Source organism: Drosophila erecta, unplaced genomic scaffold, assembly GCF_003286155.1.
Source record: "Drosophila erecta strain 14021-0224.00,06,07 unplaced genomic scaffold, DereRS2 tig00000021-arrow-pilon, whole genome shotgun sequence".
Taxonomy (NCBI): Eukaryota; Metazoa; Arthropoda; class Insecta; order Diptera; family Drosophilidae; genus Drosophila; species Drosophila erecta.
In genome coordinates, this window is record NW_020825198.1 from 25,192,827 (window position 1) to 26,197,553 (window position 1,004,727).

At 38.8% G+C, this 1,004,727-nt stretch overlaps 4 protein-coding genes and 2 long non-coding RNA genes across 9 annotated transcripts; 1 reads left to right on the plus strand and 5 right to left on the minus strand.

Moving 5' to 3' along the window:
- Window positions 1-60,330: 60,330 nt before the first annotated feature.
- LOC26526220 (double-strand-break repair protein rad21 homolog) lies at window positions 60,331-87,185 on the minus strand. The gene is made up of 8 exons (XM_015158757.2): window positions 86,793-87,185; window positions 86,431-86,721; window positions 83,779-83,902; window positions 65,918-66,094; window positions 65,605-65,860; window positions 64,787-65,537; window positions 62,630-62,791; window positions 60,331-60,529 (listed from the first exon to the last, which is right to left on the minus strand). Exons 1-8 carry the CDS (start codon window positions 87,048-87,050, stop codon window positions 60,404-60,406), a joined length of 2,145 nt encoding a protein of 714 aa, XP_015014243.1. The 5' UTR covers window positions 87,051-87,185; the 3' UTR covers window positions 60,331-60,403.
- A 47,667-nt stretch (window positions 87,186-134,852) lies between these two features.
- Window positions 134,853-135,601, plus strand: LOC6544999 (transcription elongation factor 1 homolog). Of its 2 annotated transcripts, none has more exons than XM_026977608.1 (2): window positions 134,853-135,171; window positions 135,243-135,286. In XM_026977608.1, the coding sequence occupies exon 1, from the start codon at window positions 134,972-134,974 to the stop codon at window positions 135,134-135,136; it is 165 nt and encodes a 54-aa protein (XP_026833409.1). In that variant the 5' UTR covers window positions 134,853-134,971; the 3' UTR covers window positions 135,137-135,171; window positions 135,243-135,286. The 2 variants fall into 2 exon arrangements, with proteins under 2 accessions (XP_026833409.1, XP_001973846.1); XM_001973810.3 differs by having other exon boundaries at window positions 134,863-135,087; window positions 135,243-135,601.
- A 6,273-nt stretch (window positions 135,602-141,874) lies between these two features.
- On the minus strand, window positions 141,875-144,801 carry LOC113563931. Its single transcript, XR_003407703.1, has 3 exons — window positions 144,702-144,801; window positions 142,533-142,710; window positions 141,875-142,477 (listed from the first exon to the last, which is right to left on the minus strand). It is a non-coding gene; the product is annotated as an uncharacterized LOC113563931 (long non-coding RNA).
- A 5,130-nt stretch (window positions 144,802-149,931) lies between these two features.
- On the minus strand, window positions 149,932-155,163 carry LOC26527112 (the record flags this gene model as incomplete). The annotated part of the gene is made up of 4 exons (XM_026976425.1): window positions 149,932-150,087; window positions 153,816-154,566; window positions 154,634-154,889; window positions 154,947-155,163. Coding segments are annotated over 4 exons (1,380 nt in total), but the record flags the coding sequence as incomplete, so codon positions are not given.
- A 79,188-nt stretch (window positions 155,164-234,351) lies between these two features.
- LOC113563886 lies at window positions 234,352-235,930 on the minus strand. The gene is made up of 5 exons (XR_003407663.1): window positions 235,779-235,930; window positions 234,841-235,107; window positions 234,562-234,754; window positions 234,450-234,507; window positions 234,352-234,393 (listed from the first exon to the last, which is right to left on the minus strand). It is a non-coding gene; the product is annotated as an uncharacterized LOC113563886 (long non-coding RNA).
- Window positions 235,931-242,720: 6,790 nt separating this feature from the next.
- LOC26526255 (unconventional myosin-VIIa) lies at window positions 242,721-956,276 on the minus strand. 3 transcript variants are annotated; one of them, XM_026976734.1, is made up of 23 exons: window positions 955,774-956,276; window positions 955,668-955,715; window positions 904,900-905,015; window positions 902,417-902,479; window positions 856,784-856,891; window positions 795,746-795,890; window positions 765,174-765,748; window positions 756,052-756,294; window positions 705,162-705,527; window positions 654,994-655,115; window positions 586,009-586,528; window positions 526,257-526,369; window positions 518,840-519,083; window positions 494,006-494,599; window positions 480,608-480,831; window positions 477,487-477,625; window positions 440,443-440,838; window positions 431,651-432,620; window positions 380,627-380,925; window positions 360,914-361,240; window positions 317,466-317,873; window positions 267,942-268,145; window positions 242,721-242,837 (listed from the first exon to the last, which is right to left on the minus strand). In XM_026976734.1, exons 3-23 carry the CDS (start codon window positions 905,011-905,013, stop codon window positions 242,778-242,780), a joined length of 6,234 nt encoding a protein of 2,077 aa, XP_026832535.1. In that variant the 5' UTR covers window positions 905,014-905,015; window positions 955,668-955,715; window positions 955,774-956,276; the 3' UTR covers window positions 242,721-242,777. The 3 variants fall into 3 exon arrangements, with proteins under 3 accessions (XP_026832535.1, XP_026832532.1, XP_026832534.1); XM_026976731.1 differs by lacking the exons at window positions 242,721-242,837; window positions 267,942-268,145; window positions 317,466-317,873; ... (12 more) ...; window positions 756,052-756,294; window positions 765,174-765,748 and adding an exon at window positions 788,544-788,572 and having other exon boundaries at window positions 955,774-956,119; XM_026976733.1 differs by lacking the exons at window positions 242,721-242,837; window positions 267,942-268,145; window positions 317,466-317,873; ... (14 more) ...; window positions 955,668-955,715; window positions 955,774-956,276 and adding exons at window positions 788,544-788,572; window positions 955,045-955,360.
- Between the last annotated feature and the right edge of the window lie 48,451 nt (window positions 956,277-1,004,727).

Below are 1,004,727 nucleotides of genomic sequence, written 5' to 3' on the forward strand. Positions count from 1 at the left end.
ACAAAAATATTTTAAACAAGAAAGAACGCGGTAGTCGAGGGCCCGTTACTCTGCTTTTGGTAGTGCGAAATAGAAGTAAAAATGCAAGCAGTAAACCGAATGATGATATAGCCGGCAGAAACTCAATGCTGTAGCATGAAAAAGGTATAAATAATATTAACTTATGGTTATCTATGTTAGACAAGGTTAGTCGTTAAGGTTAAGATATCGGTGACCAAAAATAAATTGACATATTGTAATTACTTAAAACATTACAATATGAAAACGTATTCTTCCATTGTTAACACCTTTTTCAGATTTATTTATTAGACAATTTAGAAGTTCGAGACTTCGTTAATACTTTCACTCTGTATTCACATTCACATCCGTCCGAATGATACAGTTTCAGTGAAAGAAATAGTTGACTTCTAATTTAAGGCGAATCGGGATCTTTTAAATGTCAAGTAAAGAAAACTTGAGAACTGCTTCTTACTAAAATGATAACGATATTGATGCCCAATCCTATGGTAATTTATGCAAAGATTAATGCCGTTTTGACGTTATTACTTAATTAATTTAGTGGTACACAATTTTTCATATTCTGCAACGTCGTAGAATTATTCTTTTCCATTTGGCATGACAAGAAAAAATTTGCAATGCTCCCATACGGAATCCCATTGAACTGCTGAAAGACGAAACTCCTATAATCTAATTGGTTTTGCAATCTTAGTCTAAATAAATACCTGCGATCCAATAGTTCCAATGCTTCGTCTTCTGATTGCAGTTGCTGCATCTTTTTGGCTAAAACAGGATGGCTTTCAAATATTGTTGAAAACATTTGTCTGATCTTCATGTGATGAATCGCAAGGAAAGTTTGGTAGTTCAAGCAAGACGCTGTTTGGAGTCGAAATTAGTCTTTAATTTTGCGCTAATTGGCAAGATTCAATATTTACTTTCTAATAATATAATATATACTATAATATATTATATAATATATACTCTTCCGCACTCTGATAAGAAAAGATAGGATTAACATGGTGTGGAGTCCAAAAGCATATAAAGTGGCTTGTGAGATAAAGCCAAGCCAAAAAAAGCATTTAGAAGGTGCAGAGCACCAGACTTTCCTACAGCGCCTTTAAAACGGCCCCTCTGGGTGCAGATGATATACGGAGTAGACCCACGCTATATGAAGTGTGCTGGATTCAATATCGTAGGCACTTGATGTCAAGTCATTACCGAGGTAGGATTCCGAATACGTTCGACTCTATTAACTACAAATTCAATGAAGTTCAATGAGGATCCCGACCAACAGTGCACCTGGAGTACAACTGAATTTCCTGCCCAATTGGTGGAAACGAGATTAGCTTAAACCAGAGCCCCATTAGCTGTCTGGCTTACATCGCAAAACGCATGCCCAAACGCATTCCATGTAGCTAGGTGCCGAAGCGCATAAAGCGGATATTTTAAATTCTATACCATACCAGCTGGGAAGTAAGCTCTATCCAAGCTGTGCGTTGATCCTGGGTGAGACAGTTAACGATTAAATGAAGATTTAAGTTTCTGCAATGATGGTGGTAGAATGTAGCTAATGAGTAGAACTAATCGGAACTAATATTTGTAATATCAACCCTGTTGCGATTCCAACCTGAGTGAAATTAAATAAAAGTTTGTTCGTCACGGGATCGCATGTGAGACTAAGAGTAAAGTTATTTGAGTGTCTTCATAATATCTTAGGTTTTTGTGTTGTTCTCTATCAGACTCAGACTCACCCTCTAGATCAACAGCTTCATATGGCACCACTTATAGGAAAACATTTCTTTAAAATAAGCTTCATCATCAGGCACCGAATTTCTATAACGGAGTCGAGACGGTATCCTTGCTTATTAATTAAATCGTCGACATAAAAATCTCTTCGAAGAACTCAATTGCCAAGGAGAAGTTAAAACTTCTTCGTCAATTACTAGTTTTGCAATTGCGAATATTTGCGGCAAATGAGAAAACAAAGCGAAGAATAAGTACGCACAGCCAGCGGTGGCGAAGTAAGCGAGCCGAGTATCAGGTGCTATCACCCTACCAGTGTAATGGGAAGGTAAAACCATGCACTTAAAATTTCGGATAATGCCAGGAATTCTTTTCTGGAAAACGAACGCACAAGTTTGCGCCCCTAAAAACGGGGACTTCGACTACACGACAACCATAGTAACGCAAACGCATATTCAACCGCCGACATCTCACAATAGATCAGAATATAGAGCAGAAGCGATTAGGATAAGTGAATAAGGATTTGTAAAAACGAAATTATACTATAAAGACTGTGATTTTTTTTACGAAGTCATTCTATGCGTTTTTTGCATTGATCACTTCGAGTCTGTTACGTAAGCCCACTTCATCAATTTGAATCAGTTGTGTAAGCCTGTTCTGTGTTAATGAGTTTGCTTTATTTTCATAATATTTTTGCTAAAGCTAGCTTAAATGTACTTTACAGAGATTAGATTTTAAGGCATCTTTACAACTGAAAAATTTTAAATTATATTTAATATTACAATTTATTGATTCAACATTTTAAAGCAAGGAAAAAGTGGTACAAAAAACCTTGAGAAGATGAACTTAGAACTATATTTAACTAACTTATCAACTAAAGAGCCAAAACTTCAGTAAAACTAACTTGGGCTAGTGAGTGAAGGATCTGCTCGCACTTGGTTGTGTATAATAGATGTTAATTTGAAATTAAATTTATTTTTGTTTCGTTTGATGATAACATCAATCGGCTTTATATTTGCTTTATTTATTACTTAAAAGTTGAAAAATAAAAGGGAAGATTGAGGATCATTTTTAAAATCTTATTTTGAGTTGTTTGTAATTTTTTAATATGAGTATGTGCACAATTTCCCCCAATCTCAGATCCGTAAAGAATAGTGGGTAGGTAAACTTGTTTGTAAGTTAGTAATCTATTTTTAAAGGACAGCTTAAAGTTCCGAATTATAAACGGATATAATACGCAAGTTGATATGGCAGGTACATTCGAGGAAACTGTCTGACAACTGATATTATGTAAGGAAGTGTTAACTAAACCTAATCTGAGCATCTGAGAAATGGGAAGTTAGATTGTGTTTGTGCTCAAAATTAAAAAAATGCATTGTTTTGATTAAAGCATGGAATATAACTATGTTTGTTTTTAATTATTTTAGTTAATTTCCATAGTGGCTTAGAATCAATTGACAAGGCAGATAGTTTATTGTCCCAAGAGTGATTGTTAAATACGAAAAATTCTTGACGAATCTTGGAGTTCAGGAAGTTAAGTCTCGCTTTACTTAGTGGTTGTCGGGTTCTTATCCATTGTCTTTGGACGACAATTCTTTGGGCAATGGTGCTTTTTAAACTAGCTGGAAGTTTACGGCATGAAAGTTTAATTTGAGTTTTAGGGACAGACAGATCAGTGGTTAATCTTGAAAAGCTAATAATCTTAATTTGTGAATATCGTTTAAAATATGTTTAAATGTTTTCCAATTGGGTCTTGCAAACTGAGGAATGGTTTCCTAATTTTTTAAGTTTACTTCGACATTAATTTTGCATAGCACCGGAAGGTGGTCTGAAGACAAGTCAAAATTAACAACAGGTGCAGAGAATCTATTCGGATAATTAGTAAGAAATAGATCCAAAGTGGATGGATTTCCTTTGTAACTTGCTGGAAGGTAGGTGGATCCATAGGATAGAGAATTTTTAATTTACCTATACTAGCCAAATCATGTAAAATGTTGCCGTAACAATTGGCTCTTGCACAATTCCATAATCGATTTCTACAATTTAAGTCACCACCGACAATATGATTACCATCAATGTTAGAAATTTGAATGAGATCGGATCTAAGCATATCTTTGGTATGCTTAGAGAATGGCAGTGAAACACAGTGGCTCATTAGACAGGGATCCCGTTGACCGGGAAAACAGGCAGACAAAATTTTAAGATTTTGCCCAGAGCTTAAATGAATAATACCTATATTTTCAATTAAATGGGTATTTATGTTTTGGACTTGTTCATGTAGAATACCATTCTTAATTAAAATTGCTACTCCCCCACCCTTGGAGGAAGTGCGATCATTTCTATACACTGTGTAGTTCGGAATTAAAAACCTAGAATTTTGTGTTAGCCAGTTTTCGCTAAGGAGTTTGATTTTTAACAAGGAAATCTATTAACTCCAGACGTTTTACAAGTACGGCACGGGCGTTCCATACCATAATATTGAGATGACTAAGGGATCTTTTTGCTATTGTACACATGTTTAACAGCAAGTTCAGTAATAACATTAAATTGTTGTATTTTAGTTGTGCATCCACTTAGTTTTTCCATAAGCTCTGTAAGAAGTGCAGTATTTTCATTTACAGTAAATAAATCAAGAGAGTTAGAGGGTCTTCCTGACTATAACTTAAATAAGTACCAGTTGAAGGTGAAATTGGAGAAGGTTTTGCCGTAACAGTTCCTCTGGCCATAGTTTGTGAAACTATGTTACTCGCTGGTCCACGCCGATTTGTTTGAGTATGATTAGTGAAGAGCTGCTTATTTGTGTTTTGATATCGAAGAGAGCGCTTTGACATCAGTTACAGGGTACTTGTTAAGGCCCGAAAGTACTGCCTTATATGGCTTATTGTTTTTAGAGATATAAGAAAAAAACATATATTTTTGTATTTTAAGCTTGGCACAGATTAGATAAAATTTTTTTTGCGCCAATAACAAATATCTTAATACCAATGGAAATGGTTTTGAAGCAATAATTTATATATTCATTTCACCAAGAAGGTCATGTAAGACCTTAGACGGCTGTTTAATCACAGCAATTGGTGGCATTTTTTCAGTAGGGTTAACCATTGCTTCATCTTCAGTAATATTGATAGGCGCCTCAGGGTCCATAATGTCATTGGTATCACCTTCGTCCTCAATTTTTTGTAACGGACGAAAATAATTAAGAAACTCGTCTTTGTTTGGTTTTTTAATATTTTGAGATCGTGGCATTTTAGAGCTGGCAGGTGCCTCGGCACCGCCAGTTATTGATATACGTCGCTTTATGATTGTTGTTGGTTTTCTTATCAGCAAAAATCAATTTTGTTTAGTTGTCGTTGGCTAAAGGGATTACCGGTAAACGATAAAAGAGAATTTAAAGTAAACACCGAAACCGAATTGCGCGTTAAGACACACGTCCGAACTTAAGCAAGATCAGAAAGCGACTGTAAACACGATAATTTTAAATCATAAAATAAAACCCTGACTTCTATTCTTGCAATATGAAATTTTCGGGAAAGCAATTTTATGTTGGTTTTATGCCAATACCGCGTATAATCATGTCTTCGTATTGCAATTACTCTGTTCTTGTTTTTAGTGCTTAATTCCTACTAAGCTCACAGCAGCTAAAACTATATTAAGCTCGGGTTTTGGTAACATTTCGGCTTATACAGAACCATGTCTTCTTGATAAATAAATTTCTTACTGGCAACCGTGTAGCATGCCCTGGAGTCGTAGTTAAACCCGATCTAGCCTCTGAATCGATTCCTCTAATTCATACTAAAGAGAATACATACGAGAATACTAAAAAGAGTGATAGCGCGAGAGGGGAGAGGTTTGCATAGATAACGAAAGCTGAGGCCTAAATTTAGGCGGCTGCGAGACCCGACATACTGCCCCCCTTGGAAGCGTGGCTTTCAACAGAATTTCTAAGGGGCAGCAGGCGCTGCTGATTCACTACTCGATTCTTCGATCCTGCTGCTGTATTCTGATTACTTAGTGTGCGGAGATTTCCCAAGAGAGCTCTTCGACGAAATTCCTGTTCTGGCTTCACCGTTAATGTCGTAGGTGGCCAAGCAGCTATGAAGTCCGTGAGATCTGAGCGACTGCAACCTCCATAAACAACCCAGCCTAACCGAGTCCGTGGCATTAGCGTATCATTATTACTTTCAATGATTTTGGAGGCAATAACAGCAGTGATGACAGCCGAGTAGATCGCATTGAAATAGTTACTGACGAACCATTTGCCTCAAAGCTATTCCGATAACGAAAGCTGCCGAAACTGCCTTCTTAAATTAAAGCGGATTTGCAGGATGTTATAAACTGCAGTTAAGATCCAGATTCGAGGAGAGCACGGCAAGGGACGAAGACTCCTGAACGATTCTTCACGAATACGGTGGCAGTGGCTAGGAGAACAACATATTTACGCAGCAGACGTTCCAAGCAATGCAGAGTGTTTTTCGGTATTGTAGTGACCAACTTAACTTTACACTGCAAAAACTCTTCAAGACACCCTCGCCCTAAATTATAGCAGCTTTGGTGCAAAACAAAAAGCGAGAGAATTGTCTTAGGCCAATCAGAACAGAATATGATCGTACGATTATACAGTTAGGGAAACAAAAGCTATAACAGCGACCACCAGCATGCAGCTTCCCCAGAGCTTAGATCATTATCGGATAAATCTTCGTGGCGAACGCTCATACATTTTTGACGCTGCCCATTTAACTTCACATACACGTGGAAATATAATTTAGTTATATATATATATCCAATCTCATAAAAACAAGAGTTGGTATATTTCAATAAATTTCCGTGTTCGATTCGTGTGAAAGTGGCAACGAGATTCGACCCCAAGGCGCAAGGAAGGCCCGGTCTATATAAGAGCATTTGATTGCTCTACAGCCGACTACCCCCCCGTCTCGTCGACCCCCGCATCAGCTCATGGTTTAAACCCCGTCGCTCCAAGAAGAGGCCACGAGGCGACATAACCTTCAGCAACAAGTTACGCAACCAGCCACCTGCCGAATGATAACCAAATGTATTGGAAGGCTAGAGCTCGTCCAGATTATTCAGCTATGCAGAAGTTTAGACGGCCGGAGCAGATTTAATTACGTTTGAACATCATCATCGTCACGCAGTGAAGATCATCTCCTATGACCAACGGAGGTCCAACTTTGTGATTTCGTCTTATCGCAGCGCAGCGTAGCAGCCAGCGGTTTCCTAAGGTCTTATCGCTGCAGTGCTGCAGTTATATTTCGTGTTTTGTTTTGATTCTTGATTTTCTTTTGTATTGCGATTTATAATGAATTAAATACTCGCAGATTGACGGAACTTTTGGCATTTGAATAGGAATTTAAATTAGAACCTTTAAAGTTTGACCTACAGCTCGACAATGTCAACGTGAACTTGGGCCCAACTTTACGCACATCATGGAGTGGATATTTAAGGTCGTGAGTACTACAACAACAATGATATAAATCTTATTATGAATTACCTATATTAAAATTCTAACAAAATGCCACTCGAACGTCTAATTAAAATAATATCTGCATTTGATTAAAGATTATGTAACTCTATATTTGCTAATTTTATATTCAATTACTTATATATATTTGCTTTATACTTTACTTTTATATATTTTATTTTACTTACGGAATATAAGCAAAAATGAAGAGTTAGAGAACGACTAGGATAATTATGCGTAGATAAAAATATTGTTAGTTGGTAAAAGAGATTTAATGAGACCGCTTATTAAACTGAATTTATATAAGTGGAATTACGATTGAAGATATATTGAAAAGTAATGAATTGTGAATAAATAGATTTAATGGTTTGTCGAGTACTTATGTTGAACACTTTCTTAAATATGTGGTAGAGTTATTTTGAACTTGGCCAAGGGACAATGTAAATATTTTAAGTAGCATTGTCATGGTAGGGAGGGTAAAGACTTAGGGAATCATTAACATCCAAAATTCCCAATACTTATCAGAATCTGTAGCTTATCTTCACACGTGTCGGCGTGTATCATTAGTATCAATATAAAGCCATTTCTTTTATTAACCGGTAGTCCACTTTTGAATATTGTTTATGAGTAAGACGCACTTATTAAAATGTAGTAGCGTTCGTACTATCCTAAGCTAAAAGAACCCCGACCTACGGCGAGCTAGACCCGAGCATAGCAAGAGTGCGCATCCCTAGCGAAGGAAGTACAAGGTCCTCTTTATTAGTAATTATCACCCACTATTAAAAGACCCACTAGTTAAAAATCTATCGAACCACGGTACACTACAGTATGAGTATGAGTCAGAGGCAAGCATTTCTTCAAGCTGAGATCTTTCATGTGGTGAAGGCGTGGCCAAGTTACCCAGATGAAGCAGGGTGTGGTGCTTAGATGCGCAGGACCCGGCAATTACCGGAGTTGCACTGCCTGATTTGATGACCACTCTTGAGGCAATTTCAGCAAAGAGCCAGTCTTTTCGCTTTTTGAAATCGACTTGCTGGGTTCAGGTTCTTACAACTCTGTCAATAATGAATTGAGTGCCCAAGCTGAGGCTTGTGGCAAAAAGAGTGGACCTACGCAAATAACTTACTTCCCACCTGATTGCCGGACGCATAGCTTGCCATGGCGATCTCCATATTCTTCAGCGTCCTGCATCGCTGCTCCAGAAACGATGTCATGGATTCCCACACTGGAATGAAATTTTGAAGACTGGGTCCTCCAAATGCTCCTCCCATTTCGCCTGACTCGCCGGCTTCAGCCTTTGGACAAGTACTGGGGCGATAATGCATCCAGCGATTTTTTCCGTTGAGCCCATTTCATTTAGCGCACTAATATGAACGTTGAATTTATCCGACAGTTCACCAATCATTGAAACGGAACCACTCTGCACTGCCCTTAGCCCCAGAATCTCAGGATTCGTAGACTCATTGTGTCTCCAATGTTGGCAATAACTGAAGACAAAAATTTAGATGCTGCTGGCCGCTGCGAGACCTGACAGCCCCCATCGATTCAACTTTATGACATTTTACAGAAAAAATCGTTTTCATATTCATATTCATCGAAAAAATTCCTCAACAGACCAGACCAAAACTACTCCGATCCCATTGGCATTATTGCTAGAAAATCACAGGCTGTGAGGATCATTGTACGTTCTATACCTGACTATGGTCCGTGTGAAACAGTCTATTCTCTACGTGGGTTAGATAGACAGTCCCCCATGGATCTACCCTTACTAAAGGATCGACGAAAGTGCCACGGATTGATGTTCCTCCATAAGTCAAACAACGAAGTCTTAATGTGTTAAATCTGGGGGTCTCCATTCATGATAGAGCCACACGTAATGTTCATCCTAATTTTCGGTGTCACTAGAAAATAGGCGATAACAATCTATATTAGTGGAGACCAGAGTCATAGTGTTAAAAACTCGGCGAACATATTTTCCTGTATGGACCGAGAACCACAGGAGGACTTACGTATCAAAGAAGTCTTGTGGCCATTCGTCATGCTAATCGTATAGGAAGTCCTATAGTCTTATAACTGCTACTCGTAGAGTATAAGTGTATAATAGATTCGTTGAAAGGTTCAGGTAGAAGAAAGCGTTTCATTTTGCATTCAAAAACAAAGCACACGAAGAGCCTGATCACCTGTTTTCACTACTGCGCCGCAAGCTGAGACGATTTTTAATAAAACGATTGATAATAAACATCGCATAAACATATGCATATGTGCAGCCAAAAAAACGGCGGAAATTTTCTTTAACAAGTACATTTGACTACGTTATTAGAACAAAAGAAATGCGCTACCAATAAGTAAATATGTAAATGCCTTGACACATGGAAAATGTCGCCTCAAAGGGTTTGAATACAAGATGTCATCTTCATTGAGAGAAACGGATTAAGCCCTTATTAAAACCATCAAATGGAGAACTTCTAAACAAATTTGGAGTGTTGTTTAAACTCAAATTTCCCGAATCGCAAAATCAAAACAGCGAACTTTGATAATCACTGAGCCGCTTAACTAACCAACTGGAGAAGAGTACGGATAAACACAACCACCAATTCTTTAAGATCCTCATAAAAATATAGGTAAGTTAATACCAAACTTTACTGCGCTAAGTGCATTTCTAGATATGCACTTGCCGAACCAGCGCCGATTTCCGGTTGGGAAATCTGTTCACAAGTCGGTTCTCAGTACTTACCACCGTCATCAGCCGCTTATCCTAATTCGCACCATATCACCCCACCGCCGATAATAACTGTCAACTCACCGAACTACCGAATATCAGCCATATTCTCCGAAGTCATAGGGTCTGCCGACGTGTTATAGAACACCTAAACAGTGTCCTATGTTTCCCGTAGCCTACACAGAAACTAAAAGCGTCCACGACTATACTAAACTTGAAAATTTGTCTCGCCTTCAGAAATCACTTCATTGTTTAGCTAAGAATTTGATTGCATCATTAGTTAAATACCCAAAATGTCAAAAGAATTATGCATTATATACGTCCTGAAGTGCTAATACGTAGACAGCTTGACAAAGTTAGAGCATTTCCGTCAGTTAAATACTACAAAATAACCGACATTTTTGGCTTCTGCGTCATGACAGCCACTTTACCAGCATTTATCGAAAATTGCAAAGCTGCTCATAGACGAACAATGAACACCGATATACAGCAGAAATGAAGTAATATACCCAAACATCTTTGCCGTTGACAATAAACAAGAACGAGCTCGTAAATGAAATGTTAGTGTTGGCTTGCGGCTAATGCGAGTGACTTCGCTCCCAATTTAAACACGGATTTCGAGTATTCGTTTGGATCTTCAATGATCACTCAAACTATGAAATCAATCAACTATTAACTGAAAACTTTATTCGTTGTTAGTTAGTTAATTCACTGGTTTACAATATAATTCTTACATTTGTGTTTTCCTCATCAGCGCGCACGTCCATGCCGTTTGCCAATTTATTGCAACTGCTGCGTTCTAAGCCTGCGTTACCTCGATTTTGGGTGCATTAGCTAGGGCGTAGGTAAGTCTGAGCGCAGGGCCGAATTAATATTTTCGGACTTACGGCACGACGGCAACATTTCTTTTGTCGACGTAACAATTAGTAGTAACGATCAAAAGTCTTATAATTGCGAAAGTGTCCAAAAAAAAAACCTTTCCTGAAAAAATGAGAAATTGTTAAGAAACAAAGACTTTGTTTTCAGAGTCTTTGCCCCGTACTCAATTTAAAATTCCTCATTCCACCGATAACGCAAAATTGATTCAAGCAAGATATATTATAATCAACTTCTTCGCAGTTTAAAGATTAAATCCGCGAAAATAGTTCATCCAAAAAGCTACACAGTTACTTTAACAATAACGGAAGAGTTACCAAACACAACCCTTTTTAAATTTGTATTAGTAACCGTCAAAGGTCCAAAATCCAAATGATTAAAAATTGCATTTATAAACAATGCTTTGACAATATCTCTTATTGAAGAAGAATTTTTCTGGTCGATTTTCTAGTACTTAAAGGATCGAAAAGCCATATGACATTAAAATGAACAAAAGAATGTCTCAAAAACTCAACTTAGAATTACAAAGATACCCTTTGGCATACTTGACACTTATGAAAAATGTTAGAATAGTAAAAATCTTTGAAGGAGATTTCTATTTTGAAGCAATAATATTAAAATTACAAATAATTATAAAGCGTCGGCTGAAAATAACTGAAAGTAAAATGTGCCAGGGTGAATCCCTTCTTGAGTGGTATACGGAAAAATAAAAGAATATGCATGAAAAGGATGTGAACGCAATATAATCAATGAGGAAAGTCAATCGGACTTAAGCAATATGTGGTATTTGCTTTCCCGTTATTAAAATAAAAACAAACTTAGGTTAGAGACTGCCTTTAAAGTCATGCCTTACAAAAGGTCCTGATGCATATCAACAAATCCCGTTGCCACCTATACTCTTCAAAATTTCGCCAATATAAAGGAATTGTTTCACAGTGTATTCATCCGAAAGAAAGACCAGATTTATCAGACGTGTTTATGGAGAGATTGTGATTCCTCAATGGAACCAGACATCTATGGTATGAATGTGATGAATCGTAAAGAATCATTACGTCGAATTTTTTAGTAACGACAACACCAGGGCTGTCAAAGCTGTATTAGATCATCATTAAGTCGATAATTATGTTGACAGCTACGACAGAATCAATGAAGCACTTAACGTAATTAACCAGGTTGTTAAAATCTATAAATATTGTAATTTTGACCTTCGCGGACTTTTGTCTATCTTAAAGAAGAATAAAAAAATCACCCCCAAATACAGCAAGGGTACTTGGACTTTATTGGGATCATGGATCAGATTTGTTTCATAATAAAGTATACAAGAGTGCCGAATACCAACTATCCAAGAAACAATTACTTTCCATGATAATGTCCATATTTGACGGTTTTGGATTTATATCACCTTTTGTTAAAAAAAAAACAAAAGTCTTGGTTCAGGACCTATGGCATATGGGATGAGGTTTTAAACGAGAGCTCACATTGTTTGGAATACTTGGTAAGACAAATTTTACCGTTATAAGCTGGATACAATCAGATAGCTGCCGTTTGAAGCGATATGTTGCTCATAGGATATCAAAAATGTTATAAAGCATACGAATCGCCCAATAGAAATGGATCTCAGGAACAAATCCCGCTGACGCAAATGTCTTCAAAGGTAGACCCGATATTCGGTTTGAGTTACCGCCTTTTTTAGATATTGTCAGCTTAAATGGGCCTTTACTACATGAAGCTATACAAGTTCACGATAACGAACTACTCCCTAAATTTGTATTAATTGATATTCAGGACGTGACATTTCAATTGTCAATCTGGCACCTCATTATCCTACGCCTGAATTAGATGACGACGGTGGTTTCCGTTTAGTAGGACGTATTCGTTTAGCTAGAATCATAACTGTCAGTTATTCTGATATCCCAGCATTATCATGAATTGTGTAAGTCCCAAAATTTGGATTACATGATTGGTTTTATAAAACAAAAATTGAAACCGTATATAATGGCAGCTATCCCAGGATAGGAACACGGCCAGAACACGGACAGGAATGCGGCCTATGTCAAATACCTTACATATTCTGAGTAAGGCTATCGCGGTCTTCTCTTAAAGATGATCCTCTCACCCAAAATAATTTCTTACCTGGTTGCCCAAACCTTGTTCAAACATTAACAGTTGCCGAAAACGTTAATTTAAAACAGTAAAGTCATAGTTTAACCGTGCTGAACCAATAAAAATTTGGAGATGTAGTTATAATTTGCAAGGAGAGCAAGAGCCGTAAAGTATTTAAGAAATGAAAACTCAAACCGCAAATGATGAACAAGTTCAATCAGACCTTGTCAAAACCACAACTGGAACTTATGAAACGCCAACGTCTAAAGTGGCTGTTATTATTTTGGAATGTTATTATATGTTCTTTGTCATTATTATTATTTTTTTAATAAAGTCAAGAATATTTTATGTATGTACCAATATTCTTTTTGTATTCGATACGGAACGATTTCCTTATTTTCGATAAGTGCGAAATAAAGTCAATGAAGAATCAAATAAGCTGGTATATCTTTTGCGCCGCTAACCGAGACGATTGATAAATAAGCACATGCGATAACTAAAACACTTCACAACGTCAACAAGTAAATGCATTTTTATTATGTCGTGATCGACCACAAAAATGTGTTGTACAAATAATATACATTTTTCATTAGATGCCTAACAAAAGGAATTTTAGACATAGACAAAACCTGAAACACCAAAAATTTTTTTGTTCATAAGCAGTGTATGAATAAGTAACATTCTTTGATATATTATATGCTACAACGACCAACTAAAATTGAACAAGGATGTGGTACCAGAATTAGCAGACATAAATGTCGTAGATGAGGACTGGTGCACCCAAAGTTCATGACTCCAATTAGCGGAATTTAGTCGCTAAAATTCTGAGATATTCCAGTAGCCCAAGTAGTAGCCCAGTAGTACCATTGTCTCCGCTAACCGTTTCTCAGACACAGACATTTAACATGGCGAGGTTCCTCAAACAATCTCCCCAAACGACCCCAAAGAAGCTAATAGCTCAAGACATGTTAGCTACACAACTTAACGTCAATTATCAACAATAGCAATAAAAACGTTTTCCATACTAAAGTTGGATATACCATCACCAATAATAAGATATTCAGTGAACCCTCTAGCATTCAAGAACCCTCCCACAAACAAATACCCCCCGTTTTGGTTGATTACTGCGAGAAACTGAACAGACTCATTAGATTCACAGATAAAATTGTTTGACCGTCAAAATACTCACTGAAGTGTAATCCGAACAAGTCTGTATCCATTCCGGCTGCTGATTCTCTCCATTAAAAAAGTGTCATTCCATTTCTGGCAGCTACAAGAAAAAAGATTCTACCTAGACGCCTCTTCGACAAAACTAAGTTCGCCAACCTAGTCTTTGTTGAATCGGAACCGGCAGCTAATAACAAGGAAGTCCACGATATTAAAACACTTTGTCGGCAACGAACTCTCTTACAAAAAGGATGCTACCGGTGGACCCACCAAAAATCATTGCTAAATCCCAAAAACCCCTCAAATTCCTGGAGCAGGCAGAGTGGTTCGTAAATTCGTACGGCTTGGACTTAAACATGATTCCCCGAGCAATGCCAGAATTGATGCAGGGGAAGGCTCTGAAATAGTTAATTTCCAACAACATACACTGGAGGAGTTGGGCCGAGTTCAGAGACAGTTTCCAGACATACTTCCAGTCCAGGGGATACTTTGCGAAACTTGCAGACAAGGTTAGAAAGGAAGCAAAGATTTAGGGTCAAGATGTAGACCATAAATGGGCCTTTGGGATACGGAAAGAAGGAAATACGGAATCAGCACAGAAATTACTCGAAGAATCCAAAAATTCAAATGGAGATTAAAGCAGAGGTGAAAGAACTTCTGGAAATGGGACTCAATTCTCACACAGAATAGCCAAGAGAGCGAAAAAGTTATTTCGTACTCTAGCCGATTTCGGTTCCCCCCCGTCGGACCCGCGCTTCGCGCCTTCAAGTCGCTGAAGTGAGCCGTCTTTACCCTCCGGGTCGCCGCGTGCTCCAGGATGCAAAACTGGGGACGAGAATTTTTTAATTTTGAAGGGCTCCTCAAACCTTGGAGCCAATTTCACCGCGAAGGCTTCGTAAGGTGGTGCTCCCTGGCCCATACTGAGTCCCCCACCTTGGGTTTCCACGGCCTCCTCTGGAGATAATAGAGGCGCGCCTAATCCTACGCCGTCTTCTCCATGTTCCTCCGCACCAGTTCGAAGATCTCCTTCAGCTTTTCAGCGTTCTCTCCAGATCTGTCACGGTAGTCTGCTCGTCAAACAACGCGTTCGGCAACCTCGGCTCCCTTCCTTCCTTGATGAATGCCTTCGAGTATCCAGTATCCAGTTTACCGCCAGTTGCAGCTCCGCCTAGTTCTCGTCCCACGTTCTCTGATTAGCCCCTGTGAACTGCGCGATCATTGTGTTGACGGTCCTGTTGGACGGTCCGTTATCATAACCTTAGGCACCCCGAACCGCCTTTTGTAGTATATCGGTGGTTGCCCTCCGCATCGCGACGATCTCAATCCATTTTGAGAACCGATCCCCAGAACCGCGAAATCTGCACACTCGGTGGCCCAGAATTTTCCCGGCCGCCTGCACTCAGTTAGGCTCTCGCAGTTCCGCACGTGCTTCTTACGTTCCGGTGCATTCCCGGAAAGTGGTAGCGGTCTGCCTCCCTAGCAATCGTCTTCCGACCTCCTAGGTGTCTCCTGCCGTCGGCAGTTCTCGGCCATGACGCGCTGCCTCGTACCGGTCGGTACACACAGTTTCCAAAGGATGCCCAGTGTGGAATGTGTCGGTACAACCAAAGACACTAGAATAACAAGATGCGTAACTCGAGGCTCTCTCGAGTTTTTGTTCAAGAGCCACAGTAAGAGCGCTTTAGAGCCAGCAGCTTTCTTGTACGCATACAGCTTCAATCGATCACCGTATGTTTGCACACGTATGTATGCTCATGTATTGTAAATTTGACAAAATGTTTTTTTTATATTCTAGTTTGATATTTTTAGGGTGCATCAATTTATAAATAATATTTTATTAGACTATTTTACAACGAAATTGAGCAAAACATTAATCAAATTCGTTTCTTAAATCAAAATTGATTTCGGACCGAAAATCGTCTTCTAGCACAACTACGCACACATGCACACTTTTTTGCTTACTGTTTTTGCTCACACAAGCAAGTAAATTCTATTTTTAGATTTTTATGCTGTCAGTTTTACTCGAGCGGGGAGAGAGCTATTATTGCCGCCACCAAAAAAGTGGCTGCATAGTGCAAAATTGTTATTCTAGTGCCTTTGGTGAAAACTATATACTTGAGCCAGTTGTTGTTTTTGAAAAATAATATATAAACAAAAAACTAGCTGTAATGAATTTAAATCTTCATTAAGGGATGTGGAAAAATTATAATATCATCCAAATACACCAAACAGTGTTTGTTAAGCAAGGGTCGAAGGATATTATTCATGCACCCTTGGAAGGTAGCGGGTGCATTCCTAAGGCGAAAAGGCATTCGAATGTATTCATAATGCCCGCTTTTGGTGGAGAATGCGGTTTTAGATATTGATTCTGGGTCCATTTCTATTTGGTGAAATCCCTTTGCCAAATCAATAGTTGTGAAATATTGAAATTTTCCTAATTTACCAAGGATTTCGTCCATGTTTGATATTGGATATCTGTCAGGGATAGTTATTTCATTAAGTTTCCTATAATCAAGTACTACTCTATACTTAATTTTTCGAGAAGCATCAGTTGTATGGTGAGGACTATTGAATGGCGAATTTCTTTCCCTAATTAATACCTGATTAAGCATTTCTGGTAATTGGACTTCAATTTCGTTCGTTTGATTGGGTACTTTTTTGAATAAATTGGGGAGTTATGTGTTGTATTTAGTATGTGTTTAATGGTATTTGTAAATGTTAGTTTATCTCCATCTTTATATTGGAGATTTTTAAACTTATTTAATAAATAAGGTAATAGTGAAAATTCTATTTTTTGTATTTAATTCTGGCCTGAATTTTTAATTGGTTCTGGTTTCTTTTGAATATAAAAATTTTGGGTTGTTCCCTGTTTTGAAGTAATTAGCTTATATGTTTTGTCAAAAGGAGTAACTGTGCTATTTTTGTAATTTATAAATGCTTGTGCATTTTTCAACAATTTTCTGCCAATTAGCATATCGTAATTATTATAAAAAATGTGTACATAAAATGGTTGATTCATTTTAAAAATCTATTGCTGGGTAAGATAATCAGCTCTTCAACGTAATAACGTCATTTGATGTTGAAATGGAATGTTCACATCTTGTCTTTTGAATAGGAAGACAAAATATATTTTTATTGATCATATTTATCGTGGATCCTGTGTCTATTAGGCATTTGTATGTGTAACCTTTGTATGCTATTTCTATGTATTCGTGATGTTCGGAGTTGTTAACTGAAAATTTTCGTTTGGCTCTAAAATATTTTGATTTTGCTCGTCGTTAATTTGGACGGGTGGTACCTCTTGTTGCCCTTCATTAGTGAAGCCAAGGTAATGATTTTGGTCATAATACTGTTGCTTATAATAACTGGTTTGAAATTCTTCGTATTCGTGCGCGTCTGGAAATTTAAATTCGTCAATAGACATTTTGGTTTGTCCACTGTCTGAAGGTCCTGGTCGTTTAGTAATCTGGAAGTTAGTATTATTAGATGTGGAGGATTTTGGAATTTTTTTTTTTTTGAGGATTTGGATTTTATTGTAATCTTGTGAAAAATGACTTTTGGGAATACTTGGTTGTATGTTCATGTATGGGTGTGCCACATAGGTTGGTTGTTGGGTGTCTGCAGTGTATAGGTGGGTCTAAAAGGTTGCATGTATTGTTTAAAATTAGGTTGGGAGGGTTGAGAATATTGTCGATATTGAGTTTGGGTATTTGTATTCAATTTGTGTGGTTTTGGATTCAGACTAGTTTTTAGTTTTACGAGTTTCTATTGCGGATTTCCGGAATTTAATTCAATTTAAAATTAATATGTTCTTCGAAAATTCCCTCACTTTGTGCAATAGTAATCAACGATCTTAAGTCTTAAGTCATGATGAGTCAAAATAGTGAATAATTGTATTGGTAGTTTTCTGATTAGTATCTTAATGGAATCTTTAATAGCCTGCATATAAATAAGAAAATCCGGTTGGTTACCTTCCAGGTGTAATTTCGAAATCAACAATTGACGTCGTCTTTCCGTTTCTTCGCAGAATTATCATAGATTTCCTTTGTAAGGTGTCTCCCTGAAGTTCTTCAGTAGCTTCTTAGTTCGGTGTTTGGGGTTTGAATTCTGCAATTAATCTCGTTTTGAGAGTGGGCCGATCTTCGACGTTCGGAAGTCCCAAAGATCGTGTTACGTGTCCATCCAAGGTCCTTTCGATGGCTCCAAGTAGAATCCTCTGTTGTCGCACATCGTTAGCTTGGTAGAGTGAAATCACGTAGTCCACACTGCTTATGAAGGTGTAGAGGGTTTCTGTATCACCCTTAAATGGCATTATGTCTTTTAGCTGCCGACGGTCTTCGGCAAGGTTGTTATCGTTCAGCACCACGATTTGGGGTGCGGAAATAATTGGTTGTGCCATTGTTATTGTAGATTTTTTATTTTATTGTTTTTGTTACGAGGACTGACTGGTTTGACAGCCCTTTTTAATAATTAATATCAAATTAGTACAAACGATATTGTATAATTCTTATTTAATTTATTAACGATTTTGTTTATTATACATACAGCATTAGTTAAGTGCGCTTAGAATGTAAGTGTCGCGAGAGACAGATTAGAACAAACGAAGAACGACTTACGACTGACTTGAAGAGTCCGAAGCAAAAGCGTAAGAAGCTGAGCATGCGCAAAAGCTCGTTAAAGAAGAAAGCGATAATAAAATAGTGAGATAATTGAAAGCTAATATGTGCAAGAAGTGACCGATTACAGTGGGCAAGAAAGATTATTTGAAAAATGTGATTTACGTTAAAGTTTAAATTGGCAAAAGTATAAATGTTTTAGAGAAATTAAATAGATCGCTAGTTCTGCTCCCGACATGCTCCCACCGTTGGAAGAGGCATCCTTTCAACCGAAGTGGTATCGACGGGCAGAACAGCAATCTTGTTGACGGCTCTCTTGATTAGTCCAGTAGAAGTGCGTATTATGGCAACACGCACACTTCCATCTTCGCCAGGAATGGTTTCTTTAATTCTTCCCAATCGCCATTGAAGTGGAGGAAGGTTGTCTTCTTTGATGACGACAATGTTGTTTGGCTCCAGATTTCGAACGGCCTTGCACCACTTGCCACGCTCTTGAAGAAGAGAGAGGTAATTGGAGCTCCACTTTCGCCAAAAGTTTTGCTGAATTTGGCAGACGCGTTGCCATCGACCAAGACGATTAAGGTCCAAATGCGTGACGTCAGGCTCATCGAAGGTAGCAAAGGTTGACCCAATCAAAAAGTGACCAGGAGTCAAAACATCTAAGTCGCTAGGATTTTCTGTAATTGGACAGAGAGGTCGTGAGTTTAGCATAGCAGAGATTTCACAAACAAGAGTTCGCAGTTCATGAAAGGTCAGGATCGTTTTTCCAACAACTCGATAAAAATGAAATTTGGCCGATTTTACAGCCGCCTCCCATAATCCACCAAAGTGAGGAGAGCGAGGTGGGATAAAATGCCATTTTACACCGATTGAGGAAAGGGCGTTGTTGAAATCCTTGGTTTGCGGATCACTGAGGAAGAGTTGACGAAGTTCCTTGAGCTCATTCTTTGCACCAACAAAGTTTGTTGCGTTGTCTGGCCAAATTGTATTTGGTTTTCCTCTGATACTAACGAATCGTTTAAGAGCAGCGATGAATGATGACGTAGAGAGGTCTTCAACCACTTCCAAATGTGTTGCCTTAGTGGTGAAGCAAACAAAAATTGAGATGTAGCATTTGGATGCAGGCCTGTTTCTCACTTCAGATTTGCAATAAAATGGGACACAAAGATCGACTCCTGTGATGAGAAATGGGCGATTTGGCTGCACACGATCGGCTGGCAATGGAGCCATGATATGCTCGCACAACTTTGGCTTCAGACGAAAACATCGTACGCACTTGCTGACAATGGCTGCAACTGTTGATTTAGCACAAAGTAAATGCGAAGTAATAGATCCTTGACTTTCTGAGCGAACATATATACAGGCACCATAAGCGGATATGCTGGCATCGCAGAATCCATGTATTTCCAAAGACGCAGAAGGAAGCAATACGAAACGAGGAAATTTGAGATATCTGGCAGTTGAGAATTGCGATTTATGCTCCAACCATGATGTATGAAGATTTAAAGGCAAGCTTTCATCCCAATCGAGCTTGTCTTTATGCAACAACTGCATGAATATTTTGAGTTTTGTAACTATGGGAGATATTAATCCAAGAGGATCATAAAATTTAGCGATGGTTGACAGGATGGATCTTTTTGTTGCTTTTTCGACAGCGAGATCTGTTGAGAAATTAAAGATCAAATGATCGCGACTTGGGTCCAAACAAGACCAAGAGTTTTTGTAATGTCAGTTCCGTCGTGAAACTGAAGCAGCTTTTCTAAATCCTCTTCAGATTCGCCTTCGAGAGCGGCAGCTTCATTGGAATACCATTTTCTTATTGGGAAGTGACCACGTCGTAACAGCTCTTTGAATTTGCGTTACTTCTTCAACAGAATCGCCTCCAGAAATTAAGTCATCTACATAAAAGTCTCGGCGAATGATATTTGCTGCAAGTGGTAGATCAGCCTCCTCGTCCTGAGCTAATTGCTGCATAGCTCAAATTGCTAAGAAAGCAGCCGGCTTAGTTCCGTAGGTCACCGTATCCAAAGTGTATACCTTGACCTCGTCATCAGGATTGTCGCGCCACAAAATGCACTGCAGATATTGATCAGGATGTGTCATGCGGACACAACGGTACATCTTGCAAATATCGCCACACAAGGCAATCCTGAAAAATCGGAATCGAAGTAACGTGGTGAATAGCTTGGGTTGAATTGATGGTCCAGCCAAAAGATCATTCAATGATTGGTTTGCGGTTTTAATTTGGCCCGCGCAAAGTAATCCATAATATAGACCACCTCCAATTAAAAGGTCTATTCGTTGGCTTTTATTAAAAAGTGGATCCGCAAGATGAATGTTCAGAGGAATATTCCAATCAGAAGATTTAATGTCAAAATGCGGATGATAGCCGGTGATTGTGTTTTGTACGGCAGCAGTAAGCGATGTGTGATACGATGAATCACGAGATTTAAGCTCAACGTCGATTGAACTATTTGATGAGAGAGAATTTTCTCCAACTCCCGAAATCCGTATGCCAGTTCGATGGGATTTCAGCCGAAGTTGGTTGGCGAGGCGAGTGGTGATTAAATTTAGTTGAGCTGCATTATCTAATAGAGCTCGACAAGGAACAAAAACTCCAGAGCGATTTTTGAGATAAACTACAGCTGTAGCTAGCATCACGTATTCGGTCTGCTTTTCATTTTTGGGCTTAGGTGATGCAATCGATGTAGATTTAGATGCAAGAATAGAAGATGAATTGGGCTGAGAATCAAGAGGAGATTGCCTAACGACAGTGCTGGTGCTCAAATCCATGTGAAGCAATGAGTGGTGTTTGGATTGGCAATGCTTGCAAAGCCCAGACTTGCACTGTTGTAAGCTGTGCCCTTTATGAAGGCAGTTTAGGCAAAGATGAAGACGCTTTGCCTCCTTGTAACGCATCGTTGGAATCAAATTCAAGAATTTAGGGCACTTAAACAAATTATGGTCTTTGGCGTTGCACAATGGGCCAGACGAAGAGATGAGGGCATTTCGATACGGTTTTAATTTTCCCACCTGAGCGCTGGATGTTTGGGTTACCACAGCGTTTTCCAAATTTTCCATCATTCGGCATCTCTTCTCTAAAAACGTTGACATCTCGGTCCATTTCGGAAGCTTGTACGTTGGCAAAGACTCTTCCCATTTTTCGCGTGTAGCTGGATCCAATTTTGAAGCGATGAGATGAATCAGCATTCCATCAGCAATTTCCTGCGATGATGCTATTGTGCTCAAAGCCCGTAAATGTGAATTCATTTTGTCGCTCAATTCACGTAGACTGCTTGCAGAACCTCTCTCAACACCTTTGAACCCAAAAATTGACCGTACGTGTGCCTGAAAGTGTAATAATTTGTTATCAAAACGTTTCAATAATAAATCCAATGCGATATCATAATTTTCACTTGTCAGCTCCAGGGATCGTATAGTGTCCAACGCAGCGCCATCTAAGCAAGATCTTAGATGCTGAAATTTCTCCACTTTGCTCAGATCCTCGAGTTTTCCAACTGCGTTCTTGAACATGGAGTAAAAATCTGGCCAATCCATGTAAGAACCGGAGAAACGCGGTAATTTGAATTCAGGGAGTCGAGAGCTGCTAGCTGAACACCGAAAAGTACTTTGATCCTCGATCACATTTCGAATTACCGTGGAATTAGCAATTAAGGATTTTTGTAAGCGATTGAGTTCACGATTTAATTTTGATCTGACACTGCAATAGACTTGGTTAAATTCGGTTCGCGCGTTAGAAGTCAACTCCAATAAGTCGAGCTTCTCTAGAGTGGTCTGAGATGCGTCAAAGTCTGATTGCATTCGAGAAGAAATTTCAATGCGCACCTCAAGATCCCGTAATCTCCGAATTCATTTTTATAATTTTTCGAAAAGTCTAAAAACTGTACAAAATGTATATAAGGTCCGAATGTATATACTCTTAAAGGTTAGTGAACCTTTGAAACAGTTATTTGGTCACTTCGAAATATCACGCGATAGAAAAGAACGAAAATGTATGTGTTTGTATGTATATATATGTATGTATATATATGTATGTATATATATGTATGTATATATATGTATGTATATATATGTATGTATATATATGTATGTATGTATGTTATATATACCGAAAGCGCGGCACTTGAAACTAGCTGTATGGTATGTAAACCAAGCATATGTGATCAACTATGCACTTCTCAAAATTTTGTATTTAACTTTTGAAACACGTGTACAAAAGAATTTTTTCGACAAGGTTTGAGTTTTTTGTTCGTTTAGAGCCTTTACACCGAATATGTACAAAGCGTTTTTTAATAATTATTAAGAACGATTAACCGAACCGAAAATTAGGGGGGGATCACGTCGGGGTCACCAATGTTACGAGGACTGACTGGTTTGACAGCCCTTTTTAATAATTAATATCAAATTAGTACAAACGATATTGTATAATTCTTATTTAATTTATTAACTTTTTTGTTTATTATACATACAGCATTAGTTAAGTGCGCTTAGAATGTAAGTGTCGCGAGAGACAGATTAGAACAAACGAGGAACGACTTACGACTGACTTGAAGAGTCCGAAGCAAAAGCGTAAGAAGCTGAGCATGCGCAAAAGCTCGTTAAAGAAGAAAGCGATAATAAAATAGTGAGATAATTGAAAGCTAATATGTGCAAGAAGTGACCGATTACAGTGGGCAAGAAAGATTATTTGAAAAATGTGATTTACGTTAAAGTTTAAATTGGCAAAAGTATAAATGTTTTAGAGAAATTAAATAGATCGCTAGTTCTGCTCCCGACAGTTTTAGTAAATATCTTTTCAAAATGCTGTTTTATTTTTATTTTAATTTCACTTATTAAAATATAAATGTTTGTTTAACTTAACTTTTGTAGAATTTTAAATGTTGGTTTTTAGTTGCTAGTTGCCTAGCATGTTTTATTTTTATTTTAGTTTTCTTTTCCCGGCTTGTAAAAAACCTGAGCATGTGCTCGTCAATGAAAGCTTTCCAACGCTTAATTTTTGTTTTCGGATTGCGATCTGAGAAGGCGAAAGTCAAAGGCTAATGATCCGTGAAGATGCTCAAATTTTTCACGCCATACAGGTAGTTTCTAATATTTTTTAGGGCCCATACTATGGCAAGGAGTTCCCTTTCGTTTGTCGCAAAATTCAATTCCCTATCCTTCAAAGTTCTTGATATCATGGTTATTGGTTTTCCGTCCTACGACAAGACCGCTCCCAAGGCAAAGCATCTGTTGTCAAATCAAATGCCTTTTTATAGTCCAGGTCCCATCGTTAGATGCGAGAACTTCTTTCTTTCTTGGCTTCTCAAACGCCTGATGCTGTCTTTCGTCAAATTCGACTGGTATTTTCTTTGATTGTCCGGCGCTCACTTTACCATTCTCGCCTTTTAGGATGTCGCTTATAGGAAACCCTCCTCAGCTATCGTTCAATATACCTTTCCAATATACCTTCCACTTCTATTGTTTGGTCTCTTATTTGCCTGTTCTTGCCTATTGTAGGTGTCAGATTGAGCGTTTTGTTCTTGTATCTGCCACTGATTGTTCTGAGTTTGTCTATAGGGCGAGCCGCCTGGTACTGTTGTCGACGTCCATTGGCTTGGCCTTATCTTGCTTAGGTTTTCTATTGAAGTGTGGGTTTTTGACCTCATAATCAGATCTAGTATCTTGTGTTCTATTTTTTTGCCTGTTCTGTTGTCTTTGTTTATAACTCTGCATTCTTTCTTCAATGCTTCGGGCAAAACTACTTGCGAACGTATATCGTTCATGATTGGATTCTACTTCTTGCGCTAGCGCTAAAGCAGAGGCAAGATGGAATGGTCTTGAGTAAAAAATAACGTTGCTAAGCGATTATTTGGTTCCTGAAATAAATACACGGAGCGCGGCTGCCCTGTATTTTTCGTTCATCAAAGCAGCTACTACACTATCGTAGGTCATGACCGTTTTATTTGTCAACAGAGCCAGTTTTTCTCTACTTCGTCATAGTACTGAAGGAGTGTCTCATTTCCCTGGCGGAGCGTTGACATCCCTTGTTCTATTAGATAAACTGGACGCTTGTCTCATTTTTACCTCCGAAGTCTGGCAGGGACTTCATGATATCAAAAGTTTCGTTACACACTACACCATGCCGAAGCATCTTATATGTCTCCACCTCAAGTGTTGCAATATTTATGTTAGCAAAACTTTTCATAATTTCTTACAATATTGTATTAAAACTCCTCCTGTGAGGCGAGTGCGCTTGACACTGCACCTTCTATGAGAGCCTTCAGCTGCTCACTGGTCATTGCCATTTTTGAACAATTTTTGGGAGCGCACTGATTCTCTGAATTATCTGAGCTTCTATGTGTTTTTAAATGGTCTAACAAACTTTCTAGCTCTTTATCACTATCACTCATTTGAATTGTCAACGAAAAGAACGAAAACCTTTTGTTCCGTTTTATTTTCTTATATTTTCCGTTTGTTCCCTTTTTTTTTAAAAACAACAAATTTTATATAATAGGTTGGCAAATATCTCCCTTCCGCTTTTTTGCTCTATATTCAATGCTTTATAAAAAGTGTTACAGTGATCGGATTTAGTTCAAATATGCGCCGTTTTGTTCGATAATCTGTTTCCATCTAGACGGCCACTTCATAATACCCCCCTTCCTTATTTGCGAATCCGAGCTCCCGTAGCTTCTGACGAGTCATCAACGAAGTGTGTGGTCTGGCGTTGTCCTGGTGGAACACTACACCCTTCCTGTTGGCCAATTCTGGACGCTTCTGGTCGATCGCCTGCTTCAGCGGTCCAGTTGTTCGCAGTAGATGGTAGAATTAAGCGTCTGGCCATATGGGAGCAGCTCATATTGGATGATTCCCTTTCAATCCCACCAAACACACAGCAAAACCTTCCTGGCCGTCAATCCCGGCTTGGCCACTGTTCACACTATAAACTAATGCGTACACTTAATGAGTTCAATTCGGGTGTTTGAATCTAACTGACTCGCTACTGCGAGGGCATTGCCTTTTATTCATTCTTACATCATCTAATTATATAATGCAGCGCTTGTAAGACGCTGCAGTCTGCGTTGGTCAATGCAGCTGAGGTTTATCTTAAATCTATGTTTGTGGCCTATTACCGCGCTAGTCACCTCCCGCGTGCTCATATCTCTTGACACTTCGGCAATAGACCACTGCAACCGTACTTATCTGTAGTTGCCACTTATGCTGTCCCGTGACATGTTTATTGCAGCCCTTAAATAGAACATATTTATAGTTTGTCTACTTATCATGTCTAAACACATGTTTAGAAAATGGGGAAAAATGTACGGCCAGTAGTCGTCTATCATTTATGCGTTCCAGCTCCAGCTGGTTTTGCTTCGCTAACAGTAAGTTGACAGATCTTGTTAGCGATCTTTTTACTTCCCCATCGCTTGTTTTAACCGTGACTACCCGGACTTTATCATCTTGTCCTTTAGTCGTACTAATGATTCTTCCCATTGGCCATCTTGCAGGGTGAGTATTCTCATGTTTTATAAGAACCAGCTGTCCCTCCTTCAGATTTGGCTTTACTTGCCGCCATTTGGTTCGCTGTTGCAACCATCTATCCAAAGAGCTGATTGTCTTACTTTCGTCAAAATGTTCAGGAGCTCCAATCTTCCCACCAGAAAATGACCCGGCGTTAATATTTCCTCACCATCGTTTTCGCTCCTTACAGTGACTAATGGGCGCGAGTTTAGCACTGCTTCGATTTGACATAGCAGCGATGCAAATTCTTCATATGTAAAGCTATTTTCACCAATAACTCGTTTAAGGTGATGCTTCACTGATTTTACACCGGCTTCCCATAAACCTCCCATGTGGGGGCTTCCCGGGGGAATAAAGTGCCACTTGATGCCTTCTTTTTCTAGTGTAGGTGCTAACTCATTATTGTTTTTAATGGCAGCTACAAATTCTTTGTCCAACACTCTTGAAGCTCCTACGAAGTTTGTTCCACTATCTGAGTATATGTTCTCACTCTTGCATCGTCTTGCAAAGAACCGTCGAAGAGCCTCCAGGAATTTGTCTGATGAAAGGTCGCTAACAGCTTCCAGATGTATAGCTTTTGTTGCCATACAAACAAATACACAAATGTATCCTTTATAAGTTTTTTGACCTCTTCCCTTTGAGCAGCGAATCTGGAACGGTCCGGCGTAGTCGATTCCAGTATTTTGAAACGAGTAATCAGTCGTCACTCTATAAACTGGTAAATTTCCCATCAGTTGACTGGACATCTCTTGCTTGTATCGTATGCATACAATACATTCCCTTAAATATTTCTTTAAGGAATTTTGTATGCCAAATAGCCAGAACTCCCTCTGAATATAAGTTCTCATGATGTTAATTCCGCATGCAGAGTTTCTTTATGAGAATCCTTTACAATTAACCAAGTCAAATGTGACTTATCCAGTATAATTGGATGTTTTACATCCACCATTTCCACCAACTCGAAGTACGCCATCACTATCCAAAAAAGGATTTAGCGCCTGTAACTTACTCTTTGGGTCTAATGGTGTTTTGTTCTTGAGTAGTCTGACTTCGTGTCCAAAATCTAGCTGTTGTTGTATCTTTACCACAGCAATCTTCGCTAGCTTTAATTCCTCCACCGTAAGATGTGACGGCTGTTTTTCAGCTTTGTTATGAAGCGTAATACATACGCCATTACTCTAAGAAGTTTGTCGATCGATGAATACTTCGATAAAAGATGGCTTTGCAGATATTCGGATTTTATCAATGTGGATACCACAACAATTTTCGATTCTTTTTGAGTGGGCTAGTGTTGTGCATCTATAGATAGCCAATTCGGCCCTCTCCACCAAATTTCACAGATTTTAAGAGCTTGCGGTGATATCCCTCTTGAAGCCACGTCTGCTGGATTTTCTTCCGACTGAACGTAATTCAATTTGACATTGGGAATTAGTTTATAGATTTCTTCCACTCTAGTTCTGACGAACTTATCTTTGCTGCGCTTGTTCTGTATCCAAGCAATAGTAATTTGCGAATCACTCCATGCATGCGTTGTAATCTTGTTGCTCCATATAGTCTGCACTTTCGCTAATAACTTAGCTAGTAAATGCGCAGCACATAATTCCAACTTTGGAATTGTTTTCCTGTTTTTTATAGGATTAACTTTGCTTTTTGCTGCTAGCAAGGTGACTCTGCCGCCTACTTTTGTATACACAGCCGCTGCATATGCTTTCTCTGATGCATCGCAGAATCCATGTAGCTCCATAATACCTTTGGAGCATCCAGTCCAGCGTGAAATGCTAATTTCTTCTAAATCTGATAGACCTTTAGCATATTCCATCCACCAGTTTGCTAAGTTGGATTCCAATTCAACGTCCCAAGTCATCGGTAACTTCCACAGTTCCTGAATGAAACATTTGCCTTGAATCGTTACAGGTGCCAACCATCCTAGTGGGTCGAAAATTCTGGACAACTGATAACACTAACCGCTTTGTTATGCGTGTTAGCATTGGTTTTTCTGCCGAAAACGTAAATGTATCCTTCTTCGGATCCCATTGAAGTCCTAAGGTTTTGATCGATTCATTCTCCTCAATGCAGATTTTCTCCGTAGCACCGTCGTCCTGAATGTCGGCTAAAATACGTTCGTCATTTGCAACCCATTTTCGCAGATGCATGCCGGCCTTCTCCATTACTTGTCTCAATTTCCTTTGAAGTTCATAGCACTCGTTGACTGTGTCTCCACCAGTTATGAGGTCATCCATATAAAAGTCGTCTCTTATTGTTTCTGCTAAGACGTTATCCTCTTGGCAAAAGCGATCTGCCAACTCTCGTAGACATCGGACTGCTAAGAAAGGTGCTGCCGAGGTGCCATAAGTTACGGTTGTTAACTTAAACTCACTGATCGGCAATTTTGGATCATCTCTCCATAGGATATATTGGTATTCTTGGTCTTTCTCAGCAACCTTTATTTGCCGATACAATTTTTCAATGTCAGCTACCATAACATATGACCACTTGCGCCATTTAATTAAAAAATCGAATATATCCTTTTGAATCTTAGGGCCAACTATAATAACGTCATTTAGGCTTAGTCCATTTGTCGTCTTTGCGTATGCGTCAAAAACTACTCGTAACTTCGTAGTTAAGCTTCCAGGCCTGATGATTGCTTGATGGGGTAAATAGTATTTACCTTGACCCGTTGTCTTTACAGATTCCATATGTCCCATCTTAAGATATTCCTTCATGAATTCGTTGTATGCAGCCCTGTTCTTTGGGTTTCTTTGAAACTTCTTTTCCATTTGCATAAGCCTTGCCATTGCCTGTTTGCGAGAGTCCCCAAGCTTTGCCTCTTGGTGGAATGGAATTGAAACCACAAATCTGCCTTCCTCGTTGATGACAGTTGTTTCTTGGAATTTTCTTTCGCATCCTGCATTGTCTGTAATCGTCTCATCGGTTTCATCTTCCAATTCCCAAAAGCGTTCCAGGTCCTTTAGATTTATTGTTGTAGTGGCACTTATAATTTTTTGCTTTGCTGCTCGAGTTATATTTCCGGACACAATCCATCCAAATTCGGTTTTTTGTCCCAAGATTCCATTCACGGTTTTTATTTTCTCCATCATAATCAGGGGAAATAGATCCACACCTATCACTATGTCAATTCTGCTTGGCTCGTTGAATCGTGGATCTGCTAGCCTGTAGCCCTTCCACTCTTTGTTGATATCAATATCAAACTTTTTGCTGGGAAGGGCTCTATGGAGTGTTGGTAAAACCAATGCTTCCGTTAATGCTTTGAAGCTGCTTGGAATTTTTGGTTTGATCGTTAGGTGGACACTATTTTTTGATAGTTGAGTAGTCTGGGAGATACCTTCGACCTCTATAGTAGTCCTTACTCTGGGAATCCTTAATATTTGTGCTGCTTCTTCTGGGATCCATCGTCAATAAGCGCCCTCAACTCGTTGTAACCTCCAGCTTTGTTTTTCACTAAAACAACAGCTGTAGCCAATAGTGTGTCTTGGCCTTGCTTAAGGCTATTGCTATTGATACTGCGTTTTGTGTCTTCATGCAGAAGGCAGTTGTGGCCTTTGGGACATCGATTGCACGTAATTTCCTTTCTGCAGTCGATAGCATTATGCTTTCCAAAGCATCTAAAGCACATGCTGTTCTTTTGAACGAATTCTTTTTTTTTTTTTTTTCGATTGATTGTGCTCTGAATTTGAGACACTTTATCATATCGTGGCCATCCTTAGAGCAAAAGGCACACGATCTAACTTGCACTTTTCTTGTAGCAAGCTGAGCGGTATTTTTGGTAATGGCGTTTACTGAGTTGTATTGTTGCTCAATAAACTCCAGTACATCTTGTAAGGACTGTATAGCTCTTGCCTGTTTTACATGCTGTTCATACAGCTGCAAGGCTTCTGGCGAAAATTTCCGCAGCTGAATTTCTGCTAAAATTACGTCAGCAGAGCTTCCGATTTTTCCTTTTTGCTTTATGATGAATATGCTCTCGGTCGCAGTATCCAAAAACTTCCCCAAATTTTTCTCATCATGGGGCAGCAAGCACTCCAGTTCAATTAATTTGTTGAAGTGTTGGGAGAATATTTTTCTGCTATTCTCATAGCGTTTGCAGATAAGCTCCCACGCTGCTGCATAGCTAGCTGCTGATCCCGTTATCAAATGGCTAACCACCATTTGAGCTTCTCCTTTTAAGCAGGCTCTTAAATATCCCAGCTTCCTTGTGTTGCTGAGATCTTTCCTGCTGTCTATTAGTTCAGAGAACAGCTCGAAAAATGTTGGCCATTCCTTCGCATTTCCATTGAACGTTGGAAGGTCCACTTTTGGGAGTTCTGGCACGTCGCAGTTGGAACTTTTGAACTGTTCCAACTTCATTTGAAGTACCATCTCTAGTGCGGCAACTTCAGATTGCAGAATGTCTGCCTCATCTTGATCAAAGACAGTTCTGTCATACTTGTTTTCAAGCAGTTTCAGTGTGTCCGTCGCGTTGGACCAATGGCTTTTCATCATTGCCAGCTGCTTGACTAGTTCAATCTCACTTGAACTATCCAGGGTTTCGTAGATTAGATTAATGAGATAATTATAAACTAATGCGTACACTTAATGAGTTCAATTCGGGTGTTTGAATCTAACTGACTCGCTACCGCGAGGGCATTGCCTTTTATTCATTCTTACATAGGTTCTTATCATCTAATTATATAATGCAGCGCTTGTAAGACGCTGCAGTCTGCGTTCGTCAATGCAGCTGAGGCTTATCTTAAATCTATGTTTGTGGCCTATGACCGCGCTAGTCACCTCCCGCGGGAGCTGATCTCTTGACACTTCGGCAATAGACCACTGCAATCGTACTTATCTGTAGTTGCCACTTATGTTTAGACAGCCACTGTTTGGGACGATTCACCCGACCACGACCGTTTTCGCTTGATATTGTCGTATGTGATCCATTATTCGTCGCCAGTCACCATCCGCTTCAAGAATGGGTCGAGTTCGTTCCGTTTCAGCAGCATATCGCAGGCGTTGATTCGGTCCAGAAGGTTTTTTTGCGTCAAATCATGCGGCACCCAAACATCAAGCTTTTTTTTGTATCCAGCCTTCTGCAGATGGTTTAAACTCCCATCTCCTGGGCGATGTCACGAGATGCCACATGCCGGTCTAACTCGATGTATTCCATGATTTGATCGGTATTTGTCGTCACAGGTCTTCCGCCGGCTGGCTTATCCATGGTGTCGTTTTCACCGGCTCTGAATCGTCGAAACCATTCCTCCGCGGTTCGAAGTGATAAAGTACCATCCCCCAAAACACCATTAATCTCACGGAACGTTTCTCTAGCGGATTTGCCTTTAACGAAGGACGTGTTTACACGTCTATAACTGTTGAACGCAATACCAATCATGCATAGCGTCGTTTTTTAGATTATGTCAAGACCTTTCAAATTATGTATAATATTGCCAGATACGAGCTCTGTAGCGCTTTGTACATAGCAGCGAAATTCAAAAGACAAAAAGGCGGAAGGGAGATATTTTCCAAACTAATATATTTCTCCTTTTTTTTTTATAAGAAAAAAATTGTCCTAATTAGCGTATTGCTGCTGCCGCTGCCATCTACTGGTTGGTCTTCGGGTTCTGCATCACCTTTCATTGCATCTCTTTCGACAATCTGCATCCCTGCTGCTCGTCCGGGTGGCCTTCGTCTTTTGCACTTATCCGCATTTACTTTCAGATTTGCCGCCCGTAGCCTCAGGAAAACCTTTTTTAGGTTGCGCATGTGCTCCTGTTGTGTCCTGTTATATGCGAAAGCGTGTGGCATCATCTCGGGTCCAATTATTACTTGGTCCAATGCCCTTTGAAACGTTGCCGACGCGGAGTGCAGTTCGAATGGCATCACTTTCCACTGAAACAGGCCCTTCCCCGGGACCGTAAATGCCGTATATTGCTGACTTCCTTCTTCCTGTGGAATCTGTCAGTATCCGTCCTTCAAGGCCAGGCTGCGTATGTACTTCGCCTCCCTTCATTGGTGCAGGATGTAATTTATCACTTGCATCGGGTAGGCGACCTTAACGGACCTTGCGTTTATTTGGCTGAAATCCACATAACGTTCATTGTAACGTCTTCATTATTGTTCACTATTATTATTCACTATTGGTGAGCTGTACAGGCTTCTATACGGCTCGATGCACCCTTTTTGTAACAATTCATCGACTTTGCCGTAGATCTCTACCTGCATCTTAGGGTTCTTTGGGTAAAAGCGCTGCTTGATCGTGATTTTGTGCACTGCCACCGTTGCACACTTCCTAAATCGGCTAACTCTCACCTTAAGAAGTCGTCAACATCCTCTTCCGAGAAATCCGCCGCCCTCTCCACGACTTTCGTGGGTTGGGCCAACCGGTATGGTTAAGCTCAGTCCTCCGCACTCCATCCTTGCTATCACTCTTGTTAGGAAATCGCAACCCAGTACTAGAGCTTCGATTATGTTGATATATATGTCATATATATGCACTTCGATCAGGGATGTGACTTTCTCATACCGTCCATCTGCTATACCCCCTTTTCTGCTCTTCGCTAATAAAACTAGCCGTGGCTCCGGTGTCCATCGTGTCCTTAGTTTCCACTCCTTCTATGAGCACTTGTTGCCTTTCTTCTGCCATCAGTTTGCCCATTAATTTTGAGGGGCAGCACCTTGCGAACCCTGCTTGCCCCTCCGCACCGGGTTCGATCCTCGCCCGTTGGTTTTGTGCCTCGATGGGCCCCCGCTGTCTTCTTGGCACCTCCTGCACACCGCGTTTTGTGCCCCTCTTCGATCTTTCACTGGAGGCGGGCCTTTTGAATCCGCTGCATATCGGGTGTCCAGCTCTTCCAATTCGTCGTCCAAAGCCATCAGGACAGCTGCCGGCACTCGGGGTGATGTTTTCCCTTATCCTTTCCAGCACCTCCTTCTGCGACATCCCCAAGGGTCGCATTAAGGTCTGCATGTCCACCATGTAATCTTTGAAACTCTCGTCATGTCGCTGCTTCCTTTGCCTGATCTGGTCCCGCCAGCTTTGTCATAAAGCCTCTTGGCAGGAAGAATTCCTGGGAAGTCAGTATGAACTCTGCCCCTGTCTACCAGAACCTGTTGGCAGTAAACCACTTCAAGGCCCTGCTTTTCAGAAGTTCTGGCATCGCTATTGGGATCTGGTTGATGTCCAGCCCATATTTCAGTGCTGACCACTCCGCCTGTTCCAGGAATTCAAACTGCTTTTAGTGCCCGTCGTAACAAAAGCTTTACTCCTTGCAGCGCTGCTCCCGCATTATCCCGACGATCACGGCTGTCCTCCCGCCTATCCTCCTTCTTGCGGCTGCCTTCCCGTCCGAACTCATGTCCGAACTCCTGCCTTCGGATCTACTTCCACCGGCCTCCATCATGTTAGCGAAGTAGAGGCTCCTCACCAGGCCTTAAACGGCCGGTCTCTTTCCGTATTCCTTCTCTAACGCCACAAGAATAGCTACCGTTTTGGGCTCGACTCGTGGTCGTTCGATGAAATCGGACATGGTCATGGGAAAGTCATCCTTGTTCAAGCGGTGTAGCCACGACTTCCCCATCTTTTTCTCTGTTTTTTTGGCCAGGACAATCACGGTTGGGCGACAGATGTAACGAACGGCTTTTCTTGGTTCTGCTCGCTACGAAAGGCTAGCTTAGAGAGTTTGTTTGTTTGTCCCACCAAATTTATGATTTGTTGGATTACCAGACCAAGGAGAAAACAGAGTTTCAGATGAAGTACTCTTTATTGTTAGGCCACTCGATAAAGTACTCCTATAGTCCTTGCAGTCTGCTGCGCTACGTCGCTCCTTCGTAGTCCTGCGGTGTTCTCAACAGCGGACCCGTGCCGGCTCGAATGAGATCTAGGATGTTATGGTGGCGGGGCCGCAAGGTGTGTCGTCCGTTAGGTCGAACCATAAATCTTCCCAGAACACGGAAGCGCACGTCTGTTATGACCGCTCATGTCGCAGGACACCAACCACTGAATCCACAATCCCTTTTGACCACGCCAGGTCCTTGTGTTCTCCGTGTCCCGGGCATCTCTGCGTTGCTCCGTCACGCGTTTGTCACTCACGGACTTGCTATTCACTTTCTGACTGTCCCGAGCGCTTGCGCTGTCCCTTTATAGACCGTTAGTTTACGGTGCGTTCTCTTTGTGCATGCTTAAGCTCACACCGTAACCTCTATGTCCTCCCTCGTGTCCCACCGTTCGACCTCTATGTCCTTTCCGCTGTTGTGGGTAGTTTTAATTTAATTAATTTAATTTGTGGGTAGTTTTAAGACTAGATGTTGGAATTATTTCGTAGCGTTTTTTTTTGCAGTTTCGTGATTTATTATTATTGCATTGCATTATTACTTAATTACAGATTTTTGCAATCTTCCTGGTAAAGCTCGGATACCGCGTCAAAAAATTGTTTCTTTTTTCCATTCGATGAATGATTCGATCCAAAGTTTGGTCATGTTGTAGTTTTGGAAGTGCTTCTCTGAAAAGCCATGCGCCATGAATCGAAACAAATGATAATCGGATGGGGCAATGTGCGGTGAATATGGCGGGTGGGGCAGAACATCGCACATCAGCGTTTCCAAATAAGTTTTCACGATTTTCAAAAAATGAGGTCTTGCAAGATCATGAAGCAAAACTACTTTGCCGTCACGATTTTTATTTGCGGTCGCTTTTCCTGCTATGTAATGGTTTCCTGTAATGGTTTCACCCGGTTGGAGCAGTTCATATTAAATACCGCCTAGTTGATCCCACCAAACCTTCATCTTCGAACTTTTTCCGTTGTCCAGGACGTTGTCTTTCAAGCCAAAATTTTTATTTTTTAACCGCGCAAACGCGTTTGCTCATCGAGAGCATATTCACCGTATTGTAGCATATCTACCCTTCCATATATCAAAGAATGGGTATGTCTTAACGTTTGTACATAGTCACATTGTGCCAGACTAAATAAAGACATACAAATACCCAAAATGACCAACAACAATAATATAAGCATTCCAGCGCCCAAGAAATATGATCGAACGCTTATACATAAGCCGATCGCGGAGCCTGGGAATGCTGAGCATGCACTTTGCAGCTCAAGTGGTCAAGCCATACATAAACATATGCATGCCTTCTGCATACATATGTATATGTATAAATGCAATTCAGAAATATATAGAGATAAGCAATATATGTGCGGGTTAGCTGAACCCAAAATCAGCTCAGAAGATTCATTCAAATAAAGAACCATGAAGTGACCGGATCGCTCTCTCTCTTTTTTGACAAAGATATATTATATTAATTACATGGCGATAATATATTAATTACATGGCGACCGTGACTTAAAGAACCAAACTGTGAGTGAAATTTTGATTTCTGGCAGTGTATGCAGCGCACCACCCGGAAGGGGAAGACCTCCGCCACAGCCGTCTACATCATAAACGGCAAATTAATAATTTGTACAATCCGGAAGAGAACCCGGACCGAAGTGATTTAATGTGTAAAAAAAAAATACCGTGAAATGAATGGCGGATGAGCCAGAATTCGAAAAAGCGGAGCCAAAAAGGCAGAAAGATCCGCCAACATTAAAAGAAGCTTTAGAAAACCCAACAGACGGACCACGCCCACTCACAATAGCTGAGTATCGGGCTCGACAGCAAAAGAAAATAATTAAAAAACATAAAAGAAGTGGCCGTCGGGTCAAGCTTCTCCAACAACGGCGGCTGGTCAAAGAAATGACCCAGCTCGCCAAAGATGAAGAGAACCGGCAACGCTACAAAGAGCGTTTGGAACAAATTGAAGAAAAACTTCGCACTGTTGCGAAGTAACGCAAACGGGCTGCAAATTTTGCCAATGCCCCAATTTGCCTAAACAAGGCAGCCGAAAAACGCTACAAAGAGCGCATCCAAGAAGACAAGTTTCCAAGTTTCGCAAGGTGCGAAATAACGCAAACGGCCTGCAAAATTTTGCCAATGCCCCAATTTGCCTTAGTTTTTAACTTCTAAATTCAAGCCGATGCGGGAAACCGCTGCTTGAAAAATACTAATCTCTGTTAGGCTTTTACTAACAAATGTGGTTGGATTTTTAATTTTTTTTTTTTTAAATTTGTAATTAAATCTGTAAGCCAACCACATTAACTCACACACTAACTTTTTCACACTCAAAAAAAAAGGTTTTGGTACAATGACAACCGTAAAATAAAAAAAAAAGAGAAAATTTTAATTTTATTTTCATTGATTTCGTAGAAGAAATAGAATATCTAATTTTTTTTTTTTTCTCTTTTAATGAAGGGTTCCATTGAATATATAATTTAAAATGGGATGGTTTAGCTCTAGCAAGGAGGCAAGTGACAACACTGCCAATGTAGTAAATGAGGTAAAAATAATCGATCATAGGGAAGATATTGAATCCTTGCGACTTTTACTACTAATTATAACAGTAGTTCTAGTTCTACAATTTTTGCTTACACTTTATGTTAAGCATAATAAAATTATAAAAAAAAGATATGTCAGCAGGGCCAACCATCTAGATCTGGTTTAAAAAAAAAAAAAAGAAATGATCAAGAAGCTACAATCTAAGAATGGAATGGAGCGAAATAGCGAAACGCATTGACGACTTTCGCTATAGATTTGACAAATCTTACAAATGCATTAATAGAGATGCAGTAATTAAACCAGAGACCCTAAAAAGCCACACAGAAATTGTAGTAGGCGAATATAATAATATAGTTACTTTAGTAAATAACTATAAAAATAGATTCACACCTGAGCACTGCAACAAATGTCTAAGGGTAATAAAATCCCTTAATACAAGATTAAATAATATCAAAAACAGGAGACATATTGCAATTAACGTGCCAGAAAGCCTAGATCAATTGGTGGAATTCGATCCTGACCAGTTCAAAGGGCTAGATGAATCTATTCAAACAGGTGACGCTGAATCCGATAGTGACATTGAAACACTAGAGGAAAGCGATCAAATCGAATTTAAGCCTGAACCAATAACAATTTCCGAAATGGCTCAGACAGTAACAGAATTCATCAGGCTAGCCACATCTCTGATACCAGAGTTTGATGGTAGGCATGAAAATCTGCAAAGCTTCTTAGACGCTCTAGGTCTATTAGACAGCTTAAAGGGCGCTCATGAGACAACAGCCGTAAGCCTTATAAAAACAAAACTTAAAGGCCATGCTAGGAATCTCATCAGTAATGAGCAAACAATTAATGAAATTATTGCCCAACTGTCGACTGCAGTAAAAGGAGAATCGGTAGAAGTCATATCTGCCAAGCTCCTCAATCTGCAACAGAAAAACAAAACGGCCAACCAGTACACCCAAGAGGTGGAAAAACTGACGAAGGCCCTTGAAGGCGCCTATATCAGTGAAGGTATCAGCCAATCCATTGCAAATAAATACAGCACTACAGCAGCTGTAAAGGCCATGACACAAAATTGCTCCATCGATAAAGTTAAACTTATCATGCAAGCAGGCACATTCACAAACATGAATGAAGCCATCTCCAAATTTGTCAACTCTTGCACCGAGATAACAGGTCAAAGTAACACTGTTCTCCATTATCGACGAGGTGCAAATAACAATAATAGAGGAGGCCGAGGTTATAATCGTGACAGAAATAACTACCACAACAATTACAACCGAGGTAGCAGTTACAACAATAATAACTATAATTACCGTGGAGGAAGACGAGGTCAAAACCAAGGAAGAGGCCGAGTTAACTCCAATCAGAGCAATAACAACAACAATGTGAGGATGTTGCAAAATACGTCGGAAAACTCACAGAACCCTTTAGGAAACAATCAATAAATGCAAAAGTTCATACCATCAATTATAGTCTTAATACATTCGTAACCTTCTATAATCATTCAACTGAAAATAAACTAACATTCCTCATAGATACGGGTGCAGAAATCTCACTTTTAAAAGTAAATTCTGATAACTTCAAAATTCACGATGAAAAAATAATAAACATCGAAGGCATAGGCCAAGGCGTAATAAAATCTCATGGAACAACCTCAATAGAACTTCGATCAACAAAATATATTATTCCACATGAATTTCATTTGGTAGACTCAAATTTTTCAATACCATGTGATGGAATAATAGGAATTGACTTTATAAAAAAATTCAATTGCCAACTAGATTTCAAACCAAGTGAAGACTGGCTTATAATTAGACCCCAAAATTTAAAATATCCAATATACGTTCCGATAACATATAGCGCAGGCAACAATACAGTCCTTCTGCCAGCCAGATCACAAGTTATTCGAAAAATAGACATTAATACCGTAAATGATTACATTTTCGTTCCTAATCAGGAAATACATAATGGAATTTATATTGCAAATACAATAGCAGCATCCAAACATGTATACATTCGACTTCTAAACACAACTAATTTCGACCAATTGGTCAAAGTAAACGAAATCCAATATGAAAACCTAAAAGATTACGACATTCATAACATCGATCCAGAAAATAGAAGCGAACAAGTACTTTCCAAACTAAAGAAAAATTTTCCAGAGCAATTTAAAAGCCAATTAACTGAATTATGCACAAAGTATAGTGATGTGTTCGGACTGGAAACCGAACCAATATCAACAAATAATTTTTATAAACAAACATTAAGACTTAAAGATGATGAACCCATTTATATAAAAAACTACAGAAGTCCGCATAGCCATATTGATGAAATTCAAAAACAATTAGGAAAATTAATAAACGACAAAATCGTAGAACCGTCTGTATCCGAGTACAACAGCCCACTCTTGTTAGTTCCGAAAAAATCATTACCGAATTCAGAACAAAAGAAATGGCGATTAGTAATTGACTATCGTCAAATCAATAAAAAACTTCTTTCTGATAAATTTCCACTCCCAAGAATTGATGACATTTTAGATCAACTTGGTCGAGCTAAATACTTTTCATGCCTTGACTTGATGTCAGGTTTCCATCAAATAGAACTTGAAGAAAACTCAAGAAACATAACATCATTTTCAACAAGCAATGGCTCATATCGCTTCACGCGATTACCATTTGGACTTAAAATAGCACCAAATTCATTCCAGAGAATGATGACCATATCATTCTCCGGTTTGGAACCTTCTCAGGCATTCCTTTATATGGATGACTTAATGGTGATAGGATGTTCCGAAAAACACATGATTAAAAACCTAACTGATGTTTTTAATGTATGCAGGAAATATAACCTAAAGTTGCATCCAGAAAAATGTTCATTTTTCATGCATGAAGTGACCTTCCTAGGCCACAAATGCACTGATAAAGGAGTTTTGCCAGATGACAAGAAATTTGACGTCATCAAAAATTATCCTGCCCCTCATGATGCGGAGAGCGCAAGACGATTTGTAGCATTCTGCAACTATTATCGTCGATTTATAAAAAACTTCGCCGACTATTCACGGCACATAACTAGATTATGTAAAAAGAATGTCCCTTTTGAATGGTCAAACGAATGCCAAAACGCATTCGAATACCTTAAAGAAAAGCTTATGCACCCCACGTTATTACAATATCCTGATTTTCGCAAAGAATTTTGCATTATAACAGATGCTAGTAAACTAGCTTGCGGAGCGGTTCTAACTCAGAACCGTGAAGGGATTCAACTCCCAATAGCTTATGCATCTCGTTCATTTACAAAAGGGGAAAGCAACAAGAGTACAACGGAACAAGAACTCACGGCAATTCATTGGGCAATTACCCACTTTAGACCATACATTTATGGCAAACATTTCACTATTAAAACGGACCATAGACCATTAACGTATCTATTCTCTATGACTAATCCCAGTTCCAAATTAACTCGCATGCGGCTAGAGCTTGAAGAATACGACTTCACTGTAGAATACCTAAAGGGGAAAGATAATTTCGTAGCAGACGCACTTTCGCGTATAAATATAAAAGAATTAAAAGACATGCAACATAAAGTCCTGAAAGTCACTACCAGGCAACAAAGTAGACAGGATAAAAACTGTACAGTATCAAATAAGGAACTATTGCCTAGGCAAAGTATCCAAAATGTATCCAAGCCCAACGTACATGAAGTCATAACAAATGATGAAGTACGAAAAGTAGTGACCTTGCGAATAACTGAATCTATTTGTTTACTAAAACGAGGAAATAAAGTTATTGCAAGAATTGAAGTTGACGATTTATATACCAATGGAATTCTAGATTTAGATCAGTTCTTCCAAAGGCTTGAAACGCAAGCCGGTATACTAAAGATCAGCCAACTCAAATTGGCACCGAGTGAAAAAATCTTTGAATCCATTTCAATAGATGCTTTCAAGCAGATGGGCAACAAGAAATTAAAATCATTGAGAGTAGCGCTACTCCAGCCGGTGACCATTATACAAAATGAAAAAGAGATACAATCAATACTGTCTACATTCCATGACGATCCAATTCAAGGAGGTCATACAGGCATTACAAGAACGCTAGCAAAAATTAAAAGACACTACTATTGGAAAAATATGACTCGTCATATAAAAGAGTACATACGTAGATGTCATAAATGCCAAATGTCGAAGACAACGACACACACAAAGACCCCAATGACTAAAACAGAAACCCCAGCAAATGCTTTCGATATAGTGATAGTGGACACCGTTGGTCCACTACCGAAATCAGAATATAACAATGAATACATCGTCACACTAATATGTGATTTAACGAAATATCTGGTAGCCATACCTGTTGCGAACAAGAGCGCAAATACAGTCGCAAAAGCTATATTCGAAAATTTTATACTAAAGTACGGTCCAATGAAGACGTTCATTTCGGACATGGGTACCGAGTATAAAAACAAAGTAATTTTAGACATGTGTAAATATATGAATATTGAAAATCTCACATCCACAGCATATCGTCACCAGACTTTAGGGACAATAGAACGAAGTTATAGAACATTCAATGAATACATTCGTTCGTACATTTCTGCTGATAAAACTGATTGGGACGTTTGGATACAATATTTCACATATTGTTTCAACACAACACCATCAGTCATGCATGAGTACTGTCCATATGAACTAGTCTTTGGTAGATTACCAAGACAGTTCGCAGATTTTAATAAAATAAATAGAGTAGAACCACTTTATAATGTAGAAGATTACTCTAAGGAAATAAAATTTAGATTAGAAATAGCATACAACAGAGCTAGACTTATGTTAGAAAAAGCTAAGTCTTATAGGAAACAAAACTACGATAAGAAATCGTTAGATTTTGAATTAAAAGTAGGAGATAAAGTAAGTCTAAGAAACGAAGCGGGTCATAAGTTAGATCCAGCATATTTAGGTCCTTATACGGTAGAAACCATAGAAGATAGGGATAACATTATAATTAAAGATAACAAGAATAAGAAACAAAAAGTACATAAGGATAGGTTAAAAATATATAATCGATGAAACGTTTCATTAAAGAAAAGGTCTGATCAACCCCAAAAAAAAAAAATACATAAAAATACAAAAAAAAATATATATTCTTCTAAGAAATTTAAACTTAAAACATAACGTAATTCGATTTAAAACTTTACTTGTCATTACACACAAATGCCTTTACCCTCGAGACAGAGCATTACTAATAATTAAGTATATAATAAGAAACAAATAAATTTCATTTCAATATATAATTAAAAAAAAAAAAACACAATAAATTCACACTAAAACTAAATGACTACATGTATTACGTCATTTCTTTAAAAAGGGAGGTGTAGCATATCTACCCTTCCATATATCAAAGAATGGGTATGTCTTAACGTTTGTACATAGTCACATTGTGCCAGACTAAATAAAGACATACAAATACCCAAAATGACCAACAACAATAATATAAGCATTCCAGCGCCCAAGAAATATGATCGAACGCTTATACATAAGCCGATCGCGGAGCCTGGGAATGCTGAGCATGCACTTTGCAGCTCAAGTGGTCAAGCCATACATAAACATATGCATGCCTTCTGCATACATATGTATATGTATAAATGCAATTCAGAAATATATAGAGATAAGCAATATATGTGCGGGTTAGCTGAACCCAAAATCAGCTCAGAAGATTCATTCAAATAAAGAACCATGAAGTGACCGGATCGCTCTCTCTCTTTTTTGACAAAGATATATTATATTAATTACATGGCGAGAATATATTAATTACAGTATACTTCCACTTAAGTACGATAAGTATCCGTGACACTTTTCTTCATATTAAAAAAATGATGTAACGCTCCCCGCAGAAACAATTTTTCAGGCACAAACTTCGACACTTTTGATACTGCACAACAGTTACTATGAACACGATAACAAAATGTCGTATACTGGTAAAGATGCGCCATGTCAACAGTTAAACAATAAACGTAAACATGATAAGCATATTTACGGTAAATATTCTTATAATAAACTTTCAGTCTTAAAGTGAAAGTCAATCCAAAAAAAACCGCCAACCCGTACATCGAATTCTAACTTTTTATTTCCGGTTTTCCGTACGGAATATTTCAGCGTGAGTCTTAGGTCTCACATAATGGACATAAGGATGATATGGCAGGAGTTCCGGTGTGTTCCTCGGGGGAGGGGTGTAATACGGTTTTAGGTCTCTTTAGTTTTTGAGGTCTCTACGGCAGATATAGCCTTCAATCGATTTTATTTTCTGGTACTTATTACTTCTGTATCTAAATCAGTGACAGCAATGTCAGCGAAGATAGAGTAATTGTCATATTCTATTATTGTTGAAGGACTGAATATTTTATATGGAATACCATGACATGGAATTAGATGACATATTCAGATTTAGTATAAGTAGTAGTCTAAAAAGTTGGGCTACAAAGTTGTTGTTGTCAAATGTGCTGCACTTATCAGTATATTTCGTTAAATCTAATACAGGGTGTAGCTTATGTTTTTATCTCTAAGTCATTTTTAATAATAAATTGATAAAAAAAATTGATAATTGATAAAAGGTAATTGAAAAAAGATATTGTAGATCTCATGGTCTAATGTTATTAATATCCTGTTTTTGTTTATGAACAGGTTTGTTTTGAAGTTTTCGCATTTGATTCAATCTTTTTCTTAATTTGTTTTAGGTGATTATTCATTCTATATTCGTCGTTCTCGCCAACGATGATCACAAAATAGTACACACCATCCGTGTGCATAATGTCTAATGATCCGTTTGGAGCTTTTTTATAGTTCGAAAGGTTGTGGGTGTTTGTAATATTGAATGCACCCTAATGATTGTTATTTAAGTGGTGCTTTCTAATTATGGAGTTAGTTTCGTCGTCGCTTGATTGTTCGTACAAGAATATTAAACATTTATAGATTTTGTTAAGTTGTGAACTTGCGAAGTATTTGGTATAAGTTTCTTGCATTGCTTTGAAATTTTCGTCGGCCGCTTTACGGCTAGGTTTTATTTGCTCATTGTAGGGTTTTTATATAATTGGTGACTATCTCTAAATTAAAGGGAGATTTAAATATTGGTTTTCTAATTGTATTTTTGAATGTTCAACTATGAAAGAAGGGCATAGATTGTTTTTAAAAAGCGGGTTTTAGCTGGTTTAAACGGGTATCATCCGGTGAGGCATCATTAACAAGAACGTTTGGTTCGACTCTGCTTAGTGCGTCTGCAACCACGTTTTGTGAGCCTTTCTCATGCTCAAATTCGTATTCGTTTCGCAAATGGGTTTGTCGAAATTTTACCATGCTCCCAGCGCAAAATTACTTGTATCGGGGGCTAAAGTAAAAGGTTTTTCTAAATCCGATATTGCAAATATGGTCGTAAATAAAGATTGTTTTGGAGAATTCGAATGCTTTTCGAAATTTGCGTTTATTATAATTGGTTTTCCCCGTTTCTGCTGTTTGGTCATTGGTTTTGATTCCTATAGTATCCGCCCACGTGTTTTGGGGCAAGCGAAGTCTTTGATTGCTTTGATTTTATTTGGATTGTTCTTGATGCCTTCTTGGCTATTTATGTGGCCTACAAACTGTGACTTGGCTGACGTAAAGAAGGTAAAGGGTTCTTTGTAGAATAGTTTTTGGAATTTGTTATCTTTCAAAGAATATCGACAGCATTGTGCTTAATAGCCACATACAACCTTTATCTAGAAGCCAAATTACAAACAATAGAAACTAGACCCAAAGCAAGCAAGTCAAAGACGCTAATTATACAACGAATCTCAAATAAGAAAAAAATAATATAAAAATACAGGTCTACTACAGGCAGGTGTATGTCTACGTTTTTACATTCCAATTCTACCCCCTCACAAATCTAAGCAGTCGAAGCCCGTTTGGCTCATGGGGAACATCCTAATAACCACCCAATTATGCAATAACAAAATAACCAAATACGAACAATAACACCTACACTGAGCAGCTGCTGGAAAAGAAGCAAAAACTAACATGACAATTTTTTTTTGTCTTACACTGATGGGTCAAAGAGCCAAGAAATAATTGGTATTGTAGTTCAACCTATTCTTCCCAGCTACTGGTTAGTTTTCACGGCAGAGACAATTCTTATTCTAGAAACTATAAAGATAGCAGTAACAATCATTTTCAGCAGTGAAAATTCTGCACCACCGATGACACGCATACTTAACGACTGCACCGCACTCCGACATTTGAAAATCTCCAGCAAATTATTATTTTCCTTAAATCAGACAAATTACTGTCTTCTCTTATCTGTAAATATTTTAATATGTAATATAAATATACTTATAATTTGATAAGTATATATAAGTATAAGTATATCTGTAAGTATACTTATAGGCCGGCCAAAAAGCTCAGTAACTATGGTCGATGATAACTATGATAACTATGGACCTTAAGCTTTCGGCTACACTGTATAATAAATAAATAAATATGCTTTTCCCATGTCCGTAATGAACGTTTTTATTGGATTGTCCTTCAGAATTGTGGTAGGATAGATACTCGTAAGGCCCACAATACCATGTATTTACCATGTATTAGCTCAGGTTGAGGTTTGCGCAAGATCAGAAGCGCAAGATCAAATCCCCGTTATAAGTAAGAACCTATCGTCAACTCGCTCTAACTCATAAGTTAGCATTAAAAGATAATAATGTACACATAGCTCTCACGCATACATAGAGATAATTAAGAGCATAAGTAAGCGGCGAATAACCAAAGCGCGGCATTGTGAGGCGAGTTCTTGATAAGACGAGTCGAATAAAGAAAAGTAAGAAGTGTAAGTGACGCATCGGAGTGTTATTAAGCGTTCACAACATCAGAAGTGGTCAGTACTCACTATGTCTGACACCATACTAAACCAATTCTAGGTGGACCAACTAAAAAACTGGTTGGGAGTCCTTGGACGCCAAACTTCCGCCACAAAAGCGGAGATAATAGTACGTCTGCAAGCCATTTCTCCGGAATCGCGCGGCGATCCACCACCAATCAGCAGCAGAAGCAGTGGAGGAAATGAATGGAGTTGCGTCTATGCTAAAACAGCATGGGCCACAAGGTGGGGATACACAAACGATCCAGTTCGACGCGCAGTCAATGGCGTCGGAAATCCCGGATGATCTCGGTTTGGATCAGATATCGCTGGTGGATGTAGAAATCGCAACCTTGCAGAAACTTCGGGACGAGATAGATGCAAGTATGGACGTGTTGGAGAGGATTTACACCGAAATCGACCACGCGAACAAAAACGAAGTTAACATCACCAAACCAAACATCAGCGACGGCAGCGTGTGTGCGCGTAATTGGGTCACACAACTTCAGAACATTGGCAAGATTTATAATTTGGACGACGGCATACATATGCTTCCTATTGCCAAGCTGAAGGGGAACGCACAACGCAGGCTGCACGCAATCGCTACGTGCATTCTGGAGTCAACCGAACAGCTGTGCGAGTTAAAATGTCCAAAGGAGATCTAAGAAGCGCATTCCTCAAACGTGAATGGCGTCTAGAGGAAAAGTTTGCTGTTTATTTTGAGAACAAGATGATGCTAGATGATGACATCAACATCGATTTGGAGGAGCTTCTAGAAAACATCATAAAAGGAATTCCAGCACCAGCGCTGCGTAACCAGGCTCGCATACAGTGAAGTCCATCTGCCAAACCACAAGACAGGAAGTAATTCAACAAAGCGCCTTACTGGAGAAGGTGCAACCAATAAGGTTTGGCGTTGTAATTCCAAAGGGCCCTTCGCAAAGGAGTGCCTCAAGCCGAAGAGGTAGCCCGGATCCTGCTTTGCCAGTGGGACATTTGGGCAGTGCCCGGAGCGCAATATCAACAATTATGTAAAACATGTTAAGATTTTTTTCAAAATAGCTTTACAACCCTATTAAATACAGAATGCCTCTTAGACACCGGCAGTCTAACATCATTTGCAAAAATAAGCAGTATACCCAAAATGAAGTTAATTTAGAATCTGCTACGGAAAAATATTTCGGGCTGAATAAAAGCCAACTGATAATATTTGGAAAAATCTTGTGTTATGTTATAAAAGAAAGAAATGGTATTTTTATTTAAACGTGGTCCCAAACCGTTCTATAAGTCATACAGTTATATCTCTCTTCCGCTTTTTTGCTCTTTATTCAATGCCTTATAAAAAGTGTTACAGTGATCGGATTTAGTTCAAATATGCGCCGTTTTGTTCGATAATCTGTTTCCATCTAGATGGCAACTTCATAATACCTCCCTCGTAGAAGCCCCCCTCCTTATTTGCGAAGAACTCGGACAGCCACTTTTCACAAGCCTCTTTTGAGTTCAACTTTACACCACCAAGGGCATTCGCCATGGACAGGAACAGGTGGTAATCACTTGGCGCTATGTCCGGGCTATATGGTGGATGCGATAAAACCTCCCATCCGAGCTCCCTTAGCTTCTGACGAGTCATCAACGAAGTGTGTGGTCTGGCGTTGTCCTGGTGGAACACTACACCCTTCCTGTTGGCCAATTCTGGACGCTTCTGGTCGATCGCCTGCTTCAAGCGGTCCAGTTGTTCGCAGTAGATGGTAGAATTAAGCGTCTGGCCATATGGGAGCAGCTCATAGTGGATGATTCCCTTCCAATCCCACCAAACACACAGCAAAACCTTCCTGGCCGTCTATCCCGGCTTGGCCACTGTTTGGGACGATTCACCACGACCGTTTTCGCTTGATATTGTCGTATGTGATCCATTTTTCGTCGCCAGTCACCATCCGCTTCAAGAATGGGTCGAGTTCGTACCGTTTCAGCAGCATATCGCAGGCGTTGATTCGGTCCAGAAGGTTTTTTTGCGTCAAATCATGCGGCACCCAAACATCAAGCTTTTTTTTGTATCCAGCCTTCTGCAGATGGTTTAAAATGGTTTGGTGACTAACTCCCATCTCCTGGGCGATGTCACGAGATGCCACATGCCGGTCTAACTCGATGTATTCCATGATTTGATCGGTATTTGTCGTCACAGGTCTTCCGCCGGCTGGCTTATCCATGGTGTCGTTTTCACCGGCTCTGAATCGTCGAAACCATTCCTCCGCGGTTCGAAGTGATAGAGTACCATCCCCCAAAACACCATTAATCTCACGGAACGTTTCTCTAGCGGATTTGCCTTTAACGAAGGAAAACTTTAAAGTAGCGCGAATTTCGGCGTTAGTGAACTCCATGTTTACACGTCTATAACTGTTGAACGCAATATCCAAACTAATCATGCATAGCGGTTTTGTAGGTTATGTCAAGACCTTTCAAATTATGTATAGTATTGCCAGATACGAGCTCTGTAGCGCTTTGTACATAGCCGCGAAATTCAAAAGACAAAAAGGCGGAAGGGAGATATTTGCCAAACTAATACACCTTATTTGTTACCCCGTTAGGGCAATTCGAAATTCTCAGAATGGGTCTGAAAACCGCATCGGCAGTGTTTCAAAGGTTTATAAACAACAATTTCGATGATATCATAAGGGACAACAGTGTAATTGTATACATGGACGACATCATGATCGCCAGCAAAGACACGGAGGGACATTTAAAAACCTTAAAAGGAGGTTTTTCTCAGATTTGCTCAAAACAAATTAGAATTAAGAATAAATAAATGTGTGTTTCTTCAGACAAATATTAAGTATTTAGGATTAAGTATAAATGGCGAAGGCATTAGGGCTGATGATAAAGGGATAGACGCGATACAACATTTTCCAGTTCCAGACAAAATAAGACAATCAGTTCAATGTTTCCTAGGTATATGTTCATACTTCCGTAGGCTTATAAAAGATTTTTCGACATTGACAAAACCATTATATAATCTTTTGAGAAAAGATGAAAAATTTAATTTTTGAGAAAAGAAAATTAACTTTTTTTCAACACTTAAGAAAAAGTTAGAGCAGGCACCGGTTTAAGCCATTTATAATTTCAAAGACGAAATAGAGCTGCACTGTGATGCAAGCGCTCTTGTTTTCGGTGTTATGTCAAAGGAAAGAAGATGGGAAATATTTTATTTTTCGAAACGAGCAACCGTCGCTGAACCAAAATATCACAGTTTCGAACTGGAAATAATGCCAATTATTCACGCGCTACGAAGATTTAGAATAAATTTGTATGGAAAACGCTTTAAGATTATTACTGATTGTAATTCTCTTACTTTAACGCTTAATAAGATTGAACTTAATCCACGAATAGCTGGGCGGTAGATGGGCGCTAAAGCTCCAGAACTACGACTATGAACTCATACACAGAGAAGGTAAAAGGATGCAGCACGTAGATGCTCTTAGTAGATGCACGAATTTTCTGATAGTAGAATCGAATACGTTGGAAAATAATTTAGTAATATCAAACACCAAGGATCAAAAAATTCATGAAATTAACAAACTGTTAGAGAAAAATTAACATAAGTCATTCGAAATGAGAAGCGGAATAATTTATAGAAAATGTAACGATGGCAGACTTATTATTTTATGTTGCCGCAGACATGAAAGATCATATTCTTTATAATGAGGTCGAAAACATAGGTAGAGACAAAATGTTAGATATAATCCTTAAATCTTATTGGTTTCCCAATGCCAAAGACAAATGTTTAAGCCGTATAGGAAATTGCTTAAAATGCGTTGCGTTCTCCCCTATTTCTGCATTGCATACGGGGGATTTCTGCATTGCATTCCGAAAGGAAGTAAACCGTTTGAACTAATACATATCGATCATTACGGCTCAGTCGACTCAGATAGATCCAAAATCATATTTTTGTTGTCATCGACGGTTTTACATTTATTTTCTTTTTGAATTAAATGGTTTTAAAACGTAGGAACTAACAAAATCATAACAAACGTAACATGGAAACATAACAGGAAGGATAAACTAACAATTTTTATTACAATGAATTTTATATTTTGTTTTTAACTACTGGAGGAGCACCCGCGTTCGTTGCCTCGTTGTTGTCCAAAGGTCTCCTGGATGTCGCCTCTTTAGTCTTCGCCTGGACGTCGGGTTAGCCAAAGAAGCCGCTAGGTGGTTCGTGTGGGCCTGAAGCCGATCGATGTAGCGACTTGAATCGTGATTGCTTTGTTGCCTAACAGTAAGGATGTTGAGGTCGTTTGCAATGTCCACATTTCTTGCATTCCAGGACGCATTTGTGATCGCGCGAGTTACAATCCTGTGGCCGGGGGAGGAAAAGCTTTCAAAAAAACAACCGAGTAGTTCGGGGTATGAAACGAGAGTGAGTCTCTTTATTACAAAAAGTTGTATGCTTAGGCAAAATGTCTCTTCGGCCGAGTTTGTGTTGGCGATCTTCGTTAAAACTCCTCGGCTCTGGATTTGTTGCCGGGTCGGTGTTGTTTCCCTGTGGCCGGGGAGAGGGGCATGTTAACTAATAATAAAATAATAAATTTGCGTTCATGTAAATTGATAAGTGAAAACGATCCCGGTGCCTTAACAGCGATTGTTGTACACATATTCGGTCGTTAATCACACAACTCACATTTATTTATTTTAAATCACTGTGCGGAGGATCCCGTTGCCTTGGCGGCGACTGATGTATATATTCACTTCTTGCGCAGTGAGTTCTGGTCACAATGAAGTCTAATATTTGGCTTATCTAGCTCTTTACCACTTCTTTTTTTATAACAACTTGCAGTCAGCGACAGCGGCGCCAGCCTATCGCCGCGCAAAACAGTTGTTCTCAGAACTACAGAACTACAACAACCATTCGCAATGCAAAGATGGTCTGATGCAATATTACCATAGTGATGAAATTACTATTCTGGTGAAATAACCAAAAAAACATACCAACCACATACAAACGGTCACCACGCACAGCAGTTTGATATGTCAAATTTTTCTTTTTTTTTTAATTGGTATCATTTTATGAGTTGGGGTGTATGGATGATCCCGGTGCTTTATCAGCGATTGATGTACACTTATACGGTCATCACACGCAGCAACTTGTTGGTATAATTGTTGTAAATTGTCCCGCACAAGCGTTCCGGTGCCTTATCAGAGATTGATGTACACATATACGGTCGCCTATGAACCAATTTGAACTTGGTTTTGTTTGTTTCTTTTGTTTTATTTGCACTTGGACGTCATTATGTTTCAATACCTTTTTACTTAATTTATTATTTCACCACTCACTACTAAAATCCCCACAACCACTGCCGTCACATGTTCATCACCTCTTTAGAATTAGAACGATAAGCGTAGTGGGCATTGTTAATCCCTTGTCCGTTTTCCGGCTGCGCCAGTTGCAATCCTGTGGCCGGGGGAGGAAAAGCTTTCAAAAAAACAACTGTGTAGTTCGGGGTATGAAACGAGAGTGAGTCTCTTTATTACAAAAAGTTGTATGCTTAGGCAAAATGTCTCTTCGGCCGAGTTCGTGTTGGCGATCTTCGTTAAAATTCCTCGGCTCTGGATTTGTTGCCGGGTCGGTGTTGTTTCCCTGTGGCCGGGGAGAGGGGCATGTTAACTCGCGCAACGCTCGGTTTTGAACCCTTTGCACTCGCATGATGTTAGAATCGGAGGCCGTACCCCATATCTGGACGCAGTAGGTCATCGAAGGGACCACTATGGCTCTGTAGGGCAGCACTTTGTTCCTTGGGCTTAGCTGGCTCGCTGGCTTCAACAACCAGTTCAGTTTCCTAAGCTTCCCGCGGCAAGTTGCTGCAATTTTATTGGTGTGCTGCCTCCACGTGAGCCGCTTGTCTAGGATCAATCCCAGGTACAGCGCTTGTGGGGATTGGGGGATGAGAGTGTCCTGCAATTTGACCCTAGGGAGGACTTTATGCCTTAGGGAAAAATTGCAATTCTGGGACTTGTTTCCATTGATGGATATATTCCACCTGTTTGGCCACTCGCTATACAGGTCCAAGAATTGTTGGGTTTTCCTTGATGCATCCAATGCCTTGATGCCTCCAAGTTTGTGATGAAGGCTGTGTCATCAGCATACGTTGACAGAAAGGTACTCGGATCTCTGGGATATGGCAGGTCGGAAGTGTAGAGGGTGTATAGAACAGGACCCAGAACACTACCCTGCGGAACGCCAGCTCGACTGCATCTGATGGTAGAAGGGTACTCGGTTCCAAGCTGTCTGTGATGGATAAAAGCTCAGAGCGAATTCCTTCGTATATTGCAAAATCGATTGCTGATGGCGTACGCTGGCTGTACGGGTAGTGCGTGGGCCCTCCGGTTGCAAGGACCTGGATATTTGAACCGAAGATAAACTCAGCCAAAACTCTTCCACTGGCTGTAGAATTTCGAGAGCCCCAAAGTAGATGGTGTGCATTCCAGTCTCCGGCAATTAGGAATTTGGGTCCTAGTTCCTCGAATAATATGCTGAAGTCATCGCTGGTGCGCAGAAAGTTTGGAAGCCAATAAATAGATGCAAATGCTATTTCGCCTTGGTCCGTTTTAACATTGGGCACTTTGATGTTCCATAATTAAAAATTGGTAGTATTTAAGACAGGACTTTATGAGAAGTCCTGACGATGACGATCGGCAGGATGGTTGGATTGGTGAACGTCAAAACCATGAAGCTTGTAGTATGACCGGATGCAGAAGTGTGTTTCGCTGAGCAACATCATATCAATGTTATGATTTTGCACAAAAAGCTCCAGCTCCAGAGCCTTGCTGGCCAGCCCATCGGCGTTCCACACGCCAATTTTAAGTCCAATTTGACTAATGGTTGGGTTTGACGAATAGGGAGAACACCAGAGGCAGCTTGGGCAGTTCCTGGCGCGTGTTGCAAAATAAGGCCAGCGATGAACGTCATCATTGACATCTGGAACATCTTGTCAATCTGGGCTACGAGGATGGACATTTTCTCATCAGTTCTCATAAACATTTGTTCTTGTCGCTGCCATTGCTGTTCAGTATGGTGTTTTTGCATTTGATGGGATGAGTTTGGTTGGAGAGACGGTAGCTGAGGTTGTGGACCTTGATGTTGCTCTGGTCTTGGGTTTGAGTCCAGCACCGGTTGCAGCGTCTGCCGGTTGCGATCCCTTTGTTGGCTTTGTTGGTTCTGCTTCCGGTTCCTACTTCCTAGTGGAGGAAACTGTTGCTGCTCCAGGTGACTAGTCCATTGGTGCGGACTTGCCTGCTGCGTTTGGATACATCCCCTAGCAACGATCCCGTATGAAAGCGTAGGTACAATGCCTCTTCGTGCAGCTGGTGCAATAGCTGGTTGTTGAGGGGGGCTACGATGGGAAGTAGCACCTCTACGTCGACTCACTGTCTGCTGGTAGACGAGACAGCCCTTGTAGCTAGCTGTATGATTACTGCCACAGTTGACGCATTTAACTGAATAAACTTCTCGTGGGCAGTCCTCAATGGCATGTTGCTGGCCACATCTTACACAAATAAAATCCTTATGGCAGTTATTTTTTGTATGGTTAAAGGATTGACACAGATGGCATTGCACGCCGTCGTTCTTTTTGTGAGGAAGATCGACGCGTATCCGTTGGCGACAGAGCTTCTTAAGCTTATGTATTTCCTTGTTGCTGGCAGCGGGTTCTAGTTCAACAAAAACAAGGTTAACGAGCTTTGTTTTGTCGAAACGGCTTCTGGGTCTATTGATAAACCTCACTATATGGCCCAGTGAGGTAAGGATTTCCTTAATGTCCTCATCTGGGACAGATAGATGTACACCTCGATGATGTATGAAAAGGTACCTTTTTTAAAGTAAGCGATTTCGTTACGGCTCTGTACGTATCTGAGTCTGAAGCCAGGATCGAAACGGAATTATCTGGGTGGCATTTGACGGAATATTTTGTTGGGTGAACGGTCTTATCTATAAATTTGATGAGTCCGTTCAGAGATTCGCAATTTTTGACTACAATTGGGGGTGGTTCGTGAGACGGTGGAGTTACGTTACTGCATGAGGTCTAATTTGGGATAGAACTGCTGCTGGTGGAGCTGCTTTGGTTGGTTTGTTGGTGCTGCAACTGGCTTGATTGGAGTTGTTGGGGCTGACCTGGTTGCTATTGATGTTGTTGAAGCTCGTACTGGCGTGGATTGGGTTGCTGTGGCTGGGGTTTTGTCTCGTCTTCTGTATCCGTATCCGACGGAACCGCGAACTGATTGGCAGATACAGTAGGTTGTGGGCTTTTTGAGTTCTTTGTGATTTTGGCGATCGAATTGGGCGACCTTGTTTCTAAGCATCGTTTGTTATTCTTGGGACGTAGGGTCCAAAAATCTTGCTCAGAAAGAGGGTCTTGAGCGGCAATGGGTGGAGCATTGTTAGAGGACGGTGCATATAGGGCGCTAAATTCATTCAATGAGCGATTTAGAGCATCTCTCATTCTCTTTTGGGCCGCAGTCGCATCCGCTGCAATAACAAAATCACTTTTGAACATAGTGAAGGAGTTCTACAGCTTGACACTGCTTTACCGACTTCAGGTTCACGGTCCCCTTTGGATAGGCTCCAATAAGGCGGCCGTGGCCGGGTGGCCAAGGTGGCCGACTCCCAGTCAGGCGGCACTCGGTTCGAGTCCCAGCTGAGCAGACGAATTGTTTTCTTTTTTACTTAAATGCTTTCAGGCTGTAATGTTTAGCGTTTGCTGAGATTTGCAACGACAGCAATTTGCAATTGTTTCTTATCTGTTTTTCATTCAATTGTTATCGCGTAGAGCATAACTAGCGGTGAACGGGATCACTGACACCGCGACTCTAGTCGCCGGGCTCACAAAAACAAGATTTTTGCCAGGAAAGTGAATTTCGCAGCGATGCAAAAACACGTCTGCACTCCACGAAGGTACGATCGAGACTCGACGGCTTTACAAAGTTCGTAGGTTTATATACTACAAAAACCACTAATACAAGGGAAGTCATTAGACCCCTAAAAGACTAGTTTAGAGCATACAGCCAGCAAAAGTGCATCATTTCTGAAAGGGGAAGTTTTACATCGAAAGAGTTTGATGATTTTGTGTTAGAGTTTGATGTAAAGCATATGAAGATTGCGACTGGATCACCCCAGGCGAACGGACAGGTTGAAAGAGTCAATAGATGTTTAGGTCCAATGATAGCAAAACTGGTAGAACCAGAGAAAGGTTTGGATTGGGACACTAAATAATACACAACTCTGCAGTACCAAGCAAACTCCAAGCAAAGTTCTTTTTGGTTTAGAGCAAAGAGGAAAAATAGTAGACGAATTAAAAGAAAAGCTAGAAGAATTAGATAATACGAAAGAAGATAGGAATTTGAATGATATTAGAAGCGAAGCAGAAAAGAATCAAGGAAAAGCTCAAGCATATAACAAAATGCAATATGATAAGACCGCCAGAATGCCATTTGAATACAAATTAATCTCCTTTATGTAATGGTGAAGAATTTCGACAGCACATCAGACATACCAAGAAAATTTATTCGAAAATGTAAAGGTCCTTACGTGATTTCAAAAGTATTAAGAATCGACAGATTCTTGTTAAAGGACGTAGAAAGGCTTCAGGTATCTCGTAACCCGTACCAAGGTGTCTGGAGCATTCAAAATATTAAAGATTGGATAGGCCACAAAAAAAAAACGAGCACACAATAATAATGTGTTAATAATAACACATATAGATATAGAATGCACATATGTATAGATAAGAAAGAAAAAGTCATTATACAACTACAAATATACAATGTTAACCATGATCAATGGATCAGATAGTCAGTATGGCCGAATTGTGGTACGATAGATACTCGTAAGGCCCACAGTACCATGTACCATGTATGCACCATTTATATATAATATATATATATAGTAGCATATGTACCATAGTATAACACTTTGTTACACACACACTACTCACACACAGACACCACACACACACAGTACATATGTACCACTTGATCACACCCACCCAATCCATTTGCCCAGCAACACACCTAAACTTACAAATCCCAACACATAAGTCAGATCCCAAGCTCTTGGTGACAATAACAATTTCGGCCGCGTTAACATAAACACCCGCCGATGCCGAATTCATTATTCCCACTAAGCAACCAAATAGCTTACGCAGCACAAATCCTGGTAATTTTCCAGGCGCAACTCTCTTAAAGAGCGCAACCCATTTGAGTAAAGAAGAGAGCCTTTAGGCTCATATAAACAAAGTCGACAAAGGGTTTGCTAAGCGTTCAACTCACACTCCAGATTCAGATCTAATTCATCCACTATACCATTAAGACATGAATTGTCTCCGATTCAAAGTTGTATTATTATCTTGAAATAAAAATTATATTTTTTTCAAAACTTGCAACCACGAACTCGTTATTATAATATATGTCGGAGCATAATTTTGCATGTGTTAGTGTATGGGTATTCTGGTAGTGTATTTCATCATAATGGAAATATTGCATCAGCCTCTTTTTGCGCAGTTATTGGTTGCTTGTAGTTTGTAGTTTTGGGAAGAACCGTTTTAGCGCGGCGCCAGCGTGTTGTCGCTGACGCCGAGTGTGGTTCGATGGTAAGCACGTAGAAGAAGTGTGCGACAGAGTGCAGTCGTGCGTAGTACTTCAGTGCGATCGGAACTCACTGCGCTAGCATTATGGCGAATAATAACGAAACTTCGACATCAGAAGTGGGATCGGGCTCGCTACCTGATATGTCTAGTGAACCATGGCGGATTTTAATGGAAATGCAAAATAGAAACTTTATTGAGCTTGTTAAAACACTGCAAACAACGACATCCGAAACAACAAATAAAAATTCGGTAGTGCTACCCAAATTCAACGCAGACGGTGCTGGCGTCGATGCAACGGCGTGGTGCTCTACAGTGGACATAATTTTTGCAGAAAACACCATAAAAGGCAGCGCGTTGGTGATGGCTTTGAGTGCAGCGATGGAAAGTAGTGATTCGCAGTGGCTTGCTCAAATTTGTTATCCTGGCATATCTTGGGCCGAATTTAAAGAACTTTTCGTTCAACGTTTTGCCAGTGCGGAAACTCCAGCGGCTATGTTTTTGGCAATGCTGGCAGATTGTCCAACTGACGGTGAATGCCTTTCCAATTATGCTAGTCGCATGATGACGTCACTTATTACGAAATGGCGTGATATGAATGTGGAGGAAATTGCAGCTTCAGTAACGCTTGCTAATATGGCACATGTGGATAGCAGATTGCAGCGATTGACATTTACTTCAAATGTACGGACCAGAAGTGAATTGCAAACGGAGCTTAAAGCATTTACCTTCAACAAAAGGAAGAAAACTCTGCAAGAAGAAGCGGCTCCGTCTGAAATAAGATGTCATTTCTGTGGAAAACTAGGCCACAAGATGATCGAATGCAGAATTAAACAAAATGCAGAAAAATCTTTCATCTCGTGCTAAGGACAGCAACGATAGAAGCGCAGTTGGTCACCATCAAAAATCGGATGTAACCTGTTTTAACTGTGGAGAACGTGGCCATATTTCAACATATTGCAGTAAACCGAAGAAAGAAAAAGGCACGCTTCAGGAAAAAAAGGGAAGAACTTTGTGAAGTTGTTGAACCCAAGGGCGAGATGGTTCATCAGTGCGAGACATATCCAATAACTTTTGACTCTGGATCGGAATGTTCTTTGATTAAACAAAAGCTAAGTAACAAATTTGTTGGTAAAAGAATTAACAATGTAGTGCTGTTGAAAGGTATTGGCAATGGTAGTATTTGTAGAACATTGCAAATACTTAGTAACGTAAAAATTAACAACTATTGTATTGAGATATTGTTTCATGTTTTGGACGATGTGCATTTAAGAAATGATACCATTATTGGTCGAGAAGTGTTGTTCTCAGGATTTAATGTAATAGTATCACCTGGTCAATTTGAAATTATCAGATCAAAAACTGTAGATTATTGTTCAAATGATAAACAACTTTGCGAGTTGAATGCTGATCTTGTTGGTGAAGATATGAGGAGGTTAAAGAGTCTAATGGGAAAATACTCAAAATCTTTTATTAACGGAATTCCTTTGTCTGGGGTTAGCTCAGGGGAAATGAAAATTAAATTGGTAGACCCAAGTAAAATTGTTCGGGGAAGACCATTTGGGCTTGGTCCAAATGAGAGAGAATTAGTGCGTGAAAGAATTAAGGAGCTGTTGGAGTATGGGATTGTAAAGCCGAGCTGCTCACCCTATGCAAGTCCCATGGTGTTGGTTAGCAGGGGGGACGGTTCTCGGCGTTTATGCGTTGATTATCGAGAATTAAATTCAAATACGGTCTCGGATAGATATATGCTCAGGTCGTTGACGAACAATAGAAAATATAAATATGCTCACGATGACATAAGAAAAATGCCAGACTGGCAAGTACAATAAGAATTAGAAAAATGTAAAAAGAATTTAAATGAAATGGTTGAAAATGAAACTGTTGAAAGAGACAGTAATGAAGAAATGGAAAATGAAGCTGTTGAAAGAGACAGTAATGATGAAATGGAAAATGAAGCTGTTGAAAGAGACAGTAATGAAGAAATGGAAAAGAAAGCTGTTGAGACAGTAATGAAATGATTAGAGTATAAGCTTTAGCAAGTGACACTGCGCAGGCCTGAAGGGCTTATAATGAAATTTATAATAATAATGTAAACACAAGTGCAAAACAATTGTTTTGATCATGGCGTGTGGGGCATTAGATATTGTAATGAAATGATGAATGAATTAAGTTAAAAAGTTTTGTATTGCTCTAGGAATGATATTGAGGTGTGAAATTTAATTTGTTAATGTAAGTGTAATTTGAAAATGGTTTTGTTGTATTAAAGAGGAAGCATTATGATAATATTTCACGAGGTCGTGTAATGGTCAGGATGGCCGTGTCGGAGCATAATTTTGTGTTAGTGTATGGGTATTCTGGTAGTGTATTTCATCATAATGGAAATATTGCATCAGCCTCATTTGCGCAGTTATTGGTTGCTTGTAGTTTGTAGTTTTGGAAAGAACCGTTTTAGCGCGGCGCTGACGCCGAGTGTGGTTCGATGGTAAGCACGTAGAAGAAGTGTGCGACAGAGTGCAGTCGTGCGTAGTACTTCAGTGCGATCGGAACTCACTGCGCTAGCATTATGGCGAATAATAACGAAACTGCGACATATATATACACTATTTATGTATACTTTGTCGTATTCGACTTCGTTTATTTTTTTTTAATCTGGTAGTTCAGAGTATTTTAACAAATGAAATCGTGTCTTTGTCGAAGGCGACAAAGCATTGATGACGAGATCATAGAAGAGTACAAACTGAAGTAGAGGAGTGAACAGGAATTGACAATGAATTGACGTTGTTCTACAAAATCTAATTAGAAGTGGTTAGCAAAGGAGAAGATTACTTAGACTAATTAGGATGTAAGCTTTTGGGATTTGCTAAATTAAATCATTTAAATAATGAATTTATCTACTATTCGTCCCGAATTCGTCGGCTTGCTGCTGCGCTGTTGGTAATGAATACTTAGAGAGGTGGCCTTCAATGATCTTAATCAGCTTATTTATGGAAAAATGTATGTGAAAAAATTATATCAAAAATTATGTGAAAATTTTAAGAGAAACAATGGCATTCAATTTAGGTAAAAACGAATAAATACGCGCCAGATTTTTAGAGATGTTTTCTTCTTCCTTTGTTCGAACCGGTAGTTGATCGATAGATAATCGATTGTTAAAAAGAAATTCTGACTATGCAGAGGGTTGTAGTGCCACTTAATCTGCCGCTTCATGAATTATGAAATTACCACGTCATTGACATCTTGGCGGAAGACTTCGGTCTACAGTTGTACAGACTTATCTGCAGCGCTGAAATTAGTAGCGCGAACCAGCCCTCTTCGGCTGATAAAAAGTTGTAATGCCCAGAGGAAATGTTGTGCGGTGCGACCGGTAACCAGCTCTAAATGAATACCTATACTCGCTAGACAAACTCGCTACTCGCTAACCATTCCCAGTGCAATCTATGAACAAGTACACTTTATACGTAGGAAAAGTTTATACCCTTAATAAGTAGCGTAAAAGGGTAACAAGATTCGTTGAAAACTTTTTAAAAGGTAGAACGAAGCGTTTCCGACTATATAAAGAATATAAAAATATATCACAACTTTGAAAAATTTTGTGATATTTTGCATTTTTTTATCGTTTTTCTTTTGCGTTTTTATATCATTATTAATTTGTATAGGGTTTTTAAAAAACTTTTTGCCACGCCCACTTCAATGCTCACAAACCGCCCAAATCAGTCACCTTTTTTAAAAAATCTTAATTTTCTTTTAATTTTTTTATATTTTTCTCTAGTTTCTAAACACATTCCAGAAAATGTTAAAATTCGTCGTTCTGAAAGGCGGAGAACTCGACTATAGCATTCTTTCTTGTTTTAAAATAAAATACACAAAATAATTAAACGGAATGTTAAAAACTGAGATATATGGCCCTGTTTTCATTTTCACAGATTCAAAAATGTTCGAATTTCCCAGATGTTTCAAGACTCAAAAAAACATTTTACAATGCCCCCATCTAAGCGTTTCCCCGCATTCAGCTGACTTCACATGCAAGTAATATTTTTATTACATTTCTTGTTATCTAATGGTAGATTGCGTCATCAGATTCTAAATTAATAACGTACAAGCGTTTTAAATAATTATTTTGTGAAGGCACTTGGGAATCCAGTATATTTGAACCCAGATCAATTCCGCAAATCCGAAAACCTTTTTGAAATATGTATCACTACTTTCAAAACAGTCCAATACGAAGTAGACCGAAATAAAAATAAAAATGTATTTGTTTAACTTTGTACTTATTTTCAAAATAAATTATCAATGTGAATTAAAACAGATTTACATTAAAATCCTTAAATTTTTGGGTTTTCGAACGTTGGTCCTCGAGTTATAGTAATGTCTGCATAGGGAGCAGATTGATCAATGTGAAGCACCTTAAACTTCTTTAGGACGAGGAGGGAGTAAAATTTTTGAGCCGCCTGAAAAGAAGTACGCACAAATATTAATTAATAAATAATTTTAAAATTTTTGATACAAAAAGAAATTTTCTGATTGCTACAGACGCAATATAGAAAACTGTAAAGCACGAGGAGAATACATAAGAAAATGAGTATGATCTAGTTTTGTACCTAAAAATGGTAGTATTGATTGCTTTAAGATAGAGGATAAAGTCTATTATAGAGTTAACATAATACCGTGTATTAGCGATTTAAAATTAGGGGAATAGGGTTTTGGTCATGTGAGGACGCCATGTGCCACGCCCACTGTAACGCCCACAAACCGCACAAGAGGGCCTTGTAGATGAAGCATGGCGGAAAGATCTTCCACACCATTAGGTGACGGGAGTGAATGGTGTAGGCCATCTTAGCACAGAAAATCCTTCATACACTAGAATGTGTTATCACTAAGGGAGGGCCTTTTAAGTTTATTAAGTTTTCACGGCACCATAAGCCGAATGGCAATAAATGTCCTGATACTGTATAATTTAACATTATCTGCATACATAAGTAGACAGGAATGTGTTATAGCTAAGGGAGCGTCTTTAATAAATAAGGTAGAAAGAAGCGGACCAAGGTGGACGCCGGATAACAAGAAAGAGAATTTTTAAAGAGGACCATTAGTGTTCTGCTATTAAAGTAACTTAAGATACAATTTAAAAGATCAACCAGGTAACATAATAAATCGACATTCCTTGCCATAAGTGAATGCTTAACAGAGAGAAATGGTTTACTAAAGTCAGTGTCGATGGCATATGTTTGAAAATAAGTAAAAATTTAAAAGGCCTGAGATAGCCGAAAATTTAGTACCGTAAAATTTTACCGAGCATTTAAAAAAGCCAGACTGAGAAACGGTAAATTTCTTAGGTTAGTCACCTCATTATTTAAAAATGGAGGTGTGTTAGAAATAGACGGATACATCGTAGTTAAACAAAAAAAAAAATTACAAATATTTATTTATATTTATACGCCATAATGTTGCAGGAGAAGAGAAAAGAGATCGAATTAAAGGCAGAAAATTTCTATTTCTATAAATTTCCTATTTTTATCATAGCTTTTAACCATCAGAAAATCAGCAGAACATATGGTAAAATTATATTGTTAGGGACAGATATCTTGAAAAATATCCGTCGGTCTGTCCGTTTGAGCATGAAGATCTCAAAAACTATTAAAGTCTGAGATTAAGCGTGCAGATATACACCAAAGCCTTCCAGTTATTTCTAGAGTAAAAGTATTTGTAGATTCGTTGAAAAGTATGTAAAAGGTAGAAGGAAGCGTTTCCGACCATATAAAGTATATATCAATATCTCCATATCAGGATCAATAGCGGAGTCGATCTGGCTATGTCCGTCTCTCCGTCCGTATGAACGTCGAGATCTCAGGAACTACAGAGAACTAGAAACATACCGATTCAAGTCAAGCAGCGCAACTATGTTGCCACGCCCAAAATGTTGAAAATGTTTCATTTTCCTATGTGTCTTTCCAATTTTTATCAATATACTAAAAAAATGTTGACCACGCTTACTGTAACGCCCATTACCCCACTCCCACTAGCAGAGAAACAGGTATCTGATAGTCGAGGTATGCGACTATAGCGTTCTCTTTTGCTATCTTTCTAAAATCCTCGAAATGGTTTACACAAAACCAAAAAACACGGAAATAATACTGAGTAAAACAGGCATACTACTTTCTTCCAAACGAAAATCTGAGCAATCTGGCAGATTCCGACGCAGACCTTAAAATGGAAGCCTCTTCCAAGCATTAAAGTAATTTTTCTGAATATAAAATCTCTGCAAATGCACACATTCAAGAGCCCGCAAAACCATTGAAAGGCACACTTTACAAACACCCACATGGGTATCTGGCGACTGCAGCGTTACAGCTAACGAATAATGTTATTAATAAATATTATGAGGACGAGGATCAGCCTGATCGCTGTCCGCTAAAAAACTTACTTGTTTTCCGGGATAGGACTAAATATTATTGGCAATAAATATTATAAATATATATAATATTATTATTATTAATTGTTAATAATATTATTATATACATTAACATTTAACATTTTAATCAGTGTTTTACCTGTTTTCTAGAATTTCCTGATGTAAGCTGAGAAAGTTCCAAACAGTCCCTAGCTATAAAATGTGATCTTACGTCAATAAAAAGGTGAGCAGCTCTCTTATTTAAAACACGTTCCTCAAATTGTTCATCGGTTTCATTTTCCATTTGTTCGTCACAGTGATTCTGAAAATACACAAAAGTGTGTAATTTATGTTCATGATTGAATTAATAAAGTTGGTTAATAAATTAAAACAAGTAGCTTTTACTTTTATTATTTTAATTAATTTTCGAGTCATGTGCCTCAAATATCTAGAGATATTTTTGTATGTAATTTGGTGATGGGTGTGAGATTCATAATTTAGACGACTACCTGGTGTTTCACTATTCTGGACAGGTAATCAGTCATTCTTCTAAATTGGTCGACTGCCTATTCAGATTTCCTGCAAGAGCCATTACTAATGCAAAATACCGTCATAATTATAAAAAGTACGTCGAAAAGACCGTCATCTGTGCGCCCTTGTGGGCGTAGAAGCAGCAATCGTGATGATTTTCAGTAGTGTTTAAGTAGGAAACTACATAGTTGGCAAGGATTCGTTATTTCAAAAACCAATACACTGCTGTTCCGATTAGATCGAGTCGTGTTGCTGATCCCAGCGCACTGTACGTCTAATACCCTATTTTTTTGAATTAGTATATTATATTATATATTATCATTATATATATTATTATATATTATTACTATATATATTATTATATATTTACTATATATTAAATATATATATTATATTATATATATATAACTATATACAATTATTACAATATATATAACATTATAGATGGAATTTAAAAAAAATTGACTGTATTTAAATTGCTTTGTATATATATATTTTATATTTATTTATTCATTTATATATTATTAATTTATTATATTATTATTTATATTGTTTGGCAAATATCTCTCTTCCGCCTTTTTGTCTTTTGAATTTCGCGGCTATGTACAAAGCGCTACAGAGCTCGTATCTGGCAATACTATACATAATTTGAAAGGTTTTTTTGAAATGATTAGTTTGGATATTGCGTTCAACAGTTATAGACGTGTAAACATGGAGTTCACTAAAGCCGAAATTCGCGCTAAGTTTTCCTTCGTTAAAGGCAAATCCGCTAGAGAAACGTTCCGTGAGATTAATGGTGTTTTGGAGGATGGTACTCTATCACTTCGAACCGCGGAGGTTTCGACGATTCAGAGCCGGTGAAAACGACACCATGGATAAGCCAGCCGGCGGAAGACCTGTGACGACAAATACCGATCAAATCATGGAATACATCGAGTTAGACCGGCATGTGGCATCTCGTGACATCGCCCAGGAGATGGGAGTTAGTCACCAAACCATTTTAAACCATCTGCAGAAGGCTGGATACAAAAAAAGCTTGATGTTTGGGTGCCGCATGATTTGACGCAAAATAACCTTCTGGACCGAATCAACGCCTGCGATATGCTGCTGAAACGGAACGAACTCGACCCATTCTTGAAGCGGATGGTGACTGGCGACGAAAAATGGATCACATACGACAATATCAAGCGAAAACGGTCGTGGTCGAAGGCCGGTGAATCGTCCCAAACAGTGGCCAAGCCGGGATTGACGGCCAGGATGGTTTTGCTGTGTGTTTGGTGGGATTGGAAGGGAATCATCCACTATGAGCTGCTCCCATATGGCCAGACGCTTAATTCTACCATCTACTGCGAACAACTGGACCGCTTGAAGCAGGCGATCGACCAGAAGCGTCCAGAATTGGCCAACAGGAAGGGTGTAGTGTTCCACCAGGACAACGCCAGACCACACACTTCGTGTGGCTTCTACGAGGGAGGTATTATGAAGTTGTCATCTAGATGGAAACAGATTATCGAACAAAACGGCGCATATTTGAACTAAATCCGATCACTGTAACACTTTTTATAAAGCATTGAATAAAGAGCAAAAAAGCGGAAGGGAGATATTTTCCAACCTATTATATATAGGTATAAGCTGATAGCAATTTAAACAAAGACTTTTTTTTTTAATTAGTCGGAATATCTAAAATTGTTCTGAATAATTTTCTACCTACAATAAGGACGTATGGCAGAGTTGTGTAGCATTAAATAATAATAATCATTAACCATTAACCATTTTTATAACCTACCTGGCCAACAAAACTGGGAATTTCATAGTTGTGCCATCCTTTTAAAATATTATTTCCCTTTTTTGAAAAGCCGTTGTCACTCAATAAAGGTTGACACCCAGATTCATTTAAAATGGCTGTAATCTTTTCTGTGGGTATAATAGGGTTATGATCCATCTCGCCAATATTTCCATGCTGCGGAGTGGCGTGACCGTGATCCAATCCAGCTGGTGTTGAGTCTCCTTGATTAAAATCGTCCCCCATGTCATGATTCGTGTTTCTTGGTGTTAAAGGCATCTCAGTTATTGATGATAACTGTTCCATTTCATTTAAGGACAAAAGGTCTGGACTTCGCATACTATCAAAAAATGTCAATTCATTTTGACATGCCATACTTTCTTGCTCTTTTGATACAATGTCCACAGAAACGGTAGATATCCCTAGAGATTTATGATTCTCTCTCAGGACTTCAGGAGCTTCCAAACTTTGAATAAGTGAATCGGCTGCATGGTCCAAGTACGAATTAGACACAATTTCATTCTTACGTTTGCGCCCTTTTTTATTAAAAATAATTAATGCGTTCTCGTTTTCTTTGGCATAAAATTCCAGTGCAAGAATTTCCATTGGTGCAACACTTGAAAAGTCCTCAAAGAATGTTGAATGCGAAAACAACTGTCTATTGTAATTACTGAACAAAGCTCTAGCTGGAATGGATCGCGAAGGTAATGAAAAAAGTTTTTCGACACCTCCAGTTTCTTTCCAATACATTAACCTAAAATAAAGGTTTGTGTTCACGTTGATTATTTTTTTAGTTTGTATAAATTACATACACATAATACCTTTTCGTTGGTGGGGCCAGATCAAGTGTGGTTAATATATCAGATGTATCGGCTAACTGAGCCTTCATTTCTTCTCCAGAAATATTTTTTATTTCGTCGATAATAAGTTTTCTTTTGCGTTTGGCTTTGGTTACGCCTTTATGAATCGATGCATCTAAAGGAGCTAACGCAAATCCCTCATCTTCGTTTTGAATTAGCGTTATTTCATTTATTGGCACATTTTCGGATACACTAGCATGCTCATTCAAATTATTTTCTAAAATAGTTTATTATTAATAACAAATTTATAGAGATATCTTATTAAGTCTTTTACCCTCTTTCTCATCTTCAATTGAATTAGCGAGCGAGGATGCAGGCGACGGAACGTTATGAATATTATCAATGGCGTCTTCATCAGATTCATCTGCGTTGATAACAGCAGAAGCTTTGGGAATCTGCTCAACTGGCTGAGAGGAATCACCGAAAAGATCGTCTTCAAAAAGGGCTGGTTCTAAAAAAAATTTATATTTAAGGCTGATCACAGGCAAAGCTTAATAAAATTTAAAACAAAAGTTACAAATTTTCTTATCAATTCTTTTCTTTGTTTACATTTTTTAATCCGTTACTAGTAGAGTAAAAGGGTATACAAGATTCGTTGAAACATATGTAACATGTAGAAGAAAGCGTTTTCGATCATATAAAGATCAGGATCAATAGCGGAGTCGATCTGACCAAAGACACTAGAATAATAAGATGCGTAACGCCATACGTTTTTTCTTGCACACGATTTTTTCGTGCTGGCTCCAGGCTCTCTCGAACTTTTGTTCAAGAGCCAGCAGCTCTCTTGTACGCATACAGCGACAGCCGATCACTGTATGTGTATGCACACGTATGCTCATATAATATGTTGTCAAATATCGCTTTTTTGCTCTTTATTCAATGCTTTATAAAAAGTGTTACAGTGATCGGATTTAGTTCAAATATGCGCCGTTTTGTTCGATAATCTGTTTCCATCTAGACGGCAACTTCATAATACCTCCCTCGTAGAAGCCCTTATTCCTTATTTGCGAAGAACTCGGACAGCCACTTTTCACAAGCCTCTTTTGAGTTCAACTTTACACCACCAAGGGCATTCGCCATTGACAGGAACAGGTGGTAATCACTTGGCGCTATGTCCGGGCTATATGGTGGATGCGATAAAACCTCCCATCCGAGCTCCCGTAGCTTCTGACGAGTCATCAACGAAGTGTATGGTCTGGCGTTGTCCTGGTGGAACACTACACCCTTCCTGTTGGCCAATTCTGGACGCTTCTGGTCGATCGCCTGCTTCAAGCGGTCCAGTTGTTCGCAGTAGATGGTAGAATTAAGCGTCTGGCCATATGGGAGCAGCTCATAGTGGATGATTCCCTTTCAATCCCACCAAACACACAGCAAAACCTTCCTGGCCATCAATCCCGGCTTGGCCACTGTTTGGGACGATTCACCGGCCTTCGACCACGACCGTTTTCGCTTGATATTGTCGGTCCAGAAGGTTTTTTTGCGTCAAATCATGCGGCACCAAAACATCAAGCTTTTTTTTGTATCCAGCCTTCTGCAGATGGTTTAAAATGGTTTGGTGACTAACTCCCATCTCCTGGGCGATGTCACGAGATGCAACATGCCGGTCTAACTCGATGTATTCCATGATTTGATCGGTATTTGTCGTCACAGGTCTTCCGCCGGCTGGCTTATCCATGGTGTCGTTTTCACCGGCTCTGAATCGTCGAAACCATTCCTCCGCGGTTCGAAGTGATAGAGTACCATCCCCCAAAACACCATTAATCTCACGGAACGTTTCTCTAGCGGATTTGCCTTTAACGAAGGAAAACTTAGCGCGAATTTCGGCTTTAGTGAACTCCATGTTTACACGTCTATAACTGTTGAACGCAATATCCAAACTAATCATGCATAGCGTCGTTTTGTAGGTTATGTCAAGACCCTTCAAATTATGTATAGTATTGCCAGATACGAGCTCTGTAGCGCTTTGTACATAGCCGCGAAATTCAAAAGACAAAGGCGTATATTTGACAACCTTATATTTATGGTTTATAAACTTCTGAAGTGTGCAAAAAAATCGTATGGCGTTACGCATCTTATTATTCTAGTGTCTTTGCTGATACCCATTACACAGCGTGTGAAATTGCTAGGAAGATATTTACAAAATATTGCATTAAAAGTTGAATGCGGTTTGTGGGCGTTTGAGCAGTTGTTGCCAAAATGTTTTGGCATACCAATATAAATTGACAAGACACACATTCTGAAATAAACGTACACAGAAAAAGGTGTCTCAGAGTCAAGTATAATCTAAGTTTTATGGTTTTTTTTTTTTTTTGGTTCCTGAGAACCAAATGGGTACATAATTTCGGGTAGTGATTCTGATCAAGAGTAACACTCCGTCTACCTATTACGAATAAAGGTTAGAACAAACAAACAAAAAAAAAGAGCACAAAGATATATAATATGGAAAAATATGTAAATTGCACTCGAGACGTCGAATATTTATCGTGGTTCGATGAATCAAATAAAGGGTTGAACATAAAATTACCAATTTAGATAAATTTATAAGAGTTTAGCTTTATAAACATTCAACAGACAGATAAAAAGGGACGCGGGTAGTCAGAAAGAATACGTACACGAGGATAGTCGAGCAGGGTACAGACGCGTGCGTGCGACCAGACAGTGGAAATAGAACCCGGAGGCTACTAGTACAGTAGAACCCGTCAATGAGTCCAAAGAAGAAGAACCAATAGTAGGATGAGGCAGTTTAAAGGTGTTAGAGGAGACAACGACAAGATCCTTCTTAGGATTACTCGGTTACTACAGCAAATTTATAAAGGATTACGCAGACATCAACAAAACCATTGACAAAACAAATAATGTGCAAGGTCTCAGTCAAAATAGATGAGGAATACAGTACGGCATTTGAAACGACTGCTATAGGACGATTCAACCCTTCAGTATCCCGATTTCAGCTTAGATATTTCTAACTTACTACGAACGTTAAAAATTTCGCCATTGGGGCAGTCTTGTCTCAAGGCACCCTTAGTAGGAGGTAGTCTACATCTTTTTCAAAGATATCAAAGTCTTCAGAACAGAAGCAGTTTTTTTTGATAAACCTAACGGTACTATCTAAAAATAACATCTATGTTGTGCACAAGTGTTCGCTTGTGAAGACAATTTCACGCATAAACATTTTTTTAAACCAAAAGCAAACTTCAAAAGCACATAACTTTCAGTGATAAGCTCCGATTCACATAATTTAAAACCAATTTTAAGGTCCAAGGTATTTAAAATAATCCACATACTTATTATCTAGTAATTAAATCCTTTTAGTGAAATTTATTTAATTAACCCTTTTTTTTATCTTTTTATACGATTAGTTTAATTACTTAAATTTTTAGTCATGTATCCCAAATCAGACACGAAGATTCAAGGTGTCAATCCTGTTTAATGTTCATGTTCAGCTGCGGAAACTGACGAATATGCGTATAATCTTTTATATTCTTAACACCCACATTTGTTTTTTTTTTCCATTTTTTCTCTAAATATATTTTTGATTTATGTTCCACAAAAAAGTGGTACCTACGGCATAAAACAGAAAACAAACAGTCATCAATACTGTAAAAAGTAAATTGACAGAATGTGTTTAGCCCATTTGTATAAAAAGTAAAACTTTGTGAATGGCTGATCAAAAGCGACGCCGTTTAGCTGAACTGTCCAAAAAATACATGTGCGCTCTGCCAACGGATTTCAATGAAAAACATTCGGTCTTGATTGAGGCAATTTATTTAACCCAATTTACTGATAAATAACCAAAACATGTTTTTATTTATTTGAAAGCAATCAAATATTGATAATAATAATAATAATAGTAATAATAAAAGCTATAGAAAGCTATGTATAATGCATTTAAAAATAATGTAATACCAAAGACACTAGAATAATAAGATGCGTAACGGCCATACATTGGTTTTGCACTATGCAGCCACTTTTTTGGTGGCGGGAATAATTGCTCTCTCCCCGCTCGCGCAAAATTGAGAGCATAAGAAACAAAAAGTTGATTTCACTTGCTTGTGTGAGTAAAAACAGTAAACAAAAAGGTGTGCATGTATGCGTAGATGTGCTAGAAGACGATTTTCGATCCGAAATCAATTTTGATCTAAGAAACGAATTTGATTATTGTTTAAATTATTTAAAAATTGATTTTTTTATTTATTTTTATTTTATTTGTTTTTAAGAAGGTCTTTTAATATTCGTTAGTGAAAATCGCCGCTCGAACCGCTGTACCGTTTACAACTGAACTTCACATATAAACTTTTATTAAATATAATATAAAAATATATTATTATATTATTAAAAATTGGAAAAATAGTAGCAAACGATGAGCTCTATGTATTTGTCAGCTTTAAGCAAACGGATTTAGAGGAATTAAAAGAAGAAAAAATAAACTTGGCGCTCCTTTTTACCCACACTAAATTGCGAGGTTTTTAAAAATATTAAATTAGAATATAACAAAAACATTCAATAAAATAATATTTGCATTTGCAAAATACTGAAAATTGATCATTTACATAAGTACGCATATTTTTTTTACTTTTATACTAGTAATTTAACTATACTAAATAGTTAAAAACTTTATATGCTAACTGTCTATTGCAAAATTGAAATCTTGAGGCAGGACCAGCGCACCCAAGAATTACTAACTTCAAATATATTTTCCACATCTCGAGATGAATACTCTAACGACATATTTTCTAGTATAAAGTAATTTATTTAAATAATTCGGTATTATTGCAAAATTAGAGTTTTTGACTTGGTGGCAATCGAGTACAAATAATATATGTAGATTATATATTATATAATCTTCTGAAGTGAAGGGCATTTTTTGTCAAATTTACAATATATGAACATACGTGTGCACACATACATTGATCGGCTTTCGCTGTATGCGTACAAGAGAGCTGCTGGCTCTAGAGCGCTCTCTCTCTCTCTGGAGAGAGAGCCTGGAGCCAGCTCTAGAGTCAGCATGAAAAAATCGTGTGCAAAAAAATCGTATGGCGTTACGCACCTTATAATTCTAGTGTCTTTGGTAATACTCTGACAATATTTCCGTATGAAAGTATCTGAGCTGGCTTCTACAACCCATATGGAGCAGAACGAAGAAAAACAGCTCGTTACAGCAGTTTTAAGAAGCAACTCTATATTTGTTGAATGTTTACCGGATGAACCTACCCAACAATTTGATTGGCGAATAGTTTATTGTAGTTTTACAAAATCGGAAGTTTATTTATTTTTTATTCTTTAAACAAGCTTCATAACTTATTTTGATAATAAATTGTGCTTTTCAGACTTTTTTAAATGTGGGAGCAACAAATAAATAAAAGTAAGTGGAGTGGCATCGCTTACTCTGGGTTCAAAAATTAGATTCGAAAACTATGTCACCATAGAACGCTTACTGCTGCTATTTTTGCAGAAGCCGCTACAGGGAAAACCCTTTGCACGGATTTTAAGGCTGAAAAGATGTACGGACCACCACAGTATGGTGGTGAACACATAAAAAATGTTTGTATGTGTATCGTCTATTGATATCTGTTTTTATACCCGTTATTTGTTCACCTTTAGTATACTAGAATAGTTAAAACTGTAATATTTTAGAGATTATTTGTCTTGCTAACTTCTATCAATATGTATAACAAAATTATTTTGGCCACACCAACTCTAACGCCCAGAAACTGCCCAACACTGTCACGCCCAAACTTGAAAATTTGTTTAATATTTTTTTAATTTTATTCTTATCAGATTCTATTCATATGCCAAAATGTGTTGAAATTTCTTGGTCGTTATTAGCTTAGTAACGGGTATCTGATATCGCTCTAGAGTCAACAGACCTCTGGTACGCATACAGCGACAACCGACCGCTGTATGTGTGCACTCGTAAAAAAAATTTATATTTAAGGCTGATCACAGGCAAAGCTTAATAAAATTTAAAACAAAAGTTACAAATTTTCTTATCAATTCTTTTCTTTGTTTACATTTTTTAATCCGTTACTAGTAGAGTAAAAGGGTATACAAGATTCGTTGAAACATATGTAACATGTAGAAGAAAGCGTTTTCGATCATATAAAGATCAGGATCAATAGCGGAGTCGATCTGACCAAAGACACTAGAATAATAAGATGCGTAACGCCATACGTTTTTTCTTGCACACGATTTTTTCGTGCTGGCTCCAGGCTCTCTCGAACTTTTGTTCAAGAGCCAGCAGCTCTCTTGTACGCATACAGCGACAGCCGATCACTGTATGTGTATGCACACGTATGCTCATATAATATGTTGTCAAATATCGCTTTTTTGCTCTTTATTCAATGCTTTATAAAAAGTGTTACAGTGATCGGATTTAGTTCAAATATGCGCCGTTTTGTTCGATAATCAGTTTCCATCTAGACGGCAACTTCATAATACCTCCCTCGTAGAACAGCCACTTTTCACAAGCCTCTTTTGAGTTCAACTTTACACCACCAAGGGCATTCGCCATTGACAGGAACAGGTGGTAATCACTTGGCGCTATGTCCGGGCTATATGGTGGATGCGATAAAACCTCCCATCCGAGCTCCCGTAGCTTCTGACGAGTCATCAACGAAGTGTATGGTCTGGCGTTGTCCTGGTGGAACACTACACCCTTCCTGTTGGCCAATTCTGGACGCTTCTGGTCGATCGCCTGCTTCAAGCGGTCCAGTTGTTCGCAGTAGATGGTAGAATTAAGCGTCTGGCCATATGGGAGCAGCTCATAGTGGATGATTCCCTTCCAATCCCACCAAACACACAGGAAAACCTTCCTGGCCATCAATCCCGGCTTGGCCACTGTTTGGGACGATTCACCGGCCTTCGACCACGACCGTTTTCGCTTGATATTGTCGGTCCAGAAGGTTTTTTTGCGTCAAATCATGCGGCACCAAAACATCAAGCTTTTTTTTGTATCCAGCCTTCTGCAGATGGTTTAAAATGGTTTGGTGACTAACTCCCATCTCCTGGGCGATGTCACGAGATGCCACATGCCGGTCTAACTCGATGTATTCCATGATTTGATCGGTATTTGTCGTCACAGGTCTTCCGCCGGCTGGCTTATCCATGGTGTCGTTTTCACCGGCTCTGAATCGTCGAAACCATTCCTCCGCGGTTCGAAGTGATAGAGTACCATCCTCCAAAACACCATTAATCTCACGGAACGTTTCTCTAGCGGATTTGCCTTTAACGAAGGAAAACTTAGCGCGAATTTCGGCTTTAGTGAACTCCATGTTTACACGTCTATAACTGTTGAACGCAATATCCAAACTAATCATGCATAGCGTCGTTTTGTAGGTTATGTCAAGACCCTTCAAATTATGTATAGTATTGCCAGATACGAGCTCTGTAGCGCTTTGTACATAGCCGCGAAATTCAAAAGACAAAGGCGTATATTTGACAACCTTATATTTATGGTTTATAAACTTCTGAAGTGTGCAAAAAAATCGTATGGCGTTACGCATCTTATTATTCTAGTGTCTTTGCTGATACCCATTACACAGCGTGTGAAATTGCTAGGAAGATATTTACAAAATATTGCATTAAAAGTTGAATGCGGTTTGTGGGCGTTTGAGCAGTTGTTGCCAAAATGTTTTGGCATACCAATATAAATTGACAAGACACACATTCTGAAATAAACGTACACAGAAAAAGGTGTCTCAGAGTCAAGTATAATCTAAGTTTTATGGTTTTTTTTTTTTTTGGTTCCTGAGAACCAAATGGGTACATAATTTCGGGTAGTGATTCTGATCAAGAGTAACACTCCGTCTACCTATTACGAATAAAGGTTAGAACAAACAAACAAAAAAAAAGAGCACAAAGATATATAATATGGAAAAATATGTAAATTGCACTCGAGACGTCGAATATTTATCGTGGTTCGATGAATCAAATAAAGGGTTGAACATAAAATTACCAATTTAGATAAATTTATAAGAGTTTAGCTTTATAAACATTCAACAGACAGATAAAAAGGGACGCGGGTAGTCAGAAAGAATACGTACACGAGGATAGTCGAGCAGGGTACAAACGCGTGCGTGCGACCAGACAGTGGAAATAGAACCCGGAGGCTACTAGTACAGTAGAACCCGTCAATGAGTCCAAAGAAGAAGAACCAATAGTAGGATGAGGCAGTTTAAAGGTGTTAGAGGAGACAACGACAAGATCCTTCTTAGGATTACTCGGTTACTACAGCAAATTTATAAAGGATTACGCAGACATCAACAAAACCATTGACAAAACAAATAATGTGCAAGGTCTCAGTCAAAATAGATGAGGAATACAGTACGGCATTTGAAACGACTGCTATAGGACGATTCAACCCTTCAGTATCCCGATTTCAGCTTAGATATTTCTAACTTACTACGAACGTTAAAAATTTCGCCATTGGGGCAGTCTTGTCTCAAGGCAACCTTAGTAGGAGGTAGTCTACATCTTTTTCAAAGATATCAAAGTCTTCAGAACAGAAGCAGTTTTTTTTGATAAACCTAACGGTACTATCTAAAAATAACATCTATGTTGTGCACAAGTGTTCGCTTGTGAAGACAATTTCACGCATAAACATTTTTTTAAACCAAAAGCAAACTTCAAAAGCACATAACTTTCAGTGATAAGCTCCGATTCACATAATTTAAAACCAATTTTAAGGTCCAAGGTATTTAAAATAATCCACATACTTATTATCTAGTAATTAAATCCTTTTAGTGAAATTTATTTAATTAACCCTTTTTTTTATCTTTTTATACGATTAGTTTAATTACTTAAATTTTTAGTCATGTATCCCAAATCAGACACGAAGATTCAAGGTGTCAATCCTGTTTAATGTTCATGTTCAGCTGCGGAAACTGACGAATATGCGTATAATCTTTTATATTCTTAACACCCACATTTGTTTTTTTTTTTCCATTTTTTCTCTAAATATATTTTTGATTTATGTTCCACAAAAAAGTGGTACCTACGGCATAAAACAGAAAACAAACAGTCATCAATACTGTAAAAAGTAAATTGACAGAATGTGTTTAGCCCATTTGTATAAAAAGTAAAACTTTGTGAATGGCTGATCAAAAGCGACGCCGTTTAGCTGAACTGTCCAAAAAATACATGTGCGCTCTGCCAACGGATTTCAATGAAAAACATTCGGTCTTGATTGAGGCAATTTATTTAACCCAATTTACTGATAAATAACCAAAACATGTTTTTATTTATTTGAAAGCAATCAAATATTGATAATAATAATAATAATAATAGTAATAATAAAAGCTATAGAAAGCTATGTATAATGCATTTAAAAATAATGTAATACCAAAGACACTAGAATAATAAGATGCGTAACGGCCATACATTGGTTTTGCACTATGCAGCCACTTTTTTGGTGGCGGGAATAATTGCTCTCTCCCCGCTCGCGCAAAATTGAGAGCATAAGAAACAAAAATTTGATTTCACTTGCTTGTGTGAGTAAAAACAGTAAACAAAAAGGTGTGCATGTATGCGTAGATGTGCTAGAAGACGATTTTCGATCCGAAATCAATTTTGATCTAAGAAACGAATTTGATTATTGTTTAAATTATTTAAAAATTGATTTTTTTATTTATTTTTATTTTATTTGTTTTTAAGAAGGTCTTTTAATATTCGTTAGTGAAAATCGCCGCTCGAACCGCTGTACCGTTTACAACTGAACTTCACATATAAACTTTTATTAAATATAATATAAAAATATATTATTATATTATTAAAAATTGGAAAAATAGTAGCAAACGATGAGCTCTATGTATTTGTCAGCTTTAAGCAAACGGATTTAGAGGAATTAAAAGAAGAAAAAATAAACTTGGCGCGCCTTTTTACCCACACTAAATTGCGAGGTTTTTAAAAATATTAAATTAGAATATAACAAAAACATTCAATAAAATAATATTTGCATTTGCAAAATACTGAAAATTGATCATTTACATAAGTACGCATATTTTTTTACTTTTATACTAGTAATTTAACTATACTAAATAGTTAAAAACTTTATATGCTAACTGTCTATTGAGGCAGGACCAGCGCACCCAAGAATTACTAACTTCAAATATATTTTCCACATCTCGAGATGAATACTCTAACGACATATTTTCTAGTATAAAGTAATTTATTTAAATAATTCGGTATTATTGCAAAATTAGAGTTTTTGACTTGGTGGCAATCGAGTACAAATAATATATGTAGATTATATATTATATAATCTTCTGAAGTGAAGGGCATTTTTTGTCAAATTTACAATATATGAACATACGTGTGCACACATACATTGATCGGCTGTCGCTGTATGCGTACAAGAGAGCTGCTGGCTCTAGAGCGCTCTCTCTCTCTCTGGCTCTTGACCAAAATTCGAGAGAGCCTGGAGCCAGCTCTAGAGTCAGCATGAAAAAATCGTGTGCAAAAAAATCGTATGGCGTTACGCACCTTATAATTCTAGTGTCTTTGGTAATACTCTGACAATATTTCCGTATGAAAGTATCTGAGCTGGCTTCTACAACCCATATGGAGCAGAACGAAGAAAAACAGCTCGTTACAGCAGTTTTAAGAAGCAACTCTATATTTGTTGAATGTTTACCGGATGAACCTACCCAACAATTTGATTGGCGAATAGTTTATTGTAGTTTTACAAAATCGGAAGTTTATTTATTTTTTATTCTTTAAACAAGCTTCATAACTTATTTTGATAATAAATTGTGCTTTTCAGACTTTTTTAAATGTGGGAGCAACAAATAAATAAAAGTAAGTGGAGTGGCATCGCTTACTCTGGGTTCAAAAATTAGATTCGAAAACTATGTCACCATAGAACGCTTACTGCTGCTATTTCTGCAGAAGCCGCTACAGGGAAAACCCTTTGCACGGATTTTAAGGCTGAAAAGATGTACGGACCACCACAGTATGGTGGTGAACACATAAAAAATGTTTGTATGTGTATCGTCTATTGATATCTGTTTTTATACCCGTTATTTGTTCACCTTTAGTATACTAGAATAGTTAAAACTGTAATATTTTAGAGATTATTTGTCTTGCTAACTTCTATCAATATGTATAACAAAATTATTTTGGCCACACCAACTCTAACGCCCAGAAACTGCCCAACACTGTCACGCCCAAACTTGAAAATTTGTTTAATATTTTTTTAATTTTATTCTTATCAGATTCTATTCATATGCCAAAATGTGTTGAAATTTCTTGGTCGTTATTAGCTTAGTAACGGGTATCTGATATCGCTCTAGAGTCAACAGACCTCTGGTACGCATACAGCGACAACCGACCGCTGTATGTGTGCACTCGTAAAAAAAATTTATATTTAAGGCTGATCACAGGCAAAGCTTAATAAAATTTAAAACAAAAGTTACAAATTTTCTTATCAATTCTTTTCTTTGTTTACATTTTTTAATCCGTTACTAGTAGAGTAAAAGGGTATACAAGATTCGTTGAAACATATGTAACATGTAGAAGAAAGCGTTTTCGATCATATAAAGATCAGGATCAATAGCGGAGTCGATCTGACCAAAGACACTAGAATAATAAGATGCGTAACGCCATACGTTTTTTCTTGCACACGATTTTTTCGTGCTGGCTCCAGGCTCTCTCGAACTTTTGTTCAAGAGCCAGCAGCTCTCTTGTACGCATACAGCGACAGCCGATCACTGTATGTGTATGCACACGTATGCTCATATAATATGTTGTCAAATATCGCTTTTTTGCTCTTTATTCAATGCTTTATAAAAAGTGTTACAGTGATCGGATTTAGTTCAAATATGCGCCGTTTTGTTCGATAATCAGTTTCCATCTAGACGGCAACTTCATAATACCTCCCTCGTAGAACAGCCACTTTTCACAAGCCTCTTTTGAGTTCAACTTTACACCACCAAGGGCATTCGCCATTGACAGGAACAGGTGGTAATCACTTGGCGCTATGTCCGGGCTATATGGTGGATGCGATAAAACCTCCCATCCGAGCTCCCGTAGCTTCTGACGAGTCATCAACGAAGTGTATGGTCTGGCGTTGTCCTGGTGGAACACTACACCCTTCCTGTTGGCCAATTCTGGACGCTTCTGGTCGATCGCCTGCTTCAAGCGGTCCAGTTGTTCGCAGTAGATGGTAGAATTAAGCGTCTGGCCATATGGGAGCAGCTCATAGTGGATGATTCCCTTCCAATCCCACCAAACACACAGGAAAACCTTCCTGGCCGTCAATCCCGGCTTGGCCACTGTTTGGGACGATTCACCGGCCTTCGACCACGACCGTTTTCGCTTGATATTGTCGGTCCAGAAGGTTTTTTTGCGTCAAATCATGCGGCACCAAAACATCAAGCTTTTTTTTGTATCCAGCCTTCTGCAGATGGTTTAAAATGGTTTGGTGACTAACTCCCATCTCCTGGGCGATGTCACGAGATGCCACATGCCGGTCTAACTCGATGTATTCCATGATTTGATCGGTATTTGTCGTCACAGGTCTTCCGCCGGCTGGCTTATCCATGGTGTCGTTTTCACCGGCTCTGAATCGTCGAAACCATTCCTCCGCGGTTCGAAGTGATAGAGTACCATCCTCCAAAACACCATTAATCTCACGGAACGTTTCTCTAGCGGATTTGCCTTTAACGAAGGAAAACTTTGCGCGAATTTCGGCTTTAGTAAACTCCATGTTTACACGTCTATAACTGTTGAACGCAATATCCAAACTAATCATGCATAGCGTCGTTTTGTAGGTTATGTCAAGACCCTTCAAATTATGTATAGTATTGCCAGATACGAGCTCTGTAGCGCTTTGTACATAGCCGCGAAATTCAAAAGACAAAGGCGTATATTTGACAACCTTATATTTATGGTTTATAAACTTCTGAAGTGTGCAAAAAAATCGTATGGCGTTACGCATCTTATTATTCTAGTGTCTTTGCTGATACCCATTACACAGCGTGTGAAATTGCTAGGAAGATATTTACAAAATATTGCATTAAAAGTTGAATGCGGTTTGTGGGCGTTTGAGCAGTTGTTGCCAAAATGTTTTGGCATACCAATATAAATTGACAAGACACACATTCTGAAATAAACGTACACAGAAAAAGGTGTCTCAGAGTCAAGTATAATCTAAGTTTTATGGTTTTTTTTTTTTTTTGGTTCCTGAGAACCAAATGGGTACATAATTTCGGGTAGTGATTCTGATCAAGAGTAACACTCCGTCTACCTATTACGAATAAAGGTTAGAACAAACAAACAAAAAAAAAGAGCACAAAGATATATAATATGGAAAAATATGTAAATTGCACTCGAGACGTCGAATATTTATCGTGGTTCGATGAATCAAATAAAGGGTTGAACATAAAATTACCAATTTAGATAAATTTATAAGAGTTTAGCTTTATAAACATTCAACAGACAGATAAAAAGGGACGCGGGTAGTCAGAAAGAATACGTACACGAGGATAGTCGAGCAGGGTACAGACGCGTGCGTGCGACCAGACAGTGGAAATAGAACCCGAAGGCTACTAGTACAGTAGAACCCGTCAATGAGTCCAAAGAAGAAGAACCAATAGTAGGATGAGGCAGTTTAAAGGTGTTAGAGGAGACAACGACAAGATCCTTCTTAGGATTACTCGGTTACTACAGCAAATTTATAAAGGATTACGCAGACATCAACAAAACCATTGACAAAACAAATAATGTGCAAGGTCTCAGTCAAAATAGATGAGGAATACAGTACGGCATTTGAAACGACTGCTATAGGACGATTCAACCCTTCAGTATCCCGATTTCAGCTTAGATATTTCTAACTTACTACGAACGTTAAAAATTTCGCCATTGGGGCAGTCTTGTCTCAAGGCAACCTTAGTAGGAGGTAGTCTACATCTTTTTCAAAGATATCAAAGTCTTCAGAACAGAAGCAGTTTTTTTTGATAAACCTAACGGTACTATCTAAAAATAACATCTATGTTGTGCACAAGTGTTCGCTTGTGAAGACAATTTCACGCATAAACATTTTTTTAAACCAAAAGCAAACTTCAAAAGCACATAACTTTCAGTGATAAGCTCCGATTCACATAATTTAAAACCAATTTTAAGGTCCAAGGTATTTAAAATAATCCACATACTTATTATCTAGTAATTAAATCCTTTTAGTGAAATTTATTTAATTAACCCTTTTTTTTATCTTTTTATACGATTAGTTTAATTACTTAAATTTTTAGTCATGTATCCCAAATCAGACACGAAGATTCAAGGTGTCAATCCTGTTTAATGTTCATGTTCAGCTGCGGAAACTGACGAATATGCGTATAATCTTTTATATTCTTAACACCCACATTTGTTTTTTTTTTCCATTTTTTCTCTAAATATATTTTTGATTTATGTTCCACAAAAAAGTGGTACCTACGGCATAAAACAGAAAACAAACAGTCATCAATACTGTAAAAAGTAAATTGACAGAATGTGTTTAGCCCATTTGTATAAAAAGTAAAACTTCGTGAATGGCTGATCAAAAGCGACGCCGTTTAGCTGAACTGTCCAAAAAATACATGTGCGCTCTGCCAACGGATTTCAATGAAAAACATTCGGTCTTGATTGAGGCAATTTATTTAACCCAATTTACTGATAAATAACCAAAACATGTTTTTATTTATTTGAAAGCAATCAAATATTGATAATAATAATAATAATAGTAATAATAAAAGCTATAGAAAGCTATGTATAATGCATTTAAAAATAATGTAATACCAAAGACACTAGAATAATAAGATGCGTAACGGCCATACATTGGTTTTGCACTATGCAGCCACTTTTTTGGTGGCGGGAATAATTGCTCTCTCCCCGCTCGCGCAAAATTGAGAGCATAAGAAACAAAAAGTTGATTTCACTTGCTTGTGTGAGTAAAAACAGTAAACAAAAAGGTGTGCATGTATGCGTAGATGTGCTAGAAGACGATTTTCGATCCGAAATCAATTTTGATCTAAGAAACGAATTTGATTATTGTTTAAATTATTTAAAAATTGATTTTTTTATTTATTTTTATTTTATTTGTTTTTAAGAAGGTCTTTTAATATTCGTTAGTGAAAATCGCCGCTCGAACCGCTGTACCGTTTACAACTGAACTTCACATATAAACTTTTATTAAATATAATATAAAAATATATTATTATATTATTAAAAATTGGAAAAATAGTAGCAAACGATGAGCTCTATGTATTTGTCAGCTTTAAGCAAACGGATTTAGAGGAATTAAAAGAAGAAAAAATAAACTTGGCGCGCCTTTTTACCCACACTAAATTGCGAGGTTTTTAAAAATATTAAATTAGAATATAACAAAAACATTCAATAAAATAATATTTGCATTTGCAAAATACTGAAAATTGATCATTTACATAAGTACGCATATTTTTTTACTTTTATACTAGTAATTTAACTATACTAAATAGTTAAAAACTTTATATGCTAACTGTCTATTGAGGCAGGACCAGCGCACCCAAGAATTACTAACTTCAAATATATTTTCCACATCTCGAGATGAATACTCTAACGACATATTTTCTAGTATAAAGTAATTTATTTAAATAATTCGGTATTATTGCAAAATTAGAGTTTTTGACTTGGTGGCAATCGAGTACAAATAATATATGTAGATTATATATTATATAATCTTCTGAAGTGAAGGGCATTTTTTGTCAAATTTACAATATATGAACATACGTGTGCACACATACATTGATCGGCTGTCGCTGTATGCGTACAAGAGAGCTGCTGGCTCTAGAGCGCTCTCTCTCTCTCTGGCTCTTGACCAAAATTCGAGAGAGCCTGGAGCCAGCTCTAGAGTCAGCATGAAAAAATCGTGTGCAAAAAAATCGTATGGCGTTACGCACCTTATAATTCTAGTGTCTTTGGTAATACTCTGACAATATTTCCGTATGAAAGTATCTGAGCTGGCTTCTACAACCCATATGGAGCAGAACGAAGAAAAACAGCTCGTTACAGCAGTTTTAAGAAGCAACTCTATATTTGTTGAATGTTTACCGGATGAACCTACCCAACAATTTGATTGGCGAATAGTTTATTGTAGTTTTACAAAATCGGAAGTTTATTTATTTTTTAATCTTTAAACAAGCTTCATAACTTATTTTGATAATAAATTGTGCTTTTCAGACTTTTTTAAATGTGGGAGCAACAAATAAATAAAAGTAAGTGGAGTGGCATCGCTTACTCTGGGTTCAAAAATTAGATTCGAAAACTATGTCACCATAGAACGCTTACTGCTGCTATTTCTGCAGAAGCCACTACAGGGAAAACCCTTTGCACGGATTTTAAGGCTGAAAAGATGTACGGACCACCACAGTATGGTGGTGAACACATAAAAAATGTTTGTATGTGTATCGTCTATTGATATCTGTTTTTATACCCGTTATTTGTTCACCTTTAGTATACTAGAATAGTTAAAACTGTAATATTTTAGAGATTATTTGTCTTGCTAACTTCTATCAATATGTATAACAAAATTATTTTGGCCACACCAACTCTAACGCCCAGAAACTGCCCAACACTGTCACGCCCAAACTTGAAAATTTGTTTAATATTTTTTTAATTTTATTCTTATCAGATTCTATTCATATGCCAAAATGTGTTGAAATTTCTTGGTCGTTATTAGCTTAGTAACGGGTATCTGATATCGCTCTAGAGTCAACAGACCTCTGGTACGCATACAGCGACAACCGACCGCTGTATGTGTGCACTCGTATGCTCACGTATGCAAATTTGACAAAATATTCCCCTATACTTCACAAGTTCTTAGATTTTAAATTCACAGATATGTGAAATGCAAAAAAAAATTAAATATGGGACATTTACATATATACATATATATCAGTGGTTGAAAATTAATGTTACAAATACTTGTGTTAATATAATAAATAAGTGGGTATATTTAATACAATTGAGGGATTTGTTGATAAATGTATTCCAGATTACAAAGATTTACTTTAACAGATGTCTAAGCAGGGGAAATGCTTAAACAGATTATTTAACTTGGGAAAATAAGTTCTCAGTTGTTTTAAAACCCACGTAAAAGCAGCCAATGATTTTATAGATTTCGGTTTTTATGCGTTATCACTTCGATGCTTTAAAAATTAAATTTGCGAGTTCATGAAAAAACAAAATATGATTTGATTTACCTAATTCATATATTTGTTTAAAAGATAACAAGAGAGAACGAGAACTATAATCGAGTTTCTTGACTATCAATTTATGTCAAGAAGAATGTTGAAATTTCTCGTTCGCACTTCCACTAGGTAATTAACGGGTATTAGAGCGTTGAGGAACTTGACTATAGCGTTCTCCATTGTTTATTACTTGACTTTGGCAACTCTGATGACGGAATATTTTACAACATTGTGAATTAATTTTTTTAAGGTATATGAATTAATATTATTAAGGTCGAAGGTATGACTGACAGAAGTACAAAATACAATTCATGAGGATATTTTCAATGCTTAGTGTCCATAGTGTTTCGGAATACAATTACGTCGGAAACTTAGTAGCCCAACAACTGATTCCAATTTAAAAATATTTATAAACAAGTATTTATTTCTTTTTGATTCTATTTTATACATTGAATTTGTTCACACACAAACCCCAACCCCAAAACTTAAAATTTTAAGGTGCTGACAGTTCTTGCGGAACGAAAAGGATTTATATTGCGGCCAGAAAACGGATTTAATGCTTTCATTTGTAAGTACTTCAACAAACTTAATTCACGAGTTACGATCAAACTCATCGGATATAAATAACTAAGTTAGTAAGCAAGTATTGCTCATTCAAATGCATTTTCATAACAAAGAATCGGCAATAAATTAATAAAAATAAACATTTGTAAGGTTCCTAATAGTTTTCGAAAGATCAATTTTAATTCAAAGTGTCTGTGATCCAGATTGCTTTTGAGCAAGCTAATAAATTAACAACTAGCGTAATCTTAGCTTTTTAACATCATTCGATTTGATGAATTTTTCCCTGCAGGGTACTGTAAACTATAATTTTTCAAAAAGAGACAATCTTCTTACAGTTTAAATAATATGAATTTTTCCGGTTACTTATACTTACGTCCAAAGGAATCTCCAAACCCATCACCGTCCAATCGAGAACCAGGTATATCCGCATGAGCGTCCGTTGAATGTGGATCCAAGGACTCAATATTTTCCAACACATCATTATCAAATAGCTTATCCTAAGCAGAAAAGTATAAACAAAATTTTTTGTAAAAAACGTATTCAACGTGTTAAGTCAAAGACTTCAGTAAGAATATATTCTCATAACACGGTGTTGTTTTTATATCGTTTTTATATAAGATATATATGTATGTAACAAATGGAAGAAAGCGTTTTCGAACCTATAAAGTACACTTAATTTTTCTTCATTTTTTTTACGTTATAAACACATTTATTATTAATAAATTAAAAGACTTTCTTATCTTTAAGTGTTTAACTTATTTTGTAGAAATTAAAAAGGTACAAATTCATGGGATATGGCACAAGAAAAAGTATGCGTACAAACTGAAAATGTTACTTGTAAAATCTTATTATGCAGTTTTGTACACCGTTAGACCACAAATAACGGTGATAAAAGCACAAGAAACTTCTTATTGTTCGTTGTTTTAGTGAGTTTTGGCATTCTGTAAAAAAAAATCGTTATGGGGCAGGAAGGAAAAAGAAATTGTTTCCAATTTGAGGAAATTAATTGTCAAACTACGTAATGAGGGAAAATCATTGCGGGAAATTGGCAAAATAGTAGGCAGAAGTCACTTTTCTGTACAGAGTGGTTAAGCACAGTTGTAGCGGAGTGATGGTGTGGGGTTGTATGGCGACAATGTGTTTATAGATTTGCAAATTTTAAAAGATAATTTGCAGCAGAGCAGGGAAAATTTGGGTTTGGCTGATGACTTTTGGTTCCAGCAAAACAACGACCCAAAGCATACTGCTCATAATGTCAAGCGTTGGTTGCTGTACAACATGAAACACCAGTTGCACTCGCCACCGTAGTCGCCGGACCTCAACCCCATAGAACATCTATGGAATTTCCTGGAGTGTAGGATTCGCCTACATACAATAATGAATTGAATGGCAAAACATCACCCCGGACGTCATCAAAAAATTGGTCCAATCAACCAAATTGTCAGAAACCATTAAAAGAAAGAAGTATCCAACTTCATTTTGATTTTTTGTATTTTGTTAATTTAAGTGTATGCCCTTTATGTGTATCAATAACTAGCCGAGTAGATCTGCCCATGTCTGGCTGCCTGTCGGTCTGTCCGCATGAACGCTGTGGTTTCATGTTGCTGATTCTATTGACGTCTTCTCCGAATATTTAAAACAAGCGAGAACGCTTAAGTCGATTATCGAATAACAGATATCCGTTTCTCAATCAATAAAAACAATATTGGCACAAAAGGATCATTAGAAAGGATCAACAGGAAAGCATTATTAAGTATACATATATACATTGTATGTGTGTTAATACCACCAATCATATGTATGATTTTAAGTCCACCATTCTTGACAGTCTTGAGTGTGTGGGTACTGTCTTGAACCTGTTACACAAATTAGCACTATTTTTTACTTATCAGTCCACAGGATATTACGCCTTTTGAAGACTGGCCAGTTACTGGCCTTTAGCGGCACCTTTCGAGGGCTTCTTGCATATTTAAAAATGTATAAGAAAATTTGATTTTTTGTAAATATGTTTTTATTTTACAATATCATTCAAGAGTTTGCTTGCGGTAAACATCTTTCGGCTCATACTGCATTTTAAAGCTTAAAAATTGTTCCTTTTTTCACCAATTAAATTAATGAACACAACCAAATACAAGTTTTAGTAGAAAACCAATTTTAAACACTTTTTTCGCAAATTCTGTAGTATACCCTTTGCACACGTGTAAGTTAAAAACTGAAGAGAGCACCCAATATATTTGATTCAGCAACTAAGTAGTTTTACATAAACATTACCCTAGCAGTTAAGTAGTTTCACACGAACAATGCTGACGCGCCCAAAATGAGTCCAGCGAGTCCCAAATGAGTTCAGCGCTAAGAACGTCCAGCAGCGGTAATCGGACAATGCCTATCCAGGAGTGCCGCATTCCGGTGCATGGGAATGCTGAGTCGGCTTGCCGACCATGACTTTATGGCGTGATGCATTGGAGCTAGGGTAGACTTATGCTTATATATTTTTGTACTTTAGTTCTGTCCAAGATCTAAAAGCTTACGCTCCGATAATAAAACATTGCTCCGGCTTTAGCCGTAATAATTTTGTCTATAACTGATATAATTCCTGAGCCACAAGGCCAGCGATTAGGTAGGAAAGTAACTCCCAAACATAACCAACATCCTAAGAAAACCGTATTAAAACCAAGTTGCTGTTGCACTGCAAGGAATTACGGACAGCCGCTAACGCCGCTGGATCACACCGCAATCGGACAATAAGAAGGAAGTACCACATCGCGGGAAAAGGGCAGTGAGGTAACAGCACAACCATTTACGACACCCGGCAACTATACGTAATTAGTACTCAATAAAATCGCATTATTCAAAATAGCCGAAATTCACAGTAACTAAAAAAAAAAATGGTATTTCATTTTGGAAAATAATTATAGCACTTTCCAAATCTTAAACGGTAAATTACCCCTACTAGGGTTTTACTTATTTTGTGAGTACTTTTAATAAAATGATATAAACGAAAAATGCACAAATACAAAATACTTACATTGATATTTGAAGGTATAGAGCATCGCATAATTTCAGGCGTCTCTGCTTCAAAGCCTATATCACCAAATCCGTCATCTTGTAAAGAGAGAGACAAGCTGCCGTAATCTTCTCTCATTGTTATCTCGTCAGCTCTAGACTGATTTATAGAAAACTGAGCTTCAATATCAATATCGTTTAATTCAGGCAACGCTGTATCAAAATCATGAAAAACTTCTGGGAGTGTTATAGCATTAACATTAGCTTCTCTGTGACCTTCTGGTAAGTCGACCATGCCTGGTCGAAAAGCCATCTATAAAAAAGTATTTTAACATTATTTCATTTATATTTTGTTACAAGAATGTTAAGAAAAAATCAATTTACCTTAATCTTAACGAAGGCTTCATTGCAATCAGCTAATAAATACTTCGCTTTTCTTGAATAAATGCGAACAACACCTAGCAATAAATGTCCAGACGTTCTAAGCGCTAATTTTACTTTCGGCTGCAAAATGCCTTCCACTGATTTTTCAATATTAGTTTCAAATACATGGGCCTTTGTAATTTTTTTGTCCCAATGTGCTGCCAACCAGATCCTGGCTAAGGGACCTTTCTTGGCCAAAATAATGTGCTCATAGAACATTTTAATCTATTGAATATTTAAATATATTTGTAATGTCTTCAACTTCATCTCCTAAAAATGTTTGCTTTTATAAAAAATTATCGATATCATCGGGTTTGTTTCAAGTGTCAAGATAACAAATTTAATCGTATTTAATCGTACTTGATGGCCTACTTACACTGCTACTTAGACATTTTTACATTCTCTAGAACCAGAATTAAATACCTAATTCGGTTTCAAAATTTGATGAAAGCGCCTTTTATGTTTAAGATGAGCTTTTCGTTTTTCTTTTTTTGCCGGTAAAAAGAGGATGTTTTTGGTTTCGTACGACTATCACTTATATGTACATGCCAGACTATCACCACGTAAACAGCAATTAGTGATTATATTTTCAAATTTTTTTTTTTTAATATGGTCAAGAAAATGGTAATTTTAAATAAAATATTAAGAACTCCAAAATCAAAAAATGTAGATTCTGGAAAAATAATGAAATGGTTGGAGTAATAAAATTAAAAAAGAAACTCATGTAGAGACAAATTTATCATGGAGATAGCCGAAATATATTTTTGGAGGCTCGTCAATTAACATTAGTTTTCTCCTTTTGAATGTATTTTTGTTTGCTGACGATAAAGATGAAAACAAGCAAAAAATCTAGCAATGTTATAACTTGTACTGCGTTTTTTCAATATTTATAGGTTAACGTGAGTGCTACTACTACAACTGTCAGGGGGTAGGCAGTATTGTGAAATGGAAGTGTTTGAGATAAGCTGCGAGTATTACCGTATAGCCAGCATGGCACGAACAATTGATGTTCGTGCAGAGTCACATTATGGTGGAGTGCCGGAGTTAGTTGCACGATCGGAGGAACGCGAGACCAAAGTAGTTTTATATAAATTAATTTTCCATTTTTTTTTTTTTTTATTGTTGTGGGCGGCCAGCTGAAAAAAAGCAGCTGTTAGTGCTGCCAACTCATCGCAGTGGGCGACTTTCTCCGAGTGGCGTTGCCAGATCAACAGCTCTGACAGATCTGCATTGGAGATTTGATTGGACGCTAAGCCATACAAATTTAAATTGCTAATTTTCTATAAATCTGGAAACAAATTCAAAATATGTTGATAAATTTGTAATCTGTGCATAAATAGAAGTGTAAGCAGTGTATAAACATAAAACACGTGGTAACACTAATATAGATAGAATTTATTTTATAATCTTAAGAACAAACGATAGTGTGATCGAGATGTTTGAATCGGCAAAAAGATTGTTCAAGCCTTAAAATTAAAAAAAAAATTGAAATCCAGATTACGTAAAGAATTAGAAACACATTAGCTGATAATAATGATATAAATACATTTTGGAAATATTTACATAACAAGTTATAATTTGTAACAATTTTTCTTTATTCACGTTGTTTCTCTTTCAAGCTTTTAACACAAACACCTCGATCACACTATCGTTTGTTCCTAAGATTGTACAAATAATTGTAATGATATTAGTGTTTCCTAGTGTTTTATATTTATACACAATTTACACATAGTATTTTATATTTATGCACAGTTCACATGTTAACAAATGAAAGCTTTTTTCAAAATTATTTATGTGACACCAATGACACTAGAATATGAAGATGCGTAACACCATACTATTTTTTGTGCTGGCTGCGCGAGAAAAGGGCAACCTGTTACGCCACCCTTTACCAATAATTAATTGGCAGGCAACATAAAAAAACCACTGGCCGAAGTTTTCCGTTAATTAAAAAAAAAAAAACAAACAAAGGACACAAAAATGTATTGAGCTCTCTCCAAATTATTCTTTATCTGCATTAAAATATAAGAAGAGAAACACATCAAGTAAAAGCATTAAATTTCTTAAATGTATTGCGCTGCTTCATGAAAATAATTTTTGTTGCAATTTTGCAACTGCACGCCTTACTTTAAAGAACTTTTAAGAAGCTAAAAAGGGCTAAATCTTGCAAAATTTAGAATCTGATTGACGATATATTTATACCCGTTACTCATAGAGTAAAAGGGTATGCCAGACTTGTTGAAACGTATGCAGAAGGAAACGTTTCCGACCATATAAAGTATATATGTTCTTGATCAGGATCAATACCCGAGTCGATCTGGCCATGTCCGTCTGTCCGTATGAATGCCTCGATCTCAGGAACTAAAAAAACTAGAATGTTGAGATTAGGCACGCAGCTTCCAGAGACATAGACGTAGCGCAAGTTTGTTTCCAAATGTTGCCACGCCCACTCTGACGCCCACAAACTGAACAAAAATGTCACGGCCACATTTTTGAAAAATGTATTTTTTTTATATATGTACATATTTTGGAAATTTCTACAGATTTACCAAAATACTTATTGCCACGCCTACTCTAACGCCCACAAACCGCACAAAACTGTTACGGCCACACATAAAAAATTTGATATTTTTTCAGTTGCGTATATATTTTGCAAATTTCTATAGATTTGCAAAAAAATTGTTTGCCACACCCGCAAACCGCCCAAAACTGTCACCCTCACACTTTTGAAATATGTGATATTTATATATCTTCTTATTTTCTATAGATTTGCCAAAGTACTTTTTGCCACGCCCACTTTAACGCACACAAATCGCACAAAACTCTCACCACACTATTAAAAATGTTTACTTTTTGTTTTCATTTTATTATTTTATTTTTTTACCCTGAACAGTGGAGGTTTGTGGTACAGGCGGCGGTTACTAACGCATTAGCCGAACAGGCTAGCGTAAATCAACAAAGAGAGGAACAGTTAAGAGAGGTAATTAATTCACTAACCAGTGAAGTGACAGAATTGCGTGCCGCGTCAGCTCTAGCCTAAACCTTGGCTCCCCAGGTACAACCATACACAGCCATACAGATAAGGGATGACGTGTAGTGCAACGAACCGCTATAAGCAGTTAAATGTCTGCCCGAATTTTCGGGCGCTTATGAAGCATATGTCTCGTGGAGACAAGCGACCCCTGCAGCATACAAAATCTTCAAAAGGTATGATGGTAGCTCTCGACATTACCAGGCGGTAATTATTATAAGGAGCAAGATTAGGGGCTCCGCAGATGCCGTGTTATCTTCGTTTGGAACGGTGCTTAATTTCGAGGCAATCATATCCCGCCTCGACTTTACGTACAGTGACAAGCGACCGATGCAAATCAACGAGCAAGAGCTCGGCACCCTTAGACAAGGTGGAATGGGCTTACTACAATATTATGATGAAGTGGAGAAAAAACGCACACTTCTAACTAATAAAGTTACGGAGCTGTGCGACAAGTTCCGTGAGGACGCCCTTAGGGCCTAAAGCGTAATCTCAGTGGAATCGAACCACGAAAGATACCAATTCGCGGCTACATTCGCAAGAAGTCAGAAGAACAAAGACGGCAAAATAATTTTAATGGCGCAAGGCCGTCAGACAGACAGGGCACCCTCTGTAATGGACCCACAGGCTGATGCCAGTAGAAACCCGCACTTTAACAGATTCCACAAATCACAGGAACATTTCACTCCGCGTAACAATACGCCGCAAAACCTTGAATATACCGTCCCTCCCAGGCGCCGGCCTTCCAATAGAGAAGTCCAAATACTTCTGAACGCACAGGAGGGCCAAGAAAACAGCAAAGGTTAATCACATCTCACAGGGCGACGGACAGGCCGAAGAATCGTATGCCAATGCTAAGGCGGCCAACGCGTCAGACGAAGAGTAGCAGAGAAAGACATGAAGTTTATAATCGACACGGGCTCGTCAAAGAACTTTATTCGACCACAAGAAGGGTTGAAAGGCGTTCGCCCAGTAGATTCCGCGTTCACAGTACACTCAATCCATGGCGCCACCACAATCAGGGAAAATATTTTTTCAACACAAAAGCCACATTTTTTATTTTACCAGACTTTTCAATATTTGATGGCATAATAGGCCTTGACATATTAAGACAATCAGGGATCTCGCTGGGCCTAGCTTCAGGGCAGCTCAAATGAGGCACAGAAATTTATCGCATCACATTTCATACTTGCCCCAATGTCAATTTTACCAATGTTCATTGCATAGAGGCACCACCGTTGGCTGCTTTCCTAAGTATGCTAAGGGCCAGGAAGGATTGCTTCGCAAACCCCAATGAAGCTCTAACATATAACACATCAGTGGTGACTACCATCAGAACTCTGGATGAGGGACCCATTTATCCCATGGGAACAGTTAGCTTCGTCAACAAGGAAATCTAAGAACTATTAAGAAATGGCATAATCCAGAAATCAGGCTCGCAACAACCCAATATGAGTAGTACACAAAAAAGGCGTCGAATTTACATCTCGTAATAGACTTTCGCAAGTTAAACAAGAGAACGATTTACGATAAATATCCCATGCCAAATATCACAATGATATTAGGAAACCTAGGAAAAGCCAAATTTTTGTCGACTTTAGATCTAAAGTCTTTAGATCTGGCAGACCACGACCGTGAAAAACATCCTTTTTTTTGTAAATGGGAGAAAATACGAGTTTCGTAGACTTCAGTTCGGTCTCAAAAACGTAGCCAGCATCTTTCAAAGAGCTATTGACGATGTTGTGCGAGAACAAATCGGCAAGTTCTGCTACGTCTACGTAGACGATGTAATCATCTTCTCAGAGGACGAACAATCCCTCACCAAGCACTTCGATTGTGTTCTAAAGAGCCTAAAGACTCAAAATTAAAAATCAAATTTTTTTAAGAGAAGCGTAAGCTTTCTAGGGTTCATAGTCACAGAAAATGGTACGACGACGGACCCAGATAAAGTCAAGTCCCTGAACCCAAAAATGTGTTTGAAGTAAGGTCAAAAATTTCGAATCAATAACCAAACCCATCTCTAACATACTCAAAGGGGAAACCGGAAGCGTCAGCAGACATAGGTCTAAAAATATCCAAGTGTAGCTTTCGAGAAAGTGCGCCACATATTGGCGTCCGAAGACGTTATCCTCAGGATCGCCGATTATAAAAAGGCATTCGATCTAACGACGGCTGATTCAGCCTACATCATTGGCGTGGTGTTTTCTCAAGAGGGATGCCCGATTACAATGATATCAAGACCATTGAAAGAGGGGGAGATGAATTACGCCACAAATGAGCGGAAACTACTAGCCATTGTATGGGCGTTGGCTAAACTACGGCACTACCTATACGCAGTTAGAGACATTTTTACCGACCAACAAACTCTAACCTTTGCTGTTTCGGATTCTAACCCAAACGCGAAAATAAAAAGATGGAAAGGACGCATCGATGAAGTTGGTGCGCGTGTTTTCTATAAACCTGACAAAGACAATTTAGTCGCTGCGCGCTGTCCAGAAAACAACTCAATGCCACGGAAGAGCGGGAGGTGGAATCATGTGCGGCTACAATCCATAACAAACAGTCGCTCACCCATGTTATCGAAAGCTCGGACAAACCTTTATATAGCTTCCAAAATCAAATAATCTTAGAAGGCGCGCAATACTGTCGGAAGCGGACATTTATATTGTTTGGAAATAAAATGCGGTATTTAATCGGCTTCTCCGACAGAGAAGACTTGCTAAAAGAGCTAGCAGACATAATCATTCCAAAGGGCGTTAATGCCTTTCACTGTGACTTACACATGATACAGGATGAAATAGTCCGGCACACTAAAAAGCAGACATACATGCAGCCGAGGAAAGGAGGGAGATTCTTACGGCCGAACATAATAGGTCGGCGCCAGAAACCATTAAACAGTTACTCTTCGAAAACGACGTCCCCAAATGGCAAAACTGCCTAACGAAAAAGTTTCAAATTGCAGGACATGCGCGAAAGCCAAATATGACAGACATCCTAAAAAAAACAAGAAATTGGGGAGACGCCAATACCCTCCCGTGTGGGAGAAATGTTACACATAGACATTTTTCCACAGGTAAGAAACATTTGACAAGTTCTCTTATAGAACTATAGATGATTAAAAACCGGCCCTTCTACAGATCATGAATGTCTGTCCAAATGCCAAAGTAATCTACTGCGATAATGAACCATATTTGAAATCGCACACGATTACATCAATGTTAACTAATCATTTTGAGGTAAGCATTTCAAACGCGCCACATAGTGTTTCAAACGAGCAATTGAAGCGCTTCCACAGCACACTGCTAGAAATCGCTAGATGCCTAAAAATGATGACACCGTAGAAGTCATCCTGCTACCTACCACCAGATACAACAAGTCAATCCACACGGTCATCAATAAGAGGCCAGCGGATGTAGTGCAGGAAGGCGTCAACGATCCACAGCTAGAAATCGCTAACAATATTGCAAACGCTCAGAGCACAATAAGGGCCAGGGTGTTGGTGAAGTCCAACAGAAGGCTTGGCAATAAACTCACACCTGTATGCGAGGAAAAAGCCATACAAGCGGAGCTGGGAACCACGGTCCTCATTGAAAGACAACCTAAAATGATTTAACCATTAATCCAATCAGCTTGTCACCTTCTTTCTTCTTTTATAGCCACTTGACATAGATTTGTAGTTATTAGCTTAGTCCCTAAAACAGAAGATATAGCTAATAAGCTCATTTTCCTTGGTGGTGGGTAACCTCGTCATGAACAGAAATATAGTTATAAATTTACGCCGCAGGTTGAAATTCATCCTCCTTATCCTCACTTCGACCATGGTATCAGCACACATTGCCAACTACTCCCAAGCGAAATACATTCCCATTGTAGATGGCCGAATATTTGTGTGGGAAGATTCTGCGTTCGTTACGCATTCAGCAAACCTTTCCGAGTATAGGCGCGTAATCGACGAGACCGACAACATGGACAGCACGTTCACGCAGTCACATATGAGAACACTTATGAGCGTGGACACAGCTCACCTACGGGACCTACTCGATTTATTGGGCGTGCACCACTAGGGTCAGCACTGAATGTCGTAGCAGGAATACTAGATGCAGAAGATTTAGAGAAGATAAGATTCACTGAGCTCCAACTCATCGATTTAAACAATAGACAGAGAGAAATTAACAATCGAGTGCAGGATCTCGGATTAATAAACTTACCACGACAATCAATCAAATTCTAAAGTCAGTCAAGAATTCAGAAATCGATACTGGTCCCCTATACGAGACACTGCTCGCTCGATCATGATGAAATTGCAAAACTTAATGCTCGCAATAACACTTGTAAAGGTCAACATAGTTTGTCCAAATATCCTGGACCACGCGGATTTAAAGAATGTTTCGGTTGACGAGCCCACCGATACCCCCATAAGGAATATTTTGTCCGTTGCGTCTGTAAATGTCCTCCAATCCAATAACATTTTACACTTTGTTATAAAATTTCCGAAAGTAAAATTAGCATGTAAGAAAATCAAAATCTTTCCCGTAGCACATCGTCATGTAATATTGCGGCTTACCAGTAACGTTGTAGCGGGGTGTAACGGAGACATCCTTTCAATCAAGGATTGTGTAACGACACCAGGAGTGACTTTCTGTCAGCTGGCAACGGAAAGCTGGTGCGCAACGGATAACCGGGCGGCGCACGTACGAGTAGGCAACGGATCTAGCGTTTGGATACGTGGAACACTCCTCATTACATTTGGAGAGCGCGTCACCGTCAATGAAACCCTGTTCATGAATCACGATACAGTCCCAAGAAGGCCGCGGAAGTAGCAAATTCGCCTGCCCTCAACAGCTAACCATTAGTCAAGACACCCTGAGGCTCGCTTACCTTCATCGGTTGAGTAAACGTAACCTAGAGTACATCCGGAAATTTGAAGAGGAAGTCAATACCAATCGAACACACATGGTGGTGTTAATTGCAGGAGCAATACTTTCCATATCCACTTGCATCGCTCTCACCTGCCAGCGACTTATCAAGACCAGCTACGACAAGTAATCGCCGAAATAGGGTCGGCCGGGGGCGGCCCTAATCTTATAGGGGGGTTAAGCGGACGGGCAATAACCGAGTGCTCGAAGTCAGCAGCGGCCAAATCACTTACACAGCATTAGACCGGAAGCTCGTGCATAACCGGCAAACACAGCACTTTTGCGTGCCCGCTATGAACTCCCAACTTATGTTAGCGTTGAGCAGAAATATTATATTCAGATCGGTTTGAAGATCCGAAGAATAAAGAGCACAAGCAATGTCCAATACAACTCCGGCTATAGCCGTTTTTTTTTATTATCATTCACAACTTGACTGAGTATCTAGGCCAGCAAGTTATGAAGGACAGTCACCCTCCCAACGTAGTCTTCCTAAATTCACCAACAGACGACAACGGCCAGGTGGCCACCGTAATACCCCAAGATCACCGACGCCTACAACCGGACGACAGGAGTAAACAAAATTGGCGCAGAAAAAGGGCAGTGAGGTAACAGCGCAACCTGTTACTACAAATTACTAGTACTAGTACAAGTAAAAAAATATGTATAATGACCAATTTTCAGTATTTGAAATCCAAATATTATTTTGTTGAATGTTTTTCTTACATTCGAATTTGATATTTTTAAAAACCGCGCAATTTTGGGTGGGTAAAAAGAAGCGCCAAATTTATTGTTTATTTTAGTTCCTCTTAATCCGTTTGCTCAAAGCTCACAAATACAAATTTGAATAATATATCCGTATTTATATTCAATAAAATTTATATGTAGAGTTCATATGTAAACGGTAACTTATTCGAGTGGCGATTTTAACTAACGAACATTAAAATAACTTCTTAAAAGAAATAATAGACACGACATTAAATTTCAAATAATATTTTATTAGATCATATTACAACGAAATTGACCAAAACATTAATCAAATTTGTTTCTTAGATCAAAATCTAAGATCAAAATTTCGGACCGAAAATCGTCTACGCACTCATGCACACAGAAGCAAGTAAATTCTAATTTAGATTTTTATGCACTCAATTTTACGCGAGCAGTGAGAGAGCAATTATTGGCGTCACCACAAAAGTGGCTGCATAGTGCAAAACCAATATATGGCCGTTACGGATCTTGTTATTCTAATTTAACCGGACCGATCGCCCGCACACTAGCACCGGTCATTGCTGACCAAGCGTTTGGCCGGAAGCTCTCACATTACCGGCAAAGCTATGCATATTGGCAGTTCATGCAAATCTTCAGTTGGACTTACCACCCTCCGCTCCTGTGCGCGGAAGACTACGAGAGACACCTGGATATCCATCCACCGGCAAACCTACCAGTGACTGCAGCGAGGGACCCCCATGCGGCACCAGCATTTAATTAATTTGTCGAACTGCATTTCCATTCATTAATAAAATAAAGCTTGATTTCATATAGTACGCGTAAGAATATTTCATGTCGTAAGAAAACATAGGGAGGTTTTAACATTGAGATGATGGAACAAAAGAACACAAAATCATCAACTATATTAAACAGTTACACACCCCCGATTTCACGTTTTATTGGCAATGTATAATCTAATTTATTACCATTCCACCAACTGGTAAGATTTTTATCACGATGGCATTACCTGTTACCTCCTCCTTCAATTCCTTGTCACATTTTTCTCAATTATAATAAATTTATTTTAAAAAATTTCTTATTGTCATGCTATACATTTGGCACATGTTCAATGACCTTAAAATAGAAAAACCGAAATTTGACAAAGTAAAAATGTGAACAAAACAATTTACCTTAAAAAATTCCCCCCTTTTAATGTTTTATTTGTTCTTGTTTTTAGAGGTAGAGTTATACCAAAGACATTAGAATACTCAGATGCGTAACGACAGACAATTTTTTTTGCACACGATATTTTTGTGCTGTCTCTAGAGCTGCCTCCAGGCTCTCTCGAATATTTTTTAGAAGCCAGAGAAAAAGCGTTTTAAGCCAGCAGGTCTTGTACGCATACTGCGACAGTCGACAACTGTTTGTGTGCACACATCTGCTCATCTATTGTAAATTGGACAATATGTGCCCTTTACTTTACAAGTTATTAGACTTTAAATCTATATTATTTTTGACCGCTGGCCACCCAGTAAAAAATCAATTTTTACATTGCCTTAACATAATAATTATTCGAATACAGCATAGAAATAAAAATATATATAACAATACATAATCAATTTCATAAATTACTTTATGCTATAATAATCTTCGTTAGAATATTGAGCTTGCGACGTGGAAAAACCCCAAGCCAAGGAAACAACAAATATCCCAATGTTTGCAATCGATAAGAAACTGCGTCCCACAAGAGTTTGCTCGAAAACCAAGATCATTGGATGAATTGCCGCTTTGGAAAGCCACGGAGTTCAGACAATTTTTATTGTACACTAGTATTGTAGCTTTTAAAGATACAATCACAAGTATTATTCCTGTATTGTAGTAGTATTCCTTTTGCTGCACTGTGCTTACATGTTGCATTTCTATCACGTGCAACGAGAGTCAAACATAAATAATGCCCAGCATATGTTGGATTTATTCGTGAAGAATTTTCCAATTATTATGGAGAAAGTATTATTCACGGTTTACTTCATGTAAAAGAGACGATTAAGCAAATTTGAGAGCCGGTTTCAAGCTCTTCTTACTCTTTTGAAAACTATATAAAAAGTCTTAAGCAATTTGTTCGAAAGCAGAAAAAAATCTCACAACAAATTTAAAGAAAGATTGTTGAAAGGACAATGATCCTGTAAATTTAGAAGGTAGTGTTTTGAAGTTGAAGGGATGTAAGCTTAGAAATAACAGGCCAGATAGTTATTGGTTTGTACAAGAACACATCCCGATTGAATGCTAGATTTGTTAAAAAGTATGTGACAGGCATTCCCCGTATATGTTTATGGGTAAGACAAAAATATAACCTGACGGTTATAATTAATAAGAACGCACAAATAGTTATATTAATGTTTCTGTTCTGTTTTATTCGGAGATGCAGACTGAATAAACGAAAGCTTGGCTTTAAAATAAAAGAATATAGGCTTAAGCTTAAAAAGTAAACTAGATAAAGCTGTCGAAGGAAAGAAGGGCGAAAAGAGAGAAGAGCACTGCAGGTACAGAGGCTCCATTCATTAAAGCCGTAGCTATACGGACCATAGCTACTCTGATGCCGCCGTCGTCACCGGATGGAAGGAAGACAACACCTCCTTCAGAAAAACTATGTTTCCAACCTTGATGTTAGACGTATCGACGCGTCACTCGCTTCTTTTTTGCTGTAGTACTCGCAGCTTCATCTTTTCCAGAAGTGTGGTTGCATCTGGGTCACCCGCTGCCATATACTGAGGCGGGCTTCGCGAAGATGAGTGATGTCAGGCTCAAGAAATCTTGTGGAAAGACTTACGAAATGCACCGGTGCTAGCACCTCAATGTTTTCAGAATTCTCTGAAATTGAACAAAGTGGACGGGCGTTAAGGATGGCAGAAATCTCATACGCGAGAGTTCTTAATTCTTTGATGACTAGAAGTGAAATTAAGCCATAAGCCACCGAAGTGCGGCGCACGCGGAGGGATGAACTTCCAATCTGTCCCATCAGCTAAGCAGGCGAAAGATATCTATGTCGTCTGCGGTTCGCTCAAAAAAGCTCTCGCAGTTCGTAAAGCTCGCTCTTTGCACCGAAAATAGTTTGTAGCATAGTCACTTTACAGAGGCTCGACACTTTTTGCCTTTGCATTTTAAATCAGTATGGCCTTTTCGCAGATAAATAATATATAAGACTTTCAAGCTCGAACTTTTGCATTACAGACGCCCAAACGGGATACAGTTCTGTTGTAAATTATATGCTGCACTGCAATAGCTACAAGTTTGCTGACGCATTATGTTGGAGGAATAACACGAAAATGAGCTACGATTACGTAGCTTGCTAGACAATAACTTATCTTGCATCGGCTTTGTCAATTCTTCACTTCACTTCACATCGATGGAAATGGAAATCAAACCAAAGCGGCAAAGTTTTATAATCGAGCTGTTCTTTTCAATTTTGTTATATTCAATACCAAGTAATTTTTGTATCGTCTCCTATCGATAACAGAAAACCATATATCGACGAAACAGTACCGATAAGGTTTCTCAAGGAGGATGCAAACTGATGAAATATTTTAGGAATATTGTAAGGACCCCGAAAATACACAATGAATACACGCCAAGCTTCCGTTGTTAATCTGTTTTATTGGTTGTTCCTTAATACGATTTATCACCCCGGTGGTTCACAATTAACTAACTCTCCCTCTTTCGTTGCCCACTCACGTCGCCTGATATCTTTTTTACTGCCCCCACCTGCTCTTTACTATGTAATCTCTCTTATACTTCAAACTCAGTTTGGTCGAACGTCGGTGTTAATTTATTTGGAAAAACTACGTTTTGTACCAACACTTTATCGCCAATCTTAATTAAGATCTCCTTAGACCCTCTCTAATTATCTGCTGCTTCCTTCCGTTTTTCTTTTTGCACGATATCTCTATCTCTTTCCGCAGAGTTTATTAACTGTTAATTCAATCCCTGGTATCTTGTCACGTTTTATTCTATTAAAAATCAATTGAGCTGGAGCTATCCCGGTATTTCGTTGTGAAGTTACATTATGCATAAGCACAAATTTTTGTATCTTCTCCCGTTCAGTTTTATAGATATGAAATTTCGAAAATTTGCGAAAATCAAAAGTTGCCCACCCTTCAGAATTTTGAAAAAACTTTTAGTTTAGAATATATAAGCTCTTAAAGAATAAAGCATTGGGGCTACAGCAGCTGATCCCTAAGTTTCGCTGACGCTTGCAGTCTTCAAGGCAAGAGGTATTATTTTGCCTTGGACACTATACAAAGTTCCTCCAACTCCTCTCCAAATTCATCGCCACAATCTATGTCTTCTATCAGTTCTTGTAATTGATTTGCCTTATAATTAATAAGAAATCGCTACTTTCATTTGTGCACTTAATGCTTAATGTCACTTCTTTTATTTATGTATGTATATGTGTCACTGTCAGTTTTTATTTTGTTGCCCTTTTTTTTATGCCCGGGAGCCATAAATTTGTTACCTAGTTTTTTAAACAATCCCCAGAACTTGCCAAGAACAATTAATTTATTAGGGGGTACGAAAAAGAATACGTGTACGATTGATGATTTCAATTTTGAACATAACTTCTATTTCACACTATCCGACTTTAGCTTAACGAAGGTTGTCGAGAGCTTTATTATGCTTATTATGCTTTGGGAAATCAAACCTCTACTGAACTGTTAGGGCAGCAAATGTATTGCAGTTACCTATTCGATGTTACGCTGATTTTCAAACACGCATACTTCACGGTCTTCTCGGACAGCAACGAACGAAGAACTCCTGCTTCTACTCTTCTTAGAATAGGTCTGGCTTTGCTTGGTATTTTTGGGCTTGGAAGCTTCTTTGGCAAGCATATGCTGGTATCGCTTATTATGGCCAACACACATTCACATTCTTCAACGAGGAAGCGATCCAATTTCAATAATTTTTCCCATTTTCTTTTTGTTTCTAAATTGACTTTGCTTTTTCCTTAATGAGTTGTCAAATTAAAAAGGATCAATATATTGTCAAAGAAATAAGGTTCGCCATGCCTTTGGATAATTGTCCGCTATAAACTAAAATGTAATCTAAAATACTGTTGTGCCTCGGGGTTGCGAACGATTTGGAACCATTTATCCGTCAAACTAAAGGTGGCTTGAAGGGACTGATAATGAGTTTTCCGCGCTAGATTCGCAGTTTGCCAGAAACGAGCTACATTACTCTCTTTTAGTTATTAATGTGATCGTGATGGATTCGGACGAGGAATTTTTTGCATCAAGCGCAACTATTTACTTTCTGTTAAAAAATAAACTGGCGTTTAACTGCAATAAAAATGAAAAAGGGGAATTCAATAATTTATATAATATTTACCAAACCACCCAGATAAGTTATATAACTATGCGCGGATGTCTATTTCGACTTTTGATTATATATTAAATAAAATTAGTAGCCGTTTCTCAATATTTACCGCGGATTTGCCTTGCACAAATCTGCTTATAAAAAATAGCTTATAAAAATAGCTTATAAAAAAAGCATATTAACTCAACAGTATATAACATATAAATTTAGATCCAGCTAAAACCATTGCAGCTTTGGCTAATACATTCTATAGCTTAATTTCATAAATTAAACATACATACAATACAATGAATGAAACAAAAATACAATACAATACAATAAAAAATAAATACAAAAATTAATATTTTATTTATTCTACAAGTACATTCCTTCCTATACTTACCTGAATATTAATAAATTATTATTAAATAATTAATTTTTTTATTTATAAATTTACTTTGAATATATAAAGACGACACTAATAAATCTATATATAAACGGCAAAGTAAACTGTGTTCCGCAAAACAGACATATTTTTATTCCGACGCATTGGAATATCTTAGCATGAATTCATACATACAATTTAACACGAGCAAGTCAGAGCGGTGCAACGACCCGCCGAAATGCCATCCAAGAACGGATGTGCCAACAATAACATTGACGACGCTGAGCCAGCCCAGTAACGCATTTCGCTTTAGCGAAAGCGATGTGCAAGGGTCAGCGTAATGCGAGGCGGGCATGTGCTCGCTGGGTGACCGTTGAAGGCAGGAAACTCCAGACGGCACGAGGCGCTGACTAAGTGCTCTGCTGAGTCCGCTGCCTCCAACCGAAGACTTGGCGGCCTAAATAAATTTGATTTGTCTTTAGTTCGTAACAGACCAGAATTTAGAGCAGTTGGCTCTAATAAAAGAACCATTTAATAATATATACAAACGTATTTGGTTTAATTGACGCCCAACGTGCTTGAGTGTCGTAATAACGTAAAATCCATCGCACAACAACAGTGATCAGCAACACAAAAACAAAAAAATCATACAAAAACAAAACAACGCTGCACAAGCAACAGTGAAAACAGCTGCATATCAACAGTAAACAGCTAAATCAACGACAGCCAGAGGATAAACGGATCAACCAGCTACCGTCTTCGCTGCATTTCAATATACCAATATAACATGTAAGTGAGATCTTTATTTTCAATTTACCTCTTTTAACGTCAACCAGACATGTGTGCCATTTGCTGGAAAAAAAAACACATAATAAATAACGAAATAAAACAAATAAAAAAAAAAGATTGATCGCAATTAAAAGTTCAAGTATAGTGATTTTCATTTACAAATCGTCTAAAAAAATGAAGAAGGAAAATTAAAGTCTTTCCTAAAAAGTAGTTCTTTCTCATACAAAATATAAAGTAAAAAAATCGCAAACGTATCATTGTCCGATGTATAGAAACAGTAACGAAAACAACGACAGTGACGAGGACTTAATACAGAGCTATAAAGACATAAGAAATAATAACCAAGAAGGGGGTTACATTGACGGTACTGAGACCGACGAAGATATAGAATTAAAAAACTTAACAGACGGCTTTACAGACAAAGTAAAAATGGTTAACGATCAAGAATTTCAAAATCAACACCAGGACCTTCAACAAGAGGCAATACCAACACAGGAAACCTCAGGTACCATGAGTAATAAAGATGTAATTAGACTCATGGAAGCGGCCGTAAATGGCGCACTAGAGCACCAACAAAGAAAATCTCAGAAAAGCTTAAAGAGGTTGAAAATAGGCAAAGACTAAATGAGGGTGGACCCGTAGTAGTATTCGAGCAAATACCACACAACGCAGCTATCCCTTGTAATTAACCACTAGACTTGGTGAAGTCCATACCAATTTTTGACGGCAAACAAGATGAGTATGTCGCATGGCGAACCGCAGCAGTTAACGCCTACGAAATCTACAAACCATACTTAGGTAGTTCTAGAACCTATCAGGCCGTAGGAATCATACGTAACAAAGTAATAGGGCGTAATGCTTACGTCACATAATACAGTACTTAATTTCGATGCTATAATAGCTAGAATGGACTGCGCATATGCAGAACAAACTCCCATCGAGGTTACGCAGCAGCAAATGGTTACTATTCGTCAAGGAGAACCTCCCCTAATGACTTTTGAGACTTAATGAGATTGAGAAAAGGCTAACTCTTATTATTAGTAAGACTGTGTTGTCTTATGACACAGGTACTGCCGCTATCTTAAATAATAGATCACGGCAGGACGCTTTGAACGCTTTTGTGACCGGGTTAAAAAAATCAATCCGACACGTAGTTCTCTCAGCTGCGCCCAAAGATTTGCCATCAGCATTAGCCGTGGCTCAACGGGCAGAGTCTTGCAATGAACGAGCTTGGGTCGTTGCAAGCTTTAATAAAAATTAGGAAGAAAAATCTTACAATTCGGAAAACCTTGGCGACGGGTAACTGTTTTCATAACACCCCACAAGGTAATCACAACAACTCCCAGGGTGCTATCCAGAGAAACCAAAACTATAATATAAAACTATAATCGAAAAGGCTATACGCAAAACCTAGGTCCTGAACCAATTGACGTCGACCCCACATCACGTTCTAAATTCAGGGCCGAACAGACAGCTCGCAGTCGTCAACGGTTGAACCATACGACTCAAGAGCAGTCAAAGGACCAGGAGGATTGGGTAAAGTCATCCTACGAAGCAGTGGAAATCGAGGCAGATAACACGTCCGATTCCGAATCATGTAATTTTTTAGGGGAACGTCCCTGCTCCCGTACATAATTCGTACGATAGCGGGGCGGGAAATTAGGTTACTGTTGGATACAGGAGCCTCCAAAAATTACATAAAACCTCTAACAGAATTAAAACACTTCAAACCGGTGGAAAAACCATTCGAAGCACATCAATCCATGGTCATACAAAAATAGAACGAAAGTGTCTGATCCATCTATTCAATGTTAAGTCATACTTCTTCTTGTTAAACAACCTGAACGGATATGACGGAATTGTTGGACTAGATGTGCTAAAAAGGGTCAACGCAAAAATTGATCTAACGAAAAACATCATCGAGCATGATCATGGTACGGAGCAAATTTTTACTCAAAATGCAGAAATGTAAACTTTATTAAAATCGATGACGTGGACGTGCCAAACGCCGTCAACGAAGATTTCAAAAAGATGATCAAAAACAGATCAAAAGCCTTTGCGGACCCACGAGTCCCTCCCCTTTAATATAAATACGGTCGCCACGATCCGCACTGACGGGGAAACCGTATATTCAAAACTTTACCCATATCCGATAGGTGTAGCCGATTTCGTCAATACGGAGGTTAAACAACTTCTAGCAGACAGAATAATAAGGCCATCCCGGTCACCTTACAATAACCCAATTTGGGTTGTTGATAAGAAAGGTTTTGACAAAGAAGGTCATCGGAAGAAACGTCTCGTTATTGACTTCAGGAAACTGAATCAGAAAACAATTGACGACCAGTATCCTATACCATCAATATCGACCATACTGTCGAACATTGGAAAAGCTCAGTACTTCACGACTCTTGATCTGAAGTCGGGCTTTCATCAAATTGAGCTCGCGGAGCGCGATCGAGAAAAGACAGCTTTTTCGGTCAACAACGGGAAGTATGAATTCTGCAGACTTCCCTTCTTTAAAGAGTTCTTTAAAGAGAACGTAGAATATTTGGGATTCATAGTGTCCCGAGGGGGAATTAAAACTTCACCTGAAAAGGTTAAGGCTATAAAAGAATTTCAAGCCTTATCCACATTGTTCAGTCTCAGGTCATTTCTGGGATTGGCCAGTTATTATAGATGTTTCATAAAGGGGTTTGCTAGCATCGCAAGACCTCTGACGAATATTCTAAAAGGCGACAACGGAAAAATTGGTGCAAACCACTCAAAGAAAGTCAAACTGGAACTGACCAACGAGCAGCGAAAATCATTCGAAAAGCTAAGAAACATCCTAGAGTCTGAGGATGTCATGTTGGCATACCCAGATTTCACTCAGCCATTTGACTTGACCACTGACGCCTCTGGAAGCGGCCTAGTGGCTGTTCTTTCACAGAAAGGTCGTCCGATCACCATGATTTCTCGCACGTTACGCGGAACCGAGATTTCAATGACAGCAAATGAACGAGAACTACTAGCAATAGTTATTAGATAATGAAACACACTCCGACATCACTACTATCCACAGCGAGGAGTCGTTGACCTACACTGTAGAGTCAACAGAAAAATCTGTAAACTGTTTTAGGAACCAAATAGTGATCGAACAGGCGGATTTCCCGTCTATAAAGTCAATCATCCTTTTTGAATCAAAAACGCGTCACATTGTGCGATTTACAGACCGCACAACATTGCTTCGCTCACTAAAAGATTTAGTAAAAATAGATGTCGTCAATGCAAGCTGCGAGCTACCTATACTCGCCTTCATTCAGCACGATTTAATCGTCGCTTTTCCCTCGACGACATTTAGACATTGTAAGAGCTTGGTCATCGATATAGCAAACAGTACCGAACAAAGGGAAATTATGACCATGGAACACAATAGAGCCCATAGAGCAGGACAGGAAAACGTAAAACAGGTCCTTCGTGATTACTTTTTTCCCAAAATGGGCCAGCTAGCGGCAGAAATCACCGCAAATTGCAGAACGTGTTCCCCAGCAAAATACAATCATCACCCAGTACAACAAACCATAGCGGAAACACCAATTCCCGGTTATACTGGGGAAATTATCCACATATATATTTTCAACTGATCAAAAACATTTTCTAACTTGTATCGACAAGTTTTAAAAATTCGGTATAGTCATATACCAATTGATTCAAGAGCAATCGTAGATATCAAAACTCCGATACTACAACTAATAAATCTGTTCCCCAAAATAAAAACAGTTTACTGCGACAATGAAAGGTCTATCAACTCAAAAACCATACGAACCATCCTAGAAAATAGATATGGTATACAGGTCTCAAATGCGCCGCCGTTGCACAGCACATCTAATGGTCAAGTTGAAAGATTTCATAGCACCCTAGCGGAAATCGCATGGTGCATCAAGATAGATCAAAACATAACCGAGGCGACCGACCTTATTCTATTCGCAACAATAGAATATAACAGAACCATCCACTTGGTTACAAATAAAAAGCCTAATGATCTATCTATTCCACCAGATCTTGCGGGCACATTAAGAGACAAAATCAAAGAGGCTCAAGAGAAAACACTTAGGTACTCAAATGCACACAAAAGCAATAAACAATACCAAGTAGGCGAAAAAGTCTGGTTAAAAACCAACAGACGCCTGGGTACCAAATTAACGCTACTCTGCTCAGAAGAGGTCATTGAGGCTGATCTGGGCACGACAGTGCTTATTAAAGGGAGGGTGGTCCATAAGGACATCCTTCGGTAAGAGGGTGCCCAATTTAATTTTATAATTTTTATAAATTCTTTCATATTATCACCTTTCTATACTTTAGTGACGTTTGTTACTCCCTATATTTTATATTTTTTGCACTTAGGTTAGGAAACTTGCTGCTCCCGTTAGTCCTACTGACAACTCCCCCCTGGACCACGCTAACCACATACCAATAATGGACGGAGACGTTACTTTATGGGACGAGTACAGTTACATGGGACATACAACGAACGTTACATCGTACGAGACTTACGCTGACGAGACGAAACACGCGATGGACTTCTTCGTGAAGGAGCACATGAGACGGGTACTTGAAACGGACAGATAGAAATGAACGACAAAATTGCACTTAAACACACTGACCTCATCCATGAATTCTATTCTAAAATCAGAACACTTAGACACAGAACTTTTGTACGAGACGATTTGGCAAAAAACCGTGTTGTAATTCAAGAACTTGAAAATTTAATACTTGCAATCACCCTTTCCAAATTAAACGTAACAAGTCCAATAATCTTGAATGACGTTGACGTAAAGAGATTGAAAGTAAGCTTCCCACAAACGTTAGCGTGTCAGATATTTTAGAGGTAGCCAGCATAAAAACGTATAAGAGTTATGCTAGATTGTTCTGCCGCTGGTTGATGTTGTGTCAGCGTTCTTGTCGTCTGGTCTTGCTGCTGTTGGTGTCAGCGTTTGGCCGGATGTTGGTACAATGCTGATCGATATAATGTAATACAATGTTGTTTATTTGTTTCCCGGTTCGTTGTACCGGAGGGCCCATGGGTGCCGATGTTCCCAGTGGTGTAGGCGTGGGGGTATAGGGCGTGTGGTAACTCCTCCCTCCCCAGTTTGAAGCGACGGCCATAGCGAAGGTATTGTTGGAGCGTAAATAGGCAGGTGGTGATCGTCCTGTATGTGAAATACGTGCTTCGTGCGTCGATGCAGCCATGCAGCAGCAGTGAGGATGGCGACTGAACCCAGTAGAATGTAAATGGTCCAAGCATGTTGTGTGGCGGTTTGGTGGATAGTCAGAATCTTATTTGATGTTTCTATGGCCTCTAGGTGAATGTTTTGTAAACTCAGTATGTTCACGGTTTTATTCTTGGTCATTTCTTTGAGGGGGGTAGGATGAGGTCTAGGTGCTCAAAGGTTGTCTCAACTCCGTTGTCGTACTCTATGCCATTGATGCGTATAGTTTCGTTCACGTATTTGATGATAGTTGAGCCATTTATAGTGATTTCGCTGCCGTTATTCAACTGAGCCTTCAGATTATTGGCGTTAAATGCGAAAATATAGCCTTTTTCCGCCTCGAATACGTCCGCGACAGGGCCTCTCTCTTGCACATTGCAGGAGCTGCTATTGGAGGCTAGTAATTGTTGAGTGCAGGTATCATTTTGCGGTGTGTTGATATATGCGTCCTTGTTGCATATAAACGTGTCATCTACTTTGGGGCAGTTTTGTGTCAAGTAGTATTTATTAACATTATTCTTATATATTAAATAGTTAGGAATCATAACAAAGTATTTATAATTAATTGGTAAGGGAATTAATCTGGCTATTTTGTAATTATCTTTTTCAAAAATGGGTATTTGTATAACAAAAATTATGTTATTTTCGTAACTTAACGTTATCATTTTTAATAAATCGTAAATGTGTTGTTCGTTTTTTATTGTAATTTTTTTGATTTTCATTTTAATTTGATTAACATTTTAATTTTATATATTTCTTGTTTGGTTAATATAAATCTTGTTCATTATTAATATGATTTGTAATATTCTCAAATCTAATTAAAATTCCGTTATTGAAAACATCCTGAGTTTGGTATTATAAAATTGTTGTATACAGAGTTTATAGTATTCGGAACATAGCATAAGTGAATGTTGACGATTATTGGATAAAGAAATTGTGACTCGATAGGCTTGGGCCACTCACTATATATATTATATGCATATTCGTGTATATATGTACGAGTGTGATCGCATAACACATATTGTATTTGGTGTGCAAGAGTATAAATTGCTTGTTTATGCTGACGGCGTGACTATTGGTATTGTGTTACATTTGCCATTCAGTACTTGAGTGGAAGTGTATATTGGAATACATTTTTATTATTAGGGTAGGTGTTGGGGTAAAGTGTCTCATCCCTTTTTTTTTTTTTATATGCGTGGTATGCCACAGCGTCATGGCACAAGCTTGTACCACGAGTCGTATTGTAGTGTGTTCCATCATAAATAATAAGAATTCTTTCTTTGTTTGCAAATATATTTATTGTAGGGCAGAAAAAGGTTCTGCCCGTTCAAACATTCACAAGTATCTCTCGATACCTTCTTAAGTATATTTCGGCTAAACCTAAAACCGCGTAGCTGCGCTGCCAGATACGCCAGCAGCGGAGCGTCTCTCTTATATATCTGTGCTTATAGAGAGAGTGAGTTATGCACTTATGTATTATGTATTTGATCGGCGTGAGAATGCTGACCATGCACTTATACTTGTAGCCTTCAAGTGGACGATCATGTTACTTCCACTTGAAGTCGTCAACATAAACATAGCAACAAAGTGTCGCTATGTATTTGAATGTTTATTGTGCTTTAATGTTCTTAACATTACATAAGCGCACACTACATCTCCCTCCTTTTGAAAAATAACGTAACCTAGTGTAGTTATTTTATTTATGAAATGCAAATTATATTTATATATATATATTTTTTTTTTTTTTTTTTTTTTTTTTTTGTTTTGAATGCCAATTATATATTTATATTTTTTTTTGAAAATAATATTATAAGAACGAATTTTGTAATAAGAAGTACAATTTTGTGTAAATGAAAAATATAAGCGTAAAATCATTCATGAATGAAATTTCTTTAATCGATCTTTATGAACTGTTTGTTTCTTGTTTTTATTAGTCAGTAACGTAATATTATTATTTTCTCCTATGCTTTCTATCTTATAGGGCCCTGTGTATTTAAAGTCTAATTTATGTCCTACCTCATTTCTTAATAAAACTTTAACTCCTACTTCTAACTCTATATTATTTGCTTTTAAGTCGTAATTTCCCTTATTTTTCTCTTTATGTGCTTCAAGCAGTTTTCTTGCTCGAGCATATGCTATTTCTAACCTATATTTACTTTCTTTAGCGTAGTCATCCATATTATATATTGGTTCTATGCTATGCAACTTATTAAAGTGTTTTGGTAAATTACTTGTTCTACCGAAAACTAATTCATATGGACAGTAATTATGTACCATAGATGGGGTCGTGTTGAAGCAGTATACGAAATATTGAAGCCATACTTCCCAATCGGTTTTGTCTGCCGATATATAGGATCGTATATACTCGTTCAAAACTCTATGACTTCGTTCGACCACTCCAACTGTCTGGTGGTGATGAGCTGTTGATGTTATATTTTTGATTTTCAAATATTTACATAGGTCAGTAATTATTGAATTCTTATATTCTGTTCCCATGTCCGTTATGAACGTCTTCATTGGACCGTACTTTAGAATAAAAGATTCAAATATAGCTTGAGCGACTGTTTTTGCGCTTTTATTTGCTATTGGAATGGCAACTAAGTACTTGGTTAAATCACATATGAGAGTGACTGCGTACTCGTTACCATTCTCCGACTTAGGTAGTGGACCAATTGTGTCCACGACAACCCTATCGAAAGCATGTTCTGGTGTGTCTGTTATAGTCATTGGGGTCTTTGTATGCTTTGTTGTTTTCGCTTTTTGGCATTTTTGACATTTTCTTACATACTCTTTTATATGTTTACTCATATTTTTCCAGTAAAAATGTCTTTTGACCTTGGCCAAGGTTTTTGTAATGCCTGTATGACCTCCTTGTATTGGATCATCATGTAATGTAGACAATATAGCTTCTTTTTCTTTTTCATTATTTATTTTGGTCACCGGGGTAAGTAGCGCTACTTTTAAATTCTTTAATATTTTATTGCCCATATTTTTAAATTGATCTATTGAAACGTGTTCAAAGATTTTCTCCCATGGTGCCATTTTGAGTTGGCTGATATCACATATACCGGCCTGCGATTCAAGCCTTTGGAAAAATTGATCTAGATCAAGAACTCCATTAGTATAAAGATCACCAACATCATATCTTGCAATGATTTTCTTTCCATGTTTAAATAAACATATCGTATCATTCAATTGCAATGTCACTACTTTTCGTACTTCGTCATTTGTTATGACTACGTATACATTGGGCTCTGAAGCTTTTTCTTTGGTTTGCTCATGCAAATCCAATTGTTCTTTTCCTGCGCAGGATTTTTGTCTACTTTGAAATCTTGTAGTGACTTTTAATATATTTCCAGTAATTTCCTTTAGCTCTCTGATGGTTATTCTTGACAACGCATCAGCTACATGATTATCTTTGCCCTTTAGATACTCCACAGTAAAATTATATTCCTCTAATTCAAGCCTTATTCTTGTCAATTTAGAACTGGGGTTGACCATTGAGAATAAATATGTCAATGGTCTATGATCTGTTTTCACAGTGAAATGTTTTCCGTAAATGTACGGTCTGAAATGTACTATTGCCCAATGAATCGCTGTTAACTCTTGTTCTGTTGTACTCTTATTACTTTCACCTTTCGTAAAAGCTCTTGATGCATAGGCAACTGGGAGTTGGTGGCCATTGTGGTTTTGACTTAAAACTGCGCCACACGCTTGCTTGCTCGCATCTGTTGTTATGCAAAATTCTTTGCTGAAGTCTGGGTACTGCAAGAGTGTTGGGTTTATCAACTGCGATTTTAAATGTATGAATGCATTTTGGCATTCATCTGTCCACTCGAATGGAACATTCTTTTTACATAATCTTGTTATGTGCCGTGAATAGTCGGCGAAATTTTTGATAAAGCGTCTGTAGTAATTGCAAAATGCGACAAAACGTTTAGCGCTATCCGCATCATGTGGAACTGGGTAGTTCTGAATGACGTCATATTTTTTGTCATCCGGCAAGATTCCCTTGTCTGTGCATTTATGTCCCAAAAATGTGACCTCATGCATGAAAAATGAACATTTTTCAGGATGTAACTTTAGGTTGTATTCCCTGCATTTATCAAAAACTTCAGTGAGGTTTCTAAGCATATGCTTTTCGGAACAACCGATGACTATTAAGTCATCCATATAAAGGAATGCCTGAGACGGTTCTATTCCAGAGAATGCTACAGTCATCATTCTCTGAAATGAATTAGGCGCTATTTTTAAACCAAATGGCAATCGCGTGAAACGATATGAGCCATTGTTGGTTGAGAAAGATGTTATATCTCTTGAGCCTTCATCCAGCTCAATTTGATGAAAACCTGACATTAAGTCGAGGCAAGAAAAATACTTTGCTCGACCAAGTTGGTCAAAAATATCACCTATTCTCGGTAGTGGAAATCTGTCAGCCAAAAGTTTCTTATTAATTTGACGATAGTCTATTACTAATCTCCATTTCTTTTTATCTGAACCCGGGCTTGACTTTTTAGGTACTAACAGCAAAGGGCTATTGTACTCTGAAATTGATGGTTCAACTATTTTATCTTTTATTAACTTCTGTACCTGGGCCTGTACTTCTTCTACCTGACCATGAGGACTTCTATAATTCCTTGTGTATACTGGCTCATCATCCCTCAATCTCAACTGTTGTTTATAAAAATTATTAACCGTTATTGGTTCTGATTCTAATGCAAATATATCTGTATATTTACTGCATAAAGTTTCCAATTGTAATTTAAACAATTTTGGGAAATTTCTCCTCAACTGAGACAAAACAGTTTTATTTCTGTTCTCGCTATTTGCCCGAACTACATTGTAATCCGAAAGTGGCTCATATTTTAAATTTTCTATATTGACCAATCGATCAGAATCTCCTGTGTTCAAAATTCGGACAAATGCACTACTAGATGCTGCTATTGTGTTTGCAACATAAATACCAGTTTGTATTTCCTGGTTCGGAATAAAAATGTTATCATCTTTTGATGACACCATTAATCTACGGACAACTTGGGATCTTGCTGGTAATAGAGTTGTGTTATTACCAGAGCTGTACGTTATTGGAACATAAATGGGAAATTTCAAATTGTTGGGTCTAAGTATAAACCAATCTTCTGCTAGTTTGAAATCAAGTTGGCAATTATATTTTTTAATGAAATCTATTCCTATTATTCCATCACACGGTATGGGAAAATTTTTATCTACTAAATGAAAGTTATGTGGAATAATGTATTTACCTGTCTGTATCTCAATAAAAGTCTGTCCCTGAGACTGAACTATCTGTTGGTTTATGCCTTGAATATTTATTTTGTTAGCTATTTGAATATTAGAAAATTTGTCAGAATTCTCTTTGAGAATAGAGATATCTGCACCTGTATCGAGAAGGAAAACAAGTTTCTCACCTGTTTCTACGTGAATGAATGTGGTGAATATGTTGAGATTATAATTGATGGCGTATACTCTACGATCTTCTCCTACTGGGTACCCAAGGGCTGTTGCGAGTTTCCCTGATCTTGGGTTACTCGCACATAGGCATTATTGCCATTATTATTACGGCCTCTGTTTCCATTATTGCGGCCTCTATTGTTGCTATTGTAGCGGCCACTGTTTCCAGTATTGCGGTTTTGATAACCGTTATTCTGGTAACCTCCATTTTGCCAACTGTTGTTATAGCTGCCTCTATAACCATTGGTATTGGAGCCTCTACCCCGGTTATAGCCTCTATTGACATTGCCGTATCCTCTGTTAGATCTGTTACCTCTAAAGTACATCACTTTATTGATGTCACTGGTAACTCTTGCACTCGTTTTTATGTATGCGCTTATCGCTGCATCCATAGTGGTGCAAGTCCCTGCTTCTAGCACTGTTTTGACACTTTCGTGCTCAGCGCGGTTTATCAGAGTGTCAATTGCCTCTCTAGTACTTAGACTGGTGGCATGTTCCAGAGGTATACCCTCATCAACAAAGGAAGCCTCCAATAGCTTTCTCAGTCTATCAACCTCAGCGGTAAATTGCGTTGCAGTTTTACCTTTTTGCTGAACTGTTAATAGCTTTGCTTTGACATTACCAGAGGTCTCACCGACAACTACTTTCTGCAATTTGTTTATAATTGCTGGAATTGTCGTTTCATTGTCAACTGAGTTCAAAATTGTGCCAACTATTTTTGACTTAACAACCTCAACTGCAATGTCCTCAAATGGTCCCTTAGCTAAGTCTACCAATTTGATTGCCTTAATGAATCGTTGTAAATGGATCTTTTGTCCATCAAATTCTGGCACTGCGCAAGCGACATCCTTAATGTAAGACCTAATGGCTGCTGCTTGTTCAGCCATGGTTAAGGTCTTTTCTAAGTCAGCTGCGTTATTGGTAGTACTTGCTTCCTCCAGCACTAATGTTGCTGGTATTGTTAGATCGTGAAGATCTTCTTCTTTAATGTCTTTCTCAGCTACAGTTGTATGTTCTTCGTCTGAGTCAGTGCTTTCTTCATTAACATGTATTGTTAATGGAGTGTTTACTATAGTCGGAATTTCTATCTGTAGGCTGAATTTATTTTTTATTAATATTAATTTTTCCCTTAAAACCACCAGTAGTTTCGAAACCCTAGCACACTGTTTCTGTTCTGCTGTATTAGCTCTCTTACTTTATTATAACTATTTACTAATGTTTGGGCATTCTTATTTATTGTTACAGCTTGTATTGATCTTTTTTGCGTTAAGCACTTATAAGATTTTTTGAAATTTTGTTTTGATTCTTCTATATGATCAATAAGCTGTTCCCAGTCCATGCTGGGTACTTTTACTGGTTTATCCTAACTCGTATGTTCTCATTTCTATAGTGCGCTATATTCTGGGTTCTTAGATAATAGCAATATTACGTTTTTTTTTTTTTTTATCTTTTTAATCTTATATTTTTTTTTTTTTTTTTTTTTTTATTTCATTCATAAATGATTTTTCTTTAAATACTATCTAAACCGTTAGCAGCGCTACGGTATCGTTTCCTAAGACACTTGTTATGGAGTTTATATATTTTTATTAATGCATTGGATACCATAATTAGAGCAATTATAATTAATATTATGGTTATCCAGAACAAATCTGCATTTTGGACTTCCACTTTGTTTATAACATTTGCTGTGGAGTCAACAGTTTTAGTGTCTATTAAACCCATTTTGGGTATTCTAATTTCAACGTTTTGTAAAAAATCTTCTTTATTTTCAGTTTTGCTTATTTTATTTGTCTCTATGGACATTTATATCTCAAATTATTTCTCTTTAAATTTTATCGTTTATATTTAAAAAAAAAAATTTAAACATTATTGCCTGCCTGATTCTAGCTATGGCTTCACGGGCCATATTGGGTTAATAGGGCATAATAGTATATGCTCCATTTTACAATGTGTCTTACAAAATTTTTCTTTTCTTTTTATATGATTGATTAATTTTGTTAGTATTAGTACTGCTGCCGATGTTCTTCTAGTTTCAGTTGGGCTTCGCCGGGGGTGGTACGCTGTCACTCCCTCACTGCTGTCTATTGGTTGCTAACGTTGTTGATCTCCTAGTGCCAGCTGGGCATCGCCGGGGGTGGCACGCTGACACTCCCTCGCTGCTGTCTATTTCTTGGTTGTTGATGGCTTCTCACAAGTTCCCAGGCAGTAAGGACTCCAGATTCCTTCACAGTCCGGTGGGCAGGTCTTCTTTGGCTTTGTTAGTGCCGGTGCTGGTGCTGGGCATGCCTTGGGTTTCGGAACTTCATTAATAATTGTTATATTTCTTATATTATCTGAGTGAGTTTTCTCGAGTTTTTGGGTTTTCAGTTTTTGCTGATATTGCAGCAAGTGGTCTAGCTCTGCATGTAGTTTTAGAGCTTTCGACCAAACCGGTGGCGTTTGTTGACCGTATATTAGCCACCTTACGTGGGCTATGCGATTGTTTAATTTGGTCTTCAAACCGCCACGATGTTTTCCCATATCTCAATAAAACTCTACTCACTCAGATTTATTCCCAGATGAATTCTAGTCCAGTCCAGCTTATTGTTGCGAGTAGTGATAGTTTTTCTTTTAATTGTTGTAGCTGTTGCTGCTGATTCTATTGCCGCGTCTGCTGCATCTTTTGTGGTTGCTATTGCTGGCTTGGCAGTGTTGCTCCTATTGTTTTTTTGTGGTTAAATTTAATATTTTCCTAGGCAGTTTCTGTTGCTCTTCTATTTGTCCAACGTTGGACGACTGTCACGGTCGCCATGTAGTGTGTTCCATCATAAATAATAAGAATTCTTTCTTTGTTTGCAAATACATTTATTTTAGGGCAGAAAAAGGTTCTGCCCGTTCAAACATTCACAAGTATCTCTCGATACCTTCTTAAGTATATTTCGGCTAAACCTAAAACCGCGTAGCTGCGCTGCCAGATACGCCAGCAGCGGAGCATCTCTCTTATATATCTGTGCTTATAGAGAGAGTGAGTTATGCACTTATGTATTATGTACTTGATCGGCGTGAGAATGCTGACCATGCACTTATACTTGTAGCCTTCAAGTGGACGATCATGTTACTTCCACTTGAAGTCGTCAACATAAACATAGCAACAAAGTGTCGCTATGTATTTGAATGTTTATTGTGCTTTAATGTTCTTAACATTACATAAGCGCACACTACAGTATAGCATAGGACCCATATCGCAGAGTATCGGTTCGCAGGCTTGTGTGCGTATTTTGGTGTATAAATGTGTATATACGTTGGATATCTATGCGTATATGCGTGGTATGCCACAGTGTCATGGCACAAGCTTGTACCATGAGCCGTATAGCATAGGACCCATATCGCAGAGTATCGGTTCGCAGGCTTGTGTGCGTATTTTGGTGTATATATGTGTATATACGTTGGTTGCAGGCTTGTGTGCATATTCTGTATTTTAGATATATTATATGTATATATATGTATGCCTTGGTGGTATGCCACAGCGGCACGAAACACTCTTGTTCCGTGAGCCGTATGGCATAGGACCCATATCATAGAGTATTTGATTTGCAGGCTTGTGTGCGTATTGTAGTGTGTGTGGATTTAAAAAAATAAAAAATGTGTATTGTGACATAATTGCAGTAATGTTTGATATTTATTTTTTTCCATTTTTGGGGGTGGGGGAATATTAAGTTTGTTGTACCGTGAGCTATTATTTTATTCGGTGTGGGTGTGAACCCAGCGGAAAAAATTTGTTTGTGTTGAAAAAACATGTTTAGCGATTTTAATTTTTTTCCTTTTTTTTTTTATTTATTTTGCTGACACAATGCGTTGTTTGCGCAATTTCGCGCACATTACTCGGTTTGTTTGTTGGCTATGTTTTAATAATTTTCTTTTTAATTTTACTCAAGCACTTATGCGTCACCCTGTGCAGCTCACAATTCACTTTTTACATTTTGTCGTCACTATAGCACAATTTTCTTTTTTTATTTAAAAATTTTCTTATTCGGCTATCACTTACGCTCTGTTCTTACATTTTTTCTTACTTACAGGTAAGTTAATATACAGATGTAGGAAAGCATCCCACCGGCTGCGTCAGTTATCATTCGGGCCGAATGATGGGAGGTGAGTTAACAGGATTTAATGCGCAGGAGTAAAGACGTTGGCACTTGTATAGAATTGGACCTTTTTAATAAAGACGAGTTTACGCTTTGAGTTCAATATCAAGAGGGAATTTATACTTCTTTCGTTCTGTTCATGAAACCTAAAATCTAAGTACATGGGGCTTATGTATAATGTAATGTAATCTAGCATAAGATTGTTCTGCCGCTGGTTGATGTTGTGTCAGCGTTCTTGTCGTCTGGTCTTGCTGCAGTTGGTGTCAGCGTTTGGCCGGTAGTTGGTACAATGCTGATCGATACAATGTGATACAATGTTGACACACTTGTTTATTTGTTTCCAGGTTCGTTGTACCGGAGGGCCCATGGGTGTCGATGTTCCCAGTGGTGTGGGGGTTTAGGGGGTGTGGTAACTCGGGCACCACCTTCTGCAGGAGATCGTAAGCGCCAACCTGCGCACAACAACTCATCTCTGGCATGGTCGCCCATTGCAATACCCAGCCTGGACACTTGGACCCAGTCACCATAATCGACGAGGGAATGCTCATTACCAACGATGTAACGATAAATATTACCGACGAAAAGGGAATAAGCCGGATAATATCAGGAACTTGCCTGGTATCATATACCGAAAAAATTAAAATAAACGGCACCCTTTACGTCAACAATATCGGAACATCAAAGAAGAAGGCCGCAATTTCAACCATGGCTCAAGTAAACGTTCTGAGGCATCTAGTGCGGCTTAGTCTGTCATCAATTCACGGAATGAGCGTTAAAAATCTGCAGCACATCAACCACCTTCAATCCAGACTGCCATCAGGTAACACCTGGATCTTTAGCTCTGTCTCCTCCACAGCCTCAATATGCCTGGTCATCATCTTTCTCATCTACCGTCTGAAAGCCAAACGTCAACAACCGTCAAAGACCATTAAGACAAGGAGGAGTTAACACGAGCAAGTCAGAGGGGTGCAACGACCCGCCGAAATGCCATCCAAGAACGGATGTGCCAACGGATGTGCGTTTCGCTTTAGCGAACGCGATGTGCAAGGGTCAGCGTAATGCGAGGCGGGCATGTGCGCGCTGGGTGACCGTTGAAGGCAGGAAACTCCAGACGGCACGGGGCGCTGACCACGCGCTCTGCTAGGTCCGCTGCCTCCAACCGAACACTTGGCGGCCTAAATAAATTTGATTTGTAACAGACCAGAATTCAGAGCAGTTGGCTCTAATAAAAGAACCATTTAATAATACAAACGTATTTGGTTTAATTTACATACTCGTTCATTACTATGCGGTTGTCCAGAAAATTGAACACATTAAAGCAAAGGCGAACGCTATAGTCGCGTTTCATGACTATTAGAAACCCGTTATTCAGCTTGTTTGTGCTGCCAGCTTTTTAGCAGCTTAATTTTCAATTAAAACTCAGCTTAAATTGGAAAACGTTTTAAATTTTATTCTTGTGAATTTGCGCTATTAGCGGCGACAACAACAAAGGAAATTCGTCGACAACTATGCTTACCGATCAAGAAACGAAGAGTGAGTGCCAAAACAAACGACGGCTGATACGCATTGCCGTCTACGGAATTCGATTTTGCTGAAGACTCGCTTGAAAGACTCGCTTTCAACAGAATCATCTAATGGCAGCAGATACTACATCCTGACCGCTCTACAAATGATGCCGCATGGCGTCCTTAACTCGAGGTACGTCATCCTTTCCTGGAGTAAGACCGACTACTCGAGACAGTGGCCAACGCATTGGAAGAAGAACAGCACCAAATTATCTATGCGAAGAGGTCGACTTTTTGAGCTCCATTTGGAGCGCTGTTGAAGCAGGGATATTCCTCTCGCTAACGAGCCCAAAACATCTGCTGAAGGTGGTTACTTTCTGCCATCCGTCTAAGCGATTGTAGTTCAGATCAATCAAGTCAGGCTCCACAAGAGTCTGAGCAGGTCAGCAAAGATGAAAGTGTTCGGGACTCAAACCATCAAGGTCGCCTGGGTTTTCTGAAATCGAAACTAAAGGCCGAAAATTAACGATTGCAGAAATATGAGAAATAGAAGTTGGTGGCCTTGTCACTCCAAATTTGATTAGGTTTGCTTGAAAGGAAGAAAACGCTTAAGGGCTCCTAGAAATGAGTTCGTTGTCAAGTCCTAAACCAAGCTCCAAATGCACTGACTTAATGGTGAAACAAATGAATACCGAAATGTAGCACTTTATGGGCGGTCTATTGCGAACCAACGACTTGTAGTAGAAAGGACTACAATAGTCGACTCCAGTAACTGAAAAAGCCCGAGATCCAGCCAATCGTTCCTTTGGAAGGTTGACCATGATATGCGCAATAAGTTGCGGCTTAGCCCTAAAGCATTTAACGCATTTGGAAACCACTCTTGAGACCGTTTTTAACCCGCCAATAGGCCAGCAGTGCTCGTGAGCCTGCGTGCAGCTGTCGTTCATGAAGGCTCCGAATAATAGACAGAGTTATAGGATGGTGTTATAGGTTAGTAACACGCTCTTATGGAGCTCTATTAGTGGTCGTTTAATAACACAAGAGGCCGGCTAGTATTTTGAACATTGTGTAAGAAAGGGCTGACCATAAAACCAAAGCTTAGATTGCATCACTTGATTAGGAGTTGCACCTCTGGAAAGAATATCAGCAGGGTTAAGATCGGTCTGTACATAATGCCATTTCATGACGCTTGTAAGCTCCTGAATAGCGCCCACTCGGTTGGCGTGGAATACATTAAAGTTAGAAAGTTCGTCCCTTATATAAGACAAGGCCATTGACGAATCATTCCAGCAGAAATATTTCCCATCGAAGCATCCGAAGCATCTGCCTTACGGAATTCAAAAGTTAAGACAACAATAAAGAGTCAATGTTATTAAGGGCGCTACTCTAGACTTCGGGCACAGTAGATGACTAGTTGCTTCCTCGGACTTAAAAACAATGTACATGCAAGTTCCGTACCTTTCCATACCTTTCATGTCATCCATGAACATCAACGATACCTTTTGGGTCTAGTACTAGTCTGGGAAAGGTTAAATGGCTTACATTCATAAAATTGCTGCTGATGTCCATCTAGATCAATTGCAAGTCTAAAGGAAGACTTTCGTCCCAGTTCAGTTTAGCCATCCACAATTGCTGCAAGTAAATCTTGCATTTAGCAACTGCAGGTCTGATAAGTCCAAGAGGGTCGTAAATATGAGCAATAGTCGATAAGATAGAGCGCCTAATATGTTTTATTAGTTTGAGGCAGAGACAAGAACAAACAGGAAAAAAATTATCCGTAGATGGATCCCATGCAAGGCCAAGGTCTTGGTTATGTCACTCCCGTCATCAAACTGCAGAATCTGCTTCTTGTCCTCTTCAGCATCGCCTTCTAGAACAGCTGAAAGACAGAATCTTTAAAGTTTGTTGCATTTTGTTTATTACCTCAGAAATTGAGCTGCCACCTGAAATTTAATCATTTTATCATGCCCTGCAGGGTATGAATAACCCCGAACGGCTCCTTACGAGTAATGCAGAACAACATCGCAAGTGAGACCCTGAACCATTAGAGAACTATTAGACTGGATGCCTGGAATTTCAATTTCAGGATTAGCGGCAGAATATGCATTTGTTTGACTGCCACGAGTATTGGTCGAATGCGATTCAATTGCTGGCTGTGAAGGGTTGGCCTCAAAATGTAGCAAAGTATGGTTTCTATTTCCACACACATGGCAGCCGACAGTAGACAGTTTGGCGACGGATGCTAGAGGTCCCACCCCGGTACTTATTGCTGGCGACTTTAACGCATGGTCAGAGAGCTGGGGCAGCTCACTCACCAACTCGAGAGGTAGGACGGTGTTGGAGGCATTTGCGACGCTGGACCTGGCCCTACTAAACCAGGGGAATCAGCATACATTCAGGCGGGCCGGAATGGGTTCTGTGGTGAACCTCACCTTCAACAGTAGCTCGGCGTATAGGCACACGAAGTGGAGACTCAGTGAGGAATACACTGGCAGCGACCACTTGGCCATCATCTGTGACCTGGGACGACCAACCATGCCTCAAACACAGCCAGCAACTCAAACCAGGAACATGTACAAAGCGGACAGCCTGGACATGCAGACATTCCGAAACCTGTTTGTTCCGCTGGTGAGTGGAGATTTCAAAGAGCTAACGGCAGACGCGCTGATGGGACGGCTGATGTCCGCGTGTGACGCCAGCATGAAATCAAGCAGGTCCCAAAGCCGACACAGGGCCCCGGTCTACTGGTGGAACCAGGAGATAGAGAACGCTCGGCGTCGCTGCCTCCTCGTCAGACGACGCTACCAACGCTTTAGAGGTTTGGCGACATTTGCCGATCGCCAAGCTGAGTATAGAATCCATAGAAAAAAACTTAAGAAAGCCATACGGGAGAGCAAGCGGAAATGCTTCCTTGACCTATGCGACTCAGCCGACAGAGACCCATGGGGAAGTGCCTACAAGGTGGTGGTCAAGAGGATATACACGAGGACTCCCACGCCCCTGGACCCAGGGAAGCTCCGCAGCGTAGTGGAACATCTGTTTCCAAGGATGGACAGGCTATCCCCCACCTACACGGCCCCAGACGGGCACGGCGAATCAGACGCCACGGTCAGCAGCGAGGAGATCTTGGAGTTGGCGAAGCTACTTAAGGACGGCAAGGCCCCCGGGCCCGACGGCATTCCTAGCCGGGCGCTTCGGCTAGCTCTCTCCCTCCAGCCAGCCGCTTTTGCGAAGGTGTTTACCAAGTGCCTGACAGAAGGCGTCTTCCCGAGTCGGTGAAAGATCCAAAAGCTGCTGCTCCTCCCAAAACCAGAAGAGCTACCCGAGGAGCCGTTATCGTTCCGGTCGATATGCGTCATCGACGGAACTAGCAAACTCTTGGAAAAAATTGTGTGCGTACGACTAGAGAGGGCCATCTCAGACGCGGGCGACCTCTCACAGCCCCAGTTCGGATTTAGGAAAGCGTGGTCCACGGTTGATGCTGTCAACAGAGTGGTCGAAGTTGGGGTACCAGCCTATCTAACTCGAATAGTGCGCAGCTATTTCTCGGATCGGGTGCTACTATGCGAGTCGACTGAAGAAGTATTCACGCATCAGGTCACTGGCGGAGTCCCACAAGGATCGGTTCTTGGACCGCTTCTATGGAACTCCTTTTATGACGGGATACTTCGCCCCTGGTGGGTAGGAGCGAGATCGTAGGCTTTGCGGACGACGTGGCACTGCTGGTTGTTGATAAGCAACTCGGCCAGGCAGAGGTAACATGCAACCGCAACATTAGGACCATCGAGCTCAGTTCAATGGGGCTTAAGCTGGCACCGGAAAAGTCGGAGGCAGTTCTGATAAGCTCCAGGAGGGTTGTGGAGTCGGCTACAGTCGAAATGGGCAGTACCTTGGTGGCCTCCTCGAGTGCTATAAAGTACCTGGGAGTCATGATAGACACCAGGCTTTCGTTCCGAGAGCACCTAGCCTACGCTAGCACGAACTAGCATGGTGTGGGCAAGAGCACTCGAGGTAGATAGCTACGCGCAGGGTCTGACCGCTACGCACAGACTGTCGGCACTACGGATCTGCAGCGCCTTCAGAGCGGTGTCCAACGAGGCGGCACTGGTGATCGCAGGAATACCGCCACTAGACATAATCGCCCAGGAGAATAAATCGGTCTTCAACCAAACCCACGGTAGAGGCCTCTCCCCCTGTGCGAAGAGGATGGAACGGGCTGAAGCAAGGCAGCGCACCCTGGAGACCTGGCAACACAGGTGGTGCCATGGAGTAAAGGGCCGCTGGACGCAGCACCTGATACTCAACCTCATGCCGTGGATAGAGCGGAAGCACGTCCAGGTGACTTTCCATACAACGCAACTGATCAGCGGACACGGCTGCTTCCGCAGCTATCTCAAACGCTTCGGCCATGAGGAGTCGGAGGAGTGTCCCTGGTGTAGAAGAAGAAACCCCAGAGCACATGCTATTCTCGTGCGAAAAGTTATGCAGGGCGAGGAGGAATAGCAGGATCCAGGAATTCCTCGCGAATCAATGCTTCACGGCCTTACCGCGGGGAGTCCTGAATTTGCTCGCCCATTTTTATCGTTACGATAGTTTTTTAGTTTTAGTTAAAAAAACGAATTTAAAAAAAAAAAATAATAATTCCCTAGGTCTTTACCCTTGCTACCGTGACAATGCTAATTAAAATATATACACTGTTCCTTGGCCAAGTTCTAATTAACTCTACTGCATATTTAAGAAAGTGCTCGACATAAGTACTCGACAAGCCATTAAACCTATTTATTCACAATTCATTATTTTCAACTTATATTCAATCATAAATCCATTTATATAAATTTAGTTTCAGCTGTTCCATTAAATTCTCATTGACAAACTAATATATTATATCATAACGTAACGTACAACCCTTCTAGTCATTCTCTAACTTTGCCTTTTCATTTATATTTAGTAAAAAGTGAGTAGCTATTATTATGAATATTAATAAGAAAATAAAGTTCTAATATTTTATAGAAATGCAGATATTGTTCTTTTAATTTACCTATAGGTATTTATTGTTATTGTTTTTGTTAAACTCACGCCCTTAAAATATCACGTTGACATTGTCGAGCTGTAGGTAAAATTTTAAAATATTCTAATTTAAGCTCCTATTCGAATGCCCAAACTCCAGTCGATCTGCGATATAAATGAAAATCAATAATCAAAACAAAAAATAAACCACAGCTGCAGCACTACAGCGATAAGACCTTAGAAGGCCGCTTGCGGCGATACTTGTGCTGCTATGATACAGAATCGCTAAGTGGGGCTTCGTTGGCCAGATGAGGCGGTCCTGGCGACTGGCGGGATCGGTGGAGTTCGGCGGTAGAGCCAGAAATATGCCCTTATCAAGGCCTTGGCCTCCTTCACGCTTTGGGGTCGGTTATAGAACTTACTATATTGCACTTGTATACCTTCTTCACTACAGAAAAGCTGCTATAATTTAGCGCGAAGCCTTAGCTACAGTGTGGTGCCCACGTTTTAGACAATCAAAGCAAGGTGATAACTTCCTAATTTCAGCATGGCGTAATGTGGGAGATACATTTTCAAACGTACGGCAATATTGAACGAGATGGTCAGCAGCATTCCAAAATGCGCAGGGAAAGTTGTTAGTTTGGGAGGCCTTCTTCTACTGGTGTTACAACTAATTCTACTACTTGTTTCCACCTGAGATGTTGAGGTATAACTACCAATGACATGCTGAAGGTTTTCTAGTTTCTGACAACGGTTTTCCAAAAATTCATAGAATTCCTTTGCCGAGGGTATTTTATCCATAGAAGCGTATTTAAATCTAATCCTTGCAGCAGAATGTATATGATGAGGCAATCTGCTTTCCTGGGCCGATCCTAAGGATTCCAAAGCGCGCATGTGTGAGTTGACCTTGTTTGAAAACTCCCGAACTACTTTATTGAATTATTGACGAATCTACTTTATTGACGCAAAGTATATTATTTCCTTGATATAGCTAGAGGTAGCGACCAATTTCCAATCTTTATTTAAAAAAAAAAAACTAAAAAAATCAAACAACAATAAATGGAAAATCCTTAAAAGAAACATAAGCACATCAAACATATTAGAATTTAAAAAGGCCAACGAAAAGTATCGAAGAGCAATGAAAGAAACTAAGATAACGTCTACCCAAAGATTCACCTCCCAAATACACCTTCGAGAATGTGGGCAAATATTAAACGTTTATGCGGCCTTTATCCCAGCAAGCATATACACGCCATACAAAACCCTTATACCCAAACAACTACCACTTCGGTAATTGCTAACACCTTCGGCAATCTATGGTCACTAGAAGCTGATGACAGTAACTTTTCCAGCAAACACCTCATCAAACTACACGCCATCCCAACCAGCCTGCCAAATAAAAAATGACATATCTTTTATAGAACTGCTATCCGCCTTCAAATCACTTTAAGGTTCCACCTCTGGTAAGGACCGTATCTCCTATTCCATGATCCAGAACACTAACACCACCTTTAAGCTCAGAATCCTAAGACATTTCAACGATATCCTAAACTCTCACATTCCTCAAGCTTAAAAAAGTCAGCCTAGTCCTTCCTATATTAAAACCACAAAAACCGCTACTAGAAGCCACACCATTTCCCTGTCTAAAGGTCTAGACAAAATTATAGCTAACCGTTCGTGGTGGTTTGTTTTAACCAACAAACTCATACACAACAACCAGTTCGGTTTTAAAAGGGGTAAATCTGTTCTAGACAGTCTATTATACGTAGACCATCTAGCAACAAGATCCCTTTCTCTAAAGTGCCACCTCTCTATAATCTCATTAGACTTTTCCAAAGCCTTTGACAAAATAGGTATCACCTCAGTTATCCACCAACTCCAAGAATTAGATCCCCGTATCATTAAAAACGTTTTAAATTTCATGACAAACAGTAAGATCATAGTTAAAAACTCTACTAATTTATCGAACAGCTTTCCCCTCAAAAACGGCATAACAAATAAAGGTCGTCACTTCCGCCGACGATTTCCATTTAAAAATTGAACACAAGAAAACAAAGAACCCCCCAACTAACCTTTCGCCCCTCTTTAACAATATAAATCAATGGTGCACATACTCAGGTAGACTTTCAATAGACAAATGCCAATCCCTTCATATATGTCCCAAACACAAATGAGAACCGAAAATAGAAACCGGCATTTTAAATATTCCAGCAACCAACACAAAAATCCTAGGTCTAACCTTAAACAATAGATACAACTGGGCAACCCACATAGGCAATCTAAGGAGCAGTCTCTGTAAACCCCTTAACATAATAAAACACCTCTCCTCCAAAAAACAAAACACCTACACTTCTTCCCTTATCCAAATAATAAATTCGATATTGATCTCTAAAATAGACAACTGCCTGCCAATTTACGGTACCGTCCCAAAACACTTAACAAACCGCATAACAACTTTTTAAAAGTCGGCAATAAGAGCAGCTCTAGGAGCCTTTAGAACAACCACAACGAACAACCAAATAATTAAATCGCAAATAAACACTTTGGGACATAGGAGAGATTTTCTGACAGGACAGAAAGCTCCCACACTCTACGACACACCCCTTAAAAACCTCGTTAAAACATCCAATAAGAAATGTAAATACCCCAAATTTAAATACACACATGTCATAAGCTCAATTTCCTCTTATCACCAATAAAAAGCACCACAAGTAAAAAATTCAACTCCGAAAATATACAAAAAGCTACCACCACATCTCTATCAAACTACAACAAATTCAGCACACACGCCACAACTTTCAAACTACTCTTTCAATCCGTAAAAAATTCTATTCTCAACCACTGGAATGGAATAGTAAGCTATAGTGTAACAAGCGAAACCACCAAAATCAATGCTGGCCTCCTCCCCCCGTACTCCTTTCAAGCGAAATAATAGACATAAAAGAAGCAGTTAGGATTGCTCTAAAAACCCCAGTCAAACATGCTATCTGCACCGATTCCGTCCGCTCTAAAATCCCTCACCAATACCAACAATGAATAGCCTTTCCCAAAACCCTTTCCCAAAAATTAAACTTATATGGATCCCCAGCCACATTGGCATATTAGGCAACGAATACGCCGACAAAACAGATACCCCCTCGTCTACACACCAAATTACAACTGTGGCGACATTTCTCGGCACATAAAATAAACAAATCCTTATAAACAGGCTCAGGCTTGGAAACACCAACGTTACCAATGCCTACTACATGAACTATCCCTCCCCAACATATCTCCTCCTTGCAACCATTATCAGTTAGACGTTGAGCACATCCTAGTTAACTGTCATTCCCTTTCCCTTCATAGAAGAATTGCCTTCCTAACAATCAACCCAATAACCGCACTTGCTAATCCAACGAACGACCACATCAACAAAATTATAACCTTTTTACTAAACTCCAACCTAATTCATAAAACTTAGAACTATAGTCTTCTCTCACTCTGTATAAACCATTGTCACCCTAGACGAGCGGAAGGCCTTAGCCGCTAATTCTCCTAGTTCTTAGTTACCTTAAATTTTTATACTTTAAACGTTAGCTTTAAAAAAATAAATACATTTTCTTTATGTGAGACTGGAAAAAAAAAACGTTTATTAGAATATCGTTTATTGAGTAAATCTAAAGCCCCTGGATCGACGAAATATCTAACTACTTAATGGCATCCAGTGATGCTCGTTGCAGACAGGTTCTCAAGTATTGCAGCTTTTAAATGTTGGATAACTTGTTGTCCTTGTCTGTAATTGTATAAAACATCAATATGAAATCCGCATACATTCTCCGGCGAACGAACGCAACTTCAGCTCTGGAACACTTGAACGTTTAGCCGTGATGTAAGCTGTAGAGTCATTGTGACGTCAGATAGGGCTGGAATCACGTCGGGCGCATTTTTCCGCTCTCGTTTTTCTATATTCTTATGATGGGAGATTTGCTTGGGCTTAAAGTTATTTACGGCAATGGTTATTACCCCGATCTTGCGTGGCGGACTCCGCTGAAAAAAGGTGTTCTCACCAATTCTATAGAATTCCATATGGAATCAGGACATGCTCTTGTTTTCGAAATGCTTGCTGTAGAAATCCTTTCTATAGCCACAGACACAGCAATCCAAGTCGTGTAAGAAATTCCTGCATCCTTGTCCAGCTTGGTTGGACATTCTCTCTTCGATCACCTCCACCAGGTCACCATCAAAAAAACATTCTTGTGTGTCTGAGGTTCTCTGCCTCGCATTGGTTTTCCATGGCTATTCAACCATTAGTTAACAGTTACTTAATCTTAGTTAACAGTTAGCAGAAGTTAACAGTAAGTCTCCCAATTGGGAGTTCTTGTTATGTTTAAAGAGTTCTACGAACTCGTCATCAACAATTTTGTGCTCCAACTTAAAATGTAAGTTGTGCATGTCAGAGACATAGTCACAAAGGGATTTGTTATATCCTTACATTCCTTACATTAATTCTTTGACCATTATCAAGACACTTCCGGTCATGGAAAAATTCCTTTTTTCTGGTCTCTTGTGACCGAACCGTAGTAAAAATTGCTGGCTGCTCCTACAAGCAGACTTTGAAATTCCCTAAAAACTTCTTGTAACCTCTCCACGCGGAATAGAAAACTTTCGACCGTCATGCCGCTGCCGGATCCATTTATTTTTGGATTTTGGTAAGCTAGACTCCGGTCTAGTTCGGGGTCTTGACTGGTCTTAGCTTCAATGCATTACGGAGGTCTATGATGCTGTGTTTCTGTTCGTTTGTGCTTAATGCACCTTAATCGGTGCAATTGGCTATTAAAGCACTCTTGCGACGTTTGTTCCTTCGTCGGCGTATCTTGATACCTCATGCTATCGGTAAGGTTTCTAGACGGTCGAGGCGGTGGTGGCGGTTCTTGCTGTTCGGGAATGGTCTGTGAAGCTTGTAATTTTGACACCTTCTTCTTCAGGGCTTTAGTTTGCGATATCTTCCGGCTCTGTCTTTTGTTAGACCATCCATAATTCCTCTTTCTCGTCTGTCAGCAGCATCCGACCGGTCTTCCGAATTAGTTTGGTATTGCGGATGCTGGAGCGACCAACGAATGTGGCTAATTACCACTCGTCTCTTTTCAGTCAAAAATTCGTCGGGTAACATGTCTCCGTTTTCCACTTCTTTCAATACTGGAACTGGAACAGTGGTTCCTCTTCCTACGGAGCTATTACGAGGTTTGGAGTCCACAACCTGCCGATTTCGAAATTTACCACCCGCTAAATACGTGGAAAGTGTTTTTATTGCTGTCATTATTATTTCATGGATGTGTAAGATACATATATGGGTTGGGATCGGAATCAAAAACCAGTTATATCTTCTGTTTAAGATTTAATTTCAAAAAAGTTTTTCTTTTTGCATTGCAAGACCGGGTGCCATTCTTCAAATCAGCAGTCATAGGAAGAAATATAAAACGCTGAGGGAAGGATAGGGGTATGTATGCACACACACAAGGCGATAAGTCAGCGGGCATACGGTAGTCCCGCTGACCATGGCATCCGTGCTGTGTATTGGATACGAAATAGCGAATAGCATTCTGCTTAAAGCTGTAGTAAATTCTGCTCATCGGTGCTAACGTCTCTGTTCCGCTCTCTTGGAAAATATTTATGTTACCATTACTTGGCACATAACAGACTCCATAATAATATAAACGGAGTCCAAATTATTATTAAATCCCATAAATCCGATACATTTTATAAATATCCAAGCGAATGAATATTTAAATAAATAAACGGTATTAAATTAGAATAGTAAAGCTTATAAACACGATTGGGAATATAGTCTTATTAAAACAAATCTTTAAAGAAACCCGAACAATTCAAACAAAAATTCTAAAGAAAAGCTGCAAATGATTTAATTGTATCAACGTATACCGATAAACAACAATACAAAATTTTGATACCAAAGGGAATAAAATAATGAAGTAAATGCAAAAATATACTTTGTAAATAATATTATAGTACATGACAGTGTATTTTCTATGCTTTACTCAATGCGCTAATCGAGGCATTCCCCTTGACGAAATTTATGTAATTCAAATTCCGGCTAACGGATATTCGTGAAATAAAGGGAACAAGGAACTTTTGGAGCCCATCGAAAGGCTGAAAATGATTTTACAAGAATATTTTTTTAATAAATGCTGAATGTAAGTTGAATTCAATTGTAAAGTTTGATACAATTTCTAGGTTCGACTTTGGATGCCGATCGCAATACAATTTCAAATGAATGCAATACATTTTTAGAATTAAAATTTGTTTCGTTTGGTATGTAAGTTAAGACAATTAATGAGTAAACTTAAGTCGGTATAAGTCTTGGGTGATTATTGGATCACCCTAGAGTCTTTATATGCAAATTCAGCATAAACGCCTTTAGGGGTTGTGCCTGGTTCCCATTGGTTGCCGGTATGGTGAGATATGTTGTTTTTGCCAGTGTCAGCACTTTGATGGACGAGCCGTTAGCTATAGTACAGTTGATAAGTTTTTCAGTTTAGTTTTGATCACCTTAATGAACAAGAGCACTAGCTCATGCAAAGCAAATCCGTCAACAGCCGTTAAATATGTTTTATCATATTGAAATCTGACTGTGTCTATAGGCCAGCAGTTAAGAAGGGTAGTGCCCCTTCCAACATAATCTTCCTATTCAAACATAGGAACTACAGCCAGCCGGCTAAACGCTCTTACCGATCTCCAACTGGAACGAGGAACGACCGCCCGCTACCTGTGGGCTACGCATCGGCCAACCGGCCAAAAGTACAGTGACTGCTGCGAGGGACCTTCCTGAACCACTCCTAATAATATTTAATTTGTATATTACATCTGGAAAAGAGATCGGGTACTTTAAACCTTATTTAGCAAAAAAGGAGCGCCTCATATTGATGCAATTAAAATCCAATAAAATCAATGAATGAATAATGGATACGATTATTTGAAATTAAATAACAGTCAGAAGGAAACTCTATATGTCGCAGTTTCGTTGTTATTTGCCATAATGCTAGCGCAGTGAGTTCCGATCGCACTGAAGTACTACGCACAACTGCACTCTGTCGCACACTTCTTCTACGTGCTTACCAGCGAACCACACTCGGCGTCAGCGACAACACGGTGGCGCCGCGCTAAAACGGTTCTTCCCAAAACTATAAACTACAAGCAACCAATAACTGCGCAAATAGAGGCTGATGCAATATTTCCATTATGATGAAATACACTACCAGAATACCCATACACTAACACATGCAAAATTATGCTCCGACACGGCCATCCTGACCATTACACGACCTCGTGAAATATTATCATAATGCTTTTTCTGTAATGCATCAAAACCATTTTCAAATTACACTTACATTAACAAATTAAATTTCACACCTCAATATCATTCCTAGAGCAATACAAAACTTTTTAACATAATTCATTAATCATTTCATTACAATATCTAATGCGATACACGCCATGATCAAAACAATTGTTTTGCACTTGTGCTTACATTATTATTATAAATTTCATTATAAGCCCTTCAGGCCTCCGCAGTGTCACTTGCTCAAGCTTATATTCTAATCATTTCATTACTGTCTCTTTCAACAGCTTTCTTTTCCATTTCCTTATCACTGTCTCTTTCAACAGCTTCATTTTCCATCTCTTCATCACTGTCTCTTTCAACAGCTTCATTTTCCATCTCTTCATCACTGTCTCTTTCAACAGCTTCATTTTCCATTTCTTCATTACTGTCTCTTTCAACAGCTTCATTTTCCATTTCTTCATTACTGTCTCTTTCAACAGTTTCATTTTCAACCATTTCATTTAAATTCTTTTTACATTTTTCTAATTCTTCTTGTACTTGCCAATCTGGCATTTTTCTTATGTCATCGTGAGCATATTTATATTTTCTATTGTTCGTCAACGACCTGAGCATATATCTATCCCCTTCCAACAATTCGGTTATTTCAAAAGGCCCTCCAAACTTCGGACTTAACTTTGTTTGATGCCTTTCTTCACTTCTCAACAACACGAAATCTCCAACTTGACATTTAACAACTTTGGCTTTTCCTTTATCAAATTTCCTCCTGCTATATGCTGCTGCAGCTGAAATATTGTGAACTGCCTGCGCTCCCACCTCTGTCAAATCAATCTCGTCTGCCGTATCGCAAGGTGGAAGCAACCCCAACGGGCGGGCAACTTTGCCAATAAACAGTTCTAAGGGACTTGCCTTTGTTGCTTTACTAACCGTACAGCTTAACGCTAATTGAACCTCTCCCAACGCACCTTGCCAAGCGCGGCTGCTAGTCTCAACTGCAGTCAATAAGTTCTTTAAGGTGCTCATAGTGCGTTCGACTTGCATAGGGTGAGCAGCTCGGTTTTACAATCTTACACTCCAATAGCTCCTTAATTTTTTTCACGCACCAACTCTCTTTCATTTGGACTAAGCCTATATGGTCTTCTTTGAACAATTTTATTTGGGTCTACCAATTTAATTTTCATTTCCCCTGAGCTAACCCCAGACAAAGGAATTCCGTTAATAAAAGATTTTGAGTATTTTCCCATTAGACTCTTTAACCTCCTCATATCATCACCAACAAGATCAGCATTCAACTCGCAAAGTTGTTTATCATTTGAACAATAATCTACAGTTTTTGATCTGATAATTTCAAATTGACCAGGTGATACTATTACATTAAATCCTGAGAACAACACTTCTCGACCAATAATGGTATCATTTCTTAAATGCACATCGTCCAAAACATGAAACAATATCTCAATACAATAGTTGTTAATTTTTACGTTACTAAGTATTTGCAATGTTCTACAAATACTACCATTGCCAATACCTTTCAACAGCACTACATTGTTAATTCTTTTACCAACAAATTTGTTACTTAGCTTTTGTTTAATCAAAGAACATTCCGATCCAGAGTCAAAAGTTATTGGATATGTCTCGCACTGATGAACCATCTCGCCCTGAAGCGTGCCTTTTTCTTTCTTCGGTTTACTGCAATATGTTGAAATATGGCCACGTTCTCCACAGTTAAAACAGGTTACATCCGATTTTTGATGGTGACCAACTGCGCTTCTATCGTTGCTGTCCTTAGCACGAGATGAAAGATTTTTCTGCATTTTGTTTAATTCTGCATTCGATCATCTTGTGGCCTAGTTTTCCACAGAAATGACATCTTATTTCAGACGGAGCCGCTTCTTCTTGCAGAGTTTTCTTCCTTTTGTTGAAGGTAAATGCTTTAAGCTCCGTTTGCAATTCACTTCTGGTCCGTACATTTGAAGTAAATGTCAATCGCTGCAATCTGCTATCCACATGTGCCATATTAGCAAGCGTTACTGAAGCTGCAATTTCCTCCACATTCATATCACGCCATTTCGTAATAAGTGACGTCATCATGCGACTAGCATAATTGGAAAGGCATTCACCGTCAGTTGGACAATCTGCCAGCATTGCCAAAAACATAGCCGCTGGAGTTTCCGCACTGGCAAAACGTTGATCGAAAAGTTCTTTAAATTCGGCCCAAGATATGCCAGGATAACAAATTTGAGCAAGCCACTGCGAATCACTACTTTCCATCGCTGCACTCAAAGCCATCACCAACGCGCTGCCTTTTATGGTGTTTTCTGCAAAAATTATGTCCACTGTAGAGCACCACGCCGTTGCATCGACGCCAGCACCGTCTGCGTTGAATTTGGGTAGCACTACCGAATTTTTATTTGTTGTTTCGGATGTCGTTGTTTGCAGTATTTTAACAAGCTCAATAAAGTTTCTATTTTGCATTTCCATTAAAATCCGCCATGGTTCACTAGACATATCAGGTAGCGAGCCCGATCCCACTTCTGATGTCGCAGTTTCGTTGTTATTTGCCATAATGCTAGCGCAGTGAGTTCCGATCGCACTGAAGTACTACGCACAACTGCACTCTGTCGCACACTTCTTCTACGTGCTTACCATCGAACCACACTCGGCGTCAGCGACAACACGGTGGCGCCGCGCTAAAACGGTTCTTCCCAAAACTACAAACTACAAGCAACCAATAACTGCGCAAATAGAGGCTGATGCAATATTTCCATTATGATGAAATACACTACCAGAATACCCATACACTAACACATGCAAAATTATGCTCCGACATATATATATACTTTTTATTGATCACTACCTAGATCGAGATCTCGGGAACTATAAAGTTAGAAAGTTGAAGCTCAGCATGCAAATTCTGAGGACGTAAACAGCGCAAGTTTGTTTTGGGTGATTCCCACGCGGGCTGCTTCTTTTCAGTTTTTATGGTTTTATCATTTGTCTTGGCATTTCTATTTCTATTCTAACGACCACAAAACTTTTTTAAGCCCTTTAGATCTATGACTTTTCTTTTTAATACATGTGTATTTGTTCGGGCAACATTTACGTTAACTTAAATACTTATGAAGAAATTTTATAAACTATGATTTAAAGACGTAAGCAGTATGTAATATAAACACCACTAAATCGCTTTTTCTGTAAATTATTAAGAAGTGGTAAAAGGGTTCTGTAATACAAAAACTCAGGTGCAGGGGCAAAAAGCGGGCGTTCATCAGCCTGCAAAGAAAACATCAGTTATATAATACAATGAGGATCTTCAGGATATGAAATACAATTGTATTTATTTGCATATGGTGCGATTGTCGTGCAATAACCAAATAATGACGTAAATAGTTCCAACATGCCTACTTCTTTGCACAACTAGGCCAAGCCGCCAGAAGCAGCCATGGTGTAATCAGACTTTATGTTTTTTGATGCAAAGAGAACATTAGTCCCAACTATCTTTGCTTTGTTCCACATAAATAAGACCTGTTTTCCGTTTGGTAAACATATTAATAGATAGTGGTTTAGTAAAGTTTCTTGACTATTAGACACCCTCTACATACTCAATGAAGTGCGAAATGGAAATTTAAAAATTTGTTGGATTATCAATAGAAATTTGCAAGAAAACTAATAAAATCAAATGTATCAAAATATTTTTGAAAATTGTGGAACTAATGGCATTTTGCGGTTTGTGGGCGTGTTCAAAAATTTCTGGCATATATGTACATAGATAGAAACTGGGGAAATAATGAAATGATATTAAATTTAAAATAATTCAAAATATTGGTGTGACTGTTTTGGGCGGATTTTGTATGTTAGAGTGGTCATGGAAAACATATTTTTGGCTTATCGATGCCAATTCGCATAAAATGATATAAATACAAAGTGGTGGGTGACCAAGTTTAGAGCTTTTTGAAGTCGGTTTCAAGATGTCGTGTTGTGTTTCAGAACGTAGATGAAACAAACTTGGCAAGTGTAGGCATCACTAGAAACCGCATGCCTAATCTATCTTATATGTTATATTTTAATTCTTCAAATAACGAAATAATTCATATCATATTATATCATATTTCTTATTCCAGCGTTCCTCCATCGCCGCTAACTCCCCGACGCTATCTTGGCGCACATGTTAATGTGGTATAACAAAATTATTTTGATTATCTTGGCAGTGCTTACTTTGTTGTTTGATCTTTATAACCGACCATAGCGTTGAAATTGTAAAGGCATTACTTAAAAAAAAAAAAAATGGGGAGAAGGAAGTCTAAAAGGAAACCGCCTCCGAAGAGAAAGAACATTGAACCCCTTGATCAACAATTTAATTGCCCATTTTGTAACCATGAAAAATCGTGTGAAGTTAAAATGTACATAATTAGGAGTTCTGGTTTTAATATTATTCGACCGAATACGTAGCCATAGAAATTTAATTTGGATCTACATATGTATATGTACATGCATGAGTCAAAAAAGTCCAAAATGTGAAATTATTACAAGAGGTATTGTATTTTTATCATTTCAGGGATAAAGGCAGAAATACAGCGAAAATAACTTGTAGGGTGTGCTTGGAGGATTTTCAGACCGGAATTAACTTTCTTTCAGAACCTATTGATGTTTACAACGATTGGGTCGACGCCTGTGAAACAGCAAATTAAATGGAATTCCTTTTAAGTTAGTTAGTAAGTAAAATAAATTGCTAGAGCCCCCTACGTATAGTTTACGAAAACATTAAGTTTAATACAAAAAGTAAAAAACAAAGTTTTGTGTATTTTTGAACGTATGGAACTGTCTTCAGTTTGTACGCCGGTTGCTCTAGAAGTTACTATATATAGTAAAATATATAAGAAAGAGATTAACAACATGTACTCCAATTTAAAGACACTTTAATATGCTTATGTTTTATTAATATAAGCTGGACAAAGAACTCTTGAAATCGAGCACAAACCTGCTGAAATACTAACCAATTTTTGTTCAAAGGGATCGTGTCTTTGAAAAATGGCGAACAACGAGATTGTAGTGCGCAAGGAAGCCTAAAAGTGCGGTGTACTAATGTTAAACAGGTGGTTGGCTTAATTTATGTGTCCGAATTAAATGTATTCATTATGCAAATTCACACGGAGTTCCAAGCTGTATCATCTTTTCAAATACCGTTTCAAGGACGGGGAAACTACCTTTAGAGGCAAAAAAATTATATTTTTTGCTTTGAGGAAGCAGAAATGAGGGCAATTTTTTTTAAATATATTTATTTACGTGATGCCTGAGGTAATGAAAAAAAATTTTATTTACAAAAGTGAAAATTGTCATTTAACAAATTTTATAAGAATCTTATAAACTTTTTGCCGCTGACATCGTATATTGTGTAAGTGATGCTGGCCACAAATTCAGTCAAAAACTAAATAGAATGATATAGTCGATTATAGTGGACTATCAGATACCCGTTACTCAGCTAGTGGAAGTGCGAGCAAGAAATTTCATAATTTTCTTGAATATCGGTAAACATTGCGAATAAAATTAAACAAAACAAAATTTGTTCGAAAGTGTGAGCGTGACAGTTTTGGGCGGTAGAGTAGGCGTGGCAAAACGATATTTGGCAAATCTGTAGAAATTTACAAGACTAATAAAATAGTGAAACAATATCTAATTTATTAAAAATGTGGGCGTGGCAAAAATTTTTTGGGAAAATCAATTAAAATTTATAAGACTAATAAAAAAGTGAAAACATCAACATTTTTCAAAAGTGTGACCGTGGCAGTTTTGTGCGGTTTGTGGGCGTTAAAGTCGGCGTGGCAACATGTGGAACTTATTTATATATTTATTGTTACAATTTTAAAAGTTATAAATTTTTGTTAGACACTGATAAAAATACCTGTCCCTCGATCTGTCCTATTTTATTTCTTATCACCCATTATTTGGACTTAATGTATATTAATTCCAACAATTGTAATATTTTGATAGCAATCACTAAGTATTTTCTAACACGTGGTAGATAAAACATTCAAAAAATCATATAAGGTACAAAAAATTTTACATAGTTAAATATTTTAAGACCCTTATTTTCAAGATAGACTAATCACAATAAAATTCTCATACAGTACTCTATGAAATTATACAAATTATAAAATAAGTAATAAATAATACAATTCCATTGTGGATAACTGGACCAAACTGGGTGATATTTCACAAGCGTTAATATACCTACTTTGGACAAATAAGTCATTTTACAACTGAATTTTCAAGTAACAATATTTTTTCGAGCAAGGAATTATGTTCAGGAAGTCCAAGGTCCAATCGATTGTGCAAAGAACAACAATTTTCAAGCCACACTTCTAAACAACATTTATAACTACTATCATACTCTAATCCTTAATTTAGAAAATATTCCAAAGAAATTGATTAACAAAATTAAGAAAAAACCTATTGCGGAAGACTAAACACTAACAGATAGCAACCGTCGCACTATCAGCACGTTCACCAAATCCTATAATGGAAGACCTAGCAACCACCACAAGTTCCCACACTTCAAGATACCCAGATTTCGGGACTGCTGACATAAACAAATTAAACAAAAAAAGACGAAGTCAACAAATTTTTTTTTATTTATTCATTTTATTTACATCTGTCTTAATTGGACATAAGGTAAATGTTGTAATTAATATTAAAAACACCAGAGGCAGTAGAATTCATTAAGCCTACTACATAATCTATGTACTTTTTTTTTTATTTATCTATGAGGGAGATCGAGCACTTGAATTCGTTTGAGTCTTCTTACATTGGTATTGTTGTTAATTAAACTTAAGGCTAAATTGTTTTCATGAATTCGTAATCTATCTATATATTTTTTTCTATATTTTGTAATTTCATCTTTAACATAAGGGATTCATAAATCTTATGAATATGAGATATAAAATGGAGCATTAACAATTTGCCTTAATATTTTTGATTGATATCGTTGTAGTATCTCAATATTTGAGTTGCTAGCAGAACCCCAGAGCTGTATGCCATAGGTCCACACGGGCTTTAGACACCAGAATAATGAGATGCGTAACGCCATACGATTTGTTTGCACACGACTTTTGTGCTGGCTCTAGAGCTGGCTCCAGGCTCTCGAATTTTTGTTCAAGAGCCAGCAAAATATGCAAACTTATGTAAATGACCAATTTTCAGTATTTTAAATGCAAATATTATTTTGTTGAATGTTTTTGTTATATTCTAATTTGATATTTTTAACTACATCGCAATTTTCGGTGGATAAAAAGGGTCGCCAAATTTATGGTTTCTTCTTTTAGTTCCTCTTAATCGGTTTGCTTAAAGCTGACAAATATGTAGATAGATCTCATCGTTTGTTCCTTTTTTTTCCAAATTTTAATAATATATCCGTATTTATATTCAATAAAAGTTTATATGTAAAGTTCAGTTGTAAACGGTAGCTAATTCGATCGACGATTTTAACAAACGAATTTTTTCTTGGATGAACTAGTAGCTAATATAGCTGTATCATCAGCGTATGTTGCCACAGTGCAGGTTACTGGCATATCAGCCGTGTACAGGATGTATAAAACAGGTCATACGACGCTGCCTTGAGGGACTCTAGCCACGGTGAGGAAAATAAATAATAATAATTAAAATAATTATTAATAATACAAAATAATAAATGAATAATACAAAATATGGAATAGGTAGGTACTTTTCAATTTTATATAACAGTCCGTTATGCCAAAATCGATCAAACACTTGTTGAGCATCAATAAAAGTTGCAGTGCACTATTTTTTGTTCTCAAAAGTATTTTTTCAAATTAGAGAATATTGACAAGAAACTCATGGGACGGTACGATGTCACTTCATTTTCTGTCTTGTTCGGTTTAAGGATCATCATTATCTCTGCACATTTTATTGGCTTGGGATGTGGTCAACTCTTAAGATCGCATTGAATGAGAAATCGTATACACTTTGGTGGTAAATTCTTTAGGGTTTACCATATATTAGTTTGGCAAATATCTCCCTTGAAGCAGGCGATCGACCAGAAGCGTCCAGAATTGGCCAACAGGAAGGGTGTAGTGTTCCACCAGGACAACGCCAGACCACACACTTCGTTGATGACTCGTCAGAAGCTACGGGAGCTCGGATGGGAGGTTTTATCGCATCCACCATATAGCCCGGACATAGCGCCAAGTGATTACCACCTGTTCCTGTCCATGGCGAATGCCCTTGGTGGTGTAAAGTTGAACTCAAAAGAGGCTTTTGAAAAGTGGCTGTCCGAGTTCTTCGCAAATAAGGAGGGGGGCTTCTACGAGGGAGGTATTATGAAGTTGCCATCTAGATGGAAACAGATTATCGAACAAAACGGCGCATATTTGAACTAAATCCGATCACTGTAACACTTTTTATAAGGCATTGAATAAAGAGCAAAAAAGCGGAAGGGAGATATTTTCCAACCTATTATTTGGTCCGAACCTGGAGCCTTTCTATTGTTCAAGCATTCAATTTCTGATGTAACTTCATTAATACTGATTTTACGAATGGGTAAGCTCATTGACATGGTGACTCGAGAAAGTTATCTACTTCGTTCTCTTTGCGGGTTATCAATATCATTTGGCTGAAATACGGAGTGCTGGTGTTGTCCAAATGCTTTGGCTTGTTCATCATCAGATCTACACCATTCGCTATTACTATTTCGGACTACCGTGTTTCTTTTTGCAGGTCGCATAAGATAATTAGTTGATATTATGTTCGTGATTACAAGAATGTGGATCTAGGTTTATAAGATATTCAGCGAGTGATTAATTTCTTAAAGTTGACAGTAGTTTTTTGAGATCAGATGCAGCCTTGTTATAGGATCTTTTGTCGGCAGGGTAGAGGGTTCTTACCATCTTTTACCCAAATTTCTCTTGTTTTGTATTGATTTGATTGTGGGTTGCTGGCTGAATGCTTCGTACATGTGTAACTTGCTTTATGGATCTTATTTGTACGAAGCTCAACAGCATGGTCTATCTCTTCTCCCGATTTTAACGAGATATAGCTGTTTCCAAATAGCTTTAAAACGCATTGATGTCAGTATTTGCTGAAATTATTTTGTATGGTTTTATCAATGTATGAGCTACTGTACTGTATGTCACTATTATTGGAGAATGGTCTGAGCTTAGATCAAAACTTTCCATTATGCGCATGTGTGATTGTGGAATATCAAGAATTGCTACGAAGTCTATTAAGTCTGGTATCTTTCTACTGTCAGTAGGCTTGTCGGTTGAAAGAGTTGTTATGTTGTTATTTTGTATGCATTTATAAAAATTGCTTCCCTTCGGATTTGTCAATCTGGAGCCCTACCAAGGTGTTTAGCATTAAAGTCTCCTCCTACTATAAACTGTGTTAAAAAAATTTCGTATAATCTGCTTCTTTGAGACGAAATCTTGGGGGGAAATAAATCGCTGTTATAGATACGTCTGCGTGCATACATTTGATCAGCCTGCATAGCGTTTTCTCTAATGCTGTAAATTAATTTTAGAATTCACTTATATCATTGATATCAAATAGAAAATTGGGTGGGGTCTTGGCTGAATCAGTTGTTCTGTCTTCGTTACCTTCGTTAACTCTTTTATTGGGCAATCCGTCGCTTAAGAGAGCGAATGAATTAGCGCTGGTGCTTGGTAAGTTGTCCAGCGAAGCTTTTTCTCTGCGAACTTTGGGAGAGACTTTGCATGGTCTCTTGTCTGGCTTTTATTTTACTCTCTGCCAGTTTCAAACAGTTAGGTCTTCGTCACTGTCACTCATGTCGACAACAGTTTGTTGGTGCTTATCATCAACCACAGAATTGTTGTTGGATTTTATTATTGTTGTACTTTATGATTGTAACACAAGAAATAAATGAATTCAATGCTTAAGCAAAGCTTCCGCACAAACTAGGCATGTCTGAACTCGAAGAGTTTTCGATCGCAAGTCAAAAAATAAAAAACAGAAGTCTTAAAAGAAGTCAGAAAGGACAGTTGAGTTCAGTTTGGGACCTACAATCGGTGATTTCCACTCAAATTTTTAAACTAGTTTGTTAAAATAAAATATAATTATTTTTTATAATAAATACATAATTATATATTAAAAAGAGAATGGATTTCTCACCAATTATATTTAGCAACAATATTCATTCATATTCACAAAAATATACTACAAAATAAATTAATTTGAATAGCTAATAACTATTAATAAATAATATTAATTATAACAAATAAATAAGTAGATTTCCATAAATAATATAAATAAATCAATTTGAATAGCTAATACGTATGGAAAAATAAATAAATAAATAAATATAAATAAATATACAAGAAAAGATAGATGAAATGAAACAGAACACTGAAATAAAACTTACTAACTCTTACTTGACGGACCACCAATTAGAATTATCCTTTTATTCTTTCCGTTAGAGTATTCTGCTTGCGACGTGGAAAATATATTTAAAGTTAGTGACTCTTAGGTGCTTATGTCCGCTGGTGCTGCCTCAAGAATTCAATATGGCAATGAAGAGGTTGCATATTATGTTTTTTTTTAACTCTTTAGTATATTTATTAGTACAGAACACCAGTATACAAGTAAAAAATATGCATACTTATGTAAATTTCCAAATTTCAGTATTTGAAATGGAAATAATATTTTTTTGAATGTTTTTTTTATATTCTAATTTGTTATTTTTAAAAACCGTGCAATTTTGGGTGGGTAAAAAGGCGCCCCAAATTTATTGTTTCTTCTCTTAGTTCCTCTTAATCCTTTTGCTTAAAACTAACAAATACATAGAGCACATCGTTTGTTATAAATTTTAATAATATATCCTTATTTATACTCAATAAAAGTTTATATGTAAAGTTCAGTTGTAAACGGTAGCTAATTCGAGCGGCGATTTCAACTAACGATTATTAAAATAACTTCTTAAAAAAATAATAGTCACGGTATTAATTAATTACAACGAAATTAACCAAAACAATAATCAAATCAGTTTCTTAGATCAAAATTGATTTCGGACCAAAAATCGTCTTCTAGCACAACTACACACTTTTTTGTTTCCTGTTTTCAATCACTCAATTTTATGCGAGCGGGAAGAGAGCAATTATTTCCGCCACTAAAATAGTGGCTGCATAGTGCAAAACCAATGTTACACAGCCGTTACGTATCTTATTATTCTAGTGTCTTTGGTATCAGATAGTTAAAGATACGTAATTTTTTATTTTTATTCCTCCTTATTTTTATCAGTAAAAGGCGTGATGCGTGTCCAAACTGTTCTTGGTATATTGATAAAATGTTTGTTTGTTTTTAATGAATGGCATTGTTTTTTAAGTAGTTTTCTTTTTAACTAATAGTCTGTGGCATTGGGGTAAATACAAGTGTTTTAGTGTATTATGTGTTGGTGCTAGGAGCTGATACGCAGCTATTGCCGCATGCCGCCAAGAAACGTATGAGTCCTGTGACTCTGTAAATTCAGCCAGATATTTAACGGCGTCTAAAGTCGCGCTACATTGAGGATTATTAGTTATGTCTTTGGGATCGTAGGCTCTAATTTCGGGGGCCACGGCTAAGGTGGGCGCGACATGTGTTGCTGTCAACTGGTTGCTCAGTCCCTGAATTGGCTGATACAGATAAACTTCTACGAGTTGGTTTTTGGCAGCCACTTCCGCTAAAGCGTCGGCGTGTAAATGCCCGTGTCCTGGATAAGGGCTAGGTTGCTAGCGTAAGCTCGTCGTATTTTGATCGTGGGATCTTGGTAAGCCTCTCACCTCTCTATCATAACGAGAATAAATATTGGAAGTGCATGTGAAAATAATTACATTCGTACCGTTCGTCAGTCAGCAGTCCTCACTGCTCCACAGGCTTAGCTGTTAGCGTTTACTATGATCGGGTAATGTTTCGGCCACATTCCCTCCCCTTCACACATCCGTGTGCCTTTTGACAAGGCTGTCCGTCAAACGTTGTGTTGTCATTTCTGACCTACTCCACTTCTCGCGTCAGCACCTCTTTTGAAATAACATATCTTTATTGATTAATTTATTGCTGGCTAGTGTCATGTATAATATAAGAATTAACGGCTCTAAGAAGTTGACAACGATTGTTTTAGCGAAGAGTATCCAATTCACCACCGGACAACGGTGCACACGCCAACAAAAATTGTTGGCTATTCACGACTATAAAAGTTGCTCTGAGGACTGTTGTCTTTGCATATCAAAAACAAGGCGGATACTCGCCGCTGTGAAGTTTTTGTTATACCCGGTACTTGTAGAATAAAAGGGTATACTAGATTCATTGAAAAGTATGTACAATATTGCCATGCCCACTCTAATGCCCACAAACAGACCAAAACTGTCACGCCCACACATTTTTTAAAATGTTAAGCTTTTTTACATTATTTTTGTTTCTAATTTCGACCAATATTCCAAAAAATTTTGAAATTTCTCGTTTTCACTTCCACTCGTTTTCACTAATGCCCACAAACCGCACCAAACTGTCACGCCCACACTTTTTTAAAAATTTTAAGTTTTTTAAATTATTTTTGTTTCTAATTTCTACCAATATTCCAAAAAATTTTGAAATTTCTCGTTTTCACTTCCACTCGTTTTCACTAATGCCCACAAACCGCACCAAACTGTCACGCCCACACTTTTTTAAAAATTTTAAGTTTTTTAAATTATTTTTGTTTCTAATTTCTACCAATATTCCAAAAAATTTTGAAATTTCTCGTTTTCACTTCCACTCGTTTTCACTAATGCCCACAAACCGCCCCAAACTGTCACGCCCACACTTTTTTAAAAATTTTAAGTTTTTTTAAATTATTTTTGTTTCTAATTCCTACCAATATTCCAAAAAGTTTTGAAATTTCTCGTTTTCACTTCCACTAGCTGTTATTTCTACCAATAGTAAACATCAACGATAACCAAGAACGCAATCTGGAACCAGCTGAAAATTTGCAGCAACAAGCCTTGGAAAACCCTAATATATAAAAATTAAATACAAAAAAAATAGTTCTAAATGCCTTATCAATACCGGATCCACAGTTAACCATACCTTCAAAGATTTTGTTCCCAACACCTAATGAATTTTTGTTGCACCCTTTCTCTGAAAACTACGACCCCTTTCATTAGGAAGAAAACTTTTGGCAGAGGTAAAAGCAACAATTAGTTACCACGATCAAGTAGTGACTCTGTACAGCAACAAATACGAACTGAGCGAAGGCAAAACAGAACAAGAACAGTCACTGGAACCTGATACCATGCTCCCGACAACCAAAAAATAATTCACACATACTAAAATCAGACCTATACATATTGGAACATGTTAATGATGAAGAAAAACAAAGATTGTGTGCACTCCTGCAGCAATAGCATGACATACAGTACCACGAAGGTGACAAGTTGACTTTTACTAATCTAACAAAACATACCAAGCACAATCTACCCATTTATACCAAATTATACAGTTACCCACAGGCTTAAGAGCAAGAGGTGGAAAGTCAAAATATATGCTAAATCAGGGTATTATACGTACCAGCAACTCACCTTACAATAGCCCCATCTGGGTTGTCCCAAAGAAACAAGATACATCAGGCAAACAAAAATTCAGAATTGTATTAGACTACCGAAAATTGAATGAAATCACAGTAGGAGACAGACATCCGATCCCAAATATGGACGAAATCTTAGGAAAACTAGGCAGATGCAATTATTTCACAACTATAGACCTGGCAAAGGGTTTTCACCAAATCGAAATGGATCCAGATTCAGTTTCACAGGCTGCCTTTTCCACCAAGCACGGTCATTATGAGTATTTACGCATGCAATTCGGATTAAAAAACGCACCAGCCACCTTTCAACGGTGCATGAATGATATCTTGCGACCACTCTTAAATAAACACTGTCTCGTGTACTTGGACGACATAATTGTATTCTCAACATCCCTTGATGAGCACCTACAATCGCTCGAACTGGTTTTCGAAAAACTAGTAAAAGCCAACCTTAAGCTACAGCTTGACAAGTGTGAGTTTCTAAAGCAGGAAACCACATTTCTGGGACATGTCTTAACACCAGACAGCATAAAACCAAACCCTAAACAAATTAAAGCTATTCAAAAATATCCAATTCCCACTAAACCAAATAAAATATAAGCTTTCTTTGGACTGACGGGATACTACCGTAAGTTTTTCCAAATTTTTCCAAATTTTGCAGACATAGCCAAACCTATGACGAAATATTTAAAAAAGAATACGAAAATTGACACTACCAATCCAGAATATGATTCGGCATTCAAAAAATTAAAATATCTAATATCAGAGGACCCAATTCTTAAAGTACCCGATTTTACAAAGAAATTTACATTAACCACAGACGCAAGCGAGGTCGCTTTAGGAGCTGTACTCTCACAAGAGGGACACCCACTTAGTTACATTAGCCGAACGCTTAATGAGCACGAAACTAATTACAGCACAATTGAAAAAGAACTCTTAGCAATAGTGTGGGCGACAAAAACTTTTCGACGTTACCTACTTGGAAAACACTTTGAAATATCCAGTGACCACCAGTCAAAACTCAATTCAAAACTCACCCGATGGAGAGTAAGATTATCCGAATTCGATTTTGACATAAAGTATATAAAAGGAAAAGAAAACTGCGTAGCAGACGCCCTGTCCAGAATAAAAATTGAGGAAACATACTTGAGCGAACAAACCCAACATAGTCCAGAGGAAGACAATAGTGACTTAATCTTTATTACAGAAAGACCAATAAACACATTTAACAGACAGGTAATATTCTCAAAAGGACATATTTTAAAAAACAAATCCTTTCAGAGAAAAAGCTGAACAATATTTGATAGACCATTTTTGCGGTAAGAAGAGTGCGTTGTTCATTGAGAGTGACGCAGATTTCGAAGTCATTCAGGCCGCACACAAACAAACCATAAACACCAAATATACAAAAATCTTACGCAGTTCAATTTTATTGAAAAACATAACCACTTACGCAGAATTTAAAGAATTGATCTTGACTACTCATGAAAAACTTCTACACCCAGGCATACAAAAAACAAATAAACTTTTCGGAGAAACTTACTATTTCCCTAATAGCCAGCTACTTATCCAGAATATAATAAACGAATGCAATATTTGCAATCTGGCAAAAACAGAGCACCGCAGCACAGATATGCCAATGAAAACCACACCCAAACCAGAACATTGCCGCGAAAAATTCATGATAGACATTTATTCATCTGAAGGCAAACATTACGTTAGTTGCATGGACATTTATTCAAAATTTGCCACATTAGAAGAAATAAAAACAAAAGACTGGATAGAATTCAAAAATGCGCTTATGCGTATATTTAACCAGCTTGGCAAACCAAAATTACTAAAGGCAGACAGAGACGGCGCATTTTCCAGTTTGGCCCTAAAGCGATGGCTGGAGAGTGAGGAAGTTGAATTGCAGCTTAACACAACAAAAACTGGTGTAGCGGACATAGAGAGACTACATAAAACAATTAATAAAAGATTCGCATAATCAAAACATCCGACGACGACGAAACCAAATTAAGTAAAATAGAAACAATACTTAACATATACAATCACAAGACCAAACACGATACCACTGGACAGACCCCTGCACACATATTTCTCTACAGCGGACAACCAATATTAGACACCCAACAAAACAAAGAAAACAAAATGAATAACGACAGAGCAGATTATGAGGTTGACACTTGACACTGAAAAGGACCACTACATAAAGGCAAATTAGAAAACCCATTTAAACCAAACAAAAATGTAGAACAGACAGACTCTGACCATTACAAAATCACTAATAGAAATAGAGTTACTCACTACTACAAAACACATTTCAAAAAGCGAAAGAAAAATAATCAACTTTTAATTTCACAGGCACCTGGCACCTGATAACATTATTGCTTGTGCTGATCACAACGGTCCACGGACAGCAAATTCAAATTAATAATATTGACACCAACCACGGATATCTCCTTTTTTCCGATAAGCCAGTCCAGATACCATCCTCCTTTGAATATCATTGCTTGAGAATCAATTTAACTGAAATACACATTGTGGCCGACTATTTTGAGCAAAGGCTACAAACCAATTACCATGCACCCCAGGTCAAATTTTTATACAATAAAATGAAAAGAGAACTAGCCGGAATAACCCTGCAACACAGAAACAAACGGGGACTTATTAACATTGTGGGCTCAGTTTTCAAATACTTGTTTGACACACTCGATGAAAATGATCGAGTAGAAATACAGAAGAAACTTGACATGAACGCCCATAACTCAGTAAAACTATATGAACTCAACGACGCTATACGATTAATAAATGACGGAATGCAAAAGATACAGAATCATGAAAATAACAACAACATCATTAACACTCTTTTATTCGAACTAATGCAGTTCACAGAATATGTAGAAGATTTGGAAATGGCCATGCAGCTTTCCAGACTCGGGACTGTTTAACCCCAAATTACTAAACTATGACAAACTTGAGAATGTGAATAGCCAGAATATTTTAAACATCAAAACATCCACTTGGATTAACTACAATGATAACCAATTATTAATCATATCCCACATACCCATTAACTTTTCATTAATAAACACAATTAAAATAATCCCTTACCCAGATTCCAACGGCTATCAGCTAGATTACACAGACACACAATCATATTTTGAAAGAGCAAATAAAATTTACAATGCTGAAAATAAAGAAATAACAATGAATGTGTCACTAATATTATTAAACACTTAAAACCAATTTGTAATTTTAAGCCAGTGCACACGAAAGAAATAATAGAATACATAGAACCTAACACAATTGTAACTTGGAACTTAACCCAAACCATTCTTAAACAAAATTGCCAAAACCCCATTAATAATATAAAAATAAAAGGAAACAAAATGATAAGAGTAACCCAATGCAAAATAGAAATCGATGGCATAATTTTAAGTGAAAATCTTTTAAAACCAGAAATAGACTTGACACCCCACTTAATATAACATAAATAAAAATTGTAAAACATAACGACATCGTTAAAATGATTTCAGAAAACAACATTACACTTTACATACTAATGACCATTGTCATAATTGCACTTATTTTATTGTATTTATATTTAAGATTTGTAGCATTTAACCCATTCATGAATAAGAAATCAAAATCAAAACACACCACAACAAATAGAAATGGAAGAAGCTCCATTACCCCTACTATATCCATCGATCCCAGCCCAAGTATAGGCTTCCCTTTAAGGGGAGGGTAGTGACGTATTTGCGCCACCCAAACCGGCCAATTTAATTATTTCAAAGAACTATAAACAATAAAGCGCTTAATTGATTCCCATACTGTATGCCATCTGCGCAGTATGCGTTTTAATAAACAATTCTTTGGCAACGGCACTTAGCCGTTCTTGTAAACAAATCCTAAAGCCTGACCCAAGCAGCTTTGCCTGCTCTCAATGAAGCTTCTCCCAAACTTAAGTATCCAAGAGCAACGCTCTCCCAAAATACAATATTCCTAAAATACTGAGGCTTCTCCTCAATCTCACTTGCATTTGATTTTTAGTCTTAAGCTGAATACTGAACAATAAAGATCACAATCCAACCCGATTTGTAATTTCTTTTATTTGACAAAACTTCGGTTACAGCGTTGGTCTTAGTTACTGCAACGGTCCATTTAATAGACTCAAAAGTTATATAAAAAAGTGAAAAAATATCACATTTTTAAAAAGTGTGGGCGTGACAGTTTTGGACAGTTTGTGGTCGTTAAATTTGGTGTAGCAAAGAGTTTTTTGCCAAATCGATAAAAATTTACAAGCCTAATAAAAACATTAAGAAATATCAAATCATTTTCAAAAGGGTGATCGTGGCGAATATTGGCGGTTTGTGGGCGTTAGGATGGGCGTAGCAAAAAGATTTTTGCCAAATCGATAGATTTTAACAAAACTAATTAAAGAATTTAAAAATATCAGCTCAATTTCAATAAGTGTGGGCGTGGCATTTTTTACGGCTTGTGGTTGTTAGAGTAGGCTATAATTTCTCTACCAAATCTATAGAAATTTACAAATGTAATTAAAAAATATGAAATCATTTTTAAAAAAGTGTGGCCGTTGGATTTTCTGTCGGTTTGTAAGCGTTACGGTGGCGTAGCAAAAAGTTTTTTTTTGCCAAATCGATAGACATTTACAAAGCTAATAAAATAATTTAAAAATATCAAATCATTTTTAATAGGTGGGGGCGTGGCTATTAGAGTAGGGGTGGTTTCCTAACAAATCAACAAAAATTACAACTAATAAAATTTTATTAAAAATCATATAATTTTCAAAAAGATTGGGTGTGGCATTTTTGGATGGTTTGTGGGCGTGGCAACATCATTTAACAAACTTGCGCTGCGTCTATGTCTCTGGAATCTGCATGCCTAATCTCAGCTTTTACAGTTCCTGAGATGTCGACATTCATACGGACGGATAGACAGACGAACATGGCCAGCTCGACTCTGCTATTGACCCTGATCTATATTTTTCTGAGATACTTTATAGTCATCATACCCTTTTAATCTACGAGTATTGGGTATAAAAACACACACATTGGAAAAAAATGGAAAAAAAAGATTTGGGCATTAGTCGGCGCGTAGTTCAACGGGCTGGATCAATTTAACATATAATACTTAGGGTATTAGGTATTATTATATGATCTCGCTTTAGACAATCATGAAGAGGGGCTGCAATCTGCATTTAATTTTGTACCACTCAGTTATGACCAAAAACCTATGCATTTGTTTGTCGAAACTTGTCTGGGGAAAATCACATTAATTTTCAGTTTTTTTTTTACCAGCTCTTTACTCTCAGCGCTTACTTCAATGTTAAGCTCTGCTAAAGAATTTATTATGAAGGATAATAGCAAGTCCACCATTTGCGAGTTAATTTCGTCTTTAGGGAGTTCTACAATTGTATTCTCAGCGAATTTTTTGAATTTCAAAGACATCGTCGCTGAATGATTCGCTATGTTCTTGCTTTCTTTTCATCGATTCTTTGACCTCCATCAGGTCACTTCTGGTCGTGTAAAAAACATTTCCCTAATTGGCGAATAGTAGTCGAAGTTGTAATCCTTTGCTCTGCAATCATTTTATTTATAATTATAAAATTGCCAGAATTTTATTTGATATTGAGGAAGCATACTCGAAAAACCGATTAATGCATTAGTGGTAAGTCTGCACCTCCGGCTGCTTCATCCATTGCGTCGATTTCTCTGTCGGTCAGATTTTTTACTTGCCCTGGATAGTTTTCAAAGGCCTTCTCTGTCAACAGTATCGTATAGTCGGAGAGTGTCTTCGGAGAGCGCTCGCACTTCGGGGTATACGGTTCTACTAACGCGTGACTGATCGGGAAACACTCCCGGTTGTCAGTTGGAATAAGACCTTATCTCCCTTCATTAAGGTGTCCTTTGCTTTACCAAAACACTAGTTACCGCCCGCTAATTTCTGTTACCGAAGGGCAAATAATAATAATATAAAATGTTGGGGTATCGTATGCTATCAATAAGTCTTTCTTCGGTTATAGCCACAAAATTGATATAAAACAATTGACGGGATGTGTTGGTCGTTTAATCAACATGCCTGGCCGACATGCATCAGCTTCGACTTTTTAGAAAGCTTTTACAAAGTTCCTTACTAGAACCAAAGACACTAGAATAATAAGATGTGTAACGCCATACAATTTTTTTGAAGACGATTTTTTCGTTCTGGCTCCAGACTCTCTCGAATTTTTGTTCATTTATTATTTCACTTCGGAAGTTTATGGATTTTCAATCTATAATATTTGTACTGGATTGCCACCAAGTAATAAACTCTAATTTTGCATTGCTTTAATTCGAGCCTAAATAATTTCATAAATTACTTTATACTAAAAAATATGTCGTTAGAGAATTCAGCTCGCGACGTGGAAAATATAATATATTTGAAGTTAAAGATTCTTAGGTGCCCTGGTCCTGCCTCAAGAATTCAATTTGCAATAAACAGGTAGCATATGACGTTTGTTAACTATTTAGTATATTTATTAGTACAAAAGTATTAGTATACAAGTAAAAAAATATGCATACTTACACTGGTGACAACCGATTAGCACACCCTATGCTGCTCGTCTTAGAAACTTAATATCAGGAAAACTAAAAAAGCTTTTCAAATAAAAGCTCCCCTTAAAAGAATATATAATTTCACACTAAAATAATAGAATCCTATCTTCTAACTACTACTAACTTTATTAATAACATTTGAAATTAATGTAAACATACATAACATACAAAATTCAATATTATTTTTGCGACAGCCGATTAGCACAGTCACTTGAAAACTTAAAATAACAAAAGAAAATGGGGTCAAACTTCATTCAAATGTTATTTTTTAATATTAATTTAAATATTTTTAACCTATTTTAAAAACAAATTAATAATGGACTCGTGTGTGGATAGCTGCGTTGTCCTGCTGGAACTTCCATTTCAAGGGTCCACAAATATCCTTGATTGCAGGGAAAGCCGTATTCAGTAAGCCTTTGTACGCAATGACATTCATACGGCTGGTAAGAAACTGCAGTTCTATAGTGCCAAAGTATGCTATAGCTCCCCACACCATGACACCACCCGCACGGCTGTGCAATCGATCAAAAGTATGTTCTTCCTTTCTAAACTCTTTTTCATCTGAAAAGACTACACGCTCCCACTCCTTAGTCCATGTCATATTTGATCGACAGAAATTGAGTCGTTGCATCTTTCTAAGTTGGTTTAGAGGTGTTTTTTTTTTTTTTTAATATTAGATGCTTTATATGTTCAGCATTCGAAATAACTCTTTGCACAGTCCGAACGCACGCTAGTTTTTTTCTTTATTTTGGCGGCTGAGTCACGGCATCGATTTTCAAATAATATTTTATTAGACCATATTACAACGAAATTGATAATCAAATAATCAAATTCATTTCTTAGAGAAAAATTGATTTCGGACCGGAAATCGTCTTCTGGTACAACTAAACGCACATGCACACTTTTTTACTTAATGTTTTCACTCACACAAGCAAAATAATTATATTTTTAGATTTTTATATTTATATTATTTATTTATATTATATTTTTTTTAACGCGAGCGGGGAGAGAGTAATTATTGCCGCCCCCAAAAAAGTGGCTGCATAGTGCAAAACCAATGTATGACCGATATGCATCTTATTATTCTAGTGTCTTTGCTAGAACTGACCCACCCAAACAGTGTTTCCTCTTGCTAAGGAACTTTTTGTTCCTTCGGAACTAGCTGATCTAAAGCCAGTGTTTTCCCAAAACCCTCTCCCGCCAGTAGACGGAAAATCAAGCTGTTTGACCGATACATTCGGACTCCACAGCCTGCTGTTATTTGACCGATTCGTTTGCGTCGCGAGCCTCACCTACTACTAGGCTACGTCGCTCAAGAAGTCATAGAAGAAAAAAAGTTTTGAACATATCAAACAACAAAGCTTATTTGGCCTATCAGGTTGGCAGCGTTGGCTTTACGTTTTTCGGTTAGTTTCCTCATCCCCTCTGCCAAGGATCGACTTGTCCACTCTCGCAGCAGTCGCGAACTTTAATATAAGGTTGTCAAATATCTCCGCCTTTTTGTCTTTTGAATTTCGCGGCTATTTACAAAGCGCTACAGAGCTCGTATCTGGCAATACTATACATAATTTGAAAGGTCTAGACATAACCTACAAAACGACGCTATGCATGATTAGGATATTTGGATATTAGGATTTGGATATTGCGTTCAACAGTTATAGACGTGTAAACATGGAGTTCACTAACGCCGAAATTCGCGCTATTTTAAAGTTTTCCTTCGTTAAAGGCAAATCCGCTAGAGAAACGCTCCGTGAGATTAATGGTGTTTTGGGGGATGGTACTCTATCGCTTCGAACCGCGGAGGAATGGTTTCGACGATTCAGAGCCGGTGAAAACGACACCATGGATAAGCCAGCCGGCGGAAGACCTGTGACGACAAATACCGATCAAATCATGGAATACATCGAGTTAGACCGGCATGTGGCATCTCGTGACATCGCCCAGGAGATGGGAGTTAGTCACCAAACCATTTTAAACCATCTGCAGAAGGCTGGATACAAAAAAAAGCTTGATGTTTGGGTGCCACATGATTTGACGCAAAAAAACCTTTTGGACCGAATCAACGCCTGCGATATGCTGCTGAAACGAAACGAACTCGACCCATTCTTGAAGCGGATGGTGACTGGCGACGAAAAATGGATCACATACGACAATATCAAGCGAAACCGGTCGTGGTCGAAGGCCGGTGAATCGTCCCAAACAGTGGCCAAGCCGGGATTGACGGCCAGGAAGGTTTTGCTGTATGTTTGGTGGGATTGGAAGGCAATCATTCATTATGAGCTGCTCCCATATGGCCAGACGCTTAATTCTACCATCTACTGCGAACAACTGGACCGCTTGAAGCAGGCGATCGACCAGAAGCGTCCAGAATTGGCCAACAGGAAGGGTGTAGTGTTCCACCAGGACAACGCCAGAGCAAACACTCTGTTGATGACTCGTCAGAAGCAACGGGAGCTCGGATGGGAGGTTTTATCGCATCCACCATATAGCCCGGACATAGCGCCAAGTGATTACCACCTGTTCCTGTCCATGGCGAATGCCCTTGGTGGTGTAAGGTTGAACTCAAAAGAGGCTTGTGAAAAGTGGCTGTCCGAGTTCTTCGCAAATAAGGAGGGGGGCTTCTACGAGGGAGGTATTATGAAGTTGCCATCTAGATGGAAACAGATTATCGAACAAAACGGCGCATATTTGAACTAAATCCGATCACTGTAACACTTTTTATAAGGCATTGAATAAAGAGCAAAAAAGCGGAAGGGAGATATTTTCCAACCTATTATATATAGGTATAAGCTGATAGCAATTTAAACAAAGACAATTTTTTTTAATTAGTCGTAATATCTAAAATTGTTCTGAATAATTTTCTACCTACAATAAGGACGTATGGCAGAGTTGTGTAGCATTAAATAATAATAATCATTAACCATTAACCATTTTTATAACCTACCTGGCCAACAAAACTGGGAATTTCATAGTTGTGCCATCCTTTTAAAATATTATTTCCCTTTTTTGAAAAGCCGTTGTCACTCAATAAAGGTTGACACCCAGATTCATTTAAAATGGCTGTAATCTTTTCTGTGGGTATAATAGGGTTATGATCCATCTCGCCAATATTTCCATGCTGCGGAGTGGCGTGACCGTGATCCAATCCAGCTGGTGTTGAGTCTCCTTGATTAAAATCGTCCCCCATGTCATGATTCGTGTTTCTTGGTGTTAAAGGCATCTCAGTTATTGATGATAACTGTTCCATTTCATTTAAGGACAAAAGGTCTGGACTTCGCATACTATCAAAAAATGTCAATTCATTTTGACATGCCATACTTTCTTGCTCTTTTGATACAATGTCCACAGAAACGGTAGATATCCCTAGAGATTTATGATTCTCTCTCAGGACTTCAGGAGCTTCCAAACTTTGAATAAGTGAATCGGCTGCATGGTCCAAATACGAATTAGACACAATTTCATTCTTACGTTTGCGCCCTTTTTTATTAAAAATAATTAATGCGTTCTCGTTTTCTTTGGCATAAGATTCCAGTGCAAGAATTTCCATTGGTGCAACACTTGAAAAGTCCTCAAAGAATTTTGAATGCGAAAACAACTGTCTATTGTAATTACTGAACAAAGCTCTAGCTGGAATGGATCGCGAAGGTAATGAAAAAAGTTTTTCGACACCTCCAGTTTCTTTCCAATACATTAACCTAAAATAAAGGTTTGTGTTCACGTTGATTATTTTTTTAGTTTGTATAAATTACATACACATAATACCTTTTCGTTGGTGGGGCCAGATCAAGTGTGGTTAATATATCAGATGTATCGGCTAACTGAGCCTTCATTTCTTCTCCAGAAATATTTTTTATTTCGTCGATAATAAGTTTTCTTTTGCGTTTGGCTTTGGTTACGCCTTTATGAATCGATGCATCTAAAGGAGCTAACGCAAATCCCTCATCTTCGTTTTGAATTAGCGTTATTTCATTTATTGGCACATTTTCGGATACACTAGCATGCTCATTCAAATTATTTTCTAAAATAGTTTATTATTAATAACAAATTTATAGAGATATCTTATTAAGTCTTTTACCCTCTTTCTCATCTTCAATTGAATTAGCGAGCGAGGATGCAGGCGACGGAACGTTATGAATATTATCAATGGCGTCTTCATCAGATTCATCTGTGTTGATAACAGCAGAAGCTTTGGGAATCTGCTCAACTGACTGAGAGGAATCACCGAAAAGATCGTCTTCAAAAAGGGCTGGTTCTAAAAAAAATGTATATTTAAGGCTGATCACAGGCAAAGCTTAATAAAATTTAAAACAAAAGTTACAAATTTTCTTATCAATTCTTTTCTTTGTTTACATTTTTTAATCCGTTACTAGTAGAGTAAAAGGGTATACAAGATTCGTTGAAACATATGTAACATGTAGAAGAAAGCGTTTTCGATCATATAAAGATCAGGATCAATAGCGGAGTCGATCTGACCAAAGACACTAGAATAATAAGATGCGTAACGCCATACGTTTTTTTTTGCACACGATTTTTTCGTGCTGGCTCCAGGCTCTCTCGAACTTTTGTTCAAGAGCCAGCAGCTCTCTTGTACGCATACAGCGACAGCCGATCACTGTATGTGTATGCACACGTATGCTCATATAATATGTTGTCTAATATCGCTTTTTTGCTCTTTATTCAATGCTTTATAAAAAGTGTTACAGTGATCGGATTTAGTTCAAATATGCGCCGTTTTGTTCGATAATCTGTTTCCATCTAGACGGCAACTTCATAATACCTCCCTCGTAGAAGCCCCCTTCCTTATTTGCGAAGAACTCGGACAGCCACTTTTCACAAGCCTCTTTTGAGTTCAACTTTACACCACCAAGGGCATTCGCCATTGACAGGAACAGGTGGTAATCACTTGGCGCTATGTCCGGGCTATATGGTGGATGCGATAAAACCTCCCATCCGAGCTCCCGTAGCTTCTGACGAGTCATCAACGAAGTGTATGGTCTGGCGTTGTCCTGGTGGAACACTACACCCTTCCTGTTGGCCAATTCTGGACGCTTCTGGTCGATCGCCTGCTTCAAGCGGTCCAGTTGTTCGCAGTAGATGGTAGAATTAAGCGTCTGGCCATATGGGAGCAGCTCATAGTGGATGATTCCCTTCCAATCCCACCAAACACACAGCAAAACCTTCCTGGCCATCAATCCCGGCTTGGCCACTGTTTGGGACGATTCACCGGCCTTCGACCACGACCGTTTTCGCTTGATATTGTCGGTCCAGAAGGTTTTTTTGCGTCAAATCATGCGGCACCAAAACATCAAGCTTTTTTTTGTATCCAGCCTTCTGCAGATGGTTTAAAATGGTTTGGTGACTAACTCCCATCTCCTGGGCGATGTCACGAGATGCCACATGCCGGTCTAACTCGATGTATTCCATGATTTGATCGGTATTTGTCTTCACAGGTCTTCCGCCGGCTGGCTTATCCATGGTGTCGTTTTCACCGGCTCTGAATCGTCGAAACCATTCCTCCGCTGTTCGAAGTGATAGAGTACCATCCCCCAAAACACCATTAATCTCACGGAACGTTTCTCTAGCGGATTTGCCTTTAACGAAGGAAAACTTTAAAATAGCGCGAATTTCGGCGTTAGTGAACTCCATGTTTACACGTCTATAACTGTTGAACGCAATATCCAAACTAATCATGCATAGCGTCGTTTTGTAGGTTATGTCAAGACCTTTTAAATTATGTATAGTATTGCCAGATACGAGCTCTGTAGCGCTTTGTACATATCCGCGAAATTCAAAAGACAAAAGGGCGGAAGGGAGATATTTGACAACCTTAAATAACAATTAAATACAAAGAAAATAATTTGAAATGCCTTATTGACACAGATGCCTTATCCACGGTTTACATGATATCCCAAAATATATTTGACCTACCAATCCAAAATACTAATATTCTTATTCAAACCAGCAATGGACCGCTCATAGTTAACAAGAGTATAATCATTCCTTCAAAGATTTTGCTCCCAACACCAAAAGAATTTTTACAGGGTGCGTTATGAAAGTAATGCGTACCTGTCGTAGCACGCTCGGACCTGTCTGAAAATTTGGGGCGGAGTCTCTCCTTTCCAACGCGCTCGGTCTCAGTTCCTGGATGCTCGAGTACGATCCAGAATCCAAACGACAGAGCTCCGAGTGGCATTTTTGCCAAGTCGCACACAAAACTTTATAGCGTACCGCTGTTCCAGCGAACGCTCCGTCGCACCGTGACACAACAGAAAAAATGAATTCGCTCTACGACACGTCCTACCACTTCTATTGCTCAGAGCGAACTGAGACCGAGCGCGTTGGAAAGGAGAGACTCCGCCCCAAATTTTCAGACAGGTCCGAGCGTGCTACGACAGGTAGTTACGTGACAATGAAACCATGCTCATTACTTTCATAACGCACCCTGTATTGCACCCTTTCTCTGAAAACTACGGCCTCTTATTAGGAAGAAAACTTTTGGCAGAGGCAAAAGCAACAATTAGTTACCGCGATCAAGTAGTGACTCTTTACAACAACAAATACGAATTAATCGAACGCAAATCAGCACCAGAACAGAGTCACTTTCAAAACGTAAGCATGGCACCTGACACCATGCTCAGACAACCAAGAAATAGTTCACCCATAATAAAATCAGACCTATACAGATTGGAACATCTTAATAATGAAGAAATACAAAGATTGTGTGCACTCCTGCAGCAATAGCATGACATACAATACCACGAGGGTGACAAATTGACATTTACTAATCAAACAAAACATACCATTAATACCAAGCACAATCTACCCATTTATTCTAAATTATACAGTTACCCACAGGCTTATGAACAAGAAGTAGAAAGCCAAATACAAGATATGCTAAATCAAGGTATTATATGTACCAGTAACTCACCTTACAACAGCCCCATCTGGGTAGTCCCAAAGAAACAAGATGCATCAGGCAAACAAAAATTCAGAATTGTAATAGACTACCGAAAATTGAATGAAATCACAGTAGGAGACAGACATCCGATCCCAAATATGGACGAAATCTTAGGAAAACTAGACAGATGCAATTATTTCACAACTATAGACCTGGCAAAGGGTTTCTACCAAATCGAAATGGATTCAGTTTCAAAGACAGCTTCTTCCACCAAGCACGGTTATTATGAGTACTTACGCATGCCATTCGGATTAAAAACGCAGCAGCCACCTTTCATCGGAGCATGAATGATATTTTGCGACCACTCCAGCACAATTGAACTCTTAGCAATTGTGTGGGCGACAAAAACTTTTCGACGTTACCTACTTGGAAAACACTTTGAAATATCCAGTGACCACCAGTCAAAACTCAATTCAAAACTCACCCGATGGAGAGTAAGATTATCCGAATTCGATTTTGACATAAAGTATATAAAAGGAAAAGAAAATTGCGTAGCGGACGCCCTGTCCAGAATAAAAATTGAGGAAACATACTTGAGCGAAAAAACCCAACATAGCGCAGAAGAAGACAATAGTGACTTAATCTTTATTACAGAAAGACCAATAAATACATTTAAAAGACAAGTAATATTCTCAAAAGGACCACCAGAAATCAAGGCTATGAAATATTTAAAAAACACATCACTCAAATATTTTATGACAGTATGACTAGAGAAAGAGCTGAACAATATTTGATAGACCATTTTTGCGGTAAGAAGAGTGCGTTGTATAAATTAGCTTATTCCTCCGGTCCGGATGTCTTCTGCGTCTCCAGACGCTGGAATGTCTTCTTCCTGAGTCCTCGGTGCGTCCTGCTGCTAAGCCAGAGGATGATGGTTTCTTATGGAAATTAGGATGGAGGGCGTGACTTTGCCCCCTTGGTTGATCGCTGGACTTTTGGCTCAGCGAGAATGTTCAATATAAACAAATGGTATTTTTACGGCCAAGTGCCGGAGTAGCTGTACTTTATTGTTAAAGTGCTAGCTTAAAACTGAATACAAAGAATCGAGAAAATATGAATTTACCCTAGCTCCAATGCATCACGCCATAAACCCATGGTGGGCAAGCCGACTCACCATTTATGTAACGCAATTCGGTACCCCGGATACTGGGTGTCCGATTGCCGCTGGTGACCGTTCTAAGCGCGGAGCGCTGAACTCAGTTGGGGCGTATCAGCATTGTTTGTATGAAGCTACTTAGTTGCTAGGGCATTATGAACGTAAACTATGTTGCTGCTGACTCAAATATATGGAGCGCTCTATTAGTTGTTAACTACTCCCCCCTCAGACCATGACCGTCCTCGGTTATATTAAGCTTATCGATGGTTTGTTGTATTTCGACGGAGGATCGCATTCGAATGATACCAGATGCCTTCCTTTGACGAGTACCTCTGGGCCGCCATCCGTGCTGAAGCGGGCTGTTGCCTCGTTAATGACAACGATGCCGTCATCTATAGGCATTACTGCCCTCAGGTGGCTGGGTTGAGTATGGCTTGAGTATGTGTTTCCCGCATGGAGCGAGCGGGCGCAGGTTTCGCGTCGAGATCGCTCGCAGAAAGTTTTGTGCGTGGTCTCCATACACTCGGTGACCGAAAGGGTGTCTTCTTCACATTTTGCCAAAGTGTCTTCGTCGAGTTGTAGGATTACTTTATAATGTGATACCGGATACACGAGGACATTTTTACATCTGACCTTGACTCTAGGATAGGCTATTAGTAGTAATGTTATCGGACTGAAGAACCCTAATTTTGAGGCTTCTAATAAACTAACTATTGGGGTGTCTTGTTCAATTAGTGATTTTACATCGGCATAATAAGGATAGTGAGATTTACTATGTTAGCTTTAGCGAATTTTACAGTGAGAATTAAATTTAATTTTAAATTAAATTGTCCTCGCTAGTAGTGCCTCGTACAGATGCGGGGTGTCGACCAAATCGTTATTTCGCGTTTTAATAATTTTGTTAATGGTGTCGATTAGCTTGTTTATCTGCTTTTGAGTTTCGGAGTTTAGTTAATCTGCCTGGAGTTTGAGTCCACTAGCTGAGCTTCTGTCATTCTGATTTTTAGGAAATCTAAGGCGTCAGGAGTTCCCGCAACTACCTTAAGAGCTGTACCCAAGAAGTCTAAGCTTCTCGCAATTCGGTGGTGTATTTTTAGAACGGACAACAAGTTTCTAAGATGATCTGTATCAACATCTAATAATTTGCGCATATGCGACTGTGGAAAAGATTCGGACAATTTTTCTGTCTCATCTACCATGCTAAAAAATTCAGATAGGTTGCTCGAGTGCCTCAGGCAGTCACGATGTTTAAAGTCGGTAATCCGTGCACTTGCCACTGCCAGGGTGATGAGCGTTATGAAGGCGAACCTGCAATCCAAACGTAGAATGAGACCACGGCGTATTTACTTAAATCTGGCTTACTATTAAAGAATATGGTATTAGCAAATTAAAAGTGGGAATCTTATTTGAGGTTGTCCTTATGGACCACCCTCCCCTTAATAAGAACAGACGTTCCCAGGTCTGCCTGTACTTTTTATTAAAAAGTGTTATTGTTTTTAACAAAAACCTCCTACCTCAAAAACACTGGTTTGCCTAGCTGGGTTGCATCTTTCGATGTTGTTTTGCTGGGCCTTTCAACTTGTCTTTAATGCCTAGGCAGCGATCATCGAAACCCGTATGGAGGATCGCGACCGTTTTCTCCTGAGTGACAGAATGTAGGGTGTTATTATATTCTATCGTTGCCCTCAAGATTAGTTCTGTCGTATCGCTGATTTTTGTGTCTAACTTAAGACACCTGGATATTTCTGTCAAGGTGCTGTGGAATCGTTCCACTTGACCGTTTGACAAGCTATGCAGCGGGGCCGCGTTCACAATGTCAATGTGGTAGCTGTTTTTAAGTAAAAAGGTGATAGTTTCCGAATTGAAGGCGGCTTCATTGTCGCAATATATTGTTCTGATTTTGAGGAACAAATTTACGAGTTGAAGCAGGGGCCCTATGACGTCCACTATTGTTCTGGACAGCACTGGTTGCACTATTGCAAACTTCGAGAACTTGTCAACGCATGTTAAAAATTGCTTCTTATCAGTTGAGAAGATATCACTGTGCAACATTTCGGCGGTATAGCTTGGAATGGGTGTTTCCCCGAGCTCCTGTTTCTTAGGGTGCCTGTCATATTTGGTTTTGGTGCATATTTTGCAATTTGCAACCACTTCCTTTGCTCAGGCTGCTTAGCCGGGAAATGAGCAATTAAATCATGTTGAAAACTTGCCAGGGTGGGCAGATCGCAGTGTATCGCATTCACGACTTCGGGGTTCATGACCTCCTTCAGCATTTCCAAAATGGTGCTTTTGTCGGCGAAATTGATTAAGTGGCGAGTTTTACTACGAAACAACACCAAGCTTCGCTTTAGTCGGAAACGTGCTTCTTCTATAACAATTTAATTTCTGAAGCAGTTTACTGGTTAGTCTGTCGCTTCGACCGTGTAGGTCAGTGACTGTTCGCTGTGAATAGCCGCAGCGTCTGACTGAGGCTCATTTTGTAGGGCATTAATGTTCTGCCTGGAAAGAGCGTCAGCCACATGGTTGTCTTTACCCGGTTTGTAGTGGATTTTTGCGTTATGATCATCACCTTTCCACCTTTTTATCTTCGGATTTGGATTCCGATCGGACACCGCGAATGTCAGCGGCTGATGGTCCGTATAAATGTTAATATTGCGAGTGCCGCAGTGGTAGTGTTGTAACTTGCCTAAAGCCCACACTATGGCCAACAATTCTCTTTCATTCGTGACGTAGTGTGACTCGCTCTCTTTTAGGGTCCTAAAGATCATAGTGATGGGTCTTTTATCTTGCTATAGAACCGCACCAATACCGTTCGCTGAAGCATCCGTCGCTAGATCGAATGGCTTCCTGAAATCAGGGTATCTGGGAATTACATCCTCAGAAGCCAAGACATTTCTCAGCCTCTCGAATGCATCTCTCTGCAAATCATCGAACTCAATAGGAGTTTTCTTGGACATGTGCTTGCTGATAGAGACGTTTTGTCCTTTCAACAAACTTGTCAAAGGCCTCGCGATCGCCGCAAAGTCTTTAACGAAGCAACGGTATTAACTGGCTAGACCCAGAAATGACCTTAGGTCATACAAATGTGTAGGCTCTGGGTATTCCTTTATGGCCTTTACTTTTTCTGGGTCGGTTTTTGCACCTTGGTGGCAATAAATCCCAGATATTCAACGGTTTGCTTAAAAAAGTGTGTCTTCTCGTTGGATACCTTCATGTTGGCATCAATCAGGCTGTTTAAAACCCGATCTATATGCTTAACATGGTCGTTTTCATTTTTGCCAATTGGTTCCCCTAAGACGTCGTCGATCGCTCTTTTGAAGATGATTCCCGAATTATTCAACCCGAACGGTAATCGACAAAATTCATACTTTCCGCCGTTAACCGAATAGGAGGTCTTCTCACGGTCATGCTCGGCCAAGTATATCTGGTGGTAGCCGGACTTCAAATCTAACGTTGTAAAGTACTTGGCTTTTCCTAAGTTTGCCACTATCATGGGGATGTTTGGCATTGGGTACTTATCAGCGATGGTTTTTTCGTTAAGTTTCCTAAAGTCTATAACCAAACGCTTATTTTTGTTCCCCAGCCATGATGAGCCTTTTTGGTCCACAACCCATGTTGGATTGTTGTACGGTGGCCTTGATGTTCTAATAAGTCTGCGATTTCTCGCTTAACAAACTGGTAAAACCATGAATGGAACTAGCTATGAAAGGGGAATCGACCGGCATCACATTATTAAGCTCCTTCACAGGCTTGATGTAGTTTTTTGCCGCGGCTGTGTCGATTAAAATTTTTAATTTTTTTTAAATGAACGGCAGTCGGGAGCGCTCCCTAAAAAATTGATCTGATCATTTTCGTCAGACTCATCGTCTATCTCGGTCACGGCCGCTGCGGCCGCGCCCCCATATTCGCGGTCATTTTTATCGTCAGCCTGTTACATAGTGTTCTGCAACCTCTGACGCCTTTGAGCGGTCATACGTGCGGAGCCGAATCTTTTATGGCCCCGAACACTTTCGGTCTTGGTATTTGTAAGCTGACCGCTTCCAAAGGAAGTCGGCTGCCTATGTTGAGTCATGGTAGAGCCTAATTCCATAGGCTCAGGCGACTGAATTCGATAGCTGCCCGCGTTCTGGGCAGAACTATTTTGTTGGAGCTATTCTGTTTTTTGTAAAAATGGGGGATCTTCCCTTGGCCATCTTCGTCCCTGCTATGTTTTCCCTGCGGCTCCCTTGAGCGGTTTTGGTTCCTTCGGTGCTCATAGGTGAGTGCCTTGTCCTCCAAAGCCTTTGCGTATGTGGCAGCAATGGTAGTGCGCTCTATGGTAGCCTCGGATTCCCTAGCTAAAGCCAAAGCTGAGGGCAAATCCTTGGACTGCGCTGGCAAGACTATGGCCCTCAAGTGTTTCCTAAGGCCAGCAATAAATGCATGGAGAGCATCCTCTCTAACTTCATTATTAAACAGAATGGCACTGTCCGGTTCGTGTGTCATAACGATCTTATTCGTTATTAAAGTCAATCGCTTTTCTACGTCGTCGTAGTATTGCATTAGGCTAAGTTCTCCTTGCCTAACTGTTTCAAGTCCCTGTCTAAGGACACGCAACGACGTTTTGTCCGCGTAAGTGCAGTCTAATCGAGCAATAATGGCATCGAAATTTAAGACTGTGTTATGCGCAGCCAGTAGGCCTCTTGTCGATCCCCTGATTTTATTTCTAATGATCGACACTGCCTGGTAGTGTGCCTTGCTACCGTGATACGGTTTCAAGATTTCGTATGCATCTACAGCCGATTGCCGCCATGACACATAGTCATCCTATTCTCCCGTAAAATCTGGCATGGTCTTAACGATGTCAAGCTTGACTTCACACCGAATGCTTGGGTCTACGGTTTTTTCTGGTAAACTTCCACTTGTGCTGCTTCCACGCGCAAGTTTTGCATTTGTTGTTTCACCTCGTCCAATTGTGACTGGAACGCCTGCTTCAATCTAGTTTCCTGCTGGGCTAAAGCCTGGCTAACAGCTCCAGATATAATTTCCTGTAACTCGGCAGCGTCCATGTCTGTAATGTTATCTGTCGTAGTATAACGATACCCTTCTGATTCTAAATTCCTCCCGTCGTCATTATCGTACTTGACCTTGATATCTCTACATCTCTGTATATGCACCTGCCCAACTCATTGACCATTGGTTGGCACCGCAAAATTAATTCTTTCCGAGCACAGTTGACGGCGCTATTTACGTGCGCGAGAAATAGAAGTCGACGAAAAAACTCTTCCCTCAAAAGAAAAGGCTTGCGCAAGGGAATAATTTTCTATTGTTTATTATTTATTATTTTATTCCTTTGGGCAGCAATAGCTCACAGTTACTTGTTTTGTTATTGTTAAAATTTTGTTAAATTGATAAAGCTAACTAGACTATAGTTAGCCGGCGCGCCCAAATGGGCTGAATCAATAGAGAAAAAGGACATAAAGGTTTTATTGAGGCGTACGGGGAAGTCTGGGAACCCCTTTATGTCCTTTTTCTCTATTGATTCAGCCCATTTGGGCGCGCCGGCTAACTATAGTCTAGTTAGCTTTATCAGTTTAACAACATTTTAACAATAACAAAACAATCACAGATAACAATAATTTATGATGTGGGTGAGCTTCTGCTGGCCCTAGTCAGATGAGATCGGGAAATGAGATCCCTCGGTTGCCTTCTGTTGAGCCTCCTTGGTGGGCGAGATCTGCTTAGAGCGCTGGCAAGTCGATTTCTGTGGCGCTCCAGCCTGTCATGGTATCGACTCGAGTGCTGGTTTATCTCGTCAAATACCGTCGCGAGTTTGAGGTCTCTGTGCAGGGTGGTGTTTCGCACAAACCACTCGCAGCCGGTGATGAGTCTTGCGACCTTATTTTGGATAGCCTGGATCCTTTTGATTTGGCACCCGTACTTCCAGTTTGGTGCTATGATCTGTTTGTAAATTGTCAGATTGTTGGAGAGTGACAGTTTACTGCGCGAGCAGAGTAGCCAGTAGTGCTTCGCCACCTTAGCACGTAAGCGTGTTCTGATGGCAGTCACATGATTGGCAAATGTGAGTCTGCGGTCCAGCAGCACTCCAAGGTACTTTGCTGCGTTCGGCTGTGGTACGAGGGCTCCCTCGATATGGACGGTCGATGGCGTTCTCCGCTTTAGAGTAAAGCAGACGTTGGTGGATTTACTGCTATTGATGCCGATGTTCCAACGCTTTGCCATACCGAGGGGTTCGGCTGCGTCGTGCTCGCATCGGGACCTGTAGGTGACGCACACGTTATCGGCAAATGTGGCCAACATAGATTTCCTGTATAGGCTTTCATCTGGCTGCGGCATATCGTGGCTATACAGGCAGCAAAGCAGGGGGCCGAGGACACTACCTTGTGGAACTCCAGCTGCCACATTATGTTCGGTGGAAAGTGCTGAATGGAAACGCACAGCGAATCGCCTTCCTTCCAAGTACGATTTCAGCAACCCAAAATATGGAGCAGGTTGCGTCTGTTTGATTTTTAGTTGGAGTCCGAGTCGATCAAACGCTTCTCGAATGTCCAAGAAGAGGCTGTTGCAATATTCCTCATTGTCGTAGGCAATCAGAATTTGATCAACGACCCGATGGAGCTGCTCGACACGAAAACCGAACTGGTGCTCAGGGGTAATTCCCTGGGCTTCCATGATCGTTACAATCCGGGCAGCAATCAGTCTCTCAAACACCGAAATTGAAGGGAGAAGACTGATCGGCCGGTAGGAGGCGGGCTCCCTTTCTGGCTTGCCAGGTTTGTGGATCATGGTGATTATCCCGAGCTTCCACTGATGAGGGAAGTATTGCAACCTCACGATAGCATTAAAAACCAACGTTATGTAGAGGATCGCATGACTGGGCAGTGTTTTCAATGTGGCGTTGCAGATAACGTCCTGTCCTGGTGCTCTGTTGTTGCTCTGGTTCGCAATGACATCGGCTATCTCGCAAGGTTCAAACATCGTGATTGGTGGATCCATTTGAAGCGCTTGGTTCAACTGCTCCTGAGTTTCTTCAACCTGTTGCAGGCTGGCGAGATTGAATGGTTGAAATCGCTCGGCGAGGTGCGCAGCGAATACCTCCGCTTGTTCCAAGTCGGTCCGACACCATGTCCCGTTACTGTGGGCTAATGGCGCCTTCCTCGTGCAACGCCTTTTGATAGCACGCGTGGCCTTCCAGAGTGAATGCGTCGCTTCACTTTCGACTCCACTGTTGAGAAGCCTTTCGCCGAACCATTCGGATTTGTGCAACACCAACGCGCAACGGAGCCTACTCAGCGCTCGATTCCATTCCGTCTTGTCTAGCGGGTGGCGAGACCTCATCCACCTAGTGCGTAAGCGCCTCTTCTCAGCTATGAGTAGCAGGATCTCCCTGATTATTGGGATTCGATCTGCCGCGGGCTGCCTAGATATGCTGCGAGTTGTCAGTCTAGCTGCTGTTTTTATGTTGTTGGTGAACAGATCGATTGCATCATCAACGTCCTGTTCGGAGCTTAAGGCAGTGTTGAGGGGCAGAGTGGACTCCAGCTGCTATTGGAATACCTCCAGGTTAGTGCGTCTAGTGATTATCCGCTCCACTTTAGGGTAGCATATTGCCCCTGCGTCCAGCGTAATTACCAGAGGCAGGTGGTCGGAGCTTAGCTCAACAACCGTACTTATGCTGGCGTGAATGCCCAGCACACCCCTTGTCAGCGCAAAATCAATGTAGCCTGGAGAGCCTCTACTGCCGTATGGGTATCATGGTGGTCCTCCTGTTGCTAGCGAGTTCACCTCCGAGTTTAGGACGAGATTCGCAAGTGCAAGGCCTCTTTGGTTGCTCCTTCCCGCACCCCAGAGCCAGTGGGACGCATTCCAATCGCCCGCAACGATGAATCTAGTCCGAAACACTTCCAGAATGTTTTTGAACTCGTCCGTAGTCCATGCAAATCTCGGGGGGCAGTAAACCGCTCCAAAGCGTATAGGGCCAAGTGCTGTTTCGATAGCTGCCGGCGCAAGTTGTACCTTGTTAGTTGCTATAGGTGTTAGCGGGATGTGGGCAAGGCTAGATTTGATCATGATGGCTGCCCCGCCTTTGGCGTTGCCGGCACTCGGATCATTGGCAGTGTAGGCTACATAGCCAACTAACTTGGGTGTCTCTGCCCCCTTGCAGTGTGTCTCACTGAGCAGTAAAACATCGATTTCGTGACGTCGAACGAAGCACTCATCTTCAGGCAACTTTGTGAATACGCCGTCGGCGTTCCACACTAGGATGCGCAGCGGCATCATTATGGGGCTTGCTGCACATGGACGGCAGTGAGCAGATTAAGAATCTGCCCATGCTGCTGTGTCTGTTGTTGCTGCTGCTTTAGCAACATCATCATGATCTGCATCTGTTTTTCTTGGGACGCTCGGAGGGAGTTGATGCTATCACTCAGCAACTTGAGGATGGCTTCGATGTTGTTGTTGGTGTCCATCGGATGCTGTAGTGGCTCTCTCGTCTCTCTTTGTCGGCTGCGGCTCCGGTCGTTAAAGTGCTGTTGGGTCTGCTGCTGGTGCTGCTTTGCTACGGCTGCATAGAAGACGCCGCCTTGAAGGGTAGCAGTCGGCCTGCTTCCGGTGGTGTAGCGCGGCAAACTTCTCGCATTGCCTTCGGTTTTGCTTGTCCACTCTTGGCCTCCACTCATGGGCCTCGAGCGTGTAGATACTCCTGGAACTTGGTGCAGCCCGAATAGTTGGCTGTTTACTACAGTTGTAGCAGGTGCATTCCTCACTACGTGGTCGAGTGCAATCCTTGGCAGGATGCTCTCCACCGCACTTCACACAGATGTGAGCTTTGCGGCAGTATTTGGCCGTTTGACCAAACTGCTGGCATCGATGGCATTGCACGATAGTAGTGCGCTTGCGAAGTGGTTCTATTACCACTCTCATATGGCATAGAGTCTTCACTGCTAGGATCGCCTTGTTATTGGCCACAGCGGCAATATTGAAGAATATATTGACTGGCTTATTTGTGGGAGTACCAGGCTCGCTGCGCTTTAGGGGTGTATGTACATCAAGCACCTTGTGACCAACTTTTTCAATCTATTCTTTGATCTGGCTAGACAGTGTGCTATGGTGCAGACCTTTTATGAAGTCTCTATACGGTCTGTCCTCCTTAAGCTGATAGCAGTGGAACTCGTATTGCTCGTCCTCAAACCAGCTGACGATACTTCGAAACGTGCTTGCACTATTCACTATTTTGGACTTTTCACCACGAAAAGTAATTATTTTATCTTAAAACTGAATACAAAGAATCGAGAAAATATGAATTTACCCTAGCTCCAATGCATCACGCCATAAACCCATGGTCGGAAAGCCGACTCAGCAATTGTGCAGCGCAGTTCAGTACCCCGGATACTGGGTGTTCTTAGCGCGGAGCGCTGAACTCAGTTGGGGCGTATCAGCATTGTTTGTATGAAGCTACTTAGTTGCTAGGGCATTATGAACGTAAATTATGTGGCTGCTGACTCAAATATATTGAGCGCTCTATTAGTTGTTAATTTATATTGAGAGTGACGCAGATTTCGAAGTCATTCAGGCCGCACACAAACAAACAATAAACTCCATATATACAAAATCAGCAGCTCGAGTTTAAAAAAAAAAATAACCACTTACGCAGAATTTAAAGAATTGATCTTGACTACTTATGAAAAACATCTACACCAGGCATACAGAAAACTAATCAACTTTTCGGGGAGACTTACTATATATAGTGACATATTCATTTCTTCATACGACATATTCACTCTTCATATAAAAAGCTAAAGCCGATCTTTTGGAAAGCTTCTCTCTCCAAAAGCCTCATAAATAACATTCCCCCAAGATACGAACCGCTTAACGGTAACGAGCTTAATGATCTGTTAAGCTTGACATATAAAGCTAAGTAGAACTTAAAAGGCTTATGTTAATCCTCTGTAAAAGGTTTGCTGGGCCGAAAGAATACATTTGTAAATTAGTTCCTAACTGACCTCTGGTGAAATGTATTCAAATAAAGATCATAAAAAGGAAAATATATTTTTTTTATTAAATCTATCACCAAAAAAAGTTTATTGGCGCAGTCGGTAGGATACTGAAAAAAGTCCTAGTAAACTCGTTATCCTTTGACAATCTAGTGAAAAGAGGAAAACTTGTACGACCAAGTAACCTTTTCTGATTGTACCCGCGAATTGGCCGCAACAAAGTGATTTCGGTTCGTTTAAAGTGACTAAAATCGGTTCCGCACAAGAACCTGTGCGATCGGAGTTAATTTAAAGACCTAATTTTGTGGACCGCTTCGTGAAGTGAGACCTCCACTAAGGTGTAATACAATTAAAAGGCGCACAGTACAGTTCACTAAGACATAAGTCTCGACATACTGTAGCAGTCTGTGAACAAAAACAGTAGCCCACTAAAATCAAAAGTGCGACCGCTACTATTGTATAAAACAACAAAAAGTTAAAGCAGTGCAGTTCACTTAATGCATAAGTCTCGACATACTGTAGCAGTCTGTGAACAACAACAGAAACTAACTTATAAATAAAACTAAAATGGAATTACCAGCGGAAAATATGACTCAATTACTTCGGCAAATACGCCAAGTACCGAAATTCTCTGGAGACCCATCAAATCTCTCGTTCATCAGACGAATCGAATACCTGTTGAATTTATACCCTTCAAACGACGCTTGACAGAAGGCGGTTATATTTGGAGCCATCGAACTTCAAATTGTCGGAGATGCGGAAAAGGTTTCCCAATTTGGAATGCACAACGAATGGACAACTTTAAGAGACGCCCTAATCACGGAATTCAAGACTCAGACGCCCTTGGAGGAACTACTAGGAAGATTGTATCGCACACCTTTTAAGGGTAACTTACGTCTATTCTGTGAACAATTAGAAGATAAGTCCAGTGTAATTATAAATAAGTTAGCATTAGAGAATGACCGAAATAATATGGTGGTTTATACAACAGCAATGGCAACCACAATAAAAAATACAATTCAGCCCTCACTCCCCGATAGGATGTTCATGACCTTAGCGAGGTATGACATTTCAACCGTTCAAAAATTAAGGCAAACCGCCCAACAAGAAGGTCTATACGAAGACCCAATTTCAAAAACATTCGATAGTCAGCCAAAATTTAACTCAAATTCACCTAACACCTATAAACATACAAACATTAACCAAATCAAAAACACTCACCCCAACCAACGATTCATTCGCCCCTTTATTCCATTAAATCCCACACAGATTCAAAACACTAACGTAAACAATCAAACCCCTTTTAGACAAATTCCTCCGACCAGACAACAGCAACTTAATCAGTACAGAAATTTATACAACGGATTCAGAAAAGACTTACTTTAGGACTGTCAAAACGACACCCGAAACTACTATCAGCCCCCCTAACAACCAAGAGTGCCAAATAAGCGTTTTAGAGAAAGCAGCGAACAATCGCGTATGCAGACAAATGAAAATTTTCACCAGCACGAATTAGATTACGATAACGAAACTGAACACTACATTAATAACGACGAACAGTTCCACGAAGATCAATTACAGAATACTCAGACAGAATTGTTTACAGATCAGCAATATCAACAAGCTGAAAATTTTCCAATACCAGCCTGGGATCCCACCAATACATAGAGATCATGTTTAATAACCACAGATATAGATGCATAGTTGATACTGGCTCTTCGATAAACTTGATGAGCTCAAACTTTTTCAATCTTCAAGTTAAAGATAAGCAAATAACTATCCGAAGTATGACAGGCTATTCTAAATTAAATAAATATGTAGACCTTCCAGCCAACGGTCTTTTTCAACAAACGCAAAAATTCTATATTCATTCATTTTCACCTTATTATGATATTCTGTTAGGAAGAAAAATACTAATGGAGAATAACGGTTTAATAGACTACTCTCGGAAATAAACAATAATTAACGAAAGAACATTCATTCACAAAGAACTAGATCCATGTGATGAGAACTCTTCGGAAAACTTTAATGCACTCTTACAAGAAAACAACTTTACATCAGAAATATACTATGCCATGGACAACAACATAGACTCAGAACACACATACAGACTAGAACATTTAAATAGTGAGGAAAAATACAGACTTACAAATTTATTAAAAGAGTTCAATGACATTCAATATTCCAAAAATGAAAACCTTACATTCACAAGCATAATACGTCACGATATAAAAACCTCTCATGAAAACCCAGTTTACAAAAGACCATACTCGTACCCGTTTTCCTTCGAAGCAGAAGTAAATAAGCAAATTGAGGAAATGTTAAAACAAGGCATTATACGCGAAAGCGACTCCCCTTATTGCAGTCCATTATGGATTGTCCCCAAAAAGATGGATGCCTCTGGCAAACCGAAATTCAGGTTGGTCGTGGACTATCGAAATCTAAATGAAATAACAATAAATGATAAATTTCCGATTCCTAACATGGACGAAATACTAGGCAAATTAGGAAAATGCCAGTATTTTACTACAATTGACTTAGCAAAAGGCTTTCATCAAATCGAAATGGACCCTAAGTCTATACCAAAAACGGCGTTTTCGACCAAACATGGTCACTATGAGTACACTCGCATGCCAGTTGGCTTAAAAAATGCTCCTGCAACCTTCCAACGGTGCATGAATTACGTCCTAAAAGACCTCATAAATAAGCATTGCCTTGTTTATTTAGATGATGTGATCATCTATTCAACATCTCTGAACGAACACCTAGACTCACTGAGGAAGGTTTTTGAGAAACTTAAAGAAGCCAATCTTAAACTCCAATTGGACAAATGCGAATTTTTAAAAAAGCAAACAAATTTCTTAGGTCATATTATAAGTCCAGAAGGCATACGACCTAATAAAGAGAAAGTTAAGCCAATCGAAAAATTTCCTCTCCCAAAGACATCAAAAGAAATCAAATCTTTCTTAGGCTTATGCGGATACTACCGTAAGTTCATTCCAGACTTTGCAAAGATTGCAAAACCTCTGACAATATTTCTAAAAAAAAGGAGCTAAAATAGACACAAGAAACGAAGAATACAATAAATCATTTGAAAAATTGAAAACACTCATAATGAACGACCCAATTTTGATTTGCCCCGATTTCACAAAAACATTTCAAGTCACTACTGACGCTAGCAATTTCGCCATAGGAGCCGTGTTATCACAAGATAATAAGCCAGTAAGCTTTGCAAGTAGAACATTAAATGATCATGAACAAAATTAAAGCACTATTGAAAAAGAACTACTAGCAATCGTTTGGGCAACCAAATATTTCCGCCCATATCTATATGGAATCCCCTTTGAGATTTTGAGCGATCACAAACCCCTTGTTTGGCTAAATAATATTAAAGAGCCTAACATAAAACTACAACGTTGGCGAATCAGACTTAGCGAATATAATTTCAAAAGCAAATATTTAGAAGGTAAACTTAATCATGTAGCAGACGCTTTATCTCGCGTCAAAATTGAAGAAAAAATGGTAGGCGAAGAAGAAAATATTTCAACAGCAGCAACAATACACAGTTCATCAGAAAGGAACGAAACCTACATTGAAATTACAGAAAATCCCATAAACTATTTTGCAAGACAAATTGAATTTATAAAAGATAGCGTAGACCAAGTAGAGACAACGAAATACTTTTCCAAAATAAAACTGACCATCAAATACACTGACATGACCCTGACAAAGGCAAAAGATATCCTTATTAAATACTTCTTAAATAATAGCAGTGTTATTTACCTGGAAAACGATAAAGACTTTTTAGTTTTTCAAAAAGCATATCGAGAAACCATTAACCCACATAGTAACGTGAAAATTTTGAAAAGTATCATAATGTTAAAAGACATAAAATCTTGAATTTAAAGAATTCATTATTACTCAACATTCTAAATTGTTACACCCTGGTATTGAAAAAATTATACGATTATTTAAAGAAACTCAATATTTTCCCGATTATAATAAACTAATTCAAAACATTATTAATGATTGTGAAGTCTGTAACCTTGCAAAGACAGAACATAGACCAACAAAACTAGTTTTCGAAATAACTCCAGAGACAAATAACCCACGCGAATTTATGTTATTGACTTTTATGCTATTGACAACGAACAGTATTTATCTTGCATAGACGTTTATTCAAAATTTGCTTCACTTATTAAAACAAAAAGGAGAGATTGGTTAGAGGCAAAACGAGCCCTTACTAGAATTTTTAACGACATGGGAAAACCACAGAAAATTAAAGCAGACAAGGACTCCGCGTTTATAAGCACTTCTTTAAAAACTTGGCTAAACAACGAAGACATACAAATAGATATTACCACAAGTAAAACAGGAATAGCAGACATAGAACGCCTTCATAAAACCATAAATGAAAAAATCAGAATTATCAATACTGAAAACAATAGAGAAAATAAAGAAACACGAATGGAAACAATTTTATACATATACAACCACAAGACTAAACATAACACAACCAGACAGATACCGGCTAACATCCTTCTTTACGCAGACACACCTACTTATGATACCCAGATGATTAAAGAAATGAAAATCAAAAATCTTAAACAAAAACGACAGGATTTCGAAATCGACACAAAATTTAGACAAGCACCCTTAACACGCGCAAAATCAAAGAATCCCTTTAGAAAAACAGGCAGAATAGAACAATTAGACGAAAAACATTATAACGAAAATAATAGAGGTCAAAACGTTATTCATTATAAAAGCAAATTTAATGACAGCAAATACTTGCAGCAAACCGACACCTCCCAATCATCGGACTCATAATCACCATAATAACTTGTATTGCGACACAAACTACAGCAGGAACAATCGAAATCAACCCAATAGAAAACAATCAAGGATTTATCTTGTTTGAATCTGGAACAATACAAATCCCCATCACCTTTATGCATCACTGTCTCACCATAAATATTACAGAAGTTGAAGAAACAATTAATAGTATAATTAAACAATGTCAAGAATTTAAGAATGTCACACAAATTAAATATTTAACCGAGAAAATGGAAAGAGAAATAAATGGCATACGCATCTCAGAACGAAACAAACGAGGACTGGCTAACTTTGTAGGTTCCACATTAAGATATCTTTTTGGTACACTAGACGAAGACGACAGACAACATATTGAACAACAAATTTCGACTCTATCACAAGACACAGTACACGTTATTGACAGTCTCAATAATGGCATAGAAATAATTAACAACCAGTCCAATTCTTTAAAAAAGGAACAAAAATTGAACATTTTACCGAATATATCGAAGACATTGAAATGGGTTCACAACTAACACGACTAGGAATATTTAATCCTAAACTACTAAAACATGACAATATTGGCAACATTAATTAAAAAAATCTGATAAACATAAAAACTTCCGCTTGGTATAACGTACCTACTAATGAAATATTCCTAATGTCCCACATTCCTATGAATTCAATTGAACGACCAACTTTCATAATTGCACCTTACCCCGACAATAATGGCCAAATTATTAAGGAAAATATTGAAGGCAAATTCTACTCACATAACAACTATGTTCTAAATACACTAACAAAGAATATTGTCAAAGACCATTGCATAACTAACATAATAAAACACGAAACACCAAATTGTACTTTTCAAAAATATCGTAAACAATCCTATATTCAATACATTAAACCAAATATACTTATAACCTGGAATATGACCAGAGAAAAACTTTATCACAATTGTAACGGTCAAGAGATTTATATTGAAAATAATAAAATTATAAAAATATTCAACTGCACAGCAGAATTAAAACAAATTACAATATTTACTGGTATTCAACAATACACAAATGTAATATTTACTGAACACAATGTAACAAAAGTCAAACCAATGTCACACATAGAAATTAAACAAATGATTTTGTTAAACAATAAGAATAACACAATTTACAGAAACATACTAATAATCTTCATATCTGTTTTAGTTTTAATTTACATATTTTACTTTTATATGAAATGTAAAACAGCGCCACACAAAATTATTATCTCTTACCTAAAACCAAGTAAAACCACTAACAAAAATAAAAGAAACAAAAAAAGAAAAGAAAAGAAATAAAAGAAAAAGAAACAGAAACAAAAACAGAAATAGCTGAAATTGCAAATCCAGTACCACACTTATATCCAGAAATAATCGCTTGAGGACAAGCTAATATCTAAAAGGTGGGGGAGTGACATATTCATTTCTTCATACGACATAAGCTTCACTCTTCAAAAGCCTCATAAATAACATTCCCCCAAGATACGAACCGCTTAACGGTAACGAGCTTAATGATCTGTTAAGCTTGACATATAAAGCTAAGTAGAACTTAAAAGGCTTATGTTAATCCTCTGTAAAAGGTTTGCTGGGCCGAAAGAATACATTTGTAAATTAGTTCTTAACTGACCTCTGGTGAAACGTATTCAAATAAAGATCATAAAAAGGAAAATATATTTTTTTTATTAAATCTATCACCAAAAAAAGTTTATTATATATTAGTTTGGCAATTATCTCCCTTCCGCCTTTTTGTCTTTTGAATTTCGTGGCTATGTACAAAGCGCTACAGAGCTCGTATAATATTATAATAATATATAGTGACATATGAACCCCAACTTCTTGGTGACAATAACAAATTCGGCCGATGTAAACAATTTAACATAAACATCCGCAGTCTTATTCGTTATTCCCACTAGAAGGGTGAAAACTGCTTACACAGCTTAAAGGGTCTAAACTTTCCACGTAGCTCAAACTCGGCTGATCTGTGCTGATGATCCATGCGCAATCCACTCAAGAGAGCGCTTAATTAACGTAAACATAAATGAGAACCTATGTACGCTCAATATGAAGAAGTAAATAAGCTCAGCCAAGGGTTTGCTAAGCGTTCGCTTTGCAAATTAGATTTAGATTTTATTCATACTTCAATTGTGTAAGTCGTGAATTTGTCTCCGACGTTCGCTTAAGTTTTTGATTAATAAAAATATTTTTTTATAAACCAACAAACCGCGAAGTTGTAACTGGCGCAGTCGGTAGGATCCGCGTGTGAACATAATCTCTTAGAGCTAATAGATTAGTTCGAGATTAATAAAGGGCAGTTCGTGGCGAACAAGGTTTCGTTTGTGCTTCAGTTCATACAAAGCAGATCCGCAAAAGAATCTATGTGGCAAAATATATGTGAATAGTTATCTAACTCTCGTTGGATACTATTAATACAAATTAAAAACTGCAAGTGACCATTATAGCGTGACCCACCAAAATAAATAAAAGGTGTGACTGTTACCAGGTCAGTGTTGTGTAGCCCATCTAACATTGATTGGACCGCTTCGAAGGTGTGTGAATTTTAAAATTAAAAAAATAAAACCCCGGTATTAACCTACCGAGTGATTAAAAAGCAAAAATCAACAATAGCCAACAACATGGCACAACCCAGTGAACAAATTATGATTCTATCCGAGTTACATTTGAATCAGTTACATTTGAATTCGCCACATCCCAACATTTGACGGTTCCATAAGAGAACTGGCATCATTTGTGAGATGTGTGGACTTCGTGATGTCCCTATACCCGACAACAGACAAGAGGCAACATAGTGTACTCTACTCTACAATTGTACTCTAGGAAGGCCTTTACGATACAATTGTATTAAATACAGAAAAAGCTAAAGCTAAATCAAACAGTCCATCTACATCACAAAGCAGTAGTAAAAATAATTATTCTCAAAAGAATAAAAGAAATAATAATGACCAAGGTGCAAAACCTTATTATATTCAAACACAGCCAAATCAAAATCAAAATAATTATGCAAGTAATAATTCAAAAAAAGTTAAAAATAACCAAGCGACATACAGTGAGTTCAAACAAAAGTTAGACCAAGGTAGAGCGCAAAACGCTCTAAATTATCAAAAACCCACATCTTATTCTACTACTAACCAGCCCCAAAAAAGGCAGCGTGAAAGTTCCAGTGGTCAGTCTAAAATGGACACCAGTGAAAATTTACATCAACTTGCATCGGGATCGGAATCAGAAGTAGAAGAAGAAAATACAAATAACTATGAACGATAAACTCAAATGTTTGATTGACACAGGTTCATCAATAAATTTGAGGAGTAAACATTTTTTCAATTGTCCGATTAACTCAAAAGCTCCATTGGATGTACATACAATAAACGGTAAAATTATTTTAAAATAAAAAATTGCATTAAAACCTAGTAAACTATGCCCGACAAAGAAAACATTTTATTTACATAAATTCTCAGAAATATACATTTTGTTAGGCAGGGAATATTTGGAAGATTCCAAAGCATTCCAATGCTATACATCCAATACAGTTACTTTAAATAAATAAACATTTAAATTGCGACTTGAAGATATTAATGAAGAAGAAGAAACACCTAAAGAGAGTTTAAAAGAAAACCTATTAGATTCCCCAAATATTGAGTATGTCAATTATGTAATTGACAACGAACTCAATGAAACAAATGAATTTCGCCTTGATCATCTAAACGATGAAGGGAGGAAAGCCCTCACCAGTGTCTTATACGAGTTTAGTGACATACAGCACAAAGAAGGTGAAAATTTGACCTTCACAAGTACAACTAAACATGTCCTAACAACTAAACACGAAGACCCAATTTACAGACGTCCATACAAATACCCACAAAGCTTCGACGAAGAAGTCGAAAACCAAATGAAAGACATGATGCATCATAAGAAAATCGAATTCTCCGAATTGCTCTCCGGTTTGGGTAGTACCCAAAAAGCAAGATGCATCGGGAAAATCAAAATTTCGCATAGTCATTGACTATCGCAACCTCAACGAAATAACCGTTGATGACAAATACCCAATACCGGTAATGGATGAAATATTGGACAAGCTTGGAAATTGCCAATACTTTACAACCATTGACCTCGGTTTTCATCAAATACAAATGGATGAAAATTCCATAGCGAAGACAGCTTTTTCCACCAAAAATGGTCATTTTGAATATACTCGAATGCCATTTGGTTTAAAAAATGCACCCGCAACTTTTCAACGTTGCATGAATTATCTCTTAGCAGATTTAATATACAAAAACTGTCTCGTATATATGGATGACATAATTGTGTATTCCACTTCATTGGAAGAGCACATAATGCCTTTGCGAAAGGTCTTCTTAAAGCTCAGTGAAGCAAATTTAAAATTACAGCTAGACAAATGCGAATTCCTTAAAAAAGAAACTGAATTCCTAGGGCATATAATTACAACAAATGGTATTAAACCAAATCCCACAAAAATTACAGCCGTAGTGAATTTCCCTATACCAACGTCCACTAAGGAAATAAAATCATTTCTTGGTCTTTGCGGTTTTTACCGCAAATTTATTCCAAACTTCGCTAAAATAGCAAAACCAATGCTCACACTATAAACTAATGCGTACACTTAATGAGTTCAATTCGGGTATTTGAATCTAACTGACTCGCTACTGCGAGGGCATCGCCTTTTATTCATTCTTACATAGGTTCTTATCATCTAATTATATAATGCAGCGCTTGTAAGACGCTGCAGTCTGCGTTGTTCAATGCAGCTGAGGTTTATCTTAAATCTATGTTTGTGGCCTATGACCGCGCTAGTCACCTCCCGCGTGATCATATCTCTTGACATTTCGGCAAAAGACCACTGCAACCGTACTTATCTGTAGTATACTGTCCCGTGACATGTTTATTGCAGGGTGAGTGTTCTCATGTTTTATAAGAACCAGCTCCTTCAGATTTGGCTTTTCTTGGCGCCATTTGGTTCGCTGTTGCAATGACACTAGATACTCCTCTTTCCATTTCTTCCAAAAATCACCTCTGATGCGTTGAATAAGCTTCCATCTATCCAATTCCCAAAAGCGTTTCAGGTCCTTTAGATTTATTGATGTAGTGGCACTTATAATTTTTTGCTTTGCTGCTCGAGTTATATTTCCGGACACAATCCATCCAAATTTGGTTTTTTGTCCCAAGATTCCATTCACGGTTTTTATTTTCTCCATCATAATCAGGGGAAATAGATCCACACCTATCACCATGTCAATTCTGCTTGGCTCGTTGAATCGTGGATCTGCTAGTCGGTAGCCCTTCCACTCTTTGTTGATATCAATATCAAACTTTTAGCTGGGAAGGGCTCTATGGAGTGTTGGTAAAACCAATACTTCCGTTGATGCTTTGAAGCTGCTTGGAATTTTTGGTTTGATCGTCAGGTGGACACTATTTTTTGATAGTTGAGTAGTCTGGGAGATACCTTCGACCTCTATAGTACTCCTTACTGTGGGAATCCTTAATATTTGTGCTGCTTCCTCTGAAATCAGCGTCTTCTGGGATCCACCGTCAATAAGCGCCCTCAACTCGTTGTAACCTCCAGCTTTGTTTTTCACTAAAACAACAGCTGTAGCCAATAGTGTGTCTTGGCCTTGCTTAAGGCTATTGCTGTTGATACTGCGTTTTGTGTCTTCATGCAGAAGGCTGTTGTGTCTTTTGGAGCATCGATTGCATGTAATTTCCTTTCTGCAGTCGATAGCATTATGCTTTCCAAAGCATCTAAAGCACATGTTGTTCTTTTGAACGAATTCTTTTCTTTTTTCGATTGATTGTGCTCTGAATTTGAGACACTTTATCATATCGTGGCCATCCTTAGAGCAAAAGGCACACGATCTAACTTGCACTTTTCTTGTAGCAAGCTGAGCGGTATTTTTGGTAATGGCGTTTACTGAGTTGTGTTGTTGCTCAATAAACTCCAGTACGTCTTGTAAGGACTGTATAGCTCTTGCCTTTTTTACATGCTGTTCATACAGCTGCAAGGCTTCTGGCGAAAATTTCCGCAGCAGAATTTCTGCTAAAATTACGTCAGCAGAGTTTCCTATTTTTCCTTTTTGCTTTATGATGAATATGCTCTCGGTCGCAGTATCCAAAAACTTCCCTAAATTTTTCTCATCATGGGGCAGCAAGCACTCCAGTTCCATTAATTTGTTGAAGTGTTGGGAGAATATTTTTCTGCTATTCTCATAGCGTTTGCAGATAAGCTCCCACGCTGCTGCATAGCTAGCTACTGATCCCGTTATCAAATGGCTAACCACCATTTGAGCTTCTCCTTTTAAGCAGGCTCTTAAATATCCCAGCTTCCTTGTGTAGCTGAGATCTTTCCTGCTGTCTATTAGTTCAGAGAACAGCTCGTAAAATGTTGGCCATTCCTTCGCATTTCCATTGAACGTTGGAAGGTCCACTTTTGGGAGTTCTGGCACGTCGCAGTTGGAACTTTTGAACAGTTCCAACTTCATTTGAAGTACCATCTCTAGTGCGGCAACTTCAGATTGCAGAATGTCTGCCTCATCTTGATCAAAGACAGTTCTGTCATACTTGTTTTCAAGCAGTTTCAGTGTGTCCGTCACGTTGGACCAATGGCTTTTCATCATTGCCAGCTGCTTGACTAGTTCAATCTCACTTGAACTATCCAGGGTTTCGTAGATTAGGCTCATCTGTTGCCTCACCCTGTCCGCTCTTCTATCCACCAGTTGAACCAGATTATCAACTGGACTGGAGCTCCGAGCTGATGCTGTATCAGATAATTTTGATCCACTTGGTATATTTATTTCTTCAAGTGTTTCTACCTTTAATTGCGACTCCTTGTAGGCCTTGACAGCATCCATAGTTTTAATAAATATTTTATCATTAAAATATTGATGATCGCCAACTCCCAATTTTACCAGCGCATTGTTGTTAGTAGTAAATCGAACTACCAATGCTTCTATTGCTGGTATAGATGCCTTTTCCTTGATTGCTTGCAGTATTTTGTTCTGCAGCTCTCCTTGGTCTTGCATCAATTTCACAGATCTTTCCGACAACATCTTGGGAAAACAATCACTGTGACTTTTTTGTGCTTTCTGCTTGTATTCTTTGGCCTGATCCGTTGGAGGATTTTTTGATTGGTCGCCCAGTTGACCTAGCTGTGCCTCGACTCACAGCTGATTGATCAGCCAAGGAAAAGCAAGAACACAATGTTTCACCTTATAGTCCTAGTACTTTAAGGCGTGGTCTTTTATTCTGTGTTTCTTACCACTGGTGGGGGAAACAACAGAATCACTCGAATAACCTTGCTCTTTTTACTTTGAAGCGCTGGTTTTTTTTTCTTCTGTGTTTCTTACCACTGGTGGGGGAAAACAACAGAATTTCTCGAAGGACCAAAATGTTCACACTATAAACTAATGCGTACACTTAATGAGTTCAATTCGGGTGTTTGAATCTAACTGACTCGCTACTGCGAGGGCATCGCCTTTTATTCATTCTTACATAGGTTCTTATCATCTAATTATATAATGCAGCGCTTGTAAGACGCTGCAGTCTGCGTTGTTCAATGCAGCTGAGGTTTATCTTAAATCTATGTTTGTGGCCTATGACCGCGCTAGTCACCTCCCGCGTGATCATATCTCTTGACATTTCGGCAAAAGACCACTGCAACCGTAGTTATCTGTAGTTGCCACTTATGCTGTCCCGTGACATGTTTATTGCAGCCCTTAAATAGAACAAATTTATAGTTTGTCTACTTATCATGTCTAAACACATGTTTAGACAACCAATGACATTACGACTAAAAAAAGGCTCAATAATAAATATCAGAGACTCAGACTATTACTTAGCTTTTGAAAAATTAAAAGTGTAAATAACGTCCGATCCCATATTAATACACCCAGATTTTAAAAAGTCTTTTTCACTATCTACTGATGCCAGCAATTTTGCTATAGGCGCGGTATTATCGCAAGAGCATAAACCTATATGCTATGCGAGCAGAACTCTGAACGAACATGAAATTAATTATTCCGCAATAGAAAAGGAACTCCTTGCTATTGTTTGGGCCACTAAATATTTCAGGTCCTATTTATTTGGTAGAAAATTCGAGATCTATAGTGATCACAGGCCATTGTTTTGGCTTGATTCAATTAAAGAGCCAAACATGAAACTTCAGAGTTGGAAAATCAAATTAAATGAATTTGATTACCATATCAAATATCTCCCTGGTAAAGAAAACCATGCAGCAGATGCTCTATCAAGAGTAAAAATTGAAGAAAACTGCCTAGGAGAAACCTCCAGTAACATTTCGTTACCAACACAAGCTACTATTCACAGTGCTCAAGAAGATAACCAATCTTATATTTCCTTAACGGAGAGGCCAATTAATTACTACAACAGGCAGATAGAATTTATAAAAGACGATAATAATACCGTAGAAACTAAAGGATACTTTCATAAAACAAAAATTAAAATTCATTACATAGAAATGACAAATGTCCATGCCAAAGATGCTACTAAAAGAAGCGTAATTTTCTTTCATAAGGAAACAGATTTCCTTACATTTCAAAACGCTTACATAGAAATTGTCAGTCCGAATAACATAACTAAAGTTATGAAATCAAACATCAAATTAAAAGATATTGAAACATATTCAGAATTCAAAGAAATAATTATAAAAAGCTACAGAGAACTTTTACACCCAGGAATAGAGAAAGAAACTAACCTTTTCAAAGAAAAATATTATTACCTAGACTACCAAAAGTTAATACAGAACATTATTAATGAATGCGAAGTATGTAACATATCCAAAACAGAACAGAGAGATACTATACTAAACTATGAGTTAACACCAGAAACTTTTAATCCCAGAGAAAAATATGTTATTGATTTTTATTTAATCAAAACATTCCTGTCATGCATTGACATTTATTCCAAATATGCCGCCTTGATTGAAGATAGCAGTAGAGACTGGCTGGAAGCGAAAAGAGCTCTCCTTAAAATTTTCAATGAAATGGGAAAACCGTCCGAAATAAAGGCCGATAAAGATTCAGCTTTTATATGTTCCGCTTTACACTTATGGCTTAGGTCGGAAAATGTGAATATAAATATCACAACGAGTAAAAATGGAATTTCTGACATTGAAAGATTCCATAAAACAGTCAATGAAACCTTAAGAATCATTAATAGTGAGTTCGACCCAGAAAATAAGATAACACAATTTGAAACTATTCTCATAAAACCAAACACAATACAACTGGTAGAATACCAGCTGATATTTTCATTTATGCAGGAACACCTGCATATGACACCCAATAGGAGAAACAATCAAAAATAGATAAGTTGAATAAAGATAGACATAGCTATGAAGTAGATACCAGATATAAACAAGCACCATTTGTAAAAAGTAAAACAACTAACCAATTTAAGAAAACAGGACGTATAGAACAAATAGATGAGAAACATTACGAAGAAACAAATAGAGGAAGAAAAGTTGAACATAATAAATCTAAATTTAAAAAACAAAAAATAATTAATAACAGTAAATACAATTCCAGCTCAACTCCCGAAAATCAAGAGGAGTCCGATTAAACAGTTATTCATAATAACATTTATAATATGTTTCGTCCGTGCCGTCCGTGGTCAAAGCCTAGAGGTGAACCCAATACAAGCTAAAAATGGATATCTTATATATTATTTAAAACAGGATCAATTAATATACCTATAAACAATTTAATTAATATTATAGGTACCGCCTATAAATACCTTTTTGGCACTTTAGATCAAAATGACAAAGAAGAATTAGAACAAAAAATAAACGATCTTTCTCAACATACTATTCAAATTAATGAATTGAATGAAGTAATAGAAGTAGTCAATAGAGGCATTGAAGTAATCAACCATTTAAGCGCAATAAGTGAAGGTGACAGAAGATTAGAACTTTTAATATTTAATTTACAACACTTTACCGAATACATTAAAATATGATCCATTATCACATGTAAATTCCGAAAAATTGTTAAATATAATAAAAAAACTTCTACGTGGCTAAAATCAGATGCAAATGAAATACTTATTATTTCCCATATTCCTAGAGACATTATAAAAACTGCACTTTCTAACATCGTACCATATCCAGACAAAGATAATAATATACTTATAGAAAATGTAAATGATAAATATTATATTCAAGATAATCAAGTTTATAAACAAAACTCAAGAAAACCAATAATAAACAAATGTATTACAGGAATATTAAATCAAATACCAACAGAATGTGATATTCAAAAACACATAACAATATTGGAATACCTTCTGTAGAACCAAACATAATTTTAACTTGGAAATTATCAAAAATTGTATTCAATCAAAACTGTATAACTAATAGAGAAATTATAATAGAAGGAGCCAATATAATAAAAGCATTTAATTGTTCTGTTCAAATAGAAAACATATTAATCACAAGCACAACACTAGACTACACACAAACGGTCTATATTAATAACAATGTAACAATATTAGAACCATTATCATATCTACATGCTAAAGAAATAATTAAAGAACACACTAATACATACAACACATTACAAATTGTTACATTAACTATACTTGCTATTATAATTCTTGCACTTATACTATATTTTATTTATAAATATAAAGGCATTCCCAAAAAATTAATTGTTAAATATAAAAAAGACAACTCACAACAAATAGAACAACAAAATAATATAACAATAGAAAATATGAATACAGTACTTGATACTAATCCTGTATTGTATCCTAGAATATCCGCCTGAGGACAGGCTAAATTTTAAGGGTGGGGTAGTGACATATGTAATGCTCAACCACATAACATATTATATATCTACAAGATATACCAGCCACTTTATATATTCTCTTACTTAGCAACAATAGAACATAGAACCAAGAATGCCTTAGCACATAAGAACCCCAACCGAAGAACCCCAGCGTTCGCTTTGCAAATTAGATTTAGATTTTATTCATACTTCAATTGTGTAAGACGTGAATTTGTCTCCGAGGTTGGCTTAAGTTTTTAATTAATAAAAATATTTTTTTTTATAAACCAACAAAACGCGAAGCTGTAATTATATAATATACCTGTATATATGTACTTCCCTCATCAGTGGAAACTCGGGATAATCTCCATGGTCCACAAACCTGGCAAGCCAGAAAGGGAGCCCGCCTTCTACCGGCCGATCAGTCTGTTCCCTTCAATTTCGAAGGTGTTTGAGAGACTGATTGCTGCCCGGATTGTATCGATCATGGAAGCCCAGGAAATTACCACTGAGCACCAGTTCGGTTTTCGTGTCGAGCAGCTCCATCGGGTCGTCGATCAAATTCTGACTGCCTACGACAATGAGGAATATTGCAACAGCCTCTTCTTGGACATTCGAGAAGCGTTTGATCGACTCGGACTCCAACTAAAAATCAAACAGACGCAACCTGCTCCATATTTTGGGTTGCTGAAATCGTACTTGGAAGGAAGGCGATTCGCTGTGCGTTTCCATTCAGCACTTTCCACCGAACATAATGTGGCAGCTGGAGTTCCACAAGGTAGTGTCCTCGGCCCCCTGCTTTGCTGCCTGTATAGCCACGATATGCCGCAGCCAGATGAAAGCCTATACAGGAAATCTATGTTGGCCACATTTGCCGATAACGTGTGCGTCACCTACAGGTCCCGATGCGAGCACGACGCAGCCGAACCCCTCGGTATGGGCAAAGCGTTGGAACATCGGCATCAATAGCAGTAAATCCACCAACGTCTGCTTTACTCTAAAGCGGAGAACGCCACCGACCGTCCATATCGAGGAAGCCCTCGTACCACAGCCGAACGCAGCAAAGTACCTTGGATTGCTGCTGGACCGCAGACTCACATTTGCCAATCATGTGACTGCCATCAGAACATGCTTACGTGCTAAGGTGGCGAAGCACTACTGTCTACTCTGCTCGCGCAGTAAACTGTCACTCTCCAACAATCTGACAATTTACAAACAGATCATACCACCAAACTGGAAGTACGGGTGCCAAATCAAAAGGATCCAGGCTATCCAAAATAAGGTCGCAAGACTCATCACCGGCTGCGAGTGGTTTGTGCGAAACACCACCCTGCACAGAGACCTCAAACTCGTGACGGTATTTGACGAGATAAACCAGCACTCGAGTCGATACCATGACAGGCTGGAGCGCCACAGAATTCGACTTGCCAGCGCTCTAAACAGATCTCGCCCACCAAGGAGGCTCAACAGAAGGCAACCGAGGGATCTCATTTCCCGATCTCATTTGACTAGGGCCAGCAGAAGCTGACCCTTATCATAAATTATTTTTTCTCTGTGATTGTTTTGTTATTGTTAAAATTTTGTTAAATTGATAAAGCTAACTAGACTATATTTAGCCGGCGGGCCCAAATGGGCTGAATCAATAGAGAAAAAGGACATAAAGGGGTTCCCAGATTAATGTTCATATTTATGGACTTTAGCCATAAATGTAATGCAGCACACATAAATGCTGAATCTTTATCGGCTTTTATATCGAACGGTTTTCCAATTTCACTTCTTTAAATTCTGAAGATGTCTCAATATCTATTAATTTACTGGTTGCTCTCATAATTTTAGTTATGTTGTTCGGACTGACAATTTCTATGTAGGCGTTTTGAAATGTAAGGAAATCTTTTTCATTTTGAAAATAAACTACATTTTTTTTTGTACACAAATATTCCTTTAAGAAATTCTTTTGCATACGCACTTGTCATTTCTTTATAATGGATTTAAAGTTTTGTTTTATGAAAATATTTTCATATTTCTGTATTGTTATTGTCGTCTTTGAAAAATTCTATTTGTCTATTATAGTAGTTTATTGGTCTTTCCGTAAAGGAAATGTAATTTTGGTTATCTTCAGTTAGTTTTATATTTAGAAGTTTTATATTTTTACACGTGAAAGTGCATCGGCGACGTGGTTTTCTTTTCCTTTCCATCTTTGGAGTTTCATGTTTGGTTCCTTGATATTATCAAGCCAAACTAAACAGGTTTATGATCCTGTGATAATACAGCGCCTAGAGCGGCATTGCTTGCATCTGTGGTTCATGAGAATGTTTTTTCGAAATTTAATATTGGTTCGGACACAATTAAAAATTTTAATTTTTCGGTATCTTTAGAATTTTTAACGGAACCTTTTTTTAGTATTTGTGTTATGGGTTTAGCAATTTTTGCAAAGTTAGGGATAAGTTTACGGTGGAAATGCGAAGTCCTAATGATTTATTTGATTGATGATTTTATTTACTTTTCGTAGAGATAACAAGTGTTCTTCCAATTAAGTGGAAAAAACTATTATATCGTCCATATAATCTAAACAATATTTGTAAATTAGGTCTTCTAATAGATTGTTAATACAACGTTGAAATGTTGCAGGTGCATTCTTCAGTCCAAATGGCATTCGAGTGTACTCGTAATGTCCATTTTTTGTGGAAAGAACTGTTTTTTGAATCGAGCTTTCATCCATTTGGATCTGATAAAAACCTTTTGCTAAATCTATGGTAGTGAAATATTATTATTATTATCTAGTATTTCATCCATGACAGGAATTGAGTACTTATCAATAGTAATTTCGTTTTCGATTACTAACCTAAACTTTGTTTTACCGGAAGCATCGATTTTTTTCGGTATTATCCAGATAGGTGAACAGTAGGGTGAGTTCGATTTTCGAACAATGCCTTGTTGAATCATTTCATTCATTTGTACCTTGACTTCATTGTCGTAGGCTTGGGGGTATTTATAAGGTTTCCTATAGATTGGGTCTTCATGTTTAGTTTTGATGACATGCTTTACAGTACTTGTGAAGGTCAAATTTTCACCTTCTCTGTATTGTATGTCCAAAAATTCGTGAAGAATTTTAGTAAGGGCATTTGACTCTTCTTTATTTAGATGGAATTCATTTGTTTCCCTTATTTCGTTTCCTATTGCATAATTTGTGGCTTCATCATCAGTGGATAATGATTGCTGTAAACCACTAAAACAGTCGAATTTGTCTTCTAGGCTACCTTCTCGTTTTGGTATGTAGTCCATTAGGAAATTGTTGTTGTTTAAATGTACGCTTCTTTCGCCAAAATTTATTTGGCCGTTGGCGTCTACTAGGAAGCCTGTACCTAATATCATATCATAATTTTCAGAAAAATTATGAATATAAAAAACTCGTTTAGTGGGGGGGCAAAGCTTACTTGGTTTGAAAATTATGATTTATTTTACGGTTATTCCACCGTTAGTGGGGGGAACTTGTAAATCAGTAGTTTTAACTGGGAAATTCAAAATTTTTGCTCTTAAGGTGTTTATTATGGACCCAGTGTCTATAACACATGGGAGTGGTATATTGCTTAAAACAATATTTATGAAGGAATTGTGTCTTCTTCTTCGTTCGCGGCATGTAGATGAAAATTCTTTGCCTTTTTGTTGCCGGATTCGGAGCAGATGAAGGAACTGGATTTTGATGATAGTTGGAAAAATTATGTTGATAATTTAAAGGATTTTGCTTAAATTCTTGGAATAGGTATTTGAATAGGTCATGGTTGTTATTATTTTTGTTCATATATTGATTTTTTTTTTTTTTGGCTAGTTGATGTTTGATTATAATTTTGATTTCTATTTTGGTTATTTGAAATGTTGTTATAGTTTGCGCTGTACCGATTTTTATTTAGGGTATTTTGAGTGTTTTGGAATTTTGGGCGATCGGACCATGTACTGTCACAACAACCCTCCTGCTGTACAATTTGTTTTAATTTACTGACTGTTGCTGTGTGAAATCTAGCTAATTGCATGTAGAGTCTATCTGGGAGTTTTTAAATAATTACATTTTTTACTTTACTTTTGCATTTGTATAAATATGATTATGTAGATCATTATTTTCTACAGCTAGCTTATTTGTTATTACAAAGCATTTTGCTTCAAGCTCTTCTATGAACTTACGAACTGATCCATCGTGTGTTATATAGTCGTCTCAAAAGCTCTTCAAATGGGGTCTGGGTCTTGAACTCGGCGTAGGGCTTTCTTCAATTCCGGTCATGTATTAGCTGCACTGAGCTGGGATACTCGTTGGGCGTCGCCTCCAATTCGCATTTCAATTGCACTGAAGAGGACTTGTAACTGACGGACGTCAGTTGATGGGTAAAGTTGAAGTATGAACTCTATTCTTCTTAAGAACAAGCTCCGTTCGAAGAATCTGTCTAATCTGACCAAGAGCCTGGTTCATATGATTCTCGGAGAGTAGTTGCACTTGTTGTGGTAGTGCCATTGTTGTTTTTTCTTCTTTTTGTTGTTGATTTTGAGGTTTTATTTTTATTTTATTTTTCGTTCCTCGTAGCGGTCACGCTTTTTGTTTTGCGGGCTACACACTGTCTTTTTGGTTAATATGCAAAATCTGGGGCTTCAGTTACCCTTTAGTGGTCTTGTCTCTGCAGCACTTATGTAATTTTTTCAATTCTAGTAGCGGTCACACCTTTGTGGTGGGCTACCAAGTTGAAGCGATTTAAAATATTAAGCACTGTGTGACTGATTGTATGGCGGATTAGTCCCTTCTTGTAGCACTGATTAGCCACAAAGTTAAAGTTAAATCACTCACGAAGGTATTTTGTTGGTCACTGAAAGTTTAGAACCACCGACTGCGCCAATAACGAATCCACGGTAATTTATTTAGAAAAAAAATGTAAACTCTTTATTCAAATAAATTTACTATTGCGGAAGCGGAGACAATTCGCGTCTTAAGTATAGAGCGAATGAATTAAATCTAAATCTGGAGCGCGAGTTGAACGCTTAGCAAACCCTTGGTCGACTTTGTTTATATGAGGGGCTCTCTTCTTTGTTCAAATGGGTTGCGCTCTTTAAGAGAGTTGCGCATGGAAAATTACCTGCTTGCCTCTCTGAGGCTGGGGTAGCGTGATGTATCCACGGTCGTCGGACCGATTTTCCCGCATTTCCACAGAAGTTTATCGGTCGGTTCCGACACCCCAGCGTCTAGTGGTCCTGCCTTCCGCATCGAAATCTCTCAAGGTCCGGCTCACGCCTGTTAGGGCTATGTCTACTTGGCTCCTTGATGCCTTCTTGGCACCTCCAGCTCACTGCGTTTTGTTCCCCTCTTGGTGTCCCTTGCTAGGGGCTGGCTCTGTGGACTTGCTTTTACTCGAACCGTTCCTTTTGTGTGTCCAGCTCTTCAAATTCGTCGGACAACGTCATTAGGGTATCTTGGTGCCGTCACTTGTTCCTATGAAAAATTCCGTGGGTTCGCATCAGAGTCTGCATGTTCACCATGTAATCTTTGAAGCTCTCGCCATGTCGCTGGTTTCTCTGTCTGATATAGGTCCGCCAGCTTCGTCCTAAAGTCTCTAGGCAGGAAGAGTTCCTGGAATGTCTGTATGAACTCCGAGCATGTCTATATGAAACCTGTTGTTGGCTATAAACCACTTTATAGCCTTGCGTTGCACGTGCTCCGCCAACGCTTTTGGGATCTGGTTAATGTCCAGCCCATACGTCATCGCTGACCATTCCACCAGGAATTCCAACGGCTCTTCGGGGCCGTCATATCGGAAGCTCCACTCCCGCACCTGTATTCCCACCCTTGCTTAATCATGCGGTGGCCCTCGCGGTATACCGCCGGTCACGGATGACCTAACGCCACTCTTTCCTCACGTGGCTGCCTTTCCTCCGTTCGTATCTGGACTCCTGCCCTTCGGATCTGCTTCCGCTCCAATTGCTAGCGAAGTCGAGGCTCCTCACTAGGCCTTTAGATCCGGTGACATTACCATCTACTGTTGGTCTCCTGACGTACTCCTTTTCTAACGCCTCGACGATGGTGACCGTTTCGTAATCGTCAACGATCTGCTCCATGAATTCGGACAGCAATGAGCAAGACCATTTCCTTGACCAAGCCCTCCAGCTTGATGCCTAGGATACTTACTATGACGGGAAAGTCATACTTTCTTCTAGACCATGCCAAGTCCTTGCCGTCTCCTCCTGCAGTATCCTCATCGAGTGGATCTCAACGTTGCTGCCTCAACCTTTAAAACTATCTCGTCGTACAGCGTCTCGACTCTGTGACCTTGATCCGCGGATCTTCGTTGCGCTACTCACTCCCTTCCTGTGGTTTTCAGTGAACTTCTGCTTCCAATGTGGTTTCTTACTTGACTTGTTTCTTTTCTCGTTAACTTGTGCGATTTTCTAACTGACTGGCCGCGTTTTCTAACTTATTGGTCATGGCTACGAGCTCCGGTATTTATAGACCGTGGCGATTCAGTTTTCCCTTTTTGTGCATGACCCGCTGGGGTCCAACATCCAGCAACGTCCAGTTAGTTTACGGTACGTCCTCTTTTTACTCGTCCAAAGTCCTCACCGTTAACGTTAGACCTCTGTGCCCTTGACCGACTCGAGTCCAAGGTGTACCTTGGTACCGTTAGTTTACGGTCCAATTTATAATCAATTGTTGGTGAGTTTTCGCTTACCTTACCATGTAACACAAATATTCTCGACGCTCTGTTATTCATAAACTCAGCGTGAGATTCTTTACCGGAAATATTGTCAGAGTAATAAATTATTTTTGTCTATATTATACATTTACTTTTCAGTACATATTGGTTTTCAGTCAAGAGCGAACGTATTTCGAATCCGATGGCAACAATTTATTTAGTTCAGATTCATTGTCAATAAAAGGTACAGCAGACTTATTTTTATGGACAGTTCAGCTAAACGAGTCGCTTGGTATAGAAGAAGGGAAGATTGTAACGAGCCCACATGTAACCATTATCATTATTTTTATTTTTGCAGTATTGATGACTCTTTGTTATATGTCTTACACCGTAGGTACCAATTTTTTGTGAAACATAAATCAAAATATACATCAAAAAATAATATCAAAAATATACATTTGTAGAAAACCACGGATATTCGAATCGTCTTCAAAAACCAAATACCAAAAGAGTTTTAAGAATATTAAATTAAAAAAAATATTTTTAATTATTTAAGTGGTATTCACATGAAAATTTGTATGTGAAATTGGCCTCACAAACGAACACTTGTGCACAACATAGATACTATTTTTTGAAAGTACCGTTTATTAAAAAAACGGTTTCAGTTTTGAAAAGTTTGATCTCTTTGGAGACAATTTGACAATTTCCTCCATCGGACCAGTTTTTAGTTTGGTTCTTTGAAGTTCATCAGCGAAGTCTATAACCTATAGTCCGTCACGATTTTCAAAAATATTTTGTAGCTTAAATTAAGGCCAGCATTTCTTATTCTACGATTGAATAATTTATTTCTGTATCTGCTAGCGAAAGACAAAAGTATGTCGTGGTTAAGAGTCAAGACACAAGGCTGGCCCGCTATTGTCGAAATTTTAAACAGACGTTACTACAGACGTAGTAAGTATGAACGGCTTGCTGATATCCGGATACTGAGGGTCGAATCGTTACAAAACAGCGTTTTACAAGTTTGCAGTTGCAGATCTTAAACACCAATCAGTGAGGCGGAAAGATATTCTTACAAATTTGAAATGCCCCTAAACTGTCGCGGTCTAGAGCTTGAAAATATTTGGCTCGACCAATGTTGTCGAAGACGTCGTCTATTTCAGGGTTTTTTCATTTAGTTTTCTGTAATCGATTACCAATGTCACACGGAAATGGGAGTGGATGAGTCTAGTCTTGTTCCAAAAGTTTTGCAATTTGTTTTTGTACCTTCAATCTTTCTAACATAACACTGGTTGTCGATCTTGGTTCTCTGCCTATAACTTAAAAACCTAGACAGGAGGGTGCTTGATTTTATAAAAATGTGGTCAAAAGTATTGTATGATACTTACATGACTAAAACCTTATTCAATTCGTTAGTCCATCCGATTCTTAAGTAAGGGTCAACTGTTTGGAGTCGCCAATATGGAGTTCACTCAGATCGCATTAAATCATATCGCATTTTACTGCTTACTAAATTGCGATGCAAACCTTATATTAGCTTCTTATTCCTGTCGACTAATGTTAATTATCTTTCCGTCCCTAGCCCACCGTAGAACGATGCATGGAGTAGTCTTTATTTGTAATTTTATTCGTGGTTAAGGTAATAGTTCAGACTTGGTTAGCTGGATTAACTCTTCTGTTCCCAGATCTACCTGTTCCATCTAAGAATTGCATCACCACTGCAGAGTATTGTTGTAAAGGTACGACTGACGGAAATTATAAGTGTACCCCGGCAAGTGTGCTTTAATTTTATGCATGAGACCTTTGAGCTAGACGCGGTGGAATGCTTGTGATATATCGTGAAATATCGCGCTGCAATATTCTCTATGCTCGAAGGCTGTGCAAATTTCTGATGTTATTCTGTTAGTTAGTTAGTTATTCTGATAGTTCCATGTTTTTCTCTGAAGGCAAGTTGATGAGCTGGAATAATGTTGTGAGCTTACATATATGGTATTCGAGCCTTGGCGTAGGTTCAGTTTTAGTGTGGGAATATAGGCATTTGCAGCATGGTTTGGCTGAAAGACTCCCCTGAGATGAAAGGCATATGTTTTGGCTCTGTCTTTGTCGCTGCGCAGCAACCTGAAGAATTTCTTATCGGGGTGACGTTGGGGTGACAGGGGATGATTTGTACTAGTTGGCGAGAGTTTTTTGATATATTTTAGTTTTTTAGTTTCAGAGCCCGGTAGTTTAAGAGCCACGCTTGTCGCAGACGACTCTTTTCAAGAACCAGCTGTTCGATTTGGTTGGTTTTTAACTTCTTAATTTCCACATCCTTCCGTTTTGGTCTTTTCAACAAAGAAGAGTGGTCCCGGGACTTGCTGAGTATTTACAGCGTGTGGCTGTAGTGGGTTTTCCATGCTTGTTCGTAAGGCTTCTGAGTAGGAGATGCCCGTGGTGGTATATAGCGGGCCGAATGATGATCTGGCTGCTTTGGCGGAAAAATACGTTTGGCGTTGTTTTTGAGTTATAATACGCATTTTCCGTATTTTGTTGACGCGTTGCTGTCACTCGTCGAATGGGACTCTTCAGCTCCTTATATACCGCACAGCCTCTGTAGTTTGCCGTAACCCCACAGTATGTCTCCACATTTTTTGGGGTCTCCTTTGTTAGCGGGGCAGTTTACGGAGTTGTGAATGTATCCGGCGACTACGCAGACTTACCGAAGTGTGCAATTTGTCTTGGTGGGTCCATACTTCTGGCAGTTTGTGCATTGAACAGGACCGTTTCGTTTGTGTGGTTCTTTCACGGTGATCCTTCGGTGCAATAAGAACTGCAGCTTGTAGAACGGGTGCACTTCGTTTTACTTTATGGCTTTGCTATCTGGTTCGAGGTCGATCTTGAAGAGTGGTTGCGGCGTTTTGTTTCTGTTTATTATGTTGCTTACATTTTTGGCACAGAAGCCCTTGTGTTTAAGGGCTTCTGGAATCTCAGAGGGGGCGACGTAAGGTTCGATTCCTTTTAGAACAACTTGCAGTCCCTTGCTGGTTTTTAGTTGATAGGGAGAGAATGTATAGATTGTTTTCGCCAGGTATTTAGACACAGTTCGGAAGTGTTCTTCCGATTTAGTATTAACTTTGGTTTTTAATAAGCGGAACAAAATGGAAATTTTTGTCCCCGACCAGCGCAGCAATTTTGTTGACCATTTGAGGTTTTTTCCCTTATATAAATAGGTGGGGGTTTTGGTTTATTTTGGGTCTCTTGAATCAGCTCTGCTTGGTTGTTCTCCGCCTCTGCTAAGATGAAAAATCGGTTATCATTGGAACTCCCAGTTTCTTCGTTGCTGTTACGGCCGCACCTTTGAAAAACGTTGTAATATTTTTTAATTTTTGAATATATCTTGTAAGTTTGTATTTGCAAAAAAATTTTTGCCGCGCCCACTCCGACGCCCACAAGCCGCCCAAAACTGGCACGCCCACACTTTTGAAAAATGTTCAAGTGCTTTTTCCCCAATTTCTACCGATATTCCAGAAAATTTTGAATTACTTGTTTGCACTTTCACTAGATGGTAATCGGGGAACACGACTATAGCATTCTATAGAACACGTCCAAGAACACGTCCGCTCTGTTTAACCGAAATAAAGAGATTGAAATCTAAAAGTATCACCACCTCAACCAAAGTTTAAAGGAACTTATGTTGTCTAAGTCTTTTCGAGGTTTTTTTTTATTAGGATAACGTAAGAAGTGTTATTTCGTACATAACTTCTTTCTAAGACGTACAACGACAGAAAGGCCTCGATGAATTAATGATAGTTTTGCTAAATTTAATTCAAGATACTTCATGATTCTCGGCATCCCGAAACTGCATCGCCTGCACCAATGTTCATATAGTAATTAATTAGTAATCCAGTCCACGGAACTTCCGGTCATCTCTAGCATCTAGTCATTTTATATAGCAATAGTTTGAAATATCATGTTACGAGTTAATAGCAGTGCGCCCTGGTTGACGTTGTATATATTCTTTGATGGAATATCGCCAAAACCTATTTCGTCAACAAGATTCCGCTTCTTCAGCTGCGGTACTCGGTGATACTGGCGATTGTTTTTTGTAGTCCCAAGTAAATTCCAGTCCGCGTCGACATTACTTTAGACCGTTGCTTTGGTAGTGCGATTTTCGCTCTGTAATTCCTTTAAATTATCGCAATTTTCGGTTGGCACCCACCTGGGCAGTTTGAAATTCCGTTGTGCAAGCTTTGTTACGGAATAGAGGATATCTGGCCGGGTTGTCATTGCCCGATGCATCATAAAATCAATCAATGACTAATACGCCATTTGGTTGACCAATCGGCAGCTTTTTTTTTTGCACGCTTTTGAACCCGAACGGGCCGTACGCAAAAATGGAAATAAAGGGATCACCATGGCCTATGAAGGGACGGCGCAAACGCAGCTCGATGCCAGTCAAATAGAACACGTGCGATACCAGGAAAACAGGATCAGAAGTGCGACGATAATCAACGCGAGTGAGTGAGACGTGCAACCGAGACCCCGATTATGATTAAGATCGCAGGGCAAAGACGCTGAGCGACTGGTGTTTCGAAACGGTGGTTCTGGGAAGAGCATGGATCGAACTATCAGACGACACCCCTTGCATTCCCGCCACCATAACATTCTAGGTGTCGTTCGAACTTTTACTGTCCGTGTTTTTGAGAACGACGAGATATAGGCACCGAGGGAACTACGCCAGTCAGTAGATGGCGAGAAGCGTCGGTGTCCATATCGGGGGCAGAAGATATTTCTTGAAAAAAGCTGACGATAAATCTGAAACCCTGTCTACTTCTTGATCGGGCAATCCCACACATAAATTCGGTGGGACGACTTAAAGATTGAAACCATTTAAGCTGCCTGCGTCGTTTATTTCCAAATAAAAAACAAAATAAAATTTAAGTATTATTAAGTAACCGTAGTTTTTAAAAATTTGTATATATTGGTTTTATGGCTCTTTTTTCCTTAATATATTCCTACATATTTGCGCTCTTTATATATTATTGCTCATTATACGTGTTTTAATTTTATTTAATCTTATTGGTGTGTTACTATCCAAGCACTCTTCATGTTTGGGTATTGGTGTTGGCCTGTTGGTCGTTCATATTTGTCGTGCTCCTCTGTCTCCGTTTTCCTACTGTGCTCATTTTGTAGGTCGCTTATTCTGTCAGGTGTTCATGATTGACTTCTAGCGTGAGTTTCTGCCAAGTCTAGGAGGCTTTTGATCGTTTCCTAGCTATGCTGTATTTTTCTTTTGAATTCTGACAAACTTCCTTCGAATATCCTTGTATAGCGTTCTAGCTTTATTCCAAATTCTGAGCTAGCTGAGGCAGCTAGTTGTGTTTAGCGTCTACCGTCTCGTGTCACTCCTCTGCCATTGAGTCTGTTTGGGTGTTAAGAAAATGTCGAAGTGTCTAAAGTATCGAAGTGTCTAATTTAGCCACTGCCTTTTGACTTTAGCTCGTTGAAGTCAGGGCTTGAGACAGATAGTGCTTAAATTGTGTACCACCTCTTACCAATATGACGTAGGGTATGTGTATTTCGGTTCTCTAAGATTTGAACGCTTTCAGATTTTAATATTTTATTTTCTTGCGTGCGGGTCTCATGTCCCCATCTGGAAATTTGGAATTTGGAAAAAAAATGAAATATAATAAAATTTAACATATTTTAAAAGTGTGGGGGTGACAGTTTTGGGCGGTTTGTGGGCGTTAGGGTAGGCGTGGCAACATTTGGAAACAAACTTGCGATGCGTCTTTGTCTCTGGAAGCTGCATGCTTAATCTCAACATTCTATGGACGCACATTCGTATGGACGGACAGACTGACGAACAAACGGACATGGCCAGATCGACTCGGATATTGATCCTGATCAAGAAAGTATATATTCTTTATATACGGAAACGTTTCCTTTTGCCTGTAACATACTTTTTAACGATTCTAGTTACCCTATTACTCTACTAGCAAAGGGTATAATAAGAACTTTTGACTGCCCGGACCCATGGTCCCTCTGCACTCTCGGGTAACGGCTTCTTCTCTGATCTCTTCCTTGTGTTTCCTGTCTTTCGCCACGTCTTGTCGAAAATAAAGTTAAAATCTAACCCGAAAACGCCGATTCAAGTTCTGGCGAGGGATTCTGAGTAACACACCTATCTAAAAAGTTCCGTTCGGCTTTCCGTATCAGGTATCTTTCGCCGTCAGCCGTGGACCTAGGAACTAACTGCTCGTTCTGAATGATCGAACAGCAAATTGATGCTTTGGATCAGTCGCTCAACCTTAAATTTGAGCAGAAGTTCGAGCGAATGTGGTCGACTTTCCAACGGACTATGCTGGGTGAATGTGCGATGGCTATCGGAGGGAACACGGTCCGCAAATACGACGGCGCGAAGAAAGCCGGAAGTGATCGACATTCCGCCAGCACGACACGCCCAATAGAAGAACACAACGCGCCTTAAATAGACTCGCCACGAGAGTTCCAATGGCCAATGGACCGCGGTCCAACAGCCATGCCGACTGCACAGCGTCCAACCGGCGACCTTTACTCACATTGGGGTATTTTGGAAGGGTGCAGAGTTGCCTCCTAGCTTAGATGGCTCGCGTCCCTTGCCGGAACTTCAACGCCTACTCGACGACGGCGTAGGCGTAGGAAGTTGTATAGCAGCCTGCGTGGAGCTGGAACGCCTAGGCAGAGCCGTGTTCGGAAAATTACCAGCCGCGACCTTCAACAGCATCCTAGTGCAGCGCCTTATCGACGGACTCCGAGGGACAGGATATCAGGTCTCTATTATTAGTAGCAAGCCGCCATCAATATCTACATGGCGAGCCGCATTAAGGCCCAGTGCCCACGGCGAACAGCTGCCGCAGATATATATTATATTCCCAGCAAGGAATAACGCGACAGACCCGAGATCCCCATTAAATCCTATATCACATCCTTTTTCCGGGTCGTAAGACCCGTTTCTTCTATGTCGCAGTAGTTGGTTTTATTTCCAAGATTATTGATGGATTCGATTTCGCAGACGTTTTAACATAGTTGAAAACATACTTTTACTTTTGTTATTAAGTAAGTGGAATTAATCTTGCCATTTCGTAGATAGAATTTAGAAAAATAGGAATTTCGATATTGAAAATTATTTTGTCTTGGTAATTTAGTGTGTTCATTTTTAACAAATTATAAATATTTTGTTTGGATTTTATATTGTAATATTGATTTTAAAAATTTGTTTGAATTTGGTATATTTGATTGATTAAGTTTTGGAATAACATTAATTTTGGCAAGCAGTGTACTTTCTATAATGTCACTTAGCTGATTAAGTAATAAATCTATATTATAATTAAGTATATTAATATATTGTAGTTTCTCTATTAGTTCTTCATTGTTATATACAGAGGTGGTCAAAAGTATTTACACAACGTGCTTTTTTTTCAATTGTCAACTTTGATCGCTTATTGCTGCTGCATTTGTACTCAGAAACGAACATAACCATATTTGTCGTGCTTCTACATCTATACAGAAGCAAACGAAAGAAGGAGTGGAAAAAATAACTGTTCATGGGCTAAAAATAGAAGCATTGAACTGATGCTTGTCTGTCGTCAGAAGTATTTACACACAATTTGTACACGTCAAAATTATTTACACACAGCTTTTTTAATTGATTTTTGCGTTTTTTATTGAATTTAAATGAAATATTTTATATTATTTTAATATGTGATTATGTTAAGCCAACTAATATCTAGTTACTCCGCCTTTGGCATCAATGACTGCTTGGAGCCTTGCTGGTATTGACCGGACCAAGTTGTGCGCAAACTCAAGATGTAATTTTGACCAAATTTCCGTAATTTCAGCTATAGTTTCATCGCGCTGGCGATCTCTTTCAAATGTCCTCTGACTCTTAACATAAGCCCAGACATTTTCGATAATGTTCAGATCGGGGCTTTGTGCGGGCCATGGAAGTACCGCCTGATTTATGACTTTCAAGAACTTGGTTGGTACTCGGCCATTGTGGCATGGAGCATTGTCCTGCTGCAAGATCCAGTCATTCGTGGAGAACAGTCTATTTCCTGAGGTTAATGCGTGCTCATTTAAGATATGTAGGTATCCTGTTTGATTTAGTGTACCCTCTATCGGTACCATGTCTCCAAATCCATAGTAGCTTAAACAGCCCCAGAACATCACCGTGCCACCACCAAACCGATTGATTGGCTGGACGGCATTACCCTTTAGTTGTTTTGGGAGATGCATAAATTGCTTGCTAAATGATCCCTGAAACTGAAACGCAACTTCATCAGTCCATAAAACATCAAACCAGAACTCGAGAGGCTTCTCTTTATACTCCAAGGCAAATGCGAGACGTTTTTCCTTGTTTCTTGGGGTAATATCAACTACTGCACGAACAACATAGGTGTTGATGTCAACTTCCTTCATTCTGCGACGCAGTGTACTATCGCTAATATGTTTTCCAATTAAATTTTTCGAAGCTCCAACAATTTTAACGGTACTTATGGTGGGATTACTTAGTACAACTCCTATAATGTGTCTGCAGTCTCTTGGGTTCAATGCAACTTTTCGGGCAGTTCTCTTTTTATTTTCCAAATTTCCCAGTGTGTCCTTTTTTTAACTAAATTGTACACAGTTTTACGTGATATTTTGTACAACTCAGCTAATTTGGATGCAGAAGTACCAGCCTTAAATTTAGTGACAATCTCGGCTCGATGCTCAACTGATAGCTCCTTTGTTTTTGCCATTTTACAAATTAAATGCTTAGTTTAATCTATTAATTTAACTGTTAACAGTTAGTTTAAGTTTCAATTAAGCGATCAACATCAACTAGAACTTCACTTACTCAATGCAAATCAAAGACTAATCTTCAATTTGCACTGTGTAAATAATTTTGACGTGTAAAAATTGTGTGTAAATACTTCTGACGACAGACAAGCATCAGTTCAATGCTTCTATTTTTAGCCCATGAACAGTTATTTTTTCCACTCCTTCTTTCGTTTGCTTCTGTATAGATGTAGAAGCACGATAAATACCGTTATGTTCGTTTCTGAGTACAAATGCAGCAGCAATAAGCAATCAAAGTTGACAATTGAAAAAAAAGCACGTTGTGTAAATACTTTTGACCACCTCTGTATTTTTGTATAGATTGTGTTCTGAATGTTTTCGCAGAAGTTTTCAATCAAATTTTGTTCATTGTTAATGTGTCTTTTTATGTTTTTGAAACGTAATTGAATTCCATCATTCTTTATTTTGAAGTTTCAAGTGAATTGGGTTTTTAGGTGGGTGATTTCTGTTTCTATATTTTTTGCATCACTGGCATCCATGTTGCCAGTGACGACTTTAACTACCTATCCTGTTAATAAGACCTCTTTTGTGGCGGGAAAAGGGTGTTAAATTGTAATTCAGTTTGGGCAATCTTAGCGTTTAATAAAAATATAAAGTCGGCGATTGTTTCATCGTGTCTTAGGGTATTGATAGTGTGGTATACTTTTTCGATACAATTGGTGTATTCGGACAGATCGGTTACAGATCGATATTTTCAGGTTAAAATTATTGTTAATGGTGTATTGTTATAGATGACGATGTCAAGGGGTTTGGTTGGGGTTTCGAATACAATATTTTGCGGTTGCCCGTCGTATTTGAGCTTTAGACAGGTTTCCTGTTGTTCTTCATATTGGGATAGTAAGTTTCCCGTTTGAGGTGAAGGAATGGATTCATCTATGCCTCTGTGATTGCTATTAATGTGATATTCGTTAATGAATTTATTTTGTTCGAAAGTTCCTCCGATTTCATTGAGAAGTGATTTGCATGTGATAATTTTATATAGTCCTTCTGACAACGATAACTCATTATTTATTGGTGTAGTACAACAATAAAATCCCCCTTAATTAATCTTTACTGGTAGTGGTAAAATAATTTTGAAGCTTGGTTAGTGTACAAGAATATTGGATGTGTGGAATTTGAAGTTACTAGTTATAAGTTGATTGGGTATATTTTTGCTTCTAGGTGCGAAAAAAGGTCCATTCCTATGAGATCATTGAAATAAGAGTGGAATTTAAATTTAAGTAGGGTAAATTAGCCTTCGGCTTTTAATTCGGATGGCATATTCGGATGGAATATTGCTTTTTCCTCGATTTTGAAACTATTTAATGCTGTTGTAATTGAAGTGGATAGTGGTAGAATTGTGCATTCTAGTTGGTTAGCAGATAGTGGGTCGATGAAAGAGTTAGTGGATCCTGTATCGATATGAAATAACGGAGGGAATTTTTGTTGGAGGTTTAGAATTATGTATGGGAGGGATGTTGCATGTGGATGGTTTTCTGAGGTGCTGCCTCAAAATTTAGGTTGACACGGGAGTGTTGGGTAAGTTTTCCTTCTTCTATGTTGTGTAGCCCATAATTTGTTGTTTTATTGTCTCTAACCGGGTTATTAATTTTGTTGTCAGTATTGGGCTGACGATATTGATTTTTGAGGTTTGATAATGGTTTGAGTGATTTTGGGTGTACGATGAGTTACTGTTGTTATGGTCGTTGTTGTGTCTGTGATTGTTACTATTATTGTTATTGTAATTGTTAGTTCGTCGTTCGGTGTTTTTTTGTGTTGGGGGTATGTGTTTCTGTTCTGGTATCGAGCCCTTTCTATCTGGCATAGCTCGTGACTGCTTAAAATAGTCTTGGGGTCTTTCAATCTGATGATTGTTTTAAGTAGTTCTCTTCCTGAAATGAAGCAGACAGACTTCACCACAGAGTGTCTTCTTGGCTTCGATGGCTGTGGCCGAGTGTCCATTATTGGGAATAGTGGATATAAGTTGGCTTTTAAACTAGATACAATATTAAACTTAATATCATTATGACAAATTTAGTTAATATTATTATTTGGAATATATTATTATTTTGAGATTTGTTTCCTAATAAGTTTTTTGTTTCAATATAAGATATCGATTCCAATTTTCTCATATTATTGCTTACATAGATGTTTTGTGTATAATCTAATACAGTGTTTAAAATTGAACGTTCTTCTAATTGGATGGAACAATTATAAATTTTAATGATATTGTTTCCTTCAATTGTGATTTTATTTTTAATACAGTTTTAATTTCCATATATGTATGTATTTTTGGCATATTCCAAGTGAGTAATATATTATGTTTGGTTCTATGTAATTCATTTGATAATTTTTTTATTTCTTGTATATTAACATTTGGTTATTGTTTGTTTTTATATTTCATTCATACATTCATCAAATATTTGTTTCATTGACCGCTCGCTAAGCATTTTGTTTTTTACTAGAAAATATTTATATTGAGTAGTTTCTGTAAAAATGTTATTATGCTTTCATAAATTGGGACTTTTATTATTTCTTTTGGAATGTGGGAAATAATTAGAATTTCGTTTTTATCCAGGTAGATGTTTTAATATTTATAAGTTTTTCTGAATTTAAAATGTCATGTTTTAGTAATTTGAGATTGAATATTCCTAATATGGTATTTGCATTCCTAATTCGATGTCTTCAATATATTTTTTTTTCTATCTTTTTGTCTCTTTTTGTTTTTCTTGTAAATTATTAATTACCTTAATGGCATCATTGATAGTGTCTATTATTAAATTTAGTTCAGTTATTTGAATTTTATTTTCTTTTAATTTTACCTTCTAATTCTTCTTTACGTTTTCATTTCATGTTCCAAAATGATATAAATATGCTGTTCCAACTACATTAACTTATACCTTTTATACGCTCTTTTATTACGTTTAACATTTTTAATACCATTAATTTCACGATTGAGTTTATCTATTAAATATTTGATGTGGATTACTTCTTTAAATGGCTTCTTGGCTGATTTTAATAAATCTACATTGGTTGCCTCTGTTTTATAATATAAAACATATTATATAATATATTATATTATATTTATTATTATTTATTATATTATTATATTATATTATATATCATATTATATTATATATTATATAATAATATTCATAATTTTCTATATCTTGTTTGAAAAATAAGATATCCATTTTGGGCCTTGATAGGCCAACAATACTTTGTTTGTATAGTTATTTGGGTTAGGGATAATAGGAAAATTACGATGAGTAGCATCTTTAATCTGGTAACTCTTCGATTGCATCGATGTTGTGCCTGGGGTTTTCCCTGGAACTATTATTATATTTACTTTCATTAATCTTATTTTTCCTTTTGAACTTTGTTTCAAAATGTATAATTTTTATTCCTTTATAAGTTTCTTCATAATGCTTATCATCTATTTGATTAATCTGTCCTGTCTTTTTAACTGGATTTTTCACTTTTCATTTTTGTTTTTACTAACGGTGACTGTTTATACAAGTTAACACCAGCTAAACGCTTCCCTTGTCCCCTGATCACTTGTTACGGCTAAACTGGTCATCGATCTGCAAGTGAGTCGTTTTCTGCCTCACCGCCGCTGCTGCCACCATATAAGCGTCAGCACAGTTCTGGTATTCCGCGGTATCGGCTACATTGTATGAAGGTACTGGGCCGGCATTTTCAGCGTTGCAACACTCGAGCGCGACCGCGATAGTCACGTTGCGTTTGGACAGCACTTATGCTAGCTGGCTGAGGGCTCAACAGCTCGTGGTTGACGAGCCAAGAGACACTCTTGGGGGAGACTCATTGTATCAAAGATTACCAAACACATTGTCAATAAAGAACTAACTTCGCGATCGATCGTTATTTTTCCAACATGGAACTAATAATTAGGTAATATCGGACCAAGTGCTGACCAGGAGCAATTCTTCCTGGTCATACTTACATATGTATCTAACGTCAACTTCGAATTTATATCGTTTTTCATTTAATTTATTAATTTTGTTAATTTTATTTGTTTGAGTGTTATATTCAGGGGTTCAGGGGTTATTATGTTGGTTTTATGGTTATAAGTGTATAATATTAATTCGAATTTCGCGTATTTATCTTCAATATTTGATTCATTTCCGAAAATTCTTAATTTTTCATTTACTGTTTTATGGAATCTTTCTACGTCTGATATACCATTTTTACTGGATGTTATTTGTATTTTAACATCTTCTGATTTTAACCAATTTTGTAGAGCTACGCACATAAATGCTGAATCTTTATCTGCTTTTATTTCCTGTTGTTTTCCCATTTCGTTAAATATGTTTATTATAGTTTTTTTCTTTCTAACCAAACTCTGCTATTTACTTCAATTAATGTTGCGAATTTAGAATCATTACAAATCATTACAACATCATTACAAAATAAAATTTGTTGGTTACCTACTAAATAAATATCAATTACATATTTTTCTCTGATGTTGTAAAATTCTGGGGTGATCTCATATTCTAAGTTCGTATTTCTTTCTTCGGTTTCGCATTCGTTTACTATATTTTGGATTAGATTTTGATAATCTGGGAAATAGAACTTTTCTTTAAACCATTTCGTTGTTTTCTTTATTCCTGGATATAATAATTCTTTGTGTTTCTTTAGTGTAGTTTCTTTAAATTCTGCAAAAGTATTTATATCAATTAATTAATTAAAAAAAGTAAAGTATTAAAACTACTAATTACTTTAGTTTTACTGTTAGGACGTATGATTTCTGCAAACGTTTTTTGAAAGGTTGGGAAATCTGCTTCATGATGGAAATTAAGAGCGCTATATTTTTCGCATAAATATTTTTTAATTATATCTTTTGTTAATTTAACTGTTAATTCTTTATATTTAATTCTGATTTTCATTTTTGTAAAATAATGAACTATATCTGTTTTATTTTCATCGCATTTAATTAATTCAATTTGTCGGCTGTAATAATTTAATGGTTTTTCTCTTGATGAAATATAATTATGATAATAATTATAATTATAATTTTTTTTCATATTCGTTTAAGGTTCTGCTCGCGAAGCATACTGGTTTTTGATCTTGTGATAAAACTGCTCTAATTGCTATAATGCTAGGCATCTGCTGTTAATGCAAAAGGTTTATTTAAGTCTGGGTAAATTAATATGGGGTCCAAAGTTATAAACACTTTCATTTTTTCAAATGCTTTTATATACGTTGGATCTTTAATATTTATTGTTGGTCCTTTTTTTAATCTTGATGTCATGGGCTTAACAATGTTATAGATATGAATTTTTTATAGAATCCGCATAAACCTAGAAATGATTTAATTTCTTTTTGAGTTTTTGGTATGGGGAATTTTATAATTGCTTCAATTTTCTTTGGGTTGCGTTTTATTCCTTCGGTCGTAATTGTATGACTCTTTTTTAGGAATTCGCATTTGTCGAGTTGAAGTTTTAAATTTGCTTCTCGTAATTTTTTAAAAACTTTATTTAGTGATAATATATGTTCTTCCAATGGTGTGGAGAATATAATAATATCATCTAAATAAACAAAGCAATCTGTATAAGTTAAATCTTCAAGGAGATTATTCATACATCTTTGGAATGGGGCTGGAGCATTTTTCAATCCAAATGGCATGCGAGTACATTTATAGTGGCCTTGTTTGGTGGAAAAAGCTGTCTTTGGAGTTGAGCTGGTTTTCATTTCTTTTTGATAAAAACCCTTTGCTAGATGAATTGTAGAAAAATATTGTAAATTTGTCATTGACAGTGATTTCATTTAGATTGCGATAATCAACCACAAATCTAAATTTTGGTTTTCCAGATGCATCACTATTTTTTGGAACTATCCAAATTGGTGAGCAATAAGGAGATTTAGATTTTAGATAATCGTGCTTGTATATGTCAAATTGTCGCTTTCACGATATTGATGTCACTAAATTCAAAAATGATCTTTTTTAATTTTTTCCTTTTCTTCTGCATTTACATATATGTTCTAATCTAATTGAATTGTTTTCTTACAATGAAGTAAGTTAGGGCAGGTTTCTGCACTCTCTACTTTATCAACTGTTTCGTCATTGTATTCAAATGAAAGTGTGTTTCCATTAAAATGGCTTACCTTTTTCGCTAAGTTTATTCTTTATTGCTTGCATTCTCTTCCCAACAAGATTTCATAATCTTTTGAAAAATTATGAATGAATAATTTCTGCTCTTTTGTGCATAATTCATTGGGTCTTCATTGCTTATTTTTAATATAATTGATCCTTTAATCGTAAAAACTTCTACTTTCTTTTTTTTTCTCTTAATTTAAAGTAATTTTCTTTAATAATATTTATGAAGGACCCGGTGTCAACCATACCTTTTAACTTTTTGTTTTTTATTCTTATTCTGAAATGAGGGTTTCTTCTTCGGAGTCCGAGGCAGTTTGATGAAAATTTACGTCCATCCTAGATTGACCGCTCTGGCTCTCTCTTTGTCTTTTAACGGGTGGGTTGGCATTATTGATAGTGGATAGTAGATTCTGATTTAATGGGTTTTAGTTTCTACCTTTATCTAATTTATTTTAAATTCTTGATATGTGGGAGTTTTGAGATTTATTAGATGTTTATTTGATTAAAAACGATTTCGTACCTTTAAAAAATACTTTTATCGGTCGCCCACCCCTAAAAACGTAATATTTTTAATAAAAAACGCCCACCCAATAAAAATAGTTTTTGTTAGTTAGTTACATCTTTAATAGTTTTTTTCGTAGATGCAGTATAATTTATTACTTGTTGGTTCGGTTCTTTTGATGGACTTCTGAAAACATTTGGGGTGGAGTCGTCATGATGATTTTTTATTTTAAGATTTTTATGTTGCACCGAATGGGATTTTCTGATTTCTCGCGGTATTTTTTATAAGGATGTTATAAATCACCGACCGAATTGTATTTTAAGATTTCTGTTTTTTTGTTGCACAGTTTTTTTTTATAATGATGTTATAAATCACCGACCGAATTGGATTTTATGATTTCTGGTTCTTTTTGTGGATAACTTTTTTAGAATATCACTTCACAGTATTGTTTTATATTCGAAGGATCACTACACTTCTTTTGGCTTTTTGTGTTTGTTGTAATCACTTACTAAACCGTTTTTCCTTCACTTTTTAGTTATCCTACCGACTGCGCCAAGTACAAATCCGGAGTATCCTTACTTTAAAAAAATATAATTTGTATTTCTTTATAAACGAACCCGAATATGGGATATAATATGTTTACAATGATGACAAAACTTAACTCGAACTTATGTTCTAACTTTTTTGGAAATTTGATAAGGAGTCTGAAGGTTTTCCTTTGTCTCGAAATAAGAGTTGTTAAGTGTGGCTTTTGGGCTACCAAAACCTGAGTGGTAATCTGGCTAAATGTGAGAACATGCCGATCTGTTGAGGGTAAGAAGTTTCCATTATTTAAATTACTACTTTGTTGTATGCGTGTTGTATGTGGAGATCTGTTATTACACTGAACGATAAATTTATTGTGGGTTGCTAAGTGAATGAAATGTATTGGGCAATGGGATATATGGAGATTTGGATATGTCCCTATATGATTAAATTCGTATTTGGGGTTTGAATTTATTTTGCTTATCATGAATAAAATATTTTTAGTCGATACATATGCACTGTTTGCTTTCCCGTATATTTCAATTCTAACTTACTTCGTACTTAATTTCTTAATAAAACTTGATCTTATCTTTGTATCATAAAGTTCTATATTATACCCTTTACTCTATAAGGGCTCCATATACCGAGACTTTTCAAAATCACCAAGTTTTACGCATAAAGTAGTAACGATAATAATTATCGTAACACTATCTGACAACGTCATCAAAATGACAATTGACAAGCTGGTTGATATTGACTCGGAATCTTGAATAAGGGTTCTTCGGGTCCCCAGCATCTCGCTTCGATCTTTTCTTTCGGCGCTCGTCAAGCATACAAGTTCATTCTAATCCCAGCAGAGATAAGACCAACGAATGAAAAAAAAGTGGAGTACCATCACATGGGCTCCAAACTTTAATCCATTATTTCGACATCATTATTAAAAGGCTACAAACAAGAGCCAATTAATAGGCGGCAGGTAATTGCCAAGACGGCAAGGTAATTATTTCAAATTAAATTGCCAAAGACTCCTTATAACATTTTAGCACGTTTAGGGCATGCCTTTTCTTATCTTAGACTACACCGCGAAAAGTCGCTGGGACGATCCCTTAAAAGAGGAAACACTGGCTACCAAAGAAAGCAAAGCAGAATTTTAAACTACTCTCCGACGACCCAAAAGTTAGGTTGGAGTAAGCTACCTCTGTTTGAAGAAAATTGATCGAGATCGCAAAAATGTACAGAAAAAAAACGAAGGCAAACTTTTGAAAATGAAATAAAGATATCTATCATATAATTCATAACCTTTAATACCGGTAGGTTCAACGTAATGGCGAGTAAAAGCAAAATCGAGAGAACTTCACTACTTATACAAAAGGAAATTAAGTGCCTAATACCCAAAAATTAATTGAAGTTCAAAATAATCAGCCCGCATGTAAACCGGGTAAAAAACAACAGCATTTGGTGGCGATGATAGTGATGTGTATGTGCAGGTTAATACAGAGAAGAACAAAAATACATGCTGGCAAACCCAATGTAAAATCGCACACTGAAAGAAAAAAGTTTCATTGCCAATAAATATACTAACAAATCAATATGAAATAATACTATTAAGAATATCTAATAATTAACTTAATCTATGAATATGAGAACTATTTATAAGTGCTATTGCAGGTATTTCCCCATAGCTGAGAGAGCCATAGGTCCAAATCGGTTTCAGTACAGAGTTGTAGAGTAGTACCGTGTGGTCCCCTAGCGGGGAGTGTGCGTTGATCAGCCTGTGCAGGGTGTTGATTATTTGGCTTCAATGTGCTTCCGCCAAGTGAGATGTCTCTCTAATGGGGGAACTCCCCGGTATGTTACCTCTTGTGCTTTCGGTATCACTGTATTGCTTAGCGAAAGTGATGGGCAAAGTAAAGGTGACGTGCTTGGTTTTTTGTTCATTTACTTTTATTCTCGTATAGTTTGTAGTTTAGTTTGACTAGAGTAGTTTGTGCGTGTATTTGGCCAAACTCTTTCGAATGCTAGGAATATATCCACAAAAACTGCTGTGTAGTATTGTCGGTTCTCGAATGCGTTTCTTTTTTCTGTTCTATAGTTCCATGGTTTTGGCAAACACCAAATTGATGTGCTGATTGTGAGCTCTAAGATCGGGTAAGTAGGCATTTTTTAAAAAGCTTTGAGAGATATGAGATGATTGATTTTTTTCATCTGTATGGAAAGTAACCAACTCTAGTTATGGCGTTGAATAGCTGGGTTATATAGCGAATGCCGCATTAAGGCAGTTCAATGATCATTTTTGGAGTTATGAGGTCGCAGCCGGGGGATTTCTATGGATTAATGTGCTCATTTGTGAGTTTTGAAATTTCTCTTGGATGAAACACATTTGGCTCATGCTGGGGATTGGGGCATTTGTGTTAGTATCCTGGTTTGGATGGAAGACTTTTTGTAGGTGAGCGGCAAATGTACTGACCCTATCTGCATCACTGCGAGCCCAGCCGCCTCTGGAATTTCTTAGTGGCGAAAGGGTGACGGTCGGTGGACAAAGAGTTGGGTGAGCTCTCTACAGTGAATGCTTTGTCCTTGTTGTTGATAGTTTCTCCAGGTATCGACTTTTGGCATGCTCCTCTTCTTGTTTCAGGGCTTTGGTTAGCTTATTTGTGGGTTTTATTGGTCTCTGTTTAGCTGATGGTTATCTGTAAGTTTGCCATTCACGGACTAAGCGTCGCTTTACATGGGCTAATTGCTCGATTTGTCTTTTTTGAATAGGGATTTTTGGATTGGGCTGCTGCAACAAGAATCGATTCCAGTGTTGTGGTTGATTTGTCAATGTCGGAATCACTATTGAGTTGTGGGCTTATGTTTGTTTATAGATGTGGCCTGCAGCTAATTTTCAGAAAGTCCATTGTGATAGTGATGTCCCATACTACTCCTCACAAGGATCCCTGTCCCTCCATGGGCTTTACCATCGGGTTGATTTGTACCGAAAAAAAGGAAACAAATTTATTTGTTTGTTAGGCGTGTTTCCAAGATAAACATTACGTCGACGTGTTTTTCGTATGGGAATGTTCAAGTTCAAGTTTACGTTGTGAAACACCATTAGCGTACCCATAGCTATACGTAGGGAAGCAATTATATAACTGGCTGATTATTTTGTCTCTTTGCCTGGTTGTCCGACCTCGTCTAACTTGTGCATTGGCGACTTGATCCGAGCGTGGCCTGACTGCTTGATTCGTAGGAGTACTAACGGGTGGATGTTGATATTGATATTATATTTGGTCTGTTGTGATACAAGCATTTGTATCAGGAGGTTTTGGTTTCGCATCATGACTTGCATGGCGGTTCTCATAAACGACATAAACTCCATCGTGCTTTTTTGCAGGGTGTACATCCGGCTTCTATTTTCGTTTCATTTTGTTCTGAGGGCTGATGGTTCTTTTCTGTTCTTTCTGGTCAACCAGTTGATTCACTAGAGCGCTTGAGCTCTTCTCACGGTTAAGAATTTGTGGAGCATTTGATGACACTGACAGGTCGTCAGTGTTCTCTGTCAGAAGCTCGAACCTATTGGTGTTTGTTGGCGTTTCGCTAGAGGTTGAGTTACTATTGTCACGTGTGATTTTTGGTTTGTTCCCGGTTTTTATGTTTAATTTCCTTTTGATAGTAATGTAGCGGTCCATACCCGTCTGCAAGGTCGACCCTACGTTATTGTATGCATTTAACTGAGGTGGCTGCGCAGCAGTTTCGTTTTGTTTGTATACATAAGTTGCGGTCGCTGACCCAGTGCGTGCGGCTGCTGCTGTTTACGAAATTAGGTGTGCTATCGCTACCGTGCCCGTTGTTGTTGTAAATGCCGTTGCGGTAGTTATTGAGGTCACAGTCGGTAAGCGAAGTGCAATTTCGGAAATGTTTAGCAAAGTTTTTGTAGTAGCGTTGAGTTGCTGTTTCCGCACACAATCACTTTAAATGTTTTTTAAAGATAAAAAAAGAAAATAGATAGGAAAACATAAAAAAAATGGAATTGAATATACAATTTTGATCAATTAAATAAGAGTAAGTTATGTAGAATAGAGAAAAGAATATATAAATAAATAAAGAAAACTTGGGGAAGTAAGAGACAAGTATATAAAATGATTAGATTAAAGCCTATGCTTATTATAATTATTTAGAACGATGTAAACCGCAAGAAATGAAAGCAGAGAAAGAAACAGAGAGAAGATGAAATTCTAAGTCTAACTTCTTTATGGGAGCATAATTAAATGATGCATATGGATTTGGGGTCTTAAAAAAAAAGATATGACACGAAAGACTTCGGTTGGGAGGGTAATGATAGTGGGAGTGGAAATAAACATCTAAAACCACCCCGCCTGGCTTAAATACTAATTTGTGCTTCCTTCTCTTACATTATAGCTTAATTAATTTTCTCTTTGCTGAAAAGTTTTTCAAGAAGAAAATTCTGTGACAGTAATTTTGTTATATTCAGGAGGAGGTCTATAATTAAATAAATAAAAACCTTTTGGTATAGCAACCATTATCCACAGCAAAAACCCCCAGACCTCCCGCTAGTGCTAGGAATCAATGAGTCCCGAAAAGCTGCTGGTTAATGGTCGACAAGCTTGAAAATGGTTAACACTGTGGAATTTAATCAATAACCAAGATACCCAGTACATGTTTCCCTATTTCAACGGCGCTACTACGCCAATACAGATTTTTGGCGCGCCAAATACGAGTAGTTTAGCCAAGCAGGCAGATGGAAATGGTACTCATATTATTGGTGTAGCCGCCGGAGCTGAAAGGCAGTATTTGTTTCTTTATATTACTAACCCCTGATTTTTGTTTAACCCCTGAGTTGTATGTGAAGCTAGGAAAAGAATTAAATGTGACTATTGGAAAGGGAGCTATTATTAGCGAGTGCTGACAGGTTTTCGACCGTAGGAAATGTAATTCCGTAAAAATAAAATTCTTTGGGATTAGAACAGCGTACGACCAAATGACATCGACGTATTGCTTTGGATTCCTTTGATTTATGGAGTGAAACCAAGATTTGGTTCGCTTTATTCCTTGTTACTTGTGGGAAAAGTATCGTGTTGTTACAACAGACATTAATCCAAAAGCTCTTTGTCTTCGATTGAAATTCTTGTTACCATTATGAAAGTAGTCAAGGAAACGGATGATATTGTTACACATCTATGGAATTCGTGTTTTTGAGTATTTGGAAACTTATGACCAAGATTACCGGATTTATTAACGACTTAAGTAAAGTAAGAGAAATTCCTAATCCAATGTTTTCTTTGGTTTTATCATTGTTGGAAAACTGACTAGAGATAAGCTACTGGAATAAATATAAATGCACTTGTGTTTGTTTGTCCGTAAAAGTTCGTACAGTACAGTAGATAATGGGTGTTTGTGCAATTAAGTAACACTTATTAATTGCCATATCCCAATTTAAGTAAATTCACTTAGCAGAGAATTAGTAGAAAGCCTAGAAATATGTATCTTTATTATATCTCCCTGAAAATGACATCGAAGAAATAACAAAAATGAAGAATAAAAAACAAATAAATAAATTGTTGTTTTTAATACCATTAGAACATAGCTTTAAGGCAACCCAAACTCAGCACAAAGCAGATGCTGCACAAAATTATTGTATCATTTGCGAAAAAAGTATCGGGTTGTTACAACAGACATTAATCCAAAAGCTCTTTGTCTTCGATTGAAATTCTTGTTACCATTGTGAAAGTAGTTAAAGACACAAGTAGTAGTTGTAGTAGTTCACTGAATACAGGGAGTGTGGTCACGCATCCTGCAAAGAGACCCTTTGCAATAGGTTACTGCCCATGTGCTCGCTTTTTAGCACATCAACTAAAACTTACACAACCGGCACCAACGGAAGCCGAGGTCCTGATTAGAGTTCATGATCAGTCTAATACATTGAATACCGAAAATCAACATCCACCCGTTAGTACTCCTACGAATCAAGCAGTCAGGCCACGCTCGGATCAAGTCGCCAATGCACAAGTTAGACGAGGTCGGACAACCAGGGAAAGGAGACAAAATAATCAGCCAGGTAACGTACCGAGAACAGAGATAAAATCTATCGTTTGAGAGACAGTATCTCGTGTTTTGTCATCAATATCCGGAAGTGGTAGCCTTGAGCTCCACCCGAACAAATAGCTGAATATGGAAGTTCAGTTACTCTACGTAGTTCTAGGTCAGCCCACGGTATGCACCCATATATGGTCCATATATTATAATATATATATTATGCCAAACAGCCGATTTCTTACAGAAATGTGGAGTAAGGTTTGATGGAATAGTTGAGGGTTTATCGGTAGAGGAATTCCTATACCGAGTGAAGATATTGACAGATGAACATTTCGACGGTGATCTAGAAATTATAAGAAGAAATATTCATCACCTTTTAATTGGCAAAGCCTGCAGTTGGTTCTGGAGATACCATAAAAGGGTGCAAACATTCATCTGGAGAGAGTTTTGTACTGCTTTTCGAGAACAATATCGTGAGAGTAGAACGGCAACCGAATTACGTAAACAAATTCGCTCACGGAAGCAAATTTCGTTCGATATATTTTATGTGAGTGGTTGCAAGATCATGGATCAATGGGTTTGCAGAAGATGAGTTAGTAGAGATAGTTCAAGGAACTTTACTAATCGACGTGAAAGAGAGATTGTTATTTGAAAACATCTCATCTATCTCAGAGTTGCGTAGGTTGGTTCATAAGCTAGACAATTTTCTTAGGGAACGGGCCGAGTGCGGCCACTCCAAACAAAGCACGGTCCATATCGCGTATACGAGATGGATGACGACCAACTACAAGAGACTCAGAAATGTGAACATGATAACGAAATTGCAGCAATACAACGCACAACTCCTCTGTCGTGCTAGAATTGTGAGGGTCCTGGCCACATATGGGAAAATTTCTTGGCCGAGAGACTTTTCTTTGTCAGGTTGCGGAGCCCCACAAATATATAAACCCAATTGTCAAAACTGCAAGCGAAAGGCGGACAACCGGGAAGGGGGGCATCCAACCTAGGAAGGGTGTCCCAAAAGTAGAAGATAGTTTTAAAATAGCTGTTGAAAGGGTTACAATTCAAAAAAATTAAGCCGTATCATGAGAGGGTAAGAAACTATTATTTAGTACGAGAACGAATTTTCGGGCTCGGAAAAGAGAGTAAACGAAATACCCGCAGAATGAGAAATTTTTATCGTTCATTAAAAAAAGAAGAAAACACAACACAACCCTATGACAACTGTTTTTTAAAACAATATTGAATGTCGTAGTTATGCTAGTATAACATTTTTGCAGTTTTATGATCTAGGTTTGCTTGACACGGGAGCAAACATACGTCTTATCGGATCGTCATTACCGCTTGCAGACTTTTCGAAATATAAAGATTGTAAGCCTATATTGTCTCAAGTCCGAACCGCTGACGCCAAGTCTCACCAAGTTCTTAGAAGTCTAAGCGTAAAAATCAAATATCAAGATCATGAGAAAGATTTAGAATTATTTATTATCCCTTTTATAGCTCAGAGGTTGATATTAGGTATAGATTTCTGTCTTGCTTTGGATTAGCTGCAGGGATCATTAGGCACTGCCTTAATTAAGCATAGTATTGACATAGTTGAAGACAACCCTATAAAACAACGTCATTATCCTAGGAGCACTGCCGTGGAAAAACGTATGTACATGGAAATTGATCGAATGCTTAGCCTCGGAGTGATCGAACCTTCGCAAAGTGCGTGGAGTTCCCCAATGCGACTGGTGGTAAAACCAAACAAGGTTCGTTTAGTTCGCAAACTAAACGAAGCTGCAAAAAAAATGCCTATCCGCTGCAAAGCATCGAAGGCATATTTGATCGTCTGCCGAAGGCAAATATCATTTCGAAATTGGATCTCATAGATGCTTACTGGCAAATTGACAGAAGAAGCGAAACCATTGACCGCTTTAGCAGTCGCAGGTCGAGCATTATATCAGTTTTACGGTCATGCCTTTTGGCTTATGTAATGCCTCCCATCTAATGGATGACATAATTCCGCGGGATTTACGTGATTGCGTTTTCGGATATGTCTCAGAAGGTTTGTCAAGAAAGCAAGCCTTACCCTGAACATGAAGAACATGTGATAGGAAGTCGTGGAATTACCACTGATCCAGAAAAAATATCTTGTGTAATGATTTGGCCCACACCCAAAAACATGAAACAAGTGAGAGGTTTTTTCGGTGTATGTGGTTGGTACAGGCGATTTATAAAACACTTTGCAGACATAGCCTGTCCCATTACAGAAGTCTTAAAATCCAAAAAAAAAAAAAAAAATGTTTTACAATGTCTCCGGAAGCCTAGGACGCAAAGCAATAATTAAAACAGTACCTAACTTCAGCGCCGGTGTTACAAAATGTTGACTTTTCTCGTACATTTTTTTTAACACTGTGATGCTAGTGATTATGGCATTGGTGCCGTGCTGGTACAAGTTTCTGATACAGGGGAGGAAATACGGCTCCGAAGACACTTGTTTTTGACAGGGTTACCCAAACACGTTGGAGAATACGTTCGATCGTGGGATGTTTGCAAAGAGACGAAAGCTCCGAACACAACATTGCGGCCACCTTTGGGTCAACAAAGTGTGTCGGACAGGCCATTTTACATTGACATTTTAGGTCCATTCCCACGAAGCAAGAAAGGTCACATAGTATTACTGATTGTCCTTCATCATTTCAGTCTTAACCATTTTAACCATTTCCTGAAAGAAACGCTGAGGAGCGGGTTCATCGCTCCTTGTTAGCTGCGATAAGATCCTATCTGCGAGCAGATCAGACTGAATTGGATACCAATTTAACCAGCATTTCATCGTCATTACGATCGTCGCTGAATCAAGCCCTTGGATGCTCACCCTATAAGACAATATTTGGTTTTTATATAACCAAATCGTTGAGGAAGCTATCCCTCTTAGAAGAATCTCCGCTTCTTAATTGTCAGGATAAACTACATTGGTTACGAGAAGATATAAAAAAGCCGTACGTCTTATGAGCGTAATGCGACACAATACAATTGGCGATCCAAGCCGTTCTCGTACAAAGAAGGTCAAGAGGTGTTTAAGTGAAACTTTTACCAAAAATAATTTCTCGATGCATTTTAATAAGAATTTAGGGCAGCGGTTTTCAAAGTTCCGAGTGAAGAAAAAAATTAGAACAGTGTATTATGTATTAGAAACATTACAGCAAAGAAACCGGTTCATATCACGCTTAGGATTTACGAAGCTAATTCCAGCTAAACGTGCCTCGTTTGATCCTCTCGTTAGATTATCTTGTGGTGTAATGGCCCCATATACTATGACTTTTCAACATCATTAAGATTTGCGCCTAAAGGAATGGAAATTAACATATAAAACCACCCCGCCTGGCTTAAATACAAATTCGTGCTTCCCTTTCTCATATTATAGCTTTGACAGTTCTTTGGTTTTTGCCGCTGTTGTTTTCGTATGAGTATCGACTCATTATGTAGATTCGGGAAGGACTCTATAATAAGTTCTTTGATGTAGCAACCATTATCCACAGGAAAAAAAATAAAACAAAATAAAATAATACGTCCGAACGCGTCAGAGGCACGAAAATCCCTTTATTACAAGCGTCGCCGAGATGCAACGGAACCGTAAACATCGTTGTTGCTGTTGTTCTTGCCGGCAAATTGCCTGCCTAGCAACAGGGAATATAACTGGTAAAAGATGGTGGTGGCTATATGTACATATACATATGTATATGTTATATGCGCTATTAACAAGATTAAATGCGATTCTCTTTTGTTAATAATTTTTTGCGCAACACAGAAAAATTTTCTACAGCGGGAAATGTACGAAAAATTAAGCTGTGCACTTATATGCGTTTACATATGTATTTATGTTCCTGTGTTTGTGACCAAATGCCCGCAAACGACAGCGAATAAATTCGTTTTTCTTAAACGTTATTAAACAATACCGATTTGCAGACTCCGATTAAAACTGACCAACTACCAAATGTAGGGTGGTACACTTAAGCGCAAATTATCTACTGGATAGATGGTGATCTCACCTTCGCCTCTTGGATATTGTCAACTTCCCTCAATAACAGCAGATCTAATCCCAGATTTTCATTATTACTTGTCGGTTTGACAATTAGCTTAAGACTTAAAACCAAAGGGAACAGTGTTTTCGCAGTTTTCGTGCCGCGAATCTGCTGACCCAGTAGTTTTGAAGACTGTCTTCGTTGGTCTTTTCTGAGCTGTTTCCGCCACAATGTAACACTATGTTGCAACTTGAGAGGGCGACGAACTAACAGTTCAGTCGTGGAAGTATAGGGCGCGGGTAAGTTGGCGTAGAGACTGCTGATGTGGTAACTCCTCCCTCTTAGCGTGAAGTGACGGTCAAAGCGATTGGATCGGTCATAAGAATTGAAGATTTATCGTAGATTCCTTGACTTGGAGTATTTTGGGTTTATTATCCTGCAGATGTAATACCATTTTGCTCAGGCTCAGAACTTCCAACGTTGTATTTATTGATATGTTCTTTGTTGTAGGTAAGAATAATTTGATCTTTTTCTCATAAAACAATTCGGTGTCATCGTATTTGGTTCCTTTTATCACTATCGAACAATTGATGTGGTTAATAATCATTGTTCCTTCAATGTTGAATGTTTCGGAGCAACTTGGTTCAGCTCTTGTTTGATTCCTACTGATAATGACAATCCACTACTGTTCCGGTTCAACTATTGTCCCATCCGTGTCGATGATTTTGCCCTCGCAAACAGGGTTTGTCCATGTTCTTTTCTGCTCTTCTGAGGTCGCAGATGTAGATGCCATGAATCTTCGGACATTTTTCTTGAAAACTTATAATATGATTAAGCATGTCATCGTACAGTATAGGTTTGGGTAGAGTAAGGAAGTTTGTGCCATTGATTTGGACCTTAATTAACTGTAAGAATTTGTAAGTGTACTCATGGAATATTTATATGTTTATGGGAAATATTATTAGATAGATATACTCTTCTGGGTTGATTGCAAAATTTGTATATTTAATGACCTTTTATTGGTAACTTGGCCAACAATATGCTATCGTCTTTGTAGAAGAGATTGAGAAATTGTGTGCATAGTTTTTCAAATGCGGTTTATTCTTCTTTGTTTATGTTTTCTATTCATAGTTTATTTATTGTAATTCTGTCTGTATCGGAGTCTATCGTACCGTATCTTTAATTTGATTTATTTTTGAAAATTCGTTCGTGCTAAACTGATTTAACTCTATTGGTACTTCTAGATATAACTTTCCTTCTTTTTCAGAGTGCTTACCACTTCCATGCAACTGTAATAGTTGCAAGCCGTGTACTGGCCGTCGGTAATAAACATGTCTTCTGAAATCTGTTGGTCGTCACATAAGAATGTACCCTCCTTAATTATGACGGGCAACATTACTAATTTCGTAGATGTTTCTTCTATGGTAAATGATTCTGTTTTTTGTTTTATTAATTGCTGTAATTTAATCATGAAGTTTGGTGTAGTTAGTGTCCTGCCTGGTATGTCTATTATCCATAAAATCTTAGTCAATGTTATGAAATTTTAAGAGTAAAAGTGGAAAGGTGTCGTTACAGTTGTATTTATTGAATAATTTGATTTTGGTTATTCTGGGAGCCTAAGTGATTAAAATAGGCGTTTCTAACATCTGTTAAGTATGCTTAATGGTCTGCTTAGATCGAAGTTGATTATTATGTATAGTAAGTGCTTCCAACGTTGAACTTGCTTAAGTATCCCATCTGATCGCCGGGGCTTTTAATAGAGAATTTCCCCTCCTCAATGTTATGTAGTTCTAGTTCATCTTTTGTTTCCATATGGTTAAGTGTTGTCTGTCTTTGTTGTCCCGAGTTTCCGTGATTTCGCAGGTATAGGTTGTCTCAGTCATAGTGTTTTTTGGCCTCCTCCTTTGGCATGATAGCCTTCATTCTGTTAAATGGTTGCCATTGTCCCTGAACTTTGGATGATAGACTGTTTGAACCTTAGATTTCAAGATTCTGTCAAAGTCTGGTCTCCTATTAAATTTTACGTCTATCTATGATAGTCTGTCCCAGAATAATTGTAATTATGCAGTCTAGAATTTTGTACTTGTCTAGACCAATTTTCTCTCATAAAAATATCCCTTTCCTAAATAGCCACATCATAGGCCTCTTGGAGACTCTTCGATCGAAAGGTTTTAACGGTGGTCCCCAATGGGCCTTTAATACCATGAATAAATGTATTCGAATGCAAGTTTTCTCGAATGACTCATTTTTTAATCCCAACGCATTCATTTCTATTCCTGTGTTTTCTATAATTTTACTGTAAGTTGCTCTGATATCGAAAATTCGTTCGTATAATTCTTGTAATGGCAATCTTTTGCAGACCAGTCCGTGTAATTCAAAGTTTAAGGTTTCTTCGTTCCTTTTGTCAGCGATCAATGTCTCTTTAATATCGTCCCAGTTCAAGGGTGCTATCAAGAACTCATTTGCCTTCCCCTCTATTTTATTCCTTATCGCCCTTAGCAATTAATTAGGAGTATCTCCTCGACATTGTTTGTAAAATAGTTCCATTTAGAGTGGCTGGACTTCCCTCAAACGGAATAAGGGAGCGAGTACAATCGGGAATTTTAAGGGATTGGCAAATGTCTTGAGGGGATATTAGTTTTTTTTTTTGTATTGCTTTCATTTAGTGATTTAAAATCTGTCCTAGTGAACAATAATTAAATGTTTTGGGGAGTACCTAGGATGTACTTGTGTAGGGGTTAAATTTATAAATTAATGTTGGGTGAGGTCAAGAGGGTGCGTTCTCAGCAGACGTCTACGGGATTGGCTGTTGTCCAGAAGCCAGGTGCAATTCTTTTTCTTTTATGCAATTTCGGATTGCTCTGATGACAGGTCGTCAGTGCTCTCCGCCAGAAGCTCAAGCCTATTGGTGTTTGTTGGCGCTTCGCTGGAGATTTTTGGTTAATTCACGTGTGATTTTTGGTTAATTAACTTGGTTAATTTCCTTTTGATAGTAATGTAGCGGTTCATACCTGTCTGCAAGGCCTACTCTACGTTTTTGTTTGCATTTTGCTGAGGTGCAGTTTGGTTTTGTTCGTATACATAAGTTGCGGTCGCTGACCCAGTGCGTGCGGCTGCTGCTGTTGACGAAATTAGGTGAGCTGTCGCTACCGTTCCCTTTGTTGCGTTGTAGTGTTTCTGTTTTCCTTGACAATTTCTTTTGTGTATCTGACTGACAACTTGGCGCCTACTCTTTTATTGTTTTGTACGAATATCTCTTGTCCAGGATAATATATTTTATCTGATGCTTACTTTTATTATGGTGAGCTAAAAACTTTTTCCTGCCTGAACTTGATTGTGCCCGAAATATTCTGTCTTTCTGTCTGGAGTAGTTTAGGGTCAAGTAATACTTTTTTTGCCAAAGAATAAATAGACCGGTCTCCTGTTTGTGTTTAAGTGTATTGAATAATTATACTTGACGACTGGTCTCTCTATAAGGTCGTTTAACGAACTGTGTAATTTCTCGGCCTTTTGGAATCTGAATGAGTTGAATGAGCCCTCATTTGTGGAAAATATACCTTTTCTAACAGCTTCTGTCTGTTTTCGCTGCTGTTGCGGTGTGCTTTTCTATGTTCTGATATAGCTCCGTTTTTCTTGGTAATTTTCGTCTGTCAGGTCTGTAACTATTTTATTAGAGAATCTGGTTTTGTAATTATTAAAAAGTAGATACATTTCTTGAAGTTTCCCCAGGGTTTTCTCGTAGGTATAGATTGCATTTGTGACAGACGGATTTAGCCTTTCTCTTAGAATTTTTAGCAAATTTTCTGAATTGAATATTGGTTCTGTGATAATGTGTCTGTGATATGTTGGAAGAGCAATTTCGAATTTGAAGGATTTTTCTCCCAAAGATAGCAGTATTTGATATTTGAAAACATTTATTGTTTCATCTGCCATAGGTATTACTTTTTCGGGAGAGCTGAAACTACTGTGCACGGTTCCTGTCATTGCATTTAGTTCTCCATGCGTTTGCAAGGGAGGTCTACTCAATGAATCGGCAACCACTTTTGCTTTGCCAGGTTTGTGCAAAAGTTCGTGGGTGTATTCTTCTAAAATTGCTTTCCATCTTTTCATTTGGTCGGTACGGCTTGTGAGGAGTCTTAAAACTCCCCACAAATCGAGGTGCAGGGGAGCTGCCTAGCAACAGCGAAGAAGGCTGGAATATAGAAGGAGTCAAGGGCAACCAGGTCAAACGGGAAATAATGGACCTTGGACCCGAGCAAAGCGGAGAGACCGTGAACCGGGCAAGGGCAGAGAGGTCGAACGGTAACGGTGCGGACTTTGGACAAGCACAAAGAGGACGCACCGTGAACTAACGGGACCTGGGTTGGACCTTATATCCGAGCGGGCCGTGCGCAAAAGGGGGAAATAACGGGATACCTGTGGCCTATAAAAGGGACAGTCAGCTAAACACCATCAGCTAACCAATCAGTCAGGGAGAATACGTGAGAGTACGTAAGGAGCTGTGCCCCGGGACAAGTGAATTTTCAATTAGAACGCGAGCGGCGCAGGTGGACGGTCCCTGAGAGTGGAAAACAAGGCGCGATCAGAAGGGTCAGTGGAGTCATTGGTCGGTCAAGGTGGTCCGGACTCATGGACCACGAACGAGGACGCCGCAGGACAACGTAGGGCATCGGCAGCGCACAGGAAGCTAGCACGGTCAGAAGGGTCAGTGGAACCATTGATCGGCTTGACCTAACGGGCGATACACCTCCCCACCATAACATCCTAAGCCCCATTCGAGCCGAAACGGTCGTGAAGCAAAGGAAGGACAACGAGAGAGCGACTCCGCGCAGAGTACGGCGAGAACCAGGAATCTGTCATTAAAGAAGTCTCCAATAAAACTGTTCTAACCTAAACTCTGTCTTCTCTTTGGTCGGGCAATCACACAAATCATAAATTTGGTGCAACACCGTTCCAATTCGTAGCGAGCAAATCTAAGATAAACAGTTCGTTACATCTGGTGCCCAACCGTGATTGTCCTGGCCAAAAGAACAGAGAGTAAGATGGGGAAGTCGTGGCTTTACAGCCTGAAGAAGGATGATTTTCCCACCATAGCGAGCGCAAGCTGGAGGGCTTGGTCGAGGAAATGCGGAAAACGCTGTCCGAATTCATCGAATAGACAAGACCGAAACGGTCTTACTGGAGGCTTTATAAAAGGAGTACGGAAAGAGACCGGCAGTAGAGGTAAAAGTTAAAGTTGTTTATTGCCAACAACAGGTTCTGGGAGACATGGGCAGAGTTCATCCAGAGCTTCCAGGAATTCTTCCTGCCCAGAGGATTCATGGCGAAGCTGGCGGACCAGGTCAGGCAGAAGAAGCAGCGACATGGCGAATGCTTCAAGGACTACATGGTGAACATGCAGACTTTCATGAGACCCTTGGACATCCAAAGGGAACGGTTCGAGTTGGAGCGGACTCACAGGGCTCGCCACCAGCGGGATTTCCCAAGAGGGGAGCAGAACGCGGTGTGCAGGAGGTGCCAAGAGGACACCACGGGTCCGTCGAGGCACGACACCAACGGGCGGGGGCCGGACTCGGTGCGGCGGGGTTTTTATTACTGGACGCGGGAGTGCGTCCGATCCGTCCGATCAGTTTTTGCTGGATTTGCGGGAGGATCGGCCCGAGGATCGTGGAGTGCTGTCCGATATCGGGAAACGCCATGCGACCCCAGCCCCAGAGGGGCAACCAGGGTTCGAAAGGTGCCGCCCCTTAAAATTAATGGGCAAACTGAAGGCGGAGGAAAGGCAACTGTCCGCCACAGTGCTCATAGACGGAGTGGAATTTAAGGCCACGATAGACACCGGAGCCACGGCTAGTTTCATCAGCGCAGAGCTGGCGGACAGGTTGCGGGTGGCGGTAGAGGTCGTACCAAAAGACACTAGAATAATAAGATGTGTAACGCTATACAACTTTTTTTTCACACGATTTCACACGACACCCGATCACTGTATGTGTGCACACGTATGCTCATATATTGTAAATTTGTCAAAATGTGCCCTTCACTTCAGAAGTTTATGGACTTTCAAGCTATATTATTTGTACTCGATTGCCAAGTAAAAAAAAGTATATAAAAGGAGTACGGAAAGAGACCGGCAGTAGAGGTAAAAGTTAAAGTTGTTTATTGCCAACAACAGGTTCTGGGAGACATGGGCAGAGTTCATCCAGAGCTTCCAGGAATTCTTCCTGCCCAGAGGATTCATGGCGAAGCTGGCGGACCAGGTCAGGCAGAAGAAGCAGCGACATGGCGAATGCTTCAAGGACTACATGGTGAACATGCAGACTTTCATGAGACCCTTGGACATCCAAAGGGAACGGTTCGAGTTGGAGCGGACTCACAGGGCTCGCCACCAGCGGGATTTCCCAAGAGGGGAGCAGAACGCGGTGTGCAGGAGGTGCCAAGAGGACACCACGGGTCCGTCGAGGCACGACACCAACGGGCGGGGGCCGGACTCGGTGCGGCGGGGTTTTTATTACTGGACGCGGGAGTGCGTCCGATCCGTCCGATCAGTTTTTGCTGGATTTGCGGGAGGATCGGCCCGAGGATCGTGGAGTGCTGTCCGATATCGGGAAACGCCATGCGACCCCAGCCCCAGAGGGGCAACCAGGGTTCGAAAGGTGCCGCCCCTTAAAATTAATGGGCAAACTGAAGGCGGAGGAAAGGCAACTGTCCGCCACAGTGCTCATAGACGGAGTGGAATTTAAGGCCACGATAGACACCGGAGCCACGGCTAGTTTCATCAGCGAAGAGCTGGCGGACAGGTTGCGGGTGGCGGTAGAGGTCGTACCAAAAGACACTAGAATAATAAGATGTGTAACGCTATACAACTTTTTTTTCACACGATTTCACACGACACCCGATCACTGTATGTGTGCACACGTATGCTCATATATTGTAAATTTGTCAAAATGTGCCCTTCACTTCAGAAGTTTATGGACTTTCAAGCTATATTATTTGTACTCGATTGCCAAGTAAAAAACTCTAATTTTGCATTGTCTTACCATGATAATTATTTAAATAAATCATTATATAATAGGTGAATATATGTAATACCTAATTAATTTCAAAGATTACTTTATACCAGAAAATATGTCTTTAGAGTATTCAGCTCGCGACGTGGAAAATATATTTGAAGTTAGGGATTCTTAGGAGCGCTGGTCCTGCCTCAGGAATTAAATTTTGCAATAAACAGGTTGCATATAAAGTTTTTTAACTTTTTAGTATATTAATTAGTACAAATTATTAGTATACAAGTAAAAAAATTTTTAAACTTATGTAAATGACCAATTTTCAGTATTTGAAATGCATTATTATTTTGTTGAATTTTATATTTTTAAAAACCTCGCAATTTTCGGTGGTTTTTGAGTGCCAAATTTATTGTTTTTTCTTTTAGTTCCTCTTAATCCGTTTGCTTAAAGCTGACAAATAAATAGAGCTCATCGTTTGCTACTATTTTTCCAAATTTTAATAATACATATATCCGTATTATCCGTATCCGTAATAAAAGTTTTTATGTAAAGTTCAGTTGTAAACGGTAACTAATTCGAGCGGCGAATTTAACTAACGAATATTAAAATAACTTCTTAAAAAAAAAAAATAATCACGCCTTCAATTTTTAAATTATATTTTATTAGATCATATTACAACGAAATTGACCAAAACAATAATCAAATTCGTTTCTTAGATCAAAATTGATTTCGGACCGAAAATCGTCTTCTAGCACAACTACGCACACATGCAAATTTGTTTGTTTACTGTTTTCACTCTCACAAGCAAGTGAATTCTATTTTTAGATTATTATGCTCTCAATTTTATGCAAGCGGGGAGAGAGCAATTATTGCCGCCACCAAAAAAGTGGCTGCATAGTGCAAAACCAATGAATGACCGTTACGCATCTCATTATTCTAGTGTCTTTGATCGTACCCACGAGGAGAGAAGTGCGGATGGCGGTTGGACGGTATGAGGAGGTCACATCGCTGATCAAGGTTGATATAGGACTCGGAGAGAGGACCGTACTGATGCAGCTGCTGATCCTCCACAACATAATCAACGCTCTAGTGCTGGGATGGGATTTCCTAACGAGAGTGGGAGCAAGGATGGAGTGCGCGGGACTGAGCGTCACAATACTAGCGGGTCCGGCGGTTAAAAGCAGGCCGCACGAGAGACTGTCAGTAGAGGTCGTGGAGAAGGTGGCGGAATTCGCGGAGAATGTTGTCGACGACTTCCTGAGGTCGGACTTGGCCAGGTTAGCAGGAGTACAACGGTAGTGCATAAAATAACAATGAAAGTCGATCAGCCGGTCAAGCAGCGTTACTACCCGAAGAACCCGAAGATGCAGGTGGAAATCAACGCCAAGGTCGACGAATTGTTACAAAAAGGATGCATCGAGCCGTCGAGGAGCCCATACAGCTCACCAATAGTGATGGTGAAAAAGAAAACGGGTCAATGGAGGTTGTGTGTGGATTTTCGCCAGATAAACGCAAGGTTCGTAAAGAACGCCTACCCAATGCCAATGATAAACTACATACTGGACCAGTTAAGGGAGGCGAAGTACATAAGCAGCCTTGATTTGAAGGGCGGGTACTGGCAGATTCCGTAGGATGCGGGAAGCAGGCAGTATACGGCATTTACAATGCCGGGAAAGGGCCTGTTTTAGTGGAAGGTAATGCCATTCGGACTGCACTTCGCGTCGGCAACGTTCCAGCGGGCGTTGGACCAGGTGATAGGACCAGAGATGATGTCGCACGCCTTCGCATATCAGGACGATATCATAGTAATCGGACGGACGCTTCAAGAGCATATGCGCAATTTGAAGGAAGTTTTCCGGAGGGAGGCGAAACTGAAAGTAAATGCGGATAAGTTCAAATTCTTCAGGATCAAGGTATTGGGACGGACCCGGAAAAGGTGGCGGCAATAGCGCAGCTGAAGCCCCCAGGAAACGTGAAGGAGCTGAGGCAGTACCTGGGAGTGGCGTCATGGTACAGGCGTTTTTTACCCGATTTTGCGACGCTGGTACAACAACTGAATGCGCTCCTCAAGAAGCAGGCAAGGTGGGCGTGGACGGACGCTCACCAAAAAGCATTTGAGGCCATCAAGGCCAGGCTGGTCGCCGACCCGATCCTTGCATGCCCGGATTTCTCGAAGACGTTCGTGTTGCAGACAGACGCCAGCGACTATGAACTTGGCGCTATCTTCACACAACATTCCGATCAAGGCGAGCGGGTGATATTCTACTCCAGTAGAACGCTGAACGGAGCGGCAAGAAATTATTCTGCAACGGAAAAAGAATGTTTAGCGATAGTATGGGCCGTTAGGAAATTAAGACCGTACCTGGAGGGCTACCATTTTAAAGTGATAACGGATCACAAATGGCTAAATAGCATCGAGAGCCCGTCCGGAAGAATCGCAAGATGGGCACTGGAACTTCAACAGTATAACTTCGAAATCGCGTATAGGAAGGGCCAGTTGAACGTCGTCGCGGGCGCCCTGTCCAGGCAACCGCTAGAGGAAACGTGCCGCAAGGTAAGAACGGAGGACGAAGGACACCCACACGCGCAGCAGGGATGCAGGTGGACGGATGGGATGCGGAGGAAAGTGCAGCAGGAGCCACAGAAATACCCGGACTATCTGGAGGAGGCTGGCCGACTGTACCGCCACATTCCGCATCGGGCAGGGAATGAGGACGTGGCCTCATGGAAGCTGGGAGTACCGTCCCAGGAGAGGCAGCGCGTCATGGCCGAGAACCACGACATGCCAACGGCAGGACACCTGGGGAGTCGAAAGACGATTGCGATTGCGATTGCGATTGCGCAGCGACGGACAGTCAGCTAAACACGCGAAGAGCCGTACATGCAAGAGGATAACCAATCAGTCAGGGAGAATACGCGAGAGTACGTAAGGAGCTGTGCCCCGGGACAAGTGAATTTTCAGTGAGAACGCCAGCGGCGCAGGAGACCGGTCCCTGAGAGTGGAAAACAAGGCGCGATCAGAAGGGTCAGTGGAGTCATTGGTCGGTCAAGGTGGTCCGGACGCACGGACGATACACCTCCCCACCATAACATCCTAAGACCCAAGTCTAAACACGGGACCACGGTCGAGGACGCCGCAGAACAACGAAGGGCATCGGCAGCGCACAGGAACCTAGCACTGTCAGAAGGGTCAGTGGAGTCACTGGTCGGTCAAGGTGGTGCGGGGAAGAGCCTCAGCTTGACCTAACGGGCGATACACCTCCCCACCATAACATCCTAAGCCCCATTCGAGCCGACACGGTCGTGAAGCAAAGGAAGGACAACGAGAGAGCGACACCGCGCAGAGTACGGCGAGAACCAGGAATCTGTCATTAAAGAAATAAAGCTCTTCTAACCTAAACTCTGTCTTCTTTTTGTTCGGGCAATCACACAAATCATAAATTTGGTGGGACGAACACACAAACTCTCTGAGCTAGCCGTTGCAATTCGTAGCGAGCAAAACTAAGAAAAACAGTTCCTTGCGGGCTTTTTGGATTAGTTGGGTGGGTGAGAGACTCGTGATCTGTGAATATCTTTATTTTGGTTGGACCATTCGAAGAGTTTGTATTGGCCAAATTATGGCCAGCAATTCTTTCTTGTTTGGTGCGTAACTTTCTTCTGCCTTACTTAAGGTTCTAGAAATAAACATTATTCTTTGTCCTCCTCAGCTAATACAGCTCCTATGGCATAATGTAAAGCATCGGTGGTCAATTGGAATTCTTTACTATAATCTGGATAACCAAGCAAGACTTCTTCGGAAGCGAGAGTTTGTTTTAGCTTATTGAATGCTTCCCTAGCGTTTTCGTCGAGGTAGGGCCTCGGCCCTCTTCCCCTCTTAGAAGGGGTTTTGCGATGTTGGCATAATCTTTGATGAAGCGATAAAAACGATAAAACCCTGACAGTCCTAAGGGGTCTTTGGCTCGGGGAAATTCTACGATGACTTTTTCGGGATTCTTTTTTATTCCAGCATCGGCCACTAAAAACCCTAAGAATTAAACTTATTCTTTGAGGAATTCGCATTTGTCAAGCTGAATTCGTATATTTGCTTTTTTTATCGAATTAAATATTTACTTCATGTATTTTAGATGGTTTTCCTCATATTTACTAAAGATGATGATGTCATAAATGTATACGAAACACCTAATCCCCAAATGTTACCCAAGCGTATCGTCCAGCGTCCGTTTTGAAGTTGGCTTTTTTCACTAGTTTTCAAAAATGTGGGCGTGACTGTTTTGGGTGGTTTGTGGGCGGTAAAGTGGTCGTGGCAAACATATTTTCGGCACATCGATAAAAATTTATTGGACTAATAAAAAGGTGAAAAGAACATTTTTCAAAAGTATGTCCGTGACAGTTTTGTGCGGTTTGTGGGCGTGACAACACTTGGAAATAAACTTGCGTTGCGTCTATGTCTCTGGAAGCTGCATGCTTAATCTCAACATTTGTAGTCCCTGAGATCATGGTGTTCATACGGACAGACGAACGCACGGACAGAGGAACAGACAAACAGACGGACAGTTAGACTCGACTATTGATCCTGATCAAGATTATGGTCAGTTATATGGTTGGAGACGCTTCCTTCTGCCTGTTTCATACTTTTCAACGAATCTAGTATTCCCTTTTACTATTTTACGGGTACAATAATTGCCACGGCATCAACATTTTAAATAATATTTTATTATATCATATTACAACGTAATTTACCAAAACATTAATTAAAAACCGTTTGATTGATTTTTGACCGAAAATCGCCTTGTAGCACAATAACGAACACACACACTTTCTTGCTTACTTTTTTTACAAGCAAGTGAATTGTATTTTTATATTTTTATGCTCTCAATTTTACTCGAGCGGGTAGAGAGAAATTATTTATTTGCCAAGACTTTATACAAAACAAATGCTTTCGCTAAAACGATATTTGAATCCTTTATTCTAAACTACTGTCCAAAGACGACGTTCATTTCTGACATGATAAGGGAATATAGGAATTCAGTAATGAGTGAGTTCAGCAAATACTTAAAAATTAAAAATATAGCATCCACTGCACACTACGAATATACATATCGGTTGATAAAATTGATTGATTAAAATTGATAGCTTCAATATATTGTATACTTCGTCAACAATACCAGTTATATGGCCATAACTATTGCCAATATGAATAAGTGTTTAGCAAAACGATCATTTTATTAAAGAAGTTTAATAGTGTGGTTAAAATAGAAGTTATCTACAATATAGGATTACGCTAAGGAAAAGTAGTATAAGTATACGTAAGTAGTATAAGTAGCTAAGTATAAATTGGAAGAAGAATACAAACGAGCTAGAAATATGTTAGATAAGCATTAAACAAAAAAATAAACAACTTTTTAATTAAAATACATAAAATGCATATGAGACCAATCGCATTATATCACTCTTGTGCATGAGTACGTAAACAGCCAGATCGAAGTGCATGTGTAATACGAGCACCCACTTGAAGGTCACCAAATATAAATACATAGTTTTCGTTCTCACGTCAGCCAAATGCTGATCAAAACATTGTGCCTACAGCACTCCTTCTCCCTGCTGCAATGTTTATGATTGTCAGAGAAGACATCGCTACCTTCAGCACGATTACCACACGAAGGCAGTGGTCGATTGAAGGGAGAGACGAGAGTCTAGATGCTGGGCGTGGCAGGATGAGATACAGAAACGTAATGAGGAAAGAGAGGTACCAAATCGGAATCTAAGTTGCGTCGATACAGGCGGAGGTCACGTACTTTTCCGCGTTTTGCTTCTGACTCTGTTTTGGCAAGGCAAGCAGCTGGACACATACGTACTGATCCGTAACAGCTCAATATTCAATGGTTTGGTGGTTATTTGCACAGAAAGATGACAAGCGTACAGATCAGCGAATTATTTCGAATCTTAATCTACCGTCGGAAAGATGTTAGATTTTAGTAACAGTAACGTTTCCAAAAGGATTCTGATTGGGTTGGATCATGTGTATGCGATATGCAGCCGCCACCAAGCTTGGATGGGTGGTTTTTGGATCAGTTAAGGGGCAAGTGAGTTCACTGGGTCAGAACACTTGACTCCCAGCTTTACCACAGGATCGTCTTCTGGACAAGATGGTTTGCGATTACTTTGAAACAGAAAACTTCGGAGTGAAGCAGTCTCCACCAATCGCAGCAAGTGGAGATGCACGTGCCTTGGGAATTCTTACTAGGCGTGTGGGCCAATGCTATGAAACTAGTCTGATTTGGAAGAATGACGAAATAAGAATGCCAGATAGCTATAACATGGCTCTCAAGAGGCTCGACAATATTGAACTAAAAATTCGCATACAAAGCAATTATAGATGACTACGTCAAGAAAAGATACCCACTATGACTAGAGCAGCAGGAAGTCACCCCAACCAGTGACAACCAGTACCTGCCGCACTACGAGGTCGAGAATCCAAATAAACCTGGAAAGATAGTCTAATCTTTGATAGTCTAATAATCGTAGCCAAGGTCGGCTACGTATCCCTGAATTCAGAGCTGCTTAGAGGTCCACAGTAGTACAAATCTCTACCAGCCGTGCTCTTCCAAATCAGAGAAGGAGCGGTCGGGGTCTGCGCAGATATTAAAGATATGTTTCATCAGGAGTTGATACAGCCCGGGGACAGAGGCGCCCAGAGATTCCTGTGGAGGAAAGGGGATAGCCAGCCAGACCCATGCCTGTATGAAATGATGGTAATAACGTTCGTAGCAGCTAGTCCGTGAATCATGTAAAGACTGTAAACGCTTCAAGGGCTATACAGTTTCTCGTACGGTTCTGCGATCAAGTAGTATTATTATGTAGACGACTACATAGATAGTTTCGCATATGAGAGCTACATGCAACACAAGTGCGTCATACGACTGCGACATTAAAGCTGAAGTCCCCCATGGCAGTGTTCAGCTATTGCTGTATCAACACGGGTAAGAGAAATGCATGGTTTCGATTTATGCCAGTTTTCTTCCCACAACTGGGGAAAAAATACTGTGCGTTTACTAGCAGCTGGTGACGGGTGAGTTTAAATTTAGCATAGAGTACCATCAGGATCTAAGCAGCGTGATGTCTTGGAATGGCGTCCGCACCAAGACAGAATTCTTGACTGACTGACGGGGCAGTCATCGTTTGACCCGCTAGAATTTTTGAGCTGCTACATGGAGACCGTCAAATTGTTGATGAGGAAAATTTGGCGAAGAGCAGTTTAATGGGATGAGCCGCTACCGGATGAGGTGAAGATACTGAGGAACACTGACTTAAGTTTTGCTCGGGTGATGACAGCAGTATACCGACAACGAAAGACGAAGGGATGCCCTGCGAGTTGGCACTGCTTATAAACAGTTTTATAGAGAGTTTAATTTGCTTGTGTGGTTAAGCCTAGATCTTGTATTTCACACAGAAAAAAATCCATCTATCTTGTCTTGGTGCGGTTTAGCGGCTTAAAGACAACTCCCAAGTTGATCATCGTCCAGTCGGCGTCAAGCATATTGGAAGCTTAAGTTTTCTTATCTCGGTAACATGTTATTATGTACACATGTGTGATTTATTTTCATTTTCATTTGTAAACTTTTGTTGTATATTTACCACTTATCAAATTATTTCCATATTCATGATAAGGCGTATAATAATCCAATCGGGTCCTATAAGCTCAATTTATTTATAACAATATAAAAGATTACAATCTTTAAAATACAGGGAAAATTGTGAGAAATAACAACAAACTTTAAGTGGAAATACATGTAAAAAATTAATTCTATTCGTTTGGAATATATTATTATCTGTGGCTCATATGTATGTAATACAGCAAATCGCATATTTAATGAGTTTGAGATTTGCGACGGGCTATGTGACACCGCACAATCTCTTATAATTATATTATTATACAAGGACTTTAAACTTGATAATACCAACATTAAAGAGCAGATAAAACTTTAAAAGTTCCTGAGAGACTATTCTCAAATTGAATAATTATACCCGTTACTCGTAGAGTAAAAGGGTATACTAGATTCGTTGAAAAGTATGTAATAGGCAGAAGAAAACGTTTCCGACCATATAAAGTATATATATTCTTGATCAGGATCAATAGGCGAGTCGATCTGGCCAAGTCCGTTTGTCCGTCCGTCTGTTCGTATGAAAGCCTCGATCTCAGGAACTACAAAAGCTAGAATGTTGAGATTAAGCATGCAGCTTCCAGAGACATAGACGAAGCGCAAATGCTGCCACGCCCTTTCTAACGCCAACAATCAAATTTGTGAATCTTTTTGAATCAGAAAAAGATTTGTATTGAAATCCAGGTCTTCTATGTACATACATATCTACATGATGATCCTTCACTTTTAATAGTAGTAATACCTGATGGAACTAACACCACTAAAATTATGGATGGTTCATTTCAATATAGATGTTAGTCAAATTTAATTGATGAATCGCCTTATGAAATTAACAGATACTAAATCGTTAGAACCCGGTTGTAGACATGGGTACTTCACCTAAAATCTCGGAAACTTGGGATAAAACTGATTGAACTTCAGAGGCATAAATAAATTTGTCGATACCCTAAAACAGTATTAGTTTTTGCTGATGCTTTTAGAAAAAGTGTATTATTGTAATTGTAATCATAAACTTGTAGTATTGTTGATATACAAATGTGGAAGATGTATATGCTAAAAACAAATCAAACAATAATTTAATTTAAAATTCCTCACGAACAGAGTTACTGCAATTGAAAAATTTTAGAGCGTGGCGAAAATTTACAGATAGCTTTCCATAGTTTGGAAGCGGACCCCAAAACTAGATCAAGGTACTCAACAATTTTGGTACGGCAAGATAGGGCCAACATAGAGCGACTTAGGCTTCACATTACGAACAAATTATTTCACTGGAAGCATCACTTTAACTATAGACTTCACATTAAATTGAGAATTAATTACGAATAAATTATTTCATTTAAAACTTTACTTCTACTTTTAAACGGATAAATATACACACCTCTATTTCAAGTGAAATAACTAAATCCGGCCAGTAAGTTGGTTAGTTCAAAGACTTTTTTAGCAACATAAACGCATAAAATGAATAAAGTTTTAGTTGAAATTGATTTACAAGGACTGATAACAATAAAAATAACAACTCAACGAAAGCAGTTATTTTGGTGGCCACTTAAACCATTCCAACTTTCTTAACAACTTTAACCAAACAAGAATATATATTAGGCAAATCGCTTCAGAAAGGTAACTAAGAAGAACGACTCATAGAAATCTTTATAAGATCACCTTACATAAGAGGCGTAAGGAATTGCCCACCATTAAAGAAAACAAAACCAATTAACAAAAACCAATTTCCTTTTTGCTCAATACATACTGTCGGGTCTCGCAGTGACCAGCAGATCATAAATATCTTCTTTATAAACTTGCCAACTTTGTACAAACGGTACCTAAGGTGTGCCTATTTATCAGCTCATCTAATGAGCTAATGAGCATCTAAACTCGCATCGCTCTTTCACTCTCTCTTGTACTTCAGGGATTATACCTATGGCTAAGCGTTTGCTGAAGTTCGCTCTGCAATAAGCCTGCCCATCATCATTCGCTTTTGCTGGTCATGGTTAAGTGGACCTCTGCATCCAACAAAAATAAAGACATCCGATAAAAAAAATTCGCTAAATTTAAAATAGTTTTTTATTGATTTTAATAACTAATAAAATAGAGTATGCACAGCGTCAGAATGCTAACTCTGCATTTACGACAATATGTCCTCAAGTGGGCGATGTTTCATTTTGTCAAACGCACGGCAAATACCGTAAATACTTATTATTAGCATAATGGCTAATTATGATTGCTGAGTACGGATATCACATCAAAGCAACTATATTTTTTGATTCAGTGAAATATGCATATGTCCCTAATACTGCCATGGCATGGGATATACTGTATACCCTGCAGTTTCTTTATTATAAAAATGTATTATAAAAGATATACATTTAAGCATCGAATACAAAATTCCGTAGTCGTGAACATCTTATTGTCCTACGGAGTTATGGCCAGCTTATTCTCAGTTGAGTATGGGACCTTTTCAATTACCTTTAAAGTAAAATATATTAGTACAACAAAGACAAAGATGTATTAAAACAATTTACCTAAAAGGATTACTTATGTGAGCAGTATTTGTTGTTGTTTATACAATGAATCAATTACCTGAAATAGTTAATGAATTATATTCGTATACTTAGCATTTTCTAAAATACTAACACTACATAAAATAAGCCGCTGGTTCTCACAAAACCTTTAGAAAATAAATCCGTTAATCCATTTAAATTTCTTATTGTTAGTTCCCTTTCTCTCGTCCCTGTCCCTGTCCCTTTTGCCTAATTTGTTCCGTTCCGTTTGTTTTGTTCCGTTGCGCACCACTAATTTTAACTTTCTTTCGTTGACTTTGCGCTCGCTAATGAACATTTTATAGAATTTGTTGAAATGTCACCATTAATTCCTCAATTTAAAAGACAATTATACATTAAATTTACAACTTACATTTTTAGGAGAGAGATCGTACGCGATAGAGAAGGTGAGTAGCAGTAATTAGTGGGCTCGGCTGGCGTAGCCGCTGATTACACCCGTTACTCTTGGAGTAGGGTATACTAGATTCCTTGAAAAGTGTGTAATAGGTAAAATGAACCGTTTCCGACTATATACGTACATATGTATATATATTCTTGATCAGGATCAATTGCACAATCGATCTGGCCACAACCGTCTGTCCGTCCGCCTGCCCGTTTTTCCGTCTCAGGATCTCAGGAACTATAGAAGCCAAAAATGTTCAGATTAGCCATGCATATTCCAGAAACATAGACGCAGCGTAAGTTTGTTTCCAAATTTTGGCACGCCCACACTTTTAAAAAATGTTTAGATATTTTTTAATAGTCTTGTAAGTTTCTATCGGTTTGTTAAAACACTAACTCCCAAAACGGCGTTTTCCAATTTTTGATATTTTTTCAATTTTTTGTTAGTCTAGTAAATTCTCCACGCTCAGTCTAACGCCCAAAAAGCCGTCAAATGCTGTGACGCCCACACTTTTAAAAAATTTTAATTTTTTTTTCATATTAATTTTTTTTTCTCAATTTCTACCAATATTCCAGAAAATTTTGAAATTTCTCGTTTGCACTTATACTAGCGGAATAACGGGTAATTGATAGTCGGGGAACTCGACTATAGCATTCTCTCTTGTTTTGTGATGGTTTTGAGTAGCGTTGAATTGTGGAACTGCAGGTATGAATTAACGCAGAACAATATTCCCGTTTATATTTATAACTTTTTTAGTCGGAATTTATTCTGCTTAATACTATATTTGAATCTTTTTGGATAATTATAACATTGAAATGGGATTTATTTGTAGGATGTTGTTCTGGTTATTTAATATTATATTTTAATCTGTTCGGATAGTTATAACTTCAAAATAATATAAAACTAACATAAATATTTTCCAAGAGAGCTGGGCAGAAGAGTCTACGTCGGTAGCTGTGAACAGAATTGATGACAGCGATATGGGTAGAAAACTGACTGTTCACACTATAAACTAATGCGTACACTTAATGAGTTCAATTCGGGTGTTTGAATCTAACTGACTCGCTGCTGCGAGGGCATCGCCTTTTATTCATTCTTACATAGGTTCTTATCATCTAATTATATAATGCAGCGCTTGTAAGACGCTGCAGTCTGCGTTGGTCAATGCAGCTGAGGTTTATCTCAAATCTATGTTTGAAGCCTATGACCGCGCTAGTCACCTCCCGCGTGATCATATCTCTTGACACTTCGGCAATAGACCACTGCAACCGTACTTATCTGTAGTTGCCACTTATGCTGTCCCGTGACATGTTTATTGCAGCCCTTAAATAGAACATATTTATAGATTGTCTACTTATCATGTCTAAACACATGTTTAGACATTCTCCGGGGGGGAAAAATGTACGGCCAGTAGTCGTCTATCATTTATGCGTTCCAGCTCCAGCTGGTTTTGCTTCGCTAACAGGAAGTTGACAGATCTTGTTTAGCGATCTTTTTACTTCCCCATCGCTTGTTTTAACCGTGACTACCCGGACTTTATCATCTTGTCCTTTAGTCGTACTAATGATTCTTCCCATTGGCCATCTTGCAGGGTGAGTGTTCTCATGTTTTATAAGAACCCGCTGTCCCTCCTTCAGATTTGGCTTTTCTTGGCGCCATTTGGTTCGCTTTTGCAATGACACCAGATACTCCTCTTTCCATTTCTTCCAAAAATCACCTCTGATGCGTTGAATAAGCTTCCATCTATCCAAAGAGCTGATTGTCTTACTTTCGTCAAAATGTTCAGGAGCTCCAATTAGAGGTCTTCCCACCAGAAAATGACCCGGCGTTAATGTCTTCACCATCGTTTTCGCTCCTTACAGTGACTAATGGGCGCGAGTTTAGCACTGCTTCGATTTGACACAGCAGCGATGCAAATTCTTCATATGTAAAGCTGCTTTCACCAATAACTCGTTTAAGGTGATGCTTCACTGATTTTACACCGGCTTCCCATAAACCTCCCATGTGGGGGCTTCCCGGGGGAATAAAGTGCCACTTGATGCCTTCTTTTTCTAGTGTAGGTGCTAACTCATTATTGTTTTTAATGGCAGCTACAAATTCTTTGTCCAACACTCTTGAAGCTCCTACGAAGTTTGTTCCATTATCTGAGTATATGTTCTCACTCTTGCCTCGTCTTGCAAAGAACCGTCGAAGAGCCTCCAGGAATTTGTCTGATGAAAGGTCGCTAACAGCTTCCAGATGTATCGCTTTTGTTGCCATACAAACAAATACACAAATGTATCCTTTATAAGTTTTTTGACCTCTTCCCTTTGAGCAGCGAATCTGGAACGGTCCGGCGTAGTCGATTCCAGTATTTTGAAACGAGTAATCAGCCGTTACTCGATAAACTGGTAAATTTCCCATCAGTTGACTGGACATCTCTTGCTTGTATCGTAGGCATACAATACATTCCCTTAAATATTTCTTTAAGGAATTTTGTATGCCAAATATCCAGAACTCCCTCTGAATATAAGTTCTCATAATGTTAATTCCGCCATGCAGAGTTTCTTTATGAGCATCCTTTGCAATTAACCAAGTCAAATGTGACTTATCCAGTATAATTGGATGTTTTACATTATACGGTATCATTGCGTTTTGTAGTCGTCCACCAACTCGAAGTACGCCATCACTATCCAGAAAAGGATTTAGCGCCTGTAACTTACTCTTTGGGTCTAATGGTCTTTTGTTTTTGAGTAGTCTGACTTCGTGTCCAAAATCTAGCTGTTGTTGTATCTTTACCACAGCAATCTTCGCTAGCTTTAATTCCTCTACCGTAAGATGTGACGGCTGTTGCGATTTTCCTCTCAGCTTTGTTATGAAGCGTAATACATACGCCATTACTCTAAGAAGTTTGTCGATTGATGAATACTTCGATAAAAGATGGTTTTGCAGATATTCGGATTTTATCAATGTGGATACCACAACAATTTCCGATTCTTTTTGAGTGGGCCAGTGTTGTGCATCTATAGATAGCCAATTCGGCCCTCTCCACCAAATTTCACAGATTTTAAGAGCTTGTGGTGATATCCCTCTTGAAGCCACGTCTGCTGGATTTTCTTCCGACTTAACGTAATTCCATTTGACATTGGGAATTAGTTTATAGATTTCTTCCACTCTAGTTCTGACGAACTTATCTTTGCTGCGCTTGTTCTGTATCCAAGCAATAGTAATTTGCGAATCACTCCATGCATGCGTTGTAATCTTGTTGCTCCATATAGTCTGCACTTTCGCTAATAACTTAGCTAGTAAATGGGCAGCACATAATTCCAACTTTGGAATTGTTTTCCTGTTTTTTATAGGATTAACTTTGCTTTTTGCTGCTAGTAAGGTGACTCTGCCGCCTACTTTTGTATACACAGCCGCTGCATATGCTTTCTCTGATGCATCGCAGAATCCATGTAGCTCCATAATACCTTTGGAGCATCCAGTCCACCGTGAAATGCTAATTCCTTCTAAATCTGATAGGCCTTTAGCATATTCCATCCACCAGTTTGCTAAGTTGGATTCCAATTCAACGTCCCAAGTCATCGGTAATTTCCACAGTTCCTGAATGAAACATTTGCCTTGAATCGTTACAGGTGCCAACCATCCTAGTGGGTCGAAAATTCTGGATAACTGTGATAACACTAACCGCTTTGTTATGCGTGTTAGCATTGGTTTTTCTGCCGAAAACGTAAATGTATCCTTCTTTGGATCCCATTGGAGTCCTAAGGTTTTGATCGATTCATTTTCCTCAATGCAGATTTTCTCCGTAGCACCGTCGTCCTGAATGTCGGCTAAAATACGTTCGTCATTTGCAACCCATTTCGCAGATGCATGCCGGCCTTCTCCATTACTTTTCTCAATTTCCTTTGAAGTTCATAGCACTCGTTGACTGTGTCTCCACCAGTTATGAGGTCATCCATATAAAAGTCGTCTCTTATTGTTTCTGCTAAGACGCTATCCTCTTGGCAAAAGCGATCTGCCAACTCTCGTAGACATCGGACTGCTATGAAAGGTGCTGCCGAGGTGCCATATGTTACGGTTGTTAACTTAAACTCACTGATCGGCAATTTTGGATCATCTCTCCATAGGATATATTGGTACTCTTGGTCTTTCTCAGCAACCTTTATTTGGCGATACATTTTTTCAATGTCAGCTACCATAACATATTGCCACTTGCGCCATTTAATTAGAATATCGAATATATCCTTTTGAATCTTAGGGCCAGCTATAATAACGTCATTTAGGCTTAGTCCATTTGTCGTCTTTGCGGATGCGTCAAAAACTACTCGTAACTTCGTAGTTAAGATTCCATTTGCATAAGCCTTGCCATTGCCTGTTTGCGAGAGTCCCCAAGTTTTGCCTCTTGGTGGAATGGAATTGAAACCACAAATCTGCCTTCCTCGTTGATGACAGTTGTTTCTTGGAATTTTCTTTCGCATTCTGCATTGTCTGTAATCGTGTCATCGGTTTCATCTTCCAATTCCCAAAAGCGTTCCAGGTCCTTTAGATTTATTGTTGTAGTGGCACTTATAATTTTTTGCTTTGCTGCTCGAGTTATATTTCCGGACACAATCCATCCAAATTTGGTTTTTTGTCCCAAGATTCCATTTACGGTTTTTATTTTCTCCATCATAATCAGGGGAAATAGATCCACACCTATCACTATGTCAATTCTGCTTGGCTCGTTGAATCGTGGATCTGCTAGCCTGTAGCCCTTCCACTCTTTGTTGATATCAATATCAAACTTTTTGCTGGGAAGGGCTCTATGGAGTGTTGGTAAAACCAATGCTTCCGTTGATGCTTTGAAGCTGCTTGGAATTTTTGGTTTGATCGTCAGGTGGACACTATTTTTTGATAATTGAGTAGTCTGGGAGATACCTTCGACCTCTATAGTACTCCTTACTCTGGGAATCCTTAATATTTGTGCTGCTTCCTCTGAAATCAGCGTCTTCTGGGATCCACCGTCAATAAGCGCCCTCAACTCGTTGTAACCACCAGCTTTGTTTTTCACTAAAACAACAGCTGTAGCCAATAGTGTGTCTTGGCCTTGCTTAAGGCTATTGCTGTTGATACTGCGTTTTGTGTCTTCATGCAGAAGGCTGTTGTGTCTTTTGGAGCATCGATTGCATGTAATTTCCTTTCTGCAGTCGATAACAACAATTCTTTTCTTTTTTCGATTGATTGTGCTCTGAATTTGAGACACTTTATCATATCGTGGCCATCCTTAGAGCAAAAGGCACATGATCTAACTTGCACTTTTCTTGTAGCAAGCTGAGCGGTATTTTTGGTAATGGAGTTTACTGAGTTGTATTGTTGCTCAATAAACTCCAGTACGTCTTGTAAGGACTGTATAGCTCTTGCCTTTTTTACATGCTGTTCATACAGCTGCAAGGCTTCTGGCGAAAATTTCCGCAGCAGAATTTCTGCTAAAATTACGTCAGCAGAGTTTCCTATTTTTCCTTTTTGCTTTATGATGAATATGGTCTCGGTCGCAGTATCCAAAAACTTCCCTAAATTTTTCTCATCATGGGGCAGCAAGCACTCCAGTTCCATTAATTTGTTGAAGTGTTGGGAGAATATTTTTCTGCTATTCTCATAGCGTTTGCAGATAAGCTCCCACGCTGCTGCATAGCTAGCTACTGATCCCGTTATCAAATGGCTAACCACCATTTGAGCTTCTCCTTTTAAGCAGGCTCTTAAATATCCCAGCTTCCTTGTGTAGCTGAGATCTTTCCTGCTGTCTATTAGTTCAGAGAACAGCTCGTAAAATGTTGGCCATTCCTTCGCATTTCCATTGAACGTTGGAAGGTCCACTTTTGGGAGTTCTGGCACGTCGCAGTTGGAAAATTTGAACAGTTCCAACTTCATTTGAAGTACCATCTCTAGTGCGGCAACTTCAGATTGCAGAATGTCTGCCTCATCTTGATCAAAAACAGTTCTGTCATACTTGTTTTCAAGCAGTTTCAGTGTGTCCGTCACGTTGGACCACTGACTTTTCATCATTGCCAGCTGCTTGACTAGTTCAATCTCACTTGAACTATCCAGGGTTTCGTAGATTAGGCTCATCTGTTGCCTCACCCTGTCCGCTCTTCTATCCACCAGTTGAACCAGATTATCAACTGGACTGGAGCTCCGAGCTGATGCTGTATCAGATAATTTTGATCCACTTGGTATATTTATTTCTTCAAGTGTTTCTACCTTTAATTGCGACTCCTTGTAGGCCTTGACAGCATCCATAGTTTTAATAAATATTTTATCATAAAAATATTGATGATCGCCAACTCCCAATTTTACCAGCGCATTGTTGTTAGTAGTAAATCGAACTACCAATGCTTCTATTGCTGGTATAGATGCCTTTTCCTTGATTGCTTGCAGTATTTTGTTCTGCAGCTCTCCTTGGTCTTGCATCAATTTCACAGATCTTTCCGACAACATCTTGGGAAAACAATCACTGTGACTTTTTTGTGCTTTCTGCTTGTATTCTTTGGCCTGATCCGTTGGAGGATTTTTTGATTGGTCGCCCAGTTGACCTAGCTGTGCCTCGACTCACAGCTGATTGATCAGCCAAGGAAAAGCAAGAACACAATGTTTCACCTTATAGTCCTAGTACTTTAAGGCGTGGTCTTTTATTCTGTGTTTCTTACCACTGGTGGGGGAAACAACAGAATCACTCGAATAACCTTGCTCTTTTTACTTTGAAGCGCTGGTTTTTTTTCTTCTGTGTTTCTTACCACTGGTGGGGGAAAACAACAGAATTTCTCGAAGGACCAAAATGTTCACACTATAAACTAATGCGTACACTTAATGAGTTCAATTCGGGTGTTTGAATCTAACTGACTCGCTGCTGCGAGGGCATCGCCTTTTATTCATTCTTACATAGGTTCTTATCATCTAATTATATAATGCAGCGCTTGTAAGACGCTGCAGTCTGCGTTGGTCAATGCAGCTGAGGTTTATCTCAAATCTATGTTTGAAGCCTATGACCGCGCTAGTCACCTCCCGCGTGATCATATCTCATGACACTTCGGCAATAGACCACTGCAACCGTACTTATCTGTAGTTGCCACTTATGCTGTCCCGTGACATGTTTATTGCAGCCCTTAAATAGAACATACTTATGGATTGTCTACTTATCATGTCTAAACACATGTTTAGACACTGACCCTGTACTGACCAGGGGACCGCTGACGCAACTCCCCATGTTCAGTTTCATTTCAGTTCATGTTTCATTACTTCAGAATGCTGATCTGGAGAATTGCATTCGGTGTTGCAACATTTTTGGGCTCCAGTTACCCTATTAAAAAAAATGCAACTGGATAATCTGTAAATGTTTATCGTGCGGCCATTTAAATCGGAAATAGTTTGGAATTTAAAAGCATTTTTTTTTACCCTTTTTAAAACAATTTCGAAAAAGATGAATTATTTGTCAAGGCTGGACGGGTCGTTATACTTTGGTACGTATGTATAGCATTGTTTTAGCATTTTCTAAAAAAGTTTAGCTTAAATACTTTTCCTTCTTTGTGTTACTAGTTTTGAGTGAGCAAAAGTCCTAAAATTAGGAGCTGGTTAGGCGGAAAGCAAGAAAGCAATTGTACAGCGTCCTGGTGAGCCACTGAACTGATAGCACAGGTTCCAACTAGCCCAGCATAACTCTCTTGATCTTAACACGTAAAGATCAAGAAAGAGACATATCCGTATTATGCACTGTTAATTTCATCATAGTGATTTCACGATTAGTTTTTTATCCATTATTCAGAAATAAGTGCATCGAACCCATAGTTAATATAAAGTGGATAAAAAACATTTGTTATTTTGTTTAAATATTTAATGGTTTAAATGATAATTTGAAAAATTCTAGAGTTATTCGTAATTATATGATTTAATTACTTCATGTCCTTCGCAGCTTCAGAATATTCTCGAATTAGTGTTGTGATTTGATAAGCCTGCAATGAAAAAAAAGTAGTTTAGAAAGTTTATTAAATCAATTTTGGAATAAATTATTTTTTATATCATATAACGATCCATACAATCTCTACTATATTTTTGGTATTTATAGGCTCCGTTTATTGTTCGCAATTTCAGTTTTTAGCATTTTTTTGTATATAAATATAAATAACCAAATTCAATTGCTATATTGATTTTTTGTTTAAATCTTCAGAAATATATAAACATTATCAATATAACAAAAGCATTTTTTTTTTTGCAGTCGATAAAGCACGCAAAAAAGATAACCCTTGGCCACAGCTGAAAGTAACGAAAAAGCGGGAGAGTGAATAGGACCGAGTGGAGTCGCTAGCGATTTTATTGCGTTAATATTTGGAACGCTGTTACAGAATGGTAAAATATATGACAATCTGACGTGTCCAAAGTATAAAAAAAAGTATAAAAGTAGATTGAGCGTGGCAAAATTTGAAAACAAACGTACGCTGCGTCTATGTCTCTGGAAGCTGCATGCTTCGGGGGTTTCTCTCTTGAAAGGAAGTTTAATCGGAATCCTGTCGTGACAGATCAGTATTCTGCATTCATGAAGGAGTATCTGGGCTTTGTCTCTTGTTCCTTCATCCCTAATCAGTTCTTGCCGATACTTCTTACCGCATCATTGTGTCATGAAAAAGATAGCTATACAACTAAGCTTCGAGTAGTCTTTGACGGATCAGTCTACTTCTTCTGGCTACTCTCTTAATTATCTGTTGATTTCGGGTCCAATCATCCAGCCCAAGCTGTTTCATACATTATTCTGATTTCGTTCGCACCCTGTTGCCATTACAGGGGACATCTGCAAGATGTATCGCTGTGTAATGATTTCGCATGAAGACGGCTACTTGCAATGCATTTTATGGAGAGACTCATCATCTGAAGAGGTTAAAGTGTATAAACAAGACACAGTTACGTACGGCACCAAGCCAGCCTCCTACTTGACTGTGAGGGCTTTGCACCAGTTGGCGATGGATGAGCAGACAGCATTTCCGTTTGGAGCAGAAGTTCTTCGAAGCGAGATTTCTACGTGGATGATCATATCAGGTGCCAATTCCGTGAAGATGCTATCAACATTATGCACCAGACCACTAACATTCTTACTAAAGGCCTCTTTAGAAAATGGTGCTCCAATAATCCGATAGTTTTAGAGGATGTACCCAAGCAGGACAGGGAATCCTATTTGAAATTTGATAATGGGAATGACATTACCAGAACTTTGGGTTTCGCTTGGGATCCTATCTCTGATCATGTTCTCATTTCCTGTTCTGCACTCATTATCGACCCCATGTAGACGCTCTGTATTAGTCACAATTGCGAGGTTTTACGATTCCGTGTAAAATCTGCCTGCAACAGCTGTGTAAGAAAAATGTATCCGCCTCCCTCAAGGGAGGCTCAAAATACGAAATGGCCCGATATTTGCATCAGCTTTGGAGGGATATGCCGTGTTGAATTTCCACGTTTTGTGCTGGACTCAGATGGTGCTCTTCCCTCTGAACTCTGCTAGATCCCGGTCTGGATACACGGACCGTCATTTCTGATCGGGTCAGAGAAAGATTGACCATCTGCTAGTCTCACTGAGAAGCCACTGCCTGAGCTTCGTCGAAGTGTATAGCTGGCAAAATCTCGTTATGTGGACATAACCATTTGCTCTAAATTTGCAAACTCCTTTACTTTTCTGCAGTCTGTATTCGCTTATATCTACAAGTTTTGCAATAGAGTTCGACATCCTGGTCTCACGGTAGCGGACCTTTGAAAAGGAATTCAGCTGATTCTGCGCATCGTTCAGCACACTCATCTATGGGAGGTCATACAATCTTTAAGGATTAAAGGAACTGTTTTCCCATACAGTTCTCTAGCTTTTATCTCGCCTTTCCTGGATCAGTTCGGCCGTCTTCGAGTGGACGCGCGGCAAAGGAATTTTCCGCTGGATTTCATTGGCCAGCACCCAACGATACTTCCAAGATCCCATCCATCTACGTTAGCAATTGTTTTGCATTACCATGAGGCTAATCTTCATACCGGCCCTAGAGCTCTTCTTGTTTTCGGGCTAAGCTTCGTCTCGTGGAACACATTATGGCGGATCTTCCTAAACAGCGGTTTGGAGGATCGCATTACTTTCAGGTCACTGGTGTAGATTTCTGTGGGCCATTCTTCTACAAGCCGGAGTCTCGCAACAAGACCCCAATAAAGACAAATTCTAAACAAATTTGGTCAGACAACGCCACTAATTTCCTTAGCAGTGATAATAGATTTTTGTCTATCTGAAACTATCGATTGGCCTTTCATCCCTCCACGTTCACCCCATTTCGGTGGGATTTGGGAAGCGGTGGTGAAAATGACCAAGCATCATTTTTATCGTGCTGTGGGGCCTTCAGTCCTGGCGTGATTAATTCTAGACCTTTAGTCTCACATTCAGAGATCCCCGCTGATCTGGATGTTCTTATTCCAGCACATTTCTTGAACGGAGGTCGACCTGATTCCTTCGATGAGCCGGACAAGTCTCAACTACAACCGCTTGGATGCATGGCAGCACATGTCCTATTTGCAGCAAATCTTATGGTCTAAGTGGAAGGAAGAGTATCTAACATTACTTCAGCACCGGTACCAGAGGCGAACTCCAAGGCCTGGTCTGTCGGTAAACGATATTGTTCTTGTTAAGGACGAGAACCTACCCCTACAGTGGCCCCCTACCCTGAGGTGGCAAGAGTGCCTCAGCTGATACCCGGCAGAGATGGTGTCTCTCTAGTTGCCGTACTACAAACATCATCAGGAGAGACAAGACGTGCAGTAAACAAGCAGTGTCTGCTGCCCCTTTAGGACTCTGTTGAAAGCCTGACTTCCAACCGGGGAAGCATGTCGGGCCACGCAACCAACAGCATTAAACAAGACCAATTGTAATAGTTAGGATTAACATAAATCAATCATCTTGCTTATTTATTTGCGTATTTATCTAAGCACACGTTTGTATATCTTTATCTTTACGCTCATCTTTGTACCGAGCGTCTCATTTTCCATCTCAGTCGTCTATATACTCCGGAAAGTACATACAATGTACATACATACAATGTACATTGTACATACATACAAAAGTTTTTCGCGCTGGTTTGGCCCTTTCGCTGCCAAATAACCTACCAGAAACCAAGAATATCATTTGAACAATAATTGTTTTTAGTTCAAAAGCTAATGAAAAAGCTCATTGGCTAAACATAGACGTTTGCTTTATTTGCAGCCTCTTTACATTTTGGTCGATCGAGCCGATGAAATTTAACTTCGACAAAACTCTGCAGTTTTCTCCTCTATGATAAGGGACTCAGACAAAGACCAGTTCCCTAAAGCATTGTTAAGTTAATCTTGCAGCTAAAGGTAGTAAAAATATTTAACTCTTTTCATCCTCTATGGTAAGGCACAGAGTATAGCTTTAAAAAAAACAGGAAGATACACATTAATCTTTTATGTTCTAAAATTGGTTGGTTACCATTATAAATTATGATAAAGCGTGCTTGAGTCCATACATCAGGAAGTGCAAAAAAAAAGAAGTGCCTAAAAATGCCATAAGAGCATAACTTAATATAAAGTGCATAAAAAGAGTGCCAAGAGTAACTGATCTAACTGGACTATACAGATAAAACGTGCCAAAAAATAGAAAAAATATATAAATCCTGTTTAACATCCACGTCAACCTAGAGAGAAGGAAGAAACAAACACATCGCCAAACAAACACATCGCCAATGACGCATCGTCAAACAACGCATCGCCACCATCATAAAAAAACTGAAAAAGATAAACTTAACATTATACATTATTATACAAGTTAACACCACAAATGGATAAGATGGATAAATGGATAAGAACATTTGGAGCTGCAAGCGTATCCGCTTGTGCAACACTCGTGGGGTCGCATGAGCGTCCGGTTGCGGAACATACGCTGCACCTGCACAATATAAATGTGCAGACTTCCGTGCCCAACTTCCGTGGGCAGAGCAGCACCGAAGACAGGCAGGCGAACTTAGGTAGGGACAAATTTGTGAAACTAAAATCAGTTATATTTTTACATTCAATAAATAAAGACCTTATGGTCTACATCAATTATAGAAATATATTTTTTTATTGATTGGAACTCTATATGAGTTAATTGGCGTTAAAAAGGGCTTGTGCGCGTTACTACAGTCAAGTTAAACAACGCGAAGTACGCGCAACCTGTAAGTGCACCCGATTGGCTGCCCTGGTTATTGTGAGAAAGAAAAATGTTTTTCATCATATCCGTAGTGAACTGAGAAACCGAAAAAAAAAATCCCATAAGTGCACCCATTTTGGCTGCCAAGGATTAAAACGAACTGCCGCTGATAAATACACCCAATTGGCTGCTCCAGCGAAACAATCAAGTCCAAGAAGCAAGCGAACTCACTTACATCGGTCTGCAGACGTTGGTCGCAGATAACTGGTTCGGTGGTGCTGGAAGAGGTACACCAGTAGATCAGCGAAAAGGAAGACTACCTGCCAGCCAGTCCAGGATGTATTTTATAATGTAAGTAGTATTAAATGAAAGTAAAACAAATCGAAAGAAATAAATAATCAAATTAAACAATTAAAATCCTAAAACAAAATGAATAAACTTTAAAATAAAAATAAGAAAAAAAGTCAATTCTAAATAATTAAAATCAAGCATTTTTAGAAATACTGAAATTTAAGTAAAAAGTTAAAATACATTCAAGTAAAGTAAATAATATCGTTCTTTAATATTAATTTAAATAAAGATATCTAAGAAAACTAAAATAAAAATTAAAATAAAATTTAGGAAAAAACCAATTTAAAAAGAAATAATTGTTAAAATCAATCATTTTTAGGAAAAAAAACACAATACGAGACACAATAAGAGAAATAGGAATAGACATATTTTTAAGACAAGGATTCATAATGATAGCAAACAAACTACAATTTAAATTAAATCAACAACCCTCACGTGAAGTAAACAATCTCCGACTAGAACACGCAAATAACACTCAAAAACAAATTATGAAAAAGATCTGCTAAAAATTCCCAAACGAAAAATTAACGTTTACAACAAAAGTGGTAGCAACGATTATAAGTACTAACACCGACCCAATCTATTGAAGATACTATCCTTATCCAGAAGCACTCAGGAAAGAAGTAGGGAAGCAAATACAGGAGCTACTCGAAAATGGAGTCATAAGACCATCAAGATCGCCCTACAACTCTTCGATATGGATCGTACCTAAGAAGGTAGATGCATCGGGCCAAAAAAAATTCAGAATGGTGATTGATTATAGGAAGTTGAATATGGCCACCATTCCCGATTGGTACCCGATCCAAGACATTAATTTTGTCCTTGCACAGCTAGGAAAAACAGGTTCTTTTCCGTTATAGATTTAAAAAGCGGTTTCATAATAAGATTCCCCTAAGGAAATCCGACATAGAGAAAACTGCTTTTTCAGTGAATCAGTGAATGAATATGAGTTTACGAGATTACCATTTTGGCTCAAACACGCCCCCTCTATATTTCAGAGGGCACTAGACGATATACTTGGAGACAACGTCGGTGTAAGATGCTTCGTCTATATAGACGACATCATCATATTTAGCAAAACAGAATAACAGCATGCAAGCGACATTAGTAAAATTTTCCGAGCTTTAGAAGAGGCAAATATGAAGGTTCAGTTGGACAAGTGCGAATTTTTCAAAAAAAGAGGTAGAGTTCCTTGGATTTTTGATAGCAGACGGTGGAATTAAAAGAAATCCAGAAAAAGTAAGAGCTATCGCAGAATTCCCTATTCCCAAGACACTTAAAGACCTTCGATCCTTTTTGGGACTTTTAGGGTTTTATCGGAGTTTCATAAAAGACTACGCAAAACTGGCTAAACCCCTTTCAGCCCTTTTAAGAGGGGAGGATTGCCGAGGCCAAATCTCCAAGACTGCCTCAAGCAAAACTCTAATAAGTTTTGATGAGAATGCAATGGACGCTTTTATGAAGATAAAGAACACTTTACAAAGGAATTCCAACTATAATGTTCCTATAATGTTTATTTCAAAAACTCTGAGTAAAGCCGAGGAGCACTACGCTCCACAAGCTTTTTGCTTTTACACAAGCCAGGAAAATCAAACGTTGTAGCAGACGCATTAAGTAGACCACCCATTCAAACAAACGATGAAATAAACACCCTCACCGCAACAGTCCACTGTAGTAACAGCTCGCCAGAAAGACTAATTCCAATAGCTACGGAGCCACTAAACGTCTTTAAGAATCAAATAATACTGAAAATAGGAAACCAGGTCTCTTATAAATTTGAATTAATTTTTCCAAGCTATCATAGACATACCATAGAGGAACCCTCATTCGATCTGGAAAAACTCGTTGAAATCTTAAAAAAACGATTAAACCCTTGTGTTATAAATGGACTTCACTCGGACGAACGCACTTTAGGCCTCGTTCAGGAAATATACCGGCAGCATTTTAGTAAATTCAGGGCCAGATTTTCATCAAAAATAGTAACTGACCTGACGGACGAAACGGATCAGGAAAATAGAATGATTAACGAACACAAAAGAGCTCATCGTAGCGCAAAATAAAATAAATAGCAAATATTAGAAATCTTTTATATCCCACAAATGAGAGCTAAAATAGAGAAAATCGTAAAGGAATGCAGCATCTGTAAAGAACACAAATACTAGAGACATCCGAATAAACCCGAAATACAGAGAACACCTATACCCCAATATCCGGGTCATATTGTCCACATCGACCTGTACTTGACCTGTAAACAAGTTGTCCTAACCGCGATTGATAAATTTTCTAAATACGCGCAAGCGAAAATCATAAAATCTAGGGCGACCCAACATGTAAACCAACCTCTAGAGGAAGTACTAAGGAATTTTGGTATACTAAAAATCATGGTAATAGATAACGAAAAATAACTTAGTTCAGATCCAATAATGAGAATGATGCAGGAGAAATATAATTTAGAAGTGTTCAAAACTCCACCCTACCATAGCGCGGCAAACGGACAAATCGAACGTTTCCATTCAACCCTAACTGAAATCATGAGATGTCAAAAGGCAGAAAACTCCATAGCTCCATAAGAGATGTTATAGGCAGATCTATAATTAAATACAAGTACTCTATTCACCCTACTACTAACAGAAAACCAGTCGATCTATTTTTTGGTAGGAAGGTAGCAAATGATCCTAACCTGCAACAAGCAGAAAGGCAAGAAACCATTGAAAAAATAATAAATAAACAGGAGAAAGATTTAGAATTCCACAACGAAACAAAAGACTCTGTAAAAACCTATAAGGCCGGAGACGAAATTTACGTAAAGAACAACAAAAGATTTGGAACAAAGCTGTCATCTAGATACAAAAAAGAAATAGTAAAAGAGGACAGGAATACAACTGATTTGACAGAAAGAGGAAGAGTTATTTACAAAGGACTAATACGAAACTGAAACTTCATTTACAGGCTCTTACTGGCTGCATGCACAGCTGAAGTACAAATAATTGACTACACCAATTCCGAAATAATAGGTTGGAAAATATCTCCCTTCCGCTTTTTTGCCCTTTATTCAATGCCTTATAAAAAGTGTTACAGTGATCGGATTTAGTTCAAATATGCGCCGTTTTGTTCGATAATCTGTTTCCATCTAGATGACAACTTCATAATACCTCCCTCGTAGAAGCCCCCCTCCTTATTTGCGAAGAACTCGGACAGCCACGTTTCACAAGCCTCTTTTGAGTTCAACCTTACACCACCAAGGGCATTCGCCATGGACAGGAACAGGTGGTAATCACTTGGCGCTATGTCCGGGCTATATGGTGGATGCGATAAAACCTCCCATCCGAGCTCCCGTAGCTTCTGACGAGTCATCAACGAAGTGTGTGGTCTGGCGTTGTCCTGGTGGAACACTACACCCTTCCTGTTGGCCAATTCTGGACGCTTCTGGTCGATCGCCTGCTTCAAGCGGTCCAGTTGTTCGCAGTAGATGGTAGAATTAAGCGTCTGGCCATATGGGAGCAGCTCATAGTGGATGATTCCCTTCCAATCCCAGCAAACACACAGCAAAACCTTCCTGGCCGTCAATCCCGGCTTGGCCACTGCTTGGGACGATTCACCGGCCTTCGACCACGACCGTTTTCGCTTGATATTGTCGTATGTGATCCATTTTTCGTCGCCAGTCACCATCCGCTTCAAGAATGGGTCGAGTTCGTTCCGTTTCAGCAGCATATCGCAGGCGTTGATTCTGTCCAAAAGTTTTTTTTGCGTGTAATCATGCGGCACCCAAACATCAAGCTTTTTTTGTATCCAGCCTTCTGCAGATGGTTTAAAATGGTTTGGTGACTAACTCCCATATCCTGGGCGATGTCACGAGATGCCACATGCCGGTCTAACTCGATGTATTCCATGATTTGATCGGTATTTGTCGTCACAGGTCTTCCGCCGGCTGGCTTATCCATGGTGTCGTTTTCACCGGCTCTGAATCGTCGAAACCATTCCTCCGCGGTTCGAAGTGATAGAGCACCATCCCCCAAAACACCATTAATCTCACGGAACGTTTCTCTGGCGGATTTGCCTTTAACGAAGGAAAACTTTAAAATAGCGCGAATTTCGGCGTTAGTGAACTCCATGTTTACACGTCTATAACTGTTGAACGCAATATCCAAACTAATCATGCATAGCGTCGTTTTGTAGGTTATGTCAAGACCTTTCAAATGTACTGGCAATACTATGTATAGTATTGCCAGATACGAGTTTGTAGCGCTTTGTACATAGCCGCGAATATCAAAAGACACAAAGGCGGAAGGGAGATATTTGCCAAACTAATAAAATAAAATTTCAAGGTTAACCAAAGTTATCAATAAATTACCTTTGATATAGAAAGATGGCACGAATATATGTATGTATGGAAAAGGTATCCCAAAGGAACTGTTTCCCGTCAAACTTACCCCTTTATAATTCTTGAAGAGGTTTAGTTGGCCCATTACTTTTTTTGTGCGACAAATTTGATTCGCAAATAACTGATTTGATTTTTGCACTTTGCTGCTTATATTCTTTTTAGGGTTACTTTGATATTTTGGTAGTATTTTCAAAAGCTCTTTCTGCTTATGCGCGAATTCGACGACTTTAACAATACACTTGAACATCACGAGTTAGGTACAGGATTTCGTCAGGATATATTGATAGGATTTTCCTCAAGGATTCAACTAGATTCCCTCAAGCCCTCTGTTGTAATCGTCTCATTCAGACTGAGAACTTCAATGGGGTCTGTCTGGGATTCAATGTCCGACTAGGGAACTTTTGCCGGAGTATAATTACTTTATGAACAATTGTAGACATTAGACTGGGCATTTGAAACTGGGTAATTTCCGAGTGCGCTTTTCTTTGATGCTATCAGTCCTCCCCTTGGCAATCAGATTTTTTGCCACTCTATGTATGAATGTCGAAATCTCAGAACGCCTGAACCTGTGAAAGTTTGTAAAAGTTAACACGAGAAAGTCAGAGGGGTGCAACGACCCGCCGAAATGCCATCCAAGACCGGATGCGCCAACAATAACATCGACGACGCTGAGCCAGTCCACTAACGCATTTCGCTTTAGCGAAAGCGATGTGCAATGGTCAGCGTAATGCGAGGCGGGCATGTGCGCGCTGGGTGACCGTTGAAGGCAGGAAACACCAGAAGGCACGAGGCGCTGACTAAGCGCTCTGGTGAGTCCGTTGCCTCCAACCGAAGACTTGGCGGCCTTAATAAATTTGATTTGTCTTTAGTTCGTAACAGACCAGAATTCAGAGCAGTTGGCTCTAATAAAATAACCATTTAATAATACAAACGTATTTGGTTTAATTGACGCCCAACGCGCTTAAGTGTCATAATAACGTAAAATCCGTAATAAAAAGATCCAGAAATCAAGGTCTCGTAATCGGGTTTTTGAGAACACTTCGGACTCGCGCGCTGCACAACAACAGTGAACAGCAACACACAAACAAAAATATCTAATACAAAAGCAAAACAACGCTGCACAACAACAGTGAACAACAACACACAACCAAAAATATCTAATACAAAAACAAAACAACGCTGCACAAGCAACTGTGAAAACCACTGCATATCAACAGTAAACAGCTAAATCAACGACAGCCAGAGGATAAACAGATCAACCAGCTACCGTCTTCGCTGCATTTCAATATACCAATATAACATGTAAGTGAGATCTTTATTTTCAATTTACCTCTTTTAACGTCAACCATTTTTGAAAAAAAAAACACATAATAAATAACGAAATAAAACAAATAAAAAAGATTGATTGCAATTAAAAGTTCAATTATAGTTATTTTCATTTACAAATTGTTTAAAAAAATTAATAAGGAAAATTAAAGTCTTTCCTAAAACGTAGTTCTTTCTCATACAAATTATAAAGTAAGAAATCGCAAACGTATCATTGTCCGATGTATAGAAACAGTAACGAAAACAACGACAGTGACGAGGACTTAATACAGAGCTATAAAGACATAAGAAATAATAACCAAGAAGGGGGTTACATTGCCGGTACTGAGACCGACGAAGATTTAGAATTAAACAACTTAATAGACGGCTTTACAGACAAAGTAAAAAGAATTTCATTATCAACACCAGGACCTTCAACAAGAGCCAACACCTACACAGGGAACCTCAGGTACCATTAGTAATAAAGATATAATTAGACTCATGGAAGCGGCCGTAAATGGCGCACTAGAGCATCAACAAAAAATATTCTCAGACAAGCTTAAAGAGGTTGAGAATAGGCAGAGAATAAATGAGAATGGACCCTTAGTGGTATACGAGAAAATACCACATAACTTAGCTATCCCTTGTAGCGAACCACTAGACTTAGTAAAGTCCATACCAAGTTTTGACGGAAAACAAGATGAGTATGTGGCATGGCGAACCGCAGCAGTTAACGCCTACGAAATCTACAAACCATATTTGGGTAGCTCTAGAACCTACCAGGCCGTAGGAATCATACGTAACAAGGTAATAGGCCCCGCGGGAGTAATGCTTACGTCACATAATACAGTACTTAATTTCGATGCTATAATAGCTAGAATGGACTGCGCAGATGCAGAACAAACTCCAATCGAGGTAACGCAGCAGCAAATGGTTACTATGGGTTAGGGAGAACTTCCCCTAATGACTTTTTATAATGAGATTGAGAAAAAGCTAACTCTTATTATTAGTAAGACTTTGTTGTCTTATGACACAAGTACTGCCGCTATCTTAAATAATAGATCACGGCAGGATGCATTAAACGCTTTTGTGACCGGCTTAAAAAAATCAGTCCGACATGTAGTTCTCTCAGCTGCGCCCAAAGATTTGCCATCAGCATTGGCCGTGGCTCAACGGGCACAGTCTTGCAATGAACGAGCCTGGTTCGTTGTAAGCTTTAATAAAAATTTAGAAGAAAAATCTTACAATTCGGAAAACCGTCGCCAGGGTAACCGTTTTCATAACACCCCACAAGGTAATAATCACAACAACTCCGAGGGTGCTTTCCAGAGAAACCAAAACAATAATGAACCGACCACTAGTAATCAAGCTAAAGACCCCCAATTTCCTAAAAACCAAGGACATAAGGGCCAAACGCAACAGAACAATGAATCAAATAATCCTCGAAAAGGCTATACGCAAAACCTAGGTCCTGAACCAATGGACGTCGATCCCACATCACGTTCTAAATTCAGGGGCGAGCAGACAGCTCGCAGTTGTCAACGGTTGAACCATACGACTGAAGAGCAGTCAAATGACAAGGAGTATAGGGTAAAGTCATCCCAGCGGATGCCATGCAGTATAAATCGAGGCAGATAACACGTCCGATTCCGAATCATGTAATTTTTTTAGGGGAACGTCCCTGCTCCCGTACATAATTCCACGGTCATACAAAAATAGAACAATAGTGTCTGATCCATCTATTCAATGTTAGGTCATACTTCTTCTTATTAAGCAACCTGAACGGATATGACGGAATTGTTGGACTGGATGTGCTAAAAATGGTCAATGCAAAAATGGTCAAAACAAAAAACATCATCGAGCATGATCATGGTACGGAACAAATTTTTTACTCAAAATGCAGAAATGTAAACTTTATTAACTTCGATGACGTGGACGTGCCAAACGCCGTCAACGAAGATTTCAAACAGATGATCAAAAACAGATCAAAAGCCTTTGCGGACCCAAACGAGTCCCTCCCCCTTAATATAAATACGGTCACCACGATCCGCACTGATGGGGAACCCGTATATTCAAAACTTTACCCATATCCGATGGGTGTAGCCGATTTCGTCAATACGGAGGTTAAACAACTTCTAGCAGACGGAATAATAAGGCCATCCCGGTCGCCTTACAATAACCCAATTTGGGTTGTTGATAAGGAAGGTTTTGACGAAGAAGGTCATAGGAAGAAACGTCTCGTTATTGACTTCAGGAAACTAAATCAGAAAACAATTGACAACCAGTATCCTATACCATCAATATCGACCATACTGTCGAACATTGGAAAAGCTCAGTACTTCACGACTCTTGATCTGAAGTCGGGCTTTCATCAAATTGAGCTCGCGGAGCGCGATCGAGAAAAGACAGCTTTTTCGGTCAACAACGGGAAGTATGAATTCTGCAGACTTCGCTTTGGTTTAAAAAACGCCCCTAGTATTTTCCAACGGGCCATAGATGATGTTCTGAGAGAACACATCGGTAAAACTTGCTATGTCTACGTCGATGACGTAATCATTTACTCCCAAACAATGGAAAGTCATGTCAACGATATAAACACGGTTTTAAAATCTTTGTGCGATGCAGGCATGAGAGTGACTGTAGAAAAATCTAAGTTCCTTAAAAAGAACGTAGAATATTTGGGATTCATAGTGTCCAGAGGGGGAATTAAAACTTCACCTGAAAAGTTTAAGGCTATAAAACAATTTCAAGCTCCATCCACATTGTTCAGTCTCAGGTAATTTCTGGGATTTGCCAGTTATTATGGATGTTTCATAAAGGGGTGACAACGGAAAAATTGGTGCAAGCCACTCAAAGAAAGTCAAACTGGAACTGACCAACGAGCAGCGAAAATCATTCGAAAAACTTAGAAACATCCTGGAGTCTGAGGATGTCATGTTGGCATACCCAGATTTCACTCAGCCATTTGACTTGACCACTGACGCCTCTGGAAGCGGCCTAGGGGCTGTTCTTTCGCAGAAAGGTCGTCCGACACCATGATTTCTCGCACGTTACGCGGAACCGAGATTTCAATGGCAACAAATGAATGAGAACTACTAGCAATAGTATGGGCTCTTCAAAATCTCAGAAACTATTTATATGGCGTAAAAAAGATAAACGTCTTCACCGACCATCAACCACTGACCGGTTCAATGTCGGTTAAAAATCCGAACCCCAGGCTCAAAAGGTGGAAAGCGTTTGTTGATGAACATAACGCACAAGTGTTCTACAAGTCGAGAAAAGAAAAATGCTTTAGATAATGAGGCACACTCCGAACACGCTACTATCCACAGCGAGGAATCGTTGACCTACACTGTAGAGTCAACAGAAAAACCTGTGAACTGTTTCAGGAACCAAATAGTGATCGAACAGGCGGATTTCCCGCCTATAAAGTCAATCATCCTTTTTAAATCAAAAACGCGTCACATTGTGCGATTTGTAAATCACAACACCGCACAACATTGCTTCGCTCACTAAAAGATTTAGTAAAAATAGATGTCGTCAAGCAATCCACTGCGAGCTACCTATACTCGCCTTCATTCAGCACGATTTAATCGTCGCTTTTCCCTTGACGACATTTAGACATTGTAAGAGCTTGGTCATCGATATAACAAACAGTACCGAACAAAGGGAAATTATGACCACGGAACACAATAGAGCCCATAGAGCAGGACAGGAAAACGTAAAACAGGTCCTTCGTGATTACTTTTTCCCAAAATGGGCCAGCTAGCAGCAGAAATCACCGCAAGTTGCAGAACGTGTTCCAAAGCAAAATACAATCATCACCCAGTACAACAAACAATAGCGGAAACACCAATTCCCGGTTATACTGGGGAAATTATCCACATATATATTTTCAACTGATCAAAAGCATTTTCTAACTTGTATCAACAAGTTTTCAAAATTTGCTATAGTCATACCAAATTATTCAAGAGCAATCGTAGATATCAAAACTCCGATACTACAACTAATAAATCCGTTCCCCAAAATAAAAACAGGTCTATCAACTCACAAACCATACGAACCATCCTAGAAAAAAGGTATGGTATACAGGTCTCAAATGCGCCCCCGTTGCACAGCACAATTAATGGCCAAGTTGAGAGATTTCATAGCACCCTAGCGAAAATCGCACGGTGCAACAAGATAGATCAAAACATAACCGAGGCGACCGACCCTTTTCTATTCGCAACAATAGAATATAACAGAACTGTCCACTCGGTTACAAATAAAAAGCCTCATGAAATAGTTCACGCTATTCCACCAGATCTTGCGGGCAAAATAAGAGACCAAATCAAAGAGGCTCAAGAGAAAACACTTAGGTACTCAAAGTTAAATTAAGCCATTTAAGTTTTCGCAACAATTCATAATCCTTGCCACACAAAATTATGTTTTGTCCGAAGGTTAGGATGTAAGGTGAAAGTCCAGTAGTCGTGTGAAGACTAAATCGAACAGCTTCGTTTATGTCATTCAATCTTTGATCCCAGGTTTTATGACCATTATATGTCAAAATGTTTTCAAGGAATCTTTAGTATTTTTGTCTGCTTGCAATCCTTACCATATTCACGAATTTTAAGTAGCATTTAGCTTGCTGTAGAATGCTGTGAACTAATTCAGAAGGTACCATTTTTTTCTATGAACTCTCTAGTTCTGAGACGGTATGGTTCCGCTGAGCTTTAGAGAGTTTAACGGACATGTAACCAACAGGTATTTCGAGACCCTCTACATTTTATTAGGCTACAAAACATCCAAAACTACGATTTCTGTTTCTTAAGCATTTCTATCAGTGAATGACCCACTGAAGCATAATTGTCAACCATAGTTATTTATAGTTAATCCCAGGAAACGACGAAGTTGTTTGACTGTAGTAGGTAGTGATAACTCGTTTATCGGCATATTTTTGAACGGATCTGTTCTTATCTGTATTTAAGAATTCAGAAAGCCGAGATATTTAATTTTTTCATGCAGAACTTAGATTGTCACACATCTATGGTTATATTCGTTTTTCTCAAGCAATGTGCGATTTCCTTAATCAGAATCACAATGCGTGTGTCAAAATCAGTCGAGTACTAACAATATTCTTGAGGAATTTTCGTAAGCGAAAAGTTGATCTTTTGGGTTTATGTTCGAGTGCAATAGTATATAAATGACCAAATATCCGATATCGAGCTTTTAATTAATTAATCACATAAGTGCAAGTGAATTCTATTTTTAGATTTTTATTCTCTCAATTTTACGCGAGCGGGAAGAAAGCAATTACTGCCGACACCAAAAAAGTGACTGCATAGTGCAAAACCAATGTATGGCCGTTACGCATCTTATTATTCTAGTGTCTTTCTTTCTAGTGTCTTTTATTCTACAGTTGGTTGGTTGACACATCCTTCGGTTTTTCGAGGGATTACACCTACAACAACTCGGTTTATAAACATTCTTCGTTCTGCAACTATATCAAAACACATATCTAGACTGCATGCAATCGTCCCATCTATGACTAAATTTTTCAGTAATATCAACTTCATCCGCTGAGCATCTACTATAGTTATTTGGACGAATATTGTATTTATAATTTGTGGATTGTATATTAATAATTAGCTTCTTCAGAGATTTTTAAGAGAAAAACTCTGTGACGACATTGTCTGGCTTAAGAAAGTTGGTGATCGAAAATCAAAATATGGTATCCATACCATACCGGATGGAGCCCACCCCTTAACCCGCCTTGGCTTCCGGCGCTCGCACCCAAACGGACAGATAAGTTTGCCAGCTGTTTGTCTCCGGCAAAAAGCGCATATTACTTTGCCCACAAGCAGCACTGCTCACAGTAATAAGCAGGCGGATTAGCCGGCTATTCATATGCTCCTCTCTGGGGGAAAAGCGGGAGCTCTCGCGTCCTGGCAGCTTAGTGCACAAAAGCCACCGTTGGATCACTTGGGAAATCTCAAGTTTGGGGCCTCTAATACGTCTGAGCACAGTAATGCCCACCCGCCTCTAACTGAACTGTTTAAATGACTTGTGCTGCCTGTCATTGTGCTCTTTTCCAAACTAAAGTTTGGAAGCAAGTTCATATGCGTGGCTTTTCCAGCTATCAAATTGTGAAACAATTTTCCTATTGTTTTGACACAAAGAATTAACGTAGCAAAAAGCAGCATTCGCTTTGTAACTCGCATCTGAAAAACTGCAAGTGAAACTGGAGGGAAACGTTCGGCTGAATGGGGCGCAACCATTGTTTTACAAGATTGTGGCAAAACGTTCGACGATGATTTTCAAGAGGGACCAAATACTTGCCAATAAAACCATGCCAACGAGCCTAAAGTCGTAGGTAATGGATATTTTGAGAAATTATTATAATTTAAATATAATAATTGGCTTTGTCTAAATCTTTTGTAATAAAATTACTGAATTTTTTCGAGTGGTTTCTCTTTTAAGTGATTTTCTTTCTCAGATCAGAGGTGTTTGTTTCTACCTTTTTTGTTAATCAGTTTCAAGCAAAGCGGCCCTATGCATGGGGACACACATAAACGGTCGCTCGTTACGCTCGCACGCCAACATTTATTTCTCATACGGGTTCGTTGTCACTTAGATACCTTAATTAATTGATCACCTCTCCTATTTAATTCAATTAAGTTCAACTTAAGTTCAACTACCTTTTTTTCCTAATCTAATCAAAATTAACGCTCACGTGCTACTATATTATATCCATTTATGATCACGAACACATGCCACAAAAGTGGTGCAGAAATTTAATTTATTTAGTTCACTTACAGGACTTTAGTATATACTTTATGCCTATTTAACAATGAGCGAGAATAATTCAACCAACTACAACATAGAAAAAACCAGATAGAATGCTATAGTCGATTTCCCCGACTATCAGATACCCGTTACTCATTTAGTGGAAGTGAATTTCAAATGTGAATTTCAAAATGTAATTTCAAAATCCCCAATGTAGAAATTGGGGAAAAAATAATAAAAATTAAAAATAACTTAATAATTTGTTAGGGTGTGGGCGTGAGAGTTTTGGGCTGTTTGTCGGCGTGGCAAAAATTTGTTAGCAAATCTATAGAAATTTACAAGATAAATAAAAAAGTGAAAAAATATCAAAACATTTTACAAAAGTGTGGTCGTGACAGTTTTGGGCGGTTTGTGGGCGTTAGAGTGGACGTGGCAAAAAGTTTTTTGGCAAATCTATAGAAATTTTCAAGATATATTCAAAAATTAAAAAATTAAGATTTTTCAAAACTGTGGGCGTGACAGTTTTTGGCGGTTTGTGGGAGTAGAAGTGGGCGTGGGAAAAAAAATGTAGCATATCTGTAGAAACTTACAAAATATATTCAAAGATTAAAAAATATCACAATACCACACAAAAGTGTGGCCGTGACAGTTTTGTGTGGGTTTAGGGCGTTCGAGTGGAAGCTGCATGCTTAATCTCAACATTCTAGCTTTTGTAGTTCCTGAGATCGAGGCGTTCATACGGACAGCTATTGAACTCGGCTATTGGTCCTGATCAATAATATATATAGTAACATATCCATTCTTACACCCACAACTCCCCATAAGATAATTATTAGCAACATACACTAGTATAAGCTCATATACACACATTAATGTATAAACACAAAATATCTAAGTCTAAGCACAAAATGTAATCAAAGAACGAGAGCCCTTCGATTAACCTTGGACACAGCGTCATGTTCCAAAGCCACCCTTTCTCACAGATCGCAAATCATAAACATAGACACTTGTCGCCTTATCATAACCATAGACACTTGCCGCCTTTATAAACACAGACTCTCGTCCCCTAATCATTAGCATTCGACCACTTTGCGAGCCAACTGAAATAATAAACTTTCGCGATCGGCGCCTAAGCCTACGCACTTGTCTCAGGATTCACCCCCTATTTCTCAGAAGACTCTCTTCCAACAGGAAAATAGAGGTTTACAACCCAACTCCCTTAAACTTCACTCTTTGGCTTCCCCAAATTGCCTATAAAACAGCAAGCATGTCTCCATGCAGCAGTTCAGTACTGAGTACGTTATCAACCGCAATAACTCCGCTAAAGCCAATTTAAACTTCCAACTTAGTGATAATCAAAAGACTCTAGTTCTTTCCTTAAATAGAATAAATAAAAAGGTTTAATAATACAGTCCTTCTGACTGGAGCTGATTCGGTAGAAGAAGCTAATAAATTAATAATATTATTAAGTTCACAAGAATTACAGAAGGTGGGATTCAACTTAAGGAAATGGATTTCCAACAATTTCAGATTGTTAACAACTGTGAAGGACACGGGGGATAATAAAGTTCTCAATATTATCGAAAATGTATGCATTAAAACTTTAGGACTTAAATTGGAACTTCAAAATTATTTCAATTTAACGTAAATTGTACGTAAACATACAAATTAGCGCGTTGTGTTATCAATGATCTGAAAAATATACGAAAATTTATTATTGTTAGAGAATATTTTAATACCAGGAAGGAGTTATTCAAAAAGTTTACGATAAAGCATATGCTGCAGTAGTCTATGCTAGGGTAATATTGTATTGTAAATATAATATTATAACCAGCAAGAGTAGAGTCAATCCTATAAAAAATAGAAAGACTACTCCCAAACTGGAGCTGTGTGGAGCTTATTTGCTTAGTGAATTAATCCAAAAACTAAAGGAATCAATTGGAGATCTATGAAGATGGAGATCACTTGGAGTGATCCCACAATTACTTTAACATGGTCAAAGTTAATAGTGGTCAAAGTAAGATCAAATTTATTAGAAGAAGAACGGATAACATTTGGAAATAAACAAATACTGAATGGAATCATGTGAAGTCAGAGGATATTCCAGCAGATTTAGCATCTAGGGGAGTGGACTCTAACCAGTTGACCAACTGTAATCTTTGGTGGAATGGTCCGAAAGGGCTAGCTGAAACGGTCTGTAGAAGAGCCCGTCTTAATAAATACGTAATAAAATGACGAAACAAATTATTCCATTTGTAAAACAAAAAGAAGGGATTCCAGTGTAGAAAAGTTTATACTCATAGTAGTATACATAAATAGATTCGATTGCAAAACTCAAATACAGAATTTGATGTTAGGCATTCGATTATTTTAGAAAAATGTTACCTATTATTGCCTGAAGGGATAAACTTAATGCAAAATTACATCCAAGGAAAATATTGGATTTTCAGTTAACAAAGTTCATTGAAAAAATATTTAAGAGAATATGTGAAGTTTGCAAGGTACAGGCAAATTACATCTCAGTAAATAATGGGAGATATAGGGTTACTATGTCATTTCCATTCTATAATACGGGATTAGATTACGCAGGTCCTTATTTGGTTAAGTGTTCGAAATATCGCGGACAAAAAACATTTAAAGGATAGGTCGTATTTGTCTGTATGACCACCAAGGCATGCATTTTTAGTTGCTCTCAGAAGATTCATTACTAGACGAGGAAAATGTGCCACTATCTATTCAGAAAATGTTTAAAGTCGGACTGCAATGTGCAGGCTGTGAGTTGTTTGATTTGCCTCAGCAAGGAGTTTTAAGCCTTGCAACATACAGGGTGCGTTATGAAAGTAATGCGTGGAAGGTGGCACAAGGCCTTCAAGGAGGGTCGAGAGGAGGTCACCGACGATCCACGTTCCGGACGTCCAACAACAGCACGAATTGATGAAAACGTTCGCCGTGTGCGAGAAACTTTGAGTTCAGACCGTCGGTTAAGCATCCGGGCAATCGCTGACATCCTAAACTTGTCAACATTTGCGGTACATGGAATAGTGACGGAGGATTTGCAAATGCGAAAGGTCTGTGCGAAGCTTGTGCCGAAGGTGTTGACGGAGGAGCAGAAAAACGTTCGAGTTTTGCGCTGTGAAGAATTGTTGGCCTTGTGCCACCTTCCACACTGAGATAAAAGTTTAGTTCTGCACCATTGTATTCAATTCGAAAGCGAAAAAGCACTATCATAACCTTATATAGGAGTGGTTAATGAAGTTCCAAAGATTATTTGGGATCCGATGAAAGTATCAATATCAAATCACACTCAAGTATTTGAACGATTAGATAATGAAGTTAAATACGTGAAAGTGCAACATTGAAAGATCTATATTTCAATAATATTTCCGAACATGCTAGTTTAATGATTGCTTAATAATCATGGTAATATTACTAATAATTTCATACGGAAATATGTTGTTAGACAATGAATGCATGGAATAACCTTCGCAGGTCCCTTGCCATTACTATAAATTTTAACAGTTAAGATACAAAATTAATAATAAAATGAATATGGTCGAGTTCCCCGACAGATCATGTATCATATACCCGTACTTAGCTAGTGGAAGTGCGAACGAGAAATTTCAAAATTTTCTGGAGTATCGGTAAAAAAAATAAAATTAAAAAAAAAAATATTTTTGTAAAGTGTGGGCCTAAGAGTGTTGGTCGGTTTGTGGGCGTGACAAGAAGTTTTTTGGCAATCTATACAAATTTACAAGATATAAAACAAGTGAAAAAATATCACAGCATTTTATGAAAGTGTGGCTGATTCGGGCGGTTTGTGGGCGTTGGAGTGGACGTGGAAATCTATAGAAAATCTATAGATAAATCTATAGAAATTTACAAGATATATTAAAAAATTAAAGAATAAAACATTTTTCAAAATTGTGGGCGTGACGGTTTTGAGCGGTTTATTAGCGTATAAGTGGGCGTGGGAAAACGTTTTTTTTGCCAAATCTGTAGAAATTTAAAAAATATGTAAAAAAAATTAAAAAATATCCAAACATTTTTCAAAAATTTTGTGGGCGGTTTGTAGGCGGTAGAGTGGGCGTGTCAAAAAGTTTTTCGACAATGTATAGAAATTTACAAGACTAATAAAAAAGTGAAAAAATATCACAACATTTTTCAAAAGTGTAGCCGTGGCAGTTTAGTGCGGTTTGTGGACCTTAGAGGGGGCGTGGCAACTTTTGGAAATAAACTTGCGCTGCGTCTGTGTCTCTGGAAACTGCATGCTTAGTCTCAACGTTTTTTTTTTGTAGTTCTCGAGAATGTAGTGACCAACTTAACTTTACACTGCAACAACTCTTCAAGACACCCTCGCCCTAAATTATAGCAGCTTTTGTGTAAAACAAAAAGCGAGAGAATTGTCTTAGACCAATCAGGATAGAATATGATCGTACGATTATACAGTTAGGAAAAGAAAAGCTATAACAGCGACCACCAGCATGCAGCTTCCCAGAGCTTGATTCATTATCGGATAAAACTTCGTGGCGAACGCTCACAATTTTTGACGCTGCCCATTTAAACTTCGCATACACGTGAAATATAATTAGTTATATATATATCCAATCTCATAAAACAAGAGTGGGATATTTCAATAAATTTCCGTGTTCGATTCGTGTGAAAGTGGCAACGAGATTCGACCCCAAGGCGTAAGGAAGGCCCGGCCTATATAAGAGCATTTGGTTGCTATACAGCTCGACAATGTCAACGTGAACTTGGGCCCAACTTTACGCACATCATGGAGTGGATATTTAAGGTCGTGAGTACTACAACAACAATGATAAAAACATTATTATGAATTACCTATATTAAAATTCTAACAAAATGCCACTCGAACGTCTAAATAAAATAATATCTGCATTTGACTAAGGATTATGTAATTATATTTGCTAATTGCTTATAACTATTTGCATTGTACTTTACTTTTATATACTTTATTTTACCCACTGAATATAAACAAAAAATGAAGAGTTAGAGAATGACTAGGATAATTATGCGTAGATTAAAATATTGTTAGTTCGTAAAAGAGATTTAATGAAACCTTTTATTAAACTGAATTTATATAAATGGAATTATGATTGAAGATATATTGAAAAATAATGAATTGTGAATAAATAGATTTAATGGTTTGTCGAGTACTTATGTTGAACACTTTCTTAAATATGTGGTAGAGTTATTTTGGAACTTGGCCAAGGGACAATGTAAATATTTTAAGTAGCGTTGTCATGGTAGGGAGGGTAAAGACTTAGGGAATTATTAACATCCAAAATTCCCAATACTTATAGGAATCTATAGCTTATCTTCACACGTGTCGGCGTGTATCATTAGTATCAATATAAAGCCATTTCTTTTATTAATCGGTAGTCCAGTTTTGAATATTGTTTATGAGTAAGACGCACTTATTAAAATGTAGTAGCGTTTCGTACTATCCTAGCTAAAAGAACCCCGACTTACGGCGAGCTAGACCCGAGCATAGCAAGAGTGCGCATCCCTAGCGAAGGAAGTACAAGGTCCTCTTTATTAGTAATTACCACCCACTATTAAAAGACCAACTAGTTAAAAATCTATCGAACTACGTACACTACAAGAACGAGGCGTTCATACGGATGACGGACATACGGACATGGTCAGTTCGATTCGGCTATTGATCCTGATCAAGAATATACATATATACTTTATATAGTCGGAAACGCTCTCCTGCCTATTACATACTTTCCAACGAATCTAGTATACCCTTTTTTTTTTAAAGAAAAATGTACTTCAAAATATTAAAAGGGAAATGTTTAAAATAAGTTATATTTAGTCCAATTTACCTTTGGCTCTTTGGCAGAATATTAACATATGATATATTATATATTATATAAGAACAGCCGCCATGCTTGTTTACTTGCATCTGTTGTTATACAATAATCTTTCTCGAAATCGGGAAACTTTAATAATGTTGGCTTCATTAATTAACCTTTTAAATATTCAAAGGCTTTTTGGCATTTATCTGTTCATTCGAATTTTACATTATTTTTACGTAATCATTTTATGTGACGTGAATAATCGGAAAATTTTTTTAAGCAACGAATCTTTTACCGCTGTCTGCGTCCTGTGAAAGGTAACTTAAACCGTATGGTAATCGCGTGAAACGATGAGAGCCATTGTTCATTGAAGAAGACGTTATATTTCTGGAATTTTCTTCGAGTTCTATTTGATGAAAACCTGACATTAAATCTACAAGACTCTTTTAACTCTTCCTAATTGATCAAGAATCTGATCATCTATCCTTGGTAATGGAAATTTATCGGATAGGATTTTTTTATTGATTTGGCGATAGTCAATTACTAACCGCCATATCTTATCAGTATAATCTAGTAAAGCCTTTTCCAAAATGGACTGTTATATTCAGAGACTATTTTGTATTTTATTAATTTGCTTACTTGTTTGTCTACTTCTTCTTTTTAACTATGTGGGATTCGGTAGTTTTATATATATATTGGCTTCTTATCCTTTATTCTTATTTTATTCTTTATTCTTAATTGTTATTGTTAGTGTTGCAGTTATTGGTTCCACCCCGGTTGTTCCCTCTGTAATTTCCTCGACCTCTATTGTAGTTGTTAATGGTGCCTTTTTTAATCATTTTAAATTTTCTTTGCTCTTTTTTTCTTATTTTTTTATTTTCAACAGAGCAGATTTCCTCTTATTTTTTTGTTTAATTTTAGACTTTTTCTAAGTCGTCTGACCAACTTTTCCATTTTCTTTTTGTTAGACATTTGTTGTGGAAGAAATAAGTTTTAACAATTAGGTATCCAGGCAATATAATGACAATTATTAGTAACAATATATTTGGCAAATATAGATCTATGTTTATTAAATTATTTACTTTATTTATTAAATTTGCAGTGGAGTCTTTTTATCGGCTAATGCCATTTGTTGTCGATATTATATATATATATCGACATATATAATATATCGATATTATATTATATACACACAGATATATACAACTGTACGTATAACGATTGAACCGCTGCGTCCATGTATTGTCAAACATTTGTCTGCATTTATGTGTTTGCGCTTCCAACATCTTGGTAGCTTAATTTTCCAATCAAAACATAATTTGGGAAACGTTAGACATTATATTTCTTTTGAATTTGCGCTTAGAATAGCGGCGTCAACAACATAGGTATTTGTCTGCGAAAAAGTTCGACGGCAACTATGCTTAGCGATCAAGAAACGAAAAGTGGGAGTAAAAAGAAACGACCTCCGCTGTCGGCTGATATGCATTGCATAGAAAACCCGAGAGAGCTGTTAATGCTGCGGCTGCGGCCTTACATTACATTAAGAATAGAGATAACATTGTTTAGTATTAAGTGTCTACAGAATTCGATTCCGCTGTTAAAAAATAAAATAGCTTTGGATGCTGTCGAATAAACAACGATAAAGCGTTAGATATTGATAGATATAGATAAATTACAAATTTGCTGGTGACTGCGAAGCCCGTCATTTAGTATTATTATTCTTATGGTTATGTTGATTGTAAAATATTTGAACGTTTATACTCGTTACTCGGGGAGTAAAGGGTATACTTGATTCGTTCGTAACAGGCAGGAGGAAACGTTTCCGACCATATAAAGTATATATATTCTTGATCAGGATCAATAGCCGAGTTGAACTGGCCATGTTCGTCTGTCCGGCCGTCCGTTGTCCGTATGAACGCCTCGATCTCGGGAACTACAAAAAGAATGTTGAGATTAAGCATGTCCAGAGACACAAGTTTGTTCCCAAATGTTGGCACGCACAAAATTGTCACGGCTACACTTTTGAAAAATGTTGTAATATATTTTCTTTTTTGCATATATTTTTTGTAAATGTCTATAGATTCGCCAAAACACATTTTGCCACGCCCACTCCAACGCCCACAAATACTATATACCTATACTATATACAACTAGCTGAGTAACGGGTATCTGATAGTCGGGGAACTCGATTATAGCATTCTATCTTATTTTCATTTCAATTTTAATTAACTTTACAAAAATTGAAAAAAAAAAATATTTACTTTCTTACCTGGGATGTGGTTAAAATCACTTTAGATTGCTTTTTTTCCGTTCCAGTAAATATCATTAATGAATTCAAGTTTGGAGAAAAAGATATTATAGAATCATATCCGTAAGTACATAAAATATTTCTTGAACGATGTTCCAGTAAATGAATACCCTTTTGGTCGACTGCCAGCCAAAGCGTTCTAGGCCAGTTTGTGGTAAAACTTTGCTGGAATTTATAAAAATAGTTTTTTAGAAACTACAAACATATGTAAAGTGCTTCACATTAAAAATATAGCATTTTTGATAGAAATTAAGTATTGCTTCTAAGTTTTTACACCCGATACCCGTACAGCAAAGGATATACTAGATTCGTTGAAAAGTATGTTACAGGCAGAAGGAAGCGTTTCCGACCATATAAAGTATGTATATATTCTTGATCAGGATCGATAGCCGAGTCGAACTGGCCATGTCCGTCTGTTCGTATGAACGCCTCGTTCATGCAGCTTTTTGAGACTTAGAGGCAGCGCAAGTTTGTTTCCAAGTTTGCCACGCCCACTCTAAACATAAAACGCTACGTCCACACTTTTGAAAAATGTGACATTTTTTATAAGTTTTTATATGTTTATAGGTTTGCCAAACATCATTTTGTCACGCCCACTCCAACGCAAACAAACCGCCCAAAACTGTCACGCCCACACGTTTAATTTTTTCATATATATTTCTCGGATTTCTGAATTCTTAAATACAGATAAGAACAGATCCGTTCAAAAATATGCCGATAAGCGAGTTATCACTTCCTACTACAGTCAAACAACTTCGACGTTTCCCGGGATTAACTATGGTTGACAATTATGCTTCTGTGGGTCATTCACTGATCGAGATGCTTAAGAAACAGAAATCGTAGTTTTGGATGTTTTCTAGCCTAATAAAATGTAGAGGGTCTCGAGATACCCGTTGGTTACATGTCCGTTAAACTCTCTAAAGCTCAGCGAAACCATACCGTCTCAGAACTAGAGAGTTCATAGAAAAAAATGGTACCTTCTGAATTAGTTCACAGCATTCTACAGCACGCTAGATGCTAGTTCAAATTATTGAATATATGAAGGATGGCAAGCAGACAAAAACACTAAAGATTCCTTGAAAATATATAAACATTTTGACATGATCATCAACCTGGGATCAAAGAATGAGATTGAATGAGATTAACGAAGCTATCCGTCTTCACACGACTACTGGATTTTCACCTTACATCCTAACCTTCGGACAAAACATAATTTTATGTGGTAAGGATTATCAATTGTTGCGAAAACTTAATCTACTATCAGATAACACGAGGTTAGTTTATCGTTATGCCGTACTGTTTGCTATATATGAATCTAAGATTAGAACTACGAGGGCACATGAGGATAAAGCAGAAATATACAACTTGAGGAGTAGAAACATCCAATTTAAAGTCGGAGATCAGTTCAGCCATAAATTAGCTCAAGTGAAAGAGGAACAAACTCAGAAAACAGTTTTTAAATCCATTACTAGATTCGTTGAAAAGTATGTAACAGGCAGAAGGAAGTGCTATTTGGCTAGCTCCGAGATTTTGTTTGTTCGACCCACCAAATTTATTATTTGTGTGATTGCCCCACCAAAGAGAAGACAGAGTTTTAGGTTCGAACAGCTCTATTGACAGACTTTTTCAACGATAGACTTCTTCAGTCCTCGCAGTCGGCTGCACGGCGTCGCTTCTTTGTCGTCCTTCCCTTGTTCTCGATCTTCTCCTGTCCTGCAACCTGTCCGCCAGCTCTTCGCTGATGAAACTTGCCGTGGCTCCGGTGTCTATCGTGGCCTGAATTTCCACTCCGTCTCGGGCCGTCACGGTCCTCGGGCCGATCCTCCCGCAAACCCAGCAAAAACTGAGCGGACGGTTCCGGCACTCCCGCGTCCAGTGATCTTGGCTTCCGCACCCATGGCAGGCTTTTGCCGGGCTTAATACAAACCCCCGCCGCACCGGGTCCGGCTCTCACCCGTTGATGTCGGACCCGTGGTGTCCTCTTGGCACCTCCTGTACACCGCGGTCTGCTCCTCTCTTGGAAAATCCCGCTGGTGGGGGGCCCTGTGAGTCCGCTCCAACTCGAACAGTTGCCTTTGGGTGTGCAGCTCTTCAAACTCGTACGGGCGAACAAACATGCGCAGGGCTGGGGTGCTGTTTTCCCTTATTCGCTCCAGCGTCTCTTTCTGCGACAACCCCAAGGGTCGCATGACGGTCTGCATGTTAACTATGTAGTATTTGAAACACTCGCAATGTCGGTGCATCCTCTGCCTGACCTGATCCGCTAGCTTCGTCATTAAGCCTCTGGGCAGAAAGAATTCCTGGAAGCTCTGAATGAACTCTGCCCATATCTCCCAGAACCTATTGTTGGCAATGAACCACTTCAGCAGTTCTAGAATGTCCAGGCCACATTTTATTAACCACTGACCACTCCACCTGCTCCAGGAATTCCAACAGCTTTTCGTGCTCGTCGTACCGGAAACTCCACTCTTGAACTTGCTTCGCCACCTTTGCGTTCTCGTCGTTCTTCCTTCGTCGTCCTTCCCTTGTTCTCGATCGCTTACCCGTGCCGGCTTGAATGGGGCTTAGGATAGGGAGGTGTATCGCTCGTTAGGTCAAGCTGACGCTCCTCCCCGAACCACCTTTGCCGACCAATGACCCCACCTTCCCTTCTGACCTTGCCAGGTTCATGTGCACTGCCCGATATCCTTCGTTGTTCTGGCCTAGGGCTTAGGATGTTATGGTGGAGAGGTGCCACGTCCGTATGTCTTTACATAACGCCCTGACTCCACTGACCCTTCTGACCGTGCCAAGTTCTTCACTTGCAGGGATCGTCCTCCTGCGTCTATCGCGTTCTCACTGACCGTTTCACTTTAGCCCTTCGCGTATTCTGGCTGCCCTTGACTCCTCCTGCATTCCAGCCTTCTTCGCTGCTGCTAGGCAGCTCTCCTGCACCTTAATTTGTGGTGAGTTTTAAGACTCCTTACAGGATCTACTGATGGAATATAGAATAATGATGATGATATAGAATGATGATGATTTATAGAATAAAAGCGCTCACGGGCAAATCGTTTCAAGTGTGTTCAAGAACAAGCATGTATATTTACCTGTAAAGCTAGATATTGGCATTGGAAATACCACAACCATGTATAAGCTGGAATTGTTTGACCAAACTTTGGGGCGTCACTCCCTCCACAATATATAAAATATCGATCAGACTTTATAAGCTCAAGTAGCGGTGAATTAGTTAAAGCCCATTTTAACCTCTGCCCTCTGGATCTAACAAACACAAACTTTAAAAAAAAGTCTTATCTTTACTGTGATGCCAGCATCGAAAATTAAAATAATATATTGTTGTGCCCGACGCCTTATCAAGGCTATCTGAAAACGAAATATCTGCATTGGACATGGCCCCTAAGGTAGACTTGAGCTCTGAAACTTTTCAGAATACACATACACTGCATTAAAAGCTTGTTGTCGAATAGGCCAGATAGATTATATACATTATTAAATAAATAGGTTTGTACATTCGTACAGAACACGCAGACGGCAATGAGGTCCACGATAAAAAGAGCCGGAAACCATTGATTCCAGAAACATTAAAACCGGAAATTCTTCTATAGACACACGATGGAGTTACTTCCTCCTATGCATGAGAGCAGAAGTGTTTTTTGCCTGTATTCCGTGAAAAATGAACTAGAGAAAACACCAAGTACATAATACTGGAGTTATCCAAATAGTGTGAAAAGACGCTAATCAAACTAAAACAAACAAAAAATATATTTAACTATAAATATATAATTCTGAAAAGTGCATATTTAATTTAAAATAATAAGTGCCACCCGAAATAAGCTCGAAAAATGAGCAGCGATCCAAAGAATGAGCGTAGAAGCTCCGTTAATCAAAGAAACGGCTGTTACTCTTACTGCTGAAAACGCGATACCAACGTAGATCACAAATCAACAAAGAGCAACCCGGCTCTATTTACTGTCGACAGCAATAGAGCGAGAATTCACCAATTCTGCTCGCCCCAACTCCTACATCATGGAACTACCAATGCCATATATAAGGGAAAAATGCTCTAACAACCTGGTCAACAAAATTGCTGCTCTGGTAGGGGGCGAAAATTTCCATGTTGTTTTGCTTATTAAATCTATAAGTTCAAACAAAAGTAGAACAATTCCGAAGAAGACTTCCAAACTGTGTCTTAAAACCTGAAGGAAACAAAACCAATATTCGACTTTCAAACCAATATTCGTCCTGCCTACGACAGCAATGCGCGGCAGTACAGCCTGTGCGCAAAGCCCTTTAGCTTTAGGGAAGTGCAGGAAGTTTATCGCCGAAATTTGGGCCAAAGTAAATTCGGTAGCTTTTCAACTCACAATTGGGTCGACAATTTGAAAAATCCCGAATTTTAACAAATTTGGTAATTGTTATTACCAAATTTAGAATTTACTTGGAGGTAGGCTCGTATTACATGAAGCAAATTCGAAGCTAATTCCCGCTTATATTACAATGTGGTTGGCATGTTGGGTTGTTGCACGGACTGGGAAGGTGGATGTTGTTGTGGGCATATCCGCTTTGGGAATCCAGGTTCGATAGTGTTGTCGGATGTTGTCATCGTGCACCTCACAGCGAAGGCTCCGTTGTAGAGGTACGACTCAATGAGCTTATGAGTGTACCAGGCAAGTGTTTTTTAATTTTATGCATGAGACTTTTGTGCCAGACGCGGTCGAATGCTTGACATACATCGAGGAACATCGCACTGGAATGTTCTCTATGCTCGAAGCCGGCGCGAATTTCCATTTACTTGGGTAGTAGCCGAGACTATTGATTCCATTAAAGAGTATACAGAGGTATACCACAGTACGGAAGTTCCAGTATTATTTTGCAGTTATTAGAGCCTGGATCCTTTTTTGTTTTTTATGACTTTTCTCGAACGGCCGAAATGATGTTGACGTAGGATCAGTTTCAGAGTGGGTTTGCGGAAGAATATAGACATTTGCAACGAATTGCGCTGTGTCTATATCTCTGGAAGCTTCTTTTATAGTTCCTAAGATTGAGGAATTCATACGGACAGACGGACATGGCCAGATCGAGTCGTCTATTGATCCTGACCAAGAATATATATACTTTATATGGTCGGAAACTTTTCCTCCTGCCTGTTACATACTTTTCAACAAATTTTAGTATACACTTTTACTCTACGAGTAACGGGTATAATAACAAATAGAATTCTCTGTTATCCATGCTTCTACAAAAAAAAAGACATGCTTGCACGCTAAATGATAACAAGGATTAATAACAAATTATTGAAAAACGAAGCAATTATTCTCCAAACAACTTTAAAAAAAATATAAATAAATAAATAAATTAATTAATTAATAAAAAAAATAATAATGCTTTAAGTTGCATTCTCACATTCTAGGTAACAGATACTTATAGTACTAATCTTTATTCGCCATATTCGCCATTTACATAGCTATTTAATGTATATTATTGGGTTTTTGAAATGTATATTTATTGGGTTTTATGTATAAGAGTTTATAATGGAATCGTAATCTGGAAAAATGCTGTGTTTTAATTTAATGCTTTATTATTTATTCAGTATATTTTTTTTGAATATCCTTAACATGAAAAACGCACATTTTTCTACCGGTTTCACTCGTTTCATAATACGCTGCACTGAGTTTTCTGGTTACAGTTGCTGTGAGGAACACTTGAGCTAATTTAAATTGGATGTTTCTACTCCTCAAGTTATTTCTGCTTTATCCTCATGTGCCCTCGTAGTTCTAATCTTAGATTCATATATATATATATCATAGATAAACTAACCTCGTGTTATCTGATAGTAGATTAAGTTTTCGCAACAATTGATAATCCTTACCACATAATATTTTGTTTTGTCCGAAGGTTAGGATGTAAGGTGAAAATCCAGTAGTCGTGTGAAGACGGATAGCTTCGTTAATCTCATTCAATCTTATTCTTTGATCCCAGGTTGTATGATCATGTCAAAATGTTTATATATTTTCAAGGAATCTTTAGTGTTTTTGTCTGCTTGCAATCCTTCATATATTCAATAATTTGAACTAGCATCTAGCGTGCTGTAGAATGCTGTGAACTAATTCAGAAGGTACCATTTATTTCAATGAACTCTCTAGTTCTGAGACGGTATGGTTTCGCTGAGCTTTAGAGAGTTTAACGGACATGTAACCAACAGGTATATCGACAGGTATCAACAGCCCCTCTACATTTTATTAGGCTAGAAAACATCCAAAACAACGATTTCTAATTCTTAAGCATCTCGATCAGTGAATGACCTACAAAAGCATAATTTTCAACCAAATGCCAACCAAGGAAGTGATAACTCGATTATCGGCATATTTTTAAACGGATCTGTTCTTATCTGTACATAAAAAATCAGAAAACAGAGATATTAATTTTTTTCATGCAGAATTTAGATTGTCCGACATTTCTGGTTATATTCGTTTTTTCTCAAACAAAAAGCGATTTCCTCAATCAGAATCACAATGCGTGTGTCAAAATCAGTCGAGTACTAACAATATACTTCCGGAATTTTCGTAAACGAAAAGTTGATCTTTTGGGTTTATGTTCGAGTGCAATAGTATATAAATTACCAAATATCCGATATCGAGCTTTTAATTAATTAATCACATAATTAATTTATATGAAAAGATAAAAGTCGGGGTATTATTTCTCACTTATCAGCTGATTTGTCTATACTATAGGATAAGGCTATATTGATCCTCACTGGGTAAGGATGTGTCTTCAGTTGGTTGGTTGACAACCCAACCAGTTGGTGGGCCCAGGCCACATTATGTCGTTTAAACTCTTGTTATTCGTAGTTTTTGCTGAAGCATCAGAAACGACTCTCAATTTGGTCGTAAGGCTTGAATCTGTAATCACAGCCTGATGCGGTAAGAAATATTTGCATTCATCACTCACTTCAACCATGTATCCGAAAAGCATTCATGAATTTAGGGAAGTGAACCTTAAGTTTTGATCTTTCTGTAAAATTTTTTCTCAAGATTCATGTAGCGAGCTATTGCTTGTTTCTTTGAACCTCCAAAGGTGGCATCGTTCTTGAATGGAATTGACACAATGTATCGCCCATCGATATAATTTTTTCATCTTCTTCAACTTCTCAATAGCGATCTAAATCTTTTTATCCTGTTGTTGTAGCTACAATAGTTTTTTTCCTTTGGATTTCTTACATCCAGAAACTATCCACCCAAAATTAGTTTTTTGCGAATGTTTTGGGAGAATGAGTGATTTAATTTCCATATTTTTTTTGAGAATTTTTTTTTTATCGAAATAATGGCTTTTGTGCTTGGAGATGCACGTTGCTGTGGAAGATACTCCACTTATTTCTGTAAGTGAACGAAATTTTTAGCATTTCGACGGAAACTACCTACGATATGTTACGACTCAAAAACTAAATAACTAAAAGAAGGCAACTAGAAAAAAATTATCTAGATAGAAAATTATGAATTTTCTCTTTGGCACCTCCACTAGCTGACTAACGGGTATCTGATAGTCGGGGAATTCGACTATAGCATTCTATCTTGTTTTTATTTCCAAAATTAAAATTTTAATGTTAACGAAACTGTTTGGTTACGGAGTGCTAGAGCCGGTTGGGCGCCAATTAACAAAGTAGTATTTGTGTTTATTAAACTTTATTACGATCCGCTTGGATCTGTTTGCGGTTCTCCAACGGTAAACTAACTTAAGCTTACATTTAGAAGCCTAACCAAACCGTATAACTTATATATTGACACATTAATATTGTGAACAAATGTTTTTATTTGCTTATTGGATTTCAAATTTGGCACATCCATAAGCCTATTCATGTGTTCAGAGAAAATTTGTCTTTTGTTCTCATACCGCTTGGTTAAAAACTCGCAAGTGGCTTCATATTTTCCTCCAGAGCCAAGCGACAAATGAGTAAGCACATTTCTGGGTTCTCCTTCTAATGCTTCATAATTTTCTCCAGAGCCAAACGACGATTGAGTTACCACATCTTGGCTTCTCCTTTTAATACTGACTTGAGATAATTAAACTGGATAGAAGGACTGATATCCTCTCTCATATGAATGTGTTTTGTGAGCTCTTTACAGAAAGGTCATTAAAATCACCAAAGAAAGTGGAAAGAAATTTTTGGCAGGGTTTGTAACTACTCTGCCTTAACAGCTGTTGACATTTCAGCATTATTATCTCTTCCATGGAGTCGACAATTAATGGCTGTTAAAATATTTTGGTTGTTAAACTCAAGTACACTAATTTCTTCCTCAATTAGTGAACATTTAAAGTAAGTATTAACCTTTTCTACCTGACGTACCCTCTGCTCCCTTGAATTCGCTGATGCATATAAAACGCTTGAGGCCGTGGAGAAATTATACTGTGGAGAGATCCTTTATTAGCTCCAGGTACACAGCCTTGGTTGCGAACCAAATAAATACGCACTTTATTGGGGTCTTGTTGCGAGACTCCGGCTGGTAGAAGAATGGCCCAAAGAAATCGACACCTGTGACCTGAAAGGCATGCGATACGTCAAACCGCTTTTTCGGAAGATCCGCTAGTATGTCTTCCACGAGACAAAGCTTATCCCGAAAACATCATACGCATCTATTCAAAGCCTTGGTCATAGTCTTTTTCTCACCAATATGCCAATATATGGATTATAATATTATTATAATATAACAAAATAAGATTAGCCTCATGGTAATGCAATTAATAATATTTGCCAATTAATAAATAATTGCCATACTTATGCTCTCCCATATCTCTATGTATGCGTGAAAGCTAGGTGTACATTTTTATCTCTTAATGCTAACTTATGAGTAAGAGCGAGATGACAATATGGTTCTTACTCATAGCGGGGATTTGATCTTGCGCTTCTGTTTGCCACCATGGGATTCATACCTCAACCTAAGCTAATACATGGTGCATACATGGTACTGTGGGCCTTACGAGTATCTATCCTACCACAACTCGGCCATTCTGACTAGCTGATCCCCTGAACATGGTTAACATTGCTTATTTGTAGTTGTATAACGACTTTTTTTTTCCTATCTATACATATGAACATTCTATATCTATTTGTGTTATTATTAACAGTGTTTAATTGTGTGCTCGTTTGTTTTTCTTGTGGCCTATCCAATGTTTTATATTTTGAATGCTCCAGACCCCTTGGTACGGGTTACGAGAAACCTGAAACCCTTCTACGTCCTTTAGGAAGAATCTGTCGTTTCTTTATACTTTTGAAATCACGTATGGACCTTTACTTTTTGGAATCAATTTTCTAGATATGCCTGCTGTGCTGTCGAAATTCTTCAACATTACATAATCTCCTTTTTTGTATTCAGATGGCTTTCTGGCGGTCTTATCATATTGTATTTTGTTATATGCTTGAGCTTTTCCTTGATTGTTTTCTGCTTCGCTTCTAATACCATTCAAATTCCTATGTTCTTTCGTATTATCTTATTCTTCTAGCTTTTCTTTTAATTCGTCTACTTTTTTTCCTCTTTGTTCTAAACCAAAAAGTACTTTGCTTGGAGTTTGTTTGATACTGCGGTGTTGTGTATTATTAAGTACGTGCTCATATTTACCTATTACTGTGTCCCAATATACAGAGGTGGTGAAAAGTATTTACACAACGTGCTTTTTTTTCAATTGTCAACTTTGATCGCTTATTGCTGCTGCTTTTGTACTCAGAAACGAACATAACCGTATTTGTCGTGTTTCTACATCTATACAGAAGCAAACGAAAGAAGGAGTGGAAAAAATAACTGTTCATGGGCTAAAAATAGAAGCATTGAACTGATGCTTGTCTGTCGTCAGAAGTATTTACACACAATTTGTACACGTCAAAATTATTTACACACAGCTTTTTTAATTGATTTTTGCGTTTTTTATTGAATTTAAACGAAATATTTTATATTATTTTAATATGTGATTATGTTAAGCCAACTAATATCTAGTTACTCCGCCTTTGGCATCAATGACTGCTTGGAGCCTTGCTGGTATTGACCGGACCAAGTTGTGCGCAAACTCAAGATGTAATTTTGACCAAATTTCCGTAATTTCAGCTATAGTTTCATCGCGCTGGCGATCTCTTTCAAATGTCCTCTGACTCTTAACATAAGCCCAGACATTTTCGATAATGTTCAGATCGGGGCTTTGTGCGGGCCATGGAAGTACCGCCTGATTTATGACTTTCAAGAACTTGGTTGGTACTCGGCCATTGTGGCATGGAGCATTGTCCTGCTGCAAGATCCAGTCATTCGTGGAGAACAGTCTATTTCCTGAGGTTAATGCGTGCTCATTTAAGATATGTAGGTATCCTGTTTGATTTAGTGTACCCTCTATCGGTACCATGTCTCCAAATCCATAGTAGCTTAAACAGCCCCAGAACATCACCGTGCCACCACCAAACCGATTGATTGGCTGGACGGCATTACCCTTTAGTTGTTTTGGGAGATGCATAAATTGCTTGCTAAATGATCCCTGAAACTGAAACGCAACTTCATCAGTCCATAAAACATCAAACCAGAACTCGAGAGGCTTCTCTTTATACTCCAAGGCAAATGCGAGACGTTTTTCCTTGTTTCTTGGGGTAATATCAACTACTGCACGAACAACATAGGTGTTGATGTCAACTTCCTTTATTCTGCGACGCAGTGTACTATCGCTAATATGTTTTCCAATTAAATTTTTCGAAGCTGCAGCAATTTTAACGGTACGTATGGTGGGATTACTTAGTACAACTCCTATAATGTGTCTGCAGTCTCTTGGGTTCAATTCAACTTTTCGGGCAGTTCTCTTTTTATTTTCCAAATTTCCCAGTGTGTCCTTTTTTTAACTAAATTGTACACAGTTTTACGTGATATTTTGTACAACTCAGCTAATTTGGATGCAGAAGTACCAGCCTTAAATTTAGTGACAATCTCGGCTCGATGCTCAACTGATAGCTCCTTTGTTTTTGCCATTTTACAAATTAAATGCTTAGTTTAATCTATTAATTTAACTGTTAACAGTTAGTTTAAGTTTCAATTAAGCGATCAACATCAACTAGAACTTCACTTACTCAATGCAAATCAAAGACTAATCTTCAATTTGCACTGTGTAAATAATTTTGACGTGTAAAAATTGTGTGTAAATACTTCTGACGACAGACAAGCATCAGTTCAATGCTTCTATTTTTAGCCCATGAACAGTTATTTTTTCCACTTCTTCTTTCGTTTGCTTCTGTATAGATGTAGAAGCACGACGAATACCGTTATGTTCGTTTCTGAGTACAAATGCAGCAGCAATAAGCGATCAAAGTTGACAATTGAAAAAAAACACGTTGTGTAAATACTTTTGACCACTTCTGTATACATACCTTTATCTGGTTCTAACAGTTTTGCTATCATTGGACCTAAACATCTATTGACTTTTTCGACTCGTCCATTCGCCTGGAGTGCTCCAGTCGCAATCTTCATATGCTTAACATCAAACTCTAACACAAAATCATCAAACTCTTTCGATGTAAAACAACTTACCCTTTCAGAAATGATGCACTTTTGCTGGCTGTATGCTCTAAAATAGTCTTTCAGGGCTGTAATGACTTCCTTGTATTAGTGGTATTTGTAGTATATAAACGTACGAACTTTGTAAAACCGTCGATGACAATAAAAATTTGTTTTTTGAATCTACCTGAGTCGACTGGGCCGTAATGATCGATATGTATTAGTTCAAACGGTTTGCTACCTTTCGGAATGCAATACAGAAATCCACCCGTCTTAGGGGAGAACGCATTTTAAGCAATTTCCTATACAGCTTAAACATTTGTCTTTGGCATTTGGAAACCAATAAGATTTAAGGATTAAATCTAAAATTTTATCTCTACCTATGTGTCCGACCTCATTGTGATACTTATATAGAATATGATCTTCCATGTCTGCGGGAAGATAAAATAATAGTCTGTAATCGTTACATTTTCTATAAATTATTCCGTTTCTCATTTCGAATAACTATTGTTCATTTTGCACAGTTTGACTTGGCATATTACTAAATTATCTCCAAAGGTATTCGATTCTACTATCAAAATATTCGTGCATCTACTAAGAGCATCTACCTGCTGCATCCTTTTACCTTCTCTGTGTATGAGCTCATAGTCGTAGTTCTGGAGCTCTAACGTCCATCTAGCTATTCGTGGATTAAGTTCAATCTTATTAAGCGTTAAAGGTAAAGAATTACAATCAGTAATAATCTTAAAGCGTTTTCCATACAAATATATTCTAAATCTTCGTAGCGCGTGAATAATTGCCATTGTTTCCACTTCGAAACTGTGATATTTTACTGCACCGACGGCTGTTCGTTTCAAAAAATAAAATATGGGTTGCAATTTTCCATCCTCTTTCCTTTGACATAACACAGCACCGAAATCAAGAGCGTTTGCATCACAGTGCAGCTCTATTTTGTCTTTGAAATTATAAATGACTTAAACAGGTGCCTGCACTATCCTTTCCTTAAGTGTTGAAAAACAGCTCATTTCATTTTCTACAAATTTAAATTTTTTATCGTTTCTCAAAAATCATATAATGCTTTTGCCAATGTTAAAAAAAATCTTTTATAAACCTATGGAAGTATGAACACAAACATCGGAAACTTTGAACTGATTGTATTTTGTCTGGAACTGGAAAAAGTTGTATCGCGTCTATCCCTTTATCATCAGCCCTAATGACTTCGTCTTTTATACTTAATCCTAAATACTTAATATTTGTCTGAAGAAACACACATTTATTAATTCTTAATTCTAATTTTTTTTGAGCAAATCTGAGAAAAACCTCCTTTTAAGGTTTTTAAATGTCCCTCCGTGTCTTTGCTCGATCATGATGTCGTCCATGTATACAATTACACTGTTGTCCCTTATGATATCATCGAAAATTTTGTTTATAAACCTTTGAAACACTGCCGATGCGGTTTTCAGACCCATTGGCATTGTGAAAAATTTGAATTGCCCTAACGGTGTAACAAATAAGGTGTATTTAACCGATTCCTTATTAACAAATACATGAAAAAAACCATTTTTTAAATCAAGTTTTGAAAAAACTTTCTTGTTAAATAGTTTGTCTAAGAGGTCATCAATGAGCGGTATCGGATAATTATCTTTAATAAACACTTTGTTTAGTTTCCTAAAGTCTATGCATAGTCGTATGTCTCCTGTTTTCTTCTTTACTAAAACTATTGGTGAAGCGTATTCTGATTCTCTAGGTTGTATAATTCCCGCTTTTACTTATTCATCTAACAATTTTTGTACCTTTTCTTTTTCCGAGTAGGCGAGTCTTCTTGGGGTGCAGCTAAATGGTTTTGACGTTTCTAAACATAGTTTTATTTCACATTTGACTAAAGGTTCGACAGGTTTTCTAACACGTAGTTGCATTTAATAATCTCTCTCAATTGACATTCTAAAGGTTGTTTATTTTCTGCGCCGCCTATGTAATTAATTTGCTCATCTTCTATGTAATCAATCCTACAAATTTCTCTAACTGCTTCTTCATAGCTGGGCATAACTGTAGCATGAAATTTCTGACTAAGTGTGGAATCCGTTGTTACGCTGACTAGAGGAACACCTGTTTCGTTGACCGTTTTACTAACTGAAGAATTAACTTTTTTACTAACTGAAGGATTATTTTTTTTACTAACTGAAGGATTAACTGTTTTACTAACCGTTTCAATATCTGTTTCGCTAATTATTTCACTTTCTGATTCACTAACACTGTTTCACTAACTGTTTCGCTATCTAATGGGTTAACCGTAACCCTTTCCAAAGCATCTGGATCCAGTCTTAACTGGCACGCTTCCATAAAATTTCGTCAGAGGACTACATTATGACTCATAGAACCGTTTGGGACCACGTTTAAATAAAAATAACATTTTGTTCTTTCTTTTATAATATAACACACGATTTTGTCCATATATTATCAGTTGGCTTTTACTCATCCCGAAATAGTTTTCCGTAGCAGATTCTAAATTATTGGGTAAACTGCTTATTTTTACTAATGATATTGGACTCCCGGTGTTTATGAGGCATTCTGTAACTAATGGGGTTCTAAAGCTATTTTGAAAAAAATCTTAACATGTCTTACATATTTGTTGATATTGGCGCTCTTGCGCTCTGGGCACTGTTCCACGAAGTGTCCAAATGTCCCACAGGCAAAGCAGGATACGGGCTACCTCTTCGGCTTGAGGCACTCCTTGGCGAAGTGGCCTTTGGAATTGCAATTGGCACAACGCCAAACCTTATTGGTTGCACCTTCTCCAGTAAGGCGCTTTGTTGAATTACTTTCTGTCTTGTGATTTGGCAGACGGATTTCCGAGAAAGCCCGCAAAATCTGGATCGGCTCGGAGAAGCACTGTATGCGAGCTTGGTTACGCAGCGCTGGAGTCGGAATTCCATCTATGATGTTTTCTAGGAATGATGTTTTCATCAAAATCGATGGTGATGTCGTTGGCTAGCATCATCTTGTCCTCGAAATAAACAGCAAACTTTTCCTCTGGACGCCATTCACGTGTTAGGAATGTGCTCCTAGCTCTCCTTTGGACATTTTAACTCCAAATGTCATGATAAGCTGATCGCACAGCTGTTCGGTTAACTCCAGAATGGCGATGGCGTGCAGCCAGCGTTGTGCGTTCCCCTTCAGTTTGGCAATAAGAAGCATATGTATACAGCCGTCGTCAAAATTATAAATCTTGCCAATGTTCTGAAGTTGTGGGACCCAAAACTCGCACACACGCTGCCGTCGTACTCCATTGTTACCTCTTTTGCTAAGGCAAGCGATGCTGCTGGACATTCCAGAAATTGCGATGTGGCGGTGATCATCACTGCCAGCGGTCTCTTTTCCAACACTGGTACGTCTGTTACCAATGTTATCGGTTGCGATGGTCACTTTGGTGCTGTTAACCTTGTTGTTGTTCGTGTCGTCGATTTCCGTGTAAATCCTCTGCAACACGTCCATGCTTGCATTTATCTCGTCCCGAAATTTTTGCAAGGTGGCTCTTTCTGCATCCACCAGCGATCACTGATCAAACCCGAGATTATCCGGGATATCCGACGCCATTGACTGCGCGTCGAACGGGATCGTTAACGTATCTCCGCCTTGTGGCTCATGCTGTTTTAGCATAGACGCAGCTCCATCCATTTCCTCCACTGCTTCTGCCACTGATCAGTTGTTTGGTGGTGGATCGCCGCGCGTTTCCGGAGAAATGGCTCGCAGACGTACTATTAGCTCCGCTTTTGTGCCGGAAGTTTGGCGTCCAAGGGCTACCAACAAGTTTTTTAGTTGGTTTAATATGGTGTCAGGCATAGTGAGTAATGACCTCTTCTGATGTTGTGAACGCTCAATAACACTCCGATGCGTCGCTTACACTTCTTATTTTTCTTTATTCGACTCCTCGAACCAAGAACTCGCCACACAAAGCCGTGCTTTGCTTATTCGCCTTTTACTTATGCTGTCCCATATCTCTATGTATGCGTGAGAGCTAGGTGCACATTTGTATCTCTTAATGCTAACCATATTGTCATCTCGCTTTTGATTTGATCTTGCGCTTCTGTTTGCCACCATTACCTCAACCTAAGCTAATACATGGTGCATACATGATACTGTGGGCCTTACGAGTATCTATCCTACCACATACTACATTCAAACAACTTCTTTTCCTTGGATTAACTGGATGGCATTTGGTTGAAAATTATGCTTCCGTGGGTCTAGATGGTTAAGAAACAGAAATCGTTGTTTTGGATGTTTTCTAGCCTAATAAAATGTAGAGGGGCTCGAGATACCCTTCTATCTCTTTAAATCTCAGCGAAACCATACCGTCTCATAAATAGAGAGTTCATGGAAATTAATGGTACCTTCTGAATTAGCTCACAGCATTCCATTCTAGATTCTACACTCTAGCAAGCTAGATGCTAGTTTAAAATGATGAATATGTGAGGAATTGCAAGCAGACAAAAATACAATTGTTGCGAAAACTTAATGTGCTATTAGATGACACGAGATTAGTTTATCCTAATGCCTTGAGGAGTAGAAACATTCAATTTAAAGTCGGAGATCAGTTCAGCCATAAATAAGCTCAAGTGTTCCTCACAGCAACTGTAACGGATGGTCAAATTCCACCATTGACTCAGATATTGTTTAGCCTTGCCACAGTCTTTATAATTTTCCTTTTCAACTATCTAGATAATTTTTTTCTCAGTTGCATTCTTTTACTTATTTAGTTTTCACGAGTCGTAACATATCGTAGGTAATTTCCGTAGGAATGCTAAAAATTAATGTATGCGTGGGGAGTTAGGGAAGGCAATCCGACCCACCGCATCGCCGAAAAAGCTAAGTTACCAGAAAACTCCACCGGCCGTTATTCCTTACTTAGTTTAAGGGTGAATTTCGAAATAATCAGTACTTTGTCAACCATTACATACATTAAAACTTTAAGTGGTATAGATTTTCTTACCGAGAAACTTTCAAGGCTTGCCTTACCACAATAGATAAATATAACCATTATAATACCTATCCGGAAATCGTTTGTCCTTCACTATTAATACCCTTTTGTCAGCTCAGACTTTGCTTTTTTTTTTTTCCTTCCTTTGCAAGCGAAAAAGTCAGACGTGTATATATTTGAAAATATTGAAGATACGACTCTTGACTGTTATATTTTCCTTTCCGCAACGCACTACTGTTTCAAAAACCCAATAATATACATTAAATAGCTATGTGAATGGCGAATTGTCAATTAAGATGCGTACTATAAGTAACTGTTACCTGGAATGTGGGAATGCAACTTAATGCTTTATTATTTATTTTAATAATTAATTAATGTTTTTTTTCTGAAGCTAATTTGGAGAATAATTGCGTCCTTTGTTAAATCATTTAATTTTAATCTTTATCAAAATTTCAAAATTAATAATTGCAAATATTTTTTAGAAGCATGGATAACAGAGAATTCTATTTGTTATTATACCCGTTACTCGTAGAGTAAAAGGATTTATCAGGATCAATAGCCGAGTCAAACTGGCTATGTCCGTCTGTCCGGCCGTCCGTCGTCCGTATGAACGCGTCGATCTCGGGAACTACAAGAAGATTGTTGAGATTAACCATGTTCAGAGACATAGACGCAGTGCAAGTTTATTTCCAAATGTTGCCACGCCCACTCTAACGCACACAAGCCGCAAAAAACTGTCACGTTCAAAATTTGAAATAATTTTTGATATTTTTTCACATTTTTATTAGTTTTGTATGTTTCTATCCATTTGCCGAAAAACATTTAGTTCCCCGACTATCAGAAAACCGTTACTCAGCCAATGGAAGTGCAAACGAGAAATTTCTGAAATCCTTATTGAAAATATATATACTTTATATGGTCGGAAATATATTTTTTGGATTACCTTAGGGGGCAACTACCTTTTGAATCTTTTTTATTGTTTATATCAATAGGTACAATGCCTCAGAATAGCGTGTCAAAATTTCAAAAGCTAATTCTCGAAATTATGGATGCCTTTCGGCAGTGACTGGCGCCGACCCAGTTTTTCCTTGACCGCAAACTTTAAAAGTCATTTTCTTAAAATCATGGAAAAAAAAAACAAAATTGTGTATGTGATAAAAAAAACTACTGAACCTGTTTTCACGATTTAGCACTCATTTTAAAGAGCATAAAAGTTGTTTTATATATACTTTAAGAAAAAAAAAATTTTTTTTTTTATTAAATCTAATTTTAAAAAACTAGTAAATCGATGACAAAAAAATTTTGGCCACTTACACAATCTACGTTATCAGCGGCGATATGACTTAAGATCCTTGTACAATTTGTTAAATTAAATTTTTCACTTATGTAAAAAGTTTTTTTTTTACCTTAGGCAACACTCCAAATAAATATTATATGGATGTATCGATCAAGAACCTTCCACCACAATGCAATCTCCAAAGGCCTGACATGAATCGTGATCAAGCTTCTTTCAGTTCGTCCTCTATAAATTGTCCACATGCAAAAGTGGAATATAGAATTATCCCGATGATTTATAGAATAAAAGCGCTCACAGGCAAAGCATTGAGTAGTGTAAGAACATGCATGTATTCTTTACCGGAAAGCTAGATCTTGGTATTGGAAATCCCACAAGAATGTAGCTAGAATTGCTTGACCAAACTTTGGAGTGTCACTCCGTCCACATTATACAAATTATCGATCAGGCTTTATAAGCATTCAGAAGCTCAAGTAGCAATGGATAAAACTTTAAAAAGAAGTTGTATCTTCACTGTGATACCAGCGACTTCGGCATCGGCACAATCTTGGTACGGCTAGCATAATGTTGCTAGCTAGCCTTTATGTTGCCTTTATGTCAATTAATAAGTCGATCGCAGCGTAATAACGATGTCACCGAAAGTGTGTGTTTGTCCGTATTATTAGTTATTGAAAAGTTTTATTGTTACTTTCAATGACTAGAATTTGAAGCAAACACCGACCATTCCACCTTATTGTGGCTTATGAGGTAACAGAAGCTCAAAGAAGCTGAGTTCGGTAAAATGGAATTTTTGAAATTTGAAAGGTGGAATCGTTTGCCCATGTTTGCCCACCAATTAGTTTTTTTTACCCACGTCTAGTTTTGAAGACATGAAAATACGAAAATTTTCAAAAATATTCGAAAATCAAAAATCATTCTCGCATCGCAAAATTTAAATTTTATGTTGTAAAAAATATTAATATTATGTAATAATATTATGTGTTATTATTATATCTGCATTGGATATGGTCCCTGATCTCTGAAGCTTTTCAAGAATACACATACACTGCATTAACAGCTTGTTGTCGAATAGGCCAGATAAATTTCACCACAGTAAAATAGTAAATAAATGTATGTACATTCGTACAGAACACGCAAACGGCCACGGGTTCACGATTCCGGATCCAGTATCGGATTCTTCTACAGGCTCACGATGGTGTTACTTCCTCCCATGCATGAGAGCGGACGTGTTTTTTGCCTGTGCTCTGGGAAAAATATTAAAAACAGCGGATGAACTAGAGCAAATACCACGTATATAACTCTGGAGTTATCCAAAAGTGCGAAAAGACTAGCGTCTTCCAAACTAAAACAAACGAAAAATATATACTTAACTAGTGTTATGATTGAAAAAAGTCCATATTTAATCTAAAATAATAAGTGCCAAGCGAAAAAGGCTCGAAAAATGAGCAGCGATCCAAAGAATGAGCGTAGAGGTTCCGTAAATCAAATCTGTTACTCTTACTTCTCAACATCTTTCCCAACTCTCTTGTTCTCTAACTCTGCTCACCCCAACTCCAACATCATGGAGTAACTATGGCAACCCTACCACCTCCGGCTTTGATGGGAGACCTTCCAACAATCATCAGTGCTAATATTTCTGCTGTCTTACCAAAACACCACAAACAACTACATCAACTACCAATACCGTGAATTCGTTGTCAACTGCTAAAGCGCAAAATTCAAAGGCAGCAAAAACCGTCAGCTTCGATAGGCAACAAACGGTCCCAGCTATACAGATCGGTATGGATCGCTACATCCAGATTAGGCGTAAGCTCAGCCCAATATACACACATACACACATACACGTTTATCATTCTGGCACAGGAAAATCGAATGCTTATGATTATTACAGTAATTGTCTTTCCGGGAGCTATTCAAACAGAAGCCTTACATCTTTGTTCATCCACTCATTGGATACCCCGATCTATATTTACCGGTGCACAGTGGACAATATACCAGAGCCCAGCGTCCCAGGATCGGTTACCCTTACCATCAATGAGAAATTATTTTGGAAAGAAGCCATAGGACCGCAATCGTTTAGGATCGTTAACAATAAGCGAAGTGCAGTTGGTTGTTGCTAGACCATAAGGGTGTCAACTTTCTAAATTCTGTTTCATAAACGACTTCATGTGGTCAAAATTTATTTATTAGTCAAAATTTGATCCAGCACCAACAACATGAACACTATATTATCGCTGGAAGGCTTTTCAACGCTGGAAATGTATACACGTGAGTCCTCAAAGCCGAGAGTAACGTAATGAAATCCCGTATTGCAGTAGATAAGTCTACACATACATACTTGAGAGTTTAAGGATCATTTCAAAATTATATTACAAGAACATCAAATTAAATAATAAAATTCAAGTAAATAAAGATCAAATTCATGTAACCTAACGTTGGGTTATCATTAGAAAAATTATGTATACCAGCATCACTAGACAAGATTAAGGTTCACCCCTTGCATTGTTATTCCCGTAAGCTTTGATGCTTTTTTTGTAGGGAGTTAGAGAGAGGCAAGAAACCAGGGAATGAGTTACAAGAACGCTATAAGTTAGAAATACTCGTACACCTATTAAACACCTATAGATCAATGAAATAATTAACTGATAATTTCATATTTTTATGAAGACAGCATAATAAAACAGCATAAATGAATACTGTTGTTAAATCTCATTTGTTAAGGCCTCCAGCCTCTTTAAATGAAATGCTAGACCTGAAGTTTTACTGAACTGACATGACAATTTTAAAATGGCGGTCTCTAAAGAATTTTAATTCAAAAAAAAAGTGAACTACTAGACCTGTAGTTTTACTAAATTGACATGACAATTTTAAAACGGAAGTCTCCGTAGAGAATCTCCAAAATTCTATTGTTTGGATCAATTTCCACAATAGACATTGCTATAGTTTAGTCCTGCAGCAATTTCATAATTTTTCTGTTTTAATTATCTGGTATAGTTCCCTTTTTTTTAGTTATTTTGTGCAAGGTGCTCTATAGTAGAAAGGTCACAACTCTCTCTAAGCCCTATAAATACATATACATTGCTGATGAGCTAATAGTTTTGCTTTGTAGTGTATGCAGACTTCGACTTTAACGTAAAAATGTTGCGTATACGCAAATACACCGTGGGACACCTGGACACCGTGGGTATACATATATACACGACCTGTATATCCCGAGGTACCCAAGATTCCATTTGTCAATAACATAAGTCCAGAGCCAAATGGCGGTACGACATAAGCATTTAAAATACTTAGGCGACAAAAATCTTTCCTACTCAACCATTTTGAAACTTTTAAACAAAGGGTCCATCCTGTGAACCCATTCGTTAGCATAAAAGCTTTGACAAATCCAAGTTAATTAAAAAAGATACAGCCTGGAAACCAATTCAAAATTTTCTGAACAAAGTCCACTTCGCTACTCGCGTTTCTGTCACTGATAAAAGACATTGAAAATCGCCGAATATATGTACATAATAATACACATTAAATTTCATAAATTATTTTATACAAGAATAATTGTCCTTGGAGTATTTAGCTTGGACGTGAAAAAAATATTTGAAGGCAGTGAATCTTAGGTGCTTGTTTTTGCACGTCGTGCCTCAAGAAATCAATTTTGCAATCCATTTTTTTTGTATTTTTTTTATTATAATTAACTTTTAAATTAAAAAAAATTTTTTTTTTTTTGATCAGTGCACTATGGTTCAGAATTCGATTTATTTGGCATAATTTCGAAAAATTGAATTAAATTGTTCAAACTTCAGACATTTTCTTGTTATGGCATGGATAATTTGTGACAAAAAATTTGGCCAGTAAGACCACCATCTATCTTTCTGTTGCGTGCTTCAGAAGCATTTTCGCCTAAGCATCCTATTGGAACCAAGCTCGTATCATTAATCTGGTAACCGTGAACCAATATTTTATGAATTGTTGGAGACATTGGATACCATAGTTAGCTACGCATATATAATGAAAAAGTTGTTTCACAAAATGGACGAAATGGTGATTAAAATGGTGTGAAATTTATTTTAAAGATCTTCGCTGAAGTTGGTAATAGATTATAGATGTTTGGTATTGGCAAGAGCTCCTAGCCGTGTTACCCCGTCTTTTGCCGCTTCCATTCTGCTTTGGCATGCTTATGCGAAGGCCCATTTCGTTCTAAAACTTTTCTTGAACATATTTTTTCCGTTTGCTCATTTCAATCTTATTATCACCTTTCATGTGCCCTTTTTTCAATTTTATATGAAATGTTTAAGACAAATTCTAAAAATCGAATTGGAGTAAGCAATGGACTTACTTCAAACTGCAAAGCTCCAGGCTTGGGACAAAAAGATCAGAATTAAAATTTGTTATTTCTAATAATAGGTTGGCAAATATCTCCCTTCCGCTTTTTTGCTCTTTATTCAATGCTTTATAAAAAGTGTTACAGTAATCGGATTTAGTTCAAATATGCGCCGTTTTGTTCGATAATCTGTTTCCATCTAGACGGCTACTTCATAATACCTCCCTCGTAGAAGAACTCGGACAGCCACTTTTCACAAGCCTCTTTTGAGTTCAACTTTACACCATGGCATTCGCCATGGACAGGAACAGGTGGTAATCACTTGGCGCTATGTCCGGGCTATATGGTGGATGCGATAAAACCTCCCATCCGAGCTCCCGTAGCTTCTGACGAGTCATCAACGAAGTGTGTGGTCTGGCGTTGTCCTGGTGGAACACTACACCCTTCCTGTTGGCCAATTCTGGACGCTTCTGGTCGATCGCCTGCTTCAAGCGGTCCAGTTGTTCGCAGTAGATGGTAGAATTAAGCGTCTGGCCATATGGGAGCAGCTCATAGTGGATAATTCCCTTCCAATCCCACCAAACATACAGCAAGCAAAACCTTCCTGGCCGTCAATCCCGGCTTGGCCACTGTTTGGGACGATTCACCGGCCTTCGACCACGACCGTTTTCGCTTGATATTGTCGTATGTGATCCATTTTTCGTCGCCAGTCACCATCCGCTTCAAGAATGGGTCGAGCTCGTTCCGTTTCAGCAGCATATCGCAGGCGTTGATTCGGTCCAGAATTAAAATGCGTCAAATCATGCGGCTCCCGAACATCAAGCTTTTTTTTGTATCCAGCCTTCTGCAGATGGTTTAAAATGGTTTGGGGCGATGTCACGAGATGCCACATGCCGGTCTAACTCGATGTATTCCATGATTTGATCGGTATTTGTCGTCACAGGACTTCCGCCGGCTGGCTTATCCGTGGTGTCGTTTTCACCGGCTCTGAATCGTCGAAACCATTCCTCCACGGTTCGAAGTGATAGAGTACCATCCCCCAAAACACCATTAATCTCACGGAACGTTTCTGTAGCGGATTTGCCTTTAACGAAGGAAAACTTTAAAATAGCGCGAATTTCGGCGTTAGTGAACTCCATGTTTACACGTCTATAACTGTTGAACGCAATATCCAAACTAATCATGCATAGCGTCGTTTTGTAGGTTATGTCAAGACCTTTCAAATTATGTATAGCCTTTGTACATAGCCGCGAAATTAAAAAGAAAAGAAAGAATTCAAAAGAAAAAATTTGCCAAACTAATATTTTTGTTTGAGTGACACCACATTGAGTAGAGTTAAAACGGTTAGCACTTTGCCATCAATAGGAGTCATATGGTTTTGATACGTTACTGTTGTTACGATTTAAAAAAAAAAAAAAAATCGAATTCTGGTCCACAGTGCAATGTATGTATTATAATTATAATAATAATACTAATTTGTTTATGCCTATGACGTTCATTTTCATTTTCGAATTTCGAATCGGAAATCGTCTTCTGGCACAAGTACGCACACATACGCTTTCTAAGTAAATATTTGTTCTTATGTAGCTCGCAGATGTACTACTTAAAACCAAAACCCAAACCCTAAAAATGAATATATATTACTAATAAAGTAATACTAATAAAGTTCAAAAACTATCTAAGTTAAAATAACAATTTATTATTAACAAAAAACGGACAAACAAAATTATTGGGAAAGGGGTTTAAACGACCCCGTTGTAACTCAACGGACAGTAGGTAAATCCTGTGTATTGCCCCCTTCTTTTCAAACACATTTATATTTACATATTACATATTACACATATTTATATATATGATGCGTACATAATCTTCAGTACGCAATATCTCCCAGTTGAGACTGATTTCAAAATGAGTTTTTAATTTGAAGATTTGAAACCAATTGGGGAGACCTTGTCACGCCCACACATTTAAGAAATGTTTTAATATTTTTCATTTTTTGATTAGTCCTGTTATTTTTTCTAGGGGTTTGCTAGAAACTTTTTTGCCACGCCCATTCTAAGGGCCACAATCACAATGTTAAATTTTCTTTTCATTTTAATATTTATACTCGTTACTCGTAGAGTAAAAAGTATGTAACAGGGCAGGATTCACTTAATAAATATATATGTATATGAAAATGTAACAGGGAGAAGGATACGTTTCCGACCATATAAAGTATGTATATTCTTGATCGGGATCAATAGCTGAGTCGATTTGGCCATGTCCGTCTACGCCTACATAAGCAAGAATGTTGAGATATTTTTTAATTTTTTTGTTATATTTTGTAAACTTTTACATATTTGCCAAAAAAACATATTTGCCCAATGCTGTCGTTCCCAAACTTTTAAAAAATTGAATATTTTTTTATTTTTTAAAATATCTTGAAAATCGTCGACTCTTTTTTTGCCACGTCCACAAACCGTTCAAAACTGTTAAGCCCACAATTTTGACAATTTTTGATATTTTTTCACTTATTTTATATATTTTGTAAATTTCTATAGATTTGCCAAAAAAAAAAACTTCTTGCCACGCCCACAAACCACGCAAAACTCTCACGCACACCCTTTAAAAAAAATTGTAGGTTATTTTAATTTTAATAATTTTCCCCACTTTTTACCGACATTCCAAAAAAATTTGAAATTTCTCGTTTGCACTTCCACTAGCTGAGTAACGGGTATTTGATACTCAGGGAACTCGAATATAGCAATCTATAGCAATCTATAGCAATCTTGTAATAATAATAAAATTCTCAGAAAAAAACGTATAAGCAATGCAAATAATCTCGACAAATTTAAAAAAAATTATAAGCTTATATCTCAATGGATTGTCAAAGCAGAATTGCTGATATTAAAAAACTCCCTGATGAATTCCATTAATCTTGTAAGTGCCACTATAAGAGTATAAATATATCAAATAATAAAAAGTTAAGGAAGTTAACAGTTAAAGTAGATGCGTGACATCATATCCGAAAATAATACCGAGTATCGTCATTAAAAGTTTGTGGGAGTCGAATCAGGATGGCAACCCCATAATTGCTATCGCAATTATTTGGCAACCATCGTAGCAATTGCGATAAAATACCGCAAAGAATGCCCGAGTAGGATCGTGACAAGCTACGGTCTCATTGTATCTTCATACTTCCGTTTTCTTATTCTGGTAGGCGTGATCATATCGTCCCCAAATATTGATCTACGTGCATCTGGTCGATCGGACAAGAGCTTTTCGAGGCAAATACTGCCAATATCTAGTGTAAATCGTGCTTTAAGTTAATTGCGTCTGCTGCCCGTTTCTTGTTTTTGAGGTAGAAGTCTTATTGGCCGCCCGTTGTCCGTTTTTTCACCCTCAACTTTTGACCAGTTGTGGAATTTTCAGGAGCTTCATCGATCGCAGCAAAAATCCACATATGCGTGCTACCGGAGAACCCGTTGCGTGCAGCGGATAGCTTTCCCCTTTCTGCTGCTTAACAGGTCGCGTTTCACCTCGAGCTGTTGTCTTTTTCAACTCCTTCGTCGCTGCAAGCGAGAAGCAGATCACTATGTGCCCTTTTCTTCTTCATCTCGGCGCATAAATACATAGATTTATCTGTACGCGATAAGCTACTGGTTTTGACGATGCATATGCCGCACCTGAAGCATCCACAACACGAATAATCGTGTCCAAGCTTGAGTCCTTAAAAAAGTTTTGCATTTACTCGTATGGGTTAATTTTTCCAAATTTTCCAAATTTAAATTAGTATCTACATTTACATATACAGCTACTCATTAACATCGATGGAACGTGCGTAAAAATTAACCTTAGAATTAACCTTAGAATTTTTTGTACAATTTTATTTGTATACAATTATAATAGAATTAGTGCGGTCTGCACTTAATGAGACGAATTTGTATGTTTGTGCGTGGCGATGACCGACGCTTTTGATCTCCAAATATCGACTGCCTATTACAGAATAGATCTATTATCTTTACCCTACGTTCCTCCGCAAAGCTTAGCTCTTCTCTCAAAAGCTCCGATGCGCTTGCATTAAACTAAGGGCATAAGCAATATGTAAATGACTCCAGTTAATTTGTACATACATAATATATTATCGCCAGATATTCTTAAAAAGTGTAGTAAATCATAGATAATTTGATGTAAAGTAAACAAACAGAAGTCATAATGTAAAGTTAACTCGTAAGATTTGCATTCGTATCTGAATTATTTTTCCTTCCGTTTGTCGTAAATAAAGTAAATAACTCAATGACGTTAAAAAAAATAAATTTTTTAACGTAATTCTTTAGATTGAATAAATAGGTTAGGAAAATGTATAAAATTTTGTCTTTGATTATATGCAGTCGAATATGAATTAGTGTGATGTCTTTGTGGGCACGTAAGGGTATGTAAGGCAGCGGTTGTAAAAAGGGTGGAGTCCATGTGGATTTCGCAGGTAGGGTCTTCAAAAGGTAAACATTCTTGTCTGATTCTTAACCGGTTGGTTATCGTATTTGAGTGTGTTGAGGTCGACAACGCTCATTGAGTGTGTTTGTTACAGTTATAAGAGGCACAGCTAATTATAATATTGATACAAATCCAGTGGACTCTCTCGTTTTTGTCTTTCCTTCCTCTATTTATCGATCTAAATACGACGCACATTCCTCCTTTTTCTAAATGACAACAAGAAAGGTGAGGTCTATCCAATTAATGGGCGTGTGCATTCAGGTTTTCGCAAGGTGACGGAATCTAAAAAATTCAGCTCGGCTTTCCATATAGAATTTGGCAATCTCAGACCGATAATTTATTGCATTGATCCCAATGGTAGGGTAACTAGGTGTACGAATTTTAACAAGCGGAAATTCGTTTACTGTTGTATCAGCAGTAAGTTAATATAGTGATCGGACACGTTTTCACACCATCTTCCTGACAGATTGTAATATGCATATATCGCTGTACAAAACATACAAAAAAACATGTATATAATACATAAAAGGCCTTATCATAAAGCTGACGGGCTCGTAAAATGTGTGTGAAGTGCAAGTGCACACAGGCGATGCATGCATATACAACTTCCGTCGCGCTCACGCTCTATGCATAAGTGAACATAGATATGTACACATAATCAGTCCGGCCGCTGCCAACTTCTGCGCTGCCCGCGTGCCAATTCCGGCGACGAAAAAAATCCATGAAAAAAAAACAAATTAATTAAAAAAAAAATACTATATTCATATATATATAAATATTAAGAAATATTGTACAATTTAAAAAAAAACTTCTGCCCGATTAGCAGTATGACCTGTAAAGCTATACAAACAATAAGTAGGAAAATGTAAACCTACATGATTTCAAGTCACATAGATAATAATAATAGAGAGGAGCAGGGAAAACCATTCATAAATGGTACAAAATAATAATAATAAAAATAATAAAAAAAAAAAATAATATTATAACAGAATAAATTTTACAGATCATAATGGAACACAGCTACCAGTAGCTTATGCATCAAGATCTTTCATCAAAGAAGAAAGCAACAACTGAACAAGGTAGCAGGCAGAGAACTGCAGCAAGCCACTGGCACTCTAAGTGCACCCGCTAAACATTGGGTGTCTCAGCACCCAGGTGTTTTTTGACACTCTATAAGTTAACAACGGACTCCCAGGTTAGCATCAGCAGGCCTATTTTTATTCCTCCTATTAATATTAATCATTTTATTACCCATAATTTATTAATATTAAGCATTTAATATTATAATTATTACTCCACTCATGAATGGTCCACCCCAAATTGGGTCCACCCTAATTGGCCCGAGAGCTGAGCCAACATATTGCGCCAACATATTGCGCTTTGTCCCATTGGCTAGCAGCGATCATATGACTTCTGCAAAATGCGCTTGGTCATGCGCATGAGCTGGTCATGCATGAGCTTTTGTTAGTTCTTAAGTTCAGTTCTGATTTTATATTCAATTAATAAAGAGCACAAGCTCATATATCGAAACTCCGGCACCTAGCCGTTAAAGTTTTTTATTACAAAATATACCGGCTGAGTCTCTAGGCCAGCGGTATTGAAGGACAGTCTCCTTCCAACCTAATCATCCTATTTCATCATAGAAACAGGACGGCCAACCGGCCCTCACTGGACAACTAGCAACAGCCAACCGGCTATCTACACTGGGAGACAGCGGCGAGGGATATACTATTGCCAACCGCCCACACCATCTTATAACTTATATGCGGCAATAACAAACACCCAAGTGTTTTGCCACTCTCTTGCTTTTTGTTACTTGCAAAAAAATACCCAAATGCCTGCTGCCCAAAACCGTTTCGGGTCAGCCGACACACAGCAACGATCGGCCGCAGGTCATTTTCTTTATTCATAAAACTTGTATGGGTGGAAGCGAGACGGTTTAAGAAATGAAGGGTGAATGGGAATACCCAAGAAAAAGATCGTGCACATGTTTTTGCTTTTTGATGCACCCCATTTCGGGCACAAAGAATATTTGAAGTTTAAGGCGTCATTTGTTAATTTTTTACGTTTTTTAATGTATTAATATAAATAATAAAAAACAAACTGAGTTTAAAAAGTATATATTAAATATTTTAAAACGTATTACAAAAAAAATTTTTACAAAATCTGCCGTTTCTGCCATAATTGCGACCTTTTTTGTTGGCTTCGAAATAAGAATTAATCCTAACACGCTAGCACCCAATAAACACCCGAGACACTCGAGTGTCTACGAGACACCCAGGTCATAAATCCGTGGCACCGAAACACTCGGGTCATAAATGAGTGTCTTTGCCACTTAACCCTTTTTGCGCACTTGCATTCTTCTGACTGTTCGCCTTCTTGTTATCCCGTTATGAGTGGCCAGTGTGATCTTCACCCGCGACGAAGAGTGTCGTATTGATTTGGGTGCGCACACATCCGGGTGCTTGCAAACACCCAAAGATTTTGACTGGGTGTTTGTAGGTACCCGCGATGCCCGGTGGTGAGTGGCACCCGACACTCAAAATAAATGAGTGTGAGTCGGGTGGCAAAAAATGCCACTCTTGCAGTTCTCTGGTAGCAGCTATACATTGGGAAATCAACTATTTTCGACCATATATCTATGGTAAATATTTTACTGTAAAAACCGACCACAGACCCCACATACTTGTTTTCTATGACTAACCCCAGTTTTACATTGACTAGCATGAGAATAGATTTAGAGGAATACGATTTTACAGTAGAATATCTTAAGGGAAAAGACCACCATGTAGCAGATGCACTATCACGAATAACGATACCTGACGTAAAAAACATGAATACTAATCATTTAATTCTGAAAGTCACTACCAGAAATCAAAAGAATTCCTGCGCAGAAAAAGATCAAGTAAATTTCAATACAATGAAAATATAATAATATCAAATAATAAAAATAAAAGACAAAAAGTACATAAAGATAGAAGTTAACAACTGTTAATGTATTTCTTGCAACTAAGTAGCTTCGCGTAAACAATGCTGACACGCCAGAATTGGGTTCAGCGCTCCGCGCAAGAACGTCAGGCAGCGGAAAGCTGACACTTCTGATTCGGAGTGTTGCTTCACGCTGCAAGGAATGCTGAGTCGGCTTGCCGACTTGTCGTGGTGGCGCGATGCATTGCTGTGAGGGTAAACTTAGTCTCGATAATTGTCAACTCTTCAGTCTTAGTTTTGAGTTATAATAAACCACTACTTGCTCCGGCATACAGCCGCAAACCCAATTGAAATTATTATCAATTACATTGCTACGCCACAAGGCTAGTAAATTTCACCAAGGGGGCGAAGTCAAGCCCTCCAACGTAATCTTCATAAGAAGACCCAAACAGACGTGATCGTCTAATCACCGCCGTCCGAGGACAGAAGACTCTGGATCGTCGCGGGACAACATTCATTTCATAATTGGCGCCCAACTGCATCTTGAACTCAACAATCTGATTTAACAGGGTAGTTAAGTTAGAAATCATGTAAGTTTTGCAATTGACTTCTTCGACACGACTCAAGAAATCTTATTAAAGAAAGAATTTGTGTATCTGGCCACGTAATAGTTGCGCGTTGTGAAAATCAGCCTAAAAAGCATTGCATAATTTCGGCAGAATAAAATTTTCGTTGCATACCCCTTTTAATAAAATCTGTTGCATACCTAATATTAAAATATTATTGCATACTTTTAACAAGACAAATATTTTTTGCATACTTTTTCTTGCCATATATATTTAGCCGATCAATTGTGCTCGGCAACAGTGTATCTGTGTTGTACCAACTAACAACCAATGAGTTGGGCACAAGCCTACAGAGAAATTAAGGTCGAATACGAAAATGAGGATAGCTGGGAGGAGGAACAAGTAGGTCAGCCGTTAGTTAGTAACCCGGTAGGTAACACCATGAACCCCAATCAAATTCAAGCTCTTGTCGACAATGCTGTCAGGCAGGCATTATTGCAACAGCAAACTCAGTTTCAGACCCAAATTAATTCCCTAGCTGCTCGGGTACAGAGTTTGCAGGTGGAAGCACCGCAAATCATACCGTATGAAAAGGTTTCTGTTAATCCCGATGTTAGGTGCGACATACCTTTAGACATAATAAAGTCCGTACCAGAGTTCTCCGGCACTCAAGACGAGTATGTGGCCTGGAGACAATCGGCCATATACGCCTACGACTTTTCAAGCCCTACAATGGCAGCAGTGCCCATTACCAAGCTGTTGCCATATTAAGGAACAAAATCCGTGGCGCAGCTGGAGCCTTACTCGTATCCCACAATTACGCCTCTTGAGGCAAGGATTGGAAATGGTTAGGCAGGGTGACATACCATTAATGCAATACTACGACGAAGTTGAGAAAAAGCTAACGCCTGTCACCAACAAGATTGTAGTGACTCATGAACAAGAAGGTGCTGACCTGCTTAACGCTGAAGTCAGAGCCGATGCCCTACATGCTTTTATTTCGGGGCTCAAAAAGCCCCTTATAGCTGTGGTCTTCCCGGACCAAAGCTATCTGCACTGGCTTTGGCTAGAGAAGCAGAAGCAAGCATAGAGAGAAGCATGTTCGCAAACTCCTACGCCAAGGCCGTAGAGGAGCGAGCGCATACAGCGGCAAGCGGCAAGAGCCGTTTCCAGGGGAAACCCAATAAAGATAACAGGGAAGAGCAGGGACAGGACAGGAACCCGCATTTCTTCAAACGTCAAAAAATAACGTTAACGGACAAACAAGTAGTGACAATCAGGCGCAAGCTCCTCAGCCAATGGAGGTCGACTCGTCCTCCAGGTTTAGACAGCGCACTGAGCATAACAAGAGCCACCCCAATGAATCGAATGCTTCCAAGAGAAGAAATTCCTCAGACAGGTCCGAGACGACAACGTCTTAATAACGTTAACGTTAACGTCCAACAGGCTCCTAAACCAAAAGACCCCAAAGAGGATTATGAGAAGGCAGGAAAGGCTGCAGCCGAGGAGATCGACAGTGAGAATGAGTACGCTCCCAGTGACGACTCATTGAATTTTTTAGGGGACGCTCCCGGTTGCCGTTCATTGAACGACGGTTGGCTGGGAGAACCTTAAAGATGTTAATCGATACCGGCGCGGCAAAGAATTACATTAGGCCCGTAAAGGAGCTAAAAGATGTAATGCCGGTCGCCAGCCCTTTTTCGGTGAGCTCAATACACGGCTCCACTGAAATCAAACACAAGTGCTTAATGAAAGTCTTCAAGCACACCTCCCCATTTTTCCTTCTAAATTCTCTCAATGCGTTCGACGCTATTATAGGCCTGGACCTGTTAACACGGGCCGGGGTAAAGTTGAACCTAGCAGAGGACACCCTAGAATACCAGGGCATCTCTGAAAAGCTTCACTATGTCAGCTGCCACAATGTAAACTTCACTGATGTCAACGATATTGTTGTACCTGCCTCCGTTAAAAAGGAGTTCAAGGACACAATAATAAGGAGGAAGAAAGCGTTCTCCACGTCAAATGAAGCTCTTCCATTTAACACCGCTGTCACTGCCACTATTCGGACAGTAGACAATGAACCGGTGTACTCAAGAGCCTACCCAAATTTTATGGGTATTTCTGACTTCGTAAACAACGAGGTCAAGCAATTGCTGAAAGACGGCTTTATCAGGCCATCAAGGTCACCCTATAACAGCCCGACCTGGGTTGTGGACAAAAAGGGGACTGACGCCTTCGGGAACCCGAACAAGAGGTTGGTCATAGATTTTAGGAAGCTTAACGAGCGAACCATTCCTGACCGTTACCCGATGCCTAGTATTCCCATGATTCTAGCGAATCTTGGCAAGGCAAAATTCTTCACTACCCTTGACCTAAAGTCAGGGTATCACCAGATTTACCTTGCGGAACATGACCGTGAGAAGACGTCCTTCTCGGTAAGTGGCGGCAAATACGAATTTTGCCGTCTGCCGTTCGGCTTGAAAAATGCAAGCAGCATCTTTCAAAGAGCCCTAGCCGATGTGCTGAGAGAGCAAATCGGGAAAATATGTTACGTCTATGTAGATGACGTCATAATTTTCTCAGAACGAGTCCGACAACGTCCGCCACATCGATACTGTGCTGAAATGTCTAATCGAGGCGAATATGAGGGTGAGCAAGGAAAAGACTAGATTCTTCAAAGAAAGTGTCGAGTACCTCGGCTTTATAGTCAGCAAGGATGGAACTAAGTCCGATCCAGAGAAGGTAAAGGCCATTCAGGAATACCCTGAACCCAAAAGCGTCTACAGTGTTAGATCTTTCCTTGGTCTAGCCAGCTACTACAGAGTCTTCATCAAAGACTTTGCAGCCATAGCTCGTCCGATAACGGACATCCTGAAAGGGGAAAACGGTTCTGTGAGTAGGCATATGTCTAAGAAGATTGGTGTTGAGTTTAATGAAACTCAACGCAGCGCATTTCAAAGACTTCGTAACATTCTGGCATCAGAGGATGTCATACTCAAGTACCCCGACTTCCAAAAGCCCTTTGACCTCACCACAGATGCGTCAGCAAATGGCATTGGTGCAGTCCTATCACAAGAGGGTAGGCCAATCACCATGATTTCCCGTACCCTGAAACAGGCTGAGCAAAATTATGCCACAAATGAGAGGGAATTGCTAGCCATTGTATGGGCCCTAGGTAAACTACAGAATTTTCTGTACGGCTCCAGGGAAATCAATATTTTCACCGACCACCAGCCTCTCACGTTCGCTGTTACCGACAGGAACACGAACGCTAAGATTAAGAGGTGGAAATCCTATATAGACCAACACAACGCCAAGGTTTTCTATAACGGGCATTGAATACGGGTGAGTCACTTTAAGTTGTCTTTATGGACCACCCTCCCCTGTGGTCTGTGGTCCCCAAGTCCGCTTCTTTTGTTGCGGATTCCTTCTGTTCAGTTATAGAACCCTTCTTGTAGCTCGTCAGGTTGGGCTTGGACAATGTCAGACGGCCTCCTGTTGATAACCGAATGAATCAACTTATTGCACTGGTCAGTGGCCAACATGACTATTTGTCTATCTTTATGCATCTGGCGAGTTCCAGCAGGGTGCTGTGGAAACGCTCTACCTGCCCGTTGGAGGTGCTTTATAACGTTAACGCCAAAGCATGGACAGCATGGACGTGATTGCATGCGAGTTCACCGATTGTTCGTTGTCGCAGTATATGGTTTTAACCCTTGGGAAAAAATCACCAGTTGAAGCATCGATGGCTTCAGGTCCTCAATGGTCCTTGAGCTAATGGGCTGGACGACAGCGAATTTGGAAAACTTGTCGATGCAAGTGAGGTCAACTTTTTATCAGTGGAGAAAATGTGCAACATTTCACCTGTGTGTTATGGTATTGGTGTTTCACCAATCTCCTGTTTCCTAGTCAAGATTTCTCTTTTCTCTTCTGCCCTGTCTATGTCTATGACACGATTCTTGCAGTGCCAGAATTTTATGGCTGGGAACTTCTGAACTACTTCATCCTGTATCATTGCGAGCGTATGCAAATCGCAATGAAAGGCATTTACGCCTCTTGGGACAATTATGTCTGTCAGTTCGTCTAATAAAGATTCTCTGCAGACGAAATAAATCGAGTGCCGCCTTTTATTCCCGAATAGAATGAATGTGTTTTTGGCGTTGCTGTTTTTTATTTTCCTCGAAATCAATTTTATAGGGTGGCCCTCTTGAGAGAAGACTGCGCCTATGCCATACGCTGAAGCATCTGTTGTTAGATCAAATTGCTTCTTATAATCTGTTAAGGAGCTTCCGGAACGCTTGTTGCTGGACTTCAGAGAAGCGTACCTAAATGCTTCTCGACCTGTGCCTGTTGACTGTACCATTTACAGTACAGAGGTCATTTACTGACCTCTTACAGTGTCCTGGGCTCTGGGAACTCTTTTATGGCTCTGACTTTTTTGAGGTCCGTTGTTGCTGGTGATAAATCTCAGAAAGTTCACGCTTTTCTTTTTCTTTTCGACTGACACCTTCATATTTCCTTCATGTAGGCAGCTGCTACTATCGCCAGTATGATATCAGGATAATGGGATATTGCTTTTTAACTGGGACTGCATTGACATATGCACAACCAACTTTCCCTATTTGCCTTTGGAACTAGTATAGGAACTGGAGAGCTGCTCTTCCGTATTATTTTGTGCTTGAGAGGAATATCCTGCTGGGCTCGTAGTGAACCTGTTTTTGAATAGGCTTCTTAGTGACGACTTCATCTTTTCTGTTGTTGCGTCGATGTTTATTATAGAAGTCTTTACTCTGTCAATTTTATAAGGATAGTTTGTGAAGACGTTAGAATACGAATTCATCCACCACATCAGCCATTACCATCTACTTCATCAACATTAGTATCATGCTCTCATTCAACATCACAACCTGATTAAACACAACCTGATGTTAATGCTATTATCTACGTAAAAAGTATGATTGGCGCACTTATGCTTTGACGAGCATTTTTAGATTAAGCCTCTCAGCTAAACTTCATAACTTCTCGCAAGCTATCGTGCTTCATTCGCAACTGTTGGGACTCACAGTATCACGGATTATTAGCCCCATTTCAATATAAATGCAACATCATCATACCACAAAACATATCGCTCTCTGATCTTTATTTTACATCACATCGAATTGACCTTTTAATTGGCGCTTGTCTGTTTTTCGAAATAATTTCTATGCGACATTCATTTGGACAGGACGTTACCAAGTCTTCAAACACACAAAAATTGGTCGGATAGTATCTGGAGCGATGTCGAGTATGCCAAATCATAAATCGATTTTAGCAGCCATCATAACCCTGCTGATCATTCTGATGACAACACAATTACTGCAATAGTGAAACGATTTTGGGAAATTGAAGATTTTGTTTGCTATGCGAGTAACTTTTCAATCGACCTGGAAATGTTCGACTCTTGTCTACTTTAGTATTCTAATAGCTTGGAAGCTAAGCTGGATAGAAACCCAGCACTGAAATCTAAGTATTCAGCATTTTTATGGAGATATATCGATCTAGGCCACATGCCTCTGGTAACAAAGGATCTATCGGTACTACAACTCTTTTTACCCCCCTATTACGTACATAAGCAGGAGAGGACGAGCACAAAGCTTCGTGTCGTATTTGATGGATCTGCTAAAAATACTTCTGGTGAATACTTCTCTGAACGACTTACTTCTTGCGGGGTCAAAAATTCTTAAAAAAAATCCATTATATACTCGATTTTTTAAAGTGGCCCTTTGTGAAGATAGCTGCAACATGTACAGTTGTGTGCGTATTTCATACCCGGATGACTCTTTGTAGTGTATCGATTGGCGAGAGAACTCCACTGATGAGTTGAATGTTTTTAAATTGAACAATGTGTGTCTGTGTTCCGCCAGTTGCCTTCTTGGCTATTGTAACGAATGTTAGTTGATAAAAGAGTATTTTGTTGTTAAAGAGCGAAGAACTTCTGCTCTGTTTGAGGTTCTTTATTTTTATTTTCAATGAGTGCTGATGTTGGGTTCAGCTAACCCGCACATACAATGCTTATTCTTAATTACATATATACATATACATATGCACGCCTTCTGCATACATATGTTATGTATAACTTGACCACTTGAGCTGCAAAGTGCATGCTCAGCATTCTCACGCTCCACGATCGGCTTATGTATAAGCGTTAGATCATATTACTTGGGCGCTGGGAGGCTTATGTCTTTGGGTATCTTATGTCTTTTGGGTATTTGTATATTTGTATTTATTATGACAAAGTGTCACAATGTATTGACGCTAAGTTATACCCAATCATTTACTATATTGGTAGGGTAGATATGCTACACTATAAAAGTTCTTATAATGAGGAGAGATTTGTAAGTGGATGAATCTCTGGAGGGGACTCAGTTAAGGAGGTGACAAAAATTCGTCGTTAGGTGAAGAAACTTCTGTCGCGAGGCCACTTTCCAACCCGTAAATTGCATTCGAATGAGTGAGCAGCCCAGGATGGAGAGTTTGACTGCGACAAGGAGGAGTTCATCAAATTTGGATTTGAAGTTAATCAAAATGAATCGGGTATCGCCAAGGAATTGGGATTAGCCTGGGATCCAGCTTCAGATCAACATCTATTTAATGTTTCTAAAAATATCGACATACCAAGCGGATTGCATTGTTAACAATAGCCAAATTCTCTCTGTTAAGTCGGTTGACTTTCACTTCTACAGAGTCGTCGGTGCATCTATCGGCCATCACAACACTTCTGGAAAAGTATATGTCAATACTGCAAATAACAATGCCAGTGGCGCGTCGATCCGTCTAAAATCAAGGATGGACTCATAGTTTTGCTGAAGGAGGATAACATTCCACCGTTGAGATGCCAGTTTGGGTGTATTCAGGAAGTCATACCCGGCAGGGACGGCGTCATCAGAGTAGCTATGGTCCGTGTATGGTCTTACCTCTTCTGTTCGTAGCAGATCGGCAGCAATTCGTCATGCGCGTGTTGGTGTACCCGCAGCGCTTTTCAATTTTTCTCTCGCTAAAGCTGTCGCGTAAGCTTATGTCTAAATGCTTATATTTTGCAGCCACGCTTTCGCTTAGACAGTCTGCATCTCCAAAGTAAACCAGAGCACAAATAAATAGATCGTATATTAATATAAACCATTCGTGCGTTAACCCTAAGGGTGGCATATTTGGTTATCTTCCCCATTCAAATCCATTTAAGTTGAGAAAGTCTTACATTGAATTATTAACAAAAATTAAATCACACTAGAATTTTAGGTTAAGAATCGGAAAAGTGAACAATTATTATACAAATAAAAACAATTATTGAAGTTCTGTAAAGTGTTGGGCAACGCATCCGGCAGCATTAATCAAGACCAATTGTAATAGTTAAGATTAACGTAAATCAATCATTGTTCTCCTCTTGCTCATTTATTTGCGTATTTATCTATGTAAGCGTTTGCATATATTCTTATCTTTACGATCATATTTGTACAGAGAGCTCGGAGAGACAAACTCTCTCATTCGTTTACATACTCTGCCTGCACACAAACATTTTATCGCGCTGATTTGGCCCTTTCACTGTCAAATAAACTGCCAGAATATAATTTGAACAATAGGTGTTTTTAATTTAAAGGTTAATAAAAAAGATAACTGGGTGACCCCGACGTGATATGCACTTAAGAAAAAATATAGCTTTATGCAAATCGGTAAATACATAAGTATCGGCAAATAATTAACCATAAATACTGCTGCAAATTTTATGTTCTCAGCTGCGCGAGAGTACTGCTCAAGCTGTGTACATCTTTAATAAAACCAAATCCAACGTTTCGATATTGGTTTTCTTTATAGACGACAGGCTGCTGTTTGCTGTTTGTCGTTCTCATTCGTTTTGTTATTCTCTGCTAGCGCTGTGTTGGTATTAAAGCTATTTGCCATGGATAATGCATGCAGCGCATAGTGGACTTTTTGAAGCGTAAGTCAACTGCATTATACGCAAGGTTTCAAAGGTTGCTAACATCGTTGTCAAATGAGGCGATAAGCGGCTGCGATGAACCAACGCTGCTTGTGAGGATGGAACAAATAGACGATCTTCGAGAAGCTTTCAAAACGAGCTATAGAAACTGGAGTTTGAAGACATTGACAGTGAGTTAAGTAAAAACTTCGACGAATTTATCGTGCATTTCAAGGTTAGCGTACGAAAGGCGAGTCCAGAGAGATCCGAGCCCAGCCAACCGGATTACGGGAAAATCACAAAACAGGTCAAGGAATGGTCTTTCCGTTTTGACGGGGGAGAAAAAATCCTCGAATTTCTCGAGTGGGTGGAGGGGTCGGAAACACGTAGGGATTGGTCCCAAATATGATTCCCCGGGCAATGCCGGAATTGATGCAGGGGATGGGTTTGAAATGGTTCATTTCCAACAACAGACACTCAAGATCCTGGCAGACGAGTACGAGAAGCGGCACAAGGAACGGGAAGCCTTCGCAGTAGAGGACAAATTTAGCCAAAACTTAGGTCACGTGCAGAAGGTATGAAGAAGCGGAGGAGCAAAGAACACAGGCCCAGGGCCATTGGGCACAATTTAACCCGTTCCAGTCCACAATCACAGTCCACAGTCACAAATCACTACCAGATACACCAATGAACGACACCCGGGGGAACTCGGACCAAACTCATCCCCACGTTGAGAAACCCTAAAAGCACCTGGTGCGGTGGACAAGTCCATTGGGCACGTGGTTGCTTAAATCTGCATTTGCTGTTCTGCTGAATGTTCGGAAGGGTAAGAATTAAAAGTATAGAATGCTGCCAGAGAGCGGGAAAATGCTAGCAATCTTAACCGCAGACAGGGGTCGCAGGGTGCTGCCTCTCCAACTCTTACAAGGAGAAACCGGCAAGTTAGGTTGGTAGATGGAAGGTGCAGCGGGATCAATGCATAACTCGAAGCAGAATTTGGCCACAAACGACAACGTGGATATTCCTCACGTAAGTTGGGCTGAAAGAGGCACAATGGCTGGCTCGAGGAAAAGTTGTCGGTCGCAGTGGTCCACCAAGGCGGCGAAAAAGATAACGTGTAAAAATTCCTGGAAACAGAGCTAGTGGCCAGTGATGCCATTCGGATTAGAGTCCTCATCGGCCATATTTCAACGGACGCTGGATCAAGTGATTAGACCGGAAATGTCGCCAGATGTCTTTGCGTATCAAGAACCGTGTCACAAGCCAAGGGATAAGTACTGATCCAGACAAGGTTGCAATCATAGCCCAGTTAGAATCACCATCGTCAGTCCGAGAGCTGACACGTTTTTACAGGACCACCAGCAAGCTTTTGAGGAAGTGAAAGCAAGACTGGTTACAGATCCAGTCCTGGCGTGCCCCGACTTCGGATAGAAGTTCATCCTACAAACGGATTCCAGCGATTACGGATATGCGCCATTTTCACACAGAATGGCAAAAAAATCCATTTCAAACTCTAGCATACGCTAACAGAGAAGGAGTGTTTGGCAATTGTTTGGGTGATTCGAAAACTAAAGCTATACCTGGAGGGCTACCATTTTAAGGTAGTGTCGGACATGGCAATGAAGTGGCTAAACAACATTCCGCCCTTGAGGAGGAATCGCCAGATGAGCGACGAGAAGGGCCAGGTGAACATGGTGGCCGATGCACTGCCAAGGCATCCACAACCCAAGTCTGTTACTGCAACACCAGATACACCCCGGAGAACGAGGGGAGACAGAGTCGAAAACGAAATGCAGCTGAATCACAGATATGCGTGGGCAAATAAAGGCTCATCCTCAGAAATTCACGGACTACGTATGGGAAGACAAGACCCTGTACATGGAAATTTCGCATAGAGCAGGCAACGAAGATGTGGTGACCTGGAAGCTGTGCGTTCCGCGGCAACTAAGGGAAACCGTCGTGCGAGAGGATCATGACATACTATCAGCCGGCCATGTGGGCAGTCGAAAGACAATAGCTCGACTAGCAGCCCGGTACTTATTGGACAGGAATGCAAAAGTGTGTGAAGTGTGAAGACTACGCAATATTTAAACCGAATAAGCGTCAGGTGGCAGGAAAAATGTTGACACAAATCCCTGTAGAGTCATGAACAACAGTATGTGCTGATTTTTTTGGACCATTGCCGAGGATCAAGGCATGGTAAAAATATGTTTTTTGTTAATTGTTAATCGGCATATTTTCAAAGTGGACAGAAATGGTGGCCTTGCGAAAAGCCGTAAAGGAAACGTAACGGAAAACATTTAGAGAATGCATAGTCGCGAGGGTTGAAGTTTCAAAAGTGGTGACCACGGAAATCGAAATCCCTAATATCTGGAGATCCGACTAACCATTTCCATGCGCTACCTAACATTTCTATATGCCTTTTCTTCTTATTCTTAACTCTTAGATTGTCGATTAATGTTTTGGATTTCTTAACTTTCTCCATGATAAACGGTAGTATTGGGTCATATGATTTTAGTTTGATTTTTGCTGTGGCGTTGATTTTTTCAAGAGAGTTTTGGTATTGTTCGATATCAATCACATGAATTAATCGAAAAGTTCCTGTCTGTACTTTTGCCAGTGCAGTCGACAGCGTTACTATTAGTTTGGCAAATATCTCACTTCCGCCTTTTTGTCTTTTGAATTTCGCGGCTATGTACAAAGCGCTACAGAGTATCTGGCAATACTATATTAAATACTATATTAAATACTATATTTGAAAGGTCTTGACATAACCTACAAAACGACGCTATGCATGATTAGTTTGGATATTGCGTTCAACAGTTATAGACGTGTAAACATGGAGTTCACTAACGCCGAAATTCGCGCTATTTTAAAGTTTTCCTTCGTTAAAGGCAAATCCGCCAGAGAAACGTTCCGTGAGATTAATGGTGTTTTGGGGGATGGTGCTCTATCACTTCGAACCGCGGAGGAATGGTTTCGACGATTCAGAGCCGGTGAAAACGACACCATGGATAAGCCAGCCGGCGGAAGACCTGTGACGACAAATACCGATCAAATCATGGAATACATCGAGTTAGACCGGCATGTGGCATCTCGTGACATCGCCCAGGATATGGGAGTTAGTCACCAAACCATTTTAAACCATCTGCAGAAGGCTGGATACAAAAAAAGCTTGATGTTTGGGTGCCGCATGATTACACGCAAAAAAAACTTTTGGACAGAATCAACGCCTGCGATATGCTGCTGAAACGGAACGAACTCGACCCATTCTTGAAGCGGATGGTGACTGGCGACGAAAAATGGATCACATACGACAATATCAAGCGAAAACGGTCGTGGTCGAAGGCCGGTGAATCGTCCCAAGCAGTGGCCAAGCCGGGATTGACGGCCAGGAAGGTTTTGCTGTGTGTTTGCTGGGATTGGAAGGGAATCATCCACTATGAGCTGCTCCCATATGGCCAGACGCTTAATTCTACCATCTACTGCGAACAACTGGACCGCTTGAAGCAGGCGATCGACCAGAAGCGTCCAGAATTGGCCAACAGGAAGGGTGTAGTGTTCCACCAGGACAACGCCAGACCACACACTTCGTTGATGACTCGTCAGAAGCTACGGGAGCTCGGATGGGAGGTTTTATCGCATCCACCATATAGCCCGGACATAGCGCCAAGTGATTACCACCTGTTCCTGTCCATGGCGAATGCCATGGTGTAAAGTTGAACTCAAAAGAGGCTTGTGAAACGTGGCTGTCCGAGTTCTTCGCAAATAAGGAGGGGGGCTTCTACGAGGGAGGTATTATGAAGTTGTCATCTAGATGGAAACAGATTATCGAACAAAACGGCGCATATTTGAACTAAATCCGATCACTGTAACACTTTTTATAAGGCATTGAATAAAGGGCAAAAAAGCGGAAGGGAGATATTTTCCAACCTATTATTTCGGAATTGGTGTAGTCAATTATTTGTACTTCAGCTGTGCATGCAGCCAGTAAGAACCTGTAAACGAAGTTTCAGTTTCGTATTAGTCCTTTCTAAATAACTCTTCCTCTTTCTGTCAAAACAGTTGTATTCCTGTCCTCTTTTACTATTTCTTTTTTGTATCTAGATGACAGCTTTGTTCCCAATCTTTTGTTGTTCTATACGTAAATTTCGTCACCGGCCTTATAGGTTTTTACAGTCTTTTGTTTCGTTGTGGAATTCTAAATCTTTCTACTGTTTATTTATTATTTTTTCAATGGTTTCTTGCCTTTCTGCTTGTTGCAGGTTAGGATCATTTGCTACCTACCTTCCTACCAAAAAGTAGCTCGACTGGTTTTCTGTTAGTAGTAGAGTGAATAGAGTACTTGTATTTAATTATAGATCTGCCTATAAGATCTCTTATGGAGCTATGGAGTTTTCTGCCTTTTGACATCTCATGATTTCAGTTAGGGTTGAATGGAAACGTTCGATTTGTCCGTTTGCCGCGCTATGGTAGGGTGGAGTTTTGAACACTTCTAAATTATATTTCTCCTGCATCATTCTCATTATTGGATCTGAACTAAGTTATTTTTCGTTATCTATTACCACGATTTTTAGTATATCAAAATTCCTTAGTACTTCCTGTAAGGGTTGGTTTAATTGTTGGGTCGCCCTAGATTTTATGATTTTCGCTTGCTCGTATTTAGAAAATTTATCAATCGCGGTTAGGACAACTTGTTTACAAGTACAGTTCGATGTGGACAATATGACCCGGATATTGGGGTATAGGTGTTCTCTGTATTTCGGGCTTATTCGGATGTCTCTAGTATTTGTGTTCTTTACAGATGCTGCATTCCTTTACGATTTTCTTTATTTTAGCTCTCATTTTTGGGATATAAAAGATTTCTAATATTTGCTATTTATTTTATTTTGCGCTACGATGAGCTCTTTTGTGTTCGTTAATTATTCTATTTTCCTGATCCGTTTCGTCCGTCAGGTCAGTTACTATTTTTGATGAAAATCTGGCCCTGAATTTACTAAAATGCTGCCGGTATATTTCCTGAACGAGGCCTAAAGTGCGTTCGTCCGAGTGAAGTCCATTTATAACACAAGGGTTTAATCGTTTTTTTAAGATTTCAACGAGTTTTTCCAGATCGAATGAGGGTTCCTCTATGGTATGTCTATGATAGCTTGGAAAAATTAATTCAAATTTATAAGAGACCTGGTTTCCTATTTTCAGTATTATTTGATTCTTAAAGACGTTTAGTGGCTCCGTAGCTATTGGAATTAGTCTTTCTGGCGAGCTGTTACTACTGTGGACTGTTGCGGTGAGGGTGTTTATTTCATCGTTTGTTTGAATGGGTGGTCTACTTAATGCGTCTGCTACTACGTTTGATTTTCCTGGCTTGTGTAAAAGCACAAAGCGTAGGAGCGTAGTGCTCCTCGGCTTTACTCAGAGTTCTTGAAATAAACATTATAGGTCTATCTTCTTGGGACAATAGGCGTCCGTTGTCAGTTGGAATTCCTTTGTAAAGTTTTCTTTAGCTTCATAAAAGCGTCCATTGCATTCTCATCAAAACTTATTAGAGTTTTGCTTGAGGCAGTCTTGGAGATTTGGCCTCGGCAATCCTCCCCTCTTAAAAGGGCTGAAAGGGGTTTAGCCAGTTTTGCGTAGTCTTTTATGAAACGCCGATAAAACCCTAAAAGTCCCAAAAAGGATCGAAGGTCTTTAATGTCTTAGGAATACGGAATTCTGCGATAGCTCTTACTTACGGAATCTGATGAAACCCCTTTTTAAAACTATAACGGAAAAGAACCTGTTTTTTCCTAGCTGTGCAAGGACAAAATTAATGTCTGGGATCGGGTACCTATCGGGAATGGTGGCCATATTCAACTCCCTATAATCAATCACCATTCTGAATTTTATTTGGCCCGTTGCATCTCTTTTCGAGTAGCTCCTGTATTTCCTTCCCTACTTCTTTCCTGAGTGCTTTTGGATAAAGATAGTGTTTTCAATAGATAGGGTCGGTGTTAGTACTTCTAATCGTTGCTTCCACTTTTGTTGTAAAAGTTAATTTTTCGTTTGGGTCACTGAACAGTTTTGGAAATTTTGAGCAGATCTTTTTCATAATTTGATTTTGAGTGTTATTGGCGTGTTCTAGTCGGAGATTGTATTCTTCACGTGAGGGTTGTTGATTTAATTTAATTTGTAGTTTGTTTGCTATCATTATGAATCCTTGTCTTAAAAATATGTCTATTCCTATTTCTCTTATTGTGTCATTTCCTATCAGCGCCTTATAAGCGCTTTGAGGTTACTGTTTTTGAATCCGAACGGGTTGGTTATTACGAACAGAGTCAATAAAATGGTGCCACCAACAGATCTTACATGGAAAGGTTTTTCAGTTTTTTTTGGATTTATTGCATATTTTGGGTGTATGTAATTTTTATTGGAGCCTGTGTGGGGAAAAAACTGTTGCCCAGATGTTGAGAGTTTGGCAAGGGTGGTGCTGGTCCAGGAGGACCGTTGAATTTTCTCGAATTGGCTTGATTATTATTGGCGTAATTGATTCTGAACTTTTGATTTTCTAATTACTCACATAACTGGAGAGCCGATGTTAAGTCATCTGGTTCTCTGGATCCCAATAATCTTGGTAAGTCGCCGTTGAGACCTCTAACAAAGGTGTCCAAGGCCTTGTCTCGAAAAGACAGCAAAAAGATCCATTGTTCAAAATTAGCGACAAGTGAGTATAGACGCGTTGATGCAATTCTGATACCGTCTGGTTGCCCTGTATTAGAGACGTCATTTGGTACTCGATGGTGTGACATCTCGTTTGTCAGCGTAATGAGTCGTCAAGCATTTCGAGATAGCAGTCCAGTTTAAGGGGGTTTGATATGATTCTAAAACCGAGTCAGCATTTCCCACGATCTTGTTCCTGATTAAGAATCCCATAGTACCTATGTGAGCCGGCTGTTGTTGAATAATTTTGCAAGATTCTTTCTACACTTTTTTCGGTACCCTATGCCAAGTATTCCTATGATTCTAGAGAACTTAGGAAAGACAATATTTTTTAATACCCTAGACTTATAATCGGGGTACCACCAGATTTATCTGGTCGAAAACGACCGCGAACTGCCTTCTCCATAAACGGAGGAAAGTATGAATTCTGTCCACCCTTTGTACTAAATAATGTAGTAAGCATCTTCCAAAGGGCGACTGATGATGTGTTACGCGAACAAATCGGGAAAATTTGTTACGTCTATGTAGACGACGTAATAATTTTCTCCGAAAATGCTGCTGACCACGTCATACACATTGACACAGTACTTAAATTCTTTGCCAACCTAACATGAGAGTGGCACCTGAAAAAACTAAATTCTTCAAATAAAGTGTTGAATTTTTAGGTTTTATTGCTACATCAAACGGTTGGCTCCGGAACCGACCCGGTAAAGGTAAAAACCATTTAAGACTACACCGAACCAAAAAAATTTTTCAGCCTCAGGTCCTTTCTTGGACTGGCCAGTTATTACATAAGTTTTGTTAAAGACTTCTCTTCCATAGCTAGACCACTTACCTCAATACTTAAGGGAGAGAATGGCACTGTTAATAAACACATGTCAAAAAAGGTCGCTATTGAATTTGATGAGACCAGACGCAGAGCGTTCAAGCGCCTGCGAGACATTCTATCGGAAGATGTAATACTAACATATTAATACTTTAAGAACCCTTTCTACTTGACTACCGATGCTTCAGTAAGCGGTATCTGTGCGGTACTGTCCCAAAAGGGACGACCAATCACTATGATATCTCGCACATTAAAAGACTGTAAGGTTAATTACCAAATACCAAAACAATATACTGCGATAATGAGGCATCCTTCAATTCGGAGACCGTACCTTCGTTATTGAAAAACCAATATGACATTGACATCGTTAATGCACCCCCTTTACATAGTAGCTCCAACGGGCAAGTGGAGCGATTCCACTGCACCCTAACGGAAATAGCTAGGTGCATTAAAATTGACAAAAAGGTTGACGACACCGTCGAAATCATCATGAGAGCCACGGTAGAGTATAATAAGACATTACACTCAGTCACATATTTACAACCCAAATATGCCTTACACTCAGCAAACGACGCTCAAAGACTGGCAATTAGAAACAGCATCGAAAAAGCGCAACAGGCTAATCTAGATGGGCACAACCCTACTAGAAAAAATAAAATTTTTGAGGTAGGAGAAAAGGTATATCTCAAAAACAACAAAACGTTACGGAATAAACTAACCGCACTCTATACAGGAGAGCGTGTAGAAGCAGACATGGGAACATCTGTTCTCAATAGATAATTGTCCATTAGGACAACCTCAGATAAAAAAGACCCTCACTTTTACATCTCTTCAATTCCCTCATCTATAGTTAACGCTAAAGTGACAGACTACTCGCACTCCCAGTATATTCCTATCACGGTCGGTGTTGCACTGGCGTGGTAACATAGAAATTTGCTTCGGCATTCTAGTAATCTGACCGAATTCTTAATAATGGCACAATAAACTAGTTGGTTGTCCGATTTATTCCCAGAGTCGCCTTTGCGAAAATTGTTAAATGTCGATACTGACCGAATAAAAAGTTTATAAGTTATTACAAGTTAATCATAGGATCGCCAGGAGCCTAAACTTTCTAGGCACCGCACTTAAGGTAAAAGCGGGCACACCTGATGCCTCCGATTTTGAAATGTTTAAAATGTCGGAATCCCGGTTAATAGAGTCAAATAATAGGCAGGAAGTCATTAACACACAAACCCATAATAAAGAGGCAGTTAATAAAATCATTCAAGCAAAACAAAATAATATGGTTGACACTCCTCACTTATATGAGATACTGTTGGCTAGATATAGAATGTTAATAACCGAAATTCAAAATTTAATGCTTACCGTCACACTGGCTTAAGCCCATATCATAAACCCTGCCATTTTTAACCATGACGAAGTCTGTACTAATTGATCACCCCACAGAAATCCCCGTTATAAGCCTAATAAAGGCATCTAATTTCAGAATCTTCCAGTCCGATAATATTATCCATGTGATAATTGCATATCCCAATATTAAAGTCACTTGTAGAAAGGTCTCAATTTTCCCTGTATCACACCAACACATCATTCTGCAACTAACGGAGAACATAATATATTAGCGGAATGCAACAACGACGTCCTGGCAGTTACCGATTGCGTACTAACAACTTACGCATCGTACTGTAACCTGGCAAACCACGATACTTGCGCTCGAGGCCTGCATGCGGGGAGCACTGCACTATGCAAAACACAGGCCAGCCATTTAAGCCCCATCACATTGCTGGACGACGGAGTAAAAATAATCAATGAGTGCCCAACTAAAGTCAGCACTGACGACGGCCCCGAAATAGCTACCAACGGCACACATCTGATTGCCTTGAGCACCTTAATAAACAAGAGCACTAGCTCATGCAAAGCAACTCCGGCAACAGCCGTTAAATATCTTTTATCATATTGAAAACTGACTGTGTCTCTAGGCCAGTAGTTAAGAAGGGGAGGTTCCCTTACCAACATAATCTTCCTATTCCAACATAGGAACTACAGCCAGCCGGCTAAACGCTTTTAGCGATATCCAACTGGAGCGAGAAACGACCTCCCGCGACCTGTGGGCTACGCACATCGGCCGACCGGCCAAAGTACACTGACTGCTGCGATGGACCGGCCCCTGACCCACTCATAATAATATTTAATTTGTATTCTGTTACCAGAGCAACTGTTGACTGTTTATATACGAATATAGAACTAACCTTTTTAACATATTTTGCAAGCTTTCACATCAAAAGCGATTCAAATTTCAATCAGTAAATTCGAATATCCGGTATATTTGAGACAAACTAAGTTTCAGATACACATATAATATCGACGTATGAATTTAGAAAGTGGTATCTACATTTTTCCATTCCAGAAAGACTGTGTGCATTTATATGAAACCTTTTTTTTTGTTTTTGAACTTTACTACTACCGCGCATGCACTTTTGTATATTAATGAATCAAAGGACCCGCATAATGACAAACAAACGACAAAAGCGAGTGATTCTAGGTTCAGATAAATCGATAAAATAATTATCAAAATGAAAATAATAATAAAACTCAATGCCTTTAAGGCGCGAACAGAATTATTAAGAATAATCAGCTTCCACTAGTTAGTTCGGCTAGGCTCTGCTCGCCTCTTGACGCAAACACTTCTTCGACGGGAAAAAAACGCCGTCGGGCCGTTTTGTCTCTTGAGGTGAATATCTCTCTCTTGAATATCTCATACTTCATTTTTGTCGGCAGTTCCTTAATATAAATAAACGATAAGTTTAGTTGCGCTTTGTTTTCTCGTCGATATGTCCCGATCATAAGTAGCAGTGCAGCTTTATCGTACTTCGTGTATCGTGTTTCGTTTTAATAATTATTATATGATTCGAAAATTATTATGTCGGCGGTTGAAAAATTTGACGTAGTTTGAGCGATGAGTTCAGTTAAAGTGAGGCATGCGTGAAATAATGGCCTCACGCTTTCCCCTCAGCGTTGTAGAATGCTACCCTATTATGAGGTAACACTTTTTCTAAAGGCTACATATTCTAAGTGCCTCTCTATCTCGCATCTGCCCAGCAAGACTTTCCTTGAGCTCTGAGGTTAATCCTGTGAAGAATCTGAACATTGGAACCCCGGGCTCCCTTTCGTCGCCTTGGGTTGTGGTGTTTTCTGGTTGATCGTTTTGTTTATTTGCAATTCTAGAGTGGCTCCCTTTTTTTTAACTCGCGGTATAACAGTTTTATAATGCGTTTGTTGCGTTCAGAAATTCTTAGTTTTTTCAGAAAACAATATGACCGATTTGTTTTAATTCATCCAAGCCTGGCTGTTTCTACTTAATGTTATTTTCGAAATTGATATTACCTTGATTTAATTTTAAGAGCGCAACGACGTCCCATGCGACCCCAAAACGCAGAAGCTTGTTCATTAAGATACGTATCTATATACTTAATATGGTCCACAATGTATCCTTCCTGAAAAATTCAGACATAAACCAATATACCCTATACAAAGCTTGAAGGCTGTGCGATTTATTACATTACACATTATTTTGACGATTATCTTTTGAAATAGAGATGAAACTATTGAATTTAAATGAAATTACAGACACCTTACCTAAAAGGTGATGGAATGCGTTGATAATGATAATAACATAAAACTGTGATAAAAAAGTGTGAAAAAAATGTGAACAATTTTAAAAGCTTTTGTAATGTTTTGTGTAAATCGTATGTTATGCTTGATTTCAGTCTGAAGTGTGTAACGCAGAGAATGATTCATTTGCGACCATATAAAGCTATATATTTAATTTTATATGAGTATCAACAGCTGAGCCCGATCTATATTTACGTTTATTTGCAAGACAGTTTACAACAAGGGTGTAAAAATACTAGGCAATGACCACGGATAATTTAAATCAATTTTGCTTACCATAACATCAAAAATAGTCGCTCGATGAAGAGGCCAGCTTTTTATTAAATTTAGAAAAGCTTTCTTAGCCTCTGTTGGTAACATTCCTCTAAGGCTTTGATGATGCATTGCGACAGCTTCATGTGGTATATTTGGTACAAATCTTGGTGGTAAGCAATGACTAGCGACAGCCCTGTAATCAGTTATTAATTCACTGCAGTCACCACGCTCAAGCTGGCTTTGCAGAGCAGTTAGCATAATCGCTTCCATTTCAGTTATTGGATATCTTTCACTTCTTAGGCTATGCAGAATTTGATGGTATAAGAGTTCCTTTTCAACAATATCATCTAAATTAATATAATTGTCAAAAAACAAATGTTTTTTGAATAGGAACATATACTGATTCTGTCGTGAAAATGTAGTATTTATCTAAAAATAAATAAATAGTTTTGAAATATTAAGCTTTAATATGTTAAATGTTAAACTCACAATAAAAATGCGACATAATAATAAAATAAATTATCTCTGTGCTTACAAAAGAGACATAATGCTCTTCCAGCATATGGTAGCTAAGAAGACAGAATGACGCAGTTCAATTCCTTCATATACCCGCTAGTCAGAGTGCGGGGAATATGCGATAAAGAAAGAGTATTCTTATTTTCAAGACTGCTTATTTGTAAAACCTGGAAATATTTATTATAATTGTAAATTTGTGTACATTAGAGTGGCTTTTAGCTGTAGTAATTGAAAGTTGTGCAATCACATTTGACTGGGCTGGGGTAATTTTGGTTTACCCAAATAATTTATTTTGATGTAAGTGCACCTAACAAAAATATAATATAATAAACCGACCAATAGCTAAAATATAAAATTTAATGCACCACACTGTTTTTGTTTTAAAAAAGTATGCTTTGCGTTATGTAAACGAATATAAATAAATTACTTTTAAAAATAAGAACAGCTATTATAGAAAGTGAGGAGGCACTAGTCAGGTGTTCAAGCAGAACTTTGGTATAGTAAGTTTTATGTGTATATCTGAACTAAGGGGGGAACTACCTTTAGAGGCCAAACAAATTTAGATTTTTAGAGAAATGAAGGCAGTTCTTTTCAAATCCATATAATAATTATTTAGAATGATGCCTGAGGTAAAAAAAAAACTTTTGGATTACATAAATCATAAAAATAATATTCCAAAAGATTCTGGCACTTCCCTAATTACTTGTTCCCTACACTTCTTTTTTTATTTATTTTTTTTGGGGTTCTTAACTTGCATAGGTTTGTTTTTTTTTTGTTTTTCTTTCGATTTTTCTTTTGCCGGACAAGTATGTGTTCGAGGTGTCATTCGTTAGCATTGTCTCAAGGTATAGTATTTTAGAACATCATAAGTGGTCCTTATTCACAATGCCTGACAAAGATCTTATCCAGTTCGCCGTCGTTTAGCTCAAAGTTAGGGTGGCAGGTCTCGGTCTGCAAACGTCAATTCACGCCATTTCACCAGAACCACGCGGCGACGATCCACCACACTTAGCAAGGAACACACACACCACACCACACCAAGAAAAGGATAATTGCACGATAAAGGAAAAGTTGCACAGCCATTGAGCGAGTTGGTTGCACCTATTTCACTGGGACAGCAGTAAAAACACAAGGATATATTGTTTTGTACACCCCTCTCTTAAGATCAAAAGACTTTGAAGATTCACAGATCAAACAGCCAGAATCTAAACCAGAGGAACTACCTCGTTGAGTCGGAGTCAATGCAACAAAGAAAATGCAGTACGATAATAAACGAGTGTCAAATAACCATCGTGAAGGAAGACCTGCTCCTTAAATCAGTAGATAGGACTTTTCAAGAAGAAGTCCCAAGCCTTCGACTACCCCGCCAATGTCATCAATACCTTGGAAGTAATAAAGCACAAGGACGAGATTTTAGGCGCGCAGCACAACCTTAATTTCATCGCTATACTGTTGTGTATCTGGCTATATTAAAACTAGTCAAGTGCAGTGTCGTCGTGACCTGCGTTGGAAAAGACCTTGTCCGGCATCCCCCATAAGCAAGTTACATCGTGAAAGCATACCTAGTAGTGCAGTGATAATAATAACCAGCCAATTAAAATCAAATAATTACAACCGACACAAACAGCCGTCAAGACAAACAAAAGAAAATAATGGACCTACGCATTTTTTTAAATGCCAGCTAAAATAAAGTAACAACAATAACATCCAAAACAAGTGCGACGACCAAGTAATTGAAGAATCAGAAAGCGGTTGAAACGTGGCGCAGTGAACATATATATATATACATAGATAGACAATTGTGTATTTTTTTATGGGTATTACATTTCGTTTTATCTATATAAAATATATATAATATATGTTGAATTGCAAATTTATGTCTACCCTACAGTTCCACAATTCATCGCTACTGAAAAACATCACAAAATCATCGGCTACACATATAGAGCCAACTGCTTCGGCTGCAAAGTCGACGCTCTCTCGCGCGGTCTCTCCCCTAATAATTTAAAGCGATGAAAATGCAATGATAATGTGCTTAATACTATAGTAACTCATAGGATCCAACGCGTTCTGATCTCATCGCCCAGGATTAGAGTGGTGTAATTTTGACGTAACAGAGTTCCTAGATTTTCTATATTTTACCCGTAACTCGTAGAGTAAAGGGGTATACTAGATTCGTTGAAAAGTATGTAGCAGACAGAATAAAGCATTTCCGACCCCATATAAAGTATATATGTATATTCATGATCAATAGCCGAGTCGATTTGGTCAATTCCGTCTGTCGGACGGACGCAAACCGCACAAAACTGTAACGGCCACACTTTTAAAAAACTTTTAAGTTTTTTTTCTTCTAATTATTTTTTGATAGTCGGGAAACTCGACTATAGCATTCCATCCATTTCCATTTATATACTTTATGTCAAAATAGAAAACGCAAAATTTTAATATCCATTCGAGGAGTTTTGATTTTGGGTGTACGGAACAACCAGGTCATTGGCTGATGGTCACTAGATATATAATAAAGTGTCTTTCAAGTAAGTAGTGTCGAAAAGTCACCCATATAATTGCTAGGAGTTCCTTTTCAATTGTGCTGTAGTTCTTTTCGTGTTCATTTAGCGTTCGGCTGAAGTAACTAAGGTGTCACGCTTGTACGAGTTCTGCTTCCAAAGCGACATAATTGGGTAATTAATTGGGTCCTCTGATATTAGGTGCTTTAATTTTTTGAATGCCTGGTCATATTTTAGGTTGGTAGTGTCAATTTTTTTCGTCCTTTCTTAACAGATTATATAACGGTTTAGCTAGTATAAACAAAATCTTTAATGAATCGTCGAAAATATGAATGTAATCCACGTAACCTTTCCACTGACTTTGTCTAGGGCAGGAAATTTTTTTATCAGTTCTATTAGGTGGTGTTTCAAAACTGTTGATAAAATAAATTCCAACTTATCTTAAATAATTACTACAACTAAACGAAAAAATGATTATCTTTCCGATGATCCACGTCGAGACCGTGGGGTACAAGACATTCACCAATTTATGCTGTAAAAAAAGTGCGTTGTACATTGTAATGCAGATTTCAAAGCCACTCAACTAACCAATAAATAAACTAAAAATAAACAAAAAATTCAAGCAATTTACCATAACAAATTATGCAGAATTAAAAGAATTTATCTTCGCTGCTCATGAAAGACTTATACTTCCAGGCATACAGAAAACTACTAAGATTTTCGGGGAGACTTATTATTTGCTATGAAAACCACACCCAAAGCACCACAAAAAATGGTATATATTTACCAATTCAAAGGCAGGTGTAGAAATTTATTCGTAATTTGCATCACTAGAAGAAGTAAAAGCAAAAGACTGGATAGAATGCTAAAATTCGCATATGTGCATATACAACCTCAAACAATGGCTGGAGAGTGAGGAAATAGACTTGCAGCTTAACACAACAAAGGCTACATAAAATAATTACTAACAGGACTCGCATAAATAAAACATGAGAGGACGACAAAACCAAACTAAGCTAAATAGAATCCATACTTAACATATAAGTTAACAAACAATCAAGTTAATATTCCCTTAGCAACTAAGTAGCTTCACATAAACAATGTCGACGCGCCATAATTGAAATCAGCGCTCTGCGCTGGGAACGTTCGGCGTTGGAAAGCCGATACTTCCCATTTGCAGTGTTGCGCTGCGCCGCAAGTAATGCTGAGTCGGCTTGCCGCTAATGTCTTGATGGCGCGATGCTTTGTTGCGTAGGGTAAGCTAAGGAAAAAATATTGTCTGTACTTCAGTTCTTGCAAAGCTTGAAAGCTGCTCAAGGAGATATATTTAACTTATACAATCAAAAGACCAAAAATCATACCACCGGACAGGCCCCTGCAGGCGGACTACCAATATTAAATACCCAACAAAACAAATAAATAACGGAATATGAAGCTGCCACAAGATACAGAAAAGGACTAACTACAGAAATTAGAAAATGCATTTAAGCCAACCAAAAATAAGGAACACACAGACTCTGACCATTACAAAATTACTAATAAAAATAGATTAACTACTACTTCAAAACACAATTACTTTTAATTTCACAGGCACCTGGCACGGATAACATTATTGCTCATGATGATCACAGCAGTTCATGGACAGCAAATTCAAATTAATAATATTGACACCAAACAGGGATATCTACTTTTTTCTGGTAAACTAGTTGCCAAGCTCACACTTTTAAAAAAATTTTAAATATTTTTTAATTTTATTAATTATCCCCCAATTTCTGCCGATGTTCAAGAAATTTTTGAAATTTCTTTTATTTTTTTATTTGACAAATTTTCAATTCATTAAAGACGGTCCAGTAAGTAGATTTCATTTTTTACTTTTGGTGCTGCTTTATTGATTGGATAGCGTGGATTTATTTCTTGCACGATATTTTCTTATGCTGATTCCGACGCCGCTGCACAGATCTACATCTTAATGATTTTGAGGATCACTAGAACCACTAACACCACGACTTTGAAATCAAGTGCGCGGGTCAAGCCTAATATTTCCTTCGTATGATCTATCACTTCCACAGTGGTGGTAATGTTAGAGCGTTTAGACTCCTTGCCGCCCAGCTTGGAATCCTCCTTGGACTGGTCTCAAAGTTCACCCTTTTAGGGCTTGGTCTTCCTTCGAATGCCGAATGGTTACCTGCCATGAGTGTTGCTGTTGTCCTCTTTTCATTTAGATTTAGAACTTCAATGGGGTCTGGAATACAATAGCTCTATCGGTTGCCTCTGACTAGAGGACTTTGGTCTAAAGTGTTTAAGATTTTCCTTTCCCATGATCCAGACTAGACTTCCCTTTCATACTGAACCTTAGTCTTTTATACCGGAGTAGAGCTTTTAATATACTCCCGTGTTTGGTTGGGTTGGTTAACTATTCCCACTTAGGAATAATATTTCACCCTATTATGGGCTGAACTAATGAACTTTGCCAATTACAGGAATAAAACAATAGAGAATGCTATAGTCGAGTTACCGGACTATCAGATATCCGTTACTCAACTAGTGGAAGTGCGAACGAGAAATTTCAACAGGCCTGACAGTTTTGGCCGGTTTGTGAACGTAGGAGTGGACGTGGCCAAAAGTTTTTTGGAAAATCGAAACTTTACAAAACTAAAAAATAAATGAACAAATTTCAAAATATTTAATATAATATATATACAAATATATATTACATATATATAATTACAATGTTCATAACATCCGAATGTTAAAAAAAAAAATATACAGAGGTGGTCAAAAGTATTTACACCACGTGCTTTTTTTTCAATTGTCAACTTTGATCGCTTATTGCTGCTGCTTTTGTACTCAGAAACGAACATAACGGTATTTGTCGTGCTTCTACATCTATACAGAAGCAAACGAAAGAAGAAGTGGAAAAAATAACTGTTCATGGGCTAAAAATAGAAGCATTGAACTGATGCTTGTCTGTTGTCAGAAGTATTTACACACAATTTTTACGCGTCAAAATTATTTACACAGTGCAAATTGAAGATCAGTCTTTATTTTGCATTGAGTAAGTGAAGTTCTAGTTGATGTTGATCGCTTAATTGGAACTTAAACTAACTGTTAATAGTTAAATTAATAGATTAAACTAAGCATTTAATTTGTAAAATGGCAAAAAAAAAGAGGTGTCAGTAGAGCATCGAGCCGAGATTGTCACTAAATTTAAGGCTGGTACTTCTGCATCCAAATTAGCTGAGTTGTACAAAATATCACGTAAAACTGTGTACAATTTAGTTTAAAAAAAGGACACACTGGGAAATTTGGAAAATAAAAAGAGAACTGCCCGAAAAGTTGCATTGAACCCAAGAGACTGCAGACACATTATAGGAGTTGTACTAAGTAATCCCACCATACGTACCGTTAAAATTGCTGCAGCTTCGAAAAATTTAATTTGAAAACATATTACCAATAGTGTACACTGCGTCGCAGAATGAAGGAAGTTAACATCAACACCTATGTGGTTCGTGCAGTAGTTGATATTACCCCGATAAACAAGGAAAAACGTCTCGCATTTTCTTGGAGTATAAAAAGAAGCCTCTCGAGTTCTGGTTTGATGTTTTATGGACTGATGAAGTTGCGTTTCAGTTTCAGGGATCATTTAGCAAGTAATTTATGCATCTCCCAAAGGCAATTTGGAGACATGGTACCGATAGAGGGTACACTAACTCAAACAGGATACCTCCATATCTTAAATGAGCACGCATTCACCTCAGGAAATAGATTGTTCTCCACGAATGACTGGATCTTGCAGCAGGACAATGCTCCATGCCACAAGGGCCGAGTACCAACCAAGTTCTTGAAAGACATAAATCAGGCGGTACTTCCCTGGCCCGCACAAAGCCCCGATCTGAACATTATCGAAAATGTCTGGGCTTATGTTAAGAGTCAGAGGACATTTGATAGAGATCGCCAGCGCGATGAAACTATAGCCGAAATTACGGATATTTGGTCCAAATTACCTCTTGAGTTTGCGCACAACTTGGTCCGGTCAATACCAGCAAGGCTCCAAGCAGTCATTGATGCCAAAGGCGGAGTAACTAAATATTAGTTGGCCTAACATAATCACATATTAAAATAATATAAAATATTTCGTTTAAATTCAATAAAAAACGCAAAAATCAATTAAAAAAGCTGTTTGTAAATAATTTTGATGCGTAAAAATTGTGTGTAAATACTTCTGACAACAGACAAGCATCAGTTCAATGATTCTATATTTAGCCCATGAACAGTTATTTTTTCCACTTCTTCTTTCGTTTGCTTCTGTATAGATGTAGAAGCACGACAAATACCGTTATATTCGTTTCTGAGTACAAAAGCAGCAGCAATAAGCGATCAAAGTTGACAATTGTTGACAAAAAAAAAGCACGTTGTGTAAATACTTTTGACCACCTCTGTATTTTTATTTGACCGAAATATTACAAAGGTTTTATTGAAGAACACCGACCGATTAGTATTAGGTCTCAAACTGATCTCAATTTATTGATCTAGATTGATTGACGTTCAAGCCTCGTGTTCGATCTTTTCAAATATGGACTTTGGATTCTAGGATTTTAGAGAGAGCTTTGGAGTTATCTATATTTCTCTTGGATTGAAGTGAATTAGCTCTTGGATACGAGTGCTCTGAGATTCTTTAAGATTTCGTTTATTTGAAACTTAAAACTTTTGTTTTCGAGTTTGCGAGTCCGAACTTTGAACGTAGGAACGTGACAATTAGGCAAAGAATGTTTAGTCTACCAGTGGACGATTTGCCTAAATAACATCCTGTATTCGTTCTGGGATTCTGGTGACAGTTTTATTCTTATCTAGGGGTTGAGTACATAAAGGGTAGTATGGGGTATGCTGATTTACAATTGTGAGGTGTAGGGTAGTATTGGGTATGCTTGTTGTGTGTGTAAATAGGTAGGCATGTACTTAAGTCTAAGGGACTTATGGATATGTCACTATATATAACAAACTTGCATGCTTAATCTAACATTTTAGCTTCTTCAGATCTAGCTTTCTGAGCTTTCTGTGATCTCAACGTTCATACGGACGAACAGACAGACAGACATGGCCAGATCGACTCGGCAATTGTTCCTGATCTGTCTTGGTTAGTCTTCTGCTTTCAAAGTACACGGTCGTGTTTTTTTCTGCGCTCCGAATTTATTTTTGTTTCTGCCAAAACCAACAGTGGTTTTTAATAAATTCCTTAATAATTATATTTTGTACCCATAACTAATAATAGTAATTATTGAATCTCTTTCCATTTGTGCACTATAACAAATTATACCCGCGACTCGTAGACTAACAAGATTACTGTCCCTAATGAGCTATTTTCGATATAAGAATAGGAAAAAAAAGGGCCCGTGGGATTTAAACTTCCCTCACGGGGTCACACCACTTCCTCCTCTTCTACTTCTTCCTACTCTTCTCTTTAAAGACGGGGAGGTGCAGTTTTAATTGCTTAGGTCTACGCTCACGTCAGGGGAGGCATTTTTTGATGAGTCCCGTAATGTAGAAATCATATACGTAAATCTGTTATTTTCCGATATCTTTGTTTATATTACGTGCTCATATAATACATTCCGTCGTCTTCTGAATTCCCGGAATACGAATATGTATATAATCATTTGGCCGGATTCCAATCCGTCTCAAATAAACGGTCCGCTATGGACTAATTGGTAGTTCTAGGTGATTTTAATATACCTGGCAATACGTGGTGCACAGAAGAAAAAAGGAATATCCTTCTCCCTATATCACAACAACACAACTTTATTGACGGCTGTCTGACTTATCGTTGTCGGAAGTTAATTATAATAATAATTATAATTATAATTATTCGAAACTCTCTTGGCGGATTATTGGACCTATGTTTTGTAACAAGTCCTGAAAGTGTGTTCTCTGTTCAGAGTAGCACCTCTTACTCAACCTGAATCGCTTCCTTATGCCTGTTACATACTTTTCAACGAATCTAGTATACCCTTTTACTCTACGAGTAACGCGTATAAAAAACTTAAGAAAATTATACTAATAACAAGTACAGTTCTTGTTGTCAAAAGAATAAGCCAAACGGGCATACAAATTTCTTAGTTTATACACGGCTGTTGCGTGACGTTGGCGTTACCAAAGCCAGAAAAATTGGTAAATCGTTTTAAAATATTATTCTATAATAGTGTTCGTTGCGGCGGTAACAGTGTTCAATAAATTAAAAGTAAAAATTGTGAAACACAAAAACTCCAAAAGCCAAAGAAAATGTTGGGCTAATAAGAATTTTTATCAGCCTTTTTTTTGCGAATGAAAGACGATTTTTATGGTAGCGAATTCAAGCGATGTTATTTATTGTTTCTTCGAGAAATTTGGCAGTGATGCGCATGCATGGGGTACGAAAACGAGGTGTGTATTACAGAGCGAACAGCATAACGCAACGACGAGTATGCAGGGGAACGTACAAGAGAGTGCGATCTGCAGCTGATCCGCATAGATAAAGCTGAGGTGCCGTGGACGAATTTTTTCTCCAATGTTGACAACAACTGGACATAAATTTAGGTGCTGCTGGCGGCTGCGAGACCCGACATACTCGCCCCGTTGGAAGCGTGGTTTTCAACCGCATTCTTTAGGGGAAAGAAACACACGCCACTCGATATTCTCTACCATGCAAAAATCTAACACTGAATTTTCTGATTAAAAGTGGGTGTTCGACCCTCACTATTGCTGAGAAGCTGCAAATTAGTCAATCAGTGGTTGTTAAGGTCCAGAAAAGACAAAATGTTTGTGATGAAAAGAAGTTGAATGGTCGCCGTCGCCTTCTAACAGACTCTGACGCTCGACTTATGATGTCTACAATGAGAAAAAATACAAAATTGACGGGATTATGCTTAAGGAAGACTATTTGAGCATTTTGCAAACCCATCTTCAAAAGTTTCTTGACCAGTGTGCGTACCAAGAGCAGGAAATCACTTTTCAGCATGGTGGGGATCCCAAGCACACTGCGAAAATTGTTAAAGAATGGCTCGGAAACCAAAATTTTAAGGTACTCCATCACCAGCGCAAAGTCGCGACCTCAATCTGATTGAAAACCTATGGTCAATCGTAAAGCGACAGCTCGGACAGTAACAGTCAGCCCCATCCAGCTTGGTCGATCTTTGGGGGCGTGTAAAACAAGAATGGTATAACATTCCGAAAAGAATATTCGAAAAATTAGTTGAAAGTATGCCAAAACGTTTAACAAATGTCTTAGAAAATAATGTTCTCTGAAGAAAATATTAATAATGCATTTATTTTGAAGTTTTTCTGAAATGGTGCAAAACTGAGTACATGCCGCTTGTTTATGTTTTTGAATTATTATTATTCTATCGCTTCTTCAATTACTTAATTACATACGCCTTTTTTTTTTGTTTGTTACAAATGAACTACTATTAAAAAAAATATAAAAGTTGTATCATTTACTTCGTTTGTTTAGTTTTTATGGACTCCCAAATATAAAAACTTTGATCGTGGAATCACTTTTGCTCCCCACTGTAGCTTCAGCATGCAGGGTAGTTAGAAATTATATTAATCAAAATAAATACAATAAATAATATAAACAAAATAAATAAAATAGATCAAATAAATAAAATAAATAAAATAAACAAAATAAATAAGATAAAATAAATAACATAAATAAAATAAATAATATAAATAAAATAAACAAAATAAAGAAAGGAAATGAATAAATAATAAATGTACACATACACGTGGGATAATTATGTCGAATCTAACGGACGGGCAAGAGGCGAGAAGGGCAACAACAGCTCCTAGCGTATTAGAAGCCATCAAGGTAATAGACCTGTGGAAATCATTCCGAAATATGACGGTGAAGGTGGAAAGCTAGATGGCTTTATAGCAGCAGTTGAGCAGATATTACGCCTGATTAGGGGAGAATAGAGATCGAACGTAAGAGTTATAGCGCTCCGAGCAGTCCGGAGCAAGATGGTTGGAGCAGCAGATAAAGCAGATCTGGACGAGTCGGAGTTAAATTGGGATCAGATTAAAAGAATATTGATATATAGGGACAAGAACTGATAAAGGAGTTGACCATGGATCAAGGAGAAGAAACTAGAGGTAGAAGCCTTTTACACTAAGGTTATGACCCTGAAGAAGGCCTTGGTGAGTCTATCCAGGACCAGCGAGAACAGCATGCTAGTGATGGGAGAAAAAATTAGATGGAATGAGGAGATGGTGCTAAACGCCTTTATTTCGGCCTTAAAGGCCGATAAGAAACATAAGTAACCATAAGGAACATGGGGGTCCCACATATAGCCAAGGCTTATGAGATAGCTTGTAGAGAAAGTTAGTTAGTTGCCTTGGAAGGAACCCACTCAGAACCCAAAAGTAAGGGGTCAGGAGACACGAAGAAGGCTCAGAAAAAGGATCAGGAGAAGGAAGAGTCTCAGGTGTTGGAAACCCCCAGGGAAACAGGCGTCTGGTCGCAGTACCAGTGGGGAGGAAGCAATCCTCCTCCGTTTCCAATGCCGATGGGTAATCATTTCAGAGCTGGTAATTTCAACTAGGGGGATTCTGCAGGGTACCAAAGACCATATTGCAATTACCAAAACTCCACAACATTCAAGAGGATGACGCAAATTTTTCACAGTCAGCCTCAAACAATTCACAGGGTATTTAGGAACGAGGAGAGGTCATTCGACGCTGCCCTACTTTTTGATAACGATTACGCCGGAAAGATCAATAAAATTACTAATCAATACAGGACCTATTCATTTATTCGACCAGAGTTAGCACACCCAAAGTATGTAAGAAAACTAAAATACCCAATAGCCATTAAAACCATCACGCAGTTGCATGAGATAAGAGGGAGGCATTTTTTCCAATGTTCGCAGAGTTAGGAGTTGGTAAAATAAGAATGTTTCTCTTAAAATTTCATCAGTTCTTCGACGGATTGATCGGAATAGATATGCTGCAGCAATTGAAGGCGGTTATTGACATGCAGAACGGATGGTTTAAGGTAGCAAATGTGAAACAAAAGATTTACATTGAGGCCAATAGACCATCAGATCGTATACAATAGAAGCCGAGTCGAAAAGGGTTATATCTGTTCCAGTGCGACTAAAGAATGGGGAATTCTTTGGGGAATTCTTCAGTTGGACAAGACGGAATTTCTGAGGACAGAGATGGAATACTTAGGGCATGTAGTGGACCCCACAAGGAATCAAACCGAATCCGGGAAAAATCGATTCAATTAAGAAATTCACTGTCCCGAAGACTAGAAAGCAGATAAAATCCTTCCTAGGGTTACTAGATTATTACAGGAAGTTTATTTAGGATTTCGCTGCAATAACAAAGCCGCTGACGAAACAGCATAAAGGGAAGAAGGCAGTACAAATAGCCGAGGAATACACAGAAGCATTTGAGACACTATAAGATGCGTAACGGCCATACATTGGTTTTGCACTATGCAGCCACTTTTTTGGTGGCGGCAATAATTGCTCCCTTCCCGCTCGCGTAAAATTGAGAGTATAAAAATCTAAAAATAAAATTCACTTGCTTGTGTGAGTAAAAACAGTAAACAAAAAAGTGTGCATGTGTGCGTAGTTGTGCCAGAAGACGATTTTCGGTCCGAAATCAATTTTGATCTAAGAAACGAATTTGAATAATGTTTTGGTTAATTTCGTTGTAATATGAGCTAATAAAATATTATTTAAAAATTGATGCCGGTTTTTTTTTTAAGAAGTTGTTTTAATGTTCTTTAGTTAAAATCGCCTCTCGAATTAGCTACCGTTTACATATAAATATTTGTATTATTAATTATCTGTAATATATGTAATTTTTGGTACCCAGGGAACACCACGGGGAGGCCATTACAATTGTAATGGGGTCGTATATTTATATGATATTACCCTTCCAAAATTGCGCGGTTTTTACAAATATCAAATTAGAATATAACAAAAACATTCAATAAAATAATATTTGCATTTCAAATACTGAAAATTGATAATTTACAGAAGTATGCATATTATATATGCATGCGTATGTTTACTAGTAATTTGTACTAATAAATATACTAAATAGTTAAAAAACATAATGTGCAACCTATGCATTGCAAAATTGAATACTTGAGGCAGGACCAGCGTTCCCAAGAATCACTAACTTCAAATATATTTTCCACGTTGCGAGCGGAGTACTATAACGACATATTTTCTAGTATAAAGTAATTTATTTAAATAATTCGGTATTATTATGTACATATATTAACCTATTACTATTTCTATGATTTATTTAAATAATTATCATGTTAAGGAAATGCATAATTAGAGTTTTTTACTTGGTGGTATTTTCTCAAATTTACAATATATGTGCATACGTGTGTATACATACAGTGCTCGGCTGTCGCTGTATGCGTACAAGAGAGCTGCTGGCTCTAGAGCGCTCTCTCTGGCTCTTGAGCAAAAATTCGAGAGAACCTGGAGCCACTTCTAGAGGCAGCCCGAAAAAATCGTGTGCAAAAAAATCGTAAGGCGTTACACATCTTATTATTCTATTGTCTTTGGCAAAACCCTCTTATGCAATGACCCAATCTTACAATTTCGCGACTTCGAAAAGCCATTCATACTGACCACGGATGCACGCAATAATGCCATCGGAGCGGTTCTTTCGCAAGGAAACTTGGGAACGGACAGACCAATAGCATACGCAAGTAGAACCCTATCAACATCCGAAATAAATTATGCTACGATAGAGATGGAAATGCTTGCCATCATTTGGGCAATAAAGGCACTACTTGTTCGGCACTAAGTTAAAAATAGTGACAGATCATAGGCCATTAACCTGGTTAATAAGCATTAAGGAACCCGACTCTAAACTTGTAAGTTGGAGACTCCAGATGTTAGAGTATGACTATGAAATAGTAAACAAAAAGGGTTCCTTGAACGTAGTGGCGGACGCATTGAGCAGAGTCCAACCGCAGCTTAACGTATTAGAAAACGTCTCGGAAGTAGCAACGAACGGAAAGACGCTGCACTCCGCGGGCGAAGACTTGCAGTTGGGATTTCCAATTTCTGAAAAACCACTGAATGAGTATAACATCCAGGTGGTTATAGAGAAGGTGGTCTAAAGGTAGTGAAGTAAGTTCCATTTGACGATGAGACAATTGGCCTTACGGCCAAGTTTACACTCAAGGAAATTCTAAAACTGAAGAGAACGGTAGCGTTGCTGATACCGGAGGAGTTGGTCTTATATATTGCAAATACTTTGCTTACAGTACAGAAGAAGGTAGAGAAGGCAGAAGAAGGCAGAGAAGATAGAGCTGTGGCATGAGGAGATACTGAGTGAAGCGTTTATAACATACAATTCATTCAGCAAAAAAAGCCGACACGAACTCTTTACAGGCAGGACACAGGATTTCCTGAATAACGTGACATTCAATAATGAGCACGATTATTTGCAGAAAATCAATGCATTACCGGCCGAAGTGTACCCAAAAATAAAGGAAAGGGTAGAAAGTTAAAAGATTAAGAGAATTGAGGCAGATAACATGGATAGACAAGAACCAAACCCGGTGCAGGTAGGAACACAATATTTAGAAAGGAGAATCGGAGGGATAAGCTCACTCCTAGGATCTCTAAACACAAGGTGTTGGAAGATAACAACCTAACGCTAACAACCAAACCTCAGAAAATTCACAAGGATAAGATCAGAAGAATTAATAAACCAAATTAATGATACCAATTCCAGGTGGTCATTTGCCACCTCATTTGCCAATTGAGGGAAAGCACAAGCACTCAGGAAAAGGCAGGCAGCATTGTTAATATAATGTTCAGAAACTTGACAAAATATTTAAACTAAGAGCAGAGTTGAGTGAGCACATTTATAAACAATTATAAGAATGGCATAAGCAAAACATTTTAAGAAGACAGGACGATTTATAGATTAGAATACATCGATTGAATTTCACGTAGAATAGACATGTTGGGATTGAATTTAAATGATGTTGCCGAGAGCTTGTTGTTGGCTAAAATAGGAGTAATCTCCATGTTTTTATTCGACTGGCAGTTGACGAACAAATGTATTCACGAGTTGGAAAATCAGGGGATATAGTTCGTTCGGACGAACATATGTACGAGTTTTTAGAATTAAGAGCTATCATTAACAACACAGACACATAGTCACAGACAATATTCTCTATCAGGTTGCCTATATTAAAAAAGGAAACCTTTTCTTTGCGTAGGCTTATTTCACTTCCCATGAATAACACAGAATTTGTGATAGCACCAAATTATGTGGCGATTCATGAAGTCGAAATATATTATATTATTATAAAGAAAAATGCCAGTTTTTAAGAAACATATATGTATGTAAGAATGATAAGATTGTAAGCCAGGTTAATGAAAGAAGTATTAGAAGACTGATAGGTCGAAAAGGGGCGGAATGCGAGACAAAGGATGCAGGATTCACCACCGCGATATTCGAACCGGAGGCCGGTGATATAGCGATATTCAATAAAAAAATCGTCAAGCATGCAGTACGAAGCGGTAGAGAAGCTTGGCACAGCGGAGTTGAGGTTGGACATACCTCGGATAGAGGCGATTAGGAACAGCAGAACAATCCAGGAGTTGGGGATACACGAGCTTAAGATGGAGGACCTAGAAACGAAAATACAGATCAACAAGATGCAGTGGGAAACGCAATGCTCGGTGTACTATTGATAGTGGTATTCGTCGTGGCCTATTTCCCGAAGAAGACAACAATTTTCACACAAGAGGTTACACCACGTGCCGCCTTCACACCCGCCATCGCTTCACCTGCTACGTTAGCAGCAACGATATCCCCGCTATGGTCGGTGGATCCGTGTGAGAGGGGAGTAGTTACCGCCTCAGCATTCACCCTCGGCGGTCCCCCGCCAAAGCCGCCTCGACAACCAGAGGTCTAAAGAGGGACCAAGAAATACTACTTTGCGGCCCACTTGAATCGCTGAGACATAGTATCAACTAACATCCGAAACGCTGCATCGGCGACCACTTGAAACGCTCAGTTTTTGTAACGATTAGCACTTGAAATACTGAATCTATAGCCACCCAGAACCTCTCGACGACACAGAATCGACGATCAGCATATTAGAATAAGCACTATGTACCAAAACAAGTTTTAAAGTATGGGAAGAGAAATATAAAAATCATTTTGCATTTGAACCTCAACTACAGCGGTTGTCTTAATTCTGAGAAACCACCACCAACTTATTCTTCGATAAATTATTTTCGAACCTACTGGGAGTTACCTCGCGCCTCAGGCTTGAAGAAAAATGGTCCACAGATGTCGGTGCCAGTGACTTCAAATGCATGAGATCCACCAAGACGATCTTTTGGCAGATCCGCCATTATGTGCTCAATTAGGCGAGGTTTCGTTCGAAAACACCTGACGCACTTGTTAACTGCTCTGCTTGCGGTTTTCCTTCCCCCAATAGGCCAATATTGGGATTGAATTATGCTAAGAAGAGCACAACGACCAGTATGTAGGTTGCGCTCATGATCGTGATTTATAATGGCCATAGTAACTGGGTGATCCTTTGGTAGGATGATTGGGTGGCGGCCATTGAAATCCAACCAAGAGTTCTTCAACCGATCATCTACTCGAAGAAGCCCAACTTGGTCAATGAAGGGTGACAGCGAGGTAAGTGGACTAGACGGCGGTACTACCCCTTTGGTCTGCAAGGATTTAATGTCATTCCCTAAATGAGCACGCTGAACCAGACGCAGTAACGTCGGTGATGTCAAAGTGGATGTCGAATGCGCTGGCAAAACTTATGGATGTATCCAAACGTACGTTGCAGAGCATCAAATGAATTCGCATATTTGGAGCATACAACAATATCAGTGAGATTTTACAAGCAGGACCCTTCGGCGAAGTTCCAGTATTGGCTTCTCCGTTACTACTGTGTGTGGCCAATCAGTTATGGGGCTACTCAGAAAGGGCGGTCCATGTGCCCACAAAGGGGACTCGTTTAGCTCGCTGCGAAAAAAGCTCCTCGCGAAAGAATATCTGCCAGATTTAAAGCAGTGGGAATGTAGCGCCATTCCATTGAACCGGTCAACTCCCGAATTTCAGCCACTTGGTTTGCTACAAACACGTTGAATCTTGAGGGATCCTCCCGGATCCAAGAAAGCACCACTGTTAAGTTGCACCAGCAGCATAATTTCCCTTCGAATACGTTCAATTCAAAGATTTCATCTAAAAGCCGAACTCAAATCCGCAAAGTTCAAGTTTTGGCACGGTTAGGGTTTTCAAAGGGGCCACTTGGGACTTTGAACAAAGTAAGTGCCTGCTGTGAGATTGTCCCCTAGACACGACATATACACAGGCTCGATAAGCTTCAATGCTGGCATCGCAAAAACCATGAATCTCTAATTCAGATCTTGGAGAAAGAGTCAATCGTGGGAATGAGGCATGCCGAATTCGCGCAAAACTACGGCATATATCTTGCCATTCTGAATCTTGTGCCAAAGGAACGCTTTCGTCCCAGGACAACTTTTCCTTGCACAGCAGCTTAAGAAAAATCTTGGAGTTTATGATTACTGGGCCAACCAAGCCAAGGGGATTGTAAAACCGAGAGATTGCGGATACAACTGAACCTCGACAAGGCCTTGATGTTGAGTGAAGCGTTGAAATTGAAAACGACAGCTGATCAGACACCGGATCCCAGTCGAGGCCACCATCGTCAAACATCAAAAAGGACTCCTTATCATCTTCCGAAACTCCTTCCAAAACAGGCGGTACATTTAAATACCACTTCCAAAGTTTACAATTGCCTCTGGACAAGAGCGCGGACGTCTGCTGCATTATATTGATGGCTTCTTCTTTGGAGCTGCCGCCTGATATCACGACAAAGAATCTCAGCACCCACTGGAAATGTCGCCTCCTCATCGTTTATGGATGATCGACCTCACCGCTAGGTAAGAAGCAGCACAGATCATCTTGAGGAGAATCTCTCCACACAATGCACTCGAAGTAGCTATCCTCAGGCAAAACCCTGATACACGGGTACATTTTACAGATGTCTTCTGTGATTGCAACTGGATGCGAGCGAAAACGAAGAAGAATCTGGAATAGTTTTGACTGAATCATTGGCACAGCCATCAAAAAATCGTTTAAAATCCTGAAAAAGTTGACGCCGATCCATCAAAACGACGCGAAGGTGGTGTTGCTGTCCTCTATCATGACATAATGATGAGGGAAAAAGTACCGACATACAATCTGCAAGTACTCCTCAATGAAACCCTTGGATCTTGATGGCTGGACGATGCTCTAGTTTTCTCTCAAGAGATATGAGTCTTTGCAGAGCTTGCTGGAGGGACTCCCACAACAGATCTAAACTGAACTTGGTTGGCAATCGAAGAGAATAATCCTCAGCCGGCAAGCGAGAAATGTGTTTAACGAAATGCGCTTCACAGTCAAGCTCTTCCCTAGTAGCCCAGACAATCGTCTCAGCTCAACTCTCCACCTCCCAAAACCGCCGAAGAAGCACCTCAAGACGATCCAGTTGGATTTCTTCAATGGGCGAAACAACCGCGCAAACGGTATTAAAACCTTGCCATCAACGCAGCCTAAACGAGTCTTTTGAATTAGAGGCAATCCCGGCAGAAGTCTGACTTGACCAATGCATAGCAGGTCGTAAAATAACCTGGCGCCTTTTCAAAAAATGAACGCGCTGGGGGCGATTGAACTCTGAATCCGTGGAATCAGTGGCTGTAGTACCACATCTTTGCCTAAATCGTGCGCAATAAGAGCTGAAGATGGACCAGGTAATGCAGAGGGTTCTGTCGCATGATTAAATGAATCTGAGGCCACCGTTCAGTAAGCTGAGATCTTTCGTGTGATGAAAACAAGGTTAAGGTTCCCAAGTGAAGCACAGTGTGGTGCTTAGATCCGCAGGAGCGGCAATGGCCGGAGTTGCACTGTCTCAATTGATGGCCACTCTTAAGGCAATTAATACAAAGAGTCAGCCTTTTTGCTTCTCGAAATCGACTTGCTGGATTTAGGTTCTTAAGCTCTGACAATACTGAATTGAGTGCCCCGAACAGGAAGCACATTGACTGCATTACAGAATGCACATATCAGAAGGTTAAGATTTGTGGCAAGAAAGGCTGATCTACGCATATTAGATGTACGATCAGTTCCCACCTGGCTGCCTGCAAGTTAGATGTACGATCAGTTCCCACCTGGCTGCCTAGCGCATAGCTTGTCAGGGCGGTCCCAGAGTCCTGCATCGCTGCCCCATAAATGATGCCATTGATTCCCACGTTGGAATTACATTTTTGAAAACTGAGTCCTCCAAATGCTCCTCCCATTTCAAGATGGGTAAATGCTGCAACTTTTCTATGTTTGTGAGGTCAGGATGGCTATCTATTATTGTCGTAAACATAGAATAAAAATACAGTTAGTTAGCATAGCCTCCAGCTAATTTTGGTAGCTCAATAGGGGCAGCGACGGTGCCCTTTTCGGAAGTGAACGTTTCTGATGGCCACAATCACACGGAAAAATGACGTCAGCAAAGGTTAAGTGGGCGTGGATTTTTGAGGTGCGCTTTGAAATCTCCCCCGAAATAAGGATTTATGCGTTATGAGAACATCATCAAATTTCTCACTCAAATTACTTTCAATTATGTCCAAATTTAAGCTCGCTCAGAATTTTCCGAAATGTTTGTTGTAGTTTAACGATCAGCTCCAGCCTCACTTGAAGAACGAAATCGTTAAACTAAGTTTTGACAAGGAATCCGCTAATCGCTCCACCCTTTTTTAAATTGCAGTCACCTTGCGCATTCAAAATGTCACCCTGCTTGCGGCAGCGGTAACTTTTCCAGAATACCCGACAGAAAGCTATTTTACAAATTATAAAAAAAAAACAAGAGTCCGAAATTTCGACGGATGAACATCTCGCAGACGACATTGAAGCATCAACAGGAAATTACATTTTAACGTCAACATCAAATCAAAGACAACATCAACGACATTGAAGCAGCAACGAAGATCATCTGTAAATACCTCCTTTTAATATATTTAATAAATTTAATATTTATTTAATATTTAATATAAAATTTAATTATACCAATATGCTGTCTGAAACAATAATTAAAATCCTAGAAGCACAGGCAAGCGTAACAAGAGAAATAAGAGTGATTGCAAATGGTCAATTAAATAGTGATGTAATCCTCAGATCAGACAAAATTCTCTACAAATTCGTCTTTGTTAAAATGTGGACTTGTCGATCATGACTATTTCAATAAAAAAATGTTTGAAGAAATTTGTAAGGTTATTGAAACCCAAAAAAGGAAATTTGCGATCCTTAAAGTTATTCCTGTAACTGAAATATAAACTAAGATAATAGAAAACAGACAAAAATGTCAAACAATTAAGAAAGTATTTAAATTAAACTCTCAATAAGCTCAGTAATGCTAGTCCGGAAGTTTGCATACTTAGAGCCAATAAAATATAATTTGTATGGAGTAGAACAAACTGTAAAATAAAAGAGTTTTAAAAAAGATACAAAAATAATATATCTTTCGATGAATGGGTCAAAGACTTAAAATTTTACGTCAAAAATATTAAAAAAAAACCTAAACGATTTCTTCCGAAATAAAAACCGGAACTAATAATGGGGTAAAGGATAGAGTAGGAAGGTCATCTTCCTGTATTACCAAAAATACAAGTTCCCACCTTTACTGGAGAAGGAAAAGAATGGGAATTATTCTCTGAATCATTTAAATAAATAAATCACATCTCTAATGCCGCTTGGGAACTTTTAACCAAGCGGTCTGAAAATAAGAGAAAGAAATTGTCTAATCAGCTGAATCGTTTGATTAATTTACCCATTTTAGACAATGATTCAGCAAAACAAATTAAAGGCTTATTAACTCAATAAATTAATCAATTTATTTAATGAAATCAAAAGCAAATTTAAATGAGGATGTTGATGTGATTTTCGCTCATAATATATCCCGAAAATTTAATAGAGAAAAGCTTCAATTATTTGAAACGCACATCAAGAAAGCCAAAAAAATACAATTACTAAACGATGTAATGGATTTCTCAAAACAACGTTTTAGTTCTCTGGGCTCATCACAAGGCGAAGAAAAATAAAAGAAAAAACTTTTAGAAAATTGGTAATTACCACTGTTAAAGTAAGATGCTGTCTAGTTTGTAAAATGACTGGGCACGTTGTAACAAACTGTTATAAATTTAGAGAAATGAATCAAACAGAACGGGGGGAATTTATCGGAAAACAGCGCTTGTGCAATAAATTCTCTAAGCACTCTTCTTTCAAAAAGTGTTCAGTTTGCAAAAATGTCCCAACTGAAGAAAGGGAAAAGGTAAACACTCTCGTTAAAAAAAAAACAAGCGTTTCTAGCTACAGCTTTGATTAAAGTAAACTCTAGTATTGGAGCATCCTAAGAGCATTAATTATTAGTGGGTCGCAATGTACCATTATATCAGAAGAAGCTGCACAAATCTTAAATTTATCAAGAAAAAAGGTTATCACTGAGGCTAGTGGAGTTTCCTGTCAGACACTTTTACTTCAATGCATAAGTTGAATTTAAGCATAGAAATGCGCGATAATGCAAAAAATCCTCTGAATATCGATGCTATCATTCTTCCGAAACTAATGAAGGCCTTTACAATTACAACATTAGATGTTAACAAGTCAAAGGGAATGAAATATACATTGGCAGACCCCAACTTTAATAAAACAAGTAGAGTAGATATTGTTATAGGGGTAGATGTATACCCCACATCGTAAAAAATGAAGATTCTATGGGGTTGTACAAAATTAAAAGATAAAACAGTAATTGTGGCTACCACTTTGGAAGAAGGAGATTTAGAGAGGGTTTGGGAAATAGAAAATGAAAATAATGACATTCAGGAAGAAATTTGTGAAAAACATTTCTTAGAGTTAGTGGTCTCGTGATAAAAATGAAAAAGTGATATGTAGTCAAAATTCCATTCAAGAATGAAATAGAATTAGGGGACTCCAAGGCGCAAGCAATAGCGCGATTTTATAATCTGGAAAGAAAATAAAACTATGAAATTGAAAGAAAATTATATATAATTATATATAAAATTCATTCGGGTAGAGCCCAAGAAAGAAGGAAAATATTATTTACCCCAGCAAGGTGTTGTAAGAGAATTCAGCCTTACAACTAAATTAAGTAAATAATAAATGACAAGTAACAAATAATAAAAGTCTAAATGACATTATGTGAGTTGGACCAAGAGTTCAAAAAGATATCTTTGATATCATCGTCAAACGGCGTAAATTGCCATTTGTAGTATCGGCGAACATTGAAGAAATGTACCGGCAAATAAACACTGATGAAGAGGATCAACAATATTTGCACATTATTTGGAGAGATTCTCCAAATAATAAAATAAAATTATAAATAAAATAAAATAATAATAAATAAAATTAACAACTGTTACCTACGGTACAGCATCGGCACCCTACGTAACGACAAGACCGCTTGCTGAAATTTAAAATCAATGCAAAAGAAATAATGCAAAATGATTTTTATATGGATGAATTAATGACTGGTGCTAATTCCATACAAGAATTCCATATAAGAAAACACGTTAAACAATTAACCTTTGAATTAGAAAAGGTGGGTTTCAAACTTAGAAAATGGATTTCCAATTTCTCAAAAATAGTGGAATCATTGGAAAGTACAGAAAAAAATAAAATATTGGAGATCTGAGAAAATTAATCGATTTTGGGTCTTCAATGGGAACCGATGTAAAATGTAAATTGTAAATGTAAATTCAATTTTAATTGTGAACCCAGTACAATTGTAAATAAACGAATATTATTATCTACACTTACAAAAATGTATGACCCCATAGGCTGGTTGTCTCCAGTAACAATAATGGGAAAAAATAGTTATGCAAAATTGACGGATCAAAAATGGGATCACAACTTTTCAGATCCAGATGCCAATGAATGTATAGTAACTTATGTAGTTACCGCTTCATTTAATTAAGAGATACAATGGAAAGTTAATTTGATGCCGTAAGCTTGTTGCGCGGCAAGGCTGAAGTCTAGAGTGGCCAGTCTGACGATATCAGAAGATATCGTCCTCCAGGAAAGCTCTTGGCTTTAGTCTGGGCGCCACAAATGGAATGCTTTAAAAGTAGACTTATCATCTCTAGAAAGTATTAAAGTCCTAGGATGGGTTAAGTCCCAATGCCGCTACAAATTCATGGATTCTCTGATGCGTTCGAAAAAGCATACGCAGCCGTTGTATACTAAGGTGGGATCCTCTTCGATGATTATAGCTAGAAAAAGCAAAGGTAATCCGAAGAAAAAATCGGAAAACTTTACCTAAATTAGAACTTTGTGCTACATATCTTCTCTCAAAATAGATAAAGTTAGGACAGCAATTGGAGGACATGGAGTGGAGACATGTTAGGTCAGAAGACAAGCCTGCAGGGAATTTGGGGGATGGGACCTTCTTGGTTGGCCAAGATGAAAAAAATACTGGCCAAAAGAGGATGGATTAAATATTATTATTGTCAGTACTACATTAACAGAAACCCCAAACAAATTAATACTATCACTATTAGGAAAATACTTAAAAAATAAATAATTTCCCACATATCTTACAGTTAATGTGTGAATTTCACACAAAACATCAATTAATTCTATAAAAGTGTAATTTAAATTCGTTAATAATCAAAAATGCACATAGGGAAAGATTACACACAGAATTAATCCTATGCGAAATTATATTCAAAGAAAATTTTGGATATTCGGATTAAGGGATAGCTTGAAGCAGTACAGTTACAGCTTGAAGCAGTCAAATGTGCAAGATACAGACAAATTACGGCAGAACAAATTATGGAAAATTTACCAAAGCACTGGATTACTTTAGCCCACCCGTTCTTAAGCGGGTGCCCATATCATATAAGGTGCTCAAAAATAGCGACAATAGTCTTACTTATGAAGAGATGGCAGCTCTATTATGCCAAATTGAAGCGGTATTAAATTTAACACCTTTGTATACAGCCAATACAACCAATACAGCCAAGGTTTACCCCAGGTCATTTTCTGAATGGCAGGCCTACTATATTAAAACAACTCCCGACGAAAAACTTGGAAGTTTAGATAGATTTAGATTTTTTGGATTAAATAGTTTTGGATTAAATAGAAGAATGATTATTTAAACACTCTTCAACAAAGAATCAAATAAAAAATAGGGATGCACAATATTAATACGGGCAAATTGTATTATTAAGAGATGAAAATTGTAACCCCCAAGATGGCCCTTGGAAAAAGTACAAGAAGTACATAAATTAAAAGTCGACCGAGTCAGGGAATAATAGTAAAAAACTACAAGATGGATCAATTTTAAGACCCATTACAAAAGTTTGCCCGTTAACTAGAATTTAGGCTGAAGATAGCGAACCACCTATTCCTTTTAAACAGGCAAAAGTTACTCGAAATAGCCCTATAATCCATAAGCGTGGAGTAATGTCTATAATTATAATTTTTCATTATTTTTTATTATTCTTAATGTTGATTTGCCAAGTATCAAATGAATGTTTACCCACACACGAAACAATTAGGTACGTTGATTAAATAATGCGAAAAGATTCAAGCAGGAGTAATATACTTATACTACTTATATACACGTATGTTAACTATGTTAGATTGAATCCAAATACATATATTAAAGCCTATGCAATTAAAGGCCGAAACATCTCGGATAAAGGATGCATTACTAGAAACTTAAGTACTACCAGGAAAAAGACCAGGAACGGAATTAAAAGAAGTTTATACGTTATTAACAGCTTAGGGAATTTTTTTTAGATAATAAGTAATTTGGAATGTTAAAATCCCCTTTCACTGGTTTCGTTAAAGAAAAGCTGCTATAATTTAGTGCGTGGGTGGGTTAAAGAGTTTTTGGCAGTGTAAACCCTTAAGTGGTCACTACACAAGAGCCGATCTATTTGCCCAGTTTTTTCAAACAACATATTCTACGTTACCTCGTTCCGAACAGCCTTACTCTTACGCGTAATCAAATATATAATATTTTGTCCACCTCTAAATGAAAGCCCACGGATGTTAAGTGTTCAGCCGTCGCCAGGTCCCGACGGAATTCCTGGCCTTGTGCTTAGGTTCTGTGCGGTTCAAGCCTCTATTGAAACTTTTTACCTTAGCTCTGGAATCTTCACAGTTCCCCCATATATGGAAAAAGCCTATTGTGATCCTCCTCCAAAAAAAAGGTAATAAATTGGGTGCTTGGAAAAGTCTTCATTTGTAAACTAATTCGTGGTGAAGTTGATAGTCCCGACTTGGTTAGACGCCTAAGCTTGTCTGTTCCAAACAGATTCACTAGAAACTATTTACTCCTAATTTTAAATTATTATAGATCTAGCTATGCATGACCCCTACAGAGTATTATATTCTATAATAGTCATATTATCTCTAGTCAATAATATATTCTTTTTATATCCTATATATACTTTTTATAATGGGAAACTTCCTTCTATCTGTTACATACTTTTCAACGAATCTAGTATACCCTATTACTCTACGAGTAAATAAAATAATAGGTTGGCAAATATCTCCCTTTCGCTTTTTTGCTCTTTATTCAATGCTTTATAAAACGTGTTACAGTAATCGGATTTAGTTCAAATATGCGCCGTTTTGTTCGATAATCTGTTTCCATCTAGACGGCAACTTCACAATACCTCCCTCGTAGAAGCCCCCCTCCTTATTTGCGAAGAACTCGGACAGCCACTTTTCACAAGCCTCTTTTGAGTTCAACTTTACACCACCAAGGGCATTCGCCATGGACAGGAACAGGTGGTAATCACTTGGCGCTATGTCCGGGCTATATGGTGGATGCGATAAAACCTCCCATCCGAGCTCCCGCAGCTTCTGACGAGTCATCAACGAAGTGTGTGGTCTGGCGTTGTCCTGGTGGAACACTACACCCTTCCTGTTGGCCAATTCTGGACGCTTCTGGTAGATCACCTGCTTTAAGCGGTCCAGTTGTTCGCAGTAGAATTAAGAATTAAGCGTCTGGCCATATGGGAGCAGCTCATAGTGGATGATTCCCTTCCAATCCCAACAAACACACAGCAAAACCTTCCTGGCCGTCAATCCCGGCTTGGCCACTGCTTGGGACGATTCACCGGCCTTCGACCACGACCGTTTTCGCTTGATATTGTCGTATGTGATCCATTTTTCGTCGCCAGTCACCATCCGCTTCAAGAATGGGTCGAGTTCGTTCCGTTTCAGCAGCATATCGCAGGCGTTGATTCGGTCCAGAAGGTTTTTTTTTATTGTCAAATCATGCTGCACCCAAACATCAAGCTTTTTTTTTGTATCCAGCCTTCTGCAGATGGTTTAAAATGGTTTGGTGACTAACTCCCATCTCCTGGGCGATGTCACGAGATGCCACATGCCGGTCTAACTCGATGTATTCCATGATTTGATCGGTATTTGTCGTCACAGGTCTTCCGCCGGCTGGCTTATCCATGGTGTCGTTTTCACCGGCTCTGAATCGTCGAAACCATTCCTCCGCGGTTCGAAGTGATAGAGCACCATCCCCCAAAACACCATTAATCTCACGGAACGTTTCTCTGGCGGATTTGCCTTTAACGAAGGAAAACTTTAAAATAGCGCGAATTTCGGCGTTAGTGAACTCCATGTTTACACGTCTATTACTGTTGAACGCAATATCCAAACTTATCATGCATAGCGTCGTTTTGTAGGTTATGTCAAGACCTTTCAAATGTACTGGCAATACTATGTATAGTATTGCCAGATACGAGTTTGTAGCGCTTTGTACATAGCCGCGAATATCAAAAGACACAAAGGCGGAAGGGAGATATTTGCCAAACTAATAAAATAAAATTTCAAGGTTAACCAAAGTTATCAATAAATTACCTTTGATATAGAAAGATGGCACGAATATATGTATGTATGGAAAAGGTATCCCAAAGGAACTGTTTCCCGTCAAACTTACCCCTTTATAATTCTTGAAGAGGTTTAGTTGGCCCATTACTTTTTTTGTGCGACAAATTTGATTCGCAAATAACTGATTTGATTTTTGCACTTTGCTGCTTATATTCTTTTTAGGGTTACTTTGATATTTTGGTAGTATTTTCAAAAGCTCTTTCTGCTTATGCGCGAATTCGACGACTTTAACAATACACTTGAACATCACGAGTTAGGTACAGGATTTCGTCAGGATATATTGATAGGATTTTCCTCAAGGATTCAACTAGATTCCCTCAAGCCCTCTGTTGTAATCGTCTCATTCAGACTGAGAACTTCAATGGGGTCTGTCTGGGATTCAATGTCCGACTAGGGAACTTTTGCCGGAGTATAATTACTTTATGAACAATTGTAGACATTAGACTGGGCATTTGAAACTGGGTAATTTCCGAGTGCGCTTTTCTTTGATGCTATCAGTCCTCCCCTTGGCAATCAGATTTTTTGCCACTCTATGTATGAATGTCGAAATCTCAGAACGCCTGAACCTGTGAAAGTTTGTAAAAGTTAACACGAGAAAGTCAGAGGGGTGCAACGACCCGCCGAAATGCCATCCAAGACCGGATGCGCCAACAATAACATCGACGACGCTGAGCCAGTCCACTAACGCATTTCGCTTTAGCGAAAGCGATGTGCAATGGTCAGCGTAATGCGAGGCGGGCATGTGCGCGCTGGGTGACCGTTGAAGGCAGGAAACACCAGAAGGCACGAGGCGCTGACTAAGCGCTCTGGTGAGTCCGTTGCCTCCAACCGAAGACTTGGCGGCCTTAATAAATTTGATTTGTCTTTAGTTCGTAACAGACCAGAATTCAGAGCAGTTGGCTCTAATAAAATAACCATTTAATAATACAAACGTATTTGGTTTAATTGACGCCCAACGCGCTTAAGTGTCATAATAACGTAAAATCCGTAATAAAAAGATCCAGAAATCAAGGTCTCGTAATCGGGTTTTTGAGAACACTTCGGACTCGCGCGCTGCACAACAACAGTGAACAGCAACACACAAACAAAAATATCTAATACAAAAGCAAAACAACGCTGCACAACAACAGTGAACAACAACACACAACCAAAAATATCTAATACAAAAACAAAACAACGCTGCACAAGCAACTGTGAAAACCACTGCATATCAACAGTAAACAGCTAAATCAACGACAGCCAGAGGATAAACAGATCAACCAGCTACCGTCTTCGCTGCATTTCAATATACCAATATAACATGTAAGTGAGATCTTTATTTTCAATTTACCTCTTTTAACGTCAACCATTTTTGAAAAAAAAAACACATAATAAATAACGAAATAAAACAAATAAAAAAGATTGATTGCAATTAAAAGTTCAATTATAGTTATTTTCATTTACAAATTGTTTAAAAAAATTAATAAGGAAAATTAAAGTCTTTCCTAAAACGTAGTTCTTTCTCATACAAATTATAAAGTAAGAAATCGCAAACGTATCATTGTCCGATGTATAGAAACAGTAACGAAAACAACGACAGTGACGAGGACTTAATACAGAGCTATAAAGACATAAGAAATAATAACCAAGAAGGGGGTTACATTGCCGGTACTGAGACCGACGAAGATTTAGAATTAAACAACTTAATAGACGGCTTTACAGACAAAGTAAAAAGAATTTCATTATCAACACCAGGACCTTCAACAAGAGCCAACACCTACACAGGGAACCTCAGGTACCATTAGTAATAAAGATATAATTAGACTCATGGAAGCGGCCGTAAATGGCGCACTAGAGCATCAACAAAAAATATTCTCAGACAAGCTTAAAGAGGTTGAGAATAGGCAGAGAATAAATGAGAATGGACCCTTAGTGGTATACGAGAAAATACCACATAACTTAGCTATCCCTTGTAGCGAACCACTAGACTTAGTAAAGTCCATACCAAGTTTTGACGGAAAACAAGATGAGTATGTGGCATGGCGAACCGCAGCAGTTAACGCCTACGAAATCTACAAACCATATTTGGGTAGCTCTAGAACCTACCAGGCCGTAGGAATCATACGTAACAAGGTAATAGGCCCCGCGGGAGTAATGCTTACGTCACATAATACAGTACTTAATTTCGATGCTATAATAGCTAGAATGGACTGCGCAGATGCAGAACAAACTCCAATCGAGGTAACGCAGCAGCAAATGGTTACTATGGGTTAGGGAGAACTTCCCCTAATGACTTTTTATAATGAGATTGAGAAAAAGCTAACTCTTATTATTAGTAAGACTTTGTTGTCTTATGACACAAGTACTGCCGCTATCTTAAATAATAGATCACGGCAGGATGCATTAAACGCTTTTGTGACCGGCTTAAAAAAATCAGTCCGACATGTAGTTCTCTCAGCTGCGCCCAAAGATTTGCCATCAGCATTGGCCGTGGCTCAACGGGCACAGTCTTGCAATGAACGAGCCTGGTTCGTTGTAAGCTTTAATAAAAATTTAGAAGAAAAATCTTACAATTCGGAAAACCGTCGCCAGGGTAACCGTTTTCATAACACCCCACAAGGTAATAATCACAACAACTCCGAGGGTGCTTTCCAGAGAAACCAAAACAATAATGAACCGACCACTAGTAATCAAGCTAAAGACCCCCAATTTCCTAAAAACCAAGGACATAAGGGCCAAACGCAACAGAACAATGAATCAAATAATCCTCGAAAAGGCTATACGCAAAACCTAGGTCCTGAACCAATGGACGTCGATCCCACATCACGTTCTAAATTCAGGGGCGAGCAGACAGCTCGCAGTTGTCAACGGTTGAACCATACGACTGAAGAGCAGTCAAATGACAAGGAGTATAGGGTAAAGTCATCCCAGCGGATGCCATGCAGTATAAATCGAGGCAGATAACACGTCCGATTCCGAATCATGTAATTTTTTTAGGGGAACGTCCCTGCTCCCGTACATAATTCCACGGTCATACAAAAATAGAACAATAGTGTCTGATCCATCTATTCAATGTTAGGTCATACTTCTTCTTATTAAGCAACCTGAACGGATATGACGGAATTGTTGGACTGGATGTGCTAAAAATGGTCAATGCAAAAATGGTCAAAACAAAAAACATCATCGAGCATGATCATGGTACGGAACAAATTTTTTACTCAAAATGCAGAAATGTAAACTTTATTAACTTCGATGACGTGGACGTGCCAAACGCCGTCAACGAAGATTTCAAACAGATGATCAAAAACAGATCAAAAGCCTTTGCGGACCCAAACGAGTCCCTCCCCCTTAATATAAATACGGTCACCACGATCCGCACTGATGGGGAACCCGTATATTCAAAACTTTACCCATATCCGATGGGTGTAGCCGATTTCGTCAATACGGAGGTTAAACAACTTCTAGCAGACGGAATAATAAGGCCATCCCGGTCGCCTTACAATAACCCAATTTGGGTTGTTGATAAGGAAGGTTTTGACGAAGAAGGTCATAGGAAGAAACGTCTCGTTATTGACTTCAGGAAACTAAATCAGAAAACAATTGACAACCAGTATCCTATACCATCAATATCGACCATACTGTCGAACATTGGAAAAGCTCAGTACTTCACGACTCTTGATCTGAAGTCGGGCTTTCATCAAATTGAGCTCGCGGAGCGCGATCGAGAAAAGACAGCTTTTTCGGTCAACAACGGGAAGTATGAATTCTGCAGACTTCGCTTTGGTTTAAAAAACGCCCCTAGTATTTTCCAACGGGCCATAGATGATGTTCTGAGAGAACACATCGGTAAAACTTGCTATGTCTACGTCGATGACGTAATCATTTACTCCCAAACAATGGAAAGTCATGTCAACGATATAAACACGGTTTTAAAATCTTTGTGCGATGCAGGCATGAGAGTGACTGTAGAAAAATCTAAGTTCCTTAAAAAGAACGTAGAATATTTGGGATTCATAGTGTCCAGAGGGGGAATTAAAACTTCACCTGAAAAGTTTAAGGCTATAAAACAATTTCAAGCTCCATCCACATTGTTCAGTCTCAGGTAATTTCTGGGATTTGCCAGTTATTATGGATGTTTCATAAAGGGGTGACAACGGAAAAATTGGTGCAAGCCACTCAAAGAAAGTCAAACTGGAACTGACCAACGAGCAGCGAAAATCATTCGAAAAACTTAGAAACATCCTGGAGTCTGAGGATGTCATGTTGGCATACCCAGATTTCACTCAGCCATTTGACTTGACCACTGACGCCTCTGGAAGCGGCCTAGGGGCTGTTCTTTCGCAGAAAGGTCGTCCGACACCATGATTTCTCGCACGTTACGCGGAACCGAGATTTCAATGGCAACAAATGAATGAGAACTACTAGCAATAGTATGGGCTCTTCAAAATCTCAGAAACTATTTATATGGCGTAAAAAAGATAAACGTCTTCACCGACCATCAACCACTGACCGGTTCAATGTCGGTTAAAAATCCGAACCCCAGGCTCAAAAGGTGGAAAGCGTTTGTTGATGAACATAACGCACAAGTGTTCTACAAGTCGAGAAAAGAAAAATGCTTTAGATAATGAGGCACACTCCGAACACGCTACTATCCACAGCGAGGAATCGTTGACCTACACTGTAGAGTCAACAGAAAAACCTGTGAACTGTTTCAGGAACCAAATAGTGATCGAACAGGCGGATTTCCCGCCTATAAAGTCAATCATCCTTTTTAAATCAAAAACGCGTCACATTGTGCGATTTGTAAATCACAACACCGCACAACATTGCTTCGCTCACTAAAAGATTTAGTAAAAATAGATGTCGTCAAGCAATCCACTGCGAGCTACCTATACTCGCCTTCATTCAGCACGATTTAATCGTCGCTTTTCCCTTGACGACATTTAGACATTGTAAGAGCTTGGTCATCGATATAACAAACAGTACCGAACAAAGGGAAATTATGACCACGGAACACAATAGAGCCCATAGAGCAGGACAGGAAAACGTAAAACAGGTCCTTCGTGATTACTTTTTCCCAAAATGGGCCAGCTAGCAGCAGAAATCACCGCAAGTTGCAGAACGTGTTCCAAAGCAAAATACAATCATCACCCAGTACAACAAACAATAGCGGAAACACCAATTCCCGGTTATACTGGGGAAATTATCCACATATATATTTTCAACTGATCAAAAGCATTTTCTAACTTGTATCAACAAGTTTTCAAAATTTGCTATAGTCATACCAAATTATTCAAGAGCAATCGTAGATATCAAAACTCCGATACTACAACTAATAAATCCGTTCCCCAAAATAAAAACAGGTCTATCAACTCACAAACCATACGAACCATCCTAGAAAAAAGGTATGGTATACAGGTCTCAAATGCGCCCCCGTTGCACAGCACAATTAATGGCCAAGTTGAGAGATTTCATAGCACCCTAGCGAAAATCGCACGGTGCAACAAGATAGATCAAAACATAACCGAGGCGACCGACCCTTTTCTATTCGCAACAATAGAATATAACAGAACTGTCCACTCGGTTACAAATAAAAAGCCTCATGAAATAGTTCACGCTATTCCACCAGATCTTGCGGGCAAAATAAGAGACCAAATCAAAGAGGCTCAAGAGAAAACACTTAGGTACTCAAATGCACACAAAAGCAATAAACAATACCAAGTAGGCGAAAAAGTCTGGTTAAAAACCAACATACGCCTAGGTACCAAACTAACGCCACTCTGCTCAGAAGAGGTCATTGAGGCTGATCTGCGCACGACAGTGCTTATTAAAGGGAGGGTGGTCCATAAGGACATCCTTCCGTAAGAGGGTGCCCAATTTAATTTTTTATTTTTTATACATTTTTTCATATAACCACCTTTTTATACTTTAGTGACGTTTGTTACTCTATATTTTATATTTTACGCACTTAGGTTAGGAAACTTGCTGCTCCAGTTAGTCCTACTGACAACTCCCTCCTGGACCATAAAACTAAACGAATACTCACACGCTAACCACATACCAATAATGGACGCAGACGTTACTTTATGGGACGAGTTCAGTTACATGGGACATACAACGAACGTTAGATCGTACGAGACTTACGCGGACGAGACGAATCACGCGATGGACTTCTTCGTGAAGGAGCACATGAGACGGGTACTTGAAACTGACTTGGAACGAATAGAGACTCTTCTGGATACACTAAAGGTACGTCACCGACATGCCCGTAGTCTTAATTTTATAGGGACTGCTTTGAAAGCAATAGCGGGGACACCTGACTCTGACGACTGGGACCAGATGAGGCTTAGACAGGGACAGCTATCGGACTTGGTAAACGGACAGAAATACAATTGCAATTAAACACACTAACCTCATCTATGAGTTCTATTTTAAAATCAGACACCTTAGACACAGAACATTTGTACGAGACGATTTTGGCAAAAAAAAAACCGTGTTGTAATTCAAGAACTTGAAAATGTAATACATGCAATCACCCTTTCCAAATTAAACGTAATAAGTCCAATAATCTTGAATGACGTTGACGTAAAGGAGGTTGAAAGTAAACATCCCACAAACGTTAGCGTGTCAGACATTTTAGAGGAATATTAGATTTCGAGGACGGTAGCACGGTCGCGGATTGCGCGACGGAAACCTTCGCCGTCAAAAACTGCAATGTATCAGCGGGCACCACCTTCTGCAGGAGATCGAAAGCGCCAGCCTGCGCACAACAACTCATCTCTGGCATGGTCGCCCATTGCAACACCCAGCCTGGACACTTGGACCCAGTCACCATGATCGACGAGGGAATGCTCATCACCAACGATGTAACGATAAATATCACCGACGAAAAGGGAATAAGCCAGATAATATCAGGAACTTACCTGGTATCATATACCGAAAAAATTAAAATAAACGGCACCCTTTACGTCAACAATATCGGAACATCAAAGAAGAAAGCCGCAGTTTCAGCCATGGCTCAAGTAAACGTTCTGAGACATCTAGAGCGCCTTAGTCTGTCATAAATTCAAGGAATGAGCGTTAAAAATCTGCAGCACATCAACCACCTTCATTCCAGACTGCCATCAGGCAACACCTGGATCTTTTGCTCTGTCTCCTCCACAGCCTCAATAACCCTGGTCATCATCTTTCTCATCTACCTTCTGAAAGCCAAACGTCAACAACCGTCTAAGACCATTGAATCCGGGGACGACTTCATCTTAAGACAAGGAGGAGTTAACACGAGCAAGTCAGAGGGGTGCAACGACCCGCCGAAATGCCATCCTAGACCGGATGTGCCAACAATAACATCGACGACGCTGAGCCAGCCCACTAACGCATTTCGCTTTAGCGAAAGCGATGTGCAATGGTCAGCGTAATGCGAGGCGGGCATGTGCGCGCTGGATCACCGTTGAAGGCAGGAAACTCCAGACGGCACGAGGCGCTGACTAAGCGCTCTGCTGAGTCCGTTGCCTCAAACAGAAGACTTGGAGGCCTTAATAAATTTGATTTGTCTTTAGTTCGTAACAGACCAGAATTCAGAGCAGTTGGCTCTAATAAAATAACCATTTAATAATTCAAACGTATTTGGTTTAATTTATACACTATATTCTTTTTATATACTATATACTATTTATATAATTGAAAAGTATGTAACAGGCAGAAGGAAACGTTTCCGACAATATAAAGTATATACAGTGACATATTCACTCTTCATATAAACAGCTAAAGCCGATATTTTGGAAAGCTTCATTCTTAAGCTTCACTTAATGATCCGGTAAGCTTGACATATAAAACTAAGTAGAACTTAAAAGGCTTATGTTAATCCTCTGTAAAAGGTTTAATGGGCCGAAAGAATACATTTGTAAATTAGTTCATAACTGACCTCTGGTGAAAATTATCCAATAAAGATTATAAAAGTAAAAAGATATTTTTTTAATTAAATCTATCACCTTAAAAGTTTATTGGCGCAGTCGGTAGGATACTGAAAAAAGTGCTAGTAAACTCGTTATCCTTTGACAATCTAGTAAAAAGGGGAAACTTGTACGACCAAGTAACATTTTCTGATTGTACCCGCGAATTGGCCGCAACAAAGTGATTTCGTTTCGTTTAAAGTGACTAAAATCGGTATCCGCACAAGAACCTGTGCGATCGGCGTTAATTTAAAGACCTAATTTTGTGGCCTGCTTCGTGAAGTGAGACCGCCACTAAGGTGTAATACAATTAAACGGTGCACAGTGCAGTTCACTTAAGGCATAAGTCTCGACATACTGTAGCAGTCTGTGAACAAGAACAGAAACTAACTTATAAATAATACTAAATTGGCGTCAACTGCGGAAAATCTTTCTCAATTACTTCGGCAAGTACGCCAAGTACCGCAATTCTCTGGAGACCCATCAAATCTCAGCTCGTTCATCAGACGTATCGAATACCTGTTGAACTTATACCCTTCGAACGACGCTCGACAGAAGGCGGTTATATTTGGAGCCATCGAACTTCAAATTGTCGGAGATGCGGAAAAGGTTTCCCAATTTGAAATACACAACGAATGGAAAACTTTAAAAGACGCCCTAATCACGAAATTCAAGACTCAGACGCCCCTGGAGGAACTACTAGGAAGGTTGTATCGCACACCTTTTAGAGGTAACTTACGTCTATTCTGCAAACAATTAGACACTGTAATTATAAATAAGTTAACATTAGAAAATGACCGAAATAATATAGCGGTTTATACACAAGCAATGGCAACTACTATAAAAAATACAATTCAACGCTCACTCCCCGATAAGTTGTTCATGACCCTAGCGAGGCATGACATTTCAACCGTTCAAAAATTAAGATAAACCGCTCAACAAGAAGGTCTATACGAAGACCCAATTTCAAAAAAATCCGATAGTCAGCCAAGACTTAATTCAAATTCACTTAACACCTATAAACATAGAAACATTAATCAAATCAAAAACACTCACTCCAACCAACGATTCATTCACCCCTTTATTCCATTAACAAATCCCACACAGACCCAAAACACTAACGTAAGCAACAAGCCCCTCTTAAACAAACTCCTCCGACCAGACAACAGCAATTTAAACAGAACAGAAATTTATACAACGAATTAAGAACAGACTTACTTCAGGACCGTCAAAACGACAACCGAAACTACCCCCCCCCCCTATAAGCCGTATACGCCGTATAAGCGTTTAAAAGAAGGCAGTAGACAGATGACAGATCACGTATGCAGACAGATGAAATTCATCACCAGTACGAATTAGATTACGATAACGACGAACGGTTCCACGAAGATCAATTACAGAATACTCAGACAAAACCATTTCTGCAGATCAGCTATATTAAGCTGAAAATTTTCCAATACCAGCCTGGGATCCCACCAATACATAATCATGTTTAATAACCACAGGAATAGATGCGTAGTTGATACTGGCTCTTCAATAAACATGATGAGCTCAAACTTTTTAAACCTTCAAGTTAAAGATAAGCAATTAACTGTCCGAAGTATGACAGGCTATTCTAAATTAAATAAATATGTAGACCTTCCACCCAACAGTCTTTGTTAACAAACACAAATATTCTATATTCATTCATTTTCACCTTATTATGACATTCTATTAGGAAGAAAAATACTAATGGAAAAGAACGGTTTAATAGACTACTTTCGGAACGAAACAATAATTAACGAAACAAGACTCATTCACAAAGAACTAGATCCATGTGATGGGAACTCTTCAAAAAAATTTAATGCACTCTTACAAGAAAACAACTTTACATCAGAAATAAACTATGACATGGACAAGAACATAGACTCAGAACACACATTAATAGTGAAGAAACATACAGACTTACAAATTTATTAAAAGAGTTCAGTGACATTCAATATCGCAAAAATGAAAACCTTACATTCACAAGTATAATACGTCATAATATAAAAACCGTTCACGAAAACCCAGTTTTCAAAAGACCATACTCGTATCCGTTTGCCTACGAAGCAGAAGTAAATAAGCAAATTTAGGAAATGTTAAAACAAATACGCGAAAGTGACTCCCCTTACTGCAGTCCATTATGGATTGTACCCAAAAAGATAGATGCCTCTGGCAAACCGAAATTCAGGTTGGTCGTGGACTATCGAAATATAAATGAAATAACAATAAATGATAAATTTCCGATTCCTAATATGGACGAAATATTAGGAATTAATTAGGAAAATGCCATTATTTTACTACGATTGACTTAGCAAAGCTTTCATCAAATCGAAATGGACCCTAAATCTATACCATAAACGGCGTTTTCAACCAAACATGGTCACTATGAGTGTACCCGCATGCCATTTGGGTTAAAAAATGCTCCTGCAACCTTCCAACGGTGCATGAATTACGTCCTAAAAGACCTTATTAACAAGCATTTCCTTGTTTATTTAGATGATGTGATCATCTATTCAACATCTCTGAACGAACACCTAGACTCACTGAGAAAGTTTTTTGAGAAACTTAAAGAGGCCAATCTTAAACTCCAGAAGGCATACGACCAAATAAAGAGAAATTTAAAGCAACCGAAAAATTTCTTCTCCCAAAAACACCAAAAGAAATAAAATCTTTCTTAGGCTTATGCGGATATTACTGTAAGTTCATTCCAGATTTTGCAAAGATTGCAAAACCTCTGACAATATTTATAAAAAAAGGAGCTAAAATAGACATAAGAAACGAAGAATACAACAAGTCATTTGAAAAATTGAAAACACTTATAATGAACGACCTAATTTTGATTTGCCCTGATTTCACAAAAACATTTCAAGTCACTACTGACGCTAGCAATTTCGCCATAGTAGCCGTGTTATCGCAAGACAATAAGCCAGTAAGTTTTGCAAGCAGAACATTAAATGAACATGAACAAAATTATAGCACTATTGAAAAAGAACTTCTAGCAATTGTTTGGGCAACCAAATATTTCCGCCCATATCTATATGGCTAAAATTTGGCTAAATAATATTAAAGAGCCTAACACGAAACTGCAACGTTGGCGAATTAGACTTAGTGAATATAATTTCAAAATCAAATATTTAGAAGGTAAACTTAACCATGTAGCAGACGCTTTATCTCGCGTCAAAATTGAAGAAAACATGGTAGGCGAAGAAGAAAATATTTCAACAGCAGCAACAATACACAGTTCATCAGAAAGCAACGAAACCTACATTGATATTACAGAAAAACCAATAAACTATTTTGCAAGACAAATTGAATTTATTAATGATACCGTAGAGCAAGTAGAGGCAACGAAATACTTTTCCAAAACTAAACTGACCATCAAATACACTGACATGACCCTGACAAAGGCAACAGATATCCTCATTAAATACTTCTTAAATAATAACAGTGTTATTTACCTGGATTATCGTATTTTTAGTTTTTCAAAAATCATATCGAGAAACCATTAACCCACACAGTAACGTGAAAATTCTGAAAAGTATCATAAAGTTAAAAGATATAAAATCTTATCCTGAGTTTAAAGAATTTATTATTACTCAACATTCTAAATTGTTACATCCTGGTATTGAAAAAATGATACGATTATTTAAAGAAACTCACTATTTTCCCGATTATAATAAACTAATTCAAAACATTATCAATGATTGCGAAATCTGTAACCTGGCAAAGACAGAACATAGATCAACAAAACTTGCTTTCGAAATAACTCCAGAGACAAATAACCCACAAGAAATGTATGTTATTGATTTTTATGCAACTGACAACGAACAGTATTTATCCTGTATAGACGTATATTTAAAATTCGCTTCACTTATTAAAACAAACGGTAGAGATTGGTTAGAGGCAAAACGAGCCCTTACTAGAATTTTTAACGATATAGCAAAACCAAAGAAAATTAAAGCAGACAAAGACTCCGCGTTTGTAAGCACTTCTTTAAAAATTTGGCTAAACAACGGAGACATGCAAACAGATATTACCACAAGTAAAACAGGAATAGCAGACAGGAATACAGGAAACGCCTTCATAAAACCATAAATGAAAAAATCAGAATTATCAATACTGAGAACAATAGAGAAAATAAAGAAACACGAATGGAGACAATTTTATACATATACAACCACAAGACTAAACATAACACAACCAGACAGATACCGGCTAACATCCTTCTTTACGCAGGAACACCTACATATGAAACCCAGATAATTAAATAAATTAAAATCAAAAAACTTAACAAAAAACGACAGGATTTCGAAATCGGTACAAAATTTAGAGTAGCACCCTTGACGAGCGCAAAATCAAATAATCCCTTTAGAAAAATAGGCAGAATAGAACAATTAGACGAAAAACAACGAAATTAATAGAGGCCAAAACGTTATTCGTTATAAAAGCAAATTCAAAAAGAAAAAGACAGTTAATGACAGCAAATACTTGCAGCAAACCGACACCTCCCAATCATCGGACTCATAATCACCATAATAACTTGTATTGCGACACAAACTACAGCAGGAACAATCGAAATCAACCCAATAGAAAACAATCAAGGATTTATCTTGTTTGAATCTGGAACAATACAAATCCCCATCACCTTTATGCATCACTGTCTCACCATAAATATTACAGAAGTTGAAGAAACATTTAATAGTATAATTAAACAATGTCAAGAATTTAAAAATGTCACACAAATTAAATATTTAACCGAGAAAATGGAAAGAGAAATAAATGGCATACGCATCTCAGAACGAAACAAACGAGGACTGGCTAACTTTGTAGGTTCCACATTAAGATATCTTTTTGGCACACTAGACGAAGACGACAGACAACATATTGAACAACAAATTTCGACTCTATCACAAGACACAGTACACGTTATTGACAGTCTCAATAATGGCATAGAAATAATTAACAACCAGTCCAATTCTTTGAAAAAGGAACAAAAATTGAATTTATTAATATTTAATATTGAACATTTTACCGAATATATCGAAGACATCGAAATGGGTTCACAACTAACACGACTAGGAATATTTAATCCTAAACTACTAAAACATGACAATATTGGCAACGTTAATTACAAAAATCTGATAAACATAAAAACTTCCGCCTGGTATAACGTAGCTACTAATGAAATATTCCTAATGTCCCACATTCCTATGAATACAATTGAACAACCAACTTTCATAATAGCACCTTACCCCGACAATAATGGCCAAATTATTAAGGAAAATATTGAAGGCAAATTCTTCTCACATAACAACTATGTTCTAAATACACTAACAAAGAATATTGTCAAAGACCATTGCATAGCTAATATAATAAAACACGAACACCAACTTGTACTTTTCAAAAATATCGTAAACAATCCTATATTCAATACATTAAACCAAATATACCTCTAACCTGGAATATGACAAGATAAAAACTTTATCACAATTGTAACGATCAAGATATTTATATTGAAAATAATAAAATCATAAAAATATCCAACTGCAATGCAGAATTAAAACAAATTACAATATCTAATAGTATTCAACAATACACAGATGTAATATTTACTGAACACAATGTAACCAAAGTCGAACCAATGTCACACATAGAAATTAAAGAAATGATTTCGTTAAACAATAAGAATAACACAATTAACAGAAACATACTAATAATCTTCATATTTGTTTTGTTTTAACTTACATATTTTACTTTTATATGAAATGTAAAACAGCGCCTCACAAAATTATTATCTCTTACCTAATACCAAGTAAAACCCTAAACAAAAATATCGAAAAAGAAACAGAATCAAAAACAGAAATTGTTGAAATTAAAAATGCAGTACCACAATTATATCCAGAAATAATCGCTTGAAGACAAGCTAATATCTAAAAGGTGGGGGATATTCACTCTTCATATAAACAGCTAAATAAATAAATCTTCAAAAGCCTCATAAATAACATTCTCATAAGACACCAACCCCTTAACGGTAATAACTTAATGATCCGGTATGCTTTACATATAAAGCTATGAAGAACTTAAAAGGCTTATGTTAATCCTCTGTAAAAGGGCCGAAAGAATATATTTGTAAATTAGTTCATAACTGACCTCTGGTGAAACTAATCCTATAAAGATTATAAAAGGAAAAATATATTTTTTTTTAATAAATCTATCACCTAAAAAGTTTATTATATATTCTTGATGAGGATCAATAGCCGAGTCGATCTGGCCATGTCCGCTGTCCGTCAGTCCGTCAGTCTGTCCGTCTGTTCGTATGAACGCCTCGATCTCATAAACTACAAAAGCTAGAATGTTGAGATTAATCATGCTTCCAGAGAAATAGACGCAGCGCAAGTTTATTTTTAAATGTTGCCCACTCCAACGCGCACAAACCGAACAAAACTGTCACGGCCACATTTTTTTTATATATTTTGTAAATTTCTACAGATTTGCCAAAAAACTTTTTGCTACCCCCGCTCTACGCCCACAAACCGCTCATAAATGTCACGCCCACAATTTTGAAAATTTTTTTCATTTTTGAATATATTATCTTAATTTCTGTAGATCTGCCAAAAAACGTTTTGACATGCCCTTTCCAACCGCCAAAAACCATCCAAAATATTTTTTAATTTTATTATTTTTTTTCTATTTCTACCGATATTCCAGAAAATTTTTAAACTTCTCGTTTACACATCCACTAGCTGAGTAACGGGTATCTGATAGTCGGCGAACTCGACTATAGCATTCTATATTGTTTTAGTTCCTAGTGTCGTGGAAGTATTTGATAACTTATGCAACTTATTCATTAACTTGTGCCTCAGAGACGACACATTGCGCCATCATCGTGCTGGATTGGTCTGGTAGCAAACCGATTGTGGAGCCAGCGGACCACTTTGAATAAACGGAATAGACATTAAATGGACTCTATTTTACCGGTTTTGATAGCGTGAATTGCGGTTTCTTTGTGGAGGCCACAGAGTTCTCTTATTTGTAATTCTTTGTTCGATTGTTAGGAAAATTATCGCTACCAAGAAGAGAGCTAATTGCTTTGAAATCGCAATAGATTTTTAGATGAAAATGCTGTTTATATGTGGAAGCGATCTATGGGTCGAAAAGTGGGTAGTTTAATATAAGGTCATAACAGGGTGTACATTTATATGTACGATGCGACAACGGTGATTTTTTTATGCGATTTATTCTGCAGTCCAATAGTATCGACTGGGGTGTGATCTTGGATTGGTGTTTTTTTTTGTATCGATTTGTGTTAAGATAGATGCACCGCGCACTGTTATAGATTTGTAGGTTTACTAGAATACATAGCTATTCTTTGAGTATATGTGATGTGTGTTTCTGGAAGTGAAATTTTTTTGGAGTCGAATGGTTTTGTTAAGATAATTAATTTGTTGTTAAGATAGACGTTCATGATCCATTTCAGTAGTTTAATTGTCATTACTCCTTGGCATTATATTTATTTGTGTCTGTACAGGCAAAAACTTTATGTTTCAATCTAGTAAAGATACAGCTCAGGTCGGTTTTTAGGAGCTTTTTGGTTTTATTTAGAAGATTTGTTGATATTTTAACTTTATTTTTGGCATTGTTTATTGCTTCAGAATTTATGACATGGAATCAGGAAATGCACTTGGTGGAACTCGTCCTATTTGTAGCTAATGAGGAATTTGTGGAAAGAGTGTTGCGTGCTTCGGTTGGTTCAAATGAGAGACGGAAGAGTATAGAGATCTATGGTGGTGGTGTTTTTTGTATTTAGTATGAGCTTTTCATCTATTCCTCATTGATTGTTGAAAGAATTACACTATTGCAATTAAAACACCGGACCTCAGTAATTATACCCGTTTATTTGTAGATTAAAAATATATGCTTGCTTCATTGAATAGAATGATACGATACAGGTAGAAGCGTTTCCAAACATTTAGGTTAAGCATATATATTCTTTTACAGGATTACTTTCCGAGTCGATCTAAATAGATATTAGATAAGAATCCTGTTTGCTTTGACTCCGATTCGGATTTGAATGTTATGTCATCGTATCGCGGAAGAACACAAGAGGTGGCTTGGGCTGTCGAACGAGAACTTTACGGCGAAATATATTTTTAATGAGAATCATATGCCACTTTCGCTTTAATATCAATCGTTCACTAGCGATTTTAAAAATAAAAAAGAATACTATAGTTAAGTTCCTAGACTATCAGCTACCCCTTACTCAGCTACCTGAAGTGCAAAGTAGAAATTTCAAAATTTTAGGAGAAAGAGGGAGCAGTTTGAAAGGATTGTGGGCTGGGAAAAAAGTTTTAAAATTTTATTCACACATTGATACACTTTGGCACACTGATACTTTTGCTAATATACAACGGCAAATAAAATTGAAATATATACTCGTACCATGGTATATGTATATGGTACCAAGGATTGAAAGCTAAATTCCAATATATAAATCTGGTGAAGTTACCTGAAATCCTTGTTGTGATGTTACTTGATACTTCTCCCATTTAGCCATTACATCGCTTACTTTCTCCTCCGATGAAAGACTCCTCTCCGAGTTTCCTATTACTTCATAAATGGAATATCCCTTTGCATTATCCTGTAATCCGATCTTTTTCTTTATTATGGCCAACACGTCATTTGCTGTGGAGCTTGGTTGAAACTCGATTGAGTAATATTGCCCATCCATAAAATAAAATTTAGCGTAGCATGGTCTGCGATTTGTAGTACACAAAATTTCCTCTCTGCTTGGTGTCCACTGACGACGCCTTGTCCCTTGGGTTCTGAAAAAACACTATCAAATAAAAAATTACGTTAGTTTTTTTTTAGGATATACTAGATTTGTTGAAAAGTATGTAACATGCAGAAGGAAGCGTTTCCGACCATATAAAGTGTATATATATATTATTGATCTGGATCAATAGCCGACTGGATCTGGCCAAGTCCGTTCGTCCGACCGTCTGTCCGTATAAATGCCTCGATCTCAGGAACTACAAAAGCTAGAATGTTGACATTAAGCATGTAGATTGTCAAATACCTCACCACACGGTACTTCACTTTACAGGTCATAACCATGTTGTAGAACAACATGGCCAGCCTTGTAAGCCACGGCGGTGATTCAAGTAAAGGCAAGGATTGGGGGTTTTGAAATTTTTTGAATTAAGAGCCTTGATTGATAGTGGAACAATCATTTCAGAAGAGTCTCAACAGATTCTAATATATTAAAAATTTTGTACACATACAAAAATAAGTGGAGTATCTTTCACAGGAACGTAAATTTTTAAGCACAAAAAAATTCTCCAAAAAATTTGGAAATTGAAAACATTTGAAAGCACTCCAGTCAACACAATTAATGTTGATCAGAAAAAATTTAAGAGCTTTAAATTAGCTGACACCGCTTTTAATAAACCTCTAAATTTTGGAGCAGACGTATACACTCTGTACATACTGCAGAATGGAGTTATAAAAATATACTGTCTTCTTGGGTCAAAAACAGATTTCGGATGAATAGTTTCTATATGTAAAAATTCCAAAGAAAAAGAAACTATTGTAGAATTAAAAGATTTAGATCGCTATTGGGAAGTTGAAGAAGAAAAAAAATGATATGGAGTCTTACATCTGTGAAAATAAATTTATTAAAACTTCAAAAAAGGATTCAGATGAGATAGTCTCAATTCCATTCCAGGAGGATGTCACCTTAGGAGATTCAAAAAAACAAGAAATAGTTGGCTACATGAATTTGAAGACAAATTGAAAGGAAATGAGAATTTTAAGATTGCCTACACTGAATTCATGAAAGAATTTATTGATTTAGGTCGCATGGGTGAAGTGAGTGATGAAGGCAAAAATTTCTTACCGTGCAAGGCTATGATTAGAGATTCAAGCCTCGCTTTCAAGTTGAAAGTAGTTTTTTTTTGCTTCATTAATAATAATAACAAAATAACAAAAACAAACACCGAATAACAACACTTTGAAGGACATAATGTGGGTTGGGCCACGAGTTCAAAAATATATTTTTTACATCATTATTAAATGGAGAAAATATGTACCGACAAATAAAAATAAATAATGATGATAAAAAATATCAATATATTTTATGGAGAAATTCTCCAGAAAAAAATATTTATAATTATAAATTAACCACCGTCACTTACGGAACTGCAACTGCACCATATTTGGCTACCAAATATTAGATATTATAAGTGAAATAATTATGAATGATTTCTATATGGATGACTTACTGACTGGAGCTGATTCGGTAGAAGAAGCTAATAATTTAATAGCATTAATTGCACAAGAATTGGAGAAGCTAGGATTCAACTTAAGGAAATGGATTACCAACAATTTCAAAATGCATATTAAGAACTCTTCCGCAAAATTTTCCCTTTTCTTATGCCTTGTACTCGTCTGCCAGGATCATGAGTGCTTCTAGGTTGTATACGTGGTAGGATGTCAACGCTATTTGTAGGTCTGGCGTGCAGTCCATAATGATCTCTAGCGGTTTCTTTTTCTCGTATCCCTTATTAGGGTCTACATAGAAGGTATATATATTCTTGATCAGGATCCGAGTCGATCCGTCTCGGCCATGTCTGTCTGTCCGTATGAACGCCTCGATCTCAGGAAGCTATAAGGCTAGAATGTTGCAAGCAGCTTCTAGAGACATAAACGCTGCGCAAGTTTCTTTCCAAATGTTGCCACGCCCACTCTAACGCCCACAAACCGCACAAAACTGTCACGGCTACACTTCTGAAATTTTTTCAATTTTTATATATATTGTATAATTAATTATATAATATTGTATTGTTTATATTGTAAAATTCTATAGATTTGCAACACACCCATAACTTTGGAAAATGTGATATTTTTTCATTTTTTTATATAATATATCTTGTAAACTTCTATAGATTTGCCAAAAATTTTGCCCCACTCACAAAGCGCCCAAAAATGTCACGCCCACGCTTTTGAAAAATGTTGTGATATTTTTTCACTTTTTTATATATTTTGTAAATTTCTACAGATTTGCCAAAATACTTTCTGCCACGCCCGCTTTAGCGTCCACAAATCACACAAAACTCTCACAACCACACTTTTAAAAAAATTTTAAGTTTTTTTCATTTTATTATTTTTTTTTCGAATTTCTACCGATGTTCCTTAGGATTTTTAAATTTCTCTTTAGCACTTCCACTAGCTGAGTAACGGGTATCTGATAGCCGGGGAAATCGACTATATCATTCTTTCTTGATTATTTTTAAATTTTTTGTTTCTGCTGTCATTGGTTATTTTGTGTCTGGACGTCGCTGGAATTGACACGCTGACGCTCCCTCGCTGCTGTCCGTTGGGACTTCTCTAATGTTTGTTTTGCATTGCACGTTCCTATGGAGGGTTCTGAGTGAGCATCAGAAAGTGTGGGCTTCTTAGCACTAAGGGTGCTTTTCAAATAGTCTAACTTAGCTTGTTATTTACAGGCTGTACACCAGTTAGGCGGTTTTTGTTGGGCGTATAATAGCCACTTCATCTGACCAATTCTTTATTGTAGGAGGTTCTGCGCCCTTCGAGGAATAAATGTTGAATGAATTTAAAATCCAATCGGTGGCGGCTGCGCTGCCCGCAGAAGTTGGCAGCAGCCGGACTGCTTATGCGCACACTTATATCTATGCACACTTATACATAGAGCGTGAGCGCGACAGAAAGTGTATATGCACGCATCGCCTGTGTGCTTCGATCATGGGAATTTGCTGACACTGCTTTATGGTCAGGCTTTTATGTTTACGTAATTAAAGTGTAATAAAATGTTGCAGTTTGTACAGTGTGTACAGTGTGTGTGATATATGCATATTACAATACAAACACATTTTAGCACTCTGTTGCAATGTGTATATAAACAGTCCAGACCAAGTGCAAGCGCACCCTCTTGACGGCTAACATACATAATTGAATAGTCAGCGTTCTCACGCTGGCCAAGCGCTGATTGCGTGCCTATAGGACCTCCTACTGCGCTGTCGCTCGGCGACGGTTCGATTATAAAATATATAAATAATAAAGCAGCCCTGCTTCCAGCCTTGGGCTACGAAAACCCTTGTATCTTAAGAACAATTGACAAATATACATCGATTGGAGCGGGACCTTCCCTGACTCTGAACTATGGATTACGCCATGGCAAGGAATGCCCCAGGCAATCAGGTGGGCAGGAAAATAACGTCTGATTTGAGTAATTTCTCCTTTCTTGTTACAAGTCTCAGCCCCTCGACTTGTGGGCACTTTACATTTTAATAAGAGAGCTTTAAAAACCTGACCCCAGCTAATCGATTTAAAGAAGCAAAAAGGCTCACCCGTTGCATAAATTTCCTTAAAACTGGCAATTGCAATGGAAATTGCAGTGCATGTGGATCTAACACCACACTCCCCTTCATCTTGGAATCTTGGCCACGCGGTCATCACAAGAATGATCACAGTTTAGAGAAACGCTTGCCTCTGACTTACATCATGCCGTAGAGCCCTTCGCATTGCATGAAGTCCTATGCTCCTCTTTAAGCACAGGATGTCAGTAATGGGTGCCAGTAAAGGTGTCAGTAAAGTGCCACTGCCACCGTATTAGTGAAAAACAGTTCAGACACCTTGCCGTGCACTTCTTGACTCGTGTTTTCAACTGCGCCTTATAACATATCGATTCTTCAATCAGCTTCAACTTAAGAAGACAAAATCATCCACTTGCTTTTCTGGGATAGGCGATTCTAGTTATGAGACAGATGGTTCGTCAGTAAATATTTTAATGCGATCTCAAACTTCTAAATACTCGACCGACATCACTCCTGTTTTTACCTCCCATATTACCGAAATTCAGGTCTGCTTTAACATTGACATTTGCATACATACATTGACATTGAACATACCCCAAAATCTTAAGCTCGAAGACCCTCATCATTCTCAGCAGTTCGTAAGTGTAAGTGTAAGCATGACAAATTTTTAGAACCTATTAAACTCTCTTGGTACCTCAGCTGTGTGATAATCTTTCGTTCTCTAAAAATCTAAGCTCCACTTTTCTCTTGCGCCTGCACCTTTGGCTTATCGTTTTTCTGATCGTTCTGCAGTTAAGTCCCTGATACACTCACTTTTGTAACCCTCGCATCAAAGCCATAGCCGAAATCATTAATATAAATCGTCTTTTCATATTAAAAAAACTTATTAGCTTGTTAGGCTATGACAAAATAAATTACACAATGATTACCCACACCTCTAATATCTAAAAAGAGACTAATCTTGAGATCTCAAATTCCTCAATATACTACAATATTCCTACAATATTCCTCAATAATCCCAATCCATAAAAACGGGTCAAGACAAGCCATCTCTAGATTTCTACCGACCTATATCACTCAACTCTTGGATATCCAAATAAAAAACTGGTGTTTTAATTCTATCTCTCGGAATGTGGGATATTATCAGAATTTCGTTCGTATTAGATTTAAGCCAAGCAGAAGTTTTGATATTAAAAATATTAAGAATTGACGTGAGTTAATGAATCGTGTTATAAAAGTTTTGGATTAAAGATACCTAAGCGTGTATACCTAAGTTGCAAACCAAGTTCTGCAGAGGTATTCTTTAATTAGGTTCTTAGCAAGGGTATCGGTCATTTCTTTATAACTGATTTTTATTCTAGTTTTATAGAAATATTTTATTATCTGGACGTCGTCAAAACTGTCTTTTATGAATTCTAATTGTCTGTTATAATAATTAAGGGGCCTCTTCTTCTGTTGCACTATGTACAGTAGGTTTATGCTCTTAGGATAATACAGCACCTATAGCTATATCACACGCATCTGTTGTTAGCGTAAATTTCTTTTCGATGTTAGGGCAAATTAGGATTGGGTCGGACGTGATGAGTACCTTTAGTTTCTCGAAGGCGGTCATGTGGCAATATCTTTTGTGTTAATTACTGCTCCCTTTTTCAATTTAAGTGTCATAGCTTTTTCTATTTTTGCAAAATTGGGAATGAATTTACGGTAGAATCCGTAGAGTCCAAGGAAAGATTTTATTCTCTTTGTGGTTTTAGGGATAGGGAAATTAATAATTGCATTTATTTTGTTAGGCTTGGGATTTTACCGTCTGCCGTGATAATGTGACCGAGAAATTCTGTTTCTTTCTTCAGAAATTCACATTTATCAAGTTGCAATTTTAGATTAGCTGATCGTAGTTTATCAATTACCCTTTGTTGCGGATTCCTACTCTGGCAGTCAAAGAGATCGGTTGTGTCGCGCGCATGCAAAAGTGATTTATTTTTTGCTTATCGGTGCATTCCCTTTTGTGCTCAAAATAGCACAAATCATTTATTTGGGCGCTGCTTTGAGCGGTGTCGGCAGTTTGACAAAAACAAAAAGTGCATCAGGTGAAGTGCATTCAAACGGTGCTTTCTGCCCTTCGGGCAAGTCATCTACCTCACCCCGCGCAGAACTGCACAAGAGGTAAACAAACTTTGCTTATCAGTAAAACCGAACTGTTTATGCTCTGTTCCGGACATTTGGGCCCGCAAATTATTTGTTGAATATTAAGACAATATAAAAACAATGAATGAAAACAGTTTCGATGACTCTCAGCTTATAAAGAAGCAGATTGATCATGAAAAAATGTTCTCAATAGCTGGAAAATTACCTAGTAAGATTAGAGATGAGTGCCGATCAGAAATTCAACGCATTACATGTAATAAGTCTCAAAGTAGTCCCACCACAACAACAGTGACATTTTCTAGTGCCAGTAGCAGCACCATATACACAATGGCAAATCCCACAATGAGCAGCATCTGTTCTGGTTCAAGTGTAGCAAACCAAGAATGTTCCCAATTGACCAGCCCCGACATTGCAGCAAAAAATCTAAGCGGTGCTGCCAGAAGATTACTGGATGATCAAAATCGGAAAGCAGGCAAGAGAAAAAATGCAAAGCCACTGTCCCCCATTCTTAAACCGAAAAGAGTGAGCAGTACCCAGGGCCTGCACTTGGTCCCCACAATTAACCAGAAGGCAAGCTCTAGTAACAGGTTCGCTATTCTCGACACGGACATCATTACTAATGAAGAAAACGGGGAAAACATGATGTCTGAGGATGCCGATGATGCTAGTGCCCGCATGGACGAATTTCAATCTGCAGAAAACAATACTGCCAATAAATCCCAGGAAACATCTAACGCCAACAATCAACTCAAAGATTTTAAAAAACCACCCCAAATTGTTGTTAATATTAGCAACTTAAATGACCTATTTGAGCTCATACAAGAAAAGGCAAGTCTAGATAACGTCGTAGTCAAAGCTAACCAAGGGGAAACAGTCAGAATATTTCCCAAAGACAGTGACACTTACAGAAAAATTGTTAGCTATATGGATGAAATTGGTATGCAGTTTCACACTTACCAAATGCTGACAGAAAAAGCACACAGAATTGTAGTAAGGGACTTACATCACAGCACACAAAACAAAGATATAACGGCCGATCTGAAATGTTTAGGCTATGAAGTACTTCACATTCACAACCCTAGTTCAAGGGTTAATAAAGATGAAAAACTCAATATTTTTTTCATTAACATTAAGCCCTGCCCTAATATTAATGAAATTTATCACGTAAAGACCCTTTGCCGAAAGAAAATACGGATCGAAAGGATGCGAAAGTCTAGTGAAATTGCACAATGTCGACGTTGCCAGGAGTATGGCCATACAGCTAAATACTGCCGCAGACATCCAAATTGTGCCAGGTGTGGTGAAAATCACCAAACCACACAATGTACACGTCCTGTAGATGCTCTGCCCACATGCTATCACTGTTCTCACGATCACATGGCTAGTTATAAAGGTTGCCATAAGTACCAGGAGCTACTCCGCAGATCTATGGGGCCTGCGAAGAAGGCGAATCACTTAAATAGGCAGAATCATGGGTTCAACCATAGAGATCAGCAACAGTTTCCTTCCGTGCAGATTAATCGCCGTAAGAGTACCAACCAGTCAACTGAACATCAGCAACCAACACAACAACACCAAAATATGGTACAGCATCAACCATCTATAGGCCCTGGGGTAAATACAAAAGTATCCTATGCCACAGTAGCAAAAGAATACTCTAATACAACTCCCTCCAAGGATGGACCAGCTCAGCGACGTTTATATAACTTACAAACGCAACAGTTATCGCAGCAACAACGACTGAACACTCAGCAAAATAATTCACTTGACGTCCAAGCATTGTTACAACAGCAACAACAACAGTTTCAAGAATGGCAGCAGCAAATGCAACAACAACAACAACATCAGTTTCTTATGTGGTTGCAACAGCAGCAACAAGATCAGCAACATCACAGAAATCAAACCAATCAACGACTTGAAAAACTCGAAAGAATGGTATTTGAAATAACCACCATGTTAAAGCAAGGAGCTGGGAATGAACATACCTACCAGCTTTCTAACAACGCTCCACACCCACAATGAATCCACTAAAGATTCTTATTTGGAATGCTAACGGCATTTCAAGAAAAGCTAAAGAAATTGAGCTTTACGCGCACAATAATAGCGTGGACATTCTTCTTGTGACGGAACTTAGAATTAAAAGAGGGGATACTGTTAAGATATATGGTTATGCTTTCTATCCAGCATTTAGGCCATCGCAAAATAATAATAGCGTTGGTGGAGCAGCCGTGTTCGTTAGGACAACTCTTCGCCATTTCCCGCAAAGGGTCATAGAGACACGCAGCATACAAATGTCTACAGTAAAAGTAGCTACAGGACTGGGTGACGTGCAGTTCGGCGCCATTTACTGTCCTCCCAGTGTTAGAATCGATGAAAGACAATTTACTGACACAATACGCTCTTGCGGCCAAAGGTATTTGATTGGTGGCGACTGGAACGCCCGACATTGGCTTTGGGGCGACACCTACAGTTCACCCCGTGGGCGTGAGCTAGCGGAAGCCATCTCTGTCACTGGAGCTAAGATTCTTGCAACTGGTTCGCCAACTAGGTATCCTTATGTACCCAGTCATACGCCTTCCTGCATTGACTTCGCGGTGCATCATGGTATACCAGATTCCCTAACAAGTATAACACAAAGTTGGGATCTGGACTCCGATCACTTGCCTTTGATCATCAGTATTGTGTCAGATAGTACCCATGTGAATCCAAGTCCACGATTAGTCACCAAGCACACTGACCCGCTCGCTTTTAGTCAACAACTGGAGAGCATGATTCCGTTGAACATCACGCTAAATTCTGGTGAAGAAATTGAAATGGCTGTTGATCACCTTACACAAAGTATTCACAGGGCTGCGACTGCATCTACGCCTTCTGTTCCTCGGACAGGCACCCCCTATGGAATATCCCTAACAAGAGAGGCTAGAGAGCTCCTGACACAGAAAAGGAGACTCAGAAGGCGAGCAATCCGATCTCAAGATCCCTGGGACCGCATCTTATGGAACCGTGCTGCAAAACAACTACGAAATGTGGTAAGAGACCTTCGAAGTATCTTTTTTGAGCAGAAGCTGGCTTCTATGGGCTATACGGTGGATGCTGGGTATTCACTCTGGAAGTCCACCAAATCCCTCAAAAGACAACCGTTCAGACAGGTACCCATTAGATGCCCGGGAGGTGAACTTGCTAAAAACGAGGAGGAACAGGCCAATTCCTTTGCAAATCATTTGGAGACTAGGTTCACCCATTACCAATTCGCTACAATGGAGCAGAATCGAGAGACGCTTGACAGCCTAGAGATACCCCTACAAATGTCGCTACCAATTAAACCAATCAGGGTTGAGGAAATTGCCGAAGTCATTAAATCAATGCCAATAAAGAAGACTCCTGGCATCGACAATGTCTGTAATGCCACGTTAAAAGCGCTACCTCTCCGAGCCATCCTATACATGGCGAAAATATTTAATGCTATATTTAGGGTGCAGTCCTTCCCAAAGCAGTGGAAAATGGCAGCAATTCTCATGATACATAAGCCTGGGAAACCTGAAGAGGATCCGGAATCGTATCGGCCCATAAGTCTGCTGTCTTCGCTATCCAAGATATGGGAAAGGCTGATTGCCAACAGACTAGGTGACTTTATTAAGGAGCGCCGTATCCTCCCAGATCACCAGTTTGGATTTCGACAGGGACACAGCACTGTGGAGCAGGTTCACAGACTGGTTAAGCACATTATTCAGGCGTTTGACGACTTGGAATACTGCAATGCTGTATTTATTGACATGCAGCAAGCATTTGACAGAGTCTGGCATATCGGCCTACTCTGCAAAATAAAAAAGCTGCTTCCAGCACCATACTATGGAGTCCTGAAATCTTACCTGGAAGATAGGAAGTTCATGGTCAGGGTCAGAAGCACCTATTCAACCCCTTGCTACATGAGAGCTGGAGTTCCGCAGGGCAGCGTCCTCGGCCCGCTGCTCTACTCAATATTTACCGCGGATTTGCCTTGCCCAAATATGCACCATATGGAAGCTCCCAGGAAGGCCCTACTCGCCACTTACGCTGACGATATCGCACTGTTATACAGCTCCAGTTCTTGCACTGAGGCAGCACGTGGCCTCCAAGAGTATCTCAATACTTTGGCTGCATGGTGCAAAAGATGGAACTTAAAGGTGAATCCACATAAGACCATCAATCCTTGTTTCACCTTGAAGACTCTCATTAGGCGCACACCACCCATACAATTTGATGGCGTAACCCTAGAACAACCTCTGCAGGCTAAATACCTCGGGATCACCCTTGACAAACGGTTGACCTTTGGCCCACACTTAAAAGCTGCGGCACGGAGATGCGGTCAGAGAATGCAACAACTGCGATGGTTGATCAACAGAAGAAGCACCATGACACTTAGAGCCAAAAGGGCAGTATACGCCCACTGTATAGCCCCGATCTGGCTATATGGAGTGCAGATCTGGGGTATTGCTGCAAAATCGAACTATAAACGCATTGAGGTCTTGCAAAATCGTGCAATGCGTGCCATCACCAACTGCCCATACTATGTACGTAGCTCAACCCTTCAACGGGACCTTAATCTGCATACAGTGGAAGAACAGATCTCAAGGCACACAAGCAGATACAGTGATAGGCTTAAAAGACACCACAGCATGCTAGCAAGACGCCTACTCCCTGCCAGGCCTCTAAGAAGGCTTAAAAGAAAGGGCTTTGCCAAAACAATTGGACAGCTTTAAAGACCCCCTCGACGTTTGAGACTCTGTTGTTGGTCTTCCCACGATAAGTGAGAAGTTTGGTTATATTATTTATATATTTAATTGCAATGTTATGGTACTAGTACTGCATGTACGGATTCGTCGCTTTATAATAAAAAAAAAAAAAAAAAAAAAAAAAAAACCCTTTGTTGCGATAGATTCTAAGAACTAGTTCGGCCTTGCACCCAATCGGTAGTAAGCCCATACCTCTGATTGATATCAGAGAACCCACGATAGTTTCTGGAAAGGTAGGCGCGCGGTGAATCTAGCTTTCCTTTCTGATTTGGCACGAGTAGTGAGCGGACTAAAACTAAGAGTTGTAAAACGATAAGATCATAGCCTAAGCATTGTAACCCACAGGAAATTAAAGTGCTTTCCTAGAATTACTCGCACTAATAAAGATTATTGGAAACGACGTGAGCTTGAGTATTTTGGGCAGCGCTGAAAGTTTTCGAACTCCCGCAACATTCTTTAATTTCTTTTATGGTGAAACTTGTTCAGAGCAGTGCTCTGTGACACCCATCGGCCAGGAAAGGAATGACTTTCAATACTCCCTGTGTTAGATATGGGACGAAGAAGTCACAATCTGCTGCAATGGCGACGACTGTGAAAACATGTGCCATCCTAGGGGCGCCGCAACAAGGGATGTCGAGTCAGGTTGGATCTGCGGAGAGTGCGACACTGATGTCCACAAGCAGGATTACATGATGATCGGATCAAGAAAGATCAGCGAAGGTGTATCTTCAAAAGGCCATAATCAAGGCCGTGCAGGCGGTGATCAAGATGAGGTAGAAGCGGATGGAGCAAACGCCTCAACGATGGAAGCGCTGTACCTGCAAGCGGAGCTTAGGTTGTTGGAAGAAGAAGATAACATTTTACATCTAAGACAGCAAGTGCTACAGAGACGGAAGGAGCTTCTATCGCGGACTGGAGCACGGCGGGTTGATTTCAGTTGGGAAGAAAAGATGCATGAGGCATGCAGTACACAAGCGGCACAGAAGCCCCTAGCGACTGGTAACACCCTGGTGTTACTGGTAACAAGGAAGCACGGCGCAGAAGTCTTCGCTGTATCCATGAATGTTGAGAACGGAGCATGGAGCGTAATTCTACCGCCAGGTCAGGCCGACCAGCAAAAAGAATATCAGCGGAGCAGCTGGCAGCGCGGAAAACCAATGTGGCTGAACTAGTAAAGTTTTCCGGGAAACCTGAGGACTGGCCCATGATCTTGGCCACATACGATTAGTCAACCGAGCTGTGTGGCTTTCCCGTTGCAGAGAATCGAATGCGCCTACGCCACGCGCTGGAGGGACCAGCGAAGTTAGCGGTTAGGAGCCTTATGCTGCATCCAGATATATTGGCATGCAGATATATTGGCTCCGCAAATATTGGCTACTTTGGAAATGCGTAGCCGGATCTGGCTAATGAAATGCGACGACAACTGAACGATTCAGAAAGGATACACCAGAGCAATCACACCACAAGAATCAGTCGAAAAGCCATATTGGTACCTACCAATATTTCCGGTGGCCAACGTCAACAAGTCGGAAAAGCTTCGCATTATGTGGGACGCAGCTGCGAAATCTAACGGTGTCTCCCTTAACACGATGCTGCTGAAAGGACGACATCAGTTGGAACACTTGGCACCCATATTACGCCGATTCAGGGAAAAGCGTATAGCAATTGGAATAGACATTGCCGAAATGTTTCACCAGGTGAGAATAAGCGTTGAGGACAAAAATTATCAGTGATTTGTATTCATAGATCCTTACACGCAAACTCGGGAGAACTACGTCATGCAAGTAATGACCTTTGGAGCTAGCTGCTCCCCAAGCTGCGCGCAAATTGTGAAAAACAAAAATGCCAAATTCGATTCGATGCATACTGGAAACCCACTATGTAGATGACATGTTGGATAACGTTGTCATAGAAGAAGAAGCAATTAACCTGGCCAAGACCGTCCACCACATACACTTGAAAGCAGGATTCCAGATACGCAACTGGGTTTCTAACTCCCGTACGGTTCTGAAGGCACTGGGAGAGGTCAACGATACCAACTGAATGATGGCGACGATAAGCACACAGAAAAAGTGCTCGGAATGTGGTGGGATACGAATGACGACATGATTAGATACCGTGTATCCCCTCGATATAAACAAGAGGAAATACTCCAAGGAAAGCGTCGCCCTACTAAACGAGAGTTCCTAAGCAGGATGATGTCAATCTATGATCCGCTAGGACTCCTTTCATTCTACGTGATGTATGTGATGTATGTAAAATAGTGTTCCAAAAAATTGAGCGATCAGGATGCCAGTGGGACAATCCCATTTGTGAGGAAGAATGGATTAAATGGAAACGCTGGCTTCCACACATCAACGACGTTGAGAAAGTGTCTATCCCCAGATGCTATATGCCCAAGACGATGTCGGAGCATCAGGTCGAAATGCACACCTTCGTAGACGCTGGTGAAAACGGGTTTGCAGCTGTGTGCTACCTACGTTTCAGCTCTGGCCCCGACATACAATGCTGCTTACTGGGCAGCAAAACAAAGGTAGCACCACTGAAGCAGATATCTATTCCACGCCTGGAATTGATGGGAACAACTCTGGGAGCCAGATTAGCGTACGCAATGGAGCTGTCACTGAGCATGACTCCGCTGCTGCGGAGTATGGCTAGAGTGATCTGGAGAAACGACGCTGGAAAAGAAAGGACCTAACCCAGATGGAAGCCGAAGATTTGATCACCCAAAGGATATTTTAAATGCGGAGAGGACTCTGTGGTCGGACGCATAGGCAGAGCACTGCCAATACGAGATAGCACTGCTGCGCAAGGGACGACCCTTGACAAGGAAGAGCTCGTAGTACAAACTGGCACGGTACATCGACGAATATGGTGTACCACGGATTCAAGAACGCGTTAAGATGGGCAGCGGTCAGGATCGAGTGGTACTACCTAGTGAAAGCCGGATTACGCAACTGATAATGGCGGAACTTCACAGAAAACTACTGCACACCAATCACGAAACTTTGATCAACGAGCTGCGACAGAGGTTTTGGATATTCAAGGTAAGGCCGACAGTGGCTAGAGTACGTCGGGACTGCCAAATATGCAAAAATCGACGGCAAGCTCTTAGGCCACCACGGATGGCGGAACTCCCATATGCAAGGCTGGCTGCATTCCATCGTCCCTTTAGCTACACAGGTGGGGATTACTACGGACATCTTTTGGTAGCAGTTAGACGAAGCTCGGAGAAAAGATATGGCGTATTGTTTACGTGTCTTTCTACAAGAGCAGTACACTTGGAGGTAGCGTATTCCTTAACCACGGACTCTTGTATTTTAGCAATTCGCAACTTCATAGCCCGGCGCTGTGGATGTGAAGATTAGCGCCGATGGTCAAGTAAGGAGCGCTACCGTGAAGACAATCTCTGGAATATACGTGAGACCCGCCACAAAGCTTGCAGTTCTATCTATCGAGGCAGGGAGGGTAGAATCCAGCCGGAATATACCAGTGGGGAGTGTTACGATAGATTCTAAGAACTAGTTTGGCCAAGCGTTTCTAACACAAGGGCAGCCCACTCGATAATAAACCGATACCTCTGATCAATATCAGAGAACCCACGATAGTTTCTGGAAAGGTGGGCGGGCGGTGAATCTAGCTTTCCTTTCTGATTTGGCACGAGTAGTGAGCGGACTAAAAGTAAGAGTTGTAACACGATAAGATCATAACCTTAACATTGTAACCCACAGGAAATTAAAGTGCTTGACTAGAATTGCTCGCACTAATAAAGATTATATAAAACGACGTAAGCTTGAGTATTTTGGGCAGCGCTGCAAGTTTTCGAACTCCCGCATCACCATTTTCTCCTTCCTTGTACTGAATATCACTGTATTCGAGCGAAAGTTGTTCCATTTCTGCTGTATTTAGATGTTCTAATCTGAATACGTTAGATTCTCTTAACTCGTCGTCTAAGGCGTAGTTAGAGGATGTTACTAGAAGGCCTTCTTCTATGTAAGAGATAGTCTTGGACTCTTCATAGGTAGTCTTGGACTCTTCTGGATTAGATGGTTAGGGCACTTATTAGTAACATTTGACTCATTTGAACTTAATTTTCCGCTTAATTTTACGGAGGGTTTTCTCTGATTCTCTGATCGCACCACATTTTGAATGGATAGCCATTTATATTGACTGTTTGTGTTGAATAGTTAATTAGAGTGTTGGTTGACTCTAAATAGTTTCTGCCTAATAGTAAGTTATATTTTTCTGAGAAATTGTGAATAAAGAATGTTTGTTTAGTGGGACAAAGTTTGCTGGGATGCAGTGAAACGCTTTGGTTCATACTATAGTGCCATTTATAGTGTGGACTTTTATCTTAGGAGGTTGGATTGGGAAATTAAAGAAATTTTGTTGTTAATATTAATAGACAAACCAGTGTCTACTAGACATTTGAGAGTAATATAATTCAATTTAATTTTTAAGAACGGATTACCTCCTCCTCTGAATAGCTTTCTGACTCCGAGGCTGGTTGAAGAAAATTTTTGCTTGTGTCCACTAGCACTTTCCCTTTGCCGTTTGACGGGAGGGTTGGTTGCATTACTACATTTTTGTTGGTAGTTTAAAAGGTTCTGGGCTCTGCCTTGATTTAGCTTTTGTTTGAATTCATGCATAACTTGCTGATTTGATTCAGCGGGCTTTGAATTAGTGTTTGGAGTTGATTTATTTGTGTTATTATAGCATTGTTTGAGAAATTTTGATAGTTTCCTTTATTCTTTGAGGTTTGCGGTAGGCTTGTGTTAAAATTATTTTGGGGTTTTGTTTGGTCATTGAAAGTTATTTCGTATACACCTTTTTGTTATACACCTTGTCGTTATGTCATGTCTAGCAAGAGTCATAAATAACCTATTTTTTTCATGATTATCATTTCTCATGATTACATCTTTAACTTTATTGTTCAATGTAATTGTGACGGTGTTGTTAATGTTGTTTTCTAGCATATGCCTTTTTGATATTGTGAATGATTTAGTTTCTAATTCTTCGACGAACTTATGGATACTTCCATTGAAATCGATCCTTCGGATAAAGGCACTGAGACCTTGGGTGTTGCCAATTTGACGTATGGCTTGATTCATTCATGTCGGGATTCCGATAACAATTGGACTTGTTCGGTTGCCATGGTTAATTTGGTTTCTTTTTGTTGTAGTAGAGTTTTTGTTTTTTTGTGTTTACACTTTTGTATGTTGTTTAATTATGTTTTGTGGATTTGGGGAGTTGTGAGTGTTGAATGGATATGTTACTATATTTATAATCAGGATCAGTAGGAAAGTCCAACTGGCCATGAACGTCTGTCCGTCCGCCTGTCAGCACGTCTGTTCGTCTGTAAGAACGCTGTGTTTTGATGAATTAAAAAATATGGAAAGTTAAGATTAAGCTGATTCTACTGACGACTCCGCTGTGCACGTTTTTTCAAAACGTTGCCACGCTCACAATAACGCTTAGAACTCGGTTACAACGGAGTTTTAAAACTCTCCACAAATCAAGGTGCAGCAGAGCAGCCTTGCAACAGCGAAGAAGGTTGGAATGCAGGAGGAGTCAAGGGCAACCAGGTCAAACGGGAATTGATGGACCTTAGACCCGAGAAAAGCGGAGAGACCGTGAACTAACGGTACCGCGCTGGAGCTTGGACTCATGCCGGCCAAGGGCACAGAGGTCGAACGGTAACGGTGTGGACTTTTGTCGAGCACGAGGACACACCGTGAACTAACGAAAAAGGGGAAATAACGGGATCCCCGCGGCCTATAAAAGGGACGGCGCAAGAGCAGCTCGAGACAGTCACCTAAACACGCAAAAGTCATGCGTGCAAGAGGGTAATCGGGCAGAGTACGGGCGCAGTCCCGACGCGACCGCGCGACAGACATTCAGTGAGAACACGCGAAGAGCTGTACCCCAGGTCCGACAGTCAGTGAGAATATGCGAGGAGCTGTACCCCAGGTACGACAGTCAGTGAGAATACGCAAGGAGCTATACCCCGGGAAAGGCAGTCAGTGAGAGTGGCGGGAGTACGCGAAGAGTTTACCCCGGGACAAGTGAACAGTCAGTGAGATCGCGAGAGACGCAGGAGGACGGTCCCTACAAGTGGAGCACTGGGCACGGTCAGAAGGTTCAATTTGCTGGGACTCTCTCAGCTAGCCGTTGCAATTTGTAGGGAGCAGGACCAACAAAAACAGTTCGTTACATCTGGCGCCCAATGTGATTGTCCTGGTCAAGGAGCCAAGATTAAAGAGATTTACGCCGTGTCCAAGAAGCATGAGAAGCTGGAGTTGAAGTTGGAGACACGGGAAGCACGGTGTTAGATGAAGCAGGAGGACGATTCCTGAAGAGAGGAAGGCCAAAGACTATACTGCAGAAGCCAGCAAACCGCAACCGCACCATAGGTACGGTCTCCGTCCCCAAGGCGAGATCATGCACCGGCAGAGGTAAAATCGCTGTCATGGAGGAAAATTGCCGACTACGAGTGGTTACTGGCAGGGTAAGAGTACCAGGGATGCAGAGTAATCCTTAACATCAGGATCAAGGATGACACCAGAAGGCTGTATGTTAAGGAAAACATACCAACTCAGCTATTGGCATCAAAACATTGGCGGTAATCGGGATGGTTGCGCGATAGCGGCGATAGGGAACAGAAATACTGGATACGCATGGATCGGCACAACATGGCAACACCAGGAATATCAATATGAACAGGAAGTGGCAACGCCGGACACGAGAATATGTGGACTTTAAAAGCAGACGGAAAGTTTAAATACAGAGCTAGTGACGAGGAGCAGACGGCAGCAGATGAAGGAAGCTGGAGAAGGGCGCGCGGCTCAAGATGCCGAGTCAAGACTCTAAACGATGGGGTCTACTAGGCTGAGACTTCCGGGCTGAGAACAAGGACGCGCAGGTCGACGAGAGGAGTCAAGAGTGATATGGAGGATCAAGATTCCACGTCAAGACGATAACCGACAGGGTCTACTATGTTGAGACGCCAAGGCTGAGATCAGGAAGGTACAGGACAACGGAAGGAGGCTGGAGAAGGGCGCGAAGATGTTAGAGTCGAACTCTCGAGTGAGAATACGCGAGGAGCTGTACCCCGGGTCCCACGGTCAGGAGGAAGAGTACGCGAAGAGCCATACCCCGGGACAAGTGAACGGTCAGTGAGAACGCGAGAGACGCAGGAGGACGATCCCTGCAAGTGAAGAACTTGGCACGGTCAGAAGGGTCAGTGGAGTCGGCGTTGGCTTTACGTGACCACCATAACATCCTAAGCCCTAAGCCCAAGCACGAGACCGCTGGCGGGGACGCCGCAGAACAACGAAGGATATCGGGCAGTGCAAATGAACCTGGCAAGGTCAGAAGGGACGGTGGAGTCATTGGTCGGCAAATGTGGTTCGGGGAAGAGCATCAGCTTGACCTAACGAGCGATACACCCCCCCACCATAACATCCTAAGCCTCATTCGAGTCGGCAGGGGTAAGCGATCGAGAACAAGGGAAGGACGACGAAGGACCGACGCCGCGCAGCCGACAGCGAGGACTGTAGAAGTCTATCATTGAAGAATTCTGCAAATAAAGCTGTTCGAACCTAAAACTATGTCTTCTCCTTGGTCGGGCAATCACACAAATCAGGAATTTGGTGGGACGAACAAACAAACTCTCTGACCTAGCCGTTGCAATTCGTAGCGAGCAGAACTAATAAACACAGTTCGTTACACCATATTATGGGACAAATGTTGATTTGTTTCATTTCATTGTCATTGCTATTGGTATATCAAAAATATTTTAACGTCCACAAGCCGACCAAAACCGTTACGCACACACCTTTGAAATTTGTTTAATTTTTTTTTCCTTCGCTCTCCTACTTACTGAGTAACGGGTATCTGATAGTCGAGGAACTATAGTTCTCTCTTGTTTAAATAAAGCGGTTACTAACAATAATAATTAAATAATAGTAACAATTTATTGTTACAATAATAAAGCGGTTACTAACAATATTAAACCCCTTTATCAGCAGCATAAGAAAATTACGTGTCATTTGGACTTACAATCCGATCTAGACAGCTTTCAAATATGGTGCCGTAATAACTTAACAAACTTTAATTGCTCTAGTCGTAAACTGATAACTTTTTGTCGTGTCAACCCAATCGACGAGAATCACACTCCAATTATATGGTCTTTGGACAAAATATTTCGGGTTGACGATCCTACTGTTCTTTTGGTCCCAAAAGTGTGCTTGGTCTCAGAAATTCTATCATCTTCACCCCCAACATTTACCCCAATTCGGTTGGTTTCGGATTAAATCTAATCGATAAAAATGCTCCAAATACTTTTTAGCTGCCGATCTTAGAAAATATTGGAGCTTGGATCGACAGCTGATCAGCTGTGGAATCGTATTGATCACTTGCCGGAGACCTTTCGGCAAATGCTTTTTTGCGCTTTCGAGAGCCCTCTAATATCTTAAGGCTATTAAACTGATATTCTAGCATGGAACGGAGATCGTGGAAAACTCTATCTGCCCACGTCAAAACTGATGATCATTTCACGATTTCATCTCGTTTGCAGTCCCGATGCAAGCATTGCAATAGTCCTTTAGATTTGGACCCTTATTTAGGTGATCACTTGTTCGGCTGCTAAAACTACCACATTTAGTGTATACCATTTTATGGCGCAGCCAAAAAGTCATTTTGGCTGTTCACGCTTTATAACCTGACTCATTTGTTTTGGAAGCAACCAACATTTGTGCAGTGAATTAAAGAAAAGACGATCGTTTGCTCTGAAGTGCAAGGGTATGCAAGATATATGCAAGGGTATATAAGCTTCGGCTTGCCGAAGCTAGCTGATTTACTCTTTTGAACCAGGGCACCTTTTTGAATAATAATACACAATTATAATAATAATTTTTCTTACACCTGAGTAATTTGTTTTGATTAGATAAGGTAAGCGGTACATACATTTTCAGCAAATCGTGCGTATTTACCCTCCTCAGATAAAAAATCACTCGAGCATCTTTTCAAATGAGCAATTAGGTATTTTCGAACAGCCTTCATTGACGGCAAAATTACGCTACACAAAACGCATAAAAGTGCCCAATTTTTTAAATTTACTCTTGAATTTGCATCTGGATGATCCGTGGTCTGCTTTATCAATTGGAGATAGAGTTCATTTAATAAAGTTTCCTTTTTCATACATTTGTCCATTATTGATTGAATTATTCGAACATGTTCATCTTCTGCACGCTTTATTGATTCTCCTGTAAGAAACAAATTATTAGGTATTATGACATATAGCAGAAATAATCTTTTCTGTTATTTGGAACGAATAAATATGTTGTATGCAGTGCCTTTTATTTATATATAAATTATTTTAACTATTTAGTGTGTTGTGCACTTGCATTCGCATTTTTGTATCGTTTTGGTTGGTGTGTTTATTTTTGTACGAACTTAACCTCTATAATAATGTGTTTCTTGCTCTCGGAGCTATAATAGAAACAAAGGTTTTATCAGCATGCGGAGGGTTCTACGATGTAAGATGTACGATGTATGATGTAAGTCAGAGGCGTCGGCGTATTAGGTTCCGTGTCCTGGATAAGGACTAGGGTAGAGGGAGAGGCATCCGATGTTCAGGCACCAGGCTGCCAGCGTAAGCTCGTCGTATCCAGGACACGGGCTCTAATACGCCGACGTAACAGAATTGACGCCCAACGCAGAGTTTTCGTATTTCTTAGGGAATGGTGTTATTAGGTTCGACGATCTAGATTCCTGTAGTGTGAAATTAACGTACCTAAACAGACATACAAATCATACAAATTAATTTGACTATGTATAGAATATTGGACTTAAGTAATTAATTTTTTTTGGCCGACGCTTCCAACGTATTATTAGAGACTCGAGTCCAAAAGGAGTAGAAGGAGTAGAATGGTAACGAATTTAGCGGTGCGGGGCGGATGTATTGTTTGTTTGAACTGACCGGACAAGAGACCTCTTAATTGCATAACAGCACTCCAACATAACTATCTTATTATAACAAATTGTAGTCAGTAACGTTCATTATAGATCGTGCAATATCTAAAACAATTCCCAAATAAAGAAACCCAAATACATAAATGAAGGGGGCGAAAATAAAAGTTTTATTCCAACCATCCACAGAGAGAGTGACACGGTTACGCACGAAAGAAGTGAGCCGTGCACCGCGAAGTGCAAGCGCGGGAGACACCCCCTACTATATGAGGCACTTAATAAAGAGAGTCTCGAGAGGGGGTCGCTCCAGATTGCTTCCATGGTACCAGGCGATTTCAAAAGACGAGAGGGATGTGAACGGGCGGGAAAGCGAACTGATGGATTGAATAAAAGAATACCACCACCACCTGGACTACCCAAAGACCCTGCGGGTAGCTTCCGTAGACACCCCAACACGAGAACCAGTGTTTTAATGGCCAAATGCATCGATTAAGGGATCCCAGACGGTCACTCCACGGCAGATACCTCCACAATGCGTAGCAGCGGAGACCAGTCACCAATTTCACCCCGAATCGGAGATCTAGATCGGAGTCTAAGGTCTAGTATGAAAAAGGGGTTCGGCTAGATAAATAGAACTTGAAATTCGATGGAACCGGCCCCGGTATGACCGTTGAAAGTTTATTATTCCGTGTGGAAAGGTTACAAAAATTGTATGGAATAAGTCGACAACAAGTTTTCAGAGAATTCCGTAGTCTACTGGTCGGCGCAGTTAGCAAATGGAATTGGCAACTAATGGAGGATCGAGCGGAGGATTACGATTTTGAATACTCACCAGGGATATGAAACGGGCTTTTTCCACAACTGGAATTGATGTAATGAAGAACAAAGAACTGAAAGATACTCTTGAGGAAACAAGGGTATAACGAGTCCTTCAGCAATTATGTCTCCGACATGCACAACTTACACTTTAAATTGAAACACAAGATCGCTGCGGATAAATTTGTAAAACTTCAAAAGTATGTCATGATCTCCAAATAGGTGGTTTACTGTTGATGTCCCCAATAGAGCTTAAAAAGGAAGGGCTCCGAGTGGAGCGATGTTGAAAAACCATGGGAAACCGATGCGAAGTAGACCCGTAAATGAGATCCAACGCTCAGGCGTACAAGGAGGTATTCCCGATGCTATCCTTGTGGAAGAATGCCGACATTAGCTGGGAAACAGCCGCGAGTACTACACTTACTGGTGCTAGTAGGGGGCAGAAGCATTCTTAAAAAACAGATCACAGATAACGAAACTGGAGGAAGAAAGTGTACGCACTGCCAGCGGCAACGAAATCATAGTGACAGTGGTCATTATGGAATGAAAAGGCGAAACCGAAAACTTGGAGTTCCTAATCGTGCCTGGTCTAACACAGCGATTCTATTTTGGGATCAATTTTTGGGAAAAGTTTTGCCTAACATCCAGAGAAAGACTCCAGAGAAAGACTCGGACGTGATAGACACTGACACGCCCACTAAAGCATACACCCCACTCCATTTCACCACAAGTCTGGAACTGCAGCAAGAAATTGCAACTTTTTCATCATGCCTAGAAAAAGGAATAGGCAAAACATGCCTAGAGCAGCATTTAATCGACGTAACAAAAAAATAAAATATAAAACAACGTCATCCCCCGCAAAACAAAAGTTGATATATGCTGAGCTGCATCGCATGTTATGTCTTCGAAGACATAAGACGTATTCGAAGAAAGCAACAGCAGCTGGAGTGATCCTAGTGACCTAGTGACCCTAGTGCAGAAAGGCACCAATAATCGCTTTTGTCTAGACGCCCGCAAGGTTAACGGCCGAACCATTAAAGATGCGTGCCATTTGCCACACATTGACGACCTACTAAGTAAACTACAGGAAACCTATTATATTTCCGCTGGAGCCCAAAAGAAGGGAGAAGACGGCGTTTACGGTTCCCGGCAGACCACTCTACCAATTCATCGTCATGCCATTCGGCTTGTGCAACGCCGCACAAAGAATGTGCCGCCTAATGTGCCGCCTGAACAACAACATGGTAGCAGCACCTGTGCTGCACCCCTTTTTATCATTCAATGCGACGCATCCACCAATGGAGTGGGAGGAGTTCTGTTTCAGAACGATGACGCAGGCAGAAAACACCAAATCGCGTACATGTCCGCAAAACTAAACAAGGCACAGAGGAATTACAGCATAACTGAACTAGAATGCTACCGCGCAAACCTCAGTATTACAAAGTTCCGTGGTTATGTGGAGGGAATGCCTTTTAAAGTAATAACTGAATACGCTAATGGGCCAGAAAGGTCTGTCGGGGACACTAGCGCGATGGAGCCTCAAGTTACAGGCCTTTGACTTCATCATCGAGCACCGCCGAGGGTCCCTGAACGTGGTTTCTGATAACCTGTCTAGAGTCCATAAGGATGAGGTACAACAAGATAGAATGTAATAGTCGAGTTCCTTAACTATCAGATACCCGTTACTCAGCTAGTGGAAGTGCGAACGAAAAATTTCATAATTTTCTGGAATATCGATAAAAATTGCGAATAAAATTAAAAAATGAAAAAAAAAGTTTCAAAAGTGTGGGCGGTAGAATGGGCATGGTAAAAATATTTTTGGCAAATAGATAAAAATTTACAACACTAATAAAAAAGTACAAAAATATCATAACATTTTTTAAAAGTGTGGCCATAGCAGCTTAGTGCGGCTTGTGGCCGTTAGAGTACTCGTGGCAACCTTTGGAAATAAACTTGCGCAGCGGCATGAAAGCGGCATGCTTAATCTCAACATTCTAGCTGTCACGCTGTGAACTGTCACGCCCACACTTTTGAAAAATGTTGTGATCATTTTTCCCTTTTTTTATTTTGTAAATTTTTAGAGATTCGACAAAAAACTTTTTGCCACTCCCACAAGCCGCACAAAACTTTTTTTCATTTAACAATTTTTTCCCTATTTCTACCGATATTCCAGAAAATTTTGAAATTTTTGGTTTGCACTTCCACTAGCTGGGTAACGGGTATCTGATCGTCGGCATTTTCGTTTTACTATAATTATTCCCATTCACTTTTTGTTGTGTCTTAAATTTTCATACCTAACGGTTGTATGACTACGGGCTATACTGCTAATCGGGCAGAAATGGTTGTCCTCAATGTTAGAATGATTTTTTTTCTTAATAATATAAATATGATTCCTTAAAATTGCTGTGTCTGCTCTAATGTCTGAAACTAATATAATAAGCCATCCGATCATTGCGAAAATACAAAAGCTTTTTGCCAAAAAAAAAAAAGCAAAACAGAGCAAATACTTAAACAAAATAAAAAATAAAAGCGAGAAGGAAATATGTGGAGCAGCAGGATTATTTTTACGGCGTCTTAGATGATGTTTGACGCACACGAAGTCGCTACCCAACCTACCAAAGCTTTAACCTTTAATTTCAAAGACCCCAATTGTAGCCAATGAAATAATTCAAATCCGCAGGTCGCGAAAGAAATTCATGTACTCATATCTAATACATAGTTAGTTATAAACTTCAAAGCCCCAAAACGTAAACAAAATTTCAGTTGCAAGGCATGATTACGTTTTATTTGTTTTATTAATTATGAATAACTACTCAATTATTAATAATAATAACGATTAGTTACAATGTTGATTTGATTATAAATTAATTAGTAAGACGATTTACATGTGTGGATTTGTTTGGGTCTCATAGTTGCCTTCGTTACTATTTTTCATACACAGACTGGTTTATTAGTAAGATCATCGATCCTACGCATATTTCTATCTTCTTTAATTATCAATAATTCTTCTCATTAAGGTAGCAAAATACCACTGCACAATAACAACAATCGCGGAACAAGGTTTAGTGAAGAAATGCGAAAGGCGGGGAGTTATTTTATTCTTTACCAATAATTAACTGCAAGATTGCCATGTGAATTTTTTAACGATCATTATAAGCCAAATCAGCATTATCATTACAGTCATTGATGAGCAAGCACTTCTGCAATCCATCGCATCAAAACAAACTAATCACGGACGGAGCTTAAAACTCTGTAACGGCCGCCGTGAGGGACTAGGTTGGGCAGTATACAACGGACAGCTCATTCACATTAAGTTGATTTAATAATTGTTTTTGTTTTCTATATATAGTGACATATCCTCAAGTCCTTTAGACTTAAGCATATGCCTACCGAGCATATACACAGTATAACCAATACACCCCACACTACCCATTATTTACTCAAGCAATACCAGATAAGAACCAGACTGTAATAAGAATACAGAATGTTATTGAAACAAATCACACACTGGTAGACTAAACATTCTTTGCCTAAAGCCCAAATAATTGTCACGTTCCCACGTTCTAAGTTCGGATTCGCAAACTCGAAAACAAAAGTTTTAAATTTCAAATAAATAAAATCTTAAGAACCTAAGAGCACATGTATCCAAGAGCGAATGCACTTGAATCCAAGAGAAATGCAGATAATTTCAAAGCTCTCTCTTGAAAAGCTCGAACCCGAGGCTTGAACATCAATCAATCTAGATTAATAAGTTTAGTTCAGTTTGAGACCTAAATTAAGAAGGTCGGTGTTCTTCAAGAATAAAGTGTTGTAATTATTCAGTTAATAAAAATTATATTTTTTTGACTTATGGATATTACCAACATATAATTATATATATACACGTAAATTAACGAATTCAGACCGAGGATTTAATAAAAAAAAAGAACACAGTTGGGTTTTTTATGCCTTATTAAGCGCTATTCAATAATTCCAATAAAGGAAGAACTAGAGCCTTTAGATTATCACTATGTTTGACAATTGACTTCGAAGCTGAAGTTGGTTTAGCAGAGTTATCGCAGTTGATAACATACTCAGTACTAAGCTGCCTCATGGAGACATGTTTGCGTTTATATAGGCAAATTGGAGTAGTTCCCGTGAAGAGAGAGGCTCCCGAAAAATAGGTTGGAGAATCCTAAGACGAGTGTGTAGGCGGCGATTCGGGTAATAAAGTTTATTATTTCACTTGCTTCGCCAATTCAAGTGGTTAGGGGACTCTTATTTGCAATTTTTTCAGAGTATAAGTTTTATAATTATTCAGGGCTATAAAGTTTCAGAGTTTAGCTTGTTTGATAAGTTTGTAAGTAAGTACTTTCGGTTTTAGTTAGGTTAACAGATAAGTAGTGATATTCGTAGTTTATCGGTAAATCTACTTCTAGGTATTGTGTGCTAATTGTCTATAGGAGGAATAACATGAGTATCATGCTCGGGAATAGACCTGGAATTATGGGTTTTTATTTACTTTTATTAATTTTCTTTTTAAACTTAGATTTATAGTGTAATTTTATCTTTCTATTCTATTTGTTTCCTTAAAATGTTTGTCATCTATTTGTCTTAAATTTCCTGTGTTTTTAATGGTTTATTCGTTTTTTTATCTAACTAGAGGGGATTCTCTATATTTTTGTTGAGTTTATTAATTTGGTTTACTTTATTTTGTTGTGTAATATAGGCAGGGATTCCTGCAAAAATGAAGATGTCTGCTGATGTTCAACCAGTTGTGTTGTGTTTTGTTTTGTGATTGTATATGATTGTAAGTATTTTCTCGAATTATGTGAATTGGTTTTCAGGTTCATTCTCGCTTGTTATTATTATTTAATTTTTCATTGACGGTTTTTATGAATTCTCTCCATGTCAGAAATTCCATTTTTACTTGGTGTTATATTTAAGGTTACCCCTTCTGAATCTAACCAGAGTTTAAGTGCAATGCACATGAAAGCGGAGTCTTTGTCGGCTTTTATTTCGATGGGTATCGTTAAATATACGAAAAATAGCTATTTGAGCTTCAACCCGATCTCTACTGCTTACTTCTATCAGGGAGGTGTATTTAGAATAAATGTCAATACATGATTGGAATTGTTTATTGATTATTAAGTAAAAATCCATGACATACTTGTCTCTGGGGTAGTTTTAAGAGCTAATTTTGTGTTTCTATGTTCGGTTTTAGCGATGTTTTCGATAAGCTTTTGGTAATCGGGGTAATAGTAAAGTTCTTTGAACTGACGTGTTAGTTTTTCTATGCCAGGATGTAATAATTATTTATGTTGAGAATGATTTCTTTGAATTAGGCATATGTTTGAATGTCTATTAGCTTACCACTGGTTTTCAAAGTTTTAGTAAAATTTTCGGGACTTATGATTTGAATATAAGCATTTTGAAAATTTGAAAGTCGACTTCATTAGGGAAGTAATGTAACGAACTGATCTGTTTATGTTCTGCTCGCTACGAATTGCAACGGCTAGCTCAGAGAGTTTGTGTGTTCGTCCCACCAAGTTTATGTTTTGTGTGATTGCCCGACCAAAGAGAAGACAGAGTTTTAAGACGTAATAGCCTTATTTGCGGAATTCTTTATAGCTGGATTACTGCAGTCCTTGCCGTCGGGAGGTGTATCGTCCGTGAATTCGGACCACCTTGACCGACCAATGACCCCACTAACCCTTCGTCGTTCTGCGGTGGTTAGGCTTGGGACTTAGGATGTTATGGCGGGGAGGTGTATCGTCCGTGAATTCGGACCGCCTTGACCGACCAATGACTCCACTGACCCTCCTGATCGCGCCTTATTCCACTTGCAGGGACCGTCCTCCTGCGTCTCTCGCGTTCTTTCCGACTGCTCACTTGTCCGAATCTCCGTTTGACTGTCTCCGTGTACGTACGGCTCTTCGTGTGGTCAAACTGTTGAATTTACTGTCCGTGCTTGTACTCGTCACCTGCGGCTCTTCGCGTGATTGGATTGACTGTGTGCTTGTACTCGTCAAGCTGCGCTTGTGCAGTCCCCTTTGTAGGCCGGGGAAATCCTGTTATTTCCCTCGGTACAAGGTCCAAACCAGATCCCGTTAGTTCACGGTGCGTCCTCTCTGTGCCCTTGGCCGGCTGGAGTCCAAGGTCCAGCGCGGTACCGTTAGTTCACGGTCTCTCTGCTTTGCTCGGGTCCAAGGTCTACCTGGTTGACCTTGACTCCTTCTGCATCCCAGTCTTCCTCTCTGTTGCTAGGTAGCTCTCCTGCACCTCGATTTGTGGGGAGTTTTAAGACTCCTCACAGTAAATAACACTTTTCTTAGTACAGAGGTGTTCTTTAATTAGGTCCTTAGCAATCTAGACGTCGTCATAAATGTCTTTTATGAATTCTAATTGTCTATTATAATAATTAAGGGACCTTTTTGTTATTGAAATGTGATTCTGGTAGTCTTCTGGTGCACTATATAGAGAAGCTGCTGTGAAAAAGGAAACTGGGTCATCTTTTCCTAGGAATTTTTCTGGAAAGAACGACATCATTTTCCTTACCAGGCAGGTATTGAATATTATAAATGTATTCGTTAAGTTTTATGTTCTCTGTAACTTCATATTAGGATCTTTTATGTTACTTAGGCATACAAGTGGTCTATGATCGCTTAATATGTCAAATTTTCTAAGAAATAGGTAGGGCCATCTATTTGTAGTTTTAGGGATAAGGAAATTAACAATTGCATTTATTTTGTTAGGGTTTGGTTTTATAACGTCTGTCGTGATAATGTGACCGAGAAATTCTGTTTCTTTCTTCAGAAATTAACATTTATCAAGTTGCAATTTTAGATTAGCTGATCGCAGTTTATCAAATACCCTCTTCAACGATATTATGTGTTCTTTAATGAAGTGGAATAAATCTAATATTATCTAAGTAGACTTAACAATCCTTATAGGTTAAGTCTGCTAGAAGGTTGTTCATGCAACGTTGAAAAGTTGCTGGTGCATTTTTCATAGTTGTATGAATATTTCATCCATTACGGGAATAGTACGTAAGGCTACGATAGTCTATGACTAATCGAAAGTTTGGTTTGCCAGACGCATCGCTTTTCTTTTGGACAATCCAAATTGTAGAACAATACGGGGGCTTAGATTTCCTAATTATATTTTGTTCTATCATTTCATTAATTTGCTTGTAAACTTCTTGATCAAACTCTTGGTGGTAGTTATATGGTTTTTTATAAATATGGTCTTCGTGTTTTGTATGAATAGAGTGCTTAATCGTACTTGCGAAGGTCAAATTTTCTCCTTCCTTGTACTGAATATCACTGTATTCGAGCGAAAGTTGTTCCATTTCTGCTGTATTTAGGTGTTCTAATCTGAATACGTTAGATTCTCTTAACTCGTCGTCTAAGGCGTAGTTAGAGGATGTTACTAGAAGGCCTTCTTCTATGTAAGAGGTAGTCTTGGACTATCTATATCTATTTCATAGGTAGTCTTGGACTCTTCTGGATTAGATGGTTAGGGCACTTATTAGTAACCTTTGACTCATTTGGTTTTAAGTGGGGTTTCCGCTTAATTTTACGGAGGGTTTTCTCCTTTTTGGGGGTATGTAGAGGGGTTTCCTCTAGGTTAGATGACTTGGAGTACTCGTTGGTAACCTTTAACTCATTTGTTTGGATGTGATCGCACCACATTTTGAATGGATAGCCATTTATATTGACTGTTTGTGTTGAATAGTTAATTCGAGTGTTGGTTGACTCTAAATAGTTTGTGCCTAATAGTAAGTTATATTTTTCTGAGAAATTGTGAATAAAGAATGTTTGTTTAGTAGGACAAAGCGTGCTTGGATGCAGTGAAACGCTTTGGTTCATACTATAGTGCCATTTATGGTGTGGACTTTTATTTTAGAAGGTTTGATTGGGAAATAAAGAAATTTTGTTTGACACTGGTTCGTCTATTAATATTAATATTAACCAGTGTCTACTAGGCATTTATTCAATTTAATTTTTAAGAACGGATTACCTCCTCCTCTGAATAGCTCTCTGACTCCGAGGCTGGTTGAAGGAAATGGTTTGGGTTTGTGTTAGAATTATTTTAGTGTTGTTTGGGTTTTGTTTGATCATTGAAAGTTATTTCGTATACACCTTCTTGTAGCGCTATTTGTTTCAGTTTAGATACTGTCGTTATGTCATGTTTAGCAAGATTCATAAATAACCTATCGGGCAATTTTCTTATGATTACATTTTTAACTGTGTTGTTTAAGGCAATTGTGTATAATAAGGTTTTTATAATGTTGTTTTCTAGCTTAAGCTCATTTGATATTGTGAATGATTTAGTTTCTAATTCTTCGACGAATAGATACTTCCGTTTAAGGGTGTAGTAGTAGTTCGTCACATGGTGCTTGCGTTTTATATTCACTAATGAGCGCGTTTATTAGAGTTGGACAGGTTGTCGATAATTCTCGTTGAGCATCTTCTGCAAGTTGCATCTCAATTGCGCTGAAGAATACTTGTTTTTGTTTGGGGTCGGTTGATGGGTAGAGTTGAAGTATGAACTCGATCCTTCGGATAAAGGCACTGAGATCTTGGGTGTTGCTCTTGAATGAAGGTATTTGTCTAATTTACCGTAGGCTTGATTCAGACCGAGGGTTTAATAAAAAAAGAACACAGTTGGTTTTTATGTATTATTAAACGCTTTTTATTAATTCCAATAAAGGAAGAACTTGAGCCTATAGATTATCACTAGGTTGGACAATGGACTTCGAAGTTTAAATTGGTTAAGCAGAGTTATTGCAGTTGATAACGTACTCAGTACTGAGCTACCTCATGGAGACATGTTTGCGTTTATATAGGCAAATTGGAGAAGCTAAAAAACGAAGTTTAAGAGAGTCGAGTTGTAAGCATCTATTCTCTCGTGGAAATAGAGACTTCGTTAAAGAGTGTGTGAAGAGAGAGTGCGTTGGCGCCGATTCGGGAGAGTTTCTTACTTCAGTTGGCTCGTCAAGGGATCGAAGTACAGGGAGGGATACCCATTGGATCAGTACGTTAGACCGCTTCTAATGATTTTTGTGCTCATAAAGTATTCGCCCCGAATATCATATAAATATTTTCCACTGTCAACGTTTTATATGGCCATTCTTCTTATCCTATTCTCTGAACGTCATGCCAATCATGATTTCCAACTTTCACTCTTAATCCAGTACCCTTCTGGGTACAATTAATAGCTTCCAAATCGTTTACCTCAGATTTATTTTCTACGTCTCTTTTGGCATCAAATGTCTTCTTGTTTTCAGTTTATATGTTCTGAAAGTTTTCCCTTGCTCTCCTTCCACCTAATTTCCCTCATTATATAAATTAGAGATCAAATAGTCTTGAATTAATTCATTAAGTTCACCATCTCCTAAGATACGCATATATAATCCAGTTAAAAGTATATTTTACATTTTACAAGTGTCTTTACACCGTACCTGCATGCTTATACCAGCATCCTTTTATGATCAACTTTAGAGAGTATTGATAGCAATATACATTACTTTATATAGTTGGTACTTTATCTTTAAGCAATCAAAACACAAAACATCTTAACGATTCCTTTAATGCAAAATGCTTCTCTGAGAACTCATACTATATGTATTTTCCCAAAGAATCTAACAACTGCTTGGCGAATACAGCATATCCTCCCACAAACCTACGAAAGTAGGATGTAAGAACTAAATGTCTTTGAACACTCTTATTGTGGTGTAGCGTGGAATAGGAAACTCAGAAACTGCTTTAATTTTAGTTGATTAGTTAATTAGTTATCGCCTGGCTAACTAGAACTTTTTTCCGCGATGTACCCTAGGAAATGTACCTTCTGCTTTAACACCTGACAATTACTCCGATAAATGTGAAAATCATTCGTCTGGGCAACCTGCAAAACTCACTTAAATTTCTTAATGCTTTCCTTAACAGTCTTCCTCGCGATACCCACGTCATGGATGTATACAACCGCAATTCTCGTTCTTGATTAACCCCCGTATAATCGCCATGATAAACATCGTAAGCACTGCTGTAGAGTTAGTTATAACTAAAGTATAATTTTAGGAAGAAACCATTCATCGAATTAAGGGTTGTGAAAACTTGTTTACCTTCCTTGATCAAAGAGATAGGCTTTGAAATCTCCATAAGCACATACAAAAACTCCTACAAGAATACTGAATACGCTTTTTTAAGCTGCGATGAAATTCTGCTAAAGACTACTCCAAACTCCTCCAGTAAAGCTACCATCGATCTCTTTCATTCCTTGATGTTCCTTTGACTACGCACAAATTGATAACCGCTCCGCTAACTGTTCGGATCAACTGTAGCTTCATAGTCCTTTAAATCACTTGTCAATTAATCGATATTTGGAGAAGTTGATTCTGCAAACTGAGAAACACTGTAAACAACATAAACGATCTACTCTGTCTTTCTGCTCCCAGGCCTTAATGCCAGCTTGCTCCGTTCTGCCGATTAATTGTGATAAATGATAAATTTGATGATAAATTTCCGCTGAGAATACTGATCCGGCCCCTCACAATTTTCTTTCGGTCCTGACTCACCATAGTTCTTCAAATTCCTTGCGATTCTGCTTGCAATTTACTCGTACCCAATTGCAAGTCCAACATCTTCCGACGCAACACTTCACCTCGCTATGCCGGGATCTCTGCTTCTCTCTATTTTAGAAATTTGAACTTAGTTTAATTAAATATAAGTTTAATACAATATTTATATAATCTAATTTCTCAAATAAAATTGCAAATATATGCAAGTATATTAGATTAGCCACCCTGTGTCTTCAACGCTGCAATTTGTTAAACTCAATATCACTACATACAACAAAGAATCAAATAAACTTTCTGGCAACATTCTGCTTAGCCTCTCGCCCAATTGTGTCCCCTCCTTTGCTTCTTTTTGCAAGTACACTTGTGTAGAAATACATAAGGATCGTAACTAAACTATCTGGATGACTTTGTCTGTTGCCTAGATCCATACCAAATCCAATGTGTAACTTTCGGCTTATCCACCAACACTTACCTTGCTCACGTTGCGACTGGTATCGGGTACAACTATCGAGTACAAACAACGAAACCCCTTGAGTCAATAACCTCAAATAATTGTCACGTTCCCACGTTCAAAGTTCGGACTCGCAAACTCAAAAACAAAAGTTTTAAATTTCAAATAAACAAAATCTTAAAAATCTAAGAGCACTTGTATCCAAGAGTGAATGCACATGAATCCAAGAGAAATGCAGATAACTCCGAAGCTCTCTCTCTCTAATCCTAAAATCCATATTTGAAAAGCTCGAACCCGAGGCTTGAACGTTAATCAATCTAGATCAATAAGATAAGTTCAGTTTGAGACTTAAATTAAGAAGGTCGGTGCTCTCCAAAAATAAAGTGTTGTAATTATTCAGTTGAAAAAATTATATTTTTTTGACTTATGGAAATTAGCAACATATAATTGGCGCACTCGGTAGGATCATCATTAAATAGGAATTCCTTTTAGTGCGGTACTGGTAATTTACAGGATATGCTATACAACTAGATAACCTGACCAGCGAATTAAAACAGTGATTTCTAAATTAAATGGATCCGCAAAAGAATCTACGTGCGGATAATAAAAAATCCCGTGTGGTCAGATAAATTCTGCAAACGAACTAATAAAAATACCGTGCGCTCAGAAACAAAATTTTATAAAAAATTTTTTATTCTGTGGGCTTAAATAAACCAAACAACAAAAAACTCTGTGAACCAAGAAATTAACTAAGAAAACAATATGGCAGTTCCACAACTTTCTGAGAACCACCTGAATCAATTTCTGAGCCAGATTAAAGAATCACATTACTACAATGGCACACCTGGAAAATTGTCTGGATTCGTCAACCAGGTCGAATAATTACTTAACCTATACTCCACCCAAGATGCAGGCAGTTACATGTAATATATGGAGCGGTAAAACGCCTGATCACGGAATCAGCACTGGAAGTTGTAATACAAGCAAGAGCAACGACATGGATGGAAATTAAAGCAACACTGGCAAATTCATTCAAGGAACCGTAGACCATACGTAACCCTAGTGAGACAACTGGAAGATATAACATACCCCGGTAGCATAAATAAGTTTATAGAAAAATTAGAATTACAATACTGGAATATTTTTGACAAACTAGAATTAGAAAATGACCCTATCGATAAGTTAAACTACACTGAAATGTTAAAAAGAACGATTAAAACTACAATAGATCGAAAATCGCCAGATAGAATGTACATGTCACTAGCGCGTAAGGACATTGATACCATTGCCAAATTAAAACAAGCCACGATGGAGTTAGGTCTATATGACGGTAACCCCGAAAAGCAATACTTTAATAAATTAGCCAGGCCTAAGCAAAAGAACAGAGGAAATATGAATCAAAACAATAATCAATGATACTTTAACAGCAGACACAATAGTTATGGCACTACCCTGTAACGAATCAAAATATAAACATGCAAACCCCAAATCAATTTATGACCAATCAAAATCAATACATGACTCGTCCTATACCTCTCGATCAGAGGGGAAATTATTACACTTTTAGAAGGGATTTAACACAAGGCAGACAAAACAAACCTCTCAATTTTCAACCTTCAACTTCAAATGTGAACAATAATAGGCCGGTAAAAAGACAACGAGAAAGTCAGAGTGGGCAAAGCCCGGGAAAACGAATCAGGCCCCATGTTCTAATAAGTTATCATAACAATTACTATAAAGATTTGATGGTACATACCATAAAAGGGCCAATAAAATTAAAAATAAGCATTATGATGAAACCCACTCCAATATGTTCGTCCGTACAAAATTCCTATGTACATAATTTTTCCGATAGTTATGATTTCCTGTTAGGTCGAAAATATCTCGAAGAAACGAAAGCAAAAATTGACTACGCAAAGGAAACCGTAACCCTAGGTTCAAGAACCTACAGACCTAGGTACGAAGAAGCCGAAACCGCACCCGCAAAATACCTTAAACCCAAGCTTAAGCAAAAGGAGGAGACCGCATCAGCAATATGCCTCGCTCCAATAGTAAACATTGACACAATGGACAATGGTGAAAGACACTTTGATCCAAAGTCAGTTGACAAAGATATAGTCAACTTCGCGATAAATAACGAATTACGCGAATGTAATGAATACAGACTCGAACATTTAAATGTAAAGGAAGTCGAACGTTTAAAGTAGGTCCTATATGAATATAGAGACATTCAGTACAAAGAAGGAGAAAATTTGACCTTCACAAGTACCATTAAACATGTTATCCAAACTCATCATGAAGATCCAGTTTACCGAAAACCTTATAAATACCCCCAAAGCGTTGACCAAGAAGTCAACAAACAATTTAATTAAATAAAAGAACAAGGTAAAATTCGCAAATCGAAATCATCTTATTGTTCTCCCAATTGGGTGGTCCCTAAGAAGGCAGCCTCTGGGAAACAGAAAATTATGTTAGTAGTGGATTATAGGAATCTCAACGAAATAATTGTCAACGACAAATTCCCAATCGCTAGAATGGATGAGATATTGGATACACTCGGACGATGCCAATATTTTACAACGATTGATATAGCCAAAGGTTTTCACCAAATTCAAATGGATAAGAATTCCATCGCGAAAACAGCTTTTTCAACCAAACACGGGCATTATGAATATACACGTATGCCCTTTGGTTTGAAAAATGCCCCTGAAACATTTAAGAGATGTATGAAAAACCTTCTGGAAGATTTGACTTACAAGGACTGCCTAGTATACCTGGATGATATTATAATTTACTCCACTTCATTGGAGGAACACATTCTATCTCTAAGGAAAGTATTTGGGAAACTCAGAGATGCTAACTTAAAATTACAGCTAGACAAATGTGAGTTCATGAAGAAGGAAACCGAATTCGTGGGACATATTGTAACCACAAACGGCATCAAACCCAATCCAAATAAAATTAATGAAATCGCAAATTTTCCGTTACCTAAGACACCAAAACAAATAACATAATTTTTGGGATTATGTGGGTTCTACCGCAAGTTCATTCCTAACTTTGCCAAGGTAGTTAAACCTATGACCCTTAAACTAAAGAAACTAAAACTAAAGAAAAATAAAGACTACATTGAATTATTTGAAAGGCTAAAAGTTCTTATAACTTCAGACCCCATACTGATATATCCAGATTTCTTAAAACCATTCTCTCTGACAACCGATGCAAGTAATTTAGCTATTGGTGCTGTGCTATCTCAAAATCATAAACCCATCTGTTATGGCAGTAAAACACTAAATGAGCATGAGATTAATTACGCTACAATCGAGAAAGAATTGTTAGCTATCGTTTGGGCAACGAAATATTTCAGGTCATATTTATTCGGCAGACCGTTTGAAATATTAAGTGATCATAAGCCTTTAATATGGCTTAATAATATTAAAGAGCCAAACATGAAGTTACAAAGATGGAAAATAAAATTGAACGAATTCGATTACAAAATTAAATATCTTCCGGGCAAAGAAAACCATGTAGCCGACGCCCTTTCCCGCACAGAAATCGAAGAATCCATGCTAGGTGAAGTCGCAGATAGCGCAAACGCAACGGTCCACAGCGCTAGTGAAGATAATTTAAATTACATATCAATAACCTAAAGACCACTTAATTATTTTTCTAGACAGCTAGAACTAGAAAAAGGAAACAACGACACGACCAACGTAAGCCATTATTTTCAAAAGTTAAAAATCAAGATAATCTATAAAGAAATGACAGTTGAAGTCGCCAAAAACATCATTAAAGAATATTTGTGCACTAAGAACAGCACTATTTACTTCCCTAATAACGAAGATTTTCTGATTTCCAGAGGGCATACACTGAAATCATAAGCCCTAACAGTTTTACTAAATTACTAAGATGTACCAAAAAACTAATAGATATCCTAACCTACGCCGAATTTAAAGACTTAATATTGAAAAGGCATAAAAAGTTCTACACCCGGGAATAGAAAAAACCACTAACTGGTTTAAAGAAGAATACTATTTCCCAGATAGCCAAAAATTATTCCAGAATATCATTAACGAATGCGAAATCGTAATATAGCGAAAACAGAAAACAGAAATACGAAATTGACATTTGAAACAACTCTGGAAAATACGTAATAGATTTCTATCTCACCGGAAACCAAATATTTCTATCATGCATAGAACTCTTTTCGAAATTTGCATCACTCTTTGAGGTGAAAAGTAAAGATTGGTTAGAGGCAAAAAGGGCTATAACGAAAATATTTAATGACATGGGAAAACCACAGGATATAAAAGCGGACAAAGACTCACCATTCATGTGCATAGCTCTGCAGAATTGGCTAAGATCTGAAGGCGTAATGACTTTAATGTCCAGCAAATTAAAATCGACAAAATCAATAAACTTAATGAGAAGAGACATGTGTTTGCAATTAACACAAGATATAGACAAACCCCACTTGTAAAATGCAAGGTAACCAACCCATTCAAGAAAACACGACAAATTGAACAATTGGACGAAAAACATTTCGAAGAGACAATAATTTCGAAGAGACTAAGTCAAAATTTAAAAAGCAGAAGAAAATTAAAAATAGTAAATACAATAATTCCAGACAACCCGAAGAGTGTTAAGCGATGCCACATACTTCCCATATTACTTCTTTGTATGATACCCCTTATCACCATGGTCCAATCCAGTAATATAGAAGTAAACTCAATCAGTGCCAAGAATGGATACCTTATATTCCAAACAGGAACAATAGAAATTCCGATAAGCTACGAATACCATTACTTAAGCATAAACATAACGAAGACAATGCTAACATTTGAGAACCTAGTAGAAGAGGCAAAAGTTTTTTCAAATGTGCCCCAAATTTAATATCTAGTTGAGAAACTAAAACGGGAAATCAATGAAATGAGAATTATTCTTCGTTTAATAAATGTAGTAGGAACAGCAAATAAATATTTATTTGGCACATTAGACCAGAACGATAGAGATGAGTTGGAAGAAAAGATTAATGACCTTTTAGAAAATTCCGTGAAAAAGCACGACTTAAACATGGTTATAGACGTAATCAACAGCGGAATAGACATTATTAACAAGCTCAGAGTAGAGAAAGAAAAGAACCAACAGATCGCGATATTAATATTCAATTTACAACAATTCACAGAATATATAGAGATTATCGAATTGAGAATGCAATTAACAAGGCTAGGAATCTTTAACCCGAAACTATTAAAACATGATTACTGGGAGCAAGTAAACTCAGAGAAAATGTTAAAGATAAAAACATCAACTTGGCTTAAAACAGATACAAACGAGATTTTAATTATTCCCATGTTCCAAGCGAAATCACAAAAGTTCCAATCTTTCAAGTAATTCCTTACCCAGATGAACACGGTTACATTACATTTTACACAAACAATTTACATTACTAATAATGTTACAAGATTAGAACCAATATCCCATTTACTAACAAAGGAATTAATAAACGATTATGTAAAACACTACAATATATTCCAAATTATATGCGTTACAACTTTTCGTGTTATGATAATAAGCTTAATCTTGTACCTAGCATATAAGTTCAATAATATTCCTAAGAAACTTATTGTAAAATAGTGTAAACAAAGCGAAGAAAATTCGACAGCAGAATTCAATGTAAAAGAACACATTCAACCCGAAAACATATAATGATGTATCCAATTTTAACGACCTGAGGACAGGCCAAAGTCAATGATTGGGGGAGTGACATATCCTCAAGTCCCTTAGACTTAAGCATATGCCTACCGAGCATATACACAGTATAACCAATACACCCTGTAGTGACCAACTTAACTTTACACTGCAACAACTCTTCAAGACACCCTCGCCCTAAATTATAGCAGCTTTTGTATAAAACAAAAAGCGAGAGAATTGTCTTAGACCAATCAGGACAGAATATGATCGTACGATTATACAGTTAGGAAAAGAAAAGCTATAACAGCGACCACCAGCATGCAGCTTCCCAGAGCTTAGATCAGATCGGATAAAACTTCGTGGCGAACGCTCACAATTTTTGACGCTGCCCATTTAAACTTCACATACACGTGGAAATATAATTTAGTTATATATGTCCAATCTCATAAAAACAAGAGTTGGGATATTTCAATAAATTTCCGTGTTCGATTTGTGTGAAAGTGGCAACGAGATTCGACCTCAAGGCGTAAGGAAGGCCCGGTCTATATAAGAGCATTTGATTGCTCTACAGCCGACTACCCCCCGTTTCGTCGACCCCCGCATCAGCTCATGGTTTAAACCCCGTCGCTCCCAGAAGAGGCCACGAGGCGACATAACCTTCAGCAACAAGTTACGCAACCGGCCACCTGCCGTATGATAACTGGCCAAATATATTGGAAGGCTAGAGTTCATCCAGATTATTCAGCTATACAGAAGTTTAGACGACCGGAGCAGATTTAATTATATTTGAACATCATCATCGTCACGCAGTGAAGATCATCTCCTATGACCAACGGAGGTCTAACTTTGTGATTTCGTCTTATCGCAACGCAGCGTAGCAGCCAGCGGTTTCCTAAGGTCTTATCGCTGCAGTGCTGCAGTTATATTTCGTGTTTTGTTTTGATTCTAGATTTTCTTTTGTATTGCGATTTATAATGAATTAAATACTCGCAGATTAACGGAACTTTTGGCATTTGAATAGGAATTTAACTTAGAACCTTTAAAGTTTGACCTACAGCTCGACAATGTCAACGTGAACTTGGGCCCAACTTTACGCACATCATGGAGTGGATATTTGTAAAAGAGATTTAATGGAAACGTTTACTAAACTGAATTTATATAAATGGAATTATGATTGAAGATATATCGAAAAAGAATGAATTGTGAATAAATAGATTTAATGGTTTGTCGAGTACTTATGTTGAACACTTTCTTAAATATGTGGTAGAGTTATTTTGAACTTGACCAAGGGACAATGTAAATATTTTATGTAGCATTGTCATGGTAGGGAGTGTAAAGACTTAGGGAATCATTAACATCCAAAATTCCCAATACTTATCAGAATCTGTAGTTTATCTTCACACGTGTCGGCGTGTATCATTAGTATCAATATAAAGCCATTTCTTTTATTAACCGGTAGTCCACTTTTGAATATTGTTTATGAGTAAGACGCACTTATTAAAATGTAGTAGCGTTTCGTACTATCCTAAGCTAAAAGAACCCCGACCTACGGCGAGCTAGACCCGAGCATAGCAAGAGTGCGCATCCCTAGCGAAGGAAGTACAAGGTCCTCTTTATTAGTAATTACCACCCACTATTAAAAGACCCACTAGTTAAAAATCTATCGAACTACGGTACACTACAACCCCACTCTACCCATTGTGTACCCAAGCAATACCAGAAAAGAACCAGACTGTAATACGAATCTGCAATAAGAATACAGGATGTTATTGAAACAAATCACTCATTCTTTGCCTAAACCCCAAATAATTGTCACATTCCCACGTTCAAAGTTCGGACTCGCAAACTCAAAAACAAAAGTTTTAAATTTCAAATAAACAAAATCTTAAAAATCTAAAAGTACTTGTAACCAAGAGCGAATGCACTTGAATCCAAAAGAAATGCAGATAACTCCGAAGCTCTCTCTCTCTCTAATCCTAAAATCCATATTTGAAAAGCTGGAACCCGAGGCTTGAACGTTAATCAATCTAGATCAATAAGATGAGTTCAGTTTCAGACTTAAATTAAGAAGGTCGGTGTTCTCAAAAAATAAAGTTGTTATTCAGTTAATAAAGATTACATTTTTTTGATTTATGGAAATTACCAACATATAATTATATACATACAGCATTTAAAAAAAAATTTAATTTATGTGGATGTTGGGCTAATAAGCATTTTTATTTGCCTTTTTTGAGAATGAAAGACGATTTTTATGGTAGCGAATTCAAGCGATGTTATTTTTTGATTCTTCGAGAAATTTGTCAGCGATGCGCATGCATGGGTCCGAAAACGAGAGTGAGAGTATTACTGACCGAACAGCATAACGCAACGACAAAGATGCAGACGAGAGTACAAGAAAGCGCGATCTGCAGCTGATCCGAGCAGATAAAGCTGAGGTGCCGTGGACTAATTGTTTTCTCCAATGTTGACAATAACTGGACATAAATATAGGTGCTTCTGGCGGCTGCGAGATCCGACATACTCCCCCCGTTGGAAGCGTGGCTTTCAACCGCATTCTTAAGGGGAAGCAGACACAGCTTCTTCATTGCCCGCTTCGTCAATCCTGTTGGTGTCCTCAGAACAGCAACTCGGTCGACTCCATCTCTTCCAGGCAGCAGCTCAACGACTGTCGCTAAAGGCCACCTCAGGGCTGAGGAATAAACGCCTCCTTCTTGTGCATATAATCCGTTGTAGGCCGTGCAAGAAAGAAACAGTAGAATGATCCTTAATGAGCTCCAAATGTTTGGCTTTGTTTGCAAAGCAAATAAAAACACACGTAGCATTTTACAGGAGTCTTATTTCGCGCATCAGGCTTGTAGAAAAATGGTCCACAGAAGTCGGTTCCAGTGTCTTTAAACGCATAAGATCCATCAAGACTCTTTTTTGGCAGATCAGCTATTATTAGGCGAGGTTTCGTTTGAAAACACATGACGCACTTGTTTACGGGTTTCTTCCCCCAATAGGCCAATATTGGGATCGAATTATGCTAAGAAGAGCACGAAAACTAATATGCAGGTTGTCATCCTTTGGTAGGATGATTGGTTGGCGGCCATTGAAATCCAACGAAGAGTTCTTCAACCGACCATCTACTCGAAGAAGCCAAACTTGGTCAATGAAGGGTGACAGCGAGGCAAGTGGACTAGACGGCGGTCTGCAAGGATTTAATGTCATTTCATAAATGAGCACGCTGAACCAGACGCAAAAACGTCGGTGATGCCAAAGTGGTCAAATGCGCTGGCAAAACTTATGGATGTATCCAAGCGTACGTTGCAGAGCATCAAATGAATTCGCATATTTGGAGCATGCAACAATATCAGTGAGATTTTACAAGCAGGTCCCTTCGGCGAAGTTCCAGTATTGGCTTCTCCGTTACTACTGTGTGTGGCCAATCAGTTTTGGGGCTACTCAGAAAGGGCGGTCCATGTGCCCACAAAGTGGACTCGTTAAGCTCGCTGGGAAAAGCTCCTCGCGAAAGAATATCTGCCAGATTTAAAGCAGTGGGAATGTAGCGCCATTGACTCAACAGCTGATCAGGCATCGGATCCCAGGCGAGGCCTAGCGTTTTTGTAATATCACCTCCATCGTCAAACTTCAAGAAGGACTCCTTATCATCTTTCGAAACTCCTTCCAACACAGTCGGTATATTTGACCCCATTTCCTTAGTTTAAAATTGCCTCTGGACAAGAGCGCGGACGTCTGATGCATTATGTTGATGGCTTCTTCTTTGGAGCTGGCACCAGATATCAAATTATCAACATAAAAGTCACGGCGAAGAATCCCAGAACTCACTGGAAATGTCGCCTTCTCATCCATTGACAACTGATGAATCGACCTCACCGCTAGGTAAGAAGCAGGCTTCGTGCCATACGTAACAGTTTCCAGCTTAATCAGACACAGATCTTCCATTGTGCTGTCCTCTATTACAACACCATGACAAGGCGAAAAATACCGACAGGAATTGAATTTTTATTGCGGAACTTCTGACATATGTCCCATCTGTAAGTACTCCTCAATGAAAGCCTTCACAGTCAAGGTCTTCCCTCGTAGCCCATTTGACCTGACTCGCCGGAAACAGCTATGGAACAAGTACTTGGACTATTATTCATCCAGCAATTTGTTTCGTTGTACCCAATCCGTTTATAGCGCGAATATGGGCGTCAAATTTATCCGACAGCTCACGAAGCATTGAAACGGAACCACTCTGCAATGCCCAGTGAACGAACGGTTTCCAGCGTCGGGTCCCTCAAACAAGATCGTAAATGCTGCAGTTTTTTTTACTTTTGTGACGTCAGGATGTCAATTTATTATATTTGTAAGCTTTGAATAAAAATCCATCCAGTTAGCATAGCCTCCATCAAATTTTGGTAGCTCAAGAGGGGCACCGGCATAGGTGCCCTATTCCGGAGTGAACGTTTCTGATAGCCACAATCGCACGGAGAAATGCCGTCAGCAAAGGATGAGTGTGCGTGGATCTGTGAGGCGCGCTTTGAAATCTCCCACCGAACTGAGGATTAAGGGTTATGAGATCATCATCAAATTTCTCACTCAAATCGATTTCAATCAAGCTCACAGCGTTCAATCGGACAGACAGATCCAAATCAAGCTCTTCAAGCTCGCTCAGAATTTTGCGCAACGTTTGTTGCAGCTTTTCAATCAGCTCCAACCTCACATGCAGAACGGAATCGTAAATGAAGTTAACGCAGAACTTCCACTCTGACGCAAGCAATGTTATTTATTGTTTCTTTGAGAAACTTGGCCGCGATGCGCATGCATGGGGTACGAAAACGAGAGTGAGAGTATTACAGAGCGAACAGCATAACGCAAGGACAAACATGCAAACGAGAGTACAAGAGAGCACGATATGCAGCTGATCCGCATTACCGTGGACTAATTTTATTCTCCAATGTTGACAACAACTGGACATAAATATAGGTGCTGCTGGCGGCTGCGACTGCAACTGTAAGGAGTATGAAGAAGTTTCTATAAGGTTGTCAAATATCTCCCTTACGCCTTTTTGTCTTTTGAATTTCGCGGCTATGTACAAAGCGCTACAGAGCTCGTATCGGCAATACTGTACATACTGTAACTGTAACGACGCTACGCATGATTAGTTTGGACATTGCGTTCAATAGTTATAGACGTGTAAACATGGAGTTCACTAACGCCGAAATTCGCGCTATTTTAAAGTTTTCTTTCGTTAAAGGCAAATACGCTAGAGAAACGTTCCGTGAGATTAATGGTGTTTTGGGGGATGGTACTCTATCACTTCGAACCGCGGAGGAATGGTTTCGACGATTCAGAGCCGGTGAAAACGACACCATGGATAAGCCAGCCGGCGGAAGACCTGTGACGACAAATACAGATCAAATCATGGAATACATCGAGTTAGACCGGCATGTGGCATCTCGTGACATCGCCCAGGAGATGGGAGTTAGTCACCAAACCATTTTAAACCATCAGTAATACGTGTATCCGATATTATTTAATGATACTTATTCCTGTTACTCGTAGGGTAAAACGGTTAACAGTTATAAGAAAGCAGATTCTAATGAATCAATCCTCCGCTTACAAACCTCCCACAACTGCGCGACCATACTTTTGAAATGTTTATTTTCTTCCTCTTGATTTTATCATTTATCTTGCAAATTTCTGTGGTTATGAAAAAAACATTTTAGCTACGCCCGCAAACCGCCAAAACTGTCACGAATACAATCTTTAAAAAATTTGTAGTGCTTTAATTTCATTATTTGGCATGCTCATTTCTTTCGGTACGCCAAAATATTTTGGCACGCTGACACAAAATCGACCACAAATCCTAAAAACTTTCACTCCCTTACCAATTTCTATTGCAATGGCAACAACTTATTAAAATATCTTCCCAGCACTTCCAATAGCAGAGTTACAGAGTGCGTTATGAAAGTAATGCGCATGGTTTCATTGTCACGTAACTACCTGTCGTAGCACGCTCGGACCTGTCTGAAAATTTGGGGCGGAGTCTCTCCTTTCCAACGCGCTCGGTCTCAGTTCGCTCTGAGCAATAGAAGTGGTAGGACGTGTTTTTCTGTTTTTCTGTTGTGTCACGATTTTCTATAGTCCAGTAAAAATAATTGTGGAAAATTGTTATTGATCTCTTTATTATCGTTATATATATTTGTTTTTTGTTTATATATTGTTATTTGTTCCCTTAATCTAACATTTTAAGAATACCGGAGGTACAGCTGCGGTTTTTACTATAACCAGGAATTAGTATTTTGCATTGGATTTTATAAAATTAGGATTTTATGGATTTTATGTTTTCAAAGACCGTTGATAGGTAGGGAATATTTAAAATAGCCAAAAACTGATTTTGGAATCAGAATTAATTATGCCGGTTTCCAGGAGTCCGGCAATGTAGATGTTGTCAGTGCACTATTAACATGAGAGAACGCTATAGTCGAGATCCACGTCTATCAGATACCCCTTACACAACTAGCCGGAGTGCGACCGAGATCACTAATCTTTTTGGTGTAAATAACGAAATCGGCAATAAAAAATATTCGAAAGTGGGCGTGTGGGCTATGGGTGGCTTGTAGGTGTTAGAGTAGGCATGGCCAAATATTTATTAGAGTATTGATAGAAATTGGAAAGATGGAACCACGGACTGACGCACAGACGAACGGACATATCCAGATCGACTCGCGCTATTGATCTATATCAAGAATATATATGGTGTGTATACTTTATATGGTCGGAAACGCTTTATTTTACCTGTTACATAGTTTTCAAGAAATCTAGCATATCCTTTTAATCTACGAGTAACGGGTATAAAAATATAGGGTATATATACAAAGACCTAAACCTATTTTCACAGATTTACAGGTATTAAAATTTGTTTTGGTTACTTGTATCTCAATGACTTTAACAAAGTATAAGCTTGAGGGGACCTGTAGCTATTGTACCTGTAGCGATTATTGTATGCTTTGTTGCGGTTAAGAAACCATGGTTTTTCATTTCAATATCTGAAATTAATCGAATACAATGAGTAAGTCTAAAAAGTCATTAACCAAAAAAGGTTTTTGGCCAAATCAGTAAGTCAAGAATATAAGTTCGTTTTTTAAAGAGGATGGTAAAATACGTTGGTTATATAAGCTGTTGTGTATTTTCAAAGTAGCGCGTTTAGTAACAGCTGTAAACGAAAGAATTAAGCCTGCGAAATCGGCGGATATTACTCTATATCTTTTGTATGGACGACTTAGGATTAATATCCTCGGTAAACTGGTTAATTGCGTCTCTTTTTGAGATTCTAAGGGCGCACCTAAAGATCGCTTATTTTTTCCTGTAATCGATGTTTTCGGTGGTAATATTATTTCTCTTTAGAGCATTGCATGCAGTATTTTTGGCAATACATAGGGTTTGGAGCTTTTTGTTCAACCAAGGAACTGAACTTTGCGCTCTTAAATAAAATTTGGGTTCGTGATTAATATACGGGCTATTGGGGGTTGTCAGATTAAATGAGTTGGACAGCGATTTAAAAAATTTTCAGTCAGCTTTGTCTGTATTAAATAGTGATCTTTTCATCATAAGTGGATATTATATTCATTTTTTTTGGGAGCATATCTCAATGCAGATTGCATAGAAATAACTGGCGACAGAAATTTCTTTGAAGTGAATTGTCTGTGAATAATAATTCCAACACCACCATAAGAATGTGATGAGTTGAGAGTGAGAAAAAGATAGTTTGTGGGGATAGGGTATATTGAGTTAAATCTGAGATGAGTCTCTTGCAAATTTAGTATATGTGGGTGGTGTTCTTTAATTAATGTTTGCAGATCACTTTAGTTATTGCCATTTATGTTCCATTGTACGATTTATAGAGGCATAAGATTGGTAGGGAATTCGAGAAATGCTGTCAGAGAAGAAGTTAACATGATATGCAGATGTCTGGAGGCCTACGCTCTTCGAAGATTGGTAGGGAATTCGAGAAATGCTGTCAGAGGCCTACGCTCTTCGACATCTTGACAAAGTTCGGGCATCCTCTGTAAATTGAAGAATTCATCCAGCAATTTGTTTCGTTGTACCCAATCCGTTTATAGCGCGAATATGGGCGTCAAATTTATCCGACAGCTCACGAAGCATTGAAACGGAACCACTCTGCAATGCCCAGTGAACGAACGGTTTCCAGCGTCGGGTCCCTCAAACAAGATCGTAAATGCTGCAGTTTTTTTTACTTTTGTGACGTCAGGATGTCAATTTATTATATTTGTAAGCTTTGAATAAAAATCCATCCAGTTAGCATAGCCTCCATCAAATTTTGGTAGCTCAAGAGGGGCACCGGCATAGGTGCCCTATTCCGGAGTGAACGTTTCTGATAGCCACAATCGCACGGAGAAATGCCGTCAGCAAAGGATGAGTGGATGCGTGGATCTGTGAGGCGCGCTTTGAAATCTCCCACCGAACTGAGGATTAAGGGTTATGAGATCATCATCAAATTTCTCACTCAAATCGATTTCAATCAAGCTCACAGCGTTCAATCGGACAGACAGATCCAAATCAAGCTCTTCAAGCTCGCTCAGAATTTTGCGCAACGTTTGTTGCAGCTTTTCAATCAGCTCCAACCTCACATGCAGAACGGAATCGTAAATGAAGTTAACGCAGAACTTCCACTCTGACGCAAGCAATGTTATTTATTGTTTCTTTGAGAAACTTGGCCGCGATGCGCATGCATGGGGTACGAAAACGAGAGTGAGAGTATTACAGAGCGAACAGCATAACGCAAGGACAAATATGCAAACGAGAGTACAAGAGAGCACGATATGCAGCTGATCCGCATTACCGTGGACTAATTTTATTCTCCAATGTTGACAACAACTGGACATAAATATAGGTGCTGCTGGCGGCTGCGACTGCAACTGTAAGGAGTATGAAGAAGTTTCTATAAGGTTGTCAAATATCTCCCTTACGCCTTTTTGTCTTTTGAATTTCGCGGCTATGTACAAAGCGCTACAGAGCTCGTATCGGCAATACTGTACATAATTTGAAAGGTCTTGACATAACCTACAAAACGACGCTACGCATGATTAGTTTGGACATTGCGTTCAATAGTTATAGACGTGTAAACATGGAGTTCACTAACGCCGAAATTCGCGCTATTTTAAAGTTTTCTTTCGTTAAAGGCAAATACGCTAGAGAAACGTTCCGTGAGATTAATGGTGTTTTGGGGGATGGTACTCTATCACTTCGAACCGCGGAGGAATGGTTTCGACGATTCAGAGCCGGTGAAAACGACACCATGGATAAGCCAGCCGGCGGAAGACCTGTGACGACAAATACAGATCAAATCATGGAATACATCGAGTTAGAACGGCATGTGGCATCTCGTGACATCGCCCAGGAGATGGGAGTTAGTCACCAAACCATTTTAAACCATCAGTAATACGTGTATCCGATATTATTTAATGATACTTATTCCTGTTACTCGTAGGGTAAAACGGTTAACAGTTATAAGAAAGCAGATTCTAATGAATCAATCCTCCGCTTACAAACCTCCCACAACTGCGCGACCATACTTTTGAAATGTTTATTTTCTTCCTCTTGATTTTATCATTTATCTTGCAAATTTCTGTGGTTATGAAAAAAACATTTTAGCTACGCCCGCAAACCGCCAAAACTGTCACGAATACAATCTTTAAAAAATTTGTAGTGCTTTAATTTCATTATTTGGCATGCTCATTTCTTTCGGTACGCCAAAATATTTTGGCACGCTGACACAAAATCGACCACAAATCCTAAAAACTTTCACTCCCTTACCAATTTCTATTGCAATGGCAACAACTTATTAAAATATCTTCCCAGCACTTCCAATAGCAGAGTTACAGAGTGCGTTATGAAAGTAATGCGCATGGTTTCATTGTCACGTAACTACCTGTCGTAGCACGCTCGGACCTGTCTGAAAATTTGGGGCGGAGTCTCTCCTTTCCAACGCGCTCGGTCTCAGTTCGCTCTGAGCAATAGAAGTGGTAGGACGTGTTTTTCTGTTTTTCTGTTGTGTCACGATTTTCTATAGTCCAGTAAAAATAATTGTGGAAAATTGTTATTGATCTCTTTATTATCGTTATATATATTTGTTTTTTGTTTATATATTGTTATTTGTTCCCTTAATCTAACATTTTAAGAATACCGGAGGTACAGCTGCGGTTTTTACTAAAACCAGGAATTAGTATTTTGCATTGGATTTTATAAAATTAGGATTTTATGGATTTTATGTTTTCAAAGACCGTTGATAGGTAGGGAATATTTAAAATAGCCAAAAACTGATTTTGGAATCAGAATTAATTATGCCGGTTTCCAGGAGTCCGGCAATGTAGATGTTGTCAGTGCACTATTAACATGAGAGAACGCTATAGTCGAGATCCACGTCTATCAGATACCCCTTACACAACTAGCCGGAGTGCGACCGAGATCACTAATCTTTTTGGTGTAAATAACGAAATCGGCAATAAAAAATATTCGAAAGTGGGCGTGTGGGCTATGGGTGGCTTGTAGGTGTTAGAGTAGGCATGGCCAAATATTTATTAGAGTATTGATAGAAATTGGAAAGATGGAACCACGGACTGACGCACAGACGAACGGACATATCCAGATCGACTCGCGCTATTGATCTATATCAAGAATATATATGGTGTGTATACTTTATATGGTCGGAAACGCTTTATTTTACCTGTTACATAGTTTTCAAGAAATCTAGCATATCCTTTTAATCTACGAGTAACGGGTATAAAAATATAGGGTATATATACAAAGACCTAAACCTATTTTCACAGATTTACAGGTATTAAAATTTGTTTTGGTTACTTGTATCTCAATGACTTTAACAAAGTATAAGCTTGAGGGGACCTGTAGCTATTGTACCTGTAGCGATTATTGTATGCTTTGTTGCGGTTAAGAAACCATGGTTTTTCATTTCAATATCTGAAATTAATCGAATACAATGAGTAAGTCTAAAAAGTCATTAACCAAAAAAGGTTTTTGGCCAAATCAGTAAGTCAAGAATATAAGTTCGTTTTTTAAAGAGGATGGTAAAATACGTTGGTTATATAAGCTGTTGTGTATTTTCAAAGTAGCGCGTTTAGTAACAGCTGTAAACGAAAGAATTAAGCCTGCGAAATCGGCGGATATTACTCTATATCTTTTGTATGGACGACTTAGGATTAATATCCTCGGTAAACTGGTTAATTGCGTCTCTTTTTGAGATTCTAAGGGCGCACCTAAAGATCGCTTATTTTTTCCTGTAATCGATGTTTTCGGTGGTAATATTATTTCTCTTTAGACCATTGCATGCAGTATTTTTGGCAATACATAGGGTTTGGAGCTTTTTGTTCAACCAAGGAACTGAACTTTGCGCTCTTAAATAAAATTTGGGTTCGTGATTAATATACGGGCTATTGGGGGTTGTCAGATTAAATGAGTTGGACAGCGATTTAAAAAATTTTCAGTCAGCTTTGTCTGTATTAAATAGTGATCTTTTCATCATAAGTGGATATTATATTCATTTTTTTTGGGAGCATATCTCAATGCAGATTGCATAGAAATAACTGGCGACAGAAATTTCTTTGAAGTGAATTGTCTGTGAATAATAATTCCAACACCACCATAAGAATGTGATGAGTTGAGAGTGAGAAAAAGATAGTTTGTGGGGATAGGGTATATTGAGTTAAATCTGAGATGAGTCTCTTGCAAATTTAGTATATGTGGGTGGTGTTCTTTAATTAATGTTTGCAGATCACTTTAGTTATTGCCATTTATGTTCCATTGTACGATTTATAGAGGCATAAGATTGGTAGGGAATTCGAGAAATGCTGTCAGAGAAGAAGTTAACATGATATGCAGATGTCTGGAGGCCTACGCTCTTCGAAGATTGGTAGGGAATTCGAGAAATGCTGTCAGAGGCCTACGCTCTTCGACATCTTGACAAAGTTCGGGCATCCTCTGTAAATTGAAGAGTGGTTGCTGTCGGGTTACTTGGCGTCTTTGCAGTAAACGCAGTTTTTGTCATAAGAACAAGTTTTATCATTTTTTGGATTGGTGTGGATATTGCTTGCACAGTTGATGCAGAGTTTACTGTTGCGGCTTACGTTGGAAATATGTCCGAACCGGAAACAGTTGTTGCAGCGAAGTGGTGGAGGTATATAGTGACTGACCTTAACTGATTCGTAGCGATTTTTATATTCTCCGGAGTTGAGACAGAGGCAAAAGTGAGAATAATCCAATATCTACTAGAACTTCATTCTGTTTATTTTTTATTTTTTTTACGTGCTTTTAATTCCTTTTTGATTTCTTCTTCAGTAAGGTGGCGTAAATCATTTGAGTAGATAACGCCTTTTGTGGTATTGAGCGTTAAGTGTTCGTAGACTTTAGTTGCGAGCTCTCCCATGATTTTAAGTCTTAGTAGTTTTTGGTTTGGTTGATGAAAATTCTGGAAAAATTTATAATAGAGTGGAACGTTTAGTGGACTACTTATTGAGCTCAATATTAATTCCGTTTAACAAGTCCGTTTTAATTAGGTCCTCAGTTCTTCATGTGATTATGGCCATCACCAGCGGCCACTCCGGTATAAGGCACCGTCGATATTCCCTATTCTCGAGATTTGCTGGAGGCAATGATAAATGGATAGAGTTTTATTCTACGTTTACTACGAATATAGACAGTGACCTTACAAACATAGAAAAGGTAGTACAGGATCAACGATCATGTCTGAGGGACACTACGTCCAAGACGCTGGGGACTCTGAATTTCGTCATGGCAAGCTATGAGCCAGACAATAAGTTGAGAAGTAATAAAACAAAAAAATGCGTAGTTCTGCCATTCTTGCCACAAATCTAAACTCTTCGACCTGTGCCTTCTGCATTGTTTCTGGGCACTGAATTTATTATTCCGGCGATTGCAGTTGTAAGGGCGATCGTACCAGCAAATGTAATTACTAGTTTGGGTGCATCCGCAACCTATGTGCACCTTAAAAAAATTGTCCGTTTTAAGCACTAGCTCAAAGAGAGTTCCTCGCGAAAAATGGTTGCTCGCGTGGGCAACAACTGGCGTTTGAGAATCTGTATAATCACTATCAACAACGCGGCGGCACCGGCCACTGAATAGCAGCGGCTAAAATTGGTCACGTATCGCAACTGCATCGGTATATATAACGCAAATTTAAAACGCTATGTTGAGGCTAACACGGCTTTCGCTTTCAGAGCCCAGCAGTTGTTCAACGGTGAACGGTGACTCTGCACTAGGCCCAACGGCCCATCTCCTTCCCACCTGGGGAGGCAACTATCACCCTAGAATCCCACAACGGACGATTCATTCAAAGTGTAATAAAAGATACATTAAGATCAACGAAACGATAACTAAAAGTGTTGTTACTGGTAACAGGATTATCAAGTTTTATATAAATTATGGTGGGACGAACGCACAAAATCTTCTAAGCTAGCCGCACGTATCTTGAAGCGAGCAGACCAACAAAATCAGTTCGAACACTACATTATTTACTTTTTTATGATTTATGATTTTTGATTTTATGATGATAAGCACGATTTATAATAGGTTGGAAAATATCTCCCTTCCGCTTTTTTGCTCTTTATTCAATGCCTTATAAAAAGTGTTACAGTGATCGGATTTAGTTCAAATATGCGCCGTTTTGTTCGATAATCTGTTTCCATCTAGATGGCAACTTCATAATACCTCCCTCGTAGAAGCCCCTCTCCTTATTTGCGAAGAACTCGGACAGCCACTTTTCACAAGCCTCTTTTGAGTTCAACTTTACACCACCAAGGGCATTCGCCATGGACAGGAACAGGTGGTAATCACTTGGCGCTATGTCCGGGCTATATGGTGGATGCGATAAAACCTCCCATCCGAGCTCCCTTAGCTTCTGCCGAGTCATCAACGAAGTGTGTGGTCTGGCGTTGTCCTGGTGGAACACTACACCCTTCCTGTTGGCCAATTCTGGACGCTTCTGGTCGATCGCCTGCTTCAAGCGGTCCAGTTGTTCACAGTAGATGGTAGAATTAAGCGTCTGGCCATATGGGAGCAGCTCATAGTGGATGATTCCCTTCCAATCCCACCAAACACACAGCAAAACCTTCCTGGCCGTCAATCCCGGCTTGGCCACTGTTTGGGACGATTCACCGGCCTTCGTTCACCACGACCGTTTTCGCTTGATATTGTCGTATGTGATCCATTTTTCGTCGCCAGTCACCATCCGCTTCAAGAATGGGTCGAGTTCGTTCCGTTTCAGCAGCATATCGCAGGCGTTGATTCGGTCCAGAAGGTTTTTTTGCGTCAAATCATGCGGCACCCAAACATCAAGCTTTTTTTTGTATCCAGCCTTCTGCAGATGGTTTAAAATGGTTTGGTGACTAACTCCCATCTCCTGGGCGATGTCACGAGATGCCACATGCCGGTCTAACTCGATGTATTCCATGATTTGATCGGTATTTGTCGTCACAGGTCTTCAGCCGGCTGGCTTATCCATGGTGTCGTTTTCACCGGCTCTGAATCGTCGAAACCATTCCTCCGCGGTTCGAAGTGATAGAGTACCATCCCCCAAAACACCATTAATCTCACGGCACGTTTCTCTGGCGGATTTGCCTTTAACGAAGGAAAACTTTAAAATAGCGCGAATTTCGGCGTTAGTGAACTCCATGTTTACACGTCTATAACTGTTGAACGCAATGCAACTAATCATGCATAGCGTCGTTTTGTAGGTTATGTCAAGACCTTTCAAATTATGTATAGTATTGCCAGATACGAGCTCTGTAGCGCTTTGTACATAGCCGCGAAATTCAAAAGACAAAAAGGCGGAAGGGAGATATTTGCCAAACTAATGTATCATTTTTTACATTTATCTAAATAAAACAAAAATAGGATTAGACTGAGATATTAACTATTCTTCCGGATCTGGAAAATGCACTTGTGTGTAATAGTAGTAATTAGATAAGGAAGCATACAAAACTGCATTAGGACGCATTTTGTGGTAAATCCGAGGTGCCGCATTTGCAAAGACGTTTGCGTGATCAAAGTGGTTCCAAAGACCCCAGGACAGCAGGACGCAGCTCCATATGCCTAAAGTCTACAACGCCTCTCAAACAATTTTAACTCGCCCAGCATTCCAAGATCCCCTGCAAGTTATGGAGAATAACATTCTCTCCGCACTCAATCAGTTAATTGAGACCAATTTGGAACATTGCTTTAGGCGTCTCAATTTATTAAAATTATTTTTATTAAATCTCGATCTTCAAGCAGGCCAATCAGATGGAGACACATTTAGGAGAACCATTCCAACAATTCATCCTGTGGAAGAAATGCTGTCAGTATGTCCTCAGAGCTCTGAAGGCAACCTTACAAGGATGGCTTGAACGGCTTGGAATTAAAGTTTATGGGATCGCGTTTATCAGTAATCATTTTATTTATCAGGGGGAAGCCATGACAAACAAAACGATCTCATGTGCAAGAATGCACCACAATTTGCTTAGAACCATAAATTGGGAAAATTTGTGTTCAGCTTTGCGAAAGCAACTCAAAGATGACAGAGACGATGGTGACATATAGGAGATAATAAGGCAAAGGGAACAAGGGAGCAATCAAACTGTTGACGACTTCTTTAACGACCATGAAAAACAGCAGTTGGTGCGGATCTTAAGGGACAACTTGAGACCACAAATTTGCCAAGAGATCATAATTGTCGACACCTGTGTTCCATAACTGCGAGAACTATGGCGAAGGCTTCTTCAACCTTTTTGGAAGATGTGAAGCGTTGTCATGGTTATGTGAAACGGAAACAGAAATAGAATAGGATTTAACGGGTCATCTTTAAGGAGATACCTCCGGTGAGGAAGGTATCGGAGCGTTGGTCCTAATCTGCGGGATTTCCATCGCTATTAGGACTGTTTCTCCGATCGACGCGTATTTTGCTATGTGGCTTGATAAATACTTACAAGCCAAATTGTGCTTGATGTTTGTCAAAAAACCGGCAAGGTATGCTGCAACACAAACCAAAGGCTTTGTGTGATTAACAGCAGCAAACAGTCCTACCACTTCCACAATATCCAGCCTAGTTTCCCCTGCAAGCGAATGAGAAATCTTGCGTGTTACCGAAGAGAATCAGCCTAACTCTATCGATTTCCACATGGATAGGGTAATATTAGAGTCTGATGAAGATGAATACGTGTGGTCATCTTCAGATTAAGTTGATTTAAACAAGGCAACAAGAAAAAGGTCTCGCAGCACTCAGCGAATTCAATGCTTTCGTAAAAGCTCGGCTACTAAATAAACATATAGAAGCAATAACCGCTTTAGGAGATAGTTAGAAGGATCCGCGGCCATTTCAATAAACTCATTGACTTAGTGGCGGCTTCCTCAAAGAAAGCATGCCATTTCAAAAAATAGCCTCGAAAGTGAGCTCCGCATACGACAACAGATAAGAAATTGTCGGAAAAGTTGGACTACCAGAAGGCTACGACCAAAGGATGGAAGATATAGACATGAACATTGTGCACACACAGAAGCAGGATCTGTACGACTTTTGGCACGATCGACTTTTGGTGTCAATTTTATTTGTGGCCGAATTTGGTAAAGGTATTAGAAATAGACTTAAAAGCAATTTCACATGACTTGACCGAAAATTAAAAAAAAAAAAACAGTTATGCAATGTGGTTAATTTGTTTCCGTCGTTTGCTCTTAAAGGATTAGGCAATACCAACTTAATAGTCCATTCAATAGATATAGGATTAGCTAAACCAAGTAAATAAAGGCATTACCCGGTGTCACCTTCATTGGAAAAACTGACGTGTGCGGAAAAAGACCGAATAATTGAGGAATCTCTTAGTTCGTGGTCATTAATCTTAAAAAAAGGGTTTTTTCTTTAAGGTTTTGTTCTAATTCAAGCTTACTGGTAAGTGTTTGTCTGCGGGCTTCTGCTTCTTCCAGGAAAGCTTGTACACTGCTCATACACGGAACGGGGTCTTCCGAAATTCCTCCAAAAGAACGGGGTCTGGAGTTTATAGTTGAGTATTAGTTGTTGTCTAAGCTGATGCTGCGTTCGATATGCCCAAGTAGGATCTGCTGTTGGCATTCATCTCCGGTAACATAAAGGGCTAGTATGTAGTCAATCCGTCTCACAAAAGTGTATAGTGTGCTCGGATCACCGTTGAATTTCTCCACAGTGCCTATCTGGTAGGCAACCTGACAGAGGTGGTACATTTGTCATTTTGCTGATGTTCTTGTTGTTTTTTGAAAACAAGTTTATTTATTTATTTGTTATTATTGTTGTTTTGTTTTATTTATTTAGTCTTCGGTCTGTCTTTATGAATAATAGTTTGTATCTTATTTATCTTACTCAATATTGTTTAGTTTAGTTTTTCACTTATTTATTTATTTCTTAATGTAGTTTTTCATTTTCACAAGGGTTGCACTATAGCCTTTTCGTGATGTTTTAAGGTAACCAATTGGATTTACAAACCAAATTGAGGTTTGTTGTCGACATTGCGTGATACTATAACGACCGACTGCGCCAATTACGTTTTTATTTACTTTTTAGTCTATTAAATGGACCGTTGTAGTAACTAAGACCAACGCTGTAACCAAAGTTTTGTCAAATAAAGGAAATTATTGTTCAGTGTTCAGCCTAAGACTAAAAAACAAATGCAAGTGACATTAAAGAGAAGCCTAAGTGTTTTAGGAATATTGTATTTTGGGAGAGCATTGCTCTTGGATACTTAAGTTCGGGAGAAGCTTCTTAGAGAGCAGGCTGCTTATGTCAGGCTTTAGGATTTGTTTACAAGAACGGCTAAGTGCCGTTGCCAAAGAATTGTTTATTAAGACGCATACTGCGTAGATGGCATACAGTATGGGAATCAATAAAGTGCTTTATGTTTTTAGTTCTTTGAAATTATTAAATTAGACGATTTGGGTGGCGCAAATACGTCACTATATAGGTATATGTATGTAAATTCAAAATAATATTCACAGCGATGAGATAGCATAGCCAAGGATTAAAAAGTTTTTAAAGGTAAGTTTTTCGGAACACAGTTCACTTTTGAGTTTTTATTCTTATATATTCGTACCACAACCAGTTGAATATTCTTTTTATATTTTATTTTATTTCGTTTAATATGAGTATAAATGTTCACATTAGTAACAATAACAATAAAATTAAAAATTCCCCCTTGGCTTGAACAATTACAATAGCCCTCAGAGCGTAGTCGTGAATAGTAAGTAGTATATGTATGTATGTATGTGTAAAAGCAACAATTTAAAAACGAACAAGCAATACATGATTTTGTGACATTTTCCAAAATTACAATTTTTATCGGTTTGTTTGTGTGTCTGCGAAAAACTGTTATAATACTTAAACGAATCCTTAAATATATTTTACTGTTGCACAGCTCGATATGAGAATCTTTAGTTCTACCACAATTGGAAAAACCCGTTAGTTATGCGAAAAAACAGCTATAAACAGCATAATTTCCTACGCCCATATCATATGGTCCCTATCGTACATCGTATCGTAGGATAATGGATTACGCATATGAATTCTATTATGTTGTTAACATAAATCGTTTGTGTGTAATCTAACATAGTGTTTGATATTGAGATGTTTTCTATTTGTATGGAACAGTTAAAAGCTTTTATTATGTTGTCTCCCTCTATTATTATATCTCTATTTATGCAATTTTGGTTAAGTATGGTTTTTGGTAAGTTCCAAGTTAATATTATATTAGGTTCGACATAATTGATTTCAAATTCTTTATGAGTTTTTACATATCTGCATTCTGTATTAAATTGGTTAAGTATGCCCGTTAAGCATTTGTTTATTATTAAAGTTTTTGAAGATGCCAAATAAGTTTGATTATTTTGAACATAAAATTTATTTTGTACATTTTCTATTAAAATGTTTTGATTACTATCTGGATATGGAATTATTGTTATATTTAGTTTCATAAATTTTCTTTTTCTTTTTATATTTTGATTTATAGTGGGTTATTTTCCTGCCTCTGTTTTTCTCTTCATAATGTTTTTCGTCAATCTGTGTAATTTCTCCTGTCTTTTTATATGGGTTTGTGGTCTTTGATTTTACTAATGGTGCTTGTCTATATCTGGTGTCTACTTCATAACTATGTCTATTTTCATTTAATTTATTCATTTTATTAATTTTATCTTGCTGGGTGTCATGTGCAGGTGTTCCTGCATATATAAAAATATCTGCTGGTGTTTTACCTGTTGTATTATGTTTAATTTTATGGTTATAAACATAGAGTAGGGTTTCAAATTTTGTTATTTTATTCTCTGGGTCGAACTCAGTGCTTATAATTCTTAACTTTTCGTTGACAGTTTTATGAAATCTCTCAATGTCAGAAATTCCATTTTTACTTGTTGTGACGTTAATGTGAACATTTTCGGACTTTAGCCATAAATGTAATGCAGCACACATAAATGCTGAGTCTTTATCGGCTTTTATTTCGGACGGTTTTCCCATTTCATTAAAAATCCCTAGCCAATCCCTAGAGCTGACTTCAATTAAGGCGGCATATTTGGAATAAACGTCAATACATGACAGGAATGTTTTATTATCGATTAAATAAAAATCGATAACATATTTTTCTCTAGGATTGAAAATTTCTGGCGTTAACTCAATTTAATTTAGTGTCTCTATGTTCTGTTTTGCACATGTTACATACTTCACATTCGTTGATAATGTTCTGTATTAACTTTTGATAGTCTGGGTAGTAATATTTTTCTTTAAAAATTTTGGTTTGTTTTTCTATACCTGGATGTAAGAGTTCTCTGTGGGTTTTTATTATTACTTCTTTAAATTCTGAATATGTTTCAATATCTATTAATTTACTGGTTGCTCTCATAACTTTAGTTATGTTGTTCGGACTGACTAGAAATTGTCAAGGCGTTTTGAAATGTAAGGAAATCTATTTCATTATGAAAATAAATTACGCTATTATTTGTACACAAATATTCTTTTATTAATTCTTTTGCATATGCGCTTGTCATTTCGTTATAATGGATTTTTAGTTTTGTTTTATGAAAATATTTTCTTATTTCTGTATTGTTATTGTCGTCTTTGACAAATTCTATTTGTCTATTATAGTAGTTTATTAGTCTTTCCGTAAAGGAAATGTAATTTTGGTTATCTTCATGGCTACTATGTATGGTAGCAGCTGAAGTGGGAGATTCGCCGTAGAAGTTTTCTATTTTTACACGTGAAAGTGCGTCGGCGACATGGTTTTCTTTTCCTGGTACATATTTTATATGGTAATCAAACTCATTTAGTTTGATTTTCCATCTTTGGAGTTTCATGTTTGGTTCCTTGATATTATCGAGCCAAACTAAAGGTTGATGATCACTAAGGATCTGAAATTTACGACCAAAAAGATAGGACCTGAAGTATTTAGTGGCCCAGACAATAGCTAAAAGTTCTTTTTCTATTGCTGAATAATTAAGTTCATGTTCATTGAGAGTGCGGCTAGCGTAACAAACGGGTTTACGATCCTGTGATAAATCAGCACCTAGAGCGGCATTGCTTGCATCTGTGGTTAATGAGAATGTTTTTTCGAAAAATTTTAATTAAAAATTTTAATTTTTCGAAGGCTGATATATACTCGGTATCTTTAGAATTTATAACGGACCCTTTTTTTAGTTTTTGTGTTAGGGATAAAGTTAGGGATAAATTTACGGTAGAAACCGCAAAGTCCTAAAAATGATTTTATTTCTTTATTAGTTTTAGGTAATGGGAATTTCTGTATGGCTTCTATTTTATTTGGGTTGGGCTTTATGCCTTCAGTAGTTACAATGTGTCCTAAGAACTCTGTTTCTCTTTTCATAAATTCACATTTGTCAAGTTGTAACTTTAGATTAGCTTCTTGTAATTTAGCAAATCTTTACGTAGAGATAACAAGTGTTCTTCCAATGAAGTGGAAAAAACTATTATATCGTCCATGTAAACTAAACAATCTTTGTAAATTAGGTCTTCTAATAGATTGTTAATACAAAGTTGAAATGTTGCAGGTGCGTTCTTCAGTCCAAACGGCATTCGAGTGTACTTGTAATGTCCATTTTTTGTGGAAAAAGCTGTTTTTTTGAATCGAGCTTTCATCCATTTGGATCTGATGAAAACCTTTTGCTAAATCTATGGTAGTGAAATATTGAGACCTACCTAGCTTATCTAGTATTTCATCCATGACAGGAAATGGGTATTTATCATCAATAGTAATTTCGTTTAGTTTGCGATAGTCGATTACTAACCTGAACTTTGTTTTACCAGATGCATCGCTTTTTTTCGGTATTATCCAGATAGGAGAACAGTAGGGTGAGTTCGAGTTTCAAACAATGCCTTGTTGAATCATTTCTTTGATTTGTACCTCGACTTCTTTGTCGTAGGCCTGGGGGTATTTGTAAGGTTTCCTATAGATTGGGTCTTCATGTTTAGTTTTGATGACATGCTTTACAGTACTTGTGAAGGTCAAATTTTCACCTTCTCTGTATTGTATGTCCCTAAATTCTTGAAGAATTTTAGTAAGGGCCTTTGACTCTTCTTTATTTAGATGGTTAAGCCTGAATTCATTTGATTTCCTTATCTCGTTTCCTATTGCATAATTTGTGGCTTCATCATCAGTGGATAATGATGGCTGTAAAACATTCAAATAGTCGGGGTTGTCTTCTAGGCTACCTTCTCGTTCTGGTAGGTAGTCCATTAAGAAACTGTTGTTGTTTAAAACTACACTTGCCAAAGTTTATTTGGGCGTTGGCGTCTTCTAGGAACCCTGTACCTAATATCACATCGTAATTTTCGGAAAAATTATGAATATAAAAAACTTGTTTAGTAGGGCAAAGCTTACTTGGTTTTAGAATTATGATTTTCTTTAGGTTTATTGTACCGTTAATGGTGTGTGTTTGTAAATTAGTAGTTTTAACTGGGAAATTAAAAATGTTTGCTCTTATGATGTTTATTGTACCCCCAGTGTCTATAACACATCGGAGCGGTATATTGTTTAAAACAATATTTATGAAGGAATTGTGTCTTCTTCTTCGTCCGAGGCATGTAGATGAAAATTTTCGGACGTATCCATTTTTGAATGGCCGCTGGTACTAGGTCTTTGCCTTTTTGTTGCCGGATTCGGAGCGGATGAAGAAACTGGATTTTGTTGATAGTTGTTGGAATAATTTAAAGGATTTTGTGTCTGTGCTTGGTTGAGTTTTTGCTTAAATTCTTGGAATAGGTATTCAAAAGGCTGGTCATGGCTGTTATTGTTTTTGTTCATATATTGATTTTTATTTTGGCTAATTGATGTTTGATTTCTATTTTGATTATTTTTGATTTTTATTTTGGGTATTTTGAGTATTTTGGGATTTTGGGTGATCGGACCATGTACTGTCATAACAACCCTCCTGCTGTACAATTTGCTTTAATTTACTGACTGTTGTTATTTCAAATCTGGCTAATTGCATGTAGAGTCTATCTGTGAGTTTTTTAATAATTACACTTTTTACTGTATTGTTCATTGCGTTTGTATAAATGTGATTATGTAGACCATTATTTTCTAAAGCTAGCTGATTTGTTATTACAAAGCATTTTGCTTCAAGCTATTCTATGAACTTACGAACTGATCCATTGAATTGGGTGTTATATAGTCGTCTCAAAAGCTCTTCAAATGGTGTCTGGGTCTTGATCTCGGCGATTAGGGCTTCCTTCAATTCCGGCCAAGTATTAGCTGCACTGAGCTGGGATACTCTTTGGGCGTCGCCTCCAATTTGCATTTCGATTGCACTGAAGAGGACGTGTAACTGACGGACGTCAGTTGATGGATATAGTTGAAGTATGAACTCTATTCTTCTTATGAACGAGCTCAGTTCCAGTGTCGTACCGGTAAATGTTGGTACCTGTCGAATCTGACCAAGAGCCTGGTTCAGATGATTCTCGGAGAGTAGTTGCACTTGTTGTTGTGGTAGTGCCATTGTTGTTTCACTTGTTTTTGTTGTTGTTGATTTTATTTTATTCTTCACTCCTCGTAGCGGTCACGCTTTTTGTTTTGCGGGCTACACACTGTCTTTTGTTGATATGCAAAACCTGGGGCTTCAGTTACCCTTTAGTGGTCTTGTCTTTGCAGCACTTATGTAATAATTTTTTTTTTCTTCTAGTAGCGGTCACACTATTATAGTGGGCTACCAAGTTGAAGCGGTTTTAATTATTAAGCACTGTATGACTGGCGGATAGTTACTTCTTGTAGCACTGATTAGCCACAAAGTTGAAGTTAAATCACACACGAAGGTTCTTTGTTGGTCACTATAAGGTTAGGACCACCGACTGCGCCAATAACGAGTTCGCGGTTGCGAGTTTTGAAAAAAATATAAGTTTTTATTTCAAGATAATAATACAACTTTGAATCGGAGTCAATTCACGTCTTAATGGTATAGCGAATGAATTAGAACTAAATCTGGAGTGTGAGTTGGACGCTTAGCAAACCCTTGGTCGACTTTGTTTATATGAGCTTGAAGGCTCTCCTCTTTATTCAAATGGGTTGCGCTCTTTAAGAGAGTTGCGCATGGAAAATTACCAGGACTTGTGCTGCGTAAGCTATTTGGTTGCTTAGTGGGAATAACTAATTTCGGCATCGGCGGATGTTTATGTCTATGAATCAATTGTTTATGTTAACGCGGCCGAATTTGTTATTGTCGCCAAGAGCTTGGGATCTGACTTATGTGTTGGGGTAAATGGATTGGGTGGGTGTGATCAAGTGGTACATATGTACTGTGTGTGTGTGGTGTGTGTGTGTGACAAAGTGTTATACTATGGTACATATGCTACTATATATATCTATAATACTAGTTAACTAGAAGGCCTAGCCTTCTATCTCAGGGATGATATTCTTTTTCTAGTGCCACAATGACTGTGGTCTTCCTAAATAGGGTCTAAAAGCCTGATCTAAGCCCTAAGCTATTTACCGCTCAAGTCATTCGGGATTTGTGTCAAAATTTTTCCTCGGCCTGACGCTGGCACGTGTGTCCAGAGTCATGATTCTCCTTCAATAGTTGATGCGGGACGCACAACCTCCAGGACAATACATCATCGTCTTCTGCTCTATGTGGAATCTTGCATTCTGTTTTAGAGGTGGTCTTTTTCGTTCTCCGAAGTGTCTCTGCTTCTTCTGCCACTGTCCTCTGATGTTTAATTGTTTTTCTCAGATCCGTTTACGGTTCGACTGGAGTGCTAGATCATTTTTGCACCATTTTCAGTCCTGTTTAACTATTCCGTAGTTTGTTAGGTTTACATCCTTCCGAAATCGGGGCAAGTCAACACTGGGTGTCTAAACATGTGTTTAGACATGATAAGTAGACAATTTATAAATATGTTCTATTTAAGGGCTGCAATAAACATGTCACGGGACAGCATAAGTGGCAACTACAGATAAGTACGGTTGCAGTGGTCTATTGCCGAAGTGTCAAGAGATATGATCACGCGGGAGGTGACTAGCGCGGTCATAGGCTTCAAACATAGATTTGAGATAAACCTCAGCTGCATTGACCAACGCAGACTGCAGCGTCTTACAAGCGCTGCATTATATAATTAGATGATAAGAACCTATGTAAGAATGAATAAAAGGCGATGCCCTCGCAGTAGCGAGTCAGTTAGATTCAAACACCCGAATTGAACTCATTACGCATGTACGCATTAGTTTATAGTGTGAACATTTTGGTCCTTCGAGCCGGATTTGACTCTGCAGTTTCCCCCTATATGGTAAGGGATTCAGAGAAAGGCCAGCTCCTTTAAGCATTGCTAAGTTAATCTTGCAGCTAAAGGTAGCAAAAATAATTGACTCTTTTTTCCCCCTACCAAAGGTAAGGAACAGAGTATAAATATAAAAAGCAAAAAGATACAAAAGAATCTTTTATGTTTTTAAATAAAACAAGCACCTTATCGTCTATAGCTAAAGGTTGCTTTGTGTACCATTATAAATTGTGGTAAGGCGTGTTGAGGCCATACATCAGCAATTGTGAATTTTACATTTTGGTCCTTCGAGAAATTCTATTGTTTTCCCCCACCAGTGCTAAGAAACACAGAAGAAAAAAAAACCAGCGCTTCAAAGTAAAAAGATCAAGGTTATTCGAGTGATTCTGTTGTTTCCCCCACCAGTGGTAAGAAACACACCATAAATGACCACGCCTTAAAGTACTAGGACTATAAGGTGAAACATTGTGTTCTTGCTTTTCCTTGGCTGATCAATCAGCTGTGAGTCGAGGCACAGCTAGGTCAACTGGGCGACCAATCAAAAAATCCTCCAACGAATCACGCCAAAGAATACAAGCAGAAAGCACAAAAAAGTCACACTGATTGTTTTCCCAAGATGTTGTCGGAAAGATCTGTGAAATTGATGCAAGACCAAGGAGAGCTGCAGAACAAAATACTGCAAGCAATCAAAGAAAAGGCATCTATACCAGCAATAGAAGCATTGGTAGTTCGATTTACTACTAACAACAATGCGCTGGTAAAATTGGGAGTTGGCGATCATCAATATTTTAATGATAAAATATTTATTAAAACTATGGATGCTGTCAAGGCCTACAAGGAGTCGCAATTAAAGTTAGAAACACTTGAAGAAATAAATAAACCAAGTGGATCAAAATTATCTGATACCGCATCAGCTCGGAGCTCCAGTCCAGTTGATAATCTGGTTCAACTGGTGGATAGAAGAGCGGACAGGGTGAGGCAACAGATGAGCCTAATCTACGAAACCCTGGATAGTTCAAGTGAGATTGAACTAGTAAAGCAGCTGGCAATGATGAAAAGTCATTGGTCCAACGTGACGGACACACTGAAACTGCTTGAAAACAAGTATGACAGAACTGTCTTTGATCAAGATGAGGCAGACATTCTGCAATCTGAAGTTGCCGCACTAGAGATGGTACTTCAAATGAAGTTGGAACTGTTCAAAAGTTCCAACTGCGACGTGCCAGAACTCCCAAAAGTGGACCTTCCAACGTTCAATGGAAATGCGAAGGAATGGCCAACATTTTTCGATCTGTTCTCTGAACTAATAGACAGCAGGAAAGATCTCAGCAACACAAGGAAGCTGGGATATTTAAGAGCCTGCTTAAAAGGAGAAGCTCAAATGGTGGTTAGCCATTTGATAACGGGATCAGCAGCTAGCTATGCAGCAGCGTGGGAGCTTATCTGCAAACGCTATGAGAATAGCAGAAAAATATTCTCCCAACACATCAACAAATTAATGGAATTGGAGTGCTTGCTGCCCCATGATGAGAAAAATTTAGGGAAGTTTTTGGATACTGCGACCGAGAGCATATTCATCATAAAGCAAAAAGGAAAAATAGGAAGCTCTGCTGACGTAATTTTAACAGAAATTCTGCTGCGGAAATTTTCGCCAGAAGCCTTGCTGCTGTATGAACAGCATGTAAAAAAGGCAAGAGCTATACAGTCCTTACAAGATGTACTGGAGTTTATTGAGCAACAATACAACTCAGTAAATGCCATTACCAAAAATACCGCTCAGCTTGCTACAAGAAAAGTGCAAGTTAGATCGTGTGCCTTTTGCTCTAAGGATGGCCACGATATGATAAAGTGTCCCAAATTCAGAGCACAATCAATCGAAAAAAGAAAAGAATTCGTTCAAAAGAACAACATGTGCTTTAGATGCTTTGGAAAGCATAATGCTATCGACTGCAGAAAGGAAATTACATGCAATCGATGCTCCAAAAGACACAACAGCCTTCTGCATGAAGACACAAAACGCAGTATCAACAGCAATAGCCTTAAGCAAGGCCAAGACACACTATTGGCTACAGCTGTTGTTTTAGTGAAAAACAAAGCTGGAGGTTACAACGAGTTGAGGGCGCTTATTGACGGTGGATCCCAGAAGACGCTGATTTCAGAGAAAGCAGCACAAATATTAAGGATTCCCAGAGTAAGGAGTACTATAGAGGTCGAAGGTATCTCCCTGACTACTCAATTATCAAAAAATAGTGTCCACCTGACGATCAAACCAAAAATTCCAAGCAGCTTCAAAGCATCAACGGAAGCATTGGTTTTACCAACACTCCATAGAGCCCTTCCCAGCAAAAAGTTTGATATTGATATCAACAAAGAGTGGAAGGGCTACAGGCTAGCAGATCCACGATTCAACGAGCCAAGCAGAATTGACATAGTGATAGGTGTGGATCTATTTCCCCTGATTATGATGGAGAAAATAAAAACCGTGAATGGAATCTTGGGACAAAAAACCAAATTTGGATGGATTGTGTCCGGAAATATAACTCGAGCAGCAAAGCAAAAAATTATAAGTGCCACTACATCAATAAATCTAAAGGACCTGAAACGCTTTTGGGAATTGGATAGATGGAAGCTGATTCAACGCATCAGAGGTGATTTTTGGAAGAAATGGAAAGAGGAGTATCTGGTGTCATTGCAAAAGCGAACCAAATGGCGCCAAGAAAAGCCAAATCTGAAGGAGGCACAGCTGGTTCTTATAAAACATGAGAACACTCACCCTGCAAGATGGCCAATGAGAAGAATCATTAGTACGACTAAAGGACAAGATGATAAAGTCCGGGTAGTCACGGTTAAAACAAGCGATGGGGAAGTAAAAAGATCGCTAAACAACATCTGTCAACTTCCTGTTCGCGAAGCAAAACCAGCTGGAGCTGGAACGCATAAATGATAGACGACTACTGGCCGTACATTTTTCCCCCCCGGAGAATGTCTAAACATGTGTTTAGACATGATAAGTAGACAATCTATAAATATGTTCTATTTAAGGGCTGCAATAAACATGTCACGGGACAGCATAAGTGGCAACTACAGATAAGTACGGTTGCAGTGGTCTATTGCCGAAGTGTCAAGAGATATGATCACGCGGGAGGTGACTAGCGCGGTCATAGGCTTCAAACATAGATTTGAGATAAACCTCAGCTGCATTGACCAACGCAGACTGCAGCGTCTTACAAGCGCTGCATTATATAATTAGATGATAAGAACCTATGTAAGAATGAATAAAAGGCGATGCCCTCGCAGTAGCGAGTCAGTTAGATTCAAACACCCGAATTGAACTCATTAAGTGTACGCATTAGTTTATAGTGTGAACACTGGGTCTGTAAGCTGTCTTGATTATCATTTAAATTTATTTTTACTCTTTTCTCTTTACATTACTTTCAAACTAGATGGTATTATTTCTATTTGGTCCAAAACAACCCAAAATAGAGGTAATCATGGTTTTCGTGTGCTTGGCTACAATTTGATGTTCCAACCATAACACGAAATTCTGCGAGCTCTGCTTCCAGGTTTTTTTTTCACGTCCCCTTCCTCGTCGTCTTGCTGCACCGATTTCGAGTCCGTTGCATCTGACTTCGGCCAAAATTCGAAAGTAGGTTCCATCCCAACACCAACTCATCCACTACCATTTGGAGTATCAGGCGGCTCAAGGAGAGTCGTCTGTTGCCGAATTCGACTTCTACCTCACTGATCCGCCTGCACCTATCATCTACCGTCATGTCCTTTTTATCGTTCTCCGAGCAGCCAGCTTTTCCGCCAGTTATTAGCTCACGAAGCTTGTCGTTGATCCGATGTCGATTTTCACCTTGTATGTGTTTCCACCAATCGGCACCGTTGCGGACAACTGCTGCTCCTCTTCGATAATTTACCAAGTAGTTTGGAGAGGCAGCACCTTACGACCTACTCTGTGGTGATTTCTGTTGGCAGTTTCAATCCTCCTTATCAAGCTCTGTATTCTTTTTGTATACGTTTCAATTTCTGATTGCTTCGCATTGAAAGCGACCTACAACATACATCTTCCAAGCTAACAACTCATGCTTTCCTTTTCTATATTTTAAGGATTATTGTCCGTAACGGGCAATACACGACAACACAAGAAGTTTGGTTCTTGCCCACAATGGAGTCCCTACATTTTATTGGCCATTGGGAGACGCTCCCTTTAAAGACGTTCCCATCAAAAAGCATCTCATGTACGAGGAGCTCCTGACACGCCACACAGGAGTCAAAGGTATCCTCAATTTGCGTTCGATCGCGCACTAAAAATTATAACTATTACTAGAATTACTATTGAAAGCTTATTATTGTAAATATTTTAGTTATTTTAATAATATTCCAAAAAATTTATAGTAAAAGACGGCCCATGGCCCATGACGGCGGGCAAAGTTTATCGATTGTCCGTGTGACAATACCATAAACCATAATCCTATGTCACGTTCCTCCACACCAGTTCCTCCATACAGATAAAAACAGTACATAGATGCACACATATATAAACATTATAAACATATATAGACAAATATATATAACAAACTTACATGTAAAGCAAAACCTAACACAGAAGATCAAACATTTATAGGTAATCAAACTATCAGCCGGATGCTCAAATTTGGGGACTGCACTTTGGGGACTTTGGGGAATCTATGGCACATTATAAAAACCTCAAAACCGAGATGTGATCATACAAGAAATTTGACTGAGAAGTTGAGTTTTGATTAAAGAATCCCATGTTAAAATGTCAAAAATACATCAAAGGGTTCTTAAGCGGCTTAAGGCGCTGGCTTTATCTGCTCTTTATCATGACCATATGCATAATTTCCCGCATTAACGTCACCTTAGAAGACGAGGATTGATTATTTCTAGATGGAATATTGGTAATAATATCTTACCATTTCTTTCCAATTATCTCGAAATTACTTTGTAAAAAATTATTCTTCCTGATTCTGACTTATATCGACTAGCATGGGGTTAACCTGCTATATTCTCGAAACACTGCATGCAAGCCTTTGAGGCCTATTCTCTGGTTGATTCGAATTTTGCTAAAGCCTTCGACAAGGTTTGTCGTCACGTCTGTATTATTATTTATGGATTACATCAAATGTGGTAACTGGACCAGCATGGAGCAACTTCTAAACTTTCTCAATGTCATTATCGTTACTTTTCATTATTTTTGTCATTGTTATTTGTTCGTGCATACAATTTCCTAATTAACTTCTGTAGGCGACGATCTCAATTTTAATAATTAATAACAATTAGCTCTATTAGTGACGGTTTCATTCTTCTCGCTGATTTCGACAGAATTAGCAATTTGTGCACTAAGAATAATCTGTTATTAAATATAAATAAATGTCATGTGGTTGCATAAGGCAAATTCTTGTCAAAAACTTCTTGATACTCCACAAATAGGGAACCCCTGTTTTTTTAGAATTTGATTTTGGACCTTGCAGTCCTTTCTGATAGAATTCCAGTTTTCCAGTTACTTGAATTGTATTCTCCCAAAGGGGTATGCAATGTTTGAATCGTTAGGTAAAATACAATGAAGTTTGGGGATTCGTCCTCGGCATACGTCCGTTCTAGGGTGGTTTGCTTCCATTGCTTGAAGCTCATCTACCATTGTGTATATCAATGGTCTTGATTTATGAAATTTGCAGAACAGTCCCTACATTTCTCTAATCCCCGTTCATCATATCTCGTCCATACCTGTTATGGTATTATCCTCTTAGAGAATCGGCGTTCGATAACTGGGCTGCTCTATGCAAATGATGTTTTAAACCGAAACATTTGTAACGAACTGTTTTTCTTTGTTCTGCTCGCTACAAGTTGCAACGGCTAGCTCAGAGAGTTTGCTTGTTTGACCAAATTTATGATTTGTGTGATTGCCCGACCAAGGAGAAGACAGGGTTTCAGATTAACGTCAGCTTTATTCAAGGTATACTTTATAGGGACTCCGATGGTCCTCGCCGTCTGCTGCGCGTCGTCGATCCGTCGTCGTCCTGCGTCGTCTTCGAAAACGGATTCCGTGCCGGCTCAACCGGTCTAAGGATATTATGGTGGCCGCAAGATGTGACGACCGTTAGGTCGAAACAGAGCTGTTCCCAGAACAACCTTTGCAAACACCCGGAAACGCTAGGACCGCTGCCGCAATACACCAACCACTGACTCCACAATACCTTTAAACCAAGCCCTGTCTTCTCCGCCTTCACTATCCTCACTCATAGTGATTGTCCTTGGATGTCCACTTCTGACACACACGGACTGATCTCGCACCGACTGGTTCCTTGTTGTGTCTTACGCGTTCTCTCTCCGGTTTGTTGCCGACAGGTGCGCGTTTTCACTGACGGGTTTCTTGTTCACTGCCCCGCTTCTTGTTGACTGTCTGTCCGCGTTCGGACTGCGTGACTCGCGCCCGTACTCTGCCCGACTATCCTTTGGCACGTATGACTTACGAGTGTTTAGCTGATTGGCCTCGAGCTGCGCTTGCGTCATCCTTTATAAGCCGTTATGGGCGTTCCCGTTATATTGCTTTTTGCGCATTGCCCGCTCGGGTCCAAGGTCCACAAATGTCCCATTAGTTCACGGTGTGTCTTCTTTGTGCTTGTCTAAAGTTCACATCGTTACCGTTCGACCCTAAGCTTAAGTTTAACAAGATAAAATGCTATAGTCAAGTTTCCCGACTATCAGATACCCGTTATTAAGTGAAAGTGCGAAACAGAAATTTCAAAATTTTCTGAAATATCGGTTAAAATTGGGAAAGAAAATAATAAAATGAAATTATTTTGGCAAATCTATAGATATATAAAAGAGTGAAAAAATATCACAGTTTTCAAAAGTGTGGGCGTGGCAGTTTGTGGGCGGCTCGTGGGCGTTGGAGTGGGCATGGCAAAAAGTTTTTTGGCAGATCTATAGAAATTTACAAGATATATTCAAAAATGAAAAAACATCACAACATTTTTCAAAAGTGTGGCCGTGACGGTTTTGTGCGGTGGAAATAAACTTGCGCTGCGTCTAAGTCTCTGGAAGCTGCATGCTTAATCTCAACATTCTAGCTTTTGTAGTTCCTGAGATCGAGGCGTGCATGCGGACTGACGGACGGACGGACATGGCAGATCGACTCGGCTATTGATCCTGATCAAGAATATATATACTTTATATGGACTGAAACGTTTCCTTTTGCTTGTTACATACTTTTCAACGAATCTGGAACTTGTTGAATATTTTTGATGTAGGATTTGTTAATTTGTAGAAACTTGATAAGGATCAATACATCCATTGGTTTAAACAAAGAAGTAATTAAACAATAGATTTATAATAATTTAAATATCCTATTATAAGTAAGCTTCTGGTGCATGGTGTCAACACGGAACGACAATGGAACGAAAAATGTATAATTTGGTTAAAATTAATAATAATAATTTATAACGTCGTTTAGTTAGGTATTTATTAAACAACCTAGAAGAGCCAGTTTTCCTCGAAGCAGAAATGTACTAAATGTTATACAAACACACAGTACATATACATATAAATACATATGTAGATAAGTATTAAATATATATGTATCTCATTAAATAGAACACGATGTGCACATGAGGATCTCAAGCTCTGACTTTTATAGCTGTCATAAATGAATGATAGTTTTTGAACACTTACCTGATGTTCCAAGCCCAGAAAATGTTAATATTGAATGAAATACTTGCACCATTACGGTTTCTTCTTGGTCAGATAATGTACTTAGACAAAACGGAATTTGTTGTTTACTAAATGCCCAAAATGTGTGCGAAAATCCTTTGTAAATTTCGCCATGGTCTTGCATGTTAGACCCCTGCTCCGTTCGTAATTTTTCTAATCGATGCTTTGACAGACGTCTTAGGGTGTTTCTTAGAAAACCTAAATCGTGCGGTTTTTTGACTATATTCATATCAACCAACTGTCGTCTACACAGAACAACATTTTGATGAAGTCTCAATCTGTCTTCTTGAGTGGTTCCTTTATATTTTTTTGAACACTCCAAATTATTTAAGATCCAGTTAGACAGCGGAGGGTAATACGAAATGATCAAAGATCCTATATCATTTTTTTGCGGTGTCTCAAATACGAAACATTTCTGTGACTCTATAATAGAACTTCCATCACGAGTGCTTTTAGATAGTTGTGCGCTTCGATTAAGTGATATAGTTATAAAACTGTCACTTGGATCCAACAAAATGGATTCTATATCCACGTATTTGAATTGGTACATAACAGACTTATCTTCAAGATTAATAAACTTTAGTCCATCACAATGTATTCCAAGAATAATATTGCTTGCCAAATTCCAATACCCCTTGTAATTAACTTTAAACATTGTTGTGCCATACAGTGGGTATTGCATTACGCAGCTTAGGTACAATACTTTAGCTGTCAATTCATTTCTTGAGGATCCGTATTGTCGGTGGGCTTGGGCTAAAATTGGTATCCAAAATTGTTGTTCTCTTGTTTTTGAAATTCTTATTGGCAAAAAGCTGTTTATATCTGAGTAATATTCTGGTTTTGGCTGATTGGATGGATCTCCTAAAGCTACTTGAGCTTGAAGTCCTGCTAGTTGAAGTGCCACCTTTTCACTGACCGGAAATTCGTCTTTCTGCGAAAGTAATTCAAAATAAATTCTGGTAACTCTTCAGTTGCAAATATAAATAAGAATTGGATCAAATGCTCAACTTAGTGTGTATAAGTGCGATAAAGATGGAGATAACCAAAAAATAAAAAAAGAGAGAATGCTAGAGTCGAGTTCCCCGACTATCAGATACGTCTTCCTTAGCTAGTGGAAGTTTAAACGAGAAATTTCATAATTTTCTATCGGAATATCGGTAAAAATTGCAAAAGAGTGTGCGGTGGAGTGGACTTGTAAGACTAATAAAAAAAGGGAAAAATGTCAAAACATTTTTCAAAACTGTGGGCGTGGCAGTTTTGGGCGGTTTGTGGACGTGAGAACATAATTTAACAGACATGCGCTGCGTCTATGCTCCTGAGATCTCGACGTTCATTCGGACGGACAGACAGACGGACATGGTCAGATCGACTCAACTATTGATCCTGATCAAAAATAGATGTACTTTATATAGTCGGAAACGCTTCCTTCTACCTGTTACATACTTTTCAACGAATTTGTACACCCTTTTAGTATACGAGTAACGGGTATAACAAAGAAACTCAAACAATCTTTTCGTAATATAATATACTAAGACTATACACTCGAAAAGTAACAATGGTTAAAGTGCATGTGCTTATGTAATGTTACATATAGTGGATTTATGTTTTAACTGTTTCTAATTGTGTATTTATTTAATAAATTAAATCATCTGATGAATTTAATGTGTTCAAGCTAAATGTGAGTAAATGACTATGTTCAGGGCTGGGATATTTGACTCTCAAATTGCAGTTCTCAAATCATTAATATGTAGACATAAGCAATATGAGGAGCGGAAGGGGACGTTTTAGATGCAGTTAGGATAAAATAGATTGTTCAGCGAGCAATGGAAGATTTAGATAGTCGTTTCTTCTCTTCTATACCACGCCTCATTGAAACCGTTTTGTGAAAACCGTTCCTTTAAATTTAATCAATCATGGTATTCTTCACGGTTGTCATCTCTATTTAATAATCAACCGATGAGTATCTTCTGTTAACATTTCAATATTTTATTCCAATATATTCTATTATATTCTAATATATATTCTTTATTAAAATTCACATTTTAATGTTCGCTACATGTATCTAAGATATCTATGATTTAAAGATGGATGCGACAAGGTAGTAGCGCACAAGATCCTCCACTCCTAATTCGCTGCAGGAGGTGTCCCCGTGACACATCGCTGCTCACGGGACTGCTGCATGGGTGTTGCGACACGTTGCTGCCCACAACACAGTCACCTTGATGTCGCCTCTGTAGCTCTCTAGCTGTGGTGTGGTACAGAAGGCCATTTTACTGACCTTGGTTGCGTGAGCATTTATACGAGCCTAAATTTTTGGGTAACACGCAGAGTATCTACCACAACTTATTAGCCTATAAAACAATCTTGTAGGTGGTCTTACCGAATATTGTCCTTGTGGACCACCCTCCCTTGAATTAGGACCGTTGTCCTTATATTACTTATATTATCAGCATCGACCATATTCTCGACGACCCTTACGCTCGAAGCGTAAGTTTATCCCCCAGTCTCTTCTTAGTTTTAACTAACACCTTCTCACCACTCTCAAATACTATATTCTCCCTAGTCGGATTATTCGGATCTAACTGTTCCTGCTGTGCCTTTTTTAGGCTCATGATTATATCCGGCGCAAATTCGGCACTAGCATGGATGATCTCGACAGGTTTCCTATTCGTGACAGAGTGAAATGACCTGTTATACTCTATAGTCGCCTGAAGGAATAATAATAATAATTCCAATTTAAGACACCCGGCAATATCTGTAAGAGTACTGTGGAACCTTTTCACAATATCGTATTGTTTCGGACTTAAGCGATGCCTCGTTATCGCAATATATCGATTTAACATTAGGAAAAAGGTTGACCAGCTGAAGGATTGGGACCTTAACATCCAATATTGAACGTGTTGCAATTGGCTGAACCACCGCAAACTTGCTAAATTTATCAACAGCCATGAGGAAAAACTTCCCCTTCTTGAGCAGATGTCTATATGTAAAATCTCTCCAACCTGCGTTGGTATTTGGGTTATAACTAATTCCTGTATTACTGGATGCCTGATTTACTTTGCCTTTTGGCAAACCCTGCAGTTTAAAACGATTTCGTCTGCAATTTTACCCATTTTTGGAAAATAATAGTCAAGTAGCACTTGCTTAACTCTTAAGCAGCCCTATGAGCTCTGTTATATTCAATAACTAAACTTTCTTTTTGTTCATCAGGCTTGACGTCCGCCACCCAAGACTTACAAAACCAAGACGTGGTCAGAAGAGCCGAACCAGACTATCTTGAATACGGGCCAGGACTGGAAGCTCACAGTGTATGGAATTCTCTACGTTTGGCGCTACTACGTCTTTCAATAAGTCCAGCAATGTCTCCCAATCAGTAAAATCAATTTGATGACGTATCTTAGTATAAAACACTATAAATAGTTCTTTATTCGGCAGGGATGCCTCCTCCAATACGATTTGATTCTGAAAACAGTGTAATGGGTTTTCCGTGGCCTAAATGACAAATGTTGAGGATTTTTCACTGTGAATAGTGGCTCGATCTGACTCTGTTGAGCTCTGCAAAGCACTAATATCTTGTTGCGACAGACGTGACATATGCACCGCTCTCTTCGATTCGGGCTTTGCAACGCTTAATTTTTGAAAATGGGTTCTTGTCAGAGACCGCAAGTATAAGTGGTAAGACCGTAAATATGTTTATGTCATTTTTGCCATAGAGGTATTGTCGGAGACAGTCCCAAATATATTAATTGCCAATAATTCCCTTTCATTTGTAGCATAATTTAATTCTCTTTCTTTTAGCGTTCGGGATATCATGTTATAGGCTGGTTTCCCTAAGACAATACTACACCTATGCCAAAGGATGACGCATCAGTCGTCAAATAAAATGGTCGAGTAAAATCAGGATAATGAAGAATAACGCCCTCTGATGCAAGGATACTTCTAAGCTTGTCAATTGCTCTAAGCTGAGACTTATCAAAGCTCACCGGAATGCCTTTTGAACGGCATCTGCTGACCCTGCCACCTTAAACTTTCAGAATATTCGTCAAAGGTCTTGCTATTCATGCGAAATCCTTAATGAAGCATTTATTTATAGTAACTTGCCAAACTCGAAACGATCTCAGATCCTTGATGGCCGTGACCTTGTCTTGTCTTGTCTTAATACCCTCCTTTGTGACAACAAAACCAAGAAAGTCAACACTCTTTAAAAAAATTTGACTTTTGCCTAGACACTCGCATGTTGGCCTTATTGGGGCTCTCTAAATCCTGTCCGATATGAACAATGTGGGATCCTTCATTTTCTGAAAAAACAATAACGTCATTCACATAAACGTAACAGATTCTTCCTATCTTATCCTGTAGTACATCATCTATGGCCCTCTGAAAGATGCTTAAGGCATTCTTCAGCCCGAACGGTAGGCGGCAGAACTCATATTTGCCTCCGTTGACTGAATATTATGTCTTTTCGCGGTCCAATTCTTCATGTTCAATCTGGTGATATCCGGACTTAAGGCCGAATGTGGTGGAAAACTTTGCCCTCCCGAAATTCGACAGTATCATATTTATACTCGGCATCGGGTATCTTTCGGAAATTGTTTTTAAATGTAGCTTCCTGAAATCGACTGAAGCGTTTATTGGGCGATCCCGCAGCGTCGGTACCTTTTTTTTCCTACAACCCATATGGTGTTATTGTAGGGAGACTTGGATGGCCGAATAATGCCATTTCGATTCACGAAATCGGGTATTATTTTGAATAAACTGGCTCATTTTCCTCTGTCCGAATGGTCGCTACGCCATTTGTGTTGAATGGTAACTTTTCATTGGGGTCATCAAAGGCCTCGAGTTTTTACATATCATCTGTTGAAAATCTTCTTGAACTTTTGGGGGCTTCATCTTCTTCATCTCCGTGAAGTTAACTTGAGCGCATTTATGGTAGATCTTCACGTCCTCCATTAAACTTGATAGAATTGCCCTTGACGTCAATTGTCGCAACTACTTGCGCTAAAAGGTCGAGGTCAATTATGCCGTCAAATGTTTTAAGTCCAGGTAATAAGAAGAAATGGCTTTCTACACCAAACAGATCAAGCTCACATTTGCGTTCTATTTTTTCAAAGCGATGAAGTGACTTAACAACCAAGGGTGAGTCGACGGAAACTGAAGTCGGCAATCCTATCTCTTTCTTGATATAGGCCCCCGTATCCACTATAAATTTTCGTTGCTCCCCCGCTACTTTTCGCTGGACGAACGCAAGCAGGGATGAACCCCTAAAAAATGTACGGAATCGCTTTCATAGTCTGTTTCCTCGTCACCGTCTATGTCATCTACCGCTTCGTTAGCAATCTGATTATAATGATCCTCATTTTGATCATTCCGATCTTCTTCGAACAGATGGTTAACTCTTTGACGCTTGAAATCAGACATTTTTTTAGAGCTAGTCGGTCTATTTTGTGCACTCTGCTGCTGTGCATAAAGCGCCTATGGCATGGAAGATCCCTGAGGGCGCTGGAAGTTTGTCAGCTGACGAAACCTCGTAAAAAACCGATTTTTAACCCCTTTTTAAACGTATTTTCATGGTTGGATTCTAATGTCCTTTGTAATGGACGATTTTGGGCCAGTCTGAGATATTTATCTTCTATGGATCTGGCATATTGTGTCGCAAAGGCGTGCCTCTCGTGGTTTGCCTCTATTTCCTGAGCCCTTGCTAGAGCTGAAGGCTAGTCTGCAGGTTGAGTTAACATGGAGCAGGTTAAGTTAACATCAGTTAAGTTTATCTTTAGCCCAGAAATAAAAATACGCAGGACATCAGCCAGGGGTTATCATTCATATATCGGGCATGATTCGTCTCATATGTCAAGTTGTCTTGTTTGTAAGGAGTGAGGGCTTCTTCTCAACCTCCTCTTAAAATAGACATCTGCCCCTGCCTGAGTGTTGTAAGCTCTTGCTCGAGCAAGTGTAATGAACGTTTATCGGAATAGGTAGAGTCAAGGCGTCTAATAATGGCGTCAAAATTAGGGATTGTATTTAATGACAGCAAATCCCCTAACTTTGTTACGGATTATGAGAACAGCCTGGTAATGTCTATAACTACCGCTATACTCGCTGAATAATTCATATACAGCTGCTGCTGCCTGTCGCCAAGAAACGTATTTTCCCTGAGACCCCTAAAACTCTGGCAATGATTTCACCGCATTGAGGCCTTCATCACAACTCACATTGCCGGTTATAGCAACAGGCAAGTACACTGCAATCTCAGGAGCAGATATTGTCGATATTAAGTAACCGGTAAACTTATTCGTGACTTCCTCCAACTCTCTCCTCTTCTGCCCAGGACAGTCCGTCCTTGCTTGCCAATTCAAATGGGTTTTATTTAGCTCGTGCCTTCCAGATTATGTGATCTTGTCAGGGTCGCCGACTTGATTGGGCTCCAGATATGATTTAAAAATGATGTGGCCTCCACCTGCGCCAAATGCTGCAGGGGGTGTCCCCGTGGCACGACGCTGCTCACGGGATTGCTACATGGGTGTAGCGGCACGTTGCTGCCCACAACACAGTCACCTCGATATCACCTCTGTAGCTATGGTGTGGTACAGAGCGCGGATCGAGACCAGGTGGTGGCCACGATCGGTGACTATAGCTCAGGTGTCCAACTGGAATAAGCCGGTAGCAGGGTCGTAGCTCCGACTTGATATACACAGCGGTTATTTTAAATAAAAGACTCGATTACGATGATGGGCCTTTATTCTTCGGCTGTCACTTTAGAAGTGATTAATATAAGAAGAGAGAAGTTAAGATTACCCTATCTTGCACAGATCACGGCTGCCAACCAGCATCCGAAGTAAACCTTCGTGTGTCGTTCCTCGGTACGCACAGCTCTCATTGCTGTTACTTGTTAACTTATATACCCTACAAAACAACTCTAATATCTTTCGCTTATCTCTTATTAATATCTACACAGTAATAATTTCTAACTTTAAAATATGAAGTGATCCCTACGTGGAATGAAGAATCTGCGATGTGATGCGCACGTGGAGTGCAGAGTCCGTTAGATGAACCGCACGTGGAATGTGGAGTCAAAAAGGTGATCCGCACCTGGAAGCGTACACACAGGTAAATGTTTGTCTACCTGCTTTACCGCTAAACCAAACTGTCCATATTTTAAAAAATGACAATTAGAAGATTAATATTAAGCTTGTATATTCTAGAAACGTCACATTTGCGCACACAAACTCTTACGCCACAAACTACCCAAAACTGTTACGCTTTTATTTTGTGATTTGTCTCACCGATTTCAATTAATATGTAAAAAGCATTTTGGACCCTCCCACTCGGTCTCTCGATATCCCACTTTAACGCCACCATGTTATAATTATATATATAACATGCATAATTTTATTTAAATAATTATAGTTACATATATTAACCGCCCAAGTTGCGCTGGTGAGCAATCTCGGAAAAAATTTTGTTTTGCATATCAACAATACAACTTTACACAGAACGACAGACAGTCAAACATACAAGGTGCGTTCCAAAGTAAACAGGACTTGTTGTGCCTTAGAATCTGCCATATATTGTAACATTCTATCTGACATTTAATCTATTGTAACTGAAGAAATTGCGATTTAAGTGTCAGTATGTTTTTGTCATCGGTGCGAAAATAAACTTCGAACAAAGAGCCAACAACAAATTTTGTTTTAAAATTGGTAAAACGTTTAACGAAACGTTTCAATTGATGAAACAAGTTTATGGCGGAGAAGAGTTTCAATGTGGTCGTGAGGACATAAATGACGATGAACATGTGGGCCTACCAAAATCCGTGATCACCGAAAATTCCATAGACTGGTGACTGGTGACGAAACATGGTGTTTTCAATATGATCCCGAAATGAAACGTCAGAGTTCTCAATGGAAGGTGATAAACCCATTTGTTCTGTTTTTTTTTTTAAGTCCTGTTTACTATAGAACGCACTATGTACAAAAGGACAAAGAGGTCATAAAATCCAGTTATAAAAAGTAATATTAGATTTATTGAAAATTATTTAAAAGGTAGAAAGGTAGATATATTCTAAGCAGAATCGACTGTTCCTACGATGTTTAGGCGCTATGATCTCGAAAACTTTTAAATCTAGAAAATTGAGATTAAGCATATAAATATAAGGTTGGATTGCCGGGATTGACGGCCAGGAAGGTTTTGCTGTGTGTTTGGTGGGATTGGAAGGGAATCATCCACTATGAGCTGCTCCCATATGGCCAGACGCTTAATTCTACCATCTACTGCGAACAACTGGACCGCTTGAAGCAGGCGATCGACCAGAAGTGTCCAGAATTGGCCAACAGGAAGGGTGTAGTGTTCCACCAGGACAACGCCAGACCACACACTTCGTTGATGACTCGTCAGAAGCTACAAGAGCTCGGATGGGAGGTTTTATCGCATCCACCATATAGCCCGGACATAGCGCCAAGTGATTACCACCTGTTCCTGTCCATGGCGAATGCCCTTGGTGGTGTAAAGTTGAACTCAAAAGAGGCTTGTGAAAAGTGGCTGTCCGAGTTCTTCGCAAATAAGGAGGGGGGCTTCTACGAGGGAGGTATTATGAAGTTGCCATCTAGATGAAAACAGATTATCGAACAAAACGGCGCATATTTGAACTAAATCCGATCACTGTAACACTTTTTATAAGGCATTGAATAAAGAGCAAAAAAGCGGAAGGGAGATATTTTCCAACCTATTATATTATAATAATAGTACATATTACTTACCTTCACAACGCTGTGAACTGCTTGTGAATATAACATGCTAACTTCGACAGGATCTTGTGATAGTTCATGAGTTGATTTAAAAAGCCTTTTCTTAAAAACAAATCGATTTTCACCTGACGAAGAGCCATTTACTGTTTTTTTTGTACTTGCATGTGTTGCTTGTTTCATTTCCCATGCTGAAATTATATCATACAAATAGTCATAACTTTTTATGTGTTCTTCACCGTCTGGACGATTCTGATAAATTGCCCATCCATCAGTAGTAGTTAAGTTGAGTTTTTCAGCCAACTTCAGCACAGCGTCACCAGCCGTATCCGTCGGGTGTACATCAATTGCTTTGGTGCGCGCGTCTAAGAAAAAAAATCTGCACACTATTGTTCCAAGGCGGCGCATAGCCTAAAAAATACAAAAAAAAAAACTTTTATAGTACCTTTATCATTTTTATGGATAGATCGATGCAAAACAAGAAAGCATCGGATTGCCGAACAACAGAATCGGCCAACAAAACGAAAAAGTGAAGTAAACCCATGACATTCATTGTATGCAGAAGAAAACAAGATAGATTGCTATAGTCGGTTTCCCCGACTATGAGTTATCCGTTACTCAGCTAGTGGAAGTGCGAACGAGAAATTTCATAATTACTTTTATTAGTCTTGTAAATTTCTATTTGCCAAATATATTTTTACCATGCTCATTTTACAGCCCACAAATTTTAAAATTTTTTTTTAATTTTTTAATTTTATTCGCAATTTGTATCTATATTCCAGAAAATGCTTGTATGTTGACGATTACCTGATTCAAAGATCCGCAGATAGAACAAATAAGTTCCTTTCTTAGATTATTTACACTTGCAGTAATTTTTGTTTTTTTATTCGGGGAACACTCCTTACCCTCTTCTATCCTCATACGTTTGAAAGCATTAGCTGATGTTGTACGTTGGTTTTCTAAATTGTCGAATGTTTTTTCAGTAGTTTCCTTCCTTTCATCAATATATCATTATAATTAGGCACTACTCTTAGTCTGCTCTTAAAATCCACCTGATTCGTTCTCGAATTTAAAGAGCCTTCACAGTCTGCAGTCGTAAAGGAAAACGTCAGAAAAGGAGGACTAGTATTGGTTTTGGATGCAGGTTAATAGCCGCTTGACTTATTCTATAATAATATAAGAGGCATAAATATTTTATTTTATGGGGTCTATTACATTATGAAAATTGGGACAGATTACAGATAATCTAAAATACATTATTTTTTGATGATCTCAGGCAGGGGTGAGGAAATATTCATGACTACTTTATATGCGCTAAGATTTTGCCATGCATAGATTCAAAATTTGGGTAGCCTTGGTCTGAAGGTGACTATGACTTAATGTTGTTGTGGCTTTATTCCGACGGCTCCATATCTTTGAGCTTAAACTAGCTGTTTTTACGTATACAATACGTATACAAGACCCATAACCAGTTTATATAATATTTTTAAGTATTTCTCATCAAATATTCAGACCACCCCAAAGCATATGATCGACGGTTTTGGCATTTTTCTGGTTAATAGTGATGACTATACGAGAGCCGCGGTACGAGAGGTGCGGGTAGTGTAGCTACGTATAGCCGAGACACTAATATATAGTTAGCAGCGACCTGAACCTACGAGTAGCCGAGACGGGCAAAATATAATTCTTATTTGAACATTTATTAATTTCATCAGTGAACTAGAGGGATAAGGTAAATATATTCTTGCTCAGGATCAATTGCCGGCGTCCATCGTTTGTGGACGATACAGTGGGCATGGCAACATCATTTAACAAACTTGCTGAAATCTGCATGCCTAATCTCAACTTTCTAGCTTTTATAGTTTCCGAGATCGCGAGGTTCATACGGACGGACAGACAGATGGACGGACAGATCCTGATCAAGAATATATATACTTTATATGGTCGGAAACGCTTTATTCTGCCTTTTCTCTACGAGTGACGGGTATAATTACAAGATATTAAAGAACACTTAGGCTGCGTAAATACCGGCTCACCTGAGGTATAGACATATAAAGAAGCCAAAATTAGGATTAACGTCATATGCAACGAGAGCAAAAACGTGGCAAAAAGCGGCACAAATTGCATACACGTACATATATTATAAGGAGTACGAAAAGTACGACGGTAGATCTAAGCATTATCAAGCCCCCGGTCCAGTTGATATAGTCCTCTCATCATTTGACATTCCCCTGAACTAACGGGCCATATTCACTGATGTATTTTTTTAACACTCCACCAAGGAAATTTGACTCTGCTTCAATACTATGACGAGGTAGAGAAAAAACTGTTCTACTAATAAACAAGAATATCATGACATACTACAGTACTGTAGCTCCATCACTGAACGAAAGGTATAGAGCGGACGCGCTACGTGTATTTGTTGCAAGAACCAGAAAGTCCTTAAGCGACGTACTATTTTATGGAAGACTGTACGATCTTCCGATCGCACTAACATTAACCCAAAAGTTAGTTAGCCCCACGGCCTTTTTTTCGCAGTTAGCATCTGCATTTGTGCGAAGTTTCAACTCGTCACAAGCTATGTGACTGGCTCTTAATACAACAGGGCTTCAGAATGTTGTCGAGTTTAACGTGTTAGACATTATGTTCTTCGGCAGTTTGTTTGTTGAAGGGCACCCAGCAAATGGTGCCATTCTTGACATTTTAGTCAATATGGACGACTGCGCCAGAGAATCAAAGTATAGGTTAGAAGTAGCATATAAAAGAGCTAGAATTATGATATGAAGATAATAAAATAAAAGATAAGGAAATGTATGAAAATTATATATGAAAAACAAGCTATTAAATATTATATTATATATTACATATATGAAAATTTAAGATTTTTAACTAAAAATAGGAAATCAAAGAGATCAACGAAACTGCTCAGATTTCAAATAAACGGAACCGTATAAAGTAGAAAGCGTAGAAAACAATGAAAATATAATACTATTAAATAATACAAATAAAAAACAAAAAGTGCATAAAGATAGATTGAAGATTTTCTATTAATAATTCATAGTATGGCCATACATAAAAAAAAATCATAAGCATCATATGTATACATGCATATACACACTTTTTATTTCATTCTCAACAATATAAAAAAAAACTGGAATCAAAACTGCGACGGTTACTTCAAGGAGGAGGTGCCACCGGATTAAAGCCTTCGGAAATCTTGGCAAATATGCGACGCTTGGCACCGGATCCAGGCAGCGAAAGCATCATTTACACCCTATTCCTCGCTGAGTCCGCTGCGCCCCGTATGGGATGAGACGGACTTGGACAAGCTTGCGAAGATCGCAGACAAAAAGGTCGAAGCCGTAAACACGAACGTCTCGTTTGCCATCGGCACATCACCAACTTTTGTTCCTCCTGCAAATCCGGCTTTCTGTGCAGTTTCCCCTGCAGATCCTTTGAAAGAACTTTCCGACAACTTACGTTCGCTCATGCAAGATGTCACGGCATTGAAAAAGGATGTCAAGCGCAACCAATCACGCAACAGATCACGCTGTTCATCTTGTGGCGCCAGACCAGCGGACAATGCCGGTCAACAGACTTCCAGAGCACAGGAAAATCTTTGTTTCTACCACAAGCGCTTTGGTGACAACGCAAATAAATGCCGACAACCCTGCACACGCTCTACGTCGTTAAACTAGAGGTGCAGCTGCCTGACGCGCTGGTCAGCGGCAGCCAGGACAGCATCAGCGATCCATCAGTTCAGTCAGCTGTTCCACGGGAGCAGCGCTTGCACCTCACCGATCGTACCTCCAACATCAGATAACTCATCGATTCTGGATCTGTGGTTTCAGTTGTACCTCGCACGCTGGATAACAGAAAACCACGCAAGCCGATCTGACGCTATACGCAGCAAACCAAACCATCATTCACACCTATTATAGATATATAACTAAACTGGACTTGGATATCAGACGCAATTTCACCTGACCATTCATCATTGCGGACGTACACAAACCTATAATTGGAACATACTTTTTAGCCGAATTCCAGCTTCTTTTTGATCTCAAAACCATATGCCTTACTGTGCGTGCCTAGCACAGGCGAATCCAACATCCGTTTCCACTGTGCAGGGTATTTCAAAATTTCGAGAGCTTATGCAAGAGTTTGTGGAAGTCACCAAACCGTCATCGAAGTATACACAGCAACAGGACACTCGTTTCTGACAGACCTCGACGCTAATCTGGAGGTAAACTTGCCACTGCGAAAAAGGAAATCAACTTTCTGATCGAGCAAGGCATATGTCGTCCCTCCAAAAGTCCTTGGTCCAGCCAACTCCACATGGTCACCAATGGCACACATTCACGACTTCACCGAACAGCTACATGGCAGGAAACTCTTGATTTGGTAAAGGCTACCAAATTCCCGTGGCAGAAAAATAAATTCAGAAGACGGCCGTGTGCACTCCTTTTGGACATAGAATTCCAGTACATGCATTTCGGGTTAAATGCGTTTTATGGACAATATTAGTGTGGCATGGACTTTGTATATTGCTACATAGACGATATACTGATAACTTCGAAATCGATTGCGGAACACGAAGAACATCTTCGAGCAGTGTTATCAGTGCTGCAGAAACACGTGCTAAGCATCAATCTGAGCAAATGTCAATAAGCGCAAACGCAAGTTCATTTTCTCAGCTACACGATTAACGAACACGGCATCAAACCACCGTCGTTTCGCATCGATGCCATCGTCAATTATGCTCGTCCTGAAACTATCAGCCAACTAGGCCGTTTCTTGGGCGTTATAAACTTCTATCGCCTATGCCTACCCCGATATTCGCACACTCAGGCACCGCTGTCCGAGCTGCTAAGGAATGGAAAGAAGACCAATGACAATGACCAATGACCAATGACCAATGACAAATTCTCTGGCCTACAGAACTCATATCAGCCCTCGAGAATTACAAGCAGAGCATTGCAGACTCAGCGCTCCTATACTTTCCTGCACCGAAATCTGACCTACAACTGGTTGGTAACGCATCGGACCTCGCAAACGGAGCAGTTCTGGAACAACGCATGACTGGCAACCTCTAGGATTTTTCTCCAAGAAGCTCAGCAACACTGAGAGAAATTACACCACGTACGACCGAGAGCTACTTGTCATATACGAGTCAATCAAATATTTCAGACACCTCGTCGATGCACGCATTTTTGTGATCAAGACAGGAGCAAGCTGTGATTTATTTGGACACAAGACTAAAACTGAAGGGAAGACAATTATGGAAACTAAGTTTACCCTCACAGCAATGCATCGCGCCACCACAAGTCGGCAAGCCGACTCAGCATTTCTTGCAGCGTGAAGCAACACTCCCAATAGGAAGTGCCAACTTTCCGTTGCCAGGCGTTCTTTGCGCGGAGCGCTGAACCCAATTCTGGCGCGTCAGCATTGTTTATACAAAGCTACTTAGTTGTTATGAAGCAATACATTGTTAGTTGTTAACTACTCCCCCCTCAAGTTTATGACCGTCCTCGGTCATGTTGAATGTGTCGATGGTTCGCTGTATCTTCCTGGAGGCTCGTCTTCTCCTTAGTACCAGATAAAGGGCGAAGGAGCCAATCAAACCGACGTTTAGGACCACACCAGCTACGAACCAGAGTCTAGGCGAGCCCTCAGTTTCCATGTCATCCATAAGGCTTTGGATGGAGTGTAGGTTCTCGTTGTTCATCCGGTGTAGCAGAGGGATGCTGAGCACAGGGTCGTGGCCGGCGATGTTAAGTAATGGTGAATGCACAATGCCTGGCTGCTTGAGATACAGGGTAGACGGCGACCTTCTTGCAACTGAACTTGACGCTGGGATAGGCAATTAAAATATGAATGCTATTCTCGGACTGGAGGACCCTGATCTTGGATGCTTCTATTAAGCTGACAATTGGGGTGTCCTGCTCTACAAGAGACTTCAAGTCGGCATGGTCAAGAATTGTGGGATTTATAATGTTTGATTTGGACAAAGTAATAGTGAGAATTAAATTTTGAATTTCTGTAGACAGCATCCTATTTCTTGCCAGTAGTGCTTCATATAAATGCGGAGTGTCAACCAAGTCACATTTACGGGCGTTGATCACCTTATTGATGGTGTCATTTAACTTATTTATCTGTTTCTGGGTTTCGGAATTTATAATTATCTGCCCGGAATTAGACTCTACTAGTTGGGCCTCTGTGATCTTAATCTTTAGAAGATCCGTGGCATCGGGAGTACCCGCCACTACCTTTAAGGCAGCTCCTAGGAAATCTAGACTCCTAGCAATCCTATGGTGGACTTTGAGAACAGACAACAAGGTTCTAAGATGGTCAGTAGCGACCTCTAGTAACTTACGCATATGCAAATGGGGAAAGGACTCGGACAGTTTCTGTGTTTCGTCTATCATACTAGCGTACTCGGAAGGGTTACTCGAATGTTTCGAATGTTTCAAACACCAGCACATCCCCATCTAACACAGGAATGTACAGGTGATCCGAGCATTCGCTACTATCAAGGACGTGAACATCATGAGGGTGAACCTGGAAATTAAGACAAGGTGATACTACAGTGCTCGGGTTTTCCTTAACATAACTTACTAACTAACTGTAAAGGGAATGCCTACTTGAGGTTGTCCTTGTGGACCAGCCTCCCCTTAATAAGAACAGACGTTCCCAGGTCTGCCTGCACTTTTTGTTCCGTGCATAGTGGGGTTAGCTTATTTCCTAACCTCTTGTTATTCTTTACAAACACGTGTTCTCCCACCTCAAACACGCGGTTTTGCCGGGATGGGTTGCATCTTCCGATACTGTCTTGCTGTGCCTTTACTAATCTTGCCTTGAATTCTAGGCAGCGCTCGTGTGCCCCTGAGTGAACCACCTCAATTGGTCTCTCACGAGTAATATTCTATCGTTATATATGTTATATATGTTATATTCTATCGTTGCCCTCAAGACTAGTTATAGTGTCATTCGACTTTTTGTCCAACTTCAGACACCTGGCGATTTCTGCCAATGTGCTGTGGAACCGTTCGACTTGGCCATTGGACGAGCTGTGGAGTGGGGGCGCATTTACTATGGCAATGCTGAATCTGTTCTTGAGCATAGAGGTGACCGTTTCTGAGTTGAATGCGGGCTTATTGTCATAATAGACCGTTTTGATATTGGGGAGGAGGTTAATAATCTGCAACAGGGGTGCTGTGATGTCCACTATTGTTCTATACACCACTGGTTGCACTATTGCAAATTTAGAAAATTTGTCAATGCACGTCAGGATTAGCTTCCTGTCGGTTGAGAATATGTCAATATGCACTATTTCGCCTGTATAACTGGGTATAGGTGTTTCCCCGAGCTCTTGTTTTTTCGGCTCACAATTAGCTACCACCTCCTTTGCTAAGCTGTCCATTTTAGGAAAGTAATAATCCCGAAGGACTTGTTTAATATTTTCCTGCGCGGCTCTGTGTGCTCAGCAGTGACGATTTCAAGCTGTTCGTTTTTGTCGGTTATGTCTATCACGACATTCTTACAGTGACGGAATTGGGTGGCTGGGAAGTGTGTAATGAGGTCGTGTTGGAAGCTTGCTAGTGTGGGCAAGTCGCAATGAAAAGCGTTCATGACGTCAGGATTAACAACTTCTTTGAGGGTTTTTAATAGGCAACATTTGTCAGTAAAATTGATCAAGTTGCGAGATTTGCTTCGGAACAGCACTAGGTTTCGCTTGAGCGGAAAACGTCCTGCCTCCAGAATAATCTGGTTTCTGAAGCAATTTAACGGTTTGTCTGTGGTTTCGACCGTGTAGGTCAGGGAGAGCTCGCTGTGAATGGTCGCAGCGTCTGATTGAGGTTCGTTTTGTAAGGCCTTCAAATTCTGCCTAGATAGGGCGTCTGCCATGAAGGTGAGGGGTTTGTGGAGGTAAATATATTGATTTCCCTAGAGCCATACAGGAAGTTCTGCAACTTACCTAGGGCCCATACGATTGCCAGCAATTCCCTTTCGTTTGTGGCATAGTTCTGCTCGGGCTGTTTAAGGGTGCGCGAAATCATGGTGATCGGCCTGCCCTCTTGAGATAGGACTGCACCGATGCCACATGCCGAAAGGTCAAAAGGCTTTTTAAAGGCGGGGTAAAGTCCTCGGATGCTAGAATGTTACGCAGCCTTTGAAATGCGTTGCGTTGAGTTTCATTAAACTCAACAGGAATCTTTTTGGACATGTGTTTACTCACCGAACCATTTTCCCCTTTTAGGATATCTGTAATCGGACGGGCTATGGCAGCAAAGTCTTTGATGAAGACTCTGTAATAACTGGCTAAACCAAGGAAAGATCTAACTTTGTAAACGCTATCTGGTTCAGGGTACTCCTGAATGACCTTCACCTTTTCCGGATCGGATTTAAAGAACTTTGTTTTCTCCTGGCTTACTCCATATTGGCATCGATTAGGCATTTTAGCACCGTATCGATGTGGCGGACATGGTCGGACTCGTTTTCTGAGAAAATTATTACGTCATCTACATAGACGTAACATATTTTCCCTATTTGTTCTCTTAGTACGTCGTCTAAAGCTCTTTGAAAAATGCTGCTTGCATTTCTCAAGCCGAACGGGATCAAGGGTAGTGAAGAATTTTGCCTTGCCCAGACTCGCTAGAATCATGGGGATGCTAGGCATAGGGTAACGGTGTGGGATAGTGCGCTCATTTAGCTTTCTGAAGTAAATTACCAACCTCTTGTTCTGGTTACCGAACGCGTCAGTGCCCTTTTTGTCAACAACCCACGTCGGACCGATGACCTGATGATGCCATCCTTAAGCAATTGTTTGACTTTGTTATTCACGAAGTAAGAAACACCCATGAGGTTTGGGTAAGCTCTCGAGTACACCGGTTCGTTGTCTACTGTACGAATTGTGGCAGTGACAGCGGTGTTGAAAGGGAGAGCTTCATGTGAAGTGGAGAAGGCCTTTTCCCTTCTCAAAATTGTGTCCTTGAACTCCTTTTTAATGGAGGCAGGCACCATAATGTCATTCACGTCAGTGAAGTTCACACTAGGGCAGCTAAAATAGTGAAGTTTTTCACAACCGCCCTGATACTCTAAAGAGTCCTCAGGTAGATTCAAGTTAACTCCGGCCTGTGTTAACAGGTCTAAGCCTATAATAGCGTCGAACGAGTTAAGGGAGTTCAATAGGAAGAGCGGAGAGGTATGCTTGAAGACCTTCATAACACACTTTTGTTTGATTTCGGTGGAGCCATGATAGAGCTCACCGAGAACGGACTGGCGACCGGCATTACATTTTCTAGCTCCTTTACGGGCTTAATGTAATTTTTTGCCGCGCCGGTGTCAATTAACATTTTTAAAATTCTCCCAGCCAACCGTCGTTCGATGAACGGCAAGGGGGAGCGCCCCCTAAAAAATTTAATGAGTCATCGCTTGGAGCGTACTCATTGTCACTATCGATTTCCTCTACTGCAGCATTTGCTGCCTTCTCGTACTCCAGCTTGGGGTCTTTTGTCTTAGGGTCTTTTGTTTTGGGGGTCTCCTGGACATTATTGTTAAGGCGTTGCCGCCTCGGAACGGTCCGAAAAATTTCTCCTCTTAGAGGCGTTGGACTCATTGGAGTTGTTCTTGTTATATTTAGTGCGCTGCCTGAACTTGGAGGACGGATCGACCTCCATAGGTTGAGGTGCCTGGTTGTCGTTATTGGTCTGACCATTAGCATTACCCTTTTGTCGCCTGACAAAGTGTGGGTTTCTGTCCTGGCCCTGTTTCAAGACGCTTGCGCACGTTCCTCTACGGCCTTGGCGTAGGAAGTTGCGAACATGCTCCTCTCAATGCTTGCTTTCGCTTCTCTGGCCACAGCCAGGGCAGATGGTAAGTCTTTAGGTTGAGCCGGGAACACCACAGCTCTGAGGGACTTTTTGAGCCCCGAAGTGAAAGCATGCAGGGCATCGGCTCTAACCTCCGCGTTGAGCAAGTCAGCGCCCTCTTGCTCCTGTGTCATCACAATCTTGTTGATGACGAGCGTCAACTTTTTTTCGACTTCGTCATAGTACTGCATCAATGTCAGGTCCCCTTGCCTGACATTCTCCAACCCCTGCCTCAGTAGACGTAGGGATGTCTTCTCCGAATACGTGCAGTCTAACCTGGCCAAAATGGCATCGAAATTCAGTACAGTATTGTGTGACACGAGTAAGGCTCCAGTTGCGCCTCGAATTTTGTTTCGAAGGATAGCTGCAGCTTGAAGGCGCACTGCTGCCGTTATAAGACTTGAATAGGTCATAAGCGTATATGGCCGACTGTCTCCAGGCCACATACTCGTCTTGGGTACCAGAGAACTCTGGCACAGACTTGATTATGTCTAGTGGTAAGTCACACCTAACCTCAGGATTCACAGTTACCTTTTCGTACGCGATGATTTGCGGTGCTTCCACCTGCAAACTTTGTACCCGAGCAGCTAGGGAGTTTATCTGTGTTTGATACTGGGACTGTTGTTGTGCCAATGCCTGTCTGACGGCATTGTCTACAAGTGCTTGGATCTGAAATGGGTCCATGGTGCTGTTTATGGGGGGGCTAGCTAATTTGTTTCGTCAAAGTATGCAATATTTATTTTGTAAGGTATGCAATATATTTTATTAAAGAGGTTTTCGTGCTGGCCACTGTACTGTCGAGCAGCTCCATCGGGTCGTCGAGCAAATTCTGACTGCCTACGACAATAAGGATTATTGCAACAGCTTCTTCTTGGACATTCGAGAAGCGTTTGATCGAGTGTGGCACATCGGACTCCAACTAAAAATCAAACAGACGCTACCTGCTCCATATTTTGGGTTGCTGAAATCGTACTTGGAAGGAAGGTGATACGCTGTGCGTTTCCATTCAGCACTTTCCACCGAACATAATGTGGCAGCTGGAGTTCCACAAGGTGATGTCCTCGGCCCCCTGCTTTACTGCCTGTATAGCCACGATATGCCGCAGCCAGATGTAAGCCTATACAGGAAATCTATGTTGGCCACATTTGCCGATGACGTGTGCGTCACCTACAGGTATCCAGGACTTTGCAGATGGGTTTTCGGTATGGGCAAAGCGTTGGAACATCGGCATCAACAGCAGTAAATCCACCAACGTCTGCTTTACTCTAAATCGGAGAACGCCACCGACCGTCCATATCGAGGGAGCCCCCGTACCACAGCCGACCGCAGCAAAGTATCTTGGAGTGCTGCTGGACCGCAGACTCACATTTGCCAAGCATGTGACTGCCATCAGAACACGCTTACGTGCTAAGGTGGCGAAGCACTACTGGCTACTCTGCTCGCGCAGTAAACTGTCACTCTCCAACAAGCTGACAATTTACAAACGAATCATAGCACCAAACTGGGAGTACGGCGCCAAATATGGGGCTTGGCATGTCACAGGTCGCAAGACTCATCACCGGCTGCGATTGGTTTGTGCGAAACACCACCCTGCACAGAGACCTCAAACTCGCGACGGTATTTGACGAGATAAACCAGCACTCGAGTCGATACCATGACAGGCTGTGGCGCCACAGAAATCGACTTGCCAGCGCTCTAAACAGATCTCGCCCACCAAGGAGGCTCAACAGAAGGCAACCAATGGATCATCTGACTAGGGCCAGCCAACCTGATCAGAAACAAGCACATTCACACTGGGGCCTAGCCGCAATTAAACGGACTTATAGAGAGGTAGCACAGATCCCTCAAATCGTCCTTGATGTGCAGCAGTGGCGCGCCGTGGCCTCAACTATTAACAAATGTACTACTTGGACTACGTACCTGCTTCAAAGAAGACATAAAATCATCTGCAGCTGAGATGTTAAATGGAGTACCTATTCGACTGCCAAACGAATTATTCGCCAACATGGATGAAACTGTAGGTCATACGACATTCGTGAGCAGTTTTCGAGAGCACATGCAGAAAATTCGGCCAACTCCCACAGCGCACCATATTAAAGAAAAAATGTTCCTAGGGAAGGGAACATAGACGCTGTAAAGCAACCTCTGGAGGCTCCCTACACCGAACCGTACGAAATCGTCAAACGCGACAACAACCGAGTTTTTACCACACGAATCGACGGCAAGGACTCAGCAGTATCAGTCGACCGCCTCAAGCCTGTTTTCCTAGTCAATAATTAATTAAAGCATTATAATCAAACATATACTCAAATGAAGTTAATGGCGAAACTTACATCGCCATAGAGTGGCGCCATCTAGGGATCACTTTAGAAAGTCGAAGGTATACATTTTCGGATTAGGTGAGAATAACAGGGGCAAATGTCATTCTTTCTTTGAACGAGATTTTCACCTTTGCCTCTAGAACTAGGTTAACGCCAAGCAAGGCAACAGAGTTTATTTATTTTTTTTTGAGCAGATTAACGTAGATGAGTCTTAGAGTTATAGGTTCCCGGGGGGGGCCCAGAATCTAATTCCTTTGATTTTTTTTTGTGGGTAGCGCAATTCAGCACAGTCATCAAAAAAAAAAAAAAAAATAGAAGAGACGATTCCGAAAAAATTTGGCGGCCAAAGCACGGAACAAATGAAAAGTAAAGGTAGAATAAGGTTGCGGTTTCTTTTTGGAGAAGCGAATAGGAGACAGCGTTACAATTCGTCAAGCGCTCTGTGCATCAGATGACTGTCGCGGACCGGCTCAAGAAGCGAAGCAGAAATTCGGCAGTAATAGCTTAAGTTCAGAGCTCCGTAAAATTTTTGTTAAAATACCCGGCATATAGTCAAGTATTTTGAAGTGTATTTTTCGGCCGAAGCCGGTGGATAGGCGGCTTGAAGGAAAATATGAAGAATTTTGTTGTAAATCTGTCCCTTACCCCGATTGCCGGGCGGACGAGCGATGGGTGAAGAAACCCCAAAAAGAAGAACAATAAATAAGACAGTGAAACAAACGAATGATGATTATTTTGTACACTGTTTTTTTGTTATTTTAAGTTTATGTGTAGGAAAAAAAAAAGAAAATTATTTCTTCTAAATTTTCCAATTAGTTGAAATACAATACCTAACCATTTCTTTACGTCACACCAAAATCAATATTCACTTCTCACACAATTTTGTATCTACAACAGTGGTAGAATACTGTTAAATATTAGTTATCTCATGTCTCATTGTATTCAATTTTATTATTAATATCCTACATGCTTAATGTTAGATTACATTTATTTATTTACTCCATGTTTTAAGCCAGTAATAAAACCTTTATAATATTTTAAGTTGCCGAAGTTAGGATGATTTCACGACAGGGTGGCACAAGCGATCATTGGGTTGGTTGGGTGGGCTTGTGAAACCTCTAGGTCATCGAAAGAGGTAAAGATTGGGACTCGACTGGGATAATAGGAAACTTTAGGACTATTAATTTCGTTATTTTATTTGGTGTTGCTCATTCCTGTGCTTAGCTTGTCTCGCACGCGATTTAGATAAATAGGCCTTCTCATAGTGGTGAGCATCAATACCCACACCGAATATGCCGCGTGCGGTCGTCTACTAAGCTAACATCTTGGCCTGATTTTTGTTTGAGTGTAGTAGTTCGTCACATGGCTTTGCAGGGCAAAGTAACTTTGTTGTGCTGTTTCAAGGCTTTAGCACACATTAATGTGGGATGAAGGTATTAGAGTTAGAGATGCAGCTGTACAGTTTTAATGACAGCAATTTAAGGCCATTAATTCTTACAGGGTGCGTTATGAAAGTAATGCGCATGGTTTCATTGTCACGTAACTACCTGTCGTATCACGCTCGGACCTGTCTGAAAATTTGGGGCGGAGTCTCTCCTTTCCAACGCGCTCGGTCTCAGTTCGCTCTGAGCAATAGAAGTGGTAGGACGTGTCGTAGAGCGAAGTCATTTTTTCTGTTGTGTCACGGTGCGATGGAGCGTTCGCTGGAACAGCGGTACGCCATAAAGTTTTGTGTGCGACTTGGCAAAAATGCATCGGAAACTTATCAAATGCTTCGAGAGGCCTTTAAGGAGGAGTGCATTCCGAGATCTCAGTGTGGAAGGTGGCACAAGGCCTTCAAGGAGGGTCGAGAGGTGGTCACCGACGATCCACGTTCCGGACGTCCAACAACAGCACGAATTGATGAAAACGTTCGCCGTGTGCGAGAAACTTTGAGTTCAGACCGTCGGTTAAGCATCCGGGCAACCGCTGACATCCTAAACTTGTCAACATTTGCGGTACATGGAATAGTGACGGAGGATTTGCAAATGCGAAAGGTCTGTGCGAAGCTTGTGCCGAAGGTGTTGACGGAGGAGCAGAAAAACGTTCGAGTTTTGCGCTGTGAAGAATTGTTGGAATCGATTAGAAATGATCCAGGTTTTTTAAATTTTACTGTAACTGGGGATGAATCCTGGATGTTCGAGTAAGATCCAGAATCCAAACGACAGAGCTCCGAGTGGCACACACAATTTTCTCCCAGACCCAAGAAGGCGCGCATGAGCAAATCTCGTATCAAAACAATGCTGATTGTCTTCTTTGACGTCCAAGGAATCGTCCATTTTGAGTTTGTACCGCAAGGACAAACTGTCAACGGAGCCTTTTACCAAGAGGTACTCAAGAGACTGAAACGCCGAGTCGTACGCGTCAGGCCAGACATCAAAGACGTTTTCATGCTCCACCACGATAACGCCCCCAGCCACACGGCCTTCGTCGTCACCAACTTCTTGACCCAGAAGAAGATCTCAGTTGTGCCCCAGCCTCCTGACAGCCCTGACTTAGCTCCGTGCGACTTTTTTTTGTTCCCCCTACTGAAGAGAGAGCTAAAGGGAAAACACTGGGAGTCGGTGGAGAACATCCAAGCTCGCGTAACAAGGTTCCTGAAAGGCATTTCTGTCGAGGAGTTTCAGGGTGCTTTCAAGGCGTGGCATACACGTCTCCGCAACTGTATTGACGCAGGAGGGGACTATTTTGAAGAATTTTAATAATTTGTACTGATTGGATCAACAAATATATTTTTCTTAGAAAATGCGCATTACTTTCATAACGCAAAGTCATTCGTTCAGCAGTGTGCTTGCTGTTATAAAAAAATAAATTTATACTCCGTAATATTCGAAATCTGAATATATCAAAAACATTCAAGTTTTCTAAGGTGTCGAATGGTTGACAATTTTGAGTGACTCAAGTAGTTCAAGTAGGTATCCCAATTAATTCTCAAAATCTTTCCCGTTGGGGTAACCAAAATCTTTATAAGGAATATAATGCCAAGACTGACTTATACATATTGATGAGACTAAATATGGTTTGACCGTTAAAAGGGCGTCTAATCATTGCTAATGTAAGGGACAAGGGACGGTTGTGCGCAGGGGCTTGACTGTGGCTTGGAGATCGTTTCCGAAATGACCTTAAAAAACCTGACTAAAAAATTATTATTTAATATTGATGGCACTTCATAGTGGTCGTGAAATGATCAAGCTGTAGGTGTAGTTGTACTCAGCGTAAAGGTTAATGGGTTCGTAAGCATTTACCGGTTTCGCTTTGGAGCTTTTGGCCAAGTTATATTATATTAGTTTGGCAAATATCTCCCTTCCGCCTTTTTGTCTTTTGAATTTCGCGGCTATGTACAAAGCGCTACAGAGCTCGTATCTGGCAACATATACATTTGAAAGGTCTTGACATAACCAACAACAACGACGCTATGCATGATTAGTTTGGATATTGCGTTCAACAGTTATAGACGTGTAAACATGGAGTTCACTAACGCCGAAATTCGCGCTATTTTAAAGTTTTCCTTCGTTTAAGGCAAATCCGCCAGAGAAACGTTCCGTGAGATTAATGGTGTTTTGGGGGATGGTACTCTATCACTTCGAACCGCGGAGGAATGCTTTCGACGATTCAGAGCCGGTGAAAACGACACCATGGATAAGCCAGCCGGCGGAAGACCTGTGACGACAAATACCGATCAAATCATGGAATACATCGAGTTAGACCGGCATGTGGCATCTCGTGACATCGCCCAGGAGATGGGAGTTAGTCACCAAACCATTTTAAACCATCTGCAGAAGGCTGGATACAAAAAAAAGCTTGATGTTTGGGTGCCGCATGATTTGACGCAAAAAAACCTTCTGGACCGAATCAACGCCTGCGATATGCTGCTGAAACGGAACGAACTCGACCCATTCTTGAAGCGGATGGTGACTGGCGACGAAAAATGGATCATATACGACAATATCAAGCGAAAACGGTCGTGGTGAACGAAGGCCGGTGAATCGTCCCAAACAGTGGCCAAGCCGGGATTGACGGCCAGGAAGGTTTTGCTGTGTGTTTGGTGGGATTGGAAGGGAATCATCCACTATGAGCTGCTCCCATATGGCCAGACGGTTAATTCTACCATCTACTGCGAACAACTGGACCGCTTGAAGCAGGCGATCGACCAGAAGCGTCCAGAATTGGCCAACAGGAAGGGTGTAGTGTTCCACCAGGACAACGCCAGACCACACACTTCGTTGATGACTCGTCAGAAGCTAAGGGAGCTCGGATGGGAGGTTTTATCGCATCCACCATATAGCCCGGACATAGCGCCAAGTGATTACCACCTGTTCCTGTCCATGGCGAATGCCCTTGGTGGTGTAAAGTTGAACTCAAAAGAGGCTTGTGAAAAGTGGCTGTCCGAGTTCTTCGCAAATAAGGAGGGGGGCTTCTACGAGGGAGGTATTATGAAGTTGCCGTCTAGATGGAAACAGATTATCGAACAAAACGGCGCATATTTGAACTAAATCCGATCACTGTAACACTTTTTATAAGGCATTGAATAAAGAGCAAAAAAGCGGAAGGGAGATATTTTCCAACCTATTATATACATATTCTTGTAATACTGGTAACCAAAAGGGATTATGCATAAGAGTATCCAAGGCAATATATCTCATGAATCAAAAGTAGATGTTCAATGTTTAATATAAATAAAATAATATAATAATATATAATAATATAATATAATAAAATAAAATAAAATAAAAAAGAAATAAAAATAACTTCTCAACGGCGAGTATCAGCCTTGTTTTCGATAAGCAAAAACAAGAGCCCTCAAAGAGAGTCGCTCTGTAGTCGTGAATAGCCATCAATTTTTGTTGACGTGTGCACCGTGGTCAGATGATGAAATTAAAGAAATGCTATTAATTTAACTACAACAAAATGAGTAGGAAAACATTTTCACAAGGGGATAGTATTGAGCGGCCAGCGACGATCGTATTTGGCACACGGACGTGGGACGTGGGGAATGCGGTCGAAACATTCCCGATCGTTTTACGATCAAGCTAACAGCTTTGCTTGTGGGGCAGTGAGGACTGCTGTTGAACAGTACGAATGTCATTAGTAGTCAGTTCGGTCGTACCCTGACAACGAAATCAACTCCAATATTTGATCATTTTTACGTTATAGGATATCTTTAATGTTTGATACTTTTTAACGTCTTGAGTATACCCTTTTACGAGTAACGGGCTTAAAAAAAGGGAGTGGTATAGCAAAAGCAAACAAATGTTTATTCGATACAATTATAATTCATTATTATTCTTCCTTGTATTTTAGATAGCACTGTGTATACGGACTGAAGACAGTTTTGAAAGCCAACAAACGGGAAAACTTTTTACAAGAAAGGCCGTCCGGTCAATTCCAGAGCCCATCGTACCGCCACCACCAGTACCCATAAGTGCAAACTTAAATTCTGAGCCAATATATGAAGCAATAAACTCATACGAGCTTACAACCACCAAAGAAATAAAAAAAGAAAAGTATATGTTGCTTGATTACAAAAGCGATAAGGATAACAGTAAAAAGTCCACACCCTCTGCTTCCGTTTTTGTAAAATATCAAATGGATGAACGTGAGAATAGACGAAAACAAAGAGTGGAAAAAAAAATTCACGAACTAACATTTAATGATAGTCATAATGACAATGATGATTCATTTTACAAAATTTTGGAATTCGCCGAAAACTATTTTAACACACATGACAACTCAACTGATCGTAACTTTATTTCCACACCGACACAAAGGGGAAAAATTTCTGATACAAAGGCAAAACACGACATGACAATGTTTTCTAAGTCAGACAAAATTCCAACGTCGCATATACACATGTATGATCCTGAGAATGTTTTATTGTCGTGCAACATTTTTCGGGTAAGCATAATTCTCTTTTAATAATATTTTTTATTGCAAAATTCGTCATAAAAATCTAAGTCATGCGCCCACCACGCCTGCACTTTTGAAAATCTTTGGCGTTTTCTTCATTATTTTATTTTTTCCCCAATTTCTACGGATATTTCGGAAAATTTGTCATTCGAAATTCCAATAGCTGAGTTACGGGTATCTGATAGTCGGGGAACTCGACTATAGCATTTTTTTTTTTTTTTTGTATATTAATGAAATATTAATGAATAATATATTAGTTTGGCACCCTTCCGCCTTTTTGTCTTTAGAATTTCGCGGCTATGTACAAAGCGCTACAGAGCTTGTATCTGGCAATACTATACATAATTTGAAAGGTCGCTATGCATGATTAGTTTGGATATTGCGTTCAACAGTTATAGACGTGTGAACATGGAGTTCACTAACGCGGAAATTCGCGCTATTTTAAAGTTTTCCTAAAAAGGAAAAAGGCAAATCCGCCAGAGAAACGTTCCGTGAGATTAATGGTGTTTTGGGGGATGGTACTCTATCACTTCGAACCGCGGAGGAATGGTTTCGACGATTCAGAGCCGGTGAAAACGACACCATGGATAAGCCAGCCGGCGGAAGACCTGTGACGACAAATACCGATCAAATCATGGAATACATCGAGTTAGACCGGCATGTGGCATCTCGTGACATCGCCCAGGAGATGGGAGCTAGTCACCAAACCATATTAAACCATCTGCAGAAGGCTGGATACAAAAAAAAGCTTGATGTTTGGGTGCCGCATGATTTGACGTAAAAAACCAAAGTTCAACTCAAATGAGGCTTGTGAAAAGTGGCTGTTCGAGTTCGCAAATAAGGAGGGGGGCTTCTACGAGGGAGGTATTATGAAGTTGCCGTCTAGATGGAAACAGATTATCGAACAAAACGGCGCATATTTGAACTAAATCCGATCACTGTAACACTTTTTATAAAGCATTGAATAAAAAGCAAAAAAGAGGAAGGGAGATATTTACCAACCTGTTATTACCTTCTTCTTATCTTAAGGTTGGCATCCCAATTTAGACGCAAACAGTAAAGTGTGAAGTGTGTGGACTGCAAACGGGTGATCCATACTCAAGAATCGGACGGACTAGCGAAATGAATAAGGTTTTGACCATGTAAGGATCATTCGTTTGACCACCTTTTTATAAAACCAAGCACACACCTGGCCTTATTGACAATAGACGAAATATGATCTGAAAATGTTAGTTTGGAGACTAGAAGAACACCTTGATCATTAATCCCTGTTATTCTGTCCAAAGAGCACCCACTTAGAGTGTAAGTCGCCTGTTTGGTTCCACACGACAAAAGGGTATAACCTTACACTTAGAGCCATTTAAGTTTAGTACGATATCACGGCACCATATTTGAAAGCAATCTAGATCGAATTGTAAGTTCGAATGGCAAGAAATGTCTTCATTTAGATAACTTAAATTCTAATTTAGAAACAGGGAGGCCTAAGAAATCAAGTTTCCTAACCAAAAGTGAATTATTATCAGACTCAAATGTTAATCAAAAGTCAGTGTAGATGACATTTGTTTGAAAGTTATTTTTGAAGCCGTGTAGGAAGGAAGTTAGCTCCAAAAGGTTAGTGGTTATTGATCTGCGTTTCATAAAACTGTGCTGACAAGCTGATATAATTAATCTACAAAGCTGCTGCAAAGAGGAGTGATAACATTTTAAAAAGCTTAGGTATAACCAACAACTTAGAGATTCTTTTGCTTACGTCTAATTTATTACCTTTTTATGGAGAGGGATCACAAAGGACTCCTTCCATATATGGGGGAATTAATAAGGTAAAAAGTTTCAGCCCCTACCTTGCACAAGGCTTCCACACAGAACCTAAGCAAACAGCCAGGAACTCCGTCGGGACCTGGCGAATAAACAGGCTTAACACAATGACGATCGTAAAACAGTTGGTTTCCGTTTAGAGTGGGTCATAATATTAAATTCGATTTTTTTACCGCGTAAGAGCCTTAGCTGATCGGAATGAGGTAACATAAAATATGTTGTTTGGAAAAACTGGGCAAATAGATCGGCTTTTGTCCGAACCGATGTTACAGTAGTATTTTCAAAAAAAAAAAAAAACGAAAGGTAAGAAATCGTTATGTGCTTGGTGTTAACGAAGTTATTTCATATTTCCTCGATAAGTCAATCTAGAAGTTAACCTCCGCAAAACTCAAGTTCTAGCACTGTTAGGGTTTTCAAAGAAGCTACTCAACCTTTAGCAGTCTGTTAAGGATTAGCCTCTTCAAAATTTTTTCGAGGGAGGGAAGATATAGTTATATAGTTATAGGACCTCATGCTAGCAGCTTTCCAGACTTTTGGGAAATAACCCGCAAGCAAGATGCTGTTATAAATGCTTGCTAAGAACCGCAAGGCTTGATCTGGCAAACTTCGAATGGTTCTGTTAAGAACATACATACACGTATGTATATGTCGGAGCATAATTTTGCATGTGTTAGTGTATTGGTATTCTGGTAGTGTATTTCATCATAATGGAAATATTGCATCAGCCTCTTTTTCGCAGTTATTGGTTGCTTGTAGTTTGTAGTTTTGGGAAGAACCGTTTTAGCGCGGCGCCAGCGTGTTGTCGCTGACGCCGAGTGTGGTTCGATGGTAAGCACGGAAAAGAAGAGTGCGACACAAGGCAGTTGTGCGTAGTACTTCAGTGCGATCGGAATTCACTGCGCTAGCATTATGGCAAATAACAACGAAACTGCGACATATACATAACGATCCAAAGTGCACATTTAAATAGTGATCCTCCATATAGACCGCAAAGTTACACGAATATAGATATAAATTATAACGCAGATGAATTGTGAACCGTCAAACTTACTCCTTTTTAATACTTTGCTAGGAAATCTCGACGCCCTAGATCCTGGGTTTTGGATTATATTAAAATAGATTTTAATATACAGAGGTGGTCAAAAGTATTTACACAACGTGCTTTTTTTTCAATTGTCAACTTTGATCGCTTATTGCTGCTGCATTTGTACTCAGAAACGAACATAACGGTATTTGTCGTGCTTCTACATCTATACAGAAGCAAACGAAAGAAGAAGTGGAAAAAATAACTGTTCATGGGCTAAAAATAGAAACATTGAACTGATGCTTGTCTGTTGTCAGAAGTATTTACACACAATTTTTACGCGTCAAAATTATTTACACAGTGCAAATTGAAGAATAGTCTTTGATTTGCATTGAGTAAGTGAAGTTATAGTTGATGTTGATCGCTTAATTGGAACTTAAACTAACTGTTAACAGTTAAATTAATATATAAAACTAAGCATTTAATTTGTAAAATGGCAATAACAAAGGAGCTATCAGTTGAGCATCGAGCCGAGATTGTCACTAAATTTAAGGCTGGTACTTCTGCATCCAAATTAGCTGAGTTGTACAAAATATCACGTAAAACTGAGTACAATTTAGTTAAAAAAAAGGACACACTGGGAAATTTGGAAAATAAAAAGAGAACTGCCCGAAAAGTTGGATTGAACCCAAGAGACTGCAGACACATTATAGGAGTTGTACTAAGTAATCCCACCATAAGTACCGTTAAAATTGTTGGAGCTTCGAAAAATTTAATTGGAAAACATATTAGCGATAGTACACTGCGTCGCAGAATGAAGGAAGTTGACATCAACACCTATGTTGTTCGTGCAGTAGTTGATATTACCCCAAGAAACAAGGAAAAACGTCTCGCATTTGCCTTGGAGTATAAAGAGAAGCCTCTCGAGTTCTGGTTTCAGTTTCAGGGATCATTTAGCAAGCAATTTATGCATCTCCCAAAACAACTAAAGGGTAATGCCGTCCAGCCAATCAATCGGTTTGGTGGTGGCACGGTGATGTTCTGGGGCTGTTTAAGCTACTATGGATTTGGAGACATGGTATCGATAGAGGGTACACTAAATCAAACAGGATACCTCCATATCTTAAATGAGCACGCATTAACCTCAGGAAATAGACTGTTCTCCACGAATGACTGGATCTTGCAGCAGGACAATGCTCCATGCCACAAGGGCCGAGTACCAACCAAGTTCTTGAAAGACATAAATCAGGCGGTTTTTCCATGCCCCGCACAAAGCGCCGATCTGAACATTATCGAAAATGTCTGGGCTTATGTTAAGAGTCAGAGGACATTTGAAACAGATCGCCAGCGCGATGAAACTATAGCCGAAATTACGGATATTTGTTCCAAATTACCTCTTGAGTTTGCGCACAACTTGGTCCGGTCAATACCAGCAAGGCTCCAAGCAGTCATTGATGCCAAAGGCGGAGTAACTAGATATTAGTTGGCCTAACATAATCACATATTAAAATAATATAAAATATTTCGTTTAAATTCAATAAAAAACGCAAAAATCAAATAAAAAAGCTGTGTGTAAATAATTTGGACGTGTAAAAATTGTGTGTAAATACTTCTTCTCTATAACAAGAAATCTCGTGTGGTCAGATAAACTCTGCAAATCAACTTAGAAAAATCCCGTGCGGTCGGATACAAAATTTTATTAAAATTTTTAATTCCGTGGGTTGAAATAAACCAAAACAAATAACATTTTAAAACTCTGTGCATCAAGAAATTTACAAATTCTACAATATAGCAGTTCCATAACATTCTGAGATCCACCTGAATAAAATACTGGGCCAGATTAAAGAGTTACATTACTATGATGGCACACCAGGCAAATTGTCCGAATCCATATCCCACCCAAGATGCCAGGCAGGCACGTGTAATATATGGAGCGGTGAAACGCTGGAAGTTGTAATACAAGCAAGAGCAACGACATGGATGGAAATTAAAACAAAATTAGCAACATCATTCAAGGACCATAGACCATACGTAACCCTAGTAAGAGAACTGGAGTAAACAACATACTCCATTAGTAAGTTTATTGAAAAATTAGAATTACAATATTGGAATATTTTTGATAAATTGGAATTAGAAAATGACCCTATTGATAAGATAAACTTGAAGTTATTGAAATGCAAAAAATAACGATTAAAACTACAATAGATCGAAAATTGCCAGATAGAATGTACATGTCACTAGCGCGTAAGGATATTAATACCATTGCCAAATTAAAACAAACCACAATGGAGTTAGGTCTATATAACGCTAACCCCGAAAATTAATGCTTTAATAAATTAGAAAAGCATAAGCAAAAGAACAAGGGAAATATGAATCAAAACAATAATCACATATACTTTAACAGCAGACATAATAATTATGGCACTTACTACCCTGTAACGAATCAAAACATTAACATGCAAACCCCAAATCAATTTATGACTAGCTTAAATCAGTACTTGACTCGTCCTATACCTGATAATCAGAGGGGAAATTACTACACTTTTAGAAGGGATTTAACACAAGGCAGACAACACAATCCTCGCAATTTTAAACCTTTAACTTCAAATAATGTTAACAATAATGGGCCGGTAAAAAGACAACAAGGAAGTCAAAGTGGGCAAAGCAGGAGGGACGTAAATTTACATCACACTGTCTTTGACACTCAAAAAACGCGGGTAAACGAACCAGTCCCCATGTTCTAATAAGCTATCATAACAATTACTATAAAGGAATGATCGACACAGGTTCCTCAACATCATAAAAGAAAACATTGCAGGCTTAGAGGAGGAAGAAGAAGATTTGATACACCATAAAAGAGCCATCAAAATTAAAAAGAGTATTATGATGAAGCCCACTCCAATACGTCCGTCTGTACAAAAATTCTGAGTCCATACTTTTTCCGATACTTATGATTTCCTGTTAGGTCGAAAATATCTCGAAGAGACGAACGCAAAACTTTAATAAGAGAAAGAAACCGTAACTTTTAATCGTAACATTCACAAAATGCCTTGACACAAAACAAAAGGACGAATCTGCAAAATTGAAGGAATTCGATTCGAAACAGCAAAAGGTTAAGACCGCACCCGCAAAGTGCCTCAAACCCAAGTTTAAACCAAAGCTTAAACAAGAGGAGGAGACCGCACCGGCAAAATGTCTCACTCAAAAAGTAAACATTGACACAGTGGACTATGATGTAAAACACCTTGATTTCAAGTCAGTTGACAAAGATATAGTCAACTTCGCTATAAATAACGAATTACACGAGTGTAATGATAACACAGAAGCTGAACGTTTAAAGGAGGTCCTATACGAATATAGAGACATTCAGTACAAGGGAGGAGAAAATTTTACTCTCACAAGTGCTATTAAACATGTTATCCAAACTCAGTACCAAGATCCAGTTTATCGAAAACCCAGAAGTAACAAACAAATTAATGAAATGATAGAAAAAGGTTTAATTCGCAAATCGATGTCATCCTATTGTTCTCCCATTTGGGTGGTCCCTCAGAAGGCAGACGCCTCTGGGAAACAGAAATTAAGGTTAGTAGTAGACTATAAGGTTAGGTTAGGTTATATGAAATAACTGTCAACGACAAATTCCCCATTCCTAGAATAGATGAAATATTGGATAAACTCGGACGATGCCAATATTTTACAACGATTGATCTAGCCAAGGGTTTTCAACCAAATACGGGCAATACGAATATACACGCATACCCTTTGGTCTGAAAAAAGCCTCTGCAACATTTCAGAGATGTATGAACAATCTTTTGGAGGATTTGATTTATAAAGGCTGCTTAGTATACCTGAATGATATTATAATTTACTCATCATTCTATCTGTAAGAAATGTCTTTGGGACACTCAGGGATGCTAACTTAAATTTGCAGAAGGAAACCGAATTCCTGGAACACATTGTAACCATAAACGGCATCAAGCCCAATCCAAATAAAACTAATGCAATTACGAATTTCGCTTACCTAAAACACCAAATAAAATAAAATCATTTTTGGGATTATGTGGGTTCTACCGCAAGTTCATTCCTAACATTGCCAAGGTAGTTAAACCTATGACCCTTAAACTAATGAAAGGTGCAGCAATCGATACCAAAAGAAAAGACTACTACTACTAATACTACCAATCTGTTATGCCAGTAGAACACTGAATGAGCACGAGATTAATTACGCTACAACCGAAAAAGAATTGTTAGCTATCTTTTGGGCAACGAAATATTTCAGGTCATATTTGTTCGGTAGACCATTTAAAATATAAAGTGATCATAAACCTTTAGTATGGCTTAATAATATAAAAGAGCCAAGCATGAAGTTATACAGATGGAGAATAAAGTTTAACGAATGTAAGCCATTATTTTCAAAACTTGAAAATGAAGATAATCCTTAAAGAAATGACTGTGAAGTCGCCAAAAACATCATTAAGGAATATTTGTGCACTAAGAACAGCGCAATTTACTTCCCTAATAACGAAAACTTTCTGATTTTCCAGAGGGCATAGCGGTTTCACCATATTGCTAACCTACGTTGAATTTAAAGACTTAATATTGAAAGGGCATAAAGAAGTTTTGCATCCAGGAATAGAAAATATTTCCCAGATAGCAAAACATCCGATACCAGAAGATCATTAACGAGTGCAAAATCTGTAATATAGCGGAAAGAACACTCAAAAATACGAAATTGTCTTTTGAAACAACTTCGGAAATATTCAACGTAATAGAAAAATACGTGATAGATTTCCATCTCACCGGAAACCAAATATTTCTATCAGGCATAGACTATTCTAAAGAATAGAATAGACATCCATCTATTCGAAATTTGCATCACCCATTGAGGTGAAAAGTAGAGATTGGTTAGAGGAAAAGAGGGCTATAACGAACATAATATATATTTAATTATTAATATTTATATTTAATATTTAATGACATGGGAAAACCACAGGTGATGAAAGCGGATAAGGATTCAGCATTCATGTACATAGCTCATTAGAATTGGTTAAGATCCGAGGGCGTAATCATATCCGTCACTGCAAGTAAAAACGGCGCGTCCAATATAGAGAGGTTCCATAAGACCGTAAACGAGAAATTAAGAATCATTGGTAGCGAACAAAATATAGAAGATAGATGTACAACATTTTTAACAATCATATATGTCTACAATCACAAAACTAAACATAACACTACCAAAAGATCTCCGGCAGCTATCTTTTTGTATGCAGGAAGCCCAGACTTTAATGTCCAGCAAAATAAAATCGTCAAAATCAACAGACATAATGAAAAAAACATGAATTTGCAATTAACACAAGATATAGACAAATCCCTCTTGCAAGGTAACCAACCCATTCAAGAAAGCAGGACAAATTTAAAAAGCAGAAGAAAAGTAATACGAGTAAATACGATAATTCCAGACCACCCGAAAAGAGTTAAGCGATGCCCACATACTTCCCATATTACTTATCTATATAATACCCCTTGTCACCATGGTCCAATGCAGTAATATAGAAGTAAACCCACTCAGTGCCAAGAATGGATACCTTATATTCCGAACAGGAACAATAGATATTCTGAATATTCTACGAATACCATTACTTAATACCCTTAAACATAACGAAGACAATGCTAACATTTGAGAACCTAGTAGAAGAGGCAAAAGTTTTTTCAAATAAAACGGGAAATCGATGGAATGAGAATTATTCTTCGTTTAATAAAAGAGGCCTTTTAAATGTAGTAGGAACAGCGTATAAATATTTATTTGGCACCTTAGACCAGAACGATAAGGATGAGTTGGAAGAAAAGATTGATAACCTTTCAGAAAATTCCGTGAAAAAACACGACTTAAACATGGTTATAGACGTAATCAACAGCGGAATAGACATTATTAACAAGCTCAGAGTAGAGAAAGAAAAGAACCAAGAGATCACGATATTAATATTCAATTTACAACAATTCACAGATATCGAATTAGGAATGCAGTTAACAAGGCTAGGAATCTTTAACCCGAAACTATTAAAACATGATTACTTGAAACAAGATTTTAATTATTTCCCATGTTCCGAAATCACAAAAGCTCCAACCTTTCAAGTACCCAGATGAACACGGTTACATTCTAACTGAGCAAATATTTGATAATTTTTATATTTTCAATAATCAAGTATACCATAAGGATACAGAGTTAGTAATATTTGACAAGTGTATAGTTGGATTAATCAAACAGGAAGATCCTGTTTCAAACTCAAACTCAGTGTAAATACACTAAAATAAATAAATAATAAATACATCAAAATGTTCAAATCAATTACATAGAACCGATTATACTAATTACATGGAATCTACCAGAAACAGCTATCAATCAAGATTGCACTAACAACAAAATTGTAATATGGAACAGGAAATAACATTGTAAAGATTTAAAATTGTACCATCCAAATTAATGAATTCATAATTTCAAACAATCTTGCAGATTGTTTATTTATTTTACTAATAATGTTACAAGATTAGAACCAATATATTCCAAATTATATGCGTTACAACTTTCGTTATTATGCTAATTAGCTTAACCTTGTACCTAGCATATAAGTTCAATAATATTCCTAAGAAACTTATTGTAAAATATTGTAAACAAAGCGAAGAAAATTCGACAGCAGAATTCAATGTAAAAGAACACATTCCACCCGAAATCAATATAATGATGTATCCAATTTTAACGACCTGAGGACAGGCCAAAGTCAATGATTGGGGGAGTGACATATCCTCAAGTCCCTTAGACTTAAGCATATGCTTACCGAGCATATACACAGTATAACCAATACACCCCACACTACCCATTACGTACCCAAGCAATACCAGATAAGAACCAGGCTATAATACGAATCAGACTGTAATAAGATTATCCGAAATCCGAAGTCCATATTTGAAAAGCTCGAAACCGAGGCTTGAACGTCAATCAATCTAGATCAATAGGCGTTCATAGGAGTTAAGTTTAAGACCTAAATTAAGAAGTTCAGTGCTCTTCAAAAAAAAAGAGTTGTAATTATTTAGTTAATAAAAATTGTGTTTTTTGACTTATGAATATTAACATATAATTCTATATATATATTCGTGCTGAGTAATTATATATGAATTATATTAATATCTGGTTAACTGTTAGGCGTTGAGGTCAGCTCTACTTTGGAGTGCTAATTCTCCTCATTTCATCTGTCCACGTAGGGAGAGAGCTTTGACGCAGTCCAAAATAGTATGAGGAGTCCAAAGATATTCTGATCTCCATGGGTCCGAAAGGCCCAGATCACCAGTAATGCAAACTATTCTAATCTGGTCACAAAGGCTCTGGCCTCCTGTAATTCAGACAATTCTCCTGACATGGGGTCCGTTATAGAATCTCGTGATTGGATTACCCTTGTCTTCTTATTAGTACTTCTAATTTCTTTATAACCCCTATTTTAAGAAGTCAGTGGTCGACTTTCAAATTGTGACTTTTATTGGCTTGTGACTCAACAAGGGAGTTGCACCACTCCTACCCTTCGCAATAAGATTATTGTCAGTTCTTTGTAGAAATTTTTAAATGATTTCTAAAAACGGCTAAAAGGCTAAAAATCAATTAAGAATCTGATTTTTGGCACACTGCAGCATCCAATTAAAAAAATGTGCATGAGCTGGACAAGGCAATGCTCTCTGGTAAAATAAACTGCATCGTTCCAGGGTTACATCAGTAGACTTTGAACGAAGGGAATAAATCGTCACCGGTTGCGATACAAACGTTCAACACTCACTCTGGGGCTGTACAGTCACAAACATCTGAACACAGATGTTTTGCAAAAAGCCAACTTTCCGAATAAAAAAATTTAGCTTATTGGCATAATGCTTGCATCGAACAGGAAGTTACTGAGAGTTATTCAGATCACTGTCGGCTATTTGTCAACGTCGACGGACAAGGCACCAGACCGTAAGCTCGAGAAACCCAAGAAAAGCAAACTGCCTCTAATTTTCTAGGGAAGTCCGTCGGAAACATCTTTCGAAACTTCACTCCGAAAGCTGGCACGTGATACAAATCGGTAAGTTTTTTCAATTGAACCTTGTACGGACTTGTCTGTCAGCAGACCAAACCAAAGCCCAGTGCCAATGCGTAATGGACTACGACTCTGAGGCCAGACAAACACAAATCTATGACTTGATCCACCAGCTGATCACTATTCTATCATCGTCCAAGACTACTTTGCAGTTAGATACGACTGCTCACGATTTTCTTGCTTTCTTTCAATTCTGACCTTTTCCATAGTAATATCCGTTACTCGCAAAGTAAAAGGGTATACTAGATTCGTTGAAAAGTATGTAACAGGCAGAAGGAAACGTTGCCGACCATATAAAGTATATATATTCTTGATCAGGATCAATAGCCGATCTGGTCATGTTCGTATGAACGCTTCGACGTCAGGAACTACAAAAGCCAGAATGTTGAGACTTGGCACGCAGCTTCCAGAGGCTTAGACGTAGCGCAAGTTTGGTTACAGATGTTGCCACGCCCACTCTAACGCTCAAACTGTCACGGCCACGCTTTTGAAAAATGTGATATTTTTTCACTTTTTTATATATCTTGTAAATTTCTATAGATTTGCCAAACAACTTTTTGCCACGTCCACCCTAACGGTCACAAACCGCCCATAACTCTTACGCCCACACCTAAACAACATTTTTTGTTTTCATTTTATTATTTTTTCCCCTTTTTTTTACCGAAATTTCGCGTTTGCACTTCCACTAGCTGACTAACGGGTATCAGATCAAATAGTACCAGGCGAATATCTGTGGCGCTCTTTTCGGTCCAAAAACCATTTTCGGTTGTGGCTTCACCTTGTGCAAAAAAAATTTCGGTTTTTTGGATATGAGTCTTTCACGGCTGAAACTTTTAACCAAATTCTTTTAGATTGAGGATCTGCAAGATAAAATGACAATTAAGGGAATTAAAAACACAGTACGACTCTGCGATGTAGAAAAATCTTGATCTGAACCATATGAGAGGAGACTAAGGATTAACGCCATGCGCAGTTCCGCGTGCGATAATAGAACAAGTACGTCAATGAGTTTCACAAAAGTAGCTTTTGGGAGTCTACGATAGAAAATAATATAAAAATTTTTTCGGGACATGGTCGTCATAACGGAAGAAAACTGCACTTGAATGAGTCTGAATTGTGTAGCCTGTAAGAGAGAATGTTCTATTTATAATTAATTAATGTCCATATGCAATCAAGACCTACAGTGGCATGACGACCTCCTCCCCTTTCCTCTTTGACGGAGCATCGAAGTTATTTGGATCTTGGCGTTGGTGAAAAAATTGGGGCTTGTAATAACCGATTCAACTGGCAGTTTGACCAGGCAGACGACACGCTTGTTGTTGTGTGTTGCAACGGATAATAATGAAGAACATACTACAGTCGAACGATTTTGACGTTGTATAAGTGACCATGTCGTGACGAAAAAAAAGAACGATTTTGTTGAAAGACGTTTAACTCCAAAATAATTTGAATTTTCGAGAAAAGATAACACAATTTGAAAACGGTTACTATCGCGGTAATTCGGAGTCATTTATCAGCTGATCTAATGCAACTCTAATCACGGCAAAGCTACAATTCGAGCTTTAAGTGCACGGTAGCTTTGCACTGCACTTACTCCCTCATGGAGTTCTTTTCTCTTTTGGCCGTCGCAATGATCACCAGTGGAGTCTGCGAGAAAAATTATTTTCTATTATCTTCAAGAAAAAAGTGGGTTTGTAAAAATAAAAATATAAGTCAAGTTAAAGTTTGAATAGTGATTAAATATATAAATATTAGTTTGGCAAATATCCCTTCCGCCTTTTTGTCTTTTGAATTTCGCGGCTATGTACAAAGCGCTACAGAGCTCGTATCTGGCAATACTATACATAATTTGAAAGGTCTTGACATAACCGAAAAAACGACGCTATATAATATATAATATATTAAAAATATAGGAGACAAATCTAGCGTATACATTGCCACAAGCAGCGGAGCACCCCGGCTGTTAGAGTGCACGTCTCTGCGGATAGGGCTCCACAGTGACTTATATCGAGGTTCTATGCAGAAAAAGAACTGCACAGTCGGCAGAACTGCACACCTTTCTTGTGGAAAACTAAAAAACCTTGGAGAGCAGCGAACTCATACCCTCGCGGACTCACCCAGCCAAAACGGGGAGAAGGAAAAAATATATATAACCTCTGCATCTATACTCTAGAAAACTACTCGTAGAAAACGGATTTAGTTTTCGAAGCTAAAGAATAGGAAAAACGATTTTTGGCATTGACCGGAAAAATTCGTCCACTCTTTAGTTCCGAGATGTTTAAATTAGTTGTCGGGAAATTATATCCGTTTTTTTGCATTGAGTTCTGTCTGGAACTATATTCCTAAGAACCGTGACTCAGAGAATATCCGACGGACCTGCAATTGCACCACAGTGATCGGAAATAATTATTAATTTTAAAGTAAATTCTGGAAATTAATCCACTAGACCTTTCACAATGGGATTATAAAATAGAGCAGGAAGCATATTTCTTATACAATAAATATGGCCCAATCTTTCACTAAATTTCCTATTAAGGAAGTAAACTTAAAAATAGACTAATGCATTCACAATAATCAAGAGAAACCTCAATACTGAATCGAAATTTCTAATGAGGATACCGAAGTGACTAGAATGTGATGAGTCGTTATCTATTGACCATCAAATACGTTTTCATTGTTGGAGTATTCAGCAGAGGAAATCGGCCTAATATGGAATGTGATAAGTTCAGCTCGGCTAAACATCACCCTATTATGAAGGTTTTGCTGAAAAACTACAGCGTGAAAAGTTTATAAATTAAAGAGTCATCGCGAGTGTATGACCCAAGCGGACTGCTGTTATTTTAGTAAAAGAAAATTGAAACTACCCTTTCATCAACTTTCCTGACTAGCATAAGGAAAACAAATAACTTATGAATTATTAAACATAAATAAAAAAAATAAATAAACATTTTATGATAAACTAACAAAAAAAAAAATATAATTATACAATTTTTCGGAACATTTAAAGAACAAATATGCCTTTAGCACGCAGTAGAGAGGACTTGCAGGTATATGCATCTGCAGGAGAGCCTGAAGGTACTTGCAATCTTTGTTTAGAACATCTGCTGGCTACAGAAATAGTTAATACTGCATGTGGACATAGATTTCAGAGTATCGTGGCACATCTAGAAAAATATCAAGAGTGTCCTGAGTGCAAAGCACCTGGTGTAATACAGGACTTGCATGTAAAGGTGCTATTCCAAAAGCATATAACACACGAAGTAAAAGAAACCCCGATTCTGGGGTAACCCTAAATTATCAAGTAGATAAGAAGAGGGGGGCAACTGACTTAAATGAGTCACAAAGCCAACAAATTCCAAGGTCGACAGCCTAGGGGTGGTGGAGGTCGAAATAGAAATATTCGCTATCAGCCGCGAAGTTCCGATCCGCCTGCATATCATTTTAGAGAAATCGATTATGACAGAATTTTTAGTAGGATCGAACATATCATACAAACCAAATTTGACAACTTAAGCCTATCAAACGGCTGACATTCTCCTAGTATTGCTCGGCAACTTCCATCTCCGCCTGTTTCTCACATTAGTGCAGCTTCGGCAAGGCCGAGTGACACGCGCTCGAACAAAATGTTGAGTCCAGAGAAAGTAACCCAGATCATTCAGGGTTGGGGATTAAAATATGACGGAACAGTTAATGGTCCTACAGCTCAGGAGTTTGCTATTTTGCTATTGTATGCAAATTTTTGCTATTGTATTGCAAATTGTATGCAAAAACTTGCATGTTCCCTTGACAAGTAAAGCAAGAGAATGGTATTGGAGATACCGTAAAGAGATCCCTGACGTAGTATGGGAAGATTTCTGTGCAGCACTAAAAAATCAGTATCAGAACCATAAAGACGATGATGTCCTTATGGAAGAAATTCGTGCACGAAAGCAGAAAGAGGGAGAGCCCTTTGACTCGTTTTATGAGGACATTATGACAATCGTTTCTCGACTAACTATTCCTTTAGACGAGTACAGACTTGTTCAGCAGCTTAAAGAAATATTAATTCCAGAGCTAAGACAATATAGTAACATCTCCATTTATTCGGTAGCTCATCTCCGACAACTGGTCCAGAAACGTGAAATGGTGCTAGAAGATGCGGATTTTAAGCAATCCAGCAAGGTCAATATTCCACCGAGGGTCATTAAAAGAGCCGTTGCTGCTGTGGAGACTGAAGAGTCCTTACAGTTGGCCTCAGAGACGTAGTCTGTATCTGTAGAGGCTTTGCAACTATCCAAACGACTTATGGTCTGCTGGAACTGTGATCAGCCAGGACACGCATGGGACATGTGCCTCGCAGAACGAAGAATTTTTTGCTATGGTTGCGGAGCAAAAGATTTCTATAAACCGCAATGCCCAACATGCCTTTTCGGCAGGCGAATGGCCCAAAACTAGAATCTGCAAATGAATATCAATCTGAAGAATCAGATTGCCCACGGCAGATACTTGTACTTTTAAAACAGGCATCTCCACATCAACACTCGGACATTCGTTTACTTCGTCAAATAAAACCATATCATGAGAAATTAACTCATTATAACCAGATCAGAGCAAATAATATATATTTTCAGCAGTAACTACCCTAGATTGTGTTACAAAACGGAACACTCTTCGTATGCTAAATTTCTGGCATAGGATTAAATGCGCGCGTAAGCTGCTTGTATCTTCTGTTTCCTTTTTAGGTCTAAAAGAAATTGGCTTATTAGACACAGGAGCCAATATAAGTTGTTTGGGAGCACACTTGGCTGCCCAAGATTGGTCATCCTGTCCAAGTTTTAAAAAAATCTCATCACGTGTAAAAACAGCTGATGGAAGCAGCCACCAAATAACTGGCTTTATTAGCACGGATGTAGCTTATAATGGGCGTGTCATCTTAGGGATAGATTTTTTGAGAATTTTTCAGTTTGCACCAGGTGTAATATCCTGCATTGATACTTATAAACCAATGGTAGATAGTACTGATACTAATCTAAAAAAATGTCCTCAAGAAAAGCGATTAGAGAGCGTAATTATTTTATTTCCTAACTATAAAGAACAGGGATTGGGAAAAACATCCCTTTTAAGCCATGATATTGACGTCGGTGACGCTAAGCCAATAAAACAAAAAACGTTCCTCCCGCCGTAGAGAAACTTATCTACGTAGAGGTGGATAGAATGTTGTCAGAAGAACGTTGGAGCTCTCCGATGAGGCTCGTTATTAAACCAGGCAAGGTACGCCTTTGTTAGATGCACGACGCATAAACGAGTGCACTAAAAAAGACGCGTACCCACTGCCAAATATAGATGGCATTTTTTCTCGGCTTCCCAAAGCCAATATCATAACCAAATTGGATCTGAAGGATGCATTCTGGCAAATACCCCTCACAGATGAGGCTAAATCCTTTACAGCTTTTACAGTGCCAGGGCGGCCACTATATCAATTTACAGTGATGTCGTTTGGTCTCTGTAATGCTCCACAGACCATGTGCCGGTTAGTCGATGAATTGATCCCTGCAGACTTGAAAACATGTGTTTTTTGTTACCTTGATGATATGTGTGTAGTGTCAGAAGACTTTGACACACACATGTCCATTCTTATCAGATTAGCAGAACAATTTCGTAGGGCTAATTTGACTTTGAATGTGGCTAAAACTCGTTTTTGCGTTGCAGAAGTTGAATATCTGGGAAACATTATAGGAAATGGTGGTATCGCGACTGATCCTAACAAAGTAGAGGCTATAAAAACATGGCCATCGCCTAAGACGATCAAACAAGTCAGAAGCTTTTTAGGCCTGGTTGGATGGTATCGAAGATTCATCAGTAACTTCTCTGAACTAGTCTTCCCCATTTCTGAAGTCTTATCAACTAAAAAAAAAAAATGTTATGGACAGACGCAGCGGAGACTGCTTTTCAAAATTTGAAGAATGTAATCACATCGGCACCGGTCCTTCAAAACCCGGATTTCTCTAAGAAATTCTTCGTACATAGCGACGCAAGCGATTGTGGGGTGGGTGCTGTGCTAGTGCAGCTTTCACATGACAATGTTGAACGCAATTATAGCGTTACCGAACGTGAGTGCTTGGCGGCTGTGTTGGAAATTGAAAAGTTTAGGTGTTATTTGGAGCTCCTCATAACAGACCATGCTAGTTTACTATGGCTTATGCGACAGCCCAGCGTTTGCAGGGCTATAGGTTCTCTATAAGCCATAGGAGAGGTAGCGAAAATATAGTGCCAGACGCCCTTTCAAGAATGCACGTGGAGGAGGTGTCAGCCATTGAGCTGATTGAGCTAGAAATTAATATCGACTCTGCATGTTTTGATTCGGAAAATTATGTACGAATGCGAAATGAATCGGAAACTTCAGAAGGAAATTATTCAGATATAAAAGTATTGGGTAAATATTTATTTATTCGAACTAAACATGAAGATGGCACAGATTTAGGTATGCAGCAGGCATGGAAGTTTTGGATACCCAAAGGATTAACAGAAAGTGTCATTCGTCGGGCTCACGAGTCAGTAGTGACAGCTCATGGTGGCATGGCTAAGACCTTGGAGCTTATACGGCGTAACTTTTATTGGCCAGGCATGGTGTCACAGGTGCGCTCGTATGTTCGCGCTTGTGTAAATGCACTAAGGCCCCAAATCAATCCTTAAAGCCTCCTATGGGTAAGCCCGCCATATCTGACAGGCCATTTGAACGTTTATATGTAGATATTTTAGGTCCCTATCCGAGGAGCAAACGAGGATATATTGGTTTGCTCATAGTGGTTGATCACCTTTCAAAATTTCATTGGCTGTGCCCATTGAAAAAATTTAATACTTCCCCAATAAAGGAATTTCTGCAAGATCATGTATTTTTAATAATATACTTCCCCAATAAAGGAATTTCTGGAAATAAGTCAAGCTAAAGTTCGAATAGTAATGTGTAACATTTTTTAAATATAGGAGACAAATCTAGCGTATACATTGCCACGGGCAGCGGAGCACCCCGGCTGTTAGAGTGCACGTCTCTGCGGATAGGGCTCCACAGTGACTTATATCGGGGTTCTAAGCAGAAAAAGATCTGCACACCTTTTTTGTGGAAAACTAAAAAACCTTGGAGAGCAGCGAATGAAAAAATAAATATAACCTCTGCATCTATACTCTACATCTACATCTACACAAGTGTAAATTTTTTAATCAATTAAATTAGGATAATTAAATCCCAACAACAATTCCTCTGGGCCCATAGGATGGATTTGGGTAAGTGAACTTATTATTTTCTTTTTATGTACACTTGCTTACGTGAACATATTATACAAACATATCAACAAATACATACATACTTAATACCCTATAAATTGCACAATCCCTACATAAAGATAATTAAAGAATTGACAGGAGAATATTAAAAGTGAAAGACAAGAAAGTGAATTTTACATTAAACAGAAGTTTAGTGAAATTTAATTAGTGAAACAGAATTAAAAGATAAAATTAAACAAAATTACCGAAATTTAAGAAAGAAATAACTAAAAAGACCATGAATTAGGAAAGAAAACAAATTAAATAAAGTATTAACTGAATTCAAGTAAAGTTTGCAACTTAAACCGGAAATATAAATAAAATATTGCATAGTTTAAAAATTAAAGAAACAAAAAATATGGAACAAATAACCTATAGTTAAAGTAATTACTTAACGATAAAAAGAATTAAATGAAATTAGGTTGACTAAAATTAAATTCTATTTTTTTTTTTGCTCTAATCAACTATAAAACATGGCCTTATATACGATATTTTATTTTATTATTAAATGAATAAAATGTTTATAGTGTTTGGATAAATAAATATAGTTTTCCTTATATCATTTCCATTAGATATACTGGCATAGCGGCAGCATACACCCCTGAGCTCTTTCCATTTTAGGAAGAGTTTATGTCTCAAGGCGAAATTGTAATTTGAAGACTTACCGCGACTTCGACACTTGATGGGGGGTACATCCGTGTTGATACTTTGGTACTTTTGCAGTTATCAAAGCACCATTGTGCGTATTGCCTGAACTTCCCATCTAAGTCAATCAAATTTTTTTTTATAAAGGAAACGAAATATCTGTGAAATATATAAATTATGCTTTAAGAAAAATGTTGATAATTCTATAGATATAATAATACAATATTACTGGTATAATGTGTTTGGGAAATACAGATATTCATTCAACTGAAGTCACTATGGTACGCCTTAAATTATTTATTTATTTATTACTTCTAAATGAATAAAGTGATTCGGAGAATATTAGCTCTTCTGTTAAATGATGGTAATTTCTATAATTGGCTACCTTTTTTTTTTAAATAAATATTTTAGCACATCTTGTGAACGAAGCTTGATCAATAAACGCGTCACTAGAATCTGTTTTATATCAACATTGAGCTTTTATAACAAAACGATTTAGCAAAACGTACCGACAGGAATTTGATTCTTCTTTCGGAACTTCAGACATATGTCCCATCTGCAAGTACTCCTCAATGAAAGCTGTGTATTGGGCCTTGACGGCTGGACGATGCTCTAGTTTTCTCTCAAGAGATACGAGTCTTTGCAGGACTCCCCCAACAGATCTAAACTGAACTTGGTTGGCAATCGAACAGAATAATCCCCAGCCGGCAAGCGAGCAAAGTGTTAAACGAATTGTGCTTTACAGTCAAACTCTTCCCTAGTAGCCCAGACAATCGGCTCAGCACAAAAACCACCGAAGAAGCACCTCACGACGATCCAGTTGTATTTCCTCAATGGGCGGAACAACCGCGCACGACAATAATAAAACCATACCATTGGAGCGACTGCAGCCTCTGGAAACAACGCGGCCTAAACGAGTCTTTTGAATTAGAGGCAATCCCGACAGAAGTCTGACTTGACCAACGCATAGCAGTTCGTAAAATAGAATAGAATAGCCTATCAACAATGACGCCAATCGCTGGTGGCGATTGAACCCTGGATTCACGCGATTCAGGTTTTGGGGTATGTTCCAGTTACAAACGTCGATGTTAAAGTTGGGCAATGTTCGGTTATATTGAAAGCAATGACAGCAGTGATAAAAGTCAAGTACTCGGAGGTTCGAGATCGCAGTGTCCACTCTTAAGGCAATTAATACAAAGAGTCAGCCTTTTTGCTTCTCGAAATCGACTTGCTGGATTTAGGTTCTTAAGCTCTGACAATACTGAATTGAGTGCCCCGAACAGAAAGCACATTGAGTGCATTACAGAAAGCACATATCAGAAGGTTAAGATTTGTGGCAAGAAAGGCTGATCTACGCATATTAGATGTACGATCAGTTCCCACCTGGCTGCCTGCAAGTTAGATGTACGATCATTTCCCACCTGGCTGCCTAGCGCATAGCTTGTCAGGGCGGTCCCAGAGTCCTGCAGCGCTGCCCCATAAATGATGCCATTGATTCCCACGTTGGAATTACATTTTTGAAAACTGAGTCCTCCAAATGCTCCTCCCATTTGGACTGACTTGCCGGATCAAGCTTTTGGACAAGTATTTGGACTATTATTCATCCAGCAATTTGTTCCGTTGTACCCAATCCGTTTAGAGCGCGAATATGGGCGTTGAATTTATCCGAGATGCACTGCCCTTAGCCCAGTGAGCGAACGGTTTCCAACGCCGGGTCCCTCAAACAGGATCGAAAATGCTGCAGATTTTCTATGTTTGTGAGGTCGGATGGCTATCTATTATCGTCGTAAACATAGAATAAAAATCCAGCCAGTTAGCATAGCCTCCATCGAATTTTGGAAGCTCAAGAGGGGCAGCGATGGTGTCCTATTCCGGAGTGAACGTTTCTGATGGCCACAATCGCACGGAGAAATGCCGTCAGAAAAGGTTAAGTGGGCGTGGAATTGTGAGGCGCGCTTTGAAATCTCCCCACGCACTGAGGACTTAAGCGTTATAAGAACATCATAAAATTGTTCACTCAAATCGCTTTCAATTTGATACAAATCAAGCTCTTCAAGCTCGCTCAGAATTTTCCGCAACGTTTGTTGCAGCTCATCGAACAGCTCCAACCTCACATGCAGAACGGAATCGTCAAATTAAGTTAACGCAGAACTTGATAACGAATCTGCTTATCGTTCCACTCTGACGCCTTGCGCCTCAAAAATGTCACCCTGTTTGCATCACCAGCAACAACTACAAATTCGGTTAAAGCGGGAAGATGAGCGCAAAGAAGAATCAGCAGCAGCCTCCGTTATTTGGCTTTAATGTGCAATTATTGTAGATAAATATTGTTTATGCACAAATCACTCAGCAGTAACAGCGAAGTTTAAGCGTTACACAGCTTTGTATGATTGCACTATATATTGGTTATGCACGAATCAATCACCAGTAACAGCGAATTAAAGTTGAAGCCTTTAATAACTCTGTATAATTTGTACTAATATATATACTATATATCCAGTACGTCGGGGTCACCAAAATGGTGGGCTAATAAGAATTTTTGATTAGCCTTTTTTGCGAATAAAAGACGATTTTATGGTATTGACATTTTGTGGTCTTCCGCCAATTTAACCAAATCAAGGAAATTTTCAAGATCGCACATCGCTTCGGAACTTTTCAAGAAAATAACGTGACCAGAATGTGGGTTCAGGCCAAGCTGAGCTTTGGATTGAAACCCAGTTACAGCTGCTCACTGTCGATTACTCCGATGTAGCTGCAGCCGGAGTGTAATAATTAGGAACGCCCAAGTTATTTATGATTAAAGTGCATACTTTAAGGCAGAAATGTACATATATATGGATCAAACGCTTCAGGCGCCGTTACACATTTTATATATGATCTCGAAATGTTTTAAAAATAACGCCACTTCCAGATCTAGATTGTTAAATACAATGAATAATATAATTTGTGCTGGTCCCAATCGATTGAGCAAAGGTTTGAATGACACAATTTGAATGCAATGGCAATTAAATATTAAGTTGAAAAGCTGTATGAAAAATCACCCCTTATAACTTATAATATAACTTATAATACAAGTTCGCAACAAAATTTAAAGAGATTAATTTGGTCTTCAATTTATATTAAAAGATAATGTTCCCTTACCTGAATAAAAGTTTACTCGGTTGAAAAGCAACAATGGAAAGACACAAGACTAGCCAAATTCTGTCTGCCCAATCAATATTTGGGTTGTTTCTTGATTGACGAATGCATTGAATGAATATTTCGTCTCGTAATTCTTCCCTCTCAATGCCCAATCCAATTATATACTGAATAATGTGCAGTTCGCGCTCTGCATTAAGTTCTCCACGCATGTATTTACAGAGTTCCTAAAAATAAAAAGCAGTAATATTATAGTAACAATATTAAATAGTGGTAAGTTGAAAACAACGTTTTATCCAATTAATAGGTTTCACAATAAGCTGTGAAAAGAAGGACTGCGCATAAAGAATATTCTATTCTGCTGGCCTAAGTATATATTTTATATATTCGTTTGAATATTTTATATATTCGTTTGGCAAATATCTCCCTTCCGCCTTTTTGTCTTTTGAATTTCGCGGCTATGTACAAAGCGCTACAGAGCTCGTATCTGGCAATACTATACATAATTTGAAAGGTATTGACATAACCTACGACGCTATGCATGATTAGTTTGGATATTGCGTTCAACAGTTATAGACGTGTAAACATGGAGTTCACTAACGCCGAAATTCGCGCTTTTTTAAAGTTTTCCTTCGTTAAAGGCAAATCCGCCAGAGAAACGTTCCGTGAGATTAATGGTGTTTTGGGGGATGGTACTCTATCACTTCGAACCGCGGAGGAATGGTTTCAACGATTCAGAGCCGGTGAAAACGACACCATGGATAAGCCAGCCGGCGGAAAACCTGTGACGACAAATACCGATCAAATCATGGAATACATCGAGTTAGACCGGCATGTGGCATCTCGTGACATCGCCCAGGAGATGGGAGTTAGTCACCAAACCATTTTAAACCATCTGCAGAAGGCTGGATACAAAAAAAAGCTTGATGTTTGGGTGCCGCATGATTTGACGCAAAAAAACCTTCTGGACCGAATCAACGCCTGCGATATGCTGCTGAAACGGAACGAACTCGACCCATTCTTGAAGCGGATGGTGACTGGCGACGAAGAATGGATCACATACGACAATATCAAGCGAAAACGGTCGTGGTCGAAGGCCGGTGAATCGTCCCAAACAGTGGCCAAGCCGGTATTGACGGCCAGGAAGGTTTTGCTGTGTGTTTGGTGGGATTGGAAGGGAATCATCCACTATGAGCTGCTCCCATTTGGCCAGACGCTTAATTCTACCATCTACTGCGAACAACTGGACCGCTTGAAGCAGGCGATCGACCAGAAGCGTCCAGAATTGGTCAACAGGAAGGGTGTAGTGTTCCACCAGGACAACGCCAGACCACACACTTCGTTGATGACTCGTCAGAAGCTACGGGAGCTCGGATGGGAGGTTTTATCACATCCACCATATAGCCCGGACATAGCGCCAAGTGATTACCACCTGTTCCTGTCCATGGCGAATGCCCTTGGTGGTGTAATGTTGAATTCAAAAGAGGCTTGTGAAAAGTGGCTGTCCGAGTTCTTCGCAAATAAGGAGGGGGGCTTCTACGAGGGAGGTATTATGAAGTTGCCGTCTAGATGGAAACAGATTATCGAACAAAACGGCGCATATTTGAACTAAATCCGATTACTGTAACACTTTTTATAAAGCATTGAATAAAGAGCAAAAAAGCGGAAGGGAGATATTTGCCAACCTATTATATTATGTCGCATTATGAATCTATTTTGACCACTGTACGTGTCTGTCACATTATGAACATATTGGAATTCGTTTCACTCGGAAAGTTTGTGTGTCAACATGTATGATCACACAAGAAAATAACAACACTGCGACATATACATATGTATTCTTTTCTGGGTCGGGGTCGCCTCGTTGCGTTTATGCCTCTGGAATCTACATGTCTATCTTATCATCAGCTATCGAGGTGTTTATAGGGACGGACGTGGTCAGATAGTCTCGGGTATTAATTCTGATCAAGAATACATATACTTTATATTGGCACTAGGCAATAAAGTGGCTAAATAACATTCTCCTTCAGTAAGAATCTCCATTAGATCTGCATCCTTGAGGTTTCATACAGGGTGTGTTAGAAGTAGCCGCGTCGTTTGCGCAGTGTCGTTTTTCAAGTGCATATGTGAACATGTATATGATCTACCGCCAGACTGTTGCCGCTCACATCACTATACCGCAACACTTTCACCAATGGTTTGCAACCAATTACCTGTAAGCTACAACCCTAAAATCAGATAACGGCAACCTTACCAATGCATATATTTACAACAAATGTATGTAATTCTACAGTTCCGTGGAGAACGATTCATAGCAACGGCGGATTACTACACCAAACACACACTGGGGTCCCGCGTTGTTACACTTAAAGGAATTACATGCAATCATCAAATCATTCAATAACTGGATTAGGTTTCACCACGCACTCGTACATACAACAGTGACAAAACAAGATAGAATGCAGTAGTCGAGTTCCCCAACTACTCAGTTAGTGGAAGTGCAAGCAAAAAATTTCAACATTTCCTGGAATATAGGTAGAAATTGTGGAAAAAATAAGAAAATGAAATAAAACTTAAAAATTTAACTTCCCGATGCAGTCGCAACAGCAAAGAATCTACACCAAAAGGAAGAGAAAGGCAGACCAATCAATCTTTTATCATTTGTTTGGAAATGTACTTGGTACGACAGCAGATCGCCATTCCTTAACCAATATCCTAGAAGGGCAGGAGGCATCCCCTATGGAGCGTTAGTCATAACTTAAGCGCACCGGACGAAAATCTGCAGTCAACAGATTCAGAAGCGACAGATACAGAACCTGATCATTTGCAATACACCTTTTAAATGTTTTCCAGCCAAAACCTGCAAATAGTTTCTCTATTCTTATCGTCGTCTCGAATTCGAACCGAAACTGGGAACGGAGTAAGGTTTCACCGAAATTAAATGGATATAAGGGTATATTAATTAATCAACTCACTAACGAATATGAAGTAGTCTGAACGATTATGAAAAAACCTTGTATGAATTGGTCGTCAGTGTGGTGAATATATGCGCAATTCCATTGTCAACATTTTTAACAGCTGCGCAAATAGTTTGCACAAATTTGAGATTTAACTGATGGCCTGGAGTATCCCCGGTATCCACAATTAACAATAACGAAAATAACCTGTTTGCCTTTAAAGAATTTGGTTGTGCTCTTACATTGCGACTATGAACAAGAGAAACAACATCAATAAACTCAACCTAAAAGATGGTGAGCAAAGTGCATGAGTACTTAAAACAAAATGCATAAATTAAACCCCAAATAAGGGGGCAAAAATATTCCGAGGCATAGCCGATATAAGAGCCGCGCTTAGTGCAGCCCCTAAATGGGCAGACGCATGAGAACTTCAATAAGAACTAGAATTATTAAAGAAATAAGTTAAAACAAAAAACATCCAAATTGAAAATATACAAAGAAAACGTATACATACAGTAATACATAAATATACTTAAAAGTACGCATTATTAGAAGAACCAAAAGGGATTTCAGTTTTGGGAAAAAATTCCCAGCGGCCTGCGTCCAGTGTAAGAGTACATTCGCATTAGGAAAAAGGTTGTGCACCCCCTGAGCGCCGAACATTATTAGAATGATGGAAGACACTTATGCAGCCGATCTAGTTGGGTGCTCCAGTCCCGACCAAGGATCTGTGAACCGACAGCGCTTCCAAATGCGCACAATTTTTTGTAATACCAGTATATATAGAAACAAGATAGAATGCTGTAGTCGAGTTTCCCGACTATCAGATATCCGTTACCGTTAATTCCACTGAATTGCGAACGAGAAATTTCATAATTTTCTGGAATATCGGTAAAAACGGCGAATAAAATTTAAAAAATTAAATAAAATTTTTCAAAAGTGCGGGCGGCTTGTGGCCGGTAGAGTGGGAGTGTCAAAAAGGTTTTCGGCAAATCGATAGAAATTTACAAAACTAATAAAAAAGGAAAATATCTCCAAACATTTTTCAAAAGTGTGGCCGTGGCAGTAAACTTGCGCTGCGTCTATGTCTCTGAAAGCTTCATACGGATAGACAGACGGACGGACATTGCCAGTTCGACTCGGCTTTTGATCCTGATCAGAATATATATATTTTATATGTTCGGAAACGCATTACATCTGTTACATACTTTTTCTGTTACATACTTTTCAACGAGTATACCCTTTCCCGATTATTAGAGTCCCGTTCCTTTGCTCGTGGTAATGCGAACGTGAAATTCCCATATATTAGTTTGGCAAATATCTCCCTTCCGCCTTTTTGTCTTTTGAATTTCGCGGCTATGTACAAAGTGCTACAGAGCTCGTATCTGGCAATACTATACATAATTTGAAAGGTCTTGACATAACCTACAAAACGACTATGCATGATTAGTTTGGATATTGCGTTCAACAGTTATAGACGTGTAAACATGGAGTTCACTAACGCCGAAATTCGCGCTATTTTAAAGTTTTCCTTCGTTAAAGGCAAATCCGCTAGAGAAACGTTCCGTGAGATTAATGGTGTTTTGGGGGATGGTACTCTATCACTTCGAACCGCGGAGGAATGGTTTCGACGATTCAGAGCCGGTGAAAACGACACCATGGATAAGCCAGCCGGCGGAAGACCTGTGACGACAAATACCGATCAAATCATGGAATACATCGAGTTAGACCGGCATGTGGCATCTCGTGACATCGCCCAGGAGATGGGAGTTAGTCACCAAACCATTTTAAACCATCTGCAGAAGGCTGGATACAAAAAAAAAGCTTGATGTTTGGGTGCAGCATGATTTGACAATAAAAAAAAACCTTCTGGACCGAATCAACGCCTGCGATATGCTGCTGAAACGGAACGAACTCGACCCATTCTTGAAGCGGATGGTGACTGGCGACGAAGAATGGATCACATACGACAATATCAAGCGAAAACGGTCGTGGTCGAAGGCCGGTGAATCGTCCCAAACAGTGGCCAAGCCGGTATTGACGGCCAGTAAGGTTTTGCTGTGTGTTTGGTGGGATTGGAAGGGAATCATCCACTATGAGCTGCTCCCATTTGGCCAGACGCTTAATTCTACCATCTACTGCGAACAACTGGACCGCTTGAAGCAGGCGATCGACCAGAAGCGTCCAGAATTGGTCAACAGGAAGGGTGTAGTGTTCCACCAGGACAACGCCAGACCACACACTTCGTTGATGACTCGTCAGAAGCTACGGGAGCTTGGATGGGAGGTTTTATCACATCCACCATATAGCCCGGACATAGCGCCAAGTGATTACCACCTGTTCCTGTCCATGGCGAATGCCCTTGGTGGTGTAAAGTTGAACTCAAAAGAGGCTTGTGAAAAGTGGCTGTCCGAGTTCTTCGCAAATAAGGAGGGGGGCTTCTACGAGGGAGGTATTATGAAGTTGCCGTCTAGATGGAAACAGATTATCGAACAAAACGGCGCATATTTGAACTAAATCCGATCACTGTAACACTTTTTATAAAGCATTGAATAAAGAGCAAAAAAGCGGAAGGGAACGTAACATAACGAAACGAACATAACGGTATTTGTCGTGCTTCTACATCTATACAGAAGCAAACGAAAGAAGAAGTGGAAAAAATAACTGTTCATGGGCTAAAAATAGAAGCATTGAACTGATGCTTGTCTGTTGTCAGAAGTATTTACACACAATTTTTACACGTCCAAATTATTTACACACAGCCTTTTTAAGTGATTTTTGCGTTTTTTATTGAATTTAAACGAAATATTTTATATTATTTTAATATGTGATTATGTTAGGCCAACTAATATCTAGTTACTCCGCCTTTGGCATCAATGACTGCTTGGAGCCTTGCTGGTATTGACCGGACCAAGTTGTGCGCAAACTCAAGAGGTAATTTGGACCAAATATCCGTAATTTCGGCTATAGTTTCATCGCGCTGGCGATCTCTTTCAAATGTCCTCTGACTCTTAACATAAGCCCAGACATTTTCGATAATGTTCAGATCGGCGCTTTGTGCGGGGCATGGAAGTACCGCCTGATTTATGTCTTTCAAGAACTTACATTTCAAGGCTTACATTCGTTAAACTTTATTCTCCATCTGTATAACTTCATGCTTGGCTCTTTTATATTATTAAGCCATACTAAAGGTTTATGATCACTTTATATTTTAAATGGTCTACCGAACAAATATGACCTGAAATATTTCGTTGCCCAAAAGATAGCTAACAATTCTTTTTCGGTTGTAGCGTAATTAATCTCGTGCTCATTCAGTGTTCTACTGGCATAACAGATTGGTAGTATTAGTAGTAGTAGTCTTTACTTTTGGTAGCGATTACAGCACCTTTCATTGGTTTAAGGGTCATAGGTTTAACTACCTTGGCAATGTTAGGAATGAACTTGCGGTAGAACCCACCTAATCCCAAAAATGATTTTATTTTATTTGGTGTTTTAGGTAATCGAAATTCGTAATTGCATTAGTTTTATTTGGATTGGGCTTGATGATTGGGCTTATGGTTACAATGTGTTCCAGGAATTCGGTTTCCTTCTGCAAATTTAAGTTAGCATCCCTGAGTTTTCCAAAGACATTTCTTACAGATAGAATGATGAGTAAATTATAATATCATTCAGGTATACTAAGCAGCCTTTATAAATCAAATCCTCCAAAAGATTGTTCATACATCTCTGAAATGTTGCAGAGGCTTTTTTCAGACCAAAGGGTATGCGTGTATATTCGTATTGCCCGTATTTGGTTGAAAAAGCTGTTTCCCAATGGAATTTTTATCCATTTGGATTTGATGAAAACCCTTGGCTAGATCAATCGTTGTAAAATATTGGCATCGTCCGAGTTTATCCAATATTTCATCTAGTCTAGGAATGGGGAATTTGTCGTTAACAGTTATTTCATATAACCTAACCTAACCTTATAATCCACTACTAACCTTAATTTCTGTTTCCCAGAGGCGTCTGCCTTCTGAGGGACCACCCAAATGGGAGAACAATAGGGTGACATCGATTTGCGAATTAAACCTTGTTCTATCATTTCATTAATTTGTTTGTTACTTCTGGGTTTTCGATAAACTGGATCTTCGTACTGAGTTTGGATAACATGTTTAATAGCACTTGTGAGAGTAAAATTTTCTCCTCCCTTGTACTGAATGTCTCTATATTCGTATAGGACCTCCTTTAAACGTTCAGCTTCTGTGTTATCATTACACTCGCGTAATTCGTTATTTATAGCGAAGTTGACTATATCTTTGTCAACTGACTTGAAATCAAGGTGTTTTACATCATAGTCCACTGTGTCAATGTTTACTTTTTGAGTGAGACATTTTGCCGATGCGGTCTCCTCCTCTTGTTTAAGCTTTGGTTTAAGCTTGGGTTTGAGGCACTTTGCGGGTGCGGTCTTAACCTTTTGCTGTTTCGAATCGAATTCCTTCACTTTTGCAGATTCGTCCTTTTGTTTTGTGTCAAGGCATTTTGTGAATGTTACGATTGAAAGTTACGGTTTCTTTCTCTTATTAAAGTTTTGCTTTCGTCTCTTCGAGATATTTTCGACCTAACAGGAAATCATAAGTATCGGAAAAAGTATGGACTCAGAATTTTTGTACGGACGGACGTATTGGAGTGGGCTTCATCATAATACTCTTTTTAATTTTGATGGCCCTTTTATGGTGTATACTATCAAATCTTCTTCTTCCTCCTCTAAGCCTGCAATGTTTTCTTTTATGATGTTGAGGAACCTGTGTCGATCATTCCTTTATAGTAATTGTTATGATAGCTTATTAGAACATGGGGACTGGTTCGTTTTCCCGCGTTTTTCCAGTGTCAAAGGCAGTGCGATGGTAATTTACGTCCATCCTGCTTTGCCCACTTTGACTTCCTTGTTGTCTTTTTACCGGCCCATTATTGTTAACATTATTTGAAGTTAAAGGTTTAAAATTGCGAGGATTGTGTTGTCTGCCTTGTGTTAAATCCCTTCTAAAAGTGTAGTAATTTCCCCTCTGATTATCAGGTATAGGACGAGTCAAGTACTGATTTTGAGTAGTCATAAATTGATTTGGGTTTGCATGTTAATGTTTTGATTCGTTACAGGGTAGTAAGTGCCATAAATATTATGTCTGCTGTTGAAGTATATGTGATTATTGTTTTGATTCATATTTCCCTTGTTCTTTTGCTTATGCTTTTCTAATTTATTAAAGCATTAATTTTCGGGGTTAGCGTTATATAGACCTAACTCCATTGTGGTTTGTTTTAATTTGGCAATGGTGTTAATATCCTTACGCGCTAGTGACATGTACATTCTATCTGGCAATTTTCGATCTATTGTAGTTTTAATCGTTATTTTTTGCATTTCAATAACTTCAAGTTTATCTTATCAATAGGGTCATTTTCTAATTCCAATTTATCAAAAATATTCCAATATTGTAATTCTAATTTTTCAATAAACTTACTAATGCTACCGGGGTATGTTGTTTACTCCAGCTCTCTTACTAGGGTTACGTATGGTCTATGGTCCTTGAATGATGTTGCTAATTTTGTTTTAATTTCCATCCATGTCGTTGCTCTTGCTTGTATTACAACTTCCAGCGTTTCACCGCTCCATATATTGCACGTGCCTGCCTGGCATCTTGGGTGGGATATGGATTGAGCAGTTGCTCGAATTCGGACAACTTGCCAGGTGTGCCATCGTAGTAATGTAACTCTTTAATCTGGCCCAGTATTTTATTCAGGTGGATCTCAGAATGTTATGGAACTGCTATATTGTAGTATTTGTAAATTTCTTGATGCACAGAGTTTTAAAATGTTATTTGTTTTGGTTTATTTCAACCCACGGAATTAAAAATTTTAATAAAATTTTGTATCCGACCGCACGGGATTTTTCTAAGTTGATTTGCAGAGTTTATCTGACCACACGAGATTTCTTGTTATAGAGAAGAAGTATTTACACACAATTTTTACACGTCCAAATTATTTACACACAGCTTTTTTATTTGATTTTTGCGTTTTTTATTGAATTTAAACGAAATATTTTATATTATTTTAATATGTGATTATGTTAGGCCAACTAATATCTAGTTACTCCGCCTTTGGCATCAATGACTGCTTGGAGCCTTGCTGGTATTGACCGGACCAAGTTGTGCGCAAACTCAAGAGGTAATTTGGAACAAATATCCGTAATTTCGGCTATAGTTTCATCGCGCTGGCGATCTGTTTCAAATGTCCTCTGACTCTTAACATAAGCCCAGACATTTTCGATAATGTTCAGATCGGCGCTTTGTGCGGGGCATGGAAAAACCACCTGATTTATGTCTTTCAAGAACTTGGTTGGTACTCGGCCCTTGTGGCATGGAGCATTGTCCTGCTGCAAGATCCAGTCATTCGTGGAGAACAGTCTATTTCCTGAGGTTAATGCGTGCTCATTTAAGATATGGAGGTATCCTGTTTGATTTAGTGTACCCTCTATCGATACCATGTCTCCAAATCCATAGTAGCTTAAACAGCCCCAGAACATCACCGTGCCACCACCAAACCGATTGATTGGCTGGACGGCATTACCCTTTAGTTGTTTTGGGAGATGCATAAATTGCTTGCTAAATGATCCCTGAAACTGAAACCAGAACTCGAGAGGCTTCTCTTTATACTCCAAGGCAAATGCGAGACGTTTTTCCTTGTTTCTTGGGGTAATATCAACTACTGCACGAACAACATAGGTGTTGATGTCAACTTCCTTCATTCTGCGACGCAGTGTACTATCGCTAATATGTTTTCCAATTAAATTTTTCGAAGCTCCAACAATTTTAACGGTACTTATGGTGGGATTACTTAGTACAACTCCTATAATGTGTCTGCAGTCTCTTGGGTTCAATCCAACTTTTCGGGCAGTTCTCTTTTTATTTTCCAAATTTCCCAGTGTGTCCTTTTTTTTAACTAAATTGTACTCAGTTTTACGTGATATTTTGTACAACTCAGCTAATTTGGATGCAGAAGTACCAGCCTTAAATTTAGTGACAATCTCGGCTCGATGCTCAACTGATAGCTCCTTTGTTATTGCCATTTTACAAATTAAATGCTTAGTTTTATATATTAATTTAACTGTTAACAGTTAGTTTAAGTTCCAATTAAGCGATCAACATCAACTATAACTTCACTTACTCAATGCAAATCAAAGACTAATCTTCAATTTGCACTGTGTAAATAATTTTGACGCGTAAAAATTGTGTGTAAATACTTCTGACAACAGACAAGCATCAGTTCAATGTTTCTATTTTTAGCCCATGAACAGTTATTTTTTCCACTTCTTCTTTCGTTTGCTTCTGTATAGATGTAGAAGCACGACAAATACCGTTATGTTCGTTTCTGAGTACAAATGCAGCAGCAATAAGCGATCAAAGTTGACAATTGAAAAAAAAGCACGTTGTGTAAATACTTTTGACCACCTCTGTATATTAAAATCTATTTTAATATAATCCAAAACCCAGGATCTAGGGCGTCGAGATTTCCTAGCAAAGTATTAAAAAGGAGTAAGTTTGACGGTTCACAATTCATCTGCGTTATAATTTATATCTATATTCGTGTAACTTTGCGGTCTATATGGAGGATCACTATTTAAATGTGCACTTTGGATCGTTATGTATATGTCGCAGTTTCGTTGTTATTTGCCATAATGCTAGCGCAGTGAGTTCCGATCGCACTGAAGTACTACGCACAACTGCCTTGTGTCGCACTCTTCTTTTCCGTGCTTACCATCGAACCACACTCGGCGTCAGCGACAACACGCTGGCGCCGCGCTAAAACGGTTCTTCCCAAAACTACAAACTACAAGCAACCAATAACTGCGAAAAAGAGGCTGATGCAATATTTCCATTATGATGAAATACACTACCAGAATACCAATACACTAACACATGCAAAATTATGCTCCGACATATACATACGTGTATGTATGTTCTTAACAGAACCATTCGAAGTTTGCCAGATCAAGCCTTGCGGTTCTTAGCAAGCATTTATAACAGCATCTTGCTTGCGGGTTATTTCCCAAAAGTCTGGAAAGCTGCTAGCATGAGGTCCTATAACTATATAACTATATCTTCCCTCCCTCGAAAAAATTTTGAAGAGGCTAATCCTTAACAGACTGCTAAAGGTTGAGTAGCTTCTTTGAAAACTCTAACAGTGCTAGAACTTGAGTTTTGCGGAGGTTAACTTCTAGATTGACTTATCGAGGAAATATGAAATAACTTCGTTAACACCAAGCACATAACGATTTCTTACCTTTCGTTTTTTTTTTTTTTGAAAATACTACTGTAACATCGGTTCGGACAAAAGCCGATCTATTTGCCCAGTTTTTCCAAACAACATATTTTATGTTACCTCATTCCGATCAGCTAAGGCTCTTACGCGGTAAAAAAATTGAATTTAATATTATGACCCACTCTAAACGGAAACCAACTGTTTTACGATCGTCATTGTGTTAAGCCTGTTTATTCGCCAGGTCCCGACGGAGTTCCTGGCTGTGTGCTTAGGTTCTGTGTGGAAGCCTTGTGCAAGGTAGGGGCTGAAACTTTTTACCTTATTAATTCCCCCATATATGGAAGGAGTCCTTTGTGATCCCTCTCCATAAAAAGGTAATAAATTAGACGTAAGCAAAAGAATCTCTAAGTTGTTGGTTATACCTAAGCTTTTTAAAATGTTATCACTCCTCTTTGCAGCAGCTTTGTAGATTAATTATATCATCTTGTCAGCACAGTTTTATGAAACGCAGATCAATAACCACTAACCTTTTGGAGCTAACTTCCTTCCTACACGGCTTCAAAAATAACTTTCAAACAAATGTCATCTACACTGACTTTTGATTAACATTTGAGTCTGATAATAATTCACTTTTGGTTAGGAAACTTGATTTCTTAGGCCTCCCTGTTTCTAAATTAGAATTTAAGTTATCTAAATGAAGACATTTCTTGCCATTCGAACTTACAATTCGATCTAGATTGCTTTCAAATATGGTGCCGTGATATCGTACTAAACTTAAATGGCTCTAAGTGTAAGGTTATACCCTTTTGTCGTGTGGAACCAAACAGGCGACTTACACTCTAAGTGGGTGCTCTTTGGACAGAATAACAGGGATTAATGATCAAGGTGTTCTTCTAGTCTCCAAACTAACATTTTCAGATCATATTTCGTCTATTGTCAATAAGGCCAGGTGTGTGCTTGGTTTTATAAAAAGGTGGTCAAACGAATTTAATGATCCTTACATGGTCAAAACCTTATTCATTTCGCTAGTCCGTCCGATTCTTGAGTATGGATCACCCGTTTGCAGTCCACACACTTCACACTTTACTGTTTGCGTCTAAATTGGGATGCCAACCTTAAGATAAGAAGAAGGTAATAATAGGTTGGTAAATATCTCCCTTCCTCTTTTTTGCTTTTTATTCAATGCTTTATAAAAAGTGTTACAGTGATCGGATTTAGTTCAAATATGCGCCGTTTTGTTCGATAATCTGTTTCCATCTAGACGGCAACTTCATAATACCTCCCTCGTAGAAGCCCCCCTCCTTATTTGCGAACTCGAACAGCCACTTTTCACAAGCCTCATTTGAGTTGAACTTTGGTTTTTTACGTCAAATCATGCGGCACCCAAACATCAAGCTTTTTTTTGTATCCAGCCTTCTGCAGATGGTTTAATATGGTTTGGTGACTAGCTCCCATCTCCTGGGCGATGTCACGAGATGCCACATGCCGGTCTAACTCGATGTATTCCATGATTTGATCGGTATTTGTCGTCACAGGTCTTCCGCCGGCTGGCTTATCCATGGTGTCGTTTTCACCGGCTCTGAATCGTCGAAACCATTCCTCCGCGGTTCGAAGTGATAGAGTACCATCCCCCAAAACACCATTAATCTCACGGAACGTTTCTCTGGCGGATTTGCCTTTTTCCTTTTTAGGAAAACTTTAAAATAGCGCGAATTTCCGCGTTAGTGAACTCCATGTTCACACGTCTATAACTGTTGAACGCAATATCCAAACTAATCATGCATAGCGACCTTTCAAATTATGTATAGTATTGCCAGATACAAGCTCTGTAGCGCTTTGTACATAGCCGCGAAATTCTAAAGACAAAAAGGCGGAAGGGTGCCAAACTAATATATTATTCATTAATATTTCATTAATATACAAAAAAAAAAAAATGCTATAGTCGAGTTCCCCGACTATCAGATACCCGTAACTCAGCTATTGGAATTTCGAATGACAAATTTTCCGAAATATCCGTAGAAATTGGGGAAAAAATAAAATAATGAAGAAAACGCCAAAGATTTTCAAAAGTGCAGGCGTGGTGGGCGCATGACTTAGATTTTTATGACGAATTTTGCAATAAAAAATATTATTAAAGGAGAATTATGCTTACCCGAAAAATGTTGCACGACAATAAAACATTCTCAGGATCATACATGTGTATATGCGACGTTGGAATTTTGTCTGACTTAGAAAACATTGTCATGTCGTGTTTTGCCTTTGTATCAGAAATTTTTCCCCTTTGTGTCGGTGTGGAAATAAAGTTACGATCAGTTGAGTTGTCATGTGTGTTAAAATAGTTTTCGGCGAATTCCAAAATATTGTAAAATGAATCATCATTGTCATTATGACTATCATTAAATGTTAGTTCGTGAATTTTTTTTTCCACTCTTTGTTTTCGTCTATTCTCACGTTCATCCATTTGATATTTTACAAAAACGGAAGCAGAGGGTGTGGACTTTTTACTGTTATCCTTATCGCTTTTGTAATCAAGCAACATATACTTTTCTTTTTTTATTTCTTTGGTGGTTGTAAGCTCGTATGAGTTTATTGCTTCATATATTGGCTCAGAATTTAAGTTTGCACTTATGGGTACTGGTGGTGGCGGTACGATGTGCTCTGGAATTGACCGGACGGCCTTTCTTGTAAAAAGTTTTCCCGTTTGTTGGCTTTCAAAACTGTCTTCAGTCCGTATACACAGTGCTATCTAAAATACAAGGAAGAATAATAATGAATTATAATTGTATCGAATAAACATTTGTTTGCTTTTGCTATACCACTCCCTTTTTTTAAGCCCGTTACTCGTAAAAGGGTATACTCAAGACGTTAAAAAGTATCAAACATTAAAGATATCCTATAACGTAAAAATGATCAAATATTGGAGTTGATTTCGTTGTCAGGGTACGACCGAACTGACTACTAATGACATTCGTACTGTTCAACAGCAGTCCTCACTGCCCCACAAGCAAAGCTGTTAGCTTGATCGTAAAACGATCGGGAATGTTTCGACCGCATTCCCCACGTCCCACGTCCGTGTGCCAAATACGATCGTCGCTGGCCGCTCAATACTATCCCCTTGTGAAAATGTTTTCCTACTCATTTTGTTGTAGTTAAATTAATAGCATTTCTTTAATTTCATCATCTGACCACGGTGCACACGTCAACAAAAATTGATGGCTATTCACGACTACAGAGCGACTCTCTTTGAGGGCTCTTGTTTTTGCTTATCGAAAACAAGGCTGATACTCGCCGTTGAGAAGTTATTTTTATTTCTTTTTTATTTTATTTTATTTTATTATATTATATTATTATATATTATTATATTATTTTATTTATATTAAACATTGAACATCTACTTTTGATTCATGAGATATATTGCCTTGGATACTCTTATGCATAATCCCTTTTGGTTACCAGTATTACAAGAATATGTATATAATAGGTTGGAAAATATCTCCCTTCCGCTTTTTTGCTCTTTATTCAATGCCTTATAAAAAGTGTTACAGTGATCGGATTTAGTTCAAATATGCGCCGTTTTGTTCGATAATCTGTTTCCATCTAGACGGCAACTTCATAATACCTCCCTCGTAGAAGCCCCCCTCCTTATTTGCGAAGAACTCGGACAGCCACTTTTCACAAGCCTCTTTTGAGTTCAACTTTACACCACCAAGGGCATTCGCCATGGACAGGAACAGGTGGTAATCACTTGGCGCTATGTCCGGGCTATATGGTGGATGCGATAAAACCTCCCATCCGAGCTCCCTTAGCTTCTGACGAGTCATCAACGAAGTGTGTGGTCTGGCGTTGTCCTGGTGGAACACTACACCCTTCCTGTTGGCCAATTCTGGACGCTTCTGGTCGATCGCCTGCTTCAAGCGGTCCAATTGTTCGCAGTAGATGGTAGAATTAACCGTCTGGCCATATGGGAGCAGCTCATAGTGGATGATTCCCTTCCAATCCCACCAAACACACAGCAAAACCTTCCTGGCCGTCAATCCTGGCTTGGCCACTGTTTGGGACGATTCACCGGCCTTCGTTCACCACGACCGTTTTCGCTTGATATTGTCGTATGTGATCCATTTTTCGTCGCCAGTCACCATCCGCTTCAAGAATGGGTCGAGTTCGTTCCGTTTCAGCAGCATATCGCAGGCGTTGATTCGGTCCAGAAGGTTTTTTTGCGTCAAATCATGCGGCACCCAAACATCAAGCTTTTTTTTGTATCCAGCCTTCTGCAGATGGTTTAAAATGGTTTGGTGACTAACTCCCATCTCCTGGGCGATGTCACGAGATGCCACATGCCGGTCTAACTCGATGTATTCCATGATTTGATCGGTATTTGTCGTCACAGGTCTTCCGCCGGCGGGCTTATCCATGGTGTCGTTTTCACCGGCTCTGAATCGTCGAAACCATTCCTCCGCGGTTCGAAGTGATAGAGTACCATCCCCCAAAACACCATTAATCTCACGGAACGTTTCTCTGGCGGATTTGCCTTAAACGAAGGAAAACTTTAAAATAGCGCGAATTTCGGCGTTAGTGAACTCCATGTTTACACGTCTATAACTGTTGAACGCAATATCCAAACTAATCATAGCGTCGTTTTGTAGGTTATGTCAAGACCTTTCAAATTATGTATAGTATTGCCAGATACGAGCTCTGTAGCGCTTTGTACATAGCCGCGAAATTCAAAAGACAAAAAGGCCAAATTTATTTGCCAAACTAATATTTAGATGTAAGCTAACACAAGCAGTTCTCACGGAGTAAAACTGCCGAATTGCAGGCCATATCCGTTGGTCTGCACGCGCAATAAAGGAACTGCTGATCGCGCACTCCAAGGGCAATTGCCCGGAGCCCGCCCGGAGCACTCGTGGAGCGAGTGATCCGCCGGATACAGAAGTGCTGACCTGGCCCTCTACCAGGAGTTCTGCAGCGAACCAGAGGCCTGGAGCTTCAGCGGGATCGGACCATTAAGTTAGTTATAAATTATACTCCGAGGCTTACGCCTTGCCTTTATAAAATACTTTGAATATTATGACCCTCGCCCTAACGGGAGAGTGGTGAATAAATTTCATTAAACTAAACCAAATGCTTTGGAGATATTTTGTCCTCACCGGGTTGTCTGGATTTCTTGACTACGAGATCGAGACTTTTCACTTTGGACAGCCTTGTCTTCAGACGGTCTCTCCCGAGTATGATACCTCCCGGGATAGGAAAGTACTTCACTCTCTCTGTCTCTGTGGGCCGAAGTCTTTTTATACCGGCTCAGAGCTTTTTCTTGGCTACTCAGGTCATCGGTCTGATAGGCCAAGTGTTATCACCTAGGAGTCATATCACATATTTTCCCTATTTTGGGAATCAATACCCTGTTGCTGAACTATGCCCGTTACTGGGGTAGCATTTCCGTGGGGTTGATTGCGTTCGTTGGACTGGTAATTTGACAACCGTTTATTGCCGATCTCCATTTTCTGGGTTGCATTCCGTATAGCTCAACGAAATGGTTGTACCCCTTCCACTGCTTTAGATTCTGGCTGGTGTTATGTGCGAATCTGCAAAGTCTTATGAATTCACCAATAGGGCGTACGTAACAAATTCAACAGTTCTTAAAACGATAGCTATCCCGACACCCTAGAACTGCTGATCCATCGCCTCGTGCAGACTGACAAATATCAAGTGAAGCGAGAAATTCATCGTCGAGCTGGGAATTGCTTTAGATTGCGTACGCTGACCTTGCATGAATTTCATGGCTCGGAGCTGCGGACGCTGTTGGGCAACGTCCACTGTTTACGCTGACCTTGCAATCGTGGCCCGGAGCTGGGAACGCTGTTAGGCAACACTTGCTGGGACAATCGTATTAACTTCTCTCTTGCTTAAGTAGAGGACGTCGTAGGACTTCTTGAAGCAGTCAATGATGTCTTGACTTGGGACCTTCTGGTAGAGTCCGAAAAAGGTACAACATTCTTGAAATTCCGGAATATTTAGTCGTTTACATTTATTTCCTCGTCGAATGTAACGAGAAATGTTCCTTTTACCAGTTCACCGTTGATTGTAGGCGTTTCATCATAGATGATAAAGCAGTCGTCGATGACCGTCAAGTGCTCAACGTGACTGTGTTGTGTAGCTTGACTTTCTAAAAAATGTAGTAGTGAGTGTATCGCTGCATTTCCCAATCGATATTATGTATTTGACGACCGCAGTAGGCTATGATGTTACTGTTTTTCGCAAAATTTAGAATGGTTTTGTTGTGCTGGACAGGATGTAGGATTATTATTTTACATTCTAGGCTGGACTTTGAATATTTTATTAAGAAATGAAGAAAATTATTGTTTAGCAAAACTTTAATTTGGCGTACTCCCCCATTAGGTCTGTAATAGTAATATTTGTAAAGTGTTCATAGATTTTTTAAATCATTGGTGTCTAAAATCGCCAGGTTAAAAATTCCAATTTTTGTTGTTGTGACCGATAATATTATGGCTTCGAGTTTAGAAATAAAGATAATTCTTCTTCATGAAAGTAAGGTTTCGTATAGGTGTATTGATTTGTTTTGCTTTTGGATTTTTTTTAAAGGTATTTACTGTCTTTCTTATCGCGTTTATTTGTTCTTGGATCTTTGTTTAATATTTATCTGTATGTTATCTGATTCTTCAATTCTCTTTTTGTGAAAATTTCAAATTCTCGAAGTCACCGGAATCGGGGCTACCCGCTGAAAATTTTACCGCGATACTTAATAAATTGATACTTCTAGCATATCTATGATGGACATGAGAGTCTTTAATGACATCTTCTACTATTGCAGAGTAAGTGGTAAGGTTAGTTGAATGTTTTAAATATTGAAAGTCCTTCCAAATAGTTAAGTCGCCGTATATGATCGGTATGTAGTTCGAGCCAGTGTATGGTGAGAAGGAGTATTGTCCAAATCCTGGAGTATCAATAAAGATAAAGTAAGAATGGTAGGATTTTCTTGTAATTACCTTATATTGCCCTTGTGAACCTCCATACCCTTTATTAAGATTGTGAACTTTTTCTCCCATATTAAAATTTCTGTCCGGTCTTGTCTTGTTTAATCTTTTTAGCAGAATATTTTGTTTACTTAAAATTGTATTCTTAATTTCCGCGTTAAGTTCCATGATCGATGAAAAAATTATGTCAATTTGCAACTGTTCGGATAGTTTTCGACTGTGTCCTCAATACCTCTCTCGATCTTTAAACATCGTGCGGTCTCTAATAGGGTGGAAATGGAATCTGTAATCTGAAATGGATTATGGTATCTGCCTACTTGTCCATTTAAAGTGCTCTGGAGTTAAAGGTATTACCTTAAAGTGGCCTGACTCTATCGGACTTGATAGGAGTATCCTTGGTACGTTTTTGCTCGCCGATCAAAGTTCATATTGCGATTTTATTGTCAGCTATTCTTCTGGAAGCAATTGGTTGCCAATTGGTTTTGAGAATTTTTCTAAGCCAGTAAACAAATGTTGTTGTCTGTTAAAAATATGTAGATATGTAATAGTTCGCCTGTATTCAAAGGAATGTGTGTTTCTCAAAGAATATGTTTCTGGGGGTGACGATCGTATTTCGTTTTTTGACAGACTTTACATTTACATTTACAAATACAATCCTGCAGAATTTATTTCACGTATTCCTGGTCAGTTTTATGAGCCCAAAGTGGTTGTCGGGAATGTCTCTATTAATTTATGTTGAATGAATGCGGCACATCACATATTCTCTAAAAGAGTGTTTCTCTGTCCAAGGAATATAAAAGATGTCGAGTTTTTTTTTACCAAACATAATGATCGTTTTAACTTTCCTCTATTATTATATGATTCCGAAAATAGTTTACTGTCATTTCGACAGTGTGGGTAAGGGATAACTCGCTGTGTATCGTGGCAATATCAGATTGTGCGTCTTCCTGTAACATATGGGATAGGTGGCGGGAGAGTGCGAGAGTGATAACATAGTTCTGTTTTCCTGACTCGTACATTTTTTGATTTTTGATTTCTTGCAAAATTCCCTTATTCACTATCTTTTAGAGGTCTTGATATCATGGTTATTAGTTTTCCATTCTGTGATATCCTGTGAAATCAAAAGCCTTCTTGCTTTACCTATATTACATTTTCAGGAACGAGAACCTGCTTAAGTTTTCCCAATGCCTGGCGCTGATTTTCGTCAAAATTGACATATATTTTTTGTCGCTCTTTAGGGTGTCAATTGTCGCTCTTGTTATAGATGCAATATCTTTAAACACCTTTATTTATTTTAAAACACCTATAGTTGGTTGCTAAGCCTAGGAATGCTCTTACATAAAATAGTGTATTTAGCTGATCATAGTTACGAATTGCATCTACCTTCTTGGGGCACGTTATTATGAAACACGGGAAACTATAAAAAGCAAATATTCAACACTTTAAAAAACACTTTATTGGCTTCGTACAATTTATCTCAAGGCCATGGCATGTGTTTGATATGATCGCTTTCTTTTTCTGAAAAGGTAATATCGTCATCGACAGAGACAAAACCAGATTTCTCTCATTACTGGGCGCGTTTTTTAGCGCAAGAGGAAGCCGGCTAAAGTCGTACTTTTCCGTACGTTTCTCCGTTTTCTATCGAGAAAGCCGTTTTTCTCTGTCGTTTTCAGCAAGTAATTTCTGTTGAAAACCAGACGTTAAATCCTAGGGTGGTCATGTATTGCGCCTTCCTTAAGTTTGCCCAAAATAAAAAAAAACACACTCGGGGATATGGTATTTGCAATCGGTAGTTATATCCGTTATTCGTAGAGTAAAAGCGTATACTAGATTCGTTGAAAAGTATGTAACATGCAGAAGGTAGCGTTTTCGATCATATAAAGTATATAAATTATGAAAGGTTGGCCGGCGGTTAACGCGCGCGGCTTTTACTAATCAGATGTCAGGCGGAGCCGTGACAATAAAAGATTAGGAGTTACTTTTTAAGCTTTATTATACCGAGCCAAGCAGAGCTGTAGCGTCGGAGACAAAATCAGAACTGAATATAAAATACAAGAATTCAAACTTAGGAGCTAGTTTGAAAACGAAACATATTGTTGCGATCTCATTTTCGTAGCGGCCACGCAATAAGCAGTGTCTGCCGGCTACGTATCGACATCCGGCATAATGCTTACGTTGCAGTATGCCGATGTTGTCGTATTTCATGCGCCCGTGGGAGCTACGTTAGTTAATTTAGTTAGTTAGTTAGTTAACTTATATATTCTTGATCAGGATCAATAACCAAGTCTAACTGGCCATGTCCATCCGTCTGTCCGTATGAACGCCTTGATCTCAGGAACTACAAAAGCTAAAATGCACTTTTACTAGCTGAGTAACGGGTACGTGTCAGTCGGGGAACTCGACTATAGCATTCTCTCTTGTTGTTTATGATGTTGTAACCATGGATTAAATTTACATGACAGGGTTTATTTACGGGAATGATATTCTTTAATCCGGGAATGATATTCTTTAATAATGGTCGTATTCCATGATGTCATCGTCGGAATTTTCTACTTCTTCTTCAGCTATTGCTGAATATTCGTTATCTTGATTGTAGGGAGGGGCATTCCTTGGGGCTATATGATTAATTCTTTGTTGTTTTCGTGCTGTAAGCCTTATACTGCTATTGTTTGCTCTTTTGTGTGCCTGTCCCAGACTCTGAGGTATGCATCGGGTTGAGTATATTGTGGTTGCGTTCGCCACTGACTGCTGTGAATTTGCTCATAAGCCTGACCTCCTTTTTGGTTTTGAGCGGGATGTCTAAAACGTGAAAGTTGTCGATTTCCATTGGTTGGACTTGATCTTGTTTATAAGGTTGTAACTGTCTTTTAATAAAATACAGGTTTTTAAACCTGATTAAACCGAGTGTCTGGTGTTATGTTCCCTTCCTTGACCTGCTGTCTTTGTTGGGATATTTTAATTTTCTCCTCAATGCCTTTTGCGAAGTTACAGGCAAGCTTGTACCGTTCGTGATAATCCTAGACTTCTTGGGCTAGGGCTAATGCGGACATAAGGTCCGTTTCGAGTCCGCTCTGTACTTTTCGCTCAGTGATGCAGCTACAGTGCTGTCGTATGTCATTATACTCTTGTTTATGGGTAGAGTTAGTATTTTCTCTACCTCGTCATGGCACTGAAGCAGAGTCAAATTCCCTTGACGGAGAGTTGACATTCCCTACTCTATCAAATACATTGGTCGCTTATCAGCGTAAAGTATACCGTGTTAAGTATACGGGAGTATCAAATAATGAGAGGACCTTATCAGCTGTACCTCTTATTTTATTCCTCATTATACCGAGAGCATTGTAATGCTTAACCTCGTATTTTTTGTACACTTTATATGCTACCGTTATTTATAATTATTAATTTTGCAAAAAGGAGCTAATAAAAAAGCTTATTAGCCAAACACTTGCCTTCAATTCCTTCAAACTTGGGTTATTGCTGTGTCTGCTCCTGACATTACAGTAAAAATATTTATAAAGTCCCTGTCTGAATCTAATAAGCCATCCGATCATGGCGTAAATACAAAAGCTAAAAAAAAAAACAAAACAAAATGCTATAGTCGAGATCCCCGACTATCAGATATCCGTAAATCAGCTAGAGGAAGTGCTAACGAGAAAGTTCATAATTTTCTGAAATATCGGTATAAATTGGGAAAAAAGTAATTAAATGGAAAAAAACTAAAACATTTTTTAAAGTGTGGACGTGAGAGTTTTGTGCGTTTTGTGGGCGTTAGAAAGGGCGTGACAACATTTAAAAAAAAAGAAATTGCGCTGCGTCTAAGTCTCTGTAAGCTGCATGCTTAAACTCAACATTCTAGCTTTTGTAGTTCCTGAGATCGAGGCGTTCATACGGACAGACGGACGGACAGACAGACGGCCGGACTGACGGGCATGGCCAAATCGACTCGGCTATTGATCCTAATCAAGAATATACATATATACATTACATGTTCGGAAAGGTTTCCTTCTGCCTGTTATATACTTTTCAACGAATCTAGTATACCCTTTTTCTGTACGAGTAACGGGTATAACAAATCAGAGCAAATAGTCAAAGCAAAAAAATTAAAATAAAAGCGAGAAGGAAATATTTGCCTTCACGGCGATAGGGATAAAGAGCTGTTTGCATGCGTTAAGGGGGTTAGCTTGATATGAATGAATGATTTGTTGTTTAGTTTAATTTCTCTAAATTATGACTGAATATTTTCCTTTTTTTTGTTTTTATCATCGCGTTTAACTTTTACATTACATTTACATTTTTAAATCAAAACGAACTAAAAAATTATAGTCTGTGAGGAGTCTTAAAACTCCCCACAAATCGAGGTGCAGGAGAGCTGCCTAGCAACAGCGAAGAAGACTGGAATATAGAAGGAGTCAAGGGCAACCAGGTCAAACGGGAAATAATGAACATTGGAGCAAAGTGGAGAGACCGTGAACTAACGGTACCGCACTGGACCTTGGACTCAAGCTTGCCAAGGCCACAGAGGTCGAACGGTAACGGAGCGGACTTTGGACAAGCACAAAGAGGACGCACCGTGAACTAACGGGACCTGGTTTGGACCTTGTTCCCGAGCGGGCCGTGCGCAAAAGGGGGAAATAACGGGATCCCCACGGCCTATAAAAGGGACTGCGAAAGCGCAGCTCGGGACAGTCAGCTAAACACGCGTAAGTCATACGTGCAAGAGGATAATCAAGCAGAGTACGGGCGCAGTCCCCGCGCGACAGACAGTCAGCTAAACACTCGAAGAGCCGTACCCCGGGACAGAGAGTCAGCTAAATACGAGGAAGTCATACGTGCAAGAGGATAATCGGGACGACAGTCAGCTAACACGCAAAGAGTCGTAGGATAACCAATTAGTCAGGGAGAGTTCGCAAGGAGCTGTGCCCCGGAACAAGAGAGAACGCGAGCGGCGCAGGAGGACGGTCCCTGAAAGTGGAAACAAGGCGCGATCAGAAGAGTCTGTGGAGTCATTACATCTGGCGCCCAACCGTGATTGTCCTGGCCAAAAGAACAGAGAATAAGATGGGGAAGTCGTGGCTTTACAGCCTGAAAAAGGATGATTTTTCCGCCATAGCGAGCGCTCTAGGGATCAAGCTGGAGGGCTTGGTCGAGGAAATGCGGAAGATGCTGTCCGAATTCATCGAACAGACGGTAGACGAGCCTGAAACGGTCGCCATACTGGTGGCTTTGCAAAAGGAGTACGGAAAGAGACCGGCCGTAGAGGTAAAAGTCACCGGCGTTGAGGGCCTGGTGAGGAGCCTCGATTTCACCATTATGCTGGTTAGGCCAGCAGAGGCAGATCCAAAAAGCAGGAGGAGCCTTAAGTCGGAGACACGGGAAGCACGTTGTTGTTAGGTGGAGCTGGAGGGCGATTCCGGAGGAGAGGAAGGGGGGCGACGATACGGGGTATCGTAACTCCCAGTAGACAAGCGGAAGAAAGCGTCGAGCTTGGAGCAGAAAAACCAGCAAATCGCAACCGCACCAACCGCAACCGGAGACGAAAAGAACTTTTTCGTGACAAAGGCGACTTGGGTCGGAATTATGTTTTCGATAATCGATACATCGTTTGAGAGGATCGACAAGTCTTAATAATCTTTAGAACTAATTTATTTTCACCAAGGCCAACCATTACAACCACAGATAATCTGACGAGTAATCGCAGCCAGATTAGCTGGAATTAGTTTCATATACATATCTTTCGCGTGATATGTTCCGATTTTATTTTCTGTTAATGTTTCTAATAGATATAACGTAAAAGATTGATGACGTAACTTCTTATTGTAATTCTGACTAAAGTTGCTTACGTGTAACTTCCGTTTAAAGACTTATTATCTTCTCTATATACAACAGGGTTAGCTCTTAGGTTGTATTGTTTAACATTCGCTTCATATGCCTTACGGCTATTCTTTTTGATGTCTTCACGTAAAAACGCCAATTGGTCCCCTCTATTCAAGCGGGAAGGTTCCTCTTGTAGAGATAATCCTTTCAATAGCTTATAATCGGACCCATGGTTAATAATGGTAAAACCAAACAAAGCTTTTTACGGAGAACAACCTAAGGACTGATGCAAGGATATTTGTCAAGTTCAAGTTCTACTCTGTTTGATCTTCTTGCAGATATTGATTTTATCCGCCTCATTATTTTGCGGTGAATGAAGATCGGTAAAAAGATGACGACTACCCTATTTGTTTAACATTGCCTCTAATTCTTTAGCCTTAAACTGGGACCCGTCGTCTCTGGTACTCCAAATTCACAAAAATTTCGTTCGCATAAAAAGGTATTAATGGCTTAAGTGGTGAATTTATTAAGTGGACAGAGCCAGTGGACAGGGGCCAAGAATTTCAACGGGGCCAAGAATTTTGTCTGTTTGCACATTTCACACTCATGTATATAATTGCGAACTTCTTTCGACAATCCTGTTAAAAACAGATTCCGTCGTAGTCTCTCAATAGTCTTTTGTATTCCTCCATCTGCAGGTACGACAATATCAAGGGCCTGCCAAATATAAGCACCTCACAGCTTTTCCGGGACCCAGAGTTTCCAGAGTTTCCAACTGACGGATAATCAGTTCGTATACGAATTTTTCACGAACTCGCAAATCAGGAAATTTATCGAAATTTTCATCTATTCGATTTCGCATCAGATTATAAATCGATTTCAGGACCTACAAACTCTAGACTTTCAATGTTTTCATCACATATCCTCGATAATGCATCTGGTACGATATGATCCTTCCCTTTTTTTGGATGAGATTTGGTAAATTTAAATTCTTGTAAACGAAAAATCTATCTGGCAAGACGACCTGATAAATTTTGTTGCCTCATCAGCCAAACTAGGGCTGATCGGCTATTACCTCAAATTCTTGCAAATTCAAATTCTCAAATTCTTCGAGATGGCAACGAAATTGTTCGATTGACAATATTACAGCCAATAACTCACGCTCTGTAACACTATAATTTCGTTGTGACTAGAAAAGATTCTTCGAAATGAACGCTATTGGTCTTTCATCTCCTGATTCTAAGTCTTGAACTAGATCTGCTCCAATGCCAAGTCACTCGCATCGCAATGAAGAAAGAATTTTGACATGTCAGCATTATGTAGTAAAGGAGCAGAGGTAAGCAGCAGCTTTAATACATCCATAGCATCCTGTGGTCACCGGAACATTTCAAAGACTTACTTTTTGACAAGAGCTCTGTGATAGAGAAAGTTAAGTGGGCAAAATTATAAATAAGACGGCGATACCAGCCGTATAACCAAAATTATATTGAGAGGGTCGGGCTAGTTCAGAATACAGGATATTTTGGCAGGATCTGTGGAAATTCGCCAATTATGTATCTTAAATACTTAACTTTGGTGACACAGAAATGGATCTTTCTAATGTTTAATGCTTAGTTTGCCTTTCGAAACTGCTCTGCAATTCGGATCAGTACCGATAAAAGATAAGTCAAGTCTTCGGTACCTATGCATAAGTCATCTTAATACCCAAATACACAGTGACGGAGATCACTAGGGATTAAATCATCCATTAAACGACACATTCTTGATGGTGAGTTACATAAGCCGAATGTCATAACGACGAATTGAAAAAGTGCTTGACATGGCATTGTGAAAGCCGCGAGTGGTTTTGCATCTTCCGTCAACCCTATCTGCCAATAGGCATCCTTCAGCTCCAATTTACTAAAATTATTGCCCTTTGGCAATCGAGAGAAAATCCCATCGATGCTTTGTAAAGGGTACGCATATTTTTTAGTTGCATCATTTAATATTCGCGCATTCAAGAAAAGTCTCACTTTATTTGGTTTAATAACCATTCGAATTGGTGAGCTCCAAGAACTATTTGAAAGTTCTTTTACTCCAAGCTCTAACATTCGATCAATTTCAGAATAGAGAACTTTTTCAACGGCGGGACTGACTGGGTAGTGACTCTGTTTGTCTAGAGTAGCCAATCCTACATCAATGTGATGCTTTAGTAATAATGTACGCCCTAAGCCTTGTTTTGTTAAATGTAGAAAAAATTCCTTCACCGCTTCTAATTGTTAAAGTTGAGTCTTATTAAGCGGATAGGAGTTCTGCATCATTTTAGAGCCAGCGGTTTTTTAAAGGCCCCAACTATCTTAGTCGCTAACTCAAAGGTCCTCCAAAAATCAATTTCTAATAAAAGTCTCTAAGCTATGGTAGGAATGATCTTCAATCTTCAAATATGTGCCCCGCCTTGTTGCTGTTCCAGCAAATAACTTTCGAGGGTGCTCGCAACGCCGAAATATTATTATCTACTTCTTCGCTTCCTTCCTCTGCTATAGCATCTTCATCTACTCCGTAGACACGGTAATTGCCTATATGGTTTTCATCTCAGCTCGAACGATACTCCCTGTATCCTGCAGAAAATTTCTCTCTTTTGAACTACTTTTTCAATTAATTACTTTTCCTCAAAATGCATTGAAAGTTTATCCATTAGTTTGCAAATGGATTCCTAAAAAGTATCAAACTTTTCGCCGGGTATTTGTTTACACGCACGAATTTGTTCGCGTAGTCATAGATTGACTTTCTTTGTATTGTGCATGCAAAGCGATAGCAAACTGTTGCCAGTTAAGATTCTCTGTTTGTTTATGCATTCGCCAAAACCAAGAACTAGCTTATCAAACTAAAAGCTGATGAACATTTCGGACCAGTGCATCAAAATCATTATTAAGATAAGTTAAGATTGCACTCGATATAAAAATCCTTCAACCGACAAACCTTCTAAGGTCCCCTCAAAAAGCACACCGCACTTCTGAATAATATCTGCGACCTTATTAGTTGCGAGAATGGAGGAAGTATGAGAAATAGGACTTTGGTTACCCTTGCTGTCCTGTCCTTGCTGTCGATTTTCCTGATTATTTCTGATCGATAAAGTTTTCATAATCTGCCTTATCGTTTTTCTAACTAAACTCTCAGTGTCCGGTTGCGACCAATTATCATTAAGATTGTCCTCACCCCGATTGAAACTTCTAGGAGGGCTACCTCGACATAAATTTCTTCGAGTAGTATCACCTCTGCCCATATTGTTGCAGTTACCCCTGGCACCTCGATTACTTTCGGCAACCGCTGTTACTGGGCCTACGTAAGGTATTAAGTCTTATGAAATATTATATATTCTTACAAAGGGTTATCGCACAACGCTGTGTATCGCAAACACACCTTGGTGTCTGGTTTTGAATGTTCCTCGTTTTGTTTAGAATATTTTACAAAAAGTTAAGCTTATTATAATAATAACAAAAGTTGTAACGCATAATTTGGAATATACTGAAGTGCGTTTATTATTTCCTTTGTTTGTTAATGGGATATTGGTTCTAATCTTGTAACATTATTAGTAATATAAATCGTTTGCGTAAAATCTTCTAGATTGCTTGAAATTTTGAATTCATCAATTTTTAAACCTTACAATGTTATTTCCTGATATTACAATTTTGTTGTTAGTGTTATCTTGAGTGATAACTGTTTCTGTGTTTCAAATCTGATACCGTGTAATTGATTTGAAAATTTTTATGAGGCTTAGTGTACTTACACTGAGTTTCTTCTTGTTTGATTAATCCAACTATACACTTGTCAAATATTACTAACTCTGTATCCTTATGGTATACTTGATTATTGAAAATATAAAAATTATCAAATATTGTATGTATGAATGTAACCGTGTTCATCTGGGTACTTGAAAGATTGGAACTTTTGTGATTTCGCTTGGAACATGGGAAATAATAAAAATCGCGTTTGTATCTGTTTTAAGCCAAGTTGATGTTTTTATCTTTAACATTTTTTCTGAGTTTACTTGTTTCAAGTAGTCATGTTTTAATAGTTTGGGGTTAAAGATTCCTAGCCTAGTTATCTGCATTCCTAATCCGATATCCTCTATATATTATGTGAATTGTTGTAAATTGAATATTAATATCGTGATCTGTTGGTTCTTTTCTTTCTCTACTCTGAGCTGGTTAATAATGTCTATTCCGCTGTTGATTTCGTCTATAGCCATGCTTAAGTCGTGCTTTTTCACGGAATTTTCTAAAAGGTTAATTATCTTTTCTTCCAACTCATCCCTATCGTTCTGGTCTAAGGTGCCAAATAAATATTTATACGCTTTTCCTTTAAACCATTTTTTTCTATTGCAAAACTTCTTTATGCCTTTTCAATATTAAGTCTTTAAATTCAGCGTAGGTTAGCAATATGGTGAAACTGCTAGGACTTATGAATCCAGTGTATGCCCTCTGCAAAAGGGCAGAAAGTCTTGGTTATTAGGGAAGTAAATTGCGCTGTTCTTAGTGCACAAATATTCCTTAATGATGTTTTTGGCGACTTCACAGTCATTTCTTTAAGGATTATCTTCATTTTCAAGTTTTGAAAATAATGGCTTACATTCGTTAAACTTTATTCTCCATCTGTATAACTTCATGCTTGGCTCTTTTATATTATTAAGCCATACTAAAGGTTTATGATTAAATGGTCTACCGAACAAATATGACCTGAAATATTTCGATGCCCAAAAGATAGCTAACAATTCTTTTTCGGTTGTAGCGTAATTAATCTCGTGCTCATTCAGTGTTCTACTGGCATAACAGATTGGTAGTATTAGTAGTAGTAGTCTTTACTTTTGGTAGCGATTACAGCACCTTTCATTGGTTTAAGGGTCATAGGTTTAACTACCTTGGCAATGTTAGGAATGAACTTGCGGTAGAACCCACCTAATCCCAAAAATGATTTTATTTTATTTGGTGTTTTAGGTAAGCGAAATTCGTAATTGCATTAGTTTTATTTGGATTGGGCTTGATGCCGTTTATGGTTACAATGTGTTCCAGGAATTCGGTTTCCTTCTGCAAATTTAAGTTAGCATCCCTGAGTTTTCCAAAGACATTTCTTACAGATAGAATGATGAGTAAATTATAATATCATTCAGGTATACTAAGCAGCCTTTATAAATCAAATCCTCCAAAAGATTGTTCATACATCTCTGAAATGTTGCAGAGGCTTTTTTCAGACCAAAGGGTATGCGTGTATATTCGTATTGCCCGTATTTGGTTGAAAACCCTTGGCTAGATCAATCGTTGTAAAATATTGGCATCGTCCGAGTTTATCCAATATTTCATCTATTCTAGGAATGGGGAATTTGTCGTTGACAGTTATTTCATATAACCTAACCTAACCTTATAATCCACTACTAACCTTAATTTCTGTTTCCCAGAGGCGTCTGCCTTCTGAGGGACCACCCAAATGGGAGAACAATAGGGTGACATCGATTTGCGAATTAAACCTTGTTCTATCATTTCATTAATTTGTTTGTTACTTCTGGGTTTTCGATAAACTGGATCTTCGTACTGACTTTGGATAACATGTTTAATAGTACTTGTGAGAGTAAAATTTTCTCCTCCTTTGTACTGAATGTCTCTATATTCGTATAGGACCTCTTTTAAACGTTCAGCTTCTGTATTATCATTACACTCGCGTAATTCGTTATTTATAGCGAAGTTGACTATATCTTTGTCAACTGACTTGAAATCAAGGTATTTTACATCATAGTCCACTGTGTCTATGTTTACTTTTTGAGTGAGACTTTTTCTGATGTGGTCTCCTCCGGACGGACGTATTGGAGTGGGCTTCATCATAATACTCTTTTTAATTTTGATGGCCCTTTTATGGTGTATACTATCAAATCTTCTTCTTCCTCCTCTAAGCCTGAAATGTTTTCTTTTATGATGTTGAGGAACCTGTGTCGATCATTCCTTTATAGTAATTGTTATGATAGCTTATTAGAAAATGGGGACTGGTTCGTTTTCCCGCGTTTTTCCAGTGTCAAAGGCAGTGCGATGGTAATTTACGTCCATCCTGCTTTGCCCACTTTGACTTCCTTGTTGTCTTTTTACCGGCCCATTATTGTTAACATTATTTGAAGTTAAAGGTTTAAAATTGCGAGGATTGTGTTGTCTGCCTTGTGTTAAATCCCTTCTAAAAGTGTAGTAATTTCCCCTCTGATTATCAGGTATAGGACGAGTCAAGTACTGATTTTGGCTAGTCATAAATTGATTTGGGGTTTGCATGTTAATGTTTTGATTCGTTACAGGGTAGTAAGTGCCATAATTATTATGTCTGCTGTTAAAGTATATGTGATTATTGTTTTGATTCATATTTCCCTTGTTCTTTTGCTTATGCTTTTCTAATTTATTAAAGCATTAATTTTCGGGGTTAGCGTTATATAGACCTAACTCCATTGTGGTTTGTTTTAATTTGGCAATGGTGTTAATATCCTTAAACGCGCTAGTGACATGTACATTCTATCTGGCAATTTTCGATCTATTGTAGTTTTAATCGTTATTTTTTGCATTTCAATAACTTCAAGTTTATCTTATCAATAGGGTCATTTTCTAATTCCAATTTATCAAAAATATTCCAATATTGTAATTCTAATTTTTCAATAAACTTACTAATGCTACCGGGGTATGTTGTTTACTCCAGTTCTCTTACTAGGGTTACGTATGGTCTATGGTCCTTGAATGATGTTGCTAATTTTGTTTTAATTTCCATCCATGTCGTTGCTCTTGCTTGTATTACAACTTCCAGCGTTTCACCGCTCCATATATTACACGTGCCTGCCTGGCATCTTGGGTGGGATATGGATTGAGCAGTTGCTCGAATTCGGACAACTTGCCAGGTGTGCCATCGTAGTAATGTAACTCTTTAATCTGGCCCAGTATTTTATTCAGGTGGATCTCAGAATGTTATGGAACTGCTATATTGTAGTATTTGTAAATTTCTTGATGCACAGAATTTTAAAATGTTATTTGCTTTGGTGTATTTAAACCCACGGAATTAAACATTTTAATAAAATTTTAGCTCTTAGCAAGGTCATCACTTGTTCAGCCGCTAAAACTTGCCCAAAACTAGTTTCCATTTTTGTATATTTCAGACCACAAAGATCACCACAAAGACACATAATCAAAAATTGCCACTTTTGGACAACTATTATATTATAATTATGGACAACTATTTCACCATAAAAATACCATAAGAATACTTAAAAAAATTTTGTTTTATTTATTTCCTGGTGAGTCAAGGTGCCATCGACGCAAGCAGCAGCGCTAGTGCCCGACTATAAAAAGTACATCCCCGACTCTAATTCACCGAGGATCGTCGCCAGTTATTCTACGCTTAGAAATAATGGCTGCCCACTGTTTGTATGTACTTGGCAATTAGGATTTTTTTTTCGATGGGGTCCCCCGGCCACACCTCTCACCCAACTGACCGATGGTCGCTGTCGTGTATCGTAGAGGAACTATAAATAACTATAAATAAGATAATAATGTATTAAAAAACGCCAGAACTAGAGTTTATAGAGATAATAAATACTCTACATAATAAATGATAATAAATAGATCTACATAGATTTAAAATTGGGGTTACGTAATTCCTAGTGAATCTCTTTGGAACAGAGATGGTTTAGCCGACTAATCAAGTAGGGACGATCGACTTCACCACGAATAAGATTACAATTGAAAACTGTTCCGAGTATCGCTCTATGGTGTATCTCCATCGACCTATGGTCTGGAATAAGAAGATAATAAAAGGTTTGCATACCAATTTGGGCAAACAGTAAGACGTTTTTTTGAACCGATTCAATGCGGACCGAGTGAACTCCGTATTGTGGATCCATTCTTATGAATTGGACGGACTAGCGAAATGAGTAAGGTTTTAGTCATGTCCTTACATCATCCAATTCCTTTGACCACTTGTTTATAAAACCAAGCACACACCTGGCCTTATTGACATTAGACTAAATATGATCTAAAAATGTAAGTCCAGAAAAACAACAAGATTATCAAACTGTGCTATTCTGCCCAAAGAGCACCCACTTAGGTTGTAAGTGGCGTTTATTGGGTTGACAAGACAAAAATTCATAACTTTACAATTTGAGCCACTTAAGGTTAGTAGGTTATCAAGGCAGCATACTTGAAAGCTGCTAGATTGGATTGTAAGTTCGAATGGCAAGAAATATCCCTATAGTGCAGGTATAATTTAGCACTAAGGGAAGGTCATGTGGCTCAAAAGATAAAAAATAGAATTTTTAATGAGGATCCGTTGCTTCCTATAATTCAAGTAACTTAAAATCCAATTTAAAAGATCAACTGATTCTGCAGGAAGGTCAGCGCCGTTATTTGGTTTTAGGTGTCAACAAACACATTTTATAAATTATTTAGTTTTGCTACGGGCATAGACTCGGTGTTTAGCTCTTATGGATGCGTCTGCACAGACTTGCAACTGAACCGGTGAAATTGCTTCGATGTTCACAAGCCGTGAAATAGATAAATCTTCCAATTAAGAGCGCATATTGTAACATATTCCTTGCTATTTCCAAATGCGACCAGAGTTCCTGCAATTTTTTGTTTCATAATGACCCAATAACTGTGGCAGTTATAGGGAGTACAAGTTTTGAGAGCTCACTCAATCTTTTTAGGCACCAAATTAATAGAAATGGGGATAGTAGTCTGCAGAGGTAAGGTGATATAAACCCACAGTGTCTTCACACTATGTAATGAAATTGTCAATTGGCTTTATTTACCATTATCTGTCGTTTACTTGCTGAGGTACTATTTCATAAATTTAAGGTACGTTTGCTTCAACTCAAGAAAACCTTCTTTCGAGTGATTGCCGATTTGAAATTTAAATTTAAACTTGAAACTAACTGGTAGTGATCCCCACAAAAGGTATGCTCGGATGACAGAATTTTTTTTAGAGTTGTCATCTTCATCAGGGACACGCTATTTATCTACTCGATACCACCCATCGAGAAAAATCTTTTGAAGAGTTGGAAACTAAAGCCTTGTCTAATTTGAACAAAAGATAATAGATAATTATTATACAAAAGATAATGAGTTTGGATCTGATTATAATTCTTCCTTATTAAGGAAGAACAGAAATAGGGGTCCACGCTTTTGATTTTTTTTTTTTATTTACAGAGGTGGTCAAAAGTATTCACACAACGTGCTTTTTTTCAATTGTCAACTTTGATCGCTTATTGCTGCTGCTTTTGTACTCAGAAACGAACATAACGGTATTTGTCGTGCTTCTACATCTATACAGAAGCAAACGAAAAAAGAAGTGGAAAAATAACTGTTTATGAAAATTTTAATTGGAAAACATATTAGCGATAGTACACTGCGTCGCAGAATGAAGGAAGTTTACATCAAAACCTATGTTGTTCGTGCAGTAGTTGATATTACCCCAAGAAAATAAGTAAAAACGTCTCGCATTTGCCTTGGAGTATAAAGAGAAGCCTCTCGAGTTCTGGTTCGATGTTTTATGGACTGATGAAGTTGCGTTTCAGTTTCAGGGATCCTTTAGCAAGCAATTTATGCATCTCCCAAAACAACTAAAGGGTAATGCCGTCCAGCCAATCAATCGGTTTTGTGGTGGCACGGTGATGTTCTGGGGCTGTTTAAGCTACTATGGATTTGGAGACATGGTACCGATAGAGGGTACACTAAATCAAACAGGATACCTACATATCTTAAATGAGTACGCATTAACCTCAGGAAATAGACTGTTCTCCACAAATGACTGGATCTTGCAGCAGGACAATGCTCCGTGCCACAAGGGCCGAGTACCAACCAAGTTCTTGAAAGACATAAATCAGGCGGTACTTCCATGGCCCGCACAAAGCCCCGATCTGAACATTATCGAAAATGTCTGGGCTTATGTTAAGAGTCAGAGGACATTTGAAACAGATCGCCAGCGCGATGAAACTATAGCCGAAATTACGGAAATTTGGTCAAAATTACCTCTTGAGTTTGCGCACAACTTGGTCCGGTCAATACCAGCAAGGCTCCAAGCAGTCATTGATGCCAAAGGCGGAGTAACTAGATATTAGTTGGCTTAACATAATCACATATTAAAATATAATATGTGAAATATAAAATATTTCGTTTAAATTCAATAAAAAAAGCAAAAATCAATTAAAAAAGCTGTGTGTGAATAATTTTGACGCGTAAAAATTGTGTGTAAATACTTCTGACAACAGACTAGCATCAGTTCAATGCTTCTATTTTTAGCCCATGAACAGTTATTTTTTCCACTTCTTCTTTCGTTTGCTTTTGTATGTTATGTTCGTTATGTTCGTTTCTGAGTACAAAAGCAACAGCAATAAGCGATCAAAGTTGACAATTGAAAAAAAATAAATTCTATATTTTTAGTTTCACTAACTGAGTAATGGGAATCTGATAGTCGAGGCACTTGACTATAGCGTTCTATCTATAGGATGTATATGCAATTGGACTAATATTATTTTAACTAATCATGATGAATATGTTCATCATATTATATGTCTTTTTGTTTATCTTTAGTACATCCGGTATTGCAGAAAGAAGGTCCAGAAGTGTTCTAACCTAATGATCCAATGGATATACATTGCACATTGTCTGTCTACTTGATAGTTGTGAGTTATACCCTATACCAGGTTGCAGCGTGAAGCCTATGACCGCGCTAGTCACCTCCCGCGTGATCATATCTCTTGACACTTCGGCAATAGACCACTGCAACCGTACTTATCTGTAGTTGCCACTTATGCTGTCCCGTGACATGTTTATTGCAGCCCTTAAATAGAACATATTTATAGATTGTCTACTTATCATGTCTAAACACATGTTTAGACATTCTCCGGGGCGGAAAAATGTACGGCCAGTAGTCGTCTATCATTTATGCGTTCCAGCTCCAGCTGGTTTTGCTTCGCTAACAGGAAGTTGACAGATCTTGTTTAGCGATCTTTTTACTTCCCCATCGCTTGTTTTAACCGTGACTACCCGGACTTTATCATCTTGTCCTTTAGTCGTACTAATGATTCTTCCCATTGGCCATCTTGCAGGGTGAGTGTTCTCATGTTTTATAAGAACCCGCTGTCCCTCCTTCAGATTTGGCTTTTCTTGACGCCATTTGGTTCGCTTTTGCAATGACACCAGATACTCCCCTTTCCATTTCTTCCAAAAATCACGTCTGATGCGTTGAATAAGCTTCCATCTATCCAAAGAGCTGATTGTCTTACTTTCGTCAAAATGTTCAGGAGCTCCAATTAGAGGTCTTCCCACCAGAAAATGACCCGGCGTTAATATGTCCTCATCGTTTTCGCTCCTTACAGTGACTAATGGGCGCGAGTTTAGCACTGCTTCGATTTCACATAGCAGCGATGCAAATTCTTCATATGTAAAGCTGTTTTCACCAATAACTCGTTTAAGGTGATGCTTCACTGATTTTACACCGGCTTCCCATAAACCTCCCATGTGGGGGCTTCCCGGGGGAATAAAGTGCCACTTGATGCCTTCTTTTTCTAGTGTAGGTGCTAACTCATTATTGTTTTCAATGTCAGCTACCATAACATATTGCCACTTGCGCCATTTAATTAGAATATCGAATATATCCTTTTGAATCTTAGGGCCAGCTATAATAACGTCATTTAGGCTTAGTCCATTTGTCGTCTTTGCGGATGCGTCAAAATCTACTCGTAACTTCGTAGTTAAGCTTCCAGGCCAGATGATTGCTTGATGGGGTATTATTTACCTTGACCCGTTGTCTTTACAGATTTTATATGTCTTATCTTAAGGTATTCTTTCATGAATTCGTTGTATGGAGCCCAGTTCTTTGGGTTTCTTTGAAACTTCTTTTCAATTTGCATAAGCCTTGCCATTGCCTGTTTGCGAGAGTCCCCAAGCATTGCCTCTTGGTGGAATGGAATTGAAACCACAAATCTGCCTTCCTCGTTGATTACAGTTGTTTCTTGGAATTTGCTTTCGCATTCTGCATTGTCTGTAATCGTCTCATCGGTTTCATCTTCCAATTCCCAAAAGAGTTCCAGGTCGTTTAGATTTATTGTTGTAGTGGCACTTATAATTTTTTGCTTTGCTACTCGAGTTATATTTCCGGACACAATCCATCCAAATTTGGTTTTTTGTCCCAAGATTCCATTCACGGTTTTTATTTTCTCCATCATAATCAGGGGAAATAGATCTACACCTATCACCATATCAATTCTGCTTGGCTCGTTGAATCGTGGATCTGCTAGCCTGTAGCCCTTTGATATCAATATCAAACTTTTTGCTGGGAAGGGCTCTATGGAGTGTTGGTAAAACCAATGCTTCCGTTGATGCTTTGAAGGTGCTTGGAATTTTTGGTTTGATCGTTAGGTGGACACTATTTTTTGATAGTTGAGTAGTCTGGGAGATACCTTCGACCTCTATAGTACTCCTTACTCTGGGAATCCTTAATATTTGTGCTGCTTCCTCTGAAATCAGCGTCTTCTGGGATCCACCGTCAATAAGCGCCCTCAACTCGTTGTAACCTCCAGCTTTGTTTTTCACTAAAACAACAGCTGTAGCCAATAGTGTGTCTTGGCCTTGCTTAAGGCTATTGCTGTTGATACTGCGTTTTGTGTCTTCATGCAGAAGGCTGTTGTGTCTTTTGGAGCATCGATTGCATGTAATTTCCTTTCTGCAGTCGATAGCATTATGCTTTCCAAAGCATCTAAAGCACATGTTGTTCTTTTGAACGAATTCTTTTCTTTTTTCGATTGATTGTGCTCTGAATTTGAGACACTTTATCATATCGTGGCCATCCTTAGAGCAAAAGGCACACGATCTAACTTGCACTTTTCTTGTAGCAAGCTGAGCGGTATTTTTGGTAATGGCATTTACTGAGTTGTATTGTTGCTCAATAAACTCCAGTACATCTTGTAAGGACTGTATAGCTCTTGCCTTTTTTACATGCTGTTCATACAGCAGCAAGGCTTCTGGCGAAAATTTCCGCAGCAGAATTTCTGTTAAAATTACGTCAGCAGAGCTTCCTATTTTCCCTTTTTGCTTTATGATGAATATGCTCTCGGTCGCAGTATCCAAAAACTTCCCTAAATTTTTCTCATCATGGGGCAGCAAGCACTCCAATTCCATTAATTTGTTGATGTGTTGGGAGAATATTTTTCTGCTATTCTCATAGCGTTTGCAGATAAGCTCCCACGCTGCTGCATAGCTAGCTGCTGATCCCGTTATCAAATGGCTAACCACCATTTGAGCTTCTCCTTTTAAGCAGGCTCTTAAATATCCCAGCTTCCTTGTGTTGCTGAGATCTTTCCTGCTGTCTATTAGTTCAGAGAACAGATCGAAAAATGTTGGCCATTCCTTCGCATTTCCATTGAACGTTGGAAGGTCCACTTTTGGGAGTTCTGGCACGTCGCAGTTGGAACTTTTGAACAGTTCCAACTTCATTTGAAGTACCATCTCTAGTGCGGCAACTTCAGATTGCAGAATGTCTGCCTCATCTTGATCAAAGACAGTTCTGTCATACTTGTTTTCAAGCAGTTTCAGTGTGTCCGTCACGTTGGACCAATGACTTTTCATCATTGCCAGCTGCTTGACTAGTTCAATCTCACTTGAACTATCCAGGGTTTCGTAGATTAGGCTCATCTGTTGCCTCACCCTGTCCGCTCTTCTATCCACCAGTTGAACCAGATTATCAACTGGACTGGAGGTCCGAGCTGATGCGCTATCAGATAATTTTGATCCACTTGGTATATTTATTTCTTCAAGTGTTTCTACCTTTAATTGCGACTCCTTGTAGGCCTTGACAGCATCCATAGTTTTAATAAATATTTTATCATTAAAATATTGATGATCGCCAACTCCCAATTTTACCAGCGCATTGTTGTTAGTAGTAAATCGAACTACCATCGAACTTAAATAGAACATATTTATAGATTATCTACTTATCTTGTCTAAACACATGTTTAGACATGTATAACAATATCGGACTCTGCGTAATTTCTTACATTTTCTTTTGAAAACTATATATTATTTTTATAAAGCATGTGATGTATTATTATTATAAAGCATGTGATCTATATATACTGTGATGTATTATTATTATAAAGCATGTGATCTATATATACTTTTAGCTATACTTACTTCTTCGTCAAGATCTTTAACCAAGTTATTCATGTTGTCATTTATTTCTCCTATTAGGGCATTATCAAATGATCCATTTGATTCACATAAGAAGATAAATATATTGTCCAGGTCAACGGTGTCCTGTTGGATTAAAGCTCTGGTAGTATTGCTTTCAGAAGTATTATTATCGTTAAGTGGCTTGACTGAGGCTTGAATTTCATCAGAAATATCAGCCAGCACGCTTAGTTCCTCTTGTATTAATCTGAAATATTAAACAGAGAAAATTTTATTGTATATATCTAACATTTAATTGGACCGTTACTTCTTTCTACTGTTTTAAGTGCAAGAGGGATTGGCCTAAATATGCTTTGACTAATTTATTGCTTCTCAGCGACATTTTATGATTCTTGTGCTTTTTACACCTGTTACTCGTAGAGTAAAAGGGTACACTAGATTAGCTGAAAATTATGTAACAGGCAAAAGGAAACCTTTCCGACCATATAAGGTATATATATTCTTGATCAGGATCAATAGTCGAAGCAATTTCGCCATGTCGTCCGTCTGTATAAGCGTCGAGATCTCAGGAACTACAAAATCTAGAAAGCTAGAAAACATAGACGCAGCGCAAGTTTTTTAAATTATGTTTCTACGCCAACTCTAACGCTCATTTTTAATTTATTTATTAGTCTTGTAAACTTCTATAGATTTTCCAAAAAAATTTTGCCACGCCCACTCTACCGAAGATATTTCGCGTTCGCACTTCTACTAGCTAATCAGCTAGTTAATCAACGATATCTAATATTCGGGGAACTCGACTATAGCTTCTCTCTTGTTTTAAGTTGTGTTTTGTGCACAATGCAAAGATGTCTGTTAGGTTTTTGAATATGTGTTTAGAAGAGCCGATGACTACTATCATCTACTATCATATTAAAATAAACTGTTCTTAAAAGCTTAGCTACAATTTGGCGATGGTGTTTTTTGTACTGTTTAGATTCCTAGTAGTCATATATGGCTACAGCCTACCACTCGCATTATACATTTTATTTTGTGCCTTGCTGTCGTACAAAAATATTACTACTGATTGTGCCATGATATTGACTAATTTGATTTCTGTGGGTGAATATAATCTCTTAATAGATTTATGAAATTCTTTACGGAGGCTTCAATGTCAGCAATTATGTTATGCCAATCCATTAAGTTATAAGCTAAATGTAGAATTCAAATTATTTTACATTTTTATTTTATTTAAACAATTTGACTCTGTCGAGGTCATTTGCTAATATTTTTAACGCAACGCATATTTTTAACATTTGAGTATCTGCTCTCCGCGTCGCTGCATAGGCGGCAATAATAAAATACAGGCTTCGTTCCGTCTTCTTCTTGTTGAAACATAATTCCTGCTATTCCCAGTTTACTCGCATCAGTGGGTACTTCATGATATTTCGTTGGGTCGTACAGGGTCAACACCAGCTTCGATGCTAAGGCTTCCTTTAGTCGTTGAAACGCCTGTTCCTGATCTTCTCCCCATACAAAATCCACATCCTTTTTCAATAATTTGCTAATGGATAGGTCCACGCATAGCCTCCGTTCTCCGTTTGCCTCTGGCACCAAAATTGCTGATGCTGCATGCGTTGACTTGCTTCTTTAAATTATCCCGTTCTTCAATTCTTTCAATTTGACCCTTGGCTGCCGTATTGCACCTCTGCACTGCTGCTTCTTTAATGAGTGTGTTATCGCTGCCCGTGTCGATGAACGCTTTTGACCTCCAATCAGAACTGTTTTTATTATTGGTGGATAATCCTGGTTTCACCTTGCAATCCTCTGAATTATGCCCAGTCCTAGAACTTTTGGAACACCGTTCGCTGTGGCTCTGAGTATTTTGCTGCAAAGTGCCAAAATGATTGCAGTTATAACATTTAATTTAATTCATCTTGCCATCAGCATCGTTGTTTTGCTTTTCATTAATTGTTACAGCTTTATATTGTTGTTTCTGCATACCTTGTGCAGATCTCAGATTTTCCAAGGACTTTAGAAGCTCAGAGTTCTTGTGAATTAAGCCCGTTGATAATATTATATATGAATTTATCGATGGCTCATCAATACTTGCACATCGTCCGATAGATAACATCGCATTAAAGCATTCGATCAGTGACTCGCTATTGCGTCGCTTGCGTCGCATCAATTCTCTGTGCACATCGGCGGTTTTCACCACACTTGGAAAATCGAGCGCGAATGCCGATTTGAAATGATCCCATTATCGATATACCTGCTGTGCATCCAGCCATGTTTTTGCAACTCCCCGCATATTATTTTGCACTGCAAACAGCACAGCATATATGCGGTTTGTAGTTGCTCTACCCTTGCAATGAATTGATCCGATGTATTAGATCCCGTGATTGGCAGAATTCCCATAATTTCTTTGATGCTTGCAAAACCTTGAGCCTCGATCCATCCAGCGTCTCGCCTGTTGCCCGTACGTGTGCCGTTGGCGAGTTCACAGTCCCTTGCTCTTGACCTTGTTGCTGCGTGCACATCGTTTGGACCATCGTTGTTAAGTTTGCCACCATCTCCTTTAAATCGTTGATTTGAGCTTGCATACTTGTTGTTCACACTATAAACTAATGCGTACACTTAATGAGTTCAATTCGGGTGTTTGAATCTAACTGACTCGCTACTGCGAGGGCATCGCCTTTTATTCATTCTTACATAGGTTCTTATCATCTAATTATATAATGCAGCGCTTGTAAGACGCTGCAGTCTGCGTTGGTCAATGCAGCTGAGGTTTATCTTAAATCTATGTTTGAAGCCTATGACCGCGCTAGTCACCTCCCGCGTGATCATATCTCTTGACACTTCGGCAATAGCCCACTGCAATCGTACTTATCTGTAGGTGCCACTTATGCTGTCCCGTGACATGTTTATTGCAGCCCTTAAATAGAACATATTTATAGATTGTCTACTTCTCATGTCTAAACACATGTTTAGACACTTGTGCTTGGGTTTTGTTCCAATATTTCGTAGTCGTCAGTATCAATTTAACGTCCAAATCACTAATCTTTAAGTCATTTAACTTTACATGCATTTTTCTGAGAACTTTTGCTTGTGCACGTCTGCACTCGTTGCTGCTTTTCTCTCTTTTATTTATTAATCATTTCCACACTCTATACGTCCAAGTGCAATACAAAATATAATCCTTGTTCGCGCCGCAAGCCCACATACTTCCGCACTCGATGGCATCTCGAATGCAAAACTCGCTACTTCTCATCTTAACATATGCTAGATTAGTTTAATGAAACTATTTAATGCAAATTTTTTTAATTTTTTTTTTTTCATACATTTTTTCATTTTATTTGTCATAGATGAATACTTTTGCCTTAATCTTATTTGTTAAGGCCTCCAGCCTCCTTAGTAAATAAATGAGTAATTCCAAAGTGAAAAAATAATTTTTTTTAAATATAATTTTCATTAGGAATTAGACCACATAAACATAACCTGATGAAAATCTAATGCTGGTATTTCGCCTAGACTATATTTGCCTTATTATAGGATAATTGGATTGATTACCAATTATTTCCATAGTGCCTAGTAGGAGCAATAATTTGCTGGTAAATTAATGCTTGCATCGAAGCAAGCTACCCCTTTTCCTATTGAGCAGCCAGTATAGCTTCCATTCATTATGTCTCATGGAAAGTCGAGTAAGAATTTAACGTGAGGCCAAGGTATTGAGCTTTCATTGACTTCCCATTAGGAGTGTCATTGATAATTTCTGCCTCTATCAAGAGAGATTCTAGTGTGTGGCCAATGTATTTAGCTTTAATTGCCTACTCAGGAGTGTCATTGATGACTACTCCTGGCGGAGTTCCACGTTTTAATGTGAAGCAGACGTTTCCGCTTTTTTGAGCAGTAACAATTACGTTCTACTTTCTGGCCCATTCATGAAATGAATGGATATTCGTATTCTGACGATGTAGTAAGAGCACGATCTCCACGATCGAATACCTCGAATGCCATATCGAATGCTTGTGCTGTGTCTAGGGCGGAATACAAATTGGTGACCCAATTTGTTGTCCAAGTTTTGTTGGCAGTCTTTCAAATACCTACGATAAAGAAGGCAGAAGACTGATCGACCGGTATGAACTAGGGTCATGCTCTAGCTTCCCTGGCTTGAGAATCATAGAGATCCTGGCACTCCTCCATTGCTTGGGTGCATTTAAAATATATGTGATCAGAATAAATGCTCGCTTTGGGAGAATTTTTAGGGCCTTTCACAGCTCTCTTGCACTCCTGGGGAATTGCACCTTGTCGACCGGGTCAAGAGTGCAGAGGTAACGGCGAAGATTGGCTCTTTTGTTGGCCAGACGTCCTGCTATTGCTTTTCACTATGTTTGCGCTGCCAGCTTTTTTCAAATTAAAACTCAGCCTAATTTGGGAAACGTTATACATTTTTTTCTTGTGCATTTGCGCTTGGACTAGCGGCGACAACAACATACCTATGTTTGCTGCGAAAAAGTTTGACGACAAATATGCTTAGCGATCAAGATACGAAGAGTGAGTGCCAATGCTGATATGCATTGGATAGAAAAACCGAGAGAGAGCTGTTGATGCTGCGACTGCGGCCTTACATTATAATAGGAATAGAAATAACATTGTTCCGTATTAAGTATCTACGATATTCGATTCCGTTGTTAAAACATCATAAGGAGTTGGAGCCAGTGGCATTGGAAGATGATTCTCATCCTTGACCAGCACCAAATCATCTGTGGGAAGAGGTCGACTTGTTGAGCGCCCTTTGGAGCGCTTTTATGACAGCTTGATTTTTATTCACAGATTTGGTCAAATCTTCAACTTCGCATCAAGTGACCCAAGAAGAACAGTTTTTTTGGCTGTCGGGTAATTCACGAGGATCACATTGTGCACTGGACGTTAGCAAGTGTTGTGGACACATTAGAAACGTTTGGGTTACCAAAGTAAATATGGTCATAAGACCATGAGTTTTCACGAGACACCCATTTCCCCAGCTCAAGCTTTGGCTTGAACATCATCTGAATGACTTCGTCACTGCGAGTAATTAGTTCCTTGTTTTTATCACCACCATTACTAACAGTGTCGACGTATAAATCCTCTAGTATATTATCAGTGAGAAACGGAATACAGCTTGTTTCATATACGACTGTGCATAGTCGGTAATGTTGAAGAGGGTCGAACAATTAAATGACCATTCGTGGCTGCGGGATAAAGGAGAGTGCGAAGCCGACCATTGCAGTGCTTGCACGAATGTTTGGATGTTTTTTGTGGAGATCAATGGCCACACCGAAAACAATTGAAGCCCAGCGACCATTCTTTTAAAAAGGATCGGTATTTAAGTTCTGGAATTCCTAACATTTGTACAGAAGCTGATCATTGGAGACACCTTAACCACGGTCAATTTTGACTTGTGTGGGCTTCGGCTGTCTACGTTAATGGTTGGTTGATGGTGTTGCTTGGCTCAGTTTAAAGTAATAGCAAAGAGCGCCTAAACAACTCCCCCACAGTTGCTGATGTTGTATCTCACGCATGATTTCATTGACTCTATTAGCCAACCTCTCCGTTAGATTCAGCAGCCAAACCTTTGATAGTGTATATTAAAAATTGAAAAGGTATACTGAGCGCGTTTAGAGCGATACCTTGAGGCGTTCCAATGCCGACCGATAAGCAGCTTTAGTATTTTTTTTTTTTTTTTACATTTTAGAAATCTTCTCCACCAATTGGTTTGATGTGGATTTGCCAGCGAGGAATCCACATGCGAAGGCGGCGGCGTGCTTGAGGAGAATGCTCCACTCTCACCCATCCGTAAAAAAGTCATTTTGTTAACTCAGAAACATGTCCTTTTATTCTTTGCTTGAGCTTTAACGATTCCCTGCAGCGAGCTGTTTCGCGAGTTTTATAGGACGCAGGCATAAAACTTACGTGCCTTCATGAGGCGTTTAAGTTGCTGCTGCTCAGCCATCGAGGAGTTTAAGCTTCTTACCATGCACAAGTGTGGTTGCCAGAAAACTAAAGTTTTATACGCAGCCTTAATCCGTTTCTTGATTTTAACTCTGTCATATGATAAAACGATCATTTCGCCTAATAATTTTAATGCTTTTCTTCCATATAAAATTAAGGGATATAACCACTTTCAAGAATATAATATATATTACAAAGACAGAGAGTCTGCCAAATCCCAGCAGTACATTTTCACACCATTTTACAAATACCCTCCAAGGTTCCTCATGGAACCTATTCAAGTCGAAACGTTACGCTGGGCTAGTCAAACGCCTCACTTAAGGATATGTTTGTGCATACATGTGTTATTGTGTTACAAGGGAAAAAAGTCGTGTCCAAGTTGACAACAGAGATGTTTCTTGATGTATTTACAAAAATTTGCTGTTGGAGACATCTTGTTGACCAATGACATGGACCGAAATATGCTAGGTGTTTATGACAAATAATTTCGCAAGGCATTCAGGGACAGACAATTCGCCAGTATACTCTTCTACAGGCTGTCAATGACTGCACATTTTGGACCTTGAATCCAAACAAACCCCTGGCCTTTTGCCAAGGGCGAAGAAAACGATCTTTAAATACGCAGACCTTGGACAAGACAAAATTTCGGTTCTACCACCCGGAAGTAACACCATACCGTCCCAAACCTCCACTATCGAACAGGACGAGGAATCGTCGACGGAGCGCCGGTAGAGCGAGGCCGTTAGGTGTCTTTAGTTTAGTTAAGCTAATATTGCAGGAAAGCAGAGACTATGGAATAGAGCTTTAGAAGTATAAATCATCTTAACAACTTACATAAGGCACAGCAGATGTCTAATACTCTTATTTAAAGTCGTTACTCACTTTATTACGCGTAGAGTAAAAGTGTATACTAGATTCGTTAAAGGCAAAACGAAACGTTTCCGACCATATAAATCAATAATATTGAAAAGGCATAAAGAAGTTTTGCATCCAGGAATAGAAAAAAATGGTTTAAGGGAGAATAATTTTTCCCAGATAGCAAAAATTAATCCAGAACATCATTAACGAGTGCAAAATCTGTAATATAGCGGAAACAACACACAAAAATACGAAATTTACTTTTGAAACAACTCCGGAAATATTCAACGTGATAGAAAAATACGTGATAGATTTCCATCGCACCGGAAACCAAATATTTCTATCAGGCATAGACTATTCTAAAGAATAGAATAGACATCCAACTATTCGAAATTTGCTTCACCCATTGAGGTGAAAAGTATATAATATATGTATCTAAATTTCTATAGATTTGCCAACAAACTTTTTTCGACGCCTATTCTTACGCCCAAAAGCCACACAAATCTCTCATGCCCACATTTTTTTTTTAAATCTGAGGAAGTATAACAACGCTGTGCACTAATTCACCTTCTTAGTTTATACTTATACTTACCTCTCACAATCAGCAAGAGTATTTGTGTTGATGCTGGTTAATTGCCCATACATTCCATCACGTTTTTTCAATTCTTCATCTACGCGCTTCATTTCTCTTAATGCCGCTGCTACCTACAATATAAGAGCAAATTATTTATAAAAACCTTTTTGAAAATTTTAACGTTTAATTTTAATTTTGTGCGCTTGTTTAGTCGAATTTTAATTTCCTTTTTAATTCTTTATTTATGCCCTACATTTTTCTTAATGCCGCTGATACCCTTAATATTACGGCTAATGTGTATAAAAACAAGTTTAGAAAAATTAGTACGCTTAAGACTGTGTACTTATTAGTTAAAAATGTAAAACCAATCCTTATTGTGTTAATTTGTAATATGTTTAAATTTAGTGCCCATGACGAGTTTACGCACTTTGCCTTGATTGTCATAATATTATTCATTTTTTTAAGTTTTTAGTATGTGTGCATAACAAACAAGAGAGAACGCTATAGTTGAGTCTCACAGCTATCAAATACCATAAGTACGCTAGTAGAAGTGCGAAATTTCAACATTTTTCTGGCATATAAATAAAAATTTTAAAAACAATTAAAAAATAAAATAAAATAAATGTTTCAAAAGTGTGGCCATGTGGGCGTTAGAAGGAGCGTGGCCAAAGTGTTCTTGGTATACCGATAGAAATTTGCAACACAAATTAAAAGAAACAAAAAATTCGAAACATTTTCCAAAAGAGTGGGCGTGATAGTTTTGATCGGTTGGTGAACGTTAGAGCGGGCGTGGCATAAAGTTTTTTGATAAATCAAAATATAAATTTACAATAATAATAAGAATACTTGAAATTATCAAAACATTTTCAAGAAGTGTTGGTGTTGGCAAAAAGTTGTTTGATTAAAAGTTGAAAGTTTATTTCAAGTCAAATCTAAAATTCATAATCGGCTGGAGTGCGAGATGAACGCTTAGCAAACCTTTTGCTAAATTTGTTTATATGGAGCACAAGAGGCTCTCTTCTATGTTCAAGGGGACTGCGCTCTTTAAGAGAGTTGCGCATGAAAAATTACCAGAAAGGAATTTGTGCTGCGTTAGCAATTTTGTTGCTTAGCGGTAATAACGAATTCTGTATCGGCGGATGTTTATGTCTATAAATCACTTGTTTATGTTAACGCGGACGAAGTTGTTATTGTCACCAAGAATTTGGGGTCTGATTTATGTGTTGCTAGGCAGTTTGATATTGTGTGTGTGAGTGGTCAAATGGTACTGTGGTACATATGTACTATGTACTGTGTGTGTATGTGCTGTCAAGTGTTTCAATGGTACATATGTCACTATATATATTTTAGTCAGGATCAATAGTCGAGTCGATATGGCCATGTCCATCCGTCTGCCGTCTGTCCGTCCGTATAAACGTCAAGATTAGACGTTCAGGCTCTAGTGACGCCTTGATTCAGAAAGTTGCCACGGCCACTATAACGCCCCACTTCTCTGTGCTCTGCTTAGCATAAATTACAAACTTCATGTAAGAGTAAGTTTCTGTACGTACGGTAAATAGTATTTCGTTTTTAAATCGCCTTAAGACATTTTAATACCTTGATGTATAGTTTTTTCGTGTATTCTTTATATTAGCTTGGTTGGTATTTGGTTTAATTAATTCCATATTAATGTAAATAATTATATTATTAATGTAAATATTTTAGAATTATTTCTTTTGCTAAAAGTTTAGTCATGTCACTGTAAATTATTTTATTAATAGACTTTTTAAAGTAGTAAGTTCAATGCAGTCATGATTTCCATTTTCAAAAAAAAAAAAAATACATAATTAAATACGTTAATAGGTCCTTTATACATAGGTTTGTATGCAATCATCATATGCACTGTGCCTCGTTGCTGCAGTTGTATTCATATCGTCTTCATTCTAATATACTTCTTCCTCAACTTTATCGTCTTTATATTATTTTGTAATTATTGACAACTACGTGATTCCATTATCCTTTTATGTATTTTTTCAAACTCTGATATTTTTTCCATCGTTGTAATATCATATTAAGCTCTTTAATGCTATGTAACCAAACAAGCGGTACATGGTCAGAGTATATTTTAAGACTCCTTTCAAAAAGATAAGTGCGGAAATATTTAATATGCTACTAGACAGTACGGCTAATAATTTGTATACCCGTTACTCGTAGAGTAACGTCCACTCCTAAGCTCACAATTCGACCAAAACTGTCACGTCACACTTTTAAAAATGTGATATTTACTAATTTATTTTTCATATCTTGTAAATTTCTATAGATTTCTTGTTCGCACTTCCATTAGCTTTGAAACGGGTATCTGATAGTCGGGGAACTCGACTAAAGCATTCTCTTTAGCTTTTTTCCTCGCGGAAAAATTGTGAGCAATAAGATAAAACAAGAGAGAACACTAAAATCGAGTTCGCCGAAGAAAAATTGTGAGCATTAAGATAAAACAAAAGAGAACGCAAAGTCCAGTTTCCCACCTGTCGTTACTCAGCTAATGGAAGTGCGAACAAGAAATTTTCAAATACTTCTGGCATATTGATAAAAATAGGAAAAAAAAAGAATTAATGAAGAAAATTAAAACATCTTTCAAAAGTGTGGGCGTTTTGGACGGCTTGTGGGCGTGGCAACGTGGGTAAGCTAATCCCAATAATTTTTTGGGATTCGCCTAACTAACATATATAGTTAGTTAAAACATAATGTGTCAATTTAATTATTATATCCTTTTGGCGTGTTCTTGTGCCGAAATGAACAGAAGAAATGTTCATACCGAATCAGAAGGCAACAATTTGGTGCAAAGAAGAACAAAGGTTCCAGAGTTCTCTTGATGAACACGAGTAACGAAAAGGAGAGACATTCACCTCGGTGAAGACATCAGGAGGCATGCAATCTGATTGCATGTATTCGATAATAATATCGCCACTTCTATGCTTGAACCTAGGATGAAATCCAAGCCCTTTAACCAGTTGTTGGGCACTTTGGTTGTCATTGAAGATTCGTACTGACTTACAGTTAGTGCCAATACGTTTGAGTAGAGATTAAATAAACATCGCATTCTTAACTGCATCTGACAATTAAACTCTGTAGTGACCAACGTAACTTTACACTGCAATAACTCTTCAAGACACCCTCGCCCTAAATTATAGCAGCTTTTGTGTAAAACAAAAAGCGAGAGAATTGTCTTAGACCAATCAGGACAGAATATTATCGTACGATTATACAGTTAGGGAAAGAAAAGCTATAACAGCGACCACCAGCATGCAGCTTCCCAGAGCTTAGATCATTATCGGATAAAACTTCGTGGCGAACGCTCACAATTTTTGACGCTGCCCATTTAAACTTCGCATACACGTGAAATATAATTAGTTATATATATATCCAATCTCATAAAACAAGAGTGGGATATTTCAATAAATTTCCGTGTTCGATTCGTATGAAAGTGGCAACGAGATTCGACACCAAGGCGTAAGGAAGGCCCGGCCTATATAAGAGCATTTGGTTGCTCTACAGCCGACTACCCCCCCCGTCTCGTCGACCCCCGCATCAGCTCATGGTTTAAACCCCGTCGCTCCCAGAAGAGGCCACGAGGCGACATAACCTTCAGCCAACAAGTTACGCAACCGGCCACCTGCCGAATGATAACTGGCCAAATATATTGGAAGGCTAGAGCTCATCCCGATTATTCAGCTATGCAGAAGTTTAGACGACCGGAGCAGATTTAATTATAATTCAACATCATCATCGTCACGCAGTGAAGATCATCTCCTATGACCAACGGAGGTCTAACTTTGTGATTTCGTCTTATCGCAACGCAGCGTAGCAGCCAGCGGTTTCCTAAGGTCTTATCGCTGCAGTGCTGCAGTTATATTTCGTGTTTTGTTTTGATTCTTGATTTTCTTTTGTATTGCGATTTATAATGAATTAAATACTCGCAGATTGACGGAACTTTTGGCATTTGAATAGGAATTTAACTTAGAACCTTTAAAGTTTGACCTACAGCTCGACAATGTCAACGTGAACTTGGGCCCAACTTTACGCACATCATGGAGTGGATATTTAAGGTCGTGAGTACTACAACAACAATGATAAAAACATTATTTTGAATTACCCATATTAAAATTCTAACAAAATGCCACTCGAACGTCTAATTAAAATAATATCTGCATTTGATTAAAGATTATATAATTATATTTGCTAATTTTATATTCAATTACTTATATATATTTGCTTTACACTTTACTTTTATATACTTTATTTTACCCACTGAATATAAACAAAAATGAAGAGTTAGAGAATGACTAGGATAATTATGCGCAGATAAAAATATTGTTAGTTTGTAAAAGAGATTTAATGAGACCGCTTATTAAACTGAATTTATATAAATGGAATTATGATTGAAGATATATTGAAAAATAATGAATTGTGAATAAATAGATTTAATGGTTTGTCGAGTACTTATGTTGAACACTTTCTTAAATATGTGGTAGAGTTATTTTGAACTTGGCCAAGGGACAATGTAAATATTTTAAGTAGCATTGTCATGGTAGGGAGGGTAAAGACTTAGGGAATTATTAACATCCAAAATTCCCAATACTTATCAGAATCTGTAGTTTATCTTCACACGTGTCGGCGTGTATCATTAGTATCAATATAAAGCCACTTCTTTTATTAATCGGTAGTCCACTTTTGAATATTATTTATGAGTAAGACGCACTTATTAAAATGTAGTAGCGTTTCGTACTATCCTAAGCTAAAAGAACCCCGACCTACGGCGAGCTAGACCCGAGCATAGCAAGAGTGCGCATCCCTAGCGAAGGAAGTACAAGATCCTCTTTATTAGTAATTACCACCCACTATTAAAAGACCAACTACTTAAAAATCTATCGAACTACGTACACTACACATTTTTGGCACCCAACGTGGGGCTCGACAAGTACTACACATTTTTGAAGCCAACGAGTGGGGCTCGACAAGTACTACACATTTTTGAAGCCCAACGAGTGGAGCACGACAAGTACTACACATTTTTGGCTCAGACGTGAAGCTCGAAAAGTCCTTAACTTGTTATAGCACACTAAGCTCTAAAGTAATCCATCCACAGTTAAAACACAATGTAACTAATTCCAATAAATTAACATATTGGATTGAGAGCATCTATTTGGAAGGGATAGTAAAACTTAGGAACATGCGATTCAATTTGAAAGCGAATTGATCGACCAAGGGAACTGTTTCGAATCCACAGGAGCTCATCACCATACGTTTCTTTACTCAACTTTATTTACAATTTGATTTTTTTGGAATACATTATACTTACACTTCAATAAGTCCGTATATTGTCCGATTTTCAAGTAAATAAAAGCATGAGGCAATGAGCTACAATCCACTAATAAATAGAGATACAACTAAGATTCTGATAGAAGTGATCGACATAAAGAAAGACAAACCAAATAATTACAACATATCTTAACAACAATAATATGGCAGCCAAGAATAGTGCAGGTAATGCAGTTGAAGTTTCACAAGGCGTTGAAAATAGCTGTGCCATATGTAAAGAAATCTTAGCACCAACCGTTTTGTCAGCAACAACATCGTGCAGGCATACATTTCATAAAAAGTGCATTATAAACCACTTAAAAAGCACACAAACATGTCCAATTTGCAATGCAGATTGCAACGAATCGAATTTATCTCACTCTAATAACACTCTGTTCGCTGAATTAGATGCTGCAACAGCTGGCACATCTGGCGTAAGCGAATGTCAAGATAATAATGATATTTTCCCATTAAGGAGAAATACCAGATCAGGCAGGATCCGAGGTACACCTCCTAGACGAGGAGTGTCTACAAGAAATACTTACAGAGGAAATTTGGATAGGATCTTAACAGAACCTCCAACGAATTCCAGTATGGCTTTTAGTACTCAACCAGAGTTGATGAACTTTATACAGTTTACTGTTAGCCAACAACAGGCTCAACTCATGGTTAACCTTACCTCTTATATAGGGAAAGATCATACAAATTGGGATGACAACTTAGACGCTATCAGCGGATCTTTAAGAGCGTCGTTGCATAGAAGCACAGGTTCGTCACCTTACTTTCTGACATTTGGACAAAATATGATCCTTAACGGCAAGGTCCTCTGCGTTCTCTAAATATGTTAACGGACGACACTCGGTTATCTAAACCGGAGGCTTTAGAACTGCAGAGACGGCAAGCTAAACTGAACCTAAACCGATCCCATGAAGAAAACGCGAATAGATACAACCTACGCACACGGCAGATAGAATTTAAAAACGGCGATTTCGTTTATGCTAGAAACTTTACACAAAGTAATGCCGTAAAGAAATTCAGTAGTAAATTGGCACCCGTATTTATCCCAGCTAAAGTTTATAAGAAACGTAGCTCGTACTACTATGAATTAGAGGATGAGAGAGGAAGGAAATTAGGAGTATTCCCTTTGAAGGATATACAAGCTAGAAAACAAGGAGTTTCTTCAGATAAGGCTTCCTTGAAATAGTCTCGTTACCCTTATCTGTGGTGTAGTGACCAACGTAACTTTACACTGCAATAACTCTTCAAGACACCCTCGCCCTAAATTATAGCAGCTTTTGTGTAAAACAAAAAGCGAGAGAATTGTCTTAGACCAATCAGGACAGAATATTATCGTACGATTATACAGTTAGGGAAAGAAAAGCTATAACAGCGACCACCAGCATGCAGCTTCCCAGAGCTTAGATCATTATCGGATAAAACTTCGTGGCGAACGCTCACAATTTTTGACGCTGCCCATTTAAACTTCGCATACACGTGAAATATAATTAGTTATATATATATCCAATCTCATAAAACAAGAGTGGGATATTTCAATAAATTTCCGTGTTCGATTCGTGTGAAAGTGGCAACGAGATTCGACCCCAAGGCGTAAGGAAGGCCCGGCCTATATAAGAGCATTTGGTTGCTATACAGCTCGACAATGTCAACGTGAACTTGGGCCCAACTTTACGCACATCATGGAGTGGATATTTAAGGTCGTGAGTACTACAACAACAATGATAAAAACATTATTTTGAATTACCTATATTAAAATTCTAACAAAATGCCACTCGAACGTCTAATTAAAATAATATCTGCATTTGACTAAGGATTATATAATTATATTTGCTAATTTTATATTCAATTACTTATATATATTTGCTTTACACTTTACTTTTATATACTTTATTTTACCCACTGAATATAAACAAAAATGAAGAGTTAGAGAATGACTAGGATAATTATGCGTAGATAAAAATATTGTTAGTTTGTAAAAGAGATTTAATGAGACCGCTTATTAAACTGAATTTATATAAATGGAATTATGATTGAAGATATATTGAAAAAGAATGAATTGTGAATAAATAGATTTAATGGTTTGTCGAGTACTTATGTTGAACACTTCCTTAAATATGTGGTAGAGTTATTTTGAACTTGGCCAAGGGACAATGTAAATATTTTAAGTAGCATTGTCATGGTAGGGAGGGTAAAGACTTAGGGAATTATTAACATCCAAAATTCCCAATACTTATCAGAATCTGTAGTTTATCTTCACACGTGTCGGCGTGTATCATTAGTATCAATATAAAGCCACTTCTTTTATTAATCGGTAGTCCACTTTTGAATATTGTTTATGAGTAAGACGCACTTATTAAAATGTAGTAGCGTTTCGTACTATCCTAAGCTAAAAGAACCCCGACCTACGGCGAGCTAGACCCGAGGATAGCAAGAGTGCGCATCCCTAGCGAAGGAAGTACAAGGTCCTCTTTATTAGTAATTACCACCCACTATTAAAAGACCAACTAGTTAAAAATCTATCGAACTACGTACACTACAACTATGATGCCTTTTTATCTCGCTTTCGATTGGCTCAGGTGGTCACTAGTCTCGATAGGTGTAGCCGACGGCTTACAATATAACACCCAATATTTCTTTATGATGCCGTCGACATACTTCTCTAGACACATATAAATTTAAGTTTTTTTTTTACATTTTACTTAAATGAGATGCCCATGCACGGTTTTACTGGTCTAAAATCATTCATTTAAAATGTTTCAGATCATTTTTTTTGTCTCTCGTAGCCATTTTGAATTATTTGATGCCAATAATAAATCATTAGCGCAGATCATAACTAGCAAAAGTTTTCCTTCCTGTCATATTTCAAACAAACACGGGTCTTATTCAGTTGGCCCAAAATAATTATAATTGACGGAGTCCATGTAAAGCCTTTTTTTTAGCAAACAAATGTCCTTAAAAATGTCCTCCAAGAACTTGCAGCTTTAATTGGTGCACTAGACATAACTTTTTTATCATCTCGACTGAAATCGTCTGGGACCTCAATAACTGTTTTTCACCGTTCAGATAGGCGGGGACTACGTCCATTTGTTAAATTTTCATATCATATTCTGCAGAGAGTTTTCCGAGTTTTTATTTTTACTTGTAGCATTGGGCGAAGGGAGAGCTACTAGGTCCTCTAACATTTGGTGCATTTTATCCCTTACTATATCCTTTTCTAGATCCCTTACTATAAGCGATAAGGTCGCCTTTGAACGATTTTATTCTTATCTAGCAAACGGAGAACCACGGTTAGTAGGGATACCATCAATAAAAAACATGGAATATTTAGCCAATATGTAATTTAGTTTTGATTAGTCACTACTAATTGAGTCAATCGCATTTAATATGAGATAATACCGTTTGGGTTTTATAAATAATGAACCTGTTATTCTCTAACATTACTCCAAAGAAAAATATCTTGTCCCATTATCATATCATATTTGAGGCAGCACGTGAAATAATAACTCAAAGTTAAATTCGGAAATTTGTACGGTGGACAGTATTTGCAAATTGCTATTGAGAACATTGTCGCCTATGCCTCTCAAAGCTACAAGATTATGGCATATTTTGCAGGCTACCCTCTCGCTGGTTGTTTTTTTTATTACCGTGCCTTCGGAACCAGAATAAAAAAGAAATGGAAGCCGCTCACAAAATTGTATTGCAGTCTCGTTTAGCTGAAGAACCGCACTGTCCACTCTTCTCTCGATGCTTATATTCGCTGTTGCTGGTCCCTTCGTACACACTGATGCAATAAATCCATTAATGCAATTAAAAACACGTTACCGTTGTTACCGCTTTTATGGCCTGGTCTCGTCCCGTCTTTCTTTTCTGCTCTTCTCCTTTCGGTATTTTGCTATTGCCTTGTGTCCGAGTTTTCCGCAACTATGCCATTACAAAGAATGTGACGAATGTGTAAGCTTTCCATCCGTATTTAGAATATTTGGGGTCGAAAATAATTAACTAGTTAGGACTATGATGATTTTGATTTTTCGAAAATCAATCTGTGTGATTGAAGATGGTTTCGGAAGATGAGATAATGCTTGGATTTTCCGGGGCTTAGGCCTCATTTCGTAACAATATGTAATTTAGTTTTAGTAATTGAGTCAATCTTGCTGCACGTTGTCACACCGAACAACAAGCAGGCATCAGACCTGTTGCTCGGTTGCAACGAACTTCCAGCTATGTGTCGGCGTAGACGCAGCGCAAGTTTATTAAATGATGTTGCCACGCCGACTCTAGCGACAACTTTTGAAAATTGTTTTGATACTTTTTCATTTTTTATTAGTCTTATAAATTTCTATCGATTTGCCGAAAACTTTTTGACACCCAAGACAGTCACGCCCAAACCTTTGAAAAACTGTTAATTTTTTTTTAATTTTTTTCTACCGATATTCAAGAAAATTAAGAAATTTCTCGTTCGCATTTCCACTAGCTGAGCTGTGTATCTGATACACTAAAGCATTTTCTCTTGTTATACCCGTTACTCGTAGAGTAAAAGGATATACTAGATTCGTTAAAAAGTATGTAACAGGTAGAAGGAAACGTTTCCGATTAAAAAGTAAAGTATATATAAGTTAACTAAGTTAACCGTCTGCTCACCAGCACCGGTCAAATTGCTGACCAAGCATTTGGCCGGAAGCTCGCACATAGCCGGCAGAAGCTCTGCACATTGGCAGAAGCCGCTATGAGGCTATTTCTATGTTAGCTTTTAAGTCAGTTCGCATTTACATTTGAAGTAATAAAGAGCACCAGCTCATTAATTGAAACTCCGGCGATCCGCCGTAATAGCTTATCTGAGTCTCTAGGCCAAAGCCATCGTTATCTGCGTGAGGATCATCCAGTGTTCAGGATTATCCCAATTACTTAATTTATAAATTAGTTCTTGGACGGCGAATAACGCGCGCCGCTCTACGAGTCTTATGTCAGGCGGTGCCGTGACAATAAAAGACAGGAGTTCAGATTTATTATTTATTATTCCGAGCCAAGCGTAGCTGTGGCGTGGGAGCAAAAAATCAAACTAAACTTCAGAGTACAGAAATTAAAGGCAAAGAATGAAAACGAAACGTATTGTTTCGAATCCATGCTCATAGCGGCCACGCAAATATGCTGTGTTTGCCGTCTATGCAACGACGTCGGTCATAATGCTTACATTGCAGAATGCCGTTGCTGTAGTATTTTTTTGATTTTCTGGCTGAGTTAACTTTAGTTAACTTATATTCTTGATCAGGATCAATAACCGAGTCGAACTGGCCATGTCCGTCTGTCCGTATGAACGCCTCGATCTCAGGAACTACAAAAGCTAGAATATTAAGCATGATTTAGCATGCTGCTTCCAGAGACATAGAAGCAGCAACCACAAGCCGCCCACAACTGTCACGCCCACACTTTTGAAAAAAGTTGTGATAATTGTTGATGTTTTTTACTTTTTAATATATATTATCTTGTAAAATAGATTTGCCAAAAAAAACTTTTTCCCACGCCCACTCTAAAGCCCACAAACCGCCCAAAACACTTACGCCCACACATACGAATTTTTTTATTTTTTCATTTTATTATTTTTTTCCCTAATTTTTACCAATGTTTCGGAAAATTTTGAATTTTCTCGTTTGCACTTCCACTAACTGAGTAACGGGTATCCGAAAGTCGGGCAACTCGACTATTGCTTGTTTTTATCTTGTTTTTATTATATATATTATTATTTACTTGTATAGTTTCCCACTTTCATAATTCCGTCTCCAGATTTCCTCGATATTCTGCTCGTGAACCGGATGCCCCAGTTACAGAACCTGTACTCCTTGGTCCAGTGCTCCTTATTCCTGTCCCTTCCATGCTTCTTTTTTAGTTTAAACTATTTTAATTGTTTCTTTCATAAATGCTTTGCTTAAATCCGGGAAGTTTTTGTATTTGTCGTTGAGCCACATCCGCCACGCTAGCTCAGCGACCAGAAAAAATGCTGCAAGTTATATAACCCCTAATACAGTGCCCCGCATTTAAAGTATAAACACTTTCGTCCAAAACAAGTCCGTTCATTTGTTGCCTTTGTATCTGGCAATTGGCATTTGCCTTAGCCATCAAATCAATTCACACAGCTTTGACTTTTGTCTTTGCCCATGCCTTCAGCTGGTCCACCACCGAACATAAACATAAACAGAAGCTTCCGCTTCTACTGCGCATTAATGCACCACCAATTACATACGCAAAACAATCGAATTTCATCGATTCGTAAGAGAATTCTTAATTTGCATGGGCATCCGGACGGTCACGAGCTGTTTATATATGCTTCCGCTTTGTGGCGCAATGTGGGGCGTTGTATTTATCGGCAAACGGTTTGTGTTTTGGCTCTGAGAGGCTTAGGTAGATGAAGAGTGGTAACTCTCGTGTTTTTGAAATGGCTAGAAATGAAAAATCGATGAATATGTTTTAAATATCATCCTAATTCCTCGCCTTAACATTGGCGTCGGCTGTGCAGCGGAAACAGTTGTCTCTGCTGGCGTAGCCGATTGTGGAACTGTGGTGTATATCTTATACACTTATACTTGTACATAAACATCTACCAGAGTCGGTCGATCCCATAGGGCTAGGATAAACAAAAAAATTAGAGCCAGGACCAGCGGTGCAAAGCAAGTTAAAAAAGGCAGCAGTTTTGTCTATGTCTCTACCATTACTTTCTACCATTAATCTCTACTCACCAGCCGTTGCCTAAAAACATATAACTAGTAGTAGATCATTTGAAAGACATTAAAACCATTTTTATACTGCTCTTTAATTTGACTATTGTTATTGTCGGTAAATTCGTCTTAGCCCTATACGTAAAACACAATAAAATTATAAAAAGATCAGTACATTTGAACAGACTTGGTTAAAAAAATTGTTTAAACTGATATAATGGCTAATATGAAATATATATAGTAGCATTTGTACCATAGTATAACACTTTGTTACACACACACACACCACACACACAGTACATATGTACCACTTGATCACACCCACCCACCCAATCCATTTGCCCAGCAACACACTTAAACTTACAAACCCCAACACATAAGTCAGATCCCAAGCTCGTGTTGACAATAACAATTTCGGCCGCGTTAACATAAACAATTGATTCATAGACATAAACATCCGCCGATGCCGAATTCCATATTCCCACTAAGCAACCAAATAGCTTACGCAGCACAAATCCTGGTAATTTTCGATGCGCAACTCTCTTAAAGAGCACAACCCATTTGAATAAAGAAGAGAGCCTTCAAGCTCATATAAACAAAGTCGGCCAAGGGTTTGCTAAGCGTTCAACTCACACTCCAGATTTAGTTCTAATTCATCCACTATACCATTAAGACATGAATTGACTCCGATTCAAAGTTGTATTATTATCTTGAAATAAAAACTTATATTTTTTTCAAAACTTGCAACCGCGAACTCGTCATTGGCGCAGTCGGTGGTCCTAAACTTATAGTGACCAACAAAGAACCTTCGTGTGTGATTTAACTTCAACTTTGTAGCTAATCAGTGCTACAAGAAGTAACTATCAGCCAGTCATACAGTGCTTAATAATTAAAACCGCTTCAACTTGGTAACCCACCATAATAGTGTGAAAATAGAAGTGAAAAAATTACATAAGTGCTGCAAAGACAAGACCACTAAAGGGTAATTGAAGCCCCAGGTTTTGCATATCAACCAAATACAGTGTGTAGCCCGCAAAAAAAAAAGCGTGACCGCTACGAGGAGTGGAAAATAAAATAAAATCAACAACAACAAAAACAAGAAAAACAACAATGGCACTACCACAACAACAAGTGCAACTACTCTCCGAGAATCATCTGAACCAGGCTCTTGGTCAGATTCGACAGGTACCAACATTTACCGGTACGACACTGGAACTGAGCTCGTTCATAAGAAGAATAGAGTTCATACTTCAACTATATCCATCAACTGACGTCCGCCAGTTACACGTCCTCTTCAGTGCAATCGAAATGCAAATTGGAGGCGCCCAACGAGTATCCCAGCTCAGTGCAGCTAATACATGGCCGGAATTGAAGGAAGCCCTAATCGCCGAGTTCAAGACCCACACACCATTTGAAGAGCTTTTGAGACGACTATATAACACCCAATTCAATGGATCAGTTCGTAAGTTCATAGAAGAGCTTGAAGCAAAATGCTTTGTAATAACAAATAAGCTAGCTTTAGAAAATAATGATCTACATAATCACATTTATACAAACGCAATGAACAATACAGTAAAAAGTGTAATTATTAAAAAACTCCCAGATAGACTCTACATGCAATTAGCCAGATTTTATATAACAACAGTCAGTAAATTAAAGCAAATTGTACAGCAGGAGGGTTGTTATGACAGTACATGGTCCGATCACCCAAAATCCCAAAACACTCAAAATATCCAAAATAAAAATCAGTACAGCCCAAACTATAACAACACTTCAAATAATCAAAATAGAAATCAAAATTATAGTTTGATTATAATTAATTAATTTGATTATAATCAATTAGCCAAAATAAAAATCAATATATGAACAAAAACAATAACAGCCATGACCAGCCTTTCGAATACCTATTTCAAGAATATAAGCAAAAACTCAACCAAGCACAGACACAAAATCCTTTAAATTATTCCTCCAACTATCAACAAAATCCAGTTTCTTCATCCGCTCCGAATCCGACAACAAAAAGGCAAAGACCTATTACAAGCGGCCATTCAAAAATGGATACGTCCGAAAATTTTCATCTACATGCCTAGGACGAAGAAGAAGACACAATTCCTTCATAAATATTGTTTTAAACAATATACCGCTTCGATGTGTTATAGACACTGGGGGTACAATAAACATCATAAGAGCAAACATTTTTAATTTCCCAGTTAAAACTACTAATTTACAAATCCACACCATTAACGGTACAATAACCCTAAAGAAAATCATAGTTCTAAAACCAAGTAAGCTTTGCCCTACTAAACAAGTTTTTTATATTCACAATTTTTCCGAAAATTATGATATGATATTAGGTACAGGGTTCCTAGAAGACGCCAACGCCCAAATAAACTTTGACAAACGAAGTGTAGATTTAAACAACAACAGTTTCTTAATGGACTACCTACCAGAACGAGAAGGTAGCCTAGAAGACAACCCCGACTATTTGAATGTTTTACAGCCATCATTATCCACTGATGATGAAGCCACAAATTATGCAATAGGAAACGAGATAAGGGAATAAAATGAATTCAGGCTTGACCATCTAAATAAAGAAGAGTCAGGTGCCCTTACTAAAATTCTTCAAGAATTTGGGGATCTGTATTGTATCAGAGAAGGTGAAAATTTGACCTTCACAAGTACTGTAAAGCATGTCATCAAAACTAAACATGAAGACCCAATCTATAGGAAACCTTATAAATAACCCCAGGCCTACGACAAGGAAGTCGAGGTACAAATCAAAGAAATGATTCAACAAGGCATTGTTCGAAAATCGAACTCACCCTACTGTTCTCCTATCTGGATAATACCGAAAATAAGCGATGCTTCTGGTAAAACAAAGTTCAGGTTAGTAATCGACTATCGCAAACTAAACGAAATTACTATTGATGATAAATACCCAATTCCTGTCATGGATGAAATACTAGATAAGCTAGGTAGGTCTCAATATTTCACTATCATAGATTTAGCAAAAGGTTTTCATCAGATCCAAATGGATGAAAGCTCGATTCAAAAAACAGCTCTTTCCACAAAAAATGGACATTACGAGTACACTCGAATGCCATTTGGACTGAAGAACGCACCTGCAACATTTCAACGTTGTATTAACAATCTATTAGAAGACCTAATTTACAAAGATTGTTTAGTTTACATGGAGGATATAATAGTTTTTTCCACTTTATTGGAAGAACACTTGTTATCTCTACGTAAAGTATTTGCTAAATTACAAGAAGCTAATCTAAAGTTACAACTTGACAAATGCGAATTTATGAAAAGAGAAACAGAGCTCTTAGGACACATTGTAACTACTGAAGGCATAAAGCCCAACCCAAATAAAATAGAAGCCATACAGACATTCCCATTACCTAAAACTAATAAAGAAATAAAATCATTTTTAGGACTTTGCGGTTTCTACCGTAAATTTATCCCTAACTTTGCAAAAATTGCTAAACCCATAACACAAAAACTAAAAAAGGGTCCGTTATAAATTCTGAAGATACCGAGTATATATCAGCCTTCGAAAAATTAAAATTTTTAATTATGTCCGAACCAATATTAATTTACCCAAATTTCGAAAAAACATTCTCATTAACCACAGATGCAAGCAATGCCGCTCTAGGTGCTGTATTATCACAGGATCGTAAACCCGTTTGTTACGCTAGCCGCACTCTCAATGAACATGAACTTAATTATTCACCAATAGAAAAAGAACTTTTAGCTATTGTCTGGGCAACTAAATACTTCAGGTCCTATCTTTTTGGTCGTAAATTTCAGATCCTTAGTGCTTTAGTTTGGCTCGATAATATCAAGGAACCAAACCTGAAACTCCAAAGATGGAAAATCAGACTAAATGAGTTTGATTACCATATAAAATATGTACCAGAAAAAGAAAACCATGTCGCCGATGCACTTTCACGTGTAAAAATAGAAAACTTCTACGGCGAATCTCCCACTTCAGTTGCTACCATACATAGTAGCCATGAAGATAACCAAAATTACATTTCCTTTACGGAAAGACCAATAAACTGCTATAATAGACAAATAGAATTTGTCAAAGACGACAATAACAATACAGAAATAAGAAAATATTTTCATAAAACAAAACTAAAAATCCATTATAAAGAAATGACAAGCGCATATGCAAAAGAATTAATAAAAGAATATTTGTGTACAAATAATAGCGTAATTTATTTTCATAATGAAATAGATTTCCTTACATTTCAAAACGCCTTGACAATTTCTAGTAAGTCCGAACAACATAACTAAAGTTATAAGAGCAACCAGTAAATGAATAGATATTGAAACATATTCAGAATTTAAAGTAATAATAAAAACCCCCAGAGAACTCTTACATCCAGGTATAGAAAAACAAACCAAAATTTTTAAAGAAAAATATTACTACCCAGACTATCAAAAGTTAATACAGAACATTATCAACGAATGTGAAGTATGTAACATGTGCAAAACAGAACATAGAGACACTAAATTAAATTACGAGTTAACGCCAGAAATTTTCAATCCTAGAGAAAAATATGTTATCGATTTTTATTTAATCGATAATAAAACATTCCTGTCATGTATTGACGTTTATTCCAAATATGCCGCCTTAATTGAAGTCAGCTCTAGGGATTGGCTCGAAGCAAAAAGAGCAAAAAATCCATATCCAGATAGTAATCAAAACATTTTAATAGAAAATGTACAAAATAAATTTTATGTTCAAAATAATCAAACTTATTTGGCATCTTCAAAAACTTTAATAATAAACAAATGCTTAACGGGCATACTTAACCAATTTAATACAGAATGCAGATATGTAAAAACTGATAAAGAATTTGAAATCAATTATGTCGAACCTAATATAATATTAACTTGGAACTTACCAAAAACCATACTTAACCAAAATTGCATAAATAGAGATATAATAATAGAGGGAGACAACATAATAAAAGCTTTTAACTGTTCCATATAAATCGAAAACATCTCAATATCAAACACTATGTTAGATTACACACAAACGATTTATGTCAATAACAATATCACTAAATGAAAAGCCCTTTCTTATATACAAGCTAAAGATATTTTTGAAATCCATAATAAAGCAAAAAATAATTTTCAAATAATTACATTTACTATTTTAATAGTTTTAGTTGTTATAATAATATTCTATTATATCTACAAATATAAGAATATACCTAAGAATTTATAATCAAATTCAAAAGACAAGTACCCACTCCTATTGAATCAAATATTGTAAACAATGATGTAACAGAAATAGAAAATAATGTAAATCCTGTTTTGTATCCTAAATTTTCCGCCTGAGGACAGGCTAATTTCTTAAGGATGGGGAAGTAGCATATGTACCATAGTATAACACTTTGTTACACACACACACCACACAGACACAGTACTGTCTAAACATGTGTTTAGACATGATAAGTAGACAAACTATAAATATGTTCTATTTAAGGGCTGCAATAAACATGTCACGGGACAGCATAAGTGGCAACTACAGATAAGTACGATTGCAGTGGTCTATTGCCGAAGTGTCAAGAGATATGTTCACGCGGGAGGTGACTAGCGCGGTCATAGGCCACAAACATAGATTTAAGATAAACCTCAGCTGCATTGAACATTTTGACGAAAGTAAGACAATCAGCTCTTTGGATAGATGGAAGCTTATTCAACGCATCAGAGGTGATTTTTGGAAGAAATGGAAAGAGGAGTATCTGGTGTCATTGCAACAGCGAACCAAATGGCGCCAAGCATAAGTGGCAACTACAGATAAGTACGATTGCAGTGGTCTATTGCCGAAGTGTCAAGAGATATGATCACGCGGGAGGTGACTAGCGCGGTCATAGGCTTCAAACATAGATTTAAGATAAACCTCAGCTGCATTGACCAACGCAGACTGCAGCGTCTTACAAGCGCTGCATTATATAATTAGATGATAAGAACCTATGTAAGAATGAATAAAAGGCGATGCCCTCGCAGTAGCGAGTCAGTTAGATTCAAACACCCGAATTGAACTCATTAAGTGTACGCATTAGTTTATAGTGTGAACTTTTTGGTCCTTCGAAAAATTCTGTTGTTTTCCCCCACCAGTGGTAAGAAACACAGGAGAAAAAAAACCAGCGCTTCAAAGTAAAAAGAGCAAGGTTATTCGAGTGATTCTGTTGGACCTTCCAACGTTCAATGGAAATGCGAAGGAATGGCCAACATTTTACGAGCTGTTCTCTGAACTAATAGACAGCAGGAAAGATCTCAGCAACACAAGGAAGCTGGGATATTTAAGAGCCTGCTTAAAAGGAGAAGCTCAAATGGTGGTTAGCCATTTGATAACGGGATCAGCAGCTAGCTATGCAGCAGCGTGGGAGCTTATCTGCAAATGCTATGAGAATAGCAGAAATATATTCTCCCAACACTTCAACAAATTAATGGAACTGGAGTGCTTGCTGCCCCATGATGAGAAAAATGTAGGGAAGTTTTTGGATACTGCGACCGAGAGCATATTCATCATAAAGCAAAAAGGAAAAATAGGAAGCTCTGCTGACGTAATTTTAGCAGAAATTCTGCTGCGGAAATTTTCGCCAGAAGCCTTGCAGCTGTATGACCAGCATGTAAAAAAGGCAAGAGCTATACAGTCCTTACAAGATGTACTGGAGTTTATTGAGCAACAATACAACTCAGTAAATGCCATTACCAAAAATACCGCTCAGCTTGCTACAAGAAAAGTGCAAATTAGATCGTGTGCCTTTTGCTCTAAGGATGGCCACGATATGATAAAGTGTCTCAAATTCAGAGCGCAATCAATCGAAAAAAGAAAAGAATTCGTTCAAAAGAACAACATGTGCTTTAGATGCTTTGGAAAGCATAATGCTATAGACTGCAGAAAGGAAATTACATGCAATCGATGCTCCAAAAGACACAACAGCCTTCTGCATGAAGACACAAAACGCAGTATCAACAGCAATAGCCTTAAGCAAGGCCAAGACACACTATTGGCTACAGCTGTCGTTTTAGTGAAAAACAAAGCTGGAGGTTACAACGAATTGAGGGCGCTTATTGACGGTGGATCCCAGAAGACGCTGATTTCAGAGGAAGCAGCACAAATATTAAGGATTCCCAGAGTAAGGAGTACTATAGAGGTCGAAGGTATCTCTCAGACTACTCAATTATCAAAAAATAGTGTCCACCTGACGATCAAACCAAAAATTCCAAGCAGCTTCAAAGCATCAACGGAAGCATTGGTTTTACCAACAAAAAGTTTGGTATTGATATCAACAAAGAGTGGAAGAGCTACAGGCTAGCAGATCCACGATTCAACGAGCCAAGCAGAATTGACATAGTGATAGGTGTGGATCTATTTCCCCTGATTATGATGGAGAAAATAAAAACCGTAAATGGAATCTTGGGACAAAAAACCATATCTGGATGGATTGTGTCCGGAAACATAACTCGAGCAGCAAAGCAAAAAATTATAAGTGCCACTACAACAATAAATATAAAGGACCTGGAACGCTTTTGGGAATTGGAAGATGAAGCCGATGAGACGATTACAGACAATGCAGAATGCGAAAGAAAATTCCAAGAAACAACTGTAATCAACGAGGAAGGCAGATTTGTGGTTTCAATTCCATTCCACAAAGAGGCAATGCTTGGGGACTCTCGCAAACAGGCAATAGCAAGGCTTATGCAAATGGAAAAGAAGTTTCAAAGAAACCCAAAGAACTGGGCTCCATACAACGAATTCATGAAAGAATACCTTAAGATGGGACATTTTATTATAGCTGGCCCTAAGATTCAAAAGGATATATTCGATATTCTAATTAAATGGCGCAAGTGGCAATATGTTATGGTAGCTGACATTGAAAAAATGTATCGCCAAATAAAGGTTGCTGAGAAAGACCAAGAATACCAATATATCCTATGGAGAGATGATAAAAAATTGCCGATCAGTGAGTTTAAGTTAACAACCGTAACTTATGGCACCTCGGCAGCACCTTTCTTAGCAGTCCGATGTCTACGAGAGTTGGCAGATCGCTTTTACCAAGAGGATAGCGTCTTAGCAGAAACAATAAGAGACGACTTTTATATGGATGACCTCATAACTGGTGGAGACACAGTCAACGAGTGCTATGAACTTCAAAGAAAATTGAGACAAGTAATGGAGAAGGCCGGCATGCATCTGCGAAAATGGGTTGCAAATGACGAACGTATTTTAGCCGACATTCAGGACGACGGTGCTACGGAGAAAATCTGCATTGAGGAAAATTAATCGATCAAAACCTTAGGACTCCAATGGGATCCGAAGAAGGATACATTTACGTTTTCGGCAGAAAACCCAATGCTAACACGCATAACAAAGCGGCTAGTGTTATCACAGTTGTCCAGAATTTTCGACCCACTAGGATGGTTGGCACCTGTAACGATTCAAGGCAAATGTTTCATTCAGGAACTGTGGAAGTTACCGATGACTTGGGACGTTGAATTGGAATCCAACTTAGCAAACTGGTGGATGGAATATGCTAAAGGTCTATCAGATTTAGAAGAAATTAGCATTTCACGCTGGACTGGATGCTCCAAAGGTATTATGGAGCTACATGGATTCTGCGATGCATCAGAGAAAGCATATGCAGCGGCTGTGTATACAAAAGTAGGCGGCAGAGTTACCTTGCTAGCAGCAAAAACCAAAGTTAATCCTATAAAAAACAGGAAAACAATTCCAAAGTTGGAATTATGTGCTGCGCATTTAATAGCTAAGTTATTAGCGAAAGTGCAGACTATGTGGAGGAACAAGATTACAACGCATGCATGGAGTGATTCGCAAATTACTATTGCTTGGATACAGAACAAGCGCAGCAAAGATAAGTTCGTCAGAACTAGAGTGGAAGAAATCTATAAACTAATTCCCAATGTCAAATGGAATTACGTTAAGTCGGAAGAAAATCCAGCAGACGTGGCTTCAAGAGGGATATCACCGCAAGCTCTTAAAATCTGTGAAATTTGGTGGAGAGGGCCGAATTGGCTATCTATAAATGCACAACACTGGCCCACTCAAAAGGAATCGGAAATTGTTGTGGTATCCACATTGATAAAATCCGAATATCTGCAAAACCATCTTTTATCGAAGAGTAAGTTACAGGCGCTAAATCCTTTTTTGGATGGTGATGGCGTACTTCGAGTTTGTGGACGACTACAAAACGCAATGATACCGTATAATGTAAAACATCCAATTATACTGGATAAGTCACATTTAACTTGGTTAATTATAAAGGATTCTCATAAAGAAACTCTGCATGGCGGAATTAACATTATGAGAACTTATATTCAGAGGGAGTTCTGGATATTTGGCATACAAAATTCCTTAAAGAAATATTTAAGGGAATGTATTGTATGCATACGATACAAGCAAGAGATGTCCAGTCAACTGATGGGAAATTTACCAGTTTATCGAGTAACGGCTGATTACTCGTTTCAAAATACTGGAATCGACTACGCCGGACCGTTCCAGATTCGCTGCTCAAGGGGAAGAGGTCAAAAAACGTATAAAGGATACATTTGTGTATTTGTTTGTATGGCAACAAAAGCGATACATCTGGAAGCTGTTAGCGACCTTTCATCAGACAAATTCCTGGAGGCTCTTCGACGGTTCTTTGCAAGACGAGGCAAGAGTGAGAACATATACTCAGATAATGGAACAAACTTCGTAGGAGCTTCAAGAGTATTGGACAAAGAATTTGTAGCTGCCATTAAAAACAATAATGAGTTAGCACCTACACTAGAAAAAGAAGGCATCAAGTGGCACTTTATTTCCCCGGGAAGCCCCCACATGGGAGGTTTATGGGAAGCCGGTGTAAAATCAGTGAAGCATCACTTTAAACGAGTTATTGGTGAAAACAGCTTTACATATGAAGAATTCGCATCGCTGCTATGTCAAATCGAAGCAGTGCTAAACTCGCGCCCATTAGTCACTGTAAGGAGCGAAAACGATGGTGAGGACATATTAACGCCGTGTCATTTTCTGGTGGGAGGACCTCTAATTGGAGCTCCTGAACATTTTGACGAAAGTAAGACAATCAGCTCTTTGGATAGATGGAAGCTTATTCAACGCATCAGAGGTGATTTTTGGAAGAAATGGAAAGAGGAGTATCTGGTGTCATTGCAACAGCGAACCAAATGGCGTCAAGAAAAGCCAAATCTGAAGGAGGGACAGCTGGTTCTTATAAAACATGAGAACACTCACCCTGCAAGATGGCCAATGGGAAGAATCATTAGTACGACTAAAGGACAAACAACAAACAAACGAGGGGGAATTAAAAAGATCGCTAAACAAGATCTGTCAACTTCCTGTTAGCGAAGCAAAACCAGCTGGAGCTGCAACGCATAAATGAGAAACGACTACTGGCCGTACATTTTTCCCCCCCGGAGAATGTCTAAACATGTGTTTAGACATGATAAGTAGACAAACTATAAATATGTTCTATTTAAGGGCTGCAATAAATATGTCACGGGACAGCATAAGTGGCAACTACAGATAAGTACGATTGCAGTGTGTCTATTGCCGAAGTGTCAAGAGATATGATCACGCGGGAAGTGACTAGCGCGGTCATAGGCCACAAACATAGATTTAAGATAAACCTCAGCTGCATTGACCAACGCAGACTGCAGCGGCTTACAAGCACTGCATTATATAAGAGCCTTTAAGTTCATATAAACAAAGTCGACCAAGGGTTTGCTAAGCGTTCAACTCACACTCCAGATTTAGTTCTAATTCATCCACTATACCATTAAGACGTGAATTGACTCCGATTCAAAGTTGTATTATTATCTTGAAATAAAAACTTATATTTTTTTCAAAACTTGCAACTGCGAACTCGTTATTATATTTATTAAACTTTTGCCTGCTGTATTCACAACACAATTTATTAAATCATTTTCTTTTTCACTACCGCCTCATGTAAATTCTAGAGGTTGTCTTTTTTTTTTTTAACGCGCAAGTCCCACCGACCGAGGACCGCTGCAGTGTATCGTACGGCTTGATTCGCAAGAAGATAGACGGGATATAGGAAATAGTAAAGGAACGAGGAAATATGTAAGTATTAGTAAGATCTAATTATGTGTTAAAAAAGTTTGTATTGATCGCTTTATGAGCGGCATAGAGTGAGGATTAGAGATAATAGCATAATGTCTATAATAGCCATACTATATAATACTCTGTAGGGGTCATGCAACTCATCGTTAGATCTACAATAATTTAAAATTAGGGGTAAGTAATTTCTAGTGAATCTGCTTGGAATAGAGTAGTTTAGCCAACGTCGGGACTACCAACTTCACCACGAATCAGTTTACAAATGAAGACTGTTCCAAGCATCGTTCTACGATTAAATTAATTAACAGGTCATTTAAAAGTTAATAAACAATTCTACTGGAATACCTTATTTAACCTTATTTAACCACCTTCTTATGAAACCAAGCACACCCTGGCCTTATTAACAAGAGACGAAATATGATCTGATTTTTAGTTTGGGGTCTAGAAGAACACCAAGATCATTATAACGTTACACTTGGAGTCATTTAAGTTATTTGAAAGCACCATATTTGAAATCACCATATTTGAAAGCTATCTAGATCGGATTGTAAGTCCGAGTGGCAAAAAATGTCTTTATATTGCAGGCATAATTTATAGGATCGTTTATAAATAAAGTAAAAAAGTGTCCCCTTGTGGGACGCCGGATGTGATTCGGAGAATACAAGAAAGATAATTTTTAAAGAGGACCCGTTGCGACCTGCCATTTAGATAACCTAAAATCTAATTTAGAAGATCAACAGGAAAATCTAATAAATCATGTTTCCTAACCAAAAGTGAATGATTAACAGTCAAATGCTGTGCTAAAGTCAGTGTAGATGACATCTGTTTGAAAGTTATTTTTGAAGCCCTGTATTACGTAAGAAGTTAGCTTCAAAAGTTTATTGTTTTTTTATCTGCGTTTCATAAAAACGTGCTGACAAGGTGATATAATTGACCTATAAAGGTGCCATAAATAAGAAGTGATACCATTTTCATAAAGCATAGGGATAGCAGACAATTGAGAGATTCCTTTGTAATTGCTTGCATACAATTTATTACCTTTTTGTGGAGAGGGATCACAAAGGACTCTTTCCATATAAGGCTGAACTGTGAAGATTCCAGAAATAAGCAACACAGTTTCAGTAGAGGCTTGCACAAAATCTAAGCACTCAGCCAGGAATAAGGTAACTTCGAATCCTTCACAAACTGGAACTGACAACGGTTTAAATAGTTCTTATAACACGGAGCTTAATGCACGGTAAAGTGTGAATGAAATCTAGACCTTACATTTCTAAGGTGTGTTAGGTTTTGTTAGGTGGTGCTTGTGGTGTAAGGTGTATGTTAAACCAATGAGGTATGTTGGAGTTAGATGGATAGTACATCGGAACACAGGAGTTAAAATATGATTTCATTGCGAAATAAAAAAATATTTATGCCATCCGCCATAATGTTGCAAGAGTAAGGATCGGACCAGTTAAAGCCAGAAATAAAACTATTTAGCCTCAGAAAGTTTCCCTTGCGAAAACAATGAATTCTCTGTCTTCTCTGATTTCTGCTTTTTTACGGTACGGTCGATTGTCACCTCAAAAGTTGGGTGATATTGAACTTTACGTTCGGTAAGAGGGGCTACTCTGGACAGATATACGCTTCCAGGACTTGTTACAAGACATAGATCCAATAATGGACCAAGATAATATAATTAACTTGTTATATATATTAGATAGATATTATAGCTATATCTAAAGGAAGAAGAATATTCGATTTTTCTTCTGTGTACCAAGTAGTGCCAGGTATATTATCACCTATCACCTTGAACCTGGTCCCTATCGTACAGTTTATTTAAGACGGATTAAAAAGCGGACAAATGATTTAGATATTCTGGGAACTCAGCAGACGGCGAAATGTAAGAGCACGTAATATGAACAGAACTATCTGAAAATTACAGATTTACGCATATGAATTCTACGTAACGGAACTCATAAAAAATACCTCCTCTGACATGATTGTAGACCTAACCGCAATTAAGACTCCAACTCCCAGCCTGCAGGGACGATCGTGTCTGTATATTGTGTGCATACCTGGGAAAACATCAGAGTTAAGTCCTTCTGGCTTTAACTAAGTCTCTGTGAACACAATGATATATGATGCAAAGAAAAGGCTATAAGAATACAATTTAGTTAGGTTGCTACGCAAGCCTCTTGGACATTGATAAGAAACAATAAAAATATATGTTAATTTTTTTTTTTTGATGAAGAAGAGGAAGAAGTAAAAGATGAGGCAGTGATCCGGCCCCGTGAGGGATATTTAATTGTCAAAGCCTCTTAGATTTTATTGGGTAAGTTTTTTTCATTACGCGTTTTACAATTAATTATGAATAGCAATAACAATAACAATAATTATCAATCGGCCAAGGTTTATCCATTAAAAGTAGAAGAAGCAAATTGAACAAAATTATAAAAAAAGATTTAATCAACCTTACTATTCCTCTTATTCTAATTCAATCTGAATTATCAGATCAAGAACTACCAGATTCGGACAGAACTACGAGTGTAATAGAGCAAAAACAATGCACAATGGCCCGTGTAGCAACCGCCCAAAGTGTGTAAGTTAACTAAGGTCATATCTTTTTACTATCACGCTATCTGATTCTCTAGGCCAGAAGACCTCCTAATCATCCTAATTCTACAATTGGATTTACACTTTGCACTACCTGTGCAAAGACAGTTGCGGGGAAAATCAAGAAGAACACGCACTTGGCGAAACATAGTCGCCACTCCCGCATAATCGCCAGGCTCGTCATTAACGGACTGCTGCGTGTGACCTCCCGGAAATCAAACAATTTGGCTATCCAATCTACAGGAATTCAAGCATTAATTAATTTGTATAATAAAAACACTTCACATTTGATGAATTTGATGAAAAAATAAGAGGTAACGGTTATTAGATACCCGTTACTCAGATCGTATAAGTGCGATGGCGAAATTTCGAAATTCTTTTGGCAAATTGAATGAAATCGGAAAAGCAATAAAAATAAAAAAAAATAAATGAAATATAAAAACATTTTTTAAGAGTGTGGGCGTTTCAGGGTTTTTGGGCGTGTCCAGAATGTTTTTGGAATATCGAAATAAATTAATTTATAAATGATAAATTAAATAATAACAATATGGGGATTACAGTAGGCATGGCCAAAAAATATTTTGGCATGTCTATACAAATTGGCAAGTGAAGCGATATAATAAATTGCAAGTGATAATTTTAGTGAAACATCCAACGTAGTCAAAGCGAAAATGGCACTGTTTACCAAAAACAAAAAACTGCCACTCGGTTTACAAACGAAATTGATATGTTATATCGAAGAAGGAATACCGTTTGAAAAGGAAGATACCCGCCAAATTGGAGGTTGTACATACAACAACAATAATTAAAGCAATGTTAGGGTATCCCAATATGTTTCGCTAAACTGTCAAGTTTTTTATTTTGTGAATTCTTGTGACTGAATATTAGAAAGCGACTTCATAATGAATTTCAAGCCATCAAAAAATTAAACAAAAAAAAAACTAAAAATTTCCATTTTACATTCCAATAACACAAAGTTCCTTCTTTTTTTGTTGTAACGTTTATTCATCTTTGTTAAACTCCAGTAAACAGTACCAATAAAACTCCAATAAAAGCCCTATAGAGATAATGCCAAAAAGACCTAATAACCTAAAATGTACCCAGAAAATCACTGCCAGGCTTGGAAAAGAAAATTTACTTTTAGTAATTGACTATAGTAAAATTAATAAAAAAAAACAAGGGAGAACGCTATCGACTGATACATGTTACTCAGGTAGTAGGAGTGAGAATGAAAGTTCGATATTCTTTTTGGAATATCGATAGAAATTGAGAGAAAAACATATAAAAGAAAAAAAAATTTCAAGTGTGGGCGTGACAGTATCTGGCGGATTGTGGAAAAAAACAACGTTGCAACAAACTTGCGCTGGATCTATGAAATCTGCAAGTCTCATCTTAACTTCCTGCCTTTTATAGTTCCTGAGATCTCTACGTTCATACGGACGGACAGACGGTCGGAAAGACGGAACGATAGACGGACGGACATGCGGACGTGTTCTGATCGACTCGGCTATTGATCCTGATCAAGAACATTTATACTTTATATGGCCGGAAACGCTTCCCTATACCTGTTACATCATTTTCAACGAATCTAGTATACGAATTACTTGATTGAACTGACAACATTTTATACCAACTAGGTAGAGTTAAATATCAGTATAAAAAGTATATAAATAGAGAATAAATATTTAATCAAACTGAACATTTTCAACAAGAAATTACTTATATCGATTCCCGCTGCCTCCATTCGGTTTATAATTAAAGCGAATTCGGTTTTAAAAAAATTATGACTATAGCCGTTTTTTGGACTTGATTCTTCTCAAACATTTCTTTATATGCACAAAATTGCAAAAAATTACACTATATTTCCTTTAATTCACTTTCATTATAAGAACCTGCACCAACTATCCAAGGCAGGCTCGCCGCCAAACTGGCCCCGAAATAGTATTGGTCTTACCGTCACATGGGCCACACTAAAACTAGCTTTTGCAACCCCTGCTAGCTAGTCACTCAGTTCGGACGATAAAACGAGGACCATAGCCAGGCAACAACCAAACTCATTCGCATTTCGAGGAGAACATCAATGTAAGTGCGCTTTTAGTTAGTCTTAGTAGATGTGATGGTGAATCCCCAATAGTATGGTTTGAATTCGGTGTGATCTGAAGAGCACCACCATCAAATCAAGACCGTTGTGAACACTAAGCCTAGTACGGCTCACGACTTCTGCAGAAGTCCCTTTTCCGACCCAACGCTAAAATCAAACGCTAAATCAAATAGTGCCCGGCAGGTAAACTAATGATAATGAGTCCCAAAAACCCCGTGATGATCCCTACCCTTAGTAATGATAATACTAAGAACTTAGTACTTATTGAAAGAGCAGAAGCTCCCTTGCCGAAACTCCGGCGATCCGCCGTCATATCTTTTTAGTATCACGCTATCTAAGTCTCTACGCCAGAAGTCGGTTAAATCATCCTAACTCCGACTGGAATTTTTCTGGCGCGGTCAGAATGTTTTTGGAATATCGAAATTAATTGAAGTCCCTTTTCCGACCAAAAACCGCTAAATCAAATAGTGACCGGCAGGTAAACTAATGATAATGAGTCCGAAAAAACGCCGTGATGATCCCTACCGAATGATATTTTTTAATTCTTTTATATATCTTGTAAATTTGTACAGTTTGCCAAAAAAACGTTTTGCACTTACGGCAATTATCTTATGGGTAATGGGGTAGTAATGGGTAATTATAAACTTCGATTCACTGGGAAGTCCGGCATGTCTATCGAAAATTTTGTATATCGCGTGGAAGCTTTAAAAAAGCAAACTTTAGGCGGAAGCATTATTATAACAGGCCAATATGATAGTAACCTTTTTGAGGTTATCGACAATGAATGGTTTTGGCGCTACCAAGTGTTTCCCAAGTACATTGGAAAGATTGCTCAAGCTTCTTGCATCAAGAAAGAAGCTCAGCCTTACGTGAAAAGTGAAACTATGAAAACAACGTCCTAACGACCCATATGATGATTTTTATGGTGCTATTGCTGCTCTAGCCGATAGACTGTCAAAGCCAATTAGCGACCTAGCATTATTGGAGACTGCGAGCAAATCTTACTCTAGAAATTTGAATGCAATCGGTTGCGAAGTCCAAACCTGTTTTAGTCCTACCAAGAGCTAATTCTCGAAGACAGTTTCATGCCCGAATCCGAAGCTACTTCAGCCGATGAAGCCAAGCCTGATGAGGACATGGATATATATTATGTAGCTGCTATAGATTTATCTTGTTGGAGTTGCACAGCAAAGGGTCATGTTTAGCAGAACGTAAAATATTCTGCTATGGTTGTGGACAAACCGACACATACAAGCCCAATTGTAGAAAGTGTTCTTCTAGTTTCTCAAACAACTTCCATGGGCGTGCACACAAACAAATAGTCTGCAAAGCGACCATAAAAACAATCATACAAAACAGCTTTCCCTAACTATCCCATTATTTAATATTTTGCCACGCCAGAAGTACACAAAAACCGGCCAGGGTATCCTATTTAACAAAATAGTAGATGGATTAATGGATACTGGGCTGAGGGCTGAGCATGCCACTGGCACTAAAGTTGTAGATGCCGCACGTTGGAAGCTGTGGGTGTCTCGACCTTTGGTGTCATCTGCGCTTACAGCGGCACATAACAATACACTCCATGCTTATTGGCCCATCACTATTGGCCCAATATGGTTACTGACGTTAAAGAATTCATTATATTAGTTTGGTAAATATTTCCCTTCCGCCTTTTTGTCTTTTGAATTTCGCGGCTATGTACAAAGCGCTACAGAGCTCGTATCTGACAATACTATATAGTAGCATATGTACCATAGTATAACACTTTGTCACACACACACACCACACACACACAGTACATATGTACCACTTGATCACACCCACCCAATCCATTTACCCCAACACATAAGTCAGATCCGAAGCTCTTGGCGACAATAACAATTTCGGCCGCGTTAACATAAACAATTGATTCATAGACATAAACATCCGCCGATGCCGAAATTCGTTATTCCCACCAAGCAACCAAATAGCTTACGCAGCACAAATCCTGGTAATTTTCCATGCGCAACTCTCTTAAAGAGCGCAACCCATTTGAATAAAGAGGAGAGCCTTCAAGCTAATATAAACAAAGTCGACCAAGGGTTTGCTAAGCGTTCAACTCACACTCCAGAGTTAGTTCTAATTCATCCGCTATACCATGAAGACGTGAATTGACTCCGATTAAAAGTTGTATTTTTATCTTGAAATAAAAACTTATATTTTTTTCAAAACTTACAACCGCGAACTCGTTATTGGCGCAGTCGGTGGTCCTAAACTTATAGTGACCAACAAAGAACCTTCGTGTGTGATTTAACTTCAACTTTGTGGCTAATCAGTGCTACAAGAAGTAACTATCCGCCAGTCATACAGTGCTTAATAATTAAAATCGCTTCAACTTGGTAGCCCACTATAATAGTGTGACCGCTACTAGAATTAAAAATTATTACATAAGTGCTGCAAAGACAAGACCACTAAAGGGTAACTGAAGCCCCAGGTTTTGCCAGTGACAAAGACAGTGTGTAGCCCGCAAAACAAAAAAGCGTGACCGCTACGAGGAGTGATAAATAAAATAAAATCAACAACAACAAAAACAAGTGAAACAACAATGGCACTACCACAACAACAAGTGCAACTACTCTCCGAGAATCATCTGAACCAGGCTCTTGGTCAGATTCGACAGGTACCAACATTTACCGGTACGACACTGGAACTGAGCTCGTTCATAAGAAGAATAGAGTTCATACTTCAACTATATCCATCAACTGACATCCGTCAGTTACACTTCCTCTTCAGTGCAATCGAAATGCAAATTGGAGGCGACGCCCAACGAGTATCCCAGCTCAGTGCAGCTAATACTTGGCCGGAATTGAAGGAAGCCCCAATCGCCGAGTTCAAGACCCAGACACCATTTGAAGAGCTTTTGAGACGACTATATAACACCCAATTCAATCAGTTCGTAAGTTCATAGAAGAGCTTGAAGCAAAATGCTTCGTAATAACAAATAACCTAGCTTTAGAAAATAATGAACTACATAATCACATTTATACAAACGCAATGAACAATACAGTAAAAAGTGTAATTATTAAAAAACTCCCAGATAGACTCTACATGCAATTAGCCAGATTTGATATAACAACAGTCAGTAAATTAAAGCAAATTGTACAGCAGGAGGGTTGTTATGACAGTACATGGTCCGATCACCCAAAATCCCAAAACACTCAAAATATCCAAAATAAAAATCAGTACAGCCCAAACTATAACAACACTTCAAATAATCAAAATAAAAATCAAAATTATAATCAAACATCAATTAGCCAAAATAAAAATCAATATATGAATAAAAACAATAACAGCCATGACAAGCAATGCCGCTCTAGGTGCTGTATTATCACAGGATCGTAAACCCGTTTGTTACGCTAGCCGCACTCTCAATGAACATGAACTTAATTATTCAGCAATAGAAAAATAATTTTTAGCTATTGTCTGGGCCACTAAATACTTCAGGTCCTATCTTTTTGGTCGTAAATTTTAGATCCTTAGTGATCATCAACCTTTAGTTTGGCTCGATAATATCAAGGAACCAAACATGAAACTCCAAAGATGGAAAATCAAACTAAATGAGTTTGATTACCATATAAAATATGTACCAGAAAAAGAAAACCATGTCGCCGACGCACTTTCACGTGTAAAAATAGAAAACTTTTACGGAAATTGTCAGTCCGAACAACATAACTAAAGTTATGAGAGCAACCAGTAAATTAATAGATATTGAAACATATTCAGAATTTAAAGAAGTAATAATAAAAACCCACAGAGAACTCTTACATCCAGGTATAGAAAAACAAACCAAAATTTTTAAAGAAAAATATTACTACCCAGACTATCAAAAGTTAATACAGAACATTATCAACGAATGTGAAGTATGTAACATGTGCAAAACAGAACACAGAGACACTAAATTAAATTACGAGTTAACTCCAGAAATTTTCAATCCTAGAGAAAAATATGTTATCGATTTTTATTTAATCGATAATAAAACATTCCTGTCATGTATTGACGTTTATTCCAAATATGCCGCCTTAATTGAAGTCAGCTCTAGGGATTGGCTCGAAGCAAAAAGAGCTCTACTTAAAATTTTTAATGAAATGGGAAAACCGTCCGAAATAAAAGCCGATAAAGACTCAGCATTTATGTGTGCTGCATTACATTTATGGCTAAAGTCCGAAAATGTTTACATTAACGTCACAACAAGTAAAAATGGAATTTCTGACATTGAGAGATTTCATAAAACTGTCAACGAAAAGTTAAGTATTATAAGAACTGAGTACGACCCAGAGAATAAAATAACAAAATTTGAAACCCTACTCTATGTTTATAACCATAAAATTAAACATAATACAACAGGTAAAACACCAGCAGATATTTTTATATATGCAGGAAAACCTGCACATGACACCCAGCAAGAGAAAATTAATAAAATAAATAAATTAAACGAAAATAGACATAGTTATGAAGTAGATACCAGATATAGACAAGCACCATTAGTAAAATCTAAGACAACAAACCCATATAAAAAGACAGGAGAAATTACACAGATTGACGAAAAACATTACGAAGAGAAAAACAGAGGCAGGAAAATAACCGACTATAAATCAAAATATAAAAAGAAATAGAAAATTAATGAGACTAAATATAACAATATTTCCAGCACAACCCAAAACAACCATACTTAACCAAAATTGCATAAATAGAGATATAATAATAGAGGGAGACAACATAATAAAAGCTTTTAACTGTTCCATACAAATCGAAGACATCTCAATATCAAACACTATGTTAGATTACACACAAACGATTTATGTTAACAACAATATCACTAAATTAAAAGCCCTTTCCTATATACAAGCTAAAGATATTTTTGAAATCCATAATAAAGCAAATAATAAATTTCAAATAATTACATTTACTATTTTAATAGTTTTAGTTGTCATAATAATATTCTATTATATCTACAAATATAAGAATATACCTAAGAAAATTATAATCAAATTCAAAAGACAATTACCCACTCCTATTGAATCAAATATTATAAACAATGATGTAACAGAAATAGAAAATAATGTAAATCCTGTCTTGTATCCTAAATTATCCGCCTGAGGACAGGCTAATTTCTTAAGGATGGGAAAGTAGCATATGTACCATAGTATAACACTTTGTCACACACACACACCACACACACACAGTACATATGTACCACTTGATCACACCCACCCAATCCATTTACCCCAACACATAAGTCAGATCCCAAGCTCTTGGCGACAATAACAATTTCGGCCGCGTTAACATAAACAATTGATTCATAGACATAAACATCCGCCGATGCCGAAATTCGTTATTCCCACTAAGCAACCAAATAGCTTACGCAGCACAAATCCTGGTAATTTTCCATGCGCAACTCTCTTAAAAAGCGCAACCCATTTGAATAAAGAGGAGAGCCTTCAAGCTAATATAAACAAAGTCGACCAAGGGTTTGCTAAGCGTTCAACTCACACTCCAGAGTTAGTTCTAATTCATCCGCTATACCATTAAGACGTGAATTGACTCCGATTCAAAGTTGTATTTTTATCTTGAAATAAAAACTTATATTTTTTTCAAAACTTGCAACCGCGAACTCGTTATTATATATAATTTGAAAGGTCTTGACATAACCTACAAAACGACGCTATGCATGATTAGTTTGGATATTGCGTTCAACAGTTATAGACGTGTAAACATGGAGTTCACTAACGCCGAAATTCGCGCTATTTTAAAGTTTTCCTTCGTTAAAGGCAAATCCGCTAGAGAAACGTTCTGTGAGATTAATGGTGTTTTGGGGGATGGTACTCTATCACTTCGAACAGCGGAGGAATGGTTTCGACGATTCAGAGCCGCTGAAAACGACACCATGGATAAGCCAGCCGGCGGAAGACCTGTGACGACAAATACCGATCAAATCATGGAATACATCGAGTTAGACCGGCATGTGGCATCTCGTGACATCGCCAAGTCACCCATAACTCCCAAGTCACCAAACCATTTTAAACCATCTGCAGAAGGCTGGATACAAAAAAAAGCTTGATGTTTGGGTGCCGCATGATTTGACGTAAAAAAACCTTCTGGACCGAATCAACGCCTGCGATATGCTGCTGAAACGGAACGAACTCGACCCATTCTTGAAGCGGATGGTGACTGGCGACGAAAAATGGATCACATACGACAATATCAAGCGATAACGGTCGTGGTCGAAGGCCGGTGGCCAAGCCGGAATTGACGGCCAGGAAGGTTTTGCTGTGTGTTTGGTGGGATTGGAAGGGAATCATTCACTATGAGCTGCTCCCATATGGCCAGACGCTTAATTCTACCATCTACTGCGAACAACTGGACCGCTTGAAGCAGGCGATCGACCAGAAGCGTCCAGAATTGGCCAACAGGAAGGGTGTAGTGTTCCACCAGGACAACGCCAGACCACACACTTCGTTACGGGAGCTCGAATGGGAGGTTTTATCGCATCCACCATATAGCCCGGACATAGCGCCAAGTGATTACCACCTGTTCCTATCCATGGAGAATGCCCTTGGTGGTGTAAAGTTGAACTCAAAAGAGGCTTGTGAAAAGTGGCTGTCCGAGTTCTTCGCAAATAAGGAGGGGGGCTTCTACGAGGGAGGTATTATGAAGTTGCCGTCTAGATGGAAACAGATTATCGAACAAAACGGCGCATATTTGATCCGATCACTGTAACACTTTTTATAAAGCATTGAATAAAGATCAAAAAGGCGGAAGGGAGATATTTGCCAACCTATTATATACAATGTGACACCTGTAAAGCCAATAAACACCACAATCAGACCATGAGCAGCATTTGCTTCAAACAATTTTTTGTAGATTTTTATGAGACTTTATCTCCGTAGTAAATCTGAAAATGTTGGCATTTTCGTGGTACTAGATCAGCTTTCCAAATTTCCCTTCATGAAACCAGTTCGAAAAAATTTACTGCACAGGCTGTAAGTAAATAATATATTATATGTTTACGAATTGAAGCAGGACAAACTTTTGCGGAACCTAGAACTAAAGGTAAAGACTCAATGAAATCGCAACACGCCCGTGATGAAAAAACCTACAACATACGAGCAAGGGTAGTGTCGTTTAAAGTTGGTCAAGAGGTGTATAAGCGCAGCTTTTAAAAAGTAATTTTTCTAAGGATTTCAGGTGGTTTGGAAATTCTTATTATGCGCTAGGAAACCTTCAAGGACGTCTGGTCGGGAAATTCCATGCAAAGGACATAAAACAATGACCCTTGTATTTTCAATCGCGATCCCGCGAGTGTGTGCGTTTTAAGTAGAGGGGGAATATGTAGTGCGCTTAATATAAACTCTATTTAATATAAAATATCTTTATCAAATATAAATCTAACGCCTTTTGTTTAATCTTTTTTAACCCAGCTTTGAGTTACCCAATATTACATATGAGTTCATATTACATATTACGTTTTTCGTACCATTCTCCACTAAGTAAGCCCAGCTCTAAATTATCAATTATCCCTTACTTCCAATATTCCTTTTTAGAGCTCATGAGCACGGCGCTTCGAAATTTCTCGGGCGATTGAAAATGTTGTATTCCTTAATCTTTCACCTCGTGGCTGCTAAATTGTAAAAATATGAAGGGCACAGTGAATAAAAAAAAACATTAATTGCGAAATAATTAATTCTAACCTCTACCGGGTTTATTGGTACATTTCGCTACCACCCAGATTAGCCTAGTTTTGTGGTGTGCTTGCGTGTCTCAAAGTTGGCCCTGGAAGAGGTCATCCTTCATTTGAGCCGCATTATTATTATCAATACAACAACTTTTTCCCGTCGTCCTAAGTTGACCAAGAGGGCTATTTGAGCTGATCTTTATAAGAGGCGTCGTATATTTTTGTGTATATAAATTTTTTATATATATTCCGGGTTGCCCCCTATTGTTTTGCAAATAAAAAAATTATATATAATAACGAGTTCGTGGTTGCAAGCTTTGAAAAAAAAATATAATTTTTATTTCAAGATAATAATACAACTTTGAATCGGAGACCATTCACTTCTTAATGGTATAGTGGATGAATTAGATCTGAATCTAGAGTGTGAGTTGAACGCTTAACAATCCCTTGGTCGACTTTGTTTATATGAACTTAAAGGCTCTCCTCTTTATTCAAATGGGTTGAGCTCTTTAAGAGAGTTGCGCATCGAAAATTACCAGGATTTGTGCTGCGTAAGCTATTTGGTTGCTTAGTGGGAATAACGAATTTCGGCATCGGCGGATGTTTATGTCTATGAATCAATTGTTTATCTTAACGCGGCCGTATATAAGAAAGGGCTTTTCATTTAGTGATATTGTTGTTGACATAAATCGTTTGTGTGTAATCTAACATAGTGTTTGATATTGAGATGTCTTCGATTTGTATGGAACAGCTTAAAGCTTTTATTATGTTGTCTCCCTCTATTATTATATCTCTATTTATTTATTTTTGGTTAAGTATGGTTTTTGGTAAGTTCCAAGTTAATATTATATTAGGTTCGACATAACTGATTTCAAATTCTTAATGAGTTTTTACATATCTGCATTCTGTATTAAATTGGTTAAGTATGCCCGTTAAGCATTTGTTTATTATTAAAGTTTTTGAAGATGCCAAATAAGTATGATTATTTTGAACATCAAATTTATTTTGTACATTTTCTATTAAAATGTTTTGATTACTATCTGGATATGGAATTATTGTAAAGATTGGGGTTTTAATTATTTCTTTTGGAATATGGGAAAATATTAGAATTTCATTTGTATCCGTTTTCAGCCAAGTAGAAGTTTTTCTGAGTTTATATTTGTTAGATAATCATGTTTTAGTAATTTAGAATTAAAATCGCAAAGTCTTGTTAACTGCATTCCAAGTTCAATATCTTCTACATACTCAGTAAACTTTGTAAATTAAATAATAAAATGTTTAATCTTTGATCGCTTTCATGCAATGCACTTAATAAATTTATTAATTTTATGCCTTCATTTAATGTTTTTATGACTTCGTTGAGTTCATTAGCTTGGACGCTGTTTTCGGACAAATTTTGAATATTATATTCTAGCTCTTATTTATCTGCTTGATCTAAGGTTCCAAAAAGGTATTTATAAATTGTGCTCATAAAATTAGCTAAGTCGCGTTTGCTGCGCTTTGCTATTCTAATGCCATTCATTTCTCTTTTTAATTTCTCTGCTAAATATTGAACTTGGGATAAAGTTTCATATTCTTCTGATTGTTTTACTAAGTTATCATATGTTTGTTCTATTTTTTTAATATTTACAGATAAGTAGTGATACTCGTAATTGATTGGTTAACTTATTGATCCAGTATTAAATATAAGGTAGACATTTTTGGCTTGAATTGGGTTAACTTCAAGATTTTGTCCTTGGACATGTTGGATAAAACATAATAGAAAATAGTAAAGGATCATCAAAAATGTGTAATTATGTTGGATTGCCTTGGTCGCTTTGGGTTGTGCTGGAATTATTGTTATATTTAGTTTCATTAATTTTATTTTTCTTTTTATATTTTGATTTATAGTGGGTTATTTTCCTGCCTCTGTTTTTCTCTTCATAATGTTTTTCGTCAATCTGTGTAATTTCTCCTGTCTTTTTATATGGGTTTGTTGTCATAGATTTTACTAATGGTGCTTGTCTATATCTGGTGTCTACTTCATAACTATGTCTATTTTCATTTAATTTATTCATTTTATTAATTTTATCTTGCTGGGTGTCATGTGCAGGTGTTCCTGCATATATAAAAATATCTGCTGGTGTTTTACCTGTTGTATTATGTTTAATTTTATGGTTATAAACATAGAGTAGGGTTTCAAATTTTGTTATTTTATTCTCTGGGTCGTACTCAGTTCTTATAATACTTAACTTTTCGTTGACAGTTTTATGAAATCTCTCAATGTCAGAAATTCCATTTTTACTTGTTGTGACGTTAATGTGAACATTTTCGGACTTTAGCCATAAATGTAATGCAGCACACATAAATTCTGAGTCTTTATCGGCTTTTATTTCGGACGGTTTTCCCATTTCATTAAAAATTTTAAGTAGAGCTCTTTTTGCTTCGAGCCAATCCCTAGAGCTGACTTCAATTAAGGCGGCATATTTGGAATAAACGTCAATACATGACAGGAATGTTTTATTATCGATTAAATAAAAATCGATAACATATTTTTCTCTAGGATTGAAAATTTCTGGAGTTAACTCGTAATTTAATTTAGTGTCTCTGTGTTCTGTTTTGCACATGTTACATACTTCACATTCGTTGATAATGTTCTGTATTAACTTTTGATAGTCTGGGTAGTAATATTTTTCTTTAAAAATTTTGGTTTGTTTTTCTATACCTGGATGTAAGAGTTCTCTGTGGGTTTTTATTATTACTTCTTTAAATTCTGAATATGTTTCAATATCTATTAATTTACTAGTTGCTCTCATAACTTTAGTTATGTTGTTCGGACTGACAATTTCTATGAAAGCGTTTTGAAATGTAAGGAAATCTATTTCATTATGAAAATAAATTACGCTATTTTTTGTACACAAATATTATTTTATTAATTCTTTTGCATACGCGCTTGTCATTTCTTTATAATGGATTTTTAGTTTTGTTTTATGAAAATATTTTTTTATTTCTGTATTGTTATTGTCGTCTTGCACAAATTCTATTTGTCTATTATAATAGTTTATTGGTCTTTCCGTAAAGGAAATCTAATTTTGGTTATCTTCATGGCTACTATGTACGGTAGCAGCTGAAGTGGGAGATTGGCCGTAGAAGTTTTCTATTTTTACACGTGAAAGTGCATCGGCGACATGGTTTTCTTTTTCTGGTACATACTGGTTGCTCTCATAACTTTAGTTATGTTGTTCGGACTGACAATTTCCGTAGAAGTTTTCTATTTTTACACGTGAAAGTGCGTCGGCGACATGGTTTTCTTTTTCTGGTACATATTTTATATGGTAATCAAACTCATTTAGTTTGATTTTCCATCTTTGGAGTTTCATGTTTGGTTCCTTGATATTATCGAGCCAAACTAAAGGTTGATGATCACTAAGGATCTAAAATTTACGACCAAAAAGATAGGACCTGAAGTATTTAGTGGCCCAGACAATAGCTAAAAGTTCTTTTTCTGTTGCTGAATAATTAAGTTCATGTTCATTGAGAGTACGGCTAGCGTAATAAACAGCTTTATGATCATGCGATAATACAGCACCTAGAGCGGCATTGCTTGCATCTGTGGTTAATGAGAATATTTTTTCGAAATTTGGGTAAATTAATATTGGTTCGGACATAATTAAAAATTGTAATTTTTCGAAGGCTGATATATAAACGGTATCTTTAGAATTTATAATGGAACCTTTTTTTTAGTTTTTGTGTTATGGGTTTAGCAATTTTTGCAAAGTTAGGGATAAAACTACGGTAGAAACCGCAAAGTCCTAAAAATGATTTTATTTCTTTATTAGTTTTAGGTAATGGGAATTTTTGAATGCCCTCTATTTTATTTGGGTTGGGCTTTATGCCTTCAGTAGTTACAATGTGTCCTAAGAACTCTGTTTCTCTTTTCATAAATTCACATTTGTGCAGTTGTAACTTTATATTAGCTTCTTGTAATTTAGCAAATACTTTACGTAGAGATAACAAGTGTTCTTCCAATAAAGTGGAAAAAACTATTATATCCTCCATGTAAACTAAACAATCTTTGTAAATTAGGTCTTCTAATAGATTGTTAATACAACGTTGAAATGTTGCAGGTGCGTTCTTCAGTCCAAATGGCATTCGAGTGTACTCGTAATGTCCATTTTTTGTGGAAAGAGCTGTTTTTTGAATCGAGCTTTCATCCATTTGGATCTGATGAAAACCTTTTGCTAAATTTATGATAGTGAAATATTGAGACCTGCCTAGCTTATCTAGTATTTCATCCATGACAGGAAATGGGTATTTATCATCAATAGTAATTTCGTTTAGTTTGCGATAGTCGATTACTAACCTGAACTTTGTTTTACCAGAAGCATTACTTATTTTCGGTATTATCCAGATAGGAGAACAGTAGGGTGAGTTCGATTTTCGAACAATGCCTTGTTGAATCATTTCTCTGATTTGTACCTCGACTTCCTTGTCGTAGGCCTGGGGGTATTTATAAGGTTTCCTATAGATTGGGTCTTCATGTTTAGTTTTGATGACATGCTTTACAGTACTTGTGAAGATCAAATTTTCACCTTCTCTGTATTGTATGTCCCTAAATTCTTGAAGAATTTTAGTAAGAGCACTTGACTCTTCTTTATTTAGATGGTCAAGCCTGAATTCATTTTATTCCCTTATCTCGTTTCCTATTGCATAATTTGTGGCTTCATCATCAGTGGATAATGATGGCTGTAAAACATTCAAATAGTCGGGGTTGTCTTCTAGGCTACCTTCTCGTTCTGGTAGGTACTCCATTAAGAAACTGTTGTTGTTTAAATCTACACTTCTTTTGCCAAAGTTTATTTGGGCGTTGGCGTCTTCTAGGAACCCTGTACCTAATATCATATCGTAATTTTCGGAAAAATTATGAATATAAAAAACTTGTTTAGTAGGGCAAAGCTTACTTGGTTTTAGAATTATGATTTTCTTTAGGGTTATTGTACCGTTAATGGTGTGGATTTGTAAATTAGTAGTTTTAACTGGGAAATTAAAAATGTTTGCTCTTATGATGTTTATTGTACCCCCAGTGTCTATAACACATCGAAGCGGTATATTGTTTAAAACAATATTTATGAAGGAATTGTGTCTTCTTCTTCGTCCTAGGCATGTAGATGAAAATTTTCGGACGTATCCATTTTTGAATGGCCGCTTGTAATAGGTCTTTGCCTTTTTGTTGTCGGATTCGGAGCGGATGAAGAAACTGGATTTTGTTGATAGTTGGAGGAATAATTTAAAGGATTTTGTGTCTGTGCTTGGTTGAGTTTTTGCTTATATTCTTGAAATAGGTATTCGAAAGGCTGGTCAAGGCTGTTATTGTTTTTGTTCATATATTGATTTTTATTTTGGCTAATTGATTATAATCAAATTAATTAATTATAATCAAACTATAATTTTGATTTCTATTTTGATTATTTGAAGTGTTGTTATAGTTTGGGCTGTACTGATTTTTATTTTGGATATTTTGAGTGTTTTGGGATTTTGGGTGATCGGACCATGTACTGTCATAACAACCCTCCTGCTGTACAATTTGCTTTAATTTACTGACTGTTGTTATATAAAATCTGGCTAATTGCATGTAGAGTCTATCTGGGAGTTTTTTAATAATTACACTTTTTACTGTATTGTTCATTGCGTTTGTATAAATGTGATTATGTAGATCATTATTTTCTAAAGCTAGCTTATTTGTTATTACAAAGCATTTTGCTTCAAGCTCTTCTATGAACTTACGAACTGATCCATTGAATTGGGTGTTATATAGTCGTCTCAAAAGCTCTTCAAATGGTGTGTGGGTCTTGAACTCGGCGATTAGGGCTTCCTTCAATTCCGGCCATGTATTAGCTGCACTGAGCTGGGATACTCGTTTGGCGCCTCCAATTTGCATTTCGATTGCACTGAAGAGGACGTGTAACTGGCGGACGTCAGTTGATGGATATAGTTGAAGTATGAACTCTATTCTTCTTATGAACGAGCTCAGTTCCAGTGTCGTACCGGTAAATGTTGGTACCTGTCGAATCTGACCAAGAGCCTGGTTCAGATGATTCTCGGAGAGTAGTTGCACTTGTTGTTGTGGTAGTGCCATTGTTGTTTTTCTTGTTTTTGTTGTTGTTGATTTTATTTTATTTTCCACTCCTCGTAGCGGTCACGCTTTTTTTTTTGCGGGCTACACACTGTATTTGGTTGATATGCAAAACCTGGGGCTTCAATTACCCTTTAGTGGTCTTGTCTTTGCAGCACTTATGTAATTTTTTCACTTCTATTTTCACACTATTATGGTGGGTTACCAAGTTGAAGCGGTTTTAATTATTAAGCACTGTATGACTGGCTGATAGTTACTTCTTGTAGCACTGATTAGCTACAAAGTTGAAGTTAAATCACACACGAAGGTTCTTTGTTGGTCACTATAAGTTTAGGACCACCGACTGCGCCAATGACGGGTTCGCGGTTGCAAGTTTTGAAAAAAATATAAGTTTTTATTTCAAGATAATAATACAACTTTGAATCGGAGTCAATTCACGTCTTAATGGTATAGTGGATGAATTAGAACTAAATCTGGAGTGTGAGTTGAACGCTTAGCAAACCCTTGGCCGACTTTGTTTATATGAGCTTGAAGGCTCTCTTCTTTATTCAAATGGGTTGTGCTCTTTAAGAGAGTTGCTCATCGAAAATTACCAGGATTTGTGCCGCGTAAGCTATTTGGTTGCTTAGTGGGAATAACGAATTCGGCATCGGCGGATGTTTATGTCTATGAATCAATTGTTTATGTTAATGCGGCCGAAATTGTTATTGTCACCAAGAGCTTGGGATCTGACTTATGTGTTGGGGTTTGTAAGTTTAAGTGTGTTGCTGGGCAAATGGATTGGGTGGGTGTTATCAAGTGGTACATATGTACTGTGTGCGTGTGAGTAGTGTGTGTGTAACAAAGTGTTGCACTATGGTACATATATAATAGGTTGTAAAATATCTCCCTTCCGCTTTTTTGCTCTTTATTCAATGCTTTATAAAAAGTGTTACAGTGATCGGATTTAGTTCAAATATGCGCCGTTTTGTTCGATAATCTGTTTCCATCTAGACGGCAACTTCATAATACCTCCCTCGTAGAAGATCCCCTCCTTATTTGCGAAGAACTCGGACTCGAACTTCGTTCCGTTTCAGCAGCATATCGCAGGCGTTGATTCGGTCTAGAAGGTTTTTTTACGTCAAATCATGCGGCACCCAAACATCAAGGTTTTTTTTTGTATCCAGCCTTCTGCAGATGGTTTAAAATGGTTTGGTGACTAACTCCCATCTCCTGGGCGATGTCACAAGATGCCACATGCCGGTCTAACTCGATGTATTCCATGATTTGCTCGGTATTTCCGCCGGCTGGCTTATCCATGGTGTCGTTTTCACCGGCTCTGAATCGTCGAAACCATTCCTCCGCGGTTCGAAGTGATAGAGTACCATCCCCCAAAACACCATTAATCTCACGGAACGTTTCTCTAGCGGATTTGCCTTTAACGAAGGAAAACTTTATAATAGCGCGTATTTCGGAGTTAGTGAACTCCATGTTTACACGTCTATAACTGTTGAACGCAATATCCAAACATGCATAGCGTCGTTTTGTAGGTTATGTCAAGACCTTTCAAATTATGTATAGTATTGTCAGATACGAGCTCTGTAGCGCTTTGTACATAGCCGCGGAATTCAAAAGACAAACAGGCGGAAGGGAGATATTTGCCAAACTAATATTTAATTGCAAAAGGGAAATCAAAAAATATAAATTAATATGTAAAGGAAAAAGTATAAAAGCACGAGATAGGAATTATAAAGTAAAAGAATGTTATAGTTTAGCAAAACATCGACTTAAAACAAAACTCAATTTAAAACATTTGATTTATCCTTATACAAATTAACCTAAGCAGCGCACACTCACACCCTCACAAAAGATGTAAGAATGTAATTTTAATAATTCTACCCATTACTCGTAGAGTAAAAGGGTATACCAGATTCGTTGAAAAGTATGTAACAGGCAGAAGGAAACCTTTCCGACCAAATAAAGTATATATATTCTTGATCAAGATAAATAGCCGACTCGATCTGGCCATGTCCGTCTATCCGTCCATATGTCTGTCCGTCCGTCTGTCCGTATGAACGCCTCGATCTCAGGAACTAAAAAAGCTGGAATGTTGAGATGAAGCATGTCTCTTCCAGAGACATAGACGCAGCGCAAGTTTGTTTCCAAATGTTGCCACTCCCACTATAACACCCACTATGACGCCCATAAACCGCCCAAAACTGTCACGGTCACACTTTAGAAAAGTGTTGTAATATTTTTTATATATTTTGTAAATTTCTATAAGTTTGCCAAACAACTTTTTGCCACGATTTGCCCACAAACCGCTCACAACTGTCACGCCCACACTTTTAAAAAAATGTAATATATATTTTGAATACATATCTTGTAAATTTCTAAAGATTTGACTAAAAAATGTTTGCCATGCCCAATCCAACGCCTACAAACCGCCCAAAACTGTCACGCCCACACTTTTGAAAAAATATGTTATTTTTTCTGACTTTTTATACATACATCTTGTAAATTTCTATAGGTTGCCAAACTTGTTGCACGCCCAGTCTAACGCCCACAAAACTTTTAAAAAAAATTTAAGTTTTTTTTTTTCATTTTTTATTTTTTATCCAATTTCTACCGATATTCCAGAAAGTTTTGAAATTTCTCGTTAGCATTTCCACTACCTGAGTAACGGGTATCTGATAGTTGGGGAACTTGACTATAGCATTCTATTTTGTTTTTATTGTATAATAAATCAATGAATTTTAAGTAGAAGTTATAATAAATTAAGTGCTAATGTGAAGTAACAAATTAAAAGGAAAGTAGGGACTGTACGTATGCAGATAAAAGAAGTTTAAACCAAAGTAAAAAAGAAATTTAAGAAAAGCAAAAAAATTTTTTTTACTGCACACAGTTTTTGAGTGATAAGACTATCCCGCTCACCCTCACAGTCTTGCGCTTATTCTTTATCTGAGAATAATTGATTAAAATAATAATTAATATGGAAAAAATAAATAAGTTAACGAATAGAAGAAAAATAATAATATACTTTCAAAATATAAATAAATAAATAAACAAATGATAGAATAAGTACATATATTTATATTTTTAATATCTAAACAAAAAAATTTGTAGTTGTTTAGTTTTTGCTCATATTATTTGCCCACCACAATCTGCTGATATTGGGCGTCTTCCCAGTGCACATCGATACATTTTCTGTATATCTTCCGTGAAAACGTCGTTTTGAAGGGTCGGCCCAGTCCAAAGAATATCGTTTAACGATCTCCATTGCTAGTCCTTGAGATGGCATCGAAGACGATTCGCTATTTGGTTGACCAGAGACCAGGACCACCACAGGTCCTCGTCTTTTGCTGTAGGGCGGTCTGGAAGGGACTCAACCTCACAGAAACGTTTCAGCAATGCCTCAGTGTCCAAAAGCACTCGTTGTCAGCGCAACTGGGTTGACTTCCTCACTCCTTCCTCGGATCCATCCGAGGTGCGTATTATGAGTTTTGGGTTCTCCGGAAAATCCGATCCTGGTGTCGGGCAAATCATATAAATCCTAAAATCATATATCTTCCAATGAGAGCCCTCGAATATTATCCCAATGCTGAGGCGTGAAGCTAAGGCTTGGCAGGTAGGAAGTAACCAAATTCAGAACATATGCACAATCAATCAGACTCTTTGAGGAAGTGCATCGGTTGCACATTACACAGATTCTTCTTGTTGTGTATGAGGCGTCATAGTAGCCTGGTCAGTCCACTCATTCACTGGAAAATTGGGAACTGACATCTGTGGCATGTTCAGTCGCACTTCCGCATCGGCGCCCCCACCGAGTCTTCTGCGATAGCGCAATAGGAATCGATACATCGCTCCTCCGAGCGATTTCCGAGTGGAAATTCTTCGAGGCATATCAAGATCCAGCGAACCCTTCTATATAGACGATCACGGAATCCGTCTTCTTAAACGCATTCCGTAGTTCTTTCACCTGCTCTATAAGCTTCTTTAAATAAATACTTGTTTTCCTCAATTGCGAATCGTCGGAGCCTCCGAATCAGATTTTATGCATACTTACCGCAACTCATCACCGCAAATAATCATGTAATCAATTCGGGAAATTCTTATGCCGCTCACAACATATCCACTTACTCCGGTTGCGCACAAGATTCCACCCACAAAAAGCTGCCAAAAAAGAAGAGGGCGCAAGTTCCACGACCTGCAGCTTCGGCGCCTATTTATCGCTGTCTTCCTTTCCCGCGTTTCGCCAAGCCGGGAGTAAGCGAAGATGAAGAGCCGGCAAAACCCCAAATCGCATTTGTAGTAACGTAAGAAGACGTTAGGCAATTCGCCGAGTCGATTTGTTATTAAAATTCCACAAAAACCGCTTTTGCTGCGCCTATGTATCACAGTCGCCCTTTCAGGCAATTCGCCAAGTCGATTTGCAAACTTAACGCAGCCGCAATCTAACGTAATCCATTTACACACATAAAAACTGTCGAATTTAAAGTTTGACACTTGCAGGTGTATATCGCTAACAAGAGGTCATTGTAAGAGGGGTTCGCAAGCAAGAGTAAACACAGGTCGAATATATGTAGACTTATAATTATTCACTTATTTACCTTAAATTATGGTTCGTGTGTGTATGTATGTAAAAAAAATATATAGCTTGTTAGACAGAAGGCGGGCATTCAGCAGCGTTCGCAAATTCAGACTGATTTTTCCCTCTCCTCCTTTCTCCGTCTTTCCCCGTATGCACTGCCCAGAAACAAGCGAGCGCGATCAGCTGATCGCCGCTCACCCGCACATTGGGACAAACAGCAAACTAAACAATATACATATATAATTAATTGGGGATACCCTTGAAAAAAAAAATGATGTAATCTTACCAACTACATATAAACAAATTAAAATTATAAATATCTCTTTCACTTTATACCTATAGATCTACCTTTGGCTTTATTTTTATTATTATTAATTTTTATAAAATATTGAGTGCCACGCCTGTCGAAATTAAAGTTAATAAATTGTCTAATTGGCAGTCATGCATCGAACATGAGGAGAGAGAATGAATTAGTTGTCCGATAGTTATTTTTGGGTTGAAAAAACATTTTAAATTTGGAACTCAGCGATCATGTTTGGGTGGGCATCAACTGCTACCCTAGAGTGCCATCTCCCAATGATTGATAATAGGTATTAAAAAAAGATATATTCCCACAAATTTCCCTTTCTATCCTTTGTTTTATTTCCTCTTGATCGATCCAACCATCCGCACTTGGTTTTTAAGCGAGTAGCTCAAAGATTAATTGGAACGCCACCTATTACCGACCATACAGCCGGAACCAGCACCTGCGATCCTTCTTGAATATCGTGTGATAAAAAAATATGATAAAAAAAATCTTTTATGCAGACTCTAAAAATACAATTACTTCGAAATTGCTAAATACAAATCATCTTTTTCTTTTGTAAAATAATCCAAAAAAAAAGCGTATTAGCACAACAGCTGCACGCCGAAATACGCGCTGTCCATACCCTATATGGAAGGGTATTATGGGAATGGGCGATCTTGTGGAATTTATTTTTTCCAGGTTTCCACTTCTTTAAAGTTTTTTTGTGCTGTTTTAGAGTGCGTCACGATGGTGTCATCCTGGTATGCAAAGGCGAAGGCGAAGGTGTTTTGACATTTCCCGTCTAAAAACCTGGTAGAATCGTGGCCTATGCTGAGTGTAGCCCGAACGGCATTTCTTTATACTTGAACAGCACCTTTTCTATAAATGAAGTCTGTTAATACTGAGAACCTTCGACTTCCTTCATCCATCCTTAAGCATTTAGTGCCCAAGACCTCCTCTAAAGCAATGAGTTACCCTGTCCTCTTTTTGCTATTTATTATTCAAGGAAATTCAAACATTAGTTTGTTGCGTTTGTCATAGATGCCAGAGCTTGCGACAACTGCTGCAGTGGCTTAAGTAAAAAATATCATTATTGCTGTCAATACTGCTGTCGAACTGGTCCGTTTCGACTCCGCTATAGATCCTGATCAGTGCAGTTCGGCGAAAATATGTACGTATTTAAATAACGAAAATCAATTTTGTAAAAATTGCAAAATTGTAAAAAGCTTGCCAAAAACCAAATTTTTGTTTGTATTGTTGATAGTATTAATTACGCAAAACCCAAAACAAACGTAGAACAAAGTTTTCGTCAGTTATGTATTGCCTTCATAAGGTAGCCCGTCTCAAGGCGGCCTGGGGACAATTCGCCGAAAGTTATTATGAGTTAAATTAAAACCTGAGCAACTTAAGACACAAGAAGACTGCAGAATTTCGGCTTACTTCAAGCGGAACTCCTACTCCGCTAGCGAACCTGTTCAACTCTCAACTTTGTGAATATACCTAAAATACTCAGAATCAAAGTAATTACTCAGTAAGAAAGTTATTGTAATTAAAGAAACCGGACTAATTATTCCACCCTACCTGGAGCCTTAAATATAGGATATATCCTTCCGACTCTTCAGTACGGATCACCTGTTTGGAGTCCGCAATATAGAGTTACCTGGGATCCTATTGGATCGGTTTGAAAAACTTGTACCTCGTTGCCTTACGGTGCGTAAATTTGGATGTAAACCTTATACCTCCTCTTTATTCCAGTAGACTTATGTTAATTAACTTACCATTCCAAGCCAACAGTAAAACTTGGCTTGGATCAGTCCATTTGTAGTCGTAATCGGGGGAAGTTGAATATCGGGACTGGTTAGTCGGCTAAACTTGTCTGTTCCAAGTAGATTCTCTAGACATTCATGCCCCTAATTGTTCTGGGTATAATAGGCTTTATTCTATTATCTCAAACAATCCCAGCCTAAATCCACGATACCTCTGACACATAGTTGGTGGCCGCTTGAGTACTAATCTCCATATTGGGCCAAATTAAAAACATGTCTACCGTAAACAAGCTACTCCTGGTGGCAACCACATATGTAAAATTTCGGCAAAACCCTGAAATGGGTGCAAGGAAAGGCATGCGAACTGTTCTCTTTTAACTCCAACAAAAACATGGAATGTCGTCAGCCCGGCAGACTTCCAGAGAACTACGCCGCTGATGTAGTACAAGTTACTACAGTAACTTAAAAACATTTCGAAGCTAGATAAGATTTTAGACGAAGTCCTCGTCAAGATAAATTAGATAAATAAAGCAGGTCCGCCCAAACTTCCGGAAGGCGATTTAAGCAAGCAAAAGGGAATGCTATGATTGGCTATGTATTCAGGAAGCTAATATTCTCGGGCTGCAGGGCGTTCAGAAACATGCAATGGTCAAAAGTGTCATGCCAGACATGAGATGGAAAAGAGACCACGATTGGGTATGTATATCGGAAGGTAATATTGACGAGGCTGCAGGGCCTCAAGAAACATACTATGACCAAAAGTGTCCCCCCAAAAAGAGAAGATGGAAAAAAGGCCACGATTGGGAATATATTCCGGAACTTAATATTCTCGAGACTGCAGGGCATTAAGAAACAGCTGGCTGAAGATGGACTCTGAAGGCTTGGGAAGCATTTTATCGTCCGTAGCTAGCTCAGAAGGAGGATAATCATCCTTATTTCAGATACCTCGGTGGGTTCCAGGACTCAAGAGGTCTCCCGCAGTGTCTCTTCCCGATTTAAAACAAAGTACAAAAACTTTCACCAGCGCAAGTATCATCTCTATGGTCACCTGTCGTTGGCACACAATTATTTAACATATTTTTCATTATTGGTAAAGAAACAAGCAAAATCGTTTACAATCGATTAATACTTTTAATTCATTTTTTAATAACGGAGTTCCGTATTTTTAGGTGGTGGTTGTTTGAAAGCTCAACTGCCATAGAAGAATCCAGGTAACGCAGTGTGAGCACCTCTTCTCCGATTCTTCGATATATGTATATAGGAGAACCTCGGAAGTTGTTACAATATTATGTAATATTTATTTATTTATTGTAATAGATAGAGTAGTTTACAAAACTAGCCTAACTTAATTATTATAGCGATGCCTGTAGGCCCTATGGCTATGTTGGTTGACAATTGCTTGGTATCATAATCTTAATCATATTGGGTAATTATGAATGTGTTTATTATAAGTGGTGGCTGCCGGGGGGATCCCTCGCCGCAGTCGCTGATGTTTAGCCGGTTGGCCGTGGATAATCCGCAGCCCCTCGTATGGTAACGGGGGGTGGTGTCTTCTCTTGAAGAGTTATGTCGATTAGGTTGGGAAGATGACTGTCTTCCTTTAACTGCTGGCCTAGAAACTCAGATAGTTGGGGTGAGTTATAAAAAAATAACGACAGAGGCCGGGGTAAGTTTTCGAGCTTGTGCTCTTTATTGATATTCAAAACGAACTGCTTAAGAGCTAACAAAGGAAAGACTTCATAGCGGCCTCTGACAATGTGCAGAGCTTCTGCCGGCTATGTGAGAGCTTCCGGCCAAATGCTTGATCAGCAATTTGACCGGTGCTGGAGTACGGACAATAAGTCCGGTTAACTTAGTTAACTACTCCCCCCTCAAGATTAAGCCCCCCCTAGGCCGACCCTATTTGGGTGAGGACTTCCTTCAGTTGGGCCGCGGATCTTTTGGCCCTTGTGGCTCGCTGATAGGTTAGGCCGAGAAAATTGCTCCTGCAATTAGCGCTATCTGGCTCAGTCGGTATCCGTCGACGTCTTCCTCGAATTTTCTGATTTGCTCCAAATTTCGTTCACTTAAGCGGTGAAGATATGGGAGACTCAGGATCTCGTGTTTCATAGAGATGTTAAGGACAGCGGAGTTAGCTACTCCTGGTGCCCTTTTCTGAACCATGTCATGATTTACAAATACGGTCTCATTGACCATAGCATTCTCAGTAAATGTTATCAGGTGCGTTCCTCTAATGTGGATGGTCGTTCCATCATCCACGCGCACGAGTGCTGGTCTATCGTTGATTACGATAATTCCTTCGTCGACATAGGTGATCGGATGAAGATTGCTCTGCTGTGTATCGCAATGGGCCACTACTCCAGTGTGGAGTTCTTGGGCGCACGAGCTCACCGAAGATAACTGACAAAACGGTGCCCCGGGTGACATGGAGCAGTTCTTAACGGTGCGGATTTTTCCGTTACACTCCCCCACCACATTATCCTCTAACCTTAACACCGTATCGTGGTGTGCCTCCGGGAGGATAGTGATTTTGTTGCAGGCCATTTTAATCTTGGGGAACTTAATTATGAAATGCAATATGTTAGGATATTGTAAAACTTTAACAGACGCAACGGACAAAATTTCCCTTATGGGGGTGTCGGTGGGCTCCTCAACCCAAACTTGCTCCAGATCTGCATAATCCAAGATGCTTGGACAGACTACGTTAATTTTGGCGAGTGCGATAGTTAGCAACAAATTCTGTAGTTCCATAACAATAATCCTATTACGAGTTAATAACATCTCGAATAGGTGGCCTGCATCAACTTGCGCATTTTTAGAAAATTTCAAAATTTGATTGACGGTGGTTGTGAGTTCGTTAATGCGAACTTGTGTTCTAGTATTAATTTCGATCTGACTATTATGCGCATCAACTAGTCGTGCTTCTGTGAACTTTATCTTTTCCAAATCTTCGGCGTCAGGTGTCCCAGCGACAACCTTTAACGCAGTTCCCAAGAAGTCTAAGCTCCTGGCAACTCTGTGATGGACGCTCAAAGAGCTAAGCGTATCACGGAGATGAGCGATATCATTGCTCAGAAGCTTTCTCATGTGGGACTGGGGGAACATATCGAGCATGCTTTCAGTTTCATCAACTACTCGCCTATACTCAGAGAGATTAGCTGAGTGTCTAACGTAGGCATATTCCTCCCAGACCAAGACTTGACCGTCGATGACGGGAATATAATTTGCTTGGGAATAATCACTAATATAGGCCGATGTCACTGCCAGAAGACAGAGTAAAAGCATTGGAAGCGACCTGTAAAATTTGTGGTTGATTAATACATGTTCGACTTAGAGTTGCCCACAACCAATGGATATAAAAAATTAATGCCGAGCGGCTATAAGTAGGGAAAACTATGCCAAGTGGCTAAGGGTAATGAAAAATGTAAAAAACTTATGCCAATTGGCTATAAATAATAAAAATGTAACTGAAAACTTATGCCAAGTGGCTACAAATGGAAAGAATGAAAACAAGCCTCCGAGGGAACTGCAACTAGGCTCTACTCGGGTTACCTGAGGTTGTCCTTGTGGACCACCCTCCCTTTAATTAGGACTGTGGTCCCCAAGTCTGCCTCGATGGTCTTCTCCTTACATAAAGGAGTGAGTTTTTTGCCTAGTCGTCTGTTTGACTTTACTAGGACTTTGTCACCGACCTGAAACACTCTGTTCCGCCGAGAAGCGTTTTCTCGGTTTCTTGTAAAATTTTGGGCGTTTTTGATTTTTTCGTGGACATCACTTTGTGGATCGTCCGGAACTGCCCGCATGACCTCAGCCGGTTTCTTGTTGATGACAGAGTGGATGGACTTGTTATATCTGGCTGTGGCCAGCAAGATCAATTCCACCGTGTCACTTAGCCTTTGTCAATTTTTAGGCATCTAGCGAGCTCGATTAACGTGCTGTGGAATCGCTCCACCTCCACGCACCGCTTGAGACGTTATGTAGGGCCGGTGCATTCGAGATGCTGACGCCGAAATGGTTTTCCAGCATAGCCACTATTGTTTGCGATTTCAATGATGGTTCATTGTCGCAGTAGATGGCTTTGGCTTTAGGGAAAACATTCATTAACTGTAGCAGGGGCGGTTTTAGATCCTCTATGGTTCTAGATGGAATCGGCTGAACCATGGCGAATTTCGAAAACTTGTCCACGCAGGTGAGAAAGTATTTCTTATCCGTGGAGAAAATATCGATGTGTAAAATTTCTCCTACATGGCCCGGGACTGGAGTTTCTCCGAGCTCCTGTTTCTTTGGATGCCTGTCGTACTTCGCTTTGGAGCAAGTTTTGCAATTGGCTGCTATTTCGCTCGCCAATTTGGTCATTTTCGGGAAGTAGTACTCGGAGAGTACCTGCTTCACATTTTCTTGGGCCGATTTGTGAGCTCTGTTGTGCTCGACGGTGAGGATTTCTTTTCTCTCCTGGACCGCGAAGATGTCGGTGACCCTATCTTTGCAATGCTAGAATTTCGTGTCTGGAAATTGTCGCACCACATCATTCTGGATTAGCGACAGCGTGTGGAGCAAGTTCCTCTAGCAAAGTTTGTTTGCACGAGAAATTGATCGAGTGACGCCTCTTATTCCCAAATAATATAAAAGTGCGTTTCCAAGGGGAGCGCGCCTCTTCTAATATTATCTGGTTCTGAAAGCAATTCACGGGGTTGTCCGTTGACTCGATAGTGTATGTGAGCGAAAGTTCGCTGTGGATTGTGGCCGCACACGACTGTGGTTCTTGGCCATCAACAACGTTGAGTTGTTCCCTGGAAAGTGCATCTGCAACGACGTTATTTTTTCCGGGCTTGTAAAATATTCGTGCGCCGGACTCATCGATGCGTGCTTTCCACCTCTTGATCTTGGCGTTCGGATTCGATTCCGATACCGCAAACGTCAAAGGTTGGTGGTCGGTAAAGATGTTTATTTCTTTGACCGCATACAGGTAGTGTCGCAATTTGGCTAGCGCCCAGACTATGGCTAATAGCTCCCTTTCATTGGTAGCGTAGTTAACCTGTCTGTCACACAATGTCCTAGAGATCATTGTAATGGGGCGTCCCTCTTGGGACAGCACTGCGCCAATGCCGTAGGCCGAAGCGTCTGTCGTTAGATCAAACGCTTTTTTGTAATCAGGGTATCTAAGGATGACGTCCTCAGACGCCAGAATGTTGCGAAGTTTCTCGAAGGCACGTTGCTGCGCTTCGGAAAATTATACTTTGATACCCCTGGACCTGTGTCGGCTAACACTCCCGTTCTCGCCCTTCAGTATGTCTGAAATGGGCCTTGCTATTGATGCGAAATCTTTGATGAAGCATCGATAATAGCTGGCTAAGCCCAAGAATGACCTCACCTCAAATACATTTTTGGGTTCTGGAAATTCCTTTATGGCCTTAACCTTTTCTGAATCAGTCGCCGCGCCATTGTTGGTGACGATGAAGCTCACGCTTTTCTTAAAGAAGCGTGACTTTTCCGCAGATACTCTCATGTTAGCATCGTACAGGCCCTTCAGAACCCAATCTACGTGCTTGACATGGGCATTTTCATCTTCTGAGAAGATGATGACATCATCAACGTAAACGTAGCAGAACTTGCCAATCTGCTCTCGCAAAATATCGTCAATTGTCCTCTGGAAGATGCTTGCAGCATTTCTGAGTCCGAATGGTAATCTTCGGAACTCATACTTCCCTCCGTTCACTAAGAATGATGTTTTCTCACGGTCGCGTTCGCCGAGCGTGATTTGGTGATAGCCAGACTTCAGATCGAGTGTCGTGAAGTACCTGGCCTTGCCGACAGTACTGTCTGGTACTGTCCTTTCGTTCAGTTTGCGGAAGTCCAGTACCAAACGCATTTTTTTGTTGCCCGCCTCGTCGGTGCCCTTTTTGTCTACGACCCATATTGGGTTATTGTAGGGGGACTTCGACTTTTGGATTATGCCATTATTCAGCAGTTCCTGAATTTCGCCGTTGACAAAGTCAGCTGCTCCCATGGGATATGGGTATAACTTGGCATAAATGGGCTCCTCGTCAATCGTCCGGATGGTTGCTACCACCGACGTATTGTAAGGAAGAGCCTCATTAGGATCAGCAAAAGCGTTTTTCCTATTCCCGAGCATTTTAAAAAATGCACCTTTGATTAAGGGCGGTGCGTCTAAGCAATCTACGTTGGTAAAATTGACATGGGGGCAAGTGTGACAGTCAATTTGCTCTGCTTCGGAGCCCCATTTGAGCTGGCCGGAAGCTAGGCAAAGCGACGCGCCGGCCTGTTTTAACAGGTCTAGGCCAACGATCGCGTCGAAGGAGGTCAAATTTGGTAGTAAGAAAAAGGTAGCTTTAAGGTTAAAAATAGACACAAAACATTTTTTCGTGATTGTAGTCACACCATGAATCGAATGGATTGCAAATGGGGACTCCACCGGGCGGACGCCTTTCAACCCCTTAAATGGTCGTATGAAATTTTTTGACGCGCCCGTGTCAACCAGCAGTTTCATGTCGATCCCCGCTACTCTTCGTCTGATGACGGGTAGCAGGGACTTTCCCCTAAAAAATTAATGGCATCCGAGTCATACTCTAGGATGGCATCATCGTCGACTTTAACCGCTGCACTGGAGGCTGCGGTGGCATAAGCATAAGTCCGAATCATCCGAGGCCTGGGCCACATGATTGACCCTTTGCCTTTTAGGCGGGAGCGAGCAGCCAGACGTGGCCGGCTTCGATTTCGGGTAAGCTGGGGCGTGAGATGGCTGCATCCTGGACAATGAGGGGTCAACATCCATGGGTTCCGGCGTGATCCCTCGAGCCATTCGGTCGCTACGTGGAGCGGAGTGCACCTGTGCTCTATGCCGCTTAGTAAAGTGCGGGTTCTTCCCGGCACTTCTCTGCGAGCCGGTTTGTGGGGGACCTGCTGGCGCTCCTGCACTTTGGGATACTGCCTACGGTCCCTATTCTCTTGGCTTTGTGCAAACAAAGTTGCGAAGGTGTACCGCTCGTAGTTGGACACCACTTCTTGAGCCAAGGCGAGTGCTGACGGCATGTCTTTCGGTTTTACCGCAAATAGCACATCCGTGAGGTTGCGCCTAAGTCCCGAGACGAAAACTCTCAAAGCGTCATCCCGGAACTTCTCACATAGAACCGCTGCTGCCGACGCTTCGTAGGACATGGTTGCCTTGTTGGTGAGCAAGGTGAGTTTTTTCTCTACCTCGTCATAATACTGAAGGAGTGACAGGCTTCCCTGTCTGAGGGTGCCTAGCTCTTGCTCGATAACGTGTATCGGGCTCCGCTGTATGTAAAATCGAGTCGACTTATGATCGCATCGAAATTCAGTATGGTCACAAAGGACGACAGATCTGCATCAGCAGGGCCTTTAACTTTGCTCCTGAAGATAACTACAGCCTGATAGTGTCGCGAACTATCCTCATATTTTCTGAACATATGTTAGGCGGCATTCGCCGCCAGGAGACGTATGTCTCCTGTGTCCCCATAAAGTCTGGAAGACATTTAACGGCATCCAATGTTTCCTCACAACGGACCCGCCCGGTGATATCTACTGGTTTGTACACTTTAATCGGGGGAGTTTCAATCCGCACAGGGGCAGTCTGTATAGCCGCGACCTGGCCGGCAAGTTCCTCAATTGTTTTACGCAAGTCAGCCTCCCTGCGTTGACTTTGTAAGGCTTGTTCTCCCTCATGAGAGCTTCAATCTGTTCTGCTTCGAGAGACATTTTATATGAAATAAATGCGTTAGCTGGGATACTTTTACATACAGAGTTTTCAGTAGAATCGTCGCCTTCGGTCTCTGAGTCGCTAGCGTACGGTTTCGAATTCCTATACTGTCGGAATGAATTGCTCATGAGGAGCTGAGTATATAAACACTCAAGCCGTCTTGCCCATAGGGAGCACTAGTACGGCGAGGGGTCGCGGGGGCTGAGTCGACGTCTAATAACATTGGGCGAGGGCCCGTTCAGCGAAGCCGTAGGTTCGTCCAGCAACGATATGGTGAGCCAAACAATGCCAAACAATGTATAATACATTTTTTCCAGGTTTCCATTTCTCTTCTCACGATGGTGTCATCCTAGTATGGCAAAGGATAGGGCGAAGGTGTGGTGACATTTCCGATCAAATAATCAATAATAATTTAATAATAATAATAATAAAACATCGATATACGCTGTCCTCTTATTGCTTTTTGTCTTATTATTTTTTTAATATTCGGCGAAGTTCAAAAACTATTTTTTTGCGTTTGCAATAGATGGCAGATCTTTCGACAACTGCTGCAGTTGTTTAAGTTAAAAAAGTGAGCAGTTTGGCCAAAATAATTAAGTAACAAAAATCAATTTTGTAAAAATTTAAAAATTTTAAAATGTAAATTGTAAAAAGCCTGCCAAAAACCAAACAAAACCAAGCAAAACACAAAACAAACGTAGAACAAAGTTTTCGTCAGTTATGTATTACCTTTATAAGGTAGCCCGTCTAAGGGCGGCCTTGGGACGATTCTCCGAAAAATTATGAGTTAAATTTAAAGTGGAGCAACTTAAGACAAATTTAAATTAAATAGTAGTTTTAGTAGATATGGAACGACTACCTAAGCTATAATTTCTGTCCAATGTGGTGACTAAGAATTTTTTATCCATGGTATAGGTCACGGATGAGAGAATTTTGCATAGAGGTTTCTCTTCTGTTTTTATCTTTTGTTCCCTTTCTTTTTATGCAAACCGAATGTGGCTGCCGCCACACCGAGTTGCTTTGTCACGCCAGCTGATCTCGCAGCCAACTGTAAAAGCACTGCTGGTACGATTCTCCGAAAATCTGGTAGAGCTGCACTTGCGACCCCTGCGTCCCCAACCATAGGTAACGCTGCTCGGCGCATGCTTTCGGTACCTGTCAAAAGCTCTACGCAAATCGACAAACGATCGTGTCCTTGGCAGCATAGAATCCCAGGGAAATTAGCACCAACAATCTTGGGCTACAAAATATAAGTGTCAAAGGTCAAAGAGCAGACCAACCCCTCCGCTCACCCCTCACTCACCCGCCACCCCAAAATGTGTATATACTGTATAAATATACATATATATACATATGTGTATATACTATACATATATATACTTATGTGTATATACTATACATATATATACATATGTGTATATACTATACATATATATACATATGTGTATATACTATACATTTTGTTTAAATAAAAGCCGATTTAAGAAAAAAAAAAGGGTGCATGCTGTAGGTGAGTTCCCCGACTATCAGATACCCGTTACTCAGCTAGAGGAAGTGCAAACGAGAAATTTCAAAAAATTCGGAAATATCGGTAAAAAGTGGGGAAAAAATAATACAATTAAAATAAGTAAAATTTTTTTTTAAAGTGTGGGCGTAAGATTTTTAGTCGGTTTGTAGGCGTTTGAGTGATCGTTGCAAAAAGTTGTGATGCCTCATATATCATATATGTATAAAAGTATTATATATAAAAGTAACCGAGTCGCCTCATATATCTTATACGTGTATATAGCATGGAAATTCCTTAGTAGTTCAAAGGCCTTTTACAGAATGTAACGCAAGCACATTTGCTGCAATAAATGCCGGTATTCCATTCCGTTGCCCACTTCTCGAATACCGTCACATATTCCTGTAAGCCCCTGGTTGCAACACTCATGTTTGCGCTCTTGACCATTACCGCAGTGTCATCCGCAAGGCAGCAATCATTACAGCACCAGGATTCCTGCATGACAGAAGTATACAGCGAATAAAGAGTCGAGCCTAGAACACTACCTTGGGGTACACCTGCTGAGACTGTACGCGTAGACGATTTGCCGCCATCGACAACCACACCACAACCACAACTGCCTGTCCGATAGAAAGCTTTTCATAAGAAGAAATAGCTGTGGTGTCAAAAGCGTCTTAAACTTACTTAGAAGACCATCACGCCATACTCTATCAAGGACTTCTTGTATATCCATGAATACATCGGTTGTATACAACGATGCCTCCAAAGCAAAGTTTGTCACTCGGTGTAGATGTTCTGGAGTGCCATGACTAATGGCTAATGGGCCTTTATGCATCTACTTTAGTGGGTTGCTTTCCAGGCTTCGGAAATATCGTTATGATTGCCGATTTCCCCTTACATGGAAAGTGTCCCAGCCTCAGGGCGCTGTTAAGCAATAGGACTACGAAAAGTACAGCTTTGATTGGAAGACCTCACCAGGCTATTTCTTAGGTTTGAGCTTTTTGATCTGCGTTACTGCCTCTTCCAAAGTTTTGGTTTTCTGCCGGAGTAAGATTCAACGGCTTAAATCTGTCCTCTAAGCTGATTGCAAAGATATCGGCCTTCTCCTGACTGCAGCTGCACCAACCACCAGCTGAATTTCTGATAGGAGCCTTTGAAATAACTTGTTCTTTAAGGCTATTCGTGAGTTTCCATAGCGAGTAGTTTGTCGATGCATCAGGACTACCATTTTCCAGCATTTGGTCTTGTTTGTTTTTCGCCAGAACTTTGTTAAGACGATTTGACAACCTTTTGTAAATGGTGGGCGCGTAAGTTACCAGATTGCCTTAAGTCGTGACGGTGGGAGGTAACGATGTGTATCGTGTATCTATATACATATGAATATTTCTTATATTTAAATGTATAGATGATTTTCTATGCGGATAATTAAAACGATCGACTGTTTAAGTAGGTGGTACAACTCAGAATGATAAAGCTTTTTTGAAAATAGTTGTGTATGTTTCTATGGTTACACGCTAGGGCTTTTTATCCCGTTAGTTGATGCTCACAGAGTAGAGACGAAGGCTTTTTTAGATATTTATGTATGTCACTATTTTTATTCGTCGGTGCTTATGATCCCGTTCGTTGATATGCACAAAGTAGGGATGAGTTCGAGATGAAAGAAAAGGTTGTCGCTGTTATGGTAACTCGGGCGTCTCCGGTTCTGGAAAATTCTCGTCTCACTATAGCATCTTCGATGTCTTTTTGATAATTTTTGCCAATGTTAATACTTCTGTCCAAGACATTCCTAAATATTTTAACAGAGGAGTCGGGAGCTAGCAAGGATTTCTTTCTGGATTTATATTGGGGAGTGTGGCCTAATGTTGCTACAATCGGTAGGTGGTCCAAAGACAGATCGTATTTTGTTTCAATTAAAAGTTTATCTATTGGAACCCCATTTACGACAATAAAGTCCAAAGCTGTTGGCGTCAGTCTAGTGTTAGATGAGTAGGTTCACCTGTAGCTAATACTTGTCTAGAACTAGTTACGATGGCCTCTTGTTGTCGTTGTAGTCGTCGGAGGAAGCTACAGAGAAGCTATTTTGATAATACCACCACTCGTTGGTACATCGAGACTGGTGACCTATAAATCGGTGCGCATCGTTGATTTATATTATATGGTGTAGTAAATAGAAAATAATTGTTATAAATAGTCTTACCTCTCTAGCAAAAACTCCACGTAGTCGACTTTGTATGACAATAGCACTACGTCGCATTCTCATAAAACGGATTCTCAGTCTCCAGCCTCTATACGCATGCTGTATTCTTAGAACAGCTTGCTTATTGCGTATAAACGATTTTTGGCAACAATATCTATTCCAGTATTTTTGAATAATAACGGCATTTTTATAAATTGTATCTTTTCGATTGCTCTCCAATAGTTCATATACCGCATTGCGTAAAAATATTTTAGTTTTTCCTATTTGCCATTCCGTAGGAGGCATGCGACTTATTTGCAAAATATTGCTTAAATATTTCTGTGGACATTCAAATGATTTATATTTCATAAGACATTTATATCTAACGATAAAGTCTTTATAGGCTAAATGTATTGGAAATCCCTCTCTTCTTATTCGAATTATATCCACAACTCCAAGATATTTTAATTGATCGAGAACTAAAGAGCTGCTATAAGTGTTTGGTCGTTTTTGTAAGTTAGGTTTTATGCAACGAACGTACCTGAAAAGAACAAATTTATGGTTTAATAAATAGGCGTTATATTTATACAACTTACAAAAAAGTATATATAGTGACATATATATAGTTCATATAAACAGGTATAGCCGATCTTTTGGAAAGCTTCACTCTTCAAAAACCTCATAAATAACATTCTCCCAAGACACCAACCGCTTAACGGTAGCAACTTAATGATCCGGTAAGCTAAGTAGAACTTAAAAGGCTTATGTTAATCCTTTATAAAAGGTTTGCTGGGCCGAAAGAATACTTTTGTAAGTTAGTTCATAGCTGACCTCTGGTGAAACTTATCCAATAAAGATTATAAAAGGAAAAATATATATTTTTTTAATAAATATATCACCTAAAAGGTTTATTGGCGCAGTTCCTAGTAAACTCGTTATCCTTTGACAATCTAGTGAAAAGAGGAAGTAACCTTTTCTGATTGTACCCGCGAATTGGCCGCAACAAAGTGATTTCGGTTAGTTTAAAGTGACTAAAATCGGTATCCGCACAAGAACCTGTGAGATCGGAGTTAATTTAAAGACCTAATTTTGTGGCCTGCTTCGTGAAGTGAGACCACCACTAAGGTGTAATATTAAAAGGTGCACAGTGCAGTTCACTAAGACATAAGTCTCGACATTCTGTAGCAGTCTGTGAACAAAAACAGTAGTCCACTAAAATCAAAAGTGCGTACGCTACTATTGTATAAAACAACAAAAAGTTAAAACAGTGCAGTTCACTTAAGGCATAAGTCTCGACATACTGTAGCAGTCTGTGAAAAAAAAACTAAACTAAAACTAAAATGGCGTTAGCTGCGGAAAATCTTTCTCAATTACTTCGGCAAATACGCCAAGTACCGCAATTCTCTGGAGACCCATCAAATCTCAGCTCGTTCATCAGACGTATCGAATACCTGTTGAACTTATACCCTTCGAACGACATTCGACAGAAGGCAATCACATTTGGAGCCATTGAACTTCAAATTGTCGGAGATGCAGAACAGGTTTCCCACTTTGGAATGCACAACGAATGGACAACTTTAAAAGACGCCCTAATCACGGAATTCCAGACGCCAATGTAGAAACTACTAGGAAGGTTGTATCGCACAACTTTTAGAGGTAACGTCTATTCTGTGAACAATTACAAGATAAGTCAACTATACACAAGCAATGACAAATATTATAAAAAATACAATTCAACGCTCACTCCCCGATAGGTTGTTTATGACCTTAGCGAGGCATGACATTTCAAGAGTTCAAAAATTAAGACAAACCGCCCAACAAGAAGGTCTATACGAAGACCCAATTTAAAAAAAATCCGATAGTCAGCCAAGACTTACATAATTCAAATACCCTTAACACCTATAAATATACAAACATTAATCAAATCAAAAACCCTCACCCCAAGCAACGATTCATTCGCCCCTTTATTCCATTAACAAAGCCCACACAGACCCAAAACACTAACGTAAATAATCAAACCTCTATGGTAACTTATGTAGTTACCGCTTTATTTAATTAAGAGATACAATGGAAAGTTAATTTGAAAGTTAATTTCCAGAGTGGCCAGTCTGACGATATCAGAAGATATCGTCCTCCAGGAAAGGAGGTGGCTGCGATATCTGTTTGTCAGGCGGTGGATTCTCGTGGTGGTCTTCGCAAGCGTCAGCTTCAGCTAAGAAGGCAGGCTTGAGGAGGTCGACTGATATGGCTTCTCTTGTCCATGAATGCTGATGATGTAGAACTTGTCATCAACCCGGCGTATTATCCGATGAGGTCCCGTGTAAGGCGGCTCAAGTGGTTTTTTGACAGATGCCACTCGCTTGAAGACGTGTGTACAAGTTCTCAGGTCCTTAGAAATGAAAACAGGTGGTTTAGCGTGATGCGCTGCAGGAGTAGGTCGGGCTGCCCTGATATGTTGACGTAGTTGCTCGGTGAGTCGGTGATTCTTGCTGAAGGCGGTTGGAGTGTGCGACTCAAAAAATTCGTTGGGGATACGAATAGTGGTGCCAAAAAGCATTTCGGCTGGCGATGACTTGAGGTCCGCCTTAAACGCCGAGCGCAGCTCCAACAGAACTGTAGGCAGGAGATCCGGCCATGCTATGTGAGACTTCCACATCAGGGCGGCCTTGAGGGTACGGTGCCATCTCTCCACGATGCCGTTTGACTGAGGATGATATGCGGTTTTACGTATCCTTTCAGCTGCAATTAGTTTAGCCAGCTCAGCAAACAATGAATATTCGAATTGAGTTCCCTGGTCCGTTGTTATAGTGAGTGGGCAGCCAAACATGCTGAAGCGGTCGATGATGGTAAGACAGTAGCGTAAGTTACGGATATTGGGAATCCAATGTGCTCGAACCGATTGTCAGGAACATCGATCTTCGCCACCGGGCTGCATGTGTGGTGATGGATTTTGGCCCGCTGGCAAGGAACGCACTGTCGGGACCAGAGGGTGACATCACGGTTAATTCCTGGTCAGACAAACCGCTGCTTAAGTACTTTGCAGTTGGCGTCTCAGACTTTTGCGTGAATATAGCCGCTCGCGTTTATCCGAGATGTCACACCAGATGTCTAGGTTGTCGATGTTCAGCCATTTCATCGACGGTTTACTGAAGCTAGACGGCATGCTTATGGTGTTGATGTGTGAGAGGGCGTCTGCCACTGCGTTGTTTTCCCCGGGATTGTACACTATCTCCGTTGAGAATTGGGAGATAAAATCCAATTGGCGGAGTTGTCAAGGCGATGCTTTGCTTGCTTTCTGCCTGAAAGTGTATTGTAGTGGTTTATGGTCGGTTTGGATGATGAATGGACGACCCTCTAGAATGTGCTTGAAATGGATGATACCTGCGAAAATAGCCAGGAGCTCGCGATCATACGTACTGTAGCCATGCTCTGCCGGAGATAGTTTCCGCGAGAAAAACCCGATGGGACGCCAAACGTTGCCGACTAGTTGTTCGAGAGCAGCACCGATCGCTGTATCGGAAGCGTCCGTTTTAAGGGCGAGGTGAGCCGATGGGGAGAGAAACGAAGAGCACACGGCACGTAAAATTCCTTGCTTGCAGGCCTGGAATGCATTCTCCGTAGGCTATCTCTCCAGGCTATTTCGCGCTTGTCATTTTTGGTTGCGCCTTTTAGGTAGTCTGTGAGCGGGATTTGAGCCTGAGCTGCGTGTGGTATGAGGTGTCGGTAATAGTTGACACTTTTACCACTTTTACCAAATTGGCGCTTTTGAGGGTTAATTTGGAGGTGGTTCCTCTGCAAAATCTCTAAGATTGTCTGTAGGTTCCTCAAATGCTCCTCATGCGTTGTGGAGAACACCATGATGTCGTCCATATGGCATCCTAAGAATGGAATGCCACGAAGAATGCCAGGTTGTCCATGTGGCGCTGGAAGGTTTGCGCTGCATTGCGCAGTCCGGGTGGCATGTCGACGAACTCGAAAAGGCCGAACGGTGTAGTGACGGTTGTTTTCGGAATATCATCTGGCGCGACTGGTATCTGGTGGTAGGCACGCACCAAATCGATTGTGGAGAAAACCGAGCATCCATGCAGACGTTGAAGAATGTCTTCCCCATGGGGAATCGGGTAGCGAGCTGGAATAGTAGAAGCATTAAGTTTGCGATAATCACCAGTAGTGTCCGTGTTCGCAACGACGAAAGACCAGGTGAACTTACCAAAAGTTAGATTTAACGTGCCGTAGGTATCAATCAACACGTGGCCGCGTAGAGTTTGAAGTCGTCTTTGCGACGATGCATTCCCTTGATTATCGAAACAGGTATGAGTGAAATAACTGATCCGGAATCGATAAGGAATTTTACGTTGGTATTACGATCGATTATGTGAAGTCCTTTAAGGGGCGAATGCTTGGAGATCTGCAGTCACCAGTCGCCTGAACAGATGACTGTTTCTTTAGTTTCCCTGCTGTGGCACCCAGGCACAGGGCGAGGAGCATTTTCGTGCATTAGGTCTGAATTTGGCATGATAAAAACAGACACGTGGTGCTCGGAGTTGCTGCTCGTTGCGATGGCTGGGAGGCTGCATGTTCTGCAGAAGAGTTAAAGAGGCCTTGATGGCAGCGATGTCGCGTTTCAAGTCGTCCACGACACTTGTGCCAGCTGCCGGAGCGTATTCGCGGGTGTTGCCTCTAAATTGTGCCGAGGAGGACCCAGCAGCCATGAAAAAAGAACCCGATTGCTCTTCCATGAGATCGTCAGCGAGTGCAGTTTGCGCTTCCAAAGTTGCTGAGCGTAGGAGCTTCAAGCCCCGTTGTACATGCTGCGGTAGCTGAGAGAGCCAGCGGTATCGCAAGGCGTCTGCAGACGCGCGACCATCAGCAAGAGTTGTCATTTGCCGAAGGAGCTGCGAGGGCTTCTTGCACAAACAATACCCGCTCATTTTGCTTCCAAAATGGCGGTAGCTTGATGGCGCCAACCGACTCGACGACAGGGATTCCGCGTTGAATTTCACCAAAGTCAGGCGAAGTTGGCGGTGCAGGCGCAGAATCTCCGGTATTCAGCATTTTGTTTATTGCGGGGTCACCAATATGGTAACTTATATAGTTACCGCTTAATTTAATTAAGAGATACAATGGAAAGTTATTTTGATGCCGTAAGCTTGTTGCGCGGCAAGGCTGGAGTCCAGAGTGGCCAGTCTGAAGATATCAAAAGATATCGTCCTCCAGGAAAGGTCTTGGCGTTAGTACTTGTTTACGCCGTGTTGCCAGACTGGGCTTTAGTCTGGGCGCCACACCTCCTTTAAACAAACTCCTCCGATCAGACAACACCAATTTGATCACAACAGAAATTTATACAACGAATTCAGAACAGACAAAACTACTATCAGTCCCCCCCACGACCAAGAATGCCGAATAAGCGTCTTAAAGAAGGCAGCGGACAATCACGTGTGCAGACAGATGAAATTCATCACCAGTACGAATTAGATTACGATAACGAAACTAAACACTGCATTAATAACGACAAACAGTTCCACGAAGATCAATTACAGAATACTCAAACAGAAATGTTTACAGATCAGCAATATCAAGCTGAAAATTTTCCAATACCAGCCTGGGATCCCACCAATACATAGAGATCATGTTTAATAACCACAGATATAGATGTATAGCTGATACTGGCTCTTCAATAAACATGATGAGCTCAAACTTTTTCAACCTTCAAGTTAAAGGTAAGCAAATAACTAAGCAAATAATACTAATGGAAAATAACGGTTTAATAGACTACTTTCGGAACGAAACAATAATTAACGAAAAAATACTCATTCACAAAGAACTAGATACATGTGATGGGAACTCTTCAAAAAATGTTAATGCACTCTTACAAGAAAACAACTTTACATCAGAAAAAAACTATGCCATGGACAACAACATAGACTCAGAACACACATACAGACTAGAACATTTAAATAGTGAAGAAACATACAGACTTACAAATTTATTAAAAGAGTTCAGTGACATTCAATATCGCAAAAATGAAAACCTTACATTCACAAGTATTGCATATTACGTATTACATAATATAAAAACCGTCACGAAAACCCAGTTTTCAAAAGACCATAGTCGTATCCGTTTGCCTACGAAGCAGAAGTAAATAAGCAAATTGTGGAAATGTTAAAACAAGGTATTATACGCGAAAGTGACTCCCCTTACTGCAGTCCATTATGGATTGTACCCAAAAAGATAGATGCCTCTGGCAAACCGAAATGCAGGTTGGTCGTGGACTATCGAAATATAAATGAAATAACAATAAATGATAAATTTCCGATTCTTAATATAGACGAAATACTAGGCAAATTAGGAAAATGCCAGTATTTTACTACGATTGACTTAGCAAAAGGGTTCCATCAAATCGAAATGGACCCAAAGTCTATACCAAAAACGGCGTTTTCGACCAAACGTGGTCACTATGACTTAAGCCATTTGGCTTAAAAAATGACACTGCAACATTCTAACGGTGCATGAATTACGTCCTAAAAGACTTCATAAACAAGCAAGCATTGCCTTGTTTATTTAGATGATGTGATCATCTATTCGACATCTCTATCCGCATATCATATATTCGCATAAGCCTAAGAAAGATTTTATTTCTTTTGGTGACTTTGGGAGAGAACATTTTTCGATTGCTTAACTTTCTCTTTATTAGGTAGGTCTGCACTTATAATATCTCTTTCTATAATATAAGCATTCTCTTTACCGTAAGTTCATTCCACATTTTGCAAAGATTGCAAAACCTCTGACAATATTTCTAAAAAAAGGAGCTCAAATAGACATACGAAACGAAGAATAAAATAAATCATTTGAAAAATGGAAAACACTCATAATGAACGACCCAATTTTGATTTGCCCTGATTTCACAAAAACATTTCAAGTCACTACTGACGCTAGCAATTTCGCCATAGTAGCCGTGTTATCGCAAGACAATAAGCCAGTAAGTTTTGCAAGCAGAACATTAAATGAACATGAACAAAATTATAGCACTATTGAAAAATAAATTCTAGAAATTGTTTGGGCAACCAAATATTTCCGCCCATATCTATATGGCTAAATATTGGCTAAATAATATTAAAGAGCCTAACACGAAACTGCAACGTTGGCGAATTAGACTTAGTGAATATAATTTCAAAATCAAATATTTAGAAGGTAAACTTAACCATGTAGCAGACGCTTTATCTCGCGTCAAAATTGAAGAAAACATGGTAGGCGAAGAAGAAAATATTTCAACAGCAGCAACAATACACAGTTCATCAGAAAGCAACGAAACCTACATTGATATTACAGAAAAACCAATAAACTATTTTGCAAGACAAATTGAATTTATTAATGATACCGTAGAGCAAGTAGAGGCAACGAAATACTTTTCCAAAACTAAACTGACCATCAAATACACTGACATGACCCTGACAAAGGCAACAGATATCCTCATTAAATACTTCTTAAATAATAACAGTGTTATTTACCTGGAATACGATAAAGACTTTTTAGTTTTTCAAAAAGCATATCGAGAAACCATTAACCCACACAGTAACGTGAAAATTCTGAAAAGTATCATAAAGTTAAAAGACATAAAATCTTATCCTGAATTTAAAGAATTTATTATTACTCAACATTCTAAATTGTTACATCCTGGTATTGAAAAAATGATACGATTATTTAAAGAAACTCACTATTTTCCCGATTATAATAAACTAATTCAAAACATTATAAATGATTGCGAAATCTGTAACCTGGCAAAGACAGAACATAGACCAACAAAACTTGCTTTCGAAATAACTCCAGAGACAAATAACCCACAAGAAATGTATGTTATTGATTTTTATGCAACTGACAACGAACAGTATTTATCCTGTATAGACGTATATTTAAAATTCGCTTCACTTATTAAAACAAACGGTAGAGATTGGTTAGAGGCAAAACGAGCCCTTACTAGAATTTTTAACGATATAGCAAAACCAAAGAAAATTAAATCAGACAAAGACTCCGCGTTTGTAAGCACTTCTTTAAAAATTTGGCTAAACAACGGAGACATGCAAATAGATATTACCACAAGTAAAACAGGAATAGCAGACAGGAATACAGGAAACGCCTTCATAAAACCATAAATGAAAAAATCAGAATTATCAATACTGAGAACAATAGAGAAAATAAAGAAACACGAATGGAGACAATTTTATACATATACAACCACAAGACTAAACATAACACAACCGGACAGACACCGGCTAACATCCTTCTTTACGCAGGAACACCTACATATGAAACCCAGATAATTAAATAAATTAAAATCAAAAAACTTAACAAAAAAACTACAGGATTTCGAAATCAGTACAAAATTTAGAGTAGCACCCTTGACGAGCGCAAAATCAAATAATCCCTTTAGAAAAATAGGCAGAATAGAACAATTAGACGAAAAACATTATAACGAAATTAATAGAGGCCAAAACGTTATTCGTTATAAAAGCAAATTCAAAAAGAAAAAGAAAGTTAATGACAGCAAATACTTTGCTTTAATCCTAATTGACAATATTGGCAACGTTAATTACAAAAATCTGATAAACATAAAAACTTCCGCCTGGTATAACGTAGCTACTAATGAAATATTAATAATATGAATACAATTGAACAACCAACTTTCATAATAGCACCTTACCCCGACAATAATAATAAGGAAAATATTGAAGGCAAATTCTACTCACATAACAACTATGTTCTAAATACACTAACAAAGAATATTGTCAAAGACCATTGCATAGCTAACATAATAAAACACGAAACACCAACTTGTACTTTTCAAAAATATCGTAAACAATCCTATATTCAATACATTAAACCAAATATACCTCTAACCTGGAATATGACAAGATAAAACTTTATGACAATTGTAACGATCAAGAGATTTATATTGAAAATAATAAATCATAAAAATATCCAACTGCAATGCAGAATTAAAACAAATTACAATATCTAATAGTATTCAACAATACACAGATGTAATATTTACTGAACACAATGTAACCAAAGTCAAAAAAATGTCACACATAGAAATTAAAGAAATTATTTTGTTAAACAATAATTTACAGAAACATTCTAATAATCTTAGTTTTAGTTTTAATTTACATATTTTACTTTTATATGAAATGTAAAACAGCGCCATACAAAATTATTATCTCTTACCTAAAACCAATTAAAACTGCTAACAAAAATATCGAAAAAGAAACAGAATCAAAAACAGAAATAGTTGAAATTAAAAATGCAGTACCACAATTATATCTAGAAATAATCGCCTGAGGACAAGCTAATATCTAAAAGGTGGGGGAGTGACATATTCACTCTTCATATAAAAAGCTAAGGCCCATCTTTTGGAAACCTTCACTCTTCAAAAGCCTCATAAATAACATTCTCCAAAAACACCAACCGCTTTACGGTAACAACTAATGATCCGGTAAGCTTGACATATTAGTTTGGCAAATATCTCCCTTCCGCCTTTTTGTCTACGACGCTATGCATGATTAGTTTGGATATTGCGTTCAACAGTTATAGACGTGTAAACATGGAGTTCACTAACGCCGAAATTCGCGCTATTTTAAAGTTTTCCTTCGTTAAAGGCAAATCCGCTAGAGAAACGTTCTGTGAGATTAATGGTGTTTTGGGGGATGGTACTCTATCACTTCGAACCGCGGAGGAATGGTTTTGACGATTCAGAGCCGGTGAAAACGACACCATGGATAAGCCAGCCGGCGGAAGACCTGTGACGACAAGTACCGATCAAATCATGGAATATATCGAGTTAGACCGGCATGTGGCATCTCGTGACATCGCCCAGGAGATGGGAGTTAGTCACCAAACCATTTTAAACCATCTGCAGAAGGCTGGATACAAAAAAAAGCTTGATGTTTGGGTGCCGCATGATTTGACGCAAAAAAACCTTCTGAACCGAATCAACGCCTGTGATATGCTGCTGAAACGGAACGAACTCGACCCATTCTTGAAGCGGATGGTGACTGGCGACGAAAAATGGATCACATACGATAATATCAAGCGAAAACGGTCGTGGTCGAAGGCCGTTTAATCGTCCCAAACAGTGGCCAAGCCGGGATTGACGGCCAGGAAGGTTTTGCTGTGTGTTTGGTGGGATTGGAAGGGAATCATCCACTATGAGCTGCTCCCATATGGCCAGACGCTTAATTCTACCATCTACTGCGAACAACTGGACCGCTTGAAGCAGTCGATCGACCAGAAGCGTCCAGAATTGGCCAACAGGAAGGGTGTAGTGTTCCACCAGGACAACGCCAGACCACACACTTCGTTGATGAGTCGTCAGAAGCTACGGGAGCTCGGATGGGAGGTTTTATCGCATCCACCATATAGCCCGGACATAGCGCCAAGTGATTACCACCTGTTCCTGTCCATGGAGAATGCCCTTGGTGGTGTAAAGTTGAACTCAAAAGAGGCTTGTGAAAAGTGGCTGTCCGAGCCACTAAGGAGGGGGGCTTCTACGAGGGAGGTATTATGAAGTTGCCGTCTAGATGGAAACAGATTATCGAACAAAACGGCGCATATTTGAACTAAATCCGATCACTGTAACACTTTTTATAAAGCATTGAATAAAGATCAAAAAAGCGGAAGGGACATAGACAACCTATTATATACTTTTCACCTCAATGGGTGATGCAAATTTCGAATAGATGGATGTCTATTCTATTCTTTAGAATAGTCTATGCCTGATAAAAATATTTGGTTTCCGGTGCGATGGAAATCTATCACGTATTTTTCTATCACGTTGAATATTTCCGGAGTTGTTTCAAAAGTCAATTTCGTATTTTTGTGTGTTGTTTCCGCTATAGATTTTGCACTCGTTAATGATGTTCTGGATTAATTTTTGCTATCTGGGAAAAATTATTCTCCCTTAAACCATTTTTTTCTATTCCTGGATGCAAAACTTCTTTATGCCTTTTCAATATTAAGTCTTTAAATTCAGCGTAGGTTAGCAATATGGTGAAACTGCTAGGACTTATGAATCCAGTGTATGCCCTCTGCAAAAGGGCAGAAAGTCTTGGTTATTAGGGAAGTAAATTGCGCTGTTCTTAGTGCACAAATATTCCTTAATGATGTTTTTGGCGACTTCACAGTCATTTCTTTATAGATTATCTTCATTTTTAACTTTTAAAAATAATGGCTTACATTCGTTAAACTTTATTCTCCATCTGTATAACTTCATGCTTGGCTCTTTTATATTATTAAGCCATACTAAAGGTTTATGATTAAATGGTCTACCGAACAAATATGACCTGAAATATTTCGTTGCCCAAAAGATAGCTAACAATTCTTTTTCGGTTGTAGCGTAATTAATCTCGTGCTCATTCAGTGTTCTACTGGCATAACAGATTGGTTTATGATTTTGAGATAGCACAGCACCAATAGCTAAATTACTTGCATCAGTTGTCAAAGAAAATGGCTTTGAGAAATCTGGATATATCAGTATCGGATCTGAAGTTATTAAAACTTTTAACCTTTCGAATGATTCAATGTAGTCCTCACTCTTGGTGTCGATTACTGCACCTTTCTTTAGTTTAAGGGTTATAGGTTTAACTACCTTGGCAAAGTTAGGAATGAACTTGCGGTAGAACCCACATAATCCCAAAAATGATTTTATTTGTTTTGGTGTTTTAGGTAATCGAAATTCGTAATTGCATTAGTGTTATTTGGATTGGGTTTGATGCCGTTTGTGGTTACAATGTGTCCCAGGAATTCGGTTTCCTTCTGCAAATTTAAGTAAGCCTCCCTGAGTTTCCTTAGAGATAGAATGGTGTAAATTATAATATCATCCAGGTATACTAAGCAGTCTTTATAAATTAAATCGTCCAGAAGATTGTTCATACATCTCTGAAATGTTGCAGAGGATTTTTTCAGACCAAAGAGCATGCGTGTATATCGTATTGCCCGTATTTGGCTGAAAAAGCTGTTTTCGCAATGGAATTTTTATCCATTTGGATTTGATGAAAACACTTGGCTAGATCAATCGTTGTAAAATATTGGCATCGTCCGAGTTTATCCAATATTTCATCTATTCTAGGAATGGGGAATTTGTCGTTAACAGTTATTTCCTGGTAACCTAACCTAACCTTATAGTCCACTACTAACCTAAATTTCTATTTCCCAGAGGCGTCTGCCTTCTTAGGGACCACCCAAATGGGAAAACAATAGGGTGACTTCGATTTGCGAATTATACCTTGTTCTATCATTTCATTAATTTGTTTGTTGACTTTTTGATCAACGCTTTGGGAGTTTACTTTTGGAGTGGGCTTCATCATTATACTCTTTTTTAATTTTATTGGCCCTTTTATGGAGTATAGTATCAAATCTTCTTCTTCCTCCTCTAAGTCTCCAAAGTTTTCTTTTATGATGTTGATGTTTAATATACTAATTGTTTAATTAGCTTCTTAGAACATGGGGACTGGTTCAATTTCCCGCGTTTCTTGAGTGTTTGAGGCAGTCTGATGAAAATTTTACGTCCATCATGCTTTGCTCACTCTGACTTTCTCGTTGTCCTTTAACCAGCCCATTATTGTTCACATTATTTGAAGTTGAAGGTGGAAAATTGAGAGCATTGTTTTGTCTGCCTTGGGCTAAATCCCTTTTAAAAGTGTAGTAATTTCCCCTCTGATTAGCAGGTATAGGACGAGTCAAGTACTGATTTTGACTAGTCATAAATTGATTTGGGGTTTGCATGTTAATGTTTTGATTCGTTACAGGGTAGTAAGTGCCATAATTATTATGCTGCTGTTAAAGTATATGTGTTTATTGTTTTGATTCATATTTCCCTTGTTCTTTTGCTTATGCCTTTCTAATTTATTAAAGCATTGATTTTCGGGGCTAGCGACATATAGACTTAACTCCATTGTGGCTTGTTTTAATTTGGCAATGGTATCCTTACGCGCTAGCGACATGTATATTCTATTTGGCAATTTTCGATCTATTGTAGCTTAAGCGTTCTTTTTTCCATTTCAGTGTAGTTTAACTTATCAATAGGGTCATTTTTCTAAGGGACTTGAGGATAGGTCACTGTATACATAAACAAACTGGCTTGCCAGTTTTCCAAGCCACATTTTAAACGTGTACAAATTGTGCCTGATTGATATTGTCGTGATAACCAATTGTGTTACCTAAAACATATTCATTCAAAGATACATCGTCGCGTTTAGCGACGTTTAGCTTTAGTTGAACACCTCACAAAGGAAAAAAGTATACATTTGCTTATCGCCTTTACACACGTATTTGGCTTATGAGTCACATTTGTTTTGTCAATTTTTATCGATATGAACATAATATGTTGACAACCCAAACTGGAATGCCGACAAACCACATAACATACATAACTCAACGCCCACAGTTTTGAAAGATTGTTTTATTTTTTTCATTTTATAATTTGACTTTTCAATTTCGATCTGTTTGCCAAAGAATCACACTCCCTCAGACTCGCACTATCTTAGTATTGGATAGCTTATTGTCGAGGTACTCGTCTAAAGCGATTGTTTTTTGTGCTGTATTAAATGTTTCATGCAGGTAATTCAAAATCTTATTCTTTTTATGCATTGAAAAGCGAGTATTAAAATTAAAATTTCGTCCTTATTTTAAAATTTCTTCGTTTACTTAAATTCAAATCGAAGCTGCAGAATAGCATTTCTCTTCCTGTTCGGATCGGATGTAAGTTGGCCGTTAACAGGCAATATTAAACCAAGTTAATCAAAGAAGCGTTACAGCCGAAAGCATTTCAGAAGACAATAAATAGGATTCTGCACTTCCTCGCCGCCTTAATAGTTTAGCAGAAGGTCGATTTTGTGAAAAAAAAACGCCTATGTGCTCGAGTGTTGCTCGATTCGGAAAGTTGCATTTTGTGACTGATAAGCGTGCTCAGATACAGCGTATTGAAGGAAAATTAAGGGAAACTTGTACTCTTAGGCATAAAAAATACATAGTAGTCAGGTTGTGAGCCAGTGGCGGTTAGTTTTCGTTGTACATCCTAAAAATATGGTACTTTAAGTAACATTGTAATATCTGATTAATTTCACTTTATCTTCTTCTAATATGAAGCATGAACCGATTTTAAAAATTTATTTTAAAAATATATTAACAATTCGCTTTCGAAACTCTCAAGGCCAAGCTAAATGAATAAAGCACGAAACTTCACAAAAATCTTTTTGAATTGCCGCTCAAAAGCAAACTGTCAATGAAACAACCAAAACAGAATAGGAAATACAGTTCATCGGCGAGTGTAAAAATTGTATATACATTTTTTAACCGCTGAAATCATTTAATTGGTAGCTGGAAGCCCTATATTAAGCGATACATAATATATAACCTCAGCAATAACTATTTTGGACCCTAACAAAGCGGGGAAACTCTAAAGTATCGGTGCCACGCTAGGGCTGGGGCTCTAGATGGCGAAGAGGTCGAAAGGTAAATGTGCAGACTATGGACGATTATAAAGAGGACGTATCTTGAAATACCAGGAAGCCGTTGGACTTTTGATGTTACGTACACACACTGAGCTAGCCGCAGTCACCCGTATTAGCAAAACGTCAGTTCGTAACAACAAATATGCTTATAGCCTCCGACTAGCAATTTTAATTTTTATCAGAAGAGCAGACAATAAGAAGAGTCTGAAGTAACTGTTTTGTAACTCAGCAGAGCATCAAATAGGAAACAGCACTCCCTTCTGCAAAGGTTCGATTTCGCAAATAGAAAAATTACTTCATATGTAAACAAGTTTTTTCTCAAGCGTTGCCCGGTTCTGGTTCAAAGGTAAATTTTGTGATCGATTAGACCGCTTAGGAACTACAGATCAAAATATGTGTGTTTGAGTCTACAGGTGGTTGGAACTAATGCCCAAAAATACTTAGTTGTCGTCCGAATTTTCCATTTTAAAGTATATTTCATTCGGATACCATAAGGACTAGAGCACCTATAAATATTCAATTGGCCAATCGATTTCTTCAATCCTCAACATATTGATATGCCCATAGGGGCAGACTTTTCTGTCGGTCAGATAAAAAAAGTTTATTATATGATGTTGCGAAACATAGATTTTGTAACTCGAATGGAGATTCTTGTTTTAATGTATATGTATATAGAATTTTAATATAATTTCTTTATGAAGAAATTGTCTATGGAAAAGCCTATAATCGTGTCAAATGTTTGTATAATTTTGAATTCGACTGCTATACTTGTCAGTGTCTTTACGATTCATTAGTTGTCTTGACGCGAAAACAGAAGCTCAAAGCTAACAGTTGCAATTGCTGTACTGGCAGATCACCCAGATCACAGATTAGGTAAAATTCGAACTAAAATTCAAATTCAATCTGTGTTTGTTTTATATTTTTTCTTTGAGTCGGGTACGATCGCCTTTTCGAAGCTCGAGTAAATTGCACTTCTATCCAAAGAGTCAGTGAAGCATCGTCAATCAGTTCACTATGCCTTGTCTTCCGGACTCTGATGATCAGTTAAAAATTAGTACCTTTGGGTTTCGACAACAACAGAAAATGAGTTAGGCACTTAATTCGCCATTAGCAGAGTTTGGAAAGCGATTTGCTACAACCAACAACGCCCGACTAAGAGTCGCTGCGCAAAAAATCTTTACATCAAGCTTTACAACCCAAAAATGTTAATTCTCAGATAGTCGTCCAACAGTTTGTTCTTGTATGCGTTTCTTTTGCTGCAAGCCTTAACGCTTGAAGCACATTATGTGGAACTGGCAATTAAATGGACTTTAGCTCTCCGATCTTTTATTTTTCTTGTTTATTATTTTAGTGACCCATTAAACTCAACGGATCTGATTCATTGTAAGCCTTTGCCTTACTTAAAAAATTACTTAAAAAGCTGAAATAAGTAGACCACATTGACAAATGTGATTAGTAGATAACATATCAAGTGAGTCGAAACATGCATAATTACACGGCAGTTTGCCAAAAAACTTTTTGCCACGCCCACTCTAACGCCCACGTGCCCCAAAAAACTGTAACGTCCAAAAAAACCTAAAAATAACCTTACAAATTTTTAAATTTTCTTCATCTTATTATATTTTCCCCAATTTCTAGTAAATTTCTGGAAATTGTTGAAATTTCTCGGTTGCACTTCCACATTTAGGTTCGTCCGGCCAGATAACACGTTTCCAGTCTTCTATTGTCCAGTTCTTATGTTCCAATGCGAATTTTAACCGAGCCTTAACATTTTCCTCGGAGAAAGTTTGGTTTGTTTTTTCCACTGCTTCGATGCACCCAATCCATGGATTCACGCCTTTATTTATTTCTGTAGAAACATCTATTTGGCGTTCAAAGTCAGTTTTTTCTCACTTTAGACATCATAGGTCGATCGTCAGAGTCTGTTAGAAGGCGACGGCGACCATGCAACTTCTTTACATCAGAAACATTTTGTCTTTTCTAGACCTTATAAACCACTGATTGACTAATTTGCCGCTTCTCAGCAAAAGTAAGGGTCAAACACCCACTTTTCGTCAGGGAAATAATACTATTTTCATTATCAGAAGACAGATTCTTAATTTTTCATTGAAAAGTTAGAGACTAAGTTCCAAATTCAACAAATCAACTATAAACTTGTCGTTGATAGTGATTTTTTGCATTCTGACAACGTATTATAAATGTAAAAGCCACTAATAGTAAATCTGCAGTTATATTAGCTGATAAGAAAGTGAGAAAATCAAAAATATGAGCTAATAACGGATGGTGCAAAACTGAGTACAAGCCGCTTGTGTAGCTTTTTAAATCATAACTATTCCATTCCTTTTTTTTTTTTTATTTCGCTATATACATATAATATATATAATATATGTCCCGCGCCGCAGTCCAGTGGGAGAGGGGTGGTGACTTCTGTTTCGGCTGTGACCGGGTTCTCGGTCGGGGAAGAGGAGCGGAGATATTCTCTGCTGGAGGTGCGCAGGCTATCCGCTGCGCAGCTCAGTTCTGGAAGGTAAATATACGATGGGAGAACTTTCTCCGTTATTGCCTGCCCTTAAGGCTAGACAACCAATATATAAAAGATACGGCGAAGGCCGGAGTATGTTTCTGAGCGTGCGCTCTTTATTGTGAACGAAATCAAACTGACTTAAGGCTAACAAAATATGAAGCTCATAGCGGCCACTCCAACGGGTAGTGTTTGCCGGCTATGCACGAGCTTCCGGCCAGACGCTGTGTCAGCAGTTTGGCCGGAGCGAGTCTTCGGGCGATCGGTCGTAGCCGTCGCCCGGTTAACTTAGTTAACTACTCCCCCCTCGGAATTAAGGCCGCCCTCGGCCGTCTGTAGTTCAGCGATAATCTGCCTAACTTGGCCTGCGGATTTTCTTGCCTCAGTGAAACGCCTAAAAATGAGCCCGATGCAGATGAGTGCGCAGCATATTGCTCCCGCAATAGTTGCTACGAGACGTGTTCGATGGTTGTCAATCTCTTCTCTGAACTCCTTGATGAACTCCAAGTTCCGTTCGCTCAAACGGTGAAGATACGGGAGGCTGAGGACATCTTGGGTGGCGGTGATGTTCAATAAGGGAAGACTTGCTGTCCCTGGAGCTCTCTTCTGGGTGTTATTGTGGTTGATGAAGAGTGTGTCATTTATAGTGGCCTGTTTGTCAAAGGTTATGAGGTGTGTGCCATGAATCCAGATCTCTGTGCCGTTGTCCACTCGCACTTTGGCCGACCTATCGTTGATGATCATAATTCCTTCGTCTACGTAGGTTATCGGATGCAGGTCACTCTCTTGTACTCGGCAGTGTGCTACCCCACCGGCGTGCAGTTCTTTGGCGCACGAACTCTCTGAAGCTAGGCGGCAGAATGTGGCTCTCGGTGACTCGGAGCAGTTTTTGATGGCGTAAACTTCTCCGCTGCATTCGGCTATGACATTGTCTATGATCTGCAACATCGTTCCACCATGGGCAACTGGGAAAATAGTGATCTTCTTGCAGGCTAATTTAATTTTGGGGAATTTAATGATAAAGTGTAAAATGTTACGGGACTGTAAAATCTTTACAGACGAGACGGACAAAAGATCTCCTATAGGTGTGTCTGTGGGTTCCTCAAGCCAAACTGTTTTTAAGTCTTCGTGATCTAAAATGTTCGGACTAACAATGTTAATCCTGGCTAGGGTTATTGCAAGCATTAAATTTTGTAATTCCGCCATCAACAAGCAGTGTTTCATATAGGTGTCCAGTGTCTATTTGTGAGGTTTTGGCTGATCTCAAAATTGAATTGACGGTAGAGGTAAGTTGATTAATTTGATTTTGGGTTTTGGTGTTAATTTGGATCTGTCTATTGCTAGACTCGACTAACCTCATTTCGGAAAACCTGATTTTTTCTAAGTCGCTGGCATCTGGTGTCCCTGCTACAACCTTTAGCATAGATCCTAAGAAATCCAAGCTCCTAGCTACTCTGTGATGAACGCCCAACGACTCTAACAAATCCTGGAGGTGGGCGGTATCCACGCTCAGAAGCTTCTTCATATGGGATAGCGGAAACATGTCTATCATGTTGGTTGTCTCCTCTATTACGCGCCCATATTCTGAATGGTTTGCTGTGTGCGTGACGTAAGCAAACACCTCCCATACTAGGATTTCGCCATCTACAATGGGGATGTACCTGGCCTGTGAATAATCGGTAACGTGGGCCGACGCCAAGGACAGGAGTATGCAAAATGTTGGTCCGATCCTGTGAAGTTAAACTTTAGCTATTTTTATGCTTATAGAGGGTTTCCCACCACCGATAAAATGAACTTATAGTAAAAAAAACAAAGTGCGCCAAGCGGCTTGAAGGTGAATATAAAAAATAAAGTGCGCCGGATGGCTTGAAGGTGTGGTAAAAAATACAATATAAAAAACGAATATAAAAAATGAATAATAAAAAAACCATAAAGGACATTGTAGGTTATATCATTTAAGATTGTCCTTGTGGACCACCCTCCCCTTAATGAGGACCGTGGTCCCCAGGTCCGCTTCTACGGCTCTCTCCTCGCACAAGGGTGTGAGTTTATTTCCCAGCCTTCTATTGGATTTAACCAATACCTTCTCGCCGACTTCGAATACTCTGTGTTGTCGGGAGGCGTTTTCCCTGGTCCTGAGCGTGTTTTGTGCCTTAATGATTCTGTTCCGGACTTCCGTCTGTGGGTCATATGGGTGCTCCTGCACGATGTCAACTGGTCGTTTGTCAACGACAGAGTGAATTGACTTATTATATTTGGCGGTTGCCAACAAAATAATTTCCACAGTATCGGTTATGCCCTTGTCGATTTTTAGGCAACGAGCAAGCTCCAAAAGGGTGCTATGAAAGCGCTCCACTTGCCCATTTGACACGCTATGGAGTGGCGGTGCATTGGCAATGCTAACGCCAAAGTGATTGTCAAGCATGGTCGAGATAGTATGCGAATTTAATGAAGGTTCATTATCGCAGTAAACTACTCTAGCCCTAGGGAAAAAATTCATAATCTGTAGTATGGCCGGTTTAAGGTCTTCAATTGTCCTAGAGTGGACATGTTGCACAATTGCGAATTTCGAAAACTTGTCAATGCAAGTGAGAAAATACTTTTTATCCGTAGAAAAAATGTCGATGTGCAGTAGTTCTCCCACATGAGAGGGGATCGGAGTCTCGCCTAGCTCATGCTTTTTTGGGTGCCTATCATATTTGGCTTTCGCGCACGTTTTGCAGTTTGCTACGATTTCGGTAGCCAACCTGGTCATCTTCGGAAAGTAGTACTCGGAGAGTACCTGCTTAACGTTTTCTTGGGCCGACCTGTGGGCCCTATTGTGTTCTACGGTAAGAATTTCCCGTCTCTCAGGGACTGCAAAAATATCCGTTACACGGTTTTTGCAGTGCCAAAATTTGGTGGCTGGAAATCTCCGAACCAACTCGTCCTGTACTAGTGCCAGCGTGTGCAGGTCACAATGAATGGCGTTAACGCCCTTCGGAACGATAACATCTGCGAGTTCATCAATCAATGACTCTTTGCAGGGGAAGTTAATCGCATGCCGCCTCTTGTTTCCAAAGAGGACGAAGCTGCGCTTTAACGGAAAGCGTGCCTCCTCCAGAGTTATCTGGTTCTGAAAGCAGTTTAGGGGCTTATCCGTCGTTTCGATAGTGTGTGTCAAGGAGAGCTCGCTGTGAATAGTGGCCACGCACGATTGAGCTTCTTGCTCCTCCATGACGTTAATTTGTTGCCGTGACAATGCATCGGCGACCAAGTTTTCTTTGCCGGGTTTGTAGAAAATACGCGCCCCTGATTCATCAATGCGCGCTTTCCACCTTTTAATCTTTGCATTCGGATTGGATTCCGATACTGCAAAGGTTAACGGCTGGTGGTCGGTAAAGATGTTGATGTCTTTAACCGCATACAGGTAATGCCGTAGCTTGGCTAAAGCCCAGACTATGGCTAAGAGTTCCCTCTCGTTGGTGGCATAGTTAACCTCCCTGTCTTTCAATGTCCTTGAGATCATTGTTATTGGGCGTCCCTCTTGGGATAATACTGCGCCAATGCCATGGGCCGAGGCATCTGTCGTTAGATCAAATGCCTTTTTGTAGTCGGGGTACCTTAGCATCACGTCGTCGGATGCCAAGATGTTTCGTAGTTTCTGGAACGCTTGTTGCTGCGTCTCCGAGAACTGAACCGGAATGTTTCGTGACCTGTGTCTACTAACTGTTCCGTTTTCCCCTCTTAGGATGTCTGATACAGGCCTTGCTATTGCCGCGAAGTCCTTAATAAAACATCTGTAGTAGCTGGCTAGGCCTAGAAATGACCGTACCTCAAAAACACTTTTGGGTTCCGGAAATTCTTTTATAGCCTTAACCTTTTCTGGGTCTGTTGTAGCACCGTTACAAGTGACTATAAACCCAAGGAAGCTCACACTTTTTTTAAAAAAGCTGGACTTTTCTACCGATACCCTCATGTTCGCATCGTGTAGGCTCTTTAGAACCCAATCTACGTGCTTGATGTGAGAGTTCTCGTCTTCGGAGTAGATAATTACGTCGTCAACGTAAACATAGCAGAACTTGCCGATTTGTTCCCGTAGGATGTCGTCGATTGTCCTCTGAAAAACGCTGCCTGCATTTTTGAGGCCAAACGGTAGTCTGCGAAATTCGTATTTTCCCCCATTCACAGAGAAAGAGGTTTTTTCCCTGTCGCGTTCTGCAAGAATGATTTGGTGATAGCCAGACTTGAGGTCCAGCGTGGAGAAATACTTCGCATTGCCTAGGTTGCTCAATATCATGTTAATATTTGGCATGGGGTATTTATCGGGCACCGTTCTTTCGTTTAGCTTGCGGAAGTCGATAACTAGTCTCATTTTCCGGTTGCCATGGTCATCGGTCCCTTTTTTATCCACAACCCATATCGGGTTGTTGTAAGGGGATGCCGACTTCTGAATTATCCCGTTTTTAAGCAGATCTTCAATCTCTTTGTTGACGAAGTCCGCCGCCCCCATTGGGTACGGGTATAATTTTGCGTATATGGGCTCCTCACTAACTGTTCGGATGGTAGCTACCACCGATGTGTTATAGGGCAAGGCCTCGTTAGGGTTTGCAAAAGCCTTCTTCCTAGTCTTCAGCATTTCTAAGAACGCGTTTCTGACTAAGGGTGGCGCATCTGAGCAGTCCACTTCGGTAAAATTGACGTCGGGGCATGGGTGGAATTCAATTTCCTCTTCTCCATTGCCCCATCTGAGGTGGCCGGAGGCCAGACAAAGCGATGCCCCTGCCTGTTTAAGTAGGTCGAGGCCAACTATCGCGTCGAAGGAAGACAAATCAGGTAAAATGAAGAACGTGGCCTTCAAATCAAAAAGCGACACGAAGCATTTTTTCGTGATCGTGGTAACGCCATGGAGTGAATGAATGGTGAATGGGGAATCGACTGGGCGAACGCCTTTTAAGCCTTTATGAGGCCGGATAAAATTTTTTGACGCACCCGTGTCGATGAGGAACTTCATCTCTTTCCCCGCTACTCTTCGTCTGATGACGGGCAGCAGGGATTTTCCCCTAAAAAATTAATCACTTCTAAATCATATTCAGAAATGGTGTCGTCGTCGACTTTGTCCACCGCGCTGGAGGCTGTGGTTGCGTACGTGCCCTCGGCCTGATCTGCGCTCTGAGCGATGTGATTAACCCTCTGTCTCTTGTGAGCGCGTGAACGACCGGAGTGGGCGGGCTTCTCGTTTTGGTAGGCCTGTGCCTGAGTGGGTTGTCTGAACCTGGACATAGACGGGTCAACCTCCATGGGTTCTGGTGTGTTTTCACGACGCCTGTCGTTATGCGGAGCCGAGTGTACCTGAGCCTTAACCTGTTTAGTAAAGTGTGGGTTTTTTCCCCCATTTACTTGGGAGTGCGCTTGGTAGGGCGTTCGTTGGCGTTCTTGCGCCATTGGGTATTGTTTCCTATCCTTATCCTCCAGGCTTTTTGCAAACGATGTTGCGAAGGTGTACCTTTCGTGGTTTGATTCCACTTCCTGAGCTAATGCCAACGCGGTTGGCATGTCCTTCGGCTTCGCCGAGAAGAGGACATCGGACAGGCTGCGCTTGAGTCCCGAAATAAATATACGGAGCGCATCATCCCGAAATTTGTCGCATAAGATTTTTGCCGCCGCCGTTTCATACGACATGGTGGCTTTATTGGTAAGCAAGGTGAGCTTTTTCTCGACCTCGTCGTAGTATTGTAGTATAGTCAGGCTCCCCTGTCTGAGGGTGCCCATCTCCTGCTCGATGACGTGAATCGCGCGTTTGTCACTATATGTGAAATCGAGGCGATCTATGATCGCATCGAAATTCAATACAGTGCCGAACGAAGATAGCACCGCATCGGCAGGGCCTCTTATTTTACTTCTGATTATAACGACCGCCTGGTAGTGGCGTGAGCTATTTACATAATTCTTAATATGCGGCTACCGCCGCCTGTCGCCAAGAGACATATGTCTCTTGTGCTCCCGTAAATTCGGGCAAGCATTTTACGGCATCCAGAGGCTCGTTGCACTCGACGGTGCCCCTGATATCAATGGGTTGGTATACCTTAATTATAGGGGCTGCCGCTTGTGTGGGTGCGATTTGCACCGTTGCAATTTGGGTAGCCAACTGTTGTATAGTTTGGCGCATTTCTTCTTCTCTGCGCATGGCTTCACCGGCCGCTTCTGCCAAGGCATGATTAACGGCGGCCTGAATCACAGCCTTAAGCTGATCTGGGTCCATGGTTCTAACTGAAGGGGGGTCAGCGGGTGCCCGTATTGGGGTGGAAGTGCGCGGGGTCCCTTCACTGTCGGAATCTGATCTGATAGTGTATCGTTTATTTTCCCTATATTGTGTAAACGGGGAGCTCATATGTGCTTAAGTTAAACTGCGCTGGTATACAATGCCCGCTCAGCTATTTTGCCCATGAAGGCAGCTGGCAATGCAAGAAGTACGCGGGGACGGGGCCGCCGCCTTAACGATTATGTATGTGAGCTCTTCGAACCAAGCCGTCGCCTCGCGGAGCAGCGGCAAGGTAGGGGGTGCGCGGGGACTGAGCCTCCGCCACGATAAACAAAGAAGCGAAGAATAAATAATTGAAATATAAATGCCTGCGCGGCCGTATCGGGTGTCAGCGGTGGAGTGGGGACACCAGAAATATTTGCAGTGTAAAATTTAATTTAAAATTTCAAAATTTAAAAATTGGAATTAACACCAACACCTATTAGTCGTCGCGTTCGAAATTTGAGATTTTAGAAACACTCTATAGACTGGTTTGTTTTAATTAATTTTTTTTTTATTATTGATCTGAACTGTCGAAGACGTAACAGAGGTTTGGCCAGCGGGCCCACTTACATGTTATGTTTGTTATGTGTGGTATGGGCGGGTGTTTCCCGCTAGTTGGGCGCCAGTAATACAAGTGTCCAATCCAGAGTTGTCCCGCGCCGCAGTCCAGTGGGAGAGGGGTGGTGACTTCTGTTTCGGCTGTGACCGGGTTCTCGGTCGGGGAAGAGGAGCGGAGATATTCTCTGCTGGAGGTGCGCAGGCTATCCGCTGCGCAGCTCAGTTCTGGAAGGTAAATATACGATGGGAGAACTTTCTCCGTTATTGCCTGCCCTTAAGGCTAGACAACCAATATATAAAAGATACGGCGAAGGCCGGAGTATGTTTCTGAGCGTGCGCTCTTTATTGTGAACGAAATCAAACTGACTTAAGGCTAACAAAATATGAAGCTCATAGCGGCCACTCCAACGGGTAGTGTTTGCCGGCTATGCACGAGCTTCCGGCCAGACGCTGTGTCAGCAGTTTGGCCGGAGCGAGTCTTCGGGCGATCGGTCGTAGCCGTTAACTTAGTTAACTTATATATAGTAGCATATGTACCATAGTATAACACTTTGTCACACACACACACCACCCACACACAGTACATATGTACCACTTGATCACAAATAAGCTAGCTTTAGAAAATAATGATCTACATAATCACATTTATACAAACGCAATGAACAATACAGTAAAAAGTGTAATTATTAAAAAACTCCCAGATAGACTCTACATGCAATTAGCCAGATTTGATATAACAACAGTCAGTAAATTAAAGCAAATTGTACAGCAGGAGGGTTGTTATGACAGTACATGGTCCGATCACCCAAAATCCCAAAATACTCAAAATACCCAAAATAAAAATCAGTACAGCCCAAACTATAACAACACTTCATATAATCAAAATAGAAATCAAAATTATAGTTTGATTATAATTAATTAATTTGATTATAATCAATTAGCCAAAATAAAAATCAATATATAAACAAAAACAATAACAGCCATGACCAGCCTTTCGAATACCTATTCCAAGAATTTAAGCAAAAACTCAACCGAGCACAGACACAAAATCCTTTAAATTATTCCAACAACTATCAACAAAATCCAGTTTCTTCATCCGCTCCGAATCCGGCAACAAAAAGGCAAAGACCTAGTACCAGCGGCCATTCAAAAATGGATACGTCCGAAAATTTTCATCTACATGCCTCGGACGAAGAAGAATATTGTTCCTTCATAAATATTGTTTTAAACAATATACCGCTTCGATGTGTTATAGACACTGGGGGTACAATAGACATCATAAGAGCAAACATTTTTAATTTCCCAGTTAAAACTACTAATTTACAAATCCACACCATTAACGGTACAATAACCCTAAAGAAAATCATAATTCTAAAACCAAGTAAGCTTTGCCTACTAAACAAGTTTTTTATATTCATAATTTTTCCGAAAATTATGATATGATATTAGATGTACACCCCTGTACAGGGTTCCTAGAAGACGCCAACGCCCAAATAAACTTTGACAAAAGAAGTGTAGATTTAAACAACAACAGTTTCTTAATGGAGTACCTACCAGAACGAGAAGGTAGCCTAGAAGACAACCCCGACTATTTGAATGTTTTACACTCATCATTATCCACTGATGATGAAGCCACAAATTATGCAATAGGAAACGAGATAAGGGAATAAAATGAATTCAGGCTTGACCCTCTAAATAAAGAAGAGTCAAGTGCCCTTACTAAAATTCTTCAAGAATTTAGGGATCTGTATTGTATCAGAGAAGGTGAAAATTTGACCTTCACAAGTACTGTAAAGCATGTCATCAAAACTAAACATGAAGACCCAATCTATAGGAAACCTTATAAATACCCCCAGGCCTACGACAAGGAAGTCGAGGTACAAATCAAAGAAATGATTCAACAAGGCATTGTTCGAAAATCGAACTCACCCTACTGTTCTCCTATCTGGATAATACCGAAAATAAGCGATGCTTCTGGTAAAACAAAGTTCAGGTTAGTAATCGACTATCGCAAACTAAACGAAATTACTATTGATGATAAATACCCAATTCCTGTCATGGATGAAATACTAAGTAAGCTAGGTAGGACTCAATATTTCACTATCATAGATTTAGCAAAAGGTTTTCATCAGATCCAAATGGATGAAAGCTCGATTCAAAAAACAGCTCTTTCCACAAAAAATGGACATTACGAGTACACTCGAATGCCATTTGGACTGAAGAACGCACCTGCAACATTTCAACGTTGTATTAACAATCTATTAGAAGACCTAATTTACAAAGATTGTTTAGTTTACATGGAGGATATAATAGTTTTTTCCACTTTATTGGAAGAACACTTGTTATCTCTACGTAAAGTATTTGCTAAATTACAAGAAGCTAATATAAAGTTACAACTGCACAAATGTGAATTTATGAAAAGAGAAACAGAGTTCTTAGGACACATTGTAACTACTGAAGGCATAAAGCCCAACCCAAATAAAATAGAGGGCATTCAAAAATTCCCATTAGAATAGCAAAGCGCAGAAAACGCTGCTTAGCTAATTTTATGAGCACAATTTATAAATACCTTTTTGGAACCTTAGATCAAGCAGATAAAGAAGAGCTAGAATATAATATTCAAAATTTGTCCGAAAACAGCGTCCAAGCTAATGAACTCAACGAAGTCATAAAAACATTAAATGAAGGCATAAAATTAATAAATTTATTAAGTGCATTGCATGAAAGCGATCAAAGATTAAACATTTTATTATTTAATTTACAAAGTTTACTGAGTATGTAGAAGATATTGAACTTGGAATGCAGTTAACAAGACTTTGCATTTTTAATCCTAAATTACTAAAACATGATTATCTAACAAATATAAACTCAGAAAAACTTCTACTTGGCTGAAAACGGATACAAATGAAATTCTAATATTTTCCCATATTCCAAAGGAAATAATCAATCTTTACAATAATTCCATATCCAGATAGTAATCAAAACATTTTAATTGAAAATGTACAAAATAATTTTTATGTTCAAAATAATCAAACTTATTTGGCATCTTCAAAAACTTTAATAATAAACAAATGCTTAACGGGCATACTTAACCAATTTAATACAGAATGCAGATATGTAAAAACTCATAAAGAATTTGAAATCAATTATGTCGAACCTAATATAATATTAACTTGGAACTTACCAAAAACCATACTTAACCAAAATTGCATAAATAGAGATATAATAATAGAGGGAGACAACATAAGAAAAGCTTTTAACTGTTCCATACAAATCGAAGACATCTCAATATCAAACACTATGTTAGATTACACACAAACGATTTATGTTAACAACAATATCACTAAATTAAAAGCCCTTTCTTATATACAAGCTAAAGATATTTTTGAAATCCATAACAAAGCAAATAATAAATTTCAAATAATTACATTTACTATTTTAATAGTTTTAGTTGTCATAATAATATTCTATTATATCTACAAATATAAGAATATACCTAAGAAAATTATAATCAAATTCAAAAGACAAGTACCCACTCCTATTGAATCAAATATTATAAACAATGATGTAACAGAAATAGAAAATAATGTAAATCCTGTCTTGTATCCTAAATTATCCGCCTGAGGACAGGCTAATTTCTTAAGGATGGGGAAGTAGCATATGTACCATAGTATAACACTTTGTCACACACACACACCACACACACACAGTACATATGTACCACTTGATCACACCCACCCAATCCATTTACCCCAACACATAAGTCAGATCCCAAGCTCTTGGCGACAATAACAATTTCGGCCGCGTTAACATAAACAATTGATTCATAGACATAAACATCCGCCGATGCCGAAATTCGTTATTCCCACTAAGCAACCAAATAGCTTACGCAGCACAAATCCTGGTCATTTTCCATGCGCAACTCTCTTAAAGAGCGCAACCCATTTGAATAAAGAGGAGAGCCTTCAAGTTCATATAAACAAAGTCGACCAAGGGTTTGATAAGCGTTCAACTCACACTCCAGATTTAGTTCTAATTCATCCGCTATACCATTAAGACGTGAATTGACTCCGATTCAAAGTTGTATTTTTATCTTGAAATAAAAACTTATATTTTTTCAAAACTTGCAACCGCGAACTCGTTATTATATATATAATATAATAGGTTGGAAAATATCTCCCTTCCGCTTTTTTGCTCTTTATTCAATGCCTTATAAAAAGTGTTACAGTGATCGGATTTAGTTCAAATATGCGCCGTTTTGTTCGATAATCTGTTTCCATCTAGACGGCAACTTCATAATACCTCCCTCGTAGAAGCCCCCCTCCTTATTTGCATTCGCCATGGACAGGAACAGGTGGTAATCACTTGGCGCTATGTCCGGGCTATATGGTGGATGCGATAAAACCTCCCATCCGAGCTCCCGAAGCTTCTGACGAGTCATCAACGAAGTGTGTGGTCTGGCGTTGTCCTGGTGGAACACTACACCCTTCCTGTTGGCCAATTCTGGCGTTGATTCGGTCCAGAAGGTTTTTTTGCGTCAAATCATGCGGCACCCAAACATCAAGCTTTTTTTTGTATCCAGCCTTCTGCAGATGGTTTAAAATGGTTTGGTGACTAACTCCCATCTCCTGGGCGATGTCAGGAGATGCCACATGCCGGTCTAACTCGATGTATTCCATGATTTGATCGGTATTTGTCGTCACAGGTCTTCCGCCGGCTGGCTTATCCATGGTGTCGTTTTCACCGGCTCTGAATCGTCGAAACCATTCCTCCGCGGTTCGAAGTGATAGAGTACCATCCCCCAAAACACCATTAATCTCACGGAACGTTTCTCTGGCGGATTTGCCTTTAACGAAGGAAAACTTTAAAATAGCGCGAATTTCGGCGTTAGTGAACTCCATGTTTACACGTCTATAACTGCTGAACGCAATATCCAAACTAATCATGCATAGCGTCGTTTTGTAGGTTATGTCAAGACCTTTCAAATTATGTATAGTATTGCCAGATACGAGCTCTGTAGCGCTTTGTACATAGCCGCGAAATTCAAAAGACAAAAAGGCGGAAGGGATTTGCCAACCTATTATTTTGTAAATTTCTATAAGTTTGCCAAAAAACTTTTTGCCACGCCCACTCTAACGCCCACATGCCCCAAAAAACTGTAACGTCAAAAAAAACCTAAAAATAACCTTACAAATTTTAAAGTTTTTCTTCATCTTATTATATTTTCCCCAATTTCTAGTAAATTTCTGGAAATTGTTGAAATTTCTCGGTTGCACTTCCACATTTAGGTTCGTCCGGCCAGATAACACGTTTCCAGTCTTCTATTGTCCAGTTCTTATGTGTCAATGCGAATTTTAACCGAGCCTTAACATTTTCCTCGGAGAAAGTCTGGTTTGTTTTTTCCACTGCTTCGATGCACCCAATCCATGGATTCACGCCTTTATTTATTTCTGTAGAAACATCTATTTGGCGTTCAAAGTCAGTTTTTTCTCACTTTAGACATCATAGGTCGATCGTCAGAGTCTGTTAGAAGGCGACGGCGACCATGCAACTTCTTTACATCAGAAACATTTTGTCTTTTCTAGACCTTATAAACCACTGATTGACTAATTTGCCGCTTCTCAGCAATAGTAAGGGTCAAACACCCACTTTTCGTCAGGGAAATAATACTATTTTCATTATCAGAAGACAGATTCTTAATTTTTCAGTGAAGAGTTAGAGACTAAGTTCCAAATTCAACAAATCAACTATAAACTTGACGTTGATAGTGATTTTTTGCATTCTGACAACGTATTATAAATGCAAAAGCCACTAATAGTAAATCTGCAGTTATATTAGCTGATAAGAAAGTGAGAAGATCAAAAATATGAGCTAATAACGGATGGTGCAAAACTGAGTACAAGCCGCTTGTGTTGCTTTTTAAATCATAACTATGCCATTCCTTTTTTTTTTTTTTTTATTTCGCTATATACATATAATATATATAATATATATATATATAATATATATAATTGTAAAAGAAAGAGCTAGGTATTCAATAAAAAAAATGTTTGTCATTTACATTATTCGTATAATATTTATGTAGCTCAAACATGAAAACGTTGATCGAGGAATCACTTTTGCTCCCGATATTCCGATATATTCCGAGCATTACGAGGTGTCAGGAACAGACAACTGAATTTTCCCAAGTAAGAAATATAAGTCAATTTTTCAACATGAGAAGATATAATTCCCTGAGATAGGTTGGTGATACTGACCACCTAATTGTACTTGATGACTTTACTCTAGTTCCTGGAGATCAAAATGATTTTGTGAAGTGTTTTATCGACTTTTCAAGTAAACTTTTTAGACGCCACACGTACGTCTTCGTTATCCGTTCCCGACTATTATCCCGAGTATCATATGTAAGTTAAAGTGCAAAGACGTTTTTTCCAAAAAAATTATGGTTAGAAAATATCTTCCACGATTTTTTCTGTGTATTGGTCATGTCTGGACGCCCTTCAACTTATGATGTACTATTCAGGTGTTATATCATCCTTTACTCGCTTTTAGAAGAATATCATTGTAGGGCTACGCAGCCGGCATTCTTATATTTACGCTCATCTTTGTACAGAGCGTTCGGAGAAAAAAAAAACCACCTTATTTTTGATCTCAGTCGTCTACATACTCCGCCTGCATACAAACGTTTCTCCCGCTGGTCTGGCCCTACCAGAAACCAAGAATATCATTTGAACAATTGGCTAAACAATCATCATATCATTTTGTTCAATCCGTGAGTGCCCTACCATTAGTTAACTTAATTGCCGAACGAACAGCAGAACGAAAAGACAAAGGAGCAGGCGCAAGAGTACAAGAAAGAGCGCGCTAGATGGGAGAGCTTAGCTGCATTAACTGCTTTGCATAGATAACAAAAGAGTGGCAGACAGAGCTTATTCACTTCCCGCTTCGGTAATCCTGTTGCTGTCCTCAGTACGGGCGACTCCTTTTCTTCCAGGAAGCAGCTCAACGACGCTCGCTCAATGGGCGGCAAGTTTTTATCGTCAACAAGTTCGATGCGCCACTTTGATCGCTGCTGCAGTATCTGGCTCGATAAACGATGAAGGCGGGCCACAATTCAAAAAATGGGCTGTAGTTAAAACATAAAGATCAGCAGGGCTTTCTGATATTGATAGTGAAGGTGGAGAATTAGCTACCGCCGATATGTGGCAAAAAAGGGTTCTGAGCTCATCATAGGTAAAAGCACGGTAAAAGTGATGCTTTGCTATCTTTACTGCAGCAAAGACCGCCGAAGTGAGGTGATCGAGGACGAATAAACTCTTTCTTCGCGCCAACAAAGTTAGTTGCATTGTCGGAAAAAATTTGTCGTGGCCTCCTTCTTGTGCATATGAACCGTTTTAGGCCGTGCAACAAAGCAACTGTAGAAAGATCTTTGATCAGCTCCAAATGTATCGCCTTGGTTGCAAAGCAAATGAAAACACACATGTAGCATTTTACGGGAGCCTTTTTACGCCCATCAGGCTTGTGCCAGTGACTTTAAACTCATGAGACCGCCTTATGTGCTCAATTAAGCGAGGTTCGAAAACACCTGACACACTTGTTTACTACCCTAGAAACGACATACGAGTATATACAGGCTCCATCGTCAAGTGCTCGAAGGTTCGAGATCGCATTGTGAAGTTAACTTATATGGCTGTCGCCTTGCGTCTTAAAGGACAGCTTTTTTTTTTGTATTTTTTACATAGTGTTTTGTATTCGCTCAATTTCGCGTACTGTATTATGTATTTTTTGCATGCACATTAAGATCACGGAATCTACAAATTTAGGAGCTCAAAGCTGCTAGAGGCTGCACTATTGCGGTACTCCTTGCTGCTCAGTCTGTTTTTCTTTGTACAGTGGTCCGAATTCAACGCTGTTTTTTTTATGCGCCTCCGTATTCTTGCTCTCCCATTTACAGCAAATAGCGTAAAAATATATATATATCTGTGATATAAAAGGAGTCTCCACACTTTAAAAACACAGCTGGTGGTAGGCGGAATAGCAACAACAATAGTACATCCGGTTGTACGCAGCATATATGCCTGATAACGCTAGGAGCTTCGAATTGTCGCCACTGTTTTCTTTTGTATTTTGAGGAGTTCGGCCAACTAAAAGTTGGCTCTGCAGGGGTTTGTGCTGTAAAAAATATACCATTCTGTGGTTCCACTAAAGAGATAAGTTTACGGTTTGACATCCGAATTTGGTAACGTGCAGTAAGTCGCACGTCGTTTAGAAGCGCTTTTAACGCAAGACACCACGAAAGGACTACACAATTTTACTCGCTCCACGCAACGACCTTATCACTTGATCCTAAAAAAACTTCACAGAAGGTACCTCAAAGTTGCAGTCCCAGCTTTGTAGTATTTCTCTTCGTTCGGCGACAGAACTCTGTGAGCTTGATCCTCGGGGTCCCACCTATTCCACCTCTGGATATGACTGGTGTCGTATATCGACTGTGCGTGTTTGTTCCGGTATCTGATCCCGAGAGTTCCCTTTATAGACTGCGGGTCAAGGACTTAACCTTTTTCGCACGGTCCTCTTGGTGTACCGGCATCCACTTGTCAGTTCAGACTGCGTCTTCTATGTCCGCTCACTGACCATTGGCGGCCGGGAGTCCAGTGTCCAGCCGACACCATTATACACACTTTCTTCTCTTCACCATTTATGTTGCACGGCTCCGCTCTCCTACATCTTATATATTTAATGGAGTTTTATGGCTTATCCAATATTTGGAACAAAGTTAAAAAAATTTTAATACTCGTTTGTTGAGCTAATAAGATTTTTTATTAGCTATTTTTTTTATTTTGTAGCAAAGTCAAACGATTTGGTTAAATTTCTTTTGTGAAGTTTGGCAGCGGTGCGCGCATGCATAGGGTACGAAATTGAGAGTTAAATTAATTGTAGAGCGAACAGCAGAACGCAAAGTCAAAGGTGCAGGAGAGTATAAGAGAGAGCTCATGAGAGAGGAGAGCTAAGGTTCTTACGCAGCTGTTCTGCATAGCTAAAGAAAACTGAGGCAAAGATTGGAGAAAGGGTCAATCGTGGGAAAAAGGCATGCCAAGTTTGCGGAAAACTACTGCAAATATCTTGCCATTATGAATCTTGCGCCAAAGGAAGGCTAGCGTCCCTTGCAAAGCGGCTGGAGAAAAATCTTGAACTTGATGATTACTGGGCTAACCAAACCAAGAGGATCATAAAATCGGGCGATTGAGGATAAAACTGATCGTCGGTAAGGCCTTGCTGTTTACTGAAGGGTTAAAAATAGAAACAACTGCTGATCATACACCGGAACCCAGGCGAGGCCTAGCGCTTTTGTAAAATCGCCTCCATCGTCAAATTTCAAGATGGACTCCATAAACTTCCGAAACTCCTTCCAAAACGACTGTGGATTTGGGGTATGTTCCAATTACAAACGTCAATGCTAAAGCTGGGCTGATTTTCGGTTATATTGGAAGCAACAACAGCAGTCATGAAAGTAAAGTATTCGGAGGTTAGAGATCGCATTTTTAAGTTAACTGACAAACCATCTGTCTTGAAACTAAAGTCATCTATTCCGGTAACACAATCGGACGATTTTGTTTTGTCAAGTTGAAGCTTTACAAATCGGGAAGTTATTAAGTGCAGCTTGGAGCCCGAGCCAAATACAGCATAGCAGGTAATGCACTTTAATGGTTTTTACTAACATGGTGGCAGTGGCTAGAAGTACCACATCTTTGCTTAAATTGGGCACAATAAGAGCTGAAGATGGGCCAGGCAATGCGGTCGGTTCCTTACTATGATTAAATGAATCTGAGGCCACCGTTTCAGGAAGATGAGATCATTCCTGTGACAAAGAGGAAGCTAAGTTTCCCAAGTGAAGTAGGTTGTGCTGATTAGATCCGCAGGCACGGCAATTGCCGGAGTTGCACTGACTCAATTGATAACCACTCGTAAGACCATTTATACATTGAGTCAGCCTTTTTGGTTCTTGTAATCGACTTACTGGACTTCAGTGGAGTGAATTGAGTGCATTACAGCATTACATTACAGTGCATTACAGCATTACATTGAAGCATTACAGAAAACACAGGTCGCAGGGTTAAGAATTAAGAATTAAGCATTAAGAAAACACATATTTGTGGCGAGAAAGGATGACCTTTGCATATGAGATGTACGATCAGTTCCCACCTGGCTGCCAAGCGCATAGGTCGAAATCCATGTCTCCAGAGTCCTGCATCACTGCTCCAGAACTGATGCAATGGATTCCCACGTTGGAATAACGTTTTTGAATGCTGGGTCCTCCAAATTCTCTTCCTATTTTCCCTGATTCGCATGGTCGAGCTTTTGGACAAGTACTTGGGCGATAATGCATTCATCGATATGTTCCGTTGTACCCAATCCATTAAGAGCGCAAATATGAGCGTTCAATTTATATGACAGTTCTCGAAGCATTGATACGGAACAACTTTGCACTGCCCTTAGCCCTAGAATCTTAGTGACATGAGCTTAAAAAACTAAACACCGATTAGCAAATCTGTTTTGTAACAGCTCCAACGCTATAGCATAGTTGCCCTCCGAAATTTCCAGGGGGCTGCTTAGCATCCCGAAATTGAGAAAGGTCGCGCGTGGCCAAGTGGACAAGTGCCACCATTAACAAGCTCAACGTTGGCAGCGCGGCAGCACCGGGCAAAAACAGAGACAAAAATTTATTAAAAGCTGAGCAGGGATCATCGCTTATACTCAAAGGGAAACAATAACCAGAAGCTTAAATAACAAAACAAAAGTAATAAATTAAGAGAGGAGTATTTTTTTTTTTTGTATTACTTTATGTCATAATCTTTATTATTAAATAATTTATAATTTTTACATAAATAGCACATACACATAAGATAACACGTAATTTAAATTTTATTAAGATAGGAAAACAAAAAAAAACTTTTTGAAAACAATTCGATTATATCAAACGCGGAGACATGTAAAAGTTGATGGAAAATTGTTTTTGCGACGCAAAACAATTTTAGCTCTTTAAGGGCTTTTATTTAATTTATTATTTTTATCTTTCTCACAGCAGAAGCTCGTTGAAAGCGCTTTCACCGATGGATGCAGCAACTTGTGAGTAAATTAAGTGAGTAAAACATCAGAAAACAAAAATGACCAAATTAAAAGAGAAAGGAACGGCAATGAAATACCTTTTTGGAAGACTAGGCGAAGACGACACCTAAGACACGAAGAAAATTTCACCTATATCACAAAGCACCATACAGAATAACAGTCTAAATCACGTTATTGATAACCTTAATAATTGTATTGAAATTATATACCCACTCAAAATATATATTTTTCTATACGACACTTTTTATATTTAACATTGAAGATTTTGCAGCGAAGACGTTGAAATAAATTCACAACGAACCCGATTAGGAATTTTTAATCCAAAACTTCTAAAGCACGACAACATTGGTAACGTTAACTAGGTAAACTTATGCGTGGTATAACAACGCTATTAACAAAATATTCCTAATGCCTCACATTCTTACACACATTATTGAACATACTACTTTCCTTATCACCCCTTCCATATAAATGAAAACATAGAAGGAAAATTTTATCTACATAATAATCAAGTTTTTAATACACAAACAAATAATATTATCAAAGGCCATTGTATAGCTTGTATATTGAAATAGGTCTTGTACTCTTCAGAAATATTGTAAAACATTTTTCATTTAATTAAGTCTAATATCCTTATAACTTGGATAATGTCTTGGGATAAACTTAATCAAAATTGTAACAATCAAGAGATTTTTATTGAATACATATAAATATTATATAGAAAGCTTTACTAAGATCAATACGGAGTTTAACGGGGAGCTCATACCGGTGAAGAATTGGTTTGAAACCTTTGGACTGAATGCTACTGCCTACGACCAGAATATAAAAAATATGTAAAAGACTTGGCAACATTGATGCACCAGCAATTCGCAATTCACCATCAACTACGTTGAAATGGAGTTTATTGTATATACGGAAGTACATCAACAAAATTCCAAATGTTACATTGGAGAGATGTGCGTCGAAGCTTGGGAAAGAAGATCACGTGCCGAGTTGGCTACTTTTTGGCTGAGATTGAAGTAGATGAGGAGTTCGTCGTCGTTGAGGATTTGATTTCGTCTCAAAGTTTGACTTTTCGCTGTCGGCCGATGGAAACAAGATTTCTTCCCCACGGGGGGAGATGAGTGTATAATAAATAATACAGATGATGAAATAGATGTTCATTCGCAGTATGCTTAAAAGGTGTCGCAGCTGATTAACAACTACAAGGCTGTGGACGCAGTAGCCAAGTAGATTCTCGATTGCCGAGGAGAAGGATTTCGAAGAGCAGATCGACGAATGGTTAGCTGCTCATCATTCTCATCACCGTTTGAATCATTCGCTCATATACATCTAACTTTGCTAGCCGTCTAGCATCGATGGTATTGAGAAACTGCTTTCCCGTTCCTGTAATCGACGACGTTCTAAAGTTCTTCCGGAAAAAGCGCGTTTTTTTTAACGTGATGGACTTGGGGAATGGTTTCTTTCACATGGCCCATGGGGAGTAAGTAAAAAATTGACAGCCTACATCACCAAATCTGGATTGTACGAATTATAATACGAAATAGTACGAAATAGAAACCCGTTTGGATTTTGGAACTCGCCAGCTGTTTTTATTCGCTACATTAACCATGTGTTCCAAGAGCTGATGAGCTCAACTTGTACTTGCGGAAATACTGGAGAACTGTCCATATGAGGGCTACAAGATGAAAGCTGAATTTGTCCTTAAGGAGGTGAACGAAATGCGATCCCGAAAGCAATGGAACAAGAAGTAATTGTTGAAGCTCACAGTGCAGGCTATTTTGCATAACTGTGCATGCTGTTCAATAATTGCATTGGATTCATCAGCTTAACTTGACCGACGCATCAGCAATGGCTTTTGCGCTGCCTCAATTGATGACCACTCTTAAGGAAATTTATACAAAGAGTCAGTCTTTTTGCTCCTTGAAATCGCCTTTCTGGATTTCGGTTCATAAAGCTCTGACAATTGAATCATTCAGTGCCCAGAAACATTATAAAAAGCACATGTCGAAGGGTTAAGATTTGTGGGGAGAAAGGCTGACATTTGCATATTAGATGTACGATTAGTTCACACATGGCGCGGCGCATAGAATTTGAACAACTTCTTCCACCCACTTTACATTATCAGCCTTGAGAGCATGTAGTGCATCTCTTGTATATACCACTTAAAATTTCTTTTTTTGTTGTTAGATTTTTGTCTTGATATTTATATTTCTTTTAATAGTTGTTTTTTATATTGTCTGTTGATAGGTTGATTAGTCTATAAAAATCACTAATTTTGCACCTTCGCTGATTCTTTCTCCAGCTTTTCTGGATTTCTTCTTCATTTCTTCATTTCAACATTAGATTTAAAAAATAAAACGTTGAGTATCGATAGTACAGGCGAACCAATTTAATTTGTATGGTGTAACAGCGTAAACTTTTCCGATATTTAAGACATCGTCGTTTCAAAGCAGATAGCTGATAAATTTCTAAATATGGTAAGGACCTATTGGGTGTTCTCGCTGACCTAGAAGAAGCATTGCCAATCAACCCACATATTCAAGGCTTTACCCATACTCTATGGTATTACGAAAACGTTGTTAAAAGACGGCATTATCCGAACCTAGTTGTCACATTATAATAATTATAGGAGTCGACATTCTCGAAAAGAATGATAGAGATTTCTCTGCTTTTTACAGCAGAGCAAATAAGAGTTTTACAGACTTCTCTTCGTGTTAAAGAAATGCAACTAGTATATTTAAGGGTTGCTATGTTTACGTAGATTATGGGATTATTCTTTCGAAACGACTTGAGGACCATTTGGATAATTTTAGGTAGGTACTGGATAGACTGTTCGAAGCCAACATGATGGTGTCTAAGGAAAAATAATATCTTTTTAAAGAGAGTGTGTAATATTTATGTTTTGTGGTACCCAGTGGCGATATGACCTAGTAAAGTTGAAGCTATCCGTAACTATGAGGAACCCACAAATTTGTTGAATGTTAGATCCTTATTGCGGCTAGCGAATTGTTATCGCAATTTCATAAAGCACTTTGCCTTCTTAGCTAGACCCTGAAATTATATTCTCAAAGGGGAAAAAGTGAAACCTTTTCTTTTCCCAGTCACTCAAAAAAGTACCCGTCAATTTGATCAGGTTTCTGTCCACGTCAACCGTCATCAGCGTGATAGCCGATTTTAAATTTATTTCCTAGTCTTGCCATTTTTCTACTTGCGGCCTTAACTACCGAGAGCAATGAAATCCTAATACTCCAAGGATTTTATTTTAGTAGCGTCTATTGCTTGTTTTCGTTGCAGCTTCTACCGGTCCGTACAATTAGCAACTCATACTGGAAACCGCCGAATCCATGACTAAAAACAACTGTTAGGAACTGATCATTATTGGGCGCTCATCGCAGCTTTTATCCTTTCCTTAATGTACTATTAACAGTTTCCGTATGAATAAAAAATTCTACACGTTAATATGTGTAGATTTTACGTAAAATTCTATGTTACATGGTTTTATGATTTTATTTATAAATTAAACCAGTTACGTTTTTATTATTTTATTAGAGCCAACTGCTCTCCATTATGGTATCTTACGAACTAGATACAAATAAAATTTATAAAGGCCGCCAAGTCTTCGGTAAGCAGAGCCTTAGTCAGAGCCTCGTGCCGTCTGGAGCTTCACGCCTTCGACGGTCACATGCCCGCCTCACATTACGCTGACCCTTGCACATCGCTTTCACTACTGGCTGGCCCTGCGTTACTGGGCTGGCTCAGCGTCTTCGATGTTATTGATTGATAGATTCAAGGCAATTTGTTGTAGCCTTTTATTTGTAACTGTAGTCGGTCATGATAGTGTTAAAATCTATTTAATCGCTAACTAAAAACACCATCGCTATTTAGACACCCATACGACCGTGTAACGCAGTGTCAATAACAAACCTGAATTTAATATCAGGAAGACGCTATTGAATTTGTGAGAGGCTGTAAATTAGAGGCTGGGGTTACCTCAAAACCCCACGAGAAAGCAATGATGCAACCCATGTGAAAATTAAAATCTATCTTAAGAGAAAAAACTAAAAATAAGAATATAAAAAACAATAAGTGAATGGACAAAAAAAAAAAAAATCAGATAAGATACATACAAACTAAGATCCGTAATACAACAAATAAAAATAAAAAGATATTATATAAATAAAATAAAATAAAACAAAAAATAACAATATTAAATTAAATTGAGAACAAAAACAAAATGACAGAACCCAGAGTCGTGCCACCCCTATCAGACAGCAACAAGACCCAGGTTGCCTACCAGATTGGCAATGTGGAGAAGTTCAACGGTGATCCGGGCACACTATACACCTTTCAGATCTTATTTGGGGATGTCGAGCGCAGCATCAGCGGAGACGTCATGCGCAGCATTGAAGCCAACGACAGCAACATATGGCCTCAGCTAAGACGACAAATGGTACTCAACTATAAGCCTTACCCCTAACCACATTCTTTTGGAGGAGTTTCGGAGGACCCCATTCAGAAAAAAAATTACCACAATATACCAAATTTGCGATCACTTATAAACATTTTACAAGAAAAAGGAATGTATGAACGAACGAGTCATACAAGCTCTTCTATTCAAAAACAAAATTCTTCTGATAATCCACAAAAATCCTATAATCACAATATTAATCAGACTAACAATAATACCAGAAGATATTCAACACCTTTCCTACATTATAATTCACCAGTGCCATATCAAGTTCCACAAAGTTATCAAACACCATCAACTCATAATCCACCTTATCGTCATCGGATACCCTATCACCCTAATCCAAACAATAGCTTTTCAACCAAACCAACGTGTAAACTTTACACCTCGACCAATTTCTAATACCCATCGAAACACCTATATCAAAATCACCAATCAACACAAAACTCAAGTTCCTATGTACCAAATCAACCAATAAAGCGATTAAGACCAGCTTTCTATCAGCAGTGTGTCCTATATGACTATTTTTACTATCCAACTTACAACCATTCGGAATATTATCCAGAATATCAGCATCAAACTGAAAACAACCGAAATTCAGAAACAACACAACAGCCACAGCAGATTAATACAGACGAGAAAAGCAATGACAACCAAGAACCCACTGTTGAACAGGCCTTGGAAAGCCCGTATATTTGGGCAATAATTAAATACAATAAAAATAATTTGAAATGCCTTATTGATACCGGATCAATAGTTAACATGACATCCAAATGTATAACTGTACCTTCAAAGATTTTGTTCCCAACAGCAAACGAATTTTTACTGCACCCTTTTTCCGAGAAACACGATCTCTTATTAGAACTTTTAGCAGAAGTAAAAGCAACAATAAGTTACCGTGATCAAGAGGTAACTCTTTACAACAACAAATACAAATTAGTAGAAGGAATAGCAGCACAAGAACAGAGTCATTTTCAAAATGTTAATATGATACCTGACACCATGCTCAGACAACCAGAAAAAATTTCATCCATATTAGAATCAGACCTATACAGATTGGAACATTTAAATAACGAAGAAAAACAAAGATTGTGTGCACTCCTGCAGCAATACCATGACATACAGTGACACATGAAGGTGACAAGTTGACATTTACTAATCAAACCAAACATACCATCAATACAAAACATAATCTACCCATTTATTCTATATTTTACAGTTACCCACAGGCTTATGAACAAGAGGTCGAAAGCCAAATACAAGATATGCTAAATCAGGGTATTATACGTACCAGTAACAAACCTTACAATAGTCCCATCTGGGTGGTTCCAAAAAAACAAAGTGCATCAGGCAAACAGAAATTTAGAATTGTAAATTACCGAAAATTAAACGAAATAACAGTATGAGACAGACACCCAATCCCAAACATGGACGGAATTTTAGGAAAGCTAGGCAGATGTAATTATTTCACAACTATAGACCTGGCAAAATGTTTTCACCAGATCGAGATGTACCCAGAATCAGTTTCAAAGACAGCTTCTTCCACCAAGCACAGTCATTACGAATATTTGCGCATGCCATTCGGATTAAAAAACGCACCAGCCACCTTTCAACGGTGCATGAATGACATTTTACGACCACTCTTATATAAACACTGTCTTGTGTACCTGGACGACATAATTGTATTCTCGACATCCCTTGATGAGCACCTACAATCGCTCAGACAAGTTTTCGAAAAACTAGCAAAGGCCAACCTTATATTACAGCTTGACAAGTGTGTTTCTCAAGCATGAAACCACATTTTTAGGACACGTTCTAACACCAGACGGAATAAATCCAACCCCTGAAAAGATTAAAGCCATTCAGAAATATCCAATTCCTACTAGACCAAAAGAAATAAAAGCTTTTCTTGGACTGACAGGATATTACTGTAAATTCTTTCCAAACTTTGTAGACATAGCCAAACCCATGACTAAATGTTTAAAAAAAGACATGAAAATTAATACTACCAAACCAGAATATGACTCAGCATTTAAAAAATTTAAATTTCTAATATCAGAAGACCCAATTTTTAAGGTACCCGACTTTTTAAAGAAATTTATTTTAACCACAGACGCAAGTGATGTCGCTTAGGGATCAGTACTCTCACAAGACGAACACACACTTAGTTACATAAGTCGAACGCTTAATGAACACGAGGTCAATTACAGCGCAATTGAGAAAGAACTCTTTACAATTGTATGGGCGACAAACACTTTCCGACACTACCTACGTGGACGACACTTTGAAATATCCAGTTACCATCAAGCCGTATGTACCGTATGAAAGATCCAAATTCAAAACTAAGCCGATGGAGAGTAAAATTATCCGAATTTGATTTTAACATGAAGTACATAAAAGGAAAGGAAAATTGCGTGGCGGACGCACTATCCAGAATAAAACTCGAGGAGACATACCTGAGCGAATAGACCCAACATAGCGCAGAAGAAGATAATAGTGACTTGATCTTTATTACATAAAGTCCTTTAAACACATTCAACAGACAGGTGATATTTTTGAAGGGACCACCAGACATTAAAATAACCAAGTATTTCAAAAAACACATAACTCAGATTTATAACGACATTATAGACAGGCCAGGGAAAAAGCCGAACAATATTTGATTGACCATTTTTGCGGTAAAAAGAGTGACAGTGACGCAGATTTCGGGATCATTAAACAGACTATAAACACTAAATATACCAGAATCTTAAGTAGCATAATTTTACTAAAAAACATAACCACTTATGCAGAATTTAAAGAATTGATCTTAAGCACTCACGATAAACTTCTACACCCTGGAATACAGAAAACTACAAAGCTTTTCGGTGAAACGTACTATTTCCCCAATAGCCAACTACCAAAACATAATAAATGAATGCAATATCTGCAATTTAGCAAAGACCGAGCACCGTAACACAGATATGCCAATGAAAACCACACCCAGACCAGAAAATTGTTGCGCCAAATTCATGATTGACTACATTCATGAAAGACTACATAAAACAATTAATGAAGAAACTCGCATAATCAAAACATTCGACGACGACGAAATCAAATTAAGCAAAATAGAAACAATACTTAACATATACAATCACAAGACCAAACACGATATCACTGGACAGACCCCCCTTACACATATTTATCTACGCTGGGTAACCAATATTAGACACCCAACAAATCAAAGAAAACAAAATAAACAGTTAAAGAATGGTATACAAAGTCGACACGAGATACTGAAAAGGAAATACGGACTCCGACCATTACAAAATCACTAACAGAAATAGAGTTACTCACTACTACAAAACACAATTCAAAAAAATAAACAAAATAATCAAATTTCAATTCCACTGGATCTTGATGACATTTTTGCTTATGCTGATCACAACAGTTCATGGATAGCAAATTCAAATTAATAATATTGCCACCAACCACGGCTATCTCCTTTTTTTTGATAAACCAGTCCAAATACCATCCTCCTTTGAACATCATTGTTTAAGGATCAACTGAACCGCAATAGACACCGTAGCTGACCCCAAATCAAATTTTACAATAAGATTGTACAATAAGATGGAAAGAAAACTAACTGGAATAACTATGCAACATAGAAATAAACGTGGAAAATTGTGGGCTCAGTTTTTAAATACCTTTTTGGCAAACTTGATGAAAATGATCGAGCAGGAATACAGAAAAAACTTCAGACACACTCCCATGACACAGTGAATTGATAAACGAGAGAATGCAGAAGATACAGAAATACGAAAATGACGACAACATCGTGAACACCCTTTTATAAGAACATATGCAGTTTACAGAATACATAGAGGACCTGGAAATGGGAATGCAACTTTCCAGACTCGGACTGTTTAACCCCAAATTACTAAACTACGACAAGCTTGAGAATGTAAACAGCCAAATATTTTTGAACATTTGGATCAATTACAATGATAACCAATTATTAATCATATCCCACATACCCATTAACTTTTCATTAATAAACACAATCAAAATAATCCCTTACCCAGTGTTGCGGGAGTTCGAAAACTTGCAACGATGCCCAAAATACGCTTAGAAACGCTTGGCCGAACTAGTTCTTAGAATCTATCGTAACACCCAGATTCTAACGGCTATCAGCTAGAATACACAGACACACAATCATATTTTGAAAAAGAAAATAAAATTTACAATAACGAAAGTAAAGAAATAAACAATGAATGTGTCACCAGTATCATTAAACATTTAAAACTAATTTGTAATTTTGAGTCAGTTCACACAGATGAAATAATAAAATACATAGAACCAAACACAAATATAACCTCGAATTTATTTGTAGTTCAGATTTGTAGTTTGTAGTTTCAACCAATGTTTGCTTATCGATAATTTAAACTTTCTATTGTCTAACGGTTTGTGTCTTGAGAGAATTTTTACTATGATGCTTTTATTTATGCATGTAATGTTTCCTTCATTATGACAATTGACAAGTGACCTTTCGTTTAGAGTGGGACAAAATATTAAATTCGATTTTGATACCTTGTTCGGAATGAGGTAAAGTAGAATATGTTGTTTGAAAAAAATGGGCAAATAGATCGGATATTGCCTGATCCGATGTTACAGTATTATTTTCAAAAAAAAAAAAAAGAGGAAGGGTAAGAAACTGTTTTGCTCTTAGTGTTGGCGAAATTATAAAACTGTTTCGGATCCTGTGCGAACTGGAACTTACAACGGCTTAATAGTTAATGCACTGAACATTAGGCACGGTAAAATTTAACCTAGCACTTAAATATTTAAAAAAAATACAGATATCTTTAAATTTTGAATAAAGTCTGGACTTTAAATTTTTTAGGTGGGTTAATTCTTTATTATTCCAAGGAGGTTTGTTGGAGATAGCATAGGAACACATGAGCTAAAAAATTATTTGATTGCGGTATGAAAAATGGAATGGAGGAAAATGCGGTATGAAATGGAGGACACTCCATTATGTTGCAGGAGTACAGCTCGAACCAATTAAAGCTAGATACAAAATTATTTAGCCTTAGAAAATTTGCCTTCCGAAAACAATTGTTTTGTTTGGTCTGTTTCGATTACCACCTCAATAGTAGAATGTTATGGGTCTTCAGGTTGCATAAGAAGTGGACTCTGCCTAACAGGCAGAAAGAAACGTTTCCTACCATATAAAGTATATATACTGTTGATCAGGACAAAGAGCCAAGTCGATCTGGCCATGTCCGTCTGTCCGTCCATTTGAACGTTGAGATCTCAGGAGCTATAAAATCTAGAAAGTTAAAATTAGACATTATTATTTTTCGCATTATAGTGTTCCCTCTTGTTAAATTTGGGACCTTAGCTGGATCATCGCTTGTTCGACCACTAGTTTGCACTATTTTATCGCATAGCCCACAAATCATTTTTGTCCACTCAGGCCTTATTACCTGACGTCAATTGTTTTGGAAGCAGAAAACATTTCATTCTATAATATTTTCACATCGGACCAGAAGTAAAAAATCGAAACTTGGAAGCGAGCTTTTAAATGTGCCGCAATTGCGCAGTCTGCAAGCTTAGAACTATGGCTTTTGTATGAAAGTGTGAGAGAGCGGGTGCATAGTGCACTCAATGTGCATACGAAAACAACACCAAACAGCATTACAGAGAACGCACGAAAGTGATATTGGCGGGTTGCGGCAGTCCTTCTTGTTCATTTCAAAGGTAAAAGTGTTGAATAGATCTGCTATGATAATATAAGAACAAGATAATAATAAGAACAAGAATCGCCAATTGGTTTGCTACTCATTTTCGGATATCCATTGTTACGTACACGCTATTTGTAAAATCAAAAGACTTTGCAGATTCGCACATAAACCAGACAGAATCTAGAGCAGGGGAAGGGGTACATCCATCTCGTTGAGTCATACGGAATACAAATGCAGTTCGTCAATAAACCAGTGTCTGAAGACCAGTCCAACGGCCGCAATCGTTCTCATGGAAATTCTACTCCAGTAACGGACATAGTTCATCAACAGGGTATTCACTCCTAAAATAGGGGAAGTATGGAATATGACTCCTAGGTGGGAACACTTGGCCTATGAGACCGATGACCTGAGTAGCCAAGAAAAAGCTCTAAGCCGATATAAAAAGACCTTAGCCCCCGATAGAGAGTGTTTTTTTTCTCGGGAGCTGCCATTCTCGGGAGAAGACCGTTTTAAGAGACAAGGATTTCGGTCCAAAGTAAAAAGTCGAGATTTTGTCGTCAAGAGTCCAAAGATCCCAGAGAGGAGCAAAGATCTAATCCTGCGCGAAATCCCAGATCCAGAGTCCTGGACTGTAAGGATAAGGAGGAGGCAAAAGGAATCCTCGTAAAGGAAGACCTACTCTTTCAAACCAACAGACAGGAAATCAAGACAGGAAATCGGAAGAAATATACAAGAAGTCTCAAGATGTACGGCAAGGAGTACAAGGCCTCCGATAATACAGCCGATGTGATCAATACCGTAGAAGTGATTGACCACAAAGACGAGATCCTGGGGGTACAGCATACCCTTAATTTCATCGCGGTGTTGTTGGTGTTTTTGGCTATATTGAGACTCGTGAAGACCTACAAGCGATCAGTGATCATCACCATACACTGGAATTGCTTGTATCCAGTATCCCTCAATCTCAATAATGTACTGCGTGAAAGGCGGATTCCGCTTAGCATGACGATATATAAGTTAACAGCTAAGTTAAGTAAAATACAATTCTGCCCTAGCAACTAAGTAGCTTGCGCGAAAATGCTGATGCGCCAGTTTGAGTTCAATGCTCTACGCAAAGAACGGCCAGCAGCGGTAAGCGAAAACTTCCTATTTGGAGTGCCGCGCCACGCTGCACAAAAATGCTGAGTCGGCTTGCCGACCATGAGTTTGTGGCGTGATACATTTCAACGGTTCTAGGAGAAGAATATTGTACTTTAGTTTTAGTTTTGAAAAAGATCTTGAAGCCTACGCTCAGATAATAAACATTGCTCCGGCACAAGCCGTAATTGACTTTGATATTATTTTGATATAATTGCTGAGCCACAAGGCCAGTGATTGGGAGCAGTAATCTCCCCAACGTAATCGTCATACCTAATTAACTGCAGTTCATCTGTAAAACCCACTGGACGGCAACAGACGCTGCCGCCATCACAACATCTAACACACGAAGACACTCTACCCGTGCCTTCTAGGAATTACATCCAGAGTAACGTCCGGTGACAAGATACTGGGACTTCGCGGGATTACATAGACTAAATATAATTGGCGCCCAACGACAATAGAACTCACTGTTATAACATGTAAGTTAGAAAATCGAATTTTCGGCATAATTCAGAAGTATTTTGTGACAGACATAATTTGCCACACAGCATTTAATTAACGTAAAATTAATTTTCAAGTTCATACTTTTTACACCAAAAAATCTTTGCTGCATACTTTTGCCAAACATTTAAAAATATTATATTGCATACTTTTTGCACCAAAAAATTTTTCTGCTGCCTACTTTTATCAAAACATTTAAAAATATTATATTGCATACTTTCAATTAGAAAGAATTTTAGTGCTGACCGTAAGACACCTTACCTTTTAATAGGTGCGGTCTAACACAAATAGGAAAACCTAATATCATTTGCTTAAATACACCTTATATCTTGCACAAGAGCAACCTTATAGCCCACAAGGCTGCCGATTGTTTTTTATCGGCAAACAAATATTCGTGTAGTGTCAATCAATAGCCAATGAGCTGGAGGGTAATAAAACAAGAGTACGACAGCGAGGACAGTTGGGAAGCAGAATTATACAACCCCAGAACAGACCAGTCGTTAGAAGTTGACCCGATAGATAACACCATGGACCCTACTTTGGTTCAACGGCTTATTAAGGATGCCGTCAAACAGGCATTGACCCAACAGCAATCAGCATTGCAGGCACAAATAAACTCACTAGCTTCCCAGGTACAGAGCCTACGGGTGGAAACACCGCAAATTATAACGTATGAAAAAATAACTGTCATAGCCGGTGTCCAGTGCGACATTCCACTGGACATAATCAAATCTGTACCGGAATTCACGGGTACACAGGATGAATACGTAGCATGGAGGCAAGCAGCCATCTATGCTTATGAACTATTCAAACCACATAACGGCAGCAGTGCCCACTACCAGGCTGTTGCCATAATACGAAACAAAATTCGAGGCGCAGCTGGAGCACTGCTCGTGTCCCATAACACTGTGCTGAACTTTGACGCCATATTGGCAAGGTTAGATTGCACATACTCGGACAAGACTTCCTTACGCTTACTAAGACAGAGCTTAGACATGGTCAGACAAGGCGACATGTCGCTCATGCAGTACTATGATGAGGTTGAAAAGAAACTCACATTAGTGACCAACAAAATTGTAATGTCGCATGAGCAGGAGGGCGCAGACTTTCTCAACGCTGAGGTTAGAGCCGATGCCCTACACGCTTTCATCTCGGGGCTAAAAAAGTCACTCAGGGCAGTAGTTTTCCCAGCACAGCCTAAAGACTTGCCATCTGCTCTGGCCCTAGCCAGAGAGGCGGAAGCAAGCATTGAGAGGAGCATATTTGCAAGCTCTTATGCTAAAGCTTGTAGTGACCAACTTAACTTCACACTGCAATAACTCTTCAAGACACCCTCACCCTAAATTATAGCAGCTTTTGTGTAAAACAAAAAGCGAGAGAATTGTCTTAGACCAATCAGGACAGAATATAATCGTACGATTGTACAGTTAGGGAAAGAAAAGCTATAACAGCGACCACCAGCGTGCAGCTTCCCAGAGCTTAATTCATTATCGGATTAAACCTCGTGGCGAACGCTCACAATTTTTGACGCTGCCCATTTAAACTTCGCATACACGTGAAATATAATTAGTTATATATATATCCAATCTCATAAAACAAGAGTGGGATATTTCAATAAATTTCCGTGTGCGATTTGTGTGAAAGTGGCAAAGAGATTCGACCCCAAGGCGTAGGGAAGGCCAGGCCTATATAAGAGCATTTGGTTGCTCTACAGCCGACTACCCCCCGTCTCGTCGACCCCCGCATCAGCTCATGGTTTAAACCCCGTTCGCTCCAAGAAGACGCCACGAGGCGACATAACCTTCAGCAACAAGTTACGCAACCGGCCACCTGCCGAATGATAACTGGCCAAATATATTGGAAGGCTAGAGCTCATCCAGATTATTCAGCTATGCAGAAGTTTAGACGACCGGATCAGATTTAATTATATTTGAACATCATCATCGTCACGCAGTGAAGATCATCTCCTATGACCAACAGAGGTCTAACTTTGTGATTTCGTCTTATCGCAACGCAGCGTAGCAGCCAGCGGTTTCCTAAGGTCTTATCGCTGCAGTACTGCAGTTATATTTCGTGTTTTGTTTTGATTCTTGATTTTCTTTTGTATTGCGATTTATAATGAATTAAATACTCGCAGATTGACGGAACTTTTGGCATTTGAATAGGAATTTAACTTAGAACCTTTAAAGTTTGACCTACAGCTCGACAATGTCAACGTGAACTTGGGCCCAACTTTACGCACATCATGGAGTGGATATTTAAGGTCGTGAGTACTACAACAACAATGATAAAAACATTATTTTGAATTACCCATATTAAAATTCTAACAAAATGCCACTCGAACGTCTAATTAAAATAATATCTGCATTTGATTAAAGATTATATAATTATATTTGCTAATTTTATATTCAATTACTTATATATATTTGCTTTACACTTTACTTTTATATACTTTATTTTACCCACTGAATATAAACAAAAATGAAGAGTTAGAGAATGACTAGGATAATTATGCGCAGATAAAAATATTGTTAGTTTGTAAAAGAGATTTAATGAGACCGCTTATTAAACTGAATTTATATAAATGGAATTATGATTGAAGATATATTGAAAAATAATGAATTGTGAATAAATAGATTTAATGGTTTGTCGAGTACTTATGTTGAACACTTTCTTAAATATGTGGTAGAGTTATTTTGAACTTGGCCAAGGGACAATGTAAATATTTTAAGTAGCATTGTCATGGTAGGGAGGGTAAAGACTTAGGGAATTATTAACATCCAAAATTCCCAATACTTATCAGAATCTGTAGTTTATCTTCACACGTGTCGGCGTGTATCATTAGTATCAATATAAAGCCACTTCTTTTATTAATCGGTAGTCCACTTTTGAATATTATTTATGAGTAAGACGCACTTATTAAAATGTAGTAGCGTTTCGTACTATCCTAAGCTAAAAGAACCCCGACCTACGGCGAGCTAGACCCGAGCATAGCAAGAGTGCGCATCCCTAGCGAAGGAAGTACAAGATCCTCTTTATTAGTAATTACCACCCACTATTAAAAGACCAACTACTTAAAAATCTATCGAACTACGTACACTACACATTTTTGGCACCCAACGTGGGGCTCGACAAGTACTACACATTTTTGAAGCCAACGAGTGGGGCTCGACAAGTACTACACATTTTTGAAGCCCAACGAGTGGAGCACGACAAGTACTACACATTTTTGGCTCAGACGTGAAGCTCGAAAAGTCCTTAACTTGTTATAGCACACTAAGCTCTAAAGTAATCCATCCACAGTTAAAACACAATGTAACTAATTCCAATAAATTAACATATTGGATTGAGAGCATCTATTTGGAAGGGATAGTAAAACTTAGGAACATGCGATTCAATTTGAAAGCGAATTGATCGACCAAGGGAACTGTTTCGAATCCACAGGAGCTCATCACCATACGTTTCTTTACTCAACTTTATTTACAATTTGATTTTTTTGGAATACATTATACTTACACTTCAATAAGTCCGTATATTGTCCGATTTTCAAGTAAATAAAAGCATGAGGCAATGAGCTACAATCCACTAATAAATAGAGATACAACTAAGATTCTGATAGAAGTGATCGACATAAAGAAAGACAAACCAAATAATTACAACATATCTTAACAACAATAATATGGCAGCCAAGAATAGTGCAGGTAATGCAGTTGAAGTTTCACAAGGCGTTGAAAATAGCTGTGCCATATGTAAAGAAATCTTAGCACCAACCGTTTTGTCAGCAACAACATCGTGCAGGCATACATTTCATAAAAAGTGCATTATAAACCACTTAAAAAGCACACAAACATGTCCAATTTGCAATGCAGATTGCAACGAATCGAATTTATCTCACTCTAATAACACTCTGTTCGCTGAATTAGATGCTGCAACAGCTGGCACATCTGGCGTAAGCGAATGTCAAGATAATAATGATATTTTCCCATTAAGGAGAAATACCAGATCAGGCAGGATCCGAGGTACACCTCCTAGACGAGGAGTGTCTACAAGAAATACTTACAGAGGAAATTTGGATAGGATCTTAACAGAACCTCCAACGAATTCCAGTATGGCTTTTAGTACTCAACCAGAGTTGATGAACTTTATACAGTTTACTGTTAGCCAACAACAGGCTCAACTCATGGTTAACCTTACCTCTTATATAGGGAAAGATCATACAAATTGGGATGACAACTTAGACGCTATCAGCGGATCTTTAAGAGCGTCGTTGCATAGAAGCACAGGTTCGTCACCTTACTTTCTGACATTTGGACAAAATATGATCCTTAACGGCAAGGTCCTCTGCGTTCTCTAAATATGTTAACGGACGACACTCGGTTATCTAAACCGGAGGCTTTAGAACTGCAGAGACGGCAAGCTAAACTGAACCTAAACCGATCCCATGAAGAAAACGCGAATAGATACAACCTACGCACACGGCAGATAGAATTTAAAAACGGCGATTTCGTTTATGCTAGAAACTTTACACAAAGTAATGCCGTAAAGAAATTCAGTAGTAAATTGGCACCCGTATTTATCCCAGCTAAAGTTTATAAGAAACGTAGCTCGTACTACTATGAATTAGAGGATGAGAGAGGAAGGAAATTAGGAGTATTCCCTTTGAAGGATATACAAGCTAGAAAACAAGGAGTTTCTTCAGATAAGGCTTCCTTGAAATAGTCTCGTTACCCTTATCTGTGGTGTAGTGACCAACGTAACTTTACACTGCAATAACTCTTCAAGACACCCTCGCCCTAAATTATAGCAGCTTTTGTGTAAAACAAAAAGCGAGAGAATTGTCTTAGACCAATCAGGACAGAATATTATCGTACGATTATACAGTTAGGGAAAGAAAAGCTATAACAGCGACCACCAGCATGCAGCTTCCCAGAGCTTAGATCATTATCGGATAAAACTTCGTGGCGAACGCTCACAATTTTTGACGCTGCCCATTTAAACTTCGCATACACGTGAAATATAATTAGTTATATATATATCCAATCTCATAAAACAAGAGTGGGATATTTCAATAAATTTCCGTGTTCGATTCGTGTGAAAGTGGCAACGAGATTCGACCCCAAGGCGTAAGGAAGGCCCGGCCTATATAAGAGCATTTGGTTGCTATACAGCTCGACAATGTCAACGTGAACTTGGGCCCAACTTTACGCACATCATGGAGTGGATATTTAAGGTCGTGAATGATAAAAACATTATTTTGAATTACCTATATTAAAATTCTAACAAAATGCCACTCGAACGTCTAATTAAAATAATATCTGCATTTGACTAAGGATTATATAATTATATTTGCTAATTTTATATTCAATTACTTATATATATTTGCTTTACACTTTACTTTTATATACTTTATTTTACCCACTGAATATAAACAAAAATGAAGAGTTAGAGAATGACTAGGATAATTATGCGTAGATAAAAATATTGTTAGTTTGTAAAAGAGATTTAATGAGACCGCTTATTAAACTGAATTTATATAAATGGAATTATGATTGAAGATATATTGAAAAAGAATGAATTGTGAATAAATAGATTTAATGGTTTGTCGAGTACTTATGTTGAACACTTCCTTAAATATGTGGTAGAGTTATTTTGAACTTGGCCAAGGGACAATGTAAATATTTTAAGTAGCATTGTCATGGTAGGGAGGGTAAAGACTTAGGGAATTATTAACATCCAAAATTCCCAATACTTATCAGAATCTGTAGTTTATCTTCACACGTGTCGGCGTGTATCATTAGTATCAATATAAAGCCACTTCTTTTATTAATCGGTAGTCCACTTTTGAATATTGTTTATGAGTAAGACGCACTTATTAAAATGTAGTAGCGTTTCGTACTATCCTAAGCTAAAAGAACCCCGACCTACGGCGAGCTAGACCCGAGCATAGCAAGAGTGCGCATCCCTAGCGAAGGAAGTACAAGGTCCTCTTTATTAGTAATTACCACCCATCAACTAAATAAAAATCTATCGAACTACGTACACTACAAGCTATAGAAGAGCGGGCCCAAATAGCTGAAAATAGCAAGGGCCGTACCTACGGCAAAGCAGGAAAATTTAATAAAGAGGACCACAACCAAGAAAGGAACCCCCACTTTGTTAAACGCCAAAAGGGCAACACCCAAGAACAAGGTCACAAAGAGAACCAGGCGCAGGCCCCGCAACCAATGGAAGTCGACACGTCTTTAAAGTTTAGACATCCCACTGAATACAACAAAAACCAAGCAAATGATTCGAATGCCCCAAATGAAGAAATTCGTCAGAACGCTGGACAGGACCTAGACGTCAGCGTCTAAACCATGTAGTCCAAGCAGATTCCAAAGAGCTCAAGGCAGATTATGAAAAGGCAGCAAAGGCTGCAGTAGAAGAAATCGAAAGCGATAATGAATACACCCCAAGTGAAAACTCGATACATTTTTTAGAGGACGCTCCCGGTTACCGTTCATTGAACGACGGTTGGCTGGGAGAACATTAAAAATGCTTATCGATACAGGCGCGGCAAAAAATTATGTCAAGCCCGTAAAGGAGCTAAAAACCATAATGCCAGTCGCCAAACCTTTCTCAGTAAGCTCAATACATGGCTCTACTGAGATTAAACAAAAGTGCCTAATGAACATTTTTCGGCACACTTCACCATTTTTTTTACTAGACACCCTAAGCTCTTTTGACGCCATCATTGGCTTCGACTTGTTAACACAAGCCGGAGTAAAGTTAAACCTAGCTGAGAACTGTCTAGAATATCAGGTCATATCGGAAAAGATACAGTATCACAACTGTTCTGATGTTAATTTCACTCATGTCAATGCCATTGTTTTTTCCCAACTCCATCAAAAAGGAGTTCAGGAACATGATCCTAAAGAGGAAAAAAGCTTTTTCTACAGCTAATGAGACCCTTCCTTTCAACACCGCTGTCACTGCCACAATTCGCACAGTAGACATCGAGCCGGTGTACTCTAGAGCCTACCCACACCTTATGGGTGTCACAGACTTTGTAAACAACGAAGTCAAACATTTGCTAAAGGACGGCATTATCAGGCCTTCGAGGTCACCTTACAACAGCCCGACTTGGGTTGTTGATAAAAAAGGTACGGACGAATTTGGTAACCCAAATAAGAGATTGGTCATCGATTTCAGGAAACTGAACGAACAAACCATTCCCGACCGGTACCCAATGCCCAGCATCCCCATGATTCTAGCGAACCTTGGGAAAGCTAAATTTTTCACTACCCTTGATTTAAAATCAGGGTACCATCAAATTTACCTTGCGGAACACGACCGCGAGAAGACGTCATTTTCGGTGAACGGCGGTAAATATGAATTCTGTCGCCTACCGTTCGGCCTGAAGAATGCAAGCAGCATTTTCCAAAGAGCACTTGATCATGTGTTACGAGAACAGTTTGGGAAAATATGTTACGTCTACGTTGATGACGTCATAATTTTTTCAGAAAATGAGAAAGATCATGTTCAGCACATTGATACTGTGTTGAAATGCCTGATCGATGCCAACATGAGGGTTAGCCAAGAAAAAACTACGTTTTTTAAAGAGAGCGTAGAATACTTAGGTTTCATAGTTAGCAAGGACGGAGCAAAATCCGACCCTCAAAAAGTCAGAGCTATTCAAGAATACCCCGAACCAAAAAATGTCTACAGTGTCAGATCATTTCTAGGCTTAGCAAGCTATTATAGGGTTTTTATTAAGGACTTACTAAGACATACTAAAAGGGGAAAACGGCTCAGTAAGCAAACACGCATTTGAACGTCTGCGTAACATTTTGGCATCAGAAGATGTCGTGCTCATGTACCCAGACTTCAAAAAACCATTCGATCTGACCACAGATGCATCTGCTAGCGGCATTGGCGCAGTTCTATCCCAAAACGGTAGACCGATCACAATGATTTCACGCACACTAAAGCAGGCAGAGCTCAACTACGCCACCAACGAAAGAGAGCTGTTGGCTATTGTATGGGCTCTAGGCAAATTGCAAAACTTTTTGTACGGTTCAAGAGAAATTAACATTTTCACGGACCATCAACCGCTAACGTTTGCGGTTGCCGACAAAAACACGAACGCAAAAATAAAAAGATCGAAAGCAACACAATGCCAAAGTCTTCTACAAGCCAGGCAAAGAAAATTTTGTCGCAGATGCCCTTTCGAGGCAAAGCCTCAACGCTCTGCACGATGAACCCCAATCGGACGCTGCAACCGTCCACAGTGAATTATCACTGACCTACACGGTCGAGGCCACTGACAAGCCTCTAAATTGCTTCAGAAACCAAAATGTTCTGGAAGAAGCACACTTCCCACAAAAACGGAACTTAGTGCTATTCCGGAACAAAATGCGACATTTAATAACATTCACTGATAAAAACAGCAACATCAAAATACTCAAAGAGATAGTAAACCCAGGGGTCGTGAACGCTATACACTGCGACATACCAACATTAGCTAGTTTTCAGCACGACCTAATTTTGCTTTCCCCGGATACCCAATTCCGCTACTGCAAAAACTTTGTCCAGGACATAACTGACAGAAACGAACAGCTAGAGATAATAACATCTGAACACAACCGTGCGCACAGGGCAGCACAAGAAAATGTAAAACAAATCCTTCGCGATTACTACTTCCCAAAAATGGGCAGCCTATCCAAGGAAGTGGCTGCAAACTGCAGAGCTTGCACCAAAGCCAAATACGACAGGCATCCTAAAAGACAAGAGCTAGGGGAAACACCGGTCCCTAGCTACACCGGCGAAATTTTACATATCGACATATTTTCGACCGATAAAAAACAATTTTTAACTTGCGTTGACAAATTTTCAAAATTTGCAATAGTGCAACCAATACTATCAAGAACGATAGTTGACATTACAGGCCCTCTACTACAACTTAAAAACATTTTTCCAAACATCAGAACGATTTATTGCGACAATGAAGCCGCTTTTAATTCTGAGACTATCACGTCTATGCTCAGGAACAACTATGGCATTGACATTGTGAACGCACCTCCGCTTCACAGTTCTTCAAATGGTCAGGTTGAACGTTTCCATAGCACCTTGGCAGAAATCGCCAGATGCTTAAAGTTGGACAAAAAAATTAGTGACTCAATGGAACTCATACTTAGGGCAACAGTAGAGTATAACAAGACCTTACATTCTGTTACCCTCGAGAAACCCATTGAAATTGTCCATGCAGGGTCCAACGAACATCGCGTAGACATCAGAGGTAGGTTGATTAAAGCCCAACAAGAGAACATGAAAAGATTCAATACCTCTAGGCAGAACCGTACCTTCGAAGTTGGTGAGGAAGTGTACCAAAAAAACAACAAAAGGTTAGGCAACAAGCTGATTCCGCTGTGCTCAGAGCAAAAAGTGGAAGCAGATCTGGGAACATCGGTTCTCATTAAGGGGAGGGTGGTCCATAAGGACAACCTTAGGTAGGCTCCCTTCCAATTAGAAGTAGCTAGTAAGTAATTTTTTAAGCAAAATAAACAGCCCTATCATATATAAATTTCAGGCTCATCATCTTGTTACTCACCATCTTAACAACGGTCAATGCGAGGATTACCGACTTTTCGCACGCCAAGTACATACCGATTATAGACGGGGAGGTATGGGTGTTCGAACAAAGAGACTGTTTCAGACACTCGAGCAACCTTTCAGAGTACATGGCCATGATAGACGAGACGGAACTAGACGTCGACACTGATCACTTAAAAACACTGTTGTCCGTACTTAAAGTGCACCATAGGTTTGCAAGAAGCTTAGATTTCCTGGGATCAGCCCTTAAGGTAGTTGCAGGCACACCTGATGCCGATGATTTACTAAAAATTAAGATTACAGAGGCCCAACTTGTAGAATCAAACTCCAGGCAAATAGCAATAAACTCAAAGACACAGAAACAAATAAACAAACTAACTGACACTATAAATAAAATCATTAAAGCTCAAAAGAGAGATTTGGTTGACACACCACACTTATTTGAAGCGTTGTTAGCAAGAAATAGGATATTAAGCACTGAAATTCAAAATCTAATTCTCACAATTATTCTAGCCAGATCTAATATTGCAAACCCAACAATTCTCGATCATGCCGATCTAAATTCTTTCTTCGAACAAGATATCCCAATAGTCAGTCTGTTAGAAGCCTCTAAAATTAAAATCCTACAGTCCGATAATATCATACACATACTAATAGCCTACCCAAGAGTTAAATTCAGGTGTAAGAAGGTTGCCATCTACCCTGTATCCCACCAACAAGTAATACTACGCCTCGAAGAAGACACACTGGCAGAATGCGAAGAACATTTGCGGTCACCGGCTGTATTGAAACAACAGCTAAGTTAAGTGAAATACAATTCTGCCCTAGCAACTAAGTAGCTTGCGCGAAAATGCTGATGCGCCAGTTTGAGTTCAATGCTCTACGCAAAGAACGGCCAGCAGCGGTAAGCGAACACTTCCTATTTGGAGTGCCGCGCCGCGCTGCACAAAAATGCTGAGTCGGCTTGCCGACCATGAGTTTGTGGCGTGATACATTTCAACGGTTCTAGGAGAAGAATATTGTACTTTAGTTTTAGTTTTGAAAAAGATCTTGAAGCCTACGCTCAGATAATAAACATTGCTCCGGCACAAGCCGTAATTGACTTTGATATTATTTTGATATAATTGCTGAGCCACAAGGCCAGTGATTGGGAGCAGTAATCTCCCCAACGTAATCGTCATACCTAATTAACTGCAGTTCATCTGTAAAACCCACTGGACGGCAACAGACGCTGCCGCCATCACAACATCTAACACACGAAGACACTCTACCCGTGCCTTCTAGGAATTACATCCAGCGTAACGTCCGGTGACAAGATACTGGGACTTCGCGGGAATACATAGACTAAATATAATTTATACATTTAGATAGGCTATCTTTACCTACGTATACTTTTTTGTTGTGCATCAAGTTTTTTTTTTGATTTTATTTATATATAATTACACGTTCATAATAAGGGATATGTCACTCCCACAACCTTTGGTCACTAAATTTTGACAATTTGGGTATAACATAATATTATTTGATTGAATTACATTGTTTTCTGAATGAATATTATCATTAGTTACTGGGTTCTTCTAGTTCTTCTTTTGGTTTACAATATTTTACCATTATTTTCTTAGATATATTTTTAAACTTATATGTTAAGTACAAAAACAGGCTTACAATTGTAATTACAAAAGTTGTCACACATATAATTTGGAATACCTTGTAGTATTTTACATGTGAATTTATTATTTCCTTGGTTTGCAAATACTCTATGGGTTCTAATTTTGTAACATTATTAGTAATGTAAATTGCTTGCGTAAAATCTGCTAGATTGTTTGAAATTATGAATTCATCAATTTGGATGGTACAATTTTAAATCTTTACAATGTTATTTCCTGTTCCATATTACAATTTTGTTGTTAGTGCAATCTTGATTGATAGCTGTTTCTGGTAGATTTCATGTAATTAGTATAATTGGTTCTATGTAATTGATTTGAATATTTTTATGTATTTATTATTTATTTATTTTAGTGTATTTACACTGAGTTTGAGTTTGAAACAGGATCTTCCTGATTAATCCAACTATACAATTGTCAAATATTACTAACTCTGTAACCTTATGGTATACTTGATTATTGAAAATATAAAAATTATCAAATATTTGCTCAGTTAGAATGTAACCGTGTTCATCTGGGTACTTGAAAGATTGGAACTTTTGTGATTTCGCTTGGAGCATGGGAAATAATTAAAATCTCGTTTGTATCTGTTTCAAGCCAAGTTGATGTTTTTATCTATAACATTTTTTCTGAGTTTACTTGTTTTAAGTAATCATGGTTTAATAGTTTCGGGTTAAAGATTCCTAGCCTAGTTAACTGCATTCCTAATTCGATATCCTCTATATATTCTGTGAATTGTTGTAAATTGAATATTATTATCGTGATCTGTTGGTTCTTTTCTTTCTCTACTCTGAGCTTGTTAATAATGTCTATTCCGCTGTTGATTACGTCTATAACCATGTTTAAGTCGTGGGTTTTCACGGAGCTTTCTGAAAGGTTATTAATATTTTCTTCCAACTCATCCCTATCGTTCTGGTCTAAGGTGCCAAATAAATATTTATACTCTGTTCCTACTACATTTAAAAGGCCTCTTTTACATCGTTTAATAATTCTTAGTCCATTAATTTCCCGTTTTAGTTTCTCAATTAGATATTGAATTTGGGGCACATTTCGAAAAACTTTTGCCTCTTCTACTAGGTTCTTAAATGTTAGCATTGTCTTCGTTATGTTTATGCTTAAGTTAAATGGTATTCGTAGCTTATCGGAATTTCTACTGTTCCTAAGGAATATAAGGTATCCATTCTTGGCACTGAGTGGGCTTACTTCTATATTACAGGATTTTCATTCCGCGGTTAGTCTCCTCAAAATGTTTATCATCCACCTGGTTCAATTTGTCCTGTTTTCTTGAATGGGTTGGTTACCTTGCTTTTTACAAGTGGGGTTTGTCTATATCTCGTGTTAATTGCAAACTCATGTCTCTTCTCATTAAGTTTATTGATCAGATACACCGTTTTACGCCTTCAGATGTGAACCAATTGTGCAAAGCTACGCACATAAAAGCTGAATCTTTGTCTGCCTTTATTTTTTGCGGTTTTCCCATGTCGTTAAATATCTTCAGTATGGCTCTTTTTGCTTCTAGCCAATCTCTACTCTTTACTTCAACTAGTGATGCAAATTTCGAATAGATATCAATGCAAGATAGGAAGATTTGATTCCCTGTGAGATAAAAATCTATTACGTACTTTTCCCACGCGTTCAATATTTCCGGTGTTGTTTCATATGTCAGCTTTGTGTCTCTATGCTCTGTTTTCGCTATGTTACAAACTTCACATTTGTTGATAATATTTTGGATTAGCTTTTGACTATCCGGGTAATAGTATTTTTCCTTAAGTGGTATTTTTCCAATTAGTGGTTTTTTCTACACCGGGATGTAACATCCTCTTATGTTTCTTTAGGATTAAATCCTTAAATTCGGTGTATTTTAATATATCAATTAACTTCCTCGTACATCTCAACAGTTTCGTGAAATTGTTAGGGCTTATGATTTCAGTGAATGCCTAAACCTAAAGGTTCTTGAACCTAGGGTTACTATCTCGTTTTCGTAATCTATTTTTTCTTTAGTATCTTCTAGATACTTTCGACCTAACAGGAAATCATAATTGTCGACAAATTTATGAATATGGAATTTTTGAACGGACGGACATACTGAGGTAGGCTTTATCATTATACTTTTCTTTAATTTTAATGGTATATACTGCTAGATCTTCTTCTTGTTCTTCTATATTTTCTCTTATGATGTTGATTGAAGACTGTGTCAATCACTCCTTTGTAAATCCAGTGGCATTTGAGTGTCCGAGGTATGATGAAAATTTACATCCATTCTACTTTGCCCGCTCTGACTCTCACGTTGTCTCTTTGTAGGCCCCTGATTATTTGAAATCGAAGGTTGGGAATTTAAGAGATTATTAAGAGGATTATTCTGTTGACCTTGTGCTAGATCTCTTCTAAACGTATAATAGTTTCCCCTTTGGCTACTTGGTATTGGAAGGGGGACATACTGATTTTGATTCATACTAAGCTGGTTTGGATTAGTGAGTCGTGTATTATTCTGGTGTGTTCCAGGATAATGTGTGCTGAAATGATATATATGATGATATCTTTGGTTACTATTATTGTAATATCTTTGATTGTAATTTTGGCATTGATTTCCCCTGTTCCTATGTCTGTTTCCTTCTGATTTGTTAGAACGTCGATTTTCCGAACTAGCATCATAGAGTCCTAGATTCATTATAACTTGTTTTAATATACGAATAGTGTCAATATCTTCGCGTGCCAGTGACATATAAATTCTATCCGGCAAATTTCGACTTATTACGGTTGTAACAGTTCTTCTTAACATTTCAGTGGGGTTGCTTTCTAATTGTAACTTATCATACATAATCCAATATAGTAGCTCGAGTTTCTCGATGAACTACCAGGGTACGTTGTATCTTCCAGTTTTCTTATTAGTGATATGTAGGGTCTGTGGTCATTGAATGCCATTCCTGAAGATGCTTTCACTTCCATCCATGTGCTGCGTCCACCAGTAGGCGTTTTATTGATCCGTAGATGACATGTATTTGTCAGGCATCTTGGGTAGGGTATAAGCTGAGTAGGTGCTCGATTTGGTTGACAAACCCAGACAGTTTACCAGGTGCCAATTAGAAATTCAGTTTATCGAAGTGATGCAAGAATTGATTCAAATGAATCTCGGAGAGTTCTGCAGGATTTGCCATTATTATGCTTGTTATAAGTTTTCCCAGAATTCTTGCTGCACTGAATTTAATTGTACTTTTAGGTTTTGATAAACCTACGGAATTAAAATAATTTTAAATTAAATTTTATTTCCGACCGCACGGGTTTTTATTTTAATATAGATTGTCTCTGACCACACGGGATATTGTTTTAGAATGCTACTTGCACGTAGATTCTTTTACGGATCACAAATAGTTTTAGAATCACTGCTTAATTCGCCAGGCTGGGATAGCTAGTTGTATAGCGTATCCTTTCAATTGCCCAGTACCATATAAACTCTTTTAACTTGTAGATCCCACCGACTGCGCAAATTACACGTTCATAATATCCGTATGTAAAAAAAATATAATTTTATTTGACCGAAATATTACAATTGTTTAGTGAAGAACACCGACCGATTTGTATTAGGTCTCAAACTGAACTCAACTTATTGATCTAGATTGATTGACGGTCAAGCCACGGGTTCGAGCTTTTCGAATATGGACTTTGGATTTTACGATTTACGAGAGAGCTTTGGAGTTATCTGCATTTCTCTTGGATTCAAGTGCATTCGCTCTTGGATACAAGTGCTCTTAGATTCTTAAGATTTTATTTATTGAAATTTAAAACTTTTATTTTTGAGTTTGCGAGTCCGAACTGTGAACGTGGGAACGTGACAATTATGTGGGGTTTTGGCAGAGAATGTTTAGTCTACCAGTGGGTGATTTGTCTAAATAACTCCTGTATTCGTATTACTTGGGGTTTTTCCACTTGGCCTTGGTTCTTGGATTTGGTGACAGTTTTATTCATATCTATGGGCTGAGTACACAAAGGGTAGTATGGGGTATGCTTGTTGTGTGTGTAAATAAGCAGGCATGTACTTAAGTCTAAGGGACTCGTGCCAATTTTGTTTTCTTACGATCAGTATATATATATTTTATTGTATGCCTCTTCCAAGGCAATGCCTTGGTATAAGAGGTTAATATTGGTATAAATAAGAAAACCTCAGCGGCGAGTATCCGCCTTGTTTTTGATATGCATAGACAAGAGCCCTAAGAGCCCCGTTTGTAGTCGTGAATAGCCAACAATATTTGTTGACATGGCATCGTTGTCCGGTAGTGAATTAGATACTCTCCGCTAAAGCAATTGTCAACCTCTTAGAGCTATTGTATACTAGCCTTAAATTTTTATATTTCACAGCAATATATTAATCGATAAAGATATGATATTAATTTAACTATAACAAAATGAGCAGCTAAACATTTTCAAAAGGGGTGCTGAGGCGAGAAGTAGAGTAGGTCAGAAATGATGACATAACGTTTGACGGACAGCGACGATCCATATTGTACACGGACGTGTGAAGGGGGGGGGGAATGTAGCCGGAACCTTGCCCGATCGTTTTACAATTATGCTAACAGCTACGGTTTTGGGACAGTGAGGACTGCTGACTGACGAACGGTACGAATGTAATTATTTTTACAGGCTCTTCTAATATTTATTATCGTTATGTTGGAGAGGTGAGAGGCTTACCAAGATCCCATGATCCGAATACGTCGATCTTACGCTGTCAACCTGGTGCCTGAACATCGGATGCCTCTCTCTCGGCCCTAGACACCGGCACTAATACGCCGACGTAACACTATGCCTGCTGATCTATGTAAGTGCGTCTATGACATCGTTTTGTACTTGCAGCGCACCGTCCGTAGTTTCATGTCCAATTTAGACATCGTCCACATAAATTTCCCGTTGTAAAATGTGGTGGATTCCACAGATGGCAGCGTAGGAAGCGGCGAATTTGTGTATCTAATGTAGTTCGATACTGCTGACGTAATTCTGTTTCATAATGAAGTTTCCGCTAAAAGGCGTGGAAACGATAAAAACCGATTTGTCAAGATTGTTCTAGAACTTGAACATGGTGGTAAAATGCTTCGAATGGCATGCGGATTATTTTTTCCGTTTGGTTGACAAACATGTGAATCCACATATTGTCCACATTTTTCACACCTTCGTTCCGATGGAGTTATTTGGCGACTGTGTGTGCCCTCGATTTCCTCATCGGTCCGAAATAATTCTAGCCTAGGATAGTGTTCTGTGCGATTGGATCATCCAGAGTGCCTCTTCGAATCTACCGAAATTCGGTAGATAGCAAGCATTTTAACCAAGAAATAATAAAATAATCTTGTATGCACTAACGATAATATACATTTCGAAATATACATACAAATTTCTTTTTTCGTTTCGGGGATATACAGAAACAAAAAAAAACAATTTTTATTTATTGTAATAAAGCTGAGTTAATTTGGTTTCGACTACTAGCATAATATGTAACCCTTCTTTCCTAATAAATGCCTCAAGTTCATCCTTTTTGCTTGTGACTTTTAGGGTATTGGAAGTTTGACCATTGTTTGGTCTAATATGACCCATATTAGTGTATTTTGATGAATTTGGTTAAAAAGTTCATCAGTATGTCTATTTTCTTTTCTATGCTTTCTTCGCGATTTTTTAAGTTGGTGTTGGAGTCGTCGGCGGGGCTTGATTGTACAAATGAATGGAATAAAGGGTATCTGAGGATTTCATGGGTTCGCATTTCGCATATTGTCGCTGATAATTCAAATATAACGACACTTCTAGAAAAGACATTTCTGGAAAAGAAAATGGTATAAATGTTTATTTCGCATATTCGATTCGAATAACTCCTACAGTAGGCTCTGGATTTATGCGATTGACAAATGGAATAAGGAGTCACCATGCAAGCGCCTTCTCTATTCGTTTGAAGTTTCTAGAAGTAGATATCTGCAGGAAAATGAGAAGCATATCGAAAAATGCATAGTGTGCATTAGTATTGGTGTATGCTGAATAGAATAACTCTCTTCAATGTGTTAGTACTGCGTGTAGAGTTAAGAACTACGCGTTCCTATGAATTTGTGCGAAGAGATTAATCGAATCAGTTTTCGATCAAAGTGCAGAATAGACTTGCCTCGCTCATGCGCCGTATAACGTTGCGAGAACGATTGATCAAGAATTGATGAAGAAAAACGGTGTCCTAATGATGATTCGACATCAGCATTGGGACCTCTTGTACCAAGTTTGAAAAATTGTAGTAGTTTCCTGAAAATTGTTGAGTATTTAACTAGAAATTTTTAGGAACTTTTGAAATTAGCACAGCACTTACAGAAAGAGCCTATGATTTTTCCTAAGTTTAATCCTGAACGCGAGAGTTATCAGTGTGGGCGTGCTACGCTTTTCGGTTGATGAACTGTGGTTGCTAAGTTTGTACGTTTGTATATATGTATGTATATAGACACAAGTGGAAGATGTTGTCAAACGGGATCATCTTTTCCCGACTTTTTTTTTAAGCGCCATTGTTTATATGGAGTACGTAATGAAAATTTAACGTACAAAATGGTAAGCTTTTGAAAGATTTGAAATACTAAGACATTCAGAATAAAAAATCAATATACAATTTTTTTTCCGATTGTGAAGTAAGAGTACAAATCCTCATAGACACTTGCCATGCTTGCCACACGTCTCAGCCCTTCGACCTGCAATGCTTCTGGGCACTCAATATATTATTGCCAGAGCTTTAAAAACCTGATCGCGTCTAATCGATTTAGAGAAGCAAAAAGACTTGCTCTTTGCATAAATTGGCTCAAGACTGGTCATTAACTGAGACAGTTCAACTCTGGAAATTGCCGTGCCTGCGGATCTAAGCACTACACTCTGCTTCACCTGGGAAATTTGGCCAGGCCTTCGCCACAAGAAAGATCACTCCTTGAAGAAACGCTTGCTTCTGACTCACATGCTGTGGCACCTTCTACATTGGTTGGGACGTCTGCTGCGATTCTTGCACTGGATCTTAGTAAGGATGTTGTGCTCCTAGCCACTGCCACCGTATTACTGAAAACCCTTTCAAGAACTTTGTTCCTTCTCGACTCTGGATCTCAAGTGCACATTATAACATCCCGATTCGCAAATCAGCTTCAACTTAAGAAGGCAAAATCATCAGCTCGTGTTACCGGAATAGGTGAATTTAGTTTTGAGACAGATGATTAGTCAGTAAAGACTTCGATGCGATCTTTAACGTCTAAGTACTCAACCGACATCAGTGCTGTTACTACCTCCAATATCACCGGATTTCAGCCCTGCCCAAGCATTGACATTTTCAACTGGAACATATCCGACATCTAAAGCTCGGAGACCCCGCTCTTCGGCATCGTCCTCAACGCAAAGATTTATTGATTGGAGCCAGTCTAGGAACTGTTGTGCGGTCATGTCAAGCTTCTGCCAAGATTGCCCCTTATTCAAAAGACTCGTTTAGGCCGGGTTGTTTCCGGAGGTTGCAGTTTCAGCGCGGAGTAAATATTGTCTTTCGTACAACAGGATCCACGAATCGATCAGTGAATGCGTCTGTTACCCTTAAAGATGGTATTGAAAGCCACGCTTCCAAGGTGGTGTGTATATCGAGTCTCAGCTGCCAGCCATTTCAAAATTTATTTCTTTATATATTACCATATTTGGAGAAACAATTAAGCTATTCGGCTCCTCAGCTGTGCGATAATCTTTCGTTATATATGCAGAAAAGCTGCGTGAGCATCTAGCTCGCTTTTCTAGCGCTCTTTCTCTCTCTCTTTCTCTTGTACTGACGCTTTCGCTTTCGCTTGCCGTTCTGCTGTTCGCGGTGTATGTCACTCATTACAGTCGCTTTCGTAACCCATGCATGCGCGCATCAATGCCAAAATTTCGCTAAAAATAAAATCTATTCATTCGAAACCGCTACATATAAATCATATTTTCATTTCACAAAGAAAAGATAAAAAAAATCTTAATAGCTCAATTTTAAAAATATTGCAAATTTGTAATTGTTATTTCTCCTAAGCTACGTTTATTTTGATTTTAATTGTACATACGATTTGGATCATAGCATTTCGTATCGGTTTCCTCTAATTGGATCTAGCCGCAAATGATCTCGTGTAATAAGATTTCACTTACATATGTGGACTAGTCGACGTAAATTTCCCGGTTGATATAGCAACTTTTGTCTAGTCTCGGGTAGCTGGCTGTTCTTTTACATTTTGATAAACTCTTTTCTTCATTTTTATAGATGTCTTATCGATACAGAGTCATACGGTTCGCCATGTTTTTGCTTTCGGACTCTTCATACTCATAGGATCTTATCGATATTCCTTATATTGTTGACGAAGTGATGCACAAATGTTTGACCATACAATTCCATCAACTTGCTTGGAGATATCCAATACTAAGATCTAGCTTTACCGATGAATAATATATGCACGTCCTTACACATATATTACTTGAATAGTCACTACCAAACGTTTCGTCTGTGAGCGCTTTTATTCTATAAATAATGGTTGACCGGAATTGCGAAAAGGTTCCAACCACCACTTCAATCTCTTTTCTATTAATCGGAGCATTACAAGAGGCTTTTAAACAAAGACACGCTAGCAGGCTAAATGATTACAAGGATTGGTGTTATCCATAACCATTGAACAAAGGTCGCAATTTTTATATTACATATATTACATATTATTACCTTCAGAAGAAGTTTTAGGATGCGTATCTATTCTGCTTGTCTATTTATTTTTTCTTTTATTTCTTTTTCTTGAATTTGACATTTTATGGCAAATAAATAAAATCAAGTACGTCGTATTAGCCTGCCGTGTCTATAACTAGAGATGATGAGTGGATTATTTAAACTTGGGCGAACTGATTGCGAACTGGGAGTTGAATAACTTCCTACATGTTGGGATAGCTCATGTTATGGCTTTATTCATCAATTGGTGTAAGCCAAACCGTCGTTGTTAAGAATCGCGCTTTTCCCTCTGAAATCGAACTAATCAGCACTGCATTAGCCTCGGGAGGAAATACACTCATTTAAAATGAATGTGATTAAAAAATCTATACCACTTAGATTTGATTAAGTTGACTAAGAATGACAAGCCGATACTAATTCTCGACACACGCTGTACCAGAAGTAAGTAAGAAAGAACGGCGGGGAGGAATCCTCTGATGCCGTAGTTCTTTCGGCGATGTGGTGGGTTGAAATGCCACATACATTTGGATTCCGACGGAAACTACCTACTATAAGTTACGGCTCCAAAACGATTCTACGATTCAACGATTATATGGTTCTTTCCAATAATTTCTCCTGTGTGGCTAAAACAACCTGGTGAGCATTAACTGATCCTGGGGTGCGAGATTCTGGTGGCACCGTTAATATAGACCGGGGTGTCCAAGTAGTGGATGAACTCAAATTCAAGGCTTTTGGGCGTTTGAATAGCTTCTGGAAAGACATGTGCTCCAATTATCAGTAGCCGTTGATTTTCTAAGTCCAGAATGATAAACCGGTCTGGTTTCATTCGGGGTACTTGTACAAGGCGGCTAAATACCTAATAAATACCTGAGGAAAATTCTTGGGCCCTAAGGCGAGGCAACCCCTGAGAAAAAGACAGATGCAACTTAGAATTTGGGAGAATTCGTTATTCTCTCTAGTCCGGGAACAGAGTTCGTGGTATTTATTCTCACAACTCTGCCAAGGCTAATAACCCCCCTAATAACCGCCCTCCACCTTGCTATCACAGAATATTATTAGTTTATACAAATTCTGTACTTAGGAATAACTACTGCGAAGGGAACTTGCGTGCGATTACGGCAACGTTGAGAGTATCAGGATCAGCATTGGTTCAGACCTCTTACAAAAGCTATATATGCTATAAGCATTGCTTGAAATGGGTTACCTTCGCTATAATTCCGAAAACGCTCACCAACGGCTTTCTTCTCCTGGGATAGGTGATGATGATCTTCATACCCAAGCCCGGGAAGATAGGCAAATGTTCACCAAGAACTACACCAATATTAGTTTATTATCGTCTTCTCAAAAAATCTTAGAACGACTGGTAAATCCATCCAGATGCCATCGCGCACAACACGCCTACCTCTAGGGTAGTTGGAATCCGATGTTAGGGTCCGCAAAGTTTCACCCTCACGAAGGAGTTTGATTATGACATCTGTGGGCATCACAACGGGCATGTGGCACACACCTAACCTAAACAAACTTGGAAATAGGCCCGAAACTTATTAGACTATACGATTATGTCGACCACGGACTCTCTCCCTTCCTTCATAAGCCCAATGTCGTACAAAAAAAAATTTTTTTAAATATCTAATTTCACAACATGAAAAATGTATATTTATATTTTTTTTTTTAACATTTGGACATGTTATTTTCCTTATCACTATTCTTCTACGCTCCCCCTACCTAATAATATTTCACATAACAAGCAAAAATTAACGTGTTGTCTAAAACTCATTTATGGTTTCTTCATAATTTTCTATTAACTGTCATGTTTTGTTTAAAATCTTAAAACGGTTTAATTGTAAAAATGAAAATTAAAGTAGGCAACAAGATGAATAAATTCCTTCATATTTTGGTTAAACTTCTGACAGCTATTTTGGTTAAACTTCTGAAGGATTTGCTAAACCACTGAAACATTTACGACATTCATGTGTCAATTAAACTATGCTTTTAACCTCCCTAGTTAATGCTTTATTGGAATAAAATATAAAAGTAAGAAAATAAATTAAATTCTTGACAAAATTTGTGGACCAGTTTGCAGTGCGTTCCAACTAGGTGCATGGAAAAGTTACCAACCATAATACATTGGACGTTCGTAAGGTTGAGAATTCTTAGTGGCATTCAACTATCAAACCTATTATCAAAGAAATAAAAGCTTGATAACGAAAACTTACCAAGGCTTTGTATTTTGGAGAACATCTATAAGGGACTGTAACTGCTGTCGAAAATTGTCACTTACAGTACATTTTGATTTGGATGATCCTCGTGGATAACTCGAATTGATGAATTGGAAATCCTAAAAAAAGAAACAGGACTTTAGTATTTTCGATTTATTGAATGGAATTTTTTTATTTCAAAGGACAAATCGAAATTAGCTTCGTTGGGTCAGAAACCAATTAAAAGAATCTGGTTAATATTTGAATTCCGCGCATTTTAAATGTTAACACCTGTTATAATGATGCTGCCAAATCGTACGATTCAGATATAAAAGAATATAGGAAAATTGAAATTGATGTTGCAAAGCCTCGAGCAGTTTGAAGTGAGGAGAATATGCAACGAATTATCATTAAACTTTATAATAGGTTGGAAAATATCTCCCTTCCGCTTTTTTGCTCTTTATTCAATGCCTTATAAAAAGTGTAACAGTGATCGGATTTAGTTCAAATATGCGCCGTTTTGTTCAATAATCTGTTTCCATCTAGATGGCAACTTCATAAAACCTCCCTCGTAGAAGCCCCCCTCCTTATTTGCGAAGAACTCGGACAGCCACTTTTCACAAGCCTCTTTTGAGTTCAACTTTACACTACCAAGGGCATTCGCCATGGACAGGAGCAGGTGGTAATCACTTGGCGCTATGTCCGGGCTATATGGTGGATGCGATAAAACCTCCCATCCGAGCTCCCGTAGCTTCTGACGAGTCATCAACGAAGTGTGTGGTCTGGCGTTGTCCTGGTGGAACACTACACCCTTCCTGTTGGCCAATTCTGGACGCTTCTGGTCGATCGCCTGCTTCAAGCGGTCCAGTTGTTCGCAGTAGATGGTAGAATTAAGCGTCTGGCCATATGGGAGCAGCTCATAGTGGATGATTCCCTTCCAATCCCACCAAACACACAGCAAAACCTTCCTGGCCGTCAATCCCGGCTTGGCCACTGCTTGGGACGATTCACCGGCCTTCGACCACGACCGTTTTCGCTTGATATTGTCGTATGTGATCCATTTTTCGTCGCCAGTCACCATCCGCTTCAAGAATGGGTCGAGTTCGTTCCGTTTCAGCAGCATATCGCAGGCGTTGATTCGGTCCAGAAGGTTTTTTTTTATTGTCAAATCATGCTGCACCCAAACATCAAGCTTTTTTTTTGTATCCAGCCTTCTGCAGATGGTTTAAAATGGTTTGGTGACTAACTCCCATCTCCTGGGCGATGTCACGAGATGCCACATGCCGGTCTAACTCGATGTATTCCATGATTTGATCGGTATTTGTCGTCACAGGTCTTCCGCCGGCTGGCTTATCCATGGTGTCGTTTTCACCGGCTCTGAATCGTCGAAACCATTCCTCCGCGGTTCGAAGTGATAGAGTACCATCCCCCAAAACACCATTAATCTCACGGAACGTTTCTCTGGCGGATTTGCCTTTAACGAAGGAAAACTTTAAAATAGCGCGAATTGAACGCAATATCCAAACTAATCATGCATAGCGTCGTTTTGTAGGTTATGTCAAGACCTTTCAAATTATGTATAGTATTGCCAGATACGAGCGCTTTGTACATAGCCGCGAAATTCAAAAGACAAAAAGGCGGAAGGGAGATATTTGCCAAACTAATATTATTAAACTGGTACCATCCGACTTCTTATTTATACTCAAGAAAATCTTCTTGTTTTAATATTTTGGCGACCGTGCTAATTTTTAACCGTCATAGTTGGAATCGACATCTCGGTCCTCCACCTATAGATTAACCTTTATCCGCTTTATCTGCTGTATCCGCGCAAGAAGCCATATGAATCCACGCCAAGGCCCGCGTTCAAAAACCAATTGGACCAGGAGGAAACCGCACCGGCATTATTGAAGCCACGGTAGATGAGCTACATCAAATCAATAGGGAAGTTGCAGCGTTTTTACAGGATGGCCAATTGGAACTCGAAAAATGTCATTCAAGTCACTGCAAGTTTGTCGATGATGCTACAATCAAACAGCTGGATTACGATATGCTGACTATCACGCTTGGGGTAAAATGGGACCGAGTACGGAACGCATGCTATTGTCTCCAACCAGCGATACAGACTCTTCAGATACACGGTTTCTATGACATCTCCATCAGAGCGTATAGATGCTGCATCCATGGATCATGGGGACATGTTCCCACCCACCCGGCTGATATTGGAACAATCGATATGGTTCAAGCTTTTACGACAAGACAAAAGTCGAGACAATATTGACATTGACATGGAAACTGTGCAACTGGACAAAAGGAAATCAGTCTTTGCCGTAAAAACTACTGGTGATCAACTATTTGAAGGAATCTACAAAATCTGTTCGTATCATCTTTGCCTACTGGTCATCGCCTGTATGTACAGATTTATTTAACGCTGCCGTAAACTCACGCCATTCCAATCGATATTACCACCCGATTCGCACTAACCTTAAAAATCTTAGACTCTTCCTTCAAGTCACATATGGCTTCTAACTGCCCTCCGACCTCCTGGAGCTACCAGGCTACACAGAAACCCAAAGGCATCCTGTCCTGTTCCCAGCATAGGATCCCTTTGTATCACAGCTCATTCGCGATCTCTATCACGCCGGGCCATGAAAGCTCATCGCCTTAAATCAGGTCAATCATTGTCGTCGCTATCGACCAACTCTCGAAAAACAGTTAATGGAGCAACTGCCCAAGGGTACAAATTTTGCAGGAGCTAGGAACCAGCTAGAATCATTGAAGCAGTTTTTTTAAAGAAAGAAACTACTGAATCAACTTCTACTTTAATCCGCCCAGGGCTGCACACAAAAGTGTCTCAATCGCGCTCTTCGAGACACCAGATTTACTGTTGGAAAACTTGCCACAGCAACTGATGACATCGAGGCGATCCTCAACTCTAGGCAGTTAACGTCGCTATCACCAGATCCAAACGACCTTGTCGCTCTCACGCCAGGGCACATTCACAGTACTACCAGAACGACAATCCGGACAAGTTGGATTGATGGAAAAAGGCCACAGGGCCACAAAGCATCCTATCTGGAGTAGCTGGAGCTACGAGTATATAAACGAGCTCCAAGTTCGCACAACCTGGAGGAAGACTGCACCAAATCCATCTGCCAAATATATTACATGGTCATCGTTCGGATAATGACCCTCCACAACGCTGCCTTCTTGGTCGAATATCAGCACCATCGCTGGATCGGACAATATCGTGCGTGTAGCAAACGTATGCAATTACGGAAATATACGCAGCCCTACGCATTTTTTCTAATTCCGCGCCTTTTAAATGTTACTTAACATAACACGAACAAATAAGTGGCAAGTAGAAAAGAAGATAGGATAAGAAGATAGAAAGCTTGAAATTAAAGTTTGCAACGTCATTAGAAGTTTGAAGCGAGAATAAACAAGAGAAAACGTTATAGTCTAGTTCCCCGACTACCAGATACCAGTTACTTAGCTAGTAAAGTGCAAACAAGAAATTTTCACGTTTTTCTGGAATATTGATAAAAATAGGGAACAAAAATAAGAATTAATGAAAAAAATTTGGAAACGTTTTAAAAGTGTGGGCGTGACAGTTTTGGGTAGCTAAATCTGTTCCTCTTTTGGAGTGGCCTGCAACGTTGGTCGAAAAACGTTGGTCGGATATTAAAACGGCATTTGTAGCTTCTAAGCCATTAATAACGAAAACCTTTGGGCTGTAATTAAGGAGTTGTGGAGCGAAATATCCCTAAAACGGTTCTAGGACTTGGTTGACTGCATGCCAAGTATTATACACAACCAAGTATTAAATTAGTGTAGCATTATTTTGTAGTTCTTAATAAAGAAAGTACCTTAATTAAGTTAAGAATTCATAGAACAATTGAAGTCCTTTTTTATTTTCTAAAAATAAAGATAAAGGTATTTCAGCTTCTTTTACACCCTTTTATATTATTCGCAGCTGTACAAATATTCCATATATGTAAATACAGAAAGGGGTAAGGACCATTTTTAACATGCACCGACATTTATTCAAAGTTAATTTCCATTATTGAAACAAAAAACACAGAATGGATTGAAAGTAAAAAAGCTCTTCTGAAATTGTTTAATATTATAATGTTGAGCTAATAAGCTTTTTTATTACCATTTTACGATTGAAAACGCTTTGACTATGAAGGAAATGACTATATTTTAGTCGTTAAGCGCATATATGGGTTTCGAAAGCAAATGAAGTGAGCGCCTTAATTGTTTCGCTATGCGGGTTCATATTTCGCTACGCCAGCTTCGCAACTGAGTGATTTTAGCGCTATCCACATTAACTCTCCCATGGCACACTGATATGAGGTTGGATTTTGAGTAAAATCCCGCATCTAAAGGTGTCGCTGTTGGCCTGCACTGCTTCAAGCCGTGTCTGGTTCATCGTTATACGGCCCAACTCGGCTTCACGTTCTATCTGAATACCCAAAAAAGCGCTCAACTGCCCACGCATTCAAATCTCGAAGCTATCTTAGAATTGACCTGCATATCGTTCAAATGACTATTGAGATAGGTTGTACACACATCCATCTTTAGTTCAACTGACATAGCCAACACTAGGCGTATGGTTCATATCGGCATATGGTTCATATCGGCATATAGTTAACACCGAATTTCCGCCAGAAACCCTTCTGTACCAAGCGAACTTTATACCGCTCGGGGTTGCCTTCACCGTCCCTTTTAATGGAAAAAACCTATCGGAACCCTATGGCCTTTTCTCCTTTTGCCAAATCCCAAATCATCCATGTATTATTTGCCACGAGCGCGTCATATAGTGCTTTTTCACAGCTTTGAGGGAGTGGAATTTCAGATTTGACCATGGCATTAATAACGTTGAATTCCTTCCTTGAACTTGCTGTATTTGTATTATTTTTTGACTGCTCATCTTTCTCACTCTGTGATTCCTCCTTGAGTACTTTTTCAGCTTTCTTCGGCGTTGCTTCTGCTGCTGGAAATTCAAAGATCAAAGATTGTCTTCTTAAATTTCATTGAATATTACGTTGCATTTAAGAACAACCTGCTGCGTCTCCTGATCGTACATACTGTAGCCTTTTGATTCCAGGGAATATCCAAAGAATATATATTCGTTACCTTTGGCCTTTGATCCAAAAATCCGAATGTTGATCACACGAGGTTTTTTTAAACTCCTCGCCCCATAGGGAGTAATTCTGATGAGAGCTGCAGTTGGCTAGTTGTAACTAGCCTCTGCCAAAAGGCTGAGTAATTAAACTGCTGGCCATTTCCACCAAAGTTCGGTTGGCTCGCTCTGCCACGCCATGTGCTGCGGACTGTAGGGGACCGTCAACTGCATTCCATTTTCCTGAAGCACTCACGGCCATTATCGCTGCGTATTGCTTTTTTCTTGCGTGCGAGTTGACTCTCGTCCATGTTTTTAAAAACTAAAAATGTCGTATACTTCGTCTATGGATCTTATGAATACTTATATCTTATGATTGGTGCTTCGCTCTGTTTTCAGATACCGGAAAGGGCTATCTTGCTCTTCATGCACGATAGGCGCTGACTTCTTTCTGAAAAATTAGCACAGTTAATGCCTTGCACCATTGAATGCTTTACTAATTCGTATAAACTGGCATTATATAAATGTCAATATTGATTATGCCACATAATGTACTGGTCATAGTAGCGCCGAAACAAGTGTTCAGCTTGCACTCGACAATAAACAAATAATGCGTTTTGCATTGTCTACAGTTATAAAAGCCCACGTTTGATTTACCACTTCTCTTGTTTTTTGTGTTCTCCGATTGCTATTCTGCATGGAATATTCATTTCCAGTTCTATCTCTGGCTTCGGTGTTCCTTATCCCTCCTTCAGCAAGCAGTTTGATCTTCAAAATATCTGACAAGGGCAATGCTATGACGAAATTTGTATATTCTTTGCTTAAACTCAACAGTTTGTGCACTGTCGAAAAGAACGAATTTATGTGCGCTGCAATATGCCGGGTATTTTTTGATATGGAAAACCCTTTCGCATTGGCCAGCTTCGCTAATGAACATCTATCAGCTTTTGCAAAGCGCTGCCGGCAGTTGAAAAGCTCTTAGGATAACCCTACGGCGTCCCATATTCCGTCGCCTCCATCTGTCCCTGGTTTACTCTCCAGACCTCTGCATGGATCAGCACACTACACATTTGGATCATCCTGGTGACATAATTTCCTGTAACCAGTTTATCTATCCAGGTATCAACTACATGGCGCTCATGATAACCGAATATATGTACTTATTCCGTTTAAATACTGTTATCCCGCGGCGTAGATATATTATTTTAAGCATGCTGGTTTACATGCTGGTTCACATTGTTTATGTCTGCTGTCGATGATAAAGGCGTGTAAAATGTTTTTGACTAGGGTGCCGTCGATAGCGTGAGAAAGATTAATGTCGTTTATGGAGTTTAAGTTATTCCTATAGTTGACTCTTTACTTATGTTATTGACAAATGGAAAAATATTTATCTTGCGATATACAAGCTCCTGTATCGTTTTGGTGTCTAGGGTATTTGCGTATACGTTAGTCTTTAGAAGATTCAAGATCCTTGTTGAATTTAACAAACCAAATTCTTGTTTGCTGAGTGCCTACAGGTAAATATAATGTAAGTAGCGATGCTTGAAATTATAACTATTAATATTGTGAATGCAATCACCTTATAAATTGAATTCTGTCTTTATTGATGGGTAATACATTTTTTCAGTTTTAACAATCGTATTGGTTCATATAATAAAATAATATAATTTTATATTCATTTATATTTCTCGATGTTGTAGGTTTTATATTTCCTTTTTTTTTTAAGTGGATTGGCTTAATTGTAATAAATTGTCTTCTGGTCTTTATTATTAGGAAGCAAAGTTTTTGCAAAGGTTTTGGTTTTTTTTGTTTGTTTTTTTTTTTTGAAAATAAATTGTTGAAAATGAAATAATAAAAAGATATGTAAATTAGGGAAAGGTTTGCCGGCGCGGCTTTTACTAATCGGACGTCAGGCGGAGCCGTGACAATAAGAAGATTAGGAGTTTACTTTTAATGCTTTATTATCCCGAGCCAAGCGGAGCTGTAGCGTCGGAGGCAAAATCAGAACTGAATATAAAAATACAAGAATTCAAACTTAGGAGCTAGCATGAAAACGAAACACATTGTTGCGATCCCATATTCGTAGCGGCCACGCAAATCTGCAGTGTCTGCCGGCTACGTATCGACATCCGTCGTCGTATTTCATGCGCCCGTGGGAGCGACGTTAGCTCGACGTTAGCCCTCGGCCGACCTTAACTCAGCCATCGCCACGTTCAGTCGTCTTGCGGACCTCTTGGCCTTCCAGGCGCGCCAGCCCACAATGGCAACACATAACAGGAGGCAACATGATGCTGCTACGGTCAGTGCCACTCGCTGGGGTAGTTCGGCGTTGAATTCTTCTCTGAACCTCTGGATTGTCTCTAGGTTACCTTCATTTAGGCGATGAAGGTACGGGAGACTGAGCACGCTTTGGTGGGAGGTGATGTTCAGCAGAGGGAATTTCGCTACCCCCGGTACTCTGTTCTGGATCCCGTTCTGGTTGACGTACAGGGTTCCGTTAATGACGGCACGTCGGGCGAAGGTAACAAGATGCGTACCATGCACCCAGATTTCAGAGCCGTTGTCCACGCGCTGGTTGATGCGGTGCAAGCTTTGACGGTGTAAACCTCGTTGTCGCATTCTGCGATAACGCCATCATCTAAACGTAGCATGGCTCCTTCGTGACTGACGGGGAAAATAGTAATTTTCTTACAGGCGAACTTAATTACCGGAAATTTAATGATAAAGTGTAATGCGTTATTGGACTGCAGAACCTTTACGGACGATACGGACATGAGGTCCCCTATGGGGGTGTTGGTGGGCTCCTCTAGCCAAACTGAACTCAAATCTGCGTGATCAAGAATATTTGGGCTAACAATGTTCATTTTTGCAAGTGTCACGGCCAACATTAAATTTTGAAGCTCCATCATGAGCATTCTATTTCTCGCGAGCAACGTTTCATACAAATGACCGGAGTCAATTTGCGACGCTTTTGCTGTTTTGAGGATTAAGTTGACAGTGGCAGTTAATTTATTAATTTGACTCTGGATTTTTATGTTGATTTCTATCTGCCTATTGTTCGCGTCTATCAATCGCGCCTCTACGACCCTACTGTTTTGCAAATCGCTGGCATCAGGTGTACCGGCTACAACCTTTAGTATAGAGCCCAGGAAGTCCAAGCTTCTGGCCACTCGATGGTGCGCGCCCAGCGCATCCAGCAAGTCCCGGAGGTGTGCTGAATCTACTTTCAGCAAATTTCTCATGTGTGACTGCGGGAAGTGGCTAAGCAGTCCGACCGTCTCCTCTACTACACGTGCGTACTCCGAAAGATTCGCGGAGTGTCTCACGTAGGCGAAATTCTCCCACACCAAGATCTGGCCATCGACTATGGGAATGTATTTGGCGCGCGAATAATCGGTGATGTGAGCCGATGCCAATGATAGAGACACGAGAAGGATAAGATTGGTCCTGTGGGTGAAAGTTTAAATGGTTGATTTTTCTATTTTGTAGACAAGGGGAACCCAACACCAATAATAATAAAAATGCTTAAGAATATAATGTGCGCGGATGGCGCTACGCTTAGATCTATTAAAAATTACGCCAAGTGGCTAGAAAAAAACACTGACCTCGCTGCTGAGCGCGTCATTTTAAATTGTCCTTGTGGACCACCCTCCCCTCAATGAGGACCGTGGTCCCCATGTCCGCTTCTACAGCTCTTTCCTCGCACAACGGCGTGAGCTTGTTGCCGAGTCTTCGGTTGGATTTTACCAACACTTTTTCGCCAACATCGAATGTTTTATTCTGCCGCGAAGCGTTTTCTCTGGCCCTCAGCGCGGTCTGAGCCTTCTGGATCCTATTGCGGATCTCTGGCTGTGGCTCATCGGGGTGTGTTAGGACGATGTCAGCCGGTCTCCTGTCGATGACCGAGTGAATCGACTTATTATACTGGGTAGTGGCCAACATTATTATTTCGACCGTATCACTCAAGCCCTTGTCTATCTTTATGCATCTGGCTAGCTCCAGCAACGTGCTATGGAAACGCTCCACCTGCCCGTTGGAGGTGCTGTGCAGTGGTGGTGCGTTTGTAATGCTTACACCAAAGTTGTTACACAGCATGGACACGATCGTGTGCGACTTCAACGACGGTTCGTTGTCGCAATAAATGGTCTTTGCCCTCGGGAAAAAGTTCATGAGCTGAAGCAGCGCTGGCTTCAGGTCTTCAATAGTTCTCGAGGTGATTGGTTGTACGACGGCAAATTTAGAGAACTTGTCGACGCAAGTGAGGAAAAACTTTTTGTCGGTAGAGAAAATGTCGATGTGCAACATTTCCCCTGTGTGTGACGGTATTGGTGTTTCACCGAGTTCTTGTTTTCTCGGGTGCCTGTCATACTTTGCCCTCGCACAAGTCCTGCAATTCTGCACGATCTCGTTGGCCAGCTTGGCCATTTTGGGGAAGTAGTATTCCGACAATACCTGCTTTACATTTTCTTGCGCTGCTCTATGCGCCCTATTATGTTCAGCAGTTAAGATTTCCCTTCTTTCTTCGATTCTGAGTACGTCCACGACACGGTTCCTGCAATGCCAGAACTTTGTGGCTGGGAACCTCCGGACTATCTCATCTTCTATCATTGCGAGCGTGTGCAAATCGCAATGGAAGGCGTTTACGGCCCTTGGGACGATTGTGTCTGCCAGTTCGTCTAATAAGGACCCCCTGCAGACGAAGTTAACCGTGTGGCGCCTTTTATTCCCGAATAAAATAAAGGTATTTTTAGACGGGAAACGTGCTTCTTCCAGTATTATCTGGTTCTGGAAGCAGTTCAATGGCTTGTCCGTTGACTCGATTGTGTGGGTGAGAGACACCTCACTGTGAATCGTTGCTGCGCAAGATTCGGGCTCTTCTTGCTCCAGCACATTAAGCTGTTGTCTGGACAAGGCGTCCGCTACCAGGTTCTCTTTACCGGGCTTGTAAAATAGACGAGCATTGAACTCGTCTATGCGGGCCTTCCACCTCTTAATTTTTGCGTTCGGGTTTGATTCTGACACAGAAAATGTTAACGGCTGATGGTCAGTGAAGATATTTATATCTTTCACTCCATAGAAGTAATGCCGCAGTTTAGCCAGGGCCCAAACGATAGCCAATAACTCACGCTCGTTAGTCGCGTAGTTGGCTTCACTGTCTTTAAGAGTTCTTGAAATCATTGTTATAGGGCGGCCCTCTTGAGACAACACCGCACCTATACCATGGGCTAAAGCATCCGTCGTTAGATCAAATGGCTTCTTATAGTCCGGGTAGCTGAGCATGACATCTTCTGATGCCAATATATTGCGCAGCTTTTGGAACGCTTCTCGCTGGGACTCAGAGAAATGCACCTGAATGTTCCTCGATCTATGCCTACTAACTGTTCCATTTTCGCCCTTTAATATGTTCGAAATGGGCCTTGCTATAGCAGCGAAGTCTCTGATGAAACACCTATAGTAGCTCGCGAGGCCCAGAAACGACCTGACTTCAAATACCGTCTTAGGCTCTGGAAATTCTTTTATGGCCTTTACCTTTTCTGGGTCCGTTGTTGCACCGTTACTGGTGACAATGAACCCGAGAAAGCTCACGCTTTTCTTAAAAAAACGCGATTTCTCGATCGATACTCTCATGTTAGCTTCTTGTAAGCTCTTTAACACCCACTCTACATGTTTGATGTGAGCCTCCTCGTCTTGCGAGAAGATGATCACATCGTCAACATAAACATAGCAAAATTTGCCTATTTGTTCCCGTAGGATGTCATCGATCGTTCTTTGGAAGATGCCGGCGGCATTCCTGAGGCCGAATGGCAATCTCTTAAACTCATACTTTCCTCCGTTTACCGAGAAGGAAGTTTTTTCGCGATCGCGCTCCGCTAGTACGACTTGAGTGTATCCTGATTTAAGATCCAGTGTCGAAAAATAGCGTGCTTTGCCCAAATTGCCTAATATCATTGATATATTTGGCATGGGGTATTTATCGGGAATGGTGTGCTCGTTAAGCTTGCGAAAGTCTATCACCAAGCGCTTCTTGCGGTTTCCCGCATCATCGGTGCCCTTTTTATCTACTACCCATATGGGGTTGTTGTAGGGGGATGCCGATTTCTGAATTATATCGTTTCTTAGAAGATCTTGGATCTCCTTATTAACGAAGTCAGCTACGCCCATGGGATATGGGTACAGCTTGGCATAGATGGGCTCTTCGCTCACCGTTCTGATGGTGGCAACCACCGAAGTATTGTATGGCAGAGCCTCGTTTGGGTCTGCAAAGGCCTTTTTTCTGGCCTTTAATAATTTCCGAAAAGTCTCCCGCACTGAAGCGGGTGCATCTGAGCAATCCACATCGGTGAAATTGACATCAGTGCCTTTGTGGAAGGAGATTTTCTCAACTTCCGTACCCCATTTGAGCTGACCGGAGGCCAAACAGAGTGACGCCCCAGCCTGAGCTAGCAAATCGAGACCGATTATCCCATCGAAGGTTGACAAGTCTGGTAAAATGAAAAATGTTGCTTTCACGTTGAACAACGCAACAAGGCATTTTTGTGTGACGGTGGTTGAGCCATGGATGGAATGCAAGGTGAATTGTGAGTTAACCGGACGGACGCCACGCAACCCCTTGTGTGGTTTGATGTAATTCTTGGACGTGCCGGTATCAATAAGGAAGCTCATATCCTGCCCTGCTACTCTTCGTCTAATGACGGGTAGCAGGGATTTTCCCCTAAAAAATTGAGGGCGTCAGAATCACTTTCGGCATCGTCCTCGATCTGCGCCACGGCGCCGGTGGCGGCTTCGGCGTACGAGGTCTGCCCCTGCCCGGCATCTTGGGTTACATGATTCACCCTTTGTTGCTTGCCCTTTCCGTTAGAGCGATCGGACATGGCCGACCGCTTGCTGACGCCAGCGGAGGCCTGGGTGGGCTGTCTATATCTTGACAGCGAAGGGTCTACCTCCATTGGTTCTGGAGCACTGGCGCGAGTTTGCTGCTCGGCATTTCGCTGGCCGGATTGGCCTTGCTGCTTGTTCTGTCTACTAAAATGTGGGTTCTTTGACCCGCTTGCCTGTGCTTCTTGTTGGGGTGGCTTGACCCGCTGTTGGGTACTTGCCTTGTGTTCTTTTTCCTCAATGCTTCTCGCGAAGTTGGCAGCGAACGCATATCTTTTATGGTTCGATTCCATCTCTTGCGCGAGCGCCAGAGCTGACGGCAAGTCTCTTGGCTTTGCTGAGAACAGCACATCTGTGAGACTACGCTTGAGTCCCGAAACAAACACACGTAGTGCATCTTCGCGGAACTTTTCGCAGAGGCCCTTTGCTAGGACCGGCTCGTATGACATGTTGACTTTATTAGTCAACAATGTAAGCTTTTTGCCGACTTCATCATAGTATTGCAGCAGAGACATGCTGCCTTGTCTCAGCGTGGCCAGCTCTTGCTCGATTACGTGAACTGGACGTTTGTCGCTGTACGTGAAGTCGAGGCGACTTATAATCGCGTCGAAGTTAAGAACTGTGCCGAAAGAGGCTAGAACAACGTCCGCGGCCCCCCTGATTTTGTTTCTTATAATTATAACCGCCTGATAATGGCGTGAACTGCCGTCGTACGGCCTAAAAATACGATAGGCTGCGAGAGCCGCCTGTCTCCATGAAACATACGATTCATGTGCGCCTGCAAACTCGGGCAAGCATTTGACGGCATCTAATGGCTCGTCGCAGCGGATATCATTTCTTATCTCTATGGGTGCATAAGCTTGCACCTCTGGTGGCGTAATATGCGCTGCGGCCAGCTGCTGGGCCATTGACTCGACTTTGTCAATCAAGACCTTATTTGTAGCGGCTTGCTCAGCTAAGGCAGCGGTGACGGCTGCCTGTATTATGAGTTTCAACTGGTCTGGGTCCATGACGCTGTCTGTAGGACGAGGTGAGGGTGAGGGTGAGTGTGTGCGTCTTGGCACTGAACGGCGAATGCGATGGTCGTCGCAATCAGAGTCAGAATCACTACACTGTCGGCGAGTGGTTCTATAGAAGAGGAAGGGTGAAGTCATATGCCTCTAATATAAACAACGAAAACTTGAACACAACGCTTGAGGATGGAGGCAACAAAGTTGCCAAATTCCACGGATCGTATGACGTTGAACGACCAAACAAAACAAACGAAACAAAGGCAGACGGAAAAAAAATATTTGTGCGCGCATGCGTTTGGTGCGCCGCTTTTTGTAATTATTCAACAAATATTTATATATTTTTGCTGCCAATAGTTTACTATTTTCCGTCAACTTAATCCACTACTAGTTTCACGTATTTTAAAACTTTTTATTATTTAATTACATTTAAGACAAGACACTTGCAAAAACTGTGCTTATATGCTTATTTTTATTTCGCAGGTTTTAGGGCAGTTTAAAGAAAGGTTCCCACTTACATTTTTTGGTGTTGTGTTGCGTCCCAAACTGAAGTCGGTGTCTGTTGTTGTACACCGCTTGTCTCTGCCTCCCCGCTGTCCAGATAGCTTGCGCGCTAATCTGATAAGTCGCTGCCCGAAGAGCTCCAGCGGCTTCGGTGTTACGTGAAATTAAATTTGCGCTATAGCGCACCTCGGCCAACTGCACTCAAGAGGCGAGTTCAATGACGTTTCCGCTGTGCTGCCTGTGTTGACGTAGGTCAGCAGTAGCCACTTGTCAGATTGTTCTGTTGTAAGCAACAGTGGTCACAAGCACTTGTTTTTGTTGTTGGCACTTGACGTTTGTCACTACAGCCCTGTTGACGTGGCTGAGTTTTATTCACTTTTAGTTAGATTTTAGATTTTTAGAAATTTTTAAGCTTGCTTGTCACTAAGCCCTGTTGATGTGGCTGAGTTTTATTTACTTTTAGTAAAATTTTAGATTTTTAGAGATTTTTAAGTTTGTGGGTAATGACTGACGCACTGTCAAATACCACTGGTTGGGCGCGCGGCTTTTACTAATCGGACGTCAGGCGGAGCCGTGACAATAAGAAGATTAGGAGTTTACTTTTAATGCTTTATTATCCCGAGCCAAGCGGAGCTGTAGCGTCGGAGGCAAAATCAGAACTGAATATAAAAATACAAGAATTCAAACTTAGGAGCTAGCATGAAAACGAAACACATTGTTGCGATCCCATATTCGTAGCGGCCACGCAAATCTGCAGTGTCTGCCGGCTACGTATCGACATCCGGCATAATGCTTACGTTGCAGTATGCCGATGTCGTCGTATTTCATGCGCCCGTGGGAGCGACTTTAGCGTTAGTTAACTTGTATATAAGTTAACACGAGCCAACGTACGGATACAAAATATTTCCTTATTTTCTTATTTTTCGAAATTCGCCGTCGTACAGCACGTACCGTCAATAACCATTGAGGATTTAAAACCGGCTTTGCTACAGGTCATGAATTTCTTCCCAAAGGCCAAAGTGATTTACTGCGACAAGAGGCCATCGTTAGAATCGCACACGATCACGGTCATGCTAGACATCCATTTTGGCGATAACAGCGAATGCGCCACCCCTTCACAGTGTCTCTAACGGGCAAGTGGAACGTTTTCTACTAGAGCTCACCAGGTGCCTAAAGATCGACAACGGCTACTGAGTGTCTTCGAAGTGGGCGAAAAGGTTTCGGTCAAAACTAATAGAAGGCTTGGCAATAAACTCACTCCCTGGTGTGAGGAAAAGGCCATACAAGCAGATCTGGGGACCATGGACCTCATTGAAGGGAGGTTGGTCCACAAAGACATCTTAAAATGACTCGTTCGCTTAATTTTAAATTTTGTATTATCACTACCTATTATCAGCTATTTGGCAAACATTCATTTAGTAGACATTAAGTCCGTTGGCAAAGGCACGATGTTTTAGTTTTAGGTTAAAATTAAAACTCAGCGACAAGAAAAAGCGACTAAGAAATAAATTTTTACAGGTGCAAAACTTTCATCCTCCTCTCACTGGTGAGCGCACATCACTAACTATTTACATCCATCATAGATGGAGAGATACTGGTGTGTGAGGAGGTCGCGTATGTGACGCATCTGGCAAACCGTTCGGAATACATCCGCGTAATAGAAGAAACAAACAGCTAAGCGAGAAGTTTCCACAGTCTCACATTAGGAAGTTACTAGAAGTGGATACCTCGTACCTTCAGGACACGCTGGATTAAAATCAGTTTGGGTGAAAGAGCGCACAGATACCCCCATTGGGGATTTTATGTCCGCATCTTCTGTAAAAATACTACAATTCTCCAACATGATACATTTTCATTATCAAAGCTGAGTGACCGTAACTTGGAGTAGCTCAAAGAGTTCGGGAGAGAAATTGATACTAATCATTCACAACACATAATATTTATCGCAGCAGCGATTTGTTGTGCATTGATTTGTATCGGCAACACCTGTCTACGATTCATCGGGGCACGAAGATCTGCAATCTAATTAAACGGGACGATCGTCAAATTAGGATTAGCCGAGGGCGGCGGAGTAGTTGACACGAGCAACGTACCAATCCAGCATTGGGCCAGATACTCGTGCGCAGCCGGCAAACACAGCATATTTGCGTGGCCGCTGCGAGTCTATGTTAGCTTTAAGATCGCCGTTATCGTATTTATAATTCATAACCTGACTGAGTCTCTAGACCAGCAGGTTACGAAGGGCAGTCACACCTCGGTCACCCCCCATAATCTTCTTAAACAAGGATCACCATCGCGGCGGGGGAATAAGTGCAATGAGGTAACAGCGCACCTGTTACGACACCTTGCACCTTTTGTAATTATTCAATTTATATATGTTGCTTATGATATTACTTATGTATGGCCATACTATGGATTATGAATAGAAAATCTTTAATCTACTTATGTAGAAGAAAGCGTGCCCAACCATATAAAGTAAAATATCTGGTCGTGTCCATCTGTCCGCCCATCCGTCTTTACCACGCCCAAAAATCGCGCAAAAAACTCAAATTTTAATATTTTTAAATTTGTTTATTTTTGTTCGCAATTTCTACCGATATTCTAGAAAATTATGAAATTTCTCGTTCGCACTTCCACTAGCTGAGTAAGGGGTATCTGATAGTCGGGGAACTCGACTATTAGTTTTCTCATGTGGTTTTTTTATTTTTATAATTTGATATTATTATATTTTCATTGTCTTATACACTTTCTACCTTATATGGTCCAGTATATTTGTATTATTATATAAATTATGCATAGGATTAAAATAAAAGCATAAAAATATAATATATATTATATAAAATTCCGGAGTCTTCTGCGTTTTGTTGCTCTACGGAGTCTCGGCCGTTTCATTTGCGATGGAAAATAAAAAAAATGTTCAATAAACCTAAAAATAAACAAGGTAGAATGGTAGAATAGTCGAGTTCCCCGACTATCAGATACCCATTACTCAGCTGGTAGAAGTGCAAACGAGAAATTTCCAAATTTTCTGGAATACCGGTCAAAATTGGTAAAAAAAAATAATAACAAAATGAAAAAAAACTTTAAAAAATTTTAAAAGTGTGGGCGTGAGAGTTTTGTGCGGTTTGTGGGCGTTACTGTGGCCGTGGCAAAGTGGTCTTTGCATGTCACAATTGAAAAGAAATATTGATGAATTTGCTTTTTGAAGCAAATTTTGATATTTGTATCATATGCTTAAGCAAATTATCTTTGTATTTTTATCGCATAAATGATTAGGAGAGAGGTCGCGAGCGAAGCAGTTGGCTCTGCTGGCGTAACCGACGATTTTGCGATGTTTTTCAGTAGCGATAAATTGTGGAACTGCAGGGGAGTAGAAAGTCGCACAAACACAGATACTCCAGTTTATTCCAAATTTTACCCATTGCTTTAAAAGACGATGGCAACAAACAAATCAATGAAATTTTAGAAAATTAAATAATTCGTCAATCGTTCGTTAATTCACCAGTGTGAATTTCAGCCACGAAATTAGACACCGCATATATACAAATCGCGTTACAATAGCAGACAAATACCCCTTACCAGATATAAGCACAGCACTAGCGCAACTAGGTAATAACAAATTCTAAACCGTCCTGGACCTGAAAAGAAGATTTCACCAAATACAATTGAAAGAAAGCGACATAGAGAAAACAGCATTTTCCATAAATAACGAAAAATATGAAATTCCCAAACTACCTTTCGGATTAAAAAACGCATATATATTATAATTATAATTATACATTTATGCCATAGTAGTTTTTAACAAGGACGAGGAGTTTTAGAAACTTTAAATGCTGCTAATATTAGATAAATATAATTAAATAAATGTAAATTTTTTAAAAGTAATGTAGAGTTTTAAGGATTTGTTATATAAGTTAACACGAGCAAGTCAGAGGGGTGCAACGACCCGCCGAAATGCCATCCAAGACCGGGTACGCCAACAATAACATCGTCGACGCTGAGCCAGCCCAGTAATCCATTTGCTTTAGCGAAGGCATGTGAGGCGGGCATGTGCGCACTGAGTGACCGTCAAAGGCGTGAAGCTCCGGACGGCACGAGGCGCTGATCAAGCGCTCTGCTGGGTCCGCTGCCTCCAACCGACGACTAAGCGGCCTTAATAAATTTGATTTGTAGCCAGTTCGTAAGAGACCTGAACAAAGAGCAGTTGCCTCTAATAAAATAATACAAACCTAACTGGTTTAATTTATACAATAAAATAAAATAATTAAATTTCCGAAGCCTTTGTTAACTTGTAGAAAAATAAGAATATTTCCGGTACAACATGAAAATAAAATCTGCTATAGTCGAGTTCCCTGAATATCAGAATATTATAACTATTAAAACAAAGAAAAAAAATTTTAATATTTAAAAAAGTGTGGGCATGACAGTTTTGGGAGGTTTGTGGCAGGTTGTAGGCGTGGCAAACAGATTATTGGTAAATCGACAGAAATGTACAAAACTAATAAAAAAATTAAAAAATATCAAAACATTTTTCAAAAGTGTGGGCGTGGGCATTTTTAACGTTTTGTGGGCGTTAGAGTGAGCGGCATTTAACAAACTTGCACTGAGCCTACGTCTCTGGAATCTGCATGCCTAATCTCAATTTTTCTAGCTTTTATAGTTCCTGAGATCTCGACGTTCATACGGACGGACATGGCCAGATCGACTCGGCTATTGATCCTGATCAAGAATATATACCTTATATGATCGGAAACGCTACCTTCTGCCTTGATTGTATTTGAAAAGGAGGGGGGTAGCAATTATGGGATGGATGACATACCGTGACGATATAACATAGAACTTGTCTATAAACCAGGAAAGGAACATGTAGCAGCTGACGCATAGGCGATGACTTTTTACAATTACTGAAAAAATACTGAAACCCAACAGTTGTAAATGGAATATAATATATACGACAGAAGACATAATGGGACAGAATCAAAAATTATTTACAGAACACCTCCAATTCTTTAAAATCAGGTTTACACAAGCTAAAGTAATAGACGTAAAATTAGAAGCCGAACAAGACGAAAAAATATTGTAAACGCTCAGGAAAATAAAATTCAATTAGCCGAAAAATTTCCCCAAAATAAAACAAACAATAGCTACTCTCGTAAAACATTGTCAAGTATGCAAGGAAGTGAAACTCGACAGGCTAGAAATTCACCAAATCCAGAAACAGCAGAAACGCCAATTGCAGAATATCTGGATCACACAATTCATATAGACATATACTCAACAGAAAGAAAGTTTGTCTTGACAGGAACCGATAAATTTTTCAAATTATCTTGCGCAAAAATCAAAATCATCATTGCGCAAATCATATAAAAAACCTTTGCTTGGCATTTTGTTTTACTGCGGCGTTTCCAAATTTATACTTATGGATAATGAAAAATCTTTTAGCTCAGCTAGCATTACCTTCATGTTAAATGACCAATTAGACCTACAAAAGTTCAGTTAACGTACTGTGAGGAGACATAAAACTCCCCACAAATCGAGGTGCAGGAGAGCTGCCTAGCAACAGCGAAGAAGGCTGGACTGCAGGAGGAGTCAAGGGCAGCCAGGTCAAACGGAAAAAAATGGACCTTGGACACCGGCAAAGCGGAAAGACCGTTAACTAACGGTACTGCGCTGGACCTTGGACTCGAGGCGGGGAAGGGCACAGAGGTCGATCGGTAAAGGTGTGGACTTTGGAAATGCACAAAGAGAACACATCGTAAACTAACATTTGTGGACCTTGAACCCGACCGGTCCGTGCGCAAAATAGGGAAATAACGGGATCACCCCGGCCTATAAAAGGACGGCGCAAAAGCAGCTCGGGACAGTCAGAACGTGAATAGCAAACCCTTCAGTGACAAACGCGCACCCGTCGATAAGATACCGGTCAGTAAGAACGCGTAGGACGCAGTGAGGTATCAGTCGGAGAAAGAAAGCAGGGCGGGAGTGTCAAAAGCGGACATACAAGGACGATCACTGCAAGCGATAGAGCGGAGCAACGCAGAGATCCACGGGAAACGGAGAACACAAGGACCTGGCGTGGTCAGAATAGATTGCGGAGTCAGAGGTTGGGGTCCTGCGACAGAAGTGCGCTGCTTGGTGTTGCAACGCTGGTTCTGGGAAGAGCTCTGGTTCGACCTAACGGACCTAACACACCTCGCGGCCGCGCCACCATAACATCCAAGATCTAGGCCCGGGGACCGCTGTCGAGGACACCGTAGAACGACGAAGGAGCGACGCCACGCAGTAGACGGCAAGGACTATAGAAGTCCATTATCGAAACTTATCGTTATCGAAGCTAGCTTAATCTGGAACCTTGTTTTCTCTTTGGTTGGGCAATTACACAAATCATAAATTTGGTGGACTATAGGAGTCCATCGAGCGGTCTAACAATAAATCAATAAATTAATAAATCTAACAATAAAGGCAGCCCATCTCCACGGGCCAGTGGGGAAATACATTTTATCCATGGGAGATGAACGGAAGGCAATTCAGTTCGTACTGTGGTAATTTTACTGCGGTGCTCCTTGTGGGCAAATTCCAGTATTTTTTATCTTAAAGATATTGGAACTAATATGGCGTTTTGCCAATAGCGAGCCAATTGCCTTCATCCAGGTAACTGATTGCGTCCATGTAATCGATTGGCTCTACTTGGGGTATAGTATAGTATACAGAGTATACTAGAGTCGAGGCAGCGTATCCGAAATGTTGTCATTTCGCTATTTGTAGATCACTGTGAACGTATGCACTTTAAACTTAATCGTTGGTCGGAGTAAGATGTGTTTTCGGAGAGCTCCATTTAAAATCAATTAATTGGAGTGTATTGGATTGGGAAAAATAAAAACAATAATAAATATATAAGTAAATCGAAAGAAACTCATCGCCCAAATACATATTTTGTGTTTGAATTAAAAAAAGCCAGAGATATTATATTTTCAAACAAAAATACGAGTATAAGAAATATGGGTCAAAACGGCATTCGCGCTTAGCGACAACGTGAGCAACCCACGTCAATTGCAAATGAAGATAACGAGCGGTTAATCACCCTTATCACGACGATTTTACATCTACAATCAACTCACGTAAAAGCGCGTTTTTGCACTTCTTCAAGACTTTGTTTGGTACAAAACGAAATAGATCTACGCACACCGATGACTAGTACAGTGAGCTTAGTAACCACTGCAACTGCAACTACAATATTAACTGAAACAGACTGAAAACGGACCACTACATAAAATAAGAGGAAATTAGAAAACAAGTCGAAAATACTAACTTTTGAACTAGCGTAAAGCCCGTAAGCTCCAACAGATTCTCGATGCTGTCAGATACCGCAGAGCACTTGCCAGTGGAATCCGCTGTAAATAAAATATAAACAAGATAGAATGCTGTAGTCGAGTTCCCCGAATATCAGACACCCGTTTCTCAGCTAGTGGAAGTGTAAACGAGAAATTGGGGAAAAAATAATAAAATAAAAAAACTTAATGTCCTTAAGGAACGTCTTCATTGGACCGTACTTCAGAATAAAACCTTCAAGTATAGCTTTTGCTACTGTACATGCACTATTGTTTTTAATTGGGATTGTAACAAGGTATTTTGATAAGTCATTAAGAAAATTCGTGTCCATCCAATTTTGGGGGTGTCTGGATAAAAACGAATGGCAAAGAAAGAAGAAAAAAGCTACAGAGGCGAAAATAACGGTACTTCTTTTCTACTCTGTAACCTACCCGTACAATAAGATATTAGTAATCTAATCATTTTAACAACTGGAAAAATAAGAAAAGAAAATCGACCATGCATAGTGTGCTAAATTAGTGTCCACCACTGTATATCGTGGCATGTTTTTCCAATAATAATTCCTCTTTATTTTAGCTAATGTTCTTACTATGTCTGTATGAGCTCCTTGTATTGGATCATCATGGAATGTAAGCAGTATTGCTTCATTATCATTTTCATTATTTAATAAGGTCACCGGCTTGAGTGGCTCTACTCTTAGAGATTGTAATACTTTATTGCCCATTACCTTAAAAGATTATATTGAGATGGTATCAAAAATCGTGTCGCTCGGTGCCAATTTGAGTTGGCTTATATTAAATATACCGGCTTCTTTTTCAAGCCTTTAAAAGAACTGACCTAATTCAAAAATTCCATAGGTATACATATGACTAACATAAACTCTTGTTATAACTAGTTATAGTGAATGTTGGGCTGAAAAGCTTTATTTTATAAAATTACCTAGGCAAATAAACTTGATGTTTTCCTGCGCCAATTTTTCTGTTTAGTTTGATTTCTGGTAGTGACATCGAGAATTAAATTATTGGTGTTAATATTTTTCAGGTCTGATATGGTTATTCTGAAAAAACCATTTGCTACATGGTTGTCTTTTCCCTTAAGATATTCTTTTGTTAAATCGTCTAAGTCTAGTCTCAAGCGGGTCAATTTCGAACTGGGCTAAGCATTAGAAAACAAACAAGATGTTTGGTTTTAACAGTAACGTGTTTGCCATATTATGGTCTAAAATGATTTTGTCCATATATTATGGTCTAAAATGATTTATTGCCCAATGAATAGATGCTAACTCTTATTCAGTAGTGTTGCTTTCTCCCTTGACGCGTAAGCTACTGGTAGATGAGTTCCATTATGATCTCGTGTTAGAACAGCTCCATGTGCTTCTTTACTTGGATCTGTTGTTATACAAAAGTTTTTCTCGAAATCGGGATACTGAAATAATGTTGGTTTCATCAATTTTATATACACTTTTAAATACCCTTTTAAATACTCGAAGGCTTTTTGACATTGATCTGTCCATTCGAATTTTACATTCCTTTTACATAATCTTGTTATGTGAATAATCGGAAAAATTTTTGATAAGATTTCTATAATAAGTGCAAAATGCAACAAATCTTCTAGCGCTGTCTGCGTCCCTTGGGACTGGTTATTTTTCTACGACTTCAAACTTCTTGCGGTCTGGTAAAATATCTTTATCAGTACACTTGTGTCCTAGAAAGTAACTTTGTCTCTGAAAAATAAGGACTATTCTTTGTGCAATTTAAAAATATTGTTTCTACATAAATCAAAAGCGTTTGTGAAAATTAGGTCAATAACCATATACAAGAATGCCTGAGAAAGTTCTAAAAATGTAATTGTCAATATTCACTGAAAAAAATTTGGGCCTATTTTTAAGCCGTATGGTAATCGCGTAAAATGCGTAAAATGATAGAAGCCATTGCTCGTTGAAAAAGACGTTATATTTCTTGAATTTTCTTCGAGTTCTATTTGATAAAAACCTGACATTAAATCTTAGCAAGAGAAGTAAAGAGAATTTAACTTAGTTTGGCGATAGTCAATTCCTAAACGCCACCTTTTATTAGTACAATTCGGTAAGAACTTTTTGGGTACGATTAGTAATGGACTGTTATATGCGGAGACTACTATTTTATCTTTGATTAATTTGTCTACTTCTTCTTTTTGACTATATCGGATTAGGTAGTATTTTTATGTATTCATTCGTCATCCTTTATTCTTATTTTTTGTTTGTAACAATTATTAGTTGATATCGGTTCGGTTTCAGTTCCGAATATATCTACGCATATTTTTTTACGAACTTTTTTGAACTGTGGCTATTTTTTTTTTATTTCTCTATGATTTACGTGTCTTGTGAATTTAATTATTTCGTAATCTTCTAGCGGGTCAACTGTTATCGTATTTAATTCAATGATATGTACTGTATGAGGTTGTTTACAGTGCTCATTAAATCAGTGTACTCCAGGACGGTTATAAATAATATCAACCAAAACATTGTAACACTTTCTTGCAATGCGCATATCAACGCTGGACTCTAGTTCAAGTGTTATTTATATGATGCTCGATTTCTTAATGGTCAGCATTCTTATGCTGCTCAGCTACAGCCACATACACGAATATATAAACGACATAAGCATATTCATAAGTCAGACCCCACATTCTTGGTGTCAATAACAGCTTCAGTCGCGGTAACATAAACAATTGACTTATAGACTTAAACATCCGTCGGTACCGAATTCGTTATTCCCGATAAGAAACCAAATTGCTAACGCAACACAAATCCCTGCCTGGTATTTTTTATGCGCGCCTTATGCAGCCAAGGGCTTGCTAAGCGTTCAACTCGAACTCCATGTTCAGATTTAACTCGTTCACTTTACTATAAAGACGTGAACTGTCTCCTACTCAAAGTTGTATTTGTGCCTTGAAATAAAATTATATTTTTCAAAACTTGCTACCACGGACTCGTTATTGGCGCAGCCGGTGGTCCTAGTGATAGTGACCACCAAAATAATCTTCGTGTGTGAATTAAAAGTTTCAACTTCTTAGCAACAAAGTGCTACGAGAAGGAACTAATCCGCCATACAGCCAGTGCTTAAAAAGATTTTCAAATCACATCAACTCGGTAGCCTACCATAAAGGTGTGGCCGCTACGAGAAGGGTTAAAATTTAAAATAAGTGCTGCAACTTCAAAACCACTAAAGGGCAATTGAAGCACCAGGTTTTGTGGTTGACCAAAGCGAGACCGCTACGTGGAGTGAGAAAACTTAAAACCCCAGTGCAAAGTGCGCGGAGTGAATTAAACAATCAAATATACGCGAATGCCATGAAAAATACTGTAAAAGATATTACTGTACGAAACTCCCAGATAGATTATTTATGCAATTGGCTAGGTACAACATAACTACTGTCAGCAGATTAAAACAAATAGCACAACAGGAATGCGTTTATAACATTTCATGGTCCGATAGAGCTAGAGTTTAAAATGCAAACCAACCCGAAAACAATATAAAGTCACAGAAACAAAACTTTACTTCGCAAAACCCAAATAATAACAACCAAACTACTAAGAATAAGGTAAATTATAATCCGAATTACAACCAAGCAGAAAGTTCTAGCAATGCTAAACAAAACCAGAGTATTCAGAATAATTAGCAGCTAGCGCAGGAACTTACCCAAAAACTTATTCAGAGAATTGCACAAAATACCATGAACCATTCACAAAGTCAGGGTTCCATTAACGCTCATCTGGCATTAACAGGGCAAAGAACTAGCACAAGTGGCCAATCTAAAATTAACACTTGTAGTGACCAGCTTAAACTTTACACTGCAATAACTTCAAGACACTCTCGCCCTAAATTATAGCAGCTTTTGTGTAACCCAAAAAGTGAGAGAATTGTCTTAGACCAATCAGGACAGAATATGATCGTACGATTGTACAGTTAGGGAAAGGAAAGCTGTAGCAGTGACCACCGGCATGCAGCTTCCCAGAGCTTAATTCATTATCGGATAAAACCTCGTGGCGAACGCTCACAATTTTGACGCTCCCCAATTAAACTTCACATACACGTGGAAATATAATATATATCCAATCCAATAAAAACAAGAGTGGGATATTTCAATAAATTTCCGTGTGTAATTTGTGTGAAAGTGGAAAAGGGATTCGACACCAAGGCGTAAGGAACGCAAGTCCTATATAAGGGCATTTGTTTGCTCTACAAGCGACTACAAGCGATGAGGCTAGAGCTCTTCCAGATTATTCAGGTGTGCAGAAGTTTAGACGACCGGATCGGATTTAATTATATTTGGACATCATCAACGTTACGCAGTGAGGATCACCTCATATGACCAGCGGAGGTCTAACTTAATGATTCCGACTTATCGCAGCGCTAGCTACGCTAGCCAGCGGTCTCCTAAGGTCTTATCGCTGCAGAGCTGCAGTTACATTTCGGTGTTTTGTTTTGATTCTTGATTTTCTTTTGTATTGCAATTAATAATGAATTAAATACTCGCAGATTGACGGAAATTTTGGCATTTGAATAGGAATTTAAATTAGAACCTTTAAAATTTGACCTACCGCTCGACAATGTCAACGTGAATTTGGGCCCAACTTTACGCACATCATGGAGTGGATACTTAAGGTCGTGAGTACTACAAACCAACAATGATTAAAACCCTTATTATGAATTACCTATATTAAAATTCTACAAAATGCCACTCGAACGTCTAAATAAAATAAGATCTGCATTTGACTAAAGATTATATAACTATATTTGCTAATTTTATATTCAATTACTTATATATATTTGTTTTATACTTTACTTTTATATACTTTATTTTACTCACTAAATATAAACGAAAATGAAGAGTTAGAAAATGACTAGGACGTAGGCTAAAATTTGTTAGTTTGTAAAAGAGATTTAATGGAATAGCTTACTAAACTGAATTTATATAAATGGAATTATAATTGAAGATATATTGAAAAAGAATGAATTGTGAATAAATAGATTTAATCGTTTGTCGAGTACTTATGTTGAACACTTTCTTAAATATGTGGTAGAGTTATTTTGAACTTGGCCAAGGGACAATGTAAATATTTTAAGTAGCATTGTCATGGTAGGGAGGGTAAAGACTTTGGGAATTATTAACATCCAAAATTCCCAATACTTATCAGAATCTGTAGCTTATCTTCACACGTGTCGGCGTGTATCCGTAGTATCAATATAAAGCCATTTCTTTTATTAATGGATAGTCCAGTTTTGAATATTGTTTTTGAATAAGACGCACTTATTAAATGTAGTAGCGTTTCGTACTATCCTAAGCTAAAAGAATCCCGACCTACGGCGAGCTAGACCCGAGAATAGCAAAAGTGCGCAAGGAAGTACAAGGTCCTCTTTATTAGTAATTACCACCCACTATTAAAAGACCAGCTAGTTAAAATCTGTCGAACTACGTACACTACGCACTTCAGGAAACCAACATTCCTCGGAGATCGAACAAGAATAAGACCAAGAAGAAAGAGATCAAACCAGTTTATAAATAATATTATGAACAACATTAAGCTCTGTTGAATAATAGATATTACTAACTAAATACAAGTATAAATTTAAAACCAAGTAAACTTTGCCCAATAAAGCAAACATTTTACATTCATAATTTTTCGAATAATTATGATATTCTATTAGGTAGAGACTTTTTAGAAGAATGATGCAGAATTTAACTTCTCGTTATAAAATGAGTTAAGGGAATTCAATGAATTCAGACTTGACCATTTAAACAACGAAGAGGAAATTGCCCTCACAAAGGTTTTGCATTCAGTACAGAGAGGGTGAAAATTTGACCTTCACTAGTACGATAAAACATTCAATAAATTCGAAACATGAGGACCCAATACATAAAAGGCTTTATAAATACCCCCAAAGAAGTCGAAAAACAAATAAAAGATGCAACAAGGCATCATAAGAAAGTCCAAGTCTTGGGTAGTACCAAAAAAAGAAGACGCATCGGGAAAGGCAAAATTTCGCATAGTCATTGACTATCGCAACCTCAACGATTTAACCGTTGACGACATATACCCTATACCAGTAATGGATGAAATATTAGACAAGCTTGGTAATTTCCAGTATTTCACAACCATTGACCTAGCAAAAGGTTTTCATTACATACAAATAGGTGAACATTCAATAGCGAAGACGAAAGTTTCCACTAAAAATGGTAATGTCAAATACACTCGAATGCCATTTGGTTAAAAAAAAATTGGTTTAAAAACCTGCTACTTTTTTTATTAAGAATAATTTTTTAGAAGATTTATTTCATATATTAGTTTGGCAAATATCTCCCTTCCGCCTTTTTGTCTTTTGAATTTCGCGGCTATGTACAAAGCGCTATAGAGCTCGTATCTGACAATATTATACATAATTTGAAAGGTCTTGACATAACCTACAAAACGACAACAGTTATAGACGTGTAAACATGGAGTTCACTAACGCCGAAATTCGCGCTATTTTAAAGTTTTCCTTCGTTAAAGGCAAATCCGCTAGAGAAACGTTCCGTGAGATTAATGGTGTTTTGGGGGATGGTACTCTATCACTTCGAACCGCGGAGGAATGGTTTCGACGATTCAGAGCCGGTGAAAACGACACCATGGATAAGCCAGCCGGCGGAAGACCTGTGACGACAAATACCGATCAAATCATGGAATACATCGAGTTAGACCGGCATGTGGCATCTCGTGACATCGCCCAGGAGATGGGAGTTAGTCACCAAACCATTTTAAACCATCTGCAGAAGGCTGGATACAAAAAAAAGGAAGGGAATCATCCACTATGAGCTGCTCCCATATGGCCAGACGCTTAATTCTACCATCTACTGCGAACAACTGGACCGCTTCAAGCAGGCGATCGACCAGAAGCGTCCAGAATTGGCCAACATGAAGGGTGTAGTGTTCCACCAGGACAACGCCAGACTACACACTTCGTTGATGACTCGTCAGAAGCTACGGGAGCTCGGATGTGAGGTTTTATCGCATCCACCATATAGCCCGGACATAGCGCCAAGTGATTACCACCTGTTCCTGTCCATGGCGAATGCCCTTAGTGGTGTAAAGTTGAACTCAAAAGAGGCTTGTGAAAAGTGGCTGCCCGAGTTCTTCGCAAATAAGGAGGGGTGCTTCTACGAGGGAGTTATTATGAAGTTGCCGTCTAGATGGAAACAGATTATCGAACAAAACGGCGCATATTTGAACTAAATCCAATCACTGTAACACTTTTTATAAGGCATTGAATAAAGACCAAAAAGGCGGAAGGGAGATAATTTACAACCTATTATATTAAAAGCTATATATTTCAAAAACTGTCTCGTATACATGGACGACATAATTGTGTACTCCACTTCATTGGAAGAGCACTTATTGTCCTTGCAAAAGGTACTTTTTAGAGAAGCAAACTTAATGCTATAACTGGATAAATGTGAATTTTTAAATAATGAAACTGAATTCTTAGGCCAAACCCGAAAAAATGTTCAAAAATTAACATTAAAGATCCAGACTATAACTTAGCTTTTGAAAAACCAAAACTCCTAATAACATCCGATACTCACGCATCCTGACTTTAAAAAGCCTTTTTCATTAACTGACGCCAGTAGTTATTATATTTTCATTAGTTCATTATCTTTTTCATTATTTAATAAGGTCACCGGCTTGACCTACTGCTCTTAAAAATTGTAATACTTTATTGCCCATTACCTAGATTGTCAATCCGATCAATATAACTAAAGTTATGAGATCTATTAAATTAATAGATATCCCAAAATATTCTGAAATTAAAGAAATAACAATAAAAAGAAATAGTAGAGAAACAAATTAACATTTTTAAAGAAAGATATTACTACCCAGATTACCAAAAATTAATACAGAACATTATTAATAAATGCGAAATATGTAACATGCATTCTGCATTCCATTATGCGCAGAATATTCTGGTGCCGCATAAGCCATAGAAGACTTGAATGATCTGTAACCACTTCAAAAGGCTGTAATTTCAAATAACACTGGAATTTCTCGATCGCTAATATCACCGCCGTTCTCTTACGCTATAGTTCCGTTGCGATTTTGATAGTTTTTTGGACATTAATGCCAATGGTCTTTCTTCTCCTGTATCAGATACTTGTACCAGCACAGCACCAATGCCATAATCACCAGCATCACAGTGTACAAAATATTTACAAGAAAAGTCCGCATTTTGTAACACCGGCGCTGAAGTTAGTAACTGTTTTAATTTTTGCATTGCATCCTGGTCTTCTGGAGACCAAAACATTTTCTGGTTTTTAAGACTTATGTGTTAGGACAGGATATGTCTGCAAGGTCTTTTATAAATCGCCTGTGCCAACCACATACACAGAGGAAACCTCTCACTTTTTTCAAGTTCTTGGGTGTGGACCAGTTCACTATATGTGATACTTTCTCTGGGTCAGTGGCAATTTACCACTTCCCATCACATAACCTTGATAGTTCACCTTAGTAACGCAAAAGTACTTTTCTTTATGTTCAGGGTAAGGTTTGCTTTCTTGAATTGATCAGCGTTGCGAACTAAGCCTGCTAAATGTGACGCGAAATCTTCTGAGACAATGCATAGGTCGCCGAGATATCCGAAAATGCAAAGACGTTAATCCGGCGGAATTAAGTCATCCATTAGACGAGACATCTTAGAGGGAGCATTACATAAGCTAAAAGGCATGACCGTAAACTGATATATTATAATGTTCGACTTGGGACTGTAAAAGCAGTCAATGGTTTCGCTTCCTCTGTCAACTCAATTTACCAGTAAGCGTCTTAGAGATCCAATTTTGAAATTACATTTGCCTTTGGCAGACGAGCAAATATGCCTTTAATGCTTTGCAGCGGATAGGCATATTTTTTTGTAGCCTCATTTAGTTTGCGTGCGTCAAGACATAAACGAACTTTGTTTGGCCTTACCACCAGTCGCATTGGGGAACTCCACGCACTCTGCAAAGGTTCGATCACTCCGGGGCATAAGCATTCGATCAATTTCCAATACATACAATACATAAGTTTTTCCACTGCAGGGCTCACAGTATAATAACGCTGTTTTACAGGCTTGTTTTCACCTATGTCAATACTATGCTTAATTAAAGCAGTGCGACTTTATCCTTGTTTTACAAAATTTGGAAATAACTCCTTAACAATTTCAAGTTGCTGTCTTCTGTTGCTCTACTTCTGTGTCCTCCGTCATAATAGAACTAATGATCCCTGGAGCTTATCCAAAAGCGCGCCAGAAATCTATACGTAATATCAACCTCTGAGCTATAGAAGGGATAATGAATAAATCTTTCTAAATCTTTCTCCTTATCTTGATATTTGATTTTTACGCTTAGACTTCCAAGAACTTGGTGAGACATGGCGTCAGCGGATTGAACTTGGGACAATATTGGCTTAAAATTTTAATATTTCGAAAAGTCTGTAAGCGCTAATGACGATCCGATACAACTTATGTTTGCTCCGGTGTCAAGCAAACCCAGTTCAGAAAGCTTAAAAAATTGTACGCTAGCATAACTACGACGATCAATTTTTTTTTTTAAATCAGTTGACACAATTCTAGTTCTCTTCTTTTTTAAGGCACGATAACAATTTCGCATTCTGCGGGTATTTCGTTTACTCTCTTTTCCGAGGCCGAAAATTCGTTCTCGAACTAAATAATAGTTTCCTAATCTCTCATGATACGGCTTAAAAGGTATGTTAACTTCCGAATAACTATATTCTACTTTTGGGATGGTCTTTCTGGATTGGATGACCCTCCTTGCCGTGGCCATGTGCCTCATAATTCCAGCATAACAGACGAGTCGTGCGTTGAATTGCTGCAATTTCGTTATCTTCGTTACCTTCCTGAGTCTCCTGTAGTTGGTCGTCATCCATCGCGTAAACGCATTATGGACCGGGCTTAGTTTGAGGTCGGCTTGTTTTCCTAAGGAAGTTCTCTCGCTTATGAACCAGCTTACGCAACTATGAGATAGATGAAATCTTTTCAAATAGCAGTCTCTCTTTCAGGTTGATTAGTAAATTTCCTTGGATCAACTCTACCAACTCATCTTCTGCAAAACTTTCTGATAGCCTATCCATGAGCTTACAAACACTTTCATAAAACGTACCTCCTGGCTTTTGCTTCCGGGAGCGAATTTGTTCACGTAACTCGGTTGACGTTCTACTCTCACGATATTGTTCTCGAAAAGCAGCACAAAACTCTCTCCAGTTAAATGTCTGAACTCTTTTATGGTATCTCCAGAACCAACTGCCGGTTTTACCAATTAAAAGGTGATGAATATTTCTGATGATTATTTCTAGATCCCCTTCGAAATGTTCAGCTGTCAATATCTTTACTCGGTATAGGAATTAGGTTAAACCTTCAACCTTACTCCTCATTTCTGTAAGACATTGGCTATTTTATGTGGACCGAGAGGATGCACCGTGGCTTGACCTATAACTACGAAGAGTAACTGGACTTCCATGTTCAGGATATTGATGACAAAACACGAGTTACTGTCTCTCAAACGATAGATTCTATATTTGCTCTCGGTACCCTATTGACTACTGGCTGATGATTCTGTCTTTTATGCCTTGGTGGACGACCTCGTCTAACCGGTGCATTGGCGACTTCATCAGAGCGTGGCCTGACTCCTTCATTCATAGCAGTACTACCGGGTGGATGTTGATTTTCTGTATTCACTGTATTAGACTAATCATGGACTCTGATCAGGACCCTGGCCTCCGTTGGTGCCGGTTGTGTAAGTAAACCTGTTACAATTGGTCTCTTAGCAGGAAAGGTGACAGCACTCCTTGCAATCGGTGAATGGTTACCTACAACTACTTCCCAATTCTTGGGCAGCAAGGACACTCCTTATTTAATTGTATATGTGATTCCAAAGAACTCTTATGAAAACGTGATTGCATTGCTTTAGAACACAAGGTTGGGGTTAAACATTATTTCTTCGCAAATAATACAACAACTTTGTACAGCGTCTAAAGCTATGTTCTAGTGGCATTATAAACAAAAATTGTGATGTAATTTGTTTTTCTTCTATGGCATTTTTAGGGAGACATAATAAAGATACATACTTATAGGCTTTCTACTAATTCTATACTTCGTGAATTTATTTAAATTGGCTATGGCAATTAATAAGTGTTACTCATTTGCATGAGCATTCATCAGCTAGTGTACTGTACGGACTTCTGCGGACAAATAAACACAAAACCATCTATATTCTCCTCCAGTAGCTTACCTCTAGTCAGTTTTCCAACAATGATCACACCAAAGAACACCTTGGATTAGAAATTTCTCTCTCTTTACTCCAGTCGTTAATACTTGTGCCTAACAAGCTACCTCTAATCTTGGTCGACAGTTTCCGAATACTCAAAAACTCGAATTCCAAAGATGTATAGCGACATCATCAGTTTCTTGACTACATTCATAATAAGAAAAAAAATCTCATTCATAGACAAAGAGCTTTCAGATTAATATCTGTTGTAACAACCCGATACTTTTCCCACAAATCATAAAATTATAACTCGCAAGGTAGTACGTCGATGGCATTTGGTCGTAAGCTGTTCTAATTTTCTACGGTCGAAAACCTATCAACTGCTGCTTGGGTTTGCTGCGGATAATGGTGGCTACACCAAAGGTTTTATTATATAGTCCCTCCTGAATCTACATAATGAGACGATCCTCATACGAAAACAACCGCGGCAAAAACAAAATAAAAACACTGTTAAAGGGTTTTCTTCTAAAAAAAAATAACAGTAAAGCGAAAATTAATTAATATAGAATGTGAGAGACGGAAGCACGAATTTGTGTTTAAGCCAGGTGGTGTAAGATGTTAATTTCCACTCCCATTATCATTACCTTCCCAACCATAGTCTTACTTTTTTTATTTTTTTTTTAAACCCCAAATGTAATTATATTATATATATATATAATATAATATAATAATATAATATAATATATAATATAATATAATAACGCTATATAATATATAATATATATAATAAGATAATATAATATAATAATATATATATATAATAACGAGTTCGCTGTTGCATGTTTTGAAAAAAATATAAGTTTTTATTTCAAGATAAAAATACAACTTTGAATCGGAGTCAATTCACGTCTTAATGGTATAGCGGATGAATTAGAACTAAATCTGGAGTGTGAGTTGAACGCTTATCAAACCCTTGGTCGACTTTGTTTATATGAACTTGAAGGCTCTCCTCTTTATTCAAATGGGTTGCGCTCTTTAAGAGAGTTGCGCATGGAAAATGACCAGGATTTGTGCTGCGTAAGCTATTTGGTTGCTTAGTGGGAATAACGAATTTCGGCATCGGCGGATGTTTATGTCTATGAATCAATTGTTTATGTTAACGCGACCGAAATTGTTATTGTCGCCAAGAGCTCGGGATCTGACTTATGTGTTGGGGTAAATGGATTGGGTGGGTGTGATCAAGTGGTACATATGTACTGTGTGTGTGTGGTGTGTGTGTGTGACAAAGTGTTATACTATGGTACATATGCTACTTCCCCATCCTTAAGAAATTAGCCTGTCCTCAGGCGGATAATTTAGGATACAAGACAGGATTTACATTATTTTCTATTTCTGTTACATCATTGTTTATAATATTTGATTCAATAGGAGTGGGTACTTGTCTTTTGAATTTGATTATAATTTTCTTAGGTATATTCTTATATTTGTAGATATAATAGAATATTATTATGACAACTAAAACTATTAAAATAGTAAATGTAATTATTTGAAATTTATTATTTGCTTTATTATGGATTTCAAAAATATCTTTAGCTTGTATATAAGAAAGGGCTTTTAATTTAGTGATATTGTTGTTAACATAAATCGTTTGTGTGTAATCTAACATAGTGTTTGATATTGAGATGTCTTCGATTTGTATGGAACAGTTAAAAGCTTTTATTATGTTGTCTCCCTCTATTATTATATCTCTATTTATGCAATTTTGGTTAAGTATGGTTGTTTTGGGTTGTGCTGGAATTATTGTTATATTTAGTTTCATTAAATTTCTTTTTCTTTTTATATTTTGATTTATAGTGGGTTATTTTCCTGCCTCTGTTTTTCTCTTCATAATGTTTTTCGTCAATCTGTGTAATATCTCCTGTCTTTTTATATGGGTTTGTGGTCTTTGATTTTACTAATGGTGCTTGTCTATATCTGGTATCTACTTCATAACTATGTCTATTTTCGTTTAATTTATTTATTTTATTAATTTTCTCTTGCTGGGTGTCATGTGCAGGTGTTCCTGCATATAAAAAATATCTGCTGGTGTTTTACCTGTTGTATTATGTTTAATTTTATGGTTATAAACATAGAGTAGGGTTTCAAATTTTGTTATTTTATTCTCTGGGTCGGACTCAGTGTTTATAAATAATAATAAATGCATAATGTGTGCATAAATGTAATGCAGCACATATAAATGCTGAGTCTTTATCGGCTTTTATTTCGGACGGTTTTCCCATTTCATTAAAAATTTTAAGTAGAGCTCTTTTTGCTTCGAGCCAATCCCTAGAGCTGACTTCAATTAAGGCGGCATATTTGGAATAAACGTCAATACACGACAGGAATGTTTTATTATCGATTAAATAAAAATCGATAACATATTTTTCTCTGGGATTGAAAATTTCTGGTGTCAACTCGTAATTTAATTTAATGTCTCTATGTTCTGTTTTGCACATGTTACATTCTTCACATTCGATGATAATGTTCTGTATTAACTTTTGATAGTCTGGGTAGTAATATTTTTCTTTAAAAATTTTGATTTGTTTTTCTATACCTGGATGTAAGAGTTCTCTGTGGGTTTTTATTATTACTTCTTCTGAAATTCTGAATATGTTTCAATATCTATTAATTTACTGGTTGCTCTCATAACTTTAGTTATGTTGTTCGGACTGACAATTTCTATGAAAGCGTTTTGAGATGTAAGGAAATCTATTTCATTATGAAAATAAATTACGCTATTTTTTGTACACAAATATTCTTTTATTAATTCTTTTGCATACGCGCTTGTCATTTCTTTATAATGGATTTTTAGTTTTGTTTTATGAAAATATTTTTTTATTTCTGTATTGTTATTGTGTCTTGCACAAATTCTATTTGTCTATTATAATAGTTTATTTGTCTTTCCGTAAAGGAAATCTAATTTTGGTTATCTTCATGGCTACTATGTACGGTAGCAGCTGAAGTGGGAGATTCGCCGTAGAAGTTTTCTATTTTTACACGTGAAAGTGCATCGGCGACATGGTTTTCTTTTTCTGGTACATATTTTATATGGTAATCAAACTCATTTAGTCTGATTTTCCATCTTTGGAGTTTCATGTTTGGTTCCTTGATATTATCGAGTCAAACTAAAGGTTGATGAGCACTAAGGATCTGAAATTTACGACCAAAAAGATAGGACCTGAAGTATTTAGTGGCCCAGACAATAGCTAAAAGTTCTTTTTCTATTGCTGAATAATTAAGTTCATGTTCATTGAGAGTACGGCTAGCGTAATAAACAGCTTTATGATCATGCGATAATACAGCACCTAGAGCGGCATTGCTTGCATCTGTGGTTAATGAGAATGTTTTTTCGAAATTTGGGTAAATTAATATTGGTTCGGACATAATTAAAAATTGTAATTTTTCGAAGGCTGATATATAAACGGTATCTTTAGAATTTATAATGGAACCTTTTTTTTAGTTTTTGTGTTATGGGTTTAGCAATTTTTGCAAAGTTAGGGATAAATCTACGGTAGAAACCGCAAAGTCCGTCCTAAAAATGATTTTATTTCTTTATTAGTTTTAGGTAATGGGAATTTTTGAATGCCCTCTATTTTATTTGGGTTGGGCTTTATGCCTTCAGTAGTTACAATGTCTCCTAAGAACTCTGTTTCTCTTTTCATAAATTCACATTTGTGCAGTTGTAACTTTATATTAGCTTCTTGTAATTTAGCAAATACTTTACGTAGAGATAACAAGTGTTCTTCCAATTAAGTGGAAAAAACTATTATATCCTCCATGTAAACTAAACAATCTTTGTAAATTAGGTCTTCTAATAGATTGTTAATACAACGTTGAAATGTTGCAGGTGCGTTCTTCAGTCCAAATGGCATTCGAGTGTACTCGTAATGTCCATTTTTTGTGGAAAGAGCTGTTTTTTGAATCGAGCTTTCATCCATTTGGATCTGATGAAAACCTTTTGCTAAATCTATGATAGTGAAATATTGAGTCCTACCTAGCTTACTTAGTATTTCATCCATGACAGGAATTGGGTATTTATCATCAATAGTAATTTCGTTTAGTTTGCGATAGTCGATTACTAACCTGAACTTTGTTTTACCAGATGCATCGCTTTTTTTCGGTATTATCCAGATAGGAGAACAGTAGGGTGAGTTCGAGTTTCAAACAATGCCTTGTTGAATCATTTCTTTGATTTGTACCTCGACTTCCTTGTCGTAGGCCTGGGGGTATTTATAAGGTTTCCTATAGATTGGGTCTTCATGTTTAGTTTTGATGACATGCTTTACAGTACTTGTGAAGGTCAAATTTTCACCTTCTCTGATACAATACAGATCCCTAAATTCTTGAAGAATTTTAGTAAGGGCACTTGACTCTTCTTTATTTAGATGGTCAAGCCTGAATTCATTTTATTCCCTTATCTCGTTTCCTATTGCATAATTTGTGGCTTCATCATCAGTGGATAATGATGAGTGTAAAACATTCAAATAGTCGGGGTTGTCTTCTAGGCTACCTTCTCGTTCTGGTAGGTACTCCATTAAGAAACTGTTGTTGTTTAAATCTACACTTCTTTTGTCAAAGTTTATTTGGGCGTTGGCGTCTTCTAGGAACCCTGTACCTAATATCATATCGTAATTTTCGGAAAAATTATGAATATAAAAAACTTGTTTAGTAGGGCAAAGCTTACTTGCTTACCGTTAATGGTGTGGATTTGTAAATTAGTAGTTTTAACTGGGAAATTAAAAATGTTTGCTCTTATGATGTTTATTGTACCCCCAGTGTCTATAACACATCGAAGCGGTATATTGTTTAAAACAATATTTATGAAGGAATTGTGTCTTCTTCTTCGTCCGAGGCATGTAGATGAAAATTTTCGGACGTATCCATTTTTGAATGGCCGCTGGTACTAGGTCTTTGCCTTTTTGTTGCCGGATTCGGAGCGGATGAAGAAACTGGATTTTGTTGATAGTTGTTGGAATAATTTAAAGGATTTTGTGTCTGTGCTTGGTTGAGTTTTTGCTTAAATTCTTGGAATAGGTGTTCAAAAGGCTGGTCATGGCTGTTATTGTTTTTGTTCATATATTGATTTTTATTTTGGCTAATTGATGTTTGATTATAATTTTGATTTCTATTTTGATTATTTGAAGTGTTGTTATAGTTTGGGCTGTACTGATTTTTATTTTGGGTATTTTGAGTATTTTGGGATTTTGGGTGATCGGACCATGTACTGTCATAACAACCCTCCTGCTGTACAATTTGCTTTAATTTACTGACTGTTGTTATATCAAATCTGGCTAATTGCATGTAGAGTCTATCTGGGAGTTTTTTAATAATTACACTTTTTACTGTATTGTTCATTGCGTTTGTATAAATGTGATTATGTAGATCGTTATTTTCTAAAGCTAGCTTATTTGTTATTACGAAGCATTTTGCTTCAAGCTCTTCTATGAACTTACGAACTGATCCATTGAATTGGGTGTTATATAGTCGTCTCAAAAGCTCTTCAAATGGTGTCTGGGTCTTGAACTCGGCGATTAGGGCTTCCTTCAATTCCGGCCATGTATTAGCTGCACTGAGCTGGGATACTCGTTGGGCGTCGCCTCCAATTTGCATTTCAATTGCACTGAAGAGGACGTGTAACTGGCGGACGTCAGTTGATGGATATAGTTGAAGTATGAACTCTATTCTTCTTATGAACGAGCTCAGTTCCAGTGTCGTACCGGTAAATGTTGGTACCTGTCGAATCTGACCAAGAGCCTGGTTCAGATGATTCTCGGAGAGTAGTTGCACTTGTTGTTGTGGTAGTGCCATTGTTGTTTCACTTGTTTTTGTTGTATATATAATATATATTATGCTATTATATATATATATTATGCTCCCCTGCCATGAAGAAGTTAGACTTGGAATTTCATATTAATAGAAAAACAATTTTTAATTATCAATTTTTCTTTTATTTCTCTTATTTCTCATTTCATTTCTTGCGGTGTACATCGTTTTAAATAATTATAATAAGCATAGGCTGTAATTTAATCATTTCATATTCTTGTCGCATACTTTCCTAAGTCCCCTTCACTTATAGATATTTTTTTCCTCTATTCTACATTACTTATTCTAATTTAATTCATCAAAATTCGATATTAATTTTCAGTTTTGTTTTTTTTTTTTGTTGTTCATTTATACGGATACTAATTAACAGGATTAGCACGTATTGTGAAACATAGGTAACACGTTACATGGTCTTATTTAACAAATTCTTTTAGTCAGTCAGGAATATATGAAATTGTTGTGTTTTGTTGTGCTTATGGCTTTATATAGTTAATCGCATAATTTAAACAAAACTATTTATTTTGCTAAAAGGAAGAAAATATTTACATGCTAATAAAGTCCATCTGAAATCCTCTCAGTGTAGCCCGTTACATTAAATGTCTTTAAAATGAAAAGAAAGTGACAAAAGAGGCAAATCAATCGGCGCGAGCGGTTGATAAGCCTTATCTTAGGTAGCCAGACTTTACACTGAGCGACATAATGGCGATTTACTATCTTGGTGTTTTTGTATTTTCACTCACCCAATGTTGGTTCTCGAAGAAAGCCTCCTTGTCGATGAGGGGTTGGGCTATTAGTAAAAATTAAACTATAATATAACTATTATAGTTATGTTAAAAATAACTATTTAATTTTTTTACATGATTAACGGATTGATAGTTTAAGCTATATATAATAACGAGTTCGCGGTTGCAAGTTTTGAAAAAAATATAATTTTTATTTCAAGACAATAATACAACTTTGAATCGGAGACAATTCACGTCTTAATGGTATAGTGGATGAATTAGATCTAAATCCGGAGTGTGAGTTGAACGCTTAGCAAACCCTTGGTCGACTTTGTTTATATGAGCTTGAATGGCTTCATTGTTCAAATGGGTTGCGCTCTTTAAGAAAGTTGCGCATGGAAAATTACCAGGATTTGTTCTGCGTTAGCTATTTGGTTGCTTAGCGGGAATAACGAATTCGGCATCGACGGATGTTTATCTATGATGAATCTATGAATCAATTGTTTATGTTAACGCGGCCGAAATTGTTATTGTCAAGAGCTTGCGATCTGACTTATGTGTTAGGGTTGTAAGTTGAAGTGTGTTGCTGGGCAAATGGATTGAGTGGGTGTGATCAAGTGGTACATATGTGTAGTGTGTGTGTGTGCGTGAGTCTGTGTAACAAAGTGTTATACTATGGTAAATATGCTACTTTCCCAGGTAGCATATTTTAGGATACAAAATAGCATTTACATTATTTTCTATTTCTGTTACATCATTGTTTACAATATTTGATTCAATCGGAGTGGGTACTTGTCTTTTGAATTTGATTATAATTTTCTTAGGTATATTCTTATATTTGTAGATATAATAAAACATTTTTATGACAACTAAAACTATTAAAATAGTAAATGTAATTATTTGTAATTTATTATTTGCTTTATTATTGATTTCAAAAATATCTTTAGCATGTATATAAGAAAGGGCATATATCGTTTGTGTGTAATCCAACATAGTATTTGATATTGAGATGTCTTCGACTTGTATGGAACAGTTAAAACCCTCTATTATTATATCTCTATTTATGAAATTTTTGTTAAGTATGGTTTTTGGTAAGGTCCTAGTTAATATTATATTATTATATTATATTAGTTTGATTATTTTGCACATAAATAAATAAATAATCTTTTGGAATATGGGAAAATATTAGAATTTCATTTGTATCCGTTTTCAGACAAGTGGAAGTTTTAATATGTAATCATGTATGATAATCATGTTTTAGTAATTTAGGATTAGAAATGCCAAGTCTTGTTAACTGCATTCAAAGTTCAATATCTTCTACATACTCAGTAAACTGTTGTAAATTAAATAATAAAATGTTTAATCTTTGATCGCTTTCATGTAATGAACAAAATAAATTTATTTATTTTATGCCTTCACTTAATGTTTTTATAACTTCGTTGAGCTCATTAGCTTGGACGCTGTTTTCGGACAAATTATGAATTTTATATTCTAGCTCTTCTTTATCTGCTTGATCTAAGTTTCCAAAAAGGTATTTATAAATTGTGCCCATAAAATTAGCTAAGCAGCGTTTTCTGCGCTTTGCTATTCTCATGCCATTCATTTCTCCTTTTAATTTCTCTACTAAATATCGAACGGGATAATGATTCATATGCTTCTGATTATTTTATTAAGTCATCATATGTTTGTTCTATTTTTGTAATATTTACAGATAAGCAGTGGTACTCATAATTGATTGGAAAATGTATTTATCCAGTATTAAATATAAGGTAGCCATTTTTGGCTTGAATTTGGTTAACTTCAAAACTTTGTCCTTGGACATGTTGGATAATAGAAAATAGTAAAGGATCATCAAAAATGTGTAATTATGTTGGATTGCCTTGGTCGTTTTGGGTTGTGCTGGAATTATCATTATATTTAGTTTCATTCATATTCTTTTTATATTTTGATTTATAATGGGTTATTTTCCTGCCCCTGGTTTTCTCTTCGTAATGTTTGTCATTTATCTGAGTAATTCCTCCTGTCTTTTTATATGGGTTTGTTGTCTTAGATTTTACTAATGGTGCTTGTCTATATCTAGTGTCTACTTCATAACTATGTCTATTTTCATTTAATTTTATTAGTTTTCTCCTGCATGTATAAAAATATCTTTTGGTGTTTTACCTGTTGTATTATAATTGAGTTCATGGTTATAAACATAAAGTAGGGTTTCAAATTTAGTTATTTTATTCTCTGGGTTTGACTCAGTAATTATAATTCTTACCTTTTCGTTGACAGTTTTATGAAATCTCTCAATGTCAGAAATTCCATTTTTACTTGTTGTGATGTTAATGTTCACATTTTCGGACTTTAGCCATAAATGTAATGCAGCACACAAAAATGCTAAATCTTTATAGGCCATTTCATTAAAAATTTTAAGTAAAGCTCTTTCTGCTTCGAACTAATCCCTAAAGCTGACTTCAATTAAGGCGGCATATTTGGAATAAACGTCAATACACGACAGGAATGTTTTATTATCGATTAAATAAAAATCGATAACATATTTTTCTCTGGGATTGAAAATTTCTGGTGTCAACTCGTAATTTAATTTAATGTCTCTATGTTCTGTTTTGCACATGTTACATTCTTCACCTTCGATGATAATGTTCTGTATTAACTTTTGATAGTCTGGGTAGTAATATTTTTCTTTAAAAATTTTGATTTGTTTTTCTATACCTGGATGTAAGAGTTCTCTGTGGGTTTTTATTATTACTTCTTCTGAAATTCTGAATATGTTTCAATATCTATTAATTTACTGGTTGCTCTCATAACTTTAGTTATGTTGTTCGGACTGACAATTTCTATGAAAGCGTTTTGAAATGTAAGGAAATCTATTTCATTATGAAAATAAATTACGCTATTTTTTGTATACAAATATTATTTTATTAATTCTTTTGCATACGCGCTTGTCATTTCTTTATAATGGATTTTTAGTTTTGTTTTATGAAAATATTTTTTTATTTCTGTATTGTTATTGTCGTCTTGCACAAATTCTATTTGTCTATTATAATAGTTTATTGGTCTTTCCGTAAAGGAAATCTAATTTTGGTTATCTTCATGGCTACTATGTACGGTAGCAGCTGAAGTGGGAGATTCGCCGTAGAAGTTTTCTATTTTTACACGTGAAAGTGCATCGGCGACATGGTTTTCTTTTTCTGGTACATATTTTATAATGTAATCAAACTCATTTAGTCTGATTTTCCATCTTTGGAGTTTCATGTTTGGTTCCTTGATATTATCGAGCAAAACTAAAGGTTGATGAGCACTAAGGATCTGAAATTTACGACCAAAAAGATAGGACCTGAAGTATTTAGTGGCCCAGACAATAGCTAAAAGTTCTTTTTCTGTTGCTGAATAATTAAGTTCATGTTCATTGAGAGTACGGCTAGCGTAATAAACAGCTTTATGATCATGCGATAATACAGCACCTAGAGCGGCATTGCTTGCATCTGTGGTTAATGAGAATGTTTTTTCGAAATTTGGGTAAATTAATATTGGTTCGGACATAATTAAAAATTGTAATTTTTCGAAGGCTGATATATAAACGGTATCTTTAGAATTTATAATGGAACCTTTTTTTTAGTTTTTGTGTTATGGGTTTAGCAATTTTTGCAAAGTTAGGGATAAATCTACGGTAGAAACCGCAAAGTCCTAAAAATGATTTTATTTCTTTATTAGTTTTAGGTAATGGGAATTTTTGAATGCCCTCTATTTTATTTGGGTTGGGCTTTATGCCTTCAGTAGTTACAATGTGTCCTAAGAACTCTGTTTCTCTTTTCATAAATTCACATTTGTGCAGTTGTAACTTTATATTAGCTTCTTGTAATTTAGAAAATACTTTACGTAGAGATAACAAGTGTTCTTCCAATAAAGTGGAAAAAACTATTATATCCTCCATGTAAACTAAACAATCTTTGTAAATTAGGTCTTCTAATAGATTGTTAATACAACGTTGAAATGTTGCAGGTGCGTTCTTCAGTCCAAATGGCATTCGAGTGTACTCGTAATGTCCATTTTTTGTGGAAAGAGCTGTTTTTTGAATCGAGCTTTCATCCATTTGGATCTGATGAAAACCTTTTGCTAAATCCATGATAGTGAAATATTGAGTCCTACCTAGCTTACTTAGTATTTCATCCATGACAGGAATTGGGTATTTATCATCAATAGTAATTTCGTTTAGTTTGCGATAGTCGATTACTAACCTGAACTTTGTTTTACCAGAAGCATCGCTTATTTTCGGTATTATCCAGATAGGAGAACAGTAGGGTGAGTTCGATTTTCGAACAATGCCTTGTTGAATCATTTCTTTGATTTGTACCTCGACTTCCTTGTCGTAGGCCTGGGGGTATTTATAAGGTTTCCTATAGATTGGGTCTTCATGTTTAGTTTTGATGACATGCTTTACAGTACTTGTGAAGGTCAAATTTTCACCTTCTCTGATACAATACAGATCCCTAAATTCTTGAAGAATTTTAGTAAGGGCACTTGACTCTTCTTTATTTAGATGGTCAAGCCTGAATTCATTTTATTCCCTTATCTCGTTTCCTATTGCATAATTTGTGGCTTCATCATCAGTGGATAATGATGAGTGTAAAACATTCAAATAGTCGGGGTTGTCTTCTAGGCTACCTTCTCGTTCTGGTAGGTACTCCATTAAGAAACTGTTGTTGTTTAAATCTACACTTCTTTTGTCAAAGTTTATTTGGGCGTTGGCGTCTTTTAGGAACCCTGTACCTAATATCATATCATAATTTTCGGAAAAATTATGAATATTAAAAACTTGATTACTTGGTTTTAGAATTATGATTTTCTTTAGGGTTATTGTACCGTTAATGGTGTGGATTTGTAAATTAGTAGTTTTAACTGGGAAATTAAAAATGTTTGCTCTTATGATGTTTATTGTACCCCCAGTGTCTATAACACATCGAAGCGGTATATTGTTTAAAACAATATTTATGAAGGAATTGTGTCTTCTTCTTCGTCCTAGGCATGTAGATGAAAATTTTCGGACGTATCCATTTTTGAATGGCCGCTTGTAATAGGTCTTTGCCTTTTTGTTGCCGGATTCGGAGCGGATGAAGAAACTGGATTTTGTTGATAGTTGGAGGAATAATTTAAAGGATTTTGTGTCTGTGCTTGGTTGAGTTTTTGCTTATATTCTTGAAATAGGTATTCGAAAGGCTGGTCATGGCTGTTATTGTTTTTGTTCATATATTGATTTTTATTTTGGCTAATTGATTATAATCAAATTAATTAATTATAATCAAACTATAATTTTGATTTCTATTTTGATTATTTGAAGTGTTGTTATAGTTTGGGCTGTACTGATTTTTATTTTGGGTATTTTGAGTGTTTTGGGATTTTGGGTGATCGTACAATTGCTTACTGTACAATTGTACAGTACAATTGCTGTACAATTTGCTTTAATTTACTGACTGTTGTTATGTCAAATCTGCCTAAATGCATGTAGAGTCTATCTGGGAGTTTTTTAATAATTACATATTTTACTGTATTATTCATTGCGTTTGTATAAATATGATTATGTAGACCATTATTTTCTAAAGCTAGATTATTTGTTATGGGTCTTGAACTCGGCGATTAGGGCTTTCTTTCAATTCCGGCCATGTATTACCTGCACTGAGCTGGGATACTCGTTGGGCGTCGCCTCCAATTTGCATTTCAATTGCACTGAAGAGGACTTATTTTGTTACTGACAGACGTCAGTTGATGGATATAGTTGAAGTATGAACTCTATTCTTCTTATGAACGAGCTCAGTTCCAGTGTCGTACCGGTAAATGTTGGTACCTGTCGAATCTGACCAAGATCCTGGTTCTGATGATTCTCGGAGAGTAGTTGCACTTGTTGTTGAGGTAGTGCCATTGTTATTTTTACACTATTATGGTGGGATACCAAATTGAAGCGGTTTTAATTATTAAGCACTGTATGACTGGCGGAAGTTAAATCACACACGAAGGTACTTTGTCACTATAAGTTTAGGACCACCGACTGCGCCAATAACGAGTTCGCGATTGCAAGTTTTGAAAAAAATATAATTTTTTTTCAAGATAATAATACAACTTTTTTTTCTAAATCTGGAGTGTGACTTGAACGCTTAGCAAACCCTTGGTCGACTTTGTTTATATGAGCTTGAGTGGCTCTTTTCTTTGTTCAAATGGGTTGCGCTCTTTAAGAGAGGAAAATTACGCGGATTTGTGCTGCGTTAGCTATTTGGTTGCTTAGCGGGAATAACGAATTCGGCATCGGCGGATGTTTATGTCTATGAATCAATTGTTTATGTTAACGCGGCCGAAATTGTTATTGTCATCAAGAGCTTGGAATCTGACTTATGTGTTAGTGTTGTAAGTTTAAGTGTGTTGCTGGGCAAATGGATTGAGTGGGTGTGATCAAGTGGTACATATGTACTGTGTGTGTGTGTGGTGTGTGTGTGTGCGTGAGTATGTGTAACAAAGTGTTATACTATGGTACATATGCTACTATATATATGTTTTTTTTTGTTTCATTATTAGTTCGATTTTTAGGATACTGTCTGGCAACAAAACTTTTCTCTTTCGGTCTGCGATTTAACTAGGGGTTGGCCAGCTTGTATTTATTTTCTTCTCTTTATTAACTTATCACCTGCACATCCTCATCACTATCATCACTACCAAATGCTTTTGTTTTTCTTTTTTTTTTTAAGCCCGATCTACAGCCGGTTGATTTTTTCTAAATGCAAATAAATTTTTGGGTTTTAGGCAATCGAAGAATTTCCTTTTGTGTAAGTAGTGAAGTACTTTTTCTCTAAGTTTTTGTTCTGCAATCTTTAATACCCTGCTCTAAACGTTCACAATGCTATTAGAAGTCTTTTGACAAATTTATTTACAATAATTACTTTGCCGACTCAACAATTCACTGCCGCTTATTAATTGACGCTTGCTTGTGGCGTTTTAATAATGAAGCCGAAATAAAATGTGGATTAAAGTTGGGCGCACATGGGATGGTACTCCAGTTTTTTATTTTTATTATTAAAATTTAAAAAGTTTCTATTAGATTCCCTGAAGGAAACGCATTAAGCTTTAACGAGTTAAGCATTAAGACAGTTAACATAATAAAAACTAAGCAAAAAAGTCAAGCTAGGAATCTAATAAAAAACGAGAGTTCAGTCCACGAAATAATAATAAAACTAAAAAATAAAGTCAAGGGATAATCTGTAGATGTTATTTCGGCAAAATTGTTAAATCTCCAACAGAGACCAAAAACAGCCAATCAGTAGAAAAATTGACAAAGGCCAAGAGCGGCCTACATAAATGATAGATTTTCCTTAGACTTGGCCACAAAGTACAGCACTACTTTTTCCGTCAAATCAATGACGAAGAACAATACTATCGATAAGGTTAAACTTATCATGGCACATTCAACACTCTGGATGATGCTATGTCCAATTTTGTAGATGCAACTGGCCAATAAAATACTGTAATGTACTATGGACAACAAAATTATAGAGGCAATCTCGGGAATTATCACTGAAGACGAAATTTCCACCCCGGCAATAACAAAAACAATAATTACTACAGCAATAATTGGGGACGAGCCCTATATAGATAATATAGGGACCATTGTAACTCGAACAGAGGCCAAAATAACCAGGCCAGAGTTACTCAAAAGTAACTCGGAAAACATCAACAACTAAGTTTTAAAATATACACTATTTATCCTAGTCTTAATATGTTTGTAAATTTTAAAAATTCGAGTAGCAGCACAAACCTTACATTTTTGCTCGATACAGGAGCTGTCATTTCCTTAAATTAAGAAAATTTTGATGTGTTAAAAGAAATACAAAAAGAAAATATAGTCGACCTACAAGGACATGGTACAATCAAAAACAATGCTACAAAGAGATAAATATATAATACGTAATATATATTCTCGTTATGTTGGAGAGGTAAGAAGATTACCAAGATCCCAAGACCAAAATACAGCGAGCTTATGCTGGTAACCTGTTGTCTGAATATCGGATAGCTCTCCTTTGGCCCCAGTCCTTTTCCAGGACAAGGGCACTAATATGCCGACGTAAAATTTTCTTTGTGGGAAAGGGCCTATCCCGGCAGCGATTGGACCTACCCGTTTCACACAAATTTGTACTACACGTGCAGCCCGCTGGTAGATTTCTACCGCCACTGCAACATCGAGTATAAAACAGGAGCCGAACATAACTTTTGGCATAACTTCATAGTTTTCATAATAGTAATATAAGGTTGTCAAATATCTCCCATCCGCCTTTTTGTCTTTTGAATTTCGCGGCTATGTACAAAGCTACAGAGCTCGTATCTGGCAATACTATACATAATTTGAAAGGTCTTGACATAACCTACAAAACGCTATGCATGATTAGTTTGGATATTGCGTTCAACAGTTATAGACGTGTAAACATGGAGTTCACTAACGCCGAAATTCGCGCTATTTTAAAGTTTTCCTTCGTTAAAGGCAAATCCGCTAGAGAAACGTTCCGTGAGATTAATGATGTTTTGGGGGATGGTACTCTATCACTTCGAACCGCGGAGGAATGGTTTCGACGATTCAGAGCCGGTGAAAACGACACCATGGATTAGCCAGCCGGCGGAAGACCTGTGACGACAAATACCGATCAAATCATGGAATACATCGAGTTAGACCGGCATGTGGCATCTCGTGACATCGCCCAGGAGATGGGAGTTAGTCACCAAACCATTTTAAATCATCTGCAGAAGGCTGGATACAAAAAAAAGCTTGATGTTTGGGTGCCGCATGATTTGACGCAAACAAACCTTCTGGACCGAATCAACGCCTGCGATATGCTGCTGAAACGGAACGAACTCGACCCATTCTTGAAGCGGATGGATTACATACGACAATATCAAGCGATAACGGTCGTGGTAGAAGGCCGGTGAATCGTCCCAAACAGTGGCCAAGCCGGGATTGACGGCCAGGAAGGTTTTGCTGTGTGTTTGGTGGGATTGGAAGGGAATCATCCACTATGAGCTGCTCCCATATGGCCAGACGCTTAATTCTACCATCTACTGCGAACAACTGGACCGCTTGAAGGCGATCGACCAGAAGCGTCCAGAATTGGCCAACAGGAAGGGTGTAGTGTTCCACCAGGACTACGCCAGACCACACACTTCGATGATGACTCGTCAGAAGCTACGGGAGCTCGGATGGGTGGTTTTATCGCATCCACCATATAGCCCGGACATAGCGCCAAGTGATTACCACCTGTTCCTGTCCATGGCGAATGCCCTTGGTGGTGTAAAGTTGAACTCAGAAGAGGCTTGTGAAAAGTGGCTGTCCGAGTTCTTCGCAAATAAGGAGGGGGGCTTCTACGAGGGAGGTATTATGAAGTTGCCGTCTAGATGGAAACAGATTATCGAACAAAACGGCGCATATTTGAACTAAATCCGATCACTGTAACACTTTTTATAAAGCATTGAATAAAGACCAAAAAAAGCGGAGATATTTGACAACCTATTATATAAAGAACGGAACATTTCAAAAAATATGTTCGTCATCGTCTGACAGTTCATGTTTTTAAGTTCCCTGGGATCTTGTAGCCAGATCGACTGAGCTAGTGTTCCTATTGAAGAATAGGGTTGTAAATTACGTTTTTTTTTGTAAATTACACATTATTCCATGAAGTCAATATTCCCTACTAATCTGCTAGTAATTAATAATTATGAGTAAATTTAAAAGATAAATTTATTTATGTATTTCTAAATAAAATTTCCGACTAATATAGATTAGGTATAAGTATTTCAATGAATGTGGTTACAGTATATTTTGGGTCACCGCTATTTACATATACAGTGGGGAGCAAAAGTGATTCCACGAGCAAAGTTTTCATGTTTGGGAGCACATAAAAACTAAACAAACGAAGTAAATGATAGAACTTTTATATTTTTTTTTAATAGTAGTTCATTTTTAACAAAAATGCGTATGCAATTAAATAATTGAAGAAGCTATAGAATAGTAATAATTCAAAAACAAAAACAAGCGGCATGTACTCAGTAATGCACCATTTAAAAAAAACTTCAAAATAAATGAATTATTAATATTTTGTTCAGAGACCCTTATTTTCTAAGACATTTGTTAAACGTTTTGGCATACTTTCAACTAATTTTTCTAATATTTTTTTCGGAATGTTATTCCATTCTTGTTTTACACGCCCGCAAAGATCGTCCAAGCTGGATGGGGCTGACTTTTACTGTCGAGCTGTCGCTTTACGATTAACCATAGGTTTTCAATCACATTGAGGTCGCGACTTTGCGCTGGCCACTCCATCATCTAGAAATTTTTGTTTCCGAGCCATTCCTTAACAATTTTCGCAAATAACAAATTTTTTCCTGCTCTTGGTACGAACACTGGTCAAGAAAATTTTGAAGATGGGTTTGCAAAATGCTCAAATAGTCTTCCTTTAGCATAATCCCCCCGTGAAATACCCCCATGACATTATTTTGCCACCTCCATGTATCACGGTTTGCTTCACATGATGCCTTTAAAGCTTGTTACCAGGCAATTCATTCAATATTGCTTTCCATCCGATTGAAAACTATTAAATTTAGGTTCGTCCGACCAGATAACACGTTTCCAGTCTTCTATTGTCCAGTTCTTATGTTCCAATGCGAATTTTAGCCGAGCCCTAACATTTTCCTCGGAGAAAGTCTGGTTTGTTTTTTCCACTGCTGCAATGCACCCAATCCATGGATTCACGCCTTTATTTATTTCTGTAGAAACATCTTTTGGCGTTCAAAGTTTGTTTTTTCTCACTTTAGACATCATAAGTCGAGCGTCATAGTCTGTTAGAGGGCGACGGCGACCATTCATCTTCTTTTCATCACAAACATTTTGTCTTTTCTGGACCTTAACAACCACTGATTGACTAAATTGCAGCTTCTCAGCAATAGTAAGGGTCAAACACCCACTTTTAGTCAGGGAAATAATACTATTTTCATTATCAGAAGACAGATTCTTAATTTTTCAGTGAAAAGTTAGAGACTAAGTTCCAAATTCAACAAATCAACTATAAACTTGTCGTTGATAGTGATTTTTTACATTCTGACAACGTATTATAAATGCAAAAGCCACTTAATAGTAAGTCTGCAGTTATATTAGATAATAGATAAATTAGATTAGATAAATTAGATATTAGATATTAGATGAGAAGATAAAAAATATGAGCTAATAACGGATGGTGCAAAACTGAGTACAAGCCGCTTGTGTTGCTTTTTAAATAGTAACTATTCCATTTCTTATTTTTCTATTTTGCTATATACACCTAATTGTAAAAAAAAGAGCTAGGTAAAAAAAAATTTGTCATTTATATTATTCGTATAATATGTGAGCTCAAACATGAAAACGTTGATCATGAAATCACTTTTGCTAAATATAAAATTATAAAATATTTATCTCTTAGGTACCTGGTATTTTGATAAATCTTTTATAAACAAGTCTTTGCTGCTGCTCATGTAATCAAACATTACATCTTGCTGTACATCTCGATTTTTTTCCACAAATCCGCCCACAGAGTAGATCACAAGACCAGCGTAATGTTTTATTCCAAACTCGGTTTCCCAATGACGACGATCAGATCCTTTAATATAATTTGGGTGGGACTCGAACTCCGTGTGCATATTACATAAAAAAGCTGAATCGGAGCCCTTTGGCATATGACACTGTTCTGTCAGTAACTTGAACACACATCGAGGAGGTTTCTCTATTATTTCCAGGCAAGGAGTGTTATCTGTAAACTCCACATGATTAAAGTATATTCCTTCTTGTTTATACTAGAATATAAAATTAATTATAATTTATTAGTTTATATAGTTTTTTGCGAAATAGAATTGTTATTATATATAATTTAAGTATTCTTAATATAATAATATAATACTTTAGATTCCAAATTAATTATTGTTATTATATATAATATAAAAAAAAACGATTAAAGTATTCAAAATTTAACAAACCATGTGTTAAAATAGTGAAAAAATTATTTTTTTTAAATAAAAGGTTGGGCTCGCAAAAGTAAAGAATTTTGTTCCTATTTATATTTAAGGCTCGCTTTGACACGTAGATTTGCAACTACTGGACATAAATTCCATTGTGAATACAATTAATATCATTAATATCAACATTATAACTACGGAAGGACAGACGAATGGACATACGGACATGAACAGATCGACCAGGCTAGAGATACTCATCAAAGAATATATGCGCTATGTAAGCGCCTCCAACCACTTGTTCGTCTGCCAGTATGAACGCTTTGATTTCAGAAAAGTTTTGCGTGCACATTTTTGTGACCCCATACAGTTTAAGTTCGCATCAGAACGTTTTCACGTCAACTGTTAGGCCAAATAATGATGCCCACATTAAACAATTTATTTTTTTTTGTTTTATCATTAATAGTTTTTATTCTTTAATAAAATCACCAGGAGTATAACATTTCACTAACACACGCCAAAAAAATTGGAACCCGACTGTAGCTTCCCTTGTAGTTTTAAATGAAAATATCTTATAAGCTTTGCAATTACACAGAAAAATTGAGAACGAAACAGACCGAGATCGGAGCTAGAAAAAGCCCTTCCCCACCTGAAACGTAAATAATATAAAATGGAAAATATCCATACAGTACCAAACCCGAGGATTTCCCTAGGGAAACCATATTATTTTTATCGCATACCAGTGCGTGTGCCAGGGCTTCTACGCTGATTTATGATGGTTACGGTATGTCCTGTTACTAAAAATTTCATTTGTAATCGATTCACCACGTTCAGTGCTAAATGTCAATACAAAATCTACTTTTTGTCCTACCTGGGTACATTTTCTTCAACCATGGATAGACGTATGTATGTCTAGGAATGCCAGTAATAAATGCTCGAACAGGAGCATTACGAACGATAGCTTTAATTTCGATACCAACTTTTTTTATTAGAAATGTTTAAACCATTTTTTATAATTTCGGACATTTCGGACCTAAATTTCGATAAAAACGCGTTGCAATTAAAAAGCTGATTATGACCTATAAATGATTATGACCTATATGACCTATAATGGCATACGGAAACACGGGCGGACATGGATATTATTTATTCTAAATATAATATGGCCTAGGCCTGTGCCCTAGAAATCTTAAAAATTGGAAGTCTTTGTTTAAATCGATGCTCAGTTTATTTCCCTGTTTTGTCAAGCCAATATGTAAATAGGGCCTGCCAGCTACTCTACTAATATCGGATTTTTCAGAACAATTAAATTTACAACAGGGCTTAATATTCAACTTATGAGTATTTAAAATCTCAATAAGACCTATGGCACTTCCTCGTATTGGCCTTTTTTTTAAATACCAATTTTTTAACTGTGTATTTTAATCACAGCTATTACGGGCATGTGCATATAAGCTACCTAAGCCAAATGTACTAACTCCTATCTCAGCTTCCCCATAGGTGGCTCCAAAGATTCCCTATTCCACGTTGTGCTGGGCCCTGCTACTTTGCGTATATTAATGAATGTATATTCATTTTTTTTTTTAATTGCGAAGGAAAAATATTATTTTATTAATTATTATAAGCTTTATCATAAAAAAATTAGAAACAACATTAATTTTACCACCAAGAAGTGCATAACCAAAAGCGACACTTATAAAAAATAAAATTTCGCCAAATAATAATAATGGCTTAAAAATATCGCGTTGCTAGATTTTGACGAAATTGCTAGATTTTTCTAAGTGCGATATTTTTAAACCAATATTTTTAGGCAAACAAATAATTTTATTGGTCGCTTTTTTTGAGCATTTATTTTTACTCGGTTTTTTTTATATATTTTGTTATTTATTTTGGGGAGAATCTCGCAGATCCAGAAGTAAAATAAAAAATGATGCATTGATTAAAACTTTAAATGTAATTCATTTATTGCGACTCCGCGCGGCGATGTGCTTGTGTTCGCTTTCTTCTTTTTCGACTCCAAGAACACTCAGCATAACAGTCTTTTTCTGTCTCTCAGTTTTGATGTGTTTTATTCTAATAAGTTTTGACAAATTCTTTTTTAACATATTGGTACATACTTTAATTGAACATAATTCAAATTATAGCTAATATCATTAGGCTTTGACCGTGCAAACGCTGTTGGCCTGCAGCATATCCTTGATGTACAACTTTTTAGGTATAACGATGAACGTTATACTTTCCATCTCCCCTTCACGTTCTATCTTCATACCTAAAAACGTGATCAACTGACCTTTGTCACGCACTCAAAGCTCGAAGCTATCTTAGACTTGACCTGCATAAGCTCCACTCTGCTCTCTCAAGCTATAAGAAGATCGTCAACACAAATTAGCACAGGACACAAGTTATCGTGTAAGTCCTGTTTGTATAAACATGCTTAGTATTGGCAGGGCACGAATCCGATCTCTGGAAGTGCTTCATCCAAAGTGGTGTTCCACTCTTGGCCTGCTTCTCCATAGGTAACACCGAATTTCTGCGAGAAACCCTTCTGTACCAAGCGAGCTTTACACCGCTCGGGGTTGCCTTCGCCGTCCCTTTTAATGGTAAAAACCCATCGTCCCCCTAGGGCCTTTTCTTCTTTTGGCAAATCGCATATCGTCCATGTATGCTGGCTTGTAGCGCTTCTTCACAGGTTTGAGGGAGTGGGATTTCAGCTTTGACCATGGCATTGACACGCTAAATTCCTTCCGCATAGTTCCTCGGCCAGCAATAAACTATCGATTAAAGTGGGCTGCCGTCTGGATATGGGCAATAACATAAAACAAAGGGTATGCGTTTCGTTTTACGGGCTGCTGGATGGCCATTCGAGTTCCAAAAAGGTTCACGCCTACACTGAAGTTTTTGTGTTCCTGCAACTGTATGCGAAAGTGTAAAATTTCCAACCTGATCATATTTCCCATAGGCTGCCAAAAGCTGATGGTCCTGCCACTGCAGGTACTCGTCTGAACCCGTCTTGAGAGCCGCCCTAAGGCCTTTTCAGCGACAAGAATCCGATAACGGCGAGCGCAAAGGTTGATAAACGCGTACCTACAACTCAGATGGGAAAATCGAGGACAGGCCCAGCCTTTTTGACCCAAAGCTCTGGCCTTTCGGTCTCTGGTCTTTCGTATTGCCATTCTTCCTTTTTGGTCCCTGGACGACCCTGCAACGGCCCCCAATCCCCATCCTGGTGTGCTCCATCCTGGTGTGCCGCCGTCTACCTGAATGGCAGTTTGTAACTTTTGTGTGGCTCGGGGATTAAATGTCCCAACTCGTTATGCTTACCACAGCAGCAGCAGCAGTTGCAGATAAGCAACAAGCAAGGTCACTCGCAAAAAAAAAAAAATTATTTAAAAGTTTAATTACTGAATTTTTTATATTTTCAGTTTGTTTATATAAACTGAAATAAAGTTCAAGTCTATTTAGTTTTTCTTATTTATATTAAAAAAACAAGATAGATATAGTCGAGAACCCCGACTATCAGATACCCGTTACTCAGCTAGTGGAAGTGCAAACGAGAAATTTCAAAATTTTCTAAAATATCGGCAAATAGTGGAAAAAAAGAATAATAAAATGAAAAAAAATAAATAAAAAAAATTAAAAGTGTGGACGTAACAGTTTTGGGCGCTTTGTGGGCTTTGGAGTGGGCGTGGCAACTACTTTTTTGGCAAATCTATAGAAATTTACAAGATACATATATAAAAAAGTGACAAAATATCACAACAGTTTTGGGCGGCTTGTGGGCGTTGGAGAAGGCATGGCAAAAATCTGTTTGGCAAATTTATAGAAATTTACAAGATATATTCAAAAATGAAAATATATCACAACATTTTTCAAAATTGTGGGCGTGAAAGTTTTGGGAGCTTTGTGGGTGCAAAAGTGGGCGTGGCAAAATGTTTTCTGCAAAATGTGTATAAATGTACAAAATTTATAAAAAATTAAAAATTAAAGCATTTTTCAAAAGTGTGGCCGTGACAGTTTTTGTGCGGTTTATGGGCGTTAGAGTGGGCGTGGCAACATATGGAAACAAACTTGCGCTGAAAAATGTTGTGATAGAGAGAGGCCTTTAAGGAGGAGTGCATTTCGAGGTCTCAGTGTGGAAGGTGGCACAAGCCCAACTATTCCATGTACCGCAAATGTTGACAAGTTTAGGATGTCAGCGATTGCCCGGATGCTTAACCGACGGTCTGAACTCAAAGTTTCTCGCACACGCCGAACGTTTTCATCAATTCGTGCTGTTGTTGGACGTCCGGAACGTGGATCGTCGGTGACCTCCTCTCGACCCTCCTTGAAGGCCTTGTGCCACCTTCCACACTGAGATCTCGAAATGCACTCCTCCTTAAAGGCCTCTCTCTATCACAACATTTTTCAGCGCAAGTTTGTTTCCATATGTTGCCACGCCCACTCTAACGCCCATAAACCGCACAAAAACTGTCACGGCCACACTTTTGAAAAATGCTTTAATTTTTAATTTTTTTATAAATTTTGTACATTTATACACATTTTGCAGAAAACATTTTGCCACGCCCACTTTTGCACCCACAAAGCTCCCAAAACTTTCACGCCCACAATTTTGAAAAATGTTGTGATATATTTTCATTTTTGAATATATCCTGTAAATTTCTATAAATTTGCCAAACAGATTTTGGCCATGCCTTCTCCAACGCCCACAAGCCGCCCAAAACTGTTGTGATATTTTGTCACTTTTTTATATATGTATCTTGTAAATTTCTATAGATTTGCCAAAAAAGTAGTTGCCACGCCCACTCCAAAGCCCACAAAGCGCCCAAAACTGTTACGTCCACACTTTTAATTTTTTTTATTTTTTTTTTTTTCATTTTATTATTCTTTTTTTCCACTATTTGCCGATATTTTAGAAAATTTTGAAATTTCTCGTTTGCACTTCCACTAGCTGAGTAACGGGTATCTGATAGTCGGGGTTCTCGACTATATCTATCTTGTTTTTTTTTAATATAAATAAGAAAAACTAAATAGACTTGAACTTTATTTCAGTTTATATAAGCAAACTGAAAATATAAAAAATTCAGTAATTAAACTTTTAAATAATTTTTTTTTTTTTTGCGAGTGACCTTGCTTGTTGCTTATCTGCAACTGCTGCTGCTGCTGTGGTAAGCATAACGAGTTGGGACATTTAATCCCCGAGCCACACAAAAGTTACAAACTGCCATTCAGGTAGACGGTGGCACACCAGGATGGAGCACACCAGGATGGGGATTGGGGGCCGTTGCAGGGTCGTCCAGGGACCAAAAAGGAAGAATGGCAATACGAAAGACCAGAGACCGAAAGGCCAGAGCTTTGGGTCAAAAAGGCTGGGCCTGTCCTCGATTTTCCCATCTGAGTTGTAGGTACGCGTTTATCAACCTTTGCGCTCGCCGTTATCGGATTCTTGTCGCTGAAAAGGCCTTAGGGCGGCTCTCAAGACGGGTTCAGACGAGTACCTGCAGTGGCAGGACCATCAGCTTTTGGCAGCCTATGGGAAATATGATCAGGTTGGAAATTTTACACTTTCGCATACAGTTGCAGGAACACAAAAACTTCAGTGTAGGCGTGAACCTTTTTGGAACTCGAATGGCCATCCAGCAGCCCGTAAAACGAAACGCATACCCTTTGTTTTATGTTATTTTGGTCCGTAATAAGTCGGTTACTTGGCTGGCGGGTCATCGAACCCCCAGCTGCATTGCCCATATCCAGACGGCAGCCCACTTTAATCGATAATTTATTGCTGGCCGAGGAACTATGCGGAAGGAATTTAGCGTGTCAATGCCATGGTCAAAGCTGAAATCCCACTCCCTCAAACCTGTGAAGAAGCGCTACAAGCCAGCATACATGGACGATATGCGATTTGCCAAAAGGAGAAAAGGCCCTAGGGGGACGATGGGTTTTTACCATTAAAAGGGACGGCGAAGGCAACCCCGAGCGGTGTAAAGCTCGCTTGGTACAGAAGGGTTTCTCGCAGAAATTCGGTGTTACCTATGGAGAAGCAGGCCAAGAGTGGAACACCACTTTGGATGAAGCACTTCCAGAGATCGGATTCGTGCCCTGCCAATACTAAGCATGTTTATACAAACAGGACTTACACGATATCTTGTGTCCTGTGCTAATTTGATAAGTTTCCGATGCATTTTTGCCAAGTCGCACACAACTTTATGGCGTACCGTACAGAAAAAATGACTTCGCTCTACGACACGTCCTACCACTTCTATTGCTCAGAGCGAACTGAGACCGAGCGCGTTGGAAAGGAGAGACTCCGCCCCAAATTTTCACACAGGTACGAGCGTGCTACGACAGGTAGTTACGTGACAATGAAACCATGAGAATTACTTTCATAACGCACCCTGTATCTTGTAAATTTCTATAAATGTGGGATATCCGTAGTCCTTTGACAATCATGTGAAAAGTAATTTGTATGACCAAATAATCCTTTAGAATGTGCGCGCGAGTTTGCCGCAACAGAGTGAATCGGTAGTTTTTAGTACACTGTAGTTCACATAGGACATAAGACTCGACATGCTTTAGCAGTCTGTGAACAAGAACCCACTTAAACAAAACAAAAATACCTAAATTTTACAAGTATCATACGTCACGAAATAAAAACCGTTCACGAGAACTCAGTATATAAAGTTAACAAGCAAATTGAGAAAATGATACAAGCTGATGATGATAAGTGAAAGCGACTCTCACTATTCCATTCCACTAGCTGAGTAACGGGTAACTGATAGTCGGGGAAGCATATAGCATTCTATCTTGTTTTTATTGTGTTTGCCATTTCTTGTGAGTAAACTAATAAATTATTTTGGTTGTTTTCTAAGGCTATTAATAAAATAAAAATAATGGCAATAATGGCTTATTTTCTAATTGCTCACAAAATTAACGTAAATAACCTTTGTAGGGTGTACAATATAACCTTCGCAAAAGTTCCTCTGGGTGGGATTGAGTTTTGAACTCGAAGATGGGATCATCTCTTTAACTTGACCACTCGTTATGATTTGACAGACCTTGGCATCTCCAATGACTTGTAATTGCTCCAACGGCTCAAAAAATAACGGCTTTCTGTCGAACATCATTTGTTGGGTATTCAATTCGTCTGATAAACGAACTGAGTTTGCTTGTTAAAGAAGTTTGTTTAGATTTGTTTCTAAAACGTTCTTTGTTATGTATCGGTCACACTTGATTTTGTTTAAGCGGGCTATTGCTCTTGTTCACAGACTGCTACAGTACATCGAGCCTTATGTCTTATGTGAACTACGCTGTGTAATTTGGTATGTTATCTTATACCTTAGACGTGGGCTTTCGTTGGGTAGCTTGCGACTAAATAAGGTATTTTAATATAATAAGGACATCGATTAAGGCACTCTTATTGTAAGACCAAGTTCGCGATTTGGGTCTTTAAAAGAACGTAATTTTGAATGTAAAATTTGGATGTAAAAGGCTTTGAACTGGTTGTGTCCCTTTAAATTCATATTTATTTTAAACGCGTTATCATTCGACGCTATATCCGACGCGGAGATTAGAAGTGCTCTTCTTATCGCAACCCAAGTGAATGCATCAACCAAAATCAGAAGAATGCAAAAGCAAATTCTACACATAAACCGTTGCAAAAGTATACCTCCGAAGGCGGCAGCGAGCCTAAGACTGCTGCAATGAATCGACCGCCGGACTGGAACTACTCAGCACAAAGCAACAACCCACAATTTACGATCCGAAATTTATCGTAATAAACAGAACAGATGGGAAAGTTTCGACAAAGTCTCACCATTCGTTATCAAAAAAGTAATAAACTTTACATGCGGAAGTGAAGTGGTGTCTTGCCAAAAAACTCTCTCTGGGACATTACTAGTCAAAACTAAAGAGCTTTAACAAGCTTTACACTTGCTTTAACAAGCAATAAATTTATCCGAGCACAACAGTTTGAATTCCACCCAAGGCGTAGTGTATTCAAATGACCTACGCGGCATCCCGGAAGATGAAATACTAAGGGAACTTGCTCCCCAAAAATTCATCAAAGTGGAGAAGATACTCAGGTTTTCTGACAACAAACTTTCGGAAACTGGTCTAATAAAGTTTACTTTTGATATTACAAGCCTCACAGCTACCCTGAAAATTGGCTACGAGAGTGCTAAGGTTCGATCATACATTCCCCTACCTCTTAAGTGCCGTAATAGACACAGACCTGGTCACATCACAAAAGCCTGATAAAGCCCACAACGACCAGCACAACCACAGTCCGGTAGAAAAATCATGGCCAGCCTTCCTCAAAGAAAAAGGGATCACAGCTATTAAAATTAGTGAGCGAGGATTTTAAAAAAGCCACTAAATATTATCAACCCACGTCATACACAAAAATAGCCGAATCTAAAAAAGAACACAATACAAACACACAAATGGAACAAATTAATAAGCCCCAACAACGACCTTTACTGAACTATGACGACGTATTGGACAATTAACTCCCAGGACTTCAACTTCGCACCAACCTCTGATTGAAAGTGAAATCGAAGACATGGAAATCGACCGCATCGAAGCCTATATCAACAAAAAGGACCCACCAGAATCCGACCGTAAGCTGAGAAGTCATAATAAAGAAAAAATAGTTTTAACTAAGACCCTTAAGGCCAAAGATAAATCCGAAAAGACTTCGATTAAAAACCTTACAAATCCGAAAACCTAAATTATAAAACCCTCAGAGCGTAAGACTTAAACCAAACCATCAACACCTCCTCTTAGTTAAATTTTATGCCCCGACTTATCAAAAAAGTCTCTAACTGTAATTCAATGGAATTCAAAAGGATATGTAAACAAATACAACCAACTCCCTTTTCTCATCAAAAAATTCATCCCCACACATAATTTCCTTCCAAGAAACACACATACAATACACAATTAACCAACCCCAATTAACCACAATATACCAACACCAATAAACTACAAGCTGCTAACAAATATAGCCACCAACAGATTTGGGGCGTTCAGTACACTACACAATTCAGTACACTACCCTCAACATCACATGCGATCTCGAAGAAATAGCCATAAATATAAAATCTAAACTAAAATTAAACATATTTTCCACATACATTTCTCATACATTATAAAACAATAAACACCCTCACTAATTACGGGAGACTTTAATGGATGGCACCCGTCCTGGGGATCCCCAAAAAACGAATACACGTAGATTCCCACTCAATGATTCATTGGCAATTCACACCTCATTCTTTTAAACGACTAATCTCTCATATACTTTTCAACACGCAATTCCTACACATATATCGACACTCACACTCTACTCTCCTATATATCATGCCAAGTGGGAAATACAAAATAGCCTCCATTGTAGCGACCACTTTCCCATTATCATGACCCTATTCCCAACAACTAGTACACAAAAATTCAACAGACTTTTAATTCTTTTTGATTCTTTCAGTTTCTTCAGTTTCAGCCAACTGGGAACAGTAAAACGTTCTCACTCAACAAACAAACCAGAAATACCCTACTTCCCAAAACGTAGTCAAAGAAGTCGCCCAAATAAATAGAATTATCCTATATAGCGCAAACCATTCCATCCCATAAACCTCATCCATGGTGGAATAAACACCTCTACCAACTACGAAATCAAAAAAAACTTGCCTGGAAAAAAATTAACCCGAATAATTATCACAGAAAACATTATCGACTATAGACGCAAAAATTCAAAATTTCAGTACGGATTAAAAAAGAGAAAAAAAAGACGTTTCCAACTCTTTCACCTCAACCATCCAACCCACTACCCTTTAATACAAACCCTTCAATACACTTTGGCGGACTAAAGCCAGTAAAACAAAATCTCAAGCCCGGTATACAATAAGACAACAATAGATGGCAACGCAATTGCTAACATAATATTTGCGCAACACTTTTCTGACCTCTCCGGCGACTGGAACTTTACAGAGAAGTTCCGAAACAATAAATACAGAAACAACTTACAAACCACCATCAATGCCATTTAAAATGCGGTACACCATTATGGTGGAGCTTTATTTTTAACTAAATAAATGCAAAATCTAAATAGATCTACTTTTAAAAATAAAATATATTGTTAAGTTTGCTCTTGTATAATATAATAAAGTTACAGTTCTATGAAATGACGGGTTTATTAAAAAGATTTCACTATTTTATGGGAAAAACTTTGTAAATGACCACCCTATACTCGTAAATTATGTATAATTTACTTTTAAATTCATTAAAAAGTTTCAAATTAATCATGACTTTACTATTGAATTGGGAATATAATATATTAATAATAATGAGACTAGGACGCAAAACACTTTTCTGTTTCAGGAACATTTAAAATATATATTATTAATAATATTTTCTACTACTGCTAATACTACTACTATTTTATTGACCGCGACTTTTTTTTTAAATCAGGTTTTATTTGGGTGGGTTAAAGATTCACAAATATATACATAAGTGTGTGCGGGGGGTTTGGGGGGGTAGGTTGGTTGGGGAGTAAAAAAGATCCTGGAGTCCCTGCGGTACTACCACGAGGCTATGCTTCGCAGGGCCAGGGTGCGCTTTCTTCATACATTGCATTCCACAGCAGAGACCCAAGTACTGAGCCTTGTGGGACTCCGCAGGTTACCCTGTGCTCACGTGCCCCTCCGTCTGTATCGTAGACTAGTACTCGGTCGCTGAAGTAGGACTTAGAATGCCCACCAATGCATCCGGTGCGCCTAGGTTTCGTAAAGCTCCTATGGTGACGTCCCATTTTGCCGAGTTGAATGTATTTCAGATGTCAAGTGTCACCACTAGACAGTACTCCTGCCATCTAGTCCCTTGCACTGCCTTCGAGGCGATCTCCTTCACCGTAGCGATCGCATCCACGGTAGATCTCGCCTTCCTAAAGCCAAACTGCATTGGCGAGAGGTCCCCTGCCCTGCTAAGGCATCGCTCGAAAGCCTTGCCAAAGTGGTCTGTTTTTCCAGCGCTTCGGGAAAAGCCCTTTCGTGAGGCACTGGTTAAAAACATTTGCGAATGCAAATTCAACAGTTATAGACGTGTAAACATGGAGTTCACTAACGCCGAAATTCGCGCTATTTTAAAGTTTTCCTTCGTTAAAGGCAAATCCGCTAGAGAAACGTTCCGTGAGATTAATATTGTTTTGGGGGATGGTACTCTATCACTTCGAACCGCGGAGGAATGGTTTCGACGATTCAGAGCCGGTGAAAACGACACCATGGATTAGCCAGCCGGCGGAAGACCTGTGACGACAAATACCGATCAAGTCATGGAATACATCGAGTTAGACCGGCTGTGGCATCTCGTGACATCGCCCAGGAGATGGGAGTTAGTCACCAAACCATTTTAAACCATCTGCAGAAGGCTGGATACAAAAAAAAGCTTGATGTTTGGGTGCCGCATGATTTGACGCAAAAAAACCTTCTGGACCGAATCAACGCCTGCGATATGCTGCTGAAACGGAACGAACTCGACCCATTCTTGAAGCGGATGGTGACTGGCGAAGAAAAATGGATCACATACGACAATATCAAGCGAAAACGGTCGTGGTCGAAGGCCGGTGAATCGTCCCAAACAGTGGCCAAGCCGGGATTGACGGCCAGAAGGGTTTTGCTGTGTGTTTGTTGGGATTGGAAGGCGATCGAGATCCTGTCCATGGCGAATGCCCTTCGTGGTGTAAAGTTGAACTCAAAAGAGGCTTGTGAAAAGTGGCTGTTCGAGTTCTTCGCAAATAAGGAGGGGGGCTTCTACGAGGGAGGTATTATGAAGTTGCCGTCTAGATGGAAACAGATTATCGAACAAAACGGCGCATATTTGAACTAAATCTGATCACTGTAACACTTTTTATAAAGCATTGAATAAAGAGCAAAAAAGCGAAAGGGAGATATTTGACAACCTATTATATGGCTCGCTAATAAGCGCAACGTCAGCTTGAGTGTCGCGCATGGTTTGACTCAGCAGGTGGTGCGCAGCTTCGCAGTGGTTGAGATTAATTTAAATAATCTTCACTTTCTCGGTGGCTTGGTGCTCACAGGACATCTTCTACTGCCCGCAATGTGCTTAACGTCCTCTTTCCTGGCACTGATGCATAGGAAGCATTTGGCCTCCTGTGTGCAGCTAGCTATCTTATGCCCGGTTTGTCCACACCTGAGACAGCAGTCACTGCGATTTGCAGGGTAATTGGCTTTTCGTTTTCACTGTCGAGGCGGCCAAGCTTGCCACCACCTCGCCAAGTTGGTTTAGAATGAGATTTGGCGCCTCCAGAACCCGTGCCCCTGCCGTGGAGTTTACCAACTAATTGGCTGCCACCTGGAGTAGTAATTTTATTAATCGACATTCCTTACTCAAAGAAGCATTTTATACCTACTGCCAGGTTTGTTTTGCAGTTTATACCTACTGCCAGGTTTAGCTTACTGCAGGCCATTGTGGCACAGACGCAGACCACGCAGCCGCCCATTATGGGTCAGACGCTTCGCGGATTTCAGTGTGAGGGTGTGAAGTGGGCAAGGGTTCTTCACGGGTGGGAGTTATAACGCTCCAGCTCGGTCGCCAGTACCCCTGATATAGGTGTACCGCGTGAGCGGTGGGGTTTGCTATTGGTCTGCTCCTTGACCTTTAGCACCTAAAGTTACTAGCCCGAGCCTGTTGGTGCTAGTTTCGCTGTGATTCCATAAGTTGCCGTCAAGGATTCTCATCTGCAGCCCAGGAAGGTATGCATCGCAAGTAGCTTCTGATAGTTAGTGGCAAGCAGTCGCCGAATAGCGCCACCTGTGGTTGGAGTCGCCTGCGGCTTGTGCAACGCTATCGCTAGCTGGCTTAGCGAGCGTGATATTCCATCTCACGTAGTACACAAAGAAAGGGGACAAAAGAGAAAAACATAAGAGAAAGCTCCGAATAATTTCTCTCACCCTGGCCTATCTTATGGCTCTGGAGATCGAAGCCGGCGGAGTGTCCATGGTACTTCGGAGATCTTGTCCTCAACGTGTAAGTGCTCTGGACGGTGTTGCTGATATAGGCAGCAACCCCTAGCGCGTCCCCGCTGGCTCAACGCGGAAATTTTTGAGTTTTTCCGGGAGCGCCAACGTGATGCACCCGTCCTCAAACATTCCTGTTTGATTACACAGGATTATCCTGTGGGTCCCCTTCGTCGACTTTTGCCACCGTCTTTGCCACCATTCCAAGCTATTAGCTCTGGCGTTGACTTTTATGGCTCGCCTCTGAGCAGTGCTGCACTCTCCTCCGATCTGTTGTATCTCGTCGTAGATCTCTTTGGCCCCTACCGCCAACAAGTCTATTGGGATGGTCCCAGCTATAACCTGCGCTGCGTCGTCCGATATTGTCCGAAAACCGGAGCACACTCTCAGGGCACACAGTCGTGCGTCGCTTACAGACCCCTAGTGTATGACCGCTTGTTGGAAGCTTCGGCCTATATGGGGGCTGCGTAAAGTACTGTCGCCCTGCAGACAGACTGTAGCAGTAGCCTGCATCCCTGCCGTGGGCCCTTACAGTTGAGAATGCTAGAGCCCTAGCGACGTACACTGCCTTCCGATTTGTCTCCGCCAGCTGTTCTTTAAACGGCAACCTGATGTCTAGCATAACTCCTAAGTACCTGATTGCTCTTCCTGACGTGATGGTGGCGCCTCCGACTTGGATGATGGCTCAACCTGCTTATGGCTGGATATAAGCACGGCCTCCGTTTTGTAGTCTGCAATATCTAGACCGACCGATGAGAGCCACTCTACCATGGTGCAAATACCAAGGCTCTCGGCTTCTCGAACGGTTTTTGCCACTACTACTATGGCAATATCGTCCGCGAAGCCGATCACCTAGGGTCTTCCTGGCAACCCGTCGTACATTGCATTCCACAGCAGTGGCCCGAGTACTGAGCCTGACTCCCTGTCCTTTCTCCGGATCCCTTAGATTCCGGCAAGTATATTTTATGCATATGGGGGCAAATATTTGAACGGCTGAGCCGCGAAGTCAACTTAACCAACTGGCAAAGGAAAAGCCAGTGAGCACTGCTGAAAATCCACCGGGCCAATATGCCAGCAATTGAAATGATGCTAACTACACAGAAAACAAGTTAGGTGAAAACTATGAGTAATACTTAGAAGTATATTGCTTAAGTCAATGCCTAATTAACAAACATTAAATTTATAAAGATAAAGATAAGGTTTTTTTTACCTTAAGTGTAGTTGGATTGTTCAATATATTTTATATATCAAACATGTATATTTGCCAAAATAAAATGGAATGAAGATCCAGCGTAACAGTATAGTAAGCAAATCTTTGATTTTTTTTTGGCAGTGACTCCTTCTTTTTGGCATGTGGCTGGGATCTGGGCGGATTTGGATAACCTGGGAGAGGAAGAACTGGGAGCCAGGCAGCTTAGGTCTTCATGGAAGCCGAGGACACAAAAGTGCTATCATGTTTGGGATTTGGCCCTGAACTGCACTGAACCGAGCTAAAATGAACTGTGAACTGAGGCAAAGTCGCAATCGAGCGGAGAGGTCAGAGTTCAGCCTGTTCGCTTAGGTATTGGAATGCGGATAACATACCATGAACTTATCTCAGCCCTCCAAACATTAAAAGGATCTGCTCCAGAACTTATGAGACTCCAGGTCTCATATCAATTAATTAAAAATAGCTCCCCCACAACAAAAAAACAGAATAACAAAACTATTTAACAAAATATTTGTTAGCCACATACACCAAGCTTTCAAAACAAGTCTAATTATCCCAATCCTCAAGCCGAACACCGACAAAACTCAAATTTCATCTTACCGACCCATTTCCCTCAACTGTTTTATAGCAAAAACGCTATACAAAAGCATAGCTAAAAGACTGGTGGTTTGTGACACATAACAATCTACTTAACGAAAACCAATTCGGATTTAAAAAAGCCAAGTCGACTTCGAACTCTGTGTAGACTATAGGAAAAAAGGGCCCGATGGATTAAAACTTCCCTTACGTAGCCAAAAAACTAACATCTACTCTAGACGAACAGACAGACGGACATGGCCAGATCGACTCGGCTATTGATCATGATCAAAAATATATGTATATACCTAGTTTTCAACGAATATAGTATATAAATAAATATAAATATAAATATATAATATAAGTAAGTTAACCGGGCGACGGGAGAGACCGATCGTCCGATGACCAACTCCGGTCAAATTGCTGACACAGCAATTTCATAAATCTACAATTGGATTTATTGGATAACTTTCCCCATCACTGTTAGAAGACAGCTGCGAGGGACACTCTGGAGAGAAGAATAGTTGGCTAGACGCGGCCATTGTGACAGTGACTGCAGCGTTGGACCTTCACCTGAAGGTGACCGAGTTTGTTAATTCATATACTAACGAGATCTCGGTTGCAAGTTTTGAAAAAAATATAAATTTTATTCCAAAACAAAAATACAACTTTGAATCGGAGACAATTCACGTCTTAATGGTAAAGTGGATGAATTAAATCTAAAGCTGGAGTGCGAGTTGAACGCTTAGCAAACCTTTGTCTGAATTTGTTTATGGAGCACAAGTGTCTCTCTTCTATGTTTAAGTGGGCTGCGCTCTTTTAAGAGAGTTGTGCATGGAAAATTATCAGGCAAGTATTTGTGCTGCGTTAGTAATTTGGTTGCTTAGCGGGAATAACGTATTCGGTATCGGCGGATGTTTATGTCTATAAGTCAATTGTTTATGCGTTATGCGTTTGTGCTGCGTTAGTAATTTGGTTGCTTAGCGGGAATAACGTATTCGGTATCGGCGGATGTTTATGTCTATAAGTCAATTGTTTATGTTAGCGCGGCCGAAGTTGTTATTGTCACCAAGGTTTTGGGGTCTGACTTATGTGTTGCTATGCAATTTAATGTTGTGTGTGTATGTGGTCAAGTGCTACTGTGGTACATACATGTGTACTACGTTTCTGTGTGTATATGTATTTGTCAAGTGGTTAAATGGTTCAATATACACAGTTTAACCAATACACCCCACACTACCCATTATGTACCCAATCAATACCAGATAAGAACCAGACTTTCATATGAATACAGGATGTAACTCTCTCTAAATCCTTAGATCCAAAGTCCATATTTGAGGCTTGAACGTCCATCAATCTAGATCAATAAGTAGAGTTAAGTTTGAGACCTAAATTAAGAAGGTCGGTGTTTTTCAAAATAAAGAGTTGTAATTATTCAGTTCAATAAAAAAATTTTTTTTTTTACCTATAAATATATTTATATTTAAAAATTTTAATAATATTAAATAATAAATAATAATAAATATTTAAATAATATTATTACCAACATATAATTGCGCAGTCGGTAGGATCATCATCAAAATAGGAAGTCCTTTTAGTACAGTACTGGTCATTTACAGGATATGCTATACAACTAGCTAACCTGACCAGCGAATTAAAACAGGGATTTCTAAATTAAATGGATCCGCAAAACGGATCCGTGCGCGTAGATTTCTATAACAAAAAATTCCGTGTGGTCAGATAAACTCAGCAAATTAACTAAGAAAAATCCCGTGCGGTCGGATACAAAATTTTATTAAAATTTTTAATTCCGTGGGTTTAAATAAACCAAAACAAATAACATTTTAAAACTCTGTGCATCAAAAAATTTACAAATACTACAATATAGCAGTTCCACAACATTCTGAGAACAGACATTAAAGAATTGCACTACTACGATGGCACACCTGGCAAGTTGTCCGCGTTCGTCAACCAGGTCGAACAACTGCTCAATTTATATCCCACCCAAGATGCCAGGCAGGCACGTGTAATATATGGAGCGGTGAAGCGTGATCACAGACTCAGCGCTGGAAGTTGTAATACAAGCAAGACCAACGATATGGATAGAAATTAAAACAACATTAGCAACATCATTCAAGGACCGTAGACCATACGTAACCCTAGTGAGACAACTGGAGTAAACAACATACCCTGGTAGCATTAGTAAGTTTATTGAAAAATTAGAATTACAATATTGGAATATTTTTGCTAAACTAGAATTAGAAAATGACCTTATTGATAAGTTAAACTTCACTGAAATGGAAAAAAGAACGCTTAAACTACAATAGATCGAAAATTTCCAGACAGATTGTACATGTCACTAGCGCATAAGGATATTGCCATACCATTGCCAAATTAAAACAAGCCACAATGGAGTTAGGTATAGACCACGTGACGGTAACCCCGAAAATCAATACTTTAAGAAATTATAAAGGCATAAGCAAAAAAACAAGGGAAATATGAATCAAAACTATAATTAAAGATACTTTAATAGCAGACATAATGATTGTGGTACTTACTACCCTGTAACGAATCAAAACATTAACATGCAAAGACCAAATCAATTTTTGACTAATCAAAATCAGTACTTGTCTTCAGCTATAGCTTACTTGACTTCAGCTGAGTTATAGCTGCTCATCAGAGGCGAAATTTCTACACTTTTGGAAGGGATTTAACACAAGCCAGATAACACAATCCTCGCAACTTTGAACCTTTAACTTCAAATTTTGTTAACAATAATGGGCCGGTAAAAATACAACATGGAAGTCAAAGTGGGCAAAGCAGGATGGACGTAAATTTACATCACACTGCCTTTGACACTAAAAAAACGCGGGAAAACAAACCAGTCCCCATGTTCTAATAAGCTATCATAACAATTACTATAAAGGAATGATCGACACGGGTTCCTCGATCAACATCACATGCGATCTCGAAGAAATAGCCATAAATATAAAATCTAAACTAAAATTAAACATATTTTCCACATACATTTCTCATACATTATAAAACAATAAACACCCTCACTAATTACGGGAGACTTTAATGGATGGCACCCGTCCTGGGGATCCCCAAAAAACGAATACACGTAGATTCCCACTCAATGATTCATTGGCAATTCACACCTCATTCTTTTAAACGACTAATCTCTCATATACTTTTCAACACGCAATTCCTACACATATATCGACACTCACACTCTACTCTCCTATATATCATGCCAAATGGGAAATACAAAATAGCCTCCATTGTAGCGACCACTTTCCCATTATCATGACCCTATTCCCAACAACTAGTACACAAAAATTCAACAGACTTTTAATTCTTTTTGATTCTTTCAGTTTCTTCAGTTTCAGCCAACTGGGAACAGTAAAACGTTCTCACTCAACAAACAAACCAGAAATACCCTACTTCCCAAAACGTAGTCAAAGAAGTCGCCCAAATAAATAGAATTATCCTATATAGCGCAAACCATTCCATCCCATAAACCTCATCCATGGTGGAATAAACACCTCTACCAACTACGAAATCAAAAAAAACTTGCCTGGAAAAAAATTAACCCGAATAATTATCACAGAAAACATTATCGACTATAGACGCAAAAATTCAAAATTTCAGTACGGATTAAAAAAGAGAAAAAAAAGACGTTTCCAACTCTTTCACCTCAACCATCCAACCCACTACCCTTTAATACAAACCCTTCAATACACTTTGGCGGACTAAAGCCAGTAAAACAAAATCTCAAGCCCGGTATACAATAAGACAACAATAGATGGCAACGCAATTGCTAACATAATATTTGCGCAACACTTTTCTGACCTCTCCGGCGACTGGAACTTTACAGAGAAGTTCCGAAACAATAAATACAGAAACAACTTACAAACCACCATCAATGCCATTTAAAATGCGGTACACCATTATGGTGGAGCTTTATTTTTAACTAAATAAATGCAAAATCTAAATAGATCTACTTTTAAAAATAAAATATATTGTTAAGTTTGCTCTTGTATAATATAATAAAGTTACAGTTCTATGAAATGACGGGTTTATTAAAAAGATTTCACTATTTTATGGGAAAAACTTTGTAAATGACCACCCTATACTCGTAAATTATGTATAATTTACTTTTAAATTCATTAAAAAGTTTCAAATTAATCATGACTTTACTATTGAATTGGGAATATAATATATTAATAATAATGAGACTAGGACGCAAAACACTTTTCTGTTTCAGGAACATTTAAAATATATATTATTAATAATATTTTCTACTACTGCTAATACTACTACTATTTTATTGACCGCGACTTTTTTTTTAAATCAGGTTTTATTTGGGTGGGTTAAAGATTCACAAATATATACATAAGTGTGTGCGGGGGGTTTGGGGGGGTAGGTTGGTTGGGGAGTAAAAAAGATCCTGGAGTCCCTGCGGTACTACCACGAGGCTATGCTTCGCAGGGCCAGGGTGCGCTTTCTTCATACATTGCATTCCACAGCAGAGACCCAAGTACTGAGCCTTGTGGGACTCCGCAGGTTACCCTGTGCTCACGTGCCCCTCCGTCTGTATCGTAGACTAGTACTCGGTCGCTGAAGTAGGACTTAGAATGCCCACCAATGCATCCGGTGCGCCTAGGTTTCGTAAAGCTCCTATGGTGACGTCCCATTTTGCCGAGTTGAATGTATTTCAGATGTCAAGTGTCACCACTAGACAGTACTCCTGCCATCTAGTCCCTTGCACTGCCTTCGAGGCGATCTCCTTCACCGTAGCGATCGCATCCACGGTAGATCTCGCCTTCCTAAAGCCAAACTGCATTGGCGAGAGGTCCCCTGCCCTGCTAAGGCATCGCTCGAAAGCCTTGCCAAAGTGGTCTGTTTTTCCAGCGCTTCGGGAAAAGCCCTTTCGTGAGGCACTGGTTAAAAACATTTGCGAATGCAAATTCAACAGTTATAGACGTGTAAACATGGAGTTCACTAACGCCGAAATTCGCGCTATTTTAAAGTTTTCCTTCGTTAAAGGCAAATCCGCTAGAGAAACGTTCCGTGAGATTAATATTGTTTTGGGGGATGGTACTCTATCACTTCGAACCGCGGAGGAATGGTTTCGACGATTCAGAGCCGGTGAAAACGACACCATGGATTAGCCAGCCGGCGGAAGACCTGTGACGACAAATACCGATCAAGTCATGGAATACATCGAGTTAGACCGGCTGTGGCATCTCGTGACATCGCCCAGGAGATGGGAGTTAGTCACCAAACCATTTTAAACCATCTGCAGAAGGCTGGATACAAAAAAAAGCTTGATGTTTGGGTGCCGCATGATTTGACGCAAAAAAACCTTCTGGACCGAATCAACGCCTGCGATATGCTGCTGAAACGGAACGAACTCGACCCATTCTTGAAGCGGATGGTGACTGGCGAAGAAAAATGGATCACATACGACAATATCAAGCGAAAACGGTCGTGGTCGAAGGCCGGTGAATCGTCCCAAACAGTGGCCAAGCCGGGATTGACGGCCAGAAGGGTTTTGCTGTGTGTTTGTTGGGATTGGAAGGCGATCGAGATCCTGTCCATGGCGAATGCCCTTCGTGGTGTAAAGTTGAACTCAAAAGAGGCTTGTGAAAAGTGGCTGTTCGAGTTCTTCGCAAATAAGGAGGGGGGCTTCTACGAGGGAGGTATTATGAAGTTGCCGTCTAGATGGAAACAGATTATCGAACAAAACGGCGCATATTTGAACTAAATCTGATCACTGTAACACTTTTTATAAAGCATTGAATAAAGAGCAAAAAAGCGAAAGGGAGATATTTGACAACCTATTATATGGCTCGCTAATAAGCGCAACGTCAGCTTGAGTGTCGCGCATGGTTTGACTCAGCAGGTGGTGCGCAGCTTCGCAGTGGTTGAGATTAATTTAAATAATCTTCACTTTCTCGGTGGCTTGGTGCTCACAGGACATCTTCTACTGCCCGCAATGTGCTTAACGTCCTCTTTCCTGGCACTGATGCATAGGAAGCATTTGGCCTCCTGTGTGCAGCTAGCTATCTTATGCCCGGTTTGTCCACACCTGAGACAGCAGTCACTGCGATTTGCAGGGTAATTGGCTTTTCGTTTTCACTGTCGAGGCGGCCAAGCTTGCCACCACCTCGCCAAGTTGGTTTAGAATGAGATTTGGCGCCTCCAGAACCCGTGCCCCTGCCGTGGAGTTTACCAACTAATTGGCTGCCACCTGGAGTAGTAATTTTATTAATCGACATTCCTTACTCAAAGAAGCATTTTATACCTACTGCCAGGTTTGTTTTGCAGTTTATACCTACTGCCAGGTTTAGCTTACTGCAGGCCATTGTGGCACAGACGCAGACCACGCAGCCGCCCATTATGGGTCAGACGCTTCGCGGATTTCAGTGTGAGGGTGTGAAGTGGGCAAGGGTTCTTCACGGGTGGGAGTTATAACGCTCCAGCTCGGTCGCCAGTACCCCTGATATAGGTGTACCGCGTGAGCGGTGGGGTTTGCTATTGGTCTGCTCCTTGACCTTTAGCACCTAAAGTTACTAGCCCGAGCCTGTTGGTGCTAGTTTCGCTGTGATTCCATAAGTTGCCGTCAAGGATTCTCATCTGCAGCCCAGGAAGGTATGCATCGCAAGTAGCTTCTGATAGTTAGTGGCAAGCAGTCGCCGAATAGCGCCACCTGTGGTTGGAGTCGCCTGCGGCTTGTGCAACGCTATCGCTAGCTGGCTTAGCGAGCGTGATATTCCATCTCACGTAGTACACAAAGAAAGGGGACAAAAGAGAAAAACATAAGAGAAAGCTCCGAATAATTTCTCTCACCCTGGCCTATCTTATGGCTCTGGAGATCGAAGCCGGCGGAGTGTCCATGGTACTTCGGAGATCTTGTCCTCAACGTGTAAGTGCTCTGGACGGTGTTGCTGATATAGGCAGCAACCCCTAGCGCGTCCCCGCTGGCTCAACGCGGAAATTTTTGAGTTTTTCCGGGAGCGCCAACGTGATGCACCCGTCCTCAAACATTCCTGTTTGATTACACAGGATTATCCTGTGGGTCCCCTTCGTCGACTTTTGCCACCGTCTTTGCCACCATTCCAAGCTATTAGCTCTGGCGTTGACTTTTATGGCTCGCCTCTGAGCAGTGCTGCACTCTCCTCCGATCTGTTGTATCTCGTCGTAGATCTCTTTGGCCCCTACCGCCAACAAGTCTATTGGGATGGTCCCAGTTATAACCTGCGCTGCGTCGTCCGATATTGTCCGAAAACCGGAGCACACTCTCAGGGCACACAGTCGTGCGTCGCTTACAGACCCCTAGTGTATGACCGCTTGTTGGAAGCTTCGGCCTATATGGGGGCTGCGTAAAGTACTGTCGCCCTGCAGACAGACTGTAGCAGTAGCCTGCATCCCTGCCGTGGGCCCTTACAGTTGAGAATGCTAGAGCCCTAGCGACGTACACTGCCTTCCGATTTGTCTCCGCCAGCTGTTCTTTAAACGGCAACCTGATGTCTAGCATAACTCCTAAGTACCTGATTGCTCTTCCTGACGTGATGGTGGCGCCTCCGACTTGGATGATGGCTCAACCTGCTTATGGCTGGATATAAGCACGGCCTCCGTTTTGTAGTCTGCAATATCTAGACCGACCGATGAGAGCCACTCTACCATGGTGCAAATACCAAGGCTCTCGGCTTCTCGAACGGTTTTTGCCACTACTACTATGGCAATATCGTCCGCGAAGCCGATCACCTAGGGTCTTCCTGGCAACCCGTCGTACATTGCATTCCACAGCAGTGGCCCGAGTACTGAGCCTGACTCCCTGTCCTTTCTCCGGATCCCTTAGATTCCGGCAAGTATATTTTATGCATATGGGGGCAAATATTTGAACGGCTGAGCCGCGAAGTCAACTTAACCAACTGGCAAAGGAAAAGCCAGTGAGCACTGCTGAAAATCCACCGGGCCAATATGCCAGCAATTGAAATGATGCTAACTACACAGAAAACAAGTTAGGTGAAAACTATGAGTAATACTTAGAAGTATATTGCTTAAGTCAATGCCTAATTAACAAACATTAAATTTATAAAGATAAAGATAAGGTTTTTTTTACCTTAAGTGTAGTTGGATTGTTCAATATATTTTATATATCAAACATGTATATTTGCCAAAATAAAATGGAATGAAGATCCAGCGTAACAGTATAGTAAGCAAATCTTTGATTTTTTTTTGGCAGTGACTCCTTCTTTTTGGCATGTGGCTGGGATCTGGGCGGATTTGGATAACCTGGGAGAGGAAGAACTGGGAGCCAGGCAGCTTAGGTCTTCATGGAAGCCGAGGACACAAAAGTGCTATCATGTTTGGGATTTGGCCCTGAACTGCACTGAACCGAGCTAAAATGAACTGTGAACTGAGGCAAAGTCGCAATCGAGCGGAGAGGTCAGAGTTCAGCCTGTTCGCTTAGGTATTGGAATGCGGATAACATACCATGAACTTATCTCAGCCCTCCAAACATTAAAAGGATCTGCTCCAGAACTTATGAGACTCCAGGTCTCATATCAATTAATTAAAAATAGCTCCCCCACAACAAAAAAACAGAATAACAAAACTATTTAACAAAATATTTGTTAGCCACATACACCAAGCTTTCAAAACAAGTCTAATTATCCCAATCCTCAAGCCGAACACCGACAAAACTCAAATTTCATCTTACCGACCCATTTCCCTCAACTGTTTTATAGCAAAAACGCTATACAAAAGCATAGCTAAAAGACTGGTGGTTTGTGACACATAACAATCTACTTAACGAAAACCAATTCGGATTTAAAAAAGCCAAGTCGACTTCGAACTCTGTGTAGACTATAGGAAAAAAGGGCCCGATGGATTAAAACTTCCCTTACGTAGCCAAAAAACTAACATCTACTCTAGACGAACAGACAGACGGACATGGCCAGATCGACTCGGCTATTGATCATGATCAAAAATATATGTATATACCTAGTTTTCAACGAATATAGTATATAAATAAATATAAATATAAATATATAATATAAGTAAGTTAACCGGGCGACGGGAGAGACCGATCGTCCGATGACCAACTCCGGTCAAATTGCTGACACAGCAATTTCATAAATCTACAATTGGATTTATTGGATAACTTTCCCCATCACTGTTAGAAGACAGCTGCGAGGGACACTCTGGAGAGAAGAATAGTTGGCTAGACGCGGCCATTGTGACAGTGACTGCAGCGTTGGACCTTCACCTGAAGGTGACCGAGTTTGTTAATTCATATACTAACGAGATCTCGGTTGCAAGTTTTGAAAAAAATATAAATTTTATTCCAAAACAAAAATACAACTTTGAATCGGAGACAATTCACGTCTTAATGGTAAAGTGGATGAATTAAATCTAAAGCTGGAGTGCGAGTTGAACGCTTAGCAAACCTTTGTCTGAATTTGTTTATGGAGCACAAGTGTCTCTCTTCTATGTTTAGTGGGCTGCGCTCTTTTAAGAGAGTTGTGCATGGAAAATTATCAGGCAAGTATTTGTGCTGCGTTAGTAATTTGGTTGCTTAGCGGGAATAACGTATTCGGTATCGGCGGATGTTTATGTCTATAAGTCAATTGTTTATGCGTTATGCGTTTGTGCTGCGTTAGTAATTTGGTTGCTTAGCGGGAATAACGTATTCGGTATCGGCGGATGTTTATGTCTATAAGTCAATTGTTTATGTTAGCGCGGCCGAAGTTGTTATTGTCACCAAGGTTTTGGGGTCTGACTTATGTGTTGCTATGCAATTTAATGTTGTGTGTGTATGTGGTCAAGTGCTACTGTGGTACATACATGTGTACTACGTTTCTGTGTGTATATGTATTTGTCAAGTGGTTAAATGGTTCAATATACACAGTTTAACCAATACACCCCACACTACCCATTATGTACCCAATCAATACCAGATAAGAACCAGACTTTCATATGAATACAGGATGTAACTCTCTCTAAATCCTTAGATCCAAAGTCCATATTTGAGGCTTGAACGTCCATCAATCTAGATCAATAAGTAGAGTTAAGTTTGAGACCTAAATTAAGAAGGTCGGTGTTTTTCAAAATAAAGAGTTGTAATTATTCAGTTCAATAAAAAAATTTTTTTTTTTACCTATAAATATATTTATATTTAAAAATTTTAATAATATTAAATAATAAATAATAATAAATATTTAAATAATATTATTACCAACATATAATTGCGCAGTCGGTAGGATCATCATCAAAATAGGAAGTCCTTTTAGTACAGTACTGGTCATTTACAGGATATGCTATACAACTAGCTAACCTGACCAGCGAATTAAAACAGGGATTTCTAAATTAAATGGATCCGCAAAACGGATCCGTGCGCGTAGATTTCTATAACAAAAAATTCCGTGTGGTCAGATAAACTCAGCAAATTAACTAAGAAAAATCCCGTGCGGTCGGATACAAAATTTTATTAAAATTTTTAATTCCGTGGGTTTAAATAAACCAAAACAAATAACATTTTAAAACTCTGTGCATCAAAAAATTTACAAATACTACAATATAGCAGTTCCACAACATTCTGAGAACAGACATTAAAGAATTGCACTACTACGATGGCACACCTGGCAAGTTGTCCGCGTTCGTCAACCAGGTCGAACAACTGCTCAATTTATATCCCACCCAAGATGCCAGGCAGGCACGTGTAATATATGGAGCGGTGAAGCGTGATCACAGACTCAGCGCTGGAAGTTGTAATACAAGCAAGACCAACGATATGGATAGAAATTAAAACAACATTAGCAACATCATTCAAGGACCGTAGACCATACGTAACCCTAGTGAGACAACTGGAGTAAACAACATACCCTGGTAGCATTAGTAAGTTTATTGAAAAATTAGAATTACAATATTGGAATATTTTTGCTAAACTAGAATTAGAAAATGACCTTATTGATAAGTTAAACTTCACTGAAATGGAAAAAAGAACGCTTAAACTACAATAGATCGAAAATTTCCAGACAGATTGTACATGTCACTAGCGCATAAGGATATTGCCATACCATTGCCAAATTAAAACAAGCCACAATGGAGTTAGGTATAGACCACGTGACGGTAACCCCGAAAATCAATACTTTAAGAAATTATAAAGGCATAAGCAAAAAAACAAGGGAAATATGAATCAAAACTATAATTAAAGATACTTTAATAGCAGACATAATGATTGTGGTACTTACTACCCTGTAACGAATCAAAACATTAACATGCAAAGACCAAATCAATTTTTGACTAATCAAAATCAGTACTTGTCTTCAGCTATAGCTTACTTGACTTCAGCTGAGTTATAGCTGCTCATCAGAGGCGAAATTTCTACACTTTTGGAAGGGATTTAACACAAGCCAGATAACACAATCCTCGCAACTTTGAACCTTTAACTTCAAATTTTGTTAACAATAATGGGCCGGTAAAAATACAACATGGAAGTCAAAGTGGGCAAAGCAGGATGGACGTAAATTTACATCACACTGCCTTTGACACTAAAAAAACGCGGGAAAACAAACCAGTCCCCATGTTCTAATAAGCTATCATAACAATTACTATAAAGGAATGATCGACACGGGTTCCTCGATCAACATCATAAAAGAAAACTTTGCAGGCTTAGAGGAGGAAGAAGAAGATTTGATAGTATACACCATAAAAGGGCCATCAAAATTAAAAAAGAGTATTATGATGAAGCCCACTCCAATACGAAGCAAATATTCCCTCCTTAGAAATGAAACGAGACCTTCGAACAGCCAAATTATCCCAAAACCTTATTTTTTCCCAAAACACGCCACTTCACAAGTTTGTCAAACTTAAAAAATATAAAAAGAAAGCACTACCAATAATAGACCAGACCATCAAAATGACCAGACCCAACAAACCAGAAAAGCTCCATAAATACAGACCACCCTGGGCCCTCCACAATCTAATAGACACAACACTCCGAACACATAAAAGTAAGAAACAGCGCCAGAAACATTCCGAAAACTGTACGAACTTACTTTTATATTCACTAACCAAAAATTAACTGCACCATAACATTTGCCGTCACAACGGAGACAAGCATTTTGAAATATGGCATACTGCCGTATTCATCCGTCCTCACCTCAAAAACAATCGCTATCCTAGAAGCAATTGAAATCCTAAAAAGCAAATTCATTATCTGTTCCGACTCCTTATCAGCAATAGACTCAATCCAAAACTCAAATAACAACAGCTATTACCCAAACAGAATTAGATCACTATTGAAACAACACGCGCCGAAAATTAAAATAATGTGGATCCCTGGCCATACAGGAATAAAATGAAATGAATTAGCCGACTAAGCTGTAAAATCAGCAGGCAATATGCCACTTAATCTCACAAGAAACATAAGCAACACAGATATAAAAAGACATCTTAAAAAGGAATTTGTGATAAAAGAAAAGAAAACATTATAATCATTATATAAATCAATCAATCAACACAAGTAACACACACCTGCGATTATTTTAAAAATTCCCACCCAAATTATACTAAACTAGACCAAATAAAAGTAAATATGACATTGACTAGGACACACAAAAATAACCAAACAACACTACCTAAACACTACCTCTTTACCATATTGTCCGTTTTGCCAAGGTGATATATCAATAAGCCATATACTTAACTCATCCCATCCCTCCTACAAACCAAACAAGCCATATTAAACAACACAGCCCTCTTAGTAACCCCGACCGATACAAAAAATTCTACTTTTCTCAAAAAACAGAAGTATGAAGAAGTATTTCAAGGTAAAACAATTTAGACATATACCCAATATGATTAAGATTAAGATACAATGCAATTGTCAAACAACATAGCCATTGGCCCTGCAGCCAGCGCTATAATAATTAAGATAGGTTAGTTTTTTTAAACTACTCTATCTATTATAATAAATAAATAAATAAATTAAACGCGTTACAGTGAGTTACGATGGTTTTCGGCTTCTGACTTTAAAACGGACGGTCGTGCTTTTTTCTGCGATCCGAATTTATTTTTCCTTTTACCAATACCTATAGAGGGTTTTTAATAAATTCTTTAATAATTATATTTTGTTCACATAATTAGCTTCGGGAGTGAATCTCTTTTGATTTGTGCACTAATTTAAAGAAATGGTCCTTGGAGTGTGTGTGCAAATTTATTGTAGTAATTTTATTCAATCGACAAATCGGAAGTGATTTTGAATTCATTATAGTGTTGTGTCGAGGGAGGATGGCGTTCACTTAAGCCTTGAAGACCAATGATCTAAGTTGACTGCTCCCTTACTATGACTTACGTACACAGGGCTTGGGTTTGGAATAGAAAAAGGATATCATGATGTCATAAGCAATGGAGAATGGTCGGAAAAATATGGTGAGCGCATATTTAGGAATAAGGTTTTTTGACGGAACTCGTTTTAAAACAATTTCAATTAGGAGGCTTAGCATCATAACTAAAGCTAATGCTGGTGAACAAATTAATAGCATTGAAAGAAGAAAATCAAATATTTTCTCATTTCCCCAGTCTCTCATTAAATTACATTACAATTGAGTATGACCAATTCAAATATCGCGTTAAGCCTTTTAATGTGCCTAACCGTTTATGTTCGCGACGCTTGTCACTTGGCCCAAACCGCTCAAAGGCTAAGTCGAGACCCCGATATGAGCGCAACGACCTCATAAATTACACACCCTTGAACGCACACACTCACACATAGAGGGTCAATGCAGTTCGGTTAAGTTGCAATGGCAATTTCGATGATGGTGGTGGCATTTTCCAGACACTTGCACTTTCTTCCGCCTTAATGGACAATTAACCTTGATTCCTTCCACGGCGGCCTTCCATTCCGTTCGTTCCGTTCCGTGCAGTTTCCGCTAAGACCGCCGTGACCTTGCACCACTAAATTCGGGCCAAAACACCCGGCCAAGGACACTGTGGACACAAGTGCAACTGCGATTACGATTGCCACAGTTATTTCATTTTATTGGTGGCAACTGCAGCACAGCTCCTTACGCATTATTACGTACACACGACGGCATTCGGCGGTGGGTAATTAGTCCGTCCCTGACTTTGCACCACCTGATGATTTCCAGACACTCGTATTGTACTTTTGATTAATACTCGATCTATTGTTGTTTTTTTCGTTGGTGTGGTCTTAATGTATCTCTCGCTTTCGCTTTTGATCTCAAAAATGATGATCTCAAAACTCAAACGGAAGTCCGTAAATCCATTTTTGTATCTTGCATTTTTTGTACCTCTCCCTCCTTTTGTTTTTTGTTTGTCTTCGTGTTCTGTTTACTAAAATATAATGATAAAATGGTACACAGTAAGTACGCTGCTTGAGCGGCCGAACGAGTGATGACCTAGCTAAGGGCCCAAATCTAAAATGATGTTTGTCTAGGAGTTGCGAACGAGATGAAATCGTTTAAGCACCAAACTAAAGGTGGCTTGAAAGGACTGATCAGCAGTTTTGGCTTGGCTAAAGATAGTTTTCGCCGAGCTGATGATCTCTTTTCCGCGTTAGATTCGCAGTTTAATAGCCTTAAGCTATTAGAGGAATCGCCAAAACGCAAGAAAGCCGCTGGAAATGATATTGAAATCATTTGTCCGCTATCCAATCCGTCTCAAAAAAGCAATCAGCAGTGATTTATATATACCTGGCACTACGTGGTCCGCAGAAGAGAAATCGAATAACCTTCTACCTATTGCACAACACCACATTATTGACGGCTTGCTCGTCTTATCGTGGTCGCAAGCTATTTCTATTCGAAACTGTCTTGCTCGACTATTGGATCTATGTTTCATAACAAGTCCTGAAAGTGTATTTTTTCCAGAGTAGCACCTCTTACTCCACCTGAAGATATCATCCAATTTTTGCGGAGGCAATCGACACAGGTACCGTTACAAAAGAGAAATTACAGAAGTCAACCAACCGAATTCATTGTTTTCGCAAGACTAAATAATGATAAGGCTAAATAATTTTATATCTGGCTTTAATTGGTCCGATCTTTACTCCTGCAACATAATGGCGGAACTGTATAATACAGACTTTATTTTCGGCTTATGCTTATCAAATCTTACCTTTTTTCAATGGTCAAAATGGCAAGAACTATTTAAACCGTTGTAAGTTCCAGTTCGCACAGGATCGGAAACAGCTTTATTATTTCGTTAACACTAAGCGCAAAACAGTTTCTTATTCTTTCTCGTTGTTTTGAAAATAATTCTGTAACATCGGACTAGGCATTAGCCGATATAGTTTTTTCAAACAACATATTCTACATTAACTCATTCTGAAGATTTTAATTCCTAATTCCTGGTGAACTTGATACAGAGTATTATGTGCGACTATAATAGACTATTATCTCATCCTGACTCTGTGCCGCTCTGAAAGCGATCAATACTAACATAATTAGATCTTACTAATATTTATATGTTCCTCGCTCCTCGAGCCGTACCACTGGTGGTATCGGTCGTTTGGGCGTTAGGTGTGGTCGTTGGACTCGCGCGTTAAATGTAATGCACCGGATGAAAAGAACTGTCTTCAGTCCTCCTTCTGCAATAAGACTTGGAACCGTAATCTGTGTGTATATCTGTCAGTAAGTTGGGGTTGTACAACTTAAGAACTGGTTAACTGAAGAGAGCATACTTTTTGATCCTAACTGCTGTTTCTCCCCGAATTCATACTTTGAATCACCTCTCAACAAATCCGATAAAGACCTAGTAATGTAAGCGTATTCCTTAACGAATTTTCGGACATGGAGTTATGGTTCCACATTGAGTTACGTAGCCTAGAAACTGTCCTTTGATGTCCAGACTGAGAATTAATACTTCACAACAACAGCATTGGTGGCGATGAGCTCTCTTAGAACTGCAAAAAGAAACGTAAAGGAATTCGAACTGTCCAGATTGTGCCACAAATGATGTATATTTTCGAGAGCCCAGTTCGATCTGAACGTGAAAGAAGCCGTTAGTTAGATCCGAAGAGGTGAATTTCTTGTCTTGTGAGGAGGCCACACGTGTGAGGAGTCTTAAGACTCCCCACAAATCGAGGTGCAGGAGAGCTGCCTAGCAACAGCAAAGAAGGCTGGAATGGAGTAGGAGTCAAGGGCAACCAGGTCAAACGGGAAATTATGGACCTTGGATACCGCGCTGGACTTTGGACTCAAGCTGGCCAAGGGCACAGAGGTTGAATATTAACGGTGTGGACTTTGGACGCACCGTGAATTAATGGGACGTGGATTGGACCTTGTACACGAGCGGACCGTGCGCTAAAGGGGGAAATAACCGGATCCCCTTGGCCTATAAAAGGGACGGCGCAAGCGCAGCTCGGGACAGTCAGTGAGAATCGTTAGTATACGCGAGGAGCCCTACCTCAGGCCAGACAGTCGGTGAGAATACGTGAGAATACGCAAGGAGCCCTACCTCAGAAGATTCAGTGGAGTCAGTGGTCGGCAAAGGTGGTCCGGAGAAGAGCGTCTGCTTGACCTAACGGGCGATATACCTCTCCGCCATAACATCCTAAGCCCCTGTTTCTTGGATATCAAAATTACTGGATGGTGACTGGCGAAGAAAAATGGATCACATACGAAAATATCAAGCGAAAACGGTCGTGGTCGAAGGCCGGTGAATCGTTCCAAACAGTGGCCAAGCCGGGATTGACGGCCAGATATTGGAAGGCGATCGAGATCCTGTCCATGGCGAATGCCCTTCGTGGTGTAAAGTTGAACTCAAAAGAGGCTTGTGAAAAGTGGCTGTTCGAGTTCTTCGCAAATAAGGAGGGGGGCTTCTACGAGGGAGGTATTATGAAGTTGCCGTCTAGATGGAAACAGATTATCGAACAAAACGGCGCATATTTGAACTAAATCCGACGCTTGTCACTTGGCCCAAACCGCTCAAAGGCTAAGTCGAGACCCCGATATGAGCGCAACGACCTCACAAATTACACACCCTTGAACGCACACACTCACACATAGAGGGTCAATGCAGTTCGGTTAAGTTGCAATGGCAATTTCGATGGTGGTGGTGGCATTTTCCAGACACTTGCACTTTCTTCCGCCTTAATGGACAATTAACCTTGATTCCTTCCACGGCGGCCTTCCATTCCGTTCGTTCCGTTCCGTGCAGTTTCCGCTAAGACCGCCGTGACCTTGCACCACTAAATTCGGGCCAAAACACCCGGCCAAGGACACTGTGGACACAAGTGCAACTGCGATTACGATTGCCACAGTTATTTCATTTTATTGGTGGCAACTGCAGCACAGCTCCTTACGCATTATTACGTACACACGACGGCATTCGGCGGTGGGTAATTAGTCCGTCCCTGACTTTGCACCACCTGATGATTTCCAGACACTCGTATTGTACTTTTGATTAATACTCGATCTATTGTTGTTTTTTTCGTTGGTGTGGTCTTAATGTATCTCTCGCTTTCGCTTTTGATCTCAAAAATGATGATCTCAAAACTCAAACGGAAGTCCGTAAATCCATTTTTGTATCTTGCATTTTTTGTACCTCTCCCTCCTTTTGTTTTTTGTTTGTCTTCGTGTTCTGTTTACTAAAATATAATGATAAAATGGTACACAGTAAGTACGCTGCTTGAGCGGCCGAACGAGTGATGACCTAGCTAAGGGCCCAAATCTAAAATGATGTTTGTCTAGGAGTTGCGAACGAGATGAAATCGTTTAAGCACCAAACTAAAGGTGGCTTGAAAGGACTGATCAGCAGTTTTGGCTTGGCTAAAGATAGTTTTCGCCGAGCTGATGATCTCTTTTCCGCGTTAGATTCGCAGTTTAATAGCCTTAAGCTATTAGAGGAATCGCCAAAACGCAAGAAAGCCGCTGGAAATGATATTGAAATCATTTGTCCGCTATCCAATCCGTCTCAAAAAAGCAATCAGCAGTGATTTATATACCTGGCACTACGTGGTCCGCAGAAGAGAAATCGAATAACCTTCTACCTATTGCACAACACCACATTATTGACGGCTTGCTCGTCTTATCGTGGTCGCAAGCTATTTCTATTCGAAACTGTCTTGCTCGACTATTGGATCTATGTCTCATAACAAGTCCTGAAAGTGTATTTTTTCCAGAGTAGCACCTCTTACTCCACCTGAAGATATCATCCAACTTTTGCGGAGGCAATCGACACAGGTACCGTTACAAAACGGTTCCTTAACGAATTTTCGGACATGGAGTTATGGTTCCACATTGAATTACGTAGCCTAGAAACTGTCCTTTGATGTCCAGACTGAGAATTAATACTTCACAACAACAGCATTGGTGGCGATGAGCTCTCTTAGAACTGCAAAAAGAAACGTAAAGGAATTCGAACTGTCCAGATTGTGCCACAAATGATGTATATTTTCGAGAGCCCAGTTCGGTCTGAACGTGAAAGAAGCCGTTAGTTAGATCCGAAGAGGTGAATTTCTTGTCTTGTGAGGAGGCCACACGTGTGAGGAGTCTTAAGACTCCCCACAAATCGAGGTGCAGGAGAGCTGCCTAGCAACAGCAAAGAAGGCTGGAATGGAGTAGGAGTCAAGGGCAACCAGGTCAAACGGGAAATTATGGACCTTGGATACCGCGCTGGACTTTGGACTCAAGCTGGCCAAGGGCACAGAGGTTGAATATTAACGGTGTGGACTTTGGACGCACCGTGAATTAATGGGACGTGGATTGGACCTTGTACACGAGCGGACCGTGCGCTAAAGGGGGAAATAACCGGATCCCCTTGGCCTATAAAAGGGACGGCGCAAGCGCAGCTCGGGACAGTCAGTGAGAATCGTTAGTATACGCGAGGAGCCCTACCTCAGGCCAGACAGTCGGTGAGAATACGTGAGAATACGCAAGGAGCCCTACCTCAGAAGATTCAGTGGAGTCAGTGGTCGGCAAAGGTGGTCCGGAGAAGAGCGTCTGCTTGACCTAACGGGCGATATACCTCTCCGCCATAACATCCTAAGCCCCTGTTTCTTGGATATCAAAATTACTGGATGGTGACTGGCGAAGAAAAATGGATCACATACGACAATATCAAGCGAAAACGGTCGTGGTCGAAGGCCGGTGAATCGTCCCAAACAGTGGCCAAGCCGGGATTGACGGCCAGAAGGGTTTTGCTGTGTGTTTGTTGGGATTGGAAGGCGATCGAGATCCTGTCCATGACGAATACCCTTCGTGGTGTAAAGTTGAACTCAAAAGAGGCTTGTGAAAAGTGGCTGTTCGAGTTCTTCGCAAATAAAGAGGGGGCTTCTACGAGGGAGGTATTATGAAGTTGCCGTCTAGATGGAAACAGATTATCGAACAAAACGGTGCATATTTGAACTAAATCCGATCACTGTAACACTTTTTATAAAGCATTGAATAAAGAGCAAAAAAGCGAAAGGGAGATATTTGACAACCTATTATATGGCTCGCTAATAAGCGCAACGTCAGCTTGAGTGTCGCGCATGGTTTGACTCAGCAGGTGGTGCGCAGCTTCGCAGTGGTTGAGATTAATTTAAATAATCTTCACTTTCTCGGTGGCTTGGTGCTCACAGGACATCTTCTACTGCCCGCAATGTGCTTAACGTCCTCTTTCCTGGCACTGATGCATAGGAAGCATTTGGCCTCCTGTGTGCAGCTAGCTATCTTATGCCCGGTTTGTCCACACCTGAGACAGCAGTCGCTGCGATTTGCAGGGTACTTGGCTTTTCGTTTTCACTGTCGAGGCGGCCAAGCTTGCCACCACCTCGCCAAGTTGGTTTAGAATGAGATTTGGCGCCTCCAGAACCCGTGCCCCTGCCGTGGAGTTTACCAACTAATTGGCTGCCACCTGGAGTAGTAATTTTATTAATCGACATTCCTTACTCAAAGAAGCATTTTATACCTACTGCCAGGTTTGTTTTGCAGTTTATACCTACTGCCAGGTTTAGCTTACTGCAGGTCATTGTGGCACAGACGCAGACCACGCAGCCGCCCATTATGGGTCAGACGCTTCGCGGATTTCAGTGGGAGGGTGTGAAGTGGGCAAGGGTTCTTCACGGGTGGGAGTTATAACGCTCCAGCTCGGTCGCCAGTACCCCTGATTTAGGTGTACCGCGTGAGCGGTGGGGTTTGCTATTGGTCTGCTCCTTGACCTTTAGCACCTAAAGTTACTAGCCCGAGCCTGTTGGTGCTAGTTTCGCTGTGATTCCATAAGTTGCCGTCAAGGATTCTCATCTGCAGCCCAGGAAGGTATGCATCGCAAGTAGCTTCTGATAGTTAGTGGCAAGCAGTCGCCGAATAGCGCCACCTGTGGTTGGAGTCGCCTGCGGCTTGTGCAACGCTATCGCTAGCTGGCTTAGCGAGCGTGATATTCCATCTCACGTAGTACACAAAGAAAGGGGACAAAAGAGAAAAACATAAGAGAAAGCTCCGAATAATTTCTCTCACCCTGGCCTATCTTATGGCTCTGGAGATCGAAGCCGGCGGAGTGTCCATGGTACTTCGGAGATCTTGTCCTCAACGTGTAAGTGCTCTGGACGGTGTTGCTGATATAGGCAGCAACCCCTAGCGCGTCCCCGCTGGCTCAACGCGGAAATTTTTGAGTTTTTCCGGGAGCGCCAACGTGATGCACCCGTCCTCAAACATTCCTGTTTGATTACACAGGATTATCCTGTGGGTCCCCTTCGTCGACTTTTGCCACCGTCTTTGCCACCATTCCAAGCTATTAGCTCTGGCGTTGACTTTTATGGCTCGCCTCTGAGCAGTGCTGCACTCTCCTCCGATCTGTTGTATCTCGTCGTAGATCTCTTTGGCCCCTACCGCCAATAAGTCTATTGGGATGGTCCCAGCTATAACCTGCGCTGCGTCGTCCGATATTGTCCGAAAACCGGAGCACACTCTCAGGGCACACAGTCGTGCGTCGCTTACAGACCCCTAGTGTATGACCGCTTGTTGGAAGCTTCGGCCTATATGGGGGCTGCGTAAAGTACTGTCGCCCTGCAGACAGACTGTAGCAGTAGCCTGCATCCCTGCCGTGGGCCCTTACAGTTGAGAATGCTAGAGCCCTAGCGACGTACACTGCCTTCCGATTTGTCTCCGCCAGCTTTCTTTAAACGGCAACCTGATGTCTAGCATAACTCCTAAGTACCTGATTGCTCTTCCTGACGTGATGGTGGCGCCTCCGACTTGGATGATGGCTCAACCTGCTTACGGCTGGATATAAGCACGGCCTCCGTTTTGTAGTCTGCAATATCTAGACCGACCGATGAGAGCCACTCTACCATGGTGCAAATACCAAGGCTCTCGGCTTCTCGAACGGTTTTTGCCACTACTACTATGGCAATATCGTCCGCGAAGCCGATCACCTAGGGTCTTCCTGGCAACCCGTCGTACATTGCATTCCACAGCAGTGGCCCGAGTACTGAGCCTGACTCCCTGTCCTTTCTCCGGATCCCTTAGATTCCGGCAAGTATATTTTATGCATATGGGGGCAAATATTTGAACGGCTGAGCCGCGAAGCCAACATAACCAACTGGCAAAGGAAAAGCCAGTGAGCACTGCTGAAAATCCACCGGGCCAATATGCCAGCAATTGAAATGATGCTAACTACACAGAAAACAAGTTAGGTGAAAACTATGAGTAATACTTAGAAGTATATTGCTTAAGTCAATGCCTAATTAACAAACATTAAATTTATAAAGATAAAGATAAGGTTTTTTTTACCTTAAGTGTAGTTGGATTGTTCAATATATTTTATATATCAAACATGTATATTTGCCAAAATAAAATGGAATGAAGATCCAGCGTAACAGTATAGTAAGCAAATCTTTGATTTTTTTTGGCAGTGACTCCTTCTTTTTGGCATGTGGCTGGGATCTGGGCGGATTTGGATAACCTGGGAGAGGAAGAACTGGGAGCCAGGCAGCTTAGGTCTTCATGGAAGCCGAGGACACAAAAGTGCTATCATGTTTGGGATTTGGCCCTGAACTGCACTGAACCGAGCTAAAATGAACTGTGAACTGAGGCAAAGTCGCAATCGAGCGGAGAGGTCAGAGTTCAGCCTGTTCGCTTAGGTATTGGAATGCGGATAACATACCATGAACTTATCTCAGCCCTCCAAACATTAAAAGGATCTGCTCCAGAACTTATGAGACTCCAGGTCTCATATCAATTAATTAAAAATAGCTCCCCCACAACAAAAAAACAGAATAACAAAACTATTTAACAAAATATTTGTTAGCCACATACACCAAGCTTTCAAAACAAGTCTAATTATCCCAATCCTCAAGCCGAACACCGACAAAACTCAAATTTCATCTTACCGACCCATTTCCCTCAACTGTTTTATAGCAAAAACGCTATACAAAAGCATAGCTAAAAGACTGGTGGTTTGTGACACATAACAATCTACTTAACGAAAACCAATTCGGATTTAAAAAAGCCAAGTCGACTTCGAACTCTGTGTAGACTATAGGAAAAAAGGGCCCGATGGATTAAAACTTCCCTTACGTAGCCAAAAAACTAACATCTACTCTAGACGAACAGACAGACGGACATGGCCAGATCGACTCGGCTATTGATCATGATCAAAAATATATGTATATACCTAGTTTTCAACGAATATAGTATATAAATAAATATAAATATAAATATATAATATAAGTAAGTTAACCGGGCGACGGGAGAGACCGATCGTCCGATGACCAACTCCGGTCAAATTGCTGACACAGCAATTTCATAAATCTACAATTGGATTTATTGGATAACTTTCCCCATCACTGTTAGAAGACAGCTGCGAGGGACACTCTGGAGAGAAGAATAGTTGGCTAGACGCGGCCATTGTGACAGTGACTGCAGCGTTGGACCTTCACCTGAAGGTGACCGAGTTTGTTAATTCATATACTAACGAGATCTCGGTTGCAAGTTTTGAAAAAAATATAAATTTTATTCCAAAACAAAAATACAACTTTGAATCGGAGACAATTCACGTCTTAATGGTAAAGTGGATGAATTAAATCTAAAGCTGGAGTGCGAGTTGAACGCTTAGCAAACCTTTGTCTGAATTTGTTTATGGAGCACAAGTGTCTCTCTTCTATGTTTAAGTGGGCTGCGCTCTTTTAAGAGAGTTGCGCATGGAAAATTATCAGGCAAGTATTTGTGCTGCGTTAGTAATTTGGTTGCTTAGCGGGAATAACGTATTCGGTATCGGCGGATGTTTATGTCTATAAGTCAATTGTTTATGTTAGCGCGGCCGAAGTTGTTATTGTCACCAAGGTTTTGGGGTCTGACTTATGTGTTGCTATGCAATTTAATGTTGTGTGTGTATGTGGTCAAGTGCTACTGTGGTACATACATATGTACTACGTTTCTGTGTGTATATGTATTTGTCAAGTGGTTAAATGGTTCAATATACACAGTTTAACCAATACACCCCACACTACCCATTATGTACCCAATCAATACCAGATAAGAACCAGACTTTCATATGAATACAGGATGTAACTCTCTCTAAATCCTAAGATCCAAAGTCCATATTTGAGGCTTGAACGTCCATCAATCTAGATCAATAAGTAGAGTTAAGTTTGAGACCTAAATTAAGAAGGTCGGTGTTTTTCAAAATAAAGAGTTGTAATTATTCAGTTCAATAAAAAAATTTTTTTTTTGACCTATAAATATATTTATATTTAAAAATTTTAATAATATTAAATAATAAATAATAATAAATATTTAAATAATATTATTACCAACATATAATTGCGCAGTCGGTAGGATCATCATCAAAATAGGAAGTCCTTTTAGTACAGTACTGGTCATTTACAGGATATGCTATACAACTAGCTAACCTGACCAGCGAATTAAAACAGGGATTTCTAAATTAAATGGATCCGCAAAACGGATCCGTGCGCGTAGATTTCTATAACAAAAAATTCCGTGTGGTCAGATAAACTCAGCAAATTAACTAAGAAAAATCCCGTGCGCTCGGATACAAAATTTTATTAAAATTTTTAATTCCGTGGGTTTAAATAAACCAAAACAAATAACATTTTAAAACTCTGTGCATCAAAAAATTTACAAATACTACAATATAGCAGTTCCACAACATTCTGAGAACAGACATTAAAGAATTGCACTACTACGATGGCACACCTGGCAAGTTGTCCGCGTTCGTCAACCAGGTCGAACAACTGCTCAATTTATATCCCACCCAAGATGCCAGGCAGGCACGTGTAATATATGGAGCGGTGAAGCGTGATCACAGACTCAGCGCTGGAAGTTGTAATACAAGCAAGACCAACGATATGGATAGAAATTAAAACAACATTAGCAACATCATTCAAGGACCGTAGACCATACGTAACCCTAGTGAGACAACTGGAGTAAACAACATACCCTGGTAGCATTAGTAAGTTTATTGAAAAATTAGAATTACAATATTGGAATATTTTTGCTAAACTAGAATTAGAAAATGACCTTATTGATAAGTTAAACTTCACTGAAATGGAAAAAAGAACGCTTAAACTACAATAGATCGAAAATTTCCAGACAGATTGTACATGTCACTAGCGCATAAGGATATTGCCATACCATTGCCAAATTAAAACAAGCCACAATGGAGTTAGGTATAGACCACGTGACGGTAACCCCGAAAATCAATACTTTAAGAAATTATAAAGGCATAAGCAAAAAAACAAGGGAAATATGAATCAAAACTATAATTAAAGATACTTTAATAGCAGACATAATGATTGTGGTACTTACTACCCTGTAACGAATCAAAACATTAACATGCAAAGACCAAATCAATTTTTGACTAATCAAAATCAGTACTTGTCTTCAGCTATAGCTTACTTGACTTTAGCTGAGTTATAGCTGCTCATCAGAGCCGAAATTTCTACACTTTTGGAAGGGATTTAACACAAGCCAGATAACACAATCCTCGCAACTTTGAACCTTTAACTTCAAATAATGTTAACAATAATGGGCCGGTAAAAATACAACATGGAAGTCAAAGTGGGCAAAGCAGGATGGACGTAAATTTACATCACACTGCCTTTGACACTGAAAAAACGCGGGAAAACAAACCAGTCCCCATGTTCTAATAAGCTATCATAACAATTACTATAAAGGAATGATCGACACGGGTTCCTCGATCAACATCATAAAAGAAAACTTTGCAGGCTTAGAGGAGGAAGAAGAAGATTTGATAGTATACACCATAAAAGGGCCATCAAAATTAAAAAAGAGTATTATGATGAAGCCCACTCCAATACGAAGCAAATATTCCCTCCTTAGAAATGAAACGAGACCTTCGAACAGCCAAATTATCCCAAAACCTTATTTTTTCCCAAAACACGCCACTTCACAAGTTTGTCAAACTTAAAAAATATAAAAAGAAAGCACTACCAATAATAGACCAGACCATCAAAATGACCAGACCCAACAAACCAGAAAAGCTCCATAAATACAGACCACCCTGGGCCCTCCACAATCTAATAGACACAACACTCCGAACACATAAAAGTAAGAAACAGCGCCAGAAACATTCCGAAAACTGTACGAACTTACTTTTATATTCACTAACCAAAAATTAACTGCACCATAACATTTGCCGTCACAACGGAGACAAGCATTTTGAAATATGGCATACTGCCGTATTCATCCGTCCTCACCTCAAAAACAATCGCTATCCTAGAAGCAATTGAAATCCTAAAAATCAAATTCATTATCTGTTCCGACTCCTTATCAGCAATAGACTCAATCCAAAACTCAAATAACAACAGCTATTACCCAAACAGAATTAGATCACTTTTGAAACAACACGCGCCGAAAATTAAAATAATGTGGATCCCTGGCCATACAGGAATAAAATGAAATGAATTAGCCGACTAAGCTGTAAAATCAGCAGGCAATATGCCACTAATTCTCACAAGAAACATAAGCAACACAGATATAAAAAGACATCTTAAAAAGGAATTTGTGATAAAAGAAAAGAAAACATTATAAACATTATATAAATCAATCAATCAACACAAGTAACACACACCTGCGATTATTTTAAAAATTCCCACCCAAATTATACTAAACTAGACCAAATAAAAGTAAATATGACATTGACTAGGACACACAAAAATAACCAAACAACACTACCTAAACACTACCTCTTTACCATATTGTCCGTTTTGCCAAGGTGATATTTCAATAAGCCATATACTTAACTCATCCCATCCCTCCTGCAAACCAAACAAGCCATATTAAACAACACAGCCCTCTTAGTAACCCCGACCGATACAAAAAATTCTACTTTTCTCAAAAAACAGAAGTATGAAGAAGTATTTCAAGGTAAATCTAAAAAAAAAAAATACAAATGTACATAATAAATACAAAAACAATTTAGACATATACCCAATATGATTAAGATTAAGATACAATGCAATTGTCAAACAACATAGCCATTGGCCCTGCAGCCAGCGCTTTAATAATTAAGGTAGGTTAGTTTTTTTAAACTACTCTATCTATTATAATAAATAAATAAATAAATTAAACGCGTTACAGTGAGTTACGATGGTTTTCGGCTTCTGACTTTAAAACGGACGGTCGTGCTTTTTTCTGCGATCCGAATTTATTTTTCCTTTTACCAATACCTATAGAGGGTTTTTAATAAATTCTTTAATAATTATATTTTGTTCACATAATTAGCTTCGGGAGTGAATCTCTTTTGATTTGTGCACTAATTTAAAGAAATGGTCCTTGGAGTGTGTGTGCAAATTTATTGTAGTAATTTTATTCAATCGACAAATCGGAAGTGATTTTGAATTCATTATAGTGTTGTGTCGAGGGAGGATGGCGTTCACTTAAGCCTTGAAGACCAATGATCTAAGTTGACTGCTCCCTTACTATGACTTACGTACACAGGGCTTGGGTTTGGAATAGAAAAAGGATATCCTGATGTCATAAGCAATGGAGAATGGTCGGAAAAATATGGTGAGCGCATATTTAGGAATAAGGTTTTTTGACGGAACTCGTTTTAAAACAATTTCAATTAGGAGGCTTAGCATCATAACTAAAGCTAATGCTGGTGAACAAATTAATAGCATTGAAAGAAGAAAATCAAATATTTTCTCATTTCCCCAGTCTATCATTAAATTACATTACAATTGAGTATGACCAATTCAAATATCGCGTTAAGCCTTTTAATGTGCCTAACCGTTTACGTTCGCGACGCTTGTCACTTGGCCCAAACCGCTCAAAGGCTAAGTCGAGACCCCGATATGAGCGCAACGACCTCATAAATTACACACCCTTGAACGCACACACTCACACATAGAGGGTCAATGCAGTTCGGTTAAGTTGCAATGGCAATTTCGATGGTGGTGGTGGCATTTTCCAGACACTTGCACTTTCCTCCGCCTTAATGGACAATTAACCTTGATTCCTTCCACGGCGGCCTTCCATTCCGTTCGTTCCGTTCCGTGCAGTTTCCGCTAAGACCGCCGTGACCTTGCACCACTAAATTCGGGCCAAAACACCCGGCCAAGGACACTGTGGACACAAGTGCAACTGCGATTACGATTGCCACAGTTATTTCATTTTATTGGTGGCAACTGCAGCACAGCTCCTTACGCATTATTACGTACACACGACGGCATTCGGCGGTGGGTAATTAGTCCGTCCCTGACTTTGCACCACCTGATGATTTCCAGACACTCGTATTGTACTTTTGATTAATACTCGATCTATTGTTGTTTTTTTCGTTGGTGTGGTCTTAATGTATCTCTCGCTTTCGCTTTTGATCTCAAAAATGATGATCTCAAAACTCAAACGGAAGTCCGTAAATCCATTTTTGTATCTTGCATTTTTTGTACCTCTCCCTCCTTTTGTTTTTTGTTTGTCTTCGTGTTCTGTTTACTAAAATATAATGATAAAATGGTACACAATAAGTACGCTGCTTGAGCGGCCGAATGAGAGATGACTTAGCTAAGGGCCCAAATCTAAAATGATGTTTGTCTAGGAGTTGCGAACGAGATGAAATCGTTTAAGCACCAAACTAAAGGTGGCTTGAAAGGACTGATCAGCAGTTTTGGCTTGGCTAAAGATAGTTTTCGCCGAGCTGATGATCTCTTTTCCGCGTTAGATTCACAGTTTAATAGCCTTAAGCTATTAGAGGAATCGCCAAAACGCAAGAAAGCCGCTGGAAATGATATTGAAATCATTTGTCCGCTATCCAATCCGTCTCAAAAAAGCAATCAGCAGTGATTTATATATACCTGGCACTACGTGGTCAGCAGAAGAGAAATCGAATAACCTTCTACCTATTGCACAACACCACATTATTGACGGCTTGCTCGTCTTATCGTGGTCGCAAGCTATTTCTATTCGAAACTGTCTTGCTCGACTATTGGATCTATGTCTCATAACAAGTCCTGAAAGTGTGTTTTTTCCAGAGTAGCACCTCTTACTCCACCTGAAGATATCATCCAACTTTTGCGGAGGCAATCGACACAGGTACCGTTACAAAAGAGAAATTACAGAAGTCAACCAACCGAATTCATTGTTTTCGCAAGACTAAATAATGATAAGGCTAAATAATTTTATATCTGGCTTTAATTGGTCCGATCTTTACTCCTGCAACATAATGGCGGAACTGTAAAATACAGACTTTATTTTCGGTTTATGCTTATCAAATCTTACCTTTTTTCAATAGTCAAAATGGCAAGAACTATTTAAACCGTTGTAAGTTCCAGTTCGCACAGGATCGGAAACAGCTTTATTATTTCGTTAACACTAAGCGCAAAACAGTTTCTTATTCTTTCTCGTTGTTTTGAAAATAATACTGTAACATCGGACTAGGCATTAGCCGATATAGTTTTTTCAAACAACATATTCTACATTAACTCATTCTGAAGATTTTAATTCCTAATTCCTGGTGAACTTGATACAGAGTATTATGTGCGACTATAATAGACTATTATCTCATCCTGACTCTGTGCCGCTCTGAAAGCGATCAATACTAACATAATTAGATCTTACTAATATTTATATGTTCCTCGCTCCTCGAGCCGTACCACTGGTGGTATCGGTCGTTTGGGCGTTAGGTGTGGTCGTTGGACTCGCGCGTTAAATGTAATGCACCGGATGAAAAGAACTGTCTTCAGTCCTCCTTCTGCAATAAGACTTGGAACCGTAATCTGTGTGTATATCTGTCAGTAAGTTGGGGTTGTACAACTTAAGAACTGGTTAACTGAAGAGAGCATACTTTTTGATCCTAACTGCTGTTTCTCCCCGAATTCATACTTTGAATCACCTCTCAACAAATCCGATAAAGACCTAGTAATGTAAGCGTATTCCTTAACGAATTTTCGGACATGGAGTTATGGTTCCACATTGAATTACGTAGCCTAGAAACTGTCCTTTGATGTCCAGACTGAGAATTAATACTTCACAACAACAGCATTGGTGGCGATGAGCTCTCTTAGAACTGCAAAAAGAAACGTAAAGGAATTCGAACTGTCCAGATTGTGCCACAAATGATGTATATTTTCGAGAGCCCAGTTCGATCTGAACGTGAAAGAAGCCGTTAGTTAGATCCGAAGAGGAGAATTTCTTGTCTTGTGAGGAGGCCACACGTGTGAGGAGTCTTAAGACTCCCCACAAATCGAGGTGCAGGAGAGCTGCCTAGCAACAGCAAAGAAGGCTGGAATGGAGTAGGAGTCAAGGGCAACCAGGTCAAACGGGAAATTATGGACCTTGGATACCGCGCTGGACTTTGGACTCAAGCTGGCCAAGGGCACAGAGGTTGAATATTAACGGTGTGGACTTTGGACGCACCGTGAATTAATGGGACGTGGATTGGACCTTGTACACGAGCGGGCCGTGCGCTAAAGGGGGAAATAACCGGATCCCCTTGGCCTATAAAAGGGACGGCGCAAGCGCAGCTCGGGACAGTCAGTGAGAATCGTTAGTATACGCGAGGAGCCCTACCTCAGGCCAGACAGTCGGTGAGAATACGTGAGAATACGCAAGGAGCCCTACCTCAGAAGATTCAGTGGAGTCAGTGGTCGGCAAAGGTGGTCCGGAGAAGAGCGTCTGCTTGACCTAACGGGCGATATACCTCTCCGCCATAACATCCTAAGCCCCTGTTTCTTGGATATCAAAATTACTGGCGATGTGTGCTCAGAGGTACTCGGCTGAACGATCTTCTCAGCAACGACCTTTTTGACTTGATCGTCAATTCTACCGTCAAACTATCCTCATTCTAGTGTGGATTCCGTTGCCTAGTTCAAGAAAATGTTTCTGCACATCAAGCATAGATCTGCGCCTGTGTCGACGAGTCCTTTGAAACAACGATTTGAATGTCTTTGTACTCTAAGTTCAAGGCCAAGCTGTTTGGCTTTGCCGCTGGGTTCTCCAAAGGAACAGTATTAGCATTACTCCCCTGTTTAACTTCGACCTTTACCGTAGTGACACGATGACCTGACTGTCCGCAATGAAAGCATTTACAATCCTTCTTCATGTAGGACGGATCCCTACTAGTTCTACCGCCTTCTACTCCACTACTTTTTTAGAATCCGCTCTGCTTGACACTACACGTCTCGCCTCACGCCTTCCGCAAATGAGCCTATACAAGTTTTCAATTCACCGTTTCTGCCCGGATTTCAGGCTGACGATCTATGATGCACTGTATCTGCACTTCCACAAACGATTGCCTTGCGCTTTTTCCAGGTAGTCTCCATTACTCGCTTATGCCAAAATGATGCTTTTCACTGTCTCTTTTCGCAAATGGCTGTTTCACCATAATTTATATTCGCAATCTTTGTAGGTAGCTGTACAACGCACTTCAACATTCTATTTATCTTGGACTTTATGTTTGGGTCAATCCCGGTGAGCCCGCAAAATTTTAGAAATTTATATATGATAAGTTTAAGTGTATTTATTCCGGCTTTCAAAGTATGTACTTGTTAATAACTTGTTCTCTTTTATTTTGCTCATTTCTTTGTGAACTCTACACAATTACTACTGCTACAATAATCGATGGTCTACAAAGTATCTAGCATTTTGAATGGCGATCTGACCATACGTTGCCAAATAGTTTACTTAAACCAATTCGAGATTGCCGCGATGAAAGCCCGCCTAGTTCAAATCCCACATTCGGCCATTCTGAATGTTCTTTCGCCTCCATTGAACCTGAAAACACCTTCATATACTCAGCAACGATAGATGCTCTAAGTTGACCCTCTGTATCACCTATACGTTCTACTTCAATAATGTAGTTGATAGACTCCTGTTTCCTTTTTAAATTAAACGCATTCCCTTTTTGTTCTATATCCGTTTGATGTTCTCTCGTGATGATTTCCGGTAGTTATCTTTTTCTTCATAGAGCTCTTTCTTTTTTTATGCGAGAGTGCCACGGCTACACCTCCCGCCCAACTGACCGAAGGGCACCGTGTATCGCACGGCTACATTCGCGATAAGATAGAAGTGACATAAGAACCAGCAATAGAACGATATGTAATGATGTGTCAAAATAAAGTTAGTATTGCTCCTGCAACAAGGCCTTTAATTTATTGCTGCCGGTCATCCGCATATCGAAAGTTAAAGCGGTGGGATCTTCGTGTTTCTTGGCTCAGTATTATTAATAATTTGCTGAAATCTTCTAACGCAATAGGGCTTTCATGGCTCAACTTTGCAAAAATTGGTACGACGATCTTGTGAATCCTTTCAACTTGATTTTCGAAATGTTCGGCTTACCTCTCCAGACACGGTAACACTACATCGATAACTGGGCTACAAGGTGGAGGACGGCCCAGATATATTTCGAATATATCCAACTGCTACAAAAAGGATGTGATTGCAGCACTTGGATGTCATCTCCATTCAACCGACTTATGATCGATGTGGTACGTAACGAATCAGCTTTGACAATTAAAGTTAGAAAGCCTGTTTAAGAATTTACGATAAGGCATCTGATGCAGCTCTTGACGATTCGCTCTGTTTTGTATTTTACCTTGTGAATAAAAATGATTTTTCGATGAGATCCTGTGTCTTCCTGGCAGGGAAATGTCCTTGATTGTGATTGATCTGAATTATCTCATTTTCCATAGCCGTAGGTACAAAACAAGTTCGCTATTGGGTCTTTGAAAAGAACGTCGTTTTTGAAGTAGAAGTCCTGGTATGTATCCTTTTCCTCAAGGATTCGAACTGCTTGGGTCCATTCGTCTTTGATCTGAGCATTAAGCAAGACAACATGTTATGTTAATGTTAATCAACATGTTTCATTTTTGTTCCGGAGCGACGTTCGATCATGTAGTTGAAGTCCGGCAAATACAATGTCCAGCGAGCTACTCGAAGAGGAACTTTCTTTTTGTTGATAGTCATTTTAAACGGTTTTTCTGAGGCTCCAAATTTATTTGCTTTTGCCAAAACCACAAAACTGTCAGGCCCACACATACTTTAAAATGTTGTTATTTTTTTATTTTATATATCCTCTAAATTTTTAAAAAACACTTTTTGTCACGCCCAAAACCACCCAAAACTGTCACGCCCACACTTTTAAAAAATTTTTTTATATATATTTTTTTTTATATATTTTCTAAAGTTCTATAGATCTGCCAAAAAACTTTTTGCCACGGCCACTTTAATGCCCCCAAACGTTCATTACCAAAACTGCCACGCTCACGCTTTTGAAAAATGTTCTAACATTTTTTCATTTTTATGTTAGTTTTTGTAAATTTCTATCAATTTGCCAAAAACTTTTTGCCATGCGCACTCCAACGCTCACAAACCGCCCAAGACTGGCACGCCCACACTTTTGAAAAACTTTGTGATACTTTTTCACTTTCAATAAATTTGTCAAAATACTCTAACGCCCACAAACAGCACAAAACTCTTACGCCCGCACCTCTAAAACATTTTTAAGTTTTTTTGCATTTGCGTTATCCGTAATAATGTTTGATGTTGTCGTTGTAAGCACATAACTGCACTGTGCGCCCGCTCTCTCCCTCACAAAATCTAACTGCACTCTAGCGGAACATTTAACAGCTCGCATGCAAGATTTGATTTTGTGTCTTTGCACAGTGGTCTAAATCAAAAAAAAAAACATGGAAACTAATGTTTTCTGCTTCCAAAACAAATGCCGTCAGGTAATAAAACCTGAGCACACAGCAATAACTTGTTGGCTGTATGATAAAATGGTGCTTACTAAGGGCGGAGTTTTTAGTGGCCGAACAAGTGATGACCTAGCTATGGGCCCAAATCTAAAATACTGTTAATACTTGCCTAGGGTTTGCGAACGAGATGAAAACGTTTATGCACCAAACTAAAGGTGGCTTGGAAGGACTGATCAGCAGTTTTGGCGTGGCTAAAGTTAGTTCTCGTCGATCTGATGATCTTCTTTTAGCACTGGATTCGCAGTTTAATAGCCTTAAGCTATTAGAGGAATCGCTGCCGAAATCCGCAGCTAAAAAAGATTCGGATCAATCCGATCAATCTTTTGTGGAGGGACTCAAATTTGGAATTGATGGAAATTCCGATTTGTCTGCACTGGTTTCTAGTTTACCACGACAAAGAAATATTGAAACAGAATCTGCAGTGCCAAAACCCCTAACGGTGTTTCCACTAAAGAAACAAATTTTCGTTTCTCGGCTTTCCCCTAATCAAACATCATCTGATGTAGCATCCTATATACAAACCAAAACAAGAGCCGATACGATAAAAGTGGACAAATTTAACTTTTCTAAATACATTTCATCTTTCAATATCCCTAATGAGCTATTTTTTACCATATGTTCTGGTGATTTGTGGCCGTATAGTATGGTGGGGAAAGAGTTCGAAGCTTAGACTAAAAATTGGCCCGTTGGAATTAAACTTCTCTCACGTGGCCAGACCACTGCCTCCTCTTTTACTTCTTCTTCTTCCTCTTCTTCTTCAAAAAACTAGTCTAGTCTCATAATCTCCTAATAAATATAAGACGCTTGCCTACCAAGCTTAATAAATTGTATTTTCATAGCTTTTTCTTTGCATCCCATATCATTGTGTTTACAGAGACATGTTAAAGCAAGAGATAAGATAAGTTTCCTAGGTATGTACACAATATACAGGCACTATCGTCTCTCCAGACGGGTAGGTGGAGTCTTAATTGCGGTTATGTCTACCGTCACGTCAGAGGAGGTATTTTTTTATGAGTCCTTAATGTATTCATATTCGTAGATCTGTAATTTTCCGATAGCTCTGTTTATATTATATTACGTAATGTTACGTTCCGTCGTCTTCTAAATTCCCAGAATATCGAAGAAGAATATCCCAGAAGCTGTCCGATAGGGACCAATTCGTATTTCTATGTGATTTTAATATACCTATAACTACGTGGTCCACAGAAAAAAGGCGAATATCATTCTCCCATAGCACAAGACGAGTTTAGTGACGGCTTGCTCGGCATGTCGCTTGTTGTCGCTAGTTAATTATATTCTAAACACTTTTGATCGATTTTTGGATCCAGAGTAGCACCTCTAACTGAACCTGAAGATCCATATCATCCAACTTTTGAGGTGACAATCGGTACCATAATAAAAGAGAAATCACAGAAGACAACCAAACGAATTTAATGTTTTCACAAGGCAAACTTTCTGAGGCTAAATAGTTTTATATCCGATCGTTACTCCTGCAACGTAATGGCGGATGCCATACGTATTTTTTATACCGCACTCGATGTACTATCCGTCTATCTCTAACAAACCTCCTTGGTTTAGTAAATAGTTGACAGACACTTTATTCAAAATTTAATATAATAATCACTACTACAAAACACAATTCAATCAAGAAAGAACGCTATAGTCGAGTTCCGAATACTAGTGGAAGTGTGAAGGAGAAATTTTCACATTTGTCCGGCATATTATTGAAATGGAAAAAAATTTGTAAATGCTTCAAAAATCGGATTTAAAGATCGGTCAATGGTACGGTTCCCCTAGTATAATTGTTTACATTTGACTCGTAGAGTATTCGGGAATGGAAAAAAGTAAAAAGTAGCTTTAACACCCAGAATTTTTAAAAATGTTGATGCTAATTTCACAATATCACTTGTTTCCATTTCCATCAACAAGACAAAACAATTTCGAAATATCTGCCTTGCGAGAAATGTGTCTATATGGTCAGATGGTCTAGAACCTCGATTGCCTTAGCAAGCAGCAAAACGTTTCTGTTGTGACCTGGATTCAATGCAATTAAAGCCTGAGATAAAATTAATGTGAAACTTTTAAAGTTTTTTTTTACACCTTGAAACAAATATCATTGATCTTATAAGAAGTAGCTAGCCATGTATATTAGTCAAAACTACCATAATTTATAAATTAGTTAAATATGCATTGCCTGAGACGAAACAGTAAATACAAACAAAACTTTTAATAAACTTTATACAATTTATATACAATCCCAAACCAATTTAATGGATATTGTATAACATGAACCTATCTTTACTCTTAAAATAATTATTTAATCGTATTGTTTGGTGAAGATAAATATACATTTTTACTCACGATTGATTGCTCTAAAGCAAAAACATAATGGTTAAAAAATTTGTGAAGCTTTTCATTGGTATAGTTAATGCATAGCTGCTCAAATGAGTTATGAGAAAAATTTTCGAATCCAAATATATCGAGAACTCCAAGAAATTTAGCGCCATCTTGTCCTGGATTTGTGCAGTTATTTATTTTCGAAACCAGCCATGTAAACGTTTTTGAGTACAATGCTTTTGCCAAAGCATGTCGATTTTCTATAGCCTAAAAATAAATGTATTTATTAAGAGATTTATTAATAAAGGTATTTCTGGAATATACCTGCAAAGGGTTCGAAGAAAATGAAATTAACTAAAAATATTTATAACAGCTATATCTTTATATAGTATATATACTCCTTATATCAATGTATATCAATATAAATTTCATTATTCAGCCGACACTATTCTTCTGTTCATAAATTCTTAAATGATTCATGAAGATTCATGAAACTTCTACCTGATGCCTTCCCATTGTCAATTTTTCAGTAAAAAGCACAGGAGGAAATAAGTAATAAACTAGTAATTCGCGACCCAACTATTATTAAAAGATGGAAATAGTGGCAGCAAATGACTCAAATTCGGAATCGGATTAGCTTAAAAAAAACAAAACATAGTTTTCTGTAAAGAAAATGAATAATAATGAATAATATTCTTTATTAAATATCTTTAATGTAAATAAGCCATATAAGCTATTCGGCATATATGAGCCTCTTTGCTCTTTTAAGTCCAACAATAACATTGGGCTTAATCTTGACGCCGTGCGACGCCTATATTCTCGAGCTCGTAGATAGGATATCTTTTCTTTGGTTTATATGAAGATCGACTATAATATGCAACTGGTTTCAGCTGATCCCTCAAATGGTGCACCAATAGTTCTGATATAGTAATAGCACTGGCATTCGTGTGTAGTTTGTGCCCTGCATCTAGACAGGGATGAGGCAATCCTTCAACTCGATAAAAACATCCAGCACACGAACTTGTAATTGGATTGGTGCCAAAATACACACCGTTAAAGGTTACGGTGAAAGGATAGGTGAGCGTGAGGAAAAATGAGAACTGACGATCGGTACGAAAAGCAACTGTTTAAAATCGTTTATGCGCCAAACTAAAGGTGGCTTGAAAGGACTGATAAGCAGTTTTGGAGTGGCTAAAGTTAGTTCGCGTCGAGCTGATGATCTTCTTTTCGCGCTAGATTCGCAGTTTAATAGCCTTATGCTATTAAAGGAATCGCTGCTGAAATCCGCAGCTAAAAAAAATTCGGAGCAATCCGATCAATCCTTTGTGGAGGGAGTGAAATTTGGAATTGATGGAGATTCCGATTTGTCTGCACTGGTTTCTAGTTTACCACGACAAAGGAATAGCCACGAAGCCACAAGTTGTCCGAAAAGCAACTGTTTTCAGGCATTTTAATATTTATATCTCGTTATGTTGGGGAGGTGCGAGACTCCCTAAAGTCCCACGACACAAATACATATTTTTCGATGAGCTCCTGTTTTTTTTTTTTTTTAGTCCACAGCCCAATGCATAACTCTACATTCTCAACTTGGGTCTGATATAGCCGACGACCAAGCTATAAACGCTGGAGTTCCCAAAGGCAGCGTACTTGAACCTATGCTGTGCTGTACGTCCTTTATACAGCAGACAAACCAACAAGCAGACTTCTTACGACTTCTACGTTTGCCGACGACAAAGTGATTTTAAGTCTATCCAAATGACCCGTCCAACCAACAAATCAATGCTTTTGTCACTTAGTGGCTGTGAAGAAGTTACTAGTCAGATAGTCAAAAAATAAACGAACAAAAATGTGAGCAATTGACAGTCACAAATTGGCAGACTGCCCCGATCACCTTAAAAAACAACGTACTCCCAAAACAAATGAAATTAGAGTGCACATCGACCGAAGGCTCACATGGTACAAACACATCGAAACCATCTTCAGCTTAAGGCTTGTAGCCTCGATTGGCCTATTAACTCTCGGTCATCTCTTTGTCTGGACTACAGGTTCTTACTCTATAATTCCCTATTAAAACCATCTGGACGTACGACAACCAACTATGGGAAAGTGCTAGCAGCAGTAATATAGACAACATTCAAAGGGCTCAATCAAAGATACTTAGAAGAATCACTTGAGCATTCTGGTATATCCAAAACGAAAATATGTATAGAGACCTGAACATAACACCCTTCAGAGAAGGGATAACTCAACAAAAACATAAGTACATAAGCAAATAAGGTTCACATCCTAACAACCTTGCGAGAAGTTTATCGCGGGTTTGTAACCAATCCCATCTTCACCGCAACGACCTTCCCACCCAACAATGATAACTATTATTTAAAAGACTATTAAGACTGGTGTATAATTAAGATTTGAAAAATTTCGTAAATTCTGAGAAGATTCAATAAATAAATACATTAAAAAAAATTGCGTTTTTGAAAATAACTTAGCTGTGCTCCTTTCAGTATCCATTCGTCGGTAAGTTTAATTTTCGTCCCAAAACTATTGTCGATCTTGGAGTTAATGTTCTGCAAATATGAAGCGCAATGAGGTACCCAAACATAAACTTCGGAAACGATCGTGAACTTTATTTCTAAAACACAAACACATTTCTAAAACCAATACCTCCAGCTCATTCTAATCGAATAACGTTTGTTCCTCTCCAAATCCATGTGCAAGCCGTTTCTATGTAACGTATCTATGTTTATAAGCACCGGTGCGTTTGAGCTCGAGTTTCTGTAAAACTGCAAAATTACTTTAAACTGCAACCTGTTTCGCACACATATCCGTAACATCTCTGCTCCTCGCTGATACTTCTACTTTCGTTCAGATGCAAAAACTTAGTCTTTTCAGTCTGGTTATTTTCATGACCATTTTGCCTAAAATATCAAAATAACTTCCAAAAATTAACACCTGACTTTCGTATATTCATGTCAAGCATTCTTCCTTTCCAGTGAATATTTCACTGCCTAGTGAAAAATGTTCCTGCGCAACAGGCATAGATCTGCGATTCTTTAAAACTTTTAATCAAGGGCTACAGTAACAATCGTAGTATCCTTAAGATCAAAACAATCTTACCAAATCAAACAACCATTTTCAAAATCTACGGTTGCAACCAATGTTAGTGCATCAAAGCAAACTACCTACATGCCATACAAATAAACCAGCATTAATACTTTTATTCAAAATGAAGAACTATTTGAAAGCAAATAAATTTATGAAGCTTATTGCTTAAGCTCCACTCAGTCAATGACCACACCCTTCCTGAGTATGATTGGCTAAGAGTATATTCCTTTCGAGACTATATTCCATTGCCAACTTGTAAAAGCAACAAAAAATCTGTCTATTTCATACAACATCTCTCATTCGCAAAAACTTTAAAATCTACTGCATCATTTACTACAAATCATTTTTTTTGGCACTCATTCTTCGTTTCTTGATCGGTAAGCATTGTTGTCGTCGAACTCAGCCAAATACCTATATTGTTGTCGCCGCTATTTTAAGCGCACACTCACAAGAAATAAAATGTATAACGTTTCCCAAATAAAGGCGGAGTTTTAATCGAAAAATTGCCAAAAAGCTGGCAGCGTAAACATTATTGACCCCGACGTGCAGTGGATTTGCAGTGGATTTAAACAAATTCTAATAAAAATAAAGGCATTTTCTGGCCTGAAGTGCAATAATAACAACAAGTCAGTGTTTATCGCCAACAGAATTAAGGTTTGCGGACAGACAATTGTTAAACAGACGTACTTTGCACGTACTTTGCCTCTTCTCTTTGCTTTTGACTGCGCATAACTTCGGAAAAACATACATACATCGGATGCCAATGTTTGCCAACCAATTAGATTTTTTTGCCCACGTCCAGTTTTGAGGATATGAAATTTCGAAAATCAAAAAGTTGACATTTCTGAATTTTTTTTAAATAGCAATAACTACGATTGCCCACCCTTTAGAATTTTGAAAAAACTTTTAGCTTAGAAAATACAAGCCCTTAAGGAATTATGTATTTTCCAAAAATGCATTAAATTAAAACTAAATATTTCAAACAAAATTTTTAGCTATGTAGCTTTTTAATCGTACAGCAAATTAAGGGTTAAGCATATGAAATTGTTGTTGCTTAGCATAGAGAACTAGGTAAGAATAAGCGGAATACACAATATTGTTTTTGTAATATGTACATATGTACGTATGTATGCATTGTCAATGCGGCACGTAACACATGTGCGTATGCATGTGTGTGTAGGCAGATCCTACAGCGTGTGAGTTGGCGTGTTGAGTTGGTTAGTTTTAATTAAAAATAATTTTTTTTAAGGATAAAAACAATTTTTAAAGGGTTTGCAAACGATTTTGATTGAAAATATTCAGTTTTAATCGGTGGAAAATGCATAATTCTTTAAGAGCTTATATTTTCTAAACTAAAAGTTTTTTCAAAATTCTAACGGGTGGACAAACAAAATTATTGCGATTAAAAAAAAAGTTAAAAAAAAACTTTTTGATTTTCGAAAATTTTTGAAATTTCATATCTTTAAAAGTGGACGTGGGCAAAAAAAACTAATTGGTTAGCAAACGATTCCAGCTTTCAAATTTCAAAATTTCGAATTTACCGAACCCAGCTTCTTTGAGCTTAATAACATGTCTCTTGCTGAAGTGCCTACCTTTTCATCGGTTTCTGATAAGATAGCGCGTCTTGAAGGCACAACCGAGGTTTATTTTGTCAGGCTTATGGTTATTGCCAGTTATTGTGGATAAAATTGGGTTAGTCCATTTGATTGATTTAGATGTACGCTTGCATCTGATTTTCCAAATTAAAACTGCATATGGACGGCATCAAGATTCGCTAGAAGCTCTCGATTTTAATGAAATCGGCAGCCAACCCCGAGATGAATTTGATGAAATGGCTTTACATTTTAAGTTTCGTTTGCGTGCTCATATTCAACAGCGTAGAGATGAACAAGCTACCAGCCCTATCTGGTCACAACATCTCTACATCTTATATCACGGCTAAACGTTCCTGCGTTCCAGAGCATCACACTCGGGCATGCACGAGCCGTGTGTGTTGAAATAAGCACCATACTAATACTCTTAACATTAATACTAATGGCAGTCAAACATTTGAATCTGGTAACTTCTCGTTTTGCGCAGCAGTTGCAGCTGGACGAGTCGTTTAGTCGCTCTAGTTTCCAACTGAAGGATTTATAGTCGTTATTTGCAATCTCAGACATCAAGCTATTCCACGTTGCTCACCGCACCCCATACATAGATGACTGGAATATTCCACCCAACATTCGGTTAGCGGATCCTGCTGCGACACTTACACCAGATTACCTGCAGGTGAATACTCTGTGCATTTGCCATTTAAGTCTAAGTCTACAAATTTAGGCGAGTCCTACGCGCACGCTCACCGTAGATTTTTAAATCTGGAGTACAAACTAGATCGGCAGCCGTCTCAGAGAACAATATTCGGCCTTTATTCATGAATATCTAAGCCTTAAACACATGTCTCTGGTTAACTCTGCGGATATTTCTTCGTGCAGGTATTTTCTACCGCATCATTGTATCTTAAAGGAGGATAGTCCAACGACTAAGCTTCGCGTGGTATTTGATGCATCAGCTTCGTCTGGCCAATCTCTCAATAAGGCGCTCCTAGCAGGACCTGTCATACAACTTCGGTTGTTTGACATTGAAATTGACACTGTTTGACATTTTAATGAAATTTCGATCATAAGCACTGGAGACATATGCTAAATATATCGGTGTGTCCGTATGATGGCTCCAGATAATTATTACCAATGAATCTTGTGGAGAGACTCTCCTAAGGAGGAGTCTGTGTTCAAGTTGGACACAGTCACTTATGGAACCAAGCCAGTTTCCTTCTTGTTAGTGCGGGCAAAGCATCAGCTTGCTCGAGATGAAGGCTCTATTTATCCATTGGCTCGACTGCTTTGCTAGAGGATTTCCACGTAGATGATTTTATTTCAGGTGGCAACTTAATTTCTGAGGTTATAAACAAAATGCAACAAACTTCAAAGACTCTGTCCTGTGCCAACTTTAAACTCCCCAAATTATGTTCATGTCATTCAGCTGTTATTGAAGGTGATGCTGAAGACGACAAGGAGCAGTTTCTGCAGTTTGATGACAGAGTGACATAACCAAGTTCGTTGGTCTTGCTTGTGATCCATCTACGGATAATTTATTATTTTCGTTTTTGTCTCTGCCTTAAACTAAAAAAACCTAGTAAGCGCTCTATCTTATCGAATATTGCTTATACTTACGACTTTCTGGGACTTATCGGACCTGCAGTTGCTAAATGCAAGATTTTCTTGCAGCAATTGTAGAAGGCTACACTGAACTGGGACGAAAGTCTTTCTTTAGAGTTGCAATCGACCTGGATGGACATTAGCAGCAATTTTGTGAATGTAAGCCGTTTAACCTTTCCCAGACTAGTACTACCCCAAATGATATCGTAGAAGTTCATGGATTCTGTGACGCCAGCTTGGAAGCGTACAGAGCTTGTGTACATTGTTTCTAAGTCCGAGGAGGCAACTAGTCATCTACTGTATTCGAAGTCTAGAGTAGCTCCCTTAAAAAGATTGACGGTACCGAAGCTGGGACTTTCGGGGGCTTTATTTTCTCAACTTATGATGCTTCGATGGGAAATATTTCTGCTGGAGTGATTCGTCCGTGGACTTGTCTTGGATCAGGAACCTTATAACTTTGGGATTCTTCGCCAACCGAGTGGCTCCTATTCAAAAATTAACAAGCGGCATGGAATGGCATTATATATCTTAACCCTGCTGATATTCTTTCCAGAGGTACAACTCCAAATTAAGTGATGCAATCTAAGCTTTGGTTTTATGGTCCGCCCTTTCTTACACAAGATTCAAAATACTAATAATAAAATAATAATAACTACAAAATAAAATAATTCGACCACAAATTGAGCTCCGAAGGAGAGTGCTACTAAGTAAATCCCCATATCCGGATACTACTATCAATTGTATGCTTATTAATTTATTCCCTGCCATGCAACGTCTCTAAATTTATTTCCCGTAATCGCCATCCTGGGCTTTGGGTTACCGATATTTTACACGGAACTAAAATTCTTATACGGCGCGTCCAGCATGAGCATATGTGGGACGAAATTAAGGAGTTGCAGTCTAAGGGAATTGTCAAAAATTGTGGATTGTGGAAAGCAGCAGTTAAGACGGCCAATCATCATCTGTATCGATGATTTGGAACACCGCTTCTCAGTTTTGAGGAGCTGTGTACCCTCATCTGTCAAGTTTCTGCAATCGTTAATTCTCGGCCTTTAGTTTCGATTTCAGATATCCCGGGCGACCTCGATTTTTTTTACTCCTACACACTTTCTTCTTTGCGGACCTGCTGAGACTCTTGTGGAGCCTGACTTGACTGCAGGGGCTGTTTTCGGCTCGTTGGCGTGAGGAATATCTAACCCTGCTTCAACAGCTCTCCAAATGACGCTAAGCAAGTCGACCTGATTATGATTTCTGAACAGCAAAATCGAATTCCGTAGATACTTAATACTAAACAAGGTTATTTATATGCCTATTATAATGTAAGACCGCAGCATCTCTCTCTCGGTTTTTCTATGCAGCGGCGGTTGTTTTTTTTTTTTGGCACTCACTCTTCGTTTCTTGATCGCTAATAATTGTTGTCGGCGAATTTTTTCGCAGCCAAAAACTTTTTTTTATTATCGCCGCTTTTCTTAGCACAAATTCACAAGAAATAAAATGTATAACGTTTCCAAAATTAAGGCATAGTTTAAAGTGGAAAATTAAGCTGCCAAAAAGGTGGCAGCGCAAACAGCATGTATTCAAATGCATTGGGAGGCTCAGCCATTTTAGTACACAAATCAGTCTCCCATTTGCAACACAAAATTAACTCAGACATTGAAAAGATTTGAGATGTTGGATTAACCTAACCACAAATTCAGAATGAACAACCTCCAAAACTTCCTTTCCCGAAAAACCTTACCCACACCCCTTAGGACCCACGAGTCCTAGGTGACTCGAATCGGTAACATTCTTTCTGGGAATACCCCAGGGCTAACAAAAGGCAACAAGTTATTAGATCGCTCAGACTGTATTCTCCCAAACGAAAATCTTCGACCACTAACCCACTACTACAACTAACAGCACCTTCACAAAAAGATTTTGTTCTTGCCTCTGCTGGAATAGCCCTAGAAACCACCTTCCCATTCTTATTTAAACATTACTCCTCCATCATAACCAAACTCCCCTTTAATCTTAAACAAGATAAAACGATATAGTCGAGTTCCCCGACTATGAGATACCCGTTACTCAGCTAGTGGAAGTGCAAACGAGAAATTTAAACATTATCTGGAGAAATTGGGGAAAAAATAATTAAATGAAAAAAACTTAAACATTTTTTTAAAGTGTGGGCATAAGACTTTTCTTTGGTTTGTCGGTGTTAGAGTGGGCGTGACAAAAAGGTTTTTTGAAAATCTAAGCAAATTTATAAGGATATATTTAAAAATTAAAATATAATATATCACAACATTTTTCAAAAGTGTGGGTGTGACAGTTTTGGGCGGTTTTTGGGCGTTAGAGGGGACGTGGCTACATTTGGAAACAAACTTGCGCTGCGTCTATGTCTCTGTCTCAACTCAAGTCGAATCCACCCGACGTGGAATTTATTTAATTTATTTAAAGAAACACTTCGGGAGCTGCGCATACAGTCTAATGCCCACAAACAACCCAAAACTATCACGCCCCTTTACGTCCACTCAATGAACAGATTATAAGAGAAAATAAATGTTGTCCCAAAAATTATGTTTACCGGATCAAACAAAAACTCTTCTTAATAAGAAAAAAAGTAGACACTATCAAGCCTTCAACACACAAACGAATTTTAAAATATCTTCTCATCACATCTATTAGCTAAGTAACGGGTATCAGATAGCCCACACAATCGTCAATAACGTTCGCTCCCGTTTTTATTGTTGCTTAAATATATAGATCGAACTGACTGTTGCGCCGTTTCAACATTATATTTTGCATGAGTTGCCAACATTCGACAGAATTATACTAATTTTAAACTAAAAACTCTTCTATGATACGTACCTCTTTAATTTTTAAAGGAATTTCCGTAATATTTCCTCGAACGTTTATTTGGCGAATTAATAAAACCTTTTTAAAATCACAGCGATTAAGTCCCAATAGGTTTGATATACTCGATATCGCTTCTTGGTCTGAACCTGAAAAATCGGTGACTTCTCCATCAACGTCCATAAACTCTATATTACCTAGCCACAAAATGGAACTGAGTACTTTAAAAACGCCATCTATAACAAATTGGGGAATTTGTAAAACCGTAAACGCCATGGTAACGGCATCAAACTTCTTTGACTCTAAGCTCATATTTATTTTTTCAGAATTGGATGTATTTAGATATTTGTAAAACTCAGGTGGCCTTAGATGAAAGGATTTTGCTATGCCAATATTTTTCTGCCCCTGAGCTACTAATTGATACATAATATGATAGTTCCGTTCCCCTTCACTTTGAAATGTTATCCGAGATTGTTCGAGCAGGTAATCTTGAATTACGCATCCTTTAATACAGTTGTAATCGTCAAAGCAAACTTGCATAAATTTGCCAAATCTAGAACTGTTGTCGTTTCTTGTTGTTTTGGCATTTCCTGTAAAGGGAAGTTAAACAAAAAATTTTATTTTAAATGTGGGAATAAAGGAAACGTTTCTGAGCCTATTAACTATTTAATTAGCGACATATTATTATGCATAACCTTATGTCACGATCCGGACCACTATATATAATATACATAATATACATAATATAGGTGTCATTTTAAATTAGACATAAAGAAAGCCACTAATAAATCCGATTGCGTAATGTAAAATTTCAATGTAATGAATACAAAACCTTTAGCGGAGGACAAAACAAACTAGCAAACTAACACTAACAGCACGTTACCTCACTTCATCCTTAAAATGTTCAAAGACAAGGTAGATAATTCAGGTGTTGACTTCAGCTTGAGATTCGGAGTTGAGCAAATCGCTGCTCTTCAATTATACGATTTATTCTCGTTATGGCGACCATCTCTGCATCTATACAAGGTCGAGAACAATGAGTTCTAGAAAAAGAAGACTAAGCATGATAATGCCAATCTCGCCGATACAAAACACAACAAAAAAAAACATATAATGCTATGGTAAAGTTCCCTGACTATCAAATACCCGTACTCATTTAGTGGAAGTGCGAAGGAGAAATTTCATAATTTTCTGGAATATTGGTAGAAATTGGAGAAAAAAAAATAAAATTAAAAAAAACTTAAAATTATTTGAAGTGTGGGGACCAGAAGAATTCAGTTTTTGGCGGTTTGTGGGAGCTGCTTCTTTGTCTCTGGAAGCTGTGTGCTTAATCTCAACATTCTTGCTTTTGTAGTTCCTGAGATCGAGGCATTCATACGTACAGACTGACAGACGGACGAACAGACGATCTTGCCAGATCGACTCGACTTTTAATCCTGACCAAGAATAAATGTACTTTACTTTACCATGCTCAATGACCAGTGTAACAAGAACTATTTAAACCGTTGGAGTCCTTTGTGATTCCTCTCCATAAAAAAGGTAACAAATTGGATGCAAGCAATTACAGAGGAATCTCTAAATTGTCGGCAATTCCTAAGCTTTTTAAAAATGTTATCATTCCTCATTTGCAACACCGTTGTAGGTAGAGCACGGTTTTATGAAACGCAGATCAACAATCACTAACCTTTTGGAACTTACTTCGGAAAACACACAATTTATAATCTTGGTGTTATTTTAGACCCTAAACACCAATTTTCAGACCATATTTCGTCTAATGTCAATTAGGCCAAGGGTGCGCTTGGATGACGACACCCGGAGCGCTCCTCGGTCGGTTGGGCGTACAAAAAAAAAAAAAATTTATTTCATACATATTAGAATCATAGGTATTGGAACATATAAATAAAGAAGAAAAAAAGAGATTGTGTGCATTCCTGCACCCGTTACTCAGCTATTAGAAGTGCGAACGAGAAATTTTATAATTTTCTGAACAAAAAATGCAAAAAAAAAATGTTATTAAAAAAAATTCAAATTTTTTCAAAAGTATGGGCGTGACAGTTTTGGGCGGTAAAGTGGGCGTGTCAAAAGTTCTTCGGCAAATCGATAGAAATTTACAAGACTAATAAAAAAGTGAAAAGATATCACATTATTTAAAAATGTGTACAAAAGACCTCAGCCCAATAAAGAGGGGGACAGAAGCGTCACAGTCTCTCGGAAACAGATTCCAAGTCTGAAAGAGATATAGTCCCTTGGAGGCAGAAGATTTTAAATCCAGAAGTAACACTGTCTTTCGGATCCAGAAGGTTTGACTCGCCAGGACCAGAAGAATTCATTGACCCAAGTGGGACAAGAAAACCCTGGACACGAATGGTATCTACGCATGTTATTTCCGCCGCATAAGGATAACCAGCTAAGCCCTCTAGCAGTCTCCACAAGGTGATTGCAAAAGGAAGCATGTCGAAGCAGAAAGACCAGTACTTTGAACCAGTCGAGGGAAAGTTCCAAGATGGATTCCATACTGCCAACGTGATCAACACTGTAGAGCTGACAAAACACAAGGACGATATCCTAGGCGTGCATCACACTCTTAATTTCATCGCCATCGTGTTGGTGCTCCTAGTGATCCTGAATCTGGTGAAAAACGTACTCAGGATCCCGTACCCGCAATAAATGCCAAACTTTGTTGCACGGGCATCCGACTTAATCGATTTAGCTTAGCTTCTGTTAACTCCTCCGTCAGCTAAGTGAAGAGCGTCCTCGGTTTTACTAGTGTTTGCTTGTAGGTTCTTGATGATCTCGCTTCGTTTCCGAAGTCAAATCATGACGGCTGGCAGTGTGACTCCGCCGCTCCATATAGGTCTGTAGGTCAACATGTATTGTAAATTCGTCAAACTCATCTAATAAAGAAGGGGCAAGCTCAAGTGCTCCCGATGCTTGGTCACTTTGATATGAGTGACTGCAGAAACCACCGGTTTTCTTCTAAAGACACCATAGTTGTTGGTGTAACGTGTTCCGTTAATCGTGATTTCGTCGTCAAAGTTTACCAGGTAGGTTCCGGAGATAGACGACGGTGAGCTCGAAGACCCTGAGATGTTTACAGCAGCATCGTGGATGATGATCTCGCCGTCGTCTATTACAACCAGCCTATCCAGATGGCCAGGGCGAGTTCTTCATTGCGCTAGTGTTCCAGATATTAGTTGCTGCGTTTTTTTGACAGAAGCTACTTATAATACATCTGTTATGTTAAAATTAGTGAAATGCTTAAATGTCATATCCTTAACATAAACGTTGTTTAACATTACTGGACTGATCAAGTTTATTTTTGAAAGTGTTAAAGCAAGGATTTAGTTCTGTAAGTCTGAGATAATCATTCTATTTTTTGCTAGAATTGTTTCGTATAGATGATCAGAGTCAATTTTATCTGTTTTGCTAATTGAGTTAACTATTTCGGTTAGTTCGTTGAGTCTTGTCTGAAATGTAGTGTTTAATTTGTCAGATAAACTGTTGCAGTCGTAAAGGTCGTCATTAAAAGCGCTGATGTTAGTATAAGATAAAAGAAAAAGTAAAAATTTTAATTCCTATTCTATTCTTATTTCCTAGTATTAGTAAATTCTTATTTTTTTATATTGTTTTTATGAGCCACCCCAAAAATTGGGTTTTTTGGTATGCCCTTGAGCAAATTGGCTGAATCACAGCAAACTTTGAGAATATTTCAATACACGTTTTTGCCCTGTTTTGCCCAACATCTGTTTTTGGGATGTCCGTCATACTTAGTCATTGAGCAGACTCTACAGCTCGCAACGATTTCTGTTGTTCATTTGGACATGTAAGGAAAAAAATAGTCAAGCATTATTTGCCTAACATTTTCCAGTGCCGCTCGGTGGGCTCGGGTTTGTTCCCATTTGTTCCGATTTAACTTGGATGTCAGTTACCAAATACGTTAAGTATCGAAATGTTGTTGACGGGAAAAGTTCGATCAGTGTGTGTTGTACAATATAAAAGCAAGGATCGGTAGTTCGCAATGGATCCATTCGCAATCCATTGACGACTCCTGAATTAACTACGTCTTCTGAAATAGCACGAAGGTTATAACAGATGAGGACCACTGGTTTGTCAGTGATCTCTATAGTGTAGGTCAGGTATTCTTCGCTATGGATTGTAAAAATGTCGAAACATTGCGAATCTGAGTCTAAGGCATTCACGTTTTGACGTGATAATGCATCGGCTACATAATATATTTATCTTTGCCGGGTTTGTAAATTATTTTTGCATTATGCTAGTCAATACAGGCTTTCCAGCGCTTTATTTTGCCATTGGGATTCTTATCGGACACAGCATATGTCAGCTTCTGATGATGATCTGTATAGATGTTACACCATACAAGTAATTTCTTAAATTTTGTAAAGCCCAAACAAAACTAGGAGCTCTGGCTCGTTTTTCCTCGTTATTCCGAAGTGCCCGAGAAATAAGTGCAATGGGACGACCTTCTTGGAATAGCACCGTTCCGATGCCATGCCCCGAGGCATCTGTTGTTAGGTCAAAGGGTTTTTTAAAATCCGGATATTTCAAAACGACATCTTTAGAGGTCAATATATCCCTTAGTTTTTCAAACGCTTCAGTTTCTTTCTACGTTAGTTCAATAATTACTTTCCTCGAGTGATAAGCACTTATTTTGCTATTTTCGCCCTTTAAGAATTTCGGGTCTGGTGATATTAGCGAATTCCTTGATAAAACATCTACAATAACTTGCTAACCCTATAAATGATCTAAGGTCGAAAAGGGTTCTCGGGAACCTTTCCACCTCTCCACCTTTTCTGGTGGAGTTTGAATTCTACCTCTGGACACAGTAAATCCCAGAAGATTTTTAAAATTCTTGGATTTTTCCTGAGACACTCTCATGTTAGCCTCTTCAAGGTTTTTTAAAACCTTGTTAATATGGTCCTCTTTTTTAAGTCTTTAACATAGACATGACAGGTTTTTCCTACCTTCTCGCGGAGGACATCATCAATAGCCCTCTGAAATATGCTCGGTGCATTTTTTAAACCGAACGGAAGTCTTTTTAAAGTCCGAACGGAAACTCATACTTCTCATTGTTTACAGAAAACGCGGGTTTTTTCTATCCCTTTCCGCCAGTTATATTTAATAGAAGCCTTACTTAAGGTCCAGTGTTTTAAAATACAGACCCTCACCCATGTTTGTCAATATTGAAGAAATATTAGGTATTGGGTGTTTATCACTAACGGTTTTTTGATTCAGTTTCCTGAAATCTATGACCATTCTTTTTTTTTATGACCGAATTCATCAACCCCTTTTTATCAACAAACCAAATAGGGTTATTATAGGACGATCTTGATGGTCGAATGATGTTGCTTTCTAGAAGTTGTTTGAACCTAAAAAGTTTAAAAATTACCTGGCTGCCTGGCCGAAAATCTTCAACCACTCTGGGAAACAAAGTCTGTTTATAATATAGAGCTATATATATGTATAATTCAACCTAATATCTACTAATAACCAGGGTCCAGGGGAATGTATGTATAATTTCACCTTAATATCTAGTAATACCCAGGGTTCAGAGCGTCGAGATCTCAACACCCAAGATTATATTGGGGTAAGTTTGACGGAACACAGTTTTCTTGTGTCATATATTCACATATGTTTTTGTGTAAAACCCATTTATAGTTTACCCATTTAAGTTTATTAAGCATAATTAGAATATTATTTTTACCCTCTAAAATGTTAAATAATTAAAGCTTTTATTAATAAAAACAATTTTTCAGCGGCCAGAATCAGTCTTGTTTTTGTATTCACAAAGGCAAAGCGACGTTTGTAGTCGTGAATACTCAGCAGTTTTGTTGACGTGTGAACCTTTTTCAGGGGGCAAATTCGATACTCTCCGCTACAAGAATTATTATCAAGTAATGTAGCTTCTATATCTTCTAGCTTACTTTTATCCATGGAACTAGCCAGAAATTAATTATGTAATAAATGCATAATTTGAAAGCATATACGATACAATTAGTCGGTGAATACATTTTAAAAGGGGAAGCATATGCTGGCAACCTGGTGCCTGCACATCGAATACCTCTTCCTCTGCCCAAGTTGAGGAACAAGGGCACTAATATATCGGCGTAACAGAACTGGTGCGGAAGTACTTTCCGTATTCATAGTGTTATTAGGATAAGCGTTATAGATTCCTGAGTAATGCTAGTGTGAGATTAGTGTACCCAAACATGCATAACCTTTATCTTCAATTGTCAAAAATGAATTTGATTATTTATAGAACATTGGACGAATGGAGTAACAATGCAAGTTTGCTAAATTTTTTTGAATATTTTCCCTAACTTTTCCGACAGAGAACATACGTAAATGTTTCACAATATGACTATAATACCACTTCTGTTTATCATGTTTTAAAATCGTATGTCCTCTGTTTTGGTATTGGAAATATTAACTTTAAAATTCCGTAAATTGCTAAAATGTGAGATTTGAGAAATGTGAGATAAAAACTAAGTGCAGGCCTACATTTTTCAATATAATTCGTATGTGCTCTTTGACCGACTCTGCCAACGTACTAGACCAGACAGGTCGCTTGATTAATTAAATATATTTTTTAAAAGTGTGGGCGTAGCAGTTTAGCCGTGTTGTTGTCGCTAGAGTAGGTAGCAGCATATGATTGAATGCATGTCGTTCATGCGGACTAGGGTAGACCTTATGCGGAACCAAAATCTCCTCATGGAAATGCTAATATCACAACGATCCAAATAATCAATGCCTGCCCTACGTATATGGAATGCCAACGGCGTTTCACGGCATAAGCTAGACATATCACAATTATTGACGTCAGAAACACATCTTACTCCTAAATAAAACAATTCCCAAATAAGCTTTTTTTCAACGTATCCTAAATAGAAATCGTATTAAATACCACTATACCATAGCGAGTTTGTAGTTGGTTTATTAACTCTCGGCCATCTCTCTGTCTGGACTACAGTGTCTTACTCTATAACTCCGTATTAAAACCAATATGAAGGTACGGCTCCCAACTATGGGCAAGCGCCAGCAGCTGTAATATTGACATCATTCCAAGGGCTCAATCGAAGATACTGAGGACAATCTTCCGACCTAACGATGGTCATTAAGCCCGTATTTTTCCAGAATAGAGTTATAGAGACTGTTTAATATTGTATAAAATTAGGATTTGAAAATTGTTAGTCTCTTACTTTCTAAGAAGATCGAATAAATAATATTTAAAAAAATATTTTTCTTGCCATTTTCTATTGATTTGGCTTGTTTTTTAGGCTTGTAAATTGCAATCAAAATGTTGATTTTTTTCGCTGTATTATTTGTTTTGCAAATTTCAACGGTCTAGAATACTTTGGCCACGCGCCTTTTAACTCCCACAAGCCGCCCAAAACTGATACGCGCCAATTTTGAAACATTTAGTAATTTTTACTATTGTTTTACCTTATCACTATGGATATGTCAGAAATTGTGAAATTTCATATTTGCACATTCACTAGCTGAGTAATGGGTATCTGATAGTCGGGGAACTCGAATATAGCATTCTCCCTTGTGTTTCTATGCTCATTTGTGTCCAAGATTTTGGTTACCAAGATGTATAACGAAAAGTGGTTGTCTGAAATGACTCTATTAATTTATACTTTATGAACGACAATATGGCTGTTCGCATAAAATTGCGCTGACCAGGGATTTCTTCACCACATCACATATTTTCTGAATTTGAAAAATATGTAGATGTTGACCGGTTTGTCTATATCTTCGAGGTACAGTGGAGGTAAGTGATAACTCGTGGCAATATCAAAGTGTACGTCTTCTTCTAATTTGTGGATGTGTGCCGGGATGCGAATTTGATGCCGGGACATCATACGCATACGTCAACGGAATAGTTCTCCTTTCCTGCCTTGTTAAAAATATGGGCAGTGTGCCCACATACATGAAAATATGAATGGCATATGCATATACCTATGTTGCCACGCCCACTCTAACGCCCACAAACCCCACAAAACTGTCACGGCCACACTTTTGAAAAATGTTGTGATATTTTCTCATTTTTAAATGTATATCGTAAATTTCTATAGATTTGCCAAACAACTTTTTGCCACGCCCACTCCAAAACCCACAAACCGCCCAAAACTGTCACGCCCACACTTTAAAAGTTTTGTTTAATTTTATTATTTTTCCCCAATTTCTACATTTTTCAATTCCCAATTGGATTTAATTTTTTCCCAATTTCTATATATTCCAGAACATTTTGAAATATCTCGGTAGTACTTCCACTAGCCGAGTAACGGGTATCTAATAGTCAAGGAACTATCGACTATAGCATTCTATATAGTTTTTTTGGGATCTTTTACAGAATTCTTAATTGAATCTATAGATTTAGTTTCATAAACAGTTTCTATTATTACTTCTATACTGTAAATCTATTTTATCAAGCGACTGGGCGGCGACATCAATGGACATGATGGATGTGATCGTTGATTCGCCAGATATTGAGTCGGCTGAATGACGAACTTAAAGCGAAAGTTGCATAGCTAGATGAGCGGAAACTAAGCTAGATTAACTGAAACTAAGCTATGGTCCCGAGAACAATATCGGATAGCAGGGTATGTATGAACGTGTGCTAGTTTTGGCGCACAAATTGCGGTAAGCGGCAAGATGCCTCCACATTTTCACGCGTGCTTTTCTGTGACAATCTTTCACAGAGCTTCGTTAAGGGGAGTAATATATCTGAACAAAATGCAATGAATCTTATATCTTTGTCTCCAAGACCTTATATTTAAAATCTTCTGGCACATAAAAAAATACCTAAAAATATACCTAATCTGTATTTATCTTTCATAAAGAAAGTAAATTTTTCTGGATGTAATTTTAAATTATGTTGTCTGTATATTTTGAAAAAGTCTTTAACATATGCTCTCTGGAAAAACCGACCACAGCTAAATAATCCATATACAGGAATGCTTGCAGGGAGTGCAGGTCTGCAAATACAAGTGTAATCATTCTAGGAAAGGAATTGGGGGCTAATTTCAAGCCAAATAATAGCGATTCTATTCCATTCGATAAATATTTTATTCATAGAAATTCGAATTTCTCAGCTAGCAATTAATTGACTATTGTCTACGACCAACTGCTGTCTAAAGCAGTGATTTCTTGGGGACCAAGAGAACTGGCCTATTATAATATATTTTAATATAGACGGCTCAACAATACCGTCTTATAAACGGTTTTTTGTTTAGGAGGTTTATGTTCTTAAATTGAAAATGAAAATGCGCAGGTTGGGGTAGATAATTCGATGGCATTAATGATGGAATATAACTTCGGGCAAATTACCACCACGTGAGTTTTTTAGAAACTGCATTCTGGAAGTCCGATTCTCCACCACTTTTTCAAGCATCTGAGTCCGTATGTCGGCAATAGCTCGTTCAATGTTGGCTTCAGTTTCTGAACCAGCTGAATCTTTGCGAACGATCTTCCACAATGTCGATGGGCAAAGGTATAACTCCTGAGGATGGGACGAATCGATATGTTCGGGTCTTCTGTTACACTGGCCCCAACCGCCGCAATATTTTCTTCAGTACTCTGTGAAGTCTAGACGATGGCCGGAGGTACAAAAGAGTGAATTGGGAGCAAAACTTCTCGATAGTATTGTGCACAGTCTGAATTTATGGCCGATTATGAGCATCATAAAACGGACGAAGCAAACGGTGCACTTTCACAAACGACCTTTGATTTTGGAATTCAAATTCAACGATGTGGTATCGCTGCTCAGCTGTCAACCTATTCATCATGAACTGTTTGTTTACATATTCCTGTCAGTCAAGCTATATTATTTTAATAATATGAAGTTGACGATGTTGGCGACTTTAGTGGCTTATCCTAGATATACATAGATTATTCATCAAGATTTGTGTAATGTTTGTGTACGGTATAATTAAATGTTTGATGTACTTTGTATTCAGTATTTTTCGACTGTCGCTATCGCACCGCCCCCATCCCGATACCATCCCATCCATTCCGCTCTGGCGTTCCCACTGGCCTGTGTGTGTGAGTAACTTCTGTGGCGCTTCGATACCGCGTATCCCCCTTCTCACTAACCGGGTTCTGCTGCCGCTCTCTTCGGCTTCAAGTCGGTAATATAAGCCGTCTTTACCTCCCCTTGCCGCATGCTCCAGGATGTGCTTCTTGGCTCACACTGCGTCCCCCACCTTTGGTTTCCGTGTTGCCTCCGGATATTATAGTGGCGCGCCGGACCCTGCGCCGGGTTCTCCATGTTCGTCCGCTCCAGATCGCTCGAAGATCTTCTTCAGGTTTCCGCGTTCTCTGCTGGCGTTTGTCCCCTGCCTGCCCCGGTCGTCTGCACGTCAAACAACGCATTCGGCAGCCTTGGCTCCCTGCCCTACGTGATGAATGCTGGCGAGTATCCAGTGGTCTCCGCCACACTCGTATTCACTACTAGCTGCAGCCCCCGCCAGTTCTTGTCCCACGTCCTCTGATCGGCCCTGTGTCATTTGTTTGACGGTCATATTGGCCCTTTCTGTTGGGTTTTCTTGCGAGGTGTATGGAGACATGAGCTGGTGTCGCACCCCCAGCTCCTCCAGAAACTTCTTGTATGCCCCGCTCGTAAGCTGCACTCCGTTATTCGTTATCATTACCTTAAGCGAACCGTACCGGTGGTTGCCGATCTACAGGAACCAGCAATCGAATTTCCGAGTTTTGACCGCGGCAAGGGTCGAAATCCGGTGGCCCATGGTTCCTCTGGGTTAGCATTTTCCTGGCTGGCTTTAGTTGTTTAGGCTTCATACAGCTTTCGAAGTTCCGCACGTATTTCCTCAAGTCCCGGTACATTCCTAGCCCTTGACTCTTCACACATTCCAACCTTCTTTGCTGTCGATAGGCTCACCTGCGCCTCGAGCAGTAAAAACATTTTTCCCTATTCATAAGCTTTTTAACTAATAATCTTTTTATGGAACCATTTAAATAGTAAAATAGCTCGATATAAAAGACTTCAGTTACGACTTTTTGAACAAAAACAGCTAGTTGAGCGAGAAAATAATAGGTTGGCAAATATCTCCGCTTTTTTGCTCTTTATTCAATGCTTTATAAAAAGTGTTACAGTGATCGGATTTAGTTCAAATATGCGCCGTTTTGTTCGAAAATCTGTTTCCATCTAGACGGCAACTTCATAATACCTCCCTCGTAGAAGCCCCCCTCCTTATTTGCGAAGAACTCGGACAGCCACTTTTCACAAGCCTCTTTTGAGTTCAACTTTACACCACCAAGGGCATTCGCCATGGACAGAAACAGGTGGTAATCACTTGGCGCTATGTCCGGGCTATATGGTGGATGCGATAAAACCACCCATCCGAGCTCCCGTAGCTTCTGACGAGTCATCAACGAAGTGTGTGGTCTGGCGTTGTCCTAGTGGAACACTACACCCTTCCTGTTGGCCAATTCTGGACGCTTCTGGTCGATCGCCTGCTTCAAGCGGTCCAGTTGTTCGCAGTAGATGGTAGAATTAAGCGTCTGGCCAAATGGGAGCAGCTCATAGTGGATGATTCCCTTCCAATCCCACCAAACTCACAGCAAAACCTTCCTGGCCGTCAATACCCGCTTGGCCACTGTTTGGGACGATTCACCGGCCTTCGACCACGACCGTTTTCGCTTGATATTGTCGTATGTGATCCATTTTTCGTCGCCAGTCACCATCCGCTTCAAGAATGGGTCGAGTTCGTTCCGTTTCAGCAGCATATCGCAGGCGTTGATTCGGTCCAGAAGGTTTTTTTGCGTCAAATCATGCGGCACCCAAACATCAAGCTTTTTTTTGTATCCAGCCTTCTGCAGATGATTTAAAATGGTTTGGTGACTAACTCCCATCTCCTGGGCGATGTCACGAGATGCCACATGCCGGTCTAACTCGATGTATTCCATGATTTGATCGGTATTTGTCGTCACAGGTCTTCCGCCGGCTGGCTTATCCATGGTGTCGTTTTCACCGGCTCTGAATCGTCGAAACCATTCCTCCGCGGTTCGAAGTGATAGAGTACCATCCCCCAAAACACCATTATTCTCACGGAACGTTTCTCTAGCGGATTTGCCTTTAACGAAGGAAAACTTTAAAAAAGCGCGAATTTCGGCGTTAGTGAACTCCATGTTTATTGTTGAACGCAATATCCAAACTAATCATGCATAGCGTCGTTTTGTAGGTTATGTCAAGACCTTTCAAATTATGTATAGTATTGCCAGATACGAGCTCTGTAGCGCTTTGTACATAGCCGCGAAATTCAAAAGACAAAAAGGCGGAAGGGAGATATTTGCCAAACTAATATATATAAATAGCTATGTTCTCTACGGTCATGCCCTTATGCCCCTGAATTTAAAGATTCGTCTTGTTAAAATCGTTACATATTAAAATGTTTTTTTTTTTAATACCACAATCTGTTTTCTGTTGACTTTCGCATTGACTTCATAGAAAGAAATGTTCATATGCGGGGATAACTTTCTGTGGAATACGAGAAAATATGGGAATATGCGAGTCAAAATTTTTTTGAATATTTTCCCTAACTTTTCCGACAGAGAACATACGTAAATGTTTCACAATATGACTATAATACCACTTCTGTTTATCATGTTTTAAAATCGTATGTCCTCTGTTTTGGTATTGGAAATATTAACTTTAAAATTCCGTAAATTGCTAAAATGTGAGATTTGAGAAATGTGAGATAAAAACTAAGTACAGGCCTACATTTTTCAATATAATTCGTATGTGCTCTTTGACCGACTCTGCCAACGTACTAGACCAGACAGGTCGCTTGATTAATTAAATATATTTTTTAAAAGTGTGGGCGTAGCAGTTTAGCCGTGTTGTTGTCGCTAGAGTAGGTAGCAGCATATGATTGAATGCATGTCGTTCATGCGGACTAGGGTAGACCTTATGCGGAACCAAAATCTCCTCATGGAAATGCTAATATCACAACGATCCAAATAATCAATGCCTGCCCTACGTATATGGAATGCCAACGGCGTTTCACGGCATAAGCTAGACATATCACAATTATTGACGTCAGAAACACATCTTACTCCTAAATAAAACAATTCCCAAATAAGCTTTTTTTCAACGTATCCTAAATAGAAATCGTATTAAATACCACTATACCATAGCGAGTTTGTAGTTGGTTTATTAACTCTCGGCCATCTCTCTGTCTGGACTACAGTGTCTTACTCTATAACTCCGTATTAAAACCAATATGAAGGTACGGCTCCCAACTATGGGCAAGCGCCAGCAGCTGTAATATTGACATCATTCCAAGGGCTCAATCGAAGATACTGAGGACAATCTTCCGACCTAACGATGGTCATTAAGCCCGTATTTTTCCAGAATAGAGTTATAGAGACTGTTTAATATTGTATAAAATTAGGATTTGAAAATTGTTAGTCTCTTACTTTCTAAGAAGATCGAATAAATAATATTTAAAAAAATATTTTTCTTGCCATTTTCTATTGATTTGGCTTGTTTTTTAGGCTTGTAAATTGCAATCAAAATGTTGATTTTTTTCGCTGTATTATTTGTTTTGCAAATTTCAACGGTCTAGAATACTTTGGCCACGCGCCTTTTAACTCCCACAAGCCGCCCAAAACTGATACGCGCCAATTTTGAAACATTTAGTAATTTTTACTATTGTTTTACCTTATCACTATGGATATGTCAGAAATTGTGAAATTTCATATTTGCACATTCACTAGCTGAGTAATGGGTATCTGATAGTCGGGGAACTCGAATATAGCATTCTCCCTTGTGTTTCTATGCTCATTTGTGTCCAAGATTTTGGTTACCAAGGTGTATAACGAAAAGTGGTTGTCTGAAATGACTCTATTAATTTATACTTTATGAACGACAATATGGCTGTTCGCATAAAATTGCGCTGACCAGGGATTTCTTCACCACATCACATATTTTCTGAATTTGAAAAATATGTAGATGTTGACCGGTTTGTCTATATCTTCGAGGTACAGTACGTCTTCTTCTAATTTGTGGATGTGTGCCGGGATGCGAATTTGATGCCGGGACATCATACGCATACGTCAACGGAATAGTTCTCCTTTCCTGCCTTGTTAAAAATATGGGCAGTGTGCCCACATACATGAAAATATGAATGGCATATGCATATACCTATGTTGCCACGCCCACTCTAACGCCCACAAACCCCACAAAACTGTCACGGCCACACTTTTGAAAAATGTTGTGATATTTTCTCATTTTTAAATGTATATCGTAAATTTCTATAGATTTGCCAAACAACTTTTTGCCACGCCCACTCCAAAACCCACAAACCGCCCAAAACTGTCACGCCCACACTATAAAAGTTTTGTTTAATTTTATTATTTTTCCCCAATTTCTACATTTTTCAATTCCCAATTGGATTTAATTTTTTCCCAATTTCTATATATTCCAGAACATTTTGAAATATCTCGGTAGTACTTCCACTAGCCGAGTAACGGGTATCTAATAGTCAAGGAACTATCGACTATAGCATTCTATATAGTTTTTTTGGGATCTTTTACAGAATTCTTAATTGAATCTATAGATTTAGTTTCATAAACAGTTTCTATTATTACTTCTATACTGTAAATCTATTTTATCAAGCGACTGGGCGGCGACATCAATGGACATGATGGATGTGATCGTTGATTCGCCAGATATTGAGTCGGCTGAATGACGAACTTAAAGCGAAAGTTGCATAGCTAGATGAGCGGAAACTAAGCTAGATTAACTGAAACTAAGCTATGGTCCCGAGAACAATATCGGATAGCAGGGTATGTATGAACGTGTGCTAGTTTTGGCGCACAAATTGCGGTAAGCGGCAAGATGCCTCCACATTTTCACGCGTGCTTTTCTGTGACAATCTTTCACAGAGCTTCGTTAAGGGGAGTAATATATCTGAACAAAATGCAATGAATCTTATATCTTTGTCTCCAAGACCTTATATTTAAAATCTTCTGGCACATAAAAAAATACCTAAAAATATACCTAATCTGTATTTATCTTTCATAAAGAAAGTAAATTTTTCTGGATGTAATTTTAAATTATGTTGTCTGTATATTTTGAAAAAGTCTTTAACATATGCTCTCTGGAAAAACCGACCACAGCTAAATAATCCATATACAGGAATGCTTGCAGGGAGTGCAGGTCTGCAAATACAAGTGTAATCATTCTAGGAAAGGAATTGGGGGCTAATTTCAAGCCAAATAATAGCGATTCTATTCCATTCGATAAATATTTTATTCATAGAAATTCGAATTTCTCAGCTAGCAATTAATTGACTATTGTCTACGACCAACTGCTGTCTAAAGCAGTGATTTCTTGGGGACCAAGAGAACTGGCCTATTATAATATATTTTAATATAGACGGCTCAACAATACCGTCTTATAAACGGTTTTTTGTTTAGGAGGTTTATGTTCTTAAATTGAAAATGAAAATGCGCAGGTTGGGGTAGATAATTCGATGGCATTAATGATGGAATATAACTTCGGGCAAATTACCACCACGTGAGTTTTTTAGAAACTGCATTCTGGAAGTCCGATTCTCCACCACTTTTTCAAGCATCTGAGTCCGTATGTCGGCAATAGCTCGTTCAATGTTGGCTTCAGTTTCTGAACCAGCTGAATCTTTGCGAACGATCTTCCACAATGTCGATGGGCAAAGGTATAACTCCTGAGGATGGGACGAATCGATATGTTCGGGTCTTCTGTTACACTGGCCCCAACCGCCGCAATATTTTCTTCAGTACTCTGTGAAGTCTAGACGATGGCCGGAGGTACAAAAGAGTGAATTGGGAGCAAAACTTCTCGATAGTATTGTGCACAGTCTGAATTTATGGCCGATTATGAGCATCATAAAACGGACGAAGCAAACGGTGCACTTTCACAAACGACCTTTGATTTTGGAATTCAAATTCAACGATGTGGTATCGCTGCTCAGCTGTCAACCTATTCATCATGAACTGTTTGTTTACATATTCCTGTCAGTCAAGCTATATTATTTTAATAATATGAAGTTGACGATGTTGGCGACTTTAGTGGCTTATCCTAGATATACATAGATTATTCATCAAGATTTGTGTAATGTTTGTGTACGGTATAATTAAATGTTTGATGTACTTTGTATTCAGTATTTTTCGACTGTCGCTATCGCACCGCCCCCATCCCGATACCATCCCATCCATTCCGCTCTGGCGTTCCCACTGGCCTGTGTGTGTGAGTAACTTCTGTGGCGCTTCGATACCGCGTATCCCCCTTCTCACTAACCGGGTTCTGCTGCCGCTCTCTTCGGCTTCAAGTCGGTAATATAAGCCGTCTTTACCTCCCCTTGCCGCATGCTCCAGGATGTGCTTCTTGGCTCACACTGCGTCCCCCACCTTTGGTTTCCGTGTTGCCTCCGGATATTATAGTGGCGCGCCGGACCCTGCGCCGGGTTCTCCATGTTCGTCCGCTCCAGATCGCTCGAAGATCTTCTTCAGGTTTCCGCGTTCTCTGCTGGCGTTTGTCCCCTGCCTGCCCCGGTCGTCTGCACGTCAAACAACGCATTCGGCAGCCTTGGCTCCCTGCCCTACGTGATGAATGCTGGCGAGTATCCAGTGGTCTCCGCCACACTCGTATTCACTACTAGCTGCAGCCCCCGCCAGTTCTTGTCCCACGTCCTCTGATCGGCCCTGTGTCATTTGTTTGACGGTCATATTGGCCCTTTCTGTTGGGTTTTCTTGCGAGGTGTATGGAGACATGAGCTGGTGTCGCACCCCCAGCTCCTCCAGAAACTTCTTGTATGCCCCGCTCGTAAGCTGCACTCCGTTATTCGTTATCATTACCTTAAGCGAACCGTACCGGTGGTTGCCGATCTACAGGAACCAGCAATCGAATTTCCGAGTTTTGACCGCGGCAAGGGTCGAAATCCGGTGGCCCATGGTTCCTCTGGGTTAGCATTTTCCTGGCTGGCTTTAGTTGTTTATGCTTCATACAGCTTTCGAAGTTCCGCACGTATTTCCTCAAGTCCCGGTACATTCCTAGCCCTTGACTCTTCACACATTCCAACCTTCTTTGCTGTCGATAGGCTCACCTGCGCCTCGAGCAGTAAAAACATTTTTCCCTATTCATAAGCTTTTTAACTAATAATCTTTTTATGGAACCATTTAAATAGTAAAATAGCTCGATATAAAAGACTTCAGTTACGACTTTTTGAACAAAAACAGCTAGTTGAGCGAGAAAATAATAGGTTGGCAAATATCTCCGCTTTTTTGCTCTTTATTCAATGCTTTATAAAAAGTGTTACAGTGATCGGATTTAGTTCAAATATGCGCCGTTTTGTTCGATAATCTGTTTCCATCTAGACGGCAACTTCATAATACCTCCCTCGTAGAAGCCCCCCTCCTTATTTGCGAAGAACTCGGACAGCCACTTTTCACAAGCCTCTTTTGAGTTCAACTTTACACCACCAAGGGCATTCGCCATGGACAGAAACAGGTGGTAATCACTTGGCGCTATGTCCGGGCTATATGGTGGATGCGATAAAACCACCCATCCGAGCTCCCGTAGCTTCTGACGAGTCATCAACGAAGTGTGTGGTCTGGCGTTGTCCTGGTGGAACACTACACCCTTCCTGTTGGCCAATTCTGTACGCTTCTGGTCGATCGCCTGCTTCAAGCGGTCCAGTTGTTCGCAGTAGATGGTAGAATTAAGCGTCTGGCCAAATGGGAGCAGCTCATAGTGGATGATTCCCTTCCAATCCCACCAAACTCACAGCAAAACCTTCCTGGCCGTCAATAACCGCTTGGCCACTGTTTGGGACGATTCACCGGCCTTCGACCACGACCGTTTTCGCTTGATATTGTCGTATGTGATCCATTTTTCGTCGCCAGTCACCATCCGCTTCAAGAATGGGTCGAGTTCGTTCCGTTTCAGCAGCATATCGCAGGCGTTGATTCGGTCCAGAAGGTTTTTTTGCGTCAAATCATGCGGCACCCAAACATCAAGCTTTTTTTTGTATCCAGCCTTCTGCAGATGATTTAAAATGGTTTGGTGACTAACTCCCATCTCCTGGGCGATGTCACGAGATGCCACATGCCGGTCTAACTCGATGTATTCCATGATTTGATCGGTATTTGTCGTCACAGGTCTTCCGCCGGCTGGCTTATCCATGGTGTCGTTTTCACCGGCTCTGAATCGTCGAAACCATTCCTCCGCGGTTCGAAGTGATAGAGTACCATCCCCCAAAACACCATTATTCTCACGGAACGTTTCTCTAGCGGATTTGCCTTTAACGAAGGAAAACTTTAAAAAAGCGCGAATTTCGGCGTTAGTGAACTCCATGTTTATTGTTGAACGCAATATCCAAACTAATCGTGCATAGCGTCGTTTTGTAGGTTATGTCAAGACCTTTCAAATTATGTATAGTATTGCCAGATACGAGCTCTGTAGCGCTTTGTACATAGCCGCGAAATTCAAAAGACAAAAAGGCGGAAGGGAGATATTTGCCAAACTAATATATATAAATAGCTATGTTCTCTACGGTCATGCCCTTATGCCCCTGAATTTAAAGATTCGTCTTGTTAAAATCGTTACATATTAAAATGTATTTTTTTTAATACCACAATCTGTTTTCTGTTGACTTTCGCATTGACTTCATAGAAAGAAATGTTCATATGCGGGGATAACTTTCTGTGGAATACGAGAAAATATGGGAATATGCGAGTCAAAATGCTTTTTCCAAGCAATTTAAAAAGTCACGAGTGTAAGCTTATTAATCTGTACGATGCTAGTGCAGTATGATCTTTTCCCGGCTTCGGTATCATTATGATTATAGTTTTTTATTTATTAGGATGAAGCCTAATCGAGTTAGATTTTCGCGACTGCGAAAGACTGTATTATTTTTGGCACCGTCACAATTTGAGTTTAAATTAACAGCGCCTACTATTTGAAGGCGTCGTTTCTGTCCCAGCTCCCTGAAAAGGGTCTTATACAATTTGAGCCAGTGAGCTTAGGCGTGGGCGAGCCCTGGTAGAAGATAGTTTTTTAATGTATTGGTGTTTATCCATCTACTTCCTGGTTTAGAGCCCTAGTGCATTGTTTTAAAAATAGCTGTCTGCCGGTATGCCAAGTACGTTTTAAACATATATTTTCCAAAAGAAACAGCTTGTTATGAAAGTTCGTTTTTTATTTGGCTGCGCCGCTTTGATGCTGTGCCGCGGCGTTATACTTTTAAAAATGTAAATTTAAACGTAAACTTATCAGTGGTCCGATGAGTCCAAAAGAGATTTTGCAGTTATGAGATTGCATAGAATATTTGGGAAGCTTTATAGGATCTGTTTAACAATATTAAGAATATTAAATTTTTAAGATCTAATTATGTGATAAAAAGATAGCATTGATCGCTTTAAGAGCGGCAGAGAGTCATGATTAGAGATCTGTATATCTGATAATATTCTGTAGTGCTCATGTCACTCATAGATCTACAATGATTTAAAATTGGGGTAGGTAATTTCTAGTCAATTTTTTTGGAACTCAGAATCTATCATGAATTTGTCGCGGTAATGTTCTGGTTTGGATGGTCTTCATTGGCATGTCTGTGGCACGGTGTTCTCTTTTTGCCAGACTTCAAATAGCGCATTAATAAAATTAGCTGGCTATTAGAGAAATATTAAGTTTCCCCGAAAAGTTAAGTAGTTTTCTGTATGGCTGGGTATAGAAGACTTTCATGAGCAGTCAAGATCAATTCTTGAAATTCTGCATAATTGCAATACGATGTCTTGCTCATAAGCCTGTTGATAACTGTATAATTTGGAATAAATAGGTTAGGTTAGATTATGTATGAAGATTATTTTTGAAGCCGTGGAAGTTCCAAAAGTTCCAAAAGGTTAGTGGTTATTGATCAGCGTTTCATAAAACCGTGCTGACAGGGTGATATAATTGACCTACAAAGGTGCTGAAAATGAGGAGTGATAACATTTTCAAAAAGCTAAGGGATAGCCGACAGTTTAGAGATTCCTCTGTAATTGCTTGCATACAATTTGTTACCTTTTTTTTTATGGAGAGGAATCACAAAGAATTCCCTTCCATATATGGAGGAACTGTGAAGATACCGGAGATATGGTAAACTGTTTCAGTAGAGGCTTACCGCGTAGAAGTAAGGCTATTGGGAATGAGGTAACGTTGGATATGTTTGAAAAAACTGGGCTGACAGGTCGGCTATTGCGTCGTCCGATGTTACAGTAGTAATTTTAAAAAATAACTAGGAATGGTAAGAAACAGTTTTGCGCTTAGTGGTATCGAAATAATAAAACTGTCGATCCCGTGCAAACTGAAAGTTACAACGGTTTAAATATTTCTTGTAACACTAGTTATTGAGAACGGTAAAGTAAAGTGCGTCCAGCTGCGAAAAATAAAATAGCACCACTTGCCCAATAAAAGTTTGAAGTAGTCCCCTACCTACAATTTAGGGTTTAAAAGGAGCGGAAATACCCTTTTAGAATTCACTTATTAGGAAATAAAAAATAACTAAAATGGTTATATTTATTCTTATCTTAAATAAGGAACTTTATTAAGAACGACAAAATTAGGCGAACTTTATGAAAAATGCTTAAATTTTCAATTCGAAATGGTACAAAATGCATGGCTTTTAGGATATTTTGCTCCAAGACTCCTTAATTACGGACCAAAGGCTTTCGTTGTTAGTTGGCTTAGAAGCTACAACTGCGTTTTTAATATCCGACAAAATATTTTTGATTAGATTTAGGTCTGGGGACTATGCAGGCCACTCCAAATCAGGAACAGATTTTTGTTTTAACCAATCCTTGGCTTTCCTGCTGGTGTGCTTGGGGTCGTTGTCTAGTTGGAAGACCCATTTTAGCGGCATATCATATTCGGCAAATTCGACATATTCGTCTCCAAAATATCCACATAGACATGTTGATCCATGATGGTTTATCCAATGTATTGGGCCCAACTCCATAGTACGAGAAACAAGCCCATACCATTACACTGGATCCTCCTTGTGTCATTTTTTTTGACAGTGTAATTTGGCTCATATAAGGTATTCTTAGGGCGCCTTAATTACGATCAAGATCCCTTGCTACCAAAAAGAACAACCTTGCTCTCATCTGACCATAAAATGTTCCTACATTTTTCGCATGGAAAATTTAAATGTTCCTTGGAAAATTTAATGCGCTGGCATTTAAAAGGAGTACTTTCCTTGGACTAGAGGCTTTTAAACCGTGTTCCCTGAGATATGTGCGAACCGCTTGCACTGTTTCGGATATTTTGAACTCCTTTTTCAGTTCGGTAGGAGCTTTAAATGGCCTTTTGTCGAGATGGGTGCCCAGTGATCGTTTTCTTCCACATGTTTCGGGCTTCTCAGTATAGGTGATTCATTTACGTATCATTTTGTTCGAGCATGGAAGAATTCGACCAATATATCTGTATGATTTTCCTTGAGATATGAGTTTTTTATCATGTCACGTTTTTCGTAAGTGCACTGCTTTCCACGTCCCATTTTAATAATTTCTTTAAGGTAGGTTTTTAAAAATAATGTTGAAAATAGGAATACAAATATCAAGTTTTATAAATATGTGATTTTTACCAAAATAAACCGCCGATAAGTATCGAATATTTGAAAAAATAGATAGTGGTCCCATTTTTAAAACCTCCCATCCGAGCTCCCGTAGCTTCTGACGAGTCATCAACGAAGTGTGTGGTCTGGCGTTGTCCTGGTGGAACACTACACCCTTCCTGTTGGCCAATTCTGGACGCTTCTGGTCGATCGCCTGCTTCAAGCGGTCCAGTTGTTCGCAGTAGATGGTAGAATTAGGCGTCTGGCCATATGGGAGCAGCTCATAGTGGATGATTCCCTTCCAATCCCACCAAACACACAGCAAAACCTTCCTGGCCGTCAATACCAACTTGGCCACTATTTGGGACGATTCACCGGCCTTCGACCACGACCGTTTTCGCTTGATATTGTCGTATGTGATCCATTTTTCGTCGCCAGTCACCATCCGCTTCAAGAATGGGTCGAGTTCGTTCCGTTTCAGCAGCATATCGCAGGCGTTGATTCGGTCCAGAAGGTTTTTTTGTCAAATCATGCGGCACCCAAACATCAAGCTTTTTTTTGTATCCAGCCTTCTGCAGATGGTTTAAAATGGTTTGGTGACTAACTCCCATCTCCTGGGCGATGTCACGAGATGCCACATGCCGGTCTAACTCGATGTATTCCATGATTTGATCGGTATTTGTCGTCACAGGTCACTAATCATGCATAGCGTCGTTTTGTAGGTTATGTCAAGACCTTTCAAATTATGTATAGTATTGCCAGATACGAGCTCTGTAGCGCTTTGTACATAGCCCCGAAATTCAAAAGACAAATTTGGTTTAACAAATTTGCTCTGCGTCTTTGTCTCTGGAAGCTGCATGCTTATTCTCAACATTCTAGCTTTTACAGTTCCTGAAATCGAGGCGTTCATACGGACAGACGGACGGACAAACAGACATGGTCAGTTCGACTCGGCAATTGAACTTGATCAAGAATATATATACTTTATATGGTCGTAAACGACCTTCTGCCTGTTACATACTTTTAAACGAATCTAGTATACCCTTTTACTATACGAGTAACGGGTATAAAAATGCCGGTATATATAAAATAAATATAAAACAAGATAGAATGCTTTAGTCGAGTTCCTTGACTATCAGATAGTTACTCCTCCCCGTTACTCAGCTAGTGGAAGTGCTAACGAGAAATTTCAAAATTTTCTGGAATATCGGTAGAAATTGGGGAAAAAATAATGAAATGAAAAATAACTTAAAAATATTTTAAAAGTGAGGTCGTGACAGCTTTGGGCGGCTTGTGGGCCTTGGAGTGGGCGTGGCAAAAAGTTTTGTTGCAAATCTATAGGTATTTACAAGAAATATTCATTTTTTTGAGACACGAAGTGCGGACATAAGCACCTTAGAAACATTGACTTCAAATATGCTTTACACACCCTAAGCTGAATACTCTAACGACAATTATTCTAGAAGAAAGAAATTTATGAAATTTATTACGTATTATTATATACATATCTTCGGCTATTACTATTGCTATGATGTATTCGAAAAATAGTATAGTTTTTTACATGTTGGCAATCGATCAAAAATAATATATAAAACTTATAATAATTATAATTATAATAATAATAAAAAACTTGTAAAGTGAAGGTCATATTTTGGTCGATTATAGCTGTATACGTACAAAAGAGTTGATGGCTCTAGAGCGCTTTTTCTCTGGCTTTTGAATGAAAATTCGAGAGAGCATGGAGCCAGCTCTAGAGCCATTAATACAATCCCATATTAACGAATCTTCAAAAGCCGGAACCTAAAAAAAAAACACTAAAAAGCTTAGTAAATTATCAAGATGGCATTCGAGCTCTGGTAAGTCTGTTCAGCGAAAAATATAGTTGTTTAATGCTTAAGAAGTTAGTCGACTAACAGTTCGATCTTGTGTGCGTTGCTTTCGATGTAAGCATCCATAAATCAAATTGAAAACTAAAACAAGATAGAACGCTATAGTCAAGTTCCCCGACCAGATACGAGCTCTGTAGCTTTGTACATAGCCGCGAAATTCAAAAGACAGAAATGCGGAAGGGAGATATTTGACAACCTTATATATTGTCCACGTCGCGAGCTGAATACTCTAACGACATATTTTCTAGTATAAAGTAGTTTATTTAAATAATTCGGTATTATTGTGTACAAGTATTCACCTATTACTATTTCTATGATTTATTTAAATAATTATCATGTTACGGCAATGCAAAATTAGAGTTTTTACTTGGTGGCAATCGAGTACAAATAATATAGATTAAAAGTCCATAAACTTCTGAAACCCTACTGACTTGGATACTAAGAACGACAGCGAGGTGCATTGCCAGGCAGCCCGGAAGCTAAGCCTGTCAACTTTTTCTTCCTGAATATTGCCGCAGCTGCCTATAACAAGGAGATTGTGTCAGTTAAGTCACTCTGCCATATGCGCTTTATTTTTGAGACCCTCCGCAAGCGCAGCTCTGTTGTTCAGTGCCACCGATGCCATTCTACAAAATACTGCAGCAGGCTCATATCTGTGTAAAGTGTGCCGGTAAACACCCTGCTAAAGACTGCAGTCGACCACGGGAGGAGCTATGCACTTGCTACAACTGTGGTGAACAGCATCCTGCTAATTACACAGGCTTCACCAAATTCCAGGCGTTCCTACAACGCTCAAGACGCAGAAGTGGTGTGGGGAGAAGAAGTGAGTTCTACGAGCGTCCCACGCCATTGGCTCCCACTGGCGAGCGGCAGACCCACTCTCGAGGCGTAATATCCTATGCAGACATAGCTAAAGAATGCGTTGAAGCCAACAGACCTGAGACCTGCAGCAGCTGGTATCCCGATAACCAGTGGGATCCTGCTGCTCATCGCTGAGAAGAGGCGCTCTCGTGCCAGGTGGATGAGGTCTCGTCACCCGATCGACAAGCGGCTTCGAACAATGCAAAGGTATTTCTACACGGAGCTTTGGCAGATCATAAATCTGCGTTGTTTGATGACAGGCTTGGCAAAACCGGGACCGAAAGCGAAGCGACCCACTCCCTTTGGAAGGCCACGCGTTGCCTAAGAAATGCTCCATTGGCTTATAGCAACGGGACATAGTGCCGGTCTGATCTGGAACAAGAAGAAGCATTTGGCGATCACCTTGCCGACCGTTTCCAACGCAGCAGGTTGAAGAGACACACATTCAGTTGTCCCAAATGCTCCAATTGGACCAACTATTTGAATCGGTTGACCCTAGCGAGATTGGGACACTAAACATAAAAAGAGCTCCAGGACATGATGCCATCAGCAATGCCACCCTAAGGGCACTGCCAGTCGTGCTATTCTCTACATAGGGTTGATTTTCAACGCCATTGTGAGGTTGAAATCGACCGGGTCTGGCACTCCGGTCTACAGCTGAAAATCAAGCTCACTATGCCTGCACCATACTTTGGCCTTCTCGTCCTCGAGAAAGGACGATTTGCGGTCCGTTTCTATTCGGGGCTCTCAGCTGAACACGACGTGGCTGCTGGAGTACCTCAAGGAAGCGTCCTTGGCCCTCGGCCCTCTGCTCTATTGCCTTTATAGCCACGAACTGCCTCGCCCGGACAATATTCTGCACGGGGTATCAATGCTAGCCACATTTGCTGACGACGTGTGTGCAAAATACAGATCTACTTGTATCCAAGATGCTCCCGACGAAATTGAAGATTATGCGACCTCATTTGCAGCATGGGCAAGGCGCTGGAATATCGGAATTAACAGTGATAAATCTGTCAATGTCTGGTTCATTATTAGAACGCGCTTACGTGCTGCGGTGACTAAGCACTACCGGCCACTGTCTTCGAGAAGTAAATTGTCACTATTAAACAAAGTGACAATTAACAAGCTAGTCATTGCTCCAATTACGAGGGCCGGAGGTAAGAGTGCCAAATTTGGGGCCTGGCATACGGCAACCAAATTCTAAGAGTCCAGGCTGCTCAAAACAGAATTGCTAGGACTATAACTGGCTGCGAGTGGTTCGTGCGAAGCACTACCCTACACAAAGACCTGACGCTGCTTACGGTCTTCGACGAGATAAATAGGCACTCGGATCAACACCATGACAGACTGGGAAGTCACCGAAACCGGCTTGCTAATGCCCTGTCCATATCTCGCCCACCAAGGAGGCTCAACAGACGTCAACCAATGGACTGATCCTTCGTTTTCCTTTGATGAGGGTCCCGAGAAGCTGGTGAACCTGACTGTTCCCATCCCAGAATTCAATGTTTCCATTTGATACATTTGTTATAGTTTTGTTATTGTTACTACCGCTTATCTGTGTTAGCTGGCGCGCCCAAACGGTCTGAAAGAATAGATAATAAAGTCACAAAAAGGTTTTTGGTGTACCCTGTATGCCTTAATAAATGCAAATAAAAAAAAGAAGAATCTTTAATGTTCTGGAGCAGATCATTTCACTGTTTGTAGGGCTGAGATAATTTCGAGATATGTTATGTTTTTTTCTATAGTTTGGGCAGTTGAAGAGGGGGTATAGTTTTGAAATTGCGATTTAGCGGTTGAATTTTTGTGTATTAGTTGTTAGAAATAGGGTCGTGATAATAGGAAAATGGTCGCTACCATGGAGGTCGTTTAGTATTTCCCACTTGGCTTAAGGAGCTGATTTCGATGTGTGTGTAAGTATTGTGTGTGGTGTGGGAGAGTAAGGTGTGTATTGTCAAAGAGTCTTTGAGTTATTTTCCTCGTGAATTTGTTGGTGGGGAGCCCCAGGACGGATTCCATCCATTGAAATCTCCTGTAATTAGTGAGGGTGTTTGTTGTAATTGTTTTGTGCTTTTAAGTGTCTGGTTATAAATGTTTTCGGTTGGAGAAATGTATGTGTTAAATAGGTTTAATTTTAGTTTAGATTGTATATTTCTGGGTATTCCTTCCAGATCGGTTGTAATAGTTGAGGATAGTTTACTGAATTCTCAAAAATATTTTTGAGAAAATTAAGGCTTAAAGCATAACTTAAATGTGGTATTGACGGCTTAGGTTTAAGTTTTAGTTAGGGTGTAAGGTTTGTTACTTAGCTATACGAATTTGAAAGTTTTTTAGTCGATGTCTTTTCTGTTTTATTTTTCGCCTTAAGGGGCTTAGAAATTATTGATTTTTCTTTATTTTGGCTTTTCAGTTTACGGCCGGACTCTGGTGGGTCTTTCTTGTTGACCTTTTGAATGTAGGGATCGATGCGGTCGATTTCCATATCCTCGTTTTTGAGGTGCGAAGTTGCAGTCCAGGAAATGGGAGGTTTGTTGTCGAAAACGATCAGTAAAGGTCTTTTTTTTTTGTTCCATTTGGGTGTTTATATTGGGTGCGTTCTTTGGTTGGCCAATTTTTTCGTATATTGTTGGTTGATGGGTGACTTCGCTCAATGACTTTGATAGCCATTATCTATTTTTGCTTGAGGAAAACTGGGCATGATTTGTCTAACGGGCTGTCGTTGTGCTGGTCGTTAACGTAATTTTTACAAATAATTAATTTGTTATTTGTGCATTTTTTGTGCTTCAGCTGAAAAGCAGTTGGATCAAAGTTTTCGGATTTTAAAGGCTTTTGTGATATGCCCTTGTCAGTGACATTTATGGCATTGAAGAGGTAAAGGGATGTAGTTGAATTTCGCGGCTATGTACAAAGCGCACCAGAGCTCGTATCTGGCAATACATAATTTGAAAGGTCTTGACATAACCTCATAACCTACAAAACGACGCTATGCATGATTAGTTTGGATATTGCGTTCAACAGTTATAGACGTGAAAACATGGAGTTCACTAACGCCGAAATTCGCGCTATTTTAAAGTTTTCCTTCGTTAAAGGCAAATCCGCTAGAGAAACGTTCCGTGAGATTAATGGTGTTTTGGGGGATGGTACTCTATCACTTCGAACCGCGGAGGAATGGTTTCGACGATTTAGAGCCGGTGAAAACGACACCATGGATTAGCCAGCCGGCGGAAGACCTGTGACGACAAATACTGATCAAGTCATGGAATACATCGAGTTAGACCGGCATGTGGCATCTCGTGACATCGCCCAGGAAATGGGAGTTAGTACCCAACCCATTTTAAACCATCTGCAGAAGGCTGGATACCAAAAAAAGCTTGATGTTTGGGTGCCGCATGATTTGACGCAAAAAAACCTTCTGGACCGAATCAACGCCTGCGATATGCTGCTGAAACGGAACGAACTCGACCCATTCTTGAAGCGGATGGTGACTGGCGACGAAAAATGGATCACATACGACAATATCAAGCGAAAACGGTCGTGGTCGAAGGCCGGTGAATCGTCCCAAACAGTGGCCAAGCCGGCACTGACGGCCAGGAAGGTTTTGCTGTGTGTTTGGTGGGATTGGAAGGGAATCATCCACTATGAGTTGCTCCCATATGGCCAGACGCTTAATTCTACCATCTACTGCGAACAACTGGACCGCTTCAAGCAGGCGATCGACCAGAAGCGTCCAGAATTGGCCAACAGGAAGGGTGTAGTGTTCCACCAGGACAACGCCAGACCACACACTTCGTTGATGACTCGTCAGAAGCTACGGGAGCTCGGATGGGTGGTTTTATCGCATCCACCATATAGCCCGGACATAGCGCCAAGTGATTACCACCTGTTCCTGTCCATGGCGAATGCCCTTGGTGGTGTAAAGTTGAACTCAAAAGAGGCTTATGAAAAGTGGCTGTCCGAGTTCTTCGCAAATAAGGAGGGGGGCTTCTACGAGGGAGGTATTATGAAGTTGCCGTCTAGATGGAAACAGATTATCGAACAAAACGGCGCATATTTGAACTAAATCCGATCACTGTAACACTTTTTATAAAGCATTGAATAAAGAGCAAATAAGCGGAAGAGAGATATTTGCCAACCTATTATTAACATATTTTATTCTAGGTAGTTAAAGCGAAATATTGCAACGATGCGCATATGCATAGGTTACGAAAGCAAATAATTTGAGAGACTTTATTACAAAACGAACACGCGCGAGTATAAGAGAGAGATGGAGGGACAGAGCGAACAAAGTTATTGCACAGCTGAGGTGCGTAGATCTTAATTGTGCCTCCAAAGTTGACATGTTAAATTTTCTTAAATTTAAGAACTGTTGTAGTCTCCGAATTAATCCTTAAGTAGATTATAATTTAACGACTGAAAAAAACACTCGATATATTTGATTCAACAACTGTAGTTTTATACAAGCAATGCGTCCAGCAGCGGTAGTCGGACACTGCCTATTTGGTCGGCGTGCCGACCACGACTATATGGCGCCATGCATTGGAGCTAGGGTGCTTTGAAATATTTTGTACTTAAGTTCTGTCCATGATCTGAAAGCTTGCGCTTCACGAATAAAACATTGCTCCGGCTATAGCTGTAATAACTTTGTCTTATCATTGATACAATTACTGAGCCACAAGGCCAGCGACTAGGGAGTAAAGTAACTCTCCAACGTAATCATCATAAGAAGACTTTGTTATAACCGAATTGCAGTTTCACTGCAATATTCCACGGACAGCAGCAAACGCCGCTGGACCACACTTCAACCTATGCACCCTGACACGCAAACAATCTTAACCTAACAGACTAGTAAAGTTACAAAACATGTAAGCTTGATAAGTGAACTCAACCGCATACCCCCAAGATTTTCTGTCGCAAAGAAAGTCCAACCCAAGCTAATAATCTCAACTTGCTGAGCAATTGAATAAATATAGTGAACAGTGCAAAGAATATTGCATACCTTTTGTGATTTATTTTCCATTGCAAAAAATACGTTTTATTGCATGCCCCAAGTTACCTTATGATTCTTGCGGCTCAAAAAAATTTTAAATTAAAATAAATTAAAATTAATTAAATTATTTTTTGTCAAAAAACCTTTTTTAAGATAAAAATGGTCAACTTTCAATCTATTTCTTGCGCAACATATTTTCGTTATCTCGAGAAAGCCGATCAATTGTGCTCGGCAAAAATAAATTTGTGTAGCGCCAACCATTAGTCAATGAGTTAGGCAAGTGAGTATAGAGATATTAAAGTCGAATACGATAGTGATGACGGGTGGGATTTAGAAACACAAGGCTTTCGACCAACGACATAATACACTACAGAAATGGACGCTGCCCAGCTACAGGCAATTATATCTGGAGCCGTTAGCTAGGACAGCCCAACAAGAAGCTAGACTGACACAGACATTCCAAACACAATTAAATGAGGTTAAACAACAGATGCAAAGCTTGTGTGTGGAAGCACCACAAGAGGAAGCTTACAAAAGAATAACTGTAGACCCAAGCATTCGATGTGAAGTCTAGCTTGATATTGTAAAGACCATGCCAGATTTTATGGGAAACCAAGATGACTATTTATCGTGGCGACAGTCAGTCGTAGCCGCATATGAAATCTTCAAACCATATCAAGGCAGCGAGGCACACTACCAAGCCGTTTCTACTATCAGAATTAAGATCAGGGGATCGGTAAGAGGGCTACTAGTTGCCCATAACACAGTCTTGAATTTCGATGCCATAATTGCTCGACTGGACTGCACCTACGCGGACCTTCGACAGGGACTTGAAACAGTCACGCAAGGAGAACGACATAGAAACAGCTAACACTAATAACAGAGAAGACCGTTAGGATACACGAACCGGACAGTGCTATTCTATTAAATACTGAGGTTAGAGAAGATGCCCTCAGCTTTAGCTTTAGCTAGGAATCCGAAGCAACCATATCCGTATATACATATGTATATATATTATATTAACATATAAGAATATAGATATTAAAACCTCTCGAAAACGTGCATGCAGATCAAGTAGAATGTCCTTCAGCGTCAATTGTAATTATATCGCGAAAATAAAAAATAATGTAAATGAAGTCTAACTTGGCGATCTTTAAGCTTCACAAAATCACAAATTCCGTTAAATTATTATTATTATCTAAAAAATAATAGTTTTAGTTGAAAAATGTCATTTACCAAATGCTTCCAAAATAGTGTTGGCCTCTAAAATCTGCTGCTGAACCCAGGAGGAAACGTTTGAAGTAATTGTGCATAAGTACTGCAGTATAAATTTTGTAGTCTCCGTTTTCCCAGCTCCAGATTCACCGGATATTACACATGCCTATAAGTACCAATGAAAAAAGAAACTTTAATACAATATTCATCGCAAATAGGAAATTAAAAAAAGGGACAACTGGAAACATTTTTAGATGTAAGATGCAACGATATATTTTTCACAATAGTTTTATATTTGAAAGTAATTATTTCAAAACATTCAATAAATCCCGTTACCAATCCCGTTTAATGACAAATAAAGATAAAGAAGAAATTTACTGTTCTAACATTTAAAAAAATTTTTCACTTCGGTTATAGTTAATAATTGTATGACAAATTATTTAGTTATATAACAAATAAACGACAAAACAAGGGAGAAGGCTACAGTCGAGTTCCCAGACCGTATGATGATCTGCCTTCTGCAGATGGTTTAAAATGGTTTGGTGACTAACTCCCATCTCCTGGGCGATGTCACGAGATGCCACATGCCGGTCTAACTCAATGTATTCCATGACTTGATCGGTATTTGTCGTCACAGGTCTTCCGCCGGCTGGCTAATCCATGGTGTCGTTTTCACCGGCTCTGAATCGTCGAAACCATTCCTCCGCGGTTCGAAGTGATAGAGTACCATCCCCCAAAACACCATTAATCTCACAGAACGTTTCTCTACCGGATTTGCCTTTAACAAAGGAAAACTTTAAAATAGCGCGAATTTCGGCGTTAGTGAACTCCATGTTTACACGTCAATAACTGTTGAACGCAATATCCAAACTAATCATGGATAGCGTCGTTTTGTAGGTTATGTCAAGACCTTTCAAATTATTTATAGTATTGCCAGATACGAGCTTTGTACATAGCCGCGAAATTCAAAAGACAAAAAGGCGGATTAGTTTGCCAAACTAATACAAGTTAATAAACTAACTAATAACAAGCTTACCGGATCATTAGTTGTTACCGTAAAGCGGTTGGTGTCTTTGGAGAATGTTATTTATGAGGCTTTTGAAGAGTGAATGTTTCCAAAAGATGGGCCTTAGCTTTTTATATGAAGAGTGAATATGTCACTCCCCCACCTTTTAGATATTAGCTTGTCCTCAGGCGATTATTTCTAGATATAATTGTGCATTTTTAATTTCAACTATTTCTGTTTTTGATTCTGTTTCTTTTTCGATATTTTTGTTAGCAGTTTTAATTGGTTTTAGGTAAGAGATAATAATTTTGTATGGCGCTGTTTTACATTTCATATAAAAGTAAAATATGTAAATTAAAACTAAAACAGATATAAAGATTATTAGAATGTTTCTATAAATTGTGTTATTCTTATTGTTTTACAAAATAATTTCTTTAATTTCTATGCGTGACATTGGTTCGACTTTGTTTACATTGTGTTCAGTAAATATTACATTTGTGTATTGTTGAATATTATTATTTGTATTGTTCCAGATTCAAACAAGATAAATCCTTGATTGTTTTCTATTGGGTGATTTCGAGTGTTCCTGCTGTAGTTTGTGTCGCAGTACAAGTTATTATGGTGATTATGAGTCCGATTATTGGAAGGTGTCGGTTTGATGCAAGTATTTGATGTCATTAACTTTCTTTTTCTTTTTGAATTTGCTTTGAATAACGTTTTGGCCTCTATTATTTTCGTTTTAATGTTTTTCATCTAATTGTTCTATTCTGCCTGTTTTTCTAAAGGGATTCTTTGATTTTGCGCGCGTTAAGGGTGCTTGTGTCGATTTCGAATCCTATCGTTTTTTGTTAAGTTTTTTGATTTTAATTTCTTTAATCACCTGGGTATCATAAGTAGGTGTGCATGCGTAAAGAAGGATGTTAGCCGGTGTCTGTCCGGTTGTGTTATGTTTAGTCTTGTGGTTGTATATGTATAAAATTGTCTCCATTCGTTTTTCTTTATTTTCTCTATTGTTCTCAGTATTTTTTTCATTTATGGTTTTATGAAGGCGTTCTATGTCTGCTATTCCTGTTTTACTTGTGGTAATATTTGTTTGTATGTCTCCGTTGTTTAGCCAAATTTTTAAAGAAGTGCTTACAAGCGCGGAGTCTTTGTCTGCTTTAATTTTCTTTGGTTTTCCCATGTCGTTAAAAATTCTAGTTAGGGCTCGTTTTGCCTCTAACCAATCTCTACCGTTTGTTTTAATAAGTGAAGCGAATTTTGAATATACGTCTATACAGGATAAATACTGTTCGTTGTCAATTGCATAAAAATCAATAACATAAATTTCTCGTGGGTTATTTGTCTCTGGAGTTATTTCGAAAAATAGTTTTGTCTATGTTCTGTCTTTGCAAGGTTACAGATTTCGCAATCATTGATAATGTTTTGAATTAGTTTATTATAATCGGGAAAATAGTGAGTTTTTCAATACCAGGGTGTAACAATTTAGAATGTTGAGTAATAATAAATTCTTTAAATTCAGGATAAGATTTTATGTCTTTTAACATTATGATACTTTTCAGAATATTCACGTACTGTGTGGCTTAATGGTTTCTCGATATGCTTTTTGAAAAACTAAAAAGTCTTTATCGTTTTCCAGGTAAATAACACTGTTATTATTTAAGAAGTATTTAATGAGGATATCTGTTGCCTTTGTCAGGGTCATGTCAGTGTATTTGATGGTCAGTTTTGTTTTGGAAAAGTATTTCGTTGCCTCTACTTGCTCTACGGTATCATTAATAAATTCAATTTGTCTTGCAAAATAGTTTATTGGTTTTTCTGTAATATCAATGTAGGTTTCGTTGCTTTCTGATGAACTGTGTATTGTTGCTGCTGTTGAAATATTTTCTTCTTCGCCTACCATGTTTTCTTCAATTTTGACGCGAGATAAAGCGTCTGCTACATGGTTAAGTTTACCTTCTAAATATTTGATTTTGAAATTATATTTACTAAGTCTAATTCGCCAACGTTGTAGTTTCGTGTTAAGTTCTTTAATATTATTTAGCCAATATTTAGCCATATATACGAGTATGCCATACGAGTATGGTCTTTTGAAAACTGGGTTTTCGTGAATGTAAGGTTTTCATTTTTGCAATATTGAATATCTCTGAATTTTTTTAATAAATTTGTAAGTCTGAATTTTTTCTCACTATTTAAATGTTCTAGTCTGTATGTGTGTTCTGAGTCTATGTTGTTGTCCATGGCTTATTTTTTTTCTGATGTAAAGTTGTTTTCTTGGATCTAGTTCTTTTTGAATGAATCTTTTTTCGTTAATTATTGTTTCGTTCCGAAAGTAGTCTATTAAACCGTTATTTTCCATTAGTATTTTTCTTCCTAATAGAATGTCATAATAAGGTGAATGTTCTGAATTCGTTGTAAAAATTTCTGTTCTGATCAAATTGCTGGTCGGAGGAGTTTGTTTAAAAGGGGTTGATTGTTTAAATTAGTGTCTTGGGTCTGTGTGGGATTTGTTAATGGAATAAAGGGGCGAATGAATCGTTGATTGGGGTGAGTGCTTTTGATTTGATTAATGTTTGTATGTTTATAGGTGTTAAGTGAATTTGGTTTTCGTATAGACCTTCTTGTTGGGCGGTAAGTCTTAATTTTTGAAAGGTTGAAATGTCATGCCTCGCTAAGGTCATGAACAACTTTTCGGGGAGTGACCATTGAATTGTATTTTTTGAATGCATTCGTATCTTGGGAGTATGTTATTTATGAGGCTTTTGAAGAGTGAAGCTATCCAAAAGATGGGCTTTAGCTTTTTATATGAAGAGTGAATATGTCACTATATATACTTTATATATACATATGCTGTATATCAAAAGTTAAGGTATTTCAAAGGATATAAGTTAACAACTAAGAGCACAGCTATATTTAAACAATGCTGACGCGCCCCAACTGAGTTCAGCGCTCCGCGCTACGAACGGTCAGCAACGGCATCGGACACCCCTTATCCGGGTTACCGAGCTATGTTGCATAATTGCTGAGTCGGCTTGCCGACCATGGGTTTATGGCGTGATGCATTGGAGCTACAGTAGATCCATATTTTTTTATATTTTTTGTATTCAGTTTTAAGCTAGCACTTTAACAATACTCCGGCTACTCCGGCTCTTGGCCGTAAAATACCATTTCTTTATATTGAACATTCTCGCTGAGCCAAAAGGCCAACGATCGACCAAGGGGGCAAAGTCACGCCCTCCATCCTAATCTCCGTAAGAAGTCACCACTCTCTTGCTTAACAGCCGGATACCGAGGACTCTGGAAGAAGAACCACCAGCGTCTGGAGTCGTAGAAGACATCCGAACGGGAGGAAAAAGCTAATTGGCGCCCGACGTTCATTAAGGACCTGGACCTAGTAGTATCTTAGGGTTAAGAGTACAAGTCATGTAAGTTTGATTAGTGAAGTCAACTCGGCAACCTAAGGAATTGAGTGTTGAATATTTAATAAATAAAAAAGCTAACAGCCTTTTTTGTTTGCTTTTAGGGAGTATTATTTTCCACAGCGTACTTTTACCAAGCGTAAATTCTACAGCATACCCTAGGTTACTTTGAGCTATTGCTGCCCAAAGGAATTAATAACAAATAATTATTTCTTCTGCGCTGACCCTTTCCTTGTTTGTTTTTAGGGAACAAATTTTTTCTTTTGTGTCGCCTTCTATTTCTCGCGCGTGCAAATATCGCGCTCGCATAGCCGATCAACCGTGCTCGGAAAGAGTTAATTTGTGTGGTGCCAACCAATGGTAAATGAGTTGGGCAGGTGCATATAGAGATAGCAAGGTCGAGTACAATAGTGACGACGGGTGGGACTTGGAAACAGAATGTTTTCGTCCTGCTACGACAGGTAACACTACAGACATGGACGCCGCCCAGTTACAAGCAATTATAACTGGAGCCGTTAACCAGGCTTTAGCCGAGCAAGAAGCTAGATTAGATGAGGTAAAGAAGCAAATGCAGAACTTGCGCGTGGAAACACCGCAAGTGGAAGCTTACCAGAAGATAACAGTAGACCCAAACATTCGATGCGAAGTTAAGCTGGACATTGTTAAGACCATGCCGGATTTTACGGGAGAACAAGATGACTATGTGTCATGGCGGCAATCAGCCGTAGACGCATACGAAATCTTCAAACCTTATTATGGTAGCGAAACGCATTAACAGGCCGTTTCGATTATCAGAAACAAAATCAGGGGGTCAGCGAGAGGGCTACTAGTTGCCCATAACACAGTCTTGAATTTCAATGCCATTATTGCTCGATTAGAATGCACCTACGCGGACAAAACGTCGCTCCGTGTCCTTAGGCAGGGACTTGAAACAGTTAGGCAAGGAGAGCTTAGCCTAATGCAATATTAGAGAGTAGAGAAACGATTAACGTTAATAACAAACAAGATCGTTATGACTCACGAACCGGACAGTGCTATTCTGTTTAATAATGAAGTTAAAGAGGATGCTCTCCACGCGTTTATTGCTGGCCCTAGGAAGCCCTTGAGAGCCATGGTCTTGCCAACGCAGCGCAAGGATTTGCCCTCAGCTTTAGCTTTGGCTAGGGAATCCGAGGCTACCATAGAACGCACTACCTTTGCTGCCACATATGCAAAGGCTTTGGAGGACAAGGCACTCACCAATGAGCACCGAAAGGATCGAAACCGCTCAAGGGAGCCGCATGGAAGACATAGCAGGCCGAGGATAGCCAAGGGAAAAACCCTCATTTTTACAAGAAGCAGGGTATACAAAATATTTCTGCCCAGAATAATAACAGCTATCGTAGTCAGTCACCTGAGCCTATGGAGTTAGGCTCCGCTGTAACCCAACATAGGCAACCGACCTCCTTTGGAAGCGGTCAGCCTACAAATACCAAGGCCGAGAGTACTCGGGGCCATCAAAGATTCGGCTCCGCACGCATGACCGGTCAAAGGCGTCAGAGATTGCAGAACACCATGCAACAGGCTGACGATAAAAATTACAGCGAATATGATGGCGCGGCCGCAGCGGCCGTTACCGAGATAGACGACGAGTCTGAAGAAAATGATCAGATCAATTTTTTAGGGAGCGCTCCCGACTACCGTTCATTGAACGACAGCTGCAAGGGAGACAACTAAAAATTTTAATCGATACAAGGGCGGCAAAAAACTACATCAAGCCCGTAAAGGAGCTTAAACATGTGATGCCCGTCGATTCCCCTTTCACGGTTAGTTCCATTCATGGTTCTAACAGAGTTCACCCTGCATCTGCGTTCTTTCTTTTGGACGCGCTGACACCATTCGATGGTATTATAGGGTTTGACCTCCTAGCTCAAGTGGGAGCAAAACTCGACGCAGAGAAAGGTAAAATAAATTATGGTTCTGTTTCTGAGAAGCTTCAGCATCATAATTGCGACAATGTTAATTTTATTAACGTAAATGACATCGCCGTACCAGAGCCTGTAAAAGCTCAATTTCGAAGTATGATCGATAACAGATCTAAGGCATTTTCAGCCTCTAACGAGGCACTGCCATTTAACACTTCTGTTGTTGCCACAATTCGCACAAGCGATTATAAGCAGATAAGATGTATCTGAGTTTGTTAAGCGAGAAATCGCAGACTTACTGCAGAAAGGCATTATTAGAACCTCAAGGTCACCGTACAACAATCCAACATGGGTTGTGGACAAAAAAGGCCATGATGAGTTGGGGAACAAAAATAAGCGTTTGGTTATAGACTTTAGGAAACTTAACGAAAAAAACATCGCTGATAAGTACCCAATGCCAAACATTCCCATGATACTGGCGAACTTAGGAAAAACTAAGTACTTTACGACGTTAGATCTAAAGTCCGGCTACAACCAAATATACTTGGCTGAACATGACCGTGAAAAGACCTCCTTTCGGTAAACGGCGGAAAGTATGAGTTTTGTCGTTCGGGTTGAAGAATGCGGGAAGCATCTTCCAAAGAGCGATCGACGACGTCTTACGGGAGCAAATTGGCAAATCGTGCTATGTTTACGTAGATGACGTCATTATTTTTTGTGAAAACGAAAATGACCACGTCAAGCACATAGATTGGGTTTTAAAAAGCCCGAGCGATGCCAACATGAAGGTATCCAACGAAAAGACGTGGGATTTATTGTTACCAATGGAGGTGCAAAAACTGAACCAGAATAAGTAAAGGCCATAAAGGAGTACCCAGAGCCTACAAATTTGTATGAGCTAAGGTCATTTTTGGGTCTGGCCAGTTATTACAGTTGCTTCGTGAAGGACTTTGCGGCGATCGCGAGGCCTTTGACAGACTTGCTGAAAGGAGAAAACGGCTCTATCAGCAAACACATGTCCAAGAAAACTCCTATTGAGTTCGGTGATTTGCAGAGAGATGCATTCGAGAGGCTGAGAAACGTCTTGGCTTCTGAGGATGTAATTCTCAGATACCCTGATTTCAGGAAGCCATTCGATCTAACGACGGATGCTTCCGCGAACGGTATTGGTGCGGTTCTATCGCAAGATAAAAGACCCATCACTATGATCTTTAGGACCCTAAAAGAAAGCGAGTCACACTACGCCACAAATGAAAGAGAGTTGTTGGCCATAGTGTGGGCCTTAGGCAAGTTACAGCACTACCTATACGGCACTCGCGATATTAACATTTATACGGACCATCAGCCGGTGACATTCGCGGTGTCCGATCGGAATCCAAATCCGAAGATGAAAAGGTGGAAAGCGTATATTGATGATTATAACGCAAAAATCCACTATAAACCGGGTAAAGACAACCATGTGGCTGACGCTCTCTCTAGGCAGAACATTAATGCCCTACAAAATGAGCCTCAGTCAGACGCTGCGACTATTCACAGCGAACTGTCACGGTCGAAACGACAGACCAACCCGTGAACGTTTCCGTCTAAAGCGAAGCTTGGTGTTGTTTCGTAGTAAAACTCGCCACTTAATCAATTTCGCCGACAAAAGCACCATTTTGGAAATGCTGAAGGAGGTCGTGAGCCCCGAAGTCGTAAATGCGATACACTGCGATCTGCCCACCCTGGCTAGTTTTCAACATGATTTAATTTCTCATTTCCCGGCTACGCAGTTTCGATACTGTAAGAATATGGTGATAGACGTTACCAATAGAAATGAGCAGTTGGAAATTATCACGTCAGAACACAATCGTGCACTCAGGGCGGCTCAGGAGAATACCAAGCAAGTCCTCCGCGATTATTATTTCCCCAAAATGAGCAGCCTAGCAAAGGGTGTGGTTGCAAATTGCAAAATATGCACCAAGGCCAAATATGACAGGCAGCCTAAGAAACAGGACCTCGGGGAAACACCCATTCCTAGCTACACCGGCGAAATGTTGCACATTGATATCTTCTCAACTGATAAGAAGCAATTCTTAACATGCGTTGACAAATTCTCGAAATTTGCAATAGTGCAACCAGTGCTGTCCAGAGCAATAGTGGACGTCACGGGACCCCTGCTTCAACTCGTAAATTTGTTCCCCAAAATAAGAACAATATATTGCGACAATGAAGCTGCCTTCAATTCGGAAACTATCACCTCCTTACTTAAAAGCAGCTACCACATTGACATTGTGAATGCGGCCCCGCTGCATAGCCTGTCAAACGGTCAAGTGGAACGATTCCACAGCACTTTGACAGAAATAGCCAGGGGTCTTAAGTTAGACAAAGAAATCAGCGATACGACAAAATTAATCTTGAGGGCAGCGATAGAATATAATAAGACCCTACATTCTGTCACTCAGGAGAAACCGGTCGAGATCCTCCACACGGGCTCCGATGATCGCTGCCTAGGCATTAAAAACAGGTTGATAAAGACCCAGCAAAACAACATCGAAAGATGTAACCCAGCTAGGCAAAACCGTGTTTTTGAGGTAGGAGAACCTCGTCAAAACAATAAAAGGTTAGGAAACAAGCTAACTCCGTTGTGGACAGAACAAAAGGTGCAAGCAGACCTGGGAACGTCTGTTCTTATTAAGGGGAGGGTGGTCCACAAGGACAACCTCAAATAAAAATTCCCACAATTTGCATATTCCTTAACAGTAAGCCAGATTTAAGTAAATACCTGTACGCCGTGGTTTCATTCTACGTTTGGATTGCAGGTTCGCCTTCATAACGCTCATCACCCTGGCAGTGGCAAGTGCACGGATTACCGACTTTTCCCACGCCAAATACATTCCCGTCGTAGATGGAGATGTACTGGTGTTTGAACATCGTGACTGCCTGAGGCATTCGAGCAACCTATCCGAATATATTAACATGGTAGATGAAACAGAAAAATTGTCCGAATCTTTTCCACAGTCGCATATGCGCAAATTGTTAGATGTTGATACAGATCATCTTAGAAACTTGTTGTCCGTTCTAAAAATACACCACCGAATTGCGAGAAGTTTAGACTTCTTGGGTACAGCTCTTAAGGTAGTTGCGGGAACTCCTGACACCTCAGATTTCCTAAAAATCAAAATGACAGAAGGTCAGCTAGTGGACTCAAACTCCAGGCAGATTAATATAAATTCCGAAATGCAAAAACAAATAAACAAACTGACCGACACCATTAACAAAATTATTAAAGCCCGAAATAACGATTTGGTTGACACCCCGCATCTGACAACAGAGATACAAAATTTAATTCTCACTGTAACATTGGCTAAAGCTAACATAGTAAATCCCACAATCCTTAATCATGCCGATCTGAAATCACTAATTGAACAAGACACTCCAATAGTTAGCTTATTAGAAGCCTCTAAAATTAGGGTTCTTCAGTCCGACAGCATTATCCATATACTAATAGCCTATCCTAGAGTCAAGGTTAGATGTAAAAAATCCTCGTATACCCGGTATCACACTATCAAGTAATCCTACGACTCGACTAAGACACTTTGGCAGAATGTGAAAAAGACACCTTTTCGGTCACCGAGTGCGTAGAGACCACGCACAACACCTTCTGCGAGCGGTCTCGTTGTGAAACCTGTGCCCGCTCCCTCCATGCGGGAAACACAGCCCAATGCCATACTCAACCCAGCCACCTGAGGGCAGTAATGCCTATAGATGACGGCATTGTTATTATTAACGAGGCAACAGCCCGCGTCAGCACGGACGGCGGCCCAGAGGTCCTCGTCAAAGGAACGCATCTGGTAACTTTCGAGCGATCAGCTACCATCAACGGAACGGAATTCGTAAATTTCCGGAAAACAATAGACAAGCAGCCTGACGTAGTAAGATCACCACTACTGAACATCGCCGCCACGACCCGGTTCTGAGCATGCCCTTGCTACACCGCATGAACAACGACAACCTGCGCTTTATCCAAGGGTTCAAAGACGAGGTTGACGCCGCGGGTTCCCCCAAACTTTGGTTCGTGGCTGGAGTAGTCCTTAACGTTGATCTGATTGGTTCACTCATCCTTTTTTTGGCATTAAGGAGAAGGCGAGCCTCCGTTGAGATACAACAAACGATCGATAAACTTAATATTATATAACCGAGGACGGTCATAATCTGAGGGGGGGGAGTAGTTAACAACTAAGAGCACAGCTATATTTAAACAATGCTGACGCGCCCCAACTGAGTTCAGCGCTCCGCGCTACGAACGGTCAGCAACGGCAATCGGACACCCCTTATCAGGGGTACCGAGCTATGTTGCATAATTGCTGAGTCGGCTTGCCGACCATGGGTTTATGGCGTGATGCATTGGAGCCAGAGTAGATCCATATTTTTCATATGGAATATTTTTCATATTTCATATTTCATTTTTCATATTTTTCTCGCGGAGCCAAAAGGCCAACGATCGACCAAGGGGGCAAAGTCACGCCCTCCATCCTAATCTCCGTAAGAAGTCACCACTCTCTGGCTTAACAGCCGGACACCGAGGACTCTGGAAGAAGAACCACCAGCGTCTGGAGTCGCAGGAGACATCCGGACGGGAGGAAAAAGCTAATTTATACAGCTATGAAAAAATTGCTTAACTCGTTTTATAAATATCCGCCAAAACTCTACAGATCTGTGTTGTATATCAAAAGTTAGAGGACTTCGATATACGACCATAAAAGTCACTTGCCCCACTTGAGAAGTTATTAACGTAGAAAAGGTAACTATTTAAAGCTGCATTTCCTCTAAAATAGCTGGTCTTTCCAAATGTGGTGGAGCTTAAAATTGAGCTCTCAGAAAAAAAATATATATTAAACCGAGAAAAATTTTTGAAATATTTACATAAATATGTATGCTTTTTTATATCATAGGTCAAAGATTAGCTTCTAAATATACCAAAAGAATGAGCGTAATATGATCAAAATTATTCGACTTACAAATTCAACTATGATACAGTCAGGAATCTTGAAGCAACGGTAATAGGGACTCAACGTCTGACTGCGTGACTTAGCGTGAAAAATATATTACAAGTTTTTAAAAAGTGTGTGCGTGACAGTTTTAAGCTATTTGTTAGGCGGGGTACAAATTTTTCGGTAAGTCGGTAGAAATTCACAAGACTAAATATTTTTCAAAAGTGTGGGCGTTAGAGTTAGCGTGACATAGTTTTACAACATTGCGCTGCGTCTATGTTACTGTAAACTGCATGCCAAATTACTTGCTTCAATAGATCCTGAGATCTCGACGTTCGGACGGACAGTCGGACAGGCATACAGACGGACATGGCCAGATTAAAGACATTAGAGTTTCCAGATGAATATCAGCCTTACATTGGTTTTACAGCACCTTTTTTGGTGGCGGCAATAATTATCGTGTGCTATTTTTGCGACTTCGTAAGACTGAATTATTTTTGACTTCGTCACAATTTCAGTGCAAATTAACAGCGCCTACTATTTGAAGGCGTCACTTCTGGCCCAGCTCCCTGAAGAGGGTCTTATACAATTTCAGCCAGTGAGCTTAGGTATGGGCGAGCCCTGGTAGAAGATAGTTTATCAATGTATTGGCGTTTATCCATCTACTTCCTGGTTTAGAGCCCTAATGCAACAGCGTTCCGCCTCCTGAAGGCATTGTTTTAAAAATAGCTGTCTGCCGGTATACGTTTTAAACATATATTTTCCAAAAAAAACAGCTTGTTATGAAAATTCGTTTTTGCTATACTTTTACTTTATACTTTTAACAACGTAAATTTAAACGTAAACTTATCAGTGGTCTGATGAGTCCAAAAGAGATTTTGCAGTTATGAGATTGCATAGAATTTCGGGAAGCTTTCTAAGATCTGTAGGACAGTATGTAGACTGCCCGTTAAAACGTAGCCTAATTTCTTGAATATTTTAATGAATGAATTAGATTATTTTTTTTACGGCTTTTATACCCGTCACTCGTAAAGTAACTAGATTCCTAGATTCGTTAAAAAGTGTGTACAAGTATAAGAAAGCTTTTCCGACCATATAAAGTTTATATATTCTTGATCAGGATCAGTTGCCGAATCCAAATAGAGATACCCAAATAGGGATGAATTAATGGTACACATAATACATTGATTTGGCATATCTTGTATTTGACTTTCGTCCTCTTGCTCATAAGCCTATATAATTTCGCATAAATGGGTATATTGTGCTTGGTATTGATTGTATGTTTGATTTGATTAGTAAATGTCAACTTATCGTCTTGTGGTTATCTGTGTGACAATCATTATTTTTCTTCATTATTTAGATGTTTTTTTTTTTTTTTGTATAGGGCTAATTCTAATATGGGTAAAATATTTTTTGTATTATTGTTTTTTTTCTACGCGCGAGACCTACGACCCCACCTCCGGCCCATCCGTGCGAGGGACGATGCCGTGTATCGTACGGCTCGATTCGCGAGAAGATAGACGCGATATAGGAAACAGTAAAGAAATGACGATATAAGGTTTGCATTCCAATTTTATCCATGCAACTAAAATAATGTTTGGCTTCGGATGACTAAATATCTATCATGAATTTGTCGCGGTAATGTTCTGGTTTGGATGTGGTCTTCATTGGCATGTCTGTGGTACGGTGTTCTGTTTTTGCCAGACTGCAAATACTGCATTAATAAAAGTAGCTGGCTATTAGAGAAATAGTAAGTTTCCCCGAAAAGTTTAGTAGCTTTCTGTATGGCTCGGTATAGAAGACTTTCATGAGCAGTCAAGATCAATTCTTGAAATTCTGCATAGTTGCAATACGATGTCTTGCTCATAAGCCTGTTGATAACTTTATAATTTGGATTAAATAGGTTAATTTAGCTTGTTATTGATTGTATGTTTTGTTCAACTTATTTTTTTTTTTTTTTTGTTGTCAACTTATCACTCTCATGGTACCACCAGGTGGCGGCAATAAATTCTCTCTCCCCGCCCGCGTAGAATTGAGTGCATAAAAATCTAAAAATAGAATTCACTTGCTTGTGTGACTAAAAACAGTAAGGAAGAAAGTGTGTATGTGTGCGTTTTTCTGCTTGAAGACGATTTTCGGTCCAAAGTAAATTTCGATCTAAGAAACGAATTTGATTAATGTTTTGGTTAATTTTCTTGTAATATATCTGATAAAATATTATTTAAAACCTTATTTAATAATAAATTTTAATAATAAATAAAGTCACCTTATTTGCACAAAAATTGGAAGTAAATCTGACCTACAAGTTTGGGTAATATTTATGCCCCAGCTCCGTCGCTACCTCTGCCTGCGTCGTTGCTGGTGGCTGCCGTCAGCGCTCCCACGGGAAGCGCTTCAGGAGCTGATCTTGCATCTTGCGGTTATCGCGTGCAAGCTTTCGCTGTTTGTGGTTCCTTTTGGTTCTTTTGGTGCTCCACCTTTAAAATCGAGTGTCCCCACTCGTTGCGGTGTACTTGTTCGTGAAGACTTGTTCATCAATTTCTGTAGTGCTATTGCTGAAGTAATTGACAAATGACCCATTAAGCGTTGACGTTGTTCCGTTGACTGAGATCTTGTCGCTGAACTTGTTGAGTAGGATAACTCCGGGTGCGCTTTCATCGATTGTGGGGATGTGTTGGTTGTTGATTCTAGTGCAGGTGGCAGGCCGACTTCTTAGGAGATTTGGTAGGCAAGATTAATTACTAATGTCTATCATATTTTTATGTTTACAAATCGTTATTTCATTATAGTTATTACATTTTTCTAATTACATTTTCGTTATCTTTATATTGACATATGGGCCAATTTTTATTGCTTTAATTAGAATTTCTTCGCATAGCTTGGTATCGGTTAAGGTATTTTTACAATATTGATTAACATTTGTCCGTTACTCGCTATGCTTACTTCTGCTATGTGCATGGCTTCCTCAAAATTTGTGTAAGGTGATTGATTCTGATCTAATATTCTTTTAACTTCATTGGATCTCCTGGTCTCCTAGTTATTTGAGGATTGCTAATGTCCGCATTTACCCACAGTATGGCCTGATTAAAATTAATAATTTCCTCTTTAAGCATTTGAATTTGAAACATTAATGTGGTGCTAGTTCCCTTTGAGCGTCTCCTTCATATTTTAGACTGTTTATTAAATTTCTATTGGCCAGAGTGATTTGATTTATTTTGTCAATGATGAGCCTATTAACAATAGCTTGGTTATTTTTGTTAGTTAGAGCTGAATTTATTTTTCTTGAATTATTTCAAAATCTCTGCTATCGGGGATCCAGCCATCCATTTCCAAGCACTACCTATTATATCTATATGTCTTCTCCTTATACTCCTGAGTTTCAAGCTGTTGATTAGGTTTTTAGCAATCCTCTGTTATGAAGGGTAGAATTGGGTCGTAAGTTTTTAATTTTTTGTCTAATGTGGTTAATTTTATCAATGGTATTTTCATATTCATCTATTTCAATAATATGGATCAATCTAAAGATCCCTGTTTGAACCTTGGCTAGCCTTATAGTCAGAGTCACAATGTCCGAATTAGTGTAGTCCGTTATTTGTACGTCCACAGCACACTCTGTAAATGAGGGTGTTTAATTTCCAATGAGTTTTTTATAAATAATTCTCCCGCTTTCTGCTGGTACTGTAGTGTTTCTGTTTTCCTTGACAATTTCTTTTTTGTATCTGGCTGACAACTTGGTGCCTAATCTATTATTGTTTTGTACGAATATCTGTTGTCCAGGATAATATTTTTTTTTATCTGATCTCAACTTTTATAATGGTGAGCTCAATCTTTTTCCTACGTGAACTTGATTTTGTCCGAAATATTCTATCTTTCTGTCTTTAGTAGTTGCTTAATGTATTTGGTTGCTCGTGAATTGACCATTTTAACCTGTACGAATTTAGAAAATTTATCTATTGCTGTGAGGACCACTTGTTTACATGTGAGGTAAAAGTCGACGTGAATAATTTGCCCTGGGTATTGTGGTATTGGTGTACTTTGTAGCTCTGGCTTATTTGGGTGTCTTTCGTATTTTCATGATTTTAACCATCATTTGTGGAAAATAAACTTTTTCTAACAGCTGCTGTCCCGGTGTGCTCTCCTATGTTCCGATATAATTCCGTTTTTCTTGGTAATTTTCGTCTGTCAGGTCTGTAACTATAGAGAATCTGGTTTTTTGTATTTTTTTAAAAGTGGATAAATTTCTTGAAGTTTCCCTAGGGTTTTTTCGTCGTTATAGATTCCATTTATGACAGACGGATTTAGACTTTCTCTTAGAATTTTTTGCAAATTTTCTGAATTGAATATTGGTTCTGTGATAATGTGTCTGTGATATGTTGGCAACACAATTTCGAATTTGTAGGATTTTTCTACCAAATAAGCAGTATTTCAATTTTGAAAACATTTATTGGTTCTTCTGCCATAGGTATTAGTTTTTCGGAAGAGCTGAAACTACTGTGCACGGCTCCTGTCATTGTATTTAGTTCTCCATGCGTTTGCAAGGGAGGTCTACTCAATGAATCGGCAACCACGGTTGCCTTGCCATGTTTGTGCAAAAGTTCGTGGGTGTATTCTTCTAAAATTGCTTTCCATCTTTTGGTCGTTACGTCTTTTTGGATTTGTTTGGTTGGTTGAGAGACTTGTGATCTGTGAATGACTTTATTTTGGTTGGACCATACACATTTTCGAAGAGTTTGTGCTGACCATATAATGACCAGCATTTCTTTCATGTTTGGTGCGTTACTTCTTCTGCCTTATTTAAGGTTCTAGAAATAAACATTAGTGGTTTGTCCACCTGAGCTAATACGGCTCCTATGGCATAATCTGAAGCATCGGGGGTCAATTGGAATTCTTTACTATAATCTGGATAAGCAAGCATGACTTCTTCGGAAGCGTGAGTTTCTTTTAGCTTATTGAATGCTTCCCTAGCGTTTTCGTCGAGGTAGGGCCTCGGCCCTCTTCCCCCTCTTAAAAGGGCTTTAAGGGGCTTTACGGTTTTCGCATAATCATGATGAAGCAACGGTTAAACCCTGACAGTCCTAAAAAGGGAACGAAGATCCATGAGGGTTTTTGGCTCGGGAAATTCTACGATGATCCCTGACTTTTTCGGGATTTTTTTTTATTCCAGTATCGAGCTCTAAAAACCCTAAGAATTCAACTTATTTTTTGAAGAATTCGCATTTTTGCTTTTTCCAGCGTATTAAATATTAAATTGAATTAAATTAAAGATGATGAAGTCATCGATGTGAAATCACCTAATCCTTAAATGTTCCCTAAGGATATCGTCCAGCGAACGTTGAAAAATTTAAGGGGCATTTTTGAGGCCAAACGGTAGTCTGGTAAACTCATATTTTCCCGGATTTCCTTAGTGGAATTTGGTAAAAGCCGCTTTTGAGGTTAATGACGGAAGAAAATTTTGTTGTCCTAGTTGTGCAAGTACGTTGTTAATGTATGGTATGGGGTATCTGTCTGGAATGGTAACCATGTTAAATTTTCTTGAATCTATTACTATTCTGTGCTTTCTTTGTCCTGATGCATCCATTTTTTTTGGGACAATCCATATTGGGGAGTTGTATGGATGCTACTTGAATATATATATATATAATATTGAATTATTATAATATAATATAATATAATATAATATATTATATATAATACGTGAAGTCAACAAATTATATATGCAAGTAGAGTATATATATATATATATATATATATAATATAAATAATAATATATAATATATATAATTATATATATATATTAGTTTGGCAAATATCTCCCTTCCTTTTTGTCTTTTGAATTTCGCGGCTATGTACAAAGCGCTACAGAGCTCGTATCTGGCAATACTATACATAATTTGAAAGGTCTTGACATAACCTACAAAACGACGCTATAACGACGCTAGTTTAACGAGATTAGTTTGGATATTGCGTTCAACAATAAACATGGAGTTCACTAACGCCGAAATTCGCGCTATTTTAAAGTTTTCCTTCGTTAAAGGCAAATCCGCTAGAGAAACGTTCCGTGATAATAATGGTGTTTTGAGGGATGGTACTCTATCACTTCGAACCGCGGAGGAATGGTTTCGACGATTCAGAGCCGGTGAAACCGACACCATGGATAAGCCAGCCGGCGGAAGATCTGTGACGACAAATACCGATCAAATCATGGAATACATCAAGTTAGACCGGCATGTGGCATCTTGTGACATCGCCCAGGAGATGGGAGTTAGTCACCAAACCATTTTAAACCATCTGCAGAAGGCTGGATATAAAAAAAAAGCTTGATGTTTGGGTGCCGCATGATTTGACGCAAAAAACCTTCTGGACCGAATCAACGCCTGCGATATGCTGCTGAAACGGAACGAACTCGACCCATTCTTGAAGCGGATGGTGACTGAAGAAGAATGGATCACATACGACAATATCAAGCGAAAACGGTCGTGGTCGAAGGCCGGTGAATCGTCCCAAACAGTGGCCAAGCCGGTATTGACGGCCAGGAAGGTTTTGCTGTGTGTTTGGTGGGATTGGAAGGGAATCATCCACTATGAGCTGCTCCCATTTGGCCAGACGCTTAATTCTACCATCTACTGCGAACAACTGGACCGCTTGAAGCAGGCGATCGACCAGAAGCGTCCAGGAAGGGTGTAGTGTTCCACCAGGACAACGCCAGACCACACACTTCGTTGATGACTCGTCAGAAGCTACGGGAGCTCGGGTGGGTGGTTATATCGCATCCACCATATAGCCCGGACATAGCGCCAAGTGATTACCACCTGTTTCTGTCCATGGCGAGTGCCCTTGGTGGTGTAAAGTTGAACTCAAAAGAGGCTTGTGAAAAGTGGCTGTCCGAGTTCTTCGCAAATAAGGAGGGGGGCTTCTACGAGGGAGGTATTATGAAGTTGCCGTCTAGATGGAAACAGATTATCGAACAAAACGGCGCATATTTGAACTAAATCCGATCACTGTAACACTTTTTATAAAGCATTGAATAAAGAGCAAAAAAAAGCGGAAGGGAGATAATTGCCAACATATTATATATAATTATATATAATTTGTTGACTTCACGTTTTCTGTTTAATTTTAATTTTTTTATAATATATTGAAATATACCCCTTTTGCATATTAATTTGGGCTTTTACTTCGCGCAGTGTATCGTTTCCGATAATGGCATCGAAAGTCTTTAAGGAGGGTAATAGATAAAATTTGATAAAAGTATCTTTTAGGTCAAAAGAATTGGTGATTGTATGGTGCGTTATAAAAACTTGTCCGCCCACAGAGTTAACTAAAAAGAGTTGGTTGTTTTTGAACTAGTTGTTTTGACTAGTTGAAATACGGACAGAATCCAGGAAGTCGAAGTTTATTATCAGCGCTTTTATGACCACCATCATGTTTTAGAAAAGTTCGTGTTTATCATTTCATCATTTAAAGGTGGAGTAGGTCAAAAACTTTGAACGGACAAGTTGGACAAAAGCGGACCGTTTTACGATCAAGCTACAGCTAAACTTGTGGAGCAGTAGGGAATGACTAACGGGTAGTATTATATATATTGGAGGGGTAAGATGAAGAGGTCGAGCTTATACTGGAAATTTGCAAGTAATTGCCAAAGTTAAACTTTTTGTAATAAATGAAGTCGGCCAATGCGTATGTTGTTTTAATTATTAATTATTAATGTTTTAGTTATTATTATACTCTTATTATAATCAACGTTATATTATAATTTTACCGTCAGTTTTATTTAAATTTATTATTGTCATTCTTTTCTTATATTCGGTTTTCGTCCAAAACTGCAATATTTATTTCGTTTTCTGCTTCAGTGCATATACTTGTTGTTACAAACTACTTTTCATTTCACACTTCTTTAGATACTGCATTTGCCGCTCTCCACTTATTTGTCATGCTGACAAAATATACCAGTGTTGCGAAAGAACAAAAAATTCCTCAAATAAACGGTTTTAGCATTAAAATTATTTTTGTTAAGGGTGTACTCAACGGTTGTGACAGAGGGATGATGCTGAATGTCTGGTTTTTGAGTAGCATCATCAATTAACTTTTAACATTGGCCGTTCCTTCCACTTAATTAAAATAAAGCATACGTGCATAAGTCCGATTTTTTCTAAAGTTGGACTTTAAACTTTTTTTACACGTTTTTTTTTTTTGAAAACGTGTACACAAAATATACACATATGGCGTCCCAAGGGTGCTTGTGCACTTTCTGTTGCCTTTAAAAGTTTGAGGTCACATACAAAATACTCCCGCGGTGGGTATTCGAGAAATAGGTTTTTAAAATTGTGATACTATATTGATTATGATATTGACTAAAACAAAACAAAAAAAATGGATTTTTTAATGGTAATTCTCCCCTTAAGTCAAATGAAATGAGTTCAGCCCTAATAAGTGATGATGTAGCAACGACATCTAGTTTTCAGCATTACTTTTAATTTTTATATTTGTTTATTACATTTGTGTTTCAGTTTCAGATAGTGTGACAGTACACATGGCCCACAAAAAATTAGAGATAGCCCCTTCCCTTCTGTACCCTTCTAGGGATTCCTTAGGGAGTCAGGAATCCCCGAGGAATCAAACGGAATGTTCCATACAAGGCGGCGAGAAATTTCCACACAATAATCGTTCATGGCGAGGAATTCGAAGGAATATCGAAAAAAAGCAAGGCTTTTTCCCGAGGAAAATAAATTAAATGTTACAAAGAGATGTTACTACCATCAATCTGAAAGAAAAAATGAAAACAGAGACAATTTAACGATTATTTAGACTACAAATACTTTACTTACGTAGCGTTCTTTGAACCCTGAGGTTGCTTTTAGCTCTAAAACTAACAACATCCGATATTATTATTGTAATAATTAATATCCCAACTGAATTCCGTTGGGTTTCTTATTTTTATTATTATTATTACAGAATATTACGCTTTATATATATACATACATATGTATGTACAAGATTTTCACAAAGTCAACTAGTTCCGGAACACAATTGGCTATGCTAACTTATTTTTTAATTCGAAGCACTTTACTTACCTGATTTATATAATAAACTTTGCAAAAAAACGCCTAAAGGGTTGGAAAATCGCGTATTATCTGTATCTGTGGAGTCATCTCCGTAACACGAAATATATAGAAAAATATAAACTAACTGTTGAAACTTGAGTGCAATGAACACAGCGACAAAAACAAGATGAGTAGCGGATTTCTTTGCAAATAAACTGCCAAAAGAAAACGATAGCCCAGTCAAATTATGCAGCAGCTGTGAAGAGAAACACACAGAAAATTGACGACGCTCTGTAGTATATAAAGAACTTATAGGTCGCCTCAACAAACGCGCGAGCTCAAGCCACCCCGATCATCCACACATTAATACAAGAGACTTCATCTAGTATGCCATCCTCGGCTAACCTTCATATAAGCCCTAATATTTATTTTGCTACATATTACCGAAAGGTTATATAATGTGCAGAACAACCTCTAGTAATAGTCTACTGCCTTAGAAGCGATAATAATATCGCTCCAGCAATGTATAACAGAGTTTATGACGTTCATGCAAAACAGTATGCAAGAGCTCATGCGCAATCCAAATATTTTTATGCAGTTGCATCTAATATAATAATATGACCCCATTAACAATATCTATGTTGAATGCTAGCGGCGTTTCGCAGCTGATCCTGAACTTGCCCAATTATTAAAGGAGTATAAACAAGTATACACAAAGAAGTATAACTTCTAATTGCCAGGATATCAGTTATACTCTAAAAATACCCTGCCAAGGCCCATGAACGCCGCGGTATATTTGCCTGTACCTCAATCAGAGAAACCGACACTCAAGATCCACCGGGTAAATGTACGGTGATGTTGAAACCCGCGTGTTTTTTGCTGCAAGACAACTGAGTATACAGGGTGCGTTATAAAAGTAATGCGCATGGTTTCATTGTCACGTAACTACCTGTCGTAGCACGCTCGGACCTGTCTGAAAATTTGGGGCGGAGTCTCTCCTTTCCAACGCGCTCGGTCTCAGTTCGCTCTGAGCAATAGAAGTGGTAGGACGTGTCGTAGAGCGAAGTCATTTTTTCTGTTGTGTCACGGTGCGATGGAGCGTTCGCTGGAACAGCGGTACGCCATAAAGTTTTGTGTGCGACTTGGCAAAAATGCATCGGAAACTTATCAAATGCTTCGAGAGGCCTTTAAGGAGGAGTGCATTTCGAGATCTCAGTGTGGAAGGTGGCACAAGGCCTTCAAGGAGGGTCGAGAGGAGGCCACCGACGATCCACGTTCCGGACGTCCAACAACAGCACGAATTGATGAAAACTTCGCCGTGTGCGAGAAACTTTGAGTTCAGACCGTCGGTTAAGCATCCGGGCAATCGCTGACATCCTAAACTTGTCAACATTTGCGGTACATGGAATAGTGACGGAGGATTTGCAAATGCGAAAGGTCTGTGCGAAGCTTGTGCCGAAGGTGTTGACGGAGGAGCAGAAAAACGTTCGAGTTTTGCGCTGTGAAGAGTTGTTGGCCTTGTGCCACCTTCCACACTGAGATCTTGGCTATGCTTGGACGGCGCAAGCGCAGCTCGGGACAGTCAGCAAAACACGCGTAAGTTATACGAGCAAGAGGATAATCAGAGTACGGATGCAGTTCCGACGCGGACGCGCGACAGGCAGTCAGTGAGAATAAGCGAGGAGCTATACCCCGGGCCCGACAGTTAGTGAGAATTCGCGAGGAGCTATACCCCGGGTCCGACAGTCAGTAAGAATACGCGAAGGGCTATACCCCGGGTGGAGTGGTCAGCAATGACGTATGGGCTGCACATCAACCAGATCCCACGAGCGATGCCAGAGCTGCTAAAGGTCAGGGCGTTAAAGTGGTTTAATAAGTTCAACGAATAGGTTTTAACAATAGGGTCTGGGAGGCATGGGCAGAGTTCATTCAGGGCATCCAGGAATTCTTCCTGCCCAGAGGCTTCATGACGAAGCTACCGGACCAGGTCAGCCAGAGAAAGCAGCGACATGGCGAGTGTTTCAAAGACTACATGGTGGACACGGCAGCTACTGCCACAACATTATTGAAACTCTAGTGCTGGGATGGGATTTCCTAACGAGAGTAGGAGCAAGGAAGCCGGCCACACGAGAAACTGTCAGTAGCGATCGTGGAGAGGGCGTCGGAGTTATCGGAGGAGGATGTTGACGACTTTCTAAGGTCGGAGTTGGCCGGTTTAGCAAGAGTGCAAGGGACATCAACAGTAGCGGTGCACAAAATAACAATGAAAGACGATCGATAGAACCCGAAGATGCAGGTGAAAGTCAACGCCAAGGTCGACGAATTGTTGCAAAAAAGTTGCATCGAGCCGTCGAAGAGCCCATGCAGTTCACCAATAGTGATGGTGAAAAAGAAGACGGGTCAATGGAGGTTGGGTTTGGATTTTCGCCAGATAAACGCAAGGTCCGTGAAGGACGCCTACCCAATGCCAATGATAAACTACATACTGGATCAATTAAGGGAGGCGAATGACATGAGCAGCTTGGACATGAAGGACGGATACTGGCAGATTCCGTTGGAAGTGGAAAGCCGGCAGTATACGGCATTTACGGCGCCGGGAAAGGGTCTGTTACAGTGGAAAGTAATGCCAATTGGACTGACCTCCGCGTCGGCAACGTTTCAGCAAGCGTTGGACCTGTTGATAGGACCCGAGATGATGCCGCACGCTTTCGCATATCAGGACGATATCATAGTGATCGGACGGACATTGCATGAGCAAATGCGCAATTTGAAGGAAGTTGTAACCTGAAAGTAAATGCGGATAAGTACAAATTCTTCAGGAAGGAGCTGCAATACTTGGGTCACCGCGTGACGGATCAAGATATTGGAACGGACTCGGAAAAGGTAGCGGCAGTACCTGACAGTGGCGTCGTGGTACAGACGTTTTTTACCCGATTTTGCGACGCTGGTACAGCCACTGAATGCGCTCCTCAAAAAGCAGGCTAGGTGGGAGTGGACGGACCAAGAAGCATTTGAGGCCGTCAAAACCAGGCGGGTTGCCGACCCAATCCATGCATGCCCGGATTTCTCAAAATGTTCGTGTTGCAGACAGACTCCAGCGACTATGGGCTTGGCGCTATGTTCACACAACATTCCGATCAAGGCGAGCGGGTGATATCCTACTCCAGTAGAACGCTGAACGGAGCTGGAAGAAATTACTCAAGAACGGAAAAGGAATGTTTAGCGATAGTGTGGGCCGTCAGGTGGACCATATCATATCAATTTGTAAAAGTATGATGTTATAACGCTAACGCCAGCACAAATTAAAATGAAACATGAGATTAATTAAAGGTAGTTCCGTAGAGCACCCAGTCCCTAAATTAAGAGCAGAACAGACATTCCGTAGTAATGTCCTCCCAATAAAAATAGTTTTTGGCGTTTCCCATCCCCTAAAGTTAATTATTTTCGTTTTTCCACCTCACAAAACTGATTTTTTTTTCGATAAAAAACGATTTTTTACCTTAAAAAATAGTATTTTCGGTCGCTTTCTTCTGTCTATTACATACTTTTCAACGAATCTAGTATACCCTTTTACTCTACCAGTAAAGTGTATACAGAGAGCGTTGTGTTATCAACTCTATCAAAAATATATGATCCATTAACATGGTTGGCACCAGTTACTATTTCAGGAAATATTTTTATTCAAAGAACTTCGGATAAATAAAAGTGAATGGGATCAGGAATCCATTGAACATACAAATTATTGGGAAATATAAGAGAATATTCGATTCGAAAGATGGATTAATTCAAACAGTTCTTCAGTCATACAGATTCCCGGATTGTACGGCAAGAACCGACGAAAAATTTTTAGTTGCCCACCATAATATTCAGTCCGAAAGCGAAGCAGCACTATCAACCTTATATATGAGAGGTTAGTGTACAAAATAGTAAAGAAAATAATTACATGAAAAAAAAAACTTTTTTAACGGGTGGGCGTGAGAGTTTTGTGCGGTTTGTGGGTGTTGGAGTGGGCATGTCAAAAAGTTTTTTTTTAAATCTATAGAAATTTACAATATATATTCAAAAATTAAAAACATCACATTTTTAAAAGTGACAGATTTGGGCGGTTTGTGGGTGTAGGAGTAGGCGATGCAAAAATTTGATTGGCAAATCTGTAGAAACTTACAAAATATATACAAAAATGAAAATATATCACAATATGTGACCGTGACAGTTTTGTGCGGTTTGTGGGCGTTAGAGGGGGCGTGGCAAAACTTGTAAACAAACTTGCGCTGCGTCTAAGTTTCTGGAAGCTGCGTGCCTAATCTCAACATTCTAGCTTTTGTAGTTCCTGAGATCGAGGCGTTCATACGAACAGACGGACAGACAGACGGACATGGCCAGATCGACTCGGCTATTGATTCTGATCAAGAATGTATATACTTTATATGGTCGGAAACGTTTCCTTCTGCCTATTGTTACATGCTTTTCAACGAATATAGCATACCCTTTTAATTTACGAGTAATGGGTAAAAAAATCTGACCGTCACGGAATCAATTTTAATATTGACTTATAAGGGTTCCTTAACACTTTATTGCAACAGGCAGAATTTTACCTAAGTTTCTCGACAACAATGAAATCTCACAGTAGAAAGCCCTAAGTATTTTATTAACTTTATTTGAATTTTTAATTGTAGAATTCCCATTGTAGATGATCGAATATTTGTGTGGGAAGATTCTGCGTTCGTTTCGCATTCAGCAAACCTTTCCGAGTATAGACGCGTAATCGACGACACCGACAACATGGACAGCACGTTCTCGCAGTCACATATGAGAAAACTTCTGAGCGTGAGCACAGCTCACCTACCGGACCTACTCGATTCATTCGGAGTGCACCACAGGGTAGCTAGAAGTTTAGATTTTCTAGGGTCAGCACTGATGGTCGTAGCAGGAACACCAGATGCAGAAGATTTAGAGAAGATAAGATTCACTGAGCTCCAACTCATCAATTTAAACAATATACAGATAGAAATTAACAATCGAGTGCAAGATCGGATTAATAAACTTACCAATAATTCACAAATCGATAGTGGTCACCTATACGAGACACTGCTCGCTCGAAATAGGATGATCGTGATGAAATTGCAAAACCTAATGCTCGCAATAACACTTGCAACGGTCAACATAGTTAGTCCAAATATCATGGACCACGCAGATTTAAAGAATGTTTGGGTTGAGGAGCCCACCGATACGATATTCCCCATAAGGAATATTTTGTCCGTTGCGTCTGTAAAAGTCCTCCAATCAAATAACATTTTACACTTTGTTATAAAATTTCCCAAAGTAAAATTAGCATGTAAGAAAATCACAATCTTCCCCGTAGCACATCGTCATGTAATATTGCGGCTTACCAGTAACGTAGTAGCGGGGTGTAACGGAGACATCCATTCAATCAAGGATTGTGTAACGACACCAGGAGTGACCTTCTGTCAGCTGGCAACGGGAAGTTCGTGCGCAAGGGAGCTACACGCATCTACCCCTGGTGACCCATGTCGATGAGGGAATTATTATCATCGATAACCGTTGCCGAGTAGGCAACGGATCTAGCGTTTGGATACGTGGAACACTCCTCATTATCTTTGGAGAGCGCGTCACCGTCAATGAAACCCTGTTCATGAATCACGACACAACCCCAAGAAGGCCGCGGAGAAGAAGTCAATACCAATCGAACACACATGGTGGTGTTAATTGCAGGTGCAATACTTGCCATATTGACTTGCATCGCTCTCCCCTGCCAGCGACTTATCAAGACCAGCTACGACAAGTAATCGCCGAAATAGGGTCGGCCGGGGCGACCTTAATCTTGTAGGGGGTTTAACCAGGCGGGCAATAACTGAGTGCTCGAAGTCAGCAGCGGCCAAATCACTTACACAGCCTTTGACCGGATGCTCGTGCATAGCTGGCAAACCCAGCACTTTTGCGTGCCCGCTATGAACTCCCAACTTATGTTAGCGTTGAGCAGAAATATTATATTCAGATCGGTTTGAAGATCCGAAGAATAAAGAGCACAAGCAATGTCCAATACAACTCCGGCTATAGCCGTTTTCTTTTATTATCTTTCACAACTTGACTGAGTATCTAGGCCAGCAAGTTATGAAGGACAGTCACCCTCCCAACGTAGTCTTCCTAAATTCACCAACAGACGACAACGGCCAGGTGGCCACCGTAATACCCCAAGATCACCGACGCCTACAACCGGACGACAGGAGTAAACTAAATTGGCGCAGAAAAAGGGCAGTGAGGTAACAGCGCAACCTGTTACGACACCCTGCACCAACTAGATGTTTTATTTATTACTACAAATTACTAGTACTAGTACAAGTAAAAAAATATGTATAATGACCAAGTTTCAGTATTTGAAATCCAAATATTATTTTGTTGAATGTTTTTCTTACATTCGAATTTGATATTTTTAAAAACCGCGCAATTTTGGGTGGGTAAAAAGAAGCGCCAAATTTATTGTTTATTTTAGTTCCTCTTAATCCGTTTGCTCAAAGCTCACAAATACAAATTTGAATAATATATCCGTATTTATATTCAATAAAATTTATATGTAGAGTTCATATGTAAACGGCAACTTATTCGAGTGGCGATTTTAACTAACGAATATTAAAATAACTTCTTAAAAGAAATAATAGACACGACATTAAATTTCAAATAATATTTTATTAGATCATATTACAACGAAATTGACCAAAACATTAATCAAATTTGTTTCTTAGATCAAAATCTAAGATCAAAATTTCGGACCGAAAATCGTCTACGCACTCATGCACACAGAAGCAAGTAAATTCTAATTTAGATTTTTATGCACGCAGTGAGAGAGCAATTATTGGCGTCACCACAAAAGTGGCTGCATAGTGCAAAACCAATATATGGCCGTTACGGATCTTGTTATTCTAATTTAACCGGACCGATCGCCCGCACACTAGCACCGGTCATTGCTGACCAAGCGTTTGGCCGGAAGCTCTCACATTACCGGCAAAGCTATGCATATTGGCAGTTCATGCAAATCTTCAGTTGGACTTACCACCCTCCGCTCCTGTGCGCGGAAGACTACGAGAGACACCTGGAGATCCATCCACCGGCAAACCTACCAGTGACTGCAGCGAGGGACCCCCATGCGGCACCAGCATTTAATTAATTTGTCGAACTGCATTTCCATTCATTAATAAAATAAAGCTTGATTGCATATAGTACGCGTAAGAATATTTCATGTCGTAAGAAAACATAGGGAGGTTTTAACATTGAGATGATGGAACAAAAGAACACAAAATCATCAACTATATTAAACAGTTACACACCCCCGATTTCACGTTTTATTGGCAATATATAATCTAATTTATTACCATTCCACCAACTGGTAAGATTTTTATCACGATGGCATTACCTGTTACCTCCTCCTTCAATTCCTTGTCACATTTTTCTCAATTATAATAAATTTATTTTAAAAAATTTCTTATTGTCATGCTATACATTTGGCACATGTTCAATGACCTTAAAATAGAAAAACCGAAATTTGACAAAGTAAAAATGTGAACAAAACAATTTACCTTAAATAATCCCCTCTTTTTATGTTTTATTTGTTCTTGTTTTTAGAGGTAGAATACTCAGATGCGTAACGACAGACAATTTTTTTTGCACACAATATTTTTGTGCTGTCTCTAGAGCTGCCTCCAGGCTCTCTCGAATATTTTTTAGAAGCCAGAGAAAAAGCGTTTTAAGCCAGCAGCTCTTGTACGCATACTGCGACAGTCGACAACTGTATGTGTGCACACATCTGCTCATCTATTGTAAATTGGACAATATGTGCCCTTTACTTTACAAGTTATTAGACTTTAAATCTATATTATTTTTGACCGCTGGCCACCCAGTAAAAAATCAATTTTTACATTGCCTTAACATAATAATTATTCGAATACAGCATATAAATAAAAATATATATAACAATACATAATCAATTTCATAAATTACTTTATGCTATAATAATTTTCGTTAGAATATTCAGCTTGCGACGTGGAAAAACCCCAAGCCAAGGAAACAACAAATATCCCAATGTTTGCAATCGATAAGAAACTGCGTCCCACAAGAGTTTGCTCGAAAACCAAGATCATTGGATGAATTGCCGCTTTGGAAAGCCACGGAGTTCAGACAATTTTTATTGTACACTAGTATTGTAGCTTTTAAAGATACAATCACCAGTATTATTCCTGTATTGTAGTAGTATTCCTTTTGCTGCACTGTGCTTACATGTTGCATTTCTATCACGTGCAACGAGAGTCAAACATAAATAATGCCCAGCATATGTTGGATTTATTAGTGAAGAATTTTCCATTTTTAATGGAGAAAGTATTGGAGTATGGAGATAAATGTTCACGGTTTACTTCATGTAAAAGAGATGATTAAGCAAATTTGAGATCCGGTTTCAAGCTCTTCTTACTCTTTTGATGAAATTTATTATTTGAATTATAGAAAGATTGTTTAGTAAAGTTAGATGATACTGTAAAGTTAGAAGGTAGTGTTTTGAAGTTGAAGGGATATACGCTTAGGATAGTTAAGGCAAGTTGATTTTTTTGAAGAGGATACAGAATGTATCTCGTAGAGTAAAAGGGTATAAAGAATCTAGGAAAATTATGTAACAGGCAGGAGGAATCGTTTCCGACCATATAAAGTATATCCTTGATCAGAATCAATAGCCGAGTAAAACTGGTCATGCCCATCCGACTGTCCATATTAACGCATCGATCTCAGGAACTACAAAAGCTAGAATGTTGCGATTAAGCATGCAGCTTCCAGGGACATAGACGCAGAGCAAGTTTGTTTCCAAATGTTACCACACCCAATCCTACTCCCCCAAACCACCCAAAACTGTCACGCACACACTTTTAAAAAAATTGTTGGTTTTTTTTCATTTTATTATATTTTCCATAATTTGTAAGGATATTCCAGAAAATATTGAAATTTCTCGTTCGCACTTCCAATAGCTGCGTAACGGGTTCGAACGGGGAGTTCGAATATATCATTCTCTTTTGTTTTATTTTAGGTAGGAGAATCCTGCTGTATCCTCTTTAGCTTTAGGTATTTGCCTAGCAAGTGACACCCGACTTAGAAAGATTTAAGGTTTCTTATACGGTTAGGAAATCCGTAGCGATGCCATATAACAGCGAAATAGTGCTAGTGCCTTATATAAATTTTTGTTAAGTCCGTTTAGTGCTTAGTGCGTAGTCGTATTTTTATACCCGTTACTTGTTGATTAAAAGGGTATGCTAAATTTGTTAAAAAGTATTTAACAGACATTCCCTATATATGTTTATGGGTAAGATAAAAATATGCCACCCTGAGGGTTATAATTAATAAGAACGCACAAATATGTTATATTTATGTACATATATGTATGCTTTGTTTTATTCGGAGATGCACAGTGACTAAGCTAAGGCTTGGCTTCAAATTACCTGAATAGATAACGCGACAACTATAGCGAGAGAAGAAAAAAGGGCGAAAAGAGAGAATAGCGCTGCAGGTACAATACCCGTACAACACCCTGAGTCATCAGGTCGTTGCCATCTGCTGAGGCAGCCTTCGCAAAGATTAGTGATGTTAGGCTCAGGAAATTTTGTGTAGCTGGAACCCTTTAGTAAATGCGCCAGCGTTAGCACATCAAGACTTTCAGCATTTTCTGAAATTGAACAGAGTGGACGGGAAGTAAAGGATGACAGAAATCTCATACGCAAGTGTTCTATATTCTTTGATGGCTTATATGGAATCACCGACGACTCTCTAGAAGTGAAATTTAGCCGACTTAACAGCAGCCTCTCATAAGCCGCCGAAGTGCAGGGCACGCGGAGTGATAAATTTCCAATCGATCCAATAAGGAGGCGGAAGCTATCGGAAGCCCAAAAATTGCTCTCGCAGTTCGGCAAGCTCACTCTTTGCACCGACACAGTTTGTCGGTCAGCAATCCCACAAAGTAATTGCATAAAGTACTTTGGCTTGCACCTCGATCGCAGACTAACGTGGAAAAACCACATAAAAGTAAAGCGCCAGCAACTAAACTTAAAAAGTTTGAAGATGACTAGGTTGCTTGGCCGAAATTCTGCAACCACTCTGGAAAATAAAGTCCGTTTATACAAAGCTAGTGGACAAAGCGTGTGGACTTATGTTATACAGCTCTAGGGTACTGCCAGCAACTCAAATATTGAGATTCTACACGCTACCAATCAAAAATATTAAGACAAATTGTTAATGCTCCATTTTATATCTCAAATGCAAGTATACATAAAGACTTAGGAATCCCTTATGTTAAAGAAGAAATAGCAAAACATAGTAAAATATATATAGACAGACTAAGAACCCATAAAAATAACTTAGCCTTAAGTTTGGCATATAATAATAATAACGTCAGAAGACATAAAAGATTTCACGTGCTAGATCTCCCTGACAGGCATTAAGTATTAAAACATGTTATGCATACAGTATGTAGTAGGACTTAATGGATAACTACTGCCTCTGTTAATTTAAGATTAATTATAAAATTTACTTATTATCATACTTGCTTAAGACAGATTGGAAATAAAAAGAGAAGAAAAAAAAATTAGTCTAATGAATCCAAATGAGCTGCCTTCGTGGAAAATCAAACGAAGACGGCGATATAGCACTTATGGGGTGCCTTGTTTCTGGTAATTTGATTAATTTAATAATTAATGATAATTTGCATAATAATAAACCATAAGTGCCTTGGTGAGTGGATAATCCTTTGGTAAAAGTATCGGATGCCTCGTATCAAAGTCCAAGTTTGCATTCTGAAACTTTCCACTGACCCGAAGTAACCCATCGGAACCGAGTATAGGCCTAAGCGAAACCAGCTTGCTTTTCTGTGGAAACGGCTGGAATGAATTAGGCTATTTTTTGTACACAAATATTCTTTTATTAATTCTTTTGCATACGCGCTTGTCATTTCTTTATAATGGATTTTTAATTTTGTTTTATGAAAATATTTTCTTATTTCTGTACTGTTATTGTCGTCTTTGACAAATTCTATTTGTCTATTATAGTAGTTTATTGGTCTTTCCGTAAAGGAAATGTAATTTTGGTTATCTTCATGGCTACTATGTATGGTAGCAGCTGAAGTGGGAAATTCGCCGTAGAAGTTTTCTATTTTTACACGTGAAAGTGCGTCGGCGACATGGTTTTCTTTTCCTGGTACATATTTTATATGGTAATCAAACTCATTTAGTCTGATTTTCCATCTTTGGAGTTTCATGTTTGGTTCCTTGATATTATCGAGCCAAACTAAAGGTTGATGATCACTAAGAATCTGAAATTTACGACCAAAAAGATAGGACCTGAAGTATTTTGTGGCCCAGACAATAGCTAAAAGTTCTTTTTCTATTGCTGAATAATTAAGTTCATGTTCATTGAGAGTGCTGCTAGCGTAACAAACGGGTTTACGATCCTGTGATAATACAGCACCTAGAGCGGCATTGCTTGCATCTGTGGTTAATGAGAATGTTTTTTCGAAATTTGGGGAAATTAATATTGGTTCGGACATAATTAAAAATTTTAATTTTTCGAAGGCTGATATATACTCGGTATCTTTAGAATTTATAACGGAACCTTTTTTTAGTTTTTGTGTTATTGGTTTAGCAATGTTTGCAAAGTTAGGGATAAATTTACGGTAGAAACCGCAAAGTCCTAAAAATGATTTTATTTCTTTATTAGTTTTAGGTAATGGGAATTTTTGTATGGCTTCTATTTTATTTGGGTTGGGCTTTATGCCTTCAGTAGTTACAATGTGTCCTAAGAACTCTGTTTCTCTTTTCATAAATTCGTATTTGTCAAGTTGTAACTTTAGATTAGCTTCTTGTAATTTAGCAAATAATTTATGTAGAGATGACAAGTGTTCTTCCAATGAAGTGGAAAAAACTATTATATCGTCCATGTAAACAAACAATATTATCCAGATAGGAGAACAGTAGGGTGAGTTCGATTTTCGAACAATGCCTTGTTGAATCATTTCTTTGATTTGTACCTCGACTTCCTTGTCATAGGCCTGGGGGTATTTATAAGGTTTCCTATAGATTGGGTCTTCATGTTTAGTTTTGATGACATGCTTTACAGTACTTGTGAAGGTCAAATTTTCACCTTCTCTGTATTGTATGTCCCTAAATTCTTGAAGAATTTTAGTAAGGGCACTTGACTCTTCTTTATTTAGATGGTCAAGCCTGAATTCATTTGATTCCCTTATTTCGATTCCTATTGCATAATTTGTGGCTTCATCATCAGTGGATAATGATGGCTGTAAATCATTCAAATAGTCGGGGTTGTCTTCTAGGCTACCTTCTCGTTCTAATAGGTAGTCCATTAAGAAACTGTTGTTAAATCTACACTTCTTTTGCCAAAGTTTATTTGGGCGTTGGCGTCTTCTAGAAACCCTGTACCTAATATTATATCATAATTTTCGGAAAAATTATGAATATAAAAAATTGTTTAGTAGGGCGAAGCTTACTTGGTTTTATAATTATGATTTTCTTTGGGGTTATTGTACCGTTAATGGTGTGGATTTGTAAATTAGTAGTTTTAACTGGGAAATTAAAAATGTTTGCTCTTATGATGTTTATTGTAGACCCAGTGTCTATAACACATCGGAGCGGTATATTGCTTAAAACAATATTTATGAAGGAATAGTGTCTTCTTCTTCGTCCGAGGCATGTAGATGAAAATTTTCGGACGTATCCATTTTTGAATGGCCGTTGGTACTAGGTCTTTGCCTTTTTGTTGCCGGATTCGGAGCGGATAAAGAAACTGGATTTTTTTTATAGTTGGAGGCATAATTTAAAGGATTTTGTGTCTGTGCTTGGTTGAGTTTTTGCTTAAATTCTTGGAATAGGTATTTGAAAGGCTGGTCATGGCTGTTATTGTTTTTGTTCATATATTGATTTTTATTTTGGCTAATTGATGTTTGATTATAATTTTGATTTCTATTTTGATTATTTGAAGTGTTGTTATAGTTTGGGCTGTACTGATTTTTATTTTGGGTATTTTGAGTGTTTTGGGTGATCGGACCATGTACTGTCATAACAACCCTCCTGCTGTACAATTTGCTTTAATTTACTGACTGTTGTTATGTCAAATCTGCCTAATTGCATGTAGAGTCTATCTGGGAGTTTTTTAATAATTACATTGCGTATTATTCATTGCGTTTGTATAAATATGATAATATAAATCACACACGAAGGTACTTTGTTGGTCACTATAAGTTTAGGACCACCGACTGCGCCAATAACGAGATCGCGGTTGCAAGTTTTGAAAAAAATATAATTTTTATTTCAAGATAATAATACAACTTTGAATCGGAGACAATTCACATCTTAATGGTATAGTGGATGAATTAGATCTAAATCTCGAGTTTGAGTTGAACGCTTAGCAAACCCTTGGTCGACTTTGTTTATATGAGCTTGAAGGCTCTCTTCTTTATTCAAATGGGTTGCGGCTAAGAGAGTTGCGCATGGAAAATTACCAGGATTTGTGGTAAGCTATTGTGCGTAAGCTATTTGGAAGCTTAGCGGGAATAACGAATTCGGCATCGGCGGTTGTTTATGTCTATAAATCAATTGTTTATGTTAACGCGGCCGAAATTCTGACTTATGTGTTGGAGCTTGTAAGTTTAAGTGTGTTGCTGGGCAAATGGATTGAGTGGGTGTGATCAAGTGGTACGTATGTACTGTGTGTGTGTGGTGTGAGTGTGTGTGAATATGTGTAATAATGTTATACTATGGTACATATTCTACTATATATTCATATTCATACTATATGTAAGTTTGCCAAATATCTCCCTTCCGCCTTTTTGTCTTTTGAATTTCGCGACTATGTACAAAGCGCTACAGAGCTCGTATCTGGCAATACTATACACAATTTGAAAGGTCTTGACATAACCTACAAAACGACGCTATGCATGATTAGTTTGGATATTGCGTTCAACAATAAACATGGAGTTCACTAACGCCGAAATTCGCGCTTTTTTTTTTTAATTTTCCTTCGTTAAAGGCAATTCCGCTAGGGAAACGTTCCGTGAGATTAATGGTGTTTTGGGGGATGGTACTCTATCACTTAGAACCGCGGAGGAATGGTTTCGACGATTCAGAGCCGGGGAAAACGACACCATGGATAAGCCAGCCGGCGGAAGACCTGTGACGACAAATACCGATCAAATCATGGAATACATCGAGTTAGACCGGCATGTGGCATCTCGTGACATCGCCCAGGAGATGGGAGTTAGTCACCAAACCATTTTAAACCATCTACAGAAGGCTGGATAAAAAAAAAAGCTTGATGTTTGGGTGGCGCATGATTTGACGCAAAAAACCTTCTGGACCGAATCAACGCCTGCGATATGCTGCTGAAACGGAACGAACTCGATCCATTCTTGAAGCGGATGGTGACTGGCGAGGAAAAATGGATCACATACGACCATATCAAGCGAAAACGGTCGTGGTCGAAGGCCGGTGAATCGTCCCAAACAGTGGCCAAGCCGGGATTGACAGCCAGGAAGGTTTTGCTGTGTGTTTGGTGGGATTGGAAGGGAATCATCCACTATGAGCTGCTCCCATATGGCCAGACGCTTAATTCTACCATCTACTGCGAACAACTGGACCGCTTGAAGCAGGCGATCGACCAGAAGCGTCCAGGAAGGGTGTAGTGTTCCACCAGGACAACGCCAGACCACACACTTCGTTGATGACTCGTCAGAAGCTACGGGAGCTCGGATGGAAGGTTTTATCGCATCTACCATATAGCCCGGACATAGCGCCAAGTGATTACCACCTGTTCCTGTCCATGGCGAATGCCCTTGGTGGTGTAAAGTTGAACTCAAAAGAGGCTTGTGAAAAGTGGCTGTCCGAGTTCTTCGCAAATAAGGAGGGGGGCTTCTACGAGGGAGGTATTATGAAGTTGCCGTCTAGATGGAAACAGATTATCGAACAAAACGGCGCATATTTGAACTAAATCCGATCACTGTAACACTTTTTATAAAGCATTGAATAAAGAGCAAAAAAAGCGGAAGGGAGATATTTGCCAACCTATTATTATATACATATTCACGTTCTCAGTATATAAGAATAAGAATAAGAATAAGAATAAGAATAAGAATAAGAATAAGAATAAGAATAAGAATAAATATAAACAACCAAGCGACGCCGCTCTCCTTACAGGCACTCCAAATCTTTTCGTACCCCAAGCGGAATACCTTGCTCCCAAAATTAATGTAAACAAAGGGCAGCACAAGAAATATTTTTGTCGCAAGAGTTAGTCTTAAGCTGAGAAGTCCCGGGACGGGACATTTGTTCGTCTCGGTTTAACCTTAAACATTTTACTGGCGCACTCGGTAGGGTACAAAAAGCATCCGAAAAAATTAACCTCGAGTGGAAAATAAATTAAATTTTATAATCCAGTTCTCGTAAATAATTCCCAACATAAATACGCAGAATCCTTTCAACTTGGATTATAATTCCAATTCGGTTGTCCAACAAAAAAAGTGGAAGTGGAAGTAAAATCTAAACGAAAACATTAAGTCCCACGGCAACTAGCAGTTAAAATCAACACAATAGAAAAAAAGTTAATTTAAACAAACTTTTATATAATACTTAAATATGTAAAAACAAAAAAGAATAATATAATTTTCTTTTTGTACTGACACAACAACATTAAAACAATGACGCCATTACTTATTTCTGCACCCCAAATCGTTGCGCTAAACTACACAGAGAGTGGACTACGTAATTTCACTTTACCAAACTAATGATTTGGGACAACAGAGGATCCTATTTGGAGCCATCGAAAGGAACTTGGACGGTCAAGGATCTTTTGGACTTCCGAACATCGAAGATTGACCTACCCTCAAATCGATACTAATCGTAAAACTTAAACCCCAAACACCAAACTGCAAACTACTAGAGACCTTCAGGTAGACACCTTACAAAGGAAATCTAAGAGCATTCTGCGAAGAAGCGCAAAAACGACGTTGTTGATTGTTGAAATTGTTGAAATCACACCTGGAAGGTAATCAATCGGATTTTCTTATTTATATTCAGGCTATTAAAGATTCCATTAAAATACTGATCAGAAACCTACCAATATAAAATCTATATATAAATCTAAAAAATAAAATCATAAAATCTTTAATTACAATTGCACAAAATGAGGGAATTTATGAAGAATATATTCATTTTGAATTGAATAAAAATCCGGAAAACCGTAATAAAAACTCAAATCCTAATCAGAATTCTAAATCACACAAATTAGACTAATATCCAAACTCCATAGCAACCAAATTACCCACTGTCTAAACATGTGTTTAGACATGATAAGTAGACAATCTATAAATATGTTATATTTAAGGGCTGCAATAAACATGTCACGGGACAGCATAAGTGGCAACGACAGATAAGTACGGTTGCAGTGGTCTATTGCCGAAGTGTCAAGATATATGATCACGCGGGAGGTGACTAGCGCGGTCATAGGCCACAAATTTAAGATAAACCTCAGCTGCATTGACCAACGCAGACTGCAGCGTCTTACAATTAGCGTCTTATAATTAGATGATAAGAACCTATGTAAGAATGAATAAAAGGCGATGCCCTCGCAGTAGCGAGTCAGTTAGATTCAAACACCCGAATTGAACTCATTAAGTGTACGCATTAGTTTATAGTGTGAACATTTTGGTCCTTCGAGAAAGTCTGTTGTTTTCCCCCACCAGTGGTAAGAAACACAGAAGAAAAAAAAACCAGCGCTTCAAAGTAAAAAGAGCAAGGTTATTCGAGTGATTCTGTTGTTTCCCCCACCAGTGGTAAGAAACACAGAATAAAAGACCACGCCTTAAAGTACTAGGACTATAAGGTGAAACATTGTGTTCTTGCTTTTCCTTGGCTGATCAATCAGCTGTGAGTCGAGGCACAGCTAGGTCAACTGGGCGACCAATCAAAAAATCCTCCAACGGATCACGCCAAAGAATACAAGCAGAAAGCACAAAAAAGTCACAGTGATTGTTTTCCCAAGATGTTATCGGAAAGATCTGTGAAATTGATGCAAGACCAAGGAGAGCTGCAGAACAAAATACTGCAAGCAATCAAGGAAAAGGCATCTATACCAGCAATAGAAGCATTGGTAGTGCCTTTTGCTCTAAGGATGGCCACGATATGATAAAGTGTCTCAAATTCAGAGCACAATCAATCGAAAAAAGAAAAGAATTCGTTCAAAAGAACAACATGTGCTTTAGATGCTTTGGAAAGCATAATGCTATCGACTGCAGAAAGGAAATTACATGCAATCGATGCTCCAAAAGACACAACAGCCTTCTGCATGAAGACACAAAACGCAGTATCAACAGCAATAGCCTTAAGCAAGGCCAAGACACACTATTGGCTACAGCTGTTGTTTTAGTGAAAAACAAAGCTAAAAGTTACAACGAGTTGAGGGCGCTTATTGACGGTGGATCCCAGAAGACGCTGATTTCAGAGGAAGCAGCACAAATATTAAGGATTCCCAGAGTAAGGAGTGCTATAGAGGTCGATGGTATCTCCCAGACTACTCAATTATCAAAAAATAGTGTCCACCTGACGATCAAACCAAAAATTCTAAGCAGCTTCAAAGCATCAACGGAAGCATTGGTTTTACCAACACTCCATAGAGCCCTTCCCAGCAAAAAGTTTGATATTGATATCAACAAAGAGTGGAAGGGCTACAGGCTAGCAGATCCACGATTCAACGAGCCAAGCAGAATTGACATAGTGATAGGTGTGGATCTATTTCCCCTGATTATGATGGAGAAAATAAAAACCGTGAATGGAATCTTGGGACAAAAAACCAAATTTGGATGGATTGTGTCCGGAAATATAACTCGAGCAGCAAAGCAAAAAATTATAAGTGCCACTACATCAATAAATCTAAAGGACCTAAAACGCTTTTGGGAATTTGATAGATTGAAGCTTATTCAACGCATCAGAGGTGATTTTTGGAAGAAATGGAAAGAGGAGTATCCATCTATCATTGCAACAGCGAACCAAATGGCGCCAAGAAAAGCCAAATCTGAAGGAGGGACAGCGGGTTCTTATAAAACATGAGAACACTCACCCTGCAAGATGGCCAATGGGAAGAATCATTAGTACGACTAAAGGACAAGATGATAAAGTCCGGGTAGTCACGGTTAAAACAAGCGATGGGGAAGTAAAAAGATCGCTAAACAACATCTGTCAACTTCCTGTTCGCGAAGCAAAACCAGCTGGAGCTGGAACGCTTAAATGCCAGACGACTACTGGCCGTACATTTTTCCCCCCCGGAGAATGTCTAAACATGTGTTTAGATATGATGAGTAGACAATCTATAAATATGTTCTATTTAAGGGCTGCAATAAACATGTCACGGGACAGCATAAGTGGCAACTACAGATAAGTACGGTTGCAGTGGTCTATTGCCGAAGTGTCAAGAGATATGATCACGCGGGAAGTGACTAGCGCGGTCATAGGCCACAAACATAGATTTAAGATAAACCTCAGCTGCATTAACCAACGCAGACTGCAGCGTCTTACAAGCGCTGCATTATATAATTAGATGATAAGAACCTATGTAAGAATGAATAAAAGGCAATGCCCTCGCAGTAGCGAGTCAGTTAGATTCAAACACCCGAATTGAACTCATTAAGTGTACGCATTAGTTTATAGTGGGAACACCCACAATATTCTCAACCCTTCCAATCTCATTTTAATCAATACATGCAACCATTTAGACCCACCTATACACAGCAGATGCCTAACAACCACCCTATGTGGCACGTACCTAATTATTTCGGAACCAACCCATACATGAACACACAACCAATTATTCAAAAAACTCCTTTGAACTCCTTTTATTTTGAACAACAGTATTGTGACCATAATCAATACCATGGGTTCTTTAACGAAGAGCAACAACAGGTACAACCCGTCCAAATTAAGGATGAACAAAATCAAAGTAACTAGATCCACACGAAAACTTTCGGTTAACAGCACCGGACAACACGAATACATAGAAATAGCATACAAAGGTTGCACTTACACGTTGCACAGTTTTACTAATAATTTCGATATGCTAATTGGGAGAAAATTGTTGAAAAATGCACAATCTTTTATAAATTACAAAAATAGCACAGTTACTCTTTTTTACAAAACATATTAGCTCATTACTTCAGAACCGGGAACAACCCAGGATTCAATACAGGCCAGGATTCAATACAAAAAATAGATTTTTCACTGTTTCGATTAGATCACCTTAATCAGGAGGAAACCTTAAAGTAGAAAGGTTTATTAAATAAATTTTAAAATCTTTAATATAAAGAAGGATACATGGGTAGTACCAAAAAAAAAATGATGCTTTTGGAAAAATTTAGTATAGAGCAGTAATTGCTTATAGGAAACTTAATGAAATAACTATCCCTGACAGATATCCAATACCAACCATGGACGAAATCCTTGGTATATTAGGAAAATGTCAATATTTCACAACAATTGATTTGGCAAAGGGATTTCACCAATTAGAAATGGACCCAGAATCAATATCTAAAACCGCATTCTCCACCAAAAGCGGGAATTATGAATACATTGGAATGCCATTTGGCATTAGGAATGCACCCGTTACCTTCCAAAGGTGCATGAATAATATCCTTCAACCCTTGCTTAATAAACACTGTTTGGTGTATTTCGATGATATTATAATTTTTTCCACATCCCTCAATGAATATTTAAATTCATTACAGCTAGTTTTCTCAAAACTCGCAGAAGCAAATTTAAAATTGCAGCTGGATAAATGTGAGTTCCTAAAAAAAGAAGCTAGGTTTCTTGGTCACATAGTAACCCCTAAAAGCAAATCCTCTAAAAATTAAAGCCATAGATTCATATCCAACTAATTTAGACCTTGGGGCAGTACTTTCTGAAAATTTAAAATTAAAATTTAAAAATTGAAATTTTAAAATTGAAAAATTGAAAGAATTACTCGCCATAGTTTGGGCAACAAAAACCTTTCGACATTATTTACTAGGACGACAGTTTATCATTGCTAGTGACCATCAATTGTGAGGAGTCTTAAAACTCCCCACAAATCAAGGTGAAGGAGATCTGCGAAGAAGGCTGGAATATAGAAGGAGTCAAGGGCAATCAGGTTAAACGGGAAATAATGGACCTTGGACCCGAGCAAAGCGGAGAGATCGTGAACTAACGGTACCGCGCTAGACCTTGGACTCCAGGCGGCCAAGGGCACAGAGGTCGTACGGTAACGGTGCGGACTTTGGACAAGCACAAAGAGGACGCACCGTGAACTAACGGGACCTGGGTAGGACCTTGTACCCGAGCGGGCCGTGCGAAAAAGGGAAATAACGGGATCCCTGCGGCCTATAAAAGGAACTGCGCAAGCGCAACTCGGGACAGTCAGCTAAATACGCGAAGAGCCGTAAGTGCAAGAGGATAACCAATCAGTCAGGGAGAATACGCGAGAGTACGTAAGGAGCTGCGCCCCGAGACAAGTGAATTTTCAGTGAGAACGCGAGCGGGCAGGAGAACGTTCCCTGAGAGTGAGAAGGGTCAGTGGAGTCATTGGTCGGACAAGGTGGTCCGGAGTCACGGACGATACACCTCGCAACCATAACATCCTAAGCCCGTTCGAGCCGACACGGTCGTGAAGCAAAGGAAGGACAACGAGAGAGGAATCTGTCATTAAAGAAGTCTGCAATAAACCTGTTCTAACCTTAACTCTGTCTTCTGTTTGGTCGGGCAATCACACAAATCATAAATTTGGTGGGACGAACACACAAACTCTCTGAGCTAGCCGTTGCAATTCGTAAAGAGAAAAACTAAGAAAAACAGTTCGTTACACAACGAATGCTAAGTTACAAAGATGGAGAGCCAAATTAAACGGATACCAATTTAAAATCGATTATATTAAAGGAAGCAGAATTCAGTTGCCGATGCATTATCCAGAATTAAAATTGTAGAAAACCATCATAGTAAAGTTACACAACATAGTGTAGGAGAAGACAATAGCAACCTTATTCATATTCGAAAAACCAATATAAATAAAGTAGAGCATTCAACAATATTTGGTAACTCCATTACCACAATTCAATATGATGTAATGACACTAGAAAAGGCCAAACAAATTGTACTTGATCATTTTATCCATAGAATCATTACCATTTATATTGAGAGCAATGTAGACTTTGAAATTATTCAAAGAGCACACGGAGAAATTATTAATAGCACCTACACTAAAGTAATTCGCATTGCTTTTAAAGAATGTTAGTGCATACGCCGAGTTCTAAGAAATTATACTTCAATCACATGAAAGACTTTTACACATGACAAAATTATTTAAAGAAAATCATATCTTTTCCAATAGCCAACAACTAATTCAGAATATATCAACGAATACACCATATGTAATTTGGCTTGACATTTATTCTAAGTTCGCTACACTTGGGTAAATTAAAACAAAGGACTGGATAGAATGCAAGAACGCAATAATGCGCATTTTTAATCAGCTAGGTAAACCCAAATTACTAAAGGCAGACAGAGAGGGAGCTTTCCCCAGCTTGACTTTAAAGCGATGGCTTGAAGCCGAAGGAATCGAATTGCAACTCAACACGGCAAAAAACGGTGTAGCAGATGTCGAAAGACTACATATAACAATAACTGAAAAAAATCCGCATAATCAATTCATCTGATGACGAAAAAGTAAAATTAAGCAAGATAGAAACAATCCTTTACACATACAACCATAAAATTAAACATGACACGACTGGACAAACACAAATTTTCTTATACGCTGGGCTTCCAATATTAGACACTCAAAAAATTAAAGAAAGGAAAATAGATAAAATAAATGAAGATCGACAGGAATTTAATATTGACACTAAATACAGAAAATGTCCAATTTAAAGAGGATAATTAGAAAACCAATTGAAACCAAATAAAAATGTAGAAAAAAAAGACGAAGACCATTACAAAATCACTAATCGAAATAGGGAAACCAAATACTACAAAACACAATTTAAGAAACAAAAGATAACTAATACCATTAAACTTCCACAGGAACCTTGTGTTAATTAAAGCAAATACTATTAAATGGTTCTTTATTAGAGCCAACTGCTCTGAATTCTGGTCTGTTACGAACTAAATACAAATCAAATTTATTAGGGCCGCCAAGTCTTTGGTTGGAGACAGCGGACTCAGCAGAGCGCTTAGTCAGCGCCTCGTGCCGTCTGGAGTTTCATGCCTTCAACGGTCACCCAGCGCGCACATGCGCGCCTCTCACTGCGCTGACCTTTGTACATCGCTTTCCCTAAAGCGAAATGCGTTACTAGGCTGGCTCAGCGTCGTCGATGTTATTGTTGGCAACTCCGGACTTGGATGGCATTTAGGCGGGTCGTTGCACCCCTCTGACTTGCTCGTGTTAACTCCTCCTTGTCTTAAGATGAAGTCGTCCCCGGATTCAATGGTCTTAGACGGTTGTTGACGATTGGCTTTCAGACGGTAGATGAGAAAGATGATGACCAGGGTTATTGAGGCTGTGGAGGAGACAGATCAAAAGATCCAGGTGTTGCCTGATGGCAGTCTGGATTGAAGGTGGTTGATGTGCTGCAGATTTTTAACGCTCATTCCGTGAATTAATGACAGACTAAGGCGCTCTAGATGTCTCAGAACGTTTACTTGAGCCAAACTGCGGCCTTCTTCTTTGATGTTCCGATATGATACCAGGTAAGTTCCTGATATTATCCGGCTTATTCCCTTTTCGTCGGTGATATTTATCGTTACATTGTTGGTGATGAGCCTTCCCTCGTCGATAATGGTGACTGGGTCCAAGTGTCCAGGCTGGGTGTTGCAATGGGCGACCATGCCAGAGATGAGTTGTTGTGCGCAGGTTGGCGCTTTCGATCTCCTGCAGAAGGTGGTACCCGCTGATACATTGCAGTCCTTGACGGCGAAGGCTTCTGTTCCGCAATCCGCGACCGTGCTACCACCCTCGAAATCTAAGGTTCTATTTTCATGCTGTACCGGGAATATTCTTATTTTTCTACAAGTTAACAAAGGCTTCGGAAATTTTAATAAAAAGTACAAAAGGTCTCGATTTTGAAAAGTTTTTATGCTAGCTACCTCTAAAATATCTGGCACGCTAACGTTTGTGGGATGTTTACTTTCAATCTCTTTTACGTCAACGTCAATCAAGATTATTGGACTTATTACGTTACATTTGGAAAGGGTGATTGCAAGTATTAAATTTTCAAGTTCTTGGATTACAACACGGTTTTTTCATGGATGACGTCAGTGTGTTTAATTGCAATTGTATTTTGTCGTTTATTTCTATCTGTCCGTTTACCGAGTCCCTTAGCTGTCCCTGTCTAAGCCTCACCTGGTCCCAGTCGTCAGAGTCAGGTGTCCCCGCAGTTCAAAGCAGTCCCTATAAAATTATTACTAAGGGCATGTCGGTGACGCACCTTTAGTGTGTCCAGAAGAGTCTGTATTCGTTCCAAGTCCGTTTCAAGTACCCGTCTCATGTGCTCCTTCACAAAGAAGTCCATCGCGTGTTTCGTCTCGTCCGCGTAAGTCTCGTACGATGTAACGTTCGTTGTATGTCCCATGTAACTGTACTCGTCCCATAAAGTAACGTCTCCGTCCATTATTGGTATGTGGTTAGCGTGTGAGTATTCGCTTAGTTTTATGGTTCAGGAGGGAGTTGTCAGTAGGACTAACCAAGTAGGAGCACCAAGTTTCCTAACCTAAGTGCGAAAAATTTAAAATATAGAGAGTAACAAACGTCACTAAAGTATAAAAAGGTGATAATATGAAAAAATGTATAAAAAATATAAAATTAAATTGGGCACCCTCTTATTGAAGGTTGTCCTTATGGACCGCCCTCCCTTTAATAAGCACTGTCGTGCGCAGATCAGCCTCAATGACCTCTTCTGAGCAGAGTGGCGTTAGTTTGGTACCCAGGCGTATGTTGGTTTTTAACCAGACTTTTTCACATACTTGGTACTGCTTATTGCTTTTGTGTGCATTTCAGTACCTAAGTGTTTTCTCTTGAGCCTCTTTGATTTGGTCTCTTCTTTTGCTCGCAAGATCTGGTGGAATAGCGTGAACTATTTCATAAGGCTTTTTATTTGTAACCGAGTGGACATTTCTGTTATATTCTATTGTTGCGAATAGAATAAGGTCGGTCGCCGCGGTTATGTTTTGTTCTATCTTGATGCACCGTGCGATTTCCGCTAGGGTGCTATGAAATCTCTCAACTTCGCCATTGCAAGTATGTGCTGTGCAACGGGGGCGCATTTGAGACCTGTATACCACACCTATTTTCTAGGATAGTTCGTATGGTTTGTGAGTTGATAGACCTTTCATTGTCGCAGTAAACTGTTTTTATTTTGGAGAACAGATTTATTAGTTGTGGTATCGGAGTTTTGATATCTACGATTGCTCTTGAATCGATTAGTTGGACTATAGCGAGTTTTGAAAACTTGTCGATACAAGTTAGAAAATGCTTTTGATCAGTTGAAAATATATCAATGTGGATAATTTCGCCAATATAACCGGGAATTGGTGTTTCCGCTATTGTTTGTTGCACTGGGTGACGATTGTATTTTGCTTTGGAACACGTTCTGCACTTTGCGGTGATTTCTGCCTGGGATTCGGATTTTTATCCGACATTGAATCGGTCAGTGGTTGATGGTCGGTGAAGATGTTTAACTTCTTTACGCCATATAAATAGTTTCTGAGATTTTGAAGTGCCCGTACTATTGCTAGTAGTTCTCGATCATTTGTTGCCATTGAAATCTCGGTTCCGCGTAACGTGCGAGAAATCATGGTGATCGGATTTTCGCTGCTCGTTGGTCAGTTCCAGTTTGACTTTCTTCGAGTGGTTTGCACCAATTTTTCCGTTGTCACCTTTTAGAATATTCGTCAGAGGTTTTGCGATGCTCGTAAACCCCTTTATGAAACATCTATAATAACTGGTCAATCCCAAAAATGACCTGAGACTGAACAATGTGGATGGGGGTTAAAATTCTTGTATAGCCTGAACCTTTTTAGGTGAAGTTTTAATTCCCCCTCGGGACACTATGAATCCCAAATATTCTACGTTCTCTTTAAAGAACTTAGATTTTTCTACAGACACTCTCATGCCTGCATCGCACAAAGATTTTAGAACCGTGTTTATATCGTTGACATGACTTTCCATTGTTTGGGAGTACATGATTACGTCATCGACGTAGACATAGCAAGTTTTACCGATGTGTTCTCTCAGAACATCATCTATGGCCCGTTGGAAAATACTAGGGGCATTTTTTAAACCAAAGCGAAGTCTGCAGAATTCATACTTCCCGTTGTTGACCGAAAAAGCTGTCTTTCCTCGATCGCGCTCCGCGAGCTCAATTTGATGGAAGCCCGACTTCAGATCAAGAGTCGTGAAGTACTGAGCTTTTCCAATGTTCGACAGTATGGTCGATATGGATGGGATAGGATACTTGTCATCAATTGTTTTCTGATTCAGTTTCCTGAAGTCAATAACGAGACGTTTCTTCCTATGACCTTCTTCGTCAAAACCCTTATCAACAACCCAAATTGGGTTATTGTAAGGCGACCGGGATGCCCTTATTATTCCGTCTGCTAGAAGTTGTTTAACCTCCGTATTGACGACATCGGCTACACCCTTTGGATATGGGTAAAGTTTTGAAGTTTCCCCGTCAGTGCGGATCGTGGCGACCGTATTAAAGGGCGTTATATTAAAGGGGAGGGACTCGTTCGGGTCCGCAAAGGATTTTGATCTGTATTTGATCATCTTTTTGAAATCTTCGTTGACGGCGTTTGGCACGTCCACGTCATCGATGTTAATAAAGTTTACATTTCTGCATTTTGAGTAAAAAAAATTGCTCCGTACCATGATCATGCTCGATGAAGTTTTTTGTTAGATCAATTTTTGCATTGACCCTTTTTAGCACATCTAGTCCAACAATTACGTCATATCCGTTCAGGTTGTTTAACAAGAAGAAGTTTGACTTAACATTGAATAGATGGATCAGACACTTTTGTTCTATTTTTGTATGACCATGGATTGATGTGACTTCGAATGGTGTCTCCACCGGTTTGAAGTGTTTTAATTCTGTTAGAGGTTTTATGTTATTTTTGGAGGCTCCTGTATCCAACAGTAACCTAATTTCCCACCCCGCTATCGTAGGAATTATGTACGGGAGCAGGGACGTTCCTCTAAGAAATTACATGATTCGGAATCGGAAGTGTTATCTGCCTCGATTTCCGCTGCTTCGTAGGATGACTTTACCCTATACTCCTGGTCATTTGACTGCTCTTGAGTCGTATGGCTCAACCGTTGACGACTGCGAGCTGTCTGCTCGCCCCTGAATTTAGAACGTGATGTGGAATCGACGTCCATTGGTTCAGAACCTAGGTTTTGCGTATAGCCTTTCCGAGGATTATTTGATCCATTGTTCTGTTGCATTTGGCCTTTATGTTCTTGGTTTTTAGAAAATTGAGGGCCTTTAGCTTGAATACTAGTGCCCGGTGCATTATAGTTTTGGTTTCTCTGGAAAGCACCCTGGGAGTTGTTGTGGTTATTACCTTGTGGAGTGTTATGAAAACGGTTACCCTTTCGACTGTTTTCCGAGTTGTAAGATTTTTCTTCTGAATTTTTTTTAAAGCTTGCAACGAACCAGGCTCGTTTATTGCAAGACTCTGCCAGTTGAGCCACGGCTAATGCTGATGGCAAATCTTTGGGCGCAGCTGAGAGAACTACGTGTCGGACTGATTTTTTTTAACCCGGCCACAAAAGCGTTTAAAGCGTCCAGCCGTGATGTATTATTTAAGATAGCGGCAGTACCTGTGCCATAAGACAACAAAGTCTTACTAATAATAAGAGTTAGCTTTTTCTCAATCTCATTATAAAAAGTCATTAGGGGAAGTTCTCCTTGACGCATAGCAACCATTTGCTGCTGCGTAACTTCGAAGGGAGTTTGTTCTGCATATGCGCAGTCCATTCTAGCTATTATAGCATCGAAATTAAGTACTGTAAGCATTACTCCCTATTACCTTGTTACGTATGATTCCTACGGCCTGTTAGGTTCTAGAACTTACCAAATATGGTTTGTAGATTTCGTAGGCGTTAGCTGCTGTGGTTAGCCATGCGTATAGTCATCTTGTTTTCCGTCAAAACTTGGTATGGACTAGTGGTTCATTACAAGGGATAGCTGCATTATGTGGTATTTGCTCGTATACCACTAAGGGCCCACCCTCATTTATTCTCTGCCTATTCTCAACCTTTTTAAGCTTGTGTGTCTATGAGTCTAATTACATCTTTATTACTAATGCTACCTGAGGTTTCCTGTGTTGGTGTTGCCTCTTGTTGAAGGTCCTGATGTTGATTTTGAAATTCTTGATCGTTAGCCATTTTTACTATGTCTGTAAAGCCGTCTATTAAGTTTTTTAATTCTATATCTTCGTTGGTCTCAGTACCGTCAATGTACCTCCCTTGTTGGTTATTATTTCTTATGTCTTTATAGCTCTGTATTAAATCCTCGTCACTGTCGCTGTTTTCGTTACAGTTTCTATACATCGAACAATGATTTTTTATTTTATAATTTGTATGAGAAAGAATTACCTTTTAGGAAAGACTTTAATTTTCCTTCTTAATTTTTTTAAACAATTTCTAAATGAAAATCGCTATACGTGCAATCACTCTTTTTTTTTGTTTTATTTCGTTATTTATTATTTTTCAAAAAATGGCATACATGTCTGGTTGACGTTAAAAGAGGTAAATTGAAAATAAAGATCTCACTTACGTGTTATATTGGTATATTAAAATGCAGCGAAGACGGTAGCGGTTGATCCGCTTATCCTCTGGCTGTCGTTGATTTAGCTTTTTACTGTTGATATGCAGCGGTTTTCACTGTTGCTTGTGCAGCGTTGTTTTGTTTTTGTATTAGATATTTTTGTTTGTGTTTTGCTGTTCACTGTTGTTGTGCGGCGTTGTTTTGTTTTTGTATTAGATATTTTTGTTTGTGTGTTGTTGTTCACTGTTGTTGTGCAGCGCGCGAGTCCAAAGTGTTTTCAAAGAAAATCCGATTACGAGACCTTGATTTCTAGATCTTTTTATTACGGATTTTACGTTATTACGACACTTAAGCGCGTTGGGCGTCAATTAAATCAAATACGTATGTATTATTAACTTGCTCGTTTTAACTTGTATAATGATGTTGTTTCTATTATGCACCACGGGCCACAGTCAACAAATTCAAATAACCAACCCAGGTTCCAACCTCGGCTACTTACTCTTCTCAAGCAATCCAATTCAAATACCAGTAGTATATGATCATCACTGTCTAAGAATTAATCTAACGGAAATCAATATCAATACTAATTCTTTTGCTAACAAAATCACAGACTCGCCCCGAATCAAATACTTATACAATAAACTACTGAAAGAATTAAATAATGAACTTATGCAATTTATTGCACCTTAGAAACATTGACTTCAAACATGCTTTACACGTCCCAAGGAGAATACTCTAACGACAATTATTCTAGTATAAAGTAATTTATGAACTTTATTACGTATTATTATGTACATTATTATGTTTTCGAAAAATTATCATGTTAAGGCAATGCATAATTATAGTTTTTTACATGTTGGCAATCGATCAACTCGTTTATGAACTAATACAATTTATTGCATACATATAAGACATAGAAATGGGCATGCAACTTTTATTTTAAATACAAAATTACTCAATTACGACAAGTTAGAAAGCATTAACAACAAGAATATACTTTTCATCAAAACATCAACTTGCAATGACAACAAAAATAATGAATTATTACTCATTTCACATATCCCTATTAATCACAAAATCATTAACAGTATCAGTTAGACTATTCAGATCAACAATTGTCTAAGCATGTGTTTAGACATGATGAGTAGACAATCTATAAATATGTTCTATTTAAGGGCTGCAATAAACATGTCACGGGACAGCATAAGTGGCAACTACAGATAAGTACGGTTGCAGTAGTCTATTGCCGAAGTGTCAAGAGACTAGCGCGGTCATAGGCCACAAACATAGATTTAAGATAAACCTCAGCTGCATTGACCAACGCAGACTGCAGCGTCTTACAAGCGCTGCATTATATAATTAGAATATAATTATATAAAAAATTGAACTCATTAAGTGTACGCATTAGTTTATAGTGTGAACATTTTGGTCCTTCGAAATTCTGTTGTTTTCCCCCACCAGTGGTAAGAAACACAGAAGAAAAAAAACCAGCGCTTCAAAGTAAAAAGAGCAAGGTTATTCGAGTGATTCTGTTGTTTGCCCCACCAGTGGTAAGAAACACAGAATAAAAGACCACGCCTTAAAGTACTAGGACTATAAGGTGAAACATTGTGTTCTTGATTTTCCTTGGCTGATCAATCAGCTGTGAGTCGAGGCACAGCGAGGTCAACTGGGCGACCAATCAAAAAATCCTCCAACGGATCACGCCAAAGAATACAAGCAGAAAGCACAAAAAAGTCACAGTGATTGTTTTCCCAAGATGTTGCCGGAAAGATCTGTGAAATTGATACATGACCAAGAAGAGCTGCAGAACAAAATACTGCAAGCAATCAAGGAAAAGGCATCTATACCAGCAATAGAAGCATTGGTAGTTCGATTTACTACTAACAACAATGCGCTGGTAAAATTGGGAGTTGGCGATCATCAATATTTTAATGATAAAATATTTATTAAAACTATGGATGCTGTTGTAGGCCTTGACTACAAGGAGTCGCAATTAAAGGTAGAAACACTTGAAGAAATAAATATACCAAGTGGATCAAAATTATCTGATACCGCATCAGCTCGGAGCTGAGTTGATAATCTGGTTCAACTGGTGGATAGAAGAGCGGACAGGGTGAGGCAACAGATGAGCCTAATCTACGAAACCCTGGATAGTTCAAGTGAGATTGAACTAGTCAAGCAGCTGGCAATGATGAAAAGTCATTGGTCCAACGTGACGGACACACTGAAACTGCTTGAAAACAAGTATCACAGAACTGTCTTTGATCAAGATGAGGCAGACATTCTGCAATCTGAAGTTGCCGCACTAGAGATGGTACTTCAAATGAAGTTGGAACAGTTCAAAAGTTCCAACTGCGACGTGCCAGAACTCCCAAAAGTGGACCTTCCAACGTTCAATGGAAATGCGAAGGAATGGCCAACATTTTTCGAGCTGTTCTCTGAACTAATAGACAGCAGGAAGGAGCTCAGCAACACAAGGAAGCTGGGATATTTAAGAGCCTGCTTAAAAGGAGAAGCTCAAATGGTGGTTAGCCATTTGATAACGGGATCAGCAGCTAGCTATGCAGCAGCGTGGGAGCTTATCTGCAAACGCTATGAGAATAGCAGAAAAATATTCTCCCAACACTTCAACAAATTAATGGAACTGGAGTGCTTGCTGCCCCATGATGAGAAAAATTTCGGGAAGTTTTTGGATACTGCGACCGAGAGCATATTCATCATAAAGCAAAAAGGAAAAATAGGAAGCTCTGCTGACGTAATTTTAGCAGAAATTCTGCTGCGATAATTTTCGCCAGAAGCCTTGCAGCTGTATGAACAGCATGTAAAAAAGGCAAGAGCTATACAGGCCTTACAAGATGTAATGGAGTTTATTGAGCAACAATACAACTCAGTAAATGCCATTACCAAAAATACCGCTCAGCTTGCTACAAGAAAAGTGCAAGTTAGATCGTGTGCCTTTTGCTCTAAGGATGGCCACGATATGATAAAGTGTCTCAAATTCAGAGCACAATCAATCGAAAAAAGAAAAGAATTCGTTCAAAAGAACAACATGTGCTTTAGATGCTTTGGAAAGCATAATGCTATCGACTGCAGAAAGGAAATTACATGCAATCGATGCTCCAAAAGACACAACAGCCTTCTGCATGAAGACACAAAACGCAGTATCAACAGCAATAGCCTTAAGCAAGGCCAAGACACACTATTGGCTACAGCTGTTGTTTTAGTGAAAAACAAAGCTAAAAGTTACAACGAGTTGAGGGCGCTTATTGACGGTGGATCCCAGAAGACGCTGATTTCAGAGGAAGCAGCACAAATATTAAGGATTCCCAGAGTAAGGAGTACTATAGAGGTCGAAGGTATCTCCCAGACTACTCAATTATCAAAAAATAGTGTCCACCTGACGATCAAACCAAAAATTCCAAGCAGCTTCAAAGCATCAACGGAAGCATTGGTTTTACCAACACTCCATAGAGCCCTTCCCAGCAAAAAGTTTGATATTGATATCAACAAAGAGTGGAAGGGCTACAGGCTAGCAGATCCACGATTCAACGAGCCAAGCAGAATTGACATAGTGATAGGTGTGGATCTATTTCCCCTGATTATGATGGAGAAAATAAAAACCGTGAATGGAATCTTGGGACAAAAAACCAAATTTGGATGGATTGTGTCCGGAAATATAACTCGAGCAGCAAAGCAAAAAATTATAAGTGCCACTACATCAATAAATCTAAAGGACCTGAAACGCTTTTGGGAATTGGATAGATGGAAGCTTATTCAACGCATCAGAGGTGATTTTTGGAAGAAATGGAAAGAGGAGTATCTGGAGTCATTGCAACAGCGAACCAAATGGCGCCAAGAAAAGCCAAATCTGAAGGAGGGACAGCGGGTTCTTATAAAACATGAGAACACTCACCCTGCAAGATGGCCAATGGGAAGAATCATTAGTACGACTAAAGGACAAGATGATAAAGTCCGGGTAGTCACGGTTAAAACAAGCGATGGGGAAGTAAAAAGATCGCTAAACAAGATCTGTCAACTTCCTGTTCGCGAAGCAAAACCAGCTGGAGCTGGAACGCATAAATGATAGACGACTACTGGCCGTACATTTTTCCCCCCCGGAGAATGTCTAAACATGTGTTTAGACATGATAAGTAGACAATCTATAAATATGTTCTATTTAAGGGCTGCAATAAACATGTCACGGGACAGCATAAGTGGCAACTACAGATAAGTACGGTTGCAGTGGTCTATTGCCGAAGTGTCAAGAGATATGATCACGCGGGAGGTGACTAGCGCGGTCATAGGCCACAAACATAGATTTAAGATAAACCTCAGCTGCATTGACCAACGCAGACTACAGCGTCTTACAAGCGCTGCATTATATAATTAGATGATAAGAACCTATGTAAGAATGAATAAAAGGCGATGCCCTCGCAGTAGCGAGTCAGTTACATTCAAACACCCGAATAACTCATTAAGTGTACGCATTAGTTTATAGTGTGAACAACAATTATATTTTGAAGGTGAGAATAAAATTTACAATCAAGACAAAACAGAAGTTAATAATTAATGCATTCAAAATATAATAAAGCGCAAGAATCCAATTTGTAATTTTATACCAACTCTCTCGAAAGAAATAATTCTATACGTTGAACCAAATATTAGTTTGGCAAATATCTCCCTTCCGCCTTTTTGTCTTTTGAATTTCGCGGCTATGTACAAAGCGCTATAGTATCTAGCAATACTATACATAATATAATATAATATAATATATACATAATACTATACATAATAAAACCTACAAAACGACGCTATGCATGATTAGTGTGGATATTGCGTTCAACAGTTATAGACGTGTGAACATGGAGTTCACTAACGCCGAAATTCGCGCTATTTTTTTTTAAGTTTTCCTTCGTTAAAGGCAATTCCGCTAGAGAAACGTTCCGTGAGATTAATGGTGTTTTGGGGGATGGTACTCTATCACTTAGAACCGCGGAGGAATGGTTTCGACGATTCAGATCCGGTGAAAACGACACCATGGATAAGCCAGCCGGCGGAAGACCTGTGACGACAAATACCGATCAAATCATGGAATACATCGAGTTAGACCGGCATGTGGCATCTCGTGACATCGCCCAGGAGATGGGAGTTAGTCACCAAACCATTTTAAACCATCTGCAGAAGGCTGGATACAAAAAAAAGCTTGATGTTTGGGTGGCGCATGATTTGACGCAAAAAAAACCTTCTGGACCGAATCAGCGCCTGCGATATGCTGCTGAAACGGAACGATGGATGGTGACTGGCGGATGGTGACTGGCGACGAAAAATGGATCACATACGACAATATCAAGCGAAAACGGTCGTGGTCGAAGGCCGGTGAATCGTCCCAAACAGTGGCCAAGCCGGGTTGACAGCCAGAAAGGTTTTGCTGTGTGTTTGGTGGGATTGGAAGGGAATCATCCACTATGAGCTGCTCCCATATGGCCAGACGCTTAATTCTACCATCTACTGCGAACAACTGGACCGCTTGAAGCAGGCGATCGACCAGAAGCGTCCAGAATTGGCCAACAGGAAGGGTGTAGTGTTCCACCAGGACAACGCCAGACCACACACTTCGTTGATGACTCGTCAGAAGCTACGGGAGCTCGGATGGGAGGTTTTATCGCATCCACCATATAGCCCGGACATAGCGCCAAGTGATTACTACCTGTTCCTGTCCATGGCGAATGCCCTTGGTGGCGTAAAGTTGAACTCAATCATGCATAGCGTCGTTTTGTAGGTTATGTCAAGACCTTTCAAATTAATTATAGTATTGCCAGATACGAGCTCTGTAGCGCTTTGTACATAGCCCCGAAATTCAAAAGACAAAAAGGCGGAAGTGAGATATTTGCCAAACTAATATAAGAATATGCTGAATAGGCGATCCCACGCAATCCTCATTAAATATAAACAACCACATCCGGAGTGAGCGATGCCGCTCTCCTTACAGGCACTCCAAATCTTTCGTTATTGTATACAACAAATACCCCAAGCGGGATAGCTCGGTCCCAAAATTAATGTAAAGCACAAGGCAGCACAAGAAATATTTTTGTCGCAAGAGTTAGTCATAAGCTGAGATTTAATCAATAAAGACGTGAACCTATTTCATTGATCTTTTTATTATATTATTTCTTAGCGTTGTTCTTAGTCCACGAGACGGGATATTTGTTCGACTCGGTTTAAGTTTAAACATTTCACTATATAAGTTAAGACAATTAATGGATAAACTTAAGTCGGTATAAGTCTTGGGTGATTATTGGATCACTCTAGAGTTTTTATATGCAAATTCAGCATAAATGCCTTTAGGGGTTGTGCCTAAATCCCATTGGTTGCCGGTATGGTGAGATATGCTGTTTTTGCTAGTGTCAGCACTTTGCTGGACGAGCGGTCGGCTTGCCGGCCGCGGTTAGCTTTACTATAGTTGATAAGTTTTTCAGTTCAGTTTTGATCACCTTAATAAAAAGGAGCACTAGCTCATGCAAAGCAACTCCGGCAACAGCCGTTAAATATCTTTCATCATATTGAAAACTGACTGTGTCCAACAGTTAAGAAGGGTAGTTCCCCTTCCAACATAATCTTCCTATTCCAACATAGGAACTACAGCTACATGTGGGCTAGGCACATCGGCCAACCAGCCAAGGTACAGTGACTGCTGCGAGGGACCGTCCCCTGGCTCACTCTTAAAAATATTTAATTTGAACTCTTGATTCGGATCAGTAGCCGAGTTGATCTACCAATGTCAGTCTGTCGTGCATCTCTCTGTCCGCCAGAATGAACTTAAATCTCGGGACGATAGACGGAAATTAGTTTCTTTAGTTCAAATACCAACAGGGGTTTTGGCACTGCATATTGTCGAACTGTCTTCAATATTCACTTGTGATATTAAACTATCACGGGCTTTTCAACCAGTGCGGACAAATGAAATTTTTTTTTACCAAAATGCACACCTTTCCTTTGTCAGTTACATGAGAAATTCGTCCGATTTTGATCAAAACAAGAGAGAACGCTATAGTCGAGTTACTCGTCTATCAGATACCCCATACTCAGCTAGTGTATGTGCAAAAGAGAAGTGTAACACATATAATAGAATTTAAAAATTTAAAATTTTTTCAAAACTGTGCGCATGGCAGTTATGGGCGATTTGTAGGCGTTAGAGTGGGCGTGGTAAGCAATTTCTGACAAATCGACAAAACTGAAGAATATAATAATTTTTGGCGGCTTGTGGTAGTTTAGGTGGGCGTGACACATGGTTTAACAAATTTGCTCTGCGTCTTTGTCTCTGGAAGCTGCATGCTTATTCTCAACATTCTAGCTTTTACAGTTCCTGAAATCGAGGCGTTCATACGGACAGACGGACGGACAAACAGACATGGTCAGTTCGACTCGGCAATTGAACTTGATCAAGAATATATATACTTTATATGGTCGTAAACGACCTTCTGCCTGTTACATACTTTTAAACGAATCTAGTATACCCTTTTACTATACGAGTAACGGGTATAAAAATGCCGGTATATATAAAATAAATATAAAACAAGATAGAATGCTTTAGTCGAGTTCCTTGACTATCAGATAGTTACTCCTCCCCGTTACTCAGCTAGTGGAAGTGCTAACGAGAAATTTCAAAATTTTCTGGAATATCGGTAGAAATTGGGGAAAAAATAATGAAATGAAAAATAACTTTAAAATATTTTAAAAGTGAGGTCGTGACAGCTTTGGGCGGCTTGTGGGCCTTGGAGTGGGCGTGGCAAAAAGTTTTGTTGCAAATCTATAGGTATTTACAAGAAATATTCATTTTTTTGAGACACGAAGTGCGGACATAAGCACCTTAGAAACATTGACTTCAAATATGCTTTACACACCCTAAGCTGAATACTCTAACGACAATTATTCTAGAAGAAAGAAATTTATGAAATTTATTACGTATTATTATATACATATCTTCGGCTATTACTATTGCTATGATGTATTCGAAAAATAGTATAGTTTTTTACATGTTGGCAATCGATCAAAAATAATATATAAAACTTATAATAATTATAATTATAATAATAATAAAAAACTTGTAAAGTGAAGGTCATATTTTGGTCGATTATAGCTGTATACGTACAAAAGAGCTGATGGCTCTAGAGCGCTTTTTCTCTGGCTTTTGAATGAAAATTCGAGAGAGCATGGAGCCAGCTCTAGAGCCATTAATACAATCCCATATTAACGAATCTTCAAAAGCCGGAACCTAAAAAAAAAAAACACTAAAAAGCTTAGTAAATTATCAAAATGGCATTCGAGCTCTGGTAAGTCTTTTCAGCGAAAAATATAGTTGTTTAATGCTTAAGAAGTTAGTCGACTAACAGTTCGATCTTGTGTGCGTTGCTTTCGATGTAAACATCCATAAATCAAATTGAAAACTAAAACAAGATAGAACGCTATAGTCAAGTTCCCCGACTATCAAATACCCGTTACTCAGCTAGTGGGAGTGCGAACGAGAAAGTTAAACATTTCTTTGCCATATCAAATGGAATTGGCAAAAAAAAAGAAAAAAATTTGTTGTGTACGTTAGAACTGGAGTGGCAATTAATACCGATACCAATTGGCAAGACAAATAATACAATTTTAAATAAGCAAATTATTTTCCAAAATAGTGGGAGTGTCCGGTTGCTGCCTTTTATGGGCGTTTGAGTCGGCGTTTGAGCTGCGCCTATGTCTCTGGAATATGCATGATTAATCTCAACATTCGAGCTCGGCTATTGAACCTGATCAAGAATATATATACTTCATAGGTTCGGAACCGCTTACTTATACCTGTTATATACTTTTCAACGAATATAGTATACCCTTTTAGTCTAGTAGTAACGGGTAGAAAAAAGTCAAATGTTACAGTTTTGCACCAGTTTTGTTAAAGAAATGTTTATTTCAAACATAATAATTCGACCAAATTAATTTTGATTTCTTAAGTTCCTATGTGCAATTTGGCATGGTGAATGAATTGTGGCAGCTCAAATAATGTGTTCAGATGAAATTATGATCAATCGTTTCAAGTCAGATTGACGATCATAGTATTGGACTAGAGCTCCGTCAATTCTGTTACCGATCAAAATTGGTCTGAGAGTTTATGTGTAAAACATTGCATTTAATGATGGGATTATGCAATAGACACAATATCTAACCATTCTGCAAAAGAGTATAAAAGAATTCATTAAAGATATGGATATTAAACTAATTCTTCCGAAGCCGTCGTCTCATTAGGTAAATTAATTAATTAGGTAAATTTAATTTTCAATACAAGATTCCAATATATAATGATGCCAACGTAATATCCAGAAATGAATTTCATCAAAAACGTACGGAGCCATATTTAATGGCGAAATATGCGTTCCCTCCAAGGACCTCTGGTGCTCGGTTCCTTCAAAAATTATGTGACGATACACACAAAATATTTCAACTGCATAAATTGCCTCGAAAAATCAAAACGGTTATGGTATAATAGGTCAAAATTTTTAAAATGAATATCTTATTAAAAGTAATCGGAGGTAACATTTGATTTTTAATTCAACTATTCATTCTATTATATTTTTCACAGCTTATCAAATGATTTTAAATAATACTGCAAATCTGCCAGTGCAACAAGAATTTTCGGCCTGCAGATGGTTAATCAAGCCACGGAGGTACACATTTCGCTGGAGTATGTCGTCCTAACTCTGTGCAACAGGCGCAACACAAAAAAAAATCACTTAAAAACTTCGGTTTTTTTGCTGCTTATTGTTTCTATTATGCGCTCCAACCCTTTTTAATTCCAATTTTTGACTAGGCGCATCTGTATGCACCCATATTTAGCCAGCCTACACTAGTTGAGACGCGCTAGAACGAATATACAAACGAGTTTCCACGCAGCTTTATACTTCAACTTCAATACGTTAACAGGTATAATATTAAAAATACGATATCTTGACTCTCCTCCGACATTTACGACCCATTACTCTACCACTCAACGAAATTTTGTCAGACAAACGGACATATATAGGTCAAGTCGGCTTATGATCGTGATCAAGAGTATATCGAAGAGTAAATACTTTGTAGGGTCAAAACGCTTCCTTAAACCTGTTAACTTGATATGGAACCAAATTCTTGGCCTTTAGCATTAGTCATAAATCCAGCTATAGCGAAAATATTTCCGACTTTGTACGATGCTGCTGGTTTGCGTCTGAGGTTGAATGTATTTTTGTTCTCGTTTTACAAAACACGGATCTGTTGTTTTGCAGCTTTGCGAATCTCGTCTCGATTGTCGTGAAATTTATTTATTTATTTAAAGCTAACTTAAAGTATAAAACTATAAGGTAACTAAGAACTAGGAGCATTAGCAGTTAGGGCCTTAGTTTATACAGAGTGAGAAAATAAAATAGTTTTATATTTTATGAATTAGGTTGGAGTTTAGCAAAAAGAGTTGGTGTTATATGTCCAAAGGGGACATATGTTGGGAAGGGATCTGTTCATGTAGTGAGCATTGGTGACGCAAAAATCCAAAACTGCTTTAGTGTTGTCGACGCTGAGGAATAGTTGCCTAACTTGTAGCAACTCGTTCTTCGCGCCAACAAAGTTTTTTCGGACCATAATTAGGCTGTACAAGAAGGGAACTAACAGAGACCTTTGATAGCTCCATAGAAGTCGTTTCCAGGGACTTTAAACGCATCAGTTCCATTGACACGCTCCTTTGGTAGATCAGCCAATATCTGCTCAACTAAGCGATGTTTTGTTCGTAAACCCCTGAAGCACTTGCTTACTATCTTTTTCACAGTTTTTCTCCCCCAAATAGGTAAAAATTTGGATCCAAATATGCTGAGACGAGGGTAATGGCCATGGCAACTGTGTGATCCTTCGGTTTGATTGCGGTGATTGAAATTCAACGGAGAGTACTCCAGCCGACCATCTAATCGAATAAGTCCAAGTTTGTCAATGAAGGGTGAATGCGGCTCAAGCTAGCCGTACTATTGCCTTAGTGTACGAAGATTTTATGGTATTAACTTCTCAGTTAATTTTATTGTGTTAATTACACATGAGGCTATAAAGAGATGATGGTCCATGACTTTTCTTATTAGGGGTACAACCACGCTTAACTTGACAGACGCACAGCAGTTCGTAGAAGAGACCGGCGCCAATAAAAAAAATCGATGTGCTGAGGGCAATGAAAATCTCGATCTCGATCGTCAATGTCAAAACTGGGCTGACATTCGGTAATATTGGAGGCAATAACAGCAGTAAAGTCGGGCAAATGTTCAGACGTTCGCGATCGCATCGCAATATTTACTGACAAGCCCCTGCCTCAAACCAAACGGTGGGTAGAGCCCCTTGAGAACGAATATTTTCCGGTCTTAAAGCATTTGGAATTCCATTGAATTGCAGCTACTACAAGTTTGCTACAAATACGTTTAATCTTGAGGGCTACAATAGAGTCGCACCAGCGACATTTTCTTTGAATACTTTCAGCTTATAGATATTGCGATAACTCGAGCAAGAGCTTTGGCTCTGTTAGGTTTTTCAGGGGAGCTACTCTACACTTTAAACAAAGTAATGCGATTGTCCGAGGCATGACGAATTTGTCGAACAGTTCTGCAACAATCTCGTCATTTTGAATCTCGTGCCAAAGGAATGCTTTTGTCTCGAGACATCTTCTTCCGCAGCTGTTATACTTTGTGATAGATAACCGGGCCAACCAAACCAATAGGATCAAAAAATCGGGCAATTGCGGATAAGACTGCGGCTAATTGAAGGGTTTAAAATGACAACAACAGCATACCAAACCCGGATTCCATGCGAGACCTAGCATGGACCTAGCAGAGACCTATCCTAATCATTTTCCGAAACTCCCTACATAACGGCCGGTACATTTGAACCCCAGTTTCTTAGTTTAAATTGCCTATGGACAGGAGTGCGGAAGTGTGCTGACTTATGTTGATGACCCTTTTTGCCGCTGGTGCCAGATATGTACTCCTTATGGAAGACTTGTAATGGGCTTTAACGATGGTCTTTAACGATGGTCTAACGACATCTGTTCATGTAGTGGGCATTGGTGAGGTTGGTGTGTCCAAGCCTGACCCTGTTCATAAAGATTTGTGTTTTCCTGTTGTGTGATGAGGTGTTATAGGAGGAGTTTGGTGTGGTAGCTTGAAGGATGAGCTTGTACCAGGGAGTAATATTGTTATGCAGTTCTGTTCGTTTAGAGTTGACGTATTTTTTGATGTGGCGAGAAATGTCGCCACAGTTGAGGGGGCATCTGTGGGCATCTTTAGCTGTTTTGTCGGCGTATTCGTTGACTAATATGGCAATGTGGCTGAGGATCCATATAAGTTTAATTTTTGTGAAGTGGTTTGAGACAAGGTTTCTTATGGTTAATGGATTGTTGTTGTTTTCTTTTTAATGGCAATATCAATTTCGTTTAATTTACCGACTGTTTAGCACTAACACGATATAATTAATTACAATCGAAAGTATATATTGTCAAACAAACTGGTTTATACCGAGTTAGAACGCAACGAAGCTAGGATAGTTTCCATTAATAAGCTAGTCATTTTTCTGTTCATATGACACCTATGAAATATTGACGTTCGATGTTTATCAAATTAAAACCGAAATTATATATTTTCGAAAACTGGTGCATACCGAAGAAACAAGATAGTTATAAAGCTACAAGTGTGTGCACAAAGGAACGGACGCACTTCATATGATCATAAATATCAAGTACGTTGAAAAATTTATATAGGGGGTATACAAATGAATCCAACAGTTATGCAATTTACCTGATTTATGTTATCATCGACAATGCTGGTATAAGCTGCTTCTGCTATAGCAAACACATGAGGCGATAGATCTCCTAGCTTGAACGTATGATATTCAGAAATGTGTTGCTGAAATAAACAATGTTGGTAAAATTCTTTTATTTATAAATTCAATTCAATAAGCTTTACACGGATGCCACCCTTTAAAGCAAAGATTATGACTTTTTTCCCAGTGGGCTTGTTATTTACACCAACACATTACATACAGTAAATACTACTATTCATACTTCCCATAAAGTTGTTTTAATATATCAGAAAGATACATTAACATTTTGTAATACTATGCGTATAAAGTTATAAAAATATGTGATTTCGGAAGTGCCTATCATAACACCAACTGAATTTCTACGGTTTGAAAACTGATGGCTTATTTAGTAAGATTTTTGAGTTAAATTATTGTTAAGCTGTTTACTAGCTATTTGCCGTAGATCTTAATTGTGCCTCTTAAGTTGACATGCTTACAATTAATAAATTTAAGAGCTGCTGGCAGCTGCGAGACCCAGTACTTCGCTCGTTAGCAGCGTGCCATTTTTAAGTGGAAGCAGACACAGTTTATTCCGTTTCTGTAGACTAAAAGGGTATACTAGAGTCGTTGAAAAGTAACAGGTAAAAGGAAGCATTTCCGACCATATAAAGTTACATATGTATATTCTTGATCAGGATCAATAGCCGAGACCATCTGTCCGTCCGTCTGTCTGTCTGTATGAAGGTCGATATCTCAGGAACGTTATTGGCTAAAAAGTTAAGATAAGGCATGCATGTGGTAATTGGGCAAAAAAGGCCTCACTACCGGGGGACTATTGGACCCCCTATTGGTGCGCAAGGAAGGGGAAAAAAGGAATCGCCTTAGAGGGCGCAAGCGCACCCCGAAAGTACTCAGTCAGAATACGTCCCCAAGTATATGCGCTCAAAGTACAGGCTGCGTTCGCGCAGTCTAGACGCGTAACGCCAGACAGTTGGATAGATTCTTAAGGCGTGTGCAAGGCAGGGCAGTCAGTAAAGAGCCAGTCAGTGAGGAGTGCGTCAGCAAGTGAGCAAGTATTCCAGCCGAGACCTGGGGGATCAATGTCTTGGTGTCAAGTTGTCACCTACAAGGTTACATACTGTGAGGGTGCTACAGTATGTGGTATCCTGTGATAAAAGCGGTGATAACAGACGTAGGCTTTCTGAATGTCCTGCAACGGTGATTCTGTCCTAAAGAGCGACACACATTGTGGCCCCTAGATCACGTTTGTGGCTCCACAGCTCAAGTTGTCGATCAGGACGAAGAGGCGTCGATGGAGCATAGAACCGCCGATCAATTATGTTACTTAATCTTCTGTAAACTTACTACAAAGTATAGACCCTAAATTTAGTATATGTGTCAACTCTTTTTGAACCATTGAGGTTTGTTTTATTATAAACAAACAATCCAACAAAAATTCTAAAGCGTATATCTGCTTTTGCGATACCATTTGATTGGTCTATAACTCATTATAACTCGTTATAATGGCAAATTTTACTTTCTTCGTGTAGTGCCACGAAATGCAATATAAGAATATGCATACGAATTTCGCAGTGCAAATTTTTTTAGGTTCATTATATAGTTTAGGTTTTTAAATAACAAATAAATAAAAAAAATATTATACATATTTTTCTTTAACATCAATGATATATATATTTTTATAACTGTCGGGTCTCGTAGTCACTAGTAGTTCCTAAAGTTATTAATTGTAAACATGCCAACTTTGGAGACACAATTAAGCTATACGGCACAGCTATGCACTAATTTTGTTCATCCCGTATGCAGACAAGCTACGGGAACATATAAACTCACGTTTAAAATAAAATATATTCATTCGAAAACACTAAATTTAAATTGTCTTATCATTAAAATAGCTAAAAAAAAAAGAATATTAGCTCAGTTCCGACGTGATTTTTTGCATAAAAAACCATACATGACTGTTTGTTGTTGAGCAACAAACTTTTGTCTGTAATATTCAGTAAAGGTTAGAAGCATCAAGCATTAAAAATAATTCCTATTGATTACGCAAGATTGCATATACAAGTTAATACTTTATAAATTAAACACTTCAAAGTAATTTCGGTGTTTTTTATTTAGATATAAGATTGTGACTGATTACTTAGATCAATGCTATCCCTAAGCTAAGCTGAGTTGTCTGCGGCGTTGTTCGTTGTTATTTGAAATTATATTGTTAAGTGTTTGTTCTATTGTAACTAAGTCATCGTGATCAGGGCTTCCTGCCACGTACTACCAGGCCGAACCGATCCAATTAATAGATCTAGTATGACGTGTATTAAAATTTGAAGTAAATGTGTGGTATGCAGTGAATGTTTGAGTTATTTCATAGTGTAGTGTAGGGTACAAACTGTTAGTTTTTAATTAATTTTCAATGTAATAGGATAATTTGTCAAGTGTATTTTCTATGAAATTAAGATCAATTATATGGACTATTTTTATGGTGGAGGTTCTTATTTTTCCTATCCCTTGGTAGATAGAAATTGTTTGGGCATCAGTATAATTGGTTACTTCTACGAATCCATCTGTTGTGGTCAGGCTCAATAGTAATAATAATAACCTGAAAAATTATGAATTTCTTATATTACTTTTGTGAACTATTTTTCCCGATTCTGTAAGAATTGTTGTGTTCCTATCCTCTTTTACTGTTTCTTTTTGAAATCTAGCAGTTAGCTTAGACCCTAGCCTTGAATTCTTTTTTACGAAAATTTCTTGTCCTGGTAAATAGCTTTTTATTTCTTTCCTTGTCTTATTGTGAGTTTCTAGGTCCTTGAATTGTTTTTGTTTGATTTTGTCTATATTATCTTGTCCACTTTTTATAAATTGTTCGGGGTTTGTAGTAATATTTCTTCCAAAGAATACGTCCAGTGGTCTTGTTCGCGTCACTGAGTGAACGGTATAATGGTATTCGTAGATAGCTCTATCGATTAATTCTTCGAATGATTTATGTCCTTGTTTAGTTTTTAGGTAGCGCATAATTTCTGACAAGGTCGAGTGAAATCTCTCGACCTGTCCATTTACGGAACTTTTGTAAGGTGGGGCCTTAAAGATTTGAATACCTAACTGGTCTCTGAGTATAAAAGTTATTGTAGCGGAATTAAGGGAATTTTCGTTATCCATTACAACGTACTGTGGCACACCATAATAGAATAAAATATCATGCAATGGTTTTTTAATGTCTTCGATGGCTTTTGATTTTATTATTTTGCCCTGTGCAAGTTTGGAAAATTTATCTATGGCAGTTAGAACTAATTTCTTTTCCGTCGAATAGATATCTATGTGTATTATCTGTCCTGGATATTCAGGGATAGGTGTTTTAGATATTTCGGGATTAGTGGGATGTCTATCATATTTTTCTTCTTTACAAACTCTGCACTATTTTATTAGAGCCGCTATTTTCTGTTTCATCTTGGGAAAGTAAAATTTGTCTGATAGTTGCTGCTTGTTTTCTAGGGTATTTCGATGAGCTCTATTATGAATTTGGAGGATTATTTCCTCCTGTTCTGCTTCTGTTGCGAGATCTTTGACAATTAAAGATGTAAATCTCGATTTAACGTTTCTAAAGTGTTGAGGGTAGATTTTCTGTATTTCTCCCATTATTTTTTCTTCAGTAAAGATTCCGTTTATAACTGATGGATTAAGATAATTTTTTAGTATTTTAAGAAGTGTTTCACTATCGTACTCTGGTTGGCTTATGGTGTGTCTGTGAAATGTGGGATGCGGTATGCTGAAATTGTAGTCTGTCAGTCCCTATGTTTATAAAGATTTGATTTTTAAACGCATTTATAGGTACCTCAATACTCGGAATCAGATATTCTCCAGAACTTTCTGAACTATGCTGAGTAGTAACCGAATTTATTTCATTGATCCTTGACAACCCGTCGGCTACAACATTTTCTTTACCGGGTCTGTAAAGTAATTCATGATTGTATTCTTCGAGATAGTTTTTCCACCTTTTTACTCTACTGTTTCCATTCCAGTTACTAAGAAATTGCGTTAAGGGCTCGTGGTCAGTGAAAATTTTCACCTTTGCTTTACCGTATAGGTAATTTTTGAATTTTAATGCCCATATTATCGCTAGCATTTCTTTTTCGTTTGTTGCGTAATTCTCATCTGTGGTTGAAAGTGATCTGGACAAGAAAGCGATTGGCTTGTCATTCTGTGATAAAACCGCCCCCATTTCGTAATTGGTTAGCTGAAATTCTTTATTATAGTCAGGGTGTTGTAGTATTACTTCTTTAGATACAAGTGCGTTCTTTAGTTTGTTAAATGCCTCTAACGCTTCTTGATTAAGGTCGATTAATTTCTTTGCAGACTCTCTCTTGGATACACGTACATCTTCCCCTCTTAAAAGGGAGCTAAGAGGGAGCCATCTTAGCGAAATCTTTAACAAATTTTCTGTAATAACTAGCTAGAAATTCTCGTAGTTCTTTCAGCGTTTTAGGCTGGGGATAATTGGCTATGGCCAACACTTTATTCGGATTTGTCTTGATGCCTTTGTCTGATATGACAAAACCCAAGAATTCTACTCTGGGTTTGAAGAACTCGCATTTGTCTAACTGGCATTTCATGTTAGCTTCTTGCAAGGTTCTGAAAATTTTTTTTTTCACCTTGTTAAGTTTCCTGACCATATTTCTTTTTACCTGATGCGTCTGCTTTTTTTGGAACAACCCACACTGGTGAGTTGTATTGGTGATCGGGATGGACGAATTTTTCCGTCATCCAATAATTCTTTGACCTGTTTGTTCACTTCATCTCTGAGAGGCATAGGGTATTGGTAAAATTTGGAAAACACTGGTATGTCTGTTTTTATTCTGATCTCTGCCTTGACATTTGTGGAGTATGTAAGTCTTTCGTCTGTTTTAGCAAATAGTGTCGGATACTTTTTTACTAGTTGGTCCAAGTCTTTTCTTTGTTTTTCGGTTAAATTGTCTGTTCTTGGGATAATGCTATTGACTGCTTCATATTTTTTTTCTTTGATCGGCACATTAATCTCATATTTGGTTGTCATTAGGTTTTTACTGATTTTTATTTCTGCCCCTAAATCCTTAAGGCTATCATTTTGTAAAATAGCATCGAAGGATGTCAGGGAGGGTAGTAGAACAAATTTTATATTTATATCCGGATGATTGAAAAGGTTGGCTATTTTATGATGAGTTACTTGAATACTGCCCCAACAGTGACAGCATTAAACTTGGTTTTATTGGGTATGGGATTTGTTACTAGGTTACTAGTTACTAGTTACTAGTTACTAGTTACTAGTTACTAGTTACTAGTTACTAGTTACTAGTTACTAGTTACTAGTTACTAGTTACTAGTTACTAGTTACTAGTTACTAGTTACTAGTTACTAGTTACTAGTTACTAGTTACTAGTTACTAGTTACTAGTTACTAGTTACTAGTTACTAGTTACTAGTTACTAGTTACTAGTTACTAGTTACTAGTTACTAGTTACTAGTTACTAGTTACTAGTTACTAGTTACTAGTTACTAGGGAAGTGAGGAGTTTTTATTCAAAAAAATTCAAGGTAGTCATAGTTATTTTCGTCTTCGGTCCCGTCATATTGATCAATGTAGTCCTCTAAAGTTTGGTCATAGCATTCCCGTGCTTCATGGTCGGCTTTTGCTTGTTCGTAATCAGTTATGGTAGCATATGCTTCGGCTGTCATTTGCACTGGTTGATCATCGTTATTTGTTTGGATATTAAAATTTCTTTGACGTTTGTCCACTTCGTTTGTCTGTGGTGGTGGTGGTCTTTTGCCAATTTCAAACTGTGGTCTGTTGATATAATTTACCATTCTAGTTTGAATACTGGGATCCACTTCCATTGGTTCTGGTCGTGGCATTGGCTTAGGCGCTGTTGGGCGCAACGGATTAACATATTGAGCTTGCCGAAATTGCAGATTAGGATTCTGCCTTGGGGATAATTGGTACCCGAATTGCTTATAATTTTGTCCGAACATATTGGGTGCTTGTTGTTGTCCGTAATTAGGATTATTGTATCTAGGCATATTGATTTGGTTTTGTTGTGGTAGGTTCCGTGGAGGAACTGGTGGCGGTTGCCGATAATGTAGATTGTTCGACGTCATTAGGTCTGTTTGTCGTTGGTCAATAATTCGAAATTGGTTATTGTTGCTTTGAATTCTACTAGTCGCATAGTTAGTACGGAATGATTGGTTTTCCAGTTTTAAGCACAGATGTAGCGCAGTTGGGAGATCTATGGGTTCCTTAATCCCAAGCAAACGAGATAAGTCACCTCGCAGTCCTCGGACAAAAGTATCCAGAGCTTTATCTCTGTAAGATTTTGTCATGACCATTTCCGCTTCTCTGCCTAGACCCAAAGAAACAATTTTGTTCAGAATTAAAGATAGGTGTTTATAAACAACCTGGTAAAATTCATCCACAGACTGATGACCACCTTGTATTATTGTAATCATTTGATACTCGTGTGTTCCGAAGTCTCGTTTATCCGCGAAATGTAGGGTCAAACACCTAGAAATAGCTTCCCAATTAAGGGGTACGTTGTATGATTCTAGGGCACTGTCAGCGTGTCCTATTATTTTAATAGCAATCTGGATCTCGAAATGCACTCCTCCTTAAAGGCCTCTCGAAGCATTTGATAAGTTTCCGATGCATTTTTGCCAAGTCGCACACAAAACTTTATGGCGTACCGCTGTTCCAGCGAACACTCCATCGCACCGTGACACTACAGAAAAAATGACTTCGCTCTACGACACGTCCTACCACTTCTATTGCTCAGAGCGAACTGAGACCGAGCGCGTTGGAAAGGAGAGACTCCGCCCCAAATTTTCAGACAGGTCCGAGCGTGCTACGACAGGTAGTTACGTGACAATGAAACCATGCGCATTACTTTCATAACGCACACTGTATTCGCTTTCACCTTTCATTGACCAAGTTTGGCTTCTTCAAGTTAATGGTCGGTTGAAAAACTCTTCATTAGATATCAATGTAACGTAACATAATTAAAATAACGAAGGATAACCCAGTTACAATGGCCATTAAAGCTCATGGTCATGAATGCAAAGGCGGAACTCCCAAAGGAGGGTCTTGATGAACCTTATGCGTTTGATGTCACTGGCACAGACTTCTTGTACCACTTTTCTTCTCTGGAATGGGCTCAGAATGGGAACAAGTCGCTGGATTCATCAATATCCAGCTAATTCTTCAAAAGCTGCATGCGAGTCAGGCGAAATGGGAAGATAATTTGAAAGACCCAGGCTTAAAAAATTTAATTCCAACGTGGGAATCCATGGCATCGTTTCTGGAGCAGCTATGCATGACGCTGGGGAATATGGATTTTCCTATGACAAGCTATGAGTCATTCAATCAGGTCGGAAGTAATAGAACATCTGATTTGCGCATATCCGCCTTTCTTGCCACAAATCTCAGCCCTTCGACCTGTACCTTATGTTATTCAATATATTATTGGAAAACTTTTGCAAAGAGTTTCTTGAAATCGACTAACTGGGATCAAGGTTTTGAAGCTCTTGAAAACCTCACCTCACCAAAGAGAAAAACCCATTCACCGAAGGTCTGTTTGTAGCGCATACCTACAACATTAAAAGACAATACTGGAACTTCGATCGAAGAGTCTTGCTTGTAAAATCTCCGTATAATACATTGGAATTGTACAGTCATCAAACTCACTTGCCGTAGTTTCACTGAAGAACTTGGACTTCAAAAACCGAAACCCACCTTACCGAAACTCCTCGCACCGAAGGATTAGCCAGTTACGTTGGCCATTATAACAACACTCATTTCAGTATAGATGATTCCTGGAATAGGTTGAATCGCCCGAGTTGCTGTATTCTCTTTCTCTCTCTCACTCTCTCTCTCTCTCTCTCTCTCTCTCTCTCTCTCTCTCTCTCTCTCTCTCTCGCTACATCGCTGCATATAAATCATTGTTTTTCTTTGTTAACAATAGCTAATAAAAAAGCTTATAAGCTCAACAAAATACCATGCGAGGCTTCAATTGACTCTAGCCCAATAGTTTAAAACGCTAGTAATTCTGTGTGGTTTCACAAATGGCCAAATACGGGAACGTTAACTCCTTTTTTTATATCGTTCACATACCTATGCTGCCAACAATTACAAATTTTGGTAATGGGATATATTCACACGAATTTACAGCCTTAAGTGAATTTCTGTCGTGGTGCCTTGGTTAGGGTGTATCCCGGTACCAGCGCTTGAATGTTCAACAAATTTCTAACCACGTGTGCCCAACAACTTAAACACGACTTTAATATAATATACATTAATATATTCGACCAGGTGTATGCCAATTTGGTGCGGTTTCTTAAAAAAAATTATCAACCCCCCTATCTCTTTATTTTATCGTTTTATTTTTGCTTAATTTTGCAAATTTACTAAATTTCTTTGCTGTTCTTGTGTTCGAGCTTTAAGAAAGGCTGGTCATAGTTTGACATTAATTCCTTCAGTAAAATCACTTTGGTTGAAATTTCTTTAAAAGACTTCTTGCCGCACTGTATAAATTAATTATATCCTAATGTCCAGGGATCCTCTCAGTGGATGGCCTCGGCGGATAGGGTGTAATTTATGTTGTTCCCGTGTTCCTGTAGTTATCCAGGCGGGAGTCTTCTTACGAAGATTATGGTGGAGAGTGTGACTTTGCCCCCTTTGCTGACCACTGGCCTTCTGGCTCAGTGTGGATAAATGAAGTCAAATGAAATATGTTTTTACGGCAAGTAGCCGGAGTTGCTTGCTCTTTATTGGTAGAGGTCTCGCTTAGAACTGAAACTTAAATTATAACAAAAGAGACTCGCAGCGGCGGTTTTGCAAGCTGCGCACGAGCAGCCGGCCCAATGCTGGGTCAGCACGTTGGTATTAGGTTTCATATAACTTAACTTACTTATATATAATTGTCGGCATTCGCAAATTAAACTGAGCAGCCTGTTTTTCATAAACAATTTCTATATTTTTCTTCAACTCATCTCTCTTACATCGAATTATTAATAAGAACATTTTTGCCCTTTAAGGCTTTAAGAAAGGCTGGTCATAATTAATTCCTTTATTAAAACGATGACGATTCCTTAATGCAGAACTAATTGCATGAGTATTTGTATCGCACTCCCTTTGATCCGAATTTAAATATTCGGGAATTGCTGAGATTATGGGACGGTTTACCGTTTCTTAAGCAACTGGTTGAATTCAATTAAATTTAGCACTTACCACTCTTAACAAACAAAGGTGTCCTTGCGTACTTCGAGGGTAAGGACCAAAGATGCCTACGTAAAGATGCTAAAATGATCGTTGCGATTGAGCTTGTTTTCCCATGTGTGGTTTAAATGATACATTCTGGGCTTTGGTACACCTAAATATCTCGAAGCTTCGAACATTCTCGATACTTGAGAAACCATTCCCGGCCAATACAAACTTCTTCGAATTAGATCTAACGTTTTCCCTTCATATGATGCTATTTCGTAATAATGTGTTCGTTTTATTAACTCACTTGATAATCTAGGGGGCACCCAAGATTTCATTGATTGCAATTTAATGCTGCTGAACCATAATCATGTTGAGTTCTTTTGTACACAAATTCATTTACAACTTTCACATCTGATTATTGATTTAAGCTTTTATTAACCCTTTTTTATGAACTCCAGATATTTCAGGACTTTAAATGAATCGATTGTCAAATTGATTTCTGAACCACAACTGTGGTATGCGTGCATAGCGAATGCTCACTGTACCCAATACATTGTATCAGATGGGTATAAGTATAAGTACTTTGTATCTTTGAGCGGCGTTAGCATAAGCAAACAAATTCAAGTGGAAGCGTAACATGATCGCCCACTTATGAACCATACTGCATAATTGCATGGTCAGCGATCTCACGCTGACCAAGTGTCGCGATAAACACATAGCAACTCTCTCTAGTTAATAAGATAGTTACATAAGATATGTAAAAGAGAGCGGCTTCTCTGCTGGCTTCACCAGCGGCGCAGCCGTGGCTCTTGGTACTTAGAATATTTCGTAAATCATTCACTTTAAGACATTTCAAGCGACAATATTAAATTTGAAAACGATTAAATAAAGAGGAGCGAGCCTACATATAAAAAAACAAAATAAAATGTGATCAACTTTACTTTGCGACAATTACAAGGAATATATTTGGAATTTATTTACAACCTGACTTCGTGCCACCACATGGCGACCGTGACAAAGGTCCGGCATGCCCAAAAACAAAATTATAAAAATAAATATAAAAAAATATAGAAGCTTATATGTGCTTCTACAATGAATTTAATCAATAAAAAAAAAAAAAAATTCATCTATATCGAGAAAAAAAAAAAAAAAAAAAAGAATAAAGAAGGACAACATTACATGCCGCACCGGATAGCTGTGATGTCCGGGACTTGTGTCCCGGACTTGTGTCCCGGCTCATCTACACGTCACCGATTTGACTGTTTACATGCCGACGGCGTTTGAAAAAGGAAAAATTAAAAAAAAAAAAAAAAAAAAAAAGGGCGAAAGGCAACCCGCCGTTTGTACCAACGCGGAACCAAAAAAAAAAAAGAGAAAATGTACTGGAGGCATAGGACCGCCCCCTGCGAGTGGATAAAAAATTATAATAATATTTTTGCCTGTGCGATGACCTGCACCGGCCCCGCTGACCGCTTCAAGGCAGCTCCGTTGGGAAAAAGATATTGACAAGGCGGACAATTATTCTGAGTGAGTAGAGTGTCATGGGTAGTAAGCGCGGTGGAATAAGACCACCTCACTTGAGGTGGCTGCTATATACGCAGACCCCACCACCAACATGGTCGACAGCTCAAGAGTTGCAATCTGAGCTCGACTATTTGCAAAATTATAATATATATTAATATATTAAATGCGCAAGAAACCCCATGCACCACTCACTCTATAATTAAAACATTATCATCAAATAATAACCGTTTTGTCCCACCGCCCAGAGCCTTGATGCCAAAACTAAAAAAACAGTGCCCACCGGACTGTGAGGGGTCCTGGAATCCCCATTGTCAACACACGTGCAAGAGTTGCACCAGTAATCTGACCTGCGCATCATCCAGCGCCAGCACCGCCAAGCAAAATGTTAAACAAAAGATTAAATTAATACAAGACCAACAAAAAAAAATATTAAAAAAAAACAAATTTTTATACAAAAAATTACTTAAAAACAAATTTTGATACAACAAGAAAATTTGAAAAAAAAAAATTTTTAATTTTAAGAAAAAATTTACATAAAAAAAAAAAGAATTTAACATTTAGAAACATTTTTAAGAATAAGATAATGTATGTATATTTAAGAAAATAATTAAGTAACAAATTTGTAACTTCGAGCGGAAACATATCTGCCCGACGGAAGTATAGCCTGTAAAGCTATACGCCAAACTAGGAAAAAATGTAAATGTCGGTACTGAGCAATCAAATAAGTAAGTCAGACCGATTAGCAGATAGAGTTAGTTTTCAAAAATTTTACAAAGAACATAAAGACAATTTGCCCAATATGGGCCTACTTGAAACAAAATCAGTGGACTCCACTGCCAATGTCATAAATAAAGTAGAAGTAGAGTCCCAGAATTTAGATATGATAACAGCAATTGGACTTGCTATCTTTCTACTGATGATGATAAATGCTTTCATCAAATTATATAAGTTGCATAATAAATGGTCAAGCATGAGTGAAATTTTTTTTTAATAAATGAATTTAATTTGAATAATAATGTTCATTTTAATTGAATATGGATTGGCAAAATTTATTAGCCATAATAAATGATATAAAAGATAAATCTAACAAATCATATAAATGCTTGTCACAGAATAGACCGATACAAATAGCTACTACAAATAAACACGCGACAGTGTTAGTAGAATGCTTCAACAGAGCTAGGGAGATAATCCATGAACAAAAAGGAAAGTTAGATAAGGATCACTGGCCGACCGTGCCCAAGTTTTTAATTAAATTGCGAACAAATTGAATTTTCGTAAAAGAAAAGTATAAGTTAGATATATCTATTCCCACAATCTTAAACTCTCCCCTGACAATAGAGACTAATGTGGATCCAAACACATTAGAAATAATAAGCGATTCTGAAACTGAGATTAAAGAAGAAGATCTAAACGATCTCACTATCCCAGCTACAATAATCCTCCCAAAACAAGTAGAAGAGGAATCCGTCACAATGACAGACAACTCAGGCGCCATAAGGGCGTATATTAAGGAAGTATCCTGTGCAGTCCCAAATTTCGATGGACAGAAAATCGATCTAGAAAGCTTTATAACATCGATCGATTTAGTAGACCTCGCAAAAGGTCCAAACGAGGACATTGCGGTAAGAGTCATTAAATCAAAATTGCGTGGTACTATTTCAAACTTGGTGCGAGGTGAGACAACAATCCGAGGAATAATTGTCAAATTGCAAACCTCGATTGTTGGCGAATCATCCGAAACCATCAAGACAAAATTGGAGGCGGTGCAACAAAAGGGCAAAACAGCCACAGGTTTCACTGCCGAAGTCTATAATATACGTAAGCTTTAGAAGGCGCGTATATCGATGAAGGTTTGCCGTTTGAGCACGCCGTCAAAATAAGTACCGAGAAGCAATTCGAGGCATGATAAAGAGAGCTGAACACGAAACCGTGAAAATAGTCTTACAGACAGGTTTAGGCAAAACTATGGACAGTGCCAGAGTTACCGGAAACGTGAATTCAGTGATGTAATCCAAAAGAGGTAATTCTAATCATGGCCAGAGTTATAGAGGTTATGGTCGTGGTCGAGGTAACAGCCGCTATAATAATAGAAACTACCACAATAACAACCATAACAATTACAATAACCGTAATAATTATAACCAAAATAATGGTAATAATTATAGAGGTCGTGGCAACTCGAATAGAGGTAGCCACAATAACTACCAGAACAATAATAACAATAATAATGTAAGAGTAGCCCAAAACAATTCGGGAAACTACCAACAGCCCTCAAATCCGCAACAAAAAAAAACTAAAACTAAAGGTTTACGCAGTCGGTCTCAGCCTAAATATATTCATTTCATTCAGTCATGTGGCAACAGGAAAAATATTAATTTTCCTAGTTGACACTGGTGCAGATATTTCACTTTTAAAGGAAGAAGCCGATTATTTTAATAATATCCAAGAAGACAACAGAATAAATATCCAAGGCATTAGCCGAAAGATGATTAAGTCAAAAGGCTTAACGTCAATTTAGATACAGACAGATAAGTTCATAATTCCACACAATTTTCATGTAGTAGATCAGCAATTTCCAATTCCATGCGATGGAATAATAGGCATTGATTTCATTAAAAAATTCAATTGCCAATTAGAGTTCAAACCAACAGAAGACTGGTTTATTATTAGACCCATTAATTTAAGTTGTCCGATTTATGTCCCAATAACATATGATTCTGGTAACAACAGAATATTGTTACCAGCACGATCTCAAGTTGTCCGAAAAATCAAAATATCTTCAATTGAAGATGAAAATGCATTGATTCCAAAGCAAGAGATACAAACAGGTATCTATGTTGCAAATTCCATCTCAACTTCACAGAATGTCTGTGTCCGAATTTTAAATACAACTAACGCTGATAAATTAATAGATTTTAACAATTTGGAATATGAACCACTTTCGAACTACAAAGTAGTTCAAACAAATAATGAATCCAGAGAGCAAGATGTCATGTCTCAATTGTCCCGAAATTTCCCATCTCAATTTAAAACACAACTAAAATAATTGTGTAGCAAATGTACAGACATATTTGGCCTGACCACAGAACCAATATCGGCAAATAATTTTTATAAGCACAGACTGAGATTGAAGGATGACGAACCAGTTTACATAAAAAAATATAGAAATCCTCATAGCCAAATAAATGAAATTCAGTCTCAAGTGCAGAAATTAATCGACGATAAAATAGTCCAACCATAAGTTTCAGAATGTAATAGTCCGTTATTGTTAGTACCTAAGAAATACCTTCCGGATTCAGAAAACAAGAAATGGCGTTTAGTAATTGATTATCGCCAAATCAATAAAAAATTGTTGTCCGATAAATTCCCACTCCCCAGAATTTATGATATTATATAACATCTACCGCCCACCACCATCAAACAGTAGGAGTAGTCGAGAGAAGTCATAGAACTTTAAGCGAATACATACGATCTTACATATCGGTTGATAAGACTGATTGGGACGTATGGCTTCGATACTTCGTCTACTGCTTTAATACGACCCCCTCTATGGTACATAATTATTGTCCATATGAGTTAGTATTCGGTAGAACCAACAATTTACCTAAACATTTTCTTAATATAAATAGCATAGAACCAATTTACAATATAGATGATTATGCTAAGGAAATTAAATTTAGATTAGAGGTAGCGTATAAAAGAGCTAGAACTATGCTTGAAGAGCATAAAAAGAAAAAGAAATAATAATATATATGATTTAAACGCAAAAAATTTAGATATATCGGTAGGAGATAAAGTCTTGTTAAGGAATGAAGTAGGTCATAAGTTAGTTTTTAAATATACGGGTCCCTATAAGGTAGAAAGTATAGAAAAAAACAAATAGTACATAAAAACAGATTAAAAATATTTCACTCATGATTGAGATCATAAATTAAATAAAAAAAAATAATATAAATATAAATATAAAAAATTAATAATAATAATAATAATACTAGTAAAATAACTACACTAGGTTACGTTATTTTTCAAAAGGAGGGAGATGTGGTATGCGTGCATAGCGAATGCTCACTGTACCCAATACATTGTATCAGATGGGTATAAGTATAAGTACTTTGTATCTTTGAGCGGCGTTAGCATAAGCAAACAAATTCAAGCGGAACCGTAACATGATCGCCCACTTATGAACCATACTGCATAATTGCATGGTCAGCGTTCTCACGCTGACCAAGTGTCGCGATAAGCATACTGCTCGCACATAGGAACTCTCTCTATTTAAAATATACATAAGATATGTACAAGAAAGCGGCTTCTCTGCTGGCTTCACCAGCGGCGCAGCCGTGGCCCTTGGTACTTAGAATATTTCGTAAATCATTCACTTTAAGACATTTCAAGCGACAATATTAAATTTGAAAACGATTAAATAAAGAGGATCGAGCCTCCATATAAAAAACAAAATAAAATATGATCAACTTTACTTTGCGACAATTACAAGGAATATATTTGGAATTTATTAACAACCTGACTTCGTGCCACCACACAACTGTTCAGGAAGTCACATGGTTGCCCGGAACAAGTTCACCGCCTAGTCAATCACGTAACACACGGCTTTGAGTCCAAGTTCTACACGGTGGCTGTCTTTCTCTACGTTAAGCAAGCCTTCGGCAAGGTACTTGGACTCTGCCAGTACACCTTCTTCACAGTAGATATGCCGGTTCCGGCCCCCAGTGTTTCCTCGGCCAAGGTATTAGTGGCTACATACGCTGACGGCACAGCCATGCTTGCGTCCCACATGTCGCTGTAAACGGCCATGAATGCAGTACAGGAATGGCTTCAAAGGGCATTTAAAAGCTACAAAAGGTTGACTGACTTCTGCGGTCAAGCAAACTTCAGCTCTCAACGAAAGTCCTACTCATCAAGGCGATAATAAATCCTACATGGGCCTATGCCATCCAAGTATGGGGCCTCTAAACACCAACTGGAGAGGCTGAGAACTGTTTAAATACGTGGCGGATATAACTAATAGGTTGGAAAATATCTCCCTTCCGCCTTTTTGCTCTTTATTCAATGCTTTATAAAAAATGTTACAGTGATTGGATTTAGTTCAAATATGCGCCGTTTTGTTCGATAATCTGTTTCCATCTAGACGGCAACTTCATAATACCTCCCTCGTAGAAGCCCCCCTCCTTATTTGCGAAGAACTCGGACAGCCACTTTTCACAAGACTCTTTTGAGTTCAACTTTACACCACCAAGGGCATTCGCCATGGACAGGAACAGGTGGTAATCACTTGGCGCTATGTCCGGGCTATATGGTGGATGCGATAAAACCTCCCATCCGAGCTCCCTTAGCTTCTGACGAGTCATCAACGAAGTGTGTGGTCTGGCGTTGTCCTGGTGGAACACTACACCCTTCCTGTTGGCCAATTCTGGACACTTCTGGTCGATCGCCTGCTTCAAGCGGTCCAGTTGTTCGCAGTAGATGGTAGAATTAAGCGTCTGGCCATATGGGAGCAGCTCATAGTGGATGATTCCCTTCCAATCCCACCAAACACACAGCAAAACCTTCCTGGCCGTCAATCCCGGCTTGGCCACTGTTTGGGACGATTCACCGGCCTTCGACCACGACCGTTTTCGCTTGATATTGTCGTATGTGATCCATTTTTCGTCGCCAGTCACCATCCGCTTCAAGAATGGGTCGAGTTCGTTCCGTTTCAGCAGCATATCGCAGGCGTTGATTCGGTCCAGAAGGTTTTTTTGCGTCAAATCATGCGGCACCCAAACATCAAGCTTTTTTTTGTATCCAGCCTTCTGCAGATGGTTTAAAATGGTTGGGTGACTAACTCCCATCTCCTGGGCGATGTCACGAGATGCCACATGCCGGTCTAACTCGATGTATTCCATGATTTGATCGGTATTTGTCGTCACAGGTCTTCCGCCGGCTGGCTTATCCATGGTGTCGTTTTCACCGGCTCTGAATCGTCGAAACCATTCCTCCGCGGTTCGAAGTGATAGAGTACCATCCCCCAAAACACCATTAATCTCACGGAACGTTTCTCTAGCGGATTTGCCTTTATCGAAGGAAAACTTTAAAATAGCGCGAATTTCGGCGTGAGTGAACTCCATGCTTACACGTCTATAACTGTTGAACGCAATATCCAAACAAAGACCTTTCAAATTATGTATAGTATTGCCAGATACGAGCTCTGTTGCGCTTTGTACATAGCCGCGAAATTCAAAAGACAAAAAGGCGGAAGGGAGATATTTGCCAAACTAATATAAAGACGTCAAATATTCCAAAATAACTTATAAATGTAATTTAGTTAAGACTCCTTGTAACATACTCTAACATTTCATCTAATTCAACCGGTTATGTTCAGAAGGCACTGTAAAAAAAAGAATATCACTTAAAATTATGATTATCATATATTTTGATTCCTTCGATTTTTCTATTTTTAATTGGAATTAGGCAATTTTATTTACGAATAATACGATGAATAATAATTGGTTAATCATTGTAATTAATCCAAGTGGATATTTTAATGTTTAAAATATTTTGGCGGTTCACGTCTCAAGTTTATCACAGTTTCGTAGTTTAGTAGTAGTCCGAGTCTGGAAAGCATCATTGCCATTTCCAAATCTTCAATGTATACTGTACCCTGCATGAGTCCGAATAAGAGAGTGTACAAGTTAACACGAGCAAGTCAGAGGGGTGCAACGACTCGTCGAAATGCCTTCCAAGACCGGATGTGCCAACAATAACATCGACGACGCTGAGCCAGCCCAGTAACGCATTTCGCTTTAGCGAAAGCGATGTGCAAGGGTCAGAGTAATGCGAGGCGGGCATGTGCGCGCTAGTTACAATCCTGTGGCCGGAGGAGGAAAAGCTTTCAAAAAAACAACTGTGTAGTTCGGGGTATGAAACGAGAGTGAGTCTCTTTATTACAAAAAGTTGTAGGCAAAATGTCTCTTCGGCCGAGTTCGTGTTGGCGATCTTCGTTAAAACTCCTCGGCTCTGGATTTGTTGCCGGGTCGGTGTTGTTTCCCTGTGGCCGGGGAGAGGGGCATGTTAACTTTTTTTTATTTTTTTGTATTATTATTTTTTTATTATTTTTTTTATTTATATATTTATTTTTTTGAAGTGGTTCTATTCTCGCAGTGCGTGGGGTGCAAAAAGAATTCAACAGTGTACAGCGAACACGGCGTCAAGCGTCGCGACGCCACTCTTCCGCGACATCAGCTCTTGGCGGCAGCCAGTGTACAGTGATGCGTCGCATACACATACATGCTTACTTGATCTTGCCGAAGGAAAGTGTATCACTGTGTCAAATTTTAATTTTATTTATTATTTTTTTTTCTTTATATGTAAAATAAATTTGCGTTCATGTAAATTTATAAGTGACAACGATCCCGGTGCCTTAACAGCGATTGTTGTACACATATTCGGTCGTTAATCACACAACTCACATTTATTTATTTTAAATCACTGTGCGGAGGATCCCGTTGCTTTGGCGGCGACTGATGTACATATATATTCACTTCTTGCGCATCGAGTTCTGGTCACAATGAAGTCTAATATTTGGCTTATCTAGCTCTTTACCACTTCTTTTTTTTTATAACAACTCGCAGTCAGCGACAGCGGCGCCAGCCTATCGCCGCGCAAAACAGTAGTTCTCAGAACTACAACAACCATTCGCAATGAAAAGATGGGTTGATGCAATATTACCATAGTGATGAAATTACTATTCTGGTGAAATAACCAAAAAAGCATACCAACCACATACATGACCGTTTGTACCACGCACAGCAGTTTGATATGTCAAATTTTTTCTTTTTTTTTCTTTTTTTAATTGGTATCATTTTATGAGTTGGGGTGTATGGATGATCCCGGTGCCTTATCAGCGATTGATGTACACTTATACGGTCATCACACGCAGCAACTTGTTGGTATAATTGTTGTAAATTGTCCCGCACAAGCGATCCCGGTGCCTTATCAGAGATTGATGTACACATATACGGTCGCCTGTGAAGCAATTTGAATTTTTGTTTGTTTCTTTTGTTTTATTTGCACTTGGACGTCATTATATTTCAATAACCTAAATTTATTATTTCAACCACTGCCGTCACATGTTCATCACCTCTTTAGAATTATAACGATAAGCGTAGTGGGCATTGTTAATCCCTTGTCCGTAGTCCGGTTGCGCCAGTTACAATCCTGTGGCCGGGGGAGGAAAAGCTTTAAAAAAAACAACTGTGTAGTTCGGGGTATGAAACGAGGGTGAGTCTCTTTATTACAAAAAGTTGTATGCTTAGGCAAAATGTCTCTTCGGCCGAGTTCGTGTTGGCGATCTTCGTTAAAACTCCTCGGCTCTGGATTTGTTGCCGGGTCGGTGTTGTTTCCCTGTGGCCGGGGAGAGGGGCATGTTAGCTCGCTGGGTGACCGTTGAAGGCAGGAAACTCCAGAAGGCACGAGGCGCTGACTAAGCGCTCTGCTGAGTCCGCTGCCTCCAACCGAAGGCTTGGCGGCCTAAATAAATTTGATTTGTCTTAAGTTCGTAACAGACCAGAATTCAGAGCAGTTGGCTCTAATAAAAGATCCATTTAATAATATATTACAAACGTATTTGGTTTAATTGACGCCCATCGCGCTTAAGTGTCGTAATAACGTAAAATCCGTAATAAAAAGATCTAGAAATCAAGGTCTCGTAATCGGGTTTTCTTTGAAAACACTTCGGACTCGCGCGCTGCACAGCAACAGTGAACAACAACACACAAACAAAAATATCTAATACAAAAACAAAACAACGCCGCACAAGCAACAGTGAAAACCGCTGCATATCAACAGTAAACAGCTAAGTCAACGACAGACAGAGGATAAACGGATCAACCAGCTACCGTCTTCGCTGCATTTCAATATACCTATATAACATGTAAGCGAGATCTTTATTTTCAATTTACCTCTTTTAACGTCAACCAGACATGTATGCCATTTTTTGAAAAATAATAAATAACGAAATAAAACAAAAAAAAGAGTGATTGCAAGTATAGCGATTTTCATTTAGAAATTGTTTAAAAAAATTAAGAAGGAAAATTAAAGTCTTTCCTAAAAGGTAATTCTTTCTCATACAAATTATAAAATAAAAAATCATTGTTCGATGTATAGAAACTGTAACGAAAACAGCGACAGTGACGAGGATTTAATACAGAGCTATAAAGACATAAGAAATAATAACCAACAAGGGAGGTACATTGACGGTACTGAGACCAACGAAGATATAGAATTAAAAAACTTAATAGACGGCTTTACAGACATAGTAAAAATGGCTAACGATCAAGAATTTCAAAATCAACATCAGGACCTTCAACAAGAGGCAACACCAACACAGGAAACCTCAGGTAGCATTAGTAATAAAGATGTAATTAGACTCATGGAAGCGGCCGTAAATGGCGCACTAGAGCTTCAACAAAAAAAAATCTCACACAAGCTTAAAAAGGTTGAGAATAGGCAGAGAATAAATGAGGGTGGGCCCTTAGTGGTATACGAGCAAATACCACATAATGCAGCTATCCCTTGTAATGAACCACTAGTCCATACCAAGTTTTGACGGAAAACAAGATGAGTATACGCATGGCGAACCACAGCAGCTAACGCCTACGAAATCTACAAACCATATTTGGTAAGTTCTAGAACCTATCAGGCCGTAGGAATCATACGTAACAAGGTAATAGGGAGTAATGCTTACAGTACTTAATTTCGATGCTATAATAGCTAGAATGGACTGCGCATATGCAGAACAAACTCCCATCGAGGTTACGCAGCAGCAAATGGTTGCTATGCGTCAAGGAGAACTTCCCCTAATGACTTTTTATAATGAGATTGAGAAAAAGCTAACTCTTATTATTAAATTTGTTGTCTTATGGCACAGGTACTGCAGCTATCTTAAATAATATATCACGGCTGGACGCTTTAAACGCTTTTGTGGCCGGCAGTCAGTGTCAGTCCGACACGTAGTTCTCTCAGCTGCGCCCAAAGATTTAACATCAGCATTAGCCGTGGCTCAACTGGCAGAGTCTTGCAATAAACGAGCCTGGTTCGTTGCAAGCTTTAATAAAAATTTAGAAGAAAAATCTTACAACTCGGAAAACAGTCGAAAGGGTAACCGTTTTCATAACACTCCACAAGGTAATAACCACAACAACTCCCAGGGTGCTTTCCAGAGAAACCAAAACTATAATGCACCGGGCACTAGTATTCAAGCTAAAGACCCTCAATTTTCTAAAAACCAAGAACATAAAGGTCAAATGCAACAGAACAATGGATGAAATAGAGGAACGTCCCTGCTCCCGTACATAATTCCTACGATAGCGGGGTGGGAAATTAGGTTACTGTTGGATACAGGAGCCTCCAAAAATAACATAAAACCTCTAACAGAATTAAAACACTTCAAACCGGTGGAGACACCATTCGAAGTCACATCAATCCATGGTCATACAAAAATAGAACAAAAGTGTCTGATCCATCTATTCAATGTTAAGTCATACTTCTTCTTGTTAAACAACCTGAACGGATATGACGTAATTGTTGGACTAGATGTGCTAAAAAGGGTCAACGCAAAAATTGATCTAACATAAAACTTCATCGAGCATGATCATGGTACGGAGCAATTTTTTTTACTCAAAATGCAGAAATGTAAACTTTATTAACATCGATGACGTGGACGTGCCAAACGCCGTCAACGAAGATTTCAAAAAGATGATCAAAAGCAGACCCAAACGAGTCCCTCCCCTTTAATATAACGCCCTTTAATACGGTCGCCACGATCCGCACTGACGGGGAAACCGTATATTCAAAACATTACCCATATCCAAAGGGTGTAGCCGATTTCGTCAATACGGAGGTTAAACAACTTTTAGCAGACGGAATAAAAAGGGCATCCCGGTCGCCATACAATAACCCAATTTGGGTTGTTGATAAGGGTTTTGACGAAGAAGGTCATAGGAAGAAACGTCTCGTTATTCACTTCAGGAAACTGAATCAGAAAACAATTGATGAGAAGTATCCTATACCATCCATATCGACCATACTGTCGAACATTGGAAAAGCTCAGTACTTCACGACTCTTGATCCGAAGTCGGGCTTCCATCAAATTGAGCTGACCGGTTTAATGTCGGATAAAAATCCGAATCCCAGGCTCAAAAGGTGGAAAGCGTTTGTTGATGAACATAACGCACAAGTGTTCTACAAGCCGAGAAAATAAAACCACGTAGCCGACGCCTTGTCGCGACAAAACGTAAATGCGTTAGATAATGAGACACACTCCGACATCGCTACTATCCACAGCGAGGAGTCGTTGACCTACACTGTAGAGTCAACAGAAAAACCTGTAAACTGTTTTAGGAACCAAATAGTGATCAAACAGGCGGATTTCCCGTCTATACAGTCAATCATAATTTTTAAATCCAAAACGCGTCACATTGTGCGATTTACAGACCGCACAACATTACTTCGCTCACTAAAAGATTTAGTAAAAATAGATGTCGTCAATGCAATCCACTGCGATACTCGCCTTTATTCAGCACGATATTATCGTCGCTTTTCCCTCGACGACATTTAGACATTGTAAGAGCTTGGTCATCGATATAACAAACAGTACCGAACAAAGGGAAATTATGACCACGGAACACAATAGAGCCCATAGAGCAGGACAGGAAACGTAAAACAGGTCCTTCGTGACCACTTTTTTTCCAAAATGGGCCATCTAGCGGCAGAAATCACCGCAAATTGCAGAACGTGTTCCAAAATACAATCGTCACCCAGTGCAACAAACCATAGCAGAAACACCAATTCCCGGGAAATTATCCACATAGATATATTTTCAACTGATCAAAAGCATTTTCTAACTTCTATCGACAAGTTTTCAAAATTCGGTATAGTCATACCAATCGATTAAAGAGCACTCGTAGATATCAAAACTCCGATACTACAACTAATAAATCTGTTCCCCAAAATAAAAACAGTTTAATGCGACAATGAAAGGTCTATCAACTCACAAACATTCTAGAAAATAGGTATGGTATACAGGTCTCAAATGCGCCCCCGTTGCACAGCACATACTTGCAATGGCGAAGTTGAGAGATTTCATAGCACCCTAGCGGAAATCGCACGGTGATAGAACAAAACATAACCGCGGCGACCGACCTTATTCTATTTGCAACAATAGAATATAACAGAAATGTCCACTCGGTTACAAATAAAAAGCCTTATGAAATAGTTCACGCTATTCCACTAGATCTTGCGAGCACAATAAGAGACCAAATCAAAGAGGCTCAAGAGAAAACACTTAGGTACTGAAATGCACACAAAAGCAATAAGCAGTACCAAGTATGTGAAAAAGTCTGGTTAAAAACCAACATACGCCTGGGTACCAAACTAACGCCACTCTGCTCAGAAGAGGTCACTGAGGCTGATCTGGGCACGACAGTGCTTATTAAAGGGAGGGCGGTCCATAAGGACATCCTTCGGTAAGAGGGTGCCCAATTTAATTTTATATTTTTTATACATTTTTTCATATTATCACCTTTTTATACTTTAGTGACGTTTGTTACTCTCTATATTTTAAATTTTTCGCACTTAGGTTAGGAAACTTGGTGCTCCTACTTGGTTAGTCCTACTGACAACTCCCTCCTGAACCATAAAACTAAACGAATACTCACACGCTAACCACATACCAATAATGGACGGAGACGTTACTTTATGGGACGAGTACAGTTACATGGGACATATTACGCGGACGAGACGAAACACGCGATGGACTTCTTTGTGAAGGAGCACATGAGAAGGGTACTTGAAACGGACTTGGAACGAATACACACTCTTCTGGACACACTAAAGGTGCGTCACCGACATGCCCGTAGTCTTAATTTTATAGGGACTGCTTTGAAAGCAATAGCGGGGACACCTGACTCTGACGACTGGGACTAGGTGAGGCTTAGACAGGGACAGCTAAGGGACTCGGTAAACGGACAGATAGAAATAAACGACAAAATACAATTGCAATTAAACACACTGACCTCATCCATGAATTCTATTCTAAAATCAGACAGCTTAGACACAGAACATTTGTACGAGACGATTTTGGCAAAAAACCGTGTTGTAATCCAAGAACTTGAAAATTTAATACTTGCAATCACCCTTTCCAAATGAAACGTAATAAGTCCAATAATCTTGATTGACGTTGACGTAAAAGAGATTGAAAGTAAACATCCCACAAACGTTAGCGTGCCAGATATTTTAGAGGTAGCTAGCATAAAAACTTTTCAAAATCGAGACCTTTTGTACTTTTTATTAAAATTTCCGAAGCCTTTGTTAACTTGTAGAAAAATAAGAATATTCCCGGTACAGCATGAAAATAGAATCTCTGGCATGGTCGCCCATTGCAACACCCAGCCTGGACACTTGGACCCAGTCACCATGATCGACGAGGGAATGCTCATCACCAACGATGTAACTTCATAATACCTCCCTCGTAGAAGCCCCCCTCCTTATTTGCGAAGAACTCGGACAGCCACTTTTCACAAGACTCTTTTGAGTTCAACTTTACACCACCAAGGGCATTCGCCATGGACAGGAACAGGTGGTAATCACTTGGCGCTATGTCCGGGCTATATGGTGGATGCGATAAAACCTCCCATCCGAGCTCCCTTAGCTTCTGACGAGTCATCAACGAAGTGTGTGGTCTGGCGTTGTCCTGGTGGAACACTACACCCTTCCTGTTGGCCAATTCTGGACACTTCTGGTCGATCGCCTGCTTCAAGCGGTCCAGTTGTTCGCAGTAGATGGTAGAATTAAGCGTCTGGCCATATGGGAGCAGCTCATAGTGGATGATTCCCTTCCAATCCCACCAAACACACAGCAAAACCTTCCTGGCCGTCAATCCCGGCTTGGCCACTGTTTGGGACGATTCACCGGCCTTCGACCACGACCGTTTTCGCTTGATATTGTCGTATGTGATCCATTTTTCGTCGCCAGTCACCATCCGCTTCAAGAATGGGTCGAGTTCGTTCCGTTTCAGCAGCATATCGCAGGCGTTGATTCGGTCCAGAAGGTTTTTTTGCGTCAAATCATGCGGCACCCAAACATCAAGCTTTTTTTTGTATCCAGCCTTCTGCAGATGGTTTAAAATGGTTGGGTGACTAACTCCCATCTCCTGGGCGATGTCACGAGATGCCACATGCCGGTCTAACTCGATGTATTCCATGATTTGATCGGTATTTGTCGTCACAGGTCTTCCGCCGGCTGGCTTATCCATGGTGTCGTTTTCACCGGCTCTGAATCGTCGAAACCATTCCTCCGCGGTTCGAAGTGATAGAGTACCATCCCCCAAAACACCATTAATCTCACGGAACGTTTCTCTAGCGGATTTGCCTTTATCGAAGGAAAACTTTAAAATAGCGCGAATTTCGGCGTGAGTGAACTCCATGCTTACACGTCTATAACTGTTGAACGCAATATCCAAACAAAGACCTTTCAAATTATGTATAGTATTGCCAGATACGAGCTCTGTTGCGCTTTGTACATAGCCGCGAAATTCAAAAGACAAAAAGGCGGAAGGGAGATATTTGCCAAACTAATATAAAGACGTCAAATATTCCAAAATAACTTATAAATGTAATTTAGTTAAGACTCCTTGTAACATACTCTAACATTTCATCTAATTCAACCGGTTATGTTCAGAAGGCACTGTAAAAAAAAGAATATCACTTAAAATTATGATTATCATATATTTTGATTCCTTCGATTTTTCTATTTTTAATTGGAATTAGGCAATTTTATTTACGAATAATACGATGAATAATAATTGGTTAATCATTGTAATTAATCCAAGTGGATATTTTAATGTTTAAAATATTTTGGCGGTTCACGTCTCAAGTTTATCACAGTTTCGTAGTTTAGTAGTAGTCCGAGTCTGGAAAGCATCATTGCCATTTCCAAATCTTCAATGTATACTGTACCCTGCATGAGTCCGAATAAGAGAGTGTACAAGTTAACACGAGCAAGTCAGAGGGGTGCAACGACTCGCCGAAATGCCTTCCAAGACCGGATGTGCCAACAATAACATCGACGACGCTGAGCCAGCCCAGTAACGCATTTCGCTTTAGCGAAAGCGATGTGCAAGGGTCAGAGTAATGCGAGGCGGGCATGTGCGCGCTAGTTACAATCCTGTGGCCGGAGGAGGAAAAGCTTTCAAAAAAACAACTGTGTAGTTCGGGGTATGAAACGAGAGTGAGTCTCTTTATTACAAAAAGTTGTAGGCAAAATGTCTCTTCGGCCGAGTTCGTGTTGGCGATCTTCGTTAAAACTCCTCGGCTCTGGATTTGTTGCCGGGTCGGTGTTGTTTCCCTGTGGCCGGGGAGAGGGGCATGTTAACTTTTTTTTATTTTTTTTTATTATTATTTTTTTATTATTTTTTTTATTTATTTATTTATTTTTTTGAAGTGGTTCTATTCTCGCAGTGCGTGGGGTGCAAAAAGAATTCAACAGTGTACAGCGAACACGGCGTCAAGCGTCGCGACGCCACTCTTCCGCGACATCAGCTCTTGGCGGCAGCCAGTGTACAGTGATGCGTCGCATACACATACATGCTTACTTGATCTTGCCGAAGGAAAGTGTATCACTGTGTCAAATTTTAATTTTATTTATTATTTTTTTTTCTTTATATGTAAAATAAATTTGCGTTCATGTAAATTTATAAGTGACAACGATCCCGGTGCCTTAACAGCGATTGTTGTACACATATTCGGTCGTTAATCACACAACTCACATTTATTTATTTTAAATCACTGTGCGGAGGATCCCGTTGCTTTGGCGGCGACTGATGTACATATATATTCACTTCTTGCGCATCGAGTTCTGGTCACAATGAAGTCTAATATTTGGCTTATCTAGCTCTTTACCACTTCTTTTTTTTTATAACAACTCGCAGTCAGCGACAGCGGCGCCAGCCTATCGCCGCGCAAAACAGTAGTTCTCAGAACTACAACAACCATTCGCAATGAAAAGATGGGTTGATGCAATATTACCATAGTGATGAAATTACTATTCTGGTGAAATAACCAAAAAAGCATACCAACCACATACATGACCGTTTGTACCACGCACAGCAGTTTGATATGTCAAATTTTTTCTTTTTTTTTCTTTTTTTAATTGGTATCATTTTATGAGTTGGGGTGTATGGATGATCCCGGTGCCTTATCAGCGATTGATGTACACTTATACGGTCATCACACGCAGCAACTTGTTGGTATAATTGTTGTAAATTGTCCCGCACAAGCGATCCCGGTGCCTTATCAGAGATTGATGTACACATATACGGTCGCCTGTGAAGCAATTTGAATTTTTGTTTGTTTCTTTTGTTTTATTTGCACTTGGACGTCATTATATTTCAATAACCTAAATTTATTATTTCAACCACTGCCGTCACATGTTCATCACCTCTTTAGAATTATAACGATAAGCGTAGTGGGCATTGTTAATCCCTTGTCCGTAGTCCGGTTGCGCCAGTTACAATCCTGTGGCCGGGGGAGGAAAAGCTTTAAAAAAAACAACTGTGTAGTTCGGGGTATGAAACGAGGGTGAGTCTCTTTATTACAAAAAGTTGTATGCTTAGGCAAAATGTCTCTTCGGCCGAGTTCGTGTTGGCGATCTTCGTTAAAACTCCTCGGCTCTGGATTTGTTGCCGGGTCGGTGTTGTTTCCCTGTGGCCGGGGAGAGGGGCATGTTAGCTCGCTGGGTGACCGTTGAAGGCAGGAAACTCCAGAAGGCACGAGGCGCTGACTAAGCGCTCTGCTGAGTCCGCTGCCTCCAACCGAAGACTTGGCGGCCTAAATAAATTTGATTTGTCTTAAGTTCGTAACAGACCAGAATTCAGAGCAGTTGGCTCTAATAAAAGATCCATTTAATAATATATTACAAACGTATTTGGTTTAATTGACGCCCATCGCGCTTAAGTGTCGTAATAACGTAAAATCCGTAATAAAAAGATCTAGAAATCAAGGTCTCGTAATCGGGTTTTCTTTGAAAACACTTCGGACTCGCGCGCTGCACAGCAACAGTGAACAACAACACACAAACAAAAATATCTAATACAAAAACAAAACAACGCCGCACAAGCAACAGTGAAAACCGCTGCATATCAACAGTAAACAGCTAAGTCAACGACAGACAGAGGATAAACGGATCAACCAGCTACCGTCTTCGCTGCATTTCAATATACCTATATAACATGTAAGCGAGATCTTTATTTTCAATTTACCTCTTTTAACGTCAACCAGACATGTATGCCATTTTTTGAAAAATAATAAATAACGAAATAAAACAAAAAAAAGAGTGATTGCAAGTATAGCGATTTTCATTTAGAAATTGTTTAAAAAAATTAAGAAGGAAAATTAAAGTCTTTCCTAAAAGGTAATTCTTTCTCATACAAATTATAAAATAAAAAATCATTGTTCGATGTATAGAAACTGTAACGAAAACAGCGACAGTGACGAGGATTTAATACAGAGCTATAAAGACATAAGAAATAATAACCAACAAGGGAGGTACATTGACGGTACTGAGACCAACGAAGATATAGAATTAAAAAACTTAATAGACGGCTTTACAGACATAGTAAAAATGGCTAACGATCAAGAATTTCAAAATCAACATCAGGACCTTCAACAAGAGGCAACACCAACACAGGAAACCTCAGGTAGCATTAGTAATAAAGATGTAATTAGACTCATGGAAGCGGCCGTAAATGGCGCACTAGAGCTTCAACAAAAAAAAATCTCACACAAGCTTAAAAAGGTTGAGAATAGGCAGAGAATAAATGAGGGTGGGCCCTTAGTGGTATACGAGCAAATACCACATAATGCAGCTATCCCTTGTAGTCCCACTAGTCCATACCAAGTTTTGACGGAAAACAAGATGAGTATACGCATGGCGAACCACAGCAGCTAACGCCTACGAAATCTACAAACCATATTTGGTAAGTTCTAGAACCTATCAGGCCGTAGGAATCATACGTAACAAGGTAATAGGGAGTAATGCTTACAGTACTTAATTTCGATGCTATAATAGCTAGAATGGACTGCGCATATGCAGAACAAACTCCCATCGAGGTTACGCAGCAGCAAATGGTTGCTATGCGTCAAGGAGAACTTCCCCTAATGACTTTTTATAATGAGATTGAGAAAAAGCTAACTCTTATTATTAAATTTGTTGTCTTATGGCACAGGTACTGCCGCTATCTTAAATAATATATCACGGCTGGACGCTTTAAACGCTTTTGTGGCCGGCAGTCAGTGTCAGTCCGACACGTAGTTCTCTCAGCTGCGCCCAAAGATTTAACATCAGCATTAGCCGTGGCTCAACTGGCAGAGTCTTGCAATAAACGAGCCTGGTTCGTTGCAAGCTTTAATAAAAATTTAGAAGAAAAATCTTACAACTCGGAAAACAGTCGAAAGGGTAACCGTTTTCATAACACTCCACAAGGTAATAACCACAACAACTCCCAGGGTGCTTTCCAGAGAAACCAAAACTATAATGCACCGGGCACTAGTATTCAAGCTAAAGGCCCTCAATTTTCTAAAAACCAAGAACATAAAGGCCAAATGCAACAGAACAATGGATGAAATAATCCTCGGAAAGGCTATACGCAAAACCAAGGTTCTGAACCAATGGACGTCGATCCCACATCACGTTCTAAATTCAGGGGCGAGCAGACAGCTCGCAGTCGTCAACGGTTGAGCCATACGACTCAAGAGCAGTCAAATGACCAGGAGTATAGGGTAAAGTCATCCTACGAAGCAGCGGAAATCAAGGCAGATAACACTTCCGATTCCGAATCATGTAATTTCTTAGAGGAACGTCCCTGCTCCCGTACATAATTCCTACGATAGCGGGGTGGGAAATTAGGTTACTGTTGGATACAGGAGCCTCCAAAAATAACATAAAACCTCTAACAGAATTAAAACACTTCAAACCGGTGGAGACACCATTCGAAGTCACATCAATCCATGGTCATACAAAAATAGAACAAAAGTGTCTGATCCATCTATTCAATGTTAAGTCATACTTCTTCTTGTTAAACAACCTGAACGGATATGACGTAATTGTTGGACTAGATGTGCTAAAAAGGGTCAACGCAAAAATTGATCTAACATAAAACTTCATCGAGCATGATCATGGTACGGAGCAATTTTTTTTACTCAAAATGCAGAAATGTAAACTTTATTATCATCGATGACGTGGACGTGCCAAACGCCTTCAACGAAGATTTCAAAAAGATGATCAAAAGCAGACCCAAACGAGTCCCTCCCCTTTAATATAACGCCCTTTAATACGGTCGCCACGATCCGCACTGACGGGGAAACCGTATATTCAAAACATTACCCATATCCAAAGGGTGTAGCCGATTTCGTCAATACGGAGGTTAAACAACTTTTAGCAGACGGAATAAAAAGGGCATCCCGGTCGCCTTACAATAACCCAATTTGGGTTGTTGATAAGGGTTTTGACGAAGAAGGTCATAGGAAGAAACGTCTCGTTATTCACTTCAGGAAACTGAATCAGAAAACAATTGATGAGAAGTATCCTATACCATCCATATCGACCATACTGTCGAACATTGGAAAAGCTCAGTACTTCACGACTCTTGATCCGAAGTCGGGCTTCCATCAAATTGAGCTGACCGGTTTAATGTCGGATAAAAATCCGAATCCCAGGCTCAAAAGGTGGAAAGCGTTTGTTGATGAACATAACGCACAAGTGTTCTACAAGCCGAGAAAATAAAACCACGTAGCCGACGCCTTGTCGCGACAAAACGTAAATGCGTTAGATAATGAGACACACTCCGACATCGCTACTATCCACAGCGAGGAGTCGTTGACCTACACTGTAGAGTCAACAGAAAAACCTGTAAACTGTTTTAGGAACCAAATAGTGATCAAACAGGCGGATTTCCCGTCTATACAGTCAATCATAATTTTTAAATCCAAAACGCGTCACATTGTGCGATTTACAGACCGCACAACATTACTTCGCTCACTAAAAGATTTAGTAAAAATAGATGTCGTCAATGCAATCCACTGCGATACTCGCCTTTATTCAGCACGATATTATCGTCGCTTTTCCCTCGACGACATTTAGACATTGTAAGAGCTTGGTCATCGATATAACAAACAGTACCGAACAAAGGGAAATTATGACCACGGAACACAATAGAGCCCATAGAGCAGGACAGGAAACGTAAAACAGGTCCTTCGTGACCACTTTTTTTCCAAAATGGGCCATCTAGCGGCAGAAATCACCGCAAATTGCAGAACGTGTTCCAAAATACAATCGTCACCCAGTGCAACAAACCATAGCAGAAACACCAATTCCCGGGAAATTATCCACATAGATATATTTTCAACTGATCAAAAGCATTTTCTAACTTCTATCGACAAGTTTTCAAAATTCGGTATAGTCATACCAATCGATTAAAGAGCACTCGTAGATATCAAAACTCCGATACTACAACTAATAAATCTGTTCCCCAAAATAAAAACAGTTTAATGCGACAATGAAAGGTCTATCAACTCACAAACATCCTAGAAAATAGGTATGGTATACAGGTCTCAAATGCGCCCCCGTTGCACAGCACATACTTGCAATGGCGAAGTTGAGAGATTTCATAGCACCCTAGCGGAAATCGCACGGTGATAGAACAAAACATAACCGCGGCGACCGACCTTATTCTATTTGCAACAATAGAATATAACAGAAATGTCCACTCGGTTACAAATAAAAAGCCTTATGAAATAGTTCACGCTATTCCACTAGATCTTGCGAGCACAATAAGAGACCAAATCAAAGAGGCTCAAGAGAAAACACTTAGGTACTGAAATGCACACAAAAGCAATAAGCAGTACCAAGTATGTGAAAAAGTCTGGTTAAAAACCAACATACGCCTGGGTACCAAACTAACGCCACTCTGCTCAGAAGAGGTCACTGAGGCTGATCTGGGCACGACAGTGCTTATTAAAGGGAGGGCGGTCCATAAGGACATCCTTCGGTAAGAGGGTGCCCAATTTAATTTTATATTTTTTATACATTTTTTCATATTATCACCTTTTTATACTTTAGTGACGTTTGTTACTCTCTATATTTTAAATTTTTCGCACTTAGGTTAGGAAACTTGGTGCTCCTACTTGGTTAGTCCTACTGACAACTCCCTCCTGAACCATAAAACTAAACGAATACTCACACGCTAACCACATACCAATAATGGACGGAGACGTTACTTTATGGGACGAGTACAGTTACATGGGACATATTACGCGGACGAGACGAAACACGCGATGGACTTCTTTGTGAAGGAGCACATGAGAAGGGTACTTGAAACGGACTTGGAACGAATACAGACTCTTCTGGACACACTAAAGGTGCGTCACCGACATGCCCGTAGTCTTAATTTTATAGGGACTGCTTTGAAAGCAATAGCGGGGACACCTGACTCTGACGACTGGGACTAGGTGAGGCTTAGACAGGGACAGCTAAGGGACTCGGTAAACGGACAGATAGAAATAAACGACAAAATACAATTGCAATTAAACACACTGACCTCATCCATGAATTCTATTCTAAAATCAGACAGCTTAGACACAGAACATTTGTACGAGACGATTTTGGCAAAAAACCGTGTTGTAATCCAAGAACTTGAAAATTTAATACTTGCAATCACCCTTTCCAAATGAAACGTAATAAGTCCAATAATCTTGATTGACGTTGACGTAAAAGAGATTGAAAGTAAACATCCCACAAACGTTAGCGTGCCAGATATTTTAGAGGTAGCTAGCATAAAAACTTTTCAAAATCGAGACCTTTTGTACTTTTTATTAAAATTTCCGAAGCCTTTGTTAACTTGTAGAAAAATAAGAATATTCCCGGTACAGCATGAAAATAGAATCTCTGGCATGGTCGCCCATTGCAACACCCAGCCTGGACACTTGGACCCAGTCACCATGATCGACGAGGGAATGCTCATCACCAACGATGTAACGATAAATATCACCGACGAAAAGGGAATAAGCCGGATAATATCAGGAACTTACCTGGTATCATATCGGAACATCAAAGAAGAAGGCCGCAGTTTGGCTCAAGTAAACGTTCTGAGACATCTAGAGCGCCTTAGTCTGTCATTAATTCACGGAATGAGCGTTAAAAATCTGCAGCACATCAACCACCTTCAATCCAGACTGCCATCAGGCAACACCTGGATCTTTTGATCTGTCTCCTCCACAGCCTCAATAACCCTGGTCATCATCTTTCTCATCTACCGTCTGAAAGCCATTCGTCAACAACCGTCTAAGACCATTGAATCCGGGGACGACTTCATCTTAAGACAAGGAGGAGTTAACACGAGCAAGTCAGAGGGGTGCAACGACTCGCCGAAATGCCTTCCAAGATAGGATGTGCCAACAATAACATCGACGACGCTGAGCCAGCCCAGTAACGCATTTCGCTTTAGCGTCAGGGTCAGCGTAATGCGAGGCGGGCATGTGCGCGCTGGGTGACCGTTGAAGGCAGGAAACTCCAAACGGCACGAGGCGCTGACTAAGCGCTCTGCTGAGTCCGCTGCCTCCAACCGAAGACTTGGCGGCCTAAATAAATTTGATTTGTCTTTAGTTCGAAACAGACCAGAGTTCAGAGCAGTTGGCTCTAATAAAAGAACCATTTTATAATACAAACGTATTTGGTTTAATTTACATAATGCTGTTGTCATTTTCATAATTCTGTATCTTTTGCATTCTGTCATTTATCAATCGTATAGCGTCGTTAAGATCATGTAATTTTACTGAGTTATGGGCGTTTATGTTAAGTTTCTCTTGTATTTCTACTCGATCATTTTCATCAAGCGTGCCAAATATATATTTAAAAACTGAGCCCACGACATTAATAGGTCCCCGTTTATTTCTATGTTGTTCCGGTTGTTGTTTTCTTTTCATTTTATTGTAAAAAAATTGACCTGGGGTGCATGTTAGTCGGTACGTGGCCTTTGCTCAAAATAATCAGCTACGATGTATATTTCAGTTAAGTTGATTCTCAAATAATGATGTTCATAGGAGGAAGGTATCTGGACTGGTTTATCAGAAAAAAGTAGATAACCGCGGTTGCTGTCGATATTATTAATTTGAATTTGCTGTCCATGAACATCTGTGTGTCATCATAAGCAATAATATCATCAGGTGTCAGGTGCCTGTGAAATTGAAAGTGGATTATTTTTCTTTCGAAAATCTGTTTTTGCAAGATTGCAAATACTGCTTTCAATTATAATATATTCCGGATAAGTAGCTGGCTATTATGGAAATAGTAAGTCTCCCCGAAAAGTTTAGTAGTTTTATTTTAATTCTGCATAATTGGTTATGTTTTTCAGCTAAATTGTGCTACGTAAAATTGTGGTATATTTGGATAGTTTGGGTGCAGCCTGATGATTTCGAAATGTGCGTTACTCTCTATATACAACGCTTTTTTTTTTACCACAAAATGGTCTATTAAATATTGTTAAGCTTTTTCTCTAGTCATAATATCGTAAAATATTTGAATGATGTGGTTTTTATAATAATTATAAATTATAAATAAATTATATTTTATAATTTTTGTGGCTTTAAAGAGTAGTGTTCCTTTCGAAAATATTAATTGTCTGTAAAATGTATTTAGAGGCCTTTCTGTAATAAATATTAAATTCGTATTGTCCTCTTTTGCACTATGTTGGGCTTGTTCACTCAAGTATATCTCCTCAAGTTTTATTCTGGATAGAGCGTCCGCTACGTAATCTTCTTTTTCTTTTAAATACTTAATGTCAAAATCAAATCCGGACAATTTTACTCTCCATCGAGTGAGTTTTGAATTTCTTCAGAGTACTCCACTTTATAATCACACTATTGTAAAAATAAATAACGTTTTTGTGAAGGCGGTTCAATCGGTAATTATCTGGATGCCTAGAAGATACTCGTACAATTTGAATCTTGTGAGTGCTTCGTGAGTGAGTGAGAGCTCAATTACGAGCATATTTCCGTTAAGCATCAGTTGTATTTTTACTCATAAAATAAGCTGGATGCATCTGACCGACATCTGGAGATTTTTGCAATAGAATAACACCAAATACGAGGATGGAAGCATCTGTGTGTACACTAGTTGTATGTTTTTTAATTATAGATGCTCATGACAGGAATATTGATGGTGATCCTCTACGGCAGTTTCTTTCATCAGACCCATGATAAATTTGGTGTTGTCATTTCTGAGGTCAGTCAGAGTTTTGGAAATAATGGCATAGCCCCTAATAAATTTTCGAAAGTAGCTTGTCAGTCCCAAAAAACTCTTCATTTGCTTCAAGAATTGAGGTGAATTGATTTGTACTACTGCATACATTTTTCCAGCGGTTGGATAAATCCTCTGCCTCTTGATGATGAAGGCCAAGAAACTCAATACGCGTCCTTAAGAAAAAAAAATTTTTTTAGATTTGGCTCTATACCATATTCTCCGCAAGTGTCAATAACTTCTTTCAAAACTGCATTTTCTTCGCTCAAAGCTGGAATAAAGACGTCATCGATGTAAGGTAAAGCAATGTCTTTATGAATCAGCTCAGGAAATATAGCACTAAAAGCGAACGGTCTGGTATTTTTTAAGCTCAGAATTTATTTTTGACTTCGACAAAACCAGCGGTTGTCTTTAACATATTCTTAAAAAATTATGTTTAACGTTTTGCGAGTGAATCTATTCTGATTTGTGCTCCAACAAATTTTTTAAGCCTTTTGAGCTTATTGGTTTTATTTGATTTTGTGTTCTGCTTACTCTCTCTTTCGTGCGTTGTCCGTAGTGTTGTTTTTGTATGCACATTTACGTTCCCACACAAAATCTAAAGTTCTAAGCGTGCAGACTGCGCTTTTGCAGTATATTTAATTGCTCGCTTGCAAGTGTCTATCTTGTGGTCCGAATCAAAAAAATGATGCAAACAAATGTTGTCTGCTTCCAAAAAAATGCCTTTATGTTATAAATCCTGAGCAGCCAAAAATGACTTGTTGGATGTTCAAGCAAGTGATAAGGACCTACATCTGGTTGGTGTGACTAGTTTTTGTCGAGCTGATGATCTCATTTCCGCGCTAGGTTCGCAGTTTAAGACGGACGGACAGACGGACATAGCCAGTTCTAGGTCAACTTTCTAGGTCAATTATATCTCAATGTCAGCATTTTACGAAATGCAGGTCAACAAATTGTAACCTATTGGCTACTTCCTTCCTTCCTTACTTCGTTCATAAAACAAGGGTTCAAAAATAATTTTTCAACAGATGTCATCTACACTGATTTTAGTAAAGCATTTGAGAGTGTGAATCATTCACTTGATTTATTAGGTTACCTGGTTGGGTCCGAGTCATATTCGGCGTCCCACAATCGACCCAGGAACTTCATACTTTCCTCCGTTCATGGAGAAGGCAGTTTTTTCGCGGTCTTTTTCGGACAGATAAATCTGGTGGTACCCCGATTTTAAGGCTAGGGTAGTACAAAATTTTGCCTTTCCAAAGTTCGCTAGAATCATAGGAATTCTTGGCATAGGGTACTGATCGGCGATGGTTCGTTCATTCAGTTTCCTAAAATCGATCACCAGTCTGTTTTTTCTGTTTCCGTCGGCATCAGTTTTTGTCAACAACTCATTTTGGGCTGTTGAAAGGCCGGATAATGCCATCCTTTAACATCTGTTTGATTTCTGTGTTAACGAAATCCGATGCTCCCATGAGGTAAGGATATATCTTGAAATATACGAGTTGGTTAGTCTCCGTACGAATGACAATGATGGAGGTGTAAATGGAAGCGCCTCGTTAGCGAAAACACTTTTTTTTTTTTTTTTTTTTTTGAATTTAGCTTTCACCGGAAAAGTTTATGTAGATTCAAAGAGATCGGTTGTGTCGCGTTCATGCAAAAGTGAATGTCTATTTTGCTTATCGCTGCATTCCCTTTTGTGTTCAAGATAGCACAAATCATTTATTTGGGCGCTGCTTTCGGCGGTGTCGGCAGTTTGACAAAAACAAAAAGTGCATCAGGTGAAGTGCTGAATATTAAGGCTTAATATAAAAACAAGGAATGAAAACAGTTTCGATGACTCTCAGCTTATAAAGAAGCAGATTGATCATGAAAAAATGTTCTCAATAGCTGGAAAATGACCTAGTAAGATTAGAGATGAGTGCCGATCCGAAATTCAACGCATTACATGCAATAAGTCTCAAAGAAGTAGTCTCACCACAACAACAGTGGTTCTGGTTCAATTGTAATAAATCAAGAATGTTTCCAATTGACCAGTCCCGACATTGCAGCAAAAAGCCTAAGCGATGCTGCCAGAAGATTACTGGATGATCAAAATCGGAAAGCAGGCAAGAGAAAAAATGCAAAGCCACTGTCTCCCATCTTTAACCCGAAAAGAGTGAGCAGTACCCAGGATCTGCACTTGGTCCCCACAAGTAACCAGAAAGCAAGCTCTAGTAACAGATTTGCCATTCTCGACACGGACATCTATACTAATGATGAAAACGGGAAAGACATGATGTTTGAGGGTGCCGATGATGTTAGTGAACACATGGACGAACTTTAATCTGCAGAAATCAATTCTGCCAGTAAATCTCAGGAAACATCTAACGAAGATTCTAAAGAACCACCAAATTGTTAATATTAGCAACTTTAATGCTCTATTTGAGCTTATAAAAGAAAAGGCAAATCTAGATAACGTTGTAGTCAAAGTTAACCAAGGGGAAACAGTCAGAATATTTCACAAAGACAGTGACACATACAGAAAAATTAGCTATATGCAGTATATTGTAGTAAGGGACTTACATCACAGCACACAAAACCATGAATGTTTTCACATTCACAACCCTAGTTCAAGGATTAATAAAGATGAAAAACTTAATATTTTTTTTATTTACATTAAGCCCTGCCCTAATATTAATGAAATATACCATGTAAAGACCTTTTGCCGACAGAAAATACAGATCGAAAGGACATCCAAATTGTGCCAGGTGTGGCGAAAATCACCAAAATCACGTCCTGTAGATGCTCTGCCCACATGCTATCACTGTTCTCACGATCACATGGCTAGTTATAAAGGTTGCCATAAGTACCAGGAGCTTCTCCGCAGATCTATGGGGCCTGCAAAGAAGGCGAATCATTTAAATAGAAATAATCATGGGTTCAACCATAGAGATCAGCAACAGTTTCCTTCCGTGCAGCTTAATCGCCGTAAGAGTACCAACCAATCAACAGAACATCAGCAACCAACACAACAACACCCAAATATGGTACAACATCAACCATCTATAGGCCCTGGGGTAAATACAAAAGTATCCTATGCCACAGTAGCAAAAGAATATTCTAATAAAACGCCCTCCAAGGATGGACCAGCTCAGCGACGTTTATAATATAACTTACAAACGCAACAGTTATCGCAGCAGCAACGACTGAACATTCAGCAAAATAATTCATTTGACGTTCAAGCATTGTTACAACAGCAACAACAACAGTTCCAAGAATGGCAACAGGAAATGCAATAACAACAACAACATCAGTTTCTTATATGGTTGCAACAGCAGCAACAAGATCAGCAACATCATAGAAATCAAACCAATCAAACCAAAAACTTGAAAAAATGGTATTTGAAATTGCCACCATGTTAAAGCAAGGAGCTGGGAATGAACATACCTACCAGCTTTATAACAACGCTTCACACTCACAATGAATCCACTAAAGATTCTTATTTGGAATGCTAACGGCATTTCAAGAAAAGCTAAAGAAATTGAGCTTTTCGCGCACAATAATAGCGTGGACATTCTTCTTGTGACGGAACTTAATATTATATTAAAAGAGGGGATACTGTAAAGATATATGGATATGCCTTCTATCCAACATTTAGGCCATCGCAAAATAATAATAGCGTTCGTGGAGCAGCCGTGTTTGTTAGGACAACTCTTCGTCATTTTCCGGAAAGGGTCATAGAGACACGCAACACACAAATGTCAACAGTAAAAGTAGCTACAGGACTAGGTGACGTGCAGTTCGGCGCCATTTACTGTCCTCCCAGTGTTAGAATCGATGAAAGACAATTTACTGACATAATACGCTCTTACGGCCAAAGGAATTTGATTGGTGGCGAATGGAACGCCCGACATTGGCTTTGGGGCGACACCTACAATTCACCCCGTGGGCGTGAGCTAGCAGAAGCCATCTCTGTCACTGGGGCTAAGATTCTTGCAACTGGTACGCCAGCTAGGTATCCTTATGTACCCAGTTATACGCCTTCCTGCATTGACTTTGCAGTGCATCATGGTATTCCAGATTCCCTAACAAATATAACACAAGGTTGGGATCTGGACTCCGATCACTTGCCTTTGATCATCAGCATTGTGACAGATCGTACCCATGTTAATCCAAATCCACGGCTAGTCACCAAGCACACTGATCCGCTCGCTTTTAGCCAACAACTGGAGAGCATGATTCCGTTGAATATTACGCTAAATTCTGGTGAAGAAATTGAAATGGCTGCTGATCACCTTACACAAAGTACAGCGCTGCGACCGCCTCTACGCCTTCTGTTCCTGAGACAGGCACCCCCTATGGAATATCCCTAACAAGAGAGGCTAGGTTCACCTATTACCAATTCGCTACAATGGAGCAGAATCGAGAGACGCTTGACAGCCTAGAGATACCCCTACAGATGTCGCTACCTATTAAACCAATCAGGGTTGAGGAAATTGCCGAAGTCATTAAATCAATGCCAATAAAGAGGACTCCTGGCATCGACAATGTCTCTAATGCCACGTTAAAAGCGCTACCTCTCCGAGCTATTCTATACATGGCGAAAATATTTAACGCCATATTTAGGGTGCAGTCCTTTCCAAAGCAGTGGAAAATGGCAGCAATTCTTATGATACATAAGCCTGGGAAACCTGAAGAGGATCCGGAATCGTATCGGCCCATAAGTCTCTTGTCTTCGCTATCTAAGAAAGACTGATTGCTGATTTCCAACAGAATAGGTGACTTTATTAAGGAGCGCCATATCCTCCCAGATCACCAGTTTGGATTTCGACAGGGACACAGCACTGTGGAGCAGGTTCACAGATTGGCTAAGCACATTCTACAGGCGTTTGTCGACTTGGAATACTGCAACGCTGTATTCATTGACATGCAGCAAGCATTTGACAGAGTCTGGCATATCGGCCTACTCTGCAAAATAAAAAAGCTGCTTCCAGCAGTATACTATGGTGTCCTGAAATCTTACCTGGAAGATAGGAAGTTCATGGTCAGGGTCAGAAGCACCTACTCGACCCCTTGCTACATGAGAGCTTGTTGTACAGCTCCAGTTCTTACACTGAGGCAGCACGTGGCTTCCAAAAGTATCTCAATACTTTGGCTGGTGGATGGAACTTAAGGCTGAATTCACATAACGGTTGACCTTTGGCCCACACTTAAAAGCTACGGCTCGGAGATGCGGTCAGAGAATGCAACAACTGCGATGGTTGATTAACAGAAGAAGCACCATGACACTTAGAGCCAAAAGGGCAGTCTACGTCCACTGTATAGCCCCGATCAGGCTATATGGAGTGCAGATCTGGGGTATTGCTGCAAAATCCAACTATAAACGCATAGAGGTCTTGCAAAATCGTGCAATGCGTGCCATCACCAACTGTCCATACTACGAACACTCTGCATACAGTGGAAGAGCAGATCTCAAGGCACACAAGCAGATACAGTGATAGGCTTGCAAGACAGCACAGCATGCTGGCAAGACGCCTACTCCCTGTCAGGCCTCTAAGAAGGCTTAAAAAAAAGTGCTTTGCCAAAACAATTGGACAGATCGATGTTTGAGATTTTGTTGTTAGTCCTCTCGCGATAAGTGAGAAGTTTGGTTATATTATTTATATGTTTAATTGCAATGTTATGGTACTTTACGGTACGCTTTATACAAAAAAAAAAAAAAAAAAAGTTTTCACCGAACTTGGGACTTCTACGTCATCGATATGTGAAGTTCACAGCACCGCATTCATGGTATTTTCAATTTTTCGATACGTTTCCACTGTATCAAGTAAATGGTATCAAGTAAAAAGAAGGGGGACGTTAGGGCAAATGTGCAATTAAGCACATTTCTTCTACTTTACTGGAGCCGTGAATGGAACTAACAGTGAATGGGGATTCGACAAGAGTTATGTTTTTTAGCTCCTTTAGGGGCTTTACATAATTTTTTGCCGCTCCAGTATCTATGAAAATTTTTAAAACTCGTCCCGCCAGTGGAACTTCATTCGATACTGGCCTCGGCCTCTCTTGCTAATGCCAGTGCTCATGGCAGGTCTTTGGGATGTGCTGAAAAAACAACAGCCCTTAGGGATTTTTTTTAGACCGGAAATAAATACGTGTAGGGCATCAGCAATGTATTATGCAATGTAGCTCTTTCATCATCATATGCCATGGCAATATTGTTTGCAACGAGTGTTAATTTTCGTTCGGCCTTATCGTAGTAGTGCGTTACGGTTTTGTTCGCCTTGACGGACCGACTTAAGTCCCTTTCGTAATAGGTGCAAGGATGTTTTATCTGCATAGGATCAGTCTAATGTAGCCAAAATTGGTTTAAAATTAAGCCCTATGTTGGTCCTTTAATTTTATTTCTAATAATTGTAAATTTGAACAATTTAAAAGCATAGGTGGCCGATTGCGTCCATGCCACGTATTCATTCTGAATGCCAGTAAAATCTGGAATTAACTTAACTATGTATAAAGGTGTATCGGACGGTGTTGCTCCCGGCTTTACGGCTACCCTCTGGTAAGTTTCTACCTCTGGCGGTTCTTGATTAGCCAATGCGGCATGAATTAGCAATTCAATTTGGGAGCTAGTTGATGTCTTCTTCACTATCACTTTCCAATTTGGTTTCCCTATATGGCCCTAAAAAAATCATAAGGCCATTAATTGATTAACGCTAAGCACAAGGAGGCCGAATATTTAAATGCGACAGCATGTAATTTTGTTATTTTTGTAGCGATCGAACACTCAGCGAGTGCAGACGTGCATACGGATCGACAGCAAGTTATTTTCATGCTTTCTAACTTCGCTATTCGTACGCAGTTAAACGTGTCGCGTGCTTTTTCTTTGACCCAGCCTAGAAGCCTAACGGTTGTACACCCACACCAGTGCACACTTAAGTGCATGTTATCAGTTTAATCTGCACAGTGCTCTTGCAGAAGCATTGCTTGGTGCGGCTGGCATACCGTGCAACAGTGTCGAGTCCCCGCTTACCACACCCCACCCAAAAAAATATGGATTGGCAACCATCCCGCGGGTCACCAAGCTGGCCAGACCACCAAGAAGGAAGGCCCTCAAGGTGGAAGCGACAGCAGCAGTTCCGATCCCGGTTCTGAACCAGACGAGCTGAGGCGTAAAGTCGCCCGCAAAGCAAAAGTCAGCAATAGCGCCTCCCTGCGCAAAAAGCTAGCCAACAACTCCTTCGCCATCCTCTCGAACGACGAAGAGGATAATGACGACCAAACTGATGACGAACACGGACCAGCGGCAGAGGAATCTGCCTCCAAAATGCGAGTTAAGCCCAAGCCAACGCAGAAGACCACCACCACCGATTTTTATCCCAAACGGGACAATCATTTCCGCGCTGATCAAAATGATCACTTCCTTAGTGGGTCCCGGAAATGAATTCACATATAAGACGGAAACGAACAACAACTTTCGAGTCATGATGCCAGATAAGGAGTCTTACTCAGCACTACGTGATCAGCTAGTGGCCCAGAACAAAAGGCACCGCACTTTTCAACCCGAGGACGAGAGACCTTACAGAATAGTCATCAAGGGACTCCATTACACAGCAGACCGAAGTGCATTCGTAGAAGAGCTTCGTACTCAGGGTCATAACGTGAGAGACCTGCATAACCCCATAAGCAGAAGAACCAAGCAACCCGTGGAAATCTTCTTTGCCGACCTTGAACCAGCCAGCAACAATATGGGGGTTTTCAAAGTTAATAGAATTTGCAGGTCGGTTGAACCTCCTCTGAATTTCTACGACGTGCCACAATGCTACAGATGCCAAGGATTTGGACATACCCAGCGATACTGCTTCCGGGAGTTTCGCTGCGTGAAATGTGGAGGCCTTCATGACTGTAAGGAGTGCGCAAAGAAGGATGATGAGAAAGCGCACTGCATTCACTGCCAAGCTGATCACCCTGCGTCTTACAGAGGATGTCCAGTCTATAAAAAGGCCAAGGCTTAAGCTGCTCCCAAAGCCAGGCCCAATTTTGCCACAAATCCCAATTAAACATCAGCGGATACAACCTCATCCAAGCCAACCAGCCATCCGGACAATCCAACCACCCATCCGGAAAAGCAAGGGGAGGAGCAGCCTTCCTCATCAGAAGTGGAATTCAATACACGGTGCTACCAGCGTTCCAGGAGGAAGGAAGTGCTCTCCATGGATTCCTGCAGCGCAATGGACTGGACTGTCACTGTCACTGTGACTGGATGCACAACGCTGCGAAGTTTGCGAATCCGCCACCCTCATCAACCCCGAGAACTCCTGAAACAGACCTCCATATCTGGTCTCCAGAAGTTGTGGCCCTCGTGGCTGAAAAAAATACCCCAGGGACAAAACAGCCCTTAATCGTGCCACCAAAGAGCTCAACGACAGGCTGTGCATTCTACGGCTGTACTCTTTCCATACGTTCCTAAAGGAACTGACTAGTTCAGCGAATACTGGAAGCATTCGAGAAAAAGAAATATTGCTGTGCTGTCATGCTGGACGTAATACAGGCGTTTGACAAGTTGTGGCACCCTGGACCCTCACATCTTACACGGAGGATAGAGTATTCCAGTAAGATGCGAAAGCTCAATGAGCTCGATTAGGCTCATTAGAGCCGGAGTACCACAAGGCAGCGTCCTTGGACCCATCTCAATACCCTCTATACCTCAGACCTCTCCACCATTCCCTCCAGGAACCTAACCATTGCCACATACACACACCGCCTTCCTTGCCACCGCCTCTGACCCCGAACAAGCCACAGCCTTCATCCAAAGTCAACTGGATGCAATAGGCCCTTGGTTGCAACGCTGTAACATCGTAATGAAATTTACTCACGAACTACTTTCTCTCTGCGCAGAGGAGAATGTACCCACACCCAAGTACTTAGGGCTTACCCATGGATCTAAGGCTCACTTGGCGTCCCCACCTCACTGCTAAGCGTAACCAGGCTGACTTGCGTCTGAGACAACTACGTCGGCTCATCGGAAGAAAGTCAAAGCTTAAGCACAAAAATCCTGGTATACAAGGATCTGGACCTACGGGATACAGCTGTGGGGTACGGCAAATGTTTCAAACCACCTAAACATACAGCAGTTCCAGAACAAATGCCTGAGAATTGTCACTGACGTACACCCTTACCACGAGAATGTCACTATCCACATAGAACTAGGCATCCCAACAGTAAAAGGTGAGATCAAAAGGCTCAGCGCAAGATACGCAAGCAGGCTGGAAAACCACCCAAACCACCTGGCAATCAACCTACTGGACAACAGTCGAACCGTCAGACGTCTGAGAAGAAAACAGCCACTCGACTTCACCAGCAGCTAAATTCTATCTCACCACTGGCAGTACAAAGAAGACACCCACTCTGGTTAAAAAAGACACACAACTCTCCCTTAACTGAATGCCCACCTTCCCCCAAAAATACTGTTAAAATAATGTATCCTTTAAGTTAACGTCCCCACATAACATTTAATTATTGTCCACCTAGGACAGATTTTAAATAAAAGTAATTCCTGTACCAAAAAAAAAAAAAACAATGAGAGTCACAATTTATTGAAAATTTTATATGTTAAGACATAAAAACATAACTTGTTTGTTTTCTCCCTGTGTAATTAAAAGTTGTATCAGACTTGATCAGCCCACTTACATGTTTTTGTGTCCTGGATTCGGTTTGGTTTGGTTGGAGCTGTCTTTAGTTCCTATGTTGGAATAGGAAGATTATGTTGGAAGGGGAACTACCCTTCTTAACTGCTGGCCTAGATACACAATCAGTTTTCAATATGATAAAAGATTTTTAACGGCTGTTCCCGGAGTTGTTTTACATCAGCTAGTGCTCTTGTTTATTAAGGTGATCAAAACTAAACTGAAACTTATCAAACTGTACTCGAGCTAATCACGGCCGGCAAGCCGACCGCTCGTCCAGCAAAGTGCTGATACCGGGAATCAATGCGAACCAGGCACGACTTCTAAAAGCATTTATGCTGAATCTGCATATAAGGATACTAGGGTGATCCAATAATCACCCAAGACTTATACCGACTTAAGTTTACCCATTAATTATCTTAACCTGTATCCTGTAATAATAATCTGCGACCAAAGAAACTTTACCTTATGGTGTTGCCTGAGATAATGGAGTTCGCTTTGTCACTGGGTGAGTAAATAAGTATTACAAATATATACAATTCAGCGAACTGCTTAAGGAAAAGTTGAATCGGTCGTCCATTAAAGAATTTCCTAAAAAGCAGTTACTGGCTACAGTTTGATATATTTTTGATGTATTTAACATAAATTTGTTTCCATCGAAATTGAGTTGATTATCATATTGTTTCAAATAAGTACTTGAACATGTTAAGGGAACATGAGACAGCAGTCGCCAACATATTATTATCTCAAGTTCAATTATGTAATATATTATTTTACAACATAAATTGCACATGACCACACGACGCTTTCTGTAAAATAATATAAAACAAAATCATTTACAATGTTTTTGTGCTTAGCTTACCTTATTGTATATATTAATTGTTTTATAAGGATTTACAGCCAGTAGTATTGATCCTGTATAAGTCTATTGATTTTCTATATAGGAGAACCTGGAATATTGCATGATTAGTATAAGAAAAGGAACTAAACACTTTGGAATATTAATAACTTTTTGCCAATACCTTTTGCAAATATTTATGTAATGTTACTGCCGTATTTATACTACTCGTCAAAAAATGGTTGCATTTGTCTGCAATAAAACACACAGTCGAAAATATTTAAGTGAATGAGTCCGTTCGTGTAGTCCCGCAATATTTTGGTGCTTATATTCAAATTAATTCGAATTATTTCAGAATATATATATAATCGTTTGTCAACGGTTTTGATTTGGCCAAAACCAGCCATCGCTTCAATGAATTCGTTTAATTTAATCCTTTGTATACATAATAAATAAAACTGCATTCGATTTGCGATTGAATCTTTTCTGATTAGTGCACAATTTTAAACATTTATTAAACTTTTAGTGCGCCTTGGTCTTTTTTATCCGTTACTCGTGGAGTAAAAGGGTATACTTGATTCGTTGACAAGTATCTAAAATGTAGAAGGAAGGATCTTGAAGGATTCTTGATCAAGAACAATAGCCGAGTCGAACTGGTCATGCCCGTCTATACGTCCATCTGTCCGTATGGAAGTCTCGACCTCAGGAACTATAAAAACTAGAATGTTTTGATATTTTTTAATTTTTTTTTTATTTTTGTAAATTTTGTATCGACTTCCGCTCAAAACTGCCACGCTCAAACTTTTGAAAACTTGTAAATTTTTTTTTACTTTTTTTTCCCCCATTTCAGATATATCAGAAAATGTAAAAATTTCTCGTTCGCACTTCCACTAGCTGGGTAACGGTTATCTGACAGTCGTGGAACTCTATTGTTTTGATTTTGTTTTTTGTTTACTCTCGTGCGTTGTCCGTATTGCTGTTTAGTTCTATGTTCTAAGCGTGCAGGCTGCGCTCTTGCGGTACATTTAACTGCAAGTTTCGATATTGTTTCGTTTTAATGTGGTCCAAAGTAAACAAATGGTGTCTGCTTCCAAAGCAAATGCCGTCACGTAATAAAGCCTGAGCAGCCAAAAATTAATTGTTGGCTGTGTGATAAAATGGTGCACGTTAAGTGCGCTAGCTAAGAACCCAAATCTAAAATAATTTTGTAATACTTCCCTCGGTGCTGCGGACGAGATAATGCATATATGTGTCAAATTAAAGTTGGCTTGAAGCGACTAATCAGCAGTTTCAGGGCGGCTAGAGAAATTTGCTGATCTCCATTCTGCGCTAGACTCGCAGTTTAATAGCCTTAAGCTGGTGGTAGGCTGCCTGAGGGGAACGCGCCGCAGCCTCGGGCAGGACTCCACAGCTGATCACACTATTTTTTTTTTTTAACTTTTTATATGCTAGGAAATTTTCATCTTTTAAGATTACTGTCCCTAATGAACTATTTTCACCCATATGTTTCCGGAAACATGTATCTTTGACCGGAAAGTGTGGGCAGCCAGGTCCAAAGGTAAATAATACACCTCGAATCCCGGCAATATGGAGAGACCGTGAATTACGGACTTGGACTCGAGTCGGCCAGAGCACAGAGATCAAACTGTAATGGTACAGACCTTGGACCAGCACAAAGAAAACGCACCGTGAACTAACGGGACGTTGTTGATCATCGGAACCGAGCGGTCGTGAGCAAAAAGGGAAATAATTGGATCGTCGCGGCCTATAAAGAGACAGCACAAGCACAGTTCTGGACCAGTTAAAACACGCCATTGAGAACGCAAGCCAATCAACGAGTAAACGAGTAAGGGCACACAGTACAAGTCAATACAAGTCAGTAGACAGTCAATTGTGAGACCGCATCAGAAAACAAATTGCAAGGATAATAGCCGCGGTTGAGTGAGCAGTGCAACAAATACCCAAGGATCAAGATCACAGAGCCGGTGCGGGGCGACACGGCAATGACCTGCGGTCATAACAGACGTGCGGGTATTTGACAACGGGGTTTCTGGAAACGAAATCATTTGTTGGCGAATAAACAACTCTCTCCCATTGCTCTCAGGGAGCAGAACGTAGAAAACGCGTACGTTACAGGCTAAGAAACCGTACTAGCTTGAGTAAACGAAATGAATTAAGCCGTGCGCTCACTCGATTGGCGAACAAATTGAATGGTAATAAAAAGGAAAATGGAAACCTATTCAAACGTTTTATCGGCACTTTTTCTTCCGAAAGGCTGTGTCGCAGTTAGTTAGGGCAGATTATAAAACGAAATCCAGAATCCAATCCAGAAATTATAGAATATCGAACATATTTCTCTTGATTTTTTTAGCTGGTAAAAAAAAATTTTAATTCGTTCAACTTCAATAGCTTATTACAATTTAATACTTACATAGTTTATTACCTACACACCTACAAAATTTTGACATATACCAATATAAAACAAACATGTGTTTAGTAAAGGATACATATATTATGTCACTGTTGTATCTAACGTTTAGATTTTGGTTAATTCCAATTTCATCAATTTCTGACATTGCTGTCATATCAGCATAACCAACTTTACCGCCGATTGGCATCATGTCTAAAAAGAGAAAAAGTTCATTTAAATTAAGTGTGTTTTAGGAAATAAATGTCGTATAACTTTTATTATATTGTATTAAAATCCTAGCTATGAATACCCCATTTCATTGGGACACTTTCGCTCAAAAGTCAAAACATTGAATAGCAGAAGTTTGAAGAAGGGTTTCCTTGTCAGCACTAAATAAATTTGTGTTCCCAAAGCGTCGATTACATTTATTGCTCCCGACTCTCAGATTTATTAAAAACTCCTTTAGTAGTGAATGACGAAATAAATATTTACTTTCTAAGACATTTTTTTATTTGGATTATGTGGACCAAAGGTTTCGCATATTGATACAAATTGGCAAATAATGAGTAAAGAAAATCAAGAGAGAACGCTAGTCGAGTTCTTTGACTATCAGGTACCCGGTACTCACCTAGTGAAAGTTCGAACGAGAAAAGCCTTAATTAAAATAGCAAAAATATTATTGAAAGATTTATTATTATTATTATTATTATTTATTATTATAATTATAATTATAATTATTATTATTATTATTATTATTATTATTATTATTATTATTATTATTATTATTATTATTATTATTATTATTATTATTATTGTTATTATTATTATTATTATTATTATTATTATTATTATTATTATTATTATTATTATTATTATTATTATTATTATTATTATTATTATTATTATTATTATATTATTATTATTATTACTTATTCTTATTATTATTATTATTATTATTATTATTATATTATTATTAGTATTATTATTATTATTATTATTATTATTATTATTATTATTATTATTATTATTATTATTATTATTATTTATTATTATTATTATTATTATTATATTGTACTATATTATTATTATTATTTAGTACTCTTGCAAAATGGAGATATTCATGACTCTGCTTATTGCACGACAAAACCACACAGCAAACTATAGAGGAGGCTGTCCAATATGCAAACCTCAAAAAAGCCGGAATCACACCCGACTCAAATTTGCACGCCGCCACAACGCTCATAATAATTATACCCTCAGAAACAACTAGAGAATTATTTTTCTCACCCGCGAAGAGGTACTCATTTGGCCTTGCGATCACCTCCCCAAATGGAATCAACTCAGAACTAAGAACTAAAAACAACTTTTGCCACGCCCACTCTACCGCCCAAAGGTGTCACACCCACACTTTTGGAATTTTTTTTAATTTGTTGTATTATTTTTCGCAGTTTTTACCGATATTCTAGAATATGATGAAATTTCTGGTTCACACAAGCTGGGTATAGCATTCTCTCTTGTTTTATACAAGATTGTTATGACTTTCTAGGAGATAAGTTTTTAAAAGAAGTGCTTCATAAAATACCCCTTAGAGAATAAAGATTTGCCAATTAATTGCTTCATAAGTAATTAAGAGGACCGAAGTGCAGACGTGTGTATTCTTTGTACTCTGAAAGTATACAATGTTTTCAAAGTAAAAAGTCAATAACTGCCAACAGTTAACGACAATAAGAATGTATTGTGAATGTATACGCTCAATGCGATGTAAAATCATTATTGAAATAGTTGTGTAATACGTTTGTTTTGTACAACTGTTCCACTTTAAAGAAAACTACACTGAGTCAAAACGACATTCGCGCTCAACGTCTACGAAATCAAGACAAACGTCGTCTTTCTTCGATACGAAGAAATTTATTATTTCTCATTTATATCTTCCCGGATAAACGCCCCCCCTAACGCACAGAATACACTTATACCCTCAGAAACAACCCTAGGACATCCTGGATGAAACCAGGATGAATACTCTGCAGCATATGATTCAATTTAGTTCGTTAGTTTATGCGAACTAACTGTAAGACCTCCTTGTGGAGAAGCTTATATCAAAACGTTCCAAAAAATTAATAGCTATCCTATGAATATCACGGCGTTTTACGGCATAAACTATCATTTTACCTCGTTCTTCTATCGCAAATCATGTTCTGATTAGAAATCGCATCAAATGCCACTACCATAGTGAGTTTACAAACAACCACTTGCAGGCATATAAGTTATGAACCCTATCCAAGTATCTTCCCCCCTCCCCTATCTGACCGGCGCCCTTACACGCACACTTGTCGTTGCGCCCTTTGACGGTCAGTCACTCCGAAGTGCATTCCTCAAGAACGCTTACCCGCCGCGGGGGGGAAATTCCGCTTCCACCTGTAGCGGGAGCAACATTCTGCACAGGCGCAAAAAAGTCGTATAAAACAAAACATAAGACCACCTGCCGCAGCGTTAGGGCCATCTCCGTCCAGGAGTGGGGCACATTTTACGCTGGCGCAAAGTGTCTACCTTAAATATAAAAAAAGGACCTATGGAGTAACCCACTGCGGCGATTTGTCTACAGCCCCTGTAGCCCATTCGCGAGTGCAAAGCTCATAGCGTCAACCCTATGGACTTAGTGCTTAGTTCCACTCAACACATAACTCGTCCGTCACTGTCACTGAATAAATTAAAATCGAAAGAATAGAAGCAAAAAATAAAGAGAAAAAGGAAAAACCATTGCCCACAATTAAACTACAAAAAAAAAAGATCTTTTTTTTTCTGCAGATACTAAGAAAGAAACGATACATTTAACACGCCCACACAAGGATTAACACAAATTGTCAAGGGTGAGTGAATCAACATTTACTATTTGTGCTTTTCAGTAAAGAATTTGAAAATCCATGAATACTTACAGTAGCTTTATTAAAGAATAAAATCTTGAGAAATCTTGCGTATCTGTCTGTATTCCTATTCGATTCAATATACTCCCGTTGCTTGTTTGTCCGATGCACTTATACTAAAAAATGGAGGAAATTAAGGAAACAATGCACTTCTTGCCCAAATGAAAAAAATGAATAATAGGATTAGTACTTTAGAATCCGAGAATGTGGCACGTAATCCAGTAGTTACACCCCCGGTGCCCTTGGCGCGTGCGCACAAGGAATTCGAGCTGAGGGAAGTTTTCACGCTTCCCGATTGCGTTAAGGAACTTCAAACGTTCGAGGGGCAGCCTGAGAGATACGTCTCTTGGGTCAACCGTGCGCAAGCTATCTTGAACGACTATGAGGTTATCAAAGGAAATTTTTTGTTCCGTGCCATAGTCAGCCACATTAGACAGAAAATAAGAGGCGAAGCCGAAGAAGCTCTCGACCTTTATGGGGTTTTGGATGACGTCTGGCCAGAAATTAGAACAGTTCTAGCATTGCACTACGCGGATAAACGCGATGTGCGAACGCTAGAGTATCAGATTGGCCAGCTGAGCCAAGGGAATAAAACCTTGGAAGAATACTATTTGGAAGTGAATAAACACCTCTCTCTTATCCTCAACGGATTATAAGCCATTGGACACCCAATGAAGGCAGTCAGAGCCCTGTCCGAGCATTCCAGGCACAAGGCCCTCGACGTCTTCATTCGAGGAGTCGGTAACGACGCATCCAGACTGTTGGTCATGCGTAGACCAAAAGATTAGCAGGAAGCCTACTTCTTCTGTAAGGAGTTACAGGCGGTTACCCCGAGACCCGCACCAAATACCCGGTTTTACCGGACGGCGAGCGGCACTCGCTTTACTCCTTCCTATCAGGGAAATGGTAGACCTTCATTGGGTTCGGGATATAGAGGCTCGCAACACAATAATCGCTTCCAGGGCCCAAGGCCAATTACAATGGAGTCAAACCGATCGGGCCAGTCCCACCGTTCAGACTACAGGTCTCCTCAGAGCGAGGGTTCAGGCATAAAAAGACAACGTTCGAATACCAGAATCCGTTCCAAAGGCAACGAAACTCTATCACATGGAGCCCGTACCTGACCCTTCAACTACTATCCCTGCTGAATATGGCGAAGTCCTTCCAACTGACTCATACTACGATCAACTCGGTGCTGAGAACGTTGGCATGCCTCACCAGGATGCCATGGAAGAGAGGGATGGCCCTGAAATAAGAGCTGTGGGTCAAAATTTTATGACCGAAGCCTCTCCAGCGTCACATACCTAGAATATGAGGGCATAATCCCCTGGCATAATGATCTCCCTTCTTGCTAAAAGGTCTCTTAACGTCAATGCTTTACTAGATCCAACGCATCCATCTGAAGTAAGGCAAACGTTAATGGCCTTAATCGACGAGTAATTTCGATCCCTTGTCGCCGGGCGAGGCCGTCGACGCAAGTGTAGAGGCCGAAATCTGCACGAACAGTTCAGACCCAATTTACACAAAAAGCTACCCATACCCAGCTAACATGAGGTCTGAAGTGGATAGGCAAATCGGGGAACTACTGAGTGAGGGCAGCATACGACCGTCCAAAAGTCCACGCTGGCTAGCCTTGGCCAGATACTTCACAACACTTGACCTTACTTCGGGGTTCCATCGAATACACATGAAACCATCCGATACTGCGAAAACGGCATTCTCCACCCTAAACGGGAAATATGAGTTCCTCCGCCTTCCCTTCGGTTTGAAAAACGCCCCGGCTATCTTCCAACGAATAATCGATGATGTTCTTCGGGAACACAACGGATAAAGACATCGATGACATTATCGTATTTAGCAACGATTATGATAGCCACTGGAAGAACCTTCGCCTGCTCTTTGAATGCCTTAAAAAGGCCCGACTTCAGGTAAATCTGACCAAGACTCAATTCTTGTCGACTCAGGTCAGTCATGACGGTATCAGAGCGGACAAAAAGAAGGTAGAAGCTATATCCAAAATGAAACCTCCTAGGAACGTCAAGGAACTGAAGAGCTTCCTTGGCATGACATCTTACTATAGGAAGTTTATTCGCGATTATGCAAAAATGCTCGTAAGCTCTTCAAGTACGAGAGACTCCCTAATAAATAATTTCTCCAACCGACACCTATCCCAAGGTACCCGTGTGAAATTCTTCACATCGATATTTTCACCTTGGAAAAGAAGATTTACTTAAGCTGTGCAAATTTGCCAAGCTCTTCCTTCTCGAATCGAACTCCGCGATTCATCTACGGGAAAAACTTGTTGAGGTACTTCATTACTTTACCGCTCCAAGAGTACTGGTCTCTGACAATGAGAGAGGCCTTCTGTGCCCAACGGTTTTGAATTACCTGCGTACATTGGGTATCGGTCTGTACAACAGACCGACCCAGTAAAGCGAAGTCAATGGTCAAATCGAGAGGTTTAATATTACCTTCCTCGAGATATACCGCTGTTTGACGTGCGAACACCCTGGCTTCAAATTAAATGGTTGCCATTGCGGTGGATAAGTACAACAATTTCAACCACTCAGCAATCCGCTCGGCCAGAATCAACTACCAAGAACTAACTAACTTCAGAACTAAGGTTCTTGAGGTCGTTAGGGTTCTGATTGAATACCGACAAGAGCTCGCAAACACGGCTCATAATAAAACAAGGTCTGCGCCTATCTCATATAACGAAGGCGACAAAATATACGTTGCCAATAAACAAATAAAAACAAAGGAGAATCAACGTTTTAAAGCCGAGAGGATTGTCGAAGATAGAAATGTGGCAATAAAAACCAAGACAGGTACGATCTTCCATAGGTCAGACCTACGGAACTGAAATGGCATCAGATCGTTTGTGTGCGTTTCACACGCTTCCCCTACACGACCATGATAGTGGACTGCAAGAACACATTTACTGTAATTTAATCACACCAATAATTCACTCACACTTCTCTTTAAAGCCAGGGACAAGTAAATATGAGGTTCCGCTCGTCCCACTACAAGAGGGCACGGTCTGGCCTGTCAACGGAAGACTCGAGTCGGTGATCCAAGGGGCTCAATGCGAGGCGGTGCAGCTAACAGATCGCAGCAGAATTGCAGCGCTGGTGGCGCACTACTTGGAGGAGTCATAGGAGGGCCTGTCGAGACTGACGGGTACACAGCGTGGACGTCGATCTCTGGACTGGATTGGGTCCGCCTGGAAATGGATTTCGGGCTCACCGGATGCGTCGGACTGGGACGCCATTCTTCGTGCTCAGGAAAATGTCATATAAGCGGCCGACCAACAAGTACGGATTAACGCTGGGCTGTTTGATGCCTCTCACGAGTCCCTGAGGCAGCTGAACAAGGTTACATGCGTCTACGACCCTATTGCACAAGGCCTTGATCATCGATAGTCAGGTCGGCGAGCTGACTCAAGCGTGCCAGTTGACTAAGACAGGAATCGTTAACTCCCGCTTGCTGGACCACGAGGAAGTACAGTCGATTTTGGCTGAAGTCAGGGACCTACCGTATCAGAATGCAGTCGAAGCACTGGAGTTTTCTCGCCCGTCCGTGTTAACTAACGGAACTGCGCTTCTGTATATTCTGGCCATGCCTAAGGTCGCTTCCAAGGACTACTGCTTGCTTCTTCTTCTGCCTAAAACCCTCGAAGGAAAACAAGTCATGGTCAAGCATGACAAGGTCGCCGTGAACTCTGAGGAAACCTTTGCCATGGTGGACGATTGGCTCTCCATAGGCAACACGACTGTTTGTTCGGAAAAAAGCCTCTTGAACATGGATGAAAACGGCTGAATCCCCAAGCTATTGAAGGGTGGTCAGGCTAGATGCGAATTCCTCAGGAATAATGAGACGCGCATAGAACTGGTCGATAACGGTACAATGTTCTTATCCAACTTCAACGGGACATTGGAAGCCGGACCCAGCACCCACAACTTGACTGGAACCTATATAGTCCAGTTCGCTAATGGGACGATATGGAGAAAGCTGACATCGACCAAGGGTATGCCTGTAGTGACAAACAGCACCCGAGACCCGGAGACGTTAGACGCTGGCCGGGCACCCAAAGCCCTATAATCTGCGGCACGCAGATCTTGAGGGGGGAGGAGTTATGAACCCTCTCGAAGTATCTTCCCCTCTCCCTTATCTGACCGCCGCCCTTACACGCGCACTCCCCGTTGTACGTTTACTCACAAAACATACCCACTGGGGATCACGCCTCGTCACCCCTAAAGGAAAACAGTTGTAAAAAGCTTGATTGCGTCTCTTCAGGCGAAATTCCTGATTTGATTGAATTCGCAATCACATAAAATATTCCCTAAAACATCATTAGAGCCGAATAGAGACCGGACTGTCCTGTCCTGCTAAATCAGAATGTCTTTCAACGCCCTGAGCCTGCAGACCAACAGATTGAAATCAAAGAGAACCACTGGGTCAAGTACAAAAAATATAAAAGTTAACACATTGAACTGGATGCAAGGCTAAACTCTGAATCCGCAGAAAACACCCTGAAGAGTGTCTTAGCTGCAGCTGCCAGCGTGTCTACACCCCAAATAGAAAGATCACCTCGTAGCCCTAGAATGACAAACCTAGATATCGAGCGGATCGTCCTCGAAAAATGAGGTTCGCGACGGGAGTGGCCAGTTCATAGATCACCAATCGCAAGGCAAAGATTAAAAAGTGCTTCACGTAAACTCTCCAATGTCTGAAGAAAGAAGATAAAAACAACCAATTTCGCTATATAGAGCAACTATAAACATCAAGCAGTAAAAACTCACTACGGAAAGCTTATCCCAGCTTAACCACTCAGCAAAAACTATCTCACCTTTATCAAATATCGCAGGTGGATGGGCCAAGTGATAAAGACAAGGCTACCACATTTGCAACGCACCTTAAACATGCGTTCCTCATGAACCCTGCTACATATTCGTTTTTATATCGTTTGTAACGGGCGACGAGAAACACCCAATCGACTTTTGAGCGAATTAAATCGAAAAAATTAATGGAATTAACTTAATCAGAAAGTCAATTAAAAGTCAATCAAATAACATCAGGAATACAAACTGCTATTGGAAAAAGGGAAATATTGCACGACAATATTTTCTAAAGAAACATGGAACCATTAAAAAAGTCAACCAAATAACATCAGAAATACGAACTGCTATTGGAAACGGGAATATTGCACGGCAATATGCCAGCCACCCTATAAAGGCTGGAGTTCCCCAAGGCAGCGTACTTGGACTTCCGTTGTAAGTCCTTTCGTGTCAACCGAATATACACAAGTGTGCTCTTTTGGACAGAATAACACGGTTTGACGATCTTGGTGTTCTTCTGCACTCAAAATCTCGAAAATTTAAAAATTCTCCGATCATATTTTGTATAAAGCCAATTAAGTCGGGGGTGTGTTTGGTTTCAAAAAAATGTGTTCATAAAGAATTTAATGATCTTTAAGTTAACAAAGTTAACCGGCAACGACTGATTGTCTGCTGAACAGCACCGCGTCTAGCCGGTAGTTCGTGCATAGCCGGCGAGAGCTGCATTTTGGCAGCAGCCTTTAAAAAGAACTTTTCCATGCAGTCTTCTTTTTGAATCCATTGAATAAAGAGCTAATTCTCAAGTCTGATCTATTTACTCGGCTACATCACAAGGTTAGCGGTTAAAAGGAGACAGTTACCTCTCACCCTAAAATTCAATCATGGACAGATGACACTACTACGACGTTCTCCACTTGCAACAGCAACCCGAGGACATCATCGTTAGTTATTTAAATCTGGATGGACAATTGATTTTGAATAGTCTTGCGAGATAGCTATTATCTTCCTATATTAACTTGATTGGCGCCGAACGGAAATTTCCGCAGGAAATTGTATTAAAACATGAGCTCTTCCATAAATCATTTACATATATCTGCATCTGAATTATTTACACTGCAAGAAAACATTAATTCTGCACTTTTATATAATAATACAACAATTTTGCAAATATAAATATATAAATTCATTAATTGATTCAACTTAGTGAATGCAGGTACCGCTTTATTGCCTTGTCAAATTGTTTGCATTCAATTCCGCCCTTGCCTATATTTTAATTATTTGCATTAGCTTCCCAAATGCCTGGGACGCAGGCAGTACCAGCGAGCCCTCGTCCATTGTTGTCAAGCGGCGGCCCAGCCCCCGCGACTCCCTCGCCACACTAGGTAAAACCAAGGGTAGAACTGATTCGGTATGGATTCCTTCGCTAAGGTAATTTAGCATACTAAGCTCCACTTGAGTAACCCATTCCGGCACTACAGCAGTAGCAAACAATTCGCCAGCGACTTAGAGTCTGAAGCCGAAGGGCCAATAAGAAAAATTTCATTCAACGCGTAGAAAATAAAATCGTACAGGCTGCCGTTGCCCTTGTGCTGAAGGAATCAGCTGCAAGAATCAGACCATTCAAGAACTGACCAGCCAGGTGGGGGCTGTACAAATTGCAAACACCCAGGTGGAAAGCCCACCAAATTAAGGATTACGAACCTGTTAAAAAAGAACCTTGTAAAAAACCGCTTCGCGCAAAAACCACGCCATCATCATTCGGTCGATATTATTATAACCAAAATAAGTGACCCTGCCGATTCCGTGCTACCCTCGTTCGGAACTGTCTTGAATTTCGATGCGATCATAAATCGGCTCAATTTCACAGTGACAAACGGCTGATAAAGTTAAAAGATAAATAGAGTAGATAGAGTCAAAAAGATGGATGATATGGATCTTCAAATAGAGTAAGAGGTACTACTTTGGACAGAAACACACTTTCAGGACTTTTTACAAGACATGGATCCAATAATCGACTAAGAGAGTGCAGCAGCTCTGTAGGTCAACTATACTACACTGTAAAGTTTATAAAACGCAGATCAACACACAGTAACCTATTGGCTACTCCATTCCTTCCTTACATCGTTCGTAAAACAAGGGTTCAGAAACAAACAGATGTCATCTACACTGATTTTAGTAAAGCATTTGAGTCTGTGAATCATTCACTTGATTTTTTAGGTTCCCCGTGCATCTTATAAGGTGGTTCCTTTTTAATAACTCGCTTTCTTGTATTGTCCGTGCCATATTTGGTGTCCCACAAGGAAGACAGAATAACACGTGCTAATAGTCTTGGTGTTCTTCTAGACCCTGAACTAAAATATTCAGACCATATTTCGTCTATTGTCAATAAGGCCAGGGGTCTGTCCCAAGCAGATTCACGAGAAAATGCGTACCTCTAATTTGAAATCACTTTAGATCTAATTATGAGTTGCATGATCACTTCAGAGTATTATGTTCTGACTTTATGTTCTGACTTCTTAGACTTTATCCGATTATCTCTACTTCTGACTTCCTGTCTCTCTTAAAGATTTCATAACTAACTTTTTTAACACAATAAGATCTTACTTATATTTATATATTTCATCGATTTTTACAGTTTTATGTATCACGTCTATCTTTGCGTGAATCGATCCGTACGATACACGGCAGCGCCACACAGTCTGTTGCGCAGGAGGTGTGGCCGTGGGATTGCTTGAAAAATAATTCATTTTGTAAAATTAAATAATTAAGGAGCAACAGGAACGCTTAAGAGTTTATCGAATATCAGATACCCCTTTTTCAACTATTGAAGTGCAAATGAGGAAATTTCAATATCGGCACAATTTCCCATCGGTACAAAATTGGCAAGAAAAATATACATATAAAAAATGGAAAAATATATAAAAAATAAGTTTAAATGAATGGTAGTGCCATTTATAGTTCTTATAGTTCTAGCTATAGTTTCTATCAGTTCATCTCTAGTTAATCATGGCATTACACGTTAAAAAGAAGACCGATAGTCTGTTCCACTTATAGACTAACTATTCATTTAGTAAAATACAATGCTCCGTTCAAAAGAGCGGCTCCTAAAGCCAGAGCTGACGAACTTTCAAAATTTTTCAAAAACTGGTTTCCAAATTAAAATTATTGTTGGTTTTGAAATTTACTTTTACGACTATTTAAGAATCCCGCTAAATAAGCGAAAAGTCCGTTTTTAGCAGCCAAAATCCTTGAACTAGTGAGGATGAACATGTATTACATGAACTTATTAGACAGGCTATTTTTTAATGCTATCTTTGCTATCCAAAATTATTTTCTCTTATTCATGTTTTGTTTAAAAACGACCTAAACAATTTATCTTTAAAATTAAAACTGCTGAAAACTGTACATTACATTGCCAGTATCTTCAGGTTCCCCAAGTTTTAATATTTAGTACCTTGTTTTATAAAGTTACATTCGTAAGTATATACTTATCAAGATAAAAATGGCGAAAAAAAGTTTATGCGAACTTGATCTGCACATAGTATTATGGAATACTTAAGGAAGCATTATAAATTAAAAATTCCATCCAAAAACTCTTGATATTGTCTTTATAAGCACATTAAATAAAATGAACTTATTCCTCTCGCTTTTATAAAAAGTGAGCAATTATATTCTTATGAAGAAGGGCAAAAGCGAAATTGAAATAGATTTTTTAGTACCTGACGGCACAGACAACATTTGTGTCCATAATTATTTTATGTCGGACCACAGCACAAAGAAAATAAAAAACAAGAGACTTCCCCGACTATCAAATACCGGTTGCTCAGCTAGTGGGAACGAGAAATAACAACACGTATTCTGGAATATCAGAGAAATTGAGAAAAAAAAAGAATATAATTAAAAAAAAAATTAAAATTTTTTTTAAACATGACAGTATTGGGTGTTAGAAAGGGGTTTGCCAAAAAATGGTTTAGGCAAATCGTTAAAAACTTACAAGTCTAATAAAAAAATGAAAAAAAATATCAAAACATTGGATAAGTTTTGGCAAATCGTTAGAAACTTACAAGGTTATTGTGCGTTGGAGTGGGCGTGGAAACATAATTTAACAAAATTGCGCTGCGTCTATCTCTGGAATCTGCATGACTAATCTCAATTTTCTTGCTTTTATAGTTCCTGAAATCTCGATGTTCATACGGACGGACAGACAGACGGACGGACGATTCTTCTATTGATCCTAAAACGATTCCTTGTTACATGCTTTTTAACGAATGCATTATACCTTCCAAGTCTACGAGTAACGGGAATAAAAACCCTTGCAGAGCTGTACATGCTTAGAACTAAAGATTTTGTACAAGGATGAAGCAAGAGCGTAATGCAGTTAATCTCTAACTCTGAATAGCGGTTCCAGCAACAACACGTAAACAGTGACGACCCTAAGTCACGAAGAGAGAGTTATAAATTACTACTTATATGTTTCTGACAAATTTTCCGTTGCTTTTAAAAAGGTTTTTATTGACTGCTCAAATGCGATGATAACCGATACACAATACCCAAACTGCCTACTGCTTCCTCAGTGACTATAAAGCTAAAACGAAGCAACCGAGCAAGTAATTGCCACTTTGGGTGCAAGCAAGAAAAGTTACAACCTATTCGCTAGAGTCAAGGTTTCATTGTCAGGGTTTCAGGATCAATTTGCTAAATCTAGAGCTATTCACAATTAAACTTGGTTTCTGAAAGAATAGCCTTAATGCAGTCGTTAATACCTAACGGTACTGCCAATGAATGTGCTGATAAGATCATCATAGCTGATCACCAGGGTCATCGCTAGAATTAGGCAAATCTATAAGTCCCGAGCAATATTGCCATGGTTGATCTCACTTTCGACAAACCAGGAACAATTATCATGATTATCGGAGCAGAGCTGCATCAAAATTATACTCAGTTTAAGGCAGGAGGCCTAAGTCTTTAAAGCAGAAAATTTAATGGATTGTCGCTGAAAACCTGTCTTTGAATCAGGACTCGGCGGCAATTTGTTCATCGCATTCACAGACGAGAAAATCGACACACTATTGGAAAGATTTTTGACTTTTGAAAATTTAGCAACCTTTAATCGGCAACTTTGCTGTACTTCTGAACCCACTGCCACCAAATATCTTGGAGTATTTTGCTGTAATAGTCAAATGTACAATTGGAAAAGTCTCAGAACGTTAAAAAAAAAGGTTGAAGTAAAAAAAAAGTTACGTAATTATTACGTAATTAGTAATAGACGTACAAGTTTTATCAGCCACCAGTATATCGTCTTCCGCCCGCAAAAAGTTCTTCAGCTCCAGTAAAGCATCACAACACAAAAGACAATAGATAAATGAATAAGAGATATTGCTGGCAATGGTACTTGTCCTCCACACACGATCACTATAATCCAGGAATATTCTACTGTTGACTTTTGCTGTAGATCACGATATAATACGAACGCATTTATTCGTAGTTTAGCGTGTAACAGTGTTTTAAATGTAACGTAAGTTTTATTATATGTTTAATGTCCTAAATGATGTCTTAAGTAATACAAAATAAATTTTATTAAGGTGACTACAAATTATGTATTTCCTTACGGTCCACATGACTTCCAGTTAAGTGGCTCCGGCAGATAAGAAGTACGTTCATCGGGTGGTCTCCCTAGTCCAGGTTTTATCCAGGTGGGGTGGCTTCTTACGACGATTATGGTGGAGGGCATGACTTGTCTCCTGATCACTGGCATTTTGGCTCAGCGAGAATAATTTATATCAAACAAATGTATTTAACGGCGGAGTGCCGGAGTTGCTAGTTTTTATTCTTAAAGTGCTTGCTCAGAACTGAATACAGTGAAACGGGAAAATATGAATTTATACTAGCTCCAATGCATCACGCCATGAATTCATGGTCGGCAAGCCGAATCAGCAGTTGTGCAGCGCAATGCGGTATCTCGGATAAAGGGTGTCCAATTTTCGCTGCTCTCCGTTCTTAGCGCGGAGCGCTGAACTTGATTTGGGCGCATCAGCATTTTATACAAATCTACTTAGTTGCTATGGCAAACATATTACTAGTTGTTAACTTACATACCATGTATCGGCTAGCGCAAAAGAGAAGATCGGCCATAAGCTTTGTTACGTGCTTGTCGATAATATGGAAATCGTTTCTTATTGAATACAAAACATACAATAGCTAAAAGACAAATACATATATGGTATCCAAAATGTTTTTCTTATAAAATCAATCCTGGTTTCCAAATGTTGTTGCTTACAAAATTTATAAATGCTGGGCAATTAGTAAATTCATTTCGTTATAGTTCCAACGCAAGTCGCCTTATTTATACGTCCTGCTAAACGCAGAATACAGTCGTGGTGCTAGAATTCGATATCGGCCGACCGTTTTTTAACTGAGTTACTTATTGGAAAAAAGGAATGGGACTGAATTGCATAATAATTTTTCAGAACAGTTATTTTTATCAGTTGCTAGTACCATACACATTTATTTTTGAGCAACTCGATGGCTCGGCGAACCCAACAAAGAACTCGTGGTAATTTCTAATAATTACTAGATTTGTGTATTATATCAAGTGTGACATATTGGGCTGCATCCCTATATCCTTTACATTGTGTAGTTGGTCGTTCCAAGTAATCCAAACTTTGTGAAGACTCTCAGGAATAATCTGATCCCACATGCTTTTGCTCTTATAACTATAGGTGCTATACATCCAAAAGAGTAAAATATGGACATTATCATGAAGAGTAGTTGTCTTGGTTAAAGCAGATGTTGCTTTGGCACTTCTTTAAGCCCAATAACCAATTTAGCGTGGAACATCCGTGTGAATTTCAGCTATTTGTAAAAAACTGAAACACTATGTGATGTTACACAATCTTTATCCGTAATGATTTGGTCAAAAACGCATAAACAAACTGTATGCGAAGGATACAATTTACCTTGTGAGAACGAGCTTTTTATCACTCTGCTCAGGCTGCACTGTGCGCATTAGCTCTGACACATTTAGCCCTCCAATCAGCAAATCAAAGACAACCTAATCCGTTTCGGCAAACACATTGTCGAAGAAACCACAGAGACTACAACACAACTGTCTGATTCGGACGAATTATATTTCCTACAGAAAGGGCTGGTATAACAGAGTATTTAAATCAATTCACAACTTAACAGTATTATCAAGCTGCCTACGATGCCATGGCATTGTCACTGATCGTGATCATGGCATATTTTCTCCGAGGACCATGAAATGGAAGCCAAAAAAACGGACTGCTAGATCACAAGAAAACTCAGCCGAATCATCCGAATCAACGGCCAGGTAAATCTTCAGTCGCATCAATATGTGTACCTAACTTCAGCGTCATGCCGATTATGAAGCCGGCAGTCAGTCTAGTAGTAATATTTTCTAATTACACTTCAAGCATGTGTTAATGTACTTTAACCAACATTTCTATTTACATATAATTTTGTTCACATAAGCGTAACAAAATGTTACTTATAAAAGCCCTTATGTTTACTCAACAAAATCAGTTATAGTATTGACTACAGAGATAAGCCTGTACAGTGGTTCATGTTGCCCTCAAAAAATAATAGGTTGGCAAATATCTCCCTTTCGCTTTTTGCTCTTTATTCAATGCTTTATAAAAAGTGTTACAGTGATCGGATTTAGTTCAAATATGCGCCGTTTTGTTCGATAATCTGTTTCCATCTAGACGGCAACTTCATAATACCTCCGTCGTAGAAGCCCCCCTCCTTATTTGCGAATAACTCGGACAGCCACTTTTCACAAGCCTCTTTTGAGTTAAACTTTACACCACCAAGGGCATTCGCCATGGACAGGAACAGGTGGTAATCACTTGGCGCTATGTCCGGGCTATATGGTGGATGCGATAAAACCTCCCATCCGAGCTCCCGTAGCTTCTGACGAGTCATCAACGAAGTGTGTGGTCTGGCGTTGTCCTGGTGGAACACTACACCCTTCCTGTTGGCCAATTCTGGACGCTTCTGGTCGATCGCCTGCTTCAAGCGGTCCAGTTGTTCGCAGTAGATGGTAGAATTAAGCGTCTGGCCATATGGGACAGGTCATAGTGGATGATTCCCTTCCAATCCCACCAAACACACAGCAAAACCTTCCTGGCCGTCAATCCCGGCCTGGCCACTGTTTGGGACGATTCACCGGCCTTCGACCACGACCGTTTTCGCTTGATATTGTCGTATGTGATCCATTTTTCGACGCCAGTCACCATCCGCTTCAAGAATGGGTCGAGTTCGTTCCGTTTCAGCAGCATATCGCAGGCGTTGATTCGGTCCAGAAGGTTTTTTTGCGTCAAATCATGCGGCACCCAAACACCAAGCTTTTTTTTGTATCCAGCCTTCTGCAGATGGTTTAAAATGGTTGAAAATGGTTGGCCGGTGAAAACGACACCATGGATAAGCCAGCCGGCGGAAGACCTGTGACGACAAATACCGATCAAATCATGGAATACATCGAGTTAGACCGGCATGTGGCATCTCGTGACATCGCCCAGGAGATGGGAGTTAGTCACCAAACCATTTTAAACCATCTGCAGAAGGCTGGGTGCAAAAAAAAGCTTGATGTTTGGGTGCCGCATGATTTGACGCAAAAAAACCTTCTGGACCGAATCAACGCCTGCGATATGCTGCTGAAACGGAACGAACTCGACCCATTCTTGAAGCGGATGGTGACTGGCGACGAAAAATGGATCATATACGACAATATCATGCGAAAACGGTCGTGGTCGAAGGCCGGTGAATCGTCCCAAACAGTGGCCAAGCCGGGATTGACGGCCAGGAAGGTTTTGCTGTGTGTTTGGTGGGATTGAAAGGGAATCATCCACTATGAGCTGCTCCCATATGGCCAGACGCTTAATTCTACTATCTACTGCGAACAACTGGACCGCTTGAAGCAGGCGATCGACCAGAAGCGTCCAGAATTGGCCAACAGGAAGGGTGTAGTGTTCCACCAGGACAACGCCAGACCACACACTTCGTTGATGACTCGTCAGAAGCTACGGGAGCTCGGATGGGAGGTTTTATCGCATCCACCATATAGCCCGGACATAGCGCCAATTGATTACCACCTGTTCCTGTCCATGGCGAATGCCCTTGGTGGTGTAAAGTTGAACTCAAAAGAGGCTTGTGAAAAGTGGCTGTCCGAGTTCTTCGCAAATAAGGAGGGTGGCTTCTACGAGGGAGGTATTATGAAGTTGCCGTCTAGATGGAAACAGATTATCGAACAAAACGGCGCATATTTGAACTAAATCCGATCACTGTAACACTTTTTATAAAGCATTGAATAAAGAGCAAAAAGGCGGAAGGGAGATTTTTGCCAAACTATTATATAGTGAAATGTTTAAAGTTAAACCGAGTCGAACAAATGTCCTGTCCCGTGGACTAAGAACAACGTTAAGAAAGAAAATAATAAAAAAATCAATGAAATAGGTTCACGACTTCATTGATTAAATGTCAGCTTAAGACTAACTCTTGCGACAAAAATATTTCTTGTGCTGCCCTTTTGTTTACATTAATTTTGGGACCGAGAGAATAACGAAAGATTTGGAGTGCCTGTAAGGAGAGCGCCATCGCTCACTCAGGATGTGGTGGTTTACTGTATTATAATTAAGGAACATTATCCACAATATTATCTTTTAAGCTACACATTAGGTTAAGTTCAGAAGCAACTGAACCATTCCTAGTGACTTTAAGATTAATGAATAATAAAACCTAAGCTCGTAACTATGAAAAAATTTTTTTTTTATCATTGTATTAAATGCTCAAGCATATAATTCAACTCACTCTGGTCACACTGCGCCTGCCGTAACAAACAAAATAGAAAAAAAAGGAACCACCACGATAATAAAGGGGAATATTCAGCCACTACTCAGTGGTGGCGGTGTACAATCGAGGTACAATTCTGGTACAATTCAGCACTTAACTCGTGTCAAACAGCTCTTAGCACGCCCCTCGCCCTGCGCTCTGCGCAATCGGGAGGCTGTTATAGTCCTGTTATTTCTATAATTGAGTTATATTTACAATTTTACTATTTAGTAAATATATTATATTATATCGTATTAATTGTAATAATGGACAAAAAATCATTGACTCACTCGCTATCTAATGATGTGCATGATTTTGAGAAGATGAGAAAAATAGCAGGCCCTGGAACAATTCGATCCCATATATTACATAGCATTACATCAGCAGATATAATTATTTTGGCTCATTGCAAAATTCTACTCACTCTTACTCTTACCCATCGGTAACAATAAGTACTAACCCTAACGTTACTTCCTCTATCACCATGACTCATGCCAGTGGATCACCTACATCAACTTACACCGTTGCGGCTACTGCGGGATCCAATACCTCCTCAACAATGTCTCTTGAAAATAGCCCATTGAACAAGACAACGACATCTACATTCCCAAAGAAATATTTGTTTCAAACAGCATACATGAAACGTAAAGGAGTTGCTCACGGACCCCAAGTTACCCGTAAAGCTAGGAAACAGATTACTAACCTGCCCAAGATTGTGACAATTTCCCCATCGGCAAAGCAATAACCGATTTGCAGCTCTGGCTGAAGAAGAGGAGCTTGTGATGGATCAAGACTTGTATGAAACTGTTCCTAGACTTTCTGATTCCAGTATCAGTGGAAAAGAGTTCTCAAATATGCCATCTAAGCCTCCAGCTATATGTGTTCCGGATATTAAAAATCCCCACGCCTTTGAACATGCACTGAATACGTGCGTTGGTGAGAAGAACAATAACATTCGCACCTCTAGATTAGGTGTATCACGGATTTACACATCCAACTCTGATGCTTTCCGAGCTGTTGTAAGGCATTTATCACTGATGAATTGTCAGTTCTGGCATCTTGTCATTAAGGAGGACAAGTCATACCAAGACAAGTCAAGTCAATGCACGCAAACATGCCCAAAGCACAAATTGAAATTTCCTTGCTGACCTTGGATTTGATGTACTTAATAACTATTGCCCGAGAAAAGCAGATTGGCAAAACGAACAGATCTCTGAAGACGACGACGAAGCAGTAATGAACTAAAAGTAAAGGAAAAACCTATTTTTCGTTTACCTAAAATAAGAGCGAATATAGACAAAGCACTGAAAATAACTCAGCTTGGCAGATATCGAGTCACTGTCGCTGAAAAGAGTTACAAAATTTTGGGCACTCCAAAAACTACTGTCTCCAGAATCCAATTTGTGGTAAATGTGCTGGATCCCACACAACTGGTTTTCTATTGTGCACCAGTGAAAATTTATTGTGCACCAATTGTGGTGGTGACCACGCTTCAACGGACAACATGTGCCCAGTGAGGGTTGAAAATTAAGTAGGCTAAAAACAAGACCTTGGTCTTCTATCTCAAATGACAACACTGATATATCAAAAAATTTTAATTACTCCTCAGGCGGATTCCTCTTGCTGAGGCAGTAAGAGACAATATTTCATATCGTTGATAATAAATTTCAGGCACTGGAAACAGACAACCTTGACATTTACGCTAGAATAGACAAAATGTATAAATTAATTGAAGAGACTGTTGAGTCTAAAAAAAACATTTCGAGAAGTGGTCTTGCTTCTTTTAACTCGGATTCCAAAATGACTGAACCAATCATAAAAATCGGATTGTAGAACGCACGGGGGCTAGAAAGAAACTGCGATGAGCTCCATATCTTCCTCAACGTGCATAATTTAAATATCATGTTCATTACCGAAAGACACTTGCGTGAAGAACAGCACATCTATCTACCTGGTTACACCTCTTACCATGCCTACCATTCCAGTGGCAATAGCAGAGGAGGTGCCCCCAACCTCCCATCTCAACAAATGACCGACAAATAGCGATAGTTCAGCTGCGGACATCGGAAGGTACTGTTGCACTTGCAGCAATGTACCTTCCACCCAATGAGCGATTGTTGAAATCTGTGATTGAATCCCAACTAGCTTTGCTAGGCAAAAAATGTATAGCAAGTGGTGATTACAATGCAAAACACGCTTGGTGGGGCAATCCTAGGAGCTGCGCTAAAGGCAAGTTGTTGCAGGAAGTCGTTGCAAATGGCCGGTACCAAATATTTGCAACGGGAGAGCCAACATTTTACTCTTCGAACCCTCGATTAACACCATCTGCACTCGATTTCTCCATAACCAACGGGTACGCCATGAGCAGGTTCAATATCCGAAAGCTTCATGAGCTCTCATCTGATCACACTCCACTTCAGGCAGAATTGCCCACTATGCCGCTAAACAAGATACAACGCACACGGTTACTTGCTCATGGTGCTAATGTAGAGTTGAAAGCCTCTAAAAGACTTACCTGACGCAAACAAATGATCTGAGCATGGATATCCAAGGAACAGATGGTATTGATAATGCCACCAACCCCTTTATGAGAAACTTGAAACAAACTGCAGCATGCGCTGTATACAATATAATATAAATCTACAAAATGTACAAACTTTCCATCAGCCTCAAGTATCCTCCACAATAGCTAATCTTCTTCGGCTTAAACGAAGGGTTGATCTTACTCTTAAAGAACTCAGTATCTTGTCTCTAAATTAAAACCAAAGATCCAGCATGGCACACTGGAACAGGTGCATAGAGTGGTTAACTTTACATTAGAGGCGATGGAAAGGACAGTGTACGCGGTAGCAGCATTCCTGGACATCCAGTAAGCATTTGACAGAGTTTGGCACCGGGCTTCTGTACAAAGCCAAGTATCTCCTCACACCACAGCTGTTTCAACTTGTAAAAAGCTCTTGGAAGATCGGACATTTTGCGTGGCTTGCTATGGATGCAAGACTTCCTTAAAATGCATTGAGGCAGGCGTTCCTCCAGGAAGTGTTCTAGGGCCAACATTGTAGCAAGTCTGGTCCACGTATAGACTAACAATTCATTTAGTAAAATACAATGCTCAGTTCAAAAGAGCGGCTCCTAAAGCCAGAGTTAACGAACTTTTCAAAAACTGGTTTCCAAATTAAAACTATTGTTGGTTTTTATCTTTAGTTTTACGACTATTTAAAAATCCCGCTAAATAAGCGGAAAGTCTGTATATTTATACTGTTTTTGCTGCCAAAACCTTTGAACTCGTGAGGATGAACTTGTATTACATGAACTCGTTAGACGGGCATATTTAAATGCTATCTTTGCTATCCAAAATTATTTTCTCTTATTCACGTTTTGTTTAAAAACGACCTAAACAATTTATCTTTAAAATTAAAACTGCTGAAAACTGTACATTATATTGCCTGTATCTTCGGGTTCCCCAACTTTTGATATTTAGTACCTTGTTTTATTAAGTTACATTCTTAAGTATATACTTATCAAGATATAAATGGCGAAAAAAGTTTATGCGAACTTCATTTGCACATAGTATTATGGAATACTTAAAGGAGCATTGGAAATTTAAAATTCCATTCAAAAACTCTTGTCTTTATAAGCATATTAAATAAAATGTACCTTTTCGTCTCACTTTTATAAAAAGTGAGCAATAATAATCTTATGAAGAAGGGCAAATGCGAAATTGAAATAGATTTTTTAATGCCTGACGGCACAGACAACATTTGTGCCCATAATTTTTAATATCTCGGACCACAGCACAAAGGAAATAAAAAACAGGAGACTTCCCGGACTATCAAATACCGGTTACTCAGCTAGTGGGAACGTGAAATAACAAACTACACGTATTCTGGAATATCAGAGAAATTGAGAAAAAAAAAATAAAATTTAAAGAAAATTACAAGTCTAGAAGTCTAATAAAAATGAAAAAAATATCAAAACATTGGGCGAGTAATTTAATGGGTTGCCGCTGAAAACCTGTCTTTGAATCAGGACTCGGTGGCAATTTGTTCATCGCATTCACAGACGAGAAAATCGACAAACTATTGGAAAAATTTTTGACTTTTGAAAATTTAGAAACTTTTTATCGGCAACTTTGCTATACTTCTGAACCCACTGCCACCAAACAGCTTGGAGTATTTTGCTGTAATAGTCATCTGTAGAATTGGAAGTCTCAGAACCTTAAAAAAAAGTTAAATAAAAAAAAAGTTACGTAATTAGTAATAGACGTACAAGTTTTATCAGCTACAAGTATATCGTCTTCCGCCCGCAAAAAGTCCTTCAGCTCCAGTAAAGCATCACAACACAAAAGAAAAGAAATAAATGAATAAGAGATATTGCTGGCAATGGTACTTGTCCTTCCACTTGCTTTAGGACACACGATCACTATAATCCAGGAATATTCTACTGTTTACTTTTGCTCTAGATCACGATATAATACGAACGCATTTATTCGTAGTTTAGCGTGTAACAGTGTTTTAAATGTAATGTAAGTTTTATTATATGTTTAATGTCCTAAATGATGTCTTAAGTAATAAAAAATACATTTTTCTATTGTGACTACAAATTATGTATTTCCTTACGGTCTACATGACCAGCGGAGCGCTGAACTTGATTTGGGCGCATCAGCATTTCATACAAATATACTTAGTTGCTGGGCAAACATATTACTAGTTGTTGACTACCCCCCTCTAGGTTCTATGGCCGTCCTCGGTCGTACCAATCTTTCCAATCGCTCGCTGTATTTCAGCGGAGGCTCGCATTCTCCTTAATACCAGAAAAAGGACGAGTGAGCCAATCAAGAAAATATTTAGCAACGCTCTAGACACGAACCAAACCTTAGGGAAGTCTGCGGCGTGATGATGCGCAAGTTGTTGGTGCTCATTCGATGCAGCAATGGCTGAGCCATGAGCCGGGTCATGACCGACGACGTTCAACAGTGGTGACCTTACAACGCCTGGCTGATTGTCCAATGTCTTTCACAAGTTTACGAACTCATTTCCATTTATGCTGGCTGATCGTTCGAATGTCACCAGATGCGTTCCTCTAATGAGCACCTCTGGGCCACCGTTTGTGCTAATGAGTGCTGTTGCCTCGTTAATGATGACGATGCCGTCATCTACGGGCATTATCTCCCTAAGGTGGCTGGGTGAGTATGGCATTGAGCCGTGTTTCCTGCGTGGTGTGAACGGGCGCAGGTTTCGCGATTGGATCGCTCGCATAAGGTGTTGTGCGTGGTCTCCGTGCATTCCGTGACCGCCCAGGTAGGATAGACGGAGATTTTCTTACATCTGAATCTAACTCCGGGATAAGCTATTAAGACATGAACTATTTCATCGGATTGAAGGACCCTTATTTGTAGGGGTTTTAGTAAATTAACTACTGGAATATCTTGTTCAATAATTGGTTTCACATCGGCATGGTCGTTATTATGCTGTCTTTCGCCAAAGATACAGTGAGGATTAAATTTTGAATCTCTGTTGACATCATTCTATTTCATGCTACAAGTGTAGAAGTTTCAATTTTGTAGTTATTTCTAAGTAGAGAGGTAATGGTCTCAGAATTAAAGGCAGCTTCATTGTCACAATATATTGTTCTGATTCTTGGTAACAAGTTTACTAGGTGAAGCAAAAGCCCTATGATATCCACTATCGTTCTGGATTACACTGGTAATACCACTGCGAATTTAGAGAACTTGTCGATACATGTTAGGAATTTCTTCTTATCGGTCGAAAAAATGTCAACGTGAAACATCTCGCCTGTGTAACTAGGTATAGGCGTTTCCCCGAGCTCTTGCTTTTTTTTGGGTGCCTGTCATACTTGGCCTTGGTACAGACACTGCAATTTACAACCACCTATTTCGTTAAGCTGCTGATTTTCACAAATAATCACGGATTATTTGCTTAACGTTTTCCTGAGCTGCCCTTTGTACCCTATTGTGTTCTGCAGTGATAATTCCCAATTGCTCGCTTTTATTTGTTACGTCTATAACAACATTTTTGCAATAGCGAAATTGTGTAGCCGGGAATTGAGCTATTAAGTCGTGTTGGAAGCTTGCCAGAGTGGGCAAGTCGCAGTGTATCGCGTTTACTACTTCAGGGCTCATGACCTCTTTAAGCATTTTTAGAATATTGCTCTTTTCGGCGAAACTGATCAAGTGGCGGGTTTTGCTACGAAACAACACAAAGCTTTGCTTACGCTGGAAACGTACTTCTTCTAGAACAATCTGATTTCTGAAGCTCAATGGTTGCTCTGTCGTTTCGACCGTGTAGGTCAGCGAAAGCTCACTGTGAACAGTCGCAGCGTCAGACTGTGGCTCACTTTGAAAGGCATTACCATTCTGCCTATAAAGAGCGTCGGCCACCTGGTTTTCTTTACCCGGTTTGTAGTGGATTTTTGCGATATGACAGTCGATAAACGCTTTCCATCTTTTTATCTACTAATTCGGATTCCGATCAGACACCGTATATGCCAAATGTTTGGTGGTCTGTATAAATGTTGATATCGCGAGTGCCGTACAGATAGTTCTGTAATTTGCCTAACGCCCACACTATGGCCAACAATTCTCTTTCTTTCGTGGCATAGTGTGACTCGCTTTCTTTCAGGGTCCTAGAAATCATTGTGATAGGTATTTTTTCGTACGATAGGACCGCGCCGATACCGTTCGCGGAAGCATCTAGTACTGTTCGAATATATAAGAATATGCTGAGTGGGCAGTCCCACGCAATCCACATTAAATATGTATAAACAACCACATCCGGAGTGTGCGATGCCGCTCTCCTTACAGGCAATCCAAATCTTTCGTATTGAATAAGTTAACACAACAAATGTTTTGATAAGAACATTTGGAGCTGCACGCGTATCCGCTTGCGCAACACTCGTGGGTTCGCACGAGCGTATGTTTGCGGAACATATGTTGCACCTGCACAACATAAATGTGCAGACGTAGCGTCTGCCCAACAAGCAGAGCAGCACCGACGTCAGCAGCATAGGTGGGCAGGCGAAGTTAGGTAGGGACAAATTTGTCAAACTAATATTAGTTCTGTTTTTGCAATCAATGAATAAAAAACATGTTTTTTTTATTAATTGGAACTATATGAGTTAACTGGCGCCCAACGTTAAAAAGGGCTTGTGCGCGGTACTAAAGTCAAGTTAAGCAACGCGAAGTACGCGAAACCGGTAAGTGCACGCGATTGGCTGCCCTGGTTATTGTGAGCACGTTCGAATAAAGTTTTTCATCATATCCGTAGTGAACTGAGAAACCGAAAAAAAAATCCAATAAGTGCACCCATTCGGCTGCCAAGGATTAAAACGAACTGCTCCTGATAAACGCACCCAATTGGCTGCTCCAGCGAAACAATCAAGTCCAAAAAGCAAGCGAACTCACTTACATCGGTCTGAAGACGTTGGTCGCAGACCATCGGTGGTGCTGGAAGAGGCACCCCAGTAGATCAGCGAAAAGGAAGACTACCTGGCAGCAGTCCAGAATGTATTTTATAATGTAAGTAGTATTAAGTAAAAGTAAAACAAATTGAAAGAAATAGATAATCAACTTAAACAATCGAAATCCTAAAACAAAAGAAATAAACTTTAAAATAAAAATAAGAAAAAATGTCAATTCTAAATAATTAAAATCAAGCATTTTTAGAAATACTGAAATTTAAGTAAAAAGTTAAAATAAATTCAAATAAAGTAAATTAATTCAAATATCGTTCTTTAATATTAATTTAAATAAAGATATCTAAGAAAACTAAAATAAAAATTAGAAAAAAATCTATTTAAAGTTGTTAAAATCTAGCATTTTTAGGAAAAAAAAATTCTTAATAAATCAAAATTTTTTGATTAATTAAAAACAATTAACAGAAATTACAAATCATCATACAAATTATCATACTGCAAAGCAAATGAAACAATATCATTATTTTTTCATTTTTGCCAATTCCGCTCACTTATTTTTGCTACTGCCGAACTGGACAGAATTATAGATGTAGTAAAGTGCCATAGGGAATTTTCAGGACAAGTAGGAGAATTCAGTTCTTGGAAAAAAAGTGTAGAAAGAATCTTGCAAATTTATTCAACAACAGCCGGCTCACCGAGGTACTATGGGATTCTTAACGTCATCAGGAGCAAGATCGTGGGAAATGCTGACTCGGTTTTAGAATCATATCAAACCTCCTTAAACTGGACGGCTATCTCGAAATGCTTGACGACTCATTACGCTGACAAACGAGATGTCACTATACTCGAGTACCAAATGACGTCTTTAATACAGGACAACCAGACGGAATTTTATCAACGCGTCTATACTCAATTGTCCTGTGTACAATTAACTGTATGGAAATGAGATTAAATGGATCTTTTTGCTAAGTCTTATAGAGACAAGGCCTTGGACACCTTTGTTAGAGGTCTCAACGGCGACTTACCAAGATTATTGGGATCCAGAGAACCAGATGACTTACCATCGGCTCTTCAGTTATGTGGGAAGTAATAATCAATAATAATCAGGCCAATTCGAGAAACGAGAGACGGTCCTCCTGAAACAGCACCACCCTTGCTGAGAAGAAACATACAACCAAACTCTCAAACATCTGGGCAACAGTTCTTTCCCCAATTGGCCTATATGCCACAAACTCCTCGAAAGTCTTATAACCCACCACAGCAACAACAGCAATATTACAGAAGTAGTAATCAACCACAGGGAAACCACTTTTCGGCACCCCCTCCACGCCCATCGGCTCCAAAGCCCCAAGCGCGGCCGGAACCAATGGGTATAGACCAAAGTATGCAGACAAGGCGCATGAACAGACCTTTTAATGACACCGTAACTAAAAGACCATTGGCACAGCAGACATTTGGACAGACTGCCAAAAGACAAAAGAACTTCCATGTGACAACTGAGGACAAAAATACCTGGAATTATACCTGGCACAAGAATATGATCAAGAACAAGAGCTAGTCAACAACGAACCATTGGAATCCGACTTCGTTGATCTTAATTTTTTAGAGTAACATCCTCTTCCTTACCGTACATCTGTAGAATCGGTTGGAGAGGAATGATCAAAATGCTGATAGGCACAGGCTCCAATAAAAATTACATACACCCAAAATATGCAATAAATCCAAGAAAAAATTAAAAACCTTTTCATGTAAGATCTGTTGGTGGCACCGTTTTATTGACTCACTACGTAATAGCCAACCCGATCGGATTCAAAAACAGTAACCTCAAATTGTTTCTCTTGCCAGCACTCGAATCCTTTGAGGAAATGACACAATAAGAGAAATAGGAATAGACATATTTTAAAGAATGATAGCAAACAACCTAAAAATTTAATTAAATCAACAACCCTCACGAGAAGTAAGCAATCTCCGACTAGAACACGCCAATAACACTCATAAACAAATTATGAGAAGGATCTGCTCAAAATTCTCAAAACTGTTCAGTGACCCAAACGGAAAAATTAACTTTTACAAAAACAGTGGTAGCAACGATTAGAAGTAATCTAATTCAATCTATCTATAATCTATCTATTCAAGACACTATCCTTATCCAGAAGCACACAGGAAAGAAGTAGGGAAATAAATACAGGAGCTACTCGAAAATGCAGTCAAAAGACCATCAAGATCGCCCTACAACTCTCCGATAGGGATCGTACCTGAGAAGGTAGATACATCGGGGCAAAAAAAAATTCAGAATAGTGATTGATCATAGAAAGTTGAATATGGCCACCATTCCCGATAGGTACCCGATCCCAGACATTAATTTGTCCTTGCACAGTTAGGAAAAAACAGGTTATTTTCCGTTATAGATTTAAAAAGCGGTTTCCATCAGATTCCCCTAAGGAAATCCGACATAGAGAAAACTGTTTTTTCAGTGAATCAGGGTAAATATGAGTTTACGAGATTACCATTTGGGCTCAAAAACGCCCCCTCTATATTTCAGAGGGCACTAGACGATATACTTGGAGACAACGTCGGTGTAAGATGCTTCGTCTATATAGACGACATCATCTTATTTAGCAAAACAGAAGAACAGCATGCAAGCGACATTAGTAAAATTTTCCGAACTTTAGAAGAGGCAAATATGAAGGTTCAGTTGGACAATTGCGAAATTTTCAAAAAAGAGGTAGAATTCCTGGGATTTTTGATAGCAGACGGTGGAATTAAATAAATCCAGAAAAAGTAAGAGTTATCGCAGAATTCCCTATATAATACTCTGGCATCTGAGGAAGTTATGTTAATTCGTCCTGATTTTAAAAAGGAATTCCAACTGACAACGGACACCGTAGACTATGCAATAGCAGTATTGTCCCAAGAAGATAGACCTATAATGTTTATTTCAAGAACTCTGAGTAAAGCCGAGGAACACTACGATCCAAACAAAAAAGAGATGCTTGCCATCATATATACAGGCACTCCGCAATTACCTTTATGGTTCCACTAAAGTAAAGATTTTCACAGACCACGAATTTTTCTCCACCCTCACCGCAACAGTCCACTGTAGTAACAGCTCGCCAGAAAGACTAATTCCAATAGCTACGGAGCCACTAAACGTCTTTAAGAATCAAAAAATACTGAAAATAGGAAACCAGGCCTCTTATAAATTTGAAATAATTTTTCCAAGCTATGTGGAAAAACTTGTTGAAATCTTAAAAAAACTATTAAACACTTCTGTTATAAATGGATTTCACTCGGACGAACGCACTTTAGGCCTCCTACAGGAAATATACCGGCAGCATTTTAGTAAATTCAGGGCCAGATGTTCATAAAAATAGTAACTGACCTGACAGACGAAACCGATCAGGAAAATAGAATGATTAACGAACACAAAAGAGCTCATCGTACCGCAAAAAAAAAAATAAACAGCAAATATTAGAAAACTTTTATTTCCCACAAATGAGTGCTAAAATGGAAAAAATCGTAAAGGAATGCAGCATCTGTAAAGAACACAAATACGAAATACATCGGCATAAGCCCGAAATACAGAGAACACCTAAACCCCAATATCCGGTCATATTTGTCCTAACCGCGATTGATAATTTTTCTAAATACGCGCAAGCGAAAATCATAAAATCTAGGGCGACCCAACATGTAAAACAACCTCTAGAGGAAGTACTAAGGAATTTTGATATACCAAAAATCGTAATAATAGATAACGAAAAATCGCTTAGTTCAGGTCCAATAATGAGAATGATGCTGGAGAAATATAATATAGAAGTGTTCAAAAGTGTAAGTGGTTAGCCCGATTTCCAAATAGAAGGGATTTCGATATAATGCAGGAGAAAATTAACGAAGTGTTGACAAACAATAATAACCAACTCATTTTAAACAGAGCCATAAAAAAAGATAAATAACATTACTCAGGTTACCAATAGCATTACCAACAGTCTAAAATATGAGGGAAATGCACAAGGAGACATGAGCACCACCATTATGTTCCAGAACCAAATGCTAAAGGAAGAAATGCTGAATCTCAACCATGCAGTACAATGGGCAAAAGCCGAAATAACCAGTCCTCTGATATAAGGCGATGAGGAAACTAGACAGATATAGAAGGTACTAGAAACAGATCAAATGCCATATGTCAATTTCGGAGAAGCACTGCATATAGCGGAGATAAGTATAGCGAGCAATGGTCCAATGTTACGTCATAAAACTTCCTATAACAAATTCCGAACTTTGCAGCGAGATATTGATAAGGCCAGTTAATCAATATGTCAATAAAATTGAAAGCGAAAATATAATTAAATGTAAGGAACAACTTTTCTCAAAAATTGTAAACTGTAATAAATACAGTGAAATAACCATATGTAAACATAGAAGTATAAGAGAAATAAGCAATTCGCCCTTCCTACCAAACTTACTAAAAGGCAACACTTGTGGGTTCGCACGAGCGTCCGTTTGCGGAACATATGTTGCACCTGCACAACATAAATGGGCAGACGTAGCGTCTGCCCAATTTCCGTGAGCAGAGCAGCACCGACGTCAGTAGCATAGGTGGGCACAACACCAAAAAAAGAACATATTATTCTTATTAATTGGAACTCTATATGAGTTAACTTATAATACCCCAAGCGGAATAGATCGGTCACAAAATCAATGTAAACAAAAGGGCAGCACAAGAAATATTTTTGTCGCAAGAGTTAGTCTTACGCTGATACTTAATCAATAAAGACTCTTTTTATTATTTTATTTCTTAGTGCTGTTCTTAGTCCACGGGACGGACATTTGCTCGACTCGGTTTACTTTTAAATATTTCACTGGCGCAGTCGGTAGGATACAAAAAATATCCGTTAAAAAGAACCTCGAGTGGAAAATAAATTAAATTTTATAATCCAGTTCTCGTAAAAATTTTCCAACGCAAAGACGCGAACACCCTTTAACTTGGGTTATAATTCCAATTCGGTTGCTCAACACAAAAATTAAAAAAATAAATTACATTTTATAAACTAGTTCCTATAAATAAATTCCAACACAAATACGAGAAAACCCTTTGACTTGGATTATAATTTCAATACGGTAGTCTAACTTAAAAAGTGTAAGTGGAACTAGAAAACTGAAATAAAAATAAAACATTAAGTCCAAAGGCAACTAGCAACTAAAAACCAACATTTAAAATTCTACGAAAGTTAAGTTAAACAAACTTTTATCTTTTAATACGTGAAATCAAAATAAAACAAAATTTAAAATATTTTGTTTACCATCTTAACTTAAACAAACTTTTATACTGTAATAAGTAAGTTACGGACACGTAACACGACCTTTGGCACTTCTGAACGTCGAAGACTGGCCTACCCTCAAAGCGAAACTAATCGCAGAATTTAAACCCCAAACAGCGAACTACAAGCTACTGGTTCTGCGAAGGAGCGGAAAGACGACGTCAATTGTTGATTTCGAAATTACACCTGGAAGGTAACCAACCGGATTTTCTTATTTATATGCAGGCTATTAAAGATTCCATTAATACTAATCAGAAAACTACCAATACAATTATTCACTATTTTTACTAATCATTATATTATAGACTTAAGATCTTTAATTACTTTGTAATAGTTAATTAATTACTTTAATTACAATATGAGAGAATTTAAGAAGAACATATAAATTTTGAATTGAATAAAATTCCGGAAAACCGTAATAAAAACTCAAATTCTAATCTGAATCCAAAACCACACAAATTCAATACAAATACCCAAACTCAATATCGTCCAAGTTATCCACAATATTCTCAACCCTTCCAACATAATTTTAAACAATACATGCATCCTTTGGACCCACCTATACACTGCAGATGCCCAACAACCAACCATGTGGCACACACAAAAATATTATTCTCAAGTATTCCCAAAAGACCTTTCCCACAACATTACAATATCCCAAATCCTCAAACAGCACATTTTAGAGGAAATGCATACCCTCAACTACAACAACCCTCCACATCTAATAATACTAACTTCCAGATTACTAAAAGACCAAGACCATCGGACAGTGGACAAACCAAAATGTCTATTGACGAATTTAGATTTCAGGACGCGCACAAATGCGAAGAATTTCAAACCAGTTATTATAAGCAACAGTATTATGACCAAAATCAATACCTTGGGTTCACTAATGAAGGGCAACAACAGGTACCACCCGTCCAAATTAACGACGAGCAAAATCAAAATATTCTCAAGCCAAACGAAAATTTTCAGTTAACAGCCCCGGACATCACAAATACATAGAAATAGCATACAAAGGTTACACATACAAATGCCTAATAGACACAGAATCCACGATACCTACATATGTTCAATAAAAATATATTTTGTCTTCCTATTAAAAATACAAGATGTGAAGTTTCAACATCAAAGTGCCCTATTACGTTGAAGAGCTTGATTATCTTACCCAGCAATAGTATTTTTAAAATGAATCAACCATTTTATGTACACAGTTTTTCTAATAATTACGATATGCTAATTGGCAGAAAGTTGTTGAAAAATGCACAAGCATTTATAAATTACAAAAATAGCACAGTTACTCTTTTTTACAAAACATATAAGCTAATTACTTCAGAACCGGGACCAACCCAATTTTTATATTCAAAAGAAACCAGAACCAATTAAAAATTCAGGCCAGGATTCAATAAAAAAAAATAGATTTTTCACTGTTTCGATTAGATCACCTAAATCACGAGGAAACCTTAAAATTGAAAAGTTTATTAAATAAATTTAAAAATCTTCAATATAAAGAATTTATTCAAAACAGTACCCACTTGCTCAAACGCACGAAATTGAAGTTGACAACCAAGTACAGGAAATGCTTAATCAGGGATTAATTAGAGAAATTGAACACGAATTAAAATACATCACTTTTGAAAAAGAATGAATCACCATAGTTTGGGCAACAAAAACCTTTCGACATTATTTACTAGGACGACAGTTTATCATTGCTAGTGACCATCAACCTCTTAGATGGCTGCATACCTTAAAGGAGCCTTAAAGGGAAGGAGAAATCAGTTGCCGATGCATTATCGAGAATTAAAATTAAAGAAAACCATCATAGTGACCATCATAGTAAAATCACACCTAATCCTGAACATTGCCGAGACAAATTTGTGGTAGATATTTATTCATCTGATGGAAAACATTATATCAGTTGCATTGACATTTATTCTAAGTTCGCTACACTTGGGCAAATTAAAACAAAGGACTGGATAGAATGCAGGAACGCAATAATGCGCATTTTTAATCAGCTAGGTAAACCCAAATTACTAAAGGCAGACAGGGAGGGAGCTTTCCCCAGCTTGACTTTAAAGCGATGGGTTGAAGCCGAAGAAATTGAATTGCAACTCAACTCGGCAAAAACGGTGTAGCCGATGTTGAAAGACAATAACTGAAAAAAATCCGCATAATAAATTCATCTGATGACGATGAAGTAAAATTAAGCAAGATAGAAACAATCCTTTACACATACAACCATAAAATTAAACATGACACGACTGGACAATCACGTGCTCAAATTTTCTTATACGCTGGGCATCTAATATTAGACACTCAAAAAATTAAAGAAAAGAAAATAGATAAAAAAATGAAGATCGACAGGAATTTAATATTGACTCTAAATAAAGAAAATGTCCAATTCAAAGAGGAAAATTAGAAAACCCATTTAAACCAAATAAAAATGTAGAAAAAATAGATGAAGACCATTACAAAATCACTAATCGAAATAGGAACACCAAATACTACAGAACACAATTTAAGAAAGAAAAGATAACTAATACCGTTAGACTTCCACAGGAACCTTATAATGATGTTGTTTCTATTATTCACCACGGGCCACAGTCGACAAATTCAAATAACCAACCCAGATTACAACCTCGGCTACTTACTCTTCTCAAGCTATCCAATTCAAATACATACTACTGGTATGAACATCTCTGTCTAAGAAGTAATCTAACGGAAATCAATGTCATCACTAATTCGTTTGGTAACAAAATCACAGACTCGCCCCGAATGAAATACTTATACAATAAACTACTGAAAGAATTAAATAATTAACTTATGCAATTTATTGCACCTTAGAAACATTGACTTCAAATATGCTTTACACGTCCCAAGCAGAATACTCTAACGACAATTATTCTAGTATAAAGTAATTTATGAAATTTATTACGTATTATTATGTACATATATTCGGCTATTACTATTGCTATGCTGTTTTCGATTATCGAATTATCTTGTTAAGGCAATGCATAATTATAGTTTTTTACATGTTGGCAATCGATCAAAAATAATATAGTCAAGTCTATAAACTTGTAAAGTGAAGGTCATATTTCATCTTTTAAATTTCTTTTTGGCACTCTTGATGAAAATAATAAACTTAATGATGTCATAAATTTTGTGAAAGTCTTCAATGCGTAAGAATTCAATTTGTAATTTTATACCAACTCCCTCAAGGGAAATTATCCAATACGTTGAACAAGAAAAAAAATAATCAAGAAACTTAAGAAAAAAATAATCAAGAACCACAACAACAAATATAACCGCCACAAAACCAGTTGCCTGCATTGTACCCTGTAATGCCAGCACAAGCATAGGCATCCTTTTAAGGGGCGGGAAGTGACATATTCACATATCTAGTACTGTTCGAATATATAAGAATATGCTGAGTAGGCGATCCCACGCAATCCACATTAAATATACAGGGTGCGTTATGAAAGTAATGCGCATGGTTTCATTGTCACGTAACTACCTGTCGTAGCACGCTCGCACCTGTCTGAAAATTTGGGGCGGAGTCTCTCCTTTCCAACGCGCTCGGTCTCAGTTCGCTCTGAGCAATAGAAGTGGTAGGACGTGTCGTAGAGCGAAGTTATTTTTTCTGTTGTGTCACGGTGCGATGGAGTGTTCGCTGGAACAGCGGTACGCCATAAAGTTTTGTGTGCGACTCCGCCCCAAATTTTCAGACAGGTCCGAGCGTGCTACGACAGGTAGTTACGTGACAATGAAACCATGCGCATTACTTTCATAACGCACCCTGTAAATCTCAACTGGAATCCACTCTGCCCCTCAACACTGTCTTAAACTCCGAAACTCGCTGCATATTTTGGCAGCCCGCGTGAAGCGACGGATTCACTCTGGAAGGCCACGCGCGAGTTAACTCCCCGTAGTTTCGAGAATGGAGTATTGAAGAATAAGTTGGTGGTGGTTTCTCGAAATTAAGACTACCGTTGTAGTTGAGGTTTAAATTCTGAATGATTTTTATATAGCTTATTCTTATATGTGGAGCGGATGCGATTCTGTGTCGTCGAGAGGTTCTGGGTGGCTCCGATGTTTGTATCGATTCTGCATTTGAGTTGATACTATGTCTCATTCAAGTGGCCGCTACATAGTATTTCTTGGTGCCCCCTTAGACTGAATGCTGAGGCGGTAACTCGCGCTAACAAAAGGCATTGCACGAGGAAGGCGCCTTTAGTCGATAGTAACGGGTCATGGTGTCGGACCAACTTGGGACAAGCGGAGGTATTCGCTGCGCACCTCACCGAGCGATTTCAACCATTCAATCTTGCCAGCCTGCAACAGGTTGAAGAAACTCAGGACTCAAGACCAAGCGCTTCAAATGGATCTACCAATGGTTTGAAACTTGCGAGATAGCCGATGTCATTGCGAGCCAGAGTAACAACAGAGCACCAGGACAGGACGTTATCTGCAACGCCACTGCCCAATCATGCGATCCTCTATGTAGCGTTGGTTTTTAATGCTATTGTGAGGTTGCAAGACTTCCCTCATCAGTGGAGTTTCGGGATAATTGATCGAGTATGGCACATTGGACTCCAACTTAAAATCAAACAGGCGCTACCTGCTCCATATTTCGGGATGCTGAAATCATACCTGGAAGGAAGGAGATTCGCTGAGCGTTTCCATTCAGCACTTTCCACCGAATATAATGTGGCAACTGGGTAGTGTCCTCGGCCCCTGCTTCACTGCCTGTATAGTCACGACATGCCGCAGACCGATTTAAGGCTATACAGGAAATCTATGTTGGCCACATTTGCCGTGTGCATCACCTACAGGTTCCAAAGCGAGCACGACGCAGCCAACGGTATCCAGAAGTTTGCAGATCGGTTCTCGGGATGGGCAAGGCGTTGGAACATTGGCATCAATAGCAGTAAATCCATCAACGACTGCTATACTCTAAAGCGGAGAACGCCACCGACCATCCATACCGAGGAAGCACCCGAACGACAGCCGAACGCAGCAAAGTACCTTGGAGTGCTGCTAAATCGCAGACTCACATTTGCCAAGCATGTGACTGCCGTTAGAACGCGCCCACGTGCTAAGGTGGCGAAGCACTACTGGCTACTCTGTTCGCGCGGTAAATTGTCACTCTCCAACAAGCTGACAATTTACAAACAGATTATAGCACCAAACTGGGAGTACGGGTGCCAAATCTGGGGCTTGGCATGTGACAGCAAAATCAAAAGGATCCAGGCTATCCAAATCAAGGTCGCAAGACTAATCACCGTCTGCGAGTGGTTTGTGCGAAACACCACCCTGTACAGAGACCTCAAACTCGCGACGGTGTTTGACGAGATAAACCAGCACTCAAGTCGATACTATGACAGGCTGAAGCGCCACAGAAATCGACTTGCTAGCGCTCTAAACAGATCTCGCCCACCAAGGCGGCTCAATAGAACGCAACCGAGGGATCTCATTTCCCGATCTCCTTTGACAAGGGACAGCAGAAGCTGACGTTTACGCTTATCGTAAATTTTATTTGTTACCTGTGATTCGTATGTAATTGTTAAAGTTTTGTTAAATTTGATAAAGCCAACTATACCATAATTAGCCGGCGCGCAAATGAGCTGAAAATGAGCTTAATAGAAAAAAAAAAGGTCACAAGATTTCCAGATTTCCCCTTATACCTTAATATTTATCTTATATATATTATATTAGCTTGGCAAATATCTCCCCTCCGCCTTTTTGTCTTTTGAATTTCGCGGCTATGTACAAAGCGCTACAAAGCTCGTATCTGGCAATACTATACATAATTTGAAAGGTCTTGACATAACCTACAAAACGACGCTATGCATGATTTGGATATTGCGTTCAACAGTTATAGACGTGTAAACGTGGAGTTCATTAACGCCGAAATTCGCGCTATTTTAAAGTTTTCCTTCGTTAAAGGCAAATCCGCTAGAGAAACGTTCCGTGAGATTAATGGTGTTTTGGGGGATGGTACTCTATCACTTCGAACCGCGGAGGAATGGTTTCGACGATTCAGAGCCGGTGAAAACGACACCATGGATAAGCCAGCCGGCGGAAGACCTGTGACGACAAATACCGATCAAATCATGGAATACATCGAGTTAGACCGGCATGTGGCATCTCGTGACATCGCCCAGGAGATGGGAGTTAGTCACCAAACCATTTTAAACCATCTGCAGAAGGCTGGGTACAAAAAAAAGCTTGATGTTTGGGTGCCGCATGATTTGAAGCAAAAAAACCTTCTGGACCGAATCAACGCCTGCGATATGCTGCTGAAACGGAACGAACTCGACCCATTCTTGAAGCGGATGGTGACTGGGGACGAAAAATGGATCATATACGACAATATCATGCGAAAACGGTTGTGGTCGAAGGCCGGTGAATCGTCCCAAACAGTGGCCAAGCCGGGATTGACGGCCAGGAAGGTTTTGCTGTGTGTTTGGTGGGATTGAAAGGGAATCATCCACTATGAGCTGCTCCCATATGGCCAGACGCTTAATTCTACTATCTACTGCGAACAACTGGACCGCTTGAAGCAGGCGATCGACCAGAAGCGTCCAGAATTGGCCAACAGGAAGGGTGTAGTGTTCCACCAGGACAACGCCAGACCACACACTTCGTTGATGACTCGTCAGAAGCTACGGGAGCACGGATGGGAGGTTTTATCGCATCCACCATATAGCCCGGACATAGCGCCAATTGATTACCACCTGTTCCTGTCCATGGCGAATGCCCTTGGTGGTGTAAAGTTGAACTCAAAAGAGGCTTGTGAAAAGTGGCTGTCCGAGTTCTTCGCAAATAAGGAGGGTGGCTTCTACGAGGGAGGTATTATGAAGTTGCCGTCTAGATGGAAACAGATTATCGAACAAAACGGCGCATATTTGAACTAAATCCGATCACTGTAACACTTTTTATAAAGCATTGAATAAAGAGCAAAAAGGCGGAAGGGAGATTTTTGCCAAACTATTATATAGTGAAATGTTTAAAGTTAAACCGAGTCGAACAAATGTCCTGTCCCGTGGACTAAGAACAACGTTAAGAAAGAAAATAATAAAAAAATCAATGAAATAGGTTCACGACTTTATTGATTAAATGTCAGCTTAAGACTAACTCTTGCGACAAAAATATTTCTTGTGCTGCCCTTTTGTTTACATTAATTTTGGGACCGAGAGAATAACGAAAGATTTGGAGTGCCTGTAAGGAGAGCGCCATCGCTCACTCAGGATGTGGTGGTTTACTGTATTATAATTAAGGAACATTATCCACAATATTATCTTTTAAGCTACACATTAGGTTAAGTTCAGAAGCAACTGAACCATTCCTAGTGACTTTAAGATTAATGAATAATAAAACCGTAGTTCGTCACTATGAAAAAAATTTTTTTTTATCATTGTATTAAATGCTCAAGCATATAATTCAACTCACTCTGGTCACACTGCGCCTGCCGTAACAAACAAAATAGAAAAAAAAGGAACCACCACGATAATAAAGGGGAATATTCAGCCACTACTCAGTGGTGGCGGTGTACAATCGAGGTACAATTCTGGTACAATTCAGCACTTAACTCGTGTCAAACAGCTCTTAGCACGCCCCTCGCCCTGCGCTCTGCGCAATCGGGAGGCTGTTATAGTCCTGTTATTTCTATAATTGAGTTATATTTACAATTTTACTATTTAGTAAATATATTATATTATATCGTATTAATTGTAATAATGGACAAAAAATCATTGACTCACTCGCTATCTAATGATGTGCATGATTTTGAGAAGATGAGAAAAATAGCAGGCCCTGGAACAATTCGATCCCATATATTACATAGCATTACATCAGCAGATATAATTATTTTGGCTCATTGCAAAATTCTACTCACTCTTACTCTTACCCATCGGTAACAATAAGTACTAACCCTAACGTTACTTCCTCTATCATCATGACTCATGCCAGTGGATCACCTACATAAACTTACACCGTTGCGGCTACTGCGGGATCCAATACCTCCTCAACAATGTCTCTTGAAAATAGCCCATTGAACAAGACAACGACATCTACATTCCCAAAGAAATATTTGTTTCAAACAGCATACATGAAACGTAAAGGAGTTGCTCACGGACCCCAAGTTACCCGTAAAGCTAGGAAACAGATTACTAACCTGCCCAAGATTGTGACAATTTCCCCATCGGCAAAGTCTCTAAGCAATAACCGATTTGCAGCTCTGGCTGAAGAAGAGGAGCTTGTGATGGATCAAGACTTGTATGAAACTGTTCCTAGACTTTCTGATTCCAGTATCAGTGGAAAAGAGTTCTGAAATATGCCATCTAAGCCTCCAGCTATATTTGTTCCGGATATTAAAAATCCCCACGCCTTTGAACATGCACTGAATACGTGCGTTGGTGAGAAGAACAATAACATTCGCACCTCTAGATTAGGTGTATCACGGATTTACACATCCAACTCTGATGCTTTCCGAGCTGTTGTAAGGCATTTATCACTGATGAATTGTCAGTTCTGGCATCTTGTCATTAAGGAGGACAAGTCATACCAAGACAAGTCAAGTCAATGCACGCAAACATGCCCAAAGCACAAATTGAAATTTCCTTGCTGACCTTGGATTTGATGTACTTAATAACTATTGCCCGAGAAAAGCAGATTGGCAAAACGAACAGATCTCTGAAGACGACGACGAAGCAGTAATGAACTAAAAGTAAAGGAAAAACCTATTTTTCGTTTACCTAAAATAAGAGCGAATATAGACAAAGCACTGAAAATAACTCAGCTTGGCAGATATCGAGTCACTGTCGCTGAAAAGAGTTACAAAATTTTGGGCACTCCAAAAACTACTGTCTCCAAAATCCAATTTGTGGTAAATGTGCTGGATCCCACACAACTGGTTTTCTATTGTGCACCAGTGAAAATTTATTGTGCACCAATTGTGGTGGTGACCACGCTTCAACGGACAACATGTGCCCAGTGAGGGTTGAAAATTAAGTAGGCTAAAAACAAGACCTTGGTCTTCTATCTCAAATGGCAACACTGATATATCAAAAAATTTTAATTACTCCTCAGGCGGATTCCTCTTGCTGAGGCAGTAAGAGACAATATTTCATATCGTTGATAATAAATTTCAGGCACTGGAAACAGACAACCTTGACATTTACGCTAGAATAGACAAAATGTATAAATTAATTGAAGAGACTGTTGAGTCTAAAAAAAACATTTCGAGAAGTGGTCTTGCTTCTTTTAACTCGGATTCCAAAATGACTGAACCAATCATAAAAATCGGATTGTAGAACGCACGGGGGCTAGAAAGAAACTGCGATGAGCTCCATATCTTCCTCAACGTGCATAATTTAAATATCATGTTCATTACCGAAAGACACTTGCGTGAAGAACAGCACATCTATCTACCTGGTTACACCTCTTACCATGCCTACCATTCCAGTGGCAATAGCAGAGGAGGTGCCCCCAACCTCCCATCTCAACAAATGACCGACAAATAGCGATAGTTCAGCTGCGGACATCGGAAGGTACTGTTGCACTTGCAGCAATGTACCTTCCACCCAATGAGCGATTGTTGAAATCTGTGATTGAATCCCAACTAGCTTTGCTAGGCAAAAAATGTATAGCAAGTGATTACAATGCAAAACACGCTTGGTGGGGCAATCCTAGGAGCTGCGCTAAAGGCAAGTTGTTGCAGGAAGTCGTTGCAAATGGCCGGTACCAAATATTTGCAACGGGAGAGCCAACATTTTACTCTTCGAACCCTCGATTAACACCATCTGCACTCGATTTCTCCATAACCAACGGGTACGCCATGAGCAGGTTCAATATCCGAAAGCTTCATGAGCTCTCATCTGATCACACTCCACTTCAGGCAGAATTGCCCACTATGCCGCTAAACAAGATACAACGCACACGGTTACTTGCTCATGGTGCTAATGTAGAGTTGAAAGCCTCTAAAAGACTTACCTGACGCAAACAAATGATCTGAGCATGGATATCCAAGGAACAGATGGTATTGATAATGCCACCAACCCCTTTATGAGAAACTTGAAACAAACTGCAGCATGCGCTGTATACAATATAATATAAATCTACAAAATGTACAAACTTTCCATCAGCCTCAAGTATCCTCCACAATAGCTAATCTTCTTCGGCTTAAACGAAGGGTTGATCTTACTCTTAAAGAACTCAGTATCTTGTCTCTAAATTAAAACCAAAGATCCAGCATGGCACACTGGAACAGGTGCATAGAGTGGTTAACTTTACATTAGAGGCGATGGAAAGGACAGTGTACGCGGTAGCAGCATTCCTGGACATCCAGTAAGCATTTGACAGAGTTTGGCACCGGGCTTCTGTACAAAGCCAAGTATCTCCTCACACCACAGCTGTTTCAACTTGTAAAAAGCTCTTGGAAGATCGGACATTTTGCGTGGCTTGCTATGGATGCAAGACTTCCTTAAAATGCATTGAGGCAGGCGTTCCTCCAGGAAGTGTTCTAGGGCCAACATTGTAGCAAGTCTGGTCCACGTATAGACTAACAATTCATTTAGTAAAATACAATGCTCAGTTCAAAAGAGCGGCTCCTAAAGCCAGAGTTAACGAACTTTTCAAAAACTGGTTTCCAAATTAAAACTATTGTTGGTTTTTATCTTTAGTTTTACGACTATTTAAAAATCCCGCTAAATAAGCGGAAAGTCTGTATATTTATACTGTTTTTGCTGCCAAAACCTTTGAACTCGTGAGGATGAACTTGTATTACATGAACTCGTTAGACGGGCATATTTAAATGCTATCTTTGCTATCCAAAATTATTTTCTCTTATTCACGTTTTGTTTAAAAACGACCTAAACAATTTATCTTTAAAATTAAAACTGCTGAAAACTGTACATTATATTGCCAGTATCTTCGGGTTGCCCAACTTTTGATATTTAGTACCTTGTTTTATTAAGTTACATTCTTAAGTATATACTTATCAAGATATAAATGGCGAAAAAAGTTTATGCGAACTTCATTTGCACATAGTATTATGGAATACTTAAAGGAGCATTGGAAATTTAAAATTCCATTCAAAAACTCTTGTCTTTATAAGCATATTAAATAAAATGTACCTTTTCGTCTCACTTTTATAAAAAGTGAGCAATAATAATCTTATGAAGAAGGGCAAATGCGAAATTGAAATAGATTTTTTAATGCCTGACGGCACAGACAACATTTGTGCCCATAATTTTTAATATCTCGGACCACAGCACAAAGGAAATAAAAAACAGGAGACTTCCCGGACTATCAAATACCGGTTACTCAGCTAGTGGGAACGTGAAATAACAAACTACACGTATTCTGGAATATCAGAGAAATTGAGAAAGAAAAAAATAAAATTTAAAGAAAATTACAAGTCTAGAAGTCTAATAAAAAATGAAAAAAATATCAAAACATTGGGCGAGTAATTTAATGGGTTGCCGCTGAAAACCTGTCTTTAAATCAGGACTCGGTGGCAATTTGTTCATCGCATTCACAGACGAGAAAATCGACAAACTATTGGAAAAATTTTTGACTTTTGAAAATTTAGAAACTTTTTATCGGCAACTTTGCTATACTTCTGAACCCACTGCCACCAAACAGCTTGGAGTATTTTGCTGTAATAGTCATCTGTAGAATTGGAAGTCTCAGAACCTTAAAAAAAAGTTAAATAAAAAAAAAGTTACGTAATTAGTAATAGACGTACAAGTTTTATCAGCCACAAGTATATCGTCTTCCGCCCGCAAAAAGTCCTTCAGCTCCAGTAAAGCATCACAACACAAAAGACAATAGATAAATGAATAAGAGATATTGCTGGCAATGGTACTTGTCCTCCACACACGATCACTATAATCCAGGAATATTCTACTGTTGACTTTTGCTGTAGATCACGATATAATACGAACGCATTTATTCGTAGTTTAGCGTGTAACAGTGTTTTAAATGTAACGTAAGTTTTATTATATGTTTAATGTCCTAAATGATGTCTTAAGTAATACAAAATAAATTTTATTAAGGTGACTACAAATTATGTATTTCCTTACGGTCCACATGACTTCCAGTTAAGTGGCTCCGGCAGATAAGAAGTACGTTCATCGGGTGGTCTCCCTAGTCCAGGTTTTATCCAGGTGGGGTGGCTTCTTACGACGATTATGGTGGAGGGCATGACTTGTCTCCTGATCACTGGCATTTTGGCTCAGCGAGAATAATTTATATCAAACAAATGTATTTAACGGCGGAGTGCCGGAGTTGCTAGTTTTTATTCTTAAAGTGCTTGCTCAGAACTGAATACAGTGAAACGGGAAAATATGAATTTATACTAGCTCCAATGCATCACGCCATGAATTCATGGTCGGCAAGCCGAATCAGCAGTTGTGCAGCGCAATGCGGTATCTCGGATAAAGGGTGTCCAATTTTCGCTGCTCTCCGTTCTTAGCGCGGAGCGCTGAACTTGATTTGGGCGCATCAGCATTTTATACAAATCTACTTAGTTGCTATGGCAAATATATTACTAGTTGTTAACTTACATACCATGTATCGGCTAGCGCAAAAGAGAAGATCGGCCATAAGCTTTGTTACGTGCTTGTCGATAATATGGAAATCGTTTCTTATTGAATACAAAACATACAATAGCTAAAAGACAAATACATATATGGTATCCAAAATGTTTTTCTTATAAAATCAATCCTGGTTTCCAAATGTTGTTGCTTACAAAATTCATGATAATGCTGGGCAATTAGTAAATTCATTTCGTTATAGTTCCAACGCAAGTCGCCTTATTTATACGTCCTGCTAAACGCAGAATACAGTCGTGGTGCTAGAATTCGATATCGGCCGACCGTTTTTTAACTGAGTTACTTATTGGAAAAAAGGAATGGGACTGAATTGCATAATAATTTTTCAGAACTGTTATTTTTATCAGTTGCTAGTACCATACACATTTATTTTTGAGCAACTCGATGGCTCGGCGAACCCAACAAAGAACTCGTGGTAATTTCTAATAATTACTAGATTTGTGTATTATATCAAGTGTGACATATTGGGCTGCATCCCTATATCCTTTACATTGTGTAGTTGGTCGTTCCAAGTAATCCAAACTTTGTGAAGACTCTCAGGAATAATCTGATCCCACATGCTTTTGCTCTTATAACTATAGGTGCTATACATCCAAAAGAGTAAAATATGGACATTATCATGAAGAGTAGTTGTCTTGGTTAAAGCAGATGTTGCTTTGGCACTTCTTTAAGCCCAATAACCAATTTAGCGTGGAACATCCGTGTGAATTTCAGCTATTTGTAAAAAACTGAAACACTATGTGATGTTACACAATCTTTATCCGTATTGATTTGGTCAAAAACGCATAAACAAACTGTATGCGAAGGATACAATTTACCTTGTGAGAACGAGCTTTTTATCACTCTCCTCAGGCTGCACTGTGCGCATTAGCTCTGACACATTTAGCCCTCCAATCAGCAAATCAAAGACAACCTAATCCGTTTCGGCAAACACATTGTCGAAGAAACCACAGAGACTACAACACAACTGTCTGATTCGGACGAATTATATTTCCTACAGAAAGGGCTGGTATAACAGAGTATTTAAATCAATTCACAACTTAACAGTATTATCAAGCTGCCTACGATGCCATGTCATTGTCACTGATCGTGATCATGGCATATTTTCTCCGAGGACCATGAAATGGAAGCCAAAAAAACGGACTGCTAGATCACAAGAAAACTCAGCCGAATCATCCGAATCAACGGCCAGGTAAATCTTCAGTCGCATCAATATGTGTACCTAACTTCAGCGTCATGCCGATTATGAAGCCGGCAGTCAGTCTAGTAGTAATATTTTCTAATTACACTTCAAGCATGTGTTAATGTACTTTAACCAACATTTCTATTTACATATAATTTTGTTCACATAAGCGTAACAAAATGTTACTTATAAAAGCCCTTATGTTTACTCAACAAAATCAGTTATAGTATTGACTACAGAGATAAGCCTGTACAGTGGTTCATGTTGCCCTCAAAAAATAATAGGTTGGCAAATATCTCCCTTTCGCTTTTTGCTCTTTATTCAATGCTTTCTAAAAAGTGTTACAGTGATCGGATTTAGTTCAAATATGCGCCGTTTTGTTCGATAATCTGTTTCCATCTAGACGGCAACTTCATAATACCTCCGTCGTAGAAGCCCCCCTCCTTATTTGCGAATAACTCGGACAGCCACTTTTCACAAGCCTCTTTTGAGTTAAACTTTACACCACCAAGGGCATTCGCCATGGACAGGAACAGGTGGTAATCACTTGGCGCTATGTCCGGGCTATATGGTGGATGCGATAAAACCTCCCATCCGAGCTCCCGTAGCTTCTGACGAGTCATCAACGAAGTTTGTGGTCTGGCGTTGTCCTGGTGGAACACTACACCCTTCCTGTTGGCCAATTCTGGACGCTTCTGGTCGATCGCCTGCTTCAAGCGGTCCAGTTGTTCGCAGTAGATGGTAGAATTAAGCGTCTGGCCATATGGGACAGGTCATAGTGGATGATTCCCTTCCAATCCCACCAAACACACAGCAAAACCTTCCTGGCCGTCAATCCCGGCCTGGCCACTGTTTGGGACGATTCACCGGCCTTCGACCACGACCGTTTTCGCTTGATATTGTCGTATGTGATCCATTTTTCGACGCCAGTCACCATCCGCTTCAAGAATGGGTCGAGTTCGTTCCGTTTCAGCAGCATATCGCAGGCGTTGATTCGGTCCAGAAGGTTTTTTTGCGTCAAATCATGCGGCACCCAAACACCAAGCTTTTTTTTGTATCCAGCCTTCTGCAGATGGTTTAAAATGGTTTGGTGACTAACTCTCATCTCCTGGGCGATGTCACGAGATGCCACATGCCGGTCTAACTCGATGTATTCCATGATTTGATCGGTATTTGTCGTCACAGGTCTTCCGCCGGCTGGCTTATCCATGGTGTCGTTTGTCAATTGACAGCTCAATTTGAGAGCTCAATGATAATTAAGTCGGAGCCAGGCGATTTTACAGCCTTCACTTGATCTTTAATGACCTGTTGTGCTATGTCAGATGCAGTAAGGGTAAATGAATTGGTTGCTGGAATCGGTTAAAATAATTTTTTAAGATGATCAGCGAAGGCTCTTGCTTTGTCCGTGTCACTACGAGTCCAGTACCCGGTGAAAGTTTAGGAAGTGCTTCGGCTGTGCTTATAGCTTAGGGTATCCTTTTGGTCATGGCAAAATCAATTAAACCTGGAAGATTCCTGGGATCTGCTGGCCAGTATGTAGGCGCTCCCGGGGAAACGTAATAAGGCAGGTGTTGCGGCTGATTAATCGCATTATACAGCTGCTTTCCTTTAGGGCTTTAGGGCTCGACTCGGCTATTGAGAAAGTATTATTCAAATCCGTCCAACCTTTTTCCAAGAAGTAGCTCAATTAGAAACCGGTCGGCAGATATCGGATTCTGCGTTCGGACGACTGTATTCTGCGTTTAGCAGAATGTATTGGTAATGCGACTTGGGTTGGAACTATGGCGAAGCGACTTTACTGGTTGCTCAGCATTATCACGAACTTTGTAAGCAACAACATTTGGAAACCATGATCGATATTATAAGACAACTGTATAAATATATATAAATACTGTATGTATTTGTCGTTTAGCTAGAACCATTAGGTCCAACTAGCTGTTAAGCAAAAACCTATACAATGCCAAAACCGCCTATGACGGGACAGCTACCTATAAACAGGATTGCGGCCTATGTCAGACCCTTTACATATTTTGGGTTAGACTATCTCGGTCCCTTTTTTGTAGCGATTGGTAGGCGTCATAAAAAAGGATGGGTAGCGTTATCACCTGCATTACCACAAGGTCTATACACCAAGAGTTTTCTAAAGATTTGTAACTTGTAATTTTTGTAAAGTGTACAGTGTAAAGAAAAAGTACCTCAAGTTGAATTTTTCAAGGTCTATCAAAGGAAGCCACACCGTCAACGCAATCGATGTCGTTAAACTCGAATCGATGTACTCGATGTCATCGGTGAATCTCACCAAGCGCTTTGATTCACGGGTGTTGGAATGTACATTACTAGATTCTTTGAAAAGTACGTAACAAGCAGAAGGAAGCGTTTCCGACCATATTAAGTATATATTATATTCTTAATCAGGATCAATAGCCGAATCGAACTCGATCTCAGGAACTACGAAAGCTAAAATGTTAAGATTAAGCATGCAGTTTGCAGAGACATAAACAAAACTGTCACGCCCAAACATTTGAAAGAAATTTTGTAAATTCCAAAAAAAAGGTTTGCCACGCCCACTCCAACGCTCACAAACCGAGCAAAACAGAGAAAACAATTTTTATAACAATTGATTTAAAATCGATCACTGCTTTAGGACTTTAGATACGTTTCCAGAGGGGTTGTTCGTTTAATCTTTTTTCTGGTCATCGGGTTAGCCAGGTGGTTGATGTTCGTTGTATCACCTCGAGTGACGGGTTATCTGTTCTCTGACAGGAATATGGAGGTCCTTTGCTAGGGCGTTGTTTCTGATGTACCAATCCGCATTTGCAATCACGCGCAGCGAGTATTTCTTGTCCAATTTAAATTTTTTTCTGAGAAATTATTTATTTATCTGGCACTTCTCTTATATTGACGGTTAAACAACTGCATGCTTGCAATAAAGAGCGAACAAAAATAAAAAGAAAGACGATAGCCAAACAAACCTTCACATTCTTAAAAAAATTAATATATTTATTAAAGGTATTAATGCTTAATTAATTATATAACAAAATATATAAAATAAGTCAAGGAAGGATGGAAGAAATTATAAGAAATAACTTTTTGCTTGACCGGCACTACTATTATTTTACCCGCAACAGTAAGTCGGAACTGAAATAATCGGAAAAAATTACAACAAGCTGTTTAAACTGTTTACCTTAGCTCTAGAATCTTCAGTTTCGTCATATATGGAAGGAGTACTTTGTGATCTGTCGTCATTAAAAAGGTAACAAATTGGATGCAAGCAATTACAGAGGAATCTATAAATGATAAATGATTTTTTTTTTAAATATTGACACTCCTTATTTGCAGCACCTTTGTAGGTCATATTTTTTGCACGGTGATATTGTCAGCACGGTTTTATGACACGCAGATCAACAGCCACTAACCTTTTGGAACTTCCTTCGTAATACAGGACTTCAAAAATTATCTTCAAACATATGTCATCTGCACAGACTTTAATAAAGCCGTTGACTCTTTTAATCATTCAATTTTGGTAAGAAAGTGTATTCCCTATTGATCTTGCAAATTGGATATTAAGTTACCTAAGCTAAGGGTCCTTTTTAAAAATTCTCTTTCTTGTATGTTCCGAGACACATCCGACTTCCCACAAGGGAGTCACCTTGGAGTCACACAAGCTGATGATCTTGGCGTTATTTTAGACTCTACTCTCAAATTTTGAGACCATATTTCGTCTATTGTCAATTAGGCCAGGGGTTTGCTTGGTTTTATAAAAGGTGGTTTGCCTTACATCGCCTAAATTGGGATGCAATCTTCATACTACCTCCTTATTCCAGTAGACTAATTTTAATTAATTTACCTTCCCTAGCTAACCATAAAACGATAGTTGGAACAGTGTTTATTTGTAATCTGATTCGTGGTGAAGTTAGCAGTCCCGACTTGCTTGGCTAAACTTCTCTGTTCCAAGCAGATTCAATAGAAACTACTTTCCCCTACACTAGTCGGCATAAGTATTTTGACAAAATAAACGCTAAACGTTTTGTCAGTAAAACTATAAAATGGCTTGATATGATAGTAACGATTATTTTTTATGTGTAAGAAACATAAACCTAAAAATTAACAAACGAATATTTCTTCTTTGAAACCTATAAAGATATAAACAATTTAATAAAATATGATGAATTTTTGTATTTGGCATACATAAGTCTTTTGACAAGCCTTTAATAACAAAAAATAAGTTTAAATGAAGCTGGAGCTGTTTTGAAAGAATTCATGAAATATATATCCTCCTTAGAAATTAATAACTTTTTGGAGTCGGTCCTTTGCTGAATCCACCAAATTGTGGAGGATCTCTGGAGTTATCTATCTCAGTGATCTCAGAAATCATCTCCTCCCGAGTTTTGTGTAACGAAACTGTTCTTTTGAGTTTTAAAAGGGACCAGATGTTCTCAATAATATTTAAATCTGAACTTTGAGGTGGCCAGTTCAAGACGGTGACGCCAACATCCTTTAGAAAATTGGTTATCATTCGGGCTTTGTGGCATGGAGAATTATCTTGCTGCAGGATAAATGACTCCCCGATCAGCCTATATCCAGAAGGAAATGCATTTTCGTTTAGGGTTGTTAAATATTGTCCTTGGTTCATCGAGCCGGAGATGTGGACCAAGTCATCCAACCCATTGTAGGCAACACATCCCCACATCATGACAGAGCCACCATGGCCCACTTTCTGACAAACGGGGTGTGTTTTTTTGTCTTTGCTGAGTTGGCAATCTTACAACAATTTTTAGTTTCGACGAGTTATACGGGAAAGAGCTTACATCTGTCCATAAAACACTTCTCCAGAACGACTTTGGCTTGTCCATATCTTCTTTTGCAAATTTCAACCATTTAATCTTGTTTATTTTTGAAATATACGGCACATCCTTAGCAATATATGTCTTCATGTCCTGTTCCTTTAAGCGTCGCCGGACTGTGCGCTCACTGATTGCCTTACGATCACTTTTCGGAAGGCTGGCGGTAAGATTTCACTGCGTTGCAACGGCTTGGGGTTTCGCAAGAGGATTTTTTTTTAATTCCCGTATAAGGATTTTATCGTCAGCGAATGTTGATTTGCGCTTAGGACCAGTTCTTTTTAAGTTTTTTAAGTTATTATATGTTTTAAACTTTAAACTCTTTCGCAATGTTTTTTACTTTAAATCCAGCGTTAAACTGTGCTACGATTGATGATCTAATAAACAAACTTAACTCAGCCTTTTTACCCATGGCCAGCAATTAATTTTTGGTTTTTTAATAACGTTTAATATCCAAAAAAGTGAAATTTAAACAATTGTTGATTTACACGTGCTCAAAAGCAGGATCCCATTTTCTAAATGAGATTGTCAAAGTACATGTGCCAAACAAAAATTGATTGTCTGTGTGCATTCTTGTAAGTAGAAAGACAATATAATGGGTAAGCCGTATAAAAATTGTCATTTTGTGTGCTAAATATTTATTCTTTGCTTTGCAAATCATATTCGCACCGTTAGCTAATTGTATAAAGCGCAAGCCAGTTTCAAAAGAAGCTGACAATTTTGTCAAAATACTTATGCCGACTAGTTTATTTTAAATCATTGTAGATCTAACTATGAGTTGCATGACCCCTACAGTACTATCTTTTTTAACAGATAATTAGATCTTACAAATATTTACATATTTTCTCGTTTTTTTACTATTTCCTATATCGCGTCTTCTCGCGAATCGAGCCGTACGATACACGGCAGCGCCTCTCGGTCGGTTGGGCCGGAGGTGGTCCGTGGAACTAACGAGAAAAAACAATTACTTTAATTGGTTTCAATCATATGTATATGACTAGCTTATTAATGGAAAAGAAAGCCAATCATTGTTGTTTTCGATCAAAAAGCATTCTAGTTCGGTACACACCAGTTTTATAACAACATAACATATGTATGTGTAACTATCACGACCACAATTTCTTAAATATGTTACGATTTAACTTTTCTTTTTGTTAGTTTATATCGAGCTGGCAAACAAATGTGATTCCTTTACGCTAAATATCGATATTTAAATTTAGGAAAATATTTCTGTGACTTACAAATGAAAAAAAAGGGAACCACATATGTATAACACACGAGACTAAAAGAAACGTAAGGGCCGTTTAGACAGGGATTGCTTTTAGCTTTTTGGACGAAAATCAATTTTAATACCCGTCACTTGTAATGTTAAAGAATATACTTTCAAATAATTGGATGTACATATTCATTTTTTCATTTAATTTCTAGTTCAGACCTAGGTTTCTTATACGTGATTTACCTTGCTTACCCATTTTCTATATTTATTCTCTTTGTACATATAATTATTTCATATTTGCATTTTTTATGTGGACCAAACCCTTCAGAGCACTCCATCACCTAATTAATTAATACAAATTCTGACGTTACACTATTAACAAATTTAGAAATGGTTAGCAAGTAGGCTACTCAAATTAATTTTTTAATATTATATTCCAAATCCAAACTTAATTTTAACACAATGGCGTCAGGCATCACTTGATCAAGTTCGAGTGTGCGTTTGCTGCCATTTGAAAAAATGTATTTAGTATGTATTTGTACCGGGAAAATTAATCCAGGAAGCGTTTTTTAAGCCTGCATACATATGTATATCCTCTCGGCAAATGTGTGCTAGTCATTTTATTTTGTTGACAGAGTTTGTACTTACATTTTTATAGTCGGTTAAAAACGTACATATGAATTCGTAGAACGTCGTCTAACAAAATATTTATGTTATCTTTGTTCGATATAAAAAAAGAAAATAAAAAACCTACCTCTATCAAACCAACTCGGTAATACCTAAGTAGACAGCGCTTCAAATTGTCCTTCTTTTGTCGAAAACTTAATAAATGTTTTATTTTTACAACTATTTTATTGATTGTAATGATTGTAATCTCTCAAGTAGATGTACCTATGTAAGAACTCAAATAAAATTTGAATTGAATTGAATTTGATCCACTAATCTATCGAAGTGTAACACTAAGGTAAAAATTGAGATTCACATTATAACATTAGGCATGTATGTGCATATAGACCAAGGTCTTATGGTAAGACAATTTCCTTTAAATGATAAAGAATCGTCCAGTTAAGAAAACTCGATTTTTTCGTACCTTAACATATTTTTAGGTTCTTTTCACACTAGATCGTATCCCTTAAGAGAACTCGATGACCACGTTGTATCCAATTCAGTGTGCGGAGTGTTTACAAAGTAGTTGCGTTGTCTTTGCGTTTTTAATCGATTTTAATATTTCAAAGACTTTAAAGCAAACGGTAGTGTTGTACTTGGCCCACAACCCGACTTTATTGACGGCTTGCTCGACTAATCGTTGTCGCAAGTTAATTATATTCGAAACTTTCTTGCTCGATAATTGGATCTACATATGTCTTGTAGCAAGTCCTGACAGTGTGTTTCTGGCCAGAGTAGCACCTTTAATTCAACCTGAGGATCCATATCATCAAAGTTTTGAGGTGACAATCGACACAGGTACCGTAATAAAAAAGAAATAACAGAAGTCAACCAAACGAGTTCACTGTTTTCGCAAGGCAAACTTTCTGAGGCTAAATAATTTTTTCCGAAACAGTTTTATTACTTCGTTAACACTAAGCGCAGAACTTTTTGAAAATACTACTGTAACATCGGATCAGGCTATAGCCGATCGATTCTCCCAGTTTTTTTAAACAACATATTGTATTTTACGGTACCTCATTTTGAACAGCCTTACTCTTACGCGGTATCAAAATGGAATTAATATATTGTCCCATTCTAAACGAAAGCTCACAGCTTTACGATCTTCCGCCTGTCTATTCGCCAGGTCCCGACGGAATTTCTGGCTGTGTGCTTAGGTTCTGTGCGGAAGCCTTGAGCAAGCCTCTACTGAAACTGTTTACCTTATCTCTGGAATCTTCACAGTTCCCTCATATATGGAAGGAGTCCTTTGTGATCCCTCTCCATAAAAAATGTAACAAATGGATGCAAGCATTTACAGAGGAATCTCTAAATTGTCGGCAATCTCTAAGCTTCTTGAAAATATTATCTCTCCTCATATGCAGAGCCTTTGAAGGTCAAATAATATATATTACAGTGTCAGTACGGTTTTATGAAAGGCAGATCAACAACCACTAACCTTTTGGAGCTAACTTCTTTCGGGCTTCAAAAATAATATTCAAACATATGTCATCCACACTGACTTTAGTAAAGCATTTGACTCTGTTAATCATTCACTTTTGGTTAGGAAACTTGATATATTAGGTTTCCCTGTTGATCTTGTGGGAGTCGAGTCAGGATGGCAACCCAATAGGAGTTATCGCAATCAATTGGCAACGAACCATTATAGCCAAGTTCAGATCCTGGCAAAATTGAATATTGCACAGTTCAACTTTTGGCACCGTCCCCAAATTAATCGACAAGCGTCGTGTCGACCGAATAAGCGTTTTTCAAGGCAAATACTGCCAATAGTTAGTTTAAACATTAATTGGTAATCGTGCTTTAACATTAATTGATAAGCTTCGAGTTCGATCGCCAGTGCTTAACAATTGATTTCAAAAATAGCGCCCACCCCAGGATTGGCCGCGTTGCCTAAGCGGCTTATATTATTTTTAGCCCCCTCAACTTTTGACCACATGTGGAATTTTCTGTGCCTTTATCGATCGCAGCAAGATCCACGTCTGCGTGCAACTGGAGTACTCGCTGTGCTTTCTCCTTTCTGCTGTCAACCAAGTGCAGATCGCAGGCCACCCCGAGATGGAGGCGCAAGCGAGGAGCAGATCGCCGTGCACCCTTTTCTGCTTCTTCTACGTGCAAACATCGGCTTGGTGCGCATCTTTTCTTCGCCTTCATCGCGCACATACATTTGGTGCGCTGTCTCCGTCGCATACATCGAATAGCGTGTCTTCTGCTTCTTCATCCGTGCGCATTGCATGAATATTCGTGCACGACCCGATTCCAGCGAGAAGCTTATAGTTGTAACGCTACATCCGCTGCGTACTTGAAGCAGCCCAACACGAATGATCGTGTGCAAACTTGAGTACCTTTAGAGTAGTTTTGCATATATATGTTAATTTTTCTATGAATATGTACTTATAAACTTTACGATTCTAATTTAGTGTACTTTGTGGAAGATCTGAGAAATATATACATATGTGATTTGTGATTCAGCAACCACATAGTTTACGTTCATAATGCCCTAGCATCTAAGTAGCTTCTTGCAAATAATGCTGATACGCCGATGCAAATAATGAATGCAGCGAGAAATCGCAGACTTACTGCAAAAAGGTATTATTAGAACCTCAAGGTCGCCGTACAACAATCCAACATGGGGTGTGGACAAAAAATGACATGATGAGCTGGGAAACAAAAAATAAGCGTTTGGTTATAGACTTTCGGAAACTTAACGAAAAAACCATCGCTAATAAGTACCCAATGCCAAACATCCCATGATACTGGCAAAGTTAGGAAAAGCCAAGTACTTTACAACGTTAGATTTGAAGTCCGGCTTCCACCAGATATATTTGGCCGAGCATGACCGTGAGAAGACCTCTTTTTCGGTTAACGGCGGAAAGTATGAATTTTGTCGATTACCATTCGGGTTGAAGAATGCGGGAAGCATCTTCGAAAGAGCGATCGACGACGTCTTACGGGAACAAATGGGCAAATCGTGCTATGTTTATGTAGATAACGTCATTATTTGTTTCTGAAAATGAAAACGACCATGTTAGCCATATAGACTGGATTTTAAAAAGCCTGTGTGATGCCAACATGAAGGTATCCAACGAGAAGACACACTTTTTTAAGCAAAGCGTTGAATATCTGGGATATATTGTCACCAATGGAGGTGCAAAAACCGACCCAGAAAAAGTAAAGGCCATAAAGGAATACCCAGAGCCTACAAATTTGTATGAGCTAGGGTAATTTTTGGGTCTAGCCGCGATCGCGAGGCCTTTGACAAGCTTGTTGAAATGAGAAAACGGCTCTATCAGCAAGCAGTGGTGCGGTTCTATCGCAAGATAAAAGACCCATCACTATGATCTCTGGGACCCTAAAAGAGAGGGAGTCACACTACGCCACGAATGAAAGAGAATTGTTGGCTATAGAGTGGGCTTTAGGCAAGTTACAACACTACCTCTACGGCACTCGCGATATTAACATTTATACGGAATATATGCCGCTGTCATTCGCGGTGTCCGATCGGAATCCAAATCCGAAGATAAAAAGGTGGAAAGCGTATATTGATGATCATAACGCAAAAATCCACTACAAACCGGGTAAATACGAAACCGGGCTGACGCTACAAAATGAGCCTCAGTCAGACGCTGCGGCTATTCACAGCGAACTGTCACTGACCTACACGGTCGAAGCGACAGACCTAACAGTAAAATGCTTCAGAAATCAAATTGTTATAGAAGAAGCACGTTTCCGACTAAAGCGAAGCTTGGTGTTGTTTCGTAGTAAAACTCGCCTCTTAATCAATTTCGCCGACAAAAGCACCATTTTGGAAATGCTGAAGGAGGTCATGAACCCCGAAGTCGTAAATGCGATACACTGCGATCTGCCCACCCTGACAAGTTTTCAACATGATTTAGCAAGTCCTCCACGATTACTATTTCCCCAATATAAGCAGCCTAGCAAAGGAAGTGATGCAAATTGCAAAATATGCACCAAAGCCAAATATGACAGGCACCCTAAGAAACAGGAGCTCGGGGAAACACCCATACCAAGCTATACCGGCGAAATATTGCACATTGATATCTTCTCAACTGATAAGAAGCAATTCTTAACATACGTTGACAAGTTCTCGAAGTTTGCAATAGTGCAACCAGTGCTGTCCAGAACAATAGTGGACGTCAGAGGGCCCCTGCTTCAACTCGTAAATTTGTTCCCCAAAATCAAAACGATATATTGCGACAATGAAGCCGCCTTCAATTCGGAAACTATCACCTCGTTACTTAAAAACAGCTACCACATTGACATTGTGAACGCGGCCCCGCTGCATAGCTTGTCAAACGGTCAAGTGGAACGTTTCCACAGCACCTTGACAGAAATATCCAGGTGCCTTAAGTTAGACAAAAAAATCAGCTATACGACAGAACTAATCTTAAGGGCAACGATAAAATATAATAAGACCCTACACTCAGGAGAAACCGGTCGAGATCCTCTACACGGGCTCCGATGATCGCTGCCTAGGCATTAAAGACAGGTTGATAAAGCCCCAGCAAAACAACATCGAAAGATGCAACCCAGCTAGGCAAAACCGTGTTTTTGAGGTAGGAGACGAAGTTTTTGTCAAAAACAATAAAAGGTTAGGAAACAAACTAACTCCATTGTGCAGAGAACAAAAAGTGCAGGTAGACCTGGGAACCTCTATTCTTATTAAGGGGAGGGTGATCCATAAGGACAACCTTAAATAAGATTCCCACTTTTAATTTGCTAATACCATAATCTTTAATAGTAAGCCAGATTTAAGTAAATACACCGTGGTCTCATTCTACGTTTGGATTGCAGGTTCGCCTTCATAACGCCCATCACCCTGGCAGTGGCAAGTGCACGGATTACCGGCTTTTCTCACGCCAAATACATTCCCGTCGTAGATGGAGATGTACTGGTGTTTGAACATCGTGACTGCCTGAGGCACTCGAGCAACCTATCTGAATTTATTAGCACGGTAGAAAAGACAGAAAAATTGTCCGAATCTTTTCCACACTCGCATATGCGCAAATTATTAGATGTTGATACAGATCATCTTATAAACTTGTTGTCCGTTCTAAAAATACACCACCGAACTGCGAGAAGTTTAGACTTCTTGGGTACAGCTCTTAAGGTAGTTGCGAGAACTCCTGACGCCTCAGATTTCCTAAAAATCAAAATGACAGCTGGTGGACTCAAACTTCAGGCAGATTAACATAAACTCCGAAACTCAAAAACAGATAAACAAGCTAACCAACACCATTAACAAAATTATTAAAGCCCGAAATAACGATTTGGTTTACACCCCGCATCTGTACGAGGCACTACTAGCGAGGAATAGAATGCTGACAACAGAGATACAAAATTAATTCTCACTGTAACATTGGATAAAGCGAACATAGTAAATCTCACTATCCTTGATCATGCCGATCTGAAATCACTAATTGAACAAGACATTCCAATAGTTAGTTTATTTGAAGCCTGTAAAATTAGGGTTCTTCAGTCCGATAACATTATCCATATATTAATAGCCTATCCTAGAGTCATGGTCAGATGTAAAAAAGTCCTCGTGTAACCGGTATCACATTATCAAGTAATCCTACGACTCGACGAAGACACTTTGGCAGAATGTGAAGAAGACACCTTTTCGGTCACCGAGTGCATGGACCCTCTTCTGCGAGCGATCTCAACGCGAAACCTGCGCCCGCTCGCTCCATGCGGGAAACACAGCCCAGTGCCATACTCAATCCAGCCACCTGAGTGCAGTAATGCCTATAGAGGCAACTATCATTAACAAGGCAACAGCCCGCGTCAGCACGGATGGCGGCCCAGAGGTGCTCGTCAAAGGAACGCATCTGGTAACCTTCGAACGGTCAGCTACCATCAACGGAACGGAGTTCGTAAATTTCCGAAAACAATAGACAAGCAGCCTGGCGTAGCAAGATCACCACTACTGAACATCGTCGGTCACGACCCGGTACTGAGCATGCCTAATCTCCATCCTAATCTCCATAGGAAGTCATCACTCTCTGGCTTAGCAGCCGGACGCACCGTGGACTCCGGAGGAAGACATCCCCATGTCATCACTCTCTGGCTTAGCAGCCGGACACACCGAGGACTCAGGAAGAAGGCATTTCCAGCGTCTGGAGTCGCAGAAGACATCCGGACCGGAGGAATAAGCTAATTTATACATAAATACAGTCAGAGATTCCTCAATAGTGTGTTAAGGATTCCTTGTCTTAACTAAGTTTATATATAATTTTCACAATTTTAAGAAGCTAAGGTCTAAATATCAATTAATCGTAGTTGCCTTGATGTAAAGTAAACCGAAGACGTAAGGATACGTAAACGCACAATACCTGCATTCCTATCTTAATCATTTTTATTTTTGTTTGCTGTAAATAAACAAAATTACCCAATAAGAGCTTTCTTAACGTAAATACCTTTAGATCTAAGGATTAGTTTAGGAAAATGTATCGAAATAATATCTTTATCTTTGTATATATGGTGTCGAATAGGAATTAATCTGATGTCTTTTTGGGCACCATAGGGTGGAGTCCAAATGGATTTCAAAGGTGGGTATAGAACGAGGCCAATAACATCTGGTCCTCGTCTTCAATAGGTACACTTCCTTGTCTGATTCTTAACCGTTTGGTTATCGTATTTGCAGCTATCGTATCTCTGTCTACTGTATTAAAGCTGTGACACTCTAGTTCATCTCAACACCAAGACCACGTCCATTTTCCCTGAGCCAGCCGGTCAAAAAGGTAGACACCGTGTGTTGGGGTGGACAACGCTCATTGAGTGTGTTCGTTACAATCTTCTAAATTTGATTTTATTGTATCTTAATGGCAGGACGCAACGGGTCCTCTTTAAAAATTCTCTTTCTTGTATTCTTCGATTCGTCCGGTCCTTTTTAATTTATTTATCAACCCCCTTCCTTATGTAATAAAACATTCGCGAATACTTACATATGTTCGCAGACGATGTTAAATTATGCCTGCAATATAAACATATTTCTTGCCATTCGGATTTACAATTCGATTCGATTCTGCAAGCATTCAAATATGGTGCCGCGATAACGTACTAAACTTAAAAGGCTCCAAGTGTAAAGTTATGACCTTTTGTCGCGTCAACTCTAAAATTTTCTGGCCATATTTCGTCTATTGTCAATAAGTGTTATTGTGAATATTGTCAATCTGTTAGTAAAGTGTAATAGAATTAAAGCATTTCCAATCTTTTTAAAATATGCGCTCTTACAGCTAATACCCTTCAGCTCTTCATTTAACCCCTATTTCTTTTATATAATAATGTGAAGAACACAAAATTAAATAAGTAAACTCTAGACCAAGTCATCGGTAATTGTAATTACAAATAAGTGCTCATAGTGTTTAAAAATAATTCCCAACTTGTTATGGCTTATAATTCACTATTCCTGCCCTCTAACAGCCTATTAATAAATGTGTTCATATTTGTGTTGGTGCACGAAAAGTGGTTTCATGCGGTGCGCAGATAAACAATCTACATCCAGAAAGTAGAAAATCACAGATAAGACTAAATATGTTTGTTTTTTAGGGATTTTAATATATTTTTGAAAGAAGTACGTTTATATTTTTGTAATTAATCTGTTAGTAAAGTGTAATAAAATTTAAACATTTTCAATCTTTTTAAAATATGCCCTTTTTTTATGTAACAATGTGAGGAATACAAAATTTAATAGGTTGTAAATTTTATATTTGTTTTCTTTTTTTTTATTCACTTCTGTTCGCTTGGCGCCTTCTCGAGAGAGTGATCGCACTTCCTCGATCGTGCACGGTCGATAATAATCTATTGAGTGCGATTCTTATCGATAGTTACAGTGTAACCTTATCTTTAACTTATATTATATTTACAATACTTATATTCGGCCGACCTGGCTATAGATCGACCACGATCTTTATAAACAAAGGGCAACAAGTTCGTTAACATTTCTTATACAAGGCTTAAGTTTAGCAGGTTCTAACACGCCTCTAAATGGCAGTTGAGTTAACTGGCAATCATCAATATCAACTACTTCGTATCGATCATTATTAAACACACGACTTATCCTATAAGGCCCACGGTACTTCGGGGCAAACTCAACATTTCTTATAGCCACATAATCACCTACTTGATATTCACGAGGAACTCTGTGTTTTCTTCTATATGACTCTTCATTTGTTATCTGTGAATTCTGGATATTAACAGATGCGTTCTCACGGATGCTTACAAGATCTCTAGGTTCATCATTGAATTTGTTCTCTAAGTATTCAGAAAGCTCATTAACTACAGGTCCCTTTTGTAGTACTCCAAACAATAAAACACTAGGCGCTACTTGAGTGCTACTATGTACTGCTTTATTAATTGCATATTCCACTTTTGTCGGGAGCAGAACTAGCGATCTATTTAATTTCTCTAAAACATTGTATAATAAACAAAATCGTTAATAAATTAAATAAGAATTATACAATATCGTTTGTACTAATTTGATATTAATTATTGAAAAGGGCTGTCAAACCAGTCAGTCCTCGTAACATTGGTGACCCCGACGTGATTCACCACTAATTTTCGGTTCAGTTAATTATTAAAATATCGTTTTTAATAATTATTAAAAAACGCTTTGTACATATTCGGTGTAAAGGCTCTAAACGAACAAAAAACTCAAACATTTTTAAAAAATTATTTTGTACACGTGTTTCAAAAGTTAAATACAAAATTTTGAGAAGTGCATAGTGGATCACATATGCTTGGTTTACATACCATACAGCTAGTTTCAAGTGCCGCGCTTTCGGTATATATATAACATACATACATACATATATATACATACATATATATACATACATATATATACATACATATATATACATACATATATATATATACATATATATACATACATATATATACATACAAACACATACATTTTCGTTCTTTTCTATCGCGTGATATTTCGAAGTGACCAAATAACTGTTTCAAAGGTTCACTAACCTTTAAGAGTATATACATTTGGACCTTATATACATTTTGTACAGTTTTTAGACTTTTCGAAAAATTATAAAAATGAATTCGGAGATTACGGGATCTCCTAACCCTACTGTGGCATCAAGGGACATTGATTTTTATAAGGCTAAATCGTCTTCAATATTTCGGCAAATCGTGGCTTTAAACAACTTTTTAACTCAAGAAGAGCTAAATAATTTTGATGAGTCGGATCTTGAGGTGCGCATTGAAATTTCTGCTCGAATGCAATCAGACTTTGACGCATCTCAGACCACTCTAGAGAAGCTCGACTTATTGGAGTTGACTTCTGACGCGCGAACCGAATTTAACCAAGTCTATTGCAGTGTCAGATCAAAATTAAATCGTGAACTCAATCGCTTGCAAAAATCCTTAATTGCTAATTCCACGGTAATTCGAAATGTGATCGAGGATCAAAGTACTTTTCGGTGTTCAGCTAGCAGCTCTCGACTCCCTGAATTCAAATTACCGCGTTTCTCCGGTTCTTACATGGATTGGCCAGATTTTTACTCCATGTTCAAGAACGCAGTTGGAAAACTCGAGGATCTGAGCAAAGTGGAGAAATTTCAGCATCTAAGATCTTGCTTAGATGGCGCTGCGTTGGACACTATACGATCCCTGGAGCTGACAAGTGAAATTTATGATATCGCATTGGCTTTATTATTGAAACGTTTTGATAACAAATTATTACACTTTCAGGCACACGTACGGTCAATTTTTGGGTTCAAAGGTGTTGAGAGAGGTTCTGCAAGCAGTCTACGTGAATTGAGCGACAAAATTAATTCACATTTACGGGCTTTGAGCACAATAGCATCATCGCAGGAAATTGCTGATGGAATGCTGATTCATCTCATCGCTTCAAAATTGGATCCAGCTACACGCGAAAAATGGGAAGAGTCTTTGCCAACGTACAAGCTTCCGAAATGGACCGAGATGTCAACGTTTTTAGAGAAGAGATGCCGAATGATGGAAAATTTGGAAAACGCTGTGGTAACCCAAACATCCAGCGCTCAGGTGGGAAAATTTAAACCGTATCGAAATGCCCTCATCTCTTCGTCTGGCCCCTCTTGCTCATTGTGTAACGCCAAAGACCATAATTTGTTTAAGTGCCCTAAATTCTTGAATTTGATTCCAACGATGCGTTACAAGGAGGCAAAGCGTCTTCATCTTTGCCTAAACTGCCTTCATAAAGGGCACAGCTTACAACAGTGCAAGTCTGGGCATTGCAAGCATTGCCAATCCAAACACCACTCATTGCTTCACATGGATTTGAGCACCAGCACTGTCGTTAGGCAATCTCCTCTTGATTCTCAGCCCAATTCCTCTTCTATTCTTGTATCTAAATCTACATCGATTGCACCACCTAAGCCCAAAAATGAAAATCAGACCGAATACGTGATGCTAGCCACAGCTGTAGTTTATCTCAAAAATCGCTCTGGCGTTTTTGTTCCTTGTCGAGCTCTATTAGATAATGCACCTCAACTAAATTTAATCACCACTCGCCTCGCCAACCAACTTCGGCTGAAATCCCATCGAACTGGCATACGGATTTCGGGAGTTGGAGAAACTTCTCTCTCATCAAATAGTTCAATCGACGTTGAGCTTAAATCTCGTGATTCGTCGTATCACACATCGCTTACTGCTGCCGTACAAAACACATTCACCGGCTATCATCCGCATTTTGACATTAAATCTTCTGATTGGAATATTCCTCTGAACATTCATCTTGCGGATCCACTTTTTAATAAAAGCCAACGAATAGACCTTTTAATTGGAGGTGGTCTATATTATGGATTACTTTGCGCGGGCCAAATTAAAATTGCAGAAAATTTGCCCTATCTTCAAAAAACACGACTCGGTTGGATCGTAGGTGGAATTGTTGCTCCCTCATCAAGAAGCCTTTCAGCATTGGCTGTATCAAACTTAGAAGCATCCCATTCTCCAGAAGTTGAAGATTTACCTAACATTTTGGATCTGCATCTTCCATATCGGACGATGATTTGCTGTGTGAGCAGCTATTTCAAAAGGGATATTCTCGACTCAGCTCTGGACAATATTCAGTTCATTTGCCAGCTAAATTTCCTTTGAACTCTCTTGGAGACTCTTATGAGCGTGCATTACGCCGTCTTAAGTCTCTCGAAAACAAATTTGCTAAAGACTTGGATTTAAAGTTGCAATACTCAGCCTTTCTTAAGGAATACCTCGATTTGAAACACATGTCGCTTTCTAACAAGCAGTCTACTTTGCCTCAATTCTATTTGCCACATCACTGCGTTCGCAAAACGGATAGTACAACAACAAAATTGCGTGTTGTATTTGATGGGTCAGCAAAATCAACCACAAACCAACCAATCATTGAATGATCTTCTTTTGGCTGGACCATCAATTCAACCCAAGCTATTCACCACGTTACTTCGATTCCGATTTTTCAGGATTGCCTTGTGTGGCGATATTTGCAAGATGTACCGTTGTGTCCGCATGACACATCCTGATCAATATCTGCAGTGCATTTTGTGGCGCGACAATCCTGATGACGAGGTCAAGTTATACACTTTGGATACGGTGACCTACGGAACTAAGCCGGCTGCTTTCTTAGCAATTCGACCTATGCAGCAATTAGCTCAGGACGAGGAGGCTGATCTAACACTTGCAGCAAATATCATTCGCCGAGACTTTTATGTAGATGACTTAATTTCGGGAGGCGATTCTGTTGAAAAAGTAACGCAAATTCGGATGCAGGTCAAAGAGCTGTTACGACGTGGTAACTTCCCAATAAGAAAATGGTATTCCAATGAAGCTGCCGCTCTCGAAGGCGAATCTGAAGAGGATTTAGAAAAGCTGCTTCAGTTTCACGACGGAACTGACATTACAAAAACTCTTGGTCTTGTTTGGGACCCAAGTCGCGATCATTTGATTTTTAATTTCTCAACAGATCTCGCTGTCGAAAAAGCAACAAAAAGATCCATCCTATCAACCATCGCTAAATTTTATGATCCTCTTGGATTAATATCTCCCATAGTTACAAAACTCAAAATATTCATGCAGTTGTTGCATAAAGACAAGCTCGATTGGGATGAAAGCTTGCCTTTAAATCTTCATACATCATGGTTGGAGCATAAATCGCAATTCTCAACTGCCAGATATCTCAAATTTCCTCGTTTCGTCTTGCTTCCTTCTGCGTCTTTGGAAATACATGGATTCTGCGATGCCAGCATATCCGCTTATGGTGCCTGTATATATGTTCGCTCAGAAAGTCAAGGATCTATTACTTCGCATTTACGCATTACTCTAATCAAGAGTTGCTGCACACCTACTTTCTGACCTCATATACAACATCTCTAAAATCGTTCCATTTTCTTGCAGCTTTTATTGTTGGTCGGATTCAACTATAGCGCTCTCCTGGATTCGTAAAGCCCCATCCAATTTCAACATATTTGTTTCTAGCAGGGTGGCTCAAATACAAGATAATACCAAAAACATGACATGGAGACATGTGCCAACGCCGATGAACCCAGCCGACATATTATCTTGTGGATGTTCGCCTCTTGAGCTAGTCACATCCAGCCAATGGTGTGAAGGGCCTGCCTTTCTACGCTCAGAGTCAAACAATTGGCCTGCAATCGTGCCACCTATAGCAGAGCTTCCCGAACGTCGTCGTCAAGTTTTAGTTGCAGCTCAGCAACTTGATATATCGTTTAGCTGCAAATATCAAAACTCATTTGGCAAACTGCAGCGAGTCTTCGCTTACATTCATCGCTTTTTGGAACTTCGATTCAAAGATCGCCCTCGCTCAAAGGGTGAACTTACGGTTCAAGACATTCGAAGTGGCACTTATTTACTCATCAAAGGCATACAATTGATTCATTTTGCTGACGAGTTTAAGGCTTTGCACTCGAAAAAGGAACTCTCATCCAAAAGCGATCTACTTTCCTTGCATCCATTTATCGACGAGACTGGATTAATACGAGTTGGCGGTCGACTGCAAAATTCACTTTTGGACTTCAACGCGCGACATCCCATACTGCTTCCAAAACGACATGCCGTGACTTCATCAATGATTTTGTTCTACCATCACAAGTTCCTACACGCTGGACCACAAAGTCTTCTTGCTACGATTCGGCAAAGATTTTGGCCAATCGGTGGACGAAAAACAGTTGCAGCCATTGTCAGCAAGTGCGTACGATGTTTTCGTCTGAAGCCAAAGTTGTGCGAGCATATCATGGCTCCATTGCCAGCCGATCGTGTGCAGCCAAATTGCCCATTTCTCATCACAGGAGTCGATTTTTGTGGCCCATTTTATTGCAAATCTGAAGTGAGAAACAGGCCTGCATCCAAATGCTACATCTCAATTTTTGTTTGCTTCACCACTAAGGCAACACATTTGGAAGTGGTTGAAGACCTCTCTACGTCATCATTCATCGCTGCTCTTAAACGATTCGTTAGTATCAGAGGAAAACCAAATACAATTTGGTCAGACAACGCAACAAACTTTGTTGGTGCAAAGAATGAGCTCAAGGAACTTAGTCAACTCTTCCTCAGTGATCCGCAAACCAAGGATTTCAACAACGCCCTTTCCTCAATCGGTGTAAAATGGCATTTTATCCCACCTCGCTCTCCTCACTTTGGTGGATTATGGGAGGCGGCTGTAAAATCGCCCAAATTTCATTTTTATCGAGTTGTTGGAAAAACGATCCTGACCTTTCATGAACTGCGCACTCTTGTTTGTGAAATCTCTGCTATGCTAAACTCACGACCTCTCTGTCCAATTACAGAAAATCCTAGCGACTTAGATGTTTTGACTCCTGGTCACTTTTTGATTGGGTCAACCTTTGCTACCTTCGATGAGCCTGACGTCACGCATTTGGACCTTAATCGTCTTGGTCGATGGCAACGCGTCTGCCAAATTCAGCAAAACTTTTGGCGAAAGTGGAGCTCCAATTACCTCTCTCTTCTTCAAGAGCGTGGCAAGTGGTGCAAGGCCGTTCGAAATCTGGAGCCAAACAACATTGTCGTCATCAAAGAAGACAACCTTCCTCCACTTCAATGGCGATTGGGAAGAATTGAAGAAACCATTCCTGGCGAAGATGGAAGCGTGCGTGTTGCCATAATATGCACTTCTACTGGACTAATCAACAAGATTGCTGTTCTGCCCGTCGATACCACTTCGGTTGAAAGGATGCCTCTTCCGACGGGGGGAGCATGTCGGGAGCAGAACTAGCGATCTATTTAATTTCTCTAAAACATTTATACTTTTGCCAATTTAAACTTTAACGTAAATCACATTTTCAAAAAATCTTTCTTGCCCACTGTAATCGGTCACTTCTTGCACATATTAGCTTTCAATTATCTCAACGCTCTTATCGCTTTCTTCTTTAACGAGCTTTTGCGCATGCTCAGCTTCTTACGCTTTTGCTTTGGACTCTTCAAGTCAGTCGTAAGTCGTTCTTCGTTTGTTCTAATCTGTCTCTCGCGACACTTACATTCTAAGCGCACTTAACTAATGCTGTATGTATAATAAACAAAATCGTTAATAAATTAAATAAGAATTATACAATATCGTTTGTACTAATTTGATATTAATTATTGAAAAGGGCTGTCAAACCAGTCAGTCCTCGTAACAACTTTATTAAGTAATTTGTACCAATCGGATTGACTAAGAGGTTGTGATAATTTCCCTAGCATTGGCGTTAACACTCGGTTTACACGCTCCACCTGGCCATTAGCCTGAGGCGTTCCTGTGGCTACTTTTATGTGCTCAATGTCTCGCTCTTGGCAAAAAGTAGTGATCCGCGATCCGATATATACCTATATTTCTATTCCTCATTTTCTCTGTTTGTAGAATTAGGTCTACGTCATCTGGTGTTGCTCCTACAATTCCAACTAACGGTATTGATATTAGAAAAGCGTCCTCACGAAACTCCAATTTATTATCTCCCCAGGCCTTTTTACTACCGTTCATGTAATTACTGGCAGCTTTCTCACAATTTATTCCACCATTCTCTTGTATAGCTCCAAATCCATGGGCACTGGCATCCGTATGGAGCTCGGTTTCTCGACCAGGACTGAAAATGGCTATAACAGTTGGATTAGCTAAAGCGTTCTTTAAATCTTTAAACGCTCAAACGCAATTAAAGCTCATCGTTCAGTGGAAAAGGATCCCCTTTCTTCAACAACTCTGTCAAGGGTTTAGCTATACGCGAAAAGACGAAACGTCTAAAATACGAAAAGAATCCTAAACAGGAGTGAAGACTATGAACATTCTGCGGCACAGGGAAATTTCTCAAGACATCCAAACGCGATTCACTAGGCTTTATCCCTTATTTACTGACACTGTACTCCATGAATTCGCATTCCTTCTTCAAAAATACGCATTTCTTCTTGTTTAACTCCAAATTATATTCGCTTATACGATCCAAAAGTTTTCCCAAAATCTCTAGGTGCTCATCTACTGTCTTAGTCGCAATAACTATATCGTCCATATAAATTACTAGGTTCTTCTTTCTTGTAAAATCTGAAAACGTTTCTGAAATAAATCGTTGAAACTCTGCCGGGTCATTTTTCAATACAAAAGGCATCCTCAAATACTCATATTGTCCTTGAGGGGTAACAAATGCTGTATACGGCACGGAATTTACTCGCTGTGCTTTCTCCTTTCTGCTGTCAACCAAGTGCAGATCGCAGGCCACGCCGAGATGGAGGCGCAAGCGAGGAACAGATCGCCGTGTACCCTTTTCTGCTTCTTCTACGTGCAAACATCGGCTTGGTGCGCATCTTTTCTTCGCCTTCATCGCGCACATACATTAGGTGCGCTGTCTCCGTCGCATACATCGAATAGCGTGTCTTCTGCTTCTTCATCCGTGCGCATTGCATGAATATTCGTGCACGACCCGATTCCAGCGAGAAGCTTATAGTTGTAACGCTACATCCGCTGCGTACTTGAAGCAGCCCAACACGAATGATCGTGTGCAAACTTGAGTCCCTTTAGAGTAGTTTTGCATATATGTGTTAATTTTTCTATGAATATGTACTTATAAACTCTACGATTCTAATTTAGTGTACTTTGTAGAAGATCTGAGAAATATATACATATGTGATTTGTGATTCAGCAGCCACATAGTTTACGTTCATAATGCCCTAGCATCTAAGTAGCTTCTTGCAAATAATGCTGATACGCCGATGCAAATAATGAATGCAGCGAGAAATCTCAGACTTACTGCAAAAAGGCATTATTAGAACCTCAAGGTCGCCGTACAACAATCCAACATGGGGTGTGGACAAAAAATGCCATGATGAGCTGGGAAACAAAAAATAAGCGTTTGGTTATAGACTTTAGGAAACTTAACGAAAAAACCATCGCTAATAAGTACCCAATGCCAAACATCCCATGATACTGGCAAAGTTAGGAAAAGCCAAGTACTTTACAACGTTAGATTTGAAGTCCGGCTTCCACCAGATATACTTGGCCGAGCATGACCGTGAAGACCTCTTTTTCGGTTAACGGCGGAAAGTATGAATTTTGTCGATTACCATTCGGGTTGAAGAATGCGGGAAGCATCTTCGAAAGAGCGATCGACGACGTCTTACGGGAACAAATGGGCAAATCGTGCTATGTTTATGTAGATAACGTCATTATTTTTTCTGAAAATGAAAACGACCATGTTAGCCATATAGATTGGATTTTAAAAAGCCTGTGTGATGCCAACATGAAGGTATCCAACGAGAAGACACACTTTTTTAAGCAAAGCGTTGAATATCTGGGATATATTGTCACCAATGGAGGTGCAAAAACCGACCCAGAAAAAGTAAAGGCCATAAAGGAATACCCAGAGCCTACAAATTTGTATGAGCTAGGGTAATTTTTGGGTCTAGCCGCGATCGCGAGGCCTTTGACAAGCTTGTTGAAATGAGAAAACGGCTCTATCAGCAAGCAGTGGTGCGGTTCTATCGCAAGATAAAAGACCCATCACTATGATCTCTGGGACCCTAAAAGAGAGGTAGTCACACTACGCCACGAATGAAAGAGAATTGTTGGCCATAGAGTGGGCTTTAGGCAAGTTACAACACTACCACTACGGCACTCGCGATATTAACATTTATACGGACCATATGCCGCTGTCATTCGCGGTGTCCGATCGGAATCTAAATCCGAAGATAAAAAGGTGGAAAGCGTATATTGATGATCATAACGCAAAAATCCACTACAAACCGGGTAAAGACAAAACCGGGCTGACGCTACAAAATGAGCCTCAGTCAGACGCTGCGGCTATTCACAGCGAACTGTCACTGACCTACACGGTCGAAGCGACAGACCTAACAGTAAAATGCTTCAGAAATCAAATTGTTATAGAAGAAGCACGTTTCCGACTAAAGCGAAGCTTGGTGTTGTTTCGTTGTAAAACTCGCCTCTTAATCAATTTCGCCGACAAAAGCACCATTTTGGAAATGCTGAAGGAGGTCATGGACCCCGAAGTCGTAAATGCGATACACTGCGATCTGCCCACCCTGACAAGTTTTCAACATGATTTAATTGCTTATTTCCCGGCTAGGCAGTTTCGATACTGTAAGAATATTGTGATAGACGTTACCAATAGAGACGAGCAGTTGGAAATTATCACGACAGAACACAATCGTGCACAATCGTGCAAGTCCTCCACGATTACTATTTCCCCAATATAAGCAGCCTAGCAAAGGAAGTGATGCAAATTGCAAAATATGCACCAAAGCCAAATATGACAGGCACCCTAAGAAACAGGAGCTCGGGGAAACACCCATACCAAGCTATACCGGCGAAATATTGCACATTGATATCTTCTCAACTGATAAGAAGCAATTCTTAACATACGTTGACAAGTTCTCGAAGTTTGCAATAGTGCAACCAGTGCTGTCCAGAACAATAGTGGACGTCAGAGGGCCCCTGCTTCAACTCGTAAATTTGTTCCCCAAAATCAAAACGATATATTGCGACAATGAAGCCGCCTTCAATTCGGAAACTATCACCTCGTTACTTAAAAACAGCTACCACATTGACATTGTGAACGCGGCCCCGCTGCATAGCTTGTCAAACGGTCAAGTGGAACGTTTCCACAGCACCTTGACAGAAATATCCAGGTGCCTTAAGTTAGACAAAAAAAATCAGCTATACGACAGAACTAATCTTAAGGGCAACGATAAAATATAATAAGACCCTACATTCTGTCACTCAGGAGAAACCGGTCGAGATCCTCTACACGGGCTCCGATGATCGCTGCCTAGGCATTAAAGACAGGTTGATAAAGCCCCAGCAAAACAACATCGAAAGATGCAACCCAGCTAGGCAAAACCGTGTTTTTGAGGTAGGAGACGAAGTTTTTGTCAAAAACAATAAAAGGTTAGGAAACAAACTAACTCCATTGTGCAGAGAACAAAAAGTGCAGGTAGACCTGGGAACCTCTATTCTTATTAAGGGGAGGGTGATCCATAAGGACAACCTTAAATAAGATTCCCACTTTTAATTTGCTAATACCATAATCTTTAATAGTAAGCCAGATTTAAGTAAATACACCGTGCTCTCATTCTACGTTTGGATTGCAGGTTCGCCTTCATAACGCCCATCACCCTGGCAGTGGCAAGTGCACGGATTACCGGCTTTTCTCACGCCAAATACATTCCCGTCGTAGATGGAGATGTACTGGTGTTTGAACATCGTGACTGCCTGAGGCACTCGAGCAACCTATCTGAATTTATTAGCACGGTAGAAAAGACAGAAAAATTGTCCGAATCTTTTCCACACTCGCATATGCGCAAATTATTAGATGTTGATACAGATCATCTTATAAACTTGTTGTCCGTTCTAAAAATACACCACCGAACTGCGAGAAGTTTAGACTTCTTGGGTACAGCTCTTAAGGTAGTTGCGAGAACTCCTGACGCCTCAGATTTCCTAAAAATCAAAATGACAGCTGGTGGACTCAAACTTCAGGCAGATTAACATAAACTCCGAAACTCAAAAACAGAGAAACAAGCTAACCAACACCATTAACAAAATTATTAAAGCCCGAAATAACGATTTGGTTTACACCCCGCATCTGTACGAGGCACTACTAGCGAGGAATAGAATGCTGACAACAGAGATACAAAATTAATTCTCACTGTAACATTGGATAAAGCGAACATAGTAAATCTCACTATCCTTGATCATGCCGATCTGAAATCACTAATTGAACAAGACACCCCAATAGATAGTTTATTTGAAGCCTGTAAAATTAGGGTTCTTCAGTCCGATAACATTATCCATATATTAATAGCCTATCCTAGAGTTATGGTCAGATGTAAAAAAGTCCTCGTGTATCCGGTATCACATTATCAAGTAATCCTACGACTCGACGAAGACACTTTGGCAGAATGTGAAGAAGACACCTTTTCGGTCACCGAGTGCATGGACCCTCTTCTGCGAGCGATCTCAACGCGAAACCTGCGCCCGCTCGCACCATGCGGGAAACACAGCCCAGTGCCATACTCAATCCAGCCACCTGAGGGCAGTAATGCCTATAGAGGCAACTATCATTAACAAGGCAACAGCCCGCGTCAGCACGGATGGCGGCCCAGAGGTGCTCGTCAAAGGAACGCATCTGGTAACCTTCGAACGGTCAGCTACCATCAACGGAACGGAGTTCGTAAATTTCCGAAAACAATAGACAAGCAGCCTGGCGTAGCAAGATCACCACTACTGAACATCGTCGGTCACGACCCGGTACTGAGCATGCCTAATCTCCATCCTAATCTCCATAAGAAGTCATCACTCTCTGGCTTAGCAGCCGGACGCACCGTGGACTCCGGAGGAAGACATCCCCATGTCATCACTCTCTGGCTTAGCAGCCGGACACACCGAGGACTCAGGAAGAAGGCATTTCCAGCGTCTGGAGTCGCAGAAGACATCCGGACCGGAGGAATAAGCTAATTTATACATAAATACAGTCAGAGATTCCTCAATAGTGTGTTAAGAATTCCTTGTCTTAACTAAGTTTATATATAATTTTCACAATTTTAAGAAGCTAAGGTCTAAATATCAATTAATCGTAGTTGCCTTGATGTAAAGTAAACCGAAGACGTAAGGATACGTAAACGCACAATACCTGCATTCCTATCTTAATCATTTTTATTTTTGTTTGCTGTAAATAAACAAAATTACCCAATAAGAGCTTTCTTAACGTAAATACCTTTAGATCTAAGGATTAGTTTAGGAAAATGTATCGAAATAATATCTTTATCTTTGTATATATGGTGTCGAATATGAATTAATCTGATGTCTTTTTGGGCACCATAGGGTGGAGTCCGAATGGATTTCAAAGGTGGGTATAGAACGAGGCCAATAACATCTGGTCCTCGTCTTCAATAGGTACACTTTCTTGTCTGATTCTTAACCGTTTGGTTATCGTATTTGTAGCTATCGTATCTCTGTCTACTGTATTAAAGCTGTGACACTCTAGTTCATCTCAACACCAAGACCACGTCCATTTTCCCTGAGCCAGCCGGTCAAAAAGGTAGACACCGTGTGTTGGGGTGGACAACGCTCATTGAGTGTGTTCGTTACAATCTTCTAAATTTGATTTTATTGTATCTTAATGGCAGGACGCAACGGGTCCTCTTTAAAAATTATCTTTCTTGTATTCTTCGATTCGTCCGGTCCTTTTTAATTTATTTATCAACCCCCTTCCTTATGTAATAAAACATTCGCGAGTACTTACATATGTTCGCAGACGATGTTAAATTATGCCTGCAATATAAACATATTTCTTGCCATTTGGATTTACAATTCGATTCGATTCTGCAAGCATTCAAATATGGTGCCGCGATAACGTACTAAACTTAAAAGGCTCCAAGTGTAAAGTTATGACCTTTTGTCGCGTCAACTCTAAAATTTTCTGGCCATATTTCGTCTATTGTCAATAAGTGTTATTGTGAATATTGTCAATCTGTTAGTAAAGTGTAATAGAATTAAAGCATTTCCAATCTTTTTAAAATATGCGCTCTTACAGCTAATACCCTTCAGCTCTTCATTTAACCCCTATTTCTTTTATATAATAATGTGAAGAACACAAAATTAAATAAGTAAACTCTAGACCAAGTCATCGGTAATTGTAATTACAAATAAGTGCTCATAGTGTTTAAAAATAATTCCCAACTTGTTATGGCTTATAATTCACTATTCGTGCCCTCTAACAGCCTATTAATAAATGTGTTCATATTTGTGTTGGTGCACGAAAAGTGGTTTCATGCGGTGCGCAGATAAACAATCTACATCCAGAAAGTAGAAAATCACAGATAAGACTAAATATGTTTGTTTTTTAGGTATTTTAATATATTTTTGAAAGAAGTACGTTTATATTTTTGTAAAGTGTTTTTGCTCGTATAAAATGTTAATCTGTTAGTAAAGTGTAATAAAATTTAAACATTTTCAATCTTTTTAAAATATGCCCTTTTTTTATGTAACAATGTGAGGAATACAAAATTTAATAGGTTGTAAATTTTATATTTGTTTTCTTTTTTTTTATTCACTTCTGATCGCTTGGGGCCTTCTCGAGAGAGTGATCGTACTTCCTCGATCGTGCACGGTCGATAATAATCTATTGAGTGCGATTCTTATCGATAGTTACAGTGTAACCTTATCTTTAACTTATATTATATTATATTTACAATACTTATATTCGGCCGACCTGGCTATAGATCGACCACGATCTTTATAAACAAAGGGCAACAAGTTCGTTAACATTTCTTATACAAGGCTTAAGTTTAGCAGGTTCTAACACGCCTCTAAATGGCAGTTGAGTTAACTGGCAATCATCAATATCAACTACTTCGTATCGATCATTATTAAACACACGACTTATCCTATAAGGCCCACGGTACTTAGGGGCAAAATCAACATTTCTTATAGCCACATAATCACCTACTTGATATTCACGAGGAACTCTGTGTTTTCTTCTATATGACTCTTCATTTGTTATCTGTGAATTCTGGATATTAACAGATGCGTTCTCACGGATGCTTACAAGATCTCTAGGTTCATCATTGAATTTGTTCTCTAAGTATTCAGAAAGCTCATCAACTACAGGTCCCTTTTGTAGTACTCCAAACAATAAAACACTAGGCGCTACTTGAGTGCTACTATGTACTGCCTTATTAATTGCATATTCCACTTTATTAAGTAATTTGTACCAATCGGATTGACTAAGAGGTTGTGATAATTTCCCTAGCACTGGCGTTAACACTCGGTTTACACGCTCCACCTGGCCATTAGCCTGAGGCGCTCCTGTGGCTACTTTTATGTGCTCAATGTCTCGCTCTTGGCAAAAAGTGGTGATCCGCGATCCGATATATGACCTATATTTCTATCCCTCATTTTCTCCGTTTGTAGAATTAGGTCTACGTCATCTGGTGTTGCTCCTACAATTCCAACTAACGGTATTGATATTAGAAAAGCGTCCTCACGAAACTCCAATTTATTATCTCCCCAGGCCTTTTTACTACCGTTCATGTAATTACTGGCAGCTTTCTCACAATTTATTCCACCATTCTCTTCCTCTTCTTTTTCACGAAGGTTTTCTTACAACATAACACGAAGTTTCTCTAAGCCATCTTCACAAAGTTCATCAAGTGGCACTCTATCAGCAAGGGTGTGTCTACGGATTTCTAAAAGGCTTTGAATAATGCTATCTCTAGGGTTGTCTCTAAGGTTTTCGAAAAGTTTGTCTCTACTGTTCCCTACAAGTTGGTCTCTGCTGTTTTCCTCAAGGTTTTCTAACAAGACTTCATTCACTTTCTTTTAACAACTTTACAACTTCTATCTTTCTGCTTAAAGCGTCTATATGGGCCATATTTATACCGGGTCTATGCATAATCGAATAATCGTAATTCTCTAACTCAAGGATTCTTAATCCTAGGATTAATAGCTATTCTACTAAGAGTTTGCACTAACGAATTGCAATCCGTAATTATTTTAAACGGTCTATGCTCAAGGTATACTCTAAACCGGCCAAACGTATTTATTATTGCTAGTGTTTCCGGAATAAAACGAAATCCATCATCTTGTCGCTGCAATAGTATAGCTCCAAATCCATGGGCACTGGCATCCGTATGGAGCTCGGTTTCTCGACCAGGACTGAAAATGGCTATAACAGTTGGATTAGCTAAAGCGTTCTTTAAATCTTTAAACGCTCAAACGCAATTAAAGCTCATCGTTCAGTGGAAAAGGATCCCCTTTCTTCAACAACTTTGTCAAGGGTTTAGCTATACGCGAAAAGACGAAACGTCTAAAATACGAAAAGAATCCTAAACAGGAGTGAAGACTATGAACATTCTGCGGCACAGGGAAATTTCTCAAGACATCCAAACGCGATTCACTAGGCTTTATCACTTATTTACTGACACTGTACTCCATGAATTCGCATTCCTTCTTCAAAAATACGCATTTCTTCTTGTTTAACTCCAAATTATATTCGCTTATACGATCCAAAAGTTTTCCCAAAATCTCTAGGTGCTCATCTACTGTCTTAGTCGCAATAACTATATCGTCCATATAAATTACTAGGTTCTTCTTTCTTATAAAATCTGAAAACGTTTCTGAAATAAATCGTTGAAACTCTGCCGGGCCATTTTTCAATACAAAAGGCATCCTCAAATACTCATATTTTCCTTGAGGGGTAACAAATGCTGTATACGGCACGGAATTTTCTTCGTCCTCTATTTGATGAAATCCGCTTTTAAATTCAATCACAGAAAAACAACATTTCCCTTCCAAATACTGCAGGCAATCTTCAATAAGGGGCAAAGGAAAATTATCTTTAAGGATACCCTTGCTTAAACCACGGTAGTCACCGGACTTTTTTTTTAAGGTGAGGCGCTAGGACGTATTACTTTTTTCTTAAGCAAATCATCAAAGATTTCCGCTACCTTCTCTCTCTCAAAATAAGACAAACGTCTCGGAGAACAGTAAAACGGAGTGGTATCGGTAAATCTAAAAGACATCCGATATCTAGGTGCAGTGTTATAATCGTATTGGATACTAAAATAATGAGATTGAATAATTTGTTCACACCTATTTGCAATTTCCAACCCAAACTCAGTGCCTATCTCAAATGAATCCTCTAATGATCGCTCAATGTCAGCCAAAAATCTCTGCGCATCACTGTCAACATCGAAAATTTCTACAGAATTTTCATTATCTAAGCCAGAGTTGTGATTATGACTTAAATTTATGGGTTTATGAATAGCTGTACTTAAATTACTTGTATTGTTAATTTTAGCGGTGAAAAGGGAAGAATCTTTGGATTTATAAGTATCATTAATTTTTTTTCTATGAACTAATTGAACGTTCATTATCTTCAGTGCGTCTGGACTAATTAATTCAGGGAGCGGTAATATTTTGTCATCAACTATATTTAAGAGGATAGAATATGTTTTCGCATAAAATTTAACAGAGGCTTTAAAAGTGCCCCAAATCCATATTTTAAGTTTCCCTAAGCCATAGTACTTCGATTTCTTTGAATTCAAAACACAATTTTTCGGAATTAATGACTTACGAATTAAGCTTACCGGGCTGCCGATCCAAAGCTGCCGTTTTATTCATGAACACTCTTGCTGATCCAGCCAGTAAACGTTTGGCGAAGATAAATCGTTTTTTCTCCGGCACGCAATATATATCCATTATATTCGAAAAGTAGTCGATCCAACGCAGCACAGAGTATCTATTGTCTCCAAAAAACGATTGAATTAGGGCATCCAAATCACTCATATAGATGTTGTCTTCTTGAGCTGATTTATTTTGGCCCAACTCATTTCCTAAATCAGCCACTCGTTTGCGCGCAGCGTACAGCCTCTCAACTTGCTGCAAATGTTGTATTTCTGCCTCGACCATCATTCGATCACGAAGGTGCACGTTCGCAGCTGCTACATCAGAACCTTCCAGAATTTCATCATACGCCGCCACTCGATCACGACGCTGCACGTTCGCAGCTGCACTACCAGGAACTTCCCCAGACGCCGCCACTTCGTCACTGCTCGCCAACACACTATCGCCGTCTCTTTCCTTCTCATGTTCAATTTCGCAACTAACACCAGCGTCGCGGCCCGAACTCAAAATTTCGGCCGCTTTGGGCGAGGCTTCATCTAGGTTCAACTCCTCTAGCTTTAGCTTATCCAGTTCGTTTGATATCTGATTGTCCATTATGGTTTTCGCCGCAACACGCAGTTGATAAACGGTGGTGCCTTCTTGGAAAAACACGATCTCTCGCTCTAGGATAGCTTTCAGCTCAGGTCTCGTTTTTTTCAATATTTCACTATATCTCATTACAAAGGCGTTCTATTTTATACGGGCCTTGACCCCACACCTGGTATGTAAAACTTATATTTTCTTTCTTTTTTCTTTATTCACTTCTGTTCATTTGGCGCCTTCTCGAGAGAGTGGACGGTCGATAATAATCTATCGAGCGCCATTCTTATCGATAATTACAGTGTAACCTTATCTTTAACTTATATTATATTTACAATATTTACAAAGTAAACTCTAGACCAAGTTGTCGGTAATTGTAATTAGAAACTAGTGCCCATAGTGTTTAAAAATAATTCCCAACTTGTTATGGCTTATATTTCACTATACGAACCCTCTAACAGCCTATAGTGCACAGGAAGTTCCCTTGAATTCAGTAAGTATGTAACAACACATATTTGTGTTGGTGCAGGAAAAGTGGTTTCATGCGGTGCTCAGATAAACAATCTACATCCAGAAAGTAGAAAATCACAGATAAGACTAAATATGTTTGTTGTTTAGAGATTTGTATATTTTTTTAAAAGAAGTACGCTTTTATTTTTGTTAAGTGTTTTTGGGCGTATAACATGTCAATCTCTTAGTAGTCTTTTAAGCAATCTTTATAAAATATGCGCATTTGCAGCTAATAACCTTAAGCTCCTCATTTAGTCCCTATTTCATTTATACAATAATGTGAAGAATACAAAATATAATAGGTCAACTCTAGACCAAGTCATCAGTAATTGTAATTCTACCCTAGCGGTTAAAAATAATTCCTAACTTGTTATGGCTTATATTTCAGTATACGAACCCTCTAACAGCCTATAGTGCACAGGAAGTTGCGTGAATTCAGTTCATACATGTGCTAATGTTTGTGTTGGTGCACTAAAAGTGGTTTCATGCGGTGCGAAGATAAACAATCTACATCCAGAAAGTAGAAAATCACAGATAAGGCTAAATATTTTTGTTGCTTAGGGATTTTAATACTTTTTTAAAAGAAGTACGTTTATGTTTTTTTCGTAAAGTGCTTTTGGCCGTGTCAATCTCTTAGTAATCTTTTAAGCAATCTTTTTAAGATATGAGCTCTTGCAGCTAATACCCTTAAGCTTTTCATTTAGTCCCTTTGTTTTGTATATAATAATGCGATAAATATAAAATATAAAAAGGAATTTCTAGACCAAGTCATCAGTAATTGAAATTAGACCCTAGTGCCCATGGTGTTTAAAAATAATTCCCAACTTGTTATAGCTTATATTTCACTATACGAACCCTCTAACAGCCTATAGCGCACAGGAAGTTGCGTAAATTCAGTTAATAAATGTGCTCATGCACATTGGTGCACTAAAAATGGTTGCACGCGGTGCGCAGATAAACAATCTACATCCAAAAGTAGAAAATCACACATAAGACTAAATATGTTTGTTGCTTAAGGATTGTAATATATTTATGAAAGAAATTTTTGTTAAGTGGCTTGGGCGTATAAAATGTCAATCTCTTAGTAATCTTTTAAGCAATATTTTTAAAAAATGCGCATTTGCAGCTAATAAACTTAAGATCATCATTTAGTCCCTATTTCTTTTATATAATAATGTGAAGAATACAAAATATAAGAGTAAACTCTATACCAAGTCATCGGTATTTGTAATTAGAAATTTTTGCCCATAGTGTTTAAAAATATTTTCCAACTTGTTATGGCTTATATTTCACTATACGTTCCCTCTAACAGCCTTTAAAGTAGTGGACAGGAAGTTCGTGAATTTCATGTTCATGTCTGTGTTGGTGCACAAAAAGTAGTTTCATGTGGTGCGCAGATAAACAATCTACATCCCGAAAGTAGAAAATCTAAACTCTAGACCAAGTCATCGGTAATTGTAATTAGAAACTGGTGCGCATAGTGTTTGAAAATAATTACCAACTTGTTATTGCTTATATTTCATTATACGTTCCCTCTAACAGCCTATAAAGTAGTGGACAGGAAGTTGCATGAATTCAGTTCATAAATGTGTTCATCTTTGTGTTGGTGCACAAAAAATGGTTCCATGCGGTGCACAGATAAACAATCTACATCCAGAAAGTAGAAAATATAAACTCTAAACTCTAGACCAAGTCATCGGTAATTGTGATTAGAAACTGGTGCCCATAGTGTTTAAAACTATTAAACAATTCCCAACTTGTTATGGCTTGTATTTCATTATACGTTCCCCCTAACAGCCTATGAAGTAGTGGACAGGAAGTTCCGTGAATTTAGTTAATAAATGTGTTCATGTCTGTGTTGGTGCACGAAAAGTAGTTTCATGTGATGCGCAGATAAACAATCTACATCCAGAAAGTAGAAAATCTAAACTCTAGACCAAGTCATCGGTAATTGTAATTAGAAACTGGTGCCCATAGTGTTTAAAAATATTTAACATATCCCAACTTGTTATATCTTATATTTCACTATACGTTCCCTCTAACAGCCTTTAAAGTAGTGGACAGGAAGTTTCGTGAATTCAGTTCATAAATGTGTTCATCTTTGTGTTGGTGCACAAAAAATGGTTCCATGCGGTGCGCAGATAAACAATCTACATCCAGAAAGTAGAAAATCTAAACTGTAAACTCTAGACCGAGTCATCGGTAATTGTAATTAGAAACTGGTGCACATAGTGTTCAAAAATAATTCCCAACTTTTTATGGCTTATATTTCATTATTCGTTCCCTCTAACAGCCTATGAAGTAGTGGACAGGAAGTTCCGTGAATTTAGTTAATAAATGTGTTCATGTCTGTGTTGGTGCACGAAAAGTAGTTTCATGTGGTGCGCAGATAAACAATCTACATCCAGAAAGTAGAAAATCTAAACTCTAAACTCTAGACCAAGTCATCGGTAATTGTGATTAGAAACTGGTGCCCATAGTGTTTAAAAATATTTAACATATCCCAACTTGTTATAGCTTATATTTCACTATACGTTCCCTCTAACAGCCTTTAAAGTAGTGGACAGGAAGTTTCGTGAATTCAGTTCATAAATGTGTTCATCTTTGTGTTGGTGCACAAAAAATGGTTCCATGCGGTGCGCAGATAAACAATCTACATCCAGGAAGTAGAAAATCACAGATAAGACTAAATATGTTTGTTGTTTAGGGATTTTAATATATTTTTGAAAGAAGTACGTTTATATTTTTGTTAAGTGTTTTTGGGCGTATAAAATGTCAATTTGATAGTAAAATGTAATAGAATTTAAACATTTCCAATCTGTTTAAATGTGCGCATTTGTAGGTAACAATTTTAAGCTCTTCATTTAGTCGCTAATTTTTTTAATATTTATGTGTCGAATACAAAATTTAATAAAAACACTCTAGACCAAGGCATCGGTAATTGTAATTAGAAACTGATGCCCATAGTGCTTAAAACTATTAAGCAATTCCCAACTTGTTATGGCTTGTATTTCATTAGACGTTCCCCCTAACAGCCTATGAAGTAGTGGACAGGAAGTTCCGTGAATTTAGTTAATAAATGTGTTCATGTTTGTGTTGGCGCACGAAAAGTAGTTTCATGTGGTGCCCAGATAAACAATCTACATCCAGAAAGTAGAAAATCTAAACTCTAGACCAAGTCATCGGTAATTGTAATTAGAAACTGGTGCCCATAGTGTTTAAAAATATTTAACATATCCCAACTTGTTATATCTTATATTTCACTATACGTTCCCTCTAACAGCCTTTAAAGTAGTGGACAGGAAGTTTCGTGAATTCAGTTCATAAATGTGTTCATCTTTGTGTTGGTGCACAAAAAATGGTTCCATGCGGTGCGCAGATAAACAATCTACATCCAGGAAGTAGAAAATCACAGATAAGACTAAATATGTTTGTTGTTTAGGGATTTTAATATATTTTTGAAAGAAGTACGTTTATATTTTTGTTAAGTGTTTTTGGGCGTATAAAATGTCAATTTGATAGTAAAATGTAATAGAATTTAAACATTTCCAATCTGTTTAAATGTGCGCATTTGTAGGTAACAATTTTAAGCTCTTCATTTAGTCGCTAATTTTTTTAATATTTATGTGTCGAATACCAAATTTAATAAAAACACTCTAGACCAAGTCATCGGTAACTGTAATTAGAAACTGGTGCCCATAGTGTTTAAAACTATTAAACAATTCCCAACTTGTTATGGCTTGTATTTCATTATACGTTCCCCCTAACAGCCTATGAAGTAGTGGACAGGAAGTTCCGTGAATTTAGTTAATAAATGTGTTCATGTCTGTGTTGGTGCACGAAAAGTAGTTTCATGTGGTGCGCAGATAAACAATCTACATCCAGAAAGTAGAAAATCTAAACTCTAAACTCTAGACCAAGTCATCGGTAATTGTGATTAGAAACTGGTGCCCATAGTGTTTAAAAATATTTAACATATCCCAACTTGTTATATCTTATATTTCACTATACGTTCCCTCTAACAGCCTTTAAAGTAGTGGACAGGAAGTTTCGTGAATTCAGTTCATAAATGTGTTCATCTTTGTGTTGGTGCACAAAAAATGGTTCCATGCGGTGCGCAGATAAACAATCTACATCCAGGAAGTAGAAAATCACAGATAAGACTAAATATGTTTGTTGTTTAGGGATTTTAATATATTTTTGAAAGAAGTACGTTTATATTTTTGTTAAGTGTTTTTGGGCGTATAAAATGTCAATTTGATAGTAAAATGTAATAGATTTTAAACATTTCCAATCTGTTTAAATGTGCGCATTTGTAGGTAACAATTTTAAGCTCTTCATTTAGTCGCTAATTTTTTTAATATTTATGTGTCGAATACAAAATTTAATAAAAACACTCTAGACCAAGGCATCGGTAATTGTAATTAGAAACTGATGCCCATAGTGCTTAAAACTATTAAGCAATTCCCAACTTGTTATGGCTTGTATTTCATTAGACGTTCCCCCTAACAGCCTATGAAGTAGTGGACAGGAAGTTCCGTGAATTTAGTTAATAAATGTGTTCATGTTTGTGTTGGCGCACGAAAAGTAGTTTCATGTGGTGCCCAGATAAACAATCTACATCCAGAAAGTAGAAAATCTAAACTTTAGACCAAGTCATCGGTAATTGTAATTAGAAACTGGTGCCCATAGTGTTTAAAAATATTTAACATATCCCAACTTGTTATATCTTATATTTCACTATACGTTCCCTCTAACAGCCTTTAAAGTAGTGGACAGGAAGTTTCGTGAATTCAGTTCATAAATGTGTTCATCTTTGTGTTGGTGCACAAAAAATGGTTCCATGCGGTGCGCAGATAAACAATCTACATCCAGGAAGTAGAAAATCACAGATAAGACTAAATATGTTTGTTGTTTAGGGATTTTAATATATTTTTGAAAGAAGTACGTTTATATTTTTGTTAAGTGTTTTTGGGCGTATAAAATGTCAATTTGATAGTAAAATGTAATAGAATTTAAACATTTCCAATCTGTTTAAATGTGCGCATTTGTAGGTAACAATTTTAAGCTCTTCATTTAGTCGCTAATTTTTTTAATATTTATGTGTCGAATACCAAATTTAATAAAAACACTCTAGACCAAGTCATCGGTAACTGTAATTAGAAACTGGTGCCCATAGTGTTTAAAACTATTAAACAATTCCCAACTTGTTATGGCTTGTATTTCATTATACGTTCCCCCTAACAGCCTATGAAGTAGTGGACAGGAAGTTCCGTGAATTTAGTTAATAAATGTGTTCATGTCTGTGTTGGTGCACGAAAAGTAGTTTCATGTGGTGCGCAGATAAACAATCTACATCCAGAAAGTAGAAAATCTAAACTCTAAACTCTAGACCGAGTCATCGGTAATTGTAATTAGAAACTGGTGCACATAGTGTTCAAAAATAATTCCCAACTTGTTATGGCTTCGTTCCCTCTAACAGCCTATGAAGTAGTGGACAGGAAGTTCCGTGAAATTAGTTAATAAATGTGTTCATGTCTGTGTTGGTGCACGAAAAGTAGTTTGATGTGGTGCGCAGATAAACAATCTACATCCAGAAAGTAGAAAATCTAAACTCTAAACTCTAGACCAAGTCATCGGTAATTGTGATTAGAAACTGGTGCCCATAGTGTTTAAAAATATTAAACAATTCCCAACTTGTTATGGCTTGTATTTTATTATACGTTCCCCCTAACAGCCTATGAAGTAGTGGACAGGAAGTTCCGTGAATTTAGTTAATAAATGTGTTCATGTCTGTGTTGGTGCACGAAAAGTAGTTTCATGTGGTGCGCAGATAAACAATCTACATCCAGAAAGTAGAAAATCTAAACTCTAAACTCTAGACCGAGTCATCGGTAATTGTAATTAGAAACTGGTGCACATAGTGTTCAAAAATAATTCCCAATAATTATGGCTTGTATTTCATTATACGTTCCCTCTAACAGCCAATAAAGTAGTAGACAGGATGTTCCGTGAATTTAGTTAATAAATGTGTTCATGCTTATGTAGGTGCACGAAAAGTAGTTTCATGTGGTGCGCAGATAAACAATCTACATCCAGAAAGTAGAAAATCTAAACTCTAAACTCTAGACCAAGTCATCGGTAATTGTAATTAGAAACTGGTGCACATAGTGTTTAAAAATATTAAACAATTCCCAACTTGTTATGGCTTGTATTTCATTATACGTTCCCCCTAACAGCCTGTGAAGTAGTGGACAGGAAGTTCCGTGAATTTAGATAATAAATGTGTTCATGTCTGGGTTGGTGCACGAAAAGTGGTTTCATGTGGTGCGCAGATAAGCAATCTACATCCAGAAAGTAGAGAATCTAAACTCTAAACTCTAGACCGAGTCATCGGTAATTGTAATTAGAAACTGGTGTACATAGTGTTCAAAAATAATTCCCAACTTGTTATGGCTTAGATTTCATTATACGTTCCCTCTAACAGCCTTTAAAGTAGTGGACAGGAAGTTCCGTGAATTTAGTTAATAAATGTGTTCATGTTTGTGTTGGCGCACGAAAAGTAGTTTCATGTGGTGCGCAGATAAACAATCTACATCCAGAAAGTAGAAAATCTAAACTCTAAACTCTAGACCAAGTCATCGGTAATTGTAATTAAAAACTGGTGCACATAGTGTTCAAAAATAATTCCCAACTTGTTATGGCTTATATTTCATTATACGTTCCCTCTAACAGCCTATAAAGTAGTGGACAGGAAGTTGTGTGAATTCAATTCATAAATGTGTTCATCTTTGTGTTGGTGCACAAAAAATGGTTCCATGCGGTGCGCAGATAAACAATCTACATCCAGAAAGTAGAAAATCACAGATAAGACTAAATATCTTTGTTGTTTAGGGATTTTAATATATTTTTGAAAGAAGTACGTTTATATTTTTATTAAGTGTTTTTGGGCGTATAAAATGTCAATTTGATAGTAAAATGTAATATAATTTAAACATTTCCAATCTGTTTAAATATGCGCATTTGTAGCTAACAACCTTAAGCTCTTCATTTAGTCGCTAATTTTTTTAATATTTATGTGTCGAATACAAAATTTAATAAAAACACTCTAGACCAAGTCATCGGTAATTGTAATTAGAAACTGGTGCCCATAGTGTTTAATAATATTAAACAATTCCCAACTTGTTATGGCTTGTATTTCATTATACGTTCCCCCTAACAGCCTATAAAGTAGTGGACAGGAAGTTCCGTGAATTTAGTTAATAAATGTGTTCATGTTTGTGTTGGCGCACGAAAATTGTTTTCATGCGGTGCGCAGATAAACAATCTACATCCAGAAAGTAGAAAATCTAAACTCTAAACTCTAGACCAAGTCATCGGTAATTGTAATTAAAAACTGGTGCACATAGTGTTCAAAAATAATTCCCAACTTGTTATGGATTATATTTCATTATACGTTCTCTCTAACAGCCTATGAAGTAGTGGACAGGAAGTTCCGTGAGTTTAGTTAATAAATGTGTTCATGTTTGTGTTGGCGCACGAAAAGTGGTTTCATGTGGTGCGCAGATAAGCAATCTACATCCAGAAAGAAGAAAATCTAAACTCTAAACTCTAGACCAAGTCATCGGTAATTGTAATTAAAATCTGGTGCACATAGTGTTCAAAAATAGTTCCCAACTTGTTATGGCTTATATTTCATTATACGTTTCCTCTAACAGCCTATAAAGTAGTGGACAGGAAGTTCCGTGAATTTAGTTAATAAATGTGTTCATGTTTGTGTTGGCGCACGAAAAGTGGTTTCATGTGGTGCGCAGACAAACAATCTACATCCAGAAAGAAGAAAATCTAAACTCTAAACTCTAGACCAAGTCATCGGTAATTGTAATTAGACACTGGTGCACATAGTGTTCAAAAATAATTCCCAACTTGTTATGGCTTATATTTCATTATACGTTCTCTCTAACAGCCTATGAAGTAGTGGACAGGAAGTTCCGTGAATTTAGTTAATAAATGTGTTCATGTTTGTGTTGGCGCACGAAAAGTGGTTTCATGTGGTGCGCAGATAAACAATCTACATCCAGAAAGAAGAAAATCTAAACTCTAAACTCTAGACCAAGTCATCGGTAATTGTAATTAAAATCTGGTGCACATAGTGTTCAAAAATAGTTCCCAACTTGTTATGGCTTATATTTCATTATACGTTTCCTCTAACAGCCTATGAAGTAGTGGACAGGAAGTTCCGTGAATTTAGTTAATAAATGTGTTCATGTCTGTGTTGGTGCACGAAAAGTAGTTTCATGTGGTGCGCAGATAAACAATCTACATCCAGAAAGTAGAAAATCTAAACTCTAGACCAAGTCATCGGTAATTGTAATTAGAAACTGGTGCCCATAGTGTTTAAAAATATTAAACAATTCCCAACTTGTTATGGCTTGAATTTCATTATACGTTCCCTCTAACAGCCTATAAAGTAGTGGACAGGAAGTTCCGTGAATTTAGTTAATAAATGTGTTTATTTTTGTGGTGGCGCACGAAAAGTGGTTTCATGTGGTGCGCAGATAAACAATCTACATCCAGAAAGAAGAAAATCTAAACTCTAAACTCTAGACCAAGTCATCGGTAATTGTAATTAAAATCTGGTGCACATAGTGTTCAAAAATAGTTCCCAACTTGTTATGGCTTATATTTCATTATACGTTTCCTCTAACAGCCTATGAAGTAGTGGACAGGAAGTTTCGTGAATTCAGTTCATAAATGTGTTCATCTTTGTGTTGGTGCACAAAAAATGGTTCCATGCGGTGCGCAGATAAACAATCTACATCCAGGAAGTACAGATAAGACTAAATATGTTTGTTGTTTAGGGATTTTAATATATTTTTGAAAGAAGTACGTTTATATTTTTGTTAAGTGTTTTTGGGCGTATAAAATGTCAATTTGATAGTAAAATGTAATAGAATTTAAACATTTCCAATCTGTTTAAATGTTCGCATTTGTAGGTAACAATTTTAAGCTCTTCATTTAGTCGCTAATTTTTTTAATATTTATGTGTCGAATACAAAATTTAATAAAAACACTCTAGACCAAGTCATCGGTAACTGTAATTAGAAACTGGTGCCCATAGTGTTTAAAACTATTAAACAATTCCCAACTTGTTATGGCTTGTATTTCATTATACGTTCCCCCTAACAGCCTATGAAGTAGTGGACAGGAAGTTCCGTGAATTTAGTTAATAAATGTGTTCATGTTTGTGTTGGCGCACGAAAAGTAGTTTCATGTGGTGCCCAGATAAACAATCTACATCCAGAATGTAGAAAATCTAAACTCTAGACCAAGTCATCGGTAATTGTAATTAGAAACTGGTGCACATAGTGTTTGAAAATAATTCCCAACTTGTTATGGCTTATATTTCATTATACGTTCCCTCAAACAGTCTATAAATTAGTGGACAGGAAGTTCCGTGAATTCAGTTAATAAATGTGTTCATGTTTGTGTTGGCGCACGAAAAGTAGTTTCATGTGGTGCGCAGATAAACAATCTACATCCAGAAAGTAGAAAATCTAAACTCTAGACCAAGTCATCGGTAATTGTAATTAGAAACTGGTGCCCATAGTGTTTAAAAATATTAAACAATTCCCAACTTGTTATGGCTTGAATTTCATTATACGTTCCCTCTAACAGCCTATAAAGTAGTGGACAGGAAGTTCCGTGAATTTAGTTAATAAATGTGTTTATTTTTGTGGTGGCGCACGAAAAGTGGTTTCATGTGGTGCGCAGACAAACAATCTACATCCAGAAAGAAGAAAATCTAAACTCTAAACTCTAGACCAAGTCATCGGTAATTGTAATTAAAATCTGGTGCACATAGTGTTCAAAAATAGTTCCCAACTTGTTGTGGCTTATATTTCATTATACGTTTCCTCTAACAGCCTATGAAGTAGTGGACAGGAAGTTTCGTGAATTCAGTTCATAAATGTGTTCATCTTTGTGTTGGTGCACAAAAAATGGTTCCATGCGGTGCGCAGATAAACAATCTACATCCAGGAAGTACAGATAAGACTAAATATGTTTGTTGATTAGGGATTTTAATATATTTTTGAAAGAAGTACGTTTATATTTTTGTTAAGTGTTTTTGGGCGTATAAAATGTCAATTTGATAGTAAAATGTAATAGAATTTAAACATTTCCAATCTGTTTAAATGTGCGCATTTGTAGGTAACAATTTTAAGCTCTTCATTTAGTCGCTAATTTTTTTAATATTTATGTGTCGAATACAAAATTTAATAAAAACACTCTAGACCAAGTCATCGGTAACTGTAATTAGAAACTGGTGCCCATAGTGTTTAAAACTATTAAACAATTCCCAACTTGTTATGGCTTGTATTTCATTATACGTTCCCCCTAACAGCCTATGAAGTAGTGGACAGGAAGTTCCGTGAATTTAGTTAATAAATGTGTTCATGTTTGTGTTGGCGCACGAAAAGTAGTTTCATGTGGTGCCCAGATAAACAATCTACATCCAGAATGTAGAAAATCTAAACTCTAGACCAAGTCATCGGTAATTGTAATTAGAAACTGGTGCACATAGTGTTTGAAAATAATTCCCAACTTGTTATGGCTTATATTTCATTATACGTTCCCTCAAACAGTCTATAAATTAGTGGACAGGAAGTTCCGTGAATTCAGTTAATAAATGTGTTCATGTTTGTATTGGCGCACGAAAAGTAGTTTCATGTGGTGCGCAGATAAACAATCTACATCCAGAAAGTAGAAAATCTAAACTCTAGACCAAGTCATCGGTAATTGTAATTAGAAACTGGTGCCCATAGTGTTTAAAAATATTAAACAATTCCCAACTTGTTATGGCTTGAATTTCATTATACGTTCCCTCTAACAGCCTATAAAGTAGTGGACAGGAAGTTCCGTGAATTTAGTTAATAAATGTGTTTATTTTTGTGCTGGCGCACAAAAAGTGGTTTCATGTGGTGCGCAGATAAACAATCTACATCCAGAAAGAAGAAAATCTAAACTCTAAACTCTAGACCAAGTCATCGGTAATTGTAATTAGAAACTTGTGCACATAGTGTTTGAAAATAATTCCCAACTTGTTATGGCTTATATTTCATTATACGTTCCCTCAAACAGTCTATAAATTAGTGGACAGGAAGTTCCGTGAATTCAGTTAATAAATGTGTTCATGTTTGTGTTGGCGCACGAAAAGTAGTTTCATGTGGTGCGCAGATAAACAATCTACATCCAGAAAGAAGAAAATCTAAACTCTAAACTCTAGACCAAGTCATCGGTAATTGTAATTAGAAACTTGTGCACATAGCGTTTGAAAATAATTCCCAACTTGTTATGGCTTATATTTCATTATACGTTCCCTCAAACAGTCTATAAATTAGTGGACAGGAAGTTCCGTGAATTCAGTTAATAAATGTGTTCATGTTTGTGTTGGCGCACGAAAAGTAGTTTCATGTGGTGCGCAGATAAACAATCTACATCCAGAAAGAAGAAAATCTAAACTCTAAACTCTAGACCAAGTCATCGGTAATTGTAATTAGAAACTTGTGCACATAGTGTTTGAAAATAATTCCCAACTTGTTATGGCTTATATTTCATTATACGTTCCCTCAAACAGTCTATAAATTAGTGGACAGGAAGTTCCGTGAATTCAGTTAATAAATGTGTTCATGTTTGTGTTGGCGCACGAAAAGTAGTTTCATGTGGTGCGCAGATAAACAATCTACATCTAGAAAGTAGAAAATCTAAACTCTAGACCAAGTCATCGGTAATTGTAATTAGAAACTGGTGCCCATAGTGTTTAAAAATATTAAACAATTCCCAACTTGTTATGGCTTGTATTTCATTATACGTTCCCCCTAACGGCCTGTGAAGTAGTGGACAGGAAGTTCCGTGAATTTAGTTAATAAATGTGTTCATGTTTGTGCTGGCGCACGAAAAGTGGTTTCATGTGGTGCGCAGATAAACAATCTACATCCAGAAAGAAGAAAATCTAAACTCTAAACTCTAGACCAAGTCATCGGTAATTGTAATTATAAGCTAGTGCACATAGTGTTTAAAAAAAATTCCCAATAATTATGGCTTGTATTTCATTATACGTTTCCTCTAACAGCCAATAAAGTAGTAGACAGGATGTTCCGTGAATTTAGTTAATAAATGTGTTCATGCTTATGTAGGTGCACGAAAAGTAGTTTCATGTGGTGCGCAGATAAACAATCTACATCCAGAAAGTAGAAAATCTAAACTCTAAACTCTAGACCAAGTCATCGGTAATTGTAATTAGAAACTGGTGCCCATAGTGTTTAAAACTATTAAACAATTCCCAACTTGTTATGGCTTGTATTTCATTATACGTTCCCCCTAACAGCCTATGAAGTAGTGGACAGGAAGTTCCGTGAATTTAGTTAATAAATGTGTTCATGTCTGTGTTGGTGCACGAAAAGTAGTTTCATGTGGTGCGCAGATAAACAATCTACATCCAGGAAGTAGAAAATCACAGATAAGACTAAATATGTTTGTTGTTTAGGGATTTTAATATATTTTTGAAAGAAGTACGTTTATATTTTTGTTAAGTGTTTTTGGGCGTATAAAATGTCAATTTGATAGTAAAATGTAATAGAATTTAAACATTTCCAATCTGTTTAAATGTGCGCATTTGTAGGTAACAATTTTAAGCTCTTCATTTAGTCGCTAATTTTTTTAATATTTATGTGTCGAATACAAAATTTAATAAAAGCACTCTAGACCAAGTCATCGGTAACTGTAATTAGAAACTGGTGCCCATAGTGTTTAAAACTATTAAACAATTCCCAACTTGTTATGGCTTGTATTTCATTATACGTTCCCCCTAACAGCCTATGAGGTAGTGGACAGGAAGTTCCGTGAATTTAGTTAATAAATGTGTTCATGTTTGTGTTGGCGCACGAAAAGTAGTTTCATGTGGTGCCCAGATAAACAATCTACATCCAGAAAGTAGAAAATCTAAACTCTAGACCAAGTCATCGGTAATTGTAATTAGAAACTGGTGCACATAGTGTTTAAAAATAATTCCCAACTTGTTATGGCTTATATTTCATTATACGTTCCCTCTAACAGTCTATAAATTAGTGGACAGGAAGTTCCGTGAATTCAGTTAATAAATGTGTTCATGTTTGTGTTGGCGCACGAAAAGTAGTTTCATGTGGTGCGCAGATAAACAATCTACATCCAGAAAGTAGAAAATCTAAACTCTAAGCTCTAGACCAAGTCATCGGTAATTGTAATTAGAAACTGGTGCCCATAGTGTTTAAAAATATTAAACAATTCCCAACTTGTTATGGCTTGAATTTCATTATACGTTCCCTCTAACAGCCTATAAAGTAGTGGACAGGAAGTTCCGTGAATTTAGTTAATAAATGTGTTTATTTTTTGTGCTGGCGCACGAAAAGTGGTTTCATGTGGTGCGCAGATAAACAATCTACATCCACAAAGAAGAAAATCTAAACTCTAAACTCTAGACCAAGTCATCGGTAATTGTAATTAGAAACTTGTGCACATAGTGTTTGAAAATAATTCCCAACTTGTTATGGCTTATATTTCATTATACGTTCCCTCAAACAGTCTATAAATTAGTGGACAGGAAGTTCCGTGAATTCAGTTAATAAATGTGTTCATGTTTGTGTTGGCGCACGAAAAGTAGTTTCATGTGGTGCGCAGATAAACAATCTACATCTAGAAAGTAGAAAATCTAAACTCTAGACCAAGTCATCGGTAATTGTAATTAGAAACTGGTGCCCATAGTGTTTAAAAATATTAAACAATTCCCAACTTGTTATGGCTTGTATTTCATTATACGTTCCCCCTAACGGCCTGTGAAGTAGTGGACAGGAAGTTCCGTGAATTTAGTTAATAAATGTGTTCATGTTTGTGTTGGCGCACGAAAAGTGGTTTCATGTGGTGCGCAGATAAACAATCTACATCCAGAAAGAAGAAAATCTAAACTCTAAACTCTAGACCAAGTCATCGGTAATTGTAATTATAAACTAGTGCACATAGTGTTTAAAAAAAATTCCCAATAATTATGGCTTGTATTTCATTATACGTTCCCTCTAACAGCCAATAAAGTAGTAGACAGGATGTTCCGTGAATTTAGTTAATAAATGTGTTCATGCTTATGTAGGTGCACGAAAAGTAGTTTCATGTGGTGCGCAGATAAACAATCTACATCCAGAAAGTAGAAAATCTAAACTCTAAACTCTAGACCAAGTCATCGGTAATTGTAATTAGAAACTGGTGCCCATAGTGTTTAAAACTATTAAACAATTCCCAACTTGTTATGGCTTGTATTTCATTATACGTTCCCCCTAACAGCCTATGAAGTAGTGGACAGGAAGTTCCGTGAATTTAGTTAATAAATGTGTTCATGTCTGTGTTGGTGCACGAAAAGTAGTTTCATGTGGTGCGCAGATAAACAATCTACATCCAGAAAGTAGAAAATCTAAACTCTAAACTCTAGACCGAGTCATCGGTAATTGTAATTAGAAACTGGTGCACATAGTGTTCAAAAATAATTCCCAACTTGTTATGGCTTATATTTCATTATACGTTCCCTCTAACAGCCTATAAAGTAGTGGACAGGAAGTTCCGTGAATTTAGTTAATAAATGTATTCATTTTTGTGCTGGCGCACGAAAAGTGGTTTCATGTGGTGCGCAGATAAACAATCTACATCCAGAAAGAAGAAAATCTAAACTCTAAACTCTAGACCGAGTCATCGGTAATTGTAATTAGAAACTGGTGCACATAGTGTTCAAAAATAATTCCCAACTTGTTATGGCTTATATTTCATTATTCGTTCCCTCTAACAGCCTATGAAGTAGTGGACAGGAAGTTCCGTGAAATTAGTTAATAAATGTGTTCATGTCTGTGTTGGTGCACGAAAAGTAGTTTGATGTGGTGCGCAGATAAACAATCTACATCCAGAAAGTAGAAAATCTAAACTCTAAACTCTAGACCAAGTCATCGGTAATTGTGATTAGAAACTGGTGCACATAGTGTTTAAAAATATTAAACAATTCCCAACTTGTTATGGCTTGTATTTTATTATACGTTCCCCCTAACAGCCTATGAAGTAGTGGACAGGAAGTTCCGTGAATTTAGTTAATAAATGTGTTCATGTCTGTGTTGGTGCACGAAAAGTAGTTTCATGTGGTGCGCAGATAAACAATCTACATCCAGAAAGTAGAAAATCTAAACTCTAAACTCTAGACCGAGTCATCGGTAATTGTAATTAGAAACTGGTGCACATAGTGTTCAAAAATAATTCCCAACTTGTTATGGCTTATATTTCATTATACGTTCCCTCTAACAGCCTATAAAGTAGTGGACAGGAAGTTCCGTGAATTTAGTTAATAAATGTGTTCATGTCTGTGTTGGTGCACGAAAAGTAGTTTCATGTGGTGCGCAGATAAACAATCTACATCCAGAAAGTAGAAAATCTAAACTCTAAACTCTAGACCAAGTCATCGGTAATTGTAATTAGAAACTGGTGCCCATAGTGTTTAAAAATATTAAACAATTCCCAACTTGTTATGGCTTGTATTTCATTATACGTTCCCTCTAACAGCCTATAAAGTAGTGGACAGGAAGTTCCGTGAATTTAGTTAATAAATGTGTTCATGTCTGTGTTGGTGCACGAAAAGTAGTTTCATGTGGTGCGCAGATAAACAATCTACATCCAGAAAGTAGAAAATCTAAACTCTAAACTCTAGACCGAGTCATCGGTAATTGTAATTAGAAACTGGTGCACATAGTGTTTAAAAATAATTCCCAACTTGTTATGGCTTATATTTTATTATACGTTCCCTCTAACAGCCTATAAAGTAGTGGACAGGAAGTTCCGTGAATTTAGTTAATAAATGTGTTCATTTTTGTGCTGGCGCACGAAAAGTAGTTTCATGTGGTGCGCAGATAAACAATCTACATCCAGAAAGAAGAAAATCTAAACTCTAAACTCTAGACCAAGTCATCGGTAATTGTAATTATAAACTAGTGCACATAGTGTTTAAAAAAAATTCCCAATAATTATGGCTTGTATTTCATTATACGTTCCCTCTAACAGCCAATAAATTAGTAGACAGGATGTTCCGTGAATTTAGTTAATAAATGTGTTCATGCTTATGTAGGTGCACGAAAAGTAGTTTCATGTGGTGCGCAGATAAACAATCTACATCCAGAAAGTAGAAAATCTAAACTCTAAACTCTAGACCAAGTCATCGGTAATTGTAATTAGAAACTGGTGCACATAGTGTTTAAAAAATAATTCCCAACTTGTTATGGCTTGTATTTCATTATACGTTCCCTCTAACAGCCTATAAGTAGTGGACAGGAAGTTCCGTGAATTTAGTTAATAAATGTGTTCATGTTTGTGTTGGCGCACGAAAAGTGGTTTCATGTGGTGCGCAGATAAACAATCTACATCCAGAAAGTAGAAAATCTAAACTCTAAACTCTAGACCAAGTCATCGGTAATTGTAATTAGAAACTGGTGCCCATAGTGTTTAAAAATATAATTCCCAACTTGTTATGGCTTATATTTCATTATACGTTCCCTCTAACAGCCTATAAAGTAGTGGACAGGAAGTTCCGTGAATTTAGTTAATAAATGTGTTCATGTTTGTGTTGGCGCACGAAAAGTGGTTTCATGTGGTGCGCAGATAAACAATCTACATCCAGAAAGAAGAAAATCTAAACTCTAAACTCTAGACCAAGTCATCGGTAATTGTAATTAGACACTGGTGCACATAGTGTTCAAAAATAATTCCCAACTTGTTATGGCTTAGATTTCATTATACGTTCCCTCTAACAGCCTATAAAGTAGTGGACAGGAAGTTCCGTGAATTTAGTTAATAAATGTGTTCATGTTTGTGTTGGCGCACGAAAAGTAGTTTCATGTGGTGCGCAGATAAACAATCTACATCCAGAAAGTAGAAAATCTAAACTCTAAACTCTAGACCAAGTCATCGGTAATTGTAATTAAAAACTGGTGCACATAGTGTTCAAAAATAATTCCCAACTTGTTATGGCTTATATTTCATTATACGTTCCCTCTAACAGCCTATAAAGTAGTGGACAGGAAGTTGCGTGAATTCAATTCATAAATGTGTTCATCTTTGTGTTGGTGCACAAAAAATGGTTCCATGCGGTGCGCAGATAAACAATCTACATCCAGAAAGTAGAAAATCACAGATAAGACTAAATATCTTTGTTGTTTAGGGATTTTAATATATTTTTGAAAGAAGTACGTTTATATTTTTGTTAAGTGTTTTTGGCGAATAAAATGTCAATTTGATAGTAAAATGTAATAGAATTTAAACATTTCCAATCTGTTTAAATATGCGCATTTGTAGCTAACAACTTTAAGCTCTTCATTTAGTCGCTAATTTTTTTAATATTTATGTGTCGAATACAAAATTTAATAAAAACACTCTAGACCAAGTCATCGGTAATTGTAATTAGAAACTGGTGCCCATAGTGTTTAAAAATATTAAACAATTCCCAACTTGTTATGGCTTGTATTTCATTATACGTTCCCCCTAACAGCCTATAAAGTAGTGGACAGGAAGTTCCGTGAATTTAGTTAATAAATGTGTTCATGTTTGTGTTGGCGCACGAAAATTGTTTTCATGTGGTGCGCAGATAAACAATCTACATCCAGAAAGTAGAAAATCTAAACTCTAAACTCTAGACCAAGTCATCGGTAATTGTAATTAAAAACTGGTGCACATAGTGTTCAAAAATAATTCCCAACTTGTTATGGCTTATATTTCATTATACGTTCCCTCTAACAGCCTATAAAGTAGTGGACAGGAAGTTCCGTGAATTTAGTTAATAAATGTGTTCATGTTTGTGTTGGCGCACGAAAAGTGGTTTCATGTGGTGCGCAGATAAACAATCTACATCCAGAAAGTAGAAAATCTAAACTCTAAACTCTAGACCAAGTCATCGGTAATTGTAATTAGAAACTGGTGCACATAGTGTTCAAAAATAATTCCCAACTTGTTATGGCTTATATTTCATTATACGTTCCCTCTAACAGCCTATAAAGTAGTGGACAGGAAGTTCCGTGAATTTAGTTAATAAATGTGTTCATGTTTGTGTTGGCGCACGAAAAGTGGTTTCATGTGGTGCGCAGATAAACAATCTACATCCAGAAAGTAGAAAATCTAAACTCTAAACTCTAGACCAAGTCATCGGTAATTGTAATTAGAAACTGGTGCACATAGTGTTCAAAAATAATTCCCAACTTGTTATGGCTTATATTTCATTATACGTTCCCTCTAACAGCCTATAAAGTAGTGGACAGGAAGTTCCGTGAATTTAGTTAATAAATGTGTTCATGTTTGTGTTGGCGCACGAAAAGTGGTTTCATGTGGTGCGCAGATAAACAATCTACATCCAGAAAGAAGAAAATCTAAACTCTAAACTCTAGACCAAGTCATCGGTAATTGTAATTAGAAACTGGTGCACATAGTGTTCAAAAATAATTCCCAACTTGTTATGGCTTATATTTCATTATACGTTCCCTCTAACAGCCTATAAAGTAGTGGACAGGAAGTTCCGTGAATTTAGTTAATAAATGTGTTCATGTTTGTGTTGGCGCACGAAAAGTAGTTTCATGTGGTGCGCAGATAAACAATCTACATCCAGAAAGTAGAAAATCTAAACTCTAAACTCTAGACCAAGTCATCGGTAATTGTAATTAGAAACTGGTGCACATAGTGTTCAAAAATAATTCCCAACTTGTTATGGCTTATATTTCATTATACGTTCCCTCTAACAGCCTATAAAGTAGTGGACAGGAAGTTGCGTGAATTCAGTTCATAAATGTGTTCATCTTTGTGTTGGTGCACAAAAAATGGTTCCATGCGGTGCGCAGATAAACAATCTACATCCAGAAAGTAGAAAATCACAGATAAGACTAAATATCTTTGTTGTTTAGGGATTTTAATATATTTTTGAAAGAAGTACGTTTATATTTTTGTTAAGTGTTTTTGGGCGAATAAAATGTCAATTTGATAGTAAAATGTAATAGAATTTAAACATTTCCAATCTGTTTAAATATGCGCATTTGTAGCTAACAACCTTAAGCTCTTCATTTAGTCGCTAATTTTTTTAATATTTATGTGTCGAATACAAAATTTAATAAAAACACTCTAGACCAAGTCATCGGTAATTGTAATTAGAAACTGGTGCCCATAGTGTTTAAAAATATTGAACAATTCCCAACTTGTTATGGCTTGTATTTCATTATACGTTCCCTCTAACAGCCTATAAAGTAGTGGACAGGAAGTTCCGTGAATTTAGTTAATAAATGTGTTCATGTTTGTGTTGGCGCACGAAAAGTAGTTTCATGTGGTGCGCAGATAAACAATCTACATCCAGAAAGTAGAAAATCTAAACTCTAAACTCTAGACCAAGTCATCGGTAATTGTAATTAGAAACTGGTGCACATAGTGTTCAAAAATAATTCCCAACTTGTTATGGCTTATATTTCATTATACGTTCCCTCTAACAGCCTATAAAGTAGTGGACAGGAAGTTCCGTGAATTTAGTTAATAAATGTGTTCATGTTTGTGTTGGCGCACGAAAAGTGGTTTCATGTGGTGCGCAGATAAACAATCTACATCCAGAAAGTAGAAAATCTAAACTCTAAACTCTAGACCAAGTCATCGGTAATTGTAATTAGAAACTGGTGCACATAGTGTTCAAAAATAATTCCCAACTTGTTATGGCTTATATTTCATTATACGTTCCCTCTAACAGCCTATAAAGTAGTGGACAGGAAGTTCCGTGAATTTAGTTAATAAATGTGTTCATGTTTGTGTTGGCGCACGAAAAGTGGTTTCATGTGGTGCGCAGATAAACAATCTACATCCAGAAAGTAGAAAATCTAAACTCTAAACTCTAGACCAAGTCATCGGTAATTGTAATTAGAAACTGGTGCACATAGTGTTCAAAAATAATTCCCAACTTGTTATGGCTTATATTTCATTATACGTTCCCTCTAACAGCCTATAAAGTAGTGGACAGGAAGTTCCGTGAATTTAGTTAATAAATGTGTTTATGTTTGTGTTGGCGCACGAAAAGTAGTTTCATGTGGTGCGCAGATAAACAATCTACATCCAGAAAGTAGAAAATCTAAACTCTAGACCAAGTCATCGGTAATTGTAATTAGAAACTGGTGCACATAGTGTTCAAAAATAATTCCCAACTTGTTATGGCTTATATTTCATTATACGTTCCCTCTAACAGCCTATAAAGTAGTGGACAGGAAGTTCCGTGAATTTAGTTAATAAATGTGTTCATGTTTGTGTTGGCGCACGAAAAGTGGTTTCATGTGGTGCGCAGATAAACAATCTACATCCAGAAAGTAGAAAATCTAAACTCTAAACTCTAGACCAAGTCATCGGTAATTGTAATTAGAAACTGGTGCACATAGTGTTCAAAAATAATTCCCAACTTGTTATGGCTTATATTTCATTATACGTTCCCTCTAACAGCCTATAAAGTAGTGGACAGGAAGTTCCGTGAATTTAGTTAATAAATGTGTTCATGTTTGTGTTGGCGCACGAAAAGTGGTTTCATGTGGTGCGCAGATAAACAATCTACATCCAGAAAGTAGAAAATCTAAACTCTAAACTCTAGACCAAGTCATCGGTAATTGTAATTAGAAACTGGTGCACATAGTGTTCAAAAATAATTCCCAACTTGTTATGGCTTATATTTCATTATACGTTCCCTCTAACAGCCTATAAAGTAGTGGACAGGAAGTTCCGTGAATTTAGTTAATAAATGTGTTCATGTTTGTGTTGGCGCACGAAAAGTAGTTTCATGTGGTGCGCAGATAAACAATCTACATCCAGAAAGTAGAAAATCTAAACTCTAAACTCTAGACCAAGTCATCGGTAATTGTAATTAGAAACTGGTGCACATAGTGTTCAAAAATAATTCCCAACTTGTTATGGCTTATATTTCATTATACGTTCCCTCTAACAGCCTATAAAGTAGTGGACAGGAAGTTCCGTGAATTTAGTTAATAAATGTGTTCATGTTTGTGTTGGCGCACGAAAAGTGGTTTCATGTGGTGCGCAGATAAACAATCTACATCCAGAAAGTAGAAATCTAAACTCTAAACTCTAGACCAAGTCATCGGTAATTGTAATTAGAAACTGGTGCACATAGTGTTCAAAAATAATTCCCAACTTGTTATGGCTTATATTTCATTATACGTTCCCTCTAACAGCCTATAAAGTAGTGGACAGGAAGTTCCGTGAATTTAGTTAATAAATGTGTTCATGTTTGTGTTGGCGCACGAAAAGTAGTTTCATGTGGTGCGCAGATAAACAATCTACATCCAGAAAGTAGAAAATCTAAACTCTAAACTCTAGACCAAGTCATCGGTAATTGTAATTAAAAACTGGTGCACATAGTGTTCAAAAATAATTCCCAACTTGTTATGGCTTATATTTCATTATACGTTCCCTCTAACAGCCTATAAAGTAGTGGACAGGAAGTTGCGTGAATTCAATTCATAAATGTGTTCATCTTTGTGTTGGTGCACAAAAAATGGTTTCATGTGGTGCGCAGACAAACAATCTACATCCAGAAAGTAGAAAATCACAGATAAGACTAAATATCTTTGTTGTTTAGGGATTTTAATATATTTTTGAAAGAAGTACGTTTATATTTTTGTTAAGTGTTTTTGGGCGTATAAAATGTCAATTTGATAGTAAAATGTAATAGAATTTAAACATTTCCAATCTGTTTAAATATGCGCATTTGTAGCTAACAACCTTAAGCTCTTCATTTAGTCGCTAATTTTTTTAATATTTATGTGTCGAATACAAAATTTAATAAAAACACTCTAGACCAAGTCATCGGTAATTGTAATTAGAAACTGGTGCCCATAGTGTTTAATAATATTAAACAATTCCCAACTTGTTATGGCTTGTATTTCATTATACGTTCCCCCTAACAGCCTATAAAGTAGTGGACAGGAAGTTCCGTGAATTTAGTTAATAAATGTGTTCATGTTTGTGTTGGCGCACGAAAAGTAGTTTCATGTGGTGCGCCAGATAAACAATCTACATCCAGAAAGTAGAAAATCTAAACTCTAAACTCTAGACCAAGTCATCGGTAATTGTAATTAAAAACTGGTGCACATAGTGTTCAAAAATAATTCCCAACTTGTTATGGCTTATATTTCATTATACGTTCTCTCTAACAGCCTATGAAGTAGTGGACAGGAAGTTCCGTGAATTTAGTTAATAAATGTGTTCATGTTTGTGTTGGCGCACGAAAAGTAGTTTCATGTGGTGCGCAGATAAACAATCTACATCCAGAAAGTAGAAAATCTAAACTCTAAACTCTAGACCAAGTCATCGGTAATTGTAATTAGAAACTGGTGCACATAGTGTTCAAAAATAATTCCCAACTTGTTATGGCTTATATTTCATTATACGTTCCCTCTAACAGCCTATAAAGTAGTGGACAGGAAGTTGCGTGAATTCAGTTCATAAATGTGTTCATCTTTGTGTTGGTGCACAAAAAATGGTTCCATGCGGTGCGCAGATAAACAATCTACATCCAGAAAGTAGAAAATCACAGATAAGACTAAATATCTTTGTTGTTTAGGGATTTTAATATATTTTTGAAAGAAGTACGTTTATATTTTTGTTAAGTGTTTTTGGGCGTATAAAATGTCAATTTGATAGTAAAATGTAATAGAATTTAAACATTTCCAATCTGTTTAAACATGCGCATTTGTAGCTAACAACCTTAAGCTCTTCATTTATAAAAAATTTTATAAAAACACTCTAGACCAAGTCATCGGTAATTGTAATTAGAAACTGGTGCCCATAGTGTTTAATAATATTAAACAATTCCCAACTTGTTATGGCTTGTATTTCATTATACGTTCCCCCTAACAGCCTATAAAGTAGTAGACAGGAAGTTCCGTGAATTTAGTTAATAAATGTGTTCATGTTTGTGTTGGCGCACGAAAATTGTTTTCATGTGGTGCGCAGATAAACAATCTACATCCAGAAAGTAGAAAATCTAAACTCTAAACTCTAGACCAAGTCATCGGTAATTGTAATTAAAAACTGGTGCACATAGTGTTCAAAAATAATTCCCAACTTGTTATGGCTTATATTTCATTATACGTTCTCTCTAACAGCCTATGAAGTAGTGGACAGGAAGTTCCGTGAATTTAGTTAATAAATGTGTTCATGTTTGTGTTGGCGCACGAAAAG

Coding starts and splice junctions, on each gene's coding strand:
- LOC6544999 (XM_001973810.3), top strand. CDS start 134,972: ATGGGGAGAAGGAAGTCTAAAAGGAAACCGCCTCCGAAGAGAAAGAAC. Junction 135,088..135,242: donor AAATCGTGTGAAGTTAAAAT/GTACATAATTAG, acceptor TTATCATTTCAG/GGATAAAGGCAGAAATACAG.
- LOC26526220 (XM_015158757.2), bottom strand. CDS start 87,050: ATGTTCTATGAGCACATTATTTTGGCCAAGAAAGGTCCCTTAGCCAGG. Junction 83,903..86,430: donor CTATACCTTCAAATATCAAT/GTAAGTATTTTG, acceptor TTTTCTGCTTAG/GATAAGCTATTTGATAATGA. Junction 62,792..64,786: donor TTCCCAGTTTTGTTGGCCAG/GTAGGTTATAAA, acceptor GTGTATTTTCAG/AATCACTGTGACGAACAAAT.
- LOC26526255 (XM_026976734.1), bottom strand. CDS start 905,013: ATGATGCCAATCGGCGGTAAAGTTGGTTATGCTGATATGACAGCAATG. Junction 477,626..480,607: donor CCGAGTAAACTTTTATTCAG/GTAAGGGAACAT, acceptor TATATTTCACAG/ATATTTCGTTTCCTTTATAA. Junction 317,874..360,913: donor CATCACAACAAGGATTTCAG/GTAACTTCACCA, acceptor ATTTATTTTTAG/ATAAATACTACATTTTCACG.